This window comes from Manis javanica, chromosome 8, assembly GCF_040802235.1.
Source record: "Manis javanica isolate MJ-LG chromosome 8, MJ_LKY, whole genome shotgun sequence".
Classification (NCBI taxonomy): domain Eukaryota; kingdom Metazoa; phylum Chordata; class Mammalia; order Pholidota; family Manidae; genus Manis; species Manis javanica.
In genome coordinates, this window is record NC_133163.1 from 33,419,134 (window position 1) to 34,572,566 (window position 1,153,433).

The 1,153,433-nt window shown below is 36.9% G+C and overlaps 4 protein-coding genes, 2 long non-coding RNA genes and 2 pseudogenes across 27 annotated transcripts; 2 read left to right on the forward strand and 6 right to left on the reverse strand.

Moving 5' to 3' along the window:
• Positions 1 to 363: 363 nt before the first annotated feature.
• PALS1 (protein associated with LIN7 1, MAGUK p55 family member) lies at positions 364 to 118,555 on the reverse strand. 4 transcript variants are annotated; one of them, XM_037005013.2, is made up of 15 exons: positions 117,830 to 118,555; positions 72,484 to 72,564; positions 64,321 to 64,608; positions 49,989 to 50,197; positions 42,342 to 42,419; positions 41,642 to 41,788; positions 33,978 to 34,139; positions 32,420 to 32,497; positions 24,149 to 24,332; positions 21,146 to 21,217; positions 20,714 to 20,785; positions 18,224 to 18,391; positions 17,368 to 17,570; positions 15,798 to 15,908; positions 364 to 3,318 (listed from the first exon to the last, which is right to left on the reverse strand). In XM_037005013.2, exons 3-15 carry the CDS (start codon positions 64,583 to 64,585, stop codon positions 3,142 to 3,144), a joined length of 1,926 nt encoding a protein of 641 aa, XP_036860908.1. In that variant the 5' UTR covers positions 64,586 to 64,608; positions 72,484 to 72,564; positions 117,830 to 118,555; the 3' UTR covers positions 364 to 3,141. The 4 variants fall into 4 exon arrangements, with proteins under 4 accessions (XP_036860908.1, XP_036860776.1, XP_036860946.1 ...); XM_037004881.2 differs by having other exon boundaries at positions 64,321 to 64,842; XM_037005051.2 differs by lacking the exon at positions 72,484 to 72,564.
• Positions 118,556 to 128,121: 9,566 nt separating this feature from the next.
• Positions 128,122 to 159,489, reverse strand: GARIN2 (golgi associated RAB2 interactor family member 2). 5 transcript variants are annotated; one of them, XM_073242238.1, is made up of 8 exons: positions 159,357 to 159,489; positions 146,254 to 146,413; positions 143,678 to 143,877; positions 142,438 to 142,963; positions 140,415 to 140,460; positions 134,021 to 134,049; positions 129,576 to 129,790; positions 128,122 to 128,254 (listed from the first exon to the last, which is right to left on the reverse strand). In XM_073242238.1, the coding sequence occupies exons 2-8, from the start codon at positions 146,404 to 146,406 to the stop codon at positions 128,251 to 128,253; spliced, it is 1,173 nt and encodes a 390-aa protein (XP_073098339.1). In that variant the 5' UTR covers positions 146,407 to 146,413; positions 159,357 to 159,489; the 3' UTR covers positions 128,122 to 128,250. The 5 variants fall into 5 exon arrangements, with proteins under 5 accessions (XP_073098339.1, XP_073098338.1, XP_073098341.1 ...); XM_073242237.1 differs by lacking the exon at positions 129,576 to 129,790 and having other exon boundaries at positions 128,132 to 128,254; positions 140,216 to 140,460; XM_073242240.1 differs by lacking the exon at positions 129,576 to 129,790 and having other exon boundaries at positions 128,134 to 128,254.
• Positions 159,490 to 166,385: 6,896 nt separating this feature from the next.
• GPHN (gephyrin) lies at positions 166,386 to 876,425 on the reverse strand. Of its 15 annotated transcripts, none has more exons than XM_037005304.2 (26): positions 876,030 to 876,424; positions 697,834 to 697,912; positions 566,440 to 566,497; positions 527,062 to 527,154; positions 515,463 to 515,501; positions 488,403 to 488,497; positions 418,260 to 418,326; positions 410,453 to 410,725; positions 409,045 to 409,152; positions 381,657 to 381,791; positions 366,870 to 366,926; positions 358,113 to 358,154; positions 332,394 to 332,436; positions 287,696 to 287,833; positions 262,178 to 262,270; positions 247,405 to 247,460; positions 241,926 to 242,045; positions 240,445 to 240,503; positions 239,272 to 239,425; positions 225,405 to 225,526; positions 201,142 to 201,229; positions 193,048 to 193,121; positions 188,925 to 188,989; positions 178,457 to 178,560; positions 168,487 to 168,583; positions 166,386 to 167,383 (listed from the first exon to the last, which is right to left on the reverse strand). In XM_037005304.2, the coding sequence occupies exons 1-26, from the start codon at positions 876,091 to 876,093 to the stop codon at positions 167,250 to 167,252; spliced, it is 2,457 nt and encodes an 818-aa protein (XP_036861199.1). In that variant the 5' UTR covers positions 876,094 to 876,424; the 3' UTR covers positions 166,386 to 167,249. The 15 variants fall into 15 exon arrangements, with proteins under 15 accessions (XP_036861199.1, XP_036861152.1, XP_036861362.1 ...); XM_037005257.2 differs by lacking the exon at positions 358,113 to 358,154 and adding an exon at positions 364,659 to 364,730; XM_037005467.2 differs by lacking the exons at positions 358,113 to 358,154; positions 409,045 to 409,152 and adding an exon at positions 364,659 to 364,730 and having other exon boundaries at positions 876,030 to 876,425.
• Positions 202,968 to 207,213, reverse strand: LOC140843254 (large ribosomal subunit protein uL6-like; annotated as a pseudogene).
• LOC140850731 (small ribosomal subunit protein eS7-like) lies at positions 672,007 to 679,539 on the reverse strand (annotated as a pseudogene).
• An 8,737-nt stretch (positions 876,426 to 885,162) lies between the features above and the next one.
• CCDC196 (coiled-coil domain containing 196) lies at positions 885,163 to 897,084 on the reverse strand. Its single transcript, XM_017648426.2, is given in 11 exon segments — positions 885,163 to 885,284; positions 885,287 to 885,320; positions 885,510 to 885,556; positions 891,261 to 891,402; positions 891,785 to 891,862; positions 892,415 to 892,498; positions 892,689 to 892,766; positions 894,514 to 894,564; positions 895,226 to 895,322; positions 896,632 to 896,784; positions 896,891 to 897,084. Coding segments are annotated over 11 exon segments (936 nt in total). The 5' UTR covers positions 896,941 to 897,084.
• Positions 897,085 to 963,646: 66,562 nt separating this feature from the next.
• LOC140850732 (uncharacterized) lies at positions 963,647 to 1,076,504 on the forward strand. Its single transcript, XR_012133788.1, has 5 exons — positions 963,647 to 963,750; positions 1,054,697 to 1,054,807; positions 1,075,282 to 1,075,448; positions 1,075,647 to 1,075,817; positions 1,076,469 to 1,076,504. It is a non-coding gene; the product is annotated as an uncharacterized lncRNA (long non-coding RNA).
• Positions 1,076,505 to 1,124,654: 48,150 nt separating this feature from the next.
• Positions 1,124,655 to 1,143,114, forward strand: LOC108387157 (uncharacterized). Its single transcript, XR_012133789.1, has 4 exons — positions 1,124,655 to 1,124,875; positions 1,125,115 to 1,125,347; positions 1,127,767 to 1,127,920; positions 1,140,029 to 1,143,114. It is a non-coding gene; the product is annotated as an uncharacterized lncRNA (long non-coding RNA).
• The last annotated feature ends 10,319 nt before the right edge of the window (positions 1,143,115 to 1,153,433 follow it).

Below are 1,153,433 nucleotides of genomic sequence, written 5' to 3' on the forward strand. Positions count from 1 at the left end.
AAAACGGGAGAAATGAAATATATTTGTTGACAAACTCACATCCTATCCTCAGTGTCCTCAAATCCTTGGCTGTATATAAGCAGAATTTGTCCAAGTATTACGTACCTTCTACAGAAAACATTCACATTCACAACCTTAAGCTATCTTTAATAGGTTTTTTTTTTTTAAAGGAAACATACTGTTCCAATAGAGGGCACTCTCCCGCTGTGAAGAATAAATTAAAAGGCATTTTGTGTGTTACCCAGGGGTTCCAGTGGACTTCTCTGGCAAAAACTTGAAGACAGGGTAGTGGTTGCTAGATGTGTTGAGACCTTTAATGGCAGAGAATATGAATTAACACAAGAAGAAAAAAGACTCGGTGGCTTTTAAAAAATTTGAAATAGAATTTTACTTTTCATTTTTACAATACAGTGTGCAGTATGACATCTCAAAAAACAGTGCAGATACAGGATAAAAGTACAAAGGATTAACAGATGTCAGACAGGTTACCTTTATTAATGCTAAATCCCTGGTTTATATTTTCCACACATATTCACAAAATACATTCAGATCATTCCTCATCAATACTTATTCCTTAGGCTGTAAGAAAAGGAAAAAAAAAATCCAGACATTAGATTTTCATATAAAGCAAATCTGGATTAGTCTAAATACTATTCTCCTTCCCGTTTGTTCTGACTTTTAAGAACATTTAGTAAAGGAAGCTATTTTCTTGAACTAATGTGCATTTCATTAGCTACTGATATTGTTCTTGTACATGGGTAAGACTTCCCCCACACCAGATCTCCAGTCAGAACCATGGAGGAACAGAAAATGAAATTGGCCAGAGCAGCTTGACAAGGTATTTTTTTTCATTTTCTTTTAAGGAAGTCAGCAACAACTCAGTTTTCACTTTGTTTAGGGACTGTGTTGATTATCAGCACATCTGTATTACTAGGCTTGAGGAAAGTTTGGGGCAGAAGCATTTCTGTACCCTTACCACTGTTGATGGGTAAGGAGAAAGAACTATAGGACTTCACTGAGCCCCAGAATATATTTTGTCACCTTGGACTTCCTAAAAGTATACTATGGCATGGCATGTGCCTTGGTAGGAGATTGGCTGCTTTAAGACATGTCTGAGCCTTGACAGCACATGGCCCTGCAGTCTGCAGGCTAACTCAGGAACGGGCCCAATAGCCACTTGACACTATCTGAGCTCTCCCCCTAACTTAACTCAAACTGCCAACGTTGTAGAGCTTACGGTCGAAAACTTGTCAGTTTTGATAACCAGTTCACAAAACCCCACTGTCTACCACAGACTCATTCCTGAGGAGAAAGTAAATTGGAAAACTGAGATGATTAAGTGCGTATAGTCCTTGGTTTTCAATGCTGAAATTCAGTGTGATGTTTGCATTTTCTTGCCATAGGCCAGAGTGTGTCTTAATGTCCTTCCTTCCCTTAACCCAGGAGTATTACTTTCTTCTTAAGGGAAATTATCTTGGAAGTATTCCCACAGAAGACACTCCACAAACCAAATTTGAAGCCATGCAAATCGGAACAGAGAAAAGCAACATATAAAGTATCTACATTTGTTCAAATAAAATTATGTAGCATAAAAAAATAATCAAATATACACATGAAACTGAGACAAACTACTCATTAAAAACAACTGCTTATGTTAAATTGACAAGTTAGTGTTATCCAGTGTTTAGCTTTGGGAACAGGAAATGCTGTAGCTAAAATCATCCTAAAAAAAAAAATCAAGACATTCACATTTGAGGTTTTGTCACACATCACACCATTACTAAAGGCTTGAAAAGACTACAAATTAACTTGCCATGCCAATTACAGAAGCTGAATTTTAAAGCCACAGCTATAGAGACAGTACAAAAATCCCATTAGCTTAAACATGTATGATTTAGCAAACTGTTGCATTCCAGTCCCTAAGAGGCAGACCTTGTTAGGATAAAAACCTGTTCTATATACTTAACTTTCTCCCTCCTATGTTCTTTTTCTAAAATATTCAAATGACTTTCAGGTCATCCTTTCCTTCTGATCTCAAAGTTAGCTCTGTCATACTATTTCCCTTGGAAATAAATAATTTTTATTCCAATGCTGAACAAATGTTGTCATTGACCATTTATCAGTCTATTAAACATTAGTATACTGTACAGCAGCTATAGTCATCACAGAATTCCAGTTTGTTACCTATATACAGCACAGTCATCAAATTATAATGTGCTCATATATAAAAATGCAAAACCTGTCCAATGTGCTATATTTTTTCTCATGTATATAAAAACTTTGCATCATGAGGAAGAAATTTTTTAAAGTCAACACAGTTTATATGAGCATCTGCCATTCACAAAAATGTAACATGTTCTATTGTACTATGCAGATCAGAGAAAGAAAGCAAGGTTATCAAATCTTGGGACAATTTAAGAAAAAATTTCAGAAAATCATTCAATCTGTAAAAAGATTAGCATATGTTGTATATGTTCAACTAGGTCAGAATCTGCTGAGTGTATAATGAAGTCTAATCCACAGAGTTTGAGCTTAAAAACTGATGCTTCTAACGGAATGTTTTTAAGAATTAAAAGATATACAAATGAATTCAAGCCTAACAGTGTAGCTACAGACCAAAGTGGCACCATTCTTTTTTCAGGAAAGTATTTCTGATGACTAAACCAGTCTGCTAAGCAAATACCGTCTTCCCCAGTGTACAGAAGTAGTCTCCGCCTGCCACTAAATTCCCATGAAGTCATTTAACTGTTAAATAACATCAATATTTATAATTATGTTAAGACACGGCCCGTTGTGTATATACAAATATTTTTCATGGAAACAATGACCAGGCAGAAAAGACTGAGAGGAAAACAGAATTAAAATGTTTTTACGTGGATAAAATGGAACTGCTCTGTTGAAGCTTCCATTTAGAATCCCCAAATGAGGCTACAACCTCTCAAGTCATGTACAGAGAATAATGACTGCTATGCACAAGTTGCCAGTGGGGATTTTTCTTCTCACTAGTTTGAGATCTAAGAACAGGTCTACAGCGTATACAGCTTGCCACCTCATCCTCAGTCTTGCTGAAGTATCAGGGCTACCTTCCTACTGGCGATTTGCCAGAGCAAGTCCAACTGCACCATGGAATGGATGTTTCCTTCACCTCAGCCAAGTGGATGGCACCCACTGAGGTTCAGTATCAAGTTTGTTAATTAACCTAAGCAACTCCTGATAGGCTTTATCAAGATCTGAATTCACAATTGCTGTGTCAAAGTAGTGGCCATTGTTCTGTTCCATTTCTCTAGTCTTCTCAATGATTTCTCTCAACTCTTCAGGCTGTAAAGAGAAGATAAAAACTTTGAGTAATTCCTTACCAAAATATACTATGAGTCAGAGATGGCCAAAGAACAAGAAATGATCTTACACTGCTCTCCCTTGGTCCCTGAAAATACTCAACCCCAGGAGCTCCTCCCCAACCTGAATTTCAGGGCCATGGTGACTTCTATTGCTCTGGCATCTTCAGGACTCTCACAGAATCATCTGGGACTTAATATGACCTGTTTATACTGCTATTTAGGTTTTCATATATTTCTGTCTTGTTTTCTAGGAATCTCAGAAAGATAGACATAAGCATCTGGGGAAACGGGGATAAGGTTCAAGAAAAAAACTGCCCAAACTGCCCAGGTAGGGGGTCCCACATGAATACAACAAAGACTGCAGAGAGGTTAACTTCTTGCCTATTGGGACCAGGCCAACCAGGTCTCAATGCTGGTGTAATTTAATAAAACTAAGAACAGCCCAAACCACACCACATCATAATGTCATTAAAATAAAACTGCGGTTTTGCCCTTTTCCCCATGGGCTTTTCTGTGTACATTTTGGGAAGACATATGCACCAAGAAGAGTGGGTGTATTACTAGAGCTGTCAATCAAATGGCCTCACCCTGTCCATCAAAGAAGTGCCTCCCAGCTAAGTGGTGATAAAGAGACCCTCCCCTAAAAGTTCGGTGTCTGTCTCCCTTACTCCGGCCCACTCTGCCCTTGGAGTGTATTCAAGTAAAACTTTCGCTCTGCTTTACTACTGTGTCTCTGCCTTTCAGTTCTTTGTTGCAGTGCAGACAAGAACTGAGGAGAACAACCCATAACTATCTCACCCATAAGACCAGAGGCTTCAAATTTATTTTGATTCCCTACAGATGTTTGTTTTTTCAAACATTTTAGGGCATCATAATCTATACCTAAAAAGAGCATCTTCTGTGACATAGAGTAAACTTTTCTGGCTGGAGCAAGGGTAGCAGGACGCACAGTGCCATCTATTTACTTGTCCTCTGTATTTGCAATTGAGTGAGGCAATGTAAACATCGGGAGGCAAAAACAGATCAACAGAATGTGTATCTCTCTATGAAGACGTTGCTGGTCAACTCAAGATTTCATGGTCTATGTTTTTTTGGGAAATACTCAATTTAATACTTTGAATTGTTTCTCCATTTTCAATACACAAAGGAGGTAAAAACAAACAAACAAAAAACCCTAAGAAGAGTTTGGGAAATGACACAGAGCAGGCTGCTTTAAACTACTGCATAAGGGAAACAGCTCTTTCATGTAGACAAGCAGGTGGCAAGGCTATGTGCAAAACTTAACCAGACCCTCTGGTTATCAGGCACATGTGTTTACGAAAGTGAAAATCACTCACTCATCAATGAAGAGAACTAGTTAAAATCAGGTCAAAATGGCTCAGATGTAAAAGTCTCACAACTATCTACATTGGACCCACAATACAAAACAATTTATATCATTCAAATGGTTGAACTTCTGTAACAGGAGGAAAACATTAAAAACATTATACCTCTGGCTTGTCCGGAGGCAGTTTCCTGTGTGGCTCTCTACTTTTCATTCTGGAATGTTATCCATCTGGCTATGGTACACAGAATCCTTTGTTCCCTAGCAGGGACTCTACTACACAATTAAAACTGAACACACTATGACATTCTTGCTAAAACTTGTGTCTACTCAAAGCTCAAGATTCAAAGAAAATTCCAGAACTCAAAACAACTTAAACTTTATGGTAGAGTTGAAATGCAAATGTTAAGTCCCACATCTCATGTAGATTCACATGAATAACCTAGTCACCTAGTTTACTTCATCAAACTTAAGGCATTATGTAGTCTTTTGACAAAGTGGCTTACATCATGTAATTGGTACTTCATTTTAATTCCCTCTTACATTTTCAGATTACAATTCATGACTATATTTATGCTAAAAAATTTTGAGACTGAAAAAACTTAGCCTATAGGCAAGATTGACCATATCAGTTTACCAGCCTCAAGCCTGCATTCTAAAAGATTAAGAGATCTGGAGTACAGTCAGATGACTGGTTATTTACATTTTGCATCCAGTGAGGAACACCATCACCTTCCTAGCTAGCACAATTTCAGAGTTAAAACTGAGGGTTTATTTTACTCAGCACTTCTATTGTGTGAGTGATAAAGCATGATTGGAAATACCAAAGGAGACAAAATGTAAGTGGAATAAAATGACAATTTACCCAGCAACAACTGCTGGTGTGCATGGAATATGCACCAAGATAGAACAGATGTTGGGCTCTAAAATAAGGCTCAACAAATTTAGAAAGACTTACCTCTTACAGACTATATTCTCTGACCACAATGGAATAATAAATCAATATTTTAAAATCTCCAAGTGGAAATTACATACTTCTAAACACCCCATGGGTCAAATAAGAAAATGGTAAATAAGGAAATATTTCTAACAAAATACTAATGAAAAATATAACCTCAAAATTTGTAGAATGCAAATAAGTAACTGCTTAGAGGGAAACCTGTAATTTCATATTAGAAAAGAAGGTTTAAAAATCATCTAAGTTTTCTTCAGAAACTAGAGCAAGTGCAAATTAAAGCCAAAGTGTAAGGAGAGAATACAAATAAGAGAAGTCAGTTAAATATAAAACAAACAATAAAGAACATTAACAAAGGCAAAAGTCCTCCAACTTAGTTCTCTTAAGTGTTTTGGTTACTCCTTTTAATTTTCATATACATTTTTAAATCATCTTTTCAATCTCTACAGAAAAACCTGCTGGGTTTTTTGTTTTGTTTTGGGTAACAACTTTCTTGAGATGTAATTTATTTACAATTCACCCATTTAATGGTGAATAATACAAATTCAACCACTTACATATGAACAATTAAATAATTTTTAGTCACAAAGTTGTGTGATCAATACAATTGATTTTAGAACATTTTCATCACCTCCTCATTCCCAAAAAACCCTCATACCCACTAGCCACTCCCCATTTTTTCCCAACCCCTAGCCCCATGTAGGCAATCACTAATCTACAGGTCTCTAACGATTGGCTTATTTGGGACATTCCCTATCATCGAATCATACAATATATGGTCTTTTGTGACTAGCTTTTCTCATATGTTTTCAAGGTTCATTCATGTTGTACTGTTATCAGCACTTCATTCCTTTTTATGACTGTTTTTCAAGACTTCAAATCAAGCTGCAGTAATCAAAACAAGGTGATATTAGCATAAACAAAGAGTTAAGGTCAGAAATAATCTCCTCCCCCACCCCACTACATATTTGGTCAGGTCAATTTTGACAAAGGTGCCAAGGTGATTTAATGGGAGAAAGGATAGTCTTTTTCAAGAAATGATGCTAGAATAACCAGATATCCATATGTGATTATATAAAAACAAAAACAAAAAACCCCACTCCCACCCTTACCTCACAGTAAAACAAAGATTAATTTGTTATAGATCATAGACCTAAAAGCTAATACAAGAAAGCTTTTAGAAGAAAACAGGATAAAATCTTTATAATCTTGGAGTAGGTAAACCTTTTTAGATGGTACATAAAAATCATTAACTGAAGAAAAATGCATACTTTGTTAAAATTAAACATTTCTGATCTTTAAGAAATCATTAAAAATGATACAAAGACTGAGAAAATATTTATACAGTATAAAAAAATTTATACAACTTGATAAGAAAATTACCCAATTAAAAAGAAAGACTTGGAACATTTCACAAGAGAATATGCCTAAATGACTATGAAAAGATACTATTATTAGTCATCAGCAAAATGAAAATGAAACACATAATGGTAACACTTTACACCTATCAGAATGGCTAAAATATTGTTAACAATCCAACAACAGCAGAAGTTGCTAAAGATGTGGAGCAAATGGAACCAAAGTGGGAGTGTAAAATGGGAAACTTTTAAAAACAGTTTGGCAGTTTTTATACAGGTAAAACACACTTACCATTTGATCCAGCAATTCAAGAGAAATGAAAACATTAGTCCACCAAAATACTATGTATGTTCTGAGCAGTTTTAGTCACAACTGCTCAAAACTGGGACACAACCCAAATGGTGTTTAAATGGTGAATGGGCAAACTGTGATATATTTACATCATGGTATACTACTCAGCAGTAAGAAGTTATAAACTACTGTTAGATGCAACATAAATGAATCTTAAAAACATGCTGACCAAAAGCCAGGTGCAAATGTATACTGCATGGTTCAGTTTATGTGAACTTCTAGAACAGATAAATCTACAGTAACAGAAAGTAGATCAGTGGCTGCTTGGGGAAGAATGAAGGGGCATTAACTTCAAAGGGGCAAGAGAAAATTTTCTAGAGTGATAAAAATGTTCTAAATCTTGACTGGCATGGCATTTACACAGGTAAACATTTTGGCAAAACTCTGAATTATATTATTACAATGTATGCATTTTATTGTATGTAACCTCAATAAAGTTAATTTTAAAAATCAGAAAAGTCTGATTAGAAAATAAGCATATTTATATACTGTTAAAACATTTTTGGTATCATGGGAAGAAGGCGGCGTGAGTAGTTCAGAGGAAATCTCCTCCCCAAAACATACATATTTATGAAAATACAATAAATACAACTATTCCTAAAAGAGACACCAGTGGATGCAGTACAACAGCCAGGATACATCTACAACTGTGAGAACTCAACATCACATGAAGGCGGTAAGATACAAGCCGCTGCCAGGCGGGACCTGAACGCTCCCCCAACCCAGAACCCGGCAGGAAGAAAGGAGTCAGAATGGGGAGGGAGAGAAAGTCCAGGACTGCTAAACAACCAGCTCTAGAAATCCGCACTCGGAGCGCAGACACAAGGTGCACGGGGTGCTGGATATTAGAGAAACGGAAAAGCAAAACCTGTGGCCAGGTCCCTGCAACCGGCTCCCCTGAGACAAAAGAAAAGCAAGTGCTTTCTGCAAGTCTTAGAAAGGGACGCCATGGCTGGACGAAGTCATCCCAGCACACTTAGCCAGCAGAGGGGAATCCTGGGGAACCTTAGGTACCCTAAATCCCGGGGAGGCAGTGCAGCTCTGAAGCCCCTCATGGCACTAAGGAGCCTGCCAGTCATTCCTCCAACTGGCATGGACCCCGACACACCGGCCCAGTAGTGGGAGAGTGGCAGCGTGTGCCAGGGCGGCGGTGCCGGAAGGGACTGGGAGCAGATAGCATGCGCCAACAGCGCTAGAGGGGATCAGGAGAGGCTTGTGCGAGCTTGCAGTGGTGGTAACTGAACAGTTCAGGTGCGGCGCGTGTGCAGTGGCACCACTGGAGCCTGAGGAGCCTGGTAGAGTCCCGCGTGGGAGAGCCCCGCGTGCACCTGCAGCGGAGCCAGAGGGAGCAGGCACGCTCCCAGCAGCTGACCAGAAACCCAGCCGAACGTACAGCTGCTCAGGCCAGACCCAAAGGCCGCTGCTGGCACACAGCTGCCAGGCAGGGGCGCCGCTATCATGCAGGAGCGCACCTAGCATGCCTGCTACTCCCTGCAAGGCCCTGTGCTGCTCTGATGGAGACCCTGCCCACAGCAGCTTAGGGGACTAACTCGGTGGCTGCTCCAGGAGTGCGGGTAACCAACACAGGCAGCGGAGAAGGGCAAGGCATCCAGCAAGCAGAAAAGGACTTTCTTCTCCCAGCTGACACACCCGCAACCTACCTACAGCCACCACTATCACCATGAAAAGGCAAAAAAATTTAGTCCAGTCCAAGATAGTTCAGACAACACCTGACAGACGACCTACAGAGACAGACCTAAGTCTCCCTGAAAAAGAATTCAAAATAACAATCTTAAACACGCTGACAGAGCTGCAGAGAAATATGCAAGAGCTAAGGGATGAAGTCTGGAGGGAGATTACAGATGTCCGGAGGGAGATTACAGAAGTGAAACAAACTCTGGAAGGATTTATAAGCAGAATGGATAAGATGCAAGAGGCTATTGATGGAACAGAAACCAGAGAACAGGAACGCAGAGAAGCTGACACAGAGATAAAAGGATCTCCAGGAATGAAACAATATTAAGAGAACTGTGTGACCGATCCAAAAGGAACAATATCCGCATTATAGGGATACCAGAAGAAGAATAGAGAGAAAAAGGGATAGAATGTGTCTTTGAAGAAATAATTTCTGAGAACTTCCCCAAACTGGGGGAACAAATAGTTGCTCAGACTACGGAGGCACACAGAACTCCTGAGAGATGGGACCCAAAGAGGACAACACCAGGACACATAATAATTAAAATGGCAAAGATCAAGGACAAGGACAGAGTATTAAAGGCAGCCAGAGAGAGAGAAAAGGTCACCTACAAAGGAAAACCCATCAGGCTATCATCAGACTTCTCAACAGAAACCTTACAGGCCAGAAGAGAATGGCATGATATATTTAATGCAATGAAACAGAAGGGCCTTGAACCAAGGATACTGTATCCAGCACGATTATCATTTAAATATGAAGGAGGGATTAAACAATTCCTAGACAAGCAAAAGTTGAGGGAATTTGCATCCCACAAACCACCTCTACAGGGTTTCTTAGAGGGACTGCTCTAGATGGGAGCACTCCTAAAAAGAGCACAGAACAAAACACCCAACATATGAAGAAGGGAGGGAGGAGCAATAAGAAGGGAGAGAAATAATCATCAGACTGTGTTTATAATAGCTCAATAAGCGAGTTAAGTTAGACAGTAAAGTGGTAAAGAAGCTAACCTTGAACCTTTGGTAACCACGAATCTAAATCCTGCAATGGCAATAAGTGCATATCTTTCAATAATCACCCTAAATGTAAATGGACTGAATGCACCAATCAAAAGACACAGAGTAATAGAATGGATAAAAAAGCAAGACCCATCTATATGCTGCTTAATAGAGACTCACCTCAAACCCAAAGACATGCACAGATTAAAAGTCAAGGGACAGAAAAAGACATTTCATGCAAACAACAGAGAGAAAAAAACAGGTGTTGCAATACTAGTATCAGACAAAACAGACTTCAAAATAAAGAAAGTAACAAGAGCTAAAGAAGGACATTACATAATGATAAAGGGCTCAGTCCAACAAGATGATATAACCATTATAAACATATATGCACCCAACACAAGAGCACTAATATATGTGAAACAAATACTAACAGAATTAAAGGAGGAAATAGAATGCAATGCATTCCTTTTGGGAGACTTTAACACACCACTCACTCCAAAGGACAGATCCACCAGACAGAAAGTAAGTAAGGACACAGAGGCACTGAACAACACACTGGAACAGATGGACCTAATAGACATCTATAGAACTCTACATCCAAAAGCAACAGGATACACATTCTTCTCAAGTGCACATGGAACGTTCTCCAGAATAGACCACATACTAGGCCACAAAAAGAGCCTCAGTAAATTCCAAAAGATTGAAATTCTACCAACCAACTTTTCAGACCACAAAGGTATAAAACTAGAAATAAATTGTACAAAGAAAGCAAAAAGGCTCACAAACACATGAAGGCTTAACAACATCCTCCTAAATAATCAATGGATCAACGACCAAATTAAAATGGAGATCCAGCAATATATGGAAACAAATGACAACAACAACACAAAGCCCCAATGTCTGTGGGATGCAGCGAAAGCAGTCTTAAGAGGAAAGTATATAGCAATCCAGGCATATTTAAAGAATGAAGAACAATCCCAAATGAATCGTCTAATGACACAATTATCAAAATTGGAAAAAGAAGAACAAATGAGGCCTAAGGTCAGCAGAAGGAGGGACATAGTAAAGATCAGAGAAGAAATAAATAAAATTGAGAAGAATAAAACAATAGGAAAAATCAATGAAACCAAGATCTGGTTCTTCAAGAAAATGAACAAAATTGATAAGCCTCTAGCCAGACTTATTTAGAGAAAAAGAGAGTCAACACACGTCAACAGAATCAGAAAAGAGAATGGAAAAATCACAACGAGTCCCACAGAAATACAAAGAATTATTAGAGAATACTATGAAAACCTATATGCTAACAAGCTGGAAAACCGAGGAGAAATGAATAACTTCCTAGAGAAATACAACCTTCCAAGACTGACCCAGAAAGAAACAGAAAATCTAAACAGAACCAATTACCAGCAACAAAATTGAATCGGTAATCAAAAAACTACCCAAGAACAAAACTTCCGGGCCAGATGGATTTACTTCAGAATTTTATCAGACATACAGAGAAGACATCACACCCATTCTCCTTAAAGTTTTCCAAAAAATAGAAGAGGAGGGAATACTCCCAAACTCATTCTATCAAGCAACATCACCCTAATACCAAAACCAGGTAAAGACCCCACCAAAAAAGAAAACTACAGACCAATATCCCTGATGAATGTAAATGCAAAAATACTCAACAAAATATTAGCAAACCGAATTCAAAAATACATCAAGAGGATCATACACCATGACCAAGTGGGATTCATCCCAGGGATGCAAGGATGGTATAACATTCGAATATCCATCAACATCATCCACCACATCAACAAAAAGGACAAAAACCACATGATCATCTCCATAGATGCTAAAAAAGCATTTGACAATTCAACATCCATTCATGATAAAAACTCTCAACAAAATGGGTATAGAGGGCAAGTACCTCAACATAATAAAGGCCATATATGATAAACCCACAGCCAACATCATACTGAACAGCGAGAAGCTGAAAGCTTTTCTTCTGAGATCGGGAACAAGACAGGGATGCCCACTCTCCCCACTGTTATTCAACATAGTACTGGAGGTCCTAGCCACGGCAATCAGACAAAACAAAGAAATACAAGGAATCCAGATTGGTAAAGAAGAAGTCAAACTGTCACTATTTGCAGATGACATGATATTGTACATAAAAAACCCTAAAGACTCCACTGCAAAACTACTAGAGCTAATATCTTAATCAGCAAAGTTGCAGGATACAAAATTAACACACAGAAATCTGTAGCTTTCCTATACACTAACAATGAACTAATAGAAAGAGAAATCAGGAAAACAATTCCATTCACAATAGCATCAAAAAGAATAAAATACCTAGGAATAAACCTAACCAAGGAAGTGAAAGACCTATACCCTGAAAACTACAAGACACTCTTAAGAGAAATTAAAGAGGTCACTAGCAAATGGGAACTCATCCCATGCTCCTGGCTAGAAAGAATTAATATCTTCAAAATGGCCATCCTGCCCAAAGCAATATACAGATTCGATGCAATCCCTATCAAATTACCAACAGCATTCTTCCATGAACTGGAACAAATAGTTCAAAAATTCATATGGAACCATCAAAGACCCCAAATAGCCAATGCAATCCTGAGAAGGAAGAATAAAGTTGGAGGGGGAGAGAATCTAGCTCCCCAACTTCAAGCTCTACTACAAAGCCGCAGTAATCAAGACAATTTGGTACTGGCACAAGAACAGAGGCACAGACCAGTGGAACAGAATAGAGACTCCAGACATTAACGCAAACATATATGGCCAATTAATATTTGATAAAGGAGCCATGGACATACAATGGGGAAATGACAGTCTTTTCAATAGATGGTGCTGGCAAAACTGGACAGCTACATGTAGGATAATGAAACTGGATCACTGTCTAACCCCATACACAAAAGTAAACTCCAAATGGATCAAAGACCTGAATGTAAGTCATGAAACCATAAAACTCTTAGAAAAAAATATAGGCAAAAATCTCATGGACATAAACATGAGTGACTTCTTCATAAACTATCTCCCCGGGCAAGGGAAACCAATGCAAAAATGAACAAGTGGGACTATATCAAGCTAAAAAGCTTCTGTACAGCAAAGGACACCATCAATAGAACAAAAAGGTACCCTACAGAATGGGAGAATATATTCATAAATGACAGATCCGATAAAGGGTTGACATCCAAAATATATAAAGAGCTCACACACCTCAACAAACAAAAAGCAAATAATCCAATTAAAAAATGGGCAGAGAAGCTGAATAGACAGTTCTCTAAAGAAGAAATCCAGATAGCCAACAGACACATGAAAAGATGCTCCACATCGCTAATCATCAGGGAAATGCAAATTAAAACCACTATGAGATATCACCTCACACCAGTAAGGATCGCCATCATCAAAAAGACAAAACAACAACAAATGTTGGCGAGGCTGTAGAGAAAGGAGAACCCTCCTACATTGCTGGTGGGAATGTAAATTAGTTCAACCATTGTGGAAATCAGTATGGAGGTTCCTCAGAATGCTCAAAATAGAAATACCATTTGACACAGGAATTCCACTTCTAGGAATTTACCCTAAGAATGCAGCACTCCAGTCTGAAAAAGACAGATGCACCTCTATGTTTATCACAGCACTATTTACAATAGCCAAGATATGGAAGCAACCTAAATGTCCATCAGTAGATGAATGGATAAAGAAGATGTGGTACATTTACACAATGGGATATTACTCAGCCATAAGAAAAAAACAGATCCTACCATTCACAACAACATGGATGGAGCTAGAGGGTATTATGCTCAGTGAAATAAGCCAGGCGGAGAAAGACAAGTACCAAATGATTTCACTCATATGTGGAGTACAAGAACAAAGGAAAACTGAAGGAATAAAACAGCAGCAGAATCACAGAACCCAAGAATGGACTAACAGTTATCAAAGGGAAAGGGACTGGGGAGGATGGGTGGGAAGGGAGGGATAAGGGTGGGGGAAAAAGAAAGAGGGCATTATGATTAGCAGGTATAGTGCATGGGGGGCACGGGGAGGGCTGTGCAACACAGAGAAGACAAGTAGTGATTTTACAGCATCTTACTATGCAGATGGACAGTGACTATGAAGGGGTATGTGGGGGGGACTTGGTGAAGGGGGAGCCTTGTAAACATAATGTTCTTCATGTAATTGTAGATTAATGATACCAAAAAAAAAAAACATTTTGGTACTGGCTAAGTTCCTGCTTTAACATATGTGCAATCAGCATCTTTCTATAGCTCACTCAATTTGGGTTGGCTAATTCATCAAAGTAGAGAAGACGAAAAACTCCATGAGAGCACTGCCAGAGACCACGAACCAAAAAAAGTTGCTTAACATGTTTTGGAATGGTATATGCCCTTGGCATGACACTGAATCCTTTCTTGTTGGAGAAGATAATAACGTAACAAAAACTGTGCATGTCAGAAAACAGAAAATTGAGCCAAACAAGTAGAATGGAGTCCACTCTGGTTCTTCATGGGCATCCCTTTCCTGGAACAACCAATGGCATTTCTTTCTGTTCTACCAAAGTAGTTACTGGGCACTAAGTTTCATAGGGTATTCATTTTGTTTTCCTTATTATATTGTGACCCTCTTCAGGAACAGCCAGTGACTATGTCTTGTATTTCTTTTGTATCATCTCAAGTGCTAAGGATAGCAGATACTCTGACCCCACTTATTTATGAACTTACAGTTGTGCTGCAAAAATGAAAAAAAGAAGTGAAGTACTGCTTTAACCAGCGAGCCTACTCAGCCCAAACAAAGCAACCAGAACTATGCTCAACATGAAGGATGGGAAAGTTCCTGACGTCAATACCCTAAGACAGTGAAAAGTATGACCTCCACATATAGATTGACTGAGAAATTTAAGTAGAACTAGAGTGGAAAAATCTATTTAGGGGAGAAAAAAGGAGGGTTCATGGCCATAGTAAACAGTTAAGAATTACAGGAAAGGAGTGTTGTTATGCTTTTAATGACTTTTAAGGAGCTTTTAAAAAGAGTGTTACGTGTTTTTATGGCTTTTAAGGAGGTTTAGAGGCATAGCAAATGAAGTGAGATCTGATGCCTCTGTAAAGTAGAAATATTTAAGAAGTCAGCAAAAAACAAAAAAGAATATTTGTTACTTTGATATAGCAAGTCACTTGACAATTTTCATTTTACACATTTAAATACAAAGTATTTCTGATTAAGGTATTAGTATATTATCATTTAATTAATGTTTAGAATAATACAGACTACCTCAACCATGTCCAGCATTTAAAATAACTTTAGAAGTTTTTCCATTTAAGATCATGTGAGAAGATCACAGGGAGAAAACAAACACAACATAAATTCCAATGAGAAAAAAAAGAGAGAAAACAAGAGAACCCAACTTTGGAGCACATGTGCACATCTGTGGAGAAAAGTGAGTAATCCCTAAGAATCTGCTAAGAACTTTTTTCTGGGATGGGGAAAGATTCCCATAATAAAAGATTAAGGAAGTTTAAGGAATGCCAAAAAGGCTCCCCTACATTTGGGATAATAATAGTAAATGTGTGGGCAACAACAAAAGAAGCCGCCTGCTGTGGAGAGCTGCCACAGTCCAACTTGAGGCAACTTTAGTGATTTTGGGAAAGTGATATGGCAGAAAAATAATCAGCTTGAAAACTCAAGCTGATGCAGCTTTTAAGCACCATGACATATTAGAGCATGCCTGTTTCACATTTATTTTCAATAAAATAGGACAATAGTGTAATGACTTTACCTTTGGATTCTTGCCCTCTTTGGCCAATAATGCCCGAAGTCTTTCTTGTGAAGGGGGTGCAATGAAGATAATATATGGTTTTAAGTCTGAATTCCGGAGAGTCTTCAGTGACTATAAAGAAAAGTATTTTGGACCTTTAAAATAATCCTCATCGTTTAATGACTTCCCAATAATATACTTGGAATATAATAATGTTATTTAAAGAAATTATTAACTGAGAGTGTTCCTAAACATCTTTATAACACATAATTCACAGTATTTTAAGATCCTACCATTCACTGTAAGAATATATTATGTACCTGTTAACACACACACAAATATTGGATTGTTCTTTTTATGTAATGAAATAAAAATGAAAGACCTTTGTTACAATTATGTGATGCTAAAATGCTCTGCTAATAATATACAGATTGTAATGACCAGATGAATTAGACATGAGCAGTCACCTTACCATTTGCCAGAATCTAAATGCAAGAAGAGTCAGAGAGAAAAACTTGACATACATGTACAAAAGAAAATTCTGGAAAAACACATCCAAAAAAAAGCAGACTCTATCTGAATTAGGAGATTGTGGTCTTTACCTTATCTTTGCCACTGCATGACTGTTATGTCCCTAAACTGAAGCATTCTACCAAAATGGACATTATAGGGACATGGCCTTTTCTATCTAAAAACATTATTAAGACAATATGTTTATAGTGCACTTTGATAAATGTTAGCCCAAGTAGTAAAGAGAATTCTGGAAGGAATTTAGTAAAAACATTAATGCTTCTCTTAAATCGAATGTTTAAAATTATTAACTAATAGAGACTAAGCTCTTTTGTCCACTAAAAAAGAAAACCTAATTACTACTTCAGGATAGCCATTTTAAGAGTCAGTTCTCTTTCATACACATCTCCTTAATGACCACTGCCTATGTTTCCCAAATTGACATTGCAGATCCCACCACATGAAGGAAAATTTTATGAAGCCATATAGTCTAGAAAAACAAAAAAAATTTCCAGAATAAACACAATCTCAAAGACCCAAATTTCTAAAATTATTTTTAACGGAAATCTAAGAAGCATTTCTTAGTAATGTTTAAAGTTTTTACTTAGCCTGCCAAATAAGAGAAAACAATGGAAGTTTTGTTATTTAGATGCACAACCAAGTATTAACTATAATACTTGCTAATACCTGAACTATGACATTTCATAAAAATGACCTCTAAAAACTCTTAATTTTTCTTAATCCAAATCAGAAAAGAGAACTTCATTTATACATCTAAAATACCTAAAGTAATACCAGTACTATAGCTACTATATTTTAAGTTTCAAAAAATATATGTACAGGCATATATATATACACACACACACATACACACACACACACATATATATATATAGGTATGTACCTATTATTCCCTCTGAGGAAAATGAAAAAGATTTAGCAACTTGACTTCACATAGGAAATCAATAGGAAAAACCTGTATGAGAACTTGAATAGGTCCTGTGGTCCTTGGACCAAAATATAGTTTCCACTAAATTATTTGGCAAAAAAAGTTCAACACCCTAAACCAAAACAGCTTTACCTGTGTACGAAGACTTAAAAGACATATTTTGCCAGAGTTGATCACTTGCCGTACAGAATCTATGCTGGTTCCATATAAATTTTTCTCAAATTCACCATGCTCAATGAACTTTCCAGCTGCTGTGTCTGCCTCAAATGCTTGCCGTGAAACGAAGTGGTAATCTCTACCAGCTACTTCATGGTCTCGCCTACTCCGAGTTGTATCTAGGCAAACAAAATTATGTAATAATGGGCACAGGTCAGAGTAAGGATGGGGGATAATTCTGCTGGTCAGAAAAAAGTTTTTATTTTGTAATAGAGATTATAAAATAATGAATTGAGGAAATACTAAGAGACTCTGTATTTAACATTGGTTTTATTTCTAGATTGAGAAAGAACATAATGTGTTTTTAATATCTTACTAATAGTTACATTTAATTACCTTAATACATTTTATACTTACACTTTAAAAATTACTTCATCTTCCATTTAGAACACTATCACTCATCTTTTCCTCAAGTTTATTTCCATAAGATTAAGTACTATATAATCTTTGAACAGAAGTGTATTCAGAGATTAGGTCTAAATTTCTATCTTTTGCATCAGTTTAAAAAACAAGGAGATAATTTTATATTGAACACAGTATTATAAGAAGCCCAAACTGAAATTTATTTAGAAAACAGTACTATCCTTACTCTTAGGAAAAACTGAAATTTCTCAAGAATCTTGAGTAATAAAGTCTCAAAAGGTTTTGGTTAAAACAAAGTTCCTCTTTCTGGACAACCATGTTTTGATGAAATAGGTGAAAAATTTCCCTACCCAGGTTCTAAGGCTGTAAATTGAAAAGCACAGGAGAATGGGAATACATCCAAACTTACGAGGAACTGCAGATGCAAAGCGGTCTTTTTCTTTGTTCATAAGCCTCTGACGCAACTCATTCTGGCCACAGTTCTGTGGACCAATCAAAACAATAGGTCTTTTCCTATTTGCTGGCTGATGATAAAGCGACATTTCCTCATAAGTTAAGATCTCTTCATTGTCATAATCTTTGAAAAAGAAAAAGTTAAGGCCATTCAGATAGAATTATAGCCTTGTAATAAAGATATACTTGGATCTTCCAAAAAAATGAAAGTACAATTTATTATCATTAAAAATGCTTAACTTTTTGGATCAAGGTAGTAGTACTGGGTAGGTATTATGAGTGTTTTCCCATGTCATTATATCCTTGACAGGATACTATAAAAGTAAATCAGAGAATATATTAATTTTTCTAGAAATGTTCACTGCTTCTCATTTCATATTGTGCTAGAATGTTTAATACAATGTAACTATACTGATTCTTATGTAAAATAGCTAGATTGCAACCAATCACAGAGAATGGGGTACCAATGGATAATCTGTCACTGTTGTAAAATGCCGATGTAATACTTTACTTAGAGGGTTGGTTTAAGGATCAGGCATAATGTATATGCTAAGCACATACCTGGCATCGACAAACATTTACAATTAGTGGCTACAACTAGTATTATCAGAGAAAGTTGGAATACTTTTCTGTGATTATGTAACTTAAAAACAGGTCATAGCTGTGTTATCCAAACTGCATTTATATTTATTCTGGAATACTAATACTAACCTGAGGTCATGATTCAAGAAAAAGTCTAAGTTATGATAGGTGGGGTAATGTTCCTAAAGCCCATAAATCTAGATAAAATCAGAGATGTCAAGTGGTAAGAACAGAAGCAGACAACCAGCAACCTGCTATCTTCTCACTCATATTACTTCACCTGACTGGGAAAGAACATCAGATGTGTAGTCAGACTCTCTCAGCTATAAGTCCCAAAGAGGCAGGAAGAAAGACCACCTTAGTCTTGCCAGTGCTTGGAACACAGCACAGAATAGGAATCCAAACTACAGTTGCCTAAATTCCAGCTCAACCAAAATTAGCTCTGAGAACTTGAGCAGGTCACTTTAATATTGAATTTCAATTTATTAATCTGTAGTCTCAAGGAATTTATTGTGAGAACTAAATGGATGAAGGTTTCTAAAGCATACAGCTACTGCCTGTGGAAGAGAACAGTTATTATAAATGATAGTTACTATTAATAAATATATTATGATTATACCATGATGAAGAGAAATTTAATTCCTTCCCTTCCTAAAATGTTTTTCTCTCTAAAATATTTGAGTTCTTTCTTCTAATATGTACAACAAGGCTGTGGCAGTATTTTCGTTTATGAAGACATAGTTTATAATCTGTAGTCTTCATATTTGCAAGTTTTCTATAGTATAATAGCTATTAGAGCTGAACCAGTCAACTTCGATGTGTTTCAAAAGATTAAGAAACTGATATTTATCACTCACCCAAGTATAAAGGAAGGGATTAAAAATTCAGTACATCCCCTTAGTTACATAATCTACAAATTAGCACTAAAGATGTTTACTTTGGAAAATATTTTTTATTAAAGTAGATCAATCTTAGGTTTAGTTTATATGGAAATTTTCAGTAACCTATAACATTTTATCTTCATCAGTTTAATCTGTGCGGCCTAAAAAAAAATTTCGAGGTATTGAGAAAATAAGCCTGGTAAACTTATGAAAAATTAAGAAGTGCCTTTGCTTTATTTTTGTCTTGTTTTTATAACATGAACCAAAGCAGATGTGGCAAATGCTAATGCCTGTAAGGACCAACCAAGACGGTAATGAAAGCAGTAAACTAGAGTGGGTTCCTAAAAAATCGTATGTGGTGAAGACTGCTGAAGACAGACAGTAGGTGCCTCGTATGTAGTCAACAGCTATCACTCAGGTCCAGCAGATTATATCACTTGGGAATACAAGCCCTGTATTATTAGAGTTTTTTATTACAAGCGAAACTACAACTTAAAAAACTGTTAATCTTAGCAATAAATTAAAATAAAACAAAAAACTCTCTTGTGTGCCTGACTTAGCCAGCAAGCATCAGGATTTGTGGAATACATTGCCTTGGTGACATGAGTTAGTGTAGACAAAATATTTGTTTTTTTTATTTAAAACACAGCTATAATGTTAGAATGTTAAAAGTATGTATTAATTTTGTAGATAAAGAGTTTCAATAGGAAAAAATAAAAAACTATCAATGTAACACTATATATGCTAAATCATTCTTTAATTTTTGTATCAGCTCTTCCCAGAATTCAAAATACTGCATGATTCATAGGATTCCAAAAGAACATAGTTTCTGCTAAATGACTTTTTTAAAGTATGTATGTTATATTAAGAGGCAAAACAGGACTAGAAATAAAACTCCCTGAAAGTATCAGTTTAATTTCTTCAAGTGTTCGATATGGACCCCTTTCAGATATAATCCAGCTATATGTGAGAGTGGAACTTACCATCATTTTTATTGGCATTATATAAAACCTTTTTCCTCTTCTTTTTATTCTTCTTTGCACACCATAGTTTTCCTGTTGAACAACCATAAATATAACTATAAATGTTGTATTTGTTTCCTTGAACAAAGCTACTATTTCAAACTGAAGAACTCAAAATAGTTTTAAATTTATATTTATAAACACTTATTACATTGTGCATAGAAGAATTATTTTTCAGGTATTCATAATTTTCCATGAATCTCACAGTATAGAAAATTTTTAACACTTACTTAGTCCTTTCTTTCCAGTGCTAAGAGAATCAGTTTTGCCTTTCATATCATTCTTGTCATGGATACATCTTTCTTGACAGTTCTAACTGATATGTAAATTTAAACAGTTCCAGATAGAGAACCCAAGAAACCTCTAATAAATATCAAATATTAAGAGTCCAACCTGATTTTTCTGGCTCTTTATCTTCTTCAATGGTTTGCTTCATGGCTTCCCTTTGCTGCTGAAAACTTTTCCCTTAATAGCAGAAAGGAAAGGGAGTAAAATATTTAAGACAAAAAGACAGAAGTATTTAAAAAACAAAATAAAAACAAAGGAAAACACCTTAAGTAACTTCATCACTTATAGTTCCTAAATCCTCCTGCCACCAAATTGGAGTATGTCAGCTATAAGTCACCAAATGTTTAAAGTATTAAGTTTCAACCTCACTGACAACCAATACTAGAACACATAACTAGAATTACTAGGATATATATCTTTAATAGATATTTGTATGTATATATGTTATATATTAGAAAAGACAAATACTAAACCAGTGTTAGAAAATTTCACAGTTCAGTTTTTTTTTGCAAAGATTTAATTGAGCATTTACTACTTGGAAAACACTATGCTGGATCTTACAGTGGTTCTGATCATTTAGAATTATCTCAAATAAAGCAAATTAATTCTATGAGTTAACTTTCCAAAGAGTATGTGAACATTCATCACTTTTTTATTTCAAGACACCACTCAACATATTCCTTGCATTTAATGATTTTTTGCTTCTACCTTTAAGCTACCAATGATACAAATAAATGAAAAACATGTTTTTCCTCTCAGAATTAAGATTTTAATATAGGAGGCTTTGAAGGTTTCTGATCATCTTTTTTTCAGTCATCTACCATAAAATCAAATACATTTCTTCTAGAGGGTAAGAGTGGTTTTACCTAATTCTGGATTAGAGTTCTACTTTTACATTTAATTCTATTTCAAGCCAAGGATTCTTAAAATTCAACAGGTAAATTCCATCTATGTTGGGAAAATCTGTAGAATTTAGTGCATTTCATGTGAACACAAGCAAAAACATTAATGTTGAGTATATACACATATGAAGCACTAAAGGAACCCATGTTATCTCCAGGAGCTGAACAGATTGCATCCTTAGTAAAATAAGTAACTATGACTAGAGGGAAAATCTTCAAAGTGTTAAAATTTAAAAATTAATATTTGACTTTAATAGATGTAGAAAACAATAGGGAACAAAATAATTTTAATCCTTTACATATTTAAAATGTTATAGTGACATACTTCCATGACACATTTTTATAGTATGCATGTATGTAGACTATTTTTGCGATATTTGGAAATAGTCATTATGACCTCTTAAATATTCTTCTAATTCTAACAGAAAACCATTACCAAACTCAAACGAAGGTGGGTCCATTTATTTGTCCTATAAAAAGTCTTACAAATGTTATCACTGAAATCTTACAAATGTTATCAGTGAAATCTCCTTAACTCTTCTATATACTTTCAGAAACTCAATGCAACTAATCAATCAAGAAATACTAGTTCTAAATATTGATGGGCTAAGGCTGACATGGTGAGAAGATATCAAATTAATACTTGGCACAGGTACTTGGTAGAACCATGATGGTTGCCCAATACTCCAAGATTTCTAGAGGAATGTCTTGTAACAGCTACTGTGAAGAATCTAGGGTGGAGCATCATCCTCTAAACTTTAAGAAGCCTATTCCACCTTCCTTGAAATATGACTGAGTATAGACAAAATCTGTTTCCAGCTTTTGGGTTTTTAAAGTAGTTAATGTGTGGCATTCTGTGATATTATACATATAGAGAACAAATGTAAATATTACACTGAAATTTCTTATCACTCAGAAAAATCTCCTTGGTTTAGTTCCAGGGATAGAAAAGAGCCCTTATAAACTGTTCCAAAGTCTTTAAGAAACTTCCTCTGTTCTACATATCTATACCTATATACCACATATACAATAGTATTTTTTAGAATTGTTTTCACTCCCTCCTTTTTCCTTCTATATTATTATAGTCAATGCAATCTAAGCCATAACTAGAGAAAGTTACAGAAGAACCTTAGAAGATCTTATTCAAAGCACCAGTTCTGGAAGAACTTTTTTTAAAATCACCTTTTACTTATGAAACTAATAGATACTGCCCAGATTCAAATAATAAGTAAAATGCAGTCACTGGCCTCAAGAAGTTTACAAACTGTGAATAAATGGTATGAAGTACTATAATAAAGATACACAGATATAATATCATGGAAGTAATTATAAAGTAGGGGACACAGAAAAGGAAAAAATACATACTGTTTTATATTAATATATAAATAAGCTATTAATGGAAATGCTTTAAAATCAAGTATGGAAGAGAAGCTTACTGAAGTACTAAGCAAAGTATAGTGCTGATATAAAAATACTTGTTGAATAAACTGATGAATTATTATCACTTCACCCTATTCCCATTTTATCATACTGTAAGTATTCCTTTACCTTCACTAATATGTTATTATACTTCCCTTGTTTCTGTTTCCATCATTCTACCCAACCCCCAATCCTGGGAACTGTAGGAACAATTTATAGGAAAAATTACCACTAGACATTTCATTCTATAAATTAACATCTTCACTCTAAGAAACATATTCCCTTAAAACCCTTTACATTCAATGTGAACTAGAGTTTTACTTTAGTCTAAGTTAGAGACAGTTTTCTTCAATAAATAGGAGACACCCTATTGCAATCCTAAAATATCTTAGAAGTGATAAATTCAGTGGCCTTAATCTCCTGATTCCTTATAAAGTGATGCATCTTAACAAATTCTTATGTAGAAATCAAGTTTGATGTCCCAATTGATGATAACCTCCTGTTACATTGTAACACTGCCTTGATTACTGGGTAGACTTAATGTGACTACAATGAATGTAACACAACATGGGCCAGGTTGATGAGATTTTATCACAATCCTATACTGAAGCCTGAGAAATTGGTCATATTTATATCAAGATATTTATGCTACAGATACAACCTAAGAACCCAACTACATGAAAAAGTAATTACATCATTTTCTAAAAGGCATGAAAAGTTTTTTCTGTTAAGACTTGTGTTTTCAATGTTCTTTTAGCTATGTACTTTCTACTATATTCGATCTTACCTGGAATGAGCCCAGCTAGAGGCTGATTATCTTCATCCCCTTCCCTGTAGGCTTGCCACCAATTTGGATCTTCCTGACTGATCACATGAAGAATATCTCCTTTTTGAAAAGACAGACCTAACTCTCGACATGGAACGTAAGGGTCATCTGAGGGATCATAGTCAAAATGAGCTTTTACATGTATCTAAAAGACAAAGGGCAAAAGTAAGAACAGTAATAATAATGAAATAGCAATGCAAAATATCTAGCATAACTATAATAAAAATGTGATTTTTCATTAGTGTAAAGATATTAGAAGTTGAAAGAAGGGAGGATTAGATAAATAACTACTTTGGGAGCAGTATTTTCTTAGGCTCATCTGCTTTCTTCAGTTATGTTCACCTTTCTCTGTTGATTGTAAACATGTACAAGAAAGAGTACGCAGAGCTCTGTACCATTAGCCACTAACAAGCTAAATTATGTAATACATTTTATACTTCTAACAGGAAAGTAAATACATTTGACAGCAGTGGTTCTCAACTTTTCCTCCTACCCCAGTTATCTTTATAGGCTGTAAACATCCTTAAGCAACCAGTTTAAAATCTGTAGAATTTTTTGCAAACACATAAAGCACATATATAAACAGTCTGCTCCCTGGCCTGCCTCCCCACAATAATTGTAACTATAACCCAGTATCTCCTTAAAATTCTGGACTGACATATTCAATTCTGTGTACTCATTATTTCCACCTGATAAGTCCTCAAATTTTCTTCCCAAATCTGTTTTTCTTCTAGATTTCCCTTCAGTAAGTAGCGCCATTACTCACTCAGTTATTCAAGCATCCTTGCTTCCTTCCTTTCCTTAACCCTGTACACTCACTACAAGGTCTGTCATTTTTACTTTCAGAACATAGCCTGCTTCATTTTTTCTACTGCCAATGCTATCACTGACATTTAAGCCATTATCATATTTTACAGTGACTTCAGTGACAGTTTCCTGTAACTCTTTGCTTCCATTATTGGATCTACTAATCCAATATCCACACAGCCAGAAGTATTTTTAAAAAATACAAATCAGATCATGTTAGTGCATTTAAAATCCAAACTCCCTTACATGGCCAAGGAGACCTACCTGACCTGGTCCTACCTATTTCTCTAGCCTCATCTCTTAGAATCCCCTCTGCACACCTCTACCCCACTACTCTGCTCTACTCCCATAGGCTTTCCAAACACAAAGTGGTATAGAAACTTAAGTGATTTCAGCATTCTCCTATCCTAAGCCTTCAAGTTCCCCTTAACCCACATTTCTCTCCTATCTTCCCAGCCCAAACCGGACAAATCAAGAGACTTCAGTAATACTCCCAATCTTAATTAAAGCAAGGAAAAGTCTTCTATAGGTAAAAGTGACCCCATAGCAATTTTAATACTAAAGTCTCATAATATGATTTTATTGTACTCAGAACCCAGACTCACTATCATATATATATATATAGCTAATACAAGGTTAATTCATCTGTAGCTGTAATTTTCTATCATGTTATTCTAATCATTTTCTTTGGACTGATAAGACATAGTAATGTTGAAACCTTTTAATATTCACAATGGCTTTGTGAGACATTACCTGTTATACTACATGGCAGTTAACAGCATAGGTTCTGGAATACACATGAGCTCTAAACCTGATTCAGTCACTTTCAACAGTAGGCTTGGGCAATTAACCTTTCTAAGTTTTAGTTTCAATGCCCATTAAATGGGTATAATAAAGATATTTATAGTTCATAAGGATGCTGTGAGGATTAAATGAGATAAAATATACAGAACAATCAGTACCATGCCTGACACAGAAAAATTGTAATAGATCATATTTATTGGACAATCAATAATCTCTTAGTTTTCTAGTATATATTCCATTACTAATAAGTAGCATAATTCCCCCTACATTTCAATTTACTCCTGTTAGATTGGGGCACTGGCCTAGATGAAAAAATACCTGCAGCTCAAATAGTTTATTCCCCCACTCCATAGTATTTCAATTGTATTATGGAATAATCTAAAGTTTAACATACTTGTCTGTGGATTCCAACTTTTTCTTCTTTAAATCAATGTGGAGAGAGGGAAACCCACAGTATAAAAAAAGTGTATGTTTCCTGGGACAAATGTACCAGTCACTCAGAAAGTAAACTACAGAGATGCCAAGTCTCTTGCCCTCTGTGACTGATAGAGCAGCCATTGGTTGCTATGTGTAATACAAAGAAATTTAAATAAGGGAGTCCTTTTGACAATTTACTCTTACCATTCATGACATTATAATTCGACAAGTGATTGTAGTGGAGTTTCAGGTAAAACCTATTTCATTTATCTATCTTCCATACATGTTTCTAACATCACAGAATGTGATCAGAAAAATACCTCTCACTGCTCTTTCTGGATGTTGACCTGAACCATAATGATGCACAACAAACTGGTTTTAATTTCTTAAAAATCACTCATCCTGTAATTATTCTACACAAGCCAACTAAAATCATTCCCTATCCTTGTTTTCTTTGTGGAAACCTTTAGTGCAAGCTTTAATAGTAATTCATTTTAAGCCAATTATGTTTAATAACAACTTTGCAAGAGCTATTATTGTAATTGAGTGCTCTTTGCAATGAAAGGAAGATAGAAAGGGAAAAAAAATCCCATTACATATATCATTGTTTCTATTTATTTTTATTTTTAATTTTGGTATAATTAATATACAATCACATGAGTATCACTATAGTTACTAGATTCCCCCCATTATCAAGTTCCGCTACATTCCCCATTACAGTCACTGTCCATCAGTGTAGGAAGATGTTACAGAGTCACTACTTGTCTTCTCTGTGCTATACTGCCTGCCCCGTGCTCAGCCCTACATTATGTGTACTAATCGTAATGCCCTTTTCCCCTTATCCCTCCCTTCTCACCCATCCCTCCCAGTCCCTTTCCCTGTGGTAAGTGTTACTCCATTCTTGGGTTCTGTGATTCTGCTGTTTTGTTCCTTCAGTTTTTTTCTTTGTTCTTATACTCCATATACGAGTGAAATAATTTGGTATTTGTCTTTCTCCACCTGGCTTATTTCACTGAGCATAATACCTTCTAGCTCCATCCATTTTGTTGCAAATGGTAGGATTTGTTTTCTTCTTACAGCTGAATAATACTCCATTGTGTATATGTACCATATCTTCTTTATCCATTCATTACTTATGGATACTTAGGTAGCTTCCATTTCTTGGCAATTGTAAATAGTGCTGTGATAAACATAGAGGTGCATATGTTTTTCAAACTAGGCTCCAGCATTCTTAGAGTAAATTTCTAAGAGTGGAATTCCTGGGTCAAATGGTACTTGTTTTTTTTAGTTTTTTGAGGAACCTCCATACTGCTTTCCACAATGGTTGAACTAATTTACATTCCCACTAGCAGTATAGGAGGGTTCCCCTTTCTCCACATCCTCTCCAACATTTGCTGTTGTTTGTCTTTTGGATGTTGGCCATCCTAACTGGTGGTATGAGGTGATATCTCATTGGTTTTCATTTGCATTTCTCTGATGATTAGCAATGTGGAGCATCTTTTCATGTGTCTGCTGGCCATCTGAATTTCTTCTATGGAGAAGTGTCTGTTCAGCTCCTCTGCCCATTTTTTAATTGGATTACTTGCTTTTTCTTTGTTGAGGCACATGAGCTCTTTGGATGTCAACCCCTTATCAGATATGTCATTTATGAATATATTCTCCCATGCTGTAGGATGTCTTTTTGTTCTACTGATGGTGTCCTTTGCTGTACAGAAGCTTTTTAGTTTGATACAGTCTCACTTGTTCATTTTTGCTTTTGTTTCCCTTGCCCATGGAGATACATTCATGAAGTTGTTCATGTTTATATTCAAGAGAGTTTTGTCTATGTTTTCTTCTAAGAGTTTTATGGTTTCATAACTTACATTCCGGTCTCTGATCCATTTCGAGTTCACTTTTTTTTTCTATCATCCTCCAATTTTTATTTTGCTCTGTAATTATATCTACATCCACCCTTGTCAGCAGGCAAGAAATTATTTGATGTCATTATACATTATATATTATGTTGTTATAAATTAGCTTATGTTTTCTGTAATTTTTTAAAATTCATTTTATTATTATTAATCTACAATTACATGAAGAACATTATGGTTACTAGACTCCCCCCTTCAACAAGTCCCCCTGCACAAACCCCATTACAGTCACTGTCCATCAGTGCAGTAAGATGCTGTAGACTCACTACTTGTCTTCTCTGTGTTGCACATCCCTCCCTATGCCCCCGCCCACATTATACATGGTAATCGTAAGGCCCTTTTTCTTTTTCCCTGCCCTTATCCCTCCCTTCCCACCCCTCCTGCCCAGTCCCTTTCCCTTTGGTAACCGTTAGTCCATTCTTGGGTTCTGTGATTCTGCTGCTGTTTTGTTCCTTCAGTTTTTCTTTGTTCTTATACTCCACAGATGAGTGAAATCATTTGGTACTTGTCTTTCTCCGCCTGGCTTATTTCACTGAGTATAATACCCTCTAGCTCCATCCATGCTGTTGCAAATCGAGTTTACTTTTGTGTATGGAGTTAGACAGTAATCCAGTTTCATTCTCTTAGATGTAGCTGTCCCATTTTGCCAACACCAGCTGTTGAAGAGGCTGTCATTTCCCCACTGTATATCCATGTCTCCTTTATCGTATATTAATTGACCATATATGCTTGGATTTATATCTAGGCTCTCTAGTCTGTTCCACTGGTCTATGGGTCTGTTCTTGTGCCAGTACCAAATTGTCTTGATTACTGTGGCTTTGTAGTAGAGCTTGAAGTTGGGAAGCAAGATACCCCATTTTATTCTTCTTTCTCAGGATTGCTTTGGCTATTCAGGGTCTTTTGTGGTTCCATATGAATTTCAGAACTATTTGTTCCAGTTCGTTGAAGAATGCTGTTGGTATTTTGATAGGGATTGCATTGAAACTGTAGATTGCTTTAAGCAGGATGACCATTTTGACAATATTAATTCTTCCTCCCCAAGAGGATGGGATGAGTTTCCATTTGTTAGTGTCCTCTTTAATTTCTCTTAGGAGTGTCTTGTAGTTTTCAGAGTATAGGTCTTTCACTTTCTTGGTTAGGTTTATTCCTAGGTATTTTATTCTTTTTGATGCAATTGTGAGTGGAATTGTTTTCCTGATTTCCCCTTCTGCTAGTTCATTGTTAGTGTATAGGAATGCAACAGATTTCTGTGTATTAATTTTGTATCCTGCAACTTTGCTGAATTCCATTATTAGTTCTAGTAGTTTTGGAGTGGATTCTTCAGGGTTTTTTTATGTACAGTATCATGTCATCTGCAAACAGTGATAGTTTGACTTCTTCCTTACCAATCTGGATGCCTTTTATTTCTCTGTGTTGTTTGATTGCCGTGGCTATGACCTCCAGTACTATGTTGAATAATAGTGGGGAGAGTGGGCATCCCTGTCTTTTTCCCGATCTTAAAGAAAAAGCTTTCAGCTTATTGCTGTTAAGTATGATGTTGGCTGTAGGTGTGTCATATATGGTCTTTATTACATTGAGGTACTTGCCCTCTATACCTATTTTATTGAGTATTTTTATCATGAATGGACGTTGAATTTTGTTGAATGCTTTTTCGACATCTATGGAGATGATCATGTGATTTCTGTCCTTTTTGTTGATGTGATGTTGATGGATTTTCGAATGTTGTACCATCTTTGCATCCCTGAGATGAATCCCACTTGATCATGGTATATGATCCTTTTGATGCAATTTTGATTTTGATTTGCTAATATTTTGTTGAGTATTTTTGCATCTATGTTCATCTGGGATATTGGTCTGTAGTTTTCTTTTCTTGTGGTGTCTTTGCTTGGTTTTGGTATTAGAGTGATGCTGGCTTCATAGAATGAGTTTGGAAGTATTCCCTCCTCCTCTATTTCTTGGAAAACTTTAAGGAGAATGGGTCTTATGTGTTCTCTCTAAATGTCTGATAAAATTCGGCAGTGAAGCCATCTGGTCCGGGGTTTTTGTTCTTGGGTAGTTTTTTTATTACAGCTTCAATTTTGTTGCTGGTAATTGGTCTGTCTAGATTTTCTGTTTCCTCCTGGGTCAGTGTTGGAAGGTTGTATTTTTCTACATTGTTTCTATATTTAAAACCTCTCGTTACCCGTCATATGCTGTATTTTTAAAAAGTGAAAATCTGGCATTTTTTCTTTTTCTTTCTCTCTCTCCCTTTCTTTTTAAAGCCATTTTAAAGTAAGTAAGTACATATTCTGGTCCTCCTCTGTTGAGTCTCTGCAGACCAGAGTTACTTTAGAAGTTCAGGGCTTGTTCACAGGAGAGAGAAGTGAAAAGACACAGTGAACTGAGAATCAGGCAGTTGGAATTCAGAGACAAACTATTTCCTCTTTTCTCTTCCTACAAAGAACCTTAAACAAAAGGAAGGCTGTAGCTGCAATACCAACTTCAATATGTTTCATAAATAATAAAGGGAAAACATGGAATGACAGCCAAAATATAAAGTGTAACTGTTATAAAATATTGAGAAAAATATGAAACTGTTTTCTTTCAAACTGGTATGATTTTATAAAAGGTAAAAATAGTAACAGTGTAATACATGTTAATTCAGTACTTTGCAGTCTATGATTTTTTAACAGCTCTATTGAGATAAAATTCATATACAAGTCATCCATGTACAAAAGTGTGTGATTTTTTAGTAGATTCAGAGTTGTGCAACCACAAACAATTATAGGATATTTTTATCACCCCAAAAAGAAGCCCCATATTGATTAGTAATCACTTGATTCCCTCCTCATTTTCCACCTCCACACCCAAGGAACTACTAATATTTTCTGTCTCTATGGATTTACCTATTCTGGGCATTTCATATAATGAGCTAATAAATGGCCTTTTGTGACTAGCTTCTTTCATTCAGCATAGTTTTTCAATGTTCATCCATGTAGCATATATCAGTACTTCATTCTTTTTTATTGCCAGATAATATTCCAACGTATGGATATACTGTTTTGTTTCCCATTCATCAGCTGGCAGACATTTAAGTTGTCTCTACTTTGTGGCTATTATGAACAATGGTGCCATGAATGGACAGAATTTTTATATGGATGTATGTTTTCAATTTTCTTGGATATATACTTAGGATCTATAGAATTTGCTGGATCATAAGGTAATAAATTCTTTCCTTTAAAATAGCTGGTTGAGTAAATGTTTAATATAATGAGCAATACACATCTTAAAATAAGAGTTGTACATAGATTGTAAAAGCACTTTTCTCCTACATTAAGTATGTTTAGGTTAAATCCACCTATGACAGAAAAAGACAAAGTTACAAGTCATAAAAATTTCTGAAGAGAAGAATTTTCTTTTCACTCTTCAGAGCTTACTGAATTTGAAATACTGGTATTGCATATTTATTTAAATAAAAACTACTGAATTTACCTGCCTTGAGTGCAGGAAATATTTAGAGTGATATTTCTGATTTAGAATAAACATCTGTATGCAAGTTTTCGTGTGGACTTAAGTTTTCAATTCCTTGATATTCACCCAAATAAGCTGAAAACTTATGTCGACACAAAAACCTGCACAGGGATGTTTATAACTACCTTTGTTTGTAACCACCAAAACTTGGAAGCAACTAAGATGGCTTTTCGTAAGTGACTGGATGAATTGTTGTATATCCAGAAATGGAATATTATACTCAGTGCTAAAAAAAGAAATGAGCTATCAAGCTATGAAAAGACATGTAGGAAACTTAAATGCTTATCACCAGTGAAAAACGCCAATCAGAAAAGGCTACATATTGTATGATTCCAACTGTCTGACATTGTGGAAAAGGCAAAGCTGTGGAGATCAGTGGCTGCCATGGGCTGTGGAGAGGAAGTGATGAACAGGCATAGCATACAGAACTTTTTGGGCAGTGAAATTATTCTGTATGATACAGTAGTGGATACATGTGATTGTACATTTGTCAAAACTCATAGGATGTACAAAACCAAAAGTGAGTCCTATTGTAAACTATGAACTTTGGGTAATAATGAAACCACTGATTCGCTGATATAACAAATTTATCACTCTGGTGAAGGATGTTGATAGGTTGATAGTCGTGGGAGACTGTGTACATGGGGGCAGTATGTAAGTGGGAGCTCTGTACTTTCTGCCCAATTTTGTTGTGAAACCAAAATTACTCTAAAAACTAGTTTATTAATTAAACAAGAAGCAAACAGTAGCCATCAGTAAATAATGAACATAAAAAATCACTTACTACTGTTTCTTTAGCAGTAGGAGGCTTGATCTGTTGACTGGGAATCAGAACAAATGTCAAAGTACCATGCATATCAGACTGTAATAGAAAGATTCAGTTATTTTTTAAATCTGCATTTATGAAAATTATTCCACGATTTTATGTTATTCCCTAAACTGGATGATTCCAGGATACCTAGGAAACTTAAAAAATTTGGTAAAGATAAATATCACTTCATTAGGAAGCACAAATTATGCTTTTCATGGACTCCATTATATTGTAGCTAGTCAGGAATATGGCAATCTGCAATTCTGGTGCACTGGGGAAAGCCACTTACTCATAAGTCTTTGGTTTTGGGCTTCCATTCTGTGTAAGTTTAGGAAGACTCCAGAGTGAAGGGTTCAAAGAAAACTCAGTGCTATAACAATTCTAAGTCATCAATTTGACACACATCAATTTTTAAAACAGTATAATTTGAAATAGTAATTGTGACTAGCATTAGAAAAGTGAGACAAATATACAAAAATTCTCACTTCTCAGACACCTTGTGCCTGCCATTCTTCTATTTTTAACTGTAGAGTCTTACAGCTTGCTAGGTTCACTGTTATTTCCCAGTACACCATAGACTACCTTGTTCAGGTAACTCCAGCCAAGACAGTAATGACAGCTTTGGGTTTTGAGATAGGAGGAAGCAATGTTTAACCTACAGGCAGCAGCTAATAAAAGAAGGCCCAAAAATAATGACCACTGGTGCTTGGCTCTACCAAAGCAATGAATGTGATTGGGTGAAATATGGCTGTGAGGATGTTCTATAGATTCTTCAACAGACATTAGCAGATAGGAGAGATTCTATTATAACAATTGATGCTAAGTAAATAAGAATACATATTTGGTTTGTGGGTATATATGAAGTGATCATAAACTGCATCAAAAGTTGACTATAAGTGGCTTTGAGATTATACCAGCACTGTCCAACAGAACTTTCCATGATGATAGGAAATTCCATATCTATACCTTAAGATATGGTAGCCATTAGATACATACTGTTCTTGAGCACCTGAAAGGCAGCTAGTATGAACAAGGAACTGAATTTTAAATTTTATTTAAACTGAAATAACCAACACATGTAGCTTAGCTAGTGGCTATTATATGGAACGTGTTGATCTATACCACTGCTATCTATTATCTAACATTGTTAAAGAAACAGCAATCAATTGTAGATAATAAAAACCAAAATGAACATAAAGTAATGAGGCCATGGACTTTGTTACTGTTCCCCTGGCAGCTGGCACATAATAAGTACCAAATAAATATAGGCTAAATGAATAAGTTATATTAGTGATGTCAGAGGCAAATAAAATATACACTGCTCAAAATTATAAAAGTATCAGTAGTGTCCACCCAAAATAAAACTTTCCTAATAAATATTGTGGGAAAGATTATAGCATGTGAAAATTAGGCGAGAAATTGTCTAGCACTCTTATTTTTTATGCTTTCACAATTGTCTCCTTCTGAAGTCTAATAACAGAGAACAGCTTTTAAAAACTGATCAGTTATTCTTCCACCCGTGTCAACTTACCAACAAGTCAAAAACCTCATTGACATCTTTTCCCCGAATTTCAATGCCATTAATCTCTAAAACTTCATCTCCTTCATGTAACAGACCACTTTTCTCTGCAGCACCTCCTTTTACTATCCGACTGATGATGACAGAATCCATTTCATTACGAACTGTAGCACCCTAAAAAAATTCAATATCAAATTAAAAAAAAAACCTTTTCTTCATCTTTAAATTGTTATTTTTTTCTATCCAAAAATATTAGTTTTCATCTGAGAAAAAAATTACACAGCTAGAGTAATCATGGTAATTAGGTTTGAAACCTGACCATTTTTCCCATAACATTTTTTGTTTCAGAAATATTCTATTCATTAGAATTTGTAAATCAAGCAGAACTTTTGAAGCATACAACAGCAGAAAAGTGCACTTGCTTAAAAAACAATGTGAAGACCTATAATCAAATTGTTCTCGATATGCTGGATGCTATTCAAATGGTTATACTATATTTAGGTGTAAGTAGTGAATGTGACTTGTAACTATAGAATTCCTTTTATAAATTTTAAAATTCAATGAAGGAATTAAGTAATAATGTGGTCGATTATCCAAATGTTAAATATTACAGTTGCATCCATTTCAAATTAAAATGTATTAAACATTAACATTTTTTTACACAAATTGGAAGCACCATTGAAATTTGTTCAAAAAATGGAAATATAAAATATAGAATAAAGCTTGAAAGTAGACACCTCGTAACATTTTTCTCCTAAACTTCTATTTTAAAATGTCATAGGTTTCCCAATTTCTTTTTTCTGGAGAGGGAAAAAACTACTTACATAAACTGCCCATAAAATATGGTCCCTATTACATGTACTACGCTACTCAAGACACAATTTGAGACATCAAAATTCAAGAATATTTCTGTGAAAATAAAAGAAAATTAAGGCAATGATAGAGTAAGAAAAAAGACTGAAAAATGATTTACAAATAAAAACTATACAGCAAATATTACTAAAGGTTTATATACTTCTAAGTATAGGTGAAATGAAATAATTGTGTTTCAATAGATTTAACTGAATAAAGAGATCAGAATTTCTAATTATTTTTTATTAAGGTATTATTGATATACACTTTAATGAGTGTTTCACATGAGAAACAATGTGGTTACTACATTCACCCATATTATAAAGTCCCCACCCATACCCCATTGCAGTCACTGTCCGTCAGTGTAGTAAGATGCCACAGATTCACTATTTGCCTTCTCTGTGCTACACTGTCTTACCTGTAATCCCCCTCACCATATGTACTAAACATAATACCCCTCAACCTTCTGCTCCCTCCCTTCCCACCGGCCCTCCCATACCCCTCCTCTTTGGTAACCGCTAGTCCCTTCTTGGCGTCTGTGAGTCTGCTGCTTCAGTTTTGCTTCATTGCTATGTTCCACAAATGAGGGAAATTATTTGGCACTTGTCTTTCTTTGCCTGGCTTTTTTCACTAAGCATAATATCCTCCAGCTCCATGCATGTTGTGCAAATGGTAGGATTTGTTTCTTCATTATGGCTGAATAGTATTCCATTGTGTAAATGTACTACATCTTCTTTATCCATTCATCTACTGATGGACACTTAGGTTGCTTTCATTTCTTGGCTATTGTAAATAGTGCTGCGATAAATACAGGGGTGCATATGTCTTTTTAAAACTGGGATTCTGCATTCTTAGGGTAAGGTCCTAGGAGTGGGATTTTGGGTCAAATGGTATTTCTATTTTTAGTTTTTTGAGAAACCTCCATATTGCTTTACACAATGGTTGAACTAGCTTACATTCCCACCAGCAGCGTAGGAGGGTTCCCCTTTCTCTGCATCCTTGCCAGCACTTGTTGTTCTTAGTCTTTTCGATGTTGGTCATCCTAACTGGTGTGAGGTGATATCTCATTGTGGTTTCAATTTGCATTTCTCTGATGATTAGCAATGTGGATGCATCTTTTCATTTGTCTGTTGACCATCTGAATTTCTTTGAAGAATTGTCTCTTCATATCCTCCGCCTATTTCTTAATCAGGTTATTTGCTTTTTGGGTGTTGAGGCATGTAAGTTCTTTATATATTTTGGATGTTAACCCCTTGTTCGATATGTCATTTACAAACATATTCTCCCATACTGTAGGATGCCTTTTTGTTCTGTTGATGGTGTCCTTTGCCGTACAGAAGCTTTTTAGTTTGACGTAGTTCCATATGTTCATTTTTGCTTTTGTTTCTGTTGCTTGAGGAGATGCGTTCAGGAAGAAGTTGCTCATGTCTATACTCAGGAGATTTTTGCCTATGTTGTCTTCTTAGAGTTTTATGGTTTCATGACTTACATTCAGGTCTTTGATCCATTTTGAGTTTACTTTTGTGTATGGGGTTAAACAATAATCCAGTTTCATTCTCTTGCACGTAGCTGTGCAGTTTTGCCAACACCAGTTGTTGAAGAGGCTGTCATTCCTCCATTGCATGTTTATAGCTCCTTTATCATATATTAATTGATGATACATGCTTGGGTTTATATCTGGGCTTTCTAGTCTGTTCCATTGGTCTATTGCTCTGTTCTTGTGCCAGTACAAAATTGTCTTGATTACTGTGGCTTTATAGTAGAGCTTTAAGTTGGGAAGCATAATCCCCCAGCTTTATTCTTCTTTGTCAGGATTTCTTCGGCTATTTGGGGTCTTTTGTGGTTTCATATGAATTTTAGAAATATTTTCTCTAGTTCACTGAAGAATGCTGTTGGTATTTTGATAGGAATTGCATTGAATCTGTAGGTTGCTTTAGGTGGGATGGCCATTTTAACAATATTAAATCTTCCTAACCATGAGCATGGAATGTGTTTCCATTTATTGGTATCTTCTTTAATTTCTCTCATGAGTGTCTTATAGTTTTCAGGGTATAGGTCTTTCACTTCCTTTGTTAGGTTTATTTCTAGGTATTTTATTCTTTTTGATGCAGTTGTGAATGGAATTGTTTTCCTGGTTTCTCTTCCTGCTAGTTCATCTTTAGTGTATAGGAATGCAACAGATTTCTGTGTATTAATTTTGTACCCTGCAACTTTGATGAATTCAGATATTAGATCTAGTAGTTTTGGAGTGGATTCTTCAGGGTTTTTTAAATGTACAATGTCATGTCATCTGCAAACAGTGACAGTTTGACTTCTTCCTTACCAACTGGATGCCCTTTATTTCTTTGTGTGGTCTAATTGCTATGGCAAGGACCTCCAGAACTATGTTGAATAAAAGTGGGGAGAGTGAGCATCCTTGTATTGTTTCTGAATTTAAAGTAAAGGCTTTCAGCTTCTTGCTGTTAAGTATGATGTTGGCAGTGGGTTTGTTACATATGGCCTTAATTATGATGAGGTACTTGCCCTCTATACCCATTTTTTGAGAGTTTTTATTATGAATGGATGTTGAATTTTGTCAAATGCTTCTTCAGCATCTATGGAGATGATCATGTGGTTTTTGTCCTCCTTTTTGTTGATGTGGTAGATGATGCTGATGGATTTTCTAATATTGTACCATTCTTGCATCCCTGGAATAAATCCTACTTGATCATATGGATGATCTTTTTGATGTATTTTTGAATCCAGTTTGCTAATATTTAGTTGAGTGTTTTTCCATCTATGTTCATCAGGGACATTGGTCTGTAATTTTCTTTTTTTATGGTGTCTTTGCCTGGTTTTGGTATTAGAATGATGCTGGCTTCACAGAATGAGTTTGGAAGTATTCCCTCTTCTTTTACTTTTTGGAAAACTTTAATGAGGACAGGTATAGATCTTCACTATATGTCTGATAAAGTTTATCAGTGAAGCCATCTGAGCCAGGGATTTTGTTCTTAGGTAGTTTTTTGATTATCAGTTCAATTTCCTTGCTGGTAATTGGTCTTTTCAGATTTTCTGTTTCTTTCTGGGTCAGTCTTTGAAGGTTGTATTTTTCTAGAAAGTTGTTCATTTCCTCTAGTTTGTCCAGTTCGTTAACATATAATTTTTCATAGTATTGCCTAATAATTGTTTTTATTTCTGTGGTGTCCACAGTGAGTTTTCCTTTCTCATTTTTGATTCTGTTTATGTGTGTAGACTCTTTTTTTCTTGGTAAGTCTGGCTAGGGGTTTATCTATTTTGTTTATTTTCTTGAAGAACCAGCTCCTACTTTCATTGATTCTTTCTATAGTTTTATTATTCTTGATTTTATTTATTTCTGCTCTAATGTTTCTTATATCCCTCCTTCTACTGACTCTGGGCATCATTTGTTCTTCTTTTTCTAGTTTTGTTAATTGTGAGTTTAGACTGTTCATATGGGATTGTTCTTCTTTCCTGAGGTAGGCCTGTATTCCAATATACTTTCCTCTTAGCACAGGTTTTTTGGTGTTGAATTATTGTTGTCATTTGTCTCCATATATTGCTTGATCTCTGTTTATATTTGGTCATTGATCCATTGGTTATTTAGGTGCATGTTGTGAAGCCTCCATGTGTTTGTGGGATTTTTTGTTTTCTTTGTGTAATCTATTTCTAGTTTCATACCTTTGTGGTATAAGAAGCTGGTTGGGACAATTTCAATCTTTTTGAATTTACTGAGGTTCTTTTTGTGGCCTAGTATATGATCTATTCTTGAAAATGTTCCATGTGCACTTAAGAATGTGTATTCTGCTGCTTTTGGGTGTAGAGTTCTGTAGATGTCTGTTAGGTCCATCTGTTCTAATGTGTTGTTCAGTGTCTGTGTTCTTACTTATTTTCTGTCTGGTTGTTCTATCCTTTGGAGTGAGTGGAGTGTTGAAGTCTCCTAGAATGAATGCACTGCATTCTTTTTCAGTTTTTAACTCTGTTAGTACTTGTTTCACATAGTAGGTGGCGCCCGTGTTGGGTGCATAGCTATTTATAATGGTTCTATCACCTTGTTGGATTGACCCCTTTATCATTATGTAATGTCCTTCTTTGTCTCTTGTGACTTTCTTTGTTTTGAAGTCTATTTTGTCTGATACAAGTACTACAACTCCTGCTTTTTTCTCCCTTATTACTTGCGTGAAGTATCTTTTTCCATCCCTTCACTTCTAGTCCGTGTATGTCTTTGGGTTTAAAGTGAAATCTCTTGTAGGCAGCCTATAGATGGGTCTTGTTTTTTTATCCATTCAGTGACTCTATGTCTTTTGATTGGTGCATTCAGACAATTTACATTTAGGGTGATTATCGAAAAGTATGTACTTATTGCCATTGCAGGCTTTAGATTACTGGTTACCAAAGGTTCAAGGTTAACTTCCTTACTATCTAAGAGTCTAACTTAACTCAGTATGGTATTACAAACACAATCTAAGTTCTTTTTTCCTCCTCCTTCATTCTTTATTTATTAGGTATCATATTCTGTACTCTTTGTCTATCCCTTGACTGACTTTGGGGGTAGGTGATTTAAAATTGCATTTGCTTAGTAATCTGTTCTACTTTCTTTACTGTGGTTTTATTACATCTTTTGACAGCTATTAAACCTTAGGAACACATTCATCTAAAGCAATCCCTCCAAAATACACTGTAGAGAGGGTTTGTGGGAAGTAAATTCTTTCAGGTTTTGCACATCTGAAAATTGTTTAATCCCTCCTTCAAATTTAAATGATAATTTTGCTGGATAAAGTATTCTTGGTTCGAGGCCCTTCTGCTTCATTGCATTAAATACATCATGCCACTCCCTTCTGGCCTGTAAGGTTTCTGCTGAGAAGTCTGATGTTAGCCTGATGGGCTTTCCTTTGTATGTGATCTTATTTCTGTCTCTGGCTGCTTTTAACAGTCTGTCCTTATCCTTGATCTTTGCCATTTTAATTATTATATGTCTTGGTGTTGTCTTCCTTGAGTCCCTTGTGTTGGGAGATCTGTGGATCTCCATGGCCTGAGAGACTATCTTCTTCCCCAGATTGGGGAAGTTTTCAGCAATTACCTCCTCAATGACACTTTCTACCCCTTTTTCTCTCTCTTCTTCTTTTGGTTCCCCTATAATGCAAATATTATTCCATTTGGATTGGTCACGCAGTTCTCTCAATATTCATTGATTCTTAGAGATCCTTTTTCTCTCTGTGCCTCAGGTTCTGTGTATTCCTCTTCTCTAATTTCTATTTTATTTATCATATTCTCCACTGTAGCTAATCTGCTTTTAAAACCTTCCATTGTATGTTTCATTTCTGATATGGTGTTCCATAATGATTGGATCTCCGACTGGAATTCATTCTTGAGTTCTTGAATTTTTTTTGTACCTCCATGATCATGTTTATGATTTTAATTTGGTATCCCTTTCAGGAAGATTCATTAAGTCAATTTCATTTGACTTAATGATTTTAATTTGGTATCCCTTTCAGGAAGATTCATTAAGTCAATTTCATTTGACTCTTTCTCTGGTGTATTTATGATTTTGCTTTGAACCAGATTCCTTTGACATTTCATATTTCTATGTGGCACCCTCTAGTGCCCATAAGCTCTACTCTCCGGAGCTGCTCATCCCCTGGAGCAATGTTGGGGGTTGCAGAGAGGTGGTGTTGGCGAATGGGGGGAAGAAAGAGATGTTTCCTGCTTCCTGGCTGCGATGCCTGTCTCCACTGCCAGAACCAGTGGGCTGAGCACACAGGTATAAGTCTGTATGCTTTGTGTTTGTAGCTGCCATAGGCAGGGCTTCCCTCTGACTGGCCTGATGCCAGGGCAGGGTTTGCCAGTTTGTGAGCCAGGTGCAGTCCGGCCAGGAGCAAGGTGCAGCAGGCTGCCTATCATGGTGGGGGGCCTTGGAGCTGCTTAGGCGGCCAGGGGGCTGGAGTGCCTAAAGATCATCAAAGTTCCCAACCTCCTGGGCAGAGTGCACCCAGACAATTTTGTGTGCCTGTCCTTTCTTTCTTCTGAGCAGTAAGATCTGTGCAATCCATTCCCCTTTAGCAGCCCTCTTGCTTTTAGGAAGTCTCTCAGACTGCCTGACCAGATCAGCCAGATATGCATCCCTGTTTCCCACAAGCAGCTGGAATCTCAGTCTCTGCAGGTACTCTGCCTGTCTTAGCTTTCCAACCCCCCTAATCACCAGAGCACCATGCAATGTGGGTTTGTGCTCCTGGAGCAGATCTCCAGAGTTAGGTGTTCAGTAGTCCCAGGCCTTCACTCCCTCCCCGCTCCGTTTCTCTTCCTTCTACTGGTGAGCTAGGGTGGGGTAATGGCTTGGGTCCCACCAGGTCACGGCTTTGGTACGTTACCCTGTTCCGTGAGGTCTGTTCTTTTCTTCAGGTGTATGCAGTCTGGTGCAGCCTTCTTTCCTGTTGCTCTTTCAGAATTAGTTGTATAAATTATATTTTTGTATTTTATGCGGTTTTGGAGGAGGCCTCTGTCTCACCTCTCATGCTGCCATCTTTTTCTAATTATTGTTTTCTTTTAAAAGCTGGGAGAATTATGAAGCAGATCACTTGTCCCTTCCTTATTCCTCAACTGTTACTTCACAAGCTATTATTTTCATCAAATTATGGGTGAGGAAGGATGATGAACAGATTTTCCTCAGCTGAATAATTAATATGATCAAGAACATAAAATAATTTCAACAATTAACCTCAAAAGAGAAAAACTATCAGAAATGTAATGGGGTCTTCAAATACCTCAAATATCTGCTATTCACAAGATCTCTGTGCAGAAAGGATCTGAGATCAGAGATACAAAACACTTACCAAAGGAATATCTCGAGCCTTTTCTATTCGAACTATTTTTACAGTCTCTCCTCCATACTGGCCAATGCTTTCATAAACTCTTTCATCTGTAATGGGCTCTAGCTGCATTTCCTGCTCAGCAACTTTATCATGGGCTAGTAGAAGTGCCTGTTTCAAAGAAATCCATTGCATTTTAAGTTACAGTATGATCTATTTCTGTAGAGATTTTAACCTTATCATGTACATAGTATTGTAGTCATTAAACCTTTACAAATAGTCCTTTAATTATAAATGCAAATCTGTTTCCAAACTTTCCAATGAAGTACAGACACTGTATCTTTTATAACTAATAATAATTAAAGATGTGTTAGGCATAATAGGGTATACTTTGGGTTGGGTTATGGAAGTCTAAAATGCGTATTAAACTTGATAAAAACCAAAATAAATTTAAAGGCCCAGCACCATAGATAACTAAAATTTATGGAAATATAACCAAAAAAAAATGGTAAGAATTTTTGTAAATAAGTTGTTTTTAAAACAATATGGTTAATTTTAAATATGAAAATACATAATCCAACAATAATAATTTTAAAGTGGGAGTTATAGACAATCAAAACAGGTTAGATAGTGTTTAAGGTCTCTTTTAGCTCTAAGAGACTTTGACTCAGAGACTTTGAATGCTGAAAAAAGGCGCATATATAACACCCTGTCCATTTTCCACCTGAATATGTGGGGCATTCAGCAAAGCAGTTAGTTCTTGTCCTTCCTTCTGGTGGATTGGCTTCAAAACAGTCTGTACCTAAGAAAGAAAAAGATTATTCTTCTAGGTCATAGGAAATATTACCAGCATCTGTACAGGTGTTAAAAAAATGGTACAATTTAAAATAATAAAAACCAGTTGTAAGAAAGAAAACACTAAGAAGAATTATAAGAAAAAAACATACTTTTTTCCTACTGAGTTTTTAATCATTTATCATGGTTAACAATAGCATTCCTCATTAAAAAATAAGAAAAAACAAAAAAACCAGTAGATAAGATTTTGATATTTACATCTAGGAATGAACTGTTTCTTTCTTGAAAGTTTCTCCCAACATACTATAAAAAAGACTATTAATGATTAGGTAAGGGAAGAAAAACTTTCCTAACAGTTATCTTGATATTTCATAGTTTTCAAATGTTTATGTAATTACATTTTAAATCAGAGATGACACTTTAAAGAGTTATGAGCTAACAGGATAAATTTATGTGATAGTTATGGAACCACCACCATTCTATAGGGAATTACATTAAAAAATTTCCTGAAGTCAAACAATTCTTGAATTCCTAGGATAAATTACACTTGATTATGAATTTTTTAGCCTTTGTTTCCTTATCTGTAGAATGGCACCTATCATTTAAGGTTTTTAAAAGATTGAGCTAATCCATACAAATTGCTTAGCACAGTACTGAGCACATAATAAATTATTACTTTGAGATATTTCTAAATGTTATTTGTTTTGAGATTTCTACATTTATGTTCATAAACTGGACTGGCCTCTACTTGGTACAGTCATGTACACTGGTTTACAAAAGTACTGTCCCAATTTTAGCATATTGGTTAAACTATTCTAGTAGAATGACCTGGGAAACAGTCTATTTATATGTTAAAACAGCTTATCCAACCTAAGAATTTTATGTTCCTTTATATTTTAATAGAGCTTGTACATAAAATTATCTGGACCTGCTAGCTTTTTTTTAGGGGAGAATTTCTACCAATTTTATCTATAGTTACTGTATACTTTTATTTTGGCTATTTTTTTCTTAAGTCACTTTTGGCAATTTACATTTTCTTAGAAAAAAATCACCCACTTGACAGCACTTCGATATTAGTGACAGAGCTGTAGTTGTATAATTCCTAATCTTCTGTGTCTACACTCATGCTCCTTTAGTCTTTCCTAATGTTATCAGTATTTTTTTCTTCATCTAACTTGTCAATGGATTCTCTATTTCTTTGTACTTTTCAAAGCACCAGCTTGTTAAATCTACTGTTCCTTCCATTTAAATAACAATTCTTTTCTTCTGCTTTAGTTTATTTCCCATTTCTATTTCTAATCATTTGTTCGATTCATTCATTTTCAATCTTTTTCTTCTACCATAAGTACTCAAAGGTACAAATTTTGCTCTGTGTACTGCTACTCCCGAAAGATTACACTATGTATGTTCTCATTGTCAACAAATCTAATTTTCTCCCCTTCTCTATTTTCAATCTTAAATTATCCACCAAAGAGTACTTTACGATAATGAAGATAACAAAAAGAAAAATTATCACTATTAACAAAAACCAAAGTAAGTAAATTCATATATAGAACGGTTTATAAAAGCAACTCGTCATTAAAACAGAAATCTAGTATTTCTTTAATACTTCTCGTGGCTATTTTAAATCATTTTATTAGTAAATCCCCTATCAAGCCTAAGAGATAATAATTTGGGGATTAACTCATTTGACCACAAGTGGATCAAAAGCAATGACAATACCAAAACCAGTCTGTCCTCTGGTTTTACCTACTAGGAGAGCATGTTTCTAATTGTAGAGTTCTGTGTATAAACAGAATGGTATAGCAATTATTATCTTCTTCAAAAATTCCATTAAAGCCTTACTAATGGAAAAGCATAGTAATCCAAAATTGTGTGTAATTAAAGGCTGATTTTAAAAATAGGGTGTTTTTTCTTAAGTGTTACCAAATCTAGGTTAATTTAAAATGAAATTTGTAGTTTCTGGTCATACACCTTTTGGTAACTGGAGAAAGTAATTCTGGAGGAGAAAGAAAATTCTGTATTAAAAAGGCATCAAGACTATACAAAGTGGACAAAGTTAACTAATAATAACTTTGTGTACATTTTTTCTATTAAATCAGCTCCTAAACATCTCTGAGATCTTCCCTTCTAAGGAAATTTAGAACTCCTGTTAAGTGCTTATTTCCTTATCCCATTAATCCAGATGTTACCTATTTTAGTGTCAATATCCATCATTAGCTATTTCTACAAAGACCTAAGGAATTAAAAGGCTATTCTTACATCCTACTGGCTCCTTCCCACTGGCCTATAAACATGCTCAAATCTCTTATCTTTAAAAGGAAAATGCTCTTCTTGATCTTGTAGTCTTCCACTTTACCAAAATAGTCACCAAGAGATGTATATCTGACAGAAGGACTAGTGATTAAGAACTTTAACAAGTCAGTAAGACTGACCATCTGATGTTCAAAATGGGAAAAATATTTGTTATTTTACAAAGGAAGGTAAGGGAAACAGATATGAAAAAATGCTCAACATAAGGAAATGTAAACTGAGATACTATTACACATCTGCTAAAGTGATAAAGAAACAACCCAAATATCCACCAGTAGGTGAGTGGTTAAACCAACTGTGAGATATTCATACAATGGAACACTACTCGGCAAGAAGTTACAAACTACGGATAGATACAACACATGGATGAATTTGAAAAACTTGTGCTGAGAAAAAGAAGTCAGATAGAAAGCTTATCATCTTATTGGATTTATATTTCATGTCCAGAAAAAGCAAATTTGTAAAAACAGATCAGTGGATACCTAGGACCTGGGGAGTGAGAAGGAGATGGTCATTGTCTGCAAAGGACCATGAGGGAGCTTTGTGGAGTCATGGATGCTTCTATAACTTCACTGCAGTGGTAGATTACACAGGTGTACACATGTGTCAAAAAATATTGAACTATACAATAAAATGCACCCATTTTAAGTAGATGTAAATTATATATCAATAAAGCTGGTTACCAAAAGAGGTACACCCATAACTTCAAAGCTATGGGAATATCCCTATGTATATATCTTTTATACTTTAACCAAAATGAGAATAGGTTATTCATATTGTTCTATAACAGCATTTTGTAATTACTTTGATTTGATACTAATTATTAAAATATTTTCTTTTTCTGTCATTAAATGTTCAACTCTAAAACAGAAATATAATCATTTCAGTTCTTGCTGGCTGTCATTCATGAGGCAAGCCCAAGATCCTTAGTATTATCCTTAGCATCATCTGGTTCTTGCCTCTTTCCCAGCCCCATCTCCCGGCATTCCTCACATCTTAACCTTATCTGGCCATAAAACTGCATCTTGTTCCCTATATACACTGTGCTAATTCCCCACAATGACTGTGGTGATGTTAGCTTTCTAGCTACCTGACTATCTTATTCTCTTTGCCCAGATAACACATACTTGTAAGTCTGAACATATTTAATTTATAATTGTTGATGGGACTTGGTCCCCACTAGGCTGATGAGCTCATTGAAGATGGAACTGTATTCAGCTTTGTATCCAGCAGTTGGCAAATAACACTCAATGTTTGATGAATTCAATAAAAGGGAGGACAGAAGTCATCCATGATGTCTCCTTTCCTTTTATTCACCACACAATAAAAGTATGTCCTATTAATTGTCTACTTAAATATTTCTTTACTCAATGTTCAACTGCTATTCAAAATCTTACATCTGGACAATTATAAGAACCTCCATACTTTAGGCCTCCATTCTTTACCTCACACATCTTCCACACTGTTATCAGAGTAATACTTTAAATGGGAAGCCTGTTCATATCAGTCTTGTTTAAAATCCTTCAGCAGCTCCACAATCACTTACAGGATAACTGTGTTGCTTTAAATTTTTTAAAAGTGATTTTTCAAATTAAATTTGAAAAACAACTACCTAAATAATTACCTATCTACCACATAGAGAGCCTTGTCAATAATGTTATTTCTTTCAGTATGTCTTACATAAGTGTTTGACCAGGATATCTGCATGTGTACAAATTGTATCTACATTTTAATAGGCATCATGTTGTGTATCAAATGAATCAAAGGTTTTGTTCTTCAAAGTAACTAATTCAACCTATTTAAATTAGAAACAAATTCATATTTTACCTGTTCCCATACTTTATATTTCTTGTTATCCTAGCTAGATCCTCCAGGAAAAACTGAATACTAGTGGTGAGAATCTTATAGATTCTTTGGCATGTTTCAGGCTTAGAAAGCAATGTGTTGAGTGTTTCACCATTAAAATGCTCCCTATTGTTTTCTGATATTATTCTTTATCAAGTTAAGATGTATCTGGCTAAGAATTTTCATCATCAAGGAAAATATATTTAATTTTTTCTGGATGTTTTTTCTGGATCAGGCTGAACATATAGTTTTCTCATGTATTCATGTAAATTATTTAAAAATATTTACCAATATGGATCCATCATAAGTTTAAACTTATTCATATGGCTTAGCTGGCCTTCAGGATCTGGATTCTACCTTTTAAGATGATATCCTATTCTTACTCATGTTTTTAAAAAATATGTCGGGCTTTCTTAGTTACTACTGTCTTTATACCCTTTGCCAGTGGAATAGCTTTTCTTATTTCTTGAGTTTTGTGGTAAATTCCCAATCGTCCTTCAAGACTCAGAAAATTAAATTTTCTTCTCTTCCTCCCATCACTCCCTCATCACATTAATTAGTCACACTTCACTGTGCTCTTGGTACCTTTCTCATACTGCCAGCATAGTACTTCTCATTGGTTTTAATTGTTTACTCATTGTTCTTCCACAGTGATAACCTAACTCAACTTTCACTGGGTAATGGACATTTGAGTTGTTTCCAGTTTCTGACTATTACCTTGCAGCTAGGAACATTTGTACTTAAGCCTTTCAGTAGATGTCTTCATTTCTCTCCGGTTCATACCTAGAAGTGGAATTGCTGTGTAATAGTACAGAAGTTCTTTAGCTTTAGTAAATATTGCCAAACATTTTCCAAAGAAAGAGTACCAATTTATACTCTACCAGTAATGTATAAAAGTTTCAGTTACTCCATATATATACCCACATTTGATATTCTACCCCCTCCTTCATTTAATTTTAGTCAGTCTGATATCCATGCAGTGACATCTCATTTTGTTTTACTTGCATTTCTCTGTTGGCTAATGATTCTGACTATCTTTCCATACTTACTGGTGATTTGGATTTCTTCTTTTTATGAAGTGTCTGTTCAAGTCCTTTGCCCATTTTTAATAACTGAGTAGTCTTTCTATTAGTTCGTGAGAATGTGTGATATATATATATATATATATATATATATACACATATATATTTATAGACATATACATGTATGTACCCCAATATCCCAAAATTAAATCATGTTGCCTTGAATTTTTACTGGATAAGCAAAAGTTCATTAAACGAAATCTAAGTTCTCAACCTCTTCTTAATAAAAGCACTTTAATGACCAAAAAGTTGTTTTGCATTCATTAATAAATATGCTAGATTGTCAAAGATTTAATTTAGAGCTGAATATTTAAAGTTTTCACTGGCTTTATTATATATACTTAAATGTCTGATATTTTGAACTATAAAAATAACACTTTCTAACCTTTAACACATTCTTTCACTAAACACCTTGAATTTTTTTTTTTTACTTAAAGTTCCATTTAAAAATGAGAACTGAAGCATGATATAATTTCTTTTAAATACTGCATATTAAAATAGGTGGAATTATGAATGTTAAAAAACAAAACATTAGATGATGGGCAATTGGGCAACCTAGTCTTATGCAGGTCACAAAACCCCACCTGGCCTCAAAATTCAAATATCAGAACAGAAAGGTTAAATTAGGTGATTGGTAAGGTTCTTCCAGCTGTAAAATAAAGGAAATGAGTCCATTTAACTTTTAGAATTTTGTTATCAGATTTAATACTCTTCTTTGATGAGGTCTGAGTATGTACTTTTCTTAAGTGTTAAGTACTGTAAGTCAGGTCTGCCACACCGTTGTGTATGCACAACTCCAGGGCAGTCATTCACACTGCCGAACTGTGATCCTGTCTAGGTTTGTCACCTTGCCCTCATTTTAAGACCAGTCTCAGCCCAAGGTCACTATCACCCACACACACTACACCACCAAGGCAATAAAATTCTCTATTACTGAAGATATTGTAGGGAGGTGAAAGCAGACATCCAGAAAATCTCCTTGACATGGTACTCTTAATTACTAAGCCTGTAAATAAATTAGCTACCCTAAAACTAGTATTTAAAACTGATTTTTTAAAGTCCTTTTCAACCATTTCTTTCTCTCCCAAAGCATTTACTCTTGAAGCTACTTCTAGTTCCTTGCCTCTTAACTATCAAAATCCTTTAAGCTGTGTTGCCTTTTTTATCCTTTCCTTCCACCCTTTCTGTTCTTTGTCACTTTCCTCAATTGGAGCAATTCTGATGTCTCTTGCTTATCTCTTTCTTTTCCACCCATTGTCTTATTCAACAAAACAAAGGCCTGGTAGCTATATGGACAAACCTTCCTCCTAAAGATAGGGAAGAGAATGATTACAATTACTTATGTATTCCTCCCAACCCTACATACGTGAATAAATAAGATCAAAGTAACGTTGGTCATTTCAGTCTCTGTAAGGAAAGTAATTTTGAGAAAAACCACCTAAACTCTGGTAAGTAAATTTCTTTAATTAAAAAATTTTGCCTATTTAATATATATTTTTAAATAAGGTATTATTGATAAACAATCTTATGAAGGTTTCACATGAGCAACATTGTGGTTTCAACATTCACCCATATCAAGTCCCCACCCCACCTCCATTTGCATAATTTTAATCATAAAAGATGAGGGCAAAGAATAGGTTTTACCTAGCTCTTTTAAACTCTGGTGAATGGAAAATTTCCTCTCTGGGAACAAGTCCTTAGGTCATTCTCTCCTATCCTGGCAAAACTAGTCTTTTCTTAGCCACTCTTGCATATAGGATCTTTGCCCATCTTAGGCATCTACATGAATAAAATACATTCTGGGCTAATCTGAAACGTGTCTCCTAACCTATTTCATAGGTCTGTAGCTCTGGAAGTCCCACCCTTCCCCCAGCCCATTTTCTGTCTTGTGTCTTGGTTCAGTGAAAGAAATGGGCATGATGGGCTTCCAGAATTATTAGTTTTTACGATAACAAAATAACTTAAAATCCTATAATAATGATAGAATGTCTACCCAAAGAATAGGAAGTGGTTTATTTATAATTCTTTTAAAACCTTCAATTTAAAAGATGTGTGCATAACACATTAAACACTGAACATCATCAACAAGCAGCAGAAACTAGAACTTAAAAGCATGTTAATAAGAGCAATGCTCATTGTACATTAAAATTTAATTATATGGGACTTCCTATACAGTTTTTATACAATCAACAAACCTTTTAAGTTATATATTTATGATACCTGATTATCAGATGAAATATTATCAGTATTCATTTATCTCAATTTGTAATGTACAGTACTTAAAATAAAACTATATTATATTAAAAGCATTAAAAAACTGTGTTCCGAATACATACCTCTTGTGCAAGATCTTGTGCACTGGAGATAAGAGGAAATGGAGGACTGGCCTTGTTCATGTGTACTGTGACAGCATTGTGTATCTTAAATGCATTCTGGAAATCTTTATTTTGTATAAGTTGTAAGAGCAGTGAAATATCCTCCTGGCTCTGAGAATCTACCAAAGTATGTTGGATATGTTTAAGTGAAGTAAACAAGTCTTCCACTTCTAGTAGGAGAAGGAAAAGATACCAAAAATTAATTGTTTCTGTTTTAATTCAATGTATGTTTTAAGATAAAATTTCTTGAACCAATAACAATTTAAATTTTCAAAAAAACCAAAACCTGCACATATTTTCGAGTGTTAACTCACTGGCATTTTACTGATTTTTAAGTAAAACCCCTTAAAAAATCATACAATAGAATATAATAATACTTTTATCACAAGTGTTTTAACTAATACACTCACTATAAAATGAGAGAAATTAAAAAGTGAATAAAGAAATTTAGAACCCCTAATTGTCCCATCACCTAGAACTTTTTAAAAAATATCTTACAGCATTTCATTTTTTTCATTACACAGTACATTGCTTTTCCATATGACCAAATAGTTTTAAAAATATATATATTGTTTTTGATCCATGATACAACTTTTTTTTTTATCCATGATGTTCTATTACATGGCTAAATCAAACTAGTAATATCCATTATACTAAAGTTGAGCTTTTAGGTTGCTTCCAATTTTTTTGCTGCTGTAAAGTAATAAGAATTTCAGTATATAATGATCACTGCTACATAGAAATTTGTATAAGATTCTATTGTTTTCTTAAAATAATTCCTAGAAATAGAATTTTTAGGTAAGACTCTGACATCTTAAGGGCCAAACAGCTTTCCAGGGAGTTTTTACTAATTTATATCTCATTAGCAATATTTTCACCAATATTCAATATTACTGTATTAAAAAATCTTCAATTTCTTTAATAGAGAAGTTCACATTTATTCCTATTTACCAGGCACTTCTTTAGTGGTCCATAAAACTCTTATGAATATGTGTCTCCTAAAACTATACTGAAAGCATGTGAATGTGTGTGTATACCTGTTCTTGTGTATATGTAACACATGCAGTTTTGTGGGAGACCATTATCTCAAAATAGTTAAGAACCACAGGTTGTCTTTTCCCTGCCCTGCAACAGGCAGATAGTATGCATGTGTGTGTAAACTTTGTTACATTTGTTGGAAATAGTTTTCTAATTTTTCCATTTATCTGTTAATTGTATTTGTGGCAGCTTTTATTGGAGAAGTCTTTAACTCCTGCGTGTTAAGAATGATCCATCTTTTCACTGTTTCTGTGCTTTACAAACTCTTTCCCCTAGATCATAAGTATTTGCTTACATTTCTTCTAGCTTCCTAGGCTTCTATTTCTTAATTAACCTTAATCCATCTGGAATTAATTTTGGTATGGATTTGAAAGGAAATTTTAATTTGATTTATTTTCTTCTAAACGGTTAACTAATTACTCTAACACCACTTACTGAATAATCCTTCGTTTTCCACAGATTTATAATACCACCAAATTCTTACAAATATCAGTCTCTTTTTAGTCCATTGGTTTATCAGAACCACAATGTCTTGTTATAGTAGAATTACAGTCTTTGCTCATATTGATAAAACAATTACTTGCTCATTACTTTTTCAAAAATGTCTTGATTATTCAAAATGAGTTACAGAATCATTTATTCAAGATACTTTCATTCTCTTTTCCATTCCATGAAAAAAGAAATATCCTATTGAGATTTTTGACAAAAACTGAACCTGCAAAAGAGTCTATGAAAAACTGACAGTAGATACTGTCTTATGCACAGTCACAATGAAAAAAAACCTGTTGGTTTAAGTCTTTTTGTTAGTTTTCTTGGTATGAAGCCTGCAAAAAAGTTACTGGTTCTTGTACATTTATCTTGTACCTTACTACTTAACAGTGGTTCAATTTTTATAGATTCGAATAGTTCTTCAGTTGATTCTTGCAGTTCCTTATCTTTTCCCAAAAAAAATCAAAGTTTTAGTCCTCCTTATAAAATACACACACACACACACACACACACACACACACACACACACACACACACACACACACACGCTCTTTAGTAATTTAAAATGCAGCAAAAACTGGAAGGAAAAGTTAGAAAGTCAAAACTGTCATTAGAATGATCTAAGAAGGTGTGAACCACAGAGCTAAATAAAACTTGGGAAATCCAGAATTTAACCATATGCTAGCTAATATGATATCTACAAGAGTAGACAGAATATATAGGGGAAACCGAAAGATGTTGGTCAGCATCTCTTGGGTTTTAGGGTAAGTTCTGAGGATCTAATGTATAGCATAGTGATATAGTCAGCAACATTGTATTGTGTACCTGAAATTTGCTGAGAGTAGATCTTAGCATTCTCACCACACATATACATCAAAGGTAACTAAGTGAAGTGATGGATATTTTAATTAACTTGATTATTGTAAATATTTCACCATGTACACAGGAGATATGTACATGTTTATTTGTCAATTACACCTCAATAAAGCTGGGGGAAAAAAGAATGGAATGTCATACTCCATCAAATCCAAAGAGGTTGCCACAAAATTACCAGTGTAAAAGAATTCCCTAAGAGTATAAAGAATTAAATATCCTTAAAGTAACTCTAGAGCAAAACAGTAAAATACTTAACTACCTTAAAAGGAAAAAGGATTACAAAACCAACAAAACAATTAAAGAAACTGGCTACAATCTTATGGGAACTATAGACAGTCCTTGAGTGGATAATGAGATGCCTGCTTAAAATGTTAATAGTTATTTAAAGGGGCTCAGCCTAATTGTCAGGGCAATGAGAAAACATCAGAAGCTTCAGATTTCACTGCTGAATGGTATCAATAAGCAACTTCAGTTAGCCCAGCCCAGACGTAACCATCTCCCTGGTGTGTTTCTTCAACCCCAGGAGATTTAAATTTTTAAAGGTAATGAAGTTCTGAGGAATCTCTTCTGTGAACCAAAGCCAACCACAAGGACACTAAAATACTGACATTATAAAAAAAAAATATGTTGTACCTCTCAGCTATAACTGTTGGTGTTATTTCATTATACTATATAGCATTTTGGACCTTTTTTCAAAATGCTGATCCAACCATAGGCCACACTATATACATTGTTTTGCAATCTGCTGTTTTCCAATTTCTTTTGAGTAAATTCCTAGGACAAAATTACTGAATCAGATAAATAAAAAATTTTAAACTTTGAACCATATTGCCAAACTGCCCTCCAGATTTGTACAACCTTATACTCCCACCAGCAATGAACGTTGCGTGCCTCTTTCTACAAACACAGACCAAATTGAGGATTATCAGGCTTTTCATTTTAGTTATCTGGTTATGGAAAAATATTTCTTTGCCCAGTAGTGAGGCTGAATATATCTGCACACGATTAACAGCCATTTACATTTCTTCTTTCGTCTATTTTCTGCTTATCTTTTGCCCATTTTTCTACTAGAGTTTTTTTTCTTGATGACTAGAATTACATTTATATAAATATTCCTGCAATCTTGAGCAGAACATACTAAATACAATTTTATCTTTTCTTGCCATATCAGAACAATGGTTTTTAATTAAGGATATTTATAAGAATTACTCAATATAAAGAATTAAGGAAATTTACAAAGATATGTATGTCCTTCCTTCTACCTCAAACATGATCAGAATCTCTTGCATCTTCTTTCATGATATATACATGTTATCACTATGTGTGTAAGGACCAATGACTTAAAGGCTTCATTAATGTAAGTTATTGTAATACTTTAAAACATGACATACTTGGGATTAACTAAGGTATTCAAAACCTAATTTCTTTATAATAAATAACCTTGATTCCTGTACTGAGTTTTTGTGCCTGCTTTTCATAGTTACTATTTCCTCCTTGGCAACTGTTTTCCTCTTCCTGATTCTTGATTTTTTGTATATAAAAATATATACACAGCATATATTTTTCATATTTAGAATATTTTAAGCATAAATAAAATACTGCAGTCATAAGCCAGCAAGAAAAACTAGGGAAAGTAATGTAGAGTAACCCAAACTACGAATGGCTTAATGAGAGATAAACAGCTTGAGATCTATGACCTAATTTCAGGAGATCAGTTAATAGCTGAGACACTGCTCAGATAGGAAATCAGAATTTGTAGTTAGTCCAGAAGGGATGGCAGCTTTCAAATTCTAAGAAATAAGAAAGCTTCCTATGCTGATAGGAATTTAGGTAATCTAGTTAAAGAGAGATTAATATGGTACAGAGAGAGATGAAAGGAAATCTGGTCAATTTGTTCATACTGTGTTCATACTAAGGAGTTCTAAAGCTGTAAAAACCATCTGGGACGGTTTAAAATCCCCAGGGGGAAAAAAAACCTCAGGATCAAATTGGAAATGTTTCACTCAGGAGGTCAGGGACCTAGATAAGATTTATAGGAACAGGAAGGCTGTTTTTGACTCTTTACAAAGCAGTAGTAATACAACTGAATCCCAAAGAGGCTGATGACCTAGTACCTATCTACATAAGTAATGGGCTCTGAAAGAACCTAAGAACTACTCCGAAGCTAGAAATACAAAAAAATTTAAATAGGCTTAAGGTTTAAGTTTTTTAGGTTAGCATCAAGACCAATTTAAACTCGTTAATTATCATTCTTTACAACTTTGCTCACCTCTCTGAAGTTCTCTATTCATGTTTGTGTTGTTTAATTAGTAAAAACCGTTTTCACTGAAATTATCTTAGGAATCATCTCCAGATTTATTATTATTAATCAATGTTGCCAGACTAAACTGAGATCACTTGCACTGAAAGCTCAGTTTTTTACAATTAAATATAATCAACCACTAAACTACAAATACGTATTTGGCCCAAATTATATATTAATCGTCATCACTGAAAAATAAGATATAGAACATTATATTATATGCATATACATTATTTTATCCTCACAGAAGCCCTGAGAAACTTTCCCTAAACAAAACAAACACCAAAACCTGAGACATCCATAATTTAGATAAAATCTCTGTAGATGGAGTCATACAAAAAATGGTGCCTGAATAAAGAATACATTTCTTCAACTTTCAAGGTAGTGCGTTCTCTGCCACACACCAGGAATAGATTTTTTTTTGCAGATTCTAGGGCCTGATTGTGGTATGTCATATCTGTTTTGCAAAAGCTGTCCTGAGACTTTTTTTTACCCAATACAGCAGCATGTAATGTAGAATGATGAGAATTTAGAGGATCTTAAACACTGTAGCTTTATTGCTATATATCTGTAGGAGGAATTTCCTCGTTAGCTGTGTTTATGCATGTTTACATATATAATGCATATAATGGTGTGTTTTAATTTATCCTCCAGTGTTACTCTTATAGTATCGTTGCATTTTACCTCTATTTTAACCAAGTGTCTGACGCTTTAAATATTTTTTCAGAATATTTTGTTTAATCTCTAACATCCCAATAGTATACTAGGTAGTACATTGGGGAAAGTCACCAAAAGAAACTAAAACTGTAATCTCTGTGAATGTAGAGGCTATGTATCTATTTGAGAAATGTTATAAAACATCTTTGATAGTGTTACACTAGCCTGGATAATCAAGTAGTACAGCAAAATTGATAACTAGATTTAAATGGATATATTGCTTTCATTTTTCCAGATAGCATTCATAGGCAGGAAAGCTACCAAAGTACTCGCATCCTTCAGGTTCACGTTTCCATTAAAAATGTGTAATGAACAAGCAGAACAGATTAGGTTACCACACACTTGGAGGTTTTTAAAACTTCACTGAACATGTGTGTGTGTGTGTATGTAGCTTGACAAGGTATGAACTAAATTATATGAAGCTGAAACATGACATTTAATAAGAGGAAATATGAAATGTAAATGATATAAACCCTCCGACGAAATCAGTATTTACAAATAAGTCTACCAACTTAAAGGACATTAAAAAATGATTCTGCCTCTGTCCAGAAACAGCTTTAAGGTCACAGAGACGGCAGTAAACACTTATGGCATTAGTCTTAAAATAATGATTATGATAAATGAAATTAGTTCAGTCTTTTTTCAGTTCCTTATTAGAAAATTCTGAATGGAAATTTCAACAAAGTGTCTTTTCTTTGATATGAAATGAAGTATTATGTTATAATGAAAAATAATTGTTGGCAACAGAACACAGAGATTCTCATTTTAACACATTCTTATTCGTATTTTAGTTTCCTATAAAAAATTCTTAATTTCATCAATTCATAATTAAGGCAAGAATTTTAGTTTTAAGTTAAAAAAAAACCTTGTTCTTATATGATGTATCTGAAAAGGACTTTACAAAAACATATTATTCAAGAACAGGTAATTTCTATACACTTAAAAAAAATGTTCCATCATGTGATGCAATGCATCAATTAGGTTGTATGTGCTACTTAAACAAAAAAAACACCTAAATTCAACATTCTGTACAATTTCAGAGGGAATTTTTTTAAGTCCAATCAGATGCAACCAAATCAGTAGTCAAATATGCATCTCTTCTGTAATAACTACAGACAACAAAGAGAGGACAGAATATAGAATGAACTGAGAGAGATCTATATGCAGACACACAAGAGATACAAAGAGAAAGAATCACATGGACAGAGAAATAGAGATTAATGGAGAATCGCAGGACCAGCAAGAGAGAATGACACAAGTGCAGAGTTGGGAGTGGTCAAAGAAGAAAGTACTGAGGCAGAGAGATACCAAAGCAAGGAAGGATGGAGAGCAGCAATGGGGACACTGCAGAAGGGAAGGCAAAGGAAGGTACAGCGAATCTGGCTTTCATGAGAAATTCTAGTCTGTAACAACTTCCCTACAAGGAGGTTCTTCACATCTGGTTTAAATTTCTTGTTCTGGTGTTTGGTCTATTTCTTTTTACTTGATATTCAGTAGGAATTGTCTTAAGTTCCCATGATCTTCTGTAACACTTTTTCTATTATCTTCATACAACACTTAGAGGTTGATTATTTATGTTATAAAAGAGGACATATTATCCAAAAGTAGAAATTCCCTTACATTTGGCTCTGTGATACAATTAATCAGATAAAATATAAACATAAAGTCCACATATCCATCCCCTGAACTCTCTCCTCCCTTTGGCCCTCTCAACAATGAAGACTCTAAAATAGGCAACAGAAAGCAATCACCAAGATTTGCTCTATCTGAAAAAATTATATTGCCAAACACACAAGAGTTTAGACAGCCATATGGAAGAATTCTGGGGCTACAAGGGTAAACAATAAAATAACCCAAGGAAGCTGAGTAATCTCCATCTCTGGAGATCTTTCAAAGTAACGGAGTAACCATCTACCCCGGATTAAGTTTGCTTATTTTTGCTTGTTGCTATCATCTACCCCACATGAAAAGAGAGAGTTTCTAGACATCTATTCTAGCATTAAGAGTCGTCCATTTCATTGCTTAAATAATAGCAATTCTTTTAACCTATCCTCAGAAATTTCTAAATTTAAACCAAGTTCATGACTTTTTCAGAAACTTCAAGATTTCTCCTTTTCCCCTAACTGTAGTTCAAACTGAATATTCACTTGATGAGGAACTTTAATATTACTGAGTATGAGGAAATTATCAGTTTTCAGTATATCTACCGGCTGAATGAAAATTAAAACGTTCATTTAGGAAATCTTTGCTTACACAGGGGTGGGTTTTTTTTTCTTTTTAAATTTAAGAATATAAAATTAGATCTCTGAATATTGGTTGTCAGTGGACTAGGTTAAAATGGATTTATTAAAGATAATCAGAAGCTCACAAAAGATCCTGAACAATAATTACACATGAACAAACTGGGTTATCTGACAACACGGATGCACCTAGAGGGTATGCTAGGTACAGTCAGTCAGAGAAAGAGGAATAACTTATGGTTTCACTTATATGCAGAATCTGAAAAAACAAATAACAGACAAACATTCAAACAGAACGGACAGTTGGTTACCATGGGGGGTGGTGGATGGGGTGAAGTAGGTGAAGGAGATAAAGATGTACGAACATCAAATTATAAAATAATTTTGTCACAGGGATGGAAGAATTATAGCATAGGGACTAAAGCTCATAATATTGTAACATCTTTGTATGGTGGCAGATGGTAACTACATTGATTACGGTGAGCATTTAATAAATATATAACTGATGAATCTTTAAGTTACTTATCTGAAACAAATATAATGTTGCATACAAACTATACACCAATAAAAAATAACTAAAAAAAATACCAAATTGGGCTACAAATTAAAAACCAATACTAGATAAGTATATAAGCAATGACAGTTGAGACAGAGAACAAAAATCTTAACCTTATATATGATAGGACAATGGAAAACTGTCATTGAAGTGACTACTCTTCATCAAGTACAAAAGCTTCATGATTTTGCTCTAGATAAAACTGAAAGTTTGGTAAAATGGAAAAAAAAAAAAGCCCCAAATCTGGAGTCAGAATACTAACCACTTATTAGTTGCAGTATATGTCTGGACAACCCATCTCAAGTCTTTGTGCCTTTCTATAAAATGAGTGGGTTTGAATAGTATAGTATTTCTCAAACTTCTGTTGGTGAACATTAGAACATATATATTTTTTATTTCTTAACCCAATATACCTATAGCTCTTTGAAATAAAAGATATATGAATACTTATGTGGAATATAATATCCTTTAATATTTTCTATTTTATTGAAATTCTTAAAAAAATTACTGGTTGATAGAATGGCTAAGATTAAAAAGACATACTAACAAGTAGAAGTGAGGAAGTAGAGAAACTGCGACACTCACACATTGGTGGTGAGAATATAAAATAGTGCAGATACTGTGGAAAATATGGCAGTTCTTTCATAAGCTAAACACAGAATTATCATATGATCAAACTATTCCACTCCTAGGTATATACTCAAAAGAATGAAAACAGGTGTTTAAACAGAAACTTCTTCAGGAATATTCATAACAGCACTATGCACAATAGCAGAAAGGTAGAAGCAACCCAAGTGCTCTATCAACAGATGAATGGATAAACAAAATGTGGCATATATGTACAGTATAATATTATTCAGTATAAAATGGAATGAAGTTCTGCTTCATGGTATAACACAGATGAACAGTGAAAACAAGTTATGTGACTAGAAGCCAGTCACAAAGGACCACATATCATATGATTCAGTTACATGAAATGTCTGGAAAAACAAATCCACAGACAAAAAGTACATTAGGGTTGTTAAGAGTTATGAGGAGATGATAATATGGTGTGACTGCTAATGGGTACATAGTTCCTTTTTGTGGTGATAAAAACACTCTGGAATTATACAGTGGTGATGGCTGCACAATCTTGTGACTATACTGAAAATTAGAGTATATTTTATGGTATATGAACTATACTTAATATATTAAGTTACTTTGAAAATGAAATAAAAAATTACTAGTTAAAATACACAGATTAATTTCATGGACTAGAAGGTTAGATGACCTCTCTGGTGGCTTTTGGTTCTTCAAAAAGTTTTATTTTAGACAAATTTACATCTGCCACATTTTATGTATTTTTTTATTTGGTCAAGAAAATCCTGAAACTGAGGCCCAGAAAAAGTTAAGTGACTTGTCCAAGGTCAATAGCAATTGAGTGACAATAAAAAAGTTATTTAAACTCTACATCTGACTCCCTCCAGACATCATATACTTCCCAATATGCAATGATGTCGTGCATTTCTGAACATATCATTATATAATGATGCAAGTTTTTGCAAAGGGGAAAAAGTTAAAACCTATTATTACTTAAGAGGTGGAATGAAGTTTTGATGCACTGTGTCAAAGACTGAATGGTATAATTATTTTTAAAGTAGAATTATGCATATTTAACCACTAAACATTACATAACTATACAAATATTCTAATGAATTTTTCATCTTCATTTTAGGCCAGCTCTAATTTTAGCAATCTGAATAAATCAGAAAATTTTCAAATGGTCACAACATTTTAAACATTATACCTAGTGCCAACAGGTCTAATCATTTCACTCCCAGAAAAAAAAGTCCCTAAAAGGAAGGGTAAAAAAGTTTGGAAATATCTATGGCAGTTAAGAAAAAATTTAATACCAAGAATAATTAACTTCTTGGAAGTAGACTGAACTCAAAGTTTATTGGCACTGTAATTTTGTTCATGAGCTTTAAATAAATTTTATTTTAAAAACCAATCTTATAGTATAGCACAGAGAAGACAACTAGTGACTCTATAGCATTTTACTATGCTGATGGACGTGACTGCAATGGGGTTTGTGGGGGGGACTTGATAATATGGCTGAATGTAGTAACCACAATGTTGCTCATGTGAAACCTTCATAAGATTGTATATCAATGATACCTGAATTTAAAAAAAAGCCAATCTTAAAACAAGTTTACCAAAATCTAGCAAAATTTCAGGTCATTCCACGGTCACTCAAAAGCCAAGTAAGCTCAGAAAGAAATGTGGAAAGGATGTTACTTTATCACATCAAATGCAGTAATACTCTTGACTTAATAGTTTGAATATTCAGACAATCTGGCAAAAATTATGTAGACAATCAAGATTGATACATGCTATTATTATTATTATAAAAATATTTTATCCAGACATTTTCTTCCCCCAGTATATCTTTTTAATTTTTAATTTTTCACACTAACAGCATCCGGTATAAATTAGAAAGCCCCTAATCACAGATTTCAAGTATCTCCTTATTAACCACAAAACAGATAGCTCACCACAGGCATGTGTGCATATGTGCCTTTCCCAAGGTCTCTTTAAGGTATAACAATCACATACACATATGATAGTAGTGTTTCCAAGTTTATTTCCCTAAAATATTTTGTGTACTGTATTTTACTTGTCCACCACCTCGGACCAAAACTACCCGATCTGTGAATACAAAAACACATAATCTCTAATCTAGAGATATCTGAAAATGATCCTACTCTACCTCATCTTGCTCTAACCTGTATTTTATTTTTTTCTCAGGATTTCTCTCAGCAGGTAGTTTGCTTTGCTTATGAAAGAGAACAAGATAATGATATTTTATTTGTAACAAAAAACAAAGCAAGTTTTAATAACTCATGCCAATTTTAAGGAAAGCCTCTCTCATGTATCAAAATTCTTGTAATTTATAATACTAATATTAATTATCCATTTGAAATTAAGTTCCCACATCACTATTTTCTAATTTTCAATAAGATTCTGACTACTTTTAAACAAGAGAATTCAGTTCATCCTTTCTGAATATTTTCTATCAAATCCATCCTGGCACTTTTATTATATACAGTGCCTAATTTATAAATACTTTCATTAAAAACCACCACCTAGACAAAGTATTTAACCTTTCTTATCACATTTTCAATTCCTAAAAGTGTCTATTCTCTTTGGAAATTGAAGGCTCTCTCCCTTCAAAGAAATAAATCAGTTTCCCCATTCTTACCACATTTAAGACAAGGTTGTAGTTTCTGGCTATGAAGAAGTCTGAGAAGCTGTCTCCTGGCATGTGTGTATTAATCAAAATACTGGCAGGGAGACACAACTTTAAGGGAGTACTTCTCTTGTAGTTTGATGTGTTAGCAAATTATGAAAGAAAAAAAATGTTTAATACAAAGCAATTACACTTCATTTTAAAATGAAAACTTAGAACCGAGAATATCCCAAAATGGGAGCTTTGACTGACAATAACAACTTTATAATTTATGTTGACTTTTCATGTGTCTTACAATTAACACATTAGTGTTGAGTGTATTAACATGAAATCTATCACTTATTTCTCAAAATATTATATATTCTTTTCCAAGAAATGAATTACAGATATCTGGTATTATATTTCAATTACTTTAAAATAAAAATGTGAAACAGCCTTAAATTCAAGGATTGTACAAAGGTATTTTTGAAAATCACAGTGCATTGCAAGTTGGAAGAAAATACAGCTGACCTTTTTTTTTTTTAAATTTTATTTTGGTATCATTAATCTACAATTACATGAAGGACATTATGTTCACTAGGCTCACCCCCTCACCAAGTCCCCCCGACATACCCGTTCACAGTCACTGTCCATCAACATAGTAAGATGTACAGCTGACCTTTAATTGATTATACTTGCAGAGTAGGTAGTCAAGCAACATAAAAACAGAACAGGAAAAAGCAAAAAATTAAAGAGAAATGGCCTCCAATTTTCTGTACTTAGGGAAAAAAAAGTTTCCCTAAGTGAATCTGGCTTAAGCTTATTTGTTTCTTTACTGAAATTACATGAACATTATCTATTAAATGGATATTAACGCCTGATCTAAGTAAAGCAAATGGACAAGTACATTAACCTTAAAGAAATTTAAACAACAAAAAAACAGGAGAGTCAATCAAGGCTTGGGCTAGATATATTACAACGTCAACTTTCTCCAAGTCATAGAATACTTAGAGAATGTTTTAATAAAAGATAATGGAGTGGTGGGAGATGAGGACAAGTGAATGAGAGGCAATCGGGAATGAAGTCTTTTTCTCTAACATAACTCTTAGGAAAAAGAACATAACATTCCTTCATACAAACGTATTTAAAAATTTGTAATCTTTCCACCATTTTCACTATAATTATAACATCTGATGGCATTTTGCAGACTTCACTACTGCTGACCATGACTACTCAAGTTTTCTTAAAAACAGAAAAGCATGCACACTGCTTTCTGTAAGAAATGTGGATCCGTAATAAATTTATAACAAAGAAGCAGAATAGGTGATGTAGTAAAAACTGCTCCAGATTTAGAATAGAGAAACTTAGGAGCAAATCTAGTATATATGGTACCTTTGGACAAATTAGATAAAGGTGTTCCACTTTTCGTACCCAGAGCTCTAGTCTGGTGAGTGAAGAGTAGGCTGGATGTCAGTTTCCACTCAAACCCCTCTGACCTGTGCAGTCCATCAAACTGCATATCCGGATCAGGCAAATTCAAACTTGGCTTTATGACTTTACTAATGTGGAGTCTTGAATAGGTGATTTAACTGAGGCTCAATTTCTTTATTTACAAAATGGCAATTACAGAGCCCTATTTACATCTGATTGTGGATATTTACAGAATGATGTTTGTTACAGCATCTAGCACAGAGCTTAACAGACACTTAAATAAATGGCAAAATGACAAAAACTTTTCCTTCCACAGAAAAGTGGAAGTGTCTCTTTTACATCCATAAATAATAGAACACCAAAAAAATGCTTCATTTGAGTTAGCCTGGTTTTAAGGAGCACAAATTACTGTAATTCTTAATACCAGTTCAGTAATAACCCTTCTGTATGTACAGGAAGGAGGGCAGTAAGCTCAATGATCAAATAGTCTAAGTTTGGAAGCATACATTTGACATCAATCTCTCTTATAGATTCATAATGCCCATTAGCATTCTAAAGGCTCTACGAAGTCCTGTAATAAGATACAGGTAGGTCACTGGGTTTGTACTACAGCACAGAGAATACAATTAATGACTTTATAACATTTCACTACGTTGACAGAGAGTGACCACAATGGAGGGGGTGAGGACTTGATAATATGGGTGATGCTGAACCACTTGTGTTGTGTACATGAGACCATCATAATACTGTATATCAATGATAGTTTAATAAAAAATAAATAAATAAAGAAGTCCTGTAATAGGTTGTTTAACTATTTAACCCACTGTTCTCAAAATTTATTTGATCCAGAACTCCTTTCTTATTTGTATGTATTAATATCTCATGGGACTAGTTTTTGTTTTTTTGTTTTTCACAGAATGAAATGTGGAAATAGTGTAAGGTATTTTGAACAATGTTTTATGTGTGTAATATCATATGAACAGCACCAGTTCTTACTGACAGTCATGGATTAAAGAAAATCAAATAGACTGTAAGCTACAGGTATTAATTTTATTACTATTTTACAAACTTAAAGAAAATCAGAAATTCAAAATCTAAAATCTGCTTTTTAGTAATTTTGATATAATAAAGGCTTGAGTTTGAAACAAGAGGTGAATTCTAAATGTTAGGTCATATGTAGAAAATTTTAATTAAAGGATTACACCTAAAAACTATGTTGTAATGACTGAACATTAAAGCCACATGCTTTAGCTCTGCATGGCTAATAATAAACAATGATAGTTATACGACCTTTATAAGAAAAGAACTGATCTTGGTCTGAATTCAAATTTGCCATTGCTTACATTCTTTTATACCCTTCTTCCTTCCTATACACATTTGGTAAGGCAAGAGAAACAAAAGCAAATATTTTCTATTATTCTGCTGTTTTTACTTACCTAGTATTTTCACAGCATAATGAGGACTTTCTAAGACAATTCCTTCTTCTGTATCAAATATAGGGTTATCTATTCCAGTCTTTGGAGGAATTTGGGCTAGTTTCTTAAGTCTCATAGAGGAATTAAGGTCAAGTTCTTGTTTTTTCCCTTCTTCCTCTCGCCTACGCCTCATGTCCTCCTGCTGTTGCCGAATACGCTCCAACTGTGCACTTCGACGTACTGGCATCATCCTGGTGCCCAAATCCCCAGGGCAGTCAACAGCCATCTCTCGGTGCTTCTGATGTTCCTCTGGTGATGCAAGATCAACATTTTTTACTTCGCTGTCTGATTCCTCAGTAACATGCCCATTCATATGGGATGTTGTCATGGTTATCTATAAAAACCTGTATCACTTTTTATAAATCAATTTTTCCTAAAAAGCCAATCTCTTGGTTCTGTAGCATAAAATCCATGTTACTTCAAAAAAAAAAAAACTTCTCACATCACATAATAATGCTATGAAAATGTATCCATGAAGGAAATCTAAGGGGAAAGATGGGGGGGAAAAAGTGTAAGAATTACAATATAAAAGGAGATTTCACATAGCCCATTTCCAATCTCTATACAATATAGAAAATACCTCATAAATATATAATATTATTTTGTTATATAGATTAAGTACTCTCCTTCATTTTACAGATAATGCTGAGGAAATCAAAATGTTTTTAAAAAGTATCCTCCCAACAATTTGACATTAATTTTACATCTGAGGAAAATAATGTAATGGAAAGTTTAACAAAGCAGGAAAGTTAAAAAAGCTTTGGGTATTAGTTTAGTAGAGAATAGGTCCCTTAAGGTATAAAGTTGTTTTAAAATCACCTTTCTAGTTGTCTCAGTATGGTACTTTAAATACAAATAAGACTGAAAACTTCCTAGTTAGCTGCTAAAGAAACTGGCATATATAGCAAGCCATGCTGGTGGTTCATTTGAGATAAATGCAGTATATTCTGGAGGATAATCCATTTTTAGGAGTTTAAGAAATGAAAAAGATACCCAACAACAACAAAAATTAAATAGCAACTCAGGCAACTACAGGATAAAACCATGGTTAAGTGAGAAAAAGACTATGGGTTCTCAGTCTTTGTAACTGGTCACACTAAAAAAAATTAAGGTTAATTTTTTACAAAGATTCATTCAGAAAAAATGGTAGTATTTGTTACTTCTCAAAAAAAATCCTTTCAAGTTATACTGTGGAGCAAATAACATAATGGACTTGGAGACTGAATACTAAATTTTAATTCTGGCTCTGCCACTTTCTCTACCTTTATGATATAAGACTAATCATTTTCTCTCTCTGAACCTCAATTTCTTTGGAAAATTTATTCATAGGGTTGTTCTAGTTTTAAATGAGACAATAGATGCAAGTTTTAAAACTAAACAATATGTATACTTACATAATTCTTAGTGTTAATTGGATTCTCCTATTTAAAAAGTCCTTCAACATATTTTATAAAAAAAATTTCACTGTATGACTCTGGCTTTTCATCAAGCTATTTCTTGGGCATAAATAGGCAGATTGTTTATACATGTGTAAACCCACACATTAATTAGCCTTCTTTGCTCAAGACTATAAAAATATTTGTAATAATAAACCTACTACACCTCCTGGAGTTAAGTGTCACTTCAGTAAATAGGTTGGTTAGAGCACATGCCAACTAAGCAAAAGCTGAGTTTTCAGACAATATTCCTAATGGCAGCCGATCTTCTTTCAAATATCTTGTCATGGACTACTTAACAAAAACCCACCTAGACTGCCAGGAAACTCACTAGACCAGCAATCAGGTAAATAGATGTAAGCTACATAAGCCACTAGAATTACGTTTTCACAAGAATTTTAGTAGATTTGTTGTCTTCTATCCAAATTTTAGCTTCTCTATTTGTAACTATATGACCTACACATAAACACCTTACTTATCTCTAGATTGACTTCTTTTTCATTAAAATGAGAGCTACTGGAATTACGTTAGGCAATTCTTAAGTATTATATATTGGTAGTATGCAATGCAAATTCAGATTTGTGGATAAAGTGAAGGTTCCTATGGCCAGGATTCTCATCTGGCCCTGGTGGCTAGCTCACTACACAAGTGTGGGCAATATGTTGCTACTAACTCTATATAAAAAGCTCTACCCAGTGCTCTGGGCAACATGGTGACATGGCCACTGCACAGCTACATGGCTGCAAGGCTGCAGGAGAGCAAAGACTGGAGTGGTGGCAACATCAAGGACAGAGACTGAGACAGCTGAGGGAGTAGAGAGGTCCAAAGGCAGAGACTGGTTTGCTGCATGCAGACTTGCTCTGAGTGGACAGGATTCTAGTGACTGACATGCCACTGTGGGAATAAAGTTGGGTATAAACCCTTTCACCCCAAGAATGTTCCACTGTCATTTTTGGTCTCATTGAATCCATCGTGAACTTGCCAGGGACTGAAACCCATTGTCTAGACAAGCTTACTTAGTGTTTTCATTATAAGTAAGCAGAAATTTGTGTAGGAGTTTCTGTAGTGCTGTGCTTAATTTTAATTTTAAGAATCTAGGAGTGTACATATTTCCAGAAAATTAGAACTCTCAGCTTTTTCTATTTACAACATTCACTGGATATTAAACATCAAGTTTAATAACGAGTAATATATTTTTCACTTTCATGCTAGTCTACAGAAATTACTGAAATAAGAATTCTCAGCTTAAAAACTATAAGACTGTATCCATATTCCATAACTAGATCATAGGGGGAAAATTATAAATCACAGAAGAGAGACTGGGTCTGGTGATCTGGGTCAGAGTTCTCATGCTTAGACTATTATCATGCTTGTCTATTTGGATTTAGTCTCAAAAATTTCTGCAACCTCTATTAACTGGCTTAAAAATTTCATTTTGTTTTTCTCCCTTGGAGTACTCATAGTCTACTGTGAGAGCCTGCAAAGAAGATGAATGATTATTCTTTCCTAATTGTTTTTTCCTCATTAGATCTCAAATTTGTTTAAGACTGGAACTGTGACTTATTTTTATAACCCCTACTGCTCAACACAGTACATGTAATGTAGAAAATGCCCAACAAACATTTATTCAGCTAAACTTAGAAATGTCATGAATTCACAGACAATGCACAGGATATGGACTCTAAAACTTAGTCTGTGGTAAAGAGTCATAGCAAATACATAAGGATATATCGAGTGGCATTTCAAAGAACTAAAAATTAGCCAGATAAGAGTCTGTTCCAGGCAGAGAGTATCACACGACCAATAGGAAGGCAGAGTAGGAGAATACGGCACTTTCAAAACACAGAATATAATGTAATCAGGCTTGATGGGACAATGGAAACATGTCATAATGAATAATGACAAAACTGGAAGGCAAGCAGGGAACCATACTAAGAAGAGTTTAAGAACCAAAACTTGATCTTTACCCTGAAAGTAGTAAGAATCTTGACAGGATTTAAAACGGGATGACATGATCACATTAATTTAAAGAAAAATATCAGCAACACTACAAAGCTACACTAATCAAAACAGTATGTATTGGCACAAGACCCACAGATCAATGGAACAGAATATAGCACCCAGATATAAACCCACACATATACAGTCAATTAGTATATGATAAAGGAGGATAAGGGAGCCATGAATATACAATGGAGAAAAGACAGCCTCTTCAATAATTGTTGCAAGGAAACTTGGACAGCTACATCCAAGAGAATGAAACTGGATTACTGTCTAGCTCCATACACAAAAGTAAACTCAAAATGGATCAAAGACCTGAGGTAAGACATGAAGCCATAATATTCTTAGAAGAAAACACAGGCAAAAATCTCCTGAATATAATAAGCATGAGTAGTTTTTTCCTGGACACATCTCCTCGGGCAAGGGAAATAAAATAAAAAATGAACAAGTGGGACTACATCAAACTAAAAAGCTTCTGTATAATAGCAAAGGGCACCATCAGCAGAACAGAAAAGCAACCTACAGTATGGGAGAATATATTCATAAACAATTTACCGGATAAGGGTTAACATCTAAAATATACAAAGAACTCATATGCCTCAACATCAAAAAGAACAAATAACCAGATTAAAAAATTGGCAGAGGACCTCAACATTCCTCCAAAGAAACACAGATGGCCAATAGGTACATGAAAAGATGTTCCACACTGCTACTCATCAGAGAAATGCAAATCAAAACCACAATGAGATATCACCTCACAGCAGTCAGAATGGCCACTACCCAAAAGATAAGAAATGACAAGTGTTGATGATGATGTGGAGAAATCGGGACCCTCCTATACTGTTGATGGGAATGTAAACTGGTACTGCCACTGTGGAAAGCACAAGGGAGGTTCCTTCAAAAACTAAAAATAGAAATACTATACAACCCAGTAATCCCTCTTCTAGGAATTTACCTGAAGAAAACAAAATCCCTGACTCAAGAAGATATATACACCCCTATGTGTATCACTGCATTATTTACAACAGGCAAGTTACAGAAGCAACAAAAGTGTCCATCAATAGATGAATGGATACACAATGGAGTATTATTCAGCCAAAAAAGAAAATTCTGCCATTTGCTACATGGATGGACCAGAAAGTGTTATGATAAGTGAAATTAAGCCAGGTGGAGAAAGACAAATGCCATATGATTTCACTTATTTGTGGAATAAACAAAACAAAACGAATAAAACAGCGGTAGACTCAGAGACACTGAGAAGTGAAGGGTGGTTGGTTACCATGGGAGAAGAGTTTGTGTGGGTGGGTAGGTAGGGAGGGTGAGGGGGATAAAGGGGCACAAAAATTTTCTATCATGATTAAGTTGGTCACAGAGATGGTAGTACAGCATGGAGAATATAACGAATGATTCTGTAATACCTTCCTATGCTGACAGTAACTGCACTAGTGGGGGTGAGGATTTAATACTATGGGAACTGTTGAACCTCTGTGTTATATATTTGAAATCATTATTAGATTGTATTCCAATGATATTTCAATAAAAAAAAGAAACCTATATAAGATCATATATCATTGACTTTGATTAAAAAAAATTCTTAATGGAAAAAAACAAAAAGAAAAATATCACTGGTAGAAGTGTAGAGGACTGAAGGATGGCAATGAAACCAGTTTAAAGGAAACTGTACGAATGGGGTCCTGGATAAGTGAGAATGAGGAAAAGTTACACTGAAAAAAATAGGTAGATTATAGAGCTAATAGAACTTGGTGTCTATATTCCATATAACAGGGCAAAAAGAGAAGGGGAGAAAAAAAAGAGAAGAAAGAAGCAGCAGTAATAACTACAACTATAACATTTACCAAGCACTTACGTGCCAGACAATATTATACTACAAGGACTTTATGCATTCTTCACTCATTTAATTAGTCTGTGGTAAAGAGTCATAGCAAATACATAAGGATATATCGAGTGGCATTTCAAAGAACTAAAAATTAGCCAGATAAGAGTCTGTTCCAGGCAGAGAGTATCACACGACCAATAGGAAGGCAGAGTAGGAGAATACAGCACTTTCAAAACACAGAATATAATGTAATCAGGCTTGATGGGACAATGGAAACATGTCATAATGAATAATGGTAGAGGACCTCAACATTCCTCCAAAGAAACACAGATGGCCAATAGGTACATGAAAAGATGTTCCACACTGCTACTCATCAGAGAAATGCAAATCAAAACCACAATGAGATATCACCTCACAGCAGTCAGAATGGCCACTACCCAAAAGATAAGAAATGACAAGTGTTGATGATGATGTGGAGAACCTACTCTAAAAGTAGGTTCAAATATGCCTGTTTTGTAGATGAGGATTGAGGATTGAAGTAGGCCTTGAAGACAGAGTGGAGGAATAAGGAAGAAGCCAGATGTACCAAAGGCAGGAAGGTAAAAAGTATGGGAAAGTACAAATAAGGCTAGTTGAACTAAAGCAGTCAGATTGTACAAGAGAACAGTGACTAGAAAGTTTAACTGGGTTCAATTTAAGATAAGTCTTTAATGTAAATTCTTAACTCTCAAGGCAGTAAGAAAGCCATCAAAGATTTAGTAAAGACAGGTGATATGTACATTAATTTAACACTCATTTAGTTGAGTATTAGCTCGGTACCCCTGGCTAGGTACTAGGTTTATAGAGATAGGATCCCTGCCAATTACTCTATCTACCAAAATGTCCTACAGGGATCTAGAAGTTAATGTGTCTGGAATTAAACTCCCATGTCCCTTTAATCCCCTCATACTTCTGATCTTCTTCTTCCATTCTCAATTCTACTCCATGCTACTATATCCATCTAGCTATGCAGGACAGCATAATGTTTAAGAAAATAGGCTCCAGTCTAGGATTGCATCCTTGCCTATTCTCCTTTTAAATCTCAGCTCAAATACATCCTCCTCTGGATTTCCATGACTCTCCTCTTCTGGAATCCCACAATTCCTGTCACACCTCTAATCAAACCGAACTACAGTTATTTGTGTATCTGCCTGGCTGCCCATCAGACTAGAGATCGTCAGAGGTTAGGAACCAGGCCGACTCATCTCTGGATCTGTGACATTGCCCAGCATAGGGCCAAGCAAACAGGAGGCTTCAGAATGACTCTAGGGCCACTATCTTTCAGTCACCAAGTAAACTGCAATATCATTAACTATGAAGAAGAATTAGAAAAGGAAAGAAATTAAAGGATAATATGAGTTTAGTTTTGGATACATTAATTACAAGGTGACTGCATGTCACATAGGTAAATGATCTGTCTAATCAGCAGAGATCATTTCACTCCTCTGCATTGCCCTGATATCTAGTAGGATAATGCTTAAGTTTATGAGCAAATCACTCCTCTGTTCAGAACCTCTGATGACTTTTACACTGCCTAGAGAATAGAATCCAGACTCACAAAGTAAATCTAAACTTTCTAACTGTATCTTTACTACTTGCCTGCATAAGCCTTCTAAGTTAGCTTCCTCATTTGTGCTTATCTCATTTCTTTCTTCTCTCTACCCAAATGCCTTATGTAGTAGGAAATATGAACTGTTTCTCCTTTCACCTTCTGCCTTCAAGATCTACCACCAGTCCCTATTCCTTCAAGAACCTGAGTTAAATAATGATTTCACCTTACAAAACTCCAAAAAACTTTATAATGCTCACAAGTTAATTTATGGGGACCATGAAAGATTCAAAAGTTCTTCCAGAATCAAAGAAACATTACGTTATTCCTATAGGCTTAGCATTAAGATCATTATAATTTTTAAGCAAGAATACTCTAGCTCGTCAATGTATCAGAAAACAGTGAGAAAGTCCAAGTCCAAAGGAATTATTTCTCCCTCAAAAATGAAGAGGAAAAAAGGCCTCTGACAATTCAGAAGCTGCCAGACAATCGAACTAGAGAATTACCACCCATGTAAGCAAAAGACTATCTTATGCAGATAATGTAGCTACAAGTTCCTGGCCCTAAGAGTATTCCTCTCTTCTCAATTGTGTAATTACAAATTGCTTTTAAAACACTTGAAAGGCCCAAATTTCAAATCATCATCAGTCCCAGCTCATACTATCACCCCCTGAAAAACATACAAACACCCCCCGGCCGAAACTCCTAATACAGTCCACAAAACAAAATAAATTTTCAGGTTGGCAGGCCAAAGCTGTTTAAATGCTTTGAAACTAGTGAGGGAAAAAGGGCTCTGCTTATGTGAATTGGCTATAGGAAAAGGGAGTAAAAGGAAGATAATTTTAAGTTTAAGTAAGTACAAATGATTGAGATTGGGAGGCCTGAAATAGCTGGAGGGCTCTAGGCCCACTGAAAACTCCACACCAAGGAGGAGAACCACTTGTATGAGAGCTAGGTAACATGATGGGTTACCAGGAAGATAATATCTTATATAATCAGTAGGCAGAAGGAAATGTAAAACACATACTTCATGTGTATAAACATGGTCGGTCTACACTAGTGTCCAGAATTCTAGATTTTCTTTCGATTTATGCTTCCTCCCCTTCTCCTACAAGTAATGCCCTTTGACCAGCAGCTGGGAAGTTTCATTTTAAGTGATCAGCATTCCTCTGACATTCTAAGAAGATAGACTATTTGTTTCCATAGAAACAGCTTTGCCAGCTAACACAAGATTCAGGCCAAGAATCATGAAAAGAACTTACGTTATGCAAATTGGAAAGTCCTTGTCTACTATTTTAGCTTTTCTTCTTTTTTTTCACAGAACTCAGACTAGCCTTTTTATTCTGCAAAATAGTAAAGACACTATCAATTGTAAAAGTCTGCAATGTTTTTAAAAGGGAGGGAGTGGGAGAAAAAGGTTAATTCAGTATAATATCCAATTAAGTAGTAAAAATGCACTCCTGCCCCAATCTCTTATAGACACCAATTAAAATAATTGTAAATTACTTGAAATCAGTGGTAAGAAACAAATATAACTCATTTAAAAGCTTTTTAAAAAGGGTAGGAACCTTTTACAGATTATTTTTAATGACAACCTCTAGGTTAAGGCTCAAACAAAAATGCAGTTTCTGTTTTTCAGTTTGTTTTACTTCAATTTCTGCAAATTTAAACATTATGAATAGTTTATGATGCCAAGAAAATTAAAAGTTTAGGGTCCAAAAAGATCCAAAAGAATTTGAAAGACAGGAGCCACAGGTAATTCACAGGGAGAAATGTTGATGTTATACTCAAGACCAAGACAGAAAAGGATCCTGTGCTACATGGAACTTACATTCTGGTAGGATAATAGATAATAAAAAGCAAACAGACAAAAAGATGAAAAGGGCTATACAAAAAGTAAAACAGGCTAACAAAGTAATTACATTTGGAAAGGGCAACATTAGATAAGACGGTCAGTGAAGGCCTGTTTAGGAGGTGACAGTTGCATTTAGACATAAATGACAAAAAATGAGTCTGCTGTGTGGAGATAAAATAAGGGATTCCAGGTTGAGGGAACAGAAAGTATACTTCTATGGGGATGTTACCAAGAATCTCAATTTCAATATATCCCAAATTGATCTCAACTTCTTCCCTACTTTGTTAAGTATACCACTATCTCCAAGATCTTTATCTTCCTCAAGCCTTACTATCATCCAGCCAGTTGCCAAAGTTGGTTGATTCCACAAAGTTTTTAGAATCCAAAATACGCTACTAAAAGATAGTTAAGAAAATGCAAAGGCAAGTTAAAAAAAAAGGGAAAAATATTTGCAAAATATTTATGTCTGCTATACTCTTACAACTCAATAGTTAAAATAATCCAGTTTCTTAATATAGGGCAAGAGACTTGACCACTTCACCAAAGAAGACAAATGGCAAAAAATAAGCATTTGGAAAGATACTCAAAATAATTAATCTTTAGGGAAACCCACATTAAAACCATAATGTGTTATTAACAAAAGGATAGCCAGAAATCAATGGAATAAAATTGATGATAATAAAAAATAAAGCCTCACATTTACAGGCAATTGATTTTCAATAAGGGTGCCAAGTAAGTCACATGGGGAAAAAATAGTCTCTTCAACAAATGATGCTAAGACAATTGGATAGTCACATGCGAAAGAATGAGGCTGGACTCTTACCTCACACCACATACAAAAATTAAATCAAAATGTATCAAAGGCACAAATGTGTAAAAACTAAAACTATAAAACTTTAAAAGAAAAGATAGGTGTAAATCTACCTTGGATTAAGCAATGGTTTCTTAAGATAGGACTTCAAAAGCATAAGCAACAAAAGGAAAATAGATAAATTAGACATTACCAAAATTAAAAACTTTGTGCTTTAAATGACACCATCAGGAAAGTGAAAAGAGAATCTACAGAATGGGAGAAAATTCTTATAAATCATGTCTCTGATAAGGGAGTTGTATCTAGAATATATAACAAACTCTTACAACTCTATAATAAAAAGATAGTGGTCTGATTTAAAAAATGGGAAGACCTGAATAGATAGTTCTCCAAAGAAAATAAACAAGTGGCCTTACATAAGCACACGAAAAGTAATTTAACATTAATTGCCATCAGAGAACAGCAAATCAAAACCACAACATATCACTTAAGACCCACGAGGATGGCTAAAAAAAAAAGACAAAGAAACTGGAACTCTCATATACTGCTGCTAGGAATGTCAATGGTGCAGTCACCCTAAAAAACAGTCTGGCAATCTCTCAAAAGTGTAAACACAGAGCTACCATATGCCCCAGCAATTCCACTCCTAGGTATATGCCCTACAGAAATGAAAATACATGTCTGTACAAGATGCTTACACAAAAATGTTCACAGCAGCATTATTCATAATGGCCAAAAAATGGGGGGAAAATCTACATGTCTATAATGAAATTATTATTGGGCAATAAAAAGAAATAAAGTACTGATACATGCTACATCGATGAACCTTGAAAAGAGAAGTGAAAGAAATCATGCAGGGTATGATTCCACTTATGAAATGTCTAGAATAGGCAAACCTAGAGAGACAGAAAGTAGATTAGTGGTTGCCTAGACCTGGGAGGAGTGGAGGAGGAATCATGGCTAAGTGGTACGTCTTTTGGGGGTGATGAAAATGTCCTAAAGTTGATTGTGGTGATAGTTGCACTATGACAAATATACTAAAAGCGACTGAACTGTACACTTAAAATGTAAGAACTGTATAATATATGAATTAAGCTCAAAGCTGTTAAAAAGCACAATGTAATACCATTACAAACACAACAAAATGGCTAAAAAATTTAAAAATTGGCAAAATTAAGCATTAGAGATGTGGAGAAACTGAAACTCTCCTATTATATGGGTGAGAATGTAAAATGGTAGTCAGTTTGGAATATCTTAAAAGTTAAACACTTATAATCAAACAATTCCACACAAGACAGACAAAAATATTTGTAAAAATCACACAGATAAACATGGAATATTCATAGAAGCATTATTAATAACAGCTTAAAACTGAACAAAATTCCATGTCCTTCAGCTGGTGAATGGATAAATAAAATATAGAATACTACTAAGTAAAAAGAATAAACTACTGATAAATCCAACAACATGTATGGCCTCAGAAACCATAATGCCAGATACCAGAGTACAATGCATACTTTCATTTGTATGATACTTCCAGGCAAAACTAGTGTTGTTAGAGAAAACAGTTTAGTGGTTTCCTGGAGACTGGGGTGGGGGAAGATATTGGCTAAAAAAGGATACAAAGGATTTTTTCAGGTGTTGTAAGTGTAATAAAATCAGATTTCAGTAATATTTGCACAATGATATAAATCTATTCAAACTCAAACTGTACCCATAAAATGTGAATTTTATGGAATGTAAATAAATTATACCTTAATAAAGTTGCTTTTAAAATTCATCAAATTGAATACTTAAAAGTGGTGAATTTTAATGCAAGTTATAAAAAATGCCTACTGAGCTGATTTTAAATTATACACTCAAAACAGTACCTTATTACACGCAAACTACACATGAAACTAACTTTTTAAGACCATTATGTATTTCCAAAATGTCATATAACAACATCAGATAAAAACCCATTACTCAATAAAAGTTTAACTCAATGTATAAATTTCTTTCCAACAATGAATGGCCATCATGTTCCCAGAGAAGTTACAAGCTCTATCTAAAACTAAATAAATACAAGTAAAAACTCAAATATTTGGGCTAGTCATGAAAGGTGTTAGCTCAGAAATTAATGATAATAATTTCAAGAATATATAGACTCACTAAAGATTTAATTGAAAAACTAGCTTTTTCTTTTTAAAATACAGAGAATTAAAAGAAAATGTCTTAAATATATTTTTTAAGATAAAAAGTCATGTTATGAGAGATTCAAGATGGCGGCCTGAGACAGAGAACGCCCAAAACCACAAATAATAGGAAAATATAGTTAATTAATACAACTAACCATAAAACAGCAACAAGAAAGAAGGTTGCACGAGACTGCATACAGACCTCAAGTAAACAGGGTAACGTACAAAAGCCTCAATCTGGCGGGACCCAGGCCCTTCCCCCACCCAGCTCACCGGCGGGAGGAAGAGAAATGGAGCAGGGAGGGGGTGAAGCCTGGGACTGCTGAACACCCAGCTATGGAGATCTGCTTTGTGAGCAGATACCTATACTGGGTGGTACTCTGGAAGTTGGGGAGCTCAGACAGGCAGGGTGCTTAAGAGACTGAGATTCTGGCCGTTTGTGGAGCAGGGGATCCACATCCGGCCACGCTGTGTCAGATGAAAGGCAGGCGGTCTGAGAGACTTCCTAGGAGCCAGAGGGCTGCTAAAGGGGCGGGGTTTGCATGGAGCTTGCTGCACAGGACAAGGGAGAGCTGGACAAGGTTGTCTGGGCACGCTCTACCCAGCAGATTGGGAACTTTGAGGAGCTTCAGGCACTCCATCCTCCTGGCTGGCTGCCCAGCTCTGAGGCCCCCCTCTGTGATATGCAGCCTGCTGTGCCTCCCTCCTAGACTGCCGGCACCGGTTTGCAAACTGGCAGTCACTGTGCTGCCATCAGGCCACCAGAGGGAGGCCCTGCCTACAACAGGTAGAGATGCCAAAGACAGAGGTTTACAACTCTGTGCTTGGCCCACTGGCTCTCATACGGGAGACAGGCACTGCAGATGGGAAACAGGAAACAGATCTTTCCTCCCCTCAGGCACAAGCACCACTCCCCTACGACCCCCAACCTCACTCTAGGGGCTTAGCAGCTCCAGAGATCGAAGATTCTGGGCACTAGAGGGCACCACACAGAAATACTAAACATCAAAAGAACATGGTCCAGACCAAAATCTCACAAACCCCAGATAAAGGGCCAAATGAAACTGAACTCACCAATCTTCCTGACAGAGAGTTCAAAATACAAATCATAAACATGCTTATGGAGGTACAGAAAAATATTCAAGAATGGAGGAACGAATTTAAGTCAGAGATTAAATCACTAAGAAATTCCGTATCTTAAATGAAACATATAATGGAGGGATTTAAAAGCAGATTAGATTAGTAGAAGAGACTGTAAATGGGATAGAAATTAGAGAAGAGGAATACAAAGAAGCTGAGGCACAGAGAAAAAAGAATCTCAAAGAATGAAAGAATATTGAGAGAACTGTGTGACCAATCCAAATGGAACAATATTTGCATTATAGGGGTACCAGAAGAAGAAGAGAGAGAAAAAGGGATAGAAAGTATCATTGAGGAAGTAATTGCTGAAAACTTCCCCAATCTGGGGAAGGAGATAGTCTCTCAAGCCATGGAGGTACACAGATTTCCCAACACAAGGGACCCAAAGAAGACAACATCAAGACATATAATAACTAAAATGGCAAAGATCAAGGATAAAGACAAACTTTTGAAAGCAGCTAAAGTGAGAAAAAAGATCTCATACAAAGGAAAACCCATCAGGCTATCATCAGACTTCTCAACAGAAACCTTACAGGCAAGAAGGGAGTGGCATGATATATTTATTGCAATGAAGCAGAAGGGCCTTGAACCAAGAATACTCTACGCAGCAAGGTTATCATTTAAATTTGAAGGAGGGATTAAACAATTTTCAGATAAGCAAAAGCAGAGAGAACTTACCTCCCACAAACCACCTGTACAATGCATTTTGGAGGAACTCCTCTAGATGGAAGTATTCCTAAGGCTAAATAGATGTCACTCAAGGGATAGACAAAGAGTACAGAATATGATTCACAACATACAAAGAATGGAGGAGGAAGAAAAAGGAGGGGAAAAAAAAGAACCTTTAGGTTGTGTTTGCAATAGCACACGAAGTGAGTTAAATTAGACTGCTAGATAGTAAGGGAATTACCCTTGAAACTTTGGTAACCACGAATTTAAAGCCTGCAATGGCAAAAAGTACATACCTATCGATAATCACCCTAAATGTAAAAGGTCTGAATTCACCAATCAAAAGACAGTCATTGAATAGATTAAAAAAACAAGACCCACATATATGCTGCTTACAAAAGACTCACTTCAAGCCTAAAGACATACACAGATTGAAAGTAAAGGGATGGAAAAAGATATTTCATTAAACTAATAGAAAAAAGCAGGAGTTGCAGTACTTGTATCAGACAAAATAGACTTCAAAACAAAGAAAGTAACAAGAGACAAAGAAGGGCATTACTTAACAATAAAAGGGTCAGTCCAAGAAGAGGATATAACGATTAAAATATCTACTCACCCAACAGAAAATCACGTACATATGTGAAACAAATACTAACAGAATTAAAGGGGAAGACAGAATGCAACACATTCATTTTAGGAAACTTCAACACACCACTAACTCCAAAGGACAGATCACCCAGACAGAAAATAAGTAAGGAAACAGAGGCACTAAACAACATATTAGAACACATGGACCTAACGGACTTCTACAGAACACTCCATCCAAAAACAACAGGATACACATTCTTCTCAAGTGCACATGAAACATTTTCAAGAACAGATCACATACTAGGCCACAAAAAGAACCTCAGTAAATTCAAAAAGACTGAAATTGTACCAACCAGCTTCTCAGATTACAAAGGTATGAAACTAGAAATGAATTACACAAAGAAAACAAAAAACGCTCACAAACACATGGAGGTGTAATAATATGCTCCTAAATAATCAATGGATCAATGACAAAATAAAAATAGAGATCAAGTAATATATGGAGACAAATTACAACAATAATTCAACACCATAAAATCTGTGGGACAAAGCAAAGGCCATGCTAAGAGGGAAATATATTGCAATACAGGCCTACCTCAGGAAAGAAGAATGATCCCAAATGAGCAGTCTAAACTCACAAATAATTAAACTAGAAAAGGAAGAACAAATGAGGCCCAAAGTCAGTAGAAGGAGGGACATAATAAAGATTAAAGCAGAAATAAATCAAATTGAGGAGAATAAAACAATAGAAAGAATCAAAGAAAACAGGAGCTGGTTCTTCGAGAAAATAAACAAAATAGATAAACTTAAAAGCCAGACTTACCAAGAAAACAAGAGTCTACACACATAAACAGAATCAGAAATGAAAAAGGAAAAATCACGACAGACACTACAGAAATACAAAGAATTATTAGAGAATACTATGAAAAATTATATGCTAACAAACTGGATAACCTAGAAGAAATGGACAACTTTCAAGAAAAATACAACTTTCCAAGGCTAACCAAGGAAGAAACAGAAAATCTGAACAGACCAATTACCAGCAATGAAATTGAACTGGTAATAAAAAAACTACCTAAGAACAAAACTCCTGGATGAGATGGCTTGACCGCTGAATTTTATCAAACATTTAGTGAAGACCTAATACCCACCCTGCTTAAAGTTTTCCAAAGAGTAGAAGAAGAGGGAATACTTCCAAACTCATTCTATGAGGCCAGCATCACTCTAATACCAAAACCAGGCAAAGACACATAAAAAAAAAGAAAATTACAGACCAATATCCCTGATGAACATAGATGGAAAAACACTCAACAAAAATTTAGCAAACCGAATTCAAAAATACATCAAAAAGATCATCCATCATGAGCAAGTATGATTTATTCCAGGGATGCAAGGATGGAACAATATTAGAAAATCCATCAACATTATCCACATCAACAAAAAAGACAAAAACCATATGATCATCTCCATAGATGCTGAAAAAGCATTTGAAAAAATTCAACATCCATTCATGATAAAAACTCTCAACAAAATGGTATAGAGGACAAGTACCTTAACATAATAAAGGCCATATATGACAAACCCACAGCCCAACATCATACTTAACAGCGAGAAGCTGAAAACTTTTCCTTTAAGATGGGAACAAGACAAGGATACCCACTTTCCCCACTTCTATCCAACCTAGTACTGGAGGTCCTAGCCTTGGCAATCAGACAACACAAAGAAATAAAAGGCATCCAGATTGGCAAGGAAGAAGTTTAACTGTCCCTGTTTGCAGATGACATGATATTGTACATAAAAAACCCTAAACAATCCACTCCAAAACTACTAGACCTAATATCTGAATTCAGTAAAGTTGCGGGATACAAGATTAACACACAGAAATCTGTGGCATTCCTATACACTAACGATGAACTAGCAGAGAGAGAAATCAGGAAAACAATTCCATTCACAATTGCATCAAAAAGAATAAAATACCTAGGAATAAACCTAGCCAAGGAAGTGAAAGACCTATACCCTAAAAACTACTAGACACTCTTAAGAGAAATTAAAGAAGATACCAATAAATGGAAACACATCCTGGGCTCACGGATAGGAAAAATTAATATCGTCAAAATGGCCATCCTGCCTAAAGCAATCTACAGATTCAATGCAATTCCTATCAAAATACCAACAGCATTCTTCAATCAAGTAGAGAAAATCGTTCTAAAATTCATATGGAACCACAAAAGACCTCAGATAGCCAAAGCAATTCTGAGAAGGAAGAATAAAGCTGGGAACATTACGCTCCCCAACTTTAAGCTCTACTACAAAGCCACAGTAATCAAGACAATTTGGTACTGGCACAAGAATAGACGCATAGACCAATGGAACAGACTAAAGAGCCCTGATATAAACCCAAGCATATATGGTCAATTAATAAACGATAAAGGAGCCATGGATATACAATGGGGAAATGACAGCCTCTTCAACAAGTGGTGTTGACAAAACTGGACAGCTACAAGCAAGAGAATGAAACTGAATTATTGTTTAACTCCACACACAAAAATAAACTTGAAATGGATCAAAGACCTGAATGTAAGTCATGAAAACATAAAACTCTTAGAAGACAACACAGGCAAACATCTCCTGAATATAAGCATGAGCAACTTCTTCCTGAACATATCTCCTGAAGCAAGGGAAACAAAAGCAAAAATGAACTCAGTACTATATCAAACTAAAAAGTTTCTTTACAGCAAAGGACACAATCAACAGAACAAAAAGGCATTCTACAGTATGGGAGAATATATTTTTAAATGACATATCCAACAAGGGGTTAACATCCAAAATACATAAAGAACTTACACGCCTCAACACCCAAAAAGGAAATAACCCGATTAAAAAATATGCAAAGGGGGGGCAGAGCCAGGATGGCAGCATGAGTAGAGCAGTGGAAATCTCCTCCCAAAACCACATATATCTATTAAAATATAACAAAGACAACTCTTCCTAGAATAAAGACCAGAGGACACAGGACAACATCCAGACCACATCAACACCTGCGAGAACCCAGCACCTCGCAAAGGGGGTAAGATACAAACCCCGGCCCGGCGGGTCCCGAGCACCCCTCCCCCCAGCTCCCAGCGGGAGGAGAGAGGTCTCAGTGGAAGGGAGGAGACCAGGACTGCTGAACACCCAGCCCCAGCCATCCGGACCAGAGCGCAGACACAGTGCATGCGCGGGGCCCTGGATACTAGGGAAACAGGGCAGCAAGAAGGGTGAGCGGGTACCGGAGGCCAGCGCCGGAGGACAAAAGAAAAGTGAGCGGCCATTTTGTTGTTGTTGTTGTTGTTTTGTTGTGGTGAGTGCTATTTGGAAGTCTTAAAGTGACAGGGACCCCAATACTAGGGAAACAGGGCAGCAAGACTGGTGAGCGGGTATCGGAGACCGGCACCAGAGAACAAAAGAAACGCGAGCGGCCACTTTTTTTTTTTTTAGTTTTTTTTGTTTTTTTAGTTGTTGTTTTGTTTTGGCAAGCGCTTTTTGGAAGTCCTGAAGGGATAGGGACCCCAATACTAAGGAAAACAGGGCAGCAAGTCTGGTGAGCGGGTGCCCAAGGCTGGCACCGGGGAATAAAGAAAAAAGAGTGACCATTTTTTTTCTTTTTGTGGTTGTTGTTTTGTTTTGGCAGGTGCTTTTTGGAAATTTTAAAGGGGCAGGGCAGGACACTTAGTCCAGAGGTAGGGAATCCCGGGATCTCTGGGCACTCTAATCCCCTGGGCTGCAGGGTGCACGGAGGCCCCTTACGGAGATAAATAGCCTCTTGACTGCTACCCCTCCAATGCAACTTCACCACTTTGGAGCAACAGCCCAAGCCAGGCCACACCCACGGCAACAGCGGACATAAACTCCATAGCAGCCCGGCAGGAAGCAGAAGCCCTGTCTGCATGCAGCTACCTAGCACAAACCACTAGAGGTCGCTACTCTCCCAGGAGAGGAAGGCCACAAACCAACAAGAAGGGAAGTTCTTCCAGCCGTCACTAGTCCCAGCTCTGCAAACTATTCCTATCGCCATGAAAAGACAAAATTACAGGCAAACGAAGATCACAGAGACACCAGAGAAGGGGAGAGACCTAACCAGTCTTCCTGACAAAGAATTCAAAATAAAAATCATAAACATGCTGACAGAGATGCAGAGAAATACGCAAGAGAAATGGGATGAAGTCCGGAGGGAGATCACAGATGCCAGAAAGGACATCACAGAAATGAAACAAACTCTGGAAGGATTTATAAGCAGCATGGATAAGATGCAAGAGGCCATTGATGGAATTGAAACCAGAGAACAGGAATGCATAGAAGTCGACATAGAGATAAAGGGATCTCCAGGAATGAAACAATATTAAGAGAACTGTGCGACCAATCCAGAAGGAACAATATCCGTATTATAGGGGTACCAGAAGAAGAAGAGAGAGGAAAAGGGACGGAAAGTATCTTGGAAGAAATAATTGCTGAAAACTTCCCCAAACTGGGGGAGGAAATAATCAAACACCACGGAAATACACAGAACCCCCAACAGAAAAAACCCAAGGAGGACACCAAGACACATAATAATTAAAATGGAAAAGATCAAGGACAAGGAAAGAATTTTAAAGGCAGCTAGAGAGAAAAAGGTCACCTATAAAGGAAAACCCATCAGGATAACATCAGACTTCTTGACAGAAACCCTACAGGCCAGAAGAGAATGGCATGATATATTTAATGCAATGAAACAGAAGGGCCTTGAACCAAGGATACTGTATCCAGCACGACTATCATTGAAATATGATGGCGGGATTAAACAATTCCCAGACAAGCAAAAGCTGAGGGAATTTGCTTCCCACAAACTACCTCTACAGGGCATCTTACAGGGACTGCTCTAGATGGGAGCACTCCTAGAAAGAGCACAGAACAAAACACCCAACATATGAAGAATGGAGTAAGAGGAATAAGAAGGGAGAGAAGAAAACAATCTACAGACAGTGTATATAACAGCTCAATAAGCGAGCTAAGTTAGGCAGTAAGATATTAAAGAGGCTAACCTTGAACCTTTGGTAACCACGAATTTAAAGCCTGCAATGGCAATAAGTACATGTCTTTCAATAGTCATCCTAAATGTAAATGGACTGAATGCACCAATCAAAAGACACAGAGTAATAGAATGGATAAAAAAGCAAGACCCATCTATATACTGCTTACAAGAAACTCACCTCAAACCCAAAGACATGTACAGACTAAAAGTCAGGGGATGGAAAAACATATTTCAGGCAAACAACAACAAGAAGAAAGCAGGGGTTGCAGTACTAGTATCAGACAAAATATACTTCAAAACAAAGAAAGTAACAAGCGATAAAGAAGGACACTACATGATGATAAAGGGCTCAGTCCAACAGGAGGATATAACTATTCTAAATATATATGCACCCAACACAGGAGCACCAGCATATGTGAAACAAATACTAACAGAATTAAAGGGGGAAATAGACTAAATGCATTCATTTTAGGAGACTTCAACACACCACTCACCCCAAAAGATAGATCCACCGGGCAGAAAATAAGGACATGGAAGCACTGAACAACACAGTAGAGCAGATGGACCTAATAGACATCTATAGAACTCTACATCCAAAAGCAACAGGATATACATTCTTCTCAAGTGCACATGGAACATTTTCCAGAATAGACCACATACTAGCCCACAAAAAGAGCCTCAGCAAAATCCAAAATATTGAAATGCTACCAACCAATTTTTCAGACCACAAAGGTATAAAAGTAGAAATAAATTCTACAAAGAAAACAAAAAGGCTCACAAACACATGGAGGCTTAACAACATGCTCCTAAATAATCAATGGATCAACGAACAAATTAAAATAGAGATCAAGGAATATATAGAAACAAATAACAACAACACAAAGCCCCAACTTCTGTGGGACACAGCAAAAGCAGTCCTAAGAGGAAAGCATATAGCGATCCAGGCACACTTGAAGAAGGAAGAACAATCCCAAATGAATAGTCTAGCATCACAATTATCAGAACTGGAAAGAGAAGCACAAATGAGGCCTAAAGTCAGCAGAAGGAGGGACATAAGAAAGATCAGAGAAGAAATAAACAAAACTGAGAAGAATAAAACAATAGAAAAAATCATTGAAACCAAGAGCTGTTTCTTTGAGAAAATAAACAAAATAGATAAGCCTCTAGCCAAACTTATTAAGAGAAAAAGAGAATCAACACACATCAACAGAATCAGAAATGAGAATGGAAAAATCACGACAGACTCCACAGAAATACAAAGAATTATTAAAGACTACTATGAAAACCTATATGCCAACAAGCTGGAAAACCGAGAAGAAATGGACAACTTCCTAGAAAAATACAACCTTCCAAGACTGACCAAGGAAGAAACACAAAAGTTAAACAAACCAATTACGAGCAAAGAAATTGAAACGGTAATCAAAAAACTACCCAACAACAAAACCCCGGAACCGGACAGATATACCTCGGAATTTTATCAGACACACAGAGAAGACATAATACCCATTCTCCTTAAAGTTTTCCAAAAATAGAAGAGGAGGGAATACTCCCAAACTCATTCTATGAAGCCAACATCACCATAATACCAAAACCAGGCAAACACCCCACCAAAAAAGAAAATTACAGACCAATATCCCTGATGAAATTAGATACAAAAATACTTAATAAAATATTAGCAAACTGAATTCAAAAGTATATCAAAAGGATCATACACCATGACCAAGTGGGATTCATCCCAGGGATGCAAGGATGGTACACCATTCGAAAATCCATCAACATCATCCACCACATCAACAAAAAGAAAGACAAAAACCACATGATCATCTCCATAGATGCTGAAAAAGCATTTGACAAAATTCAACATCCATTCATGATAAAAACTCTCAGCAAAATGGGAATAGAGGGCAAGTTCCTCAACATAATAAATGCCATATATCATAAACCCACAGCCAACATTACTCTGAAGACCGAGAAGCTGAAAGCTTTTCCTCTGAGATCAGGAACTAGGCAGGGATGCCCACTCTCCCCACTGCTATTTAACATAGTACTGGAGGTCCTAGCCATGGCAATCAGACAAAACAAAGAAATACAAGGAATCCAGATTGGTAAAGAAATTAAACTGTCACTATTTGCAGATGACATGATATTGTACATAAAAAGCCCTAAAAACTCCACCCCAAAACTACCAGAACTGATATCAGAATACAGCAAAGTTACAGGACACAAAATTAACACACAGAAATCTGTAGCTTTCCTATACACTAACAATGAACCAATAGAAAGAGAAATCAGGAAAACAAGTCCATTCACAATTGCATCAAAAAGAATAAAATACCCAGGAATAAATCTAACCAAAGAAGTGAATGACCTATACTCTGAAAACTACAAGTCACTCTTAAGAGAAATTAAAGGGGACACTAACAAATGGAAACTCATCCCATGCTCGTGGCTAGGAAGAATCAATATCGTCATAATGGCCATCCTGCCCAAAGCAATATACAGATTTGATGCAATCCCTATCAAATTATCAGCAACATTCTTCAATGAACTGGAACAAATAATTCAAAAATTCATATGGAAACATCAAAAACCCCGAATAGTCGAAGCAATCCTGAGAAAGAAGAATAAAGTTGGGGGGATCTCACTCCCCAACTTCAAGCTCTACTATAAAGCCATAGTAATCAAGACAATTTGCTATTGGCACAAGAACAGAGCCACAGACCAGTGGAACAGACTAGAGACTCCAGACATTAACCCAGACATATATGGTCAATTAATATTTGATAAAGGAGCCATGGACATACAATGGCAAAATGACAGTCTCTTCAACAGATGGTGTTGGCAAAACTGGACAGTTACATGTAGGAGAATGAAACTGGACCATTGTCTAACCCCATATACAAAAGTAAATTCAAAATGGATGAAAGACCTGAATGTAAGTCATGAAACCATTAAACTCGTGGAAAAAAACATAGGCAAAAACCTCTTAGACATAAACATGAGTGACCTCTTCTTGAACCTATCTCCCTGGGCAAGGAAAACAACAACAGCAAAAATGAACAAGTGGGACTATATTAAGCTGAAAAGCTTCTGTACAGCAAACGACACCATCAATAGAACAAAAAGGAACCCTACAGTATGGGAGAATATATTTGTAAATGACAGATCCGATAAAGGCTTGACGTCCAAAATATATAAAGAGCTCACACGCCTCAACAAACAAAAATCAAATAATCCAATTAAAAAATGGGCAGAGGAACTGAACAGACAGTTCTCCAAAAAAGAAATGCAGATGGCCAACAGACACATGAAAAGATGCTCCACATCACTAATTATCAAAGAAATGCAAATTAAAACTACAATGAGGTATCACCTCACACCAGTAAGGATGGCTGCTATCCAAAAGACAAACAACAACAAATGTTGGCGAGGCTGTGGAGAAAAGGAACCCTCCTACACTGCTGGTGGGAATGTAAATTAGTTCAACCATTTTGGAAAGCAGTATGGAGGTTCATCAAAATGCTCAAAACAGACTTACCATTTGACCCAGGAATTCCACTCCTAGGAATTTACCCTAAGAATGCAGCAATCAAGTTTGAGAAAGACAGATGCACCCCTATGTTTATTGCAGCACTATTTACAATAGCCAAGAATTGGAAGCAACCTAAATGTCCATTGGTAGATGAATGGATAAAGAAGATGTGGTACATATACACAATGGAATACTACTCAGCCATAAGAAGAGGGCAAATCCTACCATTTGCAGCAACATGGATGGACCTGGAGGGTATTATGCTCAGTGAAATAAGCCAAGCGGAGAAAGAGAAATACCAAATGATTTCACTCATCTGTGGAGTATAAGAACAAAGGAAAAACTGAAGGAACAAAACAGCAGCAGAATCACAGAACCCAAGAATGGACTAACAGGTACCAAAGGGAAAGGGACTGGGGAGGATGGGTGGGTAGGGAGGGATAAGGGGTGGGGGAGAAGAAGAGGGGTATTAAGATTAGCATGAATGGGGGGGAGAAAGGGGAGGGCTGTACAAGACAGAGAAGACAAGTAGTGATTCTACAACATTTTGCTATGCTGACGGACAGTGACTGTAAAGGGGTTTATAGGGGGGACCTGGTATAGGGGAGAGCCTAGTAAACATAATATTCTTCATGTAAGTGTAGATTAAAGATAACAAAAAAAAAAGAAAAAGAAAGAGAAGGAGGATTACTCCCTGATAGGATAAAACTAACTGTAAATCAAAGATCAACGCATGCTTTAAATATCCTTAATGTTGATCACTTAAAGGGTGTCAGATGATCGGCTATGGATGTACACTTTTCTGATAATATTCCTTTCTCTTAAAAAAAAAAAAAAAAGCAGTTCCTGTGTGGTGACCTCCAATGAGTTCTACACAATGGTATAAAGGGCATATCAAAGTGTGGGCAAAGGGTCTGTTTGTGTTTATACAAAGGATCAAAGCCTAATTTGGCTACCCGGAAAATGAACTGAGATACGATATGAAGAACTTCCAACATCAGCACTCTCTGAAAGAGACATACCAGAATATGATCATCAAAAAACGTCAACAAAGATCCAGGCGATGCTGCAGTTGTAGCTGCATTCATCCCACCAATTTCTGGACTAGCCATTGGAATGAAGGAGATATCTAAGCTGGCCTGTGCATACAGTAAAACAACAAAGTTGACTGAATCTATACTGTTGGAACTCAACCAAGAATTAGGAGAAGTGTAAGTTGTAGCGCTCCAAAATCTTACAACTACAGACTATGTACTGTTAAAAGAACATATGGGATGTGAACAGTTCCCAGGAATGGGTTGTTTTAATTTGTCTGATTTCTCTCAGACTGTTCAAGTACAGTTGGACAATATCCATTATATCATAGACAAATTTTCACAAATGCCTAGGGTGCCTAACTGGTTTTCTTGGCTTCACTGGAGATGGCTGGTAATTATAGATCTGCTTTGGTTATGTAACTGTATTCCTATTATGTTAATGTGTGTGCACCATTTAATTAGTAGTTTAAAACCTGTACATGCTTAAGTTACTCTACAAGAAGATATGTCAAAGAAATAATCAACCTTCCCACGTTTTCTTCCATCTGCTACCTCTATAGCTTTTCTTCTTCCTTCCTAATTACAACCCTTAAATAGAATTCGTGCCTCATATCGAATTCACTGAGTATCATAACTCCTCCAAGTGGTAAAGATACCTCAAGACAAATGCTGGGTATAGAAGCCACAGGGCATAAATCTGCAAAGAAGTAAAAAGCTAACCTTTTCAAACAATATGGCTTCTCTTTCACTTACCAACTTTACATTTCCCTGTATGGCCCCGGAAGATGACTGGTTAGCCAGAGACGGGTAAGATTCCTCAAGGGAGGAACAACCTAAGACAGGCACAGTCGCAGGGGGGCCATCAGGTGAGAAATTGGGGATCAACAGAGGTGAGGCTTAGAACCTCGCCCCCCCTGTTTTGAGAGAAATCTTCTGCATCCATGGATGTATTATTGCCCTTGTGTAGCTTGGATTAACACATAGTCTACAGGCACACACCTGATCATCTACATTTGCTCTCTTACAACACTAAACTATGTTTTCTACCTTTATCTTACATCTACCTACCACTTCAGCATTTTATTTAAATAATAATAATAATAATAATAATAATAATAAAGGGAGAAATGTGGGATTCACATATAAATCAAGTATAAAAATCAAACGAATATTCATATTTGACCTGATTGTTTATAGTTCATAATGAGTGATCAAAACCGAAAGTTTTTGTGATGACTGCCCTTGTACTGTTCACCATGTAAGAACTTATTCACTATGTAAGAATTTGTTCACCATGTAAGAACTTGTTCATTATGCTTCAGAAGATTGGAGACTGACGAGAATTAGGCTGGGGGTGGATTAATGATTGTGCATTGAGCATTGACTCCCCTATACAGAATTTTATTGTTGTTAACAACCATTTTATCAATAAATATGAGATGCCCTCTCAAAAAAAAAAATGCCATAATCACAAAAATTTTGACAAATTTAATTAGTATTTAAAACATCATTGTATTCTTAGGATTTTTTTCAGGCCATCTCTGGTATTCTTCATATCATTTATGAATGTGAACTTGATTCCTTACACAAAACTATACTAAAAACAATGATGAATCAGTATTTATGCCAAGACAATTAAGTAAAAGAAAAATAGTTTACCACTTGAGGGATACAAATAAACACAAGCAAGATTGTTTTTGAATTAGGTAGATACTGTGTGAATTCTCCACTTTGCATTACTTGTATAGACTTGACCTCTGACAAAGGTTTTAACTTAGAAGAAAATTTAACACTTCAGCTGTTTACCATGCCCTAAATATGACCATTTTGGAGCATCTTCAAATGAGCCAGATGAGAAACTACTTAATTAGGACTTCAATTATTTTCTTGCATTCTGATGGTATCTGGGAGTCACTGAGAAGCAGCTTGTTTCTGCAGTTTCTCAGCTGCTAACACTGTTCCCCAAGGCGATGTTTGTGGTAAATTCGCAGCTCCAGGGAGCGCCAGATAGAAGCTGTGTACTGCAGAGCAGGAGGTGCTAGAGAGGGCCTGCCTGAACTTTACTTGCAGCCTGAACTCTCATCTCAGTGGGACTCAACTATCTCTTTTCAATAGGATGATGTTAGTGTATTTTGGCTTCTGAAACATGTTGTACCTTTGAACTTCTCTGCATTCCTACAGTGACTGAGTTGAGTAATAAAGTGAGAGTAAGCTGTTGATGATTCTAGCATGTAAGTAGAATAGATAAAAATGTGTATTTGTGTGTATGCAGTTCACATATTTAAATATAAATATTTCAGTCCACAAATCTGTTTTAAAAGGGTGAGTGAATTAATTTGGTTATGGAAATTATCTCCAGTTTAAGATTTAACAATAAAGGAAAGAATCCTCTATTAGTGTTTAGGAGTATCTCAGAATACAGAGAAGCAGAGGCTCAGACATTTTATACTTTAGTCAAATTGTTGTTTGTAAGTTAAATTCACTTACAGGTTACTGTGAAGTAGTTGTGTTCACATAAAAATAAATAGGTTAATCCCTCAAAAAAAAAAATGGGCAGAGGATATGAAGAGACAGTTCTCCAAAGAAGAAATTCAGATGGCCAACAGACACATGAAAAGATGCTCCACATCACTAATCATCAGGGAAATGCAAATTAAAACCACAATGAGCTATCACCTCACACCAGTAAGGATGGCCAGCATTGAAAAGACTAAGAACAACAAATGCTGGTGGGGAAGCGGAGAAAGGGGAACCCTCCTACACTGCTGGTGGGAATGTAAGCTAGTTCAACCATTGTGGAAAGCAATATGGAGGTTCCTCAAAAAACTCAAAATAGAAATACCATTTGACCCGAAATCCCACTCCTTGGAATTTACCCAAAGAATACAACTTCTCACATTCAAAAAGACATATGCACCCCTATATTTATCTCAGCACTTTTTACAATAGCCAAGATATGGAAGCAACCTAAGTGTCCATCAGTAGATGAATGGATAAAGATGTGGTACATATACACAATGGAATACTATTCGGCCATAAGAAAGAAACAAATTCTACCATTTGCAACAACATGGATGGAGCTGGAGGACATGCTCAGTGTAAGCCAGGTGGAGAAAGACAAATGCCAAACAATTTCCCTCACTTGTGGAGTATAACAATGAAGCAAAACTGAAGGAACAAAAATAGCAGCAGACTCAGAGACTCCAAGAATGAACTAGTGGTTACCAAAGGGTAGGGGTCTGGGAAGGCGGGTGGGGCAGGATAAAGGGATTGAGGGGTATTATGTTTAGTACACATCATGTGCGGGATCACCGGGAGAACAGTGTAGCTCAGAGAAGGCACATAGTGGATCTGTGGCATCTTGCTGCCCTGATGGACAGTGACTCCATTGGGGTATGGGTGGGGACTTGATAATATGGGTAAATGTAGTAACCACATTGTTTTTTCATGTGAAACCTTCATAACAGTGTATATCATACATTAAAAAAAAAAAGAACACAGTCTTTCCCAATTAAAAAAAAAACCTACATCAAACTAAAAAACTTCTGCACTGTGAAGGAAACCATCAACAAAGTGAAAAGACAACTTCCCAAACGGGACAATATATTTGCAAACGATATATCTGATAAGGCGTTAAAATCCCCCCCAAAATAATTATTTAATTAATAATGGAAAGAGGACCTGCATAGAATTTTTTCCAAAAAAGATACAGATGGCCAACAGACACATGAAAAGATGTTTAACATCACTATTCATCAGGAAAATGCAAATCAAAACCACAGTGAGATATCACCCCTCACAAGGAGTAATAAATGTTGGCCAGGATGTGGAGAAAAGGGAACCTTTCTATTCTGTTGGTGGAAATGTAAATTGGGCCAGCCACTATGGAAAGCAGTATGAAATTTCTCAAAAAACTAAGAACAGAATTATCATATAACCAAACATTTCCACTTCTGAGAATCTACCTGAAGAAAACAAAATCACCAATTTGAAAAGATATATGTACCCCTATGTTTACTGCAGCATTATATACAGTAGCAAAAATCAAACTAAGTGTCCATTGATAGATGAATGGATAAAGATATTTGTAGCACATATATCCAATGGAATACTATTCAGACATAAAAAAGAAAATTTTTCCATGTGTAACACCATGGATAGACTTAGAGGATATTATGCCACCTGAAGTAAGTCAGTCAGAGAAAAATGAATATCATATGATTTAACTTACCTATGGAGAATAAACAAAACAGAAACAGACTCATAGACACAGAGAATGGACTGTTGGTTATCATGGGGGATATGGCGGGATGGGTGAAACAGGTGAAGGGGATAAAGAAATACAAACTTTAAATTATAAAATAGTCACAGGGAGGAAGTGCAGCCTAGGGAATATAGCCAATAATACTGTAATATCTTCATATGGTGATAGATGGCAACTACACTGATCATGTTGACCATTTAATAATGCATGTTATTGTCAAATACCTATGCTGTTTATCTGAAGCCAATATATTGTTTATTAGTATTTTTTAAAATTTCATTAAAAAATTTAAAGTCAATACTCTATTTAAGATTATATTTCAATACAAAAAAATTTTAAATTTTTTAAATAAAATAAAATTCTATTTTGTTACAGTTCAGGTTTCAGAAAGAAGTAGTACCTTTATTCATCATCCAGATAATTGCATTCCAAAGAAGCCAATTGCTATCCTCAGAGCTTTAAATTAACTGTATTTAGAATGTATATGCCAAATAAATTCACATACAGAATGGAAGCAAAATTCCCTTAATTGACAGAAACATTCAAATCAAAAAAATCAAATGAGATTTCAAAGGGAAAAGGGGTAACACATAACTTAAAGACACATAAGTCATCTGCCATTACAGACACAAAAAGAATATGATTCCTGCTCAATTTAATTCAATCAGCAAGGCAATAGCATTAGCTTAGAAGACACATCTTTCTCAGATGTTAACTTCAGAGACTTATTTATCATCTTTGAACATTCTTGGCCCAAATTATATTTAAAATACATCTGCAACAGGAAGATTTAGTTCTCAAGTTCCTATTTTCACCCTATTATTCTAGGCCATAAAATGCCTTGAAACAAAAGCAAAAATAAGACAACATGGAAAAAATAGCTGGAAAAATATTGCTGCATTTATAATCTGTGAAACATCTGTATCTTAAAATATTCATTTAACAAAGTTTATCAGAAACTTTACAAATATCACCTTAAATCTTTTACTTTGATTGAAGTATCATTAATACACAATCTTCTATTAGTTTCAAATATATACCACAGTGGTTCAGTTTCCCATGTTATTAAATCCTCACCCCCACTAGTTCAGTTACTATCTGTCAACACAGGAAGATGTTACAGAATCATTCGTTCTCCATGCTGCACTACCATCCCTGTGACCAACTTAATCATGATAGAGAATTTTTGTGCCCCTGTATCCCCCTCACCCTCTCTTACCTACCCACCCACACAAACTCTTCTCCCATGGTAACCACCCTTCACTTCTCAGTGTCTATGAGTCTACTGCTATTTTATTCATTTTGTTTTGTTTATTCCACAAATAAGTGAAATCATATGGCATTTGTCTTTCTCCATCTGGCTTAATTTCACTTAGCATAACACTTTCTAGGTCCATCCATGTGGCAAATGGCAGGATTTTCTTTTTATGGCTGAATAATACTCTATTGTGTATATCCCAAGTCGTCTTTATCCATTCATCTATTGATGGACACTTTTGTTGCTTCTGTAACTTGCCTGTTGTAAATAATGCAGTGATACACATAGGGGTGTATATATCTTCTTGAGTCAGGGATTTTGTTTTCTTCAGGTAAATTCCTAGAAGAGGGATTACTGGGTTGTATAGTATTTCTATTTTTAGTTTTTGAAGGAACCTCCATTCTGCTTTCCACAGTGGCAGTACCAATTTACATTCCCATCAACAGTATACGAGGGTCCCGATTTCTCCACATTGTCATCAACACTTGTCATTTCTTGTCTTCTGGGTAGTGGCCATTTTGACTGGTGTGAGGTGATATCTCATTGTGGTTTTGATTTGCATTTCCCTGATGAGTAGCAGTGTGGAATATCTTTTCATGTGCCTATTGGCCATCTGTGTTTCTTCTTTGGAGGAATGCTGAGGTCCTCTTCCCATTTTTTTAATCTGGTTATTTGTTTTTTTTTATGTTGAGGCATATGAGTTCTTTGTGTATTTTAGATGTTGACCCCTTATTAGGTAAATCGTTTATATATTCTCCCATACTGCAGGTTGCTTTTCTGTTCTGCTGATGGTGCCCTTTGCTATTAAACAGAAGCTTTTTAGTTTGATGTAGTCCCACTTGTTCATTTTTTATTTTGTTTCCCTTGCCCAGGGAAAAACTTGCTCATGCTTATGTTCAAGAAAGTTCTGCCTATGTTTTCTTCTACAAGTTTTATGGTTTCATGTCTTACCTTCAGTTCTTTTAAACATTTTGAGTTTACTATTGTGTATGGAATTAGATAGTAATCCAGTTTCATTCTCTTGTATGTAGCTGTCCAGTTTTCCAATACCAGGTATTGAAGAGGCTGTCTTTTCCCCACTGTATATTCATTGCTCCTTTATCATATATTAATTGACCATACGCATGGATTTATACCTGGGCTATTTCATTCCATTGACCTATGGGCCTGTTCTTGTGGAGTACCATACTGTTTTGATTACCATAGCTTTGTAGTATAGCTTGAAGCCAGAGAGCATAATATCCCCAACCTTTTTCTTGTTTCTCAGGATGGCTTTGGCTTTTCAGGGTCTTTTGTGGCTTCCTATTAATTTTAGAATTATATGTTCTAGTTCACTAAATAATGCTGTTGGTATTTTGATAGGGATTGCATTCAATCTGAAACTGCTTTGGGAAGGATGGCTATTTTAACAATATTAGTTCTTTCTATCCATGAGCACAGGATATATTTCAATTTATTTGTGTCTTCTTTAATTTCTCTCATGAGTGCCTTACAGTTTTCAGAGTACAAGTCTTTCACCTCCTTGGTTAGGTTTATTCCTAGGTATTTTATTCTTTTTGATGCAATTGTAAATGGAATTGTTTTCCTGATTTCTCTTTCAGTTAGTTTGTTGTTAGTATATAGGAACATAACAGATTTCTGTGTATTAATTTTTGTATCCCACAACTTTGCTGAATAAAGTTATTAGTTCCAACAGTTTTTTGGTGGAGTTTTTATAGTTTTCTATGTATGATATCATGTCATCTGCAAATAACAACAGTTTATAACTTCTTCCTTACCAATCTGGATGCCTTTTATCTCTTTGTCTTGTCTGACTGCCGTGGCTAGGACCTCCAATACTATGTTGAATAAAAGTTCACCTTAACTCTTCTTAAACACTTTTGGATTTTAATGGTTTTCAACCAACGGTAATTTTGCCTTCCACCCATCTCCACCAGGACAATTCTGACAATGTCTGAAAATAATTTTTATTGTCAGGACTAGGTTGAGAGGTTGCTACTGGCATCTATTTAGCAGAGACCAGAAATGATGCTAAACATGTATAGGACAATGCTCCCAACCCAACCCAACAAAAAAATTACCCAGTCTAAAATGTCAATAATGCCAAAATTAGGAAACCCTGAGTTAAAGCAAACACTGGAATAGTAACAAATCCAAAACTGAGGCATTCATTCATTCAGTAATATTTAATGTTTCTCACACATTTAAGACAAAACTTTAAATAGCCATGTTTCCTTGTTAACTACCTAATGGTATTTTCACCTAATTTGTTTCAACTCTTTTTTCAAGTACAATTGGTTTTCAAATAATTAATAAATACCAAGGCTGAAAAGATCCTTAGATATCATTTAATCCCGTGTTTTCCAAAATGTCCAGGAAGGGACTTCAAGTGTCATCTTGGCAGTGGATGGGAAGAGAAGAAACTTTCAAAAGGTTAAAAAAAAAGTTTTGAAGATTCAAGGTGGAAAAAAAATTCTTCTGTCTTAAATGTTTAAATAACAAAACAAACTTTGACCAGATGAACTCCTCTTATTTTACAAGTGGCAAAGGAAGGTGCAGAAAATTTAAGTCACTTGCCAAGGTTCTACACATACTTGACAGATCAACAAATCCAGAAATTCAACAAGGTAATGATTGCCAACAGAATAGCAACAGAGTAAGTGGAATTAAAACTACTGCCAAATAAATTGCCTTACACTGTTCACTGGACCCTGAGCAAGAAATACATACTACTTCAGTATTATATTCCAGCATATGATGCATTCCCCACCATTCAATGCTTACAGTATGGCTGGAGAGATAAAAACATGCACATAAAATGATAAATTAAATAGTACATTGAGCAGCCCAAATGAGTAAAGACTAAAAAAATTATAGACAGAAGATATTTAATGGTCATAGCTAGTACTGTTTACTGACTCTCTGTGTGCTGAACACTGTGCTATCATACTCCATACAGTTCATAATCCCACAAACAATCCTACAAATCTAAGTATTAGTTATCTCCAGAGACAAATGAGAAGACACGTATAAAGAAGGAAAGTATTTGGCTCAAAGAGAACTTCAAAATTAACATTCAGCAGTTATTCACAGTACTCTTGTGTCTATGGTTTCATGACCATTATATCATATAATACTTAAAACATCCTAGCATGGTATTTTACATATGACAAAAGTAGAATGATATTTAAATGGTTTGAGTAAGCAGTGATAGTGATGGTGGTTAGTGGTAGAAGTAAAAGCAATAGCACTACTGCCAGGCAAGAGTGCCAAGAACTTCACAGATATCATCTCATTCAATCCTTCCAACTCCTCAGTTATCCTCAGTTTACAGAGGTGGAAAACAAGAATGGAGAGGAAATAAGTATGTGGAAAATAAGTTGCTTCCCAAGGTCATAAATCTAAATGGAAGAGTCAAAACTCACAGCAAGTTTGCATGACTTCAGAATAGAAGCTCTTCACTCTTGCCATCATTATTTAGTCTTATCCAATACTAAGAGAAAAGAAAAACTTCTATTGATTATTAAGATTAATTCTCAGTTTAGTGTTTTGAAATAACCCTAAGGTTTTCCTTAATTTGTCTATACAGAGATTCTCTTTCAAATAATGAAGTTCTAGGAAAAACACATCTACAGATCCAAATATCTAACAGCCTCTTCTTGCTTTTTTTATGCCTAAAATTTAGCTTTGGCCCTAAGTATTCCTATGGACCAATAGGACTATGTTATGAACCATCATTCACCACATCCTTCTACAAATCTGGATATTACTCATAGTCGAGAGCCTTGCAATGTAAGTATTCCTATGGACCAATGGTACTATGTGATCATCATTCACCATGTTCTTCCACAAATCTGGATATTACTCAGGATAGAGAATCTTGCAATACAAAGAAGAGTTGGAAGAGTTGGGGGATCAAGAGATCATCTTTTAACCAGATAATTAAGTCCCCATATATTATTATATGTAATATTCTTGGAAGTGGGCAGTAGTATATTTTTTAATTTAGTAGAAAAATTCTGTTTGTTTATATCAAACACAAAGCTGGAAGTCTCTGGAGATATTCAAGACCACATACTCATAGTAGGAATTGGTTAAAAGCCAAACAGTATCAAAGAGATGAAAGGGTTGGTTACTTGAACTGTGCCCCATTATCACCTTCAGCAACTTGGTAATATAAGATCAAATGCATCTAAAAGCTTAGTAAAATTTTTTAAAAAGGCCTAAGACAAAAGAACATTTTCAAACTGACTAGAAATGGATTTTTAAATATGTGGGATGAAATTACTTGCCATATGGCTTTTCAGTATATTGATACCAATTAAGAACATATATGGCCTAGTTGGAGAAAAAGAACAGCCTTGATAATGAACAGAGCCAGTGTAAGAGATAGAAGATAAAGGCAGAGTTGAGTCTGAGTGCTAAGCTAAATTGTTTGAATTTTCTCCTGCAAGCAATGGAAAACTATGGGTTTCTGGGTTAAAAAACAAACAAATAAATAATGGCTTTTTGAAAGTGAAATCTACTCTACACTGTAAGCAGAGTAGACTAGGAGAAATGTCAGTAGAACAGCTAATAGAGACAACATTTTAATACTTTATGCATGAGAGGGTAAGAGAAGTAGCAAAGGAATGAGAAGGGATAATTTCAAACAACAGTTATTACAAAGGATGATTTGACAGGATTTGGAGACCTAAATATAATTTTAAAATACTAAACATAACAATTGAATCTGGAATAAATTATGGGACCTTAAAAGAAAAAAATTCAGGGAATAAGATTTTTCTCCCTGGGAGGAGGAGGATGGGGAGAAATGGAAAGATGATAAATTCCATTTCAGAGGTACTGCATTTAAAGTGGGACTTTTAGCAGATTGTTAATTGCTAGACAGGGAAACCAGAGGACAGGCTAGAAATGAAAATTCTGTAACTAATTTACATATTCATATCTCCTATTTGTAAAGCTTTTCAGTCCCTACAGTAAATTCAAACACATTAGCTCATTTGATCTCCATAGTTGCTCTGAAAGGTAAAGCAGTTCAGATATCCCCATTTTCCAGAAGATACGACGTAGGCCCTACAAGTTAAGCCACAGACCTAGAAGTAATAGGACAGGAACAAAAATTCAGATCAGTGAATCCTTCTGTGATCCACAGTGCTACGTTAGTTACATCTCTGTAAGATAAAATACCATGATGACTACACATTTCCTCTCAAAAAGCACCTAACGGCATTATTCTTTACCTTTAAAATATTGAGACAATTCATCTTTTCAACTGATGCTTCACAGAATGAATTTTAATATAACTAATTTCACTGCTATACATATAACAGCTACAATCTTACTGTAGCACCAGATTATGGTAGCATGACATCTATTGCTCAAAGTTTCTAAGCAATTAGCGAAGGAACAGAGATAGTCAAGTTGGAGAAATGGTAGAAATGCATGTGAATTTTCCGACTCATATGAAAACTGAAACTAGCTACCAACATTTCCGTGTCTCAGTGACATTTTTAAATGCTATTCTTTACTCTGTATTGCTCCAATTTCAATATGTGCTGCCAAAACGAGGCACATGTCCTATCTTGACAAACTTTTTAATAAAAAATTTATAGCTTGAAAAATGAATACCATAAAACTACAATAGGAGGGAGCCAGGATGGCGGCATGAGTAGAGCAGTGGAAATCTCCTCCCAAAAACACATAGACCTATGAAAATATAACAAAGAAAAATCTTCCTAAAATAGAGACCACAGGACACAGGACAACATCCAGACCACATCCACACCTGCAAGAACCCAGCGCCTTGTGAAGGGGGTAAGATACAAGCCCCAGCCCGGCGGGACCCGAGCGCCCCTCCCCCCGGCTCCCGGCGGGTGGAGAGAAACCGGAGCGGTTTTTTTTTTTTTTTTGGCGAGCGCTTTTTGGAAGCCTTAGAGGGACGGGCCCCCGTTGCTGGGGAGGCAGGGTGGCGGGACCGGTGAGGAGGTGCCTGGGAACGGCGCCGGAGGACAAAGAATATCCCGCGTTTCTCCCTGCGAGACCGGCGGGCGGGTGCCTGAGACCGGTGCCTGAGGACGGAGGAGGTCGCGCGTTTCCCCCCTTTTTTTTTTTCTCTTTTTGGCGAGCGCTTTTTGGAAGCCTTGAAGGGACGGGGACCCCAGTGCTAGGGAGGCAGGGTGGCGGGACTGGTGAGCGGGTGGCTGGGACCGGCGCCTAAGGACAAAGAATATCCCCCGTTTTTCCCTGCGGGACCGGTGGGTGGGTGCCTGAGACCGGCACTTGAGGACAGAGGAAATCGCGCATTTTCCCCCCTTTTTTTTTCTCTTTTCTGCGAGTGCTTTTTGGAAGCCTAAAAGGGACAGGGACCCCGGTGCTAGGGAGGCAGGGCGGCAGGACTGGTGAGCGGGTGCCTGGGACCGGCACCTGAGGACGGAAGAAATCGCGCGTTTTTCCCCTTTTTTTCTCTCTTTTTGGCGAGTGCTTTTTGGAAGCCTTGAAGGGACAGGGACCCCGGTGCTAGGGAGGCAGGGCGGCGGGACTGGTGAGCGGGTGCCTGGGACCAGTGCCTGAGGACAAAGAATATCGAGCGTTCCTTCCCTGCGGGACCGGTGGGTGGGTGCTTTTTGGAAGCCTTGAAAGGACAGGGACCCTGGTGCTAGGGAGACAGGGCAGCAGGACCAGTGAGTGGGTGCCTGGGACCGGCACCTGAGGACAAAAAAAAAAAAAAAAAATCGCTTGTTTTTTCCTTTTTTTTCCTTTTTTTTTTCTCTCTTTCTTTCTGTTCCCTCTCTCATTGTTGCTGTTGTTGTTTTGGTTTGGAGAGTGCTTTTTGGAAATCTTAAAGGGGCAGGACAGGTCACTTAGACCAGAGGCAGGGAATCTGGGGATCTCTGGGCACTCTAACCCCCTGGGCAGCAGGGAGCACAGAGGCCCCTTACGGAGATAAATAGCCTCCTGGCCGCTCCCCCTCCAACGGGGCTCCACCATTTTGGAGGAACAGCCCCAGCCAGGCCAAGCCCACAGCAACAGTGGAGATAAACCCCAAAGCAACTGGGCAGGAAGCAGAAGCCCTGTCTGTGCACAGCTGCCCAGCACAAGCAACTAGAGGTCGCTATTCTCCCAGGAAAAGGCTACAAACCAACAAGAAGGGAAGCTCCTCCAGCGGTCACTTGTACCAGCTCTGCAAACTATCTCTATCACCATGAAAAGGCAAAACTACAGGCAGACAAAGATCACAGAGACAACACCTGAGAAGGAGACGGACCTAACTAGTCCTCCTGAAAAAGAATTCAAAATAAAAATCATGAACATGCTGACAGAGATGCAGAGAAAAATGCAAGAGCAATGGGATGAGATGCAGAGAAAAATGCAAGAGCAGTGGGATGAGATGCAGAGAAAAATGCAAGAGCAGTGGGATGAAGTCCGGAAGGAGATCACAGATGTCAGGAAAGAGATCACAGAAGTGAAACAATCCCTGGAAGGATTTATAAGCAGAATGGATAAGATGCAAGAGGCCATTGAAGGAATAGAAGCCAGAGAACAGGAACGTATAGAAGCTGACATAGAGAGAGATAAAAGGATCTCCAGGAATGAAACAACACTAAGAGAAATATGTGACCAATACAAAAAGAATAACATTTGTATTATAGGGATACCAAAAGAGGAAGAAAGAGGAAAAGGGATAGAAAGTGTCTTTGAAGAAATAATTGCTGAAAACTTCCCCAAACTGGGGGAGGAAATAATCGAACAGACCATGGAATTACACAGAACCCCCAACAGAAAGGATCCAAGGAGGACAACACCAAGACACATAGTAATTAAAATGGCAAGGATCAAGGACAAGGAGTTTTAAAGGCAGCTAGAGAGAAAAAGGTCACCTATAAAGGAAAACCAATCAGGCTAACATCAGACTTCTCAACAGAAACCCTACAGGCCAGAAGAGAATGGCATGATATACTTAATGCAATGAAACAGAAGGGCCTTGAACCAAGGATACTATATCCAGCACGACTATCATTTAAATATGATGGTGGGATCAAACAATTCCCAGACAAGCAAAAGCTGAGGGAATTTGCTTCCCACAAACCACCTCTACAGGGCATCCTACAGGGACTGCTCTAGATGGGAGCACCCCTAAAAAGAGCACAGAACAAAACACACAACATATGAAGAATGGAGGAGGAGGAATAAGAAGGGAGAGAAGAAAAGAATCTCCAGACAGTGTATATAACAGCTCAATAAGCGAGATAAGTTAGGCAGTAAGATACTAAAGAAGCTAACCTTGAACCTTTGGTAACCACGAATTTAAAGCCTGAAATGGCAATAAGTACATATCTCTCAATAGTCATCCTAAATGTAAATGGACTTAATGCACCAATCAAAAGACATAGAGTAATAGAATGGATAAAAAAGCAAGACCCATCTATATGCTGCTTACAAGAAACTCACCTTAAACCCAAAGATAAGCATAGACTAAAAGTCAAGGGATGGAAAAACATATTTCAGGCAAACAACAGTGAGAAGAAAGCAGGGGTTGCAGTACTAATATCAGACAAAATAGACTTCAAAACAAAGAAAGTAACAAGAGATAAAGAAGGCCACTACATAATGATAAAGGGCTCAGTCAAACAAGAGGATATAACCATTCTAAATATATATGCACCCAACACAGGAGCACCAGCATATGTGAAGCAAATACTAACAGAACTAAAGAGGGAAATAGACTGCAATGCATTCATTGTAGGAGACTTCAACACACCACTCACCCCAAAGGATAGATCCACCGGGCAGAAAATAAGTAAAGACACACAGGCACTGAACAACACACTAGAACAGATGGACCTAATAGACATCTATAGAACTCTACATCCAAAAGCAACAGGATATACATTCTTCTCAAGTGCACATGGAACATTCTCCAGAATAGACCACATACTAGCTCACAAAAAGAGCCTCAGTAAATTCCAAAATATTGAAATTCTACCAACCAATTTTTCAGACCACAAAGGTATGAAAGTAGAAATAAATTCTACAAAGAAAACAAAAAGGCTCACAAACACATTGAGGCTTAACAACATGCTACTAAATAATCAATGGATCAATGAACAAATCAAAATAGAGATCAAGGAATATATAGAAACAAATGACAACAACAACACTAAGCCCCAACTTCTGTGGGATGCAGCGAAAGCAGTCTTAAGAGGAAAGTATATAGCAATCCAGGCACACTTGAAGAAGGAAGAACAATCCCAAATGAATAGTCTAACATCACAATTATTAAAACTGGAAAAAGAAGAACAAATGAGGCCTAAAGTCAGCAGAAGGAGGGACATAATAAAGATCAGAGAAGAAATAAACAAAATTGAGAAGAATAAAACAATAGCAAAAATCAACGAAACCAAGAGCTGGTTCTTTGAGAAAATAAACAAAATAGATAAGCCTCTAGCCCAACTTATTAAGAGAAAAAGAGAGTCAACACAAATCAACATAATCAGAAATGAGCATGGAAAAATCACGACAGACTCCACAGAAATACAAAGAATTATTAAAGACTACTATGAAAACCTATATGCCAACACGCTGGAAAACCTAGAAGAAATGGACAAGTTCCTAGAAAAATACAACCTCCCAAGACTGACCAAGGAAGAAACACAAAAGTTAAACAAACCAATTACAAGCAAAGAAATTGAAACAGTAATCAAAAAACTACCCAAGAACAAAACCCCGGGGCCGGACGGATTTACCTCGGAATTTTATCAGACACACAGAGAAGACATAATACCCATTCTCCTTAAAGTGTTCCACAAAATAGAAGAAGAGGGAATACTCCCAAACTCATTCTATGAAGCCAACATCACCCTAATACCAAAACCAGGAAAAGACCCCACCAAAAAAGAAAATTACAGACCAATATCCCTGATGAATGTAGATGCAAAAATACTTAATAAAATATTAGCAAACAGAATTCAACAGTATATCAAAAGGATCATACACCATGACCAAGTGGGGTTCATCCCAGGGATGCAAGGATGGTACAACATTCGAAAATCCATCAACATCATCCACCACATCAACAAAAAGAAAGACAAAAACCACATGATCATCTCCATAGATGCTGAAAAAGCATTTGACAAAATTCAACATCCATTCATGATAAAAACTCTCAGCAAAATGGGAATAGAGGGCAAGTACCTCAACATAATAAAGGCCATATATGATAAACCCACAGCCAGCATTATACTGAACAGCGAGAAGCTGAAAGCATTTCCACTGAGATCGGGAACCAGACAGGGATGCCCACTCTCCCCACTGTTATTTAACATAGTACTGGAGGTCCTAGCCACGGCAATCAGACAAAACAAAGAAATACAAGGAATCCAGATTGGTAAAGAAGAAGTTAAACTGTCACTATTTGCAGATGATATGATACTGTACATAAAAAACCCTAAAGACTCCACTCCAAAACTACTAGAACTGATATCGGAATACAGCAAAGTTGCAGGATACAAAATCAACACACAGAAATCTGTAGCTTTCCTATACACTAACAACGAATCAATAGAAAGAGAAATCAGGAAAACAATTCCATTCACCATTGCATCAAAAAGAATAAAATACCTAGGAATAAACCTAACCAAAGAAGTGAAAGACTTATACTCTGAAAACTACAAGTCACTCTTAAGAGAAATTAAAGGGGACACTAATAAATGGAAACTCATCCCATGCTCATGGCTAGGAAGAATTAATATCGTCAAAATGGCCATCCTGCCGAAAGCAATATACAAATTTGATGCAATCCCTCTCAAATTACCAGCAACATTCTTCAATGAATTGGAACAAATAATTCAAAAATTCATATGGAAACACCAAAGACCCCGAATAGCCAAAGCAATCCTGAAAAAGAAGAATAAAGTAGGGGGGATCTCACTCCCCAACTTCAAGCTCTACTACAAAGCCATAGTAATCAAGACAATTTGGTACTGGCACAAGAACAGAGCCACAGACCAGTGGAACAGATTAGAGACCCCAGAAATTAACCCAAACATATATGGTCAATTAATATTTGATAAAGGAGCCATGGACATACAATGGCAAAATGACAGTCTCTTCAACAGATGGTGCTGGCAAAACTGGACAGCTACATGTAGGAGAATGAAACTGGAACATTGTCTAACTCCATATACAAAGGTAAACTCAAAATTGATCAAAGACCTGAATGTAAGTCACGAAACCATTAAACTCTTGGAAAAAAACATAGGCAAAAACCTCTTAGACATAAACATGAGTGATCTCTTCTTGAACATATCTCCCCGGGCAAGGAAAACAACAGCAAAAATGAGCAAGTGGGACTACATTAAGCTGAAAAGCTTCTGTACAGCGAAAGACACCATCAATAGAACAAAAAGGAACCCTACAGTATGGGAGAATATATTTGAAAATGACAGATCCGATAAAGGCTTGACATCCAGAATATATAAAGAGCTCACACGCCTCAACAAACAAAAAACAAATAACCCAATTAAAAAATGGGCAGAGGAACTGAACAGACAGTTCTCCAAAAAAGAAATACAGATGGCCAAGAGACACATGAAAAGATGCTCCACATCGCTAATTATCAGAGAAATGCAAATTAAAACTACAATGAGGTATCACCTCACACCAGTAAGGATAGCTGCCATCCAAAAGACAAACAACAACAAATGTTGGCGAGGCTGTGGAGAACGGGGAACCCTCCTACACTGCTGGTGGGAATGTAAATTAGTTCAACCATTGTGGAAAGCAGTATGGAGGTGCATCAAAATGCTCAAAACAGACCTACCATTTGACCCAGGAATTCCACTCCTAGGAATTTACCCTAAGAACGCAGCAATCAAGTTTGAGAAAGACAGATGCACTCCTATGTTTATCGCAGCACTATTTACAATAGCCAAGAATTGGAAGCAACCTAAATGTCCATCTGTAGATGAATGGATAAAGAAGATGTGGTACATATACACAATGGAATACTACTCAGCCATAAGAAGTGGAAAAATCCAACCATTTGCAGCAACATGGATGGAGCTGGAGAGTATTATGCTCAGTGAAATAAGCCAAGCGGAGAAAGAGAAATACCAAATGATTTCACTCATCTGAGGAGTATAGGAACAAAGGAAAAACTGAAGGAACAAAACAGCAGCAGAATTACAGAACCCAAAAATGGACTAACAGGTACCAAAGGGAAAGGAACTGGGGAGGATGGGTGGGCAGGGAGGGATAAGGGGGGGGGGAAGAAGAAGGGGGGTAAGAAGAGTGGAATGGATGGGGGGGGGGAGAAAGGGGAGGGTGGGCTGCACAACACAGAGAGGACAAGTAGTGACTCTACAACATTTTGCTAAGCTGATGGACAGTAACCGTAATGTGGTTGTTAGGGGGGACCTGATATAGGGGAGAGCATAGTAAACATAGTATTCTTCAGGTAAGTGTAGATTAAAAATTAAAAAAAAAAAAGAAAGAAAGAAAAGGGGGATTACTCCTTAACAGGATAAAACTATTGGTAAATCAAAGATCAACGCATGCTTTAAATATCCTTAATGTTGATCACTTAAAGGGTGTCAGATGATCAGCTATGGAGGTACTCTTTTCTGATAAAATTCCTTTCTCTTAATTAAAAAAAAAAAAAAAGCAGTTACTGTGTGCTGACCTCCAATGAGTTCTGCACAGTGGTATAGAGGGCATGTCAAAATGTGGGCAAAGGGTCTGTTTGTTTCTACGCAGAAGATCAAGGCCTAGCTTGGATACCCAGAAAATGAACTAAGATACAATATGAGGAGGAGCTTCCGGCATCAGCACTCTCTGGAGGACTTGTGCCGGGGGATGATCATCAAAAAGCCTCCACAGGGATCCGGACGATGCTGCGGTTGTGGCTGCATCCAGCCCACGTCTCCTGGACTTGCCATAAGAAGGAGGAGGGAGATGTCTAGGCTGGCATGTGCATACAGTGAGACAACGAATTTGACCGGATCTGTACTGTTGGAACTCAACCAGGAGTTGGGAGGGGTGCAAGTTGTAGCACCCCAAAACCTCATGACTATAGACTATCTATGGTTAAAAGAACATACGGGATGTGAACAGACCCCAGAAATGGGCTGCTTTAATTTGTCTGATGGTTCAAGTACAGTTGGACAATATCCATCATATCATAGATAAATTTTCACAAATGCCTAGGGTGCCTAAATGGTTTTCTTGGCTTCACTGGAGATGGCTGGTAATTATAGATTTGCTTTGTTTATGTCACCGTATTCCTATTATGTTAATATGTGTGTGCAAATTAGTTAGTAGTTTAAAACCTATACATACTTAAGGTACTATACAAGAAGATATGTCAAAGAAATAATCAATCCTCCCAAGTTTCCTTCATATGCTACATCTATAGCTTTTCTTCTTCCTTCCTAATTACAAACCTTAAATAGAATTCGTGCCTCATATCGAATTTACCGAGTATCATAATTCCTCCAGGTGGTAAAGATACCTCGAGACAAGTGCTGGGCATAGAAGCCACAGGGCATAAATCTGCAAAGAAGTAAAAAGCTAACCTTTGCAAACAATATGGCTTCTCTCTCACTTACCAACTTTACATCTCCCTGTATGGCCCCGGAAGATGACTGGTTAGCCAGAGACGGGTAAGATTCCTCAAGGGAGGAACAACCTAAGACAGGCACAGTCGCAGGGGGGCCATCAGGTGAGAATTTGGGGATCAACAGAGGTGAGGCTCAGAACCTCACCCCCCCTGCTTTGAGAGAAATCTTCTGCATCCGTGGATGTCTTGCTGCCCTTGTCTAGCCTGGATTAATACTTAGTCCATAGGCACACACCTGATCATCTGATCATCTACATTTGCCTTCTTACAGCACTAAACTATGTTTTCTACCTTTATCTTGCATCTACCTACCACTTCAGCATTTTATTAAAAATAAAAATAATAATAATAATAGGAGAAATGTGGGATCAACATATAAATCAAGTACAAAAATCAAACGAATATTCATATTTGACCTGATGGTTTATAGGTCATATTGCATGATCAAAACCGAAAGTTTCTGTGATGACTGCCCTTGTACTGTTCACCATGTAAGAATTTATTCACTATGTAAGAATTCGTTCACCATGTAAGAACTTGTTCGTTATGCTTCAGAAGATTGGAGACTGACGAGAATTAGGCTTGAGATGGATTAATGATTGTACATTGAGCGTTGACCCCCCTATACTGAATTTTATTGTTGTTAACAACCATTTGATCAATAAATATGAGAGATGCCCTCTCAAAAAAAAAAAAAAAAAACTACAATAGAGTAGCTCCTGTCAGATAAATTACCTACCCCTCTGGGATCAAATGTTAAGTATTGAAAATCATAAATGTAATACCCCTAAATATGTTAATAACTTTTTATTGCAACCAACTCCCCATCAATTCTCTCTCCATCATCTCTTCACATATACCCCCAGGTTTTTCCTTCTCATACCCTATCTTAAATTATGTACACATGATCTCTTTCATGGGTTTTCTACAAAGTTCTTGATAGTTACCCCAAAATTAGTCTTTCTAGTTGCCCATCATTTTACACAGCACTGACCAATTAACCTTCCTAACGGTCACCTATTACCACAACAGTGTCTCTTTTCAAGTCTTTGCTGCCTTTCCTCTCTTCAGCTACTGTTTACTAAGGGTTTACTATGCAACATTCGTTCACTGTGCTAAAGCACCTGTCGTGCATTACCTCATTTAACCCTGACAACCGTCTCCTTGTTCAATTTTGTAACTTAGGAAAGATAAGCAACTTGTCCAATGTCAAAAGCTAAATGACATAGCTAGCTGGGCCTCAAACTGAAGTCTGTTTGACTCCAGGGCACTTCAACAACTGCCATATAACACATTTTCAAATTCCTTGACTTATTCCTAGGATATTTTCACTTTATTTCTACCTCTCCTATATTCCAAATTATACTACTTGCCATTTTCAGTACAAGCCCTGCAATTTCCCACCTCTACAGCTTTGACAAATTGTTTCTTATACTCAGGAAAAAAATTCTTCCTGTTCAATTCTTTATCTGTTAAAATGTTCTTCCATTCATGTGTTAGGAAATCTTCCTTAATTCTGCCAGCTCCCATCCACAACGTACCCTTCCAGGGTACTTAATCTATGCCTCTGTTGTAGCATTTATTTGTTTCCCCCTCCCTGTAAGACATATTTTACTTTTTAGTTAAATCACTAATATTTCCCCATACTTCCAGGCAGAAGAATCAACATACTTTTGAATGTACATATTCAAACAAATCAGGTAATTATCAGTTTCATCTTTCTTTTTTTTTAATTTTATTTTGATATCATTAATGTACAATTACTTGAACAACATTATGGTTACTAGACTCCCCCATTATCACGTTCCCCCCCACATACCCCATTACAGTTACTGTCCATCAGCGTAGTACATATTTCTTTTCTTTTTTTAATGATATCCACTCTGCAGCCTTCCATTCTCCAGATCTGAGCTAAGTGTCTTCTTTTTGCCTAGATCGACTCATCATCCTTCTCCATCTGCTCCAGTCCAAGGCGGCTGACCTCTACAGACTGTATTACCCATGTTCTCTTGTACCCTGGCTTCCACAGGTTTCAGCCAGCAAGAAGTACACATTGGGAGGATGGAGAGCAGTTGGGTTCTTCATTCCCCCAGCTTCCTCCTGTGACTCGGTAGGTGTTTCTATAAAGGCCACAGCTCTCACCAGGTGGCCCCTTTCCTACAGCTGTAGCTCCTGTAAATTCCAGTTACTACCTCCCTGGACCCTTCAGTCCTAGGCTTTTATTTAGCAGACTTTCGGCTGTTGCTAATCCTGGGATGTTTGGCCATCCTTGATAGTTCTCTTAACTCAAACCACACCACTATGAAAAGTCCCTTCATTAAACTCTTCCGTTACTACTCAGGTTGATTTTACCATCTGTTTTCTATATGCAATCTGGCAAAAACACACTCTAATCTGAATTTATTCTTATTCTCTAAGCATTTTTATTTGTTCATCCTTATCCTACGAATGTCTCCTCACCACTTTCCTCCTTCTTCATCTAATCCCTTCTCTTTGAAAGACCTCCAATATATTCCTAAGAAAGGATACATGGGAATGAATTTTTTAAGACCTTGATTTAGTTGGTACTACAGCCAATCACATCCTCTGAGTTACTCTTGCATCCTTGTCCCTAATCTTACGTCCTCAACAGCTTCTCATGACTTCTGGCTCTGACTTTTTGTTGTTCTCGCCAAGAAAATATTTACAGTGAGAGGGACCCTCTTCTTGTACTTAGAGTAGGAAGAAAAAAAAGACAGCAAAAACATTTCAAAATAGTTACCTCAGTATAAGGTTTTAGTGTGTCTCTGCAAATGACCAACCAGATTGAAAACAATATAGGAAAAAAGACATATACAATTGACTCTATAAATCAGTGAAATGTTACATGTTATAGAAGACAATTTTGTACTATCTACCAAAAATCTTAAATAAACCTTTGATCTATCAATACAATCTCTTTTCTAGAATGTTATAAAGTGTGTTTGGAGCTACTTGGGTATACTAATCTACTTTTTCATTTGTAAGTTTAATAAAATGTCAATACAGATCAAGTATTTCTGATGTAAATTTATCATTCTGAGATGTGTCATTAATGTAAAATATATACTGGATCTCAAAGACTCAGTATAGGAAAAAGTGGATGTAAAACATTATTTTTATATTTAATATATGTGGAGTGGCAATATTTTTTATACATTGTTAATAAAATATACTATTAAAATGAATTTAACATGCTGCTTTTAATATTTTTTGATGTGGCTACTAAAGCATGAAGCTGTCCATATGAGCTCACATAGAACAAAGGCAAAGGACCTAAAGCAAGCTTTAGAATGGCTTTTGTGTATCACCCCATTTTTAAAAATGCACATAAAAGATATGTTTATAAAGTCATCAACAAAAAATCTGGAAGAATATACACAATATTATTTTCAATTAATATTTGTGAAAAGTAATGTTGACAGACCTCTCAGGTACTCCTGCATATTTAGATAGACTATAAAATACTGACCGCAAAAATAGTGTTACTTTTATAATTTGGGGGAAAACACAAAGATATTACTTTTTGAAAGAAAAAAAGAAACTTTTAAGCTATAACTACCTTGTTAAAGTCTATAAAAAGTAAGCAGCAGCAACAAAGTTCTTTCAAGAGTTCTGGAACTGTTAGGCAAAGAAAAGTAATCAAATTATTAACCCTAAGGCCCTAAACAATTTCATAAATAATGCAACAATGAAAAGATAATTTCTAAGTAAAGCACTTAAGCAATCATTAGGGACATGGCTCTTTGGCCAGGTCTTCCTCCTCTACCAGACATTACACCAAAATGAATGTTACATCTTTAATTTGAAAATAAGAAATTCATCTACCAATGGAATAAGAGCACGAATTTTAAGCAAAATCCCAAAAGGGACTACCAACACTTCAAAATAGAGTAAGAGAGGTTCACAATTATGAATGCATTGTTCTTTCATCAGGGTAATAAATTCACAATGACAAACTCTCAAAGAATTCTGATTACCAAACTCACATCGCTATTGCTTTGCTTTCTAGGTGCCTATTTCATATAGATTTTATCCATCCCCTTTAATCTTGGGTCTGAAACACGTAACAACATTCAGGTCTGTAAGAACGCATCATAAGAGATTCCAACTTTTGGCCTCACATGCTTTATAGCTTACTAGAGAAAAATATATGCTCCAAAGGTCAGCAAATTAGTAGATGATTACCTCTAGATGGCTCATTGGTATGTAATCCAACAACTGGCCGTCAAAAAAAAAAGGACATAGAGAATAGTTTTCCTTCTCATTGAAGAAATACCAAATAATCACTTCAGAGTTATAAGGACAAGAACATTAACCAAAATTAATAAAAAGGATTCCTATTTATTGCTATCTATAAATTAGACTAAAGAAGTGACAATAGGGAGTATTTTCAGGACCAGAAGTAGGGTTATGTCATCATAACAGGAAAGGAGAATCTGAGAATAGAGATGGGGACTCAAATGTCACCAAGCTTAGAATCACTGAACCTTCAGAATTGTACTATTGCTCTAAGTGTGTGAGTAATGTTCTCATTTTGACCAGATAGTTTTAGAAGGCAAGAAAACATAAGGGGAATGGGTATTATACAAGAAGAAATAAGAACAAAAGGTCAATCTTAAAGATTATTGTACTGCAAATCCTATAATTAAAAAGGGTTATTAAACTACATTTTCATACAACAATGTAAGCAACCACTTGGTTAAAAAAAAACTTTTGATAGTCATTGGCAAGAAAAGTTGCTAAAGCAGAGTCCTTATCCTTAAGCAACGTAACATCTAGTATGGAAATCAGGTAAGTAAACAAACAAATCCTCTATACAACTGCAATGCTATTTGATAAGTGCTGTACTGCAATTGCAGAAAATGCTACAGGAGTTAACCTGTAGAGAAAGAACATCCTAAGAACACTTGTATTGTATAAACAGCAGACTGTGAAACCCAAGACCAAGTTATACATGGTGTCCATTACACAAAAGGGGAAAAAACCAAACAAAGTATTAACACAAGCACACTGACATTAGTAAACTTAAACGCTTTATCTAAACAAAATTTTAAATCATCACATAATGAAACAACTGCAAACTACACAATTTTTAAAGCTTATTTTACAATGTGTAGTAAAAAAAAAACTAGTGACACTGAGAAGTGACTGGCAGTACCATGGGAAAGGAGTTAGGGTAATTGGAGGGGAGGGTGAAGGGGATAAGAGGGCACAAAAATCTCAGTCACAAAATAAAGTGGTCATGGGGACAGTAGTACAGCACGGAGAATATAGCCAGTGATTCTGTAACATCTTCCTATGTTGACAGGTATTAACCATCCTAGTGGGGATGAGGATTTAATAATGTGGGTAACTGAACCACTGTGTTGTATACGTGAAACCAATATAAGATTGTGTATCAACTACACTTTATTTAAAAAAAAACAACTAATGAAAAACACCCTATAGTAGTCAAGAAGAGAAACTAATAAAGCTGAATAGAACTTGACCTCACTACACATGTAAGCTGTTTATAATCAGGGCAACAAACTGTTTTCCCCCCACTTTCACTATTATTTCAGAGATGAAAAAACTACCTCAACACACAATTACAATTATTCATCATAGACGCAATCTGTGACAACCAAGTCACACAATCCCTAGACAACTGCTTAACTGAATTATTGATAATCACAATCTATTCAAGATCTATTTATTAAAACATAACACAGTTATTGCTATTCCATATGAATGTCACAAACCTGGTTTGTATTCTACTTCCTATCTTTACATTTACATAGTGCTTAATATACACACATCACTATTGCTAACCATTCTCGATACACCATCTCAATCCTCAAATAAGGCTCTGAAGGGGATTGGAATGTGCCACCCCAAAATGTAACAATTTGACATAACTATTATCTTGCACTAAAGGCAATTAAGAAACAGCAGACAAAAAATAAACAAACAAAAACTCTCTGCCCTCTACAGATCTGGCTAACAGGACATAAATCCCCCTTTGTAAAGGTACCGGAAGAGGACTCCTAATCCTGGGAGCTGATTCTCACCTAAGGAAAAAGCAGCAATTTAAATCTGCATAACAAACCTTACTAAAATAATTTTTATCTTCTACTAGTTTCCCCTACATACTTACCTTCCCACAATTTGCAACCTACACCTCTTTCTTTTCCTTGTCTTGTCACTTTTCTACAATTTATTGCCCAGTCTCACCGCTTCTTGGGTCTTCAATTCTTTCCTATGAAGCCTTACATATACATATGTAATAAGCCATTTATCCTGTTAATTGTCTTTTGTCAAACTAATTAGCTGGACCCCATACAGTAAACCTAGGAGAATAGAGGAAAAAGATTTTTCCTCCCCTATAAGACCTCTGAATCAGGCCCTATTACAATCCCCATTCTGAAGATAAGGAGTCAGACTTTGATAAATTAACTTGTCCAGAGTCACGTACAAGTCAGGAAAGTATTTCAACACAAGTCTGACACTACAATCTGAGTACCTGCATCAGTGCAAGGACTGTAAACGCACCTTAATGCCTGTCAGTAAGGGCCCATGGAAGGGCAAGAAAAAGCCATGAGAAAAATTCATCTAATTGTGTTTATATCTTTGTAGAGAAAAGTTAATAAAGAACATGTGAAAGTTTGGCACTCCCACCAGCAACAACATTAAACACATTTATGGCTGAGGACAAACAGAATTGTGTTTTGAATCTCAAATTCTCTCAGGTTATAAGAGGTGACTAAGTCCAGGCTCTGGTATTAAGCTGATAAGGAAGGCTAAAGTTTAAATAAGTAATGATAAAAGTACATATTAACATGCATAAGCTTCATTTATATCCCAAACATTACACAAAAATGAATATCTAAATAATTGGTATTCTTTAAAAGCAACCAAATCCTAGCAGAGCACCTAGTTCAGTGCAGTCATAGAAGGCAGTCACTTGTTTTAAATAAATGAGGTCTTAAAGACACTTCTGAAGCACACGAGAAAATACAGAACCCCCACATCTTAGGTCAAATCAAAGTAATGCTTTTTAAGTGGCATTATCAAACATTTTCTTTGACAATGTAAAAGCCTCAAAATATGAAATTGTATTTCAACATAGATTTTTTTGCATGAAGTTTCTGACATTGCAAAGCCAAGCAGTTATATCCAAAAAAGCATAATTCAAAAGACAATTATAAACACAGTTACAATTTATATTTGAAATAACTAATTAGATATACTATTAAGTGTAAGAATCTGAACCTCCTTAACTATATCACATCTGTTATAGTCCAAGGTGGCTACATGTAGTAGATGAGGAACGTGAAGGCTTGGCTGGGAATTACAACATAGAGTAACTTCCCAACTCAGCTGATGCTAAGGCTCTTTCCACTACTTTACTTCAAGTATGTGAGACAAAAGGCCAAATTGCTTCAATGTTTATAATAGGTGAATCATATAAGCCCAAATTTATAAAAATGACAAAATTAAATAGATTGATTTTGAGGTTACTGAAAACTTATTCTCCATTATTAAACTGACCTCTGTAGTCTGGATTGGTGGAGGAAAAACCTCACAATTTGAAATGTTAAAATGTATATAAGCATGAATCTTTTTACCACACATCCACACTTTTCAAGAAGAAACATTTTCAGTACAGCAAAACAGAGCTTGCCTTTTTTTACCTTGTATTTCATTTCGGATTTCCTGATTTCACAACATTTTAAAGTTACAGTAGTCAAGACATTGTGATACTAACAATGGATAGGCAGATCAGTGGAGCACACGAATCTAGAAATAGACCCATACAATGTAGTCAAATGGTTTCCGACCAAGAGACAAAGGCAATTCTATGGAGAAAGGATAGTCTTTTCAACAAATGGTCATGGAACAATTGAACAAAATAATACAACTCAACCCAAACCTGTGTATACAAACTCAAAACAGAACATAAATCTAAGTGTAAAATATAAAACTATTAAAGTTTTAGAAGAAAACATAGGAGAAAATCTTTGTGACCTTGGGTTAGGCAAAGAGTTCATAGATACAATACTAAAAGTAAGAGCCATAAAAGAAAACACGATACTTTGGACTTCAACATAAACATGATGCTTCAGACTTCAAAATTTTAAACTTCCATACTTCAAAAGACAATGTTAAGAGGATGAAAAAGGCAAGCCCCAGACTGGGTGAAAATCATTATAAAGCCCCTATTTGACAAAGGACTACAAAAAGCTCTCAAAATTTTAAAACACAAGAAGGATTTAGACAATTCACCAAAGAATATAAACAGATGGTAGTTGCACAGCTCTATGAATTTGTTAAATCATACAATGAGAGTTAATTTCATGTGAATAAAAATAAAGGTAAAATATTTTTTAAAGAAAATAAATACTTCATTCTTCACCCATTAGATTGGCAGAAAATTAAAAATCTGACAATTCTAAGTGTGCACACGGATGACTCACATACTGTGGGCAGGAATTGTTACAACTTCAAGGATAGTTTGGCTACAGCTGCCAAAGTTGAACATGCACATCAACCTATGGCCCAGCAATTCCACTTACAGGTAGATATACATTCTAGAGAAACCTTCACATATGTGTTCAAGGAAACATACAACAGGATATTCTCTAAACACTGTTTGAAATATTGAAAAATTGAAAACAATCCTTCAGTAGGGTAATGAACTAACTGTGGTTAGTGGTTATTAAAAAAGGAATGGAAAAAAATGCATAAGGTAAAGAATCAACCCTGTTGGCTACATTTGTGATTTTTGAGAAGGATAACTTACTGGTTTATGTAATAACAGTATACAGTGAAAAGAACACTGTACTTGTAATCTAGAAACAAGCATTTCAGCATTTAGTTTCAACTCTGCCACTAGCTAGTAGTCAGACTATAGACTACTTAACTCCGTAAACTTCATTTTACTTTTCCTGGAAAATGAAGTTAAGCTATACAACTACTAACATTATTTCCAACTCAACAATTCTGTGACTCAACAAGTACATAATCAAAAGTTATATTCCACAGCACCTATGTGGAACAGCTTTTCCCCAGACACCAGACACCTTTAAGTCAGAAACTATCAAAGAACATCTTAGTATATGATTTTCTCCTGTGGTTTCTGACCAATACATTGTATGCATACAAAATGGACCAAATTTCTTGGTATGTCTGTGATAAACGTTTTAAACAAGATCATAATTCAGAAAAAGCATAACGGCTAAACCCACCATTCTGGCTTGGGTCACCCTCAGGTAAGACCAATATATCTTCCCCTACTTTAACATTCTAAAACAAATTAATATTAACAAGGTATTAATGAGTCCATCTTTATTTGTCAAGCTCAGGTCTGTCTAGCCAAGTCATTCAAGTACATGGTAATATTTACTTGATTTTTTTTTTACAAAGATAAAATAATGAATTGCTTTTATTGTCTTTGTTCCATCTATAAAAATCTCAATATAAATTAGTAGCTTCAGCCTGCTGCAAGTTTTAAGAGCCTTTTAAAATTTGTAATATGGCATGACCACACAGACGTGGTAAAAAAAACCCATAGTTCACATCCAAAAAAGTTTATTTAATAATTTCATTACCACCAATACTTACACTTCAAAGATACCAATAACCAATATGTTATTTTTTCCTACTGCAGAATTCAACTCTGGTGTAACTCAAAAGCATAAGTAGGATACTGTCATTATTAGGACACTGACAAGTTTTTTTTTTCATTAAAAATATTAACGCCTTTCATCTTGCCAATAAAATTAAAAATTTCACAATTTTTGTTCTACAGGCTTTCCGAATCTAAATTCTTAGCTCTAAACGAATATGAAAACACACATTACATACTACTTCTAAAATGCTATCAGATTTTAATTTTAGCGCCAAGTGCCAAAAAAACCCTTTCGACAGAAACCCAAATTCCATACACATCAGTGTATGTCAATCAACTAAACAGAAGGTGAGTTATTAGGAAGTTACATAATTTGCACCAAAGACTGTTTAAAGCGCCTTTCATTAAATGCAGTTTACAACAATTTACAGGCTTCAACGTTCACCTTGCAAACTAAGCATAAATTATCAGAAACTGATGAGAGAGGGCTTCCCTTTGAAAGTGGTCACAAGGAAATACAAATGTTTATTTGTTTAAAGAACGCAATGAGCAGTCGAATACCAGGAGCTGAGTCAGGCAGAGGAACGCTGACTGCATTCCGCCTTCCAAAGGAAAGTGATCGCCGAGCCCATTTCCCCGACCTGGACCGGAGGCAGTCCTGGGACTCGCGAACTTGGGGGCGAGGACACAGAGGGCAGGAGACTCGCTGCCGCGCCCCCGCAACTCGGGCGAGGTGGGTCCCTTGCCAAAGCAGGGGAAGCGGGCAGGGCCAGGCAGCGTTCCACCGAGGGACAAAGGTTGGGCTCACGCCCTCCGCGGCCGGCCGCTGCCCCGGGCAGCCGACCGAGCAGCCCCGGGTCCCCCCGGACCCTGGGCGCCGCGTGTGGGGGAGGGAACGAGCCCGGCCACCCCTCCCCCGCCGCGCCGCCGGGACCTGTTGATTAGGATCTCCACAGCGAGCCGCTGCCGGTCGTCTCTTACCTCCGCACCACGGCTGCCGCCGATCCTCCCGCCCCGGCCTCTCCTCAACACTGCGGAAACGACAGCTCCCAGCGGTACTTAGAATACCGGATAAAGAATCCAGAAACTCCCGTATTCCCACCTCGAAATCCTTAGTCCCCGCCCCCGCCTCGCCGCGCCGCGCCACCAGTCGCCGCCGTCGCGGCCGCCGCCGCCAGCGACTCCACCTCGAGACCGCGCGAGACCAGCCCCCCGCGGCCACCGCGAGACCGCGCACGCGCCCCCGGGACTCTGGCGCAGCGGGCGCGCCCCGCCCGCTGTCCGGAGAGAGGCTGGAGCCGATCGCCCAATCCCGAGCCGGCACGGGGAGGGGGCCCGCTCATTGGACCACTCTGCAGCTCCCCGCGGCTTGTCGCGCGCGTTCGCGCGCCTGTGAGTAGAAAAGACGAACTGCTTCACGCTCGCCGGCGCTGGGAAACGATTTGAGGTTGAGCCTGTGGCCTGGGTTGTGTGGCGCCGCGAGGTTTCTCTGGGGCGTAGTCGGGTGCGAGCGAAAGGCCTTGACTGTTCTCCGTGGAAGACTGTCAGCCCCTGGAGAAAATCTGATTCCCCTTGAGGCAACTTCTGTTCTGTGAAACACGTCACAATCTCACGTTTGTTTTAAAAAGAATCGTGACTTGTGTGGTAGGAGAATTCTCTGTTACCGCAGAAGATTCCAAAAAGCTAGCAGCTAGGACCGAATTCTGAAACCCACAAAGGAAGGATGCTAAGGGTAACAGCTGTTTCACAGAAGTCGAGTAAAACTCGATTTACAGACCTGGGTCAACGAACATCCAGTGCAAGGAAATCCTGATAAGCAACTCTTAGGAACTCTTAGCCATATCCCAAAAGGGGGGAAAATAGGACGAAAAAAAAATTAGTGTGCAACCTATTTTCTTTTCCAAATTCTTAAATGCATAAAGCATGTAAATCAAGAAACTTCCTCTAGCTCCTCAATGACTTTTTTCTTCCTGCAGCTCAGGGTTTCTCCAGCTCAGCTATACTAACATCTGGGTCAGATAATTCTTTGTTATGGGGGCTGACCTGGGCATTCCAGGGTGTGCAGCAGCGTCCCTGGTCTCTATCGACTAAATGCCGGAAGCACAACGACCACCATTGGTGACCATAAAAAATGCTGGGAGACAAAATCACTTCTAGTTAGAACCACCCATCTAGCGGCCCAAAGAAAAGACCTTCCTAGAAGGTAATCTCTTTTTGCCCATCCTTTCCATTGCCTGGTCCCAAGCAATTTTGCAAAACACCCCCACCCAAATGAACCCTCCAGCTACCCAGCCCTGCTTCCCCAGCTACTTGGACTCCTCGGTCACAGGACCCCACCCTAATAAAATGATGCTCACTGTCTGTGTGACAGCAGCTACTGATCTCAAAGTATGTGGAAATTCCCTTGTAAAGTGCTATTCAAATGTTAGTTATTTTTACTTCCTAAAGGCATTTTCACTTTAAAAGAGGGTAGACCCTGTGGCAAATAAAAATTTATTCTCTGGTGAAGAATCCCAGAATCCCCAAATCACTCAAATTACTGGCTTCTTGTGCAAAAAATAGAAGGTAGTTGGAAGAGTGGAAGATATAGAAACTGGAGGAAAGGTGATTGTATTTGAGTTTTAGCTTTTTTGTTAACTAGTTCTGTGATTTGGATGCATGACAAGTTTCCTGGGTCTACGTTTTCTCATCTGTAATGTAACAAGCCAATTATTATTATTTTTATGGATTTGATCTGGTAACCTCTACATGAGGAATCTAAGTGGATAGCATGTGGGGGGAGGGGTTTAAGAAAATATAATATTCATCCCAAAATAGAATTAAATGGGTAATCTGTGGTTTAAAATCCATCAGAAGAGTTGTCCATCTTGTCACAAGACAGTTCACCTACTGAGTTACCCTGGCAAATTTGTAACTAACTGTTTTGGGTATGTAGTGAAAATCAAACTAAAATCAAGTGTAAGGTATAAAGTTACCATAGTAAATATAAATACGCTTCCTCCTTCCTCATCTTGACATCTGCTTAACCCCTCACCAACAGCCTCTGTTACATGCTTATGTAATAAAATGTGCTGTTTTACTTCATTAAAGGTTTGAGGGAAATTATTAATATTGCATTTCAGCCATTTGCAACAAATCTGAAATCTCATTTTCAAGATTCTACCATTCACCATCATATGTGGAATCCTTAACTAAAGCTATTATATCCCTTTGGCTTTATTACCTATATGCACTAGAGAAAGCCAAGTTTTTGTACTGAATTAGTATAATTGTATGAACCAAATAATCAGAAGTAATGTAAATTAAAAGAATGTAAATACAAATTAGTAATTATGAAACAAAGTTATATGTGCATTAATTATTAAATAAATACATTTTGAAAATTTGAACACCAAAAAGACAAAAGGCAAACCAGCTAGCCACAAACTTTCTAATTTAATTTGGTTTATTACTACTATTATTATTTTGGAGTTTTATGGTACTTCTTAACCTTTCACATATGTAGCTAAAAACATTATGTCCCTAAGCTAAGAACATTATGCAGTTGTTGCCATGTGGAATAGGAGGTCCCACTGTCTGCAGTTAACAACAGTATCATTCAGTACAGATCACTATCATTCAACTCAGTTGACTTTCATAAATATTCACTCATTAATTAAAAAATATATACTGAGTACTTCCTATGTGCTAAGCACAATGCTGCAAAGGGCTGGAAAATGCGACAGTTTCTGTCCTGGAGGAATATACAGTAAGGTGGGGAAAGAGACAAGATAAATCCATATAGGTAAAATACAAGGGAAAGTATGATAAATGAAAATAAGGTGCCCTGTGGACTCAAAGAAAGGTAAAGTCCTCTACTAGAAGTTTTACTATCGAATGAGCAGCGAGAAGAAAAAGGACAGAGAATAAACTACCATGAAAACACCCACAATAATAGGAAAACCAAGATCTTACACATGGCTTTAAAAAGGCATAAAACTCTGATCAATTTGAATGAAAGAAGTACCCAGAGAAAAGCAAGGGCTTATTATGGGAACAAGTAGTCAACAATACCTTCAAAGATATTCAATATTTAGAATGTTAGCCATTTACCACATTTTTATTCTTACCCTTTTTGGGTGGTCCTGTGCTAGACTAGGGATGTGCAGACAAATAAGACATGGTCCAGGAGAAATTTTATTTTGAAAAGAGGAGGTAGGCAAATGTGGAGCTTGGAAATTTTTCTAATGAAGAAAACACCAAGACTGAATGCCAAGAAAAAAGAAATTAAGTTTATTTTCCCTGAAAAGGGCTATAAAATTACCCATATCTTTTCTTCATCAAGCTCCCAACCAAATCTCTATTTTGTTTGTGGAACCAATCTCAGCTGCGGCTTTGCAGACAGATGTGAATGCCTGTGCCTGGGTCTGGGGTGGTATTTCTGCTGAACTCCTAAGAGTTAAACTCCAATGCCTATGGTTCCTCTCTTGGACTCACTCTGATTGAGATTTAACTCCACCACTGCTTCAAAAGAACTTTCACCAAGGTCACTGATCAGAGCCACTTTGTTAAATGTGAAGGTCAATGTTATAGTCCTCTTCCTTGACTGACAGCACCATTGATGTTATTGAGCATTTTCTCCTTTTTGTCCTCTGCACTCCTGAAACACCACTCTAGCTTCTCTTCCTACTCACTGGCACCTCCTTCTCAGTCTCATTTGCTGGTTCTTTATTTCCCTACATGCTAAAATTTGGAGTGCTTTCTACTTCTGAGTGGGTTTGAATCCCAGCTCTACCACTTGTTGTTTGATCATAAGAAAATCACTTAATTTCTCCAGATTGTTTCCTCATCTATAAATTGAGGATGATAAAAATATAAACAATAATTGTTCTGAAGATTAAATGAATCTGTATATGTGAAGTGCTTAGAACAGTGCCCAGAACTGTATACACTATTTGTCCTTATACTTATCATGATGTCCTTTATCACTCACTCTCTACATGATTTCATCTGATCTGTGGTTTCAAATTCCATCAATGCACTGACTGTCAACTCTAAATTTATCTCTAGCCGAAACTTCTGTCCTAAACTCCACAATCATATGTTCAATTGTTGGCTCAACATCTCCATTTGAGTTTCTAATGAGCCTAACAAATTTAACATATCAGAACTTTTCATTTTTGTCCAATTTTCTTCATTTCACGATATGGTAATGCCACTATTCTAGTTGTTCAGGCTTTCACTTTGCTCATTCAATCCATCAGGAAATCCTGTAAAGGCATTTCTACCTTTAAAACGTATCTGGAATCTAACCACAGCTCACCAACCCCACTGCTACCATTCCAAGACATTGTTTTTTTGCCTGGATTACACAATAGGCCCTTTCCCACCTGTATTTTCTTTTCTCAACACTGCAGCCAGTGTCAAATAAATAAACCCTGCAGAATAAAAGCAGGATCAAGTCACTGCTGTGCTCAGTAGCCTATAGCCCAACATGATCGCCGTGACATCAACTCTTACCACTGGTTCCCTTTCTCGTTTCACACAAGCCACACAGGCACTTTTGCTGCTCCTCACATATTCCAATAGCTTTTACCACAAAGCCTTTGCATTTGCTGTTTCTTAGGCCTGAAATATCCAATCTCCAGGTGCCTACTCTCCCTCACTTCCTTAAGGTCTCATTTCAAATGTTATTAGAGAGGCCTGTGCCATTCTAGATAAAATAGCCCCATCTCTCATGCCCTACCTCCCAGCAGTCCTTATCCACCACCCCTTGCCTAACTTTATTTTTCACTGTATTCATTATCTGACATATTGTATATTATCTCTCTCCCCCAACAAGAATGTAAGCTGCATAAGGGCAAGGAATTTATTTTATCCACCACTACATATTTTTAGGTTCCCCAGCATCTAAAGCAGCACCTGACACATAGATGTACTTAATAAATATTTGTTGAATGACTGAAAGAAACAGACATGAGTAAATGGGACAGGACGATAAAAGGATAAAAGAAAATATTCAGCTTTGTCAAATATTTCACTTATGACTAGCCTGTCTTGGGAATAAGTTCTTCCTAAAGATGATTATTTTTGCTCCTGTGCAGTGAGGGAGGGAGACAGTATGACAAGTGCAAAGAGAAAACTATTTGTTCTTTGCTGCTTCCTTCCTATGTTTCATGGGTCATTTCAGCTACTATAATAATTCCTCATCTAATTGTGACAGCTGAGAATTAGAAAATAAAACGCTCCTTCAAAAGTCAAAATAGATATAACTAATTAGTTGCACTTGACTTTTACTCCTGAACTTACAAAAGTTTCTGACAAGCTTAGATATCTTGTTTTTAACATCTACCACATAAGGGCTTATGGGTGTGACTCTGTCATGGATGTGTCCGTTCAGAGCATACACACCCTTATGTACAGGGCAGGGAATGTCTTAGCCCCAGGAAGGGAGTTTCTGATGGAAATTACAGATCAGGTCTAGGAGGCAGTTCTAACTTGGAATTTGCAAAACGCTAGTAGAAACAGATGCCTGGGACTTTATGAACTTCCTTCTCATGGAAAAGTCCTAACCTTGACATGTGATACACTCCAGAAGAATTAGAATAGGCATTGGTCCTCAACTAAGTTTTAAAAAATATGTTGGGCGGAATGAGAGATATGGAATGCCATAGTGGATCCCTGTAGGGCCACTGAGAAAAAATATACTGTTTTCTTTTCCTTTTTCCAGAGTATTTTTCTGAAGAATTTTTCAAACTGTACTTGGGAATATAAACTTTTAAATCCAGTAAAAGTAAACAATGTGAAGCTGATGCCAGGGTCTGACTAACCAAGTACTCAGACTGAAAGCTTTTAGGCCTCATGGCCCCTGGATAACACTTCAAGCAAATGCAGGAAGGTGGAATAAGCAAATGAGAGCCTCCCAAGCTTTGTAATCTCACTTCAGAGCAAAAGAGCTGAGAACAATTTGGCCACAAGAATAAAAATGCACTGACTTTTTTTCTTGCAAGTCTAGAATGAATACAGGAGATGAATACACCCAGGATCTTTTAAAATGCATGACCTAGCTTTTTTTTCTTAACTTCTAAAAATATAATTTATAAACATCTACATACATAAACTAAATATTTAAAGTCTGAGAGTCTTGTGATTCCTCTTACCTAGTAACCTAAAAGTCAAAGCCATTATTCAAAAATCATAGTTTAAACAACTATTCCTTGAAAAACATCTTTGAGCACAATTGTGTTTAGCAGTGTAAAGAGCCAACCCTTTGTAAAGTGTTGGAAGACTACCTTTATGCTATGTTTGAATTAGCTTTAATGAAGAAAATTGAGCTGTTTCAAAGGGTGATCAAAACTTCAGTTAATATATTTCGTAAGATATTTAGAAGTTCTCAGGTAAAATATACTCAGAAGGACAAGCTCTTCTAAGAGTAGAATTAGGGGTAAGTGAGACTTTGTGATGCAAAATTACATGCAAATGTAATCTCTCTTGTTTCTGTGGGTTCGGAAACTGGGAGCTTCCTTTAGCTGGGTCGCTCTGGCTCAGAGTCTCTCCCAAGGTTACAGTCAAGAAGCATCTGGGACTGCAGTCATCTGAAGGTGCGACTGGGGCTGGAGGAATAGCTTCTAAGAAGGCTCCTTCAAATGGCTGTTGACTAGAGGCCTCGGTTCCCTGCCACATGGACCTCCCCTTTGGATGTGACAGCTGACTTCTTCCAGAACAAGTGACCCAAGAGAGAAGTAACCAAGACAGAAACCACAAGGCCTTTTTATGATGTAGCCTCCAAAGCTACACCCCATCACTGCTACTTTATTTACTTGAAGCAGGCCACTAGGTCCAGCCCACAACCAAGGTAAGGGGAATAGATTCCATCTCTTGGAGGAGTATCAAGTATTTGTGGGCATATTTTAAAACCACCAGAATGTTTGATTTTTACTTCACCAATCACATATTTTCATGTTAACATATTTAGAGCTGAGGGATAGTTTATCTGTAAACTTGGGGCTTTTTACAACTTTCTGAGTAATGATGCAGGATGGAGTAGATAAAATAACCGTCTATTGTCTGTGCACATTAATAATAGCTGTACTATCTGCCTCCCTCCTAAGCCCACCCATGGCCCAACTCCAGTTCTTGCAGAAAATCCTCCTCCTTCATTCCTTTCTTATGGGCACAGGAAATGTCATCCTCCCACAGCAGGGCTGCTTCCACACATAGGGAAACATTTTTGCTAAGGCATTTTGTCAAGTGGTGTGGAGAGTTCAAGAAGGTCATACCCTAAACTTCTATGGTGTTTCTCTTGTCGTCACAGACACCTAGCCCTCAGTGAACTTTAATAGATTTGTGCGACATGAATTTTTCCCTTACAGAAGTTGAGTTGCTTTTCCTGTAGTAAGATAGGTTTACTTATGTGTTCAGAGTCACGGATGCTTTCTGCCCTGCAGACTCTAGATCTGCTTGATATGTTTTAAGGTACAAGGATCCCTCAAAGTTCAGACAAGTTTTTTTTATACTAGTTCCAAAAACAAAAGGACCTTTTTTGATCTATGTAATATTGCTGCTACAGAGCTTCACTAAGGTACTGGAAAATGTGCCAAGTTGAGACTTATGACTCTGGGAAATTGATTCCTTCCTATAGCACTCACGCTCTCTCTCCAGCCAGAAAGTATGGGACACCCTACTTTGTCCTGGTCCCATGTGGTGGTGGCAGTGACATTTCTAGTAGCAGGGAAAGTGAGAGTTGTATGTGGCTCAGGGCCCTCTGGCAGCAGTACAAGTATGCACTTCTGATGTCAGCCTGTTTACATCTGAAGGCTCTTCTAGCAAGTATTTGACATTCAAAAACTGACTTTATATCTAAAACACGGAGATCACCTACTTGCTAGAAAAGTAATACTACATCCACTTGCAACAGCCACAGAATAAGCTTATTCCTCTTTAGTTAGATTTTCCTTAATACTGATGTCTTAAGAATTATGTTCTAAGGCTATTCTGACCATATTAGACAGCATAGATACTGAGCATTTTCACAGTCACAGAAATTATATTAGGCAGTGCTGTACTAAGGAATCAATAATCAATCAATATGAACTTTTTTTTACAGTAGGACTATGTGGGAATAAGTAACATAAATGAGTACTAGCCCAAGATTCTGAAAGCTTAGGCAAACTTACATGGAAAATGTAATAAAGTTGTCCTTAAGTTACAAAGAATATTGAATATTGTAGAAAGTTGGAAACAACTCAATTATGGAATATTTATGCTTTTTTTTCTTTACAACAAACTTATTTTTAAGAAAAATAATAAATTCAAGAGCAAGCAAGTTTGCATGTGTGTCTGAACAGTAAAAATTTGTAACTTCATGCTGAACTTCCTTGAGACTTTTATTCTATGAAAATATGGTATTACCTTTAAAAATAATCTTATTAAGGTATAATTTATATGCAATAAAATGCACCCATCTTAAAATAGTTAGGAAAAGTATACACCAATATAAGTACCACCTCAGTCAAGACATAGAACTTTTCCTTTACCTCAAGGAGTTTCCTTGTCCACTTTGTAGTCAAGACGCTCCAGTCTACCCCAACTCCAGGCACCTGCTGGTCTGATTTGTCTTTATAAATTGTTTTGCCTCCTAAATGTTCTTTAAATGGAATTATACTACACGTATTATTTTTGTATCTGATTTCTTTCACTCAACAGGATGTTTCTAAGGTTCACCCAAGCTGTTGTTGCATTTATTAATTAGTTTTTCTGTTGTTGTTAGTGACATCACTACATGAATATACCAGTTTGTTGAACCATTCACTTGTTGGTGGGCATTTGGGTTGTTTCCAGATTTGGGCTATTATGACTAAAACTCCTGTGACCACTTGTGTATAAGTCTTGTTTTGAACATATGTTTTATGAACATGTTTTTATTGAGTAAATACTTAGAGTAGAATTGTTCGGTCATATAATAAAGTTGTCTTAACTTTATAAGACACTTCCTGTTTTCTAAAGTGGTTGTACAGGGACCGTGAAGTGTACATAGTCTAGTTGTTCCACAGTCACCTGTACTTGGTATGGGCTGGTATTGCCTATTGGAGGACTCTGTTACTAGGTATTAATAATCAGTCTTAGCTGTGACTTCTCTACAGAATCAATTTGTTCTAGATAATCTCTCTCAAGGAAACATTTTTTATAATGAGACAGTCATCACCAAATTAGAAACTGTTGGTTTATATATATATATTCATAACTTAAAAACGACCCTGATGGTAACTCATCTTGGTTGCATGGACATCTCCTATTTCACTCCTGATTGTGGAGGTAGGAAAGAAATCTTTCATATTTGGAACAGCAAGGAAAGGAAAAGGAGGAATCCTCTGGGCTGTGGGCCAAAGGAAATGGGTAGAGGATTTTCCTCTAGAACAGTCCTGTCCAAAAGAAATATAATATGAGCCACATGTGTGATTTTGTGACATATTATTTAGGAGGCAATTAAAAAAGTAAAAAGTTGAAATTAATTTGTCAATTTTTAACTTGATACATCCAAAATACTATACTTTAAACACATAATCAGTATAATAATGATTAATGAGATATTTTACATTCTTTTTTTCATGCTCAGACTTCAAAATCTAATGTGTATTTACACTTACAGTATATCTCAATTTGGATGCTCAATTTTCAACAGTTGAAGTGAAAGTGTTTAATGAAAACAATAATCTACAATGCTTGTTTTTAAATTTAAATTAAGATAAATTTAAAATTCGTGTTCTCAGTTGCACTAGCCACATTTCAGATGCTTAATAGCCACATATGCCCCTTTGCTACCATATTGGACCACGTACTTCTAGAGGGTTAGATGGGGAAGGGGAAGATGGAAGGGAGACAAATTCCTTGTTACAACTCAGGTCACAGTAGAAATACCAGTACTATTTGTGTGAAATTTGATACATAATTACTTTTTTCTAACTGTATGATTTTGAACAAGTAATTTCTCTTTAAGCTTCACTTTAACCATCTGTCTATAAAACAGGAAAGTAATAATACCCCTCAGATTACTGTGAACATTGAGAATGCATGGAAGGCAGATTGTAGAATGACTGGCAGTTTTTTGAAAATCTTAGAAACCTGACTGCATTGGGCTAACGTCCAAAGGAAAAAAGTAAAATCAAAGAGAATAACAAATTTATCCAATAACCCCAAAGAAAAGAAGTCCTATAGATAAAAACTGGGTTTATGAATTGAAAACTTTAGATTTGTATAGTTCTTTACCTTCCTTTAAAATTGATACAGTTATAAAAATTAAGATAGGGATTTAATGCTTAATGATGAGCAGGAGGCTTTATTTTGCCACATGGAAGACACTGCGGTATTTTTCCTTTGCATTGGTGGTTATTTCTTGGGCTGTGGTTGATTAGTTTAGTTTGTAATTATCTGACCAAAAAAAAAATGAATAAGTCAGTTTAATTAATTCAAAAGTCTAAAACATAAAATATTTTAAACCTTATTACTGTTAAGTATAAAACATTTTAAACCCAAGTATGAATAAAATATGTGATTGAAATAATAAATTACATTTATAATACAGCTTTTCTTAATATGTCCATAAAGATCCTTTGGACAGATAAGATCTCGTTTTTTCATCTTGAGGTTGAAACAATGTTAAAGATAGCTCTTAATTCCATAAATTTCTTGTTTTTAAAAGCTATTTCTACCCACATAAGAATGTAATAAATCAAGATGTCAAGATTAAGATTATGGGTTTTGTTCTTTAAAACATACAGATGTGTCATTTAATTATTTGAAGTTCTTGATCTGTGCTGAGTCCTAAAATACATCATATATATATATATATATTATATATTATATATAATATATATATAATATATGCTCCTTGTAAATAAGGGACCAAGTACTTTTCACATTATTTCAGTTGTAATAGTATGAGATCTTACTAGTAATAAACTTTTTGCACCATTAAAAAAAATCATCTACCTTTTCCCATACACTGGCAATTCACAATTTAAATATGCTTGGGAACCACTTTTTAAGTTTTAGAAGTCATTATTTAAATATGGTATGTATATCATCATTTTTGCCCTTCTTTGCATTTACAGATGACACCCAGTATTGGAAATTTCATTGTTGTAGAAAATATAGATCAAAGGATGAAATCATCTTAGAATAGTTGGTTATCTTTAAAATAATTTCTCTCTCTAAATTCTATAATATATTGAAGAAGTGGCAGGCCTGGGTGGATATAGGTGGATATAGGAACTAGCACATGTCACCCTGAGTGCCACCCCTTCATTGTCCACCACCATAGAACAACATTGAGAGCATATTTATGGGGGAAAAGAAGTGACTAAGGATATGCAGGGGTCAGGGGACTATTAGGCACAGACATTTGTTATTTTTTGGCCACACTGTTTTCCTCTGGGGTGCATTACCTCTGGCCCATGGTGTGCATCTGGGTGGGGCCTTGGTGATAAACTAAGCCCTCAAGGGCTAAGCCTCCTTTGGTGACAGAATGACAAAGGGGTGGAAAGAAGGCTGAGCACCCTGATTCTATCATCAGAGCCCTGATGAGACGAGCTGGTTCACCAACCTTCCCTTCAGTTCTGTGAACTCAGCCTCTTGGTGCACACGTTCATGCACTCAGATGCACACACACCCCTCCTCCTCCGCCCCACACAGAGCATTAGTTACGTTGGGAGAGGAAGACGAGAGAAGTTTTTATTCTTAAGTAACTCACTGCAAACTAGTATCTCCAAGAAATTTAGAATCCAGTAGGCCAGGGCCAGCACATCCCGCTGTGCAGGTTACAGCGACCACAGTGTGAATGGGGCCCCCAGCTTCATGCAGCGTACCCTCTGCACAACCGTACGTGCAGCCCTGGAGGTGCTCTATCAGTATTCTATAATTTTGGTATGGAAGGAGTCCTTGGTTGTGTCGGCTAGTACAAGAGAGCTGCGTGAGGAAAGCAAAGAGAAAGTAAGAATGAGAACGCAAGGAATCTTGATGTTCAAAGCAGCAGCGAGTAATTCCCTCCCAGTGCCTCAGCTGCAGCTCCCTCTCCTCCTTGTGCCGAGGGTGCATTTTGGCCCATGATGGATTCTAGAGCAGAAACCACGACGAACCCTCAACCTTCCGAGCCACCTCTATTGTTACTGCAATAGAAGTAATAAGACTCGATGTTAAAAGGTTCAATTAACTGACAACTTTTTGTGAGGGTCGTGTCTGTCCTTTACATCTATTGAGACTTGTAACTATGAACATTTACCTTGGGTTGTCTTACACGTTTTTTCCATTGGCCTTTTCTTTTTGTTTTACTTTCCTTACATCTATTCCCCTGAGAAAGGGGGAGACAGATGAGGCACAAGGTTGAGGAAAGTCGAAAAGCGTGTGACACGCCGGCAGGAGCCACAGGGCAAAAAGGGTAACAGTCGGGCAAGTGAAGGGGATATCATTAGAGAAAGCGCAAATGGGGCAGAAAGAAAAATGCCAAAGACAGGAGAGAAAAGAGGCACAGGAGGAGAGAGAACTTAATATCTTATTGAGTAAATACCTAGAGTAGAATTGTTCGGTCATATAATAAAGTTGTCTTAACTTTATAAGACACTTCCTGTTTTCTAAAGTGGTTGTACAGGGACCGTGAAGTGTACATAGTCTAGTTGTTCCACAGTCACCTGTACTTGGTATGGGCTGGTATTGCCTATTGGAGGACTCTGTTACTAGGTATTAATAATCAGTCTTAGCTGTGACTTCTCTACAGAATCAATTTGTTCTAGATAATCTCTCTCAAGGAAACATTTTTTATAATGAGACAGTCATTATAAATTCAAATCATGTTCTAACCATCTCATCAAATATGTCTTTATTCTTTCCAATGGAGCCACTTGTTAAACTTCATAAACAGGCTCCCTTTAAGGGTCCTCCCACCCTTTCTGTTTTTAGCCCCAGCTTCATAAACAGGAAGTCAACCTGGCTTCTTAGAATTCCAAGGAATTTGGTTTCAATAGTGAAGAGGAAAGTGAAAAAGAAAGATAGGTTGGGTGGGGAGGACAATCCCAGTATTTAATAAATAATTTTCCCCTCTCTTCTTTCTCAAATCTCTATCCTTAATCTCATTTCTTTCCATCTTGGAAAATACCATAGACCATAGATAAGTCTATTGTTTGGGTTCACGGTAAAGAAATCAGCAAAGATAAGGAGAGTAAAGCCTAAAAAAGTAAGAAATTGAAAGTCAAGAAAGAAGAGATATGGACTGGATTCAGAGAGAGGTTTAGCCCAGGCTCTGCCTCATTGCCTTTTCATAAAAATAGGACATCTGAAGTGCCACTTTAACCAAAACCTTACTCAGAAAGGAGACAAAAGTGTAATGCTTTCAAATTGCTGAGGAGTTGAGAGATGAATAATGAGAGACCATGTTCCTCAACTAGCACAGCCCAGGAGTTGGGTGAATGCAACTCTGATGAAGTTCACAGTATCAGGATTTTATTTTACTGCACTGAGAAGCAGGTACTATTCTGGTTTCTGCCTAGAACAGAAATCAGATTGACAGACTCACTTTAGTTTATGTTCAGTCTAAATTCAGTGGGACAAGGGGTTAAGCTTCTACTAATCTTTGCTTTTCTTGGGGTACAGAGTGTTAAGTGTGAGCACAAAGAGGGTAAAGGAAGTGATTCAGAGAAGTCTGAGGAGGGGGAAAGAAATGCCAATCAGAGGGAAAATGGAAAAAGTATGTAAGCCTAAGCAAAGACAAAGGGGAACATATAGGAGGGAAAAGTGGAAAGAATGAGAAAAATATGTAAAAGAAAACAAACCAGGGATAATCATTAATACTTTGTGAAAACTGCAAGCCCAGCTTATGTATTGTACCATCCTTGGGATTTAACATGCTGGGGGTGGCATTTTGCTGCACATTCTCTGTCTTTGCTTAGCTCCTGATTTCCAGAGCCCCATTTCAAGCTGCCTGCTACATTTACAAAGATGAGTCAACAGGACCACAAACACATCAGTTTATAAAATCATAACAGCTGAAAGGGCCTTGAGGCAGCTAACACAGCCCTCCTCGTTCCCCCATCCAGATGCACACACATTTGATAGCTGAGGAAACTGAGGTCTGGAGAGATTAAATGGCACATCCACGCAACAGAGGAAGTGCAGTTAGAAATCAAACCTAGTGCTTTCGATTCTAAGTTCAGTGCTTACTAGCTGCTGTCTTCAACTTTTCCTTCCACATTTCCTCCAATTCCTCTCCCTTGCTTATTTCATGGACTCACTGCCTCCCAGTCATGTTGTTTCCAAACCTCAGTCATAAATTTTTTTCCTCTTGCCTCCAGAGGTAGTCAGTAGAATCTTGCTGACTATGTATTCATGCCCTTGTTTCCATCTGACTGCTTCTTACCTGGTTCAAGACCTTGGCACCCTTCCCCTGGACTATTGTAATGGTTTCCTACCTCTAGCCTCCTCTAGCTTCTCTTAGAGATTGTAGTCAGAGTAATCGTCCTAAAACATAACACTAATTTTGTCATTTCCCTGTCTCAGTGGCTCCTCCTCATCTACCAAACAGTACAATCCAAGTTCCTTAGCATGGCCTAAGACTGCCGTAATCGGGCTCCAGCCTTGCTTCCCAGCTGCGTCTCTCACTACTCCTAAACTGAATATGCCTGGCGCTGGCCCGCATCTTTGATTTTGCTCACACTAGTCCCTATATCCAGGATATTCTAGTTTCTCCTTTCTTAACTAATGGAGGCTTCCTTTTCCTCTTGAACTAAAATTAGGGTCTACATTTTTTTCTTAAAGTGGCTATAAGTAATAATCTAACTTGCATTATTTGTACATGTCTTTAGGTGAGGCAGTGTCCTGTCACTATTTATTTGCACTCTCTCCTGGAGCCTGCCACAGGGCCTCATATATAATAAATCAGCATCAAATACTTGTTCAGTTGAACAAAACTGAGTTTGTGCCAGAAAACAAGTGAATCACAAATAAGATGAAAATAAACTTATGAATACCCTGCATTAATTTTAAGTTTTCATAGCTTAAATGAGTGGTTCAGAAAATATGTAGGATGTACTAATTATACGTTAATGTACTAATTATGTGTCAGTGCTAATGCTGCTACTAGATTTAGCCTTGCCTTTAGAAAGTAAGAGGAAACTATTTGCCTGTTGGACATCTCTGGAATTTCCACAAATTTACTTTGATTTCTTTTTGAAATAAAATTTGGGGTAGAAATTAATAGATGAAGATTCTATAATACTGCAAAAGAGATTTTGCATTTTTCTTACAAAATACAGTAACATTTCTCTACAGTGTTTTCAGTTTCAGTGCTATAGATGGGAATACAGGTAAAACCACATTACAGTAAAACTCATTTAGTACTTTTGGACACTAAAGCCTGCTAGGAAGGCCCAAAGACAAATCCCATGTGTGTAAACATCTCTAAACATTTGCTTTGTTTTGGGTAGGGCTCTTGAAAATGTGACAAAAAATACCATCAACTGTTCTTAGTTTTTGAAGTAGAAGTATTTTTTTTCCTCTCTATTTAAGTCCAGTAAAATGTGCCTCTACGTTCCTTCCACAGTGTTCTTCTATGTGCATGACTGGAGCTGAGGCCTACTCCACCCTCAGCTTAGATGGTAACTTGGATGTGGGGCAGCAGCAATCAAGCGGAGAGATCTCCACCTGTGCCTATAGGACAACCTCCATGTCAAAAGCTTGTCATCAACCAATGAAAGATCCTGAGATATGGAATATGTAAAGAAAACACTGCTGGAAAAAACATTAAATGGTATCACCTGACAGCAGAGCAGAGGCCAAAGATACAAGCAGGAAGAAAAGAGGGACTAGATGATTTTTAGATTTGCCAGAAAAGTTTAGATGTGAACTATTCCGCTTCCAAATCAGCAAGGATCTGTTTGGGTTTTGCCTATAGTGCTAATTTGGGAGTGGTTCATGCTCAGTGAGTTAGATTCAGGGAACTAGGAAACCACCACAGGAAAAAGGTGAAGGGATGCCTACCACAGAGAGATGCCATGAGGAGAGGCTTTGAGAAAGGCTCTCAGAATGAAGCAGGAGCAGGAAACACTGAATCACAACATCTGGCTGGATTCCTTTGCCCTTAACTTCTCTTTCCAGGACCCAGAGATGATTATTAGATACAAAAGAAATGTAGTAGAATTTGTTCCATACCTGAAGTGTCTGAATCAGTTCTCTTGCTCCTGTAAAAATAAACACATTTCAAAATTTTGCCCGTGTAACCACAAATATTTAGAAAAGAACCACTAGGTATCAGATAACCAGCCATTCTCTAAATGCTTTGTAATTAGTAATAAAACATGCTTAGCAATACACGTTGAAGTAAAATTATTTAAATTTCTGTTACACGCAAGCTCTCCAACCTGAAAAGCCATCAAAGTGAATTGTATGTAGTAAGTATTCATCTTTATTCTATCTGTTACCTGTCATTCCACAAGGCTGCAGGCTTCCCTATCCTGCTGTCTCTCCAGTTCCTGAAAACTCATTCGGGGTTGAGAATGAGAGAAGCTAACTGCAGCTGCCTAGGGCTGAATAGAGTCAGTGGTGCTAGGAACAGAGGTTTTCACAGAGACCTGGGGGATAAATTCTGGAATGGGTAAGTGTGTGGGGTTAGAAGTTGCCTGCCCCTGCTCGCTTCTTCGTCACAATCTCTGTGGCCCTGATGTTGGCGACAGGGCTTGGGAAACCTGCAGGTGAATAACCCACCCAAGTATTAGCTCAAGTTATTACATTTCTTAGGGTTTAATGGATAAAATAGGAGAGTAGCTGTTCAGTTTTTCAGACTATTTCACTTTCAGAATTCTCTTTAGATAAAGAAGTTTGTTGTCAGCATTCCTAATTTTTAAAATAAATAACAAGATTAAAATACTAATTTTCTTAACGTCATGTTTAGGAATCCTAAACATAAACTTAAGTCACTTAATTTCCACCAAATCTTTTTGTTTCTTGGCCACATTTTCAATAAATATTTTGGAAGTATTGTTTGAGGAAAAGAAAGCATTTTGGAAGAGTAATTACCCTTAGATAATATTTTCCCAGATAAATATGCAAAGATGTAATTATGACCCATTTTGAGGGGTCTGGCAAGTATATCCAGTTTGAGTTCTACAATAGATCTTTCCAGTTTTCTGAGGAGTTTGCCAATGCCCATGTAGCCTTCACCTATTTGGTGATTCAAATGAAGGTTGAATTTAATGATGCAAATTTGCAAGAGACTGAGAAATATCAAGTAAAGGTACTTTTTAAACAAAAGGCACAAATTAAAATAAAACCTCTTAAAACAAAGGAAAGAGGCAGAGTAACACTAAATGCCAAGTGTTATGAAGAGTCTAAATGCTTTATAAAGTAAATCCTTCACTTCTGAAGGACTAAAATGACATTATAGAAGTTTCCATAGTCTTAAACTCATCTAGACTTAAATTGCTCAATTTTCATTCTAAAGACTAATGAATAGGAGAGCAAAATATTCAACAAGATCATTGTTTAATTTGTTTTTCATTGTCCAATTATAAAGGGTCACTGAAATTCATGGTCCTGGAGAAGAAAAATATATAACACTTATTTATCACTCTCACAGCATCCTGACTTAATCCTACAAATGTCCCAGAAATAAAGCATCAGTGAATTCCATCCTGTTCTTAGATAGCACATCTTTCATTCATAATGAACATTCTCAAATTAGGCTCTAGCTAGTAATTATGTTTCAGATGCAAGTAGGCAATAAAAAAGCATCCATACTTGATTAAATTGGGCTTAAGAAACTTAGAACCAAAATTTGTTTTTTGCTTTTCTTTTCTTTTTTGAATATTTTTTATTGAAGTATAGTTGCTATACAATATTATATTGGTTTCAAGTATACAACACAGTGATTTAACAATTACCCACATTATTAGATCCTCACTCCCTCTAGAGCAGTTACTATCTGTCAGCATAGGAGGATGTTATTGACAGAACTGTATTGACTGTATTCTTTATGCTATACTTTTATCCCCATGACTAATTTATGTTATGATTGAGATTTTTGTGCCTCTTTATCCTCTTGATCTGTTTCACCCACCCACCCCAATCCCTTCCCCATGGTAACCATCAATCACTTCTCAGTGTCTATGAGTCTACTGCTGTTTTGTTCATTTGTTTTGTTTTTAGAGTCCACATATAAGTGAAATTATATGGTAGTTTTCTTTCTTCACCTGGCTTTTTTCACTTAGCATAATACCCTCTAGGTCCATCCATGTTGTTGCAAATAGCAGGATTTCTTTCTTTTTTATGGCTGAATAATATTCCATTGTGTATATGTGCCACATTGCTTTTCTTTTATCTGTTTCTTTCTTTCTTCTCAGTGGAGTCAGCAGATAAATGACATAGGAAGCTGAGAGATGGGAGGGCAGGGCACTGAAGAATTTGGGATTTGCTACCTTTAAGATCCTTTTTATATTTATAATTTTATGATATTTGCTATTTATATAGGGATTCATTTTCTCATAATTTCTATTACTGATCATAATAGTGAGACTGACAAAACTTGGCACCTACAGAGCATTTTTCTCCTAAAAATTTAAGTTTTACTTAAAATTTTAATATTTTAAAAAGACATTATGAGCTAATCTAATGCTCAGAGGAATTTTCCTTCCCCTTCCTTCTCTGCTTCTTTCCTCCTTCCTATTTTAATTTTTACTCTTTTTGGGGAGCAATTACCATGTGCCTGGCATTGTGAACTTAATATCAATTTATTTAATCTCTACAACAACTCTATATGGTAGCTGTTATTCCCATTTTACAAATGAGGAAAATGAGACCTGAAGAAATTAAGTAACTTACCCAAGTACACACTGCTAGTAAGACTAGACAAGTCAGGATGTGAACATAGGGTTGTCTGACTGCAAAGCTCATTCTCTAGCTGATGTGTCTTCCAATTAATGCATCCTAGCATCAGTTTGATTGTTAAATTATATATGTAATCATTGTACAATAAAGGCTTGATAGAAACATCAATAATTACAACAAGTATTAATTCCTTTAATCACCAACTATGCCCAAACTCTGTGGTTTCTTATCCTTCTATTTGTAGAAATAAAATACCATTGTATATACATTTTTTGGAATTTTACTTTTCTAGTTTATAATTCCTTATTAGTCATATAGCTCTTTTCATTGAAATTCTCTGATTGCTTTTCCTAATGGGGATCTGCTGTTTCATTAACATACTATTTCCTGGTTAGCCATTCTTCTGCCAGTGGCCATTTTAGATTGCTTGCAGGTTTTAACTTAAAAACACTATGTTCAAATAAGGTATTTTCCCCTTTGAATTATTTCTTTTACACATGTTCCTGTAAGTCAAGGAGTATAATTATTTGTAGTGAATTGCCGAACGGTTCTGCAGAAATCTCATTTTCAGTGACACCCTCAGTGTTAGTGACATCTAATTAAAGTATGACTGGTAATTGCTTAACTTGTATTTAATAATTAGTGAGCCTGATCCTTCCTCAAGTATTTATTTGTCTTCTGGAGGAAATTTTCTGTTCATAACCTTAAACTATTTGTTACTTGGCTACTTTACAAATTCTTACCAGGTACATACATATGTGGATTAAAGCCATTATAGATTATCAATTATTATTCATTTCCCATTGTGTTATTATGTGTTTATATATGTATGTAGTTATTTACTTAAAATGATTTGGGGGGAGATATTTATAATTGTTGCATAGTCAGCTTGGAACTCTGTTCTCCTAGAGCTCCACCCTTCCTTCCTGCAGATCTCTGCCTTTCCTCAGAGAAGCCATCCTTGACCACTTAATAAAGTACCTCTTCTTCTCAAATCATTCTCTATTCTGTTACTTTATTTTTATTTTCATCACAGCACATTCTAGATGGCAGAGTGTATTTTATTTGTTGGTTATTGATAGTCTCCACTAGAATGAAACACCCCATGACTTATTTTCAGTGCTGTGTCCCCAGTGCCGAGCACATAGAAGGTGCTTAGTAAATATTATTAAATGAATCAAGCTTTGCCATTGAAAATTTCTTTTGTTGCTCTCAGTGGACAAGAAATGATCTTTCCTCTGTAACTGAGGCAATGGGACCATTCCGCTTTCTCCTAGTTTATTTTAGTTTTAAAATATTTTACTTTTTTGCATCCAGAAATTTTTTGTGGCACAGCATCTTTGATTAACATTTTCTAGAATTTTCCTTTTTCCATGTTTCTTTTGAACTCATTATCAGTTTGAATCTATTTTCCTATCTTTATTTCTATATTCTAAACTTTGCACTGCTGTTTCTGATGGCCATTTAAGTACGATATGATTTAAAATTTTATAAAATCTTTAGATTTTATAGACTTTAAGACCAAGTTCCTCTAGACATTTTCTATCCCCAATAGTTTCCTTGCAATTCTTACCCTTATCTTTTGCACATCCTTTTTATATCTTATAATTTCTAATGAGATAACCTATTGAGATAACTGGTATTGTATTAAATCTATAGGTCAGTTTAGGAGGTTTTGCATCCTTGCTGTCTTAGGTGTACCAGCCCAGAAAGAGAGCCTCCTTTTCCTTATTTAAGTTGTCTTTTATTGCTGCCATTAAAATTTTGTAATTCCACGTATCTAGTTCTCATTACTCTTGATAAATATTTGCTTTGTATTACTGCTTTTGAAACATATTCTCTTTTCAGTGCATTTTTGGTTTGTTAATAAAAATCATGTAACAACATTACTCATTGTGAGTTTATCTTATAATCCTAAACTTGTTCACAAGCGAATATTTTTGATGATTCTTAAAATTGCTAAATATGAATTGATACTTGCAAAAAGTGATTTAAAAATCTTACATTTATTCTTTGAATTTCTTTGCCCTATTGCAATTGCTAGAACCTCTTAAATGATATCACATAGAAATGTTAATAGGAACATTCTTAATTTGTCCTAAGTTTTAAACTGAACATTTCTAGAACTTCATCAAAAATAATGTTGGCTCCAGATGGAGTAAATATTCTCTACTGTGCTAAAGGAAAGCTCTCCTATATTTTGTGGATCTTTATGAAGAATAAAAAAATCTCTCAAATGTATTTAAAATATCATGATTTTTCTGTTCTTCTATATTTAAATAATGACTTATATTGACAGTTTCCTTAATTTTTTATTAAGCTTGTATATTTTGCCTGCTAAGATTCTATGAATTTAGCATTTATTGTCCCAAGTAGGATTACTCTAGAATTTTGTTTCCTGTCTTTCTCTGTCAGGCTTTACAATCCAGATAAATTATTTGCTTCATAAAATTAGAAAACATAATTTTTCTATATTTAAAAGAAAACATATTAAGTAGAAGTTAATTCTTAGAGTATCTAAAAAACTGTCCACTAAAAGGCACAATTATGTCCTTTTCTTTTATGGGAGCTCTGGGATAAATTTTTTCTGTTTTCAAGCTCTGATTGTGTCAGTTTTGTCTCTGCATTTTTGTTAATATCATTCATTTAATTTAGGGTTTCCCAGTTATTAAACTTGTACATAAATTTTCTCAACACTTTTGCTATTCTTCCTATTAGTTACACCTTTTAAGTTTCCAATTTTATTCTTTTGAAAAATAGTTGTCCAGTAGTTTGTCTGTTTCATCATTCTTTTTGAAGAATCAACCAAACTCTTTTTAGCTCTTAAAGTTACTTAAAATTTTTTAGCTTATTTCCTTTTTTAAGGTTTGTTGTCCTGTTTTCCCTTGTTCCTTTTTAATATTTTATAACAATTTAGATATAATTCATTCCATTCCTTATTTTCATTCTTGCTAACATAAACATTTAGATCTCCACATTTTTCTTTTCTTTGGTTTCTTTTCAGTTGTTACTCTGGAATGATTGGATTAACTGGATTAACTTTAATCTTTATAATAATCTCTATAGTGTTCTCTCACATTCAATAGCTTGCAATTGTATTAAAATTGTGAAAATAGTTTTTCAGATTATTAAGTTATTAGTTGGAAGTGTAGAAAAGTGTAAGGGATACATAGAGAAGAAAATACAGAGAAGTATAAAGGTAAGAGAAGAAGTACTCATAATCACTCTACAGATCAATGCCCACAATGCCGAAATGTGGATAGTGTGAGTCTATTACATTTTCTTCAGGGCTCACAATTGACACCAGGCAGATAGCCCAGAATGTCAACTAAATGGCGTGAGAAACTGGTGTGAAGATAAAAATTAGTTAAGCTTGAACCAGATGCTGATATTTAAGAGTTGACTAGGTCATCATTCAGTGAGAATCTCTGTAAACAAATGTCTGAGTGGCAGGGACTTTAAAATGCACACTTGCTTATATTGCTTCAGATCCTAACATCCCTCGCATTTCCCTGTCTCACATACCTGGGCTCTTCAGCCTCCAGAGAAATGTTCTTAAAATCAGTTGTAGTAATTTCAGACGTTCTATCATTTGTCTCTCTGCATGTATTTGTGTCATTTTCTTCTCGATTCAAGGTAGTATGAAAACACCTTTCCCCTTGGGAAGTCAGTGTGGTGTTTGAGATGGCGGCGTGCTTGGACGCTGCTTTTAACTCATCCTTACTTGTATCTTGTAGACAGCCAGGCTTCAGAACGTTTTCCATTTTTTCCTTTGAAAATAATAAGCACTAAGATTTACTAATAATCAGGTACCAGAAGAGCACAATACAGAAATAGATTCTTTATGGAGCAGTATCTAACACAGCACTGATTTCATGTGTATTCACTGAGTGCCCTTGAGCGCGCAGGTGCAGAAGCGAGGGCCTGAGGCTTGGTGTCGCACGGCCACTGAGCCGAGGGCACGCAGGCCTCGGAGGCTTGAAGTGTGGGGACCTGACACAGCACGTTCGAAAACTCATGAGGTCGTGCACACCAGTGCCACCTCCCGCAAGAAAATTAGTATGTAACCACAGCACTTCCTCTCCCTGAATGGTTGGGGTGAGGAAGGTTTTCTAGAAATGCCTTGTCACCTACTCCCCAACCTGAGGTTGCTTTCAATTTGAGCATCTAATAGGTGACAGAAGTTGGAGGTTCATAATAATATTAAAGAGTTTATTTTTCAAAACACTGAGCCTATACCTAAAACTGAATATCCTATAATCTCTCCTGTTCTCCTACTTTCTGTTTCTGTCAATGTGCCACTTCTCCCTGTCACTCACTGCCTTCCTCAGACTCGCTCAGGTCTCGCAGCAATGGGTCAGCCTGTCCGCAAGGCAGTCTTGCTAACATTCCTGGCATCTGCACTTTCTTCCATTGCCACTACCTAGTCTATCACTTTTATTTCCTTTCCTTGAAAATAATGCAATAATCTTTCTTAAAGATAAAGTTTCCTTTTTTTTCTGTCAGTGAAAACAGTACATGTATTTGTAGAATATTTAGCAGATCCTATAAGGTATAAAGTGAAAAGGAGAAAAGTATTGTTTGCTTGATGCCACTGGCCGGAAATGATCACCCCTATAGCACATTTCTTTGGCCTTTTGTCCATGTATTTATTTTGTATGTGTCTGCTTTGTGATCATATTTCAGTTCTATATTGTATATTTTTGACTTAACGATTTTTCATAAGCAGTTTTCTCATGTCATTAAAACTTGCTTAATACTATTTGAATTTTTGTAATTAAAATTATTTTTATTATAGGAAACAGAAACACTGACTTTATTCTCTTAACTAATAGTTTTATAGGTTAATGTGTTTTCTAAGTTTACATTTCTCTGATTACTAATGAGGTTAAACTTTTCCCATTATACTTATTAATGAGACCTGTGAAATGTTCACCTTGTCCTTTTGTCATTTTTCTCTTGTAGGCCCCATGGAGGCTCTTCAGCAGTGGTCTTCAGCGGGTCTCTGTACCTACAATCCACCCTACCATCAAATCAATTTTTTAAAATCCCTCACCCCCTTGCAGAGAGGGCTTTTGTGGCTAAAGTTTGCCCAAACAGTGAGATCCACACTTCTTAATTTGGTATTCAAGGGTTGCAAGCATGTTCCAATCCTGTATCTTAATATTTTCCACGTATGTTGTGCTCCAGCCCAAATGAACTAACTGTTCTTGTATATGATTCTGTGTCTTTCCACTTTCTGGCCTTTTCTAAAGCCACTCCTTTCGGTGTTTTATTCTCATATTTCCATCCCTATTTTTACCCCTTGGATTTTCACCCCTCCTTCAGTGTACTATGTACTTTTATATACATTTAAACCTTAAAATAACCCTTACATGAAATGAACACCCTCATTTTAGAGAGGAAGAACCAGGTTCATGCAGGTTTCAGTGATGTGGCCACACTACCATGCAGCAGGGCAAGACCCCAGCATAAGTCTTCTGCCTCTGATCCTAAAGCTCTTTCTATTCACTATAGTTTCTGATACTGAGTTTAGTTTGATGGTGAATATGGTCACTGCCTATTTCAGGAGACTTCTTACAGCTCCTGTACACTAGGGTTCAGGGATCAGATCTCAAAATTAAAGTTAAGTTACTCAGTGTAAGTTCCGCAGCATTTTGATGTCAGTTAGTTAACCAAGAAGAATGATCTTGGTTATCACTCTTGTTTTTGGTCATTAAAGAAAGAAAGTCTTCCATGTCACATACCTTTTCCTCTTGCTTGGCCCTTAGTATGTCATCGTTTTCAAACACCACCATGACCTCCAAGCAGTTTTTGACATCACAGAGGTCTGTGACTTCCGTAACTTCCGTAACAATTTTGATGTCTGGGGCCTCTGTGAACTCATTTTCTGGAGTATCTGTGACATCGGTGACATCAGTGACATCTGAGAAATCCGTGCTTTCCATGGCATATACCAGGCCTGTGCACGTGTACCTGTGTGGGGCCGGCACAGATGTGGATGCTGCAATGTCCATGATGTCCAGAGACCCTGTGATCTCCATGCTGTTTGTGATTTCCGAGAGGCTTGAGATTCCTGACACTTTGGAAGCTCTGGCCTTCCTCTGATCCAAGAGCGAGATGAGTTCCACCCACTGACAAAATAAGGTGTCCTGTTTATGTGCAGGGGCACAGAGCTTCAGGTAGTAGGCTTGACCACTCACCAGCTTCACTCTGAGGCACATATTCTCAGCATCGTGCACAGAAAGAGTCACAAACTGCAGCGGGAGAAGCCTGCCAACAAATGTGAATGTCATCTGGGGGCCTGAGCGGGGACTGATCAAGAGGCCTTTCCTGTTATGTTGTAGAGCAGTTGGAAGAGTGACACCCAGGCCAACAGGCTTGTCTCCCAGATGGGAAGAGGCAGGTGTGGGGTGGGGCAGTACCTCTCAGGGCCACCATGTTCCCAGGGCTCAAAGCTGAGCTTTACTACCTGTGATCAGGCTCCTGCAGGCATCTCACCTGAATTATACTCCTAAGACTCTGAGGAACTAAAAAGTCACTGTCAACTATTTACTATGAGAAATGGTCCCATTTAGCTAACCCTGCAAAGTTGAGACTTGGAGAATTTGAGTAGTTTGCTTGAGGTCATATAGCAAACTAGTGGCTTAAGACAAGACTGGCGCTAATTCTGATGGAAGTTGGGATGTGGGGGGAGAGGGGCATGTTTATTATGAGTCTAGTATTATTCTAGAGAGGCCGTTTATTATATGGGTCTTCATTTCCTATTCCTTCGGTGTAATTTAAAAAAAACTAACGACCTGTTTGACTGTCGGGTTGTCATGAACTATTTTTCTTGACCCTAAGGATACAACTCTGTCATGGGCAGCAGGGAGTGCAAGGGGAACACTCCCTTGAAGACACTGCCACTGGTGTTTGCATTTTCAGCTCTTCAAGGGCAAAGCACATTTCCTGAGGGCTCCGTAGCCTCTTCCCTTAGTCACTCACCTGGTGAGCACCAGTTTCTCCAGGGAAGGCGACATTAGGAGACTTGTCAGCTGGGGTTCTGTGTCCTTCTGGGCTGCAGGTGTCAGGTGCACCAGAAGCATCACGTTAGGGGTCTTGAGGGTGGGGCTCGTGGAGCAAATGCCTACAGTCACCCAGTTGGCTCGGTTATGAAGGTAAATAGATTCATCTCTCCTGCTGACCTAAGGCAGAGAACACCGGAGGAGTTTTCTGATAAAGTGCATGGCTCCTGCAACCTTGCCAACACGAGCAGTGCAGCACGTAAAGGCCAACTGAATCATGATGCGATTGCTCAGTGACATGTTCAGATGAATTCCTGGAGACAGACAGACACAATCTCTGACTCGTGGGAGTCTACAGGGCAGGGGAGCATTAAATGAGCATGTCACCGATTATTACTGTAAGAAGCGTTACCAAGTACAAGTTCAGGGTGCCGTGCTATGAAGCACATAATGGGACTTAGAAGGGGTGGGGGCAATGGTGTGCTGGTGAATGTGTAACAACTTGGAAGGTACATACACATAAGTTTATTATAAATTTTACTAATATAAAAGGTGAGTAGCACACAAATTTGTAAATAATGATATACAAGTCTATTCAAGTTCCATAGTCAATTGAGTCTCACAGAAGTCTTCACTGACCTTTGCCAAACACTTGCTTCCATACCTTCAAGGGTAAAGATAACAGTACTATGTAGTAAAATGATAGAAATGATGAGTTTTATGTATTTGGTGTCTTTGTTTTGAGCATAATTTATTTGGAAGTTTATACAACTTAATTTTTAATAATGGCTGGGCTTAACCACCACTGGCAACTTCCTGAAACTTCCTGAACATCTAGGGTAGAGAAGTCTCCCCGGGGAAGAGCCGTCTAGCTGGGACCTGAATAGCATGGGAGATAAACAGGCTGGTGGACAGGAGAGCTTTCCAGGCAGAGGAACAACATATGCAAAACCCCAAGGTTCCTGAATCTTGGCCAGTAAAATCTCTGTCCGTTGGGGGAGAGAAGATTAGAGAGTGGGTAGACCGAGACGTGAAGGAAGCCAGAGGGGGCAACACTTGTTTCTCAGCTGTACTTTAACTCGTTAAAAGAAAATAAATTACTTACAAATATACTCAGAAAGAGGTTGAGGCCCACATTATTGATCACCGACCCAAAGCCATGCTTAATTAATGATATTCAGGTTTTGATCTAGTGTGTACCCCTCAGGGATGGTGCCCCAGCTCTGAGGTTAAATCCCGATTAATTTAAACTGGTCATGGTGACTCCATTGCTCTGGCAGTGATTGTGTTCAGCAGGAGTGTGTGACCCTGGCCTGGTCAAAGAGACACAAGTGGGGGCTTCCTGCTGACTCCCGGAAAGGTTTCTCAGCCCTCACAAAGGGCTGCAAGGATGAGGGGGCCTCTCTTCTGCTGCTGGCAGCTGTCCCTCTCCTGTTTGGCATGTGATGTCCTGAGGGTGATGGAGCAAAGAGAGTCCTTGATGACTCCCCACTAGTAAGCTGATGTCCTATGGCTCTTTTGCTCTATTTGAGATAATTGTTCTTTTTTGCTTACACTTACTGGGTCAGGAACCTTGGTAACTTGCTGCCAAACACATACTAACCATGGAAGGTTATGTATGATGAGAGAAATAACTTATCCCATATAATATGGAGCTATGTCTGTCTATAGAATGCTAATGACCACCCCAGTGCTCCTTAGAGCATGAAAAAGTCTATTTGAAAAGGGAGCAGGAAGCAGTGAAATAAGCAAGGCAGAGAAAGACAAATACCATACGATAACATAAAAACAAAGCAAAACAGGAGGGACAAAATAACATTAGCCACATAGACACTGAGAAGTGCCTGGTGGTTACCAAGGCGGGGAAAGTAGGCGGGGGGAAGGCGGAGGGGGCGGGGGACTGTCGAACCACTGTGATGTACATTTGATAAAGTAAAAAAATTTTTTTAATCTAAAGAAAAAAAGAAAAGAAAAGGGACCAGGAAGAAGTGTGAAAAATAGGAAGATAGCGGGAAAGAAGCATACAGAAGATAAAATATGTCAAATCAGGACTTGTCACGTGTGTCTAGGTGTCATTCATAAAGTAGGTACATTTTTATGAGAAGGAAACTTTTCTCCCTGATGCAATTTGACAATTACATTTTACCTTCAGAACTAAGAGCCAAAATTTATTTTAACCCCTCATTGTGTCATAGATGTTATTCTTTAAAATGGCTTCTAAGAAAGGAGTCATCTAAATGTTTTCCTGTGGCAGGATATTCCAAAAATCACCATCTCTTCATGTAATTTTGGGAAGATTTTGGTAGAATGACAATTATGATACTGTAATTAGGGCAGAATTCTGAGCTCAGAGTTTGTTGGGAAAATTTGAAATGAATTCTCCTCGAATATTATAATTATTTTAGGTTGTTTCAAACTTCCCAAACTATTCCCTTTAATTATACGTTCCTTTGCCACATTTAAAACAATTCTCCTCCCCCCACCTTTTCAGTTATCGCCAAGAAAATGAATTAGTGAACTTATTGGAACTTAATTCAGAGTCCGGACATTACTCACCTGGATAAAATTGCTCTCTAACAGGGGAGGAGACACAAAAGAGACATGCTCCCCTCCGCCCAGCATGTCCTGAAGCTCTCCAGGGCCACAGGCGTGTGGGGTGCAGGCGGCATCTCGCTCAAGGAGCCTCGTGGCGGGTTTCCTGTTCTCCATTGGGTACCTACGAGCATCAGAAAATTGAGGGGATGGCAATACAATGAACAGATACAGAGAACATTTAATACAATAATCAAGTTGCCTCACTTATTCATCAATTCAACAAATTTTGTCACATGTATGACATGCCAGGCACTGTACCGGGCCCTGGAGATATATCTAATCAGGGGCTGATAAGATCCTGGCCCTGATGCCGCTTCCGTTCTGTCGGGGGGCAGAGTAAGCAAGTAAAACAAACAAAAAGATGTTGGATGATCAGGGCCATGTCTCCAGAACAGATCCATGCGGAAACATGTGCCTAGGGTGTGGGGCTTATAACATTAACCAGTTAGGATGACTAGGAAAGGCCTTTCTAGGAGACCTTGAAACATACACCCCATGTCTCCCAAACCATTATTATCTGTCTTCCTAATTAATGGTGCCACTGCCTTTTCTATAACGCAGGGTTCTCAAAATCTTTTTCTAAGTGTGAGTAGAGTATCAAGAGTATACTAAACTGAGAACATCTCTCCCTGGTCTTGTGGTTGGGAGGTAAGTAGTGGGTATTTATCTAATCAACCACAGTTGCTCATCTCTATGGAAACTGCTTCAACAGACAACGATGGCGCCACATCACAGGATCTCACCTGTTATCTATCAGAAAGGACAGAATTGCAAGAAGGGACACTGGAAAGTAATTCTGTTCATTTGTTCAAAAGATCACTCTTCCCTTTCCACAAATTCTATGCCAGTCAGATAAAGGGTCCTTCATGGGCAAGCAGTAGGTCCTGTATACATTTTTCTACCTCAGTCCTTGCTCAGAGGCTCCTTTTTCCCCAAGGGGTAAGTAGTGAATGCGTCTCAGTGTGTCCCAGCTGGGGCTGTGGCCCACAGAGACCACTGCTGCCTGATGTCCTATGGCCATATGAAGTTGGGCATGGCAAGCTGTGGCAATTCCCCATCAGAACTTCTGCTAGTGGCAAGTCAATGCCTCCCTTTAGCATATCTTACACATGAATATAGGAGAAATCAAATGAGTCAGGAAAAGCAAGAAAGTGAAATAGTCCAGAGAAGCCAAAATGAAAAAAGAATGAGGCAAAAAGAAAGAGCACTTGGGAAAAAAATAGATAAAACCATAACCATTGCCTAAAACAGAGAAGATGAGAAAAACAGTCAATAAGGGTTTTACATGCACTATCTCATTTAATTCTGAAAGCACTATGAAATAGCTCTACTAAGATCCTCATTTAATGTACCACACAACTGAGGCTTGGAGAGAGACAGTAACTACCCAAGGGCACACAGCTTGTGAATCCCCACCCCAGGATCCACGCCCGCAGAGTCTGCCTAGAGGAGCTTATGCCATTGCCCAAGGTTCAAGCCTGCCCTGAGTGCTGGGAAAGATGCATATGGACGTTGACCAGGGTGAGGGGATCAGGCTAGGTCAGGACAGATGGGAAAGAGGGGAAGGAGGAAGGACCAAAGGATACAGACGGTGTTCCTCCCCCTTCTTTCTATTCTATTTTCTTTTCTTTCTGAACAATTTTGTTCTAAAACCAATAGTTGGGACAAAGAGAGGCAGGAATCTGTACAGGGGGGAGGGGGAAGCCATAACTCAGGACCAAAGGGAGGCAAGAGGGCATGTATTGCCAGGAGAAGGGGGTGCAGCCCAGTGTGAGAAATGGGTGCCCAGCAGGGTGAGCCCAGAGGAGGGCATCAGAGCAGAAGAGAGGATGGTGGAAGAGAGGAGTAGTCAGTTACATACAGGAGAAGTGATAAAATAAAATAAGAGACCATGAGAATCTATACTGATATAATTAAATGAATAAAAAGTGTAATGAGGAATAGAATATTTACGTAGTTGCAAGTCCCCCCCACCAACATACTTATTAATTTCAAAGGGGAAGAAAGGAACTTTACAGTGAAAAAGCCCCACAAACATGGGAGTGAGTGATGAGTGAGCACTATCAGTAACAGGACAAATCAAGAGGGTGCCACCTTGTAGGGGGCAATGAGAAGCACACGGCCTTCTCCTGTGATATTCCTCCCAAAGTTGTATGATCTGAATTGAGCCATTCATTAGGGAATATCAGACGGATACAAATTGAAGGATATTCTAGAAAATAACTAGACTGTGATCTTAAAAAATTTCAAAAATAGAGATCAAGGAATATATAGAAACAAACGACAACAACAACACTAAGTCCCAACTTCTGTGGGATGCAGCGAAAGCAGTCTTAAGAGGAAAGTATATAGCAATCCAGGCACACTTGAAGAAGGAAGAACAATCCCAAATGAATAGTCTAACATCACAATTATTAAAACTGGAAAAAGAAGAACAAATGAGGCCTAAAGTCAGCAGAAGGAGGGACATAATAAAGATCAGAGAAGAAATAAACAAAATTGAGAAGAATAAAACAATAGCAAAAATCAACGAAACCAAGAGCTGGTTCTTTGAGAAAATAAACAAAATAGATAAGCCTCTAGCCCAACTTATTAAGAGAAAAAGAGAGTCAACACAAATCAACATAATCAGAAATGAGAATGGAAAAATCACGACAGACTCCACAGAAATACAAAGAATTATTAAAGACTACTGTGAAAACCTATATGCCAACAAGCTGGAAAACCTAGAAGAAATGGACAAGTTCCTAGAAAAATACAACCTCCCAAGACTGACCAAGGAAGAAACACAAAAGTTAAACAAACCAATTACAAGCAAAGAAATTGAAACAGTAATCAAAAAACTACCCAAGAACAAAACCCCGGGGCCGGACGGATTTACCTCGGAATTTTATCAGACACACAGAGAAGACATAATACCCATTCTCCTTAAAGTGTTCCACAAAATAGAAGAAGAGGGAATACTCCCAAACTCATTCTATGAAGCCAACATCACCCTAATACCAAAACCAGGAAAAGACCCCACCAAAAAAGAAAATTACAGACCAATATCCCTGATGAACGTAGATGCAAAAATACTCAATAAAATATTAGCAAACAGAATTCAACAGTATATCAAAAGGATCATACACCATGACCAAGTGGGGTTCATCCCAGGGATGCAAGGATGGTACAACATTCGAAAATCCATCAACATCATCCACCACATCAACAAAAAGAAAGACAAAAACCACATGATCATCTCCATAGATGCTGAAAAAGCATTTGACAAAATTCAACATCCATTCATGATAAAAACTCTCAGCAAAATGGGAATAGAGGGCAAGTACCTCAACATAATAAAGGCCATATATGATAAACCCACAGCCAGCATTATACTGAACAGCGAGAAGCTGAAAGCATTTCCACTGAGATCGGGAACCAGACAGGGATGCCCACTCTCCCCACTGTTATTTAACATAGTACTGGAGGTCCTAGCCACGGCAATCAGACAAAACAAAGAAATACAAGGAATCCAGATTGGTAAAGAAGAAGTTAAACTGTCACTATTTGCAGATGATATGATACTGTACATAAAAAACCCTAAAGACTCCACTCCAAAACTACTAGAACTGATATCGGAATACAGCAAAGTTGCAGGATACAAAATCAACACACAGAAATCTGTAGCTTTCCTATACACTAACAACGAATCAATAGAAAGAGAAATCAGGAAAACAATTCCATTCACCATTGCATCAAAAAGAATAAAATACCTAGGAATAAACCTAACCAAGGAAGTGAAAGACTTATACTCTGAAAACTACAAGTCACTCTTAAGAGAAATTAAAGGGGACACTAATAAATGGAAACTCATCCCATGCTCATGGCTAGGAAGAATTAATATCGTCAAAATGGCCATCCTGCCGAAAGCAATATACAAATTTGATGCAATCCCTCTCAAATTACCAGCAACATTCTTCAATGAATTGGAACAAATAATTCAAAAATTCATATGGAAACACCAAAGACCCCGAATAGCCAAAGCAATCCTGAAAAAGAAGAATAAAGTAGGGGGGATCTCACTCCCCAACTTCAAGCTCTACTACAAAGCCATAGTAATCAAGACAATTTGGTACTGGCACAAGAACAGAGCCACAGACCAGTGGAACAGATTAGAGACCCCAGAAATTAACCCAAACATATATGGTCAATTAATATTTGATAAAGGAGCCATGGACATACAATGGCAAAATGACAGTCTCTTCAACAGATGGTGCTGGCAAAACTGGACAGCTACATGTAGGAGAATGAAACTGGACCATTGTCTAACCCCATATACAAAGGTAAACTCAAAATGGATCAAAGACCTGAATGTAAGTCACGAAACCATTAAACTCTTGGATACTGAAGATCCCAGAAATGGGCTGCTTTAATTTGTCTGATGGTTCAAGTACAATTGGAAAATATCCATCATATCATAGATAAATTTTCACAAATGCCTAGGGTGCCTAAATGGTTTTCTTGGCTTTACTGGAGATGGCTGGTAATTATAGATTTGCTTTGTTTATGTCACCGTATTCCTATTATGTTAATATGTGTGTGCAAATTAGTTAGTAGTTTAAAACCTATACATACTTAAGGTACTATACAAGAAGATATGTCAAAGAAATAATCAATCCTCCCAAGTTTCCTTCATATGCTACATCTATAGCTTTTCTTCTTCCTTCCTAATTACAAACCTTAAATAGAATTCGTGCCTCATATCGAATTTACCGAGTATCATAATTCCTCCAGGTGGTAAAGATACCTCGAGACAAGTGCTGGGCATAGAAGCCACAGGGCATAAATCTGCAAAGAAGTAAAAAGCTAACCTTTGCAAACAATATGGCTTCTCTCTCACTTACCAACTTTACATTTCCCTGTATGGCCCCGGAAGATGACTGGTTAGCCAGAGACGGGTAAGATTCCTCAAGGGAGGAACAACCTAAGACAGGCACAGTCGCAGGGGGGCCATCAGGTGAGAATTTGGGGATCAAACCAGACAGGGATGCCCACTCTCCCCACTGTTATTTAACATAGTACTGGAGGTCCTAGCCACGGCAATCAGACAAAACAAAGAAATACAAGGAATCCAGATTGGTAAAGAAGAAGTTAAACTGTCACTATTTGCAGATGATATGATACTGTACATAAAAAACCCTAAAGACTCCACTCCAAAACTACTAGAACTGATATCGGAATACAGCAAAGTTGCAGGATACAAAATCAACACACAGAAATCTGTAGCTTTCCTATACACTAACAACGAATCAATAGAAAGAGAAATCAGGAAAACAATTCCATTCACCATTGCATCAAAAAGAATAAAATACCTAGGAATAAACCTAACCAAGGAAGTGAAAGACTTATACTCTGAAAACTACAAGTCACTCTTAAGAGAAATTAAAGGGGACACTAATAAATGGAAACTCATCCCATGCTCATGGCTAGGAAGAATTAATATCGTCAAAATGGCCATCCTGCCCAAAGCAATATACAGATTTGATGCAATCCCTCTCAAATTACCAGCAACATTCTTCAATGAATTGGAACAAATAATTCAAAAATTCATATGGAAACACCAAAGACCCCGAATAGCCAAAGCAATCCTGAAAAAGAAGAATAAAGTAGGGGGGATCTCACTCCCCAACTTCAAGCTCTACTACAAAGCCATAGTAATCAAGACAATTTGGTACTGGCACAAGAACAGAGCCACAGACCAGTGGAACAGATTAGAGACCCCAGAAATTAACCCAAATATATATGGTCAATTAATATTTGATAAAGGAGCCATGGACATACAATGGCAAAATGACAGTCTCTTCAACAGATGGTGCTGGCAAAACTGGACAGCTACATGTAGGAGAATGAAACTGGACCATTGTCTAACCCCATATACAAAGGTAAACTCAAAATGGATCAAAGACCTGAATGTAAGGCATGAAACCATTAAACTCTTGGAAAAAAACATAGGCAAAAACCTCTTAGACATAAACATGAGTGATCTCTTCTTGAACATATCTCCCCGGGCAAGGAAAACAACAGCAAAAATGAGCAAGTGGGACTACATTAAGCTGAAAAGCTTCTGTACAGCGAAAGACACCATCAATAGAACAAAAAGGAACCTTACAGTATGGGAGAATATATTTGAAAATGACAGATCCGATAAAGGCTTGACGTCCAAAATATATAAAGAGCTCACACGCCTCAACAAACAAAAAACAAATAACCCAATTAAAAAATGGGCAGAGGAACTGAACAGACAGTTCTCCAAAAAAGAAATACAGATGGCCAAGAGACACATGAAAAGATGCTCCACATCGCTAATTATCAGAGAAATGCAAATTAAAACTACAATGAGGTATCACCTCACACCAGTAAGGATAGCTGCCATCCAAAAGACAAACAACAACAAATGTTGGCGAGGCTGTGGAGAAAGGGGAACCCTCCTACACTGCTGGTGGGAATGTAAATTAGTTCAACCATTGTGGAAAGCAGTTTGGAGGTTCATCAAAATGCTCAAAACAGACCTACCTTTTGACCCAGGAATCCCACTCCTAGGAATTTACCCTAAGAACGCAGCAATCAAGTTTGAGAAAGACAGATGCACCCCTATGTTTATCGCAGCACTATTTACAATAGCCAAGAATTGGAAGCAACCTAAATGTCCATCGGTAGATGAATGGATAAAGAAGATGTGGTACATATACACAATGGAATACTACTCAGCCATAAGAAGTGGAAAAATCCAACCATTTGCAGCAACATGGATGGAGCTGGAGAGTATTATGCTCAGTGAAATAAGCCAAGCGGAGAAAGAGAAATACCAAATGATTTCACTCATCTGAGGAGTATAGGAACAAAGGAAAAACTGAAGGAACAAAACAGCAGTGAAGTTACAGAACCCAAAAATGGACTAACAGGTACCAAAGGGAAAGGAACTGGGGAGGATGGGTGGGCAGGGAGGGATAAGGGGGGGGAAGAAAAAGGGGGTTATTAAGATTAGCATGCATGGGGGGGAGGGAGCAAGGGGAGGGTGGGCTGCACAACACAGAGAGGACAAGTAGTGACTCTACAACATTTTGCTAAGCTGATGGACAGTAACCGTAATGTGGTTGTTAGGGGGGACCTGATATAGGGGAGAGCATAGTAAACATAGTATTCTTCATGTAAGTGTAGATTAAAAATTAAAAAATTAAAAAAAAAAAAGAAAGAAAGAAAGAAAGAAGGAAAAGGGGGATTACTCCTTAACAGGATAAAACTATTGGTAAATCAAAGATCAACGCACGCTTTAAATATCCTTAATGTTGATCACTTAAAGGGTGTCAGATGATCAGCTATGGAGGTACTCTTTTCTGATAATATTCCTTTCTCTTAATTTAAAAAAAAAAAAAAAAAGCAGTTACTGTGTGCTGACCTCCAATGAGTTCTGCACAGTGGTATAGAGGGCATGTCAAAGTGTGGGCAAAGGGTCTGTTTGTTTCTATGCAGGAGATCAAGGCCTAGCTTGGATACCCAGAAAATGAACTAAGACACAATATGAGGAGGAGCTTCCGGCATCAGCACTCTCTGGAGGACTTGTGCCGGGGGATGATCATCAAAAAGCCTCCACAGGGATTCGGACGATGCTGTGGTTGTGGCTGCATCCAGCCCACCATCTCCTGGACTTGCCATAAGAATGAGGAGGGAGATGCCTAGGCTGGCATGTGCATACAGTGAGACAACGAATTTGACCGGATCTGTACTGTTGGAACTCAACCAGGAGTTGGGAGGGGTGCAAGTTGTAGCACTCCAAAATCTCATGACTATAGACTATCTATGGTTAAAAGAACATATGGGATGTGAACAGATCCCAGAAATGGGCTGCTTTAATTTGTCTGATGGTTCAAGTACAGTTGGACAATATCCATCATATCATAGATAAATTTTCACAAATGCCTAGGGTGCCTAAATGGTTTTCTTGGCTTCACTGGAGATGGATGGTAATTATAGATTTGCTTTGTTTATGTCACCGTATTCCTATTATGTTAATATATGTGTGCAAATTAGTTAGTAGTTTAAAACCTATACATACTTAAGGTACTATACAAGAAGATATGTCAAAGAAATAATCAATCCTCCCAAGTTTCCTTCGTATGCTACATCTATAGCTTTTCTTCTTCCTTCCTAATTACAACCCTTAAATAGAATTCGTGCCTCATATCGAATTTACCGAGTATCATAATTCCTCCAGGTGGTAAAGATACCTTGAGACAAGTGCTGGGCATAGAAGCCACAGGGCATAAATCTGCAAAGAAGTAAAAAGCTAACCTTTGCAAACAATATGGCTTCTCTCTCACTTACCAACTTTACATTTCCCTGTATGGCCCCGGAAGATGACTGGTTAGCCAGAGACGGGTAAGATTCCTCAAGGGAGGAACAACCTAAGACAGGCACAGTCGCAGGGGGGCCATCAGGTGAGAATTTGGGGATCAACAGAGGTGAGGCTCAGAACCTCACCCCCCCTGCTTTGAGAGAAATCTTCTGCATCCGTGGATGTCTTGCTGCCCTTGTCTAGCCTGGATTAATACTTAGTCCATAGGCACACACCTGATCATCTGATCATCTACATTTGCCTTCTTACAGCACTAAACTATGTTTTCTACCTTTATCTTGCATCTACCTACCACTTCAGCATTTTATTAAAAATAAAAATAATAATAATAGTAGGAGAAATGGGGGATCAACATATAGATCAAGTACAAAAATCAAACGAATATTCATATTTGACCTGATTGTTTATAGGTCATATTGCATGATCAAAACTGAAAGTTTCTGTGATGACTGCCCTTGTACTGTTCACCATGTAAGAATTTATTCACTATGTTAAGAATTCGTTCACCATGTAAGAACTTGTTCGTTATGCTTCAGAAGATTGGAGACTGACGAGAATTAGGCTTGAGATGGATTAATGATTGTACATTGAGCGTTGACCCCCCTATACTGAATTTTACTGTTGTTAACAACCATTTGATCAATAAATATGAGAGATGCCCTCTCAAAAAAAAAAAAAAAAAAATTTCAAGCTAATGAATGAAGGTCAAAGAAAGACCATTCCAGGCTAAATAACTATTTCAGACTAAAGAGACACAGCAACCAAATGCAATGTGTGATTCTGAACTGGGTTCTTCAGCCGTGTAGACCACTGTTGGGACAACTGGCAAAAACTGAATGGTGTCTCAGGGGTAGATGGTGGTAATAGACAATGTTCATGTCCTGATTTTGATGGTTATATTTTGGCTATGTAGGAGAATGTCCTTGACAGTAGGAAACAGAGACTAAAGTATTTGGGGGTAATAGGGCATCAAGTTGGCAAATTCCTCTCAAAAGATTCAGGAAAAAAAATTTCCTTGCAATATTTCTGTATGTTTTTTGTTATTAAAAAAAAATACATGGAAATAATAATACAAGGAAAGAAGGTATAGGATGAGTTCCGAGGGTTAGGTCGTGAGTGCAAAGGCTTTATTTAGCACCTCAGGTTTGCAAGGTTCAGAAAGTTCTAGTACAACGCCTCAGAGTATATGTCAGAGGCTTGTAAAGTCCCAGAGAGCAGAGTGGAGCACTTCTTCAAGAAATGTAGGGAGGATGAAGGCGCAGAGCATTACAGGAGACATGGTGTGGAAAAATTCTAAGTAAATAGGAAACACTGAGCTATGTAATCAGCATTTTTTTCTTTCTCAGTGGTCCATAAAAAATGATATATCTTATTTGATGCATCTTAGGTTTGATGAAATGCAGTAATTATCTCCTGTTCATCCAAAAGTAGGTGATAAAGTGCACATTTTTGAAAAAAAAAATCACTCCTAGAGCGTGACAACATTCTCATGTGAGAGAGCACACCTACTGCTTACAAAAGCTTGTTAACCTGCAGGTATCCAGAGGCCACTGGGACTGGGGAATACTGCTTCCCAGGAAGGTCATTTATATGACCTCCAGTCCTGCCAGAGGGCAATGAGTGGTTGGTCTTCCAGGAGAGCCGGGGAAGCTGTGGACTCAAGGCCACGGAGAGGGAGGAGAAATGAGAGGAAGGGATTTGCAGCCATATCCGGACCTTGCCCCTCTCTTCTCTTCTGAACTCTGGAACAAAGGGGAGGTCAGCTAAGGAGCAGAAGCTGTAACAGAATCTTTTATCTTCTCTGGTGTGATTTTTTCCCCCTAAACATTTGTTCTGGAATTATTTTGACACTTTTGGATTACGTGTACAGATGGTAAATGTGTACTGAATTTTAACTAGTTTTGTTATAACTGTGATCTGAGATTATCAATCTGTGTGCTGCAATCCCTGCTCCCTAAAAAAACCCTCTCCAATTATCCTGGCTGATAAATTGAGGCTGTACTGTTTTTAAGATGTATGAATTGTTTTGCAAAACCAATTTTGGCCACACACACATACCACCACTCATTTTGTCAATGGTCCAAAAGCAGTATCAGCTGTTAAATTACTTACTATATTTACTCTTAATTCCTGGAGACAGTATGAAAGTTTTCGTATTTATATGTCTTTCCAGTTTTATAAATTGCTATATGTAGCAATATATTACAGCAATGTTATATATATTAGCTATATATATATATTATATATTGTATACAATTACTAATACTTTCCCATAACATTAAACATTTTTTAAAACAGCAGTTATAGCAATCATGGTATGGACCTATTTGAAATATCACAATCTCTTGTAAGAGGTACCAAAATTAATTGTGTCCAATGGCTAAACTGGTGTTTGAGAAATGATTTTCTCCTAAAAAGCAGTAGCTGATTCAAGGTTCTCATCTGGTGTGTTCCCTGTGTTCTGGTGTTTTCTTGTGGGGAGATCTGAGAAGAGCAGTCTGACAGCTCACAGTCTCCAGATCTTTTAAATTCAACGATCAACCCTTTCTGAGATATTGTTATTAATTTTGGTGATTCAGAATAATTTGTATGGGCTGGATACTTATAGGTAGCTTTGTTTTCCTAATAATTTTATCTGTGGATCAGCTTTTAACAAAACTTTGAGAGATAATTTACATACGATCAACTGTACTTGTTTAAAGGTATAATTTAATGATTTTTAGTGTTTTAACAGAGTTTGCAACCATCTCCATAATCTAACTTTAGAACATATCATTATCCATGGATACACTTTTAATAAGGCTAAATGAAGAACATGAATAGTGCATTTATGTCTCTTTTCTCATCCTGTGCCCATTGGATGCCAGAAAATGATATGACCAGTCTTTAGGATGAGAAGTCAGAGCAGAAAGATGTTGCAAGTGAAAATTGCAATAATGTTATTCATATTAATAAGCTGAACATTGGTAGATCTTACATAAATATTTTAAAATTAAAGCAAGGCTTATTTATGCAAATTCTTTATGAAAGTTCATACTATCTTGCTTTATTAATATTACATGTGCAGTGGAAATCTACAATATAAAACTCATAGATAAAACTAAATTTTAGTATTAAAAATAGATCACATTAAGTGGTTAACGAATGTATATATAATGGAATTATAATAAATATTTGTTGCATGCGTGTGTGAATTTGAACAGAGAAGCAAAGCAGGGTTGCTATCAGCCATTGTGGAACATAGAGCTAGCTTCATTTTGCAGATACACAGAAGCTTTTCTTTTATGTTCTTTCAGGACTGTATTAGTTTTCACAGTCACAGTTTATATTTTTCCAATAATATGCCTTTCATTAGACCCATTAAATTTGGAAGATTAATTCAACAGACAGTTATACCTGTTCACACCTTTCTGCAAAACTACAGTGTAATTTTCATTTGAAATGCACTATTGGCTACCTTTGTAAAAGAAAATATAGAGAGACTCCATAGCAACCTTATTATAGACCCGAAACCAATGCCAGTGGTTTAATGGGGAACCAAGCACAGAGAAGCATTCCAGGGGGGACTATGTCAGTTCTGCTCTAGACTTTCCATGATATCACCAGGACTTCTCCATCTGAAAAGCTTTCAAGGCTGACTAGAGCCCGTTAGGGCTAAGAATACTGTGGATATGAGGTATCCTCACCCTTCAGTGGTGGTGGGATGCCTTTATTTTCTTGGAAACAAATGCAGTCATTGGGAATTTTTTGGAACCATGAGAGCTTGAGTTTCAATGGAAATTGGGAAGGGGTAGGACTGGGGGTCAAGGAGCCAGCATGAAAATGCTTTCGTTGGCTTTTCTTGACTATCTAATTCAGAGGGGTGTCTATAAATGCCCCCAAAACATTCTTTATTGTTTGCTATTACCATTCCAATGTGGTCTTTCCCCAACAATATTATAAAAGAATTTTAAACAAGAAATTTGAAAGAATTCTATAGTGAACACCCATGTAGCAACTACATGGATTCACTTATCTTTTTCTTTTGTGTGTGTTATTCTCATCTATAACTACGTGAAAGCTCTTAAATGATGGTGTTTACCCATCACTCACTTGGTGCTTTGAGGTTACTTCTTCATAGCACTTTGAAGTACAGCATTCGCCCAGATGCTTTTTCTAAGATTAACACACTAATAAACATATTTTTAGGACTGGCCCATCACAATTCTAGGTTGTACTTTTGAGATGGTCTTTGACAGCTGTGGCCTCCTCTCTTTTGACCATGGGGCCCCAGCTCACTTTTCACCTTTGAAGAAAAAAGGTCTGTGTTCTGGATCTTCCCTCCTTTATGAATAATTAGAAATGACTGTCTTTCCATAAATTCATTCAATTCTCAGTCACTTGTGGAAGAAAATTGGAGTAACAGCTTGGAAATTAAAATTTAAAAAATCTGGAAAACTTGTTTTGACACCCAGTGCAATTATTTTTAGGAAAAATTGAATACTCAGGTTTTATGTCTCGGAGCTTTCCTGCTTGTCTGGTTGCCATGAAAGAAATGAAAATAGAAGGAAAAGAGGAAGATGGAAAGAAAATAGACATTTTGCCCTTGAATTATTAAAATTAATTGAACTATCCATTTCCTTCTCTCTCAGGTTTACACCGAACTTGCAGTAACCAAACAGTCACTTACAGAGAGGTGAAGCTGAAAAAGATTTCTGAGGCTCTCCTGGCTGCGTGTCTGTTAGGAGAATGTGTCCAAGTAGCATGCTTCCAACTCTTTTCCCATTTCTTTGGCAGAAGGTGTTCATGTCTACTGGGCAGGCAACTAACCACTTAGCAGCAGAAGCATAGGAGGCCCAGCTGCTCTGGGCATTGTTCTACTGCTCCCGCATCACAATGCGCTCACATGTCTCTGCCCCAGAGGAGAACACTGGCAAGGAGCAGCCCTGAAGCTCAGCCCCTGAGCTGAAGTGGGGCCAGCATTCCTGCAGAGCCCACAGGGCTCAGGAGTGGTGGTTCTGGTGGTTCAGAGGCTTCTTTGGAGAGAAGGTAAATTTAGCAGTGTGATCACCATGAAAAAGCTGTCATACTGAGAAAGTTGAGAACACTTTATATCATTCATCACTCAATTAATGAAGTATTCAATCTCCTAAATCCTAATTTTCAGAGATGTAAACATATTTAAGTTGCTTTCAGCTTCTGAAGAAAAGCTGCAAAATGTCAAATGTAAGAATGTAGCATTCTTATTGGGCAGAGCCCTCTTTATTGTCATACCTCCAGCCTCTGGCATATTCTGGATCATGTTGCAGTGGGCCCTCAGGAACTGTTGGGTGAATGAAGGAATGGAAGCGAACACATGGTATTTTCTCTCTGAAGGTCTGGCTTGTGAGGATAAGTGATTACATTATTTGTTTGTTTTTCTGTATGGTCAAGAGATAAGATCATCCTTCACCTTTGTGTTTTAGTGGAGTGTGATAGACGCCCACCTGTCTGGCTACCTCCTCGCTGGCTCAAGGGGATGGAAAGGCATGAGGGGATATGAGCCCACCCTCAGGCCTGGGGGGGACATTCCCCTGGTGAATTCCCTTCACTTGGGCCACCATGTTCTAGACTCAAATGCTTGCTTTTGACAGGCCCCAAAGAATATATTCAGTCTCTTGGAATAAACATGAGCTATCCAGGCTTTTGAGAGGGTGACAGTGACCCCATTTGCTCTAGAACTGCGACTTCCATTTGGGACCAGGCGTGGGTGTCAGGGGGACGGACGACAGTATCCACTCCCACAGGACAGGTGTCAGGCGGCTTTCCTAGAAGAGGAGAGGGCTGGGAGTGTAAGCTGAATGTTTAAAGGCCGCGGGCTCGGGGAGAGCTCTCACGCGTGGCTCAGGCTCAGAGTGCTCAAAGGGAAGGCTCCCATTCTCTTTGCCTCAGACACTTCCTTTCCTGGCTCTGTCTTGAATGCTTTCTTTCCCATGGACAAACACTTCCTCTGGTCATGTAAGTACCATTGACTAGATTGCTAGTCACCCATTTCCTCATTTAGCGTGTGTATTGCATGATCACCACTTGCCATGTTCCTGTTTTTCTTACCTCAGGCCCAGGAAACATGTTTGCATAAATCTGATCTCATCTGTTTCATGTTGATATTATTAATTCACATGTGTCTTGATGAAACTCTGGTATTTTGGAGGGTACTGGTATATTAAAAAGTGAAAAAACAGCAAAAGAGGGGAATAAATATCATGGAATATTTTAAACATTTACCATTAAAATATTCATGCTTTTTTAACATGTATAGGATATAGAATCATATATACAACTTTATTTGGAGATAATGCCACAAGTCAGAGTGTGAGGAGCTTTGTTGAAAAGAGGTGCACGGCAGTCAGCCTCTGACCTTGGCCCTCAGGAGATGTGCCCCTGTGCTCACGCCCACGTGGGGGCCGCTCTGCTGCATGCTCTAGGCGTGGGGCATGAAGCTTTCCTGCCAGGTCTGTGGTGGGCTGCCTGGGGAGTCCCACACAAGGAGGTCAATTCACGAATGAGTACCTACCAATTAGCGGGCACCATGCCACGTTGGCGCTCTTATGATGAACAGTCTTTGTCATCAAGGAACTTCCCCTCAAGTGGGGGAGGGATCAGATCATCCCAGAAGATGCAGTGGCAAACTCGAGTGCAGAGGAGGAGCACTTAGTCTAATCTGGAGATTTAGGGGAAAATTCCTGGAGGAGTTAACACCGAACCAAGTCTTGGCAGCTGAGCCGGTTAGAGCACAGGCATCGAGGCACGAAATGACGGGGTGAAGGGGTAGCTGCGAATGGTCCAGTACTACCTCGAGCAGGGGGAGGGAGGAATGCCCTAACTGGGGGCTCGGGTCTTATCTGCTGCAGCTGTTTTCTACTGAAGACTTTTGGCATGGGGAGATTTCTGGTTTGAAGTGATCATGCTGGTAACGGTGTGATGGATGGATTTGGGGAGCACAGTTCTGGAGGCAGAGAGACCCCAAGGGTTGGTTAATTTAGGAACTATTAGTAGAGTTGACAGAATTTGGTGACTAATTGGATGTGGGGAATGAGACAGAATGAGTCACGTTTCTGATTTGGGAAACTGGTAAACAGTGGTGCTATTAACCAGGAAACAAAATATAGACAGAGGAACAGGTGTAGGCGGCTTAGAGAATGAGTTCCTTGTTTGCAGGAACCCTTATCTAGCTAGTGCCTTGTATTCAATGAGTGTTCAGTAAATAATGGGCTTTTTGGTCTTAAATCTTCAGTGGCTTCCTGATGCTCTTAGACTATCTGACATATATCATAATGTATATATGTGTGTATTTAGTATTACACCCAAGAGCCTATACGTTTTTGAGCATGAACTGGCTCCATCCTGGCCTCAGCTTTCTCCAGCTGTATCTCAGGCCACTCCTTCCCCACCTCATCACATTTGTGTCTCCTTTCTGACATTGAATTCTTTAAGCCTTTCCTCTGTCTGAGATGCTTTTTTCTCAATTCTTACTATGTAGAGTTTATTGTAATTCTTCAGATATGAACTCAAACATTACCTATTTAGAGAACTGTCTCTCAGCTCCAAGTCCATTGTTACATTCTGCATTGCGGTGCTGGGGCTGGAACTCTGCAAACTTCATGTCTTTCACCATTGGCTTCCTGTTAGGATTCAAGAATAGATTGCATTCGATTACAGGGAGCTTGGGAAGCAGATGGAGGGAAGGGACTTGTGTTCCTTCCTGTTTGCTTCTTATTCCTGTGTTGTCCTTGGCAACAGAAATTGGTTCTAACCTTCATTTTTTTTTTTTTTTTTTTGGCCTGTGCACTCTCAGAATCAGCAGTGAGGCAGTGCCCTCTCCTTAGGAGGTTGAGTCCTAGCTTTAAAGGGTCTGACCTCTGTTCTGGGCTAATTACTCAGACTTTTCTCTGGCCTGCCCGACTTGGTTGTGATAGTTGTCCCTGTAGTTATTGTCTTTGACATCTCAATGCTTTCCTTCTGCTTTTCCAGACCTCCAGCACCTACTTAACTTATTCCTCCATTAGAGTATCTCGGTGTGGTTCCTGCCTTTTTTAATGGCTGTGCCCTGACACAAATGAATATGGTTAGGCCTCCACCCAGTTGCTTTCTAACATATCATTGGCTTTATTCATAGACTTCATAATCTGTATTTCAAAAAATTTTCTTTTGCTTTCTCATAATCTATCTCCTCCACTTGGATATCAGAGTCTCTGTCCTATTTATCACTGTATCCTTGGTGCCTAGCACAGAGCCTGGCATACTGCAGTAACTTAATAAATGCTTGTGAAGTAAATTATTGCATTATTAAAAAAGACTACAGGAGAAATATTGGTAACTAACCATACACAATGTCTGCAACTGAGCAATCTTTAACCTTTTGGTTCTAGGCCAGTTACTGATAAACCTTGTAACTATGTAGTGCTGTTAGAGAAAGTCAAGCTTAATACTTCTTATAAGCATGTTAGAATGCAATGTGCTTTTAACTTAGATCCATCACCATTGGAATAACAAGATAATATAGTTTATTTGCTTTGAATTCTGTACTTACTTATATCTCCACTTTCTATAATTGGGAATAATGAAAACTTACCTTATTAGGGTCTCACGAAGATCAAGGGTTGGTTATGCATCAGATCCACAAAATTTTATTGGTCAGCAAATTAATTTAAAAAGTGAAAGCCATCCAAAGAATCCATTTACTGTAACATGCAGCATCACTTAATAGCATTTACTTGTTAAACTTAATCTGCTTATGTTCATTTTTCATTGTGTGATACGGTTTGAAACAACTAAAACATAAAACCAAAAAAGCAGGTTATAAGGAACTGCTTAACTTCCACACAACTATCAGCAAGAATCTGAACACATCTTCTATAGTCAAGCATCAACTGGTAAGGCAAAGACTTGTCATACATGAGATATGCATAATACTAAAATGATTTTGGTCAAATAAATGCAAATAGATTAAATGACATTGACTTCCACTGTGCCAAGTAGACCTATTTCATTGAACCTTAAATTAAATGTATCTTGTATTTCAAATGTGTTTATATTTTTTTCCCTTTTTTACATCAGAAGGAAAAAATATTCCTTTTCTTCTCCAGGTTAATTGGTCTCCCAGGGTCCTTAAATCCAGCCCCTCCTTCCTCTTCCTTCTCCATCTGGAAACTTACTTTCTCAAAACCTACAAAAATCTTTCCTCTGCCCAGTTATTGGTTCAAGCTACCTTTCTGTGTCTATCTTTCTTTCTTTGCACAAGTTCCAAAGAATTCTCACGGTTTCTGTTTTGTAATCTGGCTTTTGCCCTCAACCCACTATTGCAATTACACTCTCACAGCTCACAAATGATTGCCTGCCTCATCAGCACATCTTTCTGAGACTTTACCCTTCTTGGCATTTTTGACAGTTGATGTATCTTTCTAAAACAATCTCCTTTGTTTTTGTGACACTGTGCTACCTGGTTTCTTCACTTCTACAAACTGTTCTTCCTTTCATTCCATTCATGGTCTTTTTCCTTTAATACTGCAAAGTAAGCACTCCACAAGGCCCTGTCCTCTTCTCTTGATCTGCTTTCCCATCCATCCTTACATTTCAAAGGCCTCCTTTGAATGACCTCCAAGCTTATGTCCAGCCAGTATCTCTTTTGTGAACTGCTGTACTTTCAATGCTAACAGGACATCTCTGGCATTTCAAACCCTTGTGCAAATACATCAGCTTGCCACAAAATCAATTTTTCTAACTTTCTTTTTTTGCTTATGGTTTAACATCTTTTAAGTCAGCCAAGACTGAAGACTTTGATTCATCACTTACTCTTCTAATTTCCTTTCCAAAAACTGAAATGTTGAAAAATTCTTTCCATTATTTTTGTCCAAGGGACATTCAACGGTCATCACCTTTCCATCACCATCACCTGCACCACAATGGTTAGGGCTGTCATCACCCCTCGCCCCTCAACCACAATCACTTCTTAACTGGTGTCTCACTGCAGCTTCTTCCCAGTCCAATCTATCCTACCCAGTGCTGCCAGGGCATTTTCCCCTAAAAGGAGAGTTCTTGTCCAACACTCCTCTGATCAGGAATCTCTAACAGTTTGATTGTTGCTGGACTATATCTAGACTCCTTAACATGGTATTTAAGAACTTCACAGTTTGGACTACAAACGTGTACCTTTTTGGTCTTACAAATATATTAATTTTCTATTTCTGTGGCTTGGTGTTTAAGAGTATTGACTCTGAAACAGATTGCCAAGTTTGAATCCTGACTCCTATTACTAGCTTGAGAACATGGACAATTTTCTTTATCAGTCTGTGCCTCAGTTGTCTCATCTGTAATACAGGAATAATAATCCTTCCAGGGATGTTGTGAAAATTAAACATATGAAAAGTGCCGGGCATATATAGCTAGCTCTATATAATGTGTTTCATTGTACAAGTATTTACTGATGCCTACACATAAGTATGTATGCCAAGAATTCTTCTAGGGGCTTGGAGATAATATCAGTAAGCAAACAGAAACCCTTGCTTTTATGAAGGTTACATTTGGTAATAAAAATAATTATTACTAATTGCCCATAATTCTCTGTTTCTGGAGTACCCTTCTTCCTGCAACATCATTATTAAAATTCTACCCTTCCTTTCAGATTCCATAACTTGCTGTTTTACCCCTTGAAATCTTACCTTGGGAGAGGGTCTCTTCTGAACTCCTCAAACTCCTGAAGTCTGAATTAAAGCATTTATCACATTCTCCACACTCTATCATGTATTATCAAATATCAAACATATTAAATATTATGGTTGCTCATGTTTTTGTTATTCTTGATGGAGTGTCGTGTCAGCTACTATCCCTGTGTCCCAATAGTAGCATGATATACCTTGTATCCAAGCACATAGTAGATGCTTAATAAATATTTCTTGAATGAACGTAGGTAAAGAACTCTGCATATTTCATTTGACCTCTATTATTAACCTTCTTTAATAGCAAACATAAATTTAAAATATAGAACATATTTATTTCAGCTCTGGAAATACAAATATCAGTATCAAATATTTGTTGTTTACTTCCTGGCTTTATTCATTACCATCATTTGGGCCCTTTACTAGTAGGCAATTTTTGTTGTTTGCTTTACTAAGTATATCTTACAGTATATTTAATATCCCCTGTTACCATGAGAAGTGCCCCCAAATTTTTGTCACAGGAGAATTGTGGATAGAGTACATTTCATTTGTTGTGCTTTCTATGGTCAGCACAGATTTTTTTTCCTGTTTCTCACTTCCTTTCTAACATGATCAAATATTTCAAGGTACTCATCTGTAATTTTCTGGTTTAATTCTGAGTTTTTTCTTCATTCCAAAGAACTGCAGATGTTGGAAATTTATTTTTATAGCATCTAAAATAAGAATTTAGGTATTTTTTCTAAATCGTCAAGTATCTTTTCTCTAAATTTGCCTGCCATTTTCCAGCTATTACTGGAAAGACCAGACCAACTGTAAGTTCTCTCCTATCTTCTAATCTGTATTTTCACAATGCTATTGATCACACTACTATAGTAAAATACAGTTATATTATGCTATATTTTAAGTCTCTTTTATATCACTTAACCTTGCTAAGTCATCTTAACTATCCCTTTTACACAGGCAGAACTCCATCAAAATGGCATGACAATCTTCTCTTTTTTTTAAATAACAGGGCAAACACAATAGATTTTTAAATAATGATCAAGGATTTTTTTTATTCATTAAGTTTCAGTATCATTACAGAAAATGTTATGGTACAGAGTTGTTTAATACTGTTTTTTCTTTGCTCTTGATTTCCACATGAATGCTGGTAACACTAATACCTGTACAAGATCAGTCTCTGATTTTATTTTTTTGTTCTGTACAATTTTAAATGTATTGGTTAAAAAGGCTGTCAGCACTTAAGGAAGCATTTCCCCCCCCAAGTTTGTTTGTTGAAATAAAAGTTATCCAGTTACTGTCCAAGAGTACTGTGCCTTGAGGCTCCTGGGCGAGAACCCTTCCAGACACCCTGCAGGGGACGGTTCTCCTGGAGGCAGGGCAGGGCTCCGCCCAGTCCCTCTTCTTTTGGCACTGTGCACATAAACACGAGATACATGATAAAGAACAAGCAAAAGCTCTCTGTAAAGCGGTTATGAAGCGTACTAAGAAGGGAAATCCAAGTGTTGCCTACAGTAGTATAAATAAGCAGACAGCCTTGATTTAAGAGCATAATTAGTTGTATTTTAAAGATGAGAAAAACACAAGTTCGGCAGGCACCTATTGCTGTCTACTAAAAGCTATCAGACCTAGCATTGAACACACAAAGCAATTTGCAAGAAAGGAAAAATTTGCTTTGATATAATCAGAATAGAGTTGTCTGTTAAGATTTATTTTTAGGTGTTTTTTTCTTTAAAATGTATTTAAATTCTTTTGAAATATAGTTCAAGATGTTGACTATACAGATCAACTTTTATCCAAATCAGAAAAACTAGCTGTGCCGTTGCATATTACAGGATACAGTCAATGATATGTGGACATGCATCAAAGCCTCCTCCTGCTGGCGATCATCATAGCCGTCCAATGACCATGACGTCCACCACCTCGCCCTTGTGGAGCTCCACATACTGCTCCGTCTTAGGAGGTAGCATCAACAATCCGTTGGCGCTGCGCATGCTCATCAGACGGCTGCTCATCTGATTACCTGGAAAGAAACTCCCATCACAGCAGTGTAAGTGGCACGGTGTGTACATTTAGAGCCCCTCTAGTTCTTTTCAAAATAAAAACTGGTGAACAGAAATGCAGGTCTTTGAGAGGAAGAGAGATGATTGGACTCCTCAGTACCTTTTTCCAGTGGCCTCGCCACTGTAACCTAATACTTATCCATTAAATTTTAAAAGCAAACATTAGAAATTATGGTTTAAAAGAATAAAGCCAGCATTTTATAGTGTTATGCAAAACGACACAGAATTTCTCAATTCCGGCTAAAATATTATGTGTTTCCGAAAAGAGAGGCTTTTAAAACCTATGAAAATAAAGATAATACTAGTAGCAGCTACCATTTCCTTAGTATTTACTAAGTACCGGACACAGTGGTAGGCACTTAACTATCTTATTTAATTCTCAGAAGACTCAAAAGAGGTTAGGTAACTTGCCTACTTCCTCTTAATTAGCTGGGGGCCAATTTAAATGCACGTTTCTGATGGCAAAGCCCATGTACTTTAGTCACTGTGTTGATCTTTACAGTTGATAGGATCTTTGTTTAAAGCATAATACAATTTTTCTGGAGTTGTATCAAAAGTTAGTTAAAATATTACTTGAGAAGTTGGGGATAAAAGTTTAGTCTACAGGAGGTAACTACAGAATGCTGATTTATCAATATCAATTTCTCCGTCCTTAAAATTTACAATATCTCAGGTATAATACAGAGAATCACATTATAATTGGGCTTTGATCTCACATTTCAGGATACATTGGCCACAGCCCCCGACTTTTCCTACAACCAACATTATGCTCAGAACTAACTGGCTGAACAAACAGATAAAAATCTTAAGTAATTCTAGATTTGTATTTCAAAAGTTTCTCTAGAAAATATGGCTCCATGGAATAACTAAATCTTAATTAAAATTCTTTTACTCTTGTCCTATTATACTGTACTGTTTAGGAATAATACAACTCAGCTAATCTTTCAAAAAGGGAAATGTACAATAATTACACAATTAGGTATAGCCAAGGAAGGAGAAATATAAAAATTTCTGTTTTAGCAGGGTGGGTGCACAGAATTACCTGCAGGTGTGAATGACTAACCTGTACTCTGTGCCCAAGGCAGTGGTTCTTGGTGATGCCAAGTCAGTATACACCGATGGTATTCTGGACGAGGATCCAGTTTTACATCACATGATAGCTATAGAATAGAGAGGAAAAGAAAACAAACTTGATCACCTACTCATCTCTGAGAACTACCGGTGGTTGAAGTTGTATAAAGAATACAATGGAGTGGAAAATATCTTGGCATTCTATTTCCACCACTGTCATCTTATGATCTTAATACAGGAAATTCAGAGGTTGTGTTGCTCTGGTGAAAACAGAAAAAGAAGGCTAAGAAGTTGGTAATCTTAGTGGGGAAAAAGGGCAGATTGAAAAGGATAAAGTCTGTTCTTGAAGTCCAATTTTATGGGTTGTGAAGATAAATACCTTTGACCTATGATTTGAGAAATCAAAGCAGATATTTCAACATTGAAAATAAAGGAGATAGAGCTAAACAAACAAGCTCAATATCCATTTATCTGTATGTCCATTCACCTGTCAGTCCATCCATGAATATTTACTGAGATGTTATTCAGCTACCCATTCATATACCTATCTTCAACATAAAAGGGGTAGTCACTTTCTTTTTTCTCTTGAATATTCCCCTAGTGTCCCAATACTGACATATAATCTTACTAACACAAATAAAAGTAGTCACTACCAAAAGCTGTACCATTGTGGTTTACTCACACCATTGGTACTAAAAGAATTCCTCTGAATGAGTCTTTGCTATGGGATGGCATCTTTCATATTTAACAAGGATAAATCCTTTCTAACACAGTAACTTCAATTTACACATGTGATATAGAATGACCAATCACTCTTCAACCAGGAACCATTATTTTAAAAAAGCTATTTCATTAAATTCATCCTGAAATCTGATAAGTTATAGTGATAATGTGTTGGTAGCAGGTGTCTAAGGTGTCTAAGGTATATTCCTTGGACAAGTTTACAGAGTATATAAGATGGCCTGTACCCCTTCAAAGATTAGTTTGATGTTACTGAAAACAAGACTTGTTCCAATGTAAGAGGATTAATATTTTCCATTAGCACAGCAGTCATTTAAGTTAATTTACCTTGAAATGGTCTAGAAATCCTTTATTCAACTAAAACACACTTAGATCAAATGATATAATTAAGACTTGAATATCCTTGTAATTTTGATTCAAGTAAGTCTATTGCCAATTGATTCTGGTTACTGTGTTTTTAAATATTTAATTACTCACTTTGATAATCCATGCTTTTCTTCTGTAAACCAGAATAAATTTCAGTTCTGAGGTATTTTTCCTTGATTAAAAAACACTCAGCTTTTCACTGGATATTGCCTATGTTTATTTATTTATTTATTTATTTATTTTGGTATCATTAATATACAATCACATGAGCAACATTGTGGTTACTAGATTTCCCCCATTATCAAGCTCCCATCGCATACCCCATTACAGTCACTGTCCATCTGAGTAGTAAGATGCTATAGAGTCACTACTTGTCTTCTCTGTGCTATACTGCCTTCCCTGCATCCCCCGACCCCTACTACATTATGTGTGCTAACCGTAATATTCCTTATTCTCCTTATCCCTCCCTTTCCACCCATCCTCCCCAATCCCTTTCCCTTTCGTAACCACTAGCCCATCCTTGGGTTCTGTGAGTCTGCTGCTGCTTTGTTCCTTCAGTTTTTGCTTTGTTGTTATACTCCACAGAGGAGTGAAATCATTTGATTCTTGTCTTTCTCTACCTGGCTTATTTCACTGAGCATAATACCCTCTCACTCCATCCATGTTGTTGCAAATGGTAGGATTTGTTTTCTTCTTATGGCTGGACAATATTCCATTGTGTATATGTACCACATCTTCTTTATCCATTCATCTACCTATGGACACTTAGGTTGCTTTCATTTCTTGGCTATTGTAAATAGTGCTGCGATAAACATAGTAGTGCATATGTCTTTTTCAAACTGGGATGCTGCATTCTTAGGGTAAGTTCCTAGGAGTGGAAATCCCAGGTCAAATGGTATTTCTATTTTTAGTTTTTTAAGGAACCTCCATACTGCTTTCAACAATGGTTGAACTAATTTACATTCCCACCAGCAGTGTAGGAGGGTCCCCTTTCTCAACATCCTCGCCAACATTTGTTGTTTGTCTTTTGGATGTTGGCCATCCTAACTCGGGTGAGGTGATATCTCATTGTGGTTTTAATTTGCAATTATCTGATGATTAGCGATGTGGAGCATCTTTTCATGTGCCCGTTGGCCATCTGAATTTCTTCTTTGGAGAATTGTCTGTTCAGATCCTGTACCCATTGTTTAATTGGATTATTTGCTTTTTCTTTGTTGAGGCACATGAGCTCTTTATATATTTTGGATGTCAACCCCTTATTGGATATGTCATTTATGAATATATTCTCCCATACTGTAGGATGCCTTTTTGTTCTATTGATGGTATCCTTTGCTGTACAGTAGCTTTTTAGTTTGATATAGTCCCACCTGTTCATTTTTTGCTTCTGTTTCCCTTCCCCGGGGAGATAAGTTCATGAAAAAGTTGCTCATGTTTATATTCAAGAGATTATTGCCTGTTTTCTTCTGAGAGTTTTATGGTTTCATGACTTATGTTCTGGTCTTTGATCCATGTCAAATTTACTTTTGTCTATGGGGTTAGACAGTAATCCAGTTTCATTATCTTACGTGTAGCTGTCCAGTTTTGCCAACGCCAGCTGCTGAAGAGGCTATCATTTCCCCATTGCATATCCATGGCCCCTTTATTGTATATTAATTGACCATATATGCTTGGGTTAATATCTGAACTCTGTATTCTGTTCCATTGGTCTATGGGTCTGTTCTTGTGCCAGTACCAAATTGTCTTGATTACTGTGGCTTTGTAGTAGAGCTTGAAGTCAGGGAGCTTAAATCCCCCTGCTTTATTCTTCCTTCTCAGGATTGCTTTGGCTATTTGGGGTCTTGCCTATGTTTATACTTTCATATCTACTGGGGGGTACTGCCATTATTCTGAAATTATTTTGTGTTTATCTAAGGGCAAGAATCTCTCTTTCAGTCTCTCTCTGTGTATGTTGTGCTTTCCAGAACTAAACTACAAGAGCTATTCACATGGTGCATTATTTGCTAAGTGTTTAAGCAAGGCTTTTTTTTTTTTGCCAATGGTCCTGATAGGCTTATGGCAGTACAGTCGAACAAATCCTGGAATGGGATGATATCTGACCCTTAGGTTCTACTCCCAGCTTTGCTGCTAATTGGGTGCTGTATTAGCAAGTTATTTTGCTTACCTAAATCACTTTGTTCACCTACAAAATGGGGTTGTTTTAAAGGAAGATGTGTTAATTTTAGAAACAAGAATAAATTTCATTAAATTAAAGTGAATGAAAATTTTCATAGCTTCACAAACAGCTGTTAGTTTTTCAGGAATAGGTAAAACTGATTAGATTTTTATGGTATTTTACTGAAATACCAAATATTTTATTAACCAATATATTTAGTTGTAGTGATATTATAGTTCTGGCATATTACGTCACTTAGCCTAAAAAAGCACTTATTTACTGTGAGAGTCAATGCTTAAGAAATGATGTACTGTGAATAAACAAAGACACTTTCTTTGTGAAAAAGCATTATAAATGGTTGTTTCATTTATAATGACTTCTATTATTTAAAATTGGGCTATTTCCTGAAGTGAAGTAGGATTATCCTCTGTTTCCTTGGAATATTTTCCTGGCACATAGTAGTTACTGAGAAGATAACATCATATTATTGATGTATTACACTGGAAGCATTGAAGAATTTTAATGAGATGTCGACATGGTTAGAGTTAAACAGAAAAGTGATTTAAGAAGAGGCAAGACTAGAAGAAGGGAAACCATTAAATATGCCAAGGGTTAGAATCTAGTAAATGTTGAAGACGTCATTCAAACCCAGGCTTATGTGGCTACAAAATTCATGGAAAATGGATAGTGGAAGGGTCTTTAGGAGAATGGTGAAGATTTGGAAAACTGAAGTAAGGAATGGAAGAAGCTGGTCCACAGATCTAAAAGGATCACCATGGGGAATTTTAGCCCCAGCTGAGATTTGTAAATTGAAGCAATAACCTGAACAGCTATATAGTCTTCTCTAGTTGTGCTTAGAGGCCTAGGAGTAAAAGGGAAGGACAAAGAAGGGAGGATTGATCCATATGTGTGGATTTTGAGTGGGTTATAGTGAAAGGGAGAAGAGGCAAACCCAAACTGAGGGTGCTGAAAAAAGCCGAAGTGCTACACCACAAGGTTTAGGTTGGATGAAGAAAAAGGTAAAGCCAGGGGGTGCTTATAGACTGAGGCAGAAGGGTAGGGGCTACATGAGTGATTACACTTTTTCATATCAACTGAGAAGTAACTTGCCATTGTTCCTAAACTGTATGCCAGAGTTGGTGATTTTTGAGATGGAGAAGTTCAGGGTACTGAAAAGGATTTTTGTGTGAATTGCTGAAGTAGAAAATAAACGTATTTAGAATTATAGAAGTAACCCAACTGATGGTAAGAGGTGAGGAAGAGAAGAAGACAAGCAGACAATTGCTAAAGACCTGAGTGTCTTCAGAAGGTACGATGGTGGCAATGAGGAGAAAGCAAAGGCTCCAGAAGATTCAGGGGGATAGGCTGGGACTAAATGTCACACAGATTGGAGAAGAGAGTTTTTAAGAAAAGGGATGACCAAAGGGATTCAATTGGGTGGAAGTCCAAGATAACATGCTCATGGCCCTGGTTGGTGCTGAGGGCCTGGACTCTGTTGGGGTCTGGTCAAAGCTTCCAAAGAGTGGTTGAAGCAATCTTCAGAATGCATTGATTTAAAATGCTGACACGCTTTGTGCTGACCTTTTAAAATAATGCAGCACTGCCCCATACATAAGACACTAGCTTTTTTGATAAGTACTATAGAAGTTATGAAGCACTGATTCATTAGCTTACCAAAGAGGTCCTTGAGTTTATTTACCCTATAAATCATCTGTATAAAATTTATCATGTAACTTAAAAATCCTTGCACACACTGGTATGGATCAATTTCAAATTCATTTTCTCAAAGTTTTGATAAAGTAATTATATTTTCAATTTTATAAAAATAAGTTAAAATTTATTTTCATTTTTTATAAATCACGGATGGTTTTATCATTTTCAATATCTGTTTTTTAATCCATAAGCCATATATTCTCATATAACAGGCATCCAAGAATATCTTTTGGTGATCAGTGATCTCATCACAAAAAACAATCACATTTCTCTACAGTTGCAAACACTTTAGCAAACTTTCAAAAAATATAAGCATTTTGTTGAAATGTTTTGTACTTTACTGTTTATGACATCAGTCAGAAAGCATTCATCAAATTCTTACAGTATAGTATAGATGGTAATGCTCAAGAGAAGAGGCAAGGTGGACAAATTAGAATAGTCTTCCAGAGTTCCAACATGGTCACATTTTCCCAAGACATGATGACCTCGTCCCATGGGAGGTGCAAGTATTTTCTCATTCCCTTCTTTTAATCACTACCTGAGGTGGGCTGTTAATAGGAGTTACCTGAGGTATGTTTACAGAGAAAAAAAGGGTAGTATATGGTGCTTTGATGGGCTATTAAGGAAACACATAATAGGATGTCCTTTCGTGGAAACATTAGGTCAATAATTATTATGTTTCTAACTCTCTAGAAAATCATAAGTGTTTCAGTTTCAACCATAATTGACCAAGGAAATAGGGCAAGTGTTTACTCTAAACTGATAATCTTCAGAATGCATTGATTTAAAATGGTGACTGTTTTGTGCTGACCTTTTAAAATAATGCAGCATTGCCTTATCCATAAGACATCTACATCATAGTCCAGCCGTGTGCTACTGACACCAGCATTTAACATTTATCTCATTGCCTGACAACAATAAGAACTGGGGTGGGGGTGAGGGTGATGGCTGTGATTGTGGCAACCATTTTGGAGAAAAGAGTAACTACCTGATTCTTAGACTAGTTTTCAATCCTGTGACCTGACAAGGATGAGCAGCATCAGGAGCAATGCTCAAGCACCAAGGTCAGCTACACAGCACTGTCTCATCACTGTTGTCAGGATAGATGGCTGCCACAGTGCCAGTTTTAAAGAAGAGATGGTGGATGTTAAAATGAGAAATAAATGAAAAGATTCATAAGAACTTTACCAAGTCAGAGAAATTCTCTTTGTCTTATAGCAATGTGTATTTTTCTTTTTTCCTAATTTTAGCAATTATGAAAATAGTGAGCCAATTCAGTATTACTGGTTTGAATGTCTAAGTTCTATGCCTCTAACCTCCTGACTTGATCAGAATACTTTCTGTTCACTGATAGCTTTTTTTCTTCTCTTTCCACTTAATTTAAAATAAGACCACAATTGTGAGTATAGGAAAGAAAAGATAAAGAAGCTTTGTTTTCAGAAATATCTACTTGAACTTTTAAGAAAAGTAGAATATTTCTTCATACACTACTCTACCAAGTCTCAGTATTTAGGCCAAAGTTGAGAATACCTGAAGACTAGATTTTCTTAATGTTTCTATCCTATATATTCTCTGAATAATATTTTATTTCTATTTTCCCTTCCTCTTCTATGTTTTGTGTTCTTCCTGTCATTGCTTTAGAATCGTAGCATTCTATAATATCTGAATTTATTTCAGAGCTCTTGAAAAGTATAGTTTGGGTACTGGGAAAACTGGATATATACATGTAAACAAATAAAATTAAACTCCTATCTTATATAATACACAAAAATGAACCCCAAGTGGATAAGACTTAAATGTAAGACCTGAAACAGTAAAACTACTAGCAGAAAACATAAGGGGAAAGTTTAAGTTTTTTGACATTGGTCTTGGCAATAATTTCTTGGGTTTGACATCAAAAGCACAGGCAATAAAACTGAAAATAGACACCCAACCAAAAATGTCTTCACAGCAAAGGAAGTCAATGGCATGAAAAGGCAACCTATGGAACAGGAAAAAATATTTAAAACTATTTATCTGATAAAGGGTTAATATCTGAAATACATAAGAATTTCTTATACTCAACAGCAAAAAAAAAAAAAACCCACAAAAAAACTCCATCTGGTTAAAAAGTGGGCAAAAGACTTGAACAGATATTTCTCCAAAGAAGACATATACATGGCCACCAGGTATATGAAAGAGTGCTCAATATCACTAATCATCAGGGAAATGCAGATCAAAATCTTAATGAAACATTACCTCACACCTAATAGGATAGCTATTATCAAAAAACAAAAGATGATAAGTACTGGTGAGGATGTGGAGTAACTGGGACCCCAACCCTGTTGGTGGGAATGTAGAATGGTTTGGCCACTATAGACATTACTCAAAAAATTAAAAATAGAGCTAAGATCCGGCAATCCTGCTCCTGGGTATATCAGTAACTGAAATCAGGATCTCAAAAAGATATCTGCACCTCCATGTTCAATGTATCATTATTCACAACAGCCAATATATTGGCAAACAACCCAAATGTCCACTAACAGATGAATGGATAAGGAAAATATGGTACATACATACAATGGAATATTATTAAGCTTTAAAAATGAAAGAAATCCTACCATTTGCAGTAACATGGATGAACCTAGGGTACATTATGCTAAGTGAAATAAGCCAGTCACAGAAAGACAAACACTGCATGATTCTACTTGTATGTGGTAACTAGAGTAGTTAAAGTCAGAGAAGCAGAGAACAGAATGGTGGTTGCCAGGGGTTAAGGGGAGGAGGAAATAGGGAATTGTTGCTCAATGGTTGTAAAATTTCTGTTATGGAGGGGGCGGAGCCAGGATGGCGGTGTGAGTAGAGCAGTGAAAATCTCCTCCCAAAAACACATAGAGCTATGAAAATATAACAAAGAAAACTCTTCCTAAAATAGAGACCAGAGGACACAGGACAACATCCAGACCACATCCACACCTGCAAGAACCCAGCACCTCACGAAAGGGGGAGAGGAAGGCCACAAACCAACAAGAAAGGAAGCTCTTCCAGCGGTCACTTGTACCAGCTCTGCAAACTATCTCTATCACCATGAAAAGGCAAAACTACAGGCAGACAAAGATCACAGAGACAACACCTGAGAAGGAGACAGACCTAACCAGTCCTCCTGAAAAAGAATTCACAATAAAAATCATGAACATGCTGACAGAGATGCAGAGAAAAATGCAAGAGCAATGGGATGAGATGCAGAGAAAAATGCAAGAGCAATGGGATGAAGTCCAGAGAGAGATCACAGATGTCAGGAAGGAGATCACAGAAGTGAAACAATCCCTGGAAGGATTTATAAGCAGAATGGATAAGATGCAAGAGGCCATTGAAGGAATAGAAGCCAGAGAACAGGAACGTATAGAAGCTGACATAGAGAGAGATAAAAGGATCTCCAGGAATGAAACAACACTAAGAGAACTATGTGACCAATCCAAAAGGAATAATATTCGTATTATAGGGGTACCAGAAGAAGAAGAAAGAGGAAAAGGGATAGAAAGTCTCTTTGAAGAAATAATTGCTGAAAACTTCCCCAAACTGGGGGAGGAAATAATCGAACAGACCATGGAATTACACAGAACTCCCAACAGAAAGGATCCAAGGAGGACAACACCACGACACATAGTAATTAAAATGGCAAGGATCAAGGACAAGGAAAGAGTTTTAAAGGCAGCTAGAGAGAAAAAGGTCACCTATAAAGGAAAACCCATCAGGCTAACATCAGACTTCTCGACAGAAACCCTACAGGCCAGAAGAGAATGGCATGATATATTTAATGCAATGAAACAGAAGGGCCTTGAACCAAGGATACTGTATCCAGCACGACTATCATTTAAATATGATGGCGGGATTAAACCATTCCCAGACAAGCAAAAGCTGAGGGAATTTGCTTCCCACAAACCACCTCTACAGGGCATCCTACAGGGACTGCTCTAGATGGGAGCACTCCTAAAAAGAGCACAGAACAAAACATACAACATATGAAGAATGGAGGAGGAGGAATAAGAAGGGAGAGAAAAGAATCTCCAGACAGTGTATATAACAGCTCAGTAAAATTTCTGTTATGCATGGTGTGTAAGTTCCAGAGATCTGTGTACAACATAGTACCTAAAGTTAATAATATGGTTTTATGTACCTTCAAATATATTAAGAGGATAGTTCTCATGTAAAATATTCTTACCACAAAACAAACAAAGAAAGAAAGAAACAAGACCACAAAGAACACAAGGACATTTTTGGAGGTGATGGATATGTTTAGCACCTTTACTGTGGTGATGATATCATGGATGTATGTGTATGCCTAAACTCATCAAAATGTATATATTAAGTATCAGTAATTTTTTGTATATCAATTATATCTCAATAAAGCTTAAAAAAAAGTAACGGTTTGCTACTGTAGTTTACATTGCCAAAAAAACTGTTTGTTAGCTATACAGCAAGTGTGTTACACAACTGGTTGAGCAGTGGTAAATTAAATTGGAGTTAGTGTTGGTGAAGGGGACTCTAACTAGTGACTTTTATTGTAGGTAAAATACTCTGACTTAGTAGTCCTTTTCCAAACAATATGGTCACCCTTTCCTCCTGATTCACTAGAGTTTCTTTCTAGTCTTTCAATTATCTTTTTTTGAATTGCTTAAAATTTTCCAGTGAGGTCACAGAAAAGTGAGCAGGTAAATTGCTGTTAGGGTGCTGCCAGCCACATTTTATTGACCTTTTTACCGTTATGTCTCCACTCTATATGGACTTCTAGCTGGAGAAAATTATTCACTTTAGAAGTCATAGAATAATATGGGTGGGGAATAAAAGGGATGCCTTTCCCTCCATTTTCTCTTACCAAGGGGAGAATGTAACTGCATTTACCCTCTAAACCAATATAAAATTCTAGATGTTTGTTTTGGGCAGTTAGGAAATCATATCCTTTATTGTTATTAGGCTTCAGTTTTGGTTCCTGGTCATTAGAAAACATTACCCTGGCTTTGATGATGGTTGGCCGAGGATCCAAGATGCCCTGCATTTTTCTCAGGGCAGGAACAACAAAGAGGTTGCAGGTGACCACGGCTGACACAGGATTCCCTGAAAGTCAACCAAGCAGTTATATATAGTACACACATAAGATTTGCCAAGTAATTATGACTGTCTATACCTTTAGGTATTGTAGAAAGTGAAGTGGCTGACCACTAGTCTTCTTATGAATTACCTTGATCCAAAGGATGCCAGAATAGAGCTGTAGTGAAATGCCACAGAGGGTATACACATTTGGGTCTACTAGTGAAAGGCAGACTTCTGATGCCCAGAAGCTGATGAAGACCATTAATTTCTACTTTCCCAAGAGCTATAATTGAAAGCCATTACTAATCTTGATAAGTTTTAAAACAGGTTCTACTTGCTATTTTTAAAATGTTTTAACATTGCCATAGCAATATATGTTCAGTACAAAAAAATAGGATAAATGTAAAGGAATTAATCCATAACTTCTCTACCCAGAAATTTCTTTAAATTTAAAAATAAAACTAAATGATTTAAGATGTGAAGGACTTGAAGATGAATACTGTAATGGACAGAACTGTGTCTCTCCCAAATTCGAATGTTGCAGTCTTCACCCCCAGTGTGACTGTATTTGGAGATAGAGCCTTTAAAGAAGTAATTAAAATTAAATAAGGTCAAAAGTGTAAGGGTCCTAAGGTAAAATCCAATAGGTCTGGTGTCCTTATAAAAAGAGGAAGACATGCCAGGAGTGTGTGTTTATGGAGGAGAGACTGTGTGAGGACAGAGAAGGTAACTGGCTGTCTGCAAGCCGGGAAGACTCAACAGAAACCAACCTTGCTGGCACCTTGATCTTAGATTTCCAGTCCAAAGAACTGTGAGAAAATAAACTCCTGTTTTTAACCCAACCAGTCTGTGATGTTCTGTTATGGCAGCCTGAGCACACTAATAGAAATACCAAGTTCTTTTAAAGTTAGAAGGAAAATTTGAGGAATTCAATTGTACCTCTCGAAGAAGAAATCTGGGTGTGTCATGCACTTCAAAGGGAGAAAGGTAGACTACAAAAGACTGGGCTGAGGATAACAGATTTAATTTCTTGTGTGGTATTGTTAACTAAGCAAGCTGTGTGACCCTGGTGAGTTCTGAACCTTTTTGAATATAACTTTATTTATGCACAAAAGGAGAGGTTTGGACTATATGATTTTAAATATCTCTTCTGGTTCTAAAATTCTAATTGTATTAATACCAGTAGTATATGAGAATATATGTATATACTAGGGGTGAGGGTGGGTTGTTAATTTTTAGGTTTTGTTGATCTGGCTATGTGCTGCTAATTGCATCATCAAAGTAAAAGGCAGTGATCAGTTTAGTCTATTATTAGATAAAACCATACCCTTAACTTTTATCTACCCACAAAAGTAGTTAAAAATAGATATTTTTAAGTTATAAAAAGTGATGAGTGATACTAATGATTTCAATTGAAAAATGAGTTGTCCTACACAATGCAGACTCTTAATGAGAATCAATTGCTTTTCTCTTGCCTCAAAACACAAAGATGGAATTTTTTCAAGAACAAAAAAACCAGAAAAAAAAGCAAGCCTTTGTTCAACAATGATTACAGGGTTCCTGAAATGCTACTTGAAGGGTCCCCAGCAGTAAGATGGCAAACTTCCGGCTTCTCTTCGGGGTCCTCAGTTCCCGCCGGCGCCACCTGAAGCCCAATCACCTCTCGCCCCCCTCCCAATCCCAGCACCTAGCCAACAGCCACCAGCCCCGTAGAGGTGACACCTCAATCAATTCATGCCCCTTCCTATATAACCCAGCACCTTTCCCTAATAAAGCGGAACTCTCCGGTGAATTGCTGCTATGTGTCACTCCTTTCCTTTCATTGGTGCCGAAACCCGGGAGACGGGACACCCCAACTGGGCCCCGTCTTCCCCCGACACCAGCAGCAGCTTGCCCTCGTCCTCTTTTTCCGGCCCTGGCTCATCACACTCACCACTCCTCTCTGGCCTTTAGGTAAGTTTTCCCCCCGGAGTGGGCCACTCTTCCCCGAGCTATCGCAGTGCCATTGACCGTGATCGTCTGGCAGGGCCCTGACGCTCGGGGATGAGGAGGGAACTCTCCCCGCCTCAGGCCTTCACGGCTGCGGCGGACCCTCAGGCCCCTCCCCAAACAGCCATAAATCCCCGCCTCAAGCCTTTACGGCTGCGGCGGACGCTCAGGCCCCTCCTCCGACAGTCATAAATCCCCGCCTCAGGCCTTCACGGCTGCGGCCGACTCTCAGGCACCCCTCTCCAACAGCCATAAACGAGGTGACTCCTTTGTGGATGAGAACGCTCCCTTTTCCCCCCTCCTCCTTCTGCTCCGTCCCCCGAAAACGCCTAGCGCTAGGTACCTCGTGACTCCGGCACTCTGCCTTCTTAGGGAAGTCTGGGTGACGACCCACACTTCCCAAGAAATTCCGACTCGTATACGAGTTTCCGCAGACCACCAAGGATCATCGGGGACGCCCTTTGTCTCCTTGTGGTCTGCTTCCAGTCCGAGGATCTCCGTTCGTCTTCCCCTGTTTGTCTCCTTCTCTGTCCTTTAGCCATGGGAGCCTCCTCATCCCTCCCTGAAAGTTCACCTCTTGAATGCCTGCTTAAGCATCTGGCTACCCTCTCCCTGATGCCTGATATAAAACCAAAACTTCTCCGTAAATATTGCTCCCAAGATTGGCCGACATACCCCCTAGACAATAAAAACCAATGGCCTGCAGGGGGAACTCTTGATCCTAACATCACTCGCGATCTTCTTAACTACTGCCAGCGCCTGAAAAAATTGAAGGAGATTCCCTATATCCAAGCTTTCCGCCTCCTCCTCTCCCCGCCCCCTCCCAAGTTCTCCTAGCCTGCAAGCCGCCGCCCCCGCAGAAGCCTCCCGTTCACTCCCTTCCCCTTCTTCTCCTACAACAGCCCTTCTCCCTTCCTCCCCAACCATCTCCTCCCCCATCTCACCTCCTCCACCTTCATTCCCTGCAGATTAAGCCTGAGCCTTTCAGCCCCCCCTTTAACTAGGTCCCAAGAGCCTCCTCCGTCTTTGCCCTCATCACCTGTTTTTCCCCTGTTAGGGACCGCCTTTGTCTTCTCACATGTTTGTAGGGAGAATGGGAAAGCACCTTCCCCCATGTCTGAACGCAGCATGGGAAAGCACAAGCTAGAGAACAACCGGTGCAGTCCTTAGAAGTTATCTGTCCACAAAAACATATCTTGCCAAGACTCCTCACTCTGAAAATAGGGAGACCTTGAAGATGTGTAGAAACACCGCCCCTGCTCCTAAATATGCCCTTCCCCCACTTGCAGATGTGGCAGGAATGGAGAACAAAGAACATTCTGTTTACGTATTCCATAAGCAATTAACTAGAGCCCTGCTGCAGCTCAGTTAGTAGAGCATGGGACTCTTAATTCAGAGTCATGAGTTCTAAGCCCAACTAGAGCGGCAGAAGTAAGCAGCTGGGCTGCTAGCTGGTGACATGTGGGTCCGATTCTATCTTTCTTTATTTTCTTTGCCCCCCTTCTGCACTTCAGGACCTGCTCGACTAGGCACGGCTAGACCGCGTCACTCCCCCACAGACTGAGCCAGAACCCTTCAGTCCCCCTCAGACTCAGTCCCGAGAGCCTCCCAAAATTATCGCCCCCCTCCGGGAGGTAGCAGGATTCGAAGGCAGCGTGCGCGTTCACATCCCTTTCTCCTTAAGAGATTTAGCCCAACTAGAGAAACGCCTAAGTTCCTTTTCCACTGATCCCATGACATACATCAGGGAGTTTCAATAGACCCTCCAGTCTTACAGCCTCACACATCATGACATTTTCATGCTCCTGGCCAATACTCTCCTCCCTGAGGAGCGTAGATGAGTTTAGGACTTCGCCCAAATGCAGGCTACTGAAACCCACAGGACTGACCCCACCAATCCCCCTGGCCCCACTGCTGTCCCCGAACAAGACCCACACTGAAATTATAACACCGCCATGAGTCTCCGCTCTCGAGATATTTTTGCTTCCTGCTTAATAGCAGGTCTGAAAAAGGGAAGCTTGTAAAGTAGTCAATTTTCAAAAGCTCCAAGACATAATTCAAAAGAGAGATGAAATCCCCTCCGAGTTCTTAGACAGACTCACTCAAGCCCTATTACAGTATACCAGCCTGGACCCAGAAACACCTGAAGGAAGACATGTCCTTATGACATACTTCCTAGCTCAAGGCTACCCCGACATTAAAGCTAAACTCAAAAAGTTAGAACAGGGCCCCGCTACCCCACAGACTGAGATCCTAACAGTGGCCTTTAAAGTCTTCCATAAGCGGGAGGAGGAGAAAGAATGCCGTAAACAAAAGGCTGATCAGGCCAATTTCCAGATGTTGGCCCAGCTGATAAAACCACAACCTGGGCGCCCCTCTACAAACAAGCCCCCCCAAGAGCTTGTTTCAAGTGCAGAAAAGAGGGACATTGGTCAAGGGCGTGCCCCTCCCCCAGATCTCCTACCACCCCATGCCCCAGATGCCACAAAAAGGGCCACTGGGGGTCTGATTGCCCAACCACCCGAAGGGGAGGCTGGACGAACAACCCCCATCCTAAGCCCGCCGTAGTGGGGCTGGCAGAAGAAGATTGATGGGGCCCGGGGGCTTCTCGCCCAACCATTTCCATCACCAAACAGGAGCCCAGGGTTACTTTAACAGTAGACGGTCACCCCATCTCCTTCCTCCTAGATACAGGAGCCACCTTCTCAGTCTTGTGAGAATACCGGGGCCCTACCACACCAGCCATTAGTCCTATAGTCAGAGTAGGAGGTAAACAGATTTTCCCATTAAACCCCCCATCCACCCTTTTATGCACAATCCAAGACAATCCCATACCGTTCTCCCACTCCTTCCTGGTTATGCCCCAGTGTCCCATCCCTTTACTAGGACGAGACATCCTTTCCCTCCTCCACGTTTCCATAACTATATCCACTCCCACAGCCCCCAGTACTCCCTTTCTGATGGCCCTCATAGCCGATGACCCCCCTCTACCCAATGAAAGCTCCGGTTCTGCCCTCATACACCCTGTAAATCCCAAAGTTTGGGACATTACAAGCCCCTCCGTGGCCCTATGTCCCCCTGCCTCTATCAAATTATGTGACCCCTCTCAGTATATCTGTCAGGCCCAATACCCCCTAACCACTTCAGCCCTCATAAGCCTCCAACCCATCATTCAAGCAGACCCACTCACTCCCCATTTAATACCCCCATATTAGCTGTTAAAAAAACCAACGGATCTTTCCGCCTTGTCCAAGACCTTCGCCTCATCAACATAGCCATTGTCCCTATCCATCCCTTAGTTCCAAATCCATACAGCCTCAGCATCCCACTTCTCAGTCCTAGATCTCAAAGACATACCCCCATATTAGCTGTTAAAAAAACCAATGGATCTTGCCGCTTTGTCCAAGACCTTCGCCTCATCAACATAGCCATTGTCCCTATCCATCCCTTAGTTCCAAATCCATACAGCCTCAGCATCCCACTTCTCAGTCCTAGATCTCAAAGACCCATTTTTCTATCCCTCTAGACCCCTGCTCCCAAGATTTTTTCATCTTCACCTGGACGGACCCATACACAAGACATTCTAAACAACTCACTTGGTCAGTTTTGCCACAAAGCTTCTGAGATAGTCCCCATATTTTTAGACAGGTCCTAGCTCAGGACCTCAAACAGTTTCATCATGATCACTCCAAGTCCACCTTATTATAATACATGGACAATCTACTCTGCAGTCTCTCATGAGAACAGTCTCAACTTGACACTGCCTCCCTACTTAACCTTCTAGCTTCCAGAAGTTACCGAGTATCCCCCGTCAAAGCTCAAATCTCTTCCCCTCCTGTCACTTACCTCAGATTCCTTCTATCTCAACAAAGAAAGTCCATTACCTTAGACAGAAAATAGCTCCTCTCTGACCTGCCTGTTCCCAAAACCAAGACAGAAATCCTTTCCTTTCTAAGCCTGGCTAGATATTTTAGAACGTAGATCCCTAACTTCTCCCTGCTCCCTGTTGGCAAGACCCCTATACGACCTCAGCAAGAGCCCCCCTAAAAAACCATTATCCTCCTCACCCCGACACTCCTTCATTAAGCTCCGTCAAGCCCTTGTGGAAGCCCAGCTCTCCATCTTCCTGATTTGTCGAAGCCATTCTCATTATACATTCATGAGAGGTCCAGTCAAGCTCTAGGAGTCCTAAGCCAATATTATAGCCCATCCTTTGCCCCAGTAGCTTATCTCTCTAAGCAATTAGACCCCACAGTTCGGAGATGGGCCCCCTGCCTACGAGCATTAGCCGCTAGACAGCTCTTGCAGAAGGCAGCTCATAAACTGACATTCAGGGCGCCCCTTACCATTCTGTCCCCACATCACCTAAAAGATCTCTTAACCTACAAAAGTTTACAGACTCTCCCTCCCTCCCTCCAGACTCCTGACCTTACTGTCCTCTTTCCTCCAAAACCCCGTTCACCCCCTTTGCCATCCATACCTGAATCATGACTTTTTCCTCCTTTACAGCTCTCTTGCTTTTTTTCCTCATTCCTATTGTCTTCCCCGCCACCCCAGCCTCCTTTGTATGGCGATTCAAAGTCAGACAGACTTACACACAGCATCAAACAAAAGTTACTGCCCTCATTGCCACACCAGACTGCCCTCTGAAAAGCTGCTCTGAGCCTTTATACCTCCACTTTCCTCCCTCCACTGAAGTGTTCACTAGCAGCTACCCTTATTCTCCCTACCTCTGCTTCCTCTATGACCAAAAACAAGCCTATTGCAGGCGATGGCCAGATACCTACAGGAGATGTCCCTACTAGTCTTGCACCATTCACTACATAGGTAACTTCCAGTACCCACAGTATTACTCCTCCAACCGTTTCATGAAATATCCCAACGGCTCATTCTCCTTATCAATCCCAGATCCCTGGGACTCTCGATGGGCTGCCAGAGTCACAGCCTCAGTTTACTACGGGGGGTCCTCAACCCCCCACAGTACCCTTCATATCTCTTGAAAGTATGTTCCCTCTCATTCCCAGATCTCTCAAGTTGCATCAGATAGCAGACATTCCGAAAAAGTCATTATCCAAACTCTTGATAGTGCCTCTTCATCTTCTTATCCCCGCCCCTCTTCCCATTTCTCCTACTCTTCATTACAGCTCATTCAGGACACCACCATCTTTCTCAACCACACCCTTAACACAGCCAATTGTTTCTTGTGCGCATCACTACAGCGCCCACTGCTGGCCGCCGTGCCCCTTAATATTTCCAACTACTCCTTCCATGCAGAAAGACAACCCCTCTGCCCCCTGGCAGACATACCCCTATGGGAACCAAAATAGCAGATAATCCCACCATCTACCACTGTGTAAGCCCAACTCCACCCCCCTCCAGCGCACTTCACTGCCTCTCTATCTACACCCCTACCTCCAGCTCTAAGACTTTTACGCAATCGGGACACTTCTTTTGGTGTAATGGCAGCCTTTTCAACTCAGTGCCTCTCAACTCCGATACACCCTGCATTCTTGTCACCCTAATCCCACAGTTAACACTTTACAGCATGACAGAATTCCTTGAGCTCCAACCTCCCTTGCCCTCGCGCACAAAAAGAGCTGCTTTCCTTCCCATCATGGTCAGTAGCTCTTTGATCACCTCAGCCATTGGGGCAGAGTTTTCGGGAGAAGCCTTTGGTCACTCTCTATAGGCAGTTAGAGATCTCAACGCCAAACTTGAGGGAGCCCTGACATCCACTGCCGATTCCCTAGCCTCTCTCCAAAGATAGGTCACTTTGCTAGCTAAAGTCACCCTTCAAAACCGGCGGGCCCTAGATCCTCTTACAGCTGAGAAGGGCGGCACCTGCGTCTTCCTCTGAGAAGAGTGCTGCTATTGCGGCATTGTAGAAACTAACATTACCAAACTCACCGACCTTGCCTCCAGCCTCCACTCTGCTTCCAATTCCAACCCATTCTCTTCCATACTAACAAACCCCCTCCTCACCTAGCTCTAGCCCATTGCAGGCCCCATAATAGTCATTCTTCTCGCCTGTCTCTTCTTACCCTGTATAATAAAGTTCATCAAATCCCAAGTCAGAAAAATCTCTAATCAAGCTTTCAACCAGCTTTTACTCAGGAACTACCAGCTTCTGGCCACAGAAGATCCCTCACCCTCACGTGACCTCCTCACCACACGCTGAGATGGACCCCTCTCTTCACTAAAAACTGTTCCTGGAAACAATGGCCGCAGACGCCTGGCTCCTGACACCCGTATCCTCTTGGCACCATTGGAATCAACAGGTCCTCAACCTATAGTTACAGGGAACCTTCATTGATTTCCAGCCTGAAGAAGTCCACATCTACTCGTCCTTACTGCGGGGAGTCCTGTCAACCCTTTCCTCCCAATCCTCAAGCCCTCACTCCCTTCTCCGCCCCTGTTCAGCAGGAAGCAGCCAGAGAGAAAGCAACGTCCACAAACCCACAGAGGAGAAAGGGGGGGAATGAAGGGTCCCCAGCAGTAAGATGGCAAACTTCCGGCTTCTCTTCGGGGTCCTCAGTTCCCGCCGGTGCCACCTGAAGCCCAATCACCTCTCGCCCCCCTCCCAATCCCAGCACCTAGCCAACAGCCACCAGCCCCGTAGAAGTGACACCTCAATCAATTCATGCCCCTTCCTATATAACCCAGCACCTTTCCCTAATAAAGCGGAACTCTCCGGTGAATTGCTGCTATGTGTTGCTCCTTTCCTTTCACTACTGCCTTATAAAATTACTCTTTAAAAAATGAATCCCTCCATATAGAAAAAGGACTGGAAGGCCTGAGACCAGAAAAAATTGCAAAAAATTTTAGTGGTTATCTGAAGGGGAAAGGGATTATGGATAACATTTCTTAATACTTATTTGAACATGTATTACTAGAGGAATTAAAAAAAATAAAAAAACAGTAGATACACAAAACTTTTAAACTTTTTTAAACTTATGATTAGTAATGGCTTTAAACACATGACTTTTGGGAAAGCAGACATACAATTTTGACTTTCAAAATCCTTGTAAAAGGAACCACTTTGCTGTTTCTATGATCTGAACATGTCAGCTGCTGCTGCCCTCTTTTGGTTCCTTCAGGCTGAGCAGAGAAAATTTCAAATTAAAGTAGCAATTTGGAAATAGATTATTTAATTATAACTTCCGTGGCAGGTCAACAATCCTTCATAAGTAATGGTGAAAGAGGCTCTCACCATAACATTCTTTGTCTTTAGGTCAAGTCATAGCTTCTGTAGACAAAGTAAACACACTCTTCCAGTCAAAAATGAAGCTGGAAGAGGATCACATTTCTTTGTATAATGGTTTTCAGAGCATTGATAGATACATTAAAGACTCAGGCATTCTATACTTCAGATACATCTTGAGGACTACTTTACTTAGATGTTCTCTCTCTTAAAATTTCTTATTCGATAGAAATTTAATTTATATCTTTTATGCTTACAGAAACTGGCTATAAAAATGTTTTTAAAATTCTAGATTTTTCTGCCTGTTCTTCCTTTCTTTATATCTCTATTCTGAGATACTTTAAAAATAAACAGCAGATAAGTATCCCAAAGCTACCAGATTTGTGTATCTGAAAGGAATAAACAGGTTATTTTCTGAGGGAATCTGTGCCAAAAAAATGGAGAATGGGATTTTGCTACCCATCAGAAGGTAATTTTGTAAGTTGAAAAAATAATAAGTAGATATACAAAACTTCTAAACTGCTTTAGAATTTTTCAAGATTAGTAATGGCTTAAAATGCACGGCTTTAACTGCACAGCCAAAATTCAGTCAAAAACTGAATTTTGAAAGTCCTTGTCAACTGAACAATTTTGCTTTTTTCTATGACCTGAATATGTGAGTTTCTGCTCACAGGGGAGTGAGGGTGGAAATAGTGATGTAGTCAGATTGATGATGCCTGGGATTTGGCTGAGAGCACCGATACATGCTGTGCAGTCCACCCCCTGCCACACTTCTGGTCCCAATCTGGCAAAGACCGTAGGCACCTTAGTATGTTCTAGTAGATGTGGGAGGTGGTAAGACTGCTAACTCTGACCATTTTTTTTTCTCTGAGGAAACGCAGTAGCCCCAGCAAGATTAGTGACAACTAACACTTGATCATCATTTACTGTTTGGAATGTGCTTTGAAAGATGCTATCTAACTTGGCTTTCACACTAACCTTATGAAGTAGATATTAGCCCCATTTTATAGATGAAGAAACAGCTTTAAGAAGGGTTAAGTGATTTGTCCTAAGTCATACAGTAAGTAAAGCTGGGGCTTGAGCCTAGGTTTTTCAGATTCCAAATCAAGTACACTGATGGGGGACTGGTCAGGAGATCAAAAAAGACTTTAGTCATTTTTCCAGAAAAAGCAAAATAAATTATTTTGGTTATTCTTACCTGGTAGTGCAAAGATTATTTTTCTTACACCATCAATATCCAAAGTTGCAAATGTTGTTGGCAGGCTAGAGAAAAAAAGAGCTTATTAGTGATTGCTAAGTAATAGGACAAAAAAATTAAGTACTCCAGTTTTCTTGTTATGTGGATCTCTATATACAACACTTCTATAAAAATGTTTTTCTATTGACTGTTATTTAAGCCTTAGTACCCTGAAGTATTTCAAGAGCATTTAATTTGTTTTTAGTATTTTTCTGTTTTCAATTAGCCAAACTTCCAGGTTTTTTGTAGCTTTCTCTTTTTTCCTTCCTGGTAGTGCTATAGTCATGCATCCCAAATCCTGTTTCTCCAACCTTCTAGTTAAAGTCTGTACTGTTTTTGTGGGAGATTTATAGCAATCACTCTTGTATCAGAAGACTACCTCATAATACATGTTTACCAGATAACTGCCTGTTCTTCAAGGTATTTCTCAATTATTTAAAATTATATTCAACAATAAACATAAAAAGTTGTCTGCTATGATGGTAGCTTTCTGAAATGTCAGAATAAATTAAAAAACCATTGCTAGAACAAAATTAAAGCAATAGTAATTAAAAATTATTCTCAAATCATACTTCCTCAGGATTCTGACATGAATCATTACCATAGGGGGTGTGGAGAGGATGAGTATGAATGGCATTGGGGCAGTGGGCAGTGAGAATAGTGATTTTTTTTTCTACTGACTACCCTTTAATACAGAATTTTGGCTAAAATTTCATTAAATTAATGAAACTTGAGTAATGTAGACTCCATAGGGCATTCTGAAATGTCTATATAGGCAAAAAGTTATCCTTTAAAGTATCCAAATTGTTTTTATTTTTACTACTTTTATAGGTCGGTCTTTTAAAAGTGAATCATCCATTAGCTTTTGCAATAATATGATGAACGTTAACATTTTTTGATGATTTAGAATCATCATTATTAACTTATTCTACTCTGCTAGAGTGATATTGGGTCATAAAGCTGTTATGTGCTGTTTTCATCTATACACTATAACCACACACCACACACTGCAGTGTTTTTACAGTTCTTGTTTCTTTTTTTTTCTCCTCCTAGTTTTTTTCTGTGGTTCCCCTTAATGCTAGATTCCATCATCTTGACCCTTAAAGCTGGCTTTACGTTTGGGAACCAGAGACTAGTAGTAAGAGTTATATTGTTAGAATAATAATAATAGCAAGAGTAGAAGTTATTATTTTTAAAGAAACATCTGTGTATTACACCTAGTATTTTGCTTAATTCTCACGACAATCCCTCAAGGTGAGAATTATCATCTCATGTTATAGATGAGAAAACTGAGACTCAGATTAAGCAATTTGCCAAAATTACTCAGCTACTAAATAGAAAAACAAAGATTTGAACCAAAATTTTTCTAACTTTATGGCTCATAACTTGTTAAGGCTCTCATTGGGTATGCTGTGAAGGGGTAGTATGTCAACTTTGTAGTATCTATTTTTGGCTACTCTGAGACCCTGTTTGCTTACTTCCTGATTGTTTGCTGTATTTTAGAAAAATGAGATTAGACTGTCATATTGATTTACGAAAAGGTTATTCGGCAATGATTGTTACTCTGTGATGAAAAGAATTTCCAAGATACATTCTTGACAATAGCTATGTTCACTGTAGATGGGCTATAAAAACTGTGATTGGTAGATCTTGTTAATAATACTTCAAATGCTTTTTTGAGTATCTGTGTATCTAAAGTGAAAGGTTAATTGCATTCTGAATGCACTGTATGTGGGAAGAGAAAAGCTAAATTGTTCTTGAGCTTTTTGTATCTCTTCCTGTTCTTTTATTACAGAGCAATGACCTTTAAGTTCTTCTTATTTTAGACAAGTATATAATTCTGGCCAAGTAAAGGAAGCCCATTTAAACTTCTAAACCACTTGCTTATAGCAAACTAACACACACAGTAAGGGTGAGGAGGAATGCATAACAATACTGTCCTTTTACTGTATTTAAAGTCAATTTAAATCATCTTTTGTATTTTGAAGATGGTACTTGTAATATCTCTACAGGTACTTTAAAAAAGACTCCATTACAACAAAAAACATTTTGTTATTGTATTGCTATCATGAGTATTCTATTTCCAGACTGTGAGTTTTTATTTAAGCTCTGGAAAGCCATTTCCTTGAATTCAACACCCATTCAATTCTCTTGAGATCAAATTGTAACAGCATTTATACAATGAGTGAGGTCACACACTGTTATGACTTCAAGGGGAGAATAAATATGAGCATCTCAAGTTGAAGTAAGTAGTAAGTAATACTGAAAATAAAAAGAGTACCAAACTATACAGCATAGGTGCTGAGATTAATTTAAATAACAGATATTACAAATAACCCTTCAGAGGTGAGGATGAGTAATGTCAATGTCTTTCTCAGTGCAAAAAACAATAATTCAATTTTTGAGGTTAATGAAAAGCACACTGACATGCTTTTGAGATGTTCTCTGTATTCTAATCAAATTAGTACTGCCTGTAGGGGCAGAAAAAAAGCCTGGTGCCCATAGCATGATAATATTTATTCAAAACAAAATATTCTTAATAAACATGATCCAAACCCAATAGTCTCAATAATAAAAGGGCCTTGTCAGTGGCCGCCATATTGGGGGCAACTATGGAAATATAATGCCAAGAAGTGTAAATTCTAACTGTGGAGAGGTCTTTAGGGATAATCTTTTCATACTTGAAGGTAAAATCATGGAGGTAAAGACTAATCTCTCTCTTAGAACTGACACAAGGTACCCAATAAATCAAGAAACTTAGGAGGGCTGGCTTAATACTTACAAAAGCCTCCTGGAATTTGCTGATAGTTCCCATAGCTCACTTGTACAATTGGCAAGTCTCGCCTCTCTTAGGGTTCACATGAGCACCTATCAGAGTGCAATCCTGACAGCACGGAGGTGTGCTGGAAGACTTGCCCACACAGTGAACAGGGAATCAAAGGCTCATAGGGTAGCAGGAGTCTGAACAGGCAGACTACTGCTTAAAGACTTGGCTATACACATTTCATCAAAATCAGTGTTTGTCATTCTTTGAGGATTTACAACTGATTACAGAACTTCCATCAACCTTCTTCATGGAGTTAATAGTTTTTAGATGTGCAAGATCTTGGTATGTGGTTATTTTTTTTAACTCTTGGAATATAGTAATAGGCAGAATGAAACACTACTTATGAAGTATTCTTGCAAAGGAAAAAAAACTAAATCTGAATATAATCAAGTCTTTAGATCTAAGGTCCAGGCTACAGAATATACTGGAGAGGGAGGAACAAGTTAAACACCATCACAGGGAAGCAATCAGTCAAATCCATTTGTTAGGACAAATGATTCAGTTTCTTCAGCAAGTCAATGACATGACAAAAAAATGGAGGGGGAGTAAATGTTCTTGTTTAATAGAGATTTAACAACCAAAGGCAGTGAGTGGACCTGACTTGAATCCTAATTCAAACAAAATATATGTAAGAAGGTATTTTTTTCTTGATATTTGGGAGAATTTTGAATGTGATCAGGATTAGATGATGTATTTTTATTTATTTTTTTTGGTGAGAAATATCATTGTGATTATGCAAGAGAATGCTGCTGTTGTTAATATTTGAGAGGTACACCCAAATGACATGTTTAGGATTTGCTTTAAAACAATCTAGCCACCTGTCCCCTCAAAAAAGGTGGAGGAGGGGACTGATGAAACAATTATGGAAAATTGTTGATAGTTATTGAAGCATGGGGCATTCATTGTACTCCCTACTTGTGTATATGTTTGAGAATTTTCACACTAAAATGCTTTTAAAACGAGAGAAAGAGCAGTATGGAGAAAAAGAGCAGAAGAGAAAGAAGGAACTAGATGTGGGAATTAAAAGGACAACAGCTTGGAAAGTTGCTTTGCTTTGTTTATACAAACCCAGTGATTTGTAAGGAAGATGAATTCTCATTTCAGATAGGAGCTACCCCTGTTCAAAGAATTCTAAGACCATATTTCTTTTACTAGAATAAATAATCCATAACAGAAAATGTAAAAAGAAGGCATATAAAATTTTGTTAGTCAAAGCAAGCCAAACCAACCCCATATGAAATAAGATTATTTTCATACCCTGGTTTCATAAAAACCCTGCCAAAATGGATCTGAGCATGAAGATCAATGTCCAGCACCTGCTTGAGATAGTCCTGCAAATATGAAAAATAATCACTTTACTTTCAAACATCCTAATATCAGATTTTCAAAATTTAAAATGAATTTATAAGATTGAAAGGAAAATAATCACCTTATTTTAGTGAAGTTGATTTAAGAAAAATATTACTTCATCCCTTCATTCCTCAGTCATTCATTTATTCATTCAATAAATATTTATTGAGCACCTGGTATATGCTGAGTACCAATCTAGGGGTGGGGGTATATAGCCTTGAACAAAAGAGATAATGTCCCTGCCTTCATAAAAAGTGCATTCTAGTTGGAGTAGTTAGATAATAAATCAAATAACCACATTAATATGTAAATCATTCCTTTATAGGTCATCATCCCTCTTTTAACTTTCTGGTTTCCAGGAATAAGTCTCATCTTTTAAACATCATATCTATGATTCTTGTATTTTCTAGTCTCCTTTTACCAATCATTGCTCTCATCTGGCAATCCTCTGCTTACCCAATCCCATTCCTCTGTCTCAATCTCTCTCTGTCTCTCTCTCCATTCTAGCAAGATACATTGCTTTCAGTTTCTAAAGCTTTCCTGCCTCCAGTCTTCAAAAATGTTCTTCCTTCTGCCTGAATACTCTATCCTCCTTGCTCCACCTCACCTCAGTCTCAGTCATCTTCTCAGCCTCCTCTGAATTCCCTAGGCTGGAAGACAGATCGATTAGTTATTTGTGTAATCTACTACATTGTTAGAAGCAATACATTTAGAATCATTATTTCCTGATGAAGTGATCCATTTAAATATATGATATGTTCCTCCTAATATCTAGTAATCCTGTTTACCTTAATTTTCTCTGACAACAACAGTCACTCCAGCTATCTTTCACTGTAACTCAAAAAAAAATCTATTACTTTTCAATTTGTTTTGTCCTCATACAAGGTGAGTCTCTTAAAAGCATCATACAATTCATTTTTTAAAAAAATCCAGAATGACAATTTTTAATTGGAGGGTTTGGTCCATTTACATTTGATATAATTACTGCTATATTTCAGTTAAAAACTATCACCCTACTACTTGCTATCTGTCACTTTTGTTTTTATTTCCTTTTTTCTTCTTTTGTGCCTTTTTTGGCTTCACCAAATTTTTTTGGCCATTTTAATTTCTATTCCATTAGCTTGTCAGTTACAGTCTTTTATTATTATTTTAGTGGTTATTTTAGAGATTACAACATGCATTCTTTATTACCATCTACTATAATTTGGTATTCTTAGGACTTCCCAGGTAGTGCAAGAATCTTAAAACATGTTAACTGCATTTATTTCTCTTTGATTTTTGTGCTAGCATATGCCATATGTTCCATATATATTTTAAGTATTGTATAGATATGTATATATATTTTAAAACTGTTACTTATATTTTGCTATATATACTAGACAGTATATTCTCTATTTTTATAATTTAACATATATTTATACATATATTTAAATCTTATAAGATATATTATTTTACACAATCAACACTCTTTTACATTTGCCCACATATTGACCCTTTGTTTTGCTCTTTATAGGCCCTTCTGCATTTTCTTCCTTCCATAATCTTTCTGAAATTTTTGCTAGATGTAGAGTTCAACAGTAGCAGTTATTTTCTTTCAGTACTTAACACATGCCATTCCATTGTTTTCTGAATTCCATCATTTTGGTTAGTTTTATTATTGGAACTTTGAAGGTAATGTGTCCTTCTGGTAAGACTTTCTCTTCATCCTTGGTTTTCAGTAGTTTTGCTATGATTACCTAGACATAGTTTCTTTGTATATGTCCTGCTTGAGATTAGCAGAACTCATTGAATTTCTGGATTGATGTTTTGTATCAATTTTGGAAAACACTCTGCCAGTATCTTTTAAATATTGCTTCTGCTCACTCTCTTTTCTTTTTGGGACCCCAATTACACATATGTTAGACCTTTCACTATATCACATATGTCTTTTATGTTCTTTTCCATATTTTCCATCTCTTTTCTAAAATTTTCATTTGCTTCTTATGAGTATTTCTAGTTGTCTAGTGAAATTCTTCATTTTGTCATTTTTTTCTTAAACATATTAATTACAGTTCTAAAAATTCCACATGAGACAATATAAATATCAGGATCATTTTAGAGCTGTTCTATCTTGTTTTCTTTTCTTAACTTTTGGTCATTTCATCCTATCTCCAGCATGTCTAGTAATTTATAAAACTAGAAGCCTAAGCACTATGTATGAAAAAATGGAAGAGGTTCTGGGTGATGATGTATTCCCCCAGGAAGGATTTAATTTCTTCTAGCATTTAGTCAAGGCAAACTAAGATTACATGGATTTAATCAGAGATTGAGATCATTTGGGGCTTGATTTCAGTCTTTGTGGAGGCTGGTTTATTTCCAGTTTGTTCTTATTCTTAGAGTACAGCCCTTCAAGGGTTTAAACTGAAATATTTAAATATTAAGCTGAAATATGAAACTGAGATATTTGCCATAGCCATCCCTCTATGGAAGGCCCTGAACTCCTAATACTGCTGAAAATTCTGCATATTTTCTTAGTTTCTTAGCTATTCTGTTATGCTTAGCTTCTTGGCCTTTTGTATCATTATGTGATAGTGACTTAACAGTGAACAAGACGACATGGTCCTTAACACAAAGACATCCTGTTATATTCTACTGGCGGAGACAGTCTTTAATAAATAAACCAATAAATAAAATAATTATAAAGTGTGGTACATGCTATGAAGCAAATAAGTAGGTGCTGGATAGAGAATAATGGAGTGAGGTAGAGAATAAGGAAAGGTGATTTTGAAAGACACAGTGAGGATGAGAAGGATTCAGTCATTTAAAGTGTGGAGGGATAAGAATTCCAGGCAAAGGGAAATACATACAAAGTTTCTAAAGCAGTAAAGAAAGATGCATCTGGAACTCAAAAAGACAACAGAAGGTAGTGAATGTGTGGGAAAAGGCATAAGGTAAGGTTGGAGAGACAGGCGGTTATATCTACAGAAACTTACAGATTATGATACAGTTTGGAGAGCAGATATGCTCATTACATATTTGTTAAATGAATAAAGGTTTTGTTTTTCTTGAAAAAAATCTTTGTTGTTAAAATGTCCTTTTTCATTCTGACAGAGAGAAAGTTTGTACATAGCAATAAAGGCTGAGAGTAATTGCTGTTTTTAAGTTTTTGTCTACCTATAGAAGCAGCAAGGATCTTTGACTGATATTCTGAAAGCTAGAGTAAGATAGGAAGAAGAAGAAGAATTGGATGAAGGAGCAAGAGTTTTTCCTCAACTCAACTCAGGTAAGAATAAGGAAAATCAGAAAAATTGTGAAAGACTTTGAAATGGGCAAAAAAGATTATTGGATGTCCAGTGTAGCACAACCATCTGTGTTATTTGTGCCTTTCATGTCTTTGAGTTATCTTTCACAAATTAAGCTGTGGAAAACTCATAGTGAACATGATTATTATCCAAAGAAATGCAAATTAATTATGCCCATTGAGATGTTACTGATTGCCTGTGGACAAAGAACAGTTTTACATCTATTAGTAAATTTATCTCAGCATTCCTGATTACCTGTATGTGTGTATTCTTTGAGTTCTCTTTTGAGCCAACTGGTATGTCTTACTGGTTCCCTTATTAATTAATGAGTTAAACAAAATCTTTCACATGTGTTGATTTTATATATTTATGAGATTCATTATTTTATTTTTAAAAAATTACACTTTAATAATTCTGAAAGTTCCACTAAGATGCCCCATCGATTTACCTGAGGGAGCCAGGCAAATTTGGTTGCCAGAGAAGTGTAGTTTATGGGTACCTTAAACCTGGGCACATTTTTCCTTGGATCCTGGACTGAATGCCAAGCAGCAATAAAACATGAACCCTGCTAACTTTTGGTTTCTCTAGTTTTGTCTGTAGTATTGATTTTGGCTTTATTTTTATTTCTGTGCACGGTCATTAGATACTCCCCCTTGTGGTAAGCCATGACTGGGAATTTGGTTTTATGTCTGACCATATAGATGGATGATAAAAATCCGTTCTCTGTTAGAAAAGAGAACAAAGACAATCTGATTTGTCTGTCTTTCTTGTTTATTTGTCTTACTATAATTTTGAGTCTTAATCAATTGAGAATTTTGTGACCTCTAGGTAGGAAAATAGCTATTTGTAGACTGATTCGTTTTTTTCTGTGTTTACTCCTGACCTGTGGGTGAGGCTGTAGAGCTGAAGTATGTTCTTTATGCTTCTGTGTGTCTATGTGTCTGTGATCTTGAAAGGCATTTATCTTGTTTTGTAAGTGCAAAATATTTTCCTATTTCTGGATGGTACTCATAAACTATGTGACTGTGAGACTGCCAGGCAGAGTGGCCTTCCTTGGAGTGCGCTACCGATTCAGGATGCCCACCCCACCACTGCCCCTCTTCATCTGAGTCTGAATGTGATGGAGGTGTTCTGGGGTGGGCAACACAAGAGTCCCTTAACCCCAAACCTCTGGTGAGAACCCTGACCTCACGGCCACAGTAAAGTTTGCTTTGCCAGGACTGCGGGTGGGGAACCAGAGTAAAACAAATATATTGTTCTGGGGCTCTGTTCTGATTGACAGAGAGGGATACATAAGTATTTATATAGAATATTCCTGAAATTACCAGCTAATAAGGAAATTGAACTTACAGTATTTTAAATGTGTTAACTAAAAATATTCTTATAGTTTTAAGAATCAAATTTCACATAATTAAGGTAAATCTTTGGCAAATAAGGCTAGCTAAATTAGTTTGGTAATTAAGAAAACCCAGCCATGTTCTTTCTTGTATTTATCAGTGTTAAGTATGACTAGGCAAATACATTTTATTTCACTTAAGTTTGGTTTTCCTAATCTTTTATGGGTTTATTCATCAAATAAAGTAAAACTATTCTTATGTAATATTTAAGACTGTGAGAAATGTAAAATTTGGTTTAGCAAAATTGAATCATTATTCTGACAGTTTTAATTGTAATATTAATTATGTGTGAGGTATGTCAAAAGTAACAAAATCTTGAACTGATATTAAATTGGTTAATTAATGAATAATCATCAGATATCTAGATGATTTCTAAGTACGAATACTGGATCACTGATTTGTTAAGCATGAACTTAATATACAGATCTTCCTTAATTTACAAGGACGTTACATCCTGATCAACTCATCATAAGTTGAAAATGTAAGAGGAAAATGCATTCAAACACCTAACTGACCTACCATTATAGCTTAGCCTAGCCTACATTAGATGGTTCACTTACCTTAGCCTACATTTGGGCCAAATCATCTTACTAAAAGCCTATTAAAGTATTGAATGTATCATGTGATTTACTGAATACTGCACTGAAAGTGACAAACTTTATTATATTTATTTGTTTTGATCATTGTTGATTAATTTTAATATTTTATTGCTATATGGTTATGGATTTGAAAAACAGACTCAATGAGGCCTATATAGTTAAACAATACTCCTACTGTTAAATGATAAAGGCAAGCCTATGACACTAGCTTTTTTTGTGGTCAAAAAAATCTTTTGTGATTATTTTGATCATATGGAGTTGGGGAGACACTGCCAGGAAAAATTAAAAGACTTTGAAATTGGCAAAAAATTACACTCTAGTGTATCTTTGGTTTTTGACACTTTTCGTTGTCTTTGAACTATTTTACACCTTTGTAGGTTATGGAAAATTTATAGTAATGAATATAATTCTTTAGTTTTCATAGCAAAAAAGGAGATATTGTTTACCTGAAACTTTCAGTGTTTTATAAAAATGAAAAGTCTTTGAAAAGGTTATGTGGAGCAGGGGGAGGTTGGGGGAGATTCTGAGGGAAGCAACATTGCAAGAGTCATTTCTCTTTGGCTACAAGGAGGATAGAGGTCTGTGGGTCCTGCAAGCAGTAGCAAGGGCCTTCCTCCTACCTTGAGGCTCCTAGCCTCCCTATGATCCCAGTGCTGCTAGCATAGCCCAAAGGAAAATAGACCTGAGATCTAATGGTACTACAAGAACACTCTAGATGTGTCCAGTGCAGACTGGTGACCTGATGTGTCTCCTTGATGCTCTGTTGCCTAAGCCCCTATCAGTTCCTTGGCATAATTCTTGGAAGGGTGAGCCCCATAATGGCTTAAATAAAATTTTCTGTCAGTTCTATATCATAGGTGCCCATAGTAGGATTTAAGATGAATCAAGCAAATAAATTTTTTGCATACCTGAGTTTCTGTACCTAAGTTTTATGCCCACCACATAATGCTTCTGGATCTTTCACTGACCTCCCTGTTTCTTTACAGTGACTGGTTTTTAGGCTCAGCTCTTGGGCAAAAGCAGATGTTCTGTGTCTTATGCTTTTTTTTTCTTTCTGCTACTGAAATACACTGGAATTTTTTGCAGACTAGAATTAATAGGTTGGCAGGAGTTTGCTGCATTTATGCTTTATTTCTTTCTTGTGGTTTCTCCTTCATCTCATTCCCAGAGAGGTAGGAAGGATGATTATTAGTTCCTACAGAATACTTTGGGCTGGCCAGTTCCTAAAATCTCCTTCCTAGTAAGTTAAAAGTTTAGTTTAAGTATTTTACCAGACAGTAAAATTAATAAATCCAGTATGTTTTACTATACTGGCCCTTTCCTTGTGAGCAAGGCCCTAGGATAAAGGATGTACTGCCCCACAATTAAGTTCACTAGCAACCAAGATAAATTATATAGGAACTACTCCCTAAAAATAATACATTTGATATTTAAACACTCTTTAACTTCAGGGTTTGCTCTTGGAATACTCCGAACACCACAGGCAGTTTGATGGTGATAAAAATAGACATGTTACAGATTATTTCTTATAGCTCTTCTACAATGCAGAACTCAGCCCTAGCCTTTGGGATCTCAGGGGAGGTCTGAAGCAATTTGCTCCACCTGGCCTAAAGACTTCTGGGAGACTCTGAGGGAAGGCTAACCCTGTAATAATGAGAATACCACCCATACTCCAACACTGTTATTCTTGGATGTAATTTGAGATGGTAGTCTTAGACTGAGAATCTCTCTTTCTCTTCTGTTATTTTTGGCAGCTGAAGTACGATTCTTAAACACTCAAACTAAAGTAGTGAACAGAAGAGAGGCATTCTCTGTTCAGGCCACTGAATTCTGACATCTGTTCTCAGAGCCAATAGAGCTCACTGTCCAAAGTCTAACTTATATTAGGCTGTTTTATAGCAAAGAACAATCATATACATAAGATCCATTTAAAAGAAATCAAGCTCTTAGAAAAATATGAATTCTAGTAAAAACTGCTATTATAATATTTTTATTTTTCAGTTCAGTCATTAATATGATATAAAAGAAAACTTGGAAAGGGATTATAGGCTGGATGAACATTTTGTGATCTCAAATATTATGAGTCAAAACATAAGGTGGTTATTGTGGTAAAGAATATTTTGCTTTTATATCATTCAATGAACCAACAACACATTTCATTAAGATATATAATTTTTATAGGACTAAACATATGCCATATGCAAATATGCTTAGTCTTATAAAATCATATAGCTACATATATATTTGTATGTTTGTAATTTACTTTTATCATGATTATGATTATGATTATTTGTCAAGAGGGGTAAAGGAATGCCTAATCCTCTCTTTCTTCCCTGTGGGGAGCCAAGGGTTCTTTACCAACTTTGAAATACGTGGTGTGGGAAGTTATCTTAAATTTAAATTTAAGTAGAAGGAAGGATCTTGGAACTTTACCTTGGGGATAAATATCATATATAAAGGAAGTCCTAATGTAGTAAAGAAATCTCAAGGGGAACATCAAAACCATTCTGCAAGCTGTGGGATTCTGCATGCTGTTCTTGAGGCAAGTTTTGATCTACCTACACTGCATCTCTTTTAGAATGCACAGAAATTTATGAAGCCCCAGCGATTTTCAGCTTTGTGGGGCTATAGTTATGGATACCAGATGTTTACCAGATCACAGTTAATCAACCATATGCAAGGATATTACAGTGGATAATTTTCATGAGCCCCATTTTTTCATACCTTTTCCCCCATGGATACACCCCCTGATGTGATGATGACATCAGCACGACTGATACCCTCATTCAAGGCATTGAGTAAATCATCTGGGCTGGAAAAAAAGTGAAGAAAAATAAATTAACACACAAGGAGAAGATTTTAGATATACAGTGCCAACTTAAAACTCAATCACCTTATTCACTGAGTAGGCATTAATATGAGTTCAGCACTATATTCTGTATGAAATGGGACGCAGAAGGGTCTCTGCCCAACAGGAATATAACTCTTATTGTGGAGAAGAAACCTTATAGGTGCCGAAGTAGTGACTATTGGATACTTTCACAGGGCTCTTTGTTCTATCTAAGAAGACAGCATAAGGAGAGACAGTGAGGTGTTGGTAGGCTATCTAACTGTTCCAGTTTGCCTAGGAATATCCCAAGTTGGTACTAAAGTCCCACCTCTTAGGAAATCCCAGGCAAACCAGGACAGCTGGTCACCTTAGGTGTTGGAGAGATTACACAGGACTCTAGAGGAAATATGACTTAAGTTAGGTAGGCCTTGGAAAATGCACTGGATTTTTACAGGTGGAAAGCAGTGGGAAAGGGCCTTGTAAGAAAGAGATCAGCATGTGTTGTTTCTGTATCAATGGAATGGGGAAAATGAACTGTTCAGAGTAAAGAACTTGGAATGACTGAATAGGACATGATTTTGGAGGGCCCATAAGCTCAAGCATTTAGACTTCATCTAATTGGAAAAGGGTGGGAGTATGCTCTAGAAATATGAAGAGCCCAAAGGTGTTTATTGGGAAAAGAAAGGGTAGAGAAAAAAAGAAGGCAGAGACTGTATGAAATAGTGTGAGAGGATAAAGGCACAAGATGAATATTAGGGATTGAAACTAGGCAGATTCTTGAGAGTCAACTGAAAAGACAAGTAAAGCAGTCCCTTAGATTGCACAGGTCAAAGGCCTGGGAAGAAGAGATGTTAGAAGGGTTGTGAAGGCCTAATTTGAGATTGATCAGGTGAGAAAAAGCCAAAACGCAGGTTTTTGTTAATTTGAAATCAAACCATGTCTTAATGAGATAGCATATGTTCTCCCAAATCTGTCATGAGAGTGAAATTTGCTCATGTCCTTTTGTCTTAATGACCTATTTGATGGGAGGAGGAGGAGGATGAGGGGCGGGGTAAAGGAAGGAGGAGGAGATGAAGATTTGAAACTAGGACATTATTTCACTTTTTCCCAGGGGTGATGGTGATAAGGAGAGGAACTTGAGATCTACCTGAGAGCTTAAATCACAATCTCTACAAGAGATAAGCTAGCTGGGAGGTGGCAGAGCACAAGGAATAAGAGTGTGAACTCTGGAGTTAGACTACCTAGGTTTAAATTCTGGTGCTACTACTTGTGAGATGTAGAACCTTGGTCAAGTTGCTTAACTTCTCTTTGCCTCAGTTTTCCATCTATAAAGTAGGGAAAATATAGGGTTGCTATGAGGATTAAGTGACAGAATACATATAAACAGTTTATGGAATAGTGCCTGGTACAAACTCAGTTTTCAAGAAAGCTTAGTTGTTATTGCTGTAGTACTGAAGTTTATCACACAAGCATATGTAACAGCCTAGCAGAGTTCAACCTTAGCTTGCTCCACAGTTTTTCTTCAGGAGAATATGAATGACTAACACTGAAGAAAATCATAGACTGGGCCTCACATACATTTACAGATCTATATGTGAAAAGCCCAAATGGCTCAATAGCAAGCTAGGCCTGATTCCAGCCTGAAGAGTTTCATTTACCATTAGGTTCTCTTACTGTATCTGGATAAAATTCTCTTTCCCAAGCACTGGCCTGTCCATGAGTGTACTGGGGGTTGCTTGGCTCTGGGGAATGAGCTCCCGAGAAGAGACAAAAGTAAAATTTTGAAAAATGGCTTACAGGAGGTTCAATCTACCAACATAGGGATCCTTCAAAGTCATCCAGTTAATTGCTTATGTAGCCAAAAAGGTACTCAGGTATTCATGAAAGGGAAAAAACTAAAAAAAAAAAAAAATCCCTGACATGGATTTTGAAGTTAAACTGGTTGTGCAAGCATCTTAAATGAATTATGCAAATAATGGGTGTATTTAAAATATTTTTAAACTAAGCATCTGAATATATTTTTCATCATTCTTTTTCATTTTGCTTTAGAGAAAAAGATAGCTAATTATTCTCTTAGGTTAAAATACTGTAAGACATGCATGTGATGGGTTCCAGATTACTGCATGCCCAGAACTCCAGGCCCCTTGCCTTACTGGATCATATTACCACGAAGTTGCACCATATGGCTGGCCCATGGAGTAAATGGGGAGAACATCACAAACCCAGGATGATGTGGAATATGGTTCAGGTGAATGGACAATGAATATTATCAAAAAATACAATTTGTGTCAGTATAAAGAAACATTACCTAATTTTACCAATCTTACAATATGTAATTTATAATGTGTCAAAACTACAGGATTATGATTAAGTCACTGAAAACAAAGCCACAGTGACATTGTACATCATGATGGTATTAATCTTCATAGGATTAATGTATCCTGGGACAGGCTGGCTGATGACTGAAAATAAACATACTTTTTATTTTTTCTAACTCATTTTCATACTATCTGGGAGAGAGATGTTTTCTGTTTTGTAAAACTGCAGAGTGGTCAACTGTCTACATGAAATTAGAAAATTTGCAGAAATAAACTAAAAGAGATTTTATGCCAAGTCCTTATTACAATTTATCATGGCTCAAAGAATACTCATGCTCCTTTCTATTCTGTGGCTGGTGGATTCACAAAGTCACTGAATCTCAAAGTTAGAAAGGTCTTTGAGGGTCACTGTGCTCAGTATCACAGCTGGGCACATCCCATCCTTGGGCCCTGCCCTTCTGTATCTGCCTCTGCCCCTCTTTTACTCTTCTTTCTGTTTTCACTATTTTGCATACTTCTGCTATAAGCCAGGGATTTAGTAAGAGATCATGGCTTAGTAGAGGGACAGGTCCCAATGTACAAGAGTCAGAGGATCTATAACTTCATTTATGTTGCATGTTGTAACTCCATTTATTAATTCACAATAAATCTGTGACATAGATTAACAGGTATTATGACCATTTAACAGAAAATGAAAGTAGAGATGCAAGACAGCATATTAAAGGCTAGGTAGAGGGGTGAGTGGCAGAGTGAGGACAGGAACCTCCTCATCAAGTGTTTGTTCTACCCTGTCCCCTAATCAGAGTGATTGTCTAGTTTTTTCAGGCATATAACATGTTATACAAGGAAAATTCTCCTAAGTATAGGCCCTTGTACAAAAGCATCAAGTAGAGCAAGTGAGGATCTGTCTCGGGTGATCAGAAAAGTACATGTGTGGATATATTAGTATAATTCTGGGGAATAAAACAAAAATGACCTGGAATCCTATATTCAGATGGAAACTAAATGGAATTTTGATTAAATATAATGTTAGGGCTTATTTACAAGTCATAAATTTGTTCTTTTTTATGATTCATATTATATTTTAAGTGATGAAATATTTCCAACATAGGATAATAGTATAACAAACATCTACATATCCACTTCTAAGAGTTGATAAATGCTAATATTTTTCCACATTTATTTCATATTCCCTCTCCCCCCAACATTTTTTTCCTCAAATCAGTAGTCTTTTATTGCATTTTTAAAATGCCACAGATAAGTTTAAGGAGTCATCTAGGATCTGCTGTTTCTGTACCTGTACAACTTAGATCTTATTCATCAGCGTGCTGAACTGTCCCTTTTTCAGAAACACAGATATAATCTGAAAACTTTCTGATATCCTTATTTTTAACTGTTGTGGCTTGCTGAATCAAAGCAGCTGAATTTGATACGAGTTCAATGTTATTTCTTTCGAGAATCAATTCATCTTTCTGGGCTTGAGATACTGAGCAAGCAATGTTTGACCTCATCCAACCCTGCAGATGTATTTTCACCCAAGAAATTTCGGGTTTCAACAAGAGAACCGTTCTTCGGAATAAGGATGTTGACGGGGAAGTGGTCTCACCTTGTAACAGGAGTCCAGTGTAACACCGTTCATCATGTTTTGTACATGACTACAGATAATGCTAATGGTAGCCAATTCCTTTCTATTTCCCCACCATTTGTCAACCTGGAGCCTCTTTTTTGTCTTTCCAAGGAGACTGAGCTTTACATTGATGTGGCTGAAGTGGCTCTGCAGGGTTTCTCTGGGGCCCTTCACAATAACTGTTAGTCTCTTCAGAGTGAAGTCGACCTTTTCTGGAATGGTGACAGTCTGGTTGCTGAGAATGGTCTTCATTCTCGCAATAGATGTAGCAAAGAGCTCCACCCCAACTTTTTTACTTTTAAGAAATAAAAACTGAGTTTTCTTTCTAAGACTAAGAGATTACTCTGAGTAATGGTAGGAAGAATAAATAACAAGGATTATAATAATGGATTATAGTAGGATAAAGATAATTCATAATTTTCTCAGTTTTATTAAATAGAACATACTATATATTAATTTTCTCAGAGATAGGATAGTAGAACTAAAACATTATAGTCTAATTTTATATGATATGACCTCATATAATATGACTTTGTGTGTCATATATACATATATATGTACTTATGATATATAAGATCAGTTGATATTTAAGGAATAAAATTAATGACAATACTACTCATGTTTTAAAAGAACAATGCATTTTCACACCTATGTGCTAATTTCACTCTTTGAGGTAGGTAGGGCAAGAGAGTGCACTGAAATCACAGAAGTAGTGACAGGTTCAAGATCACCCTATGTCCATTGTAGTATTCTTTAAACTACAGTAATATTCACACTGTGAAAGACACTTTGTTGTATATAGTATACTTTTGATAAAAGCTATTTATCATTTTTATCTAAATATATAAATCTTATTTGTGTATGACAGAGTGACAACAAAAAACAACATGTACTTTTAAATTTGAAATATCTTCTATTGACACTATGGGGAATGCTGAATTAAGCAGACTAAACTTCGTATGTAATACCAGTAGCTTCCCTTTTCTCAAAGAGCAGATGATGTTAAAGGGTATGTGACATCTTTTAATTATTCCTTCATTAACAACTGCAGTTTTAATTAGATTTGGATCGTGATTATCCATTTCTTTAAAGATAAATCTGTAACTAACATTAATCTTGATGTATGCACACTTTGTATCCATTTTCACTTGAAATATTAAGTACCTGCCCATTGTTTTCTTAAGGTACCACTATAATATGAAAACATTCTGCAAGAGAGTTGATTTAGTACTAAATGCTACAAATAAGTACTAGGTGACAGAAAATGGAACCGTTCATTGAAGGCCTGAGTGTCAAAAGGTCTAGAATTCAGTTTTGTCTCTACTAACTGAGATGACTTTGAAAAATGAACATCATTTTCTTTGGTCTCATTATCCTTATTTATAACATGAGAACATTTGGACTATGTCCTTTCCATCTCTAACACTGACTGATTTTAAGCACTTGAAGCTGATAGGGATCCAGTTTAATTAAGCACAAAGGTATCACTTTCAAGTTGACCCAGAAGTCTCCTTAAAAAATAGTAAGGATACTCTACCCATAAAGGCTGGGAAGGCCCCAAACTTTATAACTAAAGGTCCAGGAAGCACAGAGCTGTGTGCGTGTGTGTGTGTGTGTGTACATGCGTGCATGCATGCTTCCCTAGAAGGCTGGCAGCTTGCCATTGCTGCTCTGCCAATTCAGGAATTGTGACTTCTGTGCCTTTTACCGCTTGTGTTGTGGTACATCACCACCACTCTACTACCACTCCATTCCCATCAGATCCATGGTGCCCTAGCAGCTTTCTGATGGCTGAGGGTGAAGAGAACTCTCAGTAAAGCAAAGGAAAATACCAGCAATCTAAGAAGCCAGCAACTGGAGGGTGAAGGAATAAGCACAATATTTAGGACAGCTTTTAGTGAAAAAAAAAAAAACCCACAAAGAACAAAACAAAACACCTGCTGGGGGAAATAGATAATTTTAGCAACAACCACCACAACAGTTAAAGCAGTAATAGAGATCCATGTACAATATTAAAGGGATGGTCTGGAACAAAAACACGATTTTCAAATATTAAAACTTTATAGATGAAGGTAAATACAGCCCTGTTGAAAACTCAAATAGTGGCCTGGAAGACTAAGTGGTAGAACTATCTCAAAAGAATGTACAAAAATACAAAATGATGGCAGTTATGCAGGACTTGGAGGACTGAGCAAGAGACTAACATATTACCAATAAGAATTTCTATTGGTAAAAAAGAGCACTGTTAAAGGGAGGAAATAAAGGAAAATTTCATTTATTTGAGAAGACTCAGGGTTGGAGACAGAAAAGATTTACGGAGTTCCAGTAAAGACAGGTACTATTTTATAACAGTCTTGGTAAAATTTTATAATTTTAAGGTAAAGAGAAAAACTTACAAGCTGTAAGATAGAACAATTAGGTTTACTAACAAAGGAAAAAGAATATTGGCTCTGGACTTCTTTCCCATAATACCAAAACCTATAAAATAGTTGATTAACATCAATATACTCTGAGAAAAAAGGCCTGCAACTCCCAAATCCACTACTGAGTCAGATACCACTAACTTATTAGGATAAGAGCATGATACTTGTGAAAATGCAAAGATTCAGATAATAAATCAATGATTAATGATTTGGAAAAATGACTCTAAATGAAAAAAATTAATCAGATCAGATATTTCAAGAGAGGAGAAGATGAAGAGAGGAAACACTAGTGAAATACACATGCACATATTTAGGAAAACTGTACAGCTTAATATAAATGAATAATGATCAAATAAACTGAGGAATTATAATATATGTAGTAAATATGGATTCCCCAGAAATTGTAGAGACATACTGCAAAAGAAAACTTAATAATACTCCAGAATTAAGAGCATTATCTCAGCAATATTGAAAAGTTGAGAAGGTGGGGAGATGGAAGAAGTAAAAGTATTCTAGAGGTCTCATTGGTATAGGGGGTGCACAGAAGAAACAGAAATGCCTTGTAGGAATTAGCACTAAAAAATACAATAGGAGATAAATGTATATTTTGAGTAACAATTTGAAAGGAAAACATGAGGGTGATGGTATAGCACAACTTCCAAAATAATAAGGGGCTAAATGGAACAAATAGCACCTGGATCAAACCAACAATTGGGAAAAGGATAAGGAAGAAATGACAAAGTTGTATAAATAGTAAACATAAAGTAAGATGCCAGAAAAAAACATCAAGGCAATCATTTAGAGCAAACATCATGGTAAAGCAAAATGAACTTTACGCCAGGATCGGGTTTACAATAACTTAAGGCAGAGGTAACACTGAGCACTTTTTTTAAGCTCAAATCCTATTTGAATGTTATTTACAAAGGATACATTTAAAGATGAAAGTCTGAAAATAAAGTGTTGGGCACAAAGACGCTGGGCAAATGTAAATAAGCAAGAAAGCAGGAGTGGAATTTAAAGGTTAGAACTAAAAATCATAAAAATAGTCACAAATTGTGATGAAAAGCAAATTTATAAAGATAATAAAGAATATATAACTGTCTTGCAGGACATTTAATCTAGTTTTCTTGATTGCTCCCCCAAATCCCTGGAGACTGTAGGCACTCAATAAATGAGCTGAATGAACCCTGGCCACAACTTAATCTTTGGGAGTGAATAGTGTACAATTACTACAACTAAAATTATATTATGGGCAAATAATATTGTTTGTGGATGGAAGAGATTACTTAACATTTATGTAATCATAAATACTATCTTCTTTGAAAGGTGTCATGTAGAAGAGGGAGTCAATTTATTTGCTGTTGCTGCAAAGGGCAGAATTAGGACTAATGGACGGAAGAAACAGGGATAAAGACTTTGGCTCAGAGTAACGGAAAAACATCCTTACCATAAAAGCCCTCAAACAACAGAATGGGCTGCCTCATGAGGCAAATAGTGTATTTCTCAGTAAAAACATCAAATAAAAACCTGATGGCTAGATGCTAGCAATTTTCTCTACTACCACCACTGAGTGAAAGGTTAGACTTTCATTAATATCAGAAGTTCCTTTCAATCCTAAAATGTTGATTCTATGGAAATACTGAAATTTATATAAACAAAATGACTGTTTGCTCTTCACATATAGACTGAAGCATACAGGGAGAAACTGATTTGAGCATTACAATATAATACTTGCCTTATTCATCATATTTTTTTCCCTCTCACTTTTTGAACACCAGGCACATTTGACTATTTACCTGCAGTGAAAAAAATTAAAGCATTTTTTTCTTCCTTAAGCTATAGCTTTCACCTTCAACTTGGGAGATGGCTAACCAATAATGACAAATTCTCTGTAGAGTTCTAATTAAATCAGATGTTAAAGAAACAAACTTAACAGAAAGATAGATAAAAGAGAAAGGAGAAATATATCGCAAAATAAATCTATTTCAGAATGAATGTGGTTTTCTCAACACTGTATGTACTGATCAGTTTCTGTGAAGGAAGAACATGTCCAGAGGGTGTGATATCTTTTGGCTATTACATCTTTCAGATTTCAGTGGGCTTTGAAGGCTTTCAGTTCAGACATTTTTGCTTTGTAAAATTTGTCTGCCTTAAGCCATAATCCTGATGCTGGCATGAGTTTTATTTTTTCTTTACCTGAACTTTACTATAAAATTCAAAACCAAGATGGAGCCTTTACCCAAGTTTAGATTTTACGGATTTCAGACAGAGTATTCAGAATGCAAATGCTGTTTTATTTAAAAATATTTATTATAAACACACAGATGGACAACAGCTGCTAATTAGTTTCCTGATTCATCTGTTACACCAACTGTGAGCTATATCATTTTAAGATGAGTGAAGATGACAGTGGGAGAGTGACAAAAAATTCTAGGATTTGGAGATTAAAGAATAATGGCACTTGATCACACCAGAATAACAAAAAAATAGGCTCAGGACATATACTCATTTCTACAGAGGTAAAAGACAAATTTCTCAACTATAAATATTTTCTGAGTATCTTCTTCATGTATGGAATCAAACTACATACTACATACAGCTACCATTTAGTTCTTCTTCAGTCTCACTGGGTGTTCAGCACTACAGAATCATACAAAGACAGAAGAGAGCTGTTAAAGTCCCTGCCTTTAAGTTTACAAGCTAGTGTAGAAACACGTGATGAAAATTTAGGCACATTAGTGAAATAAGCAAGGAAATTAGTATCACTGATTGAATTTAAATACATTAATTGAAGTGAAAATACATATAAGTAGGGATGATATAAATATTGAGTGGGACAAAATGATTAGAATTGGTTTGGGATAGTTAGGAAAGGCTTTCTGGAAGATACTACTTTTTATGTGGGTTGTGTAAGAAAACAATTTCTAAAAGTGCAGTAATACTTAAAGGTTATTCATAGAAGAACCAGTAACATCAATTATAATAGAACTCTTAAGAATCAAGAAAGGCAACTGTAGTAGCTGCTAGAAAAGTCTGTCACTGAAAGTGGGAAGAATCTCTTGTATTAAACACATGTTTGTTAAGGTAGAAAGAATCTTTTTCATTAATCAATAGAAAATGAGACACCTCTGATGATAAATGGTCATAAAATAAATCTATTATGTTGATTTAAAAAATTTTAACTTTGGATTTTAAGCAGAAAAAGGTATTTATTCCATAAAGGGAGCAGGCAGTGACAATGACAAGAACTAATTAAATTAAGATCTCAATTCTCTCTGATAATTAGAAATTTCTACTTTTAGAACCTTAGGTAAGCACTGGGAAGTTAGGATATGTTAGGGTACGTTTGGTTCACAAATTGGAAGATGTAGGGTGCTGGGCCTTGCCCAAATAGTCGCTTTACTGTTAAGTCTAACTCAATAATTCCTGCTAAATGTGTCAGTTTTATAAGAATCCAATTTGCTATCTCAGTGCTTGTTCCTCTTCGTGCTTTAATGTGAAGAGGCAGCCTCACAAACAGGCAGCAGTAGGAGCAGGCAGTTCAAATCCAAATTAGCAGAATCTGACAGAGCCAAGCAGCCCAGCACAGTCTGAGTGGGGCAGGCTCCTAGGACAGCAGGTCTCCAGGAGGTGGAACCCTTTTCTTAATTATGGGAATTTCCCAGCCTTCAGGCCTTGAAAGGATAGAAGGTGTACATCATCAGTTTGGAAGCCACATTACTAAGCTGTTTTAACGATGTAGAAATATAAACAGCTCAATAGTTAAAATCAGTTTTAGGAATGATATAAATTCAATTAATGCTGAACTTTATTTAAAAAATGTTCCTCAAGTGGATTCTGTATATTTAGATAATAATTACTGCATGTTATATTCAAGAGGTAAATGTGTAAGATCTTCCATGTAAGCCTGAGGGAGCAGCTCCCTAGCCCTTTAAATTAGAAGCTTCCTAAATCGGTTTGGCATTCTGCTCCCCTGTTCCCATTTTATATTTCTTTTTTCTTTAGAAATATAAAATCAATCCCCCCAGGCACAAAGCTTTACATTGTACCTTTTTTTGGGATGTGTCTCAGTTACTAGTGCAATTCTGTTGTCAGTGACATACCTTCCTGCTTGCTCCTATGGCTAACGTTTTGGACTCACTTTGAAGGGACCGTGTAAGATTCTTCTGGATGGTTGCATAGTTTGAAGTTTCTAGGTCCAGAATTGTCTAATCTAGGCGATGCACTCCTATCTAAGTACTGTGGACACAGGGCTACCAAGACATGCCTTGTCCTTGCCTTCGTGGATCTTATAGTCTGGTGGGAAAGAAAACAACCCTCACTCAATATGAACAAATCCTTTTCCCACTCAATTTAAGCCACATAAGATATAAATTCTTCCAAGAAATTTTATCAAGAAACTGAAGAAAAGAAACAATGTAAAAACAGAGAAGCATGTATGTGCCCAAAGGACCAATATCTTAACCAAGTCTGGCCACAATTGCCTTGGCTGGCCCATGCAGTATTCCCAACTTCCTCATTTGTCTTAGACTCTTCCTCCACAGAAAGGAAACAGCAGCTCCTGCTGCCAAGGAGTTGAAAAGGAGGATAACTAGGACATGTACTGTCCCATATTCAAAGGAGAAATAAGAAGGAGCTTAGAGGCAGTTTATCACTATAAACTCACACTACTTCGTGCCAATTTGAAATCTCTAGGCCTGACTAGTTTAATACTCAGGCTGAACTCTGTCTTCCCCTCTTTCCTTTTCTATTACTTCCTGGCATTTATTAAGGAGCTATCATGTGCTGGCTTTGGTCTAACTTCTGAGGAGAAAGCCATGAACGACTTATTTCACATGCCTACCAGCAGTTGAGGAGAGCAGTTGTTTTAGTATTTTCCCACTGCTGTTAACACAACTTCTCATATATACAGACACTCAACAAATGGTCATAAAATAAATAAAAGAAAATTAAAAAATATTCTCAAATAATGGTGGGTATATGCCAAGATTTAATTATGAAGATATTCATCACTGACTTACAACTGAGAAAGATTAGAAACAACCTAATGTATGACAAGGGATTGTATAAATAAATCACATACTTAATATCAGAGAATAACACATAGACATTAAGATGATATAGCAGAGGACTATGTAATGATATAGACAAATACTTATGATATATTCAGTAAAAAAAGGAAGGTTAAAATAAGAGTATGAGTTCTTTGTTTTATTACACATACACATAAATTATATACATGCATAGAGTTAAAGAACAGAAGAAGAGTAATACTAGGTAATGAATGGGATTATGTGTTAAATTCCCTTTTTTTAAACCTATATTTTGTAAATTTTCTTCAATGAACATTTTATTTGTTCTAAGATTAAAAAGTCACATTCTAAGTACCTTGAGGACATCTAGAACAATGGCCCAAGAAATGCATAGCAGAACAGGAGCAGGAATAGAAGATGATCACGGTTATCCCCAATCTAAAATCTTTCAATGTCTTACTACAAACTAAGTCCATAAACAGCATTGAAAGATATCATGTGGTCAGTACAAGACTGATGGCTTTGGGAGAGTCTTCTCTGTGCAGGTAGTTCCTAACTCACAGGTTATGTTCCCAAAATCTGTATGTAAAATTTGTTGTTTGTAACCTGGAATACATTTCTATAAAAACAGTATTATAGATGGTGGGTAATATTCTAGGGTAGTTAAAACCAATTAACCAACCTACCTTATTATATAGCTCATAATGTTACTAATATATTGCTGAATTATTCTTTAGTACTAGCCTGAACTGTGGAAACTAGGTGGAAGACTGGAGAAAGAATGTTGAAATATAAAGCATTTGTTTATGGTATCTTCACACCTACGTTTCTGGAAGCCTTTCCTGCGGTCAAATGCACTTCTTGCCGGGTCCCAGCATCTTGCTATGTGAAGATTCTGATGTGATCCTGCTCAGGGTTTGCCCTGTGCCTCAAAGAACTCCCAAGTTCTAAGTGATTTGCTCCTGTTCATTCAGGACAGCAGATTTACCCAGATGTTGGATGTCTGATTCAAGCAATTCAGATTAATATGCGAACAACTCTCAGGTAGAAAACTTTTGAACACAAATGGTTCTCTAAATATTAAATTATCAGAAAGTATAGCAAAGTGAACAGAACACATTTAGCCAGTGTGGAGGATATTTGGGCTTAATAAAACACCTCTCCTAAATAGGCTGTATTTTGAGATTAACTGTCCCCCTAAACTTTTCTTGCGGTTCCTGACTTTCTCCCCCTTTCACTTCTCAAAAGCCTTTTCTCCTTTCCTACTATTAAAGTAGTGATAGAAGAGCTTTAGATGGTGAGTAGGGGAAAGGTAAGAACAGGGGGTAGCCATTTGTGAATCTGAGTCATTTGTAAACTGAATGAATCTATGTTGGACTACTAAATTATCACATGTTCACATTGTGTGCATGTTCTCTTCTCCACTTTCCCTCTTTCCTTTCCTCCCTTTCTCTCTCTCTGATAGAAGATACTATGAATTTGGTACAACAAATTACGCAAAGGTAATAAATACTGCAAAAGCAGCTCTAGCAGTTTTGGGAAGAGGGATAAAGGAAGAGATTATAAAAGGAAAGGGGCTTTTCTCTTCATGGAAAGAATTGTTTATTTTACAGTGAATAATCAACTTTATTTAGGGGTCCAGAAAGTAAACTTGGACTACTGTAATAAACCCTCTGTCACTTTCTCCCATTTTTCTATCACCTAAAAATCTAGGATTCTGTAACTCAAGTCCTTATGATTTATTTATACACAGTCAATATTTAATCCAAAATTTAAACTAAATTTTCCTCTGGCTTTTGAAATATTCACAGCTACAATCTGCTTAGGGTTTTTAGTCATTAAAATGAATATAGCCTATTTAGTTTATTAACCTTAATATTAATAAACTGTGAGTGCTAATTCCAGTTAAAAGGCAAGCATGGTAAAGCAAAAGGAGAAAGGACCCTGCAGTTAGACAGGCCTGGGGTGGAGTCCTTACTCTGCTTTTTACTAGTTGTACAATTATTTAATTCTTTGAGTTTCAGATTATTATCTACCAAATGGGGATGAAAGACACTTATCTGGCTCTGTTGTTTCATGAGGTTTAAATAAGACAAGTAAGTGAAAGAAAATAGTATAGTATTATACATATAGTAGGTATTCAGTGAAGATTGGTGCCTCTTCCCAGGTAAAGATTAACTTGTTGGGAGCGAGGAGATGGGAGAAAATAAGTGTGGATTGGGTGGAAAGGAAGGAGAAGAGTGGAACAGAACTGAAAACTTCTCTGTATTTTTTACTAATAAGTGCCTTTTTCATCTCTGTAGAACCAAAGACAGGTACAACAGCTGACATAGCATAACCCTTCATAAAAGTTTGTTGAACATTAGAGTGTGTTTACACATATGTAATAAAACTGCAACTCCGCCACAGGTCTATAATTTGTCCCTTAGTAGAGGTGAGACAGGGGGAACAAAACTTGAGGCAGGGAAACCAGGTAATAGGCTGGACTCATATGCCTAGACAACAAATAAATGGAGCCCCAAACTAAGCCAGGACAGTAGGGATGAAGAGATGGGAATGTAGAAAAGAAATTCTGAGGAGGGGAAATCTATATATAGGACTTAAATATAGGGGTGACTGATAGAGAGGAGCTATGATGACTTAAGCACAAGTTTCTACTGGATTGGGTGACAGTGTAGATGGTAGTGGTGGTCACTGAGATAGAAGAATGAAAGAAAATGGAACAAGATGGTATTGGGGAAGGGCAATGAGAGATGTGGGGGGATGGTGAATTTAGTTTTGGAGATTCTGAGTTTGCAGTGTCTATTAAACTTAAAGAAGATGCACCGAGTAAGCACATGTGCTTAAGACAGAGATAATATCTGGGAGTTATTAGCATAAGGAATTAGGACAGCAAGCCAAGGATGAGCCATGGTGTGGGTAAAATTGCAATATTTCCAGAATCTCAGGCCTAGCTTTAGTACATCTCCATATCAACAGGTGTTTCCAAGGAGTGGAGAGAAGTAGCCCATCTCCATATCAGTGGGTAATTATATGGGCAAACAAGGGCTTATCTGGACCTGAGAGGTTGCGAGGAATATTTGCTTGCTTCTGCCACAGCAGGAGAGAGAGAGATGTGGGAAGACTGCTTGCAAGCAATAAACGGGTTTTAAACTTTGTTTCTCCTTTTGACTGATTTTGTTTTCAAAGGTATTTTGCCACAGGATTTCCCCTTCCCAGAGTTACATCTGGTGGTAGTCGGTAGGACCTCTGAACACGAAATCTGTCTACATGGGTGCGACCCTTGGGCGGGCTGCCCCTAGAGATGGTGGGAATATGGGAATATGCCCAGAATCCCCTCATCCCTGTGGATAGTGGGGAGGCTCCAGTGGCTGCAGCGACAGAGGGTGCAGCTTCACCCGGGAGCCCCCATCTGCAGGGCTTCCAATTTGGGAGCCCATAGCAGGGAATTGGTCTAGGGTAAAGCACCTCCTAGAGGGGTGGGGCCTTCCCCAGAACTGGAGAATGGTGGAGACACTGGAAGCTGCAGAATTAGCCCTCTGTGAGACAGAGAATTGCTTAGAGGCCCTGAGTGGCTGTGTAGCAGCTGGCATTATAGGGTTTCTTTTCCTTGAGATAATGGAAAATGTTATTGAGGAAAGAGAGATGGCTATTGAGGAGAAAGAGAGGGTTATCAAGAGGGTTATCGAGGAGAAAGAGGGACATTGGCAGGAGAGAGACACACGTCAGCATCGCTTGGAGGAGCTGGGCAATGACCTATGGGATGCCCATAAGGAAGAAAGACAGTTATTGAGAAAACGTGTCATTCTCCTGGAAGATTTTTTAGGAGCGGTGAGCTGGGAGGCAGCAGGAGAAGCCACTTTGCAGGAGGCCGCGGAGGAGAGGGAGGAAAGAGTGGTGCTTTCAGCTCCGGAGATGGTGGAGGAGCTGGGGGAGAAGATGAGGCAGGACCAAAGGCCAATCTGCTGCCGAGGCCACTGCTCAAGGCACCAGCCTCTTCTGTAATAAAGGCCTGCTGGCTGTAATTAAAAAAATAAAAATGAAGCAACTGCAGGATCCTCAGGGGGAGGAGTAGCCCCCTCCTCAGGTTGTGGAGCACTCCATGCTCTGCCCCTATACACAGGATGAGCAGGAGGACATGAGCATCCAGTATAGGCAGAAGCCATTGGAATCTCTGCCTACATGGCTTTTACATCTCTGGGATATGGGGGCGGAAAACATTGTTATGCTGGGTCCTGAAGTGAGTAGATTGGCTTCCCTGATGGCTCACCTTCCTTCTGGCAGCAGTTGCAGAGAGCCTGTCATGCCTCAGGGAATCAGACACTTCTGGATTGGCTGACAGCTGCCATCAGGGCAGTTTGGCCTAATCAGGGTGATCTACCACATTTACCCATTAGCTGGAAAATGTATGCAGAGCTCTACAGGTATTGCGGGAATTGGGCATGAAAAATAACATCTATAATATGAAACCCCACGGCCCCAATGAGGAGTTGTTCACAGTAGGAATGAGAAATCTGGTGCTGCATACAGCTCCCCCATCTCTCTTTGGGCCCCTAGTGACCACTCTTGTCCCCCACATAGGGCAACCCATAAGTGAGGCCACTTGTACTTTAGCAGATTTGGGGGAGGTTGAAACAATAAGGGCACAAAAGGAAGTACAGGCTACAAATGAAAGGAGAGGTGCAACCTAAGGCCCTGTGAAGGTCTCAAGGACCCAGATGTTGGTTAATTTGATAAAGGCCAGGGTAATGAAAAGAAAAAATTGATGGACAGCCCAATAGGATTATGTTAGAACTGTGGCACCAATTAAAGCCAGAGCAGCAGTCCTAGCTGCTGAGGTCCAGAACATGGAAACTGGAGTCAAAGCCTCATGTCTGGCCTGTGTCCCTGCAAAACTTCTTGGGGGATGGTACTCAGGATTCACCTGGGCCCTCACCCCGATAGGATGACAATTGGGCATTGTGGTTCAACTGAGGGGTGTCAAGGTCCTCACTTTGGGGGATGTTGTGGGGACTGGAGGCCACATGTAGAATTAGGAATTCATTGGTCCCCTGTGAATGTGCAATGTGTCCTGGCACTGGTGGATACAGGAGCTGAGTGTTCTCTAATTTATGGCAACCCTTAGCATTTTCCCAGAACTCCTACTGTGATAGAGGGCTATGGGGGTAAGGCAATTTGAGTGAAGAAAGCCCAAATCCCATTGGGGATAGGGCATTTACCCCCCAAAGAAGTATACTGTGTACATTTCTCCTATCCCTGAATATATTTTGGGGGTAGATATCCTGCAGGGCCTGTGGTTACAGACCACTGCAGGTGAGTTCAGACTGAGGGTACATGTGGTAAAGGCAGTTCTGAGGGGACATGCTAAGCACCCACCTGTAGCTCTGCCTGTCCTTCGGAGAGTGACAAATACTAAGCAGTAAAAATTGCCTGGGGGGCACAAAGAAATTGTAGAAACTCTATAGGAGTTGGAGAAGGTGGGCATCATAAAGCCCACTCATAGTCCTTTTAATTCCCCAGTGTCGTCAGTGAAAGAGCCAGACAGCTCCTGGCATATGACTGTGGACTACAGGGAATTGAATAAAGTCACACCCCCTTTGCATGCTGCTGTCCCCTCTACAGCAGCCATGATGGACACACACGTCATGAACTGGGGACATATGTATCATTATATTGTAGACCTTGCTAATGCTTTCTTCTCTATTGACATAGGACAGGAAAGTCAGGAACAGTTTGCCTTAATGTGGGAAGGCCAGCAGTGGACATTCACTGTCCTTCCACAGGGATACCTCCACAGTCCCACAATCTGCCATGGACTTGTAGCCCAGAACTTGGCCACATGGAAGAAACCACAAACGGTGTGGTTGTATCACTACATTGATGATGCTATGCTCACGTCTGATTCTCTTTCAGATTTAGAAGAGGCAGTTCCTAGACTGTTGCAACATTTACAGGAGAAAGGATGGGCTGTGAACAGCACCAGGGTTCAGGGACCTGGTTTGTCTGTAAAATTCTTGGGGGATGATTGCTCAGGTAAAAGTAAAGTTATTCCTAAAGCAGTCATAGACAAAGTCCAGGATTTCCCCACTCCTACCACTGTGGCAGTATTACAAGAATTTTTGGGTCTTTTGGGCTACTGGAGAGTGTTTATCCTGTACTTGGCACAAATTCTGAAGCCCTTATACTGGTTGGTATGAAAGGGCATCAGGTGGGCCTGGAATGAGACTTGTGCAGCTGCTTTTAGTGCTGCTAAGCAAGCAGTCAAGGCCATATAGGCCTTGAGTATAATGGACTCATCAAGGCCCTGTGAAAGTTTAGTATACTAGACCAGGATGAGATCCTATTCCTGTCACTGTTCTGTCACAGGATCACTCTCTTGCATGTACCCTACCTGATGGACAAAATTTGCCTATGCTGCTGTTATTAAAACATGTATCTTATCACCCTTAATGTTATTTTTTTCTTCTACAGTCCTTGTCGCCTGGATGCAACCGCTGGCTGCAGTTGCTCTGTGATGAGTGTTCTGAACTCTCTACCTCTTTAGCTACTGCCTGCCCGTGGGATGGGTGAGCTATGGACTTAATCTGCATAGGACTTTGAACCTAGCTGAATCTTCTGGCTTGAGGATTATTATGATTTTATTGCTGTTGCTACTGTATGTCATTAGTCTGGTTACAATGATCCAGGTTTCTTGCCCAGGGACCATTGCTGAAGATGGGGAAAGAGTAGATTGTAAAGTGAGATTTCTGGAGGGATGGCCTGTGGGTAAAATTTGAGTATTTCCAGAATCCCTTGTCTGGCTTTAGTGCATCTCTATATCAAAAGGTGTTTCCAAGGAGTGGAGAGAAGTAGCCCATCTCCAATATCAGTGGGTAGTTACATGGGCAAGCAAGGGCTTATCTGGACCTGAGAGGTTGGGGAGAGTATTTGCTTGCTTCTGCTATAGCAGAAGACAGAGAGATGCAGGATAACTGCTTGTAAGCAATAAATGGGTTTTAAACTTTATTTCTCCTTTTGACTGATTTCGATTTCAAAGGTATTTTGCTCCGGGATTTCCCCTCCCTGGCGTTACACATGGGGACACCTACATTTAGGGAATAAACATAGTAAGAGGAGTTACAAAAACCAAGAAAGGATAAACTACAAATGGAGTTTGTAGAAACGGAAATGGTGTATTACTAGAGAGGGATGTAAAGTTGTGATAGACTTAATAGGTGGGTTTTTGCAGGCATTTTATTTGTGTTCACAAACACATACCATTTCAATGGGGTTTTATCATCCAAATGAAGATAAATCAACATTGCTACTCTTCTGTTATATGTAATAGTCTTCATAATGTCTTTTGATTTAATCCTTTAAAAAAATTCTACTTCCAAATCTGAGTTTAAATTCTGGAGCTTTCTAAAATACTTTTATTATTAGTCTAGTTTATAGAACATTTCTAAAACATGCAATTTCAAGAGTGAGATCTATGTCTGTTTCAGGTTTGTATCTTCAATAGCCTTTGTCTTAAAATTCATGGTAGATGTATGATTAAATTTACTATATTCTTATTACTCCCCGTGATCCAGGGACTGGCAGCTTGGTACCTTTAGGATCTTGTTGGAAATGCAAAATCTTGGCCCACCCTAGATTTGTTCAATCAGAATCAGCATTTTAAATAAGCTCTCCAGGTGATTTGTATAGGTACACAATCAGTACTTCCTGACTGAACAATCAATAAACAAATTGTATTCTTATTTCTAGTCCATTTCCAACTTTGGTCCATGTGATATACCTCAGTCAAATTATCTTTCTAAAATAATGGTTTATTATATCAATTCTGCTTTTAAAAAAAAGCTTCAAATTTAACTGAATTTGGTAGTTCTGCCTGGATTGCAAAGGCTTCAAAATCTGACCTCAAATTTCTACCAAATTTACCTTCATTATCCTTCTACCTGTACTTCCTGTTCTAATCAATCTGGCCTAACCTGAGCAGCTGTTCATTTCTACTTTTCTATTTTATTTTTCCGTCTCTTTTTGTTCATTCCGTGTTTCCTACTTGATTAACAGATTTTATTTTCTAACTATATAAATTCTATTCATCCTTCATGTTCCAGCTGAAATTTCATCTTTATAAAACTGATCATTCTAACCCAGAGTGATAATTCTCTTCTGACATATTATATTCTGACAGAGAATTGTGGATTGTTAGTTTCAAGAAACAGATTCCAAAGACAAGTACCACCTCTGCCACTAACTTGCAAATGCTGGAAAAGTTCACTTAACATCTCTGGGTTTCAAAATTTGTCTTTTTGAAGAAAAACATGAGAACCCCAACAGTATTGTGTTCCATACAATTTGAGGAACATATTTTAATGTAAACATATTTATCTTTATGGGATGTATTTTAATATACATATAATATTTATAAATGATTTTAAAATAGAGTCATTAACTCTCAGGTATTTGAAGCATCCCTTCCATAATATTCACTGTACCCTCTTTTTTTTTTTTTTTTTTTGAGAGGGCATCTCTCATATTTATTGATCAAATGGTTGTTAACAACAATAAAATTCAGAATAGGGGGTCAATGCTCAATGTACAATCATTAAACCATCTCAAGTCTAATTCTCGTCAGTCTCCAATCTTCTGAAGCATAACAAACAAGTTTTTACATGGTGAACGAATTCTTACATAGTGAATAAATTCTTACATGGTGAACAGTACAAGGGCATTCATCACAGAAACTTTCGGTTTTGATCACGCATTATGACCTATAAACAATCAGGTCAAATATGAATATTTGTTTGATTTTTGTACTTGATTTATATGTTGATCCCACATTTCTCCCTTTATTATTATTATTATTTTTATTTTTAATAAAATGCTGAAGTGGTAGGTAGATGCAAGATAAAGGTAGAAAACATAGTTTAGTGCTGTAAGAGGGCAAATGTAGATGATCAGATGATCAGGTGTGTGCCTATGGACTAAGTATTAATACAGGCTAGACAAGGGCAGCAAAACATCCACGGATGCAGAAGATTTCTCTCAAAGCAGGGGGGGTGAGGTTCTGAGCCTCACCTCTGTTGATCCCCAAATTCTCACCTGATGGCCCCCCTGCGACTGTGCCTGTCTTAGGTTGTTCCTCCCTTGAGGAATCTTACCCATCTCTGGCTAACCAGTCATCTTCCGGGGCCATACAGGGAAATACTGTACCCTCTTTTTAAAAAAAATGTACAATAAGCAAAGGCAAAATACAACCCAATTCAATCCAAATAAGTAACAGTCTTACTCTTCAGTTTTAACATTGGTTATTAAAATTATGGTAGGTGGTAAGAGTAAGAGCTGAGAAGTAGACTCATATAGAACTTAAAAACCAGACTCAAACTTTTTAAATAGAAGAACAGAGCTCTGACTCTCTCTCTACTCCTATGTCATAGCTGAGTAGGGGTTCTCTGCTTCCTGACATTCTTGAGCTGTTTCTCTCCCTGCTTTAAACATGGTGTAGTTTCCATTTGTAGCAATATGGATGGAGCTAGAGGGTATTATGCTCAGTGAAATAAGCCAGGTGGAGAAAGACAAGTACCAAATGATTTCACTCATTTGTGGAGAATAACAACAAAGCAAAACTGAAGGAACAAAACAGCAGCAGACTCACAGACTCCTAAAAGGGACTAGTGGCTACCAAAGGGAAAGGTTTGGGGAGGGAGAAGGGGATTAAGGGGCACTATAATTAGCAATGACAGTATAGGTAGGTCCTGGGGAAGGCAGTACAGCATGGAGAAGACAATTAATGACTCTATAATCTTACTACGTTGATAGACAGTGACTGCAGTTGGTGGGGGAGAGGACTTGATAATATAGGTGAATGTTGAAACTGCAATGCTGTTCATGTGTGACCTTCATAAGATTATATATTGATGATACTTTAATAACAAACAAACAAACATAAGGCAGTTTCTCCTATGACCCTCTGGTTTCTCTGGAGAGCTTCACATAGACGCTTCTATGTAACATTTGCTTTCATTAGCAAATGATTGCATAGGAAAGCATATAATGAAGAGGGAGGCCACCTGTATAGAATATCAACAGGCTGCAGATTAAATGTGCCTTGTTTTCTTTGCTAAACTCCCAGCACAAATTTCTATTAGAAAGGTTATAAATTCTTTCCTCCCACATTCCACCTCTGCATTCTAAACCGTCTACTCTGGGCCTCTTCAGTACAGCACTCAAAGACTGAGAAAGTCTACAATCTGCGTCAGTCGTATTTTTAAAAAATTGTTCTGAGTTTCATGTAAGGTATTTTGATCCAAGAAAAGGATATACACTAGAGATTTGTATATTCTCAGAATTACCTATGTCTTGCTTATAGTTTTGTTGTTCTTTATGCTGCTGTTTTCAAGGTACCTTCGGAGTTATATGTAATATAAACATTAATTATTAGGAAATTTCTCCCACAAATCAGTACTGTGGGTCTCAGACAATTAAATATTAGCATATCAACATCTGAGCCTTTCAAATGTGTTTTGGTCTTTATAGTAAGGTAATGGCAGCATATATAGCAAGCAATGTTTTTATTTGGTATATAAAAGTATAAATAAAATAGGAAGAGAGAGTGGACAGAATTATAGTTGTGAACAGTGTAAGATAAAAATGACCAAAAAAAGCTCCTTTTATCTTACAATATTTCTTAGAGCTCATTAATGCATTTGGAGGCAGGGCCAAAGTCAGTGGTTGGTGGGAAACAAACCCTAAACTATCTGATGAGTGGATTCCCTAAGAGTTTCAGGACTCCTGTGTTCTGTGACTCTTGGGTTCATCCTAAATCTTCTCAGAAGTTAATTTTTGTCTTCTTTTATGGTCTATCTACATCAGAATAATTTTTAGGTGCTCAAAGTTTATATTAAAGGGCAGGTTATTGGTCGGGTCCAAATTCAAATTGCCTGCCCCCACTACCCTTTTTTCTTTTCCACTGGCTCCTTTCTGCTCCATTCCCGGGGCTGGGGAGCCAGGTCAGGGTGGTAGGTGGTCGCCTGCGGCACTGGCTGCGTCAGCATAGGCTCTAAGTCGTTGGTACTTAGCTGTGGATTTCCCTAGGACTAAACATCCAGGTACATATATATGGTGAAGATTTTCTATAAGAATGATGTTTGATAATATGTCTAACAGCCTCTATTCCAATGTCCTTTGAGAAAGAAAAAAATCAGGAGGAAAAAAGAGAGCTCTAAGGGTGAAATGACAAAAATGCTATTACTGTTTGGTAGAAAGACAGACATGAGCAGCTGGGGAAAGGGAAGATAAAATTCAAGAAAGAAACTGCTCAAACTGTCCAGGTAGGGAGTCCCACATGAAGGAAACAAGGGCTTTTCAGGGAGATAACTTCTTTGCCTATCAGGCAGTGCAAACTGGTCCCAACCTGATCCCAACGTGGGCACAACTGACCGAAACGAAGAACAGCCCAAAACAAGCCTCATCATGGGAAAGGACATGCTCACTGGGTGGAATGGCTAGGTAGATGGACCTGCCAATCAAATAACCCCACCTTGTCAATCAAAGAGGTGCCTCCTAGCCAGAAAGCAATATGTAGGCCTCCTACCTAACAGATCAAGGCCTTTGTCTACCTTGACTCTGGCCCTCTCCTCCCTTAGAGTGTATGCAAATAAAACTTACACTCGGCTTTGCTATTGTGTCTCTGCCTTTCAATTCTTTGTTGTGGTGCAGACAAAAACTGAGAAGAACAAACTCAACCCATAACACTACCTTTCAAGTTACTGGCAAGATGCTGTGTCAGAGGTTTGGATTGTGATATGTCCAGTTTGAGCCTAAACTGGAGTTACAGATGTCAGAGCATACCTTGCAAAAACAGAGCAGAGCCTGTTCAAAAGCACATTTAAGTCCTGGGAAAGCACTCATCTTAAGGGAAGAAGGATCCAGGCACAATGAGCTTATTCAGTGAAAAGGTTGTGATAAGAGAAAAAGGGGTGATTATGGATGACAGATACAACATGGTATCCATCACTCAACTTTGTCTCCTCACTGGTGTTTGAGTATTACTAAAAGCAGGTACACCTCTGGTGAATTGGAAAGAGTGACTGGTGAAAGATGGCTGAGTAGTGGGATGCATGCTGGTGGGATGCTCAGAAAGAGCAGACTTGCTTTTGATCACATGTGAAGCACAGTTGGAGTTTCACAGAAACATTTGGGAATCAACAGAGGGCAGAATTAATTTAGTAAATGGAGCAATATGCTCTTAGAGATGGGCAATTATTGTCAATATGCCTCTCTTCGTACTTACAGGAGGGTAAAGCCTGGAGAAACTCAGGTTACATCGGGAAACAAAAAATCAGTATGAAAGTCCTAGAAAACAATGTACTTAAACTTCAAAGAATCAGTTAGTGCTAATTTTGACATTCTCTCTTACTCTTCTCATCCACGTCTTCCCTGTCTTTCCTGAAGCAAGTAAAAGTATGAGTAGGAGTAATATCATCATCATTAATTCCACTAGGATAAAGCCAACACTATGAAAAAAGATCCCTATAAACTTCACATACCCATAGGAGAGCAAAATATTTCTCCTACTGTAATAGGTATTCCAGGAAAATGTCTAACCCTAAAGGACATAGCCATCTCCACAATTCTTAGGCTTCTGAAGAATGAGATAAATGAAAATTTTGGCACTAAATTTCTATCTCTTTAGCAACAATCCCACCTAGTTAGTACTCTCAAAATTCATATTTTTACAATAACAACTTCAAAATAAAATCCAGTACTTACTTGTCTCCCACAATTCCCAAGTTGATTGTGGGGTAACCATGTTCCTGAATTGTTGCTAAGAGGGTTGAACGATTGCTGTCTCGAATCTTTCCTGGTAAGAGGTCATCTTCAGGATTTAGCAGCTACAAAGCCAAAAAACCACCACAAATTATTCTTTTAGGATAATGTTGCCTATTGTTAATGGGAAATAAAGGTAGATCTAGTAAAGAGGTTAGCACAGCTAGCACCTACAACAGTATCTGGCACACAGAAGATATGCTCAAAGGACCTTTGAATAAATATTGAAAGTGTAGGAGGATGAGAAAATGTTCTTCCAGAATTAAAAAACAGAGAGAAATTTAAAAGCTAACTGAACAGAAGGCCAAATATCACACCAGCTTTTGCTATAATTTGACAATAGTGCTTGGGAGATACTGGCCTTCCCAGTGCTCATCTACTAGGGCAAACAATAAAACAACTTTCTTTTTTTCCTCCCAATATTATTTTCTAATTTGTCTTTCACTGAGAACATCTGAGGCAGAGACTATGAGACATGATATTCTCAAGTGTGAGGATAATGATCATTTATCTTTTCTTTCGAGCTTTTTGATCTCTTTTTTGAAGTGGGATCAACAGTATCAAAGAAGTTCAGCTTACTTGAGGGAGAGGGAGACGATGTCTTGTCTCTATTAGTCAAGTAAATGAGTAATACTTTACATATACACACAATTCCATGACCTTGAGTTGAATCACCCTTTAGAGATTTCTACTCTATAACAGTAGATGTAATCTCTACTACTATTTGTCCATGAAGGAAATTATAAGGTGCTTATTCTATGTTAGGGTGTTATAATGAGGCAGTATGGTACAGTAGGAAATGTTTAGGATTCAGACAAGGTCCAAACATGTTATGCCTTGATTTTCTCATTTATAATATATAGTAATAATAAATACCTTGAAAGGTAGTTATTAGGATTTAGATAATGAACCCTCAGTTAATAGAGATAAAGTTCAATAAATATGATGCTCTTTCCTTTATGATATGATATTAAAAGAGCACTTATTTTTCCCCGAATCATTCTCATATTATTACTTCTAGATGCTAGCACAGATGGAATCAGTTTATAATGTGAACACAGATTTAGATTTACTGGATTGTAAAATATTAAGAGTAGGGTGTCCTTAATAGACACAGACACATACAACATATGACTTTCATTTATAAAACAATTTTAAGATGTACTTTGATTTCAGAAATATAAATTGAGTAAAAAGTACATCTTTGAAGTGAGAAAATCTGGACTATTATCTTAGGAGGTTCAAGTCATGCCTGCATATTTCAGATGCTTAGGCTGTTGATATGGCCAATACAGAGGGCTTCCTATCTCAGTTCTCCCAAACCATAACCTCTGGTCCCTTTAATTTTCCTTCTGGCTCATTAGTGATACCAGGTGGCCAGACCTCTGGTTTTATGTTAGAAAAGTAGTAGCTTTGCAACCAATGTCCTCTTATAATAGCTGGAGAAAAACTCTGATCACTTTATTCAGTGTCACCTGGGAGTCTTTCCTTAAAAGACTGCATTAATTTAACTTAATCAGATGTCATGTGACATTGCAACTCACTTTCATTGTTAGTGACTTGCAGAGCTTGGAAAATTGCTATTGCAGGGCTGATATGGATTAATTTTCTGATCTTAATTAACACACAGTTATTGAAGTCATTATAATTTTATAAATGACAAGGCTCCTTTACACCATCGATCAGACAAGTTGATTCAGAAAGAAAACTGTGTGGTTCTATCTCCACCCCCCCTTTTTTTTTTTTACAGAAAAGTATTGACCACAGACCAAGGTTTCTCTGTTATTGGAGTGTTTTCTTTGCCATTCATAATCGTCTCTGTTATTTTTGCTGCAAACAGTTCCAGAAAACAAAATAATTAGAAACTAGTTATTTGTCTGTAAAATTGACATAATGACATAATAGCTAGTTAAATGAGGCTTTACAGTAAATGGGATTTACAGTGCATCTTAAGGATTTTTCAAAGAAAACATATAGAATTAAACAGATTATAAGGCTGAATATAGCAGATCAATTCACAATATTTTCCTTTAAAACTGAACCCTTTGGTTTTAATATCTTATATTTCTGGTTATCTCTGGAATGATGTCTGAAACTTATTAGTTAAAATACAAAAGAAAAAATACAAAGTAAAACAACATATAACTTATTATCTCCATAACTTGTTATTTTCTTATCTACCATATATTAAATTTCAATATCCTATTTCTATTTTTGTCCATGGTGCTACTGTCTTCCCAGCTTTCAAACAATTAATCCTTTTTTTCCCTTTGTATTCCATTATCTTTTCCAAGGTCTCAATTGTTAAGAATATCCTAATCTTTTCCAAATCCCTGACTTATGTTTTCATTCACTCTCTTACCAATGACCCCTCCCTCATCTCAGGCATTCAGTATGTGTGAATTTCTGCAGAAGCCTTATAATTGGCTATATTGTCTACAAACTCTTTATGCCTCACAAATAAAACAGAAATTTCAAGTTGCAAAACTGTACTACTACTTGCAGAACAGATAAACTGTACTGAACTGTGACATGTAACTCAAACTATCTTAAGTCAAATTGTTTTAACACATGCCTGCTCAGATTTATATGCTCCAAGATAAGACCATGGACAAATTGAGACCATGGTAATGCCATGTGGACTCATGTGTTACAAATATGACCGACTTGTTTCAGCAGCTTACCTATCTTACAAAATCTAACCAGTTTCTGTCTAGGCCTTCCTAACTTCTACCTTAAAACCACCTCATGACCAACCCCAGTCCTCAAAATCCTGTACGTGTCCTGTATCTTTGCCATTTTAGACAATACTGAAACTCTGCCAAGGTGATGCGCTCCTTTGCTCAGAAATCTTAATATATCCAGCTGAGGGTGATCAATAGATTTCCTTGGTGGTCTTCATATTAGCACTTTGATAATCATGGAGGTTCCACTATTATAGTAGATAGCCAGCCAGACATGAACAGGGAGGGGGTTGGGGACTTTGGCTGATGTTCATATTTGGTTAGATGTTTGTTTATATTCTAAACATTCCATGTAAACTGCCCTGTGGGATGTGGGGAATGAGGGTATAGATAACAGACCTGCCAAAACTGACTAGTTCCAGTGTGGAGGAGGAGCTATCCCTGACTTCACTTCAAAGTACATTATATGCTCATTAGCATACTAAAAATCATACCGGTTGGCACCATGACAGTTCTGAGGAAGGCCATCTAAGGGCAAAAAGAGAGCGTCACCTTATTTCCTGGAAAACTTCACCTATCACAATTAATATTCCACCTCCTGCTTATTAGACTCCAGCTATAAGACCACCCAAAGTAAATCCCACTGTGCTGCTCACCTCTGGAGCAAGACTGCACTCCCTCCTTGAGTGTGTACTCTGCTTTATTAAACTACTCTTTCCTTGTATCTGTTTGACCTGAATTCTTTCTTGATCAGAGTCAAGAACCCTCTTCTGGGTTAGGCCTCAGCTAGTGTGCAAGGAGATCACCCCACATTGGATTGGCCAACACCACCACTAAGACTTAGGCCAGACCCCCTGCCACCAGTATTCTTATATTGGTTATACTGTACTCCACTAAGGTCTCTTGAGCCTCTCTGCCTGGAAGATTCCTTGTCTAGGATGGTAAGTCCAGCACTTAACATTAAACTCTGATCCTTTTTGTTGAGCTCTCAAAGTTAGCTGATATTTATTTGGTTTGTTGTAAGAATAAGGTCACCAGGACTTTGTGGTTATCTGACTGAATTTGTATTAACTTTTGTTTTCTTTGGTGAAGGTATGCTAAAGCACTGATTTGATACTAACCATCTTGTTTGTTAGTTGGCTACATCGTTGTGTGTTGAAGGGGTTCAGAACACCTCCCCACAATGTGCCACTTTGGCATGTGTACTATTTTGAGCTTAAGGCAATTGAGACCCTGCAGATTCAAGACAAACTTTTATCTCCTTAACTACCTAGAAAATTCTAAATTGCAGCCTCTCCCAAAATAAGGGTTATTACCAGAGATAAATTTTATCTGAGCAATCCATCTGTACAGTAGGGCAAAGATCTAATCACCGAGCATCTGCTCTTTATTGCCCTGTGCATTTGTCCTCTTCCTCTTTGGAGTCCCAGGTCCCTGTTCCATTCCTTAGCTTAAGATGGCATATATACTTCAATTTGCCTTTCTGTCTTTGAAACTCTCAGATATGTGGGGTTCCCATATATATGAAATTAAATTTGAGTTTCTCCTGTTAGTCTGTCTCATGACAATTTAATTTTTAGATTAGCAAGAAGAACCTTGAAGGGTAGAGGAAAACTTTTCTTACCCAACAGTGCCTGTAAGAACTTTTCTTTGTTTATGCTTGAGAAATTGGCTTTGGGAGAGATCTCCTGTCTACCCATTCTGGCCTGCTGATTCTTAGGGTCAGCCATTAGGGGTTCAATCTTAGTGTTAAGGACATTAGATGTAATATGTAAGTGATATTTTCCCTGCCTTCAGCTAATGAATTAATGGATTCATCTCATATAAAAAACTTGTGCTACATTCTGGCCTAGCATAACTCTGGTTCTTGTTTTATTTTTCTTGCATTTATCTTTCTAAAAAGCACAATTTCATCAAGGACAATTTGGAAATTGCAGTGGTTATTTTGGAGTACTTTTGATACAATCACAATTATTCACTTGAATATTCAGTCATAAGCATTTTATGTTATACAAAACTTCAAAATGAATTTAAATAAAAATATAAAAAATTTAAAGGTTCTTTTGTTATACCTTCCTGACAAGGTTGTCTTATTTGTCTGAAAGACAAATCACTTAGTTTATTTTAAGAGACTTTCCTCTTTGTTTCTGTTCTTCAGAGATTTAATCCTATAGCTCTGATCGAATTGTCAAAGGGCCCACAACTAGTTGTGATGACTTGATTTCTCTCTTTTTTATCTATGGAAATGGGTTTCAACACATAAAAAATAGCAAATTTTTATTCATCTAGATCTGGGAATGGTGACATGGAATGTCTCTCTGAAAAGAGACTGACCAGGTTCAAGATACACTACCCGTTCGTATACTGAATATTTTCAGCTGAAGAAATCTGAGATGACATGTGCGGGAAGACTTTCTGCTCTTCCTCTGAAATAGGTCATAAGACCCTCATGTGAGAGGTGCCCTCCCTCTACCCAGAGGAAAGGGGCATCTTTATCTCTGTCCCAGGAGAAACACAGAGAGGAATCTGAATGAACAGGCCTTGCTACATTTCCCCCAGTTTGCGACACTTCCCTCATGCCCATGGCTTTCCACCCTTCATCAAACCTAATACAAACATGCTCAGCTTTAATTGCTTCTTCAGGTCTTCATTTTCTGGTGAAGGCTCCTGTGTCACATAAAACTTAAATAAATGTGTATGTTTTTCTCTGGTCAATTTGTCTTTTGTTACAGTGGTAACAAAATTTAGAACCTGAGAAATTAGGAGGATAGAGGAAAAAAGTATTTTTCCTCCTGACAAGATGAGTTTTTATAATGCTTCTATTAAATCTAGAAACTGTTTTAACACATGCCTGCCCAGATTTATATGCCCCAAGGGAAAAAAATTAAATTTTAATTGCCAGATCTTTAGTTAACTCAAAGACTTTAAGCTAATATTAATTTGAGTAATCAACAAATAATCTTGGATATATGGACAATGTAATGTTTAACAAGCCAGTGCTGTTGTTCTCTTCTGAAACATATCATTTCCAGGTTAAAGTAACCATAATTAACAGGTTGAAAGGACATATAAAGGTAAAGGAATACTTGTGCATGTTTATGAATATGTTTTTTCATTGGAGAAAAAGTAGAACAATAATTTTCTTAAAAATTATTTGTGCCAAAATATGAAGGAACAGTAAAAGATAAATTTGGGAGTATTATACAGTAAGTATAGAAAGTCTGAAGAGAAATTACTTTAATAGCTTGTGATTTTTAACTGTAAATAATGAATTTATAGGAAGAACAATATGCATTAAAAATGATGACAAAGTTGATTACATGACATGGGTTTACTCATAAGGAAAAAAGGTCTATTGCAAATTGTTACTGGAATTTGGGTTTTCTTTTTGTTAAAATGGCCAAGTTATTTTGTGCCCAGATAACAAAGGCTCCTTTTTATAACCAAAATATTCTCTTAACTCTGGGTTATGGCATGTTGCTTTTCTGCTTGCTCCCTTTTTTTTTTTTACCATTTTCTTTTTCTTTATGCCTTCCTATGGATTACTTGAACATTTTTTAGAATTTAATTTTGATTCACCTTCAGTTATTTTTGAGTGAATCTGTTTTGCAGATTATTTTTAGTGGTTGCAAATAAACATGAATGTTCATCTAGCACTGTCTATTTTAATGAAAAATGGTAAACAAATTAAATATATAACAATAGGGAATTGATTAAAATGATTATGAGACACTCATAAAATAGAATTGTTATGTAGCTATTAAATGGATTATATATACATATTACTATCACTGAAAGATATTTGTGACATGTTATTGCAGTGAAAAAAAGCAATAATAAAACACTTATAGCACTGTTTCATTTTTGTAAATAAATACATATTTATATGGGCACAGAAATAAGTCCAGAGGACTACCTATGAAAATGCTAGCAGTGTTTTCTTTCTCTTTTTGCATTCCACTAGAATGTAAACTTCATGAAGATAGGGACTGTCTTTGTTTACTAACTACTGTATCCCTTGGCACATAGTAGGGACTTAAAAGCTATTAAATAAATGAATGAATGCTTATCTATATTTTCTAGTTTTCCTATAAGGAAACTGTTATGACAGCCTGATTTCTTTATGTTAAAAACAGTCTATACCTAAAAGAATTGAAAGCAGGGTCTCGAAGAGATAATGCAATGTGAATGACGGAAACATCTCTGGAGATTGGCTGTACAACAATATGAATGTACTTAATACTATTGAAGTGTGTACTTAAAAATGGTTAAGACAGTAAATTTAATGTTATGTGTATTTTACCACAGTTGAAAATGAAAAAAAAATTTAAATGTCATTGATAACTTTGGCAAAAGCAGTTTCAGGGAATAATGATGTTCTTAATAAAAGAGGCAAGTCAGGAAGGAAGTATTCTGCTCTTATGGTAAGAAGGGAAAAATGGTGAGATTTGGTAATGGTGGAACATCAGGTGGAAATATACAAAGGAAGCTGAAAATAAAGGCTTGAACTTACAAAAGAATTCAGGATTGAGACTCCAGATACAGAAAATTATGTGCACATATTTGAGATGAGAGAAAAACTCTGAGGGCATTTAGAGAGAATGGAGGGTATGGCAGAGAACAAATTCTCAGGGGATTATTCCATTTAGGGAATGGGAGAAAGATAAGGAATAATAAAAGGGAAAAAAAAGTAGTAGTCAGGGCATCAAGTGGAAAAACAGTGACAGAACACAAGGACAGAGACAGTTTCAAGGTGGTGAGAGGGATGTCACTGATATCAAATGAATATCAGAGCAGGATTTGGAGATTAGGGGGCTGTTAGTATACTCAGGAAAGTAGTTTCTGTAGTAATGGGGTGCTAATCAGATTTGGGAGTTTTAAGAGAAAATGGATAGTGAGAAAGGAAAGGGATTGGCGCAGACTTCTCTGTCAACAAATCTAGTAGTGATTAGGAAGACTATAGTGCAGTGGCTTGAGGAGGTAAAAGGGAGTTTTAAGTATAGGTTTTCTTATGATAATGCTAATCTTTGCATATTTATATGTAGAAGGGGTAATGAGCCCGTACAGAGAAAACAATGAAAGGGACAGAAGACACAGGAAATAATTTAAAAACCAAGTTCTGAAGAAGGTAAGAAGGAATGGTTTAAAAGCATAATATTTTTAATGTTCTTAGAAAGGAAAAGTACCTTTTCCTTTAATCTTGAAAGAAAGAAGATAGCTAGCTAAAGAAATGCAGGAAATTTTGAGGTAAAGAGAAGGGAATATGGTTCAGTTTGATAAATATTTTTTAGCTTCATTTTTTCCATAAAGGTGGTAGTCATCTGCCAAGAGGGAGAAAACAGGGATGCCACTTAAAGGTTTAAAGAGGGAGTAGAATATATGAATGAACTATCCACTGGAGGAATATGCTATGGAATCATATATAGGAGAAAATCAATGAGAGAGTTAAATTAGAATTACTGAGCAACTTTAAGTTCCAGGTTGACATTAATGGCAGAAATTTGTTGTGGGCCAGGTAATCATAGTTCTATCAATTTTTTCAGTAATGTTTTTCTACATGGGAGCTAAACTGGAGAAAATGAATGTTGGAGTCATTCATTATGGGTTTTAGCATAGGAAGCAAAGGAATAGATTAAAGGAGTGAAGCTGTGTGAGGGCAACTTTAAAGAGGTGAGTCTTGGTCTTTAATCTGGACAAGAAGTATGGTATAGCTAGAAGAAAGTAATGGACTCTCTCATCTGATAGGTTTCAGAGACTGCCATTGAAAAGCTGGAGAAGTTTAAGGAAGCTCCAGTGGGAAGCTTCATGGTCTAGTGGAAAAAAGTCATTATAGCCATAAATCTTAGGTATGAAACTGGACTCCCTTACCCAAAATATATGATGTTTGGCAAGTTGTGTTTGGTTTTTGTTTTTCAGCTTCCATTTTCTCCTACTAAAAGTTAAGGATAATTAAACTAACTTCATAGAGTTGCTTTAATTATAAAGCACACAGCAGTACTGGTCAGAGGAGATACTCAATTTACTATTCCTTATCTTATTACTGGTGACAAAGGTTTTAAAGATTCTAGTTTTATAACAGTAGCTGCTTGTGGAAGGCCCCAAAGAATATTACGCAGAGATTTTAGACAGTCTTTATGTATTTAAGGCTCAAACGTGTTTGTACAGGCTTCTGCAGCAACCAAGAAAATTATAAAAGATGGAATAGAATAAGCAAAGGCAGTGGAGATAAATATACTGAATTCTGTGTGTGTGTGTTTGTGTGTGTGTGTGATGGAAAGAGAGAGAGAGAGAAAAAAAAAAGAGAAAAAAAAAGAGAAGAGAATAAATGAGTATGAGTTATGGAATATGGCTGAAGGTGACGGAAATAGTACCCTCAAAACTACAAGACCCAGGACCTACTGAAGGAATAGTTACTGCTAGTACTTTGGTAACACAGTATAAAATCTTGACTTTCTGAAGCTAATGGCAGCTGGGTGACTGATGTCCAGTTTAAAGACCTGTAGGTCACCATCTAAAGTTTCAAGGGGATCAGGATGTATTTTATGAATAAAGAGATGATATCATGAAGAGTGAAAATTAGAAAATAAAACTGGGAAACAGGAAGGGTGGGGAAACAGGAAGAAGATTTAGCTGCTTCCTAAATATAAAACTTGCATGTTCTGTCCTCTATTCATACTCATTTCCTAGGTGTGTTTATCTAGTCTCATGATTTTAAATACTATGTATATACTGATAACTCCTAAATGTCTATCTTTGGGTCTAATCTTTCTTCTAAGCTCCATGCAATACACATTGCCTATTTAATATTTCTTCTAGGATTTCTAACATTATCTCAAACTTAACATGTTTAAAATAGTCAGTTCTACTGACTGTACTGCCTAATCTTTCTTACCTGGGTAAATGATAACTGGCCTTTGAGGTGTTCAGGCTAAAATGCTGGAGTTCATCTTGACCCCTCCCTCACTTCTTTTCTCTTATATTCTACTTTTAATTCACTAGCAAATCTTGTTGACTTTACCTTCAAAATATAGTCCGGATCTGATTATTTCTTACTATCTCCACTGCTACCACTCTGGCCAAGTCTTTCCCCGGGGTATTATGTATCCTTCTAACTAGTCTCCTAGCTTTTTTTCTTTTCCTTCCTATATGCCATGCCATACAGAAGACAGAGTGAACATTAAAAAATTAAAGACATACCATGTTCCATGTTACGTTTGCTTCCTCAAAACTAGCTATTTAGAATAAAACGATCTGACTTCTGTTATTTCTCCAACCTCAACTCCTGTTTGACTTAGCTCCAACTTCTCTCTATACTTTGGCCATACTGACCTCCTTGTTGTTCTTCAAATATGACACACCCTACCTCAGGTCTTTTCTATTTGTTGTTCACTATGTTTGGAACACAATTTCCCTCACAACATACACCCTGATGCCTTCAGATTTCCACTCTAATTTCATCTCTTCAGGGAGGCCTCATTACCCTATGTAAAAGAGAAGACTCTATCAGTTAAGAATAGACAAGAGAACCAAAATGCTTCCAGGTATTTCAAATGCAGAGGTGGGGAGAAGGGAGGATTTAATACAGGGAATTAGTTATAAATATGTTGGGAGGGTTGGAGAAACTAAAGGATAAAACTGCATCACCAAAGGTCAGTGACTGCAGGAAGTCACCATGGTTGCCAGAGTTGTTGGGGAAAGTGATGGTTCTGAGAGTTGAGGAGCTTATGCTTCTGCTAACTTCTCTCCACCTCCCACATCCTAACATCATATTATGCATCCCAATGGTGAAACCTAATTGGACCACAGCTGGAAAGGGAGCCTAGGAAAGAGAGTTTTCAGGCTTCCAGCTTTATTGTATAGGGGAAAGTTTAAAAGGGCTGATGTGGGGTAAGTTTCAACAGATAGTATGTGGTATATACCTCTTCCACTATCACTCTCTCTCATCTTATCCTTTTATTGTTCTTCACACCATTTACCACTATTTGTTTGTTTGACTATACTCCTCTGCTCTCCCCACCATTAGAACATAAATTCTGTAAGAGCAGAGAATTTGTCTATCTTGCTTGCTACTATATCCCCAGTACTCAGAACAGTGCTTAGCATCTGTACAGTAGCACACTAAGTGGGGAGGAGTGGTGGGAATGGTCTGCCCAGTGGAGAGGAGTGTTTTATCACTTCACATTGTGTGGAATTGCCAGTGCATGGTGATAATAAAAAGCAGAATGACTTGTAGTCAGTTCTACTATTGCTTTCTAATTTTCTACAGACAATGCATCCTCTTATGTGAGGATAAAAGATTAACAAAACCCTTTCTCCATCTTTAAGGACAGATGTGACCTTGGGTTAACATTCTATCTTTGTTCCTCTGGAAATCTGATAAAGATGAAATGTCGGATTGTTAGTAAGCAACATTTCTCATGGTAAAAGGGATCTCTGATTGGTAACTTGCATACGGACTGGAAGGAACTATAAATGAATTATATATAAATACCTAGTGGGAAGCCACAACTTTGGGCTTCTGTGAATGTTGTAACACTTATAATTGGGCATTTCCCTTCTAATTTCTTGTAATTTCCCTGTGGGGACCCTGGAAGCTGCCTGAGATTATTATAAGAAGTATTGATTCCTATGTAGGATGTGGGACTTCTAAGCTGGTGGCTCCCATACTATATTTCTTGTTTCCTTGCACCTGTACATCACTTGAAGAACAAAGAGAATAGCTCTTGGATAGCTCTGTGGATGAAGAGGACCATTCTCACTGAAGAGGAAAGACTAATGCTGCCCTCCTGGATGCGAGTTGTCTGTTCGATACCTTTTTAGGTTACCTGGTTCACAATATAGTGTATTCATATTTTCTAAGTCTGATGTCTAGTTAAGAGAATCCCTGGTGGACATTCCAGCATGTAACAGATGCTCAGTAAATATTTACTGAGCAACTATATGAGGCTGAAAACATATGCACACAGTTATGTAATTACTGGATGGTATTACCTAAATTTTAACATATATAGTTTGTTGGAATCATCAAATGTCTACATTGGCTACTCTTTTTAGTTATAGTTCATAACTGTACCTCTCCAATTTTGATATAATTCCCCCATGTAGTCACAAAATACTGGGTTTTAAACAGTACACATAGACATCTCGTATGGCATTCTTTGTGTTACCTAAGGCCACTGTTCTGCTCACCAATATACCAGTGGGATTCAAGAAGTGGACATGTGAAAACATATGTATCAGGGCAAATGAGAACTGATACTTAAGGAGCTTGTGCTGTGACTAAATTATAGACTTACCACACTAATAGACAAGGATAATTTCTTTTGGCCTGTCTGAAAATAAATGAGGATTTTCTTTTCTTGAGTTCTGAGGATCTCAAGCCTTCAAGAGAGATGCTATGCTTTATTTATCTCTTTTATTTCCAGTTTCTAGTATAGTGCCTGGTACAGAGGTACCCAATAAACATTTGTTGAACTAAATAAATTATATGGTCACAGAGAGTCAAATAACAGCTAACTGGATGGGAGTAAGGAAGGAATGTCGAGCTATATAGACCCAGACATTATGGAAATTAGAAACATTATTTCCTTGGAAGACCAGAGTAAGTACAGTAGAAGAGAGAAAGTAGGGAAAGGGAGTCATATAGAATCTATCAAAGCCTCTCCAATGATAATCAAGTGTACGGGGGCAGGGAACTAGGAATACAAATTCTTTCCTAGATTCCATGATGTAAGTATCATCTCTGTTTTCACCTCATTACTTTTCCCTACAACTAGTAATAGTTATAATAGAGTATAAAAGATAGTTTAAAAAAAATACTACCTATGTACTCTGGAGGATAACAGAATACTCAGCCTTACAAAAGCATGAGGAAGAATGCCAGAAGTACAGCTTGAAGTTGCATAATAACTGGTTATTTATGAGTTTGATCCTTTTATTTAGCTTTCCTAACTCCATGAACTCACTTAGATGCACAAAGCATATAAATAAATCACAAATAAGAAGTCAACCAGTTTAACAGAAATTTCTTTTTGATGCCAAACACAGTATCAATTGTTCCCAGGGATATTAAAATCATCACTATGTAGATCAATTGAAAAGAATGTTTGTTTTGGGTTAATCAGTAGTTTTAGGGAATGACTAGTACATCTATACTGGGAAATAAACAAATCTAGAATGTTGATTTATTTCTCTATTAGCAAAACAAAATACTCTATTCTTCTTTTTTTGCCCTTTCCAAAAGAACTATAAGGGTAATAGACCCATTTCCAAGATTTTAAGAAATTAAAAATAATGGTAACAAATGGTTTATTTTCAGAACAAAGTTAGAGATAAAAGAGATAAAAAGAAATCCTGGTAAGCTTTTTAAAAGTAAGGTCTAAAGGAATTATTTTTAAAAATCTCAGTAGTTATTGATTCTACTCTTAGGCTTTGAATTTCCAGTAGATTCACTGCTCAGTATTCCCAGGTTGACTTTAGAGACTCCAACTGAATTTTTGTATAACCTAAGCAAAATGAAACAGGAAGCTTTTCAAGGGTTCTCAAAAGAAGATGGACTAAATTCCCCTTCCTAAATCAGGGCTGATATGACATTTTGACATATTCTGAATAGCATGACATTAGAGTTGCTGTATTTAGGAGAAAAAACACCCCCAATTATCAAACCCTTCCTGGAGATTAAAGACCACATGGAACTTTTAGAAAAAAGAAGGGCTAGCCATGGAGTTCCAATTCACTGAACACAGAGTTGGTCCATCATCTCAGCTGCAGTGTGGGCACAATTCACTATTCTAAGAGACTAACTAAGTGCTGAGCTTGCACAGTTGAATACCTATAGCTAGCAGTCAGCATTCTTTATTTATACATACTGAGTGTGTGGAAAGCCTATTGGTTGTAATATTTCATTTTAATAAATGGAAGGGAACGTTTCTTAATATGTAATTTCTACTCCTTCCTTCTTCTCATCTTCTGTACTTGAACTACCCTGAGGACACTTTATAATTTTCCTGCTATAGGAATGTAGCAAGATCTGTAATCCACAATGTTCTATTTACAACATAGAACAGATGTCAGAAATACTTTTGTCTAAAAGCCCCCCTCCCCACCCATATATATGTATTTTTTACCTCATTTCCTGTTGACATGACTGCAACCACTGGAAACTTGTTAACTTCAACCTCTGTGACACCTACAGTTGCCAGAAGACCAATCTCTGAGGGGCCCATGTGAGTTCCTTTGGCCAAAACACATTCTCCTCTTTTAATGTCATGGCCGATGGGTCTGAAAGTTAAAACAGAATCATAAGCATTATGACTAAGAATAATATTCTCCTAACACAGAGGGAAACTTTAGTGTCAAAGAAGGAGGACACTCAAGGGGAAAAAAAGGGCAAACGATGAGTCAGGAGCAGAATAATAAAATGAAGAGATGCTAAAAACTTTGTGCTTTTTTAATTAAAAAAATCAAATTACAAACAAAAGACAGAAATAGAGTTTCTATCTTTTAATGCTAAATAGGAATATGTTATTTCATGTTAAAAATTGCTTTGTATCACATTATAATAAAAAATACCAAATGTAAAGTTTCTTTCACATCAAGTAAGAATTTATATGAAAATATCTAGTGGCATTAATGATAAGAGGTCCACAGCTTGCTGGCTTTGTAGTAAGGAAAATAATGCTAATGAGTTTACAGTCATGGAGAAAATTTCTATGTGGAACACAGGTTGTTAAAGTTCTGTGGCTACACAGATCCACTCATCTTTGCCTCCAGCCAGTTAGTATTAATGGAATCAGGGCAAGCATATTCCATTGTAAGAAAAATAATTGAAAGTATATGTACTCCTTACAGTAGAATAGTAGTAGTATCATTTTTGTATGTAAAGAATAGCAAATTATTCTATTATTAGTTGGTAGTCAGTAAAGAAGAGGCTCTCAGTTAATTGTGTAAATACTAGATTTTGGGATTGGATTGTCTTGTCTGTGTTAATACAAAATTCTGGATTATCTAGGGGTAGAATTGGGTAATTCTGGATTATCCAGAAGTAGGATTAACTGTGGATTATACAGGTTTATGACTTTATCTCCTCATGTTGCTTTTGACTGTTTCATTTGCCTTTTTACCATCTTCATGAAAATATAGGTAGGGCAGACATGTGGTAGAGAATTCAGAACATTCATTTTGCTACTTGTTAGAAGCCCTGAAGCTAATGGATAATTAAATGAGCTATTATATAGCCATGTTCTCCTGAGTTCATAGAAACAAAAGCTGGCTATACATTCTACATGCTATGAACTTACCTGATATCTTGGCCTGGCCGAGCTTGCACGAGAATTCGTACTTCAAGTTCCTCAGTGCCCTATAATAAAAGCAAGTCATGTAATTTCAAACAGAAAAATATAACAGAATTTCTCATCAATAGAATTAGATACTCAGATGCTTTTATCATCAGATAGGCCCAGAATATATAGAAATATAGAGAAACAAAAAAAAAAAACAATTGCTAAACTCTTTGAACAATGAATATGAACACTGAACCAGAGGTTCCTGAAAAAATTAGGTTTAATGTCAAGGAATAAATACATAAATACAATATTTTACTAACTTCCATGCTTTAAAAAAATGTTCCAATTCAAATATTGAATCTTTGTAAGTAGCATTCTCAAGAAAAAATAAATAAACTATATATATATATGGTTACCCTAGTAGGTACAGTGAATATGCATGGTGATAAGCTATGTCTTCTGTTACCATAATCATGGGTTCAGTACTATGTGAAGTTTCCCAAATACCTGTAGAAATTTCAATAAAGGACTTATCATTTGCCTGGTAGTAGATTTCTGTAAATTAGCCGTGATCATCCATTTTACATTTATGCACTGTGAATAATATTGTGACACTAGAACTGTGTCTTGTCATCTGGAAATCTGTGGATGCATGTGTTCTGATTTCAATGCTCTGCTGGCTTCCCTGATGTGAATAAATCTGTTGGACAGTTTTAAAAGCAGGCAATGTGATTTATATGCCAAGAGTTGAATTTTATGTTTCACATGTGTGAAGGTGATTAAACAGAAAACCCCCAGATTGAGAAAAGGGGCTGTCTCTTATCATGGCTAAATTTTACTATATACCAAGTGCAGGAGAACTTTATTTTTAACTCTTGCTTTTAAAATACAAGGTATCTTAAAACTTCTCTGCAAAACAAGATAGCCAGTCATTAAAATCTCAGTGGAAACTATTTTTTTTATTAGTGGCTGATCCTCTGGTTTCAATAATTTCCAGGTTGTTATTTGAAGGCACAGATTTTCCTGAATTATAGAAAACTAGAGCTGAAAGCATCATTTGGTTCAAATGTTTGGCTTAGTGCAATATTCAAGAACATGCCCAAGTGTTGTTTGTTAAATTCTTTTTTATTAAATTCTCCTTCAAATTTTACCAAAAGCTACTCTTGAAGAACAAATTTCTCGGCTAGAAAGCATGTCAACAGTTAATATCTCTGCCCTTCTATCTTGAGATAGTTTCTTTCCTTTTTGAATGTGAAATTTCTTGGGCCAAATATGGTCCAAATTCTGCTATTATCACAGTGACTATAAAAATGTCTCCTATAACAAAAGATTTTCAAGCCTCAGGCAACTCCTTATTTACTGGTGGTCCATAGACTACAATGTAAGAATGTAACATGACCCAAAAAACTGGGTTAATCTCAGAAACACTGCAGGAAATGGGCATGACTCATCACATTGCCATGGGGATGGAGTGGTAAGACCTGGGGATGACGTACATCATCGGATTCCCTGATAAGCTCCGTGTCTTCCACCTGTACCACTGCATCAGCACCGCAGGGGATTGGAGCACCTGTTGTGACCCGCATGACTTGTCCTGGCATTACTGTCTGAGTTGGCTGGAAATAGAAGCATGTAAAAAAAGGTTGATTTACTTTGCTGCTGCAAAGAAAAATTAGGAGACGTAAACATTTTTAGAAACAAATCATAAGAGTCTACAGTCTTACTCATTTTATACCAATGTAATAGAAGCTACCCATGAACAGGTGCACTTATACCAAAGAGACTTTATCTTCAGGTATGACCATTAGATATACTTGGTGCCCTGTTACCCTTTTGAAGAACTGCCACTATGTTTGCTACTACTGTGTCTCATCCAATATGAATTTTCTTAATACTTATATGGAAAGTGATTTGAGTGTCTTTAAGAGAAAAAAATACCATGCAATATGATTTTATGAAAGACAGTTATGAAAAACCGGCATGTTGGTCATTTACTTAAGTTCTGATATTTGAGAAATATGGTATTTTATTAACAAAACTTTTTGGTTAAATAAAAATAAGCCAGTTTGCTCTTGAAAATCTTTTATTAGTTCACTTTTCAATAATAAAAGTCTAGCAAATGTAATTTAATAATTTAAAAATGATTCCAGTGTTCATAATGATTTGGATCAAACATTGTATCTCAGATTTGCATTGTCTGAGCTTTCATATGAATGGTCTAGGACACTTGGCCACAGGACCTGTCCTGGAAACTTTTCCCAGCATAGGGAAAAAGCATATTTCTGTAAGATTTATCTGACAGGCTTGATCTAAACTCAGAAGAGTCAGTTGTCATGGGCCATGATTTAGGTCAGAGTTTGGAAAAGGAATGGTTTGAACTTCCCCTGTAAGATAATTCTGAGATAGTATTTCCCAATTAAAAAAAAGATATCTTTCCAAAGATATCTGCTTTAAAAGTATTAAAAATCTTTTGTCACAACAATTAGAATATACTTAACACTACTGAACTCTATAGTTAAAAATGGTTAAGATGGTACATTTTATGTTACACATTTTTTGCCACATAAAAAAAAAATTTTGAGAATGGTTAAGGAAAAATGTCCATCCACTGGATGTCCAACAAAGTAAAACTAGAAATTTATTTCTTAGAACAGCCTTTCAAAGCTTCTTTGGTAATACTATTGCTGCAAACAATACCAATAATAGCTAATATTATTGATTCCTCAATCTATGCTAGGTACAGTATTAGGTGCATTATTATATCCTTGAATATCAGTCCTACAAAGGCAGGAATTTGTTTTATTTTCTGTTTGCCTCTCCAGATCACATCGTCATTCTCTATCCTGTGCTGTGGCCCAGAAGGCTGACTATGGACTATTTCAACAAGGTTCCCATCACTCTAAATTCTGGTTAGGCTTACCCAGTTAGGGATGGGGGAAGGGGGGCAACCAGGGGTTAGAGGGCAGGAGAGACAACGGTAAAGCAGGGCTCTAATTTCCCTTGCTCTTTCCCTGCTGGACTGCAGTTTGGTCATAGCTCTGTCATCTCTACACTGAGGACCACAGCTCCTATTGGGTGGCCCTCTTGCATAGCTATGAATTTCCCCAGGTCCAGGTACCACCCTTTCCCTTTGGCCCCTCAGACTTAGAGGTGGTAATGGAGTCTCACTGTTGGCACCCGGGTACTTCACATTCCTTTGTTAGTTCCCCTTAACCCTGCCTAATCTTGGGTGTAGTCCCTTCTTTGATTGCCCTTTTTCCAGACTTATTTATTGCTCTATCATCCCAAAGCCTAGAAAGTGTCTGGCACAAAACTGGTAGTCAAGAAATATTTCTGGAATGAATGAATGAACATGTATGATCTCATTATCACAACCACAGGAAGGATGCAATCCTTTTTGGCTTACAACTCCAGTTTTCTCCCTGCTTTTCTCCCACAGTCATTGGAGAAAGAGATTCTTGGGAAGATCTGGCATTGAGCTATGTACCTTATATCCTCTTATTGTGTTATCTGAATAAAAGACATTCAGGGCTTATAAGAAGTTACATTTTAATGCAATTTTCTACCAAGATGATGCATAAGATTTAAAATGAAAAGTTTAGGGCCCAATGCATTAATTTCTTTTTCAACCCCAGATACTAATTGTCTGGGACATCTCTTAATCTATTACATATGACCATTTTTCAGTATAGTAAGTTTTGATAGAAAGCATTAAAGTTTTGTCATGATATATGTGTTTTTTAGTAAAGGTGCTAATGCGAAAGCTAGCTTCTGAGCCTGTGGGACAAAGATATTCACTATAGGCCTACAGAGATCCTTCTTTTGCTGAAAGTGTCTTTCTGGCTAAGGCAGAAAAGGAATCCTAAAGTAAGATTCAGGGCAATTGCTTCTTAACCTGCAGTGTGTTAGCCTGAAGCCCTACCTCAATTTAGTTGGATTCAATGTACAATATCCTGTAAGTTTAAATTTTATTGTGGTTGTACCTATATTTTTCTCTATTTCTTGGCTTAAATCAACTCTTAAGAAATGTTTTTGTGTGGTTATTAAATAAAAAATGTGGCTTCTCTCCAAAACCAGAAATTCTAAGTGGTAGGTGAAGGATTCTTACCAGCTCACTTCCATGAAATCCAATGTAAAATACATCATTGCATATATAAAGATATTTATATATCCACTCTGAATAGACATATAAACTGCAACTGAATCAAATAAAACACTCTAACAATGTGTCAAGTACTTCCTATAGATTAATATTAGTAACTAGTTCTTTTTTATTTTTGTTGTATACCTTGTATACTTAATATAAAGTAAAAATAGTTGAAATTTTTATTTCTTTTCTTTGACAGCAGTATTGAGTAAGGTTTTTTGAGTTTGTCCAGTGATAGCACTTTATACTTATATAATATTTCCTTTGAAAGTATCCAGTGCTAACCAATAGGACCAAACTATAAGTGATTTAAGGTCAAGTACTTTGGTACACCAAGAAACCATTTTGTAAATCACTGTCTCAGTGTATGAAATGACACCCCAATGTGTGTACTTTCAGTAAGTGAGCAATTTGATTCTTGCAAGACCTCTGAGATTATTGTAAAGAGTATATGACACATCAGTTATAGATAAAGGACATCACAGGTAATTTGAAAAAAACATTTTCTTACATAGCTTTGATCTTTTTCTCCATCAAATTTTTTTATGATAACTTATGAAAAGTTAGAAACTTTTAAGTTAAGTTTCATAACTTTTCTTATGCTCCTAGTTTTTAGTATAGTTGGAAGTCTGACCTAATAAATGAAATTTAACAAGTCCACAAGGCCCTTATCAATTTGCTACCTATCCCTATGTATTGTAGGCTGTGACTGCCGCAAACCATTTGCAGTTCCTTAAGTATTCCATGCAATTTTAAAAACACCTTTGGGTCTTGATTTATACTATTTTCTTTGTCTGGAATGTTCTTTTCTCATTTCTGTTTTTGTAAAACTCTCAGGCCCAGCTGTAATGTCCTTTCCCTGATCCTCCTAGTATGAAATGATAATATCTCTGTTGTGCTCCATGATACATGACTGATAGCATTAGTTCAATATTTAATACATTATATTATATTTAGTTATTTATATTCAGTTTTCTCCACTAGATATAAACTCCTTACGATTAGTAGTCATGTCTTAAATTACTTTACATCCCTAGAACCTAGCACAGTGTCTGGTACACGCAGTAGGTATGTTTGATAAATGTTGGATAGACTCAATTGCAGATCAGGAAAGCACTTAAAGAATAGTTGATATTTTATGGCTTTGTTTTAAAAATGAATGCTTCAGATGTCCACTGTTGATGGAAATATATACCAAGAGGTCAAATAAACCATGAGGTCACAATGCAAAATTTATAAAAAAAGGGACCTACCCTCGCTGTTCTTTTTGTCAAGAAAAGAGTTGTGGGGACAAAAACAAGCCTGTGTACAACATGGACAAGGATTTGGTTGCCATAATGCTAGGCTTAGTTAGCTTCAGAGACTTGTTCACAGTTACAGTTCTCAATGCTTGGATATAGAGGTAAAAGCATTAGGATCACCACCATTCATACATCCTTCTGTAACCTTCCTTAACCCCTCTCTATTTTCAGTACATATGGGAGTACATGCTAAAACAAGGAAGAAAAGGCATGGGGCATAGTTTTTGCCAAGCTGCCTCATTCATTCGTTCATTCATTTCTGCCCTTATTTTTAATATAAGGCTTACAAGGGCTTGGTAGGAGCAGAAGAGAAAAGTGTCTTAGTCTTAGTTTGGTTTAATAAGGTAGGAGCTCTCTTAACCAACTTTCAAAACTCACTGGGTTAATACATGCTGTTTATTTTCTTTTAAACATAACGATGCCCACAGCACATATGAGTTTGAAGCTGCTAGACTCTTACATACTTGTAAACTATTGCTTTAGGTTTAATTGAGTTTGTTTTCAAACTTGTTTGTCCCAGTTTGTGGCAATAGTTGCTACTGAATTATGTAATTTAAATAAATATTACATAAACCAAGGATATATGAGTGTGAAAGAAGTTATTTTTTTCTATAAAAATTAAGTTAAACTTCTGGAAAAACTCAATTAAAAATGCTACTAAGAAGAACCACTGTCGAATTAGGTGTGGTGAAGCAACTGTAAAAAATTATAAAAATATAATAAAAATCTGCAAGGATTTTATAGTTAGATGGCTTTGTAAATGTCCTTAAATTTCTTTTTAATTTAGAGAAACCAAAACTGGAAATTACATATAGAGTCTTTTGGGTATGATTTTTATAAGAAAGACCAGATAGAAATTAAAATAGCAGGTATTTATTAAAAGAAAAGCCTCAGCTCTCCATCAAATTACTGACAAATAAGTGTTCACTTATTTAAATTAAATTTATGTTTATTTTAAAAATATGAAATAATTTCCCACTTTAACTTATTTATAATTAAATGGCCAATTACTGGTCTCAAAAGCACTAAGTGAAAGGACTTCTATTGTACTTCCATTATGTCCCATTAGTACTTCATTTCTTACCAGAAATATATGTGTACCTGTTTCTTGGCTGGCTCCCTAATGAGAAAAATTAATCAAAATGATTAGCTAGAGAGGTTAAATAATCTACTTTTTTAAAATTTCCCTTTTTGTAACACAAATGGGGAAAAGTCTGAGAAGACCACTTAGCAACTATATACAGGATGAAAGAATTATTCATTTACAGGGCTGAAAAATGCTTTTGTGGAGCATGTTTGTGACACATGCCAACAACAACACCATGCCATATATTAATAGATGCAGATTCTTTCAGTTACAAAATAATTTTTTTGTTTCTTTCTTACAGGAACCATCCTTTAATTTCTTTGATAAACTGTCTAATCCCTCTACAGATTTCTGTTAAAATGATGGTAGCAAGTTCGAATTAGATGCTGAAAGTCCATAATATTGACATCTTTAGAGCCTTTCCAGCCTATGAATCTCACCTGTTCACCAGCTTGGGATTCCCCAATGATGAAACGGTCTCCTGGGCCATCGGCAGCTGTGAGATGAACAGAACCAAGAACAAATATTAGAATGGGCTTATAGCAAGAAGTAAGAACCTAGTGGTGGGATTCTAAAATTTGATTCAAATAATCATATAAGGCTTCAGGAAAGTAGAATACTTTTCTAATCTCCTAGACCAGACAATGACTTTGTTACTACTGGTTTGATCTTTGGTATCTATAACTCACAAATACCAATAAAGTGGTCCTAATTGTGCCCTTTCTTGTTGTCACTAAGATGGTCTTTCTGTTGCTCTATAATTTTCACACTTGTACTTTTTAAATAGGAAATTCTTTTAGCCTATCCTCCTAAATAAATACCACCTTATCCTTGGGTATATATGTGTGACATGTGTGTGTACACTTATATATACATATAGCATTGTATATACATATAGCATTATATATATCCATATTTTTTCATTTTTCTATAAAGTTTTTAATTTTTCATACAATTTTCTCATGTACCACCCAGTCTGATCTTCATAATAACCCAATTAAGTAGGAAGAACATATAATTTTTCTTCATTTGACATCTGATGGAACTGAGTTACAGAATGAAGGAACTCAGATACAAAAGGTTAAGTATCTTGAACAAGTTATGGTTAGTATAGAACTAGGCCTAAAACCCAATCTCTTAATACCCAGTTTTTCTTTTTTTTAATAGTGGGCAAAAATGCTGTTTCTGAATCAGATTACTTAGAGAGGACTGCATCACATTTTCCACTGATAACTTATTTTTAAATTAGAAGAAGCACTTTCACAACTGAGATGGAAAAAACTTACCAATTTGTTTTTTTTACATACAATGTGGCTGGATGAAAAAATATTTCTGGAGATAAATACATTCATAAGCATTCTTTTCATATACAATGTGGATTTCAGACCAATATGAAGGGCAAGGCAATGCCTATTTAATGAGTTTTATGGTCATGACCATTACCTTCATGTCACCTGCATATAGCAAGAGGTTGGGATACATACACAGGAAAGATAACACTTTCTATATGAATATTGGCAAACATCCTGACAAATAATAAAAGTATTTCCCTCTTTAAAAAGGACATGAAATTCACTGCTTATTTATTTTAGTGTTTTTCTAAAGGCTTGTATACAATACTGCTTATAATGCATCACTTTTATTTCATAGATGGCTTTGGTTAACTGGATGTGGAGAGAGAGAAAAAATAACATTTGGTCTCTTCTATGTACTAGATACTATATCTTGTGCTTTTTATAGACATTATCTCAGCCTTGTGCTTTTTTTGAATCCTATTATATTTTCAGTGCTCACTTGAAAAATGAGAATAGTTTTCCTGCAATGTTATTCTTATGCTCCTTTCATGGGTTCTCTTTTTTAAAAACTTAAAAAAAATCAACAATTTAAAATAGACGCAGAAGTCATAGCTTCAACAATTATCAATATTTTACTAATGTTGTTTCATCTATCCCTCACTTATTTTTATAGTATTCTAGAGCAAATCATAATTTTCTTACTGTAGAAAATTAAAAAGTCCATTATCTTCCAGAATTCCACACTAACTGCATCTTAAGTGTGAATAAACTTTAAAAAAATTATTTCTCTACTAGAGCAATCCCATAAGCAATCTAGACATTTTCTCTTTTTACTTCTTGCAAAAGGGTAAATTAGCATGGTTTTAGAGTAAAAAAAAAGCTGAATGTGAATCCTGGTTCTGCCTATTATTAGTCTTTGAGCAAATCACTAAGCCTTTTCTAACCTTCAGTTTTCTTGTTGATAAAAATGGGGATAATCAGTTTAAAAAAAATATAATACCCTTTAAAGCTTTTTCTTTCTTTCATTCATTCACTAAATTTCTACTGAGTGTCTTCTATGCCCCAAGTATCATACCAGGTGCTGGGAGAGAGCAGAGTGTAAAACCAGACATTGCTTTTATTCTAATGCAGTGCTAGTCTGTTGCAAGGTTTTTCAAACTCGGGATCCTAAAAGGAGATGGGCTATAAAATCAACCTGTGAACAACTTTTTAAATTAAAAAGAATAGAAATACATTTCATTACATATGGTAGGATGAATGTTACTTCATGAAACTTATTATTGTTTATATGTATGTACTGTATATATCATACATATGTGTGCTTATCACTGGGTTGTGATGTATAGTGCATTTAATGTGTATCTTCCTATGCATATGGTTAAAACAAAACTCTTAAAGCCACACATATAGTGGGGGAGATAGATATTAATTAAATAATCACATTAATGAATGTATGATACAATTAAGAAAAACACTCTAAAGGAAAGGAACATGGTTTTATGAGAACATACACTGAAAATTCAGAGAAAGCCACCTTGACAAAAGGATTTCTGGTTTCAATATGAAGGATGAGTAAATGTTAAGTAGGCAAAAGGTGTGCATGTGTGTGTGCATGCATATGCACATGAGAAAGAGAGAGATAGGTGAACTGGAAATGCTCCATCCAAGTATCTTCCCCTAAAAATAACAGTACATGCAAAGGCCTCTGGTTCTTGTCCTCCTTACAGATACCCCAGCCACTCTAGTACTGTAGTTTCCCGAGAAAATCAAGACGATTCATATTTCAGCTCTGTAACATATGCTACTTCCATGGCTTGGAGTGTCCTTTTTTTGCCCCTGCCTTTTAATTAAAGACTTCTTAACTTTTAAATTAAGACTCAGCTCAAGTGTCATCTTCTCTATGAAGTCATGTCTGACATCCCTACCAAGAGTCACCTAGTTCCTCTGTTTTCCCCGGCATATTCCTGAAATAACTCCAATTCAGACTTTCTAATGTGTTTGCAATTATTTGTTTATTTGTCACAGGGGAATCCCTAGCATTTGCTGCATACTAGGTATGCAATAAATATTCAATTTGTGAAGTATCCAAAATGTTCAATGAATGGGGCTCCTAAGAATCTTTTTAGAAAGAGGCAGGCATAAATGAAAAAATAAATAATATTTTTCAGTATAAAATGCTATCTTTTGAATATCTTCTATTTGCTGCTGTTCCATGTATATTGATTTCTTCAAAATGTGACTCAACATTCACCAACTTCAGAATGTTTAGAAAGACTGCTCTGATTAATTCTATACAACTTTGATTATGCTGTTATTCTGTGTAGCACAGTGCCAAGCTCATCATTTGATGCTCAGTAACTATTTGTGAAAATAATAATGAATTTACCCAAAATGAATTTGGCATTTCCACAATACTTAAGTGGAAAGCTTGTAAACTGACTTGTATGCACTAGTATTGTGTTTTGTAATTTAAATAATTTCATAAGAGTATTTATTTTATCTCTTCATGTAGATCATGAGCTTCTTGGAGGTAGGGATCATATCCTTTATTTCTTTTTTTGAAACCCTCTGCTCTTCAATCTTTCTCCTGTCTCCTGTTCTCCCACACTAGCAAATGTACATACACTCAAAATGCTTATATCAATGCTCTGCACAAATGCTCCAAAAAGTCACTGAATCATGAGTGGCTGCAGGTCATGTGGGGCAAGCCTGAAAAAGAGTGTCAAGGAGGCCAATATCTGTATGAGCCCTAAAGTGATGCTAAGCAGCAAGATCATTTGTGATCAGGGAAGTTGCACTGACCGGGGAGAGAGTACATACTCAATTAAGCTATGTTCTTCACCTTTCCTTGAAAGTTTCCACCTGGGAGACATGCCTCTATATTGCTGGCTAAGGAAGGCTCAGTCAACCAACATCTAGAGGGTTCTTGGTACCGAGAGGAGTCTTGTTTATTATTTACCTTATAACATTGCTTCTCCTTATTCCATATCCTTAACATGCATACAAATCACCTGGAGATCTTGTCAAAATACAGATTCTAATTCAGTAGGTCTGGAATGGGGCCTGACGTTCTACATTTCAAACAAGCTGCTGCTGCTGGTTCATGGACTACCCTCCCTGAGGACCAGAGCACTATCAGATTGAACTGAATATAGACAAATTTAGACAAAAGAAAACTTAAGGAATAAAAAATCAGTGAACTACAACAGGAATTCTGATTTTACATTAATATCAAGGCTCACTATTTCTTACAAAGGCAGAAAAATAATGATCAATCTAATTTGCTGATATTTATTTTAAAATATCTATTAAAGAGACAGGTATAAGAAAAGTGTCATTTTCAAAATGAAGTCTATACACTTGGGTGGGTGGGGGCAGAAGTGGAGGTATGGTGGCAAATGAACCTAAAGCTTGGACAGAAATAAACTAAGCTGCAGAATGCCATTAGAAAAGATGGATGGATTCCAAGGATTTCTGTAGAGGCTTAGAAGCTTTCCTCACCCTCCATAATTCTGACATTTTTGTTAATAAGTTTTCTTTTCTGTTTTCTAACTAAAGAATTTAGTTTGAAGGTAGTGATACAAGCAATATAAACCAAATGTTAATAGTAAATGGATTATATATAAGTAAAATATTTAATGCTAGACCCTGGAGCTGCTCTCACTTCCATGTTTATTTTAATGTCCAGAAAGCACTTCTAGGCTTGTTCACCTGTTTAGTTGAAGGTTTCTATTATACCATTTGATATAAAATTGAAACCATTTAAATAACTGCTCATTGTAGCAATGTATAGAAAATGTTCTGCTCCAAGCCATTTGTCATAGAATTTTCCCCTCATTTTCATTTTCCAGCCATATGTGAGATCTCTTTCAGCCTCTTGAAACATTTTATAGCTATTCATTTATTTTCAGTAATAAAGAGTCTCATCATTTCCATGTTAGGGCTGAGTAAACTGAGTCTATAGAGATAGCATAACTTTTTCAGAGGTCCTAGGAACTATCTTTGGCATAGGGATTAAGATTTTTGTTTACTCTAATAATGGAACAAGACTGGATGATAGGGACCAGGGTAATGTATTTATGTGTATACTGAAATCAGGATTATAGGAAGAGTTGGGGTGGGGACAAGTGAACACTTGTGCATCATTATTAATACTGCTGCAATTACAGTGAGGGATTAAATCAGGTGGGTTGTTTGGAATTTTAAATCTGCTGCCCTTTTTTTTTTTGTTGGTATTCAATTACTTGAAAAGATTTTTAATTTACAGAGAATTTAAGGATATCTGATTGCTTTGTTTCCTTGTGATATTTCCATGAAATATAGAGAGATTTTATATATTTTTAAGTGTATTTTTTTAAAATTGACATATGCTGCTTTTTCTTGTGGAAAGCATGGAGCTAGGAATAGACAGATGAGTGAGAAGGTATTTTGTATTCTTTACCTATACAAAATGCCCATTTATTGTTAGTACTGGGGAAAAAGTATCTTATTTCCTTAAACACGGTATTTTAAGCTCTTGGAATTCACTACAATTAATTATTCCCAATTCTATTTCTGCACATCAGTAATACTCCTACATATTAAGGCCCCCTTCTTCACTGATGTGCCCCATAGCAGAAGGCAAAAGGCTGTCAAATAAGTTGGAGAACCAGCTCTGGCTAAAGAGGATTTAAATGGACAAACTAGAAACCCTGTTACATGACTTACATGGAAGAATATGAAATAGCTCTAAATCTAAAGGTTATACTGTATTTTTTATGCACTTTGACCCACTCAAAGGAAGTGTAATATTTTGTTAATAGTGGCTAGGGAGTGACATAAGGGGTAATTTAAAAATGTTTTCTTTGACTTTCTGTATTTTTATATGTGTGTATTTTAATCAGGATGTAAAAAAAAACTTTACAATTTATTTACCCAAATAAAGGAATTTCTTTAATATATTGTGGGAAATAGAAGTTTCTAAGGCCAGGATCCCCACCTGACCCTAAACTACTTGGTGATGTAATTGGCCTACTGCTAGGCTAATGCTTCCCCACACACTGGCAATGAGCTATTATTGGCTGAGTCACTACATAAGGAGCTCTGCCCAGTGCTCTGGTTGGAAGCAGAAGGAGATGGATTATGGACCTGCACACTGCTGGATGCAGATGTGATTCTAGTGATCAACCTACCCTTGTGAGAATAAAGCTGGATATAAACCCTTTTACCCCAAGAAACTTCTGTTGTCATTTTTTGGACTCACTAAATCTATATATAAAATTCCCTGGGGCTGAAACCCTCAGGCAATATAATTGGCATATTCGGCAGGATTTACTGTAGACTAAAGAATGGAACAGGCTGCCCTCATGGGAGAGGTGCTTCAGTGGGCTGTCCCAGTGGATGGGGAGACATGTGGTTTGAGGTGGCTTGCCTCCTATAGGACTGGGCCCCTCCCCAGGACTAGGGGGAGGTGGAGGTGACAGTTGAGGCAGTAGAGTTGACCCTTGAGAAACAGAGTGCCCGTGAGGCAGTGGTAACCATGGGTTGGCTGTTTTTCAAGTATTAAAAAGGCTACAGACGAGAGGAATGTGCTCCTGTGAGAGACACAAGAAATGGCAGTGCAAGAACATGAGCTGCAAAGTGCTGTGGATTTGTTGAAGAATGAAATGGCATTGATATGACAGAAGGCAGCATGAGAACATGAGCTATGAGGTGCTGTGGAGGAAGTAAAAGATTTGTTGAAAAATGAAAAGGAATTGCTGCGAGGAACTGTGGAAGACGTAAAGGCCATGAAGGAGAAGGACATACCCCTGCAAGAAGCACAAGAAGATGCAGTGCGAGAATGTGAGCTGTGAGGTACTGTGGAGGAGGTAAAAGATTCTTTGTAGAATGAGACATGGCACTGCAAGGTACTGTGGAAGAGGCAAAGGCCCTGAAGGAGAAGGGCATACTCCTTAGAGAAGCACAAAAAGAGGCAGCAAGAGAATGCAAGCTGTAAGGTACTGAAGTGAAGATAGGAGAGTTGTTGGAAGAGTGAGCTAGCATTGCTGCAAGGCACTGTGAAAAGCTAAAGGGTGTAGCAGAGTAGGCACTTGGGGGAGTGCCGAGAAAGGTGCTATCAGCCTGGAAATGGAGGAGTCAGGGAAGGGCGAAGGTGTGGTGCCAGAGGCATTGACCCCTCCTCTGTTGAAAGCCTGCCCAGCTGTAGACAAGAAAAGGAAGATGCAGCAACTGTGGGTTCCTCTGGAATAGGTACAGCCTCCTCCTCAAGTTGTGGAGCACTCTATACTCCACCCCTATACTCAGACTGAGCTGGCTGGATTTGGGCTTCCAGTTTTGGCAGAAGCCCTCAGAATCAGTATCAGTGTGGCTTCTGTGTCTTTGGGACATGTGTGTGGGGGGGATTGAATTGTTTTGTCTGGATCAGAGATGGGAAAGGTGGCTTCCCAGACAGTTCATTTTGCCTCGAGGCAGCAATTACAAAATGCACATCAGACCCCAGAAAACCACTCCCTCCTCGACTGGTTTATGGCTGCACTCTGCACTGTATGGCCCAATCAGGGTGATTTATCATCCTCCCCAGCAAGATGGCAGATGTATGCCAAGCTCCAACAGGTGTTATGGCAATTGGGCATGAAAAAACGACATTTATTGTTCAGAGAATTATGGCCCAGATGAGGAGCCTTTTACTGTGAGGATGAGAAGTATGGTGCTTCAAATGGCTCCCATATCCCTCTTTGGGCCCCTAGTGGCCATTCTTGGCCCTCAGTTACGTACCCCTACATGAGGTTACCCTTGCAGTAGTGACTTGGGAGAGGCTAAACAATGAGAGCATGGAAAGAAATACAGTCCACTACTCAGAGGAACAATTTAAAGGGCCCTGTAAATGTCACAAGGACCCAGATGTGGGTTGATTTAATAGGGGCAGGAGAATACAGAGAGAAATTGGATGGGAAGTCAAATAGTATCTTATTGGAGCTGTGGCAACAACTGGAGCAGTTCCAGTTGCTGAGGATCAAGAAGTGGAGGCCAGAGACAGAGCCACAAGTCTGGCTTGTGTGTCTGCAAGACTTCCTGCTGGAGAGTGAGCCAACCGTGCTTGAACCTGCACAGGAAGATGACTGGGGGATACAGTTTGACTGATGGGAAGGTTTAGGTACCTGCCCTAAGGGATTGGAGGCTACATGTTAAAATATCAATTCACTGTTCCCCAGTGAATATACAAAGTGTCCTGGCTCTGATAGACACAGGAGCCGAATGTTCACTGATTTATGGCAACCCTGAGTAGTTTCCTGGGACCCCCGCTGTTACAGATGGATATGGGGGTAAGGCTATCAGAGTGAAACAAGCCCAAATCCCACTGGGAATAGGGCCTCTACCCCCAAAGGAGTATACTGTGTATATCTTTCCCACCCCCAAATATATTCTGGGACTAGATATCCTGTGGAGCCTATGGTTGCAGACCACTGTGGGTGAGTTCAGACTGAGAGTATGTGTGATGAAGGCAGTTCTGAGGGGACATGCTAAGCACCTGCCTGTGGCTTTGCCTGTGCCTTGGCAGGTGACTAATGCCAAACAATATAAATTGCCTGGAGGATATAAAGAAATTGGAGAAACCCTCCAGGAATTGGAGAAGGTGGGTATTGTAAAGCCCACCCACAGTCTTTTCAATCCCCTGTTGTGGTCAGTAAAAAAGCCAGATGGCTTCTGGTGTATGACTGTGGATTACAGAGAACTGAATAAAGTCATATTCCTTCTGCATGCTGCCATCCCCTCTATTGCAGAGCTGACGGATACTCTCAGTCATGAACTAGGAATATATCATTAAACTGTGGATCTTACCAATGCCTTCTTTTCCATTTACATGAACAGGAAAGACAGGAACAGTTTGCTTTCACATGGGAAGGATGGGAATTGACGTTCATTGTCCTTCCACAGGGGTATTGGTACAGTTCCATCACCTGTCATGGACTTGTAGCCCAGGACTTGGCAGCCTGGGAGAAACTGACAGCAGTGTGGCTGTATCATTATACTGATGACATTATGCTCACTTCTTATTCTCTTTCAGATCTAGAAGGTGCAGCACCTAGACTGCTGTAATATCTACAGGAGAAAGGATGGGCTGTGAATGGCACCAAGGTTCAGATACCTGGTTTGTCAAATTCTTGGGGGTTGTCTCGTTGGATAAGACCTGTTATCCCAGAAGCAGTCATAGATGAAGTCCAGGCTTTCCCTATCCCTACAACTGTGGCATTGTTATAGGAATTTTTGGGTATTTTAGGCTACTGGAGAGTGTTCATCACACATGTGGCACAAAATCTAAAGCCCTTATACCGTTTGGTATGTAAAGGTGTCAGGTGGGACTGGCATGAGACATGTGTATCTGCTTTCACTACTGAAAAATGGGTAATCAAGGCTGTGCAGGCCTTGAGTGTGACAGACACATCAAGGCCCTGAGAGCTGGATAATTGTACAACTGACGATGGTTATGGCTGGGGTCTCTGGCAGTGGCTTGAATGAACTATTGGATTCTGGTCATAGCCCTGGAAAGGAGCAGAGTTATGGTACACGTTAATGGAGAAACAATTGGCTGTCATGGAGCATGTCTTGCTAGCTACAGAACCCATTACCAGAGCGGCCGTGATAAAGGCCTATCCCATCATGGGGTTGGGTACAAGACTGGACCCAAAAGTCATGGAATGGCATGTCACAGGCACCTACACTAGCCAAGTGGGGTGCATACCTACAGCAACACAGCACCCTCTCTACCAGCCCCTTGAGGGAAGAACTATAATGCTTATTGGGGCCAGTCACACATATCAGTGAAAGGCAAGAAGAATTTGCTTTAGAGCCATTAGTAGCAGAGAGCCCTGTTAGGAGGGAAGAGCCCGTATACCTGAAGATTCATGGTACACAGATGGCTCCAGCCATGGGCAGCCCCTGAAATGAAGGGCTTAGCTTTCCATCCTAAGACTGAGACAATCTTGATGGAATATGGTGAGGGGATAAGCAGTCAATGGGCAGAGTTGCAGGCAGTGTGGCTCGTGATCAGCCAGGAGCCCTCCCCCGTAGTTATCTGCACTGACAGCTGGGCCATCTATCAAGGCTTGACTCTGTGGCTACTGACATGGTACCAAGCCAACTGGCTGGTTAGTCACTGACCCCTTTGGGGTCAAGAGTTCTGGCAAGACTTATGGGCCTCTAGTCAGACTAAAATAGTTACAGTATATCATGTGACAGGCCATTTGCTGCTATCATCCAAGGAAATGATGAAGTAGATGAATTGGCCCAGATATGTTGGCTAGAAGGAAAGCCTGCCTCTGATATGGCCCAGTGGTTACATCAATGTTTATTACATGTGGGTTAGAAGACAATGTGTTCTATAGTCCATCAGTGGGACCTGCTTTTGATCTCTGAAGAAGTCAGCAGAGCCTAGCAGGAGTGCGTTATATGCTCTAAAAGGGACTTACCACGAGTCCCACAGCAATATGGGACAATAGCTAAGGGGCAGATATACTTTGTCAGGTGGAAGATAGACTATATTTGGCCACTGTCTGTGTCAGAAGCCCACCAATATACCATGACTTATGTGGACACAGCTACTGGACTTCTGGTTGCTTTTTCTGAATGTTGTGAAGACCAGTGGACTTAACAAAAGAGGCCTGGAAGTTGGCCTCCTCTGTATTCCTTGAGTAAAAGCAAAGTGACCCCCCAAAATTACAGTAGTATATCCAAAATGGCTGGAAGGTAGGTGCATCTTACCAGGGAGTTTTATCATTATGGCCAGTGCATGCACCTCCAGTAGCACTATAGATAGACCCCTCAGTAAGCCCCACATGGAGATGGGTAAAGGCATGGTATACTAGACCCAGATGGGACTGGCTTCCTGCCATGGTCCTATCACAGGACCACACTCTGATGGACAAGATTTGCTATGTTAATGTCACTAAAACATGTGTTGTATCACCTTTAGGGTTAATCTCCTCTAATGTCTTTGTAGATTGGGCACACACCCTAGCAAAAATTGCTATTTGCTGGGAGTGCATGGAGCTCCCTCTCAGTACTGCCACTCCTCCTGTGGAAAGGGTGAATCTTGAACTGGGACTGGTTTGAATACAGCTGGGATGACCACTTGGTTGCAACTGAGCTCCTTGGGCTTGAGGATGACTACTATTATTATTATTATTATAATTTTTGTTGTTACAATGTTCCAGCTTTCTCAGATAGGGACCACTGCAGAAGACTGATTTCTCCCTTAGAGGGTGTGAGTCATGAACCCATGAGTAGAATTGGTTTGAATACAGCTGGAATGACCACTTGGTGGCAGCTGATTTCCTCAGGCTTCGGGATTATTATAATTTGTTACCTGTATCATAATTTTTGTTGTTATCTGTATAGTGTTGTTATCTTCTATTGCTGCTGTGGAATCTGGTTATAATGCTCCAGCTTTCTCGCACAGGGACCACCGCGGAAGATTGAGGGCATGTAGATTGTGAGGCAAGAATCCTGGAGGGGTGGAGTGTAGGGAAAAATAGAAGTTTCTGTGGCCAGGATCCTCACCTGACCCTCAACTATTTGATGGTGTAATTGGCCGGCCTACTGCTAGGTTAATGCTTCCACATCTGTTGACAATGAGCTGTTACTGACTGAGTCACTATACAAGAGCTCCATCTAGTGCTCTGGGCAGAGGCGGAGACAGAGGTGGATTACAGACCTGCAGACATGATTTCACTTCAAGACCTACTGCCTTGAAAATAAAGCCAGGTATAAACCCTTTTACCCCAAGCATGTTCATGTTCTGTTGTCATTTCTTGGTCTCTCTGAATCCATAGTGAACTTGCCAGGGGCTGAAACCTTCAGGTAAGACATATATCCTTTATAATTATTTGTTATACATTGTTCTCAGAATAATTACTGGCTTGTTTATAATTTTCCCTTTTTCTAAATGATCCCAAAACAGATTCTGAAGAGATAAGCCTTTCAAATTGAACATTTTCAATAAAGCTGAACTTGAGATTGACATATTTCTGCCTTTAGTAAAATTCAAGAAGAAATTGTGAGACAATGGGTACAACACCTACAGCAGGGTGTGAATGCATCAAGATGATTAGCTTAATCACTGTGAAGGGAAAAGTAACTTCAAAAATATGAAGAATAAAAAGATTGTATTGCTTCTATTTGGTAATATGCTACTTTCATTTTCTTTTCTTAGCTTTTATCTTTAAAACTTTCTCCCTCTTGAATGTAGTTTTAGGCTTATCAGCTTATAGGTCTTCCTATTACTTGTATCATCATCACTCTCCTGCCTTCTTTACACTCTATTCTCTCTTTCTTTTTAATAGCTGTTTCTGTTTCTTATTTCCTTAGCCATTTTTGCTGTCTTTTGATTTTTCAACCCACATACCTTAAAGCAGGCGATCCTCCAACTGGTTTGGAGTTTTATCCCACATGTTTCTGAAGATACTAGCTAATGCTTAGTGATCCAGAGCAAATTAGCAACCTCTTTACACCTAGGGGGTTAGCATGCTCACAGGTGCCACTCGTTATTAATGGAAGGCTAAGGCAAAGGCAGAGGAGAAGGAAAAAGAGGGAGAATAAAGGGAGTGGGGAGAAAAGAGTGGGAGTAAAGGAAGATGGGGTGGAAAGAAGGCACAGGAGTAGAGTGGTAGAGTCATAACCAAACCTAAAGGCTATTTACCAGAACACTGCTGTGGGGCAGTTATAACACAGAAAGGCCTAAGACCATGCTTCTTAGCTCACTGATGACTTTCACTGCCTTAATTATAATGTTGATATACAGACACACCAACCATTTCCACTTGGATATTTAACCATATTCACAACGGTTGTCCATTATGTTTTATGTCTCTGTTATATGTTCCATATCTTAGAGATACTAGCAACACATCACAGGAAAGAAATAATGTGAATCAACTGTATGGTAGACAATCTGTTGAACCACTGAACTTCTTATACAGTGAGATGTTATTTTAGATTTTGTGTGTATGTGTGAAATAATTAAAAACACCACTTCAAAACAAAAGAATAAATGAGATAGTGAATGGTAATTTTACATAAAAATGTCTTTGACAGATTCTATAGTGTCAGAGAGGCTCTCTTATGGCTCATGTGGACTAATTGCTCTTTTTGGCAACTAGAAAATCTAAGAGCAATAGTTTTTGTTTGTTGAGCTGCTGCTACTTCATGCAAAAATCACAAAACAACATTCTTTTTGAGAATAATTCTGCCTCAAATAATTAATTCTCTCACTCCTACTTTATATTACCAAGAATGTAAACTATAGACTTTCTCGTCCCTTGGTATTTCACTTAGTATTTCATTTGTTCTACTGTAGAAGTGAGAATTCTTTGTTATTTTACAGTAATCCTACATGGCTGCCAATTATAAGTTCAAAACCGAATTTACATTGTAGATGGGGAATAAGGAAAAACAGAGCAATGAGGCTATCAGAAGAATAAAATAATTTCCTGTCTGGATAATATTCATTACAATAAACACTGAAGAAGGAAAACAATTAGAAGAAAAAAACATACGAGCCTCTGCAAATTTGTTATTTATGTCTTCAGAAATACTCTAATTTAGTGAGTTCAAGCTGCATCCAAGATAGTGTTCCTGAGAAAGAATACCTAATATAAATTAATCTCCTTACCATTTTATTTCCATAGAATCTGAGAGTAATAATTTAGATGAATGTTATTCTTTGTTCAGAGATGATCTAAGTAAGTGGGATTTGATAATAATAGTTACTGTCATTAAATATTTTTTGAAACAATTATTGAACACTTTTTTCTTTTGGTGCTAGGTAGTTTACTAAGGCTTTCCACAGTCTCATTTAATCTCACAACAGCATGTTGGGGTAAGTACTGTTGTAATTATTGCTGTTTTACAGATGAGAAAACTGAGGCTAAAAAGTTTAAGTGATTTGCTCAAAGTTACATAGGTGGGACTCGTACTAGAACCCAGGTCACTCTTACTTTGCTCAAAGCCTTAACCATTTGCTATATTGCCTCCAACATAAAAAGATACTGCTAAGAAATGATAGTGATGAACCATGGAGGAAATTAATGAATTCATTTAATTACAAAAAAGAAGAAATTATTTTAATGGCTGGACAGAGTAAACAACCACCACCACCAAGTAAGAGATGCTGTAAATGACCACTAAAAAGGAATTGGCATTCTTAACACCTCTGATAGATGGCACAACGTTTTTAGATATTTCTTCAATGATAGAAACCTTAAGTTGTAAACCAATAATAGTTTCTAAGCAACTCAGTTGCATTTTCATTTTGGGTTTTAGATTGGACTTGGGGCATGCAAATACTACTTAGTATTTGCTTTTAAGCTTTATGTAATCTCAGGCAACAATGAAGGTGTGAGCTGCTGGTATCATGCGGGGATTCAGAGCTTTGAAATATGCCATCTCCCAGGGAATTAGAAGTTTCCCTCATGCTTGCTTTTTATAATGCCGTTATTGATGTTGGAGTTTAAAGCAGGAGAAAAGACTACCCCACTTTATCCCTGTGTTGGGGAATCTGCTCTTCTTTCATGGAACCATATAAATGCTTTCAACTAGGAAATATTTAGAAAACTTTCAGATGAAGACTGCTATCTAGTATGGACAAAGGCTGAAAGAAAAAATTATGGTACAGTGTTTTAATCAGTCTCTACATATTTAGTTGTAAACAAGAATTTTCAAGTAATTATAGTACCTTCACTGAAAGGTTTTAATTAAATTCTGCCAGAAAATATATGAATATAGATTAATACTGTTATCTATGAATGAAATTATGTTGACAACTGAGGGGGAAACAGATGTAATCAGTCATTGGGTGCCTAAGCTGAGCCAAAAAGCTGAAAAACAAACAAAAAACAAAGAAACAGTATATAATGATACTCAAGAAAACCAAAATATTTACCTCGGACAGCATAGCCATCTTTTACTGATGCTGGGAAGGGGGGTAGGTTGTCTTTTGCATATACATCTTGGGCAAGGACTCTCCCCATTCCATCTGAAAGAAGAAAAAAGAAGGAAAATATGGATGTTGAGAACAATGGGTTAAACAGGCAGTCATAAAGAAGATGGGCATATGTACTTGTCTGACAAGGCTTGGGCTCAGTCAGACCTCCTGATTTCTATCCCAAGGAGGAGATGCATCTTAGTGTCTGAAATCAAAGATTAGATACAGTCAATTAATAATATGTGTAGAGACAGTTTGAATATGAGTAGCTACACAGTCATCAAAGATGTGTTTAAGTTGATGTGTCATTAATCCTTTAACAACTCAAAGATGATTTTCTTTAAAAGCCAATTCTTAATTAAACATGTTCACATCTGTTGATGCAGTAATTTCACTAGAAATCTACCCTAAGAAAACAGATAAATCTTTATGTACATGTTTATTTCAGAGTTGTTTATATTAGTGAAAAATGAAAAGAAATTGAAAGATCAGTAATATAGGATCTTAAATAGGCAGGGTAAAGTAATATTTGAAGAAAATTAATTGACAAAAATTCTTATGTCATGTTTACAAAACATGCAGAGTTGCACATGTAGTGTATAATCTTAATTATGTTTAGATGTATACATATCAATATAAAAAGATGGGAAGAGCATACATGAAAATATAAAGCATTTGTTATTTTGGTATGTTAGACTTACATATGATTTTTATTCCCTTTGCTATACTTTTCTGAAAATTTTCAAGTTTTCTATAATGATCACATATAATTTTTATAATGAGAAAGTTTTCTTAAGGAAAGTAAAGAAAAAGGGTGAGTTTCCTTATCTTTCCATCTGAATTTTAGCCCTTGATTTTGGCTTTATTAACCTAAAAAATTAGTGACTATAAGAAGAGGGCCAGTAAACTATCTTGTGAAGTGACTATTCAAACTACTCTGGATAGTGGGTTATTTTGGGCTAGAGATCTGGAATTTAAACTAGTGCCAACAAGAATAAAAGTTTCAAAGAGTGATGACCAATTTCTTAAATCCTCTAGTCAGAATCTATCTTTATTATTATTGTTATTTTGAACAAGTAAAAGAACAATAAATAGGATATGGAGAAGGGAGAAGAGGAGGAAGAGAAAAAAAATCAAGCTTCTCTTCAAAGACTCTAAGTAATACAGGACTTGATTTATATGAGATGTTTCTATAATTTAGAAAATTCCACTGTTTCCAGAGCTGTATGGGTCCCTTTTTTGATTTTAGCTTTGTCCTTTGTAGGTACCTAGGACCTCTGGTTTCTATATGCCAGGAACTAGAAATAAGTACAAAGAGGTTTTAAATTTTGTACTCTGATCCATAACAATAGTGATAGTGACTCTTTCCTTTTAAAGAAGTGACCTGAATTAGAAGAGAGAATTTAGCAGATTCTACCTTCAGATACTCTTAGGAAGTTGAAGCTGTTTTGGAACTAGCCTGGAGGTATGGACCACACTTTTGTAAGACCAGGCAAGTGGTGGAATCAGAGGGTGTGGCTTGTATTTACCTATACAACATTAGCTTCCAAATGAACCTGAAGCTATAAAGCAGTTCCTGGTAGTGAGCCCCATGGCATTTACACAGATTCACAATAAACCTCTTGGGGTGGCTCCTTATCTGGGATTAATCTGGCCTGGGGTGGCAAATGAAAGTATAAACTACACCAGCTCAGAACCTAAGAGAATAACTTTGCTGGCATTTTGAATAGTTCAGTAATAGTAGTTAGTAATCAAAGACAGCAGACACCCATGTGGCAGCTGGTCCAGTTGATCTAGTAAATGCCTATACAGCATTTTATAAATCACTGAGTAATATCACATATATAATCTCACTTAATCCTCACAGAAATCTAGTGAAATATTATATTCATTTTCTAGATTAATAAAGAGTTTAAACAGGAAAAGTCACTTTATCCAAGGTCATATATTTCGTAAGTGGCTAAGGTAGGATTGAAATTTAGACTTAGAACTTTAATCCTTACTAAAATGGCAACAGCTACTATCATTTGTGTTCCCTCTACTGCTATATTCTGACATTTAAAAAAGCTACAAGGTGATTCCTCAAAAAATTTAACAGAATTACCATATGATTCAGCAATTCTACTTCTAGGTATATATATATCCAAAAGAACTGAGAGCACAGACTTGGATGGATATTTGTGTACCTCTTTTCACAGCTGTTGTTATTAGCAGTTGTAGATATCATAGTGGTTTAAAATGTAAAAAATAAATTAACATAATGCTCCAAGAACAGGAATACTGATTGTTTTCTGCTTTTGCAAGATTTGGACACACAGAAGTGGGGAAGTTGACTAAGATCTCAATGACAGCCAATTTGGAAAAAAGAGTATCTGCTGACTTGATTTCTGTTTAACTCCTGAGTTACTCATAGATCTTAATGTGCAATTCCAATCTGGAGGGTTCCTAAGGTACAGCGTCTACTTAATTATAATTTTATGAAATTTGATTCTAGAAACTAAACTAAAAACTGCTCTGGAAGTTTCCAATAATAATTGCCCTCCCCCACATCCTACCATATGTATAAACACTAAAAAGGAGCCCTCAAATTGCTGATGAAGATGAAACAACAATTTTGGATTGAGAAGATGTATGTATGACAAGGAATAACAGAGTTATTTATATGTTACAACCGATCCATGCTTCATTAGGCTACAAATTAATAATGATAATAATAATAAGAAATAATCTTCTTCTAAGAATTCTGCTATCCAAGCTTAAGACTTGGCTAGCATAATACGGGAAATGTTCATACTGAGATCGACTTTTTTTTCTGACAAGTGTCCAGTTTCTGGTACAAAGTATGATTTATCATATCTTAAAACATGGTGGGCTTTTTCTTGTTTCTGTGCCTTTGTAGATAATGTTAACTTGGACAGGAATACCTTTTTTCTTTCCCCTTTTCTGGTGTATTTCATATATCCTTCAAGGTTCATCTTAGATTTCATGTCATTGGTTTTCTGTCTCTAACCAACACAAATAAGTTTATTGACTGATTTACTTATCCATTCATCAAAGACTGGGAATGTATTATATGCTAGTCACTGGAGACAAAAAAACTAGTAAGACCTGGCTGATTTCCTCAAGGAATTCACATGTAACAGTGTTTGTGAGACAGGGGAAGATGGAGAAATAGAGATGATTACAAAATAGTATGATATAGGCAGTGACAGAGATACAAACAGGGTGATATGGGAGACACACAGCAAAAGTCACCTAACCAAGAATTTGTGGAACATCAAGAAAATCTTCATAGATGAGATGACATCTAAGCTGAGATTTAAAGGGTAAGTAAGAACCACGTGGGTGTGTGGGTGTGCATTTTAGACAAATGGTGCAGGATCAAGGGAGTTTAAACAATCTTATAAAAATGGGAATCCAATGAAGGATTTTTAAGCAGAGTAATGACTTCAAGTTAATCTTCCAGCAGAGTCAAAGTCTCTTCAGAGATAATGAAATCTGCCTTTTAGGAACTTCTCTAGTGACATATAAAATGGTTTGGAGGTATTGCGTTTATTCTTTATATTTTCATAACATTTATATCCATTTTTGTACATTTTGCACATTGTATTATGGTTGTTTATAAAACTGTCTTGACTTTTCCATCAGGTTGTGAATTCTTTGTTGTCATAGCATATCTCACTCATCTTTGAACCCCAGGAGCAAGCATGGTACTTGGTACTTAGAAGGGACCCAGTAAATGCTTGTTGAATGACTGAATCAATAAATGATTAGGATTATGGAGGGAAATGTCAGGTAACTAGACAGAAAGGTTCTATCAATCAAATGCAAACAACTTCATCCGAAGAGGACATAAAATAGAGAGGGACATCTTGCTAACTTCTGCTCTTACTACTCCCCATTTGGACTCCTCTGCTCTAACCAAGCTGTTTTTTTTAGTACCATGTTTATGATATCCATGCTTATAGTTATGACTTCCCTAAACTTGGACTATCATTTTCCTTTTTATTACCAATATATGTTCCATGATCTACTTCAAGACACCATTCAAGATAGTTAAGTTTTCCTTGATTATTACCAGTTCAAACACTACTCCTGTATATGTTTTGTTAACTAGGCAACTATATGTTCAATTTGTGATATATCTGCAACTATTTGCAAAGCTTATGTGTAAGAATTTTCCAGTTGTTGTGTATGAGAAAGTATGTGTTTGGTTCCTTAAGCTTTTGAAGAAAGTGGACTGTATTTTTATTTCGTTTGTGTCTAATCAAAGCCGCAAATATTGGTGATATGAAAATGTTTCTTTAATAGCCTGGATTTTCAGAGGAGTCCTTACTATTATTTAAATTCAGTTATTCTTAGAAGGCAAGGATAAATTGAAAGGACATGAAAAAGTATTTCTACACAAAAAATTATATACATATCTGTATAACAGTCAAGATAGAAATAATCCAAAAGTCCATCAACTAATCAATGGATAAACAAATTATGGTACATAGATACAATGAAACATTATTTGGCCATAAAGAGGAATAAGGTATTAATGAAAGCCATAAAACATTGCTAAAAGAAATTAAAGATGACACAAATAAATGGAGAGACATACTATGTCATGAATTAGAAGATGTAATATTCTTAGTGTTCATACCACGTAAAGCTATCTGCAGATTCAATGTAATCAAAATTCAATGAGAAAAACATGTATTACCTTAAGTTTTAGTCTAAAAGCTTAAAGCAAGGGAAAATATTTGGAGAGAAATATGCAACTGATTGAAAAATGGTAAGGGCTTCCAGTTGACAGCAGATGCAAGAAAACTGAAAGAATAAATGTCAGATATACTCTCTGATACACAGGCAACTATATCCGTATCTCTAAGAAGGGTTCAGAATTAAACAATGGATAGCTCGTCCAAGCAGTCAACATTAGATTTCATTTAATATCTAACCAGATGATCTACTTGGGAACTTAAACAGTATGTATATAGTAATGCTGCAAATTACTTCATCACGTAGGACAGTCTCTCTTGCATATGTGGTACTTAAATAGATGTTAAACCACCCCTTCTCTTTGCTGATCAAGATAGACCAAGTATTACTGTAGAATAAACTTTGGGCATGTGATATTAGAAAGGGAGCCTCAGCTTTCCAACTTGAATGAGAACCATGCCGTAACATCCCAACTAGATATTATGATTGTTTAAGGTTTGGCATTTGGTAGAGAAACAACAGTGAGCAGCTGAAGCTGTAGGAGCCAAAGGTCTTTCTGAAAGATACAATTACAGGAAAACGAGCAAAATTCCTTTTCTCCAGTTGTTCCTGTTGCTTTCCAATCAGAGTCTCATTTATAATAAGCAAAGATGGTTTCCCCAGAATATAATTAATATAAATAATATGCTTTCTTAGGAATATTTGGTGGTGGGAGTTTGTACCTCTTCACAGACTGCAGTGAGTATTTAAGTTGTAGAAAGTTAGGCTGTGTGTTAAGAAGCTATGGTCCTGCTTGCAGCATTTGAGGAGAAAACGTCCATTTTGTTTTACTTATCCCCACGTACTACATTCCGTAAGTTCTTTAAAGAATGTCTTCAATTTGATGAAGATAAAGATGATAACAACACATCTGCATATTTTTAGATTCTGTGGAGGTCAGAAATCTTAAAGGCAGGCCTATGTGTCACTGGGAACTCTGGGCCACATATACAATTAGGTGATCTCAAGAGGTTGATAGGGAAGGAGTGAAAAAGACTGATGATTTACACTTATGCCTCAAGTAGGCAGGGCAGAGTGCTTGGTGAAAGGTAGTAGGCTTCATCAGCAGAACAAAAAGGCATCCTACAGTATGGGAGAATATATTTGTAAATGACTTATGTGATAAGGAGTTAACATATAAAATATATAAAGAACTCATGTGCTTCAACACCCAAAAAAGCAAATAGCCCGATTAAAAAATGGGCAGTGGACCTTAACAGACATTTCTCCAAAAAAGAAAAACAAATGGATAACAGGCACATGAAAAGATGCTGCACATTGCTAATCATCAGAGAAATGCAAATTAAAACCACAATGAGACAGCACCTCACACCAGTTAGAATGGCCACTATGCAGAGACAAAAAATAACAAATGTTGGTGATGATGCAGAGAAATGGGGAACCCTCCTGCACTGTTGATGGGAATGTAAATTTGTGTTACCAATGTGAAAAACAATATGGAGGTTCCTTAAAAAATGAAAAATAGAAATACCATTTGATCCAGTAATTCTACTTCTAGGAATTTACCCAAAGGAAAAAGAACCCTCTGATTCAAAAAGATAGATGCACCCATGTTTATCACCATACTATTTGCAATAGGCAAGATATGGAAGCAACCTAAGTGTTCAGCAATAGATAAATGGATAAAGAAGATGTGGTGCATATACACAATGGGATATTATTCATCCATAAATAGAAAAGAAGTTCTGCCATTTGTAACAGCATGGATGGATCTTGAGGGTATTATGCTATTTGCAATAGGCAAGATATGGAAGCAACCTAAGTGTTCAGCAATAGATAAATGGATAAAGAAGATGTGGTGCATATACACAATGGGATATTATTCATCCATAAATAGAAAAGAAGTTCTGCCATTTGTAACAGCATGGATGGATCTTGAGGGTATTATGCTATTTGCAATAGGCAAGATATGGAAGCAACCTAAGTGTTCAGCAATAGATAAATGGATAAAGAAGATGTGGTGCATATACACAATGGGATATTATTCATCCATAAATAGAAAAGAAGTTCTGCCATTTGTAACAGCATGGATGGATCTTGAGGGTATTATGCTATTTGCAATAGGCAAGATATGGAAGCAACCTAAGTGTTCAGCAATAGATAAATGGATAAAGAAGATGTGGTGCATATACACAATGGGATATTATTCATCCATAAATAGAAAAGAAGTTCTGCCATTTGTAACAGCATGGATGGATCTTGAGGGTATTATGCTATTTGCAATAGGCAAGATATGGAAGCAACCTAAGTGTTCAGCAATAGATAAATGGATAAAGAAGATGTGGTGCATATACACAATGGGATATTATTCATCCATAAATAGAAAAGAAGTTCTGCCATTTGTAACAGCATGGATGGATCTTGAGGGTATTATGCTTAGTGAAATAAGCCAGGTGGAGAAAGAAAAATACCGCATGATTTCACTTATCTGTGGAATCTAAAAAACAAAGCAAAACATAAGGAACAAAACAGCAATAGACTCGTAGACACTGAGAAATGACTAGTGGTTACCAAGGGGGTGGGGTTGGGGTGGGTGGTGGGGGAAGAGTGAGGGGGATTAAAGGGCACAATAATTCACAATCACAGATCAGTTGGTCACAGGTATGGTAGTACAGAATGGAGAATATAGTCAATGATTCTGTAACATCTTTCTACATTGATAGATAGTAACTGCACTAGAGGGGGTGAGCATTTGATAATGTGGGTAATTGCTGAACCACTGTGCTGTACATTTGAAACCAACAAAAGATTGTATATCAATGATACTTCAATTAGAAAAAAAGGTGGTAGCCTTTCCATGTTGTCAGCAGGACACTTATATAAGAGTCAGTCTCCCACATGATAATAGTTATTAACAAAATCCCTACTCTCTGCTCTCCTGAGTGTCAATTTTTTATACTGGGGTGACTGGCCTAACAAATATCTTCACAAAGAGTCTTGACAGATCTAAAATGGCCGACAAAGGACCTACATACAAGGAAAATCAAGACAGCAAGCTATTTATAAAGCTGAGCATGATTTGTGAGCACTGAATTTAAATGTATTCTCTGAGTGTTAGAAGTAAAATATTGAAATTGGTTGGGCATTTATTCTAGCCCAGATTATACTTATTTCCTGCTGTCTAAATTAAGATGTTAGGAGAACCGAGTTGCCTTTGGATGTAAAAGGGAAAAGCATCTTAATTTCACAAAGTCACCTATCAAAATGATTCCATAGTTGTAAAGTTCTCTAAGAAGTTAGTTCTAGAAAGGCTTTGGAGGAAGTCTAGGGAAACCTCTGAGCTCGGTGGTCAAGGAAAGTGATTCCTTGTCTTTACTTTGGCTACCAAGATGCTATTTGTTGTATGAATCAGGATGTAGGAAGAGTATGGTAAATGACAGAAGGTTGTAAAGAAAAGATACTATCCAAGATTTCCTAATATAAAACATAGATATAAGCCAGTTTGCTATTGATTATAAATTCCTCTAAAGTTTACTTAAGTTCATTGTGACAGCACTAATAATGCAACACTTAAAAACCACTATCACAACAATCTATGTCAGAAGCTAATGAAAGATCTTTTTGACCTAACAGCTATCCATTGTGCTCACCAAAATAGTTGAGAAGGCAGTCTTGATACATATACTTACTCTGTGGATAAATGACCACTGGTAGGAACAATATTAGCTAACAAGGATTAAGAGGAAGGTGAAACGTGCAGATTTGAATCACTACAACATTAAAAAAAACTTTTACAATGAAGAATAAACATACATAAAGCTTCATGATTATTAACAGACACTAAACATTTAACACGGTGGATGTCTCTAAGTGTACACCAATGTAATTTATTCCCCACCTTTTCACTGTAAATTTAGAAGAATAATTTAGAGAGAACATTTTGGTAAATTATGATTCTCATATATTTCAGCCTTCACATATGTGTAAACTGAAAAAGATTGAATGATTTTGGGGTGAACAGCTCTTTGGTGAAAACAAGTACATTAATTAATCTCTAGTTACTCCAGAAGTCATATTTATGGAATATTACAATGAAATCTCTATGCTTTAAAATATGTAGCTTCCATCTAGGGATGCTTACTACCTGCCAGTGTGATGAGAGGGCAAGCAATACAGTTTGTATGTCATTAAAAAATATTAAAGTTTTATGTGAAGTTATAGAATTAGGATAAACGCAAATGTTATGATTATCAGAAATGATTAAGTCATGATTTAGCAATACAAAAAGATGCAGTGGAATTGGTAATGAATTAGTTCTTAAGTTGTGTTCTGATTTCATCTTGTATATTTTATTATTGAGTGCTATAACTCACATCTGTGTTACATATATTCATTTGTATATATAAAATATTAAGCTTTAAAAATAATAATTGTATAACTATAAAAAGCATTTAACTTAATTAAAATGAGAGATATTGCTTAGGGGACATAGTTTTAAAAAATATCTAAAAAAATGTTGAGGTCACAGAAAGTGTTTCAACTGAGAGTTAGTGTTCTTGCCTTTTAGTACTTATAGATGGAAACCTTGCCATACTCAGATCAAATGAATAGGGTGTCAATGATAAATGGGTAGCCCTTAGATCCAAAGTGGAATTTGTTCATCAGAATTTGGTACAAACAAAATGTTCTTTCTATAGTTTAAGCAATTTAAACTCTTCTTTATTGGTAAATTCCCAGTTACCATCCTATACACTCACATGTTTCTGTAAGAAAAAAAGTATTTTCTTATAACTGCTGTAATTTTGAGCCACACATCATAGTATCCTAAAAGTAATTCCCAACTTTTTCAAGTTAGGTTGGTTCTATAGTAGGATATCACTATGGCTATGAAAAAAAGAGGAAAAGGCAATATGTATTTTATAAAAACATACATGATGAAATAAAGCTAGATGGGATGCAAGAAGAATAAATAGTAAATGTACCAACTATGATATTAACTTTGAATAAATTCCAATGGCTTATTACCATGTTGCTAAAATCAAAATAAGGAAATTAGTAAGGCATTATAGTCTCAAGGTTACAATAGTATCACTGAATCATTCAGTGTTATGTCCAAATGATAAATAAGATATTAAGAGTTGATTGTTTTTTTTTAAAGCAAGTTAACCAAAGACTTTGGGATTCTGCAGAAAAAGTTTATAGAAACAGAAAATAATACTTTTTAATCATTTAAATAAATTCTATTTATTTTGGAAAAATTGAGTTGAAGTTTTAAAAAATTATTGCAAATCTATTCCATTCTTACATGCATTGACACATTACAGAGAATGTTGTTGATTACAATGGAAGCCTTGCATCTTTGGTTTTTTTTCACATTCTTTTCTGTCTCACAATTAAGTGAAAGGGAGATATGGGTTTCCCTGGCACACAGGTCATGCTACTAGGGGTGAGGTAACAGCCTGCCAGGAGTTGCAAAGTCTTTACTTGAGAAAACAGTCAAAAAGGTAATTATTGCACACTGGATGTGTTAATGGGAAAGTTAATCAATTCAAATTTAAAAGAATAAAAAAGCTATGCCAAGTTTTCATTCCTGGTAATTGTCTTTTTTGCTGGTACTTGTAAATTCTTTACTACCACTTGTTTGCCTCTTTGTTTCCATTAATTTTCTTTTCTATAGTTTGGAAAATACTGTAAATTTACATAAATTTTCATAATTCTATCAATATGACATTAAGAGTAGACAGAAATGAGTTATCTTTTCTAAAAATCTGAGATCCTTCTTTGTATTTTGATCACTGCAGGAATAAGGTATTTTGATGCTACTCCTCCCTAGAAATTTTCTATTTTCATTTCATTTTAATTGAAACATTTTTTCTGTGGCTTACATTCTGAATCTTAATATTATTAATAAAGAGTATGGCACTTCAAAATGGATACTGAATAAAAATATTGCTAAATAAACAATTCCAAATAACTACCATGTACATTCAAAATATGAAAAGATAATGAGGTATCCAAAAAGAATGGAAACTAAGAATGACACTTAAAGATTATACTTTATTTTGAACATATAGTCAATAAGAGCTGTGTAAATTAAATAAATCATATTGAAAAAAGTTCCTCCTTACTTTCTGATGAAATATGAATTTTTTCTATCAATTGCTTAAAGTGAGATATTATTTATAATATGCTTTCTTTTTAAAAAGAGGACACATATATGGAAATATGCAATGCTTTGCATAGAAAAAGTATGAAATAGGAAGATTAGTTTGCCTGGCTGTGACACAGGGATAATTAAGCCAACATTATAGATCAGATTCCTATGCGAGTGATTTTTACTCAATTATGTAAGTACAAAAATAACTCCCCCATATAAGGGGGCTTTGTGAGTTCTGTGATAACAGCACACAAGTGGTATCCACAATACTGGGGGTGAAAAACACCTAAAAGCACATATACAGAGGACAGACTGGTGATATAATCCTTGGATATGAAGAGTAGCAGAATTGCTTGGAGGTGTGGTTACCCACACACACCATGAATACATACAGAGAGGGATTTAATGAAATGTTCATATTTGAAGAATGGAGGGAGATGTATGAAGGGAATGATGTAATAAGAAGCATAAACAGAAGGATAAAATGAAAGATGTAATGAAGTTTATGGACTAAAGAGCCTAAAGAGATGAGACTATTTGAAGGGAATTGTAAATTAATTTTGGTGGCCACATTCATGGAAAAATCTACAGCAAATGCCAGCACAGACCAATATCTCAGGAGATATTTGCAAGTAAATGGGATTATCCTAGGTGAAAACCTTGCTAGACTGAGGGTAGAAACTGGAGGCAGTAATTTGGATAATAAAAATCTATGCTTTCACTTGAAATAACTGAGTAACTGTCTCAGTTTTCTGCTTCAATTTTGTAAAGGTCAACCAATGATAAGCAGATTAAGTAGTGAGAACTGTTTAGTTAAATTTTCTAATGAAATAGGGAACACATACCTGAATGACCTGGGGGCAATGGAGTAGAATGTAAATTTGATTATAAAAAAATGCATAGGGATCTAGAGACTGTTAATGTTGGTCAAAAATGGATCTGAGCCAAGGCATTCTAGCTTTGACTCTGTATTTTACAATGCTTATCCTAGGGCTATGGTCTCAGCATCCCCAAGTGAAAAACAAAGGAGAACCAGTTGTTAAATTCCAAATACAGTAGCTTAGTGAAAACTAGATCATTTACATATATTATACCCTTTAATAGTATCTCACAATGACCTTATTGGATAGATGTTATTTCTATTTTTATGGATGAGGGAAAGAGAACACAGAAAGGTTAGGAAGCTTGTCCAAGATCTCTCAGCTAGTCACAGTGAGGTGAAGAGTGTGTGCGATAGCAAGGCTCCTTCCAGTATACCTTCCTTCCTTTTCCCTTATTCTCTAACAGACCCTGAACTGTCAGGAGGAGTTACTGAAGTCCTAGCATGACTGTGAACTACCTTGGTGAGAATCTCCCACTGCTTGGAATTAGAAGCTTCTGGATTTCTTCTAGAAGGTGGTGAGTGTCTGCTTAAGATAATCACCTGAATACAGGCAGTTATCTCTAAGTCAGAGACAGGGAGAAAGGCCTCAGCTGTAGTCACTATTCAAAAAGAGATACTTCATTGCTTCAAACTTAGTTCCAAAAGCAAAGCTTGAAGGTTCTTTGATTAGATTGCTTAAGTCCTTTTTGGAAAAACAAAGAACCCAGGTTAGAGATGCTGATATCTTTGGTCATGTAATCTTAAATAAGAAAGACTAGAGCTTGTAATCTAAAATAACACTACTAAGAAAGCAGAATCATTTCAATTGAAAGCTTAGTTTTTCCACTGTTAACTGAAAAAGATTGGGAATTACAAGGCATGGTACCAGAATATTTTAATCTGCCCTACAGTAGCTAGTACTGTACCAAATTTGAAGTTGTGATTTATTTATGTTATGCATTTTACAAGCAAAGATGAACCATAGATGCTAGTCTTTCAAATATTATCATCTGTTGTTATGCCAGGTATGCCTCTTCCAGGAGACCAAAGGAAGGTATTTATCATCAGCGAAGCAATTGCTCCTTAAAGGCCTTTCTTGCTGATAAGAGCTGAAAATATTACATAGGCTAAAGGACAGAGCAGAGACAATTGAAAATTCATCTGTAGCCAAAGCAGATGAAAACAAATACTTTACATATATATGCACACCTAGGCACTTGCTTTAGAAGAATAATTTTCATATTGATTTGAGATGTAATGTACTATAATGAAATGAACAGCAGACTAGGAGTCAAGAACCCTAAATTCTAGTTGTTGTTAATCATAATTGTCTAATTTTAAGAACATTATTACACCTCCTTGGTTCTAAGTTCTCTCTTCTTTAAAGTAAGAGGCTACTTGATCTTCAAGTTACCTTCTTACCATGTTGTTCTAAGTATTTCATGTATTATATTCTAAAATTCCTTCATAGAGTTACCATATATCTATAACTTTCAGCATTTCTGTACATGACTCATCCTTAGTTTTCTGGGATTATTTTTGAACCTTCCAGACATATAAAAAATAATTTTAGAGATGTTACAGTTTCAAACTGCTTCAAAGATTCAGTGACTGTCGACCACTTGTAAGGAACATGAGCTTCCCTCTATGGTGTCTCTATTTATAGATGTCAGAGTATTTGTATTACAGAGGCAAAATACTTGGGATTTCAAAGAACTGCGAAGGTTTCTCAGTGCCCCCCCCCGCCCTCACTATTTTCCTACTCAGTGACTGATGGTGAAATTCAATAGGTAGAGGTGCATCTACTGAAATCAAAATGGACTATGAAGGTTTGCACATTAAAATGCAAATGTCCTTGGTAAAGAAAACAGAGAGCAGTGAGAATGAGTTTCTAATCCTTTCTGGTAGTCCTTATCTTCAGTAAGAGAATTACAGGCCATATTTGACTGATGGCAATTTAATTTGTAGTGATTCACACTTAGAGCACTCTGCTTTTTTTATGCTTATATTGTATATTAGGGCATTTATGATACATTGCTCAAATATGTCCGTCAGTTCTATCATAAAACATATGACAAAGTGGTATGTGAACTTGGAGGAAGGGTACTTAATGTAGCTAGGGAAAGGGGAGGTGGACATTAGGAGCATCTTCACGGAGGATAAGCTTTTTAAATTTAATCTTAAAGAACATGCAGTAGGGAGATGTGGAGATGCTGGTCAAAGGGCACAAACTTTCATTTATAAGATGAGTAAGTTTTGGGGATCTAATGTACAGCATGGTGACTACAGTTGACTATAGTTAATAACACTTTACTGTATACTTGAAATTTGCTAATAGAGTAAATCTTAAGTGTTTGCACCACACACACACACACACACACACACACACACACACACACACACACACACACACAAAACCAAAAAACCAAAAACCAAAAAACAAACCCTGCATTGAACAAGTCTATTGTTACCGTTTTTCCAACAGCATTTGTTCATGTCTCTTTGTCACATTTTGGTAATTCTAACAATGTCAAAATTTTCATTACTGTCATATTTGTTATGTGATCTGTAATCAGTGATATTTGATGTCACTATTATAATTGTTTTGGGGGGCCCATGAACTGCACCCATAAAAGATGGCACACTTAATTGATAAATGTTGTATATGTTTTGACTGCTCCACCAACTAGCCATTCCCCCATCTCTCTCCCTTTCCTCAGGGCTGTCTATTGCATGAGAAACAACAATATTGAAATTAGCCCAACAATGACCCTACAGTGGCATCTAAGTGGTCAAGTGAAAGGAAGAGTCTCATGTCTCTCACTTGAAATCAAAAGCTAGAAGTTGTTAAGTTCAGTGAGGAGGGCATGGCAAAGCTGAGACAGGCTGGAAGGTAGGCTTCTTGCACCAGTTAGCCAAATTGTGAATGCAAAGGAATAGTTCTTGAGGGAAATTAAAAGTGCTTCTCCAGTGGACACACAGATGGTAAGAAACTGAAACAGCTTTACTGCTGATACGGAGAAGGCTTTAAAGGTCTGGAGAGAAGAATAAACCAGCCACAACATTCTCTTAAGCCAAAGCCTAATCTAGAGCAAGGCCCTATCTCTCTTCAGTTCTATAAAGGCTGAGAGGTGAGAGAGCTGCAGAAGAAAAATTTAAAACTAGAAGAGTTTGGTTTGTGAAGTTTAAGGGAAGAAGCCTTCTCCATAACATAAACTGTAAGGTGAAGCAGCAAGTGCTGATGTGGAAGCTGCAGCAAGTTATCTGGAAGTGCCAGTTAAAATAATTTATGAAGATGGCTACACTAAACAACAGATTTTCAGTATAGACAACATTTTCAGAGTCCTTGTATTGAACATCTATGATTTTCATAGCTAGAGAGAAGTCAATGCCTGGCTTTAATGCTTAAAAGGACTGGCTGACTCTTCTGTTAGGGGCTAATGCAGCTGGGGACTTTAATTTGAAGTCAATATTCATTGACCATTCTGAAAATCCTAGTGCCCTTAAAGATTATGCTAAATCTACTCTGCCTGTACTCAATAAATAGAACAACAAAGCCTGGATGACAGTACATCTGTTTACACCACAAGTAGTTTACTGAATATTTCAAGCCAATTGCTGAGACCTACTACTCAGAAAAAGATATTCCTTTCAAAATATGACTACTCATTAACAATACACCTGGTCACACAAGAGCTCTGATGGAGATGTACAATGACACTGATGCTGGTTTCATGCCTGTTAACATAATATTCATTTTGCAGTCCATGGATCAATGAATAATTTTCACTTTTAATTTTCATTATTTAAGAAACACATTTCATAAGGTTAGGGCTGTCACAGATAGTGATTCCTCTGATGGATCAAATGGGCAAAGTCCATTGAAAACCTGGAAAGGATTCACCATTCTAGATGCCATTAACAACATTTTTGATTCGTGGTAAGTGGTCAAAATATCAGTATTAACAGTTTTGAAGAAGTTGATTCCAAACCTCCTGGATGAGATTGAGGGGTTCAGGATTTCAGTGGAGGATGTAACTGCAGATGTGGTGGAAATAGCAGGAAAACTAGAATTAGAAGGGGAGCCTGAAGATGTCACTGAATTGCTGCATCTTATGGTAAAATTTTAACAGATGGGGAGTTGCTTTTTATGGACGAGCAAAGAAACTGGTTTCTTGAGATGGAAACCACTACTGGTCAAGATAAAATGAAAACTACTGAAATGACAAAGATTTAGAATGTCACATAAACACAGTTGATAAAGCAGCAGCAGGGTTTGAGAGGATTGATTTCAGTTTTGTAGGAAGGTCTACTGTGGGTAACATGCTATCAATAGCACTGCATGCTCCAGAGAAACTGTTTGTGAAAGGAAGAGTCAACTGATGTGTCTAATTTAATTGTCTTATTTTAAGAAATTGTCAAAAGCACCCAACTCTCAGCAACCACCACCCTGATGAGTCAGCAGCCATCAATACTGAGGGAAGACTGTCTACTAGCAAAAAGATTGACCTGCTGAAAGCTCAGATGATGGTTACCATTTTTTTTTAGCAATAGTACTTTTAAAATAAGGTATGTTCACAGTTTAGATGTAAGGCTATTGCACATTTAATACACTGCAGTACAGTGTAAGCATAATTTCTTTTTTCTGTTTTTATTAAGGTATTATTTATATACACTCTCAGGAATGTTCCACATGAAAAAACAATGTGGTTACTACATTCACACGTTATCGAGTCCCCATCCATACCCCATTGCAGTCACTGCCCAATAGTATAGTCAGATACCATAAGAGTCATTATTTGCCTTCTCTGTGCTACACTGTCTTCCCCATGATCCCCCCCACACCATGTGTGCCAATCATAATACCCCTCAATCCCCTGCTTCCTACCTACCAACCCGCCCTCCTGACCCTTCCCCTTTGGTAACCGTTAGTCCCTTCTTGGAGTCTGTGAGACTGTTGCTGTTTTGTTCCTTCAGTTTTGATTCGTTGTTATACTCCCCTAATGAGGGAAATCATGTGGTACTGGTCTTTCTCTGCCTGGCTTATTTCACCGAGCATAATATCCTCCAGCTCCATCCATGCTGCAAATGGTAGGATTTGTTTCTTTCTTATGGCTGAATAGTATTCCATTTTGTATATGTACCAAATCTTCTTTATACATTCATCTACTGATGGACACTTAGGTTGCCTCCGTATCTTGGCTATTGTAAATAGTGCTCCAATAAACATAGGGGAGCATATGTCTTTCTGAATATGAGAAATTATATTCTTTGGGTAAATTCCTAGCAATGGAATTCCTGGGTCAAATGGTATTACTATTTTTAGTTTTTTGAGGAACCTCCATATTGCTTTCCACAATGGTTGAACTAGCTTACATTCCCACCAGCAGTGTAGGAGTGTCCCCTTTCTCCACGTCCTCCCCAGCATTTGTTGCTCTTAGTCTTTTCCATACTGGCTATCCTAACTGGTGTCAGGTAATATCTCATTGCGGTTTCTACTTGAATTTCCCTGATAATAAGTGATGTGGAGCATCTTTTCATGTGCCTGTTGGCCATCTGAATTTCTTCTTTGGAGAATTGTCTGTTCAGATCCTCTGCCCATTTTTTAATTGGGTTATTTGCTTTTTGGGTGTTGAGGCTTGTGAGTTCTTTATATATTTTGGATGTTAACTCCTTGTTGGATATGTCATTTACAAAAATATTCTCCCAAACTGTAGGATTTCTTTTCGTTCTGTTGATGGTATCCTTTGCTGTACAGAAGCTTTTCAGTTTGATGTAGTCCTGATGTGTTCATTTTTGCTTTTGTTTCCCTTGCTTGAGGAGATGCATTCAGAAAAAAGTTGCTCATGTTTATATTCAAGAGAGTTTTGTCTATGTTGTCTTCTAAGAGTTTTATGATTTCATGACTTACATTCAGGTCTTTGATCCATTTTGAGTTTGCTTTTGTGTATGGGGATAGACAGTAACCCAGTTTCATTCTTTTGTATGAAGTTGTCCAGTTTTTCCAACACCAGTTGTTGAAGAGGCTGTCATTTCCCCATTGTATGTCCATGGCTACTTTATTGTATATTAATTGACCATATATGGTTGGATTTATATCTGGGCTCTCTAGTCTGTTCCATTGGCCTATGGGTCTGTTCTTGTGCCAGTACCAAATTGTCTTGATTATGGTGGCTTTGTAGTAGAGCTTAAGTGGGGAACTTAATCCACCCAGCTTTATTCTTCCTTCTCAGGATTGCTTTGGCTATTCAGGGTCTTTTATGGTTCCATATGAATTTTACAACTATTTTCTCTAGTTTGTTGAACAATGCTATTGGTATTTTGATAGTGATTGCATTGAATCTGTAGATTGCTTTAGACAGGATGACCATTTTGACAATATTAATTCTTCCTATCTATGAGCACAGGATGTGTTTCCAGTTATTGGTATATTCTTTATTTCTCTCATGAATGTCTTGTAGTTTTCAGAGTACAGGTCTTTCACTTCCTTGGTTAAGTTTATTCCTAGGTATTTTATTCTTTTTGATGCAACTGTGAATGGAATTGTTTTCCTGATTTCTCTCTCTGCTAGTTCATCATTAGTGTATAGGAATGCCACAGATTTCTGTGTATTAATTTTATATCCTGCAACTTTGCTGAATTCAGATATTAGATCTAGTAGTTTTGGAGTAGATTCTTTAGGTTTTTTTTTATGTACAATATCATGTCATCTGCAAACAAGGACAGTTTAACTTCTTCCTTGCTAGTCTGGATGCCTTTTATTTCTCTGTGTTGTCTAATTGCCATGGTGAGGACCTCCAGAACTATGTTGAATAAAAGTGGGGAAAGTGGGCATCCTTGTCTTATTCCTGATCTTAGAGGAAAACCTTTCAGCTTATCGCTGTTAAGTATGATGTTGGCTGTGGGTTTGTCATATATAGCCTTTATTATATTGAGGTACTTGCCCTCTATACCCATTTTGTTGAGAGTTTTTATCATGAATGGATGTTGAATTATGTCAAATGCTTTTTTAGCATGTATGGACATGACCATGTGGTTTTTGTGCTTTCTTTTTGTTGATGTGGTGGATGACATTGATGAATTTTCTAATACTGTACCATCCTTGCATCCCTGGAATAAATCCTACTTGATCATAATGGAAGATCTTTTTGATATATTTTTGAATTTGGTTTGCTAATATTTTGTTGAGTGTTTTTGCATCTTTATTCATCAGGGATACTGGTTTTTAATTTTCTTTTTTTGAGGTGTCTTTGCCTGGTTTTGGTATTAGAGTAATGCTGGCCTCATAGAATGAGTTTGGAAGTATTCCTTCCTCTTCTACTTTTTGGAAAACTTTAAGGAGAATGGGTATTAAGTCTTCCCTAAATGTTTGATAAAATTCAGCAGTGAAGCCAACTGGTTCAGGGTTTTTTTCTTAGATAGTTTTTGGATTACCAATTCAATGTCATTGCTAGTAATTGGTCTGCTCAGATTTTCTATTTCTTTATGTGTCAGGCTTGGAAGGTTGTATTTTTCTAGAAAGTTGTCCATTTGTTCTAGTTTATCCAGTTTGCTACCATACAATTTTTCATAGCATTCTCTCATAATTCTTTGTATATTTCTGTGGTGTCTGTCATGATTTTTCCTTTCTCATTTCCAATTCTGTTTTTCTGTTTGTGTGTGTATACTCGTTTTTTCTTGATAAGTCTGGCTAGGGGTTTATCTACTTTGTTTATTTTCTCGAGGAACCAGCTCCTGCTTTCATTGATTCTTTCTATTGTTTTATTCTCAATTTTATTTATTTCTGCTCTAATCTTTATTATGTCCCTCCTTCTACTGAGTTTGGGCCTCACTTTTTCTCCTTTTTCTAGTTTCATTAATTGTGAGTTTAAACTGTTCATATGGGATTGTTCTTCTTTCCTGATGTAGGCCTGTATTGCAATATACTTGCCTCTTAGCATAGCCCTTGCTGCATCTGTTGCAGCATTTGTTGCATTTGTTTCCATATTATTGGAAACAATATTATTGTTGTCATTTGTTTCCATATATCACATTGATCCATTGGTTATTTAGGAGCATGTTGTTAATCCTCCATGTGTTTGTGGGCTTATTTGTTTTCTTTGCATAATCTATTTCTAGTTTCATACCTTTGTGGTCTGAGAAGCTGGTTGGTACAATTCAAGCTTTTTGAATTTACTGAGGCTCTTTTTGTGGCCTAGTATATGATCTATTCTGGAAAATGTTCCATGTGCATTTGAGAAGAATGTGTGTCCTGCTGCTTTTGGGTGCAGAGTTCTGTACATGTCTGTTAGGTCCATGTGTTCTAATGTGTTGTTCAGTGCCTCTGTGTCCTTACTTATTTTCTGTCTGGTTGATCTGTCCTTTGGAGTGAGTCAAGTGTTGAAGTCTCCTAGAATGAATGCATTGCATTCTATTTCCCCTTTTAGATCTGTTAGTATTTGTTTCACATATGTAGGTGTTCCTGTGTTGGAAGCATAGATATTTATAATGGTTATATCCTCTTGTTGGATTGGCCCCTTTATCATTATATAATGTCCTTCTTTGTCTCTTGTAACTGTCTTTGTTTTAAAGTCTATTTTGTCTGACAAGTACTGCAACACCTGCTTTTTTCTCCCTATTAGTTGCATGAAACATCCTTTTCCATCCCTTCACTTTTAGTCTGTGTAGGTCTTTGGATTTAAAGTGAGTCTCTTGCAGGCACTATATAGGTGGGTCTTCTTGTTTTATCCATTCAGGACTGTATGTCTTTGATTGGTGCATTCGGACCATTTACGTTTAGGATGATTATTGATAGGTATGTACTTACTGCCATTGCAGGCTTTAGATTCATGGTTACCAAAGGTTCTAGGGTAACTTCCTTACTATCTAAGAGTTTAACTTAACTCACTTAATATGCTACTACAAAAATCTAAAGATTTTTTTTCTCCTTTTTTTACTCCTCCATTCTTTAAATATTAGTATCATATTCTGTACTCTTTGTCCATCCCTTTTTATTACCTCTGGTGACCACTATTTAACCTTAGCAACACTTCCATCTATAGCAGTATACTATACACTGTATATCCAGTGTATCCAGATACACTGTACAGCTTTTGCTTATCTTGAAATTGTTTAATCCCTCCTTTAAATTTAAATGATAATTTTGCTGGATAGAGTATTCTTGGTTTGAGGCCCTTCTGCTTTATTGTACTAAATATATCATGCCACTCCCTTCTGACCTGTAAGGTTTCTGCTGAGAAGTCTGATGATAGCCTGATGGACTTTCCTTTGTATGTGATATTTTTTCTCTCTCTGTCTGCTTTTAATACTCTGTCCTTATCCTTGATCTTTGCCATTTTAATTATTATGTGTCTTGGTGTTGTCCTCCTTGAGTCCCTTGTGTTGGGAGATATGTGGCCCTCCATGGCCTGAGAGACTATGTCCTTCCTCAGACTGGGGAAGTTTTCAGCAATTACTTCCTCAAAGACACTTTCTATCCCTTTTTCTCTCTCTCCTTCTTCTGGTACCCCTATAATACGAATATTGTTCTGTTTGGGTTGGTCACACAGTTCTCTCAGTATTCTTCCATTCTTAGAGATCCTTTTTTCTCTGTGCCTCAGGTTCTTTGTATTCCTCTTCTCTAATTTCTATTTCATTTATTGACTCCTCCACAGTATCTAATCTGGTACTAATTTTTAGTACCATCCTTTGTGTTCCACAGTGATTGGATTACCATCCTAAATTTGCTCCTGAGAGCTTGGATTTGTTTCTGTATCCCCAGGAACATGTTTATGATTTTTATTTTGAAATCTCTTTCATGAAGATTTATTAGTTCAGTCTCATTTGAACCCTTTTCTGGTGTTGAGATTTTGCTTTCAACCAGGATTCTTTGATATTTTGTATTTGTATGTGGCCCTGTCTTGTGCCCAGAATCTCTATGCTCTGGAGCTACTCAGCCCCTGGAGCGATGTTAAGGGTTGCACGGGAGTGGTGCTGGTGCCTGGGGGAGAAGAGAGCTGTTTCCTGCTTCCCAGCTGCTATGCCTGTCTCCACTGCCTGTACAAGTGGGCCATACACACAGGTGTAAGCCTCTATGCTTTGTGTTTGTAGGCTTTCCTCTGGCTGGTCCGATGACAGAGCAGGGTTTGCTGGTTTGCGAGCCAGGTGTGGCTGGCTGGGAGGAAGGCGCAGTAGGCTACATATCATGGTGGGGGCTTTGGAGCTGCATAGCCAGGCAGAGGGATAGAGTGCCTGAAGATCATGAAAGTTCCCAATGTGCTTAGCAGAGTGTACCTGGACAATTTTGTTTACCTGTCCTTTGTCATGAGCAATAAGCTCTGTGTAGTCCTTGCCCCTTTAACAGCTTTCTCGCTTTTAGGAAGTCTCTCAGAGTTCCTGCCCAGATCAGTTGGATAGGGATCCCTGTTTTCCACATGTAGCTGGAATCTCTGTCTCTCCAGGTATTCTGCCTGTCTTAGCTTTCCAACCCCACTGATCACCAGAGCACCATGCCATGTAGGTGCATGCTCCTAGAGCAGATCTCCAGGGCTAGGTGTTCAGCAGTCCCAGGCCTCCACTCCCATCCCATTCTGTTTCTCTTCCTCCTGCTGGTGAGCTGGGTTGGGGGAAGGCTTGGGTCCTGCTGGGTCACAGCTTTGGTATGTTACCCTGTTTCATGATGTCTGTTCTTTTTTCCAGGTGTATACAGTCTGTCACAGCCTTCTTTCCTGTTGCTCTTTCAGGCTTAGTTGTATTAATTATATTTTTGTATTACATGTGGTTTTAGGAGGATGTCTCTGTCTCACCTCTCACGCCACCATCTTTAATCCCGTGTAAGTGTAACTTTTATATGCATTTGGAAAACAAATTTTAAGACCTAAACTAACATGATAGCAGTGGGGAGGACACATAAGCGATGGATTCAAGAGGATGTATAAGAAACACATATTGTAGATGTACAGAAAATGAGTATTGGTTATGTTAAATTTACTAGGAGGTATACATTTGGTGTATGAGTTTGGAGCTCAGGTAGTCTGGGCATTGATACAGATTTAGGAATCACTTAGTAAGTGGTATTAGAAATCACTGGCATGCATGAGGTTACCGAAGTGAATGTATAAGATACGAAAAAGGCCAAAGGGAAAAACTCTAAAGAAAGTTCATATTCAAGGAATTGAGAAAGGAAGGCAAGCCTAAAAAGAGCCAATAAGGAGACAATTATCGTATTATTTACCTGTCTCTTTGCTTCACTACACAGTGAGATCCATGGGCAGGAGTATGTTCTATTTATTTTTATATAGCCAGAACTTAACATAGCACCTGACATTAGGAGATGTTTAATAAATATTTGTTGAACAGACTGAATTATATTTCTATATATGGTGTTTTCTTAACACCTAACTAAGGGGTTTAATTACAGTACTCCTTTGCATTACAGATTGAGTTTGATCCAACTCAGGCTGAATGCAAACCTCAGTATTATTTTTCATCATCATGGGTGGAGACACTTGACAAGGAGGTTAATCATCCATAAAGAGTTTGCTTACTTGTGATAAGTGATTTGATTAACAAATGAAGGGCCAAAAGCACATGATTCATTTGATAGCATTCTTTTTCTTCTAAAGGAAAAATAGAAATGACCATTTTGAATAGTTTTTTCCTTAAAAGGGCTGGAATTTCAATTGTGATTTGTCATACAAAAAGAGATTTTCCTAAATTAAGTACTGATGTTAAGGGAAAATCCCTTGAGATTACAAAAGACCAGGGATTGTTAATTTATTTTTAAAATAGGTAAAGTATTATTTACATTTTTTTCCAGCTTCTGTTTATAGTCACACTTTTTGAAAATGTATGGTGTTGACTGATATAAAAAAACCTGACTATGCATTTAAAAAAAAGATTAAGGTATTATTGATATATACTCCTATTTTGTGAGGTCTGCTCTGTTCTCCAGGTATGTGCACTCTGGCACAGGCTTCTTTACTGTTGTTCTTTTAGGATTAGTTGTATTGACTATATTTTTGTATTATGTGTGGTTTTGAGAGGAGTTCTCTGTCTCACCTTTCACGCCACCATCTTTAATCTCGGAATCTCCTCTGCATTTAATAATAGAAAGAAATCTATTTCACTAAAATTGATTTCTGAGGTCAAATAGTTATTCATTCCTGACTAATTCCTCACTCTAGTCAGTTTTCTAATGTTCATTTTCTTTGATGAAGAGTAAAACAAAAGGAAAAGGAAAGGTTGAAGCCTAATGATATACATATCTAAAAGGAGGCAAATCAAAGATGCAGGATATGTGTAAACTACATAAAAGCAACTCTTTTCTAAGTAGACTCAGGGAACAAACAGCTAGATTTTAGCATTTAATACTTTACTAGTTTTAGGCCTTTAAACTTTAACAGTTTTTTCCTGTTATCTACCATGTTATTTTTTCTTCCTTTTTAAAACTGAAGTATAGTTGATACACATTATATTGCTTCAATTATACAACACAGTGGCTCAACAGTTACATATTATTAAATCCTCACCCCAATTAGTGTAGTTACTGTCAACACAGAAAGATGTTACAGAACCATAGGCTATATTCTCCATGCTGCCCTACCATCCCTGTGACCAATTTATATAATGATCAAGATTTTTGTGCCCTTTTATGCCCCTCTCCTTTCCCATCTACCTATTCCAACCCTTCCTCCATGGTAACCACCAGGCACTTCTCAGTGTCTATGAGTCTACTGCTGTTTTATTCCTTTGTTTTGCTTTGTTTTTATATTCCACAAATAAGTGAAATCACATGGTATTTGTCTTTCTCCTCCTGGCTTATTTCACTGAGCATAATACCCTTTAGGTCCATCTTGTTGTTGGAAATGGCAGGATTTCTTTCTTTTTTATTTCCTAACATTATATGTTATATTCTAATACTGGAAAAAGAGTATTGTCATGTAGTAAAGAATGTTAGTCTTGTATCTTAATCCTATTTCTTTTTCCGCTGTTCTGTTTGCTTGTAGAAAAATTAGGGCATTTGTATAGATGTTCCCTAATGTTCACTGAAGTTTGAATATTTTATGATATATGAATAAAGTCCTTTCTTTGTAAAATCAACCTTTTTGTGTTGTTTTTATCTACATAACAAAAACAATTAAGAAACTATATACAACTTCTATGCTGAATTTTTGGAAATAGAAGTAGTTGATTAAAAACTGATAACACTGGGGAACATTACCTTTTCACTGTCTTTCAACAACCCAGTTTCAAAGTGCTACTAAACTAAGAGCAGAAAATAAGAAAATAGATGAAGCAGAAAAACTGAGGTCAGACTTGCTGCTCAGTGATCCATGGATAAATTAAGACCATTTTTAGATTTTACATTTAAAAATATGTTTTCCACAAAGGAAAACATGATTATGAGACACACTAGTTACATCCCATTTCTGGCAGATAGGATAGCAGGCAGACTCAATTAACTATCTTCTTCACTCAGTACTGAGAGCCCTCTCTTCAGTTTAGTGTATCGGTATTTTGATGGATGGAAGAAACACAGTTGATTTTTTATTTTTTTTAAATGAAATGGGGACTTTATGGGTGCTTGACTCTACATACTGGTAAAACTGATCTTAGAGTTTAGTAGAAGTAAGAAGCAAAAAGGATGGTGATAGTAATTGTGATAATGGTTAATAACCTTTCTCCTTCAGGAAAACTATTTACATAATGTTATAGGAATCTTACTTGGAAAAAAATGAAGAGAAAATGTGATGGGTGAATATAATAGTACCTCGGTAGTTGATGATTTCTGTCCCAAGCACCGGAGTCATCTCGAGGACTGTGATAAAGGCTTTGTCCATAGATGTTAGAGGAAAAGGAGACATGCGGTGTCTTCTAGCCACCTTGGTGATATCGACAGCACTGTGACCTAAACAGAAAGATAAGAAACTAACAGTGATTTTGAACTATAGATTAAAAAATGGGAATGACTTATAAATACCAACAACTCTCAACTTCATATGTCTACAAATGAAGATTACAAGGTGAGGTTACAAGATTACAACCTGCTTCCAAAATACAGATTGCTTGCAAATTAAAGACTGCTTTGGTGGAATATTAAAGCAAGTTAGCAATGTTATATGATGTGACAAAACATGGTGAAAGTTAATGATGATATTGACTAATTCTTTTTGAGTGCTTATTATGTGTCATGGCACTGTCCTAATTAATCTTCATAACAACTTTATACATCATTATTAACCTTATTTATAGATGAAGAGAGAGGTTTACTTATCTTGGCCTAAATCACAGAGGTAGTAAAAGAAGAATCAGGATTCAAACTCTGGCTTTAGAATCCATGTCCATAACCAATATACTAAACTTTAAATGATTAATAAGCTAGTTGTAAAATGAAAGACTGAAACTTGAATTTATTTATTATTTCATAAGAAATACTCTTTCCTCTGAAAAAAAGTCATAGAAAAGGATGATTATTTAGCTACACACTCACCTTACCTAAGTTCCATGCCATTAATATCACCCATATACTCAACTCCTATTTTTCTATCTCCAATCCTAACTTTTACATTCAATTCTAGATTTGTATGTTATCCAAATATCTAGTGGATAAGAATATATATCTCCAAACTTGCAAATCATCCAACATGCACTTGAACGTCTAACAGGCAATTCAAACCTAGCATGTCTAAAATCAAACTCTTGATTCCCTACCCTCCTTTCCTACCCACACGATTATCTTACTCTTTTGCAATTCCATCTCAGTAAACAACAACTCCATTCTTTCAGTTATTAAATCAATACCTTGGAGACATCCTTGAGTCTTCTCTGTATCAGAACCTTTTCTAAAATATCTTTGAAATATCCCTAGAATCTGGTCACTAACTTACCATCTTCACAACCACCACATTAGCTGGAACCATCATTTCTTTCCTGGGAAACTGAATAGCCTCCTAACTGGTCTCCTTGCTTCTGTCCTTGCTCCACTACAATTCATTCTCCACACAGTTATAGTGATCCTTCTAAGTTGTATGTTTGATTGTGCTAATCTCTGCTCACAGCCCTCTAATGAATTTCCATTTCACTCAGAGTAGAATTTTTGTTATGGACTATAAATTATGGCCCCCACTGTTCTCATCTCTTATCATTTCCGCCCTTGATCACAAGTTCCTTGCTTATTCTCAAGTATGACAAATACATCTCTCTTCAGGGTCTTTGTACTTGCTGTTTTTACTCAGACCATTCTTCTTCAGATATTATGACTCTATCCATCCCTCATTTCTTTCAGGCCTTATTAAAATATCATCTCATCAAACATGCGTTTGTTAAATATCCTATATGGAATATTACCTACATCACTTTCTATTCTCCTTACTCTATTCTACTCTTTTTGGTGGCTATATATATATCCCCGTAGCTATAATATATATAACATATCTATTTATAATCATTTGTTTATAGCCTTCTAAGTAGAATGTATGCTCCGTAAGGGCAGAAACTTTGTCTTTTTTTGTTCACTGTTATTATCCTCAATATCTAGAACTGTATCTGGCACATATTAGACAATAAGAAATAAGTATTTATTGAATTAATGAGTCATTTAATGGTAAAAGGGACTTCTTAGAGCACTATACCATTGGGCATAAATAACTTGGCCTTTTCTTTGTAACTTTAAAGGTCTACAGCCCAAAGAGTAAACAGAAAAGGAGTAATTGCAAACACTGTTGCTTGGCTATCCTAACTGATATCCACAACTCCTATGCAGCTAGGAGTGCAAAGTGGCTATAGGTTGATGTAACTATAATATAGTTCTGGCCAGTGAGATGTAGGAAGAAGTCACTGGGGCAGGCTTCCTATTACAGATAAAGAGACAAAACTTTAAGAGTAGAAAGTTTTGCTCTTTTACCTTCTTTCTATTTGGAACATGGCTAGATACTGGGAGGTGCCATGGCCATTTTCAACCATGAGGATGGAAACCCACACAGTAAGTATGAAAACATGAGAAATAAAACAGCCTGGGTCTCTGATAACAATGTTTGGCTGTTTTATTACATATATTAAATTTAGGACTCCTATCCCAACCCCAGCAGCTGCTTTAGATATACCCACTGGTTAATTTAAAGGTACTGTCCCAAAAAGTTTCCATTCTAAGATGAATGACATTGTTTTAAGTACTCAAAGAAAGACATACAAAGATGTTTATGCTTGTGATATGTTTCTCCCATGGGAAATCATAAAATTATAAAATTTTCAAAGCTTGAAGGACTTTAGAGATTATTTAGTGGTAAATATGAATAACATTTTCTACTCAAAATTTAAGTAGGTGAACACTTAAAAAGGAATTATGCATGGTATGATTTCTCATTTGCTAATTATTGAAATGTAAATTTATTTACAACTTTTACCAGAATCCTGGCCTTGTCATTAAATATCTTAAAAACTTATTATCACAACCAGTTTATTAGAGAGAATAACAGAGATAGGTTCTTCTGCTTCTTATTTAGTTTTATATGTCTTAGATCTGATCTCTTCTAAGATATGTTTACTTTATGTACAATTTGTTTTATGTACAAATTATGTACAATTTATAATCTTATAAAAGCTGTCCTTTAAAAATGTTTAGTTTCTGAGGAGAATACTACTTTTTAATAGTCCAGAGTTTATTTATTCATATACTTTGTAACAGAATAGATTATTTTGATACTAGAAAGCTAGTTTGATTATCAGTGATACACATACCCATTCAACAAATACTTACTGAATGCATTTTATGAACCAGGTTTAGTTAGGAACTTGGGATACACAGAATAAGATATACTCTGCCATAAAGAATACTACAGCTTGGCAGAATGCAAAGACATGTAAGTAAAAAAATAAGAGCAGGAGAATATAAACCATCTGACAGTTCTCTAATTATAGATTGGCAGTTCTATTTCTCTCTCTCTTTTTAATTGGAAATTGCAACATGGATGTCTACCAGCCTGGAAAAATATTTCCCATCTTTAAAATAATTTTGTGCCTTGTTTATAGTTTCCTTATGGTACCTTCCACTTCCATCTTATGTTATAGACATTAAAAAATGTGCCTTACCTGCTGCTGTAAACTTCTTGAAAGCAAAGGCTCTATCTTATAAATTAAGTGATATCCTTTACCACTTTTAGAACAGTGCCTTCCTTCTTCTTATAGCAGGTACTGAATAAATAGTTGAGAATGAATTAATAGCAAATCCTTCAGAAGAGTTAAAAGTTGGGAAGGGAAAGACAAAGCACAGCACCTGCTCTGCCCTTTTGCTTCTCTAGCCTTCTGTCACAAAGGGACTGCTTCACTGGGTAAATAATACCAACTTTGATGCTAATGGCTAACACTGTTCCCTGGCTAATATTTACATGTTCTCACAAGGGCCTTCTGGAGAGATAACAAATTAACTGAAAGGAATGTCTGAAAGGAGGAGTATTTTAAATCTCTGGCACAGTAGCAGTGTGTATGTGTGTATTCTCAACAAATATTTACTGAGCGCCTTCTATGTGCCAAGTGGCTTCTTCTGACTAAAGACTCACCCCAAATCACACAGGAGGAGTATCAGCTATTTTGTCAATAAAGAAGGGTTAATTTGGTCCTGTAGATGTGAGAAAAATGGTATTTGTCACTTACCTTCTACACACTTGAGTAAAATTAATGAAATAGATAATAGCTGTTCTTTTTAAGTAAAAGGAACTACAGCTGATGCTTGAACAATGTATGGGTTAGGGACACTAATCCTCTGTGTAGTAGAAAATCCCTGTATAACTTTTGATTCCCCAAAAACTTAACTACTAATAGTCTACTGTTGACTGGAAGCATTCCTGATAACATAAACAGTCAGTCAACACATATTTTGCATATTGTATGTACTAAATATTGTGTTACAATAAAATAAGCTAGAGAAAGGAAAATATTTTTCACATTGTTACAAATCGCCAAAAATTTTTTCAATATTATTTACTGATAAAAATACAAGTAAAAATGGACCTGCACAGTTCAAACCCATGTTGGTCAAGGGTCAGTGCTACTAAATATTAATATACCTAGTTCTGTTGTATCCCATACTACATGTAGGATGACTATGTATCCATATAACATTCCACTTAATAAAAGATTATAGCTAAAATAAGTTTGAAAGCCATTGCTCTAAATGATTCAGTACTCTCATTTTCAAATCAAAAGTGGACAAACATGCTCCCAGGACAGCACCAGGGACACACAGATGTGCACCAGCAGTGGAGGCTGAGGATGCACAGTGCCCACATGTACAGCTCAAAGGTTCTTAAACAGGCCTTGCAAGGGCTGGCATGGGGTGGCCCATTTTTAGAGGGCATACATTTCCAAAGAAAATCTGGTAAGCAAATAGTTATGTCTCTTTTTTTGTTTTGTTTCCATTTTTTAAAGAAACACAATTTCAACAATTTTCTGATGTTGACATCAGTGATTTACAAGAAGTTTCAAGATGAAAGCTGATTACCTCTGATTTCATTTATTTTGCAGATTAAACCCCAAAGCACTTCTAACTGCTCTAGGCTATTAAGAGAACTCAATTAAACAGAAAAAAGGGGAAAAAGGGTCAAGAAACATTCTCCCCCACATCCTAACCCTCTTCTTGATTCTGAGCCTGGCACAGAAATATGGTAGAAGAGAAAAAAATATGCACTTTTGTCTCTGAAAGGCCAGATAGTTTACAGGCTAGCAGCCAGTTTTCACTGAGTGATCCACAAAATCCATTTAGACAGAAGTAGGAAAGGAGGGAAAGAATAATTTTTTAAAAAGAAAAAGGCTTTTATAATGAAAAGAAGTTGGGGTTTTGGATAGACAAAATATTCACAATTTGACAGAAAATTTTGATAGAATTTTTCCTATAAAGCAAAAACAATTTTATGGCCACCAATATTTCTGAAAGCTACCTCACAAATGAATACCAACTATTACAAAGGGAATCTGTGAGGGCATCAGCTCTATTCAACTCACGTACACTATAAAATAAGACAAAACTAATGTGAAAATATGTGTCCAAATGAGATTGTATGTTCAGGGGAATATTTATTTTAATTTACAATAGTAAAATTAGCTAGTAATGTATCGCTGTTACTGATAATTTGGACATAGGCTAGTTACTTTCAAAAAATAAACTACAAAGTGCTTTATGATATGGGATCATTATATGGGAGTGTGGGCAGGGATGGGAAAAAGAAGTCTAAGACATTCTCTCCACTAGCTATCTGAACTGAGCTAAGAGTAATTGGTTGAATTAGTACAACATCTAAATTCACATCATTTTTCTCCAATGGGCTCACTTTTCTGAAGTAGATTTACAGGATTAAAGCAATTCTAAATTAGACAGAGATGGATTATTTGAAGTTTTTTCCAATAAAGCCTAGATTTCCATAAGAAAACTTGACTCATCTCTTTTATATTTTCTGGGGTATAAATCAAGACATGGGGTTGATTATATGTGAGTTCAGAATCTTTGCAGGTACAATATTCAACATGTTTCCTATCTTCTATGCAGCAGTTAAAATCACAAAAAGGCCATATAAGAAGTCATGGGTGAACAGTATGGGTTCACTCAGGATTACCATTATCAAAGGTATGTTTAAATACTAATGGCAATGTCTATGATGTACAAGGCCTTTAAAGGGACACAGAAAGTACAGATTCCCTTCTGAATAGAGTAACTACAGATCTTTGGTATGTAGCAGTAACCTTATGGCATGGCCATCTTGAAATGGAGCTGTTTATACCAATGAAAGTACTTTTCCCACTTTAAATGCATGCTTATTTGCCAATTCTTAATAAATAATGTTTCATCTTGGCTTGAAAATACATTTTTAAAATTAGAGTAAATGAAGAAAAGATGCTTTTAGATGACAAAACACACTATAAGAGAAACAAGATGTTCACGTAACTTCTTGATTAAAATCAAAACCCCAGGAAGAAATTATTCTTCAAAACAGTCAAAGAGATGGCGGCATGAGTAGGACAGTGGGAATCTCCTCCCCAAAACATATATATTTTTGAAAATACAACAAATACAACTAATCCTAAAAAAGAGACCAAAAGACACAGGACAACAGCCAGACTACATCCACTCATGCGAGAGCCCAGTGCTTGGTGAAAGGGGTAAGATACAAGCCCCAGCCTGGTGGGACTCGAGCACACCTCACCCCAGCTCCCGGCAGGAGGGAGAAGGAGCCCAGGACTGCTAAACACCCAGCCCCAGCCACCCACACCAGAGCGCAGACACAGTGCATGCATGGAGGGCTGGAAACTAGGGAAATAGGGCAGCAAGACCTCTGAGCGGGCTCTGAAGCTGATGCCCCTGTGACAAAGAAAAGCGAGTGCTTTTTGAAAGTCTTAAAGGGACAGGGACACAACAGCTGGACAGAAACAACAAAGGTCACAGTCCAGTGGCTGGAAATTACAGGGAAAACTGGGTGCACTAACCCCTGGGCAACAGCTCTGAGACCCCTCATGGAGGTAAACAGCCAAACAACCCCCCTGTCCATTACCCCTCCGGGCGCTGCGAAAGCAGAGAAGCAGCCTAAGGCAAGCCCTGCCCTCAGAAAGGGAGTTTTCTCCATACCGGCCGGGCAAGACACCAAGACCCAGTCTACACGCAATTACCCAACACAAGCCACTAGGGGACGCAGTTGTCCCAGTAAAGAAAGGCCAGTAGCAAGTGAAAAGTTTGGCCCTCCCAGCTGACAGTCAATAGCACCTGTGAACATGAAAAGGCAAAAAAATATGATCCAGACAAGACTAACCCAGACAGCTTTGGCATCTGCTACATCTTCCCCTGAGAAGGAACCTGGGAAGATAGATTTAACCAGTCTTCCTGAAAATAGAATTCAAAACGAAAGTCATAACCGTGCTGATGGACTTGCAGAGAAATATGCAAGAACTAAGGAAGGAGCATACAGAAATAAAACAAGCTCTGGAAGGACTTCAAAACAGAATGGATGAGATGCAAGAGACCACTAATGGACTAGAAAACAGAAAACAGGAACGCAGAGAAGCTGATGCAGAGAGAGATAAAAGGATCTCCAGGAATGAAAGAATCCTAAGAGAGCTGAGTGGCCAATCGAAAAGGAACAATATACGCATTATAGGGGTACCAGAAGAAGAAGAGAGAGAAAAAGGGATAGAAAGTGTCTTTGAAGAAATAATTGCCGAAAACTTCCCCAAACTAGGGGAAGAAATGGCCTCTCAGACTACAGAGGTACACAGAACTCCCATGACAAGGGATCCAAGGAGGGCAACACCAAGACACATAATAATTAAAATGGCAAAGATCAAAGACAAGTACAAAGTATTAAAGGCAGCCAGAGAGAAAAAAAAGGTTACCTACAAAGGAAAACCCATCAGGCTATCATCAGACTTCTCAACAGAAACCCTACAGGCCAGAAGAGAATGGCATGATATACTTAATGCAATGAAACAGAAGGGCCTCGAATCAAGACTACTGTATCCAGCATGAATATCATTTAAATATGAAGGAGGGATTAAACAATTCCCAGACAAGCAAAAGTTGAGGGAATTTGCCTCCCACAAACCACCTCTACAGGGCATCCTACAGGAACTGCTCTAGATGGGAGCACTCCTAAAAAGAGCACAGAACAGAACACCCAACATATGAAGAAGGGAGGAGGAGGAATAAGAAGGGAGAGAAATAAAGAATCATCAGACCACGTTTATAATAGCTCAACAAGTGAGTTAAGTTAGGCAGTAAGATAGGAAAGAAGCTAACCCTGAACCTTTGGTAACCACAAACTTAAAGCCTGCAATGGCAATAAGTTCATACCTCTCAATAATCACCCTAAATGTAAATGGACTGAATGCACCAATCAAAAGACACAGAGTAATAGAATGGATAAAAAAGCAAGATCCATCCATATGCTGCTTACAAGAGACTCACCTCAAACCCAAAGACATGCACAGACTTAAAGTCAAGGGATGGAAAAAGATATTTCAGAGAGAAGAAAGCAGGTGTTGCAATTCTGATATCAGACAAAACAGACTTCAAAATAAAGAATGTAACAAAAGACAAAGAAAGAAATTACATAATGATAAAGGGCTCAGTCCAACAAGAGGATATAACCATTATAAATATATATGCACCGAATACAGGAGCACCAACATACCTGAAACAAATACTAACAGAACTAAAGGAGGAAACAGAATGCAATGCATTCATTCTAGGAGACTTCAACACACCACTCATTCCAAAGGACAGATCCACCAGACAGAAAATAAGTAAGGACACAGAGGCACTGAACAACACACTAGAACAGATGGACCTAATAGACATCTACAGAACTCTACATCCAAAAGCAACAGGATACACATTTTTCTCATGTGCACATGGAACATTCTCCAGAATAGACCACATACTAGGCCACAAAAAGAGCCTCAGTAAATTCCAAAAGATTGAAATCCTACCAACCAACTTTTCAGACCACAAAGGCATAAAACTAGAAATAAACTGTACAAAGAAAGCAAAAAGGCTCACAAACACATGGAGGCTTAACAACACGCTCCTAAATAATCAATGGATTAGTGACCAAATCAAAATGGAGATCCAGCAATATATGGAAACAAACGACAACAACAACACTAAGCCCCAACTACTGTGGGACAGAGCAAAAGCAGTCTTAAGAGGAAAGTATATAGCAATCCAGGCATATTTAAAAAAGGAAGAACAATCCCAAATAAATGGTCTAATGTCACAATTATCGAAACTGGAAAAGAAGAACAAATGAGGCCTAAGGTCAGCAGAAGGAGGGACATAATAAAGATCAGAGAAGAAATAAATAAAATTGAGAAGAATAAAACAATAGCAAAAATCAATGAAACCAAGAGCTGATTTTTCGAGAAAATAAACAAAATAGATAAGCCTCTAGCAAGACTTATTAAGAGGAAAAGAGAGTCAACACAAATCAACAGTATCAGAAACGAGAAAGGAAAAATCACGACGGACCCCACAGAAATAAAAAGAATTTTTAGTGACTACTATGAAAACCTATATGCTAACAAGCTGGGAAAAATAGGAGAAATGGACAACTTCCTAGAAAAATACAACCTTCCAAGACTGACCCAGAAAGAAACAGAAAATCTAAACAGACCAATTACCAGCAACGAAATTGAAGCAGTAATCAAAAAACTACCAAAGAACAAAACGCCCGGGCCAGATGGATTCACCTCGGAATTTTATCAGACATACAGGGAAGACATAATACCCATTCTCCTTAAAGTTTTCCAAAAAATAGAAGAGGAGGGGACACTCCCAAACTCATTCTATGAAGCTAACATCACCCTAATACCAAAACCAGGCAAAGACCCCACCAAAAAGAAAACTACAGACCAATATCCCTGAAGAACGTAGATGCAAAAATACTCAACAAAATATTAGCAAACTGAATTCAAAAATACATCAAAAGGATTGTACACCATGACCAAGTGGGATTCATCCCAGGGATGCAAGGATGGTACAACATTCGATAGTCCATCAACATCATCCACCACATCAACAAAAAGAAAGACAAAAACCACATGATCATCTCCATAGATGCTGAAAAAGCATTTGACAAAGTTCAACATCCATTCATGATAAAAACTCTCAGCAAAATGGGAATAGAGGGCAAGTACCTCAACATAATAAAGGCCATCTGTGATAAACCCACCGCCATCATTATATTGAACAGCGAGAAGCTGAAAGCTTTTCCTCTGAGATCGGGAACTAGATAGGGATGCCCACTTTCCCCACTGTTATTTAACATAGTACTGGAGGTCCTAGCCACGGCAATTAGACAAAACAAAGAAATACAAGGAATCCAGATTGGTAAAGAAGAGGTTAAACTGTCACTATTTGCAGATGACATGACACTATACATAAAAAACCCTAAAGAATCCACCCCAAATCTACTAGAACTGATATCGGAATACAGCACAGTTGCAGGATACAAAATTAACACACAGAAATCTGTGGCTTTCCTATACACTAACAATGAACCAACAGAAAGAGAAATCAGGAAAACAACTCCATTCACAATTGCATCAAAAAAAAAAATACCTAGGAATAAACCTAACCAAAGAAGTGAAAGACTTATACTCTGAAAACTACAAGTCACTCTTAAGAGAAATTAAAGGGGACACTAAGAGATGGAAACTCATCCCATGCTCATGGCTAGGAAGAATTAATATCGTCAAAATGGCCATCCTGCCCAAAGCAATATACAGATTTGATGCAATCCCTATGAAACTACCAGCAACATTCTTCAATGAACTGGAACAAATAATTCAAAAATTCATATGGAAACACCAAAGACCCCGAATAGCCAAAGCAATCCTGAGAAAGAAGAATAAAGTAGGGGGGATCTCACTCCCCAACTTCAAGCTCTACTATAAAGCCATAGTAATCAAGACAATTTGGTACTGGCACAAGAACAGAGCCACAGACCAATGGAACAGACTAGAGAATCCAGACATTAACCCAGACATATATGGTCAATTAATATTTGATAAAGGAGCCATAGACATACAATGGCGAAATGACAGTCTCTGCAACAGATGGTGCTGACAAAACTGGACAGCTACATGTAGGAGAATGAAACTGGACCATTGACTAAACCCATATACAAAAGTAAACTCAAAATGGATCAAAGATCTGAATGTAAGTCATGAAACCATTAAGCTCTTGGAAAAAAACATAGGCAAAAACCTCTTAGACATAAACATGAGTGACCTCTTCTTGAACCTATCTCCCTGGGCAAGGAAAACAACAACAGCAAAAATGAACAAGTGGGACTATATTAAGCTGAAAAGCTTCTGTACAGCAAAAGACACCATCAACAGAACAAAAAGGAACCCTACAGTATGGGAGAATATATTTGAAAATGACAGATCCGATGAAGGCTTGACGCCCAGAATATATAAAGAGCTCACACGCCTCAACAAACAAAAAACAAATAACCCAATTAAAAAATGGGCAGAGGAACTGAACAGACAGTTCTCTAAAAAAGAAATACAGATGGCCAACAGACACATGAAAAGATGCTCCACATCGCTAATTATCAGAGAAATGCAAATTAAAACTACAATGAGGTATCACCTCACACCAGTAAGGATGGCTGCCATCCAAAAGACAAATAACAACAAATGTTGGCAAGGCTGTGAAGAAAGGGGAACCCTCCTACACTGCTGGTGGGAATGTAAATTAGTTTAACCATGTGGAAAGCAGTATGGAGGTACATCAAGTACCATTTGACCCAGGAATTCCACTCCTAGGAATTTACCCTAAGAATGCAGCAATCAAGTTTGAGAAAGACAGATGCACCCCTATGTTTATCGCAGCACTATTTACAATAGCCAAGAACTGGAAGCAACCTAAATGTTCATCAGTAGATGAATGGATAAAGAAGATGTGGTACATATACACAATGGAATACTACTCAGCCATAAGAAAAGGGCAAATCCTACCATTTGCAGCAACATGGATGGAGCTGGAGGGTATTATGCTCAGCGAAATAAGCCAAGCGGAGAAAGAGAAATACCAAATGATTTCACTCATCTGTGGAGTATAAGAACAAAAGAAAAACTGAAGGAACAAAACAGCAGCAGAATCACAGAACTCAAGAATGGACTAATAGGTACCAAAGGGAAAGGGACTGGTGAGGATGGGTGGGTAGGGAGGGATAAGGGGGGGTAGAAGAAAGGGGGTATTAAGATTAGCATGCATGGGGGGTGGGAGAAAGGGGAGGGCTGTACAACACAGAGAAGACAAGTAGTGACTCTACAACAGTTTGCTATGCTGATGGACAGTGACTGTAAAGGGGTTTATAGGGGGGACCTGGTAAAGGGGTGAGCCTAGTAAACATAAGATTCAGCATGTAAGTGTAGATTAATGGTAACAACAACAACAACAACAAAAAAGCAGTTCCTGTGTGGTGACCTCCAATGAGTTCTACACAATGGTATAAAGGGCATATCAAAGTGTAGTCAAAGGGTTTGTTTGTACTTATACACAGGATCAAAGCCTAATTTGGCTACCCAGAAAATGAACTGAGATACGATATGAAAAAGAACTTCCAACATCAGTACTCTCTGGAAGACTCATGCCAGAAGATGATCATCAAAAAGCCCCAACAAAGATCCACACGCTGCTACAGGTGTAGATGCACTCATCCCACCGGTTCCTGGATTTGCCATGGGAATGAAGAAGGAGATATCTAAGCTGGCCTGTGCATACAGTAAAACAACAAATTTGACTGGATCTACACTGTTGGAACTCAACCAAGAATCAGGAGAAGTGCAAATTGTAGCGCTCCAAAATCTTACAACTACAGACTATGTACTGTTAAGAGAACATATGGGATGTGAACAGTTCCCAGGAATGGGTTGTTTTAATTTGTCTGATTTCTCTCAGACTGTTCAAGTTCAGTTGGACAATATCCACCATATCATAGATAAGTTTTCACAAATGCCTAAGGTGCCTAACTGGTTTTCTTGGTTTCACTGGAGATGGCTGGTAATTATAGGTATGCTTTGGTTATGTAACTGTATTCCTATTATGTTAATGTGTGTGCACCATTTCATTAGTAGTTTAAAACCTATACATGCTGAAGTTACTCTACAAGAAGATATGTCAAAGAAATAATCAATCTTCCCATGTTTTCATCTGCCTGCTACTTCTATAGCTTTTCTTCTTCCTTCCTAATTACAACCCATAAGTAGAATTCGTGCCTCATATTGAATTTACCGTGTATCACAGTTCTTCCAAGTGGTAAAGATACCCTAAGACAAATGCTGGGCATAGAAGCCACAGGGCATAAATATGCAAAGAAGTAAAAAACTAACCTTTTCAAACAATAAGGCTTCTCTCTCACTTACCAACTTTACATTTCCCTGTATGGCTCTGGAAGATGACTGGTTAGCCAGAGACGGGTAAGATTCCTCAAGGGAGGAACAACCTAAGACAGGCACAGTCGCAGGGGGGCCATCAGGTGAGAAATTGGGGATCAGCAGAGGTGAGGCTTAGAACCTCCCCCACCCTGTTCTGAGAGAAATCTGCTGCATCCGTGGATGTTTTATTGCCCTTGTCTAGCTTGGATTAACACATAGTCTACAGGCACACACCTGATCATCTACATTTGCTCTCTTACAACACTAAACTATGTTTTCTACCTTTATCTTGCATCTACCTACCACTTCAGCATTTTATTAAAAATAATAATAATAAAGAGAGAAATGTGGTATCCACATATAAATCAAGTATAAAAATCTAATGAATATTCATATTTGAACTGACTGTTTATAGTTCATAATGCATGATCAAAACCGAACGTTTCTGTGATGACTGCCCTTGTACTATTCACCATGTAACTTATTCACTATGTAAGAATTTGTTCTCCATGTAAGAACTTGTTCGTTATGCTTCAGAAGATTGGAGACTGATGAAAATTAGGCTTGGGGTGGATTAAAGATTTTACATTGAGCATTGAGTCCCCTATACAGAATTTTATTGTTGTTAACAACCATTTGATCAATAAATAGGAGAGATGCCCTCACACACACAAAAAAAGTACACACTTCCAATTGTAAAATAAATAAGTAACTGGGATGTAATGTATAGCATAAGGAATATAGTCAAAATATTGTAACAACTTGGTATGGTGATAGCTGGTACCTAGAATTATCATGTATATAAATGTTCAATCACTGTGTGTACTCCTGAAACTAATGTAATACTGTGTGTCAACTACCCTTCAATAAAAAATAATTATCAAAAAAAAAAAAAAAAGAAGTACCTATAGTGTAAATCATTACTCATTCTTTGGATATACAGAAAATCTCAAGGAGGAGAGTTCTACCTTATTAATATTATTGCTTCTATTTAACATAGTATTTGCAGCTTGAATTTCTTGTCTTTCTACTTCCTGCATCTTTCTGAACAGCAAACCATCTAAGATAATGAATAGCTTTCCTGGGAAACTTATAGAGCGAAGATGATTTGCTCAGATCAAATAGCTAGAGCCTTTGGTAATTCAAAGAGTGTGTGGTTCACATATACAAACCATTTAGTCTTTTATATAAATCCCTCGAATTAAGAGAAATCAAGTCCAAAACTCCAGGAAAACAGTGGCAATAGGCTCAGGACTATAGGACACTTTGTATATCTGAAAATAATTTCACATATTGTTTTCAATTTAATAGTCTTAGACTTTCTTCTACTTGTTTATTAAAGATAATGAGCCTCACAGCATTTCTAACAAAAATTAGAAAGCATGACTGACAGGATGGTTGTTTTCTAGGGCAGCATAAGAAATATTAAAGGAAAATACTCCTGCATCATGATTGTAATATAGGGCATTGCTGTCAGAAAATGTTTGCTCTAATTTTTATCAATGGCTCACAATCACCCACAGGATAAAATTTAATTTCTTTAGTTATAAAACCCTTCCTTGCTTCCTTTTCAGCTTCATTACTTAGAAAACAGATTATTATAGTTATTGGAATATACCATATTATTTCAGATTTTCCTTCCTTAGCATATTATGTTCTCTTTGCCTAGAATAAATTTTTCCTCATCTTTTTGCTTTCCCAGGAAATGATTATTTGTTCACAATTGTCTTCTGTAACGAAGTACTCAAATAATGATGGGAACATATCAAAAGGATATGGGAGTCAACCTGAAGAGATTCCCTTTGGCCAAACCTGAGACAATTTAAGCATCAATGTAAATCAGGATAGTAACAGATTATATAATTCATTTAATAAAATAAAACTAAGAATCCATGAGCATATACTAATATAAATAAAGAAACAACTAAGTAAAATTCTTCCTTACAACAAAATGTGAACTGATAAATGAAGAAATGTTATCATTAGAAATGTATCACTTGGCAACTATCATAGTAATAATTGGTTCAGGCAAAAATCATCAGTGGATATTAAAACGAGAAGGTGAAAACCTAAAGAAAATCAATATATTTATATAGTTTTCAACACATATACCCAGAAGATTATTAACTACAAAGCAAAATAATAACTTCATACTAGAGAAACTTGACAGATAGCACTTTAACAAAGTGATCAAAGTTAAATCATTAGCAACGGTGATTATGACATCATGAGCCTCCTGATGTGATGTACTAAGAAGGACACAATATCACATACGAGGTATTACTAACAAAAATGCATAACCTGAACCAACAGGAAACATCAGAAAAGTTTAAATTTGAGGGACATTCTACAAAATAACTGACCTATATGCTTCACATATGTCAAGGTCATGAAAGACAAAGAAAAATTCAGAAACTGTCCCAGATACAGGAGCCTAAGGGCACACAATAGTTAAAAGTGATGCATAGTTCTGGATTGGATCCCAGATCAGAAGAAGAGAATGTTTTTTTCCTTTTGCTATAAAGAATGTTATTAAAAAAATTGGCAAAATGTAATTTGAATAAGGTTACATAATAGTATTAAGGAAAGGTTCATATCCTGATTTTGATAATTGTACTGTAGTTATATAAGAGAATACTTTTTTTCTTCTTTATTTTCTAAAAAAGGAAATGGACATTTGAAGTATTTAGGGGTAAATGTTTGTAATTTACTCACAAGAAGTTCAGGGAAACATATATAATAATATAAAAAAGAGAAGGTAAAGCAAATATGCCAGTGTGGTAACATTTAGGGGAAATTTGGGTGAAAGAAACAAAGGAATTCTTTGTACTATTTTTGTAGCTTTTCTGTAGTTTGGAATTATATCAAAATAAAAAAACAAAAAGGCCTTTTTTCAATAGTCTTTCCTTTATGAAGCAATGCATGACCATTTCTTTTTTCTGCACTGATGTGCTATAAAACACTTTTATCTTAGAATTCTTAAAGCATACTATAAATCTTACAGTAATTATACTTATTTTTATAAATGTCTGTTTTCTTAACTATAGATTATTAGCTCTTTAGGAAAGGAAAAATGTCTTAACATCAAGGCCCAAGAATGTTGTGCATACAGTGGTCACATAGAAAATTTCTGTTGAATGAATTTCTAAGTGCTTGATTTTAATCAGTCTAGAACATATTGATTGACAAAGAGATGGACTGTAGAGATAAACACCACATACAATTTCAAACCTTAGTCTCATCAATAATTTGTGTTCTTTTTACTAGAATTGTCCATTTTTAAAAACAACTGCAAGCATTTGTTAATAATAGGCTGGAAACTAGGTTTTTCCTCTCTTTTGCTGTTTTGTTAAAAAGTAGTGAAGAGTTAATGCAGTAGGGAAAAGAAAAAGGAGAATAAAAAACATGATTATCACTTTTAGCTAAGGTTAAGTTGTCAGGGAAATGGAAAATTAGCTTTGTTCAATGTATGTACTACTTAGGTTAAAGATTAAGTGATTAGCACTGTAAGTAAATCCTTACAGGTTATTTTTGAGATCAGGTTTATTTATATAAAAATGATAAGGCCAAAGGGAGGAAAAAGTAACTCATTTCCCATGATCAGGTATGAGCTCTCTTTACAGCTGTCTACCTTTGGCTTTTATTTTCAATTTGTCACAATAAGTAAACTAAACATAAAATATTAAAAAGAAACAGGTAAAATTAGCTGAGAGAACATGGTAAAAAGAGATAAAATGAAAAAAGGTATTAGAAGATACAATGATAAAATAAATAGTGGAAGTAACTATTACTTTAACACTTAAAGTAAAATGATAAATAGCTGAAACAACACTACAACAGGGGATAAAATTATTTTAAAAAGCTATAAATGTAGGAATAAGTGCTATTATGCCCAACAAAGGCAAGCAAAGTCTTTTGCATTGAGATGCTTCAGATGATCAATAGAAGTTTTTCATGACTGTCTTTATAGGCCTGGACTCCACTACAAGGTGATCTTAAGGACTGAGCTCTTGAGGAATGCCTCAGACTGGGATCCCTGGGATCTTTCTAGCAGCTCTAGTGCTGTATATGCATTAAGAATAGTGGGCACTGGTTATAGCCACCATAGAAAAAGACCAGCCTTCAGACACAATCTTTCCCTTTCTGGCACCCCTCTTTTATAAGATCTTTCTCCTTTTTTGCCTACACTATTGGTAATTACCCTTTGCTATCATTCTGGTTCAGGCGTATAAGCCTCAGAGCTTGCATATTAATTGATCTGGAATTTCTGGGTTCATTTCTACCCTGCTAACTGATTTTCAGCTTGGTGCCTTCTTGGGTATCTGAACTCCAGCTTGCTGTGTTATGCTGCTAGGACCCCCTTTTTTTAACCCTAAATAGTCAAAAAACTGAGAAAGAGGCTGTTAGAATATAATTTCAGAGGCATTAATATAAGTGCAAATATATGTGTGTGTATATATATATGTGTATACATATATATAGTTAAGCTTCTGTTTGGAATGTTTTCACTGTAAGCAACACCAGTATTAAAATTCAAAATTAGGATTTTATTTTCTTCAGAGGTCCTTGTTCTAAACATTCTCTAGATAAAGGCAGAGGAAAAGTAATTTTTCTTTAGAAATCATAAGATACTATATCTCCAAAAGTAGAATCTGACAAGTACCTTTTAAAGCCATTTTGAAGCATTAATTAATTAGTGACTCTAATACCCTGAGAAAAAGGATGAAGATTCAAAGTCATTTTTGCAGTTAAAGAAATTTTATCCACTCACAAAAGTCATTTTCTGTAGTTAATCCTATGTACATGATGTACTTTCTCATATTATTAGGTATAAGCACATAAAGCTTCAATTTCCAGAGTGCCCACCTGTATATTAATTTCAAAGACACACTAATAAAAAAGTAAATTTTACTTAATATATTTTGTAGATGTAAACATTTTTAAATATAATCTTTAGGCATATGGTGATGTTAATTTGCATAGTTGAGAAAGGAAATCTTAGAAAAGGTGATCATAGAGAGTGAGGCAAATGTGAATATTGAGTCAGTGTCATAGGTAAAAATAGCAATCTAGTTTTTAAGGTATTTTGACATAGGTAGATATAAACTATGTTGTTTATTCTATACTTATTGGATACTTTCTGTATAATCGCAGGACTTACTATAGGCCTAGAAAGTGGGGTCAATTCACAGCTAATCCTGCTGATATGAGTGGTATGGTTTTAAAAAAGTACAAATCACAGTATGATTTTAACTGTAGAAATGAAATACAATCTAATTTACATATTGGAAGAAAATAATTATATGTGTTAGTAGTAGTTGTCTTTAAATAGGATAAGAGTAATTTTTTTCTTCCTACTTTTCTGTATTATTTAGATACTGACAATGATCCTACATTACTTAAAAATATTTAATAAATGCTTTTAATTTGAAATAACTATTTCCTTAGTTAATCCTAGTCACTATCTTTCCAAAGTTATGGGCCAAATTCTGGCGTTCTAGGGAAATTTCAACAGCTTCTGATATGTGTTTTTAAACATCAAAGCTTCCTGGAGTTCTAGGAAGAAAGTTCAGACTACCAAGAATAATGGGCTAGGCCAGTCATGATCTGTCCTTTCTCGCATCTTCATCTCTCTTTGCTCTTACACAAACCCTTATTCCAGTTATAGGAAACCTAATAATTTCTAGTATACAGCATGATTTTTTCACACATCTGTCTCAAATGCTCTTCTCCTTCTAGTACAACTAGCAATCACCTGCTTATCTTTTAAGACTGTGAAGATAAGTTATGGATATCAATATAAGGTACTGTAATCATATATTGCCTAAGTTAGAAATTGGGGGTCATCTTGACTTCCTTACCTTCCACATCCTGTTCACAATCCTATATACTGTGATTCCTTAATATTTCAAATATCCTGCTTTATTTTTCTATTTCTATTGCCTCAGTTTTTTTTTCACAGAACGTCTGTTTATTCAGAACTTTGATTTCTTTCATCAGCATTTCGTAGCTCACAGCATACACGTCCTGTACATGTTTTGTTACATTTAGACCTACATTCTTTTTTTAAGTGATTGTAGATGATACTGCACTTTTTTTTATCATTAATCTACAATTACACTAGACTCCCCCCTTCACCAAGTCTCCCCCACACACCCATTAGTCACTGTCCATCAGCGTAGTAAGATGCTGTAAAATCACTACTTGTCTTCTATGTGTTGCACAGCCCTCCCCGTGCCCTCCCCACATTATACATGCTAATCGTAAGGCCCTCTTTATTATTCTCCCCCTTCTCCCTCCCTTCCCACCCATCCTCCCCAGTCCCTTTCCCTTTGGTAACTGTTAGTCCTTTCTTGGGTTCTGTGATTCTGCTGCTGTTTTGTTCCTTCAGTTTTTCCTTTGTTCTTATATTCCACAGATGAGTGAAATCATTTGGTACTTGTCTTTCTCTGCCTGGCTTATTTCACTGAGCATAATACCCTCCAGCTCCATCCATGTTGTTGCAAATGGTAGGATTTGTTTTCTTCTTTTGGATGAATAATATTCCATTCTGTATATGTACCACATCTTTTTAATCCATTCATCTACTGATGGACACTTAGGTTGCTTCCATTTCTTGGCTATTGTAAAGAGTGCTGTGATAAACATAGGGGTGCATATATCTTTTTCAAATTGGGCTGCTGCATTCTTCGGGGTAAATTCCTAGAAGTGGGATTCCTGGGTCAAATGGTACTTCTATTTAGAGCTTTTTGAGGAAGCTCCATACTATTTTCCATAGTGGTTGAACTAATTTACATTTCCATAAGTAGTGAAGGAGGGTTCCCCTTTCTTCACAACCTCGCCAACATTTGTTGTTGTTTGTCTTTTGGATGGTGGTGGTCCTTACTGGGGTGAGGTGATATCTCATTGTGGTTTTAATTTGCATTTCTCTGATGACTAGTGATGTGGAGAATCTTTTCATGTGTCTGTTGACCATCTGAATGTCTTCTCTGGACAAGTGTCTGTTCAGATCCTCTACCCATTTTTTAATTGGATTGTTTGCTTTTTGTTTGTTGAGGTGTGTGAGCTCTTTATATATTTTGGGTGTCAACCCTTTATCAGATCTGTCATTTATGAATATATTCTCCCATACTCTAGGATGGCTTTTTGTTCTATTGATGGTGTCATTTGCTGTACAGAAGCTTTTCAGCTTGATATAGTCCTACTTGTTCATTTTTGCTTTTGTTTCCCTTTCCCGGGGAGATATGTTCATGAACAAGTTGCTCATGTTTATGTCCAAGAGATTTTTGCCTATGTTTTTTTCTAAGAGTTTTATGGTTTCATGGCTTACATTCAGGTCTTTGATCCATTTTGAATTAAATTTTGTGCATGGGGTTAGACAATGATCCAGTTTCATTTTCTTACACGTAGCTGTCCAGGTTTGCTAACACCAGCTGTTGAAGAGGCTGTCATTTTCCCATTGTATGTCCATAGCTCCTTTATCATATATTAATTGACCATATATGTTTGGATTAATGTCTGGAAACTCTATTCTGTTCCACTGGTCTGTGGCTCTGTTTTGTGCCAGTACCAAATTGTCTTGATTACTGTGGCTTTGTAGTAGAGCTTGAAGTTGGGGAGCGAGATCACCCCCACTTTATTCTTCCTTCTCAGGATTGCTTTGGCTATTCAGGCTCTTTGGTGGTTCCATATGAATTTTAGAACTATTTGTTTCAGTTCGCTGAAGAATGCTGTTGGTAATTTGATAGGGATTGCATTAAATCTGTAGATTGCTTTGGGCAAGACTGCCATTTTGACAATATTAATTCTTCCTAGCCAAGAGCATGGGATGAGTTTCCATTTGTTAGTGTCCTCTTTAATTTCTCTTAAGAATGTCTTGAGGTTTTTGGGGTACAGGTCTTTCACTTCCTTGGTTAGGTTTATTCCTAGGTATTTAATTCTTTTTTGATGCAATTGTGAATGGAATTGTTTTCCTGGTTTCTCTTTCTGTTAGTTCATTGTTAGTGTATAGGAAAGCCTCAGATTCTGTGTATTAATTTTTGTATCATGCAACTTTGCTGTATTCTGATATCAGTTCTAGTAGTTTTGGAGTGGAGTCTTTAGGGTTTTTTTATGTACAATATCATGTCATCTACAAATAGTGACCATCTGACTTCTTCTTTACCGATCTGGATTCCTTGTATTTCTTTGTTTTGTCTATTGCCATGGCTAGGACCTCCAGTACTATGTTGAATAACAGTGGGGAGAGTGGGCAACCCTGTCTTTTCCCCAATCTTAGAGGAAATGCTTTCAGCTTCTTGCTGTTAAGTATGATGTTGGCTGTGGGTTTTTCATATATGGCCTTTATTATGTTGAGGTACTTGCCCTCTAAACCCATTTTGTTGAGAGTTTTTTTTACCATGAATGGATGTTGAATTTTGTTGAATGCTTTTCCAGCGTCTATGGAGATGATCATGTAGTTTTTGTCCTTGTTTTGTTGATGTGGTAGATGATGTTGATGGATTTTCAATGTTGTACCATCCTTGGATCCCTGAGATGAATCTCACTTGATCAAGGTGTATGAACCTCTTGATGTACTTTTGAATTCGGTTTGCTAATATTTTGTTGAGTATTTTTGCATCTATGTTCATCAGGGATATTGGTCTTTAATTTTCTTTTTTGGTGGGGTCTTTGCCTGGTTTTGGTATTAGGGTAATGCTGGCTTCATAGAATGAGTCTGGAAGTATTCCCTCCTCTTCTATTTTTTGGAAAACTTTAAGGAGAATGGGTATTATGTCTTCTCTTGTATGTGTGATAAAACTCTGTGGTAAATCCATCTGGTCCCGGAGTTTTGCTCTTGGGTAGTTTTTTGATTACCAATTCCATTTCTTTGCTGGTAATTGGTCTGTTTAAATTTTCTGTTTCTTCCTTGGTCAGTCTTGGAAGGTTGTATTTTCCTAGGAAGTTGTCCAATTTTTCTAGGTTTTCCAGCTTGTTAGCATATAGTTTTATGTAGTATTCTCTAATAATTCTTTGTATTTCTGTGGGGTGCATCATGATTTTTCCTTCCTCATTTCTGATTCTGTTGATGTGTGTAGATTCTCTTTTTTTGTTTTAGAAGTCTGGCTAAGGGCTTATCTCTTTTGTTTATTTTCTCAAAGAAACAGCTCTTGGTTTCATTGATTTTTTTCTATTGTTTTATTCTTCTCAATTTTATTTATTTCTTCTCTGATCTTTATTATGTCCCTCCTTCTGCTGACTTTGGGCCTCATTTGTTCTTCTTTTTCCGATTTCGATAATTGTGTCTTTAGACTATTCATTTGGGATGGTTCTTCCTTCTTTAAATATGCCTGGATAGCTATATACTTTCCTCTTAAAACTGCTTTCGCTGCATCCCACAGAAGTTGGGGCTTTGTGTTGTTGTTGTCATTTGTTTCCATATATTGCTTAATCTCTATTTTGATTTGGTCATTGATACAGTGATTATTTAGGAGCATGCTGTTAAACCTCCATGTATTTGTGAGCCTTTTTGCTTTCTTTGTACAATTTATTTCTAGTGTTATACCTTTGTGGTCTGAGAAGTTGGTTGGTAGAATTTCAGTCTTTTTTAATTTACTGAGGCTCTTTTTGTGGCCTAGTATGTGGTCTATTTTGGAGAATGTTCCATGTGCACTTGAGAAGAATGTGTATCCTGCTGCTTTTGGGTGTAGAGTTCTATAGATGTCTATTAGGTCCATCTGTTCTAGTATATTGTTCAGTGCCTCTGTGTCCTTACTTATTTTCTGTCTGGTGGATCTGTCCTTTGGAGTGAGTGGTGTGTTGAAGTCTCCTAAAATAAATGCATTGCATTCTATTTCCTCCTTTAATTATGTTAGAATTTGTTTCACATATGTTGGTGCTCCTCTATTGGGTACATGTATATTTATAATGGTTATATCCTCTTGTTGGATTGATCCCTTTATCATTATATAATGTCATTCTTTATCTTTTGTGACTTTGTTTTGAAGTCCATTTTGTCTGATACTTGTACTGCAGCACCTGTTTTTTTCTCCTTGTTGTTTGCATGAAATATCTTTTTCCATCCCTTGACTTTTAGTCTGTGCATGTCTTTGGGTTTGAGGTGAGTTTCTTGTAAGCAGCATATAGATGGGTCTTGCTTTTTTATTCACTCTATTACTCTGTGTCTTTTGATTGGTGCATTCAGACCATTTCCTTTAGGGTGATTATTGAAAGACATGTATTTATTGCCATTGCAGGCTTTAGGTTCATGGTTACCAAAGGTTCAAGGTTACCAAAGGTTCAAGGTTAGCTTCTTTAGTATCTTACTGTCTAACTTAACTCACTTATTGAGCTATTATAAACACATTCTGATGATTTTTTAGTTCTCTTCCTTCTTATTCCTCCTCCTGCATGCTTTTTTGGGTAGTTGATTTTATTTTTTGTCTTTAGTTTGTATTTGATTGTTCCACTTTCTTTGCTGTGATTTTATTTTCTCTGGTGACATCTGTTTAGCCTTAGGAGTGCTTCCATCTAGAGCAGTCCCTCTAAAATACTCTGTAGAGGTGGTTTGTGGGAGGGAAATTACCTCAACTTTTGCTTGTCTGGGAATTGTTTAATCCCTCCTTCATATTTAAATGATAATCGTGCTGGATATGGTATCCTTGTTTCAAGGCCCTTCTGTTTCATTGCATTAAATATATCATGCCATTCTCTTCTGGCCTGTAAGGTTTCTGTTGTGAAGTCTGATGATAACCTGATGGGTTTTCCTTTGTAGGTGACCTTTTTTCTCTCTCTGGCTGCCTTTAATACTCTGTCCTTGTCTTTGATCTTTGCTATTTTAATTATTATGTGTCTTGGTGTTGTCCTCCTTGGGTCCCTTGTTTTGGGAGTTCTGTGTGCTTCCGTGGTCTGAGAGGGTGTTTCCTCTCCCAGTTTGGGGAAGTTTTGAGCAATTATTTCTTTAAAGACACTTTCTATACATTTTTCTCTCTCTTCTTCTGGTACCCCTATAATGTGAATATTGTTCCGTTTGGATTGGTCACACAGTTCTCTTAATATTGCTTCATTCCTGGAGATCCTTTTATCTCTCTCTGCCTCAGCTTCTCTGTATTCCTGTTCTCTGATTTCTATTCCATTAACTGACTCTTGCATCTCGTCCATTCTGCTTTTAAGTCCTTACAGAGATTGTTTTATTTCTGTATTCTCCCTCCTTAGCTCTTGCATATTTTTTTCTGCAATTCCATGAGCATGGTTATAGTCTTTATTTTGAATTCTTTTTGATGAAGATTGGTTAAATCTATCTCCCCAGATTCCCTCTCAGGGGAGGATTTCTGGGTTATTCTGCTCTGGATCAACTTCTTCTGCCTTTTCATGGCGATAGAAGTAGTCTTAGGCAGTTGGCGCATATGTCAGCTGGGAGAATCACATCCCTTTCTACTTGCTCCTGGCCTTCCTTTCCTGGGAGAATGGCGACCCCTAGTGGCTTGTGCTGGACAGTTGTGCGCAGAGTCTCTGATTCTTGCCTGGGCTGCTGTGGAGTAAGCTGGGTGCAGTTGCTGTGGGCGTGGCTGCTTTCAGGCTGCTGCTGTACTATGGCAGGGCCATGCAGGAGGGGGAATGGGTGGGAGGCTGTTTATCACTGTGAGGGGCCTCAGAGCTGTGCTGCTGCCCAGGGGGTTAGGGTGCCTGGAGTTCCCCGGGATTCCCAGCTGCTGGGCTGAGTGTGCCGGGACACTTCTGTCCAGCTGTGAGGCCCCTGTCCCTTTAAGACTTCCAAAAAGCACTCGATTTTCTTTTGTCCTAGGGGCGCCAGCTGTGCGAACCCGCTCACAGGTTTTACTGTTCCATATCCCTAGTATCCAGAATGCCACACACTGTATGTCTTCGCTCCTGGTGTGGATGGCTAGGGCTGGGTATTTAGCAGTCCTGGGCTCCCACTCCCTCCCTGCTGAGGGGTACGCTTAGGTCCCGCAGGGCTGCGGCTTGTATCTTACCCCTTTTGTGAGGTGCTGGGTTCTCGCAGGTGTAGATGTAGCCTGGCTGTTGTCCTGTATCTTCTGGTCTCTCTTTTAGGAATAGTTGTATTTGTTGTATTTTCAAAGATATATATGGTTTTGGGAGGAGATTTCCACTGCCCTACTCACGCCACAATCTTGGCTCCTCCCTCGATTGCTTCATTTTTATTTCAAGCTTGCATCAGATTCCTGCTTCTGATCTCGCTCTGACTCAATCCATTCTCCCCACAGTAGTCAATGTTCTTTCAAAAGTTCAAATTTGATCTTGTCATTTCCATGTTTAAATTCCTTTATTGGTCTTTACAGTAAAGTCCAAACTGATTAGCATGGCAATTAGGAAGTTCATCTGCAAAAGCTATATGGCCAATTGGAGGCCATGATCTGGTAACTTCTCCAGCCTTTTTTTCCTCTTATTCCCTTCCTTCTCCTTCTCAAACTATACTCCCTCCTCAACCTGTGTGTCACATGTCTGGAACATAGTAAGCTCTTTATAAATGTAGATACTTGCATTCATATTTTTAACAGAGTTGTCATCTGAGACAAACAGACTTAAATTCAGGTGGGGAGAACAGTTTAAATAAAACAGCTCCATTTGTCCTCCCAACATTCTCTTCTCTTCTCTACACTGCTTGGTGCCCACAAGGGCCTAGCGTTTGTGTATAAGGCCCAGTACTCCAGAAAATGGAGAACTTTTCAAACACTTTTTTTTTTATAGAGAAATGATACATACTTACACATGTAATACTTGATTGATGGTAGATTGGAAGAGAGACTACAGGGAAGCAGAGCAATTAGCATGCTACTGTAATCCTGAATGTAAAAGACAAAGAAGGCCTGAACTGATTGGGAAAGGGTATTCAGAAGAGCCACAACAAAGGGTTCTATGTCTGACTGACTGCTTTGGGAAGGAGCAGGTAAATATTATGATGAGATTTCAAATGTGGGTATTATGGTAGGTGGGGGTGTTCTAAGAGAGCAATATAGCAACAATTTGAAGGGAAGTGTATTAGATATGGTTTCTGATGAGGGAAGTGAGATGTCAGCTGGACATCAAGGGGTGACTCCAGTATGCAACAGAAAGGGGGGCCTGGAGTTTGACAGAGAAGGTAAACCTATAAAGAGTTATTAGTCTATGGCTGATAAGTCCAACAATATGCATTTTTAAAAAACAATTTATACATGTACAGTACAGTTTTGTAACTGCATGTACATTATTGTACAACCCATCTCTAGGAACTTTCTCATCTGTGTGGCTGAACTCTATACCTTTGGAACACAATGCCCATTTCCTTCTCCCTCCAGCCCCTGGCAACTACTGTTTTCTGTTTTATAAGTTTGATTACTTCAGATACCTCAGATAAGCTGAATTATGCAGTATTTACCTTTTTGTGATGGGCTTATTTCATTTAGCATAATGTCTCCAGGTTCATTCATGTTGTAGCATAAGACTGGATTTCCTTTTTTTTTTTAAGGTGAATAATATTCCATTATACGTATATATTCATTCATCTGTTGATGGTCAACTAGATTGCTTCCACATCTTGGCTATTGTGAATAATGCTTCAATGAACATGGCTGTGCAAATCTCTTCAAGATCTTGTTCTCAATCTTTGGGATATATACTCAGAGGTGGCATTGCTGGATCATCTGGTAGTTTTATTGTTAATTTCTTGAGCAACTTAAGATATTTTCTAAGTTCCTTGTGATTCCTTCCTTGACTAATTTATTCCAGGATTATTGCTTAATTTCCACATATTTGTGATTTTTCCAATTTTCCTATTGCTATTGATTTCTAGTTTCAATCTCTTAAAATTGGAAAAGATATTTGGTAGACTTCAATATTCTTAAATTTGTTAAGACTTTTCTGTTGCCTAACATGTGATCTGTCCTGGAGAATGTTCTCTGAGCTTGAGATGAATGCATACTCTGCTGCTGTTGGGCAGAGTTTTCTGTATATGTCTGTTTGGCCCAATTGTTCTACAGTGTTTGTTCAAGTCCTGTTTCCTAATTGATCTTCTGTTTGGTTGTTGTATCCACTACTGAAAGTAGAAAATTGAATTCTACTATTGCTGTGTTAATATCTATTTCCCCCTTCAATTCTGTCATGTTTGCTTCATATATTTGGGTACTCTGATTTAGCTGGGTATGTATTAATAATTGTTATATCTTCTATTGTTATGGAATTAACACTTTTATCATTATATAATGTTCTTTATCTCTTGTAACAGTTCTTGACTTAAAGTCTACTTTGACTGATAAAACTATGGCCACTCCTGCTCTGTTTTGGTTATCATTTACATGGGATAAGTTCTTTCACTATGACTTTTAGCCCATGTGTGTCTTTTCCTATAAGGTGAGTCTCTTATAGATAGTGTATAGTTGCATTTTATTTTTTATCTATTCAATGGCTCTATGTCTTTTCATAGGGGACTTTTTTCCATTTAGACTTAAAGTTTACTCTTATTTACTGATAGGAAAGGACATAGTATTCTTGGTTGGCTGTTTTCTTCTTTTAGCATTTTGAATATATTATCCCACTCCCTTCTGGCCTGTGAAGTTTCTGCTGCGAAGGCCACTCATAATCTTATGGGAGCTTCCTTATACATGATGAGTTATTTTATTCTTGATACTTTTGACATTTTGTGTATCATGTGTCTTGGTATGGGCTTCTTTGGATTCATCACAGTTATAATACTTGGAGCTTTTGAATTTCACTGTTCATTTCTTTCCTCGTATCTGGGAAGTTTTCAGCCATTATTTCTTCAAATAAGTTCTCTGTCCCTTTCTCTCCCTCCTTTCCTACTGCAACTCCCATGATGCATATATTGGTCTGCTTTGTGTTGTTCTATGAGTACCTCAGGCTTTCTTCTTTTGTCTTCATGTTTTTTTTTTCTTTTTGCTCCTGACTTGATAATTTCAAATGATCTTTCTTCATATTCTTTCTTCTGTCTGATTAAGTGTGCGGTTGAATGCCTCCAGAGAATTTTTCAATTCAGTTACTGTATTCTTCAGTTTTAGAATTTGGTTCTTTTTATTTTTTTTAAATAGTTTCTTTTTGTTGGTATTCTCATTTTGTCCATGTACTGTTTTCCTGATTTTGCATAGTTATCTATTTGTGTTCCCTGTAGATCATCATTTAGCTTCATGAAAATTACTTTGAATTCTTTGTCAGGAAGTTTGTAGATCTCCATTTCTTTGGGGTTGGTTTCTGAAGATTTAATTTGTTCATTTGATTGGACCAAGTTTTTCTGTTTCTTCACATGCCCTGTGATTTTTTTGCTGAACTTTGTGCATTTGGAAAAACAGCCACATCTCCCATTCTTAATGGACTGGTTTTGATCAAGGGCCTGGCTAGAGATTGTGGGGGCTTCTGAAACCTTTTTTGGGTGATGCAACTTCTCTTTGCTGTGTGTACAATTTCCTAATCAGAGGTTTGTCGGTTTCTTTTTCAGGTACCCACGACCTCTTACTCCCTCTTATGCCTACTGCAGACTCTCTGGTGCTCCAGCAGCAAAACACTCTACTCCCCTTTATTCTCAGGGGCTTCCAGCCATCCAAAGTATGCCGGCTCAAGTGCCCCAAGTCAGGTGAGATGGAAACCAGTGCTTCAAATAAACATGTCTTTATCATAAAATTACTTTAAAATTAAAAGCAAATTGGAAACCTGGATGAATGTGTGGTTAGTCTTTGAGAATTTGGAGGAAAGAGTTCTTTAAAAAGGAGGGCAATGCTGAGTCAGTTTTGAAATAGAGCCAGGGGGAATCCCTTACTTCAATAATGACTCAACTGAAATCATTATTTCAGCTTCTTGCTGTTGAAGTAGTAAAATCTTACAATTCATTCAAAGGGGAAAATTAGTTCTATCTTTATATAACCACAAATCCGAAGCCTCTGTTTTACAGTTTGTTCATATAAGAATCTCCAGAAACTGGCTTACGATTTTATACATGGTTAAATGAAAAAGGATGACTATTTACCATGTTAGGGTGCAGATAAACTATTTTGTATTCTAGCAGTATATCTGCCTAGATAACTAATGTTGGCTATTACATTAGAGTGAGAACTGAAACATGACTTTATTCTTCTATTATCTTCATTAATAATAACTTTATTAATCCAGAAAACTCTTGCCTAGGCAGATAAAATTTGCAAATAACTTAATTCATTCTAGGAACTTCCTGAAAGAACTATTACCTCTTAAATAGCATCAGAGAAAATTTACACACCAAGAACTTTTTAAACCTTCACTCCCAAATCCTTGCATTGGAGGCTGCTTGGGCACTGCTGTAGTGCAGAGCTCCATTCTAGGAAGTGAGGTACACTGTGGGCACAGGACTCGGACCTCCACTGCTAGCCACAGGGTAGCCTATTGCAGGACTGGCATTGGCCTGGCCTGCCTGACCTTGGGTGCTGGCTGGAGAAGTGGGTGGAGGGACTGCTGGTGAGGGGTACCCATGAGTACATAATACTAGTCCCAAGTTTGACACTGATATTCTGGGATCACTTCTAAGGTAAGAAAATGCAAGAAACATTTGTGTGATAAAAGTTCCTCCAGAGTTGAAATACAGAGATTATTCTGTCACTGTGAGTGGAATCTCCACCAGATACTTACATGCCATGGCCTACTTCATTGTGGAAATGTACAAATACCTGGGAAGTAAAAGTGAGCTTATTGTCAAGATCCAAGGGAAAATGGATTGTTAAGACTTCATGTTCTTTAGATGGCAATACTACCCAAAGCAGTATATGGGTTCTATGTATCAAAATTCAATAGCTTTATTTTCTTTCCAGAAATGGAAAAGCTGATCCCCAAGTTCATATGGGATGGCAAGGGGCTCTGAAGAGTTAAAACAACATTTAAAAAGAACAAAGTTGGAGGACTCTCACTTACTGATTGCAAAATTTACCACAAAGCTACTGTAATCAAAATAGTATAATACTTGCATAAGAATGGACATATAGATCAATGGAATAGAACTGATAGTCCAGAAACAAATCAATGCATCTACAGTAAATTGATTTTTGACAAGGGTGCCAAGACCATTCAATGGGGAAAGAATTGTCTCTTCAACAAGCAGCACTGGGACAATTGGATATCCACAGGGAAAAAAATGAAGTTGGATCCCTACCTCACACTATATATGAAAATTAACTTAAAATGGATCAATAATCTAAATATAAGAGCTAAAACCATACAACACATAGGTGAAAATGTAGGAGTAAAGCTTCATGACCTTGGATTTGGCAATAAACTCTTGGACAGGATACTAAAAACACAAGCAACAAAAGAAAACTTAGATAAATTGAAGTTCATCAAGATTAAAAACATTTGTGCATGAAGGGATACTATCAAGAGAGTGAAAAGCCTAGAGAATAATGGGAGAAATATTTGCAAGTGATCTATCTGGTAAGGATCTAGTATTCAGAGTATATAAAGTAGTCCTACGTCAACAACAAAAAGACAAACTGCCCAGTTAAAAATTGGTCAGAAGGTTTAAATAGACATTTCTCCAAAGACTATATATACATGGCCAACAAGCACATGAAAAGATGTTCCACAGCATTAGTCATTAGGGAAATGAAAATGAAAGCCATGATGAGATACCACTTCAATCATACTAGAATGGTTGTAATTTTAAAAAAAGGAAAGTTAGCAAGTTTGGCAATGATGTGCAGAATTTGCAATCCTTGTACACTACTGTTGAGAAGGTAGAATGGTTAAGCCACTGTGGAAAATAATTTGGCAATTCCTTAGAAAGTTAAACATAGAAATTACCAGATGACCCAGCAATTCTACCTCCTAAATATATATACCCAAAGAACTGAAAACAGGTACTCAAACAAATACATGTACTGGCTTGTTCAAAGCAGCACTAGTTACAATAGCCAAAAGGTAAAAACACCCAAATGTCCATAAATGGAGCAATGCATAAATAAAATACAGTATAAAGGTATAATGAAATATTCTGCAGCCATAATAGGGACTGAAATACTGATAATGCTAAAACATGGATGAGCCTCAAAAACATTAAGCTAAGTAAAAGAAGCTAGACAAAAATCATCACATAACATTCATATGGAATTGTATGATTCCATTTATATGAAATATACAAAATAGGCAAATCCTTACATAGAAAGCAGATTGGTGGCAGCTAGAGGCTGGGAACAGTGGGGAATAGAGAGTAACTGCTTAATGGGTATGGGGGTCTCTTTTTGGGATGATGAAAATGTTTTGGAACTGGAGAGAGGTGGTGGTTGCATAACTTTGTAAATCAACTAAACACCAATGAATTGTTCACTTTAAAATGATTTTATACTATGTGAATTTCACCTCAAGTAAAATAAAAAGTTCAAAAGGAAGGACACTGGTAACTGGCTCTATGGGGGCTTTGGTAACCATGGCAATTCATTTGATTCCAGAAAAGAGAAAAGCCCATCAGTTTGAGAAATTATGGACCCTGTACTCCTCTGATCATTAGTTTAGATAGCAACTGAAACAATACTTGAAGACTTCATTCTTGGAATAGAAGATAACACTTCATCTCTGACTCCAGTGGAATCTGAGCATGAATAAAATAAAGTGAGCTGTTCTAGTCATTTCAGACTTGGAATGACTTGCTTCTCTGAAAAATATAGTTTCTTATCTCTTTCTATCTGGTTAGGCTGTTGTTAACACATGCTTTGCCTATCTCCTGGGTATTCATTCTGATTGACAGCTGAAGGTTGTAGCTAAATGAACTAATATGAACAGAAATTTAATAAGTTCAAATCACAACTTTAACATGTTATCTTTATTCCTGGGAATCCCAGCAGGATTTCTTGGAGTTAGAACTGACCCTTTAGCTCAACTTGAGCTTTGCTTAGGTTTTGATTAATTTTCTTATATGCAAACCTTATTCTGTGAGAAAGGCCAAAACAAAAAAAAAAGAAAACCACACCATACACACATAAAACCCTTGCTTGATACGTTCACCAATCCTAGACTACTATATCATAATCTTTACCCGATTCTAATCAAACTGCCATGACTCAATTTAAATGTAGCTTCAGAGTATCATAAATATTTCAGTATTGAACCCACACTAAGTGCTACTAAGACTGTTGAGATATTCTCTCTCTTACTGTGGTAACCTCTTATTTGTGGGGAACCAGTATTCAACAATATTAGAGGCAATAGGGAGACATAGACAAGAATGACATTTTTCCCACCAAAGCCCAAGACCCTTGGTTTGATAACAGCGAGCTCTTCTGTTGAGCTCTGTCCTTGAGAATCCTGATTGGGGAATGGGAATGTCTCTAATCAGTGCAATGAGATAACTAAGTCTTGCATTACGTTGAACTCTGATTCTTTTTCTTTGAGCTTGCCAATTGCTAAGTTTATTTTGTCTCCTAAGAGTAAGGAAACTTTTTTAGGACTCCTTTAGTAATTGAGTCAAATTTGAAAAAGCTTTTACCCCTGGTGTCTTTTTACTAATAACACTATTATTTATATCTGTCTATCCATGCCATTTTTTGTTACACCTCTAATAAGGGGAAAGTTCATATGGAAAAACATGGGCATAGGCCCTGATAAGTCCACTTTGCAAACTGGCTCTAGGAATTGAGAGGTTCAGGTTTCTTCTCAAAGTGGTGTCCTCTGGCTGAACTTTGGTCATTCATCATCTTCTGAGAACTTTCCTCATTGTTGCTTTGTTAGTGAGGGTCTGTCTATGGGACAGAGCTCCCCTTCAAATCTTTCCTTAATCTAGAACTATAAATACGTTAGTTTGTAGTTAACCCAGCTATTAGGTTACAAAGCCTGATGTGGTGTCCAAGAAACACTCTGGATGATTCACAAGTTATCAGGTTTGTCTTAGTCTACACCTAAATCAATGACTCTTCCAGGCCAGACTCCTACTTCTTACATATATTTATGTGTAATTCAAATTTGTTCAGTTATCTTTAATTTCACCAAGTAGACTTAACTTATAGTAGACATTTTAGGGAACTTTTGATATGAACAAAATTGTTTGAGGTGCTACAGACCAAAAAAGGAACAAAATTCCAAACATCTAGTGGGCTGGATTTTTTGACTGGTATGAAGAAGAAATTCAGATTACAAAATTACTTCAAGAAATTCCTTGGCAGAGGAAAAATAAAAATTTGGAGAACTTTAACTACTGCCTCTTAGAACTCTAAAACATCTTGAACCATGTGGATTTGGTCCTACAATTTTCTTTCCCTGTCCTCTACTCTTCCATTTCCCTATGCCCCATCTCTCCCTCTAATCCACTCCTCTTCCCTTTTGGCTGGCCAGAAACTTCCAAAGTTTGGCTACCTCTTAAAGTTAAACTTCCTTCAGAACAGATAAAGGTCCCTTATGGTTGATTTTAAGCCCTGTTCTTCCCCTGAGTTGAGAATCATCAATGGCTTTCCAAAGCCTAGGAAGAATAGAGTAAGATTTTTAGAGAAAACTAGAATAATTTTAAGAATATGTAATTCATGGCTTCCAGATGTGTAACAATTAGTTCATAGACCAGTGGAAGCTTGAGATGCAAAAAATTCCATGGGAAAGGCAGAATGGGAAGAACATGAAGGTGACTTAGAAGAACCTGAATTGCATAGGAAACCACAGGGGTTTAGAAAAGCAACAGAATATCAACCTTGAACTCTACCACTGTTACACAATCTCTCCTTGGAGTAAAAAACTACTCATTAGTGGGTATCTCTAATAATCTGCTTACAGTTCCATGTCATTCATACGTGTCAACTTCAGACATTTAAGAGAGGACATTCTTTCCTTTTCTATGATATTGTATCTGTTAACTTGATAGGTAGGTGTATATATAAATGGAATTGCTAGATTAAATATCTTCTGATAGTGTTTTCCTTGAAATCCCACTTGTAATGAGATTATAGGTAATTTCGATTTACTAGTACCTTTGTGTTTAAATCAACCCCAACTAAACATTTTAAGAAGATGCCAGACCTTTCTCATTCTGTGGGCAAAAATTCAACAAATATGGGGAGGATTACTGGGGCTGAACCCATTAAGATTCAAATCAAGCCATCTAAAATGCAAGCCATCTAAAATGCTTCTCTTGAGCTAGAAGCTAAAAGAAGCACTAAAACTAATACGTGAAATTAAGTAGAGAGAAGATTCATCATGTGTTGCACTAGCTATTAATACTTTTCCCAATCCAAAAGACTAATGGGTAGGGATATGGATTTGTTCAGCACATCAGGCCCATAATAAAATAGTCATTTCCCATTTTTATGTATTACCAATCCCCAAATTTACTTTATCTTTAGTGCCTCCTGAGGCTGCATATTTGACAGTGTTAATTTATTGTATCTTTATATTATTATATTCTGTTTTATTTAACAACCCTTTAGGTCAGAATAGTTAATATTTGTTTGCCTTCTCTTAAGAAAATTGACAGTATAACTGGACTGTTATGTTCCCATAACACTCTACTATGACTCACAAGTCCTCAGCCAGGACCTGAAGTCTTTTATAGTTCCTGTGATTCTACTCTAATTCAATATGTAGTTTTTTGTTGTGATCTAAAGATGGGAGTCAGCTCTAAGTCGGATTTCATCCATCTGCTTACTGTTTTAACTCACAAAGAGGATAAGATTTCCAGAGAAGATACAATTTGTCTAAATAAAGTTTATTACCTAGAAAATGATCTACCACAAGGAAGTAAATTTTTTTTACTCCTGATAGAGTATGGATGTTCAAAAAACTTTCCCAGGCAAGTAACTAAGAAATAATTAAAAGTATTCCTGAGTTTCACTGACTTACAGGCAATGGGTTCCTAACTTCCCTGAAATTGCCATGCCAATAAAAGATTTAATCTAAGTCCTTAGAAACTGACTTCATTCCTGAGCACCAAATATGAACAGACATTTTGTGAGTTAAAATTAGCTCATCAATAACTTCCTAACTAATTACCATCTTGTAGTTAAAATTAGGTTATCAATAACTTCTAGCTAATTATAAAATTTCATCCCAGAACATGACCCTTTGCTAGAGGGAAATCTGTTTACATCACAGAATTCTGTAAGTATGCAAGAAGTTTCTGCTAGCTAGAGAAAAGAGGGTTAATGCATGCACTGACAGTAGATATGCTTTTGGGTTATTTCATGATTTTGAAATGCTCTGAAACAGAGGGGTTCTTGATCTCAGCAAGTATTCCAATTAAGAATTTAGCAATTTATAGAACTTTCATGTGCTTTAATGTTTCCCAAGGAAGTGTCTATTATAAAAATTGGAGCTTAAACAAAATGAGATAATATAGAGATTACAGGATATGCCTATACTGGTCTCGTGCCAGGCAGACAGCTCTCACTAACATTATAGCCCTTATAATACCCAAAGGAACCAAGTCTTTGGTTTAAATGCAAATAGAATTCAAAGCCTCTATTACAGAATGCCAGTGAGCAGCTCCAGAGTCAGAAAAAGGTATTGGAGAAATCTGGATGTGAATTGCACTTATGGCTGTTTAATAGCACTGAAGGACCTCATATGGAATCTTGTAAAATTTTACATAAACTTACCCACCACTGAAAGAACAAATTTGCCACTGTACATAATTAACATTGATGAGAAAGCTTTACTGTATTTCATCTGTCACCAACATAAATTATAAAGGAAGGACATGGACAAGAGCCCAAACCGCAGGGTCCCCTTAAACACCTCCAAATGGAATTTCATAAAACTACTTTCTGTAGTGGGTTTTGAATATGTCTTGGTCATTATTTGTTAACTCCTGGGATGTTTGAAGCCTTTTCTTGTGAGAGAGCTATAACTCTAACAGCAGCAACATTTTCTTGATTTTGTGTTCCCAATGTGGGGAATTCTGACCTGTCTTTCTAATAATGGAGGCACCTATTTTACTGAGCTTATTACTAAAAAGTTTTGTAAAGCCCTGCCCTTATTAAGAAATTTCATTGTCAATTTCACCCCTAATCTTCAGGAAAAGTAGAAAGAACAAACATAATTCTGAAAATTAAACTTTTAGAGACTACTGAACTTCTACGGCCCGAAGTATTTTATCTTCGATGCCAATGAGATCAAATTCATCAGGTCTCCCACATGGATTATTAACAGGCCAGTCCATCCATCTAGGAATATCACTTTTGATTCTAAATTCCCCACTATAGCAAGCAAATATGGCTAAACACTGCAAGGGATTTCATGCTATACATCAAGTCTTATAAACAGGTATGAATAGTCTTTCCTCAACAACCTTCTAAACAACATTTGAATAACCTAAAACCCAGAGGCATGATCGTTTGGAAGAGATATCAGAGAAACACAGCTCTGGAACTCTTTGGAAAGGACCTTAACAGGTACTATTAACAATTAGCACTGCAGTATACCTTCAAAGGTTTGATGCTTCAATTCATGTCTCTCAAGAGGCATAATCCATTCTTGAATTTATGGAGGATATTAAGTTAAGTTTTAAGAACCCTCCATAAACAGACAGTCCTCTGAAAGAAACATCTTCTACCCAAGACCTTAGACCACATGAGATACAGAGAGTTTCCACCCAGGATCGATAGAATAGATAGCTGACTGCCACATTTTAATCTGCATTCTTTTGCTATTTTCTTCCTTTACCCCCTGGTTTAAGGCTTCTTTTAACTGTGTTATCTATAGCACCCTATTCTGAATATTGCTATTTGAGTCCTTAATCATTCATTGGTATGTGTCTGATACCTGGCTAATATAGTTGACCCTTGAACAACATGGGTTTGAAATTCATGGGTCCACTTACATGTGACTTTTTTCAATAAACATGCTGTAATTTTTTTTGGAGATCTGCAGCAATTTAAAAATATTTTCTGTTCTCTAGCTTACTTTACTGTAAGAAAACAGTACATAACACATATGATATATAAAATATGTTAATTGACTGTTTATGTAATTGATGAGGCTTCTTGTCAACAGTAGGCTTTTAGTAATTAAGTGTTCGGAGAGTCAAAAATTACATGTGGAGTTTTGATTGCATGGGGGTTGGCTCCTCTAATCCCTGCATTGTCAAAGGTCAACTGTATTTACTTGTGAACTAGTTAAAACATACAACCCAGCTGGTTCTTTACACATTTATCACTGGCAACCACCTAGATTCCTGTTCTACTTCCCAATAACAAATCTGTTGGTTTTCTGGGTAACTGGACTCAACTACTAGATGACTTTAGACAAATGACAAACTACATAATAGGTCAGAGAGATGGAAATCCAAAACGCCCTTTGAGATCAGCCTAGAAGACAGAGTTCTTGTCTCCACCAAAATAATACTCAGGGATTTTTTTTGGTGGGAACTAGCTCTTATAGCCAAACTTTAACAGAAATAGAACTTGTAAAAGAACTAGGAAACAATGATATATTATTTGGAGGCTGTCTCACTTTTAAACATCTTACAAGTAAGACACATTACTTCTTTTTCTTTAAGATATACTAATGATCTCAATACTTAAAATTTTATTTTTTGGTGCCAAACTATTTTTGACAAATGGCTCTAAAATGTTATAATATATTTGATAAGCACATAGGGGTATTTTGGCCAAAATAGATCATTGGGTGTCCCCCAGTGACTGGTATTGGATTTGGGGTATAAAAGCCTGCTGGTTACTACCCATAAACTAGACAGGAACTTATTACCCTGGTAAACTGATATCTGCCTTCAGTAGAACCTCCAAATTCATTTAGGATCTGTTTTATCCCCTCATTTTTTTTTCTAAGGAAAAAAAAGACTGCTAGGTAACTTAATTTTTTAAAAAGTAGGAAAAGTGGATCTTGATTTAATATTTGAAATCCTGGTCACTCAAGGGATATTCTGGATTTCTTACTTCCTTAAGCCAGTTTACTTCAAAGCTTTACAATAGTCCCAGTAAGTAGGGAGGGTACTACATACTATGATTCAGAGAATAGTAGGGAAGATAATATAACCAAGGCTGAAGGATTCCTCTCTTGAAAGCTTCATGAAATTATAATGGCAGTGGTTCAGCTCCATTAGTTGTAATATTGGCATGTAAAGGACTAATATGACGTTTTGGGTAAAAATGTTCTTACATGCCTGCAGACTTCTCTGGGATCATTAACATTACTAAAAGGATTCAGGAAGCAAACAAAGGAGTCAGAAAATTAAGCAATTTTGCTAATAGCCCTATATCTTGTTCTGAAGGCTCCTTGGATTGGGGAAGAGATATATTTTCTTGGCTTAATTTTGTTTTTCTTTCCCCAGTTTTATTGAGATATAACTGACATACAGCACTATGTAAGTTCAAGGTGCTCAGAATAATAACCCAGCTTTCATGTATTGTGAAATGACTCCACAGTAAGTTCAGGGAACTTTATCTCATATAGAAAAACAAAGAAATATTTTTTTCCTTGTGATAAGAACTCTTAGGATCTATTCTCTTAATAACTTTCAAATATGCCATACAGCAGCACTAACTATAGCCATAATACTGTACATTAAATCCCCAGTACCTATTTATCTTATAACTGGAAGTTTGTACCTTTTGACTACCTTCATCCAAATCCCCTAAACCCCTACCTCAATCTAATCTCTTTTTTGATGAGCTTAGTTTTTAGTTGCTTTCGATGCCACATATAAGTGAGATCATAGAGGATTAATCTTTCTCTGTCTTATTTCTCTTAACATAATGCCCTCAAGGTCCATCCATGTTGTTGCAAATAGCAAGATTTCATTATTATTTATAGCTGAGTAATATTCCATTTCTCTCTATCTCAATCCCAACTTCTTTATCTATTTATCTGTGGATGGGCACTTAGGTTCTTTCCATGCAAATAATTTTGTAATTACAGCTATTGTAAATAATGCTGTTATGAACACGGGAGTGCAGATAATCTGCTCAACTAGTGTTTTCATTTTCACTGGATACATTCCCAGAAGTAGAATTGCTGGATCATATGGTAGTTCTATTTTTAACTTTTGGAGGAACCTCCATACTGTTTTCCTTAGTGGTTGTACCAATTTATGATCCTGCCAACATTGCACAAGGATTCCCTTGTCTCCACATTCTCTCAAGCATTTGTTATTTCTCGTCTTTCTGATGATAGCTATTTGAACATGTTGGGTTGACAGGTCATTGTGGTTCTGATTTGCATTTCCCTTTTGACTACCATGTTGAATGCCTTTTCATGTACTTGTTGCCTATTTGTATACTGTCTTTAGGAAGTGTTTATTCAGGTCCTTTGCCCATTTTTAAGATGGATTATTGTTATTATTATTATTATTATTATTATTATTATTATTATTATTATTTTTGTGACTGAGTTTTGTGAGTTCTTTACATATTTTGGATATTAACCCCTAATCAGATACATAGCTTGCAAATATTTTTTCCCTATTCCATGGGTTGTCTTTTCATTTTGTTGATAGTTTCTTTCGTTGTGCAGACACTTTTTAGTTTGCTATAGCTCTGTTTATGATTTTGTTGCTTGTCCTTTAGGTGTCATATTCAAAATATCATTGCCAAGACCATATAAAGAAGCTTTTTCCCCTATGTTTTCTTCTAAGATTTCCATTTACATTTATCTTTAATTGACTTTGAATTAATTTTTGAGAGGGGTGTAAGAGGTGTCTACTTTCATTCTTTTATATGTGAATATCCAATTTTCCCAGCACCATTTATTGAAAAGACTGTCTTTTCTCTACTGAGTATTCTTGGCTCCCTGTATTAGTTGACTGTGTATGCATGGGTTTATTTTTGGGCTTTTGATTCTGTTCCACTGGTTTAGGTGTCTGTTTTTATGCTAGTATCATACTATTTTGATTACTATAGCTTTATAATACACATATAAATCAGGAAGTAAGATGCCTCCTCCTCTGTTCTTTCTCAGGGTAGCTTTGGCTATCTAGGGTCTTTTATGGTTCCATGTAAGTCTTAGGATTTTGTTTTCTGCTTCTATGAAAACTGCAGCTGGAATCTTGATAGGGATTGCACTAAATCTATAGATGGCTTTTGGTAGTATGGACATTTTAACAACATTAATTCTTCCAATCCATGAACATGGGACAACATTCCATTTATTTGTGTCTTCTTTGATTTCTTTCATCAAGAAAGAAATTTGTGTCTTGTAGTTTTCAGTGTAGACATATTTCACCTCCTTGGTTAAATGTATTTTGAAGTATTTTATTGCTTCTCATGCTGTTGCATATGGAATAATTTTATTTCTTTTGAAGATAATACATTTTAGTATATAGAAATATTACTGATTTTTGTATGTTAATTTTGTATCCTGCAACCTTACTGAATTTATCAATTAGTTCTCACAGTTTTTGGTAGAGTCTTTAGGATTTTCTATATATAAAATCATGTCATCTGCCTTGCAGACTCTAAGAAGGAACTAGTGGTTACCGAAGGGGAGGTGTGGGGAAGGGTGGGTAAGGAGGGAGGGAGAAGGGGATTGTGGGGTATCATGATTGGTGCACATGGTGCGTGTGGGGTCATGGGGAAGATAGTGTAGCTCAGAGAAGACCAATAGGGACTCTGTGGCATCTTACTACATTGATAGACAGTGACTGCAATGGGGTATGGGGGGGCTTGATAATAAGGGTGAATGTAGTAACCACATTGTTTTTCTTGTGAAACCTTCATAAGAGTGCATATCAATGATACCTTAATAAATAAAAGAAATAGAAAAAAAACCCATGTCATCTGCAAATAGAGACAATTTTACTTATTCCTTTCCAAATCTGATGCCTTTCCTTTCATTTTCTTGCCTGATTGCTCTGGCTAGGGCTTCCAATAGTATGGTGAATAGGAATGGTGAGAATGGGCATCCTTATCTTGTTCCCTTGTCTTGATCTTAAAGGAAGAGCTTTCAAACTGTCACCATCAAGAAAGATTGACATTAGCTGTGAGCTTGTTATATATAGTCTTTATTATGTTGAGGTACATTCCTTCTGTACCTACCTTGTCAAGAGTTTTTAACATGAACAAATACTGAATTTTGTCAAGTGCTTTTTCTGTGTCTATTAATATGATTATATGACTTTTTCCTTTCATTCTATTAATGTGATTCATTACACTTATATATTTGGATCTATTGAACCACTCCTTGCATTCCAGGGATAAATCCCACTTGATCACAATGAATGATCCTTTTAATGTGCTGCTGGATTCAGTTTGCTTTAATTTATTGAGAATTTATGCAACTATATTTATCAAAGATATTGACCTGCAGTTTCCTTTTCTTGTAGTGTCCTTTTCTGACTTCGGTAACAGGGTAATGCTGGTCTTTAAAAATGATTTCAGGAGAGTTACCTCCTCTTCAACTTTTTGGAAGAGTTTGGGAGGGATTGACATTAATTCTTCTTTAAATGTTTCATAAAATTCACTGGTGAAGACATCTGGTCCTGGCCTTTCTGCTTTGGGAGATTTTAATTATGGACTCAATTTCCTTATTAGTAATCAGTCTGTTCATATTTTCTATTTATTCCTGATTTTGTCTTTGTGGACGGTATGTGTCTAAGAATTTTTTCATTTCTTCTGGGTTTCCAGTTTGTTGGCATATAGTTGTTCTCGTCTTAATTTTGGATAGTCTTGGTTCTGGCTGAGAAAGAACTATAAACTCTGATTATAATTCTTCTTACATTTGTGTAGCAGGGTTCAGAAATAAGATCTCCATTGTCCTAAATGATGCTCTATGGCTGCTGTCTCATCAGAAGTTCAATAAATGAACATTCAACAACACAGGAAACCTTGACACATATGAAGGTTGAAACAACTTCCTTAGTTGATGTACTACTGTGATTTCTTACATAGGGATGAAGCTCTGGATCTGGATTAATCCCATTCTCTGCTGTTAATGATCTTTCAGGTCACACTGAAGATTGACCACAATAAGAACTGATACCTGAAACGGTCTATAACCATACAGGTTATAATGTCCTCATTAGTATAACATTACTATTCCACTGTCTTTCTTAACATAACTATTCCAGAAAATCCTTTCCTGGGTGATAAAAATTCTAAATTGTATTGCTCATTCCAGAAACTTCTTAAATAGAAAATATCCAAAGACAATTTATGCACCAAGATTCTCAGCCTTGCTGTGTCCATGAGCCCTAAATGATTATGTAATGATCCTTATTTAATTCTAATCAAGTCACAACACTAAAATATCTATTTTAAATGAAGCTTCAAAATCTCAAAAATATCCTGAGTTTGTCCTTCCCTTTCTGACACTCTGAATCTGAGACTAAGACTTTACTGAAGTGGCATTCTCCCTTACCATACTAAGAATAAACTCCATTTTATCATTAACAGGTTGTTTTGATATTTCTGAGGAACCAAAGGAAAGTTACCTGTTACTTGAACAAAGTTAGCAAAGTTAACTCTTGCTTGGACAATTCTAGACAAGCTCTGTTAAGATTTAACTTTGCTTTTTTTTCTAGGATCCACTTGGCTTTTGTTTTGACACATTTTTATATATGCTAAAAATGAAGTTTATTATAGTTTTCTTTATGTTGGCTACACTTCGGAAATGTTTTCCTTGAGGATAGTTAATTCAGTAAATAAATGAAAAAAGGATAAAAGTAGAAGGAACAGTAGAGGTATACAAGAGGGATTAGTCACCTTGAATAGGTCACACTTGTGCTGAGTCTTAAAGGATATGTTCAGGGTTTTCTAGGAAAATAAGGGGAATGGGTATTTTATGCAGCAGGGGAACCAAAGGAACAGATGCAGGACATAGCACTGAGAGAATGGGGAACTGCTAACTGGGTCTATATGACTGCACTGTAGTAGCACATGGCAAAGGAAGAAAATGAGGGAGATAAAAGTAGGCCAAATAAGCAATGAAATATTGAACTAAAGACATTCAGAGTAGAACAGCTCATGGTGAGAAGAGACCTGGGTGTGGCTATGAGCATGAGTATGAGTTACTAAAGTGGTATTGAGAGGAAAGATTTAAATTTATAGAAGTCACAGAACTATGAGGCTATGCTGTAGGATGGGCTCTCTATGTAGACCTAAATGGCTATGTGGACCACCTACATTACTATTACATCCTAAGAAAACACAGTCAGAAAAACCTGGACCATCATGATGCTGATCCAAAGTGATTAATATCCAACAAACAAGTAAGAGCATAACTGAAATGAAAGATAGTCCTAACAACACAAAGATCCATGATAGAGTGAAAAAGGGTTCAAAGAAATCTGTTCTCAGTAAGAAATTATTTTTGTTACTAATCACCATAATTACTACCAATGATCCATTATTATTTCAGGGTCAGCAATAAATGGAAATCATACAATAATCATCATAAAGTTTCATGTTTAAAGTTCATTTATCTCTATTGCTTTATTTTAGTGTATATTCAACCATCACTCTCCTGACTTAGATTTCTCAACCCTAGGTCTTAGTAAACGATTATAGGACTTTACATCTCTTATAATTGAAGGGCATCTGTCAGATTCACATGTCTATGAAGTTGTAGAAACTAACATAAGTATAAAAGTTAAAAATGCCTTTTTGCATTTACTTTTACATGACTCTGAAGGTCCTGGGCAAACAATTAGAGAATGCTTGCCCATCAACTCAAGGTTTTTAAGCTGAAGTAACAGAATCACAAAACGGAATTAGGAAAAATTTATATTAAAGAAAATAAAACATGAATGAATTTTACCTATTTGAAACTCCCCAACTGCTTTTTTGATTGTTAAATAACGCATGTTCTAATGGAAATATAAACCACCCCATTTACTGAAACTTCCAGTGGCATAAGTATCCAATTGACCCATTTCAGTATGGTCCACTTGTACCTTTCTTGATAAAGATCAGGAAGAAGATAGGATGACATTATTAATATCAAGTGAGAGTGAACAATATTAAAATGATTAGCATTTATCCAGCACTTTTCTCTCAGGATTCTAAAGCTTTTAAGGCACAACCTTCAATGTTACATCATTTCAAGGATACAGGTAAGGAAAGACTATTTATAGTTTCTTTTTATAATCCAGTAAAATGAATAATATGCAAAGTTAAATGACTTCCAAGTTAATATTATTATTGATCAAACAGTAAAATAAAATTAACATTTCTTCATCCTTGGTTCAGGGCACTATGTTTTAAAACATGCTGCCTGTGGTAAGATCTTTCAAAATTCATGTTCACAATATGAGTATGATGTGCCCTCTTAGAGTCACTTTTTTAAAAGTCAAGAGTCCTTTAGTAGATTTCTATTATTATTATTTTCAGTTAGTCTGTTTTCAAACAACTTTTTGGAAGTGGGGCAATTAAAGAGGGTTCTCCTCTTCAGGTCACAGAGGAATTCATTACTACCCTACTAGGAGTGCCATCAAAGTTCTGCTGTCAGCTTGCAAAAACAACTGGAATAGGGAAATATTCATTAATATATTGATACTAATATTTTTGGAAGGTGAAAGCCCCAATATTCATATTCTTGATATAAACTTTCCCCATTGCTCTTCATTCTTTCATCAAAATGTCATTTTTAGCTCTCCTTTCTGTTAAGCTACAAGCTCTAATTTGGTAGTCCATCTGAAATGATGACATACTTACTTGCTCTGAGAATGTTCTCCTTGCTGCTGCACCTGGACTGGACCTGCAGAGAAAGCATAAACTCAGTAATTTAGAGCTCATAATACAGATAGTCAGATATGAATGCAAACTTAATGGGCAAGCTCCTGAGGTCTAGAAGCAAAGGCTTTATATACTTATGTATCATAACGTTAGTAAAAATGTTACATTTGTTCCATGTATCTTTTATTTATCCTTTCCTTACTTTAAAGAACTGACTTCTACAAAAAAATTGGGGGTACAGTATTTTAGGCAGGACAGAGATAAAATCAAAGGCAATTTTTTATTGATGTGTATTTGAAATTAGTATATGGAAAAAAAATTCAAGTTACCACATATTAAGTTCCTAATACAAACCCTTAATTCTAAGTCACTGTGCATATCTCTTGACTTAGAATAATAATGCAATTATTATATAATAATAAAAAAGTTGTAATAAAATATCACATTGTCATTTTCAGTTAATGAGGGGAAAATAGGGAAATCCTCATATACAGTATTTGGAGTTTTACTGATATTTGTTATTGATTATAATAATTGGTTATAATATTGGTTTGGTCATAAAGTTGCTTTTCTTGGAAATCAATGAAATTCAATTTATTTATTTATCACTTCTTAGGTATATATATAGCTTATCAATCAGAAGCCCTTATGCTTTGATTCAAATGTTTTAAGTCCAAGTGGGTTATTCTTTTAAATGGTACAAAACTGTTGAATTCAAGGACTATGCTGGATGGCATTAATACTTATTAATTTCAGAGGAAACTATATTTAAACTTTACACCTCTTCTTCCCACTCCGCAGCAGCTTGCCCCAAATGGATATATGTACACAACAAATTAATTTCTATTGCTTAACACAATCTACTGTTGTAATGAAACAACTTATGAAAGGGATGTTGCAACTTAGGGTGGGTTATGGTTGTCCTTCCCTGAAAAAAACAATTGTTAATGCTTAAAGAAACAACAACAATAAAGAAAACCACAAACATACACACAAGAAACACACACACACACACACACACACACCAAAAAAAGAAAAAAAAAAGGGAAAAATAATTCCAGATGCTAAAGTTATTCTCTTTTGGCCCAGATTGTTTAATTAGTTTTAAATACTCTGGAATGAAGAAGCTAATAAGGAAGATAATATTCTTATATCCTTTTATTCATTACTTTTATTGAGAAACAATTCTGGACCAAATGGGAAAGAAATTAATGATTGCTTAAAGAAAACAATACAAGGAGACAAGAGCAAGGAAAAGAAAAAGAAGAGAGAAGTTTGAGGTATTAAATCTAGGCAATAAAAAAGAAAGTATGGGCTTATAAAAGACAATATATAAACAGAGAATGTTCTGTGTTATTGAAAATTCATACAAAGAGGGTAAGAATGACTAATGAACTTGCTGCAAGATAAACAAGCAAGTTGGCATACCATGGAATGAAAATAGGTGTAACTCTACCACTACAGCTTCAAAGGAGAAAAGAAATAAAAACTAGTAGACAAATTAATAGACGAGCTTAATAAAGAGATAAGTATATTTTAAAAAATGATTCAAAGAACACAAGAGAAAGCTAAAATAGTGAAAGAATATCTGGGAAAGAGAAGGAAAAAAAAGGGGAAAATGTTGGAAGACAAAAACAGAGTTCAAAGAAGTCAAATGGAGGCCAAGAAAGTCTTCAACAAGATGTAGAAGCAGAAGGAGCCCAAACCCATGGCGCAAAACAACGTTTGCGAATGGAAAGCAGCTCCTCTGATCGCAATAGTTACTCTGAAGTCGTAGCCTCTATTCCTCCAGAGTTCATCTTTAAGCCCTTCCAATCTAGAGTGGAGCTAGTATATGAATAGAAACAAGAGATTTACAATGAACAGAGCAGTTCAGATGAGTAGTTCAAACTGTCTCACCAAATGTTTCAACAGATTTAAATAATGTCTAAATGGAAATGGTGGTGAAGAACCAGCTGGCTTTACCAACAAAATCAAACCAAACCAAAATAAAAAAACAATTTTTCCATTCCCTAGGCAGCTTAAAACTTAACAAAAAATTCATCCATAGCATAAATTTAATAAAGAAACCCAAGTTTTGTTTTGTGGCACCTCAGTTTAGATGTGTAGATTTCAAACAGTTTTGGAAGAGAAATTTGGATGATGAAAACAATTCAATTCCCTGGATCTGAGTATTTGTCTAGGTTTTTCAAACTGCAAACAGCAGTATAACCAATGTTTTTTCATTTATATTTGGCCCAGATTTGAGGGAAATCATTTTTAAATTCAATGATTACATGAACTTTTTTACTGAGATCTTGAGTAGGTATAAAAAAATTGATGAAAATATTTTAAAAACATTTTCAATATTTATGCATGTGCAGATGCCCCTCTCTCTTGCAACATGAAATTGGTCATCTTTATAACATGTACTTAATTAAAAAAAATCTCAATATGAGGATTTTACCTAACTTGAAAGAATAAAGTTAAAAAACAATTGTTCTTGTACAGTCCATACGTATGGACTATAAAGAAAGTAACATAGGTCTGTTTCAAGTTTTAGGATTTTTTTCTTTATCTTACACTGGCTTTCTACTCAATGGGGAAAAAAATGGTAAGTCTGAAAAACAAAATATAACCAAGATTTTGGCCTATTATCAAATTTGTAAGGGACTAAAAATGAAAGGTATGGTACTGGATTATCTATGACTTTATTTTATTGGATTATGTTATGTTATTACAATTAACATTTGATTTATGGTGTTGATAATTCCTCTTTCAACTGGAATCAAAATTTAAAAAATGTGTAAGAACAGTACATCATATTAAAGTCAATGGAGGGAATGAAAAACACTGAAAATACAGGTATTCATTTACTAATCAAGACTGCTTTCAGACATCAAATAATTCACTTAATTCATTTCAATGTGTTTACACGTGTAATATAATTTTTGCTGAAGATCACAATGTCCATTAAGAAATTTTAAGCCATGAAACAGAAAACAAAAGGGGGGAGGAGAATATGTAATAAATCGTAAGGGAAAAAAAGTGAAAATGCTTTAAACAAAGCTGAGAAAATTTTAACAAACAACCACAATCTTTAGATACAGTTAGAGAAGTGACTTACCTTATGCTTAGGTCATAACAAGAATAGCACAGTGTTTAAAGTCAGCTCTTCATTATGGGAGGTACAATTGAAAGCCATAGGTTATAATAACATGAATTGCTACACAGAAATGAAGACTTTTTCAGCCCAACATGAAAAGCTAACTCTTATGGGAGAACATTTTGATTTATGTTTAATGTGGTATGAAGAAAAATTGAGGGTGTAAACATCAAAACACATGAATTTTACATTAAGAGAGAGAGATGGCTCAATCTCTCAGGAGCACAGAAGATTTAATCTGTGACTGTAATCTGTGACACATAAGGGAAGGCACATCACTCTAACATTGAAAGATGCATGCATAACGTATAACCATTCACTGACACCCCCTGCCCCCACGACATCCCACTCATACATACACAAAGCCCACTAAGATACAGGAAAAATGTAGTGCCAAGCTGTTATGAAGTAAGCAGGACACACAGAAGCACAGCAGTGGTCATGTGATTTGAGAGGTGTTCTTCCCTTAAACCATCCCATCACCATGCTTATTTTAAAGAAGCCAGGAAAAGACCCCCTTCAATGCTGCAGTAGCTACGAGCCCCCAGCTTGAAGCTAGTGTGTGGAATTTTGATCACCGTTCCCTGGGATGTCAGGGGCTCTCCAGTGGAAGCCAGATGTGTAACACCAGTTAGTGGGGTACAAATGTGTGAATAATAAATATCCATTCCCTTCTGCATTTTACAGAAGTGAGGGAGGAGGGAAACAAATAAAATAAAACCCATGGTTTTTTTTAAGGTTCATAACAATATAAAGATGTATAAATATTAAAATGGAGATTACATTTGATTACAGGTTAACACAATTCAGATTTCATAAAAACTGTCTCTATTTTGCTGCTCACCAGGCTAATTTGCATTCTTTTCCCTTGTAAATACTTGGAATAAATTTACATAATGTGGCTTATACTAAAACATTCTGAGCAGTTGGGTCAGATGGGGTCAAAGTCAAGAATAAAAGAAGTCATCTTTGATAGACATTAAGAAAGCCCTCTTTCTATTTTTAGCATGATTTTACTGGCCAGGAGTCACATTTTAAATTAGAAATTAAGCTCGTGTGTATCTGCTTACTTATGTAATCCAAGATATTCTATGGCAATGGTTTGGAAGGACCTAATTTAAGTTTTAATCTTTTTACATTTAAAAAGCAAACAAAAAGACTACCTATTTAGGAATTGTTACTAAGTTTCCAATGTAGTTTTTCTACTGTCACTAAAACTTAATTTAACATGGGCTGTTCCTGTCAATAACGGGTCACATTAGCTCATTAGAAAAAATTTCAACTTTGCTTTCTTATTATGGATGACAGTAATTAATGTCACTTATTTTTTGTATGAGATGTATTTTGATTCACGTGTGGCATGCAATTCATTAGCAGATTTTTAATTGTTCAGAGATCATTTAACTTATGTTAACTATTTTCTCTACCTTGTCCAATTCTTAGCAGGCCAGAATATCTTGACCTTCCCTTTAGCTTGTCTTGATTTTAAGCTATAAAGGTGGAAACAAATGTTAGTAGTTATTATGATTAGTGGAGCCATGACAGCTGTGAAATAACTGCAGTTACACATACTCCTCAGTGTAACTTCCTCATCAAGCTAAAAATGGAGGTTAATTCTAGTTTTTGACCCAAAGAAAGAAAAAAAATCCATTCATGGTTTTATGTTATCATTAGGTACTGACCAAAACTTTTTTGTAAATGCCACAGCCCTATAGCCATATGTACTGGGAGGAATGCAAGCCATGTAATCTGAGGCATGGAGAAAAGTCTGAACTAGCTCTTTCAGAATATTCCTTGTACTCATGAGCTTTTAGGCCTTAGACAAGTCATTTTCTCTCTTTGGAATACCCCACTGCTTATTTTCTGATCCAAATACTACAATCCTTTAAGATCCAGCTTAAATTGTACCATCTACAAAAAATATTCTGCCAATTTCTCAATCAGAAATAATTTCTTCATTCCCTAAACTCTTTTAACAGCTTCACTGAAATACAATTGACTTGCCATAAAATTCACTGTTTGTAACTGTACAGTTTGATGACTTTTAATAAATTTATTTGGCTGTACAACCATCACCACAAACTAGTTTTAGGTTTGCCTAAATTCTTAAAGCCTCTTCTCTGAACTTCTATTACAAGAGTCATCATAGTTACTCATATTCCAATTATAATGTCAGTCCTAAAATATATAAGTTTTCAGAAGGAAAGGACCATGATTAATTGTTTTACATTTCCTACTATGTCAAATATAGTGCTTTGTACAGAGTAAACATTTGCTTATCTTAATGTTTGTTTATTTTACAGTAATTATGGCTTTTTTCAATCTCAGACTAAAATTTACTTTTTATAGTACAAGTGTGATCATAGCTATTCTTGTGCTATCTTAAAAATGATTAATTAATTAGACCTGTTAATATTAAGATAAACATGAAAAGTATGTAAATTATAGTTAAGAAATATCTGGGTACCCTGCAGTATGATCTTAAAAACTTGGAAAACACATTCACTTTAGTGACATTTGGAGTCCAATACAGGTCATTCTATAATAAAGGTTTAAGGTCAGGTTAAGAAGATTTCTTATTTTCTAAGAGGATGGTATGTTCTGTATCTCATATGGTCAGTTCATTAGAATGATAGAGATTTTAGGGACTTTTGATGCACCATGGCCCTTTCGATATTAGTTTTTTTACCTTACTAAACTTACTTAAGAGCAAACTGTCTCAGAAAGAACAAACTTCACTGAATACCATTTACTCATAGAAACAAAACTTAAAAAAAGGATAGGACAAGGACCTCATTGGCATTTACTCAGATTACTTGTCTCTTTAGCCTACTCAGAAACAGAAGGAAAGAAAATTTGACTTAAACATCAAGCCAACAACTCTACAATCTCCAACTCTTTTAAGTCGATTTCTTTCTCTTCTCACTTCTTACAGCAAAAATGGAGAATTGATATAGAAAAGCTCTCTTCCAGAGACCCACTCATTCATTTTAATTTATTTATTAGGAAAATAAATTTATTACTTATTTAGGATGAAACAAATATTTGGTTCATCTGAGTCAAGACAACTAATTGTGGTTAGATTTATGTTATCACAACACATATTCAACTAAAGAACTCAGAGCTCGGTTTATTTATGACATGAAAGGCAGCATGATAAAGGGAATAACCTTTGGTGTCCAGGGGTTTGTTTCTGATATTGGTTTTTCCTTTTCCTAGCTGTGTGACCTTAGATATGACATTCAACATTTTGGAAGTTTTAATTTCTTTATTCATAAAATAGGGAAAATTAAATAGGTTAATGTATGTAAAAGTGAAAAAAAGCAATTCAAATCTGAGTCATTATTGTTATCCTTATGTAGGTTTAAAAAGTCATCAATATTCCATATGGGTAGAATGTGAGACATGATGAGAATAAACAATTTACTTCAGATTATGCCATGAATCAGTGACAAGTAGCAGAACACAATCGTCAATTTCTAGACTAAAGCTTCAGAAAAAGGTTAAGGTCTGAGTTTACCTCTGCGAGGATTAGTCTAATCCTGTGTTGTATGATTTCAGTCAAGTTATCTCCATTCTATAGGGCTAAGTTTCCTCATCTGCAAAATGAGGATGTTGCCAGCCAGGGGTTTCAACTGAGAATGATGGAGCCCTTGAGAGAACTTGTGGATAAAAATCAGGGGTCCATTCACTGGGATGGGGAAAAAAATTACAATTTTTAAATTTACCAACTTAATTGAATTTTATTAATTTCTTTCATTATGAGCTTATGTGATAAACTACAGTAATATTAGAACTTACTGCTTCCAAGTATTGTGAATATCTTAAAATATTGCTCATGTTTTACCAGGATTTCAATTATGGTAGTCTAATGATTTGTTCCTAGATTATATTATTTAATGTATTTAAAAAGAGGCAGTATTATAACAAATCTGTTTTTTATAGATATTTTGAAAGTGATTTCAATTAGCTTTCTTTGTAATCCTATGCATTTTATTTTATATACTTAAAAAAACTTTTTTGAAAGAATTCTATAGGCTATACCAGATTCCCAAGTGGGTCCATGGAAGAAAAAGGGTGAAAAAACCTCTGAACTAGATAATTTCCAGGCTTCTTTTTATCTCTAGGATTTTGTGGCTCTAAGAAGCCTTTCCTGCCTCTATATGCTGCCCTTTATCAGATAAACTATATGAAAGAAGTCCTCCTTTTTTGAGAAAATTATGTAAAATTCTTCACTGAATTAACCAACTGCCCATTTAATAGACCATCTAAAAAAACTAAAAGCACATGGTTAGCAAGCAGTTATGAAGAACACAGGCTTAAAAAAATTTCTGCTTCACTTGCCCTATTCCTATTGGTTTAGATAATTAATGAAATGGAAGAGTCACTCGACAGTCTTCACATTTAAAACTCTAACAGAAGGTAAACTTCCACATATACATATGCACTTGCATGTATGTATCCAAAACTGATTTATTGCTTTTTTGCTGCTGACTGTTTCCCTTAGCAATGAGAACCATATAGAATAGGCATGTAGATGTAGGCGTGAAGGAAAATTGGTATAATGAAAGAAAGTTCGGGGAGTAGTACTGGGAACCAGATGGTCTGGATTCGAATCTTAGTTCTATCATTATTAGCTGGGTAACACTGGATAAGTCATAATTTCTCTATGTCTCTGTTTTCTTATGTATAAAATGAGAATAATAGCAATACTTCTCTCATGGGGAAGTTGTGAAGAAAATGAGATAATATGTGTAAAGTGTTTGCTTGGAAGAGTGGCTCAGAATGAACAGTATATGAATACTAGCTATTACTATGTTTGTTATTTTTACCATAAGGCTAGAAACCTGTGCATACAATGAATCCTTCTTTAAGCACATAAAGAGCAGGACATTTTGCTAGGTACATGACCTCGGCTCAAGTACTGTTTAAGCATTAGTTTCCACATTTACAAGAATCAGAATGACACCATTAATTTATCGAACAAATACTTTTTGAGCACCTAATCACTGCCAGGCTCTGATCTAGGTGCAAGGTGTAAAACATGAACAAGATCAACAGGGACCTTGCTCCCTTGGAGCTTACGTTCTAATAGAAGTAGACATATTTTGAACACTTAAACTAGTAAGTAAATAAATCAGATAGTTTTAGATACCAATAAGTGCTTATGAAGAAAATAAAACACGTACTGGGGTAAAGAGTGAATAGTGATAGGGTATAGCTATTTTAGGTAGAGTGGGCAAGGAAGAGTTCTTTGAATATTGGTATTATTTGAGTTAAGCTGTGAGACAGCTAGATGAAGATCAAGGAGAAAAACTTTCCAGACAGAGAGAATAGCTAGTAGTGTACAAAGGCTAACGCTTTGCTGAGTTTCTACCTCAAAGGATTGTTGTCAGAATTAAATAAACTAATGCAGGTGGAGCACTTGGCACTACACTTGACATTTAATAAAGGGTAAATATGTGCTACCCCTGATGATAATAATAGGGGTGAGAGTGATGATAGCTATGATGATTATGCTACTAATTGGAACTACTGTTCTCAATCCTTCCTAGACTGAAACTGTTTACAACCTCTTCTAGACCAAAGGGGATATTGTAATTTGTTAGAAGGGCCAAAGATGGGTAGTAAAAAGAGACATAATAGGTGTTCAGACTTAGGTTTCCAGCTAAGACAGAGAAAAAAATCTCTTTTGGAGAGAATTTGGTATTTCATAAAAATCAACGAAGCCACCTCTGACACAATTTTTTGTTTATTGAAGTTTTACTATATATTTCTGCATAAAAGCTCTTGTGAAACCATATTGCTATTAATCCATGATAGCTCCTATACTCGTATTTTCCAGACAGTATACCTGTATTTAATTGGAAGTTTTATGGTGTTTTAAAAGTTTATAAAAAAATATCATATAGTATATAATAATCATCAAAGTAGTGAAAGCTGAGTTATAAAGTATTTCTACTCTTAACAATCAATCATCAGAACCCATGTCCAAACTACATTAAGTTTCATTTGGAACAGAATGATGTTATAAACAGCCAGGGGCTGTTTAGTGCTTTTTGTTTCTTTTGCATCCCTGTTTTGTTCCTTTTGATTTCCTTTTTATTTCTAGTATAGATCTATGGCACAGAGGCTTTTGGTTGGGATCATTAAGAGCAGTTCTTGAGATCTCTTGCTACTTCTGGCCAGTTTATTGCTATCTCAGCATAACAAACAGGAAAATGAACAAATACATATGTATAATATATAAACATATGTATAAATAGTATATATACAGCACATTGAAGGGGTTCAGAACAAGTCTTCCCATATTGGGTCACTTTTGCATGTGGACTATTTTGAGCTGAAGGTAACCAATGGGCTCAAAAGAAACTTTTACCCCTCCTTTAACTACCTGGAAGATTTTAAACTGGGGGTCTTTCCCAGAATGAGAGTTTTTACCATAGGCAAATTTTAGTTGAGTAACACATCTGTATGGCAGGGAAATGTCTGTTCTTCTTATAGTTCTGTGAATTGCCCTCCTCCTCTTTGAAGCCTCAGGCCTCTATCCCATTCTTAGCTCAGGATGGCATATATACCTCATTTTACCTTTCTGTGTTTGAACCTCTCATATATCTGGGGTTCCCATAGGTATGAAATTAAATTTGATTTTCTCTTGTTAATATCTCATGTCAATTTAATTCTTAGACAAGCCAGAAAAACCTTTGACAGGTAGAAGAAAATTCTTCCTTTCCAACAGTATACATATATTGTATATGTGTAACTCTGCGTGTGTATTCTATCTCCACTAGCATATACCAAAAATCATTAAAATCATGCTACTGATTTTATAAGCCAGTGTTATTTTAAAAATAAATATAAGCAGAAACATATAAGGGTGTCATAGGAACAAAAGGCTTAGAAATATCCTTAGAAATACAATACCATTCAAATGCAGGGTCAATAAATGCCATATATGTGGAAAGAATATATTTCTAATCTTTGTCATATAATGTAATGTTGTTATATAATGACAACTCTGCAAAGAAATTTCAGTTTTGTCTTAATTCTTTAATTATAAAAATATGTTAAATGTACTAAAGAAGTTATAATAAACATTAATTTTGTTAAATCTAGATGGTAAATATATGGATGTTTGTTATGCTATTTATTCTTTACTATATATTTGAAATATTTTATTTAAAAATGAGTACAGTACAAAAAGAGAAAGAGAAAAAAAGGAACTGGTTCACCAAAGGACATTTATATGAGAACCTCTGGCTTAGATTTCTTGAATTTAGAATTTGGAATTATGGTGGATACTCTTCTGCCTTCTTTATTTTAAGAACAAACACAATGCCACTGTTTTCAATGCATATATTTTTCATTTTTTCCCCCCTTCATTAAGTATATATTGAACTGAGAATGCTGTTAAATTGTAACCACTGTCCTTGCCAGTATCACCATGAACTAATTTACTCCCTCCACCCTTCTCAGGGTTGCTTTTAGGTGGCCTTGTTGTGCTTTGAGTTGCTCAGTTGTCATATGAGGAATACAATCAAGTCAAACTCTGCAGAGACTCATCCAGTGCTTTCTGACTCTTAAATCTTATATACTAGCTGTTCTTAAAATTTTTGCACATAGGGAACTTTTCAATAATTCTTCCTTCTATAAATGGTTCTCTATTCTTTATTTACCCTACATTCTCTATAGAACTCTCTACTTTCTTCTCTCCTATAGTTCACCATCCTTTTTATTTCTTTTTGCTAAATGTTAATAGCAATTAACATGGGGGAGTTCAAGGGTGATATTTTTATCTCTTTGCTTATCTATATTCTTCACTGAAAACAACACAAAAGTTATTGAAAATGAAAAATAGAAACTGTTGTTGAAAATAATAGATATTTGATTCTTTTTAAAATTCTAAACTTCAAACATTTTAGTACAATATAAACTGACCATTTTATTTGTTAAAATCAGTTTCACTCAACTGTTGATAGATTTCTTCTGAACCATAAACATATCCTTCCTCAGTCCTTCCCCTCTGTATGTACCTTCAATAAGATATTCAGGATTACTGACAGTCTGTCATCATAGAACAGCTGTGAAGCTAACTGGCTTTACAAAAAAATCTGTAACCCTGGACTCACTATGTTTTAGCTTGCCACGCTGCAAAATGCACATACATTCTTTCTATAAATAGTCTTTTCACAGGGTCAATGTATGACTTAGAGATTTTACAGGTAGAAATATCATATCTAATTCACTTATGCTAAATTCATCCAGATTATCTCTCCCATATTCCTGTGAGCTAGTCAGTCTATAATTTAGGCACAGTAAATTATGGCTGGGTCACTATATTTAAATACTAAGCATGTGTGTAAAGCAGCAATGCTTATCCCATTTTGTTTCTTTATAGCAAATTGAGATACACATATTCATTTAACAACAATTACTAAGGTTCATACTTTGTCTCACTGGCTGAGATGGGTTGGGTTATTATTCATTGAAAAGGAAAATGAAAACAAGAAACAGCTAGAGATAAAGAAGACAGGTAGTTTCTATTCACACACACACACACACACACACACACACACACACACACAAGGAAAGGGAAAAGAAGCACAGAAAAGAGTAGAGTACAGAGAACTACAGAAGAAAGTGGGTGAATGTAAGTGAGGTAATAAATAATGGGTTTGGGGATTCCTTATAATTATTCTCTTCATACTTCTTACTTTAACCTTCAAAACACAAGGCAGATCTTAAAAACACCAATATCATCCCTGATCTGAAATTATCTTTTCAAATCAATAGGCCATAGTCAAAAGGCATAGCTAATAACATTTAAGAAGGTATATGTGTATAAGAGAACAGATAGGTATTTTGAATCATATCATGACTAATCTTAAGACCAGTAGCAAAATTTCCCATTGTGGATGGAATGTTTAAAAGGGAGCCAAAGCGACTTCAAAAACTTTAAGCAATGACATAGTATGACTACATTTACTAGGATAAATGACTAAGTAAAGCCAAGCCCAAATAGATAACTGTTGATAGGAAATTTCATGTGAAAGCCTTGAAACAGCTGTTATGCTGTTAGTTAATTTCAAGGATAGTCACAGAGATGTACTGAAAGAGTGGTACTTATGCCCACGGACACTTTAGAAATGTTATTGTCACTGACCTGTGAGAATGGCTACAGAGACCCTTGCTACATGGTAGCAGATGCATTTAACTCTTTAACTGTGCACACTGCTCTAAAACAGATGAATTGGAGAGATTATAGAAGAACTTGCTATGTATAAAAGGAAATGAGCTAAAGGAGACCATTTAGACGATTCTGAGCTTCTGGTCAAGGAGTATTTTTTGTTTCAACTTCATTAGTTTATATACTGAACTTCGGAGTAACTGAGTTGTATGGTTTGATTATAGCACTTACATTAATTTTCTTTGGGAGCATCCTGATATAAACTAAGCAAAATTTAATAATTCATGCCCAGAAAAATCAAGAATATAAAATTAAGAATATAAAAATTGAATGCCCAATTCAGGATCATTCACTTGCTTTCCATTGTTTCAAGATGAAACTATAATGTGGAAGGAAAAAAGGAAGTTTTTTTTTCAACTGGGAAAAATAGTGTGTAGTCTTATTTATTTCTAGTAAAAAATCATACATAAAACAAGGTGAAGGGTACAGATTATGTGATCACTAAACCAAAGCTCCTACTAAACATTAAAAATATTGAAGGTAATGATAAGGATTGTTTAAAAAGTCTGAAACTGTCATGGATATGAAGGAATTAAGTCATTTTTGAAATATTTAAAGTTGGGTGATTAGGCTGTGAAATCTAATGATAAGACAATAAAATTAATCTTAATTTGACTTAAAAATATTTTAGACTATAAGCCAAATAATTGAGATTACAGACTGACTCAACATATTCTCATACAACTTCTTTCTGGTCTCGGTGGCATCCTTTTTTCTCTTTCTTACTCTCTCACTTACATGCATTCTTTGAAAGGATGTCTAACTCAACAACTGAGAAGTAGTTTAGCAGCATCTGATTGCAAAAGACCATTTTTTTTTTACCTCAGTTCTCACTCTCATTCCTGGGGGAATTTCCTTCTCTGTCAAGCACTGTACAGAAAAGTTCATCAATAATTACTGCAGCTTCCGTACTCAATTCAAAGGGCTAGATTGCTACAGGAATTTTTCTCTCTGCACATTTACACAGCAGCCTTCTTAAAGAGCCATGCGTCAGTTCATGCCACGCTTCTCAATAAGAACAGTTAGACATGGCAGCCCAGAGAGAATTAGGTTTAACTGCTGTGTGCTAAGATGGCAGCAAGTTGTCAAAGGAAAAAAAAGCACCAAGTTAATTTTTGTTATACTATGCAATACTGAGTGCAGAACGGCATGGACAGAATTTAAAAAATAGATCCTTGTTTTCTGATACTGAGGCAGACTTAGCAGCAGGATAAGGAAGATTGCTATTATAATAAAAAAGTATGCTTTATATGAATCTGAATTCCATTCAGGGTATCGTGGAACATTAATCCAGAAATATCCTTAAGGTATTTTTGAATTCACCCTTGTTGTGTAAGTTGCTGCTTATGTTCTGCAAATATTTAATATGGTAAAGTCAGAATAACTGACTTATTCTTTAAATACTGTAGCAGAAAAGGGAATGAAAAGCTGAGTTTATTTCTCTTCTCCATCCCTTCCTTTCTTCCTTCTTTTTCCCTTCCCTTCTCTCTTTTTATGATTTCCTTAAAATGCAAAACATGAGTGCCAACATACCTACTTCTTCTCCACTTTCAATTCCAAGAGATATATGCAAAATTAGCTTTCTTATGCATAATACACATCCAGTTTCATACCATAAACCTTACTATGTTTCATAATTCCTCACTTTCTGAAGTTACAAGTCACATGGAAATTTAGTCAAAAGCACTTTATAAAAAAGATTCACAAATGATGCAGGCATATATATTTCAAAGGCTGTATGTGATTTTAATTTATCATCCAATGCATTGATACTTACTCTTGGATATAAAATACCTCAATGAAAAACTAAACGAGTCTGGATTCCCAAAATATTTAGAAGTCAGTAATGTAAAATAAGCATACCTATGAAATATTCCGACATTATATACATGGAATTACCTAAGTTGAAGTTTTTAAAGCCAATTGAAAGGACTTTACCATACATTCTCTATTTTTATTTCTAGCTTAGCCTATTTATGAGAGGGTACATCTTTTTGAAAAACACTTAATTCTCTGTAATTTTTAATTCTGTAATTCTTGTTAAAAATTAGAATAAAATGAAAATTCTGTCAGAAAGATGTTGTGAGAAGATAAAATGATACTATTAAGAAACTCTTTGGAATAATAGGAATAGTACACAAAGGATTATTAACACTGTAAATATTATAGAGTAATGTACTTTAGAGAATAATAGCCACAATTGTAAAATAGGGTAGGAAGCATTTATTAGATAACACAATTAAGTGGCTAAAAATACATGAGAAAGACTATTAGTGTGATCAAAATGGAATACATAGGATTAAAAATAAATTCAACTGAGTGGATCAAAAAAAATCAAATACCTTTACATAAGCTATATCTCCTTTGTGTATGCTATTAATTCTGACCTATGTTTACTGGGGTTCTCTCTCAGTCAGGGTTCTTCTATACCACTCAAATGTACTAAATAATTTAGCAAAGCAGAGAAGAGCACCTGAAACGTGAAAATTTACATTCTCCTCCTGTAAGTATTATTAATAGAGAGTAATGTCATGCTTGGCCATTATTCTTTCCAAAGAGGTCTGTACTTGGCAATTATTAAACAAGCCTTACCACCAACTTAGAATAACTGGTACCATCTCTGTGCAGAGAAAAATATGGCCTAAGGAAATATTATGGCATTTTTAAGGTTATACAGTAAGGCCCCAAGAACTCCAATCTAGTCTAAGAAAATCTTGCCTAAGCAAGTTCTTTTTTGGGGACTTAACAATAATTTGGTAAATTTTAAAATAAATCTCCCATGACTATTTTGTGCACACAGGACACAAGTATGGTGGTTTTTCTTACAGATGTTTTTGATGCTAACATTGAGTAGCTTTAATTTTCAGAGCCAAAAACAATTCCTGTATAATATTTTCAAAAACCAGAGCGTGAATAGATACAATATGATTTTTTAAAAAATAGACAATATTCCATTTTGTAAAAACCTTAAATGAGGACCTGTATTTAATTTTTGCTATATTCTCCACATATCTAATATGGCAGTGTCTACCCTGTAGTGTAGGTGCTCAAAAGATAACTGATGACTAATCATGACCTATTGGTAGTGTTAGCAAAATTGAAAGTATAAACAACCAAGTAAAATAACACAGTTCTATCAATTTCAATTTTTACATTTACTCAAGATATTAAAATCCATTACAGACTTTCAAGCTCAAAGCATATTTTTAATCTGCATTTAACATTCTGGCTGAACTTTCATTTAGAAAGCAAAATGCACATGGGATAATCAAGATCAAATTCCTTTAAAATTGTACCATTAATTTTTTAACAGGATTAAAAATCCTGTTTGCTACATTCATGATGAACTAGCTTTCTTATGAACAGACCAGGCAGTAGAAACCACCTCTTCTAATTCAGTCATATATTTGTTTTACTTTGCTCAGCTGGCTTAAAGACCTTACCTTGTTTAGAAGACACTAAGAACACAGAATGTAAATAGTAAACAATCAATACTGACAATAATAACAGTTATTACTTATTGAGTACTTATTTATATCAGGCATAGCACTAAACAGTGTCCAGTGATCTAATCATTAGGTACCCTAAAAAGGTGGTAGCATTCTCATGTTATAGGAATATGAAGTGGAACACGTTAACTTGCCAAATATTCCAAAGCTAGTGAGAGGCAGGGCCAGGACTAAGGTTCAAATCTAGCCCAAACTCAAACTTTGAAGCACTGTGCTGACTTGATCTTCAATTAATGAATAGGCTTACTTTAATAGTGTGAGAAAACCAATAAATATTAGTAACTGACAAAAGCATAAACATCCTTAGAATTTGGTGAGAAGCTGGTTAAAGTTCTTGATTCTTTCAGAGAAATAGTTTATTTAAAAAACCTCTCTAATTAAAAACATGCTTCACACTCTCAGATCTTAAATTTACATGGTAAGCATGAGACTACTTGGAGATTTCAGTGTACAAAGAAAAAGGCAGTAAGGAGAATTTGCAAAGGAGAAATTTTAAGTATGGCTTTAAATAAATGGCTTTAAGAATTACTGAACTACTTAAAAGCAAAGAAAGAATCACTGTATCTTTCTTGACTCTGGGGAGAGAATTAAGCCCTAATGCACTATATATTCCTTACATGTAATGAATTAATTTCTCTTTTATGAAACTAGAATGGCTACATCTTCATAGGAGCTTGAGAAAACAGCCACAGAAATCACTTCTTGTTCTGTGGTTTAGATGAGGAATCCTGGTAAAAGGAAGGTTTTTTGAAAGAGCAAAAAAAGATGACCAGAGAAAACTGGTTATTTCATTTGTGAAGTCAAGGCTATACATTTCATTGTACCCAAACGAATGTTTGTGTGAACAAGCAAAGGAAAATTTACATTGCTGGTATCCAAGAAGATATTTATATGAATCTTTAAAACTTAGACTAGGATTAGTGGTAAACCAAACCTGTCTGTAAACCTATGGGTATGAACCACAGCAGGGTGTCACCATGAGCTGCTTAGTATTCATTAAACCTCTGTGATTTAAAGGAAGTTGTGCAAGCAACCACAACCTCCCATGTAGAAAAGACAATTGGGTTAATTAAGAAAGAAAAGAGAAAAGGAGACAAAATGCTGGCCTGTGGTGCAGGGGGGTACATGAAGAAAAAGAATGATGGGCATCAGCCCAGAGAGGAGTAAAAATCACTGTGAAGCCAATTTCCCTCACATTGTATAGAGAGCAATAAAAAAAAAGTCAATGGAAATTTATACATCTTTCTTTTGAGTTAAATTGCCTGCCAATACTCCTTTTGTTTCTTCTTACTAGATGAAGAAGCTTTAGTCAGAAGCCTATATACAACTTATTTATCAATCCGTAACACTAGATTCAAACTTTAATTCTGATGAAAGCTAACTAAGGAATACTTAATACTGGCTTATCAATAAACGTCAGCTTTCTGTATTTTTTTGCTTGCATACCAATTCTGATTCCCATATGATTTAGCATATGAATTTATGAGTATGATTTTTCAAGGTTCCCAGTGTTTTTAACACAGGATGTCAAGGAGACTGATTGGGTCACAGAGAACAAATCTGCACTACAGTTGGTAAATTTTAGGTTTCAAACATAGGGCAAGAAAGTCAATTCTACAGCTTGAGACTGTCTTCCCTTCCATTACATACAAGGTCAGTAAGGAATTAGAGTCACAGAGATTGGAGTAACTGTTAGATACTGTTTGTGCCTGCACTCAAGAAAAATTGGGCCAGCTACCTGTTATTTATTCATTAAAAAAAAAGGAGTACCAGTTTGCTGCAGGAATAACCATTCAGTGTAGAATTAAAATGTTTTTGAAGCATTGACCTTGATTAATATATGGGTCAGGGAATTAGAGAAATGTATGCAAATCCTAGGGACATTTACCTTGTGCTAGATGCGGGAGGAAATAAAATCCAAAAGAAGATAAATCATTGTCTTTTCTGAACAAACTAAGTTTCATAATCTAATAACAGAGTGAAAACTATTATAAATATAGCAATTAGGGCACAATTAAATGTCAATCATTCAATAATTTATTCAACACTTACTGAATACCTACTGTTTGCCTCAAACAGATCTAGCCAGTGATTTACAGATTAAAAAAAAAAAAAAAGTAGCCTCTGGCCCCAAGAGCTCACAATACAATAGGAAAAGACAAGTAAACATTAACAATTATAACATGTCAATGATAAGTGCTATAATAGAAGGTAGTACAAACTGCTATGGGGATATGTAAGAGATGTACCTAACTCAGATAGGTAGGGAGCTGGCGGGAGATTACCAGGAAAGGTTTTCTGGAAATGGCAAAAAGTAAGGCTGAAGCTATTTTAACCATGATAGGGAGTGTAAGAGGAGTAGTGATGAGGCAGGTAGGGACCAATACCTAAGGGTTATGGAGAGAGAGCCTTTTAAAGATTTTAAATAGAGGAATGGCATGATTACATTAACATATTAACAAGTTCATTCTGGTAAGAAATGTGAAGATGGTTTACAGATATTTACCAAATCAATGATGAGGGTAGAGGAGATTAACCTAGTAATCCAGATGAGAAATCCAACTAAGTCCTTGAAAGTAGCTCTGGTGAGAAAGGCATAGATTCTTGCAATACCAAAGAGGCAGAGTCTATAGGACTTAGGTTCTGATTGGTCATAAGGAATACAAGATAACTTCCAGGTGAGCAGTGAGTAGCTGAGTAGTGCCATATGTTAAAATAGTGGATGAAGGAACAAATTTGGGGGCTGTTAAGCTTATAACTCTGTGGGCTGTAGATAGGAGTTGATGCCAAGGTGGTTAGTGTACAATGATGTGATGGTAATATTTATGAAACACTTAGAACGATCCCTCACCCAAGTAAGTGCTATATACACAGAAATAATAATAATGATGGTGGATGGTGATGATCATAGTAATAACGGTTGATTAGATCAACCCTGAAGCATATTGAATATCAGTAATAGAACTTTTTGCAATGAAGAAATGTTCTATACCCATTCCTTCTAATATGGTAGCCATTAGCCACAAGTGACTATTGAGCACTTGAAATATGGCTGTTGTAAGTGAGAAACCAAATTTTAAATTAAATTAAATTTAAATTTAAAAGCCACATGTGGCTACTGGCTATTATATTGAACAGTGCAGATATATAGTGAGAAATGAAGAGAATCTGGGAGTGAATCAAGCTGATTACCAATATGTAAGGAACAGTAGAAAAACAACCAAATAGGCAGGAGGAAAAGTAATACAGGATAATACTGTCTATAAGCACAACTAAAATTCCCTTAAGAGGATGATCAGGATGAACAGGAGTTGGTAGAGGAAGAAGGACTGGAGTTACGAAGTGAAGGGCATTCAGGGGGACAGAATAGCACAAATAACGGCCAAAAAGAAAGAAGGAACATAATATGACAAGAAGGGTCACCTTGACTGGAGTGGTAGGTACATGATAAAGAGTAAATGGCCAATTGTTCTTGTTTACCAGGGACTGAACAAGTTCCTAGGATGTAGAACTTTCAATATTGAAACTGGGATAGTTCCAGGACATAGTAATTTTAGTGCTAAAATCAGGAAATTCCTGGGAAAACAAGCAGTTGTTGGTCACTAGAAATTAGATAAACGGTGGCTGGCTAAAGCATGAAGGACTTTGAAAAAGAGGCAGAAACATTCATTCTTGATACAACAACTCAGAGGTAGACTATTACAGATTTTTTTCATCAGAGAACTGAGGGAAATTAGAGTTTAGGAAGATTGGTCTGGCGTAAGAGGAAATAAGGGCTATACAAAGGGAATCCAATTAGTTACCTACTGTTGTAATCCAAGTCTGAGGTGATAAAGGCTTATTCATCCAAGTTAGAGAAGAAAAAGAAACATGCTTATTTAATGCTTACTATGCACCATGTACTGTGTTAGATTTTACACAAATTATATATCAAGTCTCCCTGAAACCCAGACGTGGAAACTTCATAAACTTAAGAAAAGTTGATTGATTTATTTGCATAAGCACTCACTCACCATTTTCCAAATACTTCTCAAGTGCCTCCTACATGACATGCCAAATTCATTTGTCTTACTAAACTCAGGATTTGAAAGTAGATCTGGCTATAAAGTCTACTGTTATCTATTTGAATAATTAAAATAAAATAATTCAAAGGAAGAAAAAACTGGCAAAATTTAATGACACACTGTCAAAAATAAAAATAAGAAGAGTAAGAAATAACTAAATTTCTGTGTTGGTGAGACAGGGACCATGGATGTAGTCAGAGTAGGGTGAGGGCCTCCGGAAGGGGCAGGGCAGGTATTTGCAGTCAGAGCAATGTAACTACCTGTAAGGAAACCCCCCTGCTAAAACTCTATGTTAAACATTGAGCTCTAGAATCATTCTTCAGTGAGATCAGTTAATGTTCCCCAGATAAAGAAGAGTAGCACGTTTTATTATGCTAATGATTTTAGCCATGTGTAAAATTCATTTTTGCATGCTAAAAGGCCCAGGCCTATGTGCTGTCTTTCCTCCTTCAGATCTGACAAGGTGATTTTGCAAACTGAGCAACTAACATAGCATGCAGACCCAACTGTAGACGGCATGGTTAAAGGCAGGAAGAATTCCATCTTGAAGATAAGATTGCATTTTAACACCCAGGAAGTTCAAGAGGCAAGATTCTTTAGCAAGTAGACAATACCTCGGACCACCTTGGGAGCTGGGCAAACAGCCTTTTGATATGCTCCCAGACCCAGGCACCGGTGTCCCAGAGATAAATCAAGGCAGGAAATTCCTTATGTTAATTTTTAATATTCAGAGACCACTTAACAAGTCCCCACCCCTAAGTTTTTTCATGTTCTCGAAAAATCCTCAACTGCCTATAAAACCCCCTAGACAACGCACCACTACGGACTTTCTTGTCCCCTCCTGGCCTGAGCCGGGAGCTCTGTCCTCTCACTTTATCTCTAAATAAAAGCCTGTACCTTGCTCTCCTACCTTGACTGTTTGTAAAGCTCATTCTTAGGCTCCGCAAACAAGAACCCTGGCATCATTGGGAAATTTGAAAAATATGACCTAAAAACTCTAAGAATATCATAGAAGAGATCTAGACAGCAGAGTTGGATATGCTGAGTTTCAGATTATGAAAAGACATTCAAACAGCAGCTGGAAATATAAGTATGAATGCAGGTGAGCTATGTCATTTTAGTGCAAACTGTAATGTACCAATATTTATTTGGGCTTTAACTACCCATTTCTCTAATCTATTTCATTTGTAGATTCTCTATAGCATAAGAAAAGCATAGCATCATGATAGTAGCAAATTAAATATACCTCTATCTCAAAGAAATATACAACTTATATCTTAGTTTTAAAAGTTCCTTAACTTGTTATTCATGAAGGAGAAGAGTTATGTAATACATATATTTAAATTCTCATGCCTTACTTTGATTTTTGATCTCTTGTATTCAAAATGATTAGAGAACATGAGGCAGTATTAGGATAAGCAAAAATTCACTAGTATCAACTAAAACAGTGGGCTTAAAAAATCTTTATTATGGAAATTTAAACATGTATGCCAAAGAAGACATAAGTTCTCATCATCTTTTTTCAAAAATTGTCAACCAATTCTTTTCAATTATTTTTCAAGAATGTTTTGATTAGGTACACTTATCAACCTGTCAAAGAGAAAGTCATGTGCTTTCTCATTATTTTTACGGCTGGTTACTTATTTGGAGTGACTAGTCAGAGAGAGGTCTATACTTTTTTCTTATTTTGGCCCCCAAAATTTATAAGCTGCAATCCATTTTTAAAAATTCAAAAGTGACATAACAGTCAAGAAAACTTGGTAGCAGCAGCTGTAGTGTTTTCAAGCAATATTTCCAACATTTAGCCTGTTTTCTTCACATTACAGTGTGAAGGACTGTATTTCTTCACATTACGGGACTGATTTCTTCACATTATTCCCAAATGCCCAATACAAAAGTATGAAAGTAATACAAAGAGTGAAAGCAAAGAGTGGAACATTACAACGATAAACTGAAATAAATAATAAATCAATTAGTAAAGATTTTCCAAGTGTATAAAGTAGAAAATCATAGGTGATTATCTCACACTATAGAATACTCATTTTATGAATCTTCACTGCATTTTATTAGTTTTTTCCAGTTTAAACAGTTTACAGTCTTGTTGGTGATTAAAAAAATGACCCTATTTTTTCTTTTTAAACAGGAAATGCTACCATGTTTAAAGCCCAGTCTTGCCCCTTCCCTCCTTCCTGTCCTTCCTTGAATATGTAAACCTACTGCCTGCAGTTCAACTGAAACTTCCATTTGCAGATGTAACAAAAGTCAGTCAGCAAAGGTTTGTTTAGACAGAACTGGTTTCTGGACACTGATGTTTGAACCATCCTGAAAGAGTTCAAAGGGCAACTGTTTTGAATGTGATGACTTAAAAATGCCACATTTTCTTTATGGGGATAAAAGTTTCAGTGTTCACTCAAAAGGAAAAATCAGTTTAGCTTCTGAATGTCAAATTTTCTAAATCAACCTTGCTACTGGGAAATCTAAGATGTTAAAGGCTCTTATTTAAAGTTTAAAGTTAAATTCTGAAATATTTTTTCAAAGGATTTAAAAAACATAAATTCTGCTAGAACAAAGAAATTTGGAAGGTGAGTTCTTCCTTTTTTTTTTTTTAACTTGGCTTGAAGGGATGAACAATAGTAATAATGTGCAACCTGAGACACTGATCTCACTACATTCATGATATTTTATGCATTCTAAATGTGAAGCCAATTTCAAAGATCAAGGAATAGCTAGCATATTATATTTATATAAGGCATATAGGTGCTCAATATTTATTGGATGCCAAAATATGAAAAAAATAAAAATTACAGTTATATCTTTCTAATATTGCCTTGAATTAAATTTTTGTATCTTATAGTTACAGCTACATCCTTTTATGAGGTAAAACCCAAAACTACATAACTAAGCTGAACTAGTTAGATATATACTGTGAGAATATAAGATATTCATGCATTCAGTAAGCTGATGACTTTTCATAACTCCTGAACAGCAGAAAGCATGGTATTTAAGAAAACAATTTCTTGTTACTCACTTGGCAGCTTTATGACTTTAGGCAAGTTATATAACCTCTTTGAGCCTCAGTTTCCTTGTCTGTACAATGAGGATGACAATATCTTCTCCAAACCAAATTGTAGTAAAGGTTAATTGGAATAAGATAAATGAGGTATAAAACACAGAGTTTATCACATACTAAGAGAACTGTATTTTTTACAAAAAGTCCATCAACTGCACAGAGTAATATTTGCCAGGTAAGGTTAGAAATCTTGTTCTTGTACAACTTATTGATAGATTCATTTTTTGTGTGGGTGTGTTTTCTTTGGTGATATATTTTTTTTATTAAGGTACATTAATATACACTCTTACAGAAGTTTCACAAGAAAAACAATGTGGTTACTACATTCACCCTTATTGTTGAGTTCCCCCCATACTCCATTGCAGTCTCTGCCCATCAGTGAAGTAAGATGCCACAGAGTCCCTACTTGTTGATAGATTCATTTTGAACAAGGTTTATTATTATTATTTTTGGTCTTATGAATGCCACAGAAGATAGTGACATGAAACTGGTAAAGCCAATGTGATACATCAGTTAGTGGAGAATTTATTTCTTCAGTAATGAAGATAAGTGAAGATGATGTAAATGTGAGTGAAAGAAAAGCTGAGCTGCGAAGGGTTTAGCTATCTCCATAGTGATGCTATAAAATAAATAATGCACTCTACCAAAGGTACCATTAAGAGGCTTTCATATGAAAAATCAAAACATGAGGACATCCCTTGAATTTGTTAATTATTAAGACTTATAGTCTAAAATTTTATGTAATAATCATTTATCAATTTAAGATGAAATAGAAAACAATTATGGAAACAATTTCTGCCTGGAGGATTATCATGAGTATTAGATTCTTTAAGGAGTTTTTCATGGTACTGATCTTTATAGCATCATACATGAAAAATAAACACACCTATAGAGTCCAGAGATGTGGCACTGAGTGGAATATAAAAACCTTACCACAAACGACAAAAAGAGAACATACTTCATGACAAATAAAAAAAGCTCATGTGTCACAATGAAACAAACCCAGATGAAGCCAGAGTTCATTTAAGAGCTAGTTCTATGGAGCAAATGCCACAGCATACACAGTCCTGTCCCCCCCAGAAGCCAGTTCCACATTCCAACCTGAGAGCCCTCCTGCACACATGCTGTCACAGAGAAAGTAATACCCTGATGGATGCTGTAGGCTGTGATTGGAGATGATGCCAATGGTAGACTTCTTACACACTCTCATGGGAAATGTAGACTTGCCTGGATGAAGTGGCAGAAAGAAATGGGTTATATATTTTTTACACTGGGAATCATAATCCTGGGGAATTAAGAAAAGACCTATAGAAAATGTGGTGATGAGATGATATCAACCTTCTCTTCAAAAGTCTATGCTGATATCACAAGTAATTTATTTGACTTTCATTATTTTTCTTTTTTCTACAAATATTATTTCAAGAAGAAATTAATTTTCCACAAAGTCGGTTTTAAGGGGAAAAAATCTGTAACAGCTGCAACAACTTGCAAAGGAAAAAATAAAGTATCGCTGTAACTCTATTGACTCAGTAACTTCAACTTTGTGAGACTATGATGGATATAATCATGCTATTCCTTTCAAGGCTCTTATTTAAAGTTTAAAGTTAAAAGCTACTCTGCCTGTGGTTCTACATATACTATTTCGTATTTTAGGTAGTGCCATTTTTCTGTTTTTTTCTGTATGACATTCCAAAAATAATATTTCTGTACAGAATTAAGCTGACAATACTGGCCTTTGCATGGTAGCTACGCTGGCCTGCACAAAGTAAATATGTGTAGAAATATGTTATGTCTGAAAAGTAAAAAATTAAGATCTTAAAATTCACAGACTATTAAAGTCCTTTTATTCACTAGTCATATTTTAAGTTTCATTTACTCTTTTCTGTGAGCTACTCAATAGTGTCCTAGGTTTTGGAAAGTAGACTTAAAGGATATTCAAATTCTATTAATAATATTTTTACTCATCTGGTTTACAAAAACAGAAAACCCATTTATGCTATGGTAAGAATAAGAAATCACACCTCTAAAAAGACAAAGAACATAAGTCAAATTTCACATAAAATATTTTAAGAGAACATGAATTTCATGAGTGATAAACTCTTCTAGATTATAAGAAACTTGTAAAAATACAAGTATGAAGGAAACTATTTTCCTGTGTAGCCTAATCAGTTTTTAAAAAGGGAATGACTTTTTTATTTTACATAAAAATAGGGCAATCATATTAACTTCACATATAATAACCAATTTTGAGTGCTTCCTTGTGTCTACGGCTAATGGGACACGATCATCACTAATTTAATGTAAGTCTTCATTACAGGTCTGCACACTGTAATCTTTGTCTTTAGTCCATATGAGTTTAATAAACTACGTGGTTCAAGGAATCTTCATGGAATTAAGGTGGTGGTAACAATCAAATTGGCTATTTGGGCTTTAACCATTTCAACATGAACAGTGACTGCCAAAAAAAGTTACTTAGTAAACAGTACAGTATAAAAACATAGAAATTTCCCCCTAAAATAGCTAACTTTCTCTTTTAGTACCCTCATCCCTTCAGCCAAGTGCAAAGTGCAAGGCAAAAGAAATTACGGCAAAAGGAAAATAAAATAAGAAAAATGGTGAGGGCGAGCATGTTGACTATGTAAGAAAACACGTGCAAAGTATACCTCAGATACACTATAGGTAGATGAGCACGAGGGAAGCCGAGCCTGGTTTTGCAGTGGGGAAAAGAAAACACTGTTAAAGAGGAAGTGATAGCATAGTAAGGGTCTCAGAAGTTTAGACGGCTCCATCACCAACACATCTGCCAGATAAAACAGCCTTGAGGTTGAAATGTCAAGGTTCAAGCTATTTGAGGAGAACCTTGTGATAAAGAAAATACCTGGCTTAAAAAAAAATTCTGTAATGGAGATGACTCTCTCTAATCAGAATCTGGTGTGATCTTGTTGAGATGTTCATGTAAGCTTAACAGGAAAGCAGAACACTGGTCACTTTTTTCCTATAGTACACACTGATCTTCATTGGTTTAATAATACTAGCAAACTACACATGAGGTTATTTGTAGGATAAGTCTATTGTACATCTTCATATTATTCTTTAAAGATGGCACCAGAGTGAGCTCAGTGTTCTGATTCTGATTTCCTGTTTCTATCAGTCCATTCTCAGTATTACTGATTATATATATATATATATACACACATACCAATAGCAACACCATAAAGATAGCAACACACATACCAATAGCAACACCATAAAAACTTAAAAACAGAATGTTTTATTGATTTTTAAAACAGTGATTTTTATACTTAAAATCATGTTTAATCTTCATTCCTGATAATTTTCTGGCCTGGTCTTTCTAGGTTGCCACATTGCCATGTTCAGTTTTGTGACCTATTTTTTCATTATGTTGTCACAATGTCTTATGAGCTAAAATTTTAAATGTGCATTCTCTAGTTTTAAATTCTTCATGAAGTTCCAAAGTACAAAGTTAGGGTGGGGAAATGAAGGCATAGGAGAAGATGGCACAGTGGAGGAATAAAAAATGCCTTTGTTATCTGATTTGTTCTTTAGCTGTATTTCCAGCAGCCAGCACAGCAAAATGTATTATGCACTCAGTAAGTGTTAATTGAATGAATGAATGTACCAACTCTTCTTCTACTCTTAAAAAACTGAACTGTATGAAATAATATTCAGGTTTTACACTTACCATCACAAAGATTTATGAAAATGTATCACTATCACTTAATGAGTTATTTTGAGGTACTTTCTAAAATATAGTCAATTCTGTACGTATTGAGAAACTGAACCTTTTTTTCAACCACATACATATGTGATTTTCTTTTGCTAGTTCTAAGAAAATCTTGCTCTGCATGTTTGTTCTGTTCTTGTTAACTACACCCATAAAACAGAAAAACTTTAATTTTTAAAAGTTTGAATCTTGTCTTTTTTCTCCCCTTAGTTCTCCATTTTCTATTTTTAAGGAAATTTATTTGTCATCCAGATCTTTTATTAGTACCTTATTTTTGTATTAAAGTCAATTCTTGAGAAGGGAAATTCCACAGTAAGCATTAAATACCTCATAGATATGTCAATTTCACTCAAAATGATGGCTTAGGCTACTGTGGCCAATTTTGTAAGTATTAGATGAGAATTTTTGGTTCAAAGCACAAAATAGATACTTGTTGTTTTGAGGTAGAACTGAAACTTCAGAATTGTACTAATTAATTTGAGATGTTAAGTGAATTCTAATAAAGTGAAAGGTAGCAAAATTAGCCTGTTTCCCACAGACATAATCCTAAAATCAATTTACTATCACATCCATTATTATTGTAGTACAATTTTACTGTAGACAATAAAATTGTCATATTTATAAGACATCATCTACCAAGATACTCAGGATGTTACATAATTATTATAAATTACATAGTAAATAAATGGATATTATTAAATAGTAAATAAAGGCCTATTATTAATATGAGTAAATGCCAAAATGTCAAACAAGGAAGACTGGAAATTCAAACAATGTTCTACATACAAGAGCCAAAAGATAATGAAATTCACCTAAATAAAGCAGAGTATACAAACTGATGTTCACTCATTTAAAAGCCATTGAATGCTTATTTGTCTAACAATATTCCTTAATTCTTCACCTCAAGCAAAGATGGCTGATTCAACACAGATACCTTTAAGATTTTTAAGTGCTGTATATTAAGATATGATGTATATGTCAGGTGTTTTTCCCAGGTGTACAGAAACTCTAATAGAAGGTAGGATTTTAGGTGAGGACAAATAAGAACTTAGGAGACATTGAAGGTTGATCATGGTTTTCAGGGGAAATATCTTTATTAAGGTGTAATGAAATAATAAACAGAAAAATATAATGTGTACAGCAAAAGTACTCTAAAAACATTTTTAAAAAGTTTAAGAGCAAGAATGGAACTTATCTTTAGATTCAAAATCTCTGTAAGGGGTCCCCCAAAGAAGAGGAATTTATAATGTATACTTTATCCATATGATAGTTCTACATTTGAAGGGTTTAATGGTAATTCCATGTTGGGTTTACTCAGTCTGTGTGTGGGGTGGGGAGTGTGGGTTGTGGGGAGAAGTGAAGAGAGAGTAGATAGAAAAAATGATACAAGAAGGAAGGATAAAAATATAAAGGTAGAAGATTTCAGGGGATCAACTCTTTTAAACACACACTTCCATGCAGAATGGTCTGAAACCATCTCCAGAAAAATGAACAACTCTTCTTTTCTCAAGCTCTAAAATGAAAATAATTTCACACAGCCTCTATTATAACCATTTCTTCTTCAATGTCATTTTTACACACTAGCCAGTTATAGCAGGCTACAGCAGGTCTTAGCAAACTTCTGTACATAGTCAGACAGTAAATATTTTTGTAGGCTTTGCATGCCATATGATCTTTGAGGCAACTGTTCAACTTTGCTGTTTCACTGCAAAAGTAACCATAGATTATAACCAAATGACTAAGTACAGCTGTGTTTCGATAAAACTTTATTTTTGGACACTGAAATTTGCATTTTAAATAATTTTCACTTGCCATGCAATGATATTCTTTTGATTCCCTCCCCCCGTCACTTAAAGATGCAAAAATTTTCCTACTTTGTGGGCCCACAAAAGAGAAACAGGATTTAGCTCAAGGGCTGCAGTTTGCTGACCCCTGAGTTATAGTATTAATTTGATGAATACAAAAGTACAAAAAAAAACAAAGATAATTTATCAAAAATATAAGAAGAGTTTGTTTAGAACTATGGCTGGAATTAAAATACTGATCTTAAGAGATCTATAAAATCACAACCATTTAATTCATTATTTTATATTAGTCCTATTTCATCTTATTTTGGCATTCAGGAAATTAACTATGAAACATTTAAAAAGCATTTTTCAAAAGACATTACTTTCTGACTTGAATCAATTTCTTAAACTTATTAAAAACAGTCTTATTTTAACCAGTAACTCCTCCATTAACTTTTCCACTTAACTAATACCATCCCTTAATTTGTGTTACCATAGAAAGTATTTATAATTATATTTGTTCTACTTCATCACCTTTTGTCTTAATTCACTTATGTGCCAATAACCTGTCTTTGTCAGTCATCCTCCCTTTCATCGTCAAAGCTTTTAAAAAATTACATATTTGGTTACTCCAAATCAATCTGTATATGTGAACCTGAACAGATATTTACTATCATATTTGCATATTTGTGGCTTTGAGGTATTTTTACTCCTCTCCTCTCTCATCTTTCTCCTTGTCTTTGTTTCATAAGCATATACTTACTTTTTTTTCTGAATATTTTGACATTCAAGCTTGCAAGGGCCCCACTGCTCCTTAACTTCAATTTGGTAAATTTACTTTGATTTGTATGCCCTGAACAAAGTTATTAGTTTGCATAACTTATTCTATGTTTTCCAATTCTTAACACTGTCTGCACTGTTCTTCAATCTTGTTCATTACTTTTAATATTCTTCCTACCAGACTCATGAATTTGATTAATGGAAACTGATTTTTATTCTTTATGTGGTATTATTCTTCAGTCATTATTCTCAACACATTACCTAAGGATTTGTAGTCATTTTTGCAGTCATTAAATTAGGGAAACTCTGCTTAGATACAAGATAATAATTTTATTTTTATTAAAATTACTAAAATCTCATTTAGAGTAGTATTTAGCTTTGTACAGTGTAAAGAAAATACTCTTAATTTAGTATTCAAGAATATAATAAAGTCTACTTTTTGCTATAGAAAAGAAAATGTAGGATAAAGTCAGTATAAATAGTCAATGTAGAATAAAATGTTTTTACATGAGAAATAAATAAAATTTAATATTATTCCAAAAATGAAATCTTAACAGAATAGTCTACTTTATATAATTGATTATCCACAACAAATAAGCAAGCAGGGTTCTTTCCACTCTAAAAATCAATACATCGTATAGACGACACCAATTGAAGTAAAGCATTAATGATTTAATTAAGTCATTATCCCAAACTTCTGAATGATGTGTCACCTTCTCCAACTATTAAATAAAATATTTAAATGGCAATATGGTTCTGAATCTTTCATGTTATTGAAATATTAAGCAATGTTTCAATGAATTAAAAGACAACCCATATACCTGCTCTTGTGTGTGGACACCTGCAATAAATTTTCACAAAATGGAATGGTCACTATATGCAAATTTATCTCATTTTAGAAACAAAATCTGTTTATATAGCCTATGAACTGAGAATAACTATTCTGCTTCTAAGCAACAATTTTTAATATACAAGGCATATTTTCAGGCATCCTGGGGTAATAGGTATTAAAGGGAAGGAAAGAAACTGAATGTTCAGCTAAGCATTTGATTTGAATCTTAGCTGAATTCTCTAGAGAAGATACTATTTGCCTTTTGATTGTCTTTTTTCTCCACACTTTCCTAGAAAATAGAAATCTTAGAATGATGTACCAATTTTTGTAGAATAAGGTAATCAGAATAAAGTGTGACCCAGTGAAATGAGGCAATTTTTTTTTAGAATAAAGGTAATCAAAAAAAGTGTGACCCAGTGAAATGAAATAAAAGATGAAGACATTGAGATTAGTCATTATGTGCTGTACCATATAGTAGAGGTGTCGAAAAAGAAACTGAAGAGTGGTGGAGATAAGCCAATTTTTGAAGCACAGAAATTTTAACTTAAACCTCATCAAACACTAACTTCCTACCATATAGACCTTAGCAAGTCTCAGCTTTCTAGTCTCGATTTGATTGAAAGAAAAATACTATTGCTTCTCATTATTGGTTACAGAGGTGCATGATACTAAATACACTTATTAATATCATCAGAATCTTTTTAGGGGTTATAATAATATCCAGGTATGTTTTGACTGATTTAATCACAAAATTCATATCCCTTTTTTTAAAAAACAATGGAGTAGATTCCCGGACTGATTATGGATAATCTTTCAAATTCTGTAAAAATATGACAGAAAACAAGGACTGCCTTAAAAGAAAGTAGAAAAATGAGACATGGGTAATAATTTCTTCTCTTTTTAGCAATCAGAATTTGATGACTGATATGAATACAAACAACTTTGGACTTTAGTAATCAGAAACTTAATATTGAGATATAAATAGCTATAGTATATAATTAAAAATAAGCTGAGAAATCAGAGAATTATCATAGCACTGTAATTGTTTTCCACCCTTTAAAATGAAAGTGTTACAGCAATATGAATTACACATATGGCAATAATCCTGGGAGAAGTAAGTCAGGGTTAGGATTCATAGGAACTTTTTAAATATCCCCAGGCATGGGAGATCAGAGATAAATAGAGCCAGAATTTATTTACTGCAGTAATGGGCTTTTTTTCTGTCATATTTACATCATACACCATTTTAGAGATTTTACTTGAAAAGATATACTTAGGAAAAGGACCAAGCATTCTGAGTCTAAACTATCAGTCACAAAAAATACTATTGATAGTATTGCCTATATGATTTGTGTACAGTTTTGAGCAGCTACAAGGTATTCCTCTCCTTCAAAGTGTTATGTTGGTATATTAGCTTTTATTTCAAGTATTTGTAATATGTTACATGACAGTGCTCCAGGTGAAGATGCTTACTGCCTAATTTTCTTATTTTTAAGCCAAAAAAAAAAAGATATCTTGTAGTTATTCCCAACGAGTCTGAGTTAAGAGAAGTCTATTAACTCAGAAAAAATGTGTCTACTTGCCAGATTACTTATGATGACATTCTAACATTGATCATTTTCCTTGACAACTGAAATTGAATCATCAAAGCTCTGTGACTTAGATCCAGCCCATAATTTATAGTCCTGCTGACACAACCAACAAGGGCAGAAGACATGGACAATGGAAAGGCTCCAAATGAAATCTTATGAAAAAAGATCCTCAGAAAAATCATACAACTGTATAAGAAACACAGATTTTGAAAAGAAAGTTTTATTTTGCATTGGAGCCAGAATGTTATTAAATCAACTGTGATGTTACTGTGGCTTAAGGGTCCTCTATCCTGCCAATCTAGTATTTATGTCATAAATGTGAGCATGAAGCTGCAGCTAGAAAAGAAAGAAAGGGATAGGAAAAAAGAGACAGAAAGTAAAAAAGATGGAGATGAGAGGACAAACCAGTTAGATTTGGAATTACCAGTCAGCAGAAGTTTAGGAAAAATAAATCACCGAGTGTGAAATCGTACATTTACTCTGAGAGAGTATCCTTTGACATTGCCTTCTAGGTGATCTCTGAGCTCCTCCAGCTTTCGATGGAGCTACATGTAAACATCAGAAAATGAATTGAAAAAGCAACTTGTTCTCTTTTCAGTTTTCCTTTTCCCTTTTAAAAATAAGATCATAGCGTTATACATTTCTCACTGCCTTTGGCAAACATTTAAAAACATCAAAGATCTTTGTATAATATGAGAATACATGCTCAATAAACCCGTGACTAGGTAGTTAACATTTTAATTATAGCATCCTTTCTCCCCAAAGCATTAGAAAAAATAAATACTATGACTATCCTTATAATTTCTTAAAGATTCATTTTAAAGTTTTCTATTAGGTAGAAATATGGAGTAAAGATACCTAAAAATTATGAAATTTGCCTTTCTTTGCCAAAACCACTTTTTGGTTTGAATTTTGTCCATATTAAACTGACTGAAAGCTAAAAACGTATCTTTTGTTCCATATATATGTATATACATAATCATATTGCATGTATACTTAAAAACAATAAACATACAATTATTATTTGAAGTTCTATACATCCAAAAGCTGAACTTAGATAATTAAACACAGGCACACTCGCTCACAGTCCAGTTACAGCAGATGGTGCTGCAGTTATGGATGTCATTTTATCTTTATTTCATGATCAGTAATTTCCAAAAAGTTATGTCACACTGCATCTTTTCACTTGAATCTGAGTCATAATCCATAGTCCAAACAATAATGGATTTATTTTCCCTTAAAGACAAAGGTAAAATGATACCTCACAGGTAGACAGTGAGGAATGCTACTGATACAGCACCTGGATACAGATACTCCTATTTATATGAATGAATAATTTTAACTTGCCTTGTTTTTGAAATAGGCATATAATCAACACTTCCCATCCCATCTGTGTTCTTGGTGAAATAACATCAAAAACATATGCTACCCAGTATATAGCAGTGTTACAGAACACAGAGTATGGCTCATTTAGATAAAGGACACAAACATACAGACACATTTTCATCTATGTGCACCCATGTGTGCACACACACAAATAAATAAACAACAACAAAAAAAGTAAAATTAAGAAGGGAGAAGAGGCAAGGAGAAGAAAGAGTGCAGAAGTCAGTGCTTTATAAACTGTTAAATGAAATAAATTGGAGACGTGTGAAATTTTGAAATGACTTATTATTAGGTCTGAAGGTAGTTACTGAATTTTGCAACATCCCAGTGCAGTGATTTATGTCATTTTAATTAATTCAACAATTACTATCGCTGTTCGGACAAATGGGATTGAGATAGAAGAAGTGATTAATCTGGGGGGAGTTTCCTCTGCATATTTTTAAGATTGGCAAATTTTCTAAATTGCATTTATGGTGGTAGCATTAAAAATGATAATTTGCTATGTCTGCTTCTTAAGGTGATAACCAGTTTATCTTTTCATTGTGATTAAACGTTAGCATATCAAGTGCCCAAGATATATAGACCCAATGGATATTTAACAACTAGCAAATGGGACCATCAGAAGTCTTTAAGTTGTGTATTAGCAGATCACATGCATAAATGGGCAAACATTTAGATATGTATTGGTTTTTGTTGATCGCTACATCAATTTTTTTGACTTAAAAAAATAAAACACAGGGGATTAAGAGCGCTTGAATACTATTAGCTGTATGTGAGCCCATCACACTAGTATATATACAATTCATTTTCTTTCTAATTTCTAATAACCTGTATTTAACTCATAATAATTATTTTGCTGGAATGAACTACAAATGATAATGACATTAAAATAATACTTAGTTTTAACCAAAAAAGTAAAAGGGGGAGATAATATTCTGAAAATAAATATTAGTTCTGTGTGTAGCAGCAGCTTACACACATAGTCAGTGACATCAATCAGAGGAACGGTTTACTCTAGAACCCCAAATTACAGGCACCTGTAAATGAGGCAGTTGCCCTTTCTCAGGTTTGTGGTGCCATTCAAAGTTAGTTATTTGGCAGCTTGCCTTCAGCTGGTTGCTCTATGTATAGCTGAAACAAACAAAAAAAATATGACCCAACAGCCAATAAAAATATTAAAATAAAAAAATGGGATGGTGGAAAATGAAAAAAGCCCCCTTCCTCCCACCACCCTCCAAAAAGGAAGAAGTGTAGGCTATAGACGAAATCTTGCCAAAAAATGTTATAAACATATTTACTTTGAGGGATCCAACTCTACTAGCAACTCCTTTGCTTTCATCCGGCCGTCTAATTTGCTACAATGAGGGAAGATGGGTAAAAAAGACAGAATAAAGAAAAAGTGAACTTAAAAATTTTTCTATACATTAGTAAGTAAAACATGCAAAAACATCAATTGACTCTTTGAGGCACCTCTTAGGAGGCCAAGGAGTTAACTAACCCAGAGGCTATATGACATGCTCAGCAAACAGGCTGGTCACTAGAATTCAGTCTTGGTTATGGCACTAGTCCTGAGATTAGGAAGCGGGCACTTACTTTGGTTATCTTGGGGACTTCTGACGAAGCAGTATCTGCAGTAATGCTACATTTGCATTTGGTTTATGAAAAACAAAGAATTACAAATATACCTATGCAGAGAACTTTGTCTCTTTCAGTGTTTTAGTGTCTATTCCATTGTAATACCAGAAAACATCAATGGTATGACTAGAAACATGAGTGCTTCCTAAATGGAAAGATGAGTCCCGACAAGCATCATTCTAGACAGGTGACAGAGTGAAGCTCCTCTGCTTGCTGACCCAAGCACTGAGGTTGTTCAACTGTCACTGATATTCCCAATTAAATCATTGTGCTGCCCAAGCAGAAAATTTTAATGCCAGACCAATGTTAGATATATTACCTCCCTCAAAGTTTTCTGTTATTTCAGTTGAATTTTTCTCTTAGGTAAGATAAGGGAAAGGAAAAGAAAACTTCTATTTACAAAACTTGTTTCACATCACTACATAACAGAGAAAAGAAAATTTCTCAACACAAAGTGCTTAATAGAGGCATTAACTAGAAGTTCCTTTGTCTTTTCATAGAGCTATAAGAACTAATATTTTGGTTAAAGAAGAAGGCAAAACAAAAAACAAAGGTGAGGTTAGGAGGGGAAAGAAGCTTCAGACCAGATGCTTTTTGCACTATGGATTCCTATACATGCAGAATGATATACATCCATTCAGACTAGCATAGATCAAGTTAGCTGTGATGCTCTGGTTTGTATTAACAGATAGTAGAGGAAAAGTATCAATGTGATGCCAAGTTCCCAGTGTTAAAGTCCTCAGGAAAAATAAGACACCTGACCATGCTACAAAATTATATTTCCTGGAGGCAAGCTATAGATTGTCTTATTCCTTTTAGGGCATCTCTGATAGCATATGGAGATTACTAAGGAATAATATGGAGAAAACTAAATTTTTATTTTGAAAAAAAGCATCCTGGTACATAAGAATTGTGTCAACTTTTGGTTTTGACATAAAGTGTTTACTAATTCTTCAGCATTAACTAAATTCTTCAGCATTATGTCCAAAAGAAAATCACTAGTTCTCATTCTTCTTATTTTAAAGAATTCTCAAATTTAGAAACAATGGATACTAATTAGAAGGGCAATACTCTACATGAGAGGGCCTCTGAACAGTAAATTTATCATATCTAGTCACTCTCTTGTGCTTTCTGCTTTGATTTTAGAGAGTATCTTTATATCAAAAGCTATTTTCCATTTTATGTGGATAATCACACATTTGATTATAAACTAGGGGCTTTCCTATTAAAAAATAGGGTCTAATGCCTCATGCTGCTTTCTGAAAACTTTCAAAAACTGTGAAGACTTTCAGAACTGTTTCACAGCAACAAGCAAATGCCATTTTCTACATGGTCTTTTATTTCTAGTAGGCTTAAAAGTCCATCATTTCCATTCAGAAGATACAAGGTTACATAGGACATTAATGACAAATCTAGGAACATCCAGTTCCTTATTTCTAGTTTAAAGCTGTATTTCCTTGATAGGCCTGAAAATAATGGGTGGGGAAAAAAAATGGATGCTTATAGGAGGATGTGTATATATATACATATTTATGTATCTATCTGTCTTGTTTGTTTATCTATCTATAGATGAAATTTTATGTTACTATATTTATTTGTGGAAGAAATTTTCCCTAAACTATTTTAGTTCCAAATGCAAGTGAAAGTACAGGAACTTCAAGAATGAATTATAAGAAAAGACAGTCACCACTGAACTCTGAAAATGAAAAATAAACTATAATACCAATTTAAACAAAGGTTTTTGGGAGCAGACAGTTTGTCTGTCAATACTTTACATCAATTTTCTATATATAAATCTGACCTTGTAAATTTGCAACTGTCATGAGGAAGACCTTAGAAAACCAATGTAGCTATCAAGGTCAGAAGCAGTTGTAATTCAAGTGTCATGTGAATTTTTTGTGGTTCCTGAAGTAGGCAATAATCTCTAATACTGAAAACCTTCAGGAAGAATTTGAAAGATTTGTCTCATAAACTAAAATCTGAGTAGAGAACAAATCAATATATTTAAAATGCAATGCTCTCAATTATTCCAGTCAACAGTCATCAATTGTGATAAAGAAGTATAAAAAGAAATTCAGTTAACCCAAAAGCCAGATTATTACTTTTAGTTGATAAAAATTTAAAATAAATCACAGAAGATTAGTGATTTGGATAAGATCATGTAATTTACTCTTCATGATAACTATAAAAGCCTCACATTGTTAGCTTATTTTATACATATTTTTCTATAAGGCTAAACATTTTCCATCAGTAACTAAGAGAGGTTAAATTGCAAATGCTTATATTACATATAAGATCACTGCAATATAAATGAAATTTCAGGACTGAATGTAAATAATTGTGGGGATTATTAGTCAGGTGAGGTTATTAGTTTATTTATATATTGAAAATAAAAATATTAGTCACAAAATAGAAAACATCGTAAATAGTAATTGCCCTGAAGAAACCCTTTTGCAAGTATTTCACTGAGATTGCAAAAGATATAAAGCAGAGGATCAATACATTTCAATCTTCTATTCAGTCTCTCAGCTAGAATATATTTAACAAAATACCCACTAAAAATAGTGAAAATATTGCACTCTCTCATCCCTTTTGCAACATTCTCGGAATCTTGCCACAAGGATTAATTAGTAAGAAATCTACCTCAGGGGTTAATATCAGGAGGTGGCCTGTAAAGCAGTGAAATGACTGCTATTTGCATTCACCTTTTTTTAAATAAGAGTTTGTATTCTAGAAATATGTTTAACAGAAGAACTTCCTTAGATGCTAATACAGTATGGGTTACTGATTCCCTTTGATTTAGCCCATTTCTCCCAAACTGAGCTCACTGCAAAATCATTTCCACTGCTAATAAAGCAGAAAATTATCCTATCTCACCCTCAGCACTCTTGCCAATAATAGGTATTTGTAAATGTTATCTTCTTATTAAAACAAACATACCTATTTTGGAGTAGAAAGCAAACTTTATATTAACTTTAAAAAGAAAAGATTACTTAAAAATGAGTTTGGGCTTGTTAAAGTCACACTAAGGTCAGTGCCCATATTATTGGGTGTATGCATTCACATTTCTCTTTAGTTACAAAATGTTTGGTGAAAAATTTTGAGAAAATGTACATTTTGCATATTTGTTTATTTATTTGTTTATAGATGAGACAACTCAGGTCTAGAGAAGTTTAGTGGCTTTTTGGAGGTGTATCATTAAGAAAAGCACAGCTGGTATTAAATTTTCTGACTCTCAGGTGTTTCCATTAAATTTATGTTCTCATCTATTGAATAACTAATGCAGATTTCCCCTCCTTCACCCATGATATATTTTATATCGATTTACATTAAGATTACAAACATTAAACAAACATTCCTTTTGTTTTTGCCCTAGGGACTGAATTGTTTTATTTTTAGAATTATCTAATTTATTTATGCTTATTTTCACTCAGTATATATTGGTATAGCTACAGATTATTTCTGGCAGTTATGATTTAGAGAAGGAGTTTTTTTTTTAAAACAAGTTTTACTTTAGACCTCGAAATTTAAACAAACTCCTATAAATAAAGAAATATCTTTTGGGATCTGGTTAATATTTCAGTCCACTATATTTCAGCCCTTTCAATGAAACTGTCGGTTCTGCATAAAACAATTGTTTCATTTGTGATTTATTAAGTCAAAGTAAAATGAGTGAAGAAAGAAATGAAGGTAAGAGAAGTGATAATTATATGTGTCAAGGAAATATACTCTAATGCATTTCTGGAGAAAGGCAATATGATTATAAAATAAACTAATAAAAGGATAGAAAAGATCAAGGAAAGCACTGCAAAGAATAATGAAGTGAGAAGTCAAAGATTAGTGAGTCACCAACTGATCCCCCCTACAAAACATTTTTTTCCTTGGGAAATCCTTTATTCTTAAGGTTCTGATTCCTCATAGTTTAACAGTTGAAATTATTTATTTATATCTTATTATGAATTTATAATTTTGTTCCTTAAGTTTTGACAGTAGCTTTGCCAAAAGAATACAACCTATACAAAATTAGACTTTTAAGCAAGTCATCTCCTGCCCACTAGGCATAGGATAATTCAATTCATCTTTCTTAATTCCAAATTTTTTATCTGTCTAAAAAGAAATTATGAAGCCTAACAAAGGTGTGATATGAAAGAGTTTCTAGGCACTTTGAAACGGGTAACTTTTAAACAGTTAATAGGATTTGTTCTTAAGAATAATAATTTGTGTACGAGACAGAAAAAAACCTTTAAACCTCCATTGAACTATGGTATAATTTTCTTCCAAGCAAGATTAGAATAGAGTGGTTTAGCCTGGATACAAAAATGCTTTGGTATAAGTTAAAAACAAATAAATATTTGGCTTTATAAAGATTCGCTATAAATCTGAAAACCAGATAAAAGACATCCCTGAGTTACCAGGCCCTACTGAAACAACAAAACTAACAAAAACTTATTTTTCTGGTTTAAAAATAACATAGGTTGTAAAATAATGGGCAATTTCACCCCTATGCAGTTTTGCTTCCTACTTCTTTTAACTATGTATTTCATTTTGAGCATTTTCTCACAGTAAATATTCTTAAAGAAAAGTTTTTTTACATTATATAAACAACTCATATATATATGTGTTATTTAATCAAAGATATTAAGATTGGTTCTAATTTTTCATGAATATGAATAATGCTATGATAAATAATCTTGTACATAGGTCTTTGATGGCTTTCTTGATAATTTCCACTGAATAAACTTCTGAAACAATATGATTTGTCAAAACATAAACATTTAAAGTTTTACATATATATATAAAATACAACTTTATGTAGTATGAACAGGAATACTCATGCTACTGCTCATTACAGCATTGATTATAGTTTAAAAATAGTTATCAATTTGAATATAAAACTTGTATTGTTTTACATTTTAATAGATTTCCAGTGAAAGGGTACATTTTTTTTCCCACATATTTCTTTGCTGAATTAATTTTTTCAATGAAATGGCTGTTCCTGCCATTTACTCTATTTCTTTTTTTCCTATGAGATTAGGAAAGCTCTTTTAGGCTATCAACCCTTTAATTGATAGATTTGTAAATTTTTTTTTTTATACATCAACTGCACTCGAAGATCCTTGAGGGGAGGTTTAGTAAGTTTGTCCACTGTTGTATTCCCAATGCCTAGCACAGTATGTGATATAATATGCACTAAAGAATATTTACTGAATGAATTTCTAAATAAATGTGTGTTTTGTCTTCAATGAAAGTAGAATAAGTAGGGGGATCAGATAAACCTGAAGTATTGGGCAAGAAAATACATGCCTTGTTTAAAAATATGAATCATTTTAAAATATAAAGATTAGAGAATAGTTAGGGATATAATCTCTATTAACAGCATGAATGGACATGGCAAGTTAATTATACATATTTGAATCATGGCTGTATCTAATCAATTCTGCTGCTCAAATAATGGCAGCACAGGTTATTTTTATGGAGCTGCTTTTGCACAAAACATGCCCCAAACTTTTAAAAAGAAGTTTACAGGAATCAAAGCTATGAAATGAAACTGAAAACTGGTATTAATTTCACTATTCCTTGTATTTCTACAGTTCTCAATTCCCTATCTTCCTATAACTTGAACAAAACTTTAGTGGAAACCAAGAGAGACCAATATTCCATTTAACAGAGAAAAGCCTGGCCTAAATGAAGTTAGAACACTTTCAGTTCTCTAAGTAGTACCAGGGAATGCAAAAGCTGAAATAAATAAATGTAAATTATTTTATATTAATTGGATATTAATATAATACTGAGAGAAGGGATAAACAGAATAATACTACTTATTCAATCAATGTACCAACTTATTTCAAAGGAACAGAATTACAGACCTACTAAAGAAGGGACTTCAGAGGTTACTTAATATAATAACATTATGTTATATATATAGAAAATGAGGTCCACTGTTTCTCACAAAGTTATGAAATGGCAGACTAGGACTGATACTCAATATTTAGCACTTTACAGTACAATACATTTACTTACCAATCTTGTTAACTTTTCAAACAACTTTGGATCCATAATTTCTAAACTTGTACTAGTAAATTAGTCAAATGCAAATGCTAAAAACTGCTTTTTTCCAAATATCAATAAATTGAATTCAGGAAGATGCAAAAATAATCTCTTCCTGGTATCCATATAAATTACAGAAATCAAAGGCATAAAGGTTCTGCATATACTTTCAACAAAGGTAGAATTTAATACATGTTGCTAAGTTTAATTAAGAGAGGACTCTAAAACATTTAAATTCCAGGAGATTATCACAACATTGTTTTTAAAACTGGGAGTAGGAAACAACTAATATATCCAAAATAGGGGCTGGTGAAAAAACTATGCTACATTCACAAATCAGAATAGCAAACAATAATTAATAATATGGGAGGAAGTAATTTAGAAGTATATAAAGATGTTCATGATATAGAAAGATGTTTATATTAATAAATGAATAAAACAGGTTAAATATTACATAGTTGAATAATAATAACTAACATTTAGTGAGCACTTCCTATATTTCAAACACTGTGATAAGTGATTTGCATTTTAAAAATCAAAACCTTAAAACAACTGTGTGAGGCAAACAGTATTATTTTTCATTTTCCATATTATGTAATTAAGGTTATAGAGGTGAAATAACTTTCTGAAAGCCACGTATCTAATAAGTGATAAAACTGAGATTGTCAGGCCTGCCAAACTCCAGAACCTGAGCTCTTTATCACTACTTTTCTCTACTATCTATTTGTATAAACTATTAAAAAAATAACAGAATGATATACAGCAAAATTTTAAAAGTCGTTTTTTATTAAGGGTACTCTTAGAGGAACTTTTTCCCTTCTTTTTTGCTTATATGAATTTTCTAAATTTTCTTAAATGAGTATGTATATTATTTTTTTAATAAGAAAGACCATGCCTCTTATAGACTAAGCTACAAAACTGTTAGCTTTATAGTTAATAATTTCTGGTTATCTACATCTTCTCAGGCTAACTAATCAAATCTCATTTGCAAGTTCCGATTTCAGAATGACAATTATACATTTCACAGTTAAGTTATACTTAGCTTCAATGATGTACATAACTCTGTGAACATTAAATAATTAGAAAAGGATGAGGGATTTCCATTTTCAATTATCACTTTATATATAAAAGCAGAGGGGACACTTAATTAGATGAATAAAGAAACAGAAATCAATGTATGATCCTGTGCACTTAGCAAAATGTCATAGAACATAGAACAAACACTTAAAATAATTTGTAAATTCAAAATTAATAGCTAGAGTATTTTGTCACTCTCTAATTTCAGTTTTATCAATACAGAATACTTTATTTACCATACTGGAGAGTACCTTTCTCATTAGAAAAGGACATAAGAGAGCCGTCCTTTATTTTAAGTCTCAAAAAACTGTTTTGCTATCAAAACAATAAAAAACAAAACAAAGGAGGAGAAACTAGACAATAATGAACAAGAGTGGAAATTAGTTACTCAAAAGTCTCTAGGAACCAGGCATTTAATGCAAATGAGAAAAATAGACTGGTGGGATAAAGAGTGCCAACTGACCTCTGTGCTGGCCCAGTAATGTGGATGTGATTTTTTTTTTAGGAAAAGCTGAACATTTGTTTTTTATTTAAAATAGTACCAATTTTAAATGTTCCAAACTCATTAAAAAAAAAAACTATCCCCAATTATCTTCCAGTATGTAGGTTAAGACTTAAAAGAGGGCTCTCTGTGTACCTACTAGGAAACAGGATATTCTGTCCAAATGTAGTAGTAGTATCACACTGGAAGTAAGTAGAGATGGCTGGGAATTACAATTTCTAGTTTTGTGTTTTCAAAAGACTCCATGAAGACTGCCTCATTTTGAAAAACGGGAGAGAAACTCTGTTCCCTGCCTCAGAATTAATCTGGATTACAGAGTCAGGATGAATAAATTATAATGCTTATGCATGGCACTGGTGGTAATTTACATAAAGGATAAGATCTCTGGACTGAGAATACAATTATAACGTTGTTTCAATAGAAAATTAGGAGAGGTAAGATTCAACATACATAATTTTGACCCAGGGTATTTTTAGAAACATAGTTTACTCACTTGATTATTCTAATGAGGGTCCCCAAGACCCTTTCAGGGGTCCCCAAGGTAATAATAGTACTAGGACATTATTTGCCTCTTCAAATGACATTTGCACTGATGTTACAAAAGCAATGGTGGGTTGACACCTTAGTGCAAATCAAGGTGGTAGATCCAAATAGTATGAAAAATCGTTGGATTATTTACTACTATGTACCAAAAGTTAAAACAAAAAATCTAATGATTTCAAAAAAGGAAAGCTAGTTTCATTTAACAATGTCCTCAATGAAACAGTAAATACTAATTTAATTTTAACTTGTCCCTTGAGTGTGACAAAGTGGGAAGTATGAATAAAATATTCCTGGGGGATACCAAAGGCTGATGGTTGTCTCAATAAAAAGCACTTATGCAATTATTTTGAGTTGCAAGATGAACTAGTCAGGTTTTACACAGAACACCATTTTATCTAAAAGAATGAAAAACTAACTCACAAATTATGATTATTTAGACTTAGATGTTTGTTAGATATTTTCTTGAAAATGAATAAATTGAGTCTGTCAAGGATGAAAATGAGCAGGATTTGTTGCTTTTTTGCTACAGTTAAATTCTAGCTTTTAAGTAAAAATTAAAATTGTGGAAAATGTGTATCACCATGAGCTTGTGAGTTCCAAGGCTTTTTGATAAGCTTGGTGGATATATTAATGAAGAGACTTTTAACAGACTATCAATTATAAAATTTTGGTATAGTGTTCAAAGATTATCACAATGATCTGAAAGTGCTATTAAAATAGTCTCTCCTTTTCTAAGTACATAACAGTGTGAGGCTGGTCTTGTTTCTTCATATTCTTCAATCAAAATAACGTATTACAACAGTCTGAGTACAGAAGCAGATGTGAGAATCTAGCTGTCTTCTATTAAACCAGACATTAAAAAATATTTTAAAAAATGTAAAACAGTGTCATCAAAAGCTGAAAAGCAGATTTTTTTTGTTTTGGAAAATTGTTTTTTCATAACATTATTATTTATGCTAGCCTTTAAAGGTTTTATTATTCTTATTTTGAAGCAAATAAATAAATATTCAAAATTTCTGCTTTAATTTCTAGTATAGTATCGTTAGATATAACCCACATAAAAAGCTACTTGGAACCCTTAATAATTTTTAAATGTGTGATGGGGTCCTGAGATCATTGAGAATGGCTAAATCTGACCAGTAATGTTGAGAATATTATTGCTCCATACCTTCCAGATGAGGCAGTTAACTTTGCACAAAAGAAAACATATTTTATATCCAGAAAATATACTTTTAATGTCAATAATTCAGTGTTTCCCAACCTTTTTTGGCATTAGTTGACTCTACATGTAGAGCCCATAAAACTGTAATTTCATTAATAGGTAAACAGGTGTTGATATACCAAAGTTGATATAATTTTCAGGCAAAAGTAGAGAAACTTGATGATAGTGTAGTCTTACCGACTTTGTTTAGGCTTTTAAAAATAGAGGAAAATAATCTGCAGTGGTATTCTCCAGAGACTTGGGAACCTCAAGTTTAGAACCAATGAACTAGCCATATCACATAATCACCCTGGTGATCACAAAGGAAAGTAATGATAATAATTTGAATAGCTTATAAAAATTAACATCATTATGAAAAAATTTCAGAGGGAATATTATCCAAATATTGGATCAATAATGCCATTTTTATATGTAGAGGAAATCACACTGCCTTTTAGACATACACATTAAAGACTGTGAGTTAAGAAAAATAACATTTTTTATCCAGAGGAATCTAAATTCTTTTGCTCAAAGACAATAACTGAAACTTAGAGAAGTCATAACTCATTTTGTTTGAATATAAAATTAGACATAAGTATATTGAATGAACACATCCTTTGTAAAAAGATACTTCAATACATGTACTTTTTAATCATTTTACAAACTTTGGTTTTTATTATGTTCATATTTTGTTCCCAAGAGAAAAAAAAAATAACTTGCTGGTTAGTCTGGTCACAAAATTCTATTCTAACCTTTAAGGTACAAGGGATGTTATAACAGACTATATTTATTTATTTATTTTTTTAAGTTAAATTTCAGATGAATAGGGGATAAAAAGATAACTGAATTGGTCTTTAAAATATAGTCTCTATTTTAGTGGCATCTATAGGGAATGGTAAGTTAAAGTTTGGATTTTTTCTTCTTTTTGCTCTGGTCATTATTCTCTACCTCAGGCCTCTTGATTTCTGACAGAGATGCTTCTGCTGCCTTCCAAATGGGAAACCAGTACTCATGTACATTGTGAATCATGTTCACTTTAAAACAATTTATCTGTTATAGAATTATCCTTTTAGCAAACCATTTTTGGGATACTATCACCAATTTTAGAACTCTAGTCCTTTAGATATTGCCCACTCTTACTTAAATATAATCTACATACTATCTGGTTTTTAGGGATTGGCATAATTTCATTTAGGGCAGTGAATCACTAAAATCCCAAGTTTGTTCTTAAAAAATACTTCACTGTGTCATAAAGCAAGAGGAGTGAAAAGTCATTTTCCATTTCAGTCAGATTTCATTAAAAGAAAATCAAGAGAAATGACTTTTTCCCCATATAGAATAAAATATTAAATCATTTCAGCAAATAAATGTTTGGAGAGAATGCCATTCTTCAAAGAATTGTTTCAAAAAGCTAATACATGGTTGTCTTCGTTAGACTGTAATGAGTGTACTAGAAAGGAAATCCAAACAGTGTATTATATGGACCTTATTCTCACTATAGCTGGGGAATCTTAAAAAAGTATCAAAGCACAATCTAGGATATAATATTGCAGTGAATATATAAAATGTGAATATAAAATAATATTTAATATTGTAGCTATTGACTAAGAGAAATAGATGAACACATGTATATGGTAGAAAATCTTTCAGTCTAAGTATGCGAGCGGTAAGTTACAGAGGGAGAGGTTGGAACTGTTCTGAATAGTAATTTGGTTATAAACACTTTGATGTTTTCACAAAGACTAGGTTAAGTGCTTCTGATATCCCAGAGTACTCTTTACTCCTGCTGATAAATCATAGTACTTATAATACTTTTATAATTTGTAGTTGCCTCTTTTGTCTCTTTGTAAAGGCAAGAACAATGTCTACTTGCTCAACACTTATTTAATTTTGGTACACCAGGCAAAACTTACTTAATAAATTAATAAACCCTGTTGGAGATGAAGAATTACTAGTTCATCACAGGAACAAAGCTAAGAGAAGCTGAGCAACTAGCTTAATGTAGTGTGGTTATTGAGTTGAGAAGCCACGTTTGAATCCAGGGTTCAATTATCCAGTCAATTCAGTATTATATTGTATTTGTCATGTAAAGAAAATTTATTTGCAAATATATTTCTGCACATGACAGACTGCATGCCTAATCTGAAAGGCAGAAGAGAAATTTCTATGGGGTTTAGACAACACTAATGAGTTTTAAATTATAAATACCACAACCAAGATGCAGTAACAAAGAGCAGTGTCAAACTCAACGCGTTTTCTAATTTTGTGCTGGCTATCATTCCTGGGATGTCTCATACATATCTCAGATTGAACACATTCAAAACTGAAATGTATTAACTCCCTCTTCTTTTACCCTCAAAATTTGCTTCTTAACTTTTATTCTTTAATATAGTTAATAACATCATCATTTACTTATATCTCAAATTAGAAACTTCACTTTCTTTTTGATGTCTTTGCTGCCCCAAATTTTTATGCTATAAAATTAAACTAAAAAATTCACCTACAACAGATTTAAATGCTGAAACATACAGCCTTGAAATTTGACTCTGTTGGCAAAGGCAAAAAAATTCATTATTTAAAATAAAAGAGAACTGGTATCTTAAATTGGACTTTGAGTCACTGAATCAGGCTATTCATGAAGTAATGAAGTTTTAGTCTAAGAGTCTTTCATTGGTGACGACTGCCTGTTGACAACCACCTTTAACGTGGTCATTATTGCTGAATATAATTCTCAAAACCTCTATCCAGCACAAAGCCCTTGGTTTTGTTTTTATTCATCCTTCACATCCCTGGTGAAGTGTTACTCCTTAGGGAGGCCTTCTCTGATGATCATATCTATGTGAGGTTCTTTCTTATGTTCTATCATGATAATTTTTTCATTTTTTCATAGCATGAATTTCAATTTATAAATAAAGTCACTGTGAAGTTATAATTGTAAGAATTATTTATGTTTATTTACTTGTTTTATGTAATATATCATTGACTAAACTGTAAACTCCATGAAGGCAGAGATTATAGCTGTTGCTGATATAAAGGCACATATAAAAGCATCTAGTTTAGATTCAACTAAGCAGTCTTATAATTTAAGACTTTTAATAGAAAAATTTGATTTCTTTACTCATTTAAAAAATAAATATTCAACTAATTTTTTATTGTATTAATATTCTGATTCAGCTTTGAAAGTTTTATTTTAAAATTATACCAAAGCAATAATTTTATATTTGAGGTATACATTCTGGTACAGCTAAAAATTGTCTGAAAGGAATAGAATTTATTCCTAGATAAAAATACAGAAAGCAATTCCAAAAAAAAGAGAGGGTTAAATGCACTGACTTATTTGAATTTATCATCAGTTGGAAAAATCTATGTGCTAATTAAGGAAAAAATTTCAAGACAAGCCACTTGGTTCTCCTAAAGTTTTAAGCAAATTAACTTGATAAATGCTCACACTTTTCTTTTTAGGATTTCACTTTAGTAATTTAGAATTGCCAAGCTATTGTTAAAATTGTATTTAATATTTGTTTTGTAATTAAAGTGCCATTACAAAGTATTAAAAAGGCTCAATAACTACTATGTATAATTAAATTTAACTTAAAATATTTATGTTCACAATACATTATTTAGGAAAAGACTACTTTCTTTTAGATAACTCTGTATTCCCAACATATAGGTTTTAATATTTGGTGAATGATTAAACACTTACAGTGGACCTAACTTTTAGCTTTGATTATTTCCCAGATTTTATAAATGAGTACAGCTTGTACAGTTGGGATTTAATGCAAATAATGTAATTATTTTGTTCTAAAAATTTAAAAAACATGGATGAGATTCTTCTAATTCAAGTCTTCATAACTCCAGTTTTCATTTGTTGCTGACTAGAACTTGAATGGCATTAATAAACATTTTGTGTCTAGAATGTTCTTACAATTTTTCTTCACTGAAGATTTAGGACCTCAATTTTTAAAAATATTGAATTAATATAAATTATTTTTTAAACAAATCTCAAAATGATATACAACAGTAACATTCTGAGGACTTTGCTGAGAAGAACGTACCATGGAATTCAAAAGCAACTTATCAAGAACTGCTTGAGATAATTTCTAGTTAAATCCAATTATAACATCATAAAACTCATAGAAAAGTTGGAATTGATGAAAAGGTATATAAGTCCTTAAGTTTGATGACAGAGAAAAAGGTTCAGTTTGAAAAATTACCTGCAAATCTCTAGAATAAATTTACTGTATACCCTAATATCTAACACCATATCTTATTAAATAAGAAGGAATGTTACTGTTAACCTTTTGATGACCATGTTGGATCCACCACATAGAAAACCTGAAGGTGCAAATGACTAACTTAACCAGGGAAGAGGCATTCCAGGAAAAAGAAGTCAGTCATAATTAAGTTTGTTACTAAATCTATCATAAACACGAAGGTATGAGACAGCAAATAAATGTCTAATCTCTTTTTTCTCCCCCATACATGACTCAGTACTTGGGAAAAGTTATAAAAAATAAATACTAAGATACCTTCTCCGTCTCCCAAAGGTTGGCATTAAAACTTTCTAATTAATTTAGATTTGTTTCCAAATATTAGGCAGCAACATTCCAAGTTGAATATGTTTGAAAAATTTTGGAATGATACTAGAGCAGGGTGCTACCCCAGCCCGGACAAGTTGGAAAAAAAAAAAATCCCTTTGGTGGTATTATTTTATTTTGTTTATCTTGCTGTTTTTTTGGCCAGAAATACAGTCATCCTCTGAATAAACAAATAACTTACATCTATACTGTTGAGTATGCTAAAAAATAACAAGTCTAAAACAAAGAAACAAGAGCTATATAGAGTGATACCCATAGCCTGATGTAGGAGTAGACATTTTGCATGAAATTTCTATTGCCTTACTGTTGGCCTAATATGATAATTTATTAAATAGTAGGTAGTAACTATCTTATAGTCTGTTTATTTTTCATTGTATTATCTTGCATGCAATCCAACCTTGACAAGCAGAGGGAAATATTAATTAACTTTCCCAGATTCACATATTTCAGCAGGTGTAAGGTGCCAAGGAACTGTACTTACTTTTGGTGTTGGGCAGGAAGCTGTAGAAAGGCGAGATGTAGCCTGAGCACGAGGCGATTCTGAAGGAGTAGTGCTAAGGGAGGCTGTGTCTCGTGGGAGCACCTGAACACCACGAGAAATGATGGAGTCTGGAATCTGAACAAGGGAAACAAGTATGGTTTAATATTCTGAAAATATAAACAACATGTAAAATCAATACTCATACCTTTTCTTTTTGGCCATTCTTTGCTGCTCAGCTTTTGTATATTTGTGCTCCTCACTTACTGTTAAGTATAAAGAAATGTACCAACAATTTGGGATAGGATAGAAACTTTCATATGTAAAAGATTTCCCTGGCCAAATAATATTTTATGAAACTTCTTTTATGAGAGGTAGTATAGCATGGCGGTTAGGAGTAAAGTGGTACTCATATACTGACTCTGCTGTTTAACAGTTATTTAATTCCTAGATTTTTTTCCATTTCCCTTTCAGATTCACTCTCCATCCTTCTTCACCTTCTCTGCACCAAGCTGACCCATATAGATAGAAACAACAAGCTATTTTGAGCTCTCTGGCTTCTGGTTGAATTCAGCCAATGGGAGGCACTGTCAGGACTTTGAAGGGTTGAAGAAGAATAAGCTCTGGTACTTATTCCCATGGCTTCTTTCTATAGGCATAGGATTGACTAAATTCACATCATCTGTCAGATGACCCCTGCTACCAGCTCTTTTCTGGATTCCAATAGCAGCCCCCTTCCTTTGGCCCATTAGACATAGAAGCATTAATGTTTCCCACTATAACTAGACCCAGGGTACTGCATTATGTCTTGTTGCTTTCTCAAAAACCTGCCCAACCATAGTCTCTTATTAAACTCTTCCCAATTATACATCTAAGTATGGTATGACTTCTGCTGGGACACGGATGGGTATATTTTTAAGTCACCATTTCCTTTACCTAAAAAAAGAGAATGATAGCATCTACCTCACTGCTAAAGGTTAAATAAGATAATGCATATAAATCATCTAGCAATTCCAAGTAGTAAATACTTAATAAATGTTGGCTACCTATGTTAGCAGACCTGTCCTATGAGAAATGACAAAGGAAGTCCTTCAGGCTGAAAAGAAAGGACACTAGACAGTAATTTTGAATTCACATATAGAAATAAACAACACTGGTACTCTACATAGGTAAATATAAAAGTCAGTATTAATGTATATTTTAGATTGTATATTTGTATTTTTCTTATATGACATAAAGAAAATGACATTAATTATAAATCTATGCTGATGGGAACACTATGTATAAATACATAATTTGTGAAAATGACAATATAAGTAAGGGAGATGGAGCAAAGAACTTGCATAAAATTTAAACTAGCTTGGTATTAATTTAAACTAGATAGTTATAAATTAAGATGTTAACTGTAATACATAGGGCAACCACTAAGAAAATAACTAAAAATATGCATAACAAAATGAGAGGAAATTCAAAACGGCACACTAGAAAATATGTTAGCTAAAAAAAAATTAATGGAAGAAATGAAGAATAAAAAAGATAAAAGACATACAGAAAAACTGGAAGAAATCTTGATTTTTCAGTAATTACATTAAATATAAGTAGATTTAACTACCTAATTAAAATGTAGAGGATGGCAGAATGGATTAAAAAAAACATGATTCAAGTATGTGCTTTAGATCTAAAGACACAAAGAGACTGAAGATAAAAAAAATGGAAAAAAATAGTCTATGCAAACAGTAACCCAAAGAGGCCTGCAATGGCTACAGTAGTATCAGACAAAAGGGATTTTAAGACAAAAATTGTCTTAAAAGAGACAAAAACAAAAAAGTCAATCCACCTGAAAACAGCAACTATAAACACATATGCACCTAACCAGGGCCTCAAAATACATGAAATAAAAACTGATCATACTGAGGAGAGAAAAAGTTCAACAATTACAGTGGAAGACTTCAATGCTTTACTTTTAATAATAGAATACCTTATCAGAAGAAGGAGAAGTGAAAAAGAAGATTTTTACAACCGTATAAACCAATTAGGCCTAAAACTATATAGAGAACAATCTCCTGGATAACAGTAGAATACACATTTTTCTCAAGTGGACATTAAATAATCTTCAGGATATATCAAATGCTAGGCCAAAAAATAAGTCTCACTAAAATAATGAAATCATACAGTGTATCTTCTCTGACCATCATAAAAGGAAAGTAGAAATAAATATAGAAAGAAATTGGGAAATTTACAAATATATGAAACTAAACACATTCTTAAACAGTCAAGAAAGAAATCACAAGGCAAATTAGAAAATACTTTGATATGACTGAAAATGACAACACAACATACCAAAACTTATCGGATCCAGCAACAGTAGTGCTAGGAGGGACATTTATATCTACTTTAAAAAAGATATCTACAAATATCTACTTTAAAAAAGAAAAAGATTTCGAAGTAATACCTTAACCTTCTATCTTAAGGAACTACAAAAAGAAAAGCAAACTAAACTCCAAGCCAAAAGAAGGAAGGAAGTAATAAAGATTACAGTGAAAATAAATGAAATGGAGAACAGAAAAACTGAAAGAACCAACAAAACCAAAGCTGGTTCTTTGAAAAGATCAACAGAATTGACAAACCTTTAGCTAGACTGACCAAGAAAAAAAAAAAAACTCAAATTACTAAAGTCACGTATGAAAGTGGGGACACGACTATTGATTTCACAGATATAAAAAGGATTAAAGAGAATACTATGAACAACTGTATGCCAACAAGTTGGATAACCTAGATGAAATGGGCAAATTCTTAGAAACACAGAAACTATCAAAACCAATTCAAGAAGAAATATAAAATCTGTAACAGATATATAACAAAGAAATAGATTGAATCAAAAATCAAAAAAACTTCCAACAAATAATAGCTCAGGAACAGATGGATTTTCACTTTCAAAGAATCCTATGAACTGTTTAAAGAAGAATAAACACAAATCCTTCAGAAATTCTTCCACAAAGCAGAACAGGAAGGAACACCTCCTAACTCATTTTATGGGGCCAGTATTACCCTAATATAAAGACAAATGAAACATCACAGGCAGGAATAGAAAACTACAGAACAATATCTTTTATGAATATAATACAAACATCCTACAAAATACTAAGAAATTGAATTCAACAGTATTTTAAAAGAATTATATACTATGTTCAAGTGGGATTTATTTCATGAATGCAAGGGTGGTTCAACATAAGGAATATGAGCAATGTAATACAGCACATTAATAGAATGAAGAAAAAAATCTACATGGTCATCTCAATTGATGTAGAAAAAGCTCTTGACAAAACAGAATACCCTTTCATAATAAAAACTCTCAGAAAACTAGGAATAGAAGGCAACTTCTACAGTCTGATAAAGGGCATGTATGAAAAACCCATAGCTAACATCCAACTTAATGATGAAAGATGGAAAACATCCCCCTCAGATCAGGACCAAGGATGTCTGCTCTCATCACTTTTTCAACATTGTACTAGAAGTTATCTCTTCTCATGATGATGATCTTATATATATAAAATCCTGAAGAATCCACAGAAAGAACTATTAGCTAATAAATTCAGAAAAATTCCAGGCATAAAGAACACATATAAGTTGTATTTTTATACACTAAAATTGAAAAATTAAAAAAGAAAATTAATAAAGCAATCCCACTTAAAATAACATAAAAATATTAAGGAATAAATTTAACCAAGGAGGTGCAAGATTTGTACACTGAAAGTTACAAAAACATAAGAAGACATAAATAGAAAGTTATATATTGTTAAGATGGCAATACTACCCAAAAGAATCTACAGATTCAATGCAATCCCTATTAAATCATAACAAGCTTTTTGCAGAAATAGAAAAACCCATCCTAAAATCCATATGGAATCTCAAGGGACTCCATATAGCCAAAACAATCCTGAAAAAGAAAGTTGGAGGACTCACACTTACCAATTTCAAAACTTACTTCCAAGGTTCAGTAATCAAAACAGTGTATGCTGGCATAAGGACAGACATATAGACCAAATGAACAGAACTGAGAATCCAGAAATAAACTCTCTTACCTTTATAGTTAATTGATCTTTGACAAATTGCCAAGACAATTAAGGGGAGAAAGACAGTCTTTTCAATAAATTGTGCCAGAACTGGATATTCATATTTAAAAATATGAAGTTGGACCCTTACCTCATACCATATACAAAAATTACTTCAAAATGCATCACAGACCTAAATGTATGTGCTAAAATTCTAAAATTCTTAGAAGAAAATATAGGGGTATATGTTCATTACACCTTGGTTTTCATAATGGGTTCTTAGATATGGTACCAAAAGCACAAGAAACAAAAGAAAATTTAGACAAAGTAGACTTCATCAAAATTAAAATCTTCTGTGCATCAAGAAAGCTTGAAAAGACAACTTATAGAATGGGAGAAAATATTTACTAATCATGAATCTTACGGTCTAGCATTCAGAATATATAAAGAACAAGTATAACTCAACAAGACAATAACCTATTTAAAAAAAACCCTTATTAAAAAAAGAGACTAAAGATTTGAATAGATATTTCTCCTAAGAAAATATACATATGGCCAAAAAAGCAACATGAAAAGATGTTCATTATTATTAGTCACTAGGGAAATGCAAATCAAAACTACAATGAGATACCACTTCACACCCACTCAAAGGCTATAATTAAAAAAAGGAAAACAACAAATGTTGAGCATGCAGAGAAATTGGGAGACCTCATATACACTGATGTTGGGTATGTAAAAGTACAGTTCTTAATAGGGAAAATGTCTGGCATTTCCTCAAGAAGTTAAAAATAGAATTATTATATGACCCAACAATTCTATGACCCAACAACTCTATATCCAAAAGAATTGAAAACTGATGTCTAAACAAAAACATCTATACAGATATTCATAGCAGCACTATTTTAATAACCAAAAAGTGGGAAAAACCCAAACTTCCGAATTGATCAATGGTTAAGCAAGGTGGTATATCTATACAATGGAACATTGTGTAGTCATAAAAAGGAGTACTGATAAATGTTACAATATGGGTGAACCTTGAAAACATGATGTTATATGAAAGAAACTAGACATAAAAAGTCATATATTGGATGATTCCATTTATAATGTCCATAGTAGGCAAATCCAGAGAGAGAAAGCAAATTAGTGGTTACTAGGGGATGAAGGAAGGGAGTATTGGATTGATTGCTTATTGGGTATGGTTTTTTAGGGGGGATGATGAAATATTCTGGAATTAGAGGTGATGGTTGCACAACATTGTGAAGGTACAAAAGGCACTGGACTGTACACTTTAAAAAGCAAATTTTATGTTATGTGAATTTTCTTCCATTAAGTTGTAAAATGAGTCCTTCTGTAAGCCAGTATAATGAAAATGTCCTATATCCCTCCATCAAAGCTGTATAGTTTTGTCTTCCATATTTAGGTTTCTAATAAGCTTAGAATTACCTTTTTGTATATTGTATGAGATAGGGGTACCAATTTCATTTTTTCATATGGACAGCCTGTTGTCCCAGCATCATTTACTGAAAAATCAAGCTTCTCCACTAATGTGTAGTTCAAACTCTGACATATAGCAATTGTTCATATGGGGTTTGTTGTTTTTTGGGGCTTATATTCTTTTCTGTTGGTCTAAGTATCCTTGCACCAATAATGTACTACTAACTTTAATTATGTAATTTTAAGTCTTGATATTTATAAAGCAGGTCTACTTTTTTCTTTTCCTTATTTAAGACTATTATGGTTATTTTTGGTCTTTTGCATTTCCATTTTATATAAATTTTAGAAGAACTTGTTTGTTCTATACTTTTGTATATACTTGTATACTTTTGTAGAAAAGTATAGAGAAGTTTTGAAGAACAACCCTCTAACTGATTAAAAAGTGTTTTCTTCTGGGGGAGTGTGAAGGTGAATGAGATAAGAGGGTGGTTCAAATGGATGTTAATCTTATCTATGTTTCATTTTTACTTTTTAATAAGGAGAATGTATTAATCTATTACTTGAACAATTAAAAAATTTAGTGGTGAAAACCATGGGAGGGATTGTTTAAAAAATTAAGAAGTGGTTTATGCACTCAACAACTAAGGAGAAGTAAAAGAATGAGCACATTGATGCTTAATAATTATTTCCTTAATAATAAAGTACAAGCAGCCACTAACTTTGAGAATTAGAAGCTTTCTTTGAGATAAAAGGAATGGATAGAGTATTAACTCAGAAAAATAGTTTAAGTGGAAAGGATAAATGTTTAACCTTGATGGTCTTTTAAAATTTCTATTTATTTATTTAACTGATAAACAGTCTTCTATTAGTTTCTCATATACAATACAGTGGTTCAAAAGTTACCCACATTATCAAATACTCATGCCTACCAATGCAGTAGACTCATAGACACTGAGAAGGGACTGGTGGTTACCATGGGAAGGGTGGGGGTGGGTAGGTGGGAGGGCGAGGGGGATAAAGGGCACAAAAATTCTCAATCATAGTGTAGGTTGTTCATGGGGATAGTAGTATAGCATGGAGAATATATCCTTGATGGTCTTTAACAAGAAGCAAGAGGGAAGAGAACAGAGGAAGTAAGGAGGTGAAAAAAGGTAAAAGTCTGAACACTGCAATTCATTAATGTATACAAAGGAGTCAATAAAAATGAACCAAAAGCTTGCCCAAGTGTAGTGAGGATCCACTTAGAGTAATCAGAATTTGTAGTGTCTTGCAAGTCAGCACAAATGAGAAGGCAAAATGCCAAATCACTTCTAAAATAACGTTACTACTTTTAGATAACTAATCTAAAAAAAGCATGGAGAAAACAATTTGTCTCAATTGATCTCAAACCCTCTATAGATATGCAATGTAATTTCAGTTGTGAATTATTAAACAACAGAATTTTCCTCATTAAGGAAAACTTTCATGAGAATACATTCTTTCTTAGGAACTGTGCTGATTCTATCTATGTTGCTTTTCTGTCCTAAAGCTAATTTGACTGATTGGACAGCAATTTCTAAAAGAAGAAATGGAGATTTATACTATAAAATAAGAATACCTAGACCAAGTATCAGTTCTCCTTTAGACCCTGTAGTGTTTTGAAATGCCAGTAAGACTACCAATAAATTAAACATGCAAATTTGTATTTTGATGCCAAGGAAACTCCTCAATAGGGTATATTTCCCCTTCCAATAATTATTTTTACCACCTAAAACTTTTTTGTTTTGAAAAAACGTTTAACTTACAGAAAAGTTACAAGACTAATACAATAGAAGATATCTCTGTTATTTGGATTTAATTTTGGGTAGCTAGTGAGCAAACTTACAGTAATTGGAGTGAGTCTCCCACAGTGGCCATATATAAAGGAGTATGGCTTCCACAGCCATAATTTGTCAGTCTCCAAGGTAAGGGTTTTGGAGTCCTTGCTGGTTAGCTCCAACATGTGTACTCTTTTCTAGTAACTTCTCTGTTTACAGACCTTTAAGATAGGTTGCATTTTCTAAATCCTACTGGACAGTTGTGTGTGATATAAGATCTGAACTAATAATACAAAGAGATTACATATGAATACCTAAATGGGTTCTTTCTCAAAATATACATCATGTATTCTCCCAGAGCTTCTGACATTGATCTTTTAGGGGCTCTAATGTAAGAGTTATGAAAATTTTCTGAAAGAACAGAATATCAAACCTGTGTTCTTGAGTTCACTAAGATATTCAACAAGTAAGTCATTTATAAACTTCTTTGGACAAGGTAAAGAAAGTGGGTTTCTATGGGACAGAAGAGAAATATGTTAGCTGATAAAGCAATTATAACCAGTAGGGTTTCTGGTTGTATGTGAAATGGCTTATCCTAAAAAAAGTTGTATCAGTGACTGCAATGACAGAATGATTAACTTATCTGCAGGTGATAGAGCAAGAAAAGACAGGTAAAATAAGTGAATGGCTTATATAGATTTTTAAAAGGTCTCCTTAGACTAAAAGGAAATTTAACAGGAATAAATGTGAAGACCTAAATTTAGATTAAAATCAATGATATAAAAATCCACAAGAATTTATGATTCATAGTGATAAAGAAAAGCCACACTCTGATTTTGTTTAGACAGTGAACATGAGGTATGACTATAACAGATTTTTCATAAATGTAAAAATTTAAATATTCATATGAACTTGTTTCTTTACAAGGACTATTTATACTTATTAAAATTATTTTTCTGTTGTTTAAAATTATTCAGAATTTTTATTGCTCTCAATGGTATTAATCAGAATCCTTGTTATGATTTGTTTTCCCATATAAATTTGCCATCCTGTAAAATAAAAAGGTGTAATCTTGCTGACACCTACATTCCAGTATCAATTTTTGATGAATATATAAAACATTTAGAATAGTGTCTACTGTGTAGTTAGCATTAAAAAATTATCTATTATCATTATTACTATAACTGCTTAATATATTCACTTTCCCTACTGATCATTTGTCTACTTCTTTTTTTAATTGATATACAGTATTATTTTACTTTCAAATATATAACACAGTGGTTCAACAGTTACCCATATTATTAAATCCTCACTCCCACTGGTACAGCTACTATCTGTCAACATAGAAAGATGTTACAGAAGCACTGGTTGTATTCTCTATGCTGTACTACTATCCTCATGACCAACCTACATTATGATTGAGAATTTTTGTGCCCATTTATCCCCCTCACCCTCCCCTTTCTCCCCATCCCAACACCCCCCCCCCCCCGCATGGTAACCACCAGTCCTTCTCAGTGTCTGTCTGTTGCTATTTTGTTCCTTCTGTTTTGCTTTGTTTTTATATTCCAGATCATTTGTCTATTTCATGGAAGACTCCTTATACATCATGGGAATTGCTAAATAAATACACATTTTATATCTATTTTGTGAAGTTAGTTATTGAACATCTATTTCTTAGGGATGGATCACATATTTTCATGGGATATGTTTAACAAATATCTATATAGTATATAGTATGTGCCAAACTGGGTTAGATGTTGGATACATCATATACCAAAAGATATGATCCTTGTCCTTGCATACTTTATAGTCCACATATATAGAAATCAAACACCTGAATAGGTATATAACTGCAAATTGTGATAAGTGCTATGAAGAAAAAGAACTGCAAGCAAAATTTAAATTGGAGGAGGCAGATCAGGAGGTTTCTATGAGAAAGAAATACTTAAACTGGAACAGAAAGAATAAGTAGAAGTTAGATGGGCAAAGAGTGGGGTTAAGAACATTATAGATAGTGGGGACTGTATGATCTCCGAGGCAAGAAAAAGGTTGATGAAGCTTCATGAGCAATGGGGAGAGGGCGAGTAATGGTAAGAGAAGGCCTGAGAAAGTCAGGAGCAACCATAACATGTGGAATCTAGCAGAACATGTCAAGAAGTTTTGCTTTTACTCTAAATGTAATGAGAATCCACTGGTTTCAAGTAGGGAAGTGACAAGACTTTATGTTTTAAAAAGCTGAGTCTTCCTATGAGGGGATGAGTTAATTGAAGAGAGACATTGGAGGAACTGATGAGACTAGCCACTGAACTAATTAAGGTGAAAAATGATGGCGGATTAGCCCAGGTTGTTCCCTGGTTACTTACCATGCCAAGTAATTTCCAAGGAACCAGTGATAAATCTTACAGGAATCCTAAAATAGGATTTGGAATAGTAGACAAGTTTCTCATCTCATGAGATCAACAATTATGATACTTAAAAAACTGGTTCATTTAAGAATATACTCTCTCATACTGTGTGTTCCTCAAGGGCAAAGCCCAGGGCATATATAATTGTTTAAAAACCCATAGCATCTAGCAAAGGTTTTTTTCCAAAAATATTTTCCAAATACACATATTAGTGTCAAAGTAAATATGTGATCACTGAATGTAATACAAAAGGAAAGATGAAACAGACTAGATTTATGAAAGGTGTGATGGAGGAGGCTGGACTTTAGCAGGCACAGGATTCTTAAAGGATCTGCTCTGGTAGTCAACATTTGTGCTTCCACATCCATTTCTTACTTCAATATTCATCACTTACTAATGAAGTAGCAAAGAGGTTAATACCATAATTATTCCTATTTTAGAGAAGACTGAGGCTTAGAAAAGAGAATTCACCCACTGTCATAGAACAGATACTGACAGAACTGAAACTCTCTGGTGCCAAAGGTCACATTGTTAGTATGCTTACTGCATCCCAGATTTGAAAAAGGTCTATGTGGTTTATTTTAATACAGCTTCCTATTTGTTTTACTGAAAATAATAGTAAGCTTTGTGAAAAACTTATGAGAACATAAATTTACTGGCTCAAATAATTACTAATTATTCATCATACATGCATAAATAATCAGTCAAAATATTACTCAAAGGTCAATGCAAGGAAAAAATAATTGGCATCCTAACAAGTCAATCCCTTTATAAACAACTATAGTAATGATACAAAAGCATAGGTTTCTAATTCAAATTTTGAGAAAATAAAACAGTCAATTATTATTGAAGATGATATAGCTTTCTACAAAATCCTGGTATGTGACAACCATTTAAGTAGAAACAAATAAATAACAGTATAAACAGTAAAAAAGTTTATTTGGTACATAAACATTTTTTTTTCACATGGACATCTTGAACACAATTTTCTTTTCTTTTCAAACATCCATGCATTACTGTATTCCTTTCATATGTAAGGAAAAATTACAAAAGACTTTGAAACAGACAAAAAATATTACTGGGTGTCCTGAGAGTGGACCATTCTGGATTATCAGCACTATTCAATCTTCCAGCTATTTCAAAATTCTAAGTGGTGAAAAACTGATAGTAATGTAAGTGGCTTTTGTCCAAATAATTCTTCTGTATCATGGAAGTGCAATGCACAATATATGCAATGCCTATAAATTTGTGTTTTTTGCATTTCCTGTGAATCAGTTGTAACATCTTTCTGATTCCCTCATGAATGAATGAAATAACATCTTTGATATGTATTCATCTGGTATTTGGAATAAAGTTATGACCTTACCTTTAAAAAATTATTCCTTAACAGTGTTAGAGGTCATCCACTGAGATGCTCAATGGATTTACCTAATAGAAACAGGTAAACTACCCTGCTGGAGGAGTGTACTTTTAAGCACTTGCTTAAGGCCACAGGTATCATTTCATGGCAACCAGAGGTGATTCCCAAATGCCAAAAGAAGTTTACTTAAATGACTCTCTGTTTCTCTAGGTTCAAAAAAACTAAAAGAAAAACAAACCTTGTAATACTGACTTGTGTTTGGCTTTGTTTCTAGTTTGTGCACTGCCAGGAAATTATTGCCGCCTGGTGGTAAGCAATGCTCAGGACTTTGGTTTTATGGTCTGACCCGCCATTTGGTGATCTCTAAATGGATTACAGGACTCTATTCTCTGGTGGGTGAAACATGACAGAGAATCCTGTTTATAGTCTTTTTCATTTGTCTATTTCCCCATTTTGATCTCAAAACAATTAAGAATTTGGTGCCTTATGTGAAGAAGAATAGGGATTTTTCTTTTTTTTTTTGTAAGGAATGAGTTTGTGTTTACTCTTGACCTGTGGCTGAGGTTGTAGAATTGAAACTATTGAGCTCTTCTTGTGTCTGAGGGTCTAACTCAGAAGGGCCTTTACTTGTTGCATAAGTGTAAAATGCTTTCAAATCCCTGTTAATATTAATTAAATTATGTTTATTAATTTAAAGAAGCCCTGTTCTGATTGGCTTATAGAAATAAATAAATGCTTAAATAAATCGATTATTCCTAAAATTCCCCAAAATAAGGAAACTGAATTTGTAATGCTTCAAATATGCTAGACTTAAAAAAAAAAAAAAATCAAATGATTAGGGTAAATCTTTAGCACCACAAGCTAACAAATTATGGCTTAAAAATTGTGTCTTTTAAAACATTTATCAATGTTAAATATAATACAAGTATACATTTTGTTTATCTTGGGTTGCTTTACCTAAACATATACAGGTTTCTGACTGAACAAGCTAATATTTCTCCTACATAATTCTTAGAATTATGAAAAATACGTTTATGTTTGACTAGAATGAATTATTCTGAGAAACTTTATTTCAACAGTATTTGTTTTTAGCATGTCAGTTTAACGATAATATCCATAATATTTAGGTAACTTAAACTTCAGACTAACATTAAATTGAGTCAATGGATAGCCATTAGATGCCTAGATAACTTACAAATAAGATAAAATTAAGGAACATAGATTACTAATCATAATTAGTATATTTATTGTGATGAAATATACATAAAATTTACCATTTTAAACAACTTTAAGTATACAATTCAAAGGCCTTAAGTAAATTCACAATGTAATACAAATATCACTGCTATCCATTTCCAGAACTTTTTCGTCATCCCAAAGAGAAACCCTGTATCCTTTAAATAGAAACTCCCCATTCTCCACTTTTCACAGCCTCTGGTGACCTCTGTCCTATTTTCTGTCTCTAAGAATTTGACTAGTCTGGGTACCTCATGTAAGTGGAATCATACAATAATTTGTATTTTTATGACTGGCTCATTTAACTCAGCATAATGTTTTCAAGGCTCATCCATTTTATAACATGTATCAGAACTTGACTGTTTTCTTAAGGCTGAATAATATCCACTGTATGCATACACATTTGTTTATCCTCTTATCCATCATAGACATTTGGGTTGTTTCTGCCTTTTAGCTACTGTGACTTATGATGCTGCTATGAACATTGGTGTACTAGTTCTAGTTTTCAGTTCTTTTGGGTATATACTAGAAGTGGAATTGATGGATCATATGTTTAACTTTCAGAGGAAATACAAGTGTTTTTCACAGCGGCTGTCCCACTTACATTCATTCCAGCAATGCACAAGGGTTCTCATTTCTCCACACCCCTTGCCAACACTTTTTTTTGGTTGTTTTATATTTTATTGGGTGCATTTTGATAATGGATATAAAATGGTATCTCATTGTGGTTCTGATTTCTAGCTCCCTAACGACCAGAGATGTTGAGTGACTTTTCATGTGTATATTGCTATTTGTGTTCTTTGGAGAAATGTCTTCAAATCCTTCACCCACTTTTGAACTGGGTTGTTTCTTTTTTTGCTACTGAGCTGAAGGAGTGTTTTATATACCTAGATATTAATCTTTTATCAGACTTAAGATTTGAAAATACTTTATTCTGTGGGGGTTGTCTTTTCACTCTTGATAGTGCCCTTTGATGCACAAAAGTTTTTAATTTTCATGTATTTATCTATTTTTTATTGTGTTGCATTGATTACTAATCATAAGGTTAAGTTTATATACTTTTGCTTATTTTTACTTGCTATATATAGATGCTAGAGTTTTGTATCACACTTATGAACTTGTTCATTTTTCTCACTTTAACAAGTAGTCAAAAGACTGTATGTTGTAGAAAACTATATTATGTATGTTCATGAGCTTTGCATCTGCTAAAATATGCATATGCCAGATAGTTTTTAATGATCTACCTCCTTGGGTTTTTCTGTAAAACAGAAATGACTTACTTTTATTATATGTTATAACTAATAAGAGACACTGAGACTATATGCTAAGAGTAGTGAGAGACAAATACAGTTGAGCATGTGCTTGTGCTTTTTTAAGGGAAAAAACATTTTGGCCTAAAGTAGCAGCTCGCAAGCTTTTTTGGTCTCTGGACCCCTATACATGTTTAAAATTTATTTGGAATCCTACAGCTTTCATACATGTAGGTTATAACTATCAATATTTCCTGAATTAGACAGTAAACCAAAGCAAAACAAAATATAAAGCACTTATTAATTCATTTGAAAAAAGCAGTGTTTAACGCATTGCATGTTAAATAAATTATATCATATTATTATGAAGATAGTTTTCATCTTTTCGATCATCTGAGAAAGAACTAGTTCTAAAGCATCGTTTGTTCCAGAATATTCAAAATAACATAATGAAGAATAAAAATTATAAAATGAAGTTTATTTGATTTGATTTATAAACCCGAACCTCAAAATAAGTTATATAAATGTGTTAAAATATCAACAAAGTTTACTTGATGTTGCTGGATTTTTTTCCTTAGCTTACTGATCAATACCTTTACCTACTATCTATGTAATCTGCCTAGATAGCAGAGATGCTGTATTTTACCAGAATAATTTTTTGTGTTACATGTTAACTTTATTATATGCTTAAATATTTAAGGGGAAAAAACAAAAGTTCCTCACTTATGAAAGAGCTAATTCTTAACAATTATGTTATATTTAATGCTTTGTAAAATGTTTCATTATAATTTTATTTGAAAAGGCAGCCAAGAATTATAACTCAGGTATCTGTGATCCTACTGTAAATCAACTGTCCAAATTTCCTCTGACAACTCAAAATTGAATCCTAAATACGGAACATAGTTTCAAAAAATTTCAGGATATCTTTTCACCTAACACTGTCTTTGAGGTTTCCCAGCAGACTCCTAGAAATCACAAAAATTTATTCTTTCAGCATAGAATAGCAATGAAAGATAAAATTAGGTTTGTTCAGTGTGTCACAACTGTAAATTTCATGGAAGCTGTCATATTAAAAGAGAAGTCCAGCCTTCTCTACATAAAATTTATATGAATAAAATGTCATTAGTATAATTATTTCAGAAATTGTAGGCTTTCTGATTGTATATGTAAACTCCCTGGAGAACTGTCAATTCCCCATTGACAATGTCTTTACTCTAAGGGGTAACATTGCTCAAAATTCTTTTGAAATAGTTATATTTATCCCTCAATAGAGAATTTTACTTTCTTCCATTATGATATTATTGGTTACAGTTCATAACTACAGCTATTAGGTCTCTGTCTTCTATAGACAGATTTTGATGCTTGCCTGAAAGTCATGCTATAAGCTATAGGCCAGAGCTTGTGTATTTAACAAAGAAGGATAATTTCATGAGCCTCACTGAAAAGAACTGTACCAGATACTTCAAATATTGACATTCCAAAAAATAGACTCTTGGGTACAGACTTCTGAAGTGACATTGCTTAGACAACTTTTAGACCATACAGTGTACTACATTAATATTTCCAAAACTCTTTTTAGTCTGGAAGCTGAAAGCTTTATTAGAGGAGACTGCTAAACTAAGATCCAGAAATGAGAATTAATTACATAGGACTGAATAAATTGAATATTTTTTTGTCTGGTTACTTGTTTGGACTATTATTGATGCTGTTTCAAATGTTCTATTTTCTGGATATGTGAGGAAGCTCTTCTTTAGCTGTGTGTAAGCCACACAACTTAGTAGATCCTGATTTTTTAAAACTAAAATGAAACACTTTAAACAGGATATAATTGGACAAGCTGATGGAGAAACCAAAGACTTACCTGGAGTATCACAAATGTTGTTCATTTAATCAGATATAACAGCAATTTTTCAAGAACAAAGATTGGCTGTACTCATAAAGCCAATACCTACAAAGACCTCCCAGGAAAAAGTGACTGGGTACGTGGAGTGGAGGGGTCTCAGCCTTACATGTGGTAAGGAAGATCATTTATATATGGTAATGAAAGTTTGGTGATCTGGAGAAGAGAGGAACTCAGCCAAAGGACAGGTACTTGAAGGTGAAATATGGTGAAGAGTTCCTTAGGTTTGGATTCCTAATCCTGGGATGGTAAGACAGACTTTTAAAAGTAGAATCTATAGGGTATTATGCTAAGTGAAATAAGTCAAAGAAAGACAAATACCATATGATTTCACTTATATGTGGAACTGAAAAATATAAAACAAACTAATAAAAGAGAAATAGACTTATACACACAGAGAACAAACTGGTAGTTGTAGGGAAAAGGGGTGGAGGGATGGGCAAAATAGGTAAAGGGGATAAAGAGATACAAACTTCCAATTATAAAATAAGTCATGGGGATGAAAATACAGCATAGGGAATGTAGTCAGTAATATTATAATGACTTTGTATGGTGACAGGTGATAATGACACTTACCATGGTGAGCATTTTGTAATATATATGATTGTTGAATCACTATGTTGCAAACCTGAAACTAATACTATATTATATATCAACTATTTGTGCAATTAAAAATAAATAAAAGTAGAATATGAGATTTGCAATAGAAACTTTTGGATAGAAGTTAATTCTGTGGCCTCAGTATTTGCAAAGCAAACTCAAGGCTATATGTTAATCAATACCTTGCTGTAGCTATACAAGTAATCAAGCCAAAACTAATGAGACCAGTCATTTTTTTGTATTCAAAAATCATCTTTGAAATTATTATGATCATGGAAGGGACAGAGTTGTCACGAAAATGGGACAGAAAGATTATTAAATGTCCTGATTTGTATATCCTTCTGGGTTATCTGCTCTTTTTACTGTCTTTCATTATTTTACAACTCTGCAAGTTACAGAAAATAGATCCCAATGCAAATCATTCTTGTCTACAGAAATGCAAATAGATTTTTTCCTGAGAAGGAGTGCTTATTGCCATGTGTATACAGACCAAATTTTGTATCTATTTATAAATTCACCCCAGCCTTTGTGACTCTTGATGTATGTGTATGTCCACTGAATTTTGTGTTGAAAATATTTTCTTTACAAATATTATCCTTTAACACATATCATACTGTGTTTCCAAAAGTATTTGGTTACATGGATTTATCTAAATATATTTCTATATCCACTGGTGTGTATAGCTTAAAGCTCAGTTGTTTGGATCAGTAAACTTCCAGAGTAAACACATTCTATTGTTTATAATTCCTAGGTTGTGCTGTATTTTACCATTCAAGTATTTCAAACCAAGGTCCAAAAATCCCAGTTTGCATTTTTGAGAAGAATTTGCATGTAGCCAGTCATCTCCCAGAACTTTATTCTTTTTCTTTCTCTTTTGTACTAAGAAATATTATAGTAGAGTGGTCAAGAGTCCTGATTCATGAGCCAGACAGCCTGGACCTGAATACTAGTTCAGTTACTAGCAAGTTACATGTTCTTAAACTCTCTATGCTTCAATTTTCTTGTAAGCAAATGATAATGAATATAAAGAGTTGATATATGTAAAATGTTTAGAACACTCCATGAATATTATTTTAATGTACCAGAATACTCTTGGATAGAAACAATTAAATCATACATACATATACATATGTACATACATACATACATACATATATATATATACACATACATATATTTGAATGTTCTTTAATTTTCAGTCCCAAACTTTGTGTGTCTGGTTTTTTTTCCAAATTTTTTTTATCAGTTTTATTTATTTTGCATGTGTGTTAATTTTTAAGAGAGATTTGTATATTTTTTTCTTCCAGTACAGATATTAAACTTTTGTTTCTTAAATCCTCTAATATACTTCATCTTACTCTATTGTTTGCCAGTTTATTTAGGTTGGATTTATTTTTTTTTAAATTAAAGTGCAGTTGATATATAATCTCATATTGGTTTCAGGTATACAACACAATTCTTAAATCCTCACTCCAACTAGTGCAGTTACTACCTGTCAACATAGGAGGATGATCTAGAATCATAGGCTATATTCTCCATGCTGTACTACCATTCCTGTAACCAACTTATATTATGATTGAGAAATCTGTGCCTCTTTATACCCCTCACCCTTCCCTCTCATCCGCTCCAACTTCTCCTCCATGGTAAACAGCATGTCTCAGTGTCTTGAGCCTACTGTTATTTTGTTCATTTTGTTCTGTTTTGTTTGTAGGTTACACAAATAAGTGAAATCATGCAGTATTTGTCTTTCTCTACCTGGATTATTTCACTTAACATAAAACCTTCTAGGTCCACCCATGTTGTTGCAAATGGCAGGATTTCTTTTCCTTTTTCATGGCTGAGTAGCATTCCATCATATATATGTCCCATATCTTCTTTATCCATTCATCTATTGATGGGCACTTTGGTTTGCTTCCATATCTTGGCTATTGTAAATAATGCTGCAACAAACATAGGGGAGCATGTATCTTTTCAAATCAGGGAGTTGGTTTTCTTTGGGTAAATTCCTAGAAGTGGAATTACTGGGTTGTGTGGTATTTCTATTTTTACTTTTTTTGAGGAACATCTGTATTTTTTCCACAGTGGCTGCAACAATTTACATTCCTACCAACAGTGTAGGTAGGAATTCCTTTTCTCCACATCCTCACCAATACTTGTTATTTCATCTTTTGGATAGTGGCCATTCTGATTGGTGTGAGGTGATATCTCACTGTGCTTTTGATTTGCATCTCCTTGGTTAGCAGCGTGGAATATCTTTTCAGGTGCCTGTAAGCCATATGTATTTCTTCTTTGGAAGAATGTCTGTTCTGGTTTTCTGCCCATTTTTGAATTGATTTATTTGTTTTCTTGGTGTTGAGTGTATGAATTCTTTGTATATTTTGGAAGTTAACCTTTACTGGATAAATCATTTGTGAATATATTCTGTCATACTGCAGTTTGCCTTTTTGTTGTTGATGGTGTCATTTGCTGTACAGAAACTTTTAGTTTGATGTAGTCCCACTTGTTAATTTTTGCTTTTGTTTCCCTTACCTTAGGAGACATGTCCAGGTAAAACATTGCTCATGTTTATGTTCAAGAGATTTTTGCTTATGTTTTCTTCTAAGGATTTTATTGTTCCATGTCTTACATTTAGATCTTTAATACATTTCGAGTTTTGGTGAGTGGGGTTAGATAGTAGTCCATTTTCATTCTCTTGCATGCAGCTGCCCAGTTTTCCCAACACCAGTTACCACTGTATATTCACAGCTCCTTTATCATATGTTAATTGACCATATATGTCTGGGTTTCTATTTGGGCTCTCTAATGGGTTTGTTCAAACAGTGCCATACTGTTTTGATTACTGTAGCTTTCCAGTATAGCTTGAAGTTAGGGAGCATAATACTCCTAAGTTTGTTCTTTCTCAGGATGACTTTGGTATTTGGGATCTTTTGTGGTTTGATATAATTTTAGAACTATTTGTTCTAGTTCAATGAAAAAATGCTGTTGGTGTTTTGGGAGGGATTGATTTAATCTGTAAATTGCTTTGGGCAGGGTGGCCATTTTGACAATATTAATTCTTCCTATCCACAAGCATGGAATGGACTTCTAATTATTTGTGTCTTCTTTAATTTATCTCAAGAGTGTCTTATAGTTTTCAGAGTACAAGCCTTTCACCCCCTCAGTTAGGTTGATTCCTAGGTATTTTATTCTTTTGGTTGCAACTGTAAATGGAATCGTTTTCTTGATTTTTTTTTCTGCTAGTTTGTTGTTAGTATACAGGAATGCAACTTTGTGTATATTAATTTTGTATCCTGCAACTTTGCTGAATCCAGTGATTGGTTCTAATAGTTTTTGGTGGAGTCTTTAGGGGTTTCTATGCATAATATCATGTCATCTACAAAGAATGATAGTTTTACTTCTTCCTTAATTCAGATGCCTTTTGTCTCTTTATCCTGTTGAGTGCCATGGCGAGGACTTCCAGTACTATGTTGAATAAAAGGGGTGAGAGTGGACATCCTTGTCTTGTTCCTGATCTTAGAGGGAAAGGTTTTAGCTTTTTGCCAATGAGTATGATGTTATCTGTGGGTTTTTCATATGCGGCTTTTATTATGTTGTGGCACATTCCCTCTATGCCCATTTTGTTGAATATATTTATTGTGAATTGACATTGAATTTTGTCAAATGCTGCTTCAGCATCTGTTGAGATGATCACACGGTTTTCATCCTATGTTCTGTTAATGTGCTTTAACACACTGATTTATTTCAGAATATTGTACCATCCTTCCACCCCTTGAATAAATTCCACTTGGTTGTGATAGACAGTCCTTTAGATGTATTTTGGAACTGGGTTTGTGAATATTTTGTTGAGGATTTTTGCATCTGTGTTCATCAGGAATACTGGTCTACAATTTTCTTTTTTTGTAGTTTGTTTGATATTGGTATTACAATGATGCTGATCTCATAGAATGAGTTCAGAAGTATTTGTTTTCTGTTTGGAATACTTTGAGAAGGATGAGTATTGGGTCTTCTTTAAATGTTTGGTATAATTCAGCTGTGAAACCATCTGGTTATAGACTTTTGTTTGTTGGGAGGTTTTTGATTCCAATTCAGTTTTGTTACTGGCAATTGGTCTGTCCAGTTTTTCTGTTTCTTCATGGGTCAGTCTGGGAAGGTTGTATTTTACTAGGAATTTGTTGATTTTGTCTAGGTTATCCAATTTATTGGCATATAATTTTTCATAGAATTCTCAATAATTTTTTGTATTTCTGTGGTGTCAATTGTGACTATTACTTTTTCATTTCTGATTTTGTTTATTTGTGTTCTCTCTTTTTTTCTTGGTAAGTCTGGCTAGGGGTTTATCTATTATTCTTATCTTCTCAAAAAAACAGGCATTGGTTTCATCAATTGTTTCTATTGTTTTATTCTTCTCTTATTTATTTCTATTCTGATCTTTATTATGTCCCTCCTTCCACTAACTTTGGGATTCATTTGTTCTTCTTTGTCTAATTTCTTTAGTTGTGAGTTTAGACTGTTTATTTGGGATTGTTCTTGCTTCTTGAGGTAGGCTGGTAATACTTTCCTCTTAGAACCACTTTTGTGGTGTCCCATAAATTTTGAACTTTTGTATTTTTGTTTTCATTTGTCTCCATGTATTGTTTGATTTCTTCTATGATTTGTTCATTGATCCATTGATTAGTTAGAAGCATGTTGTTTAGCCTCTATGTGTTTGTGGGTTTTTTGTTTTCTTCCTGTAATTTATTTTTAGTTTCACTGTGGTTTGAGAACCTGTTTGATACAATTTCAGTGTTTTTGAATTTATTAAGGCTCTTTTTTGTGACATAGTATGTGACCTATTCTGGAAAATGTCCCATGTACACTTGAGAAAAATGTGTTTCCTGCTGCTTTTGGATGGAATGTTCTGCTGATATCTGTTTACTCCTTTGATCTAATATATTGTTCAGTGGCCTCTGTTTTCTTATTTATTTTCTGTTTGGTTGATCTGTTCATTGATGTAAGTGGTGTGTCAAGTCCACTCATATGAATAAGTTGAAGTCTTTCCCCAGAACTATTTTCTTCTTTAGTTGAGTTAGTATTTGTTTTACATATTTAGGTGCTGCTATGTTGGCTGCATATGTTTATAATGGTTATATCCTCTTCTTGGACTGATTCTTTTATCATCATGTAATGTCCTTGTCTCTTGTTGGTTCCTTTGTTTTAAAGTCTATTTTGTGTGATACAAGTACTGCTACTCTGGCTTTTTTCCTCCTATTACTTGCATGAAATACCTTTTTCCATCCCTTCACTTTCAGTCTATGGACACCTTTAGGTCTGAAATGAGTCTCTGTAGGCAGCATATAGATGGGCCTTGTTTATGCATTTTACCATCCTGAGTCTTTTGATTGGTGCATTCAGTCCATTTACATTTACGTTTTTATTCTTATTTTATTAATTGTTTTCTGGTTGTTTTTGTAGTTCCTCTCTGTTCCTTTTCTCCTCTTCTCTTGTTATTTGATGGTCTTCTTTAGTGTTGTGCTTAGATTTCTTTCTTAATTCTTTGTGTATCTATTATAGGCTTTAGGTTTATGGTTACCATAAGGTTCATGGATAGTTTCCTGAATATATAACAGCCTACACTAAGCTAAATATTGCTTTATTTCAAACACAATCTAAAAGCAATTCATTTTTATTCCTTTTCCTCATCCACACTTTATATATTAGATGTCATAATCTGATTTTTTTGTGTATTCCTTGACTGATTTTGTGTATAGTTGGTTTTACTACCTTTGTTTTAATTTCATACTTGGTTGGTAAGTAACTGGTCTTCTACCTTTAGTGTGGGATTATTTTCACTTTAATCTCTCCTTCAAATTTGAATGACAATCTTACTGAGTAGAGAATTCTTGGTTTAAAGTCCTTTTGTTTCAATACGTTAAATATTTCATGCTACTCCCTTCTGGACTGTAAAATTTTTGCTGATGGCCTGATGGGATTTGTCTTTTAAGAAATTTTTTGCCTCTAGTGCTTTTAATACCCTCTCTTTATCCTTAATCTTTGTTATTGTAGTTAGTATATACCTTGGTGTTGTCTTCCTGGGGGTCTTTTGTTTGGGGCTCTCTGTGCTTCCAGAACCTGGGTGTCTATTTCCTTCCCCAGACTGGGGAAGTTTTCAGCAATTATTTCTTCAAAGAGGCTTTCTACTCCTTTGGTTCTGGTACTCCTATTATGTAACTATTCCATTTGGAGTTGACACATAGTTCTCTTAGCATCCTCTTATTTCTAGAGATTTCCTTTTGCTCCCTTTTCCTCAGCTTTGTTGTTTTCCTCTTCTCTAATATCCTTCTCACTGATTGTCTCTTTTACTTGCAGCAATTTATTATTCATTCCCTTCATTGTATATTTCATTTCAGTTACTGTATTTTTCAGCTGTGAGTGGCTCTTTTTTCAGCTCCTGTATCTCTTTGTTGAAGTCCTCCCTGAGATCAATACTTTTCTGCAGATCAGTGAGCATATTTATGACTGTCACTTTGAAATCTTTACCAAGATGACTGGTGATCTCTGTTTCCTTTAGACCTTTCTGGTGTCTTATATGGTAGTTTTGTTTAAAACATATTCCTCTGCCTCCTCATTTTGTCAGTGTTTCTTCTTTATTTTAGATGGATCTGCTATGCTTCCTATTCTAGAGAGTAATGACTATATAAAGAAGGCATCCTGTGGTGCCAGAAGCTCAAGACTCTTAATCCATCAGTGCCTGGTTCTCCTTTGTGTTGAAGCCCCAGTTGCTGTTGGTGGGCTTGGGTGGGGTCATATTTCTGTCTGTTTGTGGGCAATAGCCTATCTCAGTCTGTCATGGATGGGAGTTCACTTCAGCTGGCCGTTTGTGAGCCAAGCAGCAGTGCTTCTGCTGTCATCATTGTGGTCAGAGCTGCCCTCTGCCTGCCTTGAAAGTGATTGCAGAGCTGCTGGGCTGAAGGGGTGTGTGGGGCAGGTGCACAGGGGAGCATGGCTGGGGCTTGGCCCTCAACTGAGGATGAAGAAATGTTTGGAGCTGACTCCTGTAGGCACCTCCCGTGTTGGATTGAAAAAGTGTTGAGAAAGCTGGGAACATCTCCCTCGGACTGCCAGACAGCAATGTCTGAAGCTGCTAGGGCGAGCAGCTAGTGGGGTGAATGGGTACTGGCTGTGCAGGGAAGCACCTCAGGGCTGAGCCACCAGTTAGGGGGATGGAGCATTTGGGGCTCTCGTGAGCACCTGATCTGCTACCTGCCCTTTCTCCTGTGAAGATAACCGTCCAACCCTTGCTCCTCTGGACCTTTCTTGCTGCTGGTAAATCTTTCAAACTGTTGTCTCCATGTTGGATCTCAGTGAGACTGCCAGAATGTGCTTGGCCTCCATAATCAGCAGGAGTCTCAGCTTCCCAGAGTGCTCCAACTCTCCCTAGTGTCCAACTCCATAATTACCAAAGCCCAATACAATGTGAACTCATGTTCCCAGAGCAGATCTCCAGGGCCAGATGTGCAGAGTTCCTGAGTGCTTAACCCCTGTGTACTTTCCTCTCCCTTCTGCTTGTGGGCTGGGATGGCAGAGCGCTTGGGTTGTGTTTGAGCATAGCTTTCCCACTTTTCTCTGTGTGGTTCTCTCTTCTTTACCAGGTGTAGATGGTCTGTTGTGCAGTCTTCAGATCATTTTCAGGGTTAACTGTTCTTGCTGTACTTGCTTCCTTAGTGTGCTATACCTTCCTACTCTGCCATCTTTTATCCCCCCTCCTCCTCTGGACTTTTGTAATGGTGTCTTTTATTTCTAGGCAGATCTATAGCAGTGGCAAGTTGCTAACTCCTAGCATTTTCTCTCATGTTCCAAATAAATGTTCCAGGAAGACAGGTTCTTCCTGACTGGCATGTGAATTCAACATATTGTTTTCTCCATACCCTTTATCAAAAGGAAATCAGCAACTTTTTCTTCCCACGGAAAGCACTTTTTTTTTTTTATGTCTAATGGATCTTGGATATTGTGTGGGACTTCTCTAGATTTTATTTCTGTCAGTGAGACAAGATTTCCTATTATGTATCTTCATGGGTATCTTCTCTGTCTCATATCTCTCCTTGTCTGTCACTATGACTTTGATATTTGAACCTATCAGTTGCTTTGTGGCTGCAAGGCTAAGTTTTAATTTCTTCAGATTTGGATCCAGTCTCCCTAAAAAGAACTTCACACTTAGTAACCACAGAGGGACAATATTTATTTTGCCTTCTTTTCTTCCTTTGCGTCACACTCCTCTACTCTTTATCCTGTTGAATTAGGTTTCTCATTTCAAATATGAAACTTCAAGTATTTCTATTTGTTATATTTCAGTCATTATAAGGAACACTTTTCATCTCTGTGATGAGAGAGTATAATGATGTATATTAGTTAAGATGCTTTTTGGTTGCAGACAACAGTATATTCATCTCTATCTCTAATTAGCTTTTTCTTTTTAAAGAAAGCTACTTTGTTCACTTATGTAACTGAAAAGTCAAAAGGTAAGTACAGTTCAACAGGGGCTTGAATGAATGGTTCAAATAATGTGACCAGGACCCAATATCTCTCTTTCTTTTCCATTTCTCAGGACTGCTTCATTATTGTGGTTTCATTTTTGGCAGGCATTCCTTTTATGGTTCCAAGATGGCAATTCTTGGGGTTGTATATTTCATTATTCATATCCAGCAGGAAACAGAGTCTGTAACCCCAGTGGTTCACATCTAAGTGATGAGACCCATTTGCTCTGACTGGCATGAATTATATGCTTCTTGAACTAAAAACTATGGTTACACGAAATGGGTAAGCTGATTATATTAAGACAATCTACCTTGGAAGTTTAGTCAATCTCAACCAAAGTATACGAGGGAAATGTGGTGTAGTGTTAAGAAGAGGGAATGGGAAATGGCTACTGGAGAGGCACCTAACAAATATCCATTACAAGAGGCATTCCTGAAGCCTCTCTATTTCCTAAAAAAGCAAATTGAACAGTTTGACTATAGCGAGTAATTAGAATGCTAGTAATTAACTATTGAAGAGTCAGTACATCAATCAGGTTTCACTTTCTTGATCAAAACAGGAGGTAACTGAGTTAAGGAAGTAAAGTTGTAATAAAAAGAACTCTCCAGTTAGACTGTTAATTCTTTATGGGATAGAATAATCTATTTATATTTGTATTCTGAGCACCAATCAGTGTTTGGCATCTAGAAAGAATTCTGTAAATATTAGACTCTAAGTTTACAAAGTTTGTAATTTCCCCCCCATACATATTATCTTACTTGATACAAATAAAAACCTCTTGTAACACACAGGGCAGTTATTACTACTTCCATCTTGTAGATGAGAAACTGAATCTTCAATCTTGTGTAATTTGTCCCAAATATTTAAGGTGGTAAAAGTCAGGGATTATATCCAGGTCTTCTGATTTTAAGTTGCACAATTTTTACATTATTCAACAATGCCTCACTTGCCTCAGAATGTAACTAGCTGAGGAAATTGTGATTTTTTATCTTTTCAATAAATAATCAGACCCTCCTTTTCAAAATTAATTTTTAAATTTCACATTGGTAGGGCTTACAAAAACTAGCCAAACAGTTCATAGAGATAATCCAAATGACTGTTATGTAGAGATCTGAAACACTGACAACAAGCAGGACATTCAGAACCAATGAGACTCATTAATAAAGTTAGTGTCAGGTCAGCATTCACAGTTAACGTAGTTTTTTTAGGAGCACTAAGAATAGTAAAGGACTTCCTTTACATTTTTTTCTGTTACCTGTTTCTTCTTTTTCATTCTTCTCTATGGATGCTAGTTCTTAAGAACAAGAACATCACACTCTTTGATATATAGCTCTGATTATCATTTGTCAAAAAAAGTGCAAAAGCACGAGTCTACTTGCAAAACCAAGCATCTGTCAAAAAGACCATAAGTACTACTTACAAAGGATTATTAAATGTAAGTTAATAAAGGAGAAATTTCTGGGTGGTGCCTTATCAGGATGTCCAGATATAGCACTTAAGCAGCTATGCTCAACTAGGTCCTCCAGAGAATTAAGCTCTAATAATTTAAGGAATCCACTGTATATAATAACTTTTCTCCTACACATCTAGCATGGACCAGTTAGGTGCAATCCTTGGGAGAACTGAAGAAAAGAGGCAGTCAGATAATTTTTGGTGTAATAATATGAAATTTAGACTATGATAACTTAAAGGCTTGGGTTTGAATACAAAACTTCTAAATACTTTAGTTTGGAAACAGGATGATTATTATAGTTGTTGTAGTTGCTTTATAAGATGAAAATACAAAAGATAGTCCTGCTTCAAGTTTGGGTACATTTTGGAATGTTTATAAATCATAACAAAGCTCTATCTGAAGAATCCACATAGCAGTTGTCAACTGAAATTCTTTAATAATTTTACTTATCAATTTAGAATTTTCTGCTTGGCCTTTGACTAATCCAAGGTTATTTCTAACCAGGCATGGCTTGTTGAATATAAGGTTAAAGTTTTCATTTGGTAGTATTATCTTCCAAGAGATGACTGATGTTATTAGTCCCCACCCTCCACTTCCCCCCTGAAATTCTGGGTGTTTTTTTCCCCTAAGTATTTAAAGCCAACTTTCATTTTATTACTACTATTTCTTCCTTATTTCCTCTCATCTTATATCCATATTAGGGATTGAGATGGATTTTTTTGTACCATGGTTGAAATTATTACAGCTTAAGTCAGTTATACTTATCAGTTTAATCTTTTCTAGCCTGGTATTTTTTTCAAACTCGCGCTCAGCCAGAAACTGAAAGAAGTGATATGCATCTTTACAAGTTTCTTTCTGAATATAGTAGTCTCAGAATTTGTTTTCAAGACTCAACTCTCTAAATGGTTATAATGAGAACACAGTGAAGGAAAAGAAAATAAGATGCAAAATCATGAGGAAAAAAAGCAGTTAATACAAATTAAATATTAGCCTGATCAATCTGTTTAGATTTTAAGACTTCAAGACAACTTTTTAAGGGATTATCTTAATTAAGATAGGTAATTTAATTAAAGGTATGTGATGAAATTGCTAAAGAAAAAAAACAACAAGAACTTCCAAGCAATGAATTTCTTGTAAGTCATGTGATGAAAACTCATTGCCACATACTACAGAATCTTAATGATATTATATTACTTTTGGTACAGGAGAAACTCTATTAAATTAAATTCCTTGACAGAATATATTCAGTGGCACTTATACTTTCACAAAAAAAGCACTGCTGAAGATCCTTCAGAATAAAACACATCTTCCATAGTATGTTACAGTCTACCTCCAAGGATAGGAGGTAGACTGTATGCTTGCAAAACCATTAATGCAAAAACCCCTTGTCTTACCCGTTCATCTGCACTGCCTGTTGCATCATGGGGATAACTGATGAGACCAGGGATGGGCTGCTCACCGTGTGCCATGATAACAGCAGGACTGGTGTAGAATGGATGCTTCTAATGTACAACACATAAAAACTATGAATACAGTGACAGGAAAACATGATTCTACACAAGCAAAGTGATTGGAAAGGAAAAAAAGGGTGGAAACAAATGGAACAATGAAATGTCAAACATTTTCAAATGTAGAATGACAAAATCAGCTTAGATTTGAAATACTATAAGCTTTTTCTTAATATTGAAGTTGATAATACTTTCTACTTTATTAAAGAGTAAAAGAGAAAGAAGATTTTTTAAATGTACCTATTTTACCAGTAGTTCCAGAAAAACAAAGTAGACCTCACACATAACTTGAATACTTACTAGCCTTAAGTAAGGACTTAATGGAGTGCTGAACGGGTCTGGAGATAGAATCATCCTGTCTTCAGTGAAAGAACTACCAACTGGTTGTCTGAATGGACACTTTAAAAGGGTCTCTATAATCCTTTTTGATTTATATGTTGTCAAAACCCTCTCATGCTATGCTCACAGACAAAATATTCAGATGATCCATGAAACTTGAGGAATTACTTCACGTAGTGATTAGATTTTCATTCTTTATCTTGTCAATGAATGGACAATTATTATTCATAGACATGATGTATTAATTTATGAAGATTTTAAAGCATACTTGCTGGATTATACCACATATGGACAATAATATAAATCATGCTCTGTGACTGAAAGATGAGTACATTTACTCAAGTACCTCATGGTACTATATTTATTCCAAGAATTGCCCAAAGAGAATTTTTAATACTTTGATATGGTGCTAATAATATTCATTACTTTATTAAGTTAAAAATACAAATATATATTTCTTCTCTAAAGCACTAGGGTAAATCGTGTCAATTAGCATTTAAATAAATGCTTAGTTAACTGCTGAAAAGCTTTGTCTTTATTAATCTTTCTCAATTAATTGCTTAAATCATCTAAGGTCTCCTACCTTCAGTTTGCTGCTCCTTTAATAACTTGTAAATATTTGATGTCTTGAATATATGAACGTTACATATATGACCATAAAAATATCTTCAAAAGAGTATTTAAATGTTACATTATCACTGTAGCTATTAATTTAACAGGTAAGAGCAGTATCTCAAATGCCTCAGAATTCAGAACAAACTTCAATGCCTTCAAGGACTCTTATGTTACGTAGGGAACATTGCTGTGGAGTATTACAAATATCCCAGTTCTTTTTTAAGGATGCTTTGCACAAGTATTAAACTGACAGAAAGAAGGATGGGATGGAAAGAGGGGTGAAACCAATACACTTCCCTCTGGATCCTTTAGATCTCTGCATCTCTCTCAGCAGGCTTACCTTGGCAGCAATGGCTGCTGCAGTTATATGTGATGAAGAACTGTCTTCTGTTGAAGCAACACCACTGTCTTTCTTTTCTTCTTCCTCTTCCTCACATTGAACCCCTTTGTCTTCTGTCTGTTTATGGGGGCTAGTTGTGGGAGGCGGGGAAAGAGGAGGTGGTGGAGAAGGTAAATCTTCAAGTTCGTCATGCACTTCCTTTACTTTTACAATGGCATCACGTAAAAGATCAATGGCATGAGGTAGAGCTGGCAGTATGAACTGAAAGCATTCCTGTATGCAAAAGGAAGAAAAAAAATGAAGATGAAGTAGTTTTCTAGGCATATAAAACGGTAGCAAATTTATGTGATTTTGTATCTGTATTTCCCATCAGTCTTAAGAATGAATCCTATTTAAACCATGTCTTTGCAATGTGAAATGTGAAGTAAGGATGGCATATATTAGTATTCTCTGTAAGCTAAAGAACTACAGTACTACAGAAGCACATAGTATATTTTTCTTAGAGTAAAATTTCTACACAAATTTGCCTTCTAAAAATACATTATGGGAAAGGCAGGGATTAGTTTTTACTTTTCTAGTTAGAGCAGAGAACTAGAACTAATAAACCAGTTGAGGACTGAACTATTTTATTCAGAAAGCAAAATTTCTCACTACCATTATAAAGTATAGGTAGGCAACGTTGTAAGATATGCAAAAACAGATAGAAATTTGTACAAAGCATTGTATAAAAGTCAATGTAGTCTCCTGTGCAGGTGTTCAATAATACCTATAATATAATATATAATACCAAAAAAGAATACGTGGAACTTTAAAATCAGAAGCTAGGGTCAGATATGTTTGGGGAAAATGTCTGCGCAGAGGTCTTTCTCTTTTACATTATGAGAAACTTACCTTAGAATGTAAGCTATAAAGAAATATCTTAAAGTTTATGCAGAGTTACTGGAATAACTGGAAGGGTGCCTAATCTTTTGACCTCTCTTTCTATGGCTTAATCACTTTATTAATAAAGATTATATAGTAAAGAATTTAACCCTGACCAAATAGAGGTCTGGCCTTTACTCTCAGCTTTTGGGAAATGATCTCTAGGCTCCATGTAAGAGTATGCCTGATAGGAGTGTTTGTACTGGCGCTCTGGACACTGGAAAGTCCAACAAGGTGGTTTATTATGAAGACTTTGGGAAACATGGCATCAGTTTTGTCTCTGGAAGGAACTGGAGACCAAATGCATTAGTCTCCCTGCTGGGAAGAGATCAGTCATCCCAATAAAAACTCTGGACACCAGAGGCAAAAGTGAGTGTGCCTAGTTAGCAATACTCTGTGTGTATTATTTCATATTATGGCTAGGAATAGGTATGCTGTCCATGACTCCATGGGAGAGTATGTTCCTTGCTTGGTAACTCTCTTAGACTGTGCTCTATGTGCTTCCTCCCTTGGCTGATTCCAATCTGTATTCTTTCCCTGTAGTATGTCATTATCACATATCATAACTGGGTATAACAGCTTTCAGTGAGTTCTACGAATCTTTCTAGTAAATTACTGAGAGTTGGCTTTAGAAAACCCTTAAATTGCAAATTGGTATAAAAAATGAAGGCAGTGTTGTGGAGTGCTCCAACTTTGTGGTTGGCTAACTTTTGCAGTCAGATAAAACTCTTTAGAGTTGGTGTTAGAATTGAGATTTGCTAGAAGAATCTTGACTCACTGAAATATTTGATCTGGGAAGAGGATGCAAGAGAGGGTTATGATGACAAATTTTCAGGGCCTAGATGAACACAGGGTCACCCACGATATGTGCTGAGATTAGTGGAGAGATAAAAGCTAGCAATGAACTTTGAAATGAATGATCCAACTCCTAAGGAGTTGTGAAATTGGATGCATAAAGAATGCAAAATAACAAGAAACAAGGTAAACATACAATCCCTGAGATATTGTCATTTGGCTAACTAAAACAAAAGTAAGGGAGAATGTTGGGGTGGATCCTGAGGTTCAGTAAGCTTGGATTCTGGCTGTACAGCTGCTAGCCTCAGAGCTGCTTCCAAAGGAAAAAAGATACGTTAAAGCAATAAACAGTGAATAAAGTTAAACTGATTCATAAGACAATGGGGAGAAATGAGAGATTCAAGGTTCTTGTTCTAGCATGGTAAAAATATTTACATTGTTATTAAGAAATGGACTGAAAATGGCCATCCTGCTCAAAGCAATTTAGAGATTCAAGGTAATCCCTATCAAAATACCAATGCCATTTTTCAATGAACTAGAGCAAATAATTCTAAAATTCATATGGAACCACAAAAGACCCAGAATAGCCCAAGAAATCCTAAGAAGGATGAACAAAGCAAGGGGTATTACACTTTCTGACTTAAAGTTAAACCACAAAGCTACAGTAGTCAAAACAATATGGTACTGGCACAAGAACAGATCCATAGATCAATGGAACAGAATGGAGAGTCCAGGTAGAAACACATGCATATATGTCAATTAATATATGATAAAGGAGCCATGAATATGCAATGGGGAAAAGACAGTCTCTGCAATAACTGGTATTGGGAAAACTGGACAGCTGCATGCAAGAGAATGAAAATGGATTACTACCTAACTCCATACACAAAAGTAAACTCAAAATGGATTAAAGATTAAATGTAAGACATGGAACCATAAAACTCCTAGAAGAACACATATGTAAAAATCTCTTGAACATTAGCATGAACAATGTTTTAACTGGACACGTCTCCTCAGGCAAGGGACACAAAAGCAAAAATTAACAAGTGGGACTACATCAAACTAAAAAGCTTCCTTATAGCAAATGATACCATCAACAACAAAAAGGCAACTTGTAGTATGGGAGAACATATTCACAAATGATTTATCCAGTAAGGGTTAACATCCAAAATATACAAAGAATTCATACACTCAACACCAAGAAAACAAATAACTCAATTCAAAAGTGGGCAGAAGACCTGAACAGACATTCTTCCAAAGAAGAAAAACAGATGGCTGACAGACACCTGAAAAGATGCTCCACATTGCTATTCAGGGAGATGCAAATCAAAAGCACAGTAAGATATCATCTCACACCAATCAGAATGGCCACTATCCAAAAGATGAAATGACAAGTGTTGGTGAGAATGTGGAGAAAAGGGAGCCCTCTTACACTACTGGTAGGAAAGTAAATTGGTGCAGCCACTACAGAAAGCAATATGGGTATTCCTCAAAAAACTAAAAACAGAAATACCATGCAACCCACTAATTCCATTTCTAGGAATTTACCTGAAGAAAATAAAATCCATGATTTGAAAAGATATACACACCTATATGTTTACTGCTGCATTATTTACAATAGTCAAGATATGAAAGCAACCAAAGTGCCCATCAATAGATGATCGGATAAAATTTATGTGGGACATACACACACTGGAATATTATTCAGCCATGAAAAGGAAAAGAAATCCTGCCATTTGCAACAACATGGATGGACCTAGAGAGTATTATGTTAAGTGAAATAAACTAGGTGGAGAAAGACAAATACTGCATGATTTCACTTATTTGTGGAATTTAAAAACAAAGCAGAACAAAATGAACAAAATAGCTGTAGACTCAGAGACACTGAGAAGTGACTGGCAGTTATCATGGAGGAGAAGTTGGGGCAGGTGGGTGCAAAGGGAAAGGGGTATAAAGGAGCACAATTTTCTCAATTATAATATAAGTTGGTCATAGGGATGGTAGTACAGCATGGAGAATATAGCCAGTGATTCTGTAGCATCTTCCCATGTAGACAGATAGTAAATGCATTAGTTTGGGTAAGGATTTAAGAATATGGGTGACTGTTGAACCACTGCACTGTATACTTGAAACCAACATAACATTGTGTATCAACTATACTTCAATAAAAAAAAAAAGAAATGGATGAATGAAGTTAGCACTGATGGGGGCAAAACAACAGCCTTGTCTGTAGCATTGTTGTGGGTTGAATGGACAGATGGGAGCCACTGGTGGCTTCCCAACACTGAAGGGTCCTAAACGAATCTTTATTTACCCTAGTCAGGAATTTAAAAGCTAGAAGGCAAAGATGGCTATAAGAAACCTCACCTTGAATAACCTTAAGTGAAAGTCCCATAATCTAACCAAGATAAGTACTGGTGAAAGGGTCTGAACCCCTTGGCCTAACCCAGGCCTAAAAATTCAAGGCCATATGCACATGAATGGTCAGGGAATGGAGAAGAGACTTTTCTGGGATTCCTTGACAGATCACCATATACTGTGATTCTAAGAACCTGTAAGTCCTAATGGGAGGTATACTTAAGACTGGGAGGATACAGGAATCCAGCAGTTGATGGGATTAATGTGAAAGTTGGAGTGAAAATTAGAATGTCTGGACAGTGAACTTTATGTGAAGTGGTAAGTTTCCTTTATCTAAATGTATTAGGGAGATGGACATTGTGTTTGACAGAACTCTCCTGCCTAGTATTGTAAAATAGAAGGCATATAAATCCACTCTTCCACCAAATATGGATTGGAAATGCTAACTGGGAGCCAATAAGATTGCATAAACCCACACATGTCATTAATTTTTTTGTAGAATACCTCTGTGTGGAGTACAGACTGGGGCTTATGGCAAAAATCTGTGAGTGCCACCCCGTATCAACTGCTGGGATTTTGGACCAGAAAATTTCCATTTGAGAGACAATTGCTAGCTTGCTATTGGACTTGAATTAAGACTACACTTAAGACTGAAGGACATAAAATAATCTTGAAACCTGAAATATCTGTAATGTCTTGGGTAATGTCAAATGCTCTAAAGGGAGAGGCAATATCCAGGGGAGTTCCATAATAAAATGGAAATGGTGCATATAGGATCATGCTACCAGGAGAATGCAAGTAGGTACTCACGAGCAGGTAGCCTCTTTTCACCTAGGGCCGACTTCGGTACCACCTGAGGAGCTGCTGGATCCTATGGCCACTTGGGCCACTTGGGCGGTGCCCTATAAACAGCTTTCTATTGATCAACAAAGAGCTGCTTGGTTTATGGATGGCAATTCCAAGGTGAAGGGACAGCATCCTGTTTGGAAGGCCGCCACTCTGATTGAAGAAGGTAAAAACAAATCAGCTCGATGGGCTGAACTGTATGATGTTTGTCCTTATGTTAGAGTTTTTACTGACTCTTGGGAAGTGTCTAGTGGCCTGGCCATGTGGTCAGGGAGAAAGGCAATAGAATACTGGTCTATTAAAGGGATGCTTGTATGGGACATGGATTTATGGAAATTACTCACAAATGTAGGGGTATATTAAAGTAGGATATGTTAATGCCCATCCGAAGAACATCCTTGCAGAACTAAATATTGACTGGAACTAGTGAGCAGATATTCTGGTGTGCTTGCTTATATGGCCACCTGGGCCCCTGAGATGAGTGGCCACTGGGGGTGCTGTAGCAAGGCAGAGAATCTAGATTCTCCTCTTGCATCCTCTGAGGCACGAAATGCCAAGAACTGTTCTGTCTGCTAACAAAGAGACAGAGACAGCAGAGGGATATGCAGCAGATTCTCCAAGGGGGAAGGTCTTACAACAGCTGCCAAGTTGGACTGATGCCAGTAGCCCTTCGATATTACAAATGGGTACCAACAGGAATAGACACTTACTCTGGAGAGGGCTTTGCTTACCCAGTGTAGATGCCAATGCTCAGTGTACTATGAAAGGACCAGAATAGAAGATACTGAATCAATGACCATGGAGTCACATTTCTTTAGACTAAGGAATACACTTTTATCTTTAGAGCAGTGATTTGATAGAAAATTGGAATGGACAAATGAAACTTCTGTTGTCCAAATTGGGAGGAGATAAAGGCATGAAGATCTGGCTTACATGCCTTCCTTAGAGTGTGATCACGCTCAATATGAGGAAGGCCAAGGGAGGGTTCCCTCTAAATAAATTACTCTATTTTTCTGGGAAAGAGGGGGATGGGAGAGGACGCAGGTACAACGATACTTTTTTCTTTATGACTACACTTTTTTCCCCACATGACCTCAACTTTTTTTTTTTCCTACCTGATGCACTGATCCTAGGACTGGGGCTGCAACTGTGGGTCCTGGAGTAGGGATAATTCCTAATCATAAACTGTAACTATACCTTTAAATCTGTATGTTTGAGTTCCTAAGGGCCTAGTTGGGTAGACTGTGCTTTACTCCATCTGGTCAAATTGGAATTGACAGTGAATGCAGTATGTTACCTAGTATTCAAGACTGCCTACTAGTTCTGCATCTATGTAACCATACCTTATATGAATGGAGATGGACAGAGTTCGAGGCACTTGCTAAACTGGTATTACTGATGGCAATCTGAGCCACTAAAGTGGCCAAACCAATGGTCTCATTCAAAAGTTTTCAAAGGAAAAGTCTGGGTATAAATGGAGAGAAGGAGGAATGGTAGCTGAAGTAAAGGAATGAAGGAGTTATGCAATGAAGGAAATCCAATATTATATTGGGGTCTCAAAAGAAGCCTAGAACAAGAGAGGACGTTTCTTAGCTCAGTTGTAACATGCCAGAAAGGGTAAAGCCATATGTTACTCCTACTACTGTTTCTGGAACCTGACAAGCCTGTAAACCTGAGTAGCATCACTGTAGGAGGCATTTTGGTCATATAATATGATGATGGACTAGGTAAACTGTTAATGTCTGTGTTGGACTCCAGTAATGTGCCAGTATCTTCTGACTCTTATTTTTCAAGTTATATCTACCACTATACTGTTATATGTTATAATACTGGCATTGTTAGTAAGATTATAATACTGATATTGATGGTCATATGTATTGGGAAATTGTGTTAAATCATCCTCAAAATGTAATGTCAATGGAATATGATTTGCCTGTACAAAAGAGCTAATTTCTATGATAAATAGTTCTCTATGAATGTATTACAGGGTACATATAAATATCAGATCCAGGTGGAAAATTTGTACAAAAATATGAAGATGTGTATAATGGCTTTAGTGGATGGATTAGCTGTTTCTCTAACTCTATCCCTATTCTACACAGGCTTCTCTAAATCTTAGGCATATTCACACTGATACTGCTGTTGTGTCTATAACATAAATGCTATAGTAAATACAGATGCTCAGCTAGGCAAAAATGATCATTTTGCCTTAAGAGTCTTGGCCAAAGGCCAGGAGGTAGCTTATGTAATAAAGAATTAACCTTACTCAAAGAGAGTCTGGCCTGTTACTGGGAAGTGATAGGAGTGCCTTTGTTTGCCTGGGGACTTTGGCCATCAGACAGTCTAACTGATTTATGATGGAGATTTTGCACAATGTGCTATCAGTTTTGCTTCTGGAAAGTGTTGGAGACTAAGGATATCAGCCCAAACTTGGAAGGGCTAGAGACTAAAGGCCAGTCATATGGCCAGTATGAAGTGACCCCCAATAAAAACTCAACACCAAAGGCTTGGAGCTTCCCTAATTGGCAATACTCTCTGTATTGTTACACAGTGATGCTAGGAGAGTAATGCATTCATGGTTCCACAGGAAAAGGATAATGGAAGCTCTGCATTTGAAATCCCTACTCTACTACATTTTATGTACTTCTCTTGGTTGATTTTAATCTGAATACTTTCCCTGTAATACAGGGTAACTATTAGTATAACATCATTCAGTGAGTTCTAGTGAATTACTGAAACTAAGGATAGTTTTGGGTGGGCACTGAATTGCAATTTGTGTTAGAAGTGGGGGCAGTCTTGTGGAGTGTTCCAACTCTTTGATTGGCTAACTCTTGCAAGTTGACCAAAACTTCTTACGCTAAACCATATAAATCTCAAGGTTTCTCACCTGAGATCCTTTCTTGCTACCTGGCAGGTTGATTATGAGAGTTTTTCCTCTGATTCCACATACTGGTCTGAAAAGAAAGAAAAACAGGATGAATACTAAATTGCAATGAATGGTTGGTTTAAATACATTCAAGAATGACTAATCACTGTACTTTACATGTGAACAAGTGTTTTGGAAACAAAAATTGTTATAGCTGGAGATTCAACAGTGGCTATACAAATTGGGCCCTGTGGCTGAGGTTTTTACAAAATGGTTAGTGTGGTGGATTAGAAAAATGTACTAAGTGAATTTTTCAGAAATCAGAATGGATTAGGCACTTTAAAGAAATAATAGCTAAATTATTGCCTTCCTCTAACTCAGCTTCTTTTTATCTCATACAGTTCTAAGAATTCAATGAGATAGTGTATTAAAAAAAGCCCAGCATAATATTTATGCTCAAAAGTCTAACACATCAGACACTTAACAAAAGAGTTGAGTGAGACTTAACATGTGAGCTCTTCTCAGGAAGTCTCTATGTTTTAAAGTAAAATAAAGTCTCACAAATGTGTGGAAGTGGGGAGAGTTTGGAGAGCTTAGTTGTTAACAGATTGATAAACACAGGCAATTTAAAGTAGAAAGGTCTTTCAGAGATCACTGTATATCTCCAGGTTACTTTTAAACCAAGTGGTTGGAAAAGAAACACAAACTAAGGAAAGGCACTGGAAGATGGGAATCAAGAGTTGAAGACATGAATTCATATTAACAGTTGAAATCATGCTCAACCAATTACTGGCTATATTACTTTGACCTATTCATATCTCATTTTCATCATTTGAAAACAACGGGATTAGTCTATTTATAAAATTTTATAACTAAGCTTGGGAAAAGCAGACAAGAATCTTCTTCCTATGACTGAATTTATTCTTTACTCTCTAAAATAACTTAAAATTGTCTTATATATTTTTTTCTTATCCTATTCACAAAGAGAAGAGTTGATAGCTATTTATTTAAACTTTCTATATTGTTTTCTTTCTAATTGAGATATACTAAATAATATTGCAGTAGTTTTAAGTGTACAACATGATTTATTACATGTATATATTGTGAAATAATTACAATAAGCTAACATCAATCATACACATAGCTACAATTTTTTTCTAGTTATGAAAACTCATATAATCTTAGAAACTTTAAAATATAAAATACAGTATTATTAACTATAGTTACCATGCTCTACATTACACCCCCATGATTTATTTATAAGTGGAATTTTTTACCTTTTGACCACCTTCACCCATTTCACCTACTCTCCAATCCCTGCTTCTGGCAACCATCAATCTGATCTATATATCTATGAGTTTGGTTATTTCTGAATTCCACACATAAGTGAGATAATACAATGTTTGTCTTTCTCTAACTGATATCATTTACTATAATGCATTCAAGGTTCACTGAAGTCATCACAGTGGTAGGATAATATTCCACTGTATATACATACCACAGTTTCTTTATCTATTTATCCATCAGTGGACACAGGTCATTTCCACATCTTGGCTATTGTAAGTAATGCTGCAATTAACATGGGGGTGCAGGTACCTTTTTGAGATAGTGATTTTGTTACTTTGGAAAAATACCCAGAAGTGGAATTGCTGGATCATACGATAGTTTTATGTTGTATTTTTTAAGGAACATTCATACTGTTTTCCATGGTGGTTGAGCCAATTATCTTCCCACCAACAGTGCACAAGGGCTCTTCCCTATTCTTATTATTTCCTGTCTTTTTGATAATGGCCATTCTGATCCGTGTGAAGTGATATCTCTTTGTGGTTTTGATTTGTATTTTCCTCATGATTAGCAATACTGAGCAACTTCTAATGTACCTGTTGGTCATTTGGATATCTTTTTTTTTTTTTTTTGAAAAATGTCTATTCAGATCCTCTGCCCATTTTTAACTCAGATTTTTTTTCTATTGAGCTATATTAGTTTTTGATATATTTTGGACATTAAGATATATCAGATGTATGTTCTGTGAATATTTTCTCACATTCTATAGGTTGCCTGTTCATTTTGTTGATTTCCTTTATTGTGCAAAAGCATTTTAGTTTGACATAGTGCCACTTGTTTTTACTTTTGTTGCTTTGCTTTTGGAGTCAATCCAGAAAAACATGGCAAAGAAAGATGTCTTCCCTCTATATTTTCTTCTAGTTTCAAGGTTTTCAGGTTTTACATTCAAGTTTTTAATCCATATTGAGTTGAGTTTTGTGTAAGGTTTAAGATAGTGGTCCTATTTTGTTCCATTGATCTGTGTCTGTTTTTTGGGCAATACCATACTGTTTTGATTACTATAGTTTTGTTATATAGTTTGAAATGAGGATGTGTGATACTTCCAAATTTGTTGTTTTTTCTCAAGATACTTTGGTTACTTGGGGTCTTCTGTAACTTTGAAAAAATTGTTTGTTCTATTTCTGTGACAAATGCCACTAGGATTTTGATAGAGATTGCCCTGAATATGTATATTACTTTGGGCAATACGGACATTTTAACATTAGCCTTTGAATTCAGGAGCATTAAACATCTTTCCATTTATTTGTGTCTTCTGTAATTTCTTTCATTAATGTCTTATAATTTTCATTGTATAGATCTTTTACTTCCTTGGTTGAATTACTTCCTAGGTATTTTATTATTTTTGATCCAATTGTAAATTGGACTGTTTTTATTAGTTTCTCTCATTGCTATTGCTAGTTCATTATTAATATACATAAAATGTATTTTATATATTCACTTGGTATCCTGCCATTTTACTGATTTTTTTAGTTCTAATTTTTTTTGGTGTAATCTTTAGGATTTGCTATTTATATATCATGGCATCTGTAAATATAAGTAGTTTTACTTCCTTTCTGATTTGGGGGAATTTTATTTCTTTTCCTTGCCTAATTGCACTGGCTAGGACTTCCAGTTCTTTTAATAAAAGTGGTGAGAATGGGCATCCTTGTCTTGATTCTGATCTTAGAGTAAAAACTTCAGTTTTCCATCCTTGGGTATGATATCAGCTGTGGTCTTGTCATATATGAGCTATATTATGTTGAGGTATGTTCCCTTCATACCCACTTTGTTGAGAGTTTTTATAATGAATGGATGTTGAATTCTGCCACATACCTTTTCTGAAATCTATTGAGATACGATTGTTAGCCTTCATTTTGTTAATGTGATCTAATTATACTGATTAATTTGGATGCTGAACCATTGTTGGGTCCCTAAGATAAATCCCACTTTATCATGGTATATGAGCTAATAAATTCTGTTCAGTTTGCTAATATTTTGTTGAGGGCTTTTGTATCTTTCATCAGGCATACTGGCCTATAATTTTTGTTTCTTGTAATGTCTTTGTCTGGTTTTGGTATTAGTATAACACTGTCCTTGTAAAATGAGTTTGGAAGTGTACTCTCCTGCTTTTTGGAAGAGTTTGAGGATTCATACTGATTCTTCTTTAAATGATTGGTACAATTCACCAGTGCAATCATTTGGTCCTGAAATTTTTTTGTTGGGGGGTTTTAGAGTACCAATTGACTCTCCTTACTAGTAATCAGTTCAGATTTTCTATTTCTTTATGATTTGCTCTTGATAGGTTGTATTTTTTCAAGGAATTATCCTTGTCTTTCAGGTTGTCCAATTTTTGGTACACAACTGTACATAGCAGTCTCACATCATCCTTTGTATTTCTGTGGTTATCAGTTGTAACATCTTCATTTTTAATTTTATTTAATTGAACCCTCTTTTTGTCTTGGTAAGTCTATATAATGATTTGGCACTTTATCTTTTGAAAGAACCAGCTCTTAGTTTCATTGATATTTTCTATTGTCTTTTTAGTTAACATTTCCTTTTATTTCCATTCTGGTCTTTGTTATTTCTTGTACTAACTATGGCCTTAGTGTGTTGTTTTTTGTTAGTTCCTCAAGCTGTAAACTTCTAGTTGACATGTAAAGTTCTTAATGTAGGCATTTATCAGTAAGAACTTTGCTGCATCTCACAAGTTTTACTATTTTTATTTTTTTCCTCAAGGTGTTTGATTTCAATTTTAATTTTTTCTTTGACTCACTGGATGCTCAGTAGTATGTTGTTGAATCTCTAAACATTTGTGGATTTTGCCATTTTCTCCTTATAATTGATTTCTAGCTTCATACTATTGTGGTCAGAAAAGGTGCTTGATATAATTTCAATCCTCCTGAATTTATTAAGGATTTTATTGTGGCCTAACATATAATCTATCCTGGAGAATATTCTTTGTGTGTTTGAGAATAAGGTGTATTCTGCTGATTTGGGATGGAATGTTCTGTACATATCTATTAAGTCCATCTGGTTTAAAGTGTCAATGTTAAGTCCAATGTTTCCTTATTGATTTTTTGTCTGGATGATCTATACATTGATGCAAGTGGGGTACTGAAGTTTATGGCTATTACATATTGTTACTTTTTTCTTAGATCTGTTAATATTTGCTTTATATATTTAGATGTTCCTATGTTTGGCACACATTTACAAATGTTATATCCTTCTATTGGATTAACCCCTCTATTATTATACAATGAGTTTTTGTCTCAATACGTCTTTTCCCTTTAAGTATATTTTGTCTGATATAAATGTAGCTAAGACAGCTTTCTTTTGCTTTCCATTGGCATGGAATATCTTTTTGCATCCTGTCATTTTCAGTCTGTGTATGTTCTTGTATCTGAAGTGAGTTTCTAGGTAGGTATTATTATTATTTTTTAAATCCATTGAGCCATTAATCCAAAGACAAAAGTAGTAAAAAAAATTAATCTAAAAGAAAACTGTTTTGTTTGGATAATTTAGTCCATTTACATTTAAAGTGATTACTGAGAGGTATGGACATATTGCCATTTTCTTAATTGTTTCCTGGCTGTTTAGTTATACTTTTCTTTCTTTCCTGTTCTTTTGCTCCTTCCTTTGCAATTTAATGATTTTCTATTACAGTATGCTTAAATTCCTCCCTCTTTATATCTTGTCATCTACTCTATATTTTAGCTTTGTGGTTACCATGAGGCTTACATAAAAAAATCTTACATTTATAAATTGGTTTTAAGTTGATATAACAAGTTAGAATACTTAAATTGTTTTTTTTACACTTTTACTCCCTGTGGAAGTTTTTCATTCACAATTTACCTTTTTAAGTTGTGTATCCATTAACAAATAACTATAGCTTTACTTTGTACTCTTTTTGTTTTTTAACCTTCGTATAAGATACATAAGTGATAAACCCACCATTACATTATTCTAAATTGAAGAATATATTTGCTTCTATCACTGTGATTTACACTTTTTTATGTTTTTCTTTCCTCTAGTGCCCTTTCACTTCAGAATAAAGAAGTGGTTTTAACATTTCCTTTCTTTTTCTTTAAAAACTTTTTATTATGGTATGATTGATATACACTCTTATGAAGGTTTCACATGAAAAAACAATGTGGGTACTACATTTACCCATATTATCAAGTCCCCACCCATACCCGAATGCAGCCACTGTGCAGCAAGGTGCCATAGATCTACTATGTGCCTTCTCTGTGCTGCACTGTTCTCCCTGTGGTTCCCCACACCATGTGCATTAAACATAATACCCCTCAATCCCCTTCTCCCTCTCTCCCCACCCGCCCTCCCACACCCCTCCCTTTTGGTAACCACTAGATCCTTCTTGGAGTCTCTGAGTCTGCTGCTATTTTGTTCCTTCAGATTTGCTTCATTGCTATACACCAAAAATGAGGGAAATCATTTGGCATTTGTCTTTCTCCGCCTGGCTTATTTCACTGAGCATAATGCCCTCCAGCTCCATTCATGTTGTTGCAAATGGTAGGATTTGTTTTATTTTTATGGCTGAATAATATTCCATTGTGTATATGTACCACATCTTCTCTATCCATTCATCTAGTGATGGACACTTAGGTTGCTTCCATATCTTGGCTATTGTAAAAAGTGCTGTGATAAACATAGGGGTGCATATGTCTTTTTGAATCAGAGAAGTTGTATTCTTTGGGTAAATTCCAAGGAGTGGGATTCCCGGGTCAAATGATATTTCTATTTTTAGTTTTTTGAGGAACCTCCAAATTGCTTTCCACAATGCTTGAACTAGCTAACAATCCCACCAGCAGTGTAAGAGGGTTCCCCTTTCTCCACATCCTCACCAGCATTTGTTGTTCTTAGTCTTTTCAATGTTGGCCATCCTTACTGGTGTGAGGTGATATCTCATTGTGGTTTTAATTTGCATTTCCCTGATGATTAGTGATGTGGAGCATCTTTTCATGTGTCTGTTGGCCATATGAATTTCTTCTTTGGAGAAGTGTCTGTTCATATCCTCTGCCCATTCGTAAATCGGGTTATTTGCTTTTTGGGTGTTGAGGTGTGTAAGTTCTTTATATATTTTGGATGTTAACCCCTTGTCAAATATGTCATTTACAAATACATTCTCCAATACTGTAGGAGGCCTTTTTGTTCTATTGATGGTGTCCTTTGCCATACAGAAACTTTTTAGTTTGATGTAGTCCCATGAGTTCATTTTTGCTTTCTTGAGGAGATGCATTCAGGAAGAAGTTGAACATGCTTATATTCAGGAGATGTTTGCCTATGTTTCCTTCTAAGAGTTTTATGGTTTCATGACTTACATTCAAGTCCTTAATCCATTTCAAGTTTACTTTTGTGTATGGGGTTAAACAATAATATAGTTTCATTCTCTTACATGTAGCTGTCCAGTTTTGCCAACACCAGCTGTTGAAGAGGCTGTCATTTCCCCATTTCATATGTCCATGGCCTTTATCATATATTAATTGACCACATATGGTTGGGCTTATATCAGGGCTCTCTAGTCTGTTCCATTGGTCTATGGGACTGTTCTTGTGCCAGTATCAAATTGTCTTGATTACTGCGGCTTTGTGGTAGGGCTTGAAGTTGGGGAGCATAATCCCCCCACCTTTATTCTTCCTTCTCAGAAATGCTTTGGCTATTGAAGGTCTTTTATGGTCCCATATGAATTTTAGAAGGAGTTTCTCTAGTTTGTTGAAGAATGCTATTGGTATTTTGATAGGAATTGCTTTGAATCTGTAGATTGCTTTAGGCAGGATAACCATTTCACAATATTAATTCTTCCTATCCATGAGCAGAGGATGTGTTTCCATTTATTGGTATCTTCTTTAATTTCTCTCATGAATGTCTTGTAGTTTTCAGAGTCTAGGTCTTTCACTTCCTTGGTTAGGTTTATTCCTAGGTATTTTATTCTTTTTGATGCAATTGTGAATGGAATTGATTTCCTGATTTCTCTCTCTGGTAGTTCATTGTTAGTGTATAGGAAAGCAACAGATTTCTGTGTATTAATTTTGTATCCTGCAACTTTGATGAATACAGATATTAGATGTAGTAGTTTTGGAGTTGATTCTTTAGGGTTTTCTTTATGTACAATATCATGTTATCTGCAAACAGGGACAGTTTAACTTCTTCCTTGCCAATCTGGATGCCTTTTATTTCTTAGTGTTGTCTGATTATTGTGGCTAGGACCTCTAGTACTACGTTGAATAACAGTGGGGAGAGTGGGCATCCTGTCTTTTTCCCGATCTTACAGGAAAAGCTCTCAGCTTCTCACTGTTAAGTATGATGTTGGCTGTGGGTATGTCATATATGGCCTTTATTATGTTGAGGTACTTGCTCCCTATACCCATTTTGTTGAGAGTTTTTATCATGAATGGATGTTGAATTTTGTCAAATGCTTTTTCAGCATCTATGGAGATGATCACGTGGTTTTTGTCCTTTTTTGTTGATGTGGTTGATGATGTTGATGGATTTTCAAATGTTGTACCATCCTTGCATCCCTGAAATAAAACCTACTTGATCATGATGGGTGATCTTTTTGATGTATCTTTGAAGTTGGTTTGCTAGTATTTTGTTCAATATTTTTGCGTCTATGTTCATCAGGGATATTGGTATGTAATTTTTTTTTTTTGTGGTGTCTTTGCCTGATTTTGGTATTAGAGTGATGCTGGCCTCATGGAATGAGTTTGGAAGTATTCCCTCTTCTTCTACTCTTTGGAAAACTTTAAGTAGGATGGGTATTAGGTCTTCACTAAATGTTTGATAAAATTTAGTGGTGAAGCCATCTGGTCCAGAGGTTTTGTTCTTAGGTATTTTTTGATTACCAGTTCAATTTCATTGCAGGTAACTGATGTGTTCAGATTTTCTGTTTCTTCTTTGGTCTGCCTTGGAAGGTAGTATTTTTCTAGAAAGTTGTCCATTTCCTCTGGGTTGTTCAGTTTGTTAGCATATAATTTCTCATAGTATTCTCTAATAATTCTTTGTATTTCTGTGGTGTCTGTAGTGATTTTTCCTTTCTCAGGTCTGATTCTGTTTATGTGTGTAGACTCTCTTTTTTTCTTGAGAAGTCTGGCTAGGGGTTTATCTATTTTGTTTATTTTCTCGAAGAACCAGCTCTTGCTTTCATTGGTTCTATTGTTTTATTCTTCTCAATTTTATTTATTTCTGCTCTAATCTATATTATGTCCCTCCTTCTACTGACTTTGGGCCTCATTTGTTCTTCTTTTTCTAGTTTCATTAATTGTGAGTTTAGACTGCTTATATGGGATTGTTTTCTTTCCTGCGGTAGGCCTGTATTGCAATATACTTTCCTTTTAGCATGGCCTTGGCTGCATCCAACAGATTTTGCTGTGTTGAATTATTGTTGTCACTTGTCTCCATATATTGTTGATCTCTGTTTTTATTTGGTCATTGATTCACTGTTTATTTAGGAGCATTTTGTGAAGCCTCCATGTGTTTGTGAAAATTTTCATTTTCTTTGCATAATTTATTTTTAGTTTCACACTTTTGTGGTCTGAGAAACTGGCTGGTACAATTTCAATCTTTTTGAATTTACTGAGGCTCTTTATGTGGCCTAGTATATGATCTAGTCTTGAAAATGTTCCATGTGCACTTGAGAAGAATGTGTATTCTGCTGCTTTTTGAGTGCAGAGTTCTGTGGATGTCTGTTAGGTCCATCTGTTCTAATGTGTTGTTCAGTGCCTCTGTGTCCTTACTTATTTTCTATCTGGTTGCTCCATCCTTCAGAGTGTGTGGAGTGTTGAAGTCTCCTAGAATGAATACATTGCATTCTATTTCCCCTTTTGATTTAGTTAGCATTTGTTTCACATATGTAGGTGCTCCTGTGTTGGGAGCATAGATATTTAAAATGGTTATATCTTCTTGTTGGATTGACCCCTTTATCATTATGTAATGTCTTTCTTTGTTTCTTTGTTTTGAAGTCTATTTTGTCTGATACAAGTACTGCAATACCTGCTTTTTTCTCTCTATTAGTTGAATGAAATATCTTTTTCCATCTCTACACTTTTATTCTGCCTTTGGGTTTAAAGTGAGTCTCTTGTAGGCAGCATATAGCTGGGTCTTGTTTTTTATCCATTCAGTGCCTCTATGTCTTTTGATTGGTCCATTCAGTCCATTTATATTTAGGGTGATTATTGATCTTGCAGACTTAAGATTCATGGTTACCAAAGGTTCAAGGTTAACTTCCTTACTATCTAAGAGTCTAACTTAACTCACTATTAAGTGCTTAACTCATATTAATGCTATTACAAAGACAATCTAATCTAAAGGTTCTTTTCTTTTTTCTCCTCCTTTTTCTTTCTCCTCTATTCTTTATATGTTAGGTATCATATCTGTACTCTTTGTCTATCCCCTGATTGACTTTGGGGATAGTTAATTTAATTTTGCATTCACTTAGTAATTAGCTTTTCTACTTTCTTTACTGTGGTTTTATTACTTCTGGTGACAGCTATTAAGCCTTAGGAACACTTCCATCTATAGCAGTCCCTCCAAAATACACTGTAGAGATGGTTTGTGGGAGGTAAATTCTCTCAGCTTTTGTTTATATGGAAATTGTTTAATCTCTCCTTCAAATTTAAATAATATTGCCAGATAAAGTAATCTTGGTTCCAGGCCCTTCTGCTTCATTGCATTAAATACATCATGCCACTCCCTTCTGTCCTGTAAGGTTTCTGCTGAGAAGTCTGATGTTAGCCTGATGGGCTTTCCTTTGTATATCATCTTATTTCTCTCTCTGGCTGCTTTTAATACTCTGTCTTTATTCTTGATCTTTGACATTTTAATTACTATATGTCTTGGTGTTGTCATCCTTGGGTCCCTTGTGTTGGGAGATCTATGGATCTCCATGGCCTGAAAGACTATCTCCTTCCCCAGACTGGGGAAGTTTTCAACAATTACCTCCCCAAAGACACTTTCTATCCCTTTCTCTTTCTCTTCTTCTTCTGGTATCTCTATAATGCAAATGTTGTTCCGTTTGGATTGGTCATACAGTTCTCACAATATTCTTTCATTTTAGAGATCCTTTTTTCTCTCTGTGCCTCAGCTTCTTTGTATTCCTCTTCTCTAGTTCCTATTTCATTTATTTTCTCCTCCACCATATTCAATCTGCTTTTAATAGCCTCCATTGTGCTCTTCAATGATTGGATCTCTGACCGTAATTCATTCCTGGTTTCTTGAATATCTTTCTGTACCTCCATGAGCATGTTAATGATTTTTATTTTGAACTTCCTTTCAGAAGAGTCATGAGGTCCATGTCATCTTTCTCAGGAGTTATATTAATTTTACTCTGAACTAGGTTCTTTTGGTCTTTCATATTTGTATACGGCACCCTCTAGTGTCCAGAAGCTCTACCATCTGAAGCTGCTTAGCCCCTGAAGCAATGTTGGGGGTGACAGGGAAGTGGTATTGGTGCCTGGTGGGAGGAAAGAGCTGTTTCCTGCTTCCCGCCAACTATGCCTGTCTCCATTGCCTGAACCAGTGGGCCAAGCACACAGGTATAAGCCTCTATGCTTTGCATTTGTAGCTGCTGTAGACAGATCTTCTCTTTGACTGGCCTAACACCAGGGTAGCATTTGCTGGTTTGTGAGCCAGGTTGGGCTGGCAGGAGAAAGCGCAGTAGGCTGTGTATCAAGGAGGGTGTCCCTGGAGCTGTGTAGTCAGCCAGGGAGCCGGAGCACCTGGAAATAGTGAAAGCTTCCAACCTGTTGGGCAGAGTGCACCCAGACAATTTTGTCTACATGTCCTTTCTCCTGAGCAGTAAGCTCTGTGCAATCCTTGCCGCTTTCGCAGCCCTCTTGCTAAGGGCTTCATTGTTAGGAAGTCTCTCAGACTGCCTGCCTTTCTTTTGTCCCAGAGCAGCCAGATATGGATTCCTGCTTTCCACAAGCAGCTGGAATCTCAGTCTCTCCAGGAATTCTGCCTGTCTTAGCTTTCCAATCCCTTAATCCTGGGAGTATCATGAAAGCACCATGAAATGTAGGTTTGGGTTCCCAGAGCAGATCTCTGGAGTTAAGTATTCAGCAGTCCCAGGCCTCCCCTCCCTCCCTGCCCCATTTCTCTTCCTCCTGCTGGTGAGCTGGGGTGGGGGAAGGGCTAGGGTAATGCTGGGCCACAGCTTTGGTACGTTACCCTGTTCCATCAGGTCTGCTCTTTTCTCCAGGTGTATGCAGTTTGGCACAGTCCTCTTTCCTGTTGCTCTTTCAGGATTAGTTGTATTAATTATATTTTTGTATTATATGCAGCTTTAGGAGGAAGCCTCTGTTTCACCTCTCATGCCACCATCTTTAATCCAATCCTAGCTGTACTTCGCTTTAAGATTTCTTATAAGACAAATCTGTTAGTGCTAAACTCTTCAGCTTTTGCTTCTCTAGAAAACTCTCCTTCAATTCTGAAGAACAAGTTTGTTGGGAGGAGTTTTCTTGGCTAGCAGGTTTTCATTTCAGCACTTTGAATTTATCATAGTACACCCTTCTGGCCTGTAAATTTTCTGCTAAAAAATCTACTGGTAAGTCTAATGGAGGTTCCCTTGTATATAAAATATTGTTTTTCTCTTGCTGTTTTTAAGAGTCCCTCTTTGTCTTTAACTTTTGACAATTTAATTATAATCTTTGTGTGGATCTCTTTATATTAATTTTATTTGGAAATCTCTGGGCTTCCTGGATATGGATGTTTGTTTCCTCCTCCAGGTGAGGGATATTTTTAGCTATTATTTCCTCAAGTAAATTTTCTTCTCCCTTTTTTCTTTTCTCCTTCTTGGACCCTTATAATGCAAATAGCTTTGCCAGATGCTGTCTGTAAGTCATTTAAGCTATCTTCACTCTTTTGCTTTCTCTTTGCTCTGCTTACTGGATGAATCCCATTACCATGTCTTCAAGTTTGCTGATCCTTTCTTCTGCTTCATCTTGAGCTGTTGAATGGCTGTTGAATTTTTCAGTTCAGTTACTGTATTCTTCAGCTCCATAATTTCTGTTTGGTACCTTCTTATGTTTTCTCTGTTTAAATTCTCATTTTGTTCATGCATTGTTTTCCTGAACTTGGTGATTATCTTTATGACCATTATTTTCAATTCCCAATCAGGTAAATGACTTATCACTATTTCATTGAGGTCTTTTCCTGAGGTTATATCTTTTAGGCACAGAGAATTTGACTGATACATGAGTCTTTAAAGTATAATCTCTATAATATATTTGTTGTTTTATACAAGTCCATCCCATCTGTGTTTATGTAATTCCAATAATGGCCATGATTTACTCTTACTGACGATGATGTTGTATGTACATACATTTTAAATTTATCAAGTATTATAGAGCTTTGAATCTATTTTCCAATAATGCTTCACAGAATGTTCCAAGTTTTAACTCCCTCCATAAAATAAGTGGCAAATGCAAACTTAGTTCATTCCTTTTATTCCAACATTTTGGTCATTAAGTCCAGATCTGTATGTCTGCAATATATTTCATTTGCTCTAGGATGACACGCTAATAGCACTGGTAAAAATGTTACATGCATAAACTTGAGTTAGTATTGTATGTAATAATAGTTATACTACCTAGATCACTATTTCTGTGTGTTATATGTATATGTAATATAATTAAAAAGCCTAGTATATAGTCATGAACAGTTACACCTGCTATTTACCCTCTATCTCTATGTCCTCTATTTAGTAAAAAAATTAGATCAGACTTCAGAAAAATTCTTTGTGAGTTTCCTGGTCCCTTTGAATGTTTAGAAATTAATTTTGAGATGCAGTTTTCTATCTATAGAATATCTAGAGTCATTGCAAGAAAAAGGTACTTTATATATACTTTTTGGCTAATACAGGATTTTTACAGACACTCATCATTTCAAAAATGAAAGTAACATAGTCTTAGCATATTCCAATACTTACTAAACAACTAAACATCTTCACTAAGTATTATGGGATATATGCAACCCAATTTCTTAAGAAGTTTATATTTCTTAAAAATGTAATAGAAATATTAAACCATATAGACAAACAGCTACAATATAGTTGGTGATGACACAAACTGGAATCATGAGTTACATCATGAGTTCAAAAAAAACCCCTCCAGGTGAGGGTATGAGGTAAGTCTTTCCAGAAGAGGAAGCATTTGAGTGATTTTGTAAGGGAAAACATTTACACATGCAGGAAAGGTTGGGGAAGGGACAAGAAAACAAGGACAGTTTAGGTAGAGGGGAAATGTACAACCATAGAGACAAAAACCACCAAGTGCATTTTGGATATATTAAGTCTTACATCTGGTGAGAGCACATTGTACTCAGAGGATTAATGTGAGACAAGAAGTACCAGTGGGAAGCTGTTGCAATCTGATAGATTGGTAGTTTACACAATGTAGTCTCTGCACCAGCAATATGTGCATAATTTGGTAATTTGTTAGAAATGTAAAACCTCTGACACTGTCCCTCTCTTCTCTCTGCAATTGAACTACTGAATCAGAAACTATAGAGGTGAGATCAAGCACTCATTATTTTACCAAGTTCATTAGTTGATTCTGTTCCATGATAAAGCTTGAGAACAACTATGGTGGATTGTGACTGAATTTTGGTATTACTACTGACTAATAGTGTGATCTTCATTTAGTTACTAAACCTGCTTAATGCTTAGTTTTCAAAACTTGAGTTGTTGTAAGGATTCACATAATCCTTGAAATATAATGCATAGTATAGTGTCTAGGACATAGTGGATATTCATTAAATACCTAGGCCTTTCTCACTTAAAATGTACATTTGGAATTAGACACTGGAATTCCTGAATTCACTATAAAGAGCTAGAATGCATTCATAAGACACTGGTGAGCGAGGATGGATTCTGTTCAGTATTATCAAGCACTATTGAAAAAAAACATAATCTAAGCCAAAGTGAAAGGGGATGATATAAGACATCAAGAAAATAAAGAAATAATAGAAAACAGTAAATACAAGTTATTTTTTGTCTCATTCCTTTTTTTATTGATGTATAGTAGATATACAATATTATATTGGTTTCAAGTATATAACATTAGTGACCCAATAGTTATATCTATATTATTAAATGCTCATCCCAATAAGTAGAGTTACTGTCAATGTAGAAATATATTACAATATTATTGACTATATTATCTATGTCATACTTTCATTCTATGTACTGTACATTTCATAATAAATGAGTAATTTATAATATTATAATTTAGTTTTTCTGCCTCCTTATGCTAAAAAACCCACCCACTTATTCATCCACCCTCCCCAGTTCTTCTCCCATGGTAACCATCAATCTCTTCTCTGTGTTTCCATGAGTCTATTTCTATCTTGTTTGTTTTGTTTTTAGATTCCACATATAAGAGAAGTAAATATGGTATCTGGCCTTCTCTTCCTGGCTTATTTCATTTACTTTTATACCCTCTAGGTCCATGCATGTTGTTACAAACAGCAAGATTTCTTTCTTTTTTTATGGCTGAATAATATTCCACTGTGTAAGTACCACATTTTCCTTACCCATTCATCTACAGGTGGACACTTTGGTTACTTCCATATCTTGGATATTATAAATAATGCAACAATAAACATAGGAGTGCACATATCTTTTTTAATACAGCCTTGCCCTTTTCTCCACATCCTCGCCAACACTTGCTATTTGTTGTTTTTTGGATAGTGGCCATTCTAATTGATGTGAGGTGATATCTCATTGTGCTTTTGATTTGCATTTCCCTGATGATTAGTGATGTGGAGCATCTTTTTATGTGCCTGTTGGTCATCTGTATTTCTTGTTTGGAAAAATGTCTATTCAGGTACTCTACCCATTTTTCAATTGGGTTATTTGTTTTTTTGGTGTTGCACTGTGCAAGTTCTTTATATATTCTAGATATTAGCTCCCTATTGGATATGTCATTTACAAATATATTCTCCCATACAGTAGTTTGCCATCTCATTTTGTTGATGTTTCCTTTGCTGTGAAGAAGCTTCTTAGTTTGATGTAGTCCACTTATTTATTTTTGCTTTTGTTTCTCTTGCCCAGGGAGACATATACAGAAAGAAGTTACTGATGCTAATGTTCAAGAGCTTCTTGCCTTTGTTTTCTTCTATGAGTTTTATGATTTCATGCTGTACATTTGACTTTACTTCTGTGTATGGTGTTAGACAGTGATCCAGTTTCATTCTTTTGTATGCAGCTGTCCAGTTTTCCCAACACCATTTAATGAAGAGACTGCCTTTCCCCCTTGTATTATCTTGCCTCCTTTGCCATATATTAATTGACCACATATGCACGGGTTTATTTCTGAGCTCTCTTTTACATTGATCCATGTGTCTGTATCATTGAGCCAGTATCACCCTATTTTAATCACTGTAGCTTTGTAGTATAGCTTGATTTTCAGGAAATGTGATATCCCCAGCTTTGCTTCTTTCTCAATGTTGCTTTGGTTATTTGGGATCTCTTTTGGTTCCATATAAATTTTAGGACTATTTGCTCTAGTTCATTGAAAAATGCCATTGGTACTTTTATGGGGACTGCACTAATTCTGTAAGCTGCTTTGGGCAACCATTTTGACAATATTAATTCTTCCTATCCATGAGTAAGGGACAGCTTTCATTTGAATCTTCTTCAATTTCTTTCATCAGTGTCTTACAGTTTTTGGAGTACAGGTCTTTCACCTTCTTGGATAGGTCTATTACTAGTTATTTTATTCTTTTTGATGCAATTGTAAATGGAATTGTTTTGATTTTTCTTTCTTCTAGTTCATTGTTAGTATATTGAAATGCAACAAATTTCTGTGTATTGATCTTGTATTCTGAGACTTTGTTGAGTCCATTTATTAGTTTCCATAACTTGTTAGTGTAGTCTTTAGGTTGTTTAAAATATATATCAAATCATCTACAAATAGTGACAATTTTACTTCTTCCTTACCAATTTGGATTCCTTTTATTTCTTTTTCTTGTCTGATTGCTTCTAGTACTATGTTGAATAAAAGTGGCAAAAGTGGGAATCCTTGTCTTATTCCTGATTTTAGAGGAAAAGCTTTCAGATTTTCATTATTGAGTATGATGTTAGCTGTGGATTTGTCATATAGGACATTCATTATGTTGAGGTATGTTCCTTCTATACACACTTTGTTTAGAATTTTTATCATGAATGGATGTTGCATTTTGTTAAATGCTTTTTCAGCATCTATTGAGTTGACCATATTTCTCAGCCTTTCTTTTGTTAATGTGGCTTATTATACTGATTGACTTGCCGATATTGTACCAGTCCTGGAATAAATCCCACTTGGCTGTGATGAATAATCCTTTTGATGTATTTTTTATTTGGTTTGCTAATATTTCGCTTAGGGTTTTTGTATCTATGTTCATCAGGGATATTGGTCTGTACTTTTCTTGTAGTGTTTTTTGGTTTTGCTATTAAATAGTAATGCTGGCCTCATCGAATGAATTTGGAAGTATTTCCTCCTCATATTTTTTGGAATACTTTAAGAAGGATAGGTATCAGCTCTTCTTTAAATGTTTGATAGACTTCAGCTGTGAAGCCATCTGATCGTGGAGTCGGGAGTTTTTTGATTACCAATTCAATTTCATTACTAGTAATCAGTCTGTTCAGATTTTCTGCTTATTGCTGGGTTAGTCTTAGACGATTGTATGTTTGCAGGAATTTATCCATTTTTTCCAGGTTGTCCAATTTGTTGCCATATCATTTTTTGTATAATTCTCTTATAAATCTTTGAATTTCTCGGGTGTCAGTTTTAATGTGTCCTTGTTTGTTTCTGATTTTGTTTGTGCCCTCCCTTTTTTTCTTGACAAGTCTGGCTAAAGGTTTCCGTATTGTGTTTACCTCTTGAAGAACCAGCTCTTTGTTTAATCAATTTTTAAAAATTGTGTTCTTAGTCTCTTTCATTTCTGCTTTGATATTTATTATCTTTCCTTCTACTAACTTTGGGCTTTGTTCTTTTTAGTTACTTTCAGTTGTAAGACTAGATGGTTTATTTGAAATTGTTTTGTTTTTTGAGCTAGGCCTATATTGTTATAAACTTTCCTCTTAGAACCAGTTTTGCTGCATTCCACATATTTTGACCTGTTAATGTTCCTATTTTCATTTGTCTCCATGATCTGTTCTTTTGCTCTTTGATCTGTCATTTACCCAATGATTATCTAAGACAAGCATGTTGTGTACTACACGTGTTTTTTTCCAGTTTTTTTTCTTTGAACTGATTTCTAGTTTTACACCATTGTCACCTGAAAAGATGACTGATGTTCTTAGTGTTCTTAAATTTATTGAGACTTGTTTTGTGTCCTAATATGGGATCTACTCTGGAGAACATCCATGTGCACTTGAGAAGAATTAGCATTCTGCTGATTTTGGGTGGAATATTCTGTATATTTTAATTATGTCCATATGGTTTAATGTGTTGTTCAATGCCAATGTTTCCTTATTTATTTTCTGTCTACATGATCTATCCATTGGTATGTGGGTCCCCTACTATGTAAGTAAAGTCCCCTACTATTATTGTGTTACTGTCAATTACTCCCTTTAAGTCTGTTATTTTGCTTTATATATTTAGATGCTCCTATATTTGGCTCATAGGTATTTACAATCTTCTCTTTGGACTGATCCCTTTATCATTAGTAATGCCCTTCTTTGTGTCTTGTTACTTTCTTTGTTTTGAATCTGTTTTGTCAGATATAAGTATTGTTGTAAGTTCCTGTTCTTTTCATTCTTTTGTTTTCATGGAATACCTTTTTCCTTCCCTTCACTTCCAGTCTATATGTGTCTTTATATCTGAGATAAATCTCTTGTAGGCAGCATCTTCATTGGTCTTCTTTCTTTATCCATTCAGCCATTTTATAGCTTTTAATTGGTTTATTTAGTCCATTTACATTTAAAGTACTTATTGATAGGCATGTACTTATTGCCATTTTTTAACTGTTTTCTGGCTTGTTTTGTACTTCCTGTCTGTTCCTTTCTTCTCCTCCCTTGTGACTTGGTGATTTTCTTAAGTGTTATGCTTGGATTATTTTCATTTCATTTTTAGTGTATATATCTATTACAGGCTTTAGGTTTGTGGTTACCATAAAGTTCACACAGAAATTCTTATATATATAAAACAGTCTATATTAAGTTGATGATGCTTAATTTAAACATATTCTAAAAATCCTCCATTTTTTCTTATTCCTCCATTTTATATATATCATGTCATAATCTAAATCTTTTTATTTTGTGTATTGCTTGACTAATTTTGTGTATAGTTAATTTTACTAATTTTGCTTTTTGACTTCATATTTGCTTTGTAAGTAACTGGTTTACTACCTTTGCTGTAGGTTGTTTTCAGTGATGAAAAACAGGGTAAACTTAAAAACATTCCCATCTAAAGAAGATTCTTTAACATATCTTGTAAGGCTGGTTTAGTGGTGATGACTTCTTTTAAACTTTGTTTATCTGAAAAGCTTTTAAACTCTCCAAGTCTGAATGATAACCTTGCTTGGCACAGTGTTCTTGGTTGTAGATTTTCACCTTTCAGCCCTTTGAATATTCCATGCCACTTCCTTCTAGCTCTAAAGTTTCTGCAAAGAAATTTGCTGATAGCCTTATGGAGTTTCCTTGGTAGGTAACTGTCTGTCTTTCTCTTGATGCTTTTTAAGAGTCTCTCCTTATCTTTAATTTTTGACATTTTAATTAGTATGTGGCTTGGTATGGACCTCCCTGGGTTCATCTTGTTAGGGGCTCTCTATGCTTGCAGGATTTAGATGTCTATTTCCTGCCCCAGATTGGGAAGTTTTCAGCTATTATTTCCTCAAATAGACTTTCTGTCTCTGTCTCTTGCTTCTCCTTCTGGGACCTATATCATGTGAATATTGTTCTGTTTGTGTTTGTTGCAGAGATCTCTTGGCATGTTTCCTTAGAAATTCTTTTTCTCCGTTCTTCAGCTTGCTTACTTTCTACTACCCTCCAGAATGCTCATCCATTCCTCTGCCTCCTGTATCCTACTATTCATTCCCTTTATTGTATTTTTCATTTTTGTTATTGTATTCTTTAACTCCCAATTGTTCTTTTTTGTATTTTCTATTTCTGTGTTGAAGCTCTCACTGCAATTGTCAATTCTTTCCCCCAGTTGAGTGAATTCTTTACGACTGTACTTTGAATTCCTTAGCAGGATGACTGCTTATCTGTTTCATTTAGCACTTTCTCCGGTATTTTGTTTTGTTCCCTTGTTTGGAACATATTCCTCTGCCTCCTCATTCTGTCTTGGGTCTTTGTGTTTCTTTGTACTAGATAGGTCAGCTCTGTTTCCTGGTCTTGAAAGTAGTGGCTTTATGTAGTAGGCATCCTGTGCTGCCCAGAAGTGCAAAACACCCTGCTTACCACAGTCCGGTTCTCTATTGTGGTTCAGTCATGGCTACCGTTGGTGAGCAGTGTATGGGGCCTACCTTTCTGACTGAGAGTAATGGTGGATCACAGCTAGCCTCTGTGTGCCTGTCTGCCAGTAATGACAGAGCTCTACTGCTAGCTCTACATGCCCTTTGTATGATGTCTTGCATTTCTGCTAAGAAGTATTGTGGGTGGGGGCTGTCTTTTGCCCATCAGCAATGGCTGACTGCTCCTGGGTGGGGCATGTATGCAGGGAAATGCCAGAACTAAGCCAGTAGAACAGATAGAGAGTTTCAGAGCTGGTTCCGGCAAGTGTCTGGCCAGCTGGGCTAAGGAAGGGATGGAAAAGTGTCATCTGCTTGCCCTTTCTCCTCTGAAGAAAGCTTCCTTAGACCCATGCCCTTCTGGCACACTTCCTAAGGCTAGCAAATCTTTCAAACTGCTGCTTCTGCGTTGGGTGTCAGAGGGGTCAACTGAACATGCTGGTTCTCCACAAGTGGTCAGAGTCTTGGCCCTCCACACTGCTCCAAATCTTTCTGGTGTTCAGCCCCAATCTTCAAAGCCCAGTGCAATGAGACCCACAGTCTCAAATCAGATCTCCAGGCTCAGGTGTGCTGAGGTCCTGAGAGTTTATCCTCTCCACACTCCATTCCTTTCTGTACTGTTTATTGGTTGGGATGGTGGAAGGGCTTGGATCTCAATCAATTGAGACTCTGCCTCTTTACCCTTCTCAATGTGGTATTTTCTTTGCCAGGTGTAGATAGTCTATTCTGCAGTCTTCAGATCATTTTCAGAGTTAGTTGTATTACATGCAGGTACTTCCTTGGTCTGTTTTTGGGAGGAGGTATTACCTTAGCCTACTCTGCCATCTTCTTTTTGACTCTCTTGGCTCATGTTCTGTGATATATCTGTTTTAGTACGTCATACAGTGCCTTGTTTTTTTTCTAGATATCCTACTTTCTTTTTTGTTGCTTTTTCCTCTTTCCTTTTCTGGGGAACGGAGGCAGCATTAACGATATGGCAATGAGATTGAGATGTAAATAAGTTAACATCTAACTTGTTAACATATAACTAGTGCTTGTTATATGTCATGAATTTTACTGATAGTTTTATATTACAGTCACAAAAACCCATGAGGTAGGCATTGTATATCACATCCTAGTTTTTTATACATAAATTACTATGACATTTGGCAGATATTACCTGCCTTTCAGTTCTAATTTTAGATATTTCTACATCTGATACAGAAGATAAAATTGTTATTGTCAGCACATTAGAATAGCAACATATTATTCAAGGAAGGGTTGAGATGTATTTGCCTGAATTTATGAAAAAGATCTCACAAATTAAAAAGGACTTTCATTTATTTCCTTTCAAAGAATGTTTCAGTTTTCGTCTTCAAACATATCAAATTAGAAGAGGCATAATATAATCAATACTAAATGGTAATGTAAAAGTAGTTTTTTTTAGACACCCCCATCACCAAGTCCCCCCCACAAACCCCATTACGGTCACTGTCCATCAGCGTAGTAAGACACTGTAGAATCACTACTTGTCTTCTCTGTGTAGCACAGCCCTCCCCGGGCACCCCACCCCACACTATACATGTTAATCGTAATGCTCCTTCTTCCCCCCTTCCCTTATGCCTCCCTTCCCACCAATCATCCCCAGTCCCTTTCCCATTAGTAACTGTTAGTCCATTCTTCGGTTCTGTGGTTCTGCTGCTGTTTTGTTCCTACAGTTTTTCCTTTGTTCTTATACTCCACAGATGAGTGAAATCATTTGGTACTTGTCTTTCTCTGCCTGGCTTATTTCACTGAGCTTAATACCCTCCAGCTCCATCCATGTTGTTGCAAATGGTAGGATTTGTTTTCTTCTTATGGCTGAATAATATTCCATTGGGTATATGTACCAGATCTTCTTTATCCATTCATCTACTGATGAACACATAGGTTGCTTCCATTTCTTGGCTATTGTATATAGTGCTGCGATAAACATAGGGGTGCATCTATCTTTTTAAAACTGGGCTGCTGTATTCTTAGGGTAAATTCCTAGAAGTGGAATTCCTGGGTCAAATGGTATTTCTATTTTGAGCTTTCCGAGGAACCTCCATACTGCTTTCCACAATGGTTAAACTAATTTAAATTCCCACCAGCAGTGTAGGAGGGTTCCCCTTTCTCCGCAACCTTGCCAACATTTGTTGTTGTTTGTCTTTTGGATGGTGGCGATCCTTACTGGTGTGAGGTGATATCTCATTGTGGTTTTAATTTGCATTTCTCTGATGATTAGAGATGTGGAGAATCTTTTCATGTGTCTGTTGGTCATCTGAATTTCTTCTTTGGAGAACTGTCTGTTCAGCTTCTCTGCCCATTTTTTAATTGGATTATTGCTTTTTGTTTGTTGAGGTGCATGTGCTCTTTATATATTTTGGATGTCAACCCTTTATTGGATCTGTCATTTATGAATATATTCTCCCATACGGTAGGATGGCTTTTTGTTCTAGTGGTGGTGTCCTTTGCTGCACAGAAGCTTTTCAGCTGGATATAGTTCCACTTGTTCATTTTTGCTTTTGTTTCCTTTGCCTGGGGAGATATGTTCATGAAGAAGTTGCTCATGTTTATGTCCAAGAGATTTTGCCTATGTTTTTTTTCTAAGAGTTTTATGGTTTCATGACTTACATTCAGGTCTTTGATCCATTTCGAATTTACTTTTGTGTATGGGGTTAGACAATGATCCAGTTTCATTCTCTTACATGTAGCTATCCAGTTTTGCCAACACCAGCTGTTGAATAGGCTGGCATTTCCCCATTGTATGTCCATGGCTCCTTTATCGTGTATTAATTGACTATATATGTTTGGGTTAATGTTTGGAGACTCTATTCTGTTCCACTGGTCTGTAGCTCTGTTCTTGTGCCAGTACCAAATTGTCTTGATTACTGTGGCTTTGTAGCAGAGCTTGAAGTTGGTGGGCTAGATCCCCCCATTTTTTTCTTCCTTCTCAGGATTTCTTTGGCTATTCTGGGTCTTTGGTGGCTCCATATGAATTTTAGAACTATTTGTTTCAGTTTGTTGAAGAATGCTATTGGTATTTTGATAGGCATTGCATTGAATCTGTAGATTGCTTTATGCAGAATGGCCATTTTGATAATATTAATTCTTCCTAGCCAAGAGCATGGGAGGAGTTTCCATTTGTTAGTGTCCTCTTTAATTTCTCTTAAGAGTGTCTTGTAGTTTCTGGGGTATAGGTCTTTCACTTCCTTGGTTAGGTTTATTCTGAGGTATTTTATTCTTTTTGATGCAATTGTGAATGGAATTGTTTTCCTGGTTTCTCTTTGTGCTAGTTCATTGTTAGTGTATAGGAGAGCAACAGATTTCTGTGTATTAGTTTTGTATCCTGCAACTTTGCTGAATTCCAATATTAGTTCTGGTAGTTTTGGAGAGTAGTCTTTGGGGTTTTTTATGTACAATGTCATGTCATCTGCAAATAGTGACAATTTGACTTCTTCTTTACCAATCTGGATTCCTTGTATATCTTTGTGTTGTCTGATTGCTGTGGCTAGGACCTCCAGTACTATGGTGAATAACAGTGGAGAGAGTGGGCATCATTGTCTTCTTCCCAAACTTAGAGGAAAAGCTTTCAGCTTAATATATGGTCTTTATTATGTTGAGGTTCTGGCGCTCCATACCCATTTTGTAGAGAGTTTTTATCATGAATGGATGTTGAATTTTGTCAAATGCTTTTTCAGTATCTATGGAGATGATCATGTGGTTTTTGTCCTTTTTGTTGATGTGGTGGATGATGCTGATGGATTTTTGAATGTTGTACCATCCTTGAATCCCTGAGATGAATCCCACTTGGTCATGGTGTATGATCTGCTTGATGTATCTTTGAATTCGGTTTGCTAATATTTTGTTGAGTATTTTTGCATCTTTGATCATCAGGGATATTGGTCTGTAATTTTCTTTTGTTGTGGTATCTTTACCTGGTTTTGGTATTAGGGTAATGCTGGCTTCATAGAATGAGTCTGGAAATATTCCCTCCTCTTCTATTTTTTGGAAAACTTTAAGGAGAATGGGTATTATGTCTTCTCTGTATGTCTGATAAAAGTCCATGGTAAATCCATCTGGCCCAGGTCTTTTGCTCTTGGGAAGTTTTTCGATTACTTCAATTTCGTTGCTGGTAACTGGTCTGTTTAGATTTTCTGTTTCTTCCCTGATTAGTCTTGGAAGGTTGTATTTTTCTAGGAAGTTGTCCATTTCTTCTAGGTTTTCCAGTTTGTTAGCATATAGATTCTCATAGTATTCTCTAATGATTCTTTGTATTTCTCTGGGGTCTGTCGTGATTTTTCTTTTCTCATTTCTGATTCTGTTGATGTGTGTTGATTCTCTTTTTCTCTCAATAAGTCTGGAAAAGGCTTATCTATTTTGTTTATTTTCTTAAAGAACCAGCTCTTGGTTTCATTGATTTTTTTCTATTTTTTTATTCTTCTCAATTTTATTTATTTCTTCTCTGATCTTTACTATGTCCCTCCTTCTGCTGACTTTGGGTCTCATTTGTTCTTCTTTTTCCAATTTCAATAATTGTGACTTTAGATTATTCATTTGGGATTATTCTTCCTCCTTAAATAGGCCTGGATTGCTATATACTTTCCTGTTAGAACTGCTTTCGCTGCATCCCACAGAAGTTGGGACTTTGTGCTTTTGTCATTGGTTTCCATATATTGCTTGATCTCTATTTTAACTTGTTCATTGATCCATTGATAATTTAGGCACATGCTGTGAAGCCTCCATGTGTTTGTGAGCCTTTTTGTTTTCTTTGTACAATTTATTTCTAGTTTTATATCTTTGTGGTCTGAGAAGTTGGTTGGTAGGACTTCAATCTTTTTTAATTTACTGAGGCTCTTTTTATGGCCCACTATGTGGTCTATTCTGGAAAATGTTCTATGTGCACCTGAGAAGAATGTGTATCCTGCTGCTTTTAGGTGTAGAGTTCTGTAAATGTCTATTAGGTCCATCTGTTCTAGTGTGTTGTTCAGTGCCTCTGTGTTCTTACTTACTTTCTGTATGGTGGATCTGTCCTTTGGAGTGAGTGGTGTGTTGAAGTTTCTTAAAATGACTGCATTGAATTCTATTTCCTCCTTTAATTCTGTTAGTATTTGTTTCACATATGTTGGTGCTCCTGCTGTATTGGGTGCATACATATTTATAATGGTTCTATCTTCTTGTATGTCTGACCCCTTTATCATATGTAATGTCCTTCTTTATCTCTTGTTATTTTGTTTAGAAGTCTATTTTGTCTGATACAAGTACTGCAACACCTGCTTTTTTCTCCCTATTGTTTACATGAAATATCTTTTTCCATCCCTTGCCTTTTAGTCTTCGTATGTCTTTGGGTTTGAGGTGAGTATCTTATAGGCAGCATACAGATGGGTCTTGTTTTTTTATCCATTGTATTACTCTGTGTCTTTTGATTGTTTCATTCAGTCCATTTACATTTAGGGTGATTATTGAAATATATGTACTTACTGCCATTGCAGGGTTTAGATTCATGGTGACCAAAGGTTCAGGGGAAGCTTGTTTACTATCTAACCATCTAACTTAACTCATTTATTAAGCTATTACAAATACAGTCTGATGATTCTTTATTTCTCTCCCTTCTTATTCTTCCTCCTCCATTCTTTATACATTAGGTGTTTTATTCTGTGCTCTTTTGTGTTTCTTTGACTGCCTTTGTGAGTAGTTGATTTTATTTTTTGCCTTTAGTTAGTATTTGGTTGGTCTGCTTTCCTTGCTGTGATTTTATTTTCTCTGGTGACATCTATTTAGCCTTAGGGGTGCTTCCATCTAGAGCAGTCCCTCTAAAATACCCTGTAGAGGTGGTTTGTGGGAGGGAAATTCCTTCAACTTTTGCTTGTCTGGGAGTTGGTTAATCCCTCCTTCATATTTAAAAGATAGTTGTGCTGGATGCAGTATTCTTGGTTCAAGGCCCTCCTGTTTCATTGCATTAAATATATCATGCCATTCTCTTCTGGCCTGTAAGGTTTCTGTTGAGAAGTGTGATGACAGCCTGATGGGTTTTCCTTTGTAGGTGACCTTTTTTCTCTCTCTGGCTGCCTTTAATACTCTGTCCTTGTCCTTGATCTTTGCCATTTTAATTATTATGTGTCTTGGTGTTGTCCTCCTTGGGTCCCTTGTGTTGGGATATCTGTGGGCTTCCATGGTCTGGGAGACTATTTCCTCCCCCAGTTTGGGGAAGTTTTGAGCAATTATTTTTTCAAAGGAACTTTCTATCCCCTTTTCTCTCTCTTCTTCTTATGGTACCCCTATAATGGAAATATTGTTCCATTTGGATTGGTCACACAGTTCTCTTGGTATTCTTTCATTCCTGGAGATCCTTTTATCTCTCTCTGCCTCAGCTTCTTTCTGTTCCTGTTTTTAGATTTCTATTCCATCAATGGCCTCTTGCACCTCATCCAGTCTGCTCTTAAGTCCTTCCAGAGATTGTTTTATTTCTGTATTCTCCCTGCCAACTTTATCCATTAGCTCTTGAATATTTCTCTGCAGCCCATCAGCATGGTTATGACCTTTATTTTGAATTATTTTTCAGGAAGATTGGTTAAATCCATCTCCCCAGTCCCCCTTTCTGGTGTTGTTTAGGTTTTTCTGGATTGGATCAGATTCTTCTGCCTTTTCATGGCTATAGAGGTAGTCATGGGCAGTTAGCACATGTGTTAGCTGGGAGAACAAAGTCCCCTTCTGCTTGTTGGTTGCCTTGCCCTCCTTGGAGCAGCTTCCAATTTTATTTCCTGAGCCGCTGCAGGCAGGGCAGCCATGGGTGCCACCCAGAGTCCTGCATGGAGGGGATGCATGTCGGGTGTGCTCTCCTGCAAGAACAGTGACCCTTGGCACCCTATCCTGGTTTCCTCTATGCACACTGGTGTGGCCTCTAGGTCTGGCCCTGGTGGCTGCGTAGGAGGCTCTGGACAGTTGCTGTGGGCACAGCTGCTCTCTGGCTGCTCCCTTGCTATGGTGGGGCTATGCCAGAGGGGGAATGGATGGGAGGCTGTTTATCACTGTGAGGGACTTCAGAGTTGCACTGCCTCCCAGGGGACTGGAGAGCCTGCATTTTCCCAGTATTCCCAGCTGCTTAGCTTAGTGTGCCAAGACACTTCTGTCCAGCTGTGAGGTGCCTGTCCCTTTAAGACTTTCAAAAAGTGCTCGCTTTTCTTTTGTCCCGGGGGTGTTGGCTGCAGGGACCTGCTCGCAGGTTTTATTGTTCCATTTCCCTAATATCCAGCACACTGTGCACTGTGTGTCTGTGCTCCCAGTGCAGATTACTCAGGCTGGGTATTTAGCATTCCTACACTTCCACTCCCTCCCAGCTCTGACTCCTCTCCTCCTGCTGGGGAGCTGGGGTGGGGAGGCACTTGGGTCCCACCATAATGTGGCTTGTATCTTACCCCCTTCATGAGGTGCTGAGTTCTCACAGATGTAGATGTAGCCTGGTGTTGTACTGTATCTTCTGGTCTCTCTTTTAGGAATAGTTGTATTTGTTGTATTTTCAAAAATATATATGGTTTTGGGAGGAGATTTCTGCTGCCCTGCTAATGTTGCCATCTTGGCTTCTCTCTCAAAAGTAGTTTTTTTAAATTAAAGAATATACTTATATTACAGAATATATTTAAAAGTCAGGTGAACTCGGCTAAGTGCACAAGCCTGAGTAGTAGATTGAATGGTCATTATTTCACTATAGACTTAGTGGAACACTACCAGATGGAAGGAAAAGAAAAGCCCCCAAAACCCCAAATCTATTTGTCAGCTGTAGAACAATTTAACCTACTTTTTGTTATTTAAGAATACCTTTCAAAATATGTAATATATAGTTATCAGAATGAATTCACTCATCCATTTGGTAAATATTTACTGAGTATGTACCATGGGCAAGACAATGTTCGATAACAGGGCTATAGCAGTGAGTAAACAGTCTTGCTCTGGGGGGTTTGCAGGCTTACAGAAAAACGTCGTGTTAAGATAGTTAAATTAAAAGCAACTGGAATGATAGGTAGGCACTTTAGCTTTAGGTGAGGGAGGGTAAAGGTGGTTAAAGGAGGTTTTTGAAGGAAAAAAAATCTAAGCTGCTTTCTGAAAAACAGATGTTAGAGAGCGAGAGTGGGAAGAACATTCCAAACAGAGATAATGATATGTTCAAAGGACTCAGAACCTAGGAAGAGAACACAAGATGTGTAATAACAACAATGAAAGTGGGTGGGTGGAGTGGAATGAATGTGTTCATCCCAATTCACATATTGAAATCTTATACTCCAATATAATGTAATAGAAAGTGAGGCCTTTGTGAGGTGATTAGATCATGAGGGTGTAGCCTTCATGAATGGGATTGATGCCCTTAACAAGGGACTCCAGAGAACTCTCTTGCTCCTCACTCATTGTCATGTGAGAATACAAAAAGAAGTCAGCAGTCTATAACCTGGAAGAGGGCTCTCCCCAGAACGTGACCATGTTGGCACTCTATTCTTAGACTTCCAGCTTCCAGAACTGTGAGAAATAAATTTCTGTTGTTTATAAGTACCCAGTTTATGGTACTTTGTTATAGCAGCCCAAATTAAGATAGTGGAAGATGCTGCTAAAAAGATAGTTAGTAGAGACAAGTTATATAGGCCCTGGAAAGTAATCTTAAAGAATTCAGTCTTTACTCACAGGAAAGCGAGACTCCACTGAAGTTCTTAGCAGAGGAATAACATACTGATATTTTTGTTCTCAAAAGAGATCTCTGGGCTTCAATGTGGAAAACTGATTGGAGAGGTGCAAGACAGGAAGCAAAGAAACCAGTTAAGAGAATACTGGAATAATATGGGAGGTGAATTAATATGGTTGCAATGGTGATGAAGAAAAATTGACAGGTTATATATAGTTCTTTAAGTGTATTTTAACTTACAGAAGATATAAATGACATAGTATCCTTTTTATTCTAACTTTTTTGGGGGAAATTTGAATACATAAAGAACAATTTTTTTTTAACGGGACATATTTGGATGAAAACTGAGCCTAGTCTAGATTTATACCAGAATTTCAATATTCTGTGTTAAACTTGATCACAGTAGGCCTCGGTATTTAAGAACATGAAAAATACAATTTTGTTCTCCTTAGAAAGAAATTCTGATTAAGTATTACATAAATTTATAATGCATGTATTAAATATAACAAAAATCCATCTAAGAAATTTTGATTAAGTATTACATAAATTTATAATGCATGTATTAAATATAACAAAAATCCATCTATGTACCTAAAATCTAGGTTAAGAAACAGACTATTACTTACATCTTCATAGAGTACTGTGTATCTTACTCTAATCTCAAGTCCCTTTTTTTTAGATAACTATATTCCTGAATTTTAAAATCATTCCTTTTAACAGCTTTATTGAGATATAATTTACATACTATACAACTTACCCACTAAACAATTCAGTTTCTTTAATATGTTCACAGAGCAGAACAACCATCACCCTAATCAATTTTATAACATTTTTCTCACCCTCTGTACAAACCCATACCCATCAGCAGTCCGTACTTTCTTCCAACACTGAATCCTAGGAAACCAGAAATCTACTTTCTGTTTCCACAGATTTTCATATTCTGGATATTTCATATAAATGGAACCATGTAATATGTGGCCTCTTAGGGCTGATTCCTTTTGCTTAGCTAATGTTTTCTAGGTTCATCCATGTTGAAGCATGTATCATTTGTTTATTTAAAAAATACTTTCTTATATGTTTATCTAAATATACTGTTCAGTTTATCACGTGTTTAAAATTCATGCAAGTGGAATCATACTACATCTGTCTTATATGACGGTTTTCTCATTTTTCATTGCGTTTGTGAGATTCCTCCATGCTGATGTTTATAGCTATGGTTCATTTTCATTGATGTACATGTTCTGTGCTTAAGTGTACTACAATTTATGTATACACTTTTCTGTTGATGGACATTTTTTTGTTTCCATTTGTTGTTATTGTGAAAAGTGCCCCTATTAACATTCCTTTACATTTCTCTTGGTACATATGTGCAAGGCTGTCTCTAAAGCAATGTTCACCTTTCAAGTCAAAACCAATTCATAGGGCAGTAAACAGACTTAAAACAGATGAGTAGCATACAAAAAAGAACCCCCCCCCCAAAAAAAAACCATATCTAAATGGTCTCCTTGTATTGAGTATTATTCTTTCCAAAAGCTTTGTACCTTCTATATACATTATGTGTATATCTATGTGCTATTTACAAATGGGTGTTGAATTTATCAAATGATTTTTTTCTTATTCAATTGAGAACACATATGGTTTTTATCCTTCAATCTGTTCATGTGGTGATTCATGTTAATCAGTTATCTCATGTTTATCTTTGCATCCTTGAAATAAATCAACCTTGGTCCTGATGTATTGTTTTTTCTTTTTTATACATTGCTGGATTTGGTGTGTTAATACTTTATTTTTGAAGTTTTTTTTCATCTATGTTCACCATGATATTACTCTATAGTTTTCCTTTTTGCTACTATTCTTTTCTATTTCAGTAATGAGATTATCCAGGTCTCATGAATCAGAAACATTTTACATTTCTATTATTCTCAGGAAAAGTTAATGTAAGATTAGAACTATTTATTCCTTTAAAATTGTATAGACTATGCCTCTAAAATGAACAGAACTTAGCATTTTTTAAAAATAATCCATTTTTCAGGAACAGTTTAAGATTTACAGGAAAATTGAGAAGACAGTATAAAGAATACACATATACCCTACACTCAATTTCCCTTATATTTAACATCTTACATTAGTATGATACATTTGTTACAATTAATGAACCAGTATTGATACATTACTATTAACTAATGTCCTTACTTTATTTATATTTCCTAATGTCCTTTTTCTGTTTTAGGATCATAGCCAGATTACTGTATTACATTTAATATCATGTCCCCTTATGCCCCTCCTGGAAAGTCCTTTCAGACTTTCCTTGGTTTTGATGACCTTGATAGTTTTGAAGAGTACTAGTCTGATATTTTGTAGGGTGTTCCATTCAGAGTTTGTCTGATACTTTTCTCATAAGGTTAGTTATGGGATTTTGAAGAAGATGATCATAGAAGTGCTATTTTCATCATATCATACCAAAGGTACACAATCATATGGTTTATGAATATTAATGATCTTGATCACTTAGTTGAAGTAATTTGTTAGGTTTCTCCAGAGTAAAGTTAGTCTTTCCCTCCCCTTGCCATACTGTATTTTGGAAGGAAGTTACTGTGTGCATCAACACTCCCACTAGTGGGGAGTTATGTGCTCCCTCCTTGATGGTAGAGTGTCTAAAGAAGTTATATAGAAATCTTCTCCATGGGAGATTTGTTTCTTTTCTCTTAGTAAGAATTTATTCAATCATTCATTTATATCAGTATGGACTCATGGATATTTAGTTTATACTTGGGTTATAATCAAATACTACTTTATTTTGTTCAAACAGTTCTATCTTTGGTCACTGAGAGCTTTGTCAGTTGGCTCTTGTGTCCTTTGACATCCATCCATCAATGTGGCTTTTTGTTTATTTGAGCACTTCTTTATGATAGAACACTAGAAGATGTTCTAGGCTCAACCTGTTTTTTTCTTGCCCTGGTCCTAGAACCAGCTATTTCTCCAAGGACAAATTCATTTTATTGGCAAATGGTATTAGAAATCAAGATCTGAGCATTAGGTATGCTTGTTGTTACTGGGGTGTTGTTTCTTTCAGACCCTCTCTGCTAACAGAGCAAAGGAATATGTGTGTGTGTATGCTAACTTGAGTATATATACATATCTACAAATATTACTATATATAGCCATTTGTATCTATGTTAAACAACATGAGTCTATACTAATGTCTCCAACTCTGATCCATTATTACATGGATCAACCTAGCCTTTTCCACTTGCTTATAAATATGTGACTTCTCACTTTAACAATGAGAAACAGGGTTCCCACCATTTGCCATCCATTTTACTTAATTGTTCAATTCCAGTATATATATAGTAACTAGTTACTATATATATATAGTAACATCAGAATTGTTAGCCCACGCCTAGATGGGATATACCTTTACTAACCAGAATAAAATGCTTATGTGCTTCCTTTCACTTTCAGTCTTATAAACACTGCTCATATCCAAAGTTATAGCAGTCCCCCTTATCTGCATTTTAAATTCTGTGGTTTCAGTTATCTACGGATAATAGCAGTCTAAAAGCAGATGATCCTTCCTTGACATATTGTTAGAAGGCCAAGGCTACACCACAATACTTATGTCAGTCACTTCACTTCATCTCATCACGTGGATATTTTACCATCTCACACCATCACAAGAAGAAGGGTGAGTGCAGTACAAAAAAATTTTGAGATCACATTCATATAACTTTAATATTATTACAGTATATTGTTATAATTCTTCTATTTCATTACTAGTTTATTATTAATCACTTACTGTGCATAATTTATAAGTTTAGTTTTGTCATAGATAAGTATGTATAGGAGAAACATAGTATAAGTAAGGATCAGCAGTATTTGTGGTTTCAGGGGTCCACTGGGGGGTCTTAGAATGTATCCCCTGCAGATAAGGGGGGAATGCTGTATTTAGGTCAGTATCTTTTTTCACTTCCTTCAGTGACATTGTTTCCTATATTTGTGGTACATTTAGATTCTCTTATCAGAGTCTGCATTATTCTGGGATCTTCCAACTGTCTAAATAATGTTTCTTTAAAAAACTGCATATATTATTCTTTGTGATATAAAGTTCTGTAAATTTTGACCAATACATAATGTCATTTTTCCATATTTCACCACTATAATATCATGCAGAATAGTGTTACTGCCATAAAAACCCACAGTGATTCATCTGTCTCCATCTATCTAAACCATGGCAGGCACATCGTTTTACAGCCTCTGTAGTTTCTTTTTCCAAAATGTCATGAAATTGGAATCATATGGTATTTTCATTTGTTTTCAGTATCAAGGTAATATTGCATCCATTTACCTGTTAAAGTATATCTTGGCTAATTGCAGCTTTTGGCAAGTATGAATAAAATTCTTATAAACATTCACATGTATATTTTTTTCATAGGCATACATTTTCAAATCAATTGGGTAAAAACCTAGGAGTTCTCTGTATATTTTAGATACAAGTTCTTTTTCAGATATTTTAATAGAAGCAGATGGAGAATCAATGAGGAAGAACTCAAAAAACACAATCAGTCAACAAGATCTAATTGATATAGAACACTGCAGCTGGCAGAAAAAAGTACACTCTTCTCTAATGCCCATAGAATATTCACCAAGATAGACCATATCCTAGACCTTAAAAATAAACCTCAATAAGTTTAAAAGAATTGAAATCATACAGAGTGTGTCTTCTGACTACAATAGAACCAAATTAGAAATTAATAAGAAAAATAACAGAAAAATTCCCATACACTTAGAACCTAAACCAACTTTATAAACTCCTGAATAACCAATGGAATAAAGAACTCTCAAAAAAATGAAAAAAAAGTTGAAGTGAATGAAAACGAAAGGACATCATATCAAAAATTGTGGGATGCATCTTAAAACAGAGCTTCAAATACTTAAATCAGAAGAAGAAGTAAAGTCTCAAATCAATAATATAAGCTCCCACCTTAGGAACCTTATAAAGCAAAATAAACTATAAATAAAATAAGGAATGAAAAAATAAAGGTAAGAGCAGAGACCAAAGAAACTGAGAACTGAAAAAATAATAGAGCATATCAGTGGAATAAAAAGTTCATTCTTTGAAAAGACCAATACAATTGAAATATGAACAAGACTGAAAAAGAAAAAGACAAATTACTAGTATCAGCAATAAAATGGATGTTAATACACACACTGAAAACAAAAACATGGTAGTAAAGGGATACTAGGAACAACTCTCCATATATAAATTATACAACTAGATGACAAGGAAAAATTCTTCAAAAAGCACAAAATTCCACAATTACTCAAATATAAAATATATAATTTGACTAGCTCTATAATTCTAGGGAAATTGAGTTACTGTGGAAACTAGAAAAACAAATCTCTAGGCTAGAAGATTTCACTGGTGAATTACACAAAATGTTTAAAGAAAAATTAACATAAATTCTGTCTGAACTCTTCCAGAAGTTATAAGGGAGCACTTCATAATTCTTTTTATGATGCCAATATTACCTTGATACTGAAAACAAATGAAAAAAGGGAAAAAAAGAAAACTATAGGTCAATATCTGTTACAAATAGAGATGTAAAACTCTCGCCAAAATATTAGTGAACAAAATTTGGCAATATATAAAAAGAATGATACACCATAAGCAGATGGACTTTATTCCAAGAATATAAGACTAGTTTTGTTTTGCATTTATGTGAAAACTCAATCAATGTAATTTACCATATTAACAGGACAGAAAAGAAAATGCAGATCACACAATCATATCAATTAACACAGAAAAACCATATCAGTATCTATTCATGATAAAAACTCTCCGAAAAATTAGGACTAGGAACAGAGCAGGAACTTTCTGAACTTGAAAAAAAGCTTCTACAAAAAGCTGCAACTGACATTATATTTAATAATGAAAGACTGGGCAATTTCCCTGTCAGATCAGGAAAAAGGCACAGATGTCCATTCTCATCATGGCTACTCAACAGAGTGCTTGATGTTTTAGATACTAGAAAAGGCAAGAAAAAGAATCAAAGGTATTCATATCAGAAATAAACAAAATTATCCTTATTTGTAGATGACAAGATTGTCTATATAAAAAATCCCAAAGAATCTTAAAAAAAAAAAGCCCTTCTAGAACAGTATTAGTCGTTGAGCAAGGATGCAGTACATATGACTAACATATGAAAATTTTGTTTCTATACACTAGCAATGAACATGTGGTAGACATTACAATTCAAAATAAAATGGCATTTATAGAATTCTGATGTCCAGTAGTGCATGTCAGAAGCTTGGAAGTTGCCATTCCATCTTAGTAAGTAAAAAGCTGAACAGATTGAAAAATAAACTCTTTTGGATCTGTAAGACAGGAGAGAAACAAACTACTGCCTCCAAGATCGGAGAGACCAACATCCAATACAGGGAGGTCTGACTTACTGGAGCAGATATTCACAAGTGGAAACCACTGCGAGAACCATTGCTGAGGTAGGAAAATCTATTTTGAAATAGCCATAGCAATCTTCTTTTTAAAAAGGCTTGCTTTCAGTGGAAACTAGTTAATCAGAGCCTAATCTGGGATACTATCAGAGCCTAACTGACCTTGAAGAAGTGATATATCCTATCCCATCTAAAACAAGGGAGGTGGGGTGAAAAAAAACTCAGGAACACTTAGATGGCTCACAGTCCAGAAGCATATGCCAATTAAAAGACCGAGCCATAATCAAACGACTATAGTATGCTTCCCCTCTCCCCATACCTTACTATGTTAGTACCAAAGGGCTTCTTACAGCTTCCTTTTACTTGGTACAACATGTCTGGTTATCAAAAAAAAAACAAAACACAAAACAACAAGGCATACTAAAAGGGAAAACACATTTTGAGGGCACAGAAAAAGTATCAGCACCAAACATAGAAGGGATGTTGGCATAATCAGACTAGAAATTTGAAACTATAATTAATTCACAAAGGGCTTTAATGGATAAAATAGATGCAAGATATAGATGGGCAATGTAAGCAGAGAGATAGAAATCCGAAGAAAGAACCAAAAAGAAATGCTAGACATGAAGAAAACACTGTAACAGTAATGAAAAATGCCTTTGATAGGCTCATTAGTAGCTTGAACAAGGATGAGAAAAGAATCTCAGCTAGAGGATGTATCAATAGAATCCTTGAAAAGTAAGAAGCAAAGAGAACAAAAACTGAAGAAAACTACAGGATATCCAAGGACTATGGGATAACTACAAAAGGTATATGTGCAGTGGGAATACTAGAAGAAGAAAGAGAAAAAGGGACAGAATAACTTGAAATAAGAATGAGAATTTCCCCAAATTAATGTCAGATACCAAACCACAGATCCTGCAGTCTCAGAGAACAGTAACCTGGATAAATTCCAAAAAACAAAAAATGCCCTCTCCAAGAAGCAAAAAAAACCAAAAAACCCCCCAAAAAACCAACCTTAAAAAACACCTAGCCATTCATTTCAAACTACTGAAAATCAAAGATAAAGAAAAATTCCTGAAAGAGGCCAAAAAGGGTTAAAAACCCTTACGTGTAGAGAATCAAAGATAAGAATTACATTATGAATAAAATGCCTAGGACTAAACCTAACCAAGGAAGTGAAAGACCTATACTCTGAAAACTACAAGACACTCATGAGAGAAATTAAAGAAGATACCAATAAATGGAAATACATCCCATGCTCATGGCTAGGAAGAATTAATATTGTCGGAATGGCCATCCAGCCTAAAGCAATCTACAGATTCAATGCAATCCCTATCAAAATACCAATAGCATTCTTCAGTGAACTGCAGCAAATAGTTCTATAATTCATATGGAATCACAAAAGACCCCGAATAGCCAAAACAATCCGGAGAAGGAAGAATAAAGTGGGGGGAATTATGCTCTCTGACTTCAAGCTCTACTACAAAGCCACAGTAATTAAGACAATTTGGTTTAGTCAGAAGAACAGACCCATAGACCAATGGAATAGACTAGAGAGCCCTGATATAAACCCAACCCAACCATATATGGTCAATTAATATACGATAAAGGAGCCATGGATATACAATGGGGAAAATGACAGCCTCTTCAACAACTGGTGTTGGCAAACTGGACAGCTAGATGTAAGAGAATGAAACTGGATTATTGTTTAACCCCATACACAAAAGTAAACTCAAAATGGATCAAAGACCTGAATGTAAGTCATGAAACCATAAAATTCTTAGAAGAAAATATAGGCAAAAATCTCTTGAACATGAGCAACTTTTTCCTGAATGCATCTCCTCAGGCAAGGGAAACAAAATAAAAAATGAGCAAATGGGACTATATCATGCTAAAAAGCTTCTGTACAGCAAAGGTACCATCAGCAGAACAAAAAGGCATCTTACAGTATGGGAGAATATATGTGTAAATGACATATCTGACAGGGGGTTAAGATCCAAAATATATAAAGAACTCACACACCTCAACACCCAAAAAGCAAATAACCCTATTAAAAATGGGTGGAGGATATGAACAGACAATTCTCGAAAGAAGAAATTCAGATGGCCAATAGGCACATGAAAAGATGCTCCACATCACTAATTATCAGGGAAATGCAAATTAAAACCACAATGAGATATCACCTCACACCAGTTAGGATGGCCAACATCGAAAAGACTAGGAACAACAAATGCTGGTGAGGATGTGGAGAAAGGGGAACCCTCCCACACTGCTGGTGGGAATGTAAGCTAGTTCAACCATTGTGGAAAGCAATATGGAGGTTCCTCAAAAAGCTAAAAATAGAAATACCATTTGACCCGGGAACTCCTCTCCTTGGAATTTACCCAAAGAAAACAACTTCTCAGATTCAAAAAGACATATGCACCCCTATGTTTATCACAGCACTATTTACAATAGCCAAGATATGGAAGCAACCTAAGTGCCCACCAGTAGATGAATGGATAAAGAAGAGGTGGTACATATACGCAATGGAATACTATTCAGCCATAAGAAAGAAACAAATCCTACCATTTGCAACAACATGGATGGAGCTAGAGGGTATTATGTTCAGTGAAATAAGCCAGGCAGAGAAAGGCAAGTACCAAATGATTTCACTCATTTGTGGAGTATAGCAATGAAGCAAAACTGAAGGAACAAAACAGAACAGACTCACAGACTCCAAGAAGGGACTAGCGGTTACCAAAGGGGAGGGAGGGAGAAGGGCATTTTGGGGTATCATGATTGGTGCACATGGGTTACGGGAAAGACCGTGTAGCTCAGAGAAGACAAATAGGGACTCCGAGGCATTTTACTATATTGATGTACAGTAACTGCAATTGGGTATGGGGGAGGGACTTGATAATAAGGGTGAATGTAATAACCACATTGTTTTTCTTGTTAAACCTTCATAAGAGTGTATATCAATGATATCTTAATGAAACAAAAAAGAAAATAAAAGCAATAAAAGCAGTATAAAAGAAATAAAGACTTTCTCAAAAAATGACAGGGTTTGTTGCTAGTAGAACTGCCTTGCAAACAATATTATAAGAAGCTCTTTAAAGAGAAGGAAAATTACATAGACTAGAAAGATCTATATAAAGTAAGGAAGAACATCAAAGAAGGAGCAAGTGAAGGTAAAACAGAACTTTTTTTCTTATTCTTAATTGATCTAACACATAAGTTTGTTCAAAATTATAACAACAATGTATTCAATTATTTATGCTTATGTCTACACTTTATGTATATATATGCTTATGTATGTTACATATAAGTGAAATGACCACAAGGGAAGGGAGGGAAGAATTAGGATGATTTTGTTATTATAAGCTATACACACTACCTGTGAAGTACTATGGCATTATTTGAAAGTGGAATTGGATTAGCTGTAAATACATACTGCAAACTCTAGGGCAACCACTAAAAAAAGGTAAAAAAATTAGTATAACTGACTGCTAAGAAAGGAGAAAAATGGAATCACATAAAAGTCTCAGTTAAAAAATAAGAACAAAGGGCAACAAACAGAAAAAGTAATAAATACGGTAGACATTAATCAAATTATACTAACAATCACTTTGAATGTCAATGGTCTAAATCCACCAGTTAAAAGACAGCGATTGTCAGAGTGGATTTAAAACACAACCCAACTGTATGTAGTCTACCAGAAATCCACTTTAAATAAAAAAGACACAATTAGATTAAAAATAAATGGATGCAGAACATGTCATGCTAGCATTAGTCAACAAAAGCAGGAATAGCTATATCAATTTCAGACAGAGCATATTTCAAAGCCAGGAAAGTTATCAGGGATAAAGGACATTATACAATAATGAAGGGGTTAATTCTCCAAGAAGACATAATGATCCTTAACATATATGCATCTAACAAGAGAACATCAAACTATGTGAAGCAAAAACTAAAAGTTGCAAAGAGAAATAAATGAGTCCATAATCATAACTGGAGACTGCCAGAAGTGGACAGATAGATACAAAGGCAGAAAATCAGTTTAAGATATAGTTGAACTCAGCAACTCCATTATTCAACCGGGTATAACTGACATCTATATACTACTCCATCCAACAGCAGCAGAATATATATTCTTCTCAAGCTCACATGGAAGTATCACATTCTTGGTCATAAAACAAACCTTATCAAATTTAAAAGAATAGAAAATATATAATATGTGCTCTCTGACCATAATGGAATTAAACTAGAAATCAATAAAAGATCATTGGAAAATCAAAAAATACTTGGAAATCAAAACAGCACAATTTTAAATAACACATGGGTCAAAGAACTCTCAAGAGATATTTAAAAATAGTTTGAAAAATGAAAATGCAACTAACCAAAATTTGTGGGATGAAGAGATAGCAGTGCATAGAGAGAAATTTATAGCATTGAATATATATATTATGAAAAATAAAGGTCTAAAAAATCAACAGTCTGAGTTTCCACCTTGTTGAAACAGAAAAAGAGCAAATTACATGAAGTAGGTAGAAGATAAATAATAAAAATCAGAGCAGAAATTAATGGAATTGAAGACCAGAAATCAACTGAGAAAATCAACAAAAACAAAGAGTTGGTTCTTTGAAAAAGCTAAATAAAACTGATAGCTTCCAGTCACACTAAGTAAAAAAGAAGACACAAATTGCTAATATCAGAAATGAAAGAGAACACATCACTACAGATCCTATGAATATTAAAAGGATAATAAAGGAATACTGTAAACACTATGCCCACAAATTCAATGATCTAGATGAAATGGATCAATTCCTTGAAAGATACAATCTCCTAAAATTCACACAAGAAACAGACAATTTGAACAGGCCTATTAACCTCAACTAAAGAAACCAAGTCAGTAAAGAATAACCTTTCATACTGGGAATGGACAGTTTGGCAGTTTCTTAGAAAACTAAACATATTTTTACCATACTATCCAGCAATTTTACTGCATTGTATATTTGCAAATATTGTATATTTGCCTAAAGGAGTTGAAAACTATGTCTACACAAAAACCTGTACATAGATGTTTACAGAAGCTTAATTCTGGAAGCAACCAAGATGTCTTTCAGTAGGTGAATAGGTAAATAAACAGTGGTACATCTGACAATGGAACAGAATTCAGCACTAAAAATAAATGAAGTATCAAGTCATGAAAAGACATGGTGGAACCTTAGATGCATAATATTAAGTGAAAGAAACCAATCTGGGAAGGCTATATATACACTGTATAATTCCAACTATATGACATTCTGGAAAAGATTAAACTATAGACAGTAAGAAAGTCAGCGGTTGCCAAAGGTTGAAAGGGAAGGAGGGATGAATATGGAGAGTACAAAGGACTTTTAGGTCAGTGAAAATACCCTGTAGGATACTATAAAGGGGGATACATGTCATTATATACTTGCCCAAACACAAAATATGTATACCACCAAGAGTAACTATAATGTGGAATCTGGGTGTTTACGATGTGTTAGGGGAGGTTCATCAACTGTGACCAATATACCACTTTGGAGGGGGATGCTGATAATGGGAGAGGCTATGCATGTGTGGGGGCAAGGGGTACATGGGAAAAGTGTGCCTTCTCAACTTGGCTGTGAATCTAAAAAGCTGCTCTAAAAAATAACCTTAAAAATGCCATTTATAATAACTTGAATGAATTACTTATGTGTAAATCTAACATGTATAGAATTTGTATGCTGAAAATTACAAAATATGATGAAAGAAATCAAAGACAATGTAAATAAATGGAAGACATACAGTGCTCATGGAGTAAAATTTTCATCATAGAAAAGATATGAATTTCTCCCCAAATTGAGACACAGATTTAATGCTATTTCTATAAAAACCCTAGTAAGTTTTTTATAGATATAATAAGCAAGCTTATTCCAAAATTTTATATAGAAGGCAAAAAGAACTTGATAAAAATATGTTGAAAAATAGGAATAGAGTGTGAAGAATCAATTAACCCAAATTCAAGGCATACTGTATAGTAATCAATACTGAGGTAGTGACAGAAGGACAGACACACAGAAGAGAGAAGCCAGAAATAGGCCAACACAAACCTACCCAAATAACTTTCAACAAAGATGCAAAACCAACAGAGGAAAGACAGCTTTACAACAAATGGTGGAATAAGTAGATATTCATGGGCAAAGAACAACAACAAAACCCTAACTTCACACCTTACATGAAAATTAACTCAAAATAGATTATGGACTTAAAGATAAAATATAAAACTCTAAAACTCTGAGGAATATATGGGGGAAAATCTTCAGACTTCAAGCTAGGTGAAGAGTTTGTAGACTTGATATCAAAAGCATGATACATAAAATAAAAATTGATAAAGTAGACCTCATTAAAATAAAAAACTTCTGCTCTGTGAAACACCCTGTGAAGAGTATAAAAAGATAACCTACTGATTTGGAGAAAATGATTGCAATCCACTTGTCAGACAAAGGACTGGTATCTAGAATATACAAAGAACTCTCAAAACTCAACAGTAAAAAATATGAACTATTTAATTAGAAAATGGGCAAAACACATGTATAGATATTTCACCAAAAATGATGTACTAGTGGCAAAAAAGCACATGAAACTAGGCTCAAAATTATTAGCAATTAGAGAAATACAAATTAAAACCACCACACACTTATTAAAACATCTAAAATAAAAACAGTGACAATACCAAATGTTGACAAGGATGTGGAGAAACTGAATCACTCACACATTGCTGGTGGGAATAGATAATAAAAAAATAAGTATGCAATTGCCATATGGCCAAGCAACTGGACCCTGGCTATTTATCCCAGAAAAACAAACTTTTGTTCACAAAAATATGTACACAGGTATTCATAGAAACTTTGTTCATAAAAGTCCCAAACTAGAAATAACTCAGTTGTCCTTCAATAGGAAAATGGTGTAACAAATGATGATAAATTATAGGGAATACTACTCAGCAATGTTGATTCATTCAGTTGAATCTTCAGGAAATTATGCTGGGTGGAAAAAGCCAAACCAAAAAGGCTACACACTGTATGATTCTATTTACATAAAATTCTTGAAATAGCAAAATATAGAAATGGAGAGATTAGTGGTTGCCAAAGGTTAGGAAAGGAAGGGTTAGGTTGGAGTCAGGAGGGTGGCAATCAAAGTACAATACAGGAGGAATCATTGTGGTGATGGAATTATTCTGTATCTTGACTCTAACAATGTCAGTCAATATCCTGACTGTAATTTTGTACTATAGTTTTACAAGATATTGCTGCTGGAGGAAACTTCATAAAGGGTACATGATTTCTAGATACTAGGATTTCTAGGTACTATTTTTTACACTTGCATGTCAATCTACACTTATCTAAAATTAAACAAATTATTGAATAACAGTTAAAAAATATACTGACTTTTTCAGATGTAAATATAAAACTTTCATATCTAAACATCAGCTGAAGGCATTCTGAGAGGTATGCTTGCATATAAAATCTGAATATAAGAAATGAAGTGTTTAACTGAGAAATATTGAGTAGGGGCACATATTGAGGGTTTGTCTGTCTTTTATTTTTTATTGAAGTATCATATTGGTTTCACACAGTGAAATATAGGTAATAGTGGTTCGACAGTTACCCATATTATTAAATGTTTACCTCCTCTAGTATGGTTACTATCTATCAGTGTAGAGATGTTACAGAATCACTGACTATATTCTCCATGCTGTACTACCATCCCCTTGAGCAACTTATATTGTGACTGTGAATTACTGTGCCCTTTTATCCCCTTCACCCTCACCCACCACATGCCCTAACTGCTCCCCCTTGGTAACCACTAGTCACTTCTCAGAGTCTATGAGTCTACTGCTGTTTTGTTCCTTCTGTTTTGCTTTATTTGTAGATTCCCAAAATAAGTGAAATAATGCAGTATTTGTCTTTCCCCACCTGGCTTATTTCACTGAGAATAATACCCTCTAGTTCTATCTATATCATTACAAATGGCAGGATTTTTCCTTTTACGGTTGACTTCTTTATCCATTCATCTACTGATGGACACTTAGGTTGCTTCCATATCTTGGCTATTGCAAATACTGTGGTGATAAACATAGGGGTGCATATATCTTATTGAATCAGGGATTTTGTTTTCTTTGGGTAAATTCCTAGGAGTGTAATTACTGGGTCAAATGGTATTTCTATTTTTAGTTTTTTGAGGAACCTCCCTACTGCTTTCCACAGTGGTTGCATGAATTTACATTCCACCAACAGTGTAGCAAGGTTCCTATTTCTCCATATCCTCACCAGCATTTGTTATATCTTGTTTTTTTGAATAGTGGGTTTGCCTGTCTTTTCATTCGTTAAAAAAAAAAAACACCTTATATGCTGTCTCATCTTGCTTTTATGTTTCTTTTTATTCCTCTCCTGCCTTTGTCTATTTTGAATGTTTTCCTCATTTATCTTTCTTATACTTTTGCAAATTTTATCTCTATTCCTTCTTTTAGTGATTACCCTAACAACTTTAGTATGTATACTTTACTTTAAAAATTAATCAACATGTTTAATGTCCCAGAAAACACAGGGAGTTTAGTATATTTAAGTATCATCACATCATCCCAAAGTACATGCTGTTTTCAAGAATTAGTTCCGGATTACTTCTTTTCCCCATGAATCAGACATTTTCTTATAGTTATATATGGTTAGTTAAAAAAATTACTCATATTTTTAAATTTGCCTTTGTTCTTGTTTCTTTCTTGAATCCTTAACTATTCATCTGAGAATTTTTCTTCTGCTAGAAGGATATCCTTTAAAATCTTTAAGGGAGGTTCTTTTGGTGATAAAATCTCCCCATTTTTGTTAGTAGGAAAATAACATTTTCTCTTTCCTCATTCTTGAGTGACACCTTTGCTGGCTGTGAAATTCTTGGTTAGTGTTATTTTCCTTTAGCACATTGTGGGTATTATTTCAGTTTCTTTGGTTTAAATTATTGTACTGAGAGGTCAGCAACCAAACTATTGTTTAATTTTAGTTATTCTGTGTTTTCTCTCTCTCCAATTTTTTTAAAAAAGATTTATTTTCATAAAGCTGAAACATTTGATAAAATAAACAAAACTATGAGTGCTCACAGGAATTATAAGTGAAATTTCATATCTTAATATATAAAAAACTTATAAAATCAAAAAGGAAGTATACTAGTCTAAAAACTGCTAAGGGATAGAAATATTCAGTTTTCAAATTAGGAAACAGTCCATAAACACATGCAAAATATTTAATATATTAAACAATGAAATATACATAGCAATATGCCATTTATTGCTTTTCACTGAGAAATAATCAAAACTATAATACCAAGATAGAAGGAAATAAGGATTTTTAAAATAATTTTACTGGAGTTTAATTTACATACCATACTACTCATTTTCTGGTAGTTTGTAAGGTCTCTTTTCTATGATATTTTACAATGTTACTATGCTGTATCTAGGTAGAGATTTCTTTTTATTTATCCTAGTAGGATTTGTTTGGAATCTTGAATCTGAAGATTGGTATCTTTCAAGATTTTGAGATTATTTTTGGTCTTATATTTCAAGCATTTTCTTCCTTTGCTTCATTCTCTATTATCTCCTTTTGAACTCCAATTGTGTTTTATAGTTTCTTACTCTTGTCCTCCAGGCTTTTTAACTTCTCTTTCATTTTTATGTCTTCGTCAATCTGAGCTGCATTTTGGATAATTTCTTCAAAAAGTTTTACCTAGTTACCCAATTCTCTCTTCAATTGTATATAATTTGCAGTTTAATCCCTTGTGTTTTAGTGCCTTTTCAAACTATTTATTACCTGCATATAATTTTTAAGCTTCTGTTTTAGTTTTCTAAATATATTTATTACTTATTTTTTATTTATTCTTTTTACACCAGGATTTTAAGTTTTCAGGGTCCATCTGTAGTCTCTCATTCCTCATGGTGCTTTGTTTTTGTGTGTTTTGTCCCTTTTTTTGTGTGTGTGTGTGTGTCCTGCGAATTTTCTGAGAACTTAATCTCTTAGAAATATTTGAGGTCTGGGTGGAAGAATACTTCCCTCAGAGATGCTTTACTTCTGTCCATTGCTTGGGACACTTCCAACCCAGAGCCACTTTAAATTAAATTCTCCCTTGCTTGATGTTTTTCATACTGCACAAGCTGTCCAAACAAGAGCCACCATATGGTTATGATATAGAGGGGATAACAGCTGGACTCATCTCCTTTCCAGGCTAAAGAGATAACCAAAGAGATAATTCTGACTCCAAACTGCTTACTTAAAAAAGGCACTGAAATGGGGGGGGCGGAGCCAGGATGGTGGCGTGAGTAGAGCAGTGGAAATCTCAAAAAAACACATAATCTATGAAACTATAACAAAGAAAACTCTTCCTAAAATAGAGACCAGAGGACACAGGATAACATCCAGACCACATCCACACCTGCAAGAACCCAGCGCCTTGTGAAGGGGGTAAGATACAAGCCACGACCTGGTGGGACCCGAGTGCACCTCCCACCGGCGCCCGGCAGGTGGAAAGAAACTGGAGCAGTTTTTTTTTTTTTTGGCGAGTGCTATTTGGAAGCCTTAAAGGGACAGGGACCCCGGTGCTAGGGAGGCAGGGTGGCGGGACGAGTGAGCGGGTGCCTGGGACCGGCGCCTGAGGACAAAGAATATCGTGCATTTTTCCCTGCGGGACCAGTGGGTGGGTGCCTGAGACCGGCGCCTGAGGACGGAGGAAATCGCGCATTTTCCCCCTTTTTTTTCTCTTTTTGGCGAGTGCTTTTTGGAAGCCTTAAAGGGACAGGGACCCCGGTGCTACGGAGGCAGAGCAGCAGGACCGGTGAGCGGTTGCCTGGGACCAGCGCCTGAGGACAAAGAATATCGTGCGTTTTTCCCTGAGGGACCGGTGGGCGGGTGCCTGAGACCGGCGCCTGAGGATGGAGGAAATCGTGCATTTTACCCCTTTTTTTTCTTCTTGGCGAGTGCTTTTTGGAAGCCTTAAAGGGCAAGGGACCCCAATACCAGTGAAACAGGGCAGCAAGACTGGTGAGCGGGTGCCTGAGACCGGCGCCTGGGGACAAAGAAAATCGTGCGTTTTCCCCAATACTAGGGAGCAGGGCGGCGGGACCGGTGGGCGGGGGCCTGGGGCCAGCGCATAAGGACAAAGAAAACCATGCGTTTCTCCCATTTTTTTCTTTTTCGCAAGTGCTTTTTGGAGGCCTTAGGGGGACAGGGACCCCAGTGCCAGGGGGGCAGGGTGGCAGGGGGGCAGGGCCGGTGAGCAGGTGCATGGTACTGGCGTCTGGGGACGGAGAGGGTTGCGCGTTTCTCCCTTTTATTTTGGCGAGTGTTTTTTGGAGGCCTTGGAGGGACAGGGACCCCAGTGGTAGGGAGGCAGGGCAGCAGGACCAGTGAGCGGGTGCCTGGGACCGGCGCCTGAGCACAAAAAAAAATCACGTGCTTTTTCCTTTTTTTTAATTTTTAATTTTTTATGTTTCCTCTCTCATTTTTGTTGTTGTTTTGGTTTGGAGAGTGCTTTTTGGAAGTCTTAAAGTGGCAGGACAGGACACTTAGACCAGAGGAAGGGAATCTGGTGATCTCTGGGCACTCTAATCCCCTGGGCAACAGGGAGCACAGAGGCCCCTTACGGAGATAAATAGCCTCCCGGTCGCTCCCACTCCAACGGGGCTCCACCATTTTGTAGGAGCAGCCCCAGCCAGGCCATGCCCACAGCAACAGCGGAGATAAACTCTATAGCAAATGGGCAGGTAGCAGAAGCCCTGTCTGCGCACAGCTGACAAGCATAAGCCACTAGAGGTCGCTATTCTCCCAGGAGAGGAAGGCCACAAACCAACAAGAAGGGAAGCTCTTCCAGCGGTCACTCGTACCAGCTCTGCAAACTATCTTTATCACCATGAAAAGGCAAAATTACAGGCAGACAAAGATCACAGAGACAACACCTGAGAAGGAGACAGACCTAACCAGTCCTCCTGAAAAAGAATTCAAAATAAAAATCATGAACATGCTGACGGAGATGCAGAAAAAAATGCAAGAGCAATGGGATGAGATGCAGAGAAAAACGCAAGAGCAATGGGATGAAGTCCGGAGGGAGATCACAGATGTCAGAAAGGAGATCACAGAAGTGAAATAATCCCTGGAAGGATTTATAAGCAGAATGGATAAGATGCAAGAGGCCATTGAAGGAATAGAAGCCAGAGAACAGGGACGTATAGAAGCTGACATAGAGAGAGATAAAAGGATCTCCAGGAATGAAACAACACTAAGAGAACTATGTCACCAATCCAAAAGGAATAATATTCATATTATAGGGGTACCAGAAGAAGAAGAAAGAGGAAAAGGAATAGAAAGACACTTTGAGGAAATAATTGCTGAAAACTTCCCCAAACTGGGGGAGGAAATAATCGAACAGACCACGGAAATACACATAACCCCCAACAGAAAGGATCCAAGGAGGACAACACCAAGACATATAATAGTTAAAATGGCAAGGATCAAGGACAAGGAAAGAGTTTTAAAGGCAGCTAGAGAGAAAAAGGTCACCTATAAAGGAAAACCCATCAGGCTAACATCAGACTTCTCGACAGAAACCCTACAGGCCAGAAGAGAATGGCATGATATATTTAATGCAATGAAACAGAAGGCCCTTGAACCAAGGATACTGTATCCAGCACGACTATCATTTAAATATGATGGCGGGATTAAACAATTCCCAGACAAGCAAAAGCTGAGGGAATTTGCTTCCCACAAACCACCTCTACAGGGCATCTTACAGGGACTGCTCTAGATGGGAGCACTCCTAAAAAGAGCACAGAACAAAACACACAACATATGAAGAATGGAGGAGGAGGAATAAGAAGGGAGAGAAGAAAAGGATCTCTAGACAGTGTATATAACAGCTCAATAAGCAAGCTAAGATAGGCGGTAAGATACTAGAAAGGCTAACCTTGAACGTTTGGTAACCACGAATCTAAAGCCTACAATGGCAATAAGTACATATCTCTCAATAGTCACCCTAAATGTAAATGGACTTAATGCACCAATCAAAAGACATAGAGTAATAGAATGGATAAAGAAGCAAGATGCATCTATATGCTGCTTACAAGAAACTCACCTCAAATGCAAAGACATGTACAGACTAAAAGTCAAGGGATGGAAAAACATATTTCAGGCAAACAACAATGAGAAGAAAGCAGGGGTTGCACTACTAATATCAGACAAAATAAACTTCAAAACTAACAAAGTAACAAGAGATAAAGAAGGACACTACATAATGATAAAGGGCTCAGTCCAACAAGAGGATATAACCATTCTAAATATATATGCACCCAATACAGGAGCACTAGCATATGTGAAACAAATACTAAAAGAACAAAAGAGGGAAATAGACTGCAATGCATTCATTTTAGGAGACTTCAACACAACACTGACCCCAAAGGATAGATCCACTGGGCAGAAAATAAGTAAGGACACACAGGCACTGAACAACACACTAGAACAGATGGACCTAATAGACATCTATAGAACTCTACATCCAAAAGCAACAGGATATACATTCTTCTCAAGTGCACATGGAACATTCTCCAGAATAGACCACATACTAGCTCACAAAAAGAGCCTCAGTAAATTCCAAAATATTGAAATTCTACCAACCAATTTTTCAGACCACAAAGGTATAAAACTAGAAATAAATTCTACAAAGAAAACAAAAAGGCTCACAAACACATGGAGGCTTAACAACATGCTACTAAATAAACAATGGATCAATGAACAAATCAAAATAGAGATCAAGGAATATATAGAAACAAATGATAACAACAACACAAAGCCCCAACTTCTGTGGGACACAGCAAAAGCAGTCTTAAGAGGAAAGTATATAGCGATCCAGGCACACCTGAAGAAGGAAGAACAATCCCAAATGAATAGTCTAACATCACAACTATTGAAACTGGAAAAAGAACAAATGAGGCCTAAAGTCAGCAGAAGGAAGGACATAATAAAGATCAGAGAAGAAATAAATAAAATTGAGAAGAATAAAACAATAGCAAAAATCAACAGAACCAAGAGCTGGTTCTTTGAGAAAATAAACAAAATAGATAAGCCTCTAGCCAAACTTATTAAGAGAAAAAGAGAATCAACACAAATCAACAGAATCAGAAATGAGAATGGAAAAATCACGACAGACTCCAACGAAATACAAAGAATTATTAAAGACTACTATGAAAACCTATATGCCAACAAGCTGGAAAACCTAGAAGAAATGGACAACTTCCTAGAAAAATACAACCTCCCAAGACTGACCAAGGAAGAAACACAAAAGTTAAACAAACCAATTACGAGCAAAGAAATTGAAACGGTAATCAAAAAACGACCCAAGAACAAAACCCCGGGGCCGGATGGATTTACCTCGGAATTTTATCAGACACACAGAGAAGACATAATACCCACTCTCCTTAAAGTGTTCCAAAAAATAGAAGAGGAGGGAATACTCCCAAACTCATTCTATGAAGCCAACATCACCCTAATAGCAAAACCAGGCAAAGACTCCACCAAAAAAGAAAATTACAGACCAATATCCCTGATGAATGTAGATGCAAAAATACTCAATAAAATATTAGCAAACAGAATTCAACAGTATATCAAAAGTATCATACACCATGACCAAGTGGGATTCATCCCAGGGATGCAAGGATGGTACAACATTCAAAAATCCATCAACATCATCCACCACATAAACAAAAAGAAAGACAAAAACCACATGAACTTCCCCATAGATGCTGAAAAAGCATTTGACAAAATTCAACATCCATTCATGATAATAACTCTCAGCAAAATGGGAATAGAGGGCAAGTACCTCGACATAATAAAGGCTATATATGATAAACCCACAGCCAGCATTATACTGAACAGCGAGAAGCTGAAAGCATTTCCTCTGAGATCGGGAACCAGAGAGGGATGCCCACTCTCCCCACTGTTATTTAACATCGTACTGGAGGTCCTCGTCACGGCAATCAGACAAAACAAAGAAAAACAAGGAATCCAGATTGGTAAAGAAGAAGTTAAACTGTCACTATTTGCAGATGATGTGATACTGTACATAAAAAACCCTAAAGACTCCACCCCAAAACTACTAGAACTGATATCGGAATACAGCAAAGTTGCAGGATACAAAATTAACACACAGAAATCTGTAGCTTTCCTATACACTAACAATGAATCAATAGAAAGAGAAATCAGGAAAACAATTCCATTCACTATTGCATCAAAAAGAATAAAATACCTAGGAATATAATTAACCAAAGAAGTGAAAGACTTATACTCTGAAAACTACAAGTCACTCTTAAGAGAAATTAAAGGGGACACTAATAAATGGAAACTCATCCCATGCTCATGGCTAGGAAGAATTAATATCGTGAAAATGGCCATCCTGCCCAAAGCAATATACAGATTTGATGCAATCCCTCTCAAATTACCAGCAACATTCTTCAATGAATTGGAACAAATAATTCAAAAATTCATATGGAAACACCAAAGACCCCAAATAGCCAAAGCAATCCTGAAAATGAAGAATAAAGTAGGGGGGATCTCACTCCCCAACTTCAAGCTCTACTACAAAGCCATAGTAATCAAGACAATTTGGTACTGGCACAAGAACAGAGCCACAGACCAGTGGAACAGATTAGAGACTCCAGAAATTAACCCAAACATATATGGTCAATTAATATTTGATAAAGGAGCCATAGACATACAATGGCAAAATGACAGTCTCTTCAACAGATGGTGCTGGCAAAACAGGACAGCTACATGTAGGAGAATGAAACTGGACCATTGTCTAACCCCATATACAAAGGTAAACTCAAAATGGATCAAAGACCTTAATGTAAGTCATGAAACTATTAAACTCTTGGAAAAAAACATAGGCAAAAACCTCTTAGACATAAACATGAGTGACCTCTTCTTGAACATATCTCCCCGGGCAAGGAAAACAACAGCAAAAATGAGCAAGTGTGACTACATTAAGCTGAAAAGCCTCTGTACAGCAAAAGACTCCATCAATAGAACAAAAAGGAACCCTACAGTATGGGAGAATATATTTGAAAATGACAGATCCGATAAAGGCTTGACGTCCAGAATATATAAAGAGCTCACATGCCTCAACAAACAAAAAAGAAATAACCCAATTAAAAAATGGGCAGAGGAACTGAACAGACAGTTCTCCAAAAAAGAAATACAGATGGCCAAGAGACACATGAAAAGATGCTCCACATCACTAATTATCAGAGAAATGCAAATTAAAACTACAATGAGGTATCACCTCACACCAGTAAGGATAGCTGCCATCCAAAAGACAAACAACAACAAATGTTGGCGAGGCTGTGGAGAAAGGGGAACCCTCCTACACTGCTGGTGGGAATGTAAATTAGTTCAACCATTGTGGAAAGCAGTATGGAGGTTCATCAAAATGCTCAAAACAGACCTACCATTTGACCCAGGAATTCCACTCCTAGGAATTTACCCTAAGAACGCAGCAATCAAGTTTGAGAAAGACAGATGCACCCCTATGTTTATCGCAGCACTATTTACAATAGCCAAGAATTGGAAGCAACCTAAATATCCATCGGTAGATGAATGGATAAAGAAGATGTGGTACATATACACAATGGAATACTACTCAGCCATAAGAAGTGGAAAAATCCAACCATTTGCAGCAACATGGATGGAGCTAGGGAGTATTATGCTCAGTGAAATAAGCCAAGCAGAGAAAGAGAAATACCAAATGATTTCACTCATCTGAGGAGTATAAGAACAAAGGAAAAACTGAAGGAAGAAAACAGCAGCGGAATTACAGAACCCAAAAATGGACTAAGAGGTACCAAAGGGAAAGAACTGGGGAGGATGGGTGGGCAGGGAGGGATAAGGGGGGGGAACAAGAGGGGGGCATTAAGATTAGCATGCATGGGGGGGAGGGAGAAAGGGGAGGGTGGGCTGTGCAACACTGAGAGGACAAGTAGTGATTCTACCACATTTTGCTAAGCTGATGGACAGTAACCATAATGTGGTTGTTAGGGGGGACCTGATATAGGGGAGAGCATAGTAAACATAGTATTCTTCAGGTAAGTGTATATTAAAAATTTAAAAAAAAAAAGAAAGAAAGAAAGAAAAGGGGGATTACTCCTTAACAGGATAAAACTATTGGTAAATCAAAGATCAACGCATGCTTTAAATATCCTTAATGTTGATCACTTAAAGGGTGTCAGATGATCAGCTATGGAGGTACTCTTTTCTGATAATATTCCTTTCTCTTAATTAAAAAAAAAAAAAAGCAGTTACTGTGTGCTGACCTCCAATGAGTTCTGCACAGTGGTATAGAGGGCATGTCAAAGTGTGGGCAAAGGGTCTGTTTGTTTCTACGCAGAAGATCAAGGCCTAGCTTGGATACCCAGAAAATGAACTAAGATACGATATGAGGAGGAGCTTCCGGCATCAGCACTCTCTGGAGGACTTGTGCCGGGGGATGATCATCAAAAAGCCTCCACAGGGATCCGGACGATGCTGCGGTTGTGGCTGCATCCAGCCCACCGTCTCCTGGACTTGCCATAAGAAGGAGGAGGGAGATGTCTAGGCTGGCATGTGCATACAGTGAGACAACGAATTTGACCGGATCTGTACTGTTGGAACTCAACCAGGAGTTGGGAGGGGTGCAAGTTGTAGCACCCCAAAACCTCATGGCTATAGACTATCTATGGTTAAAAGAACATATGGGATGTGAACAGATCCCAGAAATGGGCTGCTTTAATTTGTCTGATGGTTTAAGTACAGTTGGACAATATCCATTATATCATAGATTAATTTTCACAAATGCCTAGGGTGCCTAAATGTTTTTCTTGGCTTCACTGGAGATGGCTGGTAATTATAGATTTGCTTTGTTTATGTCACCGTATTCCTATTATGTTAATATGTGTGTGCAAATTAGTTAGTAGTTTAAAACCTATACATACTTAAGGTACTATACAAGAAGATATGTCAAAGAAATAATCAATCCTCCCAAGTTTCCTTCATATGCTACATCTATAGCTTTTCTTCTTCCTTCCTAATTACAAACCTTAAATAGAATTCGTGCCTCATATCGAATTTACCGAGTATCATAATTCCTCCAGGTGGTAAAGATACCTCGAGACAAGTGCTGGGCATAGAAGCCACAGGGCATAAATCTGCAAAGAAGTAAAAAGCTAACCTTTGCAAACAATATGGCTTCTCTCTCACTTACCAACTTTACATCTCCCTGTATGGCCCCGGAAGATGACTGGTTAGCCAGAGACGGGTAAGATTCCTCAAGGGAGGAACAACCTAAGACAGGCACAGTCGCAGGGGGGCCATCAGGTGAGAATTTAGGGATCAACAGAGGTGAGGCTCAGAACCTCACCCCCCCTGCTTTGAGAGAAATCTTCTGCATCCGTGGATGTCTTGCTGCCCTTGTCTAGCCTGGATTAATACTTAGTCCATAGGCACACACCTGATCATCTGATCATCTACATTTGCCTTCTTACAGCACTAAACTGTGTTTTCTACGTTTATCTTGCATCTACCTACCACTTCAGCATTTTATTAAAAAAAATAATAATAATAAAGGGAGAAATGTGGGATCAACATATAAATCAAGTATAAAAATCAAATGAATATTCATATTTGACCTGATTGTTTATAGTTCATAATGCGTGATCAAAACCGAAAGTTTCTGTGATGAATGCCCTTGTACTGTTCACCATGTAAGAATTTATTCACTATGTAAGAATTCGTTCACCATGTAAGAACTTGTTTGTTATGCTTCAGAAGATTGGAGACTGACGAGAATTAGGCTTGAGATGGATTAATGATTGTACATTGAGCATTGACCCCCCTCTACAGAATTATATTGTTGTTAACAACCATTTGATCAATAAATATGAGAGATGCCCTCTCAAAAAAAAAAAAGTTACATCATTTGAATTGTATAAAGGCTTCATCGGAAATTATTTTTTGAAAAGCATTCTGAAAAATCACTGCTATTAAATGCCATATACATAAATTAACCAAAAAAAGAGGCACTGAACTAAAGCGCTACTGAATTAAAGCTTCACTGGAGTTCCTATGTTGTGCTGAGATCTGAAGATACTGTGAAGAACCTGAACCATATTATTTAGATTGTTTATTAAATGACTAAAGTGAATAGGACTCAGCTATCACAAAACTCTTATGGGGCTATAATATACAACAAAATATATAAGCTGAATGGGTGGAGGGGAAAGGTGCTGCTACCTGTGCTGAGGTGGTCATTCACCCCAAGTCTGTCTCACTTGTCTTTTGCAATCTGATGTGCTTCATGTGATGTTGAGCCTAGAGTTATTGTAGAAATATCCCAAGAGACTGTACACACTGTGAAATTTGCATTTCCTATACTTAAATGTCCTCTAAAAATTGTGGTAAATATATATACCATATAATTTACCATTTTAACAAATTTTAAGTGTATAGTTCATTGGCATTAAGTACATTCACACTGTGTGCAATCACCACCACTGTCCTTCTTCAGGACTTTTTCATCATCCTACACTGAAACTTTTCTAGATACCCCATATAAGCAGAATCATATAATATCTTTCCTTTTGTGTCTGGCCTATTTCATGTACCATGTCTCCAAGGTTCACATGCTTTGAATCATGTATTAGAAATTCAGTCTTTCCTAGGGCTAATATTCCACTGTATGTATACAACACATTTGGTTCATCCATTCATTCATCAATGGGCATTTGGGTTGTTTCTACCTTTTGGCTATTGTGAATAATGTTGCTATGAACATTGGTGTACAGTATCTGTGAGTCTCTGCTTTCAGTTATTTCAAGTATACACCCAAATGTGGACCATGTAGTAATTCTGTTTAATTTTTTGAGAAATTGCCACACTGTTTTGAACAATAGCTATACCATATTACATTCCCACCAGCAATGCACGAGGGTTCCAATTTCTGCGCATAATGCACGAGGGTTCCAATTTCTGCGCATCCTCACCAACACTTGTTTTCTTTTCTTTTTTTTTTTTGATCAAAGATATTCTAATCGGTGTGAAGTGGTGTCTCATTGTGGTTTTGATTTGCATTTCTCCAATGATAAGTGATGTGGAGCATCCTTTCATGTGCTTATTGGCCATTTGCATATTTTCTTTGGAATAATGTCTGCTCAAGTCTTCTGCCCATTTTTCAACTGGGTTCTTTTTTTATTTCTGAGAGGAAGTTATTTAGGTATTCTACATACTAGATATGTGGTTTGCAAATATTTTCTCCCAATCTGTAATTGTCATTATACTTTACTGATAGTGTCCTTTGAGGCACACTTTTTTAAATTGAAATATAGTGAATATGCAATACAATATTGATTTCAGGTTTACAACATAGTGATTCAAAAGATATACATTAAAAATGCTCACAAGGGAGGCTTCTGGGAAGATGGCGGCATGAGTAGTGCAGTGGAAATCTTCTTTTAAAACCATACATATTTTTTTGAAAATACAACAAATAAAACTACACCTAACAGAGACACAAGATGATACAGTAGAACAACCAGGCTACTTCTACATCTGTGAGAATACAACTTCTCACAAAGGGGGTAAGACACAAGCCGTGGCCTGGTGAGACCCGAGTGCTCCCCCCACCCCAGCTCCCCAGCTGGAGGAGAGAAGTAGGAGCTGATAGGGAGTAGAAGTGCAGGACTGCTAAATACCCAGCCACAGTAATCAACACCAGGAGTGCAGACACACATTGCATGGTACGCTGGATATCAGGGAAATGGAAAAGTAAAATCTGCGAGTGGGTCCCGCAGCTGGCTCCCCTGGGACAAAAGTGAGTGCATTTTGAAAGTCTTAAAGGGACAGGGGCCTCACAGCTGGATGGAATCGTCCTGGCATACTCAGCCCAGCAGCTGGGAATCCTGGGGAACTTCAGGCACCCTAAACCCCTGGGTGGCAACACAGCTCTGAAGCTCCTCACAGTGATAAACAGCCTCCCATTCATTCTGCTTCCCACGGGGCCCCAGCAGAGCAACCTGGGAGCAGCCGTACCCAGAGCACATGCCCAGGCCAGACCTGGGGGCCACTGGCACAGGCAGAGGAAGCCGGGAAAGGGCGTGAAGGGGTGCCGTTCTTGCAGGAGAGCACACTAGGGGTACCTGCCTCTTGCCGCAGGGTTCTGGGCATACCGGCCCACCACAGCTCAGGAAATTAACCTGGAGCCTGCTCCCAGGGTGTGGGTAAACAGCAGTGGAGTAGGGCTAGGTGACCAGCAAGCAGGAAAGGAATTCATACTCCAGCTAAAACATGAGCTATCTGCCTACAACTACATCTACCACAATAAGAAGGCAGAAGAATTTGGTTCATTCCAGTATCAACCAGACAACCGCAGACAGGGGGACTGGGGAGATAGATTTAACCAATCTTCCTGAAAAATAATTCAAAATAAAGGTCATAACCATGCTGATAGACTTGCAGAGAAATATGCAAGAGCTAAAGGATCAAGTTGGGAGGGAGAATACAGAAATAAAACAATCTATGGAAGAACTTAAGAGCAGACTGGATGAGGTGCAAGAGGCCATTAATGGAATAGAAATCAGAGAACAGGAACACACAACTGAGGCGGAGAGAGATAAAAGGATCTCCAGGAATGAAAGAATACTAAGAGAACTGTGTGACCAATCCAAATGGAACAATATTCGCATTATAGGGGTACCAGAAGAAGAAGAGAGAGAAAAAGGGATAGAAAGTGTCTTTGAAGAAATAATTGCTCAAAACTTCCCCAGATAGGGGAAGGAAATTGTCTTTCAGACCATGGAAGCCCACAGATATCCCAACACAAGGGACCCAAGGAAGACAACACCAAGACATATAATAATTAAAATGGCAAAGATCAAGACAAGGACAGAATATTAATGGCAGCCAGAGAGAGAAAAAAGGTCACCTATAAAGGAAAACCCATCAGGATATCAACAGACTTCTCAACAGAAACCTTACAGGCCAGAAGAGAATGGCATGATATATCTAATGTAATGAAACAGAAGGGCCTTGAACCAAGAATACTGTATCTAGCATGATTATTATTTAAATATGAAGGAGGGATTAAATAATTCCCAGACAAGCAAAAGTTGAGGAAATATGCCTCCCACAAACCACCTCTACAGGATATTTTAAAGGGAGTTCTATAGATGGAAGTACTCCTGAGGCTAAATAGATGTCACCAGAGAAAATGAAATCACAGCAAGGAAAGCAGACCAACCAAATACTAAATAAAGGCAAAAAATAAAATCAATTACCCACAAAAGCAGTCCAAGGAAACACAAAAGAGTACAGATGAAAACACACAACATATAAAGAATGGAGGAGGAGGAATAAGAAGGGAGAGAAACAAAGACACATCAGACTGTGTTTATAATAGCTTACTAAGCAAGTTAAGTTAGACAATTAGATAGTAAAGAAGCTACCCTGGAACCTTTGGTAACCACAAATCTCAAGCCTGCAATGGCAATAAGTACCTGTCTTTCAGTAACCACCCTAAATGTAAATGAATTGAATGCACCAGTCAAAAGACACAGAGTTATAGAATGTGTAAAAAAGCAAGACCCATCTATATGCTGCTTACAAGAGATTCACCTCAAACTCAAAGACACACACAGACTAAAAGTCAAGGGATGGAAAAATATATTTCATGCAAACAATAGGGAGAAAAAAGCAGGTGTTGCAGTACTTGTATCAGACAAAATAGACATCAAAACAAAGAAAGTAACAAGAGATAAAGAAGGACATTACATAATGATAAAGGGTTCAGTCTAACAAGAGGAAAGAACCACTATAAATATATATGCACCCAATACAGGAGCACCAACATATGTGAAACAAATACAAACAGAATTAAAGAAGGAAATAGAATGTAATGCATTCGTCCTAGGAGACTTCAACACACCACTTCAAAGGACAGATACACCAGACAGAAAATAAGTAAGGACACAGAGGCACTGAACAACACACTAGAAAAGATGGACTTAACAGACACCTACAGAACTCTACACCCAAAAGCAGCAGGATACACATTCTTCTCAAGTACACATGGAAAATTCTCTAAAATAGACCACATACTAGGACACATAAAGAGCCTCAGTAAATTAAAAAAGATTGAGATTCTACCAACCAACTTCTCAGACCACAAAGGTATAAAACTAGAAATAAATTGTACAAAGAAAACAAAAAGGCTCACAAACAAATGGAGGCTTAACAACATGCTCCTAAATAATCAATGGATCAATGACCAAATTAAAATAGAGACCAAGCAATATAAGGAGACAAATGACAACAACAGCACAAAGCCCCAAATTCTGTGGTATGCAGCGAAGGCTAAGAGGAAAGTATATAGCAATCCAGGCCTATTTAAACAAGGAAGAAGAATCCCAAATGAATAGTCTAAAGTCACAATTATATAGATTGGAAAAAGAAGAACAAATAGGGCCCAAAGTCAGCAGAAGGAGGGACATAATAAAAATCAGAGAAGAAATAAATAAAATTGAGAAGAATAAAACAGTAGAAAAAAATCAATGAAACCAAGAGCTGGTTGTCTGAGAAAATAAAATAGTTAAGCCCCTATCCAGACTTATTAAGAGAAAAAGAGAATCTACACACATCAACAGAATCAGAAACAAGAAAGGAAAAACCATGACGAACCCCAGATAAATACAAAGAATTATTAGAAAATACTATGAGAATCTATATGCTAACAAACTGGGTAACCTAAAAGAAATGAACAACTTCCTAGAAAACTACAACCTTTCAAGACTGACCAAGAAAGAAACAGAAAATCTAAACCGACCAATTATCAGCAACAAAATTGAATTGGTAGTCAAAAAACTACCCAAGAACAAAACCCTGGGCCAGATGGATCCACCTGTGAATTTTATCAGACATATAGAGAAGACATAATACCCATTCTCCTTGAAGATTTCCAAAAATAGAAGAGGAGGGAATACTTCCAAACTCACTCTTTGAAGCCAACATTACCCTAATACCAAAACCAGGCAAAGACTCCACCAAAAAAGAAAATTACAGAGCAATATCCCTGATGAACATAGATGCAAAAATAGTAAACAAAATATTACCAACTGAATTCAAAAATACATCAAGAAGATAATACACCATGATCTACTGGGATTCATCTCAGGGATGCAAGGATGGTAAAACATTCGAAAATCCATCAACATCATCCACCACATCAAAGAAATAGAAGGACAAAAACCACATGATCATCTCCATAGATGCTGAAAAAGTATTAGACAAAATTCAACATCCATTCATGATAAAAACTCTCAACAAAATGGGTATACAGAGCAAGTGCCTCAACATAATAAAGGCCATACATGACAAACCCACAGCTAATTTCATACTTAACAGCAAGAATCTGAAAGCCTTTCCTCTAAGATTGGGAACAAGGCTGGGATGCCTACTCTACCCACTGTTATTCAGCATAGTACTGGAGGTCCTAGCCATGGCAATCAGACAAAACAAAGAAATACAAGGAATCCAGATTGGTAAAGAAGAAGTCAACCTGTCACTATTTGCAGATGACATGATATTGTACACAAAAAACCCTAAAGACTCCACTCCAAAACTACCAGGAGAAATATCTGAATTCAGCAAAGTTGCCAGATACAAAATTAATACCAGAAATCTGTTGCTTCCTATACACTAACGATGAACTAGCAGAAAGAGAAATCAGCAAAAAAATTTCATTCACAATTGCATCAAAGAGAATAAAATACCTAGGAATAAACCTAACCAAGGAAGTGAAAGACCTATACCCTGAGAACTATAAGACACTCTTAAGAGAAATTAAAGAGGGCACTAACAAATGGAAACCCATCCCATGCTCTTGGCTAGGAAGAATTAATATTGTCAAAATGGGCATCCTGCCTAAAGTAATCTACGGATTCAATGCAATCCCTATGAAAATCTCAACAGCATTTTTCAACAAACTGGAACAAATAGTTTTAAAATTCATATGGAACCACAAAATACCCCGAATAGCCAAAGTAATCCTGAGAAGTAAGAATAAAGTGGGGGGGATCTCGCTTCCCAACTTCAAAATACTACAAAGCAACAGTAATCAAGACAATTTGGTACTGGCACAAGAACAGACACACAGACAAGTGAACAGAATAGACAGTCCAGATATTAACCCAAACATATATGGTCAATTAATATACGATAAAGGAACCATGGACATACAATGGGGAAATGACAGCCTCTTCCACAGATGGTGCTGGCAAAACTGGACAGCTAAATATAAGAGAATGAAACTGGATCATTGTCTAACCCCATACACAAAAGTAAATTCAAAATGGATCAAAGACCTGAATATAAGTCGTGAAACCATAAAACTCCAAGAAAAAAACATAGGCGGAAATCTCTTGGACATAAACATAAACAACTTCTTCATGAACATATCTCCCCAGACAAGGGAAACAAAAGCAAAAATGAACAAGTGGGACTATATCAAGCTGAAACGCTTCTGTACAGCAAAAGACATCACCAATAGAAGAAAAAGGCACCCAACAGTATGGCAGAATATATTCATAAATGACAGATCCAATAAAGGGTTGACATCCAAAATTTAAAAAGAGCTCACCCACTTCAACAAACAAAAAGCAAATAAGCCAATTAAAAAATGGTCAGAGGAGCTGAACCAAAGAAGATATTCAAATGGCCAACAGACACATGAAAAGATGCTCCACATTGCTAGCCATCAGAGAAATGCAAATTAAAACCACAATGAGATATCACCTCACACCAGTAAGGATCGCCACCATCCAAAAGACAAACAACAACAAATGTTGGCGAGGTTGTGGAGAAAGGGGAACCCTTCTACACTGGTGATGGGAATCTAAATTAGTTTAACCATTGTGGAAAGCAGTATGGAGGTTCCTCGGAAAGCTCAAAATAGAAATACCATTTGACCCAGGAATTCCACTCCTAGGAATGTACCCTAAGAGTGCAGCAGCCCAGTTTGAAAAAGACATATGCACCCCTATGTTTATTGCAGCACTATTTACAATAGCTAAGAATTGGAAGCAACCTAAAAGTCCATCAGTAGATGAATGGATAAAGAAGATGTGGTACATATACACAATGGAATATTATTCAGCCATAAGAAGAAAACAAATCCTACCATTTGCAACAACATGGATGGAGGTGGAGGGTATTATGCTCAGTGAAATAAGCCAGGCAGAGAAAGATAAGTACCAAATGATTTCAGTCATCTGTGGAGTGTAATAACAAAGAAAAAACTGAAGGAACAAAACAGCAGCAGAACCGCAGCACCCAAAAATGGACTAATAGCTGCCAAAGGGAAAGGGACTGGGGAGGATGGGTGGGCAGGGAGGGATAAAAGGGGGGAAAAAGAAAGGGGGCATTATGATTAGCATTTATAATGAGGGGGAGCATGGGGAGGGCTGTACAACACAGAGAAGACAAGTAGTGACTCTATAGCATCTTACTATGCTGATGGACAGAGCCTGTAATGGGGTATGTGGGGGGGACTTGGTGATGCGGGGAGTCTAATAAACATAATTTTCCTCATGTAATTGTAGATTAATGATACCAAAATAAAATAAATAAATTTAAAAAAATGCTCACCACGATAAATGTAGTTATAATCCTTCAATGTACAAAGAAGTTATATTACTGACTATATTCCCTATGCTGTACTTCTATTCCCATGCCTCATTTATTTTGATTGGAAGTCTGTACCTTTTTGTTCCCTTTACCTATTTCACCCATTTCCCTACCCATCTCCCTTATGATAGCCACCAATCCAATCTCTGTGTTTAGGTCTATTTCTGTTTTGTTTACTTATTTCTTTTGTTTTTTAGATTTCACATATAAGTGAAATCATATGGTATGTGTCTTTATCTGTCTGACTTCGCTTAGCATAATACCTTCTGGGTCCATCTATGCTGTTGCAAATGGTATGATATCAATCTTTTTTGTGGCTGAGTAAGTAATATTCCACTGTATGTATGTACCATGAAATGCAAATCAAAGCCACAGTGAGATATTACCTCACAGAAGTTAGAATGGCTAATATTAAGAAACAAGAAATAACAGGTGTTGGTTAAGATGTGGAGAAAAATGCACCCTTATACAGTGGGAATGTAAATTTGTACAGCCACTGTGGAAAGCAGTTTGGAAATTTCTCAAAAAAAACTGACATTAGAAATACTGTATGATCCAGTAATTCCACTTCTGGGAATTTATATGAAGAAAACAATATCACCAATTCAAAAAGATATATGCATTCCAAAGTTTATTATAACATTATTTGCAATAGCCAATATACAGAAGAATACCAAACTATCCACTGATAAATAATGGATAAAGAGGCACAAAGTTTTTAATGTTGATGAAGTCCAATTTACATATTTTTCTCTTGTTGCATGTGTTTCTGGTGTCATATTCAAGCACACTGCCAAATCTAATGTCATGAAGCTTTTCTCTAATGTTTCCTTACACAAGTTTTATAATTTTATTTCTTACACTTAAGTCTTTGATCCATTGTGAGTTAGTTTTAGTAGATGATATTAGGTAAGGGTCCAACTTCATTCTTTGCATGGGGATATCCAAATTTCCCACCACCATTTGTTGAGGACTGCCCTTTTCTCACTGAATTGTCTTGGGGCCCTTCTTGAAAATCATTTGAACCTATGTGCAAAGGGGTTTATTTTTGGCTTCTCTAATATATTCCAGTGGTCTAAAAATCTGACTTAATGCCAGTTCCACTGCTTTGATGATTGTAGCTTTAAAATAAGTTTTGTAATAGGGAGTGTGAGTCCTCCAACTTTGTTGTTGTTTTTCATGATTGTTTTGGCTATTTGGGGGCCCCTTGAGATTCCATATGAATTTTAGAATGTATTTTTGTATTTTTGAAAAAAAATGTTACTGCATTTTCATACAGACTTCATTAAATATGCAGATTGCTTTGGATAGTCTGGACATCTTAACAATATTAAGTTTTCCAAGTTATAAACATGGGTGCAGTTCCATTAAGTTAGGTCTTTTCTTCAGCAAAGTTTTGTAGTTTTCAGAGTACAAGTCTTTCACCTCCTTGACAAAGTTCATTACTAAGTATTTTAATTTTTGATTCTACTGTAAGTTGAATTTTTTCCCACAATTTTCTCTTTGCTTTGTTGTTAGTACATGGAAGCACAACAGATTTTTGCATGTTGATTATGTGTTTTCAACTTTGCTATAAATACACTCATTAATTCAAATAGTTTTTTTTTGCAGAATCTTTAGGATTTTCTACATATAATGTCAGAGGCAAATTTACTTTTTCCTTCCCAATCTGAATACTTTTTATTTTTCTTGCCTAATGCTCTGGCTACAACTTCCAATAGTATGTTTAATGAAAGTGGCAAAGTGGCAAAGTAGGCATCTTGGTCTTGTTCCTGCTTTAAAGGAAAAACTTTCAGTCCTTCCACACTGAGTACGATGTTAACTGTGCATTTTTAATATAAGACCTTTATTATGTTAAGGTAGTTTCCTTCTATTACCAGTTTGTTGAGTGTCATTAATATGAAAGCATGCTGAATCAAATGCTTTTCTGTATCAACCTAAATGATCATATTTTTTTCCCCTTCAGTATGTTGAGTCATTCTTGAATTCTAGGTATAAATCCCACTTGATCATGGCATATAATCCTTTTAATATGTTGCTGAATTTGGTTTTGTGGAAGTTTTTACATAAATGTTCATGAGGGATATTGTTATGTGGTTTTCCTGTAGTTCTTTGTAGGTATCAGGGCAATGCTGGCCTCACAGAACTAGTAAGGAAGTGTTCCTTTCTCTTCAAATTTTTGGAAGAGTTTGAGAAGGACTGGTGTCAATTGCCTTTAAATGTTTGGTAGAATTCTCCAGTGAAGTCAGCTGGTAAAGGCATTTTTATTTGCAGGTTGATTTTTGATTATTGGTTCACTCCCCTTAGTAATTACAGGATCTATTCAGATTTTCTATTTCTTTCTGAGTCAATCTGGTTAGATTTTGTGTTTGTAGGAATTTGTCTATCTCATCTAGGATATCCAATTTACTGGCACATGATTGTTCACAGTACTGTCTTACATATATAAAATCCTAATTCAAAAAGTTCCCTACTTTTGTTTCTGAGTTTAGTAATCTGACTCATGTCTTTTTTCTTAATCTATGATATAGCTAAGTTTGTCAATTTTGTTGATCTTTTCAAAGAATATTTGGCTTTGTTGATTTTCACCATTGTTTTTCCACTTTCCATTTTATTTATCTCTGCTTTAATCTTCATTATTTTCTTCCTTCTGGTAGCTTTGGGTTTAGTTTGTTCTTTTTCTAGTTCCTTATGTTATAATGTTAGGTGGTTGTTCTGCAGAACTTTCTTTTTTAGTGTAAGCATTTACATCTTTAACTCTTACTGTTAGCAATAATTTCTCTGAGTCACTTATGTTTTGGTACAAACCATCACATCAGAAGACAGAGGAATAACATTTTATATAGTGCTGAAAGTAAAGAACTGTTGATCCAGAATTCTGTATCTAGTGAAATACCCTTCAGAAAGGAAGCTAAGATAAAGACATTTCTAGATGAAGGAGCACTATTAGAAAGTTTTGCTAGCAGACTTGCTTCAACACCTAGAACTCTCAACCACAGCAATGCTTAAGTAAGACTTATTAATAATCAATTGTTTAAAGCACTTTACATGGATGAACTCACTTAATCCAAGAAAGTTTTTACTATTAACATCCTCATTATATAATTGAGAAAACAAAAATAAAAAAGGTGTTAAAGTACCTAGTAAGTAGTAGAGCCAGCAGTTTGACTTCAGAGATGATACTCTTAACCATTGGTTGATACTATCTTCTACTTTACTTGTACAAAATAATGAGAAGATTTTAAGCTAATCAAGCAGATGATAACCATTTTAAACAGATATAGTGATATAAAAATTTATTTTTATTTAATTCTGCTCCTTAGAGATAAAAATAGGAAGGCAAAGCACCAATTTGATGTATTACTTTACCTTGAAAAAATTCTACTAGAACTAGGATGACATATTGGTTCACCAACAGTAGCCATAAAAATATACATTTTTTGAGTACATACTATGTGTTAGAAGTTGTTTTAGGGGCTGAGGATGTAAAAATATAGAAGATAATAAAACAATAGAAAAAATCAATGAAACCATGAGCAGGTTCTTTGAGAAAATAAACAAAATAGATGAGCCTCTAGCCAGACTTATTAAGAGAAAAAGAGAATCAACACACATCAACAGAATCAGAAACGAGAAAGGAAAAATCACAATGGACCCCATAGAAATACAAAGAACCATTAGAGAATACTATGAAAACCTATATGCTAATAAACTGGAAAACCTAGAAGAAATGGACAACTTCTTAGAAAAATACAACCTTCCAAGACTGACCAAGGAAGAAACACAAAATCTAAACAAACCAATCACCAGCAAAGAAATTGAAGCGGTAATCAAAAAACTACTCAGGAAGAAAACCCCCGGGTCAGATGGATTTACCACAGAATTTTATTAGACATACAGAGAAGACACAATACCCATTCTCCTTAAAGTTTTCCAAAAAATAGAAAAGGAGGGAATACTTCCAAACTCATTCTATGAAGCCAACATTATCCTAATACCAAAACCAGGCAAAGACCCCACCAAAAAAGAAAATTACAGACCAATATCCCTGATGAACATAGATGCAAAAATACTCAACAAAATATTAGCAAAACAAATTCAAAAATACATCATGAGGATCATACACCATGACCAAGTGGGATTCATCCCAGGGATGCAAGGATGTTACCATGTTCGAAAATCCATCAACATCATCCACCACATAAACAAAAAGAAAGACAAAAACCACACGATCATCTTCATAGATGCTAAAAGAGCATTCAACAAAATTCAACATTCATTCATGATAAAAACACTCAGCAAAATGGGTATACAGGGCAAGTACCTCAACATAATAAAAGCCATATATGATAAGCCCACAGCCAACATCATACTGAACAGCGAGAAGTTGAAAGCTTTTCCTCTGGGATTGGGAAGAAGACAGGGATGCCCACTCTCCCCACTGTTATTCAACATAGTACTGGAGGTCCTAGCCATGGCAATTAGACAAACCAAATAAATACAAGGAATCCAAATTGGTAAAGAAGAAGTTAAACTGTCACTATTTGCAGATGACATGATATTGTACATAAAAAACCCTAAAGACTCCACTCCAAAACTACTAGAACTGATATCAGAATACAGCAAAATTGCAGGATTCAAAATTAACATACAGAAATCTGTGGCTTTCCTATACACTAATGATGAGCTAGCAGAAAGAGAAATCAGGAAAAAAATTCCATTCACAATTGCATCAAAAAGAATAAAATACCTCAGAATAATCCTAACCAAGGAAGTGAAAGACCTATACCCTGAAAACTATAAGACACTCTTAGAGAAATTAAAGACGACACTAGCAAATAGAAACTCACCCCATGCTCTTGGCTAGGAAGAATTAATATTGTCAAAATGGCCATCCTGCTCAAAGCAATATACAGATTTGATGCAATCCCTATCAAATTACCAATAACATTCTTCAATGAACTGGAGCAAATAGTTCAAAAATTCATATGGAAACACCAAAGACCCTGAATAGCCAAAGCAATCCTGAGAAGGAAGAATAAAGTAGGGGGGATCTTGCTCCCCAACTCCAAGCTCTACTACAAAGCCACAGTAATCAAGACAACTTGGTACTGGCATAAGAACAGAGCCACAGACCAGTGGAACAGAATAGAAATTCCAGACATCAACCCAAACATATATGGTCAATTAATATATGATAAACAAGCCATGGACATACAATGGGGAAATGACAGTCTCTTCGACAGATGGTGCTGGCAAAAGTGGACAGCTACATGTAAGAGAATGAAACTGGACCATTGTCTAACCCCATACACAAAAGTAAATTCAAAATGGATCAAAGACCTGAATGTAAGTCATGAGACCAAAAACTCTTAGAAAAAAACATAGGCAAAAATCTCTTGGACATAAACATGAGCGACTTCTTCATGAACATATCTCCCTGGGCAAGGGAAACAAAAGCAAAAATGAACGAGTGGGACAATATCAAGCTGAAAAGCTTCTGTACAGCAAAGGATACCATCAATAGAACAATAAGGTACCCTACTGTGACAGATCTGATAAAGGGTTGACATTCAAAATATATAAAGAGCTCACACACCTCAACAAACAAAAAACAAATAATCCAATTAAAAAGTGGGCAGAGGAGCTGAACAGACAGTTCTCCAAAGAAAAAATTCAGATGGCCAACAGACACATGAAAGATGCTCCACATTGCTAGTCATCAGAGAAATGCAAATTAAAACCACAATGAGATATCACCTCATACCAGTAAGGATCGCCACCATCCAAAAGACAAACAGCAACAAATGTTGGTGAGGTTGTGGAGAAAGGGGAACCCTCCCTACACTGCTGGAGGGAATCTAAATTAGTTTAACCACTGTGGAAAGCAGTATGGAGGTTCCTCAAAAAGCTCAAAATAGACATACCATTTGACCCAGGAATTCCACTTCTAGGAATTTACCCTAAGAATGCAGCAGCCCAGTTTGAAAAAGACAGATGCACCCCCATGTTTACTGCAGCACTATATACAATAGCCAAGAAATGGAAGCAACCTAAATGTCCATCAGTAGATGAATGGATAAAGAAGATGTGGTACATATACACAATGGAATATTATTCAGCCATAAGAAGAAAACAAATCCTACCACTTGGAACAACAAGGATGGAGCTAGAGGGTATTATGCTCAGTGAAATAAGCCAGGTGGAGAAAGACAAGTATTAAATGATTTCACTCATCTGTGGAGTATAAGAACAAAGAAAAACTGAAGAAACAAAACAGCAGCAGAATCCCAGAACCCAAGAATGGACTAACAGTTACCAAAGGGAAAGGGACTATGGAGGATGGGGTGAAGGGAGGGATAAGGGCGGGGAAAAATAAAGGGGGCATTACAATTAGCATGTATAATGTAGGGGTGGCATGGGGAGGGCTGTGCAACACAGTGAAGACAAGTAGTGATTCTACAGCATCTTACTATGCTGATGGACAGTGACTGTAATGGGGTGTGTCGGGGGGATTTGGTGAATGGGGGAGCCTAGTAAACATAATGTTCTTCATGTAATTGTAGATTAATGATAACAACAACAAAAAATATAGAAAATAAGTCTCCTATTCTTAAGGATTTTATACAAATTAGGTAATACAGACAAGTTAGTAATAATTACAATATAGCATTTGCTATAATAGAGGCATGTATAAAGCCCAAAGTACATACAGGTAAAAATGCTATAAAGGAAACATTAATCTAATTGTGGTTGTTTTAAAAATAGTAACTTTCAAAAAGGCCTTGAAAAGCCTCATAGAAAATATCTATCTCAAATTTGTAAATAAACTCTCAGTTGACAATGACAGAAAGAAAAGCCAGAAAAATCTGTTAGCATGCTATTTACGTGCTTTAATTTTCAAAGCCTTCAGCATAAAGAAGATAGACTTATACCAAAGTATTTAGAATCAGCTCCTGCTGATTAATTTTCCACTCACTCAGCAGTCCAGTGCTTAATAATTATGTGGATTCAGAAGGTGGAGGAGGAATTAATCCAGAAAAACTTTCAGTAGACAAAAAGGGATATTTTTGTATTGAATCAAGATACCTATATTGAAGTAACCTTAACAGTTGCAAAGAATAATCCTCCAGATAAACTGTGGGATCCTCAAAGTGAGGAACATGCCTTATTTTTCTTTCTATTCTTAGTATCCCTAATGGTTAGTATGGGGCCTGGAAAATAGAATATTATTACGTTAATTGAATTACATTTTTATTATAAAAGAATTAAGATGAGATGAAGTTTAATTGAGTATATTCCTTATATGCTGAGAAAGAGTTCTTTAATGTTCAAAGACCACAACTTAATTCCATTGACAAAAGGGACTCAATGTGATCCTTGACTTCATATATGAAGGTAATATAAGAAATGGTTAAAAAAGATCAGTGTAAAAGAATCAATGTGAGCTTCTTAAAAACACCAGCTTGGCCTTTTAAATTTAATATCTCTCTAATACTACTTTCTTTTTTTTAATCTCTTACTAAAGTTAAATGTTATAATATAGTACATGTGGTAGCAAAGAGAATACAGTAACTAATGACCCTTTCACATTTTCCTGTAGCTGTGCTTGCCACTAATGGGATATAAACTTAGTAACAGAAAGGGCATTATTACTCATATTCTGTGCATTAAGTGAATATATTTACTTTTGTATTCACATTGCACAAAGGATAAATAAATGGCTAAAATAATGATTGTGAAACTGCAGTTAAAAAGTTCCTATATATTTTTAGGTCATTCTGAGATTAACTGTTTATTAATCAGTGGGCATTATATAAACAGATTCTCAGTAAGTTGACACTTTTGTCTTTAACTTAAATCATGTACACTGTTCTCATTAAAGGGAATTTTAATCTAAGTATTGCTAAAAGAATAATAATAACTAAACCACCAGATTGAGGATGGATGTCAGTATCTATGTCTACAAAGGCATAGTGCTAAATATACAAATTTATTAATACATTTTTAATTGAGCTTTTTTCATGACCACACATCATTATGCCTAAAAATTGGAATAGAAGTTCCTAACTGGTGAGAACAACTTATTTTAAAAAAACTCTACTGTTTAGTTTTATTAAATTAGCACTTAATCTCAGTGAATGAATATAATTGATGATTACAAATAATCACCAAAAGAATAATTTTACAGTTTATTTTAATAAACAGGATTTGTCTCTGGGTTAGAACTGACAACTTTTAGCAGTAATATATTATCTTTAAAAGTTTAAACATAATATAAAAAATTAAAAAGTAGAAAAAAAGAACTTGAAGGAAACTATGGCCAAGATTTAACTAGACATGAATGATATGAAGACTCAGACTCTCAACTCTTAGAAAAAGGGGGCAAACTTAGGTGTTATGATTAAAGGTTCTTAGGTTTATTAGTCTATTGTAGTGATTAGTGGCATGGAATTAATTTTCTTTGCAACATGTTGGTGACTTTCTTACCTAGAGAGCATGCCCAGAGGTGTAACATTAAGTGATCCCATCAGCATTGCCAGGGCCATCCCTGGCGCTTCCCGTTCTATTACTTCTTTTGTGGCCTGTAATTAAAGATTAAATAGCAAACTGAGTGAAATTAGCCAAAAAAGAAGGAAGGCAGAGTAGTAAAATTAACTTAAAAATATTTATAAATCATGATTTCTATAAACCATGTTTTGAAGTTCTCCAAACATTTTTTTTAAGGCACCAAGATTCAGTTCCCTGGGACTATTGAATAAAAGTGGAGGACCAGGACATCTGGGGAACTTTGATATTAGCAGACCTTTCATATCCCTTTCAACTCAGAAGTATTTAATAGATGTTTCATCTCACCTAGTAACCTAAATTTTAAAATGAAGCCTCAGATTGCTTTAACATGCAATAGACTTTTGTAGGGTAGGATATCTGGGCAGATTTTTGCAGGGCAGGAAATCTGGGTATTGTTCTTTGTTACTCTTGAAGTAATTAGGCCCTGAAAACCTGAAATCATCTTGTATCTCTCCTAGCTCTATGTTTTTATGATACACTTAAAAGGAACTCAAGATATCACCAAGTCAGCTTTCCCCAAGAAAAATTACAGATTTACCATCTTCCATTTCTTCAATAAAAATTAAATATGTGATTGCTTTAAAAAAGAATTAATGAGGTGATAGACTTTAACTATATAATAGAAATTTTAAGATAGTGCATTCTTAAGAAAAGTGTTAAAGATAGGGTTAAACTTGGAATAAGATAGGGTTAAACTTGGGATAAGTTATTGAAAGAGATAGGAAAATTTCATTTTTTAAAAGTCAATAAAAATAGGTATATCTTTATCATACCATGATGGTAAAGTAGTATTTTAGGCTGAAAGTTGGGAATGAAATACATGAATTAATCCATTTCTGATTGTCTGTTTCTACAAATGTAGCAAGTTACAATTATTGGGAGCAATACAGGAATAAAGCTTGCAAAATAAAGTATTCCAGTGAACAAGAAAGGCAAAACAAATAAAAAATAAAATATGGAGGGATATAGGGAAAGACTGATATCTCAATAACTCATTAGAAGTAAGATGATAGTCCTAAAATTGTAGCTCTAGGCAAAATTTAGGTTAAGGACATGGCAGAATAGTTAAAATGCATTGCATATGTGTTAAAAGCCAGTTGATGTTATAAATAAACTTTAAAGATGCATAGCAATTAGTTAATTCCTTATAATCATACAGAATAAAGGAGTACCAGAATTGATGTAATCTACCAGTCCACTGAATCCAGCATAATGCAATATTTAACAATGGCAGAAATTTTAAAGGAAAACTAATACTACTGTAATGCTTTTCAATAAAAAATAGAGGGCCAGAGGCAGGAGAAAATGAAACACTGAAATTCCTAAATTTGGGAGTTATTTACTTTCATTTAAATACACAGTTAAAAATAGTTAAGCTAGTTTTACCCAGAATCTATCCCCCTTTTTCCATATTCAATCTAATAGGTATGATGTTATAAATTGTTTTATTGAGGTTTATAACTTCTTCTTAGGGACCTTAATATCTTAGAACCCCAAAAATCAAGCACGGCATTTAACAGACAATAATCTTAAAAGAGCTCTTTGGATAGGGTTTATATATATTTCATTATCTGCTTGAAAAGTCACATAAGCAGTGGTTGATATTTAATGGATTTGGGGGTGCACATAAAGGTTATGTATTCCAAAGTACAGCAGCACACTTTAAGGACAAAGAAAGAAACTATCAAGATAGCTGAGAGGAAGTCTTTCACTTAAACAGATACTTCAAAGCACAACATATATCCTCCATACAACAAATATTTATTAAGTACTTACTATGTAGTAGATAGTATTCTAGGCATTGATGTTGCAGTAGGAATAAAACAAACTTTTAAGAATGTATAAACTCACTGTCACTTAGTACAGGAAAAACTCAATTGAAAAACTACATATCAGAATTATGCCAAAGAGATGCAATTCATTAATTTTTCCAGGTCTCCTAAAATATGCCATTGGATTTGGCCAGACCACAATGATCTACCTGGGCTGCCTCATTTCACGTTTCAAAGAATTGTTTTACTGGACTTGCTTTTGTGATATGCACTGGATCAGTGAAATGGCTCAGTGAAACTCATTTTTACTGTAGGAAGTATTTAAGGCCGTTGTTCACCACATTGCACTGTAGTCCTCTTTAGGAGGACCCTTAGGAGAAATTTCCTCTTAAGTGTCATAACTAGAAATGGGTACTTTCCTGTGCTAATAATTTGATTTTTTAAATTATGATGCTTATGAATCAAGTTACTCTTAAGAAGAGAGACAAATTTGTGGATACCTTTTTAGTTGGCTTACCGAACCTAAACTAATTTTACCTTATTTATCTTTGCCCTATTTTGCCATATTTATCTTATTAAGAGTTCTGATGTGTTGAGTAAATCATCTTAGTATTAAAAAATTTATAGACGGTGGATGGATGGATGGATAGATGAGTGAATGAATGCATTCTTTATACAGGGGTCTTCATCCTCTTCCAAACATGTAGGGAGGACAGGTAATTCCTTCTCAAGACTTCTTAGAGAAATTGGGCCTTTAGACACCAATCTTACATATTTTAGACACAAAAGGAAAATATACATTGTAGTGATACAACTAAAAGGCACTGGTGACTACAGTGGTAGTTAAGGGGGAGGTTGTCAGGCTCTCTGCAGGACTAAACACAAACCAACCTTTTCTGATAGGGTATTCCTAAATAACACAAATATAGTCTTTCTACATCTATATTCAATATATAGTTTCCATAAAACATCAAAACTCTTCTATTTCCTTTTTATTTTTTCTTTCTCTTAAGCTGTCTGGTAGCAGACAGAAAGATACCATCTGTGCAGTCAGGCAATGCCACTACACAGTTAAGGTCCTTGAGGGTAAAGGATGGATCTGTTGCAGCATGAAGCACAATGCCAAACATATAGTATGCATATTAACAAATATCTGTTGAATAAAAGAATGAATAAATGAACCAAATAGGTTTGAAAGCTAGATTTATCACTTAGTTGCTCTGTAAATTAGACCAAAATATTTAACCTCACTGGGCCGTGTACTTATGAATAAAATTAAGGTAATAATAAAACATACCTACATCTTTTGAGAACTAAATTATGTAAGTAAATCACCTAACATTGAGTAGGTATTCAATGCATGTGAATTCTCTTTATGCATCTACTTTCCAATTTTCCTTATATTCTTGCAGTTTTGAACATACCAGTTAGAGAACAGGAATAATAGAAAAATCCAGCAGCCAAACCTGGAAACAGTGGTTGAGTAACAAAGATGACAGGAAAGAGAATGGACAGCAAGAACCTATGTAAGAACACTGTAAGAATACTGGCAAGTGGGAGGTCAGGGAGCAGAATACTGAAATAGTGGGATCCACAAGGAACAAGCAGCCAAGTAAAGTAGGGATTAATAGATCGATGGGAGGGCAAGAACTGGGTGAAAACATTTACGAACTATAAATGGGGAGGCACAACTAGAAGGCAAAGAATAAGAGAATAACTTAATTTAGAATAAGACAAGGAAAACAATCTGTTTAAATTAATAACTTAATTTTAATAATTAAAATTAGATAATCCAGACAGAAGATTAGTTTTAAGAAATGTAGCTTTATCCTTTCAATATGTACTAGTATGACAGATAAATGAAGGTTATCTGTGTCTGTTAATGAGTAGGTAACAAGCATCCATTATCAAGAGCAAAAAGGATGCCATTAAAAGTCTGAAACCATTTTCTCTTACTTAGCTTCAAGTTGTTTCTCACGTTTTTATACATTTTAACTTGATTATCAAATTCCCTTTTCTCCCTTGAACAATACTAGAAATTTATATTCCTGCTTCCTATATAACTATTTCTGAACCAATAGACTCCAAAATAATGAAGTTTAATTGGATTTAACTATTATCTTTAAATAAGACATTTTATCTTTACTTCTAAATGCTTTATGAACTATGAAAGTTCCAGCTTCTTATAGAAAACCACTTATTGTGGTCTTTTTCTTTTTACCTTTCAAGATAACATTAAATTCCAAAAGATGCTTCAAAGGCTGTTCAAGTTCCAAAACAGAGTGTCATAAACAATAACTCTATTGGCCTGGGAAACTTGTCAATTAAATTCAGGCCCATTTTTAACTTCACAGGAAAAAATGACTTTAAAAAAATGTTATTGCTAATAGGCAGTGAATGATATTTAAATATGCACAGGACATATAATAGCTGACTTTAATTGTGCAGAAATTCCTTATATATGCATGGTGACTGAAAAATCACTTAATATAGATCTTTTACTTATTTTTATGGCCATACTTTTATTAACAGGGAATAATTTGCCTATTATTATTTACATGATTGTTACTTGACTATGTAGATTTACTAAAATTTCCTAACAATAACTGCAATCACCTCTACTGGTTAAATAATCTTAAATAACAAAGACTATCTTTGAAACACCATTATTAGGTATAGTAACATTGTTCAGCTATCAAAGTGGGATATGATTAGAGCAGTCATTATCAAACTTTAGTGTTGAGCAGAATCTCCTAGTGGTCTTATTAAACATTGATTGGTGGACCCCACTCAGACATTTTGATTTAAAATGTCTGGTTTGGGCCTCAAAATGTGCATTTCTAACAAGTTCCCAAGTTATGCTTGTAAAGCTGCTTAGAGTACCACACTTCGGAAAACACACTGTAGATGGAGAGAATGAGGTAGATGAATGACGATGTATACCAGTTGACCTTATCTTCATGATCACCTTATATTCAATTTGGTAAAAGTAGACTTAAATAAAAGTGAGGATCTTTCATCAGATCTAGTGGGGATATAAATTAGGTGAAAAGAGGCAGTTTGATGCTAGCCAATTAAATTTTACTGACTCTATCCAATTAAAGGCAAACATCAATTGTATTTTATATTTTATAAAAGGGTCATAATGAACAAACAATTCAGAGCCTACCCCTATAAACATCCCTTGGTATACAGAAACTATCTTACATATATCTTTTTCCTCAGGATTACATATGATAAATAAAATTTACATACATAACCAAGCACCAGGTATAAAAACCTACTCCTTTCCCCACTCATTTAAGAAACAGAGTGGACTGAAAGAGTCACATTAGAATAAGGGCAGCTTTGAATTTATTCTAATTATTTAAAAACATTCATTTGCAGATTCTGTTAATTTTATATTGATGGCACACCTTTCAACCAATCATAACATATCAGTGTTATCATAATATGTGACTAAATGGTTAAAGACTATAGCTACAAAGATTGAGAGGTTGCAAACAAAGAATGAAGGTAGTTATCTCAGTTTTACTTAGGAGATAACAATCTTATTGATAATGTGTTTCTATTCCTTGGAATTTTAGCCTTCTTAAAATTTACATTTTCTTCCACCCTTAGAAGCAATAGAAAGCTTTTCAAAATGGCGATGTTCCATTTTGTTTTTCAATTAAAGTTATACAATATTTAAATAAGTTCTAATTATGAGGAAAGATCAAAGGAGACAGTATAATTATAGAGAGAAAGCAAAGAAGTAAAAATTTATGTACTGCAGGAAAATTCATTTTCCATTCCATTCAATGAACATATGCTTTGCAGGGGTCATGAGATGTCAGGTTAAGAGTCTGCTATTTCCACAGTTCATTTCAACTCCCATAAGTATCACTGAATTAATGTATCACCATGGTACATAAGATTCTAAAGGTTAAAGATTACTAACATGCCAGTCAACAAATTTATCTGGTTCAACAAAAGGGTTTACTTCCATGTTAGAGTGAAAATTGGTTACTGGACTACTAAGAATATATTTTCATCATGGGTGACTAAAAGATTTCCAAATGTTACTTTAACTATGAAAAATCTCACCATTTGTTAACACTTGGATCCCAATCCTTGTTAAATAACCAACTTGAGCAATAAGTACTCCTCAGCTTTACAACTTTCTCATTACACAGTGTTATTTTTCACATTATTTGCCTCCTTTATCTAAGCATTAATTTGACATTCATATTATTAAATAAAAATCCAGAAATTCAATGAGACAGAAAATAAATAAAGAAACTGAGGAACTGAACAATACATTAGATCCGATGGACTTAACAAATGTCTACAAAAATTCCACCCAAAAGCATCAGGATAAACATTTTTCTCAAGTATACATGGAACAATCTCCAGAATAGATTACAAAAAGCCAGAATATGCCACAAAAAGAGCCTCAATATTCAATTGTTCAAATTGAATAAATTCAAAAAGATTGAAATTGTATCAAGCAGACCAAAATGGTATGAAACTAGAAATAAGTTACACAAAGTAAACAAAAAAGCCTACACATGGAGGCTAAACAACATGTTTCAAAATAATCAATGGATCGCTGAACAAATTAAAATGAATCAAATGATACATGGAGACAAATGAAAACAAAAATCCAACAGCCCAAATCTGTGGGGTGCTGTGAAGGCAGTTCTAAGAGGGAAGTATATAGCAATACAGGCCTACCTCAAGAAACAAGAACAATCCCAAATAAGCAGCCTAAACTCACAATTAACAAAAATAGAAAAAAAAGAACAAATGAATCCCTAAGTTAGTAGAAGGAGGGACATAATAAAGATCAGAGCAGAAATAAACAAAATAGAGAAGAATAAAGAACAGAAAAAATTCATTGGACCAGGGACTTGTTCTTTAAGAAAATAAACAAAATAGATAAACCCCTAGCCAGACTTATCAGAAAAAAAAGAGAGTATACACATAAACAAAAACAGAAACAAAGAAGGAATAATCACAATGGATGTTATAGAAGTATGAAGAGTTATTAGTGAGTACTGTGAAAAATTATATCTCAATAAATTGGACAACCATGAAGAAATGGACAAATTCCTAGAAAATACAACCTTCCAAGACTGACCCAGGAAGACACAGAAAATCTGAACAATTACCAGCAATAAAATTGAACTGGTAATCAAAAAACTCAAACCCTCCCAAAAAACAAAAACCCAAGTGCAGATGGCTTCAGAGCTGAATTCTACCAAATATTTAAAGAAGAGCTAACACTCAACCTTCTTAAAGTATTCCACAAAGTAGAAGAGGAGGGAATACTTCCAAACCCATTCTATGAGGCCAGCATCACTCTAATATCAAAAGGAGACAATGACACCAAACATACAAAAAAAGAAAAAAATAGATCAATACCCCTGATGAACACAGATGCAAAAATACTCAACAAAATACTGGCAAACCAAATTCAAAAATACATCAAAAAGATCATACATCATGACCAAGTGGGAGTTATTCCAGGAAGGCAAGGATGGTTCAATATTTGTAAATTAATCACAGTCATATAATATATTAACAAAAAGAAGAATAAAAACCACATGATCATCTCAATAGATGCTGAAAAAGCATTTGACAAAATTCAACATCCATTCATCATAAAAACTCTCAGCAAAATGGGTTTAGAGGGTACATACCTCAACATAATAAAGGCCATATATGATAAACCCACAGCCAACATGTTACTTAATAGCAAAAAACTAAAGGCTTTTCCTCAAAGATCAGAAACAAGACAAGGATGTCCATACTGACCACTTTTAATCAACATAGTACTGGAGGTCCTAGCTACAGCAATCAGACAAAATGAAGAGATACAAGGAATCAAAATTGATAAGGAAGAAGTTAAACTGTCATTATTTGCAGATGACATGGTATACATTGAAAACCCTAAAGGCTCCACCAAAAAACTATTAGTACTAATACCTTAATTTAGCAAAATTGCAGGATACAAAATTAATACAGAGAAATCCATTGCATTCCTATATACTAAAAATGAACTAGTAGGAAGAGAAATCAGGAAAATAACTCCATTTACAATTGCATTAAAAAGAATAAAATACCTAGAAATAAACCTAACCCAGGAGGTGAATGACCTATACTCTGAAAACTACAAGACACTCAAGAAAAATTAAAGAAAACACAAATAAATAGAAATCTATCCTGTGCTCATGGGTAGGAATAATTAATATTGTCAAAATGGCCACTCTGCCCAAAGCAATTTACAGATTCAATGCAATCCCTATCATCATACCAACAGCATTCTTCAATGAACTAGAACAAATAGTTCTAAAATTCATACGGAACCACAAAAGATCCTGAATAGCCAAAGCAATCCTGAGAAGGAGGAACAAAGCTGGGGGGATGATACTGCTCCCTGACTTCAAGCTCTACTACAAAGCTACAGTAATCAAAACAGATCAGTACTGGCACAAGAGCAGATCCATAGATGAATGGAACGGAATAGAAATCCTAGATAGAAACCCACATTAATATACAATAAAAGTGCCATGGATATACAATGGGGAAAAGACAGACTCTTCAACAACTGATGTTGGCAAAACTGGACAGCTACATGTAAGAGAATGGAACTGGATTATTGTCTAACTCCATATACAAAAGTTAGCTTGAAATGGATTAAAGATCTGAATGTAAGTCATGAAAGCATAAAACTCTTAGAAGAAAACATAGGCAAAAATCTCTTGAACATACGTATGAGTAATTTTTTCCTGGGCACATCTCCTTGGGTAAGGAAAACAAAATAAAAATGAATAATCAGGACTACATCAAACTAAAAAGTTTCTGTACAGCAAAGGACACCATCATCAGAAAAAAAAGGCATCCTACAATATGGGAGAATATATTCTTAACTGATTCATCTGACAAGGGGTTAACAGCCAAAATATACAAAGAACTCATATACCTCAACACTCAAAAAACAAATAACCTGGTTAAAAAAGCGGGCAGATGACCTGAACAGATATTCCTCCAAAGAGAAATACAGATGGCCAATAGGCACATGAAAAGATTCTCCACATCACTAATCATCAGGGAAATGCAAATCAAAACCATAATGAGATACCATCTCATACCAGTTAGAATGGCCACTATGCAAAGGCAAGAAATACAAACGCTGGCAAGGATGTGGAAAAGGGGAACCTTCCTACACTGTTGGTAGGAATGTGAATTAGTGCAACTGCTGTGGAAAGCAGTATGGATGTTCCTCAAAAAACTAAAAATGGAAATGCCAGTTGACCCAGTAATTCCACTTCTAGGAATTTACCCAAAGAAAACAAAATCACTGATATGATATGTGCACCCTTATGTTCATTGCTATGGTATCTGTGATAGCCAAGATTTGGAAGCAAGCTAAGTGTTCATCAGTAGATGATGGATAAGGAAGATGATATACACAATGGAATATTATTCAGCTATAAAAAGAAAAGAAATCCTGCCATCTGCAACAACATGGTCGGATCTAGAGGGTATTATGCTCAGGGAAATAAGCCAGGTAGAGAAAGACAAGTATCATATGATTTCACTTATTTGTGGAATATAAAAACAAAGCAAAACAGAAGTTACAAAACAGCAGTAGACTAAGAGACACTGAGAAGTGACTAGTGGTTACCAAGGGGGAGGCATTGTGGGGTGGGGAGGGAAGGTGAGGGGGATAAAGGGGTGCAATAATTCACAATCACAATTTAAGCTGCTCATGGGAACGGTAGGACAGAATAGAGAATATAGTCAATGACTTTGTAACATCTTTCTATGCACTAGAGGGTGTGAGGATTTAATCATATGGGTAACTGTTGAACCACTGTGTTGTACATCAGAAACCACTATAAGATTGTATATCAACGATACTTCAATTTAAAAAATCAGGAAATTCAGATGAACAAATAATTTTTTATAAGAGATTTTCATGAGAATACTTATCTTTACATTTTATTTATATAAATAGTACTTCCTTATGTCATTCCAGGGAAAGGTGAAAGAACAGTGATATTTCTTTCGATTATTAGCATTTTTATATCTGCAATATACATTTACTCATTATTGGCATTATATGAAAAATAAGAAAGTTTCCCTTCATGCAAGGGTATTGGTTACATATGTCTTTCAATCTATATTGAAAAAATATTATTCATTCATGCTCCTCAAAAGTTGATATGTAGATATGGGAACCCTTCCTATTTCTTAAATCTGAAGAAATTTGAATGATGATCATATTTGAACCTGTACTGAAAGGTTGCTGTCTCAGTGTACTGTTGAATATATAACCTGGTCTCTATTTTGGATACTCTGCAGTTTTGTCTTTTTATGTGGCCAGTAGTGTAAGATAGAAGGAGAAACATAATAGCCGTCTAAAAAAGTCTATACATTGGCTTTGCACTTTATTAATGGTCCCACATAATTACTTGGCTTATTCAATGCAGTGTAAGTTTCTAATGTTCATATAACAATATCACTTTAAGCTGTGCTTAAACATCTTCATTGAAAATAAATGAAACAAGCTTCTATTTTAGGCTGATAAGCACTACTTGCAAATAGCTCACTGTGAAGTTATTTTAGAAAGTCTAAAATTTTGCTCTTTTGTCCTGAGAAGTGATGATTCCCACTGGTGACCTCTTTAGAAAGTATCTTCATTAGAAGCAATGTAATTATCACTTTTGAAGATCTCTTTCTGCCAAACTAGATTCTCAGTAAAACTAGAACATGTGACAAAGTGAGAGGAACAAGAAATAGGTGAGATAAAGGTAATGGAATGAGTGGAAGAATTGCTGAGAGAGAAAAAACACAAAAACAGCTCCTTTACTGTAATTATTAAAAGGTGCTGCACTTTGTCATCTCATGCCACCCTGTTTTAAATTTAGAGGCCAATTCGGAAAGAGAAAAATGAGTAGAGTACTTCCTAAAAATAAAGAAATCCAGTATTTCTGTGGTTTTGTGATAAGCATAATTAAAGTTGAAATTTCACTAGTAAAGATGAGAGAAAAATGTATGCATATAAGTATTTAGAGGCTCTGGCATGCTGTAGCTTGAATTAAATAACTTGCTCTCTAGTTTTGCTTGTTTAAAGGGTGATTTTAAAAAGGGATTAGCCTCTCCCTTTTAATCTGGCTTTTTATTCATTATTTGTAACCTCTGAGCCCTTCATTATTCACATAGTAAATGATTATCAGCTTTTGGTCTATGCTCTCAGAAATTTCTCTCAGTTTTCCATTTGTAAAAAGGGGTATGATATGTTACTCTCCTTATAAAAGTGTTAACACTACAAAACATAGTTAATTCAAAGCATTTCACAATATTTATAATGCTAGTATGGTAACATACATCACATAAATTTAAAATGCTCTGAAAAAGCTCTCATCTCTCTTATTCATGATATTGGAGAGCTAAATATGAATATTATTACATAATTCAATAATAGAAGTAATGTTTACATCAGAATGTATGGTGTTTTTCTTACAAAACACCTATAGATATTCTCCATTTAGCTAACATATTCCTGTATCACATAATGAAGAGGAGAGATATTTTATTACTTCTCTTTTTGTAAGTGAAGAAATAGTCACACCAATAAATTCTATGACTGATCCACCACAGAGTAAATCAACAGAAAACTCTACATGAGAACTCAGGCCTATAGATCCCAATTTGAACTTAATCCTTTAATCTATTATTATGTGCTTTCAGTTTATAAGGCACTTACACTCTATTCAGACATAGGAAGGATCTTTGTACCCTTCTTAAAAGCGACAGAACATATAAAATGTGCAGTATCTGCCCTACCACATAGGAAATGCTTAACAAATGTTGGGTATTATTTATACTAAAGCACAAATCTGAAGTCACCTATGTTGTAGAAGTTGCCATATAAACTATAGTTAAAGCAACTGTGAAAACTGAAAAGATCTATCAGAGCAGTGTACAACAGAAGCTATGAGTATGTCTTTTTTAATGTGTATGAATTACTAGAAGGTGTTTGACGAATGCAACATGCCAGCAACAATCATGAGAACTTAAGGAAGACTTATCAAGAAGTAGCAGTTTGGGGGCCCCAATTATCAGGAATATAGCCTTAGACATTACTGTAAAACCTCTGAAGTAGATTAAGAAAAGAACCTGAGAAGATTGAAAATATCTTTTGAAGAAAATAACTAGCAGCACCTCCTGGGTTTATGCTTTCACTTAAGTCCTATAGAAAATGGCAAAGTAATTATGTACTTATCAAAGATGAAAAAATATAAGCAACTGTCCATAACTACTTGTGGTGAATAAATTGTTCAAACTGGTGAGCCAAGTAAGTTTATATCAAATTTTAGATTTCTGTAACAATTCACTAAAAATTACGCTGCAAAAACAACAGCAGCCTAACCCTTTTTTTTCTTGTCAGGATGGGAGTAAGACTCAGGATGTTATAAAATGGGGGAACAGAAAACAAAAAGACAGTGTTTCATTCCACTCAAATTAAAGCTCTGCTGCTCATACTAAACAAAACAATCTTATCCTAAACATTTTAAATCAACCATTATTACACTTCATAGTAGAAAAATCTACTTTCTAAGAGTCTCTATAAATATAAGAATGAATAAAAAAATTTAATGAGTTATAACCTGCAAGAAATATAAAATGAAGAATAAATTATTTATTAACCAAAATTGATATGTTAGGTGAAAGAAAATCTTTACTTTTATTATATTGGAAGAGACATTTTTTAACAACGGACTTAAAAATAAGCAGAGGCCTAAGTTTTAAAAGTGTTCTAAAAAGAGGTACAGCTATCTTTTGTTACTGCAGGAATGCAAAAAACCCATGAAAACAAAAAAAAATAAAAAATTAAATTACAGTTCTTATATACATGCTAATTTGAAAACTCAGAGAATTATTTCACTCTATAATTATGAGTTTCTTCCAAGGAATCATAGTATTTTGGGCTGGTACCTCAGAATCAGGATCTGTAATTGAACCTCTTTAGATCCCAGACTCTCAGAACATCCATATTATGGTATCTAAAATAAGGCAGTTCACTATCCAAGTAAAGAGCCTATGTTGCTTTCAAGATTGAGATTTAGAATGTGTCAAAATAGGGTCCATCCATCATTGAACAGAATATATATATATATACTTCATAAACTGAGAATATGTATGTGTGTGTGCAACATGCACACATGTCCAGGGAATGGGGATTGAATTCTTCAGTTTAGGGCTGTAGGCAACTGCATAGTTGACTTTACTGTGCAGCTGGTGGGAATAGAGAGGAAGAAGATGGTTGTATCTACTGGCACTACAAAAATCCCATCACCTAGTCAGAATCAGTAGAAATGATCATCCATCCTAACACACACACACCCAACACACACAAACATACATACATACTCATGAGACCTGTTCATTTGTAAGATTTCTTCTTTCAATGACACCTTGATATTCATTATAGCCCAGTGATATGCTCTAGAAATTGCACCCCTGAGTGTGGCTCAGATATGCAAGAGCCAAACCAAATTCACAAGAATCAACCAACAAAGGATATAAACAATTTGGGTTTATAAAACAAACCTGAAAGATTTGGTAACCAGGCAATATTACTTTATACTGAGAAATTATGCACAGAGTTAACTCAGGTTCTCTCTTCACATAAAAAATAAGCATTTAAGAGCAGAAGGTGCCAAAAGCAGGAACATTAAGTGGAACAGATGGAAACTGTCATATTGTTAAACACTGTAATATAGAGGGCAGACTTCTTCTATACCTAAGTTTGCCTCTAGGGAAAGGACAAAAAATAAAGAAATAGGTGGGGATGTGGAGAGTGGCAACACTTGATTCTGTCATGTCCTGGGAAAAAAAAAAAGAGATTTTTTTTCTTTTTTTCCTTAATGCAAATTGCCCAGAAGACATCAGACTTTGTAATTTCCTCTGAATAATTTATCAGATACCACAGCTTTTGAAAATTTATTTTTTTAAAAAGTTTTTTATATTCCAAAATGATGGATTTATGTAAGGAATATTTTCCTTAATCTTCCTGACCTGTGACTGACTGTCAGCGGCAATGACAAGAAGACATCAAAGAGAAACAGTTGTTGTTTAAACTTGGAACTAATCAGAAAAAAATAATGAAATTATGATACAATATTGATTTCCAGCATATCATAATAGAGCTGGCTTAAGTCAATCAGGGCAAATGTAGGTCTACTCTTAAAGTTATTTATAAAAATGGAGATTAAATGAGTTTTTCTTGTGTTATGGAGAGACGTAGGTAAGGAAACTAAATAAATAGTAATTAATAGAAATCTAAAACAGTGTGTTAAAAGCAGTAAAGATTATAAAACAAGGGAAAAGTGATATGGCTTATTATCGTAATTTAAAGTAACCTCAGAATTACTTAGGTGCTACTTCAGAGCATTATGAGACACAATAACGTTTTGAATCTAATATAATATATTTTGAGCATAAATCCTTAGATAAAAGCATACTGCTTTTGGCTTAACTACTGATAACTATGACATGACACTCAAAAATGAGTGAGTTTTCAATCCTAGCATATTAAGATCATTCTATGGATTGTTCTTAAGAGTTTTCAAAAGTTTTCAATTAAGTGGAACAGTAAAATTATTATAAGTGAGAGGTAAAATTATTATGTGGGAGAAGCAAAACTTTTAATATATTTTTATATTCAAAATGTACTGTCTTTATTATGTGATGGAAGATTTTTAACAATTGCTCTCCCAAACATCAAAGTGAGAGGAGAGGTAGCAGTAGAAAAATTGATAATATTGAGTACATGAGTAAGATAAATTAATGCAATACTTAGATGTCTAACTCAGTTTTGAAACATTACACAAAATGAAAATCTGTATAAAATAATATACAACTTCTTCAATACTTTGAAGACATTATTCTATTGTGTGTTTTATACCAATATTGTTTAAAAATATGATGTCATTCCTATATAAATGATTTGTCTTTTCTCTCTGGATACTTTTAAGACTTTCTCTCTTATTTTGATTCTGAACTTTTCACTTTGTTCAGGCATCAGTTTATTTTACTTATCCTTCTTGAGATACACTCTATCTCCAGGACCTGTGGATTCATGTTTTTCATCAGTTCCATAAATTTACTGCTACCATTTCTTTAATTATTGCCTTTCCTCCATTCTCTTCTTTGATGCAATATATTTTGGACCTTCTCATTTCATTGTCCCAACCTTATGTCTCTCTCATACTTCCACTACATCATCTCTGTCTGTAATTATTCCAGTATGAGGTAATTTCCTCACATTTATCTGTCAGTGTGCTAATTCTCTCTTCTGCTGGTCTAATCTGTTGTTTTCATCTGTTCAAAGATTTTTTTAATTTTAACTTTTATTTCTCATTTCTAAGACTCCTGTTTTCTCCCCAGTTTGCTCATTCATAAATGATAGTCTCTTGTTACGTCTTTACCTTTGAGTGTGCCTTTGTTTTTTGGACATTTCATCATAGACAGGTTAACCATACATCTTGGCTTGCCAAGGACAATTTGATATACTTCTGTTGTACTTGCATCTTGTCTGTTTTCTAGGACTTGTCTTACACAAAAATTCCCTACTATGGACAATAAATGATAGTGGGTCACCTTATTCTTAGCAGTCCTGTATTTTGTATTTGACAGTTCTACCAGGTATCATTTTTTTCCGTTCATCTATTGATTAATGGTTTTGCTGACGACTTGTGCTTGGTGAGTTTTGGTAGTCCATTCATTATTTCATCTTAATCTGTTGTAGTATGGCTAACCTAAACTGGGGAAAGCTTCCCCTGGAGAAAATTCATTTCTGCTTCTATCTGTAGCCAGAGAGCACCTTTGACTGGTTCCACTTTAGCCTCCCACAAGGGTCTCATGGTCTCCGGGAATGCTAGGGTGAAATTTATGTTTTGCTGCTTTTCCAAGGCTAAGTGTCTCATCAGAATTACTACTGTAAGCATCCTTTAGGGTATCTCCTTCCTCTCCCAAGTCCTGGCTTTCTACAGTTCTGGCTACTGCTCCATGTTGCTCTGACCTTCACCTTAAATTTTTTGGGGGGAGTGAATCTAAAGACTGGCAGCATATGTCTTTTTACAGGGTATGTCTAACAGGGTATGTCCTTTTACTGGGTCAAGTTTTTCTACAGTGGGAAGGTTTTTCAAAATACCAAATCAACAATTATTTCACCATACACCTATTTGTCAACTGCTGTAGTCCCCTATAAAATGGATGTCTTTTACATCATCATTTAAATTTTTGACACATTGTGGACTGCCTACAGAAAGACAGTACCAATTTATAGTCCAAACAATGGTCTTTTAACCCAATCCTTGACAATCTAGGCAATCTCAGTTTTAAATTGTTATTTAACTGATCTGTACAAAGCAATAGAGCATTTTAAAAATTTGTTTAAGTTATACTGAGTATGTATTTAAAAGCAACTTGCTTCTTTCCCCTTGTAAACTGTCTATATATATACTTTGTATTCTATTTTAAGTGGATGTGTTCTTGCTACTGAATTATTAGAAAATTTTATATACTGAAAATATTAAACCTTCATCAGTTTATTACAAATACTAATTTTTAACTTTGTTAAATTTTAACTAATTTGTAACAATTTTTGTGTAGTTAATGTTTCTATTAAGAGACTTTAAATGCTTATAGGGGATTCTATCACTATTTTTACTATATTTTCTAGGTTTCCTATCTCACCTAGAGAAGTTCCTCTTACCTAAAGGTCATAAAAATAACCTCTTAATTTTAAAATCATAAACTTACAGGTTTTTAATGTTTAAATATTGTCTGTAGTTTAATTTTGTATTGCATGATCAATCTTCTTCACTAAAATAGATAGCCAATTTTCTCAACACATTTATTGAATGTTCCTTCTTTCCTCCAGTGCTTTGAAATATCATGTTTACAGTATGTTAAATTCCAATTTTACACATAGGTATATTAACAAAATATCATTTGGTTGCATTTATCTCTGAGTTTATTGTTCTGTAATATACCAAATATTTTAATCATTATGCCTTATGTTTTTACATCTGATTGAGTAGGGCCCTCAAAAAAATACCTTGTTCACTATCTGTTTGCCTAATTTGTTCTATTAAAATAACATAACAGTTAGAAATCAACTTGGAATAGTACCCCCAAAATTCACTGGGAATTATATCACATTTACCAATAGATTTAAGTTAAAAATTGACAATTTCACAAATAATAATTAAATCTAAGAGCACAGAATGACTTCCTAAACATTCAAGCTATATTTTATGTCCTTTAATAAAGTTTTCTTTATTCTGGCCCGGCAAATTTCTTAAGTTTATTCTTGGGTATTATGAAGTTTCCTTTCTTTTGCTATTGCAAATGAGATTTTTTTCCATTATATTTTCTAATGGGTTGTTTTTCTAATTTAAGTAATATTAGTATACAGATTTTTATAAAATAAAATACTCTTGTATTCAGCCATTATACTGAACTATTCTCGATTCTAATACTTTATCAATTGATTCTTTTGGGTTTTCTAGTTGAATAATAGGGTTTACAACTATAAATAAAGGGTTTACAAATTAGAGTTTTTCATCTTCAAAAACACTGATAGGCAGTGCTCTGTTATCAACAGTTAATTGTATTCATTCTCTAGGTCACAAAGAGACAACTAGCCTAATTAACTGTCTAACTTAACCACTGTCTCAGATAGCAATCAATACATCTTTGAAGTGATGCTATTGCCTGGTAACTATAGGGAACTTTCTGACTGTCTTTATTCTCTTTAGGGATGCATGGAAAAACAAAATTAAAACAGTAACCTTCCCACTTAGAGATAACAACTGGGAACTCTTCATTCTACTTCAGACAATTTCTTTCTCATCCTAAAAATGCAATATTTTAACCCCTTTCAACTCTCAAACCTTGCTCTCTCTTTCAACTGCTGGTTTTTAGTGTGTACACAAACCCATCTTCTCTCTCTCATTTTTTCTTCTTGAGCTGAAAACTACCTTGTTCATGACTAAATGTATAAATTTAATGAAAATTAAAAAAAGTGAAATTCTGAAACAAAAAGAAAGCCATAATTTTAAATCAAAATGAAAACAAGGGGACAATGCCAATAACTTTAGTCTAGACTGTTACCAATTTCCCTACAGATTCTCATAAAGACTTCCATTTTCAACTATAATATAGGTTTTTCTACAAGTTTGAACTGTAAAGATAAATTTAGATATTTTTAAAATATAATTTTATTACTAACATTGAATTCTATTATTTTTCTTCATTGCACATATTTTATATTTCAGTAATATACTGAAGGCTTTTGAAGGTTGGCTTAGGAAACAACCCTCTACAATCTCCAAACCCAGTTAGTCAAAAAGCGGTATTAATTTTAACCTGAGAGTCACCTATCCATTTCCACCCTCACTTGCACCTTAGTTCTCAGTGTCTTTTGTTTGAATTTTAAATAACCTCTTGATTGGTGGTATAGCTAAGTTTATTTCCATTCAACCCACTGTCTCATCTGTTGTCAAAGTGTTTTTTTCTAAAATGAAAATGTCTTTAAATTCATTGCTGTTCAACATCATTCAAAAAAAATCTTAATTTTCTACTAGAAAAAAATCCAAATGCCTTTTATCTAATACAAAGAGCATACATCATTTGGCCTACATCTACCTCTCCATGCTCTCTCTTGTCATTTTTCTCTCAAACCCATTCTGCAGCCAGACTGATCTATTGGATCTTATAATTTCAGTTATTGTGCCTTTACAGCAGAATTAATAAATTATTCACAGTAGATTAATATTGACACATTCATACTATGGACTACTGTATGGTAATGAGAACAATATTGAGCAAAAGAATCTAGACATAAGATTCATACTATATAATTTCATTTATATAAAATTTAATAAAAAAATCTATGATGCTAAAAGTCAGAAGAGTGGTTACTCAAAAGTTTAGCTGCTACTGAAAAGGGTACAAGATGGGGCACAATCTGGGATACTGATAATATTCTGGGTTATTGATCTGGATGCTAGTTACACGGATATATTAATTTTTTGAAAAACCTATTAAGCTGCAACTATAATATTTGTACACTTTTTGTATATTTAAGTAAAAGGTAAACAATAAGAAAAAGAATAAAAGTAGTTCCACAATCACTACTTAAAAAATTCCCCTAAGTCCTTCAGATGAACTTTTATCTTGCTCCTAATATCACATACATATCACTACTATATTGATAATCATGTTATATTTTATTTATCCAATTCTTTTCATTTTCCAACCATAATGTAACTTCCCTAAGTGCTGAGATAATAACATTCTATCCATGTGTACCCAGCACAGTGCCTGGCAGTTAGTGAATACTCAATAAATATTGTGTAAATGGTTTCTCAATTTCTGCACTGTTAACATTTTGGAACCCTCATTTTGTTTTAGGGCCTGTCTGGTGCCTTAGAGGATATTTAGCAGTAGCACTGGCCACTACTCACCCGATGTCAGTAGCACCCTTCCAGTTTTGACAACCAAAAATGTCACCAGGCATTGTCAAATGTCCCCTGGGGACCACAAATGCCCCTGGTTGAGAATCACTTACATAAATAAATTTTTTTCTGTGGAAAAACACAAGCCAAGTGTTAAAACAATTCACTTACCAAAAAACTTTGGTCATGAAATCATTTGCATATTAGGGGCAACTAAAAAAAATAGGCTCTTTTGAACACTGAAGGGAAAGTTTAGCTCTGTCAGAAAAGTTTATAAAATGCTTTAAATGTCTACATCCATAATCAAGTGTAATTCACATTAATTGCATGCTAGAATATTGTTTCCTTTGGAATTCTTATGAACAAAATGAGTTTGCTAAACAAAATAATTATGTAAATGGGATTGTGTATTTGGTATTTTTTAAAATGACTGCTAATGTTAGTTATATGTATTCAATGTCCTAATTATAAATTATTTCTAAGGTTTATATATATGAACGATCCACTAATTTTAAAATAAAGATTCAATAATTTTCAATCCATAAAATATTTAACATGAACATTCTCTAAGTACATAGAAATTAAACTATTGTGAATCAGCTATGTAAAAAACTCACAAAAGGCATAACTAGCTTGTTAGAAAGTAACATTTTGTATTTCTTTAACCACATGCTGTTGATCTAGGATGTTTTGAGCTTGACCTCTGTTTTAAGAGGGTAATGAAATAATTGAGTTTTATTATGTTAATGAGAAAATAGTAAAGGAATTGGTTTATATTTAGTGTCAAAATGATAGTTAAAACATAAATCTGATTCTGCCAAATTTATTTCCTGACAAGCAATTCCTTAAACTTCTCTTTGTAATTAGAATCAGTCTTTAAGAATAGGCTACTGACCATCAGCACAGCAAAATGCCATAGAATCACTACTTTTCTTCTCTGTCTTTACAGCCCTCTCCTTTCTCCCACCCCACCATGCATGCTAATCTTATTCACTATGTAAGAATTTGTTCACCATGTAAGAACTTGTTCGTTATGCTTCAGAAGATTGGAGACTGATGAGAATTAGGCTGGGGGTGGATTAATGATTGTACATTGAGCATTGACTCCCCTATACAGAATTTTATTGTTGTTAACAACCATTTGATCAATAAATATGAGAGATGCTCTCTCTCAAAAAAAAAATAGGCTACTGAGCTAAAAGAAAACTAAAGAACAGGCTACTGAGCTAAAATAAAGAAACAGTGTATGAAAGAGAAATAAAATTGGAAAATACAAAAATGTTCAATCTCATTATTAGTTCTACAATATGCCAATAAAGGCATACAGTTTTTATCCATCAAATTGGTATGATTAAAAGTGATAATTGATAGGCACTCTTAAAAACTAATAGTATGAATATATAAATTTGTATATATAGACTAGAGGGTAATTTGGCAGTATATATCATGAGACTTAACGATTTTGACTCTGTTATTTTATTTAAAGGAAATATTTCTAAAGTGATAACCAGAGATGTATATGCAATTTATATAAAGAGAATGTTTATGATAGGGAATAAAAAAGAACTTAATTAATTAATTAATGACTGGCGAATTAAATTACTCATAGCTTGTTTATACACTTTAGTAATTGACAAATCCCATTTTTTTCTTGTAACATTTATTAAATGGAAAAAAAGCTTAATTTATATGAAAAGAAGAGCATTAAAAAGCAAGGGCTCTACAGTCAAAACTACCTAATTCAAATTCTAGTTCTATTATCTCCTACTAGCTGTGATCTAGGTTATTTCATTAATTAATCTTTCTAAATCTAATCTTATCTGTAAAGTGGTACTTATTGTGTAGTTTTCTTGTGAAAATTAAATATTACATAAAGTGCTCATCATCATTGGTTACTGTAAGTACACAATAGATTTTAATGGTTATGATAATAATTGAGATGATACTATTATGAAACTCAAGCTATGATGGTTTCCAATTGTGCAAATAAATCAGTTAGTCATAGATGATAATTATGTATCTAGATTATTGGTGGTTTTTATATTCTTCACTTTGCTTTTCCGTATTCCCCAAATTCTTTCTTGGCAAAGCCATATAAATCAGAAATATATTCAGAAAAAAAAGGAGGTTTTTTTTTTTTGTAAGCTACTGGTAAAAGGCAAGAATAAACAATCTTCATCTTTCCTTTCTTTTAAACGACCAGATATTGTCATATGAACAGCCATTGCATTAAAATCTCATCTCTAATACTATGTCACAATAAAAAGGTCACCACTGTATACACTTACTGAACTCCTATTATATGCAAAACGTTGTGATCTTAATATTCTAATGCCTACCAGAGTATGGAAATTTAAAGACAGATTTTCTTGTTAATAAAACAGGAGTTTTCTGCAGATTGTCTTAAGGTTTATTTTTTAGTAACTAACCATCATGAGAACCAGGATATCCAAAAAGGCTTTGACTTTTACCCCTCACAAGATCAATCTCAATTCTGACCAGAAGGCATTGAGTTGGGGATTAGAAAATAATTTAACTTATAAGATGTATTTTCTTTCAGAATATTTGCTTAAATATTTATATTACCTCTGATTGCAGAGTAAATACACATATATCATTATAACATGGCTATGAACAAAGCAAAGAAATACTGATTCCTGAACATCTGAGATACTTTTAAACTGCTTATATAAATAGAAAATAATTTCTATTTCTTGTAAGTACTAAATATTTTAAGAAATCTAGAAAGCATTCAGAGATAAATACAAAACATTTGGGAGTGGTATTATATAAATATCCAAGTATCTCTTGCTCCACTTGTGCCACAGGTGTAATGTATTAGTTTTTCTCCCTGCAACACTGAAACATTTGATGGTAAGAAGGCAAAGGGGAGAAAAAGAGATTAGGGAATAAAGAGACTGGTTATTAGGCCTGCATGTCACTGTCTATGTTCAAAACCGAAGGAGTGAAATTACTTCTATAAAATGTTCATGTAAGGAAGCTACATTTTCCTTAGCAAGATCCTGAGTATATTCTACTGTTCTTCAAGAGAGAAAGGGAAAAAAAGAAAAAGAAAAAGAAAAATTAGAGGACAACTTGTTTGTTAGGAGTAGTTGCCTACAAAGACTCTCCTGACTGCAAAGAAATTTAGAAGATTTTCTTATTATTAAATATAAAAAGGATGTGAAGCTAAATAAGATTACGATAGAAATATTGTCTGAAAGGTTAACTTTCACAAAAAATAAACACATTATACAACTCTTTTCAATTTAGTTTTCCTTAAAAATAGGACTCAGAAATTACAAGAAAAGTAAAATTATATTTATTATTAATAGAACAAATTTAATAAAATGTTACTATTATATTTTCTTTTATCCAAGATCTTACACTTTAAGGTACCTACATATTCTATTTTTGCAATAAAACTATTTTTTAGAATGAATACAAGTAAAGCAATAAGAAAAATTAAATTTGGATGTAATTTCTATTTTAGTCCTTCTTTCCTGACACAAGAACTTCAATCTTCCCTTAGCTGTGCTGTTAAAATAAATAATTTCAGTAGGAAATGGGAAGAAAAGTAGGTTATGAAAACTTAAGTGCAGCACTTTAAAGAGATCCCTTTAACGGAATCAGTATGAAGTAGTGAGCAATAGGAATGAAGCTAACTGCTCTCATGTTCGAAAGTATGCATCAATATAGGGAGGACAAATAAATTCCTAATTCAAATGACTAATTAAACAAATACAAAATTAAAACTAATATGGCTGAAACTTCTGACACCAAGAATTTAAGTGAGCTTTAGTTGACACTGAGAATAAACTAAATTGCCAAACATTTTCCATATTAGTATATGGTTGTACCTCAAGAAGGGAAATCCCTCATTGTGCTTTTAATTATATACGAGAACAACCTCCTGAACATTAGTTACCTATCTCTAGCCATTCTCTACTCTTCCACTATTATTATTAAACTAATAACCTTGGCTTTAGTTAATGTTCCTTATTAACAGCTGTCAATGAAATCACTAGTCTAACACTGATTCAGGTAGGTTTAAAATTAAAGAGATTCTTACTGGCATTTAAACTATTACCAGGATCATTCAGTGGTGATGAGAAATTAATATAGAAGATACTGTTATTCCTGAGTCAATGATGCTTAGAAGAGGTGAAAGGATTTCCTTATGTATAGTCTCTTTGACTCTGAACAGTTCCCCTGAAGAATTAGAGGAAAATAACAAAATTTTGTAGATGATATTAGAAATGCATCTTGTTGTTAAGTGTCTTTTCCCCTCTCCTGGAATGTAAGCACCTTGAGAGTAAAGCCTTAATTTTGGCACATAATGCCTAACAGACCTCATGTCATAGAGCAAGCCTTTTTTAATAGGTTCTGAGAGAATTATTGGATATAAGAATTAGCTTTTCTCATATGAATATAAAATAGTACCAGTATATGTACCACCCTTGGGAGAATTGAGAAGACAGTTATTCAAATCATTCTGTGTGTTTGATGGTTTAGATGGGAAACTTTAGCTGAGAAAAGCTAGATGCAGCACGTAAAATCACCAAAAAAGTTTGTTAACAATTGAAAACATTATCACCTAATGGATTGAAAGTCTTCTTTACTAAATCCATTATTATTGCATATTTAACTCCAGTTTTAAACTCCTTGAAGACAAGGACAAATTCTTTCCAACTTTTGTAACTCTTATCAGGTCTAGGACACTATGATACAGAGTTCAATTTAACTCAGACTGTGTTTACCAGTGAATTAAAACAACACACATGTGCACACTCATTGCCTAAATCATACCCCCGCCTGCTGAATCAGAGTTTTGGGAGTTGGGCCCAGGAATCTTTTTAGAAAAAAAATCTTTATAAGCAGAAGGATAGGTATCCAGTATTGGGGACCCCTGAATTGAAATAAATATCTATTCCCATTGTTGGTTCTCAGTCCCATTACCTTCATTTATGACCTTGTCTTTTAAATGTCTATGATTCTTCTTTAAAAGTCTGTATTATCTCATTTCAAAGACATGCCACCATTCTGTCCTAAAGTTGGTATATTTTTTTTAATCCAACCTTCTTCAGAATAATTCTCACTGTCCTTCAAATATCCAACATCTGTTATTCCAACTTCATTCTACCTCTCATTCTTAGAATATAAGATCTTCTAAATCTTATTTGGCCTTCAGTAGCCTTTCTAAAAGTTTATAATTTATTCTGCTCCTAAAATACTATGTTGGACTTCTCTGTCTTTTGTGTTAATTATGTATGGAATATGTGTACAGTGGAATATTAGTCCTAAAAAGGAATGAGATTCTGATATATGCTATGACACAGATGAACTTTGAAAACATTTTGTTAAGTGAAATAAGTTAAAATAGAAGGACAAAAATTGTATGAGCCCACTTATAGGAGGCATCTAGAATAGGGAAATTCAGAGACAGAAAATAAAATAAAGGCTACCTGGTAATGCAAAAGGGTGGAATGAGTAATTATTGCTTAATGGGTACAGATTTTTTGTTGGGATGATGAAAAAGTTCTGGAAACAGACAGTGGTGATGGTTGCAAAAAATTGTGAATTTATTAATGCCTTGAATTGTACACTTAAAAATGGCTAAATGGAAAATTTGATGTTATGTGTATTTTAATCACAATAAAAAAAGCTACTGAAATAATTTTCTTGACTTTCCTAGAGCAGCCTTTTTTGTCATACTAATTTTATCTCTATTATTAAAGGGAAAAAAAAAACCCTGTCCACACTTTTTTCCTTATTCATTAAATTATTCACTCTCTCTAGCTTTTTACTTTCCCTTTCATCTTTAGCCTAAAATAAAATTAATATGGATACTCAGAGTTTTCCACACTTTAAGGTACAACGATGTTGTGGCTATATATATAGAATACTTCAAATCTATACACACAAACATTTGCATGCACTTGTACAGACCCCTCTTTACTTTTCCTTAGACTCTTGAAATTGTTTGCACATTTCACCAAAATTCTTCTTCACTTCTTGTTTGATCTTGTCTTTCATTTGAATGTAAGTGAATAAGAGAACAAGCTTTATAGTGCAAGTAATTTTGTATTCCAAGTCCTTTTCTGATGCCAAGTACTTAGAACATAATGGGAAAATGTCAATTTAAAAAATTTACCACACAAAAGAAAAGCTAATCTAAAAGAAGTGAAAGATAAATACATCAAAATGACCTCTAAAGAACTGATATTACATAAATTATGGGGTGGCTGAGAAATTATATTCTCATAGGAAAAAATGGAGCAGAGTGAAAAGCTACTTTAATCTTAACTACTAAGAACTATAAGGTAACTAAGTTTATTATTTTTAGAGATGATACTTTTAAGTTTCAAAAAGTTCTCTGGTCTTACTAAAAAGCACAAAATTAATAGGAGTAATTATCCTCATGAAGCTCTGGAAAAATCAGGGAAAATGAATTAGGAAATAAATTTAGTATAAGGAAGTTATTGAAAGATCCCATACACGAGGAGCAAAAGTACATAATACAGATGTGAAAAGGCAACTGAAGCAGAGATGATAAATGGTTTAGAAAAAAAATCTATTCCTAAATAAAGGGAAGAATGTGGAATTATATTTAAAAAAAGCACAAAGGATGGGTGGTAGTGAGTTTCAAAGTTAGTTTAGGAGTAAACTGGACTGGAATATTAAATAGTGAAGCATTTTCCTATTTCTAAGGTATGTTTGGACAATATTTAGGCAACACTTTTCTTGGAAATCAAATCTGATCAGTTTACGAGACAACAGAGGAACAGTGCCAGTGATTTGTCAGATGCAGAGAAGTATAAAGGAGGCAATATGGGACAATCAGCAAGCTTCAAGGCTAAGTACACAGATGAGTGCAATATCTCAAGTTAATTAATGGGGCAGCCATATGTGTTAAATAGGTAGAAGAGATAGTATTCAAGCAAACTCAGTCAGTAGTCCAACTTAGTGGCACAAGGCAAGGGGAGATAGGTAGCAGAAGTGCTAAACAATGTGAACCTATTTATAAAATTACAGGCATAGATTGGGTAGGGCAAGATCAGGCAGGTGGGTAGCATAGCAACTGGAAGGCCATGGTATAGAAGAATGGGAGCGGGGGCAGATAGATAATGCTGGGCAGTCTAAAATACTAAAATAGCAGATGGATATGGCAGTACTAGGCCATTTGCTGATGGACAAAGCACCAGTGAGTGAAGAATGCAAATCATTCAGGAGATGAATAGAGTGGGGCAAGAAGTCAAGACAAAATCAAAGGAACTCAGAGCAGGAAGACAGGACAGCAGAGAAGCAATGACATATCATTAGAAGCAGTTGGGTAGGATAGTGAAAAGCTGTCAGCAGGGGAATAAACACCATTCAGGAGAAGATGAGATTGAGAGTGTAGCAGTCTCCTGAATTGGGTGTCTTCCACCTAGGAAACAGTCATTGATAAACTGCATATGAAAATCCACAAGAGAATAGCACACAAATGGAAACAGCAGATGGATCTGAACTCTATTGCCCAGGGATACAGAATGACCCTAGAACATAGATACATAACAGTCCACAAGGAAATTAAACAGATGGGAAAAATGGGTCCAAGCATTTTTTTATGATGAAAAAAGAAACCAAAACACTAAAAATTATTAATCTGGAAATGATTGGCTGGGATTGAAGTCTTCGCTTACCCCTTTCTGGAGCCCACAAAATGGGAGTGTTGGGAATTTCTGCAGCAGAAAAACAGAAGAGAAAAGGGATTTCTGACTCCCAGTTTGAGGAAAGCAAGTCAAATTAGGGCTGTATGAACTGGTTCAGGGCAATAAGAACCAGCCTGAACCTTCTCCGTTCCTCAGAATCAAGCCATTTCTGAGGCTTGGGAAAGGTTTAGGAAGCCCTCACCCCATCATTTCCCACAACCTCCCCTTTCACACTTACCTCCAGTGCAAACAGTTTCCAGCAAGGAGGTACTTGGGAAAATTCACATTCACTCCCATGTTTACACCATGACAAAATTTGAGGATGGCCAGCTAACAGTACTTCCTGTGTAGGTCAGGTTCCTGATTCAGTGGGATCCCTTCCACTCTTTGTGACTGAGCAGAGGAGATAGGTTACTAGTAACCACCTACCTCTTTGCAAGAGGATGGGAAAGGAAGCAGGGGCAGTGTTTTTAATAAATAAAAAAATAGTAATACTAGTAAATACCTTGATGATCTCAGTTGTCATGTATTTTAATTCCATTAAGATGTAGATGACTCTAATAAATAATATCTTTAGCTCAGACTTCTCCTCTGAACTCCAGATGCATATAACTAACTGCCAACTTTACATCTCTACTTGGATTTCTAAAGGTAGTCTTCCTTCTCAAACATACCCTTTCCAGTCTTCTCCATTTCAGTAAATGGCAGCTCATCCTTCCAATTGCCCAAGTCAAAATCCTGGATCTTATACCTGACTTCTCTCATTCTCTTATTTCATCTGGTACCACTACATTAAAATATTTATCAATAATTCTCACTACCTTCACTTCTATCACTGGTCTAAGTGGCTATCGTTTTTCACTTGGATTATTTCAATAGTTTCCTAAATGGTCTTCCTGTTAAAATATAAATCAGATCATGTAACAGCTCTGCTCAAAACTGTCCATTATACTAAGGATGACATACAGGTTCTACATAAGTCATGGCTTGCTCCCTCTCCTCCTTTAGGTTTTCCTGAGATGTCACCTTATCAATGAAGCCTTTCTTGATGGCCTTATTTAAAATTACAACCCTCTGTCCCTCTTGTACTACCTATCCATGTTCCCCAGTTGTTTATTTTTATCTACAGTTCTTATCACCATCCTTAGTACTATACATTTACTTGTTCACTTATGTACTTTGTCACCCCACTAAAATGTAAATTCACAAAGGCAGGGACTTTTGACTTCTTTGTTCATTGCTATATCCCAATATCTTGAACAGAGCCTGGCAAATATACATTAGGCACTCAGGACATATTTCAGTCTACGAAGAGTTAACTTGTTTGTGGGGCATCTCCTTTCTCTGTCTTAAATTCTTAGAGCATTTTTCTGAAAGCTCACATACTATGTGCTTTTGATTAACAGAGCAGATGCTAGTATCCTGTAGAAAAGGAATATTCTAAAATAGAAGTTGGCAAGCCCCAGCCAATGGGACAAATCCTGACTGTTGCCTGTTTTTTTGCATTGCCTACAATCTAAAAGTGAACTTTACATTCTTAAATGATTGAAAGAAAATCAAAATAATATTTAATGCATGTATAAATTATATGAAATTCAATTACAGTATCCATAAATAAAGTTTTATTGAGGCAAAGCAAGGCCCATTCATTTATAGCATTTTATGGCACCTTTTATGCTACAGGGCTGACGGAATTGAGTAGTTATGACAGAAACCATATAGCCCATAAAGCCTAAAATATTACTATCTGTATCTCTCAAGAACAAGTTTACTGACCCCATCCAAAAGTATTTTATATTTAGAAGGGAAAGAGTAATAACTGAAGTTTGAGCAAAATAAGATAGAGCATTATTGTTAATAATGTTGTTACTGTTGTCCAAGTCATGGTACATTTATCCTAGGACTTGCTTTCCATATTATATAAAAACAGCCCTCTCAAATATCTAAATAATATTTAAAACTGATGGTGATATTCATACATCTGTCCACCCTACAGAGTAGCCTATCTTATGGCACTAGGTACAGTATAGGTAAGTCTTGGAAATGTCAAGAACGGAGGAAACAAGAAAGGAAAATAAATAGGCCCACAAATAGAACTCATATCAGAGTATTACATAATTAACCAAATTTCTAAATACCCTACTCTTAACAATAGTAGGAAATTGGCATTAAGTGAATCTTTTTTAAGCCTCATCAATGGGGTGTTGAAGTGACCTCATTATAATGGGGGGCTCCTATACAATGTAGCTGTGAATCACAGCAAGGACACATTATACTTTATTTATACAATATTCAAAACTAAGTTACTTTCTCATTGGTTCAAATGACTATATTTTGTAGAAAAGTATTTTAAAAACTTACAAAACCCTATTCAGTAATCACCTCCTAATCAAAACTGACCCATCTCTTCTTTATATAAAGTTTCACCCTGAGGATTACTACATACAAGGATATTATATCACATGCTGCAATCAAACTTATAGAAAGGGGTGAAGAAGGTGAGGTGGGAAAACACTTAAGTTATCCCAATGACATACATTGCTATAATGTTATCTTCAGTCTTCACAGAGGAGTATACTTTATGTCCTCTTTTATCAATTGGTCTTTGCAACACGATCAACTGCTTCTTCTGCATTGTTGCCTTAGACCTTTGGTCTCTCTTTTATTACCTTAAGTTCATTTTATAGATGGAGAACTAATATTAGATTAATTTATATTCTTGATTTTGGACAATAATGAAGAAAAGAATAGCCTGAAATCTCCATTCCCGAAACTATATATAGATAAATATGCTTTTAGCATTTTGTATTTGTAAAATAGTTAATGATACTATGTTGTCAATGTTATAGCATATATTTTGCAAAATTAAAGCATTCTGGTGTGCCAACCTCTGTTCATTTTATGACAGTAGGCTTGTAAGGATGAACTGAAAAGTGATTTCAAGATTGTATCACTCATTAATTTCAAGATAAAAATATTTAACATGCTATCTCCATTTCTTTTTCCTTTCCCACAACTATACTATTGCATACTTTAGGTCCTGTCCTTGTTTTTTTCCCTCTAAGTTCTTTCAGTATTTATTTAGCCATTATCTACTTATTTTTTAAGCTAAAGCTTTTTATACTGGTAGTAACAGCAAATATTTAAACAGAAAATATTGTTTTTAGTATTTTGGTAATGTATTACTTAGATTAACTCACATAATATAACTACCCTGTGGGTTAAGTACTCTTGCTTTCTCTCTTTCACACATAAGATAACTGAGGTATAGGATGTTAAGTTAGTGTAAGAGCATACACTAATAAGAAGTGGATCTAGGATTCAAACCCAAGCAGTCTATACTCTTAACAATTAATGGAATGTGATGTTGCCTCATAAAAGATTATACAAGTAAACTACCTTTTTAGTAAGGGCTCTAATTAGATATAGAATTTACCATAATTAGTATATTTATACTTATTTGTAATGTTTATTGATATGATCTCTCTTCTTCACATGGGAACCCCACCAAAAGCTGAGCAAGTATTTTGGCACAGAGTAAGAGCATGCAATTAAGAAATATACTTAAGGCCATTTGTATTTCTTCTTTGGAGAAGAAACAGAATGGCCTTTGAATTCTCCTCAGTCTGAGACACTGTGATTTCTTTATCATTATATAATTTGTAGTTTTACATAAAATGCTAAGCTAACTTAAGACAGCACTGACAAATTCTATGATAAGAAAACATTCCTTGATTGTCTTGATTATAAGTTAAGTATTGACTGAAAATAATTTCACACAACAGATCAACAAATTGGAATTTGGTGCTTCATAGCAGTTTAAATTTTGTAGACAAATAATGGTGTAGATAGCCACTAGTTTTGCACATGAAATCAAGACTTAAAAACAAAACAAAACAAAAACAGGGCTTGAGAATTTTTTAAAGAAGATGACATTGAACCTACTGGGGAATGTGTTGATGTGCTTTTGAATAATTGCCAATTCTCAAAAGGGTCTATATTTAGAGAGCCTGATGGCATGAGTTTACTGTGTGTACTGGTTGATAGTAGATTGAATTCTGGCTTCTAAGCAATCTCTGAATAACAGTTGCTGTTTTCATCTCTGTAGATGGTACTATTCTAGCTGTTCTGAGAGAGTAAAATAACACAGGCCTAGCTTATACATATTTCTATATAAAGTGAATCCTCTGCTCTATCCAGAAAGATTTTAACTATTTTATCTTTTTCCTGTAGCCTACATTTTTCCTTCTTTCTAACTCCCATTTATGTCCTATTCTGTTCTAATCTGAATCCTACTTCTCTCCATTTTTAGCTTAAATTCTACATGTATAAAAATTTCCGTGATTACTCAGCTCCTTCTTAATCTTTCCCTTTAAAGGAATCTTCTGGTCTGAACTGGCTGAATATTTCTGATACTAGATTTATACTGTCTTGATTTGTTAGGTGACTATTTTAGGTGCATAAAATAAAGCTCAAGGTACTCAATAAATATTTGTTAATTGTTGTTTTTAGCAAATGGTAGGTCATAAGTGTGCCTATTCTCTGAGACATACACTGCTTTCAACAGATAATGCAAAATAATTTACAAAATTCTAGAAATAAAGTGGACTATTACTAAAAGTTACCCTGACTATATCTGAACTGTTCTGAGTCATATTCCAAAAATTTTAAAATACAGAGGAATTAATGACCTACAACAAAATAAATAGTAAGTTCAGGCAGGATATCAGGAGGTACTTAATAAAACTGTGCTCCTAATCCACATTCCCCGTATTCAACAGACTATAGAAATTTTTATTATCATTTTTTCATCCAAACCCTAAAGTAGTAGTGGGGAAATTCTGACTTACATCTTTATTTTTTAGACATATCCACCAGTTATGTTAGTAGCTAACAATATATACCAGAGGTACAATGGTTAGTAACAGAAATTTTGGGGGCTATTATACCTAATTTGTGTTAATAATTAAATGAGGAAGATAAAACTAAAGAAAAAAACAAACATTTACTGAGTATCTACAAAGATACCAACCAATATATTAGATCCCTTTACATGAATTATTGTCACTTTATTAGCTTGGATAACCTTGGGCAAGTCCATTAATTGATCTGTGTCTCAGTTTCTCCATTTTTAAAATAGATGTAATGATAGTACTTGTCTCATACGGTTGTTTTGAAGGTTAAATGAATTAACATATCCTTAAAACAGCTCCTGACACATGGTAAGTGTTGTATATGTACTAATTATTATTGTTGGCTACTTTTATTATCTCAATTATTAGAACCACCACCTGGGGAAGTAGGCACTAGCTAATTTAGCAGATAGAAAACTGAAGTTTAAGCAGTTTAATTTGCCTTAATTTCACAATAAGGTAGTAGCAAAGTTGGGAATCAAATACAGGTCTGTCTGACTTTATAGTGTGTTTCTCCTGTATCATACTGCAGCCCTACATGTTTAGAGAAAGATAAGACATGTTACTATGTTTCCCATGTTGAGGACTATTTGTAGAAAGTCAAGGAAGAGGTCCTTAAAATGGCATAAAATATAACCTTATCTGACTGCTATACTTTATTCAGTCTTGTTTTAAATATTTCAAGGGTTTCTACTATTCTGCTCTGTTATCAATTTTATGTTGTTGAGTTATCCTATATATACAGAACAATTTTAAGATACTCAAAATCTCAGTTCAATATGGTTCTTTTTAGCTTTACCATGTACAACAGGTATTTTAAGTTAGTCAAAACAAGCCTAAAACTGTAAACTAAGTATTTATAGGGTTCTATAGTATCAGTATATGAAATTTTTCCAGAAGTAATTTTTTCTGGAGAATATTATATGGACTAGAAAATGACTATAAATTTTTAGTGCTCAAATTTTCTTTCAAAAACAAATGATTAAACATGATGTTTTGCTATGATTTTCCTATAACGGCAGTTTTTCTGATTGTTAAAATGTTCATTGTTAACTTTATGAAGCTCTTAAATGTCAATTCTCACTAATTTTCATGAGTCACAAATTGGGAATCATGTTAGTGTAGTCAGTAGTAACTCAGGTCAATTCTGTCTCCTTCCTTTTACTTACACAGTACTCTCATTTTTGAAGCATAGAAAAATAGTTAATGACTACATAAAACGGTACCTGACTAATAGTTAACACATCTAAAATGATGAAAGATATAAATTTCAAAAAATTTATTAGTTTTTTCTTTGATATTTTCTTGAAAAAATTCTTAATAACCTAGGTGAAAAATATTTGTAGAAAGGCTTAGCAATGCATTTTAAAGAAGTGTAAATATTATAGACTATACACAGAATATGCCTTCAGGAATTCATAATCTTTTCCTAGAAATTCATCCTTTGGATCAGATTTTTGAGTATTGTAATCCTTTTAGCATTGGTCATATTCTCAGATGACTTTTCACTTCTGAAATGAACGATAAGAACCCTTTTAAATTAATGTCCCTTAATAAATTAATCACATTTACAGTTAACTGAAATTTTCATTAATCCTCTGTTTTGATTATTTCATAATGACCAATTATATCAGGGTACTTTTGTTAGGAGGTATTACTAAGAACAACAGTTTGAAAAGGTTTTTAAGAATGATATTTTATTTAAGGTATAACAAATCCATTAATATGATCAATTTTGAAAGTTCAAAATTTTATATATTCTTTAGAATAAGGGACCTTTTATTTTTGTTATGCTATATTGTCTATTGAGACACTGAAGCAATACATGTCATTATGGCAGAAAAGTATTTCCTTGCTTAAAGTGAAATATGTCAGATAGGGAAAGACAAATACCATATGATTTCACTTATATGTAGAATCTAAAAAAGAAAAAGAAAAAAAGAAACAGACACATAAATACTGACAACAGACTATTGGCTACCATAGGGAGGGGAGTGGTGGGATGGGTAAAAGAGGTGAAGGGGATAGAGGTACAAAATTCAAATTTTAAATTAGTTGTAAAAATGGAAGTATAACATACAGAATATATCCAATATTACAATATCTTGGTATGGTAACAGGAGGTGACTACAATTACTGTGGCGAGCATTTAGTAATGTATATAATTATCGAGTCACTATGTTGTAAATCTGAATCCAATATAATGGTGTATTATCAACTACAGTCCAATAAGAATAAAACAAAACAAAAAGAAAAAATTAAAGTTAAGAATTGAAGACCACATAATTTTGGTTTATTAAAGAACAAAAGATCCAATAAGTTAAAAAAAGGTACAAATCAGTTTAAAAAGTCAATAAAAAGATGACTTATTGTCAGACCAGGGGGTCGGCAAACTTTCAGCAAAGGGTTAGATGATAAATATTTTAGGTTTTGTAAGCTATTTGGTTTTGGTTGTAACTACTTAACTCTGCTGTTGTAGCCTTAGGCAATTAGCCTTAGGCTAATAACAGCCTTAGCCATATCTAGGTATGGCTGTGTTCCAATAAAACTTCATTTATGGATACTGAAATGTAAATATCAAATAATTTTCATGTCTCACAATGTATTATTCTTCTTTTAATTTTCTTCAGCCACTTAAAAATGCAAAATCCCCTCTAAACTCACAAGCCATACAGAAAAATTTGATAGGCTGGATTTGGCCTGCAGGCTGTAGTCTGCTGACTTCTGTGATAGATTAAGAGTTTCTTGAGGATAGTGACTATATCTCGTTCATTTTTTTAACTCCAGCACCCAGCATGGCATCAGATACACATTAAGGATTAAAAATGAAAAGCACAATGAATGAGTGAGTAGATGAGAGTAAAGATGTATGGCAGGCTTTTATTTAACTTCTTAATTCGTAATAAAAATATTTGAATACACAACCCTTTATTCTGATGTAGCCTAATACTCTAAAACCGCTGTAAGTTATTTTTACCTTATAAACATTAAATAATTTGATACCTTCTAATTTACAACATTATTAAACATTTCTTTGTATTTACATAGATGTTCTTTTTTTAAATGCCTCTTAATCTTTTAGTCTCTTCTAGAACTTATGTGTAAAGGGCTTTCACTTCACTTCATTTGTACATCTTTAATTATACTTTTAAGAATATTCTTTAGATAATACCTATTTTGAAAATACATAATTTTTAAGTGATAATGGGGCACAAAAAGATAATACTTTATATAGTGATGAGTACAGCACTAAGTTCTTATGTTCCATAGAATTTCATAATTACTAGCATTTCTCCTGTGCCAACAAATTACCCAACCTTTATCAGATCAGAAAAAATATAATCTATTCTTAAAAAAAGATACTTTTTCCATTCCAATAAAACTAAAAAGTTGAAGAGTGTGATTATGGTAATGTTACATGTAAGTTTTGATATATCTCATGTTTAGAGGCAGGGTGCCGGCAGCAGGCATGCAACTACTGGATGAACTGCATTCTAAGATACAGGGCTTAAAAACAGAAACTAATTTTGGGGGAAAAGAAATTCTGATTGCCTACCTTATTTCTATAAAATATGTAAACAAACAGGATATACTTTTGTAAACTTGCTATTACATTTTTCATTTTCATTTCAATGTGAGAAGAAACCTAAGTTTATTAAGCTTTTTATTTTCTCTAAGGTTCAAACCCATTGATTATAACTTTAAATTGTTTATTTCTCATTCTATTCATCATTTTCTCCCTTTTTTTGTCTAACAACACATACATCCCATAAAAAACTGTCCTTTGTATTTGTAGATCAAACTAATTATTGATAATTATTGACTGTAAAATATTAGTATCTTAAGAGAGATGCTTTATATTATTTTACCTTTATCATTAACATTTGTGTTTTCTATCAGTAACTTCTGACTCTATTTAAAAATATTTGCAATCCTAAGTTGTATATAGGTAAATGTGGTCTAGAAATAGTTTCCTCTCTTTTTAGATATAATCATATAAGACAAAAAACTTAAAGACAAATAAATATATTATTACAGACCCAAAATTATATTTCTGGATTCCTAGCTGACATTCCAGGGTTCTATTTCAGATATTATAAGAATTGCAACTATTCAAGAGTGTAGAGGAAATGGGAATTTAGTACAATTATTTTTGGATGGCTCTATATTGCTTTTATGTTTATTTTTCAAAGGCTGAACAGTTTTATAGGCTTATGCTATAGATAATCATACCATATGTGTGTGTGTGTCTGTGTATAATATGAAGTGAAGGAAAGTATCAAAGATCAAGATATTCACAATCAGTTAAGTCACCTGTTTTCAAAAACAGATTTTAGAGAAGTCATATTTATATATATTTTAAACTCATTAAAAAACCCCTAATATAATATTATATAGGTAGTTGCTTTAGGCATATATGAATATAAGGTTTTCAGGTAAAACTTCATTTAACAAGGGACTTCTCCATTTCTGATATAAGAAAATATTCAAGGTCATGGAAAGAAATAGACTCTTGTCAACTAACAGTACCAAAAAACAGGGGAAGGGAATAAACAGGCATTAGAATGGTAGAAATTTAAGACCTCTGATTTAAATGGAGATGGAAAAGACAAAATATGAAGCTTACTATAACAAAATTAAAAAAAAATTTAACAAGATTGTGACGATTTCATGGATATAGTTTAAATCTGTATGAGATTGTTTTTGTTCATTTGGTGGTTAGATACAAAAATATATTAACCAATTTGTCCTCTTCATGGTTAGACAGCAACTAATAGAGAAGATTTAATCTTATAAGCTATCTCTTATATAGCACTCACTAAAATGCCAGGAATAGTTCTCACTGAATCCTCACTGCCACCCTACTAGATAGGTACTTTTGTTTCCCTCATTTCAAAGGAAATAAGCCACAGAAAGTCTAATGCCTAGTCTATGGCCAACTTGTTAGTATACAGCAGAGCCAGAATTCAAAGGTGTGAATTTTCAACCTAGCATTTGGTATTAATTTGAAGCTTCACAATATACAAAATACTTAACTTTGTGATACAAAAATATTTCCACATGATTAAAAATAATATTGTCTGGCTATTAATGAATTCTACAGTAACTTTTTTCTACTTTTCTGATACATAAATAACATTATGAAAATTTCAAGCCATCACACAGAAATAGAGATATGTAAACCCAAGGTCATTTACTTCAAACACTTAACAAAACTCCCAAACTTCACAAATCAATGTCTTCAAATACATAGGTAACTTTCTTATAAACAATATAGAACACAAACACACTTCTATAGGAGATAGCTTACCTCCAATTGCACTTAGTTAGCTGAACAGTTTAAAAGAAATGTAAAAGCTGGCTAAAGGACCCCTTAGGACCCAGAAGCTAAATAAATTATATATGGATGATTTCTTTTTTAAGCAGTTGAAATGAACAATTTCCCAATACAACTCTATTCTGATTGCTTCAAAAGCAAAACCATTTTCTTTATAAGTGTAATTGTAATAACACTCAAAAAATTTTCTGTGCCATGATTTTCACATAGAAGAATAGAAAATATTTTATAACTTACTTTAAAAATTTAGCATTTTCATACACTAAAAGAGTGGCTTCTCAAAGTCTGGAAGTATGGTCCATGGGCTAGCAACATCTACATCACCTAAGGCCTTGTTAAAAATACAAATTCTCAGGACCCATTACAGATTTACTGATTAGGAACTCTGTGGGTACGTGCCAGAAATCTATTTTAACAAGCCCTCTAACTATGGTGCAGGCTAAAGTTTGAAAACTACTCTACTATACTAGAGTAAGAAGGACAGTACTTATTAATAAGTGCAGAGCAAACGTATCTTGCTGTTAATAAGATGGTAGATACAGTAGTACTGATTTGACATAATTAACATTAAGTTGAAATTTAGCCAAGAAACACTTATTTTAGAAGATTAAGGAATCAATGTAACAAGTGATAACATAAGTTTGCATATGACTCTGAAGTGATATCTGAAGTGTAAAGCTTCCTTGAAAAGATTGTTTTCCCATCTCACTGATTACTTGCCTACATTTCATTCTTTTCCTAATTTTTCTCCCTGAGCAAAGGTTGAAGGTGATTCTTGTGGCATGAAGCCTAGATATTGATTCTGCTTTTTGGCTTATTAAATTCTGCATTTAAATTCACATTTAGAATTATGGAATATACAACTCTTTCTCATTAAAATCATAAAAATGTATAAATATTCTTTTGTAGTCATTCTGTTATGCTTTGAGACTAATGACAAGGCTATTTCAAGAAAAGAGAAGTCAGATACATTTTGAATTATAGTAACAAAGTAGATCAGACCAGATGCCACGCTGAATCAGAGTTTTGCTATCACCTCCTTTGGCAATATGCCTAAAATTCAGCTGATACCACAGAGCAATGAGCAAATGCAGGATTAACTTCTGGACCAGTTCTATCTTCCTCATATTATATCACTTCTAGGTTCAGTCCAAAGAAAAAAAAGTCGAGGAACATTTTTTTAATGTAATGATTCTTCTACAGCAAAATTTTCACATTCTTAGAATCACAAGTCTCTTGTTCTAGTAAAATTACAAAAATAATATAAAATAGTAAAAAAGTTTAACAGTATTATGAATCATTTACTCCTTGAATATGACAAAGGCATATACTATCTCACCTCAGGAGTGACATCTCGGGGTGCAAACCCTGTTCCTCCAGTTGTTAAAATCAAATTAAGTTCCTTTTCATCACACCAATCTATCAGGGTTTCCTGAAAGAAAACAATAATATTGTCATATGCAGAAGGGCTTGCCTGACTGCTCAAAACATGCACATATTCAAATGCTTTCTGTACAGTGAGAAAATACAAATTCTTTTCAACCATCAAAGAAAATTTTGAAGCACAGTTCATGGGATAGTTTCCCTGTTGATTAAAACACACTGCAGTTTTGGTTATTTCATTTGTTATAGAAAATGAGAATGTAAGCATCAAATTCTTAAAGTAAATGAAACATGGAAAATATCCATAAATAAAGAAATTATAATTAATATTTATGTACTTACATGGCATACCTGAAGTTCACTTCAGCCATTCAAATTAAACCCAGGTTAAAAAAACTGAGTACTATCTATGTGTTGATCATATGATCTCATTATTTAATAACTATATGAATCTTGTCAAGTAAATATACTTCAATTTTATAGTTAAGGAAGGTGACTCATTCATTTTTTTCATTAATGGATATAGAGAGATCCAGAAACTCATTAATAGGCTCAAACACTAGAAGGAGTAAGAACTGTGATTCAAACCAGATCTGTTGCACCCTTAATATATGCTTCCTTATATTCTGTCTGTGACTGAGTCAGTATTTTCTGCTGTTTCAATTTGCTTGGGAAAAATTTTACATTTTTAGGATTTATTTTACATAGTTGCCTTAAAACAAACATGTAGAATAAATGATTGCTTAATGTTCTATTTTTCCACACCAGTACTATGACAGAAATTGGATTTAGAGACCATAAAGTTTTGGAGTTGGTAGAGGCCTCAACAGATTTGCCTCTTCATTTTCCAGATAGGAAATTTAAGTACAAAGTGGTTAAATAATTTACCAAAAGTTACCAGCTAGTTTGTAAAGAAGTGGAACTAGGATCTCTATCTGCTTATTCTCTTCTACTTCTATTTGTCCATCCTACATTTTGGTTATTTATTAAAAAGGACTATTAAGTGCTCATTTAAATTGTAATCAAATACATGCTTTGGTATTATATTTCACTATCTTTTTACAATTTGGGTCTAAATTTAATAATACAATAGTATCATTTACTTGCTAGTCACTAGGCATGAAATGCAAGAAGCCAGCTAATACCTAAATGTAAAATAAATGGTTCTCAGTTCTCAAATTCATTAGTGACATAAAATGCAGGATAATTATTTAGGACAAATTCAGGATCTAAAATTGATTTTTTCCCTTACCCTCACACATTTTTATTTAATCCTGGTATTGCAGGAATGGAGAACCCAAAGTTCCAAATGAAGGGGATTTTTCTCACTGTGATTAATTAATGTCAGCAAATTATTTTTAAAAGACATAGTTTGTAGACTGAGAGCCTAACTGAAAAACTTCCATTCCATTATAGTTATAATGTCCTGAGGAAAGCTCACACACACACAAAAATCAACGAGTATTATAATAAGGTGATTATGAGGTGGTTTCATAAACCAAACTTAAAATTTCCATTGTCTTATGCTTCTATTTAAATAGTAGAAAGGCATAAATACTGATTATTCTAAGTAGTTATTGTTCTATTTGGTCTATTAAAAAAACAGTGTTGATGCCACAACTCAGCAATGAGATTAACTGACTATCCTCCTACTAATGGGCCCTAGAACACTCTAGATTTCTTTGTACCATTCCTAAGTACCCCACCACAGTACTGGAGTTTCTGTGCCACAGCTTTCTCATCTCTGACCACATCCTATTTTACTTGAGATCTTGATAAAAAGTGGTAATGAAACTGAAGTTGTATTAATAAAATATCTCAAATACACATACACACAAATCTCCATTGAATACCAATTTTCAGTATTGTTAATACCAAATGGGCTTTTGGACTTTTCAAATTTCCAGGTGCTAACAAAGTCAAAATAGTCCCTTTATACTGAAGAAGGCTACCGTTTGACAGTAGGCAATAACTGCTTATAGCATAATTCACCGACTAAGTGAACATTTACTGAGTACCTATACCACGTAGATATTAGATGTTAAGAGTTAAAACATAAATGATTGAGTGACTCTGCTTTCAACGAACTCACAGTCAAGTAATGGTTCATAACCTTAGTTGTACACTGAAATCATTTGTGGAGCATGAAAAAATACTGATGCTTGGGTCCTATTTCTGTGGTGCTACCTGGGCACTGGAATTTTAAAAAGTTTCCCAAGTAGTTTTATTTAAAGTATAGCCAAGCAATTGAGAACTACTAGTCTTAAAGAGAAAATGTGTTCAGTTACCTGAAGGTGAATTTCACAGTTAACTCAACTGGGTGGGCCCACAAAAATGTCATACAGCTTAAGGTTAGTTGCACCATAGGAATATTACTTACATTTTCCTATTCCCAGGATGGATAACTGGTAACACTGCAGAGACTTTTTCATTTAAATATTACTTGATATCTTGAGCTCAATTAAGGATTTGTTCAAGTATTTGGGAAGTAGTATTTTGCTTTCCAAAGTAGCTGTGTTATGTGCGACAGTTTTTCATCTGAGCAAAAATTTTAGTTAGGCTTTTGGAGTTTTAACACAAATAGCAATCCTATCCTTCACTCAGTTGGTATCCAAACATATGGATTCTTTCTCAACCACCAATATAGAATATGAATATTCTGGGCACCTAATAGTTGTATATTTATATAACTCATCAGTTCATTTATTTAACAAGAAAATACGTCAGAGCATACTTTTATTCAAACACTTCATTAGGTAACAGGGATACAAAGAATAATAAAGTGCAATACCTAGTCTCAAGGAAACAGTCAAGTAGAGTAGCTCTAAGTCTAGTTATCTAGGACCTTATTAGTAAAAGTATGATCTGAAAACCAGCAGTATTTGTATCACCTGGAACCTTGGCAGAAATACAGAATCTTAATTTCCTCTGCATTGGTTGCAAAACTGAAGCTGATGGCACTGTCTACTTTAATTAATTTTCTCTTATATTGAACGTATTTTTTTAAAAACAGCATTGAGCTTCCTTTCACATTAGCATAGTAGAATGAAGTTATATTGCACAATTTTCACCCTCAATATCTACAAAAATGAACAACAAAAAAATAAAAACTAGAGGAAAAAACCTCCACAAGCAACAATAAAGAAAAAAGATATAGCGTCACATCATAAATGTCAAAAGTTGGGTGGCCTAGGATGGAAATGAAAGATCTTTGGGAAGCGTAGTGCAGCATGGTGAGGCTCCCAGGGCAGCTTAGGCTCCCAATGCTGCTTTGGCTCCGAAGAAATCATAATGATGAATTATGAAAATCTGAAAAATTCTCACTAATATCGTCAATTTAAAGAAATGCAAAGTGAAGAAACTCCTTATCTTTTTCATCTTGTAAGCAGCTGTGAGAAACAGGTGAGACAAGGAGCTGACTCTCTCTGACCAAGATGAAAGTTCCAGGAACAAATGCACACCGAATGGGGAACTAATCTGAAACATAATGATACCTTCACATAATGAGTTAAGCCCTTATGTAAATAGAAAGACTCTAATACTGGACATTTAATAAAATGAAAAGCAGAGTATTCCAACAAACATTATATATTCTCTCTGGCTTTTTGCTTCTTTCATTTTTCTCTGTGTAAGTCTGTCCAGAGCTGACATAGTCTGGGCTGACTTTATCTTTCTTCCTACTTCTCGGCAATGGCTTGTAAAATAAGTTCAGTTTGAGGACTGCTTATTGTTTAAACATGTTTTTTTAAAAAATGATCATAATAAACAGAATATTGAAGACAAGGACAGGGTAGGCAGAAGGAAATATAACAGTGCTAGTATCCTTATCTTTCACAGGAGGGATTCAACCAATCATTTCTAAGGTTTAAAAAGATGAGAGTTAAAAATATGACTATAGCCTATTAATGATTTTCCTAATTTCTTTTATCTTCAGAGAGACCTGTTTAGCACATAATCTTGTAATATGCTATTTCATTCACTTTATATTTCTTCTGCTTAAATGAAATAAAATGTTATTCTGTATTAGCTCTAGAGAATTATCCTAATTTTGTGTAGCTATGTCTTTCATTCAATTAAGCATTCATCCACCATTCTTCACCTGTAATATAGGCATAGAAAGATGCTGGAATGTTTTACAACTAATCTTAATACTAGTTATTTCAGGGTAATTAGATTTGAAATGTATTTAATTTTTTACTTTCTTTAATTTTTGGAATTTTTTACAATATGCATGTACTCTTAAAATATAAAGGAATTTTTAAAAATGAAAGTTTCTGGTATTTATTCTTCCTTCTACAGCTAGCACCTTAATGCCTCATTTCCCACTCCATAACCAGCTCAAAAACAAAATTTGTACTCAACAATTATGCATATAGTACTGTGGTATATTAAATATACTCATGTATTCTTTATAAATTCTTTATAGGTCAAGAGTTGTAGTCTATTTCCCAAACTCTGCATCTGGGTTGAAACTGTGACTCTGACCAATAGAATGGGTTTGAAGTCATGGTGTGGGAGTTCTGAAACTAGATCTCAAAAGGTCTAATAGCTTCTACCTCCATTCTTTTGTTAAACTTCTATTACCGTGAAAGGAAATGAGGCTGCTATGGAGGCTGCTATAGAACGATGAGAGACCATGTGGAGCAAAAGGCCTTGCAGAACAGATAGCACTAAGGTCCAGACATCTGAGTGAGGCCATCTTAGATTCTCTACCCCCAGTTAAGCTAACATATTATTTCAGCCACATGTGTGATCCCAGAAGGCCAAAAGAAGATATACCCAACTGAGCCCAGCAAACCCACAGACTTGTGAGAAATAATAATTCATTGAAGTCTCTAAGTGTTGGTTTTTAATGCAACAATACAGGAAAGATACAACCACTTTCATAGCATCTTTGCACCCTCCTGGTTTTCAGGCTGTTATTTCCAATCTATACTTTACTAGTCATAGTTTGCAAATTCTTTATAATAATATTAAAAATAGCATTGAAAGTAAAATTGATGTAAATAACTTTTAAACAAATTGGCATTAGTCTCAAGAATGTGATATCATTTAATTGTTCAGTTTAAGAAACATTCCAATGCCTAGTATGTGCTAGAGAAATGAAGTGTGAACAAATTAGTACATGGCACATCAATATATCATGACTAGTGCTATAAAGAGGCATGCCCATCTAAAGAAAACTGATTTTATAGATATTATGAGTATATAACATTATCTTGACCATGAGCAGAATTAAAATCATCAATAGATTTAGTGGTATTTTTCTCTTGCCCAGGAATAGAGAACCCAATACACAAAAAATGGGACAGTAATATAGCTAAAGAGAAAGTAAGTACAGACAAGCCATAATCTCTACATCTACCTGGAGTCTCACAGTTATCTATTATAATAGATTTTTTCCTCTTCCCTACAATTATTGACAGAAACATGGATCACTGAATTAAGCAGAATTCACCAATATAAAATCATTTGAGAGAGGCGGAGCCAAGATGGCGGCATGAGTAGAACAGCAGAAATCTCCTCCAAAAACCACATTTATCTATGAAAATATAACAAAGACAACACTTCCTAAAGTAGAGACCAGAGGACACAGGACAACATCCAGACCACATACACACCTGCGAGAACCCAGCATCTCGTGAAGGGGGTAAGATAAAAGCCCCAGCCCGGTGGGACCCAAGCATCCCTCCCCCCAGCTCCCGGCAGGTGGACAGGAGTCAGCAGGGAGGGAGAAGGAGCCCAGGACTGCTGAACACCCAGCCCCAGCCATCCAGACCAGAGCGCAGACACAGTGCATGCGTGGGGTCCTGGACACTAGGGAAACAGGGCGGCAGGACGGTGAGCGGGTGCCTGAGACGGACGCCGGAGAACAAAGAAACGGGAGTGGACTTTTTTTTTTTTTTTTTTTTTGGTGAGTGCTTTTTGGAAGTCTTAAAGGGACAGGGACACTAATACTAGGGAAACAGGGAAGCAAGACTGGTGAGTGGGTGACTGAGACTGGCGCCTGAGGACAAAGAAAATTGTGCATTTTTCTTTCTTTTTTTAAAAATTAATTAATTATTTATTTATTTATATATTTTTTCTTCTTTTGTTGTTGCTGTTGTTCTTTTGGTTTGCAGAGTGCTTTTTGGAAGTCTTAAAGGGGCAGGGCAGGACACTTAGTCCAGAGGCAGGGAATCTGGGGATCTCTGGGCACTCTAAACCCCTGGGCAGCAGGGAGCACAGAGGCCCCTTATGGAGATAAATAGATTCCCGGCCGCTCACCCTCCAAGGGGGCTCCACTATTTTGGAATAGCAGCCTGAGCCAAGCCACACCAACAGCTACAGAAGAGATAAACTCCATAGCAGCCGGGCAGGAAACAGAAGCCCTGTCTGAACACAGCTGCCCAGCACAAGCCACTAGAGGTTGCTATTCTCCAGGAGAGGAAGGCCACAAACCAGCAAGAAGGAAAGCTCTTCCAGCTGTCACTTGTACCACCTCTGCAAACTATCACTATCACCATGAAAAGGCAAAACTACAGGCAGACAAAGATCACAGAGACAACACCTGAGAAGGAGACAGACCTAACCAGTCTTCCTGAAAAAGAATTCAAAATAAAAATCATGAACATGCTGATGGACATGCAGAGAAAAATGCAAGAGCAATGGGATGAGATACAGAGAAAAATGCAAGAGCAATGGGATGAAGTCCGGAGGGAGATCACAGATGTCAGGAAGGAGATCACAGAAGTGAAACAAACCCTGGAAGGATTTATAAGCAGAATGGATAAGATGCAAGAGGCCATTGACGGAAGAGAAACCAGAGAACAGGAACATATAGAAGCTGACATAGAGAGAGATAAAAGGATCTCAAGGAATGAAACAACACTAAGAGAACTATGTGACAATCCAAAACGAACAATATCCGTATTATAGGGGTACTAGAAGAAGAAGAGAGAGGAAAAGGGATAGAAAGTCTCTTTGAAGAAATAATTGCTGAAAACTTCCCCAAACGGGGGGAGGAAATAATCGAACAGACCATAGAAATACACAGAACCACCAACAGAAAGGATCCAAGGAAGACAACACCAAGACACATAGTACTTAAAATGGCAAGGATTAAGGACAAGGAAAGAGTTTTAAAGGCAGCTAGAGAGAAAAAGGTCACCTATAAAGGAAAACCCATCAGGCTAACATCAGACTTCTCGACAGAAACCCTACAGGCCAGAAGAGAATGGCGTGATATATTTAATGCAATGAAATAGAAGGGCCTTGTACCAAGGATACTGTATCCAGCACGACTATCATTTAAATATGAAGGAGGGATTAAACAATTCCCAGACAAGCAAAAGCTGAGGGAATTTGCTTCCCACAAACCAACTCTAGAGGGCATCTTACAGGGACTGCTCTAGATGGGAGCACTCCTAAAATGAGCACAGAACAAAACACACAACATATGAAGAATGGAGGAGGAGGAATAAGAAGGGAGAGAAGACAAGAATCTCCAGACAGTGTATATAACAGCTCAATAAGCGAGCTAAGTTAGGCAGTAAGATACTAAAGAGGCTAACCTTGAACGTTTGGTAACCACGAATCTTAAGCCTGCAATGGCAATAAGTACATATCTCTCAATAGTCACCCTAAATGTAAATGGACTTAATGCACCAATCAAAAGACACAGAGTAATAGAATGGATAAAAAAGCAAGACCCATCTATATGCTGCTTACAAGAAACTCACCTTAAATGCAAAGGCATGCACAGACTAAAAGTCAAGGGATGGAAAAACATATTTCAGGCAAACAACAGCGAGAAGAAAGCAGGGGTTGCACTACTAATATCAGACAAAATAGACTTCAAAAGTAACAAAGTAACAAGAGATAAAGAAGGACACTACATAACGATAAAGGGCTCAGTCCAAAAAGAGGATATAACCATTCTAAATATATATGCACCCAACACAGGAGCACCAGCATATATGAAACAAATACTAACAGAAGTAAAGAGGGAAACAGACTGCAATGCATTCATTTTAGGAGACTTCAACACACCACTCACAGAAAGGATAGATCCAACAGGAAGAAAATAAGTAAGGACACAGAGGGACTGAACAACGCACTAGAACAGATGGACCTAATAAACATCTACAGAACTCTACATCCAAAAGAAACAGGATATACATTCTTCTCAAGTGCACATGGAACATTCTCCAGAATATACCACATACTAGCTCACAAAAAGAGCCTCAGTAAATTCCAAAATATTGAAATTCTACCAAACAATTTTTTCAGACCACAAACGTATAAAACTAGAAGTAAATTCTACAAAGAAAACAAAAAGGCTCACAAACACATGGAGGCTTAACAACATGCTCCTAAGTAATCAATGGATCAATGAACAAATCAAAATAGAGATCAAGGAATATATAGAAATAAATGATAACAACACAAAGCCCCAACTTCTGTGGGACGCAGCGAAAGCAGTCTTAAGAGGAAAGTATATAGCGATCTAGGCACACTTGAAGAAGGAAGAACAATCCCAAATGAATAGTCTAACATCACAATTATCGGAAATGGAAAAAGAAGAACAAATGAGGCCTAAAGTCAGCAGAAGGAGGAACATAATAAAGATCAGAGAAGAAATAAACAAAACTGTGAAGAATAAAACACTAGGAAAAATCAATGAAACTAAGAGCTGGTTCTTTGAGAAAATAAACAAAATAGATAAGCCTCTAGCCAAACTTACTAAGAGAAAAAGAGAATCAACACACATCAACAGAATCAGAAATGAGAATGGAAAAATCACGACAGACTCCACAGAAATACAAAGAATTATTAAAGACTACTATGAAAACCTATATGCCAACAAGCTGGAGAACCTAGAAGAAATGGACAATTTCATTGAAAAATACAACCTCCCAAGACTGACCAAGGAAGAAACACAAAAGTTAAACAAACCAATTACGAGCAAAGAAATTGAAATGGTAATCAAAAAACTACCCAGGAACAAAACCCGGGGGCTCGACGGATTTATCTCGGAATTTTATCAGACACACAGAGAAGACATAATACCCATTCTCCTTAAAGTGTTCCAAAAAACAGAAGAGGAGGGAATACTCCCAAACTCATTCTATGAAGCCAACATAACTCTAATACCAAAACCAGGCAAAGACCCCATCAAAAAAGAAAATTACAGACCAATATCCCTGATGAATGTAGATGCAAAAATACTCAATAAAATATTAGCAAACAGAATGCAACAGTATATCAAAAGGATCATACATCATGACCAAGCGGAATTCATCCCAGGGATGCAAGGATGGTACAACATTCGAAAATCCATCAACACCATCCACCACATCAACAAAAGGAAAGACAAAAACCACATAATCATCTCCATAGACGCTGAAAAAGCATTTGACAAAATTCAATATCCATTCATGATAAAAACTCTCAGCAAAATGGGAATAGAGGGCAAGTACCTCAACATAATAAAGGCCATATATGATAAACCCACAGCCAGCATTATACTGAACAGCGAGAAGCTGAAAGCATTTCCTCTGAGATCGGGAACAAGACAGGGATGCCCACTCTCCCCACTGTTATTTAACATCGTACTGGAGGTCCTAGTCACGGCAATCAGACAAAATAAAGAAATACAAGGAAACCAGATTGGTAAAGAAGAAGTTAAACTGTCACTATTTGCAGATGATATGATATTGTACATAAAAAACCCTAAAGCCTCCACTCCAAAACTACTAGAACTGATATCGGAATACAGCAAAGTTGCAGGATACAAAATTAACACACAGAAATCTGTAGCTTTCCTATACACTAACAATGAACCAATAGAAAGAGAAATCAGGAAAACAATTCCATTCACAATTGCATCGAAGGAATAAAATACCTAGGAATAAACCTAACCAAAGAAGTGAAAGACTTATACCCTGAAAACTATAAGTCAGTCTTAAGAGAAATTAAAGGGGACACTAACAAATGGAAACTCACGCCGTACTCATGGCAAGGAAGAATTAATATCGTCAAAATGGCCATCCTGCCCAAAGCAATATAGAGATTTGATGCAAATCCTCTCAAACTACCAGCAACATTCTTCAATGAACTGGAGCAAATAATTCAAAAATTCATATGGAAACACCAAAGACCCCAAATAGCCAAAGCAATCCTGAAAAAGAAGAATAAAGTAGGAGGGATCTCACTCCTCAACTTCAAGCTCTACTACAAAGCCACAGTAATCAAGACAATTTGGTACTGGCACAAGAACAGAGCCACAGACCAGTGGAACAGATTAGAGACTCCAGAAATTAACCCAAACATATATGGTCAATTAATATTGATAAGGGAGCCATGGACATACAATGGCAAAATGACAGTCTCTTTAACAGATGGTGCTGGCAAAACTGGACAGCTACATGTAGGAGAATGAGACTGGACCTTTGTGTAACCCCATATACAAAGGTAAACTCAAAATGGATCAAAGACCTGAATGTAAGTCATGAAACCATTAAACTCTTGGAAAAAAACATAGGCAAAAACCTCTTAGACATAAACATGAGTGACCTCTTCTTGAACATATCTCCCCGGGCAAGGAAAACAACAGCAAAAATGAGCAAGTGGGACTACATTAAGCTGAAAAGCTTCTGTACAGCAAAAGACACCATCAATAGAACAAAAAGGAACCCTACAGTATGGGAGAATATATTTGTAAATGACAGATCTGATAACGGCATGACGTCCAAAATATATAAAGAGCTCACATGCCTCAACAAACAAAAAACAAATAATCCAATTAAAAAATGGGCAGAGGAACTGAACAGACAGTTCTCTAAAAAAGAAATACAGATGGCCAACAGACACATGAAAAGATGCTCCACATTGCTAATTATCAGAGAAATGCAAATTGAAACTACAATGAGCTATCACCTCACACCAGTAAGGATGGCTGCCATCCAAAAGACAAACAACAACAAATGTTGGTGGGGCTGTGGAGAAAGGGGAACCCTCCTACACTGCTGGTGAGAATGTAAGTTAGTTCAACCATTGTGGAAAGCAGTATGGAGGCTCATCAAAATGCTCAAAACAGACCTACCATTTGACCCAGGAATTTCACTCCTAGGAATTTACCCTAAGTATGCAGCAATCAAGTTTGAGAAAGACAGATGCACCCCTATGTTTATCGCAGCGCTATTTATAATAGCCAAGAATGGGAAGCAACCTAAATGTCCATTGGTAGATGAATGGATAAAGATGTGGTACATATACACAGTGGAATACTACTCAGCTATAAGAAGAGGGCAAATCCTACCATTTGCAGCAACATGGATGGAGCTGGGGGGTATTATGCTCAGTGAAATAAGCCAAGTGTAGAAAGAGAAATACCAAATGATTTCACTCATCTGTGGAGTATAAGAACAAAGGAAAAACTGAAGGAACAAAACAGCAGTGGAATTACAGAACCCAAAAATGGACTAACAGGTACCAAAGGGAAAGGGACTGGGGAGGATGGGTGGGTACGGAGGGATAAGGGGGGGAGGAAGAAGGGGGGTATTAAGATTAGCATGCATGGGGGGGAGGGAGAAAGTGGAGGGCTGTACAACACAGAGAAGACAAGTAGTGATTCTACAACATTTTGCTATGCTGATGGACAGTGACTGTAAAGTGGTTCATAGGGGGGACCTGGTATAGGGGAGAGGCTAGTAAACATAATATTCTTCATGTAAGTGTAGATTAAAGATTAAAAAAAAGAGAAAAAAAGAAAAAGGGGATTACTCCCTGATAGGATAAAACTAATGGTAAATCAACGATTAATGCATGCTTTAAATATCCTTAATGTCGATCACTTAAAGGGTGTCAGATGATCGGCTATGGAGGTACACTTTTCTGATAATATTCCTCTCTCTTAAAAAAAAAGAAAAAAGCAGTTCCTGTGTGGTGACCTCCAATGAGTTCTACAGAACGGTATAAAGGGCATATCAAAGTGTGAGCAAAGGGTCTGTTTGTGTTTATACAGAAGATCAAAGCCTAATTTGGCTACCCAGAAAATGAACTAAGATACGATATGAAGAAGAACTTCCAACATCAGCACTCTCTGGAAGACTCATACCAGAAGATGATCATTAAAAAACCTCAACAAAGATCCAGGCAATGCTGCAGTTGTAGCTGCATCCATCCAACCGGTTCCTGGACTTGCCATTGGAATGAAGAAGGAGATATCTAAGCTGGCCTGTGCATACAGTAAAACAAGAAATTTGACTGAATCTATACTGTTGGAACTCAACCAAGAATTAGGAGAAGTGCAAGTTGTAGCGCTCCAAACTCTTACGAGTACAGACTGTCTATGGTTAAAAGAACATATGAGATGTGAACAGCTCCCAGGAATGGGTTGTTTTAATTTGTCTGATTTCTCTCAGACTGTTCAAGTACAGTTGGACAATATCCATCATATCATAGACAAATTTTCACAAATGCCTAGGGTGCCTAACTGGTTTTCTTGGCTTCACTGGAGATGGCTGGTAATTATAGATCTGCTTTGGTTATGTAACTGTATTCCTATTATGTTAATGTGTGTGTGCAATTTAGTTAGTAGTTTTAAACCTATACATGCTTACGTTATTCTACAAGAAGATATGTCAAAGAAATAATCAATCTTCCCATGTTTTCTTCCATCTGCTACCTCTATAGCTTTTCTTCTTCCTTCCTAATTACAACCCTTAAATAGAATTCGTGCCTCATATCGAATATACCAAGTATCATAATTCCTCCAAGTGGTAAAGATACCTCAAGACAAATGCTGGGCATAGAAGCCACAGGGCATAAATCTGCAAAGAAGTAAAAAGCTAAGCTTTTCAAACAATATGGCTTCTCTCTCACTTACCAACTTTACATGTCCCTGTATGGCCCCAGAAATGTGGGATCAACAAATAAATCAAGTATAAAAATCAAACGAATATTCATATTTGACCTGATTGTTTATAGTTCATAATGTGTGATCAAAACTGAAAGTTTCTGTGATGAATGCCCTTGTACTGTTCACCATGGAAGAACTTATTCACTATGTAAGAAATTGTTCACCATGTAAGAACTTGTTCGTTATGCTTCAGAAGATTGGAGACTGATGAGAATTAGGCTTGAAATGGATTAATGATTATGCATTGAGCATTGACTCCCCTATAGAGAATTTTATTGTTGTTAACAACCATTTGATCAATAAATATGAGAGATGCCCTCTCAAAAAAAAATCACTTGAGAAATGGCACACTTTTCTTTGGTCTATTAAAGAATTCTGATGTAACACGAATTTCTATCTATACTTAAAGAGACATCCAAAGAGACATATTTAAGTATAGGGTCGTCTCAATAAACTCAACTCTGACTGCTACAATCTGTTCCCCATTTGTATGTTCCCAGTCATTCCTTTACAATAGCACTTTTCATGTTTTATTGAAATTTACTTGTTTACATGTCTTTTTCTCATTAAGAGTGGTCTCCAAAATTTTGTCCAAGTATCTCTACCACTAAAACAATTTTTCAATGTATCTTCACATATCACTAGAATAAAACATTTAGCATATCACACTTAAATAGAAATTTTAAAAGATGAGATAGACATAACATTAAAATAAATTTTCATTTTCCTATTTACCTGTGCTAAAATGTTTTTCACACTATGTTTTGATGAGGGCAATATAATTAAACATGCACTATTTTAGAAAACCTTGGTTGATGTTTAGTGACATAATAATGAAAATGTAAAAAATAGTTTTAAAAGATATATAGACTGAAATGGAAGACATACATTAGCTATAGTTAGTCGTCATTACATAACACTCATTTTTCAATCTCACCAACCAATTATGCAAATGATTGTTTGAAATGGGGTTAGCAAATTTCCACCTTTCATTATAGTAATTAGCCATTCTCACAAAATAACTGGAAGATGTTACTTTTTAAATATTATAAATAAATGGGTTCAAAATCCAAAAAAACTCTTAAATGGAAGATTTTTTTTGTCATATTTTGGTATCATTAATCTACAATTAGAGAACATTATGTTTACTAGACCCCCCAACACCAAGTCCCCTCCACAAACCCCATTACAGTCACCGTCCATCAGCGTAGTAAGATGCTGTAAAATCACTACTTGTCTTCTCTGTGTTGCACAGCCTTCCCCGTTTCCCCCGACATTATACATGCTAATCATAATGCCCCCTTTCATTTTACACCCACCCCTTATTCCTCCCTTTCCACCCATCCTCCCCAGTCCTTTTCTCTTTCGTAACTGTTAGTCCATTCTTGGGTTCTGTGATTCTGCTGCTGTTTTGTTTCTTCAGTTTTTTCTTTGTTCTTATACTACACATATGAGTGAAATCATCTGGTACTTGTCTTTCTCCACTTGGCTTATTTCACTGAGCATAATACCATCTAGCTCCATCCATGTTGTTGCAAATGGTAGGACTTGTTTTCTTCTTATGGCTGAATAATATTCCACTGTGTATATGTACCACATCTTCTTTATCCATCCATCTACTGATGGATACTTAGGTTGCTTCCATTTCTTGACTATTGTAAATAGTGCTGCAATAAACGTAGGGGTGCACATGTCTTTTTCAAACTGGGCTGCTGCATTCTTAGGGTATATTCCTAGAAGTGGAATTCCTGGGTCAAATGGTATTTCTATTTTGAGTACTTTGAGGAACCTCCATACTGCTTTCCATAATGGTTGAACTAATTTACATTCCCACCAGCAGTGTAGGAGGGTTCCCCTTTCTCCATAACCTTGCCAACATTTGCTGTTGTTTGTCTTCTTGATAGTGGTGATCCTTACTGGTGTGAGCTGATATCTCATTGTGGTTTTAATTTGCATTTCTCTGACAACTAGCGATGTGGAGCATCTTTACATGTGTCTGTTGGCCATCTGAATTTCTTCTTTGGAGAACTGTCTGTTCAGCTCCTATGATCATTTTTTAATTGGATTACTTGCTTTTGTTTGTTGAGATGCGTGAGCTCGTTATATATTTTGGATATCAATCTTTCATCAGATCTGTCATTTATGAATATATTCTCCCATACTGTAGGATACCTTTATGGCCTACTGGTGGTGTCCTTTGCTGTACAGAAGCTTTTCAGCTGGATATCGTCCCACTTGTTCATTTTTGCTTTTGTTTCCCTTGCCTAGGGAGATATGTTCATGAAAAAGTCACTCATGTTTATGTCCAAGAGATTTTTGCCTATGTTTTTTTCTATGAGTTTTATGGTTTCATGACTTACATTCAGGTCTTTGATCCCAAGTTTACTTTTGTATATGGGGTTAGACAGTGATCCAGTTTCATTCTCTTACATGTAGCTCTCCAGTTTTCCCAACACCACCTGTTGAAGAGACTGTCATTTTCCCATTGTATGTCCATGGTTCCTTTATTGTATATTAATTGACCATATATGTTTGGGTTAGTGTCTGGAGTCTGTATTCTGTTCCACTGGTCTGTGGCTGTGTTCTTGTGCCAGTACCAAATTGTCTTGATTACTGTGGCTTTATAGTAGAACTTGAATTTGGGGAGTGAGATCCCCCCACTTTATTCTTCCTTCTCAGGGCTGCTTTGGCTATTTGGGGTCTTTGGTGGTTCCATATGAACTTTTGAACTATTTGTGCCAGTTCATTGAAGAATGCTGTTAGTATTTTGATAAGGATTGCATTGAATGTGTAGATTGCTATTGGCAGGACAGCTATTCTGACAGTATTAATTCCTCCTAGCCAAGAGCATGGGATGAGTTTCCATTTGTTAGTGTCCTCTTTAATTTCTCTTAAGAGTGTCTTGTAATTTTCAGAGTATAGTTCTTTCACTTCCTTGGTTAGGTTCATTCCTAGGTATTTTATTCTTTTTGATACAATTGTGAATGGAACTCTTTTCCTAATTTCTCTTTTTGCTAGTTTATCATTAGTGTATAGGAAAGCAACAGACTTCTGTGTATTAATTTTAAATCCCACAACTTTGCTGATTTCAGATATTAGTTCTAGTAGTTTTAGAGTAGAGTCTTTAGGGTTTTTTCATGCACAATAACATGTCATCTGCAAATAGTGACAGTTTTACTTCTTCTTTACCAATCTGGATGCCTTGTATTTCTTGGGGTTGTCTGATTGCTGTGGCTAGGACTGCCAGTACTATGTTGAATAACAGTGGGGAAAGTGGGAATCCCTGTCTTGTTCCCAATCTGAGAAGGAAACCTTTCAGCTTCTCGTTGTTAAGTATGTTATTGGCTGTGGGTTTTTCATATATGGCCTTTTTTGTGTTAAGGTACTTGCCCTCTGTACCCATTTTGGTGAGAGTTTTAATCACGAATGAATGTTAAATTTTGTCCAATGATTTTTCAGCATCTATGGAAATGATCATGTGGTTCTTTTCCTTCTTTTTATTGATATGGTTGATGATGTTGATGGATTTTCGAATGTTGTACCATCTTTTCATCCCTGGGATGTATCCCACTTGATGATGGTGTATGATCCTCTTGATGTATTTTTAAATTTGGTTTGCTAATATTTTGTTGAGTATTTTTGCATCTATGTTAATCAGAGATACTCATCTGCAATTTTCTTTTTTTGTGGTGTCTTTGCCTGGTTCTGGTATTAGAGTGATACTGGCTTCATAGAATGAGTTTGGAAGTATTCCTTTCTCTTCTGTTTTTTTGGAAAACTTTAAGGAGAATGGGTATTATATCTTCTGTGTGTGTCTGATGAAATCCCGTGGTAAATTCATCTGGCCCTGGGGTTTTGCTCTTGGGTAGTTTTTTGATTACCGTTTCAACTTCATTGCTTGTAATTGGTCTGTTTAGATTTTCTGTTGCTTCTTTGGTCATCTTGGAAGGTTGTATTTTTCTAGGAAGTTGTCCATTTCTTCTACGTTTTCCAGCTTGTTAGATTATAGATTCTCATAGTATTCTCTAATGATTCTTTGTATTTCTGTGGGGCCCATCGTGATTTTTCCTTTCTCATTTCTGATTCTGTCGATGTGCGTTGATTCTCTTTTTCTCTTAATATGTCTGGATAGGGGCTTATCTATTTTGTTTATTTTCTCAAAGATCCAACTCTTGGTTTCATTAATTTTTTTCTATTTTTTATTCTTCTCAATTTTATTTATTTCTTCTCTGATCTTTATTCTCTCCCTCCTCTGCTGACTTTGGGCCCCATTTGTTCTTCTTTTTCCAATTTTGATAATTGTAATGTTAGACTATTCATTTGGGATTGTTCCTCCTTCTTTAAATATGCCTGGATTGCTATATACTTTCCTCTTAAGACAGTTTTCGCTGCGTCCCACAGAAGTTGGGGCTTTGTGTTGTTGTTGTCATTTGTTTCCATATATTGCTTGATCTCTATTTTAATTTGGTCATTGATCCACTGATTATTTAGGAGTGTGTTGTTAAGCCTCCATGTGTTTGTTAGCCTTTTTGCTTTCTTTGTACAGTTTATTTCTAGTTTTATGCCTTTGTGGTCTGAAAAGTTGGTTGGTAGGATTTCAATCTTTTGGAATTTACTGAGGCTCTTTTTGTGGCCTAGTATGTGGTCTATTCTGGAGAATGTTCCATGTGCACATGAGAAAAATGTGTATCCTGTTGCTTTTGTAGAGTTCTATAGATGTCTATTAGGTCCATCTTTTCTAGTGTGTTCAGTGCCTCTGTGCCCTTACTCATTTTCTGTGTGGTGGATCTATTCTTGGCTTGAGTGGCGTGTTGAAGTCTGCTAAATGAATTCATTACATTCTATTTCCTTCTTTAATTCTGTTTGCATTTGTTTCATATATGTTGGTGCTCCTGTATTGGGTGCATATATATTTATAGTGGCTCTATCCTCTTGTTAGAATGAACCCTTTATCACTATGTAATTTCCTTCTTTATCTCTTGTTACTTTCTTTGTTTTGATTTCTATTTTGTCTGATACAAGTACGGCAACACCTGCTTTTTTCTCCCTATTGTTTGCATGAAATATATTTTTCCATCCCTTGACTTTTAGTCTGTGTGTGTCTTTGGGTTTGAGTTGAGTCTCTTGTAAGCAGCATATAGATGGGTCTTGCTTTTTTATCCATTGTATCACTCTGTGTCTTTTGATTGGTACATTCAGTCCATTTACATTTAGGGTGATTATTGAAAGATATGTACTTATTGCCATTGCAGGCTTTAGATTTGTGTTTACCCAGTGTTCAAGGGTAGCTTCTTTACTATCTAACCATCTAATTTAACTCACTTATTAAGGTATTATAAACATAGTCTGATGATTCTTTATTTCTCTCCCTTCTTACTCCTCCTTCTCCATTCTTTATATGTTAGGTGTTTCATTCTGCACTCTTTTGTGTTTCCTTTGACTGCTTTTGTGAGTAGTTGATTTTATTTTTTGCCTTTAGTTAGTATTTGGGTGGTCTCCTTTCTTTGCTGTGATTTTATTTTCCCTGGTGACATCTATTTAGCCTCTGGAGTGCTTCCATCTAGAGCAGTCCCTTTAAAATATCCTGTAGAGGTCATATCTGGGAGGCAAATTCCTCAACTTTTGCTTGTCTGGGAATTGTTTAATCCCTCCTTCATATTTAAATGATAGTTGTGCTGGATACAGTATTCTTGGTTCAAGGCCCTCCTGTTTCATTTCATTAAATATATCATGCCATTCTCTTCTGCCCTGTAAGGTTTCTGTTGAGAAGTCTGATGATAGCCTGATGGATTTTCCTTTGTAGGTGACCTTTTTTCTCTCTGTGGCTGCCATTAATATTCTGTCCTTGTCCTTGAGCTTTGCCATTTTAATTATTATGTGTCTTGGTGTTGTCCTCGTTGGGTCCCTTGTGTTAGGAGATCTGTGGGCTTCCATGGTATGAGCAACTTATTGCCTCCCCCAGTTTGGGCAATTTTTGAGCAATTATTTTTTCAAAGACACTTTCTATCCCTTTTTCTCTCTCTTCTTCTTCTGGTACCCTATAATGTGAATATTGTTCTGTTTGGATTGGTCACACAGTTCTCTAAGTATTCTTTCATTCCTGGAGATCCTTTAATCTCTCTCTGCCTCACCTTCTCTGTGTTCCTGTTCTCTGATTTCTATTCCATTAATGGCCTCTTGAACCTCATCCAGTCTGCTCTTAAGTCCTTCCAGAGATTGTTTTATTTCTGTATTCTCCATCCTAAATTGATCCTTTAGCTCTTGTACATTTCTCTGCAGCTCCATCAGCATGGTTATGACCTTTATTTTGAATTCTTTTTCAGGAAGATTGGTTAAATCTATCTCTCTAAACTCCCTCTCAGGGGTTGTCTTGGTCATTCTGGGCTGGATCAAATTCTTCTGCCTTTTCATGGTGATAGAGGTAGTCATAGGCAGTTGGCGCATGTGTCAGTGGGGAGTACAAAGTCCCTTCCAGCTTGCTGGTCACCTTGTCCTTCTCCGCTGCCTGTGCCAGTTACCTGCACACGGGGAGCAGCTTTTGGTTTTATTTCCTGAGCCGCCGCAGGAGCAGCAGCCGTCGGGGCAGCCCAGAGCCCTGCGTGGAGTGGCAGGCATGCTGGGTGTGCTGTCCTGTGAGAACGGTGACCCTTTGCACCCTGTCCCAGTTTCCTCTGTCTGTGCCAGGCAGCCATGCACTGGAGGGGGCCTCTGAGTCTGGCCCGGTCAGCTGCGTAAGAGACTCTGGGTGGCTGCTGTGGGCATGGCAGCTCTCAGGCTGCTCCCCTGCTGTGGCTGGGCTTCACTAGAGGGGGAATGGATGGGAGGCTGTTTATCACCATGAAGAGCTTCAGAGGTGTGCTGCCACCCAGGGGTTAGGGCGTCTGTGGTTCCCCGGGATACCCAGCTGCTGGGCTGAGTGTGCCGGGATGACTATGTAAAGCTGTGAGGCCCCTGTCCCTTTAAGACTTTCAGAAAGCACTCGCTTTTCTTTTGTTCCAGGGGTGCCAGCTGCTGTGACCCGCTCACAGGTTTTACTGTTCCATTTCCCTAATATCCAGCACACCATGCACTGTGTCTGTGCTCCCGGTGCGCATGAGTAGGGCTGTGTATTTAGGAGTCCTGGGCTCCCACTCCCTCCCCACTCTGGGTCCTTTCTCCCGCTTGTGGTCTGGGGCGGGAGGAGTGCTTGGGTCCCGCCGGGCCACGGCTTGTATCTTACACCTTTTGTGAGGTGCTGAGTTCTCGCAGATGTAGATGTAGCCTGACTGTTGTACTGTATCTTCTTTTCTCTCTTTTAGGAATAGTTGTATTTGTTGTATTTTCAAAAATATAGGTTTTGGGAGGAGATTTCCACTGCCCTACTCACGCCACCATCTTGGCTCCTCTCTTCAATGGAAGATTTTTAAATGGGTTAGGATTTCACTTTCTAGTTTTACAAAATTGTGCAGTTATTAGTTTTTACAAATCACAGAAATATTTCTACACACAAAAAACAATATAATGTGAACAATTTTAATTATCCAAGTATCTCACCTTAAGCATGCATTTTATATTTTAGGAAAATTTTTCTAAGATCTTCCTTTATGTCTTTTTTTCTAAGTTGTCTACTGAATTAATTTAACTTCTTATTTATTTTTCTAGGCTGATTCTCTCATTCCTAATCCATTAGTTTTACCTTATGTGTATTCATGTATTATATGGATTATATATATCTCTGGTCCTTTTTGGTTTTGCCAACCTACACCAAATCACTTCAAAATTAGCATTCTAAAAATATATTTCCTGAAAAGCTTTTAAAAATAACTTATCTCCATCAGAGAAAATATCACATTTTCTAAATATTTTTTAATGTAGTTGAAGCTTTCACTAAGTTCTCCAAAAAGTAAATGCAAACAGTAGCTATCATCTGATAAACTAAGGCACACAGTGAGTGCTTACTTAGAAGTATTAAGGATTTCGGGGGTTGTGGAATAAAAAGTTAGCAGGTGTCTTTATCCAAGAAGTATTCATGCATTACTTTTTATGCATTCATATTTTCCATTTGTCTGTATATAAACATTACATGTATTTATACTATATTGTAAAGTACACTTGAACCACTGTTAGGAGGAAGAAGTAAATAAGAACACAAAAAGCATCTACTATGGTTCTGGGTACATAATAGTACTTTAAAAAGTAAGTGCCTGTTTGTTTATGTACACATGAAAATACACACATTATAAAACTATTAACAAAGCAGAAATATTTGTTCAAGCCATATTACTTATTACTGACTTCTATATATACCAAAATTAGGTGTAAGAATACATCTTCACACTGAAATTATATAATGAATAGGAAATAGAAGACTTTCTGTCATAATTATATCACCTGCCCTCAAACATCAACAATATATCTCTGACAGAATTTCATACATGTTGTAGCCTTTCCTTTGAAGATTTTATTCCAGAGTGGATATAGCTAGACAAATCGGCATAGGTAACATGTATTGTGTAATTAATTTAATTCTACTTAAAAAATCTTAACAAAACCAATCCGGAAACAATTTATTTACTGATATTTAGTCCTACAGGGAATATAAAAGGTCTGACTTTTGCTCTTATAGTAATAACTGTCACTGTGGTTTAGTAATAACAGTACTAATGCCAAAAAAATCTTTAAGATGTTACAATATAATTTATATGTCTGTTAGTAAAAAATAATATTAAGTAACTTTCATTTCAGTAAGGTTAAAGAAAGTACAGTATTCTGGTGAAATTTTAACCATGAGTTCTGTGTACATATAATGTGAAAATTAGTAAGAGAAACAGTGGAGCATTGATTTATCTATAGGCAGCAAAAAATAGCAAAAAAACAGGTGGGCTTAAACTATCTTTTCAAAGAGAGCTAAGAACTGCTCCCTTTACCAGATGAGATTGTTCTGATGCTGAGAGGAAAACTGCCTACCTAACATTATACAATGGCAATGCTAAGTTCTGTTCAAAAGAGTAGGCTGGGGGACTGTAGGAAAAATGGAAGTTCCATTGCCAGGATCCCTACCTGACCCTGGTCTGTTCACCCACTGTGCACATGGAATGCTTGCAGGCTTGTGTTTGCACATGTGTTGGCAATGAGCTATTAGTAACTCTATATAAAGAGCTCTGCCCAGTGCTCTAGGGCTACAATGGCAGAGACAGACTTGCTGCATGCAGGCTGCCCTGGAGGTGCATGTGATTCTAGCACTTAACCTGCCATCATGAGAATAAACCTTGGCATTAGACATTTTAACCCAGAAACATCCCATTGTCGTCTTTTCGTCTCACCAAATCCAGAGTGAACTTGCCTCAGGCTGAAGCTGTCAGGCAAGACAACTGGCATAGTTGGCAGGATCGAAAAATGGAACAAGCAACCCTCATGGAAGGGGTAGTTCAGTGGGCTGCCCTTATAGCTGGGAAAATACTGCAGGAACCCTTATGGATGAGGAGGAATTTAGGTGTCCTCCAATGGGCATGTGGACCAAGGTGGTTTTCTTCTTAAAGGAGCAGGCCTCTCCTTAGGACTGGGAGTGGTGGAGTGGACATGACACCTGTGGTAGTGATCGAGGCCCTCCATGAGATTGGGAGATTCTTAAAGAAAAAGAGTACCTGTGAAGTGGTGGGAACTATGGGTTGGCTATTCCTAACATTATTTTAAAAATCCATGGAGGAGAAGGACAAACCCTGCAAAGAGAATGAGAAAAGAGAGCAAGAGAATGCGAGCTGTGAAGTGTTGCATGGGAGAAAAAAGATTTGCTGGAGAATGAGAAGGCATCACAGTAAAGTAGTAAGGAAAAGGTAAAGGTCATGAAGGAGGAGGATGTGCTCCTGTGATGAGCACAAGAAGAGGCAGCATAAGACCACTAGTTGCAAGGTATTGAGGAGAAGGTAAGAGAGTTGTTGAACACGGAGATAGCATTGCTGTGAGGCACTGTAGAAAAGGTATGTAACAGGTGAGGTGCTCAGGGGAGTGACAAGGAAGCTGCTGTCAGCCCCAGAAATGGTAGAGGTATGTCAGAGAAGGACAAGTGGGCAGCACCCCTTCCTCTATTGAAAGCCCACCTGGTAGTAGTCAAGAAAACAAACAGATGCAGCAAGTGTGGGTTTCTCCAGGAGAGGTTCAGCCTCCTCCCCAGATCATGTAGCATTCCATGCTCCACTCCTATACACAGGCTGAGCTGGTGGATTTGGGTTCCTGGTTTCAGCAGAAGCCCTTGGAACCCATATCAGCCTGGCTCCTGCACCTTTGGAATATAGGGGTGGATGACATCATTCTATCTGGATCAGAGATGGGAAACCTGGATTCACCCTTCCTTGCAGCAGCAACTGCAGAATGCACATCAGACCGTGCCAACTGGTTGGTTGGTCACTGACCTCTTTGTGGGCAAGAGCTGTGGCAAGACTTACGGGCCTCTGGTCAGACTAAAATAGTTATAGTATATCGTATGACAGGCCATTTGCTGCTGGTATTTTCAGGAAATGATGAAGCAGATGAATTGACCTAGGTGCACTGGCTAGACAGAAAGCCTGCCTCTGATGTGGCCCAATGGTTACATCAACATTTGTTGCCTGCAACACAGAAGATAATATGGGCTGTAGCCCATCATTGAGGCCTGACTTTGACCTTTGAAAAAGTCAGCAGAGCTTGGCAGGAATGCACTGTCCTAAAAGGGACTTATACTGAGTCCCACAGCAACATGGGATGATAGCTAAGGGGCCAATGCCCCTTGTCAGGGGGCAGATAGACTATTTGGGCCTCTGTCTGTGTCAGAGGGGTACTGATAAGTCAAGACTGGTGTGGACACAGCTACTGGACTTCTGGTTGCTTTTTCTGTACATTGTGCAGACTAGCAAATGACCAAAAGAGGCGTAGAGTGTCTCTCTGCAGCCTATGGCCGACTGCAGGCAACTAAGAGCAATCAAGGCATCCATTTTACTGGAAATGCACTTATAAGAATAGGCACAACAATTAGGGATAAAGTGGAAGTTTCATGTGTACCATATAACCCTACTGGGGCAGGCATTATAGAAAGGTACAATGGTTTGTTAAAATCTGGCCTGATGTCAGATACCAACAGTCTACAGGGATGGTCAGTTCAATTATGGATAGTGCTACAGTGTCTGAATGAGAATCCCCAGAAGGAGGCACTGAGCCCCACACATATGCTAACATACATTGCCGCCTCCCCTACACAACTGCTAGTACAAACCAAGGAGGAATCACTGAAACCAGGGTTTTGGCCACCAGAATAATATCTTGCCATGAGCACTGACAACAATAAACCCTAGAGACTCCATTTAGTGGATGTGGCATTGAACATTCAGATGCATGGGCCAGTGATGGCTGGCCCTCCTATGTATTCCTGGAATAATGGAAGAGTGTCCCCCAAACATTACGGAAGTGAACCCTAAATGGACAGAAGGTAAGAGCTTCTTACTGGGGAGTTTTGTTTTATCTTTATCTCCAGTGCATGCATCTCCAGTAGCACTGTACAAAGACTCTGCAGTAACTCTCCCAGAGAGAGGGGTAAAGTTATGGTATATTAGATCCAGATGGGACCTCCTCCCTGCCAAGGTCTTATCACAGGACCATTCTCTTGCATGCATTCTACAATAAAATAAAATCAATTAAAACCTATCTTTGTTGGGTTACAAAACCTACTCTTGTTGCAGGGATTAAATGTTTGTAAATACATAAAATTCAGAAGATGAGCCATGTTTTGGGGGAATAATGATATTTGGTATCACTATTTACTGATTTCATTTTATTGTGTGTTTACAATGTGGCAGGTAGTGTGCTATGTATTTACAAACAAAGATGGACAAGATTTGTCTATGATGGTATCACTAAAATGTGTCTTATTGCCCTTAAGATTAATCTCCTTTAATGTCTGTGTGGATTGGGCAAATATCCTAGGAAAAACTACTGCTTGCTTGGTGTGCACAGAGCCCCCTACCATTTCTACTACTGGCCTCCTGTGGAAAAGTGCAAATCATGAACTTATCTGAGTAACATTGGTTTGAATACAGTTGGAATGACCAGTTGGTGGGAATCGATCTCCTCAGGCTTGAGGATTACCATAATTTCTGTTAACTGTATTGTGATTTTTGCTGTTATATGTGTATGTTGTAGTCTCTGCTGTTGTGGAGTTTGGTTACAATGTTCCAGCTTTGTCACAAATGAACCACTGTGGAAGATTGAGGGCTCACAGATTGTGAGGCAAGAATCCTGGAGGGATGGAATGTAGGGAAAATAGAAGTTCCATGACCAGGATCCTAGCCTGACCCTGGTCTGCTTGCCCAATGCACATGTGCAATGCTTGCAGGTGCATGCTTGCATTTGTGTTGGCAATGAGCCATTACTGACTCTATGTAAAGCACTCCGCCCAGTGCTCTGGAGCTGGGGTGGCAGAGAGGCCTGGAGGCCCTGATAGACTTGCTGTATGCAGATTGCCCTGGAGGCAGATGTGATTCCAGCATTTCACCTGCCATCATGAAAGTAAAGTTCGGTGTTAAGACCTTTTACCCCCAAAATGTTCCACTGTCATTTTTCAGTCTCACTGAGTCCAGCATGAACTTGCCCAGGCCTGAAACCCTCAGGCAAGACAGGGACTAAATGATCAGAGATACAGTAGAGAGAAAAAAATGCAGGAATTTGATACTTCTTATATCTGAAATATATGTATTTTTCCCACAATTCCTCTGGGATGCTCTCTGTGAGAAGATAACATAGGAGAAGGGGTTCTCAATTAAGTAAACATTACCAGAAAAGTAACAAAGAGAGATGAAAATTACCACTGTGAACAAACCAAACAAAACCACTAAATTATTTGGTTAGGGCAGTGAGTAAATTTCAGTTATGGATCTAACCTGTATGCCTTAAATACCCATAACATTCATTATTCCCCCAAAACATGGCTCATCTTTTGAATTTTTTAGCTCAAGGATTAGCGATGTCTTCCATGAAGCTGTCTAAGCTGAACACCTGAATTAATCTTTATTATTACTTTTCATTTTTCAAGTCAAGTCTACTTGGATCAAAGCAGAGCTATCATTTCATTGTGTGTTTAGAATGTGGCAGGTACTGTGCTATGTATTTACAAACATTTAATCCCCACAACAAGACTAGGTTTTGTAACCCAACAAAGGTAGGTTTTAATTTATTTTATTTTGCTTTACTTTCCATACTGTTTCCATTACTGACGTGATCCTTGTCTTAGTTATCATTCACATAGCTTGGTATAAAGCATCCTGTGTTGTGACTCTATGCCTCTTTCTAATTCATTTTGATAAGGACAGTAAATCCTCTGAAATAAATCTGCTTCAAATCTTTGCTTCAAAATCTTTAGAAGCTTCCCTACTTATGACATACAAATCATTTACAATGTGCCTCTAACCTAACTTTACAGCCTCATCTCTTGTAGTTTTTCTTAATAATCCTTTGACTTCAGACGAACTTTCAGTTTTCAAAAACATGTTTATTCATGTTAGAGTCTTCGTTCACATTTTTCTTTCTTTAGAAACCCTTCCCATTATATCCTCCATGAAGTACCCTGGCTTTCTAGCTAGAGTTAGTCACTGTCTCCTTTGTGTTTTAAAAATTTTTTTACAGATATATTTAATATAGAAATTACCTTTTGTAATTAAATAAAATTGCCTCTTCCACTAGACAGTGAATGTCTTGAGGATCATTCATTTAATCAACAAATGTTTACTAACTATAACTGAAAAGACTGCCAAAGCTGACTTAAAATTAGAAATTTCTGTTCATCAAAGACACTTTAAGAAAATAAAAAAGAAACACTAGAGTAAGAGAATAAATTGAAATATATGTATCAAAGGATTCATATTGAGAATATACAAGGGGTATCTACTTATAAATAAGAAAAAGACAATTAACCTAATTTTAAAAAGTAGAAGACATGACCAGTTTCTTCACAAAAGGATATATACAAATGGCTAATATATGAAAGATGCTCAATATCATTAGTCATCAGGGAAATACAAATGAAAAATATATTTGGTATCAATATTTTCTGAAATGGTTAAAATGAAAAAAGACTGAGAAAATTAAATGTTAGTGAGAATGTGAAGCAAACTGGAGTTCAAAACCATTTGCAGAATCTTGTAAAATTATTCATTTGTATATTCTAAGACCCAGTATTTGTAGGTTATATCTACCTTATTAGGTGGATACCTAATGAGTATGTTTATATATGTGCACTAAAAGATATGTCCAAGATTGTTTGATGCAGCATTATTTAAAATAGTAACACAGTGGAAACAATGCAAATGTACTTTAACAAAAGAACAAATAACCAAATTATACATTTAATAAAACCAAAAACACAGCAATGATCCATTAATTGCACTATTGTTATAAACAATGCCCAGGGATATAAATTGTTCCATTGTCTGACTGAATTAAATTCAGATAGGGTAGTTTTCCCGTTCAGTCTTTGAGGTTTGTCTCACTTGAAAAGGATTCCTTTTCGCTGTCTCTTTCTCAGGTTTTTTCTAGTAAACTGATTTAGCATCTTGTTCTTGTAGAGTGATTATGAGCTTCCTTTTAATTGTTTACCACTGAAGTCTATACTGTTTTTGGAAATTTCATCAGGCTTGAACTTCCCCACATTCTGTTTCAAATAAGGCCAATTCCTTGGGAGGTGCTTCTGTGGATAAAGTGAAGATTCCTCTGGCCAGGATTCTCACCTGGCCTTGGTTGGCGAGCTCACTACATGTGTGGGCAATACATTGTTATTGACTCTATATAAAGAATTCCACCCAGTGCTCAGGGTGACATGGTGGCATGGCTGCAAGGCTGCAGGAGAGCACAGATAAGACTGGAGTGGTGGCAGTGCTGAGGACAGAGACTGAGACAGCTGCAAGGGTAGAGAGGCCCAGAGGCAGAGACCGGCTTGCTGCATGCAGACTCACTCTGAGTGGACGGGATTCTAGTGATTGACCTGAAAGTTCCTGTGACCAGGATTCTCACCTGGCACTGGTTGGCTCACTCACTACACACACATGGGCAACGTGTTGTTACTGACTCTATATAAAGAGCTTTACCCAGTGCTCTGGGCAACATGGTGGCATGGCTGCAAGAGCAGAGCAGATGCTGGAGTGGCGGCAGCACTGAGGACAGAGGCCCAGAGGACGGCTGTGCAGGCAGAGAGGCCAAGAGGCAGACACTGGCTTGCTGCCAGCAGACTCACTTTGAGTGAATGGGATTTTAGTGACTGACCTGTCACTGTGGAAATAAAGTTGGGTATAATCCTTCCACCCCAAGAACATTTTACTGTCATTTCTTCGGTCATATTGAATCCATAGTGAACTTGCCTGAGGCTGAAAACCATGGCAAGACAATTGGCATAGTTGGCAGGATTCATGGTGACCAAGGTAAAAGAACAGGTTGCCTTCATGGAAGGAGTGTTTCAGCAGGCTGCACCTATGAATGGGGAGACATTCGAGTGTCCCCTGTGGACATGTGGTTCGAAGGGGTGGAGAACTAGGGTCCACCCCAAGAGAAAGCTGACTGAAATGACATCACTAAGAAGTGCTGTGGCCCAAGAGGAAGCAGCATAAGAAGGAGCAGTGGCCCGAGAAGGAGAGATATGAGAAGAAGCAGCATGCAGGCTTCCAGGTGCCATGGGGCAAGAGAAGGATGTAGTGGAGCCGTCAGCCCCAAAAATGGAGGAGCAGGGGTTTGATGAACAGGTGGGAGTGGAAGCCATGACAGTGCCAGAGGCATCATCCCCTCCTTGGTTGAAACCCCACCTGGCTGAAAGCTGGTGGAAAGCCAGAAGGACTCAGTAACTGCGGGTTCTTTCAGGAGAGGTGCAGCCCCATCCTCAGGTTGTGGAGCGCTCCATGCTCTGCTTCTATCCTCAGGCTCAAGCACAAAAGGAGATGCAGTCTGCTTCTCAAAGGAAGAATTTAAAGGGCCCGAGAAGGTCATGAGGACCCAGTGGGTTGGTTTGAAAAGGCAGGAGCAGACAGAAAGAAATTGAATGACTGGAGCTGTGGCAATTGAGACCAGAGCAGTGGTTCTGGCTGCTGAGGATGAAGCAGAAGGCAGAGATAAAGCAACAAGATCAGCCTGTGTGTCTGCAAGACGTTTTGTTGGAGAGGCTGGAGAAGGTGGGTATTGTAAGGCTCACCCATGGTCCTTTTGGTTAACTCATTTGAGTAGAACTGGTATGAATATGGCTGGGATGACCACTTGGTGACAATGGATATCCTTGGGTTTGAGGTTTATTACGATTTGTTGTAATTTTTGTTATTTGTATATTATTGTCATACAATGGTCCAGCTTTCTCACACAGGGTCCATTGCAGAGGACTGTGGGCACATAAATTGAGAGGAGAGAATCCTTGAGGGGTGGAGTGAGGATAAAGTGAAGGTTCCTGTGGCCAGGATTCTCAGCTGGTCCTGGTTGGCTAGCTCATTACACACACATGGCAATGCATCATTATTGACTCTATATAAAAAGCTCCGCCCAGTGCTCTGGGCGACATGGTGGCATGGCTGCAAGAGAGCAGAGCAGAGGCTGGAGTGGTGGGAGCGCTGAGGACAGAGGCCCTGAGGACGGCTGTGTGGGCAGAGAGGCCCAGAGGCAGAGACCAGCTTGCTGCATGCAGACTTACTCTGAGTGAACGGGATTTTAGTGATTGACCTGCCACTGTGGAAAAAAAGGTGGGTATAACCTGTTCACCCCAAGAACGTTTTACTGTCATTTCTTTGGTCATATTGAATCCATAGTGAACTCGTCCAAGGCTGAAACCCCTTGGCAAGACACCTGCCACCGTGGGAATAAAGTTGGGTATAACCCTTTTGCCCCAAGAACATTCTACTGTGATTTCTTTGGTCACATTGAATCCATCATGAACTTGTCCGAGGCTGAAATCCATTGGCAGGACAGCTTCACAGTAATATATTCTTATGGACTGCCCTAGATAAAATCTTTAAGCCACTGTTTCAAATGTTGTGTTGGGATGATAGCCTTAGGACTTCTTGGTTTGCCTCTCCTAATGTGGATGTTTTCCCCTATGAACAAGCTGTAGTGAGGGTGATTAGGTCCCTAGGATTCTCAGCAGGCTGCACCCACAACCCACAAAAGACTTTTCATCTATGAGTGGGGGCTGGGTGGAGGAAGGAAGCACCTGACTTTTCAGCTACATTCATCAGAAATTTAACCTCTGCAGTTCTCAATTGGAGGCATGAGTCAAAGGCCTGCTCTTTTTGGAGATAACAGTGTATCACTTAACTGAGAGATTGGGGGAGAGGTAGCTCCATTCTCTAGGCCACACCTGCCCATCGTAAAGTTTCCATCTGGCATCTAGCTGAGGAGAAGTAGTGGAGGGATCAGGTTGTGGCTAAGTGCCACAGACTCTAATTTACTTGATATTTAGAGTTACTTGAGTGAATGTTTCCTCATTGATATGTGCCCTTAGAACATTATCCAGATCCATTAGATGGTTGTTCCTTTATAATATTTACCAGATGATTGATTCACTGTGAAATGGGTCCAATACAGATCCTCATTCACAATTTTCATAGATCTGTAATAATCCACTTTAAAAAAGTATGTTATACCTCAATTATGTTAAAATATATAATATTAAAACAAAAATATATAGAGAAAATATTGCATTTATAGAATAAATAGGACAATTAAAAATTTTCAAAAGAAACTGCAAAGATCTATATGAATGAGATGAAATGACTTTACTTATATTAACATTTCTAAATATGAATGCTATCAAAAACATGTATTTCCTTCCCAAATTAAACTGTAAACTTAATTTTTAACTACATTTTTGCATAATTTTAAAATCTTATTTTGTTTCATGTCTTTTCCCCATCTTTAAACAAAAATTTTTTTGTTATTGTTGAGTTTGAGAATTTTTAATATACTCCATATAGAGGGCTTATTTAATTATAATTATTGTTTTTAATTTTTTTATTAAGGTATCATTGATATACATTCTAATGAAGGTTTCACAAGAAAAACAATGTGGTACCTACATTCACCCATATTGAGTCCCCCCCATTTCCCACTGCAGTCACTGTTGATCAGTGTAGTAAGATGCCACAGAGTCACTACATGTGTTCTCTGTGTTACACTGTCATCCCCATGACCTCCCAACACCACGTGTACTAATCCCCCTTTCTCCCTTCCTCCTCAACCACCCTCCTCCACCACTCCCCTTTGGTAAATGCTAGTCCCTTCTTGGAGTCTGTGAGTCTGATGCTGTTTTGTTCCTTCACTTTTGCTTTGTTGTTATACTCCACAAATGAGGAAAATCATTTGGTATTTGTCTCTCTCTGCCTGACTTATTTCACTGAGCATAATATCCTCTAGCTCCATCCATGTTGTTGCAAATGGCAGGATTTGTTTCTTTCTTATGGCTGAATAGTATTCCACTGTGTATATGTACCACATCTTCTTTATCCATTCATCTAGTGATGGACACTTAGGTTGCTTCCTTATATTGGCTATTGTAAATATGCTGCAATGAGCACGGGGGTGCATATGTCTTTTTGAATCTGAGAACTTGTTTTCTTTGGGTAAATTCCTAGGAGTGTAATTCCCGGGTCAAATGGTATTACTATTTTTAGTTTTTTGAGGAACCTCCATATTGCTTTCCACAATGGTTGAACTAATTTACATTCCCACTAGCAGTTTAGGAGGGTTCCCCTTTCTATGCATCCTCACCAGCATTTGTTCCTTCTCTTTTGGGTGTTGGCCATTCTAACTGGTGTGAGGTGATATCTCATTGTGGTTTTAATTTGCATTTCTCTGATGATTAGCAATGTGGAGCATCTTTTCATGTGCCTGTTGGCCATATGAATTTCTTCTTTGGGGAAGTGTCTATTCATATCCTCCGCCCATTTTTTAATTGAGTTATTTGCTTTTTGGGTATTGAGGCATGTGAGTTCTTTATACATTTTGGATGTTAACCCTAGAGGGCTTTTTGTTGGATATGTGGTTTCCAAATGATTTCTCCTCATGTTTATCTTGCCTGTTCATTTTCCCACAGGTTCTTTTACAGAGCAAAATTTTTAAGTTTTCATGAGTATCAATTTATAAAATATTCCTTTTATGGATTGTGCTTTTGGTGTGGAGTCTAAAACTCTTTGCCAAATCATAGGTCTGAACAATTTTCCTTTATTCTCTAATGGTCTAATGTTTTACATTAAAGTCTATCATCCATTTTTAGCTTATTTTTGTTTACGGTATGAGGTTCAGATTGAGATTCATTTTTTTGCTTATGAATATCCAATTGTTGCAGCATAGTCCTCCAACTGTTGCTTATGAATATCCAACTGTTACAGCATAAATCCTCCAAATTAATTGAACTTATTATGTGTATGAATTTGTTTGTAGATATTTTTCTACATAGATAACCATGTGACCTGCAAATTGGGAGTTTTATTTATTACTTTCCAATCTTTGTGCCTTTTAATACTTTTTCTTGCCTTATTGTGCCTCTTAGAACTTCTATGACTCAGTTAAATAAAAGTAGTAGAGCAAAACAACCTTGCTTTGTTGCTCATCTCAGGAGAAAAGTATTCATTCTTTCTCCATTAAGTATGATGTTAGCTATAAGTTTTTATAGATGCTCTTTATCGAGTTCAGGAAGTTCCTCTCTATTTCTAGTTTGCTAATAGTTTTATCATGAATGTGTTTTAGACTTTGTCAATCACTTTTTCTGCATCAATTTATATGATCATGTGATTTTTCTACTTTAGCTTATGATATGGTGAATTATAATTATTGGTTTTCCAATGTTGAACAAGTTTTGCATACCTCAAATCAACCAAATTTGGCAGTGGTGTATAATTTTTTAATACATTGTTGAATTTGACTTGGAATATTTAGTAGAGTATTTTAGGTTCTTGATAGAGATAGTGGTTTGCAGTTTCCTATTTTTTGTACTGTCTCTGATTTTGGTATCAGTGTAATTCTAGATTCATAAAATAAGGTATGAAATGCCTCCTCTATTTTCTGGAAAAGACTGAGTAAAACTGATGTCAATTCTTGTTTAATTTTTGATAGAGTTCAGTGAAACCATCTGAGCCTGGAAATAACTTTTTTAGGAGCTTTTTCATTATGAATTTAATTTAATGGTTATAGGATTGTTTATTTCATCTTGTTTAGTGTTGGTAGTTTGTAGGTTTTGAGGAAGTGGTCCATTTCTTCTTAGCTGTTCAATTGTGACTATGACATTTTTAATAGTATTCTCTAATTATTTTTTTTAATGGATGGATAACTGTAGTGATAGTCTTTGTTCAATACCGATAATGGTTGGTGCCTTTTCCCCTTTATTTTTGTTAGTCTAGTAAGTGGTTTATCAATTTTATTGAGTTTTTAAAAGAACAGCTTTTTATTTCATTGATTTTTCCCTATTGTTTTTCTTTTATCAATATCATTGATTCCAATTCTTAAATACTTCCTGTGTTCTTGCTTTGACTGTATTTGGCTCTTCTTTGTCTAATTTCTTTAGGAAGAAACATAAATTATTGACTTGAAAACTTTCCTCCTCTCTGATTTAATGTTTTCATGGTATATATTGTTCTTTTTCCTTTCAATCTGCCTATATCATTGTTTTTGAAATGAGTTTCATGAGAATGGCATATACTGGATCACTTCCAAAAATCCATTATGTCAATTTATGTCTTTTAATTGGTATATTTAGATTATTTATACTTAGTTATTGATATCTTACGACTTTGCCATTTGATATTTATCGTCTTTTGTGTCTTCTGTTTCCTTATTCCTGTTTCTCTCTTCATGTCTTATGGATTACTTGGACACTTTTTAGGATCCCATCTTAATTTATTGTGCTTAAGTATATTATTTTGATATACTTCTTTTAGTGGTTGATCTGAGTATTAAAATATACAGATGTAACATAAAATATCAATACCATTAAACTGTTATCATTTCAAGAGATGTGCAGATATTTTACTTCCACCTAGGCACCTTTATCCTTCCACATTTTAAATATAATTGTATTCATTATTTACTCTACATATATTGTATATCACATCATATGGTATTACAATTTTTATTTCAACCTTCAAATGTGATTTAAGAAAATCTTAAGATAGTCTGTTATATTTACCCATTTTGCTATTATCCTTTTCATTTTGAAGTTTCAAGCCTTTTTCTGTTATTTCCTTTCTCTTTAGAGAACTTATTTAGCCATTCTTTCAGAGTAGATTTTCTAGTGACAATTTATGTTAGTTTTCTTATGTTTCAGTATGCCCTTATTTCCCATTCACTCCTGAAGAATAACTTCACTGAATATAGACTTTGTGGCTGACAATTCTTTCTGCAATTAAAAAGTGTTCCACTTCCCTCTGGGTGCTCCCTTTTCCTGCCATGAGTCTTTTATATTGGTTATACTTTTCAGTTCTATGATTTCCATTTGTTTCCTTTTTGTATTTTTTTCATTTGTTTCAAGGGCATTAGTAATTTTTTGTTGAAGTATTTTTATGATAGCTGCTTTAAAATCCTTGCCAGATAATTCCAACAACTGATTCATCTTCATGTTGTTATTTACCATTTTTTCTCATTCAAACTGATACATATATTCAGCTTCTTGCTGGGTCCCACTGATACCACTCGGGCAAATGTAAAATACTGATTCACACTGCCTCATTGAAGACAACAGAGCAGAAGTTTAGTTCCTCTCTTGGCCCTGCTGAAACCTTTCTGGCAAAAGTGTGCCATCACTTTGCTCAACACTGTTGATAGTAGGGATAGATGTTATCAACCTGCTAGGCCTTGGCAATGAGAGGGTAAGCAGACAGTTGACTTGTACAGTGAGTAGAGTCCAACTATCCCATCTCACTCAGGTAGGCATGGAGGCTCATTTCCCTTGTTGGTCTCATTGACACAGGAAAGGGAAGGTGAAGTACAGTGTGACTAGACCCACTTTGCACTGCACCTTTAGTCTTACTCAGGGAAAGGTTCAGCTCTTCAATGGACCCCCTCTGACACTGGAGGAATTTGAGCACAGCGTTTATCTCAGCTTGTGATGGAAGATCAATTCTGTACTTGTTTGCACCTATAATATCTTGGCAGGGAAATCAGAGTACTGCCTACTTACTCTGCCCCATGGGAGATGGACGAATAGCTCCCTGCTCAGCCGTGCTACCACCACCAGAAAGAGATCCAAAGCTCCACCTCCTGCTTCTGTGGAGTGGCAAGGAGTGAGGTAGAAGATCAGCTCCCTGCTTAACTCTGCTGAAACTGTGGGAGAGCTAGGTAGTTTTCCCATTGGCATCTGGCCAGAGTAGGGCAAGTATCGCCAAAAAGGCTTTCTCTTTTGTTAGTCCACCTTTGTCCAGTTCCTTTGGCCAGAGGGAATAGGCTTTTCTAGGTGCTTTTTTGTCTGTATCTGTTAGTGGTTCCAGATTAGAGGCTGCATCAGTGCTGCCCAGATTAAATGGCAGACAAAAAGAAACCCGGTGACTTACTGCCATGTCATTTCTCAGTCTTTAGGCCCTTGTTGCAGTCTGATTTTTTCTTCCTTTCAGTCTTTCTATGTTTGTTTATTTTGTAACATCTAGGGATTTTTAGTTGTAAGAAAAAAGATTTGGGAAGAATAGGGCTACTCCATTTTGACGGGAAGCAGAAGTCTCCTCAGTAGAAATACTTATGAAACCTGACAAATTTATGTTTTAATTGCTCCAAATACTATTATAAGCCAACAGAATGAAAAAGGAAAACAACACACGACGTTTCTTACTATGCTAAGAAAGCACTATAAAATAGTATGGTGCTAGCAAAGGAATAAAAAAATTGATCAATGAAACAAAAGCTCAGGAAAAGACAGACTAATATGTGTGTGTGTGTGTGTGGCATATTAAAATTTAGTATGTGACAAACGAGGACATTCTAACCAGTGGGGGAAAATACGGGATTTTCAATTAATTTGGGAAAATAAAGACACATTTGGAAAATACTATGTAAATTTAGTCATCCCATATATAAATAAAAGTAAATTTATACCAACATAAATTATATAGATTAAGAGTTAATATTTAAATATCTCTATTTAAAATAAACATGTCCAAGGTGGTAGTATAAACTGGCATAACTACCTTTGAAAACATGTGGAGAATACTTCATCTAGAAAACATAGATTACTTAAAACCCAGGTATTCCACTCTTCAGTTTATACCTCTAAGAAACTCCTACATTAGATGCTTTTATAAGAATTTTATAGCATCATTTTTCATAATAGCTTCAAATGGAAACAAGCTGAATGTCCATCCACAGTAGGATTTCTCAATAATTTGTGGCATAATGGAATATTTTACAGGAAAAAACAAAAGCAGAAACTCCCCCTAAAATCTTACCTATAGACAACAATATGAAGAAATTTTATAATGTTGAAAAAAGAAGCAAGGCACAAAAGAGTGCATAAGTGTGTGATTCAATACATATAAAGTCCAGAGAAAAACACAAAGAAATTGTAATATTAGGTATGTGTACATAGGTGGTAAAATTAAATAAAGGCAGGGAACAAATGATAAAAAGTCAGGATACTGGGTTGAAGAGATAGCTGTGACTGCAACAGGAATGTATTTGCTCTTCAGCCCTTAAGCCTTTGGCCAAGTGTCTGCTCACTATGAGGTGATTTACTGTAATCAATAAATGTATGTTTAATTCAAACTATGTATGAACTAAATAATGATATCTGGTGCTAGAAACATTATGAAAGATTAGCACATCTGACAAAGACTGAATTATGTTTCATCAATCAGTCATATGTTTGTAAGAGTAAAAATGCACATGAATATTTATACATGGTACACTGCAGACAGTATATTTCAAATTTAAACTAAATTGTACTATATAATCTAAAATTATTGTTATTAACCAACTGAAATGAATATTACAGCTAGATGTTTCACATTTCCTCCAATCAAAACAAAAAGATTATATCTGATTTCAGCTGAAAATGCTAATGGTGCCAACAATGTTGATGAATATTTTACAGTAATTTTCTTCCAACACTTGTGAAAGCAAGTATCAGTCAGGCTTCAAACTCTCTAAAGATATACTACCAGTAATTGATGGGAAAAAAATATATTACATGTCATCCATGAATCATGTTTATTTTCAAAGAATCTCCTGAGGGATAATTCAACTCTAGTATTTCAAAAAAATAATGAAAAACTACTCGGTTAGCCAAAAGTCACTATTAAAAAATAGACACAGTTACTAATTAAACTAATAAAAGAATATACTAATCCTCTGGTTCCAGGGTGGGTCTTGCCCAGGGCAACAGTTTTGGTCCACTGTTATTACCAAATATAGTTTTTTTAGGCAATTCTATTCAGTAGCATGGCCTCAAGTAACTCTTGCATAATGATAAATTCCATTATCAATTGAAAGAATTATCTTCTGAGTTTCAGAATGATTTATCTAATGACTTAGTAGATATTTAGCTACCTGAGAGGGACCTCAAATTCAATACATCCAAAACTTATCCTTTGCTTGCAAACATATTGCTTCTCTATTATCTGTTTAACTTAGCAGCAACACAATCTACTCAGTTTCCAAAGCCAGAAACCGGAGTAAACCTTTCTACCTTTCCCTAAACATCAGATAAATCATTGTATTGTTGGCTCTATTTTTTTAAATAGTATTTTCTTAAATTTTGAATCTGACTTTTTTCCTTCAGCCTCACTACCACTGCTTTACTTCAGGTTTTAATCATTTCAGGCCAATATTCCTGCAATCTGATCTCCTTCCTTACAGACGGGACCTCTTCTCCTTCACTGAAAATGTTTTTCTCACTTATCCCAGAAAAACTTGAAAAAATTACCAAGCTGCATATGTTGTTCCTTAAAATCACACACAAATGGCACCCCATAATTTTCAGTATAAAATCCAAATTTCTTAACACAGTATAAAGGCCCACTGCAGTCCTATTTCTTAATAGTCTTAATTTTACACTGTGATCTGGTGCTGTATTATTTCATATTTGTGCTTTCACAAGTGCCTCTGCCTCTGCGTAGAATGCCAGTTTGCTGAGTCTGACTCTTCAAAAGACTTTGCTGATTATCTTTTTCAAGTGGTCAAGTGCTCTTCCGTTGTATTTCATAGAATACTTTCCTTTATTATGTAACACATATTGTAATTGTAACATAAGACAGAGAACCTTTAGGATAGATGGATTTTAAATCTATATCGTTTATATAAATGCAGCTTATTTATATATACATTAATTGATTAAAGTTTCTAAAGTTTGACTTTTTTTGTCATTATGAAATATATTTCAAGAAGTAATATACTCATGTCATTCTGAATCTTTTAACACTTGATTATATTTTTAGAAGTAATTAATGACCTCAAACAATTAATTTCAACTAGTTCACCTTTATTAATTTCCATGTTCTATGATTCCATGAAAAAAGGGGAATCTGGGTTAGACCTAAGGTTCCTCCCAGCCAAATTATCTTACGAATTTATATCAAATTGGAATGAGTATCTTGACACTTCTGTTTTTTTAAATTCTAGAATATAATTATTGTATTAATTCCTGGTGATTACACAGAATGCTTGATGTATTATGGTATATTACATAAGAAAGATCCATGAGCTCAAATGATTTAGAAAAAATATAAACAAATATACATAATTTTTACCTAGATTTGAATTTATTGAACTTGATTTTGAAAAGTTTGATTACATCTACCTTAATGATTTGTTGAGATCTTTACATGTCATTATTAACAACAACTCAGTACTGTTATGCTTGGCTATTGTTATCCAATTGTTAAACTTTATTTATGGAATATATAGTAAATTCAGTTCTCATTAGACTGTAAATTGCTTTTGGACAAGGGCCACATGTTATGCTAGAAGACTAATAGTCCATAGGATTTAATAAAATATTACAGACAGAAGAATATAGAAATGCTGTAATTTTCAAAGAGTAAGGTCAATTTTTCATTTATCATACTACAAATTTTAAAATAAAATGGGCATACTGTGTTTTCAAAGGAACCAGGAATTACTAAGGGACTGCTATTATTTGTAAGTGGTGAAAGTTTATAGGGAAGAAATTAAAACAAGATAAAAAGATAATCTATTATGTACATTAATGATTATATACAGTGCTATTTTAAAGTAAATTTGCAATGAATCACACAGGAAAGGATTCCTTTTTGATTCTTATAGTATTTTTCTTAGAAACACATTGATAACGGTAGATGAAATCTATTGGTGATTATCTAACATATGTTTTACTAAATTGAAGTAGGATAACTGGGAATTAATGGATGTCTTAACACACCCAAAGATTCAACAGTATAAAGAAAAAATTCTTTCCCCATCATCCCACCAAGATACTAAGTCTTTGTAGAGGTGAAAAACGCCATACTATACCTTGATTTCTTCTATTTCGTCTGGTACTATCTTGTATGCTGATATAGTACCACCCAACCTGAAATCAGGAGAAGAAAATATTCTCAAAACCAACAAAAGTGTATTAAAAAAATATGGATTATTTCTGCCATTAGCATTAGACTGCCACCAATAATTGCCCATTGCCCACTCCAATAACCATGGAAGGGAAACAACTATTTGTGCTTACATTTTTCCATATATTAGTTAAGGAGGCAGAGAATGAATAACTACTGAAAGAGGAGACATTATTAGATTTTTAACCATAAGTTAACTTCTCTTATTGATGGTTTTAATGATACAGAAACTGCCATTTTTCTGATGAATTTCTATAACAACTAAGATGCATCAAGAACCAATAGCAGACATGGTGTTTTCTTGTTTTTGTTTTTAATTAGTAGACTTCACTTTTTACAGTTTTCAGTTACACAAAAATTGAGCAGAAAGTGAAGAGATTTATTTCTTAGATTCCCCCACCAGTTTTCTGTTATTAACAACTTGCATTAGCATAGTACATTAGTCACAACTTGTGAACCAATAGATTTTGCTTATTTTTAAAAATAATTTAAACAAGGAATCTGAGAGATGTGTGTACAAAGCACTATCCAAGGGAAAAGAATGTTTGAGGGTTATAAATTTAATCTCTATGATCTTTGCTTCAGGCAGTGATGTCATTATAAGTCACGTTCACCTATTTGAAATACTATTTTTTAGAAAGTAGCTGAAATTCATGTAATTCTTATCACTTGCCAGGCATGTCACATATTACCTAATTTAATTCTTGCAACTGTCTCCATTTTAAAAGTGGGCAAGATGAGACACAGTGAGATTCAGAAATTTTCCCAAGTAATTGAAGGAGTTAGTAAGTAAATTAGCTAATTGAGATATACATTAAGTTTAAAATATATAACAGATTTCAAATACTTAGTATGAAAAAAGATTAATTTTTAAAATACTTATTACTTGTTAAAACAACATGGTGGATATACTGGGTTAAATACGGAATATTATTAAAATTAGACCTTCATCTGCTTTTTATTTTTAAAATGTGTCTACTAAAATTTTTAAATTACATATAGATAACTTGCATTTGTGGCTGCTATCATGCCTCTATCACACAGGTGGTTAGGCTCTTAAAATGCAAGATTACCTACTTAACCTTTGCTCTAATTCAGTGTTTAATTTTAGTGTTTAAGAAACAACTTTCTGATTATTTATTTGACTTTGTAAGTATCCCCAATATCAGAAAAGAGAGTATCATAAATAAAGCACTTACATATTCTAGATACTTTGGGATATCTCCTGTCTCAAATATAAATTAATAAATGACATCCTGGTTTCCATTAAAAATTGACTTAATTCAGCCAAATGATTTTTATTGAAAACTGTATTTAAATTCTTTAATATTACCATTTATCTTGTTAATGGAGCTAGTGTTCTGAATGAGAATTATCCTCTAGACTTAAAGTGTCATGACTGAATGATGAAACACTAATGAAGTTTAACTTAGTTCACATTATATAAGGTATATAGGTGACATACTAAATAGAACCACAGTAATATAACTAGTAAAAGAACAGCATGAGATGTTACTAAAATGAAAAATTATATTGTTTAAAGTAGGCATTTAAAAAACATTTTCACTGGCAATTATTAATGTTCTTAAATTAGAAGTTGAAACTGTTGGGATATCAGTGAAGACATTAGAGCTAAAAGACTACTGAGTAACTCCCTATGTCCCCCCCCACCCTGCCAACTCCTAAGAGATTTTGTTTTTATGAATTTCATTACTCTAGAAACCTCATGTAAGTGTAAATCACACAATTTGTCCTTTTGTGAATGGCTAATTTCACTCAGCCATAGTGTTTTCAAGCTTCATCCACATTATAGCATGTATCTGAACTTCACTCCTTGTTATGACTAATATCCCATTGTATATAAATACATACTGTTTATCCATTCATCTATTAATGGGCAGTTTGTTCCCATTTTTTGCCTATTGTGAATAAGGTTGCAATACACATTGGTATACAAATGTCTGAGACTCTTTTCAATTCTTTTATGTATATACTTAGGAAGTATAATTGCTCAGTCATTTAGTAATTTTATGTTTAGCTTTTTTATGCCAGACAGTTTTTCCATAGTGGTCATACCATTTTATATCCCAGCAGCAATATATGAGGGTTCCAATTTATTCACATCCTCATCAACACTTGTTATTATTTTTATTTGTTTTAATGGCCACCCTAATGGGTGTAAACTGGTAACTCAATGTGGGTTTGACTTGCATTTCCCTAGTAACTAGTGATATAGAGCATCTTTTCAAGTCCTTATTGCTCATTTGTATATCCTCTTTGGAGAAGTATCTGTTTAAGTTGTTTGGCCATTTTAAAATTAGGTTCTTTGTCCTTTTGTTATTGAGTTGTAGTTCTTTATATATTCTGGATATTAAACCCTTTTCCAGTATACAATTTCCAATTATTTTCTTTTATTCTGTGGGACTGTCTTTTCACTTTCTTCATAATTTCTTCTAAAGAAAAAAAGCTTTTAATTTTGATTAAGCCACATTTATCTAATTTTTCCTTTGTTGCTCATGTTTTTGCTGTCATATATAAGAATCTATTGTCAAATCCAAAGTCATTAAGATTTATCCTTATATTTTCTTTTAAGATTTTTATGCTTTTAGCTCTTCTATTCAGGACATTGAAGTTGATTTTGAATTAACTTTTATATAGGATATGAGAATATGGGTTCAAGTTAATTTTTTTGCATATGGAAACCCGAGAACACCATTTGTTCAAAAGACTTATTTCCCAAAGCTGTTATCATAGCTTTGATTTATCACCCTTGCCTAAAATTATTTTCCCATAGATATATGGCTTTTTTTCTGGACCCTTAATTGTACTCTATTGGCTTATAGGTTTACCTTTATGCCAATGCCACACTGTTTTGATCATTGTCAGCTTTGTCTTAAGTTTTGAAATCAGGAAGTGTGAGGCCTCCAATTTTATTCATGTTTTACAATTTTTTTTTGGCTATTATGGGACCCCATGAATTTCACTCGAATTTTAGATTTCGAATTTCTTCCAAAGAAGAGCTGTTTGAATTCTAATAGATTCAATCTACACTGAATTTGTAGATTACATTGGGTAGTAATGACATCTTAACAATATTAAATATACCAATCCATGAACATGGGATGCTCTTCCATTTTTTTAGCTATTTAATTTATTTCAGCAAAGTTTTCAAGTCTTTTACCTCTTTGGTTAAATTTATGCATGGGCATTTTATTTTTCAAAGGCTATTTTAAATGGAGTTGCTTTTACTTTCCTTTTCAGACTTTATTTTTGGTGTACAGAAACAAATGATTCTTAGATGTTGACACTGTAACTTTGCTGAACTTGTCTATTTGCTCTAGTAACTCTGTTGTGGATTCTCTAGGACTTTGAATATTTAGGATCATGAGATCAGCAAAGAGAGATAGACCGACTTTTTCCTTAACAGTTTGGATGCCTTTTCTTTCCTTTTATTCATTCATTCATTCATTCATTCATTCATTCATTCATTTATGTCTAACTGCTCTGCCTAGAATTTCTAGTGCAATGTTAAGTATCAGTGGTAAAGGAGGTATCCCTGTTGTGTTCCTGATCTAAGGGGAAAGCTTTCAGTTATTCATTATTGAGCATGATGTTAGCTGTGGGTTTTCACAAATGCCTTTTATCACATTAAGTAAGTCCCCTTCTCTTCCTAGTTTTCTGGAATTTTTTTCTTTATCATGAAAGGGTGTTGGGTTTTTGTTAAAAGTGTTTTCTGTGTTGAGTGAGGTGATCCTATAGGTTTTCTGGAAAATTCTATTAATCTGTTATATTACAGTGATTGGTTTTATCTTCAATTAACCTTGAATTCCTGGCATAATCTTAGTGGGTCATAGAGTATAATCCTTTTAATATGTTGTTGGATCCAGCTTCTTAGTATTGTGCTGAGTATTTCTGCATCCATATTGATAAGCAATACTAGTCTATAATTTTTTTATCTTGTGATGTCCTTATGTGGCATTGGTAGCAAGGTAATACTGGCCTCATAGAATGAGTTAGGAAAGGTTCTCTCCTATTCTGGAGAGCAATGATCAATTGGAACCCCAACACTTTCCCCATCCCAACTCACAAACAGGAGGTAGAAAAACTAAGCAGGGAGGGGATAAATACTCAGAAACTCTGCACAACTGGCCTGAAGATCTGCTCTAAGAACACCAGTCTACACTGCATCAGGTTCAGGTGATTAGTAGAGCTGGATACCAGGGAGAGTTGGTGCACTATGGGAGGCTAAGACTCCTGTTGCTATAGAGGACAGGCATGCTGTTGGTCAACCTGACACCCAAAACACAGGACACAGTTTGAAAGATTTACCAGCAGAAGGAAGGATGCCAGAGGCATGAGGGTTAATGGAGCTCTCTCAGCAGGAGAAAGGGCAGGTGGATGACATTACCCCAGACTTCCCACAGCCCAAACAGGTTGGGCACTTGTGGGGGCTGCAAAAGCTCCATCCTCCTTGATGGCAGCTCAGCCTTGAGGCACTGCTCTGCACACCTGCTGGCATGTCTGGCTCAGCAGTTTCCAGCTTTTCTACCTTTCTTGGCCATATGTCAACCCAACTGAGGAGGCACCTAGAGGTGCCAGCCCAAAGCGTTCCAGCCCACCTGCCCAGAGCTGTGGGACTTCCCTACCCAGAATTGCTGCCATCGCTGCAGGGCATGCAGAGGGTGGCCCCACCCACAAAGATCCCAGCAGGATGCATTCTTGTTCTCGAGTGATGCTCGGTTCACAAAGTGCTGGCTGAGGTGAACTGGCATCCACAGTGGACTGAGGCAGATGACTGCAAGCAGATAGAAAGGTGGCCCCACCAATAACCCACCAACAGCAACTGGGACACAAAACACAAAGGGGAACCAGGCACTGCTTGTTAAAGAGTCTTGAGCTTTTGTGCACCACAGGACACCTTCTTCATTAAGCCATTACTCTCTAGACAAGGAGGCACAGTGGATCCATCTAATACAAATAAAGAAACACAGAACCCTGAAAAAATGAGGAGGCAGAGGATTATGTTCCAAACAAAATTACAGAATAAGACACCAGAAAAAGGGCAAAAGGAAATAAAGATTGCCAATCTTCTTGATAAAGTTTTGAAAGTAACAGTCATAAATATGCCCACTGATCTGGGGAAAGAGGAAAAATATTGATCTCAGGGAGGACTTCAACAAAGAGACACTAGAGCTGAAAAAGAACCACTCAGAGCTGAAGAGTACAGTAACTGAAATGAAATATGCAATGGAGGGGAAGAATAATAAATTGCTGCAAGTAGAAGAGACAATCAGTGAGATGGATATTAGTGAAAAGGAACACAACAAAGCTGAAGAACAGAGAGAAAAAGGACTCTCTAGAAATGAGAGGATGCTAAGAGAGGTGTGTGACAACTCAAAACAAAATATTCACATAGTTATATCACCAGAACTAGAGAGAAAAAAGAGTAGAATGTCTCTTTGAAGAAATAATTGATGGAAACTTCCCCAGTTTGGGGAAGAAAATAAGACAACTAGGTCCTGGAAGCACAGAAAGCCCCGAACAAAAGGAACCCCACAAAGGTAACACCAAGACATATAATAACTAAAATGACAAAGATTACAGACAAAGAGAGGGTATTAAAAGCAACTACAGAGAGATAAAAAAAATTTTTATTTTTTATCTTCATTAAGGTATTATTGGTATACACTCTTATGAAGGTTACACATGAAAAAAATGTGGTTACTGCATTTACCCATATTATCAAGTCCCCCCATACCTACAGTCACTGTCCATCAGTCTAGTAAGATGCCACAGAGTCACTATTTGCCTTCTCTGTGCTTCACTGTCTTCCCCATGATGCCCCTCTGCTCCTCACACCATGTGTGCCAATCATAATACCTCTCAATCCCCTTCTCCCCCCCTCCTCACCCACCCTCCTCCACCCCTCCTCTTTGGTAACCGCTAGTCCCTTCGTGGAGTCTGTGAGTCTGTTACTGTTTTGTTCCTTCAGTTTTGCTTTGTTATACTCCAAAAATTAGGGAAGTCATTTACTACTTGTCCTCTGCCTGGCTTATTTCACTGAGCATAATACCCTCTAGCTCCATCCATGTTGTTGCAAATGGTATGATTTTTTTCTTTCTATGGTCGAATAGTATTCCACTGTATATTATGTACCACTTCTTCTTTATCCATTCATCTACTGATGGACACTTAGGTTGCTTCCATATCTTGGCTATTGTAAATAGTGCTGCAATGAACACAAGGGTGCGTATGTCTTTTTAAATTTGAGAACTTACATTCTTTGGGTAAATTACTAGGAGTGTAATTTCCAGCTCAAATGTTACTTCTACTTTTAGTTTTTTGAGGAACGTCCATAATACTTTCCTCAATGATTGAACTAGCTTACACACCTGCAGTGTAGGAGGGTTCCCCTTTCTTCACATCCTCACCAGCATTTGCTGTTCTTAGTCTTTTTGATGCTTGCCATCCTAACTGGTGTGAGGTGATAGCTCATTGTGGTTTTAATTTGTATTTCCCTGATGATTAGTGATGTGGTACATCTTTTCATGTGCTTGCTGGTCATATGAATTTCTTCTTTGGAGAAGTGTCTCTTCATATCCTCTGTCCATTTTTTAATAGGTTTATTTGCTTTTTGGTTGTTGAGGCATGTGAGTTCTTTATATATTTTGGATGTTAAACCCTTGTCAGATATGTCATTCACAATTATATTCTCCCACCCTGTAGGATGCATTCTTGTTCTGCTGATGGTGTCCCTTGCTGTACAGAAGCTTTTTAGTTTGATGTAGTCCCATGTGTTCATTTTTGCTTTTGTTTCCCTTGCTCAAGGAGATGTGTTCAGGAAGAAGTTGCTCATGTTTATATTCAGGAGATTTTTACCTGCTGTCTTCTAAGATTTTTATGGTTTCATGACTTACATTCAAGCCTTTGATTCATTTTGAGTTTACTCAAATGTGTATGAGATTAGACAATAATCCAGTTTCATACTCTTGCATGCAGCTGTCCAGTTTTTCCAACACCAGTTGTTAAAGAGGCTGTCATTTCCCCATTGTATATCCATGGCTCCATTATCATATATTAATTGACCATATATGCTTGGGTTTACATCTGGGCTCTCTAGTATGTTCCATTGGTCCATGATTCTGTTCTTATGACTTTCTTTGTTTTGAAGTCTATTCTGTTAGATGCAAGTACTGCAACTCCTGCTTTTTTCTCCCTACTAGTTGCATGAAATATCTTTTCCATCCATTCTCTTTCAGTCTTTTTATGTCTTTGCTTTTGAAGTGAGTCTCTTGTAGGCAGCATATGGACAGTTCTTGTTTTTTTTATCCTTTAAGTGACTATATGTCTTTTGATTGGGGCATTCAAACCATTTACACTTAGGGTGATTACTGATAGGTGTGTATGTATTGCCATTGCAGGCTTTAGGTTCGTGGTTACCAAAGGTTCAATGGGGTAACTTCCTTACTAAGAGTCTAATTTAACTCACTTAGTATGCTATTACAAACACAATCAAAAGTTTCTTTTCTTTTTCTCCTCCTTTTTCTTCCTCCTCCATTCTTTATATATTAGGTATCATATTCTGTACTCTTTGTGTATCCTTGGCTGAATTTGTGGGTAGTTGATTTAATTTTGCATTTGCTTAGTAATTGTTTTACCTTCTTTACTATGATTTTATTATCTCTAGTGACAGCTATTTAGCCCTAGTAACACTTCCATGTATAGAAGTACCTCCAAATTACACTATAGAGACAGTTTGTTGGAGCAAAATTCTCTCAGCATTTGCTTATATGAAAATTGTTTAATTCCTCCTTCAAATTTAAGATAACATTGCCAGATAGAGTATTCTTGGTTCAAGGCCCTTCTGCTTCATTGCATTAAATATATGATACCACTCCCTTCTGTCCTGTAAGATTTCTGCTGAGAAGTTTGATGATAGCTTAGTGGATATTTTCCTTTGTATGTGATCTTTTTTCTCTCTCTGGCTGCTTTTAATAGTCTGTCCTTGTCCTTGATCTTTGCCATTTAAATTATTATACATCTTGATGTTGTCTTCCATGGGTTCCTTGTGTTGGGAGATCTGTGCATCTCCATGGCCTGAGAGACTATCTCCTTCTCCAGATTGGAGAAGTTTTCAGCAACTACCTCCTCAAAGACACTTCCTATTCTCTCTTCTTCTTCTGGTACCCCTATAATACAAATATTGTTCTGTTTGCATTGGTTACACAGTTCTCTTAATATTCTTTCATTCTTAGAGATCCTTTTTTCTCTCTGTGCCTCAGCTTCTTTTTATTCCTTTTCTCTAATTTCTACATATCTAATCTGTTTTTAAAATCCTCCACTGATTCCTTAAAGATTGGATCTCTGACCAGAATTCATTCCTGAGTTCTTGGATATTTTTCTGTACCTCCATGAGCATGTTCATGATTTTTATTTTGAAACCTCTTTCAGGAAAATTGATGAGATTGGTTTCATTTGATTCTTTTTCTGGTGTTTGTACAATTTTGGTTTGAATCAGGTTCCAGTTACGTTTCATATTTGTATGTAGTGCCCTCTAGTGCCCAGAAGCTCTACTCTCTGGAGCTGCTCAGCCCCTAGAGTGTTGGTGCCTGGTGGGAGGGAAGAGCTGTTTCCTGCTTCCTGGCTGCTATGCCTTTATCCACTGCCAGAACCAGTGGGCTGAACACACAGGTGTAAGCCTCTATGCTTTGTAGTTGCTGTATGTGGGGCCTCCCTTTGGCTGGCCTGATGCCATGGCAGGGGCTGCAGGTTTGCAAGGCAGGTGAGGGCTGGCCAGGAGGAAGGTGCAGCAGGCTGTGTATCATGCTTGGGGGCCTTGGAGCTGAGTAGCCAGCTATTGGGTTGGAGTGCCTAAAGCTTCTGAAAGTTCCCAATCTGCTGTGCAGAGTTCACCTGGATAATTTTGTCTACCTGTCCTTTCTCTTGAGCAGTAAGCTCCATGAAATTCTTGTCCCTTTAGCAGCCCTCTTTCTATTAGGAAGTTTTTCAGGCTGCCTGCTTTTCTTTTGTCCCAGAGCAGTTGGATATGGATCCCTGTTTTCCACAAGTGGCTAGAATCTCTCAGTTTCCCCAGGTATTCTGCCTGTCTTACCTTTCCAACCCCACTGATCACCGGAGCACCATGCAATGCAGGTTCATGCTCCCAGAGAAGATCTCCAGGGCTAGGTGTTCAGCAGCTCCAGGTCTCTACTCCCTCCCCACTCCATTTCTCTTCCTCCCACTGCTGAGTTGGGGTAGGAGAAGGGCTTGGGTCCTATTGGATCATGGCTTTGGTACATTACCCTGTTCCGTGAGGTCTGTTCTTTTTTTTCAGGTGTATGCAGTCTGGGACAGCCTTCTTTCCTGTTGTTCTTTCAGGATTAGTTGTATTAGTTATATTTTCATATTATATGTGGTTTTGGGAGGAGGCCTATGTCTCACCTCTCACACCACCAGCTTTTCGAGGCAAAAATTTTTCTAAAAGAAAAACCCCATCAGGCTATCAGCATACTTCTCAGCAGAAGATTTATAGGCCAAGTTGGAGTGGCATGAAATAATTTATGTATTGAAAAAGAAGGACCTTAAATCAAGTATCCTCTGTCCAGAAAGATTATCATTCAAATATGATGGAGAGATTAAACATTTACCAGATGAACAAAGGCTAAAATATTTTACCACCACTCAACAGGCATTACAGGATATATTAAAGGGACTTGTGTAGATGGAAATGGTCTTAAGCCAAAATAACTTCCACCAGTGAAAATAAACCCACAGTAAGGGTAGTAGACCAATTACTTACTGAGCAAGTACTAAATTAAAACAAAACAAAACTACTGAAAACCAAGTATACATGAAATCAGTCAAGGGATACACAAAAAATGCAGATTATGACATCCAATACGTAAATTGTGGAGGAGGAAGAAGATAAAAGTACTTTTAGATTGTGTTTGAAATAGCATAATCGTCAACTTATTATAGACTGTTATATATAGTCAAGAAGCTATCCTTGAACCTTATGGTAACCATAAACCTAAAGTCTAAAACAGACAAAAAACTATGAAAGGGAAATACAATCACAAGACTAAGGAAAACCATCAAATAACAAGAGTATGAAAGAGGAATAAAGGAAGAGAGAGAACTATAAAAACAACCAGAAAACAATTAATAAAATGGTAATAAGTACATACCTATCAATAATTGCATTAATTATAAATGGACTGAATGCACCAATCAAACACAGGGTGGCAGAATGGATAAAGAAACAAGACCTATTTATATAAAGAAATGAGACCTATAAGAGTCTCATTTCAGACCTAAAGATATACACAGACTGAAAGTGAAGAGATGGGAAAAGATTCTTTGTCAAATAATAGGGAGAAAAAAAGCAGGGGTAGCAGTATTTACATCAGACAAAATAGACTTCAAAACAAAGAAAACAACAAGAGACAGAAAAGGACATTACATAATGATACAAGGGTCAGAATAACAAGAGGATATGACAATGATAAATATTTATGCATGTAATATAGGAGCAGGCACCTAAATTTAAAAAACAAATATGAACACAACTAAAGAGTAGCAACACAATCACATTAGGATATTTCAACACCCCACTTATATCAATGGAAAGATTATCCAGAGAGAAAGTAAGTAAGGAACAGAGGTGTTGAATGACCAAATGGACTTAAGAGCTTTACAGACCAATATCCTTAATGAACATAGATTCAAAAATCTTCAACAAAATATCAGCAGACCAAATTCAAAAATACATCAAAAGAAACATTATTTATAAACAGCAGAATTTACTCCAGGGATTCAAGGATGGTACAATATTTATAAATCAATCAATGTGATACAAAAAAAAGGATAAAAGCCATATATGGTCATCTCAATAGATGCTGAAAAATCATTTCACAAAATTCAACATCTATTCATGATCAAAACTTTCAACAAAATGGGTACATAGGGAACATTCCTCAACATAATAAAGGCCATATATGACAATCCCATGCTAATATCATACACAATGGACAGAAGCTGGAAACTTTTCATCTAAGATCAGGAACAAGGATGCCCATTTGCACCATTTTTACTCAACATAGAACTGGAGTTCCTCGTCATGGAAAACAGACAAGATAGAAATAAAAGTCATCCAAATTGGTAAGGAAGAAGTAAAACACTAGAAAGACCCAGTAATCAAAACAGTATGATACTGTCACAAGAACAAACCCATAGATCAAGGGAACAGAAGAGAGAGCCCAGGTAGAAACCCACTTATATATGGTCAATTAATATATGACAGGGAGCCATGACTATACAATAGGAAAAAGACAGTCTCTTCAATAAATGGTGCTGGGAAAACTGGACAGCTGCATGCAAGAGAATGAAAATGGATTACTATCTAACTCCACATATGAAAGTAAATTTGAAATGGAGTAAAGACCTAAATATAAGGCATGAAAACATAAAGCTCTTATAGGAAAACAGAAGCAAAAGTCTCTTGAACATAGGTACAAGCAGTTTTTTTCTGGTATGTTTTCCTAGGCAAGGGAAACAAAATAAAAAATGAGCAAGTGGGATCCTATCAAATTAAAAAGCTTCTGTACAGCAAAGGACACCATCAACAAACCAAAAAAAAGCAATGTACATTATCAGGTAATATACTCATAAAAGATCTATCCAGTAGGGGTTAACATCTAAAATATACAAAGAACTCATATACTTAACACCAAGAAAACAAATAACTCAATTAAAGAATGGGAAGACGACCTGAACAGATGTTCTTTGAAAGAAGAAATACAGATGGCTGACAGGCACCTGAAAAGATGCTCCACACAGCTAACCAGTGAGATGCAAATCAAAAGTGGAATAAGATTATCACCTCACACCAATCAGAATGGCCACTATATAAAAGACAAAATAACAAGTGTGGTGAGGATGTAGAGAAAAGGGAACACACCTATACTGTTGGTAGCCACTAATGAAAGCAATATTAAATACCACACAACCCAGTAATTCCACTTACAGGAATTTACCTGAAGAAAACAAAATCCCTGATTCAAAAGGATATATGCACCTCTATGTTTATTGCTATGTTATTTCAATAGCCAAGATAAAGAAACAACCAAAGTGCCCATCAATGAATGGATAAAGGAGATGTGTTACATACAATGTGTTATATACAATGGAGTATTATTCTACCACAGAAAAGAAACCCTGACATTTATGACAACATGGATGGACTTAGAGGGTATTATGCTAGGTGAAATAAGCCAGGCACAGAAATACAAGTATCACATGATTTCATTTATATGTGGAATTTCAAAACAAAACAAAATGAACAAAACAGCAGTAGACTCATAGACAGAAGCGACTGGTGGTACCATGTTTGTGCGGTTGGGATGGGTGGATAGAGTGAGTGAGTGAGTGGGGTGAAGAGCCACAAAAATCTCAATCATAATACAAGCTGGTCACAGGGATGGGAGTGAAATGTGGGGAACATAGCCAATAGTTCTGTAACCTCTTTCTTTGTCAACAGATAGTAAGTGCATTAGTTGCAGTGAGGATTTAATAATGTGTGTAACTGCTGAATAACTGTGTTGTATACTTGAAACAAATGTAATATTGTGTATCAACTATACTTCAAAAAAAGAAAGAAAATATCTTGTCATGAATGAAAACAAAAATACAGTATGCCAAAATTTATAGGAGGCATCAAAAGTAGTAGTAAGAAGGAAATTTATAGCTGTGTATGCCTACATTAAAAGAAAAGAATGACATCCAATCAATAACATACCATACACCTTAAGGAACTACAAAAAGGACAACTAAACCAAAGCTAGTAGAAGAAAGAAAAAATAAGGTTTAGAGGTTAGATAAATACAACAGAGAACAGAAAAACAATAGAGGCAATCAAGGAAATTAAAAGTTCATTGTTTTAATAATAGATCAACACAATTTAAAAACCTTTACATAGATTGATGCCTCCCCCCAATAAAAAGCAAATTAAGACCCAATTTATTAAAACCAGAAATGAAGTGAGGTCATTCCTACAGACCTTACTGGGAAATAAAAAAGAATTTTAAGAAAATATTATTAATAGTTTGGTGCCAATAAATTTGATAATGTAGATGAAATGAACAAATTTCCAGAAACACGACTACCAAAAGGTGAATCAAGAAGAATTAGAAAGTATGAATAGACCAGTGACAAGTAAAGAGATTGGAGCAGTGATCAAAAACCTCTCAACAAAGAAAAGCCCAGGATCAGATGACTTTGCTGATTATATCGAACATTTAAAGAAGTAACACCAATTCTTTTCAAACTCTACCAAATTAATGAAGAGGAGAGAACACTGCCAATTCATTTTTTTGAAGCCAGCATTTTCTGATGCTAAAGCCAGACATGGACATCACAATAAATGTAAACTACAGGGAAATATCCCTTATGAATATAGATGGAAAAACCCTCAACAAAACACTAGTGAACCGAGTTCAGCAGTAAATTAAAATATTATATACCATGAAAAGCGAAATTTATCCAGAAATACAAGGGTATTCAATCTATGAAAACCAATCAATGTAATAAACCACATTAATAAAATATATAATGTGTAATATACCACCTTAATATTAAAGAAGAAACCCATGTGATCATCTCTAATGATACAGAGAAGCATCTAACAAGGTCCAACATGCTTTCATGATAAAAACATTCCATAAATTAGGAATAGAAGAAAACTTTCTCAACATCGGAAAGCCCATACATGAAAAACCCACATGTAACATACTCAATGGTGAAGATAGATTTATCCCCAAGATCGGGAACAAGATAAGGATGTCTGTTTTCATCACTTTAACATATTACTGGGAGATCTAGTCAGTGCAATTAGGCAAGAAAATGAAATAAAATGCATCCAAATTATGAAAGGAAGAAGTATAATGATCTCTATGCACAGATGACATATTCTTTATGCAGAAACCCCTAAAGAATTAACAAAAACCAGAACTAATAAGCAAATTCAGAGAAGACGCAGTATACAAAATCAACATGCATAAAACTGCTGTTATTTCTGAAAGGAAATTAGCAATGAGCAATCTGAAAGGAAATTAAGAAATCCACTTACAACAGTATGAAAAATGTTAAAATACTTAGGAATAAATTTAACCAAGGAGGTAAAAAACTTGCATACTGAAAACTACAAAATATGCTTTTGATAGTATCCTTTAAAGTGCAAAAGTTTTTAATTTTGATGAAGTCCAAGTTATCTATTTTTTGCTTGTTTCCCATGATTTTGCTGTCTGAGTTTAGAAAACATTGCTATATTCAAGGTCATGAATATTTTCCCCTACGTTCTCTTCAAAGAGTGTTATCATTTTAGCTTACAATTTTGGGTCTTTAATCCATCTTAATTTTTGCATACGGTGTAGGATAAGGGGCCAAGTTCATTCTTTGCATGTGGATATTCAGTTTTCCCAGCACAGTTCATTGAAGAGAGCATTCTTTTCCATTTGAACCCCATAAAAATAAATCAACTACATCTGAGGGCTTATTTCTGGTCTCCCAATTCTATAACATTTTTCTATATGTCTATCTTTATGCCAGTTACATACCATTTTATTACTGGAGCTTTGTAGTAATTATGGAAATTGGGAAATGTGAGTCTTGTTCTTGCTATAGGGGGTCACTGGTGAATTTCAGGATGGGTTTTTCTATTTCTGAAAACAGAAAATATTGGGGTTTTGATAAGGATTCATTTAATCTGTAGATGACTTTGGGTATTATTATCTTAACAATATTCTGTGATTCAACCCATAAACACATGATGACTTCTATTTATTTAGGTCTTTAATTATTTGAGCATGGGCCCATATTCTTACATGACAACAATTAGCTAGAACTGGTTAGTGGCTATCCTCTTTAGATGGACAAAGAACTCTCTGGTTCACCACAGTCCTAGCCAACTTTTCAAGCTAAAACAAGACACACATCAGGGAGTGCAAATTTAGGTACAGGCACAGAACACCAACTGCTAGGACACACTACTTCATAACAAGCAAATCAGCCCTAACAAACTGAAATACACCTTTAAAGGTTATGCTCTTCCACTGACTACAATGGTTTAGGTTTAGTGTCCTCACTGCCACGAACACAGTCTCTGTTCAGAATCTAATCTTTAAGAGCAGACCAATTGCCAGCAGAAAGGACCAGCTCAGTGAAAATAAAACTCACAGAATGGGAGAAAATATTTGCAATCTTATATCTGAAAAGAGATGAATATCCAGAATATATAAAGAACTCCTATAAAATAATAACTGAATTCAAAATGGGAAAAGGACTTGAACTCATATTTTTTTAAAGAAGACAATACACATGGCCAAGAAGCACATGCAAAGATGTTCAACACTATTTGTCACTAGTGTAATGTAATAAAAACCACAATGAAATGTCACTTCATACCCATTAGGATGGCTACTATCAAAAAATAAATAAATAAAAATAACTAGTGTGAGAGAGTATATGGAGAAACTGGAACACTCAAGGATTGCTAGTGGGAGTATGAAATGGTACATACACTTTGGAAAAGTTTGACAATTTTTCAAAAAGTTAAACATAGAATTAACATATGACTGAGCAATTTCACTATTATGTATATATCAAATAGAATCTTAAAGTGGAGCACAAACAGGCACATTAACATTCATAGTAGCATTATTCACAATAGCCAAAAGGTAGAAGAACTCAAGTGTCTATCAACACATGAGTAACAAATTGTTCTATATGTGCACAATGGAATATTATTCAGTTATAAAAACAAATGAAGTTCTGACACATTACAACATGGGGAAATCTTGAAATCATTATGTCGAGTGAAATAAACCAGATACAAAAGGACAAATACTGTATCATTTCACTTATATGAGGTTCCTAGAGTAGTTAAATTTGTAGAGACAGAAAGTAGGCTGGGGGTTCCACCAGCTTGGATAAAAGGGAAATGGGGAATTATTGCTCAATATAGAGTTTGTTTTGGATAATAGAAATTTCTTGAAATAGATGGTGGTGATGGTTGTACAACATTGTGAATGTACTTAATGTTGTTGAATTGTACTTAAAAATAGTTGAAATGGAAAACTGTATGTTTTGTATATATTAGTACGATAAAGAAAAATTTTAAATTCTCTTGCTCTCCATAATCTATGAAAACCTTGAAGCCATATCTTACAATTCTACCATTACATCATTCAAACCAACTGCGTTTTCTTAAAAGCTCTGTGGTTTATTCACTATTTTCTACATTCTTTACTCCACCAATCTCCCCTCCTTTAATGTTGTTTCTCTTTGTTAGTACCTTTTCTTTGATCCTCTCTCACCTACCCCACACAATTAAACTGTACAACCATTAGTACTTCTTACACAGTCAGCTAAAGTATAGCTTTCTCCAAAAGCTTTTTGACTTCCTTCTAACCTATTGTAACCATTTCCCTACCACTTCCTTCCAGCACACTTTGTTGATAGAGGTAACATACTTCTTCATAGGAGAAAGTTCAGAATAGTACTTGAGTGTAAGCTCTGGAACTAGATTGCCCAAGTTTGAATTTTTACTCTACAATTTCTTAGGTTTACGACCATGGTTAAATTATTTGGCAGTTTGGAACTTACCTGTTCATTATGTGTAAAATCCTGATAATCATATTACCTACATCTCATACAGCTGTGTTTGTGAAGATTAAATAAGATATGCCCTGAAAAGAAAAATGACTTCTGCCTTGCAAATGCTTAATAAATGTTATCTCTTATCTTTATTTTTGGTTGTTTACTTTTAACATTTATTTATTTTAATTAAATTAATATCAAATCTTACATTCAACTCTATTAAACTTTTGGCATCAAAATGAAAAAAAATACTAAAAACAAATCAACTTTATAGTCTTGAAGATATGCTGAACCTAGAACTCTGTATTAAATATTCTTAACTACCTTCCAATCTTTAAAAGAAGAATACTGGGTGTACTAATCCATTTTCATTTTAAAATGTTCCTCCTTATTCAGACATTCTATTTGATCACTAGTATCAAGGATCTCACACATTTATAATTGTAGAATAAAAAGACCATTCTTAAAAACATGTCAAAAGTAAATTAATTATAGAGTTTTTATTCTGATGAATCATTTCCTGGTCTCAGAAAATTTTAAAGTTTTAAAATTTTGATAAAATACAAAAAGCATAAACAATATGACAAACATCCTATATCCACTGCTTAAGTTATGAAATACAGCATTACTGATACAGTGGAAGGTCCCTGTGCAGACCTTTCTAATCACATAATCACACTCAGTTCCCTAATCCAGAGAAGCATTCACTATCTTAAACTTGGTCTAAATTTTTTCTTCATAGTTTTACCTCCTAGGGCCCGAAACAATAATTAGCACCATATTACTTTATTAAACAGTATTATAAGTATTCTTTGGCAATTTGCATTTTTCTCTCTCCATATTGTGTTTTTGAAGTTCAGCCATGTTGATATGTGGAACTCTGCTCATTCATTTTCCCTAGTGTATAGTAATCAATTTTCTGAATATATTACTTATCTACCACCTACTGATGTTCTTTTAGGTAGTTTTTTATAATCTATTTTTACATATAAACACCAAATTCTTTACCTAGATATTAACCTCCCCTACTTCCTGAAACTTTTTATCCTTTAATCCCATGATGTCATGTTTGATCTCCTCTGCTTAATACTCTTTACATTCTCATCACTTAAATCTTGGTGTTTCCTTTCATCCAACCTTTTTTTACCCTGTATACCCTCATTAGGTGTTCTCTCATTCACTCCCGTGGTACTAATAACCATCAACATGTGGACTATATAAAATCTGTATCTCCAACTCTTTATTCTTGTGAGTTGCTACTAAGACTAGAATAATGAAGTGTTATATATCACATTACAATATGTGGTAAAATAATATTATCTTTTTCCAGATTTTATATCCAAACAAATAAATATCTCTACCTGAGAGCCATAACTGAAGACAGAGGACATTCTGAATTGTTACTACATAATCTACGGCTTAAAGACCAAAATAATTTTTTTCCCATAATCCTAGATAAAACATGCTGCTATGGAAACCCCATTTTTTGCATATTCTTTCTTTCAAACTTGTCAAAATATCAAGGTTGGTGGTATTTTAACTTTTGGTCTCAGAACCCCTGAACTCTTAAACATTATTAAGAACCCAAATAGTGAAAAAGGCAGCTACATCTTATTATTATGAAATTAGTTTTGATTTCAGGGTCTCCAAAGATATGCCTACAATATTTTGGGGACCACTGGTCTAGGAAAGTACTTTCAGAGATGCTTATGTTACACCAAAGAAGCAGTTGGAATTCTGGGTGAATAAAGGAAATCAAGAAATCAGTCCTCGAGATTCCTTATTAGCTACAGATTGATGTACCCAGGGTCAGAGATCTTAAAACTTTCTGAGTTTTTCAAACTCAAACCAGGTTTGCTGTGGGGACATATCTGAAGGTAACAGAATAAAGATGAGTGAGTCAGAACAGACCAGAATAATCTGAAAAATGAATGTAGCTATCATTTTTAAATCTTGATTTTAAATGATGTTGACTAGAACCCCCCCCTTTAACATTGGTTACTAGAGCCAACCTCACTAGAGTTCCACTTTATCTCATAATTCTCCATTCTATTATTTTGATAAAAGCAGAAGTCATACTTCTGAAAGGAGTCTCTGTTCCTACTTCCTCCAGGAATGAAAGAGAACAAAAATTTATGGAGTATTTATACTGGCCATTATGTTAGGTATTTTTTACATATACTATCTGAGTACTATCTCTTAAGGTTCAGAAAGGGTACTGAATACTATCTCTTAAGGTTCAGAAAGGGTAATTTGCTTCAGGCGATCCATCCCTCTTGCTGGCAATGCAGTGCCGAGGTCCCCGACTGGGATACACAGCCCTCTGCTCCATCCTCCCACCTGATACCTGCTCAAATCCTGTTATCCTCACCACTGCACCAGGTCAGCCAGAGGGCAGCCCTGCCTATGGCGACAACAGGGGAGTAATACAGAGGTTCCTCCCTGTGTGCATGGCCCACTGGTCCTGGAAGGGGAGGCAGGCACTACAGCCAGAAAGCAGGAAAGAGCTCTTTCCTCCGAGAAGGGACAGGTGCTGCTCACCTGTGACCTCCACCATCGCTCCAGGTGCTGGGCAACTCGAAAGAGTAGAGCTTATAGACACTAGAGGGTGTTGCCTACACAAAGTTATTACTCCATATTATATATTAAGAACATGAAGCAGCAAAAAAACCTCGTTCAAACCAAAATCCCTTGAACACCAGAAAGAGGGCTCAGTGAATCTGAAATCACCAATACTATGGATCAAGATTTCAAAATGAAAATCATAAACATGCTCATGGAGCTACTGAAAAATATTCAATAACTCAGGGACAACTTCAAGAAAGACATAGAAACTATGAAAAATATACTATCTGAAATGAAACATAAAATGGAGGGATTTAAAAGCAGATTAGAAGAGGTAGAGGACATGGTAATTGGCTTTACTGAAAACAACACACATATCAAATAAGCCCATGAAAAAATGTTCAACATCATTAGCCAATAAGGAAGTGAAATTAAAAACATTATGAAATACCACCACATATTATCAGAATGGCTAAAATAAAAAATACTGACAACACCATGTGTTGGATGCAGAACAACTAGAACACTCACATGTTGTTGGTGGGAATGTAAGATGGTACAGTAACTTAGAAAACAATTTGGCAATTTCTTAAAAGTTAAATAACACTTGTTCACAAAACAAATGGTACACGAATGGCTGTAGTTTCACTCATAATCTTTGAAAACAGGATATTTCACATAAAAACATGTTTTTCAGATTTTCATTAAAAAAACGCACAAAACCCTAAAAATAAAATATCTGTCAACACTGATCCCATCTTAGAACAACACTGGCTGAAAACAAATAATAACTTCTCTGTTTGGGGAATGGTAAAGCTTTGCCCTGCCCCCCTCTCCCCACTCCATATGGTAAACACATATGCATTGACATCTGGCCCATTTACCTTCTGTATATTACTTGCCTGGTCTCTTGTGGCAGAACTGACTATCTAAAATTTGTATTCCTTGTACCACAGTGTTTAATTTATTGCTGGATACTGGCTGCTAGCCAGGAGCTGGATCCAGATGCAGCCACATGACTAGATCTCACTAACTGAATGTCAGCAGAGTGCTCTTTCTGACTTGCAGGCTAGGGTTTTCAAGAGGTGGACTTTTCCCTCCTTTTGCCATCTAGAAGCAAAGGTCTCCAAGGTCTTAAGGGATGAGGAAGTCACAAGATGAAGAGGCAAGACCTAGACTAGGCATACAGAAAGAGTCACATTAGACTATTAAATGAAAAATAAAACATCTCTTGGGTTCAGTCTTTCATATTTGGTTATTTGAAACTTTTATTTGTATAGAATACAGTGTTAACTCTAATTCTATGCTGTCCAAATAGGGCAGCCATTAGCTACACATGGTTATTTAAATTTATTAAAATAAAATATTTTGGTTACTCAGTTATACTTGTCCATTTTCAAGTGCTCAATAGCCACATATAACGAATGGTTACAGTATTGGACAGTAGATAGAATATTCCCATCTTCTCAGAAAGTTCTATTGCACAGAGCCACTGTAATACACTACTGCAGGCACGTAAGGTTGTGACTCCTGATTTAGGACCTGAAGTAAATAGAAACATATTTGTCAGTTTTAAATAAAGTTAGTCAAGAGAGACTAATAAAAATACTATTGACATCTGTATGACAGATTTAGTTAAGAAATATTTTCACAAAAAATGTCTAATTTGAATCTCCTAAGCCAACTTTTTGAGGTTAGCAAGCACAAATTTCACCTCTTTCATCCATACGAGTATTTTTCATCATAGGATCTTTCGTATTGTGAAGAAAAAAATATAACATAAAAAATACACAGTTGACATAAAAATATCAAGGAAAATATTTACACTGAGTCAAACTAAAAATATTCAGAAAAGTAAGGGTAGAAAAGGTAGTGTCTTTGCTATTATTCTTGCTCTCACTTCAACAAGTATTAATGGTTTTAATTTCTTCTTATACAAAAAAAAACCCCACTTCAGATAGGAAATGAGATTTTGAAATTCCCCGTTAGATCAATTTTGGCTTCTTTAAGATGAAGACATATTTATGGTTTTGAAGGAAAAAATGCTTTGTGTAGCTGAGATTTTTTTCATTAGTTAAGTGGATATTGACTTCCAAAAAAAGACCAAACTACTTAATCTCTAGATAATTAAAAGTAAAAGGACTGGGACTGCTCAATACCTAGCTCTGGAGATCTGCTCTGGGAGCACAAACCTACATTTCATGGTGCTTTCATAATACTTGTGTGATTATGGGGTTGGAAACCTAATACAGGCAGAAATCCTGGAGAAACTGAGATTCCAGTTGCTTGTGGAAAGCAGGGATCCATATCCAGCTGCTCTGGGACAAAAGCTTATACCAGTGTGCTCGGCCAACTGGTTCAGGCAATGGAGACAGGCATAGCAGCTGGGAAGCAGGAAACAGCTCTTTCTGTCCCCCCAGGCACCAGTACCGCTCCCCTGTGACCACCGACATTGCTTCAGGGGCTGAGCAGCTCCAGAATAGAGCTTCTGGACACGAAAGGATGCCATATACAAATATGAAACAGAAAAGAAACCTGGTCCACAGTAAAATTATTAATACAACTCCCAAGAAAGATTTAAATGATGTGGAACTTGTGACTTCCTGAAAGGGAGTTCAAAATAAAAATCATCAACATGCTAAAGGAGGCACGGAAAGACATCCAAGAACTCAGGAATGAATTCAGGTCAGCAATCCAATCATTGAAGAGCAAGATGGAGGGTACTAAAAGCAGGTTGGATATGGTGGAGGAGACAATAAATGAAATAGAAACTAGAGAAGAGGAATACAAAGGAGCTGAGGCACAGAGAGAAAAAAGGTTCTCTAAGAATGAAAGAATATTGAGAGAACTGTGTGACCAATCCAAATGGTACAATATTCACATTATAGGGATACCAGAAGAAGTGAGAGACAAAGGAATAGAAAGCATCTTTCAGGACGTAGTTGCTGAAAACTTCCCCAATCTGGGGAAGGAGATAGTCTCTTAGGCCATGGAGGTGCATAGATCTCCCAACACAAGGGAACCAAGGAAGACAACACCAAGACATATAATAATGAAACTGGCAAAGATCGAGTATAAGGACAGACTATTAAAAGCAGCCAGAGAGGGGAGCCAAGATAGTGGCATGAGTAGAGCACCAGAAATCTCCTCCCCAAACCACATATATCTATGAAAATATAACAAAGACAACTCTTCCTAAAATAGAGACCAGAGGACACAGGACAACATCCAGACCACATCCACACCTGTGAGAACCCAGCACCTCATGAAGGGGGTAAGATACAAGCCTCGGCCAGGCGGGACCTGAGCGCCCCTCCCCCCACTCCTGGCTGGTGGAGAACAGTAAGCAGGGAGGGAGAGGGAGCCCAGGACCGCTGAACACCCAGCCCCAGCCATCCAGACCAGAGCGTAGACACAGTGCATGTGCAGGGTCTTGGATACTAGGGAAACAGGGCAGCAGGACCGGTGAGTGGGTGCCTGAGGCCGATGCCAGAGAACAAAGAAACGGGAGTGGCCATTTTTTTTTTTTTTTTTGGCGAGTGCTTTTTGGAAGTCTTAAAGGGACAGGGACCCCAATACTAGGGAAACAGGGAAGCAAGACCAGTGAGCGGGTGCCTGAGACCGGCACCTGAGGACAAAGAAAATCGTGTGTTTTTCTTTTTTAAAAAAAATTATTTATATAATTTTTTTTCTTTTGTTGTTGCTGTTGTTGTTTTGGCGTGGAGAGTGCTTTTTGGAAGTCTTAAAGGGGCAGGGCAGGACACTTAGTCCAGAGGCAGGGAATCTGGGGATCTCTGGGCACTCTAACCCCCTGGGCAGAAAGGAGCACAGAGGCACCTTACGGAGATAAATAGCTTCACGGCCGCTCCCCTTCCAATGGGGCTCCACCATTTTGGAGCAGCAGGCCGAGCCAGGCCAAGCCCAAGGCTACAGCAGAGATAAACTCCATAGCAGCCAGGCAGGAAGCAGAAGCCCTGTCTGCACACAGCTGCCCAGCACAAGCCACTAGAGGTCGCTACTCTCCCAGGAGAGGTAGGCCAAAAACCAACAAGAAGGAAAGCTCTTCCAGCTGTCACTTGTACCAGCTCTGCAAACTATATCACCATGAAAAGGCAAAAGTACAGGCAGACAAAGATCACAGAGACAACACCTGAGAAGGAGACAGACCTAACCAGTCTTCCTGAAAAAGAATTCAAAATAAAAATCATGAACATGCTGATGGAGATGAAGAGAAATATACAAGAGCTAAGGGATGAAGTCCGGAGGGAGATCACAGATGTCAGGAAGGAGATCACAGAAGTGAAACAAACCCTGGAAGGATTTATAAGCAGAATGGATAAGATGCAAGAGGCCATTGAAGGAATAGAAACCAGAGAACAGGAACGTATAGAAGCTGACATAGAGAGAGATAAAAGGACCTCCAGGAATGAAACAATACTAAGAGAACTATGTGACCAATCCAAAAGGAATAATATACGTATTATAGGGGTACCAGAAGAAGAAGAGAGAGGAAAAGGGATAGAAAGACACTTTGAGGAAATAATTGCTGAAAACTTCCCCAAACTGGGGGAGGAAATAATCGAACAGACCACGGAAATACACAGAACCCCCAACAGAAAGGATCCAAGGAGGACAACACCAAGACATATAATAGTTAAAATGGCAAGGATCAAGAACAAGGAAAGAGTTTTAAAGGCAGCTAGAGAGAAAAAGGTCACCTATAAAGGAAAACCCATCAGCCTAACATCAGACTTCTCGACAGAAACCCTACAGGCCAGAAGAGAATGGCATGATATATTTAATGCAATGAAACAGAAGGGCCTTGAACCAAGGATACTGTATCCAGCACAACTATCATTTAAATATGATGGCAGGATTAAACAATTCCCAGACAAGCAAAAGCTGAGGGAATTTGCTTCCCACAAACCAACTCTAGAGGGCATCTTACAGGGACTGCTCTAGATAGGAGAACTCCTAAAAAGAGCACAGAACAAAACACACAACATATGAAGAATGGAGGAGGAGGAATAAGAAGGGAGAGAAGAAAAGAATCTCCAGACAGTGTATATAACAGCTCAATAAGCGAGCTAAGTTAGGCAGCAAGATGCTAAAGAAGCTAACCTTGAACCTTTGGTAACCACGAATCTAAAGCCTGCAATGGCAATAAGTACATATCTCTCAATAGTCACCCTAAATGTAAATGGACTTAATGCACCAATCAAAAGACACAGAGTAATAGAATGGATAAAAAAGCAAGACCCATCTATATGATGCTTACAAGAAACTCACCTCAAACGCAAAGACATGCACAGACTAAAAGTCAAGGGATGGAAAAACATATTTCAGGCAAACAACAGCGAGAAGAAAGCAGGGGTTGCACTACTAATATCAGACAAAATAGACTTCAAAACTAACAAAGTAACAAGAGATAAAGAAGGATGCTACATAATGATAAAGGGCTCAGTCCAAAAAGAGGATATAACCATTCTAAATATATATGCACCCAACACAGGAGCACCAGCATTTGTGAAACAAATACTAACAGAACTAAAGAGGGGAAATAGACTGCAATGCATTCATTTAGGGAGACTTCAACACACCACTCACCCCAAAGGACAGATCCACTGGGCAGAAAATAAGTAAGGACACACAGGCACTGAACAACACACTAGAACAGATGGACCTAATCGACATCTATAGAACTCTACATCCAAAAGCAACAGGATATACATTCTTCTCAAGTGCACATGGAATATTCTCCAGAATAGACCACATACTAGCTCACAAAAAGAGCCTCAGTAAATTCCAAAATATTGAAATCCTACCAAACAATTTTTCAGACCACGAAGGTATAAAACTAGAAATAAATTCTACAAAGAAAATAAAAACGCTCACAAACACATGGAAGCTTAACAACATGCTTCTAAATAATCAATGGATCAATGAACAAATCAAAATAGAGATCAAGGAATATGTAGAAACAAATGATAACAACAACACAAAGCCCCAACTTCTGTGGGACGTAGCGAAAGCAGTCTTAAGAGGAAAGTATATAGTGATCCAGGCACACTTGAAGAAGGAAGAACAATCCCAAATGAATAGTCTAACATCACAATTATCGAAACTGGAAAAAGAAGAACAAATGAGGCCTCAAGTCAGCAGAAGGAGGGACATAATAAAGATCAGAGAAGAAATAAACAAAACTGAGAAGAATAAAACACTGGAAAAATCAACAAAACCAAGAGCTGGTTCTTTGAGAAAATAAACAAAATAGATAAGCCTCTAGCCAAACTTACTAAGAGAAAAAGAGAATCAACACACATCAACAGAATCAGAAATGAGAATGGAAAAATCACGACAGACTCCACAGAAATACAAAGTATTATTAAAGACTACTATGAAAACCTATATGCCAACAAGCTGGAGAACCTAGAAGAAATGGACAACTTCCTAGAAAAATACAACCTCCCAAGACTGACCAAGGAAGAAACACAAAAGTTAAACAAACCAATTACGAACAAAGAAATTGAAATGGCAATTAAAAAACTACCCAAGAACAAAACCCCGGGGCCGCACAGATTTACCTTGGAATTTTATCAGGCACACAGAGAAGACATAATACCCATTCTCCTTAAAGTGTTCCAAAAAATAGAAGAGGAGGGAATACTCCCAAACTCATTCTATGAAGCCAACATCACCCTAATACCAAAACCAGGCAAAGACCCCACCAAAAAAGAAAATTACAGACCAATATCCCTGATGAATGTAGATGCAAAAATACTCAATAAAATATTAGCAAACAGAATTCAACAGCATATCAAAAGGATCATACACCATGACCAAGTGGGATTCATCCCAGGGATGCAAGGATGGTACAACATTCGAAAATCCATCAACATCATCCACCACATCAACAAAAAGAAAGGCAAAAACCACATGATCATCTCCATAGATGCTGAAAAAGCACTTGACAAAATTCAACATCCATTCATGTAAAAACTCTCAGCAAAATGGGAATAAAGGGCAAGTACCTCAACATAATAAAGGCCATATATGATAAACCCACAGCCAACATTATACAGAATAGCGAGAACCTGAAAGCATTTCCTCTGAGATCGGGAACTAGACAGGGATGCCCACTCTCCCCAGTGTTATTTAACACAGTACTAGAGGTCCTAGCCACGGCAATCAGACAAAAAAATAAATACAAGGAATCCAGATTGGTAAAGAAGAAGTTAAACTGTCACTATTTGCAGATGACATGATACTGTACATAAAAAACCCTAAAGACTCCACTCCAAAACTACTAGAACTGATATCGGAATACATCAAATTTGCAGGATATAAAATTAACACACAGAAATCTGTAGCTTTCCTATACACTAACAATGAACCAATAGAAAGAGAAATCGGGAAAACAATTCCATTCACAATTGCATCAAAAAGAATAAAATACCTAGGAATAAACCTAACCAAAGAAGTGAAAGACCTTTATCCTGAAAACTACAAGACACTCTTAAGAGAAATTAAAAGGGACACTAACAAATAGAAACTCATCCCATGCTTATGACTAGGAAGAATTAATATCGTCAAAATGGCCATCCTGCAGAAAAGCAATATATAGACTTGATGCAATCCCTATCAAATTACCAGCAACATTCTTCAACAAACTGGAGCAAATAATTCAAAAATTCATATGGAAACACCAAAGACCCCGAATAGCCAAAGCAATCCTGAAAAAGAAGAATAAAGTAGGGGGGATCTCACTCCCCAACTTCAAGCTCTAGTACAAAGCTATAGTAATCAAGACAATTTGGTAATGGCACAAGAACAGAGCCACAGACCAGTGGAACGGATTAGAGACTCCAGACATTAACCCAAACATATATGGTCATTTAATATTTGATAAAGTAGCCATGGACACACAATGGCAAAATGACAGTCTCTTCAGCAGATGGTGCTGGCAAAACTGGACAGCTACATGTAAGAGAGTGAAACTGGACCATTGTCTAACCCCATACACAAAAGTAAATTCAAAATGGATCAAAGACCTGAATGTAAGTCATGAAACCAAAAAACTCTTAGAAAATAACATAGGCAAAAACCTTTTAGACATAAACATGAGTGACCTCTTCTTGAACATATCTCCCTGGGCAAGGAAAACAACAGCAAAAATGAACAAGTGGGACTATATTAAGCTGAAAAGCTTCTGTACAGCAAAAGACACCATCAATAGAACAAAAAGGAAGAATATATTTGTAAATGACAGATCCCATAAAGGCTAGACGTCCAAAATATGTAAAGAGCTCACACGGCTCAACAAACAAAAAACAAATAATGTAATTAAAAAATGGGCAGAGGAACTGAACAGACAGTTCTCCGAAAAAGAAATACAGATGGCCAACAGACACATGAAAAGAAGCTCCACATCGCTAATTATCAGAGAAATGCAAATTAAAACTACAATGAGATATCACCTCACACCAGTAAGGATGGCTGCCATCCAAAAGACAAACAAGAATAAATGTTGGCGAGGCTGTGGAGAAAGGGGAACCCTCCTACACTGCTCGTGGGAATGTAAATTAGTTCAACCATTGTGGAAAGCAGTATGGAGGTTCATCAAAATGCTCAAAACAGACTTTCCATTTGACCCAGGAATTTCACTCCTAGGAATTTACCCTAAGAACGCAGCAATCAAGTTTGAAAAAGACAGATGCACCCCTATGTTTATCGCAGCACTATTTACAATAGCCAAGAAATGGAAGCAACCTATGTTTCCATCAGTAGATGAATGGATAAAGAAGATGTGGTACATATACACAATGGAATACTATTCAGACATAAGAAGAAAACAAATCCCACCATTTGTAAATGGATGGAGCTAGAGGGTATTATGCTCAGTGAAATAAGCCTGGCAGAGAAGACAAGTACCAGATGATTTCACTCATATGTGGAGTATAAGAACAAAGAAAAACTGAAGGAACAAAACAGCAGCAGAATCACAGAACCCAAGAATGGACTAACAGTTACCAAAGGGAAAGGGACTGGGGAGGATGGGTGGGAAGGGAGGGATAAGGGTGAGGAAAAAGAAAGGGCCATTACAATTAGCATGTATAATGTGTGGGGGGGGGCAAGGGAGGGCTGTGCAACACAGAGAAGAGAAGTAGTGATTTTACAGCGTGTCTTACTACACTGATGGACAGTGACTGTAATGGGGTTTGTGGGGGTGACTTGGTTATGGTGGAGTCTAGTAAACATAATGTTCTTCATGTAATTGTAGATTAATAATACCAAAAAATACATAATAATAGTAATATAATAAAAAAATAAAAAAGAAAAAAAATTACCATTTAAAAAATTATAGTATTTAAAAAGGGCTGGTTTTAAAGTAATTTTCTGTGCACATGGTGTTTACATTATGCAAGACAGAAGATGCACTTTTATAACAAATATTTAAATTATGCAAGATGGAAGATGCACTTTCATTACAGCAATGGATTTTCCCCCCAGTTAGTCTAAAGTCTGATACTTTCACTAAACAAAATTTGTGTGGCAATCATTCAGTAATACTTTCTTATTCCTAGTCTCTTCTTTTATGGGTTTAAGGAAGAATAATGGAAACTATCTGCTACTCTTGCAAAAATAAACCTGCATCAGCTCCACCATGTCTGGCTATTCTTATTGGAAAGGAAAAGATGGCTGTTGTCAACTGACAGCATTCCTGAAACATAGATAAACATTCTTCTGTAAACTATTTTAGTTATTAGAAATAATTGTATTTCCTTATAACTTATACAAAAATAAAATTTTAAAATTTAACTGTTCTTAGGTCAGATTTACATGGTTATGCATTTTCCTGCTATTAAAACTGAAACTCCATTTAAGTAAAGAACTATAATAAATTTCTACTTCAAGATGCTGATATATATTTCTGAAGGCTGGCTTTAAAGTAATTTTCTGTGCACATGGTTTTGTATTCATTTAGTTGTGTAGCAAATAAAAATATAGAACAGTCATTTCTTAGAGAAAATCAACAAAACATTTTTAATTGAGAAATATATAATGAACAGAATACAAAGATTAAAAGTGTAAGCAATGGAAATTCACTTTAGCAATATTCAAGGTAACATTTTGGAGAGTTGTAACAATTTGGAAAAACATTTTCTTTTCTTTAGCGTACTTTACTGTAAGAATACAAAATATGTGTTAATTGACTATATTATTGGTGAAGCTTCTTGTCAACAGTAGGCTACTAGTTTTGGGGGAGTCAGAGGTTATACACAGATTTTCAAATGCATGGGGAATTGGTGCCCCTAACCCCTGCATTGTTCAAGGGTCAACTTTATATATGTGTGTGTGTGTTTTATATATATATACATATACATAAAAATATATAAATACATATATATACACAACATATGTATATATAAAATACATGTAAGTATGGCTTTTATATAATATATGTGTATATTTACTTATAATATATAAAATATATATTAGTATGTTATGTATTAATTCAATATTTTATACTATATATTTTATATATTCTATATTTTTCCTCATATATTTGTCATCTGTATGACAAATATATGAGAAAAATACCTACATGAGAAAATGAACAATTTTAAATGTAAAATATATGACTGAGGGAATTATATTGCATATTCTCTGTATGTAGCCAAATTTCTTAAAAGCCCTTTTTGACTATCTCTTAGGCAAGAGTCTTATGTCTCACTGAACTGTACTTTCTCTCCTTCTTTCTCTCTAAAATTCACTCAAAACTCAACTATGACCTTTTCATTTCCCCGTTAATTCCTCCTTCTCTGGCCACCTTTTCAGTATGGGAAACAAATAGTACACTTTTTGTGTTTTCAACTTGCCTCTTTACTTGTTGTCCAGAAAGGAAGTTGGAAGATATGAAGGGTATAAATGTTGTAAGTATTTTAATATATTTATGCCTCCATTACATATGATTAGATGAGAAAAAAGTAGGGGATAATACTGAAGGGAATGGAAGTCTGAACAAAAGCATGGAGGTAGAAGTTAGAATCATACATGTAAAAGACAAAAGGCAGAAAAATAAGGGAATTATGCTAATATTTAGTGGAAAGTAAGTATATGTAAATAAGGATGGGATAAATTAAGCAAGTACTGGGAAACATTAAGACTGTTAAATAAAAAGATAATAATTTTTACAAGAATAGTATGGAAAATGATTTAATTAGGGAGTAAAGCCAGAGAAGTCAGAAGGATAGTGAAATATTCCAAAAAAATAGGCAATAAGGCACTGTACAAAGGTAGGGAAAGCAACAGAAATTGAAAAATAAGGATATAATAGATATTTTTTAAATGAAAGCAAAAATATTCAATAAAAATCTAGCAAAGAGGCAGACAGCAGGCAAGCCCATGGCGCAGTAACGAACACAACTCCAGGCAATCCTTCCAAAAATCTGATTAGAAGAACAAAACTCGCCACCAGCATGACAATTATCATCTGAGGCTGTGTGGCTTCCTCAAAAGAATGGAAGATGGGTCATTCACATTCAAGAGCCAGTAAAGGACCAGACAGTTTACATGAGCCTGCAATGATAGCAGCTGTTCTCTGAGCTTCACAATGCCACCCAAGGGCAACAAGAAGAAAGATGACAGAAAGTTGGCCAAGAAAGACAAAGATCCAGTGAACAAATCTGAGGGCAAGGCCAAGGAGAAGTGGTCCAAAGGCAAAGTTTGGGACAAGTTCAGTAATGTAACCTTGTTTGACAGAGCCACATATGATAATCTATATAAGGAACTTTCCAACTATAAAGCTTATAATCCTAGTGGTTCTCTCTTTCTGAGAGACTGAAGATTCCTGGTTCCCTGGCCAGGGCAGTCTTTGGGAGCTCCTTAGTAGAGGATTTATGAATTGATTCCAAAACAGAGCTCAAAATCACCAAAGCTGAAGATGCCCCCACTGCTGATAAAGGTTCATGAACAGGTCCCACTAACTATACACTTTGAAAAAAAAAGCTTTATTAAATCAAATATATGTGTGTGAACCAACCTCCATGTCCATTACATTGCAGGCTGATTAAGTAAACTATGGTACATCTAATAAAGGAGTACTTGTGTCTGTCAAAAAAACAAAATCTAGTGGAGATAAACCCCAAAGCAACTGGGCAGGAAGCAGAAGCCCTGTCTGCGCACAGCTGCCCAGCACAAGCCACTAGAGGTCGCTATTCTCCCAGGAAAAGGCTACAAACCAACAAGAAGGGAAGCTCTTCCAGCGGTCACTTGTACCAGCTCTGCAGACTATCTCTATCACCATGAAAAGGCAAAACTACAGGCAGACAAAGATCACAGAGACAACACCTGAGAAGGAGACAGACCTAACTAGTCCTCCTGAAAAAGAATTCAAAATAAAAATCATGAACATGCTGACAGAGATGCAGAAAAAAATGCAAGAGCAATGGGATGAGATGCAGAGAAAAATGCAAGAGCAGTGGGATGAGATGCAGAGAAAAATGCAAGAGCAGTGGGATGAAGTCCGGAAGGAGATCACAGATGTCAGGAAAGAGATCACAGAAGTGAAACAATCCCTGGAAGGATTTATAAGCAGAATGGATAAGATGCAAGAGGCCATTGAAGGAATAGAAGCCAGAGAACAGGAACGTATAGAAGCTGACATAGAGAGAGATAAAAGGATCTCCAGGAATGAAACAACACTAAGAGAAATATGTGACCAATACAAAAGGAAAAACATTCGTATTATAGGGATACCAGAAGAGGAAGAAAGAGGAAAAGGGATAGAAAGTGTCTTTGAAGAAATAATTGCTGAAAACTTCCCCAAACTGGGGGAGGAAATAATCGAACAGACCATGGAATTATACAGAACCCCCAACAGAAAGGATCCAAGGAGGACAACACCAAGACACATAATAATTAAAATGGCAAGGATCAAGGACAAGGAAAGAGTTTTAAAGGCAGCTAGAGAGAAAAAGGTCACCTATAAAGGAAAACCAATCAGGCTAACATCAGACTTCTCAACAGAAACCCTACAGGCCAGAAGAGAATGGCATGATATACTTAATGCAATGAAACAGAAGGGCCTTGAACCAAGGATACTGTATCCAGCACGACTATCATTTAAATATGATGGTGGGATCAAACAATTCCCAGACAAGCAAAAGCTGAGGGAATTTGCTTCCCACAAACCACCTCTACAGGGCATCCTACAGGGACTGCTCTAGATGGGAGCACCCCTAAAAAGAGCACAGAACAAAACACACAACATATGAAGAAGGGAGGAGGAGGAATAAGAAGGGAGAGAAGAAAAGACTCTCCAGACAGTGTATATAACAGCTCAATAAGCGAGCTAAGTTAGGCAGTAAGATACTAAAGAAGCTAACCTTGAACCTTTGGTAACCACGAATCTAAAGCCTACAATGGCAATAAGTACATATCTTTCAATAGTCACCCTAAATGTAAATGGACTTAATGCACCAATCAAAAGACATAGAGTAATAGAATGGATAAAAAAGCAAGACCCATCTATATGCTGCTTACAAGAAACTCACCTTAAACCCAAAGATAAGCATAGACTAAAAGTCAAGGGATGGAAAAACATATTTCAGGCAAACAACAGTGAGAAGAAAGCAGGGGTTGCAGTACTAATATCAGACAAAATAGACTTCAAAACAAAGAAAGTAACAAGAGATAAAGAAGGCCACTACATAATGATAAAGGGCTTAGTCCAACAAGAGGATATAACCATTCTAAATATATATGCACCCAATACAGGAGCACCAGCATATGTGAAGCAAATACTAACAGAACTAAAGAGGGAAATAGACTGCAATGCATTCATTGTAGGAGACTTCAACACACCACTCACCCCAAAGGATAGATCCACCGGGCAGAAAATAAGTAAAGACACACAGGCACTGAACAACACACTAGAACAGATGGACCTAATAGACATCTATAGAACTTTACATCCAAAAGCAACAGGATATACATTCTTCTCAAGTGCACATGGAACATTCTCCAGAATAGACCACATACTAGCTCACAAAAAGAGCCTCAGTAAATTCCACAATATTGAAATTCTACCAACCAATTTTTCAGACCACAAAGGTATGAAAGTAGAAATAAATTCTACAAAGAAAACAAAAAGGCTCACAAACACATGGAGGCTTAACAACATGCTACTAAATAATCAATGGATCAATGAACAAATCAAAATAGAGATCAAGGAATATATAGAAACAAATGACAACAACAACACTAAGCCCCAACTTCTGTGGGATGCAGCGAAAGCAGTCTTAAGAGGAAAGTATATAGCAATCCAGGCACACTTGAAGAAGGAAGAACAATCCCAAATGAATAGTCTAACATCACAATTATTAAAACTGGAAAAAGAAGAACAAATGAGGCCTAAAGTCAGCAGAAGGAGGGACATAATAAAGATCAGAGAAGAAATAAACAAAATTGAGAAGAATAAAACAATAGCAAAAATCAACGAAACCAAGAGCTGGTTCTTTGAGAAAATAAACAAAATAGATAAGCCTCTAGCCCAACTTATTAAGAGAAAAAGAGAGTCAACACAAATCAACATAATCAGAAATGAGAATGGAAAAATCACGACAGACTCCACAGAAATACAAAGAATTATTAAAGACTAATATGAAAACCTATATGCCAACAAGCTGGAAAACCTAGAAGAAATGGACAACTTCCTAGAAAAATACAACCTCCCAAGACTGACCAAGGAAGAAACACAAAAGTTAAACAAACCAATTACAAGCAAAGAAATTGAAACAGTAATCAAAAAACTACCCAAGAACAAAACCCCGGGGCCGGACGGATTTACCTCGGAATTTTATCAGACACACAGAGAAGACATAATACCCATTCTCCTTAAAGTGTTCCACAAAATAGAAGAAGAGGGAATACTCCCAAACTCATTCTATGAAGCCAACATCACCCTAATACCAAAACCAGGCAAAGACCCCACCAAAAAAGAAAATTACAGACCAATATCCCTGATGAACGTAGATGCAAAAATACTCAATAAAATATTAGCAAACAGAATTCAACAGTATATCAAAAGGATCATACACCATGACCAAGTGGGGTTCATCCCAGGGATGCAAGGATGGTACAACATTCGAAAATCCATCAACATCATCCACCACATCAACAAAAAGAAAGACAAAAACCACATGATCATCTCCATAGATGCTGAAAAAGCATTTGACAAAATTCAACATCCATTCATGATAAAAACTCTCAGCAAAATGGGAATAGAGGGCAAGTACCTCAACATAATAAAGGCCATATATGATAAACCCACAGCCAGCATTATACTGAACAGCGAGAAACTGAAAGCATTTCCACTGAGATCGGGAACCAGACAGGGATCCCCACTCTCCCCACTGTTATTTAACATAGTACTGGAGGTCCTAGCCACGGCAATCAGACAAAACAAAGAAATACAAGGAATCCAGATTGGTAAAGAAGAAGTTAAACTGTCACTATTTGCAGATGATATGATACTGTACATAAAAAACCCTAAAGACTCCACTCCAAAACTACTAGAACTGATATCGGAATACAGCAAAGTTGCAGGATACAAAATCAACACACAGAAATCTGTAGCTTTCCTATACACTAACAACGAATCAATAGAAAGAGAAATCAGGAAAACAATTCCATTCACCATTGCATCAAAAAGAATAAAATACCTAGGAATAAACCTAACCAAGGAAGTGAAAGACTTATACTCTGAAAACTACAAGTCACTCTTAAGAGAAATTAAAGGGGACACTAATAAATGGAAACTCATCCCATGCTCATGGCTAGGAAGAATTAATATCGTCAAAATGGCCATCCTGCCGAAAGCAATATACAAATTTGATGCAATCCCTCTCAAATTACCAGCAACATTCTTCAATGAATTGGAACAAATAATTCAAAAATTCATATGGAAACACCAAAGACCCCGAATAGCCAAAGCAATCCTGAAAAAGAAGAATAAAGTAGGGGGGATCTCACTCCCCAACTTCAAGCTCTACTACAAAGCCATAGTAATCAAGACAATTTGGTACTGGCACAAGAACAGAGCCACAGACCAGTGGAACAGATTAGAGACCCCAGAAATTAACCCAAACATATATGGTCAATTAATATTTGATAAAGGAGCCATGGACATACAATGGCAAAATGACAGTCTCTTCAACAGATGGTGCTGGCAAAACTGGACAGCTACATGTAGGAGAATGAAACTGGACCATTGTCTAACCCCATATACAAAGGTAAACTCAAAATGGATCAAAGACCTGAATGTAAGTCACGAAACCATTAAACTCTTGGAAAAAAACATAGGCAAAAACCTCTTAGACATAAACATGAGTGATCTCTTCTTGAACATATCTCCCCGGGCAAGGAAAACAACAGCAAAAATGAGCAAGTGGGACTACATTAAGCTGAAAAGCTTCTGTACAGCGAAAGACACCATCAATAGAACAAAAAGGAACCCTACAGTATGGGAGAATATATTTGAAAATGACAGATCTGATAAAGGCTTGACGTCCAGAATATATAAAGAGCTCACACGCCTCAACAAACAAAAAACAAATAACCCAATTAAAAAATGGGCAGAGGAACTGAACAGACAGTTCTCCAAAAAAGAAATACAGATGGCCAAGAGACACATGAAAAGATGCTCCACATCGCTAATTATCAGAGAAATGCAAATTAAAACTACAATGAGGTATCACCTCACACCAGTAAGGATAGCTGCCATCCAAAAGACAAAGAACAACAAATGTTGGCGAGGCTGTGGAGAAAGGGGAACCCTCCTACACTGCTGGTGGGAATGTAAATTAGTTCAACCATTGTGGAAAGCAGTATGGAGGTGCATCAAAATGCTCAAAACAGACCTACCATTTGACCCAGGAATTCCACTCCTAGGAATTTACCCTAAGAACGCAGCAATCAAGTTTGAGAAAGACAGATGCACTCCTATGTTTATCGCAGCACTATTTACAATAGCCAAGAATTGGAAGCAACCTAAATGTCCATCTGTAGATGAATGGATAAAGAAGATGTGGTACATATACACAATGGAATACTACTCAGCCATAAGAAGTGGAAAAATCCAACCATTTGCAGCAACATGGATGGAGCTGGAGAGTATTATGCTCAGTGAAATAAGCCAAGCGGAGAAAGAGAAATACCAAGTGATTTCACTCATCTGAGGAGTATAGGAACAAAGGAAAAACTGAAGGAACAAAACAGCAGCAGAATTACAGAACCCAAAAATGGACTAACAGGTACCAAAGGGAAAGGAACTGGGGAGGATGGGTGGGCAGGGAGGGATAAGGGGGGGGAAGAAGAAGGGGGGTATTAAGATTAGCATGCATGGGGGGGAGGGAGAAAGGGGAGGGTGGGCTGCACAACACAGAGAGGACAAGTAGTGACTCTACAACATTTTGCTAAGCTGATGGACAGTAACCGTAATGTGGTTGTTAGGGGGGACCTGATATAGGGGAGAGCATAGTAAACATAGTATTCTTCAGGTAAGTGTAGATTAAAAATTTAAAAAAAAAAAAAGAAAGAAAGAAAGAAAAGGGGGATTACTCCTTAACAGGATAAAACTATTGGTAAATCAAAGATCAACGCATGCTTTAAATATCCTTAATGTTGATCACTTAAAGGGTGTCAGATGATCAGCTATGGAGGTACTCTTTTCTGATAATATTCCTTTCTCTTAATTAAAAAAAAAAAAAAAAAGCAGTTACTGTGTGCTGACCTCCAATGAGTTCTGCACAGTGGTATAGAGGGCATGTCAAAGTGTGGGCAAAGGGTCTGTTTGTTTCTACGCAGAAGATCAAGGCCTAGCTTGGATACCCAGAAAATGAACTAAGATACGATATGAGGAGGAGCTTCCGGCATCAGCACTCTCTGGAGGTCTCGTGCCGGGGGATGATCATCAAAAAGCCTCCACAGGGATCCGGACGATGCTGCGGTTGTGGCTGCATCCAGCCCACCATCTCCTGGACTTGCCATAAGAAGGAGGAGGGAGATGTCTAGGCTGGCATGTGCATACAGTGAGACAACGAATTTGACTGGATCTGTACTGTTGGAACTCAACCAGGAGTTGGGAGGGGTGCAAGTTGTAGCACCCCAAAATCTCATGACTATAGACTATCTATGGTTAAAAGAACATATGGGATGTGAACAGATCCCAGAAATGGGCTGCTTTAATTTGTCTGATGGTTCAAGTACAGTTGGAAAATATCCATCATATCATAGATAAATTTTCACAAATGCCTAGGGTGCCTAAATGGTTTTCTTGGCTTCACTGGAGATGGCTGGTAATTATAGATTTGCTTTGTTTATGTCACCGTATTCCTATTATGTCAATATGTGTGTGCAAATTAGTTAGTAGTTTAAAACCTATACATACTTAAGGTACTATACAAGAAGATATGTCAAAGAAATAATCAATCCTCCCAAGTTTCCTTCATATGCTACATCTATAGCTTTTCTTCTTCCTTCCTAATTACAAACTTTAAATAGAATTCGTGCCTCATATCGAATTTACCGAGTATCATAATTCCTCCAGGTGGTAAAGATACCTCGAGACAAGTGCTGGGCATAGAAGCCACAGGGCATAAATCTGCAAAGAAGTAAAAAGCTAACCTTTGCAAACAATATGGCTTCTCTCTCACTTACCAACTTTACATTTCCCTGTATGGCCCCGGAAGATGACTGGTTAGCCAGAGACGGGTAAGATTCCTCAAGGGAGGAACAACCTAAGACAGGCACAGTCGCAGGGGGGCCATCAGGTGAGAATTTGGGGATCAACAGAGGTGAGGCTCAGAACCTCACCCCCCCTGCTTTGAGAGAAATCTTCTGCATCCGTGGATGTCTTGCTGCCCTTGTCTAGCCTGGATTAATACTTAGTCCATAGGCACACACCTGATCATCTGATCATCTACATTTGCCTTCTTACAGCACTAAACTATGTTTTCTACCTTTATCTTGCATCTACCTACCACTTCAGCATTTTATTAAAAATAAAAATAATAATAATAATAGGAGAAATGTGGGATCAACATATAAATCAAGTACAAAAATCAAATGAATATTCATATTTGACCTGATGGTTTATAGGTCATATTGCATGATCAAAACCGAAAGTTTCTGTGATGACTGCCCTTGTACTGTTCACCATGTAAGAATTTATTCACTCTGTAAGAATTCGTTCACCATGTAAGAACTTGTTCGTTATGCTTCAGAAGATTGGAGACTGACGAGAATTAGGCTTGAGATGGATTAATGATTGTACATTGAGCATTGACCCCCCTATACTGAATTTTATTGTTGTTAACAACCATTTGATCAATAAATATGAGAGATGCCCTCTCAAAAAAAAAAAAAAAAAAAAAAAAAAAACAAAATCTAGCAAAGAAGTTAGAATCATATATGTGAAAGACAAAAGGCAGAAAAATAAGGGAATTATGCTAAAATTTAATGGAAAATAAGTATATGTAAATAAGGATGGGAAAATTAAGCAAGTACTGGGAACACATTAAGACTTTTTAATAAAAAGAAAATAATTTTTACAAGACTAGTATGTGAAATGATTTAATTAGGGAGTAAAGCCAGAGAAGTCAGAAGGATAGCGAAATATTCCCAAAAAATAGGCAATAAGGCACTATACAAAGGTCGTGAAAGCCAACAGAAATTGAAAAAAAAGGATATAATAGACATTTTTAAAATAAAAGCAAACATCTTCAATAAAAATCTAGCAAATTGAATTCACCAACACATTAAAAACATCATACAGCAGACTCACAGAACCCAAGAATGGACTAACAGTTACCAAAGGGAAAGGGACTGCGGAGGATGCGTGGGAAGGGAGGGATAAGGGGAAAAAGAGGTATTACACTTAGCATACATAATGTGTGTGTGGGGCACGGGGAAGGCAGTATAGCACAGAGAAGACAAGTAGTGATTTTATAGCATCTTCTATGCTGATGGACAGTGACTGTAATGGAGTATATGGTGGGGACTTTATAATGGAGGAAATCTAGTAACTACAATGTTGCTCATATAAGTGTATATTAATGATACCAAAAAAAATCATACATCATGATTAAGTAGGATTCATCCCTGGGATACAAGGATGGTTTAACATACCCAAATTAATCACTGTGACGCACCACTCGTACAGGAATTACACAAAAGAATATAATAAAGAAGTCAAAGCATACTGATACCAAAGGTATCAAAAAGAAAACAAAAAACAGTGGGCTAAGAAGCAAGACATAATGGATCCACAAAACAACCAGGAAACAACTAAGAAAATGGCAACAGTAGGTCCTTACCTACCAACAGTTACTTTAAATGTGAACAGATTAAATTCTTCAGTCAAAAGACACAGAACATCAGAATAGACAAAAAAATCAAGATCCAACAATATGCTGCTTCCAAGAGACTTTAGCCTCAATGATACATACAGAGAGTGAAGGAATAGAAGACATCAAACAAATTATAATGAAAATAAGCAGGGTAGCTATACTTATATCACATACTTTAAAAATGATAAAAAGAGACAAGGATCATTGTATAATGATAAAAGGGTCAGTACACCAAGAGGATATAACAGGGTGAATACTTATGTACACATTATCAAAGCACCTAAGTTATAAAATAAAAACCAACAGAGCTATAAGAAGAAATAAACAATAATAAAGTAACAGTTGTGGACTTTAATACTCCACTCTCGACAAGGGATAGATCATCCAGAGACTCAATAAGGAAACAGCAGATTTGAACAACACTATGGACCAAATGGGACTAACAAACTAATACAGAACATTCTATCCAACAACAGCAGACTACACATTCTTAAGTGCACATACAACATTTCCACACAAAACAAGTCTCAGTAACTTTAAGATTGAAATCATACCAAGTATCTTCTCTGACCACGATGGCATGAAACTAGAAATCAATAACAAGAGGAAAATAGCAAAATTCATGAACACATGGAAATTATACAACACTTCTGAACAATCAATGGATCAAAGAAGAAATTAAAGGGGAAATCAAAAGTTTCTTCAAGCAAACAAAAATGGAGACATGACATGCCAGCGCTTGGGGGATATAGCCAAAGCAGTTCTAAGAGGGAAATTCCTAGCAATAAATGCCTACATTAAGAAGAAAGATCACAAATAAACAACTTAATTCTATGTCTACAGGAACTAGAAAAAGAAAAACCTGTGCCCAAAGTTAGCAGAAGGAAATAATAAAGATAAGAGCAAAAATAAATGGAATAGACAACAGAAAAACAACACAAAATATTAACCAAAGTTGGAGCTGGTTCTTTGAAAAGATAAACAGAACTAACAAACCCTTAGGTAGTCTAATCAAGGAAAAAAGAAAAAGGACCCAAATCAATAAAACATAAGTGAAAAAGGAGGCATTAAAAATGACACCATAGAAATTCAAAGAATCATAAAAGGCTATCTTGAACAACTGTATGCCAACAAACTAGGCAACATAGAAGAAATGGGAAATTCTTAGAAACATATAATTTACTAAGAATGAATCAGGGGGAAATAGGAAATGTGAATAGACCAAATGCTAGGGAGACTGAATCAATACAAATAAAATCTCCCAAAAAAAAAAAAAAAAAAAAATCCCAGAACTAGATGGCTTCATTTGTAAATTTTACCAAATATTTAAAGAATTAATAGGAATCCCTCTCACACTCTTCCAAAAAATCAAAGAGGAGGGAATACTCCACAAATCATGTTCAAGACATGCATTATCCTGATATAAAAACCAGAAGAGGACACTACAAGAGAAGAAAGTAGCTCAATATTCCTGAATATAGATGCAAAAAGTCTCAATAAAATTCTAGCAAACCAAATTCAGCAGCACATTAAAAGGACTATTCACCACAACCAACTGGGATTTATCTCTGGGATGCAAAGATGTTCAAAAAAGGCAAATTAATCAATGTGATACGTCACATTAATAGAACAAAAGAAAAAAACTGCATGATGATTTCAGCACAGAAAATCCATTAGACAAAATTCAACATTCATTTGTGATAAGAGCTCCTAACAAATTAGGCATACAGGGAACATATCTCAACATGTCATAAACATATTATATGACAACCCCATGGCTAAAAACATACTCAGTGGTAAAAAGGATAAAGTTTTTCCTCTAAGATCAGGAACAAGACAAGGGTGCCTACTGTTACTACTCTTATTCAACATAGTACTGTAAATCCTAGCTAGATCAACCAGTCAGGAAAAAGAAATAAAAGGTATCAGAACTGGAGAGGATGACATAAAATTGTCTCTATTTGCAGTTGACATGATTTTATATAGAGAAAATCCTGAAGACTTAAGCAAAAAACTGTTATATATAATCAATGAATTCAATTAAGTTGTGTAGGATATGAAATTAACAACAATTTCAGTAGTATTTTTATACTATCAATCCCATTTACAATAGCATCAAAAAAAGTACTTAGGAATAAATTTAAGGAGGTAAAAGATCTCAATGCTGAAAACTAAGAAACTGATTAAAGAAATCAGGGCAGTAACAAGTAAATGAAAAGATATCTGTGTTCATGGATTAGAATACTTAACATTATTAAAATGTCAGTACTACCAAAAACCATTATAGATTCATGCAATCCCCAATCAACACTCCAATCACATATTTGACAAAAGTAGAAAAGTGCCCCTAAAATTTATATGGAACCACAAAGACTCTGAATAGCCCAAAATAAAGAAAAACAAAGAAGGAAGTATCACACTCTCTGGTAACTATATATCAAAAGAGTATGGTACTGGCACTGAAAAAAATTGACTAATGGAACAGAATTGATAGCCCAGAAACAAACCCAATCATAAATGGTCAACTAATACTGGTTAGGGAGCCAAGAATACTCAATGCAGAGAAGATAGTCTCTTCAAGAAATGGTGCTGGGTAACCTGGATATTCACATGTAAAAGGATTAGACATGTGACTACTCACAAAAAGTAACCCAAAATGGATTAGAGACTTAAATTGAAGACCTGAATCCATGAAACTCCCGGAAAAAACATGGGAACAAAGTTCTTTAACATTCTTGGTAATGATATGGATACCTAAAGCACAAGCTTTTTTTGAATATGACACCTAAAGCACAAGCAACAAAATAAAAATAAATGGAGCTCTACATCAAAATAAAAAACTTCTGCACAGCAAAAGAAACCATCAATAAAGTGAAAAGACAACCTATGAAATGGGAAAAAATATTTGCAAATCATATATCTGATAAAGGATTAATATCCTAAACATATACAGAGAACTCATAAAACTAAATCACACACACACAAAAAAAACCAATTTAAAAAAAAGGCAAAGGACCTAAATAGATATTTACTCAAAGAAGATATATGATAGATGAACAGGTACATGAAAAGATGCTCAACATCACTATTAATTATGAAAATGCATATTAAAACCACAATGAAATACTACCTCATGCCTGATAGAATGGCCATGATAAAAAAGATAAGAGATAACAAATGCTGGTTATGTGGAGAAAAGGGAACCCCTGTGCACTGCTGGTGGGACTGTAAATTGGTATAGCTACTATGGAAAACAGTATGGAAAAATCACAAAAAATTAAAAATAGAACTAACTATATCATTATCTTTGGAAATATATCCAAAGGTAACCAAAACACTAACTTGAAAAGATGCGTGTACCTCATGTTCACAGCACCATTATTTTAAAAAGCCAAGACATGGAAATAACCTAAGTGTACACAGGGGCTTGAATGGATAAAGACACTGTGATATATACAACACACACACAAACATATACACACACTGGAATATTATTCAGCCATAAAATGAAATCCTACCATTTGCTACAACATGGATGGTCTCTGAATGAATTATGCTAAATGAAATAAGTCAAAGACAAATACTGTATGATATTACTTATATGTGGAATCTAAAACAAACATAAAGACACCAAACAAAAAGAAGAAACAAAAAAACAAACTCAGAGAAAAGGTCAGACTTGTAGTTACCAAAGGCAGGGAATAGGGGAAGGGGAAAGGAGGAAGGTGGTCAAAAGGTACAAACTTTCAGTTATAAAATAAATAAGTACTAGAGAAGCAAAATACAACATGATGACTATATCTAACAATGTTATATGTTACATAGAAAAGTTAAGAGTAAACTCTAAAAATTCTTATCACAAGGAGAAAAAAAATTGTTTCTTTATTTTTCTTCCTTTTCTTTTTATTGTATATATGAAATAATGGATGTTAGCTGAACCTGTTCTGGTAATCATTTCTCACAATATATCTTGCTGCATGTCTTAAATTAGACAATGATGTGTGTCAATTATTTCTCAATAAAAATGTGAAAAAAAGGTAACGAAATGGGCATAATTTCAAACATTTTTTACTATTAGCAAGTGGACTGCAACAGATTTATGAAAACATCACAGGTAGTATCAATTTGCTAATAAACAATTTAAAAGAATAAAATTCTCAGAGCAAATTAAATTGAAAATTTTAAGTTCTACATGATTAAGTTTTCTTCCATCATGGAGAAGAATTAACTTGTTTCTAAGGGATCATTATTTTTCACTTAAATTATTTTTGGAATAAATTACTTCACATGGTAAAAAAGTTCCAAACAGTATAATGAAATGTCATCCTCCCTAATCTGACATAGTATTTTCCTATGTGTCCTTTGATGCACGTGAAAGCAATTGTATATAAATATTCATATAGATATATATATAGAGAGAGAGATCTCTTTTTTACACAAGTATACATACTTTATTATTTATTTATTTATATATTTATTTATTTTGGTATTATTAATCTACAATTACATGAGCAACATTATGGTTACTAGACTCACCCCATCATCAGGTCCCCACCACATACCCCATTACAGTCACTGTCCATCAGCGTAGGAAGATGCTATAGAATCACTACTTATCTTCTCTGTGTTGTACAGCCCTCCCCATGCCCCACCCCACATTGTCATTAAGATAAGGTTTACATCTTCTTTAAAAAAACATGATCTTTTATAATGAACACTTCTAGCTCTTAAAGATTTTATATCTTCTAGCTCTTAAATCTTACTACTACTAAGTTTTATATTTTTCATATACTCATGGCTTTCCCTGGGTTTTCCACCCCCATCTCATATACACCAACTACCAGCTAAAATATCTTGATCTACTTGGTTTTCATATCATTTCACTTTTTGATTGCATTGGTTTAAAACAATAATAGAAAACTAATGAGCTGAACTCAAGTATTTGTAGGACAGGAAAAAAATAATTTATATAATTCAAAGACCACTATGTGCTACATCATTAATTGCCATGGATTTCTATTCCTGCTTTGCAGAATTAATTTAGAAATACAGCTGCTCTGTTTTCTGTCATGTGATTCAGATGAAATGAACACAACTTAGATTTATAACATTTCATGTTCATTATCAAAGATAACTACTATTCTCAGTACAAGTAAAATAATCAAAAGTACTTATTTACTTGTGTATCTTAAAGATAATACTATGTACCTTAATTTTATAACCATCCTTTAATTAAGAACCGGATATCTGATATAAAGATATAAAGTTAATGTACGACTCTAAGAGATAGCAAAAACAAATGATTCAAGTCCAGGATCTGTCATTTATAAATCCATGTGTCCTTACAGCAAATAATTTAGTATCTAAACTCCACACTGTTTGCTTTTAAGCAAATAATATCATCATCATTTATCTCATAGGATTACTGTGACAATAAATAATTAAAAGTGTTGAGGCATTGTGTAAACTTTGTCAAACACTGACATGTAAACATACAATGAACATTCATATTACATGCATACTAAAGGTACAAACTCCCCATAAGTACTTTTTAAGTTAATTTGTAAGTTAAACATTCAAATTCATTAAGAAATACTTTTTTGAGCAACTATTACCATGTGCCAGACAATGTGCTGGGATTGGGGATAAATTTGAGAATAAGAGACAGCTTTGCACTTGTATAATTTAGAATAAAGAGAAAGGGAGATTTTAGTTTGTAACTGCACAAATATTAATTAATTATAATTGTAGTAAGGTAGTAGGGAGAAACTCCTGAAGGTCAGAACCTAAGATAAGGTCTGACAATTACCCTATACTTCTCTCATTCACTAGCCCAAGTTTTTTACTTTTTTAGGTACCATTCTACAAGGCTCCTTTTTTAACGATTCTTTTCCTTTTACCCATTTTAGAGAATAATAGTACACTGTACTTAAATTAGTACCTTTCCAATCCTGACTCACACTTAAAATATAAGGAAGAAAAGCATGTTAATTTGGGTAGAGATAGATTTTATGTCAACCAATGTTTATAATGTTCATAGGTCATAAAATATTTCAGAAATTTTTTCATATTTCTTTAAAAAAAGTGACTAATTCAAGCTCCCCAAAAATGTAAGATTTTATAAAACTGGAGATCTGAAAAGACCATCAGAAAATAACAGTAGTCAAATAGCTCTATAAAGTCGACTACACAAAGGGCAAGGATCACATGGAAATTTTTCCAGTAAAAGAAGCATACTTTAAAAAGCTTCTTAGAAAAATGTCTATTTCATGAGTCACTTGCTAACTTTTATAAGGCTTCAAGCACTGAGACAGGCTTCAAAAGTTTCAAAGTTTAATATGAACCATGTTAGTGTCTTAAGTTTGGATAAGCAGCAAACTTTATTTAAAACGTATGTCATGCAGTTATACTCTAATAAATTAATATTAAGCAAATATAATCAGTAATGTCAAGCTAATAGCTACATGTAATTCCTACTGGGAAATACCACTGACATTTTTAAAGTACTTTGCTTGCATGAAACTCCCTAACATTCTATACCTCTGTAAATACCATTAATATTCTTGGAAATTGATGTCACAGATGACTAGCATTAACTTTTGCACAAATCAGAGACAAAGATTTCTGATTCCTACTGAAGTTGAAAGACTCCAGAAGGACCAATTATATTCTTCTATTTAAGCTCTATCACTAATGTGTTACTTGGGAGCAGGCTTTTTTTCATATAGCATTGTAGGTCAATATACTGCTTAAATATGGCCTAATGTTCCTTATATTCATTGTTAGAATTTAAGTTTCCACAAAAGGTATGAAAAAACAAATGTAAAAATACCCTCAAAGATTTTAAAACTGATTCTTAGTAAAGTGCACGTTTCCAGTTATACCTTAGATATGATGACAATATTTCTAAATAAGAGAGCCTGTAAAGATAAAAAGTCTATTTTAATTTTCTTAAGGAGGGTTAGTATATTAGTATAATTTAATTTTTCTGTGGGCACAAAGTGAGTTCCAGTACACAAAAATGACTGTAGAAAACAACATTTAGTACTTTAATAATTTCATATATTACTAGTAGAAAATAAGATCTTACTTATATTACAGTATTTATATTACTTTAGAAAACCCTGATAAAATTTAAGACAGTGTTTTTAAAGACCAATCTCACATATTTCTTCAACCTTTGAGTAAGTTATGCATACTAGTGAATGCAGAGGAGGTACAGCAAAATTTTGAATAATCAATTTTTAATCAAGACCTTAGTGACAGTGCATTCTGTGTCTTTTGGAACAGTTGGAGAAATTCTAATAAAAAGTATTAGTCATATATTAAACATATTTAGAGTTCCCATGTTCATCTCATGCTATGTTAAATAACAAACAAGTAGTCAGGTAAGTCAGACCAGTTACCTAAAAACTATGAAAGGAACATTATCCCATCATTAGATAATCTTAGAGGTTTCAATTATGCTCTTATTAATTAAAGGCATGAAATAGCATATTCACTCAGTAAGGGAAGGGAGTTTAATACAGATGTGGGATGAACTTAGGGAAACTACCAAGGGATAGGAAACTACCATATAAGCTAGGAATGATGGTGAACCATTACACCTAGGACTACAGAGGGAAGGGAAGGAAGCCTAATTAGAATGCAGGGCAAGAGCTGTATATGGAGAAGGATTACCTGACAGAAGCCCTTGCAACCTGGTACTGAATTAGGAAAATAATTCTTAAAATTTTAAACCCAAGACTCAATTCCTAGTTCTTAGCTACCAACTGCCAAGCAAATTCTCTCCAGTTTTCCCACAGGCAGAAAATAAGGTTCACTTTAATAATGGAATCTATGGTAGTAATTTATCCATTCCATAAATATGTATTATAAGTGTATTCCATGGATTTCTTGAAGTCATTTTATTCCTGTACATGCCATACCAAATCACAAAATAGAGACGAGAGAAAATTATTCTAAATCTAGAGGGAAAAAAAGGGGTGGGTAGAACCAAGCTTTCTTGAACATATGACAGACAGAAGGAAAAACAAACTGCTTACAAAGAATGCTGTTTTTCTGGCCACGAGTTTTAAAACCAAGATCAATTTATTTGTCATTACTATCTTTTATATATAGTTATTATCACTCTGTGTTGTAATATTAAAGTCTTTAAGAGCATAAAATAAATATTTAACATGACTAAATTATTATTATTTTTCCCTCAAAAATTTCCAGTGAGAATGTAAGTAGTACAGTTACTTTGGAAAACAGTTTGTCAGTGTCTTAAAATGTTAAACAAAGAAGGACCTTAAAACCCAGCAACTCTACTCCTAGGTATTTACCTAAGAGAAATTAAAACATAGGTTCACACAAAAAATAGTATTATTGATAAATGCAAAAAGTGGAAATAACCCAAATATCCATTAACTGATGAAATGGATAAATAAAATGTGTTACATTCATACAATGGAATACTATTCAAAAATGAGAAGGAACTAAGTACTGATACATGCTACACTATAGATTATCTTCGAAATATGCTAAGTGAAAAAAATCATGTACACACATAAAACCACATGTATAATTCTATTCATGAGAAGTCCAGACTAAGCAAATCTGTAGAGAGAGGAAGGAGATTTGTGATTGCCAAGAGTGGGACTAGAGAGGGTAGGCAGTGTCTGGTAATAGAAACAAAGATTTCTTCTGGGATGATGGGAATGTTCAAAATTAGATTGTGGTGATGGTTGCACAATTCTGTAAATATACAAAAAACCTGTAAAAAAATTCTGTAAATATACTAAAAACTAAAAAAGTATTTAGTAAATATACTATACTAAAATTATGCACTCAAAATGAGTCAATTTTATATAAAGCATATTTCAATAATGTTTTAAAAAAATAAGTATTAGCTTTACTTTTTCCCTTTCTGTGTGATTCTGCTAAAACAGTCTAATAAAAGCAATAATGCAGTTGTTTGTTTTTCTGTTGGAACAACAGATATACATCTTTTGTTTCTATATCAATTAATGATGTAATAAGAAAATATATCAGAATAGAACTTATCTTAAAATATTTTTTTCAGCAGAATAGACATATTTGCATCAGTTAGCTATTGATGCACCCTAAGACTCAGAGGATTAAAATAAATAACTTTTCTCCTAAATCTGTGGAATAGCTGAAGAATGTATTTTCTAGGATGGGCTCAACTGGGTTCACTCATGAATATGTGGTTAACAGGTGTTATCTGATCCAGATGGGACTTGGCTGCAGGCTGGCTTTTCTTAAAGTGTTCTCATTTTTCTGAGACAAATTGTCATTATACAGTAGATGTTTAAGAGAGAAAGCAGATAAATGGGGACTCATTCTATTGATAACTGCAAGTTAGGTGGTCAAAACCAAAGTAATAAGGCAAGGAATTGTGGGCAAGGCAGATTTCTTTGCCTTATAACTTTGAATTTGAGCACCTGACTTCCTTTTGTAATTAATGAAAGCTATGATGAAAATTACAGAACATAATGTGCAATTAAGACTTTTTTTTAAAGACAATAGAATAAATCCAAAGAAAGTAGAAGAGAGGAGTTAATATATAAAAACAGAAATTAATAAAATTCTTCAAGAGAAGTTGGGGGCAGAATGGCCACTCATATGCAATGAATTCAATCGATTTGTATGTACAGCTGTACTTCTTAAAAAATACTTGGGATGCTATCATGGCCCTCAAAGGAGGCAAAACTGGCTCTTTGCAGTTTCAGCTATAGCTCTTTGGCAGGAGTTAAGTGACTGTGGCAACTTCAAACAACTTACATTGAATAGATAGATATAAAGCATACTGTGAGTATTACATTCAAAAGTGCAACCTTGATAAATGATATACATAGTAAGTATATCTGATTGATGTATAGAAAGATCATTTTCATTAAACCTGGACTTATTACTCTGGGCCCAAGCTGGCCAGTGGAAACTCAAAACACCCTTCTAACTTTCAGGCATATTAAGCCCAACTATCTGGGTGTTTTGTAAACCATATATCTTCCTATCTGTTATTACAAGTAGATATTGGCAGAAGAAAGAAAAGTACTACTTCTGTAACTGAGATTGGCAACCACTTTCCTTCAACAATAAGAATACTAAGAGAAATGATGGCATATTTATGTGATTCATTATTAAAGGATTAAATTAACTCATTAAACAGATGTTAAATGCCTCTTAGGTACTATATTAGATGATAGGGATATAAAACAAAGTTCAACAAATTTTATAGAATAGAATGATATGGAGTTCTCAGAACACAATACCACTAAATAAAAGTCAATATGATAAACAGGAAAGTCATATTCATTTGGAAATTTAGAAACATTCCAAAAAAATTTCAACAACAAAAGGACAATAATGAAAAGGTTGCATATCAAATTCTGTAAGCTGAAATGTATAGTTATAAAAAAGCATTAACAGACAAGAGAAAGGATGAAAATTAAGGAGCTTAATGTGTGGCTTAAGATACAAAAAAAGAACAGGATAAACCCAAAGGATGTAGAAAAGATGATAAAGTATAAAAGTAAAATTTAATAAAATAGGAAATAAATATACAATAAAGTTCAGTAAAGTCAAAAAGTTGGATCTTTAAAAGATTAACACACAATACTTTGATGAGATTGATACCCCCCCACACACAAAAATACTTAGAAAAGACAATGTCAGTAATGGAAAAGGGACAGAACTACCAATATAGCCAGTTTTAAAAGATAAGGGATTAGTATGAACAGTTTTATTATAATAAATTTAACCACTGACAAAATTGGACACATTCCAATAACAATGTAACCCTTTGAAACTGACTTAAAATAAAAGAGTTGCTGAATAACACCATTAACAATGGATCAGTAGTTAAAAACCTTCTAAAAGCATGCAGAACAACTTTCATAGAATAAATCATTATAATCTTATGAGAAAAAGATTTTCTCTATAAGAGAAAAAAAAGGAGGGGAGGGGAGGAGAGAAGAAGGAAGGAAGGAAGGAAGGAAGGAAGGAAGGAAGGAAGGAAGGAAGGAAGGAAGGAAGGAAGGAAGGAAGGAAGGAAGGAAGGAAGGAAGGAAGGGAAGGAAGGAAGGAAGGAAGGAAGGAAGGAAGGAAGGAAGGAAGGAAGGAAGGAAGGAAGGAAGGAAGGAAGGAAGGAAGGAAGGAAGGAAGGAAGGAAGGAAGGAAGGAAGGAAGGAAGGAAGGAAGGAAGGAAGGAAGGAAGGAAGGAAGGAAGGAAGGAAGGAAGGAAGGAAGGAAGGAAGGAAGGAAGGAAGGAAGGAAGGAAGGAAGGAAGGAAGGAAGGAAGGAAGGAAGGAAGGAAGGAAGGAAGGAAGGAAGGAAGGAAGGAAGGAAGGAAGGAAGGAAGGAAGGAAGGAAGGAAGGAAGGAAGGAAGGAAGGAAGGAAGGAAGGAAGGAAGGAAGAAATTATATGAAAAAAATTCCCAAACTCATTTCATTACACTAGTAAAACCTTTATACTAAAACTGAAACCAAGAGAAGTACACAAAGATGAATTACAGGCCGACATCACTTCTAAAGAGAGATGGAAACATTCAAAACTGAGTAAAAGCAAGGCAGCAATGTATAGAATACATAGAATGGATAAATAATAGATCTGTTGACTCCAAAACGAGAACAGAAAATACAGTAAGTGAAAAAAGTCCAAGAAGAAAATTTCCAAAAGCCGAAAGACAAATTCTTCAGACTGAAATGGCTTATTAATTGCCAAACAGTATGAACTAAAAAAGAGCCACATCTAGACACATCTTTACACATAATCATATGAAATTTCAGATAAGAAATGCTCTCTCAGAGATAGAAAAAGAAATAGTTACCTACAAAGGTCTGAAAATCAGAAATCAAGCAACACTAGATGACAAGGGAGAACTGCTTTAAAGTTTTGAGTGAAGCTAATTTTGAATCTGAAATTCTATATCCAGCTATAATATCAATAAGAATATTGAAAATAAACCCTTTTTCAAGGATATAGAAACTCAGATATTTTTCCTCCTACATACATTTATTTAAGTGCTATCTTGAGGATATAATCCACAAAAGTTAAAAATTAATTCAAGAATCAACTGGACTCAGGAATGCAATGAAAATAAAGCCCACAATGACAGCTAGATAGCAGGCCTAGACAGCAAATGGTCTCTAGACAAATATCAGAATACTCTGGGAAAGATAAATTCAAAGATGAAAATATACAAGAGAATAATAGAGGAGAAAATGGAGAAACGACGATAGGGTAATAGCATATGCTATGAAGAAGGGAAAAAGCAATTAGAAATCTCTGAAAAAAATGAAGCTATCAAGAAAAAAAAGTCATAATCCAACTATAAAGGAAATACAAATGAGTCATTATTTTGATCTCATGGAACATAGGAAGAGAGAATGCATTAGACTTTGATATTTTTCTTTGACTAGCACAGGGTTAAGTGATGAATATTGCAATTCCTTCCCTATTACGATTGCCTTATCACCTGGTTCTAAGGTGAAGAACATACACAAATTACAAAAATTTACATATAATTAATTTCAATTTTTTAAATCAATGCTTACACAAATACAGAAGACTAGATTACAAGCTCCCTGAAGGTAGATACTGTGTGGCTGATTGTTTACCACGGTGTCCACAGCCAACAAGGTATCTGGCACTTCTAAAGTAATCAACCAAAATTTATGGAATGAATTTTTAATATAGTTATAAAAAGTAATATAAAGTTTAGAACCTTTCACAATATGAAAGTAATGGCACAGCTGACAGAATTTTCTAAATTAAAAGAGGAGAAATAAAGGAATTGGGACATTGATATCCTCAACTTAAAGAGAGGTAAATGAAGAGGTGTCTAAACTTGATGTTTAAAAAAATGGATACAGACTATGTGAAGTAAGAAGACTAACCCATAAAAGAACTGAAGCAACATAATTATTAACAGGGAGAGTGGGGGAGGCAGAGAGAGAATGGGATACTTTGAGTCAGTTCCTCACCTTTTATAGCAGGAAGTCCATAAATATTCTCTAAATGTGACAAATGTAGAAACAAAGGAATAGGACTACCATTTTCAGATATGAAAATAAGTATGAGAACTAAAATCAGAAACAGTTAAAGTGGACTGCCTTTAGGGAATTGGTTTTAGGCTGGATGTGGAAAGAGTACCATCTTCCTTTTAATATTATGCTGTTTTCTTCTATATGACTTATTTTACTATTTTGATAAGAAAAAAGAAATAGAGATTTATTAGTTACAGAAATTTTAGAGATTGAATCACTTATCAAAAAACTCCCCACAAACCTTATTTCCCATCTATTCTCCTAAAGGTCTGTTTATCTTTCCAGAATGTGATCTGTTATCCCATAAGTGACCTTCCTCCCCTCCTTCAAAAAAGTCCTTTGTTTCCCCTAAGTGCTCTTCTTCCCCTCCCCTTCCCCTATTAAGGTAGCATATAAGCAAGAGCTCTAAATCTATCACTAGATGGCAGTCTTAGCAGAAAACGAGACTTAGAGGTGACAACTAGTGTGTCAAGATCAGAATTTATCAAACTTTAGCATGTGAAATTTGATGGGGTAGGGTCTGGTGTGGTACCTGAAATACTGTATTACTTACAAGGTCTTGTAATGCCAAGGCTGCTCGACCAAGGACCACAGCTACAACAGAAATCTGCTTTCTGTAAGCTCATTTGTGATTATTCTAAGAAATTTCATAATTTGAGATTTTATAATTTGAATATTTACAATTTATAACATTAAATTAGGACAAAACCATTACTTGTCATTTAAAAGTACATCTCTACTGAAAACATATGAAGATATAAATCATATAGATGGTAAAAACATTAAAGTCACTTTTAAATAATTTGTCTATAAATAAGTAAAAAGTAACTATTGTATATGAATTGATCTAAATTTGGGACAAATCCATAAACCCACTGAATAGACATATAGTGGCACATAATATTAAATTTAGACATTACTTTTAAAACCCCATTATTCTAACCATAAATTACAAATAAGCAATTATTTATGAATGTTATTACAATCAGCAGAATTACTCAAATGTTGAGTAATCCTCCAAGACGTTCATATGGCAATATCATAAATGTTTAGTAAAAATCTAAATTTAAGGTCAAATTGGTTTAGAATAATTTGCAGTTACACTCATGGAAACATGTTAAAAGATAAACATATTTAAGTTCAGTAGCACTTAAAAGTTTCTTAGCAGGCTCCTAAAATCAACAATGACCTTCCCACTAATTTCACTACTTTGTGTTAACCTCTCCCAATGGCATAAAATTCAGCAGTTCAGACTTCAGTTATATACTAAGTACTTAAGACATGTGCCACAATCATTAATCAGATGAATAAAGGAATACAGAATAAGAACTGTGTGGGAAATTGAGAGCTGCTAATTCCCAAGTCAGTGCCTGTAAGCTTTAGACCAGTGCAGTCCAGTGGAAATCTATGCTAGCTACATTGCAATTTTAAGTTTTCTAGTAGCCACACTGAAAAAAAAAAAAAAAAGAGCAAACACTGGGTAAAATTAATTTTAATGTTTTAACTAAATATAACAGAAATATTATCATTTAACAAGTAATCAATGTAATTATTAATATTTTATTTTTTTTCATATAAATGTTCAAAATCTGATGTGTATTTTACATTTTTATCCCAATCAGCACTAGCCACCTTCAAACTGTTCAACAGCAACATCTGCCTAGTGGCTCCTGTAGAACATGCAGAAATCCAGACCAATGTTTTCCAAACATATTTTATTGGGCATCCCATTTGCAAAACCTTTTAGCATGTAATCCCAGTTTACATATGTGAATTTTTATATATATTCATATATTATCATTAGGTAATAGTTTAAGATACAAAATATACTTAAGGTGAAGTCATTCACTGTTCAAGAAAATAAATATAAATCTTTATAATGGTTTTCTTAGTCATAATTTTTTGGCTGACCTTTGATTAGATTTGATTTTGAAAGCTTTAAAATAGAAGGCTCACAGTATCACTACAAAACACAGTCCTGCTAAAAGTCTAAGGCTCAGCTCTTGTAATTTTCTTGTTTGTAGTATTAGTATTATCTACAATATCTGATATATTTGCAGGAGTCTTGTAAAGTCACTTAGCCATTTTGTGTGAATTAGTGTACTTAAAACTCTATAAATATAGAATATATAAATCATTTAACCTGGGTATCTATAAACTACAAGCAAATGAAGTAGGCTAAGATGCTAGAATACTACTACTGAAATTCAGTGATAAGGTCTGTTTGCAACATATGGCTTCCAAGCTTATTATAGTCATCACAATCCTTGTTAGCCAGAGTGAGAAAGAACATAAAAAATTATGCACAGAAGTTTATATAGGCCAGGTTAAGAAGGAGGAAACACATAACATAAGTTCACATTCCACTGGATGGCAGTCAGCTTGTGGCTACAGCTAACTGTAAACAAGGTTAGTTAGGAAGGAAGAAGGGGAGAGTGGATTTTGGTAGGCAGTCTGCCACAACAGTCTCAAAAAGCTGTTATCTGGAGTACACACACTTCTATATTAAGTGGGCATGAGAGCCACATGAGATCTTGTTAAAATACAGATTTCTGAATTACACTTCTGGAGATTCTGATTCAATAGGCTTTGGAAGAGGGTTAGAAATAAGCATTTTAAACAAGCATTCTAGGTGATTCTGATGTATGTGGTCATACTTGGAAAAACACTGCGGTAGACCTCTGTTTCTCAATTTGATATTTATAAAGACCCATAAAGGTAGGGAGGTGTCCTAATCTCTCCTCCAACCACAGTTTCTAGTATAAAAAGAAAAGAAGATAGAAAGAAAAGAAGGATAGGTGTTGTAAGATTAGTTTACTATAGAAACAATGCCTCTTTAGGAGACTTAAGAAGATAACAACTAAACTGTAAGTGCCACAAAATTTTCAATATCATTTACTGTTCTATTTATTTTTTAATTTCACAAACTTCTGGAAAAATGTATAAATACATATCTGACATTGATATCGAAGTAACATAATTAAATCTGATTCAAATAAAATAAAATTAGAAAATCAGCCAAATGATATCCCAATAGTACAAAAAATTCAATTTTAGGACAATTGCTCCAGCTTGCCTGGATTGCTGGAATCTAAGCCAAAGCTACCTTGCACAATTAGGACTAGTAGTAACATGGGGAAATAAGAAGGATCAAAATGATTAAGTCTTATTAGAACACATTCAGTCCAGTCTCATTTAAATTCATTTGTGGATTAAATCATCAGATTTTCTACATGGATAAAATATAAGAAGTTCAAAGACATTTAGAATTTTACTGACTCCTGATAAGCTTTTATACTGTTTCTGCTATCAAAAAAACAAGTACCTTATAAATCAACCTTACCTCTCTTTTTAAAAACATGTACTAAAACTATCCTCCCAACTCTTTCCACATTAAAATGTTTTTTTTCTTTTTGGACACTTAAGATATGGCTATGACTTTTGTGATAGTCCTTTACATATTTCCAGATGCAGGAAACATAGCTATTGTTAAGCCTGATTTTATATGATTAGTGATACTTGCAGAGTCAAGGAATCCTTTTGGAAAGAACTCATGATCTTTAAAATGTATATTGGATTTGTTTGGGTTGCTTTAAGGTTTATGAAGAAAAAGATTTCAGAAGTAATTTAGTTTAAGTCTCCATTTTAAGATATCAAACATAAATAAGTGCCTTGTCCTGGATCACCCCAGCTAACACTGCACCCAGGCACGGAAATTATCTCTTGGGTCGTTTCAGTATTCAACTTCCATGTGATGCTTTTGTTAACTGGTTACATGAAATGTAGAATACACTTCAAATTTGAGAGATGATATTGGGCATATTTTTAACCTGTGATAAATTGTCTACAAAAGAATAAACAAAGCAATTGGGCTGTACATTAATGATTATTAGTATTGTAGAAAGTAAGTGCCAAACTTTGGATCCAAAAAGGTAGTAGTATGGGTCTTCTGATAGGAGTTGCCATCAGGTTTCTTTCATTATCCAAACCAATAAATAATTATCTATAAAATCTTATGGAACTAAGATTAGAACAGAGTTTTAAGATTTTGTCCCAAATATAATCTAATCATACACATTTAAAAACAACTTTTAGTAACTCAACTAAATAATATTTCTAAAGTTTAGTTTTAATACACATGAATTTTTCACTCTCTTATTTCAACAGTCTTAATATTTAATCAAATTATTACAAATACAAGCTCTAGTAGCATAAACAGGTATAAATGGCAAAGGTTTACTATATTATGAATATCTGTCAGTACATATTGCTAGCAATTGAGAAGATAAATTAATCTAATGAATTGGTTAAGGGGAAGTCAATTAAATGTGCATGCTTCATATCTTGTGTTCCTTGTATTTGGTATTTCTTTTATATCATCTTTTCATTATTTTGGCTTTCTACCTTACCACATAAGGTCTTTAAGATCAGGAAATATTTTATTGTATCTCCAAAGCCTAGAAATATGCCTAATGACAAAAGGAGCTTTATGTATACTTACTGAAAGAATGAAAGGGGTAAGATCTCTCAATGACCCATCAAATTGTCTAAATTTTTCATAAAATTTCCTTTACAAAATGACAATAAGAATATCCATATCTTGTTATGAAATAAAATTGTTTGAGTAGAGAGAAGCCATTAAGTCAGAAATATTGCGAACTGCACCTTAGTAGTAGATACAGTAGAGTACAGTGAAGAAATGACACTGGGGAAAATGATCCTGGGAAAAGAAGGTAACTTAGGAAAGGTGTGATGAATGTTCTTAGCCAAAGTCAGCAAATTCCAAAGTTGTCATTTAATTTAATTTTTATTTTAGAATTTTAAAAAGTCATCAGTAATACATTATACACTTCTGAAAAGTCAAAGACAATCTTCAGGGGTGGAGCCTGAAGATTGGCGGCATGAGTAGGACAGTGGGAATCTACTCCCAAAAACATATATATTTTTGAAAATACAACAAATACAACTAATCCTAAAAGAGAGACCAGAAAACACAGGACAACAGCCAGACTACATCCACACGTGTGAGAGCCCAGCACCTGGTGAAAGGGGTAAGCTACAAGCCCCGGTCCGGTGGGACAAGAGCACGCCTCACCCCAGCTCCTGGCGGGAGGAGAGGAGTCGGAGCAGGGAGGGAGAGGTAGCCCAGGACTGCTAAACACCCAGCCCTAGCCAACCGCACCAGAGCACAGACACAGTGCATGTGTGGAGGTCTGGAAACTAGGGAAACAGGGCAGCAAGACCTCTGAGCAGATCCCGAAGCTGATGCCCCTGTGACAAAGAAAAGCGAGTGCTTTTTGAAAGTCTTAAAGGGACAGGGACGCAACAGCTGGACGGAAACAACCCAGGTCACAGTCCAGAAGCTGGAAATTCCAGGGAAACCTGGGCGCACTAACCCCTGGGCAACAGTTCTGAGACCTCTCATGGAGGTAAACAGCCAAACAGCCCCCGATCCATTACCCTCCAGGGCCCTGCCAAAGCAGAGAAGCAGCATGAGGCTGGCCACGTCCTCAGGAAGGCAGCTGCCTCCAAACCGGCCAGGCAAGATGCAAAGAACCAGTCTACATGCAATTGCCCAAGACAAGCCACTAGGTGTCGCAGTTGTCCCAGTAAAGAAAGGCCAGTAGCAAGTGGAAAGTTTGGCTCTCCCAGCTGACAGTCAATAGCACCTTTCAACATGAAAAGGCAAAAAAATTTGATCCAGACAAGACTAACCAAGACAGCTTCGGCATCTGCTACATCTTCCCTTGAGAAGGAACCTGGGGAGATAGATTTAAGCAGTTTTCCTAAAAAACAATTCAAAACAAGAGTCATAACCATACTGATGGACTTGCAGAGAAATATGCAAGAACTAAGGAAGGAGAATACAGAAATAAAACAAGCTCTGGAAGGACTTCAAAACAGAATGGATGAGATGCAAGAGATCATTAATGGACTAGAAATCAGAGAACAGGAATGCAGAGAAGCTGATGCAGAGAGAGATAAAAGGATCACCAGGAATGAAAGAATTCTAAGAGAGCTGAGAGACCCAATCGAAACAGAACAATATCCGCATTATAGGGGTACCAGAAGAAGAAGAGAGAGAAAAAGGGATAGAAAGTGTCATTGAAGAAATAATTGCTGAAAACTTCCCCAAACTAGGGGAGGAAATGGCCTCTCAGACCACAGAGGTACACAGAACTCTCATGACAAGGGATCCAAGGAGGGCAACACCAAGACACATAATAATTAAAACGACAAAGATCAAAGACAAGGACAAAGTATTAAAGGCAGCCAGAGAGAAAAAAAAGGTCACCTACAAAGGAAAACCCATCAGGCGATCATCAGACTTCTCAACAGAAATCCCACAGGCTAGAAGAGAATGTCATGATATAATTAATGCAGTAAAACAGAAGGGCCTTGAAACAAGAATACTGAATCCAGCATGATTATATTTAAATATGAAGGAGGGATTAAACAACTCCCAAACAAAAGTTGAGGAAATTTGACTCCCACAAACCACCTCTATAGGGCATCTTACAGGGACTGCTCTAGATGGGAGCATTCCTAAAAAGAGCACAGAACAAAACACCCAACATATGAAGAAGGGAGGAGGAGGAATAAGAAGGGAGAGAAATAAAGAATCATCAGACCGTGTTTATAATAGCTCAACAAGCAAGTTAAGTTAGACAGTAAGATAGTAAAGAAGCTAACCCTGAACCTTTGGTAACCACAAAATTAAAGCCTGCAATGGCAATAAGTACATATCTCTCAATAGTCACCCTAAATGTAAATGGACTTAATGCACCAATCAAAAGACACAGAGTAATAGAATGGATAAAAAAGCAAGATCCATCCATATTCTGCTTACAAGAGACTCACAACAAACCCAAAGACATGCACAGACTAAAAGTCAAGGGATGGAAAAAGATATTTCATGCAAACAACAGAGAGAAAAAAGCAGGTGTTGTAATACTAGTATCAGACAAAACAGACTTCAAAATAAAGAAAGTAACAAAAGACAAAGAAGGACATTACATAATGATAAAGGGCTCAGTACAACAAGAGGATATAACCATTATAAATATATATGCACCCAATACAGAAGCACCAACATATCTGAAACAAATACTAACAGAACTAAAGGAGGAAATAGAATGCAATGCATTCATTCTGGGAGACTTCAACACATCACTCACTCCAAAGGACAGATCCACCAGACAGAAAATAAGTAAGAACACAGAGGCACTGAACAACACACTAGAACAGATGGACCTAACAGACATCTACAGAACTCTACATCCAAAAGTAACAGGATACACATTCTTCTCAAGTGCACATGAGAATAGACCACATACTAGGCCACAAAAAGAGCCTCAGTAAATTCCAAAAGATTGAAATCCTACCAACCAACTTTTCAGACCACAAAGGCATAAAACTAGAAATAAACTGTACAAAGAAAGCAAAAAGGCTCACAAAAACATGGAGGCTTAACAACACAGTCCTAAATAATCAATGGATCAATGAGCAAATCAAAATGGAGATCCAGCAATAAATGGAAACAAACGACAACAACAACACTAAACCCCAACTACTGTGGGACACAGCAAAAGCAGTCTTAAGAGGAAAGTATATAGCAATCCAGGCATATTTAAAAAAGGAAGAACAATCCCAAATAAATGGTCTAATGTCACAATTATCGAAATTGGAAAAAGAAGAACAAATGAGGGCTAAGGTGAGCAGAAGGAGGGACATAATAAAGGTCAGAGAAGAAATAAATAAAATTGAGAAGAATAAAACAATAGCAAAAATCAATGAAACCAAGAGCTGGTTCATCAAGAAAATAAACAAAATAGATAAGCCTCTAGCCAGACTTATTAAGAGAAAAAGAGAGTCAACACAAATCAACAGAATCAGAAACGAGAAAGGAAAAATCATGACGGACCCCACAGAAACACGAAGAATTATTAGTGAGTACTATGAAAACCTATATGCTAACAAGCTGGGAAACCTAGGAGAAATAGACAACTTCCTGGAAAAATACAACCTTCCAAGACTGACCCAGAAAGAAACGGAAAATCTAAACAGACCAATTACCAGCAACGAAATTGAAGCAGTAATCAAAAAACTACCAAAGAACAAAACCCCCGGGCCAGATGGATTTACGTCAGAATTTTATCAGAAATACACGGAAGACATAATACCCATTCTCCTTAAAGTGTTCCAAAAAATAGAAGAGGAGGGAATACTCCCAAACTCATTCTATGAAGCCAACATCACCCTAATACCAAAACCAGGCAAAGACACCAGCAAAAAAGAAAACCACGGAACAATATCCCTGATGAATGTAGATGCAAAAATACTCAACAAAATCTTAGCAAACCTAATTCAAAAATACATTGAAAGGATCATACCCCATGACCAAGTGGGATTCATCCCAGGGATGCAAGAATGGTACAACATTCGAAAATTCATCAACATCATCCACCACATCAACAAAAAGAAAGACAAAAACCACATGATCATCTCCATAGATGCTGAAAAAGCATTTGACAAAATTCAACATCCATTCATGATAAAAACTCTCAGCACAATGGGAATAGAGGGCAAGTACCTCAACATAATAAAGGCCATATATGAAAAAACCCAAAGCCAACATTATACTGAACAGCAAGAAGCTGAAAGCTTTTCCTCTGAGATCGGGAACTAGACAGGGATGTCCACTCTCCCCACTGTTATTTAACATCGTACTGGAGGTCCTAGCCACGGCAATCAGACAAAACAAAGAAATACAAGGAATCCAGATTGGTAAAGAAGAAGTTAAACTGTCACTATTTGCAGATGACATGATATTGTACATAAAAAACCCTAAAGACTCCACCCCAAAACTAGTAGAACTGATATCGGAATACAGCAAAGTTGCAGGATACAAAATTAACACACAGAAATCTGTAGCTTTCCTATACACTAACAATGAACCAATAGAAAGAGAAATCAGGAAAACAACTCCATTCACAATTGCATCAAAAAGAATAACCTAACCAAAGAAGTGAAAGACCTATACTCTGAAAACTACAAGTGACTCTTAAGAGAAGTTAAAGAGGACACTAACAAATGGAAACTCATCCCATGCTCGTGGCTAGGAAGAATTAATATCATCAAAATGGCCATCCTGCAGAAAAGCAATATACAGATTTGATGCAATCCCTATCAAATTACCAACAACATTCTTCAACGACCTGGAACAAATAGTTCAAAAATTCATATGGAAACACCAAAGACCCCAAATAGCCAAAGCAATCCTGAGAAAGAAGAATAAAGTAGGGGGGATCTCACTCCCCAACTTCAAGCTCTACTATAAAGCCATAGTAATCAAGACAATTTGGTACTGGCACAAGAACAGAGCCACAGACAAGTGGAACAGAATAGTGACTCCAGACATTAACCCAAACATATATGGTCATTTAATATTTGATAAAGGAGCCATGGACATACAATGGCGAAATGACAGTCTCTTCAACAGATGGTGCTGGCAAAACTGGACAGCTACATGTAGGAGAATAAAACTGGACCATTGTCTAACCCCATATATGAAAGAAAATTCAAAATGGATCAAAGACCTGAATGTAAGTTATGAAACCATAAAACTCTTAGAAAAAAACGTAAGCAAAAACCTCTTAGACATAAACATGAGTGACCTCTTCTTGAACATATCTCCCCAGGCAAGGAAAACAACAGCAAAAATGAACAAATGGGACTATATTAAGCTGAAAAGCTTCTGTACAGCAAAAGACACCATCAATAGAACAGAAAGGAACCCTACAGTATGGGAGAATATATTTGTAAATGACAGATCCAATAAAGGCTTGATGTCCAAAATACAAAGAGCTCACATGCCTCAACAAACAAACAAAAAATAATCCAATTAAAAAATGGGCAGAGGAACAGAACAGACAGTTCTCCAAAAAAGAAATACAGATGGCCAACAGACACATGAAAAGATGCTCCACATCGCTAATTATCAGAGAAATGCAAATTGAAACTACAATGAGGTATCACCTCACACCAGTAAGGATGGCTACCATCCAAAAGACAAACAACAACAAAAGTTGGCGAGGTTGTGGAGAAAGGGGAACCCTCCTACACTGCTGGTGGGAATGTGAATTAGTTCAACCATTGTGGAAAGCAGTATGGAGGGTCCTCAAAATGTTCAAAACAGACTTACCATTGGACCCAGGAATTCCACTCCTAGGAATTTACCCAAAGAACGCAGCAATCAAGTTTGAAAAAGACAGATGCACCCCTATGTTTATCGCAGCACTATTTACAATAGCCAAGAATTGGAAGCAACCTAAATGTCCATCAGTAGATGAATGGATAAAGATGTGGTACATATACACAAAGGAATATTTTTCAGCCATAAGAAGAGGGAAAATCCTACCATTTGCAGCAACATGGATGGAGCTGGAGGGTATTACCTTTAGTGAAATAAGACAAGTGGAGAAAGAGAAATACCAAATGATTTCACTTATCTGTGGAGTATAAGAACAAAGGAAAAACTTAAGGAACAAAAGAGCAGTGAAATTACAGAAGCCAAGAATGGACTAACAGGTACCAAAGGGATAAGGGACTGGGGAGGATGGGTGGGTAGGGAGGGATAAGGGGGGAGAATAAGAAGGGGGGTATTAAGATTAGCATGCATAATGGGGAGGGGAAAAAGGGGAGGTCTGTACAACACACAGAAGACAAGTAATGATTCTAAAACATATTGCTATGCTGATGGACAGTGACTGTAAAGGGGTTTATAGTGGGGACCTGGTATAGGGGAGAGCCTAGTAAGCATAATATTCTTCATCTAAGTGTAGATTAATGATAACAACAAAAAAAAGTGGTTCCTGTGTGGTGAACTTCAATGAGTTCTACACAATGATATAAAGGGCATATCAAAGTGTGGGCAAAGGGTCTGTTTGTGTTTATATAGAGGATCAAAGCCTAATCGGGCTACCCAGAAAATGAACTAAGATACGATATGAAGAAGAACTTCCAACATCAGCACTCTCTGGAAGAGTCATACCAGAAGATGATCATCACAAAACCTCAACAAAGATCCAGGAGCTGCATTCATCCCACCAGTTAATGGACTTGCCATGGGAATGAAGAAGGAGAAATCTAAGCTGGCCTGTGCATACAGTAAAACAACAAATTTGACTGGATCCATACTGTCGGAACTCAACCAAGAATTAGGAGAAGTGCAAGTTTTAGCACTCCAAAATGTTACAACTACAGACTATCTACTGTTAAAAGAACATATGGGATGTGAACAGTTCCCAGGAATGGGTTGTTTTAACTTGTCTGGTTTCTCTCAGACTGTTCAAGTTCAGTTGGACAATATCCATCATATTATAGATAAATTTTCACAAATGCCTAGGATGCCTAACAGGTTTGCTTGGTTTCACTGGAGATGGCTGGTAATTATAGGTCTGCTTTGGTTATGTAACTGTATTCATATTATGTTAATGTGTGCGTGCAATTTAATTAGTAGTTTAAAACCTATACATGCTTAAGTTACTCTACAAGAAGATATGTCACAGAAATAATCAATCTTCCCATGTTTTCTTCTGTCTGCTACTTCTATAGCTTTTCTTCTTCCTTCCTAATTACAACCCTTAAAAAGAATTCATGCCTCACATCGAATTTACCGAGTATCATAATTCTTCCAAGTGGTAAAGATACCTCAAGACAAATGCTGGGTATAGAAGTCACAGGGCATAAATCTGCAAAGAAGTAAAAAGCTAACTTTCTCAAACAATATTGCTTCTCTCTCACTTACCAACTTTACATTTCCCTTATGGCCCCGGAAGATGACTGGTTAGCCAGAGATGGGTAAGATTCCTCAAGGGAGGAAAAACCTAAGACAGGCACAGTTGCAGGGGGGAGCCATTGGGTGAGAAATTGGGGATCAACAGAGGTGAGGCTTAGAACCTCACCCCCCTGTTTTGAGAGAAATCTTCTGCATCCGTGGATGTTTCACTGCCATTGTCTAGCTTGGATTAACACTTAGTCTACAGGCACACATCTGATCATCTACATTTGTTCTCTTACAACACTAAACTATGTTTTCTACCTTTATCTTACATCTACCTACCACTTCAGCATTTTATTTAAAAAAATAATAATAATAATAAGGGAGAAATGTGGGATTCACATATAAATCAAGTACAAAAATCAAACAAATATTCTTATTTGACCTGATTGTTTATAGTTCATAATGTGTGATCAAAACCGAAGTTTCTGTGATGATTGCCCTTGTACTGTTCACCATGTAAGAACTTATTCACTATGTAAGAATTTGTTCACCATGTAAGAACTTGTTCATTATGCTTCAGAAGATTGGAGACTGACGAGAATTAGGCTTGGGGTAGATTAATGATTGTGCATTGAGCATTGAGTCCCCTATACAGAATTTTATTGTTGTTAACAACTATTTGATCAATAAATGAGAGATGCCCTCTCAAGAAAAAAAGTCTTCAAATTTACAACTAATAATATTTTAGTTTGAGTTCAGTATCTGGTTTATTAATTCTAAATCTAAAATACTGATTTGGGAAAAGACTTTATGATTAATTTGAACTCAGAGTCATAATAGGGACTGGATATTAAACAACAGAAGGAAAAAAAGGGCAATGTTCACATGATGTAAGATATTTATATCATGAGATTAAAGATAGTGGTGTGAGAGGTGAGACAGAGACCTCCTCCAAAAACCACATAAAATATGAAAATATAATGAATTCAACTAAACTGGAAAGAACAACAGAAAAGAAGGCTGCACCAGGCTGAATACACCTGGAGAAAAGAACAGACCTCACGGAACAGGGTAGTGTATCACAGATGGGATGCAGCGGGACCCAAGCTCTCCCCCACCCACAGCTCACTGGAAGGAGGAAGAGAAAAAGAGAGGGGAGGGAGTGGAGGCCTGAGACTGCTGAACACCTAGCCCTGAAGATCTGCTCTGGGAGCATGAACCTACATTGCATGGTGCTGTGGTGATTAGTGGGGTTGGAAAGGTCGTAAAGGCGGAATACATGGAGAGAGTGAATTTCTAGCCTCTTGTGGAAAACAGGGATCTATATCTGGCAGATCTGATTGGGCAGTATGAGAGACTTCCTAAAAGTGAGAGGGCTGCTAAAGGGGCAAGGATTGCAGAGAGCTTACTATTCAGGAGAAAGGACAGGTAGACAAAATTATCCAGGTGCATTATGCTGAGCAGGATGGGAATTTTCATGATCTTCAGGAGCTCCATTACACAGGCTGGCCTTTCACCTGCAAGGCCATCCACCATGATGTGCACCCTGCTGCACCTTCCCTGGGGCCAGCCCGCACCTGGCTTGCAAACTGGCAAACATTGCCCTGGTGCCAGGCCAGCCAGAGGGAAGCCCCACTTACAGCAGCTACAAATGCAAAAGCACAGAGTCTTGCACCTATGTGTTTGGCCCACTGGTTCTGGTAGTGGAGTCAGGCTCAGCAGCCAGGAAGCAGGAAACAGCTCTTTCCTCCTCCCAGGAACAAGCACCACTCCCCTGTAATCCCCGACATCTCTCTAGGGGCTCAGCAGATCAAAAGAGTAGAGCTTCTGGGCACTGGAGGGTGCCACATTACAAATATGAAATGTCAAAGGAAAATGGTTCAAAGCAAAATCTCAACAATGACAGAAAAAGGCTCAAGTGAGACTGAAGTAACCAACCTTCCTGAAAGAGATTTCAAAATAAATATCATAAACATGCTCCTTGAGGTACAGAAAAATATTCAAGATAGGAATGAATTTAGGATGGAGATCCAATCATTTAGGAACACAATGGAGGGTTTTAAAAGCAGCTTAGATATGGTGGAGAAAACTATAAGTGAAACAGAAACTAGAGAAAAGGAATAAAAGGAGCTGAAGCATAGAGAGAAAAAAGGATCTCTAGAAATGAAAGAATACTGAGGGAACTGGGTGACCAATCCAAAAGGAATAATATTCATATTATAGGAGTACCAGAAGAAGAAGAGAGAGAAAAAGGGATGGAAATTGTCTTTGAAGAAGTAATTGCTGAAAACTTTCCCAATCTGGGGAAGGAGATAGTCTCTGAAGCCTTTTAGGTGCACAGATCTCCCAATACAAGGGACTCAAGGAGGAAGACAACAAGACACATAATAAATAAAATGGCAAAGATCAAGGAAAAGGACAGACTATTAAAAGCAGCCAGAGAGAGAAATAAGATCACATACAAAGGAAAGCTCATCAGGCTATCATCAGTCTTCTCAGAAGAAACTTTTCAGCCAGAAGGGAGTGGCATGATATATTTAATGCAATGAAGTAGAAGGGACTCAAACCAAGAATACTTTATCTGGCAAGATTATTATTTATATTTGAAGGAGGGATTAAACAATTTCCAGATAAGCAAAAGCAGAGAGAATTTAGCTCCCACAAAACATCTCTACAGTGCACGCTGGAGGGACTGCTATAGATGGAAGTGCTCCTAAGTTTAAATAACTGTCACCAGAAGTAATAAAAAGGGATAGACAAAGAGTACAGAATATGATACCTAATATATAAAGAATGGAGGAGGAAGAAAAGGAGGGGATAAAAAGAACCTTTAGATTATGTTTGGAATAGCATACTAAATGAGTTAAGTTAGACTTTTAGATAGTAAGGAAGTTGACCTTGAACATTTGGTAACCATGAATCTAAAGCCTGCAATGATAATAAGAACATACCTATCGATAATCAACCAAAACATAAATTTTTTGAATGCACCAATCAAAAGACTTAGAGTCAATTAATGGATGAAAAAACAAGACCCAACTATATGCTGCCTACAAGAGACTCACTTCAAAGCAAAAGACATACACAGACTAAAAATGAAGGGATAGAAAAAGATATTTCATGCAACTAATATGGAGAAAAAAGCAGCTATAGCAATACTAGTATCAGGCAAAATAGGCTTTTAAACAAAGAAAGTCACAAGAGATAAAGAAGGATATTACATAATGATAATGGGGTCAATTCAACAAGAGGATATAATGATTATAAATATCTATGCACCCAACACAGGAGCACCTACATATGTGCAAAAAAATATGAACTGAAATAAAAGGGAAATTGAATGCAATACATTCATTCTAGAATTCAAAACTCCAAACACTCCAAAGGATAGATCAACCAGACAGAAAATAAGTAAGGGAACAGAGGCACTGAACAACACATAAGAACAGATGCACCTACCTGACATCTACAGAACTCTACACCCAAAAGCAGCAGGACACACAGTACACATGGAACATTTTCAAGAATAGATCATATACTAGGCCACAAAAAGAGACTCAGTAAATTCAAAAAGATTGAAATTGTAGCAAACAGTTTCTCAGAGTACAAAGGTGTGAAATTAGAAATAACTAATGTAAAGAAAATGAAAAAGGCCACAGAGGATTAACAACATGCTCCATTAAATAATCAATGGATCAATGACCAAATAAAAGCAGAGATCAAGCAATATATGAAGACAAATGACTACAATAATTCACCACCTCAAAATCTGTGGGATGCAGCAAAGGTGGCGCAAAAACAAAAAAAAAGGGAAGTACATTGCAAAACAGGCCTATCTCAGGAAAGAAGAAAAATACCAAATGAACAATCTAAACTCACAATTAATGAAACTAGAAAAAGAAGAACAAATGAGGCCCAAAGCCAGTAGAAGGAGGGACATAATAAAGATTAGAGGAGAAATAAATAAAATTGAGAAGAATAAAACAACAGAAAGAATCAATGAAAGCAGGAACCAAATTCAACCAAACATTTAAAGAGCTAATACCCATCATTCTTAAAGTATTCCAAAAAGTAGAAGAGGAGATACTTGCAAACTCATTCTATGAGGCCAGCATAACTCTAATACCAAAACAAGGCAAAGGCACACACACACACAAAAAGAAAATTACAGACCAATATCCCTGATGAACATAGATGCAAAAATACTCAACAAAATATTAGCAAACCAAATTCAAAAATACAACAAAAAGATCATCCATCATGATGAAGTAGGATTTATTCCAGGGATGCAAGGATGGTACAACATTTGGAAATCCATCAACATCATCCACCACATCAACAAAAAGAAGGACAAAAACCACATGATCATCTCCATAGATGCTGAAAAAGCATTTGACAAGATTCAACATCCATTCATGATAAAAACTCTCAACAAAATGGGTATAGGAGGCAAGTACCTCAACATAATAAAGGACATATATGACAAACCCACAGTCAACATTATACGTAACAGTGAGAAGCTGAAAGCTTTTCCTTTAAGATCAGGATCAAGACAAGGATGCCTACTCTCCCCACTTCTATTCAATATAGTACTGGAGGTCCTAGCTACAGCAATCAAACACAAAGAAATAAAAGGCATCGAGATTGGTAAGGAAGAAGTTAAACTGTCACCATTTGCAGATGACATATTGTACATAAAAAACCCTAAAAAATCTACTCCAAAACTACTAAATCTAATATCTAAATTCAGCAAAGTGGCAGGATACAAAATTAATATGCAGAAATCTGTGGCATTCCTATACACTAACAATGAACTAGCAGAAAGAGAAATCAGGAAAACAATTCCATTCACAGTTACATCAAAAAGAATAAAATACCTAGGAATAAACCTAACCAAGGAAGTGAAGGATTAATACTCTGAATACTACAAGACACTCATGAGAGAAATTAAAGAAGAAACAAATAAATGGAAACACATCCCATTCTCACAGATAGGAAGAATTAATATTGTCAAAGTGGCCATCCTGCCTAAAGCAATCTACAGATTCAATGCAATTTCTATCAAAATACCAACAGCATTCTTCAACAAACTAGAGAAAATCATTCTAAAATTCATATGGAACCATAAAAGACCCCTCATAGCCAAAGCAATCCTGAGAAGGAAGAATAAAGCGAGGGCAGGGGTGATCAGGCTCCCCAACTTCAAGCTCTACTACAAAGCCACAGTAATCAAGACAATTTGTACTGGCACAAGAACAGACCCATAGACCAATGGAACAGACTAGAGTGCCCTGATGTAAACCCAACCATATATGGTCAATTAATATATGATAAAGGAGCCATGGACATACAATGGGGAAATAGCCTCTGTAACAGCTGCTGCTGGCAAAACTGGACAGCTACATGCAAGAGAATGAAACTGTATTGTTGTTTAACCCCATACACAAAAGTAAACTCAAAATGGATCAAAGACCTGAATGTAAGTCATGAAAACATAAAACTCTTAGACGACAACATAGGCAAACATCTCCTGAATATAAGCATGAACAACTTCTTCCTGAATGCAGCTCATCGAGCAAGGGAAACAAAAGCAAAAATGAACTCATGGGAGTACTTCAAACTAAAAGGTTTCTGTACAGCAAAGGACACCATAAACAGAAAAAAAAGGCATCCTACAGTATGGGAGAATATATTTATAAATGACATACCTGACAAGGGGATAACATCCAACATATATAAAGAACTTACATGCCTCAACACCCAAAAAGCAAATAACTCGATTAACAAATGGGCAGAGGATATGAAGAGACAGTTCTCCAAAGAAGAAATTCAGATGGCCAACAGACACATGAAAAGATGCTCCACATCACTAATCATCAGGGAAATGCAAATTAAAACCACAATGAGATATCACCTCACACCGGTAAGGATGGCTAACATTGAAAAGACTAAGAACAACAATGCTGGCGAGAATGTGGGGAAAGGGGAACCCTCCTACACTGCTGGTGGGAATATAAGCTCGTTCAACAATTGTGGAAAGCAATAGCAATATGGAGGCTCCTCAAAAAACTCAATATAAAAATATCATTTGACCCGGGAATCCCACTCCTTGGAATTTACGCAAAGAATACAACTTCTCAGATTCAAAAAGACATATGCACCCATATGTTCATTGCAGGACTTTTTACATTAGCCAAGATATGGAAGCAACCTAAGTGTCCATCAGTAGATAAAAGGAGCATAATCAATTACATCAGTAGATGAATGGGTAAAAAAGATGTGGTACATATACACAATGGAATACTATTCAGCCATAAGAAAGAAACAAATCCTACCATTTGCAACAACATGGATGGAGCTGGAGGACATTATGCTCAGTGAAATAAGCCAGGTGGAGATAGACAAGTGCTAAATGATTTCCCTCATTTGTGGAGTATAACAACAAAGGAAAACTGAAGGAACAAAATAGCAGCAAACTCAGAGACTCCAAGAAGGTACTAGCGGTTACCAAAGGGGACGGGTGTGGGAGGGTGAGTGGGGAGGAAGGGAGAAGGAGATTGAGGGGTATTATGTTTAGTACACATGGTGTGGGGGATCACAGGGAGAAGAGTGTAGCACAGAAAAGGCACATAGTGAATCTGTGGTATCTTGCTGCACTGAGGGAGAGTGACTCCATTGGGGTATGGGTGGGGATTTGATAATATGGGTAAATATAGTAATCACATTGATTTTTCATGTGAAACCCTCATAAGAGTGTATATCAATAACACCTTATTAAATAATTTTAAAAAAAGAAAAAAGAAAGAATGGCTGAAAACTTCCTAACTGAGGGTAGAAAGCAGACATCTAAGTCCAGGAAGCACAGATAGCCCCAAACAAGATAAACTTATGGAGGTCCACACAAAGACACATAATAACTAAAATGTCAAAATTCAAAAACAAAGAGAGAATCTCGAGAAGAACAAGAGAAAAGCAATGAGTAACCTAAAAGGGAAACCCCATAAAGCTACCTGCTGATTTTTTAGCAAAGGCTCTGCAGGCCAGAAGGGAGTGGTATGATATATTCAAAGTGCTGAAAGACATAAACCAAGAATACTCTACTCAGCAAGGTTATCATTCAGAATGGAAAGGGAGATAAAGCTTCACAGATACATACAGTAAGGTTACCACCACTAACCCAGACTTAGAAGAAATGTCAGAGTCTTATTTCAGAGGAAAAGACCTTAACTAGAGGGAAGAAAAATATGAAAATGAAAATTTTACTGGTAAAAGCAAACATACCAGTGGTTGTACATCAGTCTCTTGAAGGTCAAAAAGATAAAAGGAGCATAATCAATTACATATAAACATTTAGTTAAGGGAATAACTAAATAAAAAGGTATAAAGAAGGCATCATATTTATAAAATGTGGAGGGGAAAGTATAAAAAACATAGTGTTGCTAGAATGCATTTGAACATTAAGTAACCATCAAGTTATCATTGATTGATTTATATATAGAGAGGATGATATGAACTCTATGGTAACCCCAAGCCAAAAACATATAATGGATACACACACAAAAAGAGAAGGGAATCCAAATGTAACATTAAAGAAAGTCGTAACGCACAAGTGGAGAGCAAGAGAGGAAAAAGGAAAACAGAAGAACAAAAACAACCAGAAAATAATTCTAACAAAATGGATATAATGACATACCTATCAAAAGTTACGTTAAATGTAAATGGACTAAATGCTATAATGAAAAGTCACAGCATGACTAAATGGATAAAAAAAAAGATGCATCTATTTGCTGCCTAAAAGAGACTCATTTTAGACCTAAAGTCACACACAGACTGAAACTGAAGGGATGGAAAAAGATATTTCATGCAAATAGGAATGAAAAAAAGGCTGGAGTAGCAATATTTAGATGAAATAAACTTTAAAGCAAAGACTGTAATGAGACAAAAAAGGCACAATTCAGCAAGAAAATAAAACAATTGTAAATATCTATGTATCCAACAGAGGAGTAAGTATAAACATATGTAAATGGGGAAATTGATAGCAATATAATAACAGGGGTCTTTGAAGCCCATTCAAATCAATGGACAGATCACCCAGAAAGAAAATCAACAAAGAAACATTAGACTTCAATGACACATCAGACCAAATAGACTTAATAGATATATGCAGAACATTCCACCCAAAAGCAGCAGAATACACATTCTTCTCAACTACATGCAGAACACTGTCCAGGATAGACCACATTAGGCTGTAAGACAAGTCTCAATAAATATAAGAAGAATGAAATCATAGTAAACATCTTTTCTACCCATAATGGCATGAAATCAGAAATCAATTACAATAAGAAAACTGGAAAAACCACGAATATGTAGATATTAAATAACATGCTATTGAATCACTAGGTGTCACTGAAGAAATAAAAGGAGAAATGTAAAAATCCAGAGACAAAAACAGAAACATGATAAACCAAAGTCTATAACATCAGCAAAAGCAGTTCTAAGAGGAAAGTTTGTAGCAATACATGACTACCTCAAGAAACAAGACAAATTTTAAATAAATAACTTAGCTTTACACCTTAAGGAACTAGGAAAAGAAAAAACAGCCCAAAGTTAGTAGAAGGAAGGAAATAATGAAGATCAGAGCAGAAATGAATAAAACAGAGACTAAAAAGACAATAGAAAAGATCAATGAAACTAACAGCTGCTTCTCTGAAAAGATAAAACTGACAAACCTCAAGCTAGACTCACCAGGAAAAATAAGAGGCAGGGTCCAAATAAAATCATAAATGAAAGAGAAGTTACAAATGGTACCACAGAAATACAAAGTATCATAAGAGACTACAATGGAAAACTGTATGTCAAATTGGACAACCTAAAGCAAATGGATAAATTTCTAGAAATATATGCTTTTCTAAGACTGAATCAGGAATAGAAAATCTGAATAGAACAATTTTTAGTAAAGAGATTAAATCAGTAATCAAGAAACTCCCAACAAATAAAAGTCCAGGAACAGACAGTATTACTGATGAAGATTAAATTCAAAGAAGATTCAAAGAAGATTTAATATCTATTCTTCTAAACTTCTCCCCAAAAACTGAAGAGGTAGGAATGCTTTCAAACTCATTTTACAAGATGACCATTATCCTGTTACCAAAATTGACAAGGACATCTAATAAAAATAAAAAATCACAGTTTCATCCCTGATGAACATAGAGGTAAAATTCCTCAACAAAACATTAGCAAACTGAATTCGACAATACATTAAAAGGATCACATACTGTGATCAACTGGGATTTATTTCTGGAATGCAAGGATGGTTCAACACCAGCAAATAAATGGGATATACCACATTAACAAAATGAAGGATAAAAATCATATGATCATCTCAATAGAAGCAGAAAAGTACTTGGTAAAATTCAACATCCATTCTTGATGAAAACACTCAATATGGGCATAAAGGGAAAATACCTGAACATAAGGCCATATATGACAAACCCACAGGTAACATCATACTTTACCATGGAAAACTGAAATGCTTTTCCTCTAAGATTAGGAACAGATAAGGATGCCCATCATAACCACTTATATTCAACATAGTATCAGAAGTCCTAGCCAGAGGAATTAGGTGAGATAAAGAAAGAAAAAAACATCCAAATTGGAATGGAAGTAAAACTGTCACTATTTCCCAATAACATGATACAATATATAAAAAATCCTAAAGACTCCACCAAAAACCTGTTAGAAATAATGAATGAATTTAGATATCTTCTCACCCCAGTTAGAATGGCTAACAGGTCATAAAAATGATAAGAAACAACAAGTGTTAGTAAAGATGTGGAGAAACAAGAACACTTGTATACTGTTGGAATGGAAATTGGTGAGACCACCATTGAAAACATTATTGAGGTTTCTCAAAAAATTGAAATTAGAACTGTCATATGATCTGGGTATTCTACTTCTGAGTATTTATCTAAAATATGCAAAGCACTAATTTGAAAAGATACATGCACCCCTATGTTCATTGCAACATTATTTATTGCAGCCAAGAGATGGAAAAAACCTACATATCCATTGATGAATAAAGAACATATGGCAGATTTATACAACTTAATACTGCTTAGCCTGAAAAAAGAATGAAATCTTGCTATTTGTAACAACAGAGATGGACCTGAGTTATTATGCTATGTGATTTAGTTTGATAAAAAAGACAAATACTGCATGACCTCACTACACATGGAATGTAAAGAAAAAAAACCCCCAAATTTATATAGATACATTGAACAAATTGGTAGTTGCCAGAGGGGATGTCGGGCTGGTGGGCAAAATGGATGAAGGTGGTAATTTGTACGGTGAGGGATGGAACTAGATGAGCACTCTGGAGTATATATAAAAATCAAATTACTATGCTTTATACCTGAAATGAACATAATGTTATATACCAATTTAACCTCAATTAAAAAATAAAACCAGCTTCCCTTTACCTCTCACAAATTCTACTATAAAGCCTGGACAGAATGTATGGAGACCTACTTGTTAATTCTGAAAAGTACATAGTAACAGGCAGATTAGGGAAGAACACCAGAATTCAAAATATCATTGAAACAGTGGTAAATTGAACATTTATTTTCTTTCACTATCTCTAGCATGAACTTAATGAAGCTAGGAACCCAGAAGTGGGCACTGTGTGTTGTGAGATCCAGGTAAAATTCTCTAAAGTCTAAAAGTGAAGAGAGGAAGAGTAATCCCTAGGTTCTTTTTCTTTTCTTTCTCCTTTTTCTCATGCCCCAACCCCTGGGCAGTCCATAGTAGCTATAAGCAAGGACAGAAATAAGGGCCTACAGAAGCCAAAACTCTGAGGGATGTAGAACAAACTCTCAGAACAGCTCTGACATCAAAAAGGCGGGACTAAGTCCTATAGGTTTTCTCCTTTTTTTACTGTCTTTTCACCACTCTGCCCCAGATGTAGTACAACTGCTAAAAGGGGCACTTTCTTCACCGATAACAAAAATCAGACTCCAGGGAAGCAGAGTATTTGAGAAATAACTGAGAAGGGAGATTAGCCAAGTAACCCTATAAGCTGTTTTGAACTGCAGAACTCACTCTGGACCTGCCAAAGCATGGGTCTCATCCTAACTGGCATGGCAAAGATTTAAAGACAACTTAAATTTTACCCAGATGTAATACTGCTTGGTCATGTGGTAGATGCATACTTAACTTTATAAAAAACTACCAAACTGTTTTCCAACATTTGCATCACCTTGTCATTAGAGTTAGTTGATTGCTTTCTCCCATGGAAGTTTGTGTCTTTTATTAATTCATAAGATCCTGAGTCTTACTTAGAGTCTAGGCATAATGTGGGTGTTTTGTTCCGGTCTTCTATATGCTGCCTACAAGAGACTACCTTCAAACCCAAAGATATACACAGACTGAAATTAAAGGAATGGAAAAATATATTTCATGCTACTACTAGGGAGAAAAAAGCAGGAGTAGCAGAACTTATATCAAACAAAATAGACTTCAAAACAAAGTCAGGTCACAAGAGATAAAGAAGGACATTACATAATGATAAAGGGGTCAGTCCAACAAGAGGATATAACTATCATAAATATCTATGTACCCAACACAGGATCACCTACATAAGTGATACAAATACTCTCAGTATTAAAGGGGGAAATAGAATGAAATGCATTCATTTTAGGGGACTTCAACACACCACTCATTCCAAAGGACAGATCAATCAGACAGAAAATAAGTAAGGAAACAGAGGCACTGAAAAACATATTAGAAAAGATGAACCTAATGCACATCTACAGAACACTCCATACAAAAGCAACAGGATACACATTCTTCTCAAGTGCACATGGAACATTTTCAAGAATAGACCATATACTAGGCCATAAAAAGAGCTTTGGTAAATTCAAAAAGATTGAAGTTGTAACCAACCAGCTTCTCAGATCACAAAGGTATGAAACTAGAAATAAATTATGCAAAGAAAGTGAAAAAGACCACAAACACATGGAGGCTTAATAACATGTGCCTGAATAATCAGAGGACCGATGACCAAATAAAAACAGATATCAAGCAATATATGGAGACAAATGACAATAATAATTAAACCCTGCAAAATCTGTGGGATGCAGCAAAGGCTGTGATAAGAGGGAAGTATATTGCAATACAGGCCTACCTCAGGAAAGGAAAACAATCCCAAATAAACAGTCTAAATTTACAATTAACAAAACTAGAAAAGGAAGAACAAATGAAGCCCAAAGTCAGTAGAAGTAGGGTCATAATAAAGATTAGGGCAGAAATAAATAAAGTCAAGAAGAATAAAACAATAGAAAGAACAATGAAAACCAGAGCTGGTTCTTTGAGAAAATAAACAAAATAGGTAAACCCCTAGCCACACATAACAAGAAAAAAAGAGAGTCTATACACATAAACAGAATGAAAAATGAGAAAGGAAAAATTACTATGGACAACACAGAAATACAAAGAATTAGGAGAGAATAGTATGAAAAATTATATGGTAACAAAGTAGATATCCTAGAAGAAATGGGTAAATTTCTAGAAAAATACAACCTTCCAAGGCTAACACAGGAAAAAACAGAAAATCTGAATAGACCAATTACCAGCAAGGAAATTGAATTGGTAATCAAATAACTACCTAAGCACAAAACCTCTGAACCAGATGGCTTCATCACTGAATTTTATCAAACATTTAATGAAGACCTAATACCCATCCTCCTTAAAGGTTTCCAAAGAGTAGAAGAAGAGGAAATACTTCCAAAATCATTCTATGAGGGCAGTATCACTCCAATACCAAAATCAGGCAAAGACACCACAAAAAAAGAAAACTACAGACCAATATCCCTGATGAACATAGATGCAAAAAACACTCAACAAAATATTAGCAAACTGAATTAAAAAATACATAAAAGAGATCATCCATCATGATCAAGTATGATTTATTCCAGGGATGCAAGTAAGGTACAACATTCGAAAATCCATCAACATCATCCACCACATCAATAAAAAGAAGGACAAAAATCACATGATCATCTCCATAGATGCTGAAAAAGCATTTGACAAAACTCAACATCCATTCATAATAAAAACTCTCAACAAAATCGGTATAGGGGGCAAGTACCTCATAATAAAGGTCATATATGACAATCCTACAGTCAGCATTACACATAACAGTGAGAAGCTGAAAGCTTTTCCTTTAAGATCAGGAACAGGACAGTTTCATTCTCTTACAGGTAGCTGTCCAGTTTTGCCAACACCAACTGTTGAAGAGACTGTCATTTCCCCATTGTTTGTCCATGGCTCCTTTATCGTATATTAATTGGCCATATATGTTTGGGTTAATGTCTGGAGTCTCTATTCTGTTCCACTGGTCTGTGGCTCTGTTCTTGTGCCAGTACCAAATTGTCTTGATTACTGTGGCTTTATAGTAGAGCTTGAAGTTGGGGAGTGAGATCCCCCCCCACTTTATTCTTCCTTCTCAGGGTTGCTTTGGCTATTCGGGGTCTTTTGTCATTCCATATGAATTTTAGAACTATTTGTGCCAGTTCATTGAAGAATGCTATTGGTATTTTGATAGGGATTGCATTGAATGTATAGATTGCTATTGGCAGGATGGCTATTTTGACAATATTAATTCCTCCTAGGCAAGAGCATGGGATGAGTTTCCATTTGTTAGTGTGCTCTTTAATTTCTCTTAAGAGCGTCTTGTAGTTTTCAGGGTATAGGCCTTTCACTTCCTTGGTTAGGTTTATTCCTAGGTATTTTATTCTTTTTGATGCAATTGTGAATGGAATTGTTTTCCTGATTTCTCTTTCTTTTAGTTCATCATTAGTGTTTAGGAATGCAACAGATTTCTGTGTATTAATTTTGTATCCCGCAACTTTGCTGAATTCAGATATTAGATCTAGTAGTTCTGGAGTGGATTCTTTAGGGTTTTTTATGTACAATATCATGTCATCTGCAAACAGGGACAGTTTGACTTCTTCTTTGCCAGTCTGGATGCCTTCTATTTTTTTGTGTTGTCTGATTGCCATGGCTAGGACATCCAGAACTAGGTTGAATAAAAGTGGGAGAGTGGGCATTCTTGTCTTGTTCCTGGTTTTAAAGGAAAAGCTTTCAGCTTTTCACTGTTAAGTATAATGTTGGCTGTGGGTTTGTCATATATGGCCTTGCCCTATATGTTGGGTATGTTGAGGTACTTGCCCTCTATACCCATTTTGTTGAGAGTTTTTATCATGAATGGATGTTGAATCTTGTCAAATACTTTTTCAGCATCTATGGAGATGATCATGTGGTTTTTGTCCTTCTTTTTGTTGATGTAGTGGATGATGTTGATTGATTTTCAAATGTTGTACCATCCTTGCATCCCTGGGATGAATCCCACTTGATCATGATGGATGATCTTTTTGATGTATTTTTTAAATTGGTTTGCTAATATTTTGTTGAGTATTTTTGCATCTATGTCCATCAGGGATATTGGTCTGTAGTTTTCTTTTTTTAGGGTGTCTTTGCCTGGTTTTGGTATTAGAGTGATGTTCGCCTCGTAGTATCAGAATTTCTTTTTGAATATTCCCTCCTCTTCTACTTTTTGGAAAACTTTAAGAAGGATGGGTATTAGGTCTTCACTAAATGTTTGATAAAATTCAGCAGTGAAACCATCTGGTCTAGGCTTTTTGTTATTCGGTACTTTTTGATTACCAATTCAATTTCTTTTCTGGTAACTGGTATATTCATATTTTCTGTTTCTTCTTGGGTTAGCTTTGGAAGATTGTATTTTTCTAGAAAGTTGTCCATTTCTTCTAGGTTACCCAGTTTGTTACCATATAATTTTTCATAGTATTCTCTCTATATTCTTTGTATTTCTGTGGTATCCATGGTGATTTTTCATTTCTCATTTCTGATCATGTTTATGTGTGTAGACTCTCTTTTTTTCTTGATTAGTCTGGCTAGGGGTTTTTCTATTTTACTTATTTTCTCAAAGAACCAGCTCCTGCTTCCATTGATTCTATTGTTGTATTCTTCTCAATTTTATTTATTTCTGTTTTAATCTTTATTATGTCCCTCCTTCTACTGACTTTGGGCCTCATTTGTTCTTCCTTTTCTAGTTTCATTAATTGTGAGTTTAGACTGTTCATTTGGGATTGTACTTATTTCCTGGAGTACACCTCTATTGCAATATATTTCCCTCTTAGCACAGGCTTCGCTGCATCCCACAGATGTTGTGTTGTTGAAGTATTGTTGTCATTTGTCTCCATATGTTGGTTGATCTCTGTTTTTATTTGGTCATTGATACACTGATTATTTAGGAGCATTTATTAAGCTTCCATCTGTTTGTGGCCTTTTTCATTTTATCTGTGTAATTTATTTCTAGTTTCATACCTTTGTGATCTGAGAAGCTGGTTGGTAGAATTTCTTTTTGAATTTACTGAGGCTCTTTTTGGGGCCAGTATATGATCTAGTCTTGAAAATGTTCCATGTACACTTGAGAAGAATGTGTATCCTGTTGCTTTTGGATGGGGTGTTCTGTAGATGTCCATTAGGTCTATGTGTTCTAATACATTTTTCAGTACCTCTGTCTCTTTCCTTATTTTCTGTCTGGTTGATCTGTCCTTTGGAGTGAGTGGTGTGTTGAAGTCTCCTAAAATGAATGCATTGCATTCTATTTCCCCCTTTAATTCTGTTAGTATTTGTTTCGTGTATGTACGTTAGCCAGTGTTGGGTGCATAAATATTTATAATAGTTATATCCTCTTCTTGGAATGACCCCTTTATCATTATGTAATGTTCTTCTTTGTCTCTTGTGACTTACTTTGTTTTGAAGTCTATTTTGTCTGATACAAGTTCTGCTACTCCTGCTTTTTTCTCCTAATAGTAGCATAAAATATATATTTCCATTTCTTTAATTTTAGTCTGTGTATATCTTTGGGTTTGAAGGTAGTCTCTTGTAGGCAGCATATAGATGGGTCTTGTTTTTTTATCCATTCAGTGACTCTATGTCTATTGATTGGTGCATTCAGACCATTTATACTTAGGATGATTATCGATGGATATTTACTTATTGCCACTGAAGGCTTTCGATTCATGGTTACCAAAGGTTGAAGGGTAATTCTCTTACTATCTAACAGTCTAATTTAACTCCCTTAGTATGCTATTACAAAGACAACCTAAAGGATTTTTTCCTCCTCTTTTTTCTTCTTCCTCTATTCTTTATATTTTAGGTATCATATTCTGTACTCTTTGTCTAGCCCTGATTGACTTTGGGGGTAATTGACTTGATTTTGCATTTGCTTAGTAATTAATTGTTCAAATTTGCTGTGGTTTTATTTTCCCTGGTAACAGCTATTTTGCCTTAGGGGCACTTTCATCTAGAGCAGTCTCTCTAAAATGCACTGTACAGGTGGTTTGTGGGCGGTAAATTCTGTCAGCTTTTGTTTATCTGAAAATTGTTTAATTCCTCCTTCAAATCTAAATGATAACCTTGCAAAGTATAGTATTCTTGGTTCGAGGCCCTTCTGCTTCATTCCATTAAATATACCATGCCTCTCCCATCTGCCTGTAAGGTTTCTGTTGAGAAATCTGATGATAGCCTTATGGGTTTTCCTCTGTATGTGATCTTTTTCCTCTCCCTAGCTGCTTTTAAGTCTATCTTTATCCTTGATCTTTACCATTTTAATTATTATATGTCTTGATATTGTCTTTCTTGGGTCCCTTGTGTTCGAAGATGTGTGCACCTCCATGATTACCTCCTGAATGACACTTTCTTAGCTTGAATTTAATATTACTGCTTTGGGGTAATATTCAAGAATGAATACTGAACACCTAACAATTCGTTTCTACCACCACTCCTCCCCCAATATATTTTTTCAAGTTTTGCTATAGTTTTGTAAGAATCGTTTATATTTTTTACGCAAATTTGACAATTTTAAATGTTCCCTGGAGTATTAGGAGTTACTTGGCATTGGTCAGGGCAGTCACAGATTTCAAATTCTACCTCTGGGTAAAGTAGTGACAAATCCTCGATAGAAAGTTTCTTTGAAGAAATAATTGTTGAAAACTCCCCCAATCTGGGAAAGGAAATAGTCTCTCAGGTCAGGGAAAGGGCACAGACCTCCCAACACAAGGGACCCTGTGAAGACAACACCAAGACATATAATTAAAATGGAAATGCTCAAGGACAAGGACAGAGTATTAAAAGCAGCCAGAGAGAGAAATCATGTACAAAGGAAAGCCCATCAGGCTATCAGCAGACTTCTCAGCAGAAACCTAAAGGCCAGAAGGGAGTGACATGATATATTTAATGCAATGAAACAGAAGGGCCTCCAACCAAGAAAACTCTACCCGGCAAGGTAATCATTTAAATTGGAAGCAGGCATTAAACAATTTCCAGATAAGCAAAAGTTAAGGGAATTTACCTCCCACAAAACGTCACTACAGTGTATTTTAAAGGGACTGCTATAGATGGAAATGCTCCTAAGGCTAATTAGCTGTCACCAGAGGAAATAAAACCACAGTAAAGGAAGTAGACCAATTAATTAATAAGCAAATGGAAACTTAAATCAACTACCCACAAAGTCGGTCAAGTCATATACAAAGAATACAGACTATAACACATAATATATAAAGAGTGGAGGAAGAAGAATGAGATATAAAAAACCTTTAGATTGTGTTTAAAATAGCATAATAAGTGAGTTGTTAGATAGCAAGGAAGCTTCCCTTGAACCTTTTATAACCACGAGTCTAAATCCTGCAATGGTAGTAAGCACATATCTACTGATAATCACCCTAAATGTAAATGGATTGAATGTACCAATCAAAAGACAAGGAGTTACAGTAATAAAAAACCAAGACCCTACAAGTATATACTGCCCAAAAGACACTCATGTCAAACCAAACACATACACAGACTAAAAGTGAAGGGATGGGAAAGGATATTTCATGCAATCTGAACAGACTAATTACCAGCAAAGAGATTGAATTGGTAGTCAAAAAACTACCAAAGAACAAAACACCTGACCAGATGGCCTCACTGCTGAATTTTCCCAAACATTAAGTGAAGACCTATTCCCATCTTCCTTAAACTTTTCCAGAAAGTAATAGAGGAGAAAATATTTCCAAACTCATTCTATGAGGCCAGCATCACTCTAATACCCAAACCAGGCAAAGACACCACAAAAAAAGAAAAGTACAGACCAATATCCCTGATGAACATAGATGCAAAAATACTCAACAAAATATTAGCAAACTGAATTTAAAAATACATCAAAAAGGTCATCCATCATGATCAAGTAAGACTTATTCCAGGGATGTAAGGATGGTACACTATTTGAAAATCCATCATCATCATCCACCACATCAACAAAAAGGAGGACAAAGACCACACGATTATCTCCACAGATGCTGAAGAAGCATTTGACAAAATTCAACATCCATTCATGGTAAAAACTCTCAACAAAATGAGTATAGAGGGCAAGTACCTCAACATTGTAAAGGCCATACATGAAAAACTCATAGCCAACATTATACTTAGCAGTGAAAAGCTGAGTTTCCTTTAAGATCAGGAAAAAGACAAGGATGCCCACTCCCCCCCTTTTTTAAATTAATTAATTAATTAATTAATTAACACTCTCTCCACTTTTATTCAACATAGTACTGGAGGTCCTAGCCATGGCAATCAAACATCACAAAGAAATAAAAAGTGTCTTGATTGGTAAGGAAGAAGTTAAATTATCACTTTTTGCAGATGCCATGATACTGTGTATAAAAAATCCTAAAGAATCCACTCCAAAACTACTATACCTGATACCTGAATTCAGCAAAGTTGCAGGATACAAAATTAATACATAGAAATTTGTTGCATTCCCATATACAATGAATGATATACATACAATTCATAATGAGGAACTAGCAGAATGAGAAATCAGGAAACCAACACCATTTAAAATTGCATCAAAAAGAATGAAATACCTAGGAGTAAATCTAACCAAGGAAGTAAAAGACCTATACCCTGAAAACTACAAGACACTCGTGAGAGAAATTAAAGAAGATACCAAGAAAAGGAAATGCATCCTCTGCTCATGGATAGGAATAATTAATAATGTCAAAATGGCCATCCTGCCTAAAGCAATCTACAGATTCAATGCAATCCCTATCAAAATACCTAAAGCATTCTTCAGTGAAGTACAACAATAGTTCCAAAATTCACAGGGACCCAAAAAAGACCCCGAATATCCAAAGCAATCCTGAGAAGGAAGAACAAAGCAAGGTGGATTATTCTCCCTAAATTCAAGTTCTACAACAAAGTCACAGTAATCAGTACAATTTGGTACTGGCACAAGAACAGGCCCACTATTTATAATAGCCAAGATATGGAAGCAATTGAAATGTCCATCAGCAGATGAATTGATAAAGAGGTGGTACATATACACATAGAGAGCCCAGATATAAACCCACACATATATGGCCAATTAATATGTGATAAAAGAGCCATGGACATACAATGGGGAAATGAAAACCTCTTCAACAACTAGTGTTGGCAAAAAAAGACAGCTACATGTAAGACAATGAAACTACATTATTGTCTAACTCCATACATAAAAGTAAACTCAAAATGGATCAAAGACCTGAATGTAAGTCATGAAGCCATAAAACTCTTAGAAGAAAACAGGTAAAACTCTTGACTATAAACATGATCAACTTTTTCCTGAACATATCTCCTCAGGCAAGAGAAACAAAAGCAAAAATGAACAAATGGAACTACATCAAGCTAAAAAGCTTCTGCACAGCAAAGGACACCATCATTGGAACCAAAAGGCATCCTTCAGTAGGGAAGAATATATTCACAAATGAGTTATCCAATAAGGGGAAAACATCTATATATTTTAGAGGTCACATGCCTCAACATCCAAAAAACAAATAACTTGATTAAAAAATGGGCAGAGGATCTGAACAGACAATTCTCCAAAGAAGAAATTCAAATGGCCAACAGCACATGAAAAGATGGTCCATATCGCTGATTATCAGAGCAATGGAAATTAAAATCTCAATGAGCTATCACCTCACACAAGTTAGGATGGCCAATATCCAAAAGACTAGGAACAACAAATGCTGGCGAGGATGCATAGAAAGGCGAACCCTCCTACACTGCTGGTGAGAATGTAAATTAGTTCAACCATTGTAGAAAGCAATATGGAGGTTCTTCAAAAAAATAAAAATAAAAATACCATTTGACCCAGGAATTCCATTCTTAGGAATTTACCTGAAGAAAACAAGATCTCAGATTCAAAAAGACATATGCACCCCTATGTTTATTGCAGCACTATTTATAGTAGCCAAGATATGGAAGCAATTGAAATGCCCATCAACAGATGAATTTATAAAGAAGTGGTACATATACAGAATGGAATATTATTCAGCCATAAAAAGAAAACAAATCCTACCGTTTGTGACAACATGGACGGAACTAGAGGGTATTCTGCTCAGTGAAATAAGCCAGGTGAAGAAAGACAACTACCAAATGATTTCACTCTTTTGTGAAACTGAAGGAACAAAACAGCAGCAGACTGACAGCCTGCAAGAAGGGATTAGTGGTTACCAGATGGAAAGTGTTGGCAAGTTGGGTTGGGAGGGAGGGAGAATGGGAGTAAGGGACATTATGATTAGCACACACAATAGAGGTAGGTCATGGGAAAGGCACTATAGCACAAAGAAGACTAGTAATGACTCTATAGCATCTTATTAAGGTCATGGAGAATGACTGCAATAGGGTATGGGGGGAATTTGATAATATGGGTGAATGTTGAAACCACAATGTTGCTCATGTGCAACCTTCATTAGATTGTATATAAATGATACCTAAATTTAAAAAATGTAAGGTAAAAAATAAATAAAGCTCTTACACAGAAAAATTAAAAAGTCCACATATAGTCAACAATTCTCAAAATTGTTTTGTATGAGAAACAAACAAATGAAAACCCAAACAGGGAACTGATAGAGATACATGTCTGTCTGCCTTGCATCTGTGTAGAAAAGAAAAATATAAAGCAGAAAAAAACAACAACAGTCCATGAGGATTAATAACCACAAATCCACACTTACATAGGTTTATGTTCCAAATAAACACCACCGAAAAATTTAGCGGTTACAGATTGGTACAATGCCATATGTATGGGAAAATCACATTTCTCATAAAGGAATGAACTCCACACAGTCAAAAGTTACCAAAGAAATTAAACAGAAAACTACCACATTCATGTGGAACCAGTATACTACCAAATCTGACCTAAGAATATGATAAATATTAGGATTATTAGATAAATAACATACTTAATATGCCTAGGGAAAGTACTAACTATAATAAAATTGACTAGGCAGAGTTGAAAATCAGCAACTAGGACATCTATGAATAAAATATATAATAATATGTTAGGAATGGGTAACAAACTATGCAGGAGATCAGGCATAGTTGAAAAAATAATTTATAAATTGGAAGACAGGTATCAAGAAATAACAAAATGCAGCAAGAGTCAAAAATACAGAAAATAAAAAAGCAAAGGTTAAGAGAGATGGAGAATGGTTGAGATAATTCAAAATACTGTAGCAGTTTCAGGAGGAGATAACAGAGAACAAATAATAAAAGGCCTTTTGTGGGTGCCAGAAATATCTTTATGCTCTAAAAGCAAAAAGGCAAGAACACATTCAAAATGAAAAATTCACAATGAAGTGCTAACTCTGTAGTATTTGACTTCTATGGACTATTAAATTGTAGATGATTAAATTTAACTATGTGTACACTAATAAAATATTTACTGACTGTCTATTAGAGAAATAAGACTACCAAATTAACAAATCTAATAATACAGAGAATAATACCAAAAGCTAGCAGATAAAGTAGGGACTAATAAGTAACATAAAATCTAATCTTTATTGTTTATTTCCAAAACTAAGATCTGCAACACAGTAGAACTTTGTTCCCTTGATTCTCTATCAAATTAACTTCCATAATATCTTACATATAATAATTCCTTAAAAGTTTCATCTCACGAAGCCTTCATTACAGGGTTCCCATAAAGAGAACAATCACTTGTTCTCTATCATGAAAATAGCTCAAGCTTTGGAAATAATGGGATGGCTTTGCATGTTGAACCGTGAACATATTCTAAAACCTTGCAATTAAATTAGATAACTGCTGCCCTCATTTTCTATTCCATGCTGATTTTCCTCCAGTATCTGGTTTTTATCACAGTAACTGCTGGTATCATCACAAAGACATGACATCTTTGAAGGTGGAATCTAATGTTGGAAATGTGAACTACCTTGAGCCAGTACTTTTGTGGCCACTACCAAATGTTGCTGGGTTTCCCTCAGAATTTTTTACTATCCTGTATAGTGCCCCTAAGAGTTTGCTATGACTGCAACCTGAGGCACCAAGGTTCAGAGTTTGGAAGATGTGGATCTATAGATTGGCTTCTTGCAGAAAATAAGTACTAACACTAGTTGAATAGTATTCCATTGCATATATGTACCACCTCTTCTTTACCCATTCATCTACTGATGGACACTTAGGTTGCTTGGCTATTGCAAATAGCGCTGCAATAAACATAGGGGTGCATATGTCTTTTTGAATCTGAGAAATTATATTCTTTGGATAAATTTCTAGGAGTGGAATTTCTGGGTCAAATGGTATTTCTATTTTTAGTTTTTTGAGGAACCTCCATATTGTTTTCCACAATGGTTGAACTAGTGTACATTCCCACTAGCAATGTAGGAGGGTTCCCCTTTCTCAACATCCTCACCAGCATCTGTTCTTAGTCTTTTCGATACTGGCCATCCTAACTGGTATGAGGTGATATCTCATTGTGGTTTTTATTTAAATTTCCCTGGTAATTAGTGATGTGGAGCATCTTTTCATGAGCCTGCTGGCCATCTGAATTTCTTCTTTGGAGATTGTTCAAATCCTCTGCCCATTTTTTAATCGGGTTATTTGCTTTTTGGTTGTTGAGGCACATGAGCTCTTTATATATTATGGATGTCAACCCCTTATTGGACATGTCATTTACCAATATATTCTCCCATACTGTAGGATGCCTTTTTGTTCTATTGATTGTGTCCTTAGCTGTACAGAAGGTTTTTGTTTGATATAGTCCCACTTGTTCATTTTTGTTTTTGTTTCCCTTGCCCAGGGAGACATGTTCACAAAAAAGTTGCTCATGTTTATATTCAAGAGTTTTGCCTGTTTTCTTCTAAGAGTTTTATGGTTTCATGACTTACATTCAGGTCTTTGATCCATTTCAAGTTTATGGATGTCAACCTTCTTTAAATAGGCCTGGAATGCTGTATACTTTCCTCTTTTCATGTATGGAGTTAGACACTAATCCAGTTTCATTCTCTTGCATGTAGCTGTCCAGTTATGCCAACACCAGTTGTTGAAGAGGCTGTTATTTCCCCATTGTATATCCATGGCTTCTTTACCATATATTAATTAACCATATATGCTTGGGTTAATATCTGGACTCTCAAGTCTGTTCCATTGGTCTATCGGCCTGTTCTTCTGCCATTACCAAATTGTCTTGATTACTGTGGCTTTGTAGTAGAGCTTGAAGTTGGGGAGCGTAATCTGCCCTGCTTTATACTACCTTCTCAGGATTGTCTTGGCTATTCAGGGTCTTTTGTGGTTCCATATGAATTTTAGAACTATTTGGTCCAGTTCGTTGAAGAATGATGTTGGTATTTTGATAGGGATTGCATTGAATCTGTAGATTGCTTTACGCAGGATGGCCATTTTGACAATATTAATTCTTTCTACCCAAGAACATGGGATGAATTTCCATTTATTGGTGTCCTCTTTAATATCTCTCAAGAGTGTCTTGTAGTTTTCAGGATATAGGTCTTTCACTTCCTTGGTTAGGTTTATTCCTACGTATTTTATTCTTTTTTGGTACAATTGTGAATGGAACTGTTTTCCTGATTTCTCATTCTGTTAGTTCATTGTCAGTGTATAGGAATGCAACAGATTCCTGTGTATTAATTTTGTATCTTGCAACTTTGCTGAATTCATATATTAGATCTAGTAGTTTTGGAGTAGATCCTTCAGAGTTTTTTATGTACAATATCATGTCATCTGCAAATAGTGACAGTCTGACTTCTTCCTTACTAATCTGGATGCCTTTTATTTTTTTGTGTTGTCTGATTACTGTGGCTATGACCTCCAGTACTTTGTTGAATAAAAGTGGAGAGAGTGGGCATACTTATCTTGTTCCCTATCATAGAGGAAAGGTTTTAGTTTCTCACTGTTAAGTATGATATTGGCTGTGGATTTGTCCTATAAGGCCTTTATTGTGTTGAGGTACTTGCCCTCTCTACCCATTTTGTTGACATTTTTATCATGATTAGTGTTAAATTTTGTCGAATGTTTTTTAAGCATCTATGGAGATGAACATGAAATTTTTGTCCTTTTTATTGATATAGTGGATGATGTTGATGGATTTTCGAATGTTGTACCACTCTTGTATCCCTGGGATGAATCTGTGTGTTGGTCATGATGTATGATCCTCTTGATGCATTTTTGAATTCAGTTTGCTAATATTTTTGTTGAGTATTTTTGCATTTTTTTTCAGCAGGGATATTGGTCTGTAATTTTCTATTTTTGTGGGGTCTCTGCCTGGTTTTGGTATTAAGAGTGATGCTGGCTTCATAGAATGAGTTTGGAAGTATTTCCTCTTCTTCTATTTTTTGGAAAACTTTAAGGAGAATGGGTATTATGTCTTCTCTAAATGTTTAGTAAAATTCACTTAAGCCATCTGGTCCAGAGGTTTTGTTCTTGTGTAGTTATTTGATTACCAATTCAATTTCATTGCTGGTAATTGGTCTGTTCAGATGTTCTGTTTCTTCTTGGGTTAGCCTTGGAAGGTTGTTTTTTTCTAGAAAGTTGTCCATTTCTTCTAGGTTATCCATTTTGTTACCATATAATTTTTCATAGTATTCTCTAATAATTCTTTGTATTTCTGTGGTGTCTGTAGTAATTTTTCCTTTCTCGTTTCTGATTATTTATGTGTGTAGATTTTCTTGATAAGTCTGGCTGAAGGTTTGTCTATTTTGTTAATTTTTTCAAAGAGCCAGCTTTTGGTTTCATTAATTTTTTCTATTGTTTTATTCCTCTCAATTTTATTTATTTCTTCTTGGTACTTGTCTTTCTATTCATTATTATGTACCTCCTTCTACTAATTTTTGGCCTCATTTGTTCTTTTTTTTCCAGTTTCAATAATTGTGAATTTAGAATATTCATTCGGGATTGTTCTTCCTTCTTTAAATAGGCCTGGATTCCTACATACTTGCCTCTTAGAACTGTCTTCGCTGCCTCCCACAGTAGTTGGCGCATTTCACTGTTCTTTTCATTTGGCTCCATATATTCCCTGATCTCTGTTTCAATTTGGCCATTGATCCATTGATTGTGTAGGAGCATATTGTTATGTCTTCATGTGTTTGTGAGCCTTTTTGTTTTCTTTGTACAATTAATATCTATTTTCATACCTTTGTGATCTGAGAAGTTGGTTGATACAATTTCAATAATTTTGAATTTGCTGAGGCTCTTTTTGTGGCATAATATGTGCTCTATTCTGAAAATGTTCCATGTGCACTTGTGAAGAATGTATATCCTGCTGCTTTTGAGTGTAGAGTTCTGTAGATGTCAGTTAGGTCCATCTGTTCTAATGTGTGGTTCAAGGCCTCTGCCTCCTTACTTATTTTCTGTCTGATTGATCTGACCTTTGGAGTGAGGGTTGAAGTCTCCTAAAATGAATGCATTGCATTCTATTCCCTCTTTTAATTCTGGTAATGTTTGTTTCACATATGTAGGTCCTCCTGTGTTGGGTGCATATTTATAATGGTTATATCCTCTTGTTGGACTGACCCCTTTATCAATATGTAATGGCCTTCTTTTTCTCTTGTTGCTTTCTTTGTTTTGAATTCTATTCTGTCTGATGCAAGTACTTCAACTCCTGCTTTTCTCTCCCTATTGTTTGCATGAAATATCTTTTTCCATCCCTTCACTTTTAAGTCTGTGTATGTCTTTGGATTTGAAGTGAGTCCCTTGTAGAAGGGTTTTGCTTTTTTATCCATTCTGTAACTCTGCATCTTTTGATTGGTGCACTCATTCCATTTACATTCAGGGTGATTATTGATAGGAATATACTTACTGCCATTGCAGGCTTTGGATTTGTGGTTACCAGAGGTTCAAGGGCATCTTCTTTAATATCTAACATTCTACCTTAACTCACTTATTATGCTATTATAAACACAGTCTGATGATTCTTTATTTCTTTCCCTTCTTTTTCTTCCTCTTCCCCTCTTTATATGTTAGGTGTCATATTCTGTACTTTTTGTGTATATCATGACTGACTTTGTGGGTAGCTGATTTAATTTTGCATTTGGTTAGTATTTAGTTGGTCTACTTCCTTTGCTGTGGTTTTATTTTCTCTGTTGACAGCTATTCAGTCTTAGGGACACTTACATCTAGAGCAGTCCCTTTAAAATACACTTAGAGATGGTTTGTGGGTGGTAAATGCCCTCAACTTTTGCTTATCTTGGAATTGTTTAATCCCATCTTCAAATTTAAATGATAATCATGCTGGATAAAGCATTCTTGGTTTGAGGACCTGCTGTTTCATTGCATTGAATATATCATGCCACTCCCTTCTGGCCTGTAAGGTTTCTGCTGAGAAGTCTGATGATAGCCTGATGGGTTTTCCTTTGTAGGTCATCTTTTTTCTCTCTTTGGCTGCTTTTAATAGTCTATTCTTTTCCTTGATCTTTGCCATCTTAATTGTTATATGTCATGGTGTTGTCCTCCTTGGGTCCCTTGTGTTGGGAGATCTGTGGACTTCCATGGCCTGAGAGACTATTTCCTTCTCCAGATTGGGGATGTTTTCAGCAATTACTTCTTCAAAGACACTTTCTATTCCTTTTTCTCTCTTCTTCTTCTGGCACTCCTATCTTGTGAATATTGTTCCATTTGGATTAGTCACACAATTCTCTTAATATTTTTTCATTTCTAGAGATCCTTTTGTCTCTCTCTGCCTCAGCTCTTCTGTATTCTTATTGATTTCTATTCCATTCACTGCCTCCTCTACCTCACCTAACCTGCTTTTAAATCCCTCCATTGTTTGTTTTATTTCAGTTACCTCCCTCCTGAATATTTTACCTTAGCTCTTGAATATTTTTCTGTAGCTCCATTAGCAAGCTTATGGCTTTTATTTTGAATTCTTTTTCAAGAAGTCTGGTGATTTCAATCTCACCGAGCCCTCTGGGTAGTGTTTGAGGGATTTGGGATTGAACACGGTTCTTCTGCCTTTTCATAGTCCTGGAGGTATGGGAGTGGTCATTGGTGAGTGGTGCAGGTGTCAGCTGGGAGGACAAAGTCCCTTCCTGCTTGCCGGTCTCCATACCTGTCTCTGCTGTCTCTGCCAGTTAACCACTCACAGGGAGCAGACTCTGAGTTAATCCCCTAATCTGCCATGAGTGGAGTGGCCCTCGGGATTACCTAGGGTGATGGCAGATTTTGCAGGTGAGTGGCGTGGGTTCTGCCACAAAAACAAAGCACCTTTGTGGTTTCCGGTTTCAGGGCCTATCTCCGCTGTCTTTGCCAGTTAGTAGCATGCAGGGAGAGGCCTCTGGGTTAATTCCCTAAAGTACCATGGGCAGTGTGGCCCTTGGGATGGCCTAGGGTGATGGCGGGGGTCGTAAGTGAGTGGCACGGGTTCCACCACAATAACAAAGCCCCTTCGTGGCTCCTGGTCTCAGTGCTCATCTCCTGTGTCTGTGTTGGCCAACTGCACACAGGGAGCAGCCTGTGTCTGGGCCAGTTAGCCATGCACAGGGAGAAGCCTCTGCGTTAAGCTGTGTAGTTGCTGTAGGTGGGGGTACCCTCCGGCTGGTCTGCAGCAATGACGGGGACAGCCAGTTTGCACGTAGGTGCCGGTAGGGAGGAAGGAGCGACAGGTTGCTTATCTTGGTGAAGGGCCTTGAGTCTGTGTTGCCAACCAGGGGGATAGGGAGCCTGAAGCTCCTGAAAGTTCACAGCCTGCTGCGCTGAGTGTGCCAGGACGATTTTGTCCACCTGTTCCTTCTCCCAAACCCTTGCCCCCCTAGCCAACCCTCTGACCATTGAGAGGCCCCTTAAAGCACTTGCTTTTCTTTTGTCTCAGGGCAGCCAGTTGTGGGGACCTGTTTGAAGTCTTAGTCTCAGACTCTGCCTTTCAGTCCCTCCAATCTCCAGAGCACCATGCATGTGGGTCTATGCTCTTGGGGCGATTTCTAGGACTGGTTATTTCGCAGTCCTGTGCTTCCATTCCTCCCTGCTCTGATTCTTTTCCTTCAGCCACAGAGCTGGGTTGTGGGGGAGTGCTTGGGTCCCGCCAGGTCATGGCTTTCTACCTTAATAGATGAGATGTTTTTTTCCTTTTCCATGAGATGCTGACTTCTCCCAGATGTAGACCAGCTGGCATACTGTTACTTCTGGTCACTCTTTTAGGAATAGTTGTATTTGCTGTATTTTCAAAATAAATGTGGTTTTGGGAGGAGATTTCTGCCTCACTACTCACGTTGCCATCTTTTTCTCATTATCTCTCTACTTTTTGATACACATTTTATAAGTGGGAGGGTCAAGACTTGAAATTAGGTATTCTCACATCATCATTATGGAAATTACTTATGCATTGTGAGGACTCTAAAGCAATGAAGAAACAAGTTGAATGGGATATATGAGGTTCCTCCCTTCATAGTGTTTTCAATCTTATAGTGAGTTTTAATACTGCTTTATAGTGTTATTTCCTTTTATTTTTTCAAGAATGTTGTTTATAAAAGCTTGCTAACCTTTCATTAATCTAAATCTGTAGGAGCACCATTCAGACCATAAGGCCATAGCAAGAACTTTATTGATACAATGAGAGATTATATATTAATCCCCTAGACAAATCAGCTAAGAAATAAGCATATTTAAGTGAAGATTTCTGAGAGATTTTAACACTGTATTGTTATTTTTAATATGTTTGGATCCATTTTATAAATTATGTTTTGATCCCTAAGTATAAGAGATTATTGAGAGTTCTTCAGATATCCAACTTTCATTAATTTAAAAGTTTTACATTTTATTAAAATCATTAGGAAGGCTTACTCACTATGAAATACTGATTGTGATTTTTCAACTAAATTCTACTGGAAGAAAAACATAACCAGTAGTTTACCAGTAAAAGTAGGTCCATACTATTATATGAAAACTACCTATTAAGACCTACTTATTTTAACTCTTTAAAATATAAAATAACATTCTAGCTTTCTTCTGAATAAGGAAGTATGAGGAAATTCTAGAAAATCTGGCAGGCTCTCACACTCAACTGAAGGGGTCCAGAATATGCCAATGTGGCATAAAAATGATTTTGAGCCAAAAGCACTTAAGATCATGAAATCACTTCTCTGTCTAAAAGCAGAGCCTCCCAAAAGAATGCAAAAAGAACAACTGACATAAGGGGAATAACTTTAGTCTTCTCAGTGAAGAAGTAGGCATCACACCAAAGCAGACATTGACATAAAAATACCTTATCTCCCATCTAGTCTTCTAAAGGTTCATTTATCCTTCCAGAATGTGATCTGTTATCCCATAAGTGACATTCCTCCTCCCCTTCAAAAAAGTCCTGTGTTTCCTGTAAGTGCTCTTCTTCCCCTCCCCTTCCCCTATAAGATAGTATATAAGCCCCAAATTCTAACACCTGTTTTAGTCAGATTTCTTTGTGTGTACATTCCTTTGTAATTAAATCTTTTTTTTCTCTCTTGCTAATCTGCCTTTGCCAGTTTAATTCACAGGCTCCCAAATACTAAATGAAAGGGGTAGAGGAAAAGCTTTTCCTTCCTGAAATCACAAATTATAGCTATAAATTTAGAAAGCTTTATATTTCTTATGTATTGTTACATACTGAAATTGCTAAACATTTCCAACTCAGAGACTGAACACCATTACAGGCTTTTCCCTTTTGTCTCTTAAGTTCTACTGCCTCCCATTACTAGACAACAAAGAAGAAAGGCAGAAAGACAGTTAGGAAGGATAAACTTAACTCTGTGGGGCTCAATGTTTTCTAAAGAAAGTAACAAAGAAGCTTTGAGATTCCTATAAACTAAAGAGAGCAAAACAGCTTAACCCTTCAGGAACTATTCTGTAAATCGATTTAAATGCCCTACAAAGTCACTTAGCACTTCTATAAATGAATCACCTACACTTGGGTGAATGTTTTTTCAAAATCAGTTGGATATCTTTAATCAAAGTGCCCATGAGTGGAGCACTAAAACTTCAGCATTTGAAACTTCTTAGTGAATTGTAATCACTGAAAACAAAGATTGGAAAAGAGAAAATGTTGAATTTATCCTTTCAAAGGCAAAGGAGGAATTAGATAACTTGAATAAGAGGATATACAGGATACAAGATTTAATTTTGGATTTGTAGTTGTACTCATAATATCTTGACTTGTGAGCAGAGTCTTTTTGATGGGGTTCACATTTCAAGTCAAATTAATGAATCTATATTTTTTACAGAACTTAATAAAATTGAAAACTACACATTTCCAACATCTTACTATGGTGAAACATTCCAAAGAATCATAGACACAAGTTACTTTTAGAGAGTTTAATCTTCTAAAAATATTTGTCAAAGGAAGAAATTCTGAGTGAAGCAAAAAAGGCATCACCTATTAAAATGCTTGGGATAAAATACTTAAACAGCCCAAACCTTTCAAAGAAGATTATTGGCATTTTTAAAATTTGAAGATATAAGACTTTAAAAATTATATTTTTAAATAAAATATCAATGACACAGTATGATATGGCTAAAAAAACTGCTCAAGTGAATATGTACAAAAAAATAATTATTCTGCCTTTGGGACTTCTTATGTTAGGGTGATCTATAGAAATAAAATTAACTGTTACTTCGAAGTGCATACATATGGTTATTTTTTTAAGACATAGTTTTATTTTTGAAAATATTTTTCAAAATATTGATTTTGATAAACCAGTTTTTCAAAAGACTGGTTTATGGGTTCACCAATATTAAGTCCAATTTCTTGGCCAATAAATATTTCAAAACACATAATTGTTTCAATGTCCCCTTTCTCTCTAAAATGATGTTGTTAAGATTGATAAATTATATGTTAAGCCTACAGATAAATTACCTGACACCCACTTGACCCCCAGTTCACTGACCAATTGGACAGAGATACAGCCCAAACTTTCACTGGTAGAGACTATGGTAAATAGAACAGAACTCGCTTAATGCTGAATGAGATGTTGCTTTCCAAGAAATAACATCCTCTCCCTTCTAAGATGAACTGAGGGAAAAACTAGAATTCGGGAAAGGATTCAGTTATGATAATTTCCTTAACCGTTCAAAAGACATTTTACTTACATATTCTCTATGTCACAAACTGTTTTCAGGAATATCTCTTATAGTCCCATAGTAACACATGGGAAAAACATGGTTTTGCAAAAATATTTTTATTACATTAATATCTGAGTGGCAAAAGACTGAACATAGCCAAATGGCAATCAATAGAGGACTGCTTAATTGAATCATGGCATCTCCATAGAATGAAAAGCAATGCAGCTACTAAAAGAGGTCTAATTATGCTGATATTGAAAAATCTTTGAAATATGTTGAACAGAAAGAATAACATGCAGAAAAGTGTACACTTATTATAAGTATGTGTGTATTTTTACTGAACATACCTTGTGTGAATATACATAAGTATAAACATATGTGCATTTGTACACGCCTGTGTGTTGGCTGTGCAGGATGGAGCAGAGGCCTTCTGTGTGTGCATACCCTTTGGTAGCCTTATGAACACATATTACATACTATAAAAAACTGAAATAAAAGTATTTGAAAAATAATAAAGATCTTTAAGTGCATATTTGTTCTATTCTAGGATAAATAATTAAATGCAAGGACAATAGCAGAAGTGCCAATTTAAAAAAGTAGTAAAAAGTCTGTAGGCCAGCAAGAATCCAGGAGAGCTGTACAAGAGCAATAATTTACTAAAACAAAAAACAAATACAAATCATATTATAATGGAGAAATGCAATCAAAACAAGATGAAATGGCTACCTGTATTAGATTGTTTTCTGCCTAAATCTAAATTACAAATACACTTGTTTAATTGAATTTTAACTGTAAAATTATTTTACTTCTAGTTCTATGTGGAAATCTTAATATTTATGGCAAAAAATTAAAATATTAGTAGAATTTATTTAAGCTAAGTGTCTCTCTCTTTGAAAGTTTACAGTTGCATTCAACTAAATCATATCATTCTCTCACCGCCTCCCCTAAAGACCAAGACAGTATTGTGAGGTTTTCTATTGGCCTGAGAGCAAGAATTTTCATGATTTTTTTCAAAGGAAATTGCTCTAAATGTAGCTGTGGATTCAGTGTGTCCAGGGGATGAAGTGAGTTCAGAGTCCTACGCTAATATCTTGGATTGAACTCCAGAAACCCAGAGGGACATTTTTTTTTATCAAGATCCAGACCTTGCAGTATTGAATCACAATACAGTTATCCAAAATGGTAACACAGAAGTTTCCTGATTTCACTACCTCCTGTGGACACAATGAATCTGCAGTTACGAAGAGAGCAACTCCCTCTGAAAAAAACCTAGAAACTAACTAAGCAAATCCTACACATCAGGCAAATAAGAAAGTAACTACATCACCTACATTGATGTGGGTCTCAGCACATCCTCAACTATTGGAAGCCACTAAAATCAAAGATGGTTCCTTGCATAATCACAGAGGTTTGAGAGAAAACCAAGAGCTCAATCTGCACTGATTAGTAAGGATTATCTCCTACACAAGACAACTATATCAAACTGAGAGAGGTGGTTTGGTTATTTATTCTAATGCATCAAAACCAAGATAGAGAGGGAAAAGGTAATACCAATTTTTTCTCAGACTGCTCCAAAAATTAGAATTCACTTTATGAGGCCAACATTATTCTAATACCAAAACCAGACAAGAATGCCACAGGTAAAGAAAATAACAGGCCAAAATCACTGATAAACATAGATTCAGAAACCTTCAACAAACTATTAGTAAACCAAATTTAAAAATACATTTAAAGGATTATACACCATGATGAAGTAGGATTTATCCCAGGGATACAAGGATGGTTCAACATCAGCAAATCAGTCAGTGATACACCACATTAAAAAACTAAAAATCATATGACCATCTCAATAGAGGCAGAGAAGTATTTGATAAAATTGAATATCAATGTATGATGAAAACTCTCAACAAAGTGGGTATACAGGAAGCATACCTCAACATAACAAAGGCCATATATGACAAACCCACAGCTAATAGCATAGTCAACAGTGAACAGATGAAAACTTTTCCTCTAAGATCAGAAAAAAGACAAGGATGTCCGCTCTCCCCACTTTTATTCAACATAGTATTATCAGCCCTAGCCAGAGCAATTAGGTACAAAAAAGAATTAAAAGGCATCCAAATTAGAAAGGAAACAAAGAAACCGTCAGTATTTGCAGATGGCATATTACATACAGAAACCCCTAAAGACTACATCAAAAAAACTGTCAAAAATAAAATAAATTCTGTAGAGGTACAGGATATAAAAACAATATGCAAAATTCTGTTGCATATTTATATACTAATAATGAACTGTCAGAAATAGAAACTAAGGAAAAAATTCTATTTGTAACTGCATCAAAAGGAATAAAATACCTAGGAATAAATACCTAACCAAGGAAATGAAAGACCTGTATATTGAAAACTAGGAGACATTATAGAAACAGAAGACAACACAAATAAATGGAAAGACATTCCATGTTCATGGATTGCAATAATACTCTTAAAATGTCTATATTACCCAAAGCAATCTACAGATTCAATGTTATTCCTATCAAAATTACAATGGCTATTTTTTTTAATACAAATAGAAGTTATAAAATCTGTATAGAACCACAACAGACTCTAAATAGCCAAAGCAATCTTCAGTAAGAAGAACTAAGCTGGAGGCATCATGTCCCTTGTTTCAATCTATACTGCAAAGCAATAGAAATTAAAGCAGTATGGTACTGGCATAGAAACAGACACACAATTCAGTGCAACAGAACAGAAAGCCCACAAATAAACTCACATACATGAGGTCAATTCATTTACCACAAAGGAGCCAGGAATATACAGAGCGGAAAGTGTTTTCAATAAATGATGCTGGGAAAACTGGACTGACACATGCTAAACAATGAAACTGAGTCATTATCTTACATCATATACAAGAATTAATTCAAGGCAGAGCCAAGATGGCAGCGTGAGTAGGACATTGGGAATCTCCTCCCAAAAACATAAATATTTTGGAAAATACAACAAATACAACTATCCCTAAAAGAGAGACCAGAAGATACAGGACAACAGCCAGACTACATCTACACCCATGAGAATCCAGCACCTCATGAAGGGGGTAAGATAAAAGCCCCGGCCCGGTGGAACCCAAGCGCCCCTCACAGCAGCTCCCGGCGGGAGGAGAGGAGTCAGAGCGGGGAGGGAGAGTGAGCCCAGGACTGCTAATCACCCAGCCCAAGCCATCCGCACCCAAAATGCAGAGACACAGTGTTAGGAGAGTGGGAAACTAGCGAAATGGGATAGTAAAAACCTGCGAGCAGGTCCCTGCAGCCAGCGCCCCTGGAACAAAGAGAAGCGAGTGCTTTTTGAAAGTCTTAGAGGGACAGGGACCCCACAGCTGGGTGGAAGCATCCCAGGATACTTAGCCTAGCAGCTAGGAATCCTCGTGAACTCTGGGCGCCCTAACCCCCTGGGCAGCAGCTCTAAGACCCCTCATGGCAATAAACAGCCCCCCGCCCATTCCCCTTCCAGAGAGGCCTGCCATAGCAGAGAAGCAGCCTGAGGCTGGCCACGCCCAGGGCAAGAGAGCTTCTTCCATAGCAGCTGGGTAACAAACAGAGATCCAGTCTACGTGCAACTGCCCAACACAAGCCACAAGGGGTTGCCATTGTCCCAGTAAAGAAAGGTCAGGAGCAAGTGGAAAGGGTCTTGGTTCTCCCAGCTGACAGATGAGTCAACAGCATACCACTGCATCTACCAACATGAAAAGGCAAAAAACTTTGATGCAGACCAGACTAACCCAGACATCTTCTACATCCTCACCTGAGAAGGAATCTGGGGAGATAGATTTAACCAATCTTCCTGAAAAACAATTCAAAACAAAAGTCATAACCATGCTGATGGACTTGCAGAGAATTATGCAAGAACTAAGGAGGGAGAATACAGAAATAAAAAACAGTCTCTGGAAGGACTTCAAAGCAGAATGGATGAGATGCAAGATACCATTAATGGACTAGAAATAAGAGAACAGGAATGCAGAGAAGCTGACGCAGAGAGAGAGAGATAAAAGGATCTCCAGGAATGAAACAATATTAAGAGAACTGTGTGACCAATCGAAACAGAAAAATATTCACATCATAGGAGTACCAGAAGAAGAAGAGAGAGAAAAAGGGATAGAAAGTGTCTTTGAAGAAATAATCGCTGAAAATTTCCCCAAACTGTGGGAGGAAATGGCCTCCCAGACCACAGAAGCATACAGAACTCCCATGACAAGGGACCCAAGCAGGGCAACACCAAGACACATAATAATTAAAATGGCAAAGTTGAAAGACAAGGGCAGAGTATTAAAGGCAGCCAGTGAGAAAAAAAAGGTCACCTACAAAGGAAAACCCATCAGGCTATCATCAGACTTCTCAACAGAAATCTTATAGGCCAGAAGAGAATGGCATGATATATTAAAGCAATGAAACAGAAGGGCCTTGAACCAAGAATACTATATCCAGCACAAATATCATTTAAATATGAAGGAAGGATTAAACAATTCCCAGATAAGCAAAAGTTGAGGGAATTTGCGTCCCAAAAACCACCTCTACAGGGTATCTTAGAGGGACTGAATGCACCAATCAAAAGACACAGAGTAATAGAATGCATAAAAAAGCAAGACCCATCTATATGCTGCTTACAAGAGACACACCTCAAACCCAAAGACATGCACAGATTAAAAGTCAAGGGATGGAAAAAGATATTTCATGCAAACAACATGGAGAAAAAAGCAGGTGTTGCAATACTAGAATCAGACAAAATAGACGTCAAAACGAAGAAAGTAACAAGAGATAAAATAAGGACATTACATAATGATAAAGGGATCAGTCCAATAAGAGGCTATAACCATTATAAATATATATGCACCCAATACAGGAGCACCAACATATGTGAAACAAATACTAACAGAATTAAAGGAGGAAATAGAATGCAATGCATTCATTTTGGGAGGCTTCAACACGCCACTCACTCCAAAGGACAGATCTACCAGACAGAAAATAAGTTAGGACAGAGAGGCACTGAATAACACACTAGAACCAATGGACCTAATAGACATTTATAGAACTCTACATCCAAAAGCAACAGCGTACACATTCTTCTCAAGTGCACATGCAAGGTTGTAAAGAATAGACCACATACTAGGCCACAAAAAGAGCCTCAGTAAATTCCAAAAGATTGAAATCCTACCAACCAACTTTTCAGACCACAAAGGTATAAAACTAGAAATTATACAAAGAAAGCAAGAAGGCTCACAAACACATGGAGGCTTAACAACATGCTCCTAAATAATCAATAGATAAACGACCAAATTAAAATGCAGATCCAGCAATATATGGAAACAAATAACAACAACACAAAGGCCCAACTACTGTGGGATGCAGTGAAAACAGTCTTAAGAGGAAAGTATATAGCAATCCAGGCATATTTAAAGAAGGAAGAAAAATCCCAAATGAGTAGTCTGACATCACAATTATCGAAATTGGAAAAAGAAGAACAAATGAGGCCTAAGGTCAGCAGAAGGAGGGGCATAATAAAGATCAGAGAAGAAAAAAAATTGAGAAGAATAAAACAATAGAAAAAAATCAATGAAACCAAGAGCTGGTTCTTCGAGAAAATAAACAAAATAGATAAGCCTCTAGCCAGACTTATTAAGAGAAAAAGAGAATCAACACACATCAACAGAATCAGAAACGAGAAAGGAAAAATCACGACGGATCCCACAGAAATACAAAGAATTATTAGAGAATACTATGAAAACCTATATGCTAACAAGCTGAAAAACCGAGGAGAAATGGACAACTTCTTAAAAAAATACAACCTTCCAAGACTGACCCAGAAAGAAACAGAAAATCTAAACAGACCAATTACCAGCAACGAAATTGAATCAGTAATCAAGAAACTACCCAAGAACAAAACCCCCGGGCTGGACAGATTTACCTCGGAATTTTATCAAACATACAGAGAAGACTTAACACCCAGTCTCCTTAAAGTTTTCCAAAAAACAGATCAGGAGGGAATACTCCCAAACTCATTCTATGAATCCAACATCACCCGAATACCAAAACCAGGCAAAGACTCCACTAAAAAAGAAAGTACTGACCAATATCCCTGATGAACATAGATGCAAAAATACTCAACAAAATATTAGCAAACTGAATTCAAAAATACATCAAAAGGATCATACACCATGACCAAGTGGGATTCATCCTAGGGATGCAAGGATGGTACAACATTCGAAAATCCATCAGCATCATATACCACATCAACAAAAAGAAGGACAAAAACCACATGATCATCTCCATAGATGCTGAAAAAGCATTCAACAAAATTCAACATCCATTCATGATAAAAACTCAACAAAATGGGCATAGAGAGCAAGTACCTCAACATAATAAAGGCCATATATGATAAACCCTCAGCTAACATCATACTGAACAGCGAGAGGCTGAAAGCTTTTCCTCTGAGATCGGGAACTAGACAGGGATGCCCACTCTCCCCACTGTTATTCAACGTGGTACTGGAGGTCCTAGCCATGGCAATCAGACAAAACAAAGAAATACAAGGAATCCAGATTGGTAAAGAAGAAGTCAAACTGTCACTATTTGCAGATGACATGATATTGTACAAAAAAAACCCTAAAGACTCCACTGCAAAACTACTAGAACTAATATCGGAATTCAGCAATGTTACAGGATACAAAATTAACACACAGAAATCTTTAGCTTTCCTATACACTAACAATGAACTAATAGAAAGAGAAATCAGGAAAACAATTCCATTCACAATAGCATCAAAAAGAATAAAATACCTAGGAATAAACCTAACCAAGGAAGTGAAAGACCTATACTCTGAAAACTACAAGACACTCTTAAGAAAAATTAAAGAGGTCACTAACAAATGGAAACTCATCCCATGCTCCTGGCTAAGAAGAATTAATATCATCAAAATGGCCATCCTGCCCAAAGCAATATACAGATTCAATGCAATCCCTATCAAATTACCAACAGCATTCTTCAATGAACTGGAACAAATAGTTAAAAAATTCATAAGGAACCGTCAAAGACCCCAAATAGCCAATGCAATCCTGAGAAGGAAGAATAAAGTGTAGGGGCAGGGGGGAATCTCGCTCCCCAACTTCAAGCTCTACTACAAAGCCACAGTAATCAAGACAACTTGATACTGGCACAAGAACAGAGCCACAGACCAGTGGAACCGAATAGAGACTCCAGACATTAACCCAAACATATATGGCCAATTGGTATTTGATAAAGGAGCCATGGACATACAATGGGGAAATGATAGTCTCTTCAAAAGATGGTGCTGGCAAAACTGGACAGCTACATGTAAGAGAATGAAACTGGATCACTGTCTAACCCCATACACAAAAGTAAACTCCAAATGGATCAAAGACCTGAATGTAAGTCGTGAAACCATAAAACTCTTAGAAAAAAACATAGGCAAAAATCTCATTGACATAAACATGAGTGACTTCTTCATGAACATATCTCCCCGGGCAAGGGAAACAAAGGCAAAAATGAACAAGTGGGACTATATCAAGCTAAAAAGCTTCTGTACAGCAAAGAACACCATCAACAGAACAAAAAGGTATCCTACAGTATGGGAGAACACATTTATAAATGACAGATCTGATAAAGGATTGACATCCAAAATATATAAAGAGCTCACATGCCTCAACAAACAAAAAGCAAATAATCCAATTAAAAAATGGGCAGAGGAGCTGAATAGACAGTTCTCTAATGAACAAATCCAGATGGCCAACAGGCACATGAAAAGATGCTCCACATCGCTAATCATCAGAGGAATGCAAATTAAAACCACTATGAGATATCACCTCACACCAGTACAGATTGCCATCATCGAAAATACAAACAACAACAAATGTTGGCAAGGTTGTGGATAAAGGGGGACCCTCTTACACTGCTGGTGGGAATGTAAACTAGTTCAACCATTGTAGAAAGCAGTATGGAGGTTCCTCAGAATGCTCAAAATAGAAATACCATTTGACCCAGGAATTCCACTTGTAGGAATTTACCCTAAAAATGCAGCATTCCAGTTTGAAAAAGACAGATGCATCCCTATGTTTATCACTGCAGTGTTTACAATAGCCAGGATATGGAAGCAACGTAGATGTCCATCAGTAGATGAATGGATAAAGAAGATGTGGTACATATACACAATGGAATATTACGCAGACATAAGAAAAAACAGATCCTACCATTTGTAACAACATGGATGGAGCTAGAGGGTATTCTGCTCAGTGAATAAGCCAAGCGGAGGACAAGTACCAAATGATTTCACTCATATATGGAGTATAAGAACAAAGGAAAACTGAAGGAATAGAACAGCAGCAGAATCACAGAACCCAAGAATGGACTAATAGTTACCAAAGGGAAAGGGACTCGGGATGATGGGTGGGAAGGGAGGGATAAGGGTGGGGAAAAGGAAAGAGGGCATTACGATTAGCATGTACAGTGCATGGGGGGCATAGGGAGGGCTGTGCAACACAGAGAAGACAGGTGATGATTTTACAGCATCTTACTACACAGATGGACAGTGACTGTGAAGGGGTATGTGGGGGGTACTTGGTGAAGGGGGGAACCTAGTAAACATAATGTTCTTTCTGTAATTGTAGATTAATGACACCAAAATAAAAAAAATAAAAAAAAGAAGCCAGACACAAAAATAAAAAAAATAAAAAATAAAATAAAAAATAAAAAATACTAAAAACCTTTCAAGGCTGAAAGCAAATTATATCATAGTAATTAAAATACAGACACACACATATACACACACACAAACACACACTCACAAAATGAAGAGAAAAATTATGTAGGTAATTTTAAGAGTCATTATAATTGCACTTCTCTTTTTCTTAACTTACTAAAAAAGCCATTCCATAAAATAGTCTATATATGTGATATGCATATATACATATAATTTTATTGTTGGGCCTGTAACATAGAAATAATATAATTGAAAAAAAAGCACAAAAGACTGGGCAGGGAGAAAGTTGTGAGGATATACCTTAGAGATATTGCCGATTTGGTTTTAGCCTACCACAATAAAGCAAATATTAAAATAAAGTGAGTCAACTCAGGTTTCACAATGGATATAAAAGTTCTGTTTATACAACACTGTAGTCTACTAAGTGTGCATTAGCATTATGCTAATAATTATGCTAATAAATAAAAGTACATACTTTAATTAAAAAATTGCTAAAAATGCTAACCATTATCTGACCTTTCAGTGAATTATAATCGCTGATCACAGAGCATCATAATATATATAATAATAATGAAAAAGCTTGAAATATAGCAAGAATTATCAAAACACAACAAGGAGAGACAACATTGAGCAAATGCTGTTGGACAAATAGTGCTAATAGATTTCCTCAATGGAAAGTTGTTACAAACTTTCAATTTGTAAAAAATGCACTATTTACAATGTACAATAAAGTGAAGCACAACAAAATGAGGTATGTGTGTATCGGGTTAGAAAATAGACTTGATTGTAACTCAAATGCACAAGAACAAACGAAAAGACCCAAAAACGGTAAATGAGAATATTAATTTAATGCATACTATTATATAAACACATATTCTTTTTCTCCTAGTTTCTTGGGAAGACATAAGATTATATAAATTACTAATTATAATGATGTATGTATTATTGGGTTGGTAGCATGTACAGAGTAAATATGTACAATAATAATTGTAAAAGTGGGAGAAGAATAGAGCTCTAGAGGAGTAATATTCTACATCTCATTGGAATTAAGTTATTATAAATATGAAGTAGAATCTGATAACTTAAAATATTTGTTATAAGCTCTAGAGTAACCACTAAGAAAATAGTCAAAACATATAGTGAAAAACTGTTAAAGGAATTAAAATGTTACACTACTGGAAAACTGGATGTCCATATACAAAAGAATGACTTGGCTCCTCGCCTTACACCTTACATAAAATTAATTAAAAATGGACCCCAAACCTAAATGTAAGACATAAAATTATAAATCTCTTAAAAGTAATCATTGAACAAGCTTCATAACATTTCTTGGATATGACACACAGGCAACAACAACAACAAAAAGATTGGATTTCATTTAAATTTTTAAAATTTGTACATCAAAAGACAGTGTCAACAGAATTTAAAGAGAACTCACAGAATGGGAGAAAACATTACGGGATTAATATCCAGAATATATACCAAAAGCTCCTAAAACCCAACAACAACAAAACTAAACTATCCAGTTAAAAACTCGGCAAAGGACTTGAATAGATAGTTCTCCAAAGAAGATACACAAATGGCCAATAATCACATGAAAACCTGTTTAACATCACTAATCATTAGAAAAATGATAATCAAACCTCAATGAGATGCCATTTTATACCCATTAGGATGGCTACTATAAAAAACAAACAAACAAAATAATAAGTGTTGGTGAGAATGTGGAGATTTTGGACCCCCTGTACATTACTTGTGCAAATTTAAAATGGTACAGCCACTGTGGAAAAGAGTCTGATGGTTCCTCAAAAAATTAGAATTACCACAGGATCTAGTATTTTTACTTCAGGTATATATCCAAAAGAATTGAAAGCAGAATATTGAAGACATATTTGTACACCAGTGTTCACAGCAGCAGCATTATTCACAACAGCTAAAAGGTGGAAGTAACCCAAGTGTCCATCAACTGATGAACTGATTTTTTAATGTGATATATACATACAATTGAATATTATTCAGCCCTAAAAAGGAAGGAAGTTTTGACAGATCCTACATGGATGAGTTCTGAAAACATTATGCTAAGTGAAGTAGGCCATTCACAAAAGAACAAATTGTATGATTCTACTTAAATGAGGTTTCTGGAGTAGTCAAATTCATAGAGACAGAAAGTAGAACTCTAGTTGCCAGAAGCACTTCATGGGAACTGGAGGAAAGCACTGAATGGGAGTCAGTGCTTAATAAATAAAGACTTTCATCTGAGGAAGATGAAAACATTCTGGAGATAGATGGTAGCAATAACTGCATAGTAATATGAATGTACTTAATATCACTGAATTACACACTTAAAAATTGTTACAATGGAAATATTTGTTACATGAATTTTACCATTATTTTTAAAAGTGGGTGAACAACAGGGTATCAGCCATTTTTTATATCATTTTGGGCCTTCCTTGAAATATTAAACATGAAGTTCAATATGATCTAGCAATTCGACTCCTAGTTATGTGTCAAGAAAAGAAAACATATCTCCACACAAAAACTTCACATGAATGTTCACAGCAGTATTATTCATAATAGCAAAAAGTGGGAAAATCCCAATGCCTATTAACTGATGAATGGATAAACAAAATATGGTATAGCCATTCTAGAATACTATTTGGTAGTAAAAATAATGAAGTACTGGTATATGCTACAACATGAATGAACTTTGACAATACTATGATCAGTGAAAGAAGCCAATCACAAAGGAGTATATTTGTTAATTGATGTAAAATATTCAAAATAAGAAAATATATAGAGATGATGAATAGATTAATGGTTGATTGAGAAAGGGAGGTTGGGAGTGCTTCCTGGGGAGATAAAATATTCTAAAAAATTCACAGTAGTGATTATCACACAACTCTAAGTATACTAAAAACTACTGAAGTGTAAACTTTAAATGGGTGAATTATATGATATATCATTTACATGTCAATAAAGAATTATTTAAAAATAAAAGATTCGTAGGAAAGAAAGGCTCCTACCCCCACTCCCTAGCCCCCTGAAAAAAAGTTAAAGTAAATTCACTGAGAATTAGAACAAATAAAACAATTTCATTAAGTCTCAATTTTCTCAACTGATAGTCAAATCTGAACTAAAATACTGGATTTAGTTCTTGCTGTTACATTTTAAGGCAAGCACTGGCAAACCACAGCTTATTCAGGGTGGCTTTTTCAAATTCAGTATCTTGACTAAGCCATTTATCTGAATGAATCATTAAATAACAATGTAAAAGTTATAAATAATGTATATAATAAATTATCTAATTTCACCCTTCCTAGAATGTAATATACTTTACCAGGACCACAAATGAGCTTTGCATTAATTTTTTTTTAGCAATATCTGACACCTTCCAAAGCCACTGGCTTTTATAGAGGTATCCTGGAAGAAAAAATAGTAACCTGAAATCCATTTTTTATTAAGTCATCCCCAAAATAATGGCAAGGACAGTATCTAGTTTATTTATTATTATTTTCCAGGTCCTACTCTATTAAAAACATATAGTAGGTACTTAATAAATATCCACTAGCTATTTTTCAAAGGTCCCCTATATTCATGACTTAATGACAGAAAAGAATGTTTTAAACTAAGTATTTTAAAGTACCCTAATTGCATTTCATCCATTTGTGTTACAAAGTATCAAGACAATATTCTGTTGCTTCCAATCCAAGTAAACTATAAGAATTTGTACTCAGTGCCAGGTGGCTAAGTAAAACTCTGGCCAGAATAAAATTGTCACCCTGCAACTCACATATTTTTCTAGTCTATGCTCTTAGTTACTTATAAAAGAGGGAGAGATAAGATAGAACTTTAAATGGAAAAAAGAAAAATAATATCTTCTTAACATACTTTTCAAATAATTGTCTGCTAAGAAACAAGTTAATTTAGGAATAAATTACTCAAAATACATTTTTCTATCAATTAGTTTTTCTCACAATGAATCTCTCAGAAATACATTCAACTTTTAAAATGTTTTTGGGGTTCTTCCTTGATTTAATCAGGGAAGAATGGAGTCCTTTTTGGCTGTATTTGCTCTCTGTATTCTGAGCAGCAAATGCCTATAAATCAAAACTTTAGGGATGAGTGAGGTCATCATTTCATTTTGCTCCTGGACTTAGGTCTCTCTTCTCATACACACTTACAAATATGCTGAGGTTTCAGTGGGAACCAGTGTTGATCAAAATTTAAAAACAGCTATCAAGTCACCACACAGTAAATTTTTGTATTGAATACCAACAAAGGGCTGAAAGTTAGACTCAGGACTGCCTGAAGAATGGAGAAAATGCAGGTTTTGCTAATGTATATTCACTGTATATATTGAGTCTTACTCTCTTACTCCCTCCATTATCCATATTTTCACTTAGTCACTAAATCACTTGTGCAAACATTCCCTCATTCATCTATTTAAGGAATATTTCTGGTGGGCCTTCAGTGCACTAAAACACAATAGTGAGTGACAGCAATATAATGTTAAACACAAACACACCATCTGCCCTTAAGGAGGTTACAAACCACTCATAAATACAGACAGTACACAGACATTAATAACAGAGTGTAAAAAGCTGTGAGAGGTGCTTAGATAACACACTGGAGAAGTACATAAAGGAGATCACAGAGGGTTCCAGGAAGAATAAATCCAAGCTCAATAAGCTCAACCAGCCTTCCTTCCTAAATGGATTACTCTAAATTTAAAAATTAGGCTTCCCTATAAACTTAACTTTCATTTAATTTCTCTCAGAGGGCAAAGAAAAAAAAAAGGTTAGTTATCATATACTACACTGCAGGTAGGAGTGGAAAGGACCACCAAGAGCTGATCTTGAAAGTGCTGCCCAATCATATAGTATTAGGCATATTTTATCAGCTGAGTCGAGGTAATTTAATTTTCTATAATCTCTCAAAGAATAGTATTTAAAATCCCAGAACATTCAGAAAAGAAACAAATGGGAGTCTCCTAGGTTTTTGGGTTGGTTTTTCTTTGGTCATTTTCTTCCTAATTTGGGCTGAGTCACAATCATGTGTTTCTTAGGAAGCTCATTAGGAAAGCATACTTACGCAGACTTTTGATTAGCAAACTTCTTTACCTGCCTGTTAGCTTGTCTTTCCAACCCACAGCCAGTAATCTTCCACTGAAAAACCCAAGAAAGGAGTTCATATACAGGACTCAACTGTCATTATTCCATTAAGGCTTTCTTTTGCAGGTGTCAAATCACACTTTCAGCCTCACTTTTAGTTTCTGTAGTCCCACTCTTCAGTTACCAACATAATCCAAACTCAAAGGAAAAACATTTCTGTTTTCCTCCTAACAGAAAGTGGGAAATCATGTATCTATAGTCCATATAGAAGAAATATTTCCAAATATTTCATCATCACTGCCTAGGTGGCGAATGCTTAGATGTAGTGATAATATTTTAAATAAACTGAGCAACACAAATTAAAACCAAATATTAAGTACAGTCATTATTCTGAACACCTCAAATTTATACAGTACTGTATATAAATTATAATTAAATAAAACTTAAAAATTGTTTTAAAATGTGATAACAAAACCAGGAAAGTCAAAACTAAGGCTGGGAGGATGTCTAGCTATCAGGTGGCCCAAAAGACCCTAAGGTGATCTCTAAAAATCCCCATCTCTAGGTGTTCACACTTCTGTATAATCCTCTCTCCCTTTGAGTGTGGGTGGAACATGTGACTTGCTTCTAACCAATAGAATATAGCAAAAGTGATACATCATTCCCTTGATTAGGCAATAATTACATGGCAAAGATAATGGGAGCTGCGGATGGAAACTAGCCAACACCCAGCAAAAAGCAGGACATTCAGACATACAACACAAGAAAATGAATTCTGCCAACACGCTGAATTAGCATGGAGCTATTCTTCCCAAGGTTAGCCTCTAGATGAAAATACAACTCAGCCAACACCAAGATTCCCAAATAATCTTGGGAAATGCTGAGCAGAGGACCCACTTAAAATGTGTTCTAAGTCCTGACTCATGGAAACTGAGATAGTAGATGTGTGTTGTTTTAAGCCAGTAAATTTGTGATAATTTGTTACACAGCAATATAAAACCAATAGAAGTAGACAATGCAATCATTCATTTTGTTCACTCTGACCATTAGTGTCAGATGTGTTCATACGTTCTGGATAAATGGATATCAAAACTTTGTTTTAATCATTAGTTTTAACCTCTTAGACTCTTTCACCTTCAGCCAAACAGAGTTTCTAAACAGCATAACATACTCATGGAGTTTCCATTCTTTCTCATAATGAATCTCTCTCCCCCGCTCTCTTCTTTCTTCCTTTTGAGTGATACTTCAGTCATTTTTTCAGTTTACAACTGAAACTCTAGGAATTCAAAGTTAACATTCTTGCCTGTGAGCTTCTTATAGGCACCACAAAAAGTTTCAACCTTGTGCTCCATATTGTTCTGCTCTTTGTCCAAATGAACCTTTGTGAGCCAGCTGCCATCCAGTTTCACTCAGATTTTCTTGCCATCAATTTCACTTGGGAAAACCAAGTCCTCTAGGATCACATCATGCATGGCTATCAGAGTACAGCTCATGGGATACTTTTGCTTATTTTTTTGTATGGCTTTTTCAAGCTGGCTTAGGCAGATTTCTCCTCTAAGCAATAAAGACAAAATGTTTCCTGCTGAACTTTTTCTCCAGTTCACATACTATTTGGACTTGAATTTTCTGGAAAGATTTCAGTTGAGGAGGGGGAACAAATATTGTAACAGCTTTCGGACCACAAGCAACTTAATTTTCCTTGTCTGCTGTCATAGTTGGCTCCCACATCTGGGCCTTGAGGTCTGAGTTCATCTCCAGCTTGAGGAGGGCCTGGGAGATGCCCAACTCGAACTCATCCACCTTCTCACCATGGGGCTTCAGGATCTTTGCATTATAACTGAACATGGCCCTGGCAAGAGAGTCAACGTATGCTGGCTAGCACCAGCCTAGGAACAGCTTCCTTTTTCTATTTTAACAATTTCATTTCATGAATCACTTCTTGAAATACTTCACTGTTGCTCACATTAAACTTTTATATGCCTCTAGTTAAGGTATTATAATGGAATAGTTAATGAGAATATTTGACTACTTTTAGATTTATAGTGGTGAAGTTCCTTCTTTTAAGAAAGAAGAGTATGGAAAAACAGACATGATCTGTTATTCCACCTGCCATCTAGCCAGTTGTAATTAAAGTAATAAATCCATCTGAGTAATTTCACACATATGTATATGTGTGTCCTACAGTTAACAGTATCAGCAAATAGGAAACTATTATTAATTAAACTCTAGACAGTTTATATATTGTAAATATTTAAAAACATTAATTTTATTTAAAATTATTACAGATATACTAACAATACCTACCTAATTGAGATACTATGTGCAGGTAAGCAAAATGTTCTATTTTAAAGTAATAACAATTCTTGACAATGTGTAAATTCTTCCTTAAGTTAACAACTAAGAATCAATGTAGTAGACATCATTTAGTTTTGTCATTCTTTTTTCTGGGACTATCTTCTCACTCATTTAGTTGGGGTATCCCAACATTCTGCCCAAAGGCATCTGTCCCATGAATGAACAATCAAAAGAGCCTATATCCCTGGCTACAGGGACTGGCTGAGGTGTGGACACATGTCTACATTAACAAAATCAGAACTCTTCTACAAGATTTTACATTTTAGAGCTGGAAGTGAACAGAGACCATGGAGCTAGAAGGAAGGGAATTAAGAGTAAGTTGGCAGCCATTTTCCCAGTTTCATGGAATATGCCTGACTGATATAAGTGAGACTAAAGAAAAGAAAAACCAGAAGAGATGATGGCAGAACAAACCCAGTTGCATAAGCTCCCTAATTCTATTCTTTGAGGTTGCTACACCTACCTGGTTTCTGAAGCTCTTTTTCAATTCCATAACTACTCCTTAGTTATATAAGCCAATCAAGTCATATTTTGCTTAAGCTAGTTTGACTTAGGTTTCTCTGCCATGAAAATGAAAAAAAAAATCAGTTCTTAAAGTGTATTTATTTCACTAAAAATATTAACACTGGGTTGGTTATCTATACGCCTCAGGCAGACAACTGAGACATTGTCCATCTTTAGTCATATGTTCCTTGATTACAAGAACAATGTCTGTTAAACATAATTGCTGAATCACTTAAGATAGGCATCTGCTATGGCTTTTCAATTAAATAAATTTTAAAACAAATGAACCCACCCCCTCCAAAATTGAACATACATTTTCAGGAACATATGGTATGATGTAATTAGGGAAAGGCCTCTAAAACAAAGTAAAACTCAAAGTTCTGATATAGACCAGTGTACCATAGTGCTATAGCACCAGCCTAGATTAAGCTAGATTGTCAGAATATACACTTTATAGGCCAATAAATATATAATCCCAAAAGCAAACTGATTAAAAATGGTAAAAACTTACAGTTAGAGATATTGTTACAAACAAAACAGCATTGGTATCTGTCTTTCATGTAACAGAACTATTGTCAGTAGAGTAAACAAATGAACCCACCCCCGCCAAAACTGAACATACATTTTCAGGAACATATGGTGTGATGTAATTATTTTAAATGCTGCCACTGGAAAAGTGTATTTCACATCAAATAAAATTCATCTTCAGTAATACAAAGGGTAATTATAAAAACTTTTATTTTTTTAGTATTAAAGGTCTCAAAGATACTCTAAAATTGAAATCTAATAGACTACAAAAAAATATGAACTAAACTCATCTATCTGAAAATGCAGTATGAGAATGTATAGCTCTATGGAAAATAACCACTTCAAAAACCACTGTTTATCCTCTGCTGACTGGCATTTTTAAGAAATTCAATTCACCATAGCAACCTATCTTAACGCCAGCAGATAAGTACAGGCTATATTTAGATATGATTGCTTTCCAGACAGCAATCCTGCCTTTACTTTATATTTAATGCCGTGATCCAAGGAACCAAAATATCATTCCATCAGAGTGTAGAATGAAGACAGTATACTCAGGGGGATGAGGCTGTGTTTTAGAAACATGAAAAGAACAGTTTCTATCAATGGTGGTGAGATTTGTAAAGAAGTATATAAAGGCAAATAAAATGTTCATGCGTAGTACAGTCACATACAACTCTTTTGTCCAAATTTATCTTTGTTCTTAAACATCAAAGGCCATTATGAAGTACTAATGATCTATAATATCAAAATACATTTCAACTAACAGGTTATTTTTTAATTAGTATAGTGCATTTCCAATCTGGCATCTTCTAACTAAAAAGGAAATTTCTTTTACCTAAAAGCAGTCCTTTAAAATGAAGTACAACAAGAGCAGTAGTAATATAAGACAAGTGATACAATACAAAATAAGGAAGATAAATTGATTAAAATGCTATTGTTACAAAATTACTATGGATAGATTTATACTTTTTAGTCCTTGTAATAATAGTGAAAAGGATTTCTATTTTACTAAATAAGTAACTGCTTTAAACAGCTTACTTCACATCAAACCAAAATATCACAATAATCAAACTAGATAATACCATTTATTTTTCTTTGTGTTCTAGATTGGGTTGCATCAAAATCATTATTAAACACAAGATGTAAGGAAGTAAAGTGAAGTTCAATTAAAAATACCAAGAACGTATCACCTCACACCTATTAAGATGGCAACTGTCAAAAATAAACAGAAGATAATGACAGTTGGTGAGGTGTAGAGACTGGAACCTTTATGCACTGTTGGCGGGAATATAAAATGGCATAGTCACTATGGAAAACAGTACAGCAGTTCATCAAAAAATTAAAAATAGAATTACTATATGATACAGCAATGCCATTTCAAGGTATACATCCAAAAGGATTGAAAGCAGGGTCTCAAAAAGATATTTGCACACCCATGATCATAGCATCATTATCCATAATACCTAAAAGGTAGAAGCAACCCAGTGTCCACTAACAGATGCATAGATAAAATGTGGTATGTATATATACATCAGAATATTATTCGATCTTAAAAAAGAAGGAAGTTCTAACACATGCTATGACATGGACTCACTCCCTTGAGGCTGTTATACTAAGTAAAATAAACTGGTGACAAACACAAATACTATATGATTCCAATTAATATGAGATTCCTAGAGTAGTCTAAATCATAGAAACCTAAGTAAAATAGTGGTTGCCCGAGTCCAGTGGGAGATGAAATGGGGAGCTACTGTTTAATGGGTATAGAGTTGCAGTTCTGCAATATGAAAAGAATTCTAGGGATTGGTTGCAGAGCAACCGGTATATACTTAACATGATTAAACTGTCGCTTAAAATTGGTTAAGCATGTATAGTTGGGGGGGGGGCATGGGGAGGGCTGTGCAACACAGAGAAGACAAATAGTGATTTTACAGCATCTTACTATGCTGATGGACAGTGACTGTGAAGGGGTATGTGGGGGGGACTTGGTGAAGGGGGTAGCCTAGTAAACATAATGTTCTTCATGTAGATTAATGATACCAAAAAAAATTGGTTAAGACGCTAAATTTTATGTTTACCACAACTTTTAAAAATATCAAGAACAGTGACAAGAAGTATCTCCTCACCCTTAATATAATTTATCCAGAATTTAGGATTAAGATCTCTTCTATTTTAATGAGTCATTCTTTTTTAATAAATCACAAGAGATTATACCTTGGTAGCATCTTTTGCAAAATCTTGACATCACTGAAACAATTGAGAGTATATTCTGAGTACCATAAGGAAAAACAACAAAGACTTTCCCTACTCGAGTATAAAGAAAATCACGAGCATCCAGCGATTTTTTTTTTTATTAAGGTATCATTGACATACACTCTTAAGAAGGTTTCACAAGAAAAACAATGTGGTTACTACATTCACCCATATTATTGAGTCCCCACCCCACCCCTGGATACCCCATTATAGTCATTGTCCATCAGAGTGGTGAGATGCCATAGAGTCACTACTTGTCCTCTCTGTACTACACTGTCTTCCCCGTGACCTCCCACGCACCATGTATACTGATCATAATACCCCTCAGTCACCTTCTCCCTCCCTCCTCACCCGCTCTCCACACCCTTCCCCTTTGGTAACTGCTAGTCTCTTCTTGGAGTCTCTCAGTCTGCTGCTGTTTTGTTCCTTCAGTTTTGCTTTGTTGTTATGCTCCACAAATGAGGGAAATCATTTGGTACTTGTCTTTCTCTGCCTGGCTTATTTCATGGAGCATAGTATCCTCCAGCTCCATCCATGTTGTTGCAAATTGAAGGATTTGTTTCTTTCTTATGGCTGAATAGTATTCCATTGTGTATGTGTACCACTTCTTCTTTATCCATTCATCTACTGATGGACACATAAGTTGCATCCATATCTTGGCTACTGTAAATAGTGCTGCAGTAAACATAGGAGTACATATGCCTTTTTGAATCTGAGAACTTGTTTTCTTTGGGTAAATTCCTAGGAGTGGAATACCTGGGTCAAATGGTATTCCTATTTTTAGTTTTTTTGAGGAACTTTCATATTGCTTTCCACAATGGTTGAACTAGTTTACATTCCCACCAGCAGTGTAGGAGGGTTCCCCTCTGCATCCTCACTAGCATTTGTTGTTCCTAGTCTTTTTGATGTTGGCCATCCTAACGGGTGTGAGGTGATACCTCATTGTGATTTTAGTTGGCATTTCCCTGATAATTAGCAATGTGGAGCATCTTTTCATGGGCTGTTGGCCATCTCAATTTCTTCTTTGGAGAACTGTCTGTTCATATCCTCCACCCATTTTTTAATCAGGTTATTTGCTTTTTGAATTTGAGGCATGTGAGTTCGTTATGTATTTTGGAGCATCCAGTGATTTTATATTATAATGGAAATATAACCCATTATGAATTATATTTCTGATAATCAAAGATGGCCACTTCTTCTATGAATTAAATAATTCTTCTTCTACCAAATTTACATAATGCACATCTGGGATGGTCCGAAATCTCTGTTTTAAGAGCTTCTGCAAATGAAATAAAACAAGACACACTCACCTATACTCCCTTACTCCACCACACACACAATCAGCATCAATACAATGAATGATAATAACAAAGGTGTTCAGTTTGTTAGTCCTTTTCATTCTTACTCTGTTTTTCCTCTTTTGATTCTTAAACAGCTTTTTTTTTTTTTGAGAGGGCATCTCTCATATTTACTGATCAAATGGTTGTTAACAACAATAAAATTGAGTATAGGGGGGTCAATGATCAATATACAATCATTAATCCATTTCAAGCCTAATTCTCGTCAGTCTCCAATCTTCTGAAGCATAACGAACAAGTTCTTACATGGTGAACGAATTCATACACAGTGAATAAATTCTTACATGGTGAACAGTACAAGGGCATTCATCACAGAAACTTTTGGTTTTGATCACGCATTATGACTTATAAACAATCAGGTCAAATATGAATATTCATTTGATTTTTATACTTGATTTATATGTTGATCCCACATTTCTCCCTTTATAATTATTATTTTTTTAAATAAAATGCTGAAGTGGTAGGTAGATGCAAGATAAAGGTAGAAAACATAGTTTAGTGCTGTAAGAGGGCAAATATAGATGATCAGGTGTGTGCCTATGGACTAAGTATTAATCCAAGCTAGACAAGGGCAGCAAAACATCCACGCATGCAGAAGATTTCTCTCAAAACAGGGGGGGTGAGGTTCTGAGCCTCACCTCTGTTGATCCCCAATTTCTCACCTGATGGCCCCCCTGCGACTGTGCCTGTCTTAGGTTGTTCCTCCCTTGAGGAATCTTACCCGTCTCTGGCTAACCAGTCTTCTTCCAGGGCCATACAGGAAAATGTAAAGTTGGTAAGTGAGAGAGAAGACATATTGTTTGCAAAGGTTAGCTTTTTACTTCTTTGCAGATTTATGCCCTGTGGCTTCTATGCCCAGCACTTGTCTCGAGGTATCTTTACCACCTGGAGGAATTATGATGCTCGGTAAATTCAATATGAGGCACGAATTCTATTTAAGGGTTGTAATTAGGAAGGAAGAAGAAAAGCTATAGATGTAGCATATGAAGGAAACATGGGAGGATTCATTATTTCTTTGACATATCTTCTTGTAGAGTACCTTAAGTATGTATAGGTTTTAAACTACTAACTAATTTGCACACACATATTAACATAATAGGAATATGGTGACATAAACAATGCAAATCTATAATTACCATCCATCTCCAGTGAAGCCAAGAAAACCATTTAGGCACCCGAGGCATTTGTGAAAATTTGTCTATGATATGATGGATATTTTCCAGCTGTGCTTGAACAGTCCGAGAGAAATCAGACAAATTAAAGCAGCCCATTTCTGGGATCTGTTCACATCCCATATGTTCTTTTAACTGTAGATAGTCTATAGTCATAAGATTTTGGAGTGCTACAAACTTGCACCCCTCCCAACTTCTGGTTGAGTTCCAACAGTACAGATCTGGTCAAATTCGTTGTCTCACTGTATGCACATGCCAGCCTAGACATGTCCCTCCTCATTCCTACGGAAAGTCCAGGAGACGGTGGGCTGGATGCAGCCACAACCGCAGCATCGTCTGGATCCCCGTGGAGGCTTTTTGATGATCATCCCCCGGCACAAGACCTCCAGAGAGTGCTGATGCCGGAAGATCCTCCTCATATGGTATCTTAGTTCATTTTCTGGGTATCCGAGCTAGGCCTTGATCTTCTGCATAGAAACAAAAAGACCCTTTGCCCACACTTTGACATGCCCTCTATACCACTGTGCAGAACTCATTGGAGGTCAGCACACAGGGACTGCTTTTTTTTTTTTTTTTTTTAAGAGAAAGGAATATTATCAGAAAAGACTACCTCCATAGCTGATCATCTGACACCCTTTAAGTGATCAACATTAAGGATATTTAAAGCATGCGTTGATCTTTGATTTACCAATAGCTTTATCCTATCAAGGAGTAATCCCCCTTTTCTTTCTTTCTTTCTTTTTTTTTTAATCTTTAATCTACACTTACATGAAGAGTACTATGTTTACTATGCTCTCCCTATATCAGGTCCCCGCTAACAACCACATTACGGTTACTGTACATCAGCTTAGCAAAATGTTGTAGAATCACTACTTGTCTTCTATGTGTTGTCCAGCCCTCCCCTTTCTCCCTCCCCCCATGCATGCTAATCTTAATACCCGACTTCTTCTTCCCCCCCTTATTCCTCCCTACCCACCCATCCTCCCCAATCCCATTCCCTTTGGTAACTGTTAGTCCATTCTTGGGTTCTGTGATTCCGCTGCTGTTTTGTTCCTTCAGTTTTTCCTTTGTTCTTATACTCCTCAGATGAGTGAAATCATTTGGTATTTCTCTTTGTCCACTTGGCTTATTTCACTGAGCATAATACTCTCCAGCTCCATCCATGTTGCTTCAAATGGTTGGATTTTTCCACTTCTTATGGCTGAGTAGTATTCCATTGTGTATATGTACCACATCTTCTTTATCCATTCATCTACCGATGGACATTTAGGTTGCTTCCAATTCTTGGCTATTGTAAATAGTGCTGCGATAAACATACAGGAGCATCTGTCTTTCTCAAACTTGATTGCTGCGTTCTTAGGGTAAATTCCTAGGAGTGGAATTCCTGGGTCAAATGGTAGGTCTGCTCTGAGCATTTTGATGAACCTCCACACTGCTTTCCACAATGGTTGAACTAATTTACATTCCCACCAGCAGTGTAGGAGGGTTCCCCTTTCTCCACAGCCTCGCCAACATTTGTTGTTGTTTGTCTTTTGGATGGCAGCTATCCTTACTGGTGTGAGGTGATACCTCATTGTAGTTTTAATTTGCATTTCTCTGATAATTTGCGATGTGGAGCATCTTTTCATGTGTCTGTTGGCCATCTGTATTTCTTTTTTGGAGGACTGTCTGTTCAGTTCCTCTGCCCATTTTTTAATTGGGTTATTTCTTTTTTGTTTGTTGAGGCGTGTGAGCTCTTTATATATTCTGGACGTCAAGCCTTTATTGGATCTGTCATTTTCAAATATATTCTCCCATACTGTACGGTTCCTTTTTGTTCTATTGATGGTGTCTTTCGCTGTACAGAAGCTTTTCAGCTATAATGTAGTCCCACTTGCTCATTTTTGCTGTTGTTTTCCTTGCCCGGGGAGATATATATGTTCAAGAAGAGGTCACTCATGTTTATGTCTAAGAGGTTTTTGCCTACGTTTTTTTCCAAGAGCTTAATGGTTTCATGACTTACATTCAGGTCTTTGATCCATTTTGAGTTTACCTTTCTTTATGGGGTTAGACAATGGTCCAGTTTCATTCTCCTACATGTAGCTGTCCAGTTTTGCCAGCACCATCTGTTGAAGAGACTGTCATTTTGCCATTGTATGTCTATGGCTCCTTTATCAAATATTAATTGACCATATATGTTTGGGTTAATTTCTGGAGTCTCTAATCTGTTCCACTGGTCTGTGGCTCTGTTCTTGTGCCAGTACCAAATTGTCTTGATTACTATGGCTTTGTAGTAGAGCTTAAAGTTGGGGAGTGAGATCCCCCCTACTTTATTCTTCTTTCTCAGGATTGCTTTGGCTATTCGGGGTCTTTGGTGTTTCCATATGAATTTTTGAATTATTTGCTCCAGTTCATTGAAGAATGTTGCTGTTAATCTGATAGGGATTGCATCAAATCTGTATATTGCTTTTCTGCAGGATGGCCATTTTGACGATATTAATTCTTCCTAGCCATAAGCATGGGATGAGTTTCTATTTGTTAGTGTCCCCTTTAATTTCTCTTAAGAGTGTCTTGTAGTTTTCAGGGTATAGGTCTTTCACTTCTTTGGTTAGGTTTATTCCTAGGTATTTTATTCTTTTTGATGCAATTGTGACTGGAATTGTTTTCCTGATTTCTCTTTCTATTGGTTCATTGTTAGTGTATAGGAAAGCTACAGATTTCTGTGTGTTAATTTTATATCCTGCAAATTTGCTGTATTCCAATATCAGTTCTAGTAGTTTTGGAGTGGAGTCTTTACGGTTTTTTATGTACAGTATCATATCATCTGCAAATAGTGACAGTTTAACTTCTTCTTTACCAATCTGGATTCCTTGTTTTTCTTTGTTTTGTCTGATTGCCGTGACTAGGACCTCCAGTACGATGTTCAAGAACAGCAGGGAGAGTGGGCATCCCTGTCTTGTTCCCGATCTCAGAGGAAATGCTTTCAGCTTCTCACTGTTCAGTATAATGCTGGCTGTGGGTTTATCATATATAGCCTTTATTATGTTGAGGTACTTGCCCTCTATTCCCATTTTGCTGAGAGTTTTTATCATGAATGGATGTTGAATTTTGTCAAATGTTTTTTCAGCATCTATGGAGATGTTCATGTGGTTTTTGTCTTTCTTTTTGTTTATGTGGTGGATGATGTTGATGGATTTTTGAATGTTGTACCATACTTGCATCCCTGGGATGAATCCCACTTGGTCATGGTGTATGATCCTTTTGATATACTGTTGAATTCTGTTTGCTAATATTTTATTGAGTATTTTTGCATCTACATTCATCAGGGATATTGGTCTGTAATTTTCTTTTTTGGTGAGGTCTTTGCCTGGTTTTGGTATTATGGTGATCTTGGCTTCATAAAATGAGATTGGGAGTATTCCCTCTTCTTCTATTTTTTGGAACACTGTAAGGAGAATGGGTATTATGTCTTCTCCGTCTGTCTGATAAAATTCCGAGGTAAATCCGTTGGCCCCAGGGTTTTGTTTTTGGGTAGTTTTTTGATTACTGTTTCAATTTCTTAGATCGTAATTGGTTTGTTTAACTTTTGTGTTTCCTCCTTGGTCAGTCTTGGGAGGTTGTATTTTTCTAGGAAGTTGTCCATTTCTTCTAGGTTTTCCAGCTTGTTGGCATATAGGTTTTCATAGCAGTCTTTAATAATTTTTTGTAATTCTGTGGAGTATGTCGTGATTTTTCCATTATCATTTCTGATTATGTTGATTTGCGTTGATTCTCTTTTTCTCTTAATAAGTTGGGCTAGAGGCTTATCTATTTTGTTTATTTTCAGGAAGAACCAGCTCATGGTTTCGTTGATTTTTGCTATTGTTTTATTCTTCTCAATTTTGTTTATTTCTTCTCTGATCTTTATTATGTCCCTCCTTCTGCTGACTTTAGGCCTCACTTGTTCTTCTTTTTCCAGTTTTGATAATTGTGATGTTAGATTATTCATTTGGGATTGTTGTTCCTTCTTCAACTGTGCCCGGATTGCTATATACTTTCCTCTTAAGACTGCTTTCGCTGCGTCCCACAGAAGTTGGGGCTTTGTGTTGTTGTTGTCATTTTTTTCTATATATTCCTTGATCTCTATTTTGATTTGTTCATTGATCCATTGATTATTTAGTAGCATGTTGTTAAGCCTTCATGTGTTTGTGATCCTTTTTTTTTCTTTGTAAAATTTATTTCTACTTTTATACCTTTGTGGTCTGAAAAATTGGTTGGTAGAATTTCAATATTTTGGAGTTTACTGAGGCTCTTTTTGTGAGCTAGTATGTGGTCTATTCTGGAGAATGTTCCATGTGCACTTGTGAAGAATGTATATCCTGTTGCTTTTGGATGTAGAGTTCTATAGATGTCTATTAGGTCCATCTGTTCTAGTGTGTTGTTCAGTGCCTGTGTGTCCTTACTTATTTTCTGCCCGGTGGATCTATCCTTTGGGGTGAGTGGTGTGTTGAAGTCTCCTAAAATGAATGCATTGCAGTCTATTTCCCTCTTTAGTTCTGTTAGTATTTGCTTCACATATGCTGGTGCTCCTGTATTGGGTGCATATATATTTAGAATGGTTATATCCTCTTGTTGGACTGAGCCCTTTATCATTATGTAGTATCCTTCATATCTCTTGTTACTTTCTTTGTTTTGAAGTCTATTTTGTCTGATATTAGTACTGCAACCCCTGCTTTCTTCTCATTGTTGTTTGCCTGTAATATGTTTTTCCATCCCTTGGCTTTTAGTCTATGCTTGTGTTTGGGTTTAAGGTGAGTTTCTTGTAAGCAGCATATAGATGGGTCTTGCTTTTTTATCCATTCTATTACTCTGTGTCTTTTGATTGGTGCATTAAGTCCATTTACATTTAGGGTGAGTATTGAGAGATATGTACTTATTGCCATTGCAGGCTTTAGATTCGTGGTTACCAAAGGTTCAAGGTTAGCTTCTTTAGTATCCTACTGCCTAACTTAGCTCACTTATTGAGCTGTTATATACACAGTCTGATTATTCTTTATTTCTCTCCCTTCTTATTCCTCCTCCTCCATTCTTCATATGTTGTGTGTTTTGTTCTGTGCTCTTTTTAGGAGTGCTCCCATCTAGAGAAGTCCCTGTAGGATGCCCTGTAGAGGTGGTTTGTGGGAAGCAAATTCCCTCACCTTTTGCTTGTCTGGGAATTGTTTAATCCTGCCATCATATTTAAATGATAGTCATGCTGGATACAGTATCCTTGGTTCAAGGCCCTTCTGCTTCATTGCATTAAATATATCACGCCATTCTCTTCTGGCCTGTAGGGTTCTGTCGAGAAGTCTGATGTTAGCCTGATGGGTTTTCCTTTATAGGTGACCATTTTTTCTCTAGCTGCCTTTAAAACTCTTTCCTTGTCCTTGATCCTTGCCATTTTAATTACTATGTGTCTTGGTGTTGTCCTCCTTGGATCCTTTCTGTTGGGGGTTCTGTGTATTTCTGTGGTCTGTTCGATTATTTACTCCCCCAGTTTGGGGAAGTTTTCAGCAATTATTTCTTCAAAGAGACATTCTATCCCTTTTCCTCTTTCTTCTTCTTCTGGTATCCCTATAATACGAATATTATTCCTTTTGGCTTGATCACATAGTTCTCTTAGTGTTGTTTCATTCCTGGAGATCCTTTTATCTCTCTCTATGTCAGCTTCTATATGTTCCTGTTCTCTGGCTTCTATTCCTTCAATGGCCTCTTGCATCTTATCCATTCTGCTTATAAATCCTTCCAGGGATTGTTTCACTTCTGTGATCTCCTTCCTGACATCTGTGATCTCCCTCCGGAGTTCATCCCATTGCTCTTGCATTTTTCTCTGCATCTCATCCCATTGCTCTTGCATTTTTCTCTGCATCTCATCCCATTGCTCTTGCATTTTTCTCTGCATCTCTGTCAGCATGTTCATGATTTTTATTTTGAATTCTTTTTCAGGTGGACTGGTTAGGTCTGTCTCCTTCTCAGGTGTTGTCTCTGTGATCTTTGTCTGCCTGTAGTTTTGCCTTTTCATGGTGATAGAGATAGTTTGCAGAGGTGGTACAAGTGACCGCTGGAAGAGCTTCCCTTGTTTTTGGTGTGTGGCCTTCCTCTCCTGGGAGAATAGCGACCTCTAGTGGCTTGTGCTGTGCAGCTGTGTGCAGACAGGGCTTCTGCTTCCTGCCCAGTTGCTATGGGGTTTATCTCCGCTGTTGCTGTGGGCGTGGCCTGGCTGGGGCTGCTCCTCCAAAATGGTGGAACCCTGTTGGAGGGGGGTGTGGCTGGGAGGCTATTTATCTCCATCAGGGGCCTCTGTGCTCCCTGCTGCCCAGGGGGTTAGAGTGCCCAGAGATCCCCAGATTCCCTGCCTCTGGTCTAATTGACCTGTCCTGCCCCTTTAAGACTTCCAAAAAGCACTCTACAAACCAAAACAACAACAGCAACAATGAGAGAGGGAACAGAAAAAGAAAAAAAAAAAGAAAATAGACGCGATTTTTTTTTTAGTCCTCAGGCGCCGGTCCCAGGCACCCGCTCACCAGTCCCGCCGCCCTGCCTCCCTAGCACCGGGGTCCCTGTCCCTTTAAGGCTTCCAAAAAGCACTCGCCAAAAAGAGAAAAAAAAAGGGGAAAAACGCGCGATTTCCTCCTTCCTCAGGCTCCGGTCTCAGGCACCCACCCTCCGGTCCCGCAGGGAAAAACGCGGGATATTCTTTGTCCTCAGGCGCCGGTCCCAGGCATCCGCTCACCCGTCCTGCTTATCTGCCTCCCTAGCACTGGGGTCCCTGTCCCTTTAAGGCTTCCAAAAAGCACTCGCCAAAAAGAGGAAAAAAAAGGGAAAAACGCGCGATTCCCTCGTCCTCAGGCGCTGTTCTCAGGCACCCGCCCACCGGTCTCGTAGGGAAAAATGCACGGTATTCTTTGTCCTTAGTTGCCAGTCCCAGGCACCCGCTCACCGGTCCCGCCACCCTGCCTCCCTAGCAATGGGGTCCCTGTCCCTTTAAGGCTTCCAAAAAGCACTCGCCAAAAAAAAAAAAAACGCTCCGGTTTCTTTCCACCCGCCGGGAGCCGGAGGGAGGGGCGTTCGGGTTCTGCCGAGTCGGGGCTTGTATCTTACCGCCTTCGCAAGGCGCTGGGTTCTTGCAGGTGTGGATGTGGTCTGGATGTTGTCCTGTGTCCTGTGGTCTTTATTTTAGGAAGATTTTTCTTTGTTATATTTTCATAGCTCTATGTGTTTTTGGGAGGAGATTTCCACTGCTCTACTCATGCCGCCATCCTGGCTCCGCCTCTCTTAAACAGCTTTTAATAATTTCTATAAATAAATCTGAATTCAAATATTTATGATAGTTTATAAGTAAGCAATAATATCAAGCAAAAAGATGGTAATATGTTTTATCTTTCATCTTCAGCACACAGTAAATGAGGATCTGAAAATATTTTTGAAAATTAGCTCTATAGAGAACACAACTAAATATAACTTAAAGTATGTTACATATAGTACCTTTTTGTATAGAATAGTCACCTTTCTGGCATAGATGAAATAAACTGCATAAATGACTTTTTGTAACTTAAACAGCATGTGTCCCTCCACTTAAAGAACACAAAAATTAATTAAATCATGCTAAGAATAACTTCTCATATGTATGAAAATTATCACATTAGAAATATTTCTAATATGATATTAACATTAAATTGAATTTGACAACACTTTGTAATGTGCCATTAAGAGAGCACAACTAAGACAAGAGGTCTCACAACACAACTCAAATGAACAAGTTATACATATAGCAGAGAAAATCAACTTAAAATATTTATAATCATAAATAGAATATAAGCTACTAAAACAAATTGTTTATCCCAAAACTTAACATCAAATTACTAATTACTGATTCAAACAAACCCTTAAGCCTATGCATCAGCAAAAAGTGAACACCAAGTTCCATTACTTGATCTTAATTTTTAATAGAAAAAAGTATTCTTAGTGTAACTAGAAGAGAGCTTCTGAGGCACCTCAACATTGCACAGTTCAAATTTTGCTTTCATTATGACAGATCAAAAGTTAGTAATAAGACCAGAAAGTCTTGTTTAGGGATTCACAACTTTCTCATCTTTCTTTTCTACCATGGCATCATTCCTTTGTCATAGTCACACAACAGAGTTCACTCAGTTCATTCCAATGATTAGTTTTACTACAATGGAAACAATACCTTGGAGAGTAAACTATATACAGTTTAGATAAATTATCAGGCTTACCATATTAATAGATTAGTTTGGCACAGATTTAAGAGTAGTTATTTTTCACTTTGCCCTTTGGTACTTCTCTTAGGCAGTAAACTCCTCAAACTTCATTCATTCACTTACACACACACACACTCACACACACACACACACACACACACTCACTCACACACACTTGATTCAATTTTGTCTCTGCATGTTGTCCACAGAAATTCTGTACCTGCTCATTTAAGTAAGTTAGACATACTGCACACTGATCTGAGTGTCAGCATTGACCAGAGCACCTGGGTTCTTCTCAGCCCATTTTTTCCTTCTCTTTATTCTGTCTTCCTTTCTAATAGCATTACTGATTGAAATACTTAAATTTTTCTTCACACATTAACTCTTTTCAGAATCACCAGTTCAAGTAGGTGGATCATAATTCTGCCATACATATTAACACATAAAGATCCATTCGATACACATACGTTATTCTAATAATGTTTTGTAACATTAAAATAACATATGTATGCAATTTTAGCAACCCTTACATTAGTCTGGGGAACTCATCTTTCTCACTAAAATCTTCCATTCTAGACTAATGCCAAGAGACAAATGCCAAGTTAAAAGAATGATGCTAAATTAAGATACCTGGCTACTTTAAAACAGACTCAGAATTACTTTGTCCATCCAATGCAGCAGTTATCTAATTTCTCTTAGAATACTAAATTTTTTTTGTGGTTTTTCATTATTGTGAATTTTTTTATTGAAGTATTGATATACAATCTTATGTTGGTTTCAAATCAACAGTTACCCATATTTAAATCCTCACCCCCTCTAGTGCAGTTACTATGAACATTGAAATATGTTACAGAATGACTGTATTCTCCATGCTGTCCTACCATCCCTTGACCAACTTATATTGTGACTGAGAATTACTGTTCCCCTTTATCCCCCTCACCCTCTCCCCCACCTGCCCTAATCCCTTCCACTTAGTAACCACTAGTCACTTCTCAGTGTCTGTGAGTCTACTGCTGTTTTGTTCTTTCTGTTTTGTTTTGTTATTATATTCCACCAGTAAGTGAAATCATATGGCATGTGTGTTTCTCTGCTTGGCTTATTTCATTGAGCATAATACTGTCTAGATCCATCTGTGTTGTTGCAAATGGAGATTAAATATTTTCCAATTTCAGTGATGTGCTTTATGGTGAATATTATTCTACATGCTGGGAAGATGTACAGTCATACTATTGTGAGCCCAGTTTCAGATCACTGCAATAAAGTGAGTATTACTGCAATGTATCAAATGAATTTTAGGTTTTCTCGGTGCATATAAAAGTTGTGTTGATATTGTACTGTAGTCTATTAAGTATGCAATAGCAAGTCTAAAAAATGGTACATACCTTAATTTAAAAAAATACTTTATTGCTAAAATATGCTAACTATCATCTGAGCTTTCAGTGTGTGTGATCTTTTGTTGGTAGAGGGTCTTGACTCAATGCTGGTGGCTGCACTGATCAGAGTGGTGGTTGCTGAAGGCTGGGGTGGCTGTTACAATTTCTTAAATAAGACAACAATTAAGTATGCCACATGGTTTGACTCTTCCTTTCACCTGAATACTTTAGAGGTCATTGAAGGGTTAATAATTGGCCTAATTTCAATATTGTTGTGTCTTAAGGAATAGGAAGGTCCTAGGAGAGGGAAAGATACAGGGAATGGAGAATAACTGGAGCATTCAGAACACAAATATTTATTGATACTGTTCACCTTCTCATACATGTGAGGGTCGTGGCACACAAAATAATTACAATAGTAACATCAAAGATCACTGATCACAGATCACTATAACAAATATAACAATAGTGAAATTAAAGGTTTAAAATATTGTGAGAATTACAAAAATATGACAAGAAACACAAAGTGAGCAAATGCTTTTGGACAAGTGGTGCCAATAGCCTTACTTGATGTAAGGTTGCCATAAACCTTCTATTTGTAAAAACCACAGTATCTGCAAACCCCAGTAATGTGAAGCATTATTAAATGAGGCACTCCTGTACTACGTTCCCTCGAAACACTACAACTCAGTATTATAATCCATTATTCAACCACAATTCTCCACAGCTTTTATATTATAAAAGTCTGTATGAACATATTTTTTCAACAAAGACTGCATTAAACATATTTAATCCTACTATAACAAAAATAACCTTACAAATGATATAATAAATTTTATTCATTCAAATGGATAAAATCTTTCAAAGAAATTACAAAGTTTCCTTCCACATCCATAACGAAAATACAACTCTTAATGCAAATAAATGTTATTTAATTTATTTACTATAAACGTTTACATTCACATAAAATGATTATATTCTTGATTAAATATTTATAGGACTAAAAGGACAACTGTCATCCTTCATTGGAATAAAACTCATGTAGAAAGAATACTGACAACCCTTTTGTGTAAGGAAAAGAGAGACAGAGTGAGAAAAAAATTTAGACAGTTGGATTTGAAACTCATTTTGAACTCATTACATTATAAACCTCAATATTCAATCTTTTTCAGCATTCTGTGTCTTTGGACTGCATCTTTTTAAAATGCTGGAAAAATCATTAAGGAATCAATAACCTTCAGGTTCAATACATTCTTGTTTTTTCTTCCTCACAAAATTTTCAGCAGATTACTAGCAAAACTTGTGGGAGTGTAGGATACATGTTATGTGGAAGACTCATATCCCATTATAATACAGTTTTTTAAAAATTACTTCAATGGAAGTACAGTTGATACACAATATTGGTTGCAGGTATCAACATAGTGATTTGACAGTACTCTACCTTATTAAATGCTCACGCCAGGTGGTGAAGCTAGTGTCAACATAGAACGATGTTACAAAACTATTTCCTGTGTTCTCTATGATCTACTTTCAAGTCAGCAACTAATTTATATATGATTGAGATTTTGTGTCTCTTTATCCCCTTCACCTATTCCTCCCACCCATCCCAAACCCTTCCCCATGATAACCACCAGTCACTTCTCAGTGTATATGAGTCTATTACTGTTTTGTTCAATTTGTTTTGTTTTATTTAGGTTCCACATATAAGTGAAATCACATGGTATTTATCTTTCTCTGGCTTATTTCTGTCTTAGCATAATACCCTCTAGGTCCACAAATGGTCCTGCAAATGGCAAAATTTCTTTTTTGTGGCTGAATAATATTCAATTGGATATATGTACTATATCTTCTTTATCCATTCACCAATGATGGACACTTAGGTTGCTTCCGTATCTTGGCTATTATAAATAATGCAGCAACAAACACAGGAGTGCATATATTTTCAAATCAGAAATTTTATTTCTTCTGGGTAAATTATTTGAAATGCAGTTACTGGGTCATACAGTATTTCTATTTAGTTTTCTGAGGAACCACCATACTGCTTTCCATAGTGCTGCACCAATGTATATGCTGTTTAAGAGGGTTCCCTTTTCTCCACATCTCATCAGCACTTGTTACTTCTTGTCCTTTGGGTAGCGGCCATTCTGACTGGTGTGAGGTGATATCTTGTTGTGGTTTTGATTTGAATTTCCCTGATGATTAGTGATGTGGAGCATCTTTTCCTGTGCCTCTTGGCCATCTGTGTATCTTCTTTGTAAAAATGTGTTTTCAGGTCCTCCTCTCATTTTTTCAATTGGGTTATTTGTCTTTCTGGTGTTGAGGCATATGAGTTCTTTATATATTTTGAATGTTAATCCCTTATTGGATATATCATTGATGAATATATTCTCCCATTCTGTAGGCTGCCTTTTTGTAGAAGCTTTTTAGATTGATATGATCCCACTTGTTTACTTTTGCTTTTGTTCCCTTGCCTGGAGAGACATGTCCAGAAGAAAATTACTCATGCCAGTATTCATGAGATTTCTGCCTATGTCTTCTTCTTATATATAGGGCTTTAATCCATTTTGAGTTTACTTTTGCTTATGGTGTTAGACAGTGATCCAGTTTCATTCTCTTGCATATAGCAGTCCAGTTTTCCCAATTTATTGAAGAGACTGTCTTTTCCCCAATTTATATTTTTGCCTCATTTGTCATACATTAATTGCCTATGTATGTGTGGTTTTACCTCTGGGCTCTCTGTTCTGTTCCATTGTTCTATGTGTCTATTCTTGTTCAAGTACCATACTGTTTTAATCAGTGTAGCTTTGTAGTATAGCTTCAAACCAGCCAGCATGATGTCCCCAGCTTTGTTCTTCTTCAGACTGTTTTGGCTATTCAGGGTCTTTTATGGTTCTTTGTAAATTTTAGGATTATTTACTACAATTCATTGAAAAATGCCATTGTTATTTTGATGGGGATTGCACTGCATTGTAAATTGCTTTGGGCAGGATGGCCATATAATATAGTTTTCTATATGCATCATGTATCATTAAAGAAAGAAAGTACCTATCAGCACTCAATTTTCTTTTGTCTGCTGCCCAGGGCTTAACTAGTCTCAAATGTTTGTTTGTTTGTTTTAAATAAAAGGTGATCTTAGTGTGAGAGTATGTTCATACTGGATACAGAACACATAATTTTTAGTAAATATAAAAAAGCAAAAACCTTAATTAATTTTTGAAATAGAAATTAAAAATGACATTATAGTAAAGTACATGCTGATAAAGAAAGGGATTGACTCATGAGCAAGAATGTTAAAATTGAGAACTATAAAGCTCTTCAAAAATTTTGTGCTATATGCAGTTTTCTAATATAAAACATTAAAAATATATGCAATATATTCAAATATATTATTATAGTGATTTTATGTATGTAGTCATTTTTATAATAATTATATTATTCAAAAAAGCTTAAAATTGATGTGAACAAATTCAGTCTCACCTTCTCATGCAAATAATCATCTCCCCTGTCTACTGTCACATTGGCAAGACATCACCATTAGTAGGGACTCCTTGGAATTCAATCATTAATCATAACACTACCTCTTTGTCTCAAAGAAATGGTTCCATAGCTTCACTTCTGTTAAAACTGTTCTATGTGCTTCACTATATGTAATACTTATTAGAAAAAAAATTCACATTTAAATTCTCAGTAAAACTCTTTTGAAAAAAGGCACACCAACCATATACTTTTAAATTATACCTAGTACTGAAAATCAAATACTCACAAAGAAGGATCTTGTATGAGATCTTTTAGATTTATCCCACTGCGATCTTCTGCAAGATTCCTGAAGCAACTATCACTCACTAAACAGGAAAGGGAGAAAGAAAAATAAATTAACTTTTTGTTCACATTTCATTAAAATACTACTAACCAAAAGGAATTTTTAAATTAAAATTGGCTCTCCAGATAGGGTGTTTCCAAACATCAATACTGATCAATTTCTGAGCCTGGCAGATTTAGTAACTAATATTCATATTCAATAACAAGCCACCAATATAAGCATACAGACTTTATATAAATAACACTATCTAAAAGACTAGACATTTAGGTCCAAATTTTATTCTTATAAGACTCATTTACTAGAACATAGTGGCAAGCCACTGCTTCCACAACTAGGAAAATAAAAGATAAATTATCCACCAAAATCATGTTTTTAAAGATATTGGAAAGCAATGGGAGCAAAAAGCATAAACTAGGAAAGAGTGGTATCTCATCTTAGGTAAGCTTAGCCTTATAATTGTTTTCATTTCTGAAAGGATTTGTCATCTACACATGAACTAGAAATTAGAAAGAGGGGTACCACTAGGGAAGAGAACCTGGTATGTTCCTGGTTCATGGGCTGGCATGACAGATTGGGATCCTATGGAACCCCCAAAACACAAACCATTTTCTCCTGGGAGATGTGCTGAGGGCTGGGATTGCACAAGAGGATTTGCAGGGAGGAGGAAAGAATGGGCGAGAGGACAAATAACGTTTTCAGTAGTGTTGTGGTGATTAGGAGTACAATATAACAGGTGGAACTTATTGCTTTCGGTGTAGAATTTCAACAGGCCTCTTCTGAAGACACTTGCTCTCAACAAAAAGCACCCCTATCTTGACAGAGGGGATGAGTAAAAGCAGGAAGAGTTCAAAAGGTAGAGTAAAATCTCCCAAATTTCACAGTGTATAAGTACAAAGTCACACCAGAGAGAAATACCTGCAACAGAACAGGTCTTGCCCTTAGACATTTAAAATCAGAGATAGACTAAATGGATCTAAACCTGTCATTCAAACCACCCAGCTCAATTTATGGTAGAATTGAGGTGATTAGCAATTAGTCATTTCTTTCTAATACAGAATTGAGAAAAAATAGCATGTACAACAGTTTCTATGATACTCTAATAAACACTATATGATAAAAAATTACAAAATATGGAGGAGCCAAGATGGCAGCATGAGTAAGCCAGTGAAAATCTCCTCCCAAAAACATATATTTTTGAAAATACAACAAATACAACTATTCCTAAAAGAGAGACCAGAAGATACAGGACAACGGCCAGGCTACATCTACATCTGCAAGAATCCAGCACCTCGCGATGGGGGTAAGATACAAGCCGCAGCCCAGTGGGATCCGAGCGACACCCCCACCCCAGCTTCCCAGCGGGAGGAGAGGAGTTGGAGCGGGGAGGGAGAGGGAGCCCAGGACTGCTAAATATTCAGCCCTAGACATCTGCACTGGGAGCACAGACACACAGTGTGTGATGTGCTGGATACTATGGACATAGGACAGTAAAATCTGCGAGCGGGTCCACGTAGCCACCACCCCTGGGATAAAAGAAAAGCAAGTGCATTTTGAAAGTCTTAAAGGGACAGGGGCCTCAAAGCTGGACATAAGCATCCCGGAGCACTCAGCCCATCAGCTGGGAATCCCGGGGAACTCCAGGTGGCCTAACACCCAAGGTGGTAGGGCAGCTGAGGCCCCTCATGGTGATGAACAGCCTCCAGCCAGTTCCCCGTCCGGCGCGGCTGCCATAGTGGAGCAGCAGCCTGAGGCCAGCCATGTCTACAGCAGCTGCGTGGAGCTCCACAGCAGCCAGGGCAAGAAACAGAGACCCCATCTGTACGCAAATGCCCAACACAAGCTGCTACAGGTCGCTGTTCTCGCAGGAGACGAATGCAAGGAGCAAACAAGAAGGGATTTTGTTCTTCTAGTTGACACATGCGACATCTGCCCATCACCATAAAAAGGCAGAAGAATTTGATTCAGACCGCAATCACACAGACATCCTCCACTGAGAGGGAACCTGGGGAGATGTGCATAACCAATCATCCTGAAAAAGAATTCAAAATAAAGGTCATAACCATGCTGATGGAATTGCAGAGAAATATGCAAGAACTAAGGAGGGAGAATACAGAAATCAAACAATCTCTGGAAGGACTTCAAAGTAGAATGGACAAGATGAAAGAGGCCATTGATGGAATATGAATCAAAGAACAGGAGCACAGAGAATCTGATGCAGAGAAAGATAAAAGGATCTCCAGGAAGGAAAGAATATTAAGAGAACTATGTGACCAATCGAAACAGAACAATATCCGCATTATAGGGGTACCAGAAGAAGAAGAGAGAGAAAAAGGGATAGAAAGTGTCTTTGAAGAAATAATTGCTCAAAACTTCCTCAGAATGGGGGACAAAATAGTCCCTCAGACCAGAGAAGCACACAGAACTCCCAACACAAGGGACCCATGGAGGACAACACTAAGACACATAATAACTAAAATGGCAAAGATCAAAGACAAGGACAGAGTATTAAAGGCAGCCAGAGAGAGAAAAAAGGTCACCTACAAAGGAAAAACCATCAGGTTATCATCAGACTTCTCAACAGAAACCTTACATGCCAGAAGACAATGGCATATATTTAATGCAACGAAACAAAAGGGCCTTGAACCAAGGATACTGTATCTAGCACGATTACCATTTAAATATGAAGGAGGGATTAAACAATTCCCAGACAAGCAAAAGTTGTGGGAATCTGCCTCTGAGAAAACACCTCTACAGGTTATTTTAGAGGGACTGCTCTACATGGAAGCACTCCTAAGGCTAAACAGATGTCACCAAAGAAAATAAATCACAGCAAAGAAAGTGGAACAATCAAATAATAACAGAAGGCAAAAAATAAAATCAATTACCCGCAAAAACAGTCAAAAGAAACATGAAACAGCACAGAATAAAACAACCAACATATAAAGAATGGAGGAGGAGGAATAAGAAGGGAGAGAAATAAAGAATAATCAGACTGTGTTTATAATTGTTCTATAAGCGAGTTAAGTTAGACTGTAAGATAGTAAAGAAGCTAAACTTGAACCTTTGGTAACCACGAACCTAAAGCCTGCAATGGCAATAAGTACATATCTTTCAATAATCACCCTAAATGTAAATGGACTGAATGCACCAATCAAAAGACACAGAGTAATAGAATGGATAAAAAAGCAAGACCCATCTATATGCTGCTTACAAGAGACTCACCTAAAACCCAAAGACATGCAGAGACTAAAAGTCAAGGGATGGAAAAAGATGTTTCTTGCAAACAACAAGGAGAAAAAAGCAGGTGTTGCAGTACTAGTATCAGACAAAACAGACTTCAAAACAAAGAAAGTAACAAGAAATAAAGAAGGACATTATATAATGATAAAGGGGTCAATGCAACAAGAGGACATAACCATTATAAATATATATGCACTGAATACAGGAGCACCAACATATGTGAAACAAATACTAACAAAATTAAAGGAGGAAATAGAATGCAATGCATTCATTCTGTGAGACTTCAACACACCACTCACTCCAAAGGACAGATCCACCAGACAGAAAATAAGTAAGGACACAGAGGCACTGAACAACACACTAGAACAGATGGACCTAATAGGCATCTACAAAACTCTACATCCAAAAGCAACAGGATACACGTTCTTCTCAAGTGCACATGGAACATTCTCCAGAATAGACCACATACTAGGCCACAAAAAGAGCCTCAGTAAATTCAAAAAGACTGAAATCCTACCAACCAACTTTTCAGACCACAAAGGCATAAAACTAGAAATAAAGTGTACAAAGAAAGCAAAAAGGCTCACAAACACATGGAAGCTTAACAACACAGTCCTAAATAATCAATGGATCAATGAGCAAATCAAAATGGAGATCCAGCAATATATGGAAACAAACAACAACAACAACACAAAGCCCCAACTACTGTGGGATACAGCAAAAACAGTCTTAAGAGGAAAGTATATAGCAATCGAGGCATATTTAAAGAAGGAAGAACAATCCCAAATGAATAGTCTAAAGACACAATTATCGAAATTGGAAAAAGAGGAACAAATGAGGCCTGAAGTCAGCAGAAGGAGAGACATAACAAAGATCAGAGAATAAATAAATAAAATTGAGAAGAATGAAACAATAGAAAAAATCAATGAAACCAAGAGCTGGTTCTTTAAGAAAATAAACAAAACAGATAAGCCCCTAGCCAGACTTCTAAAAAGAAAAAGAGAATCTACACACATCAACAGAATCAGAAATGAGAAAGGAAAAAATCATGACAGACCCCACAGGAATACAAAGAATTATTAGAGAATACTGCATAAAACTACATGCCAACAAACTGGAAAACCTAGAAGAAATAGACAACTTCCTAGAAAAACACAACCTTCCAAGACTGACCAAGGAAGAAACAGAAAATCTAAACAAAACTATTACCAGCAAAGAAATTGAATTGGTAATCAAAAAACTACTCAAGAGCCAAAAACTCCTGGGCCATATAAATTGATCGCGCAGTTTTATCAGACATACAGAGAAGACATAATACCCATTCTCCCCAAAGGTTTCCAAAAACTGGAAGAAGAGGGAATACTTCCAGACTCATTCTGTGAAGCCAGCATCACCCTAATACCAAAACCAGGCAAAGACCCCACCTAAAAAGAAAATTACAGACCAATATCCTTGATGATCATAGATGCAAAAATACTCAACAAAATATTAGCAAACAGAATTCAAAAATACAGCAAGAGGATCATACACCATGATCAAGTGGAATTCATCTCAGGGATGCAAAGATGGTACAACATTCAAAAATTCATCAACATCATCCACTACATAAACAAAAAGAAGGACAAAAATCACATGATTATCTCCATAGACGCAGAAAGAGCATTCTACAAAATTCAACATCCATTCAAGATAAAAAAAACTCAGCAAAATGGGTATAGAGGGAAAGTACCTCAACATAATAAAGGCCATATATGAAAAACCCACAGCCAACATCATACTGAACAGCGAGAAGCTGAAAGCATTTCCTCTAAGATTGGAAACAGGACGGGATGCCCACTCTCCCCACTGTTCTTCAACATAGTACTAGAGGTCCTAGCCATGGCAATTAGACAAAACAAAGAAATACCAGGAATCCAGATCGGTAAAGAAGAAGTCAAACTGTCACTATTTGCAGATGACATGATATTGTATATAAAAACCCCTAAAGACTCCACTCCAAAACTACTAGAACTGATATCAGAATACAGCAAATTTGCAGGATACAAAATTAATACACAGAAATCTGAGGCTTTCCTATACACTAACAATGAACTAATAGAAAGAGAAAACAGGAAAACAATTCATTTCACAACTGCATCAAAGAGAATAAAATAACTAGGAATAAACCTAACCAAGGAAGTGAAAGACCTATACTCCGAAAACTATAAGATAAGACATTCTTAAGAAAAATTAAAGAGGACACTAACAAATAGAAACTCATCCCATGATCTTGGCTAGGAAGAATTAATATTGTCAAAATGGCCATCCTGCCCAAAGCAATCTACAGATTTGATGCAATCCCTATCAAATTACCCACAGCATTCTTCAGTGAAGTGGAACAAGTAATTCTAAAATTCATATGGAACCACCAAAGACCCCGAATAGCCAAAGCAATCCTGAGAAGGAAAAATAAAGTGGGAGGGATCTCGCTCCCCAACTTAAAGCTCTACTACAAAGTCACAGTAATCAAGACAATTTGGTACTGGCACAAGAACAGAGCCACAGACCAGTGGAACAGAATTGAGTCTCCAAACATTAATCCAAACATATATGGTCAATCAATATAGGATAAAAGAACCATGGACATACAATGGGGAAATGACAGCCTCTTCAACAGCTGGTGTTCGCAAGACTGGACAGCTACATGTAAAAGAATGAAACTGGATCATTGTCTAACCCCATACACAAAAGTAAATTCAAAATGGATCAAAGACCTGAATATAAGTCATGAAACCATAAAACTCTTAGAAAAACACAAAGGCAAAAAAAAAAATGAGTGACTTCTTCATGAACATATCTCCCTGCGCAAGGGAAATAAAAGCAAAAATGAACAAGTGGGACTATATCAAACTGAAAAGCTTCTGTACAGCAAAAGACACCATCAATAGAACAAAAAGCCATCCTACAGTATGGGAGAATATATTCATAAATGACAGATCCGATAAAGGGTTGACATCCAAAATATATAAAGAGCTCACGCACCTCAACAAACAAAAATTTGAACAATTCAATTAAAATTTGAGTTGAACAATTCAATTAAAAATGGGCAGAGGAGCTGAACACACCGTTCTCTAAAGAAGAAATTCAGATGGCCAACAAACACATGAAAAGATGCTCCACATCGCTAGTCATCAGAGAAATGCAAAGTAAAACTACAATGAGGTATCACCTCACACCAGTAAGGATGGCTACTATCCAAAAGACAAACAACAACAAATGTTGGTGAGGCTGTGGAGAAAGGGGAACCCTCCTACACTGCTGGTGGGAATGTTAATTAGTTCAACAATTGTGGAAAGCCGTATGGAGGTTCCTCAAAAAGCTCAAAATAGAAATACCATTTGACCCAGGAATCCCACTTCTAGGAATTTACCATAAGAATACAGCAGCCCAATTTGAAAAAGACATGTGCACCCCTGTGTTTATTGCAGCACTATTTACAATAGTCAAGAAATGGAAGCAACCTAAATGTCCATCAGTAGATGAATGGATAAAGAAGATGTGGTACATATACACAATGGAATATTATTCAGCCATAAGAAGAAAACAAATCCTACCATTTGCAACAACATGGATGGAGCTAGAGGGTATTATGCTCAGTGAAATAAGCCAGGCAGAGAAAGACAAGTACCAAATGATTTCACTCATCCGTGGAGTATAAGAATAAAGGAAAAACTGAGGGAACAAAACAGCCACAGAATCACAGAATCCAAGAAAGGACTAACAGTTACCAAAGGGAAAGGGACTAGTAGGATGGGTGGGAAGGGAGGGAGAAGGGGCAAAAGAAGAAAGGGGGCATTACAATTAGCATGTATAATGTGGTGGTGGGTGGGCATGGAGAGGGCTGTGCAATACAGGGAAGACAAATAGTAATTTTACAGCATTTCACTACCTGATGGACCATGACTAATGGGGTATGTGAGGGGGACTTGGTGAAGGGGGGAGTCTAATAAACATAATGTTCCTTATGTAATTGTAGAGTAATGATAGCAGCAAATAAATAAATGAACAAACAAACAAACAAACAAATAAATAAATAACAAAGTATGGGAATTGGCACAAAATGTGACTAATAATCAAGAAAAATTTCACATATAAACCATTTTACCGATGATACAAAATTAGAAGATAAGATTTTTTAAAAACATAAACTTTAAGAAAACTTATTTAATCTAAGAAAACACAGAAAAATGTTTACAGTAGATGAAAAGAGGAAAATTACAGAAGAAAATTCGTATCTATGTAAAGAATCAAATAGTAATTGTATAAATGCAAAATATCTGAAATTAAGAAATCAGAGGGTGAGTTTTATAGCTGATTCAATATAGCAATATACAGGATTAGTTAACTTGAAGAGATCAGTAGAAAATATCCAAACTGAAGCAAGAGGAAAAAGAAAAAACAATGGAACAGAGCATAAAACCTGAGAAGAAACTGAGACCTCAATGAATTCTTTATGCACAACCAAGGATAAAGAGACCACATAAAACCCAGCAGGAAAGATGGAGACATGGTAACAGAAGGAGTCCCAGTGCCAGTGTGGCCCTGCAGTAGGGAGGAATGTAACTGAGCTATTAAAGCACAAACTCACCTGCCCTGGGTCACACAGCAAACAGCCTTGAGTTGGAGGATTTAAAGCCAACCATGAGTATAATTGAAGGAAGTTGATTTTTAGAACTCAAGGACCTGCCAGATGGCAAGGGAATTGCCAGAGCTCTCTCTGGGATCAAGGGTGCTGGCATTGTTTGCATTTCCCCAAGACAATGCTAGTGTCTATTGGAGCAGAGTGCCATTGTTTATAGCCTTCTCCCCCAACCAAACACTGCTAGCTCAGATGGGAGCAGGGTGAGTGCCATTGGTTACATTCCCTGAACATTGTTAGTGCAGATGGGAACAGGGTGAGTGACCTTAATCATTCTGTTATGTATGCATGTTGCTAGTGCAGGAGCACGGTAAGTGCCATTGTTTATGTACCCCACACACTCTGATACTAGGAAGGGGCCTGGGTCAGGTTGAACACACCAGATCCAGATATAAGGAAGGTGGCTTCGCAGCCTAGACCCAACCCCAACACATCTGTAAGAAATCCAGCAGTACTACCAAGGGAGTACTAGAGTGACACTCCCATGGATTCAACCTGCCCATGCCCCTACCATCCCTGGCAGCCCCCTTTGCACAGCCCTGGCCCACTGTCAACCCAGCAAACACCTTCACAATGCAAGCATTCAATAGTGGGGGAGAGAGCCCTTTCGTTTAATTCACAGAAACAAACACTGAAAGTCAAACAAAATGAAGCGAGGCAGAGATAGGCCTGAAATAAAGGAACATGACAAAACTTCAGAAAAAAAACCTAAATGAAACAGAAGTAAACAATTTTCCTGTCAAAGAGTTAAATTACTGGTTACAAAGATGCTCACAAGATTTGAAAGAAGAGTGGATGAACTCAGTGAGAACATCAACAGAGATAGGAAACAAAAAACAATTTATCACAGATGAAGACTACAATAAATGAAATGAAAAATACACTAGAGGGAATCAACAGTACTTTAGCGGATGCAGAAGAATGGGTCAGCGAATTGGAAGACAGAAAAGCACTCAAGTAAAACAGCAAAAAGAAAAAAGAATGAAAAGGAAGAAGAGACATCTAGGCCACGTATGTATCTCAACATAAAAAAATAAATTTAAAAGAAAAGTCATTTGGGAATCAAACAGCCCAACGTAATTGTTGTTGAGAGTAAGAGACAGAGGGTGGGGATGAAGTAATATTTTCAGAAAATAATAGCTGAGACTATTCCAAAACTCCACACTGACTAAGGAAGTATAGCCAACTCCACATAGGAAAAAAAGTGAAAGAAAATCACACCCAGCAGTCAAACTGCTGAAAATAAAGGATAATAAGAAAATGTTAAAAACAGCTGGTGGAAGAAAATGGACACATCATCTTCAAAGGAAAAACCATAGAATTTACAGCTAAGAATTCAACTTAAAGAATCCAGAAGACAAAGAAACAATGTTTAAAAGGCTTGGAAGGAGAACAGAATCTAAAAGTCTATACCTTGATAAAATATCACCTTAAAATTAGAGGCAAAATAAAACTTCAGTTAAAATATTTTATATTTCTTAGCATGAACATTAACCAATTATTTTCAGTTTAACAGATTTATTATATGTGTGTGTATATATATATCTTATGTATTTATCTTTGCCATTTCTAATCTACATAAGGAACCAGAAGAATACAACACTTGTCTTGTTCCTTTCAAAGATTCAAAGATAATCACCCAGTATTTTATTTGGATTTTATTTCCTTTTCTTATAGAGAATCCCTCAAAATTACAAGCTTTAAGCCTTCTAAATTTGGATCTTCATCTGCTATAAATGATTAGTACATATAAAAAATGACACATTAACAACTCCACAGAAAAAGTTTGGATTCCTTTTTATTATTTGCAAAAAGATGCCCCACCTTTTTTTTGCAATAAGTAGAGTAATTGTGATATATATATAATTTTCATTTCATATTTAATACTGACTCAACCTGTGGAGTTGAGAAAATTCTTCTGCTTTTCATAATTTTAACACAAATGTTCTTCTTTATACTATTTCCTGAGTAGGGCCAAAAGCAAAATAATACAATGTTGGCACATTGTAAGAAAAGTTGGATCCCAGCTGAGTTGAACTAAAACTGAAGATATATTATAAAATTTGTTCTCATAAAGTTTCTTACCAAATTTAGCAAATATGAGAGTTTATTATAAACTTCAGGAACCTGAAAGTTTTGGAGGCTCAATTAAAATGGAATAAACCTTTGCTCCGTTAAAGGCTTGCTAGTCTGTTATCTGTGAAGTGAGTTTTGCTGAAGGCACTTTTCTAAAATTCATGTCTCAATCTAAATTTTAAGTTAAAAACAGAGCAAGAAATCTAAAGAAATAGTTTCTTAGCAAAAGTTCTGAAACTTTGGCTGCCTAACAAAATATATTGCTTTTAGTTAAGGTTTTTTTCACCAAGGCAACAAATTTTGTTTTTGAATTTCAAATTAAGAATATGGCACATTTTAAGAAACTAGTGAACATAGTGTCTGATGTATAAATCACACCAGAATCAATCAGTTTTGGTCATTATATTTTTTTATCATCTTTTTCCTCAGTATATACTAACTAAAGGAATTACTCTATTCTTTATTCCACTCATAAACAAAGAGTTCTTCAATATGTCATCACCAAAGTCAGACAAAATAGGAGAAATCATTCATCAAAATGCTCAAAACAGACCTACCATTTGACCCAGGAATTCCACTCCTAGGAATTTACCCTAAGAACGCAGCAATCAAGTTTGAGAAAGACAGATGCACCTCTATGTTTATCGCAGCACTATTTACAATAGCCAAGAATTGAAAGCATCCTAAATGTCCATTGGTAGATGAATGGATAAAGAAGATGTGGTACATATACACAATGGAATACTACTCAGCCATAAGAAGTGGAAAAATCCAACCATTTGCAGCAACATGGATGGAGCTGGAGAGTATTATGCTCAGTGAAATAAGCCAAGTGGAGAAAGAGAAATACCAAATGATTTCACTCATCTGAGGAGTATAGGAACAAAGGAAAAACTGAAGGAACAAAACAGCAGCAGAATTACAGAACCCAAAAATGGACTAACAGGTACCAAAGGGAAAGGAACTGGGGAGAATGGGTGGGCAGGGAGGGATAAGGGGGGGAAGAAGAAGGGGGGTATTAAGATTAGCATGCATGGGGTGGAGGGAGAAAGGGGAGGGTGCGCTGCACAACACAGAGAGGACAAGTAGTGACTCTACAACATTTTGCTAAGCTGATGGACAGTAACCGTAATGTGGTTGTTAGGGGGGACCTGATATAGGGGAGAGCATAGTAAACATAGTATTCTTCATGTAAGTGTAGATTAAAAATGAAAGAAAGAAAAGAAAGAAAGAAAGAAAGAAAGAAAGAAAGAAAGAAAGAAAGAAAGAAAGAAAGAAAGAAAGAAAGAAAGAAAGAAAGAAAGAGAAAGAAAGAAAGGAAGGAAGGAAAGGGGGATTACTCCTTGATAGGATAAAACTATTGGTAAATCAAAGATCAACGCATGCTTTAAATATCCTTAATGTTGATCACTTAAAGGGTGTCAGATCATTAGCTATGGAGGTACTCTTTTCTGATAATATTCCTTTCTCTTAATTAAAAAAAAAAAAAGCAGTTCCTGTGTGCTGACCTCCAAAGAGTTCTGCACAGTGGTATAGAGGGCATGTCAAAGTGTGGGCAAAGGGTCTGTTTGTTTCTATGCAGAAGATCAAGGCCTAGCTTGGATACCCAGAAAATGAACTAAGATACGATATGAGGAGGAGCTTCTGGCATCAGCACTCTCTGGAGGACTCGTGCTGGGGGATGATCATCAAAAAGCCTCCACAGGGATCCGGATGATGCTGCGGTTGTGGCTGCATCCAGCCCACCGTCTCCTGGACTTCCCATAGGAATGAGGAGGGAGATGTCTAGGCTGGCATGTGCATACAGTGAGACAACGAATTTGACCAGATCTGTACTGTTGGAACTCAACCAGGAGTTGGGAGGGGTGCAAGTTGTAGCACTCCAAAATCTCATGACTATAGACTATCTATGGTTAAAAGAACATATGGGATGTGAACAGATCCCAGAAATGGGCTGCTTTAACTTGTCTGATGGTTCAAGTACAGTTGGACAATATCCATCATATCATAGATAAATTTTCACAAATGCCTCGGGTGCCTAAATGGTTTTCTTGGCTTCACTGGAGATGGATGGTAATTATAGATTTGCTTTGTTTATGTCACCATATTCCTATTATGTTAATATGTGTGTGCAAATTAGTTAGTAGTTTAAAACCTATACATACTTAAGGTACTCTACAAGAAGATACGTCAAAGAAATAATCAATCCTCCCATGTTTCCTTCATATGCTACATCTATAGCTTTTCTTCTTCCTTCCTAATTACAACCCTTAAATAGAATTCGTGCCTCATATCGAATTTATCGAGTATCATAATTCCTCCAGGTGGTAAAGATACCTCGAGACAAGTGCTGGGCATAGAAGCCACAGGGCATAAATCTGCAAAGAAGTAAAAAGCTAACCTTTGCAAACAATATGGCTTCTCTCTCACTTACCAACTTTACATTTCCCTGTATGGCCCCGGAAGATGACTGGTTAGCCAGAGACGGGTAAGATTCCTCAAGGGAGGAACAACCTAAGACAGGCACAGTCGCAGGGGGGCCATCAGGTGAGAAATTGGGGATCAACAGAGGTGAGGCACAGAACCTCACCCCCCCCTGCTTTGAGAGAAATCTTCTGCATCCGTGGATGTCTTGCTGCCCTTGTCTAGCCTGGATTAATACTTAGTCCATAGGCACACACCTGATCATCTGATCATCTACATTTGCCCTCTTACAGCACTAAACTATGTTTTCTACCTTTATCTTGCATCTACCTACCACTTCAGCATTTTATTAAAAATAAAAATAATAATAATAATAGGAGAAATGTGGGATCAACATATAAATCAAGTACAAAAATCAAACGAATATTCATATTTGACCTGATTGTTTATAGGTCATATTGCATGATCAAAACCGAAAGTTTCTGTGATGAATGCCCTTGTACTGTTCACCATGTAAGAATTTATTCACTATGTAAGAATTCGTTCACCATGTAAGAACTTGTTCGTTATGCTTCAGAAGATTGGAGACTGATGAGAATTAGGCTTGAGATGGATTAATGATTGTACATTGAGCGTTGACCCCCCCATACTGAATTTTATTGTTGTTAACAACCATTTGATCAATAAATATGAGACGCCCTCTCAAAAAAAAATAGGAGAAATCATAATAAAAACTTGTTACTAACATGAAAACCATAAACTTGCATCTCAGTCTCGTTTATATTGATATAATAATTAACTTATAAAGGAACAAAGTAAAATTAATTCAAAATATTTGTAAAATAGTCTCTAACAGTTTATCCAATCATATGCATTTTTTCCTACAAATGTTCGTCTTTCAGATCTATAATCAAGATAATATTGCCACTATGTGCTAAGCATTTCATATTCATTATCTTACTTAATCTTCATAATCATTCGATGATTGAACTATTTGTATCCCCATCTTACAAATGAGGACACTGAAGCATGGGGAGATTAAGCATCCTGCTAGAATTCATATAGCTAATAAATAGCAGTACTGGGAAAATCTACATTAACTCCAGAGCCTATACTGTCAAACACTGTGCCATAATGACCATCATTCTGATCAATTTCTCACATATGCCAGATTCCACATTTCCACAACTTTAAAGCAATAAAAGACACACAATTAAAATTCATTATGAGATGACAAATGCTAAATCAGAGCATTATTAAAGCATTACAGTTTTCAAAGTTGAATGAAACATTGGAGATCTTCTAGTTAAGTGGATATTCTAGTTAAGCGGTTAGTTAACTGTGCTTTGTATCTGATGGGTTCTGTGGAGGTATCTCAGATCAATGACATCCCAGCACTTTCAGCTAAAGAGCTCTGTTTCTGTTTTATATATTAGATTGCTTCAAAAATTATATTTGAGGAAATTCACTAAAGAAAATTTTATAGAAGTGGAAACACACATATACACATATATACACACCTTAGAACAAACTGTATTAGTTCCACTCTCCATTATTTTATAAATGAAAATCATGGTTTGTCTATGACCAACAAATGTCAGCATTCAAACTCAATACACACTTAGAAATATTTGTAAAACAGACCCCTAGCAGGGTTCATAGTCAATCATGCACCTTTTTCTGTATGCATTCACCTTTCTGGCCTATAATCAATGGTTGTCATTAATTATGTGCTAAGCATTTCATGTGCATTTTCTCATTTTTAAGAAGTATAATATGAATAATGAATATAATCTTTGATAAAAGATCTTCATAATGTATTTTCTAAGTCCTGTTATTTTGAATTATGCCATCTTATTAGTAGGAACTATATTATGAAAGACCTAGCCATCTCTTTCTTACTTCTACGATGACATTTATATTCTATTTTGCACTGGTCAAGAAGGATTTTGCTGTAACAAGAAAATTTCTATTTTCACAAATTCATGTTTAAAACATAGCACAGGAGGAATCAAATGATTATAAAACAGATTGTATTGTCCCATGTGTAAGAATATAAAAAGAGAGCACCATTTGAAAATTACTAAGGTGACAGTAAAAACAGATTCAATTCAAAACTTATTCATTCTGTAGTTTCTAAACATCCAATGAAATAAAATCCCAAATGGCCCTGTAAAAACAACTGGTAATTAAAATAAAATATGCATTTATGCTATAGAATCCAATGAAGTTTTTCAGTGTATACTGGGTAAATGAGACAAAAGTTTAAAATCAAAGGAAAGGATAAGGATATTGATATGTGTTTCCAAAGACAAATATTTGACAAAAAGAGCTAGTTTTGGGGAATACTACATGTTTTCCCAAAAATATCCCTTTCTGTTATGAAAGTTACATGTTTAGTGGAAAGTGTCAGTATGCCATAATTCTAAAATAGTGCCAAAAATTCAGAACTTAATCTATTCTGAAAACATATTAGATAGTTTAATAACTGAAATAAGAAAAATTAGACTAACTCCATAATCCCTGGTTTCATTTTTCAAGATAAATCTGTATTTTGTTATTTAAGCAAAAATGCACATATATCAAAATTAACCATTTTAAAGTACACAGTTCAGTGACATTTAGTATATTCATAATATGCAACCATCACCCCTAATTCCAAAACATTTTCATCATCCCAAGAGAAACCCATTACCCATTAATCAGAGAGTCTCCATTCCTCCCCTTCCCAGTCCCTCACAACCACTTTCTATCTGCTTTCCATCTCTATGGAGTTAACCATTCAAATTGAAGCATAGAATATATGACTTTTTGTGGCTGGATTCTTTCCCTTACCATCATGTTTTCAAGGTTCATCCATGTTGTAGCATGCTTTCAGTTCTTCATTCCTCTTTATTGCTGAATAAAATTTCATTGTCTGTATTACTACTTCAGTTTATCCATTCAATCTTTGTTGGCCATTTGGGCTGTTTCTACCTTTTGGTTATTGTAAACAGTGCTGAATGAGCATGGGTGTACAAGTCTTTGTTTGAGTACATTTCCATTCTGACAAAAGTTAAAACAAGAAGCAAAATCTGCTTTCCTGATGAATTTGCACAGATTTGTTTTCTGAGTTCAAACTACAGTTATAGTAGCATATTTTTGGATCTGATACAATACAAAGAAAAATTTCATTATTTCAAAATCTATTTAACTCTGTAACTGAGGAGCCCCCACCATATCTTTGGGGTACATACCCAGAAATTAAATTGCTGAATCATCTGGTAATCCCATGTTTAATATTTTGAGGTGCCACAAAATTGTTTTTCAAAGCAATTGCACTATTTTATAATCTACCAGCAATGTACCACATCCACCATATCCACAGTTCCTTTGTCTGTTTTTTGTAATATAGTCATAATAGTGAGTATGAAGTATAATCTCTGTAATTTTGATTACATTTCCCTAATGAAAAATGATGTTGACCATCTTTTCTTGGGCTTCTTGGTCATTTGTATATCTTCTTTGAGGAAATGACTGTTCAAGTCCTTTACACACTTTTGCTTATCTTTCTGTTGTTAAGGTGAAAGATCTCTTTATATTCTAGACACTAGATCCTTATCAGACTTATGATTTGCAAATATTTTCTTCCATTCTGTGAATTGGCCTTATGTTTGCTTGATAGTGTCCTTTTATGTGCAAGTTCTTAATTTTGATAAAGTTCAATTTATTATTTTTTCTTTGGTAGCTTGTGCCTTTGGTGTCATGTTTAAGAAACCATTGCCAAATCCAAGATCATGTGGAATTTGCCCTATTTTTTTGTAAAATTTTATATTTTCACTCATATTAAGGTCTTTTATCCATTTTGAGTTAATGTTTGTATGTGGTGTGAGGGTAAGAATCTAACTTCATTCTTCTACATTTGGTTATATAATTGGTCTGGTACCATTGTTTGAAGAGGCTGTTTTTTTACATTGAATGGTCTTGGCGCTCTCTTAAAAAATCAACCATAGATATGTGTGGGGTTACTTCTGGATTGAATTCTATTGCATTTATCTATACTATTTCTACCCCTATACTAATATTACATTGTTTTGATTACTATAGCTTTGTGGTAAGCTTTTGAACTGGAACTGTGATTCTCCCAACATTTTACTCAATATATTTTGGGGTACACATCATCCCATGCAATTCCATATAAATATAAGGATTCGAATCCACTTTTTATACCAAATTTGAGTCCCTATTTTAAGCAGATTGATTTTAAGAAACATTTACTGATACAAATTATCTACTCTTTGATATCACTTTTTTCCGATACTTAAATCCTACAATTTTCTGTAGGAGGAAAGTTCCCTGAATTCTTCCTAAAACAATGTAAACTAAGTACAAAGAACTATTACAAAGCAAACTGAAAGAAGTACATGAACAATAAAAGAAGTTAAATTGTTGTGACAGATATTTCATAATTTTCTAATGTATTCAGTCTAAAATCACAAGCAAAAAAATGCTTATGTGCAAAAGTTATACTATGATAGTCATTTTAAAGCTATCAATGTTTAATTTTAAGTAATTTCAAGCTGCTTTATGCACTTGTGTGCTATCATAAGGTAACACATTTCCATTCTGACAAAAGTTAAAAAAAGAACCAAAATCTACTTTCCTGACAAATTTGCAACAGATTTGTTTTCTGAGTTCAAACTACAGTTCCAGCAGCATTTTTTGGACCTGATACAAGTACAAAGAAAACTTTCCTATTTCAAAACCCACTTAACTATAACTGAGGAGCTTCCACCATATCTTCAGTTGGAATGGATCATTCTGCAATATAATGACATGCAAAAAGGCAATAAAACATAATAGAATTCTAAAAATGCATTCCAAATAATTAATGTGCTCAATTAAAATCATAAAATCATATATTGCTATAATTATTTGCCAGTAACTATCCATGTGAAAAGACATTTGCAAAGATAAAAACTCTATACAAATCAACATTAACAAATTAACATTTATAATAGATTTTGATGACAGGAAATAGTAACTATAAACTCTAATTCTCATTCCCACCCAATCCCATTCTTTAAATTGGTAAACATGTATGACAAATATTACACTCAATTATTATTGTAATATTTGATTTTGTAAATACTAAAAATTGTGGAAATCTATTTTCTTTCTTGCTTGCTATAGTAGTATATACATAATATCCTCAATTTGCCTCTTGGCTCACAAAACCTAGAAAAATTTACTATTGGGCTCTTTATGGAAAAAAGTTTACTGATCTGGTTTATAGGAACATGGTAGAAATACCACATACTCTTGAGAGCTAGTTGATAGAATTCCAGCAGATGCATTAGTATAACATACGCCTATGAATCTGCACAGAAGGTGCTAATTTATGCTCTTTTGTATTCCTTTATATCTCTGGCCAAAGCCCATATTATAACTCAAGTTATCGAGTTATAGCTTCATCCATCCCCATACAGATTATCTTAACCAATCAATCTTAGACAATGAGGGATCAATGAAGACAGTGTTGAGCCACAACTATCATGCCCACCCTGCAGTACCATGGAGATCCCACCTGATGTACCAAAAACCAAATGGAGTTCTTGAAATCTCCTCCAACCTGTCAGTAAAGAGGCAGTGTCTACCTCCCTTAACATGGCTGCATGGTAACTGAATAAACCAGCTAGAAGAGAAAGTTTAAATAAGATCCACAGTTCATAACATAATACCCAGTATGTCAGGTCTCAATAAAAAATCAATTGTCATAACAAGAACCAGAAAGATATCACAATGAATGAAAGAAAGACAATTGATAGGTCCAAAATCAAAACGTTACAGATGTTAGAATCATCTGACAAAAATGTAAAAAATCAGAGAAAAAGTAACTGAAAAAACAAAACAAAACAAAACAAAACAAAAGCCTCAGTGACCTATGGGACAATAACAAGAGACCTAACTTTTCTATCCTCTGAGCCTCAAGGTAGAGAACAAAGAGTGCAGGGCTGAAAAAGAATTTGAGAGAATAATGGCTTGAAACTTCTCGAATTTGGCAAAAGACACAAACATACATATTCAAGAAAAGTTACAAACATACATATTCAAGCAAACCTCAAACGTGATAAATTTAATGAAATCTATACCAAGACAAATCATGGTCGAATTTCTGAATGGAAGACAATCTTCAAAACAGTGAAAGAGAAACTACACCTTAGCAACATGGGAAAAACAATTTAAGTGACAGTAGGTATCTTACAGAGATTAAGTTTCCCAGATAAATGAAGGTTAAAATAATTCATCACCATTAAACTAGCCTTACAAGACATGTTAAAGAGACTTCTTTAGATGGACATGTTCTTAAGTCTAAGTATTTTTCATCAGTGAAAATAAACCTACAGTTAAAGGTAGTAGACCAATTACTAAGCAAGTATGAAGTTTAAAAAACAAAAATAGTAAAATTAACTAAACACAAAATTAGCCAAGGGATATACAAAAGATGGGGTTTATGACGTACATAAAGGGTAGAGGAAGAAGAACAAAAAATTGTACTTTTAGAATGTGCTCAAAATAGAATGACTATCAACAATATAGACTGTTACATATTTAGTAAATGATTTCTGAATCTTACAGTAACCACAGGTTATAAAGAAGACCATCTAAAGCCTATAATAGATATACAAGAAGTTTAAAAAAGGAATCTAAGCATAACACTAAAGAAAAACATCAAACAAGAGAAGAGCATAAGAGAGGAAGAACAGAAAAGAAGTACAAAACAACCAGAAAACAATAAAATGGCAATAAGCACATACCTATCAATAATTACATTAAATATAAATGGACTAAATGCACCAATCAAAAGGCATAAGGTGGCAAATTGGATAAAGAAAGAAGACCCATCTATATGCTGCCTACAAGAGACTAATTTTAGGCTAAAGACATAAGAAGACTAAAAGTAAAGGGATGGAAAACTACATTTCATTTAAATAACAGGGTGAAAAAACCAGAAGTAGCAATACTTATACCAGAGAAAATAAGACTTGAAAACAAAGAATGTAAACAGACACAAAGAAGGACATTACATAATGATAAAAGGGATCAGTACAACAAGAGGATATAACAATTATAAATATCTATGCACCCAACATAAAAGTACCTAAATACATAAAACTAATACTAACAAAGAGAATTGGACAGTAACAAAATCATATTAAATGATGTTAATACACTACTAATATCAATGGGACAGTGGATTGGCTGCTTCTCACAGTATTAAGAAAAGTCTATGGATGAGAAGAACATGCTCCTGAAAGAGATGCAAGAAATGGCAGCATGAGAACACGAGCTGCAAACTACTGTGGATTCAAGAAGAATGAAATGGCATTAATACAAGAGGAAGCAGCACAAGAACACTGGCTGGGAGGTGTCATTGAGGAGGTAAAAAATTTGTTGGTGACTGAAATGGCATCACTATGGGTACTGTGGAAGAGGTAAAGGCCCTGAAGGAAAAGAACAGAACGCTGCAAAAACCACAAAAGGCAGTACAAGAACGTGAACTGCGAGGTCCAGTGAAAGAGGTAAAAAATTCCTTACAGAATGAGATAGCAGTGCCGCCAAGTGCTCTGAAGGAGGAAAAGGACATACTCCTGAGGGAAGCACAGGAAGAGGCAGCAGAAGAATGCCAGCTTCGAGGAATGGAGGTGAAGGTAAGAGAGTTGCTGAAGATCGAGCTAGCACTGCTGCAAGGTACTGTAAGAAAGCAGAGGAGGCATTTGGGGGAGTGGAGAGAAAGATGCCATCAGCCCCGGAAATGGAGCAGCTGGGGAAGGATGAGGGGGTGGTGCCAGGGGCACTAATCCCTCCTCTACTGAAACACGCCAGTGGTTGTAAAGAAAATAAAGACGCAGCAACCAAGGGTTCCCCCAGGAGAGGTGTAGCCCCCTCCCCGGTCATGGGGCACTCTATATTCCACCCCTATACTCAGGCTGGGCTGGTAGATTTGGGCTCCTGGTTTAGGCAAAAGCCCTTGGAATCAATATTAGCTTGGCTCCTGCATCTGTGGGATTTAGGAGTGGATGGAATTGTTCTGTCTGCATCCGAAATGGGAAAGCTGGCTTCCCTGACAGTTCAGCCTGCCTTGAGGCAGTGATTACAAAATGCACATAAGACCCCAAGAAATAACTCCCTCCTTGATTGGCTTATGGCTGCATTTTGTGCTATGTGGCACAATCAGGGTGATTTACCATTCTCCCCTCCTAGATGGCATTACATATGCTGAGCTCCAACAGGTGTTACGGCAGCTAGGCATAAAAAACGCCATCTATAGTCCAGAGAATTATGGCCAAGATGAGGAGCCTTTTACTGTAGGGATGAGAAATGTTGTGCTTCAAATGGCTTCCATGTCCCTCTTTTGGTCTCTAGTGGCCATTCTTGCCCCTCACTTAGGGCAGCCCATAAGTGAGGTTACCCATACAATAGCAGACTTAGGATAGGCTGAAGCAATGACAGCATGGAAAGAAATAAGGTCTGCTACTCACAAGAAGAATTTAAAGGGCCCCATGAAGGTTATGAGGACCCAGATGTGGGTTGATTTAATAAGGGCAGGAGTAGACAGAAGGAAATTAGATGAGAAGTCAAACAGAATCTTACTGGAGCTATGCAACAACTGAAACCAGAACAGCAGTTCCAGCCATTAAGACCAAAGAGGCAGAGGTCAGAGACAGAGCCACAAATCCGGCCTGTATGTTTGCAAGACTTCCTGCTGGAGAATGAGCCAACCTCACTTGAGCCCACACAGAAAGATGATTAGGGAACACAGTTTGACTGAGGGGAAGGTGGTTTTACCTCCTCTGAGGGATTGGGGGTCCAGAGGCCACATGTTGAAATAGCTATCCATTGGACCCCAGTGAACATACAACATGTCCTGGCTCTTGTGAACACAGAGGCTGAATGTTCAGATTCATGGTAACCCTGAGTGGTTCCCCAAGAACTCCACAATTATAGATGGATACAGGCATAAGACTATCAGAGTGAAACAAGCCCAAATCCCTTTGGGAATAGGTTGTCTATCCCCAAAAAAGTATACTGTGCATATATCTCCTATCCCTGAATATATTTTGGGGATTTACATCCTTCAGGGTCTATGGCTGCAGACCACTGCAGGTAAGTTCAGACTGAGAGTATGTGTGTTGAAGGCAGTTCTGAGGGGACATGCTAGGCACCCTACAATTGCTTTGTTTGTGCTTTGGTGGGTGACTAATACCAAACAATACAAACTGCCTGGAGGGTATAAAGAGATTGGAGAAACCCTCCAGGAACTGGAAAAGGTGAGTATTATAAAGCCCACCTATAGACCTTTCAATTCCCCAGTGTGGCCAGTAAAAAAGCCAGATGGCTCCTGATGTATGATGGTGGATTACAGAGAATTGGATAAAGTCATATCCCCTATGCATGCTGCTGTCCCCTCAATTGCAGACCTGATGGATACCCTCACTCATGAATTAGAAAAATACCATTATGTGGTATATCTTGCTAATGCCTGCCTTTCTATTGACATTGAGCAGGAAGTCAGGAACAGTTTGCCTTCACATGGGAAGGATGGCAATGGACTTTCACCATACTTCCACAAAGATTCCTCTGCAGCCTGACCATCTGTCATGGACTTGTAGCCCAGGAATTGACTACATGGGGGAAATCGCCGATGGTGCAGCTGTACCGTTATATTGATGATATCATGCTCACATCTGATTCTCTTTCAGATCTAGGTGCAGCACCTAGACTGCTGCAACATCTACAGGAGAAAGGATGGGCTTTGAACAGCACCAAGGTTCAGAGACCTGGTCTGTCAGTAAAATTTGTGGGGGTAGTCTGGTTCATCAAGACTGAAGTTATTACAAAAGCAGTCATTAAGTCCAGGCCTTTCATAACCCTACAACTGTGGCATTGTTACTATTTTTGGGTCTTCTAGGCTACTAGAGAGTGTTTATCCTGCACTTGGCACAAATTCGGAAGCCCTTATACTGGTTGCTATGAAAGGATGTCAGGTGGGACTCAGCTGACATATGTGCATCTGCCTTTACTACAGTAAAATAGGCAGTCAAAGCTGTGCAGGCTGTGAGTGTGAAAGACCCATCAAGGCCCTGTGAGCTGCCTGTTCATGTGACTGAAGATGGTTTAGTCTGGAATCTCTGGCAGCAGTTTGGACAAACATGACAACATATTGGATTCTGGTCACAACTCTGGAAGCGGGTAGAGTATGATACACTTTGGTAGGAAAACAATTGGTTGCAGTGTATCACACCTTGCTAACTACAGAACCCATCACTGGAATGGCTCCAAATAAAGGTAATAACCACCTACTCATCTTGGGGTGGGTATGAGACTGGACCCAAAAGCCAGAGAGTGTTATGGCACAAACACCTATACTGGCCAAGTGAGGTGCTTACCTACAGCAGCATAGCATCCTCTCTAGTAGCCCCCTGAGTGAAGAACTCCAATGCTTATTGGGGCCAGTGAGATATACTAGTGAAAAGCAGGAAGAATTTACCTTAGAACCATTAGTAGCAGAGATTCCTTATTGGGAAGGAAGAGCCCCTATACCCAAAGATGCATGGTAGACAGACGGGTCCAGCCATGAGCAGCCACCAAAATGGAGGGCCATAGCTTTCCATCTTAAGATTGTGACAATATGGCTGGAAGATGGTGAGGGGAAGAGCAGTCAATGGGCAGAGTTATGGACAGTGTGGCTTGTGATCAGCCAGGAGCCCTCCCCAATAGTTATCTGCATTGACAGGTGGGCTGCTATCAGGGCTTGGCCCTGTGACGACCAACATGGTACCATGCCAACTGGTTGGTTGGTCACTGACCCCTTTGTGGGCAAGAATTGTGACAAGACTTATGGGCCTGTGGTCAGACTAAAATAATTACAGTATACCATGTGACAGGTCCTTTGCCACTGGCATCCCCAGGAAATGATGAAGCAGCTAAATTGGCCCATATACATTGGCTAGAAGAAAAGCCTGCCTCTGATGTAGCCCAATGGTTACATCAGCATTTGTTGCATGTGGGGCAAATACTTGTGGGCTGTAGACCATTGGTGGGGCTTGCCTTTGACCTTTAAAGAAGTCAGGAGAGCCCGGTCAGAGTGCATCCTATGTTCTAAAAGAGACTTACACTGTGTTCCTCAGCAACATGGGACACTAGCTAAGGGGCCGATACCCCTCGTCAGGTGGCAGATAGACTATATGGGGCCTCTGCCAGTGTAAGAAGGGTACCAATATGACATGACTTCTGTGGACACAGCTACTGCAGTTCTGGTTAATTTTCCTACATGTTGTACAGACCAACAGACAAATAAAAGAGGTCTGGAGCATCTCTTTGCAGCCTATCGCCTACCACAGGAAATTGAGAGCCATCAGGGCACCCATTTTACTGGACATGCACTACAAGAATGGGTGCAACAGTTGGGAATCAAATGGAAGTTTCATGTGCTATACAATCCTACTATAACAGGCATGATAGAAAGGTACAATGGTTTGTTAAAATCTGGACTGAAGTCAGATACCAATAGTCTGCAGGGATGGTCAGTCCACTTATGGATAGTGCTATGGTGTTTGCACAAGAAACCCTGAAAGGAAGTCCTGAGCAAAATAGACATGCTAACACATATTGCTGCCTCCCCTATACACCTCCACGTACAAACCAAGGAAGAATCATTGAAGCCGAGGTTCGGCCACCAGAATAATATCTTACTGCCAGCACCAACTGCACTAAACCCTAGAGACTTCATTGAGTGGACATGGCCTTAGAACTTTCAACACATGGACCAATGATGGCTGACCCTTCTGAAACCTAGGGAACAAGGCCTGGGAGTTGGACTCCTGTGTATTCCTGGAGTAACAGCAAAGTGGTCCCCAAACATCACAGTAGTATATCCTGTACAGCCAGAAGGTAGGAGCATCTTACCAGGAAGTTTTGTTTTATCATTATGGCCAGTGCATGCACCTCCAGGGGTCTATATATAGACCCCTCAGTAACCCACACAGGGAGAGGGGTAAAGGTATGGTATACTAGGCCTGGAAGGGACCCGCTTCCTGCCACAGTCCTATCACAGGATCACTCTCTTGCATGCATCCTACCTGATGGACAAGATATGTCTATGGTTGTTAAAACATGTGTCTTATAGCCAGCCCCTAAGGTCTTTGTAGATTGGGCACACATCCTAGCAAAAAAAAAAATGCTACTCACTGGGGTGCATGGAGCTCCCTATCTGCACCATTACTGTGAGTTATGAACTCATCTGAGAAGAACTGGTTTTGAATATAGCTGAAATAAACTCCTCAGGCTTGAGGATTATTATAATTTTTGTTGCCAGTGTCAAAATCTTGTTGTACCTTAATTTTTGTTATTATCTCTATGTTGCTGTTATCCTCTGGTGCTGTTATGGAATCTGATTACAATGCTCTGTTTCTCTAGCATAGGGACCATTGCAGAAGATTGAGGGCATGTAGATTGTGAGGCAAGAATCCTGGAGGGATGGAGTGTGAATAAAGTGAAGGCTCCTATGGCCAAGTTCCTCACCTGAACCTAAACTACTTGATGATGTAACTGGCCTATGGCTAGGCTACTGCTTCTACACCCTAGGCAATTAGCTATTATTGACTGAGTCACTATATAAAGAGCTCTGCCCAGTGCTCTGGGTGGAGGCAGAGACAAAGGAGGATTATAGAACTGCCAACTGTTAAAAGTAGACATAATTCTAGTGCTCTACCTTTTGCTGGGAGGACAAGCTGGGTAATAAACCCTTTCACCCCAAGAATGTTCCATTGTCATTTGTTGGTCTCACTAAATCCACAGTGAACTTACCAGGGGTTGAAACCCACTGGCAAGACAGGATGAACCCTCTTAGGGTTTGTGAGATTCAAGCAGAGATGTTTAGGGGATTCTGCAAAAGAAGCCTATTCACTCTAAAGGAGTGACCAGAAGAGCCTGCTCTTCCTCTCTTCTCATTGGTGGCTCAATTGAGTTGAAACTTGGAACTGCACAGACACTGGGCCACAATATGTAAAGACAGTTTTAGAATGAAGCTGACACCCAGCTGCTGAATCAAACCACCAGTGAAACTCACACTGTATCCCTCAGTCCTACCGTTGCATAAGCAAACAAATCCATTAGCAAAACTGGCTTGTGGTAGGTTTTTCTCTTATCTACTGTCTACCGAATCATCCATATTAGACACCTAGAGGTAGGTGCTTCCTTGTTGTTCACCTACAGTATCCATTTGGCACTAGGTAACTTATTCATTCATTCATTCAATTGTTGAGTGCTTATGTGCCAGGCCCTCACTTAGGGTCGACTAATAGAGGCATTACCAAGGCAGATAAGGTCCCTGTCCTTGTGTTATTCCCATGTCAGAGTGCAAGATGGGAAATAAAAACACCTTGATATGTTTTATAAAGGCAACTAGTGAATTAAGATAAGATGACTTGACATAGTTGTGGAGTGGCACCTTTAAGTTGTAAGGTCAGGAAATGCCTGTGTAGGCAGGGATGCTGAAGTTAAACTTGAAATGAGAAGATCTAAGGTGAAGGCAATTAAGGCTGAGGGAACAGTGACTGCAAAGGTCCTGAGGAAGAAAGGAGCACCATAAGTGGCAGTTATAATCTCCCAGTAGCTAAAAATCTCAGTCATTCCTTACTCTTCTCTTTCCCATTCTGTATCCAAACCATCAGTAAACTCTTAGATTCACCATCAAAAAACATCCATCACTGTGACTACATTCATGAGATGCCATTACAATGGTGAAAGACCCTTAACCAGTTCCCTCTTTCTACCCTTGCACCCTGGCCCTGTTCACTATATTTCTACACAACAGTTGTGGGTGAATTGTGTCCTCCTCAAAATTCATATGCCAGAACGCGATGTGTATCTCTTTGAAGAGTTACTCCTAACTTGTAACAGACTATGCTAGTTTTCTCCAATATTCATAATTCCATTCTTTTATAATAATTAGATACATAAATTTTACCTATGCACATGGCTTTCTAAAATACTGCTTTCCAACTTTTCTTGAACTTAGATGGTTTGATTACCTAAAGAAATACAAAAGGAAATGATGTATAAAGGAACTTATAAAATCATAAAAGGAACTTAATTTATGATACCTGAATATAGAGACATACCAGCACTGGATTTACAATCTCCATACTTCTCAAAAATCAAAACAAAAAAACCAAAAGAAAATAAATAACCTTTATAACAAAATTTTATGATTTTGTTAGTAATAGCCAACGCTAATCATAATATAATCCCTCTTTTCCTGTTTTATATTTCTGTATGTATCATCTGCTTTTCCATACTAAAATGTAGCATCCCATATGTCTACAGCCTGGATTAATGCCTAGAAAACAATTTGAGGTAAAAAAACATTAAAGAAGAAAAGAAAAAAAAGGACACAAACAAAATCAGTGATATAAAAGGAGAAGTTACTGGGAGAATATATTTGTAAATGACATATCCAACAAGGGTTTAACATCCAAAATGAATAAAGAACTTACATGCCTCAACACCCAAAAAGTAAATAACCTGATTAACAAATGGGCAGAGGATAGATATGAAGAGACAGATCTCCAAAGAAATTCAGATGGCGAACAGACACATGAAAAGATGCTCCACATCACTAATCATCAGGGAAATGAAAATTAAAACCACAATGAGATATCACCTCACACCAGTAAGGATGGCCAACATTGAAAAGACTAAGAACAACAATGCTGGCGAGTATGTGGAGAAAGGGGAACACTCCTACACTGCTGGTGGGAATATAAGCTAGTTCAACAATTGTGGAAAGCAATAGCAATATGGAGGTTCTTCAAAAAACTCAAAATAAAAATACCATTTGACCCGGGAATCCCACTCATTGGAATTTACTCAAAGAATACAACTTCTCAGATTCAAAAAGACATATGGACCCCTATGTTCATTGCAGGACTTTTTACAATAGCCAAGATATGGAAGCAACCCAAGTATCCATCAGTAGTTGAATGGATAAAGAAGATGTGGTACATATACACAATGGAATACTATTCGGCCATAAGAAAGAAACAAATTCTACCATTTGCAACAACATGTATGGAGCTGGCGGACATTATGCTCAGTGCAATAAGCCAGGCAGAGAAAGACAAATGCCAAATGATTTCCCTCATTTGTGGAGTATAACAATGAAGCAAAACTGAAGGAACAAAACAGCAGCAGACTCAGAGACTCCAAGAATGAACTAGTGGATACCAAAGGGGAGGGTTATGGGAGGGTGGGTAGGTAGGGAGGGAGAACGGTATTGAGGGGCATTATGTTTAGTACACATGGTGTGTGGGATCACAGGGAAAACAGTGTAGCACAGAGAAGGCACATAGTGGATCTGTGGCATCTTACTACACTGATGGACAGTGACTACCTTGGGGTATGGGTGGGGACTTGATAATATGGGTAAATGTAGTAACCACATTGTTCATGTTGAAATCTTCATAAGAGCATATATCAATCAGACCTCAATATAAAAAAATAAAATAAAATGAATTAAAAGCAATTTTTAGAAACACAAAAAATTACTAGAGAATTCTTTAAAAATTTATATGCCAATAAATTGGAAAACCTAGAAGAAATGGATAAATTCCTAAAAAAATGCAACCATCCAAAACTGACCCAGTAAGAAACAGAAAATGTAAATTCACTGATTACCAGCAATGACATTAAACTCATAATAAAAAAACTCCCAACAAAGTAAAATCCAGTACCAGATGGTTTCACAGCTGAATATTACCAAACATTTAAAGAGGAGCAAATACACATCCTTCTTAAAGTTTTCCAAAAAGTAGAAGAAGAGGGAAAATGAAAAATCCCACAAACACATGGAGGCACAACATGTTCCTAAATAACCAATGGATCAATAACCAAATAAAAACAGAAATCAAGCAATACATTGAGACAAATGACAACAATGATTCAACACCGCAAAATCTTTGGGATGCAGAGAAGGCCATGCTAAGTGGAAAGTATATTACAATATAGGCCTACTTCAGGAAAGAACAATCCCATATTAACAGTGGAAACAAAACACACAATTAATGAAACTAGAAAAAGAACAAATGAACCCAAAAGTCAGTAGAAGGAGAGACTTAATAAAGATCAGAACATAAATAAATAAAATAGAGAAGAATAAAACTATACAAAGAATCAATGAAAGCAAGAGCTGGTTCTTTGAGAATATAAAAAAAATAGATAAACCCATAGCCAGACTAACCAAGAAAAAAAGAGAGTCTACACACATAAACAAAATGAGAAATGAGAAAGGAAAAATCACTACAGACACCACAGAAATATAAAGAATTATTAGAGAATACTATGAAAAATTAAATGCCAAGAAACTGGATAACCTAGAGGAAAAGGACAACTTTCTAGAAAAATACAACCTTCCAAGGCTGACCCAGAAACAGAAAATCTGAACAGACCAATTACCAGCAATGAAATTGAGCTGGTAATCAAAAAACTACCTAAGAACAAAACCCCTGGAACAGATGGCTTCACTGCTGAATTTTGTCACACATTAGGTGAAGACCTAATATCCATCCTCCTTAAAGTTTTCCAAAAAGTATAAGTGGGAATACTCCCAAACTTATTACACAAGGCCAGCATCACTCTAATAGCAAAACCGGGAAAAAACACCACAAAAAAAAGGAAATTATGGACCAATATGCCTGATGAACACAGATGCAAACATACTCAACAAAATATTAGCAAACCGAATTCAAAAACACACTAAAAAGATTATCCACCATGATCAAGCAGGATTTATTCCAGGGATGCAGGATGGTAGAACATTTGAAAATTCATCAACATCATCCACCACATAAACAAAAAGAAGGACAAAAACCATGTGATCATCACCATAGATACAGAAAAAGAATTTGAAAAAATTCAACATCCTTTTATGATAAGAACTCAAAAAAATGGGTATAGAGGGCAAGAACCTTAACATAATAAAGGCCATATACAACAAACCCACAGCCAACATTATACTTAAAAGTGAGAAGCTGAAAGCCTTTCCTTTAAGATTGGGAATAAGACAAGGATGCCCAGGCTCTCCACTTTTATTCAACATAGTTCTGGAGGTCCTCGCCACAGCAATTATTAGACAACACAAAGAAATAAAGGCATTGAGATTGGTAAAGAAGAAGTTAAACTGTTAACTGTTTGCAGATGACATGGTATTGTACATAAAAAACTGTAAAGAATCCACCCCAAAACTACAAGATCTAATATTTGAATTCAGCGAAGTGGAGTGATACAGAATTTATACACACAAATCTGTTGTATTCCCATGACCGATGAACTAGCGGAAAGACAAATCAGAAAAACAATTCCACTCGCAATAGCATCAAAAAGAATAAAACACCTAGGACTAAACCTAACCAAGGAAGTGAAGGACCTGTACTTTCAAAACTACAAGACACTCATGAGAGAAATTTTAAAAGATGCCAATAAGTGGGAACACATCCCATGTCATGGATAGGAAGAATTAATATTGTTAAAATGGCCATCCTGCCTAAAGCAATCAACAGATTTAATGCAATTCCTATTAAAATATCAACAGCATTCTTCAATGAACTGGAGCAAATCGCTCTAAAATTCATATGGAACAACAAAAGACCCTGAATAGCCAAAGCAATCTTGAGAAGGAAGACTAAAGCTGGGAGGATTACGCTCCCCAACTTTAGGCTCTACTATAAAGCCACAGTAATCAAGACAATTTGGTACTGGCACAAGAACAGAACAATAGGCCAATGGAACAGACTAGAGAGCTCAGATATAAACCCAAACATATATGGTCAATTAATATATGATAAAGGAGTCATGGACATACAATGGGGAAATGACAGCCTCTTCAACAGCTGGTGTTGGCAAAACTGACACCTACATGCAAGAGAATGAAACTGGATTATTGTCTATCCCCATACACAAAACTTAACTCGAAATGAATCAAAGACCTGAATATAAGTCATGAAACCATAAAACTCTTGCAAGACAACACAGGCAGAAATGTCCTGAATATAAACATGAGCAACTTCTGCCTGAACACATCTCCTCAAGCAAGGGAAACAAAAACAAAAATGAACACATGGGACTACATCAAACTAAAAAGCTTCTGTATGGGAAAGGACACCATCAGCAGAACAAAAAGGTATCCTACAGTATGGGAGAGTATATTTGTAAGTGACATATCCCACAAGGGGTTAACATCCAAAATATATAAAGAACTCACACACCTCAACACCCAAAAAACAAATAACCTGAATAAAACATAGGCAGAGGATAGGAAAAGACAATTGTCCAAAGAAGAAATTCAGATGGCCAATAGGCACATGAACAGATGCTCCACATCACTAATCAACAGGGAAATGCAAATTAAAACCACAATGAGATATCACCTTACACCAGTTAGGATGGCCAGCACAGAAAAGACTAAGAACAGCAAATGCTGGTGAGGTTGCAGAGAAAGGGGAACACTCCTACACTGATGGTGAGAATGTAAGCTAGCTCAACCATTGTGGAAAGCAATATAGAGGTTCCTCAAAAGACTAAAAATAGAAATATCTTTTGACCTGAGAATTCCACTTTTAGGAATTTACCCAAGGAAAGCAAGATCTTAGATTCAAAAAGACATATGCACCCCATGTTTATCGCAGCACTATTTACAATAGCCAAGATATGGAAGAAACCTAAGTGTCCATCAGTAGACAAAAGGATAAAGAATATGTGGTACAGATACACAATGGAATACTATTCAGCCATAAGAAAGAAACAAATCCTGCAATTTGCAACAACATGGATGGAACTGGAGGATATTTTGCTCCATGAAATAAGCCAGGCAAAGAAAGCCAAGTGCCAAATGATTTCCCTCATTTGTGGAGTATAACAATGACACAAAACTGAAGGAACAAAATAGCAGCAGACTCACAGACTCTAAGAAGAGACTAGCAGTTACCAAAGGAGAGGGGTGTAGGAGAATGGGTGGGGAGGGAGGGAGAAGGGGACTTAGGGGTACTATGATTAGTTCACATGCTGTGTGTGGGGTCATAGGGAAGACAGTGTAGCACAGAAAGGATAAGCAGTGACTCTGCATCATCTTACTACAGTGATGGACAGTGACTGCAATGGGTTATGGGGGAGGGACTAGATAATATGGGTAAATGGAGTAACCACATTGTTTTTCTTGCAAAACCTTTATAAGAGTGTATGTCAGTGATACCTTATTAAAAAAATAGCAATGAAAACCATCCTTTTAGAAGTTTTACAAGCAATTTCTTAAAAATTCTGGATTATAAATAAAGAATTCTGAGTGAAATTTTAATCTTATGTTGTATAACTAATAAAAATAACTGTTCCCTAATAAAAAAATTATGATATCTCAAAAAAAAGTAGAAAAGGGAATACTTAAAAACTTGTTTTATGATGCCAGCATCACTGTAATATCAAAACCAGAAGAAACTACAAAACAAGAAAATTTTAGACCAATATCCTTTATGAACATAGATGCCAACAACCCCCAGCAAACATTAGCAAATTGAATTCAAAAATACATCAAAAGAATCATCAGTCATAACCAAGTGGGATATATTCCAGTAACATAAGGATAATACAGTGTTTATAAATCAAAGTGACACAAACACACTTTTATTCACTATAGACCTGGAAGTCCTACCTACAGCATTCAGACACGATAAAGAGATAGAAGGCATGCAAACTGGTAAAGAAGAAGTAAAACTGTCACTATTTGCAGATGACATGATCCCAATACAGAAAATGCTAAAGATCTCAGCAAAACACTATTAAAACTAAGAAGTGGATTCAGCAAAGTTTCAAGATAACAAATCGACATACAGAAATCTGTTACATTCCTATATACTAACAATGAAATAGCATAAAGTGAAACCAAGAAGATAATTCCATTTACAATTGCATCAAAAAGAGTAAAATACTTACAAGTAAACCTAACCAAGGAGGTGACCTGTACTCTGAAAATATAAGACATTCATGAAAGAAACTGGAGGAAACACTAAGAAATGGAAATCTATCCAATGCTCATGGAAAGGAAGAATTAATATTGTAAAAGTGCCTTCCTGCCCAAAACAATTTACAGATTTAATGCAATTCCTATCAAAATAACAAAGACAGAGACTGGATTAGAGATGGCGGCATGAGAGGCGAGAAAGAGTCCTCCTGCTAAAACCACATATAATAGAAACATATAATACAATGAATCCTGAAAGAGCAACAGGAAAGAAGGCTGCAGGAGACTGCATACACCTGGAGAAAAGAGCAGATCTCATAGAACAGGGCAACATATCAAAGCTATGACTTGGTAGAGCCCAAGCCTGTCCTTACCCCATCTCACTGGCAGGAGGAAGAAAAACAGAGCAGGGATAGAGTGGACGCCTGGGACAGCAGAACACCTATCCCTGGAGATCTGTTTTGGGAGTACAAACCTACATTGCATGGTGCTCTGATGATTAGTGGGATTTGAAAGCTAAGACAGGCAGAATACCTGGAGAGATGGGGATTCCAGAAGCTTGTGGAAAACAGGGATTCATATCTGGATGATCTGGGTGGGTAGTATGAGAGAATTCCTAACAGCAAGAGGGCTGCTAAAGGGGCAAGGATGGCATGGAACTTACTAATAAGAAGAAAGGACAGGTAGACAAAATTGTCCGGGAGCACTCTGCCCAGCAGGCTGGGAGCTTAAATGATCTTCAGGTGCACCATCCTCCTGGCTGGCTACACAGCTCCAAGGCCCCCCACTCTCACATGCAGTCTGTTGTATCTTTCTCCCAGATAGCCTGCACCTGGCTTACAAACCAGCAACCCATGCCCTAGCATCAGGCCAGCCAGAGGGAAACTCCACCTACAGCAGCTATAAACACAAAGCATAGAGGCTTATACCTGTGTGTTCAGCTCACTGGTTCTGGCAGAGGAGACAGACATAACAGCCAGGAAGCAGGAAACAGCTCTTTCCTCCCTCCAGGCACCAACAATGCTCTCCTGTGAACCCCAACATTGCTCCAGGTACTGAGCAGTTCCAAAAAGTTGAACTTCTGAGCACTAGAGGCACCACATACAAATATGAAACATCAAAGGAATATGGTTCAAAGCAAAATTATGAATACACCTGAGAAAGATTCTAATGAAATAAATCTCATGAATCTTCCTGAGATTTCAATATAAAAATTATTAACATGCTTATGGAGATACAGAAAAATATTCAAGAACTCAGGAACCAATTTAGGATGGAGACCTAATCACTGAAGAACACAAAGGAGAGTATTAAAGTAGATTAGATGCAGTGGAGCACACGATAAATGAAATAGGAATTAGGGAAGAGGAATACAAAGAAGCTGAGGCACAAAGAGAAAAAAGAATCTCTAAGAATGAAAGAATATTGAGAGAACTGTGTGAACAACTCATATGGAACAATATTCATATTATATGGGTACCAGAAGAAGAGAGAGAAGAGATAGTGTCTTTCAGGAAGTAATTTCTGAAAACTTCAAAAATCTGGGGAAGTAGATAGTCTTTCAGCCAATGTATGTGCACAGATCTCCCAAAATAAGAGACCCAAGGAGGACAACACCAATACATGTAATATTTAAAATGGAAGATCAAGGATAAGGACAGACTACTAAAAGCAGCCAGAGAAATAACATCACATACAAAGGAAAACCCATCAGGCTATCATCAGAGTTCTTAGCAGAAACCTTACAGGCCAAAAGGGAGTGGCATGATATTTAATGCAATGAAGCAGAAGGGCCTTGAATCAAGAATACCTTATTCAGCAATGTTATCATTTAAATTTGAAGGAGGGATTAAACAATTTCCAGATAAGCAAAAGCTGAGAGAACTTAGTTCCCACAAACCATCTCTACACTGTATTTTGGAGGGACTGCTCTAGATGGAAGTGTTCCTAAGGTTAAATAACTGTCACCAGAGGTAAAAAAAAAAAAAAAAAAAAGGGAATAGACAAAGAGTACAGAATATGATACCTAATATATAAAGAATGGAGGAGGAAGAAAAGGAGGAAGAAAAAAAAGAATCCTTCGACTGTGTTTGTAATAGCATACTAAGTGAGTGAAATTAGACTCCTAGATAGTAAGGAAGTTACCCTTGACCTCTGGTAACCACAAATCTAAAGCCTAAAACAGCAGTAAGTACATACCTATCTATAATCACCCTAAATGTAAATGATGTGAATGCGCCAATCATAAGACACAGAGTCACTTGTAAAAAAACAAGACCCATCTATATGCTGCCTACAAGAGACTCACTTCAAACCCAAAGACATACACAGACTAAAAGTGAAGGGATGGAAAAAGATATATCATGCAACTAATATGGAGAAAAAAGCAGGTGTAGCAGTACTTGCATCAGACAAAATAGAACTCAAAACAAAGAAGGTCACGAGAGACAAAGAAGGACATTACATAATGATAAACGTGGTCTATCCAACAAGAGGATATAACTATTATAAATATCTATGAACCCAACACAGGAATACTTACATATGTGAAACAAATACTGACAGAATTAGAAGGGGAAATAGAATGTAATGCATTAATTCTAGGAACCTTCAAGACTCCACTCACTCCAAAGGACAGATCAACCAGACAGACAATAAGTATGGAGACAGAGGCATTGAACAACACATTAGAAAATATGTACCTAACAGACATCTACAGAACTCTCCACACAAAAGGAGCAGGATACACATTCTTTCCAAGTGCACACAGAACATTTTCCAAAATAGATCACAAAATAGGCCACAAAAAGAGAGTGAGTAAATCAAAAATATTGAAATTGTGTCAACCAGCTTCTCAGATAAAAAGGGTATAAAACTAGAAATAAATTCTACAAAGAAAATGAAAAGGCTCACAAACACATGGAGTTTTAATAACATGATCCTAATTAATCAATGGATAAATGACCAAATTAAAACAGAGATCAAGCAATATATGGAGACAAATGAAAACAACAGCACAACACCACAACTTCTGTGGGACGCAGTGAAGGCAGTTCTAAGAGGGAAGTATATAGCAATCCTGGACTATTTAATGAAGGAAGAACAATCCCAAATGAGGCCCAAAGTCAGTAGAAGGAGGGACATAATAAAGATCAGGAAATAAATAAATAAAATTGAGAAGAAAAAAACAATAGAAAAATCAATGAAAGCAAGAGCTGGTTCTTCGAGAAAATAAACAAAATAGATAAACCCATGGCCAGACTTATTAAGAAAAAAAGAGAATTCACACACATAAACAGAATAAGAAATGAGAACTGAAAAATCAAGACAGACACCACAGAAATACAAAGAATTATTAGAGAATACTATGAAAATCTGTATGCTAACAAACTGGATCGCCTAGAGGAAATGGACAACTTTCCAGAAAAATACAACCATCCAAGACTGACCAAGAAAAAAACACAAAATCCAAACAGACCAATTACCAGCAATGAAATTGATTTGGCAACCAAAGAACTACCTACAAAAATACCAGGTCCAGATGGATTCAGCACTGAATTTTATCAGACATTTACAGAAGATATAATACCCATTCTCCTTAAAATTTTCCAAAAAACAGAAGAGAAGGGAATACTTTCAAACTCATTCTAAGAAACCAGCATCACTCTAATACCAGAACCAGGCAAAGACATCACAAAAAAAGAAAAGTACAGATGAATATCCCTGCTGAACATAAATGCAAAAATTCTCAAAAACATATAAGCAAACCGAATTTAAAAATACATCAAGAGGATCACACACCATGATCAAGTGGGATACATCCCAGGGATGCAAGGATGGCAGAACATTCGAAAATCCATCAATATCATCGACCACATCAATAAAAAGGCAAAAAACACATGATCATTTCCATAGATGCTGAAAAATCATTTGACAAAATTCAACATCCATTCATGATTAAAACTCTCACCAAAATGGGTATAGACGGCAAGTACCTTAACATAATAAAGGCCATATAGGACAAACCCACAGCCAACATCATACTTAGCAGTGAAAGCTTTTCCTCTAAGATTGGGAACAAAGACTAAAATGCTCACTCTCCCCACTTTTATTCAACATAGTACTGGAGGTCCTAGCCATGGCAATCAGACAACACAAAGAAATAAACGGCATCCAGATTGGTAAGGAAGAAGCCAAACTGTCCCTGTTTGCAGATGACATGATACTGTACATAAAAAAACCTAAAGAATTCACTCCAAAACTAATAGATCTAATATCTGAATTCAGCAAAGTTGCAAGATACAAAATTAATACACACAAATCTGTTGCATTCCTATACACCAACAATGAACTAGCAGAAAGAGAAATCAGGAAAACAATTCCATTCACAATTGCATCAAAAAAATAAAATATCTAGGAATAAACCTAACCAAGGAAGTAAAGAATTAATACTCTGAAAACTACAAGACACTCATGAGAGATATTAAAGAAGATACCAATGAATGGAAACACATCCCATGCTTATGGACAGGAAGAATTAATATTGTTAAAATGGCCATCCTGCCTAAAGCAATCAACAGATTCAGTGCAATTCCTATCAAAATATCAACAGCATTCTTCAATGAACTAGAGCAAATCATTCTAAAATTCATATGGAACCACAAAAGACCCTGAATAGCCAAAGCAATCTTGAGAAGGAAGTCTAAAGCTGGAGGGATTACACTCCCCAACTTCAGGCTCTACTACAAAGCCACAGTAATGAAGACAATTTGGTACTGGCACAAGAACAGAACAATAGGCCAATGGAACAGACTAGAGAGCTCAGATATAAACCCAACCTTATATGGTCAATTAATATATGATAAAGGAGTCATGGACATACAATGGGGAAATGACAGCCTCTTCAACAGCTGGTGTTGGCAAAACTGGACAGCTACATGTAAGAGAATGAAACTGGATTACTGTCTAACCCCATACACGAAAATAAAGTCGAAATGGATCAATTACCTAAATGTAAATCATGAAACCATAAAACTCTTAGAAGAAAATATATGCAAAACTCTCTTGAATATAAACACACACAACTTCTTCATAAACATATCTCCTAGGGCAAGGGAAACAAAAGAAAAAATAACAAGTGGGATTATATCAAACTAAAAAGCTTCTGCATAGCAGAGGACACCATCTGTAGAACAAAAAGGCAACCTACAGTACGGGAGAATATATCTGTAAATGATATATCCAGCAAGGGGTTAACATCCAAAATATATAAAGAACTCACATGCCTCAACACCCAAAAACCAAATAAACGAATTAAAAAATGGGCAGTTGATATGAACAGACACTTCTCCAAAGAATAAATTCAGATGGTCAACAGACACATGAAAAGATGCTCCACATCACTAATCGTAAGGAAAATGCAAATTAAAACCACAATGAGATATCACCTCACACCAGTAAGGATGGCCAACATTGAAAAGACTAAGAACAACAAATGCTGGTGAGGATGCAGAGAAAGGGGAACCCTCCTACACTGCTGGTGGGAATGTAAGCTAGTTCAACCACTGTGGAAAGCAGTATGGAGGTTCCTCAAAAAACTAAAAACAGAAATACCATTTGACCTGGATCCCTACTCCTAGGAATGTACCCAAAGAATACAAGTTCTCAGATTCAAAAAGAAATATGCACCCCTATGTTTATCGCAGCACTATTTACAATAGCCAAGATATGGAAGCAACCTAAGTGTCCATCAGTAGTTGAATGGATAAAGAAGATGTGGTATATATATATACAGTGGAATACTATTTAGCCATAAGAAAGAAACAAATCCTATCATTTGCAACAACATGGATTGAGCTGGAGGACATTATGCTCAGTGAAATAAGCCAGGCGGAGAAAGACAAGTGCCAAATCATTTCCGTCATTTGAGGAGTATAACAACGAAGCAAAACTGAAGGTACAAAACAGCAGCAGACTCACAGACTCCAACAAGGGACTAGCAGTTACCGAAGGGGAGGGGTGTGGGAGGGCGTGTCAGGATGAAGGGAGATGGGGATTGAGGGGTATTATGTTTAGAACATATGATGTGAGGGATCATGGGGAAAACAGTGTAGCACAGAGAAGACAAATAGTGACTTTATGGCATCTTACTACACTGATGGACAGTGACTGCAATGGTGTATGGGCCGGCACTTGATAATATGGGTAAATGTAGTAACCACATTGTTTTTTATGTGAAAGCTTCATAAAGGTGTATATCAATAATATCTTAATAAAAAAATTTTTTAAAAGATTGAAAATCTATAGGTGTTAAAAGAACTATATATTCAACTAATTTATGAAAGGAAGAAAATAAACTTTTGCAAGGCAAGAGTTCTCCATGAACTAATTCAAGAGACAAATAACAAATCAGAATAAAATATTTTATAAACACGTTATTATAGATTAAGGGCTAATATCCATAATGTATAAATTACCCTTTAAAGTCAAAGAGAAAAAAACTAAAAACATGAACAGTGTTCAAAATAAGATATTCAAATAGCACCTTAATATATGAAACAATGTTCAACTTTACTTACCAAAGATAAATGCAATTTTAAAATAAAGTGACGTAGAATTATTCACTCACCAAATTAGCAAAAAATTCTAATGCTTGACAATGTTACTTTGCTCCCTTGGCTATAAGGAAAGAACTCTCATAAATTGTTGGTGGCAGTAAAAATATTACAACTCTTCTGATGTAAGATTTAACTATATACAACAAAAGTATATAAGCATTTGTCATTTGACCCAATAATCTCACTTTGTGGAAATTTACCCAGAAGATTCACTTCCACCAATAAAGAAAAACTTATACGTAAGACTATTATTCACTTATTTGTGAAGATAAAATACTGGGTGTAGGGAATGTTAAATGATCACACATACTCATAAAAGATTAGTTAAATTAATTATCATACTTCTACACAATGGCATTTTATACAACTGTAAAATTTAGGGAAGATCTCTATACAGTGATTAGAATGATTTATGGGATACATAAATAAGTGAAATAAGTAAGGTGCAAAAGGTTATTGATGCTACTATCAAATAAGAAGCAAAAGGAAATTAGAAATTAAGTATGTTTACTTCTGCAAAAAAGAAACAAAAGATAAACCAGAAAATAAAATTATTTCCCTATAGATATACAAGAACAAGATGGAATGAATAAGAATTGAGATGTCTCTAAGTATTTTTTGATACACTTTTGACATTTAAAGCATGTTACAGTTGTATATTCAAAAAGTTAAAATTAAGATGAAAAAATAAAATATAGACACAAATTAAACCAACTATATATCAAATTAGGAACCTAACAGCAGAAAAGAAAAAAATTTAATTACTCCAAGCAATTCATGAACACATTTTTCCAACTTTGCACCCTTAGTGGCATATATTCTAAGCTCACAAAAAAACTACAAAGAATTCTTGAATTTTTATTAGTAAGTTTATTACAGATACAGTAACAATGAAATTATTTTGTATGTTTTGTAGGTTTGAACAAATAATTAATTATATTGATTTTTCTACCTGTGGAAGATGGGAGACGAGAGAAATACATGGTGATTCTGGATTGTATTTTAGGTTTCAGTATGAATTCATGATTTTTATATTCCTTTTAATCTTTCCATTTTTTTTGCTAGCTATATCTACTGAAATAGCGAAGGTTTCAGGAGACCCAGTAACAATGAAGACATCTAGTATCCTGGAAAAATGTTTCTCCAGGGATAAGGCAGGAAAAAAAAAGTGAGTGAAATCAATTATCGTCTTGTGGCAAGAAGATAAAAAGTGTTCAAACACTATGGAGAACGTGTCAAAATGATGCAGTAGCCAACTTGAAGGACTGCTCACTGACCAGCTTGGAGTAATTTAATATCAGAATGAACAATGATGTAATAGATTATAAAACATCTAGTTTAAGAAAAGAAAAATTGATGGCCTAAATGCTGACATTTAAATTATTTTAAAAGGGGATGGGGGGCAAGACAAGTGGGGCACTCATAGAAAAGTGCTAGTTACTGTAAAAGGAATAATACATAGAAAATTACCAGTTTACAACCTCCAAAGTAGTAATGGATACAAGGAAGAGTTTTCAATGGATGCTAAAGTAGTGGGTGAAAAGCTGTAAGGGGATGAACATTCTTAAACCGTTATCCTAGAAATTATTTATGAATAACTTATAATAGAAAATAGATGTTATACTGGGGAAATCAAGTGGACATCATCTTAAAGAAGTGATCAGATTTAATGGAATTGATGATATTTAATATAACAAACTTATATCATGTGGTATCATTCCTGTCAAAACTGTTTAACCTGATTCTAATGCAAGGGGCAGGGGAATTAATCCAAACTTAGAAAGTCTACAAAACTGATAGATTCCTTAAAAAAGTTAATATATTGAAAGATATTTTAAAAGATGGAAAACTGTTTTATTTTAAAGGAGACTGAAAGAGTCTAGACAACTAAAAGCAATGCATTATCCTTAACCAGATCTTGGATTAAGAGAAGACAAGTAGTGATTTTACAGCATCTTACTACACTGATGGACAGTGACTGTGAAGGGGTATAGTGGGGGGGACTTGGTGAAGGGGGGAGCCTAGTAAACATAATGTTCTTCATGTAATTGTAGATTAATGATACCAAAAATAAAATAAAATAAAATAATGATGGGTCACAGAATTAAACATAAAGTTTCTAGGAAAAAAACATGTTAAATTTCACAGAAGACTATAGTCATAAAAGAAAAAAATTAATAAATTAGACTTCATCAAAACTTCAATCATCAAAAAAGATAACATTAAGAAAATGAATAGGCAAATTAAAAATTGGGAGAAAATATTCACAAAACATATAGCTGACAAGGAACCTATATTCAGAATATAGAATGAAAACTTTTACAAATCCAATATAAATAGTTCCACAAAAAGTAAGTAAAAGATACAACACAAATGAAGCTACAAGTGACCAATAAGTCCATGGAGAGGAGGGAGAGAGACACATGATGGGTCAACATTATTAGTCATCAGGGAAATGTAAATTAAAACTACAATTCAATCATACTACAAATCCAACATAATGGCTAAAATTAAGAAGACTGGTAAGAGCAAACACTGACCAGGTTCCAGAGCAAGTGAGCCACTCAAACATTAATGGTGGGACTAAAGTCACATTTAAAAAGGATTATAAAACTAAATATGTACCTACCCTATGGATCCAGCAATTCTACTCCGAGGCATTTACTCAAAAGAAATCAAGCATATACCTACAAAAGACTTGTATATGAATGTTTATAGCAGTTTTATTCATATTAGTCCAAACTGGAAGCCCAGAAGTCCATTAACAAAAGTATGGATTAAAACTGTGGTGAAGTTACATAATGGAAATGCTGTTCAACAACAGGAAGTAATGATACACGCAACAACTAGGATCAGTTTTAAAAACATTAAGCGAGTGAGAAGTCTTGTCCCAAACAGCACAAACTGTATGAATCCATTTATATTAAGTTTTACTTTCATAAAAATAATCAAAGGTGAAAAAAAAATTACAATAATGGTTGGCTCTGGGGCTGCAGCAGGGAATGATTAAGGAAAGGAATCAAGGTAACTTTTTGGGGTGATGATATTATTCCTTAAACTGGAAGGGAGTTAGATTACATAAATAAGTGTATTTGCCAAAACTCACCAATGATATACTTAAATTTTTGTATTTCACTGTTTGTAAAACAAAATTTTAAACAAATATTGAACTCTAAAGATATGCATGTTTAAGTTTATAGGGCTAAAGTGTACTGATATCTGCAACTTCAAAATACATCAAAAGATAAGATGAATTGATGGATATAGGGAAGGACATACAAACAGATACATGTTACAGAAAACACAGGACATTAATTATAAAATTCAGGTGGTGAGTATATAGATACAGTATGATTCTTTCAACTTTGAAATTTTCTTTGAAATATATAATAATAAAATGACAGAAGAAAATTAATAGGAGCAATAATAAAGTCAGTCACAAAGGACATTACTGGACAAAGTGCAAGATTTTGAGTTTGGGCTGTGGACTAGAAAATAGTGTGATATCATTGTTAGAGTTTCTAAATGTGATCATTACATTATGGCTCTTGTTCTTAGGAAATTCATGTTGAATTATTTAAGGAGGATGTACCATGATATCTACAAACTAGTTCTACAAACGGTTCCACAAAAAGAAAATACAAGCTTACAAATACACACAAAGAAAGGAAAGGAGAGACAGAGACAAGAGAGAAGCACATAATATGTTAAACTGATCAATCTAGGTGAAAGGAATATAAGCATTCACAGCATCCTCCTGGATATATTCCTATATATTTGAAAATTTTCAAATTAAAAACTATATTAAAAATGAAGGACTTTGGACAGTAAATACAGACTGGCAACCTTTAAAAAAATAAACAAATTACATGAAAAGATACTCCACATCGCTAATTATCAAAGAAATGCAAATTAAAACCACAATGAGATATCACCTCACACCAGTTAGGATGGCCAACACAGAAAAGACTAGGAACAAGAAATGCTGGTGAGGATGTGGAGAAAGGGAAACCCTCCTACACAGCTGGTGGGAATGTAAACTAGTTTAACCATTGTGGAAAGCAGTATGGAGGTTCCTCAAAAAACTAAAAAATAGAAATAGCATTTGACCCTGAAATTCCACTCCTAGGAATTTACTAAGAATGTAGGATCCTGGTTTCAAAAAGACACATGCATCCCTATGTTTATTGCAGCACTATTTACAATAGCCAAGAAATGGAAGCAACCTAAGTGTCCATCAGTAGATGAATAAAGATGTGGTACATATACACAATGGAATATTATTCAGCCATAAGAAGAAAACAAATCCCACCATTTGCAACAACATGCACGGAGCTAGAGGGTATTATGCTCAGTGAAATAAGCCAGGCAGAGAAAGACAAGTATCAACGATTTCACTCATCTGTGGAGTATAAGAACAAAGAAAAACCTGAAGGAACAAACAGCAGCAGACTCACAGAACCCAAGAATGGACTAACAGTTACAAAAGGGAAAGGGACTGGGGAGGGTGGGTGGGAAGGGAGGGAGGGAGAAGGGGAAAAAGGGGCATTATGATTAGCACATATAACGTAGGGGGCAGGGCACGGGGAAGGCAGTATAACACAGAGAAGAGAAGTAGTGACTCTATAGCATCTTTCTATGCTGATGGACAGTGACTGTAATGGGCTATGTGGTGGGACTTGATAATGGGCTAGTAACCACAATGTTGTTCATGTTACTTTATATTAATGATGCCAAAATAAAAATAAGTAAATAAGTAAACAAGTTGTGGTATATTATACACAATGGAATACTACAGCACAAAGAATATGTATGAACTCTGGCAAAAGAAAGTTAAGTGAAAGCAACTAGACACAATAATGCACACTGTATAAGTCTATTTAGATAAAATTCAAAAATAAAACACCAGATTTACTGGTGTTAGAAGTCAACATAGTAATACCTTTTGAGGTGGGGGAGTAACTGAGGGGCACAAGATGGCATTTGAGGTTAATGTTCTATTACTTTATGTGCGTGCTGGTTACATGGATACGTTTGCAAAAATTCATTGGGCAGCACATACATAATTTACATACATTTTTGTACTTTGTTATAATTCAATTAACAAGCAAAGTTTTTTCTAAGCAAAACTGTCCCTTTTCAGATCAACCAAATACATCTGCATGTATTTTAAAATATCCAAACCTTTTTTTAAGAAAAACCTCTGTTGCTGTCCCTCTGGCAAAATCATAATAGTAAAAGTGATAGGATAAACATTTATGTATCTTTAACTCAATAATTGAATACATTATCCATTATTCTTTAAAAAAAGGTTTGATATTGAATATTATTCAATCATTTTTTTTGGAGAGAAGTTTGAATCTCTTGAAACAAAACTGATATGATTCTTTATCAGGTGACAAGATGTTTCTTCATCAGACCTTTATCAGATGTTTCTACCTTACAGAAGTTACTATATCATAGTTTCTACTAAATAAATAAAAAGTCCTGGTTACTGTTTGTTCACCTGGAATCAGAAAGCAGTACCGAGATTTCTTTTGAAGACTGACAGAATTCTGACTTTTTAAGCAATCAGAAACTTTTAAGCAATCAGAAACTGAGGACTCGAAGCTCAGCAGGAATTCTACCTCCTTCTTCCAGGAGACACATATTGTAATATAACTAGTTATGGAACAAAAGAGTCACAGGAACAGATGGTGACTACACTTACCATGATGAGCATTTAATAATGTATACAGTTGATGAATCACTAAGTTGTCCATCTGAAACAAATATGATATTGTATATAAACTTTATTTCAACTAAAAGAAGTGAATTTTTTAAAAGAATCACCAAAAGATCTTCTGGGAAGAGGCCCAACAAATTGTATACTGTATTCTAAAAAATGTAAGACTCATATTCACTGCAATCAACTTAATTAAATGCAGTAATGTACAGTGTTTCCCAAACCATAATATGTACCACAAGCACCTAGGGAGTTTTGTTTTTTTTTAATACCAAAACTTCAACAGATTCTGATTCATCCATTGTGAGATCAGATTTTGGGATATAATCAGGTCTGAAAAATCAATGTTATAATGGATAGAACTGAAATATTAAAATCTGAATACCTACCTCAAATCTGGTTCTATCAATTACTAGCTAAATGAGCATAGATGAGTATCCTAATATCTCTGAGCTTCAGATTCTTCATCTATATATATACAACAGGAATAAGAATAGCTGTACTACCTAAGGCTCAAGGTTGCTAAAAACAGCAAATGAGACAACATGTTAAAGCACTTTGAGACCTGTGAAATATATAAAGTGTATGATTATACTATTACTAATACAAAGAGATCAATAAAGATTGGTAAATCTATAATGAATTTATACTTATATTCAGGGTTCCTTGGACATTACTGCATATAGAGCAACTATATTTATCTTTAAATTTTCTGTATATGTGTGTCTTTTCTTAAAAAATATCTCTCCCAAAGGATGGACAAGGACCATCAGTAAGGATTCCTTTAAGGTAAAGGATTTTGAATCATGCAAATACCAGATCATCTCCATAGGAACTCTGTTTCCCCTCATTCATTTTGTAGTTAATAATGCAGAATTAAACCCACTGCAAAAAAGTGTGAGTATCTGGACTATAAGAACAAAGAAAAAACTGAAGGAACAAAACAGCAGCAGACTCACAGAACCCAAGAATGGACTAACAGTTACCAAAGGGAAAGGAACTGGGAAGTTGGGTGGGAAGGGAGAGATAAGGGGAAAAAGGGGTATTACAATTAGCATACATAATGTAATAGGGGTAGGGCGGATACAGGGAAGGTAGTATAACAGAGAAGACAAGTAGTGATTCTATAGCATCTTACTATGCTGATGGACAGTGACTGTAATGGGGTATGTGGAGGGGACCTGATAATAGGGGGAGTCTAGTAACCATAATATTGCTCATGTAATTGTACACTATAAATAAATAAATAAATAAATAAATAAATAAATAAATAAATAAATAAATAAATAAATAAACACATAAATAAATACATAAATAAATAAATACTACATGGGGATTTCAATGACTTTCAGATTGTACCCCTCTCACTATAATGTTCATTTAAAATAAACAGTGTAATCTCTATAAAGCAGAGACCAAGAGTAAGTAGTAAAAAGGTTAAATTTGGCTGACGATACAGAAATTACTGAGTTAGGTGACTTGTCTAGTTGCATTCACTGTCTCTTATATTCTCAGTTGGCAGTCTTCCAAAATGAAGAATAAGCATACAATTTTGTAATTGAAATTGCAACACTTAGCTCAGCTTTATCTTGACTTTAATGATGTTAAATTAATAATTGTAATCTAATAAAAAATTAAGTCACCCTAAAAAAAATAGTGTGACTATCCATAGCTAAAAATCCTTTTTCTCCACAGTATTTCCAGTCATTTCCAACTATATGCAAACATAAAACATATCTCCAAGACAACTATAACACTTTGGTTATTTGGTTCCAAGATCAGTTAATTCACATATATACCATCAAACCATGATTCCTAACTTTCTGGTATCACATTATGAACAGCTCCATTGTGTTAGAACTGAGAAAACACAGATAATAAATTCATTTGGATTTGCAAGTTGGTTGCCATTGCAAATTATCTTTAAATCAAGCTAACAGTCTGATTAAGATGATTATTTGAATAGTTTTTTTAATCTTCATTTATTTTCCATTTAATACATATACATTTCATATTTTGAGTTTCTATACATCCAAAAGTAAAAGACTCACTGATATTTGACTTCCCGTAAAAATTAAAAGATCGTGAATACAATGGAAAAAGCATGCCTAACTGTAATAACTATATGAACATTTATTGTACAGTTTTAAACAATTTTAAGATTAAAATTTTAAACATACTGAGAGGCTTTGAAAGATTGCCAAGATCTGGCTTACATTTATAAAAACTTTATACAATTCATTTTTTAAATTTTTACATTTTTAATTGTGGTGAAATACACGTAACATTCACATCTTAACCATTTTAAGTCTTATTCACATTGCTGTACAACCTATCTCAGGAACATTTTCAGTTTGTAGAATTGAATCTCCATACCCATTATACAACAATTTTGCATCTTCCCTTACCCCTAACCTCTGGCAACTACAATTTTACTTTCTGTTCTATGATTTTTGACTACTCTAGGAATCTCATATAATTATAACCATATAGTACTTGTCTTTTTGTGAATGATTTGTTTCTCTTAGAATAATGTCCTCAAGGTTCATCCATTTTACAGCATGTGTCAGAATTGCCTTCTTTTTTAAGGCTGAATAATATTCCATTTTATGTATAAGACACATTTTATTTATCCATTAATCTGTCTACAGATATCTGGGTGGCTTCTACCTTTTGGTCAACATGAATAATGATTCTCTGAATACAGGTATACAAACGTTTCTTCAAGATTCCAGTTTTCAAATCTTTTGAATATATATTCAGAAGAGAACTTACTATATCATATAATTCTATTTTTAACTTTCTGAAGAACTGCCACACTGTTTTCCATACTAGTTGCACCATTTTACATTCCCATCAGCAGTGTACAGGGTTCAAATTTCTCCACATAGTCACCAGCAGCCACCTTAATGAGTTAAAGTGATATATCATTGTGGTTTGCCTAATGATTAGTGATGTTGAGCATCTTTCCACATGCTTGCTGGTTGTTTGTACATCTGCTTTGGAAAAATGTTTAAGTACTTATCCATTTTTAATCCAATTATTTAATTTTCATTGTTGAATTTCTTTTAATCTTTTGTAACTAAATTATAACTTTTAATAATGTGATTTTAATCATGTTAAGGTTGTGTTTTTTTTTCACCCAATCATATGAAAAGTAACCTGGAGAAATGGAAAAAACAAAATAAAACAAAACCCTGCACCAGAAGGCAGGAGAGGTCTTGTTTCAAATCCCAGTTACATGGCATATTTTAGAATGACTTTGTATATACATTTTTACCTCTTTAATACAATGTGAACAATTATATCTCCCCATTAGACCTCATAGGGTTAGCCTGAATATCAAACAAGATAATGCATATTAATTGTAAGACTATAAAATAAACTTGCATAAACAAATGCTTCATCTAATCAGCTTTGGAGATTTTTAAATAAAGGTGTACAAACCTGGAAAGAGGTTGAGATATGACTGGGATCCATTATAAACAAATCAGAAAAGCCTGGGTAAATGGAATCAGATAAATATCTTTTATATTAGGGTCATTTTTATCATTCCTACCAACTCTCTTTAATTTTTCATTTGCTTCACAGGTTTTTAAGTATTGTGTTCTCTGTTATCTTACCTCCAGAGTATTTCAATGAATTTCCTAAATATTCAGAAATTTCCAAGAGCCATTTATGAATTCCACATCAACTTCATCACATAAGATATACTACTACATAGAGCTGTAGAACTATTTGCCATTCTTTTTTACAACAGACCATAAGTTACTTCTTCTTATCTTTCAATAAAGAAAGGCGGAATAACACAGAAAAACTTCCAAACAGGAAATAAGTAAACATTTGCATGTTTTACTGCAATATTTAAGTTTGTGTTTAGCTATGCAATTAAAAAATTTTTTACTTAAGAATGAATCATTACTATTTAAATACATTCATCATGCTCTTCAAAACTGAAAAACTTGTAAAACTTGAGATTTTTTATCTGGTGACTGAATTTTAACTTTAAAAATCTTATTTTTCACTGGCATAGTGGTTAAGAACACAGACTCTGAGGCTGGGCAATCTGGATTTGACCCTAGTGCATTAACTTCACTTTACCTTGACTTTTTCGTGTTTAAAATGAGGCATACAATAGCACCTCTCAGAGTTTACAAGCATTAAGTCAGTACAGATTTAGAATACTGCCTGACACATTATAAATGTTTGCTGCTGTTATTTCTATTACTGTAATTATTACTATGATTTCTTCTTTGGCTTTGTGATAAGATTCCCTTAAAAGGATGAAAGCAAAAGTGAGACACTTTAGAAGGTGGGTGGCACAGTTAAAGGTTTATCTAATTATCAAGACACTCAAAAAAGATACTAATGTGAGCAGAGAGCAAAATTAGTATTAGAGAACTTCATGAATATCTAAAAAAGAGTACAGGGAACTACTAGATACATTGTAATTTAGATAGATGTAGACAAATTTAAGAAGGATGGTATCTGCCATACACAGATTTTTTTAGAAACTTAATATATACTTGTAATTATTTCTTCCCAAACTCATAAATTAGACTCAAGGCTTACTGGCAATTTTACAAAACTAATCACAAATATAAGCAATAAAATGGAGAAATCCAAATTTTACCAAAGTATAGGCAACTTTAAAGGCATATAAAGTCCAATGAATATACAAGGCAAAAAACTAGTTAATTAAAAGAAGCAATTTAAAATCCCAGAATTAAGCCATCACTTAAAAATAAATCTCAGTGGTTAGCTTTGACTATGCACACATCTTTCTATATACCTGCTTGACACAAGTACAAGGCTCAAGTTGAGGTAAATAACCAGTACGAGTAAACTGCTAAAAGTGAAACAAGAAGTAAACTGTAAGAAAAACATAACAAAGAGTAAAAAGGCCACTACATCTAATATCATACATAGGGCTTGGAAACAGTGTGTAAATTTTTACTTTTTTAAAAAACAAAACTCTCCCCCCACCAAAAAAAAAAACTCCCCTCATTCTTTCTTCCAGTTGCTACTCCGTTCATAAAATTAGGAATTACTGTTTGACTTCTAAAACTATGCATTAATTTTGCCTGTTTCTGAGCTTTATACACATGAAATTACACTATTTGCTTCTTTTGGTATCTGGTGCCTTTGGCTGAACGTTATTTTTATGACATTGATCTATATTTCTTAAATTTTATTGTGTGTTGTTCATTCTAATTATTGTAGAGTATTTCATGGGATGAAAAGTACAATGACTCATTTTTCTATTCTACCATAGGTAGAGACATTTGGGTTGTTTCCATTTTAGGTTATTACATATAGTGCTGCTATAAACATTCCTGCACATGTGTTTTGTTGAATATAAGCAAACACTTCTGTTAGATATGAGTGAAATTCCCGGGTCATAGGAAATATGTTCAGGTTTAGTAAACACTGTTCAGCTTTCCCAAATGGTAGTACCAATTTGTGGGTGAGATACGTGATTGCACAACTTCCTCACCAACACTTGGAAATGTCATCTTTTCATCCAGCCACTCTGATGAAGTATAGAGATATTTCGCAGTGGTTTTAACCTACATTTCTCTTACAGTTATTGATGTTGAACAGCTTTTAATGTTTATATTGACCATATACTGCTGTGAAGTGCCTTTGCAAGTCTTATTATTTTTTTAAACCAGGTTATTAGAAATGAGTCCTTTGATGAATATATGTATTGTGTGTGTGCATCTAGTTTCATTCTAAGACTTGTGTTTAGTCTTTTTTAGTATCTTTTCTAAAGTTCTTACTTTTAATGTGATTCAATTTACCAATTTCTCCTGTTTACTGCTTAAGAAATCCTTGCCTAACCCAGTATCATGAAGATATTCTCCCATGTTTTCTTCTAAAAGGTTTATTTTTTATCTTCATGGTTGGATCTGTGATGTATCTGAATTGGATTTTTGTGTATGATGGGAAGTATGGGTGATCATCATTTTTCTATAAGGTATCTAACGGGAAAAAAAAATTCTCCTCAGTGTTATCTGCAATGTCATCTGTTATAAATCAGGTGATGGTATTTGTGTAAATTTCTCCCTGGATGTAACAGTTTTCTGCCACTACTGTAACAAATTAGCAAAATTTAAATCTGGCAACTTAAAACACAAATTTATTGTAGTTCACTAAGTTCTGTAAATCAGAAGTCTGGGCTGGCTTGGTTTTTCTGCTCCGGGTTTCACAAAACTAAAATCAAAGTATCTGTAGGCTTGGCTCTAGTTAGAAGGCTCTGGGAAATATCCACATCCAAGCTCATTCAAGTGTACAGAATCCAGATTCTTTGGTTTCAGAAACTGACGTACATGTCTCCTTGCTGGCTACCAGCTGGGGAATGCTCTTAGCAACTAGAGGTGTCTCTCTAGCCCTCCTACATGGGTGCTTAAATATCATACCAATAATAGTGCATAGAATTCTTTTGACACCCTCTTCTGCTGCATGTCTCTTCTGCTTCCAGCCAGGGAAAACTTCTCTGCTTTTAAGGGCTCGTGTGATTCAACTGGGCACACCCAGATAATGCAGGATCATCTCTCTGTCTTAACATTCCTAACATTAATTATATTTGCAAAGTTTCTTTAAGTAGGTAATGTGACACATTACAGGTTTCAGGGGTTAGAGTTTGAGAGTTGGACATCTTTGAAAGACTCTCTACCATGCTGGATACTCTATTCTGTTCCATTAGTTGATCCTTTCACCAATAGCACTGTCTTAATAATTCTAGTATCACAGAAAGTATTCATATATCTGGTACTCTAAGTCTTCAGATTATTTTGTTAGTCCTTAAGATTTCCTGGACTACCCTTGGCTCTTTGAATTTCCAAACAAATTTTAGAAGAGATAATTGATTTTTTAAAAAATAGAACCTATCTGGAGAACCAAGATGGCAGCATGAGTACAGCAGTGGAAATCACCTCCCAAAACCATACATATTTTTGAAAATACAACAAATACAACTAATCCTAAAAGAGAGACCAGAAGACACAGGACAACAGCCAGACTACATCCACACCTGCGAGAACCCAGCACCTCGCAAAGGGGGTAAGATACAAGCCCCGGCCCAGTGGGACCCGAGTGCCCCTCCCCCCAGCTCCCAGCAGGAGGAGAGGAGTTGGCGCCGGGAGGGAGAGGGAGCCCAGGACTGCTGAACATCCAGCCCTAGCCATCCGCACCACAGCGCAGACACAGTGCGAGCGTGGGGTGCTGGATATTAGGGAAACAGGACAGTAATACCTGTGAGTGGGTCCCCGCAGCCAGCGCCCCTGGGACAAAGAAAAGCGAGTGCTTTTTCAAAGTCTTAAAGGGACAGGGACCCCACAGCTAGACGGAAGTGCCCCGGGAAACTTAGCCCAGCAGCTGGGAATCCAGGGGAACTCTGTGCGCCCGAACCACCGCAGCGTAGCTCAGAGGCCCCTCAACACGAGAAACAGCCTCCCGCTTGTTCCCCCACTGATGTGGCTCCGCCATACTGGAGAAGCAGCCTGAGGCAGGCAATGTCCAGAGCAACTGAAGAGCTAAATAAACTCCATAGCAGCCGGGCAAGATCAGAAGCCCCATCTGCATGCAGCTGCCCAGCACAAGCTGCTGGTGGCTGCTGTTCTCCCAGGAGAGGAAGGCCACAAACTGGCAAGAAGGGACTTTCTCTTACCCAAGACACATGCCAGCTCCCCACAAATATATCCATCACCATGAAAAGGCAGAAGAAATTAATACAGACCAAGATAACAGAGGCAAACCCTGAGAAGGGGATAGACCTAACCAGCCTTCCTGAAAAAGAGTTAAAATAAAGCTCATAACCATGCTGATGGAGCTGCAGAGAAAAATGCAAGAGCTCAGGAATGATGTCCAGAAGGACATTACAGAAATGAAACAATCTCTGGAAGGATTTATAAACAGAATGGATAAGATGAAAGAGGCCACTGATAGAATAGAAACCAGAGAACAGGAACGCATAGAAGCTGACACAGAGAGAGATAAAAGGATGTCCAGGAATGAAACAATATTAAGAGAACTGTGTGACCAATCCAAAAGGAACAATATTTGCATTATAGGGGTACCAGAAGAAGAAGAGAGAGAAAAAGGGATAGAAAGTGTATTTGAAGAAATCATTGCTGAAAACTTCCCCAAACTGTGAGAGGAAATAATAGATCAGACCATGGAAGTGTACAGAACTCCCAACAGAAAGGATCCAAGGAGGACAACACCAAGACACATAATAATTAAAATGGCAAAGATCAAGGACAATGACAGAGTTTTAAAGGCAGCTAGAGAGTGGAAAAAGGTCCCCTACCAAGGAAAACCCATCAGGTTATCATCAGACTTCTCAACAGAAACCTTACAGGCCAGAAGAGAATGGCATGATATATTTAATGCAATGAAAGAGAAGGGCCTTGAACCAAGAATACTGTATCCAGCATAACTATCATTTAAATATGAAGGAGGGATTAAACAATTCCCAGAGAAGCAAAAGTTGAGGGAATTTTCCTCCCACAAACCACCTCTACAGGGTATTTTAGAGGGACTGCTCTAGATGGAAGCACTCGTAAGGCTAAATAGATGTCACCAGAGAAAATAAAATCACAGCAAAGAAAGAAGACAAACCAAATACTAACTAAAGGCAAAAAATAAAATCAACTACCCACAAAAGCAGTTAAAGGAAGCACAAAAGAGCACAGAATAAAACAACCAACATATAAAGAACAGAGGAGGAGGAATAAGAAGGGAGAAAAATAAAGAATGACCAGACAGTGTTTAAAATTGCTTAATAAGTGAGTTAAGTTAGAGTGTAAGATACTAAAGAAACTAACTTTGAATCTTTGGCAACCACGAATCTAAAGCCTGCAATGGCAATAAGTACATATCTTTCAATAATCACCCTAAATGTAAATGGACGGAATGCACCAATCAAAAGACACAGAATAATAGATTGGATAAAAAAGCAAGACCCATTTCTAGGCTGCTTACAAGAGACTCGCCTCAAACCCAAAGGCTATAGGAACAAAGAAACAAAACAGCAGCAGAATCATAGAATCTAAGAATGGACTAACAGTTACCAAAGGGAAAGGGACTGGGGAGAAAGGGAGGGAAGGGAGGGATAAGGGTGGGAAAAAAAAAGAGGACATTATGATTAGCATGTATAATGTGGGGGGGGGACATGGGGAGGGCTGTGCAACACAGAGAAGACAAGTAGTGATTCTACAGCATCTTACAACGCTGATGGACAGTACTGTAATGCGGTTTGTGGGGGGGATTTGGTGAAGGGGGGACCCTAGTAAACATAATATTCTTCATGTAAATGTAGATTAATGACAACAAAATCAGTAAATTAATTAATTTAAAAAATAGAACCTACCTTTTCAAATGGAATTACATAAATCTTTATAACTATTAAAGCATCTGACCAATATGGTCATTTCTGGTTAATGTTTCATATGAATGTCCAAAGAAACGCATATGCTATGATTTCCAGTCACATGTTTTAGAGTTGCTAACAAGACCTCATATTACTCTCTATCCCTTTTTTTGGATCATCTCCTTCATTCAGCAGCTGAGTTATTAAATTCTGCCAGTATGATTAGAGATTTGTCCAGTTCTCTTTTTGTTTCTACCAATATCTGTTTTATATATTTTTAATTGTCTCACTGGCTACATGTAGATTTGGGATTGTGGTAACTTCCTGAAACAATGTCTTATCACTGTAAACATCCATTTTTACATCTAGTCTTGATTTTTTTATATCATTGATATACAATTACTTAAACAACATTATGGTTACTAAACTCCCCCTAATATCAAGTCCCTCCTACATACCACATTACAGTCACTGTCCATCAGCATAGTAAGATGCTATAGAATCATTACTTGTCTTCTCTGTATATACTGCCTTCCCAATGTTCCCACCCCACTATATTATGTGTGCTAATCATAATGCCACGTTTCCCCCCTTATCTCTCCCTTCCCACCCATCCTCCCCAGTCCCTTTCCCTTTGGTAACTGTTAGCCCATTCTTGGGTTCTGTGAGTCTGCTGTTTTGTTGCTTCAGTTTGTTCTTTGTTCTAATACTCCACAGATGAGTGAAATCATTTGATACTTGTCTTTCTTCACTTGGCTTATTTCACTGAGGATACTACCCTCTAGCTCCATGCATGTTGTTGCAAATAGTATGATTTGTTTTCTTCTTACAGCTGAATAATATTCCATTGTGTGTTTGTACCACATTTCTTTTTTTTTCTTTTTTTAATCTGCGATATTTTTTTATATTTTTATTTTATTTTTTTTGAAGAACATTATGTTTACTAGGCTCTTCCCTACCGCAAGTCCCCCACAAAAACCCCATTACAGTCACTGTCCATCAGCATAGTAAGATGTTGTAGAATCACTACTTGTCTTCTCTGTCTTGCAAAGCTCTCCCCTTTCCCGCACCCCCAACATTATACATGCTAATCATAATACCTCATTTCTTCTTCCCCACCCTTATCCCTCCCTACCCTTTCATTCTCCCCAGTCTCTTTCCCTTTGGTAACTGTTGGTCCATTTTTGGATTTTGTGATTCTGCTGCTGTTTTGTTCCTTCAGTTTTGTGTCATTGTTATACTCCACAAATGAGGGAAATCATTTGGCACTTGGCTTTCTCTGCCTGGCTTATTTCATGGAGCAAAATATCCTCCAGCTCCATCCATGTTGTTGCAAATGGTAGGATTTGTTTTCTTCTTATGGCTGAATAATATTCCATTGTGTATATGTACCATATCTTCTTTATCCATTCACCTACTGATGGACACTTAGGTTGCTTCCATTTTTTGGCTATTGTAAATACTGCTGTGATAAACATAGGGGTGCATCTGTCTTTTTCAAACTGGAGTGCTGTATCCTTAGGGTAAATTCCTAGAAGTGGAATTCCTGGGTCAAATGGTAAGTCTATTTTGAGCATTTTGAGGAACCTCCATATTGCTTTCCACAATGGTTGAACTAATTTACATTCCCACCAGCAGTGTAGGAGGGTTCCCCTTTCTCCGCAACCTCGTCAACATTTGTTGTTGTTTATCTTTTGGATGGTGGCCATCCTTACTGGTGTGAGGTGATATCTCATTGCAGTTTTAATTTGCATTTCTCTGATAACTAGCAATGTGGAGCATCTTTTCATGTGTCTTTTGGCCATCTGAATTTCTTCTTTGGAGAACTGTCTGTTCAACTCCTCTGCCCATTTTTTAATTGGATTATTTGCTTTTTGTTTGTTGAGGAGCGTGAGCTCTTTATATATTTTGGATGTCAAGCCTTTATCGGATCTGTCATGTACGAAAATATTCTCCCATACTGTAGGGTACCTTTCTGTTCTATTGATGCTGTCCTTTGCTGTACAGAAGCTTTTCAGCTTGATATAGTACCACTTGTTCATTTTTGCTTTTGTTTTCCTTGCACGGGAAGATATATTCATGAAGAAGTTGCTAATGTTCACATCCAAGAGATTTTTGCCTATGTTTTTTTCTAAGAGTTTTATGTTTTCATGTCTTTGATCCATTTTGAATTTACTTTTGTGTATGGGGTTAGACAGTGATCCAGTTTCATTCTCTTACATGTAGCTGTCCAGTTCTGCCAGCACCATCTGTTGAAGAGACTGTCATTTCCCCATTGTATGTCCATGGCTCCTTTATTGAATATTAATTGACCATATATGTTTCGGATTATGTCTGGAGTCTCTAATCTGTTTCACTGCTCTGTGGCTCTGTTCTTGTGCCAGTACCAAATTGTCTTGATTACTGTGGCTTTGTACTAGAGCGTGAAGTTGGAGAGTGAGATCCCCGCCACTTTATTCTTCTTTCTCAGGATTCCTTTGGCTACCCAGGGTCTTTGGTGTTTCCATATGAATTTTTGAACTATTTGTTCCAGTTCATTGAAGAATCTTGTTGGTAATTTGATAGGGATTGCATCAAATCTGTATATTGCTTTGGGCAGGATGGCCATTTTGATGATATTAATTCTTCCTAGCCAAGAGCATGGGATGAGTTTCCATTTGTTAGTGTCCTCTTTAACTTCTCTTAAGAGTGTCCTATAGTTTTCAGGGTATAGGTCTTTCACTTCTTTGGTTAGGTTTATTCCTAGGTATTTTATTCTTTTTGATGTAATTGTGAATGGAATTGTTTTCCTGGTTTCTCTTTCTATTGGCTCATTGTTAGTGTATAGGAAAGCCACAGATTTCTGTGTGTTAATTTTTTATCCTGCAACACTACTGTATTCCAATATCAGTTCTAGGAGTTTTGGAGTGGATTCTTTAGGGTTTTTTATGTACAATATCATGTCATCTGCAAATAGTGACAGTTTAACTTCTTCTTTACCAATCTGGATTCCTTGTATTTCTTTGTTTTGTCTAATTGCCGTGGCTAGGACCTCCAGTACTATGTTAAATAACAGTGGGGAAAGTGGGCATCCCTGTCATGTTCCCAATCTCAGAGGAAAAGCTTCAGCTTCTTGCTGTTCAGTATGATGTTGGTTGTGGGTTTATCATATATGGCCTTTATTATGTTGAGGTACTTGTCGTCTATATCCATTTTGCTGAGAGTTTTTATCATGAGTGGATGTTGAATTTTGTCGAATGCTTTTTCAGCATCTATGGAGATGATCATGTGGTTTTTGTCTTTCTTTTTGTTGATGTGGTGGATGATGTTGATGGATTTTCGAATGTTGTACCATCCTTGCATCCCTGGGATGAATCCCACTTGGTCATGGTGTATGATCCTTTTGATATATTTTTGAATTCGGTTTGCTAAAATTTTATTGAGTATTTTTGCATCTACGTTCATCAGGGATATTGTTCTGTAATTTTCTTTTTCGGTGGGGTCTTTGCCTGGTTTTGGTATTAGGGTGATGTTGGCTTCATAGAATGAGTTTGGGAGTATTCCCTCCTCTTCTATTTTTTGGAAAACTTTAAGGAGAATGGGTATTATATCTTCTCTGTATGTCTGATAAAATTCCGAGGTAAATCCATCTGGCCCAGGGGTTTTTTCCTTGGGTAGTTTTTTGATTACTGCTTCAATTTCTTTGCTGGTAATTGGTTTGTTTAGATTTTGTGTTTCTTCCTTGGTCAGTCTTGGAAGGTTGTATTTTTCTAGGAAGTGGTCCATTTCTTCTAGGTTTTCCAGATTGTTAGCATATAGGTTTTCATAGTAGTCTATAATAATACTTTGTATTTCTGTTGGGTCCATCATGATGTTTCCTTTCTCATTTCTGATTCTGTTGATGTGTGTTGATTCTCTTTTTCTCTTTTAAGTCTGGCTAGAGGCTTATCTTTTTTGTTTATTTTATCAAAGAACCAGCTCTTGGTTTCATTGATTTTTTCTATTGTTTTATTTTACTCAATTTTGTTTATGTCTTCTCTGATCTTTATTATGTCCCTTCTTCTGCTGACTTTAGGCCTCATTTGTTCTTCTTTTTCCAATTATGATAACTGTGACATTAGACTATTCATTTGGGTTTGTTCTTCCTTCTTTATATATGACTGGATTGTTATATACTTTCCTCTTAAGACTGCTTTCGCTGTGTCCCAGAGAAGTTGGGGCTTTGTGTTGTTGTTGTTGTTGTCATTTACTTCCATATATTGCTGGATCTCCATTTTAATTTGGTCATTGATCCGTTGACTATTTAGAAGCATGTTGTTAAGCCTCCATGTGTTTGTGAGCCTTTTTGCTTTCTTGGTACAATTTATTTCTTGTTTTATACCTTTGTGGTCTGAAAAGTTGGTTGGTAGGATTTCAATCTTTTTGAATTTACTGAGGCTCTTTTTGTGGCCTAGTATGGGGTATATTCTGGAGAATGTTCCATGTGCACTTGAGAAGAATGTGTATCCTGTTGCTTTTGGGTGTAGAGTTCTGTAGATGTCTATTAGGTCCATCTGTTCTCGTGTGTTTTTCAGTGCCTCTATGTCCTTATTTTCTGTCTGGTGGATCTGTCCTTTGGAGTGAATGGTGTGTTGAAGTTTCCTAAAATGAATGCATTGCAGTCTATTTCCTCCTTTAGTTCTGTTAGTATTTGTTTCACATATGCTGGTGCTCCTGTGTTCGGTGCTTATATATTTATAATGGTTATATCTTCTTGTTGGACTGAGCTTTTATCATTATGTAATAGCCTTCTTTATCTCTTGTTACTTTATTTGTTTTGAAGTCTATTTTGTCTTATACTAGTACTGCAACTCCTACTTTTTTCTCCCTATTGTTTGCCTGAAATATGTTTTTCCAACCCTTGACTTTTAGTCTGTGCATGTCTTTGGGTTTGAGGTGAGTCTCTTGTAAGCAGCAGATACATGGGTCTTGTTTTTTTTATCCATTCAGTGACTCTATGTCTTTTGATTGGTACATTCAGTCCATTTACATTTAGGGTGATTATCAATAGGTATGTACTTATTGCCATTTCAGGCTTTAGATTCGTGGTTACCAAAGGTTCCAGTTTACTTTCCTTACTATCTAAGAGTCTAACTTAACTCTCTTAGTATGCTGTTACAAACACAATCTAAAGGTTCTTTTCTATTTCTCCTTCTTTTTCTTCCTCCTTCATTCTTTATATATTAGGTATCAGATTCTATACTTTTTCTCTAGCCCTTGGTTGGCTTTGGGGTAGTCAATTTAATTTTGCATTTGCCACACAATCAGCTGCTCCCCACTCTCTACCATGATTTTACTACCTCTGGTGACAGCTACCTAACCTTAGGAACACTTCCATCGATAGCAGTCCCTCCAAAATAGACTGCAGAGATGGTTTGTGGGAGGTAAACTCTCTCATCTTTTGCTTATCTGGAAATTGTTTAATCCCTCCTTCAAATTTAAATGATAATCTCACCGGATAAAGTAATCTTGGTTCCAGGCCCTTCTGCTTCATGGCATTATATATATCATTCCACTCCTTCTGGCCTGTAAGGTTTCTGCTGAGAAGTCTGTTGTTAGTCTGATGGGCTTTCCTTTGTATGTGATCTTATTTCTGCTTCTGACTGCTTTTAGCAGTCTGTCCTTATCCTTGATCTTTCCCATTTTTATTACTATGTGTCTCGGTGTTGGAAGTTTTCAGCAACTACCTCCTCAAAGACACTTTCTATCCCTTTTTTTCTCTCTTCTTCTTCTGGTATCCCTATAATGCGAATATTGTTCCGCTTGGATTGGTCACACAGTTCTCTCAGTATTCTTTCATTTTTGAGATCCTTTTTTCTCTCTGTGCCTCAGCTACTTTGTGTTCCTCTTCTCTAGTTTCTATTTCATTTATTGTCTCCTCCACCATATCCAACCTGCTTTTAATACACTCCATTGTGTTCTTTAACGATTGGATCTCTCACCTGAATTCATTCCTGAGTTCTTGGATGTCTTTCCGTACCTCCATTAGGATGTTGATTATTTTTATTTTGAACTCCCTTTCAGGAAGAGTCATGAGGTCTGTATCATTTAAATCTTTCTCGGGATTTGTATTAACAATTTTACTCTGGACAAGGTTCCTTTGGCGTTTCATGTTTGCATATGATGCCCTCTAGTGTCCAGAAGCTCTATTCTGGAGCTGCTGAGCCCCTGAAGCAATGTCAGGGGTTGCAGGGGAGCAGTACTGGGGGTAGGAAAGAGCTGTTCCCCCCCCTCCTGGCTCCTGTGCCTTTCTCCACTACCTGAGCCAGTGAGCCGGGCACACAGGTCTAACTTTTTGTCCCAGAGCAGCCAGGTATGGATCCCTGCTTTCCACAAGTAGCTGGATCACAGTCTCCCCAGGAACTCTGCCTGCATTAACTTTCCAAGCCAGTAGTCATGCGAATCTCATGAAAGCACCATGAAATGTAGGTTTGTGCTCCCATTGCAGATTTCCGGAGCTAGGTATTTAGCAGTCCCAAGCCTTCCACTCCCTCCCTGCTCAATTTCTCTTCCTCCTGCCAGTGAGCTGGGGTGGGGGAGGGGCTCAGGTCCCACAGAGCCACAGCTCTGGTACATTACCCCGTTAGCTGAGGTCTGCTCTTTTCTCCAGGTGTGTGCAGTCTGACGTGTCCTCTTTCCTGTTGCTCTCTCAGGATTAGTTGTGCCAATTAAATTTTCTAATTGTATCCAGTTTTAGGAGGAAGCCTCTGTCTCTCCTCTCATGCCCCCATCTTTAATCCTTAATCTCCCACTTCTTCTTTATCTATTCATCTACTGATAGACCCTTAGGTTGCTTCCATTTCTTGGCTATTGTAAACGGTGCTGCAATAAACATAGGGATGCATGTGTCTTTTTGAAACCGGGATCCTACATTCTTAGTAAATTCCTAGGAGTGGAATTTCGGGGTCAAATGCTATTTCTATTTTTAGTTTTTTGAGGAACCTCCATACTGCTTTCCACAATGGTTGAACTAGTTTACATTCCCACCAGCAGTGTGGGAGGGTTCCCCTTTCTCCACATCCTCACTAGCATTTCTTCTTTCTAGTCTTTTCTATGTTGGCCATGCTAACTGGTGTGAAGTGACATCTCATTGTGGTTTTAATTTGCATTTCTTTGATAATTAGCAATGTGGAGCATCTTTTCATGTGTCTGTTGGCCATCTGTACTTCTTCTTTGGAGAACTGTCTGTTCAGATCATCTGCCTATTTTTTAATTGGATTTTTTGCTTTCTCTTTGCTGAGGTGGGTAAGCTTTTTATATATTTTGGATGTCAACCCTTTATTGGATCTGTCATTTTTTAATATATTCTCCCATACTGTAGGATGTCTTTTTGTTCTACTGATGGTATCCTTTGCTGTAAAGTAGCTTTTTACTTTGATATAGTCCCACTTACTCATTTTTGCTTTTGTTTCCCTTGCCCAGGGAGATATGTTCATGAAGAACTTGCTCATATTTATGTCCAAGATATTTTGCCTATAAATTTTTTTAAGAGTTTTATGGTTTCATGACTTACATTCAGGTCTTTCATGCATTTAGAGATTACTTTTGTGTACAGGGTTAGATAAGAAACCAGTTTCATTTTCTTACATGTAGCTGTCCAGTTTTGCCAACACCAGCTGTTAAAGAGGCTGTTATCTTCCCATTGTATATCCATGGCTCCTTTATCATATATTAATTGACCATATATGCTTGGGTTAATATCTGGACTCTCTACTCTCTTCCACTGGTCTATGGGTCTGTTCTTGTGCCAGTACCAAATTGTCTTGATTACTGTGGCTTTGTAGTAGAGCTTGAAATCAGGGAGCATAATTCCCCGTGCTTTATACTTCCTTCTCAGGATTGCTTTGGCTATTCAGGGTCTTTTGTGGTTCCATATGAATTTTTGAACTATTTGCTCTAGTTCATTGAATAATGCTGTAGGTATTTTGACACAGATTGCATTGAATCTGTAGATTGCTTTAGGCAGGAGAGCCATTTTGACAATATTAATTCCTCCTACCTAAGAGCATGGGATGAGTTTCCATTTGTTAGTGTCCTCTTTAATTTCTTTTAAGAGTGTTACATAGTTTCAGGGTACAGGCCTTTCACTTCCTTGGTTAGGTTTATTCCTAGGTATTTTATTCTTTTTGATGCAACTGTGAATCGAATTGTTTTCCTGATTTCTCTTTCTTTTAGATCATCATTAGTGTATAGGAATGTGACAGACTTCTGTGTATTAATTTTGTATCCCGCAACTATGCTGAATTCAGATATTAGATCTAGTAGTTCTGGAGTGGATTTGTTAGGGTTTTTTATGTACAATATCATGTCATCTGCAAATAGGGACAGTTTGACTTCTTCCTTGCCAATCTGGATGCCTTTTATTTCTTTGTGTTGTCTGATTGCCATGGCTAGGACATCCAGAACTAGGTTGAATAAAAGTGGGAGAGTGGGCATTCTTGTCTTGTTCCCAATCTTAAAGGAAAAGCTTTCAGCTTTTCGCTGTTAAGTATAATGTTGGCTGTGGGTTTGCATATATGGCCTTGCTCTATATGACGGGTATGTTGAGGTACTTGCCCTCTATACCCATTTTGTTGAGAGTTTTTATCATGAATGGATGTTGAATTTTGTCAAATGCTTTTTCAGCATCTATGGAGATGATCATGTGGTTTTTGTCCTTCTTTTTGTTGATGTAGTGGATGATGTTGATTGACTTTCAAATGTTGTACCATCCTTGCATCCCTGGGATGAATCCCACTTGATCATGATGATCTTTTTGATGTATTTTTTAATTTGGTTTGCTAATATTTTGTTGAGTATTTTTGCATGTACATTCATCAGGGATATTGGTTCGTAATTTATTTTTTATGGTGTCTTTGCCTGGTTTTGTAATAGAGTGATGTTCACCTCATAGAATGAGTTTGGAAGTATTCCCTCCTACTTTTTGGAAAACTTTAAGGAGGATGGGTATTAGGTCTTAACTAAATGTTTGATAAAATTCAGCAGTGAAACCATCTGGGACAGGCTTTTTGTTATTAGGTACTTTTTTGATTACCAATTCAATTTCTTTGCTGGTAATTGGTCTATTCAGATTTTCTGTTTCTTCTTGGGTCAGCTTTGGAAGATTATATTTTTCTAGAAAGTTGTCTATTTCTTCTAGGTTATCTAGTTTGTTACCATATAATTTTTCATAGTATTCTCTCTATATTCTTTGTATTTCTGTGGTGTCCATGGTGATTTTTTCATTTCTCATTCTGATCATGTTTATGTGTGTAGACTCTGTTTGTTTTCTTGATTAGTCTGGATAGGGGTTTTTCTATTTTGTTTATTTTCTCAAAGAACCAGCTCCTGCTTCCACTAGTTCTTTCTATTGTTGTATTCTTCTCAATTTTATTTATTTCTGCTTTAATCTTTATTATGTCCCTCCTTCTACTGACTTTGGGCCTCATTTGTTCTTTCTTTTCTAGTTTCATTACTTGTGAGTTCAAACTGTTCATTTAGGATTGTTCTTCTTTCCTGAGGTACACCTCTATTGCAATATATTTCCCTCTTAGCACGGGCTTTGCTGTGTTCCACAGATGTTGTGTTGTTGAAGTATTGTTGTCATTTGTCTCCATATGTTGCTTGATCTCTGTTTTTATTTTGTCATTGATCCATTGATTATTTAGGAGTATTTTATTAAGCCTCTGTGTGTTTGTGGGCTTTTTCATTTTCTTTGTGTAATTTATTTCTAGTTTCATACCTTTGTGATCTGAGAAGCTGGTTGGTACAATTTCAATCTTTTTGAATTTACTGAGGCTCTTTTTGTGGCCTAGTATATGATCTATTCTTGAAAATGTTCCATGTCACTTAAGAAGATTGTGTATCCTGTTGCTTTTGGATGGAGTGTTCTATAGATGTCCATTAGGTCTATGTGTTCTAATACATTTTTCAGTGCCTCTGTCTCTTTCCTTATTTTCTGTCTGATTGATCTGTCCTTTGGAGTGAGTGATGTGTTGAAGTCTCCTAAAATGAATGCATTGCATTGTATTTCCCCCTTTAATTCTGTTAGTATTTTTTCATGTATGTACATGATCCAGTGTTGGGTGCATAGATATTTACAATAGTTATATCCTCTTCTTGGACTGACCCCTTTATCATTATGTAATGTCCTTGTCTCTTGTGACTTACTTTGTTTTGAAGTCCATTTTGTCTGATACAAGTACTGCAACTCCTGCTTTTTTTCTCCCTGTTAGTTGCATGAAATATCTTTTTCTATCCCTTTACTTTCAGCCTGTGTATGTCTTTGGTTTTGAAGTGAGTCTCTTGTCGGGAGCATATAGACAGGTCTTGTTTTTTAATCCATTCAGTGACTCAATGTCTTTTTATTGGTGCATGCAGACCATTTACATTTAAGGTGGTTATCGCAGGTATGTACTTATTGCCACTGTAGGCTTTAGATTCATGGTTACCAAAGGTTTAAAGGTCATTTATTACTATCTAACAGTCTAATTAAACTCATTTTGTGTGCTGTTACAAACACAACCTAAAGGTTCTTCTTTTTCTTTTTTTCCTCCTTTTTCTTCCTCCTCCATTTTTTGTATGTTATGAATCATATTCTGTGCTCTTTGTCTATCCCTTGGGTAACATCTATTGAGCCTTAGTAATACTTCCAACTATAGGAGTCCCTCCAAAATACACTGTAGAGGTGGTTTGTGGGAGGTAAATTCTCCCAACTTTTTATCTGAAAATTGTTTAATCCCTCCTTCAAATTTAAATAATAACCTTGCCGGGTATAGTATTCTTGGTTCAAGGCCCTTCTGCTTCATTGCATTACATATATAATGCCACTCCCTTCTGGCCTGTAAGGTTTCTGTTGAGAAATCTGATCATAGTCTGATGGGTTTTCCTTTGTAAGTGATCTTTTTTCTCTCTTTAGCTTCTTTTAAAAGTCTGTCTTTATCTTTGGTCTTTGCCATTTTAATTTTTATATGTCTTGATGTTGTCTTCCTTGGGTCCCTTGGGAGATCTGTGCACCTCCATGGCCTGAGAGACTATCTCCTTCCCCAGATTGTGGAAGTTTTGAGTAATTACCTCCTCAATAACACTTTCTATCCTTTATTCTCTCTCTTCTTCTCGTACCCCTATAATTCTAGTCTTGATCTCAAAGTCTCCTTTGTCTGACATTAGTGTAGCTACACCAGATATCTTTTATTTTTTGCATGGAATATCTTTTTGTGTCCTTTTACTCCAATCTCCCTTGATCTTTATATTTAAGTGTGGCTCTTGAATGCAACATATAATTGGGTTTTGTTTTATATAGTGTTACAAGTTTAGTGTTTCACCTGGAATTTTAGTCTATTTACATTTAATTTAATTGCCAATTTGATTAGGAAATAAGAAGTAGACAGCCTCACTACAGATGCAACTGAGATTGAAATATGCCTCCACAGTAAACTCAGCTGCAGATGGTGGCTTCAGTATTTTACCTGCTTTTTTAGCTGCTCTAGGTGAGAATGCTAGTTTGCTGCCAGTTACTCCATTCCACTCAGAAGCAAGGTCTCAGCTTTTTATATCATCAAATAATTACTTGAAAGCCTATACTAAATAAAAAATCATGCCCAAAGTCAAACTTAGTCTGAATAATCTTTCCCCATAAACAAGTTCTAGCAGCGCCTTTGACATTTTACAGTATAATAATAAGGTAATGGCACACCTTAAAAATGCCAAAGGATAAAAAAATCCTAGGTAGCTCAAATTTTATATTAATTTTTAATGTGACCTAGTGAAACTATTGTAGATGCTTCCCCAAACCATTTATTGTATAAAAAAAGATTATCACACATATTAACTGAGGAATATCTATTCCTAAGCATTTCATCTTCTTTATCACCAATACCTTATTCCAATTTATTCCTCATTAAATCCTTACATTTACTCTTTTATTTTAAGAGACTATAACTTCATCTCCAATAGACTCAGAGTTACTGTATGGAGGCATACATCATTCCACTTTGCTTTATTGTGCTTTTCAGATACTACTACTGCATTATTTTACAAACTGAAGTTTTGTGGCAACACTGAGCTGAACATGTCTACTGGTATCATTTTTCCAACAGTATTTGCTCACTTTCTATGTCAACATTTTGTTTATTCTCTCATTTCAAGCTTTTTCATTATTATTATATTTTATGGTAATCTGTGATCTTTGATGCTATTTTAATTATTTTGTGATTCCTCAAACTACACAAATGTAAGTTGGGAAAATTAATCAATAAATATGTGTGTTCTGACTGTTCCACCAACCCACTGTTCCCTCGTCAATCTCTCTCTCTTCTCAGGCTTCCCTGTTCCCTGAGACACACACTGAAAATAGACCAATAATAACCTTACATTGGCCTCTAGGCATTGAAGTTTTTGAGTCAATCCTTGTAGCAACTTAATTGTCTTATTTTAAGAAACTTTCACAGCCACTTCAGTCCTCAGCAATCACCTGCCAGATCAGTCAACAACCGTCAACATGGAGGCAAAACCCTCTACAAGTAAAAAGACTGTAACTCGTGGAAAGTTCAGATAATTGTTAGCATTTTGAGCAATAAAGTATTTAATTATGGTATGTATTTATTTTGACATACTGTTATTACACACTTAGTAGATTACAGTGTAGTATAAATGTAACTTTTATATATACTAAGACACCACAATATTCACTTGACTTGCTTTATTGCAGCACTCACTTCATTGTGGCAGTCTGGAACCAAGCCCACAATATCTCTGAGGTATGCCTATATGAATGAGTACTGCTTACTCTTATATTTCCAATCTCCCCAATGGGAAACGTTGGTTTAGATAAGATACAACCCCTTTAGGATGCCATATGAAGCCTTCTGAATCATTTTCTCATTCTTCTTTTTTAATATCACTTGAATAATATGCATATATGGGTCCAGCTATTCTTTTACCTTTCACTTCCACATGCCAAACTTAAATATATTTTTTCAAGGTTAACCTTCAGTACACCACCATTATCAGCTGGGCCAGATGGATAACATTTTTAAGTCATTTTACAAATAATTTACAAAAGTAAAAATAAAGGGATAGTGGTATATTACTAGAAAACTTGCAGACATATATCTATTTTCCAATGTCCTCTAAATGCAACTAACTCCTCACCAAGGTCATTCATGAACTTGATGTATACCTATTTTGTAAATACTGATTCGAGGTGTCAAATTGGATCTAACTTACATTACTTCTGGTTCTTTTGGCATTTGCACTATCAAAATGCAACACCTAAAGAATTTTTTAAATCCTTAGATAGCTCATTGGTTTGTTGAAGAGAAAATGGCTATCTTATTTGCTTCATAATTGCAAACCACCTTCATTTTTAGATTTAGAACACCACTTATAATCACCCATTGAATTTTTTCATTTCTACACCATGTTTCCTTCCAATCACCTTGTATATTTAACCTTCAGTTTTTGTTGACTTACACAAAGTATCAAATAAACTTCAGTACAAAATCATAAAGATGAAGAATGTCACATGTTGTTTAGCAAAATGTGATGGTCCAGGTTCTTGTTGTAAGAGTTCTTGTTGTATGGTGAACTGGATGAGAAAATAATTATTTGCTTTTTGTTCTCAGAAAAATGTTGTTCGCTCATTGATTCTTGTTTGAGAAAATTCATCTAGACTAGTGTCATCTGAGGGTTCATTCAGAATTTGTAAGATCAGTTTTACTACTGCCTTAGAGTACTACTGTTTCTATATACTCATCTGACTTGGCTAGCAATCATGGAAGTCTTCCGTTATCAATTTTCATATCTATGCAGAAAATTAAAAGTTCTGAATTTTCAACTGTGTTCAGTGAAACCTAAAAGCACAGCAGAAAGATAGGGTATTAGGCCTTTTTTAAAATGTCTTCTTCAAAGATAATACAATACTTTGAGCAACTTGATGTGAAAAGTAAAGGATGATCCAATAGTGACTATTTATTATTTAACTATAATATCACCCTTCTAAGTGATTTCATTAGTCTTCCATTTTATTATTATTTTACCTTTTAAGAATAGTTGTTCCCAGGAATGTGTTGTTTTAATTTGTCTGATTTTTCTCAAAATATTCAAATTCAGTTAGACAATATCCATCATATCATTGATAAGTTTTCACAAATGCCTAGGGTGCCTAACTGGTTTTCTTGGTTTCACTGGATATGGCTGGTAATTGTAGGTCTGCTTTGGTTATGTAGCTGTATTCCTATTATGTTAATGTGTGCACACAATTTAATTAGTAATTTAAAACCTATACATGCTTATGTTACATTACAAGAAGATATGTCAAAGAAATAATCAATCTTCCCATGTTTTCTTCCATCTGCTACTTCTATAGCTTCTCTTCTTCCTTCATAATTACAACCCCTAAGTAGAATTCATGCCTCATATCGAAATTACCGAGTATCATAATTCTTCCAAGTGGTAAAGATACCTCAAGACAAATGCTGGGCATAGAAGCCACAGGGCATAAATCTGCAAAAAAGTAAAAAGCTAACCTTTTCAAACAATATTGCTTCTCTCACTTGCCAACTTTACATTTCCCTGTATGGCCCCAGAAGATGACTGGTTAGCCAGAGATGGGTAAGATTCCTCAAGGGAGGAACGACCTAAGACAGGCACAGTCGCAGGGGGGCCATCAGGTGAGAAATTGGGGATCAACAGAGGTGAGGCTTAGAACCTCACCCCCCCTGTTTTGAGAGAGATCTTCTGCATCCGTGGATGTTTTGCTGCCCTTGTCTAGCTTGGATTAATACTTAGTCTATAGGCACACACCTGATCAACATTTGCCCTCTTACAGCACTAAACTGTGTTTTCTACCTTTATCTTGCATCTACATACCACTTCAGCATTTTATTAAAAATAATAACAATAACAATAATAATAATAATAACGGAGAAATGTGGGAGTCACATATAAATCAAGTATAAAAATCAAACGAATAATCATAATTGACCTGATTGTTCATAGTTCATGATGCATGATCAAAACCAAAAGTTTCTGTGATGACTGCCCTTGCACTGTTCACCATGTAAGAACTTGTTCACCATGTAAGAACTTGTTCGTTATGCTTCAGAAGATTGGAGACTGTTGAGAATTAGGCTTGGGGTTGATGAATGATTGTGCATTGAGTCCCCTATACAGAATTTTATTGTTGTTAACAACCATTTGATCAATAAATATGAGAGATGCCCTCTCAAAAAATAAAATAAAATAAAAGGGCTCAAAAAATAAAATAAAATAAAATAAATAAATAAAACCAAAAAAAAACACACCACAGGACAGAAAAACCACTTATTAAGTACTTGTTTTTCAATGATTTATTAAAAGCTAGGTTGAACTGTGGGGGCAGAACAGTATCTTGTGATGGTCTAGGTAATGTTTGTGCCTTGCAGTTCTATAACTTGGGTTGGGCATAGTTCAGTTATTCACTGGCTCTGAGCCACTACTTCCCAACTGTAAAATAAGAGGTTGTACTAGATCACTGATTTGAAAACTGTTTTCCCAGCAGATGCAAAGACACTTCAAGGGCTATTGCTGGGGTTAGAGTGGTGTGGGCTGAAAACGGGTGCCCAGCTGCTCCAAGCACAACTATTTCATTTATCAAGATTCCTTGTAAGATTTCATTTGAAGGAAGCTTTCCACTGTGAAAATCATTTGACAATTGTTGTATTGGAACGGTGTTCATCAAAGTGTTTTTTGTTTACTTTCATAGACCATAGAAAAACTTCTAATATACTTGCTCCGTCACAAACTTATAAGTTAAAAACTAAAGAATTTTACTGTAGGTTTAAATGGTCACAAAGAGAATACTTTAGAACATAGTACAAATACTGAATTTTAAAACTTAAATATTTCATCATCCTTTTAAATTCATCCAGTAGTATCTATATATCAGAACAATTGGATACACACCATTATTCATTAAAAAGTTCATGAATGAGCTGTGTAATAACTGTTAAAATTTTACATTATTCCTTTTTGTCTTAGAACTCATATAGCTATTTCCACAATATTTCTTATTAGTATAATATATTATGTTTAACATAAATACATACTTTATGGAACATCAGATCATATTTCTTTGGCACAATGTTTATACACAAAACAGTTCATTTAAACATTTCCTGTAACTATACATTTCTATGGGTTAAAAAAGTCATTCAGGATTGAGTTATCATTATGCTTATTTAATAGTATACAATTGATCAAATAAACATATTGCACATCTGAAAAAAAAAGAATAGTTGGAGATAACAGGTAGGTAGTGATGAAATAATTCTGAGAATAAAATAGAGGACAAATAAGATATCACTATATCAAAAATATCTTCAGATTTGTAAAAGGACCCAATAAACCTATAAGCACAAAATTAAAATAATTTCATATTTTTTAAAAAAGAGCAAAAAAGCCTACAGTACTATCTTATAAAGAAATTAATTAAACTTCCTTAAATTCAAAAAATGTTGAGAAAGTCTCTAGTAGAAGTTGAATTTAACACACCAAATAAAATTTAACTATAGTTTAGGTCATTGTTTATCTGCATCATACTGGTTCTTTTTACTCTACAATTATATTTCCTGATGAGAATATTATAATCTTATCATTGTAAGAACAAGATTTAATTACCCAAATATGTTAATGTTTCATGTTTGTTTTATGTCGTGCCAATGTGTTTGAGCACCACAGGCAAGTTCACTATGGAGTCAGTGTGACCAAAGAAATGACAGTAGAACGTTCTTGGGATGAAAGGGTTATACCCAACTTTATTTTCATGGTGGCAGGTTAATCACTAAACTCCTGTCCACTCAGAGCAAGTCTGCACACAGCAAGCCAGTCTCTGCCTCTGGGCCTCTTGGCCTGCACAGCTGTTCTCTGGACCTCTCTGCCCACATAGCCATCCTCTGGACCTCTCTACCCACACAGCCATCCTCTAGGCCTCTCTTCCTGCATAGCCATCCTCTGCGCCTCTCTACCAGCACAGCCATCCTCTAGCCTCTGTCCTCAGTGCTGTCACCATTCCAGCCTCTGCTCTGCTCTCCTGCTGCCTTGAAGCCATGCAACCATGTCATCCAGAGCATTGGGCAGGGCTTTTAATATAGAGTAAATAGCAACATATTGTCCACACATGTGTATTGAGGTAGCAAACCAGGGCCAGATAAGAGTCCTGGCTACAGCAACTTTTATTTTATCCATATTATATTAAGGTGGAAAGATAACTTGGAATTTTAACATCTGAGATATATAATGGCAAGGATATTTTAATTATACTAAATCCAATGGTATAACAGTAAAGCATAGCCATATATTGCTTACTAAAAAAAATTTCTAGGTTACATGACATCCTACTTTCTAAAGGTCTGAATTTTAATGTCAATATCCATTGATGTGAAGAGCCAAAAGAGATAAAGTAAGATAAAGAACTTCAGAGTAACACTTAAGCAATGCAAGAAATGAAATTGAATTGGTTCAAAAAACTACCTAAGAACAAAACTCCTGGACCAAATAGCTTCACTGCTGAATTTTATCAAACATTTAGTGAAGACCTAATACCCATTCTCCTTAAAGGTTTCCAAAAAAGTAGAAGAGGAAGGAATACTTCCAAACTCATTATATGAGGTCATAATCACCTAACCAAAACCAGGCAAGGACACCACAAAAAAAGAAAATTACAGATCAATATCCCTGATGAACATAGATGCAAAAATATTCAACAGAATATAAGCAAACCAAATTCAAAAATACATCAAAAAGATCATCCATCATGATCAAGTAGGATTCATTCCAGGGAAGCAAGGATGGTACAATATTGGAAAATCCATTAACAGATCCACCAAATCAACAAAAAGAAGGACAAAAACCACATGATCATTTCCATAGATGTTGAAGAAGCATTTGACAAAATTCAACATCCATTCATGATAAAAACTCTCAACAAAATGAGTATAGAGGGCAAATACATCAACATAATAAAGACCACATATGACAAACTCACAGCCAACATAATATTTAACAGAAGAAGCTGAAAGCCTTTCCTTTAAGATTGGGAACAAGACAAGGATGCCCACTCTCCCCACTTTTATTCAACATAATTCTGGAGGGCCTCACCACAGGTATCAGACACCACAAAGAAATAAAAGGCATCCAGATTGGCAAGGAAGAAGTTAAACTGTCCCTGTTTGTAGATGACATGATATTGTACATAAAAAACCCTAAAGACTCCACTCCAAAACTACTAGAACAAATATCTGAATTCAGCAAAGTTGCAGGATACAAAATTCAAAAACAGAAATCTGTTGCTTTCCTATACACAAACAATGAACTAGCAGAAAGAGAAATCAGGAAAACAATTCCATTCACATTTACATCAAAAAGAATAAAATACCTAGGAATAAACTGAACCAAGGAAGTGAAAGACCTATCCTCTGAAAACTACAAGACACTCATGAGAGAAACTAAAGAAGATACCAATGAATGGAACACATCCCATGCTCATGGACAGGAAGAATTAATATTGTCAAAATGGCCATCCTGCCTAAAGCAATCTATAGATTCAATACAATCCCTATCAAAATACCAGCAGCATTCTTTTACAAACTAGAGAAAATAGTTCTAAAAATCATATGGAACCACAAAAGACCCTGAATAGCCAAAGCAATCCTGAGAAGGAAGAATAAAGCTGGGGGGATTAAGCTCCTGACTTCAAGCTCTACTACAAAGCCACAGTAATCAGACAATTTAGTGCTGGTACAAGAACAGATCCATAGACTAATGGAACAGACTAGAGAGCCCTGATATAAACCCAAGTATATATGGTTAATTAATATACAATAAAGGAGCCTTGGACATTCAATGGGGAAATGACAGCCTCTTTAACAACTGGTGTTGGCAAAACTGGACAGCTACATGCAAGGGAATGAAACTGGATTATTGTTTATCCCCATACACAAAAGTAAACTTGATATGGATCAAAGACCTGAATGTAAGTCATGAAACCATAAAACTCTTAGAAGATGACACAGGGTAAAATCTCCTGAATATAAGCATGAGCAACTTTTTCCTGAATGCATCTCCTTGAGCAAGGGAAATAAAAGCAAAAATGAACACATAGGACTACATCAAACTAAAAAGCTTCTGTATGGCAAAAGACACCATCAGCAGAACAAAAAGGCATCCTACAGTATGGGAGAATATATCTGTAAACAACATATCTGGCAAGGGGTTAACATCCAAAATATATATAGAACTCACATGCCTCAACACCCAAAAAGCAAATAACCCTATTAAAAAATGGGCAGAGGATCTGGACAATTCTCCAGAGAAATTCAGATGGCCAACAGGTACATGAAAAGATGCTCCACATCACTAATTATCAGGGAAATGCAAATAAAAACCACAATGAGATATCACCTCACACTAGTTAGGATGGTCAAAATAAAAAAAGACTAGGAACCACAAATGCTGGTGAAGACACAGAGAAAGGGGAACCATCCTACACTGCTGGTGGGAATGTAAATTATTTCAACCAAAAACAGAAATACCATTTGACTCAGGAATTCTACTCCTAGGAATTTACCCAAAGAATATAATTTCTCAGATTAAAAAAGACATATGCACTCCTATATTTACTGCAGCACTATTTACAATAGCCACTATATGGAAGCAACCTAAGTGTCCATCAGTAGATGAGTGGACAAAGATGTGGTATATATACACAATGGAATACTATTCAGCTATAAGAAAGAAACAAATCCTACCTTTTGCAACAACATGGATGGAGCTTAAGGATATTATGCTCGGTGAAATAAGCCAGGCAGAGAAAGACAAGTACCAAATGATCTCCCTCATTCGTGGAGTATAACAACCAAGAAAAACTGAAGGTACAAAACAGCAACAGACTCACAGACTCAAAGAAGGGACTAGCAGTTATCGAAGGGGAGGGATGTGGGAGGGCGTGTGGGGAGGGAGGAGGAAGCAGACCTAGGGCTATTAGGATTTGCACACATGATGTAGGGGGGTATCATAGGGAAGACAGTGTTGCACAGAGGAGGCAAATAGTGGCTCTGTGGCATATTACTATACTGTTGGCCAGTGACTGCAATGGGGTATGGGGGGGACATGATAACATGGGTGAGTGTAGTAACCACATTGTTTTTTCATATGAAACCTTAGTAAGAGTGTATCTCAATAATACCTTAATAAAAAATATAAATAAAAAAAGGAAAAAAACTACAATTTCATTAAACATATTGTATCCTTGAAACAATAACAAGAAATTATTAAAAACCTATGTACACACAAAAATCTGTACAAGAATGTTTGTAGCAGCTTTATTCATAAATGCCAAAAACCAGAAGCAGGAATGATGATCCTATTGGGAAAACTGAAGTTCCTTTGGCCAGGATCCTCACCCTATCCTAAACTTCTTGATGATGTCTTTGGTCTACCCCTAGGCTAAGGCTTCCACACTTGTAGGCAATAAGCTATTATTGACTGAGTCAGTATATAGAGAGCTCTGCCCAGTGCTCTGGGCAGAGGCAGAGATGGAGTATCACAGACCTGCAGACTGCTGGATGCAGATGTAATTCTAGTGGTTGACATATTGTGGTGAGAACAAAGCCAAGTAATAAACCCTTTTCCCACAAGAACATTACATTGTCATTCCTCAGTCTCACTGAACACATAGTGAATTTGCCTGGGGCTGAAACCCACTGGCAAGACAGTCCCTCAACAGGTGAAAAAAGAAATTGATATATCCATGCAGTGGAATATTATTCAATGATGAGAAATGAGATATCAACCATGAAAAGACGTGAAAGAAACTTAAGTGTATGCTGCTAAGTGAAAGAACCCAGTCTGAAAAGGTTATCAACTCTACAATTCCAACTATATGACATTTACTGGAAAAGGTAAATCTATAGAGACACTGAAACTATTCTGTATGATACTATAATAAGGAATATATAACATGCATTTGTTAAAACTGATAGAAACCAATAGTACAAGTCAAAGAGTGAACTTGAATGAAAAGTATGGACTTTAATTAAAAATGAATCAAAATTAATTCACCAATTATAATAAATGTACTGCACTGATGCAAGATGTTAAAAACAGCACAAACTATGAGCTAAGAAAAGGGGGTATATGGAAACTATGTAAAAGTTTTCTGTAAACTTACAACTGTTTTAAAAAATAAAGTCCATTAATTGAAAAAAAAATGCTTACATAAAAACCTGTACACAGATGTTTATAGTGATTTTATTCACAATCTTGTTTCTATGTTCCTGAGACCCACTGACCAGAATTTCTAGCTCACCAAAAGCCAGAAAAAGCAAATGACCTCAAAGAAAAAATACCTACAAAAGTCAGCTCATTTCTCAAAGTTTCTCTTCTCTTTAGAATCACAGCCACTCTGGTCTTTGCTTTACTGGGTTAACTCTCTTTTAGTAGAAAATTCTCAAATTTTATCTTGCTTTTCTAGGGGTTTTCAGAAGGATCACTGATCTGTCAGGTACTCCACCTTACCAGAAGTAGAAATCAGAGGTTAATCATTTAAAGACATTTTAAGTGGCAGTTAAACTCAAACCATTTGGTGCCAATAATGTACATAACTGAAATGAGAACTGTACTAAAAGGTATTACAAAGCCTGTGCCTACATAGGCAATGTCAAGTATGTCATAATAGTTGTTTCAACAATGTTTTTGGGATGCAACTGAATTTCAGAGGGTGTTAAAGTCTGTGTTTAAAATCGATATTTTAAAATTAATTTATAGTATTAAGTAAGATGTGTCTTATCACATTTAAAAATCTGTAATTTTCATGTGTACCCAAAGCAGGGTCAAAGTTTCTTTATAAGAACTTGTTAATGATCCTAGAGTTTATGTTTTGAAATAATCATTGAGGTTGGCAGTAGAATGTTATTCCAAATGGAAACTTATCATATGCCCAAGCTTATCAGATAGATGTTTTCTTAGATATCTTACTTTATGTAAGATTGAGTCAAGTCAATAGATACTGCTTTTCTTTATTCCAAGCAGGTCAGAGAAGAAAGTCTTTCATGAATCAAAAGTATCAAAACTTCTAATAAATAAACACTATATAAAGCTCCACTGTAAATCTAACCTGAAGCAGAGGAACAAGTCTGTCATTAATTATTCACAGAAGATTAATAGGTTTGGGATCCAAAAGGTTTTGTGCATGTTTGATATCCACGCAGGTGATAACCAAACAGGTTAGCATGAAATAAGAAAATATTTAAGGAAAGAAACCACATAAATACCACATAATTACCAAACTAGAAAAATTTTAATGAGTATTTAAAGACCAAGTGTGGACTAGCATGATAGTTAGAAATATCTAGGACCTCAGCCACAAAGAAAGTCTGTAATTCTCAGTCAACTCTCCCCCTTTTGGCTAGGATGACATTCCAAGCGAGTACAGACCAAGCAAGTCTGTTAATTCTATTAGGGGAAAGAAAGAAGCATCATGTCCAGGAATGGTCAGGACAAAAATCCTGTATTTTCAAATAAGTCTGTATAATCAGTTCTATCCCCTTAGTACTCATCATTATTAGCAAGAGCAGTCAAGAGACAATCCCTTTCTGAGGATGGCCAGATTTAGGGTCAAACTGCCTTACCAAGGTATATGTATCAGGAAGAATAGAGTTAGAATTAGCAATGTTTTTGAGATGACATTGGAGAAGTCCAATCCATTGCTCAACAATACCAGATGACTGTGGATGGGATGAAACATAGAACTTCCAACAAATAGTTTAAGTATTGGCCCAGTGAATAATTTGACCTTTGTGACAAAACAACACCATTGTCAAAATGTAAGGAATTCAGAAGGCCAAAAATATGATAAATTAGTTTCAAGGATCACAATGTGAAGACCAGTGTTGACCCAGTTAGACAACCCTACCATGGACCTGAAAAAGTTATGTGAAGTACCAACAGTAGACCTGAGATGGAGTCAAAGGTCTTTCACCTAGAGAAAAACAGGCTAGCTTTTGTGGCTCCACTGAGTGGTGTGCCTATCATCTGCTATTCTATAATCTTACCCAAGCGAGGCCATTGGCAATAGCTCAATATTCAGGAAAAATATAACATACTTGATCCTGTGAAGTATTGTCAAAGAGAAGGACTGGCAAACTTTTTTTTGAAAAGGGCAAATAGTAAATATTTTAGGCTTTGTAAGCCACATAGCAGTTGTATGTATTCTTTTTATTTCCAATGCTTAAGAAAAATGTAAGAAACTGTCCCAGCTAAAGAACAGTACAAACACAGGCTGCAGCCAGATTTGCCACACAGGCTTAAGGTTGCCAACCCCTGGTCTAAGAAAGAAAACAGCTTTCAACTCAACCTATTGTGCTAATCAGCCTTTAACAATTGGTCTTTCAGAGTTGTCCCTGGAGCTGGAAGGTGGCTGCCACCCAGTGGACACTTAGCTGAACCATCAATGAACCAGACCCAAACATTTGAGGTAAACTGTACATGTTATCAGTCCAAGGGTTTTACCCACAAAGTCAATTTAACATATTTCCCCCACTGCAAATTTTGTTCAGATCTACCAGTTTTGAACAGGTATTAATCTATCAGGTATATTTTCTCCTACCAGACCATGATAAGGTGTCTAATAGGCACAAATCAGGGGCATAAATGACTATGACATTCCTAGGTGCAACTGTAGGAAGAGAATGTAGCATGAAAAGAAAGGGACAGTGGGGACACCAGGAGCTGTCTCATTGCTGAGAAAAATTAAAGAGCTAATAAAGACATATGGTTTGTTTGTGGGTAAAAAGACTCAATATTGGTAACATGTGAATTATTTCACAGTTAATCTATATATTTTCAACACAATCCCAGTAAAAAAGTAGGCTTTTTCCCTCTTTTTGCTGCTCATACCAACGTTGGTACCCAAGACCTAGAATTACTTCCTTCCTCATATAGCTTCTGATATTTGGGAACCTACATGTAACCGCAGCTCTTCCCTTCAGACTTCAGCATTTTCAGCAACTCCTGACCCCAGCTTTCCCTTCTCACATGGGACCAGAAAGGATGGTGAATTTGAGCACCTGTATCCAATAGCACCATAAAAGTTTGAGTCTCCTCTCTCCTTCAAAGTTCCCAAGGGCAAATACCAAAATAAACATGGCTTTACATTTACTTTCAATGCTGAGCAGCCAGTCCCATGATGATTCAACCAAGCCAACTTCTAATGTCGGTCACTCCAAGGTTTATATCCTCCACGGTGACACAACTTATTTCTGCTTGGGGACCTGTCACTCAGCAAATAAGAAATATTACCTTTTGACTAGGGCCACAGGGCTTCCTACCACATTGTCAGGATAAGCTTCCCTTTTTCTTCCACAGAAAGGAGAGTCAATAACCAAAGTACCATCTGGGCAGCTTGTTTGACTCCTCAACTTAACTTGTAAACATTCATCAATTGGTAGGACAATAGGGTAATTCTCTCCCCACCCACCCCACATGCTCAACAGACTTGGGTGAAAGCATTGGCTATCAGGTCCCAAGGAATTTTCTCACATTTCCTAACCTATCTCTGGGAGCCTTTGTCCTTCTTGTTCTCTATCACCATCCTATTCTTTCAGCAAAACTTCATAGAAGATACTGGAAGCAATAATAACTAATAATAAGTAAGTCTAACAAGGTTACAGAATACAAGGTCAATATTAAAAAAATCAACTGTATTTTTATATACTAGCAATGAACAACTGGAAAGTGAAATTAAATGAAAATTTTAAGTGCCAGTTACTATAATATCCAAAATATGGAAATGCTTAGGAATAGATATGAAAGACTTATACACTAAAACTACAAAACATTGCTGAGAAAAATAAAAGATCTAATAAAGACATATGGTTTGTTTGTGGGTAAAAAGACTCTATATTGGTAACATGTGAATTATTTCACAGTTAATTTATATATTTTCAACACAATCCCAGTAAAAAATCCAAGCAGACTTTATTGTAGAATTTGATAAACTGCTTCTAAAATTCATGTGAAAATGCAAAATATCTAGAGTAGAAAAAAAATTAGAAAAAAAGAATAACTGCTGTGGCAATCACGAACCTGTTCTACATCTTTTTAGTTTTGTTTTGTTTTTGAGGATGTCCTATGAATGGAATCATATACATATAACCTCTTGACATGTTCTTTGCTAAGCCTAAGGTCTTTGAGTTCCATCCAGGTTGTTGTGTGTTTCAATAGTTCATTCCTTTTTATAGCTGAATACTATTCCATTCTTTGGAAGTTATCAGAGTTTATTCAACCATTCAACCAATTAAGAACATTTAAATTGTCTCCAGGAATTAGGATATGATGAATAAAGTTCCTGTGAATATCCATATACAGGTTTTTGGGTGAACATAGTTTTATATTCCTGGGATAAATGCTCAAGAATGCAATTGCTATGCCATATATGAAGTGAATATTTAGTTTTATGAGAAACTTTCAAACTACTTTCCAGACTGGCTCTACCATTTAACATTCTCATCAGCAATGTAGAGGATATCTAAGTTTTTTCCACATCCTTGCCAGCACTTTGTAGTATCACTTTTTAAAATTTTAGTTATTCTAATTTGTATAACTTACAGTCATATCTTATAGAGATCTAAGTTGTATTTCCCTAATAGTTATTGACTTTGAACATTTTTTATGTGCCTGTTTGTTATGCAACTCTCCCTTTTGGTGGTATATATGTTCATGTATGTTGCCTATTTTTCAACCTGATTGTATATTAGTTTAATAGGACTGCTATAAAAAATACCACAGATTGAGTGACTAAAACAACAGATATTTTATTTTCTCACAATTCTGGAGACTAGATCAAGATCCAAGATCAAGATGAATAGGCTAGTTTGGTTTCTTCTGAATTCTCCCATTGTAGCTTGCAGATGGCTGCCTTCTTGCCATGTCCTCACATGGGCTTTCCTTCATCTGTGTGTGTCTATATCCTAGTCTCTTTTTAAGTCATACTGGATTGGGGTCTGTCCATATGATCTCATTTTACCTGAATTACCTCTTTAAAGGCCCTATCTCCAAATACAGTTAGGACTTCAACATATGAATTTGGGGAGATGGGTAAGACACAATTCAGTCCACACAGACTGAATTTTTTTCATTTTAATGTTGACTTTTGAGAGTTCTATATATGTCATAGATAGAAAGTCTTTTTCAGATCAGATGCTTACAAATATTTTCTCCAGTCTGTAGCTTGTCTTTTTATTCTTCTAACAGGGCCTTTTCAACACAACAGTTTTATTTAGTTTTGATGAGGTCCAATTTATTCATTTTTCTTTTATGGCTTGTGTTTAGGGTATGATATCTAAGAATTCTTCCTTGACCCTGAGACACTAAAGATGTCCTCACATGTTGTCTTCTAAAAGTTACTTTATTAATCATAATTTACAACTTCTTTTCTCCATAAGACACTGTTAAGAAAATGAAGTTAAATCATAGACTATGCGTTAATATTTGCAAAGTATATATCTCACTTGCATTCAAATACATAAAAACAACTCTCAAAACTCAATAATAAGGGGAAAAAAGTCAGTTAAAATAATGGACAAAAGATCTGAACAGATGTTTCATGGATATATATATATATATATATATATATATGGTACAAAACAAAACAAAACAAAAAGAAAAAAACTCTAAAAAAAGGCTCAACATTATTAGTCACTAGGGAATGTTAACTAAAACCACAATCAGATACAACTAGATACCTATTGTAACGGCTAAAATTTAAAAGAGTGAGCACAATGAGTGTAGGCAAGGATGTGAAAGAACTGGAACCTTCATGTACTACTAGAGATAACAACTACTTTGGAAAACAATTTGACAGTTTCTTAAAAAGTTAAATATATGCCAACAAATAACCCAGCAATTTCTGTACTAAAAAGTTAACAAATAAACAGAAAATGATTATACAAATATACTTATACATGTATATTTACTACAGCTTTACTTGTAATGGCCCAAAATAACCAACCAAACATCTGAGCAAGTGAAGAGATAAACAAATTCTAGTATATCCATACAATGAAAGATGAGTAGGCAATAGAAATATTCATATGTGCAACTTTAAATTATGTTGAATGAAAGGAGCCAGAAAAAATGACTATACACTATATGATTTTATTTATATAAAGCTCTAGAAAATGCAAACTAATCATTATGAAAGAAAACAGCTCAAAGAGTGAGAGAGAGGTAGAGGGGAACAGAACGGAGAGATTACAAAAGGGCATAAGGAAATTTCTGGAAAATTTCTAAGGTATAATGGATAGATTTGCCACCTTGACTGTGGTGATAGAATCACAATGACTATATGGACCAAAATGAATAAAATCATGCATTTTAAATATCCAGTTTATTATATGTCAATTGTGGGTCAATAAAGCTGTTAAAAAACTAATAGAATTGGGATTTCTCAAGATGGCAGCATGAGTAGGGTGGTGAAAATCTCCCAAAACCATATCTATTTTGAAACTACAGTAAATATAACTATTCCTGAAAGAGAGACCAGAAGATACAACAGCCAGGCTACATCTACATCTGTAAGAACTCAGCATCTCACGAAAAGGGTAAGATACAAAGCTGTGACACAGCAGGACCCAAGGAATTCCTCCACCCTAGCTCACCCGAGTGAGGAAAAGAATCAGAGTGGAGAAGGAGTGGAAGCACAGGACTGCTAAATAACCAGCCCTAGTAACCTGCACCAGAAGCACAGACATACATTGCATGGTGTATTAGATATTAGAGAAACGGAAAAGTAAGATCTGAGACTGAGACTGAAAGGGGGTCCCCACAGTCAGCTCCCCGGTGACAAAAGAAAACAGGGTGCTTTAAAAGTCTTAAAGGGACAAGGGCTTAACAGGTGAACAAAATCATCCTAGCACACTCAGCCCAGCAGGCTGGGAATTTTAAGGAACTTCAGGCATATTAACCCCTCACAGCGATAAGCAGCCTGCCATTCATTACCCCCCACCAGCACTGCAAGCAAACAGGCTGACACACCATTGCTATGGACCAACCTGGAAGCAGCCCCACCCACAGCAACCACACACAGTCTTCTCCCAGTGTGGAGCTAACCGGGCCAGACATAGAGGCTGCTGCTATGCACAGCTGCCTGGCACAGGCAGAAGAAGCCAACACAAGGTCCAGAAGGCACAAAGGGGCACCATTCTCACAGGAGAACAGATGCTGCTCATCTGGGACCCTTGCCAGTGCTCTAGGCTATTATCCCCATGGCCACCCTGCTCACAGCAGCAGAGAAGGGCAAGGTGGCCAGCAAGCAGGAAGGGACTTTGTTCTCCCAGCTAACACATGTGCAACTCACAGGCAAACACTTCTATCGCCATGAAAAGGTGGAAGAAGCTGGTTCAATCCAAATTCACTCATATGCCAGAGAGAGGGCCTGGTGAGACAGATATAACCAATCTTCCTGAAAAATAATTCAAAATAAAAGTCATACCCATGCTGATGGACCTGCAGAGAAATATGCAAGAGGTAAGGGATGAGGTCTGGAGGGAAATAATAGAAATGAAACAAGCAATGGAAGGACTAAAGACCAGAATGGATGAGGTGCAAGAGACTGTTAATGGAATAGAAATCAGAGAACAGGAACACAGAGAAGCTGAGGCAGAGAGAGAAAGAAAGGATCTTTAGGAATGAAAGAATATTAAGAGAACTTTGTGACCAATCCAAATGGAACAATATTCGCATAATAGGGGTACCAGAAGAAGAAGAGAAAAAAAGGGATAGAAAGTGTCTTTGAAGAAATACTTGCTGAAAACTTACCCAAGATGGGGAAGGAAATAGATTATGGAAGCCCACAAATCTCCCAACACAAGAGACCCAAGGAGGACAATACCAAGACATATAATAATTAAAATGGCAAAGATTAAAGACAAAGACAGTGTATTAAAGGCAGCCAGAGAGAAAAAAGTTCATCTAAAAAGGAAAACCCATCAGGCTTTTATCAGACTTCTCAACAGAAACTTTACAGGCCAGAAGTGAATGGCATGATATATTTAATGCAGTGAAACAGAAGGGCTGTGAATGAAGAATACTGAATCCAGCAAGATTATCATTTAAATTTCAAGGAGGGATTAAACAATTTCCAGATAAGCAAAAGTACAGGGAATTTACCTCCCATAAACCACCTCTACAGTGTATGTCAAGGGACTGATCTACATGGAAGTACTCTTAAGGCTAAATAGAAGTCACCAGAGAAAATAAAATAATGGCAAAGAAAGCAAACCAACCAAATACTAACTAAAGGCAAAAAATAAAATCAGTTATCCACAAAATCAGCCAAAGGAAATACAAAAGAGTATAGAATAAAACGCCTAACATATAAAGAGTGAAGGAGGAAGAATAAGAAGCAAGAGAAATAAAGAATCATCAGACTGTTTATAATAGCTTAATAAGTGAGTTAAGTTAGGCAGTTAGATAGTAAAGAAGCTAACCTTGAACCTTTCATAACCACGAATCCAAAGCCTGCAATGGCAATAAGCAGATATCTATTGATAATCACTCTAAAAATAAATGGACTGAATGCACTAATCAAAAGACACAGAGCAGTAGAATGGAAAAAAAAGCAAGACCTGTCTATATGCTGCTTACAAGAGACTCAAGTCAAAACCAGACATACACGGACTAAAAGTGAAGGAAAGGAAGAAGATATTTCATGCAACTAATATGGAGAAAAAAGTAGGTGTTGCAGTACTTATAACAGACACAATAGACTTCAAAACAAAGAAAGTCACAAGAGATAAAGAAGGACATTACATAAGGATGAAGTGGTCAATCCAACAAGAGGATATAACCATTATAAATATCTACTCACCCAATATAGGAGCAATGACATATGTGAAGCAAATAATAATGGAATTAAAGGGGGAAATAGAATGCAGTGAATTCATCTTAGGAAACTTCAAGACACCAGTCACTCCAAAGGACAGATGAACCAGACTGAAACTAAGGACACAGAAGCACTGAACAACACACTAGAACAGATGGACCTAACAGACATCTACAGAACTCTACACCCAAAAGCTACAGGATACACATTCTTCTCAAGTGCACATGGAACATTTTTCAGAATAGACCACATACTAGGACACAAAAAGAGCTTCAGCAAATTCAGAAAGATTGAAATTCTATCAACCAACTTATCAGATCAAAAAGGTATAAAACTAGAAATAAATTTTACAAAGAAAACAAAAAGACTCACAAACACATCGAGGCTTAACAACATGATCCTAAATAATCACGGGATCAATGGCCAAACTAAAACAGAGATCAAGCAATATGCGGTGACAAATGACAACAACAGCCCAAAGCCTCAACTTCTGTGGGACAAAGTGAAGGCAGTCCTAAGAGGAAAGCATATATCAATTCAGGCATATTTAAAGAAGGAAGAACAATCCCAAATGAATAAAGACACAATTATTGAAACTTGGAAAAGAAGTGCAAATGAGGCTGGAGGCCCAAAGTCAGCAGAAGGAGGGACATAATAAAGATCAGAAAAGAAATAAATAAAATTGAGAAGAATAAAACAATAGAAAAACATCAATGAAACCAACAGCTGGTTCTTTGAGAAAATAAACAAAATAGATAAGCCCCTACCGAGACTTCTAAAAAGAAAAAGAGAATCTACACACATCAACAGAATCAGAAATGAGAAAGGAAAAATCATGATGGACCTCACAGCAATACAAAGAATTATTAGAGAACACTACATAAAACTATATGCTAAGAAGCTGGAAAACCTAGAAGAAATGGACAGCCTCCTAGAAAAACATAACCTTCCAAGACTGACCAAGGAAGAAACACAAAATCTAAACAGACCAATAACCAGCAAAGAAATTGAATCGGTAATCAAAAAGCTACCCAAGAGCAAAATTCCCAGGCCAGATGGATTTACCGTGCAGTTTTATCAGACACACAGAGAAGACATAATACCCATTCTCCTTAAAGGTGTCCAAAAAACAGAAGAAGAGGAAATACTTCCAGTCTCATTCTATGAAGCCAACATCACCCTAATACCAAAACCAGGCAAAGACCCCACCTAAAAATAAAATTACAGACCAATATCCAAGTAAAATATGAGGAAACCGAATTCAACAATACACTAAAAAGATCATCCACCATGATCAAGTAAGATTTATTCCAGGGATGCAAAGATGGTACAATATTGGAAAATCCATCAACATCAACCACCACATCAACAAAAAGAAGGACAAAAACCACATGATCATCTCCATAGATGCTGAAGGAGCATTCAACAAAATTCAACATCCATTCATGATTAAAACTCTCAACAAAATGGGCATAGAGGGTAAGTACCTCAACATAATAAAGGCTATATATGACAAACCCACAGCCAACATTATACTTAACAGTGAGAAGCTGAAAGCTTTTCCTCTGTGATCAAGAACAAGACAGGGCTGCCCACTATCCCCACTGTTATCAACATAGTACTGGAGGTCCTAGCCAAAGCAATTAGACAAAACAAAGAAATACAAGGAATTCAGATTGGTAAAGAAGAAGTTAAACTGTCACTATTTGCAGATGACATGATATTGTACATAAAAAACCCTAAAGACTCCACTCAAAAACTACTAGAATATCTGAATTCAGCAAAGTTGCAGAAGACAAAATTAATACACAGAAATTGGTTGCTTTCTTATACACTAACGATGAGCTAGCAGAATGAGAAATTTAGAAATCTATTCCATTCACAATTGCATCAAAAAGAATAAAATACCTAGGAATAAACCTAACCAAAGAAGTGAAAGACCTATACCCTGAACACTACAAGATACTCTTAAGAGAAATTAAAGAGGACAGTAATAAAAATGGAAACTCATCCCATACCCGTAGGTAGGAATAATTAATACTGGCAAAATGGCCATCCTGCCTAAAGCAATATATAGATTCAATGCAATCCCTATCAAAATACCAAGAGCATTCTTCAGTGAACTGGAACAAATAGTTCTAAAGTTCATATGGAACCACAAAAGACCCTGAATAGCCAAAGAAATCCTGAGAGGGATGAATAAAGCAGGGGTGATCTCGCTTCTCAACTTCAAGCTCTAGTACAAAGCCAAAGTAATCAAGGTAATTTGGTACTGGTACAAGGACAGACTCACAAACCAGAGGAACAGAATAGAGTCCAGATAGTAACCCAAATATATATGGTCAATTAGTATACAATAAAGGAGCCATGGATATACAATGGGAAAATGACAGCCCTTCAACCAGTGGTGTTGGCAAAACTGGATAGCTACATGTAAGAGAATGAAACTGGATCATTGTCTAACCCCACAAATAAAAGTAAACTCAAAATGCATCAAAGACATGAATGAAAGTCATGAAATGATAAAATTCTTAGAAAAAAATAGGCAAAAATCTCTTGGACATAAACATGAGCAACTTCTTCATGAATGTATCTCCCTCGGGAAAGGGAAACGAAAGCAAAAATGAACAAGTGGGACTATATTAAGCTAAAAGCTCTGTACAGCAAAGGATACCATCAATCAAAAAAAAAAGGAGTCCTACAGTATGGAAGAATATATTCATAAATGACATATCCAATAAAGGGTTGACATCCAAAATATATAAAGAGCTCATGCACCTCAACAAACAAAAAGCAAACAATCCAGTTAAAAAAATAGGCAGAGGATCTGAACAGACACTTCTCCAAAGAAGAAATTCAGATGGCCAACAGGCACATGAAAAGATGCTCCACATCACTAATCATCAGACAAATGCAAATTAAAACCACAATGAGATATCACCTCACACCAGTTAGGATGGCCACCATCCAAAAGACAAACAACAACAAATGTTGGTGAGGATGTGGAGAAAGGGGAACCATCCTACACTGCTGGTGGGAATGTAAATTAGTTCAACCATTGTGGAAAGCAATATGGAGGTTCCTCAAAAATCTCAAAATAGAAGTACCATTTGACCCAGAAATTCTACTCCTAGGAATTTACCTTAATACTACAGGAGCCCAGTCTGAAACAGACATATGCATCCCTATGTCTATCGCAGCACTATTTACAATAGCCAAGAAATGGAAGCAACCTAAGTGTCCATCAGTAGATGAATGGATAAAGAAGATGAAGTATATATAAACAATGGAATATTTTTTAAAATTTTTATTAAGGTATGATTGATATACACCCTTATGAAGGTTTCACATGAAAAAACAATATGGTTACTATATTCACTCTTATTATCATGTACCCACCCATACCCCAGTGCAGTCACTGTCTATCAGTGCAGCAAGATGCCACAGATCCACTGTGTGCATTCTCTGTGCTACACTGTTCTCCCCGTGATCCCCCACACCATGTGTACTAAACATAATATCCTTCAATCCCCTTCTTCCTCCCTCCCCATCACCCTCCCATACCCCTCCCCTTTGGTAACCACTAGTTCATTCTTGGAGTCTCTGAGTCTGCTGCTATTTGGTTCCTTCATTTTTGCTTCATTGTTATACTCCACAAATGAAGGAAATCATTTGGCATTTGTCTTTCTCTGCCTGGCTTATTTCACTGAGCATAACGTCCTTCACCTCCATCCATGTCATTGCAAATTGTAGGATTTGTCTCTTTGTCATGGCCAAATAGTATTCCAATTTGAATCTGAGAAGTTGTATTCTTTGGGTAAATTCTAAGGAATGTGATTCCCAGGTGAAATGATATTTTTATTTTGAGTTTTTGAGGAACCTCCATATTGCTTTCCACAATGGTTGAACTAGGTTTACATTCCCCCAGGAGTGTAGGAGGGTTCCCCTTTCTCCGCATCCTCACCAGCATTTGCTGTTCTTAGTCTTTTTGATGTTGGCCAACCTTACTGGTATGAGGTGATAGTTCACTGTGGTTTTCATTTTCATTTCCCTGATGATTAGTGATGAGGAGTATCTTTTCATGTGTCTGTTGGCCATCTGAATTTCTTCTTTGGAGAACTGTCTCTTCATATTCTCTGCCCATTTGTTAATGGGGTTATTTGCTTTTTGGGTGTTGAGGCGTGTAAGTTCTATATATATTTTGGATGTTAACCCCTTGTCGGATGTCATTTACAAATATATACTCCCATACTGTAGGATGTCTTTTTGTTCTGTTGATGATGTCCTTTGCCATACAGAAACTTTTTAGTTTAATGTAGTCCCATGAGTTCATTTTTGCTTTTGTTTCCCTTGCTCAAGGAGATGTGTTTAGGAAGAAGTTGCTCATGCTGGTATTCAGATGTTTGCCTATGTTGACTTCTAAGAGTTTTATGGTTTCATGACTTATATTCAAGTCTTTAAACCATTTCGAGTTTACTTTTGGGCATGGGGTTAGACAATAATCCAATTTCATTCTCTTACATGTAGCTGTCTGGTTTTGCCAACACCACCGGTTGAAGAGGCTGTCATTTCCTCATTGTATATCCATGGCTCCTTTATCGTATATTGATTGATCATATATGGTTGGGTTTATATACATTGGTCTATGGGTCTGTTCTTGTGCCAGTACGAAACTGTCTTGATTACTGTGGCTTTGTGGTAGAGCTTGAAGTTGGGGAGTGTAATGCCCCCAGCTTTATTCTTCCTTCTCAGAATTGCTTTGGCTATTCAAGGTATTTTGTGGTTCCATATGAATTTTAGAATGATTTTTTTTAGTTTGTTGAAGAATGATGTTGGTATTTTGATTGGAATTGCATTGAATATATAGATTGCTTTATGCAGGATGGCCACTTTGACAGTATTAAATCTTCCTATCCATGTACATGTACACAATGGAATATTATTCAGACATAAGAAAACAAATCCTACTATTTACAACAACATGGATGGAACTAGATGGTATTATGCTCAATGAAATAAGCCAGGTGGAGAAAGACAAGTATCAAATGATTTCACTCATCTGTGGAGTATAAGAACCAAGCAAAAAGTGATGGAACAAAACATTAGCAGACTCACAGAACCCAAGAATGGACTAACAATTCCCAAAGGGAATGGGACCGGGGAGGATGGATGGAAAGGGAGTGATAAGGGGGGAAAAGGCACATTATAATTAGCATACATAATGTCGGGGGGGCACAGGGAAGGCAATACAACAGAGAGAAGATAAGTAGTCATTCTATAGCATCTTACTACACTGATGAACAGTGACTGTAATGGGGTTTGTGGTGGGGACTTAATAATAGTGGGAGTCTAGTAACCATATGTTTTTCATGTAATTGTACATTAATGATACCAAAAAAATCTAATATAATCAACACATTAATTAGAAAAAAGTATCAAGGTAGAGGAAATAATCAGGACCCAATTCTATGTCATTTATTTAAAAACACACCTTTTAAAAGAGACACACAAATAGAAAGTTCAAACTGGAAAAAATGTGGAAACACTGAAGGGGAGAATGGAGAGTTATTGTTTAATAGGTATAGAGGTTTAATAGTAAGATGAAAATAGTTATGAGAATGGATGGTAAGGATGGCTGTACAACTATGTGAATGTGTATAGAACCACCGAACTGTATGTCTAAAAAGTGGTTAAGATGGTAAATTTTGTTATGTGTATTTTATGACAAAAAAAGAAGAAACTGGCATGGCTATATTATTATCAAAGAAAGAACTCTTAAAGACAAAGACAGAGGTTAAAAGAGATTTTTTTAATGGCAAAAACGGTCAATTTGTCTAGAATATATAACAATATTACAACAAATCTCAAAAATATATGGATAAGAAGTTGGTAGACCTAAAAGAAGAAACATATTAACCCATAATCATTAGATACATAGATACTTAGTGCCCTCTTCCCGGTAATAGAACAAATAGAAAATTTAGTGTATGGAAGATATGAACCTTATCAACTAGCTTGACATAAGAAACATTTACAGAACATGACACACAAGAAAAACAGATACTCAAGTGTACATGGAATATTCACCAAAGAGATCTGCAGGATATAAGTCTCAAATTCCAAAGGACTACAATTACACAAAGCATGTTCTCTGACCTCAAGAGCATTATATAAAATTGTCAATAAAAATAACATAACTAGAAAAATCTACAAATGTGGAATTTAATAATGTATTTCTACATAACTGCATGCAATAGAATTACAAGAGAAACTAGACAATATTTTAAATGAATGATAACAAAACACAACATATCAAAAATTTCAGGAGAGTGCTAAAGTATTTTTTAGGGAAATTTATAGTTTTAAAATCCCATATTATAAAAGAAGAAAGTTTAAAATCAAAGTTCTAAGTTTCTATCCTAAGGATCTAGGTGGGAAAAAAGAACAAACTAATCCCTAACTAAAGAGAAGAAAAGGATAAAAATAAAAGTAAGAACAGGAATCATTGAAATAGAAAACAGACAATAAAAATCACATCAATAAGTGGGCCTTTGAAAATATTAATAAAATTTATGAACCTATGGCAAGACTAAGAAAAAAAACAATACATACATGACCACTATCAATATTAAAAAATTTGACATACATCATAAAAGATTACACAGACATTAAAAGTATAAAAAGGGGATGTTATGAACTATTGCTTACTGATATATTTCAAAAATGGGATGAAATGGATCAATTCTTTGAAAAACTACAACTTACCTAAACTGATACAAGAAGAAACAGAAAACTAGAATGGTACTCCCCCTAATTAAGAAACCTTCACTTACCCTATAAATGTATACAAAACCTCCAATCCCAGATTTCAGCCATTGATTAATTTATTGGTAAATTCTATCAAATAAACTTCCCAACTTATTTTATGAGGCAAACAAATTTCTGACACCAAAATGATTAAGGACATTGCAAGAAAAAAAATTAAAGACCCAGACCAGTAGCCATGATGAGTATAGATGCAAAAATTTTTTCAAAAATAGAAAACGGAATATGGCAATATGTAAGAAGGATAATACATCATGATCAAGTGGGGTGTACCTTACAAATGCAAAATTAGATTAACATTTTAAAATCTCTACATACACCAATGAATAAAACTATATAACCTTCTCAACAGATACCAAGAAAGCATTTGAATTTTCAACATAAATTCATAATTTAAAAAAACATTAACTCATTAAACTAAGGATAAATGTAAACTTCTTCAATCTAAGTATAGAGCATCTTTTAAAAACCAATAAATAAAACCAAATGCTTAAAAAGCTTATATTATTTAAGTACTTAAGACTTTCCCTCTAATAACTGGCAACAAACCAAGGATATTTACTCTGACCATTTCTATTCAATATTGTACTGTAGATCCTAGCCACTGCAATAACGCAAGAAAAACAAGAGTAATAAAAATCAGAAAGGAAGAAATAACACCAGTCTTATACAAACTCTTCCAGAAAATGGAAAAAAGAGTGAGCCCTTTCAATATACTCTTGATTATTAACATCAGACAAGGAAAATTGTAAGACCTCTCATAATCATATATACATAAATTCTAAACACAATATTAGCACATTAAATCCAGTTATTACAAAACACAACTTAGCCAAGTTTATTGGAAAGTAAAGTTGGTTTAATATTTTAAAATCTAATTTATATAATTCATTACATTAATATTTCTTTTTTAAAGGAGAAAAATATGATCATCTCATACTTGAACACCCATTCATGTTAACAACTCTGAAACCACCAAGAATAGAAAGGAAATTCCTTATCTAATAACTACAAATGATATCTAAAAATAACCTAAACCAAAAACTTAATAGTGAAATATTAAAATTTCTTTCAAATAAAAAATGAGGCAAAATTATCCACTATTATCATTTATATTAAAAAATGAACTTGTGGTGGCAGGCAGTACAATATGCCAAAAAAAATGAAAAGTATGGGCAGATAAACTATTAGAATTTATAAGTGCATTTAATAAGGTTGAAGAATATAAGGTCAATACATAAATTAATTGCAACAAGCAACTAGATGACAATTTTTTAAATGATCGTACTTACAAAGCCATCAAAAGATGTCACATGACTAGAATATGCCTAATGAAAGACATGCAACATCTCCACACTAAAAATTATGCACTTAATTCAGAAAAAGTAAGATGCCTAAGTAAATGGAAGTATACATCAAATTCATGGATTAGAAGGCTCAATATTTAATTATGTATCTTCACATCCATTTACATCTTAATTGAGGAAACAGAATTTATTAATATATATGTTTTAAAGTGGGATTCAAGTGGTGGTACTACGTCATAGAGTGGGTAAGAGCACAAAGTCAATTAAGCCTAGGCTGGAAATCTTGTTCTTTTCCTTCCTACCCATTTGATCAAAGGCAAGTTATTCATCTCAAAGAAGCCTGATTTGAGTTGAAAAATTTGAGTTGTGTGACATGCACAATCTCAGCTGAAGTTAAACAAGGTAACACTCTGCCTTGTTTAACACAGTCCATAAATAAGTATCCTTTTTGTGGTCTCTTTAGTGAAATGTTTTGTGTTTATTGTTGATGGTATCACTGTTGGAATGCCTCCCTAGCATAATGCTGAGTGCTTTCTAGTATTCCTAAGTGCAAGAAAGCTATGATGTGCCTCAAAGAGAAAATAACAGTGTTAGATAAACTTCATTCAGGCATGAGTTACAGTGTTGTTGGACATGAATTCAATGTTAATTAATCAACAATATATATTAAATGAGGTGTCTTAAAATAGAAACACACATAAAATGTTATATATTGATCAGTTGACAAAGATACTATGAACAGAGATTTGCAGGAACCCAATCCTGTATTTTCCCTAGAAGAAATGGTTCAGTATTAGCTAATTCAATGTTCACAGTGATATTATAGAACAGAACTACTGCGAATAGTAAGAATCAACTGTCTCCACAAAAAAAATGCCAATATCCATAGCAGCTGTACTGTCAATAGCCAAAAACCAAAAGTAAGCTAAATGTTCATTAGCTGAATGGATAAAAAATTGTTAGTAGTCACACAAAGCACTAATACTCAGCAGTAAAATGAAATAACAAGCAATAACAAGGGATAAACATCACAAATATTATGCTAAGCAAAATAAGCCTTACACAAAGAGTTCAATTTCATTTACATTGTAAGAATGAGAAAGGTATAACAAAAATATGGTGAAAAGTATTAAACAGTGGTCTTAAACAGACTCAGTCAGGATGGGAGGAGTAACCAGAAAGGGGTATGAGAAACTTTCTGGAGAGATGGAACATTCTGTATTATGAAAGGAAAGGGGATTTCATGTGCACACTTAATTGTCAACATTGTACAGCTATTTGTGAATTTTAATGTATGTAAATTTTATCTCAAAGAATTAACAATAATAACACGGTGGAAGATGGAAAGTAGGGGGAGATATAAATGAAATAAGATTATCATACTGGTAGCTGCTGAATCTGGGTGATGGATACATTGGAATATGTCCAATGTATTGTTTACTTTGGATATTCTTTAAATTATCCAAAATGAAAGGTAAAGAAATAATAAGAGAAGCAAGTATGTAGAGAAATTGCGGGAAAAAAAAGAGCTTTATAAAAGAGAACAGTTAAAATGAAACTTGGTTTGAAGGCCTTCATGGAAAAGTCATTAGAATTGGGCACATTTGGTAGATTTTGGACATTCAAATATAAGGAAAGACCACTTCAAAAAAAGAAAACACTAAACAAAATCATAAAAATACTAGTGGTGTTGAGATATTTAGCAAACAATTTGGCTTAAGTATAAGGTCAAGAAAAAAGAATAATGGGAGATAAACATGAAAAAGTAGATGGAAGATTAAATCTCCAAAAAAAGCCTGAAATATTAGGCTAATGAAAACACACTGGGCAATAGGGAATCATTCTGCACTTTCAAGTTGAGGAATAACAGGATCAGAGCTAAACTTTAGAAACTTTAATCTAGCAGTAAAGTGAAGGATGGAATGGAAGCATTACACTATCCCATGTATGAGAAAATAATGCTCTAATAGAGCAATGACAGGGAGATGAGGAAGCCAAGGACACAGGCAATCGAGTTGGTAATTGATGGCTATGATTTTTCCCAAGAGCAAATACCAAGTTATGTAGCTCTGAAGAGGTTTAAACACTGAGATGCTTTTCCTTAGCACAACATAATGCTGAGGACACTAACTGAAAACAGAGTATGTTGAAATCTGATGCCAATTTCCTCAAGATTTACAACTAGAAGTGTTAATTTACAATTAGAAGTGTCATTCCAGTTAATGCTGGAATTTCAGTTTTGTATGTTGTTTTAAAATTAATCTTGTTATGGAACTACTATAAAAAGCATAAGCAAGGATTCCAGATTTACCACAAAGTATTCCAAATAGCAATGAGTACATTTTCTATGCTACATTGCTTATACAGAAATGCTGTTTTTTTCTAAAAAAGGATTTATATTGATGTTAAGGGCATCTTATCCAATGAATTTCTTCATTATAGACCCCCATCCCCCATCCCACTCCCAACACTGGATTTGGCCAAGAAAATAATGCTTTATATTCAAGGAAATAAACCTTAGTAAAGAGAGGTCACCCACTGCCTTCATACAACTTATAGGGAAGAAAAGAAACACAAAACTAAATTACTAGTAAAAACCAACCCATATATATCCCTAAACTGTATTTCTTACCTGGAAAATTTCTGATCACGGTTTAAATTTGCAATTATTAAAGGCACTTTTATTATTTAAAGGGCTTTGTAAGGACAAACTGTTGTTCATCTTAAAGACAACAAAAATACTGGCTTAAAATTAAAGAATAACTTTAAATTAGACATAAGCACTTCAGAGTACAAATGCAATTACATACTGGAATAATCTTCAGAAGAAAATAGTAAATAATATTTAAGATAAAGTAAGAAGCATAGTTGCAAAGCACTATCAATATATGATTTAAAACCCCATTTCATTCACCCTAAAAAACAATAACCAGGTACAAAAATTTATACATGATGATGCTCAGTATTAACATTGCTCATAATACTGAAAACTGCATATAACTAATGTCAAACCATTGGAGATAAGTTATGATATAGGCATTCAGTAAAAAATTATATAACTATTTTAAATGACTTTGTTCTGAATTTTTAAGGCATGGGAAAATGTTCATAAAGTTGAAAAAAATCAAAGACTAAAAGTTCTTACAGTATGACTCAATTCTAAATATTCACACAGAAAAAACAAAACTGGAAGGAAATACATCAAAATGTTAGGGTTTTTTTCTGGATTTTTACTGAAGTTTTAATTGTCTCCTTTATGTGTTTTTGCATTTCTCAAATTATATTATTTTTGTAACTAAAAAGTTAGAAAAAGTTAAGAAATATTTGAAATCCTATTTTTTTAGTTTTTACCCACATAAGTTTCCTACCACTAGGATCTCCTAGCCAGAGATTTACAACGTGATCCCATGCTTAATACAGCAATATTTCCAATTTTCTTTGATTAAATACATGTTCAGTGATCCTCATTTCAACCTCATAAGCCTGCTGTGTGTAATAAAGAGAACCAATATTGAATACTGGATCAAAATATAGTTTCCTGGGGGGCAAAAAAACAACCAAAAACAAATACTAAGTAATCTGTAACTCTTATTTCAAAATTTTCCATTTTCTTGGCCTTTGATTGAAGTTTTTGTTATCCTTAAACTTTGCTTCTACCTCTACTCCCTAAAATACAAACCCAAGAAGCTTGCAAGACATATTTAAATGTTCTGTTTTCTTTATTTTGATAATAATTTATCTTTGTGACCTTGAATTTTACTTGTAGTCTGATTTCAAATTGTTTTATCAGAAATAAATGCTTATTATTATAGGCATTAAAATAGAATTAAGTTACTGCTGAAGTCCTTTCATTAGCTTAAGATTTTATGAAGATCTAACTAACTTACATAAAAGTAAATTATTTCTAATTACATGTGTCACTTCTAATTATATTAGTCACAAAGGGTTTTGGAGTATTCATTGCATTAGTCAGTAACATCTCCTGTGGGCTTTCTATGTGGTAGGAACTTGTCTAGGCAATGGGGAATGTAGAAGATGAAAAGCCAAAATTCTTGCCTCAACTTGGTTATATTCCAGTAGACTTATAATATACATATTATCACCTATTATAAACCAACTCAATTATAAGAGCCCAACTCTAAGTAGATAATTACAATTTTGCCTATTAAAAGTAAAATATTTGGCTTAAAATAGAATCTAAAAAATTCTCATCTTAATGTTCTGGTTTTTATGATGCAGTTAAAAGGTATGGTTAGTAGCTGAAAAAGATAATGAATATTATTACAAAACTACTATGAGAGTAGATGTAGCCTGAAAAAGATGATGAGTATATTACAAAAATTATATGAGGGAGGAAACTGTATTTCAGCAATTTTTTATCACTTTTTTTACTTTGCCATAAAACACCCATTCTTTGCAGTCCTACTATAGAAATGCCAATTGATTTCAGCTAGCATTTCTCCTTCTTCCATAATAAGAAATTCAAGCATTTACATTAAAACGCTGACATGTTTTCCTTCCAATTAGGGATGCTATGCTTTACTTCCTGATATTACAAAAACAAAACAAAATGAACAGAGACGATTGAAAAATGGTCAGAAAATAATGAATACTGAAAACTGAAAACTAAAAAAGTTAGCCCTCCAGTACTACTTCCCTATTCCAAAAGACTAGAAAAAGCAATTACGTAAAAAATGAGCATAGTCTGAGTTAGTTATCTCTCCCACCCTCACATAGCACTTAACGAAGTTTTACTCATTTTTCCAAGCCCTTCCACGGTCTCTGAAATAACCTTTCCTCTGAAGACGTATTACATTTTTTATATTACCCTTCTGGTTACATAACAAAAATGACCTTGAATTTAGGTGTTTTAGCAAACCATCTTATTAACCCTTTTAGACAGAAAGGGGTACCATGTGTTAGTATTTGTCATACTGCTTTAGCAGTGTCCTAAGTTCATCACTTTTTGATTGTGTAACAGCGCAAGTTATTTACCCTCTTTGTTGCAGAATGCATCACCTACAATAACAGTACCTACCTCACAGAATTGCTACAATGAATATATGAATGAATATATATTACTTTGAAGTACAGACACTCCTCAATATTCATATGTTCAGTATTTGTGAATTCATCTACTCAATAAAATATATTTGTAACCCAGTATCAATATTTGCAGTACTTTTGCAATCATTTGCAGATATGCAAAGTGGGAAAAAATGAGTCACCTGATTTACATGATCTCAGTGGAGGGTGAACAAGCTGCCATGATGCAGCTCTCTTACTATAAATGAGTGTCCTTTTTGTGGTTACTCAGTGCCATGTTTTGGCATTTTTGCTGTGGCCCTCTAGAAGAGTGGTGAAGTTATGGTTAGTGTTAAAAAGTGCAAGAAGGCTGTGATATGCTTCAAGGAAAAAACTGTGTCTTAGATAGGCTTTGTTCAGGCATGAGCCATAGCGCTACTGGACATGAATTTGATATTAATTAAATAATTGTATATTAAGTAAGGTGTCTTTAAACAGAAACACATTTAAAAAGGTTATTCATTGATCAGTAAACAAAAATGTTGTGACCAGTGGCTCTCAGGAACTTCTGCCTGTAATTCCTCTAAGAGCAGTGGTTCAGTATCTAATACAGTATGTGGAACAATATTTCTGAAAGTAACAAGAATCACTTGTAGTTAGAATAATGTCAGATACATAGTAAGAGCTCAGTAATGTTTAATTAACAGTGTTATTTAGCACATAGTAAGTACTCAAAACTCTGCTGAATTACTGTTGAAATAAAAGTAAGAACCAGATGGAAAAAGGATGAAAATTTCCAAATTATTTTTATAAAACGAGTATGACATTTACCCCAAAACTTAACAAAAACTGCACAAGAAAGAAAACTACAGATTAATCACACCTATGAATAGCAATGCAAAAAAATCTGAAGATACCAGGCAAAAGAATCCAAAACACTCAAAAAAATCATGAAAAAGTGTGGTATATTCCAGAAGTTAAAGGGTATTTCAATATTTAAAACTTCATTAATAAAATCCATATTAACAGAACTAAGAGGAAAAATAATATATTCATCTTCTTAACTGCTAAAAACTCAAGTGACAAAATTTGACACCATTCATATTTAAAATAAAAATTAGATATTTTCTTAACCTGAACATAAATATGTGTGTGTGTGTATACACTTAAATAACTAGCATCTTGCTTAATGGGAAATACTAGACATCTTCTCACTAAAATAAACAATGAAAACGTCCATTATCACCTCTTTATCTAATATTTATTGGTAGTATTAAACACAACTATATAAGAGAATATTAGAGTCCAAAAAAAAAGTAAAACAATCTTTACTTAGAGCAGTATGTACTTATAATTTCTTATATCATAAAAATATAAAAATAACAAAAATCTATAACAAATCACACGAGAATTAGTAAATAAGCAAGATGTAAAATTAACATATAGGGAGTAAATGGTTTCATATATACCCTCTCCCAAAAAACCACTTAAGTTAAAAAAAAATGAAGAAAATACTCTATTATGAAAATAATAAAATAGCAAGGCATACACATGACAGAGAAACATGGGAACTCAGAGTAAGGAAGAAAGAGTTATAAAAAAAATAAGACAAAAGAAGGGTAACAAAAATAAGGTCAATAAAATTCCCTAAAAATATCTTGAATTAGAAGAGGAACTTGTGATTTACATTTTTCTGTTGGAAAAAAAATGCCTATTTCCTACTTTTATCCAATGAAAAGGATTAAAAACAACAATAACAAAGTAACAATGTAGAACCCTAGCAGATTAAACTCCCTAATACCACTTTCCAGTAAAAGGAGTTTCTTCCAGGTAAGGAAAGAAAATACATTAAATAAGCAGATGATATGTTATATTTGAGAGTAAGGAAATTATCAAAGATCCTTGCTTCAAAAGCACCTAACACTCAGTGTATACAAATATATACTAATGGCCCTTCCCTCTCAAACTATTATAGTGTTTAGCTAAAGACCATAAACTACACAGGTAGATGAGATGACCACTGAATTTCTTTCCATTTTTTTAGTTCGCCTTTTTTGGCTATTAAAAGTGGCAACTGGGAAGAAAGGCACTGTATCCTTTGGTTAAGAATATTTACCCAAAGTAAGACTGTTGGGTTCACTAAATATATAACCCCAATCAAGTTAATTAATGTCTTTCTCAGAATCTCAGTACTCTTATATATAAAAAAAGGGCAATTGTAATGATAAAATGAGACAATGCAAGGTAGCATAGTACTTATCACAATAATGAGAGACTAGAAAGAATGAAAAAGCAGTAACACTCACAAAGAATATGGCTAAGAGTTTTCCACGTAGATCAAGGACTTGAATCCACAGATACAGGGGGGGAAATGATCATAACTAGAAGTCAGCACTATATATAACATAATCCAGATATATTACACTGAAACCACAATACAAAAGGACAAAGAGATCCTTAAAATAGCCCAAGTAAAAGAACAGATTCCTTACAAAGACATAGCAATTAGATTGATAGAACACTTCTTAACAGCTTGAATGAACCTACAAGATAATGTAACAAAATCTTTAAATGCTAAAAGAAAATAACTACAATATAAATGGTAATGGTGTGCCTCAGAGAAGGGGGAAATCACTCCTCAAGAGCAAGGCCAAAATAAAGATATTTTCAGATAAACAATGAATGAGTCTGTCAAACTTTCAAAAATAAATTATCAAAGAAGCATGCCAAAGAAGATTTTTGCAAGTCACATATATGGTAAAGGGTATGAACTCTCACAATTCAGCAACAAAAGCAACCCAAGTTAAAAATGCTCAGAAGTTTAATTAAAAATATATGACAGATCTAAATTTAAAACACAAAACTATAAAACTCCTAGAAGATAACAAAGGAAAAAATCTAGGTGACCTTGGATGTAGCAATGACTTTTCATATACAACACCAAAGGCATGACCCATTAATAAGCAGACTTTCATAATTAAAAATTGCTCTGCAAAAGACACTGTCAAGACTATAAGACAAGCCACAGACAAGGAGAGAATGTTTGCAGAAGTCATACCATACCTTACAAAGGTCTATTATCCAAAATATATTTTTAAAAATATTATAATTCAAAAATAAGAAAACAATTTTATTGAAATATGGGCAAAAACCTTAATGGACAGCTCACCAAAGAAGATATACAGGTGGCATATAAGCATGTGAAAAGATGCCCAACATATGTCATTAGAGAATTGCAATGAAACGTTGAGACACCACTACAGGCCTATTAGAATGGTCAAAATCTGAAAGTGATGCTACCAAATGCTAGCAAGGATGTGGAGCAATAGGAACTCTCATTCATTCCTGCTCAGAATGCAAAACGGTACAGCCACTTTGAAAGGAAATTTGGTAGTTTCTTACAAAATGAAACATATTCTTACCATACAATCCAACCATTGCACTCCTTGGTATTTACCTAAATGAGTTAAAAACTCATGTCCATACAAAAGCTTGCACATTAATGTTTACAGCAGCTTTATTCATAATTTCTAGAACTTGGATGGAACCAGGATGTCCTTCAGTAAGGTGAATGGATAAATAAACTGTGGTACATCCAGACAATGGAATACTATTTAGCACTAAAAATGAGCTACCAAATAAAGACATGGAGGAACTTTAAATGCATATTACTCAATGAAAGAAGCCAACTGAAAAGCCAACTACAGGACATTCTGGAAAAGGCAAAATATTGTGACAGTAAAAAGAAGATCAGTGGCTGCCAGAGATTAGGGGATAGGAGGACAAAATAGGCAGAGAATAGAGGACTGTAGGAGAGTGAAATTATTCTGTATCATTTAACAATACTGTATACCTATCATATATTTGCCAAAACTCTCAGAATGAACAACACCAAGAGTGAACCTTAATATAAACTACGGATTTTGGGTGATAAGGGTATATAAATTTAGATTCATCAATTGTAACAAATATACCAATCTGGTGTGGGATTTTGATAGTGGAGAAGACTGTGAGTATATAGGGACAGGAGGTATATAGGAAATCTCTGCACCTTCTTGTCCATTTTGCTATGAACCTAAAAGTGCTGTGAAAAATAAAGCCTACTAAAAAAAAATTAAGTGGGCAGGGTATCTGAACAGACATTTCTCCAAAAAATACATAAAATGTTCAATAAGCACATGACAAGATGCTCAACATTGTTAGACATCAGAGAAATACATATCAAAACCACAATGAAATAACATAGGATAACCAAAATAAAACAGACACAGCAAGTCTTGATGAGAATGTAGAGAAACGGGGACTCTAAAACAATGTAGGTGGGAATGTCAAATGATGCGTCACTTCAGAATGTTTGGCAGTTCCTTAGAAAGTTAAACATAAAGTTACAGTGTGACACAGCAATTCAACTAGTGGGCATTTACTCATGAAAAATGAAAACATATGTCCATAGAAAAACATGTATATAAATGTTCATACCAGCATTATTGATAATATTCAAAAGTGGAAAAAAACTCAAATATCCACCAACTGATCAACGGATAAACAAAAATCATAAAATGGAATGTTATTTGGTAATTGAAAGAAATGAAGTATTAATATGTGCCACAACACAGGTAAAGTCTCAAAGCATTATGCTAAGTGAAAGATGTCAGACACAAAAATGCACGTATTCTATGATCCCATTTATGTGCAATGTCCAGAAATGTCAAAGCTATATAGAGAGAAAGTAGATTAGTGGTTGTTAGGGAGTGAGGGGAGAGGGAAAAGTAAGTGACTGCTAATGAATACAAGATTTCTTTATGGGGTGATGAAAATATGGAAAGTATATACTAAATACCACTGAATTGCATACTTTAAAAAATAAGTAAATAAATATGTGATAAAAAACAAAGAAACCAAGAGAAAACTTCTTTGTATTTATTCAAACAGGAGAAAACCACAAAATCAACAGACATATTAAAAAAGACACTGTGTTAAAATGGTATCAAGTTACTTTCATCCTAGTTGTCAAAAGTTTTTTTGTTGCTTCCCAGAAATAAATGGTACCTCATCCAGTAAATGTATTAAGGAGTTTTGTTCCTTAATTATAACATTACTAATATCTTTTATTAGGTCCACTTTGTAGTGCTTTGCTAATCTAGTATCAATCAAAAAAACACTCCTCATACCAAGACCAAGGAAAAGCAAAACTTCAATGAGAAAAGAAAATCAACAAGCACCAACAGAAATCAACTGTTGAGCTGTTGGAATTATCTGACAAGGATTTAAAGCAGCCATCAAAAGTGCTCCCACAAGCAATTACAAATACTCTTTAAAATCTTACTGATTATGAGATACAGGAAAGAATTAAGTGGGAATTATAGAACTCAAAAATACAATAACAAATTAAACACTCATTGGATAAGCTTGATAACAAAATGAACAAGAGTGAAAACAGTGAACTTTTAGAATAGAAATATGCTCTCTGAATAACAGAGCAAAAATAGACTTTAAAAACAAACACACCCAACACAGAAACTGAGGAACCTATAGGATAGTATGAAAAGATCTACATTCATACCACTAAAGACCTGGAAGAAGAAGAGAAAGAAAATAAAGGTGAAAAGAATTTATGGCAATAATGGGTAAAAACTTCCTTTTTGAAAAAGACAAACAGATTTCTGTTTTTGAATTTTGTATCCTGCAAGTTTGCTGAATTCAGATATTTGTTCTAGTAGTTTTGAAGTGGAGTCTTTCGGGTTTTTTATGTACAATATCATGTCATCTGCAAACAGTGACAGTTTGACTTCCTCTTTACCAATCTGGATGCCTTGTATTTCTTTGCCTTGTATTTCTTTGTTTTGTCTGAATGCCGTGGCTAGGGCCTCCAGTATTATATTAAATAACAGTGGCAAGAGTGGGCATCCCTGTCTTGTTCCTGATCTCAGAGGAAAAGCTTTCAGCTTCTCGCTGTTAAGCATGATGTTGGCTGTGGGTTTGTCGTACATGGCCTTTATTATGTTGAGGTACTTGCCCTCTATACCCATTTTGTTGAGAGTTTTTATCATGAATGGATGTTGGATTTTGTCGAATGCTTTTTCAGCATCTATGGAAATCATCATGTGGTTTCTGTCCTTTTTGTTGATGTGGTGGATGATGTCGATGGATTTTCAAATGTTGTACCATCTTTGCACCCCTGAGATGAATCCCACTTGATCATGGTTTATGATCCTCTTGATGTATTTTTGAAATTGGCTTGCTAATATTTTGGTGAGTATTTTTGCATTCATGTTCATCAGGGATATTGGTCTGTAATTTTCATTTTTTGTGTGGTCTTTGCCTGGTTTTGGTATTAGAGTGATGCTGGCTTCATAGAATGAGTTTGGAAGTATTACCTCCTCTTGTATTTTTTGGAAAAGTTTAAGGAGAATGGGTATTATGTCTTCTCTATATGTCTGATAAAATTCAGCGGTGAATCCATCTGGTCCAGGGGTTTTGTTCTTGGGTAGTTTTTTGATTACCGCTTCAATTACATTGCTGGTAACTGGTTTGTTTAGATTTTCTGTTTCTTCCTTGGTCAGTCTTGGAAGCTTGTATTTTTCTAGGAAATTGTCTGTTTCTTCTAGGTTTTGCAGCTTGTTAACATATAGATTTTTGTAGTATTCCCTAATAATTTTTTGTATTTCTGTGGGGTCTGTCATGATTTTTCCTTTCTCATTTCTGATTCTGTTGATGTGTGTAGATTCTCTTTTTCTCTTAGTAAGTCTGGCTAGGGGCTTATCTATTTTGTTTGTTTTTTCAAAGAACCAGCTCTTGGTTTCATTGACTTTTTCTATCATTTTGTTGTTCTCAATTTTATTTATTACTTCTCTGATCTTTATTATGACTCTCCTTCTGCTGACTTTGGGCCTCATTTGTCATGTTTTTCCAATTTCAATAATTGTGACTTTAGACTATTCATTTGGGAATGTTCTTCCTTCTTTAAATAGGCCTGGATTGCTATATACTTTCCTCTTAGAACTGCCTTTGCTGCGTCCCACAGAAGGTGGGGCTTTATGCTGTCAGTGACATTTGTCTCCATATATTGCTTGATCTCTGTTTTAAGTTGCTCATTGACCCACTGATTATTTAGAAGCTTGTTGTTTAGCCTCCATGTGTTTGTGAGCTGTTTGGTTTTCTTTGTACAATTTATTTCTAGTTTTATGCCTTTGTGATCAAAGTTGGTTGGTACAATTTCAATCTTTTTGAATTTATTGAGGTTCTTTTTGTGGCCTAGTATGTGGTCTATTCTGGAGAATGTTCCATATGCACTTGAGAAGAATGTGTGTCCTGCTGCTCTTGGGTGTAGAGTTCTGTAGATGTCTGTTAAGTCCATCTGTTCAAGTGTATTTTTCAGTGCCTCAGTGTCCTTACTTATTTTCTGTCTGGTGGATCTGTCCTTTGGAGTGAGTGGTGTGTTGTCTCCTAGAACGAATGCATTGCATTCTATTTCCTCCTTTAATTTTGTTAGTATTTTTTTCACATATGCTGGTGCTCCTGTATTGGGTGCATATATATTTATAATGGTTATATCCTCTTGTTGGGCTGACCCCTTTATCATTATGTAATGTCCTTCTTTATCTCATTACTTTCTTTATTTTGAAGTCTATTTTGTCTGATACCAGTATTGCTACACCTGTTTTTTTCTCCCTATTGTTTGCATGAAATATATTTTTCCATCCCTTGACTTTGAGTCTGTTTATGTCTTGGGTTTTGAGGTGAGTCTCTTGTAAGCAGCATATAGATGGGTCATGCTTTTTTATCCATTCTGTTACTCTGTGTCTTTTGATTGGTGCATTCAATCCATTTACATATAGGGAGATTATTGAAAGATATGTACTTATTGCCATTGCAGGCTTTAGATTCATGGTTACCAAAGGTTCAAGGTTAGCTTCTTTACTATCTTACTGTCTAACTTAACTCGCTTATTAAGCTATTATAAGCACAGTCTGATGATTCTTTATTTCTCTCACTTCTTATTCCTCCTCCTCCATTCTTTATATGTTAGGTATTTTATTCTGTACTCTTTTCTGTTTCCTTTAACTGCTTTTGTGAGTAGTTGATTTTATTTTTTGCCTTTAGTTAGTATTTGGTTGGTCTGCTTTCTTAGGGGTGATTTTATTTTCTCTGGTGACATCTATTTAGCCTTAGGAGTGCTTGCATCTACAGCAGTCCCTCTAGAATACTGTAGAGGTGGTTTGTGGGAGGCAAATTCCCTCAACTTTTGCTTTTCTGGGAATTGTTTTATCCCTCCTTCATATTTAAACGATAACCATGTGGATATAGTATTATTGGTTCAAGGCCCTTCTGTTTCATTGCATTAAATATATCATGCCATTTCTTCTGGCCTGTAAGGTTTCTGTTGAGAAGTCTGATGATAGCCTGATGGGTTTTCCTTTGTAGGTTACTTTCTTTCTCTCTCTGGCTGCCTTTAATACTCTGTCCTCGTCTTTGATCTCTGCAATTTTAATTATTATATGTCTTGGTGTTGTCCTCCTTGGGTCCCTTGTGTTGGGAGTTCTGTGGGCCTCCATAGTCTGAGAGACTATTTCCTCCCTCAGTTTGGGGAAGTTTTGAGCAATTATTTCTTCAAAGACACTTTCTATCATTTTTTCTCTTTCTTCTTCTGGTACCCCCATAATGCGAATATTGCTTCATTTGGATTGGTCACACAGTTCTCTGTATTCTTTCATTCCTGGAGATCCTTTCGTCGCTCTCTGCCTCAGCTTCTGTGCTCCTGTTCTCTGATTTCTATTCTATTAATGGCCTCTTGCACCTCATCCATTCTGCTCTTAAATCCTTCCAGAGATTGTTTTACTTCTGTATTCTCCCTGTTAACTTTATCCTTTAACTCTTGCATATTTCTCTGAAGATCCATCAGCATGGTTATGATGTATATTTTGAATTTTTTGGGGGGATATTGGTTAAGTCTATCTCCCCAGGCACACTCTCAGGGGTTTTCTGGGTAATTCTGGACTGGACCAAATTCTTCTGTCTTTTCATGGTGATAGAGGTAGCTGTAGGCAGGTAGCATGTCTCAGCTGGGAGAACAAAGTCCTTTCCTGCTTGCTGGTAGCATTGCCCTTCTCCGCTGCCTGTGTCGGTTACCTGCACTCCTGGAGGAGCCTCAGGTTAATCCCCTAAGCTGCTGTAGGTGATGTCTCCATCAGGGTAGCACACAGCCCTGCATGGAGTGGCAGGTGCACTGGGTGTGCTCTCCTGCAAGAGCAGCACCCCCGCCAGGCTGCTGCACACTGGCAGCTGCCTTTGGGTCTGGCCCGGGTGGCTGTGCACCTGGAGGAGATTCTGGGCGGCTACTGGGGGTGAAGCTGCTCCTGGGCCACTCCACTGCCACTGCCGTGGGCTCATGTAGGCCACTCCCAGTCCGCTCAGCTGCCAGCTTGTGCAGGCCATTCCCGGACCCCTCTGGTGCCACTGCTGCTGCCAGTGCGCATGTCCGCACCCTGCTGCTGGTGCACGCGGCCACTCTCCTGCTACTGGAACAGTGCGTTGGGGTCCGTGCTTGCTGGGATAAAGACTCAGAGACTGCTTATTGCCATGAGGGGCTTCAGAGCTGTGTTCCCACCCAGGGGGTTAGGTCGCCTAGAATTCCCCAGTATTCCCAGCTGCTGGGCTGAATGTGCCGGGACAATTTCGCCTAGCTGTGAGGTCCCTGTCCCTTTAAGACTTTAAAAAAGCACTCGCTTTTCTTTTGTCCCACGGGATCCAGTACGGGCACCTGCTTGCACGTTTTGCTTTTCCATTTCTCTAATATCCAGCACACTGTGCACCATGTGTCTGTACTCCTAATGCAGATTACTAGAGCTGGTTGTTTAGCAGTCCTGGGCTTTCCATTCCTCCCCGCTCCAACACCTTTCTTCCTGCCAGGGATCTGGGGGGGGGGGGAGCGGGGTTGCTCGGGTCCCGCCAGGCTGTGGCTTGTATCTTACCTGCTTTGTGTGACGCTGAGTTCTCGCAGATGTAGATGTAGCCTGGCTGTTGCACTGTATCCACTGTTTTCTCTTTTAGGAGAAGGAGATTTCTGCTGAATTACTCATGCTGCCATCTTGGCTCCTCCCTATTTTTACTTTTACACCAATAATTCTTTATACCAATTTACACCAATAATTTTAAACCAGTATGTTAAGCTGGAGATTTTATAGTTGAGTTCTAAAGTGATAAGTTGCTTTTCCCATAATCACATAAAAGAAATAATTCACCTAACATAAACTAGGTTGTACTATAGGCCCAAGGACATCTGAGTGACCATCTTCATTTAGATATTACATTCAGTAAGTATTTTCTGAGAACCTACAAAGTACTATATGACTTCACAGTCCAAGATCCAAACAAATCCCTAGGGAATTTAACAGGAATCAAGGCAACCCTACTAGATTTATCTGCTCTGTATCCAACCCCTTTCCTCTCCTTTTCTTGCTCCGTATCTGGACAGAATAGTCAAGGCTTTGGAGAGTTCATATGAAAGCAGTTCAGAACTAAATAGCTTTACCTACTTATCTGTTAGGATTTAGCATTAGTGACTCTCCAAAACCAAGCAGTGACATAGATCCACTGCTGCCAAAGCTATGTCATCCCAAGTCCACTAGGCTGCTACACAAATCTAAAGATCAGATACCAACTCTAGGCACTACTGTTTGCTGTGGAGTCTCAGCTTTCCCTAACCCAGTATGATCAAGATTCCAGGGAGGATTTTGCTTTGGTATCTGCTTCTGTTTTCTCGCCAGTTCTTTATCTAGGGGGCTCTGAAGCCATTTTCCAAAACTGTACTGAATGACAGAATTCAACTACAAGATAATAATTACAACCCTTCATGATAATTACATGTATTGAAATTCCTGATAGCACTAGCAACAGGCAGGCCAAGGCATATTTGAAAATGTTGCCAACAACAATGTTTTTTTTAAAAAACCAAGCCTGCCACACACCTTCTAGTTACTCTTTTATTTAGTTAGTTTAATTTCTAGCCTGCCACACACCTTCTGGTTACTCTTTTATCTATTTAGTTTAATTTCTAGCCTGCCACACACCTTCTGGTTACTCTTTTATCTATTTAGTTTAATTTTCAAAGTCAGTATCTACAGCCAAATGTATGCTACAAAGATTGAAAGAGAAAAGGTCTCTGTTAATTAAGAGCCCGACTCCTTAGTAATTATTGACAGCCCTGTGTTGCCAAAGAGAAGCCTTATCATTTGCCCCAAAATGTGATGCTCTCTTCTTTAGTCTACAATATTTAGGCATTTATAAATATATACTCCTAATAACAAAATATGTCCAATTCAGAAAACAGACAAAAAATTATCTGATTATGTCCCAATACTAAACCTCCTAAAGGATCTTACTGATGAAAAAAAAATCTTTCCCTCCAGAAGCTCAGTCTAGTATCATTAAAAGACTTAAGTTCTCAGTAAGGATAGTTTAGAAATACATACAAGTTAGACTGAGGGAAAAAGCAGACAACAAAATACTTACCAACTGCCTATGTGTCAGAGACACAGTCCATACACTTCCTTTGGTTGACTGTTTAATGAAGGAATAAAGATACTATCCTCTAAAGTCAGCTGCAGAATTAAGAAAATACTCAAGATACAAGGATTTCTGGCTTTTATATGCCTACCTATTTCATAACATGGAAATATTTCTTTAATGAGAGCTGTTAAATACTTGAATGAATTAAAGTGAAGAGGTGAGGTCTCTTTCTCCAGAGACTTTTTTTTATGTAAGGTATAAATACTCACATGTTAAAAATGCTTTAGGTTTAAGGTTCTTTAAGGAAATATGAGTTAACTAAATTCCCAGTAATATAAATGTTGGAGACAGAGGAATGGAGGAAGACTTTTTAAAACATGACATGAGATGTTATGAGTTCAGTAGGTGTTAAAATGATTACTACTCCTAATGAAGACCAGAAGAATCTTTGGGATAATTAAACTGATGGGATAAAAAAAACAGATAATCCTGAAATAAATTAATAGAAAGTATAAAGATAAATTTGTTTTTTGCTTTTGTTTTCATTTTGCTCTTATTGCTTTTTTTCCCCTGAACATTTTGAAATAATTTTTCAAATCTGACATTATTTTTCAATTTCAAATTTTTAGTATTTCCTTACCTACTTTAAATCTCAGATTATTTATGGAATAGTGTGGTAAAATGACCAAAATGAAAATTAGGTTAAAAAAACGTAAGTTAATATCTGTTAGTTCACACATAAAGGCAAGGGTTTAGAATTAAAAATTTCAGCTCAATACTTGTGAGGTTTTTCCTTAATAAAGGACAACTGAAATACAGTATATTAGTTTCAGGTACAAAACATATTGATTCGATGTTTATATATATTGCAAAATGACCACTATGTCTTAGTTACTATCTGTGACCCTACAAAGTTAATACATGATTGACTAAGTTCCCTGAGCCGTACAATTCATCTCCATTACTTATAATTTGGATTTTATAGCTCCTGATTCCTTTCATCCATTTTGTCCACCCTCAACCTCTCTCCCCTCTGCAACTATCAGTCTGTTCTATTTATTGATGTCTGGTTTATAAATTCCAAATGTGACTGAACTCATATAGTTTTTGTCTTTCTCTTACTTTCTTCACTTAGCATAATACCCTCTATGTCCATCCAAATAGCAAGTTTTTATTCTTTTTAATCCATATGTGTGCTGTGTGTATATACCACATCATCTTTATCCATTCATTTTTTGATGGACACAGGCTTAGCTGCTGCAAATAATGCTGCAATAAACATTAAGGGTACGTATGTCTTTTCAAGTTAGTGTTTTCATTTTGATCATATGAATATCCAGAAATGGACTGCTGAATTATATGATGGTTCTAATTTCAATTTTTTGAGGACCCTCCATACTGTTTTCCATAGTTGCTACACTAATTTACATCCCCACCAACAGCGCACAAGGGTCCCTTTCCTCCACATCCTTGGCAATGCTTGTTACTTCTTGTCTTGTTAATAATAGCCATTCTGGTTGATATGAGGAGGTATCTTACTGTAGTTTTGATTTGCATTTCCCTGATGATTAGTGATGCGTAGCATCTTTTCATGTTTTTGTTGGCCATCAGTATGTTTTCTTTGAAAAACTCTCTATTTAGACGGTTGGCCTATTTTTTAATCAGATTGATTATTTGCTATTGAGTTGTTTGAGTTCTTTATAGGTTTTGGGTATTAGCCCTTTAACAGATATATCATTTGCAAATATTTTTTCCCAGTATGTTGCCTTTTCATTTAGTTGACAGTTTCCTCCACTAAACAAAAGCTTTTTAGTTTGATGTAGTCCCATTTGTTTATTTTTGCTTTTGATGACCTTGCCTGTGAAGTTAGGTGCAACAAAAAATTGCTAAGACTGATGTTAAGGAGCTTACTTTTCTTTTTCTTTATTTTATTTTATTAAATTATCATTGATATACAATCTTATATTAGTTTCAAATATACAACACAGTGGTTCAACAGTTATCCATTATTAAATCCTCATCCCTCTAGTGCAGTTACTAAGTATCAACATAGAAAGATGTTACAGAATCACTGACTATATTCTCCATACTGTAATGCTATCCCAGTGACAAACTTATATTACAAATGAGAATTTTCTTACCCCTTTATCACCCTCACCCTCCACACTCACTCCCCCAAATCTTCCCCCATGGTAAACACTAGTGACTTCTCAGTGTCTGAATCTACAGCTATTTTGTTCATTCTGTTTTTCTGTTTCAATATTCCAAAAATGAGTGAAATCATATGGTATTCATCTGTCTACACCTGGCTTATTTCACTGAGCATAATTTGCTCTAGGTCCATCCATGTTACTGCAAAAAGGAAGATTTTTAATGGCTGAATAATATTCTATTGGGTATATATATACCATATATTCTTTATCCATTCTTCTATTGATGGAAGCTTAGGTTGCTTCCATATCTTAGCTGTTGTAAATAATGTGTCAAAAAACATAGGGGTGCATATATCTTTTCAAATCAGGGATTTGGTTTACTTACAAAGGATTGTTATTAGTTCTACATTAAATGTTTGATAGGATTCCACTGTGAAGTTATCTGACCTTGGACTGTTGTTTGTTGGAAGTTCTTTTGTTACAAATTCAATTTCACTGCTGGTAGTTAGACTGTTATGAATTTCTTTTTCTTCCTAGGACAATCTTGGAAGGTTGCATTTTTCTAGGAATTTGTCTATTTTTTCTAGGTGGTCCAAATTACTGGCATATAATTTTTCATAGTATCCTCTAATAATTCTTTGTATTTCTGTGATATATTGTGACTATTCCTTTTTCATTTCTGATTTTGTTATTTGTGCACTCTTTTTCTTGATAAGTCTGGATGGGGTTATATCTATTTTGTTTATTTTCTCAAGGAAGCAGCTTTTGGTTTCAGTGATTTTCTTCTATTGTTTTATTTTATTCTACTTTATTTATTTCTGCTCTGATCTTTATTATGTCCCTCCTACTAACTTTGGGTTTCATTTGTTCTTCTTTTCCTAATTTCATAAATTGTGAAACTATTTGAGGCTTTTCTTGTTTCTTGAGGTAGGACTGTATTACTATGTACCTCCTTTTCAGAACAAATTCATGGGGTCTGAAAATTTGGACTGTTGAATTTTTGTTTTCATTTTTGTCCATGTATTCCTTGATTTCTGTTTAATTTGTTCATTGATTCATTTATTATTTAGAAGCATGTGATTTAGGCCCCATGTGTTTGCAGGCTTTTTTTATTTTCTTACTTTTTATTTATTTTGGTATCATTAATCTACAATTACATGAGCAACATTATGATTACTAGACTCCCCCCATTATCAAGTTCCCACCACATACCCCATTATAGTCACTGTCCATCAGCATAGTAAGATGCTATAGAAACACTACTTGTCTTCTCTGTGTACTACAGCCTTCCCCTTGCCTGCTCCCCTACATATGATAATCATGATGCCCATTTTTCCAATCCCTCCCTGCCCACCCACCCTAACCAATCCCTTTCACTTTGATAACTGTTAGTCCATTCTTGGGTTCTGTGAGTCGGCTCCTATTTAATTCCTTCAGTTTTGCCTTGGTTCTTATACTCCACAGATGACTGAAATCATTTGATACCTGCGTCTTTTTCCGCCTGGCTTATTTCACTTAGCATAATATCCTCTAGCTCCATCCATGTTGTTGCAAATGGTACAATTTGTTTTCTTCTTAAGGCAGAATAATATTCCATTGTGTATATGTACCACATCTTCTTTTTCATTCTTCTACTGATGAACATGTAGGTTGCTTCTATTTCTTGGCTATTGTAAATAGTGCTGTGAGAAACATAGGGGTGCATGTGTCTTTTTCACACTGGGCTGCTGCATTATTAGGGTAATTCCAAGAAGTGGAATTCTGGGGTCAAATGGTGTTTCTATTTTTAGTTTTCTGAGAAACCTCCACATTGCTTCCTACAATGGGAGAATTTACATTCCCACCAGCAGTGTAGGAGGGTTCTCCTTTCTCCACAACCTTGCCAACATTTGTTGTTTGTATTTAGATGGTGGCAATCCTAACTGGTGTGAGGTGATATCTCATTGTGGTTTTAATTTGCATTTCTCTGATGATTAATGATGTGGAGCATCTTTTCATGGGGCTGTTGGCCATCTGAATTTTTTCCTTGGAGAAGTGTCTGTTCAGATCCTCTGCAATTTTTTAATTGGATTATTTGCTTTTTGTTTGTTGAGGTGAGAGCTCTTTATACATTTTGGATGTCACCCCTTTAACAGATATGTCATTTATAAATATATTCTCTTATACTCTAGGATGCCTTTTGGTTATATTGATGGTGTCCATTCCTGTACACAAGGTTTTCACCTTGCTATAGTACCACTTGTTCATTTTTGCTTTTGTTTCCCTTGCCTGGGGAGATATGTTCATGAAGAAGTTGCCCATGTTTATGTCCAAGAGATTTTTGCCTGTTTTTTTCTAAGAGTTTTATGGTTTTATGACTTACATTCAGGTCTTTGATCCATTTTGAATTTACTTTTGTTTATGGGGTGAGAGAATGACCCAGTTTCATTTTCCTAGATGTAGCTGTCCAGTTTCGCCAATACCATCTGTTGAAGAAGCTGTCATTTCCCCATTGTATATCCATGGCTCTCATATCATATATTAAATGACCATATATGTTTGGGTTAATACCTGGACTCTATAGTCAGTTTCACTATCCTGGTCTTGTGCCAGTACCAAACTGTCTTGATTACTGTGGCTTTGTAGTAGACCTTGAAGTTGGGAAATAAGATCCCCCAGCTTTATCCTTCCTTCTCAGGATTGCTTTGGCTATTCAGGACCTTTTGTGGTTCCATATGAATTTTAGAACTATTTGTTCCAGTTCTTTGGAGAATGCTGTTGGTATATTGATAGGGATTCCACTGAATCTGTCAATTGCTTTAGGCTGGATGGCCATTTTCACAAAATTAATTCTTCCTAGCCAAGAGCATGAGATGAGTATCTATTTATTAGTGTCCTCTTTAATTTCTCTTAAGACTTTCTCCTAGTTTTTAGGGTATGGGTCTTTCACTCCTTGGTTAGATTTATTCCTAGGTGTTTTATTCTTTTTGATGCAACTGTGAGTGGAATTGTTTTCCTGATTTTTCTTTCTGCTAGTTCATCATTAGTGTATAGGAAAGCAACAGATTTACGTGTGTTAATTTTGTATCCTGCAACTTTGCTGAATTCAGATATTAGTTCTAGCAGTTTTGGAGTGGAGTCTTTAGCGTTTTTTTATGTACAATATGATGTCACCTGCAAATAGTGAGTTTGACTTCTTCCTTACCAATCTGGATGGCTTGTATTTCTTTATTTTGTCGGATTGCCATGGCTAGGACCTCCAGTACTATGTTGAATAAAAGTGGGTAGAGTGGGCATCCCTGCCCTGTTCCCAACCTTAGAGGAAAAGCTTTAATATCCTCAATGTTAAGTATTATGTTGGCTGTGGGTTTGTCATATCTGGCCATTATTATGTTGAGGTACTTGCCCTCTATACCCATTTTGTTGAGAGTTTTTATCATGAATAGATGTTGAATTTTGTCAAATTGTTTTTCAGCATCTATAGAGATGATCATTTGGTTTTTGTCCTTTTTTGTTGTTGATGTGGTGGATGAAGATGGATTTTCGAATGCTGTATCATCCTTGCATCCCTGAGATGAATCCCACTTGATAGTGGTGTATGATCCTCTTTATGTATTTTTGAATAGAGTTTGCTAATATTTTGTTGAGTATTTTTGCATCTATGTTCATCAGGGATATTGGTCTGTAATTTTCTTTTATGTGGGGTCTTTGCCAGGTTTTGGTATTATAGTGATGCTGGCTTCATAGAATGAGTTTAGAAGTATTTTTTGGAAAAGTTTAAGGAGAATGGGTATTTTTTCTTTTCTACGTGTCTGATAAAATTCAGCAGTGAATCCATCTGGTCCAGGGGTTTTGTCCTTGGGCAGTTTTTTGATTACTGATTCAATTTTGTTGCTGGTAATTAGTCTGTTTAGATTTTCTGTTTCTTCCTTGGTCAGTCTTGGAAGGTTGTATATTTCTAGAAAATTGTTCATTTCTTCTAGGTTTTCCAGTTTGTTGGCATATAGATTTTCATAGTATTCTCTAATAATTCTTTGTATTTCTATGGTATCTGTTGTGATTTTTTCCTTTCTCATTTCTGATTCTGTTTATGTGTGTGGATACTCTTTTCTTCTTAATATGTCCAGCTAGGGGTTTATTTATTTTGTTTATTTTCACAAAGCTTTCATTGATTTTTTTTATTGTTTTATTCTTCTCAATTTTATTCATTTCTTCTCTGATCTATATTATGTTCCTCCTTCTACTGACTTTCGGCCTCATTTGTTCTTCTTTTCCCAGTTCAGTAATTGTGACTTTAGACTATTCATTTGTGATTGTTCTTCCTTCTGTTTATAGGCCTGGATTGCTACATACTTTCCTCTCAGAACTGCCTTCACTGTGTCCCACAGAAATTGGGGCTTTGCACTGTTGTTGTCATTTGTTTCCATATATGGCTTGGTCTCTGTTTTAATTTGGTCATTGATCCATTGATTACTTAGGAGCATGTTGTTAAGCCTACATTTCTTTGTGAGCCTTTTTATCCCCTGTACAATTTATTTCTGGTTTTATATCTTTGTGATCTGAGAAGGTGGCTGATAAAATTTCAATCTTTTTGAATTTACTGAGAGGCTCTTTTGTGGCCTAGTATGTGGTCTATTCTGGAAAATGTTCCATGTGCACTTAAGAAGAATGTGTATCCTGCTAATTTTGGGTGTAGACTTCTCTAGATGTCTGTTGTGTCCATCTGTTCTGGTGTTTTGTTGAGTGCCTCTGTGTACTTACCTATTTTCAGTCTGGTTGATCTGTCTTTTGGAGTGAGTGGTATGTTGAAGTCTCCTAAAATGAATGCATTGCATTCTATTTCCTCCTTTAATTCCATTAGTATTTGTTTCACATATGTTGGTGCTCCTGTGTTCAGTGCAGAGATATTTATAATGGTTAAATCCTCTTGTTGGACTGACCCCTTTATCATTATGTAATGTCCTTCTTTATCTTGTTACTTTCTTTGTTTTGAAGTCTATTTTGCCTGAGGCGAGTACTGCAACACCTGTTTTTCTCTCCCTACTTTTTGCATGTAATATCTTTTTTCATCCCTTCACTTTGAGTCTGGTTATGTCTTTGGTTTTGAAGTGAGTCTCTTGTAAGCAGCATATGGACAGTTCTTGGTTTTTATCCATTCAGTGACTCTATGTCTTTTGAGGTACATTCAGTCCATTTACATTTAGGGTGATTATTGTAGATATGTACTTATTGCCATTGTAGGCTTTAGATTCGTGGTTATCAAAGGTTCATGGGTAGCTTCTTTACTATCTAACCGTCTAACGTTAACTCACTTACTACGCTGTTATAAACACTCTTCCTCTTTGTACATTAGGAGTTTTATTCTGTACTCTTTTGTGTTTCCTTTGACTGCTTTTGTGGATAACTAATTTCATTTTTTGCCTTTAGTTAGTATTCAGTTGGTCTGCTTTCTTTGCTGTGATTTTATTTTCTCTGGTAACATCTATACAGCATTAGGAATACTTCCACCTAAAGGAGTCACTTTAAAACACCCTGTAGAGGTGGCTTGTGGGAAGTAAATTCCCTCTATGTTGGCTTATCTGGAAATTGTTTAATCCCTTCTTCAAATGTAAATGATAATCTTACTGGATACACTATTCTTGGTTCAAGGCCCTTCTGTTTCATTGCATTAAATGTATCATGCCATTCTCTTCTGGCCTGTAAGGTTTCTGTTGAGAAGTCTGACCATAGCCTGATGGGTTCTCCTTTGTAGGTGGATCTTTTTTCTCTCTCTCTGGCTGACTTTAATACCCTTTCTTTATCTTTGATCTTTGCCATTTTAATTATTACATGTCTTAGTGTTATCCTCCTTGGTTCCTTTGTGTTGGGAGATCTGTGGGCTTCCATTGTCTGAGAGACTATTTCCTCTGCCAGTTTGGGGAAGTGTTCAGCAATTGTTTCTTCAAAGACACTTTCTATTCCTTTTTCTCTCTTCTTCTTCTGGTACCCCTTTAATGCAAATATTGTTCCATTTAGATTGGTCACACAGTTCTCTTAGTATTATTTTATTCCTAGAGATCCTTTTCTCTCTCTCTCTGCCTCAGCCTCTCTGTGTTCCTGTTCTCTGATTTCTGTTCCATTAAGACTCTCTTGTACCCCATCCAGTCTGCCCTTAAGTCCTTCTATTTATTGTTTCATTTCTATTATCTCCCTCTGGACTTCATCCCTTACCTCTTGCATATTTCTCTGTAGGTCCATGTGCATGGTGATGACTTTAATTTTGAATTATTTTTCATGAAGTTTGGATATATCTATCTCACCAGGCCTTCTCTCTGGGGTTGTTTCAGTGATTTTTGACTGGACCAGATTCTTCTGCCTTTTCATGGAAATAGAACTGATAGCCAACAGGTAGCGTGCCTGTCAGCTGGGAGAACAAAGTCTCTTCCTGCTTCCTGGTTGACTTTCCCTTCTCCACTGCCTGTGCCGGTTTCCCGCACACAAGCAGAAGTCCCTGGGTTAATCCCCTAAGCTGCCTTGGGCAAGATGGCCCTCAGGATAGCCTAGGGCACTGTGGGGTGTCACAGATGCCCTGGGGTGTTCTCCTGTGAGAACGGCACCCCTTCATGCCTTCAGGACTTTGTGCCGGCTTCCTCTATCTCTGCTGGGCAGCTACCAGCTGGCGGCAGCCTCAGGGTCTGGCCCAGGTTAATTGTGTGCTGAGAGAAATCTCTATGTGGTTGCTGTGAGTGGGGCTGCTCCCACCTGTTCTGCAGCAGTGCTGGGTCACTGGTTTGCTTGCAGTGCCACAGGTGGGGAATGAACAGCAAGCTGCTAATTGCCATTAGGGGCTACAGAGCTGCATTGCCACCCAGGGGGTCAGGGTGCCTCAAGTTCCTCAAGATTACACCCTGCTGGGCTGAGAAAGTGGGACGATTTTGTCCACCTGTTAAGCCTTTCTCCCTTTAAGACATTTAAAGCACCAGCTTTTTTTTTTGTCACAGGGGAGCTGCCAGTGGGGACCTGCCCACAGTCTTCATCTCGGATTTTACTTTTCCATTTCTCTAATATCCAGTACAGTATGCGATGTGTGTCTGTAATTGCGGTGCAGATTACAAGGGCTGTTTATTTAGCAAACCTGTGTGTCTGTCCACTCCCTCCCCACTCTGACTCCTTTCCTCCTGTGAGTGAGCTGGGGTGGGGGAAGTGCTCAGGTCCCACCAGGTCATGGCTTTGTATCTTACCCTTTTCGGGAGATACTGAGTTCTTGCAGATGTAGATGCAGCCTGGCTGTTGTACTGTATCTTCTGGTCTCTCTTTTAGGAAAAGTCGTATTTGCTGTATTTTCAAAAATATATATGGTTTTGAGCTCTGTAGCCCCTCATGGCAATTAGCATGTGGTCTGAGAAGCTGCTTGCTACAATCTCAGTCTTTTTGAATTTATTGTGGCTCTTTTATGGCCTACTATGCGATTTATCCTGGAGAACATTCCACGTATACTTGAGAAAAATGCATCGTGCTGCTTTTAGGTGGAATATTCTGCAGATAATCTGTGAATCCATCTGATCTAATGTATTGTTCAGTGTCTCTGTTTCCATATTTATTTTCTGTCTGGTTGATCAGTCTACTGATTTGAGTGGTGTGTTAAAGTGTCCTAAAATGAATGGGCTGCAATCTATTTCCCCCTTTAAATTTTGTTGGTATATGTTTTACATATGTAGGTCCTGCTATGTTGGGTGAATATTTACAATGGTTATAACTTCTTTTTGGACTTACCTCTTTATCATTATGTAATGTCCATCTTTGTCTGTTACTTTGTTTGCATTGAACCTATTTTGTCTAACTGCTGCTATTTCTGGTTTTTCCTCCTTTGTATTTGCATGAAATACCTTTATCCATTTCTTCACTTCTACTTTGTGTATGTATTTGGATCTGAAATGGGTCTCTTGTAGGCACCATATGGATGGGTCTTGTTTTTTCCTGTGACTCTATGTCTTTTAATTGGTGCATTGCCCATTAAAACTTTTTTTTTTATTTTCGTATCATTAATCTACAATTACATGAGGAACATTATGTTTACTAGACTCCCCCCATCACCAAGTCCACACACATACCCCATTACAATCACTGTCCATCAGCGTAGTAAGATGTTGTAGAATCACTACTCTTGTCTTCTCTGTGTTGTACAACCCTTCCTGTGCCCATCCCACATTATACATACTAATCATAATGGCCCATTTCTTTCCTCCACCTTACCCCTCTTCCCACCCATCCTCCCCAGTCCCTTTCCCTTTGGCAACTGTCAGTCCATTCTTGGGTTCTGTGAGACTGATGCTGCTTTGCTCCTTCAGATTTTTTCTTTGTTCTCATATGCCACAGATGAGTGAAATCATTTGGTACTTGTCTTTCTCTGCCTGGCTTATTTCACTGAGCATAATACCCTCTAGCTCCATGCATGTTGTTGCAAATGCTAGGATTTGTTTTCTTCTTATGGCTGAATAATATTCCATTGTGTATATGTACCACATCTTCTTTATCCATTCATCTACTGAAGGACACTTACTTAGGTTGCTTCCATTTCTTGGCTATTGTAAATATTGTTGCGATAAATATAGGGGTGCATATGTCTTTTTCAGACTGGGCTGCTGCACTCTTAGGGTAAATTCCTAAAAGTGGAATTCCTGGGTCAAATGGTATTTCTATTTTGAATTTTTAGAGGAACCTGCATACTGCTTTCCACAATGGTTGAACTAGTTTACATACCCACCAGCAGTGTAGGAGGATTCCCCTTTCTCCACAACCTCACCAACATTTGTTCTCATTTGTCCTTTGGATGATGGTGATCCTTACTGGTGTGAGGTGATATCTCATTCTGGTTTTAATTCGCATTTCTCTGATGACTAGCGACGTGGAGCATCTTTTCATGTGTCTGTTGGCCATCTGAATTTCTTCTTTGGAGAACTGTTCAGCTCCTCTTCCCATTTTTTAATAGAATTATTTGCTTTTTGTTTGTTGAAGTGGGTGAGCTCTTTATATATTTTGGATGTCAACCCTTTATCAGATCTGTCATTTATTAATATATTCTCTCATACTGTAGGATACCTTTTTGTTATGTTGGTGGTCTCCTTTGCTGTACAGAAGCTTTTCAGCTTGATAGAGTCCCACTTATTCATTTTTCCTTTGTTTCCCTTGTCCGGGGAGATATGTTCATGAAGAAGTTTCTCATGTTTATGTCCAAGAAATTTTTGCCTATGTTTTTTTCTTAGAGTTTTATGGTTTCATGACTTACATTCAGGTCTTTGATCCATTTTGAAATTACTTTTGGGTACTGGTTTAGACAATGATCCAGTTTGATTCTCTTACATGTGGCTATCCAGTTTTGCAAATATCAGCTTTTGAAGAGACTATCATTTCCTCACTGTATACCCATGGCACCTTTATCATATATTAATTAACCATAAATGTTTGGGTTAACATCTGGACTCTCTATTCTGTTCACTTCTCTGTGGGTCTGTTCTTGTGCCAGTACAAAATTGTCTTAATTACTGTGGCTTTGTAGTAGAACCTGAAGTTGGGAAGCGAGATCCCCTCTGCTTTATTCTTCTTTCTCAGGATTGCTTTGGCTATGGGGATCTTTGATGGTTCCATATGTATTTTAAAACTATTTGTTCCAGTTTGCTGAAGAATGCTGTTGGTATTTTGATAGGAATTGCATTGAAACTATAGATTGCTTTAGGAGGAGGGGCATTTTGACAATATTGTCTTCCTACCCAAGAGCATTTCCATTTTTATTACTGTCCTCTTTAATTTCTCTTAAGACTGTCTTGTAGTTTTCAGGGTATAGGTCTTTCACTTCCTTGGTTAGGTTTTTTCTTAGGTATTTTATTCTTTTTGATGCAATTGTCAATAGAATTGTTTTCCTGATTTCTCTTTCTACTAGCTCATTGTTAGTGTAGAGGAAAGCAACAGATTTCTGTATATTAAGTTTGTCTCCTGCAACTTTGCTGAATTCAGACAGTTCTAGTAGTTTTGGAGTGGAGTCTTTAGCATTTTTAATGTACAATATCATGTCATCTGCAAATGGTGACAGTTTTGACTTCTTTTCTGGATTCCTTGTATTTCTTTGTTTTGTCTGATTGCCGAGGCTAGGACCTCCAGTACTATGTTGAATAACAGCAGGGAGAGTGGGCATCCCTGTCTTGTTCCTGATCTTGGAGGAAAATCTCACAGCTTCTCACTTTTAAGTATAATGTTGGCTGTGGGTTTGTCATATATGACCTTTACTATGTTGAGGTACTGGCCCTCTATACCCATTTTGTTGAATGCTTTTTCAGCATTTATGGAGATGATCATGTAGTTTTTGTCCTTTTTGTTGATGTAGTGGATGATGATGGATTCTTGAATGTTGTACCATCCTTGTATCCCTGAGATGAATCCCACTTGATCATGGTGTAAGATCTTCTTGATGTATTTTTGAATTCGGTTTGCTACTATTTTGTTGCGTATTTGTGCATCTATGTTCATCAGGGATATTGGTCTGTAGTTTTTTTGTGGTGTCTTTGCCTTGTTCTGGGATTGGAGTGATGCTGGCTTCACAGAATGAGTTTGGAAGTACTCTCTTCTCTTCTATTTTTTGGAAAACTTTAATGAGAATGGGTATTGTCTTCTCTGTATGTCTGGTAAAATTACACGGTATATCCATCTGGCCAGGGGGTTTTGCTCTTGGGTAGTTTTTTGATTACTGATTCAATTTTGTTGCTGGTAATTGGTGTGTTTAGATTTTCTGTCTCTTCCTTGGTCAGTCTTGGAAGGTTGTATTTTTCTAGGAAGTTGTCCATTTCTTCGAGGTTTTCCAGCTTGTTAGCTAACAGATTCTTCAAAGTATTCTCTCATAATTGTTTGTATTTCTGTGGGGTCCCTCATGATTGTTCCTTTCTCATTTCTGATTCTGTTGATGTGTGTAGACTCTCTTTTTCCCTTAATAAGTCTGGGTAGGGGTTATCTATTTTGCTTATTTTCTCAAAGAACCAGCTCTTGGGTTCATTGATATTTTTCTATTATTTTATTTTTCTCAATTTTATTTATTTCTTCTTTGGTCTTTAATATGTCCTTTCTTCTCCTGACTTTGGGCCTCATTTGTTCTTCTTTTTCCAATTTCAATTATTGTGACTTTAGACTATTCATTTGGGATTGTTATTCCTTGTTTAAATAGGCCTGGATTGCTATATACTTTACTCTTAGAACTGCCTTCACTGTGTCCCACAGAAGTTGGGGCTTTGTGCTATTGTTGTCATTTGTCTCCATATATTGCAGATCTCTATTTTAATGTGGTCATTGATCCATTGATTATTTAGGAGCATGTTGTTATGCCTCCGTGTGTTTCTGGGCCTTTTTATTTTCTTTGTATAATTTATTTCTAGTTTTATACCTTTGTGATCTGAGAAGTTGTTTGGTACAATTTCAATCTTTTGGAATTTAGTGAGCTCTGTTGTGGCCTAGTATGTGGTCTATTCTGGAAAATGTTCCATGTGCACTTGAGAAGAATGTGTATCCTGCTGCTCTTGGGTGTAGAGTTTTTTAGATTTCTGTTAGGTCCATCTGTTCTAGTGTGTTGTTCAGTGCTTCTGTGTCCTTAGTTATTTTGTCTGGTGGATCTGTCCTTTGGAGTGAGTGGTGTGTTGAAGTCTCCTACAATGAATGCATTGCATTTTATTTCCTCCTTTAATTCTGTTAGTATTTGTTTCACGTATGTTGGTGCTCCTGTACTGGGTGCACATATATTTATAATGGTTATATCCTCTTGTTGGATTGACCCCTTTATCATTATATAATGTCCTTCTTTATCTCTTGTGACTTTCTTTGTTTTGAAGTCCATTTTGTCTGATACCAGTACTGCTATACCTGCTTTTTTCTCCCTATTGTTTGCATGAAATAACTTTTTCCATCCCTTGACTTTTAGTCTGTGTATATCTTTGGGTTTGCCGTGAGTCTCTTGCTGGCAGCATATAGATGGGTCTTGCTTTTTTATCCATTCTGTTAGTCTTTGTCTTTTTATTGGTGCATTCAGTCCATTTACGTTTAGGGAGATTATTGAAAGATACATACTTTTTTCAGTTGCAGGCTATAGATTCATGGTTACCAGAGGTTCAAGGGCAGATTTTTTACTATCTAACTGTCTAACTTAACTGCTTATTAAGCTATTATAAACACAATTTGAAGATTCTTTATTTCTCTTCTTTCTTACTCCTACTCCTCCATTCTTTATATGTCAGGTGTTTTATTCTGTACTCTTTTCTGTTTCTTTGACTGCTTTTGTGAATAGTTGATTTTAATTTTTGCCTTCAGTTAGTATTCAGTTGGTCTGCTTTCTTAGCTGTGATTTTATTTTCTCTCATGACATCTATTTAGCCTTAGGAGTGCTTCCATCTAGAGCAGTCCCTTTAAAATATCCTGTAGACATGATTTGTGGGAGGAAAATTCCCTTAACTTTTGCTTGTCTGTGAATTGTTTAATCTCTCCTTTATATTTGAATGTTAATCATACTGGATGTGGTATCCTTGGTTCAAGACCCTTGTGTTTCATTGCATTAAATATATCATGCCATTCTATTCTGGCCTGTAAGGTTTCTGTTGAGAAGTCTGATGATAGCCTGATAGGTTTTCCTTTGTAGGTGACCTTTTTTCTCTCTCTGGTTGCCTTTATTACTCTGTCCTTGTCTTTGATCTTCGCCATTTTAATTATTATATGTCTTGGTGTTGTCCTCCTTGGCTTCTTTGTGTTAGGAGATCTGTGGGCTTCCATGGTCTGAGAGACTATTTCCTCCCCCAGTTTGGGGAAGTGTTCAGCAATTATTTCTTCAAAGACACTTTCTATCCCTTTTTCTCTCTCTTCTTCTTCTGGTACTCCTATAATGCAAATACTGCTCAGTTTGGATTGGTCATACAGTTCTCTTAATATTCTTTCATTCCAGGAGATCCTTTTATTTCTCTCTGCCTCAGCTTCTCTGTATTCCTGTTATCTGATTTCTATTCTATTCATGGTCTATTGCACCTCATCCATTCTGCTCTTAAGTCCTTCCAGAGATTGTTTTATTTCTGTATTCTCCCTCCCAAATTGATCCTTTAGCTCTTGCATATTTCTCTGCAGGTCCATCAGCATGGTTTTGACCTTTATTTTGAATTCTTTTTCAGGAAGATTGGTTATATCTGTCTCCGTAGGCCCTCTCTTGGGGGTTGTCTGGGTAATTCTGGACTGGACCAATTTCTTCAGCCTTTTCATGGCGATAGAGGTAGTTGTAGGCAGGTAGTACATGTCAGCTGGGAGAACAACATCCCTTCCTGTTTGCTGGTCACCCTGCCCCTCTCCGGTGCATGTGTTGGTTACACATGCACCGGAAGCAGCCCTTGGGGTTGCCCAGAGCCCTGTGGGGAGTGGCAGGCACACCGGGTATGCTCTCCTGTGTGAACGGCAGCCCTTCACACCCTGCCCCGGCTTCCTCTGCCTGCGCCGCGCAGCCATGTCCTGGCCGTGGCCCCTGGGTCTGGCCCAGGCGTCTGCACACTGGGAGGAGACTCTGGATGGCTGCTGTGGGTCCAGCCACTCTCATGCTGCTCCACTGCTATGGTGGTGCTGCACCGGAGGGAGAATGAATGGCAGGCTGTTTATCACCATGATGGGCATCAGAGCTGTGCTGCCTCCCAGGGGGCTTGGGACTGCAAAGCTCCTCAGAATTCCCAGCCTGCTGGGCTGAGTGTGTCAGGACGATTCTGTTCAGCTGTGAAGTGTCTGTCCCTTTAGGACTTTCAAAAAGCACTCGCTTTTCTTTTGTCCCAGGGGAGCCGGCTGCAGGGAACCCACACACAGATTTTAATTTTCTGTCTCCCTAATATCCAGCACACCATGGAATGTGTGTCTGCACTCCCGGAGTGGATTACTAGGGTTGGTTATTGAGTGAAGCCTTCCACTCCCTTCACGCTCCAACTCCTTTCCTCCCACTGGTGACCTGGGGTGGGGGGAGCACTCACGTCCCACCAGGTCACAGCTTGTATCTTATCCCCTTCATGAGATGCTGAGTTTCACTGATGTAGATATAGCCTGGCTTTTGTACTTTATCCTCTGGTCTCTCTTTTGGGCATAGTTGTATTTGTTGTATTTTCAAAAATATATATGGTTTTAGGAGGAGATTTACACTGCCCAACTTACACTGCCATCTTGGCTCCTCCTCTCACTCATTTACTTTTAAGGTAATTATTCATATAGTGCCATTTTGTTGTTCTCTGGTTGATTTTATTGCTCTTCTCTGTTCCTTTCTCCTCTCTTACAATCTTGTTATTTGATGATTTTCTTTAATGTTCTGATTGGATTTCTCTTTTTAAATTTTTTGTGTACCTTTTATGGTCTTTAGGTTTGTGGTTACCATAAGGCTCATGGATATTTTCCTAAATATATAACAGTTTATATTAAGTTGATAGTTGCTTTATATTTTGAACACAAACTAAAAGTTCTTTTTTCTTCTTCCTCCTCCTCCACACTTCATGTATTATATGTCATAATCTGCACTTTTGCTGTATCCCTTGATTGATTTTGTATAGTTTGTTTTACTACTTTTGTTTTAATTTCATACTTAGTTATTGGTATACTACCTTTACTGTAAGTTTATTTTCACTGGTGAAAACTATTCAGCCATTTCCACCTACAGCATTCCCTTTAACATATCCTATAATGCTGCTTTAGAGGTTATAAATTCTTTGAGCGTTCATTTATCTAGGAATTGTTTAATTTCTGCTTCAAATTTGAATGATAATCTTGCTGTGTAGAGGACTCTTGGTTGAACGTTCTTCTGTTTTAATATATTAAATATTTCATGCCACTTCCTTCTTCCTGTAAAGTTTCCACTGAGAAGTCTTCTGGCATCCTGATGGAGTTTCCCTTATAGGTAATGTTTAGTTTCTCTCTGGTTGCTTTCAACACTCTCTCCTTATCACTAATCTTTGTCATTTTAGTTATATGTTGCTGTCTTCCTGGGGTTCCTTTTGCTGGGGACTCTCTGTACTACCTTGACCCAAGTTTCTGTTTCCTTCCCCAGATTGGAAAGTTTTCAACAATTATTTATTCAAAGAGACTTTCCATCCCTTTGTCTCTCTCTTCTTATGATGCCCCTATTATGCAAATATTGTTTTGTTTGGATTGGCCACATAGCTCTTTTATCCTTCTTTCATTCCTAGAGGTCCTTTTTTCCTCTGGGTTCCTCCCCAAGCTTCATTGTTTTCCTGTTCTCTACTTTCTATATCACTGATTCTCTTCTACTTGCAGCAATCTATTATTCATTCCCTTCACTGTATTTTTTCATTTCAGTTACTGTATTCTTCAGCTCTGAGTGGCTCTATTTCATCTATTATATCTCTTTGCTGAAGTCCTCCCTGAGACCTTCAATATATTTCTGTAGATCAGCGAGTATATTTAAGACTTCTGCTTTGAAATCTTTATGAAAATGATTGGTGATCTGTTTCATTTAATCCTCTTTCTTCTTATCCTGTAGCTTTTTTTAGAACATATTCCTCTGCCTCCTCATTCTATAGGGTTTCTGTTTTTCCTCCTTTGTATTAGATGAATTTGATATGCTTCCTTGTCTAGAGATTAGTACCTTTATAAACAAGGCATCCTTGGTGCCCAGAAGCTAAAGCCTCTTTACTCTCCAGTGCCTAGTTCTCCTTTGTGGTACAGCCTCAGTTGCTGTTGGTGGACAATGGGTGGGGCGTCCTGTCTGCAGGCTGCAGTTGGCAGTTTGCCTCAGCCAGCCCTTTGTTATCAAAGTATTGGCTTCTGCTTGGATTTTGTGAGTGGGGCCATCATCTGCTTTCCTACAGCGATGGAGGGGCTTCAAGGTTAATGGGGTGGGTGGGTGGGGCTGTTGTGTGGCTCTGGGGCTGGGTGGGGAGCAAGTTGTGTGGTGGCCGAGTCCTCACATGGGGAGGCATGGAGCAATGCACTTGGCTGCCGTAGGGGAAGAAGGAGCACTTGGAGCTGGCTCCTGCAGGTGCCTCCTCAGTTGGGATGAGACAGGGCTGAGAAAGCTGGGAGACCTTCCCTCTGCCAGGTATCAAAGTCTGATGTTGCTGGGCTGAATGGGCTAGTACACCATCGGTGCACAGAGAAGTACCTCAGAGTGAAGCCACCAGTGAGGGGGAGGTCTGGAACTCTCAAGAGTGCCCAATGTGTTGGGCCAAGGGTGGGCTTGGGAGGTATGACCACCAGCCCTTTCCCCTTCAGAGTGAAGTCCATCCATCACTAGCCCCTCTGGCACCCTTCCCACTTCTGGAAAATCTCTCAAACTGCCACCTCTGCTTTGGGTCTCAGTGAGAAGAGTCAAGCATACCTGTCCTCCAAAAGTGGCAGGAGACTCAGCTTGTGAATGCATCAACTTTCCCTGGTTTCTAGTCTCGTTAATCACCATAAACCAATGCTATGTGAACTCAAGTTCTTGGAGTAGATCTCTAGCGCACAGAGTTTCTGAGTGCCTATCCCCTCCCTGCTCTGTTCATATTCCTTCCACCTGTGGGCTGGGATAAGGGAAGTGCTTGGGTCCAGCTGGATTACAGCTCTACCACTTTACCATTTTCTGAGTGGTATTCTCTTCTTCTCCAGGTGTAGGTGGTCTGTTCTGTAGTCTTCAGGTTGTTTTCAGGTTTATTTGTGTTTGCGATAGTTGCTTCTTTGGTGTGTGTTTGGGGGAGGCAGTTTCCACCTTGTTTTCCTACTCTGCCATCTACCCTATCCCCTGTCTATGTTTTCTTTTAGGAGTTTGATGGTTTTAGGTTGTACATTCAAGTCTTTAATCAATTTTAAGATGTTTTATATTTTTATACATATTTTTTACTGTTTTCTTTTCTTGATTTTTGAAAACTAGGGTAGTAATAACTTTAATTATGATAGTATTAACATTGTATATTATCACCTCTTTACACTACTTTAATCCTTAAAACCACATAAGGTTCAACAAGTCTGTTATAAAATTATATAAAGTACATCAAGACTCAAAATGGTTAATTACCCAAAAATGAGAATTTTAAAAAGAAAAGGTGTTGGATAATCTCTAAAGCCCATGAGTCCTAACACTTTATGACTATATAATTTGTTTCAATCTCTTGTTTTTCCTTTGCCACTCTATGTTAAAAGTGGTGTATCAGAATTAAGTGTATGCCATTTTTATTACATTGGAAATACTCACTTTATGGCATTTAACTTAAATAAATTTGGATCTGGACCAAGAGACTGAACCTTGGCAACCAATACAGATCAGAAACTAATACAAAATCATGTTTCCTTGTTTCCTATTTAAAAAAAACCTTGATTCTTATTTCTAATAGTCACACAGACTTCAAGAAAACAAAGCCCAATTCTCTACAATTCAATACCAATGAATTGTAGGTAAAAACATGGCAGTGTTGCAATAATAAAGCAGACTTTATGCTTTGAAATAATAGGACACACTCTTATTTAACTGTAAAACCGCAAACCTATTAATCATAAGATTATTAACAACTCATTTTACTGTTCCGTTCCTCTCTAAGACTACATAGATTGGTACAAAGTCTTATCTTAATCAGGAGTTATATAATTTTTTAACTGTAAAAACTTGAGTGAAATATCTCCTCATTCCTAATCTTTTTCTTTTACCAAATGAAGAGAAAAAATACAAATTGCTGGATACCCTCATTCATATCTCAAGAATTTAGACAAAATAGTTTTCTATTTTAAAAATACTTTACTTCCCTAGTTTTATACTAAGAAATAACACTTCAACTTTATATTTTTGTTTCAGTTGACTTCTACTCATTTCCTATGATCTATGAATGGTCATCCAAATAAGCTTTTGACTCTGAAGCTTAAATAATTTTAATTATAATTGTTTAAAAAACTGTAAAAATTCAAGGCAGAGCCAGGATGGTGGCATGAGTAGAGCAGTGGAAATCTCCTCCCAAAAACACATAGAACTATGAAAATATAACAAAGAAAACCCTTCCTAAAATAGAGACCAGAGGACACAGGACATCATCCAGACCACATCCACACCTGCAAGAACCCAGCGCCTTGCGAAGGGGGTAAGATACAAGCCACGGCCGGGCGGGATCCGAGCGCCCCTCCCCCTGGCTCCTGGTGGGTGGAAAGAAACCAGAGAGGTTTTTCATTTTTTTTTTTTTTTTGGCGAGTGTTTCTTGGAAGCCTTAAAGGGACAGGGGCCCCGTTGCTAGGGGGGCAGAGCAGCGGGACCGGTGAGCAGGTGCCTGGGACCGGTGCCTGAGGACAAAGAATATCCCATGTTTTTCCCTGCAGGACTGGAGGGCGGGTGCCTGAGACCGGCACTGAGGACGGAGGAAATCGTGTGTTTTTCCCCTTTTTTTTCTCTTTTTGGTGAGTGCTTTTTGGAAGCCTTAAAGGGACAGGGGCCCTGGTGCTAGGGAGGAAGAGCAGCAGGACTGGTGAGCAGGTGCCTGGGACCAGCACCTGAGGACGAAGGAAATCACGCGTTTTTTCCCATTGTTTTTCTCTTTTTGGCGAGTGTTTTTTGGAAGCCTTAAAGGGACAGGGACCCCGGTGCTAGGGAGACAGAGCAGCAGGACCGGTGAGCAGGAGCCTGGGACTGGCACCTGAGGACAAAGAATATCGCGCATTTTTCCCTGTGGGACCGGTGGGCGGGTGCTTTTTGGAAGCCTTGAAGGGACAGGGACCCTGGTGCTAGGGAGGCAGAGCAGGAGGACCAGTGAGCGGGTGCCTGGGACCGGCACCTGAAGACAAAAAAAATCGCGTTTTTTTTCCTTTTTTCTTGCTCTTTCCTCTCTCATTGTTGCTGTTGTTGTTTTGGTTTGGAGAGTGCTTTTTGGAAGTCTTAAAGGGGCAGGACAGGACACTTAGACTAGAGGCAGGGAATCTGGGAAACTCTGAGCACTCTAACCCCCTGGGCAACAGGGAGCACAGAGGCCCCTTATGGATATAAATAGCCTCCCAACTGCTCCCCCTCCAACGGGGCTCCACCGCTTTGGAGGAGCAGCCCCAGCCAGGCCACACCCACAGCAACAGCGGAGATAAACTCCATAGCAAACGGGCAGGTAGCAGAAGCCCTGTCTGCGCACAGCTGACAAACATAAGCCACTAGAGGTCGCTATTTTCCCAGGAGAGGAAGGCCACAAACCAACAAGAAGGGAAGCTCTTCCAGCAGTCACTCGTACCAGCTCTGCAAACTATCTCTATCACCATGAAAAGGCAAAACTACAGGCAGACAAAGATCACAGAGACAACACCTGAGGAGACAGACCTAACCAGTCCTCCTGAAAAAGAATTCAAAATAAAAATCATGAACATGCTGACAGAGATGCACAGAAAAATGCAAGAGCAATGGGATGAGATGCAGAGAAAAATGCAAGAGCAATGGGATGAAGTCCGGAGGGAGATCACAGATGTCAGGAAGGAGATCACAGAAGTGAAACAATCCCTGGAAGGATTTATAAGCAGAATGGATAAGATGCAAGAGGCCATTGAAGGAATAGAAGCCAGAGAACAGGAACATATAGAAGCTGACATAGAGAAAGATAAAAGGATCTCCAGGAATGAAACAACACTAAGAGAACTATGTGACCAATCCAAAAGGAATAAGATTCGTATTATAGGGGTACCAGAAGAAGAAGAAAAAGGAAAAGGGATAGAAGGTCTCTTTGAAGAAATAATTGCTGAAAACTTCCCCAAACTGGGGGAGGAAATAATCGAACAGACCATGGAAATACACAGAACCCGCAACAGAAAGGATCCAAGGAGGACAGCACCAACACACATAATAATTAAAATGGCAAATGTTTTAAAGGCAGCTAGGGAGAAAAAAGTTACCTATAAAGGAAAACCCATCAGGCTAACATCAGACTTCTCGACAGAAACCTAACAGGCCAGAAGAGAATGGCATGATATATTTAATGCAATGAAACAGAAGGGCCTTGAACCAAAGATACTGTATCCAGCACGACTATCATTTAAATCTGATGGCGGGATTAAACAATTCCCAGACAAGCAAAAGCTGAGGGAATTTGCTTCCCACAAACCACCACTACAGGGCATCCAACAGGGACTGCTCTAGATGGGAGCACCCCTAAAAACAGCACAGAACAAAACACACAACATATGAAGAATGGAGGAGGAGGAATAAGAAGGAAGAGAAGAAAAGAATCTCCAGACAGTGTATATAACAGCTCAATAAGCGAGATAAGTTAGGCAGTAAGATACTAAAGAACCTAACCTTGAACCTTTGGTAACCACGAATCTAAAGCCTGCAATGGCAATAAGTACATATCTCTCAATAGTCACCCTAAATGTAAATGGACTTAATGCACCAATCAAAAGACACAGAGTAATAGAATGGATAAAAAAGCAAGACCCATCTATATGCTGCTTACAAGAAACTCACCTTAAACCCAAAGATAAGCATAGACTAAAAGTCAAGGGATGGAAAAACATATTTCAGGCAAACAACAGTGAGAAGAAAGCAGGGGTTGCAGTACTAATATCAGACAAAATAGACTTCAAAACAAAGAAAGTAACAAGAGATAAAGAAGGATACTACATAATGATAAAGGGCTCAGTCCAACAAGAGGATATAACCATTCTAAATATATATGTACCCAATACAGGAGCACCAGCATATGTGAAGCAAATACTAACAGAACTAAAGAGGGAAATAGACTGCAATGCATTCATTGTAGGAGACTTCAACACACCACTCACCCCAAAGGATAGATCCACCGGGCAGAAAAAAAGTAAAGACACACAGGCACTGAACAACACACTAGAACAGATGGACCTAATAGACATCTATAGAACTCTACATCCAAAAGCAACAGGATATACTTCTCAAGTGCACATGGAACATTCTCCAGAATAGACCACATACTAGCTCACAAAAAGAGCCTCAGTAAATTCCACAATATTGAAATTCTACCAACCAATTTTTCAGACCACAAAGGTATAAAAGTAGAAATAAATTCTACAAAGAAAGCAAAAAGGCTCACAAACACATGGAGGCTTAACAACATGCTACTAAATAATCAATGGATCAATGAACAAATCAAAATAGAGATCAAGGAATATATAGAAACAAATGACAACAACAACACTAAGCCCCAACTTCTGTGGGACGCAGTGAAAGCAGTCTTAAGAGGAAAGTATATATATAGCAATACGGGCACAGTTGAAGAAGGAAGAACAATTCTAAATGAATAGACTAAGATCACAATTATCGAAACTGGAAAAAGAAGAACAAGTGAGGCCTAAAGTCAGCAGAAGGAGGGACATAATAAAGATCAGAGAAGAAATAAACAAAATTGAGAAGAATAAAACAATAGCAAAAATCAACGAAACCAAGAGCTGGTTCTTCAAGAAAATAAACAAAATAGATAAGCCTCTAGCCAAACTTATTAAGAGAAAAAGAGAATCAACACAAATCAACATAATCAGAAAAGAGAATGGAAAAATCACGACAGACTCCACAGAAATACAAAGAATTATTAAAGACTACTATGAAAACCTATATGCCAACAAGATGGAAAACCTAGAAGAAATGGACAACTTCCTAGAAAAATACAACCTCCCAAGACTGACCAAGGAAGAAACACAAAAGCTAAACAAACCAATTATGAGCAAAGAAATTGAAACGGTATTCAAAAAACTACCCAAAACAAAACCCCCGGGCCAGACGGATTTACCTCAGAATTTTATCAGACACACAGAGAAGACATAATACCCATTCTCCTTAAAGTGTTCCAAAAAATAGAAGAGGAGGGAATACTCCCAAACACATTCTATGAAGCCAACATCACCCTAATACCAAAACCAGGCAAAGACCCCACCAAAAAAGAAAATTACAGACCAATATCCCTGATGAATGTAGATGCAAAAATACTCAATAAAATATTAGCAAACCAAATTCAAAAATATATCACAAGGATCATACACCATGACCAAGTGGGATTCATCCCAGGGATGCAAGGATGGCAAAACATTAGAAAATCGATCAACATCATCCACCACATCAACAAAAAGAAAGACAAAAACTACATGATCATCTCCATAGATGCTGAAAAAGCATTTGACAAAATTCAACATCCATTCATGATAAAAACTCTCAGCGAAATGGGAATAGAGGGCAAGTACCTCAACATAATAAAGGCCATATATGATAAACCCACAGCCAGCATTATACTGAACAGTGAGAAGCTGAAAGCATTTCCTCTGAGATCGGGAACCAGACAGGGATGCCCACTCTCCCCACTGTTATTTAACATAGTATTGGAGGGCCTAGCCACGGCAATCAGACAAAACAAAGAAATACAAGGAATCCAGATTGGTAAAGAAGAAGTTAAGCTGTCACTATTTGTGGATGATATGATACTGTACATAAAAAACCCTAAAGACTCCACTCCAAAACTACTAGAACTGATATCGGAATACAGCAAAGTTGCAGGATACAAAATTAACACACAGAAATCTGTAGCTTTCCTATACACTAACAATGAACCAATAGAAAGAGAAATCAGGAAAACAATTCCATTCACCATTGCATCAAAAAGAATAAAATACCTATGAATAAAACTAACCAAAGAAGTAAAAGACTTATACTCTGAAAACTGCAAGTCACTCTTAAGAGAAATTAAAGGGGACACTAATAAATGGAAACTCATCCCATGCTCATGGCTAGGAAGAATTAATATTGTCAAAATGACCATCCTGCCCAAAGTAATATACAGATTTGATGCAATCCCTCTCAAATTACCAGCAACATTCTTCAATGAATTGGAACAAATAATTCAAAAATTCATATGGAAACACCAAAGACCCCAAATAGCCAAAGCAATCCTGAAAAAGAAGAATAAAGTAGGGGGGATCTCACTCCCCAACTTCAAGCTCTACTACAAAGCCATAGTAATCAAGACAATTTGGTACTGGCACAAGAACAGAGCCACAGACCAGTGGAACAGATTAGAGACTCCAGAAATTAACCCAAACATATATGGTCAATTAATATTTGATAAAGGAGCCATGGACATACAATGGCAAAATGACAGTCTCTTCAACAGATGGTGCTGGCAAAACTGGACAGCTACATGTAGGAGAATGAAACTGGACCATTGTCTAACCCCATATACAAAGGTAAACTCAAAATGGATCAAAGACCTGAATGTAAGTCATGAAACCATTAAACTCTTGGAAAAAAACATAGGCAAAAATCTCTTAGACATAAACATGAGTGACCTCTTCTTGAACATATCTCCCCGGGCAAGGAAAACAACAGCAAAAATGAGCAAGTGGGACTACATTAAGCTGAAAAGCTTCTGTACAGCGAAAGACACCATCAATAGAACAAAAAGGAACCCTACAGTATGGGAGAATATATTTGAAAATGACAGATCCGATAAAGGCCTGACGTCCAGAATATATAAAGAGCTCACACGCCTCAACAAACAAAAAACAAATAACCCAATTAAAAAATGGGCAGAGGAACTGAACAGACAGTTCTCTAAAAAAGAAATACAGATGGCCAAGAGACACATGAAAAGATGCTCCACATTGCTAATTATCAGAGAAATGCAAATTAAAACTACAATGAGGCATCACCTCACACCAGTAAGGATAGCTGCCATCCAAAAGACAAACAACAACAAATGTTGGTGAGGCTGTGGAGAAAGGGGAACCCTCCTACACTGCTGGTGGGAATGTAAATTAGTTCAACCATTGTGGAAAGCAGTATGGAGGTTCATCAAAATGCTCAAAACAGACCTACCATTTGACCCAGGAATTCCACTCCTAGGAATTTACCCTAAGAACGCAGCAATCAAGTTTGAGAAAGACAGATGCACCCCTATGTTTATCGTAGCGCTATTTATAATAGCCAAGAGTTGGAAGCAACCTAAATGTCCATCGGTAGATGAATGGATAAAGAAGATGTGGTACATATACACAATGGAATACTACTCAGCCATAAGAAGTGGAAAAATCCAACCATTTGCAGCAACATGGATGGAGCTGGAGAGTATTATGCTCAGTGAAATAAGCCAAGCGGAGAAAGAGAAATACCAAATGATTTCACTCATCTGAGGAGTATAAGAACAAAGGAAAAACTGAAGGAACAAAACAGCAGCGGAATTACAGAACCCAAAAATGGACTAACAGGTACCAAAGGGAAGGGAACTGGGGAGGATGGGTGGGCAGGGAGGGATAAGGGGGGGGAAGAAGAAAGGGGATATTAAGATTAGCATGCATGGGGGGGGAGGGAGAAAGGGGTGTGTGGGCTGCACAACACAGAGAGGACAAGTAGTGATTCTACAACATTTTGCTAAGCTGATGAGCAGTAACCATAATGTGGTTGTTAGGGGGGACCTGATATAGGGGAGAGCATAGTAAACATAGTATTCTTCATGTAACTGTAGATTAAAGATTAAAAAAAGAAAAGAAAGAAAGAAAGAAAGAAAGAAAAGGGGGATTACTCCTTGATAGGATAAAACTATTGGTAAATCAAAGATCAACGCATGCTTTAAATATCCTTAATGTTGATCACTTAAAAGGTGTCAGATCATCAGCTATGGAGGTACTCTTTTCTGATAATATTCCTTTCTCTTAATAAAAAAATTAAAAAAAAAGTTCCTGTGTGCTGACCTCCACAGCGTTCTGCACAGTGGTATAGAGGGCATGTCAAAGTGTGGGCAAAGGGTCTGTTTGTTTCTATGCAGAAGATCAAGGCCTAGCTTGGATACCCAGAAAATGAACTAAGACACGATATGAGGAGGAGCTTCCGGCATCAGCACTCTCTGGAGGACTTGTGCCGGGGGATGATCATCAAAAAGCCTCCACAGGGATCCGGGCGATGCTGCGGTTGTGGCTGCATCCACCCCACTGTTTCCTGGACTTGCCATTGGAATGAGGAGGGAGATGTCTAGGCTGGCATGTGCATACAGTGAGACAACGAATTTGACCGAATCTGTACTGTTGGAACTCAACCAGGAGTTGGGAGGGGTGCAAGTTGTAGCACTCCAAAATCTTATGACTATAGACTATCTACGGTTAAAAGAACATATGGGATGTGAACAGATCCCAGAAATGGGCTGCTTTAATTTGTCTGATTTCTCTTAGACTGTTCAAGTACAGTTGGACAACATCCATCATACCATAGACAAATTTTCACAAATGCCTAGGGTGCCTAAATGGTTTTCTTGGCTTCACTGGAGATGGATGGTAATTATAGATTTGCTTTGTTTATGTCACCTTATTCCTATTATGTTAATATGTGTGTGCAAATTAGTTAGTAGTTTAAAACCTATACATACTTAAGGTACTCTACAAGAAGATATGTCAAAGAAATAATCCTCCCATGTTTTCTTCCATATGCTACCTCTATAGCTTTTCTTCTTCCTTCCTAATTACAACCCTTAAATACAATTCGTGCCTCATATCGAATTTACCGAGTATCATAATTCCTCCAGGTGGTAAAGATACCTCGAGACAAGTGCTGGGCATAGAAGCCACAGGGCATAAATCTGCAAAGAAGTAAAAAGCTAACCTTTTCAAACAATATGGCTTCTCTCTCACTTACCAACTTTACATCTCCCTGTATGGCTCCGGGAGATGACTGGTTAGCCAGAGACGGGTAAGATTCCTCAAGGGAGGAACAACCTAAGACGGGCACAGTCGCAGGGGGGCCATCAGGTGAGAAATTGGGGATCAACAGAGGTGAGGCACAGAACCTCACCCCCCCTGCTCTAAGAGAAATCTTCTGCATCCATGGATGTTTTGCTGCCTTGTCTAGCTTGGATTAATACTTAGTCCATAGGCACACACCTGATCATCTACATTTGCCCTCTTACAGCACTAAACTATGTTTTCTACCTTTATCTTGCATCTACCTACCACTTCAGCATTTTATTAAAAATAAAAATAACAATAATAATAAAGGGAGAAATGTGGGATCAACACATAAATCAAGTATAAAAATCAAATGAATATTCATATTTGACCTGATTGTTTATAGTTCATAATGCGTGATCAAAACCGAAAGTTTCTGTGATGAATGCCCTTGTACTGTTCACCATGTAAGAATTTATTCACTATGTAAGAATTCGTTCACCATGTAAAAATTTGTTATGCTTCAGAAGATTGGAGACTGACAAGAATTAGGCTTGAGATGGATTAATGATTGTGCATTGAGCATTGACTCCCCTATACAGAATTTTATTGTTGTTAACAACCATTTGATCAATAAATATGAGAGATGCCCTCTCAAAGAAAAAAAAACAACACAGATTCCTAGGCTCTTCTCCCAGAGATTCCAGTTGATTAGAGCTGGGGTGGAGCCTGAGAATTTATAGTTTCAGAAGCCATGAAAGTATTTTGACAACCAGCCAGGTTTGGAAGCTATAGATCTAGGCAGTTTTGGTAACCATCATGTACTCCCTGAACGTGAAGGTCTTTGCTAAGTTTTTCTCAGTTCACTGGCCTTTCTCCAGCATGGCAGGTAGCCCCTGGCCTTCAGCAGTAGACATTTTCCTGGTAGAACCAGGTGATGGTGCTGCCTATCTGGCAGTTTACTGAGCACAAACATTTAAAGAGAGCTAAATAGCCAGCATCTCTGAAACTATGAAAAGACAAAATTGTTCTGACCAGAATTCCTTTCAGGGAGAGTACTGTATGGTATATGTTGTGGTTTATATATTTTGTGTGTGTGCATGCATGTCCCCCAATAAGGAACATGCTCAAGTAACATTGGTTGGACATATACTGCCTTAGCAGGAGGTGGCCTGGCTTTGGGGAAGCGCAACATGTAAACTGGGTCTGGAACCTAACTATTCCAGAGGGATTTTTTAATGAGAAATGGTGCAATTTGAAGAAGCCATTAAAACTGTACATAATATTTTTTTTAGGATTATATCTTCTAGTTTTATTTGATAACATTTTAAAAAATAACTTTATTAAGATATAATTAACATATATACAATTCATTCATTTAAAGTGTACAATTGATGGTTTTTAGTATATTCAGAGTTGTGTAACCATTACCAAAATCAATTTTAGAATATTTTTATCACCTCAAGAAGAAATACTGTACCCTTCAGCTTATTATCTCCCAGTTCCTAGTTTCCTCTGCCTGCCAACCCTAAGCAATCCAAGCTACTTTCTGGCTCTATAGATTTGCCTATTCTGGACATTTCACATAAATGGAGTCATGTAATGTGAATTTTTTTTGTGACTGTCTTCTTTTACTTAGCACCATGTTTTCATTGTTCACTCGTGTTGTAGCATGTATCAGAACTTCATTTTTATGACTGAATAATATTCCATTATATGCATATGTTGATTCTTTTGTTGATTCATTCAACATCTTTTGTTGATTCATTCATTAATTGATGGACATTTAAAAAAAAAAACTGTAAAAATTCACAGTTATACAACACTATTATCATTAACATATTTTTTTGACACAAGCTTCTAAATTAATCTTTAAAGTAATCCTTGCAGACGGTTGATCATCTTAATTTTCTTGATAAGGAAACAGAGGTAGAAAGTTGTCTCATTGAATCTTGAAGTTAAATCCAGGTACCTGGTACCAATTAGAATGCTGTTCGCACCACACCATAGCAATCAGATAAATAAATGACATTATTTTAAGAAAAAATTAATCCCCAAAGGAGTCTAAGAGTCCTTGTAACATTATGTAACAATATGTCTTTGTGGAAACAAATGAGAGTAACAAATCATAACCTTTTCACCTAGACAAGTATATAAAAAGTCATTGTACCTTTTCCCACAAGATGAATTATGTTATTCCCCTGAGAGACAAAGAACTGAAAATTCCTTGTTTAAAGATCTCTTATTGCCCTTTTCATATTTGATATGTTTATCCCCATAAATAAAGGACAAATGTGTCACCTAGTTTTTCCAACAAGACAAAAAAAATTATCACTGTACCCTACAATTTCTCCCATACAGTAATATAAAGAGTCAGAACACTTATTCCTTTTACTGAAGCAGCATTCTCTAGGACCTATAGATGCCTGGGCACAAAAAGGAGGCAAAACTCTCTTATGGGCCAAACTATAATTTTTGAGCTAACAAATCTAGTTCACAGTACAAGGACTTTTTGGACAATTGAAGATTCCCACCTTCAAATGGAGGTATAGAAAACTACATGTAATTTTAGTGGCTAGGAAATAAAGGAATAGCCTTTGGATAAGAAATAAAGGGTGAGAGAAATCCTTTTGAAAGGTTTCTGTTTCCAAGTATACTCAAAATATTTTCTCATTGTGACCAAAAGAATCAAAGAACATCTAGTCCAGAGAAAGGCAGTTCCACCATCGCTGTCAGTCCCTAGAACAAATACATTTCAACATTAACCCACAGAATAACAGTTAAGAGGTCAAGAATAATTCAAGTAATATAAACACAACTTGAAATAAACTACTAATTAACAAATAGTTTAAAAACAGGAATGTAGGATTAAAGATGGCATGACAAGTGAGAAAGAGGCCTCCTCCCAAAACCACATAATATGAAAATATACTTAATACAACTAATCCTAAAGAGCAACAGGAAAAATGGCTGCGCCAGACTGTATACACCTGAAGAAAAGAACAGACCTCACAAAACAAAGCAAGATAACAAAGCTATGATCTGGTGGGACCCAAGCCCTTCTACCACGCCAGCTCAGCAGTGGGAGGAAGTGAAATGGAGCAGAGAGGGAGTGCAGGCCTAGAACTACTGAACACCTAGTCCTGGAGATCTGTTCTGGGAGCACAAAACCACATTTCATGGTGCTCTGCAGATTAATGGGATTGGAAAGCTAAGACAGGAGGAACAGTTAGAGAGACAGATTCCAGCCACTTGTGAAAAACAGGGATCCATATCCAGCTGTTCTAGGACAAAAGGTGGGCAGTCTGACAGACTTCCTAACAGCGAGAGGGCTGCTAAAGGGGAAAGGATTCCACAGAGCTTGCTGCTCAGCAGAAAAGACAGGTGGACAAAATTGTGCATGCGCACTCTGACAAGCAGGTTAGGAAATTTCAGGAGCTTCAGATGATCCATCTCTCGGCTCACTACATAGCTCCAAGGCTACCATGATATGCATGATATGCAGCCTGCTGCACCTTCCTGCCAGTCGGCACTGGCACACAAACTGGAAGCCCCTGCCCTGGGGTCAGGCCAGCCAGAGGGATGCCCCACCCATGGCAGCTACAAAAGAAAAGCACAGAGAATTACATCTGTGTGCTCAGCTGATTGGTTCTAGCAGTGAAGATAGGCAGCACAGCCAGGAAGCAGGAAACTGCTATTTACTCACCCCAGGCACCAGCACTGCTCCCCTGACATCATTGCAGGGGCTGAGAAGCTCCAGAGACTAGAGATTCTGGGCACTACAGGGCACAACATACAAATATGAAACGTCAAAGGAACCTGGTTCAAATCCAATTCACACAAACACCAGAAAAATGGCCAAGTGAAGCTGAACTCATCAATCTTCTGGAAAGAGATTATGAAATGAAAATCATAAACATGCTGATGGAGGTACAGAAAAATATTCAAGAACTCAGGGACAAATTCGGGAAAAAGATTCAATCATTAAGGAATACAATATGTGAAATGAAACATACAATGGGGGGATTTAAGAGTAGATTAGATGTAGAAGAAGAGACAGTAAATAGAAAAGAAATTAGACAGGAGGAATACAAAGAAGCTAAGGCACAGAGTGAAAAAAGGATCTCTAGGAATGAAAGAATATTGAGAGAACTATGTGACCAATTCAAACAGAACAATACTTGCATTGTAGGGGTAACAGAAGAAGAAGTGAGAGAAAAGGGGATATAAAGTGTCTTTGAGGAAGTAATTGCTGAAAACGTCCCCAATTTTGAGAAAGAGATAGTCTCTCAGGCCATGGAGATGCACAGACCTCCCAACACAAGGGATCCACAGAAGATAAAACCAAGACATATAACGATTAAAATGGCAAAGATCAAGGATAAGGACAGAATATTAAAAGGAGACAGAGACAGAAATAAGATTACATACAAAAGAAAACCCATCAGGCTATCATCAGACTTTGCAACAGAAACGTTACAGGCCAGAAGGGAGTGGCATGACATATTTAATGCAATGAAACAGAATGGCTTTGAGCCAAGAATACTCAACCCAGGAAGACTATCATTTAAATTTGAAGGAGGGATTAATTTTCAGATAAGCAAAAGCTGAGAGAATTTACGTCCCACAAACCACCTCTAAAGTGTATTTTGGACGGACTGCTACAGATGGAAGTGTTCCTAAAGCTAAAAAGCTAAAAAGCTGTCACCAGAGGAAATAAAACCACAGTAAAGACAGTAGAACAAATTAAGCAGATGTAAAATCAAATTAACAACCCCCAAAGGCAGCCAAGGGATATACAAAGAGTACAGAATATGATACCTAATAAAGAAAGAATGGAGGAGGAAGAAAAAGGAGGTGAAAAAAAAAGAACCTTTAGATTATGTCTGTAATAGCATGTTTACTGAGTTAAGTTAGACTGGTAGACAGTAAGGAGGTTATCCTTGAACTTTTGATAATGATGAATCTAAAGCCCACAATGGCAATAAGTACATACCTATCGATAATCACCCTAAAAGTAAATGGTCTGAAGGTACCAATAAAAAGACATAGAGTCAATGAATGGATAAAAAAAAATACCAAGGATATACTGCCTACAAGACACTCACTTCAAACAAAAGACATACACAGACTAAAAGAGAAGGGGTGGAAAAAGATATTTCATGCAATTAATAGGGAGAAAAAAGCAGGCATGGTATTACTTGTAACAGAAAAAATAGACTTCAAAACAAAGAAAGTAACAAGAGAAAAGGACATTACATAATGATAACACTGTCAAATGTCTCTGGTGGATAGTAATTATTAGTGCCATTATTATAAATTCCAACCAGGTCAAAGAAACATTCTCAAGATAAAATGAGAATTAAGGCCAAGAGGATTATCAAAATCTCAAAATCCACAACTACTAGGTATATTAATAATTCAAATAAACTGGAAAATAACTCAGTTTTAAGGGATTATTCCACACTAATTCTGAAGTAGGACGCATTTTTAAAAGTCGAGATGATTGCTGATAACACACTTGTTTAAACACATTTAAATCACAAAATCCCATGGGCTTAGAAGGGAACATATAGATAATCTGACAATGAGATATCAACTACTTCCTTGTAATTTAATACTTTTATTTTATTCATGGAAGCTCTGAAAACAAAATTTATACTGCCTTCAAAAACTACGCAATATCTTCTACCTTGTGATTTAATGTAAAAAATGTGTCTTCTTTCCCTTTAGAACATTTCCCTTAGAAATCATAATTCTACCAACACAACTAAAGACAAATTCCTTAAGATATGATGTAATTTATATAAGCAATCATTCTATTTATAAGTTCCAAATATTTCAGTCATTATTCACTTAAATCAGTGATGATATGCCTTTTATTTTAAAATAGTAATTACAAGTTGCTTTGCATTAGACCATTATTTTATCATTATATTCTCAAAAAAGCTTGGAAAGCATTTTAGTATCCTAATACTCATTAAATATTGTCAGTTTTTAATTTTCATTGGACGTGTAACAAATGCTTGAACGAATGAAAAATCCTTTGTATATTCCAGGAACAAAAGATACTATGACAATTGGCACGAAGAAACCCAATTTAAAATGGTGATGACACAAAACGTGTTTTAGTATAAAGTACTTCTGTAAATCTTCAATGAATTCAATGTTAAATGTTCAATATAACTAATATAAACTATATAAATAGACTCTAAAGGCTAGTTTTTAAATTATAATTTGGGGAACAAAAGTGAGGTTTACACTAATCTCTCAAAATATAAACTAGTTTTATTTCATTTTCTAGATCTGAATAAGTACCTGAAAAGGAATATCTAGTGGGATTATATAGATATTCCCAATTATGTCCTTATATTTCCACACCTATCATGTACACTCATGTAACCACTAAGATATCAAACATTCTAATATTTTTTCTCCTTCACCTATTCATCTACTCCCTCACTGTTCTCCCCTATGGCAACCACCAGTCTTGTCTTTCTCTGACTTATTTCACTTAGCACAATACCCTTTAGGTCCATCCATGTTGTCACAAATGGCAAGATTTCACTCTTTTTTAATACTGAGTAATATTCCGTGGTTTGTGTACGTATATATATATGTATATGTCAATTGGCACAGCCACTATGGACTATGGAAAGCAATATGGTGGTTTATCAAAAAAACTAAAAATAGAATATATATACGTACACACACCACTCTTTATCCATTTATATATTGACACTTTGGTTGCTTCCATATCATGACAACTATAAATAATACTGCCATAAATGCAGGAGTGAATGTATCTTTTTGAATTAGTGGCTTTTTTTTTTTCAGGTAAATTCTCAGAAGTGGAATTATTGGGTTGTATGGTATTTCTATTTTTAGTTTTTTTGAGAAACCACCATATTGCTTTCCATAGTGGCCATGCCAATTGACATTCCAAACAAGAGTAGTATGAAGGTTCCCTTTTCTCCACATCCTTGCCAACACTTCTTATTTCTTGTCTTTTGGATAATAGCTATTCTGACTGGTGTGAGGAAGTATCTCATTCTGGTTTTGATTTGCATTTCCCTAATGATTAATGATATGGAACATCTTTTCATGTCTGTTAGCCATCTGTAAGTCTTCTTTGGAAAAATGTCTATTCAGGTCCTCTGCCCATTTTTTAATTGGTTTTTTAGTATTGACTGTATACAGTATTGACTGTATGAGTTCTTTATATATATTATAGATATTAGCCCCTTACCAGATATATCATTTGCAAATGTATTCTCCCATATAGTAGGTTATCTTTTCATTTTGTTGATGGTTTCCTTCACTGTACAGAAGCTTTTTAGTTTGATGTAGTGCCACTTGTTTATTTTGCTTTTGTTTCCCTTGCCTGAGGAGACATATCCAGAAAAAAATTACTAATGCTAATGTTCAAGAGTTTACCACCTATGTTATTTTCTAGGATTTTTATGGTTTCAGGTCTTACACTTAGGTTTTTAATCCATTTTGAGTTTATTTTTATGTATGGTGTAAGACAGTGGTCCAGTTTCATTGTTTTGTATATAGCTCTCCAGCTTTCCCATCGCCATTTATTAAAGAGATTGTCTTTTCTCCATTGCATATTCTTGAAGATGGCAAAGTGAGTTTAGATTTAGACTCACCTTGTCAGCTCCAAACTCATGGTAATGACAAAAGAGAGAAGAAAAAATGCAGGTATGGTATTTAGTTAGGCTAAAAAAAAATGCAACAACTCAATGGAAAAATGGGCAGAAGACTTGAACAGACATCTTATCGAACAGCATATATGGATGGCATATAAGCACATGTAAACATTCAATATCATTAGCCAATAAAGAAATGCAAATCACAATGAGATACCAGTACACACCTATAAGAATGACTAAAATAAAAATATTGACAATTAAAAGTGCTAGTGAGGATGAAGAGCAACTAGAATTCTCATACATTGGTGAAGGAATACAAAAATGGCACAGACACTCAGGAAAACACTTTGGCAGTTTCTTTAAAAGTTAAACATACACTTAACATAGGACCCAGGAGTCCCAGTCCTAGGTATTTCCCTAGAGAAATGAAAATGTATGTTCACACAAAAACCTGTACACGGATGTTTATAGCAGCTCTATGAAAAAACTCCAAAAAAAGAAGCACCCAACTTCAACTGGTAGATAAACTGTGGCTCATCTGTATAATGGAATACTGCTCAGCAATAAAAAGTAATGAAGTATTGATACATGCAATAACTTGGATAAATCTCAAAGACATTATGCAGAATGAAATATAACAGTCTCACAAAAGGTTAAAAACTGTATGATTCCACTGATTTGACATTCTTGACAAGATAAAACTACAGTAATAAAGAACAAATCAATGGTTGTCAGAGGTTACAGGTTGGTGGGGAAAGCTTGACTAAAATAAGAGCACAGGGAGGTTTTGGTGTGACAGGATTGGTCGGTATCCTGATTGTGGTATGGTTATATGAATCAAAGAAGTGTTAAAATTGATAGAACCGAACTAAAAGAGTCAATTTTACTCAACATTAATAAAATTAAAAAATATATTTATACATATTTTAATAAATATAATTCTATAAATTATATATTATATAATTATATATACTAATTATTACATTTTATATACTATATATTATATATTACATAATATATTAATATATAAGTTAATATATATTAATATGTAATTATGTATTCCAATTATATAATATATATATAATCCCCATTACCATCCCATGGTCCGGAAATAAAATAGAAATGTAAACTGGCAAGCAGTGCTAAAGCTACAGACCTATAAAGTTCCTTTGCACAGAAAAAAGCAGTGGCAGATAATTAGTCAGTTCCTGTAGGGAAAAAGGAACTAAAGTTCTCCAGCTCTAGCAAAGACCACAGCTAGACTCACTGCTTGAACTTGCACCTCAACCCACTACTATACTACCACAACATAACCCCAGCCTCTCAAAAGAAGGTTAGGCAGAAAAAATAAAACTATTATCAAACCACTATTGGGACTAAGGCTTTAAAGAAACTACAGAGAAGGAAGCCACAACATGTAAAGATATTCCCTCAAATTGTTGACCCACTCCTAAATTGCACATGCACAGGGCAAAACTCCAGTAATGCCGGCAGAAAATGGCAGGTGGGAAGCTAAATATGTGAGCAGAGATTTCAGCAACCACATAATTTTAGGAAGCTTGTAATTTAAGGTCTTTCAAGTTAAAAGGACCTTGATAAAATATCCCAGCTTCAAGATGACACTTCAGAATGGCCTGGGTTTAGGACTAGAAGTCTCAGAGTGGAATAAGAGCAAAAGTGAAATAGATCAGCCCTAACAAAGCCCAAAACTAATCTTTAACAAGATCACAAAAGATGGTTCACAAAGCAGACATGTAAGTATTTGACATCAAAATGTTATTCCTGTTTTCTAAGTATCAAACTTCAAATGCTTTTATGTTCCTATTATATATGATTTAAAACAGGTAATTCAGGTGAAGCCAGCTTGTCTGAAAGCATCTAAGTATTCATATAGCTATGCTCTGATCTCTTTACCAACTCTGACCTCTCTACCAACTTTACCTTTCATCCTTCCTCTTCACTACTTTCTATGACTTCAGCTTGTACAGGAGCCAACTTAACATAAGCTAACTCAACCTCATGAAATCTCACTAGTTCAACTGCATTCACTTTCTTAATTCCATTAAGATTAGATAAAATCATTTTTATACAGAAAATAAGATTGCTGGCCAGTCTATTTATTGGGTTTCTCTTGAACCCTCTCCTAAGTCCAAATGGCTATGGCTGGAAAGAATGATACCAAGAGATACAAAATGTACACCTGTCTGGGCATATGTCTTTGGCAGGGGCCAACAGTATAGAAGCTGTTTCCCTTAGAAAGCTATGTGAATGGAAAGCAATTAACAGCTCTTTAGAGTCCAGGCTTAAAGACCAACAGAGTCTCAAACATAATAGTTAAGCTCTGTAACTTCCTTTTAAATCATTCAATGTAGTGACCATCAACTACATGAATAATGCTATATGACAAATAACTACATAAAAGAGGGTCCCCATACTTAAGAAGTAGGCAAACAAATTGAATAATACTCATTTACATTAAACATTTAAATAACTAATAATACAAGGTAGGAGGTTACTAAATGCCAAAATGAATGGAAACCACTGAAAGCAGGGGTACAAAAAAAAGGCCTTAATTGTAATTTTAGATACTTATCACATAAAAATGCTTTAGTTTTACCTGTTCATTAACGTTCATCAAAGACGACTCTGAAGAAATCCCAAATACTAAGATGTTTTCCTTAGTGGATTTTATCCACCAGGTGAAGGAGGATCAGAAAGAGGATTTTGTATGGGCTTACCCCTAAACTTCATAATGATAATATATTTGGTAGTGTAATCTGTATAAAAATGAAATCTTTCTGTTCACTCTTGCTAAAGAATGATTATTTTTAAAAACAGGATGTATCCATTTACTCATTTATTTATTGAGCATCTGCCATATGCTAGACAATGTGATAGATACTAGGAAAACAGAGTGATAAACAATATACACATTTGCAAAATAGCCCCCTCCTTCACCTACTGATAAACATTTATATATGCTTTATCAATATAGGGAACTATGAATACTGTATCAACATAGGGAATAAAATGAAAAGTATTACTTGGTAATATTACAGAACTTATTATAACTTAGGCAAACGTGTACATAAATGTACATATTAGATATATCATATGTGTAATATACCATCCAGTGTAATCTACAATATGTTCAGGATCTGCTACAGAGATTTATTTTGTGACATAATAATCATTAGGTGCTTATGGAGAAGATAAGTAATGACTCTATAGCATCTTACTAGGCTGATGGACAGTGACTGCAAGGGGGTGTTGGGGGGGCTTGATAATATGGGTGAATGTAATAACCATAATGTTGCTCATGTGAAACCTTTGTAAGATTGTTTATCAATGATGCAAAAAATAATAATAACCATTAGGTGCTTATACTACTACCATCATCTTTTGTTTCGTGTTTCTAAACTAGTAACTTGTTTATCCTCTAAATTCTGAATCCACTTTTGTGCCAATATTGAAAATCTATACATTAATATAATCTATCACATATTGGCTGAGAACTACTGAAACCTTTATCCTGTACCATGTATATATTGTACTATGTGTTCTTGCCATAACAATCTGCATTGGAAATACCTATCACCTATCTGTTCAACTCAGTGTGAATGAAATCCTGGCATACCCATTTTAACAAAATGAAAATGAGGTTATTAGGATCACTTTTAAAGTCTGTTCAAACAAACACTAGAAGTCTATGATTCCCTGACTACATAACTGATACTATAAGAGCGAAAGGTAAATTCCAGTCATCTATTGAGATCTATACTAATGTAAGATGTCATTAAGGCCACAGTCCCATTTGTTTTATTGGCCATTCTACAAACCTAACCTTAATCTCATTTCTGCCTCCATCTCTGCCCTTGATTACATACACATCCTGCATAAATCATAAGTTCATGTGATTTTGAAGTATTAAAAACACAGAAAGTTCAGGAAAAGTAAAATATCCCAAGGTTTTAAAATAAGTATTTTTAATTTGTACTAAATTATATATAGTATCATTTCATCATCAAGATGAAGTAAGGTTTTTTGATGAAATTAAACAAAATATAAAGAAACCAAGGAGTTATTTATATTAAAAACCAGAAATTTAGATTACCTGAAAAATCATGAAAAAGAACAAAATGGAAATTTTATAATTTCATAATACTTAAAAATACTCTACCTGAAATTAAAATTCACTGTAGGGGCTTACCAATGTATTGGAGATGAAGATGGTAGAAGAAAATGAAGCTGAAGACCAATTAACTAAAATTATCCAACCTTGCAAAGAGAAAGAACTGAAGGAGAATGAATAAAGCTTCAGGGACCTGTGGGACAGTATCAGATTATCTAAATTATGAGTAATTGTGGTCACAGAGGAGAAGAGAGTAAGACTTGGGCAGAAGAAATATTTGAAAAATAATGGCTGAAAACTTACCAAATATAATGAAAAACCCAACTTCCGAGTTTAGCCAATCCCAAGTAGATAAATATAGAGAACCACATGTAGGTATGTTATAGTCAAATGATGAAAACCAAAGATAAAGGAAAAAATCTTGAATGCAGTCAGAAAAGAGAAAGAAAAAACTGGGGGGAAAAGACATCTCAAGCGCAAGAGAAACAGGGTAAGAATGACTATCAATTTCTCACTTGAGGTCAGAAGACAAAGAATGATTATTTTAAAGTACAGGGGGAAAAAAGCAACCTAAAATTTTACATTCTGCAAAAATGTCATTCAAAAGTGAGGGGAAAAGACATTTTCAGGTAAACAGCTAAGACAATGCTTGCCAACGGATGTGCACTGTAATAAATGTAAAAGGATGTCCTTAAGGCCCAAAAGAAAGAATACTAAATGTATACTTAGAACTACAGAAAGGAACAAGGAGTGCCAGAAATGGTAAATAAGTGGGTAAAATATAAAGACCATGTTTTCTTCTCACAATTCACTTAAAAGTCAAATAACTGTTTAATGTAAAATACACCAACACTACAAGGTAGGGTTTATTACATATATATAAAAGTAAAATACATGATGAAAATCACAAAAAAAAGAGGCATGAAAATGGAATTATACTGTTGTAAGCTCTTATACTGGAAGCAGGGTGGGTCATGTAGAAAGACAGAAAACATAGCAATGTAGGAAGTTCCAGGTGTGAAATGTGAGATAACATTGTGAGGAGATGGAAATATTCTTATCTGCTTATAGTGGTAGCATATTGAAAGGACTAAAGTAAATGGATTTCCAGACATACTAGAGAGTCAGGCATCAATGAGTAAATAGCTGTTGTGAAGAATGAAAGGTAGATGTCTAAAATGACTTCAAAATTTCTGGATTATAGAGCCATCCTTCTCCCCTAACCACATTGAGGGCTACAGGTTTCAAAGATAAAGGTTATGAGTTCTACTTGGGCATGCAGAGGTGCCTAGAGGAGGACCAAGTGGTAAAGAGAACAAGAAGTTGGAATGTAAGAATTTGGAGGGCAACAAACATTCTAGCTCAAGACTTACACATAGGAGGCAAGAGCATAAAAATGATAGTTAAAGTAGTAAGTGTAGAAAAGGTTACCCAAAATGTTATCTAAAATAACATGGGCTAAAGACTTGGAACAGAACTCCAATAAAAGCAGACATTTAAACAAAGGAAGAAAAACACCTTACAGAATGAGAAGCAGCCATAAAGATAAGAGATAAGTGAGGAAAGATTAGTGCCACTAAAAGAGAGAGTAAAGTAGTTTTAAGGAAGAAGTGGTAGATCAAATCCTGTGGACACTTTAAGTCATATAAATATGAAAGTACCAAAAGGAAATCTCTTGTGTACCAAAGCAAAAATGAAACCCAAACACATACTGGTAAGTAGGACTCACACTCAGCAGCCCCTGTAGGTATAAATCCTCTATATACATCTTAAGGGCTATAGTTTAATGACTGCTTCTACAGAAATGGCAGTGGGAGGATAGCTGGCACTAGCCTTCTTAACACAAAGAAAGACACTATTGCTTTCATGAAGAACTAGAAAAATATTGCTCATTGGCCTCCAGACAGGACATGAAAGCTGGTGGCTCACCTGTGGTAGGAAAAGAGACAACCTTACAATTAGTCAGAGATGGAGCATGGAATCAGGGAGTATTTTGACAAGATAGGAAAGACTTGAGCATGTGTATTTCTGTTATTTTTGCTATGTAACAAACCAGTCTAAAACTTAGTGGCATAAAAAATAACTATTTGTTTAATTTTGTGGATCTCCTAGGCACTTAAGGTAAAAACTATAGGAAAATTAGCCAGCTCAGCTAATATCTGCTGGGTTTGCTCATGCATCAGTTAATATGTTAGATGGTGCCTGGATGATGGCCTCACTGCCACATCTGTCAGAAGGCAGGCTATATGCTGGGACAACAGACGTTACGGGGCCATGATAGTTGGAAGTTAGTCCAGGCTTCTATATACAGAAGATGTGGAAAGGCTCCAAAGAGCAGCAAAAATGGAAGCTACAAGACCTTTAGAAGTCCAAATTCAGAACATGAGAAACAGCCCTTAGCCATATTCAGTTGGTCAAAGCAAGTTACAGAACAAAACCATATTCATGGGGTGAGACAAAAAGCCCTACCTCATAATGGGAGGAGATGAAAAAAGTTATGCCCATTTTGCAATTTATCCCAGCATACTTAATAAAGAAAAAAAAGAGAAAAGTAGCAGTTTACTGAACAGTGAAACCAAAGAGTTGATGGTTACTGGAACATAAAGTGAATGGATGCAGAGAACTATAAATTAGGTACCAAATAACAACCAAAGAAACTTGGAAGTTAAGAATTGATGAGGGTTTCTTTAAAAAAGAAGGGCCATGGCTAAAAATATAATAAACTACCCACTAAAAGCAGTTAAAGGAAACATGAAAGAGCACAGAATAAAACAACCAACATATAAAGAATGGAGGAGGAAGAATAAGAAGGGAGAGAAGAAAAGAATCTCCAGACAGGGTATGTAACAGCTCAATAAGCGAGCTAAGTTAGGCAGTAAGACCCTAAAGAGGCTAACCTTGAACCTTTGGTAACCACGAATCTAAAGCCTGCAATGGCAATAAGTACATATCTCTCAATAGTCACCCTAAATGTAAATGGACTGAATGCACCAATCAAAAGACACAGACTAATAGAATGGATAAAAAAAGCAAGACCCATCTATATGCTGCTTACAAGAAACTCACCTCAAACCCAAAGACTAAAAGTCAAGGAAAGGAAAAACATATTTCAGGCAAACAACAGAGAGAAGAAAGCAGGTGTTGCAATACTAGTATCGGACAAAAGAGACTTCAAAACAAAGAGAGTAAAAAGAGATAAAGAAGGACATTACATAATGATAAAGGGCTCAGTCCAACAAGAGGATATAACCATTATAAATATATATGCACCCAACACAGGAGCACCTGCATATGTGAAACAAATACTAACAGAACTAAACGGGGAAATAGAATGCAATGCATTCATCTTAGGAGACTTCAACACGCCACTCACCCCAAAGGATAGATCCACTGGGCAGAAAATAAGTAAGGACACGGAGGCACTGAACAACACACTAGAACAGATGGACCTAATAGACATCTATAGAACTCTACATCCAAAAGCAACAGGATATACATTCTTATCAAGTGCACATGGAACATTCTCCAGAATAGACCACACACTAGCTCACAAAAAGAGCATCAGTAAATTCCAAAAGATTGAAATTCTACCAACCAAGTTTTCAGACCACAAAGGTATAAAACTAGCAATTGTACAAAGAAAACAAAAAGGCTCACAAACACATGGAGGTTTAACAACATGCTCCTAAATACTCAATGGATCAACAAACAAATTAAAATAGCGATCAAGGAATATACGGAAACAAATGACAACAACAACACCTAAAGCCCCAACTTCTGTGGGACGCAGCGAAAGCAATCTTAAGAGGAAAGTATATAGCAATCCAGGCACACTTAAAGAAGGAAGAACAATCCCGAATGAATAGTCTAACATCACAATTATCGAAACTGGAAAATGAAGAACAAATGAAGCCTAAAGTCAGAAGAAGGAGGGACATAATAAAGATCAGAGAAGAAATAAACAAAATTGAGAAGAATAAAACAACAGAAAAAAAATCAATGAAACCAAGAGCTGGTTCTTTGAGAAAATAAACAAAATAGATAAGCCTCTAGCCCAACTTATTAAGAGAAAAAGAGAATCAACACACATCAACAGAATCAGAAATGAGAATGGAAAAATCAAGATAGACTCCACAGAAATACAAAGAATTATTAAAGACGACTACGAAAACCTATATGCTAACAAGCTGGAAAACCTAGAAGAAATGGACAACTTCCTAGAAAAATACAACCTTCCAAGACTGACCAAGAAAGACACAAAAGTTAAACAAACCAATTACAAGCAAAGAAATTGAAACGGTAATCAAAAAACTACCCAAGAACAAAACCCCCGGGCCAGACGGATTTACCTCGGAATTTTATCAGACATACAGAGAAGACATAATACCCATTCTCCTTAATGTTCTACAAAATATAGAAGAGGAGGGAATACTCCCAAACTCATTCTATGAAGTCAACATCACCCTAATACCAAAACCAGGCAAAGACCCCACCAAAAAAGAAAATTACAGACCAATATCCCTGATTAATGTAGATGCAAAAATACTCAATAAAATATTAGCAAACCAAATTCAAAAATATATCAAAAGGATCATACACCATGACCAAGTGGGATTCATTCCAGGGATGCAAGGATGGTACAACATTCGAAAATCCATCAACACCATCCACCACATCAACAAAAGGAAAGACAAAAACCACATAATCATCTCCATAGATGCTGAAAAAGCATTTGACAAAACTCAATATCCATTCATGATAAAAACTCTCAGCAAAATGGGAATAGAGGGCAAGTACCTAAACATAATAAAGGCCATATATGATAAACCCACAGCCAAGATTATACTGAACAGCGAGAAGCTGAAAGCTTTTCCTCTGAGATCGGGGACAAGACAGGGATGCCCACTCTCCCCACTGTTATTTAACATAGTGCTGGAGGTCCTAGCCACCGCAATTAGACAAAACAAAGAAATACAAGGAAACCAGATTGGTAAAGAAGAAGTTAAACTGTCACTATTTGCAGATGACATGATACTGTACATAAAAAACCCTAAAGACTCCACTCCAAAACTACTAGAACTGATATCGGAATACAGCAAAGTCACAGGATACAGAATTAACACACAGAAATCTGTGGCTTTCCTATACACTAACAATGAACCAATAGAAAGAGAAATCAGGAAAACAATTCCATTCACAATTACATCAAAAAGAATAAAATACCTAGGAATAAACCTAAACAAAGAAGTGAAAGACCTCTACCCTGAAAACTACAAGACACTCTTAAGAGAAATTAAAGGGGCCACTAACAAATGGAAATTCATCCCATGCTCGTGGGTAGGAAGAATTAATATCGTCAAAATGGCCATCCTGCCCAAGCAACATACAGATTTGATGCAATCCCTATCAAATTACCAGCAACATTCTTCAACGAACTGGAACAAATAGTTCAAAAATTCATATGGAAACACCAAAGACTCCGAATAGCCAAAGCAATCCTGAGAAAGAAGAATAAAGTGGGATGGGGTCTCACTCCCCAACTTCAGGCTCTACTACAAAGCCATAGTAATCAAGACAATTTGGTACTGGCACAAGAACAGAGCCACAGACCAGTGGAACAGATTAGAGACTCCAGACATTAACCCAAACATATATGGTCAATTAATATTTGATAAAGGAGCCATGGACATACAATGGGGAAATGACAGTCTCTTCAACAGATGGTGCTGGCAAAACTGGACTGGACTATTGTCTAACCCCATACACAAAAATAAATTCGAAATGGATCAAAGACCTGAATGTAAGTCACGAAACCATAATCTTAGAAAAAAACATAGCAAAAATCTCTTAGACATAAACATGAGTGACCTCTTCTTGAACATATCTCCCCAGGCAAGGGAAACAAAAGCAAAAATGAACAAGTGGGACTATATTAAGCTGAAAAGCTTCTGTACAGTAAAAGACACCATCAATAGAACAAAAAGGTACCCTACAGTATGGGAGAATATATTTGTAAATGACAGATCCAATAAAGGGTTGACGTCCAAAATATATAAAGAGCTCACCCACCTTAACAAACAAAAAGCAAATTTTTCAATTAAAAAATGGGAAGAGGAACTGAACAGACAGTTCTCCAAAAAAGAAATTCAGATGGCCAACAGACACATGAAAAGATGCTCCACATCGCTAATTATGAGAGAAATGCAAATTAAAACCACAATGAGATATAACCTCACACCAGTAAGGATGGCTACCATTCAAAAGACAAACAACAACAAATGTTGGCAAGGTTGTGGAGAAAGGGGAACCCTCCTACACTGCTGGTGGGAATGTAAATTAGTTCAACCATTGTGGAAAGCAGTATGGAGGTTTCTCAAAATGCTCAAAATAGACTTACCATTTGACCCAGGAATTCCACTCCTAGGAATTTACCCAAAGAACGCAGCACTCCAATTCGAAAAAGACAGCTGCACCCCTATGTTTATTGCTGCACTATTTACAATAGCCAAGAAATGGAAGCAACCTAAGTGTCCATCAGTAGAAGAATGGATAAAGAAGATGTGGTACATATACACAATGCAATATTATTCAGTCATAAAAAGAAAACAAATCCTACCATTTGCAACAACATGGATGGCGCTAGAGGGTATTATGCTCTGTGAAATAACCCAAGTGGAGAAAGAGAAATACCAAATGATTTCACTCATCTGTGGAGTATAAGAACAAAGGAAAAACTGAAGGAACAAAACAGCAGCAGAATCAAAGAACCCAAGAATGGACTAACAGGTACCAAAGGGAAGGGCACTGGGGAGGATGGGTGGGTAGGAAGGGATAAGGGGGGGACAGAAGAAAGGTGGTATTATGATTAGCATGCATAATGGGGGGAGTGGGAGAAAGGGGAGGGCTGTGCAACAGAGAGAAGACAAGTAGTGATTCTACAACATTTTGCTATGCTGATGGACAGCGACTGTAACAGGGTGTGTGGGGGAGACTTGGTATAGGGGAGAGCCTAGTAAATATAATATTCTTCATGTAATTGTAGATTAATGATAACAAAAAAAAAAGAGAAAGAAAAGGGGAATTACTCCCTGATAGGATAAAACTAACTGCAAATGAACAATTAATGCACGCTTTACATATCCTTAATTTTGATCTTTTAAAGGGTGTCAGATGATCAGCTATGGAAGTACATTTTTCTGAAAATATTCCTTTCTCTTAAAAAAAAAAGCAGTTCCTGTGTGGTGATCTCCAATAGGTTCTTCACAATGGTATAAACGTCATATCAAAGTGTGGGCATAGGGTTTGTTTGTGTTTATACAGAGGATCAAAGCCTAATTTGGCTACCCAGAAAACGAATTACAACATGATATGAAGAAGAACTTCCAACATAAACATCCTCTGGAAGAGTCACTCCAGAAGATGATCTTCAAAAAACTTCAACAAAGATCCTGGCGCTGTTGCAGTTGTAGCTGCATTCATCCCACCGGATCCTGGACTTGCCATTGGAATGAAGAAGGAGATATCTAAGATGGCCTGTGCATATAGTAAAACAACAAATTTGACTGGATCTATACTGTCAGAACTCAACCAAGAATTAGTAGAAGTGCAAGTTGCAGAGCCCCAAAATCGGGCGACTATAGACTAACTACTGTTAAAAGAACATATGGGATGTGAACAGTTCCCAGGAATGTGTTGTTTTAATTTGTCTGATTTTTCTCAAACTATTCAAATTCAGTTAGACAATATCCATCATATCATTGATAAGTTTTTGCAAATGCCTAGGGTACCTAACTGGTTTTCTTGGTTTCACTGGATATGGCTGGCAATTGTAGGTCTGCTTTTGTTATGTACCTGTATTCCTATTATGTTAATGTGTGTACACAATTTAATTAGTAGTTTAAAACCTATACATGCTTATGTTACTCTACAAGAAGATATGTCAAAGAAATAATCAATCTTCCCATGTTTTCTTCCATCTGCTACTTCTATAACTTTTCTTCTTCCTTCCTAATTACAACCCTTTAGAATTCGTGCCTCATTTAGAAAATTATAGAGTATCAATAATTCTTCCAAGTGGTAAAGATACCTCAAGACAAAGGCTGGGCATAGAAGCCACAGGGCATAAATCTGCAAAGAAGTAAAAAGCTAACCTTTCCAAAGAATATTGCTTCTCTCTCTTACCAACTTTACATTTCCCTGTATGGCCCCAGAAGATGACTGGTTAGCCAGAGACGGGTAAGATTCCTCAAGGGAGGAACAACCTAAGACAGGCACAGTCACAGGGGGGCCATCAGGTGAGAAATTAGGAATCAACAGAGGTGAGGCTTAGAACCTCACCCCCCCTGTTTTGAGAGAAATCTTCTGCATCCGTGGATGTTTTGTTGCCCTTGTCTAGCTTGGATTAATACTTAGTCTATAGGCACAGACCTGATCATCTACATTTGCCCTCTTACAGCACTAAATTATATTTTCTACCTTTATCTTGCATCTACCTACCACTTCAGCATTTTATTAAGAAAAAAAAAAAAGAAGGGCCATGGAAATGCCACATCATCTACCCTTACTAACAAAACAATCACCATAAAAACATCTATATGGGATTGTCCAAACTGTCATGTTAAAAATAAAACCTGTGTTTTTTTTAAGCTGTGTGAACATAACTCAAGGACTTCATAAAAAGCTACCAAAGTTGACTGGATGGCTTATTTACATTAGCATGCTTGGAAATGTCTTGCCTTAGCATTATTTTGTATGAATAAATTTTTTTGGTATTTATTTTACATTAATTTAAATTGATAACACTTATTTTAGAAAAGACAGGTGAGTAATTTCTGCAGGTTCAGTAGAAAAGGTATTTCAATGTCATCTTCCTTTAAATTTTAGTTAGGCCAAAACATTTAAAACTGGTATCACTTGATCATAAATAAGCCAAAATCACCATGTAACAGTTTTACACTAACTGAATATATCTGCTTAACAACTATATACCTGAATAATTCAGTATTATTTTTAAAAGGACAAATGGGTTCCCTTTGCTAATTCTATTAAGTAGATGTCACTGAATATGAGGATTTGAAATATCTTTTTTAATTCCCTCAAAAAAACTAATTTTATTTAAAGAGTTAATTATGTGTTATTTAAATCATTTATGTCAAGGAAATAAAGACATATTATAATATAATGTACTGGGGTTAAGAATATGGACAACCCTCAGAATGGCTAATACCAACAAGCAAGAATTAACAAGTGTTGTCAGGGATGTGGAGAAAAAGGAACCCTCACACATTGCTGGTAGACATTTAAATTTGTGCAGCCACTACAGAAAAGAGTATTTAGGTTTCTCAAAAAACTAAAAATAGAACTGCCATACAACCCAGAAGTTCTACTTCTGGGAATTTACCTGAAGAAAACAAAATCACCAATCTGAAAACATATATGCACTCCTGTTTTTTTATAGCCAAGATATGGAAGCAAACTAAGTGTCCATCAATAGATGATTGGATAAAGAAGATATGATACATACATACAATGAATTATTACTCTGCCATTAAAAAGAATGAAATCTTGCCACTTGCAATAACATGGATGGCCCTAGAAGGTAGTATGCTAAGTGAAATAAGACAAAGATAAATACAATATGAACGGAATATGGAGTACTTATATAAGGAATCTAAAAAACAAATGAACAAACAAAACAGAAGCAGACTCAAACATAAGAGTACAGACTGGTGGTGGCCACAGGGAAGTAGGCTGGGCAGATGGGTAAAATAGGTAAAGGGTATAGAGGGCTACAAGTATCCAATTATAAAATAAGTCACATGGATGAAAGCACAATGCAAAGAATATAGTCAATATTGTTATATCTTTGTATGTTGACAGACAACAACTACACTTATTTGCTGTAGTTATATATAACTACTAAATGCTTATTTAGGAATGTATATTATTGTCAAATCACTCATTTAGGAATTGTCAAATCACTCATTTAGGAATGTATATAATTGTCAAATCACTGTTATATACCTGAAACCAACAGAATATTGTAAATAAACTTTATTTCTATTAAAAAAATATTTTCAAAGGTCGAAAAAAAAAGAATATGGACAATCCAGAGCACCCAGGTTGAAATTCTAGCTCCACCAGAGAGGTATGTGACTTAGATATCACTCCACTTCTCTGTGCCTCAGTTTCCTTACATGGAAAATAGGATAATAGATCATATTATATCATCAGGCTATGATGAATTTTATTTCAATTTTGAGTTAATATATGTACAATGTTCAATACAAAATCTGATATATAGTAAACAAAATCTAAGTGTTAACTATGATTGGTATTAGGGTTTTCCTCCTTTTATACAGGAAAAGCTCTGGATAGGCTTAAATTCTGTCACTTGTTACATCTTTGAGCAATTTACTTGATTTCTCTGGGCCTCCTCCTTAGCTTTCAAATGATAAACTCTAAGGTCTCTTTCAGTTTGAGAATCTATGATTTTGTTGTATTAAGGAAAAAATTCACAGCTACTTCTCCTCATTAAATTCACAGCTATTTCTCTTCCTCATCATCTCGTTACCCTGCTCATTTCTGAAGTTATTTCTTTCTCCTTTAACTTCTCATTTCTTTTCATTCATTTTAATACTTACTGATTTTCTTCAGATTTACCAGCCCCACTTTTTCTTACTTGTCTCTGGTGACATTTCCAGGGACTCAATACTATCATATTCTTACTTGCCTCTACTCAGTCATACCATTTCCTACAATTTCAGTCCAGTCATGGTCTTGCCACCCTGTGATGAAATAACAACACATTTTTATATTTTTATTTTTATGACACTTTTACATTCTTTTTCCCATTTAAGTTTCATAACCATCACCCTGTAAAAGGTTATCAGGCACAGAGAAAGAATGTGATCTGATCTATAACATGCAGACCCAGGATATAAACCTAGAATAAATGCCTCAGAGTATCATCTTAATGTTACTCCTCATTGCTTCCTTGTCTTACTAGAATGATTATGAAATAAGTTATCAGAAGGACCTAATTTTGAGCATCAATTCTGACACTGTTTGACCTTATACAGGATATATCACCACTCTGGACTTCAGTTTCCCTAACAGTAAGTTTTGTAAGAAGTAAGCAAAAAAATGCTTTACAAAATTAAGGGGCTACATTTTTTCAGTACCTTATTCTTTCCCAAACCTATTTCTGATTCACTATGTAACCACATTTTTCCCCTTGGCCCATGTAGCATAGACCTCACAGCTTTCTTTCACTCTTATAAATTAACCCCCTAGTTCTCAGACTTTTTTGCTTCTTTTGATTCACAGGAGACCTTCTATGTTTGGAAAGATCAATTCCACTGAACAGAGTACACACAGTCATTTGAAATCTGTTGAGCATCAACTACATGTCAGGAACTGTGAATCAAACAGTAATATACAAAAGGAAAAATATAAATAATTATAAATATAAAATATAAACATAAATATATAAATAATATAAAAATACAGTAAAAGAAGAGACCTACTAAAATGGGAGAGAGATCATTCAAAGTCTGATTAATTAGACTGACCTACAAGAAACTGAGACCTTTTTCTTCCTCTTTCTATCTACTGCTTTAATTCTAACTCCTTCTACCTCCTCTGTTATGTAAAGAAAGAAAGCAAAAAAAAAAGAAAGAGGAAGAGCTGGGTTCAGTTGCAAAGGCTACACCACAAAGAATGGTATTTAGAAATCTAAAGCACTCCTAACATTTCCAGGTAACCTGCATAAAGCATCAGTAACTAAGAAACAAGAATAAAACAAGAACGAAATTACTAAGCATAAACAACTTGCTGGTTATTGTTTGAGGTTCATACAAGTACATTATCAAATTTAATATCTACACAGTCTTGAGAGGTAGATATTCTTCTTTCACTCAACAAATACTAGGCACCAATTATGTGCTAGGCATTGTTTCAGGTCTTGGAATTCATCAGTAAACAAAACAAATAGATGAAGATCACTGCCCTCATGAAACTTTTCTAATTAGAGGACAATAAACAATTACCTCAATATATATAACTTAAGATATAAGTTAAATGTCAATAAATGAATAGAAAAATATACAGCAGGTAAGGGGGACTAGAAGTATACAGGGGAGGAGTGTAAATGACTGACAGAGGAAGTTGCAATTTTAATTATAGTGGTTTGAGAAGGTGACATTTAAGGAAATTGGTTGTGTAGTTTCTGGGAGCCACTAGAGAGTTCTGAGCGGAGAAATGAAATATTTTACTTACTTTTGAAGGGATCACTTGGCTACTTGTATTCAGAAAAGACTATAAAAGGGCATATAATAAGAAAGCTAAAAGGCAAGTTACAAGGTTACTGCAGTAATCCAGAGATATAATAGTGATTTGGACCAGGGTGACAGGCAATGTAGGCAGTGAGAAATTTACATATTTTGAATATATTTTTATATTTTGAAAGCAGGGCTTGACAAGAGTTTGATTACATATTGATTGTAGAAGTAAAACAATAAAGGATCAAAGGTGGCTCCAACTGGAAAAAGGTAGTGGACACTTACTGAGCTGACAATTACTGTGGGAAGTGTAAGTTGTGAGCAGAGAATCAGTAATTTGGTTTGAGACATTAATTTTGAGATGTTAATTAGACATCTAAATGACAAAGTCAAGTAGGGGATATATATGTTTATATATATGTTTATATATATATCCCCTACTTGACAGATATATATGTCTGGAATTCCAAAAAGGTGGTCTTAAATGGGGATATAAAAATAAATTTGATAGTTGTCAGGATATAGTTGGTGGTTAGAGCCATGGTCATCAAGGGATTGTAAATAGAGAAGAGAACCAAATACAGTACCCCAACTAGTAAGAGACTGAGAAGAGAAGAAGGAAAAGTGATACACTTTCTTTTCAGAAATACAATTTTCTGGAAGTCAAGTGAAAAAGGTATATGTAAAAGGGAATGATCAACTGTATCAAATTTTTCTGTTTTGTCAAGGGAGATGAGTATTGAAAAATCAGCTTAAGATTTAGCAATATAAAGGTCATTGGTAATCTTATCAATAGTTTCAATGCAACAATAATGCCAAAAGCTTAATTGCAATGGATTTAAGAGGAGATGGTAGTTTGGGTACATGTGATCAAAGGAATCTGTAAATTCCCTAGTGATTGCTTCAATTTTTTTCAAAATTCTTAAGCTGGATCATTAGCATTTTATTTCTAGCACTCTATTCCTTAAAAATATGTCCTTTACAAAATCCCATAATTCTCAATTTTATCTTCTCTCAGAATAAGAAAGTGATGACACTACATGGCATGGATTAGACCCAAACTTGTGTTAAAGATATTTTACATTTAGAAAAGTAAATTTAAAATGAATTATAGTAAGTCTGAGAATACCTAGAAAAGCAGAAACTAAATGTACCAGTTTGAAGGCCCTTCTGTTATGTTGTTGAAAAGATAAAGGTCTCATTTGTAATTTAGTCAAGACTATAGAGACTATTATTTTTAAAGAAATCAAGTTATCACAATAAGGTTTCAATTGTAAATATACACCAATGTATCATTACTCATGATCTTGGAGGGCAGAGGTAGAATTCTACTAAAAATACCACACATCTCTGTATTTTCAGTTAGCATGTGTAGTAAATTTTGTTACACTTTGCAATTATTTATTTCACCTTCCTTCAAAAGGATAATCATCTCCACCTGTTCCTACATAACAATGTATTCTTGTAAACATCTCTGCCCCACTGACTTTGGCTTTGTCCATTGTTTTGCTTTGCATCATTTTGCATATAAACAAACATCCAAGCAGAAGTTACAAGAGCCACTGTGTATTTCTGCCAAATGTCTTTCCTTTTTTCCCTGTTTTGAGAACAGTGTGGCCCACTTAGGAATTGTTCTCCAGCCGGAATCTCAGAATTAGAAGATAATACATGGAACAAGAGAAAAGCCACTGTCAATCTTGAGCTAAAATGTAGCAAGATCAAAAAATAACCTTTGTTATAGTGAGCCAATGAAATGCTGGGGTCGTTTATGCAGCATAACTCAGCAAAAGTTAATACAGCATGTATTACTTTTATAATCAGAAAAAAATAGATTTTACTACTTCAATTTTTAAGAGACATGTTATAATATCTCAACAACTAGGAAAAAAATGAATTAATTGCAATCATAGTTTCAAGACATCAGAGAACTTATGAAGAAGTAGGTAAATTAAAATTCCAGAAAAAGCAGAGCTCTTCCTAGGTAAGTTGATAATCATCTGCTACTTCTTTCCTAGAGTCATTTAAAGGTTCTGGGCATAGATTGAGAATTGAGATTGGCCCAGGCAGAAAGATTGGTGAAAACAATGCAGCAGAGCTTTTTGGTGTGGTGAACTAGAAACTAGAAAGTTCCAAATGCAAGGCTGAAAGTGGCATTTGCTGAGTTCTACAGTGATGCAGCAGCTAGGTGAAACTGGAAAGGAAGAGTGAAATTTCCCTCAGCCTCACAGTACTTAGGAGAAAACCTGCTACAAAAGGGGGAATAACCACAAACAGTACATGACAGGTCTCCAACATGTGTCTGAATTTGAAGCTGTATGAAGCAAGAGATTTCTGAAGGGCCAATCTCAAAACTTCCAAAGAACAGAACTGAATTTCCTGTAGTCCTTTAGAACTGTGGACAAAAAAACCTGACAGTCTCTCATTCAAAAATCTAGTAGAGTAGGTTAAGGTTGAGAGGACTAAATCTTACTAAAACTGCAATACAGACTGACCTTAATTAACTCCAGTTTCAATTCCTAATTAAAATGAGGTGTTAGCACCTCACTCGATTGGCCTAACAGTTCAAAAGGGAACCATCTCTGGAAGAAGATATCCTCCTTCAGACCCTATGTAGTTAAATTATATATAGTGTTCAGTATATAAGAAAAAAAATTTAATATAATAACTCTACCTTTCTTTTAATCAGTATTTTCATGGTATATTTTTCCTTCCATATATATGGACAAATAGAAAAGAATACTGACTGTTTACAAAAAAATAATCTATGAGGTTTATAACACGTTGAAATCAAATATATGAAAAATTAGCACAAAACGGCACGAGAGAGTAAATGAAGTTAAATTTTCTGAGGTTTTCCACTGTTTGGAAACTTGTAAAAAATATTAATTTAAGATACTAAAAAATCAAAGATGTTTATCAAAACTCTAGGATGACTAAAAAATATGTGATTATTGAAGAATGTATAACTGAGCAGCTTAGAAAAGTGAAATTTAGAAAACTTGAAAAATAAAAAAATAGGCAGGAAAGGAAGAATTAAAACAAAGAACAGATGGGATAGACAGAAAAGAACTACTGAAATGACAGATTTCTACCAAACTATAAAAGTAATTACATTAAAAGTAAACAATCAACATTCCAATTATAACACAAAGATTGTCAAACTGGCTCAAACATGACCCAATAATATGCAATTTCCAGAAGATGTATCTTAAATATAAGTATACAAATAGTTTGAAATTAAAGGAAGAAACAAGTAAACCACAAAAAACTGATTAAAAGAAAGAGTTATTATATTAATAGAAATTCAAAGTAGACTTCACAGCAAGAAGTACTACTAGAGATAAAGAACATTTCATAATGACATAATGGTTCAACTATACACAGTAACAATCCTAAATGTCTACATACCAAATAGAAGCTCGACAATACAATAAGGAAAAGCTTAAAGAACTGAAAGGAAAAAGTGACAAATCTATAGTATATTTGGTGATTTAGAATTCCTCTGTCATAACTGGTAAAAACAAAAAAAAGTTAAAAGATTTTAACATGATTAACTTATTTGACCTTGTTGATACATATCACACTAACAACAAACTGCAGAACGCTCTTTTCTAGTACAGATGAAATATATCAATCTAACACAAACTCCTGCATAAAAAAAAGAGACGCCCCAATATTTTTTATGAGGCCAATAGACCTTGATACCAAAACTAACAAAAATTTTACAAGGAAAATCATAGGCTAATAGCTCTCATGAATAGATGTAAGAATCCTAAACACAAAGTAACAAATTGAATCCAGTGATACAGTGACACATCACAGCAAAGTAGGATTTATCTTAAGAGTGCACAACTGAAATGAATCATCTTTTAGAATTAAGGACACAAACCAAATGATTTATCTCAATAAAAGCAAAAAAACCATTTGATAAAATTTAACAGCCATTAATGATTTAGAAAACTTTCAGAAAACTAGAATTGGATGGCAATTTATTTAATCTGATAAAGGACACCTACAAACACCTATATCTTACATAATAATTAATAGTGAACTATTGAACATTTTCTCCCCTAAGATCAGGAATAAAATTATCACTATTTCTATTAAACATTGTTCTGGAAGTCTTGGCCAATGTAATAAAGAAAAACAAAAAGTATAAAGACTGGAAAGGAATAAGTAATATTTTCATTATTCTCAAATGATATGGTGTATACACAGGAAATACAAAAGAATACACAAAATATTAAATATTAAAATTAAGCTCATTTAACAAGGTTGCTATTTATAAGACCAAAATACAAAAATCAATATTTCTATGCATTAATATGAAATTGGAAAATGAAATTTCATTGAATACCATTTACAACAGTATTATTAAAACACAAAATACCTAGCCACAAACCTAACAAAAGATGAAAAAGATATACATTGAACATCATAAAACTCTGCTGAGAATTTAAAGATCCAAGTAAATGGACAGACAATCCATGTTCATGGAATGGAAGACTCTTATTTGTTAAGACGTCAATTCTTTCCAAATTGGTTTATAGTTTCAAATGTGTACAACCCCAATCATAATACCGACAGATTTTTATTATTATAATCTGATTCTTAATGCAAATGACAACACAAATGATGTAATACAGACCTCCTCCAAAAGCAAAATTTTAAAAGCTTTAAAAAAAAACTTGGAGAACTATACTATCAGATATCAAGTCTTAGCATAAAGCTATAGTAATTAAGACAGGATAATATTGGTACAATACAGACAAACAACAGTGGATCAGAATAGACATCCTAGAAACAGATTTGTATCAAAGGTACCCTACAATCTAGTGGGGAAAAAGACAACTTTTTCAAAAAATGGTGCTACATCAACTGGATCCGTACATGCTTAGAAGAAAATAAATCTTTACCTCTACATTATTTATGCAAATTAATTATAAGTACATCACAGAACTTCAAGTAAAAGGGAAAGCAATAAAGCTAGAAGAAAATTTGAGAATATTTTCATGATCCTGCAGCAGGCAAAGATTTCTTAAATAAGACACAAAAAAACTACTAAATATAAGAAGAAATATTAATAAATTGAACTTCATTAATAGTTTTTATTTATTAACAGACACTATTAAAAAAAGTGAAAAGACTAGCCACAGGCTTGGAGAAGACATCTGACATACATATATCCAAACTTCTCATATTCAAAATTATAAAGAATTCTTAAAAATCCATAAGATAAAGGCAGGGCTATTAAAAAATATATTTAGAATTTATATATCAAAAGGCACTCAACATCATTACTCATCTGGGATACGTAAATTAGAAGCTACTACACAGACTCACCTAGGTTGCTAAAATTAAAAACTGACAATACCAAATTTTGACAAGAATGTAAAACAACTGAAACTCTCCTCTATTGCTGAATAAAAGATCCATTCATTCAGTGAAATATCAATATAGCAATAAAAAGAATAAACGGCTACACACAACATAGATGAACATTATAAACATAATCATGAGTGCCAGAAGTCATTCCACTTATACAAAGTTCAAGAACAGGTAAAATTAATCCTTGATTATAAAAATTAGAATAGTGATAATGAAGTGGTAGCAGGGGACATGGACATTTACTAATAAAAGGCATTAAGAAAGATTCTGGGGTGTTAGAAATCTTCTGCATCTTGATCTGGGTAGTACTTAAAAGGGTCTATACACCTAAAAAATGTATCATGCTGTACAATTAACATATAAATTTTACTGTATACATGTTATATCTCAAATTTTAAAAGTACTACAGCACTTTTTTATTTAGGACAAATGCATATATATTTAGAGACAAATCTTACTGCAGAGCATACACTGCATAATTATTTTTAAACACCCGAGACCAAGAGTAAGGTGGCCTGGGTTTTAGTCCCAACTAAATAAAATAAGTTATTTAACTGGGTCTTAGATTCTTTACCTACTAGAGTGGGTTAATACAGATAACAGATAACCTACTAGAGTGGGTTACTACAGATAACCCTTTATCAAAAAACCTGAGTATTTGAGATAAACTGTTTAATTTTAAAAAATCAAATTCTCTAATTTCAAATTGCCATATATAGTACCCAAGGCCTGAAGGTAGCAAAACCAAGACATCTCTTGTAATTCTAACTGAAGAGGTTAAAATCAGATGTAAGTGCATGTTTATCCTGAATTCCCTATACCTATATTTAAGTTCATCTAACTGTTAGCCAAGACATTCTAGTACCACCCCTTCAGCAGCCAAGAAACCTGATTTCCTTGCTTTTCTAAGGATAGGACAGGTTATTCATTATTCCAGGTCCTGCTGAAACACTATCTTCTTTAAAATACCATCCTTCCTACAGCCATTCAGTCAAAATTAACTGTTCCTACCTCTGTGCACACACAGTAGGTTGCTTGTGCTTATACATATATGTATATATATAGCCTTATTTCATTCTGTATTATAGTTACTTTCTTTCAGTTATGCAAGTAGGCCCTTCTCAAGGAAGGATATATCCACTTAATCAGCCAGTTCAGCCAAATCAACCCTTGAAAAATCAATGAGTAACAGCACAGTAAAATCACCTTCATATTCGATTATACATTAATGGTGGCAAAGGGAAATGGAAGATAACTAAATTCTGCGGTCCCCAGTCCTTACTTAGGTCTACTCTCCAGAAGAACAATGAAATGGTCAAAGACAGAGAGCTAAAGAAGTAAATTAAGTCTGTAATGGGGAAACAAATAATTTTATGTCAATAAATAGATGGTTAGGGAGGAAGCAAGTGAACCACCTGGGAGTTATATAGCCAACATCCTTTTTCTGCTAACTGACCCTGCTCCTGTCCACATGATTGGTACACCATAACCTCTATCCCTTGATCACAAATGTTTGGTCCAGGACAAAGTTATTAATCAAAAATTTTAGAAACACAACTGCAAAAATAAAGTCAGTTTTTCTCTGAATGGCTGAAATGGGAAGACAGAAACAATACAGAACCTGTCAATGGCACTATTTTGCCTCTTGTGGAAAAGGGAGATCCATGGTAAGAGAAAATGCTTACTTACAGAATGAAGCAAAGATGAGAGACAGCCCTGAGAACTAGACCCATAGCTGATCACACTTTTAAAATAAAACATAAAAGGGCTGTTGCAAAGACTAGTAAAATCTTACTATTTCGTGTATACTACCATTCTAAAATGTTAATTAGATAGTCATTCTTATGTAGAGTATTAAAAAGTAAAAGTCAGACATTGTGAGTCCTCCTGATACATAAATTAACCACTGCTGATATTAGAGGTCCTGAGTTTAACCCATTAATTCTCACACCTTCACTTGCTCCAGTTCTAATTTAAATCTACCAGAGGACTATTTTCATGGAAGAAGCAGGAGAAAGAGGAAATGGAGCAGATACAATAAACTGTATTCTTAGGGAAAAAAAGAAGAAAGCAAAAAGGCATCAAGACTTCAGGAACCTCTAGCAAAAGCTGTTTGTCCAACAAACTTTTCCTTTCTAGTGGCAGAAACTCCTCTTCTTTTGAAGGCTTCCCTTTCTCCTTTATGTGATTCTGGTGAGACTGCCTATTTAGCGTCCCACTCCCCAAAACAGATATGTAATACACACTTGTTCTCAACTCTCCTAAGTCACAATGATTGGCCCAAAGCTGGACATTAAGTCAAATCAGGTGAAGGGGCATCTTGAAATTTTATATACAAATGACAAGAAAGAAAATCTTTCCTCTGTACTCACTTATTGGAAAGGGGAAAGCCTGAAATTACCTACTACTAATCTCTTAACCTACCCCTCCTCCACAATTCTGGCTACATGAAGTATATCACGTGCAACATAACTCAGAAAAATAAAGCACTGAAATGGAGAATAGAAGTCTGTGATTATATTAATTCTTTGATGACACTGCTTCAGTCCCTGAAGTCATTTCCTCCTCTATATTTTGTGGCTATGTAAATTAATAAATTCCCTTTTCACTTAAGATAATTTTGAGCTATGTATCTGTCATTTGCTATAAAAAGGTCCTAATCCACATATATAATTCAAGAGATAAATCTCAAAGAACTTCTAAAAATTAAAAAGATAATACCAAATGAAGGTAAGAGTATTAATTATAATTAGTACATGCTTTCTGGAAGGCAAGTTTGTAATTTCTACCAAAATTTTAAAATTCATATACCACTGATCACAAAAGTCTGTTTAAAGTAATTAATCTTACATTTTAAAAAACTCACAAATATGTAATAAATGTACAATGTTATTATCTACATTTGTCACAGTGAAAAATTAAAAACCTCAAAGTCCATCAATTGAGGACTGATTAAATACAGCATAACCTATGATGAAATATAATAGTCATTTAAAAGATTTATACTATATGAACTGTTACATGCCAAGGAGTATAATTAGTGGCCAAGAGCTTACACTCTAGAACAGACTGAATGTGTTCAATTCTTATAATTGAGCAAATTACTTAATCTCTCTGCTGATTTCCTCAACTATAAAATGGTGATACTATTCTGAGGATTAAATGAATCAATAGGCTCTATAAAAGTATTTTACACTTGGTAAACTCTCAAAAAGTTTATTATTCTCACTAATATGAAAAGATATTCAAGATAGGCTAGAGAGTGAGGGAAAGTATGAGTAAAGATAAACTCATATGCCTACAGGGCAAGGTAAATAAGAAAAAATAGGTTAAGTGGGAATTGTGGGAAACTGAAGAATACATGTCTTATCTAAGGGGACAGTCACCCTAACCAATTATTGTCATGTGAGAAAGAGGCTGCAATGCTGCTGAATCTTAAAAAGCTAAAAATATGGGCTTACATGAAATATATTACATGAAATATATCTATTTTTAACTATTAGAAACCTATTTTTTGTAAAAACACAGTAAAGTCCTAACCAAAACATGTGCACTGGTCAGTTATGGCCAGCTTTGCAAATTCTGATGTAATGTATGATTCCAAATATGCATAATCAAATATATGCTTGTATATAGAAAAAACAACATGAAAATCTTAAAAGTGGTTAACAATAGAAAGACTGGGGAAGTAGGGTGGTAGGGACTAATTTCACACTTTTTTTATATTGTTACATTTTTTACAACAGTTCAAATATACTCTAATAAGTTTTTTAAACTAAAAACATGATTAAAGAATTTAGGAGCTTTTCTGCTTGCAACTAAATTCAAATATAATACTATTGTGTGGCTATTAATTTTATCAAAGCATAATTTTAAAAATCTGCATAGAATCAAATTCAGTATTGACTCTTACGTGGAGAAAAGCTATCACATTTTTTAAATGTTTCACCTTTTTCATATCTAAATAGTATTTACTCTATTTACTTAGTTTCCAAGATAAACAAAAGTTCTTAACCTGAATTAGACTTTAAAGATGGTTAATTTTAAGGGCACTTTTTTTCTTAATGTTGTTTAAGAGAGAACTTAACAGTACAAAAACAATTAAAGGAAACATTTCATTTCTACTTAGCACTCAGATTGTACTTGCTCTATTCCTTTCACAAGTCTCTGTAATATTTATTAACATCATGCACGCACAATTAACCATAATCCTGAAATCTCACAGTACAAAGAAATAAGTAAATTTTGGGGGTTCTTATAGTAATACCCAATCATCCTCTGATGACTTCAACCCAACCAAAAGTGAAAATACTTATTATTTAGACCTTACTACAAGTCTAACTGAATGTGATATCATATATAATTCTTAGCAAGATTGTTTATGTGACTCCCAAGGATATAGTAATTTAGAAACTGGAAGGGGAAGTGTGAAAAATCACAAATGAAAAGTAACTGTACAGTACAGAACTATACTATTGTACTCAGCAATAAGATACTCAGAATTCAATACAGAGATATAATGTTATAGGTACAGTAAGACCTGTGCTTAAATTCTGGCACCATCATTAATGCAATATTGAGCAAATTATTAATCTATTTCTCAGATGGTAAGACAGTAATAATACACTAGCTTATAAAGGTTATAAGGATTAAGTAATGTGCAAAGTGCTTAGCACAAACAGAACATATTTATGTCACATATGTATATAGGCCTGGTAAATGTTAGCTATAATAACTTAAACCTGATTGAAAAAATAGTTACATTACAATTGCTATCTTATATCTTAAAAAGCAGAAAATATGTAATGGTTTAAAAATTTGTGTCAAAATGGCTTGACATGGACACAGTTTTGGTGCTTATGTTATCTACATCAAAATTAAAATGTAAAAGCACTTTATTCCTTGATATGCAACATAAATGAAGCATGAATTTGTCAATATCCAATTCAACTAAATAATGTTCCTGTGAATGTTAAAATGTAAGCTCCAAGAGGATAAGGGCTGTGTCTGTCTTATTCACTACTGTATCCCTCCCCTCACTTAGCACACAGCCTGGTACATAGGTGTTGAATACTGAATACATTCTTTCCTTTGTTCCTCACATTTAACCCTATAAAGCAGGCATAATTATTCCTAAACAAAGCTACAGAAACTGAAGTAAAATGTGGTTGAGTGTCTTGAAAGTGGTAGAAGAGGTGGAACTTCTGTCTCCTATTTTATACTAATTTTGACCATCAGAATTGCTCTTCAAAAGAACAGCTTTTCAGAATTTCTTTTACTTATCACTTCAAATTTTCATTTTGACTTTTTCTACTCAAAAATAATCCTCATACAGACTATGCCCACCAAGAAGCAATGTTAAATCTGCTAGTATAAAATGTCTCAAATACACATTATTAATATCATCCTGTAATCAGTAATAAATATATAGGAAAATACTAAACTCCATTCCATTACTAGTAATAGTAAAGTTCTGTTTTACCTAAATGTTTCTGGGTAGCTGCTTCCTAAGCTACTATACAAATATTATACTATCTAACTTTTTATTAAACATCTTTTATGCAATTAATCAATAGGTGCTATGACAAAAGGGCACAAAGAACAAAATCACCTGTTTCAAGAACTTTAAAATCTACTTTAAATAAGATGCTTATACATGAATCTTTAGCAAATTTTACCAAAGCAATATAAGAGGAGGGACTGAAGTAAACATTATTAAGTATATACTCTGCTATACATACATGATAGGCATTTTCACATACAATATCTCAGTTCTTACAATTCTATGAAGGAAATATTGCCATCTTCATTTTGGAGAAGTAAACTGAAATTCGGAAAGGTTAAATGACTTCCCACCATAAAGGGTAAGTCAGGGTCTGTTTGATTCTAAAGTTTTTTTCTTTTTTAAACTACACCTTGCAGTCTCCCATATGTACATGATTACAGGGTATAGACAACATTTGTAAAAACTGCAGTAAAACAAAGACATAATGGCATACTTGTAGAAAATAATTCTAGGAAAGATTTTGTTGAGGAAGTGAAGCTTGAACTGAGTTTGAAATTAAGACTGAAACTACTGGTAACAGAAAGATGACTCCCACAAAAATTTCTAGTTGGAAAATAAAATTCTAACTTTCTTTCAGTTTATACTGACAGGACCTAATCTCTGAAATTCTTATTTTCTCTTTCACTTTCTTATTCTCTTGCATTTTTTATTTATAATCTAACCCTCCCTCTTAACGATGCCCATTAAAGAAACAAAACAAAAAAAACAAAAAAAAAACTTAAGCCTGATGATATCCTGTATTTCTCTTTCCAGCTGGTCAAAATGCTAATGGACAGAAACACAAATTGCCATGAGAGCTTAAAGTGACTTTAGAGAATGATTCCTTCATGTTAGTGGTGAGAGAAAGAGGAAAGTTAAATAATGTTCAAGGTAACAGAACTTTCCTGGCCAATTAGCATTAGAAAACAGGTCTTCTAGTGCTCTAAGACCAAATGCTCTTTAAAAATTTTTCACCCAAGTACCAGTAACAGAAGAATAATGAGGTCTGCAGTTATATAACAGGTTCACTTGAAATTTCTTTGAAATATCTAATTTTATCTTATAAGCTCCTGTGAATTCTACATTCTGTGCCTAATTTACTCATGCTTATCTTAATAGTAAAGTGGTTTAAGTTATGTGTTCTCAAATAAAATACACAGTTCAAGAATTATAATGTTTGTTCCCACAGCTTAGATTCTAAGGCTCAGAATCTTTAGTGTATCCCTTGACACAATGTCATGAACCCTAGTTTGAAAAGCAAGGCACAAATTGTATAATGCTCCTTTCACCACATCTCATCTCCTTGCTTCTTTATTTTCCAAATTAGGAAACTTTTTAAAAGCATGGTAAATTAAATCCATTTTTCCAAAATGTATACTCACTGGCAAAACTGTAGAAGTTGCTGGGGTTGTTTATTTCAATTACAAAACTTTCAAGATGCTCTATTTACTTAGTTAAAATTTAACAAATACAAATTTGCTTATGAACTCTTTAAATATCCTAGATAGAACTTCTGTATGACAATACTTCATTAGAAATTTACTTTTATGGGAGGTTGCTCAAAAATTAAGTAAGACTGCATGAAATTCTTATTAACTACAGTCTCATACTTTTAAGCAGTTTAAATAATCTCTTCCTTGGTATTTATCTTCTTTGCCCAGATGTGAAGAAAGAAATCCCTTGAGATTGATTCCTTTCTTTATTAGAACCTCTTTTTTTAACATCTCAAATTCCAAATATGCTTCATTGTTTTTCAATCCTATTTACAGGAGCAAAATACAGGTTTTATCTGTTTTACTGTTTCAAAAAAGTACCCTATTAACCAAGAATCTATTACTAGTAAAAGAAAATCTATTACTAGAAAAAGACTCTTATTCATTATTTCCTCTCTGATAACATACTGTTGATTCTCCACCAAATACTTCAGTTAAAGTCAGTCATACGTGTTTTTAATACAGTCAAAACTTAGTATGTAACAACATACACACTACAGTTTATAAAGTCTTCAGCCGGTGATGATAGTATTAATTATATTATTAGAAATTTAATCATTTCCTACTTTAACTAAACATTTAATTACTCCCAACCAAAAATTCATGAGAGAATGACCTAGTTTGAGAAATAAGCCTCTTTTTAGTAACAGTTATATAGATGAATATTGCTGTTTGCCATAACCCACAATTCCATTTGGTAGGATTTAGGTTTTGTTTGCAATAGTGATTTGCCTACTTAATGACATCAAGTCTCAAAACAAAGATATATATTTATATATCCTTATCAGTAAATGGGCTTTTCAGAAAGCAATACTGACACTTATACAAGGATAAGCTAAGGAATGAAATGAAAAAAATGCCTGAACAATTCCAGAGTTATAAAGATTATCATCTCCTTGGCTTAGAACTTATGTTTTTAATGTTTGTCAATGACTTTATTTTGAATGACTGAATATTCTCTACATGTGACTATTTTTGGTGTTTTAGTTTACAATTAGTCATATCTAATCTCTATTATCTAGTTCATATTTGTTTTAATTTTTTACTGATTAAAAATCTATATCTTGGGACAATAAAAATGTTACTACTAGAAAAAAAATGTGATTTTAAAATGTCCTTTCCTAAAAATTTGCATCTTTTTTTTCATCCTTGCCACTCTTAGTGAAAATTTAGTAATGCATTATCATCTTAGGTAAGTGCTTTGTTACCTAACATTAGCAATGGCCAGCTATTATGATATTAAATAGTCAAAGGAATATAATCTATCTCATTCAATATTACATATTTACATACACACACACGTATTCATTATTTTCCTGATGTTTCCTTGAAGCTTTTATACAGGTAGTTCAAAGTGTGGTCCCTGAAAATAGCTTCTTTAGAAATATAAAAAAGTAGGTGAAAAGTGACACATTTGAAATATAGTGAGCCTATGTAATTGTTAAATTGTTAATACTGGCTGTAAGTATAATTACTACTGAAGCTGTCAAAAAAAATAAAAACTTGAATCTACCCCACATCTTGTTTCTAGTTTCAAAAGCAGCAGATTCTTATTTGCCTCTTGTTATTCAGCACCACATTACCTTTAGTCTCTGTTATAAATAGCGACAGAAGTAGAGAACATTAGAAATAGCACATTAAAAATTAGACTTTAGGTGACCAAATAACATAACCTTCATTTCTAGCAAATCAACATAAGATAGTTACCAATATATTCTTCATAGAAATGGACAATAATCTTAAAAATAAAATGTATTCATGATAACTTATTTTTATATACGTAATGTTCCCATTTTCCTGATAAAAAATAGTATAACTAAAATATCCATGTTATATTAATTATCATAATCTGGTTTCCAAGTCCTGAATGATTCAAGACAATCAAGCAAAAAAGAAATGCCTTTGCTATATATTTTTCTACCACTATTCTTTCAAAATTCTAATAGTTCATTTGATGAGAAGTTTCAAGAGACCGCGTGAGAAGTTTCAAGAGACCGCGTATATTTGCCAAATTCACAGCTGAGATGATTACAAAAACATCCAGAAAATGAAAAGTTTCAAAGTATAAATATTATCTTTCAACAGATAATCAAAAATGTCATAAAGAAGTCAATTAAAGACTTAAGAAATGACAACACAATTTCATCAAAATACTAACACACTGTAAAATGTGTGCATGGATAGCCAGTACTTTCCACTACCTCTGTAAAACAGATTTAGATAAAATATTTAAAATCCCCATTATGAAGCATGCAGAGAATATTTTACAAAACAAGCCCTCCACCTTTAAGACAGCCACAAATCCTAACTCATAAAATCACAGTTTTAAGTGTGGCCTCTTAATACGATTTTTCTTAAGTATGAAATCATAGTACTTAAGTTTAGTAAAGAATGATTTACATAGTAAAACTACAACACTTGAAATTCATTAATACACACAATTGCCCAAGATAGCTTCATTTTTATAGGTTTTTTTTGTGTGTGTGCAAAAATCACAAGAATGTGAAGACCATAAAGTGTTAATCTGTTTGTAATAAAACCCATTATTTGCGCACTGAACACTGGTGCTTTTTCCCGATTCTTCTCCATGTTTCCAGGCTTCATCACAGTAGATAATATTTATATCAATAACTTTTCAAGTAAACCTCAGTTATTTCTGACTTCAAAAATCTATTTTATCATGAAATCCTATTATCCTCTGTGACTTCTCCCGAATCTGCAACTTCCTTTTCATTCCTCCAACTACATCCTTATTCCTGAACCTAGACTTTATTCCCTACTGTACCTCATTCTCTTAAGACAGCTTTGCCAGGTTGTCTTTAATTCCACTGTGATGGAATTATCTTCTCCCCTTGACATTTTTGCCACTGCCACCGACCTATTTCCACCTGAGCTTTTCAAGGCCTTTGCAAGACATTTTTATTCTGCTCAAGAGCCTCATCCTCACCAACATATTCATTTGTAAGGTTGCCACTGACTTTCAGCTCCCCTTGAAAATGTCAATTTCCTCCTTCCCGTGGTCAATATAACAAATTTCCCTTTAGATAACCACATCTGCTCCTAATCTATCTGAGTATGTAATGCATTTACATTCCTCAAATGCACAAGTAATTTACTTGGACAGTTTTAGCACAATAATTACAAACTTTTTTAGTTGCTTGCCTACCAATGTTATTCCTACTGTACTGTGGGTACGCAGGTAAGGTCTGCATCTTTCAAAGCATTGTGTAAAACACCTATCTACTATGCCACTTGCCCTGGGTAAGATGACTCACAAAATAAAAATACTAAGGAAAGCTTAAATTAAAAAAACAAACAGAGTCTTTTTTTTAAATCTTTCCGGTTGAACTTTAAAACATCTATGACCTTTCATTTCCATGGATAGCTGACTTACTTTGGTTTCTATTAGGCTTTACTCTTACTACTTTGTATTATTACAAATTTGAAAGCATGGCTAGGATTTAAAGCGTAAGTTGAGGACTAGTATAGGGTATACACATTTACACCGCACGATTAAACTACTTGAAAAATCAGCAATGTCAACTTTAAGAATTCAGAGATACAAAAGGATCTTCAAACAAGACAACAGCTTCAGCGCCAAAAGAGAACAGCGCATTTTCTGATGGAGGGCGGGGGAAGGGAGAGGGGAGTTCCCGTCCCTGCAACTGGTTTAGACTAGTTTCTCTATGCCAAGGGCTTTCTATTAGAAGAAGTCAGTAAATCACTATTAACATCTGGAAAGAATACCAGGGAAAGGCAACCTATTCACTTAAATGAGAGGAAGGGGTGACATGGATATCTCTTTTCGTAAAACTCAGCAGCCGCATTAAGCTTTGTAGTATCCACCAAAAGACATTTCTTTCTACCTAATAAAAGCAAGTCCCACTCAATTTAGTCCCTTACCGAGCACCGTCTCAACCTGTCAGAATTTGACAAGGGAAAAATGTTTAAAAGAAAGGGGGGCGGGGGAGACACTAGGATTCCCGTCGGCATAGTTTCTTTATACGAAATCATTTCAGTAAATCCTGGATTTCCTTCACTCCTAAATAAGCCCTCAGATCCCAAATATAGTTCTTTAACCCCCGCCTTGCCACTGAATTACACGCAAACCTTGCCAACTACAGAACACAACAGAAACCCCTACAAATCGGCTTGGTATTCATCTCGGAAGTCATGCCCTGCAGCAACTGCCTGTCGCCAAACTGAGAGATATTACCCAACTACAACGCAACAGAATCAGACATGCAGAGCACACACCGCTTCCGCCAGCGAGCGAAACGCGACCCAAGAAAAGTGCGCTCCTCACAAGCCCCGGGACCGTTGGCGGCGTGGAGGGGAGGGGGGCTAGGGGGGTGTTCCCAGATAGGAGGGGGGAAGAGGAGACTGAGTCGGGGAATCCTTCTCTCTTAAGTAAAAAGGCCTGGATCCCCAGCCCCAGGCTGCAGCCATTCCCTGTGAAGAAACGAACAGGCGGGCAGAGGGCCCTATGCTCGGGAAGGCGAAATGCAGACACTTGCCGTGGTCCGGGTGCAAGCCGATCCCCCACTTCCCGGGGGAGATGAGGGGTGTCCCATGGGTGATGAGGGAATACCCGGCTCGCCAGGGGCAGCTCGAGGCAGAGCAGAGTTTCGCCTGATGAACACCCGGGTGGTGGTCCGGCCGGCGCGGGGGTCAGGCTCCGCCAGAGCGGCGCGGGGCCGCTGGGCTTGGGGGAGGGGATGGAGGGGGTGGAAACGGGATTCCCCCTCTCGGACAGCACTAGCGGAGGCAGCGCGCTTCTGACTGCGGAGCCGGGATCCCGCCGCCTGCACCGGCAGCAGGGAGCCCCGCAGCGCCCGCCGCACCAGTTCCTTGCTCCCAGGGGGCCAGGGACTTCGTCCAGTAAGGCACTGGGTCCTGATGTCCCAAGGGGTCGGCCTCAGCCCCCGGGGACTCCGCGGGAACACCCCAGCCTCCAGCAGCTCTCAGAGGTGGTAAAACACCAGCTAGCCCAGTCCCCCTCCTCAGCCTTCCCTCCTCCCGAGGCCGCAAAGAAGGGTCAACAGTCAAGAAGCCCAAGGCAAGTCGGGGACGGCGGCCGCGGCTGTCCCGGATCTCCTCCGCCCCCGGTTACCTGTGAGGACTCCGACACGGATTTGATGGTCGTGGTTGGTGAGGATCATTCCCTCGGTCGCCATGTTTCCCAGCGCAGTCACTGCACTGACAGGAGCCGGGAGAAGCCGGAGTCTGGAGCGCGCGGGCCGGGAGCGCGCTCGCCTCAGAGAGCGCGGAGTGGGCGGGGGAGGCGACCAAGGGCTCGGAGGCCTGTTTGGGATAAAGGCCCGGCCGGGAGCGCGCGAGTCCGCGGGAGTGGGCGGAGTCAGGGCGCGCGACCCCGAGTCCGGGTCGGAGGCCGCTAGCTGCGGGGCTCGGGGGCGCGGTGACCGCACGGGGAGACCGCGCGGAGGCGTCTGAGCAGAGCCTGGGCCGCTAGATGGCTGGAGCCTGAGGGGGAAAAGAGAGCACACGCTCCGGAGGTTTGCGGGGGCGGACTCGGGGACGGGGCGGAGCTACACCCCGAGGCGTGGAACTCGTGGAGAGTGAGGGGAGGTGTGAGAGCCCGGGTGCGGAGGGCTGCGAGCGGGAAGGGACCGGCCCAGCCCGGGGAGGACCAAAAAACGCTCCGGGACGCCCGAGGAGAGCTGGATTGGCTGGGAGAACGCGGAGCGGGTGCGCGCGAGACACGAACCTGCTTCAGCCGAACCCAGACAGAAGCAATCCCCTGCCGAATCGGGCACCTAGCGGTAGTCAGCGCCGCTGGCCGGCTCTCCGGGCCGCGGAGACGCTCTCCCTAGGTGCCCGGGGAAGAAGGGCGTCGCACGCGGGGCCTCTCTTTGCAACCCTCCCGAGCAGCCTCCAGAGAAACTGGAAGTGGCTTAGAAAGCTTCGCGGGTGTCAGTCAGGACGACGGCTGCTGTGATAGAGCCCACCGTGGGCGAAGAGGGAGGTATCCTGGCCCCCCTCATCCGCTCGCTTCCTCAAGTGAGCCAGCCCCGCGGGAGGATTTCAGCTTCTCCCGTGCTTAAGGATCCCATCTCCAAGTCTGTATCAATAGCATGAACCTCACAAGCGAAGCTTAGGAATCTGCGGTATCGTGAGTGAGGATATCTGGCTTCTCTTCCACCCGCGGGTTTTCAGCCCTTCAACTTCATTTCCACTCACAGCCTCTGCTTTTAGATGAAAGCACTAATCTTAGAGAATGAGAAGAACATATTCCTCCCCACAATCACAAAACTGGAAATAGAACCCAGGCCGTGGCAATGGAGTTCCATTTCAGTATTTGTGGGATATGAGATTACCATGAAAACAGCTTTTGTTACCTATTCTTTTCATATGTCTCATAAAATGTTATTCATCACCTGTGACTATTTCACATCAATTTCTTAGTTCCTTTCTTTCTAGCCCTATATACTTATGAATTTAAAAACATATACACACATACGTTTATGTATATATTTTTTTCCTTTTTTTCTGTCATGATAAAACCTGGAAAGCGTAAAAATGAAAAGCAAAGTGTCAAAGATGTATAATCATGAACGTTTTTACACAATTAAAATCTCAGTTAATTTGATGGTTATGAGTGTTTTATTGTTCCTGTTAGAAAACAGACATTCATCCTGTAACTGAGCATTTACATCATATGTATTTCATTTTATATAACGGGAGTACAGAAGAGATGATGGATGGATTTGAGGTGGGCTAAAATAAGTGAGTAGAATTTCGATTGTGTATTGCTAGTATTTTTGACAGTGGATTAAAAATTGAAGCCAGGTCATGAACCCACATCCTATAATAATCTATCATCATAGAGCCTGGTGGCAAACGGATACTTAACTAGTTTAAAATGAGAGATACGTATGTGAAAGTATGTCCAAGAGAATGTTTTCCTTTATCTCAAACCAAAGATGGAAGAGTAAGTAGTTGGTTACACTATTACCTTTCTAACTTATCTTTATTCCCTGCAGTACAAATTTGAAATGATTAAAAAGTGTCCTGAATTTTTAGAGAAATTCGAATCCTGTGCACTGATAGGTTCAATAAGTTTAAACAAATTTGGGCCTTTTTCATCCTTTAAGGTGGTAGACTAAGCACCTTTTAAGTGGTAGACTAAATAAGCACCCTTTCAACTTAGAGTATTCTATAATTATTCATGGAAAGAAATAGTCACTTTAGTTCCACAAATAAAATAACTAAAAACAAGGGACTTTGGATCTATAAAAGTAGAAATGGTGAAATTCATTAAAGTTTTATTGGGAAGGGTGAATATGAATTAAGCCTTCCAAAATATATGGAGGTTTGTTTGCTAAACTTACTAAAGTTGATGAAAAAAGTAATAATAATTGAAATGAACTGGACAACTATAAAAGATGTTTGTCTTGGAACAATTTTCTTAGTGTATTCATCTCTGCTGAATGTAGCAAGCTGTAACAAAATATACGGAGAAAAAATCCAGTGAGCTTTACTGTCTAATATGACCTTTTCTTTTACATATGGTGAGGAAGGAGAGAACTAGAAGTGAAAAAGTTGAAACTTTGTACATAAAGAATTAGAAGTGCCCAGAGATTTATTCTTGCCATTCTTAAAGGTTGGTTTGTTTGTTTTTAATTCCTGTTGGAAGAATATGTATTTCTTAGAACTTTAAAAAATATTTTAATTGAATAATTGACATACAATATTGTATTTCAGTTGCACAACATAATGATTCGATATTTACATATATTACAAAATGGTCACACAATAAATCTAGTTACCACCTGAAACTATGAGTTGTTAAAAGTATTGACTGTATTCTCTATCTTATACATTACATCCCTGTGTCTTATTTTATAACTGAAGTTTGAACTTCTTAATCCTTTCAGTTATTAAGATTTAATAATGAAAACTACAGTTGACATTAACAGAATTAACATAAAAGATAGATAAACTTCTGGCTTTCATAACAGTTTTCATTATGATGATGAAATTAGTAGAAATGAATTAATAAATGATTGCTTTTTTTTCAGTAATGGTGTATTTACACTTAGCCCTCCTGGTACTTTAGTTTCCTGTGGTCAATCACAATTTCAGTTAAGTAAGGCAAAAGCTTACTGGCTTTTCAAGGGTCAGTCTCTCTCTCATTAGCACTAGATTATTCTTCCTCTAAGGTTTACTCCACTCTTGCCTCTTTTCTGATAGGCTAAAGGCCACAACTAAAGCGAAGTCAGTTAATGGGTGCAAGCAACATTTTGAATATACTTAATGCCACTGATTTCTACACTTTAAAATGGTTAAAATGGTAAATTTTGTGATGTGCATTTAGGATAATTTTTTTTTTAATTAGTGTAACATGAAGCTCTGGTAGATTTTCTCTAAGGGAATCTTGATTATCATCAAGATGAATTTTAGACTGAATTAGGCAGTGTATTACTTCCTAGGACTGTCTTAACTAAGTACCACAAAGTGGGTGACTTAAAATAACAGAAATGTATTCTCTCTGCTGGTTCTGTAGGCCAGAAGTCTAAAATTAAAGTGTCGGTAAAGCCATGCTTCCTTTGAAGGCTCTAGGGAAGAATTCTCCCTTGCCTCATTCTAGCTTCTGGTGCTTGCTGGCAATCCTTAGCATTCCTTGGCTTATAGCTGCATTACCCGAATCTTTGCCTCTATCTGTACATGGAATTCTTCCTTGTGTGTATTCTCACTTGCCTTTCTTACAAGGTTATCCTTCAGTGGATTTAGGGCCCACTGTAATCAGTATGATCCCTATCTTAACTAATTAACATCTAAAAGACTCTACTTCACATTCTGAAGTTCTCAGTGGATGAAATTTGAGGAGACATTATTCAATTCAGTACAGGCCATACTAGATTACATTATTGGGAATATCCATGAAACATATAAATTAGAAATTCAATCTATTAGAAACAAAGGTTCAAAGGTTTCTTAAAAGCTGGTATTTAGAAATTAGACATAGTCTTAGAGAAAATAAAGCTTCATAGAATAGAGAATACTGGGGAAATGTTTAATATTTGACCTAAGTAGCTTAATGCTTTCCCCACAGAAGTAGTTTTCTGAATTAGAACTTACCAAAGTCTGGAGAGAGAAATTTATTCATTCTTACTTAATGAAACTGACATTTTCCTTTTAGTTTTGGTACGCTTGTTACCTTTTAGTGAAGTTGAGCCATCTCAGTTGCCCATGGAGTTTGACTGCACTTCTTTGAGAACAACTAGGACAATGCTTCCAAAGTCTGCCATGTTTACTAAAATAAATGTGAACTTTTCCTTGGACTTTTGATACTATATTTATGCTGCCCAGATTGCTGCTTGAATAATTTTTTTGTGCCCTGGTCTTTTGTATTTTTCCCACTCTTTCTTCCTCTGAAGTTCCCAACTGGAAATCCAGGTGTTTGAGGATGCTTTTGCTTGCAAGTGACTGATCCTACTTTAAACCAAAAGGAATTCACTGGCTTATGTAGCTAGGAAGTCCAGACATGAGTATAGTTTCAGGGTTGACTAGACTCAGGGTCTGAAACCATGTCATTAAGATGCCATCTTTTAGGTATGCTTTCTTCTTTGTTGACTTAACTTCCACACTGGCTTCTCCTACATGGTAGCAAAGATGGTACTGGCTTCTTGAGGCTATAAATTAAATCAGTAGTTTTTCAAGCCCATCTAGGGAGACATGGAGACCCCAAGACCCTTTCAAAAGATCTGCAGGGTCAAAAATATTTTTATATAATGCCTAATACTAAGGTATTATTTGTCTTTCCACTTATTTTCTCATTAGATACAGTGGAATTTTCCAGAGCTACATGATATATAATATCATTCTGATAGCTAATGGAATGTGTGTGTTTGTATATTTTTTAAATTTTTAGTAAAGTAATTATCAACAGCTAAAACTTACTTAAACCAAAGCTCTTTGGGATCCTCTATAATTTTTAATTGTGTAAAAGGGTCCAGAGACCAAAATCTCAACAACCGAAAATTTTGGTCACATCTTTATCCCCAAGGACTTACTAACGCAAGGGGAGTGGCATTTTCTGATTGGTTAGGCCTCAGCTATGTATTCATGGGAATGGGGATCATTCCAGAGGGTGGGAATCAGCTGCACCCCACAGAAAGTCTAAGATCAAGGGAGGATGGATGTAGTGCCTTAATAGGTTAGCACTTAGTTCAACTCTCCTATAGATTGTTCACCATTACTATAGGTTTTTTCTTTTCTGAGGGCTCTAATTTACACTTTTAATACCACCTGCATCATCTCATGTTAATATTCAGAGGATAAAGAAGCTCTTCCTGGTATGTCCTGACAATTTACAAATGTACAAGGTCACCACTTATTTATATGGCTGCTTATCTGATGAAAGGAGGAAACCAGGAGCAAAAGTTTGATTTCTAAAGAAAGCACTTGTTTTTCTTCCTTGTTAATTCAAAGAACGGTTAGTCTACAGGCGAGGAGGACAGTATTTCTAGAAGAGGAGATGATTATTAGATAAAGGAAAAGAGAGTGAGCTTTGTTACATGTAGGAAAAGTAACATTAAATGCCCAAAAGGTATTTGATTTCTTAAAAGGACTCTGTCTACAAGGCCTTCAGTTTTTAGGATTCAATATATACAAGTCTTGGGAAGATAGTTCCAAGCTTAACAACTGAGATGGATTGACCTTAAATGAACTTTTTAAAAAATTTAAAGCATCATGCTTTTCTTAAATTATTATTATTAATAATTGGTTTCATGTAATCAAACTTCGCTTAAAGCCCAACTACCCTAGAAAAATATAAAGCAATATACAAAAGGTTATTTTGTTAACCTAAGTAATCTCATTTTCTCTCTGGTTGACTGATATTTGGAGAAAATGTGGTTTATAGGAATGCCTATATGGTGTTTTACCTTAAAATTAACCTTAAGTAAAAGTTTGAAATGTTAGGAAACATAAATTGTGAAGGAAGCAGAGATGATGGATTTTTCAGTTTTCCTGAAAACTTCATTTTGCCATGTAATAATTACATTTCATATTTTCATGCCTATGTATCTCCTGCTGTGGGATTGATTGGTTGCAGAGCCATATCCCTTTCCAACACAGAACCTTGTTTTCTTATCATTTCCTAGTAGTTGATGAGTAAATACAGAACATGTGAAGCAACAGGAACTTTGAATTGCTAGTAAATGGGCTGTTAGAAGTTTGGCTTGGCATGTAACAGATTGCAGAAGCCTCTGTCTATAAAAGCGGACACCACCTAAAGTGGCCATAGTTCACACAAACAATACCAAAGCTGGATTTTTCTGCCTGGATCTAAAAGTGGAAGGCAATATGCTTGCATATTATCACTTGCCTCCTTTGATTGTAATTCTAGACTAAAGACATTAAGTCTCAGGCCATTGCTGGTCTTATTTCATTTATGAAAGAAGTAGCAAAATCACTCTGGTCCTTGCTAAAAGGCAACTTTTGGAGGTGAAACATTAGCAAACTGTCCCTGAATAGCTAGAAAGTCAAGGTAAAATAAGTGAGATAAGCCACAAAAACCATACTACCCAACATTATGGTTTGTAACTGTATTGCTGGTGGAACAAAGTTTTCCTCAGTTGAATTTAAAACTGAAAAATATCTTCCTAGTGCAGTCAAGGATATCAGGGGTTTTATGCTCAGAGAAATATAATTGGAATATTATGAGTATAAGTGAAACTCTAATAATGTGTCAATTTCATCAATACTTTATGAATACAATTCAGTTTCCCTAATAATTTGATTCTGGAACGAGAATGCCCTAAATGTAGACATTTTGCAACCACATTTGAAGGTATAGCCCTCTCTGTAATTTAAAGTGGTATTTGGTTTAATGATTATCTTGTGAGTTTGAGTAGCTTGAATTAGACTCTGATCTGTTAGGTAAGTTGACCAAATAAATTTGTACCCACAAAGCTAGTCAACCTAACTGATAATTCTGTGCCACCATATAGGTGAAAGAGTCCAGTGTGAAGTTTTAAGTCCAATGTGAAGTCTTACAGACAAAGTAGGACAAAAGGCTTCAATATTTCAGTTTTGTGTTTTCAAGAAACTGAAAAATTTGGAGGATTTGAGGGAAAGGAGACAAGCCTAACAGATAATGAACGTACAATTTCAATACTTAGGACACGGCAAATCATTCATGTTTTAAGAAGTTATAAATATCTGCTACCAAGTATACTAGTTTATTTCATGCCTTAGTTAATGAAAAAAAATGTCAAATACTCATCTAAACCCCTCAAAATGGTAAAAAAAACAAAAGAAACAGGACTTTAAAATATTCGAGTGATGCTCTTTCAATCCAGTTTTAAAATTGGGAATCTAAGGCCCTCAGTAAAAGACTTGTTCAAAATAGTGAGTGGGACAGATTTCATATTCCTGACTTTATTCTCATTGCCCTCTAAACCAACTGACTTGGGAAATTTCTCAGGCTGCTAAAGTGTAAGGGGACTAAGTAAGCACATAGGTGGCTTCCTTGAAACAATATGGATTACTTAATTAACTCAGTTGGGAGAACATGAAACTAATCATTTCAGGGCTACAGGGTCTGTTATTTTATAGTCAAGAAAGGAGAGATGAGTTTGATTAGAATATGAATTGGCATTCATAATAGCTAAGCTCTGGTAAACAGCGTAACTGTTAACAGCCCCAATTGACTGTGGTCTTTTGGACACCCTTTGACATATCTGAACTCCAGTCTCCTCTATTGTAAAGTGAAGAAATTTTACATACTTATTTAAAATCCCTTCTAGTGCCAAAATTCTGTGATTTCATGCAAACCTTTTCTAGTCCAAAAGTACATTTTAAAAAATCCACATTTAAAAACACCTTTATCAATTCAAATTGGCCTTGGGAGAAAGAAGATTTTTAATCTGTTGGCTTACTTTGTAAATTACTAGAATGTACAAGGGATTAAGGTTTTTTGTAGCAGATCAACTTTCCCCACATTGACATGAGATTGTTAATTTATGGCAACTTAATCAGAGAAAAGGTCTGTAGACCTCAGAAACTACAATATGATCCAGTGGTATCATATAGGCATAAGACAGGGTGACAAGAGATCTAGGACTTTGCAATTAACTTTTTGTGACCTTATCCAATATCTTAGTTGCTATCAAATCCCAGGTACTATGTTAGGTGATCAAAACAACAAGATGAACAAGACATAGTCTGAGTCTCAAAGAGCTCACCATTTGGTGAGGGAGATAGTTGGGTAAACAAATGCAGTATAGTTCATCTAGAATAGTGATTCTCAAACCTGGCTACACAATTTCCCAAAGAGCTTTTAAAAGTACTGATGCTCTTGCCCTATCCCTAAATGATCTGGGTAGGGACCCAGTGAATTGATATATTTTAGAGATCCCAAGAAGATTCTAATATAGCTAGGACTGAGAACACTGAGATAAATGAAGTGCACCAAACTCAGCTCTTAGAACAAATAGGCAATGGGCAAGTAGAAAAGGAGAGAAGCATCATCGTTACGCAAAGGCATGGAGATAGCAGAACTCATGGTGGATCAGGAGAACTGCAAATAGTTTTATAGAGCTCAGTGTAGAATATATGAAGGAAGGGGTTATAGTGAAAGATGAATCTGGAAATGTAGACAGGAGGCAGGTTACTGTATGGCCTGTGAAGGAGATTGGACTTTATAGTAAAGTCAGTGGAAAACCAGTAGGGAAGTGACAGGGTCTCATTTCTCTTTTAGAAAAGGTAGCTGCAGGTGCTGTGGAAAATGGATTAGAGGAACTAGCAAGGAAACCAATTAAGAATCTGTGGTAATCCAGGTAGCAAAGAGGGCCTGAACTAAAACAATGGTACTAGGAAGGTAGAAGGTAACAAAAAGAAGAGGCAGAACCTACAGGGCAGTTGGATGTGGTGGGTGACAAAGTAAGAGTCTATGATATATATTTTCCTTATTTTGTACCTATTTTGTTCATCTGCCAGTGGTGGATCTGCCCAGAATTAAACATTTCAGAGTTGGAGAAAAGCAGCTTTTTAGGGGCTTGTTAACAATTTACAATGTGGTTTGAATACAGTCATTCCCAAATCAAAAGCTAACAAATAATCAAAGGCTATTTTATAGTCTATAAATGACTAAATTCCTGCCATGTTCAAGGTCAAGCATCTAACTAGCATTTCCACCCAGTTTGGTTGGGAGGTGAGAGGGAAAGCAGCACTAAAACAAAGGTTTGAGAGATTTTAATGAACACAAATGGCTGTGCCTAGTCTAATGTGTCCAAAGTAAATGGAGTGAAAGCTGCCCAATCCTTCAGAGCTTCATCTGGCAATGACCTCAGGAAAAAAGGCCTCCCTCCTTCATCATTAGACTGATTTCCTTTAGTGCCTTTTGTTCTGTGTAGGTCTTTGATCCCAGAATTTTCTGAGAGGTAAAAACAGAAGAAAAAGAAGAAAAAAGAAAGACAGCTAAAACATCAAGTGCCCTGGTGCTCACTTTGCAAATCCCCTAAAAATATTCAGTCAGAATGTAGTTAACAAATGCATTCCAAAATCTACACCCACTCTCTATTCAAGCCTTCAAAATGATTTTGGAAATGAAAGTAGTTCTCACCACATTAGATTCATTTCTGCAGGAGGTTGCTCTACCCATAGTTGTACCTGATGGGAAACATTAGGAAAACAAGAACTTCCTTTGAAGAAAAAAAAGCACTGAGTTTTGAGTTGTAAGGCTATTAACATTCATCACAGTGTTATATCATTGTATCACTGTTGGACTGACCCTGGTATTAACATTGATGTGGATTTTCTAATTGTTGTTTCAGAAAATAACTTCATTGAACAGTATTTTAAAAGTTGGACTGGCAAACCATTTTTCTGCTGAAAACTCATGTTCTACAGAAGAAAAAATCATTTGAGGATAATATGGAAGCAAAAACAATTTTATGAGAGAATGTACAAAATGTACTTCTAATACAACTTTTCAATTTAGAAATAGGATGATAAATTATATATATGATACACACACACATACCCTAGATAACCCAGATATATATTCCACAAAAATGGCCATCTGTGGATAGTGGAGAACAAACAAAGACTGAGGTGAGGGTGGAGATGTGAAAGAGGAAGCAAAGAGAATATAGGCACACGCTGAGATAGAGAGGGAGGAGGGAGGGAATAAGAAGGGGGAAGCAGAATTGAGGGGTGCTAAATAGTTTCCTTAGTAAGTCTGTTCTACATTAGGGTTGCTATAATATAGGACATCCAGGTAAAGTTGTATTTCAATAAGCACCAAATAATTTTTAGTGTAAGTATGTTCCATGCAATATTTGGGACATACACTAAAAAGTTATTGTTTATCTGCGATTCAAATTTAACTGGACATCCTCTACTTGTTAAATATGACAACCCTATCCTAATAATCCTGCTGCTTTCCGTGTGTGTGATGCAAAAAGTTTGGCATCTATCATCAATCATTGAAATAATAATAGTGAAAGAATGACCAAATTTAGAAATTAACTATAAATTACCAATACCATAAACGTAACTTTGACATTCAAAAAGTTCACGTTTCCTCAAACTTAAAAAACCCTGTATTTGAGAGTGAAACTATTTATCAAAGACTCAGATTTGAACTAGCTGTGGATTTCCATCCCTGCCTTTCAGCATTTAGCTTAACACTACTACTATTTTCTATTCAACAGCACCTGCTGTAGTATATTTCAGCCATCAGGAAGAATAATACTAAGGTGAAGTAAAGGTTAAGCTAATAAGAAGAATGATTTGCTCTCAGAACAGAGGGAGTTACAGAATAAATAAGGTCTCAAGAGTATTCATTTCCTACCTCACTGGACTTTCATCTGAAATTGTAAGTGTATCAAAATATTCATATCCAACCCTCAGCTTCTTTTTAAAAGAACTTAAGAAAAGGCCAAGAGTTTGTTGGGGAAGTGGGCAGGAGAAGAGAGAAAAACAGACTATCAGAATCAAATGTCTGTTTGCCAGTTATATCATTAGAGAAGATAAACCTCTTCTTTGAACAACAGCAGGTATGATGGGAAATTCAGCTGAATTTAAGATTGCTTTGTGCCTCTAAGATAGGTCACTGCCAAAGTCCGTGAACTGTTCTCTTGACTATAGAAGTCAAGGAAAGGCTGCCATACACCCTGGCGGCTCAAATTGTAATTTTATACTGGAAGGGAGGTAAAACCCTTCAAACATGACCCATCTCTGGGACAATCAAAAAAAGGAACAACTTCACCCTATGTGTAAAATGTTTTTTTCTTCTGTAGGACTAGGTCATACAGTATTCTAACCAGATAAGACTGACCATAGTAATGCTACAACCTGGGTCTCAAGGGAATTTGCAAGTAGGGATTGCATGAAGTGTAACAAAGTCATAACATTAACAAAGGATTATATTCTGCCAACCTAACAGGTCACACCACTGCAACATGCCCAACCAGCGTACAGCACAGTTGATGTGGGAGGAGGGATTCTTGGCCAAGAGCAGTTGGAGAAACCTTCCTCTAATTGGAAATGCCTAGAAGAAAAGGGCCTGTATCCTGATTTGCTGGAGGTATGTCCAAAAGCTATGTTCCATCCTTTCTTTAAGATAGGTTTGTGAAATTCAATTATTTTCAAACTAGTGGGGAAAGAACACTATCTGGGAACATTATCGTGGGGAAAAAGGAAGTTCCTGTGGTCAGGATCCTCACCTGACCCTAAACTACTTGATGATGTAATACCTACTGCTAGGCTACTGCTTCCACACCTGTAGGCAAAAAGCTATTATTGACTGAGTCACTATATAAACAGCTCTGCGCAGTGCTCTGGGTGGAGGCAGAGGAAGAGGAGGATTACAGACCTGCAGACTGTTGGAGGCACATGTAATTCTAGTACTCCACCTATTGCAGGGAGAATAAAGTCAGGTATAAACCCTTTTACCCCAAGAATGTTCCATTGTCATTCCTCAGTCTCACTGAATCCATAGTGAATTTGCTGGGGGCAGAAGCCCTCAGGCAAGACAATTATTAAGTAGTGTTTACTTTTCAAGTTCACACTTAAAAAAATAACCACCTTGTGTAATTACTTAACCCCTTTTTAAATTGTGTCCCAATCACCTGATTTATCTGTGGTATCAGAAAGCGATTGTGGAAGAAGTGGGCAGTGGCTGTTTTTGGAATGGAGAGAACTAGTTCAGGGAGTAAAATAATAGGTAAAGATTGTGTAGCAGAATACTGTGTTTAATAAGGTCTAATCCACGCTGCCAGTAATACACCTCAGTACTACAGAGCATGACAGAAAACATCAATAGTTTTTTTTTTCTTTTTTCTTCTGATACATAAATACAGCACATTTTGTTCTAAGGGTAACAAGGCTAACCTCTCCCACAGCATCGCATGTTTCTCAAATTACAATTGGTTGACTAGAAGCCTCGATGTGATTGGTGCCACCTACTGGAGTAAATGCAGAATTACAAAACTGTCAACCCTTTTTTGAAAGGTTTTATTAGCCAACAAATTAACCTTCAGGAGTATGATTCTTCCTTGGGAGAATTATACCTAAACAGCGATAAGTTTGGATACAAACCATAGCCTTTAGAGGTGGAAGAGTCATGAGAAATCACATACTTTACACTTCCATTTTATAGCATGGTCTAGGAGATGAGCTTTGGATATGGAGTCAGAAACCTGGCTTCTCTGAACTATTTTCTTCATCAGTAATACCTATCCCGTAGAGTTATTGTGAGGGTTACACAAAACCATCTGTTTTCAACACATTCTATAATATGTTATGGTTGTTTTAGATACGGAAAAAAAACTGAAAGTAAATGGCTTGCCCAGGGTATTTGACCAGTTGGTCTCAGAGTAAGGCCAGCAACTCACATATCTGACTCTAAATCTAATGTTTTTTCCATTAAATTACTAGTTTCAAAAATTTGATGGAGAGAAGATTTTAGGTAGCAACTGAGATAAATTTAGGAGGTGCTAGAACATAGCATTAAATACTATAAATCACAGTGAGAAAATTATTCCCTTTTCAATTCTTTAAAACTGCATAGGATCAAGAAGAAAGTTTCCGTTTAGGCCTGGTTTTCATTAAAACTCTCCACTTCTTCCTAATCTCACTTCCTAATAAAGATAAAACAAGCCTCAGGCTTTGACATCTTGTTAGAACATTAACATTTTGTTTTTGGTATACTGATTATTAAGTTTACTTTCTGTTATGAAAAACTATATTGGTTTTCATTTAAAACAGTAATGTTAATTTTATTGTCAAGGAATACATTTAAGAAATTAAAGAAGCAATCCAGTCAGAAAATATTGAATAAACAATGGTCCAAGTGACACAGAAGTTGAGGAATGCTAACACTACCAAACCATCTCCCTCTCATAGCACTGTTATAAATAATATCTCGACATAATTATTTTAAAAATCCCCCTATGAAGAGAACTAATATTTCTTTTGTTTTCCCTTCAATAATTAAACACTAAGTTATGAATAGGTCAACATAACTAAAATCTAGGACTCAGATTTCTAGTCCACTTGGGCTCAAACAAACCCAAAGATTTTGTATATGTGTGTGTTAGAAAATGAAACTGGCCTATAATCAGGGGTCAATGAATGCACAATCAATTAAACACAAGAGTAGTGGGACACTCATAGCGGTGCTACATTCATTTGTGGTAAGTGAACAATTTAGTGCCTTATCATGTAATTCTCCAGAAGCATAAGAGGAGAGAAGAAACAAGAGAGTATTGATCTGTGGGGTGTCCTAGTTCAAAGTTCAAAGATTCAGTGTTCTGCAAGCAAGGAAAAAAAAAAAATCTCCTGAGGTGATCAGATTGAATGGAATCCTTCACTATTTACTAATCTTGGCTTGATTTGAACCTGGAGCAAAAATATTTTTAACTCCTTACTCCATGGATCCCTCAAGATGACCTTCAGCTAATTTTAAGTGAAATAAAACAATTCTCTTTCCTCATAACCCTCTTCTCCTCTATCTTTTTAATTTTTATCTTAATGAATTTACACTGCTTCTGGTTGTATTCCAGGTTCTTGTTGGAGAAGAAAACCTCAAGTTTTCTCCTGTCCAATTCTAATCAAAACAGCAGTTAAAACAAAAACATGAATAGAGCATTGGCTGAAAGATAGGAAGCACATCCAGTCTTCTAGATTTTCTAAGTTTTACATATAAATTGAGTCAACTCCAAGGAGTGCTATGTGCCTGGACCAAATCATCACCTTTTAAAAATTTCAAATTAGTAATTTTTTATCATATTGTGGCAAGAAACAGATAAATTGCTTAGTAAATTTAGATTCTGAATTCATTTTAGAAACATTATTGAGGACATTAGCTATTATAAAAACATAGTGTCCTGTTCTCATGATAAGGACCTAAAGGAGAAATTTCTCTCTGACCTCAGTACCAGTAAAAGCTGTGTTTCTCCTGAGTAATTGGTTTATTGTTATTTTGTGGAGGCTGTAAATCCATGTTCCTTCTTCAAGTCTGAAGTCTACCTCAATCAAATATATAGTACTTCTATTATGAATTTTCATGTATTTACCTGGCTTTAACTTACTTTCCCCTTTGTCTTAATTTACTCATCTATTTACTTAATCTTATGTGTTGTGTGTGCTTTTATAAGATGTTCAAGACCTTTATGGAATAAGATTTAGAAGAAATTAGAGATATACACTGATACTGATAAAACATTGTCATCCATTAGCCATGATTTCTCATTGCATGTCTTTTTTTTATTAATACAGAATCCAGATTGGTAAATCCCTAAAAATTTAAGAACTCTCTTCCTTCTCCTCAGCAATGATTACTTTAATCTAATTTTTTTATGGCAAACTATATGATTTCCTACAATGTTGCCATAAATACTTCGGGAGGAAATGCTGAAACTCCCGGAGGAATACCTGGATTGGTGATACTCACAACACTTGTCAGATATCTATCTCCTTGGCTTTCTGTTTTGAAGTTGCAGAGCCTATTCCAACAAGATTTGTGAGATCAAACCACTCTAATTCCTAGGAAAGGAAAGGAGGTAGGGAGGAAACTAAAATTTTATCAAGTGTCAGCTATATATAATCAACTACATATGATAAGTACAAAATATATTACTTAGTTTTTACAAAGGAAAATTTCATTTCTTCCAAAGGATTCCTTATCTCTGTACAAAAGTGTCTGAGTGATAATAATAATGGTGATAATGACACAATTTATTGTAACACTACTAACATTTAACTTGTATGTCAAGCATTGTGTTGATCACTTTACAAGTAATGGGATTGCCAATGTAAAACAAAACAAAACAAAACTTCAAACTGTGTGCTTGTAATACTCCCCTACCTTGGCTCCCAGGAAGATTAAAAAATGCTTGCTTTGGTTCAAAATTCTGCTGTAAGTATAGTGATAATTTCAGGTCATTGGCCTTCTGGTAGTTCTTCAAGGCTTCAGTTCTCAGCTCACTTACTTTTCTATTAAAGTCATTCTACAAGAGAACATTTTTCAGAACTATTCACACATCAGTGTCTTCTCTAAATCCACTGTTACCTGAATCCTTTTTATTCAGAATTTCAAAAATGATCCCATCATGCTCAGTTTTTAAAAGTTGGGCAGAAAGTATTTGTGATTTCTCCCCGTGTTTCAAATAGAACAAAATCAAAACCATAGGAAAAAATGTTATTTATCCAAAGTTACTCAAGGGGAAGCTGAAGATAGGACTCTCCAGCCATCTCCCCATGAAATGTTTCTTTTAGCAGGATAATTGGTAATACAAATGAAGGGATCAGACTTAAATTTTTGAAACTAAAAGCTTTTATATTGTATGAATGAAATTGTACCCCATGTCCAGCTGTAGAAGACCTTATTACCTGAAGGATACTGGCTTATTCCTGATAACCGACCCATTCCATTTTCTTCTGTTGCTTTTTCCTGGTGGAAGAAAGAGCCTCTGGGTGACAAAGTAAATTGAGATCAGAAATCAGTTTTCTTGATATGCTGCAAAGATTTTATAGCAACATTATCATGTCATAGATTTACTAATTAATTGGCTTCAACTGCACAGTCCTTTCAGTTGGTCTTACCTGTAAAATTCACTCTCTAAATGCTAAAAGCTAAATGAATAGGATCATTTTCTATGAATGAGTTGGTTGAAGGAAGAGTAGATACAAGCATACTACCTCTAAATAAATGTTCAAAAACAAATTATCAAGTGGTTTGACATGGCATAGCTTTATGGATTGACAATAGCATTGTCATTGTTGGTATAGCTTCTCCTACTTTACTCTTTGTAAAGTATGTAAGAACTCTTTAGTTCACATGATTTCCCAGAAACTTGCAGTGTCACTCTTGACTCAAATAAAATATCTCAAGGGAACCAGATCGCCTATAAAATTTTGCATCAGTTCAGGAGCATAGCATAGTTTCGGTAGATTGCTGTTACCTTAGACTTCTAATCTATCAGCTCAAAAAGCCACTAGCATTCAGAAAGGTAATATTACTGTCCTTATCTCCTTGACTTTCTTTGCACATGATGTCTCCTGTTCATCCTTGGTCCTCCTAGGTGATGAGAGGGTGGTGGGAGCCTGGGATGAAAGAAGAGAGCTAAAGGAATAGGTGGTCCCAGAAAAGAAATGCAATGGCTCTGCAGACAGTAAATCCAATATACCCTAAAGGCCCAGATCCTACCTATTTGCCTACCCACATTAGCCCTGATTGTCAACAGGCTGTCTCCAGCTCGGTGACATCAAGAACCTTGACATTCTAAGTACTTGCCTTTCCATCCTGCAAGTCTGCCTTGTTTTTTATCTGAGATGCTTTTGGTTGATCACTTGGTTCTTCTGTGTTTAAAGTCTGTAGAGAAACATTTTGGCAATATTTTCAATTAGTGAGGGAAGTAGAGAGCCAATATGGGTCAAGGCTTTAGGTTCCTGCCAGTCAGCAACCTGTCAGGGCCCGACATGAAAACTGTACTACCAAAGGGGGTTCAGAATGCAGCAAGCTCTTCCATTGGGTCCCTTGAGTATATGTTATAATAATAAAATCTATTAACTGAACCCTTATTATAAAGCAATTACCACTGTAAGCTGTGTACATCACTCTACTAATTTACAATACTTTATTACATTACACACACTCTCATTTAATCCTCACAGGACTTTTTTGTATTTCTATTTGGTAGATTTTAAAAATGAGGCTTGGAGAGGATAAGTCATTTGTTTAGGGTCACACAACTAAAGAAAAGTACAGAGCTGGCATCTGAATCAGATATCTTGGATTCTGAAGGCTGTGTTCTTAACCACTAGGCATACTGCTCTTCTCTCTCCATTTCTCACTGTCTAAAAATATGAGTAGGGAAAGTCAATCACAAGCTAAGATATATGGGCATCCCTTATAAAAAATATTTTGGGAGCTCTGAAGAAGCTGGATTTTAATAGAAGAATTGTGCTAGCACATTTCCTTTCACAAGGCCTCAAGAACTCAGGGACTAAAACTTCTGGAAGTTCATAGAACTGATTTGTATCTGCCTCTGAGAACTAGGAGCCAATCTTAGTACAAAATGCAGGGTCTGATGATATCCTGATTATTTGTGGAAAAGTGAGATGAAAAAAGCAGTCAGATATCACACCACACACCTATTTATTACACAAGACACGATCTGCTCTTCTAGCATCAGAGTTTGTGAAAAAGCATTTGGATCCCAAGGAATTAGTCCACTAAGAAATTTCCACCCCTGCCTGGTTTCCCAGAAAAAGACCTTATTATTATTATCTTAAACAGTGCAGTGATTGTTGCAAAATCATAGGGGAATTAGAATTAGGTATTCATTCATTCAGCTTATATTTATTAATTGTCTACTATGTTCCAAGCATTATGTTGCATGCTAGGGATTTAGAGATGAACAAAGCAATCAATACACTTATATTCAACAGGGTAGCAGGGAGAGAAGAAACAAGTAAAATAACAATTTAAGAATATATAAGCTTACCTTAAAAAGTGCCATGGTGGACATGAACACAGTTATATAATACAAAGTTGGGGAGAGTGCCCTCTTTTAGATGGAGTGAACAAGGAGGGCATCCCTGAGGAGGTGTCTTTTTTTTTTTTAGCAGTGAGAAGTCTTTATTTAAGGCAAAAAGTACACACTTGAAGAAAGGGGTGTGCAGGCATCCTCAGAGAGGAGATACCAGGAGGTGACATTTAAGCAGATACCTGAAGGATGAGAATGAACCCAGCCATGAGAATATAGCATTATAGGCTGAGGATAAAGCAAGAGCAAAAGCCTTGAGATAGGAAAAGTCTTGACATATTTGAGAAACCACAAGGAGGCCAGCCTGGTAGCTGTATAGGAAGCCAGAAGGACTAGAGAGGTAGGCAAGAGCTAGATTATGCCACAAACAGGACTGGCTGCAAAGGGTTTTTATAAGAGCGACATGATTTGATTGTCTTAAAAGATCACTTTGCTGGGCAAAGAATGGATTGGAATGAGGCATGGTGGAAGCAGGGACCAAAAAAAAATGAGGAATGGGGACCACAGTAAAGGGAAGTTCTTTTATTATGGTCTGTAAGACATACTTTCAATAGATTCTTAGAAGCACACCTTGTTCCATAGCATCTCCATTTCCTTCTGAAGCATCTTGTTTTTCCTTTCCTGTTGGAGAGGGAAAAACCAAACAAACCAAAATGTGTTTTGTTCAGTCATTAAAGTGAAGTTGGAAGAAATTACCAAGTATTGGGGGGATAGGGGTGCAAGGACATAGTAAACCACAGAGGAAGGCAATGAATGGGGCCTAGCCCCAAATCCAGGAACATGAGAGATGAGTTTCATGATGATGATAACACACAAATAACAAAAATGTTGAATAATAGCTCATGCTTAAAACATTTAACATGTTCTGATCATATGATAATTTCTCTGGAGCTAATTTCTAATTTTTAAGATCTTCTACATTGTTGATGTTTTAAAATCTTATAAGAATCTCTTAGAATAAACTTTATTTTCTTTTACTTTGGTAGATGTTTTCTATTCCTTCTGAAATGTGAAGGATTATATACTTGTATTCATTAAGCCTTAGGTGAAAAGTTTTTCTAAAAGTCAAAGACAGAATTTTTGCCAGCTAGTCCTTGTTCTTCCCAGCATTTCATTTCTCTCCCTTCAGAATACCCTGGACTTTCTAGATCAAGGAGATATGATAGTTGGAGCATCAGGTGTAGACATGAGTACTCAGTCTTTCCTTTCCTTGTCTGAAGACAACAATGGGATTGAGCCACGATCAGGAGGCCATTTCTTGGAGTGCCCACCAAACTCTTACCATATTCTGCTTCATCTCCTCTGCTTCTTTAATGACCTCCATCTCTGAGGATTCATCATTCCCCTTTCCTGCCATGATCTGCCTCATGATCTGCAGACTAGAATAGAAGGAAGAGAGAGAATCATAAAACATAGTCATTCTTGAAGGCTAATACTAATATTCTGCAATGAGTCAGAATGTACTCCACTATGTGAATGAGATGGGGTTTGTAACCACAGGAATTATGGAAGTCCTTCTGTACATAGAAGGTCTCAGTAGAATGATTCCATTCCTAATTAACACTTGCCATAGCTATGTGCTATATAATGAATTCTGTGGTCTATAATGCTCAAATCTTAGGTCTCCAACAGCCAGTCAGACTCCTCTCCACCCTTCAGAATAATATTTTGGTGTATGTCCTTTGGGGTAGAAAGGAACACTATTACCCCCTGTGAAGAAGGAGGTTGAAGAACCTTTTATCTTTGGAGTAAATCCCAGAATTACTCCTTATCTCATCTCTGTCCATCTACCTCACCTTGCCTCTCCATATAAAGGCATTTTAGTTAGCTGGGGAAACAACTTATATACTTATGAAAGCCCCCACAGAGACTCCAAACCATCTAGAAATTTCTAACAAAATCTGAGTCAACAGCAAGTTTTTTACAATGAGAGGATATTCTTTAAAAGCATGAATTAATCTATGTTTATGTTCATTGTACTTTTTCCTCCCCATTTTTATAGGCAGAGAGGCAAGATTTTGTGTTCTCTTGCCCTGAGAAAAGTCTGAGTTCCTGGGTTATAAGAAGTTGGTGCTTGACCACAACTTTCTGCCTGGCTTTTACTTTCCAAAGTCTGAGCTCCCTGAGATGCTTTTGGTAAGAGTAGACAATGAAGGTAGAGCCATTAAAGTAATATTCCTGAGACTAGAAAGGAAACAGAATTGGTGGGTCCCCCAAGAATAGTGAATGACCTAGTGGAGTTAAAACCTCAACTGCATGGTATTTTTAGACCAGATCCTAATCCAGAGGACTCTGGGCTCTGAAAGGTTGCCGTTCCACTGCTTGGGGTGGGAAAAGCACAGTCATCTATCCTAAAGTGATACCACAAGGACCTATCAGTGTGACCATGATAGACTAAAGATACTAAAGGCTCTTAACTGTTTCTTGGGTGGATGCTCTTAGGGAAGAAGAGTAATAAACTATAGTCCCATGAGATAAGAGCTGAGTCATATTTAGTTTTACTAAAATATAATAAAGGATTCCTTGCCACTCTGATATTGTGGTTACAAATTCCTTATCTATTGCAGAGGAATGTCTAAACCTTTTTTAAAAATGTCAATAATCATTTTTAATCCTATGCATTAAAGTTCTCTGGCTTTTCTCCCTCTAGGACATCCTTATTTCATAGGAAATCCTAAGAATCCTTACCTTCTTTGTTTTTCCTCCAAGTTAGACATTAGCTTCTGGAATAAGAGATGGTTCTTATCTTCAAGAGGTTTTAGCATCTCTAGCAGTTCCTGCTTCCATAGCATTAAGTCCTCATTCAATTCCTTCAAATAGTTGTTATCTGTCTTACTACTTCTGTGGGAAGAAACACCGTAATATCTGCCTTTAACCTGGGTTAATAATAGAGGCATTCTTTTCCCTCCTGAATAGTTAGCACTTGCCATCTGTGTCCAAGACTCACCTTGTTTTTGAGGACAAGTGAGATCCTGGGGATTTTGAACTACTTGTCATCTTGAAGGGAAACTTCTACTTTAAGAATAGACGTCTCCTTGAAAATATGTGTCCTCTTGTTCCATTCAGTTAAGTCATCATTTTTATGCGGCTCTTTCTTCAAACTCCTGTTGTATTGGACTGATTTTTGATCAGCCTGAGGTCACAATGGCCCTAACACCATAGAATCAATAGGTCTTTTAAGTAACTCCAACATCAATGCCAGCTTGTTTACTGAAAACACTACACACATTTAAAACTGACAATGTTAAATAAAAAGAATGACTTCTGATTAGTTTTGCCTTAGCTTTAACCAATGTCAAAAGTTTTATTCCAAAGTCTTTGTTGAATCGAATAGAATCACAACACATTTATACTGTGGAATTCCTATTGTGTTAGAAAATAGTGGCCTGTCAAAATTAACTTATCAACATCATCTTCCACAGCAATTAACCTACATCAAATTCTGTGAGTGAGGAAAAGATGACGACAAGGCATCTACCTTCTGGGGATCTTAGGAGGAAGAGGAGGAAGAAGAGAGGATACCTCTAAGAGACATTATAAAAAATGGAGGCCAAACTGGCAAATGGAAGGTATGGATATAATATTTAGTAAGTATTAATGAGATCATTGTTATTATTTTCCTATCTTTAAAATGTAGTATCTTATAATGGCAACAGAGAATCATATTGGACATATAGCAAGATAATCTGTAAAAGATCCATACTGTGAGGATGTCCTTAAACAGCCAGGATGTTTCCTGATAGGCTGTATTTCTAGACTTTCAGATTCTGCTTCTGCCTCCATTTTCCTCTCCTCATTAGAACCACATTTCTCCTAGACCCTAAGATATCCTGTCTTCATCTATGTTCCTTTGGGAGCAGAAGATAACCCAAAGAGCAATATACTTGTTTTTTCATGCTCTTTAAACATAGTTTGGGGCAGTATTTTTAATGATGTTCACAAATATGAATTAAGTCATGTTAGTTCAAGTATTAACAGAATTTTCAGACATTTTCTAGGAGCATTCTCCAAAGTAATCTTAACCCTTTGTCTTTGGGGAAACTTTAAAGGCAGAGTATTGAAGTGGAAATCACACAAGATTTAGTTTGTCAGATCTTGGTTCGAATCTCAGCTTCACTGTGAGAAGTGAGTTGACTGTGAGCAAGTTAATAAACTCTGAGCTTCAGTTTCCACTTTTACAAAAGTGACATAGTTAAATAAAAAGGTTTATTGTGAGAATCAAGTATAATATTATGTGAAGTTCCTGTCTTGTTTAAGGTGTTTACATTTTAGTGTGTTTCTGGCTGGTTTTAGTTTGGGGAATTGTATAATGCCTTAAGTAAACAGTCAAACACAGAAAAGCTGATTTATATGAACCTTATGAAACTGAAGCATCAGAGCCCTTTTCATATTCCTCTTCCAAAGACCCTGTACATCATTTTGTATTCTTTTTTGGAAGGAGAGAATTTCCCAAATTATATGCACTTGGGTGTCCTACAAAACCTGGCTCTGCCCCTGGTTGGGTGTGATACATCTCTCCTAAGTATCTTCTATATCAAAACTTTTCTTTAAACAGTCTCTACAGATTTTTTTCTAAAGCAAATATGTATCACTTACAAGTTTTCTATGATAGCTAGTGTAATATAACATTAAAACTTCTAAATTGGGTAAAGCATAATGTAATTCACATTGGTTGCCCTAGGAATTCCATGAAAACTTTGGACTGAATGAGGGTGAGCAAACTCTACACAGCTAAAAGAAGTGGACTAATTATTAGTAGTAGCTTTTTAGACTGCAGGTCTGGCAGGTGGTGGCAGCAAAAAAAAAAAAATGTAGAGGGCAAAATTGGTGTTGATCACTAAAGAATAACCTCTTTAAATTTCATGTTGTGGCATTTGGTTGGCAGAAGTGTGTTAGAATTTTACAACATTTAATGGTCAGGAAGCCTCCCAACTCACCTCCTTTCTGTCCTTCTTGGGAATCATTGAAAGTGGAAGAACATTTGGTTATTCTTATGTGCTCTGTTCTATAACCAATCAGAACCTTTTATTTCCTAACATTCTGATGCCTGTTTTTTCAACTTGGGTTATAACTTCTAAGAAGAATATTTTCCTTGTTATATAATGTACACAGGCTTTATAGTAAAGAGCTTAAAAACAAAAACTAGTATTGAAAGGGGATAATTGATGTACTACATTATCTCTGGGACACAGGTAGGGAGGGGGAAGCTAGATGACTGTTGTAAGTGGAAAGGAGAATAGTTGAACATTAATTTTTGCTGAAGTAGGAAGTCAGGTCCTCTGTTGATTGAGGAAGCATGTTAGGAAACTTGGGAAAAATAATGACTTGAGGGGTAGAATAACACCTGAGCAGTGGAAAAGGAAGCCAATCAGGCAAGAGTGACAGGGTAGCCAAGTAGTGCTAAGGTTCAAAGTGAGTTTGGGAATTGCAGATTTCTCATGGCATGAATCAGCAGCGATGCAATTTCTCCAGCAGTACTTGGAAAACTAGGAGCAATAATAGAAAGAACAGATGGTTGTTTGACTCTGAGCTCTGGCTTGGCAGAATGGATAAGCAGAAGTTCAAGGGCATAAGCAGGCTGAGAGTGCTGGTGAGGGTTTCCATCAAAAGATTGCCCATGGAGTCCAGGAAATGCAGGGAAGAAAATGAAGGAGGTGGTGGCTAAGGGGGAAGTCAAGAAGGGGTTGAGTTTAAAGTGCCTGGGGTGGAAGAACAAGAGGTTATGGTCAGTGAACATGCTTCTTATGAAATAACTTGTGGTACCTCATCACCGTTTAAATAATAGTAGCAATTTGTTTTTTTTCTGTAGTAAACTTTCTGTTGCTTCCTGTCACTGCATAATATTCACTGAAATTCATACGGTACCTGAAAATAGGCCTTATAACAAACTATTCACAATGACCTCATCCAACATTGTAGCATTCGATTTTAGTATCTGTTAAGAAAAGTGTGACTGCTGTATAATTAGAAAACTCAGAGCACTAGCATTTTAGTGTGAGTTTTACCAGTAGAAAATCAGATTAGTCTAATTAAGCCAGGTCTCCAAGAGTAGAGGCAATTATTTTCATATTAAAGGGAAACAAAAGGAGAGAGAAGCATTCCTGTACTTGCCTCCCTCAGCTTTGGTTGTTAGCAACAAAATTACAGAATTTCTCACAGAGAAAACATGAGAACCTCCTTCTTGTTCTTTCTGACCCAGAGCCAGTTCAACCTTTCACAAGATTGTAAGAATGCCATTAAAATAAGGAAAGAAATGCTGGCAAAATCATAATAGTAGAACCTAAAGGCCCATAAAGAGCACCCAGATCTCCCTGTGCTGTCATGACCCTTTTGTCATCTGCTTCTCTTTGACACTTGCTATTGTTGTCCCAAGCTAGATTGCCTCTGCATGTGGCAAGAACCCAGGTACGTAAGAAGATGGAGATAGATTTTGGGACTCTTAATCTTTGGAGTTATTGTTGAAGTCTTTGAAAGTAATGCATTCTCTTAATGTGTCCAGATACTTACTATAATGGACTTCAAACAGGTATGTGACTTTCACAAAGACTTTTCAAGAAATGTGGAAACTGGGGTAGTTTTCAGGGAATCTTTTGCTGGATCCTCAATTGCCACAAGTACTCTTTACTAAAATAGATCTACATGAGACTGTCCCTTGGTCTCCTTTTCCATCTCCTCTTTCCTATTCACACTTTTCCCACTTATTAAAATGGAATACTGTTCCACCATATGAAATCTTACTTCAGTGGTTTGCTTATCTTCAGTTATTTGCTTTGAAGTATGTAAAAACCTCTAGGGCATTAAACTAATCACAATTCAAAATTTGGTGTTGGGGTTAAAGGAAGTGAATGATTGTAAATGGTTGTATTACAAATTTTTTTGCAGATCAGGTGGTTCCCAATTCTTTGCTTTCAACAAAATTGAAGGGTGACCTAATCAAATCATTAGCTTAAATTTGTTAACAATAAATTTTGATGATAAATTACTTGGCTTGTAATTCAGAAGTTCAAAGATTGAGTGACACTGCTATAATATAATTAAACAACTTCCATTCCTATCTTATTTGTGTAACTTTCTCTTAGTATTGCACATAAAACAAAAAATATAAATAAAATTGACACTGAAGCCTATCTTATCCTAGTGATAATATTCACCTATGAGTACATGAACTAAATAGGTGGGAAAAGTCTACTAATCAAATTAATAGAAGCATTCCAAAATAGTTTTTTATACTTAAAAATTATTTATGAAAAATATTTTTTGTTAATTGTATATAACTAAAAATTACAATGCTAGTGCAATTCTGAAGAAATTTAAACACTTAGAACCTTAAGGTCACAGGAAAAAAAAATTTAATGTACATACATATTTTGCAGAGAAGTATGATGGGGTGATAAAAAATAGACTTCCAAGAATAAAATACATTACATTTGAATAAAATTCATTTGGGAAATGGAAACATGAGTTCAGGATTAAAAGGAGAAAAAAATATTACAATATACCAGAAATTATGTTTTTTTGTCCCTACTTAAACTTACATTAAAAAATTTAGATGTCAACTTAAAAACATGTGAAATTATACTTAGATTTTCAAAAATTTTTTAGAACATAAAAGCAAAGAAAAAAGTCTGAAGGCCACTGCTCTAGGGCACTGGTTCTAGACTCTGATGTACTTAAGAAATCCTTGAGGAGCTTATAAAAGCTACAGATTTCCAGCTATCCCCCAGATATCCCTATTCTGTAGATGCGGAGAATGTGTGGTTTTAACAAGTACTCCATGGTGGTTCTGATGTCCGATGTGTAGACTAGCCTTTGAGAAATATCACTTCTCAGATCACAATGCATCAGCAGAACGTTAAATACTTGAATCATTTTTTCTGGGCCATCTGTAGAACTGCCTCCTCTGAGTCATATTTTGTGTCACACCTTCACCTTTCACTTGGAAGGCCTTGAAAAAATTTTATGAAGGCTTCCCGCATTTGTAAAAAAAATTATTTAAGACATCATTCTATCACCAACTCTATTCTGTCACCTCTGCTAAATTTCTTTTAGAATTTGGTACTAAAGAAAGTGTTTCTTTGCAGAAATGTTGACCTATTTTTTTCTTTAGGGATAGATCAGTAAATTAGTTTTGTTTCTCCTAACCCTTGCTTATGACCTTCTAACCTAATTAGTATTTTTCTTTATCCTGATTTTTTAAATAAATTTTTCCTTTCATTTTTTATAATTTAACTATAGTTGATATATGATGCTGGTTCCAAGTATACAACACAGTGATTCAACAGTTACACACATTATTAAATCCTCACCCCAACTAGTGTAGTTATTGTCAATGGAGAAAAGTGTTACAGAATCATATATTCTCCTTGTTGCACTTCCACCCCTGTGACCAACTTATGATTGAGATTTTGTGCCTCTTTATTCCCCTCACTTACCCCACTCACCCACCTTAACCCCTCTCCCAGGGTAACCACCAGTCACTTTTCAGTGTCTATGAATCTACTGCTATTTTGTTCATTTTGTTTTGTTTTGAGATTCTACATTTAAGTGAAATCGTATGGTATTTGTCTTTCTCCACATGGCTTATTTCACTAAGCATAATACCCTCTAGGTTCATCCATGCTGTCCCAAATGGCGGACTTGTTTATTTTCTGTGGCTGAATAATAGTCTATCGTGGATATGTACCACTCTTTTTTTATCCATTCATCTATTGATAGACACTGGTTGTTTCCATATCTTGGCTATTGTAAATAATGAGGCAAAAAACATAGGGGTGCATATACCTTTTTAAATCAGAGATTTTCTTTGGGCAAATTCCTAGAAGTGGCTTTTCCACCAACACTGTAGGAGGGTTTCCTTTTCTCCATATCCTTACCAACACTTTTTATTTCTTGTCTTTTGTATAGTGGTCATTCTAACTGGTGTGAGATGGTATCTCATTGTGGGTTTGATTTGCATAGCCTTAATGATTAGTGATATGGAGCAGATTTTCATATGCCTGTTGGCCATTGGTATTTCTTTGGAAAAATGTCTGTTCAGGTTCTCTGCCCATTTTTAAATTGGGTTGTTGTTCTTTTGGTGTTAAGTTGTATGAGTTCTCTATATATTTTAGATATTAACCCCTCATCTGATAAATCATTTGCAAATATATTCTCCCATACTGTAGGTTGCCTTTTTTGTTCTGTGGATGGTGTCCTTACTGTACAAAACCATTTTAGTTTGATGTAGTCCCCTTTTTCATGGTTGACGTCTCATCCTTCTTGTGATGCTGTGCTTCTGCACTGTGGTTGACAGGTAACTGAAACTACTGTTGTGCCAATTTGCATCCTCTGAGAAGCAAATGTCATGATAGGATTAGACATGCAAGAGATTTATCAGGTAAAATACCTTCAAATGAACTGCAATTAAACTGACAGCAGACTTCCCAGCAGCAGCAAAGGGAGCCAGAAGCTGGTGGATCAAAAGCTTTGATATGTGCTCTGTGGATTGTCCAGGGCTCTGTTTCAGGCTGCAGGTTGCAGGTTGCACATCAGGTCTGGCCAGTTCCATGTGCTTCATTCTTGGTCCAAACTGAAGGGATAGAAGCTATCTGGGCCATGTTCTTCTTATGGTGATCACAGGAGTGCCAGAGGGCAAGCCAAACCATAAAGCATACATAAAGCTTTTGTTTATGTCATTTACACTAAATTTCACTGGCAAGTCAATTGCTACTAAAGTGGAGGTTTTTGGGGGGAGAAGGTAAATTCTTCCCACAGTCCCCTTGTCCTGTAGATGGACAGTACCAAGTGTAGAAGACATTGTTAGTGACCTCTCCACATTTCAGTTCACTCCAGTTGTCATTGCCACTCTGATGGACATCCTTTGCATGCCAACAGCATCCTTCCTTAGGAACATCCCTCTATCCAAGGTCTTTCTCTGAATGTCAGGGTGTTGCTGGGAGGGGTCTTTCTTAGCCTTCCTCCAGTACACATGGACAAGGAATATGAAGCAAGATGAGAAGACTAGAAGACAGTTTTATTTAGCAAGGATTAAGTACCTTCTCAAAGAGAGAGTAGGGGGCCTGAGAGGTCAGGACCAGCACTGCTCATCTGAATAGTTGTTGGTTTTATAGGAAAGTGTGAGTGGTGGGTTAACAGGTTTGGATCATGTAACTGCTCTGGTTCCATGCATGCTAATACTCACAATCAGGCAGGAAAACCCATGGAGTAGCAGGAATTCTAATGATCATGTGAATGGGCCAAGGTCATTCTTGGACATGTCTCAGTCTCTTTTGTGCAGGAATCAGCCTTGGAGATTTCCTGGCTCTACCTTCTTGTTTTAGGGGAAGAGTGGGTGTAAACCCAGCTAGAAAGGTTGCCAGCTTCCACCTCGTCTTTCCTTTCTGCCGCTCATAACTAACTGCCTGCTCTAACACAGGTTGGGGGATAAACAAGGAATTGAGAGTAAGGAGTGCTAGACTGAGTCAAATAGGAGGTGCCAAGGAGTGCCAGGAGAGGAGGAAGCAGATCTTTGGCAGTTGAATCTACAACCTATAGGGAGAATGTGCTGTGGTGTGGTGTGGACTATTTTGCTTTACAGTGTACCTTGATGCATGGACGTTGTCTTGAGGTTGGCAGGTGGCCTAGAGCCAATCTAACCCATTTAGTGACCAACTTATCCTCACACAGGAATCTTATTATAGATGGCAACCACTGAGTGGCTTCTAAATGGTCAACCTGTTCCTCCCAAGGAGCAGCAAAAACAACCAAGGATCCAGGAGAAAAAGACAAGGAGTGCCTTTAAGTTATCATAGAATTCCTCCTTACATAGACCTATGTTAAGAGTCCCTACTTGGTGCCCAAAATATTGTTGGGCATTCCAATCCAGAGAGATCTCCCTGCATGCTAAGTGAGGCCTTAACCTGTGGAAAGTTTCTTGACTCTGATCAAGAAAGAATTCAAGAGCAGGTAAAAGCAAAGAGTAGTTTAATAAAGGCTACACACTGAAGAAGGGAGTATGAGCATGCTCCAGAGGCAAGCAACTCCAGAAGGTTTTTGATGGACTTTGCCCAGATGCATCAGATGAATCACTATCTATGACAGCTCTAGCTTTATGAAATGTATTTCTTACATAATAAAACTTGAGAGTCAAAATAACTCCTTGATCCACTGGCTGCATAAAGGGTATTGTATTAGCAGGTATTAAAACACCATTCATTTTATTGTAATCCATCAGAGCTCTTGGGAAATCAGGTACATTGTCAATGAGTGGTAATATTTTGAAAGGAATCTTAATTTTTTTTCTGAGCAGTAGTTCTAAACTGTGCTTAAAATATTTAATAAACCTCAACCTTTACAATAATGTAAATAGATATGCTGTCATCTAGGCTTTGTTGTTCTACTTGGAGAGCACAGGCAGACTACATTTAGCATAATTCTGAAGGGCCCTAGGATTTTCAGAATGGCCAATGAGCATTGGCTTCAATTTAAAGTCACCAGCTGCATTAAGATTTTTTACCCCAGGCTTGGACCAGTATCCTGTAATATCTGCTTTCATAAATTAGAAAGAGATGTTCCCTTTTGGCAATAAGGTCCCTTAGGTGCAAGGCCTGGCAAGGCAGCCCACACTTGCCTCTTTGGTGAGAGAGGCCTTATCAGGGTACACCTACACAACCAAATGCAGGGTAGGTGCCTTAAATGATGGAAGCTGGTGGGGTTATGCATGCTAAGTGTAAATATGGAGCTCCTTGCATGGTGGGGACTGTGCTGGGACAGAGGGCAGAAGAGACCTAGTCTATAGTGGGCTGTGGGGATGGGAGCATCACTCAGTTTCAGCTGAAAATGCCGACCCAGTCTTGCCACTTCTTAATGAATTTCAAGAGAAAATGGAAATCTGGATTTTTATGTGAACTCTTGACTTTTAAATGCTACATGGACCAAACTACATATTTGTGGGCTTCATTCAGCCTGCATACTGCCATTTTGGAATTCAAGATAATCAACCCATTTTTTGTCTGTGCTTCCTAAGTTTTTCTTTTCCTTTTTTCTTTTAGTGAAATAATCACTTTTATTATGATTAAAAAAACCATTTAAATCCAGATAATTCAAGCCATATTTTACTTAAATTATGTGGAATGTGAATTTGATCTCATTTCCTAATCTGATACATAGAGATTCAGTATGTCAGAGAATAAATGACAGAGGTAATACTTCTCAAAATAAAATGAAAGCTGAAATACCAAATATATATATATATATATATATTTACATCTTTTGTTGGACATTTTGGGGAACATAAAAATGTATTACATAGATAAAATGTAAAATTTATAAAGGATTAGGGGGTATATAATGCATCTCAAATTAGACAGTCTAGTCATATTGCATAGCTACAATCAGAAGTAGGCTAGGTAGTCTCACCTGAGCAGAAAATTCTCTAATTTTGGGTTAGATGTTCATATAGGCTTATGTGCTACATCAGTCTAAAAAAACTGAACAACCTGAAGTATATTCCTCTACTGTAATTTTAAAAAATGTAATAATAACTATATATAATTTTAGGTACTACAAAATAAAAATAAATACTAAATTTGTACCCTTGTCACCTATACTGCTTCAGTGATCAAATACCAAAAATAAGAGGTGAGATTTTCATATTATTCCTTTTGCATTGAAGCTGTTTTTAATTTTTTTAATTTTCACTTGCAAATTGATAATTAGAGGAGTATAAACAATAATTATAAAAATATAAAGCAAAGTCTGAGCTGGGATTGTGTTTTCCAAAGGCCATGTAGTCCTGGGTGACAAAGTTGAGAATCCTCTGGCTTTATAGGCTGCTCTCTTCCTGCACAAAATTTTTTCATTCAGAGACTTATTTAATATATCAAATCAGACTCCTTTCCTAATTTCAGTTTGGGTATATTGTAGCAAGCTTCCTGAATGTTCCAAAATGAAACATCAAATAAAATATTATTTCTGAACTACAGAATCATTTTAAATAAATGAAATATTATAACTTGGGTACATGTATTATAAACTAATCTATAAACCAAGCAGCATTTACTAATAAATAAAATGAAGAACATTATATAGTACTGTATCATGACAATAAAAGTCCTGTATTAGATGCTAACTCTAAATTTTTTAATTCATTAAGGACTATTTACTCCTGTGTCCAGATGGTCACAAAGTTTGATTTAAGGCGTTCACATTAATTAAGTAAAATTTCCTTGGAAGGTAAGTTATGATATGGATTGACATTTAAAAGTAGTACTGTCCTAGGAACATAAAGAAGTTTGAATATGTTAGGTATATTAATGGCTCTTCTGGGAATTCCTCCGTAAAGCCAGTCTTGGGCATGTGATCATGATGAAAGAGAGATAGATACATTCTTTTGTTTTGTCCATTGAATAATTCAATAATTATCAAATTGAATAAAATTGATAGTTGAAAGCATCAGCATTTTTCAGCTTCAAACTTTTTCATCTTTATCTCTATCTGTATATAGATATCAGACACTGTCTTTTACCTATATCAATGCTACTTCCTCTTTCTTCCTTGTATCTAGTCCCAGGGTTAGAATCACAACTAGTCTGAACCAATTGTGACAATTTAGATCCTCTTTGCCAGTAATAGAGCTAAATGTGGACATGTGATGATTTTCATCCTGGCTATGAAACATAAAGGGAAAACTGCTGGGATGTGTGGGAAAAACTTTTCCTCTCTAATAAAAGGAGGAAAAAACCAACCAACCATACATTTACTCTATATTTTTTATTTCCTACTTTGGACATCACCCTGAAAGGACAGAAAGCTTGGAGATGCTGGAATCATTTTACAATGATGTAGAAGGCCAAGAGAATTATAAAGAAACTAACCCAACACCCTGACATGTTGGGACTGCTGAAACAACCTTTGAACCACTTACCTCCAGACTTCTTGTTACATGAAAAAATCAAATGCCTTTATTACTTAAACCATGATAGCTAGATTTTGTTACTCTAAGTTTCACAGATTCTACCTATAAATTCAGGGCCAGTGGTGTGGCCCAGCCCACTCACACTGGCTTGTGAGACACCTATGCCTATTTCTTCCCAATTCCACTTTCAGGAATTTCAAATTGGCAGCTTTAAATCACCTGTGGTGAACTTTGACTCTTTATTTCCATTTTAGTGATTATTCCAGTATACCATAGAAACATTATATTATTTATACAATGATAATAATAATAATTCTTTGCTTGTGAACATCTATCTTCAAATAAAAATATGTCAACTAAGATATTCAATTTCTCTATAAATAGACCAACCTAGTTTTGATAATGCATATGTAAACCATGCTTAATTATATATTCTAAATTTTAGTCTATTCAGCAAAGATGCAGACCTTGAAAAAGGCTGACATACGGAAACTGTTAGCATGAGATTAAAAGCTGCCAACAACCTTCAATCATCATTACTCACAGTAAATCCTGATGAGTAATGGGATGATCATTTGGGATTGGGCTGCCTGAGTACACCAGTATACTTTCATAGAGGAGTTCCTACCCACAGTTATTCTTTAGAAGTCTGAGTGCCTCTGCTTGATTGGAGATAGGCAGACAATCTTGAAAAACAGACACTGTTATTGTGGGATGGAATGAATTCTCAAATAATCTGGACTGGACTTGTGGGACAATGTAATGCCAGATTCTGACAATTTAGGTTTGAAATAGTTGACCAAATTAGCCAGCAGAGATTAGATATTGAAAAATACTCAACATTCGCTAGAATACTTCGGGCTTCACAGTGCTGGTGAAAGTGGAAAGTGATACCTTTCTGGAAAGTAATTAGACAGTATACTGTATGTCAATAACTTAAAAAATAAAGATGTTGCAAAATTTTGATAAATGTTGACTATGGGATGATAGGTATGATAATTACGGTGGGATTCATTATACTAGTCTCTTTATTTTGGGGTATAGTTAACATTTTTTATAACATTTCAAGAACTATTTGTAATATTTGGCTCAGGAATTCTAATTTTTAGTGGTCCATTTTGAAGAAATACCATAAAGGCATAGATTAATGAATATTCATTATAAAATTGTGAAAAATTAGAAACAGTCTTAATTTCTAACAGCAGGGGAATGGATAAATTATGATATAGCCATATAGTGGAATGCAATGGAGCTGTTAAAACCATATTTTGAAAGATAATAAGAAGAGAAAAATACTCAAAATATAACAGCAAATAAAAAATATAGAACAGTATAGATTATGTGTGTGTGTGTGTGTGTGTATGTGTGTTTAGAAGACTGAAGAGGATGCACTAAAATCAAGGTGTGTTTAGTGATTGTATTTTTCCTCTTTTTCTGGATTTTTCAAAATTTCTCCAAGTGTTCTAAAATCAAACACTTTTTTCTTATAAAACCAATACTTACTAATTTAAAATATGGAAAGTATGGAGAAAAAAGGGAAATACTGAAAATCTGTATTTAGAAAAATAATATGAAATTAAAAAACAGAACAAACAAAAATCCTTCAAGTCACTTGGAGATAATTCTGGCAACAAAGCATATCTGTCTCAATCAGCACTGATGTCTAGAAGGGAAAACTGCACCCTTTGAGAAAGCATATATCCTCTGAATAAGGGAAAAAGCAGATTGACTGATAATGTTATCAGGGCAGTGGGGAAGAAAGACCCATGGATGAGTGTTGGGTAGAGCTTTGGAGGAGTTGGTAACTGAGAGTGAATATTTTGGGAGCAGCTGCCATCTGTGTGAGGCTACTGAGAGGGACAGCAGTGGGATAAGGACTAAAAGTTTATTACTCTACATTCAGAATGTACTCTCCACTTTGGGAGTGCATATTTCTCCACTCGAGAAGTAAAGAATGAAGAGAGTATTGTACCAACAATTATTTTATGACTTCCCAACTGCATGTCTCTGAATATGAGAAAGAATATAGAGTGAGCCAAGTGACACCCAACATAATTTATTTGAATCATACCATCATCCCCAAACTTAAGACCTTGGTTTTCCCAGATACATGATTACATGGCCCTAGAAAACTGACCTTAAAAGCCCTAATCTAGACCAGTGGTTGTCAACTTATTTTCTTTTGGCAACACACAGAACAGATGTTTCCATATGGAACACATTCCCATGGTGTATCTGGAGTTAAGAGACATTTCTCTAACTCCAGTTCTTTCTCTCCAAATTCAAAATGCAATGGTAGTGAGCATAATGTTATTACAAAGAAATCCTTGATTGTACTTTGATCTATATTTGAAAATAGTGATTAATTCACATATGTTGGCTGTCTTTAACAAACTTATGCCTTTGGCAGGGCAACTGGGAAAACCACCCTGGGCCTCTTAGAGGCAGGGCTGTGTAGGTGTTCCACCTATTCCTCTTTTCTGAAGGTAATTAAAATCATTTTCAAAGTTTCTGCCTCTAATGATATCCCAAGAGGTTTATGAAAGTTCTGACAGTGCAGCCTCCTTTCAAGTGAGATTCACTTGGGTAGGCAGAACAGGTTGAGTTGCCAGGGTCCTCCCCCCTCTACTGGGAGTGGCCTTGCTCTTTTAACTTTTCTCAGAATCAAATCACAAATAATCTCATGTGAAAGAAGGCTGCACTTGTCTTTCATTAAATTGGCCTTTTTACCTTGAAATTAAAACTGGGTCAGAGAAAAGTAAGAATGATGGCTGATTATATCTATTCATTCATTAACCAGTTATTTATTTCAACATTTACTATATGCAGGCACTGTACTAGGCTCTAAGTATTCAGCAGTGTATGAAGACAGACAGACCAGATAGATCCCTACTTTCATGAGGCTCTCTTTCTAGTGGGTGGAGAATGACCTCAGTCAGGAAACAAAATCAGAAACATTGTTGGTTCATTTTTCCCTTCATCGATGCTTTCATTTAGCTAACATGGACCAAAAATACCTAAAGTGTGCTTGGCATTCTAGATACTTTCTCATAAATTATCTCACTTAATTTTGCATTAAGTCTGCACAAAAATATATTGTTATCTCCTTTCTATAGATGCATAAATAACATAGTCCATTGTAATAGTAAAAGGAAGCAATCAATATGTGCAATATAGGGGACTTGTTAAGTGAAGTATAGTAATCTGTACAATAAAATACTATATTATGCTATTACTTTTTTATGTAACTATTAGAAAGCTCTCCATGTGCTGATATGGAAAGCTGCCCAAGACACAGTGTTAACTTGAAAAAAAAAGAGGCAAAATGCAGAATAGGGTTTAAAATCAGCTCATTATGTTTTCTTTTTAAAAAAGATATTTGTACACCTATGTTTGCATATGAAAAGCATATGAAAGACTATTACATAAGTAATTCAAGAATGATCATTTCTGGAGAAGGAGACTGATGATTTAGGAAGAGAGGAATAGTTTTGATTGTATATCCATCCTTCTGAAAGTCTGAAATGTTAACCATATAGACTAATTGCTTTTTTAGTTAGAGCTGTTAATGGTTTTTAGAAGAATGTTGATGGGCCTTCTGGGAGAGGTTCAGAGATGTGATTGGCTTGTTCAAGGTCATGTTAATTTAGTTCCTAGATACTCAGTTTAAGAATGAGGATAGGAAAATGTCATATAAAGGAAAAATGTATTAATTTGCATGCTTTTAGGTATATGCTGTGTATGTGTGTGCCTGGTGTGTTGAAAGGCAGGTGGGGCACTGAATCAAAACTGAGGGGCCAATGGTAAACTGGATGATTTACAAAAGATGCTAATGTTTCGGTTGTTGTCTTCTAAGTATCTAGCATGGTGCTTGGCATTTATAATAATGTTTGTTAAAGTATGTGAGATTATGTGGGGATATTTGGAGTGAGAATGCAAGGCAGGTGATTTGAAGTAAAAGCAGTTTCTGGGATTTACAAGATGGTTTGACCATCCTGGCTAAATGAAGATGCAAGAGAAAATGTTGTTCAGAATATATATTACTTAGTCTCTTCTCATCCTCAGTAGAAGGCATATCCCCCAAGTTTGCTGATTTGGAAAATCCTTACTTTTTGCAAGGACTGAATTCCCTTGCTTGCTATTTATCAGCATTCTGCTGACAAGTCTTGTTCCTTCTCTGTCCTTAGCCCCTTTTTGTTTTCTTGTTAAAATACCTATTTAAAATAAAAAGCAGTTCAGTAGCCCAACTATTTCAAAATCGCATTTCATCTCATTCGTCATTTATTAATGGACCTATTTTCTCTCCAGTGTTTCTTTATCCCTGAGTTATATTTGAGGAAACACTTTTTAAATCTCTGGTGCTATTATTACATCACTAGTTCTTTTTACTGCTTTAAAAAAAAAATCAGACTCACACTTTTACCACTCTATACATCACTCCCCCTCCTACTTTTCTATTTTAAGTACTTTTTTTTCTTTTCTAAATCTAGTACTCTGAAAAGATCCCTAGTGAGTCCATGCTGGATGTATTTTTGTTTTAAGAAAGTTATCAGATGAATTATAATTTATTAGTGCTTACCTCTAGGTTATTTAGGATAGTTTCATCTTTTTTTAAGCTAATATTTTCCTATATCTTCTATCATTAGGATACACAAAGATACAGGTTGTTTTGTGAGTAATGTTTTCCTCTAACTTTGACTTGCTATTGATTTCTTAATTTTTAAAAATAGGCTTATTTGATATGCTTTTTAATAAACTTTGCCTTCTAATGTCTCTTGTCTGTGTCCAATTCTAAGGGCCATTTTAATATTCATTTGACGCTATTGAATAGCAGACTCAAGGAAAGAAAAAACTTGTTGCTGTTAGAAGGATAGTGGGAAGAACAAACATTAGGTTTGTAGTTAGAAATCCACTGTTAAGCTTCCTGTCTCATACTTTGTTTCTCTCTTGCTTTTTTTTGACTCAGGCTTTGCTTATCCCTCCTTCCCCAACTAAAAGCAATTAGATCCTCCTCTCTTCTTACCTAATATTGAAAAAATGCATAAGAAATTTTGCAAAGCACTATGAATGCCTGTGAAAAGGGACATTATAAACATCCAGTATTATTAAGCTGGAATTTTGCCATTATGCTGTTTGCAAAATAATAAGATTTAGAATGATATTATCTCCTTCCAGCATCCAGTCCAAGGAGGTTCAGGTACCAAAATACCAGGAGAATGGTTCTTACACTGCAGGCCCCTAACAAAGCTCCAAACACTAGCTTTATGCTTTTTTAAAAATGGTGATTACTGTCATTATCATTATGTTCACCCTCTTGGGACAGTCATGTTCATGGAGGGAATGGATGGCAGGACTAGCTGTCTTTGCTTATTTTGTTTAGATGAGGGAAAAGGCAACAAAGGAGTGGGTCCTGGCTGTAGTCCAAATGGTCCAGATAGCTCAGTTTATATGTGATAAGGGTAGAAATGATGTTACACAACGCAAATTACCTCTGTATAAATATTGACACTGTGTATATAGGCTACAAGGGGTAAATACTGCTTCCAGAGCCACGGGGCTATACTGGACATTCCTAGACACGAAAAAGTTAATATTCTACATTGGGCAATGTATGGGTGCAGAAAAGCCTACCTTCCCAGCCTCAAAATACCTCTCACCACAGTCTGAAATCTCCACCATGAGACCTATTTCATTGGGTTGCATTTGCTGTCAACTGTTCTATTCTGAGCCCCTGTGTAAGACTAGGTGCTTTCATTTAATGCAGCTAGTAACTAACTTGATGTAATTATGCAAAGGATTGATTCTCAAACTTGGATGGGAGGTGATGAAGGATGAGCAAGGGTTCACAAACTCAAGTGTCCTGTGCAGTTAACATAAAAATGTGAAGTAGACTAGACACAACACAAGAGGTGCTAAGTTGCTTGTGTTGCTGGGCAAGAATAGTATGTGCTTCATTACCTAATATAGGTCCAAGAAAATAGCCAAACAAAACATATACTAAGCCCTAGAGAAATTCTAGTCCACTAATTTGAGACCCCTGACTTATATAGATGGAGGCATTATAGATAAAAAGAGTAATATGAAAAAGGTCACTGGGACTTGCATGTTATCTTAGAACTCTTCTGGCACTGATTAATATATCATAGGAATTGTAATATTTCTGAAGCAAGGGTATAAGAAATGACCTCTACTGTTTTGGAGAGATATAATGGGTAGAGCAAGATCTTGTAGCCTAGAGCGAGCAAAGGGCATCTTCATGGTTAAAGGTTCAGAAATAAAGGGTTTCCTGTAAGTACTTCACTATTTATGCTAACACATTCTTCTTTAACATGCAGATGTCAATCAAAGTTTTAAATTAGATTACCTTGTATAACCTAGCTGCGATGAACCCCAAACAGAGAATAGAAAATTAAAAAGGGGGAAAAGGGGTGAAAGTTTAGAGCTTGAGGCTTGGATACAAGTCAAAATTGTAGGTGGGTGTAAGTGCTCTGGCAGGCTGAAGACAGTTGAAGAACCTTGAGGTACGGGGGTGGATACTGCAGGAGAGGGAGGTGGCAAGTTTGCCTGCCATGCAATTTTGCCTACGGCAACTAATTGCTTGTGCCCAGAAAATTGCTTCTGGAAGCCTTGAGCAATATGCAGTAGGTTTTCCCTGATGCCTAGTTTATCAGGTTAAGTTGAAATTTGGTAGAGAGGAGAGGAGGGGAATGATGAGCGGAAAGAATTACTGAGCTGAAAGAAAACTCAAAGGTCACCAACTTTTTCAACAAAGTATCTATGATGACAAAAGGGAGAACTCAAACCTGCAAGAATTGTACCTCAGCTTGATGTAATCCACACAAGTGGAAATATCTCTGGGTACAAAAAGGGAACATGGAAGGGGGCTTCACTTTGAGATTGACTCTGATACGAAGAATATATAAAGTAAAGGAACGGATCTAACATTCATTGAGTCTCTAATATGTGCCCATGCTTTTTACTGGATACATTGTATTTATTATCTCACGTAATTTTCATAGTGATTGTAGAACAAGTTATCACCATCATATAGCACAGGATTAACAAATCCTGAGATTAACAAATTTGCCCAGGGCTGCTCAGTTGGTAAGAGCTAGAGTTAGAATTTTAATTCAGGGGTGTCTGACGAGGCCACATTACCTCTTTTCCACAGACATTTATTAAATGTCTACCACATGCAAGAAACTATGCAAGTTGCTATAGGGAAATAAGTAAGGGGCTAATTAGGGATATAAACAGGGAGCTGATTCCTTGTCTCTCACAGTTTATAATCTATAGAAGGAAACTCTTGGCTAATTAATGGTCATCTTATCTTTCTATTTAATGTCCCAATCTGATAAAGAAGTGGGGAGATCACTCATAGCCACAAAAATTAGAAGATATCTCAGTGTTTATAAACCTTTAAAAAAAATAAGTTGAGGTTCCACACATGGCCAAACCCTTTCTATTAATCTTTTATAGCTTTGCATGGCATACAGAACAATGTTCCCAAACTGTCCTAAGATATTAATAGGTTCAGCAAAAACAAAACAAAAAGCAACAACCTGGTGTTAGCAATACTTTCTTCGAAAGTGCATTTCAAAAATATAAGTTAGAAAAATACCAAGCCCATTTCTGTTGTTCTTATTAAGCAAAAGTCTTTAAGAAATGGTGGACAATTCTAAGAGCAAAGGAAGTAGTATATGTCACCTGAAGGAGAACTGACTGGTTCAATTTGTTAGTTAATGGAGAGTCAGATTTGACCATTTTACCAACATAGTCTGAACATTAATGTGTATCGACTCTTTCATGATCTTCAGCCTATATTGTGCATTTTCCTGATATGGACAAAATTTTAAATATGTCTAAGAGCCGCTACATTTTCTTTGAAATCACTTTTTTCTATCAATTTAATCCAGATGCCTACTGTACTTTATGAGTTCATCTTGATTTTTCATTGTCACATTATGAAATCAAACATGTTTTGGAAATACTGGACCACATGGGAAATTGTTCATTGGTGTGTTCTTAGCGCTTTGCACAGTGCCTGGCACAGAGTATGTCTTCCACAAATATTTATTGAATTGATAAAAAAGATAACTTCAGCTGTTTCCCTAGTTACCATTTAATATGCTTACTTCTAGAACAAGTTACATAATTTATATCAATGTTTCTGTGTTTCTGATTTCCTTAGAACACAGGTTGAAGCAGTGTGATTAGAAATTTTTGGTAAATCTCAGAAATTTTTTGGTAAATCTCAGATTGAAAACAAACAAAGAACAATAACAACAACAAAAAAATCTGTGGTGTATAGCTGATAAATTTGGGTAAAAATGATTGTTAAAGAATTTTGTTAGGAGACGATTTAAAAAATCATTTGTGTACCTTTATTACCATATTAGGATGAACTGTCTGAAATTGCCACTTCTGTAGATCACTTGATAGTTTGATCTTACTTTATAAATTACCTGCTAGTTTATGCCTGCAGTTTCAAGTGATGGAAACATTGAAGGCTGGAAAAAATTTATTTCAATGTTCATTAGAAGAGCTCTTCTTTGTTTCCAAATGCCAGAGACAAAAAAGTGATCTCAAAAATAGGAACAAATATTATAGCAATCTTCATTAAAATATGTGAAGCTGATACTTTTACTACTTACTTTTATGGTTAACCACAAATCTCCTACCAGAGACTGTGTAATGACCATCTGAATGCATTGTAAAAAAATTTAATGACCTTAAATATTGATTACCTCAACACATAGCAGTTCCTTCCATTTCTGAAGTTAAAACAAGCACTCACAGTTATTATGGTTAAAAAGGATGGCAAAGTCATATTTCACAATTAAAAATATAGTAATAAAATGGGTCTGTAATTTGTATTTAAAAATACTGCCAATAATGATAAAAAGCAGGGAGATTAATTTTGATCATTCACTATTTGAACTATTTTAAATCCTTAAATGATTATAATCATTTGAATGGTCTAGGTCAGGGTTAGGACCATGACCCCAGAATCACAGCAGTGATCATGGACAAAGTCCTACACAGGAAATAATAAATATCTGCTTCTGTAACTCCTTTAGCTACTTGAAGACACTGCCACAAGAGAGACCCCAGGGGAAAAAACTGAAAGGTATAAGGGGAAGAATTAGAAAGGTGCAGACTGCTACTCCTATCTTCTAGTCATAACCACTGTGTGCCCTTTTTTCCTCCAAGTCTCTGCTTAGCAAGAGAAGGACGAGTCCCCACAAGAATGACCAGTTATCTAGACTTGCTAGGAGAACATCCCAGTGCTAGTGGGAGGAGTGGGTGTGTGATGTGACATTTTGGTTACTGTAAAACCTCCCTGGTGTTTTCAATGCTAGTATTTACTTACACATAAAAAAATAGTACCATATAGCACATGCTGTATTGAAGCCTGCTATTTAACAATGAAAAAGAAATATTATGAACTTTGTTCCCTGTCATTCATCATATTTATACAGCATTCTTTTTAGAGTTGCTTGAAATTCTATTGTGTGTATGGTATTCCATAATTTATCCAGCCATTCCTCTATTATTTTTTTCTGAGTTTATTTCTTCACTATTAATAACAGCATAGCAGCTAAATCTGAGCATAAATTCTTAACTCTTTTTTTAGGATAAATTTAGTAAACTTTACATGTAGAATTTCATGGTTGACAATGGGGATTTTGAGTGATTTCCTGGAGAAAACCTTTAGCTCTCAAGAGCAGAGATAAGGAAGAGATAAGAGGCAGACACCAGGGTGGACCCTTTTATACTGGGGGAGATTCTGAAAAGAGTCTAGCCTACCTTGTTGGAAATATAGAACACAGACTTACCACCTCATACTTAACAATTATTTCAGAACAAGTCCAGAAAGACAGACAGGGTAAGAAAATCTGAAAATGGTTAACATTTTTTTCTGAGTATTTATTATGTGCCTGGTAGTGCTGTAAGCATTTTCTGTGGATTATTTTACTTTATTCCTACCATAACTCTAAGACGTAGTAAGGAATGGAAGCAAGAGAAGTTTATTAACTTTCCCCAGGTCCTATATTCAGTACATGGCAGGGCACAGAGTCATCTGTGCTTTTGACAGCTATGCATTGTTGACTCCCATGCAACACAATGGGTTGCTAGGCAGAAAGCCCTCACAGAATCCACAGTGCATACTTTATCTTTCTAAAAATCTCCTACTTTTCTCTTTTTCAAAAGTTTGAATTTTCTACCAATGACACCTATAACCATAGGTATTTTACTACTTGTCACTAATAATAGATAAGTAATTTAAAAAACTGATCAATGTTATTTAAAAAATGACCTATCATAGATAAGTCATTTAAAGAATTGTTCAGTGTTAATTATAAGATATTACATCAACCATTGCTACAGTTTACTTACTGTGAATTCTGATAGTTGGTATAAATAAGCAATTCTTTTTGTATGATTGTACTTGATCAGGACATTGTTGAATTCTCAATGGATATATTCTTTGTATTTCAGTTAGCTTGAAAGTCAATCAGGGATACACAGACACAACAGGGAAGTAATGATACACAGATTTTAATTTTCACGTAGTATATATATTTTATTCTAAATAAATACCTGACAGTGTCCAAGTCAACATGTTCTGCATAAGACATGTTATGTATGGACTCCCCCTAACAGTGTCTCCTTTAAAATGGGTGAAGATACATACACATTGATATTAAAGAGATACTTAAAGCACACTTGAGTGAATAAATGATGATTAAATTTATATTTAGGTACAAAAACTGGAACAGATTTTCTTTGCCCCCACTGCTGCTTCCTCTCTCTTTCTTCAAAATTCTCAGTTCCCTTTATGTCCTATTAAATAATAGTACAGCAAAATGGTTTGGGAGCTAGAATAACCAGTTTCCAAACCCAGCTCTGGCATTTATGAGCTGTGTGACCTGCGTAAACTTTCTTAGCTTCTCTTCACCTTAGTTTGTTCATCTGAATTACCAAGTCTACATCTCCAGATTTGACTACTCCTCACTACTGTAGATTTGTATGTGCAACTGCCTAGGTGGTGCCTCAGTTCTAGTGTCTAAAAGATGTTTTAACCTTGACACCACCAAACAGAACTGTCTCATTCCTTACTCTTCCCTGGCATGTAAATGGCAACACCACCCACTCTTGTCTTAAACTCAAATCTAGGAGTTTTCCTTGATTCTTCTTCTTTACTCCCATATTTAGTTCATCAGTTAATCTCATCCCCTTTATCTCCAAAACATATCTCATATCTGCCACTTCTTCCATTCCTACCAGCACTGCTTTATCCAGGCCACTGTTTCTCATGTCTGGGCTCCTGTAATTGTTTCTTTACTAGGCTCCATTATCTCATTCTTAGCTCTCTAAAATCCAATCTCTTTATAGCCAGAATGATTTTTGAAAAGCATAAATTATATTAGTCACTCCCTTATTCCAAATCTCTCAATGGCATGTCATCACATCTATAATAAAAGCCAAACTCCTTAATTTGGCTTTCAAAGTCTTACAAAATAGGTGCTGCTGTGGGGTAAATAGTGTATCCCCAAAATGCATTCATACCTGGGACCTCAGAATGTGACCTTATTTGGAAGTAGGGCTTTGCTGATGTAATTAAGTTGAAGTCATACTGGGCTAGGGTGTCCACTAAATCCCATGACTTGTGTCCTCAGAAGGAGAGAAGACACAAAGGCAGGGAGATACAGAGAAGAAGTCCTAGTGTGGAGGAAGGCACAGGTTGGAGCAGTACACTACAAGGCAAGGAACACCGAAGATTGCTGAGAGCCACCCAAAGCTAGAAAGAGGCAAGGAAAAATTTTTCCCAAGAGCCTAGTCTTTGGAGAAAGGAGGTTCTGCTGACATCTTGATTTCAGATTTCTAGCTTCCAGAACTGTGAAAGAATATAATTTACATTGTTTTAAGCCACCAAGCTTGTGGTATTTTGTTATGGCAGCCTTAGGAAACTAATATAGGTGCACTTATGACTCTTCAGTTTTGACTCCGTTGTGTTCCCTTTGTTCTCCATCCTGCAGCCACATTGCTGACCCTTCTGTCTTTGGTTGTTGCCTGCTTAGGGCTTTGTTCTAGCTGCTCCTTCTACTTGGGAATGCTCATCCCTGATCTTTGCATGGATCCTTCTTGTCATTCAGATCTCAGCTAAAAGATGACTCTGTCGGATTTCTTTCTGAACCACGGGTTAAAGTAGCCTCCCAAGCACTCAGTCACATAACCCTATTATAATAGTCTGCTTGGCACTTAAAACAATTGGATGTTTCTTATTCATGTGCATATTTATGGAGTCTGTTGCAAGCCCCTCAATACACACACACACACACCACCCTCATGCATTCACTAAACTGCACTGTACACTACAGTAACCACTAGCCACATGTGGCTATTAAAATATTAATTAAAATTAGTTAAAATTAAATAAAATTAAAAATACAGTTTCCAAACTATGTTAACCACATTTCAAGTTCTCAATAGCCCCATGTGTCACTAATTGTTACCATATCAGACAGCATAAATTCAGAACATTTCCATCATTTTGGAAAGTTCAGTTATACAGTACTTCTCTAGGATATAAACTCCAGGGAAAAAGGAACCTTATATCCCCAGTACTCTGAATCTGTATGGTATATAATAGATGCTAAATAAATATTTATTGAATGAAGAATGAATGAGCTTTTAAGAAAAACATTAATGAACATTGATATGAATTGCAAAAATGAATCGCAACATCATTGCTAACAGGAAGCAATATGGCTTTCAGGGGAAATAGACTTCTGTGCTCTTGCTTTTCACCTGGAGAGAGTTTCTATAACCACATCTGCCACTGATTGTTCTTCTTGTTTGTTTTGTTAGTTTACTCAATAAACACTCAAAACTAGATCTTGTAGTAAAGGAGAGTTCAACAAATTCTCTCATTTTGTGTGGTGGCCTCTTTGGCTTTAAAGTAGAAAATTTTAGTAGGGACATGTGGGGAAGAAGGGCAGATGGAGGTGTGGGTTGAATATTATCTTCTGAGCAGTATAGTATTTGCTCTACATCTCTAAAATGACAATGTTATCAATACCCCATCTCTAGTAATCATTTCTCTGTGCTTTGATTAATGTGGGTGAAAATGTGTCTGATGTAGCAGCCTGTGTGTGATATATTCTGAAACAAGAAAAGTCAAAAGTATTTTAATTTTTAAGATGAATTTTAAATCGGCTAAAAAGGAATGAGATGATTTAATATAAAAGATAAGATACTATATTACTGTATTAGAAGAAAAAGCATGGAAATATATCTTTGTCAGACTTATAGGACAAATAGAGACAATATGTTTCTAAACTATTAAATCATTGACTATAACTGTCCTATTCTGTTTCCAAATCATCACAATGAGGTTAAGATGGAAACTTGTGAGTGTCTGATATTGTGCCTAGCATATAAAAAAAATCACGTCTGTTTCTCTACTCCATCTCATTCCTCTATTTTAATGCTCAGATATATGTTAAATTCTTACAAAGAAGCTCATTGATTAGCTAATTGAGAATTATTATTGATTAGCTAGTGGAGAATTATTACTTAAGGAGTTCCTGTGATTAAAAAAGCTAGGGGCTGAGGCGGAGCCAGGATGGCGGCGTGAGTAGAGCAGTGGAAATCTCCTCCCAAAAACACATAGAGCTATGAAAATATAACAAAGAGGAATCTTCCTAAAATAGAGACCACAGGACACAGGACAACATCCAGACCACATCCACACCTGCAAGAACCCAGCGCCTTGTGAAGGGGGTGAGATACAAGCCCCGGCCTGGCGGGACCCGAGTGCCCCTCCCCCCGGCTCCCGGCGGGTGGAGAGAAACCGGAGCAGTTTTTTTTTTTTTTTGGCGAGCGCTTTTTGGAAGCCTTAGAGGGACGGGCCCCCGTTGCTGGGGAGGCAGGGTGGCGGGACCGGTGAGGAGGTGCCTGGGAACGGCGCCGGAGGACGAAGAATATCCCGCGTTTCTCCCTGCGAGACCGGCGGGCGGGTGCCTGAGACCGGTGCCTAAGGACGGAGGAGGTCGCGCGTTTTTCCCCTTTTTTTTTTTTTCTCTTTTTGGCGAGCGCTTTTTGGAAGCCTTGAAGGGACGGGGACCCCAGCGCTAGGGAGGCACGGTGGTGGGACTGGTGAGCGGGTGGCTGGGACCGGCGCCTGAGGACAAAGAATATCCCCCGTTTTTCCCTGCGGGACCGGTGGGCGGGTGCCTGAGACCGGCACTTGAGGACAGAGGAAATCGCGCGTTTTTCCCCTTTTTTTTTTTTTTCTCTTTTCTGCGAGTGCTTTTTGGAAGCCTAAAAGGGACAGGGACCCTGGTGCTAGGGAGGCAGGGCGGCGGGACTGGTGAGCGGGTGCCTGGGACCGGCACCTGAGGACAAAGAATATCCCGCATTTTTCCCTATGGGACCGGTGGGTGGGTGCCTGAGACCAGCACCTGAGGACGGAAGAAATCGCGCGTTTTTCCCCTTTTTTTTCTCTCTTTTTGCTGAGTGCTTTTTGGAAGCCTTGAAGGGACAGGGACCCCGGTGCTAGGGAGGCAGGGCGGCGGGACTGGTGAGCGGGTGCGTGGGACCAGTGCCTGAGGACAAAGAATATTGAGCATTCCTTCCCTGCGGGACCGGTGGGTGGGTGCTTTTTGGAAGCCTTGAAAGGACAGGGACCCTGGTGCTAGGGAGTCAGGGCAGCAGGACCAGTGAGCGGGTGCCTGGGACCGGCACCTGAGGACAAAAAAAAAAAAAAAATCGCTTGTTTTTTCCTTTTTTTTCCTTTTTTTTTTTCTCTTTGTTTCTGTTCCCTCTCACATTGTTGCTGCTGTTGTTTTGGTTTGGAGAGTGCTTTTTGGAAATCTTAAAGGGGCAGGACAGGTCACTTAGACCAGAAGCAGGGAATCTGGGGATCTCTGGGCACTCTAACCCCCTGGGCAGCAGGGAGCACAGAGGCCCCTTACGGAGATAAATAGTCTCCTGGCTGCTCCCCCTCCAACGGGGCTCCACCATTTTGGAGGAACAGCCCCAGCCAGGCCAAGCCCATAGCAACAGCGGAGATAAACCCCAAAGCAACTGGGCAGGAAGCAGAAGCCCTGTCTGCGCACAGCTGCCCAGCACAAGCCACTAGAGGTCGCTGTTCTCCCAGGAAAAGGCTACAAACCAACAAGAAGGGAAGCTCTTCCAGCGGTCACTTGTACCAGCTCTGCAAACTATCTCTATCACCATGAAAAGGCAAAACTACAGGCAGACAAAGATCACAGAGACAACACCTGAGAAGGAGACAGACCTAACTAGTCTTCCTGAAAAAGAATTCAAAATAAAAATCATGAACATGCTGACAGAGATGCAGAAAAAAATGCAAGAGCAATGGGATGAGATGCAGAGAAAAATGCAAGAGCAGTGGGATGAAGTCCGGAAGGAGATCACAGATGTCAGGAAAGAGATCACAGAAGTGAAACAATCCCTGGAAGGATTTATAAGCAGAATGGATAAGATGCAAGAGGCCATTGAAGGAATAGAAGCCAGAGAACAGGAACGTATAGAAGCTGACATAGAGAGAGATAAAAGGATCTCCAGGAATGAAACAACACTAAGAGAAATATGTGACCAATACAAAAGGAAAAACATTCGTATTATAGGGATACCAGAAGAGGAAGAAAGAGGAAAAGGGATAGAAAGTGTCTTTGAAGAAATAATTGCTGAAAACTTCCCCAAACTGGGGGAGGAAATAATCGAACAGACCATGGAATTATACAGAACCCCCAACAGAAAGGATCCAAGGAGGACAACACCAAGACACATAATAATTAAAATGGCAAGGATCAAGGACAAGGAAAGAGTTTTAAAGGCAGCTAGAGAGAAAAAGGTCACCTATAAAGGAAAACCAATCAGGCTAACATCAGACTTCTCAACAGAAACCCTACAGGCCAGAAGAGAATGGCATGATATACTTAATGCAATGAAACAGAAGGGCCTTGAACCAAGGATACTGTATCCAGCACGACTATCATTTAAATATGATGGTGGGATCAAACAATTCCCAGACAAGCAAAAGCTGAGGGAATTTGCTTCCCACAAACCACCTCTACAGGGCATCCTACAGGGACTGCTCTAGATGGGAGCACCCCTAAAAAGAGCACAGAACAAAACACACAACATATGAAGAATGGAGGAGGAGGAATAAGAAGGGAGAGAAGAAAAGACTCTCCAGACAGTGTATATAACAGCTCAATAAGCGAGCTAAGTTAGGCAGTAAGATACTAAAGAAGCTAACCTTGAACCTTTGGTAACCACGAATCTAAAGCCTGCAATGGCAATAAGTACATATCTTTCAATAGTCACCCTAAATGTAAATGGACTTAATGCACCAATCAAAAGACATAGAGTAATAGAATGGATAAAAAAGCAAGACCCATCTATATGCTGCTTACAAGAAACTCACCTTAAACCCAAAGATAAGCATAGACTAAAAGTCAAGGGATGGAAAAACATATTTCAGGCAAACAACAGTGAGAAGAAAGCAGGGGTTGCAGTACTAATATCAGACAAAATAGACTTCAAAACAAAGAAAGTAACAAGAGATAAAGAAGGCCACTACATAATGATAAAGGGCTTAGTCCAACAAGAGGATATAACCATTCTAAATATATATGCACCCAATACAGGAGCACCAGCATATGTGAAGCAAATACTAACAGAACTAAAGAGGGAAATAGACTGCAATGCATTCATTGTAGGAGACTTCAACACACCACTCACCCCAAAGGATAGATCCACCGGGCAGAAAATAAGTAAAGACACACAGGCACTGAACAACACACTAGAACAGATGGACCTAATAGACATCTATAGAACTTTACGTCCAAAAGCAACAGGATATACTTCTCAAGTGCACATGGAACATTCTCCAGAATAGACCACATACTAGCTCACAAAAAGAGCCTCAGTAAATTCCACAATATTGAAATTCTACCAACCAATTTTTCAGACCACAAAGGTATAAAAGTAGAAATAAATTCTACAAAGAAAACAAAAAGGCTCACAAACACATGGAGGCTTAACAACATGCTACTAAATAATCAATGAATCAATGAACAAATCAAAATAGAGATCAAGGAATATATAGAAACAAATGACAACAACAACACTAAGCCCCAACTTCTGTGGGATGCAGCGAAAGCAGTCTTAAGAGGAAAGTATATAGCAATCCAGGCACACTTGAAGAAGGAAGAACAATCCCAAATGAATAGTCTAACATCACAACTATTAAAACTGTAAAAAGAAGAACAAATGAGGCCTAAAGTCAGCAGAAGGAGGGACATAATAAAGATCAGAGAAGAAATAAACAAAATTGAGAAGAATAAAACAATAGCAAAAATCAACGAAACCAAGAGCTGGTTCTTTGAGAAAATAAACAAAATAGATAAGCCTCTAGCCCAACTTATTAAGAGAAAAAGAGAGTCAACACAAATCAACATAATCAGAAATGAGAATGGAAAAATCACGACAGACTCCACAGAAATACAAAGAATTATTAAAGACTACTATGAAAACCTATATGCCAACAAGCTGGAAAACCTAGAAGAAATGGACAACTTCCTAGAAAAATACAACCTCTCAAGACTGACCAAGGAAGAAACACAAAAGTTAAACAAACCAATTACAAGCAAAGAAATTGAAACAGTAATCAAAAAACTACCCAAGAACAAAACCCCGGGGCCGGACGGATTTACCTCGGAATTTTATCAGACACACAGAGAAGACATAATACCCATTCTCCTTAAAGTGTTCCACAAAACAGAAGAAGAGGGAATACTCCCAAACTCATTCTATGAAGCCAACATCACCCTAATACCAAAACCAGGAAAAGACCCCACCAAAAAAGAAAATTACAGACCAATATCCCTGATGAATGTAGATGCAAAAATACTCAATAAAATATTAGCAAACAGAATTCAACAGTATATCAAAAGGATCATACGCCATGACCAAGTGGGGTTCATCCCAGGGATGCAAGGATGGTACAACATTCGAAAATCCATCAACATCATCCACCACATCAACAAAAAGAAAGACAAAAACCACATGATCATCTCCATAGATGCTGAAAAAGCATTTGACAAAATTCAACATCCATTCATGATAAAAACTCTCAGCAAAATGGGAATAGAGGGCAAGTACCTCAACATAATAAAGGCCATATATGATAAACCCACAGCCAGCATTATACTGAACAGCGAGAAGCTGAAAGCATTTCCACTGAGATCGGGAACCAGACAGGGATGCCCACTCTCCCCACTGTTATTTAACATAGTACTGGAGGTCCTAGCCACAGCAATCAGACAAAACAAAGAAATACAAGGAATCCAGATTGGTAAAGAAGAAGTTAAACTGTCACTATTTGCAGATGATATGATACTGTACATAAAAAACCCTAAAGACTCCACTCCAAAACTACTAGAACTGATATCGGAATACAGCAAAGTTGCAGGATACAAAATCAACACACAGAAATCTGTAGCTTTCCTATACACTAACAACGAATCAATAGAAAGAGAAATCAGGAAAACAATTCCATTCACCATTGCATCAAAAAGAATAAAATACCTAGGAATAAACCTAACCAAGGAAGTGAAAGACTTATACTCTGAAAACTACAAGTCACTCTTAAGAGAAATTAAAGGGGACACTAATAAATGGAAACTCATCCCATGCTCATGGCTAGGAAGAATTAATATCGTCAAAATGGCCATCCTGCCGAAAGCAATATACAAATTTGATGCAATCCCTCTCAAATTACCAGCAACATTCTTCAATGAATTGGAACAAATAATTCAAAAATTCATATGGAAACACCAAAGACCCCGAATAGCCAAAGCAATCCTAAAAAAGAAGAATAAAGTAGGGGGGATCTCACTCCCCAACTTCAAGCTCTACTACAAAGCCATAGTAATCAAGACAATTTGGTACTGGCACAAGAACAGAGCCACAGACCAGTGGAACAGATTAGAGACCCCAGAAATTAACCCAAACATATATGGTCAATTAATATTTGATAAAGGAGCCATGGACATACAATGGCAAAATGACAGTCTCTTCAACAGATGGTGCTGGCAAAACTGGACAGCTACATGTAGGAGAATGAAACTGGACCATTGTCTAACCCCATATACAAAGGTAAACTCAAAATGGATCAAAGACCTGAATGTAAGTCACGAAACCATTAAACTCTTGGAAAAAAACATAGGCAAAAACCTCTTAGATATAAACATGAGTGATCTCTTCTTGAACATATCTCCCCGGGCAAGGAAAACAACAGCAAAAATGAGCAAGTGGGACTACATTAAGCTGAAAAGCTTCTGTACAGCGAAAGACACCATCAATAGAACAAAAAGGAACCCTACAGTATGGGAGAATATATTTGAAAATGACAGATCTGATAAAGGCTTGACGTCCAGAATATATAAAGAGCTCACACGCCTCAACAAACAAAAAACAAATAACCCAATTAAAAAATGGGCAGAGGAACTGAACAGACAGTTCTCCAAAAAAGAAATACAGATGGCCAAGAGACACATGAAAAGATGCTCCACATCGCTAATTATCAGAGAAATGCAAATTAAAACTACAATGAGGTATCACCTCACACCAGTAAGGATAGCTGCCATCCAAAAGACAAACAACAACAAATGTTGGCGAGGCTGTGGAGAAAGGGGAACCCTCCTACACTGCTGGTGGGAATGTAAATTAGTTCAACCATTGTGGAAAGCAGTATGGAGGTGCATCAAAATGCTCAAAACAGACCTACCATTTGACCCAGGAATTCCACTCCTAGGAATTTACCCTAAGAACGCAGCAATCAAGTTTGAGAAAGACAGATGCACTCCTATGTTTATCGCAGCACTATTTACAATAGCCAAGAATTGGAAGCAACCTAAATGTCCATCTGTAGATGAATGGATAAAGAAGATGTGGTACATATACACAATGGAATACTACTCAGCCATAAGAAGTGGAAAAATCTAACCATTTGCAGCAACATGGATGGAGCTGGAGAGTATTATGCTCAGTGAAATAAGCCAAGCGGAGAAAGAGAAATACCAAATGATTTCACTCATCTGAGGAGTATAGGAACAAAGGAAAAACTGAAGGAACAAAACAGCAGCAGAATTACAGAACCCAAAAATGGACTAACAGGTACCAAAGGGAAAGGAACTGGGGAGGATGGGTGGGCAGGGAGGGATAAGGGGGGGGAAGAAGAAGGGGGGTATTAAGATTAGCATGCATGAGGGGGAGGGAGAAAGGGGAGGGTGGGCTGCACAACACAGAGAGGACAAGTAGTGACTCTACCACATTTTGCTAAGCTGATGGACAGTAACCGTAATGTGGTTGTTAGGGGGGACCTGATATAGGGGAGAGCATAGTAAACATAGTATTCTTCAGGTAAGTGTAGATTAAAAATTTAAAAAAAAAAAAAAGAAAGAAAGAAAGAAAAGGGGGATTACTCCTTAACAGGATAAAACTATTGGTAAATCAAAGATCAACGCATGCTTTAAATATCCTTAATGTTGATCACTTAAAGGGTGTCAGATGATCAGCTATGGAGGTACTCTTTTCTGATAATATTCCTTTCTCTTAAGTAAAAAAAAAAAAAAAAGCAGTTAATGTGTGCTGACCTCCAATGAGTTCACAGTGGTATAGAGGGCATGTCAAAGTGTGGGCAAAGGGTCTGTTTGTTTCTACGCAGAAGATCAAGGCCTAGCTTGGATACCCAGAAAATGAACTAAGATACGATATGAGGAGGAGCTTCCGGCATCAGCACTCTCTGGAGGACTCGTGCTGGGGGATGATCATCAAAAAGCCTCCACAGGGATCCGGACGATGCTGCGGTTGTGGCTGCATCCAGCCCACCGTCTCCTGGACTTGCCATAAGAAGGAGGAGGGAGATGTCTAGGCTGGCATGTGCATACAGTGAGACAACGAATTTGACTGGATCTGTACTGTTGGAACTCAACCAGGAGTTGGGAGGGGTGCAAGTTGTAGCACCCCAAAATCTCATGACTATAGACTATCTATGGTTAAAAGAACATATGGGATGTGAACAGATCCCAGAAATGGGCTGCTTTAATTTGTCTGATGGTTCAAGTACAGTTGGACAATATCCATCATATCATAGATAAATTTTCACAAATGCCTAGGGTGCCTAAATGGTTTTCTTGGCTTCACTGGAGATGGCTGGCAATTATAGATTTGCTTTGTTTATGTCACCGTATTCCTATTATGTTAATATGTGTGTGCAAATTAGTTAGTAGTTTAAAACCTATACATACTTAAGGTACTATACAAGAAGATATGTCAAAGAAATAATCAATCCTCCCAAGTTTCCTTCATATGCTACATCTATAGCTTTTCTTCTTCCTTCCTAATTACAAACCTTAAATAGAATTCGTGCCTCATATCGAATTTACCGAGTATCATAATTCCTCCAGGTGGTAAAGATACCTCGAGACAAGTGCTGGGCATAGAAGCCACAGGGCATAAATCTGCAAAGAAGTAAAAAGCTAACCTTTGCAAACAATATGGCTTCTCTCTCACTTACCAACTTTACATTTCCCTGTATGGCCCCGGAAGATGACTGGTTAGCCAGAGACGGGTAAGATTCCTCAAGGGAGGAACAACCTAAGACAGGCACAGTCGCAGGGGGGCCATCAGGTGAGAATTTGGGGATCAACAGAGGTGAGGCTCAGAACCTCACCCCCCCTGCTTTGAGAGAAATCTTCTGCATCCGTGGATGTCTTGCTGCCCTTGTCTAGCCTGGATTAATACTTAGTCCATAGGCACACACCTGATCATCTGATCATCTATATTTGCCTTCTTACAGCACTAAACTATGTTTTCTACCTTTATCTTGCATCTACCTACCACTTCAGCATTTTATTAAAAATAAAAATAATAATAATAATAGGAGAAATGTGGGATCAACATATAAATCAAGTACAAAAATCAAATGAATATTCATATTTGACCTGATGGTTTATAGGTCATATTGCATGATCAAAACCGAAAGTTTCTGTGATGACTGCCCTTGTACTGTTCACCATGTAAGAATTTATTCACTCTGTAAGAATTCGTTCACCATGTAAGAACTTGTTCGTTATGCTTCAGAAGATTAGAGACTGACGAGAATTAGGCTTGAGATGGATTAATGATTGTACATTGAGCATTGACCCCCCTATACTGAATTTTATTGTTGTTAACAACCATTTGATCAATAAATATGAGAGATGCCCTCTCAAAAAAAAAAAAAAAAAAAAGCTAGGGGCTGAGAAAAGTAATCTGAAGACCAGTTCAGAATGGGTGAACTTGAATAATATTAATTAGAACTTACCCATTTCCTATTACAAAATTTACCACAAAGTAGGGTAGGGCACTGTGGAAATGTAATAATCATAACTTGGTCTGAAACAGTATACAGATACTCCATGTACTATTATCTAATTAGAATATACTATTTCTGAATCATAAATTTTATGACATTAGAATCACCGCTGTTGTTTTTACATGTAATTGAAATGAAGGAAAACACAGGGAACTAGATAGGACTTCTTTCTGGAAAAAAGGAAAAATGGATGTGTGTGTGGCTGTGTTTGTGTGTGTGTGTGTGTGTAAGACAGGGCAAGGAGAAGGAGGGAGAAGAACAAAATATTACAAGTGAGGGGAGTACATCTGATTTCAGAAATCAAGAAAACAGAACTTGGAAGGGTTCAGAAAGTTCTGTCTAGAATCTAGACTACATGATCTTCTCTGTCTAACACAGAGGGACATCTCAGCATTTCTGTGTTTTATTCAGTGGCCAGAAACCCAGGCCTGAATGACTCTGGTAGAGGTGAGATTGCCTCATCCCCACTGGGGTTCTGGTGAGAGGTGAGAAAGGAGCATCAGGGGTGCAGCACAATGATTCCTGGAAACTTGAGGAATAGTGCCTTGTTAAAGTGACTCAATTTCAGACACACCAATGTGTTTCTTCAATGATGAAGAAAACAACGGTATGTGTGTTCCCCTGTACAGTCTACCTTTTCCAAAAAGTGAGTCTCCCCTAACAGTCACTATTTCTCAAGGAGTCCCCATATTTTCCCTTGTTCTGTATGTTTTACTACCATGAATGGGGGAAGAGAGGACAGTGGGGAGAGCAGAATCAGGGAGGAAGAGATGGGAAAATATGGCAGTAAGGAAAAGTTGTGAAGATTGCAGATAGGCCTGCAAATCAAGAACCCAACAGCCTTGTTAATAAAAAGGTATCTGGTTAATATATATTTAGATAGATTAAATATCTATTTATTTATCTCCCTATATACATATAGGAAGATAGATGATAGACACACAGGCATGTAACATAACTTACAAAAATGTACTCCCCCTACAAATAAAATGTCAACCCCTCCAAAGCGTGTGGCCAAAAGAACTTCACTCCTTTCTTTCTCCTTTGAGAAGTTGGGTTCAAGTGGGTCTGGACAAAAAAGGGACTGGTTTTGGGTTTGGATTGGGGGATGAAGGTGCAAAGAGAGGGGGAAACAGAGGAGGAAGGCAGAAGGCAAATGCTTCCTCTAGGGGTGCTGCCAGGGGTCTGCTTACATGCTCCAGGCAGTTGCAGAACTAAGCCTGTGTGTTGAACTGGCCCTATGGCACCTCTACTAGATTTGAAAATAGGTTGAGTTTTAAGTAGAGATCATGGCCACATAGTGCCTACTTTATCTCCACTTTTCTTCTTCCTGTTTACTGTCCCTCCAGCGTGCAGAAACGGAAGTTTCCCTGGTAGCCCTCATTTCGATTCTTTTTGTTTTTGACCGCCGACTTCTTATCCCAGGATATGTGCTGAGGACCCCACAGGACTCATGGCCTTATTTCACTTCGCCAGGCACTCACTGTGCCTGAAAATTGAAAGAAGGAAAAGGATTAATGGCATTATTTTGCTGACTTTGTTTTAACTCATCCCTGAACCAAAAGGTAGATAGAAAGACAGTGAAGATGGGGAAAAACAGTGTAGCACAGAGAAGGCAAATTGTGAATCTGTGGCATCTTACTACACTGATGGACAGTGACTGCATTGGGTTATGGGTGGGGACTTGATAATATGGGTAAATGTAGTAACCACATTGTTTTTTCATATGAAACCTTCATAAGAGTGTATATCAATAAAACCTTAATAAAAAAAAGAGTGAAGAAATAAAAGTTGGGCAAATAAACAACTGTTCTCCTTTTGAGAAAATCTTTGCATGAGAAATCTCAAATTGGACAAAGTAAGATGAGCGCTTTATATTGCATAAGCCATCTGTCACTGCAGGTTTAGTAAATTAAATAGAAGATCTAAAATCTCTAAGTGATATGTTATTCTACAAATGATAAGAGCAAAATCTGTGATATGCGTGTTGCAGAAACTGGAAACGTGGGTTCAGAAGAACTGATACTCTAGTTGCTACACCCTGGATTCTAGTCAATAGGCCTCACTCAGGCAAATCTCTCTTAAATCTCTTTTATCAAATGAGTTCCCTGCTCTAGAGATTTCATCCTCTCACTATTTCCAATATCTTCTTTCTTCCTACACATTTTCTTCTAAATTGACATTCCTGCAAATTTTAAATTAGGCTTTCAAAGTCCACCACTGGTTTCCCCTCATTGGTCTGTCCCTAAGACCTGTTTCAGCAAGAGCGTATCCCCATCCTATATGATCAGCTTGTTCTGCTCCTTGTTTCCTTTGGACTTGATCCCTTTCCTCTGGAATGTGTGCTTGCTATCCAATTCATCTGCTCCAAAACAGTTCAACATCTTGGCTCAGATCAAATCCTCTAACTTCAACGCAGCAGTCCCTGAATGTAGCCTAATTGATCTCTCTCTCTCTTCCAACATTCTGCAGTTCTTAAGAGACCACACAGTGTAGCTTTTGATTATACACACTTGTTCCCTCTTAAATAACATAACATGTGAAAGAAGCTTATAGTCTTAAAAGCAAAACAGTGCCTGGCATAGAGTAGTCAACCAATACATATTCATTCATTTCCTTCTTCATTGTTACTGCCTATTAATTGTTTTCTCCCAAACAAGGCTGGTATCCAAAGAAGAAAATGATAATTTTATTTCCTCTTCTATGTGTTTGCCAAAGGGCCAGGAACCCTAGAGAGCACTCAGTAGACAATCAATAGATACTTATGGGCTGAATGATTTTCAACTAATACACTTTGCATTTGGATTCCAAGTATAGAAGTCCTTGAGGATGTCCTGGTTTTCCTCCAAATGATCTGAAATTGACCTCCACTACACAGTGGAAAGTTCACTGTTCTTTTGCAGATGAGAAAGTTGAAATACAGAGAGAAAGTAAATACTCAGTACATCAGTGACAGTTACAAGCTATAATTAGAGGCCAGGCATCATACCTGCCAGTCCATTGCATTTAGAGTCATTGAACTGTACATTTTGACTGACCTTTGTCCACCTGCTAGTCTCTGATGTATATGCTATATAACATGTTGCTGTATGACTCTGCTTTTTTGTTTTGTTCTATATTACTTGTTTATTTTTGAGTGACTATGATAGGTAAAAATGTACCTAATTATCTATCATGGTGGTTTGCTTTAAAATTTTTTATTGAGGCATAATTGACATATAACATTATATTAGTTAAAAATTGGAAATTGGAAAACATTTTTTCCTTGTGATGAGGACTTTTAAAGTTGCCATGGCAGTTGCTGTTTGTTTCTTTGTTGGCCTTTTAAGATCAGGAACTGTACTTTATTTGCTATTACTTAGGATTTTGGTGTAAAACACAGCACCAGACATTTATAGATGCTTGCTAAATATTTGTTGAAGAAATACAATTATCAGATAAAATTATTTTTTAGAGTATTGAACTATTAATATATCTAAATCCTCTTTATAGCACTGAGGGGAGTTAAACTTATACAAGTCTTATTTCATTTATAGCAATCTATTCTTAACATTGAATTATAGTTCCTTTGCCTAGTTATTGTCCTTTAAAGATTACAAAAGAAATTGTACCTACTATAGCATTGTCTTGGTTTTGTTCCTAAACTTAAGGCTAAACTTAGCATTAATTTCCAATCCACTGGAGTAAGAGTATAACACACACATATTTAAGGAAAGAAAATAACTTTCTCCCAACTGAAATAAGAGGTAATTTAAGGAGACAGAATTATTGGCCCCAAGTTAGCACAAAGCATTTTATCCCTGACTCATCTGTGCCATATGGATTTCGTAACTGATGATTAGCTTCTCTAAATCAGTTGAACATCCATTTAAGGGACAAATTGATTAGCTCCTTACATAATTAACAGAACATTAAGTATCATCACTTTGAGTTGAAAAAATTGTTTTGATTAACAGCAAATATGCACAGTTGAACATTAAGACATTAAATGGTGTTATCTCAAATCATTATTTATATGTTTTTTCAAAATGTTAAGGAGGTGTTTGCAACTAGCTCAGTGACCAATGTTTGCAATTTCCAAAGTTTTTTCATTTTTCTGGCTGGTGTTAAATTTAATATATCTTTTCCTCAGAAAGTAAGACTATAGTATAATGTATAAATAATAACAAACATTAGTATGTGATCAAACTCTCAATTTGTGCTCTCTATCTAGCAAAATGGGAAGCAACCCAGTTCTGAACCACAGAACAAAGAAAAAAGTTTAATGTTTAACTTTCACAAATCTTTTGAAAAAGTACTGGTAAGGAACTGGAGAAGGTAGGCAAGAATGTTGAAATGGAGAGAATGGTCATTAAAGGTATCAGGATCCATATAGGGGCAAGAATCACAAGCCAGTAAAAATCACAGAGTTGAACAATGGAAATATGAGAGTAGAAGTGAAGAAGACATTAATGAAACAAAAGAGATTAAAGACTCTTCCTGTTGAAGCCAAGTCCAAAGAGATATTCAAATGGGAAGAACAATTGGGAAATGAATCTTACATTCCTTAAGGGGGTCAGCAAAGTTGCTTAAAGATGCTCTATGTCAGTAGTCCACAGAAAATTTCATTAAATTACCCGAACACATAATTAAGGCTAAGCATGCAGAATGTTAAGGTTGCACCATCCTGAGCCAGATGGTAGTTGATTCTGACTACACCTTTGCCATTGAGGACCTAATTAGTCTTTTCAGGAAGGTGTGCAGGTGTCAGTCAATTCTGGAGTTAGTGCTGAGCAGAACAGGTTAATGGAGACACTGGAATATTTGCAATTGATGGGGCCTGAGGCAAGTTTCAGATACTATTTGAGAAGTTTAGGAATTAAATGAACATGCAGGAAATTTGGTTGGGGCCTTTTCTGAAGGTCTATGTGTATGAAATGTTTGTCTTTTAAACTCATTTCTAATCACCAGTCTCAGCAAAGATTAGTTTAAAATCAGGACTGTTTTATAGGCTCCAATGAATAGGATACCCTACTAATCTTAATGGTCATTTTTTAATATTACTATGTTCTATCAGTTCACTAAGGGATGTTTGACTGTGACAATATAAATGTTACCTTAATGGTAGCAGACACCACATAACTGCTGAGAAATGGTCAAATAACGTAAGTTTCACTAGACAAGCTTCTCAAATGTTAGTGTTCATAAGTGCCTGGCTAGCAAGTGGAAAATACAGATTCCCAGGATTATCCTTGGTGATTCTCATTCAGTAAGTTTGGAGTGGGTTCTGGGAACCTGCACTTTTAGCAAATGCTGAGAGGAGATCCAAGGATCATCCTTTGAGAATGTCACACAAGCTAAGAGTTCCTTGAGGGTAAGGGACTTTTCTTCATTTTTTATAATTGCTCCAGGATGATGTGATGATGCTTGACAACAGTTAATCATGATTTCTTGAGTGAGTAAATAAATTATTGAGTGAAATTTTATATCTCATGATTATTTCTCTCTCTGATTTATTCTCACTTAATATTAAAAGTATTTTCAGGGTCCACAATGTTGATCTAGAAGTTCTAGTCTTAAATTCTTCATCCTAAACAACAGAATAAGCCTCATAGTTGAGGTTAGTGTGCATTAATTCACTCAACAGTGAAACGATATTCACTGAGCTCACACTATATACAAGGGACAGTTCTAAACACTTGGGATGTATCAGTGAAATGGACAAAGATCTCTCCCTCATGGAGCTTACATTCTAGAAGCATGCATACATCCTACTTCTAACTTTGAGGTTTTAAATTGTTTTCTGGGAATATAATTACATGTTATAAGTTTTTTACACCAAAGAGTTTCTTATGGAGTCTTGAATTAAGTAAAAAATTCATTTTGTCAACTTTTAAAGCTCACTGAGGAAGAGAGATTGGTTTAAAGCACCAAGGGGTTTTATTTTTTGCACATAAATATTTATGTGTGTAAAGGGGCGTGTGGTTAATTATAAGCGACAGGAGGAGAATGACAGATGCTTAGATCCTCTGTCCCCACGGAGAGGCAGACCTTGCTTGTTGGAGTGTAGTGGCACATCGTGTGGTCTGTGTACTGAATCACTGATTTAAATATTGCAGCAGCTGTAGTGCAAAATATATCAGCAAATACTACAGGAGGAGGAGTATGTGTGTCCTGAATGCAAAGTAAGAATGGAATAGGTTTGCACAGTCACACTGAGCAAGGCTGTGGACAGCCCTTGTCTTTTTACATTTCAGTTTCAAAGGAGAGCTGGAGAAGGGTACCTGGACATTCCAGGGGACATAGGCAGATAAATGAGTAGAGGGGGTGATATTGCCTTCTAAGTCCTAAATTTCTATTCCCTGGAGAGAGACATTCTCATCCTGCCAGGGAAAATCTATTTGGAGAACTCATCTCCATAATGAGAGCACTAACCCAAACAAATATGGTCCTTACTTCAGTGCTTGTGGGTAAAATGAGAAGGAGAAACTAGTTTTCTTTAGCAACTTTCATTTTCTTGCCTCTTCTTTTGACCTGATACGAAGTTCAAAATCCTTTTCTCAACTTTCCTTTAATAAATAATATCTACAAGGGCTTGCTAGTTTACATAGACCACACCTTACCTTATTTACTATTAGTTTCCCTACATAACAGATTAGGAATTTGAAGTACTGACAGTTCAAATATTGCTCAAGGATCCCTCATTTAGTGAGTAGCAAGATGAAGACTCAATCCAGGTTCTCTCGGTTCAAAATCTGTCTCCTGCCTCTTCTTACTATCGTTCCTTCTTTTGAGGTTGCTGTCTCTCTTTTCCTTTATAATTCCCCAACTTAGAAATGACAGAAAAGCTGGGGGAGTGAGGTAGTGTGGGTGGTAGGTGAAGAAAATGGTGAATGATGATGGGTAGAAATTTTCTCCTTACAGATAATGTGTTGAAAGGAGTAGAAAAAAATAAAGAGCAGCTTGAGAAGAAGGATGAATTCAAGCAGTAAATGAACAGATACATTTCATGCTTCAAACAATAAAATAACTAAAAACATTAACTCCTTTCCTCAGTATTCTAGGTGTATATGCTCTCACCTATACTGAAGATTTCACATCATCTGGTGAACTTCTTGAAACACCACCTAACTAAAAGTAGTCTCCAAAGTTCCATGACATCACAAACAGACTCATATCACTGTCAACCTGAAAATGTCAGTGATGATTATTAGAAATTACAGCCCAGGGTTATTTAATATGTTAATTCCTCGTGAGTCTGAGTCACAGCTCACCATCCATGTGGATGCCAGTGAGTTTTGTATTGTGCATGTGGAAACAGCAGGGAACAGTGATCTGGACTGCACTCTGCCTCATACCTCATCAGCCAGATGGTTGGCTGTATCAAAGCCAGTAATGCTGATGTCAGAGGCGAGAGAACACAGCTGGGTTTTCAAGTTCAAGGGGAAAGAGGGAATCTATAATGCTAAAAGTTTGGGAGGAAATTGCCTTTGGGCTAGTAGATAGAGCCAACTAGAGCTGATGGAGAGTTTTAAATGTTAAGTCCTATAGCAACATTTCTGTGTAATTGCTTTTTGGGCCATGGTAGGATTTGAATCCTCTTTATCTCACACCTGCTAACAGGTCTACTGGTGCCAGTCAGCTAGTTACTGTGCACCAGATCCAGAGGAGATTTTAGCACTGACACACTAGACTCCCACCAATTCCTGGATTTTATTATCCCTGAGATTTCTGGTGACTAGCTTGAAACCAAAAAGTTTAAAGTTGGAAAACAACTTTTGGACTCCTAGGACCTTGTTGAAGATTTTATTTTTATGAGTAAATTAGTACAATTTTGCACCTTGACTAGGATGTGAGAAAGGTAATACATGTTTTGTTTTCTGGCTAGATCATGCTAAGGCTAGCAGGAAATAATTACAGGAACATGGGGTAAGGGAGGAGAGACAGGTCTACTTCTCTACCAGTACTTATGCAGCCTAGGAAACTTGGAGAAATGGCCTCAGGCTTCATTCTATCATAGTTGTTGCTAAAATGTTAATTGTCCAAGCCTATCTGGTGTATTTGAATATGAAAACTCCCTTGCACCAAACCTGGCCCTGGTTCCAAAGGCCATGGTATCTGGTATCCAAGTATTGATGGGAGTGAGGTCCAAGTCTTTTATCTGTACCTGAAACACATACTACCTCCCTTCCCTCTCCCAAAATTCCCACTCTACAGGAATCCTTTTCTTTTGCCAAAGTTCAGGCCGTTAATCCCTTGTTGTTCAAGCACCAGCTTCTCCCCAAAGATCTGGGTGTGTGACTGGGGAGGTGAGGGGGTATTCCCTTCAAGGTTCTCTTTTGAAACACAAGGAAGCTACTAAAGTAATTCCCAAGCAAGGGAGGCTGATCACAGGGGCATGATTATTCTTCTTTAAAGGAAGGTGAGATGAAGAAAATTTCCCTTTCATTTTTTTGTATTATCTTACTGCAGCAAAAACAAGGTAAAATTACTATCTCAATGAATCATGTTGCCAAAAAGAAGTAGGTGATGTGTAGGTTATTGAGGTTCAGTGAAGACTTGTCGGCTATGCACACACTATTATTGAATCAAATTCAGTAGGACCAGAGAATGATTGAGCAATAATTTGCAGATGAGTGCTTAATCCAAGGAGATCAGGCAATACTTCACTGGGACAATAATTGTGACACTTGGTGTCGGGAGAGTAACATATCTAGGGAAAGAGAGCTATTCAGTTCTAAATGTACAGAAACAGTAAACAGTATTTTTGTTGCTAGAGTGACAAAAATGTGTGCATAAAATGCTTAATCAGTAACCCCTCAGTGATGCTGCAAAAAATACATTTTCTCCCACAGTTACTACAGTGAAGGGGTACCATGGATTTTAACCCCCAGGAATTAATCTATGTAAATGAATTCTGGGTAGCAGGGAAGATTTTTTTTTTTCAAAAAGCACTCAGCCCAGAAGTTCCTCTTTTCTTGCCAACATTCTGGGTGATTTATACAACTGTTCCTACTGAAGAGTGCAGAGAGAAGGAAATTTGCAGCAGAACGTGATTGTGGAACTGGAGGCAAGAGATATCCCCTGAAGTTGTAATGATTGCTCAGAAACAAAGTGAAAAGATCAGCTGGGCCAAGACAAACACATTTATTTTAGCTGTAACAGTGTACTGGTGAGATAGAATTAACAGTTAACACCTCGGGTACTTGGTTCTTATTATTGTCTATTGTAAGTAGTGACTGTTATGCACTTGCTAAATTTATAATATATTACCATGAAATAAAGAAAATCATAACTAATATGTATTAAACAGTTACAATTTTGCTGTTGAAAAAAATGGCCACAAATTTGTCCCATCTCTGTATCCACACCTCTAATGATGCCTTCCTACACTGACTGGACTGCGCCATATGGTTTGTATTGCTAAATTGGAACATAGAAAATGTGACAAGGGAGAGACTTGAAAAGTGCTTGGGTAATGGAACTTAGAGTGATACTGCTCTTAGAACCCTGAGCAGTCCTGTGAATAAGCCTAGGCTACCATGTGGGAGGATGAGAGTCATGTGGTCTACTTTCCCCCATCATCAAAGCCAGCAATGAACTGAACCCCAGAGAAAGCTGGTCAAAATTGTCATCTACCAAATTGTGAGATAGACTTTTCTTGTTTTAAGCCACTAAGTTTTAGAGTATTTTGTTATACAAGTTTGTTATGCAGCAATAGATAATGGATATAGTGCCCTACACACATATGGTTCACCTAATGTTCTCAAACCGCTATAAAATAGGTAGTATTGTTTCTTTTACAGATGGGGAAACAGAGGCAAAGAGGGAATATGTACATGGACAAATCTTATACAGCTTGTAAATGGTAGCACTGAGACTAAGGTAATCTGGTTCAAGAATCTAAGCACCTAACTGCTATGTATAATCAAACAATAACTTATGTCTTAGCTAATTGTTTATTAGACTAATAAAATACATATTTTCAAAAAAACAGTTTAATTATTTTCAGTTAATCCTTTCAGTGGTCTCTAAAATGTCTCACAGTAAGAAGAACCCATCAAGGAACCTCTGGCCATAATGGAAAAACAAAGACCATATTTACCTTCTTTAAACAACCAATAAACTGAAAAAAATAGATGGATCAAAGGGTTTCAGACATTGAACAATAATAGTTGGCCCAGGATGGTGATCCCTGACAGAAGAGAAGCAAATGAGGTGAATCTTACAATCATAACAGCTTATTATCTGGAGAAAGGTGGCAGCACAGGGAAGGGGACCCCAAATAGACACTAGCAGTCATACTGAGTTAAAGAGACAGAGTTTGAAGTTTAGGCTAGAATTTTCTGGGAAGAATATGAGAGAGGGGACAGTTTTACAAAGAGAGAGAACTGTATATCTGTAGAAGGAATTCTTGAGTCTTTGGTTAAGTAATTATCTGCTTATACATGTGAGACAATTACCTAAGGTCATGGAAAGAACCCTGGAAAGAAGTAGGTAGATTTCTCAGGGCTAGGAATAGTTGGTGTTCTCACTAAGCAGAGTGATAAGACCTTCTAATACAAGGGCCAGAATTGAATCCTCAGGAGGTTATTACCCTAGTAGTGTGGCCAAATTAACCTCAGATTAAAGGCTGCCCTGAATCCACACTAACAAAGCTTAAAAGTAAACTTTGAAGTGATTAAACTTACTATAAGTAATGTAACTGCATCCCAAAACAAAGTTTAGCAATAGTTAAGGGAATACAACAAAATCTAGCACCTACCAATATACAATTCAAAATGCCCTATATCCAAAAAAATAAAAAAATACCAGGCAGCCAAATAAACAGGAAAATATCATTCATAATTATGATAAAAATCAATAGAAGCATATCCAGAAATGACCAAGATGATGGCATTATCTAACAAAGACATTAAAACACCCACCTCCATATGGGTGAGAAGGGAGTAGAAAGCATGCAAATGGTGAAGAAAGGAAAAATATAAAAAACATTCACTTGAACTTCTAGAAATGAAAAATATATCAGAAATGAAAAGCATATTAAATGGAATTAATGGGTAGTTTAAATTCTGCAGAAAAAAATGAATGAATTTGAAGACATCATGGTACAAACTATCAAAATGAAACAGAGAGAAAAAGCCAAGTAATGAGAAAATCAATGATTTGTGGAACGTTATCAATTGGTTTGATGTACATGTAATTGGAGCCCCAAAGGGAGAAAACAAGAAAGTGTCAGAAAAATAGTTGAAAACATGGTATAGTAAAAAAAGGTTCCAAATTTGAACACTATTAGCCTCCAGATCCAAGAAACTCAATGTACCTCACGTAGAGGAAACAGAAGAAAACCACACAAGACATATCATAATCAAATTGCTGAAATCCAGTGATGAAGATAAAAATCTTAAAGCAGCTAGAGGTATAAAACATATTACATCCAGAAGGACAAAGAAATGATAACAAATTTCTGGTTAAAACTATAAAAGTCAGAAGACAATGGAATACATCTTTATATTATGGAAGGGAAAAAATTATAACCTAGGATTTTTGTCCAGCAAAAATATTTTTCAAAACGTAAAGGCCAAAAAAGACATTTTCATAAAAACAAAAGGAAAACAAATTCACCACCAGGAAATTACAACTGTAAGAAATGTAAAAGGAAGTTTTTCAAACAGAGGGAAAATGATACTAGATGGAAATTTGGATCTACACAAAAGAGTGAAAAGATATGGAAATGTAAATATATGAGTAAATATAGATGATGTTTTTCATTAAAAAAACTAAAAATGATTATTTAAAATAATAACATTTTTGGGATTAATAATATATGTGGAAATAAAATATTATACCATAAAGCACAATTGATGGAAAGGGAGAAATGGAAGTATATTGTGATTAAGAGTCTTACAATTTACATGAAATGGTAAATTATCTGAAAGTAGACCATGATGTTATAAATGTATGTTTTAAATCTAGTAATAAGAAAGTTCCTACAAACTGAAGAAAAGCCTTTGGCCATGGTGAAAAGTAGCCACCAGAACTGGCTGGAAACCTGTTTGATCAGTTAACAGTTCACCTCAGGGAACATGGTTTTGTAAGCCAACCAGTCAGTGTCAACCCCTCACTGCTGAAGCCCTTTACTACTTCCATAAACTTGCCACTGAGTGTCACTCAACAGTAATTTCACCTGAGTAATCACACTTCCACTTACATTTCTCAAAGTCTATCAATCCCTTAACTCCACATGTCCCAGAAAGAAATATAAAATCAGTAGTCTGCTCTGTTATACAGTGTCTGATCAGAATAGCTCTTCCTTCCTACTGTTTTTATTTCATGTATTGAGTGGTGGTCTCATCTTTCCTTTACAAACCCTAGAGCAACCTGCAAAACAAAAAGTATATCTACTAAGCCAAAAATGAAGATAAAATGGAATCATAAAGCATAATCAATAATTCCAAAAGAAGATAGGAAATTAGAAAAAAGGAGCAAAGAATAGATGGGACATATAGAAAACAGATAGCAAAATGGTAGATATAAAGCCAGTTACAACAATAATCACATTAAATGTAAATTATCTAAACAAACTAAAAAGCAGAGATAAGATTGGATTAAAAATCAAGTCCCAATTATATGCTGTCTATATGAAATGCACTTTAAACTCTGAAGGTGCAAATAAAATAAAAATAAAAGGATAAATACTAATTTAAATAAAGCTGGAGTGATCGTATTAATATTAGATAAAACAAATTTCAGAATAAAGAATATTACCATAGATAATGATAAATAGATCAATTAGTCAAGAGAACATAACAATCCTAAGTATGTGTAGGTATGATAACAGAGATTCAAAATTCATGATGCCAAAACTGAAAGAAATGAAATAGAAATAAAGATATTTAGAAATAGAATCCTTAATTATAAACAGAGATTTCAATATTCCTTTTTCTGAGTTGATCGAAGTAGACAGAAAATCAGTAAAGATATAGGAGACTTTGTAGACTACATGATTATCTATGTGGAAAATCTTAATGATCACCAAAAAAATCACTAGAGCATATAAATGAGTTTAGTAAGGTCACAGGATACAAGGTAAATGTCAATTGTGTATAAAACTTGAAAAATTAATTGTATTGATCTTCATTATTTGTGGATTCTGTATTTGCAAATAAGCTTACTCACTAAACTTTATTTGAAATCTCCAAATCAATGCTTATAGCACTTTTGTGATCATTTGTGGACATGCACAAAGCAGAGAAAAGTTTGAGTCACCCAATGCTTATATTCTCAAATAAAGTTGAACAAAGTGGTGCTGTGCTTTCGTGTTTAATATCTCATATTGTAAATAAGTGTCCTTTTTGCATTTCAATGTCACATTTTTGTCATTTTTGTACTTTCTATTGATGAGTGTGCTGTTTAAAATGACACCCAAGCATAATGCTAAAGTGCTGTATAATGTTCCTAGTGCAAGAAGGCTGTGATGTGCCTTGTTTTGGATAAGCTTAATTCAGGCATGAAACATAGCACTGTTGGCTGTGAGTTCTATATTAATGAGACAACAATGTATATTAAATAAAATGTCTTTAAACAGAAGTAGACATAAAACAAGGTTATGTGTTGATCAGTTGATGAAAATGTGAACAGAGACTGAGAGGAACCTAATCCTGTATTTCTACTAGGAGCAAAGGATCAGTATTCAGAAATTCAATGTTTGTGGTAATTTCATAAACATAACTACTGCAAAAAATAAGAATCAACAGTACTTGCAATGAAAATTGGAAATTTAAACTAAAGAATGCCATTTATAACAGTATCAAAAACTGTGTAATACTTAGGAATAAATCTAATAAAATATGTATTAGACCTATACACTGAAAACATGCATATTATTTAATTGTGAGAATGAAAGACCTAAATAAATGGAGAATTATACTGTGTTCATGAATTGAATGACTCAATATCATTAAGATGTCAAAATTCTAGTAGGATGTTTTTGGTAGAAATTAACAAATTGTTTCTAATATTTACATGAAAACACCTAGTATAGACAAATCAAATTTGGATATTAAGAACAAAGTTGGAAGATTTACAGTGTCTGATTTTAAGACTTACTGTAAAACTAGAACAATCAAGATAATGTGATTTTGGCATAAAGAGAAAAAATAGATCAACAGAACAAAATAGAGGGTCTAAAAATAGTTCTAATATATTTTGTCAATGGATTCCTGATAAAAGTGTAAAGGCAATTCAATTAGAAAACATAATCTTTATAACAAATGGGCTGGAACAATCAAATATAGATATATGCAAAAAGAATCCCTCAGGTGTGACTTAGAAGAGAGTCTCTGTATGAATGAACAATTGGAAACAAGATCTGGGTTTTTGGAGCCTTACAAAATGAAGCCTGGAAGAGGCCTATTCATCACCTTTGAGGAGCATTTTTGGTACCTCAAGTTCTGGGGATGACTTATATTCTGAAGATTGATGTTCTTAAGTACATAGTGTGTTACTTATTCCTTTGAGGTGGAAAGCTGCCTCTCCTATGATATTTGAACAGCTAATCTTACCTAACAAGTCTGAGGTACTTTTTTTAAATAGAGAAAATAGGAGAGAGCTTTGACTATATTTTAAAAATGCTTAAACTTTGGAGACCTGTGTATAGAAAGGGGAGATATGTTGAAGGCACAAGAGAAAGGTGTATTTCTTTATTATCAGGTTTAATTCTGGGTCTAGCACATCTAGCTTGTTTAATGGTTTATTAATGCATTAGCCATTAACTTCCTAAATTTTCCTTGTAAAGTTTTTTCAGTCTTTAGACATGATTTTTTTTTTTTTTACAGATAACTTTTTTTAAATTAAGGTATGATTGATACACACTCTTATGAAGGTTTCACATGAAAAAACAATGTGGTTACTACATTTACCCATATTATCAAGTCCCCACCCATACCCCAATGCAGTCACTGTCCATCAGTGTAGTAAGATGCCACAGATTCACTATGTGCCTTCTCTGTGCAACGCTGTTCTCCCCGTGATCTCCCACATCATGTGTACTAAACATAGTACCCCTCAATCCCCTTCTCCCTCCCTCCCCAGCCGCCCTCCCACACCCCTCACCTTTGGTAACCACTAGTTCATTCTTGGAATTTCTGAGTCTGCTGCTATTTTGTCCCTTCAGTTTTGCTTCATTGTTGTACTCCACAAATGAGGGAAATCATTTGGCATTTGTCTTTCTCCACCTGGCTTATTTCACTGAGCATAATGTCCTCCACAGATAACTTATTTTTGTTCCCAGTAATAACCAGAAAAACTAAATTAATTTTAAAATTGAGAATATAGAAACTTTACCAGCATTCTCTGATTCAGCTAATTCTTTCTTTGGTTTTTCTCTAAGGAAGTAGATCATAAGACAGCGGCTGCTTTTCAGTTCCTCTTTTATAACTAATCTACTGTAAATATACTTGCTTATTAATTTCAAGTATCTTGACTTAAATATATGACTTACTTGATTCCATTTAGGATATTCAAGTCTAGTAGAAGTGGAGTATTAGTGCCTAAGTTGGCTGTTTAGATGTTTGATAGTCTGTGTTCTAAGTTTCCAGGTCTCTAGGTCTCTCAGAGTTCATGGTTAACCTAGAAGTAGTAATCAAAAAGCTTGCCTTTTTTTTTGGTCTTAGCTCTTTCCCCACCAGTGTGACTTTGAAATGAAGAAATGTGTGAATGCCTGCTAAGTGTTTGGTAATTGGCTAATACAAATAGGAAGAAGGGCATACTTCCTGTACCAAGAAACTTCCAGTTTAGTAGTAGAATAAGGTCAGTCCAGTAATAATAATCACAAAGCATTTTAAGACGCTAGTTCTATATGTACCTATGCTTTAGATTATATAAAAGGTGTATGTAGGCAAATCTGATTAGTATAATATAGTATATAGGCAAATCACCATTGTAGAGGTAGAAAAAAGATAAATCTGGAAATGATCATCAGAAAGCATTTTTAAGTTCTATAAAAGATGCAGAAAAGCCTGGATTCCAGTGTTGATTCTGTCCTTGTTAGGAGTGTGACTTTGGTCAAGTCACTTCCCATCCTGGGCAGTCCCTACCCCAGTGTCTTACATAATGGGGTTTGCCCTAGATGATCCTTTGAGACCTTTCCCAGTCCTATAGTTTTGTATTTATGTGAATATCAGTTTATAGTTACAGATCAATTTGTGCATCAGCTGAGCATGCAGTCTTCCTCACAGGCGTATCTGAGTTGAATTGACATTTTAAGGTAATAGGATGTGTGAACATGTATATAAATCATTGTGTACTTACTCAGTGCCAGGCATTGTACTAAGTAATATGTATATACATTATTGTATTTACTTCTCCCCACTACTCTATGAGGTACTTTTATTTTTATTTATTTATTTTTTTTTGAGAGGGCATCTCTCATATTTATTGATCAAATGGTTGTTAACAACAATAAAATTCAGTATAGGGGGGTCAACGCTCAATGTACAATCATTAATCCATCTCAAGCCTAATTCTCGTCAGTCTCCAATCTTCTGAAGCATACATAACGAACAAGTTCTCACATGGTGAACGAATTCTTACATAGTGAATAAATTCTTACATGGTGAACAGTACAAGGGCATTCATCACAGAAACTTTCGGTTTTGATCATGCATTATGACCTATAAACAATCAGGTCAAATATGAATATTTGTTTGATTTTTGTACTTGATTTATATGTTGATCCCACATTTCTCCTATTATTATTATTATTTTTATTTTTAATAAAATGCTGAAGTGGTAGGTAGATGCAAGATAAAGGTAGCAAACATAGTTTAGTGCTGTAAGAGGGCAAATGTAGATGATCAGATGATCAGGTGTGTGCCTATGGACTAAGTATTAATCCAGGCTAGACAAGGGCAGCAAGACCTCCACGGATGCAGAAGATTTCTCTCAAAGCAGGGGGGGTGAGGTTCTGAGACTCACCTCTGTTGATCCCCAAATTCTCACCTGATGGCCCCCCTGCGACTGTGCCTGTCTTAGGTTGTTCCTCCCTTGAGGAATCTTACCCGTCTCTGGCTAACCAGTCATCTTCCGGGGCCATACAGGGAAATGTAAAGTTGGTAAGTGAGAGAGAAGCCATATTGTTTGCAAAGGTTAGCTTTTTACTTCTTTGCAGATTTATGCCCTGTGGCTTCTATGCCCAGCACTTGTCTCGAGGTATCTTTACCACCTGGAGGAATTATGATACTCGGTAAATTCGATATGAGGCACGAATTCTATTTAAGGGTTGTAATTAGGAAGGAAGAAGAAAAGCTATAGATGTAGCATATGAAGGAAACATGGGAGGATTGATTATTTCTTTGACATATCTTCTTGTATAGTACCTTAAGTATGTATAGGTTTTAAACTACTAACTAATTTGCACACACATATTAACATAATAGAAATACGGTGACATAAACAAAGCAAATCTATAATTACCATCCATCTCCAGTGAAGCCAAGAAAACCATTTAGGCACCCTAGGCATTTGTGAAAATTTATCTATGATAAGATGGATATTGTCCAACTGTACTTGAACCATCAGACAAATTAAAGCAGCCCATTTCTGGGATCTGTTCACATCCCATATGTTCTTTTAACCATAGATAGTCTATAGTCGTGAGATTTTGGAGTGCTACAACTTGCACCCCTCCCAACTCCTGGTTGAGTTCCAACAGTACAGATCTGGTCAAATTCGTTGTCTCACTGTATGCACATGCCAGCCTAGACATCTCCCTCCTCATTCCTATGGCAAGTCCAGGAGATAGTGGGCTGGATGCAGCCACAACCGCAGCATCATCCGGATACCTGTGGAGGCTTTTTGATGATCATCCCCCGGCACAAGTCCTCCAGAGAGTGCTGATGCTGGAAGCTCCTCCTCATATCGTATCTTAGTTCATTTTCTGGGTATCCAAGCTAGGCCTTGATCTTCTACATAGAAACAAACAGACCCTTTGCCCACACTTTGACATGCCCTCTATACCACTGTGCAGAACTCATTGGAGGTCAGCACACAGTAACTGCTTTTTTTTTTTTAATTAAGAGAAAGGAATGTTATCAGAAAAGAGTACCTCCATAGCTGATCATCTGACACCCTTTAAGTGATCAACATTAAGGATATTTAAAGCATGCGTTGATCTTTGATTTACCAATAGTTTTATCCTGTCAAGGAGTAATCCCCCTTTTCTTTCTTTCTTTCTTTTTTTTTTCTAATTTTTAATCTACACTTACATGAAGAATACTATGTTTACTATGCTCTCCCCTATATCAGGTCCCCCCAAACAACCACATTACGGTTACTGTCCATCAGCTTAGCAAAATGTTGTAGAGTCACTACTTGTCCTCTCTGTGTTGTGCAGCCCACCCTCCCCTTTCTCCCTCCCCCCCATGCATGCTAATATTAATACCCCCCTTCTTCTTCCCCCCACTATCCCTCCCTGCCCACCCATTCTCCCCAGTTCCTTTCCCTTTGGTACCTGTTAGTCCATTTTTGGGTTCTGTAATTCCACTGCTGTTTTGTTCCTTCAGTTTTTCCTTTGTTCCTATACTCCTCAGATGAGTGAAATCATTTGGTATTTCTCTTTCTCCGCTTGGATTATTTCACTGAGCATAATACTCTCCAGCTCCATCCATGTTGCTTCAAATGGTTGGATTTTTCCCCTTCTTATGGCTGAGTAGTATTCCATTGTGTATATGTACCACATCTTCTTTATCCAGTCATCTATCGATGGACATTTACGTTGCTTGCAATTCTTGGCTATTGTAAATAGTGCTGCGATAAACATAGGGGTGCATCTGTCTTTCTCAAACTTGATTGCTGCGTTCTTAGGGTAAATTCCTAGGAGTGGAATTCCTGGGTCAAATGGTAGGTCTGTTTTGAGCATTTTGATGAACCTCCATACTGCTTTCCACAATGGTTGAACTAATTTACATTCCCACCAGCAGTGTAGGAGGGTTCCTCTTTCTCCACAGCCTCGCCAACATTTGTTGTTGTTTGTCTTTTGGATGGCAGCTATCCTTACTGGTGTGAGGCGATACCTCATTGTAGTTTTAATTTGCATTTCTCTGATAATTAGCGATGTGGAGCATCTTTTCATGTGTCTCTTGGCCATCTGTATTTCTTTTTTGGAGAACTGTCTGTTCAGTTCCTCTGCCCATTTTTTAATTGGGTTATTTGTTTTTTGTTTGTTGAGGTGTGTGAGCTCTTTATATATTCTGGACGTCAAGCCTTTATCGGATGTGTCATTTTCAAATATATTCTCCCATACTGTAGGGTTCCTTTTTGTTCTATTGATGGTGTCTTTCACTGTACAGAAGCTTTTCAGCTTAATGTAGTCCCACTTGCTCATTTTTGCTGTTGTTTTCCTTGCCCGGGGAGATATGTTCAAGAAGAGGTCACTCATGTTTATGTCTAAGAGGTTTTTGCCTATGTTTTTTTCCAAGAGTTTAATGGTTTCATGACTTACATTCAGGTCTTTGATCCATTTTGAGTTTACCTTTGTATATGGGGTTAGACAATGGTCCAGTTTCATTCTCCTACATGTAGCTGTCCAGTTTTGCCAGCACCATCTGTTGAAGAGACTGTCATTTTGCCATTGTATGTCCATGGCTCCTTTATCAAATATTAATTGACCATATATGTTTGGGTTAATTTCTGGGGTCTCTAATCTGTTCCACTGGTCTGTGGCTCTGTTCTTGTGCCAGTACCAAATTGTCTTGATTACTATGGCTTTGTAGTAGAGCTTGAAGTTGGGGAGTGAGATCCCCCCTACTTTATTCTTCTTTTTCAGGATTGCTTTGGCTATTTGGGGTCTTTGGTGTTTCCATATGAATTTTTGAATTATTTGTTCCAATTCATTGAAGAATGTTGCTGGTAATTTGAGAGGGATTGCATCAAATCTGTATATTGCTTTGGCAGGATGGCCATTTTGACGATATTAATTCTTCCTAGCCATGAGCATGGGATGAGTTTCCATTTATTAGTGTCCCCTTTAATTTTTCTTAAGAGTGACTTGTAGTTTTCAGAGTATAAGTCTTTCACTTCTTTGGTTAGGTTTATTCCTAGGTATTTTATTCTTTTTGATGCAATGGTGAATGGAATTGTTTTCCTGATTTCTCTTTCTATTGATTCGTTGTTAGTGTATAGGAAAGCTACAGATTTCTGTGTGTTAATTTTGTATCCTGCAACTTTGCTGTATTCCGATATCAGTTCTAGTAGTTTTGGAGTGGAGTCTTTAGGGTTTTTTATGTACAGTATCATATCTTCTGCAAATAGTGAGTTTAACTTCTTCTTTACCAATCTGGATTCCTTGTATTTCTGTGTTTTGTCTGATTGCCGTGGCTAGGACCTCCAGTACTATGTTAAATAACAGTGGGGAGAGTGAGCATCCCTGTCTGGTTCCCGATCTCAGAGGAAATGCTTTCAGCTTCTCGCTGTTCAGTATAATGCTGGCTGTGGGTTTATCATATATGGCCTTTATTATGTTGAGGTACTTGCCCTCTATTCCCATTTTGCTGAGAGTTTTTATCATGAATGGATGTTGAATTTTGTCAAATGCTTTTTCAGCATCTATGGAGATGATCATGTGGTTTTTGTCTTTCTTTTTGTTGATGTGGTGGATGATGTTGATGGATTTTCGAATGTTGTACATCCTTGCATCCCTGGGATGAAGCCCCTTGGTCATGGTGTATGATCCTTTTGATATACTGTTGAATTCTGTTTGCTAATATTTTATTGAGTATTTTTGCATCTACATTCATCAGGGATATTGGTCGGTAATTTTCTTTTTCGGTGGGGTCTTTGCCTGGTTTTGGTATTAGGGTGATGTTGGCCTCATAGAATGAGTTTGGGAGTATTCCCTCTTCTTCTATTTTGTGGAACACTTTAAGGAGAATGGGTATTATGTCTTCTCTGTGTGTCTGATAAAATTCCGAGGTAAATCCGTCCGGTCCCGGGGTTTTGTTCTTGGGTAGTTTTTTGATTACTGTTTCAATTTCTTTGCTCGTAATTGGTTTGTTTAACTTTTGTTTTTCTTCCTTGGTCAGTCTTGGGAGGTTGTATTTTTCTAGGAAGTTGTCCATTTCTTCTAGGTTTTCCAGCTTGTTGGCATATAGATTTTCATAGTAGTCTTTAATAATTCTTTGTATTTCTGTGGAGTCTGTCGTGATTTTTCCATTCTCATTTCTGATTATGTTGATTTGTATTGACTCTCTTTTTCTCTTAATAAGTTGGGCTAGAGGCTTATCTATTTTGTTTATTTTCTTGAGGAACCAGCTCTTGGTTTCGTTGATTTTTGCTATTGTTTTATTCTTCTCAATTTTGTTTATTTCTTCTCTGATCTTTATTATGTCCCTCCTTCTGCTAACTTTAGGCCTCATTTGTTCTTCTTTTTCCAGTTTTAATAATTGTGATCTTAGACTATTCATTTGGGATTGTTCTTCCTTCTTCAAGTGTGCCTGGATTGCTATATACTTTCCTCTTAAGACTGCTTTCGCTGCATTCCACAGAAGTTGGGGCTTAGTGTTGTTGTTGTCATTTGTTTCTATATATTCCTTGATCTCTATTTTGATTTGTTCATTGATCCATTGATTATTTAGTAGCATGTTGTTAAGCCTCCATGTGTTTGTGAACCTTTTTGTTTTCTTTGTAGAATTTATTTCTACTTTCATACCTTTGTGGTCTGAAAAATTGGTTGGTAGAATTTCAATATTTTGGAATTTACTGAGGCTCTTTTTGTGAGCTAGTATGCGGTCTATTCTGGAGAATGTTCCATGTGCACTTGAGAAGAATGTATATCCTGTTGCTTTTGGATGTAGAGTTCTATAGATGTCTATTAGGTCCATCTGTTCTAGTGTGTTGTTCAGTGCCTGTGTGTCTTTACTTATTTTCTGCCCGGTGGATCTATCCTTTGGGGTGAATGGTGTGTTGAAGTCTCCTACAATGAATGCACTGCAGTCTATTTCCCTCTTTAGTTCTGTTAGTATTTGCGTCACATATGCTGGTGCTCCTGTATTGGGTGCATATATATTTAGAATGGTTATATCCTCTTGTTGGACTGAGCCCTTTATCATTATGTAGTATCCTTCTTTATCTCTTGTTACTTTCTTTGTTTTGAAGTCTATTTTGTCTGATATTAGTACTGCAACCCCTGCTTTCTTCTCACTGTTGTTTGCCTGAAATATGTTTTTTCATCCCTTGACTTTTAGTCTATGCTTATCTTTGGGTTTAAGGTGAGTTTCTTGTAAGCAGCATATAGATGGGTCTTGCTTTTTTATCCATTCTATTACTCTATGTCTTTTGATTGGTGCATTAAGTCCATTTACATTTAGGGTGACTATTGAGAGATATGTACTTATTGCCATTGCAGGCTTTAGATTCGTGGTTACCAAAGGTTCAAGGTTAGGTTCTTTAGTATCTTACTGCCTAACTTATCTCGCTTATTGAGCTGTTATATACACTGTCTGGAGATTCTTTTCTTCTCTCCCTTCTTATTCCTCCTCCTCCATTCTTCATATGTTGTGTGTTTTGTTCTGTGCTCTTTTTAGGGGTGCTCCCATCTAGAGAAGTCCCTGTAGGATGCCCTGTAGAGGTGGTTTGTGGGAAGCAAATTCCCTCAGCTTTTGCTTGTCTGGGAATTGTTTAATCCTGCCATCATATTTAAATGATAGTCGTGCTGGATACAGTATCCTTGGTTCATGGCCCTTCTGTTTCATTGCATTAAGTATATCATGCCATTCTCTTCTGGCCTGTAGGGTTTCTGTCGAGAAGTCTGATGTTAGCCTGATGGGTTTTCCTTTATAGGTGACCTTTTTCTCTCTAGCTGCCTTTAAAACTCTTTCCTTGTCCTTGATCCTTACCATTTTAATTACTATGTGTCTTGGTGTTGTCCTCCTTGGATCCTTTCTGTTGGGAGTTCTGTGTAATTCCATGGTCTGTTCAATTATTTCCTCCCCCAGTTTGGGGAAGTTTTCAGCAATTATTTCTTCAAAGAGACTTTCTATCCCTTTTCCTCTTTCTTCTTTTTCTGGGATCCCTATAATAAGAATATTATTCCTTTTGGCTTGGTCACATAGTTCTCTTAGTGTTGTTTCATTCCTGGAGATCCTTTTATCTCTCTCTGTGTCAGCTTCTATATGTTCCTGTTCTCTGGCTTCTATTCCTTCAATGGCCACTTGCATCTTATCCATTCTGCTTATAAATCCTTCCAGGGATTGTTTCACTTCTGTTATCTCCTTCCTGACATCTGTGATCTCCTTCCGGACTTCATCCCACTGCTCTTGCATTTTTCTCTGCATCTCTTCCCACTGCTCTTGCATTTTTCTCTGCATCTCATCCCATTGCTCTTGCATTTTTCTCTGCATCTCTGTCATCATGTTCATGATTTGTATTTTGAATTCTTTTTCAGGAGGACTAGTTAGGTCTATCTCCCTCTCAGGTGTTGTCTCTGTGATCTTTGTCTGCCTGTAGTTTTGCCTTTTCATGGTGATAGAGATAGTTTGCAGAGCTGGTACAAGTGACCGCTGGAAGAGCTTCCCTTCTTGTTGGTTTGTGGCCTTCTCCTGGGAGAATAGCGACCTCTAGTGGCTTGTGCTGGACAGCTGTGCGCAGATAGGGCTTCTGCTTCCTGCCCAGTTGCTATGGGGTTTATCTCCGCTGTTGCTGTGGGCTTGGCCTGGCTGGGGCTGTTCCTCCAAAATGGTGGAGCCCCGTTGGAGGGGGAGCGGCCGGGAGGCTATTTATCTCCGTAAGGGTCCTATGTGCTCCCCGCTGCCCAGGAGATTAGAGTGCCCAGAGATCCCCAGATTCCCTGCCTCTGGTCTAAGTGACCTGTCCTGCCCCTTTAAGACTTCCAAAAAGCACTCTCCAAACCAAAACAACAACAGCAACAATGAGAGAGGGAACAGAAAGAAAAAAAAGGAAAAAACACGCGATTTTTTTTTTTGTCCTCAGGTGCCGGTCCCAGGCACCCGCTCACTGGTCTTGCTGCCCTGTCTCCCTAGCACCGGGGTCCCTGTCCTTTCATGGCTTCCAAAAAGCACCCACCCACCGGTCCCGCAGGGAAAGAACGCTCGATATTCTTTGTCCTCAGGCGCTGGTCCCAGGCACCCGCTCACCAGTCCCGCCGCCCTGCCTCCCTACCACCGGGGCCCCTGTCCCTTTAAGGCTTCCAAAAAGCACTCGCCAAAAAGAGAGAAAAAAATGGGAAAAACGCGTGATTTCCTCCGTCCTCAGGTGCCGGTCTCAGGCACCCGCCCACCGGTCCCACAGGGAAAAACGCGGGATATTCTTTGTCCTCAGGTGCCGGTCCCAGGCACCCGCTCACCAGTCCCGCCGCCCTGCCTCCCTAGCACCAGGGTCCCTGTCCCTTTTAGGCTTCCAAAAAGCGCTCGCCAAAAAGAGGAAAAAAAAAAGGGGGGAAACGCGCGATTTCCTCCATCCTCAGGCGCCGGTCTCAGGCACCCGCCCGCCGGTCCCGCAGGGAGAAACGCGGGATATTCTTTGTCCTCAGGCGCCGGTCCCAGGCACCTGCTCACCGGTCCCACCACCCTGCCTCCCTAGCAATGGGGGCCTGTCCCTTTAAGGCTTCCAAAAAGCACTCGCCAAAAAAAAAACCGCTCTGGTTTCTTTCCACCCGCCGGGAGCCGGAGTGAGGGGCGCTCGGGTCCCGCCGGGCCAGGGCTTGTATCTTACCCCCTTCGCAAGGCGCTGGGTTCTTGCAGGTGTGGATGTGGTCTGGATGTTGTCCTGTGTCCTGTGGTCTCTATTTTAGGAAGATTTTTCTTTGTTATATTTTCATAGCTCTATGTGTTTTTGGGAGGAGATTTCCACTGCTCTAGTCACACCACCATCCTGGCTCCGCCCCGCTAGACATGATTTTTTTGGTTATTTTTTATTGTGGTAAAATATATGTAATATAAAATATATCATTTTAACCACTTTAAATGTGTATTTCAGTGGCACTAATTACATTCACAATGTTGTGTAACCATTACCATTGCTTCTTTCCAAACTTTTTTATCACTCCAATCAGAAACTCTCTATTAATAATTATTTATTCCCACTCCCCACAACCCCTAATAACTTCTAGTCTTCTTTCTGCCTCTGTGAATTTTCCTTTTCCAGATATTTCACACACATGGAATCATATAACAGTTATTCTTTTGTCTCTGGCTTACATAATGTCTTCAAGGTTTATTATGTTATAACATGTATTGGCACTTTATCCTTGTTATGGATAAATAATATTCCACTGTCTGTATTTGCCATGTTTCACTTATAGATTCATCTGCTGAATTGTGAATAATGCTGTATATAATGAACACTAGTGTAAAAGTATCTTAAGTCCCTACTTTCAATTACTTTAGATATATGCCTAGGAATGGAATTGCTGGATCACATGGTGATGGGATGATTTTTTAAAAGCATAAATAATGTGTGACTACTATGTAAGAATTAAAACACACAGATGAACTTGAAGAAAGAAACAAAAGCTGCCTATTAGTAACTTGTTTTTCTAATCTTGTTCTGTCTTTCTTACCTGGTATAACATAATGTTTAAATATGAAGTTGGGTACATGTGGTACCTGAAAGTACTTTTTGTAATCAGTTTTTCTTTATGGTTTGCATTCTAGCTACATGCTCAAAATTCAGCTGGCTACTTTTCTAAGCAGGAAAAGAGTAGAAGGAAATCATGACTAAGACAGTTTCAGAGAAGGGTGAACTCCTCGTGGTTTTTCCAGAACTTTGCAGTTTTAACATTGAGAAAGTCCCACATTCTGGGAAATCCCTCATTCCCAGGCAAACTGAGACCATTATCCTACTTCAGAGTCTGCCACTAACCTATACTCTCTCACAAAGACATTTTTGTTGTTGATGTTAACCACAGTAGTTAGAAAACAGTGCCAGATCTCGGTTTTCTCATTTGTGAAAATGGGTATGATATTTTCTGTAAGTACTATATAGGTACTTTGGGGAAAATAATATGTCGAATTTCTTTGGAAAGAATTTAGCGAAATGTCTGGTGACAGTGGTGTGACTATCTTACAAGATTGTGTGTGTAAATTTTCCACAAAATGACTAAGTCTCACTTTTTGCTGGTAATTTCAATAGCTTTTTTTTAATCGAAAGTTTTTTCCCCCAAACAGCTGATAATTAGGCAAACTTACTTATTTAATTTTGATGCCTTTCTTTTTCCTATTTTTATCTTTGTCAAGTCAATGGCTGACACCTGGGTTGCAGGAAGAATTGTAATGCAGGAATGTACTTCACAAGATTCTAATCAGTTTAGTGGGGAAGTTTGCCTTAGGCAAGGTACTGTACTGAGATCTTTGCAGGAAAAAAGCTGGTGACAGGTGAATCTCAGGATTTCCAGACATGATCCTGGATTACAGTATTTATATCTGTTGTAAGGGAATTATACAATCTGTGTATATTATATAATGTAGTGACAGGGTCTGCAGCAAGTGCTCTGTAATCAAATGCATGAATATTTCTGCAGTGAAATATGTAAGGACTATAAATAACTTCCCAGCCATTCAGGTCAGGTTTGCAGACAAATGAATTATGAAAACACTTTCTGTTTTAAGAGTACTTCATATTTTGTAATTGTAGATAAAGGACTATTTGTATAGTTTTCAATGAATCATGCTAGTGTCTTTTGGGTTGAAATCATGAAATATTAAAAAATAGAAGAAAATTCAAGAGTCATCTTGCCCCACCATTTTTACCAGGTAGAAAATAATAACAATTTTAAGTGAGCGCTTAAAATGCCAGACCTGCATTATCTCATTTAATCCTGCTTGACCATCTCATTAACAAATGTCAGTACTAACCTCCAATAAAGTATAAGACCCAGGAGATTCTTGGGTAAAGCAAACAAGGTTGATTACTAAATGACACAGAAGGAAATCAGCATGGCTGCAAAGAAAGAAGTCTAAGCTTTCACGGTTTCCCCCAAAGGGCCACACCAGTGGATAGTGGTAGATGGCTGCTCAGTATGAATGACTTAGCACCAAAGAGATATTTGATGAACTCATGAAAGTAGTTTTTCATGACTATTATATTTAAAAGTAATTTTCCAGCTTGACTTACCCTTCATTTTTGTCAGTCTTTTATTTTTTCACTAGAAACTCTGGTTAGAATAATAGCTAGCTTTCATTAGGTACCTGCCATATACTAGGAACATTATTGCCTTTAATCCTCAAAATACACAAGGTGGACATTATCACCACCATTAACAGACAAGGAAACTGAGTTTCTTATAAGCTAAACACGTTGTCTGAGATTTCACAGAAGATCTTGAATCCATGAATACTTTTTCTTTATGGTAGAGTCCTGAGGTTCCCCTTTAAGAAAAGTGCTCTATAGAAATCTAAACACAAACTTAGGTAAATTAGAACCCTATCTACATTTTATAATGTAGATAATGCTTTACAAACAAATTTTCTTAAGTAGCAAGATTTCTTTAAATAACAGTTTTCTTGGCACATTTTGTTTATTGGTCATTAGTTGGTCACTTGATGGTGAGTCTGAGGAACCACTGCCAAATGCAGGTCAATTAGAAATGAGGATAAAGAATTCTAGAATAGTAAAACAACTCACTGGGAAAGTATAACTAAATATATTCCATTTTCCTTAAGTATCTGTGTCCTAGAAGTGGATTGATTCAGGCTGGAAAGCTTTCTTGCCTAGGTGGTTAAGAGGTATACTTTAAAAGTCCTACATTGAAAAGAACACTGTCAGATGTCATTAGGAGAGTCACTGAACTGAACTTAAAGAACTGGAGACAAGATTCTTATTTATGAAATGGGCAGGCCAGGTAAATAGGTTATGCTAAATTCTGTAAGTAAAGAGATGCTGCTAAAACCCACCCTCTAATGGTGCCACAGATATTTTTAGTCTATCAGGGTCTTCAAACTTGAAGAATCAGGAGGTGCATTGATTAGAATCATAGAAGGTGATTTAACAAAAATAAAGGATTAATGGAGAGATGATATAACCCTAACAAGAATGTTTTGAGTTAACAAAAATTAGCTTTCTCGTGGAGATTTCTTCTGAATTAGAAAGTGACAAAAAGAGATGAAAATGATGTAATGGGGAATTGAAAAATAAGCTTCTGCTTTAATAAACCTCCATGATTACAGTACAAAAGATGTGCATAATTAAATAAGGCCCAACCACTGAGACATTAGACTGATTCAGGAAAGCAATTCTTCCTAAATACTATGTTTAAAATAACTTCCCAGCTTCACTTTCATCAGTTTCTTATTTTGTATTTTGCCATTGCTTTCCAAATCTAAGCATTTGGTTTTACCAACATATCCATCTTAAACATGCCACCTTCCTCCTTTTTTAAAGACTTCTCTACATTTTGATTGCTCTATACCTACAAGATACTTGAATTGTTTCTTCTTTTCTTAACAATAGCAGTAACAAAAACAGTAACATTTGAGGGCTTCTTTTTCGCTAGAGTGTCCTAAATGCTCTGTATGATTTATTCTCATTTACTCTTTAACAAGGAGGAAATTGAGGATTAGAGAGACTGGTGATTTGTTCAAGTTCATGCAGATCTAAATGGCAGAGACAGAATTTGAACATTAGGATCTGCCTGACTTCAGTCTTTGCACTTAACCATTGCATTACTCCAGCCTCCCCTCTACGTGTGACATCCTTGGTGGTGGTAAGGCCATAGTCCTGAGACCACTGTTTATGGAGGGATGGAGTACTCTCAAAAAGGCTCTAGGCTCCGTCATCTGATAATTGAGCAGTAACTGCTTGGTCCCTCTGTCTATATATGACTCTTTCAATCCTTATTATTCTTAGAAGATTTTGGGAGGAGTAGAAGATAGCAATGCTTTAAATTTCAAAATTTGGTCAAGAAAGAGAACTGGTCAAAGATTAAATGACTCTCCAGGGGAATAGAACTTGAGGGTATTAAGCTCCTCTAGGCTAGGCTCTGTGGGAGAGAGAAAAATGAGTCAGATGGGATAATTGCCCTTACCCTGCATTTCTAGCCTAAACAGGTTCAGAGCTAGACCTCTGTGATAACTGTGAACTAACCCTACAATGGTTTGTTTCTCCACCACTAATCTTCACCTCAACAAAACTGTGTTATCCAGATTTATCTCAGCATACCTTGGGACTACTCCTGGAAGGCTACTGCATAAACTTACATGCAGTAAATTGAGGTCTATGTTTCTATAATGGATGGAAAGAAAAGCAACAAAACAAACAACTCATTATGTTAAATCTGATTTTAATTCTCCTTAAAAAATAAAGGAACTGGCATGATATTTTGGCAGCTTTTTGACAGCACCCACATTTGATTTGATGAGATGCATGCTACTATTTGAGTTGTGTCCAAAAGAGGGCAGACAGATGGAAGGCTTTTACAAAAGGAAAAAAAAATCCTGGTTAGTATAAGCCTGGAATTCCTAATTTGCCTTTAATTTTTTTCTTTTAAAAAGTAATAAATAGGTCTTAACAGATGGGCTAACACTTGAGTTAGAAGCATCCTTTGAAAAATTACAAGCAATGAATGCCTTTTACAGATGTAGAGAGTTCAGGCAAATCATAGCAAACCACACAGGGTTAGGCTATAGAAACAGAAACTTCCTGAGCAAGGAGGTTTAGAGAAGTAAGTATATACTCAGCTATAAAACAATTTGCTGTGGCTTTCCAGCACAACTTTTCAAACTGTGAGTCATGACCCATTACTAGGTCATGAAATCAATTAAATGTGTTATGACCAGAATTTGGGAAAAAAAAGTGGTTGTGGGAAGAGGAAAAGGAAATATTCAGAGTGTACCATGTGTGGTAAGAATAAACACTGTTTCATTATGGTTTGTTTCCATTTCACACTGTTTACTGGGTCATGATGAAATTCTTACTATTGGTGATGGTTAAAACATTTTCTAAAAGATGCTGGTCTAGCAGATGACTAGTGCAAAACTTTATTGCAGCATGACTCCATCAATGAATAACCAAACTTTATTATGTACTATGTAGCATTAACACTTGAATTGTGCTTCTGAGTGTGCCAGGTGTAGTCAAAAATCCTAGTTGGCCAGGGCTGGCCCCTGAAAATGTGCTACCTGCCAGATGTTTCTGGCAAGTGTGCCTGGGGCAGACTCAGAAGACTTGTGCCTGTTGGCATGAGTGAATACCCAGAGGGTGGGTGATCAGTTGCCTTTCTTTTGTGGACCCAACTCAAAGAGATGGTACTTTTAGTTCCAAGAGAGTAGTGTGATTACATGTGTGATAAGAAGCAAGAGACCCAGCAGTTAAGCACAGAGAAGAACAAAAAATTGACAGCTTGTTTCCTTGTAAATAATTCTTAATGAAAAAGAATAATAATGCTCATCTAACACTTATTGAGCACTTATTATATGCCACTACTGTGGTAACTGTTTTCCATTAATTATCTAGTAAAACTCCTAGGAAACAGGCATTGCTATCACCATTCTTTAGATGAGGATATGTATGCTCAGAGATGTAGGGAAATTTGTTCAAAGTTACACAGGTATTAGTGGTAGAACCAGAACTTGAACTTAGCTTTGCTGCCAAAGCCTGAGTCCTTCCTCAATTTCTATACTGCCTTGGTTGCCTTGATTCACTGTATTCATTGGCTAGGCTTAATTTGTTCCCTTTTACCAGCATAGACAGTGAGGACTTAGCTCTATGAACTATCCTTGCTGGAGTCCCTTTCTTTCTGCCATTCTTCACATCTAGTCCATTACCTTTCTGCTCAAAATATGAGACATGCCATATCCATCCACATCTTTGAATCTCCACTGCTTTCACCCTAATCCAAGCCACAGCATCTTTCATTTTAGGCTACAGAACACACTCCTTCCTGGTCTCCCATCTGTCATTCATGCTGCTCTAAAATCCATTCTCCATGCAGCAGCTAGAGGAATCTTTTAAAAACATAAATCAAATAATGTCTTTCACCTGAAACCCTCCAACTGTTTTCTTTCCAACTTGGAATAAAATCTAAACTTCTAAGTATGCCGAACTGTATAAACTGGCTCCTGCCTAACTCTCCAGCCTAATCTCCTACTGTCCTGCCTTAGCTCTGACTTGGCTCAGCCTTGGGCCTTGTATCTGTTCTTCTTTTTGCCTGGAAAGTGCTTTGCCCACATCTTAGTGAGGCTGACTCCTTACCTGCACAAGTCTTCCAGGTGCTATGCAGAGGCTGTGTTCTCTGCCCACCCAGCTCATGAAGCTGGATACCCTCTCAGATCCCCTGTGCCAGTAGCCTCAGATTTACTTTCTTTGTAGTCTGAAGATATTTTGTTTGTTCACTTGCTTATTTTCTGTCTCCCCATGTAGGTGCCAGAGCACTGGAAGTCTGTCTGTGTTGTCCTTGGCTCTCTCACCAGCATTTGTATCTCTGAATGTATTTATGAGTGTATGAATGGATGAAGAATGAATGAATGAATGAATGAATGAATGAATGAATGAGTGAATTTGCTGCAGGATTTTCCAAAGGCCCACATTCTGAGGATGCCAAACCTAGACAACTATAAAGAGAGTGAAGCTAGAATGTTCTCCTGATCCTGCCAGTCTGATGTGGCATTTTGAAGCTAAAGATTCTGTCTAAGTATGGATTCCTCAATTACTGCCATGTTTGGTTTTCCTTCCTCACAAGCAAGGCTCACTGCCATCACCCTGACAGACTTGGAAGTCTTGTAATGTGGTACCAGGAAACCAGAGTTCTGTGCCCTCTTTGAATATTGATTCCTTATTTGTAAAATAAAGATAAAAATAAATCTATCTAGTAGGGACATTTGGAGGATTAAATAAGAAAGCAGGTATGAAAAACAAGTATTTGCTATTGTGATTACCAGTCTTTTTAGGTACTTTGGAGGAATGAGAAATGGATGCGGAAGTGCTTTGCTTATTCCAAACTCAGGAAAGTGTCCCCCCTCTAGGCTTCACACTCAAGGCCTCATTTCTCTGTATCCCCACAACCAATCATCTACCAGCTCCTATCAATGCTTCTTTCTCTCTGTAGAGTGGGGACATCCCTCACTTAACCCCTATATCATTTGAGATCTGATGCAGGACCCAAAAATTTGATTAGATGAATTAACATGTCTGGAGCTCAGAGATATTTTATAATAATTAGTTTCCTTTCTTATACTGAGGAAAATTAATCTGTATCTTTTCCCAAGATACCCTGCTTTTCAGTGCCACACAAAACTTCTCTGTGCTGTGAAGTCAGGGTGCTTTCTTGGGCTTGCCAACCCTCAGTTATTTAGATGCAGATTGAGGGCTAAACCCTCCTACAGTTTCCCCCCCTTGCATTCCTCATGGGATTGAAATCATTGCTGGAACCTGATATGGTTGCACCTGTGCACCCAGCAGTTCTACCTCACTCCCAGCTTCTGTCTGAAGTGATCACATGCCTTTACCAAACCAGTCTTACATGCCTAGAGGCCCTCTTCATGGTTTTATCCAGAAAGACACTTACATTTCATTTGATTGCCTTGTACTTTTGCTGGTAATAAAACATCTTAGTTTATTGTGATTTTTTTTTCTTTTTTTAATTTTTATTTATTTATTTACTTTTTTTGAGAGGGCATCTCTCATATTTATTGATCAAATGGTTGTTAACAACAATAAAATTCAGTATAGGGGGTCAATGCTCAATGTACAATCATTAATCCATCTCAAGCCTAATTCTCGTCAGTCTCCAATCTTCTGAAGCATAACGAACAAGTTCTTACATGGTGAACGAATTCTTACATAGTGAATAAATTCTTACATGGTGAACAGTACAAGGGCATTCATATTGTGATTTTTTTTTTAATAAACTTCATTTCCCCATTCTTTCTTCCCTTTCCATCTAATTACTTATCAGATGGACTACTGTAATGTCCACTAAGTGGTTTCTTTGCCTTTAATCTCATACCTCTCCAATCTAACTTACTGTTATGATTATTACCTCATCATAAGGCCCATCTCCTGACTTTCACGGTGACAATCAGGTAGTCTGGGAAACATAATTAAAGCTGGTGAAATAGAGCTGGTCGGCGAGTGGCTCCTACCTTTTATATCCATCTCCAAGGGGCTACTTTAAGTGTGTTAACTAGGGACCAAATAAGAGGGTATTGGTCCAACAATTCCAGATCTGACTGGGAACAAGATTGCTGGCTAACCCGGGCAGCTCACATTATGCCTCTGAGCCTTAGGGAGCTCATCTGAAACAATGAAAATGAGAACTGTTAAAATTTTTCTTGTATTTACCAAGTGCCAGGCACTGCTTTAAGTACTTTATGTGTATCTACTTATCCATCCAATAACCATTTCTGGTAAATACTGCTATTCTTGTCTCCATGTTATAGATGAGAACAATGAGGAACAAAGAAGTTAAGAACCAGTCCAAAGGCACACAGTGTTTTGGGGAATTGTTGGGACTCTTCAAACCCAGGTAATGGCTCTGAAGTCTGTATCTGGATGCTGTAAAAAGAGTTAAATTAGATGAGCTTCTGGGGTCTCTCCAGCTCTAAAAATACCTTAAATTTATATGTCAGAGAAGGCTGCTGGTTCCGCCAACAAACACAAAAGACAGGAACAGAGCTATGTTAAGGTATGACATAGCAGCCAGTCCAGTTCATCCGGAGGTGAGGAATGTTGTCTAAATATAGAAGCTCCCTTAACATTGGAAGGTCTGACTAAACTGGGTTAGTTGCTGGGTTAGAGGCTAGAGGCAGAGAGAACTGACAGGTGTGCCAGTTGTGTAGTCGTGCTGGCCTACGTAACAATTTAGGGTAAGATTTCTCCCTGAGCTTCGCCCTGCTTGCATCACTGCTGTCATTGTATGTCCATTTGTGGGATTATCTAGTGCTGATGAAAATAGATTATTTTATGAAACAATGTGCCTCTCAGAGAAACTGGGGCATTTTGCCAAGCCCTTTTCTAGCAGGATACAATTTCATGCCTACAGGCTGATTCTCTTTGTGTTTGTTTGTCAGTTGCAAGAGAAACTCTGGCAGGTGTCCGATCCATGCACAGCTGGACTGTCTTTGGTCATGCAGACCTTCCAACCATGTTAACTTCCTCCCTAGCATGCTCTTTGAAAGATGTTTCTAGGCCCTTTAAATACTGTTGTGGGTTGAGTCACATCACTCTAAGAGATGTTCAAATTTTAACCCCCTTTACCAACATGGGTGATCTTATTTGCAAATGCAATGTGAATTACATTTGCAGATGCAATCAAGTTATGATGACATCATCCTTGATTAGGGGTGGCCTTAATCCAGTGACGGTATCCTTAAAAGAAAAGGAAACTGGGACACTGGCACATAGGGAGAAAGCCATGTGACAATGAAAGAAGAGATTGGAGGGAAGTTTCTACAAGCTAAAGAAAGCCAAGGGTTGTGGGAAAACATCAGAAGCTAGACGAGGTGAGGAAAGACTCTTCCATAGAGCTTTCAGAGGGAACATTGGCCCTGCTGAAGTCTTGATTTCAGACTTTTATCCTCCAGAACTATTATAGAATACCCTTCTGTTGTTTTAAACTGCTGAGTTTGTGATAGTTATGACAGCCCTAGGCAACAAATACAGATATCTCTAGATATTTTGTCAAACACATTTGAAGGGCTTCATAAACAAAATTCCACTTATCCATAAAACATTAACTGAACTGTCTGGTAGGAAGAGTACTATGGAAATAGAGCTAGAACACAGACCCGAAGACCTGAGACATAGCTCTAGCTCTGTTAACTAGCTCTGATTTGGGGGCAAATCACTTAACTTTTATGAATTTTTCTTTTTAATCAAAAAAAGGGACTATTGTAAAAATGCTGCCCTGTCTCCTTCATAAAGTTGTTATGAGGCTCAGTATTGATTTACATAGCATTAGAATGTTTACAAAGCACATCCAGGTAAAAACATTTCATTTGTTCTTCTCAATCACCCTACAAGGTATATGTTTTCTTGATCTGATGTTGCTGATCAATGCAAAATTTACAGAAGCTGTTTACATACCACAGGCAACCCAGATGATAAATATTTGGGGCAGGACTTTTTTGTTTTCACTCTGCAGTGCTTAGGCAAACACTTGGTTCATAGTAAATGGTTGATATGCATTTGCTGAATGAATAAGGGAAAGAATGAATCTTTGTTTTTTGACACCTAAGTATGTCAATCTTTTAGAACACTTCAGCGCAGAGCTTAATGTATTAAAGTATACAGCATACAGTTTCATTCATTCATTTGTGCACACAAAAATACATGTTGAATGTAGGCATGGGTCTAGGTGTAGACATATAGCAGTGACAAAGCAGAGCTTACATTTTAGTGGGGGAGAAAGTAAACAAAATTCTATCTGGCATGAAATTGCTGCAGACAAAATTAAGCAGGGTGGTGGGAATAGGGATTATGGGATGAAGGAGAGGAGAAGGAAGCTGTTTTACAGAGGTTCATGGGAAAGCTCTTTCTGAAAAGTTGACCTTTGAGCAGAGCTGTTAAGGAAGTAATGGGTATCTAGGGAAAGATTATTTCAAGCCAAAGAAATAGCAAATTAGAAGCAATCCCAAGGAGTTTGCTTGTGATCTTCAAAAAATAACAAAGAAGTCAGTGTGAGGGAGGAGTGGATTGGAGGCCATAAAGTTATGGTGGTCTGATCACATGGCCTTGTAGGCCAATAATTGGAGTTTTTGGCTTTTCCTTTGAGATAGGAAGGCATCGGAGGATTTTATAAGAGGATCTGACTATCCTTCCTAATAATGCCTGATATAACTATGTTTTAAAGGAATCTTTTAAAAGAATCATTATGATTACTGCATGGACAGTAGATGGTTGGAAGGCAAGGTAGAAGTGGGCAAATCAAGGCTGTTGCAATAATGTAGGCAAGAGGTGAAAGTGGTGAGAACTGTCAGATTCTGAATACCTTTTGGGGGTAGAAGTGACAGGATTTTATAATTGATTGGATGTGGGGTTTGGAAGAGAATGATGTATCAAGGATGACTCCAAGATTTTTTATATGAATAACAGGAAGAATGAGTTTAAGAGTTATTAAGAAAATAAATTCTATGAGAGAAGCAGGTTTGGGATAAGACTGGGGAAACCAGGTTAGTTTTGGGCATTTTAATATGAAGTTCATTCTTTATCTCTTCCAAATAGAGATGTTGGGTACACAAATGCTCATGATTCTGGAGTTCAGGGAAAAGGTGTAGGCTAGAGACATAGTCTTGGGAATTGTTAGCATATAGAAAGTATTGAAGTCTGTGAGACTGGCTGAGATCCCTAGGGAGTGAGTATAGATAAAGAATAGGCTCAGAGTTTGAGCCCTAGGACATTCCTCATTTTAGGGGTTAGGAAAATGAGAAGTAATACACAGAAGAGATTGAGAAGGAACAGCCAGTGAGGCATGAAGAAAAACAAAGGCAGTGATAATATAGAAGCTGAGGGAAGATGCTGCGGCAAGAATGTTTCAAAACCTATTGCCCGGAAGAAAGAGGGACAATTACTAAGGCAATGAACTCAGTTGATATACTACTGACTGGCTGAGTTAGGTGAGAATAAGTTGTTTCCATTATGTATGACAATTTGGAAGTAATTAATAGGCAACCTTGACAAGAACAGTTTAGGTGTAGGTGAGACCAAATCCTGATAGCAGTAGATTCTGGAGAAAATGGTAGGAGAGGAAGTGGAGGCAGAAAGTACAGACCTCTTGCTGGAGTTTTTCTGTAAAGGGGGCAGAAAAATAGTGTGGTACCTGGGAAGTGGGAGTGAATGGACTAGGGAAGCATAATGGTAGGAAATCTAGACAGCATTGTATAAAAAAATAAGGGATTATTTTGATGAGTAGAAACTAAATTCTAGGAATTTTATGCATTTATTGATAGCCCACCCATAGAAACTGTGCTGCAGACCTTGGGATACAAAGAATTCTGACTTCCAGGAATTTAAAATCCAGTGTAAGTGATAAATGATAAACATATGAAAGATTCAAAGAATAATTCAAGACAATAGAAGAGATATATGTGACAAGGAAGCATATCAAGTTGCTGAATGTGCTTAAAGAGTTCAGAGGAAAGAGAGAGGTGATCTAGAAGAGATGACGGCTGAACCTAGTAGAACAGATAAATTCAGAGGGGCAAGTGAAGATAAAGGAAATAAAAAGGACAAAGACAAAAGCCTGAATGGAAAGTGGCAGAGAAATATCATTACCAAGTAGAGTTGCCAGATTAAATACAGGATGCAGTTTGATTTCAATTTCAAATAAGCAGCAAATAACATTTTAGTATAAGTAGGTCCCATGCATATTTTTCTGAAATCAAAGTCCTGTAGTTTTATTTGGTAAATCTGACAGCCCTTTCACAGGATTAAAGAAAACCATAAGAATGTTCATTGAACCAAGCGAAGAGAGAATTTAGTAGAATGTAAAAGGTGCTCAGTAGTGGCAGATACTTCAATAAAACTATGGAAATGACATTCTGTCATTAGGACACCATTGGTGGCATTTGACACAGCAGTGAGGCAAAGGCCCAGTGCAACAGATATGCACCACTCAGTAGAGAGGTTTGATGATAATATAGGAGAGAGATATACAATATAAGGCAAAATGTGGAGATGGACACTAGGCCCTGGGTCCACAGTCACTAGGATGCTATATGCAGTTAGATAATGTGTGAACAACCAAGATGCTTTGTTTAAGACCCTTTGTAAATGCCAAAGACTGGCTCAGTGGTGAGACCACAGCCTTGCTGGCTTGGTGCTCTAAGGCTCAGGCATCCTATGTTGGGGATCAAGATAAGGGAAGGAGACACATTACTGCAAATGCAATATAAGGGGGAGAAAAAGGATGGAGATTCCACCATCAGCAAAATGTTCTTTTAAATTCAATAGTAGATCAAATTCAGATACTCCTAGAATGGAATCAGATTGTAAACTTCAGATTATACATCACTTAATGGAAGACACTCTTTGACCTAGAGGCTTGCCCTATACTGGATTTTATTTCATTACAACTTGATAGAAAGCCTCAAAGAAATTCCACAAGACCCAGCATTGACAATGAAAAAGAACTACCTGGCCCCTGGAGATAGGGGCTTGGTCACTGATGGCAGCAAGTCCAAGAGCTATGGACTGTCAGTGGGCAGAATTGTAGGAATGAAAATGACATATGCTTCCTCAGCCATGTTTTATCCTTAGGTACCTCAAAGTTCTATTGTATCATTATAGAATATTTATTGCTGAAATGCCTGCCCCCCAGGAAGAAAAGGTGGCTGCTTTTGGAAGGAGTTTTTCAAATGAGGGTTAACAGAGTGACCTTTGACAATAACTGCTAATGGATTAGGGTCAGGGACAGCTCAGTGCTCATAGACCTTAAAAATATTGTCATCCATCTTTCTTCCTGAGTGGAGTGTTCATCTTGCCAGTTCCTATAGTTAATTAGATTGTTAACTCTGTCTATTTATAGCAGCAAACACTTCACTGGCATGTAGCAAATGCTGATTATTAATCAGGGGCCTCTACTGACTCAGGGTGGAACAAAATGTAATTATTCAAATTAGATTTAGGCCAAGGTCCAGTGACCTCACAGGCAACATCCTGATTCTGCAAGCATTAGTTTCTGTAAGCTGCATCTCTGGAAGATGTAGAGATTCCAATCTTTGAGAGACTTGGGATGAATAGTGATGCTGAGTTCAGACATCTCCCAGCATCCTTAAAAGGATTGTGTTCTCTGCTATAAATGTACCTATGCACCTGCCAGCTCATGACTCAAAATCAGCCTTACCCAGTAAATCATTATACAAAGTAGTTACGGATGTAGAATTTTAATAGCAAATCAATGAAAGTTAATTTTCATGGATGCTATTAGGGAGGGTGTTCACCAAGCCTGTCTCCTATCATACATCACACTACTTTATACTTTGAGAGAAAAGCTAAGATCTTATGTAAGTGATTATAAAAAAGACAGACTCTAGAATGGCCCAACCTTCTCTACTATATTTGACCGAGTGTCCTCCCCAACATTTACCATTCAGGTTTTTAGTGGGAAATAAGGGTATCCTCAGGGTATGGAGGGTGGAGGAAGAAAACTTAGAGTTTTCAGGGAAGTTTAAGAGGCAGCTTCCTTCAAGCACTGACAGGTGCTTGAAGGAAGTCAGGTAAGGAGTCAGGTGAGACCAGCAATTGCTGTGCCTTCCATGCCCTCTGCCCTTGGGTTAGATGTATGCTACTCTAAGCTCCTGCCAAGTTTGGGCCTCATAGCCTTTTTTCTTTTTTAATTTTTTTTATTAAGGTGTCATTGATATACACTTTTATGAAGGTTTCACATGAAAAACAATGTGGTTACTACATTCACCTTTATTATCGAGTCCACTCCCATACCCCATTGCAGTCAATGTCCATCAGTGAAGTAAGATGCCACAGAGTCACTACTTGTCTTCTCTGTGCCACACTGTCTTCCCCATGATCCCTCCAACACTATGTGTACTAATCATAATACCCCTCAATCCCTTTGTCCTCCCCTCCACCAGCCCTCCCCTACCCTCTGGTAACTGCTAGTCCCTTCTTGGAGTTTGTGCTTCTGATGCTGTTTTGTTCCTTCAGTTTTGCTTTGTTGTTATACTCCACAAATGAGGGAAATCATTTGGTATTTGTCTTTCTTGCCTGACTTATTTAACTGAGCATAGTACCCTCTAGCTCCATCTATATTGTTGCAAGTGGTAGAATTTGTTTCTTTCTTGTGGCTGAATAATATTCCATTGTATATATGTACCACATCTTCTTTATCCATTCATCTACTGATGGACACTTAGGTTGCTTCCATTTCTTGGCTATTGTAAATAGTGCTGTAATAAACGTAGAGGTGCATATGCCTTTTTGAATCTGAGATCTTGCTCTCTTTGGGTAAATTCCTAGGAGTGGAATTCCCAGGTCAAATGATATTTCTATTTTTAGTTTTTGAGGAACCTCCATATTGCTTTCCATGATGGCTGAAGTAGTTTACATTCCCACCAACAGTGTAGGAGGGTTCCCCTTTCTCCGCATCCTTGCCAGCATTTGTTGTTCCTAGTCTTTTTGATGTTGGCCATCCTAACCAGTGTGAAGTGATATCTCATTGTCGCTTTAATTTGCATTTCCCTGATAATTAGCAGTGTGGAGCATCTTTTCATGTGCCTGTTGGCCATATGAATATCTTCTTTGGAGAATTGTCTGTTCATATCCTCCGCCCATTTTTTAATAGGGTTATTTGCTTTTTGGGTGTTGAGGTGTATGAGTTCTTTATATATTTTGGATGTTAACCCCTTGTTGATATGTCATTTATGAATATATTCTCCCATACTGTAGGATGCCTTTTTGTTCTGCTGATGGTGTCCTTTGCTGTACAGAAGCTTTTTAGCTAGATGTAGTCCCATTTGTTCATTTTTGCTTTTGTTTTCCTTGCCCAAGGAGATGCATTCAGGAAAAAGTTGCTCATGTTTATATTCAAGAGATTTTTGCCTATGCTTTCTTCTAAGAGTTTTATGACTTCATGACTTACATTCAGGTCTTTGATCCATTTTGAGTTTACCTTTGTGTATGGGATTAAACAATAATCCAGTTTCATTCTCTTGCATGTAGCTATCCAGTTTTGCCAACACCAGCTGTTGAAGAGTCTGTCATTTCCCCATTGTATGTCCATGGCTCATTTATCATATATTAATTGACCATATATGCTTGGGTTTATATCTGGGCTCTCTAGTCTGTTCCATTGGCCTATTGTTCTGTTCTTTCTTGTACCAGTACCAAATTGTCTTGATTACTGTGGCTTTGTAGTAGAGCTTGAAGTTGGGGAGTGTAATCCCCCCAGCTTTCTTCTTCCTTCTCAGGATTGCTTTGGCTATGTGGGGTCTTTTGTGGTTCCATATGAATTTTAGGAATATTTGCTCTGGTTTGTTGAATAATTTTGCTGTTGGTATTTTGATAGGGATTGCACTGAATCTGTATATTGCTTTAGGCAGGATGACCATTTTGACAATATTACTTCTTCCTATCCATGAGGATGGGATTTATTTCCATTTATTCATATCTTCTTTAATTTCTCTCATGAGTGTCTTGTAGTTTTCAGGGTATAGGTCTTCCACTTCTTTCATTAGGTCTATTCATAGGTATTTTATTCTTTTTGATGCAATTGTGAATGGAATTGTTTTACTGATTTTTCTTTCTGCTAGTTCATCTTTAGTATATAGAAATGTAACAGATTTGTGTGTATTAATTTTTTATCCTGCAACTTTGCTGGATTCAAATATTAGATCTAGTAGTTTTGGAGTGGATTCTTTAGGATTTTTTTTATGTACAATATCATGTCCTTTGCAAAGAGTGAAAGTTTAACTTCTTCCTTACCAGTCTGGATGCCTTTTATTTCTTAGTGTTGTCATTGCTGTGGCGAGGACTTCCAGTACTATGTTGAATAAAAGTGCAGAGAGTGGGCATTCTTGTCTTGTTCCTGATCTTAAGGAAAAGCTTTTAGCTTCTCGCTGTTAAGCATGGTGTTGGCTGTGGGTTTGTTATATATGGCCTTTATTATGTTGATGTATTTGTCCTCTTGGGCTTCATAGCTTTTTAAGTGAAAGTGGGCTGACCAAGTGAAAGTGAGTTTTCTTTTTCTTCTGTAGAACCAGGTATTTTGTACTTGATGGTATTTCCATTTTCACATGGATGTCCCGAGAAACCTGGCAAGTGCTTTTAACTTCTTGGTGGGGACAGGAGGGGAATAGGTGCTTTAACTATATTGCCATTTACTTGGTGTTGTTCTTAGACAGGAATTGTTTGGTTCCAAGTAAGAAAAATCCTGTCAAAAGGCTTGAGCAAAAATGGGAGATCTACTAAATACATACTAGAATGTCTCCCAGGGGCAGGATATTCAGTGGGGTTTCGTACACCAGCACCTGGAGATCATCTTAATCCTGGGGCTGCCATTCACGTTTTCTTTGCTTCTCTCAGGCTATTCCTTCCGTTTTCCATGCAGCCTGACCTTTTTCTGCTTAGTTTGTGTGTGGCTCATCATAGATACCCTTAAATGGTACCCTCAGTCTTAGTTTTAAGATGCTCTCAGTCCAGAGCCCATACATATCTAACTTGATTTCATTGCTTTTTAAAAATATAGTATTAAAAATTTTGAGATATACTTCACATAATGTAAGATCCACCATTTGACAGTGTACACATCAGAGGTTTTTTGTGCAACCATTACCACTGTCTAATTCTAGAACATTTTCATCACCTTAAAAAGAAATCTCATACCTATTAGAAGCTAGTCCAAATTATCCCCTTCTCCCATTCCCTGGAAACCTCTAATCTATTTTCTGTCTCTATGGATTTGCCTATTCTGAACATTTCATGTAAGTGCAATTATATAATATATGTCCTTTTGTGTCTGGCTTCTATCACTTAGCATAATGTTTTCAAGGTTCACCCATGTTGCAGAATATAACAGCATTTTATTACTTTTTGTGGCTAAAAAATATTCTAGGCTATTTCATTACTTTTCATGGCTAAGTAATATCTAAATATGGGTATACTACATTTTGTTTATCCAACCATCAGCTGATGGACATTTGGGTTGGTTCTACTTTGAGGCTATTATCAATACTATTGCTATGAGCAGTTGTGTACAAGTTTTTGTGGGAAAATATATTTTCAATTCTTTTGAATATATTTCACCTGTCTAGTAGTAGAATTGATGGGTCATATGATAGTTCTATGTTTAATTTTTTGAGGAAATGACAGACTGTTTTCCATGGTGGCTGTATCACTTTACATTCCCACCTACAATATATGATGGGGCCCATTGCCTTTTAATTTCAATTTGAAGGAGACAATGTCTGGTTATCTCATCTCAATTTCAGGATGGGTTCCCTATGAGTCAGATATCTCTTATGGTCGATAGGACTCAGGATGGGGAAGGGCAGTGGAGTGTGAGACTAGAATGGTCACATGCTACAGTCATGCAGAGGCCCCCTGTGAAACAGTTCTCAGAAAAGAAGGGGTGGTCTGGGTATTTTCTCCCTTCTTGGCTGACCCCCACCTCAGCCCCACCAGCTACCACCTTTAGAATTGTCCTGATAATGTGTTATTTTTAAATTGAACTGAGCCTTGAACTTTTCTTTAAGACAAGGCACACAACTCTGTAGGGCTAGTTAAAACTAACATGTTCACTTTGATAGATATTTCTTATATCAAACCTGTGAGGCAAATGAAAACTCCAACCCAATATGGAGCTGTTAATGGCCACGTGCAAGATCATAGAGGGAATTAGTGACCATCCTGGGATGAGCATTTGAAACCTCAGTGCTACTGATTAGATTCTCAGGCCACTTGTGTGTTGGAACCATAATTATTGTCCTTCCTTGTTATTTTGGGATCCAAATTCCCACTCTTTGTTCATGCCTTTGGGGAATTTGTAGACAAAACCTCACTTACATTTTCCAAAACGAGTTGCTTTATAAAAATCCCAGAATGCAGTCAAGCCCATCTGTTTTCTCTCCTACATTAACTTATTTGTTGCGTAAAGCCCGAGACAGTCTTCAGAGAGATGCGGTTACAGGAAAGAAAACTTATTATGAGGGAAAGATTTTAGGGTCATTGAGATTTATTCCCCCTATATGCAAGGTCTGCATAATGTGTGCAATAGCCTGAGATCACCTTGGCATAAAGCATGGCTCATGTTTGAGCAGCTAATCATGCAGCCTGCACATGAGGGGAATAGTAAGCAAAGGATTCCCACCACAGAAGGTTTAACAATCAGCAGCTTAAGATATTGCAATGGAAATGAGGCTGGTTGTGCAGCATTTTACTCTGGAGCTTGTCTCCTAATATTAAGACTCTCAAAAATTATTGATTTGGATCCAAATGGAGAGAGAGATTTAGCATTTGCAATGTTTTCTGTGAAAGCCAAAATAAATATATACCAGCAAACCTGAACCTGAGTTAGACTCTGTGTATGTGTGTGCATGGGTATGTGTCAAACACAGAGATATTAAGTTATAGATGTATACATCTGAGGGCAGAAAGTAAATAATGATAAATAGTAAGCCTTACAGGTAATTTTTATTTACTCCATATTTTCTATAATAATTAATTCTTTGTTTTATATGTGGGGCTCAGAGGAGACAGAGGTCTTCATTTCTTTCCTAGAAAAGGTTCTATTTTGGAGGTGGATTGGTTGGTTGGGTTTCCATGGAGTGGCAATTCAAATGTTATGCGAACCTGTTTCCTAGCTCTCATGGATTATTGTCAGTGTTGTTTCTCCCCCACTCCCATCTCTCAAAGGGCCCCCAGACACAGCAGGTGACATTGATGGATGGCAGTGGTCCCCACCTGTATCTTTATTGAAGCCCCACATTGTACACAGAAATGGGGAGATAGTTGATGTCTAAGTCATGGTGGACTGCTAACAGACCAATAGAAACTCAACCTGAAACTGCTGTTATAGCAGCTTACTATAGCTTTGGCTTTGATATACAGCTACAGCACTTTGTAATTCAGCAAATGAGGGGCTGCAGGACTGCTCCATTAGGTGTAGCTATAACCAGAAGTCAAGTGATCTGGAGCCCAGTTCCAGCTGGAGCTCTATGACCTTGGGAAGACTTCTCAGTGCTCCTGAGACTGATTCTCATCTGTGAGGGCAGGAAAGTGGGTGTTAAACTTTCCTAACCAGATTTAGTGAGGAGAATTCATGTGAAAGTACTGTTATAATGACCTTGGGTGAATTAATCCCTTTGAGCCTGGGTCCCCCATCTGTAAAAACAGAATTTATACCACTCATCTCGCAGGCTCATGTAAGGATTAAATGAATTAGTCTAAGATCAGTACCGGCCAGGCATGGACACAGAGAAGGCGCCCCATCTCGCCCCACCTTCAGCCTCCTGTTGCCCACTCTAAAGTGCTTCCTAGGTTCAGCCTGTGTCTCCAGGCCTCCTTCTCCCCTCAGCAAGATGAGTGAGAGAATGTCACTGCAAATTATCTTTCTGTTTTTACTGACATTCAGAAAATTTTGAGAAACACCCTTAGATATTTTCTAAGCCTAAGCACATTCTCCTCCATGGAGGAAAGGAAACTAACTCCTCAGGGGAGGGAAGGAGTGCCCCCTGAGCTGTTCCTCAGGAAAAGTGTCAGCGCAGAGACTGCTGACCTCATTGGTCCTTTTATCTGTATTTCCTTAATAGCTGAAAGCCACGTCACTATTGTTCTCTCCTAGTGCCCATTATTAACTCCATTTAGTGTTTATCCATAAGTGAATGTTAATAAAGTTTGTGAAATAACCTTATTTCACTTTAAGATAGTAATTTGAATCCACATGTTTAACTCTCCACCTTTCCACCCAAATCCCATTTGAAATGGTGAAGAAAGATTATATGACATCTACAGCAGAGCTAGAAAAGACAAAACATTGCAACTGGAGACCAGAAACTTTAAGGAATTTCTATAAGATATAGTTTATTTAAAACTAGATTCAGAGTCTTACTATATAGTAATAAACTCTTATTTTTTTTGGAAGGCAATTTAGCAATATTTATTTATTTTTTATTAAGGTATGATTGATATACAATCTTAGGGAGGTTTCTTTCACATGAGCAACACTGTAGTTACTACATTCACCCATATTATCAAGTCCCCACCCACACCACATTGCAGTCACTGTCCATCAGCATAGTAAGATGTGTTAGAGTCACTCCTTCCTTGTCTTCTCTGTGCTATACTGCCTTCCCTGTGACCCCCCTACATTATGTATGCTAATCATAATGCCCCTTAATCCCCTTCTCCCTCCCTCCCCATCCCTACTTCCCACCCTCTTCCCTTTGGCAAACGCTAATCCCTTCTTGGAGTCTGTAAATCTGCTGCTGTGTTGTTCCTTCAGTTTTGCTTTGTTGTTATACTCCACAAATGAGTGAAATCATTTGGTACTTGTCTTCCTCCGCCTGGTTTATTTCACTGAGCATAGTACCCTCTAGCTCCATCCATGTTGTTGCAAATGGTAGGATTTATTTTCTTCTTATGGCTGAATAATATTCCATTGTGTATATGTAGAAGCTCTTATTTTATGAGTTTTTTTTTTTAAAACTTCGTTGTGTCCCTAAAATGATATGTTCAAGTCCTAACCCCCAGCACCTATGAATGTGACTTTATTTGAAAATAAGTTCTTTGTAGATGTAATCAAACTAAGATGAGGTCATACTAGATTAGGGTGGGTCTTCATCCAGTGACTGATATATTTATAAAAAATGGGATATTTGGAACTGATACACAGGAAGGAAGGCCATATCACAATAGAGGTAAACTCGAGGGGTGCAGTTACAAGCCAAGGAAGGCAAAGGGTTGCTGCAACTGTGAGAAACTGGAAAGAGGCAAGGAAGGACTCCTTCCTAGAGCCCTCAGAGGGAGCATGGCCAAAACCTTAATATTTGGACTTCCAGCCTCTAGAATTGTGATAAAATAAATTTCTGTTGCTTAAAATCTCTGGGTTTGTGCCAGTTTGTTACGACGGCCCTCAGAAACTAGTACAAACTTGATTGAAAACTTTAAACAATGGATTTAGGGAACTACTGACTCAGCTACAATTCAAGACATGTGATGGAAAGACAAACCTGGAAAAGAAGTGGGTAAAATTCCTCAGCAGAGCCCAGGTAATCTCCAAGCTCAGACCAAAAGGGACTCAAGTAAAGGTGGGACATGTCTGAACCCTACAAGTCACGCTGGGAAGTTGGATCCTGCCTCCACCCTTGCCATAACCTGCCATGGCATGCAAAATGGAAGCATCGTTGCAACAGGCTCATACTGAGGAAAGCTGTGCCAGTAAGAGAAGGGGTGACTTAGGGGAGTGCAATAAACACAGAAAAGCATCCAATAAGCACAATGGGCTAAGCAAGCAAACTTTCTTGCATATGCTCTTTCCTAGCTTCTGCATAGAAACTAGACTGCCAATCTTGTAATAATAAAGCTACAAAAATATGAAAATTTTCCTTTCCTCTTCATCTGAAATTAAACAGTTTGAATAGCAATCCATACAGTTTCTGATAAGTCACCTTTTAAATCTCCAAACAGGAAAAATATAGACATACACTTGTTAACTTCAAATTTTTGTTGAGCACTTACTTTGTGCCAGGTATTATTCTAGGATGAGGGTTTCATTCAGAGGTTTTATATCATATGCAAAGATCTGAAGGCAAGACAAACAAGAACATGGGACAATCAAGGAACTTCAAAGATAAGTAAATAGTGAAAAACCATTGGAGGCCAGTCAGAGCAATCAGAGGAAATGATCTCTCTGAAATGGACTTTTACCAAGAAATCCGAAGAAGAGAAGACTTAGGTGAATTACCACTCTTTTAAATATTTCAATACAAGATTAGAGAGGATACTATATTTATGAAAACAGAACAGTCCGAGGCTAAGAATCAGAAATACAATCCTTAAATTAAAATTTTAAATAAAGGCTGAACAGGGAAAATTGCATCCTGCAGTAAATTGAATTGGTGAATTAAATGATTAAGTTGTGAAATTCTCCTAGATCACAGAGAAAAATATATGAACTTAAGCAAAATACATGTATAGGAAAGATGATGGCGGTAAATCCAACAGATTCAATTTAAGTATAATAAGAATATCAACAAGGGGAGAGTAGCTACAGAAACATAACAATAAAGAAATAATAGGAAGCAAATCCTAAACTGAAAGAAACATTTGAGCCTGAAGACTGAAAGACCTACTAAGGAATCAGGTAAAATTAGTGTATTAACTCCTACACTGAGAGAGCCTATGCATGTTACTTTCTGCACTCAGGCAAAAATAACAAACAAAACAGATTACCTAGAAAAGGAAAAAATGACTATTAGCATATTACTTTTCCTCTGTACTAATTGCTAGAAAACAGGGAATAGCATATATAGAAAAGAGGGAAAAGGTTGTTGCCCACGAAACTCTTACTTGGTTTGTGTGAGAGTTATAGAAAAATCTAGTTTTAGACATTCAAGAACTCATAAAATATTCCTCTTTCTGAGAAAAAAGTCCTTGAAGTCCTATAGCAATTCAAGTAAAAAAAAAAAATCAAAATAAATGATTCGAATTAGAGGTAACCATAGCATCACAGAATTTTTGCAAGAAATGAAACCAGTAAAATTTAGCATTAGTGTATACATAACTGCTGTTAACATTATGAAATTTAGCAAAAAAATGTTAAAAATGATAATCTGGATCTAAAAAGATAGCTTATTCAGGTAAAAACTTGGGAGTGTAGAAGAAAAAGGAGGAAATAAATAGCGGCTTTGTGAGTATATACATTTTGTTTGATTTGTTTATTATTTTGTCCCCAGGCTCAGAATAGTGCCTGGCATATTGTAGGGTCTCAATGAATGAATGAATGAATGAATGAATGAATGAATGAAAAGCCTGCTAAATCTCTATAACCAATTAGAATGTAGAACTCACATGAATCAATAATAAAAAGACCAGCTGATAGAAAAATGAAACAAAACAATTCAAATGGCAATTTGGAGAAAATAAAAGCCAAACCCCACCCTCTATGTGCAAAAAAATGCTCCACCTAATTAGTAACCCAGAAAATACAAATTAAAATAACAAAGACATACCAGTTCCCATCCACCAATCTGATTGCCAAAAGATCAATATGTCCAACAATACCAAGTGTTGGTGACCATATAAGGAAACAGGAACCCTCTTAAGCCTATTGGTTGGACTTTATAAATCAGCACTAACTTTGGAGAATTTGGCAAAATCAAGCTAAGTTGAAGATGTGCATATGCTATGATTCAGCAATTCAAGGTCTAGGTATATACATCAAAGATGCTTTTCTAAATGTGGCCCCATGTACTCCTTCAAGGATGTTCATTAGGTATTGCTTGTAATAGTGAAAAATTAAAAACAAACTAAAATTCAATCAAAAGGGGGATAGATAAATGAACTGTGATTAAGTCAAAACATAAAGGTAGTAAAAGAAGAGCAAATTGTGGAATGATACACATAACATGCTAGCATTCATGTGCATTCAACAAGCACTCAAAGCCATATCCACATTACTAAAGATGGTAAAATCACATAAGAAATGAGAATTAAGTGGAAACAAGCCGAATTCATGGTAGTGATTATCTTTGTGGAAGATGACCAGGAGAGTATTGAGACTGTGGATTGGGATAAAAGACTTCAACTTTGTAATATTTCACTTCCTTTGTTAATAAAATCTAAAGCAAAGTGACAGAATGTTAATATTTGTTAATTTTGAATAGGGGATGTGTGACTTTTATTATATTATTCTTGTATTTTTCTTTAAAAACTTTTCACCCTGACCCAAAGTATAGTAAATACCTAACCTTATGTCCTTAGAATCATGATTCCATTAGAAGACTGATAAGTTTATAAAGAGGATGGAGTGGGTCCATGTAATTTCTGAAATGATACTAAAAAAACACCTTCATGTGTGTGCTGGGTATGTGCCTTGTTTTTTGGAGATGGTACAACTCTATCCTTTCCAAAGGCATTTGGAAATGTATAGGGGGAGGTTTTGATTTGCATGATACTTGAATAGTGTTACTGGCATTTAGCACCTGGTGCCAGGGATGCTAAATATCCTGCAATCTGCAGGGTTCCCCCTACACAAATAATTGGCCAGTCTCGAATGCCAATTATATCCTTTTGGGAAATAGTTAGAAATTACATTCTGCTGAGGAGACAGAAAACCCTACTATTAGTAGTTTAAACAAATAATCATTTTCTTTTCCTTATGTAACAGAAAGTCTGGAGGTTGTTTGCATAGATACGTTCAGTGATTCAAGGGTGTCAGGGCTCAGTTCTCTGTGTTTCTATTTGTCTTTTCCTCACAGTTTCAAAATGGCTGCTAAAGCTCTAGCCATCAAATCCAGAGTCTAGACAGGAAGAAACAAGGGCTAGGGAGAAATAGGCAATATCTGTCTTTGGAAAGCAAGACTATTCTGAAAATCATCAATAGACTTCTATCTATATCTCATTGTACCACATGGCCTTGCTTGCTGCAAGAGAATTTAGTTTTTAGCTTTGCTGCCTTTATACTAGAGGAAAGCAAGGAAAAAAATGGGTGTTAGGTAAGTCAGCCCACAGCATTCAACCTATTCATTTCTGCAGCAGATGCTGTGGGCTGACTTACCTAACACCCATTCCAAACTCTTTTTTCCTTGCCTTCCTCTAGTATAAAGGCCACAAAGCTAAAAACTAAATTCTCTTGCAGCAAGCAAGGCCATGTGGTACAATGAGATATATAGCATCTTACTATGCTGATGGACAGTGACTATAATGGGATATGTGGTGGGGACTTGATAATGGGGGGAATCTAGTAACCACAATGTTGCTCATGTAACTGTATATTAATAATACCAAAGTCAAAAAAAAGAAAAAATTTTTCATACTAAAATTAAAAAAAGGGGGTATATCAAGTTTCACTCAGGAAAACAGAAACCATAACGGTTTCTTTTGGTGACTATTTACCACAAAGGGAATTTAATTTGGGAACTCACAGGGGATTGAAGAGTGGAGAAGCTAAGCAGGTGATAGTGAACAGCCCAGAGATCAGCACCCTCAGGAAGATACTCTTTACTCAGTGACAGAAAATGAAGGGAGAAAACAGATTCACTGAGGTCACTTGGCAGAAACTAGAATCGAGACAGGCCCACTCAGCAAGAGAGCAGGAGCCAGAGGGGAGCTGCAGCTATCTCAAAAAACTACACCTGAGAGGCAGGGGGAGAGGTGTATCCTGGCCTATCCCCCTCTCCCACTGCTCTCCTCTATTGGCCAAACTCAGTGGGAAGCCAGCTGGCAGCGCAGGGCTCCCGCTGTGATGCAGAGCTGAGCCAGAGGAGGAGGAGGAATAAATCAGAGGGAAAACAGGTCGAGGACCAAACACACTTGGTTAAAATATAAGGCACACCTCTATGCTAAACTGAAGGAAGGTATAGACAATAGAGTAAATCAATGGGGACAAAAGTAATGTTGGTTAGTGTAGAATTCAAGGCTCAGGCCATTGAAGAACACAAAGGGTTTTTCTTTCTCTTTTTTTTTTATTTTTTATTGCTAACAGGTACAATCCATAGCAAAGATAAAGGAATCATTGAAGCCCTAAGCGCTAAGTAGCATGGAATAAAATATATATGTATGTCAAAACCTCATAGAAATACAATGACAAATCCACAAGAACCATAATCATGGAGAGACACTTTAATCCCTGTGATAGATTAGGCAGACAAAAGTAAACAAGGACTTTCAACAAAGAGTTCATATTAAGACATATGGCAGCAGCCAAACCTGAAATCAGAGATATTCACAGCTTTAAGTGCTTTTATTAATAAAAAAGGAAATGAAAAATAAATTATGACTCAACTCAAGAAGACATAAAAAACAAATATAACTTTAGGAAAGTAAGAGAAAGGAATCAATAAAAACAAAAACAGAAATCAATACATTTAAAAGAAAACTGGAATTGATCAATTAACCAAGACCCTATTTCAAAGAGGCAAACTCTTGGAACACTTTTCACAAAAGAAGTGAGAAAAGACCCAAAAACACAGCATTAAGATAAAAAAAGTAATATAACCTCAGATACAGAGACTAAACACATTGCAAGAGCTTTATGACTTAATCCTAATACATTTGAAAATCTCAATGATAAAGATCATTTTATAGAGAAATAAAAAAATAACAAAATTGAGAGAGGCCTTCTAATGGCTCAAGAGGACCTATAACTATACTCTGTCATAGAACCAGGAGTTCTACCATGAGGTCTACCATGATGTTAAATGAAATATCTTTCCTGTTAGATCATAAGCTTCCTGAGGTCAAGGAGTATGTCTTTTTTTTTTAATTGAAGTATCGTTATAGAATCTTATGTTGGTCTCAAATATACAATACAGTGGTTCAACAGTTACCCATATTATTAAATCGTCACCCCCTCTAGTGCAGTTGCTATCTATCAATGTAGAAAGATGTTTCAGAATCATTTACTATATTCTCCATGCTGTACTACCATCCCCAGGACTATATCTTATTTGATTTTGTATCTCCATTATGTAGCTAAAGGATACACTGCAGATGCTCAGAGGATGTTTGTTGAAAAATTTTTCTTCTTTCCTCACTCCTTTCTTTTCTTTCTTCTATTCTTACATCCATCCCTTGTTCCTTTCCTTCTTCAACACCACATAGAATAATCAAGAAGCATTTAGCAGAGAATAAAAGAGGGTCTATTTATATCATTCTCTAGGTCCTATTGATGGTCTGTTCTATAGATCCCAGTGTCCTGTGAAGGAGGCATGTGCAGGCAGGCTCTGGTACAGGATCCACAGAGGGTTCCTCTGCAAGCAGCACAGCTTATCAGGAGCTGCCCAGAGCTGGTGACTCAGAGAATGGCCCAGCAGGCCCTGGCTGTTGCTAGGAAACCACAGTTCCCTGGTGGAACCCAGCACAACACTTGCAGGTTGTCCCTGATAACTTAGAGAAAATGAATAGCTGTCTCTTAGAAGGAAAAACAAAAAGCTAAAGTGAAGAAAGTAATTCTCCTTGCCCAGCACTGAATGATATGTATCTATGGGGATTAGAGACAAAAATAGTCTAAAGAGAGGTTGGCATCATTAAAACCACTTTTGCTCTTGCTATTTTTGGTGTAAAAATGTGCTGCAAGAACATGGCCAAAAAGATGTCTGTTCTGCAGACAGTCTCAGAGTTTTCTGGAACTTTGGCCATGGAAGGGTCTGGGGAAGTGAGGGAGAGCTCTCCCCCAGGATCCCTGTCCACGCTCTGATTCGGACCTCTCCAGCTCTCTGGTCAGCTGACTTTCACAAGTGAGTGCCTCCCTTGGCCTCAAGCACACCTCTGACCAACTGCAAATCAGTGCTTCCCAGCACACCCACAGAGGAAACAGCAGGAGAGTAGAACCAGCAGTGGTTCTCAGATTTGACTGTGTGTCAGGATTACCTGGAGGGTTTCTTAAACACAAATTGCTGGCCTTTTCTCCCAGAGCTTCTGATTTAGGAGGCCTAGGTGTGGGCTGAGAATGTGCATTTCTGCCAAGTTCCTAGGTGATACTGAGGCTGCTGGTCCAGTGACCACACCTTGTGAACCTCTACTTTAGATGATTAGTCTTGTGAGGAATTGTCAAATCACTTAACTGATGAAGAAAAAGAGGTTCAAGGAAATGCAGTGGGTTGCCTACAGTCACTTAGCTACTGGTGGTGGATTCAAATCCAGACTTCCTGAATTGCACACCAGTCTTTCTCTACTACAAAATACTCTCCAAGCAATGCCTCATAAAAATTCCCCAAAAGACTCCAGATGGCCACAACAGGGGTGGTCCTACCATGTGAATGCCAAGTTGCTAAATCCAACCCTGATCACAACAGCTTTGAATATGAAGCCAGAGACGGTTTGCAAAAGCCTTTGTGTTCTTCACAGCATTGTCTCTCATCTTTCTAAATACTGTAGATATAAAAGGAGGCATGTTGAGGAGAAGCAGACACAGCTAAGCAGGGCTCCAATTACGTTTCCAAAGAGGCACGCCTCTGGTGCTGTGCTGCCAAACTGGGGCTGCCGCTGGGAAGGCCCATAGGTTTTGGACTCAGACCGCAAGACATGTCCTCCTCTTGCTCACCACCTGCATCCCCACTGGCCTCCTCTGTGTGTGCCCGGACAGCTTCAGGGGTATAATGAACACTGAAAAAATACACATTCATTCCACTTTCACTTGAATATGGGCCTCATCAGCCATTAAAGCTAATTGTAAGCTGTAGGATACAAAAAGAATGAAAGTCAGGCAAACAACATACATTAACAGAGCCTGGCTAAAGCAAAACTAAAATGAGGATGGAATTTTATCTTTTGTCCCCTGGGATCTTCTCTTTGACTCTCTCATTACCCTCCAAGGCTCTCTACTCTTCCCTGTACCTCTTGATTTCTATTCCTATATAAACTTGCTCTTCTTTACCTTCAGCTAAGCTCTGCTGAATGAATGAAACTTAAGGGGTTATTTGCTCATAGTTCTTCTGATTTTAATAAAGGATATTTGAAGACTAAAAATCCTCCAATGCTTGAAAAAATGAAGCTCTAATGATGAAATTTGGGGGGTATTAGGGGTTGAGGAAGGATCACTGAGAACCAGCACCTTACACAGAAGTTTTTATACTATGCTTCATAGACAGCCATTAATTTGTCTCCTGCTAAGGCTAAGACTTATCTCGTGTACTGGTAATACTGACAGAAGATTATGCCTTAGGAACTATCACATGTATTTGTAGTACTTCTGTTTTCACAGGAACTTTGTGTCCACTAGATGGCATTCAGATAGAGCTTGTGGACAACTTTTTATTTCTGTAGCATAATGATGCTAAGAAAAAATGAGCTGGAGGTTTCTTCCTTCCTGCCAGGGTTTCAGCTTTGCTCATATTGTCTCTGCCTCATGGGGTAAACTGTATGTTTGTGTAGCTACTGAGTGAGTGCAGAAGTATATGACATTGTACTTAGGTGTGGTGCTTTAGTTTTCAGTGTGCTTCATAAACTTTCTTCCTTTGAGCTCAGTTGAACTTGTAGAAATTATTATTTCTGTTTTATGTCTGGAGAAACAGAGGCTCAAATACATCAGCTAAAAAGTAGAAGAGCTAGAACTTGAATTTAAACCTTTTGATTTCTGTTTCTAAATAGACCACATTCCATCCCCACACAGTAAACCAGAGAGGTATCATAGAGAAACAGTGGTTGGCTGACTGAGTGGGCAGAGAGCCCTGGGAGGAATAACCGAGTTGGGGAGTGATGAGAGACAGTATATGAAAATATTGAAAAAGGAAACATCATGATGCCAGCCCTCCTCTGGTGATCTCAGTGGATGCTATGATTTGTGTGTTTTAAATTCAGAGTAGCAGGGCAGACAATAACATAATTGTGGACTCTGACTTTCAGGAAGGCAGCAGAGTAAGAAAATGTGGGTTGAACTGGCAGACAGGAAAGAAGTACTTAAAATGGAGCAGATGTTTACTCCAATTACTTCTGAGAGTCTGCTCATGCATTCTGGACAAGTCCAGAGAAGGTGAGAAGGCTGCTTCAAAATCACATTTCAGCTGGGTATGCAAAAATGACTGCGGGCAAGTAGAAGGGCATGTGCTGACCTAGGTCCACAGGAATTATCTGTATGTTGTTTGCTCACTTAATGCTCCATATAAGTGTTACACAGTGTTGTATTTCATTAATATTGTTCCATTATAGGTTGCTTGTTCTATATTTCAGATGCTCCCAGGGATGGTGGGAGAAGGAGTAATGTTAACCAGCAATATTCCATTCACTTAATTACTTCTGGGAAACTAATATAGCAATATGTCGAGTAAGGAGTTAAGAGAAAAGGGCATTTCATGCATGGGGATTAGCAGGCACAAAGGTACGGCAACAGGAATGTGCTTAATTTGTAGGGAAAATCCCTTGCTCTTTCCAAGTGGAGAATCTGGGAATAATGAAAGGTAAGTCTGGACAGGAAGGACACTTGAGATTGGATTATAGGATATGGTGTGTGTGAAGAGGACTGTCTTGACTGTAGGCATCTCTGCAGGCTGAAGGTTTTTAAGCAAGTTTCATTTAAGAAGATTATTCCAGTAATGTACAGGATGGTTTGGAGTGGGAAGAGCCTGAGGGCAGGGAGAAAGGACATAAGGCTACTAGAGTAACGTTTATAGTGGGGAATAAGGGACTGACCTTGTGTGGACACGAACAGAGAGGACAGAAATAAAAGCCACTAAATGAGTCTCTTTTACTCGGCAATGAGAAAGTCAATTGTTTGTTGAACATATTGCCGCTGGGATCTTCTGAGCAAGAAGCAGGTTTTCCTGCTCTTCTCTTAACCTCACATTCTTGTTGCTTGTTTTCCCAATGTGGTCTCCTGTTGTCTTAATGGAGCAGTGGAGCTCTGCTCATTAAAATTGTGCAGCACATTACAAGTATCACTCATTTTAAGTAACTGATTTTATAGCATTTCAAACCTGCCAAGTTGATAAATTAGGCACTCTACTATTTTACACAATCTGGAATCTCAGATTTCAGGGATTTTGAAAATTAGCAAATCCTGTGGCAAATGGCAGCACCTGCTGGCAAATATGATATTACAGGCTAAGACTAGCAGGAAGGGTAATGGCTTGGAAAAAGATGAACAAAGAGAACAAAATGGCAGGAGCTGGGAGAGTTGAGGAGGGGAATCCATAGGCTCAGGAGAAATTGATATATTCCAGGCAAAGATGGGATAGGCTATCAGTGATGGGCAAGAAAACTCCAAAGTTGGATAAATCAATCCAGATAATTAGTAGAGACCTAATATGTGGTTATCACTATGCTAGGTGCTTGGACAATATAAAAGTGACATCAGACAAGGTTCCTGACCTTAGAGGCAGTTATACATTTAGAATGATAAATTTTAAAAATCTAAATGCTATAAAAAGCCTCTTGTGGTATAACACTGCAGCCAGCATTTTAAGAGTCTGACTACCCAACCCTCTTCAACAATCATTGTATATTTAATGCATCTGATAATTATTTTCTTGGAAATTGTTTCCCTGTGAAAACACTTTTTAATTTCATATTGGAAATGGATGTTCATATGGGCAGATGGGCCACAGTTTCACTGTACAGCCCTTGTTACCAGAATTCCAACATTCTGTAAGGTCAGACTTTGCAGACTGTAGGGCCCTCAGACATGATCCACAGAAGATGACAAAAGTCTTCATAAGGTCTGGTCATGGATTCACCACAGGCTAGTGTGCAAGAAGACTTCATGGCTTCTTATTTGTTTGTATCCCATCTCTTTTTTCCAGAGAGAATTTAAGACTACTTCAAGGCAGATAAGCAAGATGTAAAGAACTAACCATGAGCCAAACTACACCAGTTGCAGGAAGGGATGAGAGGAGTCATGAGACAGAGACTGTTCTTAAAGAATCTGGTTGGGAAGCTGTAAGTAGGTGTATAAAACCAATGAATATCAAAAGATTATTTATCAGTTTGTAGTAAAGATTGGGTCAAAATCCTACCTCTTCAGTTCCCTGACTGGGAACCTTGAATAACTTGAATAGAAACTCTCAGTGTCTGGTATGTAAAAGGGGGGATACTAAATTGCCTCACAGGGTTGTTGTGAGTTTTAATAGGTTAACATATGTAAAGCACTACACAGAGCCTGGCAGTAGTAAGCACTACATGTGTTAGGTACTATTATTTTGGAAAGTGGTAAAGAAGTGGCATATTCAGTAATCTCTGCAGAAGTTAGGTATAAATCCTTTCGGGAAATAGTGATTTAAATAAAAAATAGTGTTGAGAAGAAAAGAACACAGAAGGATGAACTGGGGAGGCTTACTGTGGGGGGGGTGGTTTGTGTAAGTAGAGTACTTGTAAAAAAGTGGGATTTATATGAGAGAAGAGAGAAGAGACAGGCAGAATGGCTTGAATAATAGCATAGAGAAAGTAACACATGTAACCTGTTACAGGAATGGAAAGGGGGCAGGTCAGATTGGAGCAGTGTGACCATAGAGGGGAAATATTTGAAGCCCTACACTGGGATGATTGTGGAGGGCCTTAAATATTAGGCTTAAAAATTAAAGTAGAAACTTTAAAGCCTTGGGAGCCACAGATGGGGTTTGAATGGGAGAGAGTGTCACATTAGGAAAACTAATCTGTGCAGGAAGAGTGAAGGATGCTGCAAGGCCCAAAGACTGGCTAGGGGTTGCAGGGGAATAAAACAAGTTTCCCTCTACCCTTCTCATTATGTAGCTGAGATCCCTGCAATAAAAGATGGATTAACAAGAGAAAAACAAACAAATTTGTTATCAGGTATCTCTCATGTGAGATACCTGGGAAAAATGAGTACCTCCCCAAGGTGGCTTAGATTTCAGGATTAAATACCATCTTAATAGGGAAAGGGGAAGGGAATGTAGGCCTCTTAGGGGAGAGTAGGCCTTTTAGGGAAGATGGGGGGCACTTAGGAGAATAGATGGAGGGATAATGGTTTGTGACAAAGCTTGTCTGCGTGTGGTGCTGACTTCTAGTTTCCTCTCTTGTGATAAGAGTCCATCTTCCCTTGTTGATGAAACTCCCCAGAAGGGATTTATGACAAGTGAGTTCTTTTTAGAGGATCTATTTTTAGGCAGACAGGGGAGCTGAGAGAAAGCCTCTCCCTGCATTTGCTGGTTTACAAATGCCTACAGCTCAAAATAATATACCAAAGTGGCATTTTGGGGCAGCATGTACTGCTACCCTTCAGGGTCAAGTCTGTGTTGAACCAAAAGTACAACAATGGGAGTCTGGATAAGGGTAAAGACGGATGAGAGGACAGGATTGACCTCACTAAGGAAGACCTGATGACATTGAGTGTAGGTGCCAAGGGAGGAGGTGGGGGAGATACTACTGTATGAAGCTGAAGATGAGATAGTTTCAAGGTATCACGTGATCTTAGGAGGAGCCTGGGGATGTCTTACATGTTGAGGCTGAAGTGAAAGGAAAAAATGAACACTGATAATGTCCAGGGCAGTTTCCTTCAACAAATGTCCTTAGCATTCTAGGATAGAGGCTACCCTTGAGTATGGGGTACATCCCTAGACAGAAATCCCAGTGGTTTTCTCAACTTTTCATTTTTAGTACATTTAATGTCATTATAGGACTAGTGATTTCACTCCTTTTAGGCTGGATCTGGGTAGCATTTGTCTGAGCTCCTCAAAAAGCACTTGAGCAGTGTAAAGTTTTCATCATTAGCTGTAAGTGTGGCCCATACATCCTGGTTAATTTACGATCAGCCTTTGTGCTGACTTTCTGCCTGAGGACCCCTGTATCTCTCCTTCCAATTTAGCATTAATATTAATGATGAACACTAGAGCAGAAAATCAGATCAGCAGGCAGAGTCAGAACGACTCCTTAAACAGTTCCCAGTTTACCCAGATGTAAAGGTCTGGGGTGTTTTTGTCCTTCAGGTGAAGTCTGGTAAGTGATGAGAACTCCTTTCCTCGAGTGAAAGCTGATGCTTTAGAGATGGTTTCCTCTTTGCAGCCTCATTTAGGAACACACTAAACAGTGGTTCATTAAGCTGTAAGCAGCTGTGTAGTGGCACCAGAGGCTTCTGAGGGCACTGGGCTGAGATGGTGGTTTCACTGTTTAACTTCTGAGTCTGGGACCATTTAGGGCTCTGTAGGAAGAGCAGAGTAATGAGTGCAGTGAAATTGAACATGGCTACATTTGCCCTAACATTGAATTAAGGCTATAGGCTCTGAGATCCAGAAATAGTAACATTACACATAAAACTAGATGGGGTAGATTTTGCAGGGATCATTTGTTTTCCCATTTCAAGGCTTGAGTGGTCAGATGTAATAGGGATAGGAAGTAAAATAGAAATAAAAATTGTAATCTATAGCTTGGTCTAGCTGCCAAATTATGATTAGGTGCATTTTTTTATGTCTTACATTTTTATCCCTATATTATTTTATTTCTGTGGCCTTGTGGATGGGCTCAAAATTATCTAAAGGTTATGGGATTTCTCCAGTGTGCAATCTGTTCACTTGTTCTCCCACTGTTTGGAAGGCCACAATGCCCCCAGTGGCAGTGAGCCCAAATAGCTCAATATGCTTTGAGCCATACTTTCCATTTTTATAACTTTTGCTTGTTTTACAGTCTAATTTTAGGCTTGACTTATTTTTTTCTCTCTTCCATGCTATATTAATAAAATTCACAATTCCTTGAATAGAGCAAAGAGTCAAATGTTCATTGACTGGCTATTTCATGATTGTAGTAGGCAGGAAAAAGCTTAGGAAGAATGTTCTCGTCTTTGGTGATGCTATTGTGCAAGCAATGCAGGCATAAAAGTGAGGCACACTTGGGTTCCAATCCTATGTCACCATAGCCAAGGTATGTAAACTACCTTATCCCAGTTTTCTCAGCTGCTTAATGGGGTCATGTGATATTCAAAGAGTCAATGTGAAGAATGAAGAGAGAACATCTGAACATGCCTAGCAGAATACCAAGCATATTGATGGGCCCTTAGAAGGTATTTGCTGAAGAAATGAATAGGTCCAAGGCAAAATTTCGGAAGACATGGATAGTCTTGTAGAAATAGCAAAATTTTGGAAGTGGCATGCTAATGACCTGATCCTCTCTTTCTATACATGTTTCTTAATTGCCAGATTGGTGGTGAAAGGGAACTTGGCTATCTCCTAAAATTATGTGAAATTTTTCTTAATGTAAATTGAAAGGGATTTACTCTCTGCCTTTAATAATATGAACCAAGAGCAAAAACTGACAGAATAAGGTATATTTCAACTTGCTGGGAGACCCTAAGATGGCTTAAAATGAGAAATGAACAAAAAAGGAAACAGTGTGAAGTGAGCTATATGAAAACTTTGGTGTCTCAAGGGAGTGTTTGCAGAAAATATTGTGGTATTGTGGCTTGAAGATTGGACCACTGCCCGCCGGGGAACCAGCAGGCATACTCATGCTCTTGTGGGCTTTCCAGACTATCTACAGACCATCATGAAGGAAGATAGTGCAATGGGCCTATTTTCATTTTAGGGCTTCATTAATTTTTCTTCACAACATAGTGAAGTAGAATTATTTCTGTAAAAGAAGTGGAACTTCATGCATGAGAATACAGTTAGACAATTTGGCCTTTCCTATCAATTGTCCATAACTCAAGAAATCAAAGAACAGAGACAGGCTCAGAATGTCTAATGAACAAACCACACAATAAGTTGCATAAAAATGGAAGCCCACCGGGTTCCTGTCCAAATGTTCTCTAAACTTAATGTTGGCTGTGGAAATTGAGCATGTAGTCCACAGGGAGACTGACCCAATGGGCTTCAGAGTCACTAGGTGCTTACAAAATGCCATAACTTACCCCCACTGTCCCCCCCAGCTCCCCCAGTTTTTAAAGCCTTGGCTTACCTCTCAGTAAGACCTAACTCTTAATTCATATTGCCTCTTGAAGGGAGCAACTTTATATTTCATAACATTAAACACACACACTAAAAGCTGCCTTATGAGGTAAACATCTTAAGATTTTATGATAAACTATTTTCATTTTAGCAGTCACCTGGGGTGTTTGTTCTCTAGCTGCAATGCAGAGCTCCTGGAGAGGGTTATGAGGCTGCATCCAGCTTCCTGGGAACTTTTCTCAGACGTGACAGTGGGGAGCTCCTGAAGATGGCAGCAGTACTTTACATTTCACCAGCCCCGGCCAGGGAGGCCTTGTGGTTTACACAGCATCAGAGCCGCGCAGTGGCCTCCTGATTGTCGTCCCTGTGCCCCCACCAACATTCCCAGCCACCATCTCAGGGTTCAACTTCATCTCCTTGAGCCCTGCACAGCATAGCACAGAGAGAGGATGTGAAGCCCAGGAGGTATCTGTCTAACCCCCCTTATTAAAGAAGGAAGGAATTCACACCACCAGCCCCTCCTTTTCCCTCCGAAATGGGGATTCTCTCTCCACTCGAGTGTGAAACTGAAGAGCAGAAATAGAGTAGAACATACACTGATTTTTTTTAATGACATGATTTAAATATTTAAATATTATTCTTTAAAATGACATACTCTCCACTGGTTTCTTATACTATTAGACGAAGAATGAACAAACCCCTTCCTTCTGCTTTCCACTGACAGACAGAGATGCCCATTCAAGAAAAGTAATGTTTATTGTGTAATTTCTGAGAACTATACATAACAATGACTGTACATAAGAGGTGTCCATAAATGGAAATCTGAGCATTTCACATCTGATTTGAAAAGCTGTATTATTTATAAAAGCTATTATATATTATTTCTATGTGGAGCTGAAGATTTAAAACCTATTTTCTAGGCAGATTGTTTAATTTACATTTATAATTTTTTTAACTTAATTAGAATTTTACGATGCAGAGACAACAGAAGCTTGTATAAAAAGTCAAATAATTCAGAAATATGTGTGGAACAGTTAATAATTTCCTTGCCCTATCCTACTTCCTAAGGTAACTGTTAAAATGCTCACAAAAATGATTACTAAAAAAAATAAGATTATAGTGATACATGATTGCAGCTTTCTCTGGATCAATATATACAGATTGAAGCCTTATATAATAACTTACTTAATATTCCCTAATATGGATGTAACATAACTGATTTAATCTTAGTTCCTGTGATGGACATTTATGCTCTTTCCAGCTGTGTTATCACCACAAACAATGCAGCAACTTCATGAACAGTCTTATCTATTGATGTCTTAATTTTTGTGGGCCAGAGTCCTCAAAGTGCAATGTTATATAGAGGGTTATGTGTGAGTACTGTGAATTTTTAGTGAATACTGCCAGATTGCCTTCTAAAAAGCTAATGATATTTGAGTGTTCATTTTCTTACATCCTTATCAGCGTGTGATGTTACCAATCTTTAAAATGTTTTGCTAATCTGCTGTATAGCAAATGGTATCTTGTTTGAATCTGCATTTCCCTGGCAAGACTGCATGTCATAGTGTCTAAGAACAAGGACCTAGAGCCCAACTGCCTGGCTGTGCTGCTTACCAGCCGTGTGACCTTAGCAAGTTACATAGCTTCTCTGTGACTCAGTTTCATCATTGCCATTGAAAATGGGAAAAATAATAGTACCTGGCAAATAAGATTATTGTTGGGATTAATAAAGTTAATATTTGTAAAGATTTAGAATGGTGCCAGGTGCTTAGAACAGCACCTGACATGTAATGAGCACTAGCTGAGTTAAATAAATGCATTCTAGTAATATGGAACACCATTTTACATATTTATTAACCATTGGCATTTCTTCTGCCCAATGTGAATGTCAAAAGTGTTTAATTTTAGTCTCAGAAAAGGGGGGATTTCACTTTTGAAATCAATTCCCTCTCAAGGAATAGCACAGCAATTCCTCCCGCTTCCCCCAACTGCTTCTCCAGAAATACTCTGCTGCTTGAAAATACCAGATGTAGAGAATTTTGCTGAAATGTTTGAATGAGAAGAAAGGTTTTGAGAAAACAAAGAACTTTCTAAATAAAAGAATGTTCTAGATTTAACCTCTACTAATATGAAAAAATAACTTGAACTTGTCTTCTCCCAAAAGTGGGCCTCAGTTTACCTGGATAGACATGTAAATCCAGAACAGCTTTTCAGAGACAGAGAGAGAGATGAGGCGATTGGAAGGAATTTAATTGCCAAGAGTACAATTTTATAAGTGAAAAATCATCATTTAATATCTTGAATTTCAGAATAGCTCAGCCTTGTTGAGATGACTAACCACATACCTCTTTGCTTAATTGGTTACTTTTCACTTTGGTTTGTCCTCTACAGGGAATCTTGTATTACTCATCAGTCACATACATCTAAAAACACCCAGCATCAGCCTTGCTTAAGTGTTGGAGACAGCTGTTTCCTGTGTTCTTCCTCTTAGCTTCTATCAGCAACATGTCCTTTTCACGTTTGTTTCTGGTTAAATTCACATTTAAACAGGTATATTCCATTTCCAAATTATGAGAATGAGGGAGGAAAAGGTTGGGGGGAGAAGGATGAGGCAGGAGGGAGGGAGGGAAGACTTTCTGAACCACACTCATTGGCATTTGTGCCAAGATCAAAAATCCTTAGGCAATACCAAAATGACTTTTCTTGAGCCTTAGGAACAATGGCAGGCAATGAGAATGTTTAGGGAAATGCACCCCCTTCAAATCTCAACTTCAAGCATTCTGATACCCTACCGCCACTTGCTCCTTTTCCAGCTCATACCCTTGCATGGCGTGGCTCCGATAGCTCTACGTCACCTCCAATCTCTCAGCCTTTGCATTGATCCTTACCTCCCCTTGTGTGTTTACTTCCCCCACTGATTCTCTTGCGTACATCTGCAATTTCCTTGCCCCTTTCTTTCTCCATCACCCTACTCTGAATTAATTACTGCAAACCTCAAGTGGATCACATGGCCAGCCAATCTTGCAGCATTTCCCTAGTCAATTCATTCCCTCTCTCCCTCCTAGGCTATCATCTCATACCTTCTCCTCTCCCCTCCAACCTCCAGCATCCCTCCCTAGTCCTCACTCTCAGCTCATGACCTAATTTCTTATTTCACTGAGAGGCTATAAGCCATCAAAAGAGAAATTCCACATGCTCTCACCACTGAATCTCATATCCTAGCTGCATCTGTACCCACAAGCCAGCCCCTGCACTTCTGTGGGACAATCCTCCTGCTTGTGCTCCGTTCTGCAAAGCCGTCATCCTCATGGACACCTGGACAGCACACCTGCAATTGGACAGTCTCCCTCCTGCATCATCAGTTTCTACGTCCTTACTTGGTATTTACTGTCAGCTTACAAGCATGCTGCAATAGCTCATCTTTTTAAGATTTTCAATGTAGGTGTTAATCATAAGCTCCATAAACAAACTGCTGTACAGTCATTTTAATAAGGGAAAATATTGTGTGAATAGGTGCAACACACGAAGCTGGCTCCTTTTCCTTAGTGAAGCATAAAACATGTTTTTTGAAGTCCCAAATCAATGACACAATAGACATTCAACAAAATATGCTAAAGCAAACCTTGTTAATTGTCATTGTTTAAACTGGAAAGACTCCAAAACATAGCGTAAATAGAAGTTATTTCCAGGTTTCTGTGGAAAAATTAGTAAAATGAATGTTGATGGGCCACAAACTTCTAGTAAACTTAGGAAATCATGTAACTTTGATACAGATAATTGTAAAATTAGTTCAGGTGTGGAATAGCTTAAACTCTTCCACTCCCAAAAAAGTACCAGGAAGATAATATACAAAGTCTTAAATGTGAAGCTATTGAGAGCATTAATAAACTATGTACATATTGCCTAAGGAATTGAAACACTTCTGTTTTTCCAAATTCTTGAATTGTATTTCTCACCACTGACAGGATTCATCACTTCTGAGGATACAGGGTGCAGGTGTATGGCGCCAGATTGGCTCTGTCTGTACAGGTCACCAGACTCACTGGACCTCTCACTCTGCTGGAGTTTCTGCTCCCACGATTGATGGAGGCACCTGGTTGCCCTGTAAATGGCTGCCAGCCCTGTTATTGACTCTCTGCTAGGACTTTGATTCCTTCCTGGCCACATCCTTCATCTGCATATCCTCTGTCCCTGCCACTGAATGCTGCAAGGACATGTCTGGGATCTTATGGTGCTTCTCTGAAGCCCTAAGCATCTGAGCAGTAGTATGTGCAAGTTCAGTTCCATAATGCCTATTTCTATCCAGAAATGAGATCTCTGATGGCTGAAAATATGCCAGACCATCGTTTCAGCTCTCTCTGACCTCCTGAAAGCCACAGGTAGTAGAGCTCTGGGTGCTCAGCCATACCAGGTCCACCCAAAACCCCCAGGGTAAGGTGTTGATATGCAGAAGCACTTCCCACCCCAGAGACAGGGGTATTTTCTGGGGAGAAGGTCACACCTGGTTTCATACTGAGCACATCTTGGATAGTCCTAGTCTGGGACACACCAAGGCTTCTCCCACACTGACCTGGCTGCCAGGTTGCTCACCAGAAGACCAGCTTCTCAGTGTCAAGTGTGTGGCTGCTCTGGGAATAAGATGCCACTTCATCACTGGCTGTTGGCCACCATCCCATCTTGAAAAAACATCTCCTTTGACCCCAATTCAGCCTCCAGCTGCTGCCCATGTATACCCTCCCCATTACGGTAAAACTCAAAAAGTATTGTTCATGTTCTTGCTCTCACGAGTTTCTCTTCTCCCATTCTTTTCTTCAGCTCAGTCCCATCCTTTCCCCATGCCACCTTCATTTTATCAAATCTAAAGGTATTAGCTGCAACTGACACAACTGATTATTCCTCCTTTCTTATAATACTTTCTTCTCTTAGTTTCCAGAGCACTGCACATCCTGGTTTTCCTTCTAGTCTCTTCTTTGGCTGCTCCTCCTCTTCCTGACCTCTTAATGTAGCAATGGCCCAGGCCCCAGTCCTTGGGCTCCTTCTCTCTCCTTTATCCACACTGACTTGCTGTGTGATCTCGGTTAGCCCCACACTCAAGGTTGACAGGTACAAAAGGATTCCCAGTTAAGTTGGAGTTACAGGTGGACAATAAATTTTTAGTCTTGTACTTTTATTTTCTAAATCTTACAATCTTATTCATCCACTTTTTTCTCTAATGACACCTAAATTTCTATCTCCAGCCCAAACCTGTCTCCTGAACTTTTTACAGTTGGGGAAACTGAATCTTCCAAATTTAATAGCTTCTACATCTCCACTTAGATTTTTAACAGGCAGCTCAGACTTACCCTGTCCAAAACAAATCTTGATTCTGTTTCCTCCCATCAAATTTACTCTTCTTATAGGCTCCTGCTCCCAGGAGATGGGATCCCATTATCCTAGTTGATGCTATTATCTTTGACCCCTTTTTTAAATTTGCTGCACAACCAGTCCTTTAGCAACCCCCAGAGACAGTGTCCTCACATTATAGTCAGAAATCTCACTTCTGCCTCTTCCATTGCTACCATACTAATCCCCCACCATGCTAAGCCATTGTCATCTCTCACTGGGACTGTTCTAACAGCCTCCCAGTTGTTCTCCCTGCTTCTATTCTCACTCCCCTCCCCCAGTATAAACTCCACAGAAAAAACTTTAAAAAACTTAAACCACATCATGTCACTCCTCTGCACTGAACTTATAATGTCTTCTTCTCATTCTGAGTAGAATTCAACATCCTCACCGTGGCCTGTAAGACTCCATACCATCTGTCCTTCTGCCACATCCCTGACCTCATGGGCCATTACTTTCCCCCTTGCTCCTACTGCTCCAGGCACACTGACCTCTTGGTTTTTTCTAGAACATGCCAAACACCCTCTAGCCTCCAGGATTTCATTACTATTCCCTCTGTTTGGGATATGCTGCCCCACATATCTGCCTGATTAGCTGCCTTGCTTTGTAAGACCCTCAGTTGTAATGTCACCTAACAAGAAAGGCACAATTGCCCTGTCTAACACCCATTCCCTCCATCTGGCTCTGCTCCCTAGGCCTGCTTTATTTTCTTTCACACTACTTAATCCCACCTGGCATGCTTATTTATTGTCAGTTTCTACCTCTTTCCTCAACTAGAATGTCAAGTGCATGAGAGCAGGGCTTTGGTTTTGTCATTGCAGAATATCTGGGGCTAAGACTAGTGCCTGAGATCATTACAACCATCAATATGTGTTGAGCACATGATTGAGTCAATTAATGAATGGAAGAGATTTATTATAGAATTATCTTTCTTTTCATTCTGTATCTTAATTCTGTTTGTAATGTAGCCAACTCTCTTTTTGTTGGTCTGACTTTTAGTTTTGCAAAACTTTTTTGTGGGAATAACTATTCTCTTCCCCTAACAAATCACTAAAGCCTTCTACTGTATAAGGATTTGGGAAGAAGGGAGGGATGCATCTTTTGCTAAAATAATTTGGGGGGTCAAGGACTGGGAAACCTCAAACTGAAATTAGGTATAAAACATTGAGTTTTGCCCCCTGTAGCCTTTCAGAAAGTATACATGCCTCTTGGAAAAATACATTTGTCTTAGAATATAAATAATACTCTATAGAGTTCAAAAAAAGCTTTTATTTTGCATCATCATGTCTATTTCACAAGTGGGAAAAAGAATCTTTAAGGGTTCACAAGGTAAATTAGAGGTGGCACTATTACTGAGCCTGGGTTATCAGCCTAAGTTCAGCCCAATGAGACAGAGACAGAGCCTTGAAAACTGTTCTTATCACAATCACTTAAGTTGACTGTGAGTTTGGAAAGATGTCTTTCTCATAAAAATTATGAATAGGACTTGGGAAAGTGATACTGTCCAAAAAATTTTAAGAATTTTCACAAAAGGATTGGAGAACCAATTCAAAGATACTTTTACTTTGGCTTCCATTTTGCATATCTATATATGTGAGCTTACACATTTTGTTCTATTTTTAAATTCAAGTGTGAACTGCTTTTATGGATTAGTAGTGTTTGAAACTCTAGAAGTCTGTGATCCAGAATGTTTATCTTGGTCCATTTGGGTTTCTATAACAAAATGCCCATAAGACTAAATGGCATATAAACAACAAACTTATTTCTCATAGTTCTAGAGGCTGGGAAGTCCAGAATCAAGGTGCCAGTAGATTCTGTATGGTGTGAGGGCTGACATCCTGGTGCCATGTCTTCACGTTGCAAAAGGGGTAAGGGAGCCTTCAGGGGCCTCTTTTATAAAGGCACTAATCCTATTTATCAGGGCTCCACCCTCATGACCTAATCACTTCCCAAAGGCCCCACCTCTAAACACTACCACATTAGGGATTAAAATTCTTGACCATTCCTGACTGTTACCTTCCTTCGGGAAGATACTGAGCTGGATTAGTTTAATTAGATTGGTTTAACATCAGATTAATGTTGAGCTAGAAAATGAAGATTGGAGTTGATGGTTGTGGTGGTGCTGGTGTGTGTGTGTGTGTGGCAGCAGCATGAGTTGAGGATGTAAATACTTGGAGGTAGAGGTGGGATGGGTGTTGCACCAGAAAGGAGAGAATCTGAATGAAGTGAAGGTATTCTTTGCATGCCACTCATGGGCTATTTGTACAGAATACTCATGGGAATAGCACATAGAAACCAAAGTTAGCCATCTGCAGCTTACTGTCTGATTTTCTTTAGGCCCAAAGTACATGCACTGGTGCTTGTTTTCATGGCTGCTGCAGAATTTCAGATAAGAAATCTTCAATGGGTTATAATCTGAGTTCAAAATGTTCACATTTTGTACCTGCCTAAATCATAGCAGGTTATTGGATATTCTGATTTTGAAAAGGAATGAGATGTTTTCAGTGTCCTTTGCTTGAGTAAGTCCCAGGTTATTTCCAGTTAGATTTTATGACATCCTGTGTCTTTCTGCCATTACTAAGTTCCAAGATCAAAGATGAGATAAATGACTGAGACCCGGTCACTCCAACAAAATGCATGGGTTGTGTGGTCAGCTTATCTCTGATCAGAAGCTGAAACTTTTAGATCAGCCATGTTGTACCTCTAACATTTTCAAAAACATTTGGGATTAGTCAAGGCTGATTATCTATGTGATCAAAACTAAGCAACAGAAATGAATCTTGGGACTTTTCTGTGGAAATGACAACTGCCTCCTCCTCCGCATTGCCAACAAACATTTGAATGGTGCTTTACAGTTGACAAATCATGGCACACAATGTTGAGTTTGTATTTTCTTTACTGTTTCTACTTTCCATTAAAGACTAATACTAAATCATTGGAAGTTGAAATTGTTCCTTTGTCCTTTAGAAGGATAATTCCAAGTATGCAACATTTTTATATTAATGTTATTTCATATCAGAAAATTCATTTTAGAAGCACCTAGAGATGATTGTGAGACTGAATAAAGAGGAAGATATCGGGAATTGAATAATAAAATTGCTACAGGTTTGGCAATTTTTTCTAGTAGAGATGACCTAACTGATTAACAACTGAGATTGGGAATATGATGGCTACATACATGATTTTCAGTTTAAAAAACAGGTACTCAAATATTTCTTGATTTGACATGCTTAGCAAATTACTTGGCCTCTGTGTATATAATTTGCAACTGGCATCCTCTGACCTTACTTCTAAGAGAAGGTTACTTCCAAAAAGGGACTAGCAGTTACCAAAAGGGAAGGGTGGGGGAGGGAGAAGGGGATTGAGGGGTATTATGATAAATACACATGGTGTGGGGGGGTCACAGGGAAGACAGTGTAGCACAGAGAAGACAAGTAGTGTCTCTGTGGCATCTTACTACACTGATGGACAGTGACTTCAATGGGGCATGGGGGGGACTTGATAATATGGGTGAATGTAGTAACCACAATGTTTTTGATGTGAAACCTTCATGAAAGTGTGTATCAATGGTACCTTAATAAAAATAAATAAGTAAATAAAATAAAAATAAAAGAAGGTTACTGCTGAAGGCCAGCTGATAGGAATGCTTAAGAAGAACAGCCGAAAGTTCAGTGCTGTAAAATGCAAAACTCCAATGATAATGATATAGAGGGGGAGGAAAGGTATGCTGCCTCCTTGCCTAACTAAGCTGTGTACATTTTGACCTCTAGGAAAGTTGTTTTGTTTGTGGATGTATGAGCAAGCATGCATACATTTGAATTATCATGGAATATAGATTTAATAATCCTCAAATTGCATTTTTATTTTTTTTATCTCAATGTCTTCAGGAGTTTTTAGATGTCAAATCAGTAACATATTCAAATCTGTAAAATGAAGGCATTTTTCTGCACAAACTTTTTTCTCCCGCATCAGGGCTTGGATACATAGATAGATGGAAACACAGAGCTTTTCTTGTCATTAACCAACTTTAAAAGCAACTTCAGTTTAATAGGCTGTAGCTGAGCGCTCCCAGCCCAGTCAGCTTCTCTCTGCTTGAGCGCAGGCAAGAGTAATTCACTCTCAGTTGGAAGCAAAAAGGGTATGTACTATTTTCCTAAGACACCAAAGTGAGAACTGTGTGTCTGACAGGCAGTGACATCCCCCACCCCATCCCCAGTGGTGGCTGTGTAGCAAGTCTGTTGAGAACATTTCCCACTGTTGTCACTGAAGTGTGTGGATTTATTTCTCAGGGGGAAGACTCACTGCAACAGTCTTTCTGGGGTAACTGCCCTCCCAGTACAATCTCATCCTAATTTTGCATTCACCTGTTACTTCCTGGAAGAGGGGCAGAAACCATAAGAATAAGCAAGGCTAATTAGAGCCCGTCCCAAATATTGTAGCAAATGAGGATCCAGTTTCTTCACGAAAAGACATCATTTGGGAGAACTCAGCTCTGACTTGAAAATTTAATTGGACTATATGTTTTTTGTTCTTTCAAATTCGGCAACATTTGGCTTTGTTTCTTGAAAAAGACTGGGAAATCACACCATAGAGAAGCAACCCATTTCCTAAACGCTTCTAAAATTAAGACAAGATTTGTTTTCGCAGAGGCATCACTTGGCAATTTCCAAAACTGACTCCTGTTTTTCTGTCCTTATTGGAAAATGCATCTGGGCTCATAACCTTGAGTCTAGAAAAGTTACCATTTATTGTCTCATCAAGATCATTTAGGGAGAAACATTTCATCCATGTTCCTTTACACTTGGTCCTTGGCCTTGGAGACTATGTGGAGAAAGCCAGGAACTTTAATTGCAACACTGAATCTGTTCTGGGTCTGTTTTCAACCTGATCCTTCACAGCATGCATTCTGCTTCACAAGAAAAGGCAGTGTAAAGTTTGTCTGCCAGTCACGGTTTTGTCCAGAGTGAATAGGTGTTGCCTCTGGCATTTCCTTTCTGCCTTTCTCTCTATCATCTGAGACCAGGACAAACTCCCTCTGTTTACATCTAGCTTTCAAAAGTAGCTAAAACACAGTGCAACTTCTTCCAATTCTTGGAGTAGCTACTGCAGGCAAGGTACTCTCCTGGGTGCAGAGCTCACCCCTCTTTGGCAGCCTGGTGGAGGAAGTGAGGAAACACGTAAATACGCAGGCACGTACTGTTCCTGCAGGCCTTTGTCTCTTTTCCTTCATTTATATCTCAGTGGTTTATGTCTTCTGAATGTGAACCCACGGAGTAGAGATTTGATCTAACAGTGCACTGTGCAGTACCATCACGAGCATTCAGTGTGCTACCGTTTACAAAAAGTAAGAACTATAAACCTGTTTTTTTGTGCTAGCTAGAGCCTTGCTGGGGAAACAAGGAAGGAGGTAAAGATTTTTCTTAAATGTTTCAAAAGGCCATAAAGCTCTCAGAGATCTTGATTTTCCTCACCGTTATCTTTTTCTCCTCACCCCATTTTGGGTATTTTTTGATTTACACCAATAACCAGAAGTGAAGATAGCATCCACCCGTGCAGATTCTCCCAAGTGTGGATACAAGATGTAGTTTTTTAACACAGATTGCATGGAGTTCCAGCTTTGATGAATGGTTCTTTGATGAATCCTTTGATCTTGCTCAGTTTTTAGGGATCTGTTTCCAGACACCTGACACTGAGCACACTCAGCAGAAACAGCCTTTGGACTTTCTTTCCCCCATAGGGAAGCCATCAGCCATGCCTTTTATGTCTCCCACTAAAACCAGATTGTGTCTCTGGCTTGAACTTGCTGAATTGATATCAGGGCTCCAAACTTACTCAAATGAAACAGCTGTTGCTGGATTTTTGATGAAATTGATGAAATGAGACCCACATCCAATAACTCCTTAGAGGGCTACAGTTCTTTTGGAAGGGTGTGAAAGGAGAGGAGTGAGCAGGGTTTCTAACAAAACCTGGCTCTTATTTCTACCCACCTCTGCTTTTTTCCTAGGTTAACACATCCCAGTGCGAAGTACAACTAAAACATGGAGGGTGACTTGAACAATTAGGACACAGGACTGCCAAGCTATGGATGGTACAGACAGATTAAAAGCAAGAAAGGAGAAGTGACTAACAGTGTAGTAGGCAACTAAGTGCTTATTCTAAGGTTCAGAAATAAGCATATCTGCATGAAGAACTTTTCTGGGTTAAACTGAAATGGAAAAAGATCACAGATTTGGATATTTTAGGGTGTAGTTATAAACTTCTTAATCAAAATGGTCTTTTTTGAGCATCTTATTCATGCTGCTAAGTCGTAGGACTTAATGAGAGAGTTTAGTTAGCAGGACATTTCCTGAAAAGGAGTGCACCAGGTCATACACTGTCAATTAAGTTTATTTTGAGAGTACCCTGGGGAAATTTTTTTGATACAGGTGTTAGAAGGAAGGTAACATTTAGCAGCCCAGAGCACTTGATGACAATCTAAGTGATACAAAGAATTCACACAAAAGGTATGGAGAGAAATGGGAGATCACTGTGGAAAGGGTCAGTCAGGGTTGTAGAAGACGTAATGATAATAGCTGTCACGTGCTTATCATGGGCACTTTTTCTACATGAACTATTCATGGATTTCTTGAAAGATAGGTACAATTATCTCCATTTTACAGAACACGAAGTGGAGCATCAGAGAGAGAAAGTAATTTGTCTAAGGTTTTCCAGTTCATCAGTGGTAGAGCTGGGGTTTGAATTGGGGCAATTAGATCATTTACGCTATGCAACAGTCTTCACTTGGGCAGTACTTGATGGATGCAATTGAGCTATAAGGTAGAGCAGTTTAGGAGGAGCATTGGACCTAGGAGGGAGAAGTGGCCAAGGAGAGGGACAGATGAGTAAACATGGCTTGTCACCCTGAGGTAATGGAGAGTGAAAAGGAGACAGCCCAGCATTGAATGTCCAGCCTAGATTCATGAACCCAAGTTCTCCGACACCAAATAAAATGCTCTTTTCACTATGCTTTAGCAATAAAATATTTTATTCCAGAGTTGGAATCAAAGATAATAGGTCCTAAATTCAAAAGCCTAACACCAAAATGAATGAGTTTGTTAGTGTATAAAAGAATTCTGGAGGAGGAGAGTTTGAGACAAGGACACTAAACTAAGTCCTTGAAGAGAGGTAGGGAGAAGCTGAAAACAATAGCATCCACAACCAGAGGTTCCTAAAGACACTCTCTGTCCTGTTTGGCTGTGGGCCCATCTGCTCTCTCCAGGGGCAGAATTCATTGTTCCAGGGTTTTTACCCTGTTACTGGCAAGCCTTACTATGTTTTTCAATCACCCAGCTACTAAAGAGCTCACATCCCACTCTCTCTCTTGGGAGGCACAAGGCTGGTTAACCCAGGTTTTGGATAGGCCACACTAGAGAAAGATACAGTGAAGATAATTCTGGCTGAGGCTAAATTTTTTCACACTGTCCAGGCTTGATGTCTGCCGGCTCTGCTCTGAATACCTCATCCATGAGTCTCTCCCACCCCTGAGCACTTACTTGCTTGTATGGGCTTCCTTTCATCTCTGAAAAGCCTCTAGCCCCTGGAACTTTCCAGATAGCTCCTGGAAAGGCACAAGATCTGCCCTTTTAGTCTTGTTGTGGAACCTTTGGTCTGGGACTGTGGAGGGGACACCCAGTGTTTCTGCCTGCCGTGAATCCTTCCTCCTGATGCTCACAACAACCCCTCCCACACTGCCAGCAGCTCTCAGAGAGGCTTCCGGTTAGGGTATGTCCTCTCTCAGGTGTGCATGGATGGTGCACTTGAGCACAAACACAGAACACGTGAAAAGCTAGGCCAGTCAGTTACTCCCTGCTGGAATTTAAATTTTAGACAGATCGACCCAAGAATGGAAAGTGGTTGGAGAAGTGACTGGAGGTGACTGTCCAACAGTCCTGAAATTCAGATTGTCCCAGCTGCCTTATTTCTGGTTCTTCTAAGTTCTAAGTTTCAGCTTTTATTTAATTTTTGTGTATTTCTGCAGTCCTTTCCCAAATTTCTTTTTTATGGTCATTCAAATTTGCTAGAGCCAGTTTCTGTTGTTTGTAACCAAAGAATCTTAATCATTGCCGACCTGTATTTGAAATCACAAGTGCCAAGGGCAGGTTGGCAGTCACTGAGATGACAAAGCCTTTGCTGTTGGAGTCCTAAGACTGCTCGCTGACTGTTGGCATGAAGCCTCTCTCTGTGCTCACTTGAATCTGGCCTGGCAGGCTTTCTTATGCTCTGCCATTCTGGTTACTTCAACCTAGGGTTCTTTGGACATTGCATTCCCAGAACAACTTCCTTAAGTTGCCTCTGTTCTACCTCCTGCTTTGGCTCCAAAAAACTAATGCTTTCTGTTTCTCTAAAAAGTTTCTCTAAAAGACTCCTGGTTCCTCTGTAAATTCTGTGGGATCCCCAAGCAGGGTTTCCATTCTTTCCTGGGGATTCACTGTTTCAGACGCTCCTCCCTCCCAGGTCAACAGCCCCCTGTAGTACAGTTGTGGGAAAGGGGTGAGTCTGGGACTGGAACAGAGTTGGGTTAGGTGTTCCCACTATTTATGGCTCATTTTGCCTAAGCTCTCTCTTTTTACAGAAATAAATGCTATTCATGGCTGAAAGACTTCAGACTGCTGTCTGTGTTTTCATATTGGCATGTATTAAAGACAAAGGTTTCTGAGCAAAGAAACGTGGATAGCTCAGTGCAAAACTGTCAGTCTCTTGGGAGAAATAATTCTGCATGAACTCTAGAGATGATGAATTTAGCAGTATCATTTTTATGTATGAAATGTACAAATAAGGAAACATGGGTCCAGAGAAGTTCCATCAAGGACCAAGGACGTATGGTTAAGTCATCACACAGCCATATCTGAGATTTCTCCCTCCTAATTCTCTTTTAAAAGCATTATCCATGCTAAAAGTTGCTCTGGATACTTTGCATGTTTTTTTTATTAACTCTAGGGTCAAGTTCTGTCACCAGAGAGACTCTTCCCCCTGTGGTGGGAGTCATAGCAGAGTCCTGCATTCAGAGGGGAAGTGAGGTTTCCCCAGCATAAGAAATAGGATGGCTTCCTATTTGGTTAGTTTATTGATGCAGGAAAACACAAGCTCTCTGTAGCTCAGAGTCTGAGCTCTCTCGCGATTTTTCAGGACAACTTTGGTGTTAGGACTTCCATATCTAGCCAGCAGGAAGTTCATAGGGTTGGCCTGTGTCTAAGCAGGGAGGGGATACCCTAAGGGTGATCTGGTCACTGTCACCCTGTACACTTGCTTCAGCTGAAAGGTACATACAGCCGCAAAGAGCTGGTCAAGAGACTTTGCCAGCTTCTTATCGCTTACCAGTCCGTGCAGGCTTCCCTGGGCAGGGAGAGGACTACTGAGTTATATCAGACATAAATGAATCAATACAAAACAGTTCCTTTACAAAAGAAAACCTAATTAGTCACCCTGCTGCCCAAATCCTCTGCCTCTCTCTCCAGCAGCTTACACATTCCAGTTCCTGCAGACAACTGCTCTAACTCCTATTAATGAAAAATAGCTATTTTGTTATTGCCAGATTTGTTTTCTAAAACACAACCAATAAAGGAAACTTAACTATTGTCTTAAAAAGGTTTTCACAGTTGAGAGAAAAGTCAGGCTTTATGTTAGGAAACAGAATAAGTTTGCGGAGGATGATGATCCAATCAGAGGTGGGTTCTTGACTGACTACCACTGCAGGAAGAAGATGCAGACCCAGGGGGTGAAAGCAAGGGTGAAGACACTGTATTTTCTTAGCTCTGGGATACCACCATTCCTTTATGTACAGCTAAAAAAGAAAAATTACTACTAATCAAACTGTGATACAAATTGATTGTAAAATTCACCCATTTTAGAGATGTTAAAATGTAAAAGAGAAAAAAAAGAATATTACAGTTGTGGACCTAGGATAGCACCTACCTCTACTTCACAGGACTAATGTGGGGACCAAGATAATTCATATAAATGCTTAGCATTTTGCCTGTCACACAGTGAGATCTAATATATGATTGCTAGTAATACATTTTACTACCAGAAAGTGGTGGTTTGGTTAATTTCAGCCAATTAGTTAACCCTCTGTACTTTATTCTCTTCATCTTTAAAATGAATGGAATAGCTATATAGTCTTGTCACCCAGAATTGGGAGGAAAAATTAATTAAAAAATGTTTCTAGGGCCTTGGCAGCTCTAAATGTGAAACACTATCAACTCCTTCTGCTATTCATCTTCTTGTCTGAAAACTGATAAGGAAATGTACTCTGTATAGTTTTTATGGATTAATTTAGTTGGAATTCCAAGGTCAATTGAAACTTTCAACTTGGAGTATTTATATTTCTTTTGTAATTATTGAAAAAGAACTTTATATTTTTTCTTTATTTTCCTCAATAACTCTGATTTTTCGTGAATTGTTTTATTTTATACTTAAAGGGTAAAAGTTACCTTAATATGGTATATCCTTTGGGAGCAAGCCTAGAGAAATAATACCTGGCTGCAAAATTTTGCATACCTGTGAACTCCCACAAAGATTAGAAGACTGGTAGAGTTGATCTCAATTATATTGGTTAGGTGAGAAAGGAAAATAAATTTCAGATTACTGCAAATGATCACTAAACATAAAGGAGATTCATTTAAAAAACATTATTCAAATACTAGTCCTATAGAGCCTTACTATTAGATTCCTTTGAGTAGCAAGGAGCCAGACTAATAGGGTCAGCTATTGTATGAGGGAAGTTCAATTTAATTCAACTTTCAGTTACTGGACCTTTATAAGAAGCAGGCATGGTGTTAGATGATAGAGATACAAAATAATTTAAGACAAAGTACTTGCTGTCCCAGAATTTATAGTCATATAAGAAATGATAACACATTTCTTATATGTGACAAATACTATAAAAGTCACATGGGAGTACCAAGGAAGCAGTGACTAACTCTGCCTGGGAAAGCAAAGAAAGGCTTTGAAGGTTGTATAAGAGTTTAAGAAATGGAGTGGTTGGGAAAGAGTATTGCCTATGAAGAGAACAGTGTTTGCAAAAGCTATCAGTGTGAAGAAACATAGCTTTCATGTAGCTTAGTGTGACTACAGTGCAATGCATAGTGTGTGTGTGTGTGTGTGTGTGTGTGTGTGTGTGTGTTGGGGGGGATCAGTGTGGTGATGAGAGACTGACTGGCAAAGAAGGTTAAGATAAGGTTGTGAAGGGCCTTAAGTGGCTATATTAATGAGTTTGGACTTTCTCGCATAGGCAAAAGGTGCAGATTCAAGAAGTATTTGGTGGTAGACACAATGGGATATAAAGACGAGTTAGCTGTAGAGTGGTGAGCATTACAGAAGAACTAGGTATGATTTCAGGTGTCATAATACTTAGACTCCCTGGTGATTGGAGGGGTGGAATTTACTGATAAGGAACATAGAAGGGCAACTAAGTAAGAAAAGCACATGACTGAGACTCAGAACTGGAGTTTGGTCTGAGCTTTTACAAAACTGCCTTTGAAAGTATTCAGACAGGTTATTGTCTTACATAACACCCTATATTCCTCTGTGCCTCATTTCCTCAGGGACATGGAAGTAAGATGGAGAAGTACACCAAGATGGCTTAGGAGTCAGGGTGCATGAAAAAATTCCTAACTGACAATTACTAGCTGCGTGATTTTGGGCAAGCCACTGAAGCTAAATTTCCTTGTTTGGTAAATGAGGAATAAAAATTACACCTACCCAAAGGTTGTTGTAAGTTAGGTATCTGGCACATCATAAGCCCTCAATAAATGTTTGTTCTTATTTTTATTATCTGTATTATAAAATTCCATTTCTGAATGGATTCCATGACACTTTTGTTGAGAGGGTTATTATTAGTGTCCTTTAGTTTGAGACAGCATTAAGTAGAGGTAAAGAGCATGAGCTTAGCTCCAGAACATATGAAGTTTGGTCTCTATTTGCCACTCACTAGCTGTGTGATCTTGGGCAAATTAGTAACCTTTCTGAGCCTCACTTCACTCATCTGTAAAATTAAGATAATGAGAGCCTCTGCCTCAGGGTTGTTGTGAGGATTCAATGAGATAATACATGTAAAGTGCTTTGACAACTACCTGGCACATATTAATGCTTATATAAAGGTTTATTATTATTATTGTTGTTCTTATTTTTAAATTGTGAACTGTTTGGCACTGGGGTACTCCATGAAAAGAGCAGCTGCTTTTCCAGGTCAATGACTTAGTTCAGAGAGCAGGGCAGTCCCCGAAGAGGCAGTCCCATATCTAGTTAGGTTACACTTGGCCTGTCCCCAGCCAGTGAAGCCTGGGACCATAGCTTGCCTCTGAAATGGCTCCTCTGAGTTAAATGGGATGTCTTTCTCCTCCAGATTCTGTGTGGGAGGCTTATGCATTTGGTTTGGTAATGAGTTTGCTTTTTGAGCCAGAGAAGAGAAGAGAATAAAAGATGAGAGAAGGCGTGACAGGCAATCATAGAAACCTGGAGGCTTAGATCCTCCAAAATGGAAAAGGAGCCTGCATTTCTGCAGAAACAAGAGGGAAACAACTAACAATCTCAAAGCTCATTATGATTTAACTTTGAGATAGCACAAAATGACAGTAATGTGACTACTGAAGCCTGTTTTAACTATAAGCAGGACAAAGGAGTGGAAATGGAGTGTATTAGCAGGAGCGTAAAGATAACCTCCTGGTTTACAGGCTGTGCATACATTAGTGCACGAATGTACTGTTAAAAGCGGCTAAACCTCTCTAACGTGGTCATTTCCCTTTCTATAGCAAATGATTGAAAAATCTTTGTTGTGTGTTTACTTGCACAAAATTCTCAGAACCTTTTAAGATGTTCTCTCTGTTGTTAGAAGAATGCCAACTCATGACTGATAGTGTCAACAGATAGGAAGTAGTGATGAATTGAGAGGCACATTGCCTTGCATAGCTCAAAAGAATAAAGTATGAATTCATCTAATTTTTTTTTCTGAAAAGGAGCATTTCCTTTTGTGTTGGAGTGTTGTAGATTAAAGAAATAGAGGAATCTGAGGGCTGTTCTCCCACTGACTGACAGGTCAGTCCCTTTGCTTCTCCACGTGTCTGCCATTATGATGATTATCACTATTATCATCTTTCTTTGACTTTTCCCATCTGAGAGATGCAAATTATCCTCAGCATCATATTGTGAGACAGAAGTCTAAATGGACCAGCTAGACATGGTGTTTGTCTAGATTAATTGTTAGGTTGGGAACTTTGTAATTTGACTTTGAGTATTAGAGGAAGTCAGTATCCAAAATTTAAATCTTTTAATATGCATCATCCTAAAAGCAGTTTTGAAGAATTTCAATGGATCTGAAGAATTTTAAAAATTTCAAGCCAACTGAATAGACTCACTAAAATGTGTTTCAAAATGATACCAAGGGACAACTGCACAAATGTGAAGTCAGATGCAGGTCTGTTAATGTCATTTAGGCATTTACATATAGGCATTAGACATTAGGTATATAGCCTCCTGTAGAGAAAAATGCAAAGAAGACGATACTTTTTTGTGTGTCTAGTCTGTCTTTTGGCATTGCAATTTTGTGTGTACAATAAAGCAGAAGTTGGTATGAATCTGGTGACCAGGGTCAAGGCCCCTTGCTGCTCTTTATGACCTTGGGCAGTTGCTAGTTGCTTTAAGTCCTTGTAGGTTGAAATTTCTTCATGTGAAAAATGAGCAGGTTAGGAAAGATATTTTCTAATATCCCTTTCAGGTCTAAGTGTATGGTTCCAAATGAATGCAAATTAACATGGTGTGAACAAAATGCTTTATTCACTTATTCAGTAACACTAAGAACACCCTGGGAGTTAAGTGCTCTGCTGAGGCTGTGGATGTAAAAGACAAGAACATTTGGTCCTGCTTTCCAGAGGCTTGTACTGCAAGAGCAAAGGCTGACCAACTAGTAATTAAAATGCCCCATGCTTAATATGCTCTGCCCCTACCCACCCACCCCTAGAATAAATTGGTGGTGATCCAGAGGACAGCAAGGCTAGCCCTGGGGTTAGATGGGGCTGCCATCCAGGCTACAGTAGTGACATTTGTGATAGGCTCTAAAATAGAAGCAAAAACTCATCAGGTAGAGAAGGGAAGATGCCTCTGGCAAAATGAATACTCCCTGTGTTTGAAGGGTCAACTCCACCATGGATATATCAATATTGGAAAGTAGTGGAGACAAGAGGAATTGTTTGAGATTTGATTATGAAGAGCCTTGAAAATCATGTTAAGAACTTTTTGACCTCATCCCAAAGGCATTGGGAGCCATGAAGAACAGTAGACATGATCAACTTTCTTTCAGAAAATTCACTCAGGTGGCACTGTGGAGTCTGATTAGAGGGAGGTAGAAAGGGAGAGGAAGCTCTTAGGAGACTATTTTGATGGTCCATGGAAGCAATGATGAGAGCCTTATCTGGGGCTGCTACAGTGGCAACAAAGAGGAAGGGACACATTTCAGAGATTACTTAGAGGCTGAATCTATAGAATCTATTTAATCATTCAGCAACTTTTTTTCAGTGCCCATTATGTGTCAGAGGGTATGAACCACAAAGAGAATATAAGGACTGCTGAAATGCCAATGGGGGAGTGGTCAGAACAGAATGGAGTGAAGTGGTAGTTTGGGCAGGCTTCCTGGAGGAGGTGAGGTCTGACCCAGGTTTGTAAGAAAAGAGACTTGAATTTGTAGAAAGAGGCAGGGGAGCATTTTGAAACTGGGCCATATTCTTGTGAGAATGAGATGACCAACAGCTATGCCTGACTAGCAAAAGAGTTTTTGCATATGTGGAAAAAGATGGAGAGAGAGGAGGCATTTTGGGTGAGAAGACTGAGCAGAGACATCTGAATTTGATGTGCTAAACAACAGGGAGCTATAGGTTTTTAGAAACCACAGGGAACCACTGTGGGTTTTTAGAAGGACAGGAGTTATATGGTATAACAGAAAAAGAGATTGAATTAATGCTCACAGACCTGGGTTATGCCTTTGACTAGCTGGGTCAACATTCAAGTCACTTAATATCTTCAAAGCTCATGTTTGTGTAGTAGGATGAGAGCAAAAAGGGTGTTAGACAGAAACCTAGCTAAGAGAGAACTATGGTGGTCAGTTTGAAAATGGGTGTGAAGTACAGACCGCAGAGCAGACATTATATAGACACTGGGGAAGAAGAGGAGTGAGAAATGGCAAGGAAATGGACTGCCATGCCTGCCGGGCACCTGGAGGCAAGGCTAGTGTCCAGAAAAAGCTGGATGCTTGACTTTACTTCCTGCCCTCCCATTTCACCCCACGCCTGCTTCTGGATGTGGCCTGGTTGATGCAGTGTTTGGCTGAAGAACCAAAAGAATGGTGGTCATCTAACAAGCTTTCCTGTCAAAGGCATGAACTATTTGCACACATTCTTGAATAGTGATGCAATTCTCATCTGAAAAGTCTGAAAGAGTCAGGCTTGGGAAGCATCAGGACACTTAGAACGAAGGGATACTGCTGAGAATGGCTCCGTCTGCCTCTGCTTTGGGTGGCTGCCCTGCTGTTTACAGCATTCTTTTTTTCTCCTGGTTTTTAAAATATATAATACCATTAATTGTATGACTTCTTGTCTTTATAAAATACCTTCTCATTTTAAAAGTTTATGTGATATATAACTCATGGATTATGTTTTAAAGCTTAAATACTACTTAAATCCTTGATAACAAGTGGTTTAACGTTGTTCATCCCCTTTTATGTATCTTTTATTATGAGTTACATGTTTTCTTAATGTTCTAAAGACCAATGAATGATTTATTTGTTAACTTGTTTCTTTAAGATACAGTTTTAGTTTATGTATTTGGAATTTATATGATAGAAATACCATTTAAGAATAACACTAGTTATTATCATAATATAATAATATGACTCTCAGCTTCTTCTAAAGTCCCCATTCTTTAATTATTCTTATGATGGTAAAAAAGATTGGCAGGTAGCAATTGATCTTGACAACGATAGGTCTTGACAGATAAAGTCTTGAGAATTTTTCATCATGATTTTAGTTGCCACACCTAAATGAAAGAATGTGTCTTTAAATGTGGTTAGATATGCAATATCAAAATCTCTACCTCCAGATTCCCACTTCAGTTCTTGTGCACTTCCAGCATTCTTGGCCAAATAAATCAGGTGCAGAATCTTGCAGACTTAATGGAGGTGGTTTCTTCCTGCTAATTTAAACCTATCTGAATCCTTCATCAGTCTTTGCCTTCAGTGAAGTTGCAGGCCAAGGGAATGTAGATATATAAACAAATAAGTCACAATGTGACAAATGGCCTTCATTTCTACAGAGTGGCAAGATAGTGCTAGGTACAGGAAACAACAATTCTCTCTGCTGAGTTTGGCTGTAGCCTAATTTTAGGGTCTCAGAGGTTGAGTTTCTTTCTGTTTCCTCCTGAAACATTGTGCTGAATTCTGGCGAGCGAAGGTGCCCTGGTTGCCTAAGAAAGGTTGTTTTCCCAAGGGCTGGGCAGAGACTTGAGACAGGGAAGAGTGACTCTTCTTGTCCCTGCAAAAGCAACCCTGCCTTTTACTTCCTACAGTTCCACTGCTTAATCATGCGTGCCACCTCATCTTTCTCTGTCCTGGCCCATCTTGGGTGGCTGATCTGAGAGAAGCTGACTGACAAAAATAACCTTCCTTTGTCTTTTGTAGGTGCTCACCCAGAAGTCAGTCATCAAGGTAGAGGCTGGCAACCTGGGCTTTGTCATTATTTAGATATGAAAATTAAGGCACGTCATTTATTCTTTTGGGTGTAATTGTTCATCAGTTAAAAAGGGACCATCTGTCCTACTTACTCAAAAGGCTAATATGAGCATAAAATACTATTTGGGAAGACATTTTTGTAAAATGGAGAATCACTAAGTACAATGTACTATTTAATTATCAATCCTTTCTATAGCTTTTTCTAGCCTCCAGTATCAACCAGCCCTTTTTAGCTTCATTAGCTGACTTAAAGCACTCTTCCTTAAATTCTTTCAATTTCGGTCAAGCTAATGATAGGCAACCGTAACTCATGTCCTTGCTGAGGGATACCTGAAATCAGCTTTCATTCCTAAGCAGGTATCCAAAGCCAGATTTATATTTCTTTTAAAAAAGGGAAATGAAAGCCTCAAAAGAAAGGTTGTCTGGCAACTGGATAAAAGAATTTCTTTCAGCTTTCTAAGAAGACAGAATGGGAGTCTTGAAATATAAATTACTTTTTAATGGTATCTTGAAAAGGTGTTATTCTTAACCATCTGCCTCACTTACCAGCACCCCCACCCAACACTTCCTGAATATGCCCCCATGCAAGCAATTAAACCAGTGTGTATCTTTAAATTAAATAAAAGTAGAGATATTTTAGGAGATAGACGGAACTGTAGAGATTTCTTGGTTCATCCATCTATTTTCTGAAATAGAGAAGTGGGATTTAGAATAGGTGAAAGATTTCCTCTTGATCTCTAGCTTTTCAATGCTGAGCCAAGACCAAACTCAGGGATCCTAACTCCCAGCCCAGGGTTCTCACCTCTTGGTCAGAGGTGAGATATGAGCAAAAAACTACATTGGAGGCAGACAATGGTATTCTAAGTATAGTGTCAGTCCTCAACATCCAAACTGGTGGAAAGGGTGTCAGAAGCAGTCAAAGATCCCAGTCTGGGGGGACATCACTTTTTGCCCATGTTGCCAATGGGCATTTGGGCTGGAGAACATAAATGACATTTCAGATATATACCTTAAAGGTAAAACATCTGCTGTGTTGAATTTGAATTGTGCCTAAGTCACAAGAGGAGGGACAATTGATTAGTATCTTTTCTGTTAGCTCAGTATTGCTCCAGGTATTCTGTTCTTTCTGCTCTAGTTTAGGCCCTCCCTCATGGGGGGCCCCAGTGGGAAACCTGGTAGCTTCCATAGAGTGTAAGGTTATAGAGAATAAGAGTTCCTAGGAGGAGGGAGAACATCCTTCTGGTCAAATCCCATTACAGTGAGCCCCACCCTGCGCCCCACCCACCCCCACCATGACTGTCTAAACTCCTGTGGTGTTAACACGAATCAACCACATTTGAGTTATGCAGGCCAGTGCCTGGGGCTTAGAAATAGCTGTTCCACATGATCTCACTGTGATGGAACATTGCCCCCTCCCTCCCATTTTTCTCATAAAAATAAGTTTCTGCTAAGTCCAGAGGGAGTGCAGCGCACCTGGGCAGTATGTGCTTGCCCCTACCTCTACTTCTGCCTCCCTGTCCCATGCCTGAAGGACACAAGGCACAGCTCTCTGTCCTTCATAGTGCAGGACCCACCACATGGCAAGTTACCCTGCTGCACCCTAGGGCCTCTTCTCTGGTGGACTTGGTGGATAGTAGGGTCTTCCCTGGAGCCTTGAGGGTCTTGCCTCTGAAGTGAATTTTCAGGGGATTACTTACAGTTAGTTACACAACCTCCAGGTAGGATAGGGCAATGACTCCCAGGCTGAGGAACTGAAGTGTTAAGTTCTATGTGTGGGGTATTCTGGGCACACAGAACCACAGGTCCTAAAGCTGAAAGGGGCATTAGGATTATTTATGTCACTAGAAAAGGGTTGAGTTGTGAGACACTCTGGGGTCTGGCTATAGCACAGGATCAACAAGAAGACTTGGTGGAAGAAAATTTACTTGCTCATGGAGATCCAGCCCTAGCAGAACTGGGGAAGAAGGCAGGGGAAAGGAGGCGGGTCCTCTGCAGACCTGACTGGTGAAGTGACCCAGCAAAGGACACGTGAGTGGTTCTCTTTCCTGTAGCACAAATCAGGCAGATCTGCTTTCTAGATAAACTGGTTCAAGGAGAGGAGACCTAATCTTCACTAAATGAGTCGGAGTGAAGCCAGATGTTTGTAGCTAGAGTTAGGCGGCATGACTCCTACCACCTGCTGCTGCCAATTTGTTCCTGGGTCACCCATTTGACCTTTTGCCCACAAAATGAAGCAGTGAAAGACTCCTTCTTCCAACTCAGTAAGGGAAAGGGTTCTCCTCCCATTGTTCCATCCTGAAGGTAGCATATCTGGTGACTGTTGGTGTTTAAGAGTCCCAATTATTCATGTCATCACCCTGTGGATCCTGGACCAGTTGAGAACTAGGCCTGTAAGTCCAAAAGGGCTCAGTACGCCTGCCTTATTTCAATCCCAGGAGAATGTAGCTCCGACGCAAGGGTAACACATACTTCATACTCTTACCCATCTGAATTGAACTTACGTCCCCATCACAGTCAGGGCAGCTAGAGTCCACGGGAGTAAAGGCAGACTTTGAAGGCATGTATGAGTCTAGAGCGTGGAGACCCCTGAGGCCTGTGGACATGCTGATCCAAAGAGAGCCAATGAGAGCCAGTCATGTGCCCAGGACACTTCCCTGTACGGGCAGGTGGGACCTAAAGGGAATGGAGAAGACCTGGGGGAAGGGCACAAGTTCTCATTTTAAGATCTGATGCAGGAATAGGAGGAGAAAATAGCTACTCTGCATTCATTCTCTCTTTCTCAGTGAAACCTACTGTCCCAGAGGGTGTCTTCTGCTTTTGCTGGGTTTCCCCTCATCCTGCACAATGCTGAACAGACTCGGTTCCTCTGCAAATCTGTACTCAGACCTTGGCTTGTGAAGCTGAAAAGGAACAATCCAGCTCAGCCAGTGGTCATTCTTGGCCAGGTCTTTTCTGATACGGGCATTCCAGCAGAGGGAGGGGGAAGTGAGACAGGAAGGGAGGCAGCCTGTCAGGCATGTTGTCAAATACCCACTTGATGAGTGGAGTTCATGCCCCAGGGGACTTCTACAGCCAGTATACAAAAGATGTCTTGAGTTCTTCCAAAGTGAGGGAGCCAGGTGTTCATTTACCACATTCTATCAGTCATCACTTAAGGCTGCTTTTGTAGCATTTCCAGGCTGGGATACACACGGTATGCAATCTGTGCTTTCAGAGTAAACCAGCGTATCAGTTAGGTGTGAGCCACTCACCTACTCCCTGCATCTGTCTCTGTGTGTTTTTGTTGCTTTGGTAACAAGAGATTTTCTAGGCTCCCCTCTCGGGTAGAATGTATGGCCACAGTGAACAGATCTACCACTGTTGTGCTGACAAAATCCCCCCCAAGGAGTGGTCAGCCTCTGACACACATGAGAAAACAACAGCCTTGAACAAGCTCCACGACCAGCTCCCTGACTGGATTTACAGGAACTGTCAAGAGAGTATGGCAAGTTCAGAAGCTCCGCAAAACATCTGCTGCAGCAATTTGCTGACCTCACTTCAGATATTGACTAGTTGAGAGTGAATTGGTGTTTGACAAGTTTCTTTCTGAGTTTGGGATGGATCTTGCCTGCTTTCTACCTGACCATTCAAAATGCTGGTACAGCTCCTGGGACACCCCTCAGGGCTGGTGCCTGGAGCACACTTTCTGAGGCTACTCTTGGCTCTTCTGGAATGAATAGGAAAGTGAATCCTGAGAAGCATATGGGAAGTCTGCATGTCAAATGGAGCCATCCACCTGAGCTTCTGGCTTCCGTCCTGCTCCCAGCCTTTTGCATCTATGTTCTGCCCAGACACCGTTGGCTGGTCTCAGGTATCTCCTCTGGTACAGCTGCAGTGCAGGCCCCACTGGGGGGTAATGTATCCTGCTGCCTCCCAGGGCTGATTCTCTGGTGGCCATGCTGGTCAGTGGGGTCCTCCCTGGAGCCTTGAGGATCTTGCCTCTGCAGAGGTGAAGCAATGGATTTCCAGGGGATAACTTGCAAATTCTGCTAAACTTAGAGAAAACCTTATGTGAAAACCCACACAATTTTCTAGGTTACATGCCAAGCATTTTCAAGGACAGACCTGTCCATTAGCTTTCCTATTTCTTGATGCAAGTGAAATACTCTTGGGGGGTGTTCACATTCCAGTGTACATACTTCAGGTGTGCAGAAGTAGACGTTTATTTCTCTTTAACTGAACTTAACACTTTTTAAGGGTTGAATTTTGTCCCCCTAAAATGATATGTTGGAATTTTAAGTCCTAGTACCTAAGAATATGATCTCATTTGGAGATAGAGTCATACAGAGGTAATCAAATTAAAATAAGCTCATTAGAATAGCTCTAATCCAGTGTGACTAGTGTCCTTACAACAAGGGGAAAGGTGGACACAGGCAAACAGACAGGGAGTCCACCAAGGGAGGGTAAAGTCAGAGATCTGTGTGATGTTTCTGTAAGCAAGGAACGCGAAGAGGGTCAGCAATCCACCAGAACATGGGAGAGGCTTCGAAGTCTCTTTCTTGGCCCTCAGAAGGAAGCAATCTTGCTGACTCCTTGATCTTGGATGTCTACTTCCAGAATTGTGAGAGAGGAAATTTCTATTATTTTAGCCATCGGTTGGTTGAGCTTTGTTACCACAGCCCTAGCAGAACAATACAATAATCAAATCTTTTCCAGTGATGGTGATAAACTTAATCCTGCCAATTCAAAGCAAAACTGGGAATCTTCATTTGAACTCAGTCTCTTTTGAATAAATACTGAGGCAGTTCAGATTTTTCTCTCCCTTTTTGCCTTTTCTCCAGGCTGTGGCCATAGGCAGAGGGGTCTGTCCTCTCTGAATTCTGCTGATATGATGTTCTTCTTGTTGGGTTGGCTGTAAATGGTCTATTGCTGAAATGTTCACTCCCCATGTCACCCCAGGTATCAGGTCACTGGATCCAACCAGTTTAGTGGCTCAATACCCTTGTCTTAACTGTAAGACTTAGCCTGATTTGCCAGCTCATTCTCAGCCTCCTTCACACCTGTCTTGAGTGATGTGGGGTCAAGTAGGGATGGGGGAAACTTTCAGGTGTCCTGAGCCCACCTCTGGCATCATGCACTACGAGGGCAGGGAAGTAGTAGTTCCAGAACATGCCTCTGCCATCCCAGACCTATCTTACCACCACTTTGCCTCTCATCTGGCTGCATGTATGTCAAGGAATCCTCTGTAAGGCCAGGGTGCGTAAGCTCTGCGGCATCACTTTTAGCAATTGGAAACTGGAAACATTCTGAAAGCCTACCAGTGGAAAAATGATGAAATAGTGGAGGAGTAGCCATTTTATAGAATACTATGCAGTGTGGGATAGCCCTTTTTATCCTCACATGAAAAGAATTGCAAGACTTTGGAGATATATATTTGGTAATATAACTAATACCATATATTATGTTCTAGAACAATACATATGATTACATTCTTGTGAAAACAAAACTACAAATGTGTATATGGATGCAAATACACAGAAAATCCTGGATGGACATTTAGCTAAGTGTTAACAGTGTTAGAGCAGATGTAAGGACTGGGAGAAGGGGGCAGGTATATGAAAGGGAATGTTCACTTTTTCCTCAAAACCTTTTTGTGTTACATGAAATATTAACAGGACTGTATTCATAAATTGTGAAATTTTGATAAATAAAAAAGTTAATAAAACGCCTAAAAAAATAGCATGTCATATGGAAAATGGCCTGCCTATCCCTTTCTCAGCACCTCTGAAGTAACCTGTTCATTCTCTTTATTAAGTCCAAAAAGGATCAGGCAAACTTGTTGGCTTTAACCAAATCCTCTCTTTCACTTAGATGTCATTGGCACAAAACCTTAATGAATAATAAAGGACCAGAAAATACAGCTCCCAGTTGCCTCCAGACCACTGCCTGCGTTGTCACTAAGGCTTTTGGCAATACAAAAGGAATAAAGTTGAATCAAGTAACAAGGGGAAATCAATATCTTATTCATGTTAAACTTGCCCTCACGCCCTCCATTATGTGACTCACTATGAGGAGAATCGATCTGTTTCTCTTCTGGTGGAAAGTGCGGGCTCTAAAATTTTCATTTATATATATTAATTTTAAGAAGAGAACTTCCCTTCACGGAGTTATTTCCTCTGTCTATAAATAAACTGGTGAATTAATAGCCATTTCAGAGCCCCTCCTGTTTGATTCAGCTCCAGTCCTGCATACTAAGTAAACATTCTTGGAGGAACAGTTCTTGGGTCAGGACAAGGATAATAATGGTCATTAATAACCATCACTCATTACCCGGTTCTTCTTCCCCTGAGCTCTCCTAACCTACTGTTCATAAAGCTCTTTAATATGCCAAGTGCACTGGCCCTGCAGAGGCAGACACAAGCAGAGGGAGGGTGAGTGCAGCTGGCATTATGAGCCCTGGCCTGTGCAGTGTGCATTCTCAGATCGCTTCTCCCACCTCTGGGGTGCAGGGTTAATGGTCACTGTGCAAGACTGTTTGGGAAGGGACTGGTGGAATCTAATCCCTGGCTTTTGTGGGTGGACCTATGTGTATGTCTGTATGAACAGGACGGGCTGGAGTAATCGCCAAGTCTGCTTGCTAACTGCCCTCTGGAAGCTATTGCTATTCTGCAGGTCCTAAGGAAATTATATCTTTATTGCAGTCTAAAATGGGCTCTATTAACTCTCTCTGTTGCCCTTACCTGATTCTTATTACTCTGAAATCTTCTTTATCCAGCTGCAACTAAAGTACCTTCTCATTTTGCCCAAGAGAACCTAGATTATTTCTGTTTGTGTGACCACTGTCCCCAGTGTGGGTCCCTGTCCTTATATGTTCCTGGCCTCCCTTCATCAGCTGCCCCTTCCCCAGCTAGCAGATTCCCCATGGATACAAGGAATAATTCTCTCTTTCTAAACAAGTTGGGACAGACTTGTCTGTTTTTCGCTTTTGGGGGATGTGACTGTCACCTTAAAACACAGATTCTTGCACCTTTATTTTCTCATCTTTGAGTAGGTGACAAGTCATTAGAAGTCAGAGAGAACAGGCAGAACTGATGGTGAACATATAATTATGGTTGGAGCTTGAAACAGTATTTGTGAGCTATTGTTAACATGATTTTCTTTTCTGATTTGTGTATGTATGTGTTTCAGTAATGTATATCTACATTTATTTTGTTAGTGGGCAAATTCTTTATTCCCTGGAACCTCTGGAAAACAACACTTTTCAGTTAACTACGCAGGTGAATATTCTGCACATGTACACTTCCCCTTGTGATCTTTCAGGTAGGTTTTTTTTTCCCTCTAAAAGCAGGAGCTCAAATGTAAAAGTACATCACCTGACAAATGATTAGGGAATTATTCTTCTTAAACCAAATGAATGCCCAAATAAATCAGCTCTCGAAAGTGAACTGAAGGCTCCTCAAGCTGTGCCTGGGATCATTAGTAAATGGAAGAGACGCCTCTGCCCACAGCTTGTCATTCCAGTGTCCCCCAACCCCGCAGGCCCGCAGAGACGGGGAGGTCTGGAGAGCCTTTAGGAGGTTGAAGCCTGCCATCTTGTGGCTACTCCATAGAATTACCTAACATTTCATAAAGTTTAAGAATGGCAACTGTTGGAATTTACCGAAGGTGTTAACTCGCAAACACTCACGGGTGCCATCCGAACTGGGGCTGTGGTTGCTCCCTCATGTACCCAGAATTCTAACGCTTGAAAATGACCACCCAGACATCTTTGACATCTTCGTTTAGGAAGCAAACGAGAAGGTGGATGGTGGAGAGGGCAGGAGCTCTACTGCGCCGTCAGGTTCCTCCCCTAGAATCTGTAATGCTGAGAAGTGGGACCATCTGGGGTGCCAGTGACTGCAGCGGCCTCCAGTTCTAGACAAATGAGTAATTTCTTAAGCACCCTTCTGATGAGCACGAAAACTTCAGGCTTGTTAGCTGAAGTGTCATTTGCAGGTGCGCCTGGAAAGAGGGAGGCAGGTGTTGCAACAGAGCGCCCCACTCAAGAGGTGGAGCTCTCCACTGGGTGCTCAGCAAATGAAAAGTAAGGATGCCTGCTGGCAGTTGGAGGATTTTCCTTCAACCTGGACAAATAAGAATGGAAAAAAATGAGAGCGTCTTCAAGATGCTTCCTGTGGCTTATGCTTTTTTAAGGTTAGAGAACATCTGGGGGTGTTGCTTTTAAAAAACCCATGGTTAGATTTCAGTGTTTTTTCCATGTCCTGATCCTGTTTTCTTCAGGTTCTAGGAGTTGGAAAGTGACAGAGGAGTATTGTTGCTGTGGTAACTGCAATCTACCTAGAGGTCAGAGTATGGGAAAAAGAGGGAGGAGGGGGGGGCGCTTATGGAGATCCCAAAATGACATAAAGGGTGAGGTTGAGGGGCTGAGCAACTTACTCATGTTCAGACACAGCTGCCTAATTCTTTTCAGTTTTTCCATCTGTGAGTAGGAACTGAAGGGAATGATCAAATTTGCCAGCTGATTGTCTTCCAAGGATGTGAATGTGGGGGGACAGCTTCTAAGGATGCTCATGTAGCACGGTATATATGTGCTATTTACAGAGGTGCATTGGCAGAGTTAGATTTGAGGGGTTTTTTTTAAAGTGCCAACTGATTTAGTCAAGATGGGAACAGAAAATTACCTTGAATGAATGTTCCTTGTTCTACAAAGAATGCTTGAGAAGGCTCCCTTGATTATGTAAATGTCAGACCAGAAGGCCTCTGGTCCCAGGAGACAGGAATAACAAGACATCCTGTGCTTTGAGTGGTTTAGAAAAGGTTGCCTCTCATCTCATGGGAGGAACTGGTGGTACAAAGCAGCAGCAGGGAGGGCTTTGTGTTGAAACAGTTGTGTGATCAAGTAAGATAAAAATTGGAATTAGTTGCTCACTCCCTGTTTTCCAAATACTTGGCTTACCTTGACATTTGTGCCCAGACACTCCTTCTTCTCTCTCTGCACCAGTGTCTGCTTTTTCCTTCCCTCCTTTTTTTGCAAGATTGTGCTCCTCCACCACCTGTTGGTCTTCCTCAAGGACCTGGTCCTGCTAAAGGAACATTTTCAAAAAGATAAAATCAAGACGTTCCCGCAAATATAAAGGAGCACATCAAAGATTTTATGTAACTCATTAAGGAAGAAACCAGTAAGGTGCTAAAGTCAGGTCAAAGATAAAGTTAAGGAACAGACACATATATATTCAGGAATGCTGAAATGGATTTGCTTATAGATGCAAAATGGTCAACATCCTATAGAACATGAAAACATGTTTGGGGTCTTTTCTATGGGATAAAAATCTATTGTATCTATTGGGATAAGATTCCATCACAGAGCTATGGACAGCAATCATTTACTTTGCTATTACTGTTCTACAAATTAACTTCAGCCTCTGAGAGAGTTGTACAATACTTGGCCAATAGGAAGACAGTCAAAGGTGCCCAGGTCTATAGAATCAGGCAATCCCCAGAGGGTTCAGAAGTCAGCAATCTCTAGTGCCCATTTCCAAGGTTTTGGTAATTTTAGCTGACAGTCTTGAGCCCTCTAACTCTTCTGTACCCTCTCTGAGTAATCTCACCTAAGCCATAGATTCAGTTACTTCTAATAATGGCTGACCTTCAGGTTTATATCTTTGGCTTAGTTCTCTCAGCTCCAAACTTCACAACTCCTCTTAGATGACTTTGACAAGGTCACTTAGCTTGTGAGAAGAGCTGAGATCTGAACTTGGGACTACCTGATCTCAGAACTGGAGCTAAAGCCACAACATTAACAGAAGGTGCTTTGGGAGGTGCCCCCACTCAGGGGCCTGGAACCTATGTGGCAGAACCCTTATCTTTCTGTCTTAGTGAGGAGAAGGTCTCCTCTGGGGAGCAGGAGGCTGGAGATGGCACCGTTTCTCTGGCTGAATTACAGCTAGAAGCCGGGGCTGTAGGCTGTCCATGGTGAGGGTTGTTGCTCCCTGCTGATGAGGCAGGAGTAAGTGACCCCTCTTCGACTCCTGGGCTTTCAGAAATGGGGGGTTCTGGTGCTGTGGTCTTGCTCTAACTACCTCCTACTTTGTCCTGTACGAAGACAGAGGCCTTCAGCCCAGGCCTTGGGTAGAAATACAGCGGAGTGGGTGGCAGGGGCCTGGAGAGGGGGTGGGAGTGTTGGAGTTTTCCCAGGGGATGCTTTCCAGGTTTTCTGAGGGTGTCCACGGACTCCACCTCTGCCTGTAGGCCAGGGCTTTTGCTGCCATCTGCCTTTAGCTCTTCCCTCCCTCACTATCCACGCTTCCCTTCAGGAGGAATGAAGTCTTAAACCCCACGGGGCCCTGACTGGTCTTAGAAGCACATTTTGCCCCATGTAGATACATCTTCCTCAGTGGTCTCTGTTTCTTCCCTTTCTGCCTTCTCAGCCCCAAACCCAGGGACTGTTCAATCAGTTGGAGATAAGATGAAAACAAATGACACAGAGGTGAGGATAGCCAATTGCCATAACCAACCCTCACTCAGTACATGTGGAAAAAGTGAATTTATGCCTGGTAGAAAGAGTAAGGGAAATTTTCTTGAGCAGAAGAGCCCTGTTTCCAGCCAAATCTACCCACTTGCCTGGTTGTTCATTCTTTTCTCTGCCAGGGAGCTATCATGTATGCAATCCCTGTGTCAGCAGGAACCATCTCCCTGGGGGCTGCATTTACTTCATTGAGGGGCAAGTAGAGGAGGCATCAAGTTACTTGGCCTTAGTGTTGACACAAAAACCAGGGAATATGCATTTTGCTAACATTGGCATTCCCTAACCAGTAATCATTCTTAACATAGTATTCTGGAAAATAAGTCTAGTGAAAAGAGAATTGTGAACTTGGGGGTTGGGGGATAGAACAGGGAGGAGTACTTACTTTCTCCTACATCGTAGGAATTGGCTTGCCACAGTTGCGTTCAGGCCCACATGCCTGTGGTAAGATAATGAAACTGATCTTTTCACAAGTCCCAGCACAGGTTCCTAGAGGTGGGGGTAGGGGGAGCCTTGCCCAGGTAATCCCTCTGCCCAGATCTCAGGGCCTGCCTGGGGCTATGCCCCATCCCATTTACTGGGGTGACTTTTAGCTGAGGCGGGCTCTTAGGCCCTGAGTATATGCTCAGCCTGCTCTTGCTGAGAACATTCCTAGTTGCATGAGATGGAAGGCTTTTCTGCAGTACGAGAACTCCCACCACTTTTGAACTCTTACCACTCTGAAAAGCATCTGCCCACAACACATCATTTGGAAATCTCTTTTCCTTTTTTTTCAATCAGAACTGTCTGAAGCCGCTTTCCAGATTAAGTGTAATTGCTTTTGGTGCAGTATTTCAAATATGAATGCCTTAGAAACCATCTCTAATTCTCTTGAGTTAAAAAAATTTCTTCCTTAGGTCTTTCTTTAGGAATGAGGGAATTTCCAACAGTTCCTCTCCTTTTCAGGACCACCCTCTTTTGGTTGTTTGTAGTGAAAAGTAGGCTTTTGAAAAATATTACTAAATTGAAGTATAATTCACATATTATATCATTCATGCACTTAAAGATGGACCACTCAATGGTTTTTAGTATATTCACCAAGTTGTGCAAGCATCACTACAATCTAATTCCAGAACATTTTTATCAATCCGAAAAGAAATGTTATACACATTAATAGTCACTCTTCATTACTGGCTTCCCCCAGGTCCAGCAGCTACCATTTCACTTTCTGTTTCTATAGGTTTGCCTATTCTGGACATTTCATATAAATTGAATCACACAGCATGTGGCCTTTTGTGTTTGGCTTCTCTAACTCAGCATAATATTTTAAAGGTTCTTCTGTATTGTAGCATGTCTCAGTACTTTATTCCTTCTCATTAGTGAATAATATCCACCTTGTTGGATATACCACATTTTGTTTATCCCATCATTAACTGATGGGTTTGAGTTGTTTCTACTTTTTGGTTATAATCAGCAATGCTGCTATCAACATTCATGTACAAGTTTTGTTGTAGAGATATGTATCAGTTCTCTTGAATATATTCCTAGGAGTGGCATGGAATACATTCCTAGGAGATCATATTGCACCTTAGTGTTTAACTTTTTGAGAAACTGTCAAACTGTTTTCCAAGTGGCTGTACCATTTTACATCCCTCCAGCAATAAATGAGGGTTCCAATTTCTCCACATCCTTCTCAGCAATTGTGATTATTGATTTTTTGATTATAGCTATCCTAGTAAGTGTGCATATATCTTTGTGGTTTGAATTTTCATTTCCCTAAAGACTAATGACATTAGGCATCTTTTCGTATGCTTATTGGTCATTTGTGTATCTCCTTGGAGCAGTGTCAAGAATTTTCGACCATTTTTCAATTGGATTGACTTTTATTTCTGAGTTATAAGAGTTCTTTATATACTCTTTTTACAAGTCTCTTGTCAGTCACACAATTTGCAAACATTTCCTCCCATTCAGTGGATTTGTCCTTCACTTTCTTGATCTTGTCTTTTGAAGCACCAAAATTTTTATGAAATTCAATCTGTTTCCCTGTTTTTTGTTCTTTTGGTGTCATGTCTAAGAAACCATTGCCTTACCTCTCTAATCATGAATTTTTGTGCCTATGTTTTCTTCAGAGTTTAATACTTTTGACTATTACATGTGGGTCTTTGGTCCATTTTGAATTAATTTTTGTGTATGGTGTGAGATAGAATCCAAATCCATTCTTTTGCATGTCTGAGTACCATCTGTTGAAAAGCTTGCTCTTCCCCATTAAATTCTCTGCACTTCTTGAAAGTCAGTTGACCATAATTATATGATTTTACCTGGTCTCTCAATTCTATTGCTCTTTATGTGTTTCCTTATGTCAGTAGCACACTCTCTTGATTACTGTGGTTTTCGAGAAAGGTTTGAAATCAGGAAGTACTAGTCCCCTCCAACTTTGTTATTTTTCAAAATTGCTTTGGCTACTGAGGGTCCCTGGTACTTCCGCATCAATTTTAGCTTTGGCTCATCAATTTCTGTGAAGAAGCTAATAAGAATTTTTATAGGGATTGTGTTGAATCTATAGGTCAATTTGGGGCAAATTGTCATCTTAATAATATTAGGTCTGCCATCTAAGCACAAAGGATATCTTCCTATTTAAGTCTTCTTTAATTTTTTTGATAATGGTATATTATTTTTGGTGTGCAAGTCTTGTACTTCTTTTGTTAAATTTATTCTAAGTGTTTATTTGTTTTGATGTTATTGAAAATGGAATTATTCCCTTAATTTCACTTTTGGATTATTTACTGATAGTGTATAGAAATACAACTGCCTTTTATAAACTGATCTTGTATCTTGCAACCTTGTACAAGTTTTTTAGTTTTGATACTTTTATTGTGGATTCCTTAGGATTTTTTATGCAAGATCATATCATCTGTGAATAGAGATAGATTTACTTCTTCCTTCCCAATCTTGATGATGCCTTTTATTAGGAGACTGTTTTTATAACCGGTCTTGCTCACATAATGACCTCCTCCCTCCATCATGGCCCCTATCTCCTCTGGAGCTATTGCCCTCTCCCAGGATCATGCAGCACAACAAATAACTTTGAACTTGGTATCAGGCATCACAGTCCTAAAGGCCATTGACAATCTATCTCTCTGCTGGGGATTTTCTTCCTGGCCAATTTTGTCTTCTTATGGTCTCAATGCATGGACATTTGGGGCCTCCTCCTCTCTCTAGGTGGCATTTACTTCTTCCACTTTCAATATTCCAAGCCCCTTATCTTCTTTCTTTGAGATTCCCTTGAATTTTTCACTTTATTATGCAGACAAGTTCAACTTTCATCTTCTCACATAGTACTATCCATTTATGCTCTGAGACCTTTCACAATAACAGCAAAAAAATTAAAAAGTAAACCAAAATCAAGCCCCAAATAAAAATACCCCATTAAAATGCATCAAAGTATTTTTCTAAACTAAAGAATTGTCTCCTTTGAAGAGGAATTTTGCTTTCCCGTAGAAGTCAGAAGTAGCTGCCATCAGTTTTGCTAAAGATAGTAGTTCCTCCCAACCCACCAAAGGGGAGTTGTACAGTGGGGAGTTAAAAGCCACCTTTTTCTTTTTTAACAGGCTCTGGTCTGATAAGAGAACGTGGAAAATAGAACATCCCCAGATCTCTGGGAGTCTGAAGGTGCCACTGCTCACTTGTCTTCTCCTGAAGTGAAGCAGGCTGAGGCTCAAAGTGAGTGTGAACCTGCACAGTGCAATTCAGATCCTGTTCGTGTGGTTTGTGATAGGGAGTCAGGGGCATTCCATGTGAGCAGGTGTCTCCTCTCTGGTCTTAGAAAGAGAAAGTAAAAGCTAGTACTGCTGCGTTGTTAGGAGCTTGGACTCTAGAGCCAGACTGCTTGGGTTCAAATCCCAGTTCTGCTACTTAGTAAATGTTTGACCTTGGCCAAATTATTATAAACCCTTGCTATGATTCACCTTATGTTTATATTACCTTATTCATACCTAAGTTTTTTCTAAATTTAAAATGAGGAGAATAATAGCAACTTCCTCATAGGATTATAATGAGGATTAAATGATTTAATATATGTAAAGCTCTTAACACAGTTCTTGGCATGAAACTAAGAAAGTGTTAAGACAACAATCACTATAACAATACCCTGAAATGCATGAGGCCTTTCCTGCCAGATTGTGAGTTTCTAGGTGGGCTGGGACTGTGCCTTATTTATGGAATTTTGCATCTCAGTATCGGTGCCTGGTGAATAGCAAAGGCCTTTGTCAAATGTCTGTTCCATGAGAGGATGAATGAATATCTTTGAGGAACACTGAATATGTTCCTTTGAGGGGATGAATCACCCACTTAGAGGGTGACACTTTATCAGGCTGCAGATCAAAAGGAGAAGTTATCAAGTGTCTTCTGCATATCTCAAAGGTACTGGGGAGTGTGTGGGTGAAAAGTTAACAGATCATTAAAATTCAGAAGTTAAAGAAGATGCTAAAATTTAGAAAGAACAACCCAGAGAGAAGAAATGGAAACATTAAGTAAGGTAAGAATAAAGGGCATTATTTGTAGGGAAGGAGAAGTCAGATGAAAAAACCCTAGTAGACCAGGGATTGGCAAACTTTTTCTATAAAGGGCGGGAAAGTAAATATTTTAGGCTTTGTGTGCTATGCAGTCTCTGTTGCAATTACTCACCCCTGCTGCTGTAGAACAAAGCAGACAGAGACAGTATGTAAACAAATGGGCATAGCTGTATCCAATAAAACTTCACAAAAACAGGAGGTGGGCTGGGTTGGTTTGTGGACTGTAGTTTGATGTCTGCACTAGAATAATGTCAGGGATGAATAAAGGAATATCAGAGGGACTGTGGCAGCTGGAGAAGCAACTTGCATAGAATCTTTTATTAGAGAAGGAAGTGACTTTTGCAAGGTCCCAGGGAATTCTCCTGCCATATGTGTGGCTCCAGGGAGCACTTAATATGACTACTTCACTCTTAAATGTAGCGAATGTGCAGTAAAGTGGACCACAAGATGTGCAGTCCCATAACTTTTTTGATAAGAAAGGGCACTTCAATTAACTTGAAACTCAGTTATTTAGATTAAAAGTAGAGAATGCAGATAATCCAAAATTGAGACTCCTTAGATTATTTCTATTTATCTGCAGAATAGATTTTTATATTTATGTTAACGAAGAGACTTATGATCTGGGAATTCACAGAATTTCAAGCATAGCAATGAAACCAAACCCTGAAAACATAGTTTTCAGACCACCACCTCAGCCACCCGACTTACTTCTCCATGCTCCAGAGATGCTTCAACCTCTCCTCAGACAGGGATGGGATTTAAGATGAAATTGTTCATTGGTAGCCTAGAAATGAAGCCTCTCCTGGACCATATGCCCACTCAAGAGCACATGACCTATAAACAAACCTGGAAACCATCTCCTTATACCTGAACAATTTTCTTTCTATTTGACCTCATTTTCCTCTGGAAAAAGAATGGAGAAAGAGGAAATAGACTGTTACAAAGGCAAGCATTTACCTTCTCAACCCCATTCCATGGAATGGCCCTACAGCACTTTGAATGAAATAGCTGAGAACATTTGATTTTAGCTCTAATAGTCAATTCTGGTATTTTAGTTTCCTAACCATTGAAGCCTTCAATATAGTTACTAAATTTGCTGAGTCACAGAAGAAATATACCTTCAGCCTGTTGTACAATTATCTTAGGAATTATAAAGGCAATAAATTAATGATTGCTTTTTTATTAATACATTAAAACAGAGATGCATAATTGGCCCTTTAATGATCTGGTGGCTGCAAATTAGATAATAGTGTGATTACAAAATGATAGTTACTCCTGACAATCACTTGGCATCACCTTTCAATAGCCTTTTTCAATACATTGTTGGGGACTCTCACTGCCAATGAGAACCAATCATTCTGAGACTGAACGTGAGCTATGGGGAAGAGTTAAGTTAATTACTCAACTAAGCAAGTGGTTGATCTTTATATTCTTGATCAATGGGTCTTGGGGGTTTAATAACAGCAGTAACATACTGTACCTTTTTCCCTGAATGGTGCCCAAACGATGTTAACTTTGTAATGTAATTACCATCCTTAAATCACTTTATTTCTGAAATACGGTGGCTTTTGATCAGATGAGATTGCTTTCTTACGATCTCATTAGTTAAAAAAAAGAAAGGGAAGAAAGTCTTCCCCTAATAGAAAGGCAGGGAAGGATGGAAAGTGATTTCATTACATGTTACATGCTAATTGGCTGAGAAAGAAACAATAATGTTATCATACATAGACTCAGATGTTTGCAAAGCACTTTCACATTCACAACTAAATTTAATCCTCATAGCTCTGTCTTGGTTGTAGTGGATTTACAGAAATTGTTCTAAAAAGAGTCCAAAAACATAAATCTAGTGATTCTTATCAACCAGGTGAAATTTCTGTATCCTGTATATTTGATGGGGACATTTGGCTTTTTAGAAATAGATTAAAAATGTTAATATGTAATATATAAAAAAATTCTTATAATGCTTTGATTAAATAGTTTAATTATTGACAAGTTAACTATGTTGAAATTGGTAATTGCAACATTATCCTCTGTTGCTAACTTGAAGCTATATATTTTATCTGTATTGAATTTCACTATATGTCTCCTGTTCTCTCCTGAAACTGAATAATGAGATTAAGCATCTCTCAATAATGAGAACAGTCACTGTATTGACTGATTTCTAACTGCTCAGCTCTGTCTTTGATTTCTTTTTCTCTAAACACTTCTTTCTGCCTTTTAATATCTAGTACCAGAAACCATTTTACAAGGCAACTGAGAACAGGGCAGAGAGCTGAAATTGAGGCCACCCCACAGGACCCTCAAATGCCATTTTGCAGGCTGGAGAAATGGCTAGATGACAGCTACTAGACGCAAACCTAGGGACACTTGTATCTGGAATTTCTGTTCCAAGCACCCAGAGTCAATGCATAAAATCACCTTTGTATTTTCAAGTTCTTGGTTCCAGGGTGAGTATTTATGACTCTAGAGACATATGCAGCATTCATTCATTTATTCATTTGTACATTCCACAATTATTCACTACATAGCTATGATGTCCCAGGCACTGTATTAGTTATAGGGATAAGAACTCAACAAAGCAGCAATGGTCTTTGCCTTCACAGGGAATATAGCAGAGAAAAGAAGACAGTCCCATATCAATCTGTTTATTGAATGATAAGCAAACTTTAATCCAAATGGAGTTGATTTCTTTCTCTTTCTTGTCTTTCTTTCTGTGTCTTCTCTTCCCCTCCTTTTTCCTCCCATTTCCTTCCCCTCCTCCCTGCCTTTCTATCTCTTACCAATGGGGTTCCTAAAATTATTCTCAAGACGATACAAATTTGGTATAATTCAGTTTATTGGATAATGTTAATTTGGGAATGTGAGATAACAAAGTCCTGGGGGCCAGCCATGTTTCTATTCTAAAAGTTCACATTCTTTTTCTGTTGGGCTTTAGGTTTCCAGGCAGTATAAAACATCCCCAGGAGGAATGTTAATATTTAAGAAAGCCTTTGTTAGTTGCCATTCACCTTTCATTCATTTATTTTTAACTAAGGAGGAATAAAAAGAAAGGCCAATATCTCTTCCACTGAATAAGTACTATTTATTGAACTCCTACTGTGTGTTGGGTACTTTCCACAGATAATGACTAATTTCTCACAGGTAACTTTCGAGGTGGCATGTCATCCTCTCCGTAGATGAACCAGTGGAAGCAGAGTGAGGTCTGGTAAGCTGGTGGGGGTCACACAACTTGTGTGTGAAGGAGCTGGAGTTGGAGCTCGGCAGCATGCGCGAACGAAGCCTTTGTTGCTCTCACTGGTTGCTACTGCTTCCAGGTCCCTAAGTGCCCCTGTGTCCACAGCCGCATGATTACTTGGGCTCTGCTTGTTTTCTTTAAGTAAGGGTGAGACACTGGATACCTCTCCTTCTCCCTGAAGGCTAAGTTAACTACCTTTTTGTATCAGATTATCGTATGGTGATTTTAATGTTGGTTTGATCCTAGAAAGAACTGGTTCCAGTTATGGTACAAAGTCTGGCCATGTCTTTCAACCTATGAAGAAAAATGAAAATTTTCTTTTCTCTCTTTCTGGGATAACAAGGGAGGTGACCCATCATTAAAGTGTCTTAGGAACATGGGCCTCTATAGGTTCTAATTTCATATATCATTAGCAGCTACATTTTGTAGGTCAAAAACACAAGATACAAAGGAATAACCAAATTAATTTTTTCACTCTGAAGTTGGGGATTAGTTGCAAGACTAATTAAGTTTGTTTTGTTGGGGTTATCACTTGAAGACGATAATATTTTTAAGAAAAGATCAAGTTGGTTGTGTTGATATCTTTAGAAATTTTACCCTCATTTAGTATTTCTTACAAGGTGGTTATAGGGCATTTGTAAATAAATATCACTGGATGCAATTTCTTTTAGGAACATTATTTGCTTACCATGAAAATGAAGGTTTTTAACCTCACTTTGAAGTCTGCTCAACCAGAAAACTGTTTTTATAGCTGAATAAAAGCATTTAACTCTTAATATGTTGACTTTGGTTGCTTTTATGCCTGTTTGCAATAATTCCTTTAAGATGAATGCTTAGCAAACTCTTGTGTCAATAGATAAGGGTTTTTGGAGTTAGAATTAATTGCAAGGGTCTAGGTGAGACACAATGATCATTTGCTTCAAGGTTTGTCTGGAAGCTCAAGGTTATATGCTGAAACTGCTTACAGTCACAGTTGCTAACTATGGTGGCTCAAAATGTACATGCTGGAAGAATTCTACTGAAACAGCTGCACACACTTTTAATATACTGGGAATATATGAAGTATTCATTCATTCCTTCATTATTTTAACAATGACTTATTGAATGCCTATTATTATGTACCAGGCACTAGGCTAAATAGAGATGAAACAGAGGAGAACCAAACAGTCATGATTCTTATGATTCTTGTCTTTGTGGAGCTTTGATGAAAAAGACAGAAGTTTGAAAAGTATAAATACAAAATAGCATAGCCTTACACATTAGGGTAAGAAGTTTGAAGGAAAAGTATAGAGTTCTGAGAAAGCAAAGAATAGGGTGGCCCTGAAGGGTTCTGTGTGGAGGCATCATTAAGCTGAATCCTGTGGATTGAGTAAGCATTGACTAAGGAGAAGTGGGGAGAAGCACAGTGCCAATAGTGGAGGTGGTGCTGAGGAGACAACTAGCTTGGCAAATTCAAAGCACTGAAAGAGGCCATTATGACATGGTGGGGGAGGGGAAAGGGATGCTAGCATGAGGCATGGAGGCATGCTGACCCTGATAAAGATTTGGATTTTTTTCCCTGAGGACAGTGAGGAATTATTAAGCAAGCAGTGATATAACCTGACTGACATTTTAATATTACCACTTTCTGGTAAGTGGATATGGATAATGTTCTGGAAGGGACAAGAATGGAAACAGGGAGATCAGTTATAAGTTTATGGTAGGAGTCCAGGTGAGAGATGGCAGTAGCCTAGAGTGGTAAGGAAAGAGATGGAAAACAGTGGGTGAATTCTGGAAATGTTTGGAAGTAGATTCAATAGACTGGCAATGGATTGGGTGTGAATCTGGCAGCAGAGACCCTGAACTCTAATAACTCAGATATTCAGTTTTATCCATTGGGTGAATGGAGATGTAATTTTGCTGAGGTGGGGAAGGCTGGAAGAATAGTGAATCTGGAGCAGATAATTAAAAACTTTAGTTAATCCTAGGTTTTTTCTAGATACCCTTTATCAGAAGAAGGATGCTACTTTCTATTTACAGTTTGCTACAACTTTTTAAAAAATCATGTATGTTCAATTCTATGAACTGCTTTTTCTGTACCTATTGAGAATATCATATGATTCATCTCCTTATTTTAATAATGGAGCAGATTGCATTGAATAATTTTTTAATGTCAAACCAACTTTGCAGTTTTGGAATAACCCTGGCTTGGTTGTGATGTATAACCTTTTTTACATGCTGGATTTGATTTGCTAGAATGTGTTCAGAATTAAAAACAATTTTTAAAATCAATGTCATAAGAGAGATAGACCTCTAATGTTCCTCTCTTGCAATGTCCTTGTAATTCCAGGTTTTGAGTTAAGACCATACTGGCCTTAAGAAATGAATTGAAGAGTGATCTTTCCTTTTCTCTTCTCTGGAAGAATATGTGGAAAAACTGGCACTGTTTTTTCTTGAAATATTTTGTAGAATTCACAGTGAAGTCACCTAGGCCTGTAATTTTCTTAGTGGGAAGGTTTTTCTTGCCAATTTTTAAAATTTTGGTATCATTAATACAAAATTACATGAGCAACATGGTGGTTAGTAGACTCCCCCCCTTATCAATTCCCCACCACATAACCCATTACGGTCACTGTCCATCGGCAAAGTAAGATGCTATACAATCACTATTTGTCTTCTCTGTGTTATACTGCCTTCCCTCTGCCCTCCTCCAACATTATGTGTGCTAATCGTAATGCCCCTTACTCCCTTTCTCCCTCCCTTCCCACCCACCACCCCCAGTCCCTTTCCCTTTGGTAACTGTTAGTCCATTATTGGGTTCTGTGGATCTGCTGCTGTTTTGTTCCTTCAGTTTTTTCTTTGTTCTTATGCTCCACAGATGAGTGAAATCATTTGGTACTTGTCTTTCTCCACCTGGCTTATTTCACTGAGCATAATACCCTCTAAATCCACCTATGTTCTTGCAAATGGTAGGATTTGTTTTCTTCTTATGGCTGAATAATACTCCATTGTGTATATGTACCACATCTTCTTTATCCATTCATCTACAGATGGACACTTAGGTTGCTTCCATTTCCTGGCTATTGTAAATAGTGCTGCGATAAACATAGGGGTGCATAGTCTTTTTGAGACTGGGAAACTGCATTCTTAGGGTAAATTCCTAGGAGTGGAACTCCTGGGTCAAATGGTATTTCTATTTTTAGTTTTTTGAGGAACCTCCATACTGCTTTCCACAGTGGTTGAACTAGTTTACATTCCTACCAGCAGTGTAGAAGGGTTCTCCTTTTCTCCATATTCTCGCCAGCATTTGTTGTTCCTATTCTCTTCTATGTTGGCCATCCTAACTGGTTGAGGTGATATCTCACTGTGGTTTTAATTTGCATTTCCCTGATAATTAGCAATGTGGAGCATCTTTTCATGTGCCTGTTGGCCATCTGAATTTCTTGTTTGGAGAATTGTCTGTTCATATCCTCCACCTGTTTTATAAAAGGGTTATTTGTTTTTTAGGTGTTGAGGCATATGAGTTCTTCATATATTTTGGATGTTAACCCCTTGTCAGATATGTCATTTACAAATATATTCTTCCATATTGTATGATGCCATTTTGTTCTGCTGATAGTGTCCTTTGCTGTGCAGAAGCGCATGATGTAGTCCCATTTGTTCATTTTTTATTTTGTTTCCCTTGCCCAAGGAGATGCGTTCAGGAAAAAGTTGCTCATGTTTATAGTCAAGAGATTTTTGCCTATGTTTTTTCTAAGAGTTTTATCATTTCATGGCTTACATTCAGGTATTTGATCCATTTTGAATTTACTTTTGTTTATGGGGTTAAACAATAATCCAGTTTTATTCTCTTGCATATAGCTGTCCAGTTTTGCCAACACCAGCTGTTGAAGAGGCTGTCATTTCCACATTGTATATCCATGGCTCCTTTATCATATATTAATTGACCATATATGCTTGGGTTTATATCTGGGTTCTCTAGTCTATTCCACTGGTCTATGGGTCTGTTCTTGTGTCAGTACCAAATTGTCTTGATTAGTGTAGCTTTGTAGTAGAGCTTCAAGTCAGGGAGCATAATTCCCCCTGGTTTGTTCTTCCTTCTCAGGGTTGCTTTGGCTACTCAGGGTCTTTTGTGGTTCCATATGAATTTTAGAACTATTTGCTCTATTTTGTTGAATAATGCTGTTGGTATTTTGATAGGGCTTGCATTGAATCTGTAGATTGCTTTTGGCAGGATGGCCATTTTGACAATATTACTTCTTCCTATCCATGAGCACAGGATGTGTTTCCATTTATTGGTATCTTCTTTAATTTCTCTCATGAGTGTCTTGTAGTTTTCAGAATATAGGTCTTTTATTTCCTTGGTTAGGCTTATTCCTAGGTATTTTATTCTTTTTCGATACAATTGTGAATGGAATTGTTTTCCTGATTTCTCTTTCTGCTAGTTCATCATTAGTGTATAGGAATGCAACAGATTTCTGTGTATTAATTTTGTATCCTGCAACTTTGCTGAATTCAGATATTAGATCTAATAGTTTTGGAGTGGAATTTTATAGGGTGTTTTATGTACAATATCATGTCATCTGCAAACAGGGACAGTTTAACTTCTTCCTTGTCAATACATCTGCCTTTTATTTCTTTGTGTCGTCTAATTGCTGTGGCTAGGACCTCCAGAACTATGTTGAATAAAAGTGGGGAGAGTGGGGAAAGGTTTTTTAATAAGTGAAATATTTTACATTAATTTGAGTTGTGCTAAGTTGTATGTTTTATGGACTATGTCTAATTTATATTGGCATGTAGTTTCTTTTTTTAATCATATCTTCTTATGTTTGTGGGATGTATAGCGATCCTATAGGATGCATCTTTTTCATTCCTGACATTATTTGTGCCTTTTTAAAAAGGAGTTAACCATTGTATTAGTCTTTTAAACAAATCCATTGTCTTCCTTGACAATTCCTCTACTATATATGTTTTCTTTTTCATTAATATGTTATCTTTATTATTTCCTTTCTTGTTTCTGTGGGCTGAATTTTCTGTTCTTTTTCCAACTTCTTGAAGTGGACACTCAGTGCATCGATTTTTGAGTCTCTTTTTCTATTGTATGCCTTTAGGGTTACACATTTTATGTAAGTGTGGTTTGAATAAATATTTTTTTGGTCATTGGGTTAATATTGGTTCTGTAATTTCCTTTGTTATTTCTTCTTTGGCCCACAGGTACTTAGAAATTTACTTCTTAATTTTCGAAGATTTTCTAGTTATTCAGCTTAATTCCATTGGAACTAAAGAACATACTGTGGTATGATTTTGATTTTTTTCTAATATACTGAGACTTGTTTTATGGCTCTGAATATGGCAATTTTGGAAAATGTTCTGTGTGTTTTTGAAGATCATATATATTCTGTAGTCATTAGGTATAATGTTCTATATGCATATCCCTCAAGAATGATTTATTTATAGTGTTTAGATTGTTAGTATCCTTATTGATTTTTTTGACTGCTTGTTTTAACTATGAGAGAAGTGTGTTAAAATCTTTCACTACAATCTATCAAACTGTGGATTTGAACATTTCTTTTTGTATTTTTTGCTGTGTATGTTTTGAAGCTATATTACAAGATACAAGCAAATGTAAAATTGTATCTTCTGGGTGTACTGGCATTTTTATTATTATGCAATATTCTTTAAGTGTAATGTTTCTTGTTCTAAAGTCATATTTATCTGATAGCAGTATAACTGCCATAGCTTTCTTTTGATTTGTGTTTTCATGGTATATCTTGTTTTATAGTCTTGCTTTTGACCTTTCTGTATTATACCTAAATGCATTTATTTAAGTAGTGTAGTTTTTAAAAAAGCAATCCCTAAAATATTTATCTTTTAATTGACATATTTAGTTCATTTACATTGAAGATAATAACTGATGTATTTGGGCCTAAAACTGCTATCTTACCATTTGCTTTTTATTTGTTCCTTCTATTCTATATTCTTTTTAAAATCTCTTTTGTCTTTGGATTATTTTCTGTATCCCAAATTAAGCTTTATTTTACTCTTGTATTGGTTATCCTAGAGATTATAGTATGCATCCTTGTCTTATTAAAGTCTAATGTAAATTAATACATTTTCCTCATACCAAATAATTTGGAAATCTTAGATCAGTGCTACTCAAAGTGTGATTTTTGGTTCAGTCTGTGGTCTGTGATAGTTAATTTTATCTGTCAACCTTGCTAGGCCATAGTACCTAGATATTTAGTCCAAAATAGTTTATATACATCACTTTAAATGTATTTTTTAAATGATATTAAGAGCAGACTTCTGTAGGCTTCTTATTTAAACTCAGTAGACCTTGATTAGAGCAGGTTATCTTCCACAAGTGGGCGGCCTTAATCCAATCAGTTGAAGGCCTTGAGAAAGAGGGGGTTCTGCCTCCAGACTGTTTTCAGACTCAAGATGTAGCATGAACTCTTCCCTGGGTCTCGAGCCAGCTGGCCAGCCTGCTGTGTGGATTTTGGACCTGCCAGCTTCCACAATCACGGGAGGTGATCTCTTAAAGTAAATCTCTCTCTCTTTACACCCATCCTGTTGATTCTGTTTCTCTGGAGAATCCTGACTAATACCAGAACCTGGGGAGTTCACAAGGATTTCCTTCCTTGCAGGTCCCAAACTCTTATTTTTGTCCCCTTGCCTTTTAAGTTTGTTGGAAGTTTTGCTCCATTTCTGTGGCTCTCAGAAGGGGGATCTCCCTAGGGAAAAGGTGGTTGACAATGGTAGACCCATTTCTCTGAGTTCCCTTCTTTTCTTGGGCTGTAATTATTCACTGCCCTGTTTGTTCTCTGTTGCCTTCAGACAGATTCAGAACTATTTTCTCAGCTTTTCTAGTTGTTTCAGTGGGAGAGATGGTCTGGTTTATGTAGTCCACTGTTACCGGAAGTTATTTCCCTGGCATAAGTGGCTGTCTGTCCTTCTTGTTCAAAATGTACACAGAAAGTCTCAGACTTCTTTTGGATCAAGTCTTCCATTTTGCTTTTGTTTCATTGGAGGAGCTTTTGAGCTATCCAAGGTAAGAAAACAGAAAGTGGTTGGATAAACAAATCTAGAACTCAGGAAGAGAGATCTCTGTGGAGAAAAATTTTGATATCAGCAGCATGTAGATAATATTAAAAATGATGAAATGAATGAAGTCACCTAGGAGAGAGTCTAGATGGGGAAAAGAATAGGAATTGGGAATGAACTTTTAGGAACTCCAAGATCTAGAAGTTACTTAAGGAGGAGGTATAGGTGAAACTGGGTAAAGGTTGTCAGTGGGATGGGAGAGAAGCCATGAGAGTGTAATGGCATAAGAGCAGAGAGCAAAGGGGATGTAAAGAAGCAGAGAATGACCAAATATGATTTACTTGATGCAAAGTCTGACAAGATAAAGCCTAAAAATAATCTCTGATTTTTGAGCATCACAAATATACTAGAGACACTTGACAGATGACCATCCTTGTGAAGGAGTGTGGGTGGATAGCCTCAGGAAGAGTGACTGGGGGCTGTAGGAGGCCTTCCCGGCACCCATCGCCTCGGTGGCTTTTGATATCTAATATGATAATAAAGTTTGGTGGTATCTCAGCCTGAAAGACTTATTTGAAACCTGTGCTCCTTCCTTTTGGAAAATAACTTGGGCAATACCCGTCAAGAGCAAAGAAGGATCATGATGTCCCTACTTCTCCCTAATACTTACCAGCTTACCAGCTCTTCAGGGAGCAAACATGTAGTTCCCATTCTAAACATGGACACGGCTGCACCCGCCGAGGTGTGCTTTCATTGCTCACCCCTGCAGAAAGCCCTCCCACACCGCATATCTCACCAGAACTCAGAGGCAGAAGAAATGCTGATTTCTCATCCTAAAGATGTGTGCTTCTTCACAGCAAGCTTTTTCTACTTTGAGTTCTCAGTGTAGCTTTCTGTAGTCTTTGGTTCAGAGGAAAATTCAGAGGAAAATTTGGTTCAGACTCTGTAGCCTTTGGTTCAGAAGCTTTAGGAGAACCTGTTACTTTTATTTGCCAATATTTCAGAAAATGCTGGTGTCAGGGATTGGAAAAAGTGGCAGTAATATACAGCATATACTTAACTACAATCTCCTTATTTTCCTAGAAAACATTAAAGCTTCGGTGCTTCCCCGTAGAAATGCTTGGCAATGTGTTTGTGTATCTGTGGTGAATTTGACCACTAGACACACTGATGGTACCTAGACTATAATGAAAAGGCCATTGCATAGCAAGGAAAATAGGGACCCCAATGCCCACTATCCCGGCGGATGAGTGTGAGGTGAAATACCCCCACTCTGAGCTATTGACTTGGAACCAGGTACAAACTGGATTTAGTTATTTTTTTAGTTTATCTGATTCACAGCTGGTGAGGTAAGCAGAATCAGGCAGGAAATGATGGCAAACTGGTTCACTCAAGAGAGGATGCTTCAGAGAGAAGTTCCTGCTGTTGCTTTGGGAAAACGCTGTTTGGACACAGTTTAAGCCCCTTTAAATGTGGTCTTTAACCAGTAAAATCCTGGCTAAGCAGTCTAATCCTACTTATTTGGTGGATCTTGATGGTTATTAAAGAGGATGTATTCATGTATGGTAATATCTCTGTGGGTAAAATTAAATAATTTGTTGAGTGATTGGTAAAATGACACAGCCTGAAATGTTTTAGTTCTGTGTAATTGAGTCACTTCATCTTTCTGATTTTGATCCCTAAATGTAATGCGAGAATAACAGAATACTTGTCCTACCTACATCACAAGGTTATGAAGATCAAACAGGATAATGTATGGAAGGCTCTAGCTAAAGATAGGACTTTGTTTACTGTTATGTAATCTCCTTTGCCAAAGTCATGTCTGTAGCTTTATCTCCTGTCAGTCATTGAGTATTGGAAATGCTCTCTGTGATTTCACAACACTGGCCCAGTTTAATCATTATCTGGTACTCATAACCACCCAGGACCACCACAAACCCTTGAGACTTAAAAAAGACTTGTTTAAGCACTAAGGAAAATAGCCAAGAGCTTAAGCTGAAAAGGCCATAGATATTGTACTATGATTGGTCATTTTAATAGAAGAAGGAAAGGTGTGTATTCATTGGCTGATGACGGTTATAATAGGCAACTCTGCCAGCACCAAAACCATGAAGCATAGGAGAGAGAGAGAGAGCTGGGAAAAGCTGGTGTATTAGGGTTCATGAAAGAAACAAAACCAATAGGATATATATGTACATTCATGTGTAAATTTATTTGTGTGTATATATACATGTGTGTGTGTGTATGTATATAGATATGTATCTCTCTCTATATATGTATATCTCTCTATATATACATATACATATATATATAGAGAGAGAGACACACACACACACAGATACATAGATATATTTATTTATTTATTATAAGAATTGGCTTACATGGTTATGGAGCCAAGAGGTCCCATGACCTGCTGTTTGCAAGCTGGAGAACCAATAAATGTGGAAGTGTAATTCAGTCCAGTTCAAATTTCCCATCTGGTATCCACAGCAGACATTGTTGAGCAGTCATTGCTCTCATTTTACTTAGTCAAGGTGACTGAGTGGCAAGGGAAAGAGTGATCCCAGGGGTGAAGTACTTGCTGTGTGGTAATGTGGACAGTGTCACCCACAGCCTAGTGGAACAGCATGTGAAAGGGATAAATAGAATTCATTAAATTATCTGATTCTCACCTGGTGAGATAAGCAGAGCTGGTGAGTAAGGTCCAGAAATGCAAGGATCTGGTCCACGTAGAGGTTAAGACAGTGCTCTAGGTTGCTGCTACAAATCTGTTAGAATAGGCACAAGAAATGTAATCTATTTGCCACCAGAATTTTATTCAGCCTCTTCAAATGACAATCATGAAACTGTGGCACAGGAATATGAAATAACGTGTTGAAATTTACACAAATAGTTAACCAGGACTAAACCCCAAGTTTCTCTTTACTCAGTTGGAAACTCAAGACCCATCTCTGTTTGGGGCTATTTTACTGAAAATTGATTCCTGGAGTGGTTGGGCAAAGTAGAGAAAGGAAAAATTTTAGATATTAAGGTTTAAGCCAGTGGATCTTGAGCAAGGGTTTTGTTAATGTATTAGCTTGCTTGGGCTGCTGTAACAAAGTACAAAGACTGGGTGGCTTAATCATAGAAACTTACTGTCTTGCACTTTAGGAGGTTAGAAGTCTGAGGTGTTTAGTTTCTTCTGAGGGCAGTATGAGAGAATCTGTTCCATGCCTCTCCTGTGGCTTCTGGTGGCTAGCTGGCAGTTTTTTGTTTGTTTGTTTCTTGGAGTGTATACATGTCACCTGGCCCCTGCCTTCACATTCTCTGGGCATTCTTCCTGTGTGCATGTGTGTGTCTTTCTATCCAAATTGGTCCTTTTTTGTGTGGACAAAGTTATAGTGGACTAGGGCTCACTCTGATGACTTCATTTTACTTGGTCATCCGCAAGAACCCTATTTCCAAATATAGTCACATTCTGAAGTACTAGGGGCTGGGACTTCAACATATGAATTTGGGAAATACAATTTAACCCACAATGGTGAGGTTCAGTTTTTCCTAAGTGTCAGGTCTCTGGCTATGGGAATCTGAATCCAGTCTAGCAGCTTTCTTAATGAAGTATGTCTAACATTAGGGTTGATTCTTCAAGAAGTTGTCAATAACAGACCATGCAGATGAATTCAGAAACCATTGTTAATTCTGTTTATCGTACAATGAGGATGTTCAAGAAGGAGAGGGAATGTCCAGGGGGAGGTAAAACCATGTAGCAGAGAATAATTGCTCAGAGACACTTTGGAGCGAGGTTATGTTATGTTGCTGCTAGTTAGAGAAATGGCTAAGGACAACCACAGCTAGGAAGCTGGCAGATACCCTTGGACGAGGCTCGTCAATACATAAAGATTAAGGAGATGCCAGGAAACCACCATGTTCTCTGTGACTGGACAGAGCCAGAGGCATGTGAGAAGGGTAAAACTCTGTTACATGAGAGCCTTGCACCCCAAGAAAATTACTCTTAAAGGGAGATCTAAAATACAGTGATTCACATTTAGGTATGAATGACTGATAAGAGTTTAAAGGGGATTCTGTCCTGTATGATTTGTGATTGTCAAGGCCTTAAATTAGATGAGTAAAGCTCTAAGGCTAGAAATATGGATAACCCAGTTCTAAATGGCACCTCTTTTATTAGCTAATCAGCCCCAAATTAAAATGCCACAGTGTTCATTTATCTTCTACAATTGTCAGTGATCTAAGAATTTGATGACTACATAGCAATTTTTTTAATTCCAGGAAGATGCAAAATAGGAGGTTATGAACATATGAGCCTAAACTTGTTTGCCATGCTTGCCTCACCTACATTTGTGCTGGCGATCTCATCTGATTATCCAGAGTTTGGCAGAACAGGGCGTGTTATTCAGTCCATATCATAGCCCCCTCTCTTTTCATCTGGCTTGGATGTATAAAGCCCAATTCTGTTTGTTTCCTGGCAATCAGAAAGGAGCTGCTCTTTCTGCCATGGTCTTCCTGATGGTACAAAATAGTGCAAAATCACTGAGAGAAGGGCTTCCCCTACTTCTTTTCAGAAGGGTATTTACCAGCCTTCCCTGTCCCTTGTCTCTGCTCGATCTCCCTTGGTCTTTGTCTAACTCAGTCAAAGGGAAAGGGTGTAAATGTCTTGGTACAGGTTAAGTGTAGGTATAAACGTAGATATCGATATCAGTGCAGGCACAGGTGCAGGCAGGATGTAGGTGCAGGTGTAGTATTGGCAGAATCTGGCAGGTGAGCATGGCCCAGACTAAAATGTCTCACGGATCCTGACTTAACTCACTGCCATCTCTCAGCAGCTCCAGAGCATGGTTTGGTCGGCCACTGAAGGTGGCTGTCAGTTGCTCTGGGGTCTCCCTGGCAGACAGCCAACTCCCTCACCCCTCAGAGAGCTCATGATACCCTTAAGAAGGCAGGATTTCTCCTAGGAAGTCAACACAAAATCAGAAAATCCCTGATCTTGCTTTCTCTCCTGCTCAGACAACTGACCTAACAACTTTATAGGACATGTTAGCAAGTAGAGGATGCAGGCAATAGGACCCCCAGATAATAAATAATTCAGTGAGAAATACATTCCAGAGAAGTTGATGTGATCAGAAAGCTCTTTGATAAATACAACGTCTTCAAATACTCATTATGTTATATTATTATTACAAAAGCTAATTTATCCTGATAAAAAAAAATATTCTCCATGAAAAGAATGGCTGGGAGAACTTAAAGATCTGGGGAGAACAACCCCAGAGTTACATTTAAATAGCTCCTCTGGAGTAAATGCCTTTTTGAGTTAATTGTCAGCTCACTGAGTTTCTTTGCCCTGGATCCTGCAGGTGCTGTTATGTACTTTGAGGCTTCACTCTTGCAGAGAATGGCAGGGTTCTCGGCAGACACCCCCAAGGCATGATATTCCTGTCTGGTTGGGTGAATTCTTTCAGGAGTGTGATGAACTGATTTATAGCTTGCTTGACTATCTGACTGCCTGCCTGCCCACACTCTTTCTTTCCTTGAGATTATAATTACGTTTATTTGATGTGCATAAAAAACTCAAACACCTCAAAAACAGAAAAAAGAAACCCCCAAAGCTATTATTTCAAACAGTACCAAAACAAAAAATCCTAAAAAGTCAAGTTTCCTTCCACCCTTGACACAGTTTCCTAGTTCTGTTTCCTATAGGCAACTACCATTGGCAGTTTCTCGTGTGTCTTTCCAATGATCTACTAAGTAAATGTTAATATATGTATGTTTCTCTCTGTTTCTCTCACTCTTTCGGTCACTTACATAATCATACCATACATGTGGTATTATGCCTTGCTTTTTTCACTAAACAATTTCTCTTGGTCATTGTTCTGTCATCTCTCTCTCTCTCTCTCTCTCTCTCTCTCTCTCTCTCTCTCTCTACCTATCATCAATCTTCTATCTATCTCCACTCAAATTACTTGTAATGGCTGCATAGTATTCCATTTCATGAATGTACCATCATTTATCTAGTCAGTTTCCTATTGATGTTTGGTTTGTTTTATCTGTGGCTGAAGTGATTGCTAAGGTGGAGATGGGGAGCATGTGCAGAGACTGGGCTTTATTTTGAGGGCAGGTACCTCCTTAATTGTTGGGACAATTGAGGGGCATTTGTGGAGGCTGGGTGGGAAAAGGAAAAGAGTTCCAGAGAGAACAGATGCCCAGTGAGTGACTGGGTGAAATCTTGCTCTGTGAGATGTGATTCATTTTTCCTCCACCTTCCCAGGAAGTCCTCAGTAAAATCAACATCACTGGCAATGCTTTTGACCTTCATGTACCAATTCAGCACATACATGGCATTCCTTCTATGTGCCAGTCACTGACCACGGTGCTGTCTCCCCAGCACAGCAATGCACAAAACACAGTCCCTGCTATCGTGGTGTCTGCATGATACATATTTTGTCTTCCCTTCAGTAAAGTAAAATTAAAAGCAAGTAAATATATAACTTTTCCAAAGACAAAAACAGGCGGGCCTGGAGAGTGACAGCAGGTGTTGGAATTATCTTCCTTGGCAGTGGTGCTGTGTGTTACCGTCAGCAAGGTGAGTTCACGGTGGGCTCTGAGGCTGCTGGGCTGATCACCACATCTGGTGTCCTGGAATACCTGTTGGCCTTCCCTCCCCTTCCTCCACATGCCCACACAGGCCTGCTGCCAGCTGAGCATTGCCAGCAGATGCTGCCTCTGTTGCCAGGAATGGAGCACCATCTCATTTCAAGGTACAGTGTATGATGGAATTTGTGTCAGAGGCAGAAAGGAAAAGAAGAGCCCTGCAATAAAAGGAGAGTGATCTAGGGAAAAATGGGGATATTATACCCTCAGATTAATTCAACATTACCAAATGACTTCTCATCGTTCACTGTTTAGCAGGGGGCAGGGAAAATTATTCATTATTCAATATGAACTGAAATGAAAATGCCACACTTTTTAAAACATGCAAGGTTACCTACTATAGTAACTGCTTGTGGAGTTTTAATGTGTCTGCAGCACAGCCAATTAACTTGCTCTGAGCTTCGTTGGAGTTCCTATTTGAGATGATTGTCTTGGTAACTGAATGCACCACAGAGAGTGAGAACATCAGACATGCTATCTGAGGCTATTGTTATCAGTCTGAGCCTTTTTTCAGGACTTTCTCAGCCACCACTATGAAGGCTGTTCTGCATCCCTGTCTAGTCCTTTTCAGATGCGTAGGGTGGCCAGGGTTTTCTAGAAGTTCCATGGCCCATAATGTTATATGTGTTGTGGTTTAGAATCCAGACTCTGAAGTCAGACCAGTCTGGGTTCACATTTGCTAGAAGCCATTCACTGTGTGACTTCAGGCATTTAACATCACTGTTTTCTCATCAACATGTTAGAATAATTTTAGTACCTACCTCAGAGAGGTGCTGTATAAATCACAGCAGACGTGTTTGTAAAGCCCCTGGTCCACATAGGTGCTCAGTAAACAGAGATGTTCTCTTCTCATTCTCCTCCTCCTCCTTTGTCACCACCACCATCACCACCACCACCATCATGACTGGCATCATTTTGTTCCCCTTTCTGCCTGTGTGTGTAATTGGTGTGTTGGGATCTGAGGTATTGTGCCCAAACTGGGCAAACACTAAAGGGAGGTGTTGGCACAATGGGAAGTATCTTCTAAGGCCCCAAGGACACAAGTAAGTGGGTGACTGAGCTCTGGTTGGTCCAGGCTTTGCAGCAGCCATGTGATTTGGGCCAATCCTTTCATCTCTCTGGGCTCCACCTGTTTGGTAGGACAGGGAAATCAAAATTAATGACCCCAGGAGCTGTCTGCTCCAAGGGGAGTGGCATCTAACAGGCCACACCTAGCTAAGCTAGGGTGTGTTTGGCAGCAAATAGTAAAATAAACAATGGACAGTGGCTTAAACAAATGACATAGGCTTAAAAAAATTCTGAATAAATTTTTAGCAAACCAAATCCAACAATGTGTAAAAATGATTAGATAATACAACAAAGCTGGAGTAATTTACTCTTTGCATCCTCTGAATACAGCTCATTCAATAACCCACTTAACATATATATAGTTTCTTCTTCGACAACACTGGATCTTTCTTGAGAATGCTGGTGGTATATATTTTTGTACCTCTCAGAGTTTCTAATTTAGTATTTTGCTAAATAAGCATCCATTAATTTAACTGAAAAAATTAGAATGAATGCAAAATCCTGGTAATCATCATGGTGCCCAGCATGTTACTGTCAGGTATGCCTCAGGTCTATCAACAATTTGTAAATTGGTAGATTGTTGAGACTTCTTTTTTTAGTCTAATGGTTTGTATATGTAATTCCTGGTGAGCTCTTAACATATCACAAGAATATTATTAAACAGCAATTAACCTTGTGAACGAAAGAGAAGTCACAAACATTATTTATTACTTTGCCAGTCTTAATAAAGACTTAATGTGCTAATAGTTTCTCATGGAGACAGCTGCTATCAGTTAAGTAAAAACATCATTAAGTTGCAATCATAAGTATCAATAGAAGCAGAAGCAACTCATTTTCTGATTGCTGCCAGGCATTAAATGGTTTAGGGGTATCCATTCCAACAGCTTTCTGTTGTATTGTGTTATTTTATGACTGTCTATTCAACACATCCACATTTACACACATTTATTGAATATTATAGCTGGGAAGCACTTTAAGAGCATCTCATCCAACATTTTTCAAACTGTGGCCCAAAGATCTCTTAGGGGTTTCTGGAAACCTCTTAAAGGACTTTCTGGGTGTTGTAACACAGGGCTGGTGTACAGTTCTTTGGGTGAAGTGGGGCGCTTTGATATGGCTATCTTGATACGAGATTCATCTTGGCTCAATCCGTTTGATGCAGACGTTGTGTCATGGCATGGCTGCACAAAATGATCCTACAAAATCATCACATCACTGTTCCTCATCATCAGTAATGTGTGCAATAGCTATTCTTGATCCTTACTCTACCCTAACCCCTACTCCTGTTATGGGGATTTTCATTTTCTATTTTATTCACTTATCAATTGTCTGAATTCTTATGCATATTTATTACTTATATTCAGAAAAAATATTGAAGATATTTCTTAGAAGTCTGATTAAACTGGGATAGGTTCTTAGGAGGATTGCACTTATCTCCCCAAACCAGCAATATATAGAAATATTATGAAGTGAAAGTGTATATTACCAAAAGTTCTGAGAGAACTGTTAGAAATATAATTGGCAATTTCCTGTGCAGGCTGGAACTGAGAATAAATGGCTAAATATGTTTACACAAAGGGTCTTTAACTCTGATAGATGACCAGTCAAGGTGTGAGTAAATTCTTAGAGAACCCCAGAGCCTCACTGTCTCTCGGAGCACATCCACCCTTCACCACACCTTCAGCTTCACCCCATCCCCACTGCTCCACCCTGGAATGGTGTTGGCAGCGTGGGAAAGCTCATGTATACTATGGGCTTATTGGTTTTTCACATTACTTTGTGTATTAGTTTCCTGTGACTGTTGTAACCAATTACTACATTCTTGGAGGCTTAAAACAACAGAAAGGTATTCTTTCACAGTTCTGGGTGCCATAAATCCCACATCAAGGTGTCAGCAGGGCTGTGCTTCCTCTGAAGGCTGAGGGGGAAATTTTCCCTTGTCTCTCCCAGCTTCTGGGGGCTCCGGTGTTCCTTGGCATTTGACCGCTGAATGCCAGTCTCTGCCCCTGTGCTCATATGGCCTTTTCCTGTGTGTCTGTGTCTTTTCTTCTGTATCTTATAAGAACACTTCTCATTAGAGGTAGGGTCCACCTAGATAATACAGAATCATCTCCTCATCTCAAAATCCTTTTATCTGAAGAATCCCCTTTTTTAAATAAGGTAGCATTCAATCTTTTACCCTATAAGGTAATATTCACAAGCTCTGGGGGTTAGGCTGTAGATATGCCTTTTTGAGGCTCCCATTCAACCTACTGCATTGATAATTAAAAAACAAAATGGGTAGTTGTTTTAAAAGCTTAAAAGTTGAAATTTCAGTTTATTGTATTTTCTTTGGAGTCAAAATATTCCTTGGTCAAAACATCTGCCAATATCAGAACGTCACTTATCTGACTCTGGAGTCCATCTCTCTATCAGCTAGAGCGACTTACCTATTTTGGGCCTTTCTCCAGCAGCTTAGACTAGAATAAAACTTGTACAACTACACGTAAGTTTGGTAACTCCTACTTCTTGCCTAATAACTTCATTTTTTTCAATGAGAAAATGAAGGCCCAGAGGTTGGAAAGAACACTGCTTTTGAGTCCTAAAAGCTGCAAACTTTGTTCCATTGTCACCAATCACCAGTTCTGGGACTGTGGTTACATCCCCTAATTTCATTGCTCTTTAATCTCTTCATTGATAAAGAGATGATAATAGTGGTTCTGCCTCTCATTAGAATTGTTATGAGTAAAAAAATGCTTTAAAAGTAGGTATACCATTCTATTTATGATATTATGAGGATTTTTCAACATATATTTGAAATCACCCCAGAAATGTGTTTATGCCTTGACATTAAAGCAGGGAAGACAGGTAATTATGAACTCCTGAGCTAGAAGAGACTTACTCTTCCATTATAACCTGTAGCTACCTGGGGAGCTATTGAGAACACAAACACAAATTATAATAATTTAAAGGTTCAGAAAGGGAAGTAAGAAAGAAGCTATGTATATTAGGACCCATTTAGAGCAGAGGTGGCAGATTCACAAACCTAAAGAGGCCAGGCAGGTAATAGAAACAAATAAAGCAGGTTAAGCACAAGAAAAATGGAGGCAGACATGTAATGGAAAATGGTAATGGATATAATGGTTGGGGAACAATGAGTAGTGAGGACTGTAAAGAACTGGGAACTGGGGAGCAGTACTTGGTTCCATCTCAGGGAAACCGTTCATCTTTAGTTGTCTACTGATTGTTGCCACTGAGCAAGCTAGATCTTCCAAGGAGGAAATCTGGATTTTTACATGAGCTATTCTTGTATCAATAGGTCGGTAAGCTAGCCTATGTTGTAATAATAAACATCTCTCAAATCCCAGTGGTTTAAGAATGTTTTATTTCTGCCTCATGTGACCTCTGGGAGTCTGACAACTCTTCAGTGCAACTTCCTGTTGTGCATCAACCCAGCATCCACACTCTGGCTTCTCAACACCAGGCCTCCGTGTTCCCAGTGGCCAAGTGTTATGGACTGAATCCCCCAAAAGTATATGTTGGAGGCTTAACCCCTAGTATCAGAAAATGTGACCTTATTTACAGATTCAGTATTTATGAGCTAATCATGTTAAAATGAGGTCATCACGTGGGCCCTAAGGAACTACCAGAAGCAAGGAGAGAGCCCTGGATTGGTCCTTCCCTAGTGCCAGAGGGGGAATGACCCAGTCAACACTTTGGTCTCAAGGTGAGATAATGGTTTCTGTTGTTGGAGTCATTCAGTTTGGGGTACTTTGTTACAGCAGCTCTAGGAAATGAATACTCTTGAGAAACAGAAGACTAGGGAACACCATAGGGGCTTTTCCCTGCCTCAGCCTCAAAGACACATGTCGTTTCTGCTCACAGCCCATTGGCCAGATGCAGTCATATGGCCCCACTGACTGCTATGGGGCTGGAAAATATGTCCAGGAGAGGTTAAGTGGATGTTGGTAAGCACTAGTAATATCTATTTTCTACTCCTGATTTTAAAGTGTTAGCGTCTAATATAGTTTGAAAAAAAGAAAACAAGACTGAACAAGCCTACATCGAATGAGCCAAACAAACCCTCCTTTGCTTTGGGGTCTTACCAGTGGGTTCTGGACTGGGACCTGTAGGCAGTGCTGGTCTGTGCATGGATTAAGATTTTTGCTTCTGAAGGAATGTAGATTTTGGTTATGGGCAGGCATCAGCACAACTGGTGCATGGCACTTTTGGTATCAAGTGGAGGTCTGAGCTTGGGAAAAGGATTCCAGAACACAAGACAGTGCAGATGGAGGTCTTGGAAAGGAGAGGATGCAAAGACCACCACCCACTGATGGATTTTAGCTGGAGCCAATTTTTTTTCTGTCCTATGTCCTGTGTCCTCTTTTGCTTCCTGAACAGGTACTCCATTCTCTCCAAGAACCAGACCAGTCCTACCTAGTTTATCTGAATTATAGGTGAAGTTGGTTTATGCAGATAACCTGGGAAGCTACCTACTATTCATGGCATTATTTCTGGAAACACACTATCTAAATTTCAAATCACCAGCTTAGAAAATAAGTTTTACAAAACAGCTCATGGGTGAATTTGGGAATGTGGGTGTATGAGCATGTACATATTTACAACCTTGATTTATACTCAACCTAGCAACAGCATTTTAGAATTATTGGTATGCAATATACTTTACTCATGTGCATATAATTTAAAAATAATATATCTGGGTGCTTTCAGCTGAATTTCTCTCAAAATATATATCATATTAACTTGGCTCATGAATTGTGTTCAAAATTATTCTTGAAGAACATGCTTGGTTGGTTTCACTGAGCCAATTTTTTTTGAGTATTCTAAAAAGCAAGAGAAAGAAACGAGACAAATTGTACTGTTCATGTACTGTGGCACAAGCTAGAGAAATATAATTGGGCTTCAAGCCAAATTTTGAAGGCAATTGGAGCTGCTTATGTCAATTGGGCATAATTATTCCTCAGCTCCTATTGACAGAAAGAAAAATTGGTAGTGATCTGCTTCCTGATACTGGGGATTCAGAGAGAATATATGGGCTCCAGATCACGACAGATGGGTGCGTGCAAAAGCCACTGATTTGTCATGTGTCGGGAGCAGGGAATCCTCCGGTTTAGAGGAGTTCCTGTGAATCAGTTGCCTTGGGCCATCTGTGCTATGGCTGGAGGCAGCACTGTGCACTCAGCGAATGTTTGTGGAATGAATAATGAATCTTTTTCAGAGACTGTCCCTGCAAGTGTTTCCTCCTTTTCTCTCCACCTGACCGCTGTACGGTCCATTCTCTGATGACCATAGGAAGGTACAGAGTCTGAACCAAACAGGCTAAGGCTCCACCCTTAGATTCATTTATTCAACAATTATTTATTGGACCTACTAGGTGTTGGGACTGTGCTAAGTCCCAGATGTCTAGCTAATAATAGTACAATCTGGGAAAATGTAGTTTGTCTTGAAAATGAGAGAGATGTCTGAGCAGGACAGAGGTCTTCAGTACCGCATATATGGTTCAGTGAGAGGTAGGAGCCTCGGCATGCTGATTTTCTTTTTAGGCTTCAGGGATGTAATCTGTCCATGCGAAAGGTGGTTATGCCTGATGCCATTCCTTCCTCCTGGACCTTGCTGCCTTGGAATCCTTATACCATCAGTTTCCTACACTCTGTTATATTTTCAGTCTGCTGTTTACTGGCACACCTCCCCCTCAGCATATAAATGTGTTTAAATCTTTTACCTGAACAGAACCAAGTCGTTAATTTGCTTTTCAGTTCCTCTTTAGTTTCCACTTTCCTTGTTGTTTCCTTCACGCAGAAACAAGCAAATTGGAAGGGTTAGTTTACTCGGTACCACCCTTTCCTCATGCCGCCTTGTCAGAGCCGCCAGCATGGCTTCTGCTTCTTGCACTGTGCTTAGAATTATTCTGACAGGGGTCATGAATCACAGTTGCATGCTTAATCCTTTTAAAATCGACATCATTAATTGTTTTGGTGGCATTTGACTGCTGATCAGGCCTTTACTCAAACATTCTTCTCCCTGGCTTTTGTGACCTCTTGCGTCTCAGTTACCTTCCTGGTTCTTTTTCACAGGTATTTGCACAAGCAACTCTTATTCCATCCACTCTTTAAATGTCCTTTTCTGAGTTCTGGACACCTCTTATTTATACTCTGTTTACTTTCCTTGGGTGACTTAATCTAGTTGCATGTCCTTAGCCAGCCCCTATGCTGACAATTTCCCAATTTGTATTTCCAGCCTCGGCTTTTTTTCTGGGTCAGACCACATACCTACTATTGTTAAATTTCTCCACTCATATGTCCCCCGGGGACTTCAAATAAACAGTGGAAAAGTGAACTCTTCCTCTTTCCCCCTCCATGTTTTTTCCCTCTACCTCGAGGCATGTTATAATTATTCCCTCAGTTGCCTATCATACTGCAATTAACCAGCCACTAGGTCTCATCAATCCTACCAACTTGAGACACTTCCCCCTTTCTGCATCCCTACTCACACTCACTTGTGCAGGCCTCATAACATTCTTTTGGATTGCTGCTGCAGCTCTCATCTCTCTGGCTTGCCTGCCACCAAGGTTGCCCACTGTGACAGACCGAGGGGTGACCACTTCCCCACCAACCCCACCAAAATACATGTATTGAAGCCCTAACCTCCAGTGTGACTATATTTTGAGATAGGACTTTCAGAAATTAAGGTTAAATGAGGTCATAAGGGAGGGGCCCTAATCTAATGTGACTGGTATCCTCATTAGAAGAAGGAGTCAGCAGGAATGAATACACCACAGAGAAAATATCAAGTGAGGATGCAGCAAGAAGGTGGCCACCTGTAAGACAGGGAGAAAGGCCTCAGGAGAAGCCACGGACACCCTGGTCTTGAACTTCCAGCTACCAGAACTGTGAGAAAATGAATTTCTGTTGTTTAAACCATCCAGCCTCTGGTATTCTAGTATACCTACTGTTGGGTAAATGGAAGTTTTCGACCAGAACATCCCACCTGGCCTTGATAGTGGTATGCATATAAGGGCCTATTTATACTCAGTGTGATGTTTATCATCGCTGGTTCATCTCAAGGTGGGTCAGGAGCATGAGGTGGAGAGAAAATGGCCATTCTCTCCTCCTCTTCTCTCTTGGTGCCCGATTGGTCAGGTGGTCAGAAGTCACCAGAGATGTGCCCATGGTATTACTCCCAGAAGAAGGGGTGGGGTGATGGGGAGCGCCCACCACTGTCACAGGGAGGGCTGGAGCTTGATTTGTAGTGAGGCCAGAGAGAGAGGACTAGAGAGTACCACCGGAGAGGGAGACTGAGCTGTGACAAATAAAAACCCTTTACCCCAGTCTCTCATCCTTGTCTTCCCTCAGTCCTATCAGATTCATAAGGAACTTGCCCTTGGCAGGGAACCCACTTTCTCTTGGAGCCACACCCACTGAAATAGATTCTTTCAAAAATAAATGTGATCACATTGCTGTCCTGCTTAATCTTCTTTTTTGTGTAAAGTCCCCTCTACATTTCCTGCCCCTCCTCTGCACTCAGTACTCTAGCCTTGCCAAATAACAGAATGGGCCAAGCTCTCTCTGCATCTTTGCAAATGTTTATTACCTGGCTGGGTTGTCCTCCCTTCCTTATAACTTCCATTTGCCTTCTGTGACCTGACTCTCACCTCTCTGGCCTGCGGGGTGCTGTCCCAGAGCTTCCATAGACCTCGACTTCTTCATTCTCCAGACTGTGAACTCTTAAAGGTCAGGACAGAGTTCTTACTCATCTTATTTTCAGCACTCTGCAAGACGCTTGGAAGATAGGAGGCATTCAAAAATGATTTTAAATGAATGGGCAAACAGTAAAACTATTCTCAGGGGCACAGAAGAAAATTTGACAAATTTCACAAATCACCATGTTAAATTATGTTAATCACATGTTTATCACAGTGATAAAAGCCAGTCAGGGAGTAACCTATTTTTGGTCCTGAAATATATTGGATCTTCACATGTTGGTGGCCCAAAGACTAAAAAAACACAGTATTGTCATTGTTGCAATAACAATAGCAGTTTTCACTTACTGAGCCTTACTATATGCCTGAAGTATGTCATGGGCTATTAAAGAGTCTTGAGTCCAATTCTTTTGTGTACATGTTGTGGGGATTACCCACATCACCACTAATTCTCTGACACCACCAATGGCTAGGAGGAGCAGACACTACCCCCCACCCTGTCCACTGCAATGGATATGTAGTATGAGTGAGCAACAAACTCTTATAGTCTTAAAGCTACTGAATATTTTGCTACAGCATGTTAAATTCCATCTTGAATATTAAAGATCCTTGTCATTCCCTCCATAGGGCAGTCCTGGGGTCCATTGCAGCAGTTTCATCCCCTGTATAAAGAGAATGTACAAAGCAGAAGGGAGACCTAGTACTTCTCAACAATCAAACCATCTCTGCCAACACACAGTAAGTCTGCTGGATTCCAACTGCTCAACCAGGTCTTGCTGGGTTACTAAGTGTCTGAAGTATCATCTCCTTAAAGACCTTAAATTTCTAAGTTGGAGAGACAAGAAGGGTGAAACTATAATCAACAAAAATATGTACAAATACAAGCTGTAATTATGTGAATGCATTGTGGAGGTGGTTAGCCACCAAATGATATTAATTATAATACATTAATGACATTAATCAGGGATGATGGTTAGAGACCTTGAACTGTCACTTTAAAGTTGGAGGAGTTACTGCAGGGTTTTTCAATCTTAGCATTACTAACATTTTGGACCAAATAATTATTTGTTTTGTAATTCTTTGCTGTTCTGCACATTGTAGGCTGTTTAGGGTATTACAGTATTCCAGCCTCTATTTGCTAGCTGCCAGTAGCATCACACCCAACTCCAGAGGAAAACCAGGGATGTCTACATTATCGCTACAAGTTCCCTGGGGCCAACACCACCCCACCAGCTGAGGACCACTGGCTTACTGAATGCAGCTGTGGATGATCTGATCTTATATTTCTACCAGGAGGTAGACCAGTATAGTATGGAGAAAACAACAGTTGCTTAGGCAGAGGCTTGAGGAGCAGGAAGGTGATACCCACAAATGTTTCCTCTCAATGAAAGACATATTCCCTGGAGACCTTGACCAGGGATCCCTTGTGTGTTAAGCAGAGAGGCCTTGCTTTCTGTTTTAATGTTTAATATCCTTGGAAAGGATTGCACAGGAGGCTCTGGCCAAGTATTTATAAAGCAACAAAGGGAGAATCTAAGAATAAATTAGAGCTAAGAGAAAAAAGTGGCAAGACACTGCACTGAAAGAGCAGCAGGGCCCAGGAGGCAGAGCTGATAGCAGGAAGGACAGGGGCTCTAGAATAGTGCTGTTGCAGGCTAGCCTAGGATGAGAGCCTGGGTATTTTCATGGGAGGAAGGAGGTTGAGAGAGGATTTTGAAATGTAAGAGGAGAGTGTGCAAGGCTGAATCAGAAGCAAACTTGGGGAAACTCGGAGGGCACTGGGTTGCTGGGGTGAGAGGAGAAAAGAAAGCCAAAGGAGAGAAAATCCTCAGGAACCTGGCATGTGTACAAGGGTCTGTTGGCCTGGCCATGTTCCTTCTATGGCCTCATCTCACTGCACTCCCCCGATGCTTGGGGCCTAGCCACTGGGGCCTTCATCTAGTTGTTAAAATGCTCTGAGTTTCATCCTGCTTTCCCACATGCTGATCTCCTTCCCTTATACCCCTCTCCCTTACCCTGCCTGAGTTTTTATCTATTCCCCTTTTCAGACTTAATGATTACCCATGCTTCACAGCTCAGCTCTATCTGTTACCTCCTCTGAGATGATTCATAGCATCCTGCTTTTCATAGAACATTTCTTATTCATAACTGGGCATTGATTTGTGGGATTACTTTATTGCTGACCATCTCCCTCCCAACTTAAGGCCCTAATGATAGCAGAAAGTCTCTCAGTTTTGTTCACCATGGTCTCCACAGAACCTAACTTCAGGCCTGGAATATAGTGCGTGCTCAATAAATAATTTTTGAATGAATTCAGAAGGGCCAGGATTTTTCTACCTCAGAATTGTGCCTGGTTGTGTTGCAACAGGATCCAGAGTGGTACAGAAAATAGTAGTAGGGGATAAAGAAAACAATCATAACAAAAGATACAAACTTATCACACCAATAGTCTTATCTTTATTATTAAAAAGATTTGTTCTCATTAAAATTCTACGTTACTTAAAAATGGCATTGCTGGCTTATATGGTCGAAGTTGCCCTAGAAAGGTGCTAATGATTAGGTCAGCGGACTGTTTTGGCCAGACACCAAGTTTCTGTTTCATTTTGAGTTGAACCCTACTGGCCAATGGAGCCCTGGGTATGTGGGCTCAGTGAATCTGATCAGCTGTGCTCCCTGCAATTGGGAGTTTGTGAAACCCATTCTCATGGCTGCCACAGCTGATAATTTATTCAGAAGTTGGTTTGTAAAGCATGCCTTCTCTATGCAGCAGATGGAATTGTTTTCAAGATTCAAAGGAAACATTTGGCAGGACAGATCCCAGTCACAATTTCCAGAATGTTGGCTATCTTCTGTCTTCAAAATGGATGAAATCATAGAAAAAATTATATTTGTGGAATGGGGTAACTTTCTTCTGTATCTGATATAAGCAAGTTTTATAAATCCAAAAAGGCACAATGAAGTCTGATGATGGATGCAAATATTTGAATTGGAATAATACTAGAAAATCAAGGTTGTAAGGATTACATTTATCTCCTAGCTTTGCCTGTTGGTTCTCTTTCATGACTGAAGCCTGTTTCCTCGTTAGACTAAAAGAACTTCCTGACATGGATTGGCTCTTTTGGATTTCACTCCACCCTCCTTCTACTTTGTTATGTTAGAAGCTAAAAAAGCAATTTGAAGTATCATGGTGGCTGGGTCATTTCTCTTTTCTCACTCCTTTGAATAAAACTAATCAGATATCCATAACTGAAAAAGAAGCACCTCTGCACAACATACCAGGACATCTGAGTGATCCATCCATCTATCTGCATCTGAAAGTGGGTGGATTGGCTGTTTAGCAGGTTGGAGTGAGGAGGTGGCACTGCAAATGGCTGTGGAAGAGGTGGTGACAACAGAGAAGGTGGCAGCAGGTCCATCAGCAGCCAGCGTGACCTTTTTGGTAAAGGAAATGGAGGGTGAAGGTAGAGAGTAGGGGTCTGCCTGGCCATGCCTGCTGCAGCTGGAGGGGCCGGTTGCTCTTTAAGAAGATGCCACAGTGACTGGGGGAGGAAGAGGAAAGAGAGATCAGGAGACAAAGAGACTGAAGGAATTCTGCTGTCAGCCCTGGGAAACAAGAGGACCACCCAGGGAACACTAGACACCCCCCTCTCCCAAATTTGAGGATACCCCTATTCTGCGGTAGGCATACCTGGAGCTCCAAAGCTCTGAGTACTAAGTAAATATACCCTCTCCTCACCTTTGCTTTTTTTTTAAATCGGGCATGCTTCTAAACTTGACAGCAAGTTGGCTCCAATAAGAGAAATGAAAAACTTGTGCCCTAGTGCCACCTTCTGGATAGCAAAAGGATGGCTTCTAACTACCAACCTGTTTGTTAAGACAAAGTAAACAAAACCTTGCTTAAAACAAGAAAGGTATTCACTACTTCAAATGCTGCAGCAGAGGAGTTCTCAAACATTGTAAAAAGTCATGATAATATGGTATCAGGAAAAGAAAATGACAATTTCCCAGCAACTAAATCCAAAGAAATGAGATATTGTGATCTAACTGATAAACAATTTAGAATAGCTGTTATGAAGAAATTCAATGAGCTACAAGAAAATGCAGGGAGATGATACAGTGACCTCAGGAATAAAATGAACAAACAGAAGGAATGACTACTTTACCAAAGAGAATGAAATTCTAAAAAAGAACCAAACAGAAATTTAAAACAGAACCAAACAGAGCTGAAGAACTCAATAAATGAGATGAAGAATTCATTAGAATGCATTGGAAATAGAGCAGATCACATGGAAGAGAGAATTTGCAAGCTTGAGGATAAATATATAGAAATAAGTCAGGTGGAAGAGAAGAGAGGACTAAGATTTTTGAAATGTGAAAAAAACCCATGAGAACTGACTCTATTAGAAAAGCTAACATAAGAATAATGGATACACCACAAGAAGAAGAGAGGAAAAAGAGAACAGAGAGTGTATTTAAAGAAATAAAAACTGAATGTTTCTCACACTTGGAGAAGAAACCACATATACAAGTCCACAAAGTTAATGCAACATCCTTTTATCTCAATGCAAGAAGACCTTCTCAAAGACACATTATATTAAAACTGTCAAAAGTCAACAATAAAGACTTCTAACAGCAGACAAAGGGAAAAAAGATAGTAACTTACAAAGGAACCCCCATGAGGCTATCAGCAGATTTCTTAGCAGAATTTCTACAGGCCAGGAGAAAATGGGATGACATGTTCAAAATATTGAAAGAGAAAAACTTCTAGCTGAGAATACTCTAGCAGGCAAAGCTACCCTGCAGACGTGAAGAAGAAATACACTGCCATTAGATGTGCCTTACAAGAAATGTTGAAAGGAGCACTTCAAGCTGAAACAAAGAAATGCAAAGTACACAAAATTCTGATTAAGGTGATAAAAAGCCAGTCAGATTTAGAATACAGTAATATTTATAAAATATATATACTATTTTAAATATATATTTTAATATGTATTTTAAAATATATATATTTATAAAAAATATCCTATTAACTATAGTATAAAGGTTAAAGAGAGCATTAAAAATAGCTATATTTTTAAATAACTAAATAACACTACTACAATGGGCTAACAAAATCACAGCATAAGAAGAGATGATTTGTGATGTCAAAAATAAAAAAGGGGAAGAGTAAAAGAACAGAACCTTTATAGGTAAATGAAGATAAATTTCCACCAGCAGAAAAGGACTATTTTATCTATGAGATGTTTTATGTAAACCTCATGGTAACTACAAAGCATAAATCCAGAGCAGAGACATGAAAGGGTAAAAAAGAAGGGCAGGGGAGACTGAGCAAATCACTGTGGAAAACCACCAACTTACAAAGGTAGACAGAAATGTAAGGAAAAAGAAACAATGGAGAGACAAAAATAACCAGAAGGTGGAAGATAAAATGACAATAATATAAGCTTACATACCAATAAGCACCATAAATGTAAATAGATTAAACTCACCAATCAAAAGGTACAGAGTGGCCGGATGGATAAAAGAAACAAGACCCTGACTATCTGCTGCCTACAGGAGGCTCATTTCAAGATGATATTCCAAGCAAATGGAAATTAAAAGAAAGTGGGCATAGTTATATTTATATCAGACAAAATATACTTCAAGCCAAAAAGGGTAACAAGAGACAAAGAAGATCATTATGTAGTGATAAAGAGATTGATACATCAAGAAGATAAAACAATCATAACTATAGTCCTAACACTTGAGCACCAAAATATATTGAGTAATTAATAACAGATCTTAAAAGAGAAATAGACAATAATAAAATAATTGTAAGAACTTCAGTACCACACTGTCAGTACTGGATAGATTTCAGAGGGAAAATCAACAAGGAAACATTGGGATTGAGCCACACTTGAAACAAATGGACTTAATAGACATATACAGAACATTCCATCCAACAGCGTCAGAATCCACATTGTTCTCAAGTGCACACGGAACATTCTTCAGGATAGATCATATGATAGGCTATAAATCAGATCTTAGCAAATTAAAAAAATTGAAATCATACCATATTTTCTGTGATCACAATGGTAAGAAAACTAGTAATCAACAAGAAGAAGTAAGAAGATCTTCAAATACGTGGAAACTAAACAACACACTTCTAACCAACCATTAGGTCAAATAAAAAAAATCAAAAGGGAAATAAAAAATTATCTGAAAACAAACGAAAATGAAAACACAACATGCCAAATATTGTGGGATGCAGTAAAAGCAATTCTGAGGGGAAAGTTTATAGTAATAAATGCATATATTAAGAAATGAGAACAATATCAAACAACCTAAGTTTGTGTCTCAAGGAGCTAGAAAAAGAAGAACAAATTAAGGCTAAAGTTAGCAGAATGAAGGAAATAACAAGGATGAGAACAGAAATAAATGAGAATAGAAACAGAAAAATAATAAAGAGGATCAATGAAACTAAGAGCTGTTTCTTTGAAAAGATAAAATGAGAAGACTCAAATAAATAAAATTAGAAGTGAAAGAGACATTTCAACTGATACTACAGAAATACATAGAATCATAAAAGACTACTATGAAGAATTATATGCCAACAAATTACATAACCTAGAAGAAATGGACACATTTCCAAAAACACAACCTCTCAAGACTGAATCAGGTAGAAATAGAAAATCTGAACAGACCAATAATGAGTAAAGAGATTGAATCAGTAATCAGAAAAACTTCCAACAGAAAATTCCAGGACCAGATGGCTTCACAGGAAAATGCTACCAAATACTTAAAGAAGATTTAATACCAATCTTCTCTGAACTCTTCCAAAATATCAAGGAAGAAGGAGTGTTTCCAAACTCATTCTGAGGCCAGCATTGCTTTGATACCAAAACTACAGAAGGATACTGTAAGAAAAGAAAACTGTAGACCAATATCATTGGTGAATGATGAATATAGATTCAAAAATTCTCAACCAAATATTCACAGACTGAATTCAAGAACACATTAACAGGATTATATGCCAAGTGGGATTTATCCCTGGATACAAGGATGGTTCAATGTATGCAAATCAATAAATGTAATACATCACAGCAATAAAACAAAACATAAAAATCACATGATCACCTCAGTAGATGCAGAAAAGCATTTGAGAATACATCTTTGCATGATAAAATACCTTAACAGCTTAGGTATAGAAGGAACATAATAAAGGCCATAAATGATAAACCCACAGCTAATATTATACTTAATGGAAATAAATTGAAAGCATTTTCCTGAGATCAGAAACAAGGCAAGGATGCCCATTCTCACCACTTGTATTAAACATAGTATTGGAAAGTCCTAGCAGGAGCAACTAGGCAAGACAAAGAAATAAAAGACATCCAAACTGGAAAGGAGCAAGTAAAATTGTCATTATTTGCTGATGATATGATCCTATATATAGACAATCCAAAAGAACCAGTCAAAAATCTGTTGGAATTAAGCAATGATTTCAGCAAAGTGGCAGGATACAAAATCAACTTCATTCCTTTACATTAATGACAAAAAATCTGAAAAAGAAATAAAACCATTTCATTTATAGTAGCATAAAAAACAATACCTAGGAATAAATTTAATCAATCATGTGAAACATCTGTACAATGAAAACTACAAAAGTTTGCTGAGAGAAATTGAAAAAGACACACACAAATGGGAAGATATCCGTTAATGGATCAGAAGACCTGATGTTGTTAAAATGTCCATACTACACAAAGCCATCTACAGATTCAATATAATCCCCTTCAAAATACCAAATGCATTCTTCACATAAAAGAAGGAATAATCCTCAAATTTGTGTGGAAGCACAAATGTCCTGAATAGCCAAAGCAATACTGAGAAAAAGGAACAAAGCCAGGTGTCACACTTGCAGATTTCAAACTAGAGTTGACCCTTGAATAACATGAGTATTATGGGTGCTGACTCCTGTGCAGTCAAAAATCCACCTATGTGCAGCCAAAAATCCACCTATGAGTTTTTACTCCTGCAAAACTAAACTACTAATTGTCTACCATTGACCAGAAGACTTAACAGTAACATAAATAGTTGGTTAATACATATTTTGTATTTTATATGTATTTCATACTGTATTCTTACAATGAAGTAAGCTAGAGGAAAGAAAGTGTTTCTTGAATATGTCTCAAATCTCCAAAAAATTTTCCAATATATTTATGGAAAATATCTGTGTATAAGTGAACTCATGCAGTTCAAACCAGTGTTGTTCAAGGATGAGCTGTTTACTACAAAATCATAGGAATAAAAACATTATGGTGCTGGCACAGGAGTAAACACATTGACCAGTGATACAGAATAGACAGACCAGAATTAAAGCCTGTAATATAAAGTCAATTAATAGGCATCCAAGAAGCCAAGAATACTCATGTTTATAGCAACATTATTCACAATAGCCAAGATAGGGAAACAACCCCAATGCCCATCAAAAGATGAATGGATAAAAAGGATGAGTACATCTACACAATGGAATATTATTTAATCATGAGAGAGGAAGATACTCTCCTATTTGCAACAGTGTGGGTGGACCTTGATTACATTATGGTGAGATAAGTCAGAGGAACACAGTAAGTGCTGTATGATATGGCTTATATGTGGAATCTAAAAAAGTTAAACTTGTAAGAAACAGAGTAAAATGGTGGTTACCAGGGGATGGTGGGGAGGATAACAGTGATAGTGTTTTAGGGGTACAAACTTGTAATGAGTAGTAAATAAGCCATAGAGATCTAATGCCCAGTATAATGAATATAGACAATAATATTGTACTATGAATGTGCAATGTGATAAATATCACTACGCCGGCAATCATATTACAAGGCTAAATGTATCAAAGTAACACACTGTATACATTAAACTTATACAATGTTACATGTCAAATATATTCAATAAAAACTATTTGTAAAAATTCCTGTAATAAATTAAATTTTAGATAAAAAGAGAAATCAGTATGCTATGTATAATGAGAAAGAAAGAAATTAGGGCATTCATTAGTTAAAATAGCTAATAAATAAATGGGGCATAAAAGCTTTAAAGCGTATATAGAAGAAGAGTGAGGAAGTATTATTTATGCAACTACATCACCAGATTGTCTATTCTGAAGAAAGCACAAATTGCACAAATCCAATAAACTTGTATTAGAAACATTTATAAAAAAGAAAGTTATAAAAAATACATGTCCCAGATTCATAGATGTAAATTTTGTTCTGCCAGTTAGGTGTACTCAGGCTGAGATTTGGAAGAAAGGATACACATGCCATTTTCAACAGCTGTTGTTGGCAAGCTGGGTCATCACATGTGAAAGTTGGAAGGGTCGGGGTGAGGGGCCCAGGGTCCTGTCAGGTCATCGGATTTGTGGGTATGAAGGGTAGCTGAGGCTATAGCCGAAGCTGCAGCTTCCTAATCTGTGGCTTGTCGTGCTGGAATGACCTTGAAATCTGTGGTAGAATGGCAGCTCTGACGCTCCTCCAGTCTTGCCAATGTCTTTGTAATCCCTTAACACCCAATATTAAGCTCTCTGCTTCAACTATCTGGAGTAGTTTCTGTTTTCTGCACTCAGTCCTGATTGTATAGTAACTAAACTCTCCACAAAGGAAGACTGTTGTTCATTAACTCATTTATTCATTTATTTGTTTATTCATTCATTCAACAATTGCTCATTTAGTTATGGAGTATTGGCCTGGCGCTAAGGCACTGAAGCCTCCCTGGTGGACGAGACACAGATTCTGCCCTTAAAGAATTTAGAGTTAAGAGCCAGTGTCTGCAGTGGGATGGGGAGGCAGTGCAGAGAATTGTTAATGATTAAGAAGCCAGTGTAGAATGCCTAATAATATAAAAAAATGGAAACTAACACTCACTGATCATTCATTATATGTCAGATATTGCATTGGGATTTTATATGTCTTATTATATTCATTCTTCACAATGTAGTGAAGCTGGTTATTACCCCCATTTTGCAGAATCAAACTAAAACTCAAAAGGTTAAATATCTTGTCCAAAGATCTGAATCAGCACCTGCCTGTCCCCAAAGTCCACGATCTTGGAAAACATTAATAACCTTAGGCTGTGCTTTTCAGTCACGAGGCCCCCAGAAGAAATGCACAAAGGGCTCGGCCTTGGCGCCCCATCAGGGTCTCAGTGTCTCGGCAGCCCACCAGTGTTCATTCATCCATTATGCTTTCCCTTTCATTTTGATTTCTATTATTTTCCCTTCCTTTTGGGTTCTCTTGGCCTGCCCATCAGGTAAGTTTTCTCTTTCCTTCTGCTGTTGATTTCCTCTGACTACACTTCTCTTCCCCTCAGTCTGGGCCTCTTTCATTTCTATCTCCCTATGTCTTTCTTTCCTTCACCTTCCTTGAACCATATATTCTCTGTCTCGTCCCTCCCTCTGGGTGCCCTCAGGCTCCCTGCGCCTCTGAGTCCCTCATCCTCGGCCTGCCTGTTAATCTCCTGGGGAACCCGTGGTGCAGAGCCCTGGAGCCTCTGTGTGCAGGGCGGGGGGCAGATGATTTCATCTTTTCTTTTGGTTCTGCCTTTCGATGGAAGAATTAAAGAACTCTTACCTCTTAGTCTCCAGTGAAAAGGCCCCTTTGTTAATAATGTAAGAGTTTTGACTTTCTGCCCTTGTCATCTTCAGACTCGGTTTTTGCCCCGGGTTGCTCTTGCTTTCATAAAACTCAGCCTGGTGAAGCCACTTTTCCTTCTTTCTCTGCCTGGCTCTGTAGGGAAGTAATGGCTTTGCCAATGTGCCAGATGTAATAGGGAGGGCATGGAATGTAGAAATCCCTGCCAGATTTCTAAAAAAATTACTATTGACCTTGATATAAATTGAATGAGGAATGAAAAGTTCCAAATGGATCTTGTACCCTGTTAATCTTGTCTTGTGCTGTGATCACGTGGTAATTGTGGGTCTCTCTGCTGGAGCGTCCCTTCTCTGCTGATGGGCAGCATGCCCTGGTTGGGCGTCTTCAGGGAGAAGGAAAAGTGGTTTCAAGGGTAAAAGGGCAGTGTTTAAAAAGATCATCTTTAGAAAAAGAAAGAAATCCTGTTATACTTTTTGTTTTAAAGGCAACTTTAGCTTTTGAAATGACCTACATCTTCTTTCTTTCTTCCTTGCTTGTCAGATTCTATCCCAATATTCTGTTTGTCTCCCAGGATTCTAGTGGAATAGTTGCCTTCCAAAATTCCCAAATCTCCTTCCAGAAATTTCAGCAGTAAGATGCAGATTACTATTTTATATTTTTCATAGGCATCTTAACCTTTTCAAAGAAGGTAATAATCACAAATGAATCATATAACTCAAGATCTCATTTCTTCTCCATTTAGTAAAAATCTAAATGGGTGGAGTTAGGTGGTTTCTTCCAAGTCAATTATCTTTTCTTGGCCCTTAGGCTAGAAGGGCCCTTTCCCATCCCTGTGTGGAAGGGCTGAAAAAGTTAATGATATCCAAGACTGAATTGGTGAGGAAGTTAGCATGTTCAAGGGAAATTAAATCCCATTGTACTTTGTGACAGTGAGCCTGGCATTCAGATTTGGAAACCCTACTTTTTGAAAATTACCTATAAACTGGAATTGATAGAGGAGGACAATTGGGGTGGTGGGGTGGCTGAAACCCACATTATATAAGGACTGAGGAAGTACCTAGGTAGGTAAAGAGAAGGGTCTAGAATGGGAAACAGGAGAGGGAGGTAAAAAATACTGCTATATTATCATAGAATGGAACTCATAATGTAGAACATAGGACATTGAGATGTGAAGTAATAAGGAGAATCCTTTATTGAATATTTAGTACTTACGCTTAGTGCCTTATATTCACTTTCTGTTTTAATCATTCTAACAACCTTAGAGGAGGCATAATTATCCCCATTTAACAGTGAGAAAACTGAGACTCAGAGAAGGTAAGAATCTAGCCCAAGTTCAACTGGCCATTAATAAAGGCCAGAGCAGAATTCATACTCAGGTCCCTCTGGCGCTAAAGGCAATGCCTCTAAACACAGCACACCCATTTTTCAGAAAGAAGAAATGGTGATCAAACAAATGCTTAGATGGGGAGAAAAACAAACATCCTTTGTTTTGTGAATGGCTGTGTCTTTGTACCTTCCCACTTGATACTGTGAGAAATTACATTGCCTCTTATTTCTATACATTAGCAAGGTGAATGCATCCCACTCATCTCAATTTACAGAGCAAATGCCATGGCACACATTCAATGGAAATTTTCTCCCTTGTGTTCCAATCTATTGCTGATGTGGCAAGGACAGAATTGTCAGAGCAGCTTCTAATTAAATAGTTCAAAGCTTCATTAGGAAGATGGGGCTGGATGTGGGACTCACCAGGAAAGTGTTGACATTAATTGGTCCCTTGGCTGGCAGCCTTGGCACACAGAGGGACTGGACACTGAGGGCAGGCAGAGTCAGCATCAGGAATGGAATTCCCATAGGCGCCACTGGTGAGGAATGGAATTCCCATAGGCGCCACTGGTGAGGAATGGAATTCCCATAGACGCCACTGGTGAGGAATGGAATTCCCATAGGCCCTAGGATCAAGCTTGTCAGTTTGGCTTTCTCTCCTTCAGTGACTCTAGAGGTCAGTGGCCTTCTACACACAAGGCACTCCTATTGTGGCTGATTTGCAAGCACACACATGTGGGCTCATGCGTGTGTGGGCTCAGACTGTGGACGAACAACGGTGTTGAGAGTGTCTCTTTTGTAGAAGCAGGACTAACCTATTTAATTAATCTTTCTCCTTCTGGGTGTTAGATTCTTACTGCATTGTGGGGTTTCCTGACTCAGGGACTCAGGATTGACTATTCCTTGCCCATGCCATGCAGGCCACCCTCAGACCATAAAATACTAACACAAACATTTCTTCAAAATAGATTCATAAATCTGTTAAAAAGCAGGATTCTGGGTCTATCACTGATTTGTCTTTATACTTTGCTCCCTGAGATCCTGCATGATCTCAAATAAAAAAATCAATATTTTGATTTCAGAAGGGGTATTTACTATTTTTTCAATTTCATAGATGATGAAGCTAAGGCTTAGAGAATATGAAGGACTTGTGCAGTCTTACAATTGGTAAGAGGCAGAGCAATGACCTGTTTTCATTCTTTTGGCCCTAAATTGACTATTCTGCTACATGACTTCCTTATATCCTACTTTTCACCATGGCAGACTGTACCCGCTTTCAGGATTCCCTTCTCTGTCAACAAATTATTTTGTTCAAGTTCCCATATATACTTTATATGTTTGCTTTCAGACCCTATAAAAACACAAGGTAATTAGAAAACAATTGAACAGTGGTTAACCTTATCTCCAGATATCACACCATCTGACTTCTGGCAGAGAGACACCAAAAAGCTTGTGTTTGTTCCACCTTCCCTGTGACCCTGAATGAATGAAGAAAGGCACTGTGGCTTTTAACCACCAACCTTTCACAAAGGGTCTGGAATGGATTAGACTTCGGGGTTCATGTATGTCCTATGACATAAGGAGTACATACTGAGCATCTGCAAGATTACAAAAATACTCTGACGGCCTTTACAAATCACTTGTGACTACTTGTTCATCTATAACCTGGTTAGTGAATAATGCATTTTTGAAGGTGTCCATTTCTTTTTTAATCACACTGCACATCTAACACTCATAGCTGCCTCCCAGCCCCAGTGGAATTCCACCAGAGGAGAGGAAGCATGTTGAGTTTTCATTTATTATTATTATTTTTTTGTGGCACTTGAAGCAATACTTTATGAGTTTAGAAATATAAGCATAATAAGAAAGTTTTTTATTGTATGAAGCTCTTTCTTCTATTGATTTAATAAGTTATATTTCTGAGGATGCTGTCATTTTCCCCAAATCTAGTCTGGGTTACTGGAATTCTGGAATGCCATCAATTCTGGCTTCCTAATGTGCTCCAGCAGCCTAACTCCATTTCCTTGAGTACTGTTTTAGGGTGCAACCATCTTGCATTAGTCACTGGCCCTGTCATGGTTCTTCCTGAAATTCTCCTCTAGGTTGAGCTGGGACTCTTCCTCCCAGTTGGTTAGCTCAGGTGTGACCTCATTCCTGGGGGCCTGTCCCAGGGCGTGCTTCCTCTATTTTGGACTTGGCTGTCTGAATAAATGCCCACAAGTGGGTGAGATTTCTCTCTTCTGATCTTCAAGTGGATCTCCCTTGAGAAGGAACAGGATTCAGTGAGTTCACTGATATTTTAACACCTTGCCAGTCAGGCACCAGTGGCTTCTCAACTGTAGCCTTCTTGTTTTATTCTCAAGGAATACCACCTTCATGTCTCAGATGAAAATGACCGTAAATTTTCTAAAAGGAGTGTTTAGTCTTCCTGCCTCCTTCCAATTCAGGGGGGCAGCAGCTTTGACTTTCAGGAGTGCCATCATGAGTGGGCAAGGACGTCTTTCCCTGGCCTCCCTGAGACCTACTGTCCAGCATCGTGAGCTGCAGAAATGGCTCTGAGCTTCTGCTTTCAGAGATGCTGAAGGGCTGTTATAAGTGGGAATTTCTAGCTCAGAGAAAGGAAAATACTGTTTTAAAAGGAGAGATAGCATGTGTGGATAAAGAAAAGGTTCCTATGGCCAGGATTCTCACCTGGCCCTGGTTGTCTAGCTCACTGCACACATGTGGGTGATACATTGCTATTGACTCTATAAAGAGCTCCGCCCAGTGCTCTGGGTGACACAATGGTATGGCCTCATGGCTGCACAAGAGCAGAGGCTGGAGTGGGGGCAGTGCAGAGGACAGAGACGGAGACGGCTGCAGGGTAGAGAGGCCCAGAGGCAGAGACTGGGTTGTTGCATGCAGACTCACTCTGAGTGGACAGGATTCTAGTGATTGACCTGCCACTGTGGGAATAAAGTTGGATATAACCCTTCCACCCTAATAACATTCCATTGTCATTTTTTGGTCTCATTGAATCTATAGTGAACTTGCCTGAGGCTGAAACCCATTGATAAGACAATTGGTGATGTTGGCAGGATTCATTGTTGACCAAGGAAAAGAACAGGCTGCCCTCATGGGAGGAGTGTTTCAGTGGGCTGCCCCTATGGATGGGGAGACACTCGAGTGTCCCCCAGTGGACGTGTGGTCTGAGGTGGCTTGCCTCCTAGAGGACTGGGCCCCACCCCAAGACTGGGAAGGGGTGGAGGTGACACCAAGGCAAGTAGCGGTGGCCGTTGGTATAATAAGTAGGTTCTTTGAGAAACAGCATGCTGGTGAGGCAGTGGGAAAGGTGGGGAGTTTTTTCCTTACAATATTGAGAAAGGCTGTAAGGGAGAAAGATGCCTTCCTGCAGGAACCATGAGAAGAGGCAGCACGAGAACGTGAGCTGCGACGTGCCGTTGAGGAAGTAAAAAATATTTGCTGGTGACTAAAATGGTGTCACTATGAGGTGCTGTGCAAATGGTAAAGGATGCCATGGCAGCCCAAGAGGAAGCAGCATGAGAAGGAGCAGCAGCTGGAGAAGCAGTGGCCTGAGAGTGCAGGCTGCCAGGTGCTGTGAAGCAGGTAGTGGAGCTGTCAGAAATGGAGGAGCAGAGGTTTGATGAACAGGAGGGGGTGGAGGCCCTGCCGGTGCCAGAGGTATCAGCCCCTCCTTGGTTGAAACCCCATCCCGCTGAAAGCTGGTGGAAAGCCCAAAAGGAAATAAAGACAACTGTGGGTTCCTCCAGGAGGGGTGCAGCCTCCTCCCCAGGTCATGGACCACTCTATGCTCTGCTCCTATCCTCAGCCTCAAGAAATGAAAACAAGAAAGGAAATACGGTCTGCTACTTGAAGGAAGAGTTTAAAGGGCCCCATGAAGGTCACGAGGACCCACATGTGGGCTAATTTGATAAAGGCAGGAGCAGATGGAGAGAAATTGGATGGAAAGTCAAATAGACTCTTACTGAAGCTGTGGCAACAATTGAAACACAAGCAGTGGTTCCAGCTGCTGAGGACAAAGCAGAAGTCAGAGACAAAGCAACAAGACCGGCCTGTGTGTCTGCAAGACTTTTTGCTGGAAAGAGTGGAGAGGCTGGACAAGGTGGGTATTGTAAGGCCCACGTGGTCCTTTTGGTTAACTCATTTGAGTAGAACTGGTTTACATACAGCCAGGACGACCACTTGGTGGCAATGGATCTCCTCAGGCTTGAGGGTTATTATAATTTGTCATACTTTTTGTTATTTGTATGTTATTATGGAATTTGGTTACAATGTTCCAGCTTCCTTACACAGGGACCATTGCAGAAGATTGAGGGCACATAGATTGAGAGGTGAGAATCCTAGAGGGGTGGAGTGTGGATAAAATGAGAGTTCCTATGGTCAGGATTCTCACCTGGCCCTGGTGGGCTAGCTCACTACACACGTGTGGGCAATACATTGCTGTTGCTATTGACTCTATATAAAGAGCTCCACCCAGTGCTCTGGGTGACATGGTGGCATGGCTGCAGGAGAACAGAGACTGGAGTGGTGGCAGCCCTGGAGACAGAGACTGAGATGGCTGCACAGGTAAAGGGATCGGCTTGCTGCATGCAGACTCATCTGAGTGGACAGGATTTTAGTGACTGACCTGCCACTGTGGGAATAAACTTGGGTATAAACCCTTTCACCCCAAGAAAGTTCCACTGTCATTTTTCAGTCTCATTGAATCCATAGTAAACTTGCCCAGGGCTGAAACCCACTGGCAAGACAACATGCTTTATAATTTAAATAGTAATTAAATGTTACTTGGGATTTATTTATCTCTTTTTTGCCTCAAATAACAGCTGTTTTTAAAAGGTTCTTTTTATTCATTTATTCAGGCAGGTATTTAACATGTTCCTCCTATTTCTTTAATAATAATCATAACAAAAATTCACAAAGCCCTTACTTTGAGGACTGTGTTAAGTATCTTGCAAGCAGTATTTGAGCCTCTCAAAAATTCTGTGAAGTGTTATTATCAATCCCATTTAATAAATAAGGAAAGAGAATTCTAAGAGGTTAATGAAAATTAAGGGTAAAGAGCTAATAAGTGTTATGGGGGATATTAAAGAGATAATTGCTGCCTCAGAAGTCTAGAATGTTAGAATGAGAGGGATCTCCCTTACCAACACCTCCTTTTATAGAAAAGCTCTGAGAGGTTCCATTCTTCCCCCAAGGACATGCAGTAATTAGAGGCATGGCCTGGACAGAACCAATAACTCCCAACTCTCATCCCAGTGTACTTCCCACTCTACGCTGCCTTCCTCCAGCAATGTGGAATATTGTGAAGACACTGCCCCTCATGCCTGACGCCCAGCATTATTACAGTGAAAGCGGGCATGCGCATAATGTAGAAAAGGGGTGCAGTTGGAAATTTCCACAGGTGCTGAGAGAAGGAGGCGGTCTTTAGGGGCTGCTGGTGTTCCAGGAAGGCCTGGTAGAGAAGGTAGCACTGTAGCTCAACCCAAAGCAGTGGAAGATGTGACTATTCAGGGAGAGAAGAGAACAAGTATTCTAAGGACCAGTCTGAATAAAAGCTTTGCGTTTCAGGGAGGGATAAGGAGGACACCTGCCTATGGGCAGGGGAGTCACATAAGGGAGGGAAGGGAGACAAAGGAGGCAGTTTATTCTAAGCTTTCCATGTCATATGTAGTAGATGGGGGGAGCAGATGGAGGCAGAGGGAGTGGGTTTTGGAAATAATCTAGATGTGAAATGATGATGTCCTGGGCTCCAGTGGTGACTCTGAAGGGGAAGAAAGGGCATTTTCCTGTGGTGATAGGATTTAGGGCGTTTCAGGGGGAAACACACATTTGTGCAAACAGGCAGGTGCTAGGGGGAGGAGGTTGAGGTGGGTGGGAGGAGCTGTCCTGGGGAAGTGAGAATGATGCGGCTCAGCTCTGGCGGCAGAGCTGGGTGCAAGGCCCAAGGGCTGAACACAGTGGAGTTGCACCCTACTGATTTTTCTGAGCAGACCATTTTCACCTCATTGATTTTCTTGGTTGATTGGCCTATGTTTTCTCGTTGGTTAGAGGTCACTTTGTTCCCTTTAGATTCATTTTTGGCCTCTTGTTACTTCCTCTTGTTAGTGTGTGCTGCTCCAGTCATGACTGCCAGCTAGTGATCAAATGTGACATATCCACCTTTGATAGTTTTAATGTTTGGAGAAAAGTTGAAGTTGCAATCAAGAAATTGAATTTACAGAGGAGTTTGAGCTTAGCTCAGCCATCCTGAGAGAGGTATCACCAGGGGTAGCACAAAGAGGCAGGGATCACAGGAAGGTGACACCATCCATGTGTTAAATTCTCTGGGTGGACCATTTAGGACAGGTGGGTAAGTGACCACAGGTGCCTGTTCACTGCATTCTCACTCCCACAATTACATCTGAGCCAAGTTTGTTGAAAACAGCAGTGAAAAGACCTTGGACAAAGCCATTTCATTGTCTTGGCTCAGGTTTCATCCTCTGTAAAGTGAGAAGTTGTTATTGATACATGAATCCCCCATCTGGCTCCTCCCGTCATTAAAATCCCATCAGCCCTCCCAAAGGCTAAGATTCTGGAGGTCTGTTGTGGAGCCTAGGAGTTGGTATGTTTAACAAACTCTTCACGTCATTCTAACAAACTTGTCTGAGGTCTGCTGTCCAGTGATCTCTGGCCTGCCTGCCCTGAAGAATCCTCATGGTTTTACTTGTTGGCCTTTTTCTCTGGGTTCAGGAGGACTTTAGGGTCCACTGTCTTCCCTTTTCAACTTAGGGGTTTTGGGATGGCACAGGGTCTTCCTGTGAGAGAGTCTGTAAAAGGGCAGCCCTATATTTTGAATCCCTTTAATTCTTCTGGACCTTCCCAGGGAGAAGATGGGAAACCACAGCAGATTTAATTTCTTCTTGCCTACAGATTTTATATCTCTTGCCAGGTTCCCAATTTAAATAAATAGTCTCTAAACAGCACAAGTATTTTAGCCTTATGGAGAGCTTCCCTGGAGAATTTCTTTCCTAAGGATAATAATAGTGGATGGTAATGGTGATAACTATCTTTATTGAGAGGTTACTATGGTCTGCACACCCTATGCTCAGTACTTTCTTAGATCATCTCCATTTAATTTTCACAAAAACCATTTGCAATAGATAACGATTGCTATCTCCACTTAACAGATGAGCAAATGAAGTTTAGAGAGGGTAAGTAATATATCCATTACCACATAGCTAGTGAGCAATGGAGCAAGGACTGAGCATAGCTCTTGAGCTCCTTAAGGCCTGAGGGCTGAATCATCACACTTTATCCCTTGAAGTGTGTGATCTGATAGAGGAAAGAGCAGGGCGTGGTCAGCAGGGGGCCCTGGGTGTGGATCCCTGACACTGGTCTAAAGTTCACTGCATTTCTCTGTATCTACATCTCAAGTCAAAGCAAAGCTTAGGTATTTCCTGCTGGATGGGAGGGAATGTGACAACCCCAAGTACTTTTCCTGCTGCTTTAACTGCAGGTGAATTGGAAAGCTTGCCTCACAGGCATGTGCAGCACAGGCTTTGAGACCAGGGGGAAAGCCCACTGATATCTCCTCCCAGCCTGGAGTTCTCAACTTTCTAGTTAAACTCTGGTTGGGATCCCTCTTTCACAAAGTTAATCTACTTCTGCTATGGTTAGAGTATATACTTTGTGTGGCTTCCACTCCTTTAAATTTGTTAAGGTTTGCTTTGTGGTCCAGAACACAGCCTGTCTTAGTCCCCTGTCACCTCAACTCTCTAATGATTTCAAGAAAACTTTCAGCTGTGCTGTTTGGCTCCTTGCCAATATTTTTTTGTCAGTGTAGAGTGGTGCTCTTTTCGGATTTCTCTGTCTCAACCAGAAATTGGCAGTCTCCCCATGCAGTCGCAAGCCTCCCTGCTTCTGAATGCATCGTGTCTCACTTGTGCAAAGGGAGGGATGTTGCTCTCCCTTCCCCTCTATTTGGCAGCCCCCTACTTGTCTTGGTGAGCTCATGCTCTCATCTTTTCAGAAGACAGGGGCGGGTTTACACAGAGATTAAACTATTAAATAACCTTGTGGATTTATAGACAAAAATCGGGATTTACTATCAGAAAACAGAATTTGAGTCTCACCTTTACCCTCAGCAAATCCCTTGTTATACTGAAGCCTCAGATGCCTTATTTTAAAGTAGGAAGGCCAATATCTGCCTAACCCCCTCTGCTAGGTGAGATAAGGTGTGTGGCAATACCTGAGATGCTTTCAAAGCTCGGTTTCAGCCCATCAACCCAGCAACAGGCCTGCCCTGAAGAAGACCCAACTCTTCCCAAGAACTCAAGAGCATAGTGGCCGGGGGGAGCTGGCTTGATCTTGTGCGGTCTTGTGGTCTTTGACAGCGGAATCTCTAGGGGGACAAACCCTGTCCTCAGCCAGCAGCCATGAAGTAAAAGGCTGGCCTGGCCCTGGAAGCCCCATATATCCTTATTTTGTTTTCAAAGCTTACTGCCAAGCAGTAAGGAAAATAAACTGATTTCCATCTTTACTGATGTGTTAAAATTGCTGCATCCCCTCATAATACCAAATAGATGGACTGTATAAATTGGAACATGGTTTGTACTTCAGGCAGGTCACAAATCTACTTGGCGAGAGCATATCACTCACGGTACACTGATTATAAAAATTAGTTAATTCAAGATAAACATTCCATTCTCTGATTCCTGGCACAAATCCCTCCAAATTCTCCATGCATTACTGCCACCGAGCCAGAAGATAGATCTCCATCAGGTCACTTGATTCTCTGCAGACCTAATTTAGATGGTACTTATGCTAGTGTATCCACCAAGAAGAGATAGATCTCATTTGTTAAATATGTCAGGTGGGAACCTAAATGATGAGATTCAGTAATATTGCATTAATCTGTTGCTTTTATTTACTGCGCCCTGTCTTACTGGTGTAAATCCTCTCATGGAGAATGCCTCCTAATTCATTCATTTTGCCTCTCCTCATGAGGAATAGGGGTGGGTCATGATCAGGGACATCTCATGAGAACAAGCATTTTTGAGTGCTTCTGTGCAGTGGATGATGTCAGTGCTCCACCCAGATCCCCTTGAATAAGTTTGTAATGGTGTTAGTAGTGGTGGTGTGGGTGTATGTGTTGGGAGGGGGGCATGCAGCACACTGAGCCAGACACTGTTTAAGTGTTTTATATGTATATTTCATTTCATCTTCACAACCCCGTAAGGTAGGTACTGTTATTATCTCTGTTTGTAGATGGGGAAGCTGAGGAAGCTGGCCCAAGAAACTTGACAAGGATCGTGGTGCGAGGAAGGCATAGTGCCAGGGTCTGGCTTCAGAGCTTCTGCTTGGGACCCTTCCGCCATACTGTGTCCCCGTGTTTCAGTGGCTAGGGAGATGATGACCATGGAAGATGGCAGATGGTATGTGGTCTTCCCCATCTCCTTTGCCAATGCTTCTGAGTTCTGCCTGACCTGCAGAGTTACCATCTACCCCTCTGTAAAAACTTGTCTTTTCTTGCTATTTATCTGAGGATCCTGTTAAAGTTACAGTTTAGATCCTCCGGGATATAATTGCTATTATTTTATACACTAACACAGGTCTTCTTTTATTTCATACAGGGTCATTATAGCTAAAGCTTCTGCTGTCTGTCAGGACATGCCACTATCTCCTAATAAAGAGGGAAGTTGAAAGATAACTGTAAGCCACCAGCCCAAGTTTGCCAGCTGAGTCCCATGTTTAGGACCCAGAAACATCTCTTTGGTGAGCTGGAGAAGTGACTTCCTGAACAGGTAAGCAGAGACTGTGCTAGGTGTAAAAAAGGGGGAAATGAACTTGAAAATGACAAGAAAAGAGGATGACCAGGCACAAAAATGAGATCCAGGTACTAAATTTCCCAGCACTGCTTACAGTGAGGGGGTGATCATGTGCACTACTTCTGGTCAATAAGATGTAAGGGTAAGTCAGCTTGGAATATCTGAAAATGTCTTTGCTTTTTGGATAAAAGTTACCTGTCACTTCTCTCCTTGAACCTGCCCATGATGCCTGGGGTACGCTGTCCTCCTGTGACCATAGGCAGCAAGCATGGGAGGAAAAGCTAGCAGGCTGCTGCTGCTGGTGGGGCTGAATGCAGAAGGAATCTCTGTCTTGAAATACTGCCAGTAATAGCCATCTGTAACTTTCTTGTTGTATGAGAAAAGTAAAACCCTATTTGTTTACAATAAAAGTACTGTGATACTTCTTATGTCAAAAATTTAAGAAATGAGCAAAAATAACTGAAGGGAAATCAGAAGCTAAAAGTTCTGATTAAAAAGGCTGTACTGAACCAGTTGGAGAACCTGAAGAATCTCATCAGTTGAACAGCTAGATTTCATGTTGAACTTGCTCTTGTTTCTGCAACTATAAATTGGAAGTCGCAAACAGGTTTCTCCTTTGTCTTCCAGGGACCAGTAAACAACTTGGCAAGATGAGCTCTGAGTAAGTATTACCTCTGGATTTTGGGCAGTGGGCAGTGGGCAGTCAGAGCTCTCCATTTTGCGGAGAGGCAAAAAAAAGCCTACCTGGCTTTGAAAAGCACTCCCTTGTGCCTGGCGCCCTCACTGCACACGCCAGCCTGGATTAGAATTTACTATTAGGCGGCTGCCTGCTGCACAGTGAGCTCCTGGAGGAGCTGTGTCTAATCCATATTTGGAGTCCCAGAGATTAGCAAGGTGCCTGGTGCATGAGTGGTGCTGGTATGAGTCAGGGTCCCTCCAGAAAGCAGTTGGTATCCTCAAAGCTATAACTCAAAGTTTATTAATATAATTATTTGCAAAAGTCTGGGTAGGAGGCAGGGAACCAGAAGGTACAGCACGGCACCCCAAGCTAGCAACAGCAGGGAACCCAAGCCTGAAGGCAGGGGGGGAGGGGTTGCTGGAACCCAGAGGCACCCATGGCTGGGAGAACAGGGCCACTCTATTCATGGCTGCAGCCTGTCCGTGGCAACATTTGGAGAGGAAACAGGGGAACCAGTTCTCTGATCTTACTCTCCTCCCTCCCATATTGCCTGCTGGTGCTCTCCAGTGACTGAAGCCACCTGTGTGCCCTATTGGTGCAGTCTACTTACAGTTTGCTCTTCTGGGGCCCAGGGCAGGGTGGACAAGGATGAGGGTGCATCTGCAGAGGTGAAAGGGAGATCTCTGGCTCAGCCCTCAGTAAGTCCCTGGTGAAGGAGTGGCTGTCAGGCCCATACAGCATGTTTGCTGAGGGAGTGAACCTTAGGCTGCTGATAGCTCGCCTTCTTTCTGCCCTTCTTCCCTGCTTGCTCCTTCTCTTTCTCTATTTGCCTACCTTTTACTCCCTTGCTCCATAAGTGTTTGTTACTGGTTGTGTGCTGTATGACAAACCACTGTGATAGGCACTAGAATATCTACAGTGATAGGACAGCATCATTAGAAATGACATGTTTGGGTAGTATTGTGATGATCTCTGGTCAGGGAACACAGAAATGTCCAATCTCTGTCCTGCCCTGGCCATACTTCTTTGCAAGGTTTTTGAAGGAAATATCTGTATGGGAATGGAGTGATGAAAAGTGGGTGTCATTGTTGGTCAAGGCCAGACAGCTGTGCCAGACCATGTAGACAGCACCTTCTTGCCTTGCAGAGAAGGTCTAAGTAGCTTAAATTAGAGGAGGCAAAGACCTTTGCTTTCCACCCATGATTCCAACCCCCAAATCCTGACATAAACAACCTGATTAGAACAAAAACTGCTTTTGCCTTAGTTCTCTCTGTCTTCATATTCAGTCTGTTTCCTGCTTAGGGATTTTTCTCTCTTTATCCCTGAGAAATTTTAGTGCTGCTTCTAGATTGTCTTGCTTCTTCTCATACCTAGATAATCTGTAGGAAGAAGAGAGGATTTTCCATATTAACAGTGTAATTTTAGAAGGCATAGCAAGATCTTCTAATTCCCAGCTATCAAAACTTCCCTCACCTCTTGGCTGACATCTGAAATTCCACCTTCATTACTTATTTCCTTGGCTTGACTTTGTTATGAAGGCACTGCCAGCCAGAAAGAAGAGAAAGCAGTACTGAGGGATAAAAAGACAAGCTCAGAGCGCTGGGGAGAGCTTTTGCCAGCGCATTTTTGCTGAGAGTTGGCCCTCCTGGTCTGACTGTTTAGTGACCCTGTTTACTTGAGCGCATAATGACTCCCTCCCTCCCTTTCTTTTTCCTTTTCTTTTTACAATTCTGTGTCTTTAAACACAGTGGAAACACCACAGTGAGGATACAGACTAGTTCTATCATCCCCAAAACTCCTTCAGTCTCCCTCAGCCCTGCCCCTGGGAGCCCCTGACCTTTCTCCTTCACTATCGTTTTGTCTTCTCAAGACTAATGTATAAATGGAGTCATGCAGTGTGTAACCTCTTAAGACTGCCTTCTTTCCCTCAGCATAAGGGCTTGGAGACGCATCCAGGTTGTTGTGCATTCTACCATCTGCTCTTTGATCTCCCTTGTATTGGATCTGCCCTCACTCAGCAACACGGTGCCTGTAATCTAGAGACCTGTCTGTTCAACTCTTATTAAAAGTCTGTGGTCTCATCATGGAATAAAGACCCATCCAACTGTGAGAGAATGAGTGTTTATTATAAGAATCCAGGGCTCTCCCAAGAATCCAAAAATAAGACTCTAATCATAGCCAGGTCTGGAAATGGGAGGTGGTTTTGGCTCCAAGGCAGCTTTTGGGAAAAGTATGTGATCATGATCTCTCTCAGGACCTGCACCGTCTCTCGCACTCCTTTCTCCGTGCATAGATGCACTTTGTTCTTACTCTTACCAGCTTGCTTTTCCTGATTACATTTGGTATCTACTTCTGTCTTCCTCAACCTCAGTACTTGGCCATCACAATCTTCCCTACCCCTGTCCTTAAAACACTCCTGATTCCGAACGGGGCCCAGTGAACAGTTTGATTGGCTCTGCTCATCTCTCAAGCCAGTGCTCAGAGCTGTCTGGCCATCTGACAGAATGCCTGCCCTGTGCTGACCACCTGTGTCCGGGGAGGATGGGGTCATGGTGACATGCTACAGTAGATCCCTTAGAAGAGGGGGCATTGGAGGGTGGGGTAGGCCCTGATTGACCCCTCCTTTATTTTCCATAAAGAAAGTGCTCTTTGTGGAGGACTATTGAAAGGTCCATTCATTTCTTCAGATATTCTATTCTTCGTTAATTGGTCAAACCTTAGGAGGGATGTAGTTGGGCCATCTTGCTCGGCTTCCAGCAGACTGCTCTCACTATGCTGTGCTTTGCTATCCTGCTGGCTTCACTAAGAGAAATTACAAGCACACTGTTGAAGTTGTGACTGCATTTTCTGTTGAGGACATTACCCACATGCAGTGCTTCTAATATGAAGCTTCATGTATGAAATTTATTTTTGGGAAAAATTTAAGGACAACTTTACTGACTCTAAGGAACTGGCACACTTCCTTCTTCTTGAACAAGGAAAACTGGGGAACTCATCAAGCCTCCCTCTGTATTGTTGTCCAGGAAACGGGGTTCTCAGTGAACTGAGGTTGAACTGCAGCAGCTGTCCAGTCGCTGATGGTCTCTGTCTCTGTGCTCTTGGCCTGGTCTTCCCATATTCTAGTTTTTCTTGATCCTGAATTTTAGAAATGCATTTTTTTCCCCCTGTGAACCATCTCATAATATCTCAAAAAATGAGGACTGGTATAAACAGACAGACAGACAAACAGAAGCAAACCATACTAGAGAGAGCAATGGGCTATGAAATTTCGTTCCTGGACCCAGACTGCCTTCTGGACTGTCCCACCAGGTCTCTTCTAATGAACTAATGGTAACAATCACTAACTTTTCAAAGTGAGGGAAACCTAAGCAATCACCAAACAGCACCTTTTGGGCATTCCACCAAGAGTGCTAAGAATTTACTTGCATCACCTCATTTAATCTGAACATTTAATCTGAATGTCTTTACAGACCAGTAGGCCACTGATACTAGGGCAAGTTATTTCAAACTTACTGACACCACATAAAAAAGAAAAAGGTAACTGTGTGAGGTGATGGGTTATACTACTTAGCTTGATTATGGTATTTTACAATGTATATATATATCAGATCATCAAGCTACATGCATAACTGTATACAATTTTTAATTGTCAATTATACCTTTATGAAGCTGGAAAAACAAAAAACAAAACAGTCAAACCAAAGCAAAACAAAAAACTAAATTAGCCTTTAGCTTCCTCATTTGTTCAAAGGAGACAATACCTTCCCCCACGGGTATGATAAAGGTTAAATGGGATAAAGCTATATAATAGTAACACAGCATGTGGCACATAGTAGGTACTGAAAAATATTAGTACCCTTTCCAAACTGCCGAGCAGCCTCTCCTGTCATCTGTGGTGAACCTCCTGTCTCACACGGTGACTCAGATGTTGATTTTATCTAATCTAAGTGTGTCTTTAGTGCTTTGGTTCTCTTTTCTGCATGTGCTTACCTTATCTGACTATGGTTGGGGCAAGAGTGATGCTTAATGTCCCTTGCCCAACCACAAGCATAGGATAATTCCTGGTAATACATTTTCAATGATAAAGATGAAGTTTTGCCTGTGGAAATTTGTTGCAGCCACCTTTGGATCTGGGAATCAATTAAGGAAAGGTTTGTTTTCTGAAACATGTGGGGCTGGCTCTGATGGACCATTTGGCTTTCTTTGGAGGGATTGGAGTCAGGAAGGGTTGTCTCAGGGCAGCTCTGAGATCATTGCTGGTGACCTGACCTCCCTGAAGGGGCTCACCCATGCTCCTCTAACAGGAACTGCTCCTTGTGCTGTGAGGCAGTTGGGAGCTATTAGACTTGGCTGCACCTTTATAATCTTTATTACAGTCTCTCATGGGGCTCATAAGTATTTAGCCAGAGAGACTGCTCCTAAGCTTCAGTGACACAGAATAGGTCAACAGCAGGTCAGCTGTTTTATAAAACTGCAGGGGCTGCTTAACACAGTATACCTGACAAGGAGTCATTTTCAGGCAGATCTGAAATGGACACTGTGATCCCTGGTATGCAGAGCTCAGAGCAGGGAGCCAGTGAGAACCTGGGACCACCCTCATCTCATCTCCACCTGTAACCCCTTGAAGGAAACACTGGTATTGTCATTAAGAGCCCAAAAGAGAGTATTTGTGCAGAGCCCATGAGATGGTGCTTACCTTTCACATCCCTTTAATAGACTGTGGCTGCTGTGAATGATGTCTTCTCATTATTAATAATTTCCTGGACATGATTCCAAACCAAGCTGTCTTGAGACCAGGCTGATAGAAAGAATTAGGATGCCATATCTCAAGTTTCCATCCAGATGAATTAGAATTGTATGTCATGGTTGAATGTGTTTACTGACCTGCATCTCAAACATTGAATGACTGAGCATCTGATACCATAAAGAGCTTCATTTTCTAGCTGCTGACCTTGACTTAAACTTTAAATTACACAGAAAGTCAGAGTTTTTGTACCCACGAGGCTCCAGAAAGGGTAATGACTGGAAATCTCCCATGGGAGACTCTAGGGTCACGGAGCTCCATCCAGAGCCATGAGCTCCTGTCTTTCTTGCTTAAGCTTGAACTAGAGGGGGCAATCCTTTTCGGGGGAGAATAGTCTTGAGCAATAGACTGGAAGCTTTAGTCTTCAATTCCCTCCTCAAACTTCCATTCCTTGTATGAATTTAGACAATTTCTCTTGAGCAGTCAGCCTTGTGAAAGCAGATACGATCCCCACCTCCTTCAGCACTGGAGCCTTCTGAGATACCCTTATTTGGAGACTTGGGCCACATTACATCAATCACCCCCTGCAAAGGTAGGGTGAGAGATCCAGAGATGTACTTAATTATAGCCCAGTCCCTCCCAGACAATGACACTAATCCAGAATCTCCAGGGCGGTCAGTATCAGCCCAGTTAGGTTTTCTTCAGCTTTTGTGTTTCCCCTTTCAGGAAACCAGATGTCATGAGCTTAGTAGAACCTGCAATTCTATCTAACACCTGGACACCTTCCCTTCCTTCTGAACTCCCCTCTCTGGCAGCAGCCAGAAGCCTCCCCAAAGAGGGTGAGGCTGAGCAAGTGAAAGAGGGAGGAAGGCACGAGAGGAGAAGATGCCAAAGGGAGAAGAGAAAGTCGAACCAGAGCCAAAATTAACCACCAAACCCGGCAAATGTGTATATATTTGGAGAATATAGAAAAACTTTCCTATAATGTGTTAAGTGAGTCTATAATTTAAATCTGAGCTTCGATCAATTTGGACTGTGTCCCATAATAAGAAATAAATTTCATGTTGTTACTCAGTACCCACACACAGTTTTACAGGCCAGTATGCACCGCCACTTCATGGGAGCAGCTGACATTTTTTCTATCCTATTCTACTTCTTTTTCCCCCACCTTACCCTATCATACTCTATTCAAACATTTTCTATTTTATTAAAAAAAAGAGAGGGAATGGTGGCTACCCCCTAAATTAATTTCATGATACAATAATAAATCATAACTGGTAATTAAAAAAATAGTGGTTTGTTCAAATTCATAGATATACAGATTTGTAAACTTTCAGAACTGTAGATCATTCTTTTTTGGTGTAAGTTCATTTTCCAAGTGAAGAGACTGAGCCCTAAAGAAGTTGTAATTCATCCTTGACCATACAGCTAGTTGATAGCAGGAACTGTGTTCTTGCACAAATTCTCAGGTGATACAAGAGGGAGTGAGGGCGGGGCAAAAGAGTTCAGGACTGGAATTTGTAGACATGTTCTGTCTAGAACTCTGTGACCTTGAGCAAACCACTTAAGCAATTTGACCTCAGTTTCCTATAAAATGGGCTGTTGTGAGGACCAATTAGGGAAGACGTAGGAGAGGCTTTGCAAGTGGTGAAGTCCAAAGAGAGACCAACTGTCTCCCCTGCCTTTCTACAATAGCCATTGAGGCAGGGCAGGCATTATCTGTATGTCTACACCCCTGGCTTGGGGACAGGAATTGCTGTAATTGGCCTCTTTATTTTCATCATATAGAACCTCCCATCTCTGTACTTTACCCTCTCCTTTTTTTTTATGATTTGTTTTTTTCTTCTTGGTCAAATCTAATCATTTCCTGACCTTTACTGATTTTGGGGTCTTCCTAAATTTCCCAAGGTCCATGCATTGTTGGAAATATGCAGCCTGTATAAGGATGATAAACATATTCAAAAGTGACTGGGCAGGCCCATAGACCTGCATCTTTCTCAGTGGTAGTGAAAAGGGGCAGACTAGCCATCTGGAAACCCCTCTGCAGTTTTCCACCTATGTCTTAGGAGAATGATGTCATTTCACTAACAGGCCAGCAGGGATGAATAAATTGTGTGAATCCTTGCATCCCTTGGTCCTGGGGAGAACCATGTTGCCCCTGGAGCTTTCAGACATCTTCTCTGATCAGAAAGCAAGCAAGTATGAATGATGTCACACCAGGAGAAGCCGCTCTTTTGTGTGGTGGCTTTGGAAGGCATCTGGAGGGCAGAGTCTTGTTCACAGGGGGCTTTGTCCAGAGGGAGTTTCAACTGGCATCAACCACTTGGATGTTGTTCAGGATACTCAGGGACAAATATCTCAGGAGACCCAAGAGGAGGCGGCATGCTGTGGGCTCTCCTGGCAGCTCTTCACACTTGGGTGACCCTGGCTCAGTGCTTTCAGAAGGAGGGCTGAGCTTGATCTGGATTTGTGATCACTCTGGGGTCATCTCTGCACCACATTGGAGGGGTTCGAAGGACTGAAGTTTACTTCTTTAAGGACTTTGATGTCTTAGAGCCACAGGAGAAGTTTGCCTAGAAAACATTTAAGTAAATCCGTCTGCTTATTGCTCCTGTTTCATAATTGAAAGATATGGGGAGGGTAAAACTAATTTTGTTTTTTCTCCTATCAACATAAATTCTGCTCAAATATCTGGTTCAGTTTCTTTCGTAATTTATGCCTTCTCAGCTCAGTGATTTTCTGCAGAACCAGCCTTTTATGAGAAAGTACAATTTTCCTGGGGAGAAAATTGCCTTTTCTGTTACTGTAGCCTATATTTAGTGCATAACCACCTGTGTGACATGACCTGAGTTACCACATCTAAAATGAAACTATACCTCAAGAGGACATCTATTTTGGTGGCAAAGAGCAGAGCTTTGGGAGCCAGGCTGCCTGGGGTTGATCCCTACTCTTCCACTTACTAGTGGTGTCACCTTTGGAAGATTACTTAACTCATCTGTGTTTCAATTTGTTCATCTATTAAAATGGTGATGATAGTAAGTATCTATGTTGTGAAAATGACATGAGTTAATGCGGTGCCCCGGTTGTAGGACCTGCTCTATGAGGCTTAGTGTTTTTCTCACCTGATGACTTGTAAGGTCCTCTGTAGTTTTTAAAGGGGGTGATAAGATAATAATGCAATTTTATAATGGAATAGCTATTTATTGTTTATAAGGCTTGTCTCCATGTATTGTTCTCCAGATAAGGAAACTGAGGCTAGAATCAGGTACTTGTTAAAGGACATAATTTTTTTTTGAGAGGGCATCTCTCATATTTATTGATCAAATGGCTGTTAACAACAATAAAACTCTATATAGGGGACTCAATGCTCAATGCACAATCATTAATCCACCCCAAGCCTAATTCTCATCAGTCTCCAATCTTCTGAAGCACAATGAATAAGTTCTTACATGGTGAACAAATTCTTACATAGTAAATAAGTTCTTACATGGTGAGCAGTCATCACAGAAACTTTCAGCTTTGATCACACATCATGAACTATAAACAATCAGGACAAATATGAATATTCGTTTGATTTTTATACTTGATTTATATGTGAATCCCACATTTCTCCCCTATTATTATTATTTTTAATAAAATGCTGAAGTGGTAGGTAGATGCAAGATAAAGGTAGAAAACTTAGTTTAGTGTTGTAAGAGAGCAAATGTAGATGATCAGGTGTGTGCCTGTAGACTAAGTGTTAATCCAAGCTAGACAAGGGCAATGAAACATCCACGGATGCAGGAGATTTCTCTCAAAACAGCGGGGGTGAGGTTCTAAGCCTCACCTCTGTTGATCCCCAATTTCTCACCTGATGGCCCCCCTGCGACTGTGCCTGTCTTAGGTTGTTCCTCCCTTGAGGAATCTTACCCGTCTATGGCTAACCAGTCATCTTTAAAGGACATACTTTTTAAGAGGAGCAACTGAGTCTAGAGGTGAGCCTTCTGATTCTCAGTTTCTGCTGCTTTTCTCACAGGATAATGTTTTTCAGCTGGGTTTTTCATCTTAAATGGTCCTCCTCCTAATATGTCTCATCATATTAAGACAGGGCTACCATTCTTTAAAGTACTGGATGCCAGTAGGGACCCCAAAGCATCCATGACTTTTCCTGCTCCTTCCTATTTTCAGTAAGATAACACCAGGTCCTATAACAGATAAACTAAAAACCGCAGGGGCTTAACCCAATAGCAATTTACATCTCGCTCATATAAATTGCAGTATCTGTATTTTCAGTTCCCAGTTGGTGGGTAGCCTTCCACATGGCCATTCAAGGATATGGGCTTCTTCCAAAATGTGTTCACCTTCCTCCAGGACCTTGGAATTCTCTCCTTCTGGTTAGTGGATGGGACAAATTTGTCATGCACTTTCAACCGAGAGTCTCATACATCGCTTCTTTCTACATTTGAGTGACAAAAGCTAGTTGTGTGGCCCAACCTAGGTACAAGGAGAGAGGGAAATGGAGTCCTTGGCTAGGCAGTCACTTCCTGATAATACCCTAGGGAGGCATGAATTTTTGGTCATCAGCTTGTCATCTCAGCCATACTTCCTCACTCCACATTCAATTACGTGCCAGCCATGCCTGTTCTCTTAGTTGTCCCTCTTATTGGTGCTCTACTTCCATTTCTATTGCCACCACACTCGTTCAGACCCATCTGATCTCACCCGAAGATCCTGTCAGCTCCTTCAGTGATCTCCTTGTTTCTGCTCCCACATGCCACTATGATAAGCCCAACTAATCTTCCTGAACTACTCTTTTAAAATGTCATTTTCATTGGCTCCACTCAGCAACAGCTCACCCAACAATGATGGGACTCCTACTCACATTGTGAGAGCACTGAAGGGACACAGAAATGAATCATACCTGGGTCCTGCATTTAAGCTGATTACAGTGAGCTATGGAGCAAGACAGGGAGTAAGTTCTAGAAGCACCAATAAATTGCTACGTAGGTCTAGGGCAGGGAGATATTAATTTCTCAGAAAGGAAAAACAATTCTAGTTAATTATTCAGGAAAGTGAAGTACAAGACTTGGGAGGAGGTAATAAGAGTGTACTTAGTTTCTGAAAGTGAGCTCACATCTGTGGGCCTAGGTGAATTTCATTTCAGGGAGCTGAAAGAGGTACAATTGAAACAAATAGGTAGCTGGGGAGGTTTTAGGGCATGCTGGTGATTTGGAAAGGTACTGAGAGATTAAAGATAAGTAGATATCTGAATTTTTTTTAAAAAAAGATAGGAGATTCTATCTTCTATAGTCTAGTGAATTTGACATCTAAATAGAGAAAAAAGACTTGATAAGTAGATGGCATGAACCTGGGCAAACTATGAACAAAAAATCATCTCAGATTGGTCTTGTTTTCTCTTTTAATATAATCACTAGAGTTAAAATCAATAGGAGATAGATTCAGTTTATCTGAATTTCAGTTGGAATTTTGATCAGTTTGAAATTCTCATGAAGATGTTGGAACAATGTAGTCTGGATAATTGTATAATTTGAAGGATTTAAATTGTTAAATTAATTAATATAAACTGGGAGGAGGGAGGTTTATAAACCTGTTGTTGCTTCCACTCTCCTTTTCAAAAAGTTAATGATTTTGGTGGAAGACTTGGTGCTCAAGTTTTATGGTTGATATGAATTTGGGAGCTAAGCTAGTATCTTTCAAGTAGTGAATTCTTCTTAAAATTCTCTGGGTGCCTTTCTAAACTTGAAGCTGGAATAAAAAAAGACAAATGAGATATTGTGCTATGTATGATAAATTTCCTCTGTAAATGTTTCTCCCCTTTGAAAAAGATAGAAGTCAAGGAATTTCTAATTATATTTTGGCTCAGAAGTGATTGTGTATTGAAAGTTAACTTTTATTAGTCAGCACAACTCAGCCAGAAGGATGTTCTTGTTTATTAAATTTAAAAAATAAGTAGTCAAATAGAAGTTAGATTCCCAGTCCTCTGCCTGAGTTTCAGGAGGAAATAAGTTGATGAGTTATACCCACATTAATGCCTTCCCAGTCCCTACCATGCTCCCCGCTTCTAAAGTAATACCTGTGGGGAAAGGATCAGTGAGAAGCTGGCTATGCTCTGATGAACAGAAGTTTGGAAATTCAGCATTAGCACCTGAACCTTGGGTACTAACTGGAGGTAATTGGTAGCATCAGGAGATGTCTGAAGGTACAACTCTATTTGCCTGGTTACCTCAGAAGGAAAATCATGGGTCCTTCTAGGCCAAACCATGATATAGATAGAATGATTAAAATCATGACACTGTAAGTTAACTCCATCCTAAGGAGAAGTTAGAAGACTCTGGAAAATCTTCTTCTCTTGGGCTAGGGATGAAGGATTATGGGGTGGGTCCCTGCTCCTAATATGTAGACTTCTTTTCATTTAAAAAGCCCAGTGTTAAAGAGCGCCTAATTTGGCTGAGCCCTGCAAGAGACTCTTCTGAATCACAAAGGACCATATCTGGAAGTGTGGAGACAGAGGCTATGTGGCCCCTTGCTAGTGATGTAGAGGGTACAGGATAGGGGGCAAGCAAGTAGGGGGCAGAAAGGCTTGAGGAGGAGGTACCAAAAATATCCCAACTTCTAAGTTGTTATTTATAGCCTCCACTGTCTGGTTAAGAGCTTAGACTATAGCAACAGAGATATCAGAGTTTTGGTTTCATCTCTGCCATTTAATTTTGAAACACTGAACAGGTCAGTTCACCTTTCTGTGCCTCCGTTTTCTCATCTGTAAAATAGGGCTATAATATTATTATGTCAACAGCGGGATCTTCAAAAGACAGCTTAAGAAAAACATCTGATATCAAGCACAGAGGAGTTTATTAGACTTAACTGCTATAAAGGAGAGATCACCATTTGGCAATGACTGTAGTATCTCATAAGGGGATGCCAGAGCTTTTAGGGCCTGGACTGCATGATTTTAAGGTGGGTTGGAAAGACAGAGGAGTTTGGGACTGGGCAGTTTACAAGAACAGCTTTGGATTGGCTGGTGCCCTGAGGTGAGGATCTTAAAGTGAGTTTCTGTTCTTCACAGTCTTATCTTCCAGGAATAAGTATCTGCCTGATTGCAAATCTGTTTCCAGGGATAGGAAAATGTGCTGGTTTCAGTGAATACTTAGCTTATAAGGTTGTTCTGAAGATTAAATGAAATAATGGACAAAAGTACGTAAAACACACATCAGGTATTCAGCAAATGTTAGGCATTATTAACCCATATTACCCACTTCTTTCCACTTCCTATGTTACCTGTGACCAGAAGAAACCCCACCTATTTTTATATGTCAGTATCTTTATGAATATCATCCCTTCATCTCAAAATTTCCTCTCTCAACTTATGCAGTTATAGAGAAATACAAAACCTTACAATAGCTCCGTGTTCCTTGCTCCAGCTTGCCTCCCTAGGCCTCTCCTCATAGGGAGACTCTGTCTTCTGAACCACAGATCGGTGTTAGTTTGGAGCTCTCCTTGGTGATACTTGCTGCATCCTACTTTCTACTTATGATTGTTATGTGCATCTAGATATTAATTCTCCTGTTAGACTCTAAGATCATGTTTTTACTCCCAGATAGCTCCCCAGAGTGTTCAGCCCACCCCTGGTCCATGGAGTGTTTCTCTAAAAGCTTGCTGATTTAATATACTAATGAATTATTAACCAAACATAAAATTGAAGACCTTAGACAAGAATTGCTGCTTACGGCAAAAGCTGGGTCTTTTTGCATGCTTTGTACACAGTAGGTGAATCCAGTGCCTTAAGCTATCTGTAAATGTGACTGGGTGATGCCAGGCATAATAATATGGAAGACAGCTGTGTGTGAAAATAGCAAATAGGCAGTGGGACGTCATGCAGAAAGTGGTGGTGAGAGAATCCAAACAGCTAGTAGTTAAGGTCAGAGATATGGGTAAAAAGGACCATTTCACACATGAATCATTGGCTATAACTTATGGCTAAAGATATAACAGGAAAGACCAGCTAGCAAATTCATAAAATTAATCCAGTTTCCTTTAGGTTGTGGTCACTGCTTGTTAGGTTACCATGTTTATAAACATTTCCCCTCTTTAGATCCATCTAGCAGGTTGCACAATATTTTTGAAGTTAAACCTTGGAAATAGGGACTAATTTTTTAAGTTAGAAGCTGACTATGTCAATATGATACTTACTAAAGCCCCCATACGTAATTTATTAAACATTTTAATTAAAAAACACATCACATTGTTTTATAATGATAGCCACCATTTTCTGAATGTAGTGCTTTATTATACATTAACTCATGTAATCCTCACAATAACTATCTGAGGTAAATACTTTTACTGCAATTTTCCCTGGGTCGGGAGAACCAAGGTTTAGAAGGGTCAAGTTACTTGCTCAACATCTCTTGGCTACCAAACGATGGAGCCAAAATTGGAACTTAGGTTGGCTTTGCTCCAAAGATATTTTTAACCACAGAAGTAATTGAATATATATATATATATATACACATGTATACTAAATAAGGCTCTCTTCTAAAAGCAAGATTTTTTACTATATAAAACTGGTTGTGAGGGATCAAGGGAGAAAATGTGGAAGAGATAGTACATAAATATTATATGTAAAGTTAAATAAGTTTTACTAAGAAACATAGGTTTAATTACATGTATATGTATGATATGTATATATAAGCTCAACTAATTATAAATATTTATATATATATTTTAATAAAATTTTTTCAATGGTCCTTAGTTATACCAGTTTTATAAACTCTCACATGAACATTATGGTTACAAGAGATGTATACTTATTCATAAATGTAGGGGAACAGACCAAATAGTCAAAGAATATCAAATACTCAAACTTTATTACTGCATTTACTTATACAAACTAACAAGTACAAAGTGAACACAGGGCTCTCAGACCCTTGAATGGGCTCTGGCATTTATACATGATTTTTTAATAATTCTTTTCTACCCAAATCCCAAGCATAGCCAATATGTTCACAGAGAAGCATACCGAAGTGTCAAGGGTGACAAAAATGAACAATCGGCTTTGCATTTAAAATGGGATAACATATCATTTCAAATAGTTCTCCTATCATTTCAAATAGTTTCACACCTCAATCCCTTATGCCTGCGCCTTCCTCACAATCTGCCTGCCACTCTTACTAAATTGACATCATTTTGACTGATAATACTCTGGTATTTCTTGCGCTTTTCTCATTTTCGTTTTTTAACAGGTGGGGCAGAACGGCTCATTTCTGGCCTGCACTGTGACTGCCTAGGGTCCAGGCTTGCTGTCTGTCTAGATGTTGGGCTTTGGGGGGGCCACTGAGCCACTCGTGTGCTCCTTCCTGAAATCGCTATGCCCACTGTTGTGGGGTAATTCTCTTGCTATTGTAGGGATGGCTTGTTTTTTTTCCCAGCTTGCTTATCTCAGAGAATTTTAGAACAGGAAGAGAGCTGAGAGATTACCTGCTTTCCTTTTTCATTTCATTGATTTGGGAACAGGCCCAGGTAGGCCTAGTACGTTCCAAAGTTTGATCCTTGGACCAGCAGCATCAGCCTCCCCTGGGAAGTGTTTGGCAATATGAATTCTCAGGCCCCATCCTGCGCATAGGGAATCTGAAACTCGAGGGGTAAGGCCCAGCAATCTGCATTTTAAGCAGCCCTCCAAAGGATTCTGATTCATGCTTCGGCTTAAGAAGCACTAGCTTGAACAATTTGTCTGAGGCCATGCAGCTGCCAGCCAGACACAAACTCAAGTTTCCTGACATCCAATTTAGAGCTTTTCCTGCTCCATTGCTCTGCTTCTGCCCCTTCCTGATCTCACACTCATTGTATCCCCCATACCCCAACACCCTCAGCATTCTTTCGGAAGCTTGGTGTTTATTCGTTTAATTTTAATGAGGCCCAGTCTAGCCACTTTTCCTACCCTGTCAGCTTGCTGAGAGATCTAAGTTCATAGCTATTACCTAATTATATTAACTTCATGTCTAAGGATTTTAACAACGATTTCTTTAAATGGAAATTTTAATTTGACCAGGAAGCCTCGCCCTGAGCAGAGGTATTGTTAGTTCTCCTGGTTCATGGATTTTCCTTTGCTTTTCAAGCAAAGTTCAGCAGCTGAGCAGATGCATTTTCTTTGACTCTTCTGAGTAGACAAGAAAGGCTTTTGCCCTTTCATGAGCAATTTTCTTTTTCTAGTGACAGTTTTTATCTTATGCTGACAAAACCACACATCAGGATTACCCGTTTCAACTTCATTCTCAAAGCGCTGGCCTCAGTGCCCCTCATGGATCCTCCTTGTTGAGAGGATGACGTCCTCCTAAACTCCTGAGGCTCCGTCTGCCTCAGGGGACCTGACGCAGGACTGACCCCCTTGCCTGACCCTCCTTCGCTGTTCTGGGATAACCTCCACGCGGTCGAGTTTCCAAAGGAATCCACCATGGTTGATCTCCCTTCCCTGCCTGTGTTTCTCTGGGCTTGTGTTTTCAGGCTAGAAGCCTGCTGTGGTCACAAGGCCCTGACTGGAAGCTGTGTGTTTTATGGCTTTTTTCTTCCATGAAAGAAGTTTGCACAAGGATTGAAAGGCACTTTTGAGCTCAACCAGTCTTCTGCTTGGTGTAAGGCCTAACTTGGGCCCAGGAATCTCTGAGAACATGGAGTGTTTTCCTTCCTCACCCTTCTCGTCCTTCTCCTTCCCAGGGGAGCCCTTTCAGTCTGGACCTGCTCCAGTGGTTAACCCAGGCCTCACCCAATCTGGAGAGCTCTTGGGAGGCAGGGGGGTTCTAGGTCTGAACTCTGGAATAAGGTATACTCTGGGGAGGCCCTAAGCCCACGCTCAAGCCCATCCTGAGGGGCCCAAAGGGCCTCCCCTCCACCTGGCTGCCCAAGGGCCCGCCAGGGTGAGACTGGCCCTAGGAACTGGCCAAACCCCGATGGACCACAGGAAGAGAGAGGTGAAGATTTCAGGAAATTTCTCCTTGGTGTTTGGATCCATGACATTTGTCAACTTGAGGTTAAATTTCAATACTGAAAACTGTCAATATTAATACTTATTCAGTGCCTCTGGTCTTAGATTTAAATGATTACACCTTGCATGGTGATTCTGTTAACAACATAAGAACCTGCTGTGGAGTCCCTCTTGATATGTAAAGAAGGACAAAGATAATAATAATAAAAACTTATGGTGTACGTGCTGTAGATTCCCAAAGGAGTCACTTTACAGGCAGTGCCACTAATCCTTCTATTCAACCAACAGGGTGGACACTATTAGCCTTGTCCCAGTGAGGAGATGGAGGATGAGATCAACAATTTGCACAAGTAAAACACTAGGTGAGGAAATTCAGTGCTGTTTTCTTTTTTCTGTGGAGGTTTGGTATAGTGGTTGAGACCTCAACTCTTAAGTCAAACTGCCAAGTTCCAGTTGTAGCTGGCCATGCAGTATTGCAAGATGAAGCTATCCTCAAGCTCCCTGTACCTCAGTTTCCCCATCCATAACATAATAATGGCATCTATTTCATAAGCTGATATCAAGATTTAAAGAATTAGTATACATTAAGTTCTTAAAAAGTGCCTGGCGCAATCACTGTATGTATGTTGGCTGCTGTGAAAATGCGAAGCTGCAAAAAAGCACTATTTCACATTATTGGGCAAATGAGCAAATCCTTTAAAGTAGGTTTTTTGACATGTCTAATACTCATTTTATGGCTTTTTTTTCCCTTAGGGCTTGGTAATAAAACAATTCAGTGCTTAGTTAAAAGTCCAGGACGGGATATGTCATTTCTTCTTAGAACAAACACACCATTTATCATTCCTTTGTGCCCTCTCCTCCTCTCGCACTCCTCTCAGAGTGCTCCCTGGCCACCCTGCACCTTTGTAACTCATGTGGCTGCAGATCACACAGCAGCCAGTGCTGAGTCCCATTTGCAGTACAAAGAGACTGCCAAGAAGGAATGGGCTTAATTAGTAAGAGATGTTCAAGGTAGAGCCTTTACAAAAGAGCTAACTGGGCTCTGTTACAGGGAAGAAATAGGATGAAAGCCACTATTACAGGAGCCAGGATGATGCCTATGTTTCCATAGCCTTTGCCTGCCATAAGACATCAGCTTAGATGTCCCGGCTCCAGTTTCGGGGGGAGTTCAAAGCTGAGGTTTCTGCCTAGGAAGGGGCTTGGACATTATGTCATCAGATCTGTAACAACTCTGGGCAGTTAACATGCCAACTGGGGGAAAATATAAGTGAAGAAAACAGAAACCCATCTCCCAGAGTTATAGGTGAGAAACAGATGGGGCAGTGGCCAATCCCAAATACGTTTAGAGATTTCTAGGACTGAACCTGGAGGTAAAGCACTATGGGGACACAGTACTGACTGATGAATTTGGATGGTGAAATAGAAATAGCTAAACAGAGGTGGTAGCAGCTCACCTGAGCTGGGACTTGACCAAGTTTCCAGGTAAAAGGGAAGGTTACCATGAGAGACAGAATCAGAAATCCCATTTGTGATGTTAGCATTGTCATTTGCCAGTTTTGTGATATTGGGCAAGTCTCTACATCTCTGGGCTGTAGGTTTTTAAGGTCATGCTTATTATTCTCAGCAACCTCCACAAATGCACTAAGTTTCATCCAAAAGCTTTAAGGAAGAGATGGAGAATCTTCTCTAACAAATTATTAAAGGCTCCGGAGAGACTCTTTAGAGATGGGGCCAATATTTATATGACTTAAACTGAGCTTTTGCTTCCCCTTAATTTTCATATCCTACCAAGCAGTGGGTAGGGATCTTGAAATTTGTGGCTATTCCACAGACAATTTATAAACTACAATTAGGTGATTATTAACTATTTCCTGGCTTTATTTACAGCCATTAGTGAGGCGTTCATCTTTTTTCTAGAATTGATCATCCGAGTGGGAGTTTAGGGAAAATTCTTTGCCCAAACTCAACGTGTAAACTCTATTCTGAGTTTTTTAACGTTGTTACAGTTCTTGAGGTTGAGTGAAATTTGTTAGGATTCTTGAGAGTGCATGGTATTTGATATGATAGATAAACTGAGCAAACTTGGTCATTTATTTGTTCAACAAATATTTATTGAGTCATGACTATGTTCCAGGCACTATGCTAAACACTGGAGGGGAGGCAGTGACCAAGGTAAATTCACCATGACAGTCAAAAGTTTACCTGTGTGATAACTAGTTCCATGGGCATTTATGACAGGTCAGGGTAAGTTTCATGATAGAAGTGTAGGAAGCATGGCAGAAACTGTTAGCACTCACTTATTTATCTGCTTTTCTAGACTTCTCAGCCCCTTGCATTTGGGAAGGTTGTGTGATTAATTTTCACCAAAGGCATGTGAGTGGAAGTGATGTGTCATTTCCATCCAGGACATACCTTTGCCATGCTCTTACCTTGCCTTGATGACTTTGGAGGCCGTACATTTCAGAGAGCATAGCTTCAAGATGGAGGAGGGCAGCCTAGTCTGCTTCAGACTATGATGTGAATGAGAAATAGACTTGTAATGTCAATGTCATAAAAGACAAAGATGGACTATGACAATATTCCAGATTAAAGGAGGCAACTACATGCCATATCTGTCCCTAGAATGGATTATGTACTGGAAGGGGAAAAATGTTACAAAGGACACAATCATATCAGATGACAAAATTAGAATGCAAATGTTAGATTAGATTTTTAAAAGTGTTATGTTCATGTAAACCTGTCAAGATGACAATTGTACTATGGTTATGTAAGCAGCTTCTCTATTCTTAGGAAATACACACTGAGGTATTTGGGGTAAAGGGCCATACTTTGTGTAACTTACCCTCATATACTGACACAAATGAGGGGTAAATGAATAGGCAAATCTAGAAAAAGGGTATATGGATGTTCCTTGTACAATTATCAGTTTTGCAACTTTTTGTAAGTTCGAAATTATTTCCAAAATAAATGTTAAAAAAGAAAATGTTATTAAGTCACTAAAGTGTTGGGATTTATTATTGCCACAGCATAGCCCACACTTTTTTGTCTAGTATAGATGGAACTGGGAATACATTGCAGGCCTAACAAGTTAATTTAGTGAGTGAGGGGAAAGTTCCTAGAGGAAGATGGTTTGAAAAATAAGTAGGAATTAACCAAATGAAGAGGGAGGAGTAATCCAAGCAGAAGAACTATATACAAGAAAGCCAGTAGTAGAAGAGAGTACAGTGAATTAGTGGAACAGGAAAAATATGGCTAGGACATATAATTTGAGGGGGGAAGAGGTGAAAAATGAAGCTGGAGATGTAGACAGGGCCAGGTCGTGAAGGGCCTATAAGCCATGTTAAGGCATTTGGACATTTTACTCAGGGCAGTGGAAAACCATGAAGAGTTTTAAGCAAGAGAATGGCGTGGTAAGATGTATGTTTTGAAATGGATTGGAAGGGAAGAAGACTATTTCAGCAGAGTTCAATAGGGAAGTGGCTGTAGGGATGGAGAGGTATGGGAGATGTGAGATTTGAGAGTTAAGAGATAAAGTCCATCGTCCTGGGTGATTTATGGTTGAGAACTGGGGGCTGAATAACTCTATAATTCTAGCTTGGGGAATCTGGTAGATGGGGCTACCAGTCCCCCAAACTAAGAAACCCAGGAAGAGGGTTAGGTTTATTAGGGGAAAATAGTTACTTCAGTTTGGACATTTCAGTTGAGATATCCAGTGGAGTAATGGTCAAGAGATAGGTGAATGGGCAGGGAGCTCATAAAAGAGGTCAAGGCTACAGGTAGAGATGTGGGAGCTCTCAGCGCTTTTATGGGTATGGAGGAAGGTAGAGGGGAGAAGAAGGCTTAAGGCAGAACTTGCAGGGACACTGGGTGTATGGAAGGGTAGAGGACTTGATAATGAGCCTGAGTTTCTGCAGTGCCAGTGGATAGGCTATTGCCACTCTTGTGACTCAGTTTCTTCTCTTGAAAATTGGTCCTATTTCATCACAATAGTGAAGCTCTTAGACAAGGGCTTAGTTTCAATTTGGGAGCTTCAAGATAGTGTTTTTACATTTACAAGGGATTTCTGCATGTTTAGTGGTTAATGTGTTTCCTACAGAGATCTGTTGATACCTCACTTTATAGATAAGGTCGTAGAATTGAAGCAGTTCTAAATGCTTTGCTTCCAGTTTCTCAGGGATTTGGCTGCCAGGCTAGGAATGGGATGCCCAGGTTTTGGCTTTTAGACTTAGTGTAAGTCTAGTATAGACAAGTAAATTATTCAGAGGTCAGGACATGTTACATATACCTTCTTACATTCTTTTTGGGTTTTAATCCTCAATTTCTGTGATTCAACTAGCTGGTACTCTCCTTTTCACAGATGCATGTTTTGGAAACCTACATGGAAACACACATTTTTAGCCCATCAACTGATCACCAGTCTTCAACTCCTGACTCCTACTCATGCTTCATGACTGAGTTCAGCTATGTTCCTGGAAGCATTGCTCACTTCTCCTCCCAGGCTGGGCTAAGTGCCTACGGGCAAATTCCCAACATTCTAGTGACGTGTTTCCTGTGGTTCTGTCTCACTAGGCTATGAGCACCTTGAGGGCCAGAACTGTGTCTGACTTGTTCATCTTTGAATTTCTAGTGCAATGAGCAGTGCTCATAGAAGGTGCTCATACTCAGGATTTGCTCAACATAGCAGAACTAATTGAAAACAGACACTCCTTACTGAAGGGGCTGAAGGCTCAGATGGTTAGTTAGAACAACCATCTCCAACGTAAGGCACACATGTCTCAGAAGCTGCACAGGATGATACATGAGGGAAAAGAGAAATATTCAACTTCAGTTTAAGGACATAGCTACTATTTATCCCTTCACTTAAATTACTACTTTTGAGTATGTTTTATAATAGATGCATTTATTGGTATGGTTATATGTATGTGCATGTATTTATGTATATGAGTAATTATATTTGCATTTATATATGTTGGAGCTTCATGTTCAAAATTTGTATTTTGAGCATAGTAGGTTGTGAGTGTGATTCCTTTGTGGGTATGTCATTGGCTATTTCACAGCCGCAGGACAATCCAGCGATCCCACTTTCAGGCACAGATCTGCAGGAAATGAAGTCACCAACTCCAAGATTCAGCTGCCCCCTCATGTTCAGTATAGCATTAGTTGCAATAGTTAAGACATGGCAACAACCTGTCTGTTGATGGATGAATGGATAAATAAAATGTGGTATATTTCTATCTTTTTCCATGAAAAAGGAAGGAAATCCTGCCATTTGTGACAATGTGGATGAACTTTGAGAGCATTATGCTAAGCAAAATGTCAAACAGAGCAGAATACTGGATGATCTCACTTATATATGGATCTCAAAAGAAGCAAACTCATAAACACATAGAGTAGGTTGGTGGTTGCCAGGAGTGGGGGTGGTGAGGAATGGAGGAGGCCGAAGGGTACAAACTTCCAGTTATAAGGTGAATAAGCTCTGGGGATCTAATGTACAGCATGCTGGTTATGTTTAACAGTACTGTATTGTATACTTGAAATTTGCTGAGAGTAGATCTTAAATCAAACCACACCAAAAAAAGGAAAAAGATAAAAATGTGAGAAGGATGCATTAACAAATCTTATTGTGGTGATAATTTCATAAAATATACACATATCAAAAGCACCACATAGCACACCTTAAACTTACACACTGTTATAGGTCAATTATATCTCCATAAAGCTGGGGGGAAGGACAACCTGTAGACTTAGCCCCGTATTCCCTTCAGCCTCCTTTCATGCAATTGTCAGCATTCAGAGTTGGACATTGAGCCCAAATCCCTCTTCTCTGTCAGTTTCTCCTTTGCACACTCACACTACCCTGCACAGTATTTGCGTTTGGCACAAACTAATTTGGCCTGGCTGGCAATTTAGTCTTGTAGGATACAGGTGGCTAGTCATCTTTTATAAAACTAGCACACAGCAGACACCTAATTAATGATGATGATGGTAATAATATAGTGACAATTGAACTAGACACCTTCTGATAGAACCGCTTCCTGTGGGGACTGTTGTCTTTCTTTGGTTCAATGTCTAGGACTTGAGAGATGACTGTGTGTGTCATGAAAATGAATATCCAGGTAAGCCAGCAGACCTGAGGAGATGATATTGGTAGGACGGCTGGAACTTAGTGCTTCCTGAGAAGATAGGAGGGAGGAAGAGAGAGAGAGAAAGGGGATGAAGGTAGGAATGAGAGATTTTGAAGGTATGGATTTCCTGGAATAAGGACTACTATTGTATACTTTACAGGTCATTTAAACTTCAACTTCCACCCCCACAAGAAAAGTATTGATCTCCTTTTATAGATGAGAAAACTAGATCCCAGAAAGGTAAAGTAACTTGTTCAAGATTACACACTCAGAAAGTGGCAGAGCTAGGACAGACTCAGGTCTGAATGACTGAAGCCAATGCTTTAAGCCCAGAATCTCACCCCTCAGGACACAGCAATTCTGAACAGCTAGCTTGATCATATAGTCAGGAAGCCCTAAAGAGAGACCTATAGGCCTTTCTTCCCACCTTAAACCAGAAAAACTAGAAGATGGTGCTGCATGGACCACCTTGTGACAATTGAGAAGTTAAGGGCAGACCTTAGGATTTGGCTGGAGTAGGCAAAGCCTGTATTCACTTCACAGCTGGACACTCTCTCTTTTGTCTCCTTCCAGAATGTTCTTTCTTGCTTGGATATATTTAATGTTACACTATTTGAATTGTTGAAGGTACAGTATCTGGTATTTTGTGTGCATTTTCTTTGAAATAGAGGGAAAAAAAGAAAAGGTTTTATTGTTCTCCCTGAAGCAAAAACTGTCACTCTCTGTACCCATCCTCCCTTCTTTTTAATTTTAAAGCATTTCTTTGGCACATTCTCCTCTGTTCAGACTGTGTCTGCCTTGATGAAATTCAGGTTTCAAGAGTGTCTGCTCTAGTTCCAGCAGGATTTTGAGGACTTTTAAATTTGTCAGCCAGTCCCTTTAAGCAACGGGCTACCCTTTCAATAATTAAAGGAAAAACCCCAGAGCTGCTAACAACCTGCCCTTCCTCTCTTTTTCATACTGGTTCCAGCATTTTTGATTAACACTACCACTGGATAAATTAGAAGACAAAATCTCTGTGGGTGACCACAGAGGCAGAATTTATTAATCATATAACCCTAGCAGACAGCATAGTGCTAGGACAAATATTTGTGCTTCTGTCACTGGTACTCTCTGATCACTGCCAAGTAGTGACAGATTTTAAGGACAATCACATTAAATATTAATCAAGCTTGAAAGATGCAGCCACACAGAGGCATTCTAATGACTAGGCATTTCCTGCTCACTTTGCACTAACAGCTTCTTATGCCAGTGTATTATTGAAAACATTGTTTCATAAAAAATTACCTTTAGCATGCCTAAAAATCTAAAATGGCCATTGCCTGGCAGGTGACCTGAAGAGGCACAGCTCCCACTAGATTACACCCTGGACTTCAGGCTTCCCTGGCCCTGCTCACCTTCCTGATTCTAGCTTCTCTCTTGCTGCTGGGGTGTGAGCAAGTGCAAGACGTTGGCTTGACAGATAGTGAGAACTCTTGGAGGTTAGGAAAGTGAGCCAGTCCACAAAGAGGGCTGCCTGGAGAGAGGCAGGGACGCTTAGGCTGGGCCTGGAAGCTCAGGAAGGAAGGGAGGGAGACAAGAAGAGAATACTCTAGGAGAGCAGCCTGAGCAACTGGTGAGAACATGGGGTTGGCTGTATCTACCTGGCAGGGGCTGGAGAGTAGCAGGAAATAACATTTGCTAAATCAGGTGGGTTGGCAAAGACAAAACATTAAGAAAGAAATTTATAATGTTTTAATGACATTTTCTATTTGCCTGAGGGGGCTCCTCAAAAACAGAATGTATCAGGAAGGGCAAGAGTTATCAGGCTATACACTCTGGGAAGCCGGCCCAGACAGAAGGGAATTAAGAGGAGAATTAGATTGCCCAGATGGGCAGTCCAGGATGATGGGCCCAGGGGTCCTCGGAAGATGCAGAGAGGAAGAATCAGCACTCTAGTCCCACCACAGATAATCCCTGAGTTGCTCAGCTTTACTCACAGCAGAGGAGGTGCAGAGGCTCCAGAGCTGTTCAGAGATCCTAGGTATTAATGTCGAAGAAAAATATAGAGTTACCAAAAAACGAAGTGGTCTGACAGCTCAGTCAGGACCTCCTGAGACTTACCCAGCTGGGGGTCAGCTTTTTGGCTTTATGGTTTCAGAAACATGAGTTTGTGCATTTGTTCTGAGAAGGCCGGGCTAAGGGAAATGACTCACACTCACTAAAGTCATGTGAGCTTGATATATAAGTGGAAAATCCCTGTTACTTATTTATAATGAGGATACATAATTATTGGAGTAGAGCAGAGGTATGTGTATATTTGTGTATGTGCAAATATTGAATTGGCTGGTTGGTCCCTTCTCTCTTTGTAGGCAAATGCACAAGTTATAATTTAAAAATTTTTTTGTTAATTATAACCCCATAAAAAGGACACATTATCCTCTGGCAGTGCTAAGACTATACCAGCAAATTACTATTGTTTGACTTGTCCACTTCCTCTCTTTCTATTTTCACACAACTTTCTGTACAATTAATTAGGTTCTAAGTCATTTCTTGGAGATTAAAATGCCTCCCGTTAGGGTTTCTTAGTGGGTGGGCAGAAATGAGAGACCTGCAGTTGAGCTACTAGTTAGAGAAAGTCGGATTATCATCTCTTGGTAACTCTTTGCCAAGCAACCAACCCATTACATTTCTCAGCACTCCCCTCTTCCCTTATTATTGGGAAAACCCACAGAATCAGGATTTTGAGAGCTAGAGGAGGCCTTAGAAATAACCCCAGTTTCTTTGGTTGGTAGTAACAATTTGCTCTTTTCCTCTCTGTTTGCCTGAGGAGTAGATGTTCTCCTGTGAAGGCTAATTACTCTCTCTCCTACATGCTGGATCCCATTTCCTTTATTGTGACCATTTAGTTTATTGTCCAAACTGATACATGATTGAGAGGAAAAGGGGGTAGGTATTATTAATAATGTAGCCAGGACATGAGGCAAAACCAGGACTGTCCTGAGAAATATTGGACACACAGTCATCACCATTTTTGCTGACCCCTCCAACTTTAAACCTTGATTCTTGATTTGAAATAGCTCTTGTTTCAGTTGCTTCTTTGGTCTCTCCTTTTCATCTGCTTAGAAATCCTATCCATAATCCACATTTATTGTGAGCCATCTTTGTGATAACCTTCAGGAGTTTGGGGTGCAGTTTTCCCCTTAGGTAAGACTTCTCTCCTGCCTTAGGAAGGAGTGCGTGAGAGGAGGGAATGAAGGCAGAAGCTGTTTCCTCCAATGCTCCCCAAAGCAGATATTTTTCTGCTAAGCATGCCTAGGAAGAGGCTCTAGGTAAGGATGCTGAGAGAGAAATCATGTTGCCATAAGCAATCTTTGCTGTGGCTTCTGCTTCTTCACTATGATCCACTCAATATCGCCTGCTGGCTTCTACCCCTAGGCAGAATCCCCCTGACTTTCTTCATTCTCCCCTCTTCTCCTCAGCCCTGGGACTCGTCCCTCACAGCCACCCTTCTCCTTAAAACACTCATCTTTGCTTCCAGTGCTCTCTCCCGGCGCAGAGCAGAGGTAAATGAGTGCGTGAATGCAGGGCCACCTCACTCATCTTGGTCTGCCCCAGGCACGGAGCAGGGAGTCCGGCCTCCATGACAGCTCAAGGAATACCTGTTGATTGGGACGAAAGCGTAGGGCTGTAAGTGGAGCTCAGAGTTCTATCTCAGCTCTGTCTTTGTTCTGCCCTGGGAAGACTGAATATTTTTGGCATTGCCATCTTTCCACCTGGAAAAAGGAACAACCAGTGTGCTTGGAGAATCTCTATTCACACAGTGGGAGCCAAATTTTTATCAGGAAGTCCCCAGATTTGTTCCTCATGGGAGATAAAGTGCCAGGATTTGGGGGTATAGGGGCATCCTGATTTCAGGGACTGATGAAATCAGAAGTTACATCTAACATTCTCTCATTTCCAGAGTTTGACCCTCCTGTCCCTTAAAGATTAAATGTCCTACACAAAGCCACTGACAATATAATAAGTGAGATGTCTGGTGGAGGGGGTGCTGCCCAGTGGCCCCTTATAAGCAGTGATTGAAGTGGCTAGGCCTCAGGGTTAGTGATCAGAGATACCTTTACTGGGGATTGGTGAAATTTGTCCCAAGAACCAACTCTGGGGATTTGGCTATTAGCAAGCCTGGAACCATTTCCTGACCCCTTTCCATCTTCTGCCAGAAATCTCCAAAGGGTCAAGAAAAATTGAGTTCATTTCCCCTGAATTGCTTCCTGTTCATTATTTTAATGTCAACCTTGTCTTGATTTCTCACTTGCAACCTGACTAGCAATGAGAAAGAAAATATTGATCATATCCTAAGAGGCTGCTCAAGACTCTCTCTAGGGTATTGAACACACAGCATTTGGGCAAGGTCAATAGTTCAGAAAATACTTCAGGCTTCTAGACATTTAGCTGCATGGAAACTTCCATCTTAAAACAGATGACATACTTTTTCTCACTGGCAGATTCAGATCCAGGTCCTACCACTTCCCAGGGTTGTGTCTACTCTTGACTCTTTTTTGTTATAACCAGCACTTCTCTCCCAGCTTTGGGGCACATTTTCCTCCATCAGCCTGTCCCTGCAACTCTTCTCTGAAGACTGCTCCCAGCCACTGGAGTTCCTCTCCACCCACATACAGCCTTGCCAGGGCCTGGGAGTTTAGTTCCCTGGGACAGCTCTTAGCCAATGACTGACAGGTGTGGAGTATGAAAGACCAGCTCCCTTGTTTGGGGTTAGGACACACTCAGGCATAATTTATGCTCCAGAGTTTGCCTGTGGGATCAGGCAGTAGTCCCTCTCCCTGAGGCTTTCCCTGAAATGGCGCCCTGGCTTGTTTTCTTTCTCTCTCAGCCCTGCTTTCCCCATGGCCTTACCTGTTTCTCCAGGGAGCACTTAGTGTTGAATTATTGGCCCGTGAATCCTCATGTCAGGCTCTGCTTCTGGGAAACCTGACCCAAGACAATATTACCTCATTGAATTCTCACTGCTGTTCTGTGAGAATTAAATTAAAAGTTTTTTACTTTCATTAGTCTCCTTATAAATTGAGAAATGATGATCCCTAGAGTTTAAATAGTTTCCTCAGGACCACACAACTAACAAGCAAGGTGCAGAGCTGGGATTTAAATCCAGAACTTTTGACTCCAAATCCTGGATCTGGTTAATTTATTTAGAAGAATTTTGGATTCGGGGAAGACAGGTTTGCATGAACAAACACACACTTTTTCTTTTTTTTGCCTGAAATTCAGTGACATGCAGCTGAATGAAAGTAAGTTTAATTTTGTGTTTTCTATCTAGATAAGTTTAATTTTGCAAGCTTCATGTGGCTGGGAGCTGTATTTATGTAGCTTGCTCTCACTGGCTGCCAAGAACATTTGAAAAGTCTATCTGCACACAGCTGACTGCTCCCTTCAGCATTCCCCAAGACCTTGGCAAGCCTCCATGGTGCCAATCAGCAGCCCTGGGTCATGTAAAAAGTGGTGGCAGCCATAGCTTCCCATTGCAGAGTCCCTTATTAAAATCTGTGCTTGGTGAAGCAGCTGGTCCCAGATCACAGATCCTGGCTAGTGGTGGGGAGCTCTGTGCATGCAAACAACGAATACAGACAGCTTGTTAATGACACTGTCAGAAGATAGGTTGCCCTTCCAGGTATTTCCAGAGAAACTTGGGTCATTTATTGCACATGCAGACATTTATTCACTCACACCTAAGCCAGATTGTTTCTCTGTGAGAGTTTTATTAATAAGCAAAACTTTGCAAAGTTTTTCTAGTTGGTAACTCTGAAGAGAGAGAACTAGAGTCTGAGCTATCTTTGAATAAACGCAATTTGGGTAGTAGGGGGGATTCCAAAAAGTATAAGACCATCTTCTGCCCTTAAGAGAATCCCTGTGATCTGAATCTTATTAAGGGTGATAACAGTGGTGTTGATGACTGTAATACTCATCCAGAAGCTGCTGTGTTATAGTTGGCAAGGTATTTTTATCTTTATGAACTCATTCTTCCCATGGTCCTTTCCCTGGAGTGGAAACTGAGCAGTTTTGCTCCATACTAATTTATCATCAATAAACAGAGAAGTCAGCTTTGCTATTACTGATTGAATCAAAGGTTCTGAGGCTACCACCTGTGAATGAGCAAAGCCTCAAATTACATGGGAAAAAACCCTTATGTATCTATCCTCTCTCTATATCTTCAGAGATATGAAGTTGTAAAAGGCTAAAAACAACTTACCTGGATACTATTTCTCTCAAGGTCTACTTGAATGAACTTCTGGTAGAATCATATTTCTAACCTCAGAAATGTACACCCACATGCAGAACCTCAAAAATAAGGGATAGAAAGCTTTTGCTTAATAGATTTTTTTTTTTTTTTTTTTTTTTTTTTTTGAGAGGGCATCTCTCATATTTATTGATCAAATGGTTGTTAACAACAATAAAATTCAGTATAGGGGGGTCAATGCTCAATGTACAATCATTAATCCATCTCAAGCCTAATTCTCGTCAGTCTCCAATCTTCTGAAGCATAACGAACAAGTTCTTACATGGTGAACGAATTCTTACAGAGTGAATAAATTCTTACATGGTGAACAGTACAAGGGCATTCATCACAGAAACTTTCGGTTTTGATCATGCAATATGACCTATAAACCATCAGGTCAAATATGAATATTCATTTGATTTTTGTACTTGATTTATATGTTGATCCCACATTTCTCCTATTATTATTATTATTTTTATTTTTAATAAAATGCTGAAGTGGTAGGTAGATGCAAGATAAAGGTAGAAAACATAGTTTAGTGCTGTAAGAAGGCAAATGTAGATGATCAGATGATCAGGTGTGTGCCTATGGACTAAGTATTAATCCAGGCTAGACAAGGGCAGCAAGACATCCACGGATGCAGAAGATTTCTCTCAAAGCAGGGGGGGTGAGGTTCTGAGCCTCACCTCTGTTGATCCCCAAATTCTCACCTGATGGCCCCCCTGCGACTGTGCCTGTCTTAGGTTGTTCCTCCCTTGAGGAATCTTACCCGTCTCTGGCTAACCAGTCATCTTCCGGGGCCATACAGGGAAATGTAAAGTTGGTAAGTGAGAGAGAAGCCATATTGTTTGCAAAGGTTAGCTTTTTACTTCTTTGCAGATTTATGCCCTGTGGCTTCTATGCCCAGCACTTGTCTCGAGGTATCTTTACCACCTGGAGGAATTATGATACTCGGTAAATTCGATATGAGGCACGAATTCTATTTAAGGTTTGTAATTAGGAAGGAAGAAGAAAAGCTATAGATGTAGCATATGAAGGAAACTTGGGAGGATTGATTATTTCTTTGACATATCTTCTTGTATAGTACCTTAAGTATGTATAGGTTTTAAACTACTAACTAATTTGCACACACATATTAACATAATAGGAATACGGTGACATAAACAAAGCAAATCTATAATTACCAGCCATCTCCAGTGAAGCCAAGAAAACCATTTAGGCACCCTAGGCATTTGTGAAAATTTATCTATAATATGATGGATATTTTCCAACTGTACTTGAACCATCAGACAAATTAAAGCAGCCCATTTCTGGGATCTGTTCACATCCCATATGTTCTTTTAACCATAGATAGTCTATAGTCATGAGATTTTGGGGTGCTACAACTTGCACCCCTCCCAACTCCTGGTTGAGTTCCAACAGTACAGATCCAGTCAAATTCGTTGTCTCACTGTATGCACATGCCAGCCTAGACATCTCCCTCCTCATTCTTATGGCAAGTCCAGGAGACGGTGGGCTGGATGCAGCCACAACCGCAGCATCGTCCGGATCCCTGGGGAGGCTTTTTGATGATCATCCCCCGGCACGAGTCCTCCAGAGAGTGCTGATGCCGGAAGCTCCTCCTCATATCGTATCTTATTTCATTTTCTGGGTATCCAAGCTAGGCCTTGATCTTCTGCGTAGAAACAAACAGACCCTTTGCCCACACTTTGACATGCCCTCTATACCACTGTGCAGAACTCATTGGAGGTCAGCACACAGTAACTGCTTTTTTTTTTTTTTTTTTTTTTTTTTAATTAAGAGAAAGGAATATTATCAGAAAAGAGTACCTCCATAGCTGATCATCTGACACCCTTTAAGTGATCAACATTAAGGATATTTAAAGCATGCGTTGATCTTTGATTTACCAATAGTTTTATCCTGTTAACGAGTAATCCCCCTTTTCTTTCTTTCTTTCTTTCTTTTTTTTTTTTTTTTTTTTTTAATTTTTAATCTACCCTTTCATGAAGAATACTATGTTTACTATGCTCTCCCCTATATCACGTCCGCCCTGACAACCCCATTACGCTTAATGTCCATCACCTTAGCAAAATGTCGTAGAGTCACTAGTTGTCCTCTCTCTGCTCTGCGGCCCCACCTCCCCTTTCTCCCTCCCCCCCATGCATGCTAATCTTAATACCCCCCTTCTTCTTCCCCCCCTTATCCCTCCCTGCCCACCCATCCTCCCCAGTTCCTTTCCCTTTGGTACCTGTTAGTCCCTTTTTGGGTTCTGTAATTCTGCTGCTGCTTTGTTCCTTCAGTTTTTCCTTTGTTCCTATACTCCTCAGATGAGTGAAATCATTTGGTATTTCTCTTTCTCCGCTTGGCTTATTTCACTGAGCATAATACTCTCCAGCTCCATCCATGTTGCTGCAAATGGTTGGATTTTTCCACTTCTTATGGCTGAGTAGTATTCCATTGTGTATATGTACCACATCTTCTTTATCCATTCATCTACAGATGGACATTTAGGTTGCTTCCAATTCTTGGCTATTGTAAATAGTGCTGCGATAAACATAGGAGTGCATCTGTCTTTCTCAAACTTGATTGCTGCGTTCTTAGGGTAAATTCCTAGGAGTGGAATTCCTGGGTCAAATGGTAGGTCTGTTTTGAGCATTTTGATGCACCTCCATACTGCTTTCCACAATGGTTGAACTAATTTACATTCCCACCAGCAGTGTAGGAGGGTTCCCCTTTCTCCACAGCCTCGCCAACATTTGTTGTTGTTTGTCTTTTGGATGGCAGCTATCCTTACTGGTGTGAGGTGATACCTCATTGTAGTTTTAATTTGCATTTCTCTGATAATTAGCGATGTGGAGCATCTTTTCATGTGTCTCTTGGCCATCTGTATTTCTTTTTTGGAGAACTGTCTGTTCAGTTCCTCTGCCCATTTTTTAATTGGGTTATTTGTTTTTTGTTTGTTGAGGCGTGTGAGCTCTTTATATATTCTGGACGTCAAGCCTTTATCAGATCTGTCATTTTCAAATATATTCTCCCATACTGTAGGGTTCCTTTTTGTTCTATTGATGGTGTCTTTCGCTGTACAGAAGCTTTTCAGCTTAATGTAGTCCCACTTGCTCATTTTTGCTGTTGTTTTCCTTGCCCGGGGAGATATGTTCAAGAAGAGATCACTCATGTTTATGTCTAAGAGGTTTTTGCCTATGTTTTTTTCCAAGAGTTTAATGGTTTCGTGACTTACATTCAGGTCTTTGATCCATTTTGAGTTTACCTTTGTATATGGGGTTAGACAATGGTCCAGTTTCATTCTCCTACATGTAGCTGTCCAGTTTTGCCAGCTCCATCTGTTGAAGAGACTGTCATTTTGCCATTGTATGTCCATGGCTCCTTTATCAAATATTAATTGACCATATATGTTTGGGTTAATTTCTGGGGTCTCTAATCTGTTCCACTGGTCTGTGGCTCTGTTCTTGTGCCAGTACCAAATTGTCTTGATTACTATGGCTTTGTAGTAGAGCTTGAAGTTGGGGAGTGAGATCCCCCCTACTTTATTCTTCTTTTTCAGGATTGCTTTGGCTATTCGGGGTCTTTGGTGTTTCCATATGAATTTTTGAATTATTTGTTCCAATTCATTGAAGAATGTTGCTGGTAATTTGAGAGGGATTGCATCAAATTTGTATATTGCTTTCGGCAGGATGGCCATTTTGACGACATTAATTCTTCCTAGCCATGAGCATGGGATGAGTTTCCATTTATTAGTGTCCCCTTTAATTTCTCTTAAGAGTGACTTGTAGTTTTCAGAGTATAAGTCTTTCACTTCCTTGGTTAGGTTTATTCCTAGGTATTTTATTCTTTTTGATGCAATGGTGAATGGAATTGTTTTCCTGATTTCTCTTTCTATTGATTCGTTGTTAGTGTATAGGAAAGCTACAGATTTCTGTGTGTTGATTTTGTATCCTGCAACTTTGCTGTATTCCGATATCAGTTCTAGTAGTTTTGGAGTGGAGTCTTTAGGGTTTTTTATGTACAGTATCATATCATCTGCAAATAGTGACAGTTTAACTTCTTCTTTACCAATCTGGATTCCTTGTATTTCTTTGTTTTGTCTGATTGCCGTGGCTAGGACCTCCAGTACTATGTTAAATAACAGTGGGGAGAGTGGGCATCCCTGTCTGGTTCCCGATCTCAGTGGAAATGCTTTCAGCTTCTCGCTGTTCAGTATAATGCTGGCTGTGGGTTTATCATATATGGCCTTTATTATGTTGAGGTACTTGCCCTCTATTCCCATTTTGCTGAGAGTTTTTATCATGAATGGATGTTGAATTTTGTCAAATGCTTTTTCAGCATCTATGGAGATGATCATGTGGTTTTTGTCTTTCTTTTTGTTGATGTGGTGGATGATGTTGATGGATTTTCGAATGTTGTACCATCCTTGCATCCCTGGGATGAACCCCACTTGGTCATGGTGTATGATCCTTTTGATATACTGTTGAATTCTGTTTGCTAATATTTTATTGAGTATTTTTGCATCTACATTCATCAGGGATATTGGTCTGTAATTTTCTTTTTTGGTGGGGTCTTTTCCTGGTTTTGGTATTAGGGTGATGTTGGCCTCATAGAATGAGTTTGGGAGTATTCCCTCTTCTTCTATTTTGTGGAACACTTTAAGGAGAATGGGTATTATGTCTTCTCTGTGTGTCTGATAAAATTCCGAGGTAAATCCGTCCGGCCCCGGGGTTTTGTTCTTGGGTAGTTTTTTGATTACTGTTTCAATTTCTTTGCTTGTAATTGGTTTGTTTAACTTTTGTGTTTCTTCCTTGGTCAGTCTTGGGAGGTTGTATTTTTCTAGGAAGTTGTCCATTTCTTCTAGGTTTTCCAGCTTGTTGGCATATAGGTTTTCATAGTAGTCTTTAATAATTCTTTGTATTTCTGTGGAGTCTGTCGTGATTTTTCCATTCTCATTTCTGATTATGTTGATTTGTGTTGACTCTCTTTTTCTCTTAATAAGTTGGGCTAGAGGCTTATCTATTTTGTTTATTTTCTCAAAGAACCAGCTCTTGGTTTCATTGATTTTTGCTATTGTTTTATTCTTCTCAATTTTGTTTATTTCTTCTCTGATCTTTATTATGTCCCTCCTTCTGCTGACTTTAGGCCTCATTTGTTCTTCTTTTTCCAGTTTTAATAATTGTGATGTTAGACTATTCATTTGGGATTGTTCTTCCTTCTTCAAGTGTGCCTGGATTGCTATATACTTTCCTCTTAAGACTGCTTTCGCTGCATCCCACAGAAGTTGGGGCTTAGTGTTGTTGTTGTCATTTGTTTCTATATATTCCTTGATCTCTATTTTGATTTGTTCATTGATCCATTGATTATTTAGTAGCATGTTGTTAAGCCTCCATGTGTTTGTGAGCCTTTTTGTTTTCTTTGTAGAATTTATTTCTACTTTCATACCTTTGTGGTCTGAAAAATTGGTTGGTAGAATTTCAATATTGTGGAATTTACTGAGGCTCTTTTTGTGAGCTAGTATGTGGTCTATTCTGGAGAATGTTCCATGTGCACTTGAGAAGAATGTATATCCTGTTGCTTTTGGATGTAAAGTTCTATAGATGTCTATTAGGTCCATCTGTTCTAGTGTGTTGTTCAGTGCCTGTGTGTCTTTACTTATTTTCTGCCTGGTGGATCTATCCTTTGGGGTGAGTGGTGTGTTGAAGTCTCCTACAATGAATGCATTGCAGTCTATTTCCCTCTTTAGTTCTGTTAGTATTTGCTTCACATATGCTGGTGCTCCTGTATTGGGTGCATATATATTTAGAATGGTTATATCCTCTTGTTGGACTAAGCCCTTTATCATTATGTAGTGGCCTTCTTTATCTCTTGTTACTTTCTTTGTTTTGAAGTCTATTTTGTCTGATATTAGTACTGCAACCCCTGCTTTCTTCTCACTGTTGTTTGCCTGAAATATGTTTTTCCATCCCTTGACTTTTAGTCTATGCTTATCTTTGGGTTTAAGGTGAGTTTCTTGTAAGCAGCATATAGATGGGTCTTGCTTTTTTATCCATTCTATTACTCTATGTCTTTTGATTGGTGCATTAAGTCCATTTACATTTAGGGTGACTATTGAGAGATATGTACTTATTGCCATTGCAGGCTTTAGATTCGTGGTTACCAAAGGTTCAAGGTTAGCTTCTTTAGTATCTTACTGCCTAACTTAGCTCGCTTATTGAGCTGTTATATACACTGTCTGGAGAGTCTTTTCTTCTCTCCCTTCTTATTCCTCCTCCTCCATTCTTCATATGTTGTGTGTTTTGTTCTGTGCTCTTTTTAGGGGTGCTCCCATCTAGAGCAGTCCCTGCAGGATGCCCTGTAGAGGTGGTTTGTGGGAAGCAAATTCCCTCAGCTTTTGCTTGTCTGGGAATTGTTTGATCCCACCATCATATTTAAATGATAGTCGTGCTGGATACAGTATCCTTGGTTCAAGGCCCTTCTGTTTCATTGCATTAAGTATATCATGCCATTCTCTTCTGGCCTGTAGGGTTTCTGTTGAGAAGTCTGATGTTAGCCTGATTGGTTTTCCTTTATAGGTGACCTTTTTCTCTCTAGCTGCCTTTAAAACTCTTTCCTTGTCCTTGATCCTTGCCATTTTAATTATTATGTGTCTTGGTGTTGTCCTCCTTGGATCCTTTCTGTTGGGGGTTCTGTATAATTCCATGGTCTGTTCGATTATTTCCTCCCCCAGTTTGGGGAAGTTTTCAGCAATTATTTCTTCAAAGACACTTTCTATCCCTTTTCCTCTTTCTTCCTCTTCTGGTATCCCTATAATACGAATGTTTTTCCTTTTGTATTGGTCACATATTTCTCTTAGTGTTGTTTCATTCCTGGAGATCCTTTTATCTCTCTCTCTGTCAGCTTCTATACGTTCCTGTTCTCTGGCTTCTATTCCTTCAATGGCCTCTTGCATCTTATCCATTCTGCTTATAAATCCTTCCAGGGATTGTTTCACTTCTGTGATCTCTTTCCTGACATCTGTGATCTCCTTCCGGACTTCATCCCACTGCTCTTGCATTTTTCTCTGCATCTCATCCCACTGCTCTTGCATTTTTCTCTGCATCTCATCCCATTGCTCTTGCATTTTTTTCTGCATCTCTGTCAGCATGTTCATGATTTTTATTTTGAATTCTTTTTCAGGAGGACTAGTTAGGTCTGTCTCCTTCTCAGGTGTTGTCTCTGTGATCTTTGTCTGCCTGTAGTTTTGCCTTTTCATGGTGATAGAGATAGTTTGCAGAGCTGGTACAAGTGACCGCTGGAAGAGCTTCCCTTCTTGTTGGTTTGTAGCCTTTTCCTGGGAGAATAGCGACCTCTAGTGGCTTGTGCTGGGCAGCTGTGTGCAGACAGGGCTTCTGCTTCCTGCCCAGTTGCTTTGGGGTTTATCTCCGCTGTTGCTGTGGGCTTGGCCTGGCTGGGGCTGTTCCTCCAAAATGGTGGAGCCCCGTTGGAGGGGGAGCAGCCAGGAGACTATTTATCTCCGTAAGGGGCCTCTGTGCTCCCTGCTGCCCAGGGGGTTAGAGTGCCCAGAGATCCCCAGATTCCCTGCTTCTGGTCTAAGTGACCTGTCCTGCCCCTTTAAGATTTCCAAAAAGCACTCTCCAAACCAAAACAACAACAGCAACAATGAGAGAGGGAACAGAAAGAAAGAGAAAAAAAAAAAAAGGAAAAAAAAGGAAAAAACAAGCGATTTTTTTTTTTTTTTTTTTCCTCAGGTGCCGGTCCCAGGCACCCGCTCACTGGTCCTGCTGCCCTGTCTCCCTAGCACCAGGGTCCCTGTCCTTTCAAGGCTTCCAAAAAGCACCCACCCACCGGTCCGGCAGGGAAGGAACGCTCAATATTCTTTGTCCTCAGGCACTGGTCCCACGCACCCGCTCACCAGTCCCGCCGCCCTGCCTCCCTAGCACCGGGGTCCCTGTCCCTTCAAGGCTTCCAAAAAGCACTCGGCAAAAAGAGAGAAAAAAAAGGGGAAAAACACGCGATTTCTTCCGTCCTCAGGTGCTGGTCTCAGGCACCCACCCACCGGTCCCACAGGGAAAAATGCGGGATATTCTTTGTCCTCAGGTGCCGGTCCCAGGCACCCGCTCACCAGTCCCGCCGCCCTGCCTCCCTAGCACCGGGGTCCCTGTCCCTTTTAGGCTTCCAAAAAGCACTCGCAGAAAAGAGAAAAAAAAAAGGGGAAAAACGCGCGATTTCCTCTGTCCTCAAGTGCCGGTCTCAGGCACCCGCCCACCGGTCCCGCAGGGAAAAACGGGGGATAATCTTTGTCCTCAGGCGCCGGTCCCAGCCACCCGCTCACCAGTCCCGCCACTGTGCCTCCCTAGCACTGGGGTCCCCGTCCCTTCAAGGCTTCCAAAAAGCGCTCGCCCAAAAGAGAAAAAAAAAAAAAAGGGGAAAAACGCGCGACCTCCTCCGTCCTCAGGCACTGGTCTCAGGCACCCGCCCCCAGGTCTCGCAGGGAGAAACGCGGGATATTGTTTGTCCTCCGGCGCCGTTCCCAGGCACCTCCTCACCGGTCCCGCCACCCTGCCTCCCCAGCAACGGGGGCCCGTCCCTCTAAGGCTTCCAAAAAGCGCTCGCCAAAAAAAAAACCGCTCCGGTTTCTCTCCACCCGCCGGGAGCCGGGGGGAGGGGCGCTCGGGTCCCGCCGGGCTGGGGCTTGTATCTTACCCCCTTCACAAGGCGCTGGGTTCTTGCAGGTGTGGATGTGGTCTGGATGTTGTCCTGTGTCCTGTGGTCTCTATTTTAGGAAGATTTTTCTTTGTTATATTTTCATAGCTCTATGTGTTTTTGGGAGGAGATTTCCACTGCTCTACTCACGCCGCCATCTTGGCTCCCCAGTCTTAATAGATTTTTGATAGTGTAAGATAATAATTAAAAAGAAATCTGTTGTGACCTGGCTAAATTATAATGATGATGGTTAAGATTTATGGAGTTCCAACTATGTGCTGGAAACTGCTAAGTGCTATGTATCCACAAGGTACAGGATGAGGTTCATGCCCTCAAGTAGTTTATACTCAAGTTGGGAAGACTCACTTAGGCTAAGTGGTGGATGCTTGGTATGGAGAAAAAGCTTTGTGGATGAAGAAGTTACTCTGGTCTGGTTTAGTCAGAGATGATTTAGAAAGGAGGTGGGATGATTTAAAGACTTAATATTTGGATAAGAAGAGGTGCATGAGAATGCTCCAGGCAGGGGTAGTAGAGGGAACTAATACTCACAGATGGGGATTCATGAGTCTTATTTAGAAAAGAATTTACAGAAGGATATGAGTGGAGTGACATGTTGATGTAAGAGAGGGCAGAAACATAAGCCTAAAAATCCAGGTAAAACTTACCTGACAAACCAAAAGTTAGATCACTGGTAACAACACTGTATACTGCATAATAATTAAACATGGTAAATACAATAGTAATGATGATTGGTGCCAATATTAAATGCCCAGTATTTATGTGGTCCTGCGGTAGAAGATTCATGTGCTGTTTTACTTAGTCACTCTTTAAATCAGTAAGTATTCATTGCCCACTCTAATTCTCAAAGCAGTCTGATAAGGTACTTCTTATTATTCCCCTTTTAAAAATGAAGAAACTGAGGCTTAAAGGGGCTGAGTAACTTATGCACATGACTAATTAATGGCAGGATCGAGATTTGGTCTCATGTCTGTCTGACAAAGCCTGCATTTTTGTACAATGCTACATTGTAGGTTTCTGCATCTTTTTAGAGGCAGGAATAATGGAAGTTGGGGAGGTGAGAAGGTCAGAGCAATGAGAGTCCAGAGGTAGGGCAACTATTATAATAGGCCAAATGCTGAAGTAGTGACTGTGGTATAGAGAGAAAAATGAGGAAGGGGTTTGTGGTGGACATGGAGGTGAATGAAAGGAAAGATGAATTCCAGTGAAGGTATAAAAATGTTCAAGAATGTTCAGGACTTTGTGTTTGAGATAGAGAGGGAGGACTCATAGATGTTCCCAGAGATTCAAGCCTGGGACTTGGATGTGTGCAAGATGTGATTACGATAATCCATAATAACTCCATGATTTCTTAAACATACTATAATATGTGCATCCAAAAAACAAAGTCCTTCAGAGCAATGACCTTGGGAGATTTTGGTCTTGTTCTGACAGCATTGACATTGCTAAGCAGTATTGGGAGCTATCCTTTTAGCACTTTCCTCAGCCACAGGGAAGGTCTCCTAACTTTAGCTAAGGATGCCATTTCTCTGCATGACCACACACCTGATTTTACAAATTTGGCTTCAAATCACTTAACTTTTTAAAAATAATAACTGTTAAGGGATTATATTACTTAAGGTTCACCAGAGCAACAGAACCAATAGGATTATATATATATATATATATATATATATATGTCATTATATATATGGAAAGCCAGGAAAGCTGGTAGTGTACTTTAGCCTGAGTCTGAAAGCCTGAGAACCAGTGGAGCTGATGGTGTGAATCCCAGTCTGAGGTCAGGAGGAGACTGATAGCTAGCTAAGTGGACAGGCAGAAATGGGTGAACTCTCTCATCCTGTACATTGTGTTCTATTCAGTCCATTGATGGACTGGATGATGCCCACCCACAATAAGGAGGGCAATCTGCTTTACTGAGTCCACCAGTTCAAATGCTAATCTCATCTGGAAAACCTCACAGAATACCCAGAAGTGAAGTTTAGCTAAATATCTGGGTTCCCCATGAGCCAGTCAAGTTGACACACAAAATTCATCATCACAAGGATAAAGCTCTGCCACTCTTGAGGGTGTTCTCAGGCTCTTCTCACTCCTAAGGAGATGCCTGGGCAACCCAGGCACCAGGCAGTCCAGGTTTGAATTCTGACTCAGCCTTCTCAGCCAAGTTATTTAATCCCACTGGGCTCAGGTCCTTCAGCTGTAAAATGGATATTCCAACTCCTTCCCCAGGGTTTTGTAGTTTTAATTAGGATGTTTTCTAAAGCAAATAACAGGAAAGTCAACTCAAATGTACTCAAACAATGTGGAAATTTATTTGCTCACTTAAGGGGAAGTCCAGAGGTAGTGGACTCTATGCAGAATGAGATTAGGGACCACATTTAAGTTTTTCTCCAGTTCTTTTGTGTCTGAACTTTTCTGATTATTAGTTTTGTTGTTAGGCTGGGTTCCTTCGTGTTTACAAGAGGGTCACCAACAGCAACTGAGGCAACTTGATTTCTCCCTCATGTCTAGGGCAGGAGAGGGAAAAACCTTTTCCCCACCAGTTGAATATATACACTTCCGCTCCATCTGTCTGGACACTCTCAGGACACATGCCCATGTATGGACCCATAGCCAGCATCAAAATATCGTGTAAGGGGGTGGCCTGGGTATTAAGAAGGATTAAATAGTACAACCCATGGGCATTTCTGGCCCATAGCTAGCACTCAATAAAAGTTACTTATTTTTCCTAATAACACATTTTCCAATTACAAATACATACCTGACTATATGTGTAATGTCCATTCTCTTTACTGCTTCTCTTCACTCTGTCCTCTAGTCCAGGGCATAATCTCACATCCCATCAGAATGGATCACAGGGCAGTGCACAAACTGGGATGGTAGCCTGGGCTTATTTAGAACATTAAAAGCAACTCCATTTTTAAGTAGGAAGGCAGAAATTAAGACAAAACACCAAGAAAGAAATGCTGAGTGGGGGCTGGGAGGGAATTAGGAATTAGAAGATGAGACACCAAAGTGTTATTGACTTTACTTTTGCTCTCTTCTGCTGCTAGTCTGTCTCTGCCTTCATAATGACTCAGTGTGGGGAGGGTGGCTCTTACCAGCAATTAGAGGGAAGTTTTAAACAACTCATCCATCCAGGCATACTTAGGACCCCATTTCATCTTTATATATTTGGCAACTAGCTGGGAAAGACCAGAACCAAGGCTTTCACACCTATTTAGCACCTGGTTAAGCATCACTTGGCACCTGTTGAATAGGTCTCTACCATTTAGGGGGAATTTGCACTGATTACTGTACTAATTAAGCAGAAGTCATTGCTACTCACAATCATTAGGCTAAATCATTTTCTGGGGAAAAGTCTTGATAAGCAGCTGCCCAGTTGAAATGGATTTGAAGGCACCCATGTGCACAGACTCATGCCCTGGCAGTTGCTCATGTGCTGTCACCAGTACAACCTGGAATCTTATGACCAGTTCTTGATGGTGACTGAGCCCGGGGTTAGCAGGCATTCTCAAAGCTAGGGACATGGGCTGCAGAGTTGTAAAAGGTGAGATGCTCAAACTTAATTGAGGTAAACTATTCTAAGTACCAAGCTTAAGGGACAAGTCCTGCTGTAAGTAGACATTTCACACATGCTTGAGCCTACAATTCCTTTTCTTTTTATTTTCTTTGCATACACGCTTTTGGGGTGGGCAATTACCTGCCCCAGTACCTTTCTACATCACCCTGTAGGTTGCTTAGTTCATTTTATGGACTCATTTTGTGACTTGAGTGTAGTAGGTTGTCTGAACTATGATTCTTAGGATTTATGTGAACTTGGCATTTGTTGGACAAATTTTTTGAGAGGAGGTGGGGATATGTTTGTATGTGTAGTAAGGAGGACATATAGTGAGAGCTTTGATATCCAACACAGTGGGAGTGCTTGTGAGCATTTGAGGACCTTTCCTGTGGGCGACAGATTCTCATAAGAGACTGAGAATTCTTTAAATAACAGCATCAGATACTATGGCTGGATAAATGCTTTGGAATCAAGGCACAAAGTTCATCTGAAGACCTGCCCTTCTATCTTTTTTTTTATAACATGGCTATTGCTTTTTATAGAATGTTGTTTTAGAAGTCAGGGAAAGGAACTAGCTGGGTATTATGAAAGATATAGCATGGGGAAGAATCTAACATGTGTATATATATATATATATGTGTGTGTGTGTGTGTGTGTGTGTGTGTGTGTGTGTGTGTGTGTGTGTGTGTGAGTGTGTTTGGGGACACTGCTTTGGGGGAGGGCTTGTGACATTGTATTGACTAATCTGAGATGCTAATGAGCATCACAAGGTCAGTAAATTTTCCTAATATTGTACATGCTAAATATATTTCTGTCCTCACCAGTTGCTCCTGGAACTGCGAGAGATCATTTCGTTTGAGGGGGAGCAGGTAGATATCTCCATACCATTGATGTTCTGGAGCAATTGCATCTCCCTTTGTGGAAGTTCAGGAAAAAGGAATTCAGTCTGAAGCCAGTGGAAAATTCCAAATGTTGATGCAACCCTGTAGAGCCGATGCTATCACAGTGACAATCTCTCCATCCAGTGACCCCCCTCAGGGGCCTGTCTGTTGTAGGCAGTATCCAATAAGGGGGAAATTTTTCCTAAGTAAAAATATGGGCAATATCTTAAAGTTTATTCTAATGGAAAACTATTGGCAAACATGTGGTAGGGTAGGGCTGGGAAAATGAAGGAACACTGATGGAGGGGAGCTTTGGCAGGAAGCTCTTAAAAGAGATGATTTGAGAGTTTAGTTGGGGGGGACCTAGATAGAGAGATGACCATGAGGATATGAGCCCTTTCAAAAATACAGAGAAATCTTGGAGTTTGATGGAGTGAGGGAGGAATGCTCAATCTGTTTTGTTTTTTGAGCTGAAGGGAAGGGTGACCAGGGAAAGCTAGATACAGGTAGCAAACATTTGCGTGACATTTAACTTTTATTCTGCTAGGGACCCCTGTCCTTGAGTGTAGTGCTTGGTACCTGCTATGTGTATATTAACTATTGTGCATATAATATGGGAATGGACACAAAGGTGCCCTGGAAATATTTAAGTGCTACCCAAAAGTTAGGTATCATAGCTATTTAATAACTTGTCAAGCTCGTTTCCAGGGGAGGTGGGAGGGCTGCAGATGGGAAATGATGCAGAGACAGGGAAAGAGCTTGGAGATGGGAGTGAGGGAAGCTACAGAGTGGCTCTCCAGTGGCAGAGACAGGCTCTGTACCACTTGATTTTGAAAGAGAAGGACATTTTCATCTTTTGACTAATGCTTTGTTTGGAGACTGGTATTGCCCAAACCTCTGTGTCCAGTCAAAGGAATGGTGCATCTCTGTAAGTTTTGTTTTCTCTGGTTTGAGAGACAAATATGGCTGGCCTGGCAGCTCATTTCCTCTCCCTCCTGGCAACTCCACAGACTGCTGGCTCTGCAGTCAGGAGTAAGCTCAACAGATGAGCAGGCCACTGGGCTTCGAAGGCCCCATCCCAACAAGGCCATCAGGGAACTTTGCTTACCCTGCAGGCACAAAGCTGCTTCTGGCCCCTCTAACTGTGTAGAGAATTCCAGGGATGGGCCTCTTAATGGGAAACTTGTGAGCATGTGGACTGTTTGCCCTTGGCCTGAGCTGAGCAATGGTGAAAAGTCCAGGATTCCATGTGCTCTGCTGCTTCTCTACTTATAAGATTTCCCCTGTAAATTCCATTTTATATCTGTGCAGCATGACCCCTTCACTCCTTGGGAATTAGGGTCATTTTCAAAATGAGGTTCAGGCTTCTCAGGCACCTGGAATGGCAGAAGGACAATCCCCGGCCACGAGGGATTAATAATAACGGGATCTTTTTCCTAGGAGCAACTGTTTGGCCTGTCAGCAGGAGAAAGAGTAGGAAGGAGAGAGGCAGGAAAGATAGACTAATCTTTCTTGATGCTGAAAAGAAGCCAATTTCCAGCCTTCTCTGTTGAAAAGGATGTTATTGATTTATGCTTTTCTCCCACTTCCAGAAGCTTTCTAGAGCTGCTGAACTGCTGGGGGCTGGGTGCTTATGGTCAGAGAAAACAGAGATGGGATTGCTGTGGTAAGGAAGGTCCTCGCTGGCTCCTAAGTGAGGACAGAATGAGAGGCAACCCTGTCATTCTGTGTGAACTGCTGGAGTGGCTTGTTGATTGGCTCGGGAAGACACACGACAGATCTGTGGGCACAGAGGCTGCGGTGGGGACTGCTCATACTTGGAGGGTCATCTACCTTTTGGGGACTTCCAGTTTAGTTGTCTGTTTCTTCCAGAAAGTGCCCCAGAGAGTCCATCTGAGGTCTGTGGGTGATGGCCTCCCTGTCTGCTCATGGGTGAAGTGCCCAATCTGGGCAGGGGATGCTGTCTTACAGGCAGGCGCTGGCTGGCTAATGTAACTATAGAAGGGATTGATTTCTTTAACTGCTGAAAGGCTGCCTTCCTGCAGGTGGAAGGTGGCAGCTCTTGATCCAAGAGCATCGATTTGCTGCAGTTGGTCGGCTCAAATTGTAGAAAAACTCCACACGACTGGCTAGCTAAGGGAGCAGACCAGGTGATTAAAGCTGGGATTGGGTCTGAAGTGAGTAGAGCCTGCAGCTTTTAACAAATGGGCTCCTCCCCCAGCCTAACCTGGTTCCCACAGCTCTGGGGTTGTGACCTCAGGCTGGGGCTCAGACAACCCTATCTTACAGTTCCCATCAGGCATTAGCTATGTGGACTCGGTCAGCTGCTTAACCTCTTCTCACTCACTTTCATACTCACAGAATTTTTCCTGAGACCTTTAGAACATGTGCACACACTGTGCCAGGCCCCAGGGATAAGGGCTGTACAATAGTTTGGCCCAACCATAAATTCCAGCCACCACCAGTTCCACTGTCTGGGGTTTCTGCACAGTGAGCGCCACCTCCATTCTGGGAAATGTCTGGGTCCTCACGTACCTGAGGCAGGTTTGGCTCCATTTCTGTTCTGTATATGTGGAAACTGCCAAGATGGGAGGGAGGCTGCCCATTTTCCCTCTCTGATTGTTTAACTGGGAAAGAAACTTGGACCCAAGATGGCTCCTCGCATTCTGTGAAAAGTGCTATTTTGTCTTTCCTCAGAAGGAGTTTTGAAGCAACCAGAAGCTCTGCCTAGAATAGAGTGGCAACTGTCACCTGAGAAAGGCCCTGGCATAAATCACAGGGATGCCAGGAAAGGAGGGCAGTTCAACTAGAACAACCTGCCAAGAAACTGGGTTGTGTTTTCTTTTCCTTATCTTGCAAATCAGACACGTTAGAACTGAAAACCTTAGCCCCTGCTGCTGCCTTCTTCAAACAGAGATTAAGGACAGCTCTGGATGCTGAAGGTGGCTCTTTAAATCTCTCTCTGTCCATGCCTGGCTGTGCCAAGCTTGTGGGCACTGTCGCTGCATCCTCTTCTAGGCTGCCTGAAGCCATGATCGCTCGGTGCTAGGTGCCGAGCATATTCCAAAATCATAGTCCCTTCCAGCTAAACATGGCAGTTTAACCCATGCAGTCAGCTCTTCTTCCTCCTGAAGCCTCACTAAAATACCTGCCACAGAGAACAATGTTATGAAACATAGGATAGAGGAAAGGTGAGAAATTGTGAAAGACATCAGTGTGTTATGGGAAGATGGAAAACAGATGAATGAATGGTGACTGGCTCACCAAACAGGGGACAGCTATGGCCTTTGTGCCCACAGAGAAGGCACTGAGGAGAAGCAAGCCGACAGCCACAGGGGTGCAGCAGGGGCCCACACACCAGCAGGGCCATGGGGTTGATTGAAAATCTGTCCAGGTTTAGTTGGAGCCCAGGTCCCTCTCCAACCCTTGCAGAGAGGCAAACACCAAACCCCTCCCCAGCTCGTCCAACTTCTTCCCTTACAAACTGACCCTGGGGCCTCTCAGGCCCTGAGCACTTCGTGAGCCATACACCAGACAAAGGAGGGACACACAGGCTGAAGATGGGGAACAAGGACATGTCTACATTCTGAACCAGGAGGCCCTCCAAGCTGCCCACCTGCCCTGCTCTCCAAATGCTGCCAGCCAGGGCCTAACTGCCCTGGGGAGAGGTGGCTGCTTGTCTGGGGAAATGGAACAGGAAATGCTAGGTCCTGATGTTTGAGGACCCCCTTAAATCTCAGAAATTGAGAAGCCTGACTTAGGCTTTCAGAACTGCTCATCACTTCTATTTTTAGTTATGTCTTTCCAATTAATTAATTAATTAATTTGAAAATTACCAGAAAGTTAACTTGCCTGAACCCAAACTGCAAACTCTGTCTCCCCTGTGGTGGGCAGTGGCTGAAATCTCGGGTCCATATTTTAACCTTAGCTGATCTCCTTAGAGACTGCCTGCACATGTGGTTAGGGGGTGCAGCCAGAGATGGGATGGGAGTTTGTGTACAGACCTGGGGGCTCCCCCATCCAAATCTCTCCTTCCCAGCGAGCCCGTCACTTTGTTGTTCAGGACTCTGGGTATTCAAGTCAGTAGGCCTGGGGGTTTCTATTAGAATTCTTACCCTCTGTGTGTTATGAAATGTGACTTGTTCTTAGGCTAGAAACTACAACAGCATGAGAAATGACGAGTGTTCCCAAATGTCAGCTCTTCTCTAATATCTGGCTACTTTTGATCACTCTTCAGTGCCTTCAGATAGTTGTTTTTTATATTTTGTTCAGGATTTGCTGGGGGAGGGTTAGTCTATCATGAGCTAATAGGAATTATGTTTTGGTATTTATTGCTTTTCAGTGACTTATTCTCCCATCACTTTTCTCTGTCTCACATTTAAATATGAATGAACAGCTAAGGATCAGCAGAAGTTTGAGGAAAGCACACAACATTAAAGACAATGAAACAAAAAGAAATGGGGGAAGACTGGAGAAGGGAATGCTCAGAGGAAATAGTGATATTGCCCAGAACAGACCAAATGTAAAATAAACCCTCCACAATAATATCCTTAGAAAGACAAAAATTATTTCACCTGCTGAACAAAAGCAGGCTACTATTTATAAAAAAGAATCAGAGAACAAGAAAGATCTTAGAAATTAAAAACTAGAATTATAGAAACATTCAATAGTGGGAGAAATCTTCCATAACATAGAACAAAAAGACAGATGTGGACAATAAGAAAAGAATATTAGAAAATCAATCTAAAAGGGCAACATCTGACTAATAAAAGACCTAGAAAGGGAGAAGAAAGAAGATGGAGTAGAGGATACTGTCAAAGAAATAATACAAGAAAATGTCCCTGAACTGTGGGTCATGAGTATCTGCAGCCTAGGCCAGGGATTGGCAAACAATTGTCCATGGAACAAATTTGGCCTGCTGCCATGTTTTATAAATAAAGTATCATTAGAATACAGTCAACAGTCATGCTTGTTTGTTAACATGTTGTTCTCAACTGCTTTGCTGTAACGGTGGAGTTGAGAAGTTGTGACAGAGACCATAAGGCCCACAAGCCTAAAATATTTACTATCTTGTCCTTTTCAGGAAAAGTTGGCTGATTCCTGATCTAGATGAACAGATCCTTGCATTGGCCAATACAATGAATATAAAAACTCAGATCCCCCCCACAAAGGACATTACCTTGAGTTTTTAGAATACTAGAGATAAAGACAAAATCCTAAGAGAATCCAGAAAGGAGGGTCACATATGAAGGATCAGAAATCAGAATGGGATTGAATTTCTTAAAAGCAACAGTGATTTCAAGAAAGTGGGTTGATGATTTTAAAATACTACAGAAGAAACAACTTTCAACCTGGAATTCAATCTAGTGCAAGGACAGGATAAAGGTGTTTTCAGGCAGCCATGATTTAAAAATTGTACCTCTGTCTTCTGTGGAGGATATGCTTCAACACAATGAGGCAGTAAAACAAGAAAGAGGAAGTCATGGAGTCCTCTGAGTTGGATGGTGGTGGGGGATTCCTGGTGACAGCTGTGTGCCAGGCCCAGATGGCAACTGGTACAGGTAGGAGCCAGGGGTGGGAGGGAGGGTCTCCAAAGTACATGGAACCGATGGCTTGTCTATGTAGAGGAGGAAATTTCCTTCTGTCCTCTTAGGCTCTGTGGCTGGGCTAAGAATGAAACTGATATAAGACAGATTAACAGGAGAAAAACATACAAATTTTTAAATATGTTTATGTGTACACTGTAATCTTCAAAAGGAAAAAGAAGACTCAAAGAAGCCATTCAGCCTGAAAGCTTATTTACCTTTTTATGAGTAGAATGGTAAATTGTGAGAATGTGACGAGATAAAGGGGCCTGGGCTCAGGGCAGGAAATGTGGGATAGCAACTAGGAAATACACGGGACACTCACGGAGGATCGGTATACTGTAGGAGGTTTGTCTGTACAGGATGACAAATTGGTCTCTGTACTAAAAGGGTTTATTGAGACTTTACATATGTGCCAGATAAGGATTGAATCTTGGGACAGGAAGTTTCTGCTTCACCAGCAGAAACAACTTGTCTGCCAGACTCAAGAAATGGAAGCCATTTATGAAGAGTCTCCAGGAAAGAAGTTCTTTAAATTCACATTGACTACAGATAAGGAAGGTGGGCTAACTTGAAGCCGGCCAAGTCTAGGGTAGTTAGTCCAGAGAGGAGGCTCGTGGGCTGGTTGTTGATGATATTCAGACACTGGCCACGTGCAAGGGGGACACGGTGGTCCTAGGGACCTTCTTGATGCTTGTTGAAATTACTTCACCCAGGGATGTGGAGTTTCTGGTTAGCTACACCCCACAGCTACTGACTGATTTCCTTCCCTTGTCTCTCTACCTCATTCTCTGGCCCTTATGTAATTTAATTGTAGGTCATTTCAGATTTTTCCCTTATAAAGATCCATTCTGGCATTAACTCCTAGACTCTGGTGATAAGACTGCTCTCTTCCTGGCACAGGAAGGGCACCTTTCTCATGGGGTATTTTATGACCTAATTTTAGGAAAAAAGAAGGAGCTGAGAGAGCTCTTTCTGCATCTGCTCTTTCTCAAGTGACTTCAGCTCAAAATAATCAATATGCCAAAGCAGCATATTTTGGGGTGGCATGTTCTGAACCCCTTTATGTGTTGAACCAAGTAGAGGAAACATTGAGAAAGGTTCTACAGACTGTTGAGTGTTTGGGAACACTTGGCACTCATTATACAGTAAACTAAGCAAATAAAAAATGCAATTATTTCAGGAAAAACAAATTGTATGAGAAAGAAAATGTAATTATAGTACTGACTCAACAGTGAATAATATTTATATAATCTGCCAGGTGTCCACAGTGGTTCCCTCTCCTGCTGGGTGGCCCAAGAAACACCTCCTTCCTCTCATCCCTCCGGCCCTGGGAGAAGCAGGAGCTGGAGTAACCAATCTCTGCTCTTCCAGCAATTCTAGCACTTTCTGACTATATCCTCTATTGGATTGTCTAGCATATGTTTATGGATACTGACTTGTACAGAAGCCAATATGTCTAAAATTGATAAATGAAGAAATAACAGAGTAAGTATTATGTTAAAAGCATGGAAGTAAATACCAGAAAAAAAGTACAGTGAAAGTGTTTGCCTGTGAACTTGTGGGTGGGGTCAGAGCAAGGGAATATATTAAGGAAGATGAAAAAGAGGGGATGATTATTTTAAGAAACTAGTTAATAGCCTTTTTGAATCTGAAAAACAAAGTTTGGAGACAGTATGAAAGAAACAGATTATGACAAAAGGGGTCTACGTCCTCTGTCCAAGCAGAATTGTTGAGCCTTCCCTTGTCCACCTTTGCGACCCCCAATCGGTCAGTGTGGGAGCCAAGATGAGGAGTCCCTCCAGGGAGAGGGGAGATGGGAGAGCCAACCCAAGCACCTGGCGGGACATCAGAACTGGCACAAGGATCTCCTGAGGCTTGAGGAACAATAATCTGTCTGACGTCTGCGGCAGGTGTTTTCCTGAACGGCGCTATAATCCTCACCTGCTGTTAAGAGAAGGTGGGTTTTGTGCACCAGCCTGTATCAGAGATGTTAGGGGGACTAAAAGAGAAAGGGGCCACTGTCCACATGTCCATACTTGAATAAGACTCAGGAGAGGGTTTGCGCTGGTGTGGAGCTGGAGCTCAGACGGAGCGGCTAAGAACCACCATGAAAACGGAAGCCGCATTTCATCCGGAATGCTTGGGAGTGCTGAGGAGGGACCTGGACTTCCCGCTGCTCTATCTTCCATGGATTTCACAACTATCTGTTGAATACCTTTTATGTGCCAGATCCTTTCTGGGCACTGGTGACACAGGGTTAATAAGACAAAGTCCTTGTCCTTATTTTATTTTTCTCAAATAGATTCCAGTGCTGTTTGTGTTACCAGTCTCTCTTTAAGAGGTTGTCTTTCATCTACTTCACCTTATTGGTTAAGTCCACGCCACAAGCCCTCAAGGGTAAGGTCCTATAAGCCAGATACACTTCTGCTGGCCTCATCAGTAATGACCATTTACTGTCTATATAACAGCTATCCTGCCAAACTCCCTATGTATCTAACTTAAGGGGACAACAACCTGTGTCTGTCTGACCCTAAAGCTCTGTCCTGGACCAATTGCCATCACTCAAATATTAGCATCTTAAAAGCCTAAATTACTTTCCAAGAAAAGTACTTCAGGCCCAGCCAGTAAAGAGTTATTTTAGAATCCATATCTATGGGACAAGGACAATATTTAAGCATTCTTTCTCCCAGAAGAGTTTTTTGATAGTCCTTTAGATCAAATGCACTTAGGCTTAAATAACATCATGGTTAAAACATTCTTTTTCAAATGTTCAGATATTTGCCTTCAAACTGTAGTCCCTTGTTTACCCAAGTCTTTAGAAAGTACTTTCTGGGCTGCCACCAACTTTTAACACATTAATACACAAGGGAATGCATCTTCAAATACAGACAATGAAATCCAATTTTTCACAGAGCTTCCTGAAGATCAGATGGGGGTGGGGGTCAGATTGAATATGACATGGTCTAATAGTCTCATGCAAAATGTCTCCATGCTTACCAGGATGTAACTTAGGCCATCTCCAGGGACTACTGCAGAGAAATCCCTGGGAGAAAGAAAAATGTTAATTTCTTTTCCAATTACCAGTATGCTCTTTAATTCAAATGAAATGTCCCCAGTGTGCTAGATACTTTATGAGATCTGACACAAAGACCTGCTCCAGCCCTCAAGGGATTTCCGTGAAGGAAAGCTGTGACACATTCTGGGGCCGTAGAGGGCCAGACAAATAACACAGAGCAAAAGGAGAGGATACTTGCACTTTTTCTCCTGTGTCCGAGACCAGAGAGACTGAACCCCGATTAAACTTTCTTCTCATTTATAGTCTTTTGCTGTGGGTAGAGAGAGTAGATGGAGCAGGAGTAATGCTTCTTTTCCTTTCATGTGCACAAACTCACCTTGAAATCAAGCCTTCATATGTCAGCACCTACGAGATAAGTAGGTACAGCCTGTGTGGTACAGGCTCTTCCAGAAATTTTTGCAGCCAATTTTCTCTCCTACAAAAATATCTCAGGAATTTTTAAGGAAAGTCAACTCCTTTTGAGCAACTGCCCTGCTCATTCTCTGCTGTGTGGGGTGATCCACAGGAGAATGGCCATGGGTAGCAAGTCTAGATGTCACTGGTTTGATCCGGGTCTGCTAGAAGGAGCTGTTTCTCCTGCTGCGCCTGTCTGTGATGGTGGCAGCAGCTTCAGCTCTGGCCTAGGTACCAGTTTGGATATGTTATGCTAAGTATACTTGTCAGTTAAGATTATTTTGGTCAGACTGCAAGTAATGGAAAGCCCTTGCTAAAGGATATATCTTTTAAAAAGGTAAAATTATGACTTCCATACAAATATAGAATGAACACATGCCAATGATTTTATTTAACTCATTAAAGAGAGAATTGGTAAGATTACAACTAATTCAAAGGAAAATCTGAAGAGCAGAGACATGTACAGGCAATCAGGAATACTAAAATGAATTTGCTTAGTAGAGCAAAACTGTGGGAGAGCAGTCACACCTCTGCCAGACAAAATTCATTTGCATGTTTATGGACAAGAGTCATTTGCATTGCTGGCAGTTCCATATAATTTACAGAGTTGTGAACTAGCTCAACAACACCAAAATGTGCAGAGAACCCACAGAATCAAGTAACCTGGCAGTGTATACTAGGCAATGCCTAATTTTCCTTTGAAGACAATTGGTCCATTTTAAAGGCTTTCAAATTTTTCCTTTTACCCTACAGTGGCTTAAATCAGTAAGGCACTGATTTTTCTCAAGTACCAAGCAGCCTAGAAATAAACAGTCCTGGGCTGTTACAGTGGTTTATGGGGATATTAGACCCAGTTACCTTCTACCCTCTGGCCTTCCATCCTTGACGTCATTCCCATCATTTCAAGATGCCTGCTGTGTCTCCAAGCATCTCTTCCTGAATTCTGGGCAGGAAGCTGGAAGATTCCTGATTCTTCTTTTGAAATTTTCTCTTCATATCTGGGAAAGGAAAAGCTCCTCCAGGATCCTATGGCTACCCTAGCTGTAAGAGACACTGGGAAGGTGAGTATTCTGACTTTTTTCACTCTGTAGCAGAAGGAAACATGGGAAAAGCTGGCACCCAGTGGTTTGGGGCAGCCAGTATATATGTACCATGTTATACCTAGTCCGTTATTGGTAATTCCAAATGGGGGTCCTAGAAAGTTTCTTTGCTTAGTACTATAGATATTTTATTTATGATTTTAAAGACATTTAGATTAGGTATATGTAACTAATTACAAGTGTAAAGGTAAGACTACTAAGTACTGAGCTTAAATATAAAAACCAAACCTGCAATTGGAAGGATTATGTACCAAAAGCTCCAAGTTCAGAGAATTCTTTGGACATGAGGAGTTGTTTGGAAAGAAAGGTCCAAGAAGTTGAGTTGATACATAGAAGGAATTTTTTTCCTTTCTTCTTTTTTATTGGAATGAAAACTGAATCTGAAAATCTGACAGCTATAGGTTTGTATGATGTCAGTGGAATTTGTAGCAATGGAATATTTGAAGTGTTGTTTTTGATCCAGAATAGTTATTCTTTTGTGCCTTTTCCCTTAGATTTTCTATTCTCTCTGATAGGCAAACAGGCTCAGGTGTGAGAGCTTTGTTTCTAGGTAGTACTCTGGAAAGCCTTACTGTCATCTCGAATACTTTGCCCTCCACTTTGGGAACATTACAACTCAGTCTCATTGACCTGTGTGACTGCAACCTTCTGCATCCATTTCTGTTCTGTAATCCTTGCCTCTACTTTCTGCAAGTAGGTCAGGGGTTCAGACAGTTAGCTCCTACTTGGAGACAAATTTCAGTAGTCTAGCCTAGTGCCCCCTAAAATATCTCGAATGACATTTGACATTCAGATGGGATTTTAAGTATAATTAACTGAATGTTATTATTTAAGTATCCAGAACCAACCCCAACTATTTTGCACCATCCATCCCATGTCATTCAGGGAAGTAGTAGGAATTGTTAAACCATGGAAGTCTAGATGTACAACTCATTTCTGTCTTGAAGGCTGCACCATCATTCCTGGCTGGTGTGACCTATAGTAGAAGAAAAATTCATTTTCTCTCTACCTATTTGTCTCAGTCTATTCAGTCTTCTATAACAGAATGCCATAGACTGGGTGGCTTATAAACAACAGAAATTTATTTCTCACAGTTCTGCAGCCTGGGAAGTTCAAGATCAGGGTACCAGCAGGTTCAGTGTCTGCTGATGACTATGTTTTTGCTGTGTCCTTACTTGGTGGTAGTAAGAGATCAGTAAAGCATTTCTTTTAAAGGGCATTAATCCCATTCACGAGGGCTCCACGCTCATGTCCTAATCACCTGCCAAAGGCCTCACTTCCTAATTCCATCATGTTGAGGGCTAGGGTCCACAATATGAACTATATGGGGACACCAACACTCAGTTTACCACCATGTTACGTTCATTCTCTGGGTCCTTGTAAGTTGGACTGACAAAAGGCAGATGAGCAAGAGAAAAACCAACAGAAGTTTATTAGTCTTTGCATTGATCAAATACACAAGGGAACACTTAGCAATGAGGAACTCAAAGCTGTGATTAGAACTTGGGCTTATAGAACATCCTAACAAAAGAACGATACATTTTTAGAAAAGTGACAAGATGAAGGAAACACTTTTGAGTTTCTAGGATGACAAACCATGAGAAAGTAAAAAACTGGTGAAACGAAATGGAAGGTAAGCACCAGTTAGTAAAGTTTGCTATGTAGAATCTTCTGGTGCCATTCGGGGCTGATATCTCTGGTGATTAACTTTTGTCCTTCCTGGCAGAGAAGTGGGGGACACCTTTACAGATGCACATTCTGCTATGGACAAATAGGGTAGGGCCGAGAGCTTTTCCCCAATTGCCTTCACTCTAAATGGTCGTTATGCCAAAGTGGCATGTTTTGGGGTGGAAGCCCCTGCTGTACCGAGACCCACGATGTCTCAGAGGTCTTTTCTATGGAACCAGCATCAACACTGTTTAAGTTCTTTCTGCCATGTGAGCCTTACCGGTTCCCAGTTCTACCTTTCGGCTTTCTCCTTTCTTCCTGTTTTTATGTGACTGTTTTCTTCTTTCTCCTTTCTCTTGTGCCATTTCTCATCTTAGCATCAATTTCTCAGTTGTGATTCTAAGTCCCTCTCCTTTTTGGCTGTCTGTATCTTGCTCTCAGTGAGAGGGCCTCTTTATTTCTTTTCAGAATGCAATCAAGAGGACAGTCTCCTCAGGAAACACACTCCCCATTTCTGGGGGTTCCTGCTTTTTGCATGCAAAACCAGGTAGCTTGCTTTACTTCAAAACATCTGTAGCCACAGCTGGTGGCAGAGGCCTGCAGGGATCCAAACCACCTCAGTTCAAAGGCTGTCTGCTGATTAGCACCTTGAAGAGACTGGGAAAATATACCTCAAGGCTTTTAACCTTTCTTGCGGGGTCACAATACAAATTGCTCACTTACATTTTGATGTGAGGCTGGAGAACTGTCTGGCTCTCTGGGAAATGTCAGTGCCAGTGTAATAAAGGAGAAAGAGGAGTTGCTGGTTAGAAAAGTCACTGGGCTCCTCTTAGCACCACAGAGCCACTGTGGACAGTTCTGGCCAAGGGCAGCCTCCAAGGAACTCATGAGCAAGCTGGGAGTAAATGAGTGCCTGGTGAGAACAGGAATGCCTGGTCGTTCTCTCAGTGTGCTTTTGGGAAGAGCCCTGAACCCGAAATGACATTTGATTTGTCTTTACTTTGCCTCTGCTAAGATTGGTAGATCTTACTTTCCATGACCTCTCCAGGCCTTACTTTTTTTTTTTATATATGCACAGCTGTAAGGAAAAATGTTTTTTGATTAACTTAAAAATGTTATTAAAGAGACACAACAGTACATGCAATTATTATATTTAATTAAATAGATTCTGTTTCTTTTCCTCATTACTCAGTACTATTGTATTTAATTTATTTTGCCTTCTTCACCATGTAACAAACATATATTAGAAACTTTTAGGAAAAAAAGTCATTCTTTTTCTCATTTTCTGTACCTTTATTTTCATTGTCTATATTGAAATAAGTATGGTTTAGTTTTTTTTTAATATCATTAATGTATAATTACTTGAACATTACGGTTACTAGATTCCCCCCATTATCAAGTCCCCACCACATACCCCATTACAGTCACTGTCCATCAGCATAGTATGATGCTTAGAATCATTACTTGTCTTCTCTGTATATACTGCCTTTCCTGTGTCCTCCCACCTATATTATGTGTGCTAATCGTAATGCCCCATTTTCCCTATTATCCCTCCCTTCCCACCCACCCTCCCCAGTCCCTTTCCCCTTGGCAACTGTTAGTCCATTCTTGGGTTCTGTGAGTCTGCTGCTGTTTTGTTCCTTCAGTTTTTTCTTTGTTCTTATACTCCACAGATAAGTGAAATCATTTGATACTTGTCTTTCTCTGCCTGGCTTATTTCACTGAGCATAATACCCTCTAGTTCCATCTATGTTGTTGCAAATGGTAGGATTTGTTTTCTTCTTATGGCTGAATAATATTCCATTGTGTATATATACCACATCTTCTTTATCCATTCATCTACTGATGGACACTTAGGCTGCTTCCATTTCTTGGCTATTGTAAATAGTGCTGTGATAAACATAGGAGTGCATATGTATTTTTCGAACTGGGCTGCTGCATTCTTAAGGTAAATTCCTAGGAATGGAATTCCTGGATCAAATGGTATTTCTATTTTTAGTTTTTTGAGGAACCTCCATACTGCTTTCCACAATGTTTGAACTAGTTTACCTTCCCACCAGCAGTGTAGGAGGGTTCCCCTTTATCCACATCCTCACCAACATTTGTTGTTGTTTGTCTTTTGGATGTTGGCCATCCTAACTGGGGTGAGGTGATATCTCATTGTGGTTTTAATTTGCATTTCTCTGATGATTAGCGATGTGGAGCATCTTTTCATGTGTCTGTTGGCCATCTGAATTTCTTCTTTGGAGAAGTGTCTGTTCAGCTTCTCTGCTCATTTTTTAATTGGCTTATTTGCTTTTTGTTTGTTGAGGTGTGTGAGCTCTTTATATAATTTGGATGTCAACCCCTTATCAGATATGTCATTTATGAATATATTCTCCCATACTGTAGGATGTCTTTTTGTTCTACTGATGGTATCCTTTGCTGTACAGGAGGTTTTTAGCTTGATATAGTCCCACTTGTTCATTTTTGCTTTTGTTTCCTTTGCCTGGGGAGATATATTCATGAAGAAGTTGCTCATGTTTATGTCCAAGAGATTTTTGCCTATTTTTTTTCTAAGAGTTTTATGGTTTCATGACTTACATTCAGGTCTTTGACCCATTTTGAGTTTACTTTTGTGTATGGGGTTAGACAGTGATCCAGTTTCATTCTCTTATATGTAGCTGTCCAATTTTGCCAACACTAGCTGTTGAAGAGGCTGTCATTTCCCCATTGTATAACCATGGCTCCTTTATCATGTATTAGTTGACCATATATGTTTGAGTTTATATCTGAGCTCTCTATTCTGTTTCACTTGTCTATGGGTCTGTTCTTGTGCCAGTACCAAATTGTCTTGATTACTGTGGCTTTGTAGTAGAGCTTAAATCAGGGAGTGTAATTCCACCTGCTTTATTCTTCCTTCTCAGGATTGCTTTGGCTATTCGGGGTCTTTTGTCATTCCATATGAATTTTAGAACTATTTGCTCTAGTTCATTGAGGAATGCTGTAGGTATTTCAATAGGGATTGCATTGAATCTGTAGGTTGCTCTAGGCAGGATGACCATTTTGACAATATTAATTCTTCCTAGCCAAGAGCATGGGATGAATTTCCATTTATTAGTGTCCTCTTTAGTTTCTCTTAAGAGTGTCTCATAGTTTTCAGGGTATAGGTCTTTCACTTCCTTGGTTATGTTCAGGCCTTACTTTTTAAAATTATTAAATCATCAGTCTCTAGGATTGTTTCCAGCTCCAAACATGTGATTCTATTACAGCCTTGAGGTTGCTATACTCAGTGAACTATACCAACAGAAACCCACTGAAGAGCAATGATATTCTTTTTAAGACTGGTGCTCATAAGGTATGTTTAACATGACAGGCATTGAAAATGCAGAGCAAGCACTGCAGGAAGGAATACCAGTGCTTTGTAGCTGGCCTCCAAAAAGTCCTTCAGTATTAAGCCAGCCTGAACATCCTATACTCTTTCTCATACATCCTTGGAGTGACAGCTTAAACAACTTCAGAAAAGAAACTTCAAACTTAGAAAGGTCTTTTTTCTTTTCTTTTTTTTTTTTTTACAAAGAAATATATTCATTATAGGAATAGTCCCAAGCTCACTGGAAAAGATGTTCATAGAGTTGAATAAAATAGAGATCAACCTTGGAGTGGGTGTCCTCCATACCCTTTAGGGTTACTCCTTCCACTTCCTTGGGGCAGCCAAGCACTGCAGGCTTTATCTCTCATCTCTTATCTCCCCCACCCAAAATTAAAAGGCAGAAGCTTGTCATGCAGACACATGATTGAAACAAAGATCTTGGACCATCAAGAGTAAATACCTCCCACTGTAGGCCCATTGAGGAAAAGGTCAGTGAACAAAAAAGAGAAACCCTAATATTATGATTGTAGACTTGTTGATGCAGAGAACGGAAGAAAATAGAGTTTTAGAAAGTAAGGCTTTAAACTGCAAGCAAGCAAAAAACAACTCCGTTGATCCAAACAATGCTGAAGTTCCTGATAACATTAACAATTATAATTACCAACCAGAGATCTACTGAGTGCAGATGGTTAGATATACTGTTTAAGTGCTTTCCTCACCCAACCTTCACCTCTGCCCTCTCAGTAACTAATATTATACATGAAAAAACCAAGGCTCAGAGAAGATACATGCTGACGTTCTCTAAGAGAGTAAATCAGGGCACCAGGATTCTTATTCACATCTGTAGGTGAAATTTTAACAATGGAATATTTAAAGTGTGGTGTCTGATCTGGGAGGGTTATTCTTTTGTGCCTTATCTGATTCTAGATGTCATGCTCTCAATTGCTTTCTCTGGCATCTCTAATTCTTGTCAGGATGTTCTGGCTGCTGCCATTGCGACAGTAACAGCTAGCGCATTTCCCAAACGTTTCTTCTGGAACCCTGAGGTCCATAGATATGTACTAAGGTTCTGTGAGGGGTACTCTGCAACTAGAGTTAGCCTCTAGGTGCCTGTGTGAAGTCCCTGGCTTCCCCAAACCCCATTTTAAGTCTGTGAATAGTTTATTTTTCCCCCTTGAGTTCAGATATTTTTTTTCTTTCCTTCTCCAAATTACATCCCCATCTTTCTTTCTAAAGCAATTAGAGTTTGTTACAGAAGACTAAATCTACAAGTGTTTCTGGCTAAAGCAGAAAATTCATTGTATTTATCTAATTGTAACCCAGATAGGAAACAACACAAGGATGAGATTTTTATTACAGTTCCCATCCAACTTACATCTCTAATACCATTATCCCATTTTTCCACCTACCACTGTGAGGTTGTACACACCTCCCTCAGGAAGGGCAGGATGGGGTGGGAGGAAGGGTCTGGGATGATTGCCTGGGTATTTCTAGGTCCTTGTTTATGGCTCAATCAAAACATTGTGCCCAGTTCCTAGAAGTTGAGGATTTTAATGGTGTGCTTGTGGTTTTCTCCATTTTGAATGGAAAATTTTTAGCTACAAAGGAAGAAGAAACATGCTTCTCTCACATGTATTCACAGAGTTATATTTTGGATTTGAGTGTACAAGTAGATGGTGTGTATTAGCCAGACTTTCAAGATCAAGAGTTTCAAACTCAAATGTCCATAAGAAACAATCAGGTGACATAACTAAGCTGAAGTGCCCTGGGTCAGGGAAACAAGAGGGGTAGGTAAGAATTGTACAGAGCACATGGCCCCTTTTAGGGGCATTCCCTACTCAGCCTTGACTGATTATTGCCTCCTAGAACTGCAGGTTCAACATAACTAGATCTTTTAATTTTTAAAGAAAAGCCAGAAATCCAGAAATTTATATGAAACCACTCAGATTTTTTATGTTGGCAATTACCTTTATGAATTAAAAAACACTGTGTAGAAGAAAATCACTGCATAGGACAAACAAAGCCGATTTGTCACTGTCAGCTGCCATGTTGTAACCTCTACTCTAGAACTTTATTGAGTGAAGGTAGAACCAGGATTTAGGTAAAGAGAAGAGAGGAACATTAGACATTTTGAAGTTTCGGAGCACTGGGTGACATGCTGGAGAGTCAGCCTGACATCCCTGTCAGAGCTACAAAAGACCAGAATTGGATGTTTGAGGTTCTTGGACAAAGGCTTAGTGACCACATGTTGGGAATGTAGATAGAGTTTCTACTTGACATTGTTGACCTTTGGTTTTCTTCTAGCTTCGAAAGCTGTAATTTTATGCAAGTGAGAACTAGCTATGAGAGTTAAATGGAGGGATAGGTTACTTTGGTTATAGGAATCAAGGTTCATCATCCTTGATGCAATTGCTCCTTGAGATGTCTTTTAAAGGAAGGTTGGGAGGGGATGACTGGAGACTCATCTGCTTGGTGCTCAAGTTTCTGAGAGGAAATTAATCAGAGCAGGAGAAACACAACCCAGTTGACATAAAGATAAGGCATTTAAACTGGACTTAAAGAATAGGAAGGATTTCAACAGAAAGTAAGCATGGATGGGAAAAATCTTGGAGGAAGCAGCAGTTGTGAGTAAAGTCATAAAGATGGGATATGTATACCAAGTCCAGGCAGCCTCCAGTAATCAGATTTGACTAGTTCTTTATTTAACCTATACTGGCATAGCTTCTAAGGGCTTTACAAATAATAACTCTTTCAATTCTTGTAATATCACTGTATAGTTGTTAAAACCAATAATACTAATTAAACTCCATTTGATAGATAAGGAAGCAAAGTGTTCTATTGTTTTAACATTTGTTAGGTTCTGCTAATGGCAGGATATAAGACAGTTATCCCTGGATGGATGAGAAGCACAACTCCTTATTACTTACAACCACCAAAGAAAGAAGACTGCCACACAGGGGCTTGCACCCAGAGAAAGGGTAATAGCAAGCTAGAACTGTAGGAGGTGGCTTATGTCTGAGCAGCCAGGTGGGGTTAGCTAGGTTTCACTGTCTTATTGTGGATTGGGTATTTTTAATGATTCTGCAAGTGCAAAGAGGAAGGAGCCATCTTTCAATGTTTGTCATCAGGGTCTCATGACAGTTGGGTATGTAGGTTGCCACCCAAGAGTGTTAGAGCCCTGTAAGGGAAACAAATGGGGTATGGATTTAGCAAACTGTCTGCAGAGGGGACTTGAGAGGTTTTTAGCTATGATCTTAAAACTGGGTTAAATGCACTTGTAGAATATGTTATCCTGAGGCACAGAGACACAAAGTAACTTGAGTAAATGGCAGAGGCAGGATTCAGCACCAGGCAGTCTGGTTCTAGAGTCTATGTGAGAGTCTTCTCCTAGGCAAGAAACTTGAAAGCCAAGCAAAAAATTTTGGGCTTTCTTTGCTTGAGTGACCACAACGTCAGTGATGGAGGGATATCACTGGAGGACAAGGACAGGCATGTGGAAGGATATATGGTGTGAGGAAGGGGCCTTGGCTATGAAGAAGCTGCCATCCTTGCAAAACTGTCATCTTTTATCTCCATGCACATCTTTCCAACCTTTCTTTCTGGGTGGTCCCTTCTTCCACTAAAATATGTGTAGTCTCTACTGATCCTTTGTGTGGAGGCCATGGCAATATGGAAACAATTTTTATAAACAAGGGGAAAAGGACCTTTATGAGTTTGTCAGCACCTAATATTTAAAATTCCTGTTTAGAAGACCCTGAGCCCCTATTTCTGGACAAAGGCCTCTTGCTCTGTTTGCCTTCATGGTTCCTCTCTACCATTATTTTTGAACTCAAACTGGGTTTCATTGAATGGCTGACTACAAATGCAAACCTCTTTGTTTAATTCCCTCAATGTCTGCTAAACTCCTATATTCATGCTGAACAAATAAAGCATTGATGTTAAGGAATCATCTGTTCATGTATCTTTGTCTTCAAGAAATTACCTTGGAGTTGTAAGGGAGGGAGACTGTGAAGCTGAGAGAATTCCCCAAACAGCTCTGCTTGGGGAAGCGTGTTTTGTACCTTATGTTTCCTGCTTAGGCTGGTGTGCTGGTTAAGTATGGAAGTGGGGCTCTCCTTGGGCCCTGAAGGGCTGATTGCTAGCCTGTTGTTCCTTAAGATGTCTTTAAAAGGAAGGGGAAGGTGGGAGGCAGATTGCTGGGGATTCACCTGCGTGGTGCTCAGATTCCAGAGGAAAGTAGCCATGGCGAAGGAAGCACAACCCAACTGACTCAGGGTTGTTGAGAGCACTTGTGGGATTTGTTGTGAAAGTGCTCCCTCTGACTTCAGTTATACAAGAAGTCTATTTCTGTCCATTGCCAACCAGGAGGGTGGCATCTTAGATGAGCACAGAGTCTGAAGCCTCTCACAGACACCCTGGGGTCCTTGCTTTCCTACCCAAAGCTGAACAGGGCCAGCCCCTGCCTGATTTCTGAAAGGGGTGACAGTCTTTCTGGTAGCTCACAAATGTTTTCTTTCTTCAGTAGTAATAACTTCCGAGGTTTGCTTAGGGCTGTGTGTTCATGGAGATTTTTACATATTGTCTTTGGAACCTCAAACAACTTTCTAGGCTGGTATCACCCTCCCACACTGAGGCTGCTCTCTCCTATGTGTCCTACCTTGACTTGCCTTTAGACTTTAGCTGGTCTGTTTCTACTTTCTCCTCGTGCCCAGAAAATACAGTCTCAAGCATTTCTATGGACTGTTGTGAATTGAATCCAGGCTCATAGTTCTTTCCCAGCTGTCTGTCTAATTAGTTTGTCATTAGAGGTAAGGCAGCCGTGAATGAAAACAAGTTGATTTGTTGCTCCTGTCAGGGCTACTGTCTTCCTTGCATTTTATTTTTTAATTAAGATCTCAAAAGCAGTTCCTTTTTTAAAAAGTGTGTTTCTGTAATGGTGGAGTTTGAGGCTTTGTGCCAGCTGTGCAGGGAGATTTTTGCATGTATATGAGGGTAAACAATCTTCCAGTTGTACCAGTCAAGTTCATCATTCACGTAACCAAGGGATGGCCTTTCTACCACCTACCACACACTTACTGAAGGCTTTCTACAGCTCAGGCAATGTGTTAAGCCCTGGAATTTCAGACGAAGATAAGGATTCCCAGTGCTGAGCATGGGACTGGGGGTCTAAAGAAGAGACCAAAAGGGAACCAGCAGTGGCAGGTGATACTAGGGGAGCAAGTGAGGAGAGGGTCAGGTGAGCAAAGAGTAAGAGAAAGGGAGCAGAAAGAGAAAGATAGATGTAGGTAAATATATACAAATCAGACCTTTCCAATGCTGGAAATATATAACTACATGATAGAATGGTTCAGGAGAAATAATAAAGCTTCAGCCAGCCCTATGTCAATGTGTAATAACATGGAGAAAATTTACCCCCCAGGTTTATTGAGATATAATTGTAATATAACATTGTGTAAGTTTAAGGTGTACAAGGTGATGGTAGGATATATATATACATATATGTGTGTGTGTGTGTATATATATGTAACATATATGTATCTTTATATGTATATAGATATGTGTGTATGTATCCTATATTTCAAAATGATTGCCACAGTAAGGTTAGTTTCTGCATTCATCACTGTGGGGAGGTTGGGGTTCCTATGGCCAGGATCTTCACTGAACTTAAACCACCTGATGATGTAACTGGCCTGTTGCTGGGCTGCCGCTTCCACACCTTTAGGCAATAAGCTATTATTGCGCTATATAGAGAGCTCAGTCCAATGCCCTGAGTGGAGGTAGAGATGTTAGTGCTCGACCTACCGCTGGAGAACAAGCCAGATAAAAAACCTTTTCACCCCAAACAACGTTTTGCTGTCAATTTCTTTGGTCACGCTGAATCCATAGCGAACTTGCCCAGGGCTGAAACCCATTGGCAAGATAATCACTTCACACAAATACCATTTTTTGTGTGTGAGTATAGAGACTTTTTAGATTTATTCTCTCAGCATCTTTCAAGTATACAATGCAGTATTGTTAACTATAGTCACCATGCTGTACATTAGATCTGCAGAACTTATTCATCTTACAACTGGAAGTTTGTGCCCTTTGGCAACCTTTACCCATTCCCTACACTCCAATCTTCCATGCCTGTCAACCACCATTCTCCTCTTCATTTCTATGAGCTTGGTTTTTATTTTAGATTACACATGTAAGGGAGATTATACAGTATTTGCCTTTTTCTGTCTGACTTATTTCACTTAGCATAATGCCCTCAAAATTTATCCATGTTGTTGCAAATGGCAGGATTGTCTTCTTTTTTATGGCTGAATAATAGTCCATTGTGTTATGTATATACATATATATATATATAATGTTTTCTTTATGCATTCACCCATCAATAGGCACCTGATTGATTTCCATGTCTCGATTATTGTAAATAATACTGAATGAACATGAGAGCCCAGCTATCTCCTTGAGATAATGATTTCATTTCCTTCAGATATATACCTAGAAGTGGGATTTCCAGATCACACAGTAGTTCTATTTTTAATTTCTGAGGAGCCTTGATATTTTTTCCATAGCAGCTGTATCAATTTATATTCCCACCGACAGTGCACAGGGGTTCTCTATTTATCAGCACTTTGTCTCTTGTCTTTTTGCTAATAACCATTTTAACAGGTGTGAGGTGATATCTCATTGTGTTTTTGACTTGCATTTCCCTGATGGCTAGTGATGTTGAGCACCTTTGTATGCACCTGTTGGCCATTTGAATATTGTCTTCAGAGAAATGTCTACTGAGGTCCTTTGCCCATGTTTTAATCATATTGTGTAGGATTTGGTTTTTTTTTTTTTTTTGCTTTTGAGTTGTATGAGTTCCTTACAAATTTTGGATATTAACTCTTTATCAGATTTTTGGTTTGCAAGTATTTTCTCTCATTCTGTAGTTGTTTTTCCTTTTTTTTTTTTTTGAGGTATGCCTTTAACTTATTTTTCAGTTTCCTCTGCAGGATTAAAAAGTCTCTTTCTCATCTCACTGTCATGCTCCTTGCTCTTGGTTCTCTTTTCAGTGTATTCATTCTTCAAGCATCTTCTCATCTCCTGATCTAGATCATTGCAATGACCAAAAATTTCAGAAGCTGTGCCGACTCGCGGCTGCACCGGATGGCTGAAGCGGTCGGTATTCACCAGCGAAGACTCATCACTCGAAGGCCCAGGCTGCGCGCCAGAACCCAGCCAGCACTAGGCTGTGAGGCCCCTGCACTCTCTGCAGCTCACCCCGCTCGGCTCTGTAGTTGTTTTTTCATTTTGTTTATCATTTATTTTGCTGTCCAGAAGTTTAGTTTGATATAGTCCCACTTGTTGATTTTTGCTTTTATTACTTGTGCTTTGGTGTTCTACCCTCCAAAATCATTGTTGAGACCATTGTCAAGGAGCTTATTCCCTTTTTTCAATTAGGAGTTCTACAGTTACAGGTTTTGCATTTAAGTCTTTAATCCATTTCAAATTAGTTTTTTTTGAGTCCTGTAAATTAGGGGTCCAGTGTCATTCTTTTGCATGTCAATATACAGTTCCCAACACTATCTATTGAAGAGACTATCTTTCCCCACTGAAGATTCTTGGTTCCCTTGTTAAATATTAGTTGACCATGTATATGTGGGTTTATTTCTGGGCTTTTAATTCTATTCCATTTGTCAATATTGTTTCTTTTTTTTATGCCACTATATACTATTTTGATTAGTAATAGCATTATAGCATAGTTTGAAATCAGGAAGTGTGATGCCTCCATCTTTGGTCTTTCTCAAGATTGGTTTGACTTTTGGGGTCTTTTGTGATCCTATACAAATTTTAGGATTTTTTTTTCTATTTATGTAAAGAAGTGCCATTGGAATTTTGATACAGGTTGCCATGAATCCATAGATAGCTTTGGGTAGTATGGACATTTTAACTTTTAATTCTTCTGATACATGAACATGGGCTATCATCCCAATTTTTTGTGTGTCTTCTTCAATTTCTTTCATCAATGTCTTGTTTCCAATCTATAGATTTATTCCTAAGTGTTTTATTGTTTTTGATACTATTGTGAATGAGGTTGTTTTCTTTCTTTCTTTTTTAGGTAGTTGATTGTTAGTGTATGGAAGCACAATTGATTTTTCTATATTGATTTTGTATCTTGCAACTTTATTGAATTTGGTTACTAGTTCTAACAGTTTTTTGGTGGAATTTTTTTGGTTTCCGAGATATATAATGCAAACTGACAATTTATTTCTTCCTTCCCAATTTGAGTGTCTTTAATTCCTTTTTCTTGACGGATGGCCCTGAATAGGGTTGCAGAGCTATGTTGAATAGGAATGGTGAAAGTAGATACTCTTGTCTTATTCATGATCTTAAAGGAAAAGCTTTCAAGTTTTTCACCATTGAGTCTGATATTAATTGTGGGCTTGTTTTATATGGCTTTCCATATGTTGAGGCCTGTTCCTTTTACACCCAATTTGTTGAGATTTCATCTTTTTTTTTTATCATAAATGGATGTTGAATTTTGTCAAATGCTTGTTTTTCATCTGTTGAGATGATCACATGATTTTTGTCTTCCATTCTGTTAATATGATGTATTGAATTTATTGATTTGCATGTATTGAACTGTTCATGCATCTCAGTGATTGAATCCTACTTGAATATGCTACATGATCCTTTAATATACTGTTGAATTTGTTTTCTAGCATTTTGTTGAGAATTTTTGCATTCCTTGGAAATGTTGGCCTGAAATTTTCTTTTCTTGTAATTTGCTTGTCTGGTTTTGTTATCAGGTTAATGCTGTCCTTGTAAAGTCAGTTTGGGAGTCTTCTCTCCTCTTCAATTTTTTGGGAAGAGTTTGAAAAGATAGGTGCTAGTTCTTTACTGTTTGGTAGAATTCACCAGTAAAATCATCTGATCCTGGACTTTTCTTTTTGGGAGGTTTTGATTATGTATTCAATCTCCTAACTCATTATTATTCTGTTCTAATTTCCTATTTCTTCATGATTCAGTCTCAGTAGGCTTTATATTTCTAGGAATTTATCCACTTCTTCTAGGTTGTCCAATTTGTTGGTGTGTAATTGTTCATGGTAGTCCTTTGAATTTCTGTGTTATCTGTTGTAATCTCTCCCCTTTCATTCAAAATTTTATTTATTTGAGTTTTCTTTTTTTTCTTGGTTAGTTTAGCTAAGGATTTGTCAATTTTGTTTATATTTTCAAAGAAACAACTCTTAGTTTTTTAAATCTTTTGTATTATCTTCCAATTCTCTATTTCATTTATTTCTGCTCTTTATTATTTTCTTCTTTCTGCTACCTTTAAGCTTTTCTTTTCCTAGTTCCCTGAGGTCTAATAAATTGTTTATTTGAGATCTCTCTTTTCTTTTAATATAGGTATTTATTGCTGTAAACTCCCTCTTAGAACTGCTTTTGCTGCATCCCAAAGTTTTGGTATGTTGTATTTCCATTTTCTTTTGTCTCCAGATATTTTATAGTTTCCCTTTTGATTTCTTCTTTGATCCATTAGTTGTTCATGAGTATGCTGTTTAATTTCTACATATCCTCCCTTTGTATAAATTGAAGCCTGAAACTTGCATTCAAGGAGAACACAAAAGGAATGGGCTTGGTGTAATTTCTGCCAGCTCAAAACCTTGCTAATCTGACTGTTATTATTTATTAGACGTGTGGAATCAGAAAGGCAGGAAGCTATGCTTATCTCATGATATAAGCGTAATATTTCTGTACAGAATTAAAGTTTGGGTTTTTTTTATCTGCATCAACATCTTGCTCACACAGTAGATGTTCCTTGGTTTCAGTATGTGTCAATATAAATGCATTGAGAAAGAACTATTCTGATTTCAGGATGATGTAGATCTGGTGGGACAATATGCTTAGATGATAGCTAAAGTCAAGTTGAAGCAGCTTTTTGAGTTAATATTATTAGAAATGAATTTTCCTAACTAAATATATAGTTTAATAATTTTCTAGAAGAGCACATGGGTAGTTTCTTGATATGATTCATTTTCTGTCTCTTAATCTTATTCTTTTTCTTAAAAATAGTTTTCTTTTTTCTACTCTTAAATAAATATTTGTTGATTGTAAGAATTTTGTTAAATAAAATCTATAGTCCTTCTGCCTAGAATACATTTTGGCATATTTCCTTTTAATTTGTTTGGATGTGTTTTCTTTGGTGTTGCTGTGATCATGTTATATTCAAAATGGTATATGCCTCTCAGGAAAATATCTGGTTCTAAAATTATAAAAGCAAAAACATGTTCTTTGTGGAAAGTGTGAAGATGCATAAAGATATAGAAAGGTTCAGATTCTGGCAATATGGCCAAGTAGATGTTCAGAGAAACCCATTCCAGTGCAGAGATAAGATAGGGGTTAAAACCAATGGAAGGTCAGAAAACATTCCCCCTCAGTAAAACTGAGACCAATCCCTCCATCCCATGCCCTGCTGATAGGCAGTATACCTAGCATGGAGGCAAAACTAGGAAAAAACCTGCCCTGTTGGTGGTCCAGGATGAAGGGTAAAGAAAAAATTCTGCCTATGAATTCCTTAAGTCATAAGCTTCTACTTGACAAGTATAGGGGTAGGTAGAATTCCTGCTGTTATTTGACTTGCAAAACCTTAAGTAGACAAATTAACTTAAAGTGGTCTTTATTAGTTGTGTCCTCATGTACTTGGCAGAAGCAAATGCAAATTACCTCTGGAGGGACTCATTTTAAACTCAGGCCTCAATGAATTCCATGGATAAAATTTCAAGGAGTTTGAACTTACAGGTATAAATCACTGAACATATGAGGAAACAAGTTGTGAAGGGGAGTCAGCACAAACCAATAACCATACAATTAGACCAGCAAAGACTGCAAATTAAAATTATCAGTGATAGAATATAAAAGAAGTGTGTTTGATATTTAAAACATCTAAAGCGAGGTCACTGAAAATATATAAAGGGACAATATGTTCTCAGATTTGTAAAAGAACCAAACAGAATTTTTAGAAATGAAAAATACAATTATGAAAATTAGAAAACTACTATATTGAGTAAGTAGCATATTTGACAAAATTGAGTTGAGCTGTAGTAAGTTGGAAGATGGAACTAAGTAAATTTACTAAAGTACATTGCAGAGAGACATGAAGATGGCAAACATAAAAGAGAAGTTAAGGGCTATGGATAAAAGAAAGAAAAGTTCCAATATATATCTAATTAGAGTCCCAGGAGAAGTGAATTGAAAGAATTGAGAGAGAGAATATTAGAAACTATAAGAGCTGAGAATATTTCAGAATTAATAAAGTATACCAATCCCAGATTCAGTATACTCAGTAAATCCCAACATAATAATTAAAAGAAAGTCCACTCTTTCACACATCATTGTGTTTACATTGATATGCATCTCATGTTGTGAAACAGCAGAACACATTTGCAAAAAAAGCTCTCAAAAACAGTAAGACAAAACTAGGCAAAGAAGGCACAACTGATTTTCAATAGCAACAATAGACTCCAGAAGACAGTGGAAAATCTTCATGGCTAAGAGAAAATAACCAGTTGTCTCATATTTTATGCTTAATGGAACTATTTTTTTAATGAAGGTAAATAAAATCATTTTCTGACAAACTGAAACTGAAAGGATTTACTACCCACAGATTCTCAGTAAAATAATTTCTAAAGGATGTGCTTCAAATAAAAATAAAATTGTTCCAGAAGGAAGTTCTGAGATTAAAGAAAGAATAGTGAAGAAATAAAATGGTAAGCACATCTATAAATATTAACAAACATTTATTAAGTAATAACAGTAATGTCTAATTTGAGAAGCCTAAATATCAGAAGAACTCAAATTCTAGTAAGAATTGGATATAATTCATTAATCCACTGAGTGCATATGAGAGAGAATATGAAAGAGAATTATTGTTCTAATAGTCTTGTATTGTTCAGCAAAAGATAAAGAATCAATTAATTAGAGAAAAATATGATGAAGTAGAAAGGCAAGGCAGAAACCTCTTCCTGAATACACATAAAAGAAGAAAATACAGCAAATACAACCAAACCTGAAAATTACCTGAAGATGGCAGAACAGACCACCTACACTGAAGAGAATCCCCCCACTGAAAAGGGTGAAGTGGCAGAGCCATGATTGAGTGGGACCCAAGCCCTCCCCACACCCAGCCCACAGTCAAGAGAAAGAGGAACAGAGTGGGGAGGGGATAGAAGCCCTGGAATGCTGCACACTGGGCCCTGGAGATCTGCTCTGGGAGCACTAGTCCATATTACACTGGGTTCTGGTGATTAGCAGGGCTAGACACCTGGGACAACTTGAACACCCTGGGAGGCAGAGACTACAGCCACCTGTGGAGGACAGGCACACTCACTGGTCCTGAGACCAAAAGCAGAGGCAGAAGTTTGAAAGACTTGCCAACAGTGGAAGGGGTGCCAGAGGGGTGAGGGATGGATGGAGCTCTCTACTCAGGAGAAAGGACAAGTGGATGATACCTTTTTAGCCCTCCCTTGGCCCAACAGAATGGGAACTCTCAGGAGCCCCAGACATTCCATCCTTCTCACTGGCAACACAACCTCAAGACTCCTGTCGGTGCACACTGCTGGAAAGCCAGTCTGTTCATCCCAGCAGCAGCTTCAGACTTTGCTGCCTGATAGGTAGAGGGAGGCTCTCCCAGATTTATTGCCCTGTTTCAGCCAAACTAGGGAGGTGCCTGTAGGTGCAAGCCCTGAGAGTTCCTTCATCCCCACAGGTGTCCAAGCCCAGTGCTGTATATCTTGCTTTGCATCAGAGCTGCACATCAGCCCACTCACCCCATTACCTTTGAAGCTCTGCCATCACTGCAGGGTGGGCAGAGGGCAGCTCTGTCCACATCAGTCCAAACAGAGGCTTCTGCTTGGAACACAAAGGCAGCTAATGCAAACAATTGGCACTGCAGACAGAGAGAAAGGCAGTTCTACCCACTGAATACCAACAACAGCTGGGACTCCCTCAAAGTAGAACCAGGCACTGGAGAGTGAAGAATCTTAAGCTTCTGGGCACCATAGGATGTCTCCTTCATAAAGCTATTACTCTATATGCCAGGAAGAATAGCAGAGCCATCTAATACAAAGGAAGAAAAACAGAAACACTGACAAAATGGGGAGGCAGAGGAATACGTTTCAAACAAAACTACGGGACAGGACAATGGAGATCACCAATCTTCTTGATAAAGATTTCAAAATAAAAGTCATAAAATGCTTACTGACTTACAGAAACATATTCAATATCTCAGTGAGTATGTCAACAAAGAGAAGACCTGAAAATCAGCCACTCAGAGCTGAGGAATACATTATCTTAAATGAAGCATACAAAGGAGGAATTTAAGAGTAGATTACTGTAGGTAGAGGAGAGAGTGACTGAGATGAAAATTAGAGAACAGGACACAATGAAGCTGAAGAACACAGAGAAAAAAGAATCTCTAGGAATGAAAGAATGATAAGAGAGCTGTGTGACCAATTCAAATGAAACAATATTTGCATAATAGGGGTACCAGAAGAAGAAGAAAGAGACAAAGGGATAGAAAGTCTCTTTGAGGAAATAATTGTTGAAAAAATTATCCAATCTGGGGAAGGAAATAGACACTCAGGTCATGGTAGTACAGAGAGCCCCTAACAAAAGGAACCCCAGGAAGACAATACCAAGACATATAATAATTTAAAATGGCAAAGATCAAGAAGAAGGAGACAGTATTGAAAGCAGCAAGAGAGAGAAAAAGGATGACTTATAAAGGAATCACCATCAGGGTATCAGCAGACTTCTCAGCAGAAACTTTACAGGCCAGAAGGGAGTGGCATTAAATATTTAGTGTACTGGAACAGAAGGACCTCCAGCCAAGAATCCTCTATCAAGCAAAATTGTCATTTAAATTTGAAGCAGGCATTAAACAATTTCCAGATAAACAAAATTTGAAGGAATCCACCACCACTAAGCCAGCCTTACAGGACATGTTAAAGGGACTGCTGTAGATGGAAATGTTCCTAAGGCTAAACAGCTTTCACCAGTGAAAATAAACCCACAGTAAAGGTAGTGGGCCAATTAATTACCAAGCAAGTATGAAATTAGAACAAAAAAAGCAAAAACGATACACAATATCAGTCAAGGGATACATAAAAAGTGAAGATTATGATATCTAATACATAAAGTGTAGAGTAGTAAGAAGAAGATGAAAAAAAGTACCTTTAGATTATGTTTGAAATAGAGCAATCAGCAACTTAATATAGACTGTTATATATAAGGAAGCTGTCCTTGAGTCTTTGGTAACCACAAAACTAAAGCCTACAATAGATAAAAAAATTAAAAAAGAGAAATCCAATCATAGCACTGAAGAAAACCATCAAATAACAAAGAGAGGAAGAAGGGAACAGAGAGGAGCTATAAAAACAACCAGAAAACAATAAAATGGCAATAAGTACATGCCTATCAGTAATTACCTTAAATGTAAATGAACTGAATGCACCAATCAAAAGACACAGAGTGGCAAAATGGATCAAGAAACAAGACCTATCCATATGCTGCCTACAAGAGATTCTTTTTAGACCCAAAGACATGCACAGACTAAAAGTGAAGGGATGGAAAAAGATACTTTATGCAAATAATAGGGAGATAAAAGCAGGAGTAGCAGTACTTTTATCAGACAAAATATATTTCAAAACAAAAAATGTAACAAGAGACAAAGACAATAAATAATGATAAAGGGGTCAGTCCAACAAGAGGATATAATCATTATAAATATCTATGCACCCAACATAGGAGCACCTAGTTATGTAAAACAAATGCTAACGGAATTGAAGGGGGAAATAGATTGCAACACATTTATTTTAGGAGACTTTAATGCACCACTCACATCAATAGGCAGATCAACCAGACAGAAAATAAATAAGGAAACAGAGACTTAGCAGATATCTACAGAACATTCCACCCAAAGGAAGCAATATATACATTTTTCTCAAATGTACATGGAATGATCTCCAGAAGAAATCACATATTAAGCAATGAAAAGAGCCTCAGTAAATTAAAAAAGATTGAAATAGTATCAAGCAATTTCTCAAACCACAGTGTATGAAACTAGAAATAAATTACACAAAGAAACTATTAGAGAATACCATGAAAAATTATATGCCAATAAATTGGATAACCTAGAAGAAATGAAGAAATTCCTAGAAAAAACAAACTTCCAAGACTGACCCAGGAAGAAACAGAAAATATGAACAGACCAATTACCAGCAATTAAACTGAATTAGTAGTTAAAAAACTCCCAACTAACAAAATTCCAGGACCAGATGGCTTCACAGCCAAATTCTATCAAACATTTAAAGAGCTAATACCCATCCTTAAAGTATTCCAAAAAATAGAAGAGGAGGGAATATTTCCAAACTCATTCTATGAGGCCAGCATCACTCTAATACCAAAACCAGACAAAGACATCACAAAAAAAGAAAATTACAGACCAATATCCCTGATGAACATAGATGCAAAAATACTCAACAAATATTAGCAAAACAAATCCAAAAATACTTCAAGAGGATCATACACCATGACCAAGTGGAATTTACTACAGGAATGCAAGCATGGTACAATATTCATAAATCAATCAATATCACTCACCACATTAACAAAAAGAAGGATAAAAGCCACATGAACATCTCAATAGATGCTGAAAAAGCATCTGACAAAATTCAACATCCATTCACAATAAAAATTATCAACAAAATGGGTATAGAGGGCAAGTACCTCAACATAATAAAGGCCGTATATGACAAACCCACAGCCAACATCATATGTAATAGTGAAAAGCTGAAAACTTCTCTAAGATTGGGAACAAGACAAGGATGCCCACTCTCCCCACTTTTATTCAACACAGTAGTAGAGGTCCTAACTATGGCAATCAGACAACACAAAGAGATAAAAGGCATCCAGATTGGTAAGGAAGAAGTTAAACTGTCATTATTTGCAGACAATATGATATTATACAAATCAAACCCTAAAGAATCCACCAAAAAACTACTAGAACTAATAATTGAATTCAGCAAAGTTGAAGGATACAAAATTAATACACAGAAATCTGCCACATTTCTATATACTAAAAACAAACTAGGAGAAAGAAAAATGAAGAAAACAACTGCATTTACAACTGCATCAAAAAGAATAACCTACCTAGGAATAAACCTAACCAAGGAGGTGAAAGACCTATACTCTGAAACTACAAGATACTCATGAGCGAAATTAAAGAAGACACCAATAAATGGAAATCCATCATGTGCTTATGGATAAGAAGAATTAATATTGTCAAAATGGCCATCCTGCCAAAAGCAATCTACAGATTCAATGCAACCCGTCAAAATACCAACAGCATTCTTCCTCAAACTAGAGCAAATAGTTCTAAAATTGATATGGAACCACAAAAGACCCTGAATAGCCAAAGCAATCCTGAGAAAGAAGAACAAAGCTGTGGGGACTACACTCCCTGACTTCAAGCTCTACTACAAAGCTACAGTAATCAAAACAATTTGGTACTGGCACAAGAACAGACCCATAGATGAATGGAACAGAATAGAGAACCTAGATATAAACCCACACATCTATGGTCAATTAATGTACAATAAAGGAGCCATAGATATACAATGGCGAAATGACAGCCTCTTCAACAACTTATAAAAGTTGGGAAATCTGGGACAGCTACGTGTAAGAGTATGAAACTGGATTATTGCTAACTCCATACACAATAGTAAACTAGAAGTGGATCAAAGACCTGAATATAAGACATGAAACCATAAAACTCTTAGAAGAAAACATAGGCAAAAATCTCTTGAATGTAAGTATGAACAATTTTTTCCTGGACTCACCTCCTTGGGCAAGGGAAAAAAGAAATGAACAAGTGGGACTACATCAAACTGAAAAGTCTCTGTACAGCAAAGGACACCATCATCAGAACAAACAGGCATCTTACAATATGGGAGAATATATTCATAAATGACTCATCTGATACGGGATTAACATCCAAAATATGTGAGGAACTCATATGCCTCAACATCCAGAAAACAAATAACCCAATTAAAAAATGGGCTGAGGACCTGAACAGACATTTCTCTAAGGAAGAAATACAAATGGCTCACAGGCACATGAAAAGAGGCTTCACATCACTAATGATCAGGGAAATGAAAAATCAAAACCACAATGAGATATCAGCTCACACCAATTAGAATGGCCAGTATCCAAAAATCCAGAAGTAACAAATGTTGGCAAGGATGCGAAGAAATGGGAACCTTCTTACGCTGTTGGTGGGAATGTAAATTGGTGTAACTGCTGTGGAAAGGAGTATAGAGGTTCCTCAAAAAAACTAAAAATAGAAATACCATTTGATCCAGTAATTCCACCCATTGGAATTTACCCAAAGAAAACAAAACCTCTGATTCAAAAAACATGCCTAGGTTTATTGCTGCACTATTTGCAATAGCCAAGATATGGAAGCAACCTAAGTGTCCATCAGTTGATGAATGGATAAAGAAGATGAGGTACATATACACAATGGAATGTTATTCAACCACAAAAAGAAAAGAAATCCTTCCATTTGCAACAATGGATGGATCTAGAGAGTATTATGCTCAGTGAAATAAGCCAGGTACAGAAAGACAAATACTATATGATTTCAGTTATTTGTGGAATATGAAAACAAAGCGAAACAGAAGGAAACAAACAGCAGTAAGACTCATAGACCCTGAGAAATGACTAGTGGTTACCAAGTGGGAGGGGTTGGGACAGCTGGGGGTGGGGAAAGGGGTTTAAAGGGGCACAATAATTCACAATCACAATATAAGTTGGTCATTGGGACAGCAGTACAGCCTGGAGAATATAGTCAATAATTCTGTAACATCTTTCTATGTTGATAGATAGTAACTGCACTAGATGAGGTGAGGATTTAATAATATGGGTAACTGTTGAATGACTGCGTTGTACTTTTGAACCAAAATAAGATTGTATATCAGTGATATTTCAATAAAAAAGAATCATAATTATAGTCCTTATGTTAAAAATGCACATTTATTAATATGTCCAGAGCAAGTACTAAAAGAATAAAATAGAATATACAATTTCCAAACTAGTAAAGGGGAAAAATGAAATGGAAGTGACATAAAGTTCAAAGTCAACAAAAATAGATAAGAAGAACAAATAGAAAGTGTAAAATAAGATGGTATAACTGAAACTAAATATTTTTGTAATTACAATAAACTCAAAAAATTGCACTCTGGTTAAAATACAAAGCTCATCACACTGAATTAAAAATACTTGATTGCTTACCTAAAATATAAGAACACAGAAAGGCTGAGAGTAAAGGCATGAAAAAAAATATGCAGGCAATTAGTCACCAAAAGAACACTGGCATAGCTATGTATCTTGTTGTCAGATAAAATAGGCATGAAAGCAAAAGGCTTTACTAGAGATGAAGAAGGAGTCTAAATATTAAATTTTTAATTCATCAGGAAGATCTAACAATTTTAATCTTGGATGCACCTTATTGCACAATTTTTAATTGATGAAACTCAAGAGAAAAATAGACAAAGTTACAATTAAAGTGGGAGATTTTTAATACATAAATAAATCTCTTGTAATTGATAGGTCAAGCAGATAAAAAATAAATCAATGAGAACAATACAAACAGCAATCCTGTTCTAATGGTCATGTAGAGTACTTTACCCAACAAATGGAGAATATATATTTGTAACTTTTCAACGAACATGTACAAAAATTGATTCTAAATAATTAAGCAAGTCTTTACACATTTTAAAGATTTGGTATTATTCAGATTATATTCAATGACTGCTATGCTAACAAATTAGAAATTAAAAATGAAAAAGTTAAGAAAACTCACATTTGTAAACCTTAACACTTACTACTTCTAAGTAATCCATATGTCAGAAATAATGGGTATCAAAAAATACTTTGTTAAAGCCAAAAGCAGTAAATGCATTGAACACTAGCCAAACTGTTAAGGACTTGTATATGTAAACAGATGTATAGATGTACACATGAGATACAGTCAAGAAAATGACATTGCAGGGATATTTGCAAAAGAAGTGTTATTCAACATGACAGTAAGATTAGGTTGTTTACCACGTGAATGGATTGGCACCTTCACAGGGGATGAATGTTATGTGCTCTTAGCCTACTTGACCCCTCTTCGTATTCAGATCTTAAAAACAGAATTCATGCTCAGATTAGTACTTATTCACAATACTATTAATGCTAATTAGTACTCCATGGCTTCTTGTTTGGGAATTATTGGAAAATTTACATCAGATATAGACTGTGACAGATTGTGGTTATTGTAAACTGCTTGCAATATACAGATTGTAGGTATTACTTACAGGATTGTTTTGCATTTAGAACTGAACACAGAATTACTACATATTAAATTGCATGGTAGTTAGTAGTACTCAGAGAGAAATTTATAGTCTTAAATGTAAAGTATGTGGTACTTGGAAGTAAATTTATAGCCTATCACACTTGTATTAGAAAAGAAGGCTGGGAAAAAATAAGCTTAGCATCCAAATTATGAAGTTAAAAAGAATAGAACAACATAGAACATAGAAAACACACAAAAAAGAAAATAATCAACAGAGGACAGAATTAAATGATCTAGGAAAAAAAGATACAGTTGAGGAATCAACAAAACTAAAAGTATTTCTTCAAAAAACTTAAAGAAATTGACAAATCTCTGGCAGAATTCCTTAAGAGGAAAGGCAGAAGCCACAAAGAAATACTATTACAAATGAAACAGGACAAAACTGATGCAGACAAGTGTAAGAACATTATGAAAGAATATTATGGTTGTTTAATGGCAATGAATCCAAAATTGTGAGAAATATTCATATTAGTAGAAAATTGTGAGAAATGTTCATATTTGTAGAAAGTATTAATTTTCATAAAGTATATAGTAGAGATAAAGAAGCCAAATTCTATCCTTTCTTGTCTATCTTGTCTATTGCTTCATCCCTTATACCTGTCTTATAGCAGGGTCTTAATAAATATTTGTTGAAATTAATAATTAAATTCAGATATAGCAATTGTTAACATTTTGGTGTGTCTATTTTTAAAACATAGTTCATTGGTATATTGATTTTTTAAGCACCAATAACACAGATGTCTTCAAAGATACTAGATAAAAAATAATAAAAAATGAAGTAACAGGCAGCATCTGGCTTGTTATTCTTTACCACTTAAAAAGAAACTAGTTTTAAAGCAGCTTATCTTACCTCAATTTCCTTGGCAATAAAATGAACAATATGTTTTTCCTACAGCTATGCTTTTGTGGAGAAAAGAAAAGAGAGGTTTTTCTAGCCATTCTTCCATGACAGCATCTTATACGTGGAGTTTGTTCATTATTAACAAGGACTAGAATAGCATCATTATTATTACTTTTTGATG

Bases quoted from the DNA above. Each gene is read 5' to 3' on its own strand.
- PALS1 (XM_037004949.2), bottom strand. From the start codon at position 64,687: ATGACAACATCCCATATGAATGGGCATGTTACTGAGGAATCAGACAGC. The intron at 18,392-20,713 runs GTAAGTTCCACT...TCTTTTTCAAAG, and splicing joins TAATGCCAATAAAAATGATG to ATTATGACAATGAAGAGATC. The intron at 15,909-17,367 runs GTAAAGCTGTTT...TTTTCTTTATAG, and splicing joins TTTTAAGTCTTCGTACACAG to TCACTGAAGACTCTCCGGAA.
- GARIN2 (XM_073242236.1), bottom strand. From the start codon at position 146,406: ATGGAGAACAGGAAACCCGCCACGAGGCTCCTTGAGCGAGATGCCGCC. The intron at 140,461-142,437 runs GTATGTGACATG...TTATTTTCAAAG, and splicing joins GGGCCAAGCAAGAGGAAAAG to GAAAAAATGGAAAACGTTCT. The intron at 134,050-140,215 runs GTATGTGAGACA...TTATTTTTACAG, and splicing joins CTGGAGGCTGAAGAGCCCAG to GAGCAAGAGAACTGATTCAG.
- GPHN (XM_037005257.2), bottom strand. From the start codon at position 876,093: ATGGCGACCGAGGGAATGATCCTCACCAACCACGACCATCAAATCCGT. The intron at 287,834-332,393 runs GTAAGTATGTCA...CTTTCTGTTTAG, and splicing joins GGAGAACATTCTCAGAGCAA to GTCACAGTGCTGTCGATATC. The intron at 201,230-225,404 runs GTAAGTACTGGA...CTTTTTTTCCAG, and splicing joins TTGGGAATTGTGGGAGACAA to CCCAGATGATTTACTCAATG.